This window comes from Zymoseptoria tritici, chromosome 8, assembly GCF_000219625.1.
Source record: "Zymoseptoria tritici IPO323 chromosome 8, whole genome shotgun sequence".
In the NCBI taxonomy this organism is placed as follows: domain Eukaryota; kingdom Fungi; phylum Ascomycota; class Dothideomycetes; order Mycosphaerellales; family Mycosphaerellaceae; genus Zymoseptoria; species Zymoseptoria tritici.
In genome coordinates, this window is record NC_018211.1 from 859362 (window position 1) to 1834183 (window position 974822).

General features: G+C 53.3%; 335 protein-coding genes across 335 annotated transcripts; 161 read left to right on the forward strand and 174 right to left on the reverse strand.

Annotated features, from left to right (window-relative positions):
- Positions 1 to 5008: 5008 nt before the first annotated feature.
- MYCGRDRAFT_74599 (uncharacterized protein) lies at positions 5009 to 6336 on the forward strand (the record flags this gene model as incomplete). Its single annotated transcript, XM_003849930.1, has 4 exons — positions 5009 to 5150; positions 5213 to 5358; positions 5544 to 6075; positions 6170 to 6336. The coding sequence occupies 4 exons, from the start codon at positions 5045 to 5047 to the stop codon at positions 6334 to 6336; spliced, it is 951 nt and encodes a 316-aa protein (XP_003849978.1).
- Positions 6337 to 7274: 938 nt separating this feature from the next.
- Positions 7275 to 11955, forward strand: MYCGRDRAFT_95059 (uncharacterized protein; the record flags this gene model as incomplete). Its single annotated transcript, XM_003849931.1, has 7 exons — positions 7275 to 7636; positions 7689 to 8452; positions 9030 to 9186; positions 9238 to 9976; positions 10450 to 10760; positions 10830 to 11018; positions 11076 to 11955. 7 exons carry the CDS (start codon positions 7275 to 7277, stop codon positions 11953 to 11955), a joined length of 3402 nt encoding a protein of 1133 aa, XP_003849979.1.
- Positions 11956 to 12653: 698 nt separating this feature from the next.
- On the reverse strand, positions 12654 to 13317 carry MYCGRDRAFT_105396 (uncharacterized protein; the record flags this gene model as incomplete). Its single annotated transcript, XM_003850396.1, has 2 exons — positions 12654 to 13021; positions 13074 to 13317. 2 exons carry the CDS (start codon positions 13294 to 13296, stop codon positions 12936 to 12938), a joined length of 309 nt encoding a protein of 102 aa, XP_003850444.1.
- A 2100-nt stretch (positions 13318 to 15417) lies between these two features.
- Positions 15418 to 17687, forward strand: MYCGRDRAFT_110399 (uncharacterized protein; the record flags this gene model as incomplete). Its single annotated transcript, XM_003849932.1, has 2 exons — positions 15418 to 15497; positions 15697 to 17687. The coding sequence occupies one exon, from the start codon at positions 16449 to 16451 to the stop codon at positions 17685 to 17687; it is 1239 nt and encodes a 412-aa protein (XP_003849980.1).
- A 597-nt stretch (positions 17688 to 18284) lies between these two features.
- On the forward strand, positions 18285 to 21188 carry MYCGRDRAFT_110400 (uncharacterized protein; the record flags this gene model as incomplete). The annotated part of the gene is made up of 5 exons (XM_003849933.1): positions 18285 to 18449; positions 18524 to 18556; positions 18619 to 20466; positions 20986 to 21096; positions 21155 to 21188. 5 exons carry the CDS (start codon positions 18427 to 18429, stop codon positions 21186 to 21188), a joined length of 2049 nt encoding a protein of 682 aa, XP_003849981.1.
- A 2404-nt stretch (positions 21189 to 23592) lies between these two features.
- MYCGRDRAFT_95063 (uncharacterized protein) lies at positions 23593 to 24579 on the forward strand (the record flags this gene model as incomplete). Its single annotated transcript, XM_003849934.1, has 1 exon — positions 23593 to 24579. The coding sequence occupies one exon, from the start codon at positions 23593 to 23595 to the stop codon at positions 24577 to 24579; it is 987 nt and encodes a 328-aa protein (XP_003849982.1).
- A 512-nt stretch (positions 24580 to 25091) lies between these two features.
- MYCGRDRAFT_95064 (uncharacterized protein) lies at positions 25092 to 28009 on the reverse strand (the record flags this gene model as incomplete). Its single annotated transcript, XM_003850395.1, has 2 exons — positions 25092 to 27373; positions 27436 to 28009. 2 exons carry the CDS (start codon positions 28007 to 28009, stop codon positions 25092 to 25094), a joined length of 2856 nt encoding a protein of 951 aa, XP_003850443.1.
- Positions 28010 to 32741: 4732 nt separating this feature from the next.
- MYCGRDRAFT_45818 (uncharacterized protein) lies at positions 32742 to 34725 on the reverse strand (the record flags this gene model as incomplete). The annotated part of the gene is made up of 3 exons (XM_003850394.1): positions 32742 to 33420; positions 33466 to 34529; positions 34597 to 34725. The coding sequence occupies 3 exons, from the start codon at positions 34723 to 34725 to the stop codon at positions 32742 to 32744; spliced, it is 1872 nt and encodes a 623-aa protein (XP_003850442.1).
- Positions 34726 to 35625: 900 nt separating this feature from the next.
- On the reverse strand, positions 35626 to 37027 carry MYCGRDRAFT_61450 (uncharacterized protein; the record flags this gene model as incomplete). The annotated part of the gene is made up of 3 exons (XM_003850393.1): positions 35626 to 36603; positions 36671 to 36758; positions 36832 to 37027. The coding sequence occupies 3 exons, from the start codon at positions 37022 to 37024 to the stop codon at positions 35940 to 35942; spliced, it is 945 nt and encodes a 314-aa protein (XP_003850441.1).
- Positions 37028 to 37536: 509 nt separating this feature from the next.
- Positions 37537 to 37986, forward strand: MYCGRDRAFT_27566 (uncharacterized protein; the record flags this gene model as incomplete). The annotated part of the gene is made up of 1 exon (XM_003849935.1): positions 37537 to 37986. A coding segment is annotated over one exon (450 nt), but the record flags the coding sequence as incomplete, so codon positions are not given.
- A 998-nt stretch (positions 37987 to 38984) lies between these two features.
- Positions 38985 to 40798, reverse strand: CYP-71 (putative P450 monooxygenase; the record flags this gene model as incomplete). The annotated part of the gene is made up of 4 exons (XM_003850392.1): positions 38985 to 39023; positions 39189 to 40145; positions 40225 to 40421; positions 40533 to 40798. The coding sequence occupies 4 exons, from the start codon at positions 40744 to 40746 to the stop codon at positions 38985 to 38987; spliced, it is 1407 nt and encodes a 468-aa protein (XP_003850440.1).
- Positions 40799 to 42077: 1279 nt separating this feature from the next.
- MYCGRDRAFT_61457 (uncharacterized protein) lies at positions 42078 to 43632 on the forward strand (the record flags this gene model as incomplete). Its single annotated transcript, XM_003849936.1, has 1 exon — positions 42078 to 43632. The coding sequence occupies one exon, from the start codon at positions 42105 to 42107 to the stop codon at positions 43104 to 43106; it is 1002 nt and encodes a 333-aa protein (XP_003849984.1).
- A 3207-nt stretch (positions 43633 to 46839) lies between these two features.
- Positions 46840 to 47887, reverse strand: MYCGRDRAFT_105403 (uncharacterized protein; the record flags this gene model as incomplete). Its single annotated transcript, XM_003850391.1, has 1 exon — positions 46840 to 47887. A coding segment is annotated over one exon (762 nt), but the record flags the coding sequence as incomplete, so codon positions are not given.
- A 722-nt stretch (positions 47888 to 48609) lies between these two features.
- MYCGRDRAFT_95071 (uncharacterized protein) lies at positions 48610 to 49426 on the reverse strand (the record flags this gene model as incomplete). The annotated part of the gene is made up of 6 exons (XM_003850390.1): positions 48610 to 48741; positions 48802 to 48932; positions 49049 to 49152; positions 49223 to 49266; positions 49324 to 49354; positions 49407 to 49426. 6 exons carry the CDS (start codon positions 49424 to 49426, stop codon positions 48610 to 48612), a joined length of 462 nt encoding a protein of 153 aa, XP_003850438.1.
- A 504-nt stretch (positions 49427 to 49930) lies between these two features.
- On the forward strand, positions 49931 to 52955 carry MgAGL4 (putative alpha-glucosidase; the record flags this gene model as incomplete). Its single annotated transcript, XM_003849937.1, has 2 exons — positions 49931 to 50015; positions 50089 to 52955. 2 exons carry the CDS (start codon positions 49931 to 49933, stop codon positions 52953 to 52955), a joined length of 2952 nt encoding a protein of 983 aa, XP_003849985.1.
- Positions 52956 to 53319: 364 nt separating this feature from the next.
- MYCGRDRAFT_95073 (uncharacterized protein) lies at positions 53320 to 54061 on the reverse strand (the record flags this gene model as incomplete). Its single annotated transcript, XM_003850389.1, has 4 exons — positions 53320 to 53562; positions 53641 to 53653; positions 53713 to 53925; positions 54024 to 54061. The coding sequence occupies 4 exons, from the start codon at positions 54059 to 54061 to the stop codon at positions 53320 to 53322; spliced, it is 507 nt and encodes a 168-aa protein (XP_003850437.1).
- Positions 54062 to 54347: 286 nt separating this feature from the next.
- On the forward strand, positions 54348 to 55172 carry MYCGRDRAFT_95074 (uncharacterized protein; the record flags this gene model as incomplete). Its single annotated transcript, XM_003849938.1, has 3 exons — positions 54348 to 54501; positions 54567 to 54783; positions 55085 to 55172. 3 exons carry the CDS (start codon positions 54348 to 54350, stop codon positions 55170 to 55172), a joined length of 459 nt encoding a protein of 152 aa, XP_003849986.1.
- Positions 55173 to 55975: 803 nt separating this feature from the next.
- On the reverse strand, positions 55976 to 56476 carry MYCGRDRAFT_95075 (uncharacterized protein; the record flags this gene model as incomplete). The annotated part of the gene is made up of 3 exons (XM_003850388.1): positions 55976 to 56015; positions 56069 to 56267; positions 56323 to 56476. 3 exons carry the CDS (start codon positions 56474 to 56476, stop codon positions 55976 to 55978), a joined length of 393 nt encoding a protein of 130 aa, XP_003850436.1.
- Positions 56477 to 57551: 1075 nt separating this feature from the next.
- MYCGRDRAFT_95076 (uncharacterized protein) lies at positions 57552 to 58014 on the forward strand (the record flags this gene model as incomplete). Its single annotated transcript, XM_003849939.1, has 2 exons — positions 57552 to 57908; positions 57961 to 58014. The coding sequence occupies 2 exons, from the start codon at positions 57552 to 57554 to the stop codon at positions 58012 to 58014; spliced, it is 411 nt and encodes a 136-aa protein (XP_003849987.1).
- A 1618-nt stretch (positions 58015 to 59632) lies between these two features.
- On the reverse strand, positions 59633 to 60482 carry MYCGRDRAFT_25852 (uncharacterized protein; the record flags this gene model as incomplete). The annotated part of the gene is made up of 2 exons (XM_003850387.1): positions 59633 to 60298; positions 60351 to 60482. Coding segments are annotated over 2 exons (798 nt in total), but the record flags the coding sequence as incomplete, so codon positions are not given.
- A 2432-nt stretch (positions 60483 to 62914) lies between these two features.
- MYCGRDRAFT_105409 (uncharacterized protein) lies at positions 62915 to 65422 on the reverse strand (the record flags this gene model as incomplete). The annotated part of the gene is made up of 2 exons (XM_003850386.1): positions 62915 to 65211; positions 65275 to 65422. The coding sequence occupies 2 exons, from the start codon at positions 65340 to 65342 to the stop codon at positions 63024 to 63026; spliced, it is 2256 nt and encodes a 751-aa protein (XP_003850434.1).
- A 2231-nt stretch (positions 65423 to 67653) lies between these two features.
- Positions 67654 to 68574, forward strand: MYCGRDRAFT_95079 (uncharacterized protein; the record flags this gene model as incomplete). The annotated part of the gene is made up of 1 exon (XM_003849940.1): positions 67654 to 68574. The coding sequence occupies one exon, from the start codon at positions 67654 to 67656 to the stop codon at positions 68572 to 68574; it is 921 nt and encodes a 306-aa protein (XP_003849988.1).
- A 622-nt stretch (positions 68575 to 69196) lies between these two features.
- On the forward strand, positions 69197 to 70108 carry MYCGRDRAFT_95080 (uncharacterized protein; the record flags this gene model as incomplete). The annotated part of the gene is made up of 1 exon (XM_003849941.1): positions 69197 to 70108. The coding sequence occupies one exon, from the start codon at positions 69197 to 69199 to the stop codon at positions 70106 to 70108; it is 912 nt and encodes a 303-aa protein (XP_003849989.1).
- A 775-nt stretch (positions 70109 to 70883) lies between these two features.
- On the forward strand, positions 70884 to 71873 carry MYCGRDRAFT_95081 (uncharacterized protein; the record flags this gene model as incomplete). The annotated part of the gene is made up of 1 exon (XM_003849942.1): positions 70884 to 71873. One exon carries the CDS (start codon positions 70884 to 70886, stop codon positions 71871 to 71873), a length of 990 nt encoding a protein of 329 aa, XP_003849990.1.
- Positions 71874 to 73209: 1336 nt separating this feature from the next.
- MYCGRDRAFT_95082 (uncharacterized protein) lies at positions 73210 to 74667 on the forward strand (the record flags this gene model as incomplete). The annotated part of the gene is made up of 1 exon (XM_003849943.1): positions 73210 to 74667. One exon carries the CDS (start codon positions 73210 to 73212, stop codon positions 74665 to 74667), a length of 1458 nt encoding a protein of 485 aa, XP_003849991.1.
- Positions 74668 to 75171: 504 nt separating this feature from the next.
- Positions 75172 to 79241, forward strand: MYCGRDRAFT_95083 (uncharacterized protein; the record flags this gene model as incomplete). Its single annotated transcript, XM_003849944.1, has 11 exons — positions 75172 to 75778; positions 75952 to 75994; positions 76206 to 76231; positions 76542 to 76572; positions 76858 to 76917; positions 77290 to 77477; positions 77529 to 77879; positions 77934 to 78263; positions 78315 to 78318; positions 78502 to 78569; positions 78622 to 79241. The coding sequence occupies 11 exons, from the start codon at positions 75172 to 75174 to the stop codon at positions 79239 to 79241; spliced, it is 2328 nt and encodes a 775-aa protein (XP_003849992.1).
- Positions 79242 to 79629: 388 nt separating this feature from the next.
- On the reverse strand, positions 79630 to 80498 carry MgCda2 (putative chitin deacetylase; the record flags this gene model as incomplete). Its single annotated transcript, XM_003850385.1, has 2 exons — positions 79630 to 80002; positions 80056 to 80498. Coding segments are annotated over 2 exons (816 nt in total), but the record flags the coding sequence as incomplete, so codon positions are not given.
- Positions 80499 to 81123: 625 nt separating this feature from the next.
- On the reverse strand, positions 81124 to 82706 carry MYCGRDRAFT_95085 (uncharacterized protein; the record flags this gene model as incomplete). Its single annotated transcript, XM_003850384.1, has 5 exons — positions 81124 to 81216; positions 81602 to 81632; positions 81841 to 81951; positions 82086 to 82350; positions 82691 to 82706. The coding sequence occupies 5 exons, from the start codon at positions 82704 to 82706 to the stop codon at positions 81124 to 81126; spliced, it is 516 nt and encodes a 171-aa protein (XP_003850432.1).
- Positions 82707 to 83268: 562 nt separating this feature from the next.
- Positions 83269 to 84959, forward strand: MYCGRDRAFT_46530 (uncharacterized protein; the record flags this gene model as incomplete). Its single annotated transcript, XM_003849945.1, has 5 exons — positions 83269 to 83391; positions 83448 to 83465; positions 83557 to 83619; positions 83674 to 84044; positions 84101 to 84959. The coding sequence occupies 5 exons, from the start codon at positions 83269 to 83271 to the stop codon at positions 84957 to 84959; spliced, it is 1434 nt and encodes a 477-aa protein (XP_003849993.1).
- Positions 84960 to 86087: 1128 nt separating this feature from the next.
- On the reverse strand, positions 86088 to 88437 carry MYCGRDRAFT_110409 (uncharacterized protein; the record flags this gene model as incomplete). Its single annotated transcript, XM_003850383.1, has 1 exon — positions 86088 to 88437. One exon carries the CDS (start codon positions 88354 to 88356, stop codon positions 86158 to 86160), a length of 2199 nt encoding a protein of 732 aa, XP_003850431.1.
- A 727-nt stretch (positions 88438 to 89164) lies between these two features.
- MYCGRDRAFT_95088 (uncharacterized protein) lies at positions 89165 to 89887 on the reverse strand (the record flags this gene model as incomplete). The annotated part of the gene is made up of 1 exon (XM_003850382.1): positions 89165 to 89887. The coding sequence occupies one exon, from the start codon at positions 89885 to 89887 to the stop codon at positions 89165 to 89167; it is 723 nt and encodes a 240-aa protein (XP_003850430.1).
- A 300-nt stretch (positions 89888 to 90187) lies between these two features.
- Positions 90188 to 92308, reverse strand: MYCGRDRAFT_95089 (uncharacterized protein; the record flags this gene model as incomplete). Its single annotated transcript, XM_003850381.1, has 2 exons — positions 90188 to 90515; positions 90801 to 92308. The coding sequence occupies 2 exons, from the start codon at positions 92306 to 92308 to the stop codon at positions 90188 to 90190; spliced, it is 1836 nt and encodes a 611-aa protein (XP_003850429.1).
- Positions 92309 to 92577: 269 nt separating this feature from the next.
- Positions 92578 to 93669, forward strand: MYCGRDRAFT_110410 (uncharacterized protein; the record flags this gene model as incomplete). Its single annotated transcript, XM_003849946.1, has 1 exon — positions 92578 to 93669. One exon carries the CDS (start codon positions 92578 to 92580, stop codon positions 93667 to 93669), a length of 1092 nt encoding a protein of 363 aa, XP_003849994.1.
- Positions 93670 to 94268: 599 nt separating this feature from the next.
- On the reverse strand, positions 94269 to 96359 carry MYCGRDRAFT_74633 (BAR adaptor family protein 3; the record flags this gene model as incomplete). Its single annotated transcript, XM_003850380.1, has 6 exons — positions 94269 to 94470; positions 94538 to 94605; positions 95407 to 95531; positions 95589 to 95647; positions 95846 to 96150; positions 96209 to 96359. 6 exons carry the CDS (start codon positions 96233 to 96235, stop codon positions 94269 to 94271), a joined length of 786 nt encoding a protein of 261 aa, XP_003850428.1.
- A 186-nt stretch (positions 96360 to 96545) lies between these two features.
- Positions 96546 to 100241, forward strand: MYCGRDRAFT_110412 (uncharacterized protein; the record flags this gene model as incomplete). The annotated part of the gene is made up of 5 exons (XM_003849947.1): positions 96546 to 97650; positions 97794 to 97841; positions 98901 to 99071; positions 99129 to 99381; positions 99438 to 100241. The coding sequence occupies 5 exons, from the start codon at positions 96562 to 96564 to the stop codon at positions 99872 to 99874; spliced, it is 1998 nt and encodes a 665-aa protein (XP_003849995.1).
- A 686-nt stretch (positions 100242 to 100927) lies between these two features.
- On the reverse strand, positions 100928 to 102769 carry MYCGRDRAFT_74641 (uncharacterized protein; the record flags this gene model as incomplete). Its single annotated transcript, XM_003850379.1, has 2 exons — positions 100928 to 102154; positions 102203 to 102769. 2 exons carry the CDS (start codon positions 102662 to 102664, stop codon positions 100928 to 100930), a joined length of 1689 nt encoding a protein of 562 aa, XP_003850427.1.
- Positions 102770 to 104449: 1680 nt separating this feature from the next.
- Positions 104450 to 106304, reverse strand: MYCGRDRAFT_46276 (putative major facilitator superfamily transporter; the record flags this gene model as incomplete). Its single annotated transcript, XM_003850378.1, has 3 exons — positions 104450 to 105524; positions 105643 to 106094; positions 106152 to 106304. 3 exons carry the CDS (start codon positions 106302 to 106304, stop codon positions 104450 to 104452), a joined length of 1680 nt encoding a protein of 559 aa, XP_003850426.1.
- A 681-nt stretch (positions 106305 to 106985) lies between these two features.
- MYCGRDRAFT_46537 (uncharacterized protein) lies at positions 106986 to 107583 on the forward strand (the record flags this gene model as incomplete). Its single annotated transcript, XM_003849948.1, has 2 exons — positions 106986 to 107121; positions 107186 to 107583. 2 exons carry the CDS (start codon positions 106986 to 106988, stop codon positions 107581 to 107583), a joined length of 534 nt encoding a protein of 177 aa, XP_003849996.1.
- Positions 107584 to 107823: 240 nt separating this feature from the next.
- On the reverse strand, positions 107824 to 109145 carry MYCGRDRAFT_74645 (uncharacterized protein; the record flags this gene model as incomplete). The annotated part of the gene is made up of 2 exons (XM_003850377.1): positions 107824 to 108929; positions 108980 to 109145. 2 exons carry the CDS (start codon positions 109143 to 109145, stop codon positions 107824 to 107826), a joined length of 1272 nt encoding a protein of 423 aa, XP_003850425.1.
- Positions 109146 to 110057: 912 nt separating this feature from the next.
- MYCGRDRAFT_14857 (uncharacterized protein) lies at positions 110058 to 110927 on the forward strand (the record flags this gene model as incomplete). The annotated part of the gene is made up of 1 exon (XM_003849949.1): positions 110058 to 110927. A coding segment is annotated over one exon (870 nt), but the record flags the coding sequence as incomplete, so codon positions are not given.
- Positions 110928 to 112470: 1543 nt separating this feature from the next.
- On the forward strand, positions 112471 to 114371 carry MYCGRDRAFT_87116 (MFS transporter; the record flags this gene model as incomplete). Its single annotated transcript, XM_003849950.1, has 7 exons — positions 112471 to 112576; positions 112638 to 112746; positions 112799 to 112954; positions 113012 to 113132; positions 113182 to 113553; positions 113605 to 114083; positions 114137 to 114371. The coding sequence occupies 7 exons, from the start codon at positions 112471 to 112473 to the stop codon at positions 114369 to 114371; spliced, it is 1578 nt and encodes a 525-aa protein (XP_003849998.1).
- A 182-nt stretch (positions 114372 to 114553) lies between these two features.
- MYCGRDRAFT_87117 (uncharacterized protein) lies at positions 114554 to 115338 on the reverse strand (the record flags this gene model as incomplete). Its single annotated transcript, XM_003850376.1, has 2 exons — positions 114554 to 115222; positions 115282 to 115338. 2 exons carry the CDS (start codon positions 115336 to 115338, stop codon positions 114554 to 114556), a joined length of 726 nt encoding a protein of 241 aa, XP_003850424.1.
- A 439-nt stretch (positions 115339 to 115777) lies between these two features.
- MYCGRDRAFT_95098 (uncharacterized protein) lies at positions 115778 to 116855 on the forward strand (the record flags this gene model as incomplete). Its single annotated transcript, XM_003849951.1, has 5 exons — positions 115778 to 115836; positions 115950 to 116304; positions 116354 to 116376; positions 116535 to 116653; positions 116713 to 116855. The coding sequence occupies 5 exons, from the start codon at positions 115778 to 115780 to the stop codon at positions 116853 to 116855; spliced, it is 699 nt and encodes a 232-aa protein (XP_003849999.1).
- A 318-nt stretch (positions 116856 to 117173) lies between these two features.
- Positions 117174 to 118756, reverse strand: MYCGRDRAFT_74650 (uncharacterized protein; the record flags this gene model as incomplete). The annotated part of the gene is made up of 2 exons (XM_003850375.1): positions 117174 to 118136; positions 118186 to 118756. 2 exons carry the CDS (start codon positions 118567 to 118569, stop codon positions 117174 to 117176), a joined length of 1347 nt encoding a protein of 448 aa, XP_003850423.1.
- Positions 118757 to 118970: 214 nt separating this feature from the next.
- Positions 118971 to 119884, forward strand: MYCGRDRAFT_100939 (uncharacterized protein; the record flags this gene model as incomplete). Its single annotated transcript, XM_003849952.1, has 4 exons — positions 118971 to 119120; positions 119190 to 119704; positions 119760 to 119792; positions 119844 to 119884. Coding segments are annotated over 4 exons (621 nt in total), but the record flags the coding sequence as incomplete, so codon positions are not given.
- A 1602-nt stretch (positions 119885 to 121486) lies between these two features.
- Positions 121487 to 123125, reverse strand: CES (Carboxylesterase/lipase/ esterase; the record flags this gene model as incomplete). Its single annotated transcript, XM_003850374.1, has 3 exons — positions 121487 to 121788; positions 121853 to 122368; positions 122504 to 123125. The coding sequence occupies 3 exons, from the start codon at positions 123123 to 123125 to the stop codon at positions 121487 to 121489; spliced, it is 1440 nt and encodes a 479-aa protein (XP_003850422.1).
- A 1176-nt stretch (positions 123126 to 124301) lies between these two features.
- MYCGRDRAFT_95102 (uncharacterized protein) lies at positions 124302 to 125552 on the forward strand (the record flags this gene model as incomplete). The annotated part of the gene is made up of 1 exon (XM_003849953.1): positions 124302 to 125552. One exon carries the CDS (start codon positions 124302 to 124304, stop codon positions 125550 to 125552), a length of 1251 nt encoding a protein of 416 aa, XP_003850001.1.
- A 2839-nt stretch (positions 125553 to 128391) lies between these two features.
- MYCGRDRAFT_100940 (uncharacterized protein) lies at positions 128392 to 130416 on the reverse strand (the record flags this gene model as incomplete). The annotated part of the gene is made up of 4 exons (XM_003850373.1): positions 128392 to 129357; positions 129409 to 129908; positions 129962 to 130157; positions 130214 to 130416. The coding sequence occupies 4 exons, from the start codon at positions 130331 to 130333 to the stop codon at positions 128392 to 128394; spliced, it is 1782 nt and encodes a 593-aa protein (XP_003850421.1).
- Positions 130417 to 130618: 202 nt separating this feature from the next.
- On the forward strand, positions 130619 to 131855 carry MYCGRDRAFT_61494 (uncharacterized protein; the record flags this gene model as incomplete). The annotated part of the gene is made up of 1 exon (XM_003849954.1): positions 130619 to 131855. One exon carries the CDS (start codon positions 131008 to 131010, stop codon positions 131662 to 131664), a length of 657 nt encoding a protein of 218 aa, XP_003850002.1.
- A 348-nt stretch (positions 131856 to 132203) lies between these two features.
- On the forward strand, positions 132204 to 134848 carry MYCGRDRAFT_95105 (uncharacterized protein; the record flags this gene model as incomplete). Its single annotated transcript, XM_003849955.1, has 2 exons — positions 132204 to 132464; positions 132548 to 134848. The coding sequence occupies 2 exons, from the start codon at positions 132204 to 132206 to the stop codon at positions 134846 to 134848; spliced, it is 2562 nt and encodes an 853-aa protein (XP_003850003.1).
- Positions 134849 to 135140: 292 nt separating this feature from the next.
- MYCGRDRAFT_74659 (uncharacterized protein) lies at positions 135141 to 135907 on the reverse strand (the record flags this gene model as incomplete). The annotated part of the gene is made up of 2 exons (XM_003850372.1): positions 135141 to 135685; positions 135741 to 135907. The coding sequence occupies one exon, from the start codon at positions 135669 to 135671 to the stop codon at positions 135141 to 135143; it is 531 nt and encodes a 176-aa protein (XP_003850420.1).
- A 197-nt stretch (positions 135908 to 136104) lies between these two features.
- Positions 136105 to 137293, forward strand: MYCGRDRAFT_110421 (uncharacterized protein; the record flags this gene model as incomplete). The annotated part of the gene is made up of 2 exons (XM_003849956.1): positions 136105 to 136971; positions 137039 to 137293. The coding sequence occupies 2 exons, from the start codon at positions 136105 to 136107 to the stop codon at positions 137291 to 137293; spliced, it is 1122 nt and encodes a 373-aa protein (XP_003850004.1).
- Positions 137294 to 138385: 1092 nt separating this feature from the next.
- MYCGRDRAFT_95108 (uncharacterized protein) lies at positions 138386 to 139576 on the forward strand (the record flags this gene model as incomplete). The annotated part of the gene is made up of 3 exons (XM_003849957.1): positions 138386 to 138760; positions 138839 to 138940; positions 139412 to 139576. 3 exons carry the CDS (start codon positions 138386 to 138388, stop codon positions 139574 to 139576), a joined length of 642 nt encoding a protein of 213 aa, XP_003850005.1.
- A 530-nt stretch (positions 139577 to 140106) lies between these two features.
- Positions 140107 to 142794, forward strand: MYCGRDRAFT_74660 (glycogen synthase; the record flags this gene model as incomplete). Its single annotated transcript, XM_003849958.1, has 4 exons — positions 140107 to 140211; positions 140396 to 140966; positions 141016 to 142587; positions 142645 to 142794. 3 exons carry the CDS (start codon positions 140520 to 140522, stop codon positions 142792 to 142794), a joined length of 2169 nt encoding a protein of 722 aa, XP_003850006.1.
- A 565-nt stretch (positions 142795 to 143359) lies between these two features.
- MYCGRDRAFT_74664 (uncharacterized protein) lies at positions 143360 to 145691 on the forward strand (the record flags this gene model as incomplete). The annotated part of the gene is made up of 3 exons (XM_003849959.1): positions 143360 to 144383; positions 144523 to 145454; positions 145533 to 145691. The coding sequence occupies 3 exons, from the start codon at positions 143360 to 143362 to the stop codon at positions 145689 to 145691; spliced, it is 2115 nt and encodes a 704-aa protein (XP_003850007.1).
- Positions 145692 to 146170: 479 nt separating this feature from the next.
- Positions 146171 to 147327, reverse strand: MYCGRDRAFT_105419 (small threonine-rich protein; the record flags this gene model as incomplete). Its single annotated transcript, XM_003850371.1, has 2 exons — positions 146171 to 146873; positions 146926 to 147327. The coding sequence occupies 2 exons, from the start codon at positions 147230 to 147232 to the stop codon at positions 146374 to 146376; spliced, it is 807 nt and encodes a 268-aa protein (XP_003850419.1).
- A 1819-nt stretch (positions 147328 to 149146) lies between these two features.
- On the reverse strand, positions 149147 to 150025 carry MYCGRDRAFT_74666 (uncharacterized protein; the record flags this gene model as incomplete). The annotated part of the gene is made up of 2 exons (XM_003850370.1): positions 149147 to 149678; positions 149733 to 150025. 2 exons carry the CDS (start codon positions 150023 to 150025, stop codon positions 149147 to 149149), a joined length of 825 nt encoding a protein of 274 aa, XP_003850418.1.
- Positions 150026 to 150299: 274 nt separating this feature from the next.
- On the forward strand, positions 150300 to 151585 carry MYCGRDRAFT_46265 (uncharacterized protein; the record flags this gene model as incomplete). The annotated part of the gene is made up of 4 exons (XM_003849960.1): positions 150300 to 150653; positions 150703 to 150980; positions 151031 to 151292; positions 151343 to 151585. 4 exons carry the CDS (start codon positions 150300 to 150302, stop codon positions 151583 to 151585), a joined length of 1137 nt encoding a protein of 378 aa, XP_003850008.1.
- A 192-nt stretch (positions 151586 to 151777) lies between these two features.
- On the forward strand, positions 151778 to 153117 carry MYCGRDRAFT_87127 (uncharacterized protein; the record flags this gene model as incomplete). The annotated part of the gene is made up of 2 exons (XM_003849961.1): positions 151778 to 151796; positions 152702 to 153117. 2 exons carry the CDS (start codon positions 151778 to 151780, stop codon positions 153115 to 153117), a joined length of 435 nt encoding a protein of 144 aa, XP_003850009.1.
- A 423-nt stretch (positions 153118 to 153540) lies between these two features.
- MYCGRDRAFT_95115 (uncharacterized protein) lies at positions 153541 to 154710 on the reverse strand (the record flags this gene model as incomplete). The annotated part of the gene is made up of 1 exon (XM_003850369.1): positions 153541 to 154710. One exon carries the CDS (start codon positions 154708 to 154710, stop codon positions 153541 to 153543), a length of 1170 nt encoding a protein of 389 aa, XP_003850417.1.
- Positions 154711 to 154976: 266 nt separating this feature from the next.
- On the reverse strand, positions 154977 to 156758 carry MYCGRDRAFT_74671 (uncharacterized protein; the record flags this gene model as incomplete). The annotated part of the gene is made up of 1 exon (XM_003850368.1): positions 154977 to 156758. The coding sequence occupies one exon, from the start codon at positions 156747 to 156749 to the stop codon at positions 154977 to 154979; it is 1773 nt and encodes a 590-aa protein (XP_003850416.1).
- Positions 156759 to 156918: 160 nt separating this feature from the next.
- Positions 156919 to 158348, forward strand: MYCGRDRAFT_61514 (uncharacterized protein; the record flags this gene model as incomplete). Its single annotated transcript, XM_003849962.1, has 1 exon — positions 156919 to 158348. One exon carries the CDS (start codon positions 157087 to 157089, stop codon positions 157966 to 157968), a length of 882 nt encoding a protein of 293 aa, XP_003850010.1.
- Positions 158349 to 158908: 560 nt separating this feature from the next.
- MYCGRDRAFT_95118 (uncharacterized protein) lies at positions 158909 to 161307 on the reverse strand (the record flags this gene model as incomplete). The annotated part of the gene is made up of 4 exons (XM_003850367.1): positions 158909 to 158955; positions 159133 to 159250; positions 159852 to 160044; positions 160151 to 161307. 4 exons carry the CDS (start codon positions 161305 to 161307, stop codon positions 158909 to 158911), a joined length of 1515 nt encoding a protein of 504 aa, XP_003850415.1.
- A 3980-nt stretch (positions 161308 to 165287) lies between these two features.
- On the reverse strand, positions 165288 to 166382 carry MYCGRDRAFT_74675 (uncharacterized protein; the record flags this gene model as incomplete). The annotated part of the gene is made up of 1 exon (XM_003850366.1): positions 165288 to 166382. One exon carries the CDS (start codon positions 166380 to 166382, stop codon positions 165288 to 165290), a length of 1095 nt encoding a protein of 364 aa, XP_003850414.1.
- MYCGRDRAFT_74677 (uncharacterized protein) lies at positions 166377 to 167381 on the reverse strand (the record flags this gene model as incomplete). The annotated part of the gene is made up of 1 exon (XM_003850365.1): positions 166377 to 167381. A coding segment is annotated over one exon (1005 nt), but the record flags the coding sequence as incomplete, so codon positions are not given.
- A 2544-nt stretch (positions 167382 to 169925) lies between these two features.
- On the forward strand, positions 169926 to 171911 carry NFC2401 (nucleosome remodeling complex, CAF-I subunit; the record flags this gene model as incomplete). The annotated part of the gene is made up of 2 exons (XM_003849963.1): positions 169926 to 170029; positions 170614 to 171911. The coding sequence occupies 2 exons, from the start codon at positions 170017 to 170019 to the stop codon at positions 171909 to 171911; spliced, it is 1311 nt and encodes a 436-aa protein (XP_003850011.1).
- Positions 171912 to 173054: 1143 nt separating this feature from the next.
- On the forward strand, positions 173055 to 175523 carry MYCGRDRAFT_61522 (K+ transporter; the record flags this gene model as incomplete). The annotated part of the gene is made up of 2 exons (XM_003849964.1): positions 173055 to 173505; positions 173722 to 175523. Coding segments are annotated over 2 exons (2244 nt in total), but the record flags the coding sequence as incomplete, so codon positions are not given.
- Positions 175524 to 177663: 2140 nt separating this feature from the next.
- On the reverse strand, positions 177664 to 179032 carry MYCGRDRAFT_74684 (uncharacterized protein; the record flags this gene model as incomplete). Its single annotated transcript, XM_003850364.1, has 3 exons — positions 177664 to 178417; positions 178471 to 178843; positions 178899 to 179032. 3 exons carry the CDS (start codon positions 178906 to 178908, stop codon positions 177745 to 177747), a joined length of 1056 nt encoding a protein of 351 aa, XP_003850412.1.
- A 2171-nt stretch (positions 179033 to 181203) lies between these two features.
- On the forward strand, positions 181204 to 181862 carry MYCGRDRAFT_95123 (uncharacterized protein; the record flags this gene model as incomplete). Its single annotated transcript, XM_003849965.1, has 2 exons — positions 181204 to 181275; positions 181338 to 181862. 2 exons carry the CDS (start codon positions 181204 to 181206, stop codon positions 181860 to 181862), a joined length of 597 nt encoding a protein of 198 aa, XP_003850013.1.
- Positions 181863 to 182883: 1021 nt separating this feature from the next.
- MYCGRDRAFT_74688 (uncharacterized protein) lies at positions 182884 to 184492 on the forward strand (the record flags this gene model as incomplete). The annotated part of the gene is made up of 2 exons (XM_003849966.1): positions 182884 to 183080; positions 183147 to 184492. 2 exons carry the CDS (start codon positions 182946 to 182948, stop codon positions 184443 to 184445), a joined length of 1434 nt encoding a protein of 477 aa, XP_003850014.1.
- A 13-nt stretch (positions 184493 to 184505) lies between these two features.
- On the reverse strand, positions 184506 to 186260 carry MYCGRDRAFT_74690 (uncharacterized protein; the record flags this gene model as incomplete). The annotated part of the gene is made up of 2 exons (XM_003850363.1): positions 184506 to 185978; positions 186035 to 186260. The coding sequence occupies 2 exons, from the start codon at positions 186258 to 186260 to the stop codon at positions 184606 to 184608; spliced, it is 1599 nt and encodes a 532-aa protein (XP_003850411.1).
- Positions 186261 to 188050: 1790 nt separating this feature from the next.
- Positions 188051 to 188739, forward strand: MYCGRDRAFT_95126 (uncharacterized protein; the record flags this gene model as incomplete). The annotated part of the gene is made up of 2 exons (XM_003849967.1): positions 188051 to 188496; positions 188610 to 188739. The coding sequence occupies 2 exons, from the start codon at positions 188051 to 188053 to the stop codon at positions 188737 to 188739; spliced, it is 576 nt and encodes a 191-aa protein (XP_003850015.1).
- A 724-nt stretch (positions 188740 to 189463) lies between these two features.
- On the reverse strand, positions 189464 to 190195 carry MYCGRDRAFT_95127 (uncharacterized protein; the record flags this gene model as incomplete). Its single annotated transcript, XM_003850362.1, has 3 exons — positions 189464 to 189920; positions 190004 to 190091; positions 190147 to 190195. The coding sequence occupies 3 exons, from the start codon at positions 190193 to 190195 to the stop codon at positions 189464 to 189466; spliced, it is 594 nt and encodes a 197-aa protein (XP_003850410.1).
- A 1165-nt stretch (positions 190196 to 191360) lies between these two features.
- MYCGRDRAFT_110431 (uncharacterized protein) lies at positions 191361 to 194118 on the forward strand (the record flags this gene model as incomplete). The annotated part of the gene is made up of 1 exon (XM_003849968.1): positions 191361 to 194118. The coding sequence occupies one exon, from the start codon at positions 191361 to 191363 to the stop codon at positions 193800 to 193802; it is 2442 nt and encodes an 813-aa protein (XP_003850016.1).
- A 296-nt stretch (positions 194119 to 194414) lies between these two features.
- On the forward strand, positions 194415 to 195201 carry UreF (UreF urease accessory protein; the record flags this gene model as incomplete). Its single annotated transcript, XM_003849969.1, has 1 exon — positions 194415 to 195201. The coding sequence occupies one exon, from the start codon at positions 194437 to 194439 to the stop codon at positions 195199 to 195201; it is 765 nt and encodes a 254-aa protein (XP_003850017.1).
- Positions 195202 to 195299: 98 nt separating this feature from the next.
- Positions 195300 to 196817, reverse strand: MYCGRDRAFT_74695 (uncharacterized protein; the record flags this gene model as incomplete). The annotated part of the gene is made up of 2 exons (XM_003850361.1): positions 195300 to 195493; positions 195593 to 196817. 2 exons carry the CDS (start codon positions 196815 to 196817, stop codon positions 195300 to 195302), a joined length of 1419 nt encoding a protein of 472 aa, XP_003850409.1.
- Positions 196818 to 197019: 202 nt separating this feature from the next.
- MYCGRDRAFT_74700 (uncharacterized protein) lies at positions 197020 to 199126 on the forward strand (the record flags this gene model as incomplete). Its single annotated transcript, XM_003849970.1, has 2 exons — positions 197020 to 197923; positions 198053 to 199126. The coding sequence occupies 2 exons, from the start codon at positions 197024 to 197026 to the stop codon at positions 199124 to 199126; spliced, it is 1974 nt and encodes a 657-aa protein (XP_003850018.1).
- Positions 199127 to 199626: 500 nt separating this feature from the next.
- Positions 199627 to 201332, forward strand: MYCGRDRAFT_100958 (uncharacterized protein; the record flags this gene model as incomplete). The annotated part of the gene is made up of 3 exons (XM_003849971.1): positions 199627 to 199902; positions 199952 to 200256; positions 200309 to 201332. The coding sequence occupies 3 exons, from the start codon at positions 199627 to 199629 to the stop codon at positions 201330 to 201332; spliced, it is 1605 nt and encodes a 534-aa protein (XP_003850019.1).
- A 103-nt stretch (positions 201333 to 201435) lies between these two features.
- On the reverse strand, positions 201436 to 204135 carry MYCGRDRAFT_110435 (uncharacterized protein; the record flags this gene model as incomplete). Its single annotated transcript, XM_003850360.1, has 4 exons — positions 201436 to 201534; positions 201658 to 201674; positions 202071 to 202531; positions 202607 to 204135. The coding sequence occupies 4 exons, from the start codon at positions 204133 to 204135 to the stop codon at positions 201436 to 201438; spliced, it is 2106 nt and encodes a 701-aa protein (XP_003850408.1).
- Positions 204136 to 204900: 765 nt separating this feature from the next.
- Positions 204901 to 205504, reverse strand: MYCGRDRAFT_95133 (uncharacterized protein; the record flags this gene model as incomplete). The annotated part of the gene is made up of 3 exons (XM_003850359.1): positions 204901 to 205112; positions 205171 to 205369; positions 205424 to 205504. The coding sequence occupies 3 exons, from the start codon at positions 205502 to 205504 to the stop codon at positions 204901 to 204903; spliced, it is 492 nt and encodes a 163-aa protein (XP_003850407.1).
- A 1119-nt stretch (positions 205505 to 206623) lies between these two features.
- MYCGRDRAFT_95134 (uncharacterized protein) lies at positions 206624 to 207738 on the forward strand (the record flags this gene model as incomplete). Its single annotated transcript, XM_003849972.1, has 3 exons — positions 206624 to 206732; positions 206785 to 206985; positions 207038 to 207738. 3 exons carry the CDS (start codon positions 206624 to 206626, stop codon positions 207736 to 207738), a joined length of 1011 nt encoding a protein of 336 aa, XP_003850020.1.
- A 478-nt stretch (positions 207739 to 208216) lies between these two features.
- Positions 208217 to 208816, reverse strand: MYCGRDRAFT_61546 (uncharacterized protein; the record flags this gene model as incomplete). The annotated part of the gene is made up of 1 exon (XM_003850358.1): positions 208217 to 208816. A coding segment is annotated over one exon (483 nt), but the record flags the coding sequence as incomplete, so codon positions are not given.
- Positions 208817 to 210633: 1817 nt separating this feature from the next.
- MYCGRDRAFT_95136 (uncharacterized protein) lies at positions 210634 to 211470 on the reverse strand (the record flags this gene model as incomplete). The annotated part of the gene is made up of 1 exon (XM_003850357.1): positions 210634 to 211470. One exon carries the CDS (start codon positions 211468 to 211470, stop codon positions 210634 to 210636), a length of 837 nt encoding a protein of 278 aa, XP_003850405.1.
- A 431-nt stretch (positions 211471 to 211901) lies between these two features.
- MYCGRDRAFT_45731 (uncharacterized protein) lies at positions 211902 to 213287 on the reverse strand (the record flags this gene model as incomplete). Its single annotated transcript, XM_003850356.1, has 2 exons — positions 211902 to 212603; positions 212706 to 213287. The coding sequence occupies 2 exons, from the start codon at positions 213285 to 213287 to the stop codon at positions 211902 to 211904; spliced, it is 1284 nt and encodes a 427-aa protein (XP_003850404.1).
- Positions 213288 to 213941: 654 nt separating this feature from the next.
- On the forward strand, positions 213942 to 215547 carry MYCGRDRAFT_110436 (uncharacterized protein; the record flags this gene model as incomplete). The annotated part of the gene is made up of 2 exons (XM_003849973.1): positions 213942 to 214235; positions 214284 to 215547. The coding sequence occupies 2 exons, from the start codon at positions 214063 to 214065 to the stop codon at positions 215545 to 215547; spliced, it is 1437 nt and encodes a 478-aa protein (XP_003850021.1).
- Positions 215548 to 215925: 378 nt separating this feature from the next.
- On the reverse strand, positions 215926 to 217618 carry MYCGRDRAFT_74707 (uncharacterized protein; the record flags this gene model as incomplete). The annotated part of the gene is made up of 4 exons (XM_003850355.1): positions 215926 to 216692; positions 216740 to 217218; positions 217275 to 217414; positions 217466 to 217618. 4 exons carry the CDS (start codon positions 217616 to 217618, stop codon positions 215926 to 215928), a joined length of 1539 nt encoding a protein of 512 aa, XP_003850403.1.
- Positions 217619 to 218017: 399 nt separating this feature from the next.
- On the reverse strand, positions 218018 to 219211 carry MYCGRDRAFT_110438 (uncharacterized protein; the record flags this gene model as incomplete). Its single annotated transcript, XM_003850354.1, has 2 exons — positions 218018 to 218626; positions 218691 to 219211. The coding sequence occupies 2 exons, from the start codon at positions 218943 to 218945 to the stop codon at positions 218018 to 218020; spliced, it is 864 nt and encodes a 287-aa protein (XP_003850402.1).
- A 391-nt stretch (positions 219212 to 219602) lies between these two features.
- Positions 219603 to 220754, forward strand: MYCGRDRAFT_24629 (uncharacterized protein; the record flags this gene model as incomplete). Its single annotated transcript, XM_003849974.1, has 1 exon — positions 219603 to 220754. A coding segment is annotated over one exon (1152 nt), but the record flags the coding sequence as incomplete, so codon positions are not given.
- Positions 220755 to 221075: 321 nt separating this feature from the next.
- On the reverse strand, positions 221076 to 222140 carry MYCGRDRAFT_46950 (uncharacterized protein; the record flags this gene model as incomplete). The annotated part of the gene is made up of 2 exons (XM_003850353.1): positions 221076 to 221378; positions 221436 to 222140. 2 exons carry the CDS (start codon positions 222138 to 222140, stop codon positions 221076 to 221078), a joined length of 1008 nt encoding a protein of 335 aa, XP_003850401.1.
- A 369-nt stretch (positions 222141 to 222509) lies between these two features.
- Positions 222510 to 223562, forward strand: MYCGRDRAFT_87144 (uncharacterized protein; the record flags this gene model as incomplete). The annotated part of the gene is made up of 2 exons (XM_003849975.1): positions 222510 to 222916; positions 223007 to 223562. The coding sequence occupies 2 exons, from the start codon at positions 222510 to 222512 to the stop codon at positions 223560 to 223562; spliced, it is 963 nt and encodes a 320-aa protein (XP_003850023.1).
- A 167-nt stretch (positions 223563 to 223729) lies between these two features.
- MYCGRDRAFT_95144 (uncharacterized protein) lies at positions 223730 to 225805 on the reverse strand (the record flags this gene model as incomplete). The annotated part of the gene is made up of 1 exon (XM_003850352.1): positions 223730 to 225805. The coding sequence occupies one exon, from the start codon at positions 225803 to 225805 to the stop codon at positions 223730 to 223732; it is 2076 nt and encodes a 691-aa protein (XP_003850400.1).
- Positions 225806 to 226771: 966 nt separating this feature from the next.
- MYCGRDRAFT_110440 (uncharacterized protein) lies at positions 226772 to 227654 on the forward strand (the record flags this gene model as incomplete). Its single annotated transcript, XM_003849976.1, has 3 exons — positions 226772 to 227079; positions 227159 to 227427; positions 227552 to 227654. The coding sequence occupies 2 exons, from the start codon at positions 226772 to 226774 to the stop codon at positions 227208 to 227210; spliced, it is 360 nt and encodes a 119-aa protein (XP_003850024.1).
- A 619-nt stretch (positions 227655 to 228273) lies between these two features.
- On the reverse strand, positions 228274 to 228558 carry MYCGRDRAFT_19397 (uncharacterized protein; the record flags this gene model as incomplete). Its single annotated transcript, XM_003850351.1, has 1 exon — positions 228274 to 228558. A coding segment is annotated over one exon (285 nt), but the record flags the coding sequence as incomplete, so codon positions are not given.
- A 1288-nt stretch (positions 228559 to 229846) lies between these two features.
- Positions 229847 to 232226, forward strand: MAN1.2 (alpha-1,2-mannosidase; the record flags this gene model as incomplete). Its single annotated transcript, XM_003849977.1, has 1 exon — positions 229847 to 232226. The coding sequence occupies one exon, from the start codon at positions 229847 to 229849 to the stop codon at positions 232217 to 232219; it is 2373 nt and encodes a 790-aa protein (XP_003850025.1).
- Positions 232227 to 232675: 449 nt separating this feature from the next.
- On the reverse strand, positions 232676 to 234378 carry MYCGRDRAFT_74715 (uncharacterized protein; the record flags this gene model as incomplete). The annotated part of the gene is made up of 3 exons (XM_003850350.1): positions 232676 to 232924; positions 232967 to 234057; positions 234117 to 234378. The coding sequence occupies 3 exons, from the start codon at positions 234235 to 234237 to the stop codon at positions 232676 to 232678; spliced, it is 1461 nt and encodes a 486-aa protein (XP_003850398.1).
- A 753-nt stretch (positions 234379 to 235131) lies between these two features.
- Positions 235132 to 236546, reverse strand: MYCGRDRAFT_61558 (uncharacterized protein; the record flags this gene model as incomplete). The annotated part of the gene is made up of 2 exons (XM_003850349.1): positions 235132 to 236213; positions 236263 to 236546. Coding segments are annotated over 2 exons (1113 nt in total), but the record flags the coding sequence as incomplete, so codon positions are not given.
- Positions 236547 to 236767: 221 nt separating this feature from the next.
- On the forward strand, positions 236768 to 238034 carry MYCGRDRAFT_100962 (uncharacterized protein; the record flags this gene model as incomplete). The annotated part of the gene is made up of 3 exons (XM_003849978.1): positions 236768 to 236817; positions 236874 to 237186; positions 237242 to 238034. 3 exons carry the CDS (start codon positions 236781 to 236783, stop codon positions 238032 to 238034), a joined length of 1143 nt encoding a protein of 380 aa, XP_003850026.1.
- A 2682-nt stretch (positions 238035 to 240716) lies between these two features.
- Positions 240717 to 242753, reverse strand: MYCGRDRAFT_47069 (uncharacterized protein; the record flags this gene model as incomplete). Its single annotated transcript, XM_003850348.1, has 1 exon — positions 240717 to 242753. A coding segment is annotated over one exon (2037 nt), but the record flags the coding sequence as incomplete, so codon positions are not given.
- Positions 242754 to 243405: 652 nt separating this feature from the next.
- MYCGRDRAFT_105431 (uncharacterized protein) lies at positions 243406 to 244390 on the reverse strand (the record flags this gene model as incomplete). The annotated part of the gene is made up of 1 exon (XM_003850347.1): positions 243406 to 244390. One exon carries the CDS (start codon positions 244325 to 244327, stop codon positions 243425 to 243427), a length of 903 nt encoding a protein of 300 aa, XP_003850395.1.
- Positions 244391 to 244770: 380 nt separating this feature from the next.
- On the forward strand, positions 244771 to 248043 carry MYCGRDRAFT_74724 (inositol polyphosphate 5-phosphatase; the record flags this gene model as incomplete). The annotated part of the gene is made up of 3 exons (XM_003849979.1): positions 244771 to 247113; positions 247192 to 247345; positions 247391 to 248043. 3 exons carry the CDS (start codon positions 244771 to 244773, stop codon positions 248041 to 248043), a joined length of 3150 nt encoding a protein of 1049 aa, XP_003850027.1.
- A 54-nt stretch (positions 248044 to 248097) lies between these two features.
- On the reverse strand, positions 248098 to 249888 carry HAG2401 (elongator complex protein 3; the record flags this gene model as incomplete). The annotated part of the gene is made up of 1 exon (XM_003850346.1): positions 248098 to 249888. The coding sequence occupies one exon, from the start codon at positions 249838 to 249840 to the stop codon at positions 248188 to 248190; it is 1653 nt and encodes a 550-aa protein (XP_003850394.1).
- A 315-nt stretch (positions 249889 to 250203) lies between these two features.
- Positions 250204 to 251493, forward strand: LSC1 (succinate--CoA ligase (GDP-forming) subunit alpha; the record flags this gene model as incomplete). The annotated part of the gene is made up of 2 exons (XM_003849980.1): positions 250204 to 250750; positions 250978 to 251493. 2 exons carry the CDS (start codon positions 250220 to 250222, stop codon positions 251491 to 251493), a joined length of 1047 nt encoding a protein of 348 aa, XP_003850028.1.
- A 646-nt stretch (positions 251494 to 252139) lies between these two features.
- CNB-1 (serine/threonine-protein phosphatase 2B catalytic subunit) lies at positions 252140 to 254184 on the reverse strand (the record flags this gene model as incomplete). Its single annotated transcript, XM_003850345.1, has 2 exons — positions 252140 to 253653; positions 253769 to 254184. The coding sequence occupies 2 exons, from the start codon at positions 253911 to 253913 to the stop codon at positions 252140 to 252142; spliced, it is 1659 nt and encodes a 552-aa protein (XP_003850393.1).
- Positions 254185 to 255112: 928 nt separating this feature from the next.
- Positions 255113 to 255937, forward strand: MYCGRDRAFT_95157 (uncharacterized protein; the record flags this gene model as incomplete). The annotated part of the gene is made up of 2 exons (XM_003849981.1): positions 255113 to 255509; positions 255756 to 255937. The coding sequence occupies 2 exons, from the start codon at positions 255113 to 255115 to the stop codon at positions 255935 to 255937; spliced, it is 579 nt and encodes a 192-aa protein (XP_003850029.1).
- A 1174-nt stretch (positions 255938 to 257111) lies between these two features.
- MYCGRDRAFT_46866 (uncharacterized protein) lies at positions 257112 to 258453 on the forward strand (the record flags this gene model as incomplete). Its single annotated transcript, XM_003849982.1, has 2 exons — positions 257112 to 257580; positions 257639 to 258453. 2 exons carry the CDS (start codon positions 257112 to 257114, stop codon positions 258451 to 258453), a joined length of 1284 nt encoding a protein of 427 aa, XP_003850030.1.
- Positions 258454 to 258667: 214 nt separating this feature from the next.
- Positions 258668 to 262731, reverse strand: MYCGRDRAFT_110449 (uncharacterized protein; the record flags this gene model as incomplete). The annotated part of the gene is made up of 2 exons (XM_003850344.1): positions 258668 to 262481; positions 262586 to 262731. 2 exons carry the CDS (start codon positions 262729 to 262731, stop codon positions 258668 to 258670), a joined length of 3960 nt encoding a protein of 1319 aa, XP_003850392.1.
- Positions 262732 to 263115: 384 nt separating this feature from the next.
- On the reverse strand, positions 263116 to 266846 carry MYCGRDRAFT_110450 (uncharacterized protein; the record flags this gene model as incomplete). Its single annotated transcript, XM_003850343.1, has 4 exons — positions 263116 to 265174; positions 265321 to 265821; positions 266320 to 266599; positions 266649 to 266846. The coding sequence occupies 4 exons, from the start codon at positions 266755 to 266757 to the stop codon at positions 263116 to 263118; spliced, it is 2949 nt and encodes a 982-aa protein (XP_003850391.1).
- Positions 266847 to 266895: 49 nt separating this feature from the next.
- On the reverse strand, positions 266896 to 267221 carry MYCGRDRAFT_105449 (uncharacterized protein; the record flags this gene model as incomplete). Its single annotated transcript, XM_003850342.1, has 1 exon — positions 266896 to 267221. One exon carries the CDS (start codon positions 267219 to 267221, stop codon positions 267021 to 267023), a length of 201 nt encoding a protein of 66 aa, XP_003850390.1.
- Positions 267222 to 267437: 216 nt separating this feature from the next.
- On the forward strand, positions 267438 to 268506 carry MYCGRDRAFT_105450 (uncharacterized protein; the record flags this gene model as incomplete). The annotated part of the gene is made up of 3 exons (XM_003849983.1): positions 267438 to 267615; positions 267674 to 267762; positions 267859 to 268506. 3 exons carry the CDS (start codon positions 267555 to 267557, stop codon positions 268204 to 268206), a joined length of 498 nt encoding a protein of 165 aa, XP_003850031.1.
- A 1478-nt stretch (positions 268507 to 269984) lies between these two features.
- MYCGRDRAFT_46630 (uncharacterized protein) lies at positions 269985 to 270816 on the reverse strand (the record flags this gene model as incomplete). Its single annotated transcript, XM_003850341.1, has 3 exons — positions 269985 to 270550; positions 270603 to 270691; positions 270779 to 270816. The coding sequence occupies 3 exons, from the start codon at positions 270814 to 270816 to the stop codon at positions 269985 to 269987; spliced, it is 693 nt and encodes a 230-aa protein (XP_003850389.1).
- Positions 270817 to 271635: 819 nt separating this feature from the next.
- Positions 271636 to 272759, reverse strand: MYCGRDRAFT_74750 (60S ribosomal protein L2; the record flags this gene model as incomplete). Its single annotated transcript, XM_003850340.1, has 4 exons — positions 271636 to 271932; positions 271989 to 272554; positions 272615 to 272672; positions 272730 to 272759. 4 exons carry the CDS (start codon positions 272730 to 272732, stop codon positions 271795 to 271797), a joined length of 765 nt encoding a protein of 254 aa, XP_003850388.1.
- Positions 272760 to 273082: 323 nt separating this feature from the next.
- MYCGRDRAFT_74752 (putative ABC transporter) lies at positions 273083 to 278113 on the reverse strand (the record flags this gene model as incomplete). The annotated part of the gene is made up of 13 exons (XM_003850339.1): positions 273083 to 273205; positions 273267 to 274462; positions 274519 to 274583; positions 274642 to 274692; positions 274745 to 274816; positions 274872 to 274983; positions 275034 to 275444; positions 275512 to 276327; positions 276381 to 276749; positions 276800 to 276944; positions 276997 to 277220; positions 277273 to 277801; positions 277858 to 278113. The coding sequence occupies 13 exons, from the start codon at positions 278062 to 278064 to the stop codon at positions 273083 to 273085; spliced, it is 4320 nt and encodes a 1439-aa protein (XP_003850387.1).
- Positions 278114 to 279538: 1425 nt separating this feature from the next.
- On the forward strand, positions 279539 to 281332 carry MYCGRDRAFT_12498 (uncharacterized protein; the record flags this gene model as incomplete). Its single annotated transcript, XM_003849984.1, has 5 exons — positions 279539 to 279721; positions 279812 to 279981; positions 280081 to 280210; positions 280266 to 280637; positions 280688 to 281332. Coding segments are annotated over 5 exons (1500 nt in total), but the record flags the coding sequence as incomplete, so codon positions are not given.
- A 623-nt stretch (positions 281333 to 281955) lies between these two features.
- On the reverse strand, positions 281956 to 282619 carry MYCGRDRAFT_105461 (uncharacterized protein; the record flags this gene model as incomplete). The annotated part of the gene is made up of 2 exons (XM_003850338.1): positions 281956 to 282220; positions 282281 to 282619. 2 exons carry the CDS (start codon positions 282529 to 282531, stop codon positions 282124 to 282126), a joined length of 348 nt encoding a protein of 115 aa, XP_003850386.1.
- A 233-nt stretch (positions 282620 to 282852) lies between these two features.
- MYCGRDRAFT_105463 (60S ribosomal protein L39) lies at positions 282853 to 283435 on the forward strand (the record flags this gene model as incomplete). The annotated part of the gene is made up of 3 exons (XM_003849985.1): positions 282853 to 282888; positions 282947 to 283047; positions 283143 to 283435. 3 exons carry the CDS (start codon positions 282883 to 282885, stop codon positions 283189 to 283191), a joined length of 156 nt encoding a protein of 51 aa, XP_003850033.1.
- Positions 283436 to 283488: 53 nt separating this feature from the next.
- MYCGRDRAFT_74759 (uncharacterized protein) lies at positions 283489 to 284466 on the reverse strand (the record flags this gene model as incomplete). The annotated part of the gene is made up of 1 exon (XM_003850337.1): positions 283489 to 284466. One exon carries the CDS (start codon positions 284464 to 284466, stop codon positions 283489 to 283491), a length of 978 nt encoding a protein of 325 aa, XP_003850385.1.
- Positions 284467 to 284927: 461 nt separating this feature from the next.
- Positions 284928 to 286274, forward strand: MYCGRDRAFT_100974 (60S ribosomal protein L4; the record flags this gene model as incomplete). Its single annotated transcript, XM_003849986.1, has 3 exons — positions 284928 to 285065; positions 285130 to 285224; positions 285280 to 286274. 3 exons carry the CDS (start codon positions 284956 to 284958, stop codon positions 286188 to 286190), a joined length of 1116 nt encoding a protein of 371 aa, XP_003850034.1.
- A 345-nt stretch (positions 286275 to 286619) lies between these two features.
- MYCGRDRAFT_110455 (uncharacterized protein) lies at positions 286620 to 287750 on the forward strand (the record flags this gene model as incomplete). The annotated part of the gene is made up of 2 exons (XM_003849987.1): positions 286620 to 287131; positions 287182 to 287750. The coding sequence occupies 2 exons, from the start codon at positions 286710 to 286712 to the stop codon at positions 287741 to 287743; spliced, it is 984 nt and encodes a 327-aa protein (XP_003850035.1).
- Positions 287751 to 287849: 99 nt separating this feature from the next.
- Positions 287850 to 288905, reverse strand: MYCGRDRAFT_46633 (uncharacterized protein; the record flags this gene model as incomplete). Its single annotated transcript, XM_003850336.1, has 3 exons — positions 287850 to 288534; positions 288589 to 288662; positions 288714 to 288905. 3 exons carry the CDS (start codon positions 288903 to 288905, stop codon positions 287850 to 287852), a joined length of 951 nt encoding a protein of 316 aa, XP_003850384.1.
- Positions 288906 to 289701: 796 nt separating this feature from the next.
- MYCGRDRAFT_105469 (uncharacterized protein) lies at positions 289702 to 290564 on the reverse strand (the record flags this gene model as incomplete). Its single annotated transcript, XM_003850335.1, has 2 exons — positions 289702 to 289945; positions 290269 to 290564. 2 exons carry the CDS (start codon positions 290539 to 290541, stop codon positions 289835 to 289837), a joined length of 384 nt encoding a protein of 127 aa, XP_003850383.1.
- A 280-nt stretch (positions 290565 to 290844) lies between these two features.
- On the reverse strand, positions 290845 to 292222 carry MYCGRDRAFT_74764 (uncharacterized protein; the record flags this gene model as incomplete). Its single annotated transcript, XM_003850334.1, has 1 exon — positions 290845 to 292222. One exon carries the CDS (start codon positions 292220 to 292222, stop codon positions 291227 to 291229), a length of 996 nt encoding a protein of 331 aa, XP_003850382.1.
- Positions 292223 to 293977: 1755 nt separating this feature from the next.
- On the reverse strand, positions 293978 to 295462 carry MYCGRDRAFT_45983 (GTP-binding protein; the record flags this gene model as incomplete). The annotated part of the gene is made up of 7 exons (XM_003850333.1): positions 293978 to 294047; positions 294104 to 294485; positions 294534 to 294789; positions 294843 to 295164; positions 295215 to 295248; positions 295353 to 295381; positions 295434 to 295462. The coding sequence occupies 7 exons, from the start codon at positions 295460 to 295462 to the stop codon at positions 293978 to 293980; spliced, it is 1122 nt and encodes a 373-aa protein (XP_003850381.1).
- A 295-nt stretch (positions 295463 to 295757) lies between these two features.
- On the forward strand, positions 295758 to 297414 carry MYCGRDRAFT_110457 (uncharacterized protein; the record flags this gene model as incomplete). Its single annotated transcript, XM_003849988.1, has 1 exon — positions 295758 to 297414. The coding sequence occupies one exon, from the start codon at positions 295822 to 295824 to the stop codon at positions 297412 to 297414; it is 1593 nt and encodes a 530-aa protein (XP_003850036.1).
- Positions 297415 to 297961: 547 nt separating this feature from the next.
- MYCGRDRAFT_74768 (uncharacterized protein) lies at positions 297962 to 299786 on the forward strand (the record flags this gene model as incomplete). The annotated part of the gene is made up of 6 exons (XM_003849989.1): positions 297962 to 298654; positions 298712 to 298783; positions 298837 to 299024; positions 299080 to 299195; positions 299252 to 299394; positions 299452 to 299786. The coding sequence occupies 6 exons, from the start codon at positions 298612 to 298614 to the stop codon at positions 299784 to 299786; spliced, it is 897 nt and encodes a 298-aa protein (XP_003850037.1).
- A 2105-nt stretch (positions 299787 to 301891) lies between these two features.
- On the reverse strand, positions 301892 to 303116 carry MYCGRDRAFT_47042 (uncharacterized protein; the record flags this gene model as incomplete). The annotated part of the gene is made up of 2 exons (XM_003850332.1): positions 301892 to 302023; positions 302082 to 303116. 2 exons carry the CDS (start codon positions 303114 to 303116, stop codon positions 301892 to 301894), a joined length of 1167 nt encoding a protein of 388 aa, XP_003850380.1.
- A 5094-nt stretch (positions 303117 to 308210) lies between these two features.
- Positions 308211 to 308906, reverse strand: MYCGRDRAFT_46610 (uncharacterized protein; the record flags this gene model as incomplete). Its single annotated transcript, XM_003850331.1, has 1 exon — positions 308211 to 308906. The coding sequence occupies one exon, from the start codon at positions 308904 to 308906 to the stop codon at positions 308211 to 308213; it is 696 nt and encodes a 231-aa protein (XP_003850379.1).
- A 6140-nt stretch (positions 308907 to 315046) lies between these two features.
- On the forward strand, positions 315047 to 317538 carry TUP2401 (transcriptional repressor TUP1; the record flags this gene model as incomplete). The annotated part of the gene is made up of 5 exons (XM_003849990.1): positions 315047 to 315430; positions 315697 to 315778; positions 315828 to 316716; positions 316770 to 317382; positions 317438 to 317538. 5 exons carry the CDS (start codon positions 315304 to 315306, stop codon positions 317536 to 317538), a joined length of 1812 nt encoding a protein of 603 aa, XP_003850038.1.
- Positions 317539 to 319481: 1943 nt separating this feature from the next.
- Positions 319482 to 321053, reverse strand: MYCGRDRAFT_110461 (uncharacterized protein; the record flags this gene model as incomplete). Its single annotated transcript, XM_003850330.1, has 2 exons — positions 319482 to 320774; positions 320833 to 321053. 2 exons carry the CDS (start codon positions 320911 to 320913, stop codon positions 319482 to 319484), a joined length of 1374 nt encoding a protein of 457 aa, XP_003850378.1.
- Positions 321054 to 321417: 364 nt separating this feature from the next.
- LYS9 (LYS9, Saccharopine dehydrogenase, lysine biosynthesis pathway) lies at positions 321418 to 322990 on the forward strand (the record flags this gene model as incomplete). Its single annotated transcript, XM_003849991.1, has 3 exons — positions 321418 to 321515; positions 321602 to 321684; positions 321735 to 322990. 3 exons carry the CDS (start codon positions 321508 to 321510, stop codon positions 322988 to 322990), a joined length of 1347 nt encoding a protein of 448 aa, XP_003850039.1.
- A 1859-nt stretch (positions 322991 to 324849) lies between these two features.
- Positions 324850 to 325352, forward strand: MYCGRDRAFT_95177 (uncharacterized protein; the record flags this gene model as incomplete). The annotated part of the gene is made up of 2 exons (XM_003849992.1): positions 324850 to 325282; positions 325336 to 325352. The coding sequence occupies 2 exons, from the start codon at positions 324850 to 324852 to the stop codon at positions 325350 to 325352; spliced, it is 450 nt and encodes a 149-aa protein (XP_003850040.1).
- A 673-nt stretch (positions 325353 to 326025) lies between these two features.
- MYCGRDRAFT_105472 (uncharacterized protein) lies at positions 326026 to 326878 on the forward strand (the record flags this gene model as incomplete). Its single annotated transcript, XM_003849993.1, has 1 exon — positions 326026 to 326878. A coding segment is annotated over one exon (765 nt), but the record flags the coding sequence as incomplete, so codon positions are not given.
- Positions 326879 to 327244: 366 nt separating this feature from the next.
- On the reverse strand, positions 327245 to 328519 carry MYCGRDRAFT_110463 (uncharacterized protein; the record flags this gene model as incomplete). The annotated part of the gene is made up of 1 exon (XM_003850329.1): positions 327245 to 328519. One exon carries the CDS (start codon positions 328517 to 328519, stop codon positions 327245 to 327247), a length of 1275 nt encoding a protein of 424 aa, XP_003850377.1.
- A 4292-nt stretch (positions 328520 to 332811) lies between these two features.
- MYCGRDRAFT_45761 (uncharacterized protein) lies at positions 332812 to 333168 on the reverse strand (the record flags this gene model as incomplete). Its single annotated transcript, XM_003850328.1, has 1 exon — positions 332812 to 333168. A coding segment is annotated over one exon (357 nt), but the record flags the coding sequence as incomplete, so codon positions are not given.
- Positions 333169 to 336068: 2900 nt separating this feature from the next.
- MYCGRDRAFT_74783 (uncharacterized protein) lies at positions 336069 to 337555 on the reverse strand (the record flags this gene model as incomplete). Its single annotated transcript, XM_003850327.1, has 3 exons — positions 336069 to 336514; positions 336570 to 337047; positions 337099 to 337555. The coding sequence occupies 3 exons, from the start codon at positions 337240 to 337242 to the stop codon at positions 336069 to 336071; spliced, it is 1068 nt and encodes a 355-aa protein (XP_003850375.1).
- A 338-nt stretch (positions 337556 to 337893) lies between these two features.
- Positions 337894 to 338501, forward strand: MYCGRDRAFT_61626 (uncharacterized protein; the record flags this gene model as incomplete). Its single annotated transcript, XM_003849994.1, has 1 exon — positions 337894 to 338501. A coding segment is annotated over one exon (567 nt), but the record flags the coding sequence as incomplete, so codon positions are not given.
- Positions 338502 to 340084: 1583 nt separating this feature from the next.
- On the reverse strand, positions 340085 to 342868 carry MYCGRDRAFT_110466 (uncharacterized protein; the record flags this gene model as incomplete). Its single annotated transcript, XM_003850326.1, has 1 exon — positions 340085 to 342868. The coding sequence occupies one exon, from the start codon at positions 342834 to 342836 to the stop codon at positions 340275 to 340277; it is 2562 nt and encodes an 853-aa protein (XP_003850374.1).
- Positions 342869 to 343189: 321 nt separating this feature from the next.
- Positions 343190 to 343593, forward strand: MYCGRDRAFT_95182 (uncharacterized protein; the record flags this gene model as incomplete). The annotated part of the gene is made up of 2 exons (XM_003849995.1): positions 343190 to 343198; positions 343252 to 343593. The coding sequence occupies 2 exons, from the start codon at positions 343190 to 343192 to the stop codon at positions 343591 to 343593; spliced, it is 351 nt and encodes a 116-aa protein (XP_003850043.1).
- Positions 343594 to 345117: 1524 nt separating this feature from the next.
- On the reverse strand, positions 345118 to 346266 carry MYCGRDRAFT_95183 (uncharacterized protein; the record flags this gene model as incomplete). Its single annotated transcript, XM_003850325.1, has 1 exon — positions 345118 to 346266. One exon carries the CDS (start codon positions 346264 to 346266, stop codon positions 345118 to 345120), a length of 1149 nt encoding a protein of 382 aa, XP_003850373.1.
- A 226-nt stretch (positions 346267 to 346492) lies between these two features.
- Positions 346493 to 347412, reverse strand: MYCGRDRAFT_61630 (uncharacterized protein; the record flags this gene model as incomplete). Its single annotated transcript, XM_003850324.1, has 3 exons — positions 346493 to 347076; positions 347135 to 347263; positions 347317 to 347412. 3 exons carry the CDS (start codon positions 347327 to 347329, stop codon positions 346844 to 346846), a joined length of 375 nt encoding a protein of 124 aa, XP_003850372.1.
- Positions 347413 to 348062: 650 nt separating this feature from the next.
- On the forward strand, positions 348063 to 349014 carry MYCGRDRAFT_100985 (uncharacterized protein; the record flags this gene model as incomplete). Its single annotated transcript, XM_003849996.1, has 3 exons — positions 348063 to 348123; positions 348243 to 348593; positions 348652 to 349014. The coding sequence occupies 3 exons, from the start codon at positions 348063 to 348065 to the stop codon at positions 348978 to 348980; spliced, it is 741 nt and encodes a 246-aa protein (XP_003850044.1).
- A 248-nt stretch (positions 349015 to 349262) lies between these two features.
- MYCGRDRAFT_74796 (uncharacterized protein) lies at positions 349263 to 351592 on the reverse strand (the record flags this gene model as incomplete). The annotated part of the gene is made up of 4 exons (XM_003850323.1): positions 349263 to 349514; positions 349671 to 350108; positions 350229 to 351352; positions 351408 to 351592. The coding sequence occupies 4 exons, from the start codon at positions 351442 to 351444 to the stop codon at positions 349263 to 349265; spliced, it is 1851 nt and encodes a 616-aa protein (XP_003850371.1).
- Positions 351593 to 355205: 3613 nt separating this feature from the next.
- On the reverse strand, positions 355206 to 356311 carry MYCGRDRAFT_105478 (uncharacterized protein; the record flags this gene model as incomplete). The annotated part of the gene is made up of 1 exon (XM_003850322.1): positions 355206 to 356311. The coding sequence occupies one exon, from the start codon at positions 356158 to 356160 to the stop codon at positions 355753 to 355755; it is 408 nt and encodes a 135-aa protein (XP_003850370.1).
- Positions 356312 to 356631: 320 nt separating this feature from the next.
- Positions 356632 to 357933, forward strand: MYCGRDRAFT_74800 (uncharacterized protein; the record flags this gene model as incomplete). Its single annotated transcript, XM_003849997.1, has 2 exons — positions 356632 to 356858; positions 356922 to 357933. The coding sequence occupies 2 exons, from the start codon at positions 356806 to 356808 to the stop codon at positions 357931 to 357933; spliced, it is 1065 nt and encodes a 354-aa protein (XP_003850045.1).
- Positions 357934 to 362923: 4990 nt separating this feature from the next.
- On the reverse strand, positions 362924 to 363430 carry MYCGRDRAFT_45705 (uncharacterized protein; the record flags this gene model as incomplete). Its single annotated transcript, XM_003850321.1, has 1 exon — positions 362924 to 363430. One exon carries the CDS (start codon positions 363428 to 363430, stop codon positions 362924 to 362926), a length of 507 nt encoding a protein of 168 aa, XP_003850369.1.
- Positions 363431 to 363772: 342 nt separating this feature from the next.
- On the forward strand, positions 363773 to 364808 carry MYCGRDRAFT_100988 (uncharacterized protein; the record flags this gene model as incomplete). The annotated part of the gene is made up of 3 exons (XM_003849998.1): positions 363773 to 363906; positions 363987 to 364157; positions 364217 to 364808. 2 exons carry the CDS (start codon positions 363994 to 363996, stop codon positions 364806 to 364808), a joined length of 756 nt encoding a protein of 251 aa, XP_003850046.1.
- Positions 364809 to 365216: 408 nt separating this feature from the next.
- Positions 365217 to 367167, forward strand: MYCGRDRAFT_110474 (uncharacterized protein; the record flags this gene model as incomplete). Its single annotated transcript, XM_003849999.1, has 2 exons — positions 365217 to 365475; positions 365753 to 367167. The coding sequence occupies 2 exons, from the start codon at positions 365217 to 365219 to the stop codon at positions 367165 to 367167; spliced, it is 1674 nt and encodes a 557-aa protein (XP_003850047.1).
- A 2025-nt stretch (positions 367168 to 369192) lies between these two features.
- Positions 369193 to 370634, reverse strand: MYCGRDRAFT_105480 (uncharacterized protein; the record flags this gene model as incomplete). Its single annotated transcript, XM_003850320.1, has 1 exon — positions 369193 to 370634. The coding sequence occupies one exon, from the start codon at positions 369547 to 369549 to the stop codon at positions 369316 to 369318; it is 234 nt and encodes a 77-aa protein (XP_003850368.1).
- Positions 370635 to 374984: 4350 nt separating this feature from the next.
- On the reverse strand, positions 374985 to 376230 carry MYCGRDRAFT_100990 (uncharacterized protein; the record flags this gene model as incomplete). Its single annotated transcript, XM_003850319.1, has 4 exons — positions 374985 to 375441; positions 375495 to 375594; positions 375710 to 375771; positions 375830 to 376230. 4 exons carry the CDS (start codon positions 376132 to 376134, stop codon positions 375246 to 375248), a joined length of 663 nt encoding a protein of 220 aa, XP_003850367.1.
- Positions 376231 to 376428: 198 nt separating this feature from the next.
- On the reverse strand, positions 376429 to 380066 carry MYCGRDRAFT_74808 (inositol 5-phosphatase; the record flags this gene model as incomplete). Its single annotated transcript, XM_003850318.1, has 3 exons — positions 376429 to 376735; positions 376792 to 379406; positions 379653 to 380066. The coding sequence occupies 3 exons, from the start codon at positions 380064 to 380066 to the stop codon at positions 376669 to 376671; spliced, it is 3096 nt and encodes a 1031-aa protein (XP_003850366.1).
- Positions 380067 to 380851: 785 nt separating this feature from the next.
- Positions 380852 to 381281, forward strand: MYCGRDRAFT_95195 (uncharacterized protein; the record flags this gene model as incomplete). The annotated part of the gene is made up of 2 exons (XM_003850000.1): positions 380852 to 380856; positions 380918 to 381281. 2 exons carry the CDS (start codon positions 380852 to 380854, stop codon positions 381279 to 381281), a joined length of 369 nt encoding a protein of 122 aa, XP_003850048.1.
- A 366-nt stretch (positions 381282 to 381647) lies between these two features.
- MYCGRDRAFT_22505 (major facilitator superfamily MFS_1 protein) lies at positions 381648 to 383135 on the reverse strand (the record flags this gene model as incomplete). Its single annotated transcript, XM_003850317.1, has 1 exon — positions 381648 to 383135. A coding segment is annotated over one exon (1488 nt), but the record flags the coding sequence as incomplete, so codon positions are not given.
- Positions 383136 to 384705: 1570 nt separating this feature from the next.
- Positions 384706 to 386737, reverse strand: MYCGRDRAFT_45857 (uncharacterized protein; the record flags this gene model as incomplete). The annotated part of the gene is made up of 6 exons (XM_003850316.1): positions 384706 to 385006; positions 385066 to 385249; positions 385300 to 385870; positions 385929 to 386232; positions 386293 to 386455; positions 386509 to 386737. 6 exons carry the CDS (start codon positions 386735 to 386737, stop codon positions 384706 to 384708), a joined length of 1752 nt encoding a protein of 583 aa, XP_003850364.1.
- Positions 386738 to 388597: 1860 nt separating this feature from the next.
- On the reverse strand, positions 388598 to 391731 carry MYCGRDRAFT_100994 (uncharacterized protein; the record flags this gene model as incomplete). The annotated part of the gene is made up of 3 exons (XM_003850315.1): positions 388598 to 388616; positions 390096 to 390430; positions 390481 to 391731. 3 exons carry the CDS (start codon positions 391729 to 391731, stop codon positions 388598 to 388600), a joined length of 1605 nt encoding a protein of 534 aa, XP_003850363.1.
- Positions 391732 to 392349: 618 nt separating this feature from the next.
- MYCGRDRAFT_110481 (uncharacterized protein) lies at positions 392350 to 394127 on the reverse strand (the record flags this gene model as incomplete). The annotated part of the gene is made up of 5 exons (XM_003850314.1): positions 392350 to 392872; positions 392927 to 392952; positions 393311 to 393387; positions 393487 to 393858; positions 393915 to 394127. 5 exons carry the CDS (start codon positions 394069 to 394071, stop codon positions 392350 to 392352), a joined length of 1155 nt encoding a protein of 384 aa, XP_003850362.1.
- Positions 394128 to 396030: 1903 nt separating this feature from the next.
- MYCGRDRAFT_110482 (uncharacterized protein) lies at positions 396031 to 396978 on the forward strand (the record flags this gene model as incomplete). Its single annotated transcript, XM_003850001.1, has 1 exon — positions 396031 to 396978. One exon carries the CDS (start codon positions 396313 to 396315, stop codon positions 396976 to 396978), a length of 666 nt encoding a protein of 221 aa, XP_003850049.1.
- A 1298-nt stretch (positions 396979 to 398276) lies between these two features.
- MYCGRDRAFT_110483 (uncharacterized protein) lies at positions 398277 to 400886 on the reverse strand (the record flags this gene model as incomplete). Its single annotated transcript, XM_003850313.1, has 5 exons — positions 398277 to 398512; positions 398582 to 398703; positions 399227 to 399510; positions 399593 to 400673; positions 400729 to 400886. 5 exons carry the CDS (start codon positions 400884 to 400886, stop codon positions 398277 to 398279), a joined length of 1881 nt encoding a protein of 626 aa, XP_003850361.1.
- A 1312-nt stretch (positions 400887 to 402198) lies between these two features.
- MYCGRDRAFT_105487 (LysM domain-containing protein) lies at positions 402199 to 402951 on the forward strand (the record flags this gene model as incomplete). Its single annotated transcript, XM_003850002.1, has 4 exons — positions 402199 to 402327; positions 402380 to 402481; positions 402553 to 402618; positions 402680 to 402951. The coding sequence occupies 4 exons, from the start codon at positions 402246 to 402248 to the stop codon at positions 402721 to 402723; spliced, it is 294 nt and encodes a 97-aa protein (XP_003850050.1).
- An 875-nt stretch (positions 402952 to 403826) lies between these two features.
- Positions 403827 to 404264, forward strand: MYCGRDRAFT_95203 (uncharacterized protein; the record flags this gene model as incomplete). Its single annotated transcript, XM_003850003.1, has 1 exon — positions 403827 to 404264. The coding sequence occupies one exon, from the start codon at positions 403827 to 403829 to the stop codon at positions 404262 to 404264; it is 438 nt and encodes a 145-aa protein (XP_003850051.1).
- A 1480-nt stretch (positions 404265 to 405744) lies between these two features.
- MYCGRDRAFT_110484 (uncharacterized protein) lies at positions 405745 to 406924 on the forward strand (the record flags this gene model as incomplete). The annotated part of the gene is made up of 4 exons (XM_003850004.1): positions 405745 to 406083; positions 406391 to 406591; positions 406790 to 406794; positions 406853 to 406924. Coding segments are annotated over 4 exons (615 nt in total), but the record flags the coding sequence as incomplete, so codon positions are not given.
- A 618-nt stretch (positions 406925 to 407542) lies between these two features.
- Positions 407543 to 408152, forward strand: HTA2401 (histone 2A; the record flags this gene model as incomplete). Its single annotated transcript, XM_003850005.1, has 2 exons — positions 407543 to 407623; positions 407835 to 408152. Coding segments are annotated over 2 exons (399 nt in total), but the record flags the coding sequence as incomplete, so codon positions are not given.
- Positions 408153 to 408928: 776 nt separating this feature from the next.
- Positions 408929 to 410029, reverse strand: MYCGRDRAFT_27205 (uncharacterized protein; the record flags this gene model as incomplete). The annotated part of the gene is made up of 3 exons (XM_003850312.1): positions 408929 to 409446; positions 409519 to 409777; positions 409970 to 410029. Coding segments are annotated over 3 exons (837 nt in total), but the record flags the coding sequence as incomplete, so codon positions are not given.
- A 1119-nt stretch (positions 410030 to 411148) lies between these two features.
- On the reverse strand, positions 411149 to 412581 carry MYCGRDRAFT_61664 (eukaryotic peptide chain release factor subunit 1; the record flags this gene model as incomplete). The annotated part of the gene is made up of 2 exons (XM_003850311.1): positions 411149 to 411160; positions 411220 to 412581. 2 exons carry the CDS (start codon positions 412517 to 412519, stop codon positions 411156 to 411158), a joined length of 1305 nt encoding a protein of 434 aa, XP_003850359.1.
- A 966-nt stretch (positions 412582 to 413547) lies between these two features.
- Positions 413548 to 415766, forward strand: MYCGRDRAFT_74826 (uncharacterized protein; the record flags this gene model as incomplete). The annotated part of the gene is made up of 2 exons (XM_003850006.1): positions 413548 to 414824; positions 414878 to 415766. The coding sequence occupies 2 exons, from the start codon at positions 413704 to 413706 to the stop codon at positions 415764 to 415766; spliced, it is 2010 nt and encodes a 669-aa protein (XP_003850054.1).
- Positions 415767 to 415913: 147 nt separating this feature from the next.
- On the reverse strand, positions 415914 to 417035 carry MYCGRDRAFT_61670 (uncharacterized protein; the record flags this gene model as incomplete). The annotated part of the gene is made up of 1 exon (XM_003850310.1): positions 415914 to 417035. One exon carries the CDS (start codon positions 416913 to 416915, stop codon positions 415977 to 415979), a length of 939 nt encoding a protein of 312 aa, XP_003850358.1.
- A 532-nt stretch (positions 417036 to 417567) lies between these two features.
- MYCGRDRAFT_105489 (uncharacterized protein) lies at positions 417568 to 418978 on the reverse strand (the record flags this gene model as incomplete). Its single annotated transcript, XM_003850309.1, has 1 exon — positions 417568 to 418978. The coding sequence occupies one exon, from the start codon at positions 418944 to 418946 to the stop codon at positions 417708 to 417710; it is 1239 nt and encodes a 412-aa protein (XP_003850357.1).
- A 1804-nt stretch (positions 418979 to 420782) lies between these two features.
- Positions 420783 to 421156, forward strand: MYCGRDRAFT_46384 (uncharacterized protein; the record flags this gene model as incomplete). Its single annotated transcript, XM_003850007.1, has 2 exons — positions 420783 to 420830; positions 420890 to 421156. 2 exons carry the CDS (start codon positions 420783 to 420785, stop codon positions 421154 to 421156), a joined length of 315 nt encoding a protein of 104 aa, XP_003850055.1.
- Positions 421157 to 421489: 333 nt separating this feature from the next.
- MYCGRDRAFT_46230 (SCF ubiquitin ligase complex subunit HRT1) lies at positions 421490 to 421956 on the reverse strand (the record flags this gene model as incomplete). Its single annotated transcript, XM_003850308.1, has 3 exons — positions 421490 to 421588; positions 421644 to 421793; positions 421849 to 421956. The coding sequence occupies 3 exons, from the start codon at positions 421954 to 421956 to the stop codon at positions 421490 to 421492; spliced, it is 357 nt and encodes a 118-aa protein (XP_003850356.1).
- Positions 421957 to 422347: 391 nt separating this feature from the next.
- MYCGRDRAFT_74836 (uncharacterized protein) lies at positions 422348 to 423456 on the forward strand (the record flags this gene model as incomplete). The annotated part of the gene is made up of 3 exons (XM_003850008.1): positions 422348 to 422394; positions 422449 to 422742; positions 422796 to 423456. 3 exons carry the CDS (start codon positions 422348 to 422350, stop codon positions 423454 to 423456), a joined length of 1002 nt encoding a protein of 333 aa, XP_003850056.1.
- Positions 423457 to 424267: 811 nt separating this feature from the next.
- Positions 424268 to 426656, forward strand: MYCGRDRAFT_95210 (uncharacterized protein; the record flags this gene model as incomplete). The annotated part of the gene is made up of 6 exons (XM_003850009.1): positions 424268 to 424412; positions 424472 to 424685; positions 424807 to 424904; positions 425342 to 425740; positions 426155 to 426549; positions 426606 to 426656. The coding sequence occupies 6 exons, from the start codon at positions 424268 to 424270 to the stop codon at positions 426654 to 426656; spliced, it is 1302 nt and encodes a 433-aa protein (XP_003850057.1).
- Positions 426657 to 427487: 831 nt separating this feature from the next.
- MYCGRDRAFT_95211 (uncharacterized protein) lies at positions 427488 to 427862 on the forward strand (the record flags this gene model as incomplete). The annotated part of the gene is made up of 1 exon (XM_003850010.1): positions 427488 to 427862. One exon carries the CDS (start codon positions 427488 to 427490, stop codon positions 427860 to 427862), a length of 375 nt encoding a protein of 124 aa, XP_003850058.1.
- Positions 427863 to 428661: 799 nt separating this feature from the next.
- On the forward strand, positions 428662 to 430341 carry MYCGRDRAFT_110490 (uncharacterized protein; the record flags this gene model as incomplete). The annotated part of the gene is made up of 1 exon (XM_003850011.1): positions 428662 to 430341. One exon carries the CDS (start codon positions 428944 to 428946, stop codon positions 430339 to 430341), a length of 1398 nt encoding a protein of 465 aa, XP_003850059.1.
- A 900-nt stretch (positions 430342 to 431241) lies between these two features.
- MYCGRDRAFT_74837 (Ca2+/calmodulin-dependent protein kinase) lies at positions 431242 to 433220 on the reverse strand (the record flags this gene model as incomplete). The annotated part of the gene is made up of 3 exons (XM_003850307.1): positions 431242 to 432033; positions 432081 to 432893; positions 432966 to 433220. Coding segments are annotated over 3 exons (1860 nt in total), but the record flags the coding sequence as incomplete, so codon positions are not given.
- A 658-nt stretch (positions 433221 to 433878) lies between these two features.
- MYCGRDRAFT_47014 (uncharacterized protein) lies at positions 433879 to 434465 on the forward strand (the record flags this gene model as incomplete). The annotated part of the gene is made up of 2 exons (XM_003850012.1): positions 433879 to 433915; positions 433975 to 434465. The coding sequence occupies 2 exons, from the start codon at positions 433879 to 433881 to the stop codon at positions 434463 to 434465; spliced, it is 528 nt and encodes a 175-aa protein (XP_003850060.1).
- Positions 434466 to 434780: 315 nt separating this feature from the next.
- MYCGRDRAFT_95214 (uncharacterized protein) lies at positions 434781 to 437630 on the reverse strand (the record flags this gene model as incomplete). Its single annotated transcript, XM_003850306.1, has 2 exons — positions 434781 to 434994; positions 435208 to 437630. 2 exons carry the CDS (start codon positions 437628 to 437630, stop codon positions 434781 to 434783), a joined length of 2637 nt encoding a protein of 878 aa, XP_003850354.1.
- Positions 437631 to 438398: 768 nt separating this feature from the next.
- On the reverse strand, positions 438399 to 440354 carry MYCGRDRAFT_46008 (uncharacterized protein; the record flags this gene model as incomplete). The annotated part of the gene is made up of 1 exon (XM_003850305.1): positions 438399 to 440354. The coding sequence occupies one exon, from the start codon at positions 440352 to 440354 to the stop codon at positions 438399 to 438401; it is 1956 nt and encodes a 651-aa protein (XP_003850353.1).
- Positions 440355 to 440915: 561 nt separating this feature from the next.
- MYCGRDRAFT_29522 (uncharacterized protein) lies at positions 440916 to 441089 on the reverse strand (the record flags this gene model as incomplete). The annotated part of the gene is made up of 1 exon (XM_003850304.1): positions 440916 to 441089. A coding segment is annotated over one exon (174 nt), but the record flags the coding sequence as incomplete, so codon positions are not given.
- An 816-nt stretch (positions 441090 to 441905) lies between these two features.
- Positions 441906 to 443384, reverse strand: MYCGRDRAFT_95216 (uncharacterized protein; the record flags this gene model as incomplete). The annotated part of the gene is made up of 1 exon (XM_003850303.1): positions 441906 to 443384. The coding sequence occupies one exon, from the start codon at positions 443382 to 443384 to the stop codon at positions 441906 to 441908; it is 1479 nt and encodes a 492-aa protein (XP_003850351.1).
- Positions 443385 to 443601: 217 nt separating this feature from the next.
- MYCGRDRAFT_74842 (uncharacterized protein) lies at positions 443602 to 444339 on the forward strand (the record flags this gene model as incomplete). Its single annotated transcript, XM_003850013.1, has 2 exons — positions 443602 to 444105; positions 444160 to 444339. The coding sequence occupies 2 exons, from the start codon at positions 443635 to 443637 to the stop codon at positions 444337 to 444339; spliced, it is 651 nt and encodes a 216-aa protein (XP_003850061.1).
- Positions 444340 to 445049: 710 nt separating this feature from the next.
- Positions 445050 to 446475, forward strand: MYCGRDRAFT_95217 (uncharacterized protein; the record flags this gene model as incomplete). Its single annotated transcript, XM_003850014.1, has 2 exons — positions 445050 to 445271; positions 445762 to 446475. The coding sequence occupies 2 exons, from the start codon at positions 445050 to 445052 to the stop codon at positions 446473 to 446475; spliced, it is 936 nt and encodes a 311-aa protein (XP_003850062.1).
- Positions 446476 to 446764: 289 nt separating this feature from the next.
- On the reverse strand, positions 446765 to 447216 carry MYCGRDRAFT_95218 (uncharacterized protein; the record flags this gene model as incomplete). Its single annotated transcript, XM_003850302.1, has 2 exons — positions 446765 to 446798; positions 446921 to 447216. 2 exons carry the CDS (start codon positions 447214 to 447216, stop codon positions 446765 to 446767), a joined length of 330 nt encoding a protein of 109 aa, XP_003850350.1.
- Positions 447217 to 447697: 481 nt separating this feature from the next.
- On the reverse strand, positions 447698 to 448956 carry MYCGRDRAFT_110492 (uncharacterized protein; the record flags this gene model as incomplete). Its single annotated transcript, XM_003850301.1, has 3 exons — positions 447698 to 447880; positions 447936 to 448753; positions 448812 to 448956. The coding sequence occupies 3 exons, from the start codon at positions 448852 to 448854 to the stop codon at positions 447698 to 447700; spliced, it is 1044 nt and encodes a 347-aa protein (XP_003850349.1).
- A 1384-nt stretch (positions 448957 to 450340) lies between these two features.
- MYCGRDRAFT_95220 (uncharacterized protein) lies at positions 450341 to 452677 on the forward strand (the record flags this gene model as incomplete). Its single annotated transcript, XM_003850015.1, has 3 exons — positions 450341 to 451733; positions 452226 to 452322; positions 452374 to 452677. 3 exons carry the CDS (start codon positions 450341 to 450343, stop codon positions 452675 to 452677), a joined length of 1794 nt encoding a protein of 597 aa, XP_003850063.1.
- A 391-nt stretch (positions 452678 to 453068) lies between these two features.
- On the forward strand, positions 453069 to 454119 carry MYCGRDRAFT_95221 (uncharacterized protein; the record flags this gene model as incomplete). Its single annotated transcript, XM_003850016.1, has 2 exons — positions 453069 to 453529; positions 454074 to 454119. 2 exons carry the CDS (start codon positions 453069 to 453071, stop codon positions 454117 to 454119), a joined length of 507 nt encoding a protein of 168 aa, XP_003850064.1.
- A 294-nt stretch (positions 454120 to 454413) lies between these two features.
- Positions 454414 to 455281, forward strand: MYCGRDRAFT_105493 (uncharacterized protein; the record flags this gene model as incomplete). Its single annotated transcript, XM_003850017.1, has 1 exon — positions 454414 to 455281. The coding sequence occupies one exon, from the start codon at positions 455050 to 455052 to the stop codon at positions 455230 to 455232; it is 183 nt and encodes a 60-aa protein (XP_003850065.1).
- A 50-nt stretch (positions 455282 to 455331) lies between these two features.
- Positions 455332 to 456545, reverse strand: MYCGRDRAFT_74848 (uncharacterized protein; the record flags this gene model as incomplete). The annotated part of the gene is made up of 3 exons (XM_003850300.1): positions 455332 to 455599; positions 455670 to 456451; positions 456504 to 456545. 3 exons carry the CDS (start codon positions 456543 to 456545, stop codon positions 455452 to 455454), a joined length of 972 nt encoding a protein of 323 aa, XP_003850348.1.
- A 2676-nt stretch (positions 456546 to 459221) lies between these two features.
- On the forward strand, positions 459222 to 460218 carry MYCGRDRAFT_61690 (uncharacterized protein; the record flags this gene model as incomplete). The annotated part of the gene is made up of 2 exons (XM_003850018.1): positions 459222 to 459442; positions 459514 to 460218. The coding sequence occupies 2 exons, from the start codon at positions 459290 to 459292 to the stop codon at positions 460183 to 460185; spliced, it is 825 nt and encodes a 274-aa protein (XP_003850066.1).
- Positions 460219 to 461546: 1328 nt separating this feature from the next.
- On the reverse strand, positions 461547 to 464174 carry EPL2401 (Polycomb enhancer protein; the record flags this gene model as incomplete). Its single annotated transcript, XM_003850299.1, has 3 exons — positions 461547 to 462789; positions 462851 to 463684; positions 463750 to 464174. The coding sequence occupies 3 exons, from the start codon at positions 463906 to 463908 to the stop codon at positions 462013 to 462015; spliced, it is 1770 nt and encodes a 589-aa protein (XP_003850347.1).
- A 305-nt stretch (positions 464175 to 464479) lies between these two features.
- On the reverse strand, positions 464480 to 464893 carry MYCGRDRAFT_95225 (uncharacterized protein; the record flags this gene model as incomplete). The annotated part of the gene is made up of 1 exon (XM_003850298.1): positions 464480 to 464893. The coding sequence occupies one exon, from the start codon at positions 464891 to 464893 to the stop codon at positions 464480 to 464482; it is 414 nt and encodes a 137-aa protein (XP_003850346.1).
- A 526-nt stretch (positions 464894 to 465419) lies between these two features.
- On the forward strand, positions 465420 to 466301 carry MYCGRDRAFT_74856 (uncharacterized protein; the record flags this gene model as incomplete). The annotated part of the gene is made up of 2 exons (XM_003850019.1): positions 465420 to 466178; positions 466236 to 466301. The coding sequence occupies 2 exons, from the start codon at positions 465450 to 465452 to the stop codon at positions 466299 to 466301; spliced, it is 795 nt and encodes a 264-aa protein (XP_003850067.1).
- Positions 466302 to 466512: 211 nt separating this feature from the next.
- MYCGRDRAFT_46939 (G protein alpha subunit) lies at positions 466513 to 467913 on the reverse strand (the record flags this gene model as incomplete). Its single annotated transcript, XM_003850297.1, has 2 exons — positions 466513 to 467104; positions 467183 to 467913. 2 exons carry the CDS (start codon positions 467911 to 467913, stop codon positions 466513 to 466515), a joined length of 1323 nt encoding a protein of 440 aa, XP_003850345.1.
- A 1040-nt stretch (positions 467914 to 468953) lies between these two features.
- MYCGRDRAFT_95227 (uncharacterized protein) lies at positions 468954 to 469931 on the forward strand (the record flags this gene model as incomplete). The annotated part of the gene is made up of 1 exon (XM_003850020.1): positions 468954 to 469931. The coding sequence occupies one exon, from the start codon at positions 468954 to 468956 to the stop codon at positions 469929 to 469931; it is 978 nt and encodes a 325-aa protein (XP_003850068.1).
- A 783-nt stretch (positions 469932 to 470714) lies between these two features.
- Positions 470715 to 472012, forward strand: MYCGRDRAFT_74861 (uncharacterized protein; the record flags this gene model as incomplete). The annotated part of the gene is made up of 3 exons (XM_003850021.1): positions 470715 to 471006; positions 471069 to 471487; positions 471549 to 472012. 3 exons carry the CDS (start codon positions 470843 to 470845, stop codon positions 472010 to 472012), a joined length of 1047 nt encoding a protein of 348 aa, XP_003850069.1.
- Positions 472013 to 472554: 542 nt separating this feature from the next.
- MYCGRDRAFT_74864 (uncharacterized protein) lies at positions 472555 to 474835 on the forward strand (the record flags this gene model as incomplete). Its single annotated transcript, XM_003850022.1, has 3 exons — positions 472555 to 472609; positions 472664 to 472690; positions 472740 to 474835. The coding sequence occupies 3 exons, from the start codon at positions 472594 to 472596 to the stop codon at positions 474833 to 474835; spliced, it is 2139 nt and encodes a 712-aa protein (XP_003850070.1).
- A 1100-nt stretch (positions 474836 to 475935) lies between these two features.
- Positions 475936 to 477423, forward strand: MYCGRDRAFT_74868 (uncharacterized protein; the record flags this gene model as incomplete). The annotated part of the gene is made up of 6 exons (XM_003850023.1): positions 475936 to 476326; positions 476380 to 476419; positions 476476 to 476503; positions 476558 to 476626; positions 476677 to 476764; positions 476821 to 477423. 6 exons carry the CDS (start codon positions 476171 to 476173, stop codon positions 477421 to 477423), a joined length of 984 nt encoding a protein of 327 aa, XP_003850071.1.
- A 681-nt stretch (positions 477424 to 478104) lies between these two features.
- MYCGRDRAFT_101009 (uncharacterized protein) lies at positions 478105 to 479126 on the forward strand (the record flags this gene model as incomplete). Its single annotated transcript, XM_003850024.1, has 5 exons — positions 478105 to 478273; positions 478331 to 478386; positions 478468 to 478559; positions 478705 to 478930; positions 478980 to 479126. 5 exons carry the CDS (start codon positions 478105 to 478107, stop codon positions 479124 to 479126), a joined length of 690 nt encoding a protein of 229 aa, XP_003850072.1.
- A 186-nt stretch (positions 479127 to 479312) lies between these two features.
- On the reverse strand, positions 479313 to 480933 carry MDH2 (malate DEHYDROGENASE, NAD-dependent; the record flags this gene model as incomplete). The annotated part of the gene is made up of 5 exons (XM_003850296.1): positions 479313 to 479464; positions 479539 to 479917; positions 479979 to 480356; positions 480475 to 480708; positions 480831 to 480933. The coding sequence occupies 5 exons, from the start codon at positions 480838 to 480840 to the stop codon at positions 479461 to 479463; spliced, it is 1005 nt and encodes a 334-aa protein (XP_003850344.1).
- A 1717-nt stretch (positions 480934 to 482650) lies between these two features.
- MYCGRDRAFT_87205 (uncharacterized protein) lies at positions 482651 to 482889 on the forward strand (the record flags this gene model as incomplete). The annotated part of the gene is made up of 2 exons (XM_003850025.1): positions 482651 to 482735; positions 482807 to 482889. 2 exons carry the CDS (start codon positions 482651 to 482653, stop codon positions 482887 to 482889), a joined length of 168 nt encoding a protein of 55 aa, XP_003850073.1.
- A 117-nt stretch (positions 482890 to 483006) lies between these two features.
- On the reverse strand, positions 483007 to 484856 carry MYCGRDRAFT_105508 (uncharacterized protein; the record flags this gene model as incomplete). Its single annotated transcript, XM_003850295.1, has 4 exons — positions 483007 to 483427; positions 483479 to 484132; positions 484190 to 484593; positions 484789 to 484856. 3 exons carry the CDS (start codon positions 484373 to 484375, stop codon positions 483302 to 483304), a joined length of 966 nt encoding a protein of 321 aa, XP_003850343.1.
- Positions 484857 to 485670: 814 nt separating this feature from the next.
- Positions 485671 to 487701, reverse strand: MYCGRDRAFT_95233 (glycine--tRNA ligase; the record flags this gene model as incomplete). Its single annotated transcript, XM_003850294.1, has 2 exons — positions 485671 to 486060; positions 486115 to 487701. 2 exons carry the CDS (start codon positions 487699 to 487701, stop codon positions 485671 to 485673), a joined length of 1977 nt encoding a protein of 658 aa, XP_003850342.1.
- A 475-nt stretch (positions 487702 to 488176) lies between these two features.
- Positions 488177 to 489459, forward strand: MYCGRDRAFT_110502 (uncharacterized protein; the record flags this gene model as incomplete). Its single annotated transcript, XM_003850026.1, has 1 exon — positions 488177 to 489459. The coding sequence occupies one exon, from the start codon at positions 488177 to 488179 to the stop codon at positions 489437 to 489439; it is 1263 nt and encodes a 420-aa protein (XP_003850074.1).
- A 1198-nt stretch (positions 489460 to 490657) lies between these two features.
- MYCGRDRAFT_110503 (uncharacterized protein) lies at positions 490658 to 493588 on the reverse strand (the record flags this gene model as incomplete). Its single annotated transcript, XM_003850293.1, has 4 exons — positions 490658 to 492112; positions 492173 to 492720; positions 493183 to 493254; positions 493432 to 493588. The coding sequence occupies 4 exons, from the start codon at positions 493586 to 493588 to the stop codon at positions 490658 to 490660; spliced, it is 2232 nt and encodes a 743-aa protein (XP_003850341.1).
- Positions 493589 to 495101: 1513 nt separating this feature from the next.
- MYCGRDRAFT_46807 (uncharacterized protein) lies at positions 495102 to 496472 on the reverse strand (the record flags this gene model as incomplete). The annotated part of the gene is made up of 1 exon (XM_003850292.1): positions 495102 to 496472. One exon carries the CDS (start codon positions 496470 to 496472, stop codon positions 495102 to 495104), a length of 1371 nt encoding a protein of 456 aa, XP_003850340.1.
- Positions 496473 to 496861: 389 nt separating this feature from the next.
- MYCGRDRAFT_46868 (uncharacterized protein) lies at positions 496862 to 497196 on the reverse strand (the record flags this gene model as incomplete). Its single annotated transcript, XM_003850291.1, has 2 exons — positions 496862 to 497100; positions 497157 to 497196. 2 exons carry the CDS (start codon positions 497194 to 497196, stop codon positions 496862 to 496864), a joined length of 279 nt encoding a protein of 92 aa, XP_003850339.1.
- A 243-nt stretch (positions 497197 to 497439) lies between these two features.
- MYCGRDRAFT_87212 (uncharacterized protein) lies at positions 497440 to 498380 on the reverse strand (the record flags this gene model as incomplete). The annotated part of the gene is made up of 3 exons (XM_003850290.1): positions 497440 to 497833; positions 497897 to 498077; positions 498185 to 498380. The coding sequence occupies 3 exons, from the start codon at positions 498378 to 498380 to the stop codon at positions 497440 to 497442; spliced, it is 771 nt and encodes a 256-aa protein (XP_003850338.1).
- A 398-nt stretch (positions 498381 to 498778) lies between these two features.
- Positions 498779 to 500984, reverse strand: MYCGRDRAFT_110504 (uncharacterized protein; the record flags this gene model as incomplete). Its single annotated transcript, XM_003850289.1, has 3 exons — positions 498779 to 500475; positions 500760 to 500922; positions 500973 to 500984. 3 exons carry the CDS (start codon positions 500982 to 500984, stop codon positions 498779 to 498781), a joined length of 1872 nt encoding a protein of 623 aa, XP_003850337.1.
- Positions 500985 to 501311: 327 nt separating this feature from the next.
- On the reverse strand, positions 501312 to 502885 carry MYCGRDRAFT_110505 (uncharacterized protein; the record flags this gene model as incomplete). The annotated part of the gene is made up of 3 exons (XM_003850288.1): positions 501312 to 501815; positions 501867 to 502776; positions 502854 to 502885. The coding sequence occupies 3 exons, from the start codon at positions 502883 to 502885 to the stop codon at positions 501312 to 501314; spliced, it is 1446 nt and encodes a 481-aa protein (XP_003850336.1).
- A 499-nt stretch (positions 502886 to 503384) lies between these two features.
- Positions 503385 to 507182, forward strand: MYCGRDRAFT_110506 (uncharacterized protein; the record flags this gene model as incomplete). The annotated part of the gene is made up of 3 exons (XM_003850027.1): positions 503385 to 503393; positions 503463 to 506877; positions 506938 to 507182. 3 exons carry the CDS (start codon positions 503385 to 503387, stop codon positions 507042 to 507044), a joined length of 3531 nt encoding a protein of 1176 aa, XP_003850075.1.
- A 1104-nt stretch (positions 507183 to 508286) lies between these two features.
- Positions 508287 to 509244, reverse strand: MgERP2 (putative erp ER transport protein; the record flags this gene model as incomplete). Its single annotated transcript, XM_003850287.1, has 4 exons — positions 508287 to 508374; positions 508430 to 508709; positions 508763 to 508941; positions 509001 to 509244. 4 exons carry the CDS (start codon positions 509173 to 509175, stop codon positions 508364 to 508366), a joined length of 645 nt encoding a protein of 214 aa, XP_003850335.1.
- Positions 509245 to 509747: 503 nt separating this feature from the next.
- On the reverse strand, positions 509748 to 510571 carry MYCGRDRAFT_105511 (uncharacterized protein; the record flags this gene model as incomplete). Its single annotated transcript, XM_003850286.1, has 1 exon — positions 509748 to 510571. The coding sequence occupies one exon, from the start codon at positions 510558 to 510560 to the stop codon at positions 509910 to 509912; it is 651 nt and encodes a 216-aa protein (XP_003850334.1).
- Positions 510572 to 510716: 145 nt separating this feature from the next.
- Positions 510717 to 513460, forward strand: MYCGRDRAFT_61736 (uncharacterized protein; the record flags this gene model as incomplete). The annotated part of the gene is made up of 5 exons (XM_003850028.1): positions 510717 to 510918; positions 510966 to 511035; positions 511096 to 511190; positions 511241 to 512980; positions 513037 to 513460. 5 exons carry the CDS (start codon positions 510896 to 510898, stop codon positions 513203 to 513205), a joined length of 2097 nt encoding a protein of 698 aa, XP_003850076.1.
- A 153-nt stretch (positions 513461 to 513613) lies between these two features.
- On the reverse strand, positions 513614 to 515512 carry MYCGRDRAFT_46697 (uncharacterized protein; the record flags this gene model as incomplete). Its single annotated transcript, XM_003850285.1, has 2 exons — positions 513614 to 514570; positions 514625 to 515512. The coding sequence occupies 2 exons, from the start codon at positions 515510 to 515512 to the stop codon at positions 513614 to 513616; spliced, it is 1845 nt and encodes a 614-aa protein (XP_003850333.1).
- Positions 515513 to 517432: 1920 nt separating this feature from the next.
- MYCGRDRAFT_110511 (uncharacterized protein) lies at positions 517433 to 519513 on the reverse strand (the record flags this gene model as incomplete). The annotated part of the gene is made up of 1 exon (XM_003850284.1): positions 517433 to 519513. One exon carries the CDS (start codon positions 519209 to 519211, stop codon positions 517433 to 517435), a length of 1779 nt encoding a protein of 592 aa, XP_003850332.1.
- Positions 519514 to 519795: 282 nt separating this feature from the next.
- On the reverse strand, positions 519796 to 521302 carry MYCGRDRAFT_95245 (uncharacterized protein; the record flags this gene model as incomplete). The annotated part of the gene is made up of 3 exons (XM_003850283.1): positions 519796 to 519905; positions 520115 to 521018; positions 521075 to 521302. The coding sequence occupies 3 exons, from the start codon at positions 521300 to 521302 to the stop codon at positions 519796 to 519798; spliced, it is 1242 nt and encodes a 413-aa protein (XP_003850331.1).
- Positions 521303 to 521603: 301 nt separating this feature from the next.
- MYCGRDRAFT_105516 (uncharacterized protein) lies at positions 521604 to 522182 on the reverse strand (the record flags this gene model as incomplete). Its single annotated transcript, XM_003850282.1, has 1 exon — positions 521604 to 522182. A coding segment is annotated over one exon (546 nt), but the record flags the coding sequence as incomplete, so codon positions are not given.
- A 1311-nt stretch (positions 522183 to 523493) lies between these two features.
- MYCGRDRAFT_87220 (uncharacterized protein) lies at positions 523494 to 524315 on the reverse strand (the record flags this gene model as incomplete). The annotated part of the gene is made up of 1 exon (XM_003850281.1): positions 523494 to 524315. One exon carries the CDS (start codon positions 524313 to 524315, stop codon positions 523494 to 523496), a length of 822 nt encoding a protein of 273 aa, XP_003850329.1.
- Positions 524316 to 524704: 389 nt separating this feature from the next.
- On the reverse strand, positions 524705 to 525523 carry MYCGRDRAFT_45713 (uncharacterized protein; the record flags this gene model as incomplete). The annotated part of the gene is made up of 1 exon (XM_003850280.1): positions 524705 to 525523. A coding segment is annotated over one exon (819 nt), but the record flags the coding sequence as incomplete, so codon positions are not given.
- An 832-nt stretch (positions 525524 to 526355) lies between these two features.
- NFF2401 (chromatin assembly complex protein) lies at positions 526356 to 528377 on the forward strand (the record flags this gene model as incomplete). The annotated part of the gene is made up of 2 exons (XM_003850029.1): positions 526356 to 528214; positions 528269 to 528377. 2 exons carry the CDS (start codon positions 526356 to 526358, stop codon positions 528375 to 528377), a joined length of 1968 nt encoding a protein of 655 aa, XP_003850077.1.
- Positions 528378 to 533512: 5135 nt separating this feature from the next.
- MYCGRDRAFT_47026 (uncharacterized protein) lies at positions 533513 to 535265 on the forward strand (the record flags this gene model as incomplete). Its single annotated transcript, XM_003850030.1, has 6 exons — positions 533513 to 533819; positions 533870 to 533968; positions 534016 to 534752; positions 534801 to 534906; positions 534957 to 535020; positions 535070 to 535265. 6 exons carry the CDS (start codon positions 533513 to 533515, stop codon positions 535263 to 535265), a joined length of 1509 nt encoding a protein of 502 aa, XP_003850078.1.
- A 1127-nt stretch (positions 535266 to 536392) lies between these two features.
- MYCGRDRAFT_95251 (uncharacterized protein) lies at positions 536393 to 537883 on the reverse strand (the record flags this gene model as incomplete). The annotated part of the gene is made up of 4 exons (XM_003850279.1): positions 536393 to 536552; positions 536902 to 536984; positions 537207 to 537572; positions 537704 to 537883. 4 exons carry the CDS (start codon positions 537881 to 537883, stop codon positions 536393 to 536395), a joined length of 789 nt encoding a protein of 262 aa, XP_003850327.1.
- Positions 537884 to 540318: 2435 nt separating this feature from the next.
- MYCGRDRAFT_81913 (uncharacterized protein) lies at positions 540319 to 541280 on the forward strand (the record flags this gene model as incomplete). Its single annotated transcript, XM_003850031.1, has 2 exons — positions 540319 to 540513; positions 540579 to 541280. 2 exons carry the CDS (start codon positions 540412 to 540414, stop codon positions 540720 to 540722), a joined length of 246 nt encoding a protein of 81 aa, XP_003850079.1.
- A 3155-nt stretch (positions 541281 to 544435) lies between these two features.
- Positions 544436 to 546872, forward strand: MYCGRDRAFT_95253 (uncharacterized protein; the record flags this gene model as incomplete). The annotated part of the gene is made up of 6 exons (XM_003850032.1): positions 544436 to 544669; positions 544721 to 545056; positions 545109 to 545327; positions 545389 to 545673; positions 545734 to 546126; positions 546183 to 546872. The coding sequence occupies 6 exons, from the start codon at positions 544436 to 544438 to the stop codon at positions 546870 to 546872; spliced, it is 2157 nt and encodes a 718-aa protein (XP_003850080.1).
- Positions 546873 to 547250: 378 nt separating this feature from the next.
- MYCGRDRAFT_46212 (uncharacterized protein) lies at positions 547251 to 547565 on the reverse strand (the record flags this gene model as incomplete). Its single annotated transcript, XM_003850278.1, has 1 exon — positions 547251 to 547565. One exon carries the CDS (start codon positions 547563 to 547565, stop codon positions 547251 to 547253), a length of 315 nt encoding a protein of 104 aa, XP_003850326.1.
- Positions 547566 to 548388: 823 nt separating this feature from the next.
- MYCGRDRAFT_110515 (uncharacterized protein) lies at positions 548389 to 549563 on the forward strand (the record flags this gene model as incomplete). The annotated part of the gene is made up of 2 exons (XM_003850033.1): positions 548389 to 548519; positions 548569 to 549563. The coding sequence occupies 2 exons, from the start codon at positions 548432 to 548434 to the stop codon at positions 549561 to 549563; spliced, it is 1083 nt and encodes a 360-aa protein (XP_003850081.1).
- Positions 549564 to 550804: 1241 nt separating this feature from the next.
- On the forward strand, positions 550805 to 553438 carry MYCGRDRAFT_110516 (uncharacterized protein; the record flags this gene model as incomplete). The annotated part of the gene is made up of 3 exons (XM_003850034.1): positions 550805 to 551225; positions 551379 to 552466; positions 552538 to 553438. The coding sequence occupies 3 exons, from the start codon at positions 550805 to 550807 to the stop codon at positions 552889 to 552891; spliced, it is 1863 nt and encodes a 620-aa protein (XP_003850082.1).
- A 1467-nt stretch (positions 553439 to 554905) lies between these two features.
- Positions 554906 to 555447, reverse strand: MYCGRDRAFT_45721 (uncharacterized protein; the record flags this gene model as incomplete). Its single annotated transcript, XM_003850277.1, has 3 exons — positions 554906 to 555027; positions 555087 to 555250; positions 555383 to 555447. The coding sequence occupies 3 exons, from the start codon at positions 555445 to 555447 to the stop codon at positions 554906 to 554908; spliced, it is 351 nt and encodes a 116-aa protein (XP_003850325.1).
- A 2454-nt stretch (positions 555448 to 557901) lies between these two features.
- MYCGRDRAFT_74909 (uncharacterized protein) lies at positions 557902 to 558495 on the reverse strand (the record flags this gene model as incomplete). Its single annotated transcript, XM_003850276.1, has 2 exons — positions 557902 to 558155; positions 558227 to 558495. 2 exons carry the CDS (start codon positions 558468 to 558470, stop codon positions 557902 to 557904), a joined length of 498 nt encoding a protein of 165 aa, XP_003850324.1.
- Positions 558496 to 558892: 397 nt separating this feature from the next.
- Positions 558893 to 560287, reverse strand: MYCGRDRAFT_46254 (uncharacterized protein; the record flags this gene model as incomplete). The annotated part of the gene is made up of 1 exon (XM_003850275.1): positions 558893 to 560287. One exon carries the CDS (start codon positions 560285 to 560287, stop codon positions 558893 to 558895), a length of 1395 nt encoding a protein of 464 aa, XP_003850323.1.
- Positions 560288 to 562850: 2563 nt separating this feature from the next.
- Positions 562851 to 564026, reverse strand: MYCGRDRAFT_46814 (uncharacterized protein; the record flags this gene model as incomplete). Its single annotated transcript, XM_003850274.1, has 1 exon — positions 562851 to 564026. One exon carries the CDS (start codon positions 564024 to 564026, stop codon positions 562851 to 562853), a length of 1176 nt encoding a protein of 391 aa, XP_003850322.1.
- A 352-nt stretch (positions 564027 to 564378) lies between these two features.
- MYCGRDRAFT_74910 (uncharacterized protein) lies at positions 564379 to 565669 on the forward strand (the record flags this gene model as incomplete). Its single annotated transcript, XM_003850035.1, has 2 exons — positions 564379 to 564985; positions 565031 to 565669. The coding sequence occupies 2 exons, from the start codon at positions 564413 to 564415 to the stop codon at positions 565667 to 565669; spliced, it is 1212 nt and encodes a 403-aa protein (XP_003850083.1).
- Positions 565670 to 567336: 1667 nt separating this feature from the next.
- On the reverse strand, positions 567337 to 570397 carry MYCGRDRAFT_95261 (uncharacterized protein; the record flags this gene model as incomplete). The annotated part of the gene is made up of 6 exons (XM_003850273.1): positions 567337 to 567458; positions 567597 to 567667; positions 567721 to 567882; positions 567948 to 568614; positions 568667 to 568767; positions 568818 to 570397. The coding sequence occupies 6 exons, from the start codon at positions 570395 to 570397 to the stop codon at positions 567337 to 567339; spliced, it is 2703 nt and encodes a 900-aa protein (XP_003850321.1).
- Positions 570398 to 572471: 2074 nt separating this feature from the next.
- Positions 572472 to 574058, reverse strand: MYCGRDRAFT_46949 (uncharacterized protein; the record flags this gene model as incomplete). The annotated part of the gene is made up of 1 exon (XM_003850272.1): positions 572472 to 574058. A coding segment is annotated over one exon (1587 nt), but the record flags the coding sequence as incomplete, so codon positions are not given.
- Positions 574059 to 575018: 960 nt separating this feature from the next.
- On the forward strand, positions 575019 to 576206 carry MYCGRDRAFT_74913 (uncharacterized protein; the record flags this gene model as incomplete). Its single annotated transcript, XM_003850036.1, has 3 exons — positions 575019 to 575263; positions 575320 to 576006; positions 576083 to 576206. 3 exons carry the CDS (start codon positions 575019 to 575021, stop codon positions 576204 to 576206), a joined length of 1056 nt encoding a protein of 351 aa, XP_003850084.1.
- A 2528-nt stretch (positions 576207 to 578734) lies between these two features.
- MYCGRDRAFT_46026 (uncharacterized protein) lies at positions 578735 to 582763 on the forward strand (the record flags this gene model as incomplete). Its single annotated transcript, XM_003850037.1, has 3 exons — positions 578735 to 579113; positions 579162 to 579901; positions 579932 to 582763. The coding sequence occupies 3 exons, from the start codon at positions 578735 to 578737 to the stop codon at positions 582761 to 582763; spliced, it is 3951 nt and encodes a 1316-aa protein (XP_003850085.1).
- A 413-nt stretch (positions 582764 to 583176) lies between these two features.
- On the forward strand, positions 583177 to 585789 carry MgOPT7 (oligopeptide transporter; the record flags this gene model as incomplete). Its single annotated transcript, XM_003850038.1, has 7 exons — positions 583177 to 583571; positions 583621 to 584306; positions 584360 to 584514; positions 584581 to 584725; positions 584783 to 585258; positions 585315 to 585429; positions 585550 to 585789. 7 exons carry the CDS (start codon positions 583298 to 583300, stop codon positions 585787 to 585789), a joined length of 2091 nt encoding a protein of 696 aa, XP_003850086.1.
- A 222-nt stretch (positions 585790 to 586011) lies between these two features.
- MYCGRDRAFT_46919 (uncharacterized protein) lies at positions 586012 to 589893 on the reverse strand (the record flags this gene model as incomplete). Its single annotated transcript, XM_003850271.1, has 3 exons — positions 586012 to 587735; positions 587802 to 589361; positions 589419 to 589893. The coding sequence occupies 3 exons, from the start codon at positions 589891 to 589893 to the stop codon at positions 586012 to 586014; spliced, it is 3759 nt and encodes a 1252-aa protein (XP_003850319.1).
- A 1341-nt stretch (positions 589894 to 591234) lies between these two features.
- Positions 591235 to 593321, reverse strand: MYCGRDRAFT_74920 (uncharacterized protein; the record flags this gene model as incomplete). The annotated part of the gene is made up of 1 exon (XM_003850270.1): positions 591235 to 593321. The coding sequence occupies one exon, from the start codon at positions 593319 to 593321 to the stop codon at positions 591294 to 591296; it is 2028 nt and encodes a 675-aa protein (XP_003850318.1).
- Positions 593322 to 593839: 518 nt separating this feature from the next.
- Positions 593840 to 595830, forward strand: MYCGRDRAFT_101026 (uncharacterized protein; the record flags this gene model as incomplete). The annotated part of the gene is made up of 3 exons (XM_003850039.1): positions 593840 to 594658; positions 594711 to 594833; positions 594945 to 595830. 3 exons carry the CDS (start codon positions 593856 to 593858, stop codon positions 595828 to 595830), a joined length of 1812 nt encoding a protein of 603 aa, XP_003850087.1.
- A 580-nt stretch (positions 595831 to 596410) lies between these two features.
- On the forward strand, positions 596411 to 598255 carry MYCGRDRAFT_110524 (uncharacterized protein; the record flags this gene model as incomplete). The annotated part of the gene is made up of 1 exon (XM_003850040.1): positions 596411 to 598255. The coding sequence occupies one exon, from the start codon at positions 596411 to 596413 to the stop codon at positions 598253 to 598255; it is 1845 nt and encodes a 614-aa protein (XP_003850088.1).
- Positions 598256 to 599982: 1727 nt separating this feature from the next.
- Positions 599983 to 601245, reverse strand: MYCGRDRAFT_74929 (uncharacterized protein; the record flags this gene model as incomplete). The annotated part of the gene is made up of 1 exon (XM_003850269.1): positions 599983 to 601245. A coding segment is annotated over one exon (1197 nt), but the record flags the coding sequence as incomplete, so codon positions are not given.
- Positions 601246 to 602244: 999 nt separating this feature from the next.
- Positions 602245 to 603687, forward strand: MYCGRDRAFT_47075 (peptidase M28; the record flags this gene model as incomplete). The annotated part of the gene is made up of 2 exons (XM_003850041.1): positions 602245 to 603411; positions 603451 to 603687. The coding sequence occupies 2 exons, from the start codon at positions 602245 to 602247 to the stop codon at positions 603685 to 603687; spliced, it is 1404 nt and encodes a 467-aa protein (XP_003850089.1).
- A 592-nt stretch (positions 603688 to 604279) lies between these two features.
- Positions 604280 to 606475, forward strand: MYCGRDRAFT_87233 (uncharacterized protein; the record flags this gene model as incomplete). The annotated part of the gene is made up of 3 exons (XM_003850042.1): positions 604280 to 605807; positions 605868 to 606301; positions 606356 to 606475. 3 exons carry the CDS (start codon positions 604280 to 604282, stop codon positions 606473 to 606475), a joined length of 2082 nt encoding a protein of 693 aa, XP_003850090.1.
- Positions 606476 to 606647: 172 nt separating this feature from the next.
- Positions 606648 to 607453, reverse strand: MYCGRDRAFT_46756 (uncharacterized protein; the record flags this gene model as incomplete). The annotated part of the gene is made up of 3 exons (XM_003850268.1): positions 606648 to 606827; positions 606918 to 607289; positions 607343 to 607453. The coding sequence occupies 3 exons, from the start codon at positions 607451 to 607453 to the stop codon at positions 606648 to 606650; spliced, it is 663 nt and encodes a 220-aa protein (XP_003850316.1).
- A 294-nt stretch (positions 607454 to 607747) lies between these two features.
- Positions 607748 to 609265, forward strand: MYCGRDRAFT_101027 (uncharacterized protein; the record flags this gene model as incomplete). Its single annotated transcript, XM_003850043.1, has 1 exon — positions 607748 to 609265. The coding sequence occupies one exon, from the start codon at positions 607748 to 607750 to the stop codon at positions 609263 to 609265; it is 1518 nt and encodes a 505-aa protein (XP_003850091.1).
- Positions 609266 to 609559: 294 nt separating this feature from the next.
- MYCGRDRAFT_105522 (uncharacterized protein) lies at positions 609560 to 610487 on the forward strand (the record flags this gene model as incomplete). Its single annotated transcript, XM_003850044.1, has 5 exons — positions 609560 to 609589; positions 609704 to 609736; positions 609799 to 609809; positions 609893 to 610199; positions 610255 to 610487. 4 exons carry the CDS (start codon positions 609734 to 609736, stop codon positions 610387 to 610389), a joined length of 456 nt encoding a protein of 151 aa, XP_003850092.1.
- Positions 610488 to 611249: 762 nt separating this feature from the next.
- On the reverse strand, positions 611250 to 614287 carry MYCGRDRAFT_95274 (uncharacterized protein; the record flags this gene model as incomplete). Its single annotated transcript, XM_003850267.1, has 5 exons — positions 611250 to 611371; positions 611553 to 611774; positions 612122 to 613249; positions 613305 to 613833; positions 613916 to 614287. 5 exons carry the CDS (start codon positions 614285 to 614287, stop codon positions 611250 to 611252), a joined length of 2373 nt encoding a protein of 790 aa, XP_003850315.1.
- A 1014-nt stretch (positions 614288 to 615301) lies between these two features.
- MYCGRDRAFT_74939 (uncharacterized protein) lies at positions 615302 to 617283 on the forward strand (the record flags this gene model as incomplete). The annotated part of the gene is made up of 2 exons (XM_003850045.1): positions 615302 to 615411; positions 615464 to 617283. The coding sequence occupies 2 exons, from the start codon at positions 615302 to 615304 to the stop codon at positions 617049 to 617051; spliced, it is 1698 nt and encodes a 565-aa protein (XP_003850093.1).
- MYCGRDRAFT_61780 (uncharacterized protein) lies at positions 617250 to 618055 on the reverse strand (the record flags this gene model as incomplete). The annotated part of the gene is made up of 2 exons (XM_003850266.1): positions 617250 to 617403; positions 617465 to 618055. Coding segments are annotated over 2 exons (381 nt in total), but the record flags the coding sequence as incomplete, so codon positions are not given.
- A 1044-nt stretch (positions 618056 to 619099) lies between these two features.
- On the reverse strand, positions 619100 to 621113 carry MYCGRDRAFT_110529 (uncharacterized protein; the record flags this gene model as incomplete). The annotated part of the gene is made up of 2 exons (XM_003850265.1): positions 619100 to 620960; positions 621016 to 621113. The coding sequence occupies 2 exons, from the start codon at positions 621111 to 621113 to the stop codon at positions 619100 to 619102; spliced, it is 1959 nt and encodes a 652-aa protein (XP_003850313.1).
- Positions 621114 to 621363: 250 nt separating this feature from the next.
- Positions 621364 to 622759, forward strand: ERG20 (ERG20 farnesyl diphosphate synthase; the record flags this gene model as incomplete). The annotated part of the gene is made up of 2 exons (XM_003850046.1): positions 621364 to 621572; positions 621640 to 622759. 2 exons carry the CDS (start codon positions 621459 to 621461, stop codon positions 622561 to 622563), a joined length of 1038 nt encoding a protein of 345 aa, XP_003850094.1.
- On the reverse strand, positions 622741 to 627273 carry MYCGRDRAFT_110531 (uncharacterized protein; the record flags this gene model as incomplete). The annotated part of the gene is made up of 5 exons (XM_003850264.1): positions 622741 to 623391; positions 623449 to 625945; positions 626017 to 626329; positions 626685 to 626785; positions 627256 to 627273. 5 exons carry the CDS (start codon positions 627271 to 627273, stop codon positions 622793 to 622795), a joined length of 3528 nt encoding a protein of 1175 aa, XP_003850312.1.
- Positions 627274 to 631002: 3729 nt separating this feature from the next.
- MYCGRDRAFT_74955 (uncharacterized protein) lies at positions 631003 to 632127 on the forward strand (the record flags this gene model as incomplete). Its single annotated transcript, XM_003850047.1, has 1 exon — positions 631003 to 632127. One exon carries the CDS (start codon positions 631003 to 631005, stop codon positions 632125 to 632127), a length of 1125 nt encoding a protein of 374 aa, XP_003850095.1.
- Positions 632128 to 632502: 375 nt separating this feature from the next.
- Positions 632503 to 635223, reverse strand: MYCGRDRAFT_95282 (uncharacterized protein; the record flags this gene model as incomplete). The annotated part of the gene is made up of 1 exon (XM_003850263.1): positions 632503 to 635223. One exon carries the CDS (start codon positions 635221 to 635223, stop codon positions 632503 to 632505), a length of 2721 nt encoding a protein of 906 aa, XP_003850311.1.
- Positions 635224 to 636109: 886 nt separating this feature from the next.
- MYCGRDRAFT_46388 (uncharacterized protein) lies at positions 636110 to 636833 on the reverse strand (the record flags this gene model as incomplete). The annotated part of the gene is made up of 2 exons (XM_003850262.1): positions 636110 to 636415; positions 636465 to 636833. The coding sequence occupies 2 exons, from the start codon at positions 636831 to 636833 to the stop codon at positions 636110 to 636112; spliced, it is 675 nt and encodes a 224-aa protein (XP_003850310.1).
- Positions 636834 to 640583: 3750 nt separating this feature from the next.
- Positions 640584 to 642075, forward strand: LSK1 (serine/threonine protein kinase, CMGC family, CDC2/CDK subfamily; the record flags this gene model as incomplete). The annotated part of the gene is made up of 2 exons (XM_003850048.1): positions 640584 to 640913; positions 640964 to 642075. The coding sequence occupies 2 exons, from the start codon at positions 640584 to 640586 to the stop codon at positions 641921 to 641923; spliced, it is 1290 nt and encodes a 429-aa protein (XP_003850096.1).
- A 331-nt stretch (positions 642076 to 642406) lies between these two features.
- Positions 642407 to 643303, forward strand: MYCGRDRAFT_87244 (uncharacterized protein; the record flags this gene model as incomplete). Its single annotated transcript, XM_003850049.1, has 3 exons — positions 642407 to 642454; positions 642512 to 642606; positions 642673 to 643303. 3 exons carry the CDS (start codon positions 642407 to 642409, stop codon positions 643301 to 643303), a joined length of 774 nt encoding a protein of 257 aa, XP_003850097.1.
- A 779-nt stretch (positions 643304 to 644082) lies between these two features.
- On the forward strand, positions 644083 to 644703 carry MYCGRDRAFT_95286 (uncharacterized protein; the record flags this gene model as incomplete). Its single annotated transcript, XM_003850050.1, has 1 exon — positions 644083 to 644703. One exon carries the CDS (start codon positions 644083 to 644085, stop codon positions 644701 to 644703), a length of 621 nt encoding a protein of 206 aa, XP_003850098.1.
- Positions 644704 to 646689: 1986 nt separating this feature from the next.
- Positions 646690 to 648841, forward strand: MYCGRDRAFT_101035 (uncharacterized protein; the record flags this gene model as incomplete). Its single annotated transcript, XM_003850051.1, has 4 exons — positions 646690 to 647319; positions 647376 to 647547; positions 647605 to 648710; positions 648783 to 648841. The coding sequence occupies 4 exons, from the start codon at positions 647154 to 647156 to the stop codon at positions 648839 to 648841; spliced, it is 1503 nt and encodes a 500-aa protein (XP_003850099.1).
- Positions 648842 to 649954: 1113 nt separating this feature from the next.
- On the reverse strand, positions 649955 to 651934 carry MYCGRDRAFT_46421 (uncharacterized protein; the record flags this gene model as incomplete). The annotated part of the gene is made up of 2 exons (XM_003850261.1): positions 649955 to 651786; positions 651838 to 651934. The coding sequence occupies 2 exons, from the start codon at positions 651932 to 651934 to the stop codon at positions 649955 to 649957; spliced, it is 1929 nt and encodes a 642-aa protein (XP_003850309.1).
- Positions 651935 to 652259: 325 nt separating this feature from the next.
- Positions 652260 to 653142, forward strand: MYCGRDRAFT_74966 (uncharacterized protein; the record flags this gene model as incomplete). Its single annotated transcript, XM_003850052.1, has 2 exons — positions 652260 to 652996; positions 653066 to 653142. 2 exons carry the CDS (start codon positions 652291 to 652293, stop codon positions 653140 to 653142), a joined length of 783 nt encoding a protein of 260 aa, XP_003850100.1.
- A 1284-nt stretch (positions 653143 to 654426) lies between these two features.
- On the reverse strand, positions 654427 to 654914 carry MYCGRDRAFT_95290 (uncharacterized protein; the record flags this gene model as incomplete). The annotated part of the gene is made up of 3 exons (XM_003850260.1): positions 654427 to 654510; positions 654565 to 654818; positions 654872 to 654914. 3 exons carry the CDS (start codon positions 654912 to 654914, stop codon positions 654427 to 654429), a joined length of 381 nt encoding a protein of 126 aa, XP_003850308.1.
- Positions 654915 to 656431: 1517 nt separating this feature from the next.
- Positions 656432 to 661288, forward strand: Atr6 (ABC transporter; the record flags this gene model as incomplete). Its single annotated transcript, XM_003850053.1, has 5 exons — positions 656432 to 657415; positions 657593 to 658311; positions 658363 to 659399; positions 659489 to 660820; positions 660878 to 661288. The coding sequence occupies 5 exons, from the start codon at positions 656432 to 656434 to the stop codon at positions 661249 to 661251; spliced, it is 4446 nt and encodes a 1481-aa protein (XP_003850101.1).
- Positions 661289 to 662068: 780 nt separating this feature from the next.
- MYCGRDRAFT_74973 (uncharacterized protein) lies at positions 662069 to 663381 on the reverse strand (the record flags this gene model as incomplete). Its single annotated transcript, XM_003850259.1, has 2 exons — positions 662069 to 663192; positions 663249 to 663381. 2 exons carry the CDS (start codon positions 663379 to 663381, stop codon positions 662069 to 662071), a joined length of 1257 nt encoding a protein of 418 aa, XP_003850307.1.
- Positions 663382 to 664772: 1391 nt separating this feature from the next.
- Positions 664773 to 666635, reverse strand: MYCGRDRAFT_110539 (uncharacterized protein; the record flags this gene model as incomplete). The annotated part of the gene is made up of 2 exons (XM_003850258.1): positions 664773 to 666422; positions 666473 to 666635. 2 exons carry the CDS (start codon positions 666605 to 666607, stop codon positions 664773 to 664775), a joined length of 1785 nt encoding a protein of 594 aa, XP_003850306.1.
- A 172-nt stretch (positions 666636 to 666807) lies between these two features.
- On the forward strand, positions 666808 to 669870 carry PP2Aregb2 (protein phosphatase 2A regulatory beta sub-unit 2; the record flags this gene model as incomplete). The annotated part of the gene is made up of 6 exons (XM_003850054.1): positions 666808 to 667213; positions 667271 to 667645; positions 667699 to 668835; positions 668889 to 669016; positions 669066 to 669378; positions 669586 to 669870. The coding sequence occupies 6 exons, from the start codon at positions 667190 to 667192 to the stop codon at positions 669700 to 669702; spliced, it is 2094 nt and encodes a 697-aa protein (XP_003850102.1).
- Positions 669871 to 670089: 219 nt separating this feature from the next.
- On the forward strand, positions 670090 to 674203 carry MYCGRDRAFT_61816 (phosphoribosylformylglycinamidine synthase; the record flags this gene model as incomplete). Its single annotated transcript, XM_003850055.1, has 1 exon — positions 670090 to 674203. The coding sequence occupies one exon, from the start codon at positions 670090 to 670092 to the stop codon at positions 674152 to 674154; it is 4065 nt and encodes a 1354-aa protein (XP_003850103.1).
- A 12-nt stretch (positions 674204 to 674215) lies between these two features.
- MYCGRDRAFT_101041 (uncharacterized protein) lies at positions 674216 to 677466 on the reverse strand (the record flags this gene model as incomplete). The annotated part of the gene is made up of 7 exons (XM_003850257.1): positions 674216 to 674665; positions 674722 to 675345; positions 675551 to 675794; positions 675844 to 676203; positions 676251 to 676490; positions 676552 to 676649; positions 676701 to 677466. 7 exons carry the CDS (start codon positions 677464 to 677466, stop codon positions 674400 to 674402), a joined length of 2598 nt encoding a protein of 865 aa, XP_003850305.1.
- Positions 677467 to 679727: 2261 nt separating this feature from the next.
- On the forward strand, positions 679728 to 680448 carry MYCGRDRAFT_105537 (uncharacterized protein; the record flags this gene model as incomplete). Its single annotated transcript, XM_003850056.1, has 1 exon — positions 679728 to 680448. A coding segment is annotated over one exon (705 nt), but the record flags the coding sequence as incomplete, so codon positions are not given.
- A 901-nt stretch (positions 680449 to 681349) lies between these two features.
- Positions 681350 to 683732, forward strand: MYCGRDRAFT_61825 (ATP-binding cassette family ATPase; the record flags this gene model as incomplete). The annotated part of the gene is made up of 2 exons (XM_003850057.1): positions 681350 to 683337; positions 683397 to 683732. The coding sequence occupies 2 exons, from the start codon at positions 681581 to 681583 to the stop codon at positions 683521 to 683523; spliced, it is 1884 nt and encodes a 627-aa protein (XP_003850105.1).
- A 196-nt stretch (positions 683733 to 683928) lies between these two features.
- MYCGRDRAFT_105540 (uncharacterized protein) lies at positions 683929 to 684762 on the forward strand (the record flags this gene model as incomplete). Its single annotated transcript, XM_003850058.1, has 5 exons — positions 683929 to 683980; positions 684039 to 684100; positions 684249 to 684395; positions 684471 to 684578; positions 684639 to 684762. The coding sequence occupies 5 exons, from the start codon at positions 683938 to 683940 to the stop codon at positions 684648 to 684650; spliced, it is 372 nt and encodes a 123-aa protein (XP_003850106.1).
- A 199-nt stretch (positions 684763 to 684961) lies between these two features.
- Positions 684962 to 685379, reverse strand: MYCGRDRAFT_45952 (uncharacterized protein; the record flags this gene model as incomplete). Its single annotated transcript, XM_003850256.1, has 3 exons — positions 684962 to 685098; positions 685150 to 685226; positions 685288 to 685379. Coding segments are annotated over 3 exons (306 nt in total), but the record flags the coding sequence as incomplete, so codon positions are not given.
- Positions 685380 to 685771: 392 nt separating this feature from the next.
- MYCGRDRAFT_46922 (uncharacterized protein) lies at positions 685772 to 686452 on the forward strand (the record flags this gene model as incomplete). The annotated part of the gene is made up of 1 exon (XM_003850059.1): positions 685772 to 686452. The coding sequence occupies one exon, from the start codon at positions 685772 to 685774 to the stop codon at positions 686450 to 686452; it is 681 nt and encodes a 226-aa protein (XP_003850107.1).
- Positions 686453 to 686747: 295 nt separating this feature from the next.
- Positions 686748 to 690940, reverse strand: MYCGRDRAFT_74992 (chromatin remodeling complex SWI/SNF component SWI2; the record flags this gene model as incomplete). Its single annotated transcript, XM_003850255.1, has 2 exons — positions 686748 to 687026; positions 687083 to 690940. The coding sequence occupies 2 exons, from the start codon at positions 690878 to 690880 to the stop codon at positions 686799 to 686801; spliced, it is 4026 nt and encodes a 1341-aa protein (XP_003850303.1).
- An 809-nt stretch (positions 690941 to 691749) lies between these two features.
- Positions 691750 to 692599, forward strand: MYCGRDRAFT_95302 (uncharacterized protein; the record flags this gene model as incomplete). The annotated part of the gene is made up of 2 exons (XM_003850060.1): positions 691750 to 692240; positions 692329 to 692599. 2 exons carry the CDS (start codon positions 691750 to 691752, stop codon positions 692597 to 692599), a joined length of 762 nt encoding a protein of 253 aa, XP_003850108.1.
- Positions 692600 to 696841: 4242 nt separating this feature from the next.
- MYCGRDRAFT_24577 (uncharacterized protein) lies at positions 696842 to 698037 on the reverse strand (the record flags this gene model as incomplete). The annotated part of the gene is made up of 2 exons (XM_003850254.1): positions 696842 to 697767; positions 697821 to 698037. Coding segments are annotated over 2 exons (1143 nt in total), but the record flags the coding sequence as incomplete, so codon positions are not given.
- A 980-nt stretch (positions 698038 to 699017) lies between these two features.
- Positions 699018 to 701138, reverse strand: MYCGRDRAFT_95304 (uncharacterized protein; the record flags this gene model as incomplete). The annotated part of the gene is made up of 5 exons (XM_003850253.1): positions 699018 to 699934; positions 699987 to 700139; positions 700296 to 700781; positions 700833 to 701004; positions 701058 to 701138. The coding sequence occupies 5 exons, from the start codon at positions 701136 to 701138 to the stop codon at positions 699018 to 699020; spliced, it is 1809 nt and encodes a 602-aa protein (XP_003850301.1).
- Positions 701139 to 703062: 1924 nt separating this feature from the next.
- On the reverse strand, positions 703063 to 708354 carry MYCGRDRAFT_74994 (ATP-binding cassette glutathione S-conjugate transporter; the record flags this gene model as incomplete). The annotated part of the gene is made up of 11 exons (XM_003850252.1): positions 703063 to 703241; positions 703293 to 704149; positions 704213 to 704443; positions 704512 to 704584; positions 704636 to 704673; positions 704740 to 704769; positions 704820 to 704885; positions 704946 to 704983; positions 705078 to 705238; positions 705335 to 706874; positions 706930 to 708354. 11 exons carry the CDS (start codon positions 708352 to 708354, stop codon positions 703063 to 703065), a joined length of 4638 nt encoding a protein of 1545 aa, XP_003850300.1.
- A 430-nt stretch (positions 708355 to 708784) lies between these two features.
- On the forward strand, positions 708785 to 709249 carry MYCGRDRAFT_46828 (uncharacterized protein; the record flags this gene model as incomplete). The annotated part of the gene is made up of 3 exons (XM_003850061.1): positions 708785 to 708874; positions 708932 to 709014; positions 709066 to 709249. 3 exons carry the CDS (start codon positions 708785 to 708787, stop codon positions 709247 to 709249), a joined length of 357 nt encoding a protein of 118 aa, XP_003850109.1.
- Positions 709250 to 709436: 187 nt separating this feature from the next.
- On the reverse strand, positions 709437 to 714575 carry MYCGRDRAFT_74996 (bile acid-transporting ATPase; the record flags this gene model as incomplete). The annotated part of the gene is made up of 2 exons (XM_003850251.1): positions 709437 to 709871; positions 709926 to 714575. 2 exons carry the CDS (start codon positions 714573 to 714575, stop codon positions 709437 to 709439), a joined length of 5085 nt encoding a protein of 1694 aa, XP_003850299.1.
- A 626-nt stretch (positions 714576 to 715201) lies between these two features.
- Positions 715202 to 716161, reverse strand: MYCGRDRAFT_61838 (uncharacterized protein; the record flags this gene model as incomplete). The annotated part of the gene is made up of 7 exons (XM_003850250.1): positions 715202 to 715418; positions 715472 to 715609; positions 715663 to 715683; positions 715741 to 715783; positions 715832 to 715915; positions 716038 to 716062; positions 716111 to 716161. 7 exons carry the CDS (start codon positions 716159 to 716161, stop codon positions 715370 to 715372), a joined length of 411 nt encoding a protein of 136 aa, XP_003850298.1.
- A 178-nt stretch (positions 716162 to 716339) lies between these two features.
- Positions 716340 to 718030, forward strand: MYCGRDRAFT_45693 (uncharacterized protein; the record flags this gene model as incomplete). The annotated part of the gene is made up of 3 exons (XM_003850062.1): positions 716340 to 716603; positions 716658 to 716729; positions 716780 to 718030. 3 exons carry the CDS (start codon positions 716340 to 716342, stop codon positions 718028 to 718030), a joined length of 1587 nt encoding a protein of 528 aa, XP_003850110.1.
- Positions 718031 to 722693: 4663 nt separating this feature from the next.
- Positions 722694 to 723265, forward strand: MYCGRDRAFT_81942 (uncharacterized protein; the record flags this gene model as incomplete). The annotated part of the gene is made up of 2 exons (XM_003850063.1): positions 722694 to 722767; positions 722821 to 723265. Coding segments are annotated over 2 exons (482 nt in total), but the record flags the coding sequence as incomplete, so codon positions are not given.
- A 379-nt stretch (positions 723266 to 723644) lies between these two features.
- Positions 723645 to 723980, reverse strand: MYCGRDRAFT_105548 (uncharacterized protein; the record flags this gene model as incomplete). The annotated part of the gene is made up of 1 exon (XM_003850249.1): positions 723645 to 723980. The coding sequence occupies one exon, from the start codon at positions 723972 to 723974 to the stop codon at positions 723765 to 723767; it is 210 nt and encodes a 69-aa protein (XP_003850297.1).
- A 651-nt stretch (positions 723981 to 724631) lies between these two features.
- Positions 724632 to 725345, reverse strand: MYCGRDRAFT_45759 (uncharacterized protein; the record flags this gene model as incomplete). Its single annotated transcript, XM_003850248.1, has 1 exon — positions 724632 to 725345. A coding segment is annotated over one exon (714 nt), but the record flags the coding sequence as incomplete, so codon positions are not given.
- Positions 725346 to 727166: 1821 nt separating this feature from the next.
- Positions 727167 to 729002, reverse strand: MYCGRDRAFT_46366 (tRNA adenine-N(1)--methyltransferase non-catalytic subunit; the record flags this gene model as incomplete). The annotated part of the gene is made up of 2 exons (XM_003850247.1): positions 727167 to 728817; positions 728908 to 729002. The coding sequence occupies 2 exons, from the start codon at positions 729000 to 729002 to the stop codon at positions 727167 to 727169; spliced, it is 1746 nt and encodes a 581-aa protein (XP_003850295.1).
- A 15018-nt stretch (positions 729003 to 744020) lies between these two features.
- MYCGRDRAFT_75012 (uncharacterized protein) lies at positions 744021 to 746212 on the reverse strand (the record flags this gene model as incomplete). The annotated part of the gene is made up of 6 exons (XM_003850246.1): positions 744021 to 744093; positions 744152 to 744676; positions 744738 to 744861; positions 744930 to 745158; positions 745239 to 746055; positions 746115 to 746212. 6 exons carry the CDS (start codon positions 746210 to 746212, stop codon positions 744021 to 744023), a joined length of 1866 nt encoding a protein of 621 aa, XP_003850294.1.
- A 6305-nt stretch (positions 746213 to 752517) lies between these two features.
- MYCGRDRAFT_45998 (uncharacterized protein) lies at positions 752518 to 754236 on the reverse strand (the record flags this gene model as incomplete). The annotated part of the gene is made up of 1 exon (XM_003850245.1): positions 752518 to 754236. One exon carries the CDS (start codon positions 754234 to 754236, stop codon positions 752518 to 752520), a length of 1719 nt encoding a protein of 572 aa, XP_003850293.1.
- A 307-nt stretch (positions 754237 to 754543) lies between these two features.
- On the forward strand, positions 754544 to 756352 carry CYP-35 (putative P450 monooxygenase; the record flags this gene model as incomplete). The annotated part of the gene is made up of 2 exons (XM_003850064.1): positions 754544 to 756077; positions 756141 to 756352. The coding sequence occupies 2 exons, from the start codon at positions 754547 to 754549 to the stop codon at positions 756350 to 756352; spliced, it is 1743 nt and encodes a 580-aa protein (XP_003850112.1).
- Positions 756353 to 757273: 921 nt separating this feature from the next.
- On the forward strand, positions 757274 to 759168 carry MYCGRDRAFT_117734 (serine/threonine protein kinase complex beta subunit; the record flags this gene model as incomplete). The annotated part of the gene is made up of 2 exons (XM_003850065.1): positions 757274 to 759017; positions 759070 to 759168. 2 exons carry the CDS (start codon positions 757464 to 757466, stop codon positions 759112 to 759114), a joined length of 1599 nt encoding a protein of 532 aa, XP_003850113.1.
- Positions 759169 to 761271: 2103 nt separating this feature from the next.
- MYCGRDRAFT_75020 (myosin class 5) lies at positions 761272 to 766404 on the reverse strand (the record flags this gene model as incomplete). The annotated part of the gene is given in 4 exon segments (XM_003850244.1): positions 761272 to 761307; positions 761327 to 761913; positions 761967 to 766216; positions 766270 to 766404. 3 exon segments carry the CDS (start codon positions 766402 to 766404, stop codon positions 761466 to 761468), a joined length of 4833 nt encoding a protein of 1610 aa, XP_003850292.1.
- Positions 766405 to 768265: 1861 nt separating this feature from the next.
- Positions 768266 to 768855, reverse strand: MYCGRDRAFT_95316 (uncharacterized protein; the record flags this gene model as incomplete). The annotated part of the gene is made up of 2 exons (XM_003850243.1): positions 768266 to 768649; positions 768706 to 768855. 2 exons carry the CDS (start codon positions 768853 to 768855, stop codon positions 768266 to 768268), a joined length of 534 nt encoding a protein of 177 aa, XP_003850291.1.
- A 489-nt stretch (positions 768856 to 769344) lies between these two features.
- MYCGRDRAFT_87270 (uncharacterized protein) lies at positions 769345 to 770810 on the reverse strand (the record flags this gene model as incomplete). Its single annotated transcript, XM_003850242.1, has 2 exons — positions 769345 to 770162; positions 770216 to 770810. 2 exons carry the CDS (start codon positions 770808 to 770810, stop codon positions 769345 to 769347), a joined length of 1413 nt encoding a protein of 470 aa, XP_003850290.1.
- Positions 770811 to 771487: 677 nt separating this feature from the next.
- MYCGRDRAFT_75026 (uncharacterized protein) lies at positions 771488 to 772525 on the reverse strand (the record flags this gene model as incomplete). The annotated part of the gene is made up of 2 exons (XM_003850241.1): positions 771488 to 772211; positions 772267 to 772525. The coding sequence occupies 2 exons, from the start codon at positions 772470 to 772472 to the stop codon at positions 771488 to 771490; spliced, it is 930 nt and encodes a 309-aa protein (XP_003850289.1).
- A 182-nt stretch (positions 772526 to 772707) lies between these two features.
- Positions 772708 to 773339, forward strand: MYCGRDRAFT_110557 (uncharacterized protein; the record flags this gene model as incomplete). Its single annotated transcript, XM_003850066.1, has 1 exon — positions 772708 to 773339. The coding sequence occupies one exon, from the start codon at positions 772740 to 772742 to the stop codon at positions 773337 to 773339; it is 600 nt and encodes a 199-aa protein (XP_003850114.1).
- A 54-nt stretch (positions 773340 to 773393) lies between these two features.
- On the reverse strand, positions 773394 to 774181 carry MYCGRDRAFT_46304 (uncharacterized protein; the record flags this gene model as incomplete). Its single annotated transcript, XM_003850240.1, has 5 exons — positions 773394 to 773521; positions 773575 to 773611; positions 773665 to 773809; positions 773866 to 773939; positions 774008 to 774181. 5 exons carry the CDS (start codon positions 774179 to 774181, stop codon positions 773394 to 773396), a joined length of 558 nt encoding a protein of 185 aa, XP_003850288.1.
- A 148-nt stretch (positions 774182 to 774329) lies between these two features.
- MYCGRDRAFT_105557 (40S ribosomal protein S1) lies at positions 774330 to 775642 on the reverse strand (the record flags this gene model as incomplete). The annotated part of the gene is made up of 3 exons (XM_003850239.1): positions 774330 to 774843; positions 774902 to 775403; positions 775484 to 775642. 3 exons carry the CDS (start codon positions 775603 to 775605, stop codon positions 774694 to 774696), a joined length of 774 nt encoding a protein of 257 aa, XP_003850287.1.
- Positions 775643 to 775880: 238 nt separating this feature from the next.
- Positions 775881 to 777048, forward strand: MYCGRDRAFT_45881 (uncharacterized protein; the record flags this gene model as incomplete). The annotated part of the gene is made up of 3 exons (XM_003850067.1): positions 775881 to 775924; positions 775982 to 776264; positions 776587 to 777048. The coding sequence occupies 3 exons, from the start codon at positions 775881 to 775883 to the stop codon at positions 777046 to 777048; spliced, it is 789 nt and encodes a 262-aa protein (XP_003850115.1).
- Positions 777049 to 777503: 455 nt separating this feature from the next.
- Positions 777504 to 778809, forward strand: MYCGRDRAFT_61874 (uncharacterized protein; the record flags this gene model as incomplete). The annotated part of the gene is made up of 1 exon (XM_003850068.1): positions 777504 to 778809. A coding segment is annotated over one exon (1170 nt), but the record flags the coding sequence as incomplete, so codon positions are not given.
- A 664-nt stretch (positions 778810 to 779473) lies between these two features.
- Positions 779474 to 780698, reverse strand: MYCGRDRAFT_75037 (uncharacterized protein; the record flags this gene model as incomplete). The annotated part of the gene is made up of 2 exons (XM_003850238.1): positions 779474 to 780471; positions 780524 to 780698. 2 exons carry the CDS (start codon positions 780696 to 780698, stop codon positions 779474 to 779476), a joined length of 1173 nt encoding a protein of 390 aa, XP_003850286.1.
- Positions 780699 to 780898: 200 nt separating this feature from the next.
- CPG2401 (chromosome condensation complex Condensin, subunit G) lies at positions 780899 to 784233 on the forward strand (the record flags this gene model as incomplete). The annotated part of the gene is made up of 2 exons (XM_003850069.1): positions 780899 to 782983; positions 783034 to 784233. The coding sequence occupies 2 exons, from the start codon at positions 780899 to 780901 to the stop codon at positions 784231 to 784233; spliced, it is 3285 nt and encodes a 1094-aa protein (XP_003850117.1).
- A 247-nt stretch (positions 784234 to 784480) lies between these two features.
- Positions 784481 to 785186, forward strand: MYCGRDRAFT_101060 (uncharacterized protein; the record flags this gene model as incomplete). The annotated part of the gene is made up of 3 exons (XM_003850070.1): positions 784481 to 784700; positions 784760 to 785024; positions 785110 to 785186. The coding sequence occupies 3 exons, from the start codon at positions 784542 to 784544 to the stop codon at positions 785184 to 785186; spliced, it is 501 nt and encodes a 166-aa protein (XP_003850118.1).
- A 3020-nt stretch (positions 785187 to 788206) lies between these two features.
- Cla4 (serine/threonine protein kinase) lies at positions 788207 to 791137 on the forward strand (the record flags this gene model as incomplete). The annotated part of the gene is made up of 2 exons (XM_003850071.1): positions 788207 to 790162; positions 790216 to 791137. The coding sequence occupies 2 exons, from the start codon at positions 788228 to 788230 to the stop codon at positions 790726 to 790728; spliced, it is 2448 nt and encodes an 815-aa protein (XP_003850119.1).
- Positions 791138 to 791763: 626 nt separating this feature from the next.
- Positions 791764 to 792591, reverse strand: MYCGRDRAFT_95325 (uncharacterized protein; the record flags this gene model as incomplete). Its single annotated transcript, XM_003850237.1, has 1 exon — positions 791764 to 792591. One exon carries the CDS (start codon positions 792589 to 792591, stop codon positions 791764 to 791766), a length of 828 nt encoding a protein of 275 aa, XP_003850285.1.
- A 2793-nt stretch (positions 792592 to 795384) lies between these two features.
- MYCGRDRAFT_101063 (uncharacterized protein) lies at positions 795385 to 795903 on the reverse strand (the record flags this gene model as incomplete). The annotated part of the gene is made up of 1 exon (XM_003850236.1): positions 795385 to 795903. One exon carries the CDS (start codon positions 795901 to 795903, stop codon positions 795556 to 795558), a length of 348 nt encoding a protein of 115 aa, XP_003850284.1.
- Positions 795904 to 796058: 155 nt separating this feature from the next.
- Positions 796059 to 797826, reverse strand: MYCGRDRAFT_75046 (uncharacterized protein; the record flags this gene model as incomplete). Its single annotated transcript, XM_003850235.1, has 2 exons — positions 796059 to 796545; positions 797467 to 797826. Coding segments are annotated over 2 exons (846 nt in total), but the record flags the coding sequence as incomplete, so codon positions are not given.
- A 5812-nt stretch (positions 797827 to 803638) lies between these two features.
- MYCGRDRAFT_95327 (uncharacterized protein) lies at positions 803639 to 804520 on the reverse strand (the record flags this gene model as incomplete). The annotated part of the gene is made up of 1 exon (XM_003850234.1): positions 803639 to 804520. The coding sequence occupies one exon, from the start codon at positions 804518 to 804520 to the stop codon at positions 803639 to 803641; it is 882 nt and encodes a 293-aa protein (XP_003850282.1).
- A 481-nt stretch (positions 804521 to 805001) lies between these two features.
- Positions 805002 to 806151, forward strand: MYCGRDRAFT_45907 (uncharacterized protein; the record flags this gene model as incomplete). Its single annotated transcript, XM_003850072.1, has 2 exons — positions 805002 to 805229; positions 805285 to 806151. 2 exons carry the CDS (start codon positions 805002 to 805004, stop codon positions 806149 to 806151), a joined length of 1095 nt encoding a protein of 364 aa, XP_003850120.1.
- Positions 806152 to 809882: 3731 nt separating this feature from the next.
- MYCGRDRAFT_95329 (uncharacterized protein) lies at positions 809883 to 811082 on the reverse strand (the record flags this gene model as incomplete). The annotated part of the gene is made up of 1 exon (XM_003850233.1): positions 809883 to 811082. The coding sequence occupies one exon, from the start codon at positions 811080 to 811082 to the stop codon at positions 809883 to 809885; it is 1200 nt and encodes a 399-aa protein (XP_003850281.1).
- Positions 811083 to 812123: 1041 nt separating this feature from the next.
- On the forward strand, positions 812124 to 816887 carry MYCGRDRAFT_75047 (uncharacterized protein; the record flags this gene model as incomplete). Its single annotated transcript, XM_003850073.1, has 2 exons — positions 812124 to 814107; positions 814219 to 816887. 2 exons carry the CDS (start codon positions 812124 to 812126, stop codon positions 816885 to 816887), a joined length of 4653 nt encoding a protein of 1550 aa, XP_003850121.1.
- A 1421-nt stretch (positions 816888 to 818308) lies between these two features.
- Positions 818309 to 819932, forward strand: MYCGRDRAFT_45763 (Ca2+/calmodulin-dependent protein kinase; the record flags this gene model as incomplete). Its single annotated transcript, XM_003850074.1, has 2 exons — positions 818309 to 819052; positions 819156 to 819932. The coding sequence occupies 2 exons, from the start codon at positions 818309 to 818311 to the stop codon at positions 819930 to 819932; spliced, it is 1521 nt and encodes a 506-aa protein (XP_003850122.1).
- A 378-nt stretch (positions 819933 to 820310) lies between these two features.
- On the reverse strand, positions 820311 to 822106 carry MYCGRDRAFT_75050 (uncharacterized protein; the record flags this gene model as incomplete). Its single annotated transcript, XM_003850232.1, has 2 exons — positions 820311 to 821766; positions 821843 to 822106. 2 exons carry the CDS (start codon positions 822031 to 822033, stop codon positions 820311 to 820313), a joined length of 1647 nt encoding a protein of 548 aa, XP_003850280.1.
- Positions 822107 to 822441: 335 nt separating this feature from the next.
- Positions 822442 to 823596, reverse strand: MYCGRDRAFT_45762 (uncharacterized protein; the record flags this gene model as incomplete). The annotated part of the gene is made up of 1 exon (XM_003850231.1): positions 822442 to 823596. The coding sequence occupies one exon, from the start codon at positions 823594 to 823596 to the stop codon at positions 822442 to 822444; it is 1155 nt and encodes a 384-aa protein (XP_003850279.1).
- Positions 823597 to 824450: 854 nt separating this feature from the next.
- MYCGRDRAFT_11785 (uncharacterized protein) lies at positions 824451 to 826477 on the forward strand (the record flags this gene model as incomplete). Its single annotated transcript, XM_003850075.1, has 5 exons — positions 824451 to 824954; positions 825000 to 825408; positions 825462 to 825546; positions 825598 to 826065; positions 826216 to 826477. Coding segments are annotated over 5 exons (1728 nt in total), but the record flags the coding sequence as incomplete, so codon positions are not given.
- Positions 826478 to 826502: 25 nt separating this feature from the next.
- MYCGRDRAFT_75056 (uncharacterized protein) lies at positions 826503 to 828132 on the reverse strand (the record flags this gene model as incomplete). Its single annotated transcript, XM_003850230.1, has 2 exons — positions 826503 to 827768; positions 827827 to 828132. The coding sequence occupies 2 exons, from the start codon at positions 828130 to 828132 to the stop codon at positions 826809 to 826811; spliced, it is 1266 nt and encodes a 421-aa protein (XP_003850278.1).
- Positions 828133 to 828677: 545 nt separating this feature from the next.
- Kyn2 (kynureninase, Kyn2) lies at positions 828678 to 830248 on the forward strand (the record flags this gene model as incomplete). Its single annotated transcript, XM_003850076.1, has 3 exons — positions 828678 to 828793; positions 828832 to 829273; positions 829328 to 830248. 3 exons carry the CDS (start codon positions 828678 to 828680, stop codon positions 830246 to 830248), a joined length of 1479 nt encoding a protein of 492 aa, XP_003850124.1.
- Positions 830249 to 835427: 5179 nt separating this feature from the next.
- Positions 835428 to 835673, reverse strand: MYCGRDRAFT_87284 (uncharacterized protein; the record flags this gene model as incomplete). The annotated part of the gene is made up of 2 exons (XM_003850229.1): positions 835428 to 835488; positions 835549 to 835673. 2 exons carry the CDS (start codon positions 835671 to 835673, stop codon positions 835428 to 835430), a joined length of 186 nt encoding a protein of 61 aa, XP_003850277.1.
- A 286-nt stretch (positions 835674 to 835959) lies between these two features.
- On the forward strand, positions 835960 to 836377 carry MYCGRDRAFT_46900 (uncharacterized protein; the record flags this gene model as incomplete). Its single annotated transcript, XM_003850077.1, has 2 exons — positions 835960 to 836119; positions 836184 to 836377. The coding sequence occupies 2 exons, from the start codon at positions 835960 to 835962 to the stop codon at positions 836375 to 836377; spliced, it is 354 nt and encodes a 117-aa protein (XP_003850125.1).
- A 2446-nt stretch (positions 836378 to 838823) lies between these two features.
- MYCGRDRAFT_46348 (uncharacterized protein) lies at positions 838824 to 840466 on the forward strand (the record flags this gene model as incomplete). Its single annotated transcript, XM_003850078.1, has 2 exons — positions 838824 to 838963; positions 839017 to 840466. 2 exons carry the CDS (start codon positions 838824 to 838826, stop codon positions 840464 to 840466), a joined length of 1590 nt encoding a protein of 529 aa, XP_003850126.1.
- A 381-nt stretch (positions 840467 to 840847) lies between these two features.
- MYCGRDRAFT_101067 (uncharacterized protein) lies at positions 840848 to 846805 on the forward strand (the record flags this gene model as incomplete). Its single annotated transcript, XM_003850079.1, has 3 exons — positions 840848 to 841106; positions 841173 to 841881; positions 846395 to 846805. The coding sequence occupies 3 exons, from the start codon at positions 840898 to 840900 to the stop codon at positions 846413 to 846415; spliced, it is 939 nt and encodes a 312-aa protein (XP_003850127.1).
- A 392-nt stretch (positions 846806 to 847197) lies between these two features.
- On the forward strand, positions 847198 to 847711 carry MYCGRDRAFT_105573 (uncharacterized protein; the record flags this gene model as incomplete). The annotated part of the gene is made up of 1 exon (XM_003850080.1): positions 847198 to 847711. A coding segment is annotated over one exon (474 nt), but the record flags the coding sequence as incomplete, so codon positions are not given.
- Positions 847712 to 855907: 8196 nt separating this feature from the next.
- Positions 855908 to 856458, forward strand: MYCGRDRAFT_95343 (uncharacterized protein; the record flags this gene model as incomplete). Its single annotated transcript, XM_003850081.1, has 2 exons — positions 855908 to 856169; positions 856226 to 856458. 2 exons carry the CDS (start codon positions 855908 to 855910, stop codon positions 856456 to 856458), a joined length of 495 nt encoding a protein of 164 aa, XP_003850129.1.
- Positions 856459 to 860879: 4421 nt separating this feature from the next.
- MYCGRDRAFT_105575 (uncharacterized protein) lies at positions 860880 to 861315 on the reverse strand (the record flags this gene model as incomplete). The annotated part of the gene is made up of 1 exon (XM_003850228.1): positions 860880 to 861315. One exon carries the CDS (start codon positions 861290 to 861292, stop codon positions 861035 to 861037), a length of 258 nt encoding a protein of 85 aa, XP_003850276.1.
- A 6779-nt stretch (positions 861316 to 868094) lies between these two features.
- On the forward strand, positions 868095 to 871130 carry MYCGRDRAFT_46029 (RAD16 class DNA helicase and DNA-dependent ATPase; the record flags this gene model as incomplete). The annotated part of the gene is made up of 2 exons (XM_003850082.1): positions 868095 to 870755; positions 870876 to 871130. Coding segments are annotated over 2 exons (2916 nt in total), but the record flags the coding sequence as incomplete, so codon positions are not given.
- A 7328-nt stretch (positions 871131 to 878458) lies between these two features.
- On the forward strand, positions 878459 to 880205 carry MYCGRDRAFT_95346 (uncharacterized protein; the record flags this gene model as incomplete). Its single annotated transcript, XM_003850083.1, has 4 exons — positions 878459 to 878655; positions 878708 to 879666; positions 879785 to 879827; positions 880199 to 880205. 4 exons carry the CDS (start codon positions 878459 to 878461, stop codon positions 880203 to 880205), a joined length of 1206 nt encoding a protein of 401 aa, XP_003850131.1.
- Positions 880206 to 882369: 2164 nt separating this feature from the next.
- Positions 882370 to 884532, forward strand: ALT-3 (acyltransferase, class 3; the record flags this gene model as incomplete). The annotated part of the gene is made up of 1 exon (XM_003850084.1): positions 882370 to 884532. One exon carries the CDS (start codon positions 882426 to 882428, stop codon positions 883947 to 883949), a length of 1524 nt encoding a protein of 507 aa, XP_003850132.1.
- A 1236-nt stretch (positions 884533 to 885768) lies between these two features.
- Positions 885769 to 886173, reverse strand: MYCGRDRAFT_95348 (uncharacterized protein; the record flags this gene model as incomplete). The annotated part of the gene is made up of 1 exon (XM_003850227.1): positions 885769 to 886173. One exon carries the CDS (start codon positions 886171 to 886173, stop codon positions 885769 to 885771), a length of 405 nt encoding a protein of 134 aa, XP_003850275.1.
- Positions 886174 to 886893: 720 nt separating this feature from the next.
- Positions 886894 to 889518, reverse strand: MYCGRDRAFT_110574 (uncharacterized protein; the record flags this gene model as incomplete). Its single annotated transcript, XM_003850226.1, has 1 exon — positions 886894 to 889518. The coding sequence occupies one exon, from the start codon at positions 889516 to 889518 to the stop codon at positions 886894 to 886896; it is 2625 nt and encodes an 874-aa protein (XP_003850274.1).
- Positions 889519 to 890660: 1142 nt separating this feature from the next.
- On the forward strand, positions 890661 to 892001 carry MYCGRDRAFT_46438 (uncharacterized protein; the record flags this gene model as incomplete). The annotated part of the gene is made up of 2 exons (XM_003850085.1): positions 890661 to 891113; positions 891162 to 892001. The coding sequence occupies 2 exons, from the start codon at positions 890661 to 890663 to the stop codon at positions 891999 to 892001; spliced, it is 1293 nt and encodes a 430-aa protein (XP_003850133.1).
- A 497-nt stretch (positions 892002 to 892498) lies between these two features.
- MYCGRDRAFT_110575 (uncharacterized protein) lies at positions 892499 to 897040 on the forward strand (the record flags this gene model as incomplete). Its single annotated transcript, XM_003850086.1, has 1 exon — positions 892499 to 897040. One exon carries the CDS (start codon positions 892499 to 892501, stop codon positions 897038 to 897040), a length of 4542 nt encoding a protein of 1513 aa, XP_003850134.1.
- Positions 897041 to 897683: 643 nt separating this feature from the next.
- On the reverse strand, positions 897684 to 898779 carry MYCGRDRAFT_95352 (uncharacterized protein; the record flags this gene model as incomplete). The annotated part of the gene is made up of 3 exons (XM_003850225.1): positions 897684 to 897740; positions 897791 to 898495; positions 898714 to 898779. 3 exons carry the CDS (start codon positions 898777 to 898779, stop codon positions 897684 to 897686), a joined length of 828 nt encoding a protein of 275 aa, XP_003850273.1.
- Positions 898780 to 899318: 539 nt separating this feature from the next.
- On the reverse strand, positions 899319 to 900623 carry MYCGRDRAFT_46301 (uncharacterized protein; the record flags this gene model as incomplete). The annotated part of the gene is made up of 1 exon (XM_003850224.1): positions 899319 to 900623. The coding sequence occupies one exon, from the start codon at positions 900621 to 900623 to the stop codon at positions 899319 to 899321; it is 1305 nt and encodes a 434-aa protein (XP_003850272.1).
- Positions 900624 to 903833: 3210 nt separating this feature from the next.
- MYCGRDRAFT_95354 (AMP-dependent synthetase and ligase) lies at positions 903834 to 905507 on the forward strand (the record flags this gene model as incomplete). The annotated part of the gene is made up of 1 exon (XM_003850087.1): positions 903834 to 905507. One exon carries the CDS (start codon positions 903834 to 903836, stop codon positions 905505 to 905507), a length of 1674 nt encoding a protein of 557 aa, XP_003850135.1.
- A 1351-nt stretch (positions 905508 to 906858) lies between these two features.
- PEP-S10.1 (secreted peptidase S10) lies at positions 906859 to 908680 on the forward strand (the record flags this gene model as incomplete). The annotated part of the gene is made up of 6 exons (XM_003850088.1): positions 906859 to 907201; positions 907258 to 907387; positions 907444 to 907606; positions 907663 to 907683; positions 907751 to 908469; positions 908521 to 908680. The coding sequence occupies 6 exons, from the start codon at positions 906874 to 906876 to the stop codon at positions 908678 to 908680; spliced, it is 1521 nt and encodes a 506-aa protein (XP_003850136.1).
- A 1133-nt stretch (positions 908681 to 909813) lies between these two features.
- MYCGRDRAFT_95356 (uncharacterized protein) lies at positions 909814 to 910411 on the reverse strand (the record flags this gene model as incomplete). Its single annotated transcript, XM_003850223.1, has 2 exons — positions 909814 to 910141; positions 910326 to 910411. The coding sequence occupies 2 exons, from the start codon at positions 910409 to 910411 to the stop codon at positions 909814 to 909816; spliced, it is 414 nt and encodes a 137-aa protein (XP_003850271.1).
- Positions 910412 to 911175: 764 nt separating this feature from the next.
- On the forward strand, positions 911176 to 912321 carry NFA2402 (nucleosome assembly protein family; the record flags this gene model as incomplete). Its single annotated transcript, XM_003850089.1, has 3 exons — positions 911176 to 911343; positions 911396 to 911916; positions 911992 to 912321. 3 exons carry the CDS (start codon positions 911265 to 911267, stop codon positions 912319 to 912321), a joined length of 930 nt encoding a protein of 309 aa, XP_003850137.1.
- An 86-nt stretch (positions 912322 to 912407) lies between these two features.
- MYCGRDRAFT_105578 (uncharacterized protein) lies at positions 912408 to 912949 on the forward strand (the record flags this gene model as incomplete). Its single annotated transcript, XM_003850090.1, has 1 exon — positions 912408 to 912949. The coding sequence occupies one exon, from the start codon at positions 912561 to 912563 to the stop codon at positions 912786 to 912788; it is 228 nt and encodes a 75-aa protein (XP_003850138.1).
- Positions 912950 to 974822: the final 61873 nt, after the last annotated feature.

Below are 974822 nucleotides of genomic sequence, written 5' to 3' on the forward strand. Positions count from 1 at the left end.
CGAGCGAGCATGATATACTTGGCGCCTAGTTCAGCGCTTTGGCTGGATCCGCCGATCGTCGCCTTCCTTTCCCTGGGATGATTTTCAATACTGTCGCCCTGCCTACATTCGCCTGGAACGGAACTCAACACTGTCGTTATCTGCCTACCTTCTTCTGGAACCAAACTCATCACTGTCGCTATCTGCCTACCTTCACCAGGGACGGACCCATTATTGTCGCCACTCCGCCTTTCTTCAACGCTCGTTCCATGTCCCGACATTGCCGCCACGTCGATTCGATACATTCGCTCTCGCTGTTACGTGTCGCTACAGCAGTCGAGAGGGTCAAGACAGGATGCTAGAAGACACGGTCAGCCATAAGGGTGCAGAATTAGAATCACCATCGTTCTTCCTATCAAACACTCTCAGACCGATTCGCAATGTGAAGATGATTATAAATTTGTCTGATAAAAGGTACCTATCGAATCGAATATAGGGTATCACTATCCAACACTCCCCATCCCCCATCACCAAGAGGTCTACGGCAAGCCTCCAAATCCCCAACGCTCAGTCTCTTACACTATCCAAGAAGACCAATTATCGACTTCAACCCTTCAAAAACCCATCCTGATCATACAAACTCCCTGGCGTTCCCAATACCTGACTCATCCTCTCCGTTCTGCCCTTCAGCGTCGTCAATGTAGTCGTCACGATTCCCTCCTTCTGACTTTCCGTCCAGAATTTCTCGCCGTCGTTCCAGACTGTGGAGTTCCTCCTGGTCTTGGCATCCGGGCGGGTTTGCATTGGTGTGTTGTCTTTCTCGATACCGGGCGCGAGTTCCTTGTGGAGACCGTCAAGTGCGTCAGCAAGGTCGCGCTCGAAGTCTTGCAGGTCCACTGACTCGATGGAACTTTTGTTTTGCGAGCTCTTGTCGGCGTGCGGTTCAAAGACGTATTCGAAACCGCCTTCCTCGCCGGCTTCGGCTTGCTCTTCACCACCTGGCAGAGCATTCTGGCTTGTACCGTGTGCACCTGTTCCGATCCATGGCAGAAGTGGGCTTGGCTCTCTGCCTAGACGTGCCCAGTTGCGGGACTCTCGATTGGGAGCCTGGCTCTGTACTTCGGAGTTCATGCGGCGGAGCTCGGAAATGTTGCGAAGGACAGACTTGGCAGGAGCGGAACGCGGGCCTTGAATCAAGGAGGGACGGATCGAAGTTGTGGGAGACTGAGACGGGGCGGCGAGGAGGCAAGAATTCCTCATGGCAGAGCGAGCGGGGATCGGAGGTTTAGGAGAGCCTTTCTGGTTGGGCGTTCCGCTGGCGCTGTTGGATTTGGATGCTTCTGGCGTGGGATCCTGGGTGGAGATCTCGGAAGATGTACGGTTTGGAGGAGAGGAACTTTGCATGATGGTAGGCATGAATGGTTCCGGAGATATGCGTCTACGGTGGTTGCGTAAGGTGCTATTCGAGCGGCGTGGGTTGCGGGCGCTGACCGACAGTGCGCGGCCAGGGATGCTGGGCGGGCACCAGGCTGGGAGACTGGCGTCGGCGGCGTCAATTGCAGATGGAGGGGATAGAATGGGCATGGAAGCAGAGTTGAGGAAGAGCGAGCCTCGAGGAGCGGCAGCGGGCTGCGAGGGGGTCGATGGGAGACGGGACATGATCTCTTTGGCGTTGGAGCTCGTCAGCTCTTCCTCGGTCGAATCGTAGGTCTGTGGAAGCGTTTTGGGTGTAGTCTGCCCGCTGCCGGGGGAGGAACCTGGCAGCTCTCCGGCAGCATCAGCAAAGGGCAGAAACCACGAGCCCCTCCCTTCGGCATTGTTCATATCCCAACTCTCGGTTGACGGGCTGGCTGGGTCGTATTTGTTGGTCTCCTGTGGCATGGTGATGACGGGCCAGGTTGGGTCGTATTCTTTCTCGGCTTGTTCTGCCCCAGAAGACTTCCTGTATGACAGCGGTCTGGGCATTCGGGGAGGACTCGAAGCCATGTCCGTCGAGTATGAAGGGGACACAGGCGAGGAAGGTGAAACGGGAGTCACGGGCGATCCCTCCGAGCTGGAGGATCTCATGACAAATCGAGCGACTGGTCTTCCATTTGCCTCGTCATCATCCGCTCCGAAAGTCATAGCGGATACTGGCCGCGATTCACACGGAGAGTAGTCCATCATCGTGGTTGTGGTGCTGCGCGTTGGGAATGTAGGAATCAACAGAGATGGTGGAGAGCTTGAGGTCTGATCTTCTGCTTCGACGCTCTCTGGATCTGTCCATGAGCGTGTGGGGATGGTCGGTCTGAGAGAACCGCGAGCGTTCGGAACACGAAGACTGCCCGGTAACAAGCTGTCAGAATTGTGCTGTTTCGAAGCAGGACGACGAGACTTTGGTACAGCCAGTTTTCGAGTAGAGAGCTGTTCTGGCGTGGTGTCCTGGAACACATCGTAGTTCTCCTCAAGGCCCTCCTCGTTGATGCTACCCATCAGTGTCGCAGGACTCGCCGATTGACTGCGGGCGGGGGGCCCGAGAACTTGAGGGGTCAAAGTGCTGATCCGAACGCAGTTCTGACGACGGTGGCCTTTGCGGGCGTTAGGACTACCCTTCAAAGCACTGGGTTTCGTTGCGGACTGGCTGCCGTTGTCCAACTGCAAAGCCTTGCCATTGCTGCTGCGAGCGGAGTTGAGGGTCGATTCTGATGGCCGGCGAGTCGGCGAAGCATTATCGGCATTGCCGGAGATATCGCTCAAGACACGAGGACGCCGGCGAGGCGCTGGAGAGCCACTGGCGGAGACAGAACTCTGACGAGCCCTTGATCCGCGTTGAGGTGTGTCGATCTTCTGCACGCTGGCTGCACTCTGAACTGAGTTGGAGGAAGACACCCTGCTGAGAATGATGCGGTCTGCAGTAGCGATCTCTGCAACAGAGATCCGATTCGGCTGACGGTTCTCCTCGTTCGAAATGTTGCTGCTGGCGGAGACCTTGCGCTCACTAGGGTCAATGTTGTCAACCCGCATGATGCTGCCGCGCATAGAGCCAGGCGACATTTGCATCTTGGAGGCCAGGGGAGATGCTTCGTCCTGACGAGGTGCAACAATGCATGAAGTTTGCCAATGTCCCTCAGCAACATCCTTCAAAGACGCATTGTCATCATCGGCGACGACGGTCTCCACAGTCGGTGAATTCAATCCTTCGCCATCGACTTTGCGGCTGAGGATCGGGCTGCTGATTAGTACAGAGCTGCTCGTTGAGCCCACGCTTGACGTTGACATGCGCGATACACAGATGGGCCGGCGAGCACCGTCGTCGCTGACGATCCGGAGAGGTGAGATCGTCGGTAGAGGAGGAACCGGCCCAGTAGGGGGTGCACCTGCAGGTGCTCCAAGACTCAGTGAGCGAGCATGGAGGATGGATCGTCGTTTGGGGTAAGCATTGTCCATCTCAGGTGTCGTGCGATTCAGCTTGGCTTTGTTGAGTACTCCCTCAGACACAGACCGCGTTGCCTTGATGCCCGTGGTCTCCTGGATAATTTCACTGCGGCGCTGCGGTATCCTGATGGCAAGAGACGGCCGAGCATCAGTTTTGGGACTGTCTGGCCGGGCTGTGTTGTGCGCCTCGTCGAATGGATTTTCCAGAGGAGCCGTCTTCGCTGGTGTCGGGAGTCGAGGCGATTGCCTCTCACTAATTGGACTATCGAGTTCCACAATCGAGGAGAGATATTTGTTCCCGCCGAATGGCGTTGGCCTGAGCTTAGAACTCTTCGGCAGCCCGAGTGTCGATCTCAGCCGCTTCACAGGGTGGAAAACAACCTGCGGCTGATGCAGAGACTCGTTCGAAGCCAGCGCATCCCAACCGCGCTGCGTGTCTGGCATCATCTGATGGCAGCGCACGCTCGGATGGCTATACGGGATGTGTTCCATCTGGCGGACCGGCGAAAGAGATATCTGGACTCCCTGCTCCATCTCTTGCATAACTCTGCGGTGTACCTTCTTCTTGTGTATAATTACTATTATTATGGCGATTCCTGCGATACATATCACACCAATGGCAACGCCGATTCCAACGTAGAGGGCAGTGTTCGAGGCCGGAGCCGCGGCTGCGGCTTGTCGTCGCGGGAGGGACATTGCGTTGGCCATTGTGCCTGATTATTCCGTGTCGGCCGATAGATTCCAGTATCCAGTGTCCGGACTATCGTGGTCGTTCTCCCGAACCTTGCGCGTCCAAGCCCATCACTGGACAGATACCTTCAAGCCTGAAGTCCTGCAGTCGATGGAGACTGGCAATGGAAGATTGGCCAGGAAGAACTGTTCCGGTGCCAGGCCCGAGACATGCGGGTGTTGTTACCACCAACAGCGGTGGAATGTGAAGAGGAATGTGAACGATATTGGAGGTGAGACAACGAATAAAACTATGGAAGAAAGGATCGCAGGAACCTCCCATGCAAAAACAGTGTGGATAGAGTGTCTGGCACGAAATATGGGTGGTTGTCAAGTAAATATTAAACCAACGGTCGTGCCATGAAGCCGGTGAAAGACGTTGCGAGGAAAAGACGTCTGATGATCAAATGGAAGAGTGTCAAATGGCTGACCTTGTCATCGATGCACTCGCTTTGCGCTTGAGATGCAGCGATATATGCGTTTGCGGCATGTCGTCGTGATCGTCAACGAAGCAAGACATGTATATCGATGCAGCAACGCGTCCGCGCTCCAGATGGATGCGACGCACGCGAGATCAGCCCGCCGTTGGAGTTGTTGGAGAAAACGGTGGCAGAGATGAGACATTCTCCGAGGACGGGGCACGTTGACGATCTTCAATTCTCCGTCCTCTCTGCCGCGGTCAATATGTATGATAGAAGAGTATGGGAAGGAAACGAGATGCCGAAGAAGAAGTTGGCAAATCTCGGGGAGAATCATGAGGAGTTCCGCCGGACTCCTCTCCGCTGGTGGTACCTGAGGCAGGCACGCATCATCAACGTCACACATCGAGGCCGTCCATCATCGACATGTATCGACGAGTCTTTGATATGTGTATCTTTGGTGGTATAGCACTCCTCTCTCACACTCTCCTCTGAAAATAACTATGACTCGCAATGTACCGAAACCCACAGTCGAGGCCAGCGGGCACAAAGATGAGGAGAAGCAATCGCCCGAAGACAGTGCTATGAAGAATGGCATCTTTCAAGAAAGCAAGCAGTCTACCCTGTGCCACAATAGAATCTCAACTGACCGTGGTCTACTCTCGCTGTAGACAACACACAGCCGCCCAAGGAAGAGAGCGTACTGCCACTCTTCAGCCTCAAGCACAAGACTGCCATAGTGTCCGGAGCCGGTGCTGGCATCGGCTACGCTGTTGCACAAGCGTACGCTGAAGCTGGAGCGAATGTTGCTATTTGGGTGAGTAATCGCACTTGTCTTGTATCTCCTCAATCTACTCGCTCCACGATCTTGTATATGCCTTCGCCACACATTGCCATGCATCACGATGACACCATTGTCTGGTACGATTTGCTTCGCTGCTTTCGCCCTTGATCAACTTTTGTTCCAGCATTTGCAAGACAACCACTCATGCCCTCCCACAGTACCACGGCAACAAAGAAGCCATCACCAAAGCCGCCGCAATCGAAAAGCAATACGGCGTAAAGTGCCGCGCGTACCAAACCGACGTAACATCCTTCGACTCGATCAACGACACCATCACCTCCATCGTCAAAGACTTCAACGGCCGACTAGACATCTTCGTCGCCAACGCCGGAGTTCCCTGGACGCAAGGCCGGATGATCGATGGCGAGCGCTCGCACTACCAACGTGTCGTTACGACCGATTTGGACTCGGTCTTCTACTGCGCACAAGCTGCTGGTGCGGTTTTCAGGCGGCAGTACACGGACGGTGGTCTTTCGACGACGGGCGAGAAGCTGCAGAATTATGCTGGCGGTTCGTTCATTGCCACGGCTTCCATGTCCGGGCATATTGCGAACATCCCGAACCATCAGTCGGCGTACAATGCTGCAAAGGCGGGTGTCATCCACTTATGCAAGTCGTTGTCGGTCGAGTGGGTCAAGTTCGCGAGGGTGAACTCTGTGTCGCCTGGGTATATGGCGACCGAGATTTCTGGTAAGCAATGCAGTACTGAAGGCAAACAGCATATCTCGAAGCTTTCTTCTCCATAATTCGAGGCGCCTGCTGACTCAAATGCCCTCCTTTCAAGATTTTGTGCCCATCGAGACGAAGAAAATTTGGAGGGGAAAGATTCCGATGGGAAGGGAAGGCCAGCCAGCGGAGCTGAAGGGGGTGTACTTATTCTTGGCGAGTGCTGCGAGCAGCTATATGACCGGCAGTGACATGGTGATTGATGGCGGATATTGTGCTGTTTGATGGGGTTGTTGCTGATGGTTCTGAGCACCTTGAAGCCGATCTGTGAGAGAGTTATGGACAGACAGTACGAAGAAGAACTTGCCCGCTTCTGTGCTTCTTGCGCTATTGCTAGCAGCATCAATGCCTCGATTCGCCGGTTATCTGCAGATGCAGTGAAAGCGATCGACATCTCTGCTAGTGTTTTGTATAATGCCCAAAGGACACGATGCTGCCGTCACGATACGAAGACAATTTCGTAACCCTAAGCCCAAGAATAGAAACCGCGGTGTTCTTTCCGACGTGGAGCCGTTTTGGGCACCCGCTCCACACTTGTCATCGTCCTTGTCAGTTCCGTCACACCATCACTACTGCGCTGAGATATAGCAGAATGCATCATCAGCAGAACACACGCCCGAGCTCCTCCGATGTCACGCTGTCCGCCCAGTCTCTTGGGACCGGTTGATCACACGATGCTGCTCCAGCATGTTCCAGCACCATGATCGTGCCCGCTCAGCAACACGACGACGTGAGAGACAGATGGTATTATCTTCTCCGGCACTGTCATGCGCGATCATACCGGTCATAGCAGATGTTGCCTGATGTTCAGCTCAGCTCGTGTTTCGAAGACGGTCTGTCGCGAAGACAGCATTGACACTGCCCGCTTGCGGAATGTAAGTCCAATCTCTTTGTCATCAAACTCTGCTCACTGCCTTGTACCACATATCTCTGCATACTCGCCATTATGGTCCTGCTATTCTCTATCCTCGCGACAAATTATGGATACATATACATTCCCAGACCTAAAGGAGCGAAGACCAAGATCCGAAGATGCTAGCCACGAGTCGGCCACCCTCCGCCGCAGAGCCCGGTCTCAGTCTTCACGGTCCAGGCAGCGACTACGTTCGATACCTCGTGAGAATGATGTGGACCGATTCAAAGCTTCCGGAGGACGGCGTCACATGGCTGTTGCGAAGATGAAACTGTCATTGCTGAAGCTGTCTGTCCTCAAATGGCCGGCCCTGGTCACATTGGCCATCACTTTCGGGCTACTAGCATGGTCGTGGGCGGCACAATACACCTATTGGCGAACTTATCCATGGTACGGAAGGCTATGCACGCCAGTTCCGATGATCGACTGTCTGCAATCGCAGCCCATGCATGCGGCTCTGCCTGAATACGAAGACGTCATTGCAACCGACAAGACAGCGGCCTCGATGCAGGAGTTTGCTATGTATAGAGAACTGCATCCCATGCTAACGGACCTCATGTACGAAATCCAGTCGCTTTTCTACAATGCTTCTGCGATCAGCGGCGCGAGGAAGTAAGCACGTGAAATGTTCATGTATCTACGGAGAAACTGCTGACCAGAATAGTGCAACGCTCAAGGACGTGTTCATACACTTCGCTGGTCGCATCCAGCTTGATATGACCCTCAACGTGACGGACGACATGATGGAAAACGAAGCGGATATCAACGGTCTCATTCACGGCTTCGAGATCATTCACCGTCACGAGGGAGCGATCCTAAAGATGACCGAAGCTGGATCCGTCCTCGGGCCCCTGCGGAGTTTGAAGAGCATCATGGGTCTCAACACCAACACCACCGAGCAGAACATCCACGCGACCTTTATGGCCTACACCGATCGCCTCATCGAAAGGATGGATCTCGTCATTGACTCATGTCTGAAGACGTCGCGTGGCCTGTCACGCGTGAGCAGGGACGTGAAGATACTGGCGATGAGCATGGGAATAGATTGGGAGTCATGTAGTCTTCCCAGACCGAAAGAGACGATCTCCGGAACGCTCCGGGCTCAGCCAAGCGACCCAGCGAATGGCGTATGCGCCGAGTTCGACAGTCTGTTCGGGTCTGCTTTGAACGGCACATCGATGGCATTGCAAGCCATCACGAGGATTTCCGGGACTATCGCAAGGGCTCGGAATATGTCCGGAGAGAACGCGAGGGAGAAGCCATGTCCCGATCCTTGCGCCGCGGCAGCCTTGGAGCAATCCATTCAGCTCACGATCGCGAGATTGGAGGAGAGTACAAGCTTCCTTCAAGCGGAAAGCCGGAAAGTGTGGTTGCTACGGCAGAGACGTTACGATGAACATAGGGCTGAGATGGAGCGGCGAGTACGAGGTTAGCAGCCATACGAACCGATGTCTGCTCCCGTGAGCGACTCAAAGAGAATCAATTTGAAGCCACGGCGGCAAAGCATGGACAACACCGGATGCGGCAGGTCGGAGGCCTTTCTTTGTGCATCTCTCTTTTTCCCACATCGAATACGCTACCTCCACAAACAAGTCTGTCTGTATCTCTGCATTCTGTTTATCTTCTATCGGAGCTACACAGAATCACGCAAGCATGGATGTCAGACCACCTGAATACGTGCGAGGCAGACAGACCACAAGCGAGCACGCCGTCGCTACTCTTCGCCGCCGAGCTTCTCGAGCTCGCACAAGTCGCTCTACACAGCGAGCGCCGTCCACACCTCGCCGACCAACGGCGACCAGAGATATCCCTCTCCAAACACGGAAATTGACGTGGTTTTGGAAGCGGACGTTGCTAGTGCTCATCAGTCTTGTATCGCTTGTGCTATTTCTCTGGACCGGGCTGGTAGCTTGCTCATACATGATCGACGAAAGCCCCAATGGACTCTGTCGGCAGCCATCGTGGACAAACCACACAATCTGCAAGCTGATGACGGCAAAGGTAGATCCTTACTACGAGCTTGTTCTGAAAGAAGAGGGACTGGTGGCATCTTACGACAGAGCGGCAGCAGAAAATAAGGCCGCACCTGACAAGATCAGCGATTCACACGACAAGGTCAGAAAAGTGTCGATTGATGTGATATCGCCACATGAATCCATGCAGTAAGCATACTAGCAAAGCAAGCACAGTACAATCACTGACGCATGTTTCAGCGAAGCGGGCAGAACGCTACTCGGCGAGCTACATAGTCAGATCTTCGTTACCACTGATAGGTTGCGAACCAGCGGCAAGACATTCAGCGCCCTCGCCACCGGATGGACCTCAGCGGCCAGATCGGCCGCTTCAGAATTGCACTCCATGGCAGAATTGCCCAGCGGACGCTCCACGCCACTGGACCTCTTTGGCAGCTCTTTCGGATTCCCACTCTCCGACAGAGAAGTCATGGTCCAGACCAGGTTCAAGAAATATGTCGATTTGGTTCTCCAAGACGTGGACGATGTTGTACATGCATTGGAAAGGTCATCACAAGGCTTAGCGGAGCTGCAAGCCATGCTTCTTCGCTTAGCAAAACTGTTCATTGGCAAACGACAGATGCCATCAAAGCCCGATGTGGCAGGCTCTGAAAGCGACAGGCACCTGGCCTTCTGGGGCGCGGTACTGAGCCCCAACCGCCGACGTATCCCACGCTTCGACACCACAGTGGAGACTCTGGCGGAATTCAGCCGAGAAGTTTTCAGTGCAATCAAAACCACGAATGAAGAGCTCAAAGGCATGCGGCGAATGCGCGAGGCGGTCATTGGTCAGACTCAGATACGCAACGCTCAGACACGAAGATGGTGGAAGCAAACTTCGCCATACACGTGGACACCAACGGCGGACTCGCTGATTCTCACGGCGGCAAGGTTGAATGAGAGCATCGCTTACATGCAGCGGGAGCGAGATTCTGCGGAAGTGAGGGGCAAGAGCGTCTATGCGACATATATGCAAGCGGCTCATCCGCATGTCGAGCCTGACACCGTTCAGCGAATGTATCGTCGACTGGACGAGTACGAGAAGAAGAGAAGGTGGATCTGAAGCCCTATGACAAGTACCAAATGTGCTTGCATGTCTTTGCGAGAGACTTGCCACTAAGTACGCAGAGCAGCGAGAATGAGCTGATGGTGAAGCTTTCTGTCGCTATACGTACTTCGCTCGCAATCGTTCTGTCGGCGCCAATACTGAGAAACCTTCAACCGCATTCTTTGGCCGCTTGTAGCAGTCTCCAAAGGGACTCGAGGCGAAGCTACGTCCATTTCCATTGTTGAGGCTGAATGCGGAATGCGAATATCAGCTCTTTGTCATTGGCTCTTCTCAACATCTCCACTTTACAATTCCTTTCCAATATCCTTTTTGATAGAAAGACTGCTACTGATTATACCCATCAGAACATGGATGAACAACTGCTCGCAGAGTGGCGAGGCCGAAAGTCCATGCTCGATGATACTGTCAATAGAAGGGCGACATCCCTTCGGCGCCGATCTAGAGCACAATCATTGCGGCGAAGGCAATCACTCGCTACGGAGCATCTCGAGGACTCCATCAGGAAACCTACGCTATCAAAAGAACGAAGTCCGACACGATTTACAACGACCAAGCTGGCCAATCTGAAGAAGAAGCTGTACGCTCAGAAGTGGCTTTTGGCATTCGCTTTCGTCCTTATCCTAGGCATATTCATCTGGTCGCTCTTGCCCAGACAGTATGTCTCATACGCACGGCAGCAGGAGATCCTGTGCTCAAACCCTAAGACAAGGCACCAGTATTTCAGTTGCAGAGACTGGAAACCCGGCCCCGAGGTGCATCCGCACTTCAACTGGATCGGCGAGAGCGATGGGAATCTGGCGTTGGCGTACAGGTCCTCTGCTAACCGGGCTGCGAGACCCGACAAAATCCGAGTGGCTTATTCGGAGTTGAAGTCGTTGGTGAATCATCTGTCGAAGCTAGACCCCTCGAAGCAGTAAGTGGAGCGATCAGGCAGTACTCTCTCTTTTTCGCCTACTGACCAACCCTCCAGGAACAAAGAGAGGAAGCTTTCCATTGAATTCAGCAAGATAGTCGACAATACCACGAGGAGCATGCAGAAAACCGCGGCCAGTTTCAGTCACTTGCTTGACGGCGCCATCCTCACCCACGCAGGGGCCGCAGAGAAGATCAAACGTATCGAAACCCGCTTGAGATCCTCCAAGAAGTCGCATTGGATCCCGGGTAGCGAACGCCGGACAGTAGACGCCCTGACCAAGGAGATCCAGGACATCTTCAAGCCCTATCAGGCTCGCATGGACCAGAAAGTCGAAGAAGTCATGGCATTCCACAACCTAACCTCGCAAAGCATCGCCGAACTGCAAGACTTCCTCCCACGCATGATGTCAGTATTCAGCAGTGTTGAACCTCTTCCCCGTCCAGACCCTACAGACCCTACTGCAACACTTGGTAGCTATCGACTGCCCGACGGAACTGTCTTATTGGAAGAGGACCGACAACGCCAGTACTGGGATGCCGTTCTCGCCCCGTACAAGGCAAACATCACGGACTTCGAAGGCACCGTGCGCAGATGTGCGCACTTCAGTAGTGATCTAATCGGAGACGCCAGGGACACACTGTTCGACTACGATATCTTGAAGCGAGCTCGTAGAAATTACTCGTTCTACAATCAGGCTACGTCCTTTGACGAGTGGAAGTTGACCGAAAAGACGTTGGCGCGGACGGTGGAGATGCTGAATGAGCGTGTCGCTCAGCTGGAGAAGGATAAGGCGGAGATGAAGATCAGGGAGAGAGTGGAGATGGCGAGGCACGAGGAGATCTTGGAAGGGAAGAGGGAGCGCGCGGCGATGGAGCAGTACTATCAGGAGAAGGCGGATAGGAAGAAGGCCCGCAAGTGGTTCGGCTTCTTCTAGATTCGATACAGCTGTAACTGAGATCTTTGTCGACCACCGAATGCGGAAGGGCATGTTGCTTTCTTTGTCAAACGTTCTGCATCCCAGCAGGTGTAGCATACCACTATCTCCGTTCCCTCTCGTCGAAGACTCTACACCTTGTCACGAGGTGAACGCTAAACGACCTACTCTCTCGCAGGCATTGGGAAATACCCCTGATCGTTCCACCGGAGCAAGTCTTGGACACTCCGCCGACGAGCCCGCTCCCCTTCGACACCGTATCCGTGCCGACTCGCTGCGTCGAAAGCAGCTTCTGTACGGCGAGGATGTGAAGAAGCCAGCGACCAAGCCAGACGATGCCGTCCGGAACAAGCTCACGCAGCTTCGGTGCAATCTATCGATTGTGATATGGGCATCAGCGGCCATATCGACCGGACTGCTGGTCTGGTCTCGGGTGCCTGTGGATGTCCTATGCTCGGAAACGCCGATGAGAGATCTTCCGCTGTGCGAGACGATGATGGCCAAAGTACACCCGCACTTTAGGTGGGTCGCCAGTCTGAGTAAGGATGTGGCAATCACGCATGACACCGCTGCCATATTGGCTGTGGATCCTTTGAAGATGTTGGCTCTTCATCGGATGATGGAGCAGGTTGTGATTGAAGAAGAATCGTTGTTCTGCGTTCTAGCTGGTTCTTTTGCGCAAAGACTTCGGGATATCCGCATACTCAGGCTCATCTTCATCGCATTGGCAATTCTAATGTTGAAGGCGTCCTGCAAGGTGCCGATGTCAGTACGATCGTGTCGGAAGGAGAACGCAACTTACTCTTCCTTCGCTGCCGCCACGGCCGCGGCTCGCTGCTGCGCCGCAACACGATCTCTCAGTCTCTGGGCTGCCTCCGCAGCTCTTCTCTCGCGCCAAACCCGATTGATGTATTGTTGAGCATCGGGCAATCTCTCGTCGCGGATGCGCAGCTCCTTGTATTTAAAGGCCAAGCGAGTTCCTACATTGTACACATTAGCGGCCGAGACCTGTAAGTGCAAGTTCGGAATGCCTCGATGCGCCTACCTAGGATTCTGATGCGGTGGCCTGTCAGTGTCAGTAAGAATTGGCTCAATTTAGGTGCCCGATACATGCTTACGGGCTCCAAATCTGGTGTTCTCGTCGAGTTGCTTCGAGGCTTTCTGCCAGAAGTCGCGAAGATTCCGGAACGGAATATTCTCATGGTAGATCATTTGTTTGACGGCTTCGATGATGCGTTCTTCTTTTGAAGAGAACTTGGGCTCCTCGGCGTCACTGTCGATAATGTCCTCGTCGTGGGGAGGGCTTTCGCCACCGTCGAACTGATCGAATTCTTCGTTCATGGTCGCTGCGGGAGTTCAAGAGGTTGATGTAGTTGCTGAAAAGCAAACAGCGCAGACGTGTCAGGAGATGAAGCTCGACGCACGAGCTTGGCATGCAAACAAAACAGTCGAGCGAGCCAAACAAAGCTTCACTTTCTGGATACGCTTCTCCAAGACGCGGACCAGACCACCAACATCGCGCGAACAGACCCTGAAATGAAGGGCCGCCCGCGCGACATGCAGAAGGCGTACTGGACAGCCATACTCGACGCTCACAGGGATCGGCTCCCAGATTTCAACGCCTCAGTAGCCATCTTTGCGGCGTTCAGCACCCAAATCATGGAGACCGCCCAGATCGCCGAACTTAACCTCGATTCCATGCGACGCATACGCAAGAATGTCTTTCATTTCGGCTTCTATTGGGAGGGGTGCTATCCGACCAAGGGCTCGGTGGCACTGACGGCGATGGCGATGAATCAAAGCGTCGTTGGTCTGGAACACGGGAGAAGGTTGCGAAGCTTGAGAGGGAGCAGAAGTTGGCGCTGTATGAGTGCCGTTTGAAAGCAGATGCTGAGCGAGAGAGGAAGGCTGCCAAGAAGTGGAGGTGGTTTGGGTAGATTGATGGCGACGTAAGTCCTTGCCTCTGCTTGATTAGCAGCACGCATCTTAGACTCGGATGGTATTCATTGTGCCGCCTGAGCTGGGGAGCGAATGTGTCCTTTCTGTCCCAGCTCCTGCAAAGACACATGCATCCTCTTCGATGTACTCTCCAAACTCTCGCGCAGGCTGCCTTCAACCTACCGGGGTTCGACTCCCGCGGTTGCAGTGAGGTCGGAATCATGGAGCGGCGATGGACCTTGTGCGGATGAGGAACAGGTTGGCTGGTCGACAGAAAAGTTGCATTGTCCTCATTGATCCATGATCCCTCTCCGCACGTGCGAGGAAAGCTTACATTCTCACAAGCGAGCCTTGTGTTGCTGCATCGTCGATCGACGTCTCCAAAGATGACACGAGCGTGGCCTTTTCTCTCCAGGTTGTTCCTCGCGATTCACATTCGAGTACAGTCTGTGCCACTCCATGAAGAAAAGGATTCCTTGGTTTGCCGGCTTCGAAACCGGGCGAGACTTTGGTTTAGCCAAATTTTAGGGTTTGTCGAGAGATCGGTTGAGGTGGAGAGATCTTCGATTGACGGGACAGTTGGCACGTGGCGCGCGATGGGACCGGAATGGTGAGTGCCATCATAAGAATAACAACGTGAAGCTGCACGGTATGTGCCTGTACAAGTGCAACGCTTTTCTTGCAGGCACATACCTACCTACCTATTTCGAAGGTGAGGTATCCATAGCTGTGTAGTGCCTGCATCCTGCATGTTCCAATTGAGCAAGCGCGACGATCGTGAGTTCATTTTTAGCATCAAGCTATCGGCGGTTGTCCGAGAAGAGGGGCTCGTATTCTTTCTCGAAGGTCTGCACTGCATTCGTTCGATGTCCGGCACGAGTGCTGCACCGTGGGAAGCACATTGACCCCGGACCTTCGGTGTGGATCGACGTCGTGATCAGGAGAAGGGAGAAACAAGGCGACGAACAAGAGATTGAGTGGAGGAGCCGACGAGGGTTTGATGATGCGGTGATTTCATGGCTTACACATGGCCCCATCCAATGATGAAACCCAGCTCCAAGGATGACGTTTGCGGAACCGGGAGTGAGTTTCGCCATCAACTCCGCCTTTTACCTCCCCTTGTTGAGCCGGGGCGGGTGGCCTGACATCGGCGAGTTGCATTGGCGAAATCGAACAAGACGGGAAGCTACGGTGACATGTGCTTTGAGAATAGAAACAATGGAACGGACTGTGCTTCTCGTATGCTATACCGTCTCGTTCTTCTTCTCGCCTATCTTCAGATCTTATGCACACTTGTCGACCGACCTTGCTAGATTGGGCGCCCTCTCTGTGATATCGCGTATATTCCTGGTCTGGTCTTGCATATACATGCCTCCTAGTGTCGTGAACCGATACCCTTATCCATTACGGTCTCTCCACTTTCCTCCACTTTTGGTCGGGATCTTATCCTTTGCTATCCGCTGGATTCTGAGAACGGTCTTTCATACTTCAACTTGCTTTCCAAACACTCTCTGGACCTCATTCGTTCAACAACCCAAGCAGAGTCGTCGACTAGGCTTGTCGAAGTCACTATCGTGCAGCAAGGCTATCTCCACAATCTCGTGGTGAGTTCTCATCCCATCATTGGCGAATTTGGCGGCGGGAGGCGTATTCACACTTCGATCCATCTGTTACCAATGCGCAACGCCATGGATGAGAAGAATGCATATGCGGAGGACATTGAACGACATGGCCTGCCCTTTTCGACCGGATAATGCGCTCTTGGGAGGTGTGCACATGCAGAGCTAACGTCTTGACTTGCAGACTTGGCCCCCACTAGCTCCGATACGCCGCCCGCGGAAGAGGAGAGGCGTTTTTGGGAAGAGCAGAAGAGATACAATCGATACTGCCCTTCCTGCTCCAAGACAATCGCACGGCATTGGAAGTGGATGAACAAGAGGGGTGTTCCAGATTCCATCACGGTCTTGCGAGAATTGGTTTCACCTCTCCTTGTTCCGCCGCTTTCGTCTCAAGAGTGCAAAGGCCCGAATCGGAGGAGTTTCCGCACCACCTCAGACCACCGATCTGAGTTGTGGAGATACCACCACCAAACTCTACTCGACCTTGACCACCTTTTTCACCTCTACCACCAGACTCGTCCTCGTCCTCCTCCTCCCTCCACTCCGATAACACGTCGACCTCACCTCCCACCGTCGACGACGAGCCATCCTTCGGCCACGCTTCGCCTACGCATCTCCCGCCCGCATTCACTCCACCTCGACCGTCCGATACCATATCTCATGCGAGCGGCTTCCTGCAGAACAATCAACCTTTCATGCAAGGCGCCTTAGCTTTGTGACTACATACCCACATTTCCTTGGGGTACAGCTACAATCACTTCAACGACCCCGCCTGCGCTCGGAGATCATACCGCGAAAGCCCGAGCTATTCACCCGATACAGCACCAAACAATACAGCGATCCGCCAACCTTCTCGAACCACCTGGAGCGGCATTCACCCTCGCAAACATTTACTCTCGGTCGGACGCCGTAATAATCTCATATAACTCGCTCACCATGTCGACCATGATCATGTCCAGCGTTCCCCAGCGCAAACCAGTCGGCAGCCGTGCGCCTGCTGGACCATCCTACCCAATGCAAGCACAACCGAAACCACCTCCGATGCAACATAACTACTACAACAACGTTAATGGTCAAGATCTTTCCCACTCACGAACGCGGACGAATTCATCCTCTGTCATGCCCTACTTAGAAAACCAACAAGCACCACACCCAGCTCAGCGCGGCTCTCCCAACATATCTCCGGCGTACAGCATGACCTCGCAACAATACCCCGACCCATCCTCCCGCCGAACCCTTTCCAACGCCACCTCCTCCACATCCTCCACGAATAACGCCAACCCGCAGACCGCACCACGACGCTCGACATCCTCCCGATCCGCCTCTTCCATGTCTCCGACCTCCTACGTCGCTCTGATGCGCAAGCAGAAAGCTACCGTATGGTGTGACCGAGCGCAACATGAAGATCCTAGAATCCTCGTCGCCCAACGGCAAGCGAAGATGCGAGCTGCTGCTGAAGTGGCTGGTGGACACTCCTACGCCACTTCCGCAAGCCGCACGAGTACCTCCTCCACCGGCATGGTCGGTGGTGTACGGAGCAAGATCAGACATCACGGCGCGCCCAAGGCGTCGGCGTATAACGCTGCTCCGACACTGGGAGCCGCTGGTGTGCCAATGCGACTGTCCGCGACCGAAGTCGATGAAGAGAACGATAGCGACGAAGAAGGCGGCGGAGGAAGATACAACGCTACCGGCAAGTCCGGTGGATCGGCACGAAACAGCATTGGAAGCGGGCGTGCAAGAAACTCAGGATACAGCGGCGGAGGCGGCAAGATCGGCCGGAATGGAAGCAACAATTCCACACCGTCCGGCGGAGGAGGCAGTCCGAACGGCAGCTTCAACGACATCGTCGAGGAAGAGACACCCATGGCCCGCAGCGAGAATGGGGACTACTTCCTCAGCACCAACAGCGGCAGCGCGACGATGACGAGTCGAACGACGACTGGCATCAGCAGTGGAAGGGAGAGGAGGAATAGCAATGACTCCGTGCAGGACGAGAAGGACTTTGGCAGTGTGCCCGCGCTTCCCAAGAAGGCGGAGACGGCAGAAGAGGCGGTTGCAAGACAGGCGAAGAATGCGGAGGATCTGAGAAGAAGGGGAAGTGTGGATGAGAGGACAAGCACGATGACGATGGGTGCTGGGAGGTTATTCATTGCGAACCCGGATTACGATTGAGCTGGATGAGAGAGGAAGGGCTCAAGCAACCGAAGGAGGAATCGATTCGCGAGGCTTGCGACGATGGGTAATTCTGTCTGTTCTTTGATATCTTGCGGAAGAGAGAGAGAAGATGCCCCCGAGGGCTTGATCAGACGGGACCTTTGTGCTTGGAGAGGATCGGATAGATCACCTACTAGGTAATATGTGGCAGTCTTCCACCTGGCGTGGGAAGATTGAGGATATGAATATGAGTTGATCTAAAGCAGTGATCCGAGACACCAGTGACTTCGCTCTTCGTATCATTTGCGAGTGCACTAGAAAGACGCTCTAGCTAAGACACTGCTCGTTGATAGAGCTTGCTGGCAAGCGAAACAGAACACGCATGAGCACTATTCAATGTCGCCGTCAGTTGAGTCTTTGAAGTCTGTGGCTCGGCGGGCGCGGCAGACGGTTGAACCCGTGGAGCTTTGGCGCCAAAATAGAGTTGGCCGTTGCTGGGGACTCTATCGGCTGCCCTGATGTGGGCCAGGCCACAAGCGCTTGTGGATGAGCCTGGCCTCGTCCGGCGACACCTGCTCCTCCTTATTATTCGTCACGCATTCACGATATCGATACCACTTCTTTCAAGCATTCCATAACAAACTTGAATTGTATATTCACTGAGTCATCTAGCCGATTGCCTTGCCGATTGCGGGATAGCTAAGGAGTTGTGAGATTGAGCTGAACAGCTGCATTATGCCAACGGCTGGAAGGCATTATGGCTGTGCTTGAGCAATCTTGGTCAGTTTCGATGTTGGAGGGGGATGGGAACGATGCTCTGGAGGTCTCGATGCTGACACGAATGCGACCTACAGGATCAAAGTCCAAGAGAAGACCTTTGGAAAATGGTAGGTCCACGAATCGACAATCTCGCAATCACTTTCAACCGCTGACTACGACCTACTCCCAGGCTCAACAACAAACTCCTCGCCCGCAACGTCGAAATCACCAACCTCGTAACCGACCTCTCTGACGGCGTCGCCCTCATCCACCTCCTCGAGATCCTATCCCAAGAATCCCTCGGCCGCTACGCCGCGCGACCCAAACTCCGAGTGCAGCGCTTCGAAAACGTCAACATTGCCCTCGACTTCATCAAAGGGCGGAAAATCCAACTGACGAATATCGGCGCGGAAGATGTCGTGGACGGGAACCGGAAGATTATCCTCGGATTGATCTGGACACTCATTTTGAGGTTTACCATAAGCGATATCAATGATCAGGGGTTGAGTGCGAGGGAGGGACTACTGCTGTGGTGTCAGAGGAAGACGGCGTGTTATGATGAAGTGGAAGTCAGGGACTTTTCGAATAGTTGGAACGATGGACTAGCGTTTTGTGCGCTGTTGGATATCCACCGGCCGGACTTGATTGACTACGACAGCTTGGATAAATCGGACCATCGGGGAAATATGCAGCTCGCGTTCGATATCGCTTCTAAGGAGATTGGTATCCCGGACCTGCTGGATGTTGAGGATGTGTGCGATGTGGCGAAGCCGGACGAGAGGTCGTTGATGACTTATATCGCGTACTGGTTTCATGCTTTCTCGCAGATGGAAAAGGTGGAGAATGCTGGACGGCGGGTGGAGAAGTTTGTGGCGAATATGCAGGGCGCCTGGGAGATGCAGAATACGTATGAGAGGAGGGTGAAGGCGCTTTTGGCGGCGATTGTGAAGCAGAGGGAGGAGTGGAACGGGGCACATTTCGATGGAACGTATGCGGATGCAAAGGATCAAAGTCGGCTTTTCACGGCATACAAACAACGAGGGAAGAGGGACTGGGTGGCGGAGAAAAGTGATCTCGCGGGTCTGCTAGGCAACATCAAGACGAAACTCAACACCTACCAACTCCGGCCGTACCAACCTCCCCCGGAACTCAGCCTGCAAGCGCTCGACACCGCCTGGAGCGGTCTCATGGAAGACGAGCGCCACCGCAGCCAAGCCATCAACAACACCATCCGCGACATCAAAAACAACCTCCGCAAAACCTTTGCCGACAAAGCTAACGACTTTGCCCTCGCGCTCAAAACCATCAGCGTCAGCATCTCCGGCCTCGAAGGCGACGTCGAAGACCAACGCGAACACACCTCTCAAATCGCCCAGAACCTCCCTCCTCTCGATCAATACCTCGACATCATCGCCTCCCTCAACACCCAATGCGAAGAAGCGAATATCGAAGAAAACGACTACACGACCTACACCTACGACGAACTCGCCTACGAACTCGGACTAGTCCGGAGTTCCGTACAGAAGAAACTCGCTTTCCTCGAAAACCAACTCGTTGCCCGCAACATGACCAACCTCACCCCTATCCAACTCGAAGAATTCGAGTCCGTCTTCCGCCACTTCGACCGCGACCTCTCCAATTCCCTACACGAACTCGAATTCTCCGCCGCCCTCGCCTCTCTCGGTCTCGTTTACGACGAATCCGAAATGCACGCTCGTTTCCTCGAAGTCGCGGGTCACGGAGGACATGTCACGTTTGAACAATTCATCCGATTCATGGTGGACGTCACGGAGGATCAGAATACGGCGGAGCAAGTGTTTGAAAGTTTCCGAGAGGTCGCGGACGGAAAGCCGTATGTGACGGAGATGGACCTGACGCATTCGCTGATTCCCGAGGAGATTGTCAGACAGTTGGTGGAGGAGATGCCGGTGCATCGGGGCCCGGATTTGAGGGAGGATCGAGAGGTGAGGAAGTTTGATTATGTGGGGTTTATGGAGAAGTTTTTGACGGGGGGTGGGGAGGCGGGGGTTAATGGGACGTGAGGTGGTGAGTGGTGCTTGGTATGTGGTTTTGCTTGGATGTGTGGTTTTGCTTGGATGTGTGGTTTTGCTTGGATGTGTGGTTTTGCTTGGATGTGTGGTTTTGCTTGGATGTGTTGATTGCTGAGCGTGGCGTTCTTGAGAGGTAGGGCAATCAGATGGCCTTGAGGCTGGTAGTCTACTGACTTCTGGGAATATATGATCACAAGTCTCTATCGTGCAGTGGTGCTGAACGCTGTGAGGTATCGTCAGGGGGGCATGGATGGTATAGCAGGACATACAGCGACCTTGGGATCGTTTCGTGTTACCAAGACATTTAAAGGGGCATGTTGGGTTCGAGATTATGTTTGATGAAGGTTTCCTTCCTTTTTGCCTTTGACTTACGCACTCAGCAGAACTATCAAAGCAGATCGTACGGAACTATTGGAACCCGATCAGAATATCACTTGCATCGGGATCTGAGTGTCCCGGTCGACTTTTGCATCAGGTTCGGGTTCAATGAGGACCTTCAGTCTCAGATACATCAACCGGACTTGGCGCGAGAGAAGAGCTGCAGAGGCAGCGCAGAGACTGAGAGATCGTGTTGCTGCGCAGCAGCAAGCCGCGGCCATGGAGGCAGCGAAGGAAGAGTAAGTTGCGCTTTACTTCCGACATGACAAGCAACATACTGACATCGAGATCCTGCAGGACGCCTACAGTATTCGAGCTGCCGATTACGTGAAGGTGGGAGGTAGAAGTAGAAGACGAAGAGATGAAGTGCTGCGGAGTGGAGGTATACAGTCCTCGCATAAAGCCGAGCTCCTCTGTTTGCTCTTTCCGGGTGCCTTCCTTCCAGCCTGTCGGAATCGCGCGGCCAATTCGGCCGGCAGCACAGCCCTCCGCCGCAGCAACGGTGCATGCCGACGTTCTGAAACATGCGCCGTCGACTTCGAATCTGTAGGACACGGAGCAAACTTGCGCCTCTCCTTGCACCTCTCTATATCTTCTGTTCGCTGATGCATCGCTTAGAGGAATGCCGACCTTATCTCGCATATGGACAGCAGCTGAAGAACCGACTAGAATCCTTGCGCCACGACGCCTATGTAGCTACCAGAAAATAATGCTGCTACCGTCCAAGGACGAGGTTCATGGCCTTTTGACTGCTTACCTCCATGCCTCTGATCAAACCGCACCACGCCACTCAGACTCCGGTAGCTCGGTCGGTATAGTGTGAGCTCGAGAAACGAAAGTGTTGTCGTTGCTTTCTATCACCTCTTAGATACACATTCTCCTTGAACTTTATTTCCGTTCCCTGGCACAGACTGCGCAGTCTAAGCCCACGGAGTCAGACACATGCGGTCCAGTTTGAGCGGGATTACGGAGGTGGGACCTTTGCCCTCCACGTGGGAGGACGTTGCCGACGTTGCAAACCCGCCATGATCGCCGATCGATGCCGCTGAATTCAGTGAAGCGTCCGGCTGTTCCTATCCGAGCATGTAATTCACGCAGTATCAATTCGTTGTCGTCACGGTCGTACATCGACAGCAGCATCCCGAGACGATCAGTTTGGCGACTCGAGAAGCCCTCGTTCCCCTGATTGCCATTTGCCATGATTCTTGCTCCGCTGACTTTCATCCAGTACTCTCCGATTACCTCCCGTCCCCAGAAACACCCCTTCGATCCCGCTGTCGCTCGAAAGGTCTCGCCGTTCCAATATACAGCGCCATCATCGCCAAGAGATGGGTGTCGTGCGCGTGCGCGTGCCAATTCGAGCCAACACGCAGAAGTACGAACTGACTGGTGACGCCCATGGCGACGATGCCAAATATCTGCAGACCATTCGAACCTTGAGATGGCATGGGGTGGTCTTGTGCTCGCACACAGTAGTAGCAAGCGGCGAAGCCGTAGAGGCTTGTCAGGCGCTCGGACAGAGGGGAGTCGCGGATGTATTCGAGGACTTAACTGCCCGAAGTGAATGGCATAGATGCTGCTAGAGTGGACTGTCCCGAGTCGATAAGACTCGATGATGTTGAAGGGAGTTGCGTTGGAGGTGACTTTCACGGCTTCTGACCGCCTGCCGTTCTTGTTAGGACGTTGCAAGCCGCCATGCTCGTCGATCAACGCATGAAGTGCCGGCTGAGTTCAGCTAATCGCCGCCTTTGGCTGATCCTGACCGAGCAAATACATCACTAGCAATTGCCTTTGTCATTCGCTACCTTGACGCTGTCCGAAATCGCCGTCCTTCCTGTAAGAATCATGTAGGTTCCGCGGTCAATTCTCGAGGTTGACAATGCTCGTAGGACGGCAAGGTAAGTTCGTTGGTCCCAAGGCAAAGCATGCTTAGTCACGTCTTTCTTCGTCTTCGTAAGCCGTGGACACCAGGGCAACGTGCTCTTCCCTCCTTTTCTCCCTCTACACGCACATCCATTCCAATGCGTCCGGAGAACCTCGCCTGCACGCACGATTGATGCATTGCGTTTCAAAGCAAATCTGTATCCCCAGAATGACAGTACTCTTCTGCTATCAACACCTCGCGGATGACGGGCTCGCTTCCGGCGCCGAGAAGACGGTACCGGAGACTTCATGCCGGACACGCGTGAGGGAGGATCAAAACCAAAATTACTCCATGTACGCCTCGACCAAACTGCCGGCCCTGACGGATATGGTGCACCACGGCATTTCCTGAACATCTGCGAACTTGTTGCTTTCTCCGCGTGCTGGCAAAATCTCGTGGCATGCCTGCTTTGAAGTCCCATTGCCAGGATGCTTTGCTGATATACCAAAACGGCGATGTCAAAGGATCGCGAATGCAGTATTCCAACGGTGTCGAGTATGCATTGCTCGGGAACAAATGTCTTGTACAACGTATCTCGGGGAGCGTCAGCCCAGAGAGACGTGGGAAATTTGAAGGGTTAGCTGGATGTCGCCCGTTGCACTTCCGACAGTATCAGGGGAAGTACATCGTCATTCCATTGTCCTCTCCAGGAAGAGTAGAAGGCACGCAGTATGTGTATAATACTGGGCTTGCCTTCTTCAACAAGCTCTGATTCATCTACTTGCTCCTCACGTCACTCGCTTATTCACAGTCTTTCAACCACACTCTTTCAATCACACTCGTTCTTTCACTTCTCCAAGAAGCAATCATCATGCAGCTCATCAACCTTTTCGCCTTCGCGCCCCTCATGGCCTCCATTGCTGATGCCTCTCCCGCACGTCCTGCTCCCTACAATGGAGTACAAGCCAATTCAATCCCCATCGCCATCTCCAGCCCAGAGTGTGGCATCTACGGCTATGACAACACCAACTCAAAGACCTTGATCACGTCCGTCAAGGTCAACACAGTCGCCAAGTGCTTCACCACTTGCAGACAAAGGCAAAAGTGCATGAGCTACGGATTCTGCACCCAATCCAACACATGTAGCCTGTACAAGGTGGCCCTTCGCAAGCATATCAAGCGCACCAACTCCAGCGTAATCTTTTACGATCGTGGGTGCAAGAATCCTGCGGGTCCTCAGTCGACGAGAACTACGACCAGCTCGGCCACCTCTACCACAACCGCCACTATCGAGGACCCGATCACTGCTACTGCCACAACCATCACCGTCACAACCACGAGATCCACCACTTCTGCCCGCTCAACCATCACCGGCCCAGTCACCATTGCTTCGACCTCCACTGCCTCGACCTCCACTGCCTCGACCTCCACTGCCTCGACCTCCACTGCCTCGACCTCCACTGCCTCGACCTCCACTGCCTCGACCTCCACTGCCTCGACCTCCACTGCCTCGACCATCACTGCGTCTACCGCCACCGCCTCTATATCTTCAACCACGACAACAACATCTGCAAGCGCCACTGCCACTCCCGCACCCGGAGCAGCATTTACAGAATCCCTCAACAGCGCCTACAACGAGGTCCTCTTCGGCACCAACGCGAATGTATACGATCCTCGATCAGACATCGCATCTCTGGCAGACTGCGAAGATCTCTGTGCCGCCGACACCATTTGCGTAGCAGTAAACTTTTATCGGGCAGACGATGGAGACAATGTTGCGGGCAACTGCAATCTCTTGAGCAATATCCTTAGCGGTAGTGCGGTCACCAGTAATGTCGACTCTGCGAGGAAGAACTAGGAGCTGCGATGGGAGCCGTGAGGGCCCTGGGCATGACTGAGGCATTGAATCATCTGCTGCTGGAACAGCCTGAAGTCCACCCTTTGACGTCTGCCCTTGAGTTCTGCACCTGAAGCGAAAATGGCATTACATATCATTGACGAATTATTTGCATCTGCATAGTGATACACTACACTTCATCGCCGCCTTCTTCTATCTCTACAGTTCCTCTGCAACCTCGCCCCCATCAAACCCAACCGTCTTCAAACCCGATTCCAGAAACTCGCTCCGACAGTAAGACAAACCTCTCCTGGGATCAGATCTCCGTTCTCTGACATACTATACACACCAAGCCACCGGCGGCATCCGACACATGGCTTGCAGTTTGAACGGAACTGCGGAGGTACAAGCACCCAAAAGCAGATGTTTGACAAAGGAAAGCGCAGGAAAATCAAAAAGATCAAACAAATACGATGACAAGCGCTCATATGCACATATACACAATCCAATTCGTGTCAAATCCATCTCCATTTTCAGATCCACCCACCGTCTTCCTCCTCCGGTCCCTTAACAGGGCCCAACGCAACTCGACTCGGCGGCGTCGCCGATCGACCCCTTTGCACCATTCTGCCGGCCGAAAATAACAACTCCCGGTCTCCTGAAGTTTCCGGTCGGCGCATCAGAATCTCGGGTGAGCCATCGAAACCTGCTGGAAGGGCGGACGTCATGGGTCGCGGCTTGTGATTTTGCGCGGCCCATTCGCCGGCGGCGTAGGATTTCGAACGGGGTGGCATGAGGGTACGGTAGCGGGATGGTGGGCCCGGAAGGAGAGGAGGTCGGGAGAGGGGTCGGGTGGGTCTGGAGACAGAGGTTGTGAGAGGTCGTTCGGGAAGGGTTGGAAGAGATCTCTCCGGTGGTGGAAGAGGAGGGAGGGGACCGGTTTTTGGTGGAGGAGTTGGTGGGAGGGAGAATTTGGCGTCAGGGAGGGCGAGGGGGGTGAGGTCGGTGTCTTCGCAGGGAGGCGTCACTGCTCCAACAGTAGATCCGTTCTCCGAGTTGGCATCGGGAGCGGTCTCGGAGTCTGGAGTCAAGGAAGGCTCCGATGATGTCGCTGAATCAGTTTGCGCGGCATTGTCGACCTTCTCGTCGATTGTGGACTTCATTCCGGCATTGGGATCGATTGGTGATTCGATAGAGTTTTCGGATGCCGGGAATTCGATCGTTTGCTGGACGTCGTCGATCGGGCTTTGTGGCAGTGATGGCAGCATTGACCTGGACATCCTCGAGGATTTCCTCCCCTCGGGTCTTGCACGGAAGCTGTGCATGAGGTCAGGGATGGACGATGTCGAAGCGGAACTCCATCTTGTCATATCGCTTGCGGATGCCGTGTGCAGCGAGCCTGTGGTGTCGCTCGACTTCCTTCGATACCGGAGGGAGCGTCCAGAAGATGACCTCGAGGAGCCGTTGTCCTCTGGGTCTGACAGTGATTCGTCTGCCAAGAGCGCCCGCAAGTCGTAAGTCGGGAAATGCATCTCCTCGGCGGTGTAAGGAGACTTCTCGCATTCCGCCGCAGTGAGGAACACCTTGAGAGGATTCGGTGCGGTTGGCGCAGGGGAATCGGTCGAAGATGACGCTCCCGCTGATTCGATGACTTGTGGTTCTTTGAGGAATCCGTCGGTTGACGCACTGCGAGAGCGAGCATCCAAGAAACCCCGGTGGCCGACCGACTGGCCACGCTTGTGAGCAGCTGGCTGCGAGACGTCCGATGCAACGGACTGAATTGAGCGGCTGGTGCTGTCCGCGGGAGACACTGCGTTCGGTGCAACGGGCCGGTCCAACCAACCAGATAGAGAAACTCCGCCGGAAGCGCCTGACGGACTCTCGCCCTCGTTTGGAGATGGCTGGTTGGAAAGATCGCCTTCGACGGCAGATGTGTTCTCCCAGTCAAAGTCACAAGTCGCCTCGGCTTCTTGCTCAAACGCCAGATCAACGACGTCTTCCCACGTTGGCTCAGCAAGATCGGTCATCCTGGACATCCGAGTGCCAGCTGTTGCAGTGGATCGAGAAGACCGCTTGGATCGGATGGATCCTGCATAGTCGCTGCTCGCTCCTGCCTGCGTGCTTGAAAAGAGTGATCCTAATTGCCTGGATGATCGTAGGGACGTCTTTGATGGACTCGCTCTCGGCTGTTGCGGAGGAGTCAACGCCCTTGCTTGTTCTTGGTCGGTGGTTTGCTCCATTGGTGGCGTTTGTGTCAAAGTCTCCGGCGGCGGAGCTGGCTGAACAGGCATGCTGGCTCGCACATTGGCGACAATCGGCGACGTGGTAGCACGGTGCGCAGTAGGAGGAGCCGAATCATCGTCTGTGGCTCTTTCCTTGATGAAATGTCGGAGCTGATCAGGATTCGTTTGCGTGATCGAGCCCAATGCGCTCATGGAAGAGTAATGTTTCAGCGGAAGCCCTTGATCGGACTTCATCCCATGGATGGTATCGAAGGTATCGGGATTGAAATTCGTCTCTTGTGTCTCATCGAACGTTGTTTCGTCATCAGTCTCGGCAGCGTTGGCGAGTGGTAAGGCCGGCAGACCATATTTCTCTTCGCCCGGTTGTGCCGAGACTGGCTCGGACAGATCTTCGACTTTTATGCCCTTCAAATTCTCCTTTGGCTTTTGGTAGGCATTCAGAGCCCAGAACTTGCCAGGAAGATCTCGCTCGTGGACAGTATGCAGATGTGGCAGGTGTTTCCTTGCAGTGTGCGTGACGTGTTGAAAGTTGAAAGGTCGTGATATGCTCGTCTTCTTCCGATGTTGATAGACTTTTGAGACATTGGTTAGTGCTGGCGTATGGAAGAGGTTATTGTGTATATTGACCACTCACATTCGTCTTCGTTCTTGAACTGGGTGTCCTTCGGTTTTATGGACTTCGCCGCCGACGTGGATGAAGCTGCAAAAGGAACCAGGTCCGCATGCTGGGTAGCAGCTGTCTCCTCTTCCCGCTGTCGCGACGGAGGAGGCTCCGGGAAAGTAGCTTGTCGTTGCGGTCCCTGCGTAGTCTCACGAGCGGCCTTGCGTCGTCGAAAACCGAATAGAGTATTCCGTATAGCTTGAATCGGATCACCTCCACTACGTTGGCTCTGTGTTTGACTGATGCCAGTAGTCGGTCGATCATTCGCGGAGTGCGTTGTTGACTGCGAAAGTGGACGGCTTCCGAGACGGCTGGTTTGCGATGTGGCCGAAGTCAGAGATGGAGCCGCGTGCTTGATACTCGAAGCGTCGGAAGGTGTACGCCCAAAGAAGGAGAGACGTTTGCGTTGGTGTTCCAGAGAGGATTTCAATGGCTTGTCACTGGTCTGTGGACGAGCTATCGACGAAGAGCTGTCCATCTCATGTGCTCGAAGGTTCATAGAGCTCATGGAACCATTGTAGAGCTCCGACGGGCGAGGGGGTGTCATCGTTGGTGTTGGGTATGTTGAGGTGTCATTGATGGCGTGTGTTGTCTGACAGAATGCGTGGAATCTTTCGTTATGCAGCGAGGAAAGGAACGCAGTACATCGGACTTGAAAAGAAGGTAGACAGGTCAATATGCAGGAAGGGAGGAACAAGCGAGAGAAGACAAGACTCCGCGGATGACGGAGCCAGAAGAAAGATTGTCGATCAGTGGATGGGAGGGAACGGGACAAAGGTCGACACCATCACAAGGGCACCTGCTCGAGTCGCGTCCCAATCGCAAAGTTCCTGGTCAGCGAGCATGGGTCGGAGCGGGAGTTCGCATCGATCATGGGTTTTCATGGCTGATGCCCTTCCCGGCGCCGTACGGCCCAGGATCCTAGCAGAGAAATGATCAGGGCCCCCATGTTTCGTCGGCCGTGTATGCAGAGCAAGGTTTGCTATACCTGGCAGGTGGCCTGATTCGGCATAACGTAGCTCTGTGGGCTGTTTTATGCATCTGCCATTGACTCGTGTCCCAAGGAGCGGGCGTCGACGCCTCGTAGGTCATTCCGATGCGTAGCATGGCACCGCACACTTCTGTATAGTCTAGTCTTCATGCTTTGTCGACCTGTTGAACATAGCGAACACCGCTATAACGATGAAATTGCCGAGTCAATAGGATTGACCGCGCGAGTCCGCGAATTACGACACAGACTAGAACTACCGTCGCTCCCGTCACACCACGGCATGGATGCGGCCAAAAGGTGCGGTTGACCGCCCCGATTTATCCCAGATTACCCCATTGGATTATAAGCAGGTGCAGTTGCATTGCATACTCTTACGCTGCAGGTAACGCTGCTGCTCCTCCAGTGTCGCTGTCGCAGCAGTCTTTTGCAATACTGTCAAAGTCAATCACGCTCTAGAATTGGGCAGCTACACTCCATCTCCCGCCCTTGCCCAACTCGAACCCCTCATCCCTGCCCAACTCCCCATCAGTGCTCAACATATTCGTACTGCACCCTTGTGGTCACGCTCAATTCGACTGTCAACCCCACCTCGCCGCATGCGCAAGCGAAAAGCCATGGAGCACTAGCCTAGGACCGCGGCCTTTTAGAAACCTAAGGCGGCAACCATGCTGCCTCATGGCCGGTCCATAAGCCCCCTTTCAAATTGACCGCCTGACGATGCCATTGCCAAAACGCAGTCATCGCCATACCATCCGCGCTCTGGATGTCTTGACGCCGTTGAAATGGCTTCCATGCGGACGGCAAGATTTGTCCGCATTCGGACGGGTGATACCACCTTAGACACAGCCTCACAGGCACGACTCTACCGAACGCCGGAGGTCGTGGTTCTCGTTCGAATCGCGAAAGGGCACAGCCGTGAACGAGGTAACGAACCACTGCAGCAGACGGGAAATCCTCCCGAACAGGGGCCGTCGCACCACCGACCGTCCAGCCGCACTCTTTAAACAAGCTGACATTCTTCTTCTCGCAACATTTCACCATTCTTGTTCAAGAACGAGCATGAGTTCACGATTGAATCATCAACGAGACAACAAGATCAATCGCGACATTCGATTTTGATGATGGCCTGCCTCTTGCATGGCCTCCACGAGGAGGATCCAATATCCTTGCCGACTTACCTCGTCCGAGGACCAGGATCCCGGCAGAAACCAAGAGGACCAAGCATATGTTGCCGCTACACAGTCTGTGCCTGCGTGTAGTGGAGACCTCCCCCCGAAACCGCTATTCCGGTCCCTGCTAGGCTGGCAGTAGCTTTTCAAGCAAAACTTCTGTGCGCTGCGCCAGCCTATAGCGACTCGCTGGATTCGAAAAAGTCGCTGATGTGTCGTTTTTCCGGGCGAAAAGCGATCAGTCAACAACTCGCTGGACGATTCGTCGTGGTTGATGGCGAGGATAATAACAGTGAGGCGGAATAGACCCTGTCGTCACATCACAACGTTCCGCGCGTCTTTTTCACTACGGCTGACAATTTCGACATCTCCCATGTTCCTTGCTGCCGTTCTGCGTCACTCCACAACCAACCTCGCTCCGACCTCCTTGACCCAAGTCCCGGTGTCACAACAGTCACAACACCCGCCCTCGTGCATGACGAGAGCCACGCCCTACTTCGTTGCACAGCAGAATCCTGATCCTCCCTCTTCCAAATCATTGGTTCATCCATGACGGTCACTCGTCAAATTTCGGGATTGGCTGACCATCAAAATGGAATATACCGCGGGACTGTGCAGGTCGTGTGGGTGCCATGTGGTGATATTGGAAGGCCTATGTTTGGAGGAAGTTGTGCAACAATCCAAATATTGCCTTTCCGTTGATCGAGAATTCAAGATTCGTCTCTCAACTCTCTCTGATACTGTTTTTGCTGACGCACGGGACAGCTATGTCACCGCTGCGGTAAAGTCACTCCGGTCGCACGCAACGTAACGATGCGCTGCAATTTGGACAGATCGTCTTCTCCATCCACGAGGAAAGTAAGCGACTTCATCAATGATCATGAACGATCGCCGGGTTCTCCCAAAATCAACACTTTAAAAGGACCGTTTGTGACAGACATGGGGTGCCGGCGTCCATGCATCCCCATGTTCCAGTCAGACGATGATGGCGACATCAAGCACGTTCCTGAGACAACCATTGACAGCTTTCGGTTGGTGTGTGAGATCACTGAGATTTTCTACTCGGTAGAGGCCCGGGTCAAGCACTGCTCGTGGAGTCACATTCTACATCCAAAAAATTCTCGCGAGTTCCTCTTCGGCCCATGGACTTCCCGCCCGGCACGGAGACCAAAGCACATGCCAGCATGGCTATGCTGTCATCTCCAGGTTCTCAGAAAGGCAAGTTGTTCTTTGCGCGGTTTATTTCCCTGATGCTCGTCCGCCCATGACCCATCAACTTTGGTCTCATGCAGAAAGCTGCAGCTTCAGGCTTCCTGGTCGAAACTTGACCAACTGCACGCAGAGATGCCAGAGCTCAAGTGAGGCCGCCCTTCACAGGAGATTTCGTTTTCGTCATCGACGGCAACGGTACAGCCACTCAGGATCACCATCATGACATCTCCAGTCGCAACTGGGATTATCGATGTTATGGACTGCAAACGCCGATTTCCTTCAGACTTTATCGAATGCAACTATGCCGATTGCCGCTAAAGCCACTCTGCTGCCGCTCTCTGAGGAGGACAATGCAAAGTCGTGCTTCGGCGGGATTGTGAATCGAAGAGGACGATGCTCTCTGCACCTCCTGTGTCAGCGTCGCGATGAGGCGGTGTAAGCCTCACTCTCAGCCGAACCGGAGAATACTAGGAAGGCATTGGTGTCCCTTGAAACACTGTGAACGCTCGACCGATTGCTAGCAACGGCAGCACTGCACTTCTCATAAACACGGCATATGGCATCAGGCTATGGTTTGTGCCACCACCGCCACAACATAAGGCAGATTCTACCGGTGTTTCAGGATCAATGTTATTACTAGCAGGATTCTAGACTCGCGATTGGATCTCTTCCAAATGTAAAGTGCTTGAACAGATCCGCGGCCTACGCAATCGCACGTGGAAGTCTTCCCACATGCAGAGAGCGACGGGGCGACATGTCTGAACCATGAGCCTCCATCGCACTGCTCCCGTCGACTCTATTCCTCCCCGAACACAAAGCCCTGTATAACGACAATGTCATTCAGCACACTCTACTCCAGAGCTTCCCCTTCCATCAATCTTCCATCAAGCAAACCACCATCTTCATGACAGTTCAATCAATTCAACAACATATTACATATCACAGCCACGTTCGACCCTTCATCCAAAACCTTCGATCTTCACACGATCCAACCATACCCACTAGCATATTAGCCGAAACTCTGGCTGGTACTTTTCCAGCCGGCCCTGCGGGTCACTGAATCGCCAGCCGTGTCGATCATATGGTATGCGTCGTTCATCCTTTTCAAGGGTCCTGCAATGTCGTCGGCGGTGAAACTGAAGGGTCTGGAAGGCAGTGAAGAAGTGACGTCGCGGCGTATTAAAGCCAGTTCGTTATAGAGGACGCTTTTCTGGCCCGCAGGTTTCGTGAAGCTATTCCGAGGGAGTGGTCTGTCAGTTTTTGGCCCTTCAATACAGGCACCGTAGCTCGCGGCTCGGATTGCTTTTCCTGCAGATTGGGGGCCTATACCATACATTACGTCCGCTGTTATACATACATCGACGCGCAGGCCCGCTGGTACCTGCGTTGCGGACGGGATGATTTTGGGGTCTTACCAACATTGGCGAATGCAGGTGGTATTGGAAATACATACTCCGAGCCGCATCCACCGAGGAGATGAGCGGCTTCATCCGCCGATTGAAAGCAGGGCTCGTGGCGAACAGCGGTGTGTTGTAGAAGAAGCGGGAACGCAGTGTTGAAATACTTGATCTGAAGTATTGGAAGAAATGTTCCGAGCCGCATGCGCAGAAGAGTTGAGTGGCTTCTTCGACCGAAAAAGCAGGGCTCGTGGCGAACAGCGGAAGAGCGTATTGGGATACTTACTTCAGTGTATAGGAACAGATTTTGCCGTCCGCATTCGCCGAGGAAATGAGAGGCGGCATCGGTTGGAAGAAAGCAGGGCTCGTGGCGCACAGCGGTGTGTTGCAAAGGAAGCGGAAGCACAGGCGTCGAGATCCCCAGGTCGTCTCAAAGCTGTTCATTAGGACATACACGAAGAATAGCATCATCCATCATCCACTCATACAGCCCAGCTCTCCTCGGCCGACTCACAACTCCCGAATCACCTCCGCCGCGACCTGAGCATAGGTACTCCAAAGCACGCCCTTAAGCACACTCTCGCCCTCATGCTCCGCCCATTGGCCCGCGGCCTTCAGTTTCTCCTTCCAGTACGATTTTTGCTTGTCGTCCAGTTCGTGCCAGTGTTTTGCGTGCGGGTCCTGCTCGAGGTAGCCCGCCTTATCGGGGTTGATATCGACTTTGACGCCTTCCCCACCGGCGCCGTCACTTACGACGATGGCGGTGGCTTCAATGGCTTCGGGGTCGGCGTGGTGTTCGTCAATGGCGTTGCGGAGGACGTCTGTCGGAGGTGAGACGCGCTGAACGGTCCTAGTTAGGGTTTGTGTGAGGGTAGAGGTTATCGGATCTTTTGAAGGGACGAGATATTGTCTGGCGCCAGGAGGGAGGAAGCGCATGGCAGTCGGGTTTTCGGCAATGTCTGCTGTGAAGGTCGCGAGAACCATTGCGACCATGACCACGATGACGGTAATGATCGCAATGTATGCCAGCTTCCATAATCGTTCCTCCTTCGGATGGCTGAGAACGTAACGAGAGTCCTTGTTCTGTGGTTCCAAGGGCTTCAACGGGAAGGTGTCAATTACCACGGTGTTGCCGTAGCTGACTGATGCCAAACGTGCGTACTGAGGGCCTGGGTGGACAGTGGCAGTGCTGGTTGCTGCAGTCTTTTCCCCTTTGCCATCTTTCGGATCAGACGCTCGAGGCGGCGAAAAGAAGGGCGACCACACGATCTTGGTCATCTGTTGGCCGTGGACTTCTGACAGAGTAAGATAGCTGTGCATACCAGAGAAGGTGTCCGTCGCGCTTTGGTAGTTGGTGGTATAGATCTCGATGCTGATGTCTTGCCCTGCTACGGCAACGGCAAATTGTTGATTGCCGTTCTTATCAGCATCAAAAGCGCAAACATCAATACTCGATGCCTGCTTGATACGCCGAGGCAGAGTCTTCACCATGAGCTCCATAGCCGGTCCAGTAGGATAAAGATGGTACACGCGCAATTCCGCGCCTCCTTTATTTGGCTTGTTTACCAATGCGACCACATTTTCTGCGTTGAGAAATCGTAGGCACCGGAACTTTGGACGGCTCCTAGGGTCCTGAAATCCTTCGGGCACAGGCATCTGGTACGCTCGTCTGGGACCGACAGGACGTTTCTCAGCCTTCTTCTTATTGAAGTCATATCGATATGTCTGCTCATAGATGTTGTGGTCGTCGCAGTATGCAATGCTGAAGTCGGATTCAGGTGTCACAGCGATATCCAGATCGGCGGCCTCAGCCTTCTCCGGCAGAGCGATTCTCGTGACAATGTCTCGATCCTCCGGAATGGCCACAGTCGCATTGAACACAATCACCTCGGAGTCCTTCGCAAGACCCGTTGCGATCGCTCCGATTCGCTTCGCAGGCGCATCTCTCTTTTGTACAGGCGATAGCCGCAGTAATCGTTGGTACGTCTCTTTCTTCGGCGCCGTAGACTTTGCGAACAGTGATCTCTTCCCCAACAACGTGATGTTGCCCTTGACTGGCTCGCTCTTCTCATCCTCTGTCTTCTGCTTCTTACGCGGAGGGTATCGGATGCCAAAGGCGCGGAAATGTTCGTTCTTGCCGACGTCCTGATCGGCCTGCGAAGAGTTGATTCCAGCGAGGGTAATCAAGCCATCCTTAGTAGCGAGATTTGCGACTGAGGATATCGAATCCTCTTCCCGGGACAAATCGACATCGGCAACGGTGGAAATCGCGGCGCGGTTGCTCACGTCGAGGACGGACTGATCGAACGTCAGCCGGTTTGCTTGGAGCGCATTTCTTCACGCGACTCACGATCTGGTTTGGCACTCCACTGCGACCCTCTCCTCCGCCTCCCGCAACGATCAGGTATCCTCGATTGTATGGATCCCAGTCGGCAGCATAGATAGGATATGGTAGGGTGTGTTTCGCGTAGGACACGTTCGATTTCGGGGCCATGACCATCTTGAAGGATCGGATCTCAGCAACGGCTGAGCACGTTTGGAGGAATGGAATAGGGAAGTGAGGTTGGATCTGTTGTTGGACAAGCTGTCCAGAACAATTGGAACCGACGATGAAACGACTGACGCCTGAGGCATGACAAAAGCTAAAATGCTAGCGCCGCTGGCCAGATTTTCTGAAGCTTCAATCGGACTTCGAACATCCTCTCGATTTCACCACCCCAACATCTCGTTGTAGCCGGTCATGCCGCACGCCATGGACGATACCATTATCGTAGCTTCAAAGAAGCCCACGGCCGTCTTGGACGACGAGCTCAGCGATGAGCAGATTGAGCAATTGCTCGCTCGCGCCACAGCACGCCTGCAAGAAAAGTCGAAGCAGACTCAACTAATCCAGAAGAACGAATCGCACAGCTACACGTTTCCCAAACTTGACGCCGGAGCCCTCGAAAAGCCATACGTCACAACCAAGGGAGACATCGCCACGGTGGACTCGTCACGACTGCTGAAAGAGAAGCTCAGAAAACAGGCCGAAGGCATCAGGAAAGTGGAGGACCCAGTCACTTCGAAGAAGGCTCTTGAAGAGGTACGTGTCATACACATCTTTCATCCTGCATTGTCTATGAGGAAAATTATCCCAATTTCTATCTTGAGCAGAGTCCGGGCTCCGTTTTGGTAGCCTTTCTGCACTACTGAGAGCTTTTTTATCATAGTTACTCTGAGACATCACCTTGCTTGCATTGTTTACATACGATATCGCCTTCGAGGACAGTCGCTAACAAGCAAACAGCAGAAGAAGGCCACCGCTGGCCCGCAATGGTTCGATCTACCGAAAACGAACTTGACGCCCGAGCTCAAGCGTGATCTTCAACTCATCAAGATGCGTGGCGTCCTCGACCCTCACCGTCACTACAAGAAAGACGGCGGTAAGATGCAGGCTCCTGAGTACAGTCAGGTGGGAACCATTATCGAAGGACCAACCGAATACTTCAGCGGCCGTCTCGAGAACAAGAAGAGGAAGCGCACATTCGTCGAGGAGGTCCTTGAAAAGGAACGGGAGACGGGTCGTTTCAAGAAGAAGTACGGTGACGTGCAGACTGGGAAGACCAGCGGAAAGAAGGCATTTTACAACCAGCTCAAAGATAAGCGGAAGGGCGGTGTGAAGAAGGGTTCTGGTTGAAGGTCCACTCTATGACTTTGGGAACCACACCATCACAACTCCGATACGATGCGGAGTACCAAGCTCTGCATGTCGACAGCAGCCTGCTTGCCGGCATCGAGGACTTCCTCATGATTTGCCTTACCGCGGCTGAGATACTCATCCAGCTGCTCGCGCGACAAGCCTTGCAGCTCAGGGGCATCAGCTCGAACCGTCGGCTCCAACACCGCTGAGTTGGTCACCAAGCTGAATGCCAGCACCCTCATACCAGCATGTCTGGCTACGACAATCTCCGGCACTGTCGACATGCCAACGACATCCGCACCGAGGTTACGAAGCATGCGACATTCCGCTCGAGTCTCGTATGTCGGGCCCGAGACGAACGCATACACACCTTCGTGCATCCTCCTCTGGCTTGCATCTTGCTGGCGAATCTCCTTCCACGCCTTGTGTGCGAGTTGCCGGAGGACGATGTCGTATGCATCCGAGAGGGGTGGAAATCGTGGGCCGAACTTGTCATCGTTGGGTCCTCGAAGTGGGTGCTCACCCACCAAACCCGCGAGGTTCAGATGATCGTTCAGACAGACGACATCACCCACATTGTACTCCGGGTTGAGCCCTCCCGCCGCATTGGTCAGGATGATCGTCTCAACTCCGAGGAGTTTGCAGACTCGAGTAGCAAAAGTAGCAGCTTCCATTGAGTGGCCTTCGTAGAAACTGAGAATCGAAAGTGTCAATGTGTGATGTTCTTCTTCTATTTAAGCAAGTGAGGACAACTACATACTGCGCTCGTCCAACCAGCAAGACCACCGGCACAGGATTCGACTGCGGTCCCATGGTGCCGAAGATGAGTTTGCCCGCATGTCCAGCAACTAGAAACCCATCAATCAGCTCTCAAACCCCATATCTCGATCAAAAGAGGATGATAACTTCAAGAAGACTCACCAGTACTAATCGGAAAATTCGGCACATCTTTATACTCCCACGTCTCTCTCACACCCTCATTCACCGTCTCCGCCAACCCTCCCAATCCACTTCCACACACCACTGCAACTCGAGGTTGAGCGAGTGATTCGGGCAGTTTTTGCCGTAGGAACTCGACGGTTTCGCCGGCGCGGTCGTAGGGTGATGGAGCCATTTCTTCGCGGAAGGTGTGGAAGGAGTGTTGGAGGTGGGTGATGGAGTGGTAGAGGGAGGAGAGGTTGTGGAGGGTGGAGAGCATTGTGAGGATAGAAGGAAGGTGGTGGGTGGTGGTGGTTAGAACTAGCGTGTGCCAGGCCAGGGTTGTCGGCGATATGCGATGGGGCTTGTTCGGGGGGTGAGATGGGGTGGCAGAAGTCGTGGCTTTGCCGAGTGTTCGCCGCAACTTGGGTCAGTGAGCGAGATGGACGACACTTGAAGGAACTCGTTGAGATATACATCGACATGGCGACTTCATCATATTCCCGCTCTTTGGTGAGCTCGGTCAAGAGACTAAAGGTACTACCATTCTCCTCTCTTCCTCTCAACGAACACTCGCTAACCCCATCCCAGCTCTCCACCCCAACACCCATTCCAACCATCCACACTCGCTGCATCCACCACTCCCCCAAAGACGCCGCCACCCCCTCCCCCTCTCTCCCCCTCCCCGCCTCCCTCGAACGCTCCCTCGCCTCCCTCCGCCTCCCTCTAGCCGTCCAAGCAACCTACCTCACCCCCCTCAAACGCGCACCCACCTCAAACCTCACCTCCGCCGACCTCCAACTCCGCTCCTACTCCATCCGCAACCTCGAAGTCTTCGCCGACTTCGCCCTCCGCGCAGCCTACTACCTCCACCTCCCCGCCAAGGGACCCATTTTGCTGCCGAAAAAGGTGGAACGCTGGACCGTGCCGCGGGGAAATTTCGTACACAAGAAATCGCAGGAGAATTTCGAACGGATTACTCTGCGACGGTGGGTGAGGATCGTGGATGGACATCCCGAGACGGTGAGCGTGTGGTTGGCTTTCTTGCGGAAGTATCAGTATTATGGCGTGGGTATGAAAGCGGATGTGTGGGAGAGTGGGAGTTTGGAAGCGGGGAGGGAGCTGGATGAGGAGGCGAAGAGGATTGAGGGGATGATGGGTGAAGGGGGGGAGATGGAGATGTTTTTTGCGGGGGATGGGAGTTTTCGGAGGGGCACGGAGAAGGGGAAGAAGTTGGTGTTGGATCAGGTTTTTAAGGGAGCGGGTGGGGCGGATGGACCATTGGGTGGTGCTGGGGGTGCGAGGAATGCGAGGGGCAGGTTTGAGAAGATTATGCCTGGAGGAGGGGAGGGGAGTGTATGATTGAGGGCGGGGGAGGGAATGGACAAATGTACAAAGAAAGGAGGCGGATGACATGATATACAGATGCTTGATCGACCCACGCAGAGTGGTTCGGGTCGAGAAATGGAGGAGACAGTAACGCATCGAGCAATTTTCTCAACCTGGAGCTGGAGCTCTACGATCCAGCTGTGAGTTGGTCGGCAACATGCTCACGCCGACATGCGACATTCATTTGATGCCAGGAGGTGGAATCTGGATCATGTTGCTGTGGTGAAGCTCACCGACCGCCTGCATCGCTGCTACCGCGGTACGACTACACACATCGCCCAGGGCAGAAACTAGACTGCTTGCGTCCTCTCTGCTTCGCTCGGTGATGCCCGACCCGATCGCGGCTATGCGGAAACGCCCAACGAGTCGAATGTATGCGCAAAGACAGACCCTTTCACATTCACGGCGAACATTGAACTCCCCGTCAGATTCAATCGGTTGCCATGGAAAGGGAACCTTAGATTGCCAGAAACCTCGTAAGGTAATGTGTTTATACATCGTAAAGATATGTCCCACAAACGCCGGGACGACATTCTCAAGTCATTCTCAGCGTTTCAATTCTCGTTTTGCCTCCCTTTCTCATCATTCTGGCCATTCTCATCATCCGTATCATCCGAATCATTACCGTCGTTCCCGAATTAAACCACCCCCGTTTCCTGCTAGGCATCATATCATTCCCATTACGATCTTTTCGAACTTTTCCTTCCTTCCCTCCACTCGAGCTCGTTGAACGCGGCATAAATCGAAGCCCCTTTGCTCTCAGGAATTTACCGACTTCGCGGATACGCCACGACATTCATCTCCGACTGAACATGCACATTATGCCTCACCATATCAATCCCTCTCATCGGATCCGCAACCACCAAATCAAACGTCTTGAAAATCTGCTCACCCATCACCGCACCAGTTAGCCACCCACCCAACCAAACAATTCAACCATCCCTTCCTCTAAAAGAACGCTTGAAACTCACCTCGAAAATCGCCTTGTTAATCTCCATCATCGCAATGCCCCGTCCCAAACACAAAAATCGTCCACTCCCAAACACAACCTCCACCGTCCGTAACCGTCTCGCGCGGACTTCTTCATCCTCAACAAGGAATCGTTCCGGTTCGAAAACGTCGACCCTCTCGCCGAAGACGTCAGGATTGCGCATCACCGCATCATCGCAAATCGCGACCTCCGTTCCAGGAGGGTAGTACACCCCTTTAATCGTTTCGCCATCAGGAGGGGAGGTCTTGGATTTGAGGCCGAAGAGGGGAGGGTATAAGCGGCAGCCTTCCCATATACACGCTTGTAGGTAGGGGAGGCGGAGGGATTCGGTGTATTTGATCACAGGGCGGGAGGTGTCCGCGGCGTCGACTTCAGCGCGGAGGCGAGCGTAAGCAGGGGGGTTGGAAGCGAGCAGGAAGAGGGTGGAGCGGAGGACTGTAGTCGTACTATCGGACCCCGCTGCGATTTGCAGGAAAGCTTCGACTTCGCATTGCAGTTGGGATAAGCCTTTGGCGACGAAGTGGCCGAGGAGATCCTTTTTTTCCTTCTCCTTCTCCGCGTCGGGACCGAAACGGGTTGCGACTGCCTCGCGGGCGAATTTGAGCGCGGGGCCGAGACCGGTTGTGTCGGTGAGTTTGGGTGCTGCCAGATATTGCATGAAGGGGTGGGAGAGGAGGGAGCGGAAGAAAGTGTGGTTGGCGGAGAGGCCGAGGAGGAGCATGAAGGCGTTGGAGGTTTTTTGGTAGTCCCATAAGTCGCGATTCTGGGCCATGAAACCGAAGGGGCCGGCGAAGGCGACGGTGGAGAGGACGTCGAGGACGTAGTAGCGGATTGTGGAGGAGAGGTCGAAGGGTTGGGAGGGGTGGTGAGTGGAGATGAGGGTGAGGAGTTGCGTGGTGAGGGAGTCGATTAGGGGTTCGATTGAGGGAGAGTTGTACTGATTTGATATGTTGTCAGTGTCAGTGATGAGGATTATTGGTGATGGTGGTGAGGGAGGTTTGGGGATGAGTACTCACGCCTCCATATTCCTTCGCTTTCAACTCGGCGTGCAATTTCTCATCCCTCGTCGAAAAGACATTGTCCTGTCTAGGATCCATCTTCATCGCTTCATACCACGAACTCCGCGTCCACCTCGATCCGGGAGCGTTCATATGTCGGATCAAGTCCGCGTCGTCGGTGACGAGGAGATTTGGTCCAATGCGACATGGTGAGCCTGTCGATGGCCAGACCGTAGGAGTTAGCGATCGTGGTATACAGCGATGCGATGTGTGTGTACTCCATTTGGACACTGGAGGCAAGCCCGCTGGGTAAGAGTGAGACATACCGTATTTCCTCAGCGCGGCTCGTTGCGAATGCGGTAAGCGACCCGCGACTTCTTCCTTGAAGATCCAGAAGCGGGTGTAGGCGGCTAGACCGGGGCCTTTGAAGTCTCGAAGCTGGGCGTGATTTTGGAAGAGGGCGACGATGAGACGGAGGAGAAGGAGGATGGAGAAGGCGGAGAAGGCGAGGAGGAGGTTGTGGGCGGAGAGGAGAGACATGGCTGTGGTGGTGGTGTATGAGTGGTGAGAACCAGATGGTAGGAGAGGACTGGTCTCCTCCTCGCTTGACACGACGACGATGATTGTTTTCTCACGTCGTTCTCCTCAACAGACTAAGCAAGCTGGTATGGACCCACTACTGCAGTAAGAGTGCAATGCATAGGAAGACAAGGGTTGAGAGCTTGTTTAACGAAGCACAACTGCCGTGACGTTGCAAGCATTGCTTTTCCTCCCTGCAGCGGAGACAAACTTGCCCTCGAAGGATTTCTCTTCCCTCACCCCCTCTCAACCGGTTCTGCTGTCTTCATCAAACGTGTCTAGCGTGGAGGTGGAAGTCAGCCATACGTCGACGAGCGTGGGAGTATGCAGGGCACATGCAGCCAGCGCACGCGAAGGATGCATTCGTTCTTTGAGGACGCATGTGAGACGTAAGACTAGGCCCTTCACGTGATAGACTGATGTGTCGTCTACCCGGTTCGAGCCGTTCGGGGTATCGGAGTGGGAGTGGGAGGCCGATGGCAGAGTGAGAGCGATCGAGGTCAGAGTGGGGGCGAAGATGTGAGATGACAGACGGAAGCAACGGAGCCAAGACAAGACAAGACGTCAGGGCAGCGTGGTCAGATGCGGTTTGTGTGCATAATGATTCCACATCACATCTCATCTCATCGCGTGGCTTTCTCGGGCTCAGCCCTGTGGTGCCGATGAGACATGTGGTGGCGCATTGTCATGATGGTGGGTGGGGGCGAAGAAGACGATCTAAGGTATAGACAACAAAGATCGGAACACTTTTTCGATCTCACATCGGGATATGTCATCTTCACATCCACGGCATCGGCATTACGCAGTTATGCAGCAACGAGTGGACACTTCTCTTTCGGGTGGCTGACTCTCTGCTGCGTGCGAAGGTTCCGCGGAGGCCAAACCTACATCTCCCACGTGGCTCCTTCACGCTAGAACTACTCGCACTATGGTCCATGGTCCATGGTCCATGGCACCTCCAGGGACTAGACTTCGATTGCCCAGAGAAATGAGAGAGAGATCGATGTCAAATTCTGCCAACTATACTACCATACACGCCCATCTTCCACCTTCCTCCCGTTCAAGTCCTCTACGGCCGAGCCACATCTATGACATCCACGGATTTGAGTGAATGACCCTCATATATACCTGACAGACCCGCCAAGACGTCAACCACACTGGCCTACCCTCTACCTACTCTCTCGCCATCGGGTTGTCCTGTCAAGCCACACACGATCCCGGACCGAGACATCTGATCACCACACCTACAAAGAAAGACCAGCATCCATCCACCCTCAGCCTCATCCCTCCCCCTCTCCCTTCCCCCTCACCCACCCACCATGGCCTCCTCCTCATCCTCACCCCCAGATGAACCCCCCATCCTCTCCACCGTCGACCTCGAAATCCGCGACACATCCGGCTACGCCTCCTCCGACTCGGGCTACTCCGAAGCCCTCCTCTCCACCGCCTCCATCACCTCCTCAATCTACCAATACGAGCTCGAAAACGGCCGCACCTACCACGCCTTCGCCCGCGACAAAAAACACGTCCTCCCCAACGACGAAATCGAACAGGAACGCATGGACATCCACTACCACTCCATGCGCCTCACCCTCGAGGAGACCCACTTCTTCGCCCCCTTGCAGACTCCTCCGGGTCCGCGAATGATCCTCGACATCGGCACGGGCACGGGGATATGGGCCATTGATGTCGCGGACGAGTATCCCGACGCGCAGGTCATCGGGGCGGATTTGAGTCCCATTCAACCGAGTGCGGTGCCCCCGAATTTGGAGTTTCAGATTATGGATGCGGATGAGGAGTGGAATTTCTCGCAAAAATTCGATCTCGTGCATACGAGGCTGATGAACGGTTTCAGCATCAAGTCTTGGCCGTTTTTCTACGAGCAAGCCTACAAGTCCATGCTCCCCGGCGGATGGGTGGAAAATCAGGAATTCGACCTCGCGTTCATGTCGGACGATGGATCCCTCTCCCCCTCCTCCGCGACGCAGCAATGGCTCGACCTCTGGAATCTCGGCATCTCCAACCTCGGACTCACAGGACGTTGCGACCCCGAATACATGGCGCGGGAGATGTCCGCGGCCGGGTTCGTGAATGTATCAATAAGGGCGTATAAAATGCCCATCGGACCATGGCCGAAGGATAAAAGGTTGCGGCAAGCCGGGTTACTATTTCTGGTGGGCTATCTCGAAGGACTGAGTGGACTGAGTTTGAGGACGTTTACGTATGGATTGGGGTGGGGGGTGGAGGAGATGGAGGTGTTGTTGGCGAAGGTGCGGACGGAGGTGAAGAGTAAGAAGTTGCATTGTTATGTGCCGGTGTGAGTTTTTAGATTGTCCCTCCCTCTCGAGGGTGTGTGTTTCCGGGGTGTGAGTGCGCTGACGGGTGGTGTTAGGTATGTTGTTACGGGGCAGAAACCGGAGGGTGCGGCGACATGAGTGGCAGGAAATCATTCTCTACCCGGGAAGCCCCATCTGGAAAATACCCATCAGGACCGCCAGGCCACAAGGACAGCCACCGCTGACACAGGGGGAAGAAGACGACATGTGGACCACTACCTAGCACGAGCGATGGACATCATTGTCGCCATTTCTCACAATCCTCTCGCGCTGGGGAGTTTGCGGATTTTCAGCTACACCCTGAAGTTCCCCCCTCTGTGGACTGCAGGGCATTTAATTGAGGACTCGTCCGTCTTGTCCGAGCGAGATGGAGGCTTATGCACCTCCAAGAATCCGAAACTCTCTCTCTCTCGCTCGTGGATGTAGGAAAGAATGGAATTAGCCACGAAACTGCTTGGCTCTACTGGGAATGCCACAGCAGCACGACACGGACGAGCCTAAATGGATGGATAGTCCGCTCAGCATAGCTCGGAGAGCGAAGAATCACTCTTCCGCGCGAGCGGACGGGAATGATCTTGCATGGGTGGATGAACTGGGCAAAACAAGGAGAGGAGACGCCGCATGGACGATTTCACTTCCTTCCCACGGGAGAACGGAACGGGAAAAGTGACTTTCGAGCGAGTGAGGGAGAAGATCAGAACAGAAGCGCCCGCGGCGGAGCTGAATGCGTTGCGTCGGCCAGCGAGAAAAGTTGCCGACCTCACGGAGGTTGAGCATGAGCCGGGCGATAGAGGAGATCGAGAAGGCTATCGCTCTTTGTCGATCTCGAATTGAAAGCCGGCAATATTGCTGCGGGAGTTCTCCGGCGTCAGCGGGCCCTTGAAAGAGAGAGAAGTTGCTCGACTCAGAGATCCGGCTGTCATAGACTATCGTACGGAATGATAAGCTCGGCTGCTCTGTGGTAGGAGCTCAAGAGTTTGCTTCTTCCTGAAATATCGACTCGCACCACCTCCGAGATGCACCAATCGGACGCTGTATATAAGAGGAGCCTTGACTTCCATGTCAGAGGAAGAAAGCGGAGTCGGACGATCGCGGTGCTGTCAGATCGACTCTCCACGTCAAAAGTCTAAATCGTGGAGGTCAGTCAACCGAGATGGAGACGGCCGCGGGCACTGTGATATAGGCATTTGAGATATGTGTCCAAGCAACCATTTTCATTGCTGCCGACACCATCTCAAACTTAAGAAATCGATACATACCTCATCGACCATCTTCTTTTGTCCCCATTCTTCTTTCCGCTGAAAAATTTGGCCGCAGGAGGGTGTACTCTTGCCTTTTCTTGACACGCGACCTGGACCTGGTGTCACGATGTAGCCCGCTAATGCCCGCTAATGTAGGCTGCATGCCCGCGGACTTTTCGATGTACTAAACCAGCGAGCAGGGAGGTCTTGGGAAGGATGTGTTGAGTTAACTGCATGTTGTCTTCTGCAGGCTGGTCCAATTTGAGTGCGGACTTTTTGAAGCGACAGAGAACAGGATAGTCCGGGTATGACTACTTGAGGGTGAGGTTTGGACGACGGGATGTGTTCGACAGCAGGTGGTATCAAACTTGGTTGCGAATATTGCTCTTTTATATAAACGCTTCGTTCAGCTAGTGCGGGATACGAGACTCTGGGTAGTGTGACTTCATGTACCCGGCCTCCTCACCCACCCTCCGCTCTCCTGCTCTATGTATCTGTCATCACCTCCATATCTGTCATGCCTTCCACCCGTCTCCACTGCCGACTCACTCGTAGCTAGTGCTGCATGCTCAACGGCCGGTCTCTGTGATCCACCTCCAGCGTCATTATTCCACCCTTCCGCCCCTCCAAACCCCGCTCGCTCAGCAGGCTCAACAGCAGCATGATAGAAGGGTAAGGAGTCTATACCTCCACCACCCGCTCCTGCTCCTGCTCCTGTTACCATGGTGTTTCCCATCCACAAGTCGCCATTATTACCGAAGACGTGTTCGAACGCGGAGAAGTCGAGGTCCGCGAAGCTGAAGTCGAAGGATTCGGAGTCGAGATTAGTGGAGGAGGAAGGTGTCGTGGTTGTGTGGGTGGGTGAGGAGTAATCGAGAGAAGTCTGTGTGATGTTCGAGGCGAAGGTGGGAGGCGGGTATGAAGTTACATGCGAAGCGGATGGCGGTATGGCTTGGGAATAGGGCTGATTGGAGCTGTTGCGGTGGTCCGGCTGTGGCTGGTTGTATTGATGGTCGGAGTAAGGGTGGTGTTGCTGTTGTTGATGTGCCTGCATGGAGGGATAGGGTGGGTGATGTTGCGACTGTTGATATTTCGGCGGCGGCTGGTAATGGTGGTCCGATCGGTTGTGCTGCTGGTTTCGGGTTTGCTCTTTCGTCGTGGCGAGGTGTCGCTCCGGAATTGGCTCTGCCCGTGGCATCAATAGTGAGAAGCTCTGTTGCTGCTGCTTCGGGGCGGCCTCTTTCGTCGTAAGTTCGTTCTGCCGCTGTCTCCCACCCTGAGCCTTACTGCTTTTTTTGCTCTTCCTACTTTCATGTCCATCCGTAGCAGCCCGCTCAGCCTGGCTCCTCCCTGCTCTCGCTTTCCGAATCAAGCCATCCACATATCCCCACGCAGGATCTTCCTTTTTGTCCTTGAAGACATCATCCCAGTCGCGCAAGAGAGGATCAAGGGCTTGCCACGCTGCCTCTCTGAACTCTTCATTTCTGGAATTCCCCAATTCTGCAATCACGATCGCCAGGCTATGCCACTGCACAAAGTCGCGGAAGAACCAAGCATAGTCCGCTGTGCAACCTCTCCCTGCCGCAGATCCATTCGCGGGACTGGAAGGAGGGGAGGCCAGGACATGCGTGTATTGTATGATCTCAACGGACGTGCGAAGGAGGTGGTGTCTTTGCGCCGGCGGCGTTTCCGGCGTTGGAATAAGGCCTTTTGGGAAGTCAATTATGAGTCGGCACTTGAGCAGCAAGGCGTGCAAGAATGTGGCGCAAAGCCAGTCGTAAGATCGAGTAGAGGCATCGAAGTGGGCGGAGTAAGTCGATTGCAAGCGAGCCGTCGTCGAGTCGAAGAAGCGGCTTTGTTGCTCGTGGAGAGAGGTTTGCGAGATAGTCGGGTTGTGTCGTTTCTTCATGTCGAAGAGTGTGAAGACAAGGCGATGTACTTCAAACCGTAATAGAGGAAAGGTCATATCAGTTACGCCTTGTCTTGGACTTGGTACCACCGAAATTGATGGATGGAGATCGTTGTCGTTGAGATTAGATGGCAAGGAAATCGAGCTATTCTGCAGCAGGGAAGCACTGCGCGAACCTGAGTCTTCCGCAGTGCGAGACTCGAGACCACAGAGGTGATGCCAGCAGCGACGACGGAGCTCGGCTTCGTACGGTGGAAACTTGGTAGTTGGATCCTCGTGAAGGCCGAGCAATTCGGCAGCTCGGACAGCGAGGGTGAAGAGTGCAGGAAGATTCGTAGGAGTGGATTGATGACGGATGCAGATCTGAGCGCATAATAGTCAGCTACAAATGAATCAAGTCGGGATTTTGGTCGGGTCAGGAATAAACTCACCATATACAACACCAATCCCTGCACAGTCTCTAAGCCTGGCGCCTCAAGTGTTTCCTTCACCGCAGTCTCCACACACTGCCCATACCGCCTCAACAATACCTCCTGCGCTTCTCCAAATCTCCACCTGGTCTCCGCCGCCGTGCACGAGCTCACCGCCGCGAAGTACATCGCGAACAACAACGCATTCGTCGAAGTGGGGATGTTGTTGATGTTGATATTATCAACCAGACCAAGGAGTTTCTTCGTAAAGGTCGGACGGTGGATGAGCTTGATCATGGGATCGACGCGGGAGGCGAATAGATGCCAGTATTCGAAGACACTCCGTGTCGGAGGATGAGGCATCGCAACTTTCGTATTTGAAGTCGTATGTGCGGCGGTCGAGGGAGTAGCGTGATAAGCGCGAACATTGAACGCCCGATCGTCAACACGAGGTTCATGTTCATTGTTGCCAGAAGACCGCGTGAGAGCGATCAAAGCATCTTGAACCAGCCCCTCTGATGCGGCGGTCGTTCGTACTGTGCTGAGCCGTGACGCTGAACGGCTTGACCCTGATGCATTAATGCCTTGCGCGGCCTCCGAACTGCGTCGTTCCTCTTCACCACCGTTCACTTCTGTCCTTCCATCTCCCTCTCCATTCGCCGACGAAGCAGCTCCCGGTTGGAGGTACCTAACTAGATCCTCGAGATGCCTCTGTCGCGGCGGTTTGTCTTTCTTGTATGGTCCTCGTTTACGTTTGACGCCCAGTTCTGGCGCGGGATAGACACAAGGTAAGTCGGACTTGACGCAGTTGTGGCAACCTTCCGTCTCGCGACTGCATTTCAGTTTGCGCCGCCGACAGCCTAGACATGAGGTTCCAGGTTTGTTGACGGAGTTTTGAGCGAGTAGATGTTGGGTGGACATGGTGTGGCCTGGCGGTCTGATATTCCCTGCATCAACCTAGGAGTTCGATGCGAGGCTGGCCGTGGCAAAACCGTATGATCATGTCGTGTGTAGCTACTGCTGGCTGCCACGCATTCGTTGCCTTATGACAGCTAGTCAAGCCAGAGGTTGACTAGCGAAGCAGCTTTCTCGATCTGGTGTGAACACGAGGGTTGGAGTGGCGTTGTCGTTGCGCGATTGTCCAGACAAGATGGCAGTGTACAGTACGATCCTAGAGTGAGCAGTATGGAAATGACCTTGACGGAAGAAATGGGAATGTTCGAGGAGCAGCAAGGAATCATGAACGTAGAAATGGTACTCCCAAGGTCGCCATGGCCCACTCTCTTCGCACCGGCTGATTCTCGGCAGGTTTCGATGGACTTCGATCGACCCCGCCCGCCGCGACAGCGAGGTTGGCATTTGCCTTATTGTTGCATCGCGGGACACGAGATATTCTTTGCTCGCCTCACCGGTGACGCTGATCTCTGACTGTTGGTCAATAATGCCACTGGCCCACTACGCATCAATCTCAACCTGAGGACATGTTCTGCAGTGTTGGCCGAACATTGGAGAATATGCCGTGAGGAGCAGTCATCGCCATCTAAGCAGTGGTCCGAAACGAGCGCGCAGAGATTGGTTGTGGGTATGCGAAGGGGAAGGTTGAGGTGAGAAGGAGCACGATGAAGAAGGAGACTTCACATTTGTCTGCCGTCAAGACCGAAGTCTTAATTTCGGGCCCGAGCTGGACACCCATGACAGTGTAAGATAGCCAGAGGAAACAGTGGTGTCAAGACTATCACTTGAACTTGTGTCACAGCACATCTATACTGGATATCGGAACAGGTAAATGATTTTTATTCACCATCGTCAATCATGTCAACGACGCTTCGATCTATTGACTTTTGTGCTGCTCTCGAGCAACTCGTACAGACAAGTATCCGCATGACTTGCTCTAGCCCTAGCGTTCACATTCTCGCCAGACCATGCATCTACTTCTCGTAAACCCAGTCGTGCTGCGCCGACTTCCAGCTCTGAATCTCGCTCTTCTCGAACCAGAGAGCAATCTCCTTCTGGGCGGACTCGACGGCGTCGGAGCCGTGGCAGACGTTGCGGCCGACGTCCTGGAGAGCATTGTGTCAGCAACGAGTCTCGATACCTGGATAGGATGGTGTAGAACTCACAATGGCGTAGTCACCACGGATGGTGCCTGGAGACGAAGCAGCGGGGTTGGTGGCTCCGAGAAGGACACGGCCGGTCTTGACGGCGTCACGGCCCTCCCAGACCATGGCGCAGATGGGGCCGGAACCCATGTCTGTGTTGGTGTGTTGTTAGATCGTGCTTTTAACATGTGTTTCATGTTTCCTTCTTTGTGTGACCTCCTCTGCAGTCTGCCTTCTCTTTCTGCTGGATGGCGGGTTGTGGACATACAGGAAACGAGACCCTTGAAGAAGGGCTTCTCGGCAAGGTCGGCGTAGTGCTTCTCGAGGTGCTCCTTGGAGGCGGTGACGAGCTTGATGGCGACGAGCTTGAAGCTGCGAGGTGAAGGGAATGCGTCAATGGATGGCTCCGGCTGAAGAGGATGATGAGGATGGTGAGACGTACCCGCGCTTCTCAAAGCGGCAGATGATGTCGCCGACGAGTCCACGCTGAAAGGGCGAGGTCAGTATTGATTCTTGTAGTCCTGATCTTCTTCAAGAAAATACCTGGACACCGTCTGGCTTGATGGCAATGAAGCTGTGAGAGCGGTCAGTCTGCGATCCAGCAGAGAACAATATGGACAACGTACGTCTGCTCGGAGGAAGACATGTCTGCTGCTTGTTCTTGTTGTTCTTGTTGGTGACGTTGAATGTTCTGGGAGATGATGGCTCTGTCTTTGGGACCGAGTTTCTTGAAGATTGCTGGAAGAGGGGAGTTGTCCATTTTTTACACCGCCGATCACCCACGAAACGCTTTGGTGGGGCAGGACTTCAATGGCCACTGACGCAGGGGTCCAGGAGGAGAGAGAAAGAAGCTGGCGACTCGATCAGATGGTGTGAATTGGCAATGGTTGATCGTGGTAAAGTGAGGATCATTGCATAGTGGGTGTCAAGTGAAGAATGGTATGATTTATTGCCTCTTCCTTCTCCCATCTCAAATTGGCCATTTTCCATGTTCTCGACCAAACAGGCAGGTGCCTTTGCATGCCTGAACACGACTTTTGCTTTCAATGCTCGGCGTCGGCGAAACAGCTTAACGTGTTGACATTGGCGGATGAACTGTTGCTCTTCTTTTTTGATGAACTTCATTCTGCCATAGCAGCTGGGAGGAACAATGCGTGGCTCCAATGGCTCATGGACAATGTGGTCCAATCTTCTCTTCCTCCTCGCAACGATATGTAGCCTCATCACGCCGGCCGGTCAGTGAACACATCCCAGTCGAGCCTCCTGAGCTCCAGCTCCATTGAAAGAACACGGCCTGACATACAATAGTGACGGTGAAGCACGAGAACTTCAAGACCTGCGATCAGTCCGGCTTCTGTAAACGAAATCGCCTCTACGCCGATAATGCTCTCTCGACCTCGACATGGGAATCTCCTTACCAACTCGAGCCATCAACGATCAAGTTCAACGATGGCATCCTTACCGGGATTGTCAACAAGAAGCTCGCGAGCTCAGAGACCATCCGTCTCCCATTCAAGCTCGCCTTCTACGAATCAGGAGTTGCTCGCGTGACCATTGATGAGGAGAAGCGTCAAAAGGGTGAAATCGAGCTTCGACATGACAGCAAGGCCAGGAAGGAACGATATAATGAGGCGGAGAAGTGGGCTATCGTAGGTGGAACGACAGTCAGTACTACTGCTGCCATTTCGAAAGATGCGGACAAGGACACAACGAAAGTGGTGTATGGTGCTGGGAGCAAGTTCGACGCCATCATCCGACACTCTCCCCTCAGCATCGACTTCAGACGAGACGGCGAGATTCAGATCAAATTCAACGACAAGGGTCTGCTCAATGTTGAGCACTGGCGGAGGAAGGTGGAGAAGAAGGCGGAAGAGCAGAATGGAACGGACGATGCAGCAGCAAAGACAGAGGACAAAGTTGCCGGAGAGGACGAGAGCACATGGTGGGACGAGGCTTTTGGAGGCAACACCGACACTAAGCCTCGTGGACCGGAGTCCGTGGCAATGGACATCTCCTTCCCAGGCTACGACTTCGTATATGGAATTGCTGAGCACGCTGGGCCTCTGGCGTTGAAGGAGACTCGTGGAGGAGACGGCAAATACTCGGAGCCCTACCGCATGTACAACGCCGATGTATTCGAGTATGAGATGGACAGCCCGATGACTCTGTACGGCAACATTCCGTTCATGCAGGCGCAGAAGAAAGATTCCACCGTTGGCGTGTTCTGGTTGAACGCAGCAGAGACCTGGGTCGACATCACCAAGACCTCAACCCTCGCCAATGCTATGAGTCTAGGAATCGCAGGCGACAAGACCACCAACACCCACTGGATTAGCGAGAACGGTCTCCTCGATGTATTCGTCTTCCTCGGACCCACTCCTCAGGATGTCCTCGGAGCATACACTGAGCTCACAGGAACCCAACAACTCCCTCAACACTTCTCCATCGCCAGCCATCAATGTCGCTGGAACTACGTCACAGATGAGGATGTCCGTGATGTCGACAAGAAGTTCGACAAGCACCGCATCCCATACGATGTCATCTGGTTGGATATTGAATACACCGACGGAAAGAAGTACTTCACATGGGACTCCATGACCTTTCCCGATCCTCTCGGCATGCAGAAACAGCTCGATGAGCACGATCGTAAGCTCGTCGCCATCATCGACCCTCACATCAAGAACGAGGGCGGCTACCCCATCGTCGACGAACTCAAATCAAAAGGTCTCGCCGTGAACAACAAAGAAGGCAACATCTACGAAGGATGGTGCTGGCCTGGCAGCAGTCACTGGGTCGACTGCTTCAGTCCCGCCGCTCGTAAATGGTGGGCGGACCTCTTCCAATATGCCAAATTCCCAGGCTCCGCCAAGAATCTCTTCATCTGGAACGACATGAACGAGCCCTCGGTCTTCAACGGCCCAGAGACAACCATGCCCAAGGACAACCTGCACCACGACAACTGGGAGCACCGCGACGTCCACAACCTCAACGGCATGACCCTCATCAATGCCACCTACGAAGGTCTCCTCGCTCGCTCCCCAGCCGAGCAGAAACAGAACGTCCGGCCCTTCGTCCTCACACGCTCCTTCTTCGCAGGGTCCCAACGTCTCGGCGCAATGTGGACCGGCGACAACCAAGCCGAATGGTCCCACCTCGCCGCCTCCATCCCCATGACCCTCTCAATGGGCATCTCCGGCTTTCCCTTCGCCGGCGCTGACGTGGGCGGCTTCTTCGGCAACCCCGACAAGGAGCTCCTCACGAGATGGTACCAAGCCGGCATCTTCTACCCCTTCATGCGCGCGCACGCCCACATCGACACCCGTCGGAGAGAGCCTTATCTCGCTGGAAGTCCTTACACAGAGATCATCACCCAAGCCATTCGTCTCCGCTACGCCCTGCTCCCAGCTTGGTACACCGCCTTCCATGAGTCCCACATGACCGGCGCGCCTATCATCCGTCCACATTACTACGTCTTTCCCGGCGACGAAAAGGGTTTCGCCATTGATGACCAATTCTTCATCGGTTCCACCGGCTTGCTCGCCAAACCCGTCACAACGCCTGAGACGACAGCGCAGAAAATCTACCTCGCGGATAAGGAGGTCTACTATGACTACTTCGACTTCTGGACGTATCAAGGTCCCGGCGAAGTCAATGTCAACGCTCCGCTGGATGTCATCCCACTGCTCATGCGAGGAGGACACATCTTCCCCCGTCGCGACCGACCAAGGCGTAGTTCTGGACTGATGAAGTACGATCCTGTGACTCTGGTCGTTGTGCTGGGCCACAGTGGAGATGCGGAGGGAACGCTGTATCTGGATGATGGGGAGTCGTTCGACTATGAACAAGGTGCTTTCATTCACCGGTCATTCAAGTACACTGCTGCGAGCAAGGAACTGGTGAGTGAAGACCTGACGCCGAAGGAGAAGAAGGGCAAGAAACAGGAGGCGTATAAGAAGGTCATGAAGGATGTGCGGGTGGAGAAGATTGTGCTTGTGGGGGTTCCGGATGGATGGGTTGGGAAGACGGAGGTTACTGTGGTTGAGGAAGGTGGGAAGGCTGAGAGGAAGGTGGCTGTGGAGGTGTTTGCCAAGGAGAAGGAGGGCAAAGCGGCTTATGCGGTTGTTCGCGATCCGGAGGTTAGAGTTGGGGAGGGGTGGAGGGTGAAGTTTGAGTGATCGGCGCGAGGTTGAAATGGTATAGAGATATAGTGGAATATATGCATGTTGAGCACCAGTCTCTTCGAGACCGCCCTGTCCCGCACCATCGGCGCTCTCCGACTCGTTGACATCGACTACGAAGCTCATCTCGTTGTCATTGCCACAGAATAGCATTCCACCACCGAAGTATTCGAGGCTCTTCGCCGGCACGCCTCTTGGGATACAAGGAATGTGTTCACCAGCACCCTCACTCGACGGACGCAATTTCCCCATCAATCGCGGACCTGTTGGACCAAATCCTGAGATGTGGAGTTGCAGAATGCACGGCGCTGGTTCATTCCGGAAAACTCGCGGACGTGAACACACAGGCGCAGGACTTCGATCACGACGGGTGGATTTGAGGTCCGTAAGCAGTCGATCTGATGGTCTGTTGAGCCGCTTCTGGTCGTCGGTGGGAAAGAAGAGAAGGTGAAGAGGGCAACACGCAGGTGAGGACAACCAAGCTGCCGCGGATGTACGGCGTGCGCGCGGCGAGCTTCAACGCTGCAATGCGTTGTTGACCGTTCCGGTCTGCTTCCAATAGCACGGTCAGCTTTGTGAGGCGGAGCATGCGGATGTACTCCTTCTGTCAAGGTCTTCTGCGGATTTGCCACAAGCTTTGTCAATGGGATTGTGCTTGTTCGTTCAGAACGCTGCCTCCGACCTGAGGGGTATTGCTGGAATGGAATCAAATTTCGAACGCTTTCGGTTATGGCAGGTCAACAGCTTGACATACTCTGCGTCGTACGGGAGACCTCCACTCGCTCTTTTGTGGGACTTGATGCTCGCGAACGCGATTTCCTGCACCTGAGGTATGGCAGACACCGTCTTGATCACACTGGCACTGTTCGAGCGAGTGGGACCGAAGCTGGTAATGATTTCCTCGACGTTCGCTGGCTTGTGCTCGAGCTCGAGCCAGAAGTGGTCGACGCCATCTCGAAAGGAAGCCCTCGAATGAGGTATGGTAGCATCCACTCGATCTCCTTGCTCACCGGATGGATGCTGAGTTTCGAGAGGAAGTCGTTGAATGACGTGGTGCGGTCTCACCAGTGCGTCGGCTTCTCCATCGTCTTGGTGAGCTGCATCTTGGGTGGGTTTGCGTGGATGGCATCCTTCGCCTCTATTGTCTATACTGATCTGCTGTCAATGGCATAGTTCTTCGCTTGAAAAGTGAAGGCAAAAGTCTGCTGCCTGGCGAGTGAATCATTGAAAAGTGAAGCACGAACTTTTTCCTTGACAATAGGAAAGAAAAGACAATCAATGATTTTCCCAGCAACTTTCGACTACAAATACAACCCTCCCCTCCTCTTTCAGCAAAATCTTCTCCGCCACAAACCCCAATTCCATCCATCCACATCCAACATCATCACCATGGCCGCCGCATTCGCCAACTCTCCCGAAGCTATCGCCGTCCTCGCCGTGATCCAAGCCCTCATGGATTCCAAGGTCGAAGTGCACCGCGGCGGCGAGTTTTGGGCCCTTGTTTCCGCAAAAGTGCGCACCGAGCATGGGTTCAACATCGGTTGTAAGTCTTCCAAATTCTCTGCTCCGTGCGAGAGCTTTGATGCTGACATTGGTGGTGATCTCTAGCTGGGCGCGCGAAGAAAATGCACCGCATGATGAGAACTGCTGCTCCGAGTGGTGTGCCTGACGCGAGGAAGTTTCTGCAGAGGGCTGCGAGGAGCCATAGGCGGAGGAAGGACCGTGCTGCGAGGGAGGAGGCTGGGGGGTTGCGTGGGGCCGGTGCTGTGGAAGGAGAGGGAGAGGGAGAGGAGGAGGGAGAGGAGGAGGCAGAGAAGCAAGCGAAGTAAGTTGTCCTGCGCCTCTCTGGATTATCGGTGGGACTGTGCTAATGTCGGTGTAACAGGACGAACGAGTTTACGCTCGCTTTCAGAGAGCGCTAGGCTTACTAGATTTCGTTCTTGGCTTGTTTCGGGTGGAAGAGGGAGGGACTGTGCTGCTGGGAGTGGAGAGGGGTGTTGACAGTGGCTGGATTCTTGGAAGCTGTTAGCTCCGACTTCTAGAATACCAGACCCATTCGCTCGATTTTACGCTCGAGCTCTCTGAAAATATCATGTAATTCAGCAGGCTATGCTTATATCCATTAGTACGGTGCTTCCTGTTTGCTTGGAGTGGAACTCGGGAGAGCATTGCGAACGACACTCTCTCGAAGCCGGCTTCAAGCTATGCCATTGACAGCGAAGGTATTCGTCTAGAACTGTGCACTAAGTCTGAGCGAGAAACATTGTCAATCGAGATTGGGCCCATCCTTGCTGTATTGGTTTCGAGAGCTTCGAATCTGCAGTGCAGCCTCGACTGTACTAATCTTCCCTTGATAGCACAGTCACCCCTACCCATCGCTTAAAGCAGTCAAATATAGATGTGAGTCGGGACCCATGCTTTGTTTTGACCCTGGTGCTTCCTGTACATCGATATGGAATCATGCCGATGGAGACAACATCGTGGGTACAAGACGCTGCGGTGGGTCTGGAGCATAGATTGGCTGGTTTCTGGTCAAAGGGTTGAATTCCTGTCTGGGTCGAGGGCTTCTACTTAGCATAGTCCTGCTCACCCATCGAACGAGAGAGGTAGCTGCACATCAACGCCAGTACATTAGCTTCAGAGATGCTTTCTGCGAAAGCCGATCAAGCTTTACCAACAACATCGCTGTCGTAGGCACAAAATGTTGGATGGATATCGAAGAACGATCGATCGAGGCTGAGAAGACTCGAGACAATTTTGTATGGGATGGAGAGCTTCTGCATTGCGGTTCGTTTTGGTCTATCAAAAATCGCTTCCAATGGCGTACTCTCTCGATGGTACGGGCGAAAGACCACGGAACAACCAGAGCTTCGTATTCAAATCAATTAAACAGGGCTTCAAAAGACCAACCCCAATTTCACTGCTTCAATCCCATCGCAATAGCACAGTCCCGCCGAAAACCCCTGAAATGCCCGAATCCGATCTCCAAAAAGCACAAAGGCATAACTCCACCCCACTCAACGCTCTCTAATCGGCAGATTCTGCTCATCCGTCCTGCTACACCATGGTTAGCACAGTGTTTCGGCGACTTTGGAAACGATCCGACTTACTTCTTGCCTCCTGTCGGAGATCCCTTCCTCGATCCTCCGTTCGAAGAACCAGGACTTCTTCGCTTATCCTTCGCCACAGCAGCTTCAGCTCTCCGTGCAGCCTGACGGACGGCCTTGCGCACGAACGAATCGGTGCTTGGGAGGTCGACCAACGGGTTCCTTGCCCGAATTCCCTTGTAAACAGTCTCGATGCGTGAAGCTTTTGTCAAGATTAGCATGTATTCTTCAAACCGGCTATCATTTGCAATACTTACTTCCCCAGGAAAGGTTGGAATTCGCTTGCAGGTTGGAAGCGACTTGCTGCCAAAATGCAGAAGACTTGGTAAATTCTGCGCTGGAATTGATGGCTTGTAACACTGCGGCGACGATGGCGCTGTCACGCTCATAGTCTGGCGAGTTGGGATCCATGGTAATGGGAGGAAAAGGAGAAGTTGAAGATGTGGTTGTGTTGTGGAGGTGAGTTGGTGCGAGGGGATGATATTTTCGATGCGAGGGAAACTCGGCAGGTTAATATGGCCGCCGACGAAATTTGGATGCAGCGTCGAATGACCTCGGATGGGTCTGGTGATTTATGACACGCGGAAAACTTGATTGTCGTTTGTTGATTGTCGTCGTCGGGCGTTGGTGAAAATATGACCAGTAGAGCACGTTCCTTCCTCATTCGGTAAGGTTCCGCCAAGCATTGAGCTGAAGGTGAATGAATCAGCTTGCAGTGCAAACCTGCAGAGGATCACATCTTTTTACCAAAATGTTACGACCTGTAGCCATGAGTCTCCTAGCTCATGTTGAATCGTCACCAGCCATGCTAACTGTGTTGCCTCCAGTTCGTCCCATGACCGATAGGTTTTGGAGAGCAAAAAGTCAAATTCGAACTGGCGACCTTGAAGCAAACAAAAAAGAGGGCATTTTTGAGTCTGCCGACTTTAATTTTGTTAGCACTAGCGACAACCCCGTATCCCGACTGACCATAATTGGAAGTGTCTCGGGGGTTGAAGGTCATACCCCGTATCCCGACTGACCAATAATTGGAAGTGTCTCGGGGGTTGACGATGACAGCTCTTTTTCCTTGTATATATATCCAAAATAATTCTGCCGTAGTCATGCCGCCCCTTTTGCCGAGGAGCTTGATGTTGTTGTATTAAGAAACTCTCTGGATGGTAATGTGTCATACTACATGCATTTAATGGACCTCTTTGATGGTGATGTGACCCTTTCACCTGGAACAATGCAGTACTTTCCATTCACTTCTAGCATAGTCATGCAGAACGCTCGCGCAAGACTCGCGCGAGGTGAACTGATTGTTTACAATGAAGAAGATGTTGTTCTGACAACACGTAGGACGGTGTAGCTATGTTGCTCTGCCACATTCACGTGCAAAACATGAAGCTCGTGAACCACGCCTCACCTTACTTAAACATGAGCTTCTCTCTCAACGGCAACATGAACCAGCATTTCTCCGCAACAAACCAGCAAAGCAATCAACATGAACACCATCATCGACAACCACGGTGTCAACCAACCCGATGCCCCACGATTCCAAACAGAACAGGGCAACCCGCGTGTTGTTGAAGGCGACGAACGAGACACCTGGTACCCCATACCCGAAACCGAAGAACGAGTGCTCGGCTGGTGGTACCTTCACCAGTACATCGCAACGCTCGAACAAGGCCGTCCCGTTTGGGACTCCGAGGATATCCACTGGCGCCTCACTTTCGACCATCCTGATGGTCCACTTCATCAAGTCGTCGTGCAGTATGACACTCGTCCAGTCGATGTCGAGCCTTATCCGGAGACATGGAACCTCGCATCCCAAGAAGATTGCGAGGCGCAGCCCTTTCAAGTTGGCGATGTGATTGCTGCGCGGCGCAACGGACACGACTATGCGATCCCAGTCAGAGTTGTGGCACTTCGCCCCGAGGGGAAGTTGCGAAACAGACAGAAACTGAAAGTCATTCGCATCCTAGGTGGCTCAGGATTACAAGAGGAAACGGAGATCGACGAGAAGAAGTCAGACGGACGTCGTCATGGTGGAGGTAGGCCGGTGTCATTTACCGTCGACAGGTCGGATTGCATCAAGATCTTCATTGGGTCGGCCACACGTTTCGATCGCCACAACAAGGGTCTTTACCCTTCGATCGAAGGGCGAGTCTCCGTTGCAGAGAGTGACATCGTTGTTAGGCCTCCTGTTCCGGATTCTCCACCTCCACCGTCACATGTCACGCCGAAGCGCAGAGCGGAAGAGGTATCGTCTGAACCCGCTACACCCTCAATCGTCATGGCGTCTCCGGTACCACACCAGCCTGCATCACATCGGCAACCCCGAGCTCAACCAGACCGAACTCAACGATCACGCCCGTCCAACTTCACCACTCCGGCAGCAGCCGTGAGACAGCGAGTAGCAAACATCGCTCAGAGGCATCAAGCAGAAGTCCCTGCGATGGTCAGCACAGATCCACCCAGTGAACTCCCACCAGCACAAGAAGCGCCAACCCTCCCACCTGCAGCTCAGCTAGCAGTACCCATGACCGTCGTCCAAAGCCTACCCGCCGCAGCATTCTACCGCCATCCCGAGACCGGCATGCCAACACAACGCCCACCCAAGATCGCTCTCGAAATGTCCGTCCTCTTCCCAGGTGAATGGCTCACGTCATCACTGGAAACCTGCCTTGAAACCCTGCGGTGGTTCAATATCTGCCATCCGCGATGGTGGCCAGGCCATCCGGGCTCAAGTCCGTTGGATGTGTGGTATTATGAGTTGTTGCTACGGACGTTGATGGTTATGATGGCGCACGAAAAGACGCCAGAGGGAGTGATCTTGACTCCCGAGGACTTGAGTGTTAGTGGTTGGCTGAGGAGGCCGCCGGAGGGGCTGTCTGAGGTTCAGGTTTCGGAAATGGTTGGAGAGGAGGTCCGGAGGAATGTGTACTGGGCTAGAGATGCGGAAATGACAGTTGCGGCGGCGGCTGCTGCGGATGAGGCGTCGGCATCGGCTGCGACGGGAACAGCAGCAGCGACATAAGGATATTTTGGTGAGGCAGCACTTGTCGACAAAGCGTGATTTGAGAAGAGGGAAGCGGAAGCATGAGGAAGCGAACTTGCGATGTCTCATTTGAAAATGGCAATTGTCTTGAACTTCTGGGACATCCCCACTCTGCGCTTGCCTGATTAGCCTGCGATGATAATATCGATCCTCATGATCACCAACAAGTCTCACCGAAGTCCTTCAACTGTTCATCAAGATCCGCAATGCGCCATCTGCAGAACCTCCTCGAAACTCAAACCCTCCTCTTCCCTGTTGATAAGCTCCGGCCTCCTCGTTGGCACAAAAGGTCCCATAGCCGGCTGAATTCTACACCGCCCAGCACTCGAGCTTTCTCCTTCGCTCTTCTTCAAAGTAGACCAACTACTCCCACTCTGCTCAAGCGTCGCCGTCTCGGAATCGCCAGTCCTCCAAAAGCCTACTGGCCGGCCACTCTCCTTCTCATCATCGTCTGTAATCATCGCAACCTCCATCGCCCTCTTCGGCACCCTCAAATTCCCGTCCTCATCTTCTTCCTCCTCTTCGAGCAACCCCGGCCATAACTTTACAATCAAACACTTCAATGCCAACAAACTTGCACAAACAATCCCCACATTCGCCTCCACCACACTCCAAATGATCGCCCAAATTCCCGACATAACAAAGTCGCCTTGCTGCGCAATCGCGAGGACAGTCGCCAGACGGATAACGCTGACCGCACACACCACAAACCCCAACAGAAACACACAAAGCGTAGCAACTCTCTGCTTCCTTGGGAGATGCAGCGCCGCGATAGCAGGAATCGGGAGTATCAGAATCGCCAGATCGAGGAAAATGTCCACACTTGCGACGGACACCCAATACGTCTGGGCATTCCGACAGTGGCCTGAAATTTCCGGATTCCAGAGCTTGGCGGTCGGATTGCAGAGGAAGATACCACCAAATATGCCCCAGCAGGTTGCGGGGAGGAGCAGGAAGAGGAGGATGTAGCAGATGGTGCGGGTGCGTGGCGAGGAGAATATGCGGAGGTATTGGGTGAGAATGGAGGATTTGGTGATGTTGACGGTCAGGGACCAGAGCGAGTTGTTGGCCACGATGAGGCGGGCGATGAGCGTTGTGTGGTGAAAGAGGAGTGGAGAGGTCGGGGTGGTGATGCCGATGCCGGAGTGCACGGCGATGCCGATAAGGATGCACATTGTGATGGCGCAGAGCTGGGTGGATGTCAGATGGGTTGTCATCTCGGTCGATCATGATGAGACGTACTAGTGAGAGGAGGATGACCCAGTCGTCAAGGCCGATGCAGCGAACGATTCTGGCTCGAGCGTACCACCGTAGCATCACGACAGTGGTAGCAAGTGCAGTAAATGCGATTGCAGGGCCCAGAGCTCCCCAGCCGACATCTCCTCTATTGAGATGTGCAGCTGTGGGTCCGAGAGCTGCCCCAGAGTCGCCTGGAATGCTGTCGTCGATGTCTTCTCTGAACATGATTGATGTCTTGTCGCAGGCATAGAAAGAGAAGGTGAGGTCAGGAGTCTCCAGCAAGAGGAAGAACTGGAATCAGAGCTGGACATTTTGCAAGCCATCCTTTAACGGCTAGATGGGCCCATTGTGCTCTTGCCGTCACTAGCAAACCTGATCCTGAAGCAGGTGCAGGCGATCGTGGTGGTCGAAGTGGTGGTTGGTCGCGAGATGTTGCCCGACTGAGCTGTTCGTAGTCCGTGTTCTCCATGTTCCGTAGGTTCAATTCGATATCGAGCATCGCTGAGAGGTCGAGTCTAGAGTAAGGTTTGGCCGGACCGTGGTTATAGATGTTTTGGACAAAGAGACGGTAGTTGGCAGGATAGTGGGAAGCTTAGCGCAGAAGACCTTTCTTTGCAAGAAGGCTCTCTGCCAGTCATCTTCTTTAAACCAGCGTCAAGATCCGACAGTCCCTCTCAAGGTCGTTGTCCGTCTTCAGCATCCATTTCTCTGGTAGATGTGGCCAGCCCGGATGGCGATGTCCAAGTCCTCCCAATGATGGTCCGGTGTCGTCATTAGAGGCAATTCGTCCCGGAGGCATCGTAGACTTCCAGCTTCGCAAAGCACAACAGACTACCCTCTGTGCTGCTCGAGATGAATGCATGCCACACAGTGGAGCAATGACAACCCACTAAGCCTCCGCACCAGCACTTCCCTACCGTCGATGATCACTTTCCAGCTTCATTGCCGCCGCCCTCTGGAACAAGGCTATCTTCATCTGCAAGTAAGCATGCACCGCTGGATCAATATCTTCGGCATCCGGTGTCTGACGCCTCGAAGGTATCGATGCCGTCCAAGACTCGATGGCGTTGACTTCGCGGCTGGCCAGGTAGCGGTGTGAAGGAGTGGGGGAGGAGATGGTTGAGTTTGAAGTCGAGTCTGACATGCTGGAAATGGTTGATGTTGGCGTTGTTGTTGGTCGAGATGGGCGCATTGCTCGTTGGTGATCAGGGAGTCTGCTTTGTCGTCTAAGTTTCGTGAGATTGTTGTCGAGACAGGTGCTGCTGTAAATCTGATTCGAAGTCAAAGAAGTCTCAGACAACGCTCCTCGACCGGACAGCGGCACCGAAGCAACCTATATACGCCATATGAGATTCATGACAAGGGTAGATCTACCTTATCTCTCACACCGCCAAGGAAAAGGCAGACCCCCACCCACCTTCCCTATTTGACAAGCACACGAAACCAGAAACTGTAATACGACCTCTTGCACGGCCGAGCAATCAGCGGTCAGAAGAAAGGCGTCAACTTCAACTCCAAATACCACCCGGTGCGGCTGTCACGAATCATGCGGGACAATCAGTCGTCAATTCGCTATTCATCCAGTGGTGTTGGAAAGAGCCAGGCCTTCCGACTGGCCCTCATGCCTTCGAGGTATTAGAGATCCGAACGTTCGACCCGCGTGGAGTTGCACGGCGTGTATTCTCGGTGGCGCCAGCAGCGCCACGTGGGAAGGAAGTTGACAGATCTGACGGTGTATGACGGAAAGATTTGCCCTTCGAGTCGAGGAATCGCGGTTTTGTGTGGTGCAGGGTTGGACGTCTTGACAAATAGAGCATGCGGCACATGTGGCAGATGCTCTATTTGTCAAGACGTCCAACAGCAACCGGTCTTCCTTGCACGGCACCTACTCGAGTCGAGATAAGACGACCAGAAAGAACGAATCTCGTCGCTGATCGGCGTTGACAGCACCGCCATGATCTTCTTCGACTGTCGTGCTTTGCTTCGTGGGGTTGCGTCCTTTGCAAGTCAGGTCGATGAAGTTGTTGATGGAAGAGAAGGAGCAATTCCAAATCCCTTACAAATCCGACATCCCTGCCCTGGATGAACCGTTCTGTCCAACGTCACACACGGCATCCAACGGCAACCCCTTCAAACCCGCTGCATCAACTCATCGAATTCGCGAAAAGCCTCATCTGAACATCCAATAATGGGCAGTGACAATTCATCCTTCGGTTCCGATACAATCGGCACCGCAGTACTCACAAAGACCCAAACAAGTCCGGTTAAACTCGCCCGCCCGCATCGGGAAGGAGCGATCCAGCCCTGGATCTGATGACAATTCTCCGCTGTCCGAATTTCAGCCGAGTCGTTCTTCAAACATCTCGATCACGATGTACTGTAGACGATGGTACAAAGAGACATGCAAGGCCATTGTCAGCGTTGAAGGTCGGTTCTTCTTGACTCTTTTCATTTCCGTTGTTAGACTGTCGAGGACTTCTCGGAGTTGCAAATTCATCACGGAGAATTTGTGTTCTACCACCGCAAGTTGACAGGCGTTGGGTGACGAAGATGAGAAGACATCAAAATGAAGTATGATAATGTTCGTTCAACAACCCGAAAACTGTAATGCTCTAGCTACAACCATATTCACAAACCCAAACCATTCCTTCCCATCGTCTCAAAACGTGATATCATCTACAACTTCGCGCTGCTGACCTGACCAGCCTTGAGGTCAAATCGGTCAGCGTTCATAACCTTCTCCCATGCAGAGACGAAGTCACGGGTGAACTTGTCCGCACCGTCGCTGGAGCCGTACACCTCAGACACAGCCCTCAGCTCAGGGTGCGAACCGAAGACCAGATCGTGGCGAGTGGCGGTCCACTTCTTCTGGCCGCTGCTGCGCTCGACACCCTCGTAGGTCTCGTCGCCCGTCGCCTTCCAGTCGATGTTGCTGTCGAGGAGGTTGACGAAGAAGTCGTTGGAGAGGACACCAGGACGCTCGGTGAAAACTCCGTGCTTGGATCCGTCGAAGTTCTGGTTGAGCGAGCGAAGACCACCGACAAGAGCGGTCATCTCGGGTGCGGTGAGGGTAAGAAGGTGGGCCTTGTCGATCAGGCACTGCTCGGCGCGAACACGCTTGGTGCCCTTGCCGTAGTTGCGGAAACCGTCGACCTTTGGCTCGAGGTGGGTGAAAGACTGGGCATCGGTCTGCTCCTGGGTGGCGTCGGTGCGGCCAGGAGTGAACGGAACGTGGACGCCAGAGGTCTTCTCGATACCGGCGGAACCGGCGAGGACGATCAAGTCGGCGAGAGAGACCTTCTTGGAGCCGGAGGAGGCGTTGAAGTCCTTCTGCACGCCCTCGAGCGCGGAAAGAGTCTTGGAGAGCTGAGATGGGTTGTTCACCTTCCAGTCCTTCTGGGGTTCGAGGCGGACACGAGCACCGTTGGCACCACCGCGCTTGTCGCTACCGCGGTAAGACGAGGCGGATGCCCATGCAGCGGAGATGAGCGCAGTTGGCTCGACACCGGTCGCGATGATGGCCTTCTTCAAAGCGGCAACGTCCTTCTCGTCAACGAGAGGGTGGTTGACGGATGGGACTGGGTCCTCCCAGATGAGAACCTCCTTAGGAATCTCAGGTCCGACCCAGCGAGAGCGAGGGCCCATGTCACGGTGGAGAAGCTTGAACCATGCGCGGGTGAAGGCGTCGGCAAGCTTGTCTGGGTTCTCGAGGTAGTCGCGGGAGATCTTCTCGTACTCTGGGTCGAAGCGGAGAGCCAAGTCAGAAGTCAACATGGTTGGCTTGTGCTTCTTGGTCGAGTCGTAGGCATCAGGGATGATCTCGTCGTCGGTCTTCGCCGTCCACTGGTGTGCGCCAGCGGGAGACTTGGTGAGCTCCCACTCGTACTTGAACATGTACTCGAGGTACTTGTTCGACCACTTGGTTGGGGTAGACGTCCAGATGACTTCCAATCCGGATGTGATGGCGTTAGGACCCTTGCCGTCCTTGTACTGGTTCTTCCATCCGAGACCCTGCTCCTCGATGGAGGCGCCGTTTGGCTCCTTGCCGACGTTGTCGGTGGGACCAGCACCGTGGGTCTTACCGAATGCGTGACCGCCAGCGATCAGAGCAACGGTCTCAGCGTCGTTCATGGCCATGCGGCCGAATGTGGTGCGGATATCGCGGGCAGATGCGACTGGGTCAGGCTTGCCGTCTGGACCCTCTGGGTTGACGTAGATCAGACCCATGTGGGCAGCAGCAATTGGCTCCTCCATCTCGCGTCCGTGGATGTCGGTGTGCTGCTTCTTGCTCTGGTCGCCGTCAAGGATACCATCGCCGGTAAGACCCTCCTTGCCGTCGGAGTAACGGACCTCGTTGCCCAACCAGGTGGTCTCACCACCCCAGTATACGGAGTCATCCGCCTCCCATGTGTCGGCACGGCCACCGGCGAAACCAAACGTGGGCAGACCCATAGACTCAATGGCGACATTTCCAGTGAGGAGGAACAGGTCGGCCCATGAGATCTTGTTTCCGTACTTTTGCTTGATTGGCCACAACAGGCGGCGAGCCTTGTCGAGATTGGCGTTGTCGGGCCATGAGTTGAGAGGAGCGAATCGCTGCTGTCCCTCACCACCACCGCCGCGACCGTCAGCGACACGGTATGTACCAGCGCTGTGCCATGCCATGCGGACGAAGAAACCACCGTAGTGGCCGAAATCTGCTGGCCAGAAGTCCTTCGAGTCGGTCATGAGGTCGTTGAGGTCCTTCTTGAGGCCATTGTAATCCAAGCTCTTGAATGCGGCAGGGTAGTCAAACTGCTTGCCGAATGGGTCGGTAGCAGCGGTGTGCTGGCGCAGAATCTTGGTGTTGAGCTCATTTGGCCACCTGGGAGAGGATTACAGTCAGCTCTGTGCCATTGGAGTGAGAAGGACATGTGCAATCACTCACCAGTCCCTGTTGCGGGTACCACCACCGCCGACGTTGGCGAGCTTGATTGGGCAACCGTTTGCAGACATGTTGCGTGTGAGAGTGTGATTGATGAGAGGAGGAAGAGGAATGTGTTGACGAAGGGAGGAAAGTCGTCTAACGGATGGAGAGGGAGTAAGAAACATGGTTGCCGGGCGGCGATGAGGTATAAGTTCCTTTCCCATGAAGAAGGGACACCCCACCTCACTCTAGGCCGAATCGGGTACGCCACAGCGAGGGAAGAGCGAGCAATGATGAGTCAGCTGGATAATCAGTTTTTGATTGGCTGGCGAGCAGCGATGTCCCCTCGATTAGTCGTTGTCATCATCGTCGGCAGACTTGCTCTCGACTTGCCACTGGAGAGAATGCGAGAGCGATTTTGCACGGGAGTCACAGTGGTATCAGGATATGCCTTGGCTCATCTGTGTTGCTGTATGTTGCTGTATGCTTCCTTCATAATGTTTGCTGCGTCCAATGCTTGCCACGCAGTTCGTGCTGACCGAACTCGATCATCGTCGACCAGCGATTTTGTCGAATGCCTGTCAAAGATCACACCATCGCTGCCCCGCCCCGGCCTAGCGAGATCTGGGATCTGGGGCAACGAAGCGAAAGGAACGGTTGTTTTTCAATTCACATCGAGCCTACAGCATTGCCCATCCTACGCAGCCACCAAGACAGCAATCAAGCGAAACAGTGGCCAAAACAGTTCCAAATTGGCAGTCGTTGGTGTCCACAAGGCTCTCAACATCGACTCCATCACATGAAACCTCGAGGTTTTCTAGAACGATCTAGGCAAGTGCGAATATGCAGGTCTGGGCGATCGTTTCGTCTCAGAATTCGAAGTGTGAGATCTGTTCATCTCCGACAGGCTACACGGCACTTGCGATGCTCGCCACGAGTATCTCGCGGTGCTGCCATTCGCTCAACCACGTCGACCTGCCACTTGAGAGAATGACATCGCTTGAGGCTCTGCATCTTCGCACGTGCGTGGTATGAGGAAGCTTCGCACCGCGGCTGCATGTTGGTCTCCGAGTTCTCCCGAGTGCCTATCGTAACAGCCAGGAACTCTATTTGCAGATTGCCGGAGAAGCTTTGAAATTGCCTCTTTTGGTCACATCATCCTCGCTATGGTCCTGTGGAGGAAACCACGACCAACACGGCGTATATTATGCGCGGGGAACCCAGTCCGTTCTGCTGACATGCAAGGTAAACATCTTCACGTTGGACCTGATTGGTACTTTAGATGTTGACTTATTCTACATTGAAATTGTTGTTCACTCCCACACACGCTGATGTCTTAGCACACTGATGTTTCAGCATAAGAACGAATTGGAGCTACGCTGGCCCGCCGAAATCGGTGTCAAGCCACGGTCGAAAACTTGCATTCGAAAATCAGCATTGCAAGTGGACTTCACAAACCATCGAGACCTTTGGATATCTTGCAAGTACATTGAAGAGTAATTCCAGTTTCCGCGAGGGCATTTCGCAATCAAGAGGGCGACGCAATTTTTTGATGTCCGGTCTCGCAATTGGACCTCACCAGGCAAACACCTTCTTCAGTAACGCTCGCCAGACGTAGTCTGTCGGCAAGCTTGACAGAATTTCCGTGTCCAGATTGTCGTCAAGCTGCAGGGTCGACTCGCTGGACAAGACGACTGCTTTTGGAATAGTCGGCTTTGACCCTCAATCGAACAAAGACGGCACGGCTGTCATCAATGCGAACGGCAGGACAGTGCACACCAAACACATTCGCAGGTAGAACAAAGGAGGTGCGTCTCGCGAGCTTGTCTGTCTAGCTGAGCAGTTGCACAACGTATCTCGCAGAGCAAACTGTGGTAGTCTTTATACCATGCCACATGGGTCCATAAAACTCTATTTCACTCCTTTCTCGACCAGAAAAATTGCCGCCATCTTCGTTTTCGTCCTTTAGCCATGTTCTGGAGGGTATCGTCACGACTGGTATACCATCCATACTGATATGCTATACACAGTGTCGATAATGGTGATCGACAATGGGTACCCGCCTTGGCGCTGTCCTATCCCTGCCAAAAATGTCAGATTGTCACATGCAAGCTTCTTAGCTTCCTAAGGCAGCTTAGCGTGAGTGCTTAATTTGCACTCCGTTCGCACATCGTCGACACACGACGCCGACGCGTCGTACTCGATCTTCTTCCACCACTTCCTCACCATCGTCCTTGTATCATCTCCTCCTTCAACTTCTCAGCCAACGATTGATCCCAGAGCTCCAAAGCACGTCTACAATCACACCAGGTACTCCATATTCACGCCCCTGCTATTCCTCAGGTCCCAAAGACTGACTCCGACAGATCAACTCTTCGAGATTTTCAGACACCAACGATCATGTCTTCATCAACGGCATACGGCTGCACCCAGTGCTCCTTCGCCACACCCTCGCTCACAGCTATCAACACCCACATCAACACCTCCAACAACGAGAAGAGATTATGGCGCTGCCCAGGCTGTGCCTCTTACTTCTGCCTCGCCACGAACCTGAAGGGCCACTTCCCCTTGTGCCAGAAGTTTTACACTTGGCGAACCACAATGAAGTGGGGCCGTGATCTTGACAAAAACTCGCGTGTGCAGTCTGCTTGCGACATCGCGGAAAAGCGAGCCGGAGCTACCGCTGAGTCCACCTTTGGCCCTCAAAAAGCTAGTCAGACAGTCGCAGCACCCACTCCCACTCCCAGCAAGAGGGCTTTACCCAAGAGAGTTCCGCCCAAGAAGACCTACGACAATGGCCAGCAGCAGATCAGCAAGCGTCGAAAGGGGGCAGCAGAGGAGGAGCAGCCTGATGAGGATCCCGCCCAGTCAACCGAGGCACAAGAGTCGCCTCCCAAGAAGAGATTATGCCGCTCACGCGAGACCACAATGGCCTCACCATCGGCAAAGAGTCTAGAACGTGAAGCAACCTCCAGTGGCAATGCATCTTCTGGAAACTCCGAAGTGGGTCACCAGCATTCGTGGCAAGAGTCTATGGACGATGGGCCTGTCCTCGAATTCAGCGGCGAGGAATACGAAGGTTTCGACCTCGGCACCGGCACCAGCACCAGCGATGGCTTCGGTAATCCACCTGACAACCCTTTCCACGATCCGGAGGCTGAATTTCTCCCTGCACTGACGATCAACACCTACGACTTTCGTCATGGTCTCCTTGGTATCGTCACCGACGAGGACAGGAGGGAGGAAGAGGATATCGAGCGTACGATCAGGGAGATCAATGAGCGCTGGCGTGCTTTCAACGAAGGTCTGAGACGTGATTAGCGAAACGCAGGTCTTGAGCACTGGGCAGGCTTTGTGGGATGACATGAGACGGTACAAGAACGCAGCGATGAGGCAGAGCACTATGAGGGAATTGAACCCAAGTGAAGGCATCGATTCCTCCATAGAGCGACTCTCTTCAGCATGGCAGCAAGGGGCTGAGCATCGACGACGCCCGTGGGGCGAAGAAGTCTACACAACATAAACATAAACGACTATACTACACAACAGATTTTCACGTATGCTCGATATGCTGTGTCTCAGGGTATCGCCTTTTCATTTAGCCCAGATATTCTTGGGAGGCAGGACACAGAATTCGACTGTCACATGCAATTTTCAAGCGTGCCAAGACATCTTAGCGCGGGTGCTCCGTTTGCACATTGTCAACACACGACACAACGACGCGTTACAGACCAGCTCTTCTTCTCGTCTTCATCATCCTTGAGTAACCCGTTACACACGGCACACGACACGCTCGCCTTCCCACCTTTAAGCGATTCAAATACTTGACGGCAGCTCCAACCACCTCCTTCACAAAACAACCAGACTCATCATCCGACTTCAACACGGTTCGTCTCCTTCGAAAACCTAAATCGTGCCAACCAAGCTCATTATCACCGCAGCAATGTCTTCCACCACGCACAACTGCACCGAGTGCTCCGTTTCCACTCCCTCCCTCGTCATCGCAACCAACCACGTCAACGCCTCGAACCAAAACAAGCGTCAGTGGCGTTGCCCCGGCTGCAGCACGCGTTTCTGCATCAAGAACGACCTGGTCAACCACACCCCAAACTGCGACAGGTTCAACACGTGGAGGAGAACGATAAAATGGGGGAAAGATCTGTCGAACGCTCGCGTGAGCGCCGCCTGCGACTTCACGGAACAGCGAGCTGGAGCCGTGGCTCAGGTCACCTCAAGTACTACACAGGCGAGCCAGATCGTCGCTCCTCCAGCCATGCAATCGACTTCCACGAACGACAACGACGACAACGGCAAGCAGCGGCCGAACAGAAGCAGAAAGCTAGCCGCAGAGGAGAAGTTGTCTGATGAGGAAGATGCGGAAGGACATGAAGGAACCGCACCCAAGAGATCGCGTCGCAGCGGCAAGTCTACGGCGACCTTGAAGCCGATGCCACAGTCCGGTCTCAAGAGCACGATGGACAGCTCTGCTGCGCCTACGGGTCCAGGGGCGTTTGGTGGAGAGGTCGAGGAACACGTCTGGACCACGCTCGACGATGGTGACGAAGAGAACCTCGGCGATGTGGACTGGAATGGAGGCTTCGACTTCGGAGGGTGGGAAGAGGCACCATTGTTGCCGGCACTCGAGACACGCGTGTCCACCATGACGAATGTACATCAGGCTATGACGGAAGCCAATCGCATCGACTACTCCGGCGATGGTGGGTACGGCAGACCTCAGCCTGAATGGAACAGGTCGCGCTTCGGTCCAAGTGGGATCACCGAGTTCGCGGAGTACGTGGAGGAGTCGAGAAAGAAGGCGAACGCAAAGGCCGCCAACACGCCAGCGCAGAACTGACCTGCAAACATGGAGTTGATGGGGTGAAGGTCAAAAAAGCTGGCCAGATTTGATTTACACGACGACGTCAGCGAATATGACAACGAATAGACATATGCACACATGGGACAGCCTGCCTCCAAAAGCTGTCGAGTGGGATGGAGCATGTGGCTCCTTGTTTGATGCACTGCTTGGTGCACTGTTTGGTGCGTTGTTTAGCACCTTGTTTGTAGATTGCTAGATCAGTCCTTTGTCGAGCATATGGTCATATACCAGCTCCATTTCCTGGATGCATCAATCAGAGTTCATCACTTCGTTCCGCAACAGCACCATTGTAACATAGTGCAAATAGCTTTATATCAAAACATCAGCAGTACACCGTCTCCCCAGCATCAATGTTCAACTTCAACATCTTCATGATGGCGACGACACTCCAACACCACTCGCATTCACTTGACCGGGACCGCCCGCCACGTTAGCGCCAAAGTTTGGTCCCCAGCTTCGTCGCCAGGACTTCCTCCCACTTTGTCCGAAAAGAACACACCTTCCACGATACGACATACAACATATACAAATCACACAAGTCGATACCAACACCTTCGTCCAATCCTACAGCACCCTCAAGCAACGCACTCCCCGCTGCATTGCCCACTTACACGTTGCCATACACTTTGACGCTCGGTTCGTACCATTACCTCCAAACGCGTCAACTTCATCGCGCTGACCTAGTACCTGCAGAACCATCAATTCACCTCACACGACTCACCTCCCACCCGCACCACACCCACCCGCAGCAATGGCCACCACCTACAGCTGCACCGTCTGCTCCTTCACCACACAGGACGTCAACGAGATCAACACCCACACCACCGATTCGAACGCGAGCCGCGAGCTCTTCAAGTGTCCTGGTGCAACCTGCAGCGCTCTCTTCTGCCTTCCCACTCAAGCAGAAGCGCACTTCAAGCACTGCGCATCAATGTATACGTGGAAGGCGAAGAAGAAGTATGGCATCTTGCTCAGCGAACCACGCGTGAAGGCTGCGTGCGAGCAGGACAGAGCTGGACAAGTCGCGACGTCCACGAGGGTGACTGGGACCACCGCTGCTCCTGCAGCCATCGCTGCACCCGCGACTGCTGCTGCTCCTCCCCAGCCTGCAGCACCTGCAGCAGCCACAACATCGTCTCAGCCAACCGACAGCAATAACACTCGCTGGCATGGTCGCCAGGGCACGAAGCGCAGGGGAAGACAGACTCGTGACGAGGAGGACCGGGAGGAGGAGGAGGAGCATGGCGGACTCAGCGATGCGAAGGTGCAAGTTCAAGACTTCACCCCGCGCACACGAGCTCCTGTTGGACGCGGTCCCACCACGAGAGGCCGCAGCGACGTCGATGCAAGAGACGCAGAATTTGGCGGAGTGATGGAGGGCTTTGCCGGACTCAGGCAGACAATCACTCAACAACTCTACGGAGCGGGAGCTGTAGACATGGATCGAGTCCAGGCCGAGACTGACCAGCTTCGCGAGGAGTCTGCTCGCCTCAATGCTCGTATTGCTGCTGCCCAGGCCAATGATCCGATGGAGGTGGGAGACGACCACGAACAGGACGTCGGGAACGAGGATGAAGATCTCGACGAGGGTGACGCGATCGCCCAAACAGCGCGTGACCTCCCCTTCCCCGGTCCAGGCTACCATCGGGAATTGGTCGATGGACAGGAGACATTGGTGGACCCGGACGGTGGCTACATCGACAAGGCTGGGAACTTCCACCCGCCTCGTGGCGGCCTTTGAGAGAAGAGATCGAGAATTGCTGGGCAAGATGAAGCCTGCTTGAGGGCAACGAGGAAAAGTCTGCAAGATCATGAGCCACGAGATGATGAGACCATGAATGATGGAACAAGAACGGGCATTGAGACTCTCGAGAACAGGCGTGTGGGATACGGCTTTGTTGTCTTTGTGTTTGAGAACAGATTGTAGCTGCTTCAAGCGAATACGGGGCACGAAGGTATTGAATGGCATTGGATAAAGGTCTGCTGCCTTTGTTGTGTTTGAACGATGGGGCCGAGTATGCAGCGAGAAGGCTGTCAATGTCATTTACCAACTTCTATACCTGTGCAATGTCTAGACCAGTCTCGCAAGGTTTGTCCTCTCACTTTTGTATTCCGTGAAAAGTCCGTCGCGGGCTACGACCTTGAAATTCGGCGTTGTTGGCATTTTAAGCTAGCAGGAGAGTCTATACTTGAACAACGATACGATGCCTGACGAGGTCGTAGACCACGGCAAAAGCCTGCTTCTTGTCGACACCACCAAATGCTTGATGAGTCGAGATATTGGACGTCCACTGAGGTCTGCTTCACGAGCACAGACGGGCTACCGGTAATGAAACCGCAGTCGATGCGTGAACTTCATCATCTGGGTAGATTCTGAACTGAGATGGCAATCAAGGAAGACTCAGCCGGAACATGCGAGAGCAAAAGAGAGCACGGTCTTGTTATTTGTCTTCATACTCTCTAAAAGGACCGAGCAAACCAGGGCAATAAGGCCTATTAGAGCGTTAATCAGCTTGTCGTCCAGCTCCGTGGAAGAATACTCACGTTGTCTCCTTGATTTCAATTCATGTTCGCCTTGGCAGGGACAACTACCCTAACATCCGGACCGTGCATTGAACGATGGCGATACCCGACAGTACTATACACAACGGAGTCAGCAACAGGCTCCAAGTATACGCATCTCAGCACTCCAACCGATATGCATCTTTGGCATCAACATCTTCACGTCCAGTGACGATGCACGACGCAAAACACACCTTACATTCACTTGAGCTCAGCATCCATGCTAGCGTCAAAGTTTGATTCTCCCCTCCGTTGCTAGGACTTCTTTCCACTTTGACGCGTCTCTCAACTTCTTTCGCAACATCCATCCTCACCAAGACGAACAAACGAGCCATACAACTCATAAACTCCATACAACTCTCGTCTCATCAATCGAACAAGCATACAAGCAACGCGCTTCAACCCCGGTTCTTCATCAACACCAGACCCCATCAACACTCGGTTGGTACCATCTTCTCCAACGCGTTGGAACCGTATCGTGCTGCCCTTTCCACCTGTCAGTATCAACCGCAAACATGGTCAATGTGTACAACTGTACCCTGTGCTGCTTCAGGACCGCCTCCCTCGACGACATGAACACACATATCGCCGACTCCAACAACGGCCTTGTCCTACTCAAGTGCGCTGGTGAAGGCTGCAATACGCGCTTCTGTCTCGAGTCGCAGACCCTTAGCCACTTCCCGCACTGCGCGGCCATGCGGAGGTGGAAAGCGAAGACGAAGTATGGCCTTCAGATTACCGAGAAGCGCGTGAGACGCAAGTGCGATGTTTCGGAAGAGAGGAACGGACAGCACGCGACCTTCGCGACGAGTGTTGCTCTTGTAGCTCCTCCTACTCTGACAGCAGCGCCACCATCAACCAAGTCACCAAAGAAGAAGATGACGGTTGCGAAGAAGGCTCGAGCTTCGAAGCGGAAGGCTGAGGAGGACGACGACGTTGGCGACCAGGAAGAGCTGTCCAACGAGGATGACAACGCGCCGCCATCGGCCAAGCCATCCAAGAAAAAGGCGACGCCTGCGAAGAAGGGCGTGGCTCGGAAGCGGAAGGCTGTAGTGTTGGACCTTGATAACGAGGAAGAGCCGATCAGCGAGGAGGATGACTTGCGCATCCAGGACAAACCCGCGAGTGGTGAAGAACTCGATGATGAGCACGCCAACAACACCATCGGTGCACGTACTCAACGCGGCAACAAGAAGCCGCGTGTAGCCAACACCCAGGAAGCGAGCAACATCGCGGGCTCGTTTCCATCCAGACGTGCCAGGCGACCAGCCGGCCTTACTTACGCGCCTTCGTGGTACGCCCGCCTTGAGGCGAAAGGCCACGATCTGAGGGAAACCAAGCGTAATTTCAAAGAGGCCGATACGATTGCGTGGAAAGCCGGTTTAGGGCCGCATCCATCGATTATACAACAAGTCTTCGATGAGTGGGCCTTGGAGGAGCAAGTGGGCAAGAACAGCGTGGCCGGCAGTGCACAGGACCACGCGACAAGTTCCGCATCTTCACGACTGGCTGCACCGACTCAGGGCCTCATCCACGATCTGACCGGCGAAGACGACGAAGGACCGGAAGAAGGTGTGCAAGAGGAAGTGGCTCGTGGACCAATCCAGCCGGCGGGCAACAGTGAAGTGACTCCAGATATCGACGATCCTGTTGACCTGGACAACATGTTTGGTCAGCCGGCCCTTGCTCACTCACCCATGAGAGCTCGTCCATCGGGCATATACCTCCCGCCATTGCCCGCTGTCCCATTGGCGCCGAGAGTCCACTACGACGACTTCCAGATGCCAGAGCTCTCGGAGGACGAAGATGAAGATGACGACCTCCCTGCTTTGCCCGACGTCGCGCGCGCAGGTCTTCGTCCAGGCATGGCCTGGGACGGGCAGACCGTCAACCCGCAGGAGACCTTACTGCATCCAGAGCGGGGTCGACGTGACAGAGCTGGATGGTATCGTCCGCCTCGTGATGGACGCTGAGTCGATGGTCATGAAGGCGTGCAGTGAGAGTGGTGATGTGGGTTGAGGCGCATAAAGAGAAGTGCTACAAGGCTGCGGGAATCAGAACGTGACCAAGTAGCACCGAGTCTTGGGATACGCTGGTATTTGGGCATGGTTGCTTCGTTGTGTTTTCCAGATCTGCCTCGAGAGGGGGTCTGCCAGCGTGCGGGAAGCGTTCAGCGGCTTCAAGCCCTGTTGTCATTGTTGCACATGGGCCATTGACTTACAAAGGAGCCTCAGCGAGACAGCAGCTGCTCATATCATGCCAGAAATACACAACTATGCATGTCTCGATCGTTCTCGTAAGCAGTGTCTCATAAATATCACGTACAAACATTGCTTGATGCTTCCAACTTCATCTCCTCCGTTCTCGTCGCCACGTTTCAGGTTTATCGGCTGTAGAAAAGCTCGCTCTCTGTCACAAATTTTCCTGTCTTCCTCTCCTTCTTCTCCAACAGAGACTCTGTAAATCAACAGCAAGACATGGCTTCCAACGCTCTCTTCAACTGCGAGATCTGCTCCTTCACAGCTCCCTCCAAAGCAGCCGCCGACGACCACCGCACTGAGTCGAACAATCTCTGCCAGCTCTGGAGGTGTCCCGGGTGTAAGGACGATTTCTGCTTCGAGGGCGACCTCCAAGCTCATTTTCTCTCCTGTGCGAAGTTCAACACATGGCGGAAGAAGATGAAATGGGGAAAGGGGACCAGTGCTCAGAGGGTCCGCAATATATGCGACTTGAGTGCAGAGAGAAGAGAGAGGGAAGATGAGGCGGCGAGGGACGCGGACTCCGTTGAAGGTGCCGCAACAGTCGACGACGCTGAGCTCGAAGAGCAACGAGCTGCATTTGATGAAGAGGACGAAAACGCACCGATGTATGTCACTACTCCCGACAAGCAATCTCTCGCCGTCAACACCCGCCATCATGGCTTGAAGAGAAAGGCCGAGCAAACCAGAGCTCACCACCACACATCCTCTCCTCCCCCCTCCTGGCTCGAATCGCCGGAGCAACAGAACACGATCGATCCCGCCTGGTTGAGCAACCCGAAATATGGCTCTTCTCCACTCCCAACCGCGGCCAAGACACCAAAAGGTGCACAGCCAACTCCATTCGATCAAACCAATGCCTCCACGACCCAGCTCCTACCTCAATACCCGCAAGACCCGGCCGGATGGCTTCACTTCAACGATGGCGAGGAGATTGCCATGGGAATGGACGCAACTACAGTCAACCCCACCGCGGGTCCATTGAAGATTCCGCAACAGAAGAACATCTCGGAGAAGGCTATGGAGAGGGCGGTGTGGAAGCGTACGTTCACGGAGGCAAGACCTTGGAGGCAAGGCGCTGAGCATGTGTCGAGCGGCGAGGAAGAGGCTGGAGGCGATGAGGCGGAGGAAGATGAAGGCGAAGAAGACTGAATCACTGAAGGCGAAGAAGACTGAGGGCATGAAGGCGAAGAGCTTCGGACATTTGCGCTTGTAAGTCTCGTAGCGGTTGGCAGGATTGTGGGTGCTGCTAGGTATGAGCTGCCGATAACCGGATCTGGTAAGTCTGGCAGATTTCCTTTGTGATCGATCGAGTTCTGTACCAGAGTTCAGAACGCTTGCAAGTGCCGTCTGTCCCATCAGTGACCATGCCATTGTGATCAGAGCCATGCCTGCAGCGAATTAATCGAAACGAGAGACCATATGAAAGGTTGTAGGGCTTCGTCCTTTGCGAAATACGAACAACACATCAGGAACCATCGTTCCGTGATCAGAGCCATACCTTCAGCAAACGAAAGGAATCGAGAGACCGTGCGAAAGAATACAGGACTTAGTCCTTTGCAACCTATCTCATACAAAGGAGAGACCAGGTATCAGCTATCCGTATTTGGATCTCTTAAGGTTCGTATCTATCTTCTTATCGTGATCGACTCTTGAGCTTGAGACGCATAGACCTCAATGTGCGCTTGCGAGTGCCATCTGAGTTAGCCGCGAGGGCTACAGCCTCAGGATCAGGGGCAACAGTTCAACGCATTCAACGATAAGACCGTACGAGAAACTACAGTGCTTTATCCTTCGCAAAAGTCGTACCTATAGGGACATTTCGTGCGTTGCTAGACGCCAAGTACTTGTGCTACATGCAAGCGATGCAAAATTTGTGGGCGGGACGTCTTGTCACTTCAACAGCTTCGACCACGTACGCTCAACAACAGGCCCAACTCCGAAGAGAGTCTGGCATTTCGCAAGGTATACTCAACATGTACTGGCTGCTCACGGCCCGTCTCTGTCAGCCGCGTCCTCAAATTCACTTCGCAAAGTTTAGCGAAATGCCAGCTGCAATGGGCGAGTGACTCCCTGCAAGGTTACTTGCCAAATCTCCACAAACTCGACTATCAACCTTCATCAACAAGGCCGACTCAGCGCATCCTCAACGAGACATCCACGGCCTCGAGCCAACGAGCAACAACTTCCTCCTCTCGAGCGCAGGCTGCGCAGCAGTTCCTTCCCTTCAATCATTCTCCGTGCAAGTCATATTATGGCCTCCTCATCGACAGCACCAGCGAAGTCCCGACCTGTTCCAACTGCACGCGTTGCAGGAGTACGACATGCGTCATGTAGTTTACAAATCGGCAACTTCCTCGCGATGGGTACAACGGTCAACGCCTTCCTTCGCGCCGCTAAGACCAAGGGCTTCGTGCCAGAGGTCCTAGTTGTTGCGCCACTCCAGGTTGTCGATAACAGTGGTACTATCAACCGCCTGGCTATTCACACGGTTATGAAGCTTGCTGGACCTGGCCCAACCCCTGGTCAGTCACCACGTTCGCGTTCGATGGTTGATTCGAACTAACAAAGCGCAGGAGAAATCATAATCACACGCTCCGACGGCCAGACTTCATGGTCGTACCGGGCCTCTCTCTACTGGATTGAACGACGCGCTCGCCCTACCCGAGCGTCCTCACAGTACGCGCTGTATCCACATGTACAGTGGAGAGCAATCGCCGCTACTCCCGAACGCAAGCTTGACGGAGTGCGCAACTTCGCTGCTTGTGGCATGACCCTCAACCAATACTTCACACAATTTCAAGCTTTGAAGTTCGAGGCTTGGGTCGTCGCAGCAACTTCGTTCGACGTGCTCAACGGAGAGGGCCACTCGATCAATCTCGCCGCCGGGACTTTCGTGCATCTAGGCGATCTCAGGGAGGATACTTGTGAGTTCCAAGACCAACCATCGTTCGTACATGCAGAGACACTGACGATCTTAGCTGTGATCCTCATTGCTGTCAAAGGAGTCGAGGGTCGCTTCGTAACAGATGCGGTCGCGTTGCAGATCTACACGAGGCCGACGGACGAGATCCTGGCCTTACTACAGGCGAAACAGACGAAGAAAACCGACTCGACTCCCACACAAGCACCACTTGCCCCTCCACAGGTTCTTCCGCAAGCTACTCCATCACCCGATCAACGACGCGATGCCTCTCGCCCTACTCGCTTGATCATGAAATGCACTCTGCGGGCTCGAGATATGATGGGTCGTCAAGCGGAGCTTGCGCAGAACAGCGTTGTTGAGTACTTGTCCTCCTTCTCCCTTCCAGGTAAGTCACCCCATGAAGCTGAAGCTCGACATGTTGCTGACATTCTCACAGGATGGTGCGTCCTCACCAAGGAACAAGATGTGCTCGTTCCTGTCCGCAACGAAGACCTGAGCCGAGTTGCGGTCCGGCCAGAAGAAGCTGCTTTTGCATATCCTCCCTTGACAGTCGACTTCGCGTCCAAAGATGTCGCAACACCTGAGAAAATTCATGTGGAACAGGATACTACATGTTGCGACAGCTTCGGAGATGCAATCCTCGTCCGCGCAGGAGATATCATCACACAGTTTTGTCGCGGCAATACGACGCGTAAGTACATCCGGCTATACCTGAAGTCATGGCTGCTGACCTAGATGAACAGTCCGATGGTTCTTTACCAGCACGGGTCGCATCGGTGTGATGGACCTTCGCAGAAACGTGAGGATGAGACGCGTGAAGGAGACCGCAAGCGAGCGAGCCTCCGCCGACCGCACAGTCGTGGATCCTCCATTGACGTTCGATGCGAGGACTTCAACGAACGATTCGCAGAGCCAGCCAATCGCGAGATTGACGGTACTTCAGAACGATGCATCAACAGTGGGTGAAATGCCGACCAACGACACTCCAAGCATGGGATCTGCGGGCGGCGGCGCCCTCATCGATCTCACCAACGAAGAAGACCCGACCGAGGACTCCCCATCCAACTTCGCCTCCGCAGGAATCTCACCAAGCCCTGAAAGGAAAGAACATGGTCTGCTTCAAGAGCTCTTCGCACCGAGATCTCCGCCGGTCTCGATCACACAGAGGCAGGTTCGAGCCAGCAACTGGCAGCTGAAGCACAGCCGCATGATCGACACCAGCGGGGCTCACATCGATCTCAGAGCAATCTTCACGGGCGAGATGTGGAAGAAGGACGAGATCAAGCATACTCCTGCACTTGAGTCAGTTTCCACGGCCGAGCCGACTCCTAGCTTCGAGCCTCCTTCGATGTTCGACTGGTGATTGGGACTCCTAAATTGTGATGGCGTCCGAGAATCCTAGCATTCGGGTATTGGATGGAACAGTGAACCCCGCAAGGATCAATTCTCGCTTCGCGTTGCCTTGCCATTGTGTGGCCTCATCATGCGGCGTTGGATGTTGGCTTGATGCAAAGGTGCTTTCAAGTTTGCCCAGACTGAGACAGGCAAAGAAAAGCATGAAAGAATCAGGAACGAAAGCGGAGCACAAAGGAACAACCAGTCCTACTTTGTAATAACGGTTCGATAGTCTTTATTTATCTGTCGTGACATCCAATTGCAATCGGTGCGAACGTTGAGCTGAAAGCTGCCATTTCTACAGCGCTCTCCTATTAAGCCCGGCAGCTCGCCAAACTCTGCAACGTAAACCCCTCTTCTTTCGCTCTCGGCAGCACCACATCGATCGCATACCTCACCACCGCAGCTGTGGAATCGTGCTGTAGTGTCACGATCCCCGTCTCCGAACCCCAAGCACTCTGCACAATCACATCCAACTCGCCCTCCAGCATTGGCTGATTAGCCGGATCCTCGTTGAGCTTCCAGTCATTCGTATCGTGAGACCAGAGAGCTGGTGTCAGAGCCAGTTGTACTGCGATGTCTCGTACACGGTTGTCGACGTCGCCGTAGGGTGGACGGAAGAGAGAGACGGATGGGGTGTAGCCGAGGGTGTCGGCGATGATTGTGAGGGTCCAGCCTAGCTCGGCGACAATTTGGTCGCTGGAGAGGGTCGTCAAGGCGGCGTGGCTCCTGAAGTAAACGAGTTAGTACGGGTCGATGTGCGAGACGATATGAGATCGTACCATGTGTGGATGCCAATCTCATGACCCTCGTTGGCAATTCTCCGCAGAGTATCCGGAAACAGCAGAATTTGAGTGCCAGTCACAAAGAAAGTCGCAGTCGTCCCATCCGAAGCCAACTCATCCAGCAACTCCGGCGTCGCAGCCGTTGGGCCGTCGTCAAACGTCAGACCCCACTCTCCCTTGGTCGGACAGACGTACACATCGGATTCCCATCGACATTGGTTGCAAGACCACCAGCAGTTCTCCCATTGCAAGGCAACGCTCTCGGGATCGGTGGCTGGATCGCAGTATTGGGAAGTCGTTTGTGAGATGTTGTTGCGGACCCAATTCCAGTCGATCTGAGCAATGTACTGTTGGACGACAGCGCTGTCGGTTGGAGGCACGGCCCAGCCTGGTGGATATGCTGAAGGGGAGTCGGATTGCGGTGTTGGAATGGCGCTGGCTGGAGAGCCGAGAAGTAGGAGTGCTGGTAGTAGGAAAGCCATGATTGATGGAATGCGTGTTGTGAAGGTACAAAGCACGATGCTGTGGGGAGGAATGGATGTCCCTTATAGACTAAAAGTTGATCAATTTACCGTTGGACTGGCACTTCGACGAAAATACATGCAGCATCGTGGGGCCCAGCAGCGTACCAAGTCCAATTCGCGAGAAGTGATGTCGTATAGTGGCTGGCGCATACACTACGAAGAAGTGCGGCCTTGGTATTCTGCGGCTCCTCCACGCATGCAGCATTTCGTTTCCCCTGCGTTGGCTCAACCTCGGACGATCCAATAGATTGAGGTGAATATCTGCCCAGCGACGAGAAGCACGGCGGCCAAAGTGCGGGACCTGATCGACTGTGCAGGTCTCCCAAAGGCGTCTCCTATGATAGCTCGATCGTCCAGGAAGTATGATTGCTGTAATGCTGAGAGCCTTCCATGAACAGGATGAACTTTCTAGTTTCTTGTCGCATGCTTCCCGGTCACAGCCACGGGCAAAGCGCTGTAGCGTGCTGTCATTTATTTCCCGTGGTCGTGCCGCATGATAAAGTGGAGCTGAGGATTGACAGGGAGGCTGGCATCCCTGCATCTATTGGCGAGGTGCATCATGCTGTACAAAGCCCACCGCACACACTCGAATAGCCAGCCATGTCAATGCATTGTTCATACCGGCCGGCAGCATCTGGAAAAGGTCCAGATGAAGTTTCTTCTCGTGCGACCATATTCGATTCCACTTCGGTCGTGTATAGGATGCATACACTATACAAGCGCCGATGGTCCGATTTTCGGCGTCTTGGTAGTCTGGGCGATCTATTTCTGCATCACGACGCCGTCCTCAAGCGTACTGGATACGAAGGCGGTGTATGGTGCCCGGCTTCGAATATGGCTTCATTACCGATGAACGGTTTGGGTTGGGTCGCACGATGTCGTCCGTTGAATCCGTAATGGAGTCGTGCAACCACATGCACTTGATGATGTGATCGAAAGGTTGGAGAAACAAGAAGATGTCGTCGTCAATTTGCCACGTTCCAGGTTGTGCACCCGGACCGTTGCGCATTGTAGCTTACCACGTGGCCAAGTTTGCCTGGGTTCCTTGCACTGCGTGTGAAGTAGTCGTTACAAATGGTGTTTTCCAAAGTCAGGCCGCTCCATGTGTATAGCGTTCATCCTATTCAAAGTCCTGAGATGCTTCGACCGGACCGAGAGCGCTGAAGGATACAATAATCGCACGGGTGGCGCTAACATCGGAAGGAAAGCATCCCGTTGCATTCACTGAGCCCTTGCCGAAATGACTTTTCCAACAGACGCAATTTGACGAACATCGACATCATCTTCGACAATCGAGTCGCGGAATAACTCGATCACCCCTGATAGCACAGCCGTGTCCGTCTCGGCCACTCTAGCACGGTGGGTTGATCTGGCAAAGCTTCTGTATAGTACAATTGCACTATCGGAGAAGAGTTGTCAGTCTCACATCGCCAGAATCACTGCAACCGCAGAGCTTCATCAATGTCTGTGGGAAGTGAAGAGCTTACGGAGCATCTCGGGCACCTTTCTCCCCAATTGAAGCAGAATGTGGTACTGTGACCGTTGACGTCGCAACACTTGGTAAAGATGCATTCGCCCTGTCTCTTCTCAATCGGCGACACGGCGGCGGAGGCAGCAAGGTGGGCGAAGACGCCGAGGAAGGTGATGGCGAGGAAGCGCATATTGTTGTGTTGAATGTTGCCTGATTGCGAGAGTTTGAGGTAGATAGTCAAGCTGGGTGACGAGACGATTGCGATATCTGCTTGGAATAAGAAGCAGTAGGTCTTGGCTGGAGAATGAGAATATATGAGGATTTCCAGGCGGAGCGGTGGGAGCAAGCGTCTGTTGCTGAGTTGTTGTTTGTGCCTGTTCCCCTCATTGAAAGCTATCGTTTCCCGGCATTGGCCATCGGCACAGGAATCGATGAGACGGCAGTGCTAACACTGGCAGGCAGAGTGGCGGAGTCGCGCGGATGTGTCTCGAGGACCGCAAGGGACAATTCTGCCGAAGTCGTCCAGGCACGCTTTTGCAGGCTCAAGAGCGCTCCTCCAGGTCGGATTGGTTCAGCTCCCGGTCGTAGGCCCTTGATCTTGGTACATGGTTGACGGTGTTCGCTCCGACGCGCTCACCTGCTGTATACCGCATTTTTGCCGCGAGAGGCCCTGGACAGGATCGCACCAATCCTTTCATGAGCGCTGGCTGTTCGTCAACTGCCCATTTGACCTGTGCGACTGTGCATGAGTATCATGTTGTGTCTGATGGGGTTTTAGAGAGGAAGAGACGGAAAGGATGTCGTCAATGTGGGACGGAGAGGGTGTCGTCAATGTGGCACGTTGATTCCGCGGACCCCTGCGCCATGAACGGCCGTGGCTTCCACGTGGCCAAGCGGACCTTCTTTCCCTAGACCGCACGGAACGTGTATACATTACACAAGGTCAGGCAAAGAGGAGGCGGTCCAGACGATAACTTTGTTTTTGCCCGTTGAACGTCTTGCTGAAAGGCTTTTGTTCATGCTCCCGATGTCGGCTGCAGATCTATCTCCTCTCGGCCTTTCGGCTCATCCTTGGCCGGTCCTCTAACCGATGGCATACCGATATGACTCTGGCCTCAGATAGGGCGTGAACATTGCCCGGTCCGTATTCAAGAGACAGACGAGACCTCGCGGCCGACTCTAGGGAACTCGAACACCGCCATCCCGCGCCCGACGATGGGGTTTCTCTACAAGTGCCGTGTGGCAATATGGGGCGTACCGCCAGCAACCAAGGCCGAATCAAGGCTGCTTCGAAAGCTAGATGGGTTCATTCTATCGTATGTGTGCTTGATGTATTGGGTAGGACTCGCTGTCTATACGATTGAGGAGAGCTTTTAGCTGATACAAGCTTCCAGGTCAACTACCTCGATAGGGTATGTTTCTGAATGGTAGAGGGCCCGCAACGGTCTCTATCGATTCCAAGCTGTCCGAGCATAGCTGACTCTGCTATTCTTCGGCGAGTAGGCCAATCTGAACAATGCCTATGTCTCCGGCGCCCGCGAAGATCTGAACTTCAGAGGAACTCAGGTAATGTCTGGTGCGATCCTGAATCCGTCCGAGCATGGCTGATGAGTGTAACAGCTAAATCAAATCAACACGATATTCTACGGAGGCTACCTACTCGGCCAAATCCCCAACAATCTCATCCTGCAGAAGGTCCCGCCACGGATCTGGTTGCCATTGACCTGCTTCTGCTGGGGCATGCTGACGCTCGGCACGGCCTTCGTGAGCCACCCATGGCAGATCATGGTTATCAGATTCTTTCAGGGGTTCTTCGAGTCAAGCTGCTTCGTTGGTGTACAATGGATCTTAGGATCGTGGTACAAACCCGACGAGATCGGCAAGCGAACGGCCATCTTCACCAGCTCGGGATTGGCAGGGACGATGTTCAGCGGGCTCATGCAGGGTGCTATCTTCAAGACTCTCAACGGAAAGGCGGGCTTAGAAGGATGGTTCGTCAAAGTCCCAACGAAGCCACAAGAATTCTCGCTGACCACCTCTCTCACAGGCGATGGCTCTTCGTCATCGACTCCCTCATCACTTTCCCGATCGCCATCTACGGCTTCCTCTTCTTCCCTGATACTCCCTCCAGCACCACAGCTCCCTACTTGAGCCTAGCCGAACGCACGATAGCTGTCGAGCGTCTCCCGGAAGTGAGCAAAGCTCGTGGTGTTCTCGGCTGGAGTCTCATTCGCCGCGTTGTCCTCTCCTGGCACTGGTGGGGCTTCGTCTTACTCTGGATCGCTGGCTCGAATACGGAGATGTACTCCTCAAACGCCATCATGCAACTATGGCTAAGAAGCACCGGCGACTACACGATCCCGCAAGTCAAACACATCCCGACATCCGTCAGTGGTATGGGAATCGTGGCGACGTTGCTCCTTGGCTGGTACAGCGACTACGGTTCACGACCGAGATGGCACGTCAGCATCCTGCTTTCTTTCACTGCCATCATCTCGGGCGCTTTGATGCTTCGTCCACCGACTCCTGCCGCCAAGTTCGCAGCTCTTATTCTCAACGGATGCCAATTCGCCGGCCAGACCGTCTCTTTCGCATGGGCCAATGATCTGACGAGGAGAGACGACGCTAAGCGATCAGTTGTACTCGCCAGCATGAACATGTTCTCTGTGGCAGTCTATCTGTGGTGGAGTATCGTGTTCTACAACACTACGCAGGGACCGGACTGGACGGAAGGCAACTGGGCCATGATTGGAATGGGTATCTTCTTGTTCGTCATCACGATCATCTGCTACATGTTGCAGCGAAGGCAGGAGACTCACGAGGCAGTGGAGGCCGAGCGAATGAGAAACGAGGTTGGAGAAGACAGGAAGGTCCATGAACCAGGCGTTAGTTACGTTGGCTCATAGCTAGATGAAGGGACAAAGTTAGTACCACGCTCATTCACTCGATGCTGAGCTTCCGAAAAGCACTTGATCCACTTTGACCTCACTGGCGAGTCCGCATGTGACAATCGTTGTCCTTTGCTGCATTCTCACTTCCTCGGACGCTAAAAATACCCGACGTCGACAGACATCTTGCTGCGTTTGTCTCTACCACTTTCGTCAGGCCCACCTTCTTGACCAACACCACACTCAACACAGCCCACGAAGTAGTCGACTCAAGATGGCATCGAGAGTCTTCTTGGTAAAGCGACCTGACAATGGCATCTACCGGAAGAGAGCCGTTCGCTTCAAGTCGGGCAAATGTACTACACTGGTTCACATTGCATCTCTCAAGATCTGACGGTTGCAAACAGTAACAAAAGGACCTCGCAATTCGCCGAACGGTCTCGTTCTCGCGGAGACTCCATTCCGCAGACTGGTAAGTCATGCTCTACGACGACTTCATTCTACAAGCACTGACTGACGCGACACTCATAGGCGCTCGAGATTTCCAAGACAATCGAACCGAACGTACGCTTGGACAGGAATGCTTCCAAGACACTTCAAGACGCCGCCGAGGGCTTTCTCATCGCCCGGTCAGTGGACTGAACATGCAAAATTACAACGGAACTAACACACGATATAGCTTCGAGCAGGCAAACCTGGTTGCCGCACAATACGGACGTATCTGTATCCAGGAGCAAGACTTGCAGATAGCTGATCTAGTCCAATCCAAGAAGAAGACTTGATTCGGAGTGGTGGTTTACACAACGCAAAGGTCAAGAGACTGTGAGTAGGAGATTTGGCGGCACAGATGGATCGAAGAAGGCATTTGGCTGTCAGATGCTACAATGCTTAATTGGGCGGCTATGAGCACAACTTGCTATCTCGCCGTCACACAATACAACGATGCATGTACGAAGGAAGCATCTGCGACCCAGTTTTCCAAGTTTCTTCGTAGTGGTACAAAGCAGGGCCATAACAAGCGTTCAAGGGGTATAGAAACATCAAGCATCTCTCATCGATCTAACCGTCCCATTCATCAACTCGTTCTCGTATCTAGCCGTTTCACCGCAAGTCGACTGGCTTTGGAACAACCATAGCTTCCGCAGCAGCACTGCCGTAGCCAGTCGACCGGCTTTGGTACACTCATAACTTCCGCAGCAGCACTGCCGCCACATCGCTAGGTAGCGATGGGCACAGCGTTAGCCGTCTTCTCCTGGATCTCCTTCAGCGCCGTGACCTCGGTCTCGGCAGCGCTGACTTTGGTGAGGGCCTCGTCACGCTCGGCGGTAGCCTTGTCCAACTTCTCCTGAAGATCCTTGAGTGCTTGGAGTTCGGTTGCTTGTTTGTCGGCCTTCGCGATCGCCTCATCGCGCTCAGCAGTAGCCTTGTCGAACTTCTCTTGCAGATCTTTGGATGCTTGGAGTTCGGTAGCTTGCTTGTCGGCCTTCGCGATCGCCTCGTCACGCTCGGAGGAAGCCTTGTCGAGCTTTTCTTGAAGGTCTTTGAGTGCTTGAAGCTCGGTCGCTTGCTTTTCAGCTTTGACGATCGCTTCGTCACGCTCAGCGGTGACCTTGTCGAGGTTGCCTTGAAGGTCTTTCGATGCTTGAAGCTCAGCCGCCTGCTTGTCGGCCTTTGCGATCGCCTCATCACGCTCGGACGAAGCCTGTTCGAACTTCTTCTGGAACTCCTCGAGCGCGGTGATCTTGGCGAGAGCTTCATCGCGCTCCTTCTTGGCGGCAGTGAGGTCGGAAGTGGAGGTCTCGAAGGATGTGGAGAGCTGATCGCGGGCCTCTGACGCTTTCTTGGACTCTTCTTGTGCTGCGGCGAGTTGTGTGCTGAGCCCTGATTTCTCCTCCAAGGCTGCCTTGAGATCTTGCTCCGCCTTCTGTGCACGGCTTAGGCTCTCGTTCGCGTTCTTCTCAAGCTCCGCGGCTTTTGCGATGGCAGCCTCTTGGCTCTTGCGGAGCTCAGCGTCACCCGCTTCAGTGGCTTTGCTCTTCTCTTGTGCTTCGTTCACTGCGGCGACGGAGGTAGCAAGTTCGGCGGCGATGGCAGCCTTCTCTTCTTCCACGGCTTTCACGCGGCTTGAGGCATCGGCAAGACTCTTCTCCAGCTCGGCGAGCTTGGTCGTGGTGGCTTCTTGATTTGTGCGGAGCTCGGCAGCGGAAGCTTCGGCCTCCTTGAGTTTGCTCTCGGTCTCGGTGGCGGCTTGCTTGGCCTTCGTTAGTTCAGCTTCGGTGGCAGCGGCAGACGCCTCCAATGTCTTCGCACGATCGGAGCTCTCCGTGATCTTCTTCTCGAGCTCAGCGACCTTAGCATTCTCTGCTTCCCGAGCTTCACGGAGCTCAGCAGCTTCCTTCTCGGCGGCAGCAAGTTTGTCGTGGGCTTCCGTTGCCTGTGCTTGAACGGCGGCGAGTGCTGCCTCGTGTTCGACCTTGAGCTTCTTGTCGGCTTCTGCTGTGTCGGCGTTGCTCTTGGAGAGCTCGCCGATCTCGACACGGAGTTTCTCGACCTCGGCGGAGTGTGCGGCTTCAGTCGCTTTCGCAGTCTCAATAGCGGTGACGAGGTCGGCGCTGAGCTTGTCATGAGCGGCTTGAGTATCGGCCAGCCGAGTTTTGGAAGTCTCGAGCTCTTTCTTGGTTGTAGCAAGGGCTGACTCGGATGAGGTCTTCAGCTCCTCGTGAGCGGCGTGAATAGTTGTGAGTTGTGCTTGTGTATCGGTCAGATCCTTCTTGACGGCGGCCACATCAGCATCCGCCTTTTGCTTGAGCTCATCGTTTTGGCTCTTGAGCGCAGTGTGCGAAGTCTCCAACGTCTTCTTGCTCTCCTCAGACTCCGAAAGTTGCTTCTGATACGTGGCAAGCTCTGCCTTGAGAGCAGACTCCCGGTCGCTCAACTGCTTCTTGGCATCACTGAGCTCTTGCTTAGCGGTCGACAATTCCTGCTCGAGGTGTGTCTGCTTGGCTTTGACCTGGTCGAGCTGTTCTTGTGTCTTCTTGATGTCGAGGCGAGCCTGGTCCCGCTCTTCGATGACGGTTTTGGTGACACGGTCGAGAGCCAGACGTTGTTGGGTGGCCTCTTCACTCTTCGACTTGAGCTCACTGTGGAGCTTTTCGAGCTTGGCAGCCTGCTCGTCGCGCTCTTTTCCCAGTGCTTTGAGCTTGGTGTTGAGACCGGCCAGTTCCGACTTGAGATCCTCGACGTGTTTGGTAAGGGTGGTAGACTCTGTCTTTGAGGTCGCAAGCTCTTTTTCTTTGTCCTCGAGCTCTTTGGTCTTCGCAGCGATCGTCTCTTCACGAGCCTTCAGCTCTTTCTCCACCGCTGCCAGCTTCGAGGCATCGACGCCGGGGGGTGGTGCGGAGAGGAACGAGCCCATCTTGTGAAAAAGTCCTATCTTGACGATCTGGTGGAGGTGCGAACCTCGTAGGTGTGTTTAAGGTAGATGAATAGGTTGCAGGTCGTCGCAGGAGACGTAATGAGTTGAGATGGAAAAGAAAGAGCAGCAATCAGCAGCAGCCACAAACAGACAAATACTGTCTCTTTTAGCTCGCTTCTGTGCTGATGTTTACCTTGGTGACGATTTTTGGAAGCACGGGCACGGGATCAGTTCGGGTAGAGAGGCACGAACGACCGCCCCATGCATGTCAGCGCACAGATCGGACAGTGGCCTTTGACACGGGCGATTACTTCTTCTGCTCACACCGCTCGTTGTCAAGGGAAGTAGCAGGGCATGCTACTGCCGCCTCATCACTTGGGCTTCGCCATGAGCGCTTGGAGTACCATCACGGTCATGCGCCGTTCCGACGGATCTGGGACGGCCCAAGCATGGATGGCGTTGACACGATTGGTGGGGCATGATACCATACAGATATGGAAAGTACAAAGGCATGGGAGAGAAAACAGACATGAGGTTGTTGAATGAGGGGAAGACCGTACCTCTCGCTGCAGCGTGAAACCAATATCGAGTGTTGGTAATATATACTTGTGAGACAAGAAACCGATGGGATTGTCGCATTGCCGAAGCAAGGGCATCAACGACTTCTCAGTCTTCTCTTGAATATACATCTCGTGAGCTCATGTTCTGAGCATTTCCCGCCATGTTCAACACAGGCTGCGACTCAAGCTTCCAGCACTACCACGGTCCTTCTCCACCGTAGCCGAACTTCACCGACCGAACGCCCAACTCAACCCTCCCAATCATTTCCCGCCTCCTCCTGCTGCCATTCCTTGTAGTTCTTCCAGTGTGCTTCTCGGCTTAGCTTCACGTAATCGACCATGAAGTTCCAGACGTCGCCGAGTGTCGATACATCCCCGGAGTGGAACACAAATCGCTGCTGGTAGCACCTCAGGTCCTTTGGCTTGTAGCCGGTGGCTCTTGGACCGCGGGTGGCGAACTGGACGTTGAAGGCGACGAGAAGGTCGCACGGCGTGGGCGCCTCCAGCCACTTGAGCTGCTTCCACGATGCTTCGTCCTTGGTGATGCTTTTCAAGCACTCTCGGCGAGGACCAGTGGCAAAGTCGTGGGTTCGGATGGTGGGGATATCGATGAAGCCATCGCGGAAGTCGGCGTACGTGGGTGAGGTGATTTCTCCGAGGCCGATGTGGTTGAGGAACCAGCGGAGTGGCCGGGTAGCGTGCACCACCTCGTTGCGTGCGGTGACTTGTGGAGTTGGTTCGAGGAGCATGCGCTGGGCGAGGAGCATGTTGCCCAGGATCTCGCGGTTGAAGGTGCAGTTCACGCGGCGCACCGCGTGGAGTTGGTGAACGACATCGTATGAGATGCCGGAGTCGGTGGTGGTGTGGGTGGAGTTGTTGTGCTTGGTCGGCTTTGTGGAGGAGAGTTGGAGGAGGATCATCTCCAGTAGCTCTGGGATAGCGAAGACCTTGGTAGAGGCGAGTTGGCTCATGTTGGCTGGGTCGGTGTTGTTTGTGGAAGAGTGTGGTGTGGAAGCGGTTTGAGGAGAAAGAAGAGAGAAAGAAACGAGGAACAGGGGGGAGGAGGCGAAGTCTATGTACTGCTCAGCTGCCAGATTTTTTGGACGTGGTGAATGTGGAAAAGCTTGTTTGGGTGGGTTTGTGTACCATACCATGGGACACCAAGGCCCCTGACCACAATTCACGAGCACGGCTAGTGGTACTGTCGAAGGTTTGAGGAGACGGTACGCAGAGGGAAAGACCCAGGGAAATGCTTCGCCGCAGCCCGGCCCTCATGGTGTTGAAGCCCATGGCGTTTCTGAATCGCTCTGCGTTTCCGAAGGAAGATCGTAAATGTCCGGATCAGTCATCCCAGCGAGTCGACCAGCGGCAATCAATGATAGCTTGTCTGTCTCGACGTGACCATTCGAGGCTTTGTGCACAGTCGATCGAAAGGCTTTGTCGTAAAACGACGAATTGCCGGTCCTACCAATGCCGTTTCCATAGGATTGTAGCGCGGCCATGGCGGCGCCATTTTGGAAAGTTTTGGACCTTGGAGGCTCTCTGGGAGCTTGTAAGAAAGTTTTGGCAACGCGATTGCCACTTTCCATGGGTTCACACCTGTATGATGAGTATAGCTATGCCTGTGATGTGGTTGGTTCCTCTCGTACAAGCAGGGCACCGCTTCCGATTCAGTCAAATGTAGAGGAGGTAATGCTTTGGAATCTGAGGAGTGTAAAGGATCGGATATATCGCTGGAAAATAGCGATCACCAGTCTTCATCACTGGTATCTGTATGCCTGCGTGATCGGTATGTCAGCATTAAATACGAGCACACCTGCCTGAGCAAACTCGAGTCTGCATGACGCAGTGAATGATGCTCAATGGAAACCGAGGACCACTTACCAAAGCATTTCATCCATGGCATAGCTGAACAGCGATTGGCAGTACCAGTGCCCTTGTACTACCTCCGTCAATTTCGCATTGACTTCATTCAGTCCACTGACTTCGAGGATCAGTCGATCGAACTTCACAAAGAGCGCCGCCCGACCAGTGCCTCCATGGCTCTCTGGTACGTGATCAATCAAGTAGCTGTTCTCGTTCTCTCCGTCTCCCGCGGGCAGGTCATCCTCGGGCTGGAACGACACGCCACCACGAGCATGCATCAGATGCTGAAATAGAACATACGACAGACTCGGACAGGATTCGACCAAGAAGGCGAAGAAGTCAGACCAGGGTCGCTCGGTCTCTGCATCCATCGTCGAAGGAAGGAGTCGGATGTCTCGAAGTTTCATGCTTGTGAGCACTGCTGCACACGGTTTGAAGAGATTCTGTAGCATTGCAGCGGTTGCCGGCACCTTTTCTAGCTTCATCCTCGTGAGATGCCGAAAGGACACATTGGCGGCGATGTTTGCCAACACAAGGTATGGATAGCTCTGCCTCCAGCTTTCAGGATCTTTCGGGATGGGCGCTATCAAGTGGCTCTGTCGAGGTCCACTGAATATCTGCAACCCGAGCTCCTTTAAGTTTGGTGTCGCAGAGAACAGTCGAACGAGTCCAGAGCCAGGCACGAATGTCTCGGAAGGGTTGATATGGCCACGCACGCCGCCAACTCGTTTGTCCGTCGGTACCCAGCCTTTCACGGCGTTGAGTTCAAGGTATAATATGGATTCGCAACCAGCAATGAGCACCGTTTCCGGAAGTTGTAGATGACTGATGTTGTCAAACTCAACGGCATCAGTATACAGTCGTTGGATCTGCTTGCTACTACTAGCAGCAGCCTGAAGGACAGCGACAAACAATTGCGTCGACCCAGACAATCGTTTGGTCTGCCGATATGGAATAGGACCGAGCACTCGCGGATCTTCGCCAACAGCAGCTTTCAACGCTCGCCACCCGTATGGACTGTAGTCTTCGCTTCTACGCATGCCGATCGTCATGAGATTCGGCAACGATTTGAAAGCCATGGCTAGGTTTTGCTCCAGCACACCTTGCCACAGTAGAGCTTCATGGTCGTCTATACAGGCCTGGTATGCTTCGTATTGGGCGAGAGCTTCTTTGTCGACAGGCCTTGAGGCTGTTCTGCGAATGCCATCTAGCTCATCGTCCGACTCGGAATCACTGGCCTCACACTGTTGTGCACAGGCCGGGCTGACGAACGTGAAGCAATCCGGATTGAACCAAATGTGTTGACCATATTTCCGTAGTCTCTCGCTCGCAGCGATGTGTAGCAGGACATTGATCGAAGGGCTGGTAATCATGAACCCTTTCTTACGGAAGAAACGTTTTCCGAAATGTGCCAAAGTAGCATGCTCGAGAGACTTGTTACTCAAGCGTCCATTGAAGACATCTTGATCCTCCAGATAGGAGAAGATATCGTGCAAGAGCTCATTGGGCAAGTCGAGGATCCCCATGGCATTGGTTGGTGGCGTGGGCTGGACGACGGTGTCTAGCTCAAGGCGGAGGTGGTCATGTTCTCCGGCATGTCTTGCATCTCATGGTCCCAGGTCTGACCGGATTGACGTTCCAATGGCTGCACACGTTGCCTAGCAGAGAAGTGATGTTGATCATTCTCACATGAAAGACTTGCTTTCAAGCCACCGGAGTCAAGTCCGCTCCTTTCTACAAGCTCCACCAGGATTCAGCTTCACTTGGACCTCAGACACAACGATCGCATGTCGCCATGCCTTCGGCCACGAAGCACAACCTTACCGAGGACGACATATATCGCACATCAACGCAGTATCGCTTCTGGTCATTCTCTCCCGAGCAATTGTCCGCACGCCGCAAAGAAACCCACCGACTCGCCCTCCAACGAGCAGCACAATACACTCAAAACGATGCATCCACCGAACATCTCACCCTCGAAGAGGAACTTCGCCTCGTAACCCGATATGCCGAACTCCTCCGCACTACCTCCGACCACCTGAAATGGCCCGCCAACATCAAGTCAACCGCCATCCAATACCTCAGACGATTCTACTTGAGCAATTCGTGCATGACATATCCTCCGAAAGAAATATACAAGACAGTGCTCTTTCTCGCGAGCAAAACTGAGGCCTTCCATATCACACTGAGCAAATTCTGCTCCATGATCAGTGCGGATCCAGAGGCTGTTCTGGCGCCAGAGTACAAAGTGATGCAAGCGCTGCGATTCACACTGGACGTACGGCAGCCATTTCGGGGACTGAAGGGAGTGCTGATGGAGTTGATCAACCTGGTGGATGAGGAAAGAGATGGTCTGAAGGATCTCAAACCCCCAGAAGGCGGAGCGACGTCGTGGAAGCCGCCTCCAGGAGGCAAGATGGAGAAGAAACACATGAACGATCGTGTGCAAGCCGCATATGCTGCTGCACGCAATATGCTCGATGCACCTGCATCGCTCACGGACGCATACTTTCTCTACACGCCTAGCCAGATTTTGCTGGCGTCTCTGTTGCTCGCAGACGAGCCATTGTACGAATGCTACCTGGGCACGAAACTGACATTGGATTCACCTACACGGCCGAAGATTCTTGGAACTATTCAGGACTGTGCACAGCTCATGTCAAGCTACGATTCAAAAGCAAGTATGACGAAGGAGGAGCGCGCGGAGTTGGAGAAGAAGCTGGAAGCATGTCGGGACCCCAGTACCAAAGACATGGTTAAGAATCATGCGGCTATGAAGCTGAATGCCGATGATGATGACAGCGATGCGAAGCGGAAAAAGGCCGAGAAGCAGCAGAAGACGAGAGCGGCAGACGATATGTTCGGTCCGAGTCTGGGCAAGGGGTGAAGTTGGGCATTGCGAACGTATGAACGCATTGCACTACGAAGCACTTAGATGCCTTGCTATGGACCTCACCTTTGACATGGGACTTCGAGTAATGCACCCGCCCTTGGAGCTTTGACTCCCGCGTCGTCTGACACCAATGGCTGGCTCAGAATACCGCGCAGAGGTTTGCCTTTGCCGCCGCATGCTCCATGCCAGGTCTAGCTCAAAGTGAGCTATGGCTTGTGCACGCGGCGACGACGACCAAGTCGCTGCTCTGGCTCCTCAGCTCTGGCGCCGTTAAATCGCATCAGACGGAAACAATACCTGACGGCTTCCTTGCCGACTCCGCGATTGCGCCGACCAGTTCCTCCTCGGCCTGGATGTCTAAGAAGTCGGGATATGCGACCATCACCATGCAGCTTTGCCGTTTGCCTCAATCTGCTCACATCAGATGGCAGACAGGCTGCAGTGTGAGGTACAATTAGGATTCGCTCATTAAATTGCCAGCCTTTGCAAGACGCATTCTACTCGAAACATGCTATGCGCAATCAACTCTCCTTTCTGCAACCGCAAGACCTCTCGCCCCCGCTTCGTCCTCTGACCAAAGCCTCTCACCCGCCCTAGACTGTTCCTGCAATACTCAACTCTCGAATCTGTCCCAGCACATCCTCGACTCGTGCGTCCAGATCCCCGCTCGCGTATTGATCGCGGGTCGCAGGATCGAGGTATTGTTGGACCTGCGCCATGCGACTGTATGCTTCTGCGCAAAATCGCAATTGGATCTTGACAAGCGCTTCAAATGTAGGGTCGAGGTAGGGTACCCTGTGATTTCAAACATGCATTAGCCGTCTGCAAGGTCCGCGGAACGTGGAAAGCAGGCAATTCTTACCGTAGGTCGATCAATTGTGGCAGCTCCTCCGTCAATTGATTGTTCAACTGCTCATACGCCGCTTTGGCCTTCAGACACAAGTCAGCCTTGCGTTCAATGAATTCTTTGCGTAGTGGTGCCATGATGTCTTCGAGTTCTGAGGGGTGAAAGAAAGGTGTGGAAATGAGAGAGTGGGATGTAGAAGAGGGGCGTGGTGGAGAAGGAAATGTGTGCAGGGGTGGATTGAAGAGCACGCGAGGGACGCTGTCGAGTTTCGCTGCAGTGTCCTTCTTCTTGCGGAGTGCAGGATGGATGTCGCTGATGTTGGACAGTCCCAAGTTCGTGCTGCTGACGCCCTGTGGCATGCTGGCGCGGCGGGTCGGGCTGTCTTGGACGTGTCGGCGGAGGCGCTTGTTGACAACAGCACTATGAGTGCGCTTATGCGACGTGGGACGAATCGTCTCTGCAGAGTTCGATGATGCACTTGCGGGCGATGATGCGCTGGAAGGACGAGGCTTGTCCTCGCGTGCAATGGGAGTGCGCGCTCGAGCCATGAACTTGAGCTCATCGCTGATCTCATCGCTTGGAGATTGTCCTGGTGTGCTGCCGCCGAGGAGAGAGCTGAGTCGGTGAGACAGTCGTCTTCTCGTGCTGATCGTCCTGCTGATGCCGCTAAAGTCGTTTCCGCCCAGTCCCACACTCCGCATTGCAGCTTGTTCTTCTGCCTCAATCTGGGACCAGCGAGGGTTGAGTCGCTTGATCTTGTCGAGAATCTTTGGTGGTGAAACGAGGCGTTCGAGTGTGTCTTCTTCTTCTTCGTGCATGGTGTTGTGATTTGAAGGGGAATCGAAAATTGAGCTGTCGCGAAAGAATTCGCTAGCAGTCATTACCATTTCAGTCTCCTTCTCAGTACGAGGGAGTTTGCCCGGGTCCTTGTCGGGCTTCTCGACGAGCTTCTTGACTTTGCTCCGCATTGAGTCGTAGTCGAGCATCTTGTGGTTGCGCTTCTTAATGCCTGATTCGGGATATTAGTGGGAGTGGGAGTTGTGGAACCGAAGCTGTCCAAACTTACATTCGTTGATGTCCGGGAAATATGCGCAGAAGCGATTGATAGGCTCGAGAACTGTCGTCCTGTATACATATTCCATGAGCTCCGATGCCTCTTTTGAATCGCTTCGACTCAATACGCGCGAGAAGGTTGGCTTGTTCCCGGCCTCGAACCTCATCTCCTTGTAGATTTGTTCGCGGTCCACCGGATATTCAAGCCCCTCTTCTTTATCGAATGGAATATCGAAGTTCTTGGACAAAATGAAATCTTTCGAGACACACCTGTATGGCCCATCCAACGCCTTCACCGTCTCGGCGTCGAGATCTTCGACCGCCTGCTTGTAGCTGCGACTCACGCCGTCACGAGCTCCGCTGTCACCGTAGAATGCGTCGACTGTCTCTGCGATTCGCATCTGAGAAGCTGTCATGGCCCGGAGACTATCCAAGTACCCTTTCGCTTCTTTCTGCAAACGGAGTGCCGCCGATTCGAGGGTACGGTATCGTCGCTCTTCGACTTCGTAATCGCGGTCTGCGGTCTTCTCGACGCGGCCCGTCTTGACCATTACCTGCGTCGTCGCGCGACCGACCTGGGAAGACTCCTGGTCAGTATTTTCCTCAATCCTCCATGCTCCGCCCATAACCCACATTCTTCTTGAAGCCAGCCCACGACATGATTGGAGTGGATTGAAAGTTGTACAAATGCGACAGGGACAATGAATCGGCGGTATGGGCGGGAGTGACAAGAGCGCCGTGTGATCGGGGTGGCGTAGGACTGCGCGCGCAAACAAGGCGAGTCGCAGTTCGAGAATGTTGTTCAATGTTCCAGTGCTGGCTGAACTTGCAGCATGTGGCTATGCGGTCGGCGTCGTCACTCTGGGCATCGCGTCGGACTTGGGCAGGACCAATCGCCGACCCCTCCGCCAAGACCTTGAATCAATGTTCTCGATGGACCACTTCAGACGACACGAGACTGCTTGTCCGCGATCCACTCATCTACAATGCCCATCGCTTTGGGCCTCGAAGGCTCAGCCAACAAGATTGGCGTCGGCGTGATCCTCCATTCGACTCCATCGCCGCCATCTCCTCATGATAGTGCTCACTCCGACGACGAGCAGGTCTCCTCGAAACGACCTCTAGCCCAGCCTGTTGAGATCCTCGCAAATCTTCGCCACACCTTCGTAGCGCCGCCTGGAGAGGGCTTTCTTCCGAAAGATGTTGCCAACCACCACAGACGATGGGTCGTTCGCCTCATCAAGCAGGCTATCAGCCAAGCCGGCGTAACTCTCGACGATGTTTCCTGTATCTGCTTTACGCAAGGACCCGGTATGGGCGCTCCACTCTCCTCCGTGGCCATGGCCGCGCGAAGTCTGGCTCTGCTTTGGAACAAGCCTCTGATTGGCGTCAATCATTGCGTCGGACACATTGAGATGGGAAGGACTATTACAGGTGCAGACAATCCAGTGGTATTGTATGTGAGTGGAGGGAACACTCAGGTTATCGCATATTCCGCTCAACGCTACAGGATCTTTGGAGAAGCATTGGATATTGCGGTTGGAAATTGCTTGGACAGATTCGCAAGAGTACTAGGAATCTCCAACGACCCTGCTCCGGGCTACAACATTGAGCAGCTGGCCAAGAACGGCAAAGTGCTGTTGGATCTGCCATACGCTGTCAAGGGAATGGATGTCAGTTTCTCCGGTATTCTCGCAAAAGTGGAAGAAATGGCTGGCAAGCTGGGAAAGGACTGGGTAGATTCTGAGAGTGGAGAGAAGGTCACAATGGAAGATTTATGCTTCACGCTGCAAGAGACGGTATTCGCCATGCTGGTGGAGATCACAGAACGTGCAATGGCCCACGTGGGAAGCACACAAGTACTAATTGTGGGTGGCGTTGGATGCAACTTGAGATTGCAGGACATGATGGGCATCATGGCTAGCGAGAGGGGCGGCAGCGTTTTTGCAACGGACGAGAGGTTCTGCATCGACAATGGCATCATGATCGCGCATGCTGGTCTGCTGGCCCATGAGATGGGCTACCGGACGAAGATGGAAGAGAGCATTTGCACTCAGCGATTCCGGACGGATGAAGTGTTGATCAACTGGAGGGACTGAAGGGCTTCCGACTCTGCTGCAACTCTGTTGCATTTCCTCTCAGCATGGGCAACATGTCACTTGCGCTTGGTGGCTGAATTAGGCCAAAGTGAAAGCAGGTCCTGGATCTCTTCACGCAGGTGATAGCTGAGTCCGGCATCGCGGCTACTATACCAGAGCCCGCGGCAGTATGTTTCTGCAAGGCTCTGGCTGCTTTGTCGATCCGCTTGCCAAAACAGCGGGCAAGCCATATGCCAGGTATCTTCAAGGTGCTGCGGGCTTGATGGACTCCGGACGATCTCTCGTACGATTTCCAAGGGTGAACTCGGCGACGGGCAAATGACTTATGCTGACATCCGGTCTGCACCCCTGCAACGAACTTTCGAGCAACGCCTCCACTGCGCCTCTAGGGGCTAAATGACGGACTAGCCGCCTCTACGAGGCCGCAGGACGTTACTCCACCCACGATACCCGCCCCCGAGCTCTCATGATCCGCCTTCTGGCCTCTTCCGACGAAGGCGGTTGCACATGTGAGACGTCGGCACGATCCACATACGTTCGCCTAGCAGCCCGGCGCGTCAGCATCTCGTGGCTGAGGCCTTGTGCCTATGTGTGAAGATTCGAGGATGATTCACACTTGATCGTGGGCTACGCTCTTGCAGAAGACACGTCATGCTCATCTGCTTCACTTCACAGCTGATGTCACGTGGCAAACGGTGCTTTGTGGTCACTACGGTATACCTACCTTAACATGCGCGGATGGGCGGATGGGCGCCTGATCTGCTCTAGCTTATTGCATTGTCCGATTGCCTACGAGCATATCAAGTAGCGAGTACCGCACATCTGGTACAACGCTCGTCTCCATATATCCCGCCTCTCTCTCTCTCGTGTCGTTTCCAAGACTTCTCGTTTCTTCTCTGCTGCTCCGCATTACAAGACACGGAAGTTCATTGTTCATTCACCTCCAAACTGAGTGGGGCTCAGACTCTGCATGTGAGGCAGGGGATGTTGCGCGCTTCGTGCATCAAAAGCCCGTCCTTCACTCTTCTTGTTCACCTGAGCCTGCAGATTCTGAGACATTTTGGTGGTGGCCCCACCTGAACGAGTGAAGCACCCACCTCAATGTGAGAAAGTGGGTGAATGGCACATGCAGAATGTCTATGATTGTGCCCAGCGACCAATGAGGACGCTGGAACAGCGCAGCAATGCGTGGTCCCAGCTCGGCGGTAGGACTATATGATCCTCAGCTCTGCCCCAACTCTCCTTCTTTCTTCCACATCCCCATCAGCTTTCTTGTCTACCCAGCAAACAAGCATACCGCTCTTTTCTTGTCTACCCAGCAAACAAGCATACCGCTCTCTTCCACCACCTTCAAGGCCAACCCAATACCATCAACTACGTACCATCACATCAGCAAGGTAAGCCGGAGTCACATCCTCCCCTCCATCCGCAGCGATCGTACTGACATGATCCAGATGTCTGCTCCCAGCACCCCTTCCGCGACCGCAGCCCCGGAGAAGTCCGACTTCTCTGAGCGCGACACCAAGCTTCTCGTCGCTGCCATGCTCTCACTCAAGTCCGGCGCTCCGGAGATCGACATCACCAAGTTCGTCAAGAACGGCGAGTTCAAGACCGCCAAGACCGCGCAGAACACCTGGGGCGTTCTCAAGAAGAAGCTCGCTGCGCTCAACCCCGCCGCTGAGGGCGATGACGAGGCTGTCGATGGTGGTGGGTGCTTCTCGTCTCCAAACAATACTTCAAGTCGGCTAATCATCATTCCACAGCTCCCGCCACTCCCGTCACCCCGAAGACCAAGGCTAAGGCCACCCCCAAGAAGCGTGTGAAGAAGGAGTCCTCCGAGGATGCTTCCGGTGGTGATGCCGACGGCGACGATCAGCCATCTCAGCCCAAGAAGCAGAAGACCCCGCGTGTCACTGCTGCGCAGAAGAAGGCCGAGGCCGCTGCTGCCGCCGCCGCCGCTGGTGGTGAAGCCCCCGCTGAGTCCACCGGCTCACCCATCAAGAAGAAGACGCCTCGCAAGGCTGCCGCCAAGAAGAGTGCTGCCGCGGTTGTCTCTGAGGACGGTGAGAAGGAGGCTGGAGCCAAGGCTGAGGACAAGGACGGAAAGGTCGCCGAGACTGCCGAGGAGGAGGTCGCTGCTGCTGCCACCGAGGAGGATACCGAGGAGGCTTCCGGCGACGTCAAGATGGAGGACGAGTAGCTTACCGGCTTTCTCTTTCTCTTCACCTCTTCGCTGATCTTTCAGCGTGATTTGCATTTTCAAAAGCGCGGGTTCGATACAAAAGATGGCATGAAACGAGGCTGACGACGACACGATTACGAGAACCGGTTGGACATGGCGTTTGGATCTTGGGAATTGGGTGCCTTTGAGGGTTCTTTCAAGATAGGTCGGAGTTGCTCTGCTGAAGACTCATGTCTCTCGGTGAGCTCCGGCTACAATACGAATCAACGCTTTTTCAAATTGTTATCTCTTCGGTGTGTGATGTGTGACAGAGTGAAGTTCCACGTTTGCCTTGGCACAGTCTTCAGGGGTAACAGGAGCTCTCGCTGAGGCGATTGGACATGATGCGTGTGATCCAGATTCCAGTGAGACGACGGTGACTTGATCGAAGCTCGGTACGACCTGGCTGCTGTGATGATGTTCTACAGTAGCTGAATAAGCCGACGGAATCACCGCCTCGTATATGCATGCATTGGCTAGGATAGTTCCGGGAACCGATCAATCTTCCTCCCGGTCCGCGGCATATGTTGCTGGAATGCTGTTCCGCATGCAGCGCTTTTTCCGATCCCGGCCTGCGAGACTCAACATTGGGATAGCTTGCCCTGCGAAGGATGCTTGCAAGGTTTGGTACGATATGATGAATCATTGTCCGCCCCGTGAAGCTATTCCGAGCCAATATGAAACCGAGCGCTTATCGACACGTTTATTGAATGTTGCTACATTGGACATGGTTTCCGTGGATTCTTCAGCTCTTGGCTGAGTCTACAAGCTGGGTATATAAACTCGCGGAGTGTCTTGTCGGAACCACTCAACATTCCCTTTCTGTCCCTCTGAAACTCCGACCCAAGACTCCAATTATGACTCCATACAACCCATGCGCTTCTTCGCAGCAGTCTTCTGCACCGACCTTTTTGCCGCCATCGCCGTCGTTCGCACTCCAAGCCAGCTGGAGGAACAAACCGCAAACTATGACTCGATCGCGGCAGCGGGCTCTTTGTCCAAATTGAGATGTTGTGGCAGACCGCACTTTAGCTAGACCAAGAGAAGAGCTCCTCGCGGCGGACAAGGTAGCGCAGCATTTAATCTGAGCTGAAAGTTCTTCTCCAGCACAGGCTCCACATGATCCAACGACGCACCATCACCAAGATCTTCCTCGTTTCTGGGCATCATCGCTTTCGCTGGCCAGCGCCTGTGCACCCAGTCCTGCATGTTGACTCCGTAGAGTGCCACCAACACGCACAGCCCACCAGCTGCGCAGCCGAGAAACGCACTGATGGAGCTCTGTAATCCAACCCCAATCGTGTCGACTATCGGACCGGTAAACATCGTCGCGAGAGCCGAGCCGGTGTACTGTACAATGTATTTGCTCGCGATGGCTTCCTGCCGATTCAAAGGCATGACTTCCGCACAATACGTGGCCAGACCAGCAAACGCCTCTAGTAGTGCGGCCGATGCGAAGAAGGCACTCACGATCGGCAACGCCAGACCGCCAACATGCCGGTCCAGTCCCCATCCAAATAGCAGTGACGCCAATGGGATGATTACGAACCAGCTGAGAAAGCCAGAACGTAACCTATCTTGAGGAAGCCGAATGCCGCCGCGTTGCTCGATCCACAATTTGACACTGCGATCTGAGGAAAAGCCGCCAAGGACGCTGCCGGCCAGAAAACCTCCAGCTGGTGATAGGTAGAATAGTCCGACGAGTGTTGGGGAGTTCAAGTTGTATTGCGTCCTTAAGAGATGCCCCGGGGACGACATGAGTGCGTAGCCAGACCAGCTGACTAGTGCGCAGGCCACATTGGTGAGCAGCAAATTAGGGTATCGCATGAGCGAAATTATCCTGATCGGGTTCCAGATGTGAAGCAGGTCTCGGATCGACGGATGCTTCAGAGTGGCTGCTTTGCCTCCCTTCTGTAGGAAGATCAGGGATAGGATCAAGCCCAGTGCTACCATCCCAGACTGAACCCATAGGACGACTCGCCAGGTGGTGTATGTCGTAATGACTCCAGCGACCAGTGGTCCGAGAGGCGGGCCCAAGACTGGGCCGCAGAGAAACAATCCAGTCGCAGCGCCTCGTCGGACTGGCGGGAAGTATTCGGCAATGATGGCTTGTCCAGTGACGTGGAAGAACGTGCCTTGAAAGCCGGATAGGACTCGGAAGAGGATGAATGTTTCGAGATTTGGAGCGAAGCTGGCAGCCAGTGTCCAGCCTAGCAGAGCAATGATACAGGCGTTCCATGCGTACAATCGTCCGCAGAGCTACGCATTGTCAGTGCCAGGTTCGACGGTTCGGATCTTCATGCATACCGGAATGATCGGTCCCCAAACAAAGCTTGAAAGACCCATGGCGAAAAGCAATCCCGCACTGGAATAGTTGATCGTGTTCGCTTGCGTGCCGAACTCTTCGGCGATCTGATCCGCTGCCGCAAGCAGTGAGGTACTGCTGAAGCATGCAGTCAACGTCAGGAAGCTGGTCGTAAAGACCACGAGCCATTTTTGGGCGGCTGGGGCGTCGTAGCCGGGCGAGTGCTCTTCCAGATCAACAACGATGGGAGTCGGAGGTGTTGATGAGGCGATGCTGCTTGAGCTGTGGTCCAACTTCTCACTGTCTCCCATTATCGAAGTTGCCGGTGTCGATGAGGCAATGCTGCTTGAGTTGTTATCCAGTTCATGAATGTCTCCCATGATTGAAGTCGCTGGTGTTGATGAGGCGATGTTGCTTGGGCTGTGATCCGGCGTCTCCATATCTCTCATCGACGAGTGTGCCATTGAAGTTATGATTGAAGCGATATCTTTGATGCCGTTGATGAAGCATCTTCCCACCAGTGCCGACGACGGCTTTTATATCACAGATGTTGACAGGATGGAAACGTCCACGATCTCCGCCGACACTCATGTAGGGAACTGTTACCACCAGATCACGAGGGTTCCGTTTCGGACACGCCGAGAGGCGTTCGGATGGCATGGTGCATGGGATGGAAAGCGGGTTCGGCATCGCCGTTTGCAGGCGATCGTCCACATGATGTCGGTGTCCTCGCTCGGCCATGGTTCGAGCAAGGTCTCTTCGCTCACGGTCATGTCCAATTTGGAAGCGGTGGCGTGCCATGTCGGGAGGAAGGTGTGTTCGTCGTATTCGAACGCCATGGTATATGGGCAAACATATTGGCAGTCTCCGACAGGGAGCTCTATTGGCGTGAATCGAAGCGTTGCCATACGTTGAATGTATGCAGCATGGTCGACGTAGACGGTCCAATCGGATCACCTTCTACGCAGCGCCTTCGGTTCCGGATTCCATCGTCAGATCGAAGGGTGGTGCCAATCCCATCAGTACGCTCCTTCTTTCATGCAGTGTAGTCATTTAGGTTTATTAGCCCGAGGCTATGTCGGTGGCGATATGCCAACATAAGGACTGCTTTGTACAGCCTTGCAAAAAAGGAGCACGGTAAGGAACCCGGTCTCCATACTGCCACACATTGCCGCTTTCGCCATGTTGGTGTTCTTACGACCTGTATTCAGCGTCCCAAAGGCTCGAGTGGAGGTACTTTGGGAGCCACGAGCGAGCCAGCTTCGCTCTATAACGAGGACTTCCGTGCTATCGTGTAGTGCTTCGTGCAACGTCTTCTCGTCTGTCAGTGCGAGCCATATCGGCTGAATGCTCGATCTCGGTCGTACAGTGTATACGCTTTGCTCGTTCGCAAGACTCTCGGCATTTTCGGTTGAGAAGCTTGCAGCACCAGAATCTCGGTGGGAATTGTGTGTATTCGCACGGCCACCACGCGGACCAGCTGTTCTCACCCCTTGCTGCGACCGTGGTAGACTTGATCTCCGTTCTTCTTCGAATGTTCGCGCCTCCGTGAGGTCGAGACTCGTGAAGATCACATCACGAGTGTACTGGAATATACCTTCGCGTCTGTGCGCAAAGGCGATCGCATGTCCACCTTGCTCGCCACTTGCTACGGTCGTCTGCTCAATGTCCGTTCTTGGTCGAAGAATGCCTGCCATTGGCTTGTATTGTAAAGCTTGAGACGAACCTTGATTGCGAAGCTTTTTTAATACGGGCGGTCAAGGAGTGCGAACCGGAAATCGTTCGGAGCGGCCGATGATAGATCGATCCCCGGCGGCGATTCGGACCGGTGCCAGGCTCAGGGATGGGGCGGGTTTCGCCGATGTCTATTTCAGATCTTACCTGAGGTGGACGCATGCGCCTCCTGGCGATGTCGATGGTGTAAAGCTTCTGGTTGCGCCACAATGCCATCAATGCCTGGCAGATTGGTTGAGCCTCTTCGTACAATTGAATACGTGCGTATGATCCCACGAAATCTTCCTGCGTCTCGAGGATGGCAGGGATACATGCCAGGGTGCAGATATGCCACGAGGGAGATGTCAATTCTGGCCAGGCCCCCCGTCTTCGATGCAAAGGTCGACATCTTGAATGCACGCATCGCACATGCTGCTGCCACAGCGACAATCATACTCTTGTTGGCCAGAGCCCACAAAGCCAGGAGCAGACAACGTGGCTGGATCTTCAACGTCTACAGCAACTGGCTGCACATGCTATGCCTCATTCACGACCTCACGCTTCTCTTTCAACCCGGTCTTGGTCTCCGTGTGCTCGGTGCTGAGATGGTTGTGTTGGATGAACAGACTCGCCAAAAATCCCACGCCTGCCACGACGCAGTACATGATCCACATGTTATGCAGCGACCACGCAAATGCGTCCTCCACTGCTGCTCGTTGCATTGGGTCTGTGATGCCTCCAATCAGATCCACGTTGGCAGCGGCCTTACCGGCAGAAAAGGCTTCGACGAGGTCGTTGCTAAGTCCGGCTCGAACCAAGTCACCGGCTCTCTTCTTCATGCCGTTCTGGAACACGACACCTCCGAGTACCAATGACATGGCAGTGGCCAGGTTTCGCGTGAAGCCAAAAGCTGCTGTCGCGGTTGCGGTATCGTCCTGGCTAGTCATTGCTTGTACAGCGACGAGGGGTGCTTCGAAGAGACAGCCGGATCCGACGCCGCCGATGATCAGCATTCCGACGATGACTGCTATCGGCGTATCCGGAGTGAACTGGACATAGAGTCCAGTCCCCAAGGTCAACAATGCCAAACCAACCCAGATAATCTCGCGATAGTGGCCAGTCTTGAGCATGATGACTCCATTCACGACGCCCATACACGCCTCCGGTACCACGTTTGGTAGGATCAGAACTCCGCTGCGCAGTGGCGAAGCTTGTTTGACTGATTGAAAGTACAGCGGCAAGTAGTACGAAACAGCGATGAACACCATGCCGTGGAAGAATGTGACCATAAAGGCGGCGACCGTCCCGCGATTGCGAAAGATGGCGAATGGTATGAGAGGGTATTGGGCCCATCTCTTCTCAGTGACGATAAAGACTCCGATCATGACGACGCCGAATGTAATTAGGCAGAGGACCGTAGCCGAGTTCCATGGAAAGAAGACACCTCCGAAGTTTAGGCCGAGCAGGAGCATGACTACAATCGAGATGATCGAAAGCGTGCCTAGCCAGTCAAACGCTGCGAGACCAGAAAGGATGGGCGTGCGAGGATTGTGGACGTCGAGGAATATGGTGAGGAGGACCAGACTACAAGCGCAAATAGGAAGATTGATCCTAACACCAAAGGTTATAAGGGTTAGCGATGCTCAGAAACACGGCGATACACACCTGGACCTGACGCGGGTCAAGACGGTCATGGACGCGGCAAGTCTGATATTCCTGGGAGGCTTACCAGAAGCACCACCTCCAGCTCACGTACTGCGTGAACGCACCGCCGATCAATGGTCCCGTACCACCTGCGAGTCCCCAGACAACGTTCGCGAAGCCCAGATAGAATGTCCTCTGCCTCATGCTGAAGATGTCGCTGATGACAATGTTCACCATCTGGAACAATCCACCCGCGGCGGTGCCCTGCAGGGCTCTTGCGGAAATGAGCATATTCACAGACGTCGATAGTGCTGCAATTATGCTCGCCCCTCCGAACAGCGTCACAGCACCAAGTATGGCAGGCTTCCGGCCGAAAATGTCGCTGAACTTGGCCCATATTGGTCCGCTGGCAGATACTGCGAGTAGATAGGCGCTGCCGATCCAGAAATAGCCGCTGGCGGAACGAAGCTGAGAGGTGATTGTTGGTATTGCCGTTGCGAGAATCGTGTGATCCAGGGCCGCGATCGAGAGAGCGAGCTATGATATGGTCAGATGGAGGAGATAATGGCAATTGTTTGTTCCATTCATACTCACGTAAAGTGCGGTAATGATCGCGGCCTTGCGAAACTTTGTGCGAGGAGCTTTGAAAGAGCCATTGTCCTCGACATGCAATTGATCAATCCCAGATGCCTCCAATGGTCGTTCGCTTGTGGACGCGCGTGATGGTTGGACTTCCACAGCTCCCATCGTGGCAACAAGAGTCTAGCGCGCCAATAAAAAATGCCGGTATCGTAATGTTATAGCAAGAAAAGGGACACAAAGATACAGGAGAGACAAGGATTCTGGCCGCTTACTGATCAAAGTACGCCATTCAATTGCAGTCCGTATACTTGCAGCTGGAAGCAGAGGATGAGGTGCCTCTCGAATCGTATCTTTCTCCTCACTTCAATTAGCGGTCCATCGTCCCGCCCTGCCGGCATGGCATTATTCGTAGCAAATGGTATGCACAAGCACATGATGGCACCAGGTCCGCGAGCAGCGCAGGTCGTCCATCTCACAGGATGTCATTCATCGAGCGACATCACATGCGATCGAATTCAAGATATGTTGTATCGGGTCAATTTGCCTTCGACGTGAAAAAGAAACGGCGTGAAGCGAACGGGAGATTTGGGCCAGACGGCTGACTGATCCAGAAAGTGGACCCTGGACGAACTTGGGCTACGTTGCCGCACCTGCCTCTTGTCTTGCGACCACAATTTTGATTCCAACTTCAACACCCTCATCGCACAGCGCTACAACCATACCCATTCCTCCGGATCGCTCAAAAATACCGCAATCATGAATCCGCAGATCACTAATCTTGTAGTCATTCTTGTGCGAATACGAAAATCCTGGGAGCTTGCGCATGGCTAACTATACCTCCAGGTAATGATGCAAGCCAGCAAGAAGATTCCCTTCGAGGATCCGATGGTCCTGATGGGAGTTCGCGGCCTGTACATCTTCAGCAACGTCCTCATCCTGGGCATCTACCTCTACGTCAAGGCGCAAATCGACAGGAAGCGCGGTAAGCCTTTCCCCATTCTCAACAACCCTGCGTGCATCCGTACTGACATCCAACCCTCTCCCAGACATGACCGTTCTCAAATACGTCGAGCCCGCCCCAATGGGCAGCACCGAAGAGCCCAAAGCCGTCACCACCACCGTCCACGCCTACGACCAGCAGCAACTCAAAGCCCTCTTCAAGTCGCAGCTCATGGGCGTCGGCATGATGTGCGTGATGCACCTGTACTTCAAATACACCAACCCGCTCCTGATCCAGTCGATCATCCCGCTCAAGGGCGCCTTCGAGGGAAACTTGGTCAAGGTGCACTTGTTGGGCAAGCCGGCGAGCGGCGATCTCAAGCGCCCGTGGAAGGCCGCTGGTGGCATGATGGGTGCTATGCAGGGTGCGGGGGAGATCAAGACGGATAAGAAGAGCATCGAGGCTGCGGAGAAGGCTGGTCGTGGTGGTGCTAAGGAGGAGTAAGGGCTCCGAGAGACAAATGTGCATATACATGGATAAGTGGAAAGGGCGGTCGCAAGCTGAGCGAAGATAGGGTGAGAGGTTGTATCGCATTGCAGAGCGCCAAGACCCGCGCCTGTTATTCTTGGTTCAAAAGCATAGTCACAGCAATTTGCAATACGAGGGAGGGAAACGATGTGCAAAGTTGGGTTTCAATTCCTCTGACTGCCGGTCGCCCGGACTCTAGCTGTAGCTCGGTCATCACTACCGAATGATCATGTTCTCATTTCCTGGTCCCGTTCCAATGTACTTGATCCGCACGCCGACGAAGTCCTCAATGAACTGGACGTATTTACGCGCGTTCTCTGGCAGCTCCTCCCATTTCCGCATGCCCACTGTGTCTGTCTTCCATCCGGGAAGAGTCTCGTAGATGACCTCGAGATTGTCCAAAACGCTGAGATCAGCCGGGAACGAGGTAATTGTCTGTTGGTTTTTCGTGTTCTTGTAGCCGGTCGCGACCTTGATCTCGTCGAAATCGTCCAGAATGTCGAGCTTGGTCAAGTTGATGGCATCGTACCAGTTGATCGAGTTGGAGAATTTGACCACAACCAGATCCAGCCAGCCACAGCGCCTCGAACGGCCGGTTGTGACACCAACTTCTCTGCCAATCTTCTGCAGCTTCTGACCGATCTCGTTGTCCTGTTCACTCGGGAATGGTCCGGAGCCGACGCGAGTCGTGTAAGCTTTCACCACTCCGATGGTTTCGTGAATTTTGCGAGGGTTGATGTGCAGACCAGTGAAAACGCCTCCAAGACCAGTGTTGGACGATGTGACGAATGGGTATGTTCCATTGTCGATATCCAGCATAAGAGCTTGGCTGCCTTCTACCAGCATCTTGACATTGCCCTTCACGGCCGACTCAATGAGAGGCACCTGGTCCACGACGTACGACTTGAGCTTCTCGCGGTAGCCGTCGAATCGCTTGATCTCGTCCTCCTCGTCATAGACAAGCAAGTCGCCGTAGCGCTTCCTGAAGCCAGCAGCAAGGTGACGAAGCTTCGAATCGAACAGGGGCTTGTCAAAGATGTCCGCGACGTGGATGCCGCTGCGCTGCGCCTTGGTGGAGTATGTTGGTCCAATTCCCTTGCCAGTAGTGCCGATGTTGGCCTTGCCCAATTCCACCTCTTCTAGTCCGTCCACGCGGGTGTGCAGGTCCAGATCGACATGGGCGCGGTCGCTCACGAGAATGCGGTCTTGGGTGTTGATTCCGTTTGACTCCAGTTGCTCGATCTCCTTGAAGAAGTTGGGAACGTGGACAACACAGCCAGTGCCAACGAGGTTGACACAGCCGTCTGTGAGGACTCCAGATGCTGTAATACGTCAGCTCAGTTGCGATCGACTTCCTCACCATGCCACTCACGCAGAATGTGCACATCAAACGTCTTGCCGTTCTTCACAATCGTATGTCCCGCATTGTGTCCGCCTTGCGCGCGGCAGCACAACTGGATCCCGCTGCTCGCAATGACATCGACAATCTTGCCCTTGCCTTCGTCACCCCACTGCGCTCCCAAAATGATCGTAGCCATGGTGTATGCGGTGAAGTCTCGTCGAAGTCGCCATTTTATTAGAGAAGGTTCAGTTGGGTGATCGATTTTCTACCACCACCTTGCCCGCTTGGGTTCCTCCAATGGCTCATTTAACCCCTCGTTGCAGCCTAAGGCAGGAAGAAACAGACCATGCCAGCATCACTTCGCCTCACTACTCCCCCGTCTCACTTTCATCGCCACGATCAAATACGTGTACAACTCTGCCACGTCGTTGACCAACAAGACTAGATCTGCGCTATCAGTTGTCGCCATATAGATACCTTACTCACATTCTGGCCAACGCCATGCCAGAAGGCTCAACCCATCGCTGCCAGCACAGGAAGCTATCACGGCTTCATGAACATCAACATGGCTGAATGTCCGTTCTGCGGCTTCTACAGCAATGAATACGCTGTTCAACTGCACATTGAGCAGCAGCACACCGAAGACTCTCCATTCGTGTCACAGACACAAGAACCCGTTGCACCAGCGGCTCCGGTGTCAGAACACAACGCTTCGCGCACATCTGCAGAGTGGACACGATGCACACGTGAAGGCTGTGGTGAGCTCATCCCATTAGCCGGGATCGATGAACACCTCGACCTTCACATGGCTCTCGACCTGTCGCAAGAAGAAGACCGACCGCCTTTGCCTCCACGATTACGGCCGCAGACACAAGCTGTTGCCGCACGCCCCGGCTCGCAGCCTGCGACTCAGTCACCGGAAGACAGGAAGGAGCTTATCGAAACGTCGGCCTCCAAGGTCTCCAAAGCCGGAAGTAAAAGCAAATCTTCAACATCAGCTGGCAAGTCTCGCGATGGAAGTCTCCTTAGCTACTTCTCCGGAGGATCATCCCACAGCACTGGTCGGAAGCCTCCGACTAAATTCTACAAGCTTCTCGGACCTCGAACGCCGGGTCGATTAGGAAAGCGCGAACTAGGTCCGCATGCATTCGAGCGGGAGATGCCTGCGGAGGTCCGACGTCGATTGGAGGAAGATACGAAACCGAGAGAAGTCAACCGAATCGGCAAGAACGGCAAGATCGTACGTGAAAGGCATGTTTCGAATGAGACCACTGGATTGGTACCGGTGCTGGCCGACTTGTGCGCTATGGAGGACACTACGACCGTGGCTTACCTCTGCCACCCGAGCACAAAGCATATCCACAAAGTGAAGTGCGATGGCGACTTTTGCGGCTATTGGAGTACGCAGATGGTTTTGTCATACGTCCAACATGTCAACCCAGACGGACCACAAACTCTGCCAAACGTGCTCAAGATGCAAAGTTATATCGAACAGGCATGGGATCGTGGCATCGGCGCTCACGGCAGAATTGAAACTGGGGGCATCTACAACACCAGAAAGTGGATTGGCACACACGAAGCTGTCGCGTTTTTCACTCGTATCGATGTTGGTGTTGATGCGCTCGCGTTCGAACAGCCAAAGGACCGCAATGGAAATACCGCCGTTCAAGAACTCTTGGATCACGTTGAAGCCTACTTCATGAGCGCCATCGAGTTTGAGGAATATGGGACGTCGCGCGTCACGCAATTGCCGCCCATCTTCTTCCAACGGCTCGGCCACTCAATGGCAATCGTTGGAATCGAGAGGAAAGTGGACGAGACGCGAAACTTGCTGGTCTTCGATTCTTCGCATGCGACGTCTGAGACGATGAAGAAGCTCGTTGCAACCGGTCGCGCAACTGCTTCAGTTCGGAGGCTCCTGGACGTGTATCGAAGATCTGACTGGTCTCTTTCGAAGTGGAATGAGTTTGAGATCATCGTGTATGTCTTTGTTCAAGGCTCCGTGAAGGACTTCGCTGACCTGTTTACAGGCCCCACGTGAAGGACGACAAAGCCAGTCCGGATCCGGACCCGCTCATATGATCGATTTGAGTAATTCGGTGGACGTCGCGTTTACTCAATCGGTTTCAGCTACGCGCGGTAATGGCAGGCAGGCCTGCGATAATCTGTTCCTTTGATTGCCCCTCCGAATCGAACACATTCAATAGGAAGTTGGTCCGGAGCCAGGAACTATTCCTTGCAGTCGGTCCTACTCCGCCTCGCGACCCCTGTCTACCAAGCCTGCGCCACGTCGAACGTACGCTTGCTCGAGAATCACCCACCGATCGCTCTCACTACGACTGCTGCAAACACTGGACAAGGATCTACAATGCCCAGCTCTTCCTTATTGGTGGTTATGCGCACAAGCATTCGACATGTCGTTGGCCATGCATTGGGGCTGACTCGGCCCTACGTCGCGCACATCCTCTGATTGCGTACTCAGGTTCGCCAAGAACGATGGATACTCTGGGCACTATGAAGACGATGCGAAGCAAAGATGAAGACGTTGATATTGACGATCCGAAAGCCTTCCGTCTCCAGCGTTCTTGCTTTGGTGCGAGATGGGACGTGAGATCCATCGAGGTAGGTGTTTCTAATCTTCCCATGTTTTAACCTGATTTCGACACGTGAACGTTTCCGTTCTCATTATTCTTTCATCGCCGTGGTGCTGTAGCACCAGATCACGTGCTACACAACTCGCAGAGTTCTGCGCGATAGAGCTTGGCTCAATCCTGAAGGTCAGCTTCACATCATTGCGCGATGAAACCCTAAGCCCTAGCCGGGGTAGCATCGGATTGGAGTACTACGGCCGAGTGCTCAGGCTGGCACGCAGTCGAACATCGCTGGCTGCGCATGCATACCATAGCTATGGTATGCTGCCAGAGCTCCGACCACTGGGATGAGTGGGTGAGCCGCATAACCCGATGTGCCGGCATCACTGTTTACTTTTATGCGTAATCGCATGAATGATACTACCTGTGTTCCCGGCCAGACCGCGATTTCCAAACCGCGCAGGTCCACCTCGTTCGGTGCAATTGAAGCGACCGCGAAGATACGTTGTTGAAGAGCTCTGGGGAATTTTTGATGCAGTACCGATTCTGATGCAGAACTCTCAATTTTCCTCGCTACGATCGTCGTATAACTTTCGCTCGATTGGCTGAGATTGTGCAGTTTGAGCGGGAGAACGGAGGTTCTTCGACCACCGTGGCACGAGTGCGGCCGTACCACAACCTCACTGGCTCTCGGACATGCCTTCTTGGCATGTACCAAGAGTGTTGGAGTCTTGGAGAACATGGGGTCGATTGTGGGGACTCCACACCATAGATGCTGGCAGCATGGACGGACCTTTGTCCATAAAACGGGCACGCTCCTGGTGGACTCTGTTCGGCGATCGATGTTCAATTCACTTCATTTCCGTCCCTCACACTCTTTCTTCCGACGAAGAGAAAAATCAGTCGCATCGCCTCAGGACAGAAAGCGTTATGGGTCTCGCTTTGAAGAAGCCTGAAGGCGAGCCGGGAGCGGCATGGCCTGCCATTGTGATCGGTCTGTTTGTTGCGTTCGGAGGAGTGCTCTTTGGCTATGATAGTGAGTGGATCAGAAAGTCGTCAGTACCCGTCCAAGAGGTCTGTACCTGACGCATGCATAGCTGGTATTATCAGTGGCATTCTTGCCATGAAGTACTGGATCAATTCATTCACCACTGGAGACAATACGGCCATCACAACCTCCGAGGACTCGCTCATCGTTTCGATTTTGTCCGTCCCTTTCATGATTAATGGCATTTGGGACCGTACTGACATAGAGCAGGTCCCTTGGTACCTTCCTCGGCGCTTTGCTGGCTGCTCCTGTTTCCGACTTCCTCGGTCGACGATGGGGAATCATCTCTTCCACCGCTTGCATATTCAATTTTGGAGTCATCCTGCAGACTATCTCTACTTCACAGCCGTTGTTCATCGCCGGCAGGTTCGTTGAAAACTTCCCTTGGGCAGGCCTTCTTTGCAAGCTGACTGAACGCCGCAGGTTTTTCGCTGGTCTCGGCGTTGGTTTGATTTCTGCCATGATTCCTCTCTATCAGAGTGAGACTGCACCAAAGTGGATTCGTGGAACCATCGTTGGTGCCTACCAGCTAGCCATCACAATAGTAAGACTATCCAAGTGGAAGAGGATGGACTAAAGACTGACACTGACAGGGACTCTTCCTCGCCGCCATTGTCAACTACTCCACCAAGGACCGTAACGACAGTGGCAGCTACCGCATTCCGATCGCTGTTCAGTTCCTGTGGGCTCTGATCATCTGTATTGGCCTGTTCTTCCTCCCAGAGACTCCAAGATTCCTCATCAAACAAGACAAGTATGAGGCAGCGGCAAAAGCTCTGGCCAAGCTCCGCCGTCTGCCTCCGGATCATCCTGCAATCGTCGACGAATTGTCTGAAGTTGATGCCAACCATCGATACGAACTCAGTATTGCGAAAGCATCCTATGGAGAATGCTTCAGAGGCACAGTCTTCAAGCGTTTGTTGACAGGCTGCTTGTTGCAAGCCTTGCAACAGCTTAGTGGTGTGGTGAGCATAACATCGCCTCATGCAAGTGACACGGTGGACTGACAATAATAGAACTTCATATTTTACTACGGGACCAAGTATTTCGAGCGAGCGGGCTTCCAGTCTGGCGGTTTCACCATCCAAGTAATCACAAACTGCGTCAATGTCGGCTCTACGCTGCCCGGGCTTTACCTCGTTGAGAAACTTGGACGCCGCAACTTGCTCCTCTTCGGAGCCATCGGCATGACAATCAGCCAGTTCCTCGTCGCCATCGTGGGTGTAGCGACCGATCCGGACAATCTATCTGGACAACGTGCCGCGATCTCGTTCGTGTGCATCTACATCTTCTTCTTCGCTTGCTCCTGGGGTCCCGTTGCCTGGGTTGTGACAGGAGAACTGTTCCCGCTCAAAGTTCGAGCGAAGTGTCTTTCGATGACGACCGCCACGAATTGGCTATTCAACTTTGCTATTGCGTATGCGACGCCATACATGGTCAATGAGGACCGCGCAAATTTGGGATCGAAGGTGTTCTTCATCTGGGGTTCCTGCTGGTAAGTGTTGGTTTTACAGGATCTCGACGAGCAGCTCACTGACTTGTGTCTAGCTTCTTCTGCATCGCTTTTGTCTACTTCATGATCTACGAGACCAAGAACATGACCCTCGAGCAGGTAGACGAACTCTACACTCGTGTCAGCAAGGCTTGGAAGAGCCCTGGCTTCGTGCCGTCAGTGTCCTTCACAGATATCAGAGCCGGCGAGAAGGGACAGCGTGGTGAGAGTATCGTGGAGGCTGCGGAGCGGAAAGCCAGTATATCGACTCAGGAAGTCGTCAGATCCTGATCGAATGATCGAACTCGACAATTACGAGTCGGTATTGGCGGCGTATCAGGGTTGCTCACCGCAGCAGCAGACATGTCTCATAAGATTCATTTGAGCTCCACTTTAGCTTCTTATCACAGGCACCAAACTATTGCAGGAAGGTCTCTTGATAACTTTTCTGCTTTCCTGGATGAACAGCATTTTCATTGCTTGCCATTCGTCTCTGAAGGCGCCACTTCGGCCTCTTCCCCATTTGCCATCGCCCGATTCCCACTCGCATTGCCCTCCAACCCGACCAACATCTTCGGATCACCAGGCACCACCATCTCAAATAAGCTCTCCGGCCTCACCACTGCATATTGATAGTATCCACACCTCGCGATCGGCATAGCTTTCCCTAGGTCAACCAACCCATCCGTCAAAATCCTCTCATCGATATGAACACCGATCACTCGCCCAATAACAACGTCGACCGTACCCATCGGCGGATTACCAGGCAGTCGTATCGTCGAGTGATACTTGCACTCGAACTTGATAGGCGACGCTTTCACCATTGGAACGTTGATGAGACTAGCTTCCTCCTTCTCCAGTCCGATCTTCTCGAACTCGTCAACGTCCGGAGATAAATACTCGGCCGAAGCATTGACCGCTTCCCGCAAGTCCCAAGTCGCCATATTCCAGACGAACTCTCCTGAACTCTCAGCGTTGACCACGGTGTCCTTGCGGTTGCCGTCAAAGGTCTGGTTTGAAGAGAACATGACGTATGGAGGGTCGAAAGTGAGGTTGTTGAATTGTGAATATGGAGCGAGATTGTCCACGCCTGTTCTTGAGCGAGTCGCTATCCAGCCGATTGGTCGTGGAGTGACGCAAGACTAGGATATATTAGGCTCGTTTTATCTTAGGGTTGTTGTGAGGATGTTGTGGAGATCACCTTGAATGGATCTCGGGGCAGACCGTGGCTGGTCGAACCCGGCTCGTAGAAGACCATGGTCGTGGACTCTTCGCGTTCTTTTAAAGCTGTCTAGATGCTGAATTTTTGGTAGATTTTGGCTATTGGTGCTTCAAAGTAAAAGGCATTGAGTGCTCAAGTAGGAGTAGGAGATGCTCCGCACTCGGACTGCCGAAGCCAGTGCCGGGGACCGGCTTCTACGGTGTCGAAGAGCCGACGACACGGCATAACACGGCATGTCTCTTAACAATAGAGGGTATGCGAAATGGTCTCAACCCAGTCATTACTTCCTCGTCGTCAGGCTCCAATAACGGCTCATCATGAGCCAGCGTCGAGGCTCAACGGCGATAGCGTGCTAAGACCGCAAACAGTTCCACACCGCCGACGATATCACAAAGTGCTATATAGACGACCCTGTGCTGCTACGACTTCACGGTAGCATCTGCCGATTCCCTAGTCGATCATTTCCACTGCCACCATGTTTCAACGCTTCGACGTGAACACCAAAGGCACCGACCTCGCCCAAGACCTGGCACCGTATATCGCGGGAAAGACATTGCTAATCACGGGCGTGTCTCCCGGCGGACTTGGAGCGTTCTTCGCAGAAACAATCTCGTCTCTGGAACAGGGCCTGAAGCTATTGATCCTAGCTGGTCGCAGTCTTTCCAAGCTGAAAGAAACTCAAGACAAGACTCAAAAGTGGAGGTCCGACCTCTCGTGCTGGATCTCCAATCATTCGACTCAGTCCGCGCCGCTGCGAAAGAGGTCATTGCCCAGACAGAGCACATCGATGTGCTCGTGAACAATGCGGGCGTCATGGCACCGCCGTACTCCAAGACAATTGACGGCTTTGAGTCGACATTTCAGACAAATCACTTGTCCCACTTCCTGTTCACGAATCTAATCATGGAGAAGCTCATGTCCGCTCCTGAACCGAGAGTAGTAGTAGTCAGTAGCGATGGCTATCGACTCGGCCATGTTCGATACAATGACTACAACTTCCACGTGAGACTGTACAAATCTTAGTGGATTCCTGCAACTGACAGCTCCTTAGGACGGCGAGAGCTATAATCCATGGTTAGCATACGGCCAATCAAAGAGTGCAAACCATCTCTTCGCTCGCGAGCTCGCTGTGCGACTCGACTCGAGAGGTCTGACAGCCGTTGGGATTCATTCTGGCGTCATCATAAGCAGTATAACTCGGGAGTGCACACGAGAGACGAACTGATGGCCAGCTTGACAAGACGCGACATCGAAGTCGGTGCTCCGCAAGCTTGGGCTGGATTGGATGTCATCGGTGAAGACCAGGGGATCGCCACGCACGTCTTTGCTGCGTTCTCGCCCGAGGTGAAAGGTAAGTTGAACTCTTCGCTTTTGTGGATCTGCTCCGGACCGGCAACTGACGAGATGTAGAATTCAACGGTGGCTACCTTGAGAAGCTGCAACAGGTGCCGTTTCCAGATGAGAGCATATACCCGTGGGCGATCGGCGAGCTTGAGCAGCGAAGATGCTGGAAGTTAAGTGAGGAGCTTGTGGGTCGGGTCTTTAAGTACTGAATGTTGGGATGGAAGGCGAGAGAGATGAATAGCTGATGCGAAAGAGCTTACAAAGTACATTCTGTAGTCCTGTAGACGTTTCCGCAGACTCAAGTGTTCTCCATCGCTCCTTGAGAGCTCTCGTGGCGTGACGGATGTAAGCATCCATGTGGCGCTTTTTCCAAGGCTTTAGCTGATTACAGTCGTTAGAGCCTCTGTACTCCTAATTCTGCTGTTCTGTCGAGTGCATTTGCCAACAGGTCACAGCTTTCCATGCCCCAAGCTCGCCGCTTGCTACTGTCGTCAACATCTTTTAGTGGTCTGCTTTCTGTTCTTGCTTCATTCGAGAGGCGCTGCTGCGGTACCGTTGCTCATACCCATGCCCATATTCATCGACATATCTGGTAGCGCCGGCATTTGCCCGTTCATGGACATGTCGCCCACCGCAGGCATACCCATCGGCATCGGTTGTAGCGCATCGAAAGCGAGCTCCGGTGGCACACTGAACAGGCAATAGATCCTACCATCGAGACTGTCGCCGTCGAAGAGTGCGAAGTTCTGGATCGGTTGCTCGCGCTTGCCCAGAACGTTGATCACATCCTCGCTGAGGCGGCCGCCGACAAAGGCCGCGGTCGGTGTGATCTCGGAACCGATATTCTGCATGAAGCTACGGAGAAAGTCGGCACGAAGAGTCTCTTGTGGCAGTTGAAGTTCGCGCAGCTTCGTGGTAGCGAGTGTGGTGAACGAGACGATATCCTGTTGACTGGCCTCGGGAAATTTGCCGAAGGTACGTTGAAAGTCGAAGAGTGCGCGCAGGCAAGGGAGCAAAGCAGGCACAGCTTTGAGCTTGCGGCGATTGCCCAGGATATCCGGAGGCAGCGGCGAAGAGTTGGCCAGGATGAGCGGGCAGTAAACCTCTTGCTTCTTGACGATCTCGGTGTTCTTACCGTTGTTCTCCTTTCTCTCGGTGACGCCGATGACGGAACGGGTCAACGTCTCAGCAGCGATTGCGGTCGGCACGTTGGACTTCTCCCGCTCGATGACGAACTCGTGGCCCACCAGATCGGAGAAGATGTATCCGTAGAAACCATGAATGCCAGCAGCGTAGAATGGTCTGCTCGCCACACGAGCTGCGGTATTGATCAGGGAGAGAGTCATCATATCGTGATCGCATGCTATTATGCAGTCGAATGGAGCGTAGTATGTTTCCGTTTGAGTGAGGAGTTGCTGTAAGCTGCCACCGGACTTGACGGTCACTCGAGGATTGAGCTCTTGTATTCTCGGGATGGCCGACGCGGCGCGCTGTCAGGATGTTAGAGTTGTTTCCTCCATTACACGCACGTCGACTTACCGGCTTGCCGACATCTTCTTCGCGAAGAAAGTACTGTGCTCCGAGATCCTCTTCGGTGACTGGGTCTTCGTCGATAATCGTGAGCGAGCTGACTCCAGCAAGCGTGAGGTTCTTTGCGATCTCAGTGCCGAGCGCACGAAGCGACACCAAAAGAATGTTGGCGGAGCGAATGCGCTGTTGCGCTTCAGCTCCCCAGAGACGAATCTGGCGGTCGTATTGGGCCATCTCATCGGCGCTCAGTCCGGGTGCCATCGTGGTCGTGTCGCTAGTGGAAATTCCGTTGGTCGCGGGTGGAAGAGAGTTTGTGTTGTCGCCGTGGGTGCCATTGGCGCCGTTCGATGGCTCGACCGTAGGCACATCGACGTGCTCTGTGGGTGCCGACATTCTTGTACTGAAAGAGCGGTCGCTCTTGCCGTGGACCACGTTTGTCGCTGTCACAAGCGAAGTAAATCCGAAGTGAATGAAAAGGAGGAACTGGCTCGGCTTGAAGGTTTTGTTGGCGAGTCGCGAAGATGATATGCTTCGCCGACGACGTTATGCAAGCTCTGGCGCAGGCTTGATGTTTCGATGTTGCGTTCCACAGGCAGAATGATGTTGGTGAAGAAGAGAGGTTCCTGTTCGTGAACTTCTTGAAGATCGCACTGGCCAATCCCTGCATGTCGGTTCGGACGCTCCCGTTACCGCTAGCGGCGCCGGCGACGACTCCATCGCATGCAAGCCCCCCACATTGCGCTTCATGCTTAATGCCTCTCACATGATCATTACAAGTCGCGATACAGCCCGTCTTTGATCCTTCATTCCCTCTCACAAGACTGAGCTATATTTCAGACTCGACATTCATACTGCACTACTTTATTCCCCCGACCACCTAGCAGATCGTAGGGAAAGACGGCAGCATCGATATGCCAGACCCTCGGCTGCTTCGTGCACTGCGTGTATGTTCCCAAGGACATTCACGTGCCACGCGCGGCCATCGTCAGACTGTCAGCTGACATAGCCGACAGTACGGACTGTACGATGAGCCACCAGCGTCTACCGGGTCGTCAACACCGCATACTCGCCGCCGTCGCCTCCAGCAAGCCTTGAGAGCCACCGCAGATATGGCGGCCAATGATCTCGCGGAGATGGGAGCCTCAACGCATCCGTCACGACGAGCACTTATCGAACCGCTTCAGCGACGTCGCCAGCGTTCGCCGAGTGCAGAGCTACAGGACGAGCAAGCAGAAGAGGACAACAGGCGGCGGAGGTCTAAGCGGAGAAGGCTGGAATATGACCATTCCCCGACACCACAACTACCCATCAAGTACGGCCATTACGGTCAAGTAGAAGCTGGAAGATTGAAGTTGAACATAATCAGTTGCGATGGTGGCGAGCACAGAGATCCACGCCATCCAAGTACCTACCTGGGGGCGCAGAACTTGCTCCGGCACGACAAGAGCGTGTACTGTTCTGATAGACCAAGCAGCGGCATAGTATTTCGGCATGCGGACGACACACCGTTTTGTCTCGAAAAGCTGCAGTAAATAAATCACTCCTGTTTTCCTTTCTTTTTCCTTCCGCTGACGACGGTGTAGCATCGTTTCTCCTGAGCATGGTTTCTCTGCACCGTACATCTCTTCCATTCTCAACTTACGCTGACACTGACTGACACGTTTCAGCGTCCGTGAAGGAATCGTTTACGTTGCCATGACTCTGGCGGATTTGCAAAAGTATATGGATCCGCCACAACACGCCAGGCTCCACGGCATTCATACGCCTCCTTACGGTCGGCGCCGAAGCTTTCGTCAGTCACCAGAGCTTCTGACCTTCGCCGATGCACTTCGGGACCCGACCTTGAACGATGCTGCTGATGCTCAAAATGATGAACATTCTTTCCAACCCTTTGGCATGGTCGAAGATGCCTACAGTGGAAGCAGATTCAGCTTTGACCGTTACGACTCAGAGGCGCATTGCGAAGGCACCTCATCCGCCGAACCCGACGACATCATTGTCTCTGCCGAGAGCAGTACCTTTCCCGTGACTCTCCTCAGCGACGAAGAAGCAGGACCAGAGGACAACTCCACGCAAGAAGTGCTCGACTTCCGGCTGCAACGACTGCACAACATGCGGCGTCGGCTAGAGATGCAAAGCATAGAACGCGAACGAGAGCGAGATCGTGAACGCGACGAGCGCTGGACAGGCGTCAATGCTACACGACTCGGCCAAGGCGGTGACCGAAGTTCCTCGTGGGGTCTACGGCACTTGGACGCCATGATGGCCCGCTCTCGCATGGAGGACTCACCACAACGAGACGAAGCAGGTCATGATGGCCAGCATGATCTATACACCTATCATCAAAATTCACAATCTTACTACTCGAAGCGTGGCCAACCGGAGGAGACTGAGTACTACGATGATGGCATCTTGGATCCAAAGGTCACTCGAGCGCGCTTTCGCATCCGCGAGGGAAAGTGCAAGATCGCCATCAAGTTCGAACCTGCCGTATCTGGGAGATTCATTCTGATCAAGCTCTGGGCGCATCGGTCGAACGTCGACGTGCAGAGCGTTATTGCGAAGGGCTACGGCGGGTCAAGATTCTTTCCGGCGGTCGAGTTCCGATGACACGTGCCATGCAGCCATGACGAGTGAGTAAGGCGAGCGTCAATGACTTTTGTGATCCACAGTAGGCGATCAAGTTCGGTCTGACGAACCCAATCGTTGAAGGCTACAAAATAAAAACTCGCTCACGTCCTTTACACCCATTTCAGCTCTCACTTCTGTCTTTCAGCATCGTTTATCACCACGTTCTCCTCGCTCGACTTTGACCACAGAACAGACTTGATCTGCGCAGCTTCCATCCGCAATCAATGCAGAGCCGCGTTCTCTTCACTGGGTGTAGTGGCTGGCGTGCTCTTCTCAGACGTTGCCGTAACGTTGGTAATCTTCTGGACTCAAGTCAGCAGGATCTCAATGTTCCCAGGATGCGGGTCAACGTACGCCGTCGTCATGCACCAAGTTGGGACCGTCCATGCCGATGCAAAAGTGCGATACGGGCTGGTGGGATTCGGAGTCGTCGGGAAAGCGAGATCCGCAGGTTTGGCAGAGAGTTGACATCTTTTGGAGCGATCTGGTGTGAAGCTCAATGTTCGTACGAACAGTCGTGCGAGTTTGTGATGGTCCAGCTTTATACACAGAGTCACCGACATGCACGTCAGATCCATGCAGAGATGGACGCACTTATGGTGTGACATGCCGTAAGATCAAGACGCACGGTCAGCAAAGCATCTACTCCGCCCCTCTTCTCTCTCCCGGTGCCGCTATTCTATGGAGACGGGTTATACGTGCCCTTCCCAGAGCAAATCGCTTCAACGTCATGCGCTCCAAGTTGCTGCACGGCCTTGCCGTCAGCTCCGAATCTCAGCACAGTGCCACCATTCTCGGCCTTGGGATCGTACGCCGGCCAACTGGATTTCGTCAATCCATGCCAAGGGTCCCGAGCAAACGCCAATAGCAGATCTTCCATTGTCTCACTGGTCTCGATCTCCAGCGGCGAAGATGACCCCACGCCGTCGGCATAAGTCCCAAAAAGCATGGTCAGATCGCTAGCGTGATATGCTCCCATCCCTACACGGCGGAGGTAAGCATACGGGACATTAGACAAGACCTAGTCGATACGAAGTGTACTCACAAGGCAAAGGGCTCTGATTCGTCCAATTTCCAGCATATTGATACCTGTACGTTGGCAGCCCGAGGCCCTTCCTGAGAGCCGCGGACTTCGCCGCACCGCAAAGAAAGCTGACGGTGCGATCATTCGCGGCTGTTTGATTCACGCCTTGCAGTGGATGATCCGGGTCAAAGGTCGCGAGAGTCCCACCCTCGTTCGCAGTAGATGAGAAGATCGTGGGCACTCTGGCTAACAGACCTTGTTGGTATCGCTCAGTGTAAGTTGAGAACACAATCTTGTCGTCCGTCTCCGTGCCGAATTTGATCGAAGGCTTCTGGCCGCTGCTCTGATACCGCCCTATGAAGGTGATGATTTTGTTGTAGTCCACGTTCTGCATGCAGACCAGCTCTGCCGTGGCATCGTTTGGGAAGTCGCAGCCGACACCCTTGGCCACCAGGGTGAATATGGCACGGGTGGTGTCTGATGCCGTCTGCGTGCCGACGTTCAGTATGGTTACGGACTTTGCGAAGAATGCGCGTGCTATCGGATCTTGGTAGTAGGCGAAGTTGTGCAAGTCAGCCGATTGGGCGCCGGCAGAGTGTCCCCATATGGTGATCTTCGATGGGTCGCCGCCGAAGCAGGCAATGTTGTCCCGTACTCATCCCAGGCACAGACGTTGGGCAAGGAGACCGAGGTTCTGTCTTGAGACAGCTGCTCCGTTGGGGAAACCTAAGATGTTTGATCTATAGTTGATGGGGACCACGATATGGGACTGCGATCGAGACACCCAACGAGGTGGGAGCTGGGCCGGAATTAGCATGCCACCAGACTCGAAGCCGCCTCCAGTCCAGAACAGGACGACTGGCAAGTGCGAGTTTGGCGTTGCATTAGCCGGTGTCCAGATTGCTAACTTGAGGTAGTCCTCGCTGGCGAACGGAGCCGAGATGCCTGCGGTAAGATTTGAAGCGCCCGAGTATGGCACAAATTGCGGAATCTCCTCCGTCCGAATGGATCTCTTCGATGACACATACTGAGGGCAGAGTGGTGGGTATTTCGTTGCATCAATCTCTTCAGACGATCTTGGCACAGCTAAAGGAGGTTGTAAGCGATTCTTGCCTGCTGTATCTTGGCCGTAGGGAACTGAGAAAAACTCTCGCACGTTTGGATACGTGTGGTTGAGCTGGCCAGTGAAGATTCCCGTTGAGGTACGCACAGCGAGAGCGTCCTTGTTCGTGGTTGAAGCTGCGGCGGTGAGTCCTAGGAAGCAGACCAGAAGGCGGCTCTGGAATGAAAACATTCTTGAAGATGCTCGCCGATGGGCAGGTGCTTTGCTGTCTGAGGACTCTTCCTGTTCTGTCTGTTGTCCAAGCTGCGAGCTGAGTCGTGTTATTAACGGGCGAGACGGCTGCCATTCACGACGTGCCCCGGCGGAAAGTACTGGCTGACCATACTGGCTGTGGTCCGGCTAAAGTTCGAGGCTGAATTTCCTTGTCGTTCCAATGTCGAGGCAGTCTCTCCGCGTGGCACGCCGGTTGGAGCCCGCAACCTCGATTTGCCCGGCCCATGAAGCGAATTTGCGCGAATCCGAGCCCGAGAAAATTGTCGATGCCTGTCTTGAGGAATCAGTGGGGTGAAACAGCACTAATGAACCCGAAAGCCCGCGCTAAGCACTGTCACATGCACATGCACAGAGCTGATGTTCTGTTCAGCCGAGCGGCAATCAGCAAATCCTGGATGCAACAGATCGAGGAGCGTCTTTCCCTGGAGGGATCAATGAGGCTAGCCAGGACAGCTCGAAAGCTCTCCTCCCTGTAGATCTGACTTTAGCCAGGCCAGATCGATTGTCGATCCGATGAATTTGGGGTCCTGATCACGGTTGATACGACTATTGATTTTTCCGATGAGTATGTCGACCACCGCTTGGGTAGTGATCGTGCGAGGTCGGCTGTGTGTAATCGGCCATCGACCTTCGGCGACAGCGTTGGGCAAGGTGGTTCGCCACGCGCGTCGTTGTCGTGGACAGGACAGCGAGATTGGCATTCGTCGTCTTGTGTCGACGAGTAATGACAGACCAGCACGTCTGTGTGCGCCAGGCTGAGAAACGCATTCCTTCAGGGCCGCGAACACACGCATCTTTTGGATCCCCGATCCCTTCCACGCAAATTCGTGCACAAGGTGAGTGCCGGATGTGGCTGAATGGTCAGAGCAGCTGGTGTCCGTCAGAAGAAGTGCCTCGTGTATCTGTTTGTGCACGTTTCCCTGTAGTTCATGCATATTTGGTCGTGTCTGGGCTTTGTTCGGAATATGTCACCATCAGGCACAGGGACCTCCCTGTACATGCTGTAGCCATTAGGGTAAATGAGGCTGCCGAGATCTCGCCGTCTCGCGTGCATCAAAGCACGCCGCATAGAATCGAGTGTCTATATATTGTGAGCATTTCTGTCGAAATGGAAGTCCACACCTTACCGACAGCATGCTCCGAGTTCTGGCATACATCTTTGCATCAGCTGTGCTGGTTAGCGCTGCAGTGAAAGGCACGCACCAGCCTCGTTCTCTTCCACCAAATCCACCTCTTCCCGAGATCTTCGACAATGTCACCGTTTGGACACCTCCCGATGCCTACCCATGGAAGGACCACAGTGGCGGGACCTACGGCCGTTCAGTCCTGTTGAACCAAAACTGCGAGACCGGCATTCCAACCATTCTCGCCACGGCGATGTACAATCCGGCAGATGGTCAATACCTCCAGATCTTCCAGTCGAAAGACTACGGTCTGACCTGGTCGCTGCTTTCGAAGGCTTACTTTAATGGCAACGCCAGTATTACCGGTGGCTACGTCTATCAGCCTTTCCTGTACGAGCTCCCCCATTCAGTTGGCTCCTTCCCGGCGGGTACAATCATCCTGTCTGGCAACCGGCTCGCAGCCGGCTACACCTGGGCCGATATTCAAATCCACGCAAGTCGAGACAAGGGTGTCACCTGGGAGTACGTCTCCAGCGTCGTCAAAGGTGGCTGGACCAAGTCCGGAGGCCCCGAGGTGGGAGGTAGCCACGGGATTGTCTTCGAACCCTTTATACTCTCTTACGACAACACCTTCGCCGTGTACTACTCCGATGAAAGTGACCCTCGCTACAGCCAGAAATTGGCGCATCGCACCAGCAAAGATCTGATAACTTGGAGTGCAACCGTGGACGATGTCACAAACGCCAACGCCGACCTTCGTCCGGGCATGATCACCATCGCGCCGATTGCGAACAATAAGTGGATCGCGAGCTACGAGATGGGACCCAATGCTGACCCAAAGGCTACTTGGGCGGCCTTCTACCGCATTGCGGATTCTCCATTCAAGTTCCTCGATGCGCTGGAGTATGAGTTGCGTGCGGACACGGGCGAAATAGCCAACGCCGGGCCATATCCCGTCTGGACTCCAGCCGGCGGAGAGAACGGTACCATCGTCGTCAGTGACTCGTCGAATGCTGGCCTGTTCTTGAACACGAAGAATGGGGACGCTGGAGCCTGGAAGCTTGTGGCGAGTGGGCAGGAGGTGGGATATACGCGCTCGTTGTCGGTCCTGCCGGGAAGAGGCGGCAAGGTCGTCCAGGTCCTCAACGGCGGCAAGTACAACCAGGACAACACTCACATTGAGGTGGGAGATTTCGTCGTGCCAGGTCCAGAGGGCAAAGGTCCTGGAGCGCAGGGATTTCCGGCGTGCAACCGCATATGATGGTTCTTGAGTCCGTTTCGATCGAGGGCATGATCGACGAATCCTTGTATTAGCAGTGATGTCCAGGGGATCGAATGTGAGGAGATCGAATGTGAAGTTTTGTTGCATTTCCAGGTTCGCATCAACCTAATTGCCGCCTCCCATCTGACTCAGCATGATGTGGATGCCTAAGGCCAGACATTAGGCAAGACGATTGCAAGACAAGGACGAAAATCCGTCGATGGGATGGACAAATCTTCGAGATTTCCTCGTCTATGCTATACCCGATGCAAATGCTACACCCTTCCGGCATGGCGCTGCCCCATGCTAGGCGCGGCCCAATGGAGGCGCTGCCAAATGCTAGGCGCTGCCGAATGCCATCATCTCCAACGATACTATGTCTCCTCTCGATAGCATGCAGCCCCTCGATGCTTTACCAGTCCCAATACTTCGCTCGCTAATGGCAACTTCTTTTCCAACGCTATGCTCCAGAAACGACAATCTACCAATACCACAGCCATCTCAAATGCGCCGCATGCATATCCAGATCCATCACGAAATGTGCGATCTCCTCAAGCGTCAGGTGCAACCGTGGTCGACCCTCCAAGGTGGCAGCCAGCCGGGGGAACACTTGCTTCGTGAGGGCGGCGCAATACTCCTTGGTGCCATGTAGCTTCCAGTATAGCTCAGGACATGTGATCCGAGGCACGCCTCTGATGGAGAGAGTGTGATGTGAAGAGACTTGTGTGCTCGTTGTTGGGTTGTGAGTAGAAAGATGAGCCATGTGTTCGGGCGTTGGGATGTTGGGAGCTGAGTAGGGCTCGATGGGGTTCTTGGCGAGGTCGAGGATCTTCCCCAATAATGGTTCGGCAGGCTCTTCTTGTATTGATGTGTTCCTAGCTGGGATGGCGTTGTGCTCCAAGTCGAGGGTGATGTCGATGTAGTTGTTCCATCGGAGCTCGAACTTTCTGAGGAGCTTGACGTTCAGGTCGCCGATTTTGTGCAGCCAGTTGAGGAGTCCTGTCTGCTCGACTCCTTGATATACGTCCGAGCAGACCCTGACTCTGCTGAAGTATGAGGGCCCTGCCTCATTGCGGAGGAATGTGCATGTTTCAAGGAGAGGTGCAAGAACAGGTCGTCCTCGACCTGGTTTTGTCGATGATGTGGAAGAGTCGATGTGTATTGAAGCATCCTCGAAGAGATATGAATAGATGTTGAGCCGAACCTCCGCGGGCATGGACAAAAGAGTGGAAGACTCCATGACGAAGGACTTGGTACAATGAGCAATGCCGTTGATGTGAGACGTTTCGTGGTGGATTATAATGATGAGGCTGAAGGGCGGACTGACAAAAGAGTGAACGGTGAAAAACGATGGACGCCAACATCAGTGGCGGCGATGCATCTTTGTACATGTTCGTTCTTTAGGAGAGAGCCACCTCGAGCGCGTTTCGCTCGCGAAAGACAATAAACTTTGTCACGTATCCTGCGTATGGTGCTCGTTGTGCACGCAGCAAGCTCCGGACGCGAGAAGGCATGCTTGGTAAATGAGTTGAACAGCCATACATGAAAGCCTCCAGATGGGGAGAGTTTCCCAGAGCCGGCAGGCGCGCCGCGTAGGACTTGTCGAAAGGCAGCTTAGGAGTCCGCCTGATTCCCTTTACAGTGAGGTGGAGGTGTTTCGGGAGTCTTGATAGCGACCCTGGCAAGCCATGGACCGGAGGAGGGTCCAACGGTCCGAAAGCGTTGGAGAACTGCTTGTACAGCCGAGGGAGTCTAGTCCAGGCTTTTCAAGGGACCATTCGGTTCCTGCGGACGCTGCCGTCTGGAGATATAAGGGTCGTGTAGAGCCCAGGAAACTCTGCTTCTGCGGAAGCTGTTTTTCGTCCCTCCTCTTGGTAAGAGATTCCTGCAAGCATCTTCATGTGACAGCCTTGCGAGCACGTACGGATCCGTGGCACATCAGGAGACAGGTCGGAGCTCTCAAGCCGTGATCAAGCAGGCCTGCATATCGTCTTGTTTTGCTGAGAGGGTGCTGGCCATCGATCACCGTAGGCTCCGAGACTCTTCGATTGCAAACGCTCCGTGATTTCACTTCGAAGCTGAGCAGCATCATAGACTCTGGAGCCGAAGCACCCGACGACGAAGCATGTTGGACGAGATGCGAGGATGGCGAGGATTTGCGGCGTGGCGTGAGGTGAAGTGGAGACGATCTAAACAGCGGCTCCAGGAATTCATCGTTCCGAAGCCGGATCGCCATCGCTTCTGCACCTTCAAACAATATAAAGACAACGATACTCACGACAACCCCAGAGAGGAAGATCCTCACTCGCGTCTATTGTTTCAAGGTCATTGGAATCCGTAAGAGTCAGAGCATCCAATGACCTGCTCATATTCAAACATACCTTCCCATCAAAGCACACCAGACTGACCTAGCCACCACACAGTCGCGTCCCGGCAGCGTCTTTCCGACCAACCGGATTCCAAGAGGACCTTGCAGCATACTCCGAGCCTTCAACATACGGAATCAGGTTCGGAACAGCATCCGCGTTCAGGTCTCGCATTCAGCGAACACGTTCCTGAGATCCGAAATTGAGACTCATCCTGACACCCTGATTTTGAAGGCGTGCAAGCTCGTATTCAGGGCATCTTTCGTACGTATGCCTTTTGCTCCAAGCATGCTGACTTTTGTGGCATGGACGTGCTCGCGGCGAGAGCACGTTCTTGTGTCAATGCACCGGTCGTAGGACATCGCCGAAACTTGAGCGCTTTTTCACTCCTTTGCGTGCGTGACTGCTGCATGGACTTGGTTTCCTTCCCGCAGGAGTTCCCTAGAAACCCATATGCAATAGCAACAAGCTACTCACGTCCTTCCGACCTCCCGCCTCAATCTGCCCGCCGCGGTGTCCGGCCTCGGCTCCGGCCACGCATCCACAATCTCCTCTACACTTTCCAAGAATGAGTTCGAGTTGAGCATCCCAGTCCCGCCCAGCACGACTCTCACGCCCGGACTACTCGCGTTGACCTGAGCCACCATCTTGGCTTCCTCGTAGGTAGCACCGCCGACCATGAAGATAACAATGTCTTGCGGTTTGTCCCTCGTCTGTCCGCCGCCTTCCACGAACGGGAACGTGTTCATGTTCAGGCGTCCTTTGATCAGATCTTGTAGTGTGGTCTCCAGTCGAGGCGAGTGTTGCGTGTAGACGTTCTCTACTCCGCGCAGGCCACGATTGAATCTTGAGCGCGCTTCGGAGAAGATGTTTGATGTCTGAAACAAATCTGGAATTCCGCCAGTCTGCGGCATGGATTGAAGAGAGTGAGCGTAGGATAGCAGCTTCGGAATGAGGTTGATGCGATGTCGACTGATACCTCCAGCGACTGCAAGGAGGTCCATGAGCGCGGGAGTGTTGTTGTTGGTGTGAGAAGAGTAGCGCAACGCATAGATGGCGACCAGACGGAGCTTGTTGTCCGGTGGTATCTTCGGATCTTGAATGAGCTTCTGCAGTGTCTTGACATCTTGAGAGTGATTGTCATTGCAAGCAAGACTTTGCTCGAGCTCGCTAACATCTAGCAGACTGTCGGTGTCGACGCGCCGACTGAGTTCCGTGACAAGGGTGACATGCTTTGTGACGTTGCCAGATAATCGACGGAATTCTGGATATTCCTCGACAAATCGTTTCATGTCTTCGATGCTGTCGAGCTTCTGGCCCGACGCTTGTTTCGAGGCGAATTGCTCAACGTATTCTTTAGCGTTCTGGCCAAGGTCGCCGAAGTTCAAGTACATGTTCTTCGCGAAGAATGGGTCTTGGTCCTGCGAGAGGACGATATCCTGATTCTATTAGTGAAGGTTTGGCCGCATTTCCATCTCCGGACGGCATACCTTGAACTCTGGCCGGACGTCTGGCACTTCACTCAGGTTGACCCTGCCATTCTCAATTCCGAGCAGCTCATGCACCATCGCTTGGTACGTCCACTGTGTGAGCAGTGGTGTGACGGGATCGTCTCTGCGATCCACCAAGAGCAATATCGGCGGTGTGTCCAGCTTTCGGAATTCGAATAATTGCTCTTCCTGTGTCATCGCGTACCGTACTTCCGTCGCGAGCTTCTTACACAGCAGGCTGTTCTTCTCGTATCGTATGAGTGGCTTCTTTTTCAGCGCGAGGAGCATCGCCAGCACGCCCTCTGTTGTTCTTGTAAGGCTGTCATGACTCCAAGCTTCTGGCGATGAGGAAAAGAGTCGTGTCGAGAGAGGAAGCGAGCAGAGCTCTGGATTGATGACTGTGAAGTCGGCGAAGTACTCGATGATCGACTTGACGACTTCGTGATCGTCTGCTTCGGCTAAGCGTTCGAGTGAGGACTTCTTGATTATATTGCTGAAATCTGTGTCAGTCAGAACTCGTCCTTGAAGCTTGTGTTTACAGGGTGAAACATACAGATGTGGTATTCGCCGTACTTCGGTTCTCGAAACTCGTCGATGAGGGATTGTATACTATCGGGCGACGGTCGGAGGAAGCATATACACTTCAAGTGTCGCATCTTCTCTCGGTTCTGATCATCGATGCGATTCGTGAGGTATACGGAGTGGTTCAAGAGGGCGGACTGGGTGGTAGCTGAGGATACGATTGGCACCTGCAAAGCATGAGCAAAGTTCTTGAGGAGCAATCTGCCATTCAAGTATAGCCTACAGTATCTTTGTCCAACAACAGTATCTTCATCTTCGCCGCGCCGGCCTCTGTGCTCGCCGCATTCTCTCCTTGCGACACGATCTTCGTGATGTAGCCTTGCACGCTCTGAAAGATGTCCATGATGGCTGACAGCTGGCAGCGCAATCAATTGTGTCCAAGCATGCCGTGGATATGACTTGAGGTCAAGAGGGCGTGCAGTTGTAGCTTCGAGGTGTTTGCTTGGTCAAGGTGTTGTTTCCGTGTCGTCTGTCTGTCACATGCGTGTCAAGCAGCTGGCGTTATCCGAGTCCGAGTTCTGGCCTGAGTTTACCCGAATCCGGTGATCCATCCGTGAAAGGTGGGCCGGACTCACAGTCCGAGACACTACTTCGACCATGACATCGCAGCGAGTGACTCCATCAGAGCCACACGACACGACATGACTTCACGGCTGCAATCACCCTGAGTGGTCCTTGAATATCCTAATTCACCGTCCGAATCATTCACTCTGAGCACCTCTTGTCACATGCCAGCGTAACGAGAGAGACATCGACTTCACAAGCTGCCGTCTGTACCGCATCCGGCGCAGAAGAGCACCGCCGCCGATTCAACCCTGCACCGACGCCGCTCTCAAATATTTACCTCATTCAGCTTCCTCTCCTCTTCTTCGACATCGTCCGCCTCGAGTAAATACACGCCAATCCATAGAGCCGCCTTCGTCAGACAACAGCACAGCGTCTCCTTCGCCCCCACACCGACAGTCCGAGCCACTCACCACGGTCTTTCCGACTTGTCACCACCTCACATTCTCCAACATGGCAGAAAAGATCCTCCAGAAAGAGTTCAAGGACTTGTCAAAGGAAACATGGACCAACATCTCACTCATCAACGAGAACATGCTCGAATGGAGCGTGGCTCTCATCGTGCTCAACCCCGACTCCCTCTACTACGGCGGTTACTTCAAGGCTAGGATGTCGTTCCCGAAGCAATACCCATACGAACCGCCCAAACTCTCCTTCGAGCGCCCACTGTGGCATCCCAACGTCTACCCGGACGGTCGCCTCTGCATCTCCATCCTGCACCAACCTGGCGAGGACGCTATGAGCGGGGAGATGGCAGGTGAGAGATGGACACCGGTGCAGCGCGTTGAGAGCGTGTTGATTTCAGTTCTCTCCATGCTGGATGACGCCGAGTGTAGCTCACCAGCGAATGTCGACGCGGGAGTCATGCTGCGCAATGACCCAGAAGGATACAAGGCACGTGTTGCAGCGGACCGCGAGAAGAGCAAGAGCGATATCCCACCTGGCTTCGAGATGCCCACACACGAGAGCGCGTTCAAGAAGGAGGAGAAGTCAGAGGCGGCATTCAGCTGGAGTGATAGCGAGGCCGAGGACGACTTCGGCGATAGCGACGACGATGAAGAGATGTTTGATGACGACGAGGGGACGGATCTGGAGGAGGACGATGAGTGAAAGAGCTGAGGTGCAGATGTTAGGGATAATGATGCGAATACTATGGGAATATGACTAGATGCGAGCCAGGTGGCCAAGGAGTTTTGATTTCAGCGAGGAGTCTAGACGGGCAAAGCCTCCGGCGAAGGACAGATGGGTTATTCCGGTGCGACAGGCGTTCATGGGGCAATGGCGTCGATAATCTGGATGGCGCTTTGAAGTATCAGTTCGAATTGAAGCAGAGTAAGGTAGTTTCCATGTGCACGCATGTAGGCGACGCGTAAAGTGCCTTTGAAGCTTCGAGGTCGCGAAGCCTCAGCAAACGAAACCACTTCAGCATCTCGCTTCACCTTCTCTTAATCGAGCGCAGAGGTCGCTACTGCGTTTGCACTGTTTGCTGCAGCTATCTGAGCTTCACAAATCTGAACGTCCTGCTTCCTTCTTCAATACATCTCACACCGACCTTCACTGGCACTTTCACATGAACAGCGTCTCACGCCCAGTGACGTAAGCGCGCCAAGCTGTCAGTGAAAGCGATCAGTTCAAAGCTCCCAGGAAACATGCCCAAACAGCCAGCGGACTATTCTCGCAAGAGGCAGCGCCGCCGACTCAACTTCAACATCAGTCCTATCGATCTAGATCGAGACTACGGACTGTTCGGCATGGGCTTCGTCCCTAATCAATTCGAGTCGAAACCGCTCGTTCCCAAGCGGCCGGACTCCCAGAAGGCTGCCATGTCCGCCGAACCTACCGCCGATCAAGTCGAACAAGTGATCAACTTTACTGGAACTGACAGAACGACGGCGATCAGATTTCTCAAGGTTAGTCGGAAGTTGGAGAGGTTCGCCGCGACCAACGCACGACCAGTGGTACGAAGATGGACTAACGAGTTTCTTCCCAAAAGGTGAAGCACAACGATCCGACAGCCGCCGTCAACGCCATTTACGATGAGGAGAATATCGATGCATTGGAGAAAGCAAACGGCTGGGATGAGAGCGTTTTCCACGCCGATCGAAATGGCAATCCCGATAGCAACTTGCATCCCCTAGGAACAAGCGCCGCACCAACAAGAGGCAATTCGCCCGCCCGTTCGCTACATCCCAATAATAGAGACGAGGAGGATGGACAACTCGCGGCCGCGTTGGCGGCGTCGCAGGGAGATCTCCAGGCCCAAGAAACGGGTATAATGAATGCAAATGGCGGCTCAGTGCATTTTGGGCCCTCTGAGCAGGGCAAGGACTATGTCTCTGGACAGTGGGCGATGGTTAAATCAACTGCGTCCGAGCTGGTCCCAGACTTGGAGATTGAGGACAGATTACAAGCGAAGGAGGCTGCCGAGCCGCGATTGCTCAAACACCTTCAAGACGGAGACTACACCCCCAATCTGTTGACCATCTGTCACACTATACCCAGGGCGAGGGAAGCATTCCTACTTCGATCACACGTTCGGGACCACTATGGCGAGGACTCTCACTGGTGGAGTGGCACGCCAATCCAAATGCCAACCGTCGTTCATCTGGACGGAACACCAGCAGATCCGGACAGCGACAAGCAAGACGAGTTCATCGCCGAGGTGCAAAGACTGATGGCATTTCTCGACGCCAGCGATCGGGTGTATGCGTCTGTGGGTGCGCTTTCCGGGACGGCATTGATCAAAGATAAGGAGTCGACTTCGGGCACTCTTCTAGAATCGTTCTTGCAAAGCTGGTCAGACGCGGTGGAGAGCAAGCAAGGTGGCGCTTATGATTTCGCCCGTCTATTCACTTCGAAAGTCGGAACGAGCGCTGAGTCGGGCATGATCACCCCCAATATGATGGTGGTGGACTTGAATGTGGAGACTGGTGAAGGACAAAAGAAGGATCTGTCCGAGCTTCTGGATGATCTCCTGTGGGACGCAGAAACTAAGAATCCGAATGACTACGACATGGCGGACAGGTACATTGAGCGGCCAGCGGATGTGTTCGTGATGCGTTTGCAGCAGAAAACACCACGGGTCCAGCTCGGTGTCGAGATCCCCGCGGTACTTCATCTAGACAAGTATCTGGAGGAGAATGTTGAGTATTCGCGAGCTGCACGACAGCAAATGAGGCAGCACCGACAGAGGGTCAGCAAGATTGAGTCTATCGAAGGGAGGCTGCAGAAGTGGCAGCATCCGCAGAAGAGCACAAGGCTGGAAGCTGGAGAGATGCTGAAGCATACCATCAACCACTTCTCCGGGCAGAACCGGAAAGACGCTGAGGGCAACGAGTCGACCGAGCTTGAAGCTCCATCTGAAGCATACGCAGCTATCACGAAACAGCTGGAAGAGGTCGTCGCCAGCATCTCCGACAAGCTTGAGAAGCTCTCCGCTGAGAAGGAACGCACACGCAACCTCATCGCCGAGATCTCGAAAGCACCACCGACTGACCTCCAACAAGCCGGTCTCAAACACCGCTACACCTTGAGGGGTGTCGCCACGAAATCGAACATCACATACGTCCTCCTCCCGAAACGCAACGACAGCCCACCCAGTCCATCTCAAAATGGCATTCCTCCTCCCTCCGACTCCGAAACTCCTCCCGGCATGCAATGGTGGCGCCTCGACTACGACAGCACGGTCATGACTCCCAGAATCACGCGAACTCCAGCCGACGACTGGGATGTCCTTCGCGCCGTGGAGCTAGAACACAACTCTGCCCTCCTCGTCTACGCCAGCGATGCAGCAACCGACTACTCAAACTACAATCCTCACCTCCCGCAACCTTTGATGGAGTTCGTCGACCGAGACAACGAGCGCTTCCAGGCGGATCTTGCTTCTTCCCGCCGCGCACCTCCCATCGATGAAATCCAGGAAATTCAGTCGTGGGATCACATTGACGAGGTAAGGCAGAGTACTGAGAGACGATTAAGTGTGGACAGCACGATGGCCGATCGAGACCCCTCGCCTCCCGGCTATGATGATGCGTTTGACGATGAGGGTTATGGTGATGGTCGGTATGGCGGTCGAGCGGACAATGAAGTCCATGAGATTCGATTAGATCCTCCTCCTGAGGGGGATGTGGAGATGATCGAGAGGGAGCATGCGCCCTTGACACTGACGAGGTCAAGCGGCGGAGGTGCGAAGGTCGCCTCTTCGGATATGGATATGGGTGGGATGGAGAGTCAAGACGGGGGGGCGGGTGGGGCTTCGCATGTTGAAGATGCGGGTGGGGATATGAAGCACTAGATGAGATGTGTGATTGCACGGTCATGGCATTTCCATATAGCATTGCGTAGCATAGCATAGCATGCATCATTGGATTGTCCTGAATAATTTGCGCTCGGTGCACGCCGGGCTCAAACATTTGTTCATGAACATTGCTATTGCATTTGACATTCCTGCTCCAGAGATCTTTCGCATGTAGACTCCTGCGTGGTGTGACTTCGGTCCTTGTTGTACATTGTCCAAGCGTCGTGTCCGCAGCATTCCGCCGCAGCTCGACATCTGCGTTCTCCTTCCCATCAATACATCCCCTCCTTCACTTCTTCTTCTTATTGACCTTCCTCCTTCCCCCCGAATTCGCATCCCGCCCCCTAACATCCTTACTCCCCACCGGCCCACCCGCCTTCTGCCTCAAATACTGCCTCACAATCCCCTCCACACTTCCCACATCATGCTTCGGATGCCTCATATAATACAACTTGGCCCTTCTCGCCCTCTTCGCTTTCCTCTGCACAATCTCTATTCCCTCGATATTCGGCGAGAACACCTTAAACCACACCTCCACCGCCACACGGGTGAGCGTATTCCTCAGCAAGATGGATGTGTCGATGGGGGAATTGCGTTGTCGAATCACCAGGCATACCCCCGAGACGGGGTCGCCGTTTTTGAGCCGTACGTGGAGGATGTCGCCGGGTTGTACGCGTTCGGGGTTTGTGGGGGCGAAGAGACGGCGGCGGGCGCCGATTGGGTCGAGGACGGCGAGTTGGGAGGCGGTTACGATTGAGATTGGGTCCGGGCAGGCTTTTACTGTTGAGCGGGGAGGTGGGTGGGTGGGGATTTTGCGCATGTTTTCTTCGAAGCCTGGGAGTTGATGTTAGCAATGGGTACAGGGAAGGATAAGCGGAGAATGTCGTACGGTTCTGCTTGATCGCTTGGGATGGGCGGAAGTTCTTGGATCGTGGTTGAAGAGAAGGATAGCTCGATGATGGGGGTGGTGCTGCATCTGCTTTGGTGAAGCCAGCGGTGGCCACGGCGTATGTTCTTCGTGATCGTTCCGCTCTGCATTGTCGAAGAGCGTGTTTGAGACCGGCCAGCGGCCGACCAGGTGCCATTGGAGTCGCCATTGTGAGATCGATGTGATGTATGCGATTGATGAGGTCGAGGGACTTGATATGGAGATTGCGGAGAGTTTTCGGGGAAGCCAAGACTGAGAGCAACAGCATTCAACTTCAACTCCCTCGACATTGGCATTGACAACTTCATACCGACAACACAACACCATGATGGCATCCCCTTCAATCTGCCACCGCTGCGCCCTCCGCATCCAACGCACCGCCGACCACGCCCTCTCCCAACGAGCCTTTTCAACTACACCCTCCATCCGCCGCGGCATCCCATCTTTCGCAGAGTCCTCCAACCCGGACTTGAACATCGCCCTCAACACCATCCGCGAGAAACACTTCATCCCCTCTTACCTCCGCCGCCGTGAACGTAACCTCATCTTCGGCGACAAAAACCGTCAAAACCTCATCGACAACCCTCAATCCGTCGCCATCGCCGATGAAGAAATCCCCCTTCACTGGCTCGACCGAAAACGAGAAATCCCCAATCGAAACAAAGTCGTGACGGAAGCGATCAACCTCATCATCAATGGCGAGTCAAAAGACTGGCAAAATTTGCCGGCCTTGATGCAAGGACTAAAAGAGGGCACGAAGAAACCGCTCAGCGATGCGTTGATGGAGAAGATTATCCGCAGGGCGGTGTTGAAGGGACGGCTGGGCCATGCGTTGTTGTGTTTGCAGCAGGCGGCGAGGACGGGGATGACGTTGAAGAATGAGGTTGTGTTGAGGTTGGTGGTGCATGGTTTGAGGGCGGTGCCGCAGGAGCAGGGTTGGGAGAAGGATTTGTTGGAAAAGGCGGTTAAGAATGCGAGTGCTGTCGCGGCGTTGTTGGAGAGTGAAGAGCATGGAGGTGGGACGGTGTTGGTGGAGAATGATCCCAGGACGAGAGTGGAGGTGTTGGGCACGTTTTTGGAGTTGGTTGCGGTGTATGCGTTCAAATTTCAGGGAAAGAAGGACTCGAAGGAGGGGTTGGTGAAGTCTTATGCTGAACGGCTGGTGAGCCGATTGGAGAAGACTGGTGCAAAGGTACATCCATGGCGTGTTGGGAGATGTGCACATCACGTGGAGAAGACTGACAATATGTGATGAAAAGGTATCCCGAATCCCTACAGTAGAGAAAGGCATGCAATGGCCTCTACTACAAGCCATTCCGATCTGGCACGGTCTCCACGTGGCGAAACAAGTGCTCGGAGACTCGATGCCCAACCCCGAACTCGTCGACGATATCCTGGCCAAGTACGAACAGAATATCGAAAAGGCAGTCGCAAAGCTCGAGTCGAGAGATCCGCAAGAAGGATCATACGAAGATCAGGCGATCATGGCTTGGACGTCATGTATTCGGGATTGAGAGGACCTTGTGGTTATACACTCCAGACCCCTTTGCCTTGATCGACCCCGGCGCGCTGCTCGGCGGCCACCTGTTGAATTGGACATTCCACTGATCACGTCGGATATTTGGCATCAAAGCGCTCCACATACTCGGCGACTGAGAAAAGTCAGTGCGGAAGCATTCCTTCCTCGAGCCGCATGGAGACACAGCTGTACGGCGCAGCAGTCGATCGCGGGGTTATCTGGCGACATGGAAGAAAGGAGCATGAAGAACGAGCGGCACAGCATGGCGATGGTGCGAAACCGTTGATGCGGTCTGTGTGTTTGCCACATCCCGACGGGACCGGTGTACATGTAGGTATTGTGTAGAACAGAGTCAATATCTCTCATCGTGGCCGGCATCCACGATCAGAAGCATGCAGGAGTTCACTTTACACGACCTGCCTATCTTTGCCAGTTCATCGTGGCGCTGTGTAGCATCACACAGCTTCGAATGCCACCGCCGCTGAATTCTCCGAAGTCGTCATAGCATGTGGAAAGTCTCCGGCGGTGAAGGCGTGGTGTTGTGACTTGTTCACTGCCTCCTGCTTCCCTGATCCTGCTGTGAGTTCGTGCTTGGTATACGAGCTGTGCAGGTCTTGCGATGATGCGTGCTAGGTTGTTGTTCCAGGAGGTTCAGTGCTGACATTCTGTACCTCTCTTCGACAGGAGCTGTGGGGTAACGGGTCAAAAGGTATCGTGGATCAAGACTGAGGTGCCTTGGCTAACGATTCTGTAGGTCTGTGTGACTTTCCAACGTTGCACAGGAAGTCCGAAACTCACCTCGATCTACGAGCTACCCACGAGGTGGCGTGTGGCTGCCATGTGTGAAGATGGCAGCAAAATATCGGCGGTAGTCGCACGTGGCTGAGTGAGAGTGGGAGAGTGAGAGCACTTGCTCACTTTCCTGACCTCGCCTTCCTTTCAATACCTCGCATCTTCTCAACTTTAAGGTCGCTCGCTGAGCCTCTTCTCGATCTCACTTCACCTACCTTACCACACCACATCCATCCTCGACTGACCGCGACAGACCACCAACAAACATTCGAAGAAGCCACCGTCATCAGCCAAGATGTTCCTCACCACCATTACCCTCCTCGCCCTCCTCCTGTTGGCAACCACCACCATCTCCGCCCTTCCTCAATACCCCAGCACCGGACCCATCCTCCCCTACCCAACCAACACCACCATAACCTTCTACCAAGGCCTCTCCCTCGGACCGACCTACATCCACACCAACAACCTCATCAATCCCGGCGGGTCGGCGGTCCTCCCTCGAACAATCGGCGACTGCGGAATGGAAGTCTCCCGCGACATCATCCAAGGAGGAGTCTGTCGACGCTTGCGGACGGCAGGAGTGGGAGTCAGACAGCAGGAAAGGGGAACCTGTGTTTTTGCGATTTGGAGGGGGAGTGCGGTTTGTGATGAGGGGTGGGATGGGTTGTTGGTGAGTTTGAGGTGGGAGAGGAGGGAAGGAGTGGTGTGGTATACTCAGGGATTGCCGGCTGACTTGAGGGTGATATAGGCTGAGAAGACGACGGTTGTGATTCCGAGGGGGAATGGGACGATTTGTGTTGTCACGGGGGTGCTGGATGGGGGGAGAGATGTGGAGGCTAGTGGGTTGTGGGTTTGTGGGTGATTATGGAGATGAGATGGGCGAGTGCACGCTCATCGGAAAAAGGAGTGGACGTTGCTACACGCGGTGGAGAGACGTCGTCCAGGACAGGGTCATCGAGCATGCAGACCGTCTGGTGTTGGATGCTGCGAAACGCACGAAGGAAGCCTGAAGCGAGCATTCTTGACTGTTTCTGATGCAGGAAGGCAGATTGAAGTTGGACTCGAGCAGACCTACGAAGACATGATATGAACTGCCGTGGAGGCACGCACAGCATCGGTAAGGACATACAAGCAATGGGAACATGATACCTGCGATATCATATGAAGCATGAGCCTGGAGTGTCGTCTGTGGAACATAGCTTTCTGGCCGTTGATGGCTCCATTCGCACCCAAGAACCGCTGAACAGCAGTTCATGCGTCAACTCAACGGCTCCGATTTCTCCATGCGGTACCTGCTACCGGTACACCAGGTATGCCATAGCCGTCTCTCGCCGCCATTCTTATCATGTCGTGGATGCACGACCGTCTCAACAATGGCAATCTCGTGGCCATTGTCCGCGAAGTATCTCCGTACGATCCTGACGAAAGAGTCCCCGCCGCGGTGAAAGTGGAGTTTGAGGGAAAAGGACCGAAAAGCGACAGATGAATCGGTGAGCTAGCGCGGACCATCTCCACGCCCGAGCGCCGTCTCCAAGCGGGGAACTGCAGGGCTAGAATTCGGAGCAGAGTTGTGGAGAGAGCTGCGAGGAGGAAGAATCGTGTACATCGTCTGCAACGTCGTTCCTGGTATTGATTGAAGATCTGATGGGAACTCTAGTATATCACGCCCAGTATGAGCATGTCCATCTACATCAAAATTGCAGAAGATCAATCCTCTCTCCTCGCATCATTGCCAATGCCAGCCAAAGTTACCTTACCACCTTAGCGTCGGCTCGACGTCAGCAGGGGAAGCCGCACGGGAAGGGATTTTGGTGGTGAGAGCTCGGGCGTCTTTTCCATCTCTCACCGAAGAGAGCAGAGACCCGGCCAGCCTCCTCCTCCTCCACTTCGAGAGCTCAACTATATATAGGTCAACACTTTCTTGATATTCCTTCCCCCTCCCCATACACCGACATCGACACTTCATCCTCGTGTTGGTATTATAGACATTGGCCTTTGTTCTTCTTAGCGACTGCCAATTGCTGCTTCATTCAGCTGTCGCTCCCGTCTCTCTCCCACACCTCAACACACCCCAGCTTGGCATTGCTCCGGCGGCACCACCGAATACCTCACTAGACCAGGGTACGTATGCTGATCCCTCGCACAGCTTCGTTGCAATTGCGGAGTACTGCTCCAAGATCAGCCTGCACTGCGGTCAAGCTGTTCTGCACCTGACCAGCGCCTTCCCACGATCCATACCAAGCCCCACCCCACCGACCCGACAAGCTTCACTTTGGGAGATCCAAAGCACTGACGGATGACGCAGGAGCTCTTGACTTCTTCCTCATCGCAGAGCACGCACACTTCGACGACCCTCTCTCGCACGCCATCCTTTTCTCCCTAACACCACCACCCGCTTTCATCCACCCTCACACCGCTACACCGCCGCAATGGGTGAACCACAGCACCGCGACGTGCGCAACCATGTGCTCTTCGAAATCGCTACCGAGGTCGCCAACCGTGTCGGAGGTATCTACAGCGTGCTGAAGTCGAAAGCACAAGTCACCACCGCAGAATATGGCTCCATGTACACCCTGCTCGGTCCTCTCAACCGCGCTTCGGCCGCCGTCGAGGTCGAAGAAATCGAGCCAAGAGATCCCGCCATGATCAACACCATCAAGAGCATGAATGACAGGGGAATCAAGACACTGTACGGAAGATGGCTGATTGATGGTGCTCCTCGTGTGTTGCTCTTCGACACCAGCACGGGTTACTACAAGCTGGACGAGTGGAAGGGCGATCTTTGGTCGACGGCTGGCATTCCCAGCCCGCCAGATGATCACGAGACGAACGAGGCCATTGTGTTTGGATATCTCATTGCGTGGTTCTTGGGCGAGGTGTGTACAGTGAGGACTGCAGTAGACAACGACAAGCTAACAATCGCAGTACGTCTACCACGAGAAGGAAAGGGCTGTCATTGCACAGTTCCACGAGTGGCTGGCCGGTGTTGCTCTCCCCTTGTGTAAGAAGCGCAAGATTGATGTGACTACCATCTTCACCACCCACGCTACCCTTCTCGGACGCTACCTCTGCGCCGGCTCCGTCGATTTCTACAACAACCTGCAGTACTTTGACGTGGACGCCGAGGCTGGAAAGCGTGGTATCTACCACCGATACTGCATCGAGCGTGGTGCCGCTCACAGCGCTGATGTGTTCACCACCGTCAGCCATATCACGGCATACGAGAGTGAGCACCTGCTCAAGCGGAAACCTGATGGCGTCCTTCCCAACGGTCTGAACGTGAAGAAGTTCTCCGCTACCCACGAGTTCCAAAACTTGCACCAGGTCAACAAGGAGCGCATTACTGAGTTCATTCGAGGACACTTTTACGGTCACAATGATTTCGATCCCGACAAGACGCTGTACCTCTTCACCGCTGGTCGCTACGAATACCGGAATAAGGGCGTGGACATGTTCATCGAGTCGCTGGCTCGGTTGAATCACCGAATGAAGAGCGCGGGGTCGGATATGACAGTCGTTGCATTCATCATCATGCCCGCGCAAACCACATCTCTTGCTGTTGAGGCATTGAAGGGACAGGCTGTGATCAAATCTCTGCGCGATTCCGTTGATCACATCGAGAAGAGTGTGGGCAAGAAGCTTTTCGAGAAGGCTCTTGCATGGCACGAGGGTGCTGAGGTGCCTGACGAGAAGGACCTCATCACGGCTCAGGACAAGATCATGCTGAGGAGACGCCTCTTCGCCATGAAGCGCAACACTCTTCCACCGATCGTCACGCACAATTTGGTCAACGATGCCGAGGACCCGATTCTCAACCAGATCCGTCGCTGCCAGCTTTTCAACCACCCATCCGATCGTGTCAAGGTTATTTTCCACCCCGAGTTCTTGTCCTCCGGCAACCCGGTCCTCCCAATGGACTACGACGATTTCGTCCGCGGTACGCATATGGGTGTTTTCAGCTCATACTACGAGCCGTGGGGCTACACTCCCGCCGAGTGTACCGTCATGGGTGTTCCGTCCATCACCACCAACTTGTCCGGATTTGGATGCTACATGGAGGAACTGATCGAAAATGCTCAAGACTACGGCATCTACATCGTCGACCGCAGGATGAAGGGTGTCGATGACTCCGTCAATCAACTCGCGGAGTTCATGTACCAATTCACACAAAAGAGCAAGCGTCAACGCATCAACCAGCGTAATCGCACGGAGCGATTGAGCGATCTGCTCGACTGGAAGAGGATGGGCATGGAATACGTGAAGGCGAGACAATTGGCTTTGAGGAGAGCGTACCCGGATAGCTTCGACAGCGCGACGGATGACGAGCCCGGTTTCTTCGACGGCACCGAGAGCATGAAGATTTCGAGGCCTTTGTCTGCGCCTGGTAGCCCGAGGGAGAGAAGCGGCATGATGACTCCTGGTGACTTTGCTTCGCTGCAAGAAGGGCGGGAAGGATTGAGCACGGAGGATTACATTGCGTGGAAGTTGCCCGAGGAGGTGAGTTGAAATGAGTGATGCGAGTGCTGAAAAGCGAGATGCTAACGAATTTCACAGGAAGAGCCGGAAGACTACCCCTTCCCACTCACGCTCAAGACGAAAAAGGGCGACGGATCCGGCGCCACGACACCCACCATGACTAACGGGAATGGCAATGTTGCGTTGCCGGATCGGGGCGTGTTGGCGAGTGCGAGTACGATTCAGTAGGTGTTGAGGAAGCAGAGCGGCGGTGAAGAAAGGAGATCAGACGAGACGAGAACGCATTGAAAAGATTGGAAAGGTGGGATACGAAGCATGGGATGCGATGGTGATGAGTGGATGGATAGGAGGTGCGTTGTGTATAATCTGGTCGCTGTCTGGTTTTGTCTCTTTTGTTATGTATGTTCTACTACTACCACCGGATACGGCAGCATATTATCAAAACATACTCATCTATGGCTATCACTACTTTTTTGATTTTGTTAAGACAATAGCTGTACCTGTGGCTATACCTTCTGCCTCATCCGACCCCGGGCCGTTCATCGGCCTCGGCAAGACTGGACCGGCTAAAGCTGCAGATGTAGCTCCTCCTCTCCTCATCGTTCGGTGGCACAGTGACATGTCATTGGAGATTCGTCAACCTAGTCGAGGTACCTGAAAGAGTTCATAACGTCCTCCTGTTCCTGGACGTAGATCATTTCAAAACACTCGTTCGAACACTGTGAACACTTCACAGCAATAACCTCAACCTCACCTCTCCCCACCCCCAACACAACTCATACTCCAACCCACCATGTCCTCTCCCACCACCACCCCCCGGAAACTCTGGTCTCCTCCCAACCCTCAAGGAACTCTGGCCTACAAATTCATGCAACAACTCAACAAGAGACACTCCACCAATCTCTCCACCTGGCACGACCTCCACGCCTTCTCCGTCCAACACCGCAATACCTTCTGGACGGAACTCTTCCATACCTATCCACCTATTTACTCGGGGAGATTTGAGCGGGCGGTGGATGAAGGGGCGAGAATGGATGGGGTGCCGAATTGGTTTGAAGGGGTGGAGGTCAACTTCGCGGAGACATCGCTCCTCCAACCGGACCCAAAGGACGCTGGCAAGGGTGTGAAGGATAGAAAGGAGGACTGGAGGCTCGCGGTGACGGAAGTGAGAGAGGGAGGGACGGAGATTAGGGAGTGTACGTGGGGGGAGTTGAGAGCGAGAGTTGCCGTGCTGGGCAACGCGATGAGGGCGAGAGGTGTTGGAGTGGGTGATCGGGTGGCGATTGTTGCGTCGAATTCGATTGACTCGCTGGTTGTTTTCTTCGCTATCACGAGTGTGGGAGGGATCTTCTCGAGTTCAAGTACAGACATGGGAACCAAAGGTGTTCTCGACAGACTGCGCCAAATCCGACCGAAATTCGTCTTCGTCGACGACTGGGCGTTGTATAACGGTAAGACGACGGACTTGAGGGAGAAAATGGGGGAGATCGAAGAAGGCATGAGAGGCGTGAAAGGTTTCGAAGGGTTGGTGAGTATGCCGCGCACACAGTCCGCACCGAAAGACATCAGCAGCGTCAAGGAATGCGAGACGCTGGCGAACTTCTTGTCCGCAGCGAAAGGCGATACGACGCTCCGCTTCACCCGCGTCCCCTTCGCCGCGCCCTTCCTCATCGTCTACTCCTCCGGCACAACCGGCATGCCGAAATGCATCGTCCACTCCGTTGGCGGCGTGCTCCTCAATTCCCGGAAAGAAGGAAATCTCCACCGCGACGCCGCCGCCCTCTCCCCGGACGACACGTGCGTGCTGCAATTCACCAGTAAGAAAACCAAAGGGGCAGAAGGCCTGCATGTAAAACCCGAGATTGTCTCTCGGGCTATGCTAGCGGGTCTTAGCCTGCCCTTTTTTACCATTGTGTCGGAACTACTGCTAACCCTTTCTGCCCTTCTTGTTTTTAGCCACCGGTTGGATCATGTACTTGACCTCCATCATGTCCCTCACCAATGCCCAGCGCGCAATCCTCTACGACGGCTCCCCCTTCCAACCCGACCTCACCTCCTTCCTCTCCCTCGTCGAGTCCCAACGTGTCACCGACTTCGGCATCTCCCCGCGCTTCCTATCCACTCTCGCGACAGCCAAACCCCCTATCCTCCCCCGCGAACGCTACGACCTCTCCCGTCTCCGTCGCGTGACGTCTACGGGTATGGTTCTCTCGGAAGCGCAGTTCGAATGGTTCTACGACGAAGCGTTCCCGGCCCACGTGCAGTTGGATAATATCTCCGGCGGCACGGATTTGGCGGGGTGTTTCACGATGGGCAATTTGATGTGTCCGGTCTACTGTGGTGGTACGGTGGCTCCGGCGCTGGGAATGGCGTTGGAGGCGTACGATCAGACGATCGAAGGTGGGAAAGGGGTTAAGGGACGTTCGTTGCCCGCGGGAGAGGCGGGCGAGATGGTTTGTACGAAGGGATTCCCGACGCAGCCGGTGAAGTTCTGGGATGATCATGATGGAGAGCGATACTTCAACTCCTACTACGCGCGTTTCGACAACGTGTGGACGCATGGGGACTTTATATCGTTCCATCCTGTCACGGGCGGCGTGACTTTACACGGAAGAGCAGATGGCGTGCTGAATCCGAGCGGAGTCCGTTTCGGCAGCGCGGAGATTTACAGCGTGATTGAGAACCATTTCGGGGAGGAAGTACTCGACAGTATTTGTGTCGGCCAACGACGGCCACAGGACTTGGACGAGAGCGTGCTTCTCTTCCTCCTCATGAAACCAGGGCAGAAATTCACCGAAAATTTGGTCAAGAGGGTAAAGGAGGCGATAGCGAGGGACTGCGGCAAGAGATGTGTGCCGAAATATGTATTTGAGACGCCGGAGATTCCTGTGAGTATCACCCCTTTTATCCGTCTCGAGGTTTGCAATTTGAGGGGTCCTGGAGTGCTGACGAGATGCTTTGGGTAGACTACGATCAATTTGAAGAAAGTCGAATTGCCGGTCAAACAGATTGTTTCGGCAAAGACGATTAAGCCGTCGGATACGTTGGCGAATAAGGAGTGTTTGAATTTTTATTATCAGTTTGCGCGGATTGAGGAGGTGGTGGGGCTGAAGAGTAAGTTGTGAGGGAGGTGGAGGTTGATCATTTGATGGGCACGGAACCGATGTCGGGTTGCTGGAGGTTGGTATGTGGCATGGTATGAACGAGACGAGGAACGGCATGTTGGGATGAGATTGAATGAGCTTTGTAGAGCAGGGTTTGTCAGACAGGAACGTAGAACAGCTAGATTACGATTATATACGGGATACGTTTTGCTCAGAAATCAAGTCATGAGGAGTTGGGATGTAAGCTGGAAGCAAAGGTGTCGGACATACTCGATGTGCTCAAGCAGCTATACTTAGACGGTTTTGTGCCGATGGAGAATGCTCCTCGCTCTCCAAGTCAGCCAGCGTTGCAGGCCATGTAGAAGGGAGTCGTGACACTGAAAGAGATTAACATGAGCATGATCGGTATGAACGAGCTTGACATGAACGAGAATGATATGGACGAGATTGATATAGACGAGATTGATATGAACGAGCCTGATATGCATGAGATGGATATGCCCAAAATTGATGTTTGCTTGAAGGATAGTCTATTCTAGCTAAAAAGGAGTGTCGTGAAGGTCATTCTTCGGAAAATCTCATCCGCGCCGGTTGTCCATCTGCACTATTGCCGCTTTTATGTACTGCACTCTCTCCGCTCCCCGAGGAGCCCGTCGCCTCCAATTATTGGCCGTGGCCAGATCTGCTCATCTCCTCACACCCTCTAGTATCCGTAGCCTGGTGGTCCGCAGACGGTGACGGTGGAGACCTTGGTGGTGGTGAATGGCTTCTTGGTAACCACAGTCGTGCTGCCGACGCTCTTGGTGGAAGTGGTGTAGGTCTCCGCCTTGGTCTCCGTGGCGGTCGTCTTCTTGGTACCAGTCGAGGTGGTCTCGCCCTTGCCGGTCGAGATCGAGGTCTCGGTAGTCGTAATGGTCTTGGTCACCGGCTTGGTGACGGTGACTACGCTTTCGGAGTAGCCGGTTTTGACGACGGGAACGACGGTGGTGATGACCGTCGTCTTGTATTCAGTGGTGGGCTTGGGGATCTTGGTGGTCGATTTGCTGACGGTCTGAGTGGTTTGCGGGATGGTCTTGGTGACGATGATGGTCTTGGGCTTATCGCCAGTAATGACCGTGGTGAAGGGGACATCTTTGGTCGTGGTCTTGGTGACGATGGACGTGATGGTCTTGGGGACGTAGGCCGTGGTGGACTTGACGGTGGCTGGGAGGGGATTAGTCGATTGTCGTGACGTGGATGAAAGGATAGATCATACTGTAGGGAGACTCTCCAACGGAAGTGGAAATGCTGGTGCTCACGGCGCAGGTGGAGGTGGACTTGGTCGTGGAGCTGGACTTGGTCGTGGAGGTGGACTTGGTCGTGGAGCTGGACTTGGACGTGGTAGTGGTCTTCTTCGTAGACGAGGTAGTAGTGCTACCGCCATATGGTGGAGGAGGTGGAGGAGGAGTGGTAGTCTCATAAGATGGGGGCGTGACGGTAGTACTGGACTTGCCAGGCACAGCAGAGACCATGCCACTGAGGGCGAACATGGCCAGAGCCGCGAATTGCATTGGAGAGTGCATCTTGAGAGGAGGCTGAACGATAGTCTGATTGAGGATGGAGGCGAATGAATGAAGTCGAGGCTGGAGATGTGTATGAAAGTGTTGCTGGAGGAGATGCTGTTGCTGATGGAGGATGAATGAAACGTCCGACCATCATGCCTTTATACATACTTCTGAGAGAATTGCTCTTCCAAGTACACCGCCGGACAAGTCAGCGTACATCAAAATAGCTCGCCTGTAGCATAGCTTTCCGATGGTATTCCGAGTACATGCATGCCTTCCGTCCGTGGTGATCGAGGGGGATCAACGATGACCCTACCTCAATCAAGGCACCGAATGTCGTGTGGAGTCAGTCACGCATCGCGAATGGCTGGCGATGTGCACTCATGCAGTGCGCTATTGCTCACCAGCATACCTGCTGGAGAACACTCGGAGCTCAGTCGTGGCATGAGGCCCACTCCGATGGAGGTTACCATCCTTCGGCTGCAGTGTATTGGCGTAGTGAAAGGAGGTCTTGCCTACAAAGGCATTCGCATTGGCAAGGCACGAAATCGATGTGCATATTGACTCAGCTCGTTCTCTCCCGATGCGGCCATCACGTGGGGATATTTTCGTCTTTTGGCAGATCTCGAGCGGCAGAATGTGGATGCTTGATGGATAATGCAATGCTCTGGTACGCCGCCAGTCAGCGGTGGCGGACTGGTGGGAGCTTGAAGCAACGTGACACAGCTCTGTACTCGCGTGGAGCATGGCCACGTTCCTGGCTTGACCGGCGCCGGCGACAAGTGGTTCCTGGGAGGATGATGCGCTGGGAGATCCGGAGACACATGGGCTGAGATGCGGAGTGCATGCATGAGGTAGTATTACCACTGTGGTGGAAATACGAATTGTGCTACCTCATATGGACCAGGGATCGGCTTCTAGAATGGGCATATTCTTGGAATCTTTGTGCTTCCATTCGCGTGGGATCCGGCAAACCGATTCTAGTGGCCATGTCGATGTTGTGGCTTCCGCCACACGAGAATGGTGCTCGCGTGCACTTTTATTGTTGTTGTCGTCAACTGCGATGGATGGAGTGATGTCGGGATTGGAACCTCGGAAGCGCTGCCAGTTCTCGTATCTCTCTCGTCTGGTCAATATACTCGATGTGCAGTGCAGCAGTCGATCCATGCAAAGTCGTAGTCATAGAATCAAAGTCAACATGCACGATCGGACCGTAGACCTATGGAAAATGCCAGATAAATTGCCTGCATTGCTGCTTGTGGGCAAAGCTATGGTGAGCACGTGCGAGGATGAAATTGGTGTTGTGCCTGTGCGCATCATCACTTGACATTAGTAGTTCTTGAGACAAGACTCCTAAATTTCGGCCTCGAAGGTCTGCTGGTTTGATCGATTCTCGATGTGCAGCAGTCAGCTGTGCCACATCGTAAAGAGAGCTCCACTGCCCTGCGTCTCGAAATATTACGACCCATCATCGCCTGGGGCCAGAAGTTGAGCGCGCAGCAGAGCAGTGGTTGTCGTCGTGCCGACCGTGTGAATGACGTTCATGGAAGATGCAAGCTTGGGCTATTTTGAGGGTGCAGCTTGAGCTCTTGAAATGGCAGTCCATGTCTCGACCTTGGTCGGCCTCGTTCCTAGACCCGATGCTGACAGCAGCTGCTGCAAGTAAACCCAAGCACACGCTCCCTTCATTGAAGGAGGTCCGTCGGACGTGCTAAGCGACCTTCGCACCGTGCCTGGATTGTCAGACTCCCCTGCATCGACCGGAAGACGAGCGAATCCTTGCATTTTCGTGCCTGGTAGTTACTCGACGTTGTATCCTGATGTAGCGATCCAGCTCAACGAGAGCTTCGTCTCGTCGCCGATTTTCCTGCATGAGCTTCGGCCGAATGGGCCGCATCGGCTTGTGTGCAACTCTTCCTTGCGCTTTGCTCGTCATGACTGTTCCATAGCATCACCATCGATCTGAGGCTTCGCGTCGCCATTCACTCCGTTCTCCTCAGATCCACCTGCCAGAATCTTCGTCTTTACTCTCTCATCGATTGGCCCTCCCGGAGTGTACGAAACCACCTCTCCTTCCTCGTCCACAAACTCCCATCGATACCGGCTGAGATAGTGCGGAATCGCACTGAGCTGAGGTCCATATCGCTGAGTGTTGTCATAAAGCTCAAAGAGCGGCACCGCCAGAAGCTTCATGTTCTTTGGCACGCTCAGGACCTTTGCTCTTGGCAGCTGGATGAAGTACAGCTTCTTGCACTCTTTTGGTCGGGTTACGTGAGGTGGCAGAAATGGATACATGAAGGTTTCGAAATTCGGTCGATACCATTGAGCCAGTGTATCGGCGACGTCCCAGTCGGAGTCGGCCGCCTCCACTGTGCTAAGCGAGCCCGTGGGCGCCAGTCGCTCGTTCAATCGCGTCTTGAATCCTTCGATCTCGTCGACATCGTGTGGTAGGTAGTCACCGGGACTGCGATTGATCAGTCTCTCCTTCACGACGCGATCGAGAGTATGCAAGACCTACAGCTTGAAGAAGGCATTTGCAATTTGCAGCATCAAGATGTGTGGATGGTTGTGTTCGTGACAAACGAGTATACCCTCGCACGTCCTCCTCATACCATGCTTGTCGTAATGCTCTTCTAATCTCCGCAGTCGGTCTTTCACTGAAGGATCCTCCTCGGGCTGCGTCTCTTTCGTTCCGAATGTGTAGTTGCTTAGAGGGTAGAGTCGGATTGTGGGCTGCTGGCGCTCATTGAAGGGCAAGATTTCGGGCGGCGGAAACTTCGACTCTTGATGCTTGGGCGGAACGGTCGCCATGTCGTTCGATGAGATGTGAAGGTTGAGTTTGTTTGCAGCATGCATCACGAAGCTCTCCGAGCTGGAGATGTTTCGCCGGAGGCAGCTCCGCCTGCTTCTGAGCTAGACTGGGAAAGGCAGTTGCCATCCCACGTTGCCAAACAGCATCACTTGACCGATAACAAACTCACCGACCTTGAACCTACTGTGCCTACAAAGCTTATCACCTGCTCTACACTTCTCACCTTAGAATCACAAGCAAAATCATCGGAAGCGGCTGAGAACATGTGTCGGTATGTCAGCCTCCGGGCCTTTCGTCCATCAGGATTCGGTTCCTGCAAGATGCCGTTGTGTATGCAACGTCAGCTTACAGTCTCCACGCAGTTGGTTCGCCTATATCTCACAGACCGAGCCATGTCTGCTGGAAGACGTCCTAGTGACTCCGAAGCACTCTTTGGTCAAACAAGTCTCCGATCACTACTTGCCAAAGCTTCTACCACACGAACATGACGAGAACTCCGAGAACGATGTCAAGGCTCGGAACGTGGTCATGAATTTTGACGGTCTAGGCGTTGTCTGGTACACGTCGTCGAAGGCCGATTTTGAGAGCAGTAACACCGCCCAGAGTAGTGATGGAAAGCAGAAAGATGTAAGCAGTTGCATGCTGGGGCACGAACTACAATGCTCACCTTCGCTAGGGCCTACGTCCGGCGATGTACAAAACGATTCAACCTCCAATCAACGACCAGAACTTTCTGTCGATATGTGCCAATACAGAAAGTCGAGTCTGCTTTGGACATATCCGAGCTTCATCCGGAACCGCAATCGCAAACATCAACAACCACCCGTTCGTTTTTGGAAGGCATACGTTCATGCACAATGGAGCAGCTAGTAACTTCATCGATATCAAACGAGCCGCGATCAACGAGATGAGCCATGATGCGTATGCCAACGTCTTTGGTGCTACCGATTCAGAGTCAGTTGGTTGAAAAGAATGATCCCGTGCGATGCTGACATATCTTCCAGACACATCGCTGCCCTATATATGACCTACTTGACCCGAGGTGGTGATGCGAGCTCTTTCGAAAAGGTGTACTCGGCTCAAGAAATGGTGGAAGCCATGCATCGTGCTGTTGCGACCATCGTAGGTCTGCAACACAAGATTCTCGGAGACAGCAAGAAACCAAACAGCCTCAACCTTTGTGCAACGGATGGCTCGAAGTTGGTGGCCTACCGCTTTCGAAATCACCGCACATCGCAGCCTCCCAGTCTATACTACAGCACCAAGGTCAGTCAGATAATGCGGCACTTCAATGAAACAAGCTGACGCTGCAACAGGCCGGCATGACCTTAAATCGCAAGTACCCAGACAATGCAGATGGCGTCGAACATGCCGGAAGACAAATCGGTATTCCCGAAGAGCTGCACGGCAGTCATCTGATTGTGGCCAGTGAACCGAGCACATACTGCGATAGCGACTGGGAGCTCATTGGAAAGAATCAGTTTCTGCTCGCTGGATCTGATGGCGTCTTCGAGGTTGGTGATGCGCCGTATGGGCTTGGTTGGGATGCTGAGGATTGAGTGTGGTCTGTTGTGTTAGCCTTCAAAACCTACTTACTATTTTTGATGTGGTTTCTTTCCGAAAAGTGTGTGCTGTCTCCCAGGGCTGCAGTTTCCAGGAGTGCCCCGGTGGGTAAGCATCATGCGCAGGCTGCCCTTGATGTTTGTGAAGGCTCGTAGGTTTCTCGTCCCAGGTGCGGACAACGCCTCTCAATGTCGAATCGTCACAAATGTCTGAAGACCATGTACTCAAAATGCCTCATCTGTGCATGGTCTCAGCAACAGCAGACTTCAGTCGTGTAACTTCCTCCACGCTAGCGCTAAATCTAAAATCCGAAGTTCCGCAACAGCCCCCGTGCAACAAAAATCACATCCAACGAGCTCCAGGACGCAACCCTTGTCCATACTGGACCAAAAGTATATCAAAAGATGCGCCTCGTCGAGGTTGTAGCGACGAGAGGGCAAAAGAACGGGGCCGAACCGTGGATCTTTTCCAGAAGTTAGCAACAGGTAGGGGTGGCAATATTGTAGAAGGGCGCAACTCACTGAACACGGGGCCTCCTGCATGTTGTCATTGCCGAGGCATTAACCCAAAGCAGGAATCATACCACTAGACCATTCTATTGGTTGTTAGTTAAGATTCGAGGGTGGCGGATGAGGTGAGAACTAACCGGCCCGCTGATTGGACTCACAAGGAGTGAATTGAGTTTCGTCGAATTTGAGGCTCTATATAAAGCTCCAAAATGTCCCTTGCTCGTGTTTTGTAGACCCCATCGTTAAGCCTGGCGATATACGGGCAAGAGAAGGCAAAGCCGAGGAAAGCAAGGTGTCGAAGAGGTAGTTTGTCGTCGTCGAGTGATCGGTAGAAGAAATGCTTGCCGTTGTCAAAGGCACGGAACCGCGGTGGCAACGAAATCGAATTGACGGCTTTTGTTGCGTACGTACCGATGACTTCATCGACCAATGCAGTGCAGAACAACATTGATGCATGACATTCTGCAAGCGGACAGCGCAAGCGGTCAGCACAAGAAATATTTGGCATTTGATCAGACCTCCTAGACAAAGTCTGAGCAATGGGACTCAAGCAAGAAGAACAGGGCGTACCCCAAAAGCCTACGACAGACGCCACTTCTCCAGCAAACATTGCCAGATCGACCCAATTACCACCCGAAGCTGTCGCACTCGCCGGCAAGCTTTTCGACTTCGCCCGGGAAGGCAAGACTGCAGAGCTTGAGCAATACATCTCAGCCGGCGTTCCAGTCAATCTGACGAACCACAAAGGCGACACACTGGTCATGCTAGCTGCTTATCATGGCCATCTCGAGACTTTGAAGATGCTTCTTGACAAAGGAGCAGATATGAATGTGCTCAATGAGAGAGGCCAGAGTCCGATCGCAGGAGCGGTGTTCAAGGGATATGATGAGATTGTTGCTTTGATGGCAGGGAGAGGAGCCGATCTTCAGGCCGGGCAGCCCAATGCGATTCAGTCAGCGCATATGTTCAAGCGCGAGGAGATGTTGAGAGTGTTTGGCGAAGATGGAGCGGCGTCTTGAAGAAGGATGGCGTCGAAGAAAATCGGGCGACTGGTCCCGACTGTGACAGCAGAGAGAGGCCATCTGGTCAGGTTGCAGAAGAGGCATGCATTTGGATGCGCTAAAAACCAACAGGCGTGGTGATAATGGAGCTGTCGTTCTTCGAGATGCAGGATCTTTGCTAGCGGATGAGGTGAAGTGAAGTGAAGTGAAGTGAAGTGAGGTGAGGTTGAATTTTGGCCGTGGAATGCGAAGGGTACGCCGCACCGCGCGATATAGCAATGGAATCGAAGCAAGATGTAGCACTAACATCAAACGCGGCATCGCTTCTATCTACTGGGCTTCTGTATGGAGCTGCAACAAAACTCAACGCCTTCCTGCAGTCCTCGCGATCATCCCAGACTCAGACCAACGCGCTGCAGTCGACGTGCTCCTCATCCACCCTCAGCACCTCTTCTTCGCATTCCCAACGTGAGCCATCTCGAGTGGCGGCCACTGCTCCCTCTCACAATCTTTCACTGAAAGTAGTAGACCACCCTCCGCATCACCATTCTGGACCTGATCATCAAGCACTCGAGCGAAGTAATCTGCTGCACGCTCGACTCCATTGCCCAGCATGGCAAGTATTCTGACCTGTGAAGACGACGACGATCTTGAGGAAGCCGAACCTGATGGCGAAGGTTTTGGCGTGAGCCAAGGCCCTCTGTTCTTGTTCGGCAGGCCAGTCTCGAGGTCGTGCTCCGGCGCATCTGAGCGGTCGTCTTCGGCGTTTGTCCAGGTTGAGTTGAGCAGCGACTGGTCTGAGTGAAGTGAAGCTGGAAGAGGGCGCCACGAAGTCGCTGCAGGATCGTATAGCTCATCCTTTGCGTCATCATCAGGTGCAACTTTTCTGTAGGACGGTGACGATGTCCGAATGGTGGGCACTTCGAGTCCGAGGCCAATGCCTGTCGCACGTGTTTCCACTGCCAGGCCTCTCTTATTCCTCCTGTAGTGCAGCTCTTGAGGCGTTGATGAGTTCGACGATGGAACATTCTTCGGCTGGTACCCACTTCCTGCGGGAGATGAATCGTGGATGCTATCACGATTGGTTTCATTGACCCAGAGGTTGCGCGGGTCGATAACTTGATACTCATGCCTCTTGTTTCTGCTGCGCTCTCTCGACCATGCGACTTTCGGAGGGAAGTTGACACAGTACAGCAGCATCGACATGATGATACCCAAGAGGAAGAAGATGGCAACCGTGCAGGCTAGCCATGTCGGTATGTCTGGAAGCAAGTCTGGTGATATCCTCGACTCGGGTTGTGGACTTGCGGTCTGCTTGGATATTGGAGTTGTGGTAAATGTAGCCTCAATGATCTTCGTCCGCATGCTCATCACTGAACTGACGGTTGCAAGATTGTCTTTCAAAATTGGCTCTGATCGATAGCCGTGCTCACGCTCTCGACGATGAGCGGCGGCGCGTGGTTCAGGCTGCTTGGGTGAGCCTGCGGTCGGCTTGGAAGTTCGAGTCTGGTGGTGCGGCGGGCCCTTCATGACTGTCCGTGTGCTCGTGGCGGTGCTGCGTGCTGGGAGTCTTTCATCGAAGAAAGCCATACGTCTCATTGCGGGAGCCATAATGGAGGAGCTGAAAAGTTTCTGCTGCAAGTCTATGTCTTCTTTTTGAGACCGTAAGGAAATTCGGATGCTTAGTTGAGGGGAGCGAGGATCAAACAAGATGAAGCCGATGCTGCGTTTGTCTATTCATCGTAAAGCACATTCAATAGGGTACGCATGTCGTAGCAAACAGATGCAGTGGTGAATGAGGTGGGAAGAAGGCAATGCACTCACAATCGATACAACCACATAATCGATAACGGCTGGTTGTCCAAGCATAAATGTCTCTACTCGTCGTCGACCCTCGCCTTCTTGCCCTTGTTGTCGCCATCATCCTCAGCAGATCTTTTGCTTCCCTTGGCAGCAGCTTCGGACGCCTCTGCGATCATTGACTCCAAGCCAAATGGATCTTCTTTCCGTTCCCGCTCAAACATGACCGGGCCGCTTCTCTGCTCCGCAGTCTCGGTACCCTTGAAACCCTCCTTTGGTGCCTTGCCCAGCGTGTCGAATCGCTTTGTCCCTTGAATCTTCTCCAACGTCTCTCCGTCGTCCTCGCCATCGTCCTCACCAACAGAAGGCCTGTAGATGGAGTTGAGAGCATCCCGCTCAGCGAACAGAGCTTTGTCGTAAGGTTGGTCCTCATTGAATCCTGCTGCAAAGCCAGAGCTCTGGTTGAACAGGCGCGAGTCGTACATCGTCTCCTTGCTCTGCGTCGGCTTCGCCAGTCCCAGCGCCACCTTCTCACTGACATCACGATTCTGCTCGCGTGCCATCATCTGCACGCGCCTTTCGTGACCCATGTTCTTCTGGCGCGATTCACGCTGAAGTTCTCGCTTCCGCTCCGCACGCGCCTGCTCTCGCTGCCGTCGTTGAGCTTCGGAATCGTCTCCTCGACTGCGGCTGCGACTCCGACTGCCCGAACGTGAAGACCCAGAGTACGAAGACCTGCTATCGACTGACCTGCTTCTTGAGCGTCCACCACCTGATCTCTGCGCCATAGCCTTCTCCTTGTCTGCCCGTGCCTTTGCTGCGAGTTGACGAAGATTGTCCTCCTTTGCCTCTTTTTCCTTCTCCGCCAGCCGCTGCTGCATGCGCTGTCTTTGCTGGACTTCCTCTCTCGCATGGCGATCGGCGGTGTGTAAGGCTTCTGCGAATTGCGCGAACTTGTCGTTGATCGTCACGTCTTGCAATCCTCGTCCGTCAGCGGCTAGACGCTTGTCGAGCGGTACTGTATAACCCTTTGGATTCTTCCAGTTCGACACCGGCGGCGGAATCTTCCATGCTTCCTGATCTTCCGCGGTCAATTTTCGTGGCGGGGAGTGCATGACTGGTGGAGGAGGCGAAGGTGGCCCACGCGGGACCTTCTTGATTTTGTGTTTCGGTGGCTCCATCGGATCTTGCTGTCTCTGGACAATTTTCATGATGCGATCCTGCTTCTTGCTGTTGTCTCCCATCTGATTCGCGGGTGTGTACCGCACAAATGTGGGCTCTGGTCGCGTGGTTCCCTTGACATTCTTCGGCTTCTGAGCAGCCAACGTGCCAGCAACCAGTCCCTGCAATGCCATCTGTGTCCTCTCTTTACTCGCCTGAACCTCCTCCTCACTTGGCTTCTCCAAGCTGATGTCTCCCACATCCGCCCTCTGTCGAAGCGGAATGAGGTCCTTGAAGCTCGCATGCACGATTCGTTGCTCGTTATGACCCCTGCGCGCAATCGCATCGTATTTGACCTTGCCCTCGCCATCCACCTGTATGGCCAACGCGTTCGAGCTGGAGGGCACGCCTTTACGGCCCATGTCCAGCGGATATTGTGCCACGGGCACTTCGGGAAAAGCACCTCCATCGCCAAAGTCCTCCACATTGCGCGGTCGCCATCCTGAGCGCTGGCCGTACGCCGGAGGTCCTGAGCGTTTGACTACCAGTTGTGAAGATTCGAGTTCTCGGGCATCGATCACGCGTGGTCCCTTCTGCTGAGTATGCGTTGGCAGCTCTTCGTCTTCGCCGGTGTATTTTGGTTTCGGCAACGCACTCGAGATCGACGTTCGTGAGGCGGCGAGCGACATGGTGATGTGTGGTGCGTCGAAGGATTGGTTCGCCAGATGAAATCGTGAAAGTTGAAGATGTGCAGCGCGGCTAGTGCCGCCGCTAGTCTGGAGCTTAAATTTGTGGTCTGCACCAAACCTCACTCTTCCTTCTGCCAACATCATGCTTGAACTGTTCGTGGATCTAGTCGTTGAGTAGTATGGACTAGCAGTTCTACTGGAGGCAGCGCGGACTCTTATCATCGTTTCTCGTCGGCGAAGAGGAATGCCAGTCATATCCAGGCATTGATCAGGCAATACTTTGATTGGCAGAGCTGTGCCGGCCTTGCATGCGGTACATTCCTGGCTTCCTTCGAGAATGTCCGAAGAACTGCTGGATGAAGTCACGTCTATCAATTCCATCTACGGCGAGAGCACGATCATTCCATTGGACGAAATTTCTGGTCTATTTGCTCTGACTCTCCCGGCCCGACCAGAAATCGTATTGCGGCTTGAGTTCCCGTCCAACTATCCCGATGCGCCTCCTTCTATCCTCGGTACGCAGTCTGTCGGGAACGACGTCGCTAAAGGCGAAGGAACGCACGTTGTCGATATTGTGCGGGACGTCTTGTCAGAGATCTATGCACCCGGAGCAGCCTGTGTTTTTGATCTCATCGAGGAATCCGGGCAGAGATTGGAGCAGCTCGGCCTGGATCAGGTCTCAAAGGACGAGGAGCAACAAGCTGCTCAGAGGAACGGTCAGGACGAATCTCACGAAGTGCCAAATGCTTCCGTCTCTGACTACCAGCAGTCTGTAGACGATCTAGGCGACCCGCCGCCGTGGACGTTGTCGGAAGTTGTATCAGAGAAGAAGTCCATCTTTGTCGCTCGTTCCGCTCCGGTGTGCTCAGTGGACGAGGCGAAATCCTATCTTGCGCACTTGCTAGCCACCGATAAGAAAGTCGCCAAAGCCACGCATAACATCACCGCCTGGCGCATCCGAGGCGACAATGGCACTCAGTACCAGGACTGCGACGACGACGGAGAGACTGCCGCAGGTGGTAGACTGCTACACCTCCTGGAGCTCATGAATGTTTGGGGCGTGATGGTCGTGGTCACTAGATGGTATGGCGGCGTTCAACTTGGACCCGATCGCTTCCGGATTATCAACCAATGTGCCAGAGACGCGGTTGTCAAAGGCGGCCATGCTGCGCAAGAACCTTACAGCAAAGATGCCGGCAAGAAGAAAGGCAAACGATGAGTCCCACTCACAGAGAGTATGGATTTAGCGAAGCTTTCCGATTCATCCGGCGGACTCGTTCGGATCGACCACACAGCCTCAACGAAGGGCCGCGACTTGAAGACAGTCCTGGCTGCTGCTCGGCCAGAGAAGCAGGCTTCGTGCACAGCCGACACTCACTGAAGTCGGGCTACGTGGCATGCTGCGCAGTATGAGTGTCGTCCAGAGCGAAGTGTATGGCATGTCCCGATCGCGCAGTGCTGTCTGCGTCAATTATTGACTAGAAGCTGCACCTCGAGGATGTGTGGTTCCCAAGCGATCTGGTCACCTGCATCGTGCATGCAGCTCGTGGACCTGCGCTTTCGCTTCGACTGGAGGATCAATGTGCTAGTCATCGAAGCAGACGTCGAAGCAAGCGACCCGAAGTCAGCCATCTCCACATGCTACCTCTTCAGGCCTACTACAACAATTCACCGCAGCCAATAGATCCAGCCGCAACGATGGAATGGCCGGAGTTGTAGTGGTACTACGACACGAGCCCTCGACGCCTTTTCGAAATGCACGAGATGGGCTATAGACCATGGGTGGGCCCGACTGCGGGACGAAGTCCGGAGTCCGTCGGAAGTCGTGTCAGCGGAGTTCTTCAAGTCGTCGACAATGCTAGGGTGTGAGTAAGATCTTAATTCACGCTTCCGCTCACAGGGATCGTACCCTCCGCCCAAACCTGAAACAGCCGCCCTCCAACACGGAAGTCTTCGGCATGCCATGGAGTGGCATGGACTTTGTGCAGCACGAATCGGGAACACACGCATCGCGAATCCGGGAGAATACAAGAATGTCGAAACCCCGATCCGGAAAGTCATCAGTACAGCGTCGGGATTACCTCGCCTGATGGCTGTCATGGGTAAATGGACAGGTGTTTCGTATTCTGGAGGGATGTATGCTGAAACGCAAAGAACGTTTACGGAATTGTCGCGTGAAGTTGCAGTTCTCGTGGATCATCGGAAACTGCAGAAAGGTAGATTCACAACTAACGCTGCTACAATGACAGCCTTACATCGACCGTAACTACATCGCAAACGCAACGTTCTTCTCGTCCACGTTTCACGCCCATCTAACACATCTCTCGTCAACGACTTCTCGACAACTCGACACGAGGCCAACATTCTCGCCAAGTCGACACACGTAGATACAGCCTCAAGCCACGCACATTGACGTCAACCTCACCGACTGCAATAACGACATCGCTGACGAGTATTGCCACGCCCAGGTCCAACCCAGAACTTGCCGTTCGAGGGTACACCTTGAAAATGCGTCCAATTGCCACCCGACTTGACAGGCTGCTCGTGGTGGTGTGGATTCCGCGCACGCTGCTGGGATATACTTGAACGCGTTGGGCCCGTTGACGTGCGCATTTGTACTATCGTAGCGTGCTGAGGTGTGGTCATGTGGAGGGTTAGAAATAGAGTGAGTCGTGAGGCGCGATGGACAAGTGGGATCTTATCTTTGCGATGCGATGAAATGCAATGACGAATGGACGGAGAGGTGGTGTTCACGTGGAGCCATGCGGACGAGGCGGAGTTGAAGTCAGCGATGGCTTGGTGGTGTTTGCGATGACTTTGTGACGACTGCAGACAGATGAAAGAACTTGGCACAATGCCTGCATGAAACACTTGACAGCAATCTAATCGTTCACGATTGTTTGCGATTCACGGTGCCCATGACATGGTGTTTCCGTGAGATTTTGGACTTCATCTTTGATTTGTTTGCGATTGATTTGCGATTGAGCTACTCAATCGAAGATTGTCCCATCAATCCATCGCCAGCGAGCATTCAGTGCTCGCTCGATTCTTCCTTGCGTGAGCTGCACAATGCGTGAGCTAGTTACACTTCATCCCGCCCACCAGCTCCATCGCGACACGCCGTTCACTTGGCGGCGGGCGAGCAATCAAACTCCATTTTCGCCTGTCGTCGTCCGTGGTATCGTGCTTCCCATCCTTGAACGCCGTCTGTGAAACCCACAAAAGCAAAAGCGCCATCCTCTCCGTCTCCGGTGATAGCATCGTCATGATCGTAATCGTCGTCTCGGTCGTAATACTACAAGTAGATCCCAGCCAGAGCTAGGGCTTCGATGGAGTCCTATGCCACCGAAGTAATTCTGGCTGCGTCTGGTCGTTGTAGTTTGTGAGGTCGAGGATTGTACGATGTTGACTCTGCGATACTGTTGCGGAGTGGCCAGTGGTTGGCCTGGACTTTGTCGGGACAGTCGGGTAGAATGATTGCCGCGGCGCGTTCGCTGCCGCCGCGGGCCACCAGTCGCTTCGCGGGTGCCATGCTGGAGGTGCGTGATGGAATGGGATGCGGTGTTGACTGAGGCAGAACGGTTTGCGATCGCGTGATCGTGTGGTCGTTGTATTGCCTCTCCACTTGCTGTATGCTCTCTCCTCGCTTCAGGAGATTCTTGCCAATATTGCTAATGCTGAAGTTGGCACCAAATGTCTTCGTTCGTCGTACGCTGGGCTCCTCGGCCGCCTTGTATTGGTCGGCAATCGACATGATCGAAGGCTTCTTGGACATGAGGGATGGACTCGTCGATGAGTTGGAACGTCGGTGGTGGCCATAGGGCATAGGTGAAACGGCTTCGGCGACGGCTTCTGTGAGTGGTGCGAGGTTACGAGCGGCTTCCATGAGGGGAACATGTTTCGTGGTGGTGTTGCGCTTCACTGGAACTGGTTGTTCGTGGAAGGAATCGCATGCGGAGTCGTAGCTCGAGCTCGATCCAGTTGTGGAGGGTGGTGAGGGTGCGTAAGCCTTTGCCCAATCGAGTGAGGAAAGGGAGTATGAGTCGATCGAATCATCGCGGCGTGGAGTCTCCATTGATGCTGATCGAAGGTGTGATACAGCAATCTTATCGCTGGACACGCCCGCAACCGAGTGCACGAGACGCCGCTTGGCGGGATGCTCTTCAGACATCTTGGGTACTTGGACCATCTTTGGCCGAACGATGGCCATGGTGACGGCTTGAGCTTGAATGCAGGAAGATCCAGTCGAAGAAATGGCAGACACAATGCTTGCAGAAGATGACCTCCGGGAGCTAATCACACTAATGTCGTCGAGGTCAAAGTCGTCGTCGGAAACGCTGACATCGTCCACCTCGACGGGAGAAGCCATCTCTTCTTCACTGGCGTAGCCGTGCCAGAAGATTGGCTCACTGGAGATGTTCTTGATCGTGGCACTTGTCGCGGTAGGCGACTTTGGCTCGTCAAAGCCGAATTGAAATGAAGAGTCCTGTTGGCCGGCAGTGGAATAATAGAGATCGCCGTCTTTCCGCACTGTTTGTGTGTAGTCCGTGTTGGCCATTCTGTAGTGGTAGTGAAAAGGAGAAGAGGCGAATACGCGATCCCGGGAAGTACTATTGGACATGGCGCCGAAGATGATGATGCACGGCCGGTAGACTACTTCTTGAAAGGTCGAAAGTCCGGGCTACTAGAGAATCGCCGGGGTGGTACACGATAATGACGCTGCAGGCCTCGAGACAGGGTGCGTGGAGAGGGAACAGGGATTGATAGTGAAGGGATCAGGCCCCGCGGCGGACCTCGATTTCGAAACCTTGACTTGGGGAAAGAACCTGGACTCCTGGAATGCTCGATCGCTCGTGTCCGATTGACGATTTCTCGTCTGGAGTGGTGATCGGGAGAATTATGGCAGTGCTGATAAGTGATGGACCAGGGTGATCGTAATTCGCCGTGGGACAAACGGACTGGTGTGCTCGCTTCGGAGGGATGACCGGGTACAGCTTAGCAATGCGAGCGGTGCGTTTGTCGCCGCGCACCGTGATGATAATTGTTTGGTCGGCTGGATTGAGCAGATGCAGGTGTCGTGGATTGCTCTCGCTGCTGAGCGGCGTCGCTGCAGGTGAGGAATGGGTTGTACCGGAGACAGCGGGATCGGATATGCGTGGAGGTTCGAGGCGGTACGAGGTAGGGATATGGTAAAGTAGTCGACAAGGGTGTCGTATTGATGATGGAAGCCCGGCCTTGGTAGCTGGCAATGGTGGTCATGCGTGATAATCAATCCGCATCAATCCGCAAAAGGTGGCACAGCAGGAGTTTGTCGTTGGACTTTGAAGGTGGAGGCGGTGACACTGCTTGCGACTGGCAAACCATGCATACGCACGCGGGAGTCGGATCCAGGAGCTGCCTTATACCTGCGACGTCGAGGGCATGTCGTCAGGGCCAGACCCGTCAGTTGTTTTTTGACTTTGCTGGGATCTCGCTTCTTTCGCTTGCTTCGTTGCAGTGGTAACCTAAGTACCGCACCCTGGTGTGCCCTGTGATCCCTCGGTCGCCGGCTGCTGACGGGACGGTGGGTGGTAAACTTATCAATAGGCCATCAATAGCGTCGTGTCGTGCAGACGCGGTGATCGGGAGGAATGCGATGTGCGGTGCAGAGCGGTGCAGAGTGATTGGCTGAGGTCGGCTCGCTGTGCATGAACATAATCGAAACGCAGTGTCTGTGTGGTCGCTCGTCAAACTACTCACGCTCGCGCGTCGTGTAGCGAGGGGGATTTGGCGCGCGCACGCACTCCACGTGCGTCAACGGGCTGAACTCTATTACGGATCGGACACCGCAACGGCCCTAGGGCAAACTCAAGGCCACTTTTTACGGCAATGCTCTGCCTAATTTAAAGGGGCCACAAGGCGACGTCGAAGGCGGCGTAGGCATTCCTCCTGTTTCACTTCGACCATCATCAACAACGTCGATTGAACAATCATGGGCCGGAACACTCTTCACGAGACGTCGTGTTGGGACAGTCCCTCCCTGAGCATGGCGCCTATAGCTGGCTCGCATAGCGTTTGACATTGGGCTAGATCCAGTACCACGATCGCGATGAAACATCGGGAACGAACGTGGGAAGACAGCCGTCTCGGCTTGTTCGTGTTACACTGCGGTGTCATCGGAATGGAACAAACAGCAGTAAGGCACCAGGAACGCGATCGGGTGTCGAATGGACATCGCAAACGAATCTCCGTCAATCGCTGATGCTGCCAACTGATGTTCTCCGACCTCAGCGATGATCGATGAAGGCTGCCATTCTTCGTAAGAGATGTCTTTCTTTTCCCTCCACATCGCTACCGGTCGGAATCTGGACGCCATTCTGCGTGTGGCTTGCTACTCCCGAAATGGTGTAACCTAAACCTGCGACCCTCAAAGTAGAAGAATTTGTGATTCTGACCAATAGTTCGACCCGACTTTTTGGCTAGGTTTGAAAAGAAGCAGAACTGTGGAACGAAAAGAAGAAAAAGACCAATGCCGAACGAACCGAAGCCAAGCTAAAAGGGCCAAAGGAGAAGCAATTGTCATGAGGACTCTTTTCTTCCTTCTTCTCGTCGCAACGCCACGAGAATGGGAGAAAACCCCCGAAGACGCCTCCATCTCCATGATTTCCGACGCAGCGGCGAAAAAGCTACGAAGGTCTCGTCCTGTCCAATGGTCGGAACCTCCGATGCCGTTCTGAGACATCAGGCACCGTGGTGATGGAGTTGTTGACCGTTTCCTCGATGCGCAAGCCGAGACATTTTTTCGATTTCTGCAACTCCTCTGCCCAGACCCGACGATCTCTCACTACTTCTTAAACGAGACCCTTTCTGTCATCGATTAGTCTGCCTCCGGAGGCAGATCTGATATTATACATGGCCCTGGGGAGCGCCATGTCTCAGACCCCGTCGCTTTCATCGCCACACCTCGGAATCGGCGATAGAATGGCGGTGCTGAGAGAATACGTGAAGGGAGAAGAGGGTTCGTCGGAATTTGAAATGTTGTGGATGTAAGGTTAAGGACAATGTGTGATGCGATGTTTGTCTGAGCCTGGCATAGATCGCACTCTACAGCAGAGACAAGTGAAGCAGCGCCTTCCTCAAAAGTCGACTCCACGACGATCAAAAGCTGGGCAGTTTGGCAGTCCTCCTATTGGCAGGTCATCGTTACCAAGTCGACACGAAGCCTCACTGACCGACATGATCGAACGATTATTTGCACCGTCATGGCAGCAACGACACTGGAACGCCCTGCCAGCTCAGCCTCCATTCGTGAACGTGGCAGTCCTCACCGCACGGTCACAAACAACATGAGCATATACTTGGTCTTTACATATCTCAGCCTTCGAACATGATCAGCACGACTTGTGCAGCCAAGTACAACGTGCTGTCACGCGACATCCATCGGTCAAGACCAAGTCGCGAGTCGTCAGTCCAATACGTGGCTGCCGCAGAAGCAAACACCACGAGGCATGACCACGACCCTCCGTCATCCGCCAAGAGATACATCGCACACTCGACATGTCGACCATGATCACGATGATTAACAGACCGACGGCATCATGTCTACACTTCACTTGCGACAAAGGAGACAGAAGACGGAACATGACCTGTCCATCTCCAACAACGTCCAAAGATGAAGCTTGACCCCACCTCCAGCTGCTACTTCGTACAGAAAATCCTCACCATCAAACAAACTTTCTCTTCCTCCGCACCATGCACACCCAAGGAACCATCACACATCACAGTTCGAACGCACGGCACCGCTGCCGTAGCGGGTGGCTTGCAGAAGCAGCGCAGAAAAAAGCAACATCATGCATAAAGAATCGCTAGATCCGCTCCATGCTTCTGTGAAAATGGCCGCTTTCGGACAGTACCTCAGTCAGCCTCGACTTCGTCGTTCGCCGTGGCGTACATATGCTGTCGCATGTGCACATTCCTGAAGGAGCTGAAGGAACTGGTCAGCGATGAAAAGATGATGATCAAGATCGTGAAGTGTAAGGTGTCGTGCTGTGTCGCCTTGTTTCGGTGGAGAAGAACGAGAACGCCACGCGGGAGATCGGCGTGCGCAATACGAGAGAGCTGCTTTTTTAAGGTGTTACTTTTTTGGCTGTGGGGGATGAGGTTAGTAGATCAATCCGCGTGAAGTTTACGCTCCATGAGGCACACCGCGCGCTATGGACCAAAAGCGTACTACATCGCACCTGATCGGGTTCATGGAGAACGCGTGATCCCGGCTTACTCCCATCACAGCACGACAGCGGCAAGACGGAGAGACGGAGATTTGGCGCGGCTATGATTGTTTCGTTCTGTACGTCTACGTAGTACATAGCACAACATCTCGTACTTTCAACGACAGCATGTCAATGCCTTCCATGTGACAAATGCTCTGCAAAGTCCGATCCTGCAGGAACGGAGACGCAGTCATCATCCTTCTACTGTGCGCAACCTGGTCGTGATCACACAGGCGAGCGTAGGATTACATGCAGCCCACGCAACCAAGGCGAGCATTTCTTATCATTCTCAGTTCGCAGGCACCTCACCTCGGCCTCTACCACCGCCTCGTCCTCCGCGTGGAGCACCTCTGCCACGTCCGCGACCACGACCGCGATCTTGGTTGAGATCAGCTGGTGGTGGGACATTGCTGTAGTTCTTCGGCCGGAAGTCGCGGTTGTTCCGCACCACGCCTTCGGACGGATCGGAGTTGTCGACGATGGTGTAACCGCCGCGGTTCGGTGTGCTACCACCGCGTCCACCACGAGGTCCGAATCCATTGGCACCTCCACGTGGTGGTCCGTTGTGGATCGGGAGGCTCGACTGTCCGTAGCCCGGGCCGGCACCACCGCGTCCGCCGCGCGGCACGCCGTTGCCGCGCGGAGCACCGTTCGAGTGTCCGTTGACGGCTCCTCGCCAGCCTCCACGTAGAGCGGGAGGAGCGTTGGCTTGCACCAGCTGTGGACCGCCTGGCATACCGTAGCTAGCGGCGAGATTGGCCTGGTTGCCTCGCAGTGGTATGAAGGACTGCTGAGGAGCGCGAGCCTTCTGAGCTTCGGAGAGGGCGGAGATCTGCTTCTCTGTGATGTTGAGCACGGCGTTTGATGGCACCGTGCTGCCGCGGAAAGGTGAGCAGCGGCCGTTGAGAGAGGTGCCGCTCATGAAGGTAGCGTCGAAGACGATGTCCAGCAGAGTGTTTCTAGTAGTCTGCGTCATGCCCACGACGGTACCGCGCAGAGCGACAGGCACTCTGCCAGTCTCGAGAACGTAGACCACGCGGTGTCCGAGCTTGAAGTTTTGGTTTTGAGTCCTCTGCTCAGCGTCCGCAGGCTTCAGCAGAGCAACGCGTGGGACACCAGCGATCTTCTTGCCCTTGGTTGGCTGTGCCGCGGCAGTGTTTTGGTCGGCAGCTTGCTCGATGGCCATGACAGTGTCGCCGTCAAGCTGCTCGGCTTCCAAAGGCACCTTCTCGAATGACTTCGTCTCAACACTCTTGAGCCACTGCCCAATCTCCTTCATCTTGAGCTTCGCCTCCTGTGGGTCCGGGTAGAAGGCAGTGTCTTCCCAAGCATCCCCCGTGGGGTTGGCCGCGATGCGAGCGATGAACTCGGGGAACTTGATCATGTACTGTCTCAGGAGATCAACAGCTTTGGGAGAGTACTCCCATCCGTTGGCCGACTTGCGGCTGTAACCCAGCACCTTCAACTTCTTCGCCTCGAATTTGAGGTTCAAGCCGAGATTCAGCTTGAGGCCTGAAGAAGTCACGTTGAAGGCAGATGTCAGCTTCGACAACACGAGTGGGTGGAGCTGCAGCTGTCTTGCCACGACATAGGACGGGGTGTATGGGTTTCTGCTCTCAGCCGAACGAGCAATGTCGATACCGAACTCGGGCTCGCGCACGGCGAGCTGTGATACCCAAATCTCAGCCTTGTCGGCACCATCACCACCAGCAATGTGGTTGGTCACCTCCAAAGGTCGACCATAAGCCATGTCGCCGAGGAAGAAGGCGCGGGTGCCGACCGGGAACTCTTCCTGGATTGGCAGGGCTGCCTTCTCCAAGAAACGTTGGTCCTCGCTGATGACTTCGTCGACCACAGTCTGTGTGGCGTAGTCGGGCTCAATCCCCTGCATTGGTGCATATTCCTTGATCGTTGCGCCGGTCTCAGTCTTGCGTAGGCCAACGAGTGGCTCAATTTGCACCAAGCTCTCCACAGTCCCAATGATGATACCAAGGCGCTTGCTGTAGTGCGCCTCGATGCGATTTGCCTTCTTCTTCCAATCCTCGACTCCTCTATACTCGTGCGGAGCTTGAATGATGTTCTGGTCCGTTGGTGGTAATTCTGGGTTCGCCAGACGATAAGTGAACATCTCGTCCGTCACGCTGCACACTCGACCCTCCTGGAGGAATGGGTATCCAATGTGGACGGACTTGCCAAGTCGTGTTTTGGCATGCGCGGTGGTGTTCTTCTCCTCTCCATCACTGAGCGTGACAATCGCGCTCTCATTTCTGCTCTCCTGTTGGAAAACACTAACCCCGTGGAAGCCGAGATTCGCAGTGTGCGGCAGAGTGCGAAGACTTGGGAAGCCTGCCAGAGCAGCTGCGCCCAGCTTGACGCTATCCATCAAGCCAACATAGACGTCCAATCCATCCATGACTGGCAGCTCGAAGATGTTCTCGATGACACGGCAGTGCTCCAGGTCTGGGAAGATACCTGGAAGACTGCTGGGGTAGGTGTAGTCGACTTCGGAGGCGTATGTGAACTTCAAGCTCACGCCGAAGTCATTTCGCCTCTTCTCGTCCTCCGTGAGCAATGGGTCTTTCGTCGCCATAGCTGACAGAAGACGGGTCTCGTCGATGAATGGAATCTTCACGACTGCCTCCCAGTCCATCTTCTTGCCGTTCATATCAAGCTCGAACTCGCGAGGGTAGAAGTCAATGATAGGACTCTTCGGATTGGTCATCAAGTCGTGGTAGACTTGTGGCACAATCGTCTTACTGCGATCGGGCAAGACACCCATCAGCTGCTGATACGGACGGAAGGGTTGACCAAGCTTGAACTCCATGTTCGCGCCGAGACCCTTTCGAACATCGCTGATCATGGGCGAATAGTGGAATTGATAGTACCACGGCCACGACGCAACGCCGCGGTAGTAGTAATACAACACCCACTGGAGACCTTGGACATAGTTCTCCGTGAGCTTTCTCAGCTCTTCATCGTTCTCAAGTCCCCAGTCGAACTTTGAGGTGTAGTACTTATTCTTCCACTCAGCAAATTTCTTCTCGTACTTTTCCTTTGCTTTTTCTTGTGCTTCTGAAGCCGAAACGTCCTCGATCTTGGCACGATCGTACTGCTTGAAGACTCGCAAAAGAGCGTTCTGTGACTCCTCGTCTTCATCATCGTCCTCGTCGTCCATTTCTGGACGAGCTGGGAATGACAATTGCAAGTGACGATTGCCTTCGTCATCAAGAATGCTGCTGCTCTGTAGATGAAGGCTTCGTGCCAGATCCTCGACAAACGCTCGATCAGCAGCTTTCAATGTCGAAGGCATGTCCAGTGGCTTGTCGTCACCAGATCCTGAACGGTTGTTCACAAATTTCCTGATCTCCTGGTACAGTTCCTTCTGTCCTGTGGTAATGGTCGGGATGCCCTTCTTCTTGGTTTTCACCATGACATCCTCCTGTCGTACGCTCTTGTCTTTGAGCCAGCTCGCATCCTGGTTCTCGTGCTCGAAATGACGATACTCGACATCACTCAACTCTACCAGCAGCATTTCCAGCCGCTTCAAGTTGATGACACCATTCTCGTTGATGTAGCCTCCAGCCTTGGGCAACACCTTCTTGTAGACGTTGAACATCAAGGCCAACGCTCCCTCGTTAATGTGTAAATGTGGCAAGTTGGGAAGGAAATCGTTCCCGACAAAGAAGGCCATCAGAATGAAATCGTCAATGATGCGCTCCATATCGAAAGGAATGCCGGCTGCGATATTCGGATCCTTGAGCTCCTGGAACTCGATCTCCAGATACTCCCGGACAATACACAAGTGCATGAGAAAGAAATTTTGGTGCTCCAGCTCCTGGCTCTTCGCCTTGTTCTGCCTGCCGAATGTGACCTCCTCACGCAGGAGGCAGAAATGCGGATCGTGGGAAAGCAGCCCCAACATAATCAGATCAGCGTCAAGGCCGTAGAGACAATGTCGCACGTTTGGATCGTAGTTCGGCTGACTCTTCGCTTGACGAATGTACTCCATGATCTTGTGTTCTCCCTCGCCGGGTACCTCGTGGCCAGACAGGACGATTTCGCATCCTTGCCAGTCGAGATCCTCAGTGACCTTCTTCGCGATGAAGTATTTCAATTGTTGTGTGAGACGTGCCATGAACTCTGTACCCGGAGTAATGCAATTCGAGTCGAACGGCGCCTCTTTCGGGAGCTCTAGTCCTTCTGCCAGAGCTTTATCCCGTGCTTTTTCGGCGTCGAGAGCTGTGCGGAAGCGACGAGAGCGCTGCTGGTTCATCTTGGCTCGTGGCGCAACACCATCAATGGCCATGAAGAACATCTTCTGCGGCTTGATCTTTCCAAAGAGATGCTCTATATAGTTGAAGATTTTGATGAACATTTCCTCCTCCGAAAGACGTGCTTTGGTAGCGTTCGCATCGTTGTCGTGGGTGCAGTTGTGGATGATTCCGTTCATGTCGAGGTAGAGGTTGTCGAATTCGGGGATACGATTCTCGGCGATCAGCTGCGAGATGGCCGGATACCGCTCGGAGAGCCAGCGAAAGAATTTGGGGACACCTGTAAAGTGTTAGTATTCGATCGCATGTGACATTCGAGGGTGATGGCTATGCGAACCCATGATGGCGGTTGTGGTGTTGCAGAGGATGCGCGGATTCGGGTGTCGGAACGAAATGGAGGTAGTAGGATCGCGGAGGGGTGAGAAGGGTGAAGAGTAGGGTGACGGCGGCTTTCGCGACACGGAGTCTTCGAAGAAAGGAAAGGGAATCAAGAGAGAGAGGCGAACTTGAAGGTGTATGAAGCATGCCAGTCATCGGGGAAGCTCGGGCCTGCGGTTCGCCCGCGAGTGTCAAACGCGTCCGCCGCGACCGCGACCAATTCCACTTTCCACTTTCCAGCTTTATCATCATTCACCTCAAATCCCAGGAAGCACGGCGCACCCCTCGGAACGACGGCGACTACCTACGCTCACCATCGCTGTTACCTGTTCGTCAAACACTGCGCCTACGGCGCTTCGACTGCCCAACATGGTTGATCACGGTAAGGCAACACATTCCCCTCACACCCGGCGTCCAGACATTTTTAGATATGGTTCAAAAGGATGGCCAAAAGGCTCGAACAGCTCGCGAAGAACGAAGAATTGTAAAAGAAGTTGAAGACCTTCAACATGTTCCTGTCTCGGGGCACAGCAAATTTGAGATCGAGGTCCAGGACTGGAACGAACGAAGCAGCAGATCAAAGGCCCTCAATAAAGAGAAGCATACGGAAGAGGAGCAGGAAGAGGGAAATAGGAGCTCTGAGGCAGACACCCCGAGTCTCCGCACTGAAGCGACCGCTTCGACTTCGGACGAAGATACTTCCTCTGAAGCAAAAGATCCGGACTCTCCCAACGACAGCGCCTGCAATACCTCTCAAGCAGGAACAACCAGCTCCAACGGAGTTCGTACCTCTAAAGCGCAAAATTCGGCCTCTGAAGAAGAGAACGATGACTCGCGAAATGCAAAGTCTTCTTCGCTATCGGAGCGAAGCCTTGGTTGGCGACTCTACAATGCAGTCGCAAGAGCTTGGGGAATAAGCTGGGCGATGCTGATACATCACGAACATCTGCTAACGATATCTCACAGACATGACTAACGTCGCGGCCGAGGACTCTCAAGAAGTGATGCAGAACAAGATCATCAACGAGGAATACAAGATATGGAAGAAGAACAGCGTCTTCCTATACGACATCATGTACAGCCGCGCGCTCGATTGGCCAACGCTCACCACGCAATGGCTGCCAGATGTTAAAGACATTCCAGGCAAAGCTTTCCGCACTCATCGACTATTGATTGGCACGCACACTTCGAAAACCTCGAGCGAGTTTCTCATGATCGCGCACATCAACCTCCCAACGCCGCCAGCGATGACGACGGCGGATTACAATCCATCGACAGAAGAGCTAGGTGGACATGCCGCAGCAAAAGAGCCAATCAACTTTTCGGTCATCCAGAAGATCTCCCACGACGGTGAAGTCAACAAGGCGAGGTACCAGCCCCAGAACCCGAACATCATCGCCACATTCTCGCCCAGTGGCAACGTCTACGTATGGGATCGCACGAAGCACTCGTCTGTGCCAGATGCATCGGGCATTCCCAAGCCCCAGGCCACGCTCACAGGCCACAAGGGAGAAGGCTTTGCGCTCGAGTGGAACCCGTTCGTCGAAGGCCAGCTACTCTCAGGCGGTGAAGATGAAACAGTTTGCCTGTGGGAGGTACAGCGCGATTTCACCCGCGACAACCCTACAATCTCCCCTGCACGCAGATTCACGCAGCATTCTGGGTTCGTCAACGACGTACAGTACCATCCCCAGCATGGCAAGCACCTCTTCGGTTCAGTCTCCGATGATCTGAGCATGTGTCTGATGGACACTCGGAGCAAGAGCGATTCCAAGCCAGCAATTGTTTTCCAAAACGCCCACACCGACGCCATCAACACCCTGTCCTTTCATCCAAAGCACGACAAACTATTCGCAACTGGTTCGCACGACAAGACGATTGGCATCTTCGATCTGCGATTCCCTAACCACGGCAAGATTCACAGCCTGGAGGGTCACAAGGACACCATCACCAAGGTAGAGTGGCATCCCACGGACTCTGGCATCATTGCATCGGCATCCAACGATCGTCGAATCATCTTCTGGGACATTTCCAAGGCAGGCGCCGAGCAAACACCAGAAGATGCCGAGGATGGACCGCCAGAGATGCTATTCATGCACGGCGGACACACCAACCACCCTAGTGACTTTTCGTGGAACAAGAACGACCCCTGGGTCATGTGCTCCGCTGGCGAGGACAACCTCATCCAATGCTGGCGTGCAAGCCGGCATCTGGTCGAGCAGGCGCCCGCAGGCGTGCATCGTAGGGAGGTGAGCGAGACGTGAGGAGAGCTTCGGAAGGGTTGTGACTATTATGCAAGAGCGCAGAGGCATGAAGTATGATACGAAGGGACGAAGGGCTTTTGGCAGCTGAGAGCACTACACTTCAACGTTATAGAAGCGTCAGTGCCAACAGGAACGGCTCCGATCGACCGCATGGCCAAGACTCTCCGAGATGGATACCCATTCACTTGTCGGGATGTTGCGATACTCCATCGCAGCGGAAAAGTGAATGGACTGGCTAAGGTCTTTACATACCTAGTTCAAGACGAGATGATTCGGCGTTTCATGTTCCATGTCCAAGTGCTGACGATGCCTGATTCCCCTGGGGTCATGTTTGCGACGTGCACCGTGATGAAGTACTGAGGTGCGATTCGAGATATATGGCAAGCAGTCCTCGCGGGCGCACCGCTTTGTTAGCCCACTGAGAGGCTGTTATAAGGTGTTACGAAGGAGAGCGAGATTGATGGCAATAAATTCAGCCTTGCAGTCCATACCACGTGCGAGACGGGGCGCCAAAGCGGGACTTCCATGGTTTTGGCGTCGCATCACTGCATTCGTGATCTGCATGACATCCACTACTCCCACTCTTACTCGGTATTCGATACCTTTCGCAACCACTCTATTTATTGATATTCGGCACAACAACACAATCTCACTCCACCCTGCCGTACTTCGCCGACCACTTTCACTCACAAAGTCCACAGCCGTGCATCCTCCGACCAACCTGTACTGCAGGCTCGAGCACCGAGCATAAATCTCCCACGGCTGGATCCTCTGGCCAGGTCTCACGGACAGGCACTGTGCCCGTGCGCAGCCACGCGCAGAAAGATTCCAGAAAGAGCCTCGAGATGATGACAAGCAGTCGATAGCATTGCGCGACGCATTCTGCGTCCAGCAACTGTTCCCCGGCTCATTGCACGATATCCTGATTGAAGACGCGTGGGCGATACGCTCCCGCTTTCTCGTCGCTCGCCATAAGAGTCCGAAAATCCCACCAGGACCACCACGATGTCCGAAAGTGTGTCCGAGTCCAGGCGGCGTGGAAAATCACAATGGGCGTCAGACGTCTTTGGGCCGGTCATCGAGGCTGGAAAATGGATACAGGCCATTTTCCCAACACGCTTCAGACCACATCGTCCCAAATTCAACTTCATCATGGTGCACTACAGCTACATTGTCGGCATGGCCATTTTTACATCGATCCTGCTTTATCCGGCGGGCCTCTTGCCATACCTCGACGCCCTCTTCTTCGCTGTTGGCTGTGCGACTCAATCTGGTCTGAACACAGTGGATATCAACTCATTGCATACATACCAGCAAGTCGTCATGATGCTGATCACCTGCATCTGTACGCCCATCTTCATCAACACTGTCGTGGTCCTGATCCGATTATACTGGTTCGAGAAGAGATTTGAACACATCGTGCGGGAGACTCGAGCGCAGAGAAGGACCCGGGCGAGGTCGTTGAGCAGTCGTTCAAGGAGCCAAATGAAGAGCGAGACTAGTGAAAGGACGGACGATCCAAGTCAGAGTGAGAAGGGTGTGAATGGAAGACGAATTGTTGTTCTCCGCGACAGTCTCAATCCTGGTGGAATGAGTGGCGCACAGGGGAAAGCCGAAGATCGACGGCGGGAGCTGCTGGACAAATTGGGAATGGATAGCATCGTGGAGAGCTCGGATCAGACCCCAGAAAGCAGTCGAAGTGACAGCTCAGACCACGAGGGTGATGGTCCCAAGGAAGTCAGTTCCAGCCACTCACGACGACTTTCGACTCGACCGGAAACCCCTCCCGGGCTGCATCCGTCTTCTGCAGAAGTACCGCGAACTCCACAATCCCCCTCGGTGTCCTACATGGGCCTTCATCCGAAGCTGAATCGCGAGATCACCTTTGCCGATGAAGTGCCTAAGAATATAGAGCCTACACAGTCGACCTCGGACATGGCACGGATACCGGAACACAGTGACATTTCGCGACACGTTGAGTTTTTGGAACGGCAGCAGAACGATGCGAAGAAAGGTGGTGCTTTCTACATTCCTGGCCCGCGCGATTTTGATCGTGGCGAGGTTCCCGAGCAAATTGCACCAGATGAGGAGGACACCATTGAGCGTCTGCCTACCAGGTCCGACCGCGCAAGAAGCCCGGACCACAAAGGAATAGCCTTTGCCGATGAGGAGCATCCCAAGCGCAATATTACCATCGACGTGCCGGAACACCCAGCACATCGGGATCGCAGGAGTACCGAGGAGCCAAGTTCGTCCAGCCCAGTTAACCAGAAGTCTGCTTTCTCCCGGATGCGTAGTAACAGTAACAGACTGGGAGAGCGCTCTCGCAGCTTTGCACAGACCTGGACGAACATTACACAGACTTTCACTCAGTCGAGGGACGAGGAGCCTATGCCATACTTCGCATGGTCAGCTACGACGGGTCGCAACAGTGCTTTCCTCGGTTTGACAGCAGAGCAGCGAGAGGAGCTGGGTGGAATTGAGTACCGCTCACTGAAAACTCTCGTGAAGATCTTGCTCTCCTACTACGTGGGATTTCACGTTCTAGGTATGGTAGTGTTCTTACCGTGGATCACGAACACCTACTGGCAAGACACTGTACGGAGTTTTGGCCAGAATCCTGCTTGGTGGGGAGTCTTCACACCGGCATCGATGTTCAACGACCTCGGTTTCACGCTCACGGCAAATTCGATGATCGGGTTCCAAGACAGCGTCCTTGCGCTGTTGTTCGGGTCCTTCCTGATTATCATCGGCAACACCGGGTTTCCCTGTCTATTGCGATTTATAATCTGGACGCTCTCGAAAATGGTGCCTCGTGATAGCGGAATCTGGGAAGAGCTGCGTTTCCTGCTCGATCATCCACGTCGCTGCTTTACACTCCTGTTTCCTTCGAAAGCGACGTGGTGGCTGTTTTGGGTCCTCATCTTGCTTAACGGCATCGACCTGATGTTCTTCATTATTCTGGACTTGAACCAAGCTGCGGTCACTGCACTTCATCCTGGTCTTCAAGTCCTCAATGGCTGGTTCCAAGCTGTTTCCACACGAACGGCAGGCTTCGCGTCTGTGAATCTTGCGGACTTGCACTCTGCGATTCAGGTTAGCTACATGATCATGATGTACATCTCCATCTTTCCAATCGCCATCTCCGTGCGACGGACGAACGTGTACGAGGAACAGTCTCTAGGCCTATTCGGTGGCGAAGAGACAGCCGCAGGGGATGGTGAGCCAAGCTATGTCAGCATGCATTTGCGGCGACAATTGTCCTTCGATTTGTGGTACATCTTCTTGGGACTCTTCATCATCACCATCGTCGAAGGTGACCGTATCGCCGACCCCGGAGAGCCCTCCTTCACGATTTTCGCGATCCTTTTCGAAATCGTGTCGGCTTATGGCACAGTCGGCCTTTCGCTCGGATACCCTACTATCAACGCTTCCTTCTCCGCCGAGTTCAAGACCATTTCAAAGCTCATTATTATTGCCATGATGGTTCGTGGTCGCCACCGTGGTCTGCCCTATGCTCTTGATCGCGCTATTCTGCTCCCCAGCGAAAAGTTGCAGCAGAAGGAAGCAGAAGAGTCAGAACGTAGAACCAATATCCGACGGCGTGGGAGCGCATTCGCGGAAGAGAACAATACCTTCAACCGGAATACTACTTGGGAGGACAGCGAGTTGGATAATTATGGTCTGCCGCGGCAGCACACCATCGATCAGGTGACGACGGGAGGCGCCAGCGCCGAGCACGATGCTGAAGGGATGAGAAGATTGCACACGCGGCGTTCGACAGCTATGAGCACGAGTTCAGCATCAGGAGGCAAGAACCACAAACGGGCTCGGAGCTTGGGTCGGGTCATTGCGAGCGGCCTGAGCGCGGGACCGTCTACCGTCAAGAGGGACTAGGAGACCCGTTCTGTGAAGCAGAGGTTGGACTGATATGGCTGCTCATCTGCAGTCAGTCAATCCAAAACGTGGGTGAAGAAAGGCGTTCTTTCATTTTGGGCATATGTTGTCAGCGTTCTTAGCGACTTGTTCACGGGCGTTTCGATCTTTTGGGTGAACCAGGATTCCACTGGAGGAACGGTCGCTGAACTGGAAAAGCCGGTGTCTCAGAGGAACACGTATGTATATAAGGCCAGGCTCCGGGAGTCGGAATACGCGAAGCACATTCATTGTGGACATGACGTCTACTGGTCTCGGTGGGACTTCAAGAAGGAATCAATCGTCGACTCTGCCAACGTAGAAGTACATTGGATCGTAAGTGGTCTCACAAATGCACGCAAACTCAACGTTGACCCAGAGCGGAATTAGATCCAGGCAACAACGACCAGAGGCTTTCGTCGCTCTTCATACGCCACGCAGAAATTCATATAAGTAGACCCTCCGGGCATGCAGACGAAATGCCGTGTCCTAGACCTCCCTCGACCAGCTGCGATCTCCCTCTATATGTGCAACTTGGCTTGAAATCATGAGTTCTCCTGGAGACGATCGCTCTTGCACGCACGAGACCCTACAATACGAGCCTTCGAATGGGCCAAAGAGACCGGATACTCGCAGCCAACGCCGCCCCAGAGGCTGGCGGCAGCCCACCCATCTGGGAAGGCTCCGAGAAAGTCCGAAAGAGCTGCCGGCAGCTGTGACGCATCTGCCTCATCGTCGACTTTCCCAGCGCCGCTAGTCTTGCCTGGTGACGAGATCAGTTGGACTCCGGACTATGAGGCACAGAGTTTGAGATCTTGGCTCGATCCGGAGCACCGGAACGAGGTGACTACGGGGAGACGAACGATCTATTTAGTTCCTCCACCAACGATTTCAGCGTCTGTGAAATTCGTTGGAGACTGGATAAAGCCACATGTCAAGGTTGATAGCACGTCTCATGCTACCGGCGAGCGCGAGATTGTGAATGACGAGCTTGCGAGCCCACGGCCTGAGGACGTGCAGGACTATCTCCAGGCTTTCTACCACCCCCTTCCGGTGAGAATTGTTTCCAGCCTCGTACCTCACGTTTGTCCCGTTCCATCCATCGCCCGGACGAGTGCCAGAGGATGCTCAATACATCGGTTTAGAGACGCCATCTGATATATTTGGCATCGGTTACCACGCGTCTAAGGACGGTATCTTCACCGGTCAATTGGACTTGACACACCTACTTGATATGGCTAGTTCGATACTACCCAAGGATGCGTATGACTTGCTGATAATGACGGATCACGATCTTTACGAGGACGATGAAGATGACTTTTGCTGCGAACGAGCTTATGGAGGCAGTAGGGTTGCTGTCGTCTCTAATTCACGGTACAATCCAGTCCTGGATGAGGTACAACAAGTGGAGCGGGAGCATGCTTGGCCAGCGAGTTACTGTCGCGAATATGGGGATGCTTGCTGCAAGAATGCTGGTACTGAGCCAGAACAGAAGCCGAAAAAGAAACGCAAAGTCAACCCGCCCTTGTTGAACAGTCTCCCAGGTGCGATCCCTTCTGCGGTCGCCGCATTTACCTCTCCTCAAGCCTCGAGCGTCGAGTCCCTCAACAATCTCTGGATGTGTCGTGACCTGAAGACGGCTTCGCACGAACTCGGCCACTGCTTCTGCCTCAATCACTGTGTCTACTGGTGGTGATGCTGAGGAGAGATATGGCAAGCTCGTGGAGTTTTGTGAGAGAGTCTTATCCAGGCTGGAGCTTGGGTCGGGGATGTTAGATGCGTTCGCGGCATGGCTTCGTGTCAGAACGGCACAAATTCGATTGCAGAGTTCGTCAGAGAGTGCGAACTTAACGTGAGTTCGCCAATGTCCGTGACTGTCTATCTCTATGATGACTTCGAAAGCCATACGAAGCTCGCTTTACGCCGACTTGCCCGGCTTCTCGAACAGATAATGGCAGACACCCCACTCCTCACCGCCGTCCCACGCAAACAGCTCCGCGCAAGCCAGGTAGAACACTTGCCAGCGGTAGAACCATTTCGCCACATCCGTCTTCCCATACGTCTCCTCGAGGTGAGGCCAGATCTCCTTTTTGCTCGAGTTCATCTTCGACAACCAGTCCTCACACGTCTTGGCGTAATGCTTGCCACTGACCCACCATTGCGTTTCCAACTTCAGGTCTCGCTGGAAAAAGAGGAGGAGATCCGCGGAAGGCATTGTCCCGCCGGTGAAGAAGTTATCGGTCATCCATCCGCTCTCGAAATCGTAGGGAGAACTCTTGTGGGCGAAAATGTGGACGAAGAGCTTGCCGGCAGGTTTGAGGAGGGTAGAGACTTTGGCAATGAGCTTTTCGTAGTTTTTCATGTGTTCGAACAGTTCGATTGAGAGGACGCGATCAAATTGGCCTTCTAGTTTGGTCCCTTGAAACTCGTAGGTTGAGATGTCGCCAGTCACAACTTCGAGGTTCTTGAAACCCTTGCTTTGGGCTTGAGAGTCGATGTATTCTTTTTGCGTCCGAGAGTTCGAGAAAGCCGTGATCTTGGAGTTTGGCAGGACTTCCGCGAGGTATAATGAAAGAGAGCCCCATCCACATCTAAGCAAATGTCAGACCCTCGACTTCCGCGTAACATTTGGCTTTGAACGTACCCAAGATCGAAGATCCTCATTCCATCCTGCAACTGCGCCTTTTCGACGTAGCTTTCCAACATCGCAATCTCAGCCTGAGCCAGAGTCTCGGTTCCCTTGGGATACAGGCAACAGCTGTACTTCATGCGCGGTCCTAAGCAGTTCGCCAGGACTCCAGTGCCCACTTCATAGTGCTGCTCGTTCGCCGTCGCGGTCTCGATGGCAATCGGCCGGCTACGGAGGAGCTCCACGTATTTCATCTTGGTCTCATATGCACTGGCTAGATCGGTGGTCTTGATGGTATTGATTCGTTCTCGCAATTGGCTGCGAATCCCTCGCCGAAGAACGAATTCAGGCAGGTAGCCGCCATCGACTACCTTTTCTACCAGAGCATCTGGGGCGACGATTTAGCAGATTGCGCATGCGCCCAGAATACAGAATGCGCTCACCGTAGCTCATATTTTCGTCTCAAGGTCAAGCCCTGCCGTTGGAAGAGAGTCCTGATGGGTCTGCGGAGCGCTTTGGGACAATTGTTCGAAAATTTTAGACAGCTCTTGGTGCCAGCATTTGGATCCCAGAACGAGATTGAGAATGCTTTCGACGTAGATGATTTCGATATGGAAGAAGTCCATTGAATTGTCGTGATACAATGACGTCATGATCCTGTGGAAGCGAAAACAGACGAAAGCAGCTGCAGGCACGCACCTTCCTGCAACACCACCTCCTCGAAGACTATCACGCAACACAGATCACGTTCAGTGCCTCTCACTGAACCTGACCGACTCAGAATCAACATCAGCTTTGAGGACAAATGCGATCCTGCACGGCAACGAGAGCGGGACGTTGCCTCCTTCCGCCAAGCAAGAATTCATGAATGGAACGAAAATACCTTGTTGCCATTGCGAAAGATGGCGACACGACGAAGACACGCTGCAAGTCTTGACGCGTGGCTAAGCTACTTCGCCAATACCTTGTCACCTGGGCATGGTCGTGACGCGTGCCGCAACGCATAGGCGTCGTGGCAGGCTTCGAAGCTCGAGAAAGCACGGTCAGAACGCATGCGATCGCCGTCACATGGTCATCCGCGCGCACGATCCTGTTCTGCCCTGCCGTGAACCATGGGAGCGATGACTGTCCATGATAGAATGTCTGATCGCAGGTCGTTCTCATCTGGAAGATTTGTGGCCCATGCTATCAGCAGCGGGTTCCTCGCAAGACGAAGACGCCCAAGTCTATCGACAGCCTTTCATCCTCATGATCGGAACCAGAACGTTCGTCCCACAGCAGGAGCTCTTGTAAGCCGTCAGGACACGTGACGACACAGGCCGATGCAGTCAAAGCGCCAGGCCGAGCATGGCGGGAGTCAGATGTCTACTGTGGTCTGTTCTCCTCGACCGCTCGATTGAGAGACAAGTCCAGATCTTCGACATAACAGCTGAGTGTGCCAAGTGATCGGGTTTGGACGAGAGAAGCCTTGAAACACCGTCATCTTTCGGGGACAGGGATCTCGGCACTCCATCTTCAATGTGTGTCGTGAGCAGGAAATTGTCGCAATTCTTCGGAAACGGTCAAGAACAGCAGGTGAGCACCCAAGACGTGGCCCGCTGCTATGTCTCCTTGGACGAGGAACAACCTGACCATGTGCATCCGCGCAATCCGGGGTAAATTTGGGTCGAGATTGTCACCTCATGACCGGCACTTGATCAGCATTGCGTCAGACGTTCGGCATTTGGACTGTGGCGCTGCAGGACACATACTTCCTGGTATACTTGGCGCTGCCTCTCGCGTTTATACGTCTTGGCATCTCACCGCAAGCATGAGATTGACGCCTCGTGACAGCGATCTGGCTCAGTCAGCATCGTGGTGGACTTCTGGCAGACTTTCTGCCATCAAGGGACCCTTGCGAACCTGTCGATCTCAGCCAAATTTGGCTCCTCTCTCTCTAGAAATTACAACACCGCGGCTATCATTTCGAGCGTTGCGATCGAATATTGCTCTCAGTACAATGCTCTATTTCAAGGTGATGAAATATTGAAGTTATTGCAGTTTTCACTGGCATATCCCGAGTTCACGGCCCCTCTTTCATTCATCTGTTGAAGTCGATGCCTCTGACAGCTATGTACCCAAGAAGAACACCAGTACACACCTACAAGGATGTTCATCGTCCAAGCCATGACCACGAAGTAGGTCTGATCGGCCCAGTCACTTCTCTCCAGCGCATACGATGCTCTGCAGTCACCTGAAACCAAGGTATGAAACACAGATCGATTGCTTATTCGCCGACAACATGCCTGTCCAATGTTGGGGCTCATTCAGCCAAGACTGTCCGCAAGGGTGCACTTGGCTGCCCCGGGGCCAGCGACCTCAGTCCCCGGAGCGCGGTAACATTATACCCGGGCATCGCAGCAATGACTGTGCCGTCCAGCCGCTCGATTTCGGTGTCGGAAGACTTGGCTTTTCTTGTCCTTATGGCTGAGGGAGTGCGTGGTCCAGCGCGCGAGGGCTACGCTGAGTTGTCGATGCGCTTCATCCTGGTGGTAACAGCACAGTCATGACGGTGGCTTTGGTGGCCGCACACTGGTCTGAGCGAGCAATCAAGAATATAAGAGTCCCATGGGAGACCACCCTCCAACCCACATCACATCCTTTCTCATTCCTCCATTCAACAGCATATCATCACCACTATCCTCGACAAGACTACTTCAATTCAAGGCTTTGAAATTCCAACAACGCAACCTTCGAGAGTCCATCAACATGCGCTGCACAACACTCTTCGTCGCCCTCATGGCCGCGGCTACGGTCAGTGCCGATGACAAGGGCAATAACGTAAGTCTCTTTACCCTCATCCACCCTCCCTTGAACGACAGCATCGCTGACTCTTGTTGTAGGCACAAGGCAAAGACGTCGCCTCAGGCCAACAAGGCGCCGCCCCAGGTCAAGCAGGTGCCGACAACGGTCAGTGGCACGGAGATGGCCAGCAAGGTCAGAATGGTCAGTGGAACCAGAACGGCCAGCCCGGTCAGAACAACCAGAATGGCCAGCCCGGTCAGAATGGTCAATGGAACCAGAACGGCCAGAACGGCCAGAACGGCCAGAACGGCCAGTGGAACCAGAATGGTCAGAACGGCCAGAATGGGCAAAACTACGGGGCTGGCTACGGCCAGAACAACAACAACAACGGTCAAAATGGCAACGACCGAAACTGCAACGACCAAAATGACCGCAACTGCAAAGACCCGAACCATGACAACGATTGGCGCGACGGAGATGGGCGCGACCAGCCATACTGCCGTGACGACAACGATCGCAACTGCAGAGACTCGAGCGGAAACTGGCGCAACGCTGCTGGTGCTCTTACGGTTCCTATGTTCTACGCTGGAGGTGCGGTCTTCTTGGTGTTGGCGGCGATGTGAGTGGTCGAGACGGAAGGTTATCGGAGGACGGGTTTGCTTTTCTTGATTGCATGCGATGCTGGAGTTGAGGTGTTTGGTCTTTTGATGGTTGATGCATGATGATTGATGGTGACAAGAATATAGCGAATAATGGACTGTCCTTTTCGAATTCGAGATTGTTGTCTTCCGGTGCTTGATCTGTTCCAAGCGGGTGTCAGGATACCGTGGATTGAAGGATTGAAGGATTGAAGGATGGCTGGCACCGCCCGCAGACTGAGAAAAAGTTGCGGAGTATCATGTACTTAACACTCATGTGATTGTTAGAGGATCACTGCTAGCCACACCTGACAACGCGAAACTTGTTCAATAGAGCTTGCCTTCTCCACGGCACAAGTGGCGCTTTGGCGTCAGCATGGGAAGAGCAGCGCTCCCGGATGCCTCGAAGCATAGCCGTTGTCATTCCAGCTAGTGATGCCGGATCTCGTGGACAGATACATGGCGTGTGCTGCCAGCAGCGATTGCCCGATTGAGCAATACGAGGAGTATGATCCGCGCCAACCGCGCGTGGGTGAATGACACGGCGTTTCGATGTCAGCTGTCTGGCGTTCGCGTGTAGCTCTACCCATGTTGTCTTTCACAACTCCTTCGCCAACTTAACAGTCGCATATGAATGAGGGTCGGTCTCCAGCAGTGCGCTTGGAATATTGACATCGATGGAGTGTCGTCGCAGAGAATGCCCGAACGGACGAGGCGTGTGGTTGTCTTAAACATGCGATCGCACTCCACGTGGAGAATATCCACATTTGCTCCACGAGAACCCTGAGCTAGACTCGATGCACCGTGGTAATTCGATATCGACGCTCGGCTCCGACGTTATTAGCGTATCGTAAGTCCCAAAGAGGATATCTGTCTAGCCGTGAACCCCGACCCGCGGTCAATACTAGCCTCGGCAAGAAGCTCATCCAACTGCACGCCAACGTCCTGCGGGACCGTAGAAGAGTCCTTGGTCTCCCTCTTCCCTTGGTCTATATCCAGTTGTCATTGATATTGATACATCCCATCGATATCCTCTCTACCTCTCTACCACCTCACAGCACTGCCACCATGTCCGTCCCATACAAGATCCAGGCCAGCGAGGACCTCCTCGTTGGTGGCAAGAATGCTCAGAAGGCCAGCGAGAGAATCCCCATGATTGCCCGCCCATTCGTGTCGGACCGCGCGAAGCAGACTTTGGACCTCGTTAGTACCACTCAGCGCTGGTAGACGAGCAGCAGGAAGCAAGACTGACATCAGGGTTACGATCAGGTCGAGAAGTTCGTCGAAGAAGAGTGCATTCCCGCCGATACCGTATACGCCCAGCAGATCGGCCAGACCACAATCGAGCGATTTGCTGCCCATCCGAGAGTCATGGAGGATCTCAAGAAGAGGGCGAAGGAGCTGGGACTATGGAACATGTTCTTGCCAAAGAACCACTTCAAGGAGGGTGCTGGCTTCAGCAACTTGGAGTACGGTCTGATGGCCGAGTACCTGGGAAAGAGCCACACTGCCTCCGAGGCCACAAACTGCGCGGCGCCAGACACTGGTAACATGGAGGTGTTCGCAAAGTACGGAACCCAGAAGCAAAAGGACAGATGGCTCAAGCCGTTGTTGGAGGGCAAGATCCGCAGTGCTTTCCTCATGACCGAGCCCGATGTCGCCTCCTCCGACGCCACCAACATCGCCCTCTCCATGAGGCGCGAGGGTAACGAGTACGTACTCAACGGCTCCAAGTGGTGGTCTTCCGGCGCCGGAGATGTTCGCTGCCAGATCTACATCGTTATGGCCAAGTCCGACCCAACCAACGCCAGCGTCTACAAGCAGCAATCCGTCGTCTTCGTGCCTCATGACACCCCTGGCATCACCATCCACCGCATGTTGGGTGTCTTCGGCTACGACGATGCTCCTCACGGACACGGCCACATCACCTTCAACAACGTCCGCGTACCTGTAGAGAACATCTGCCTCGGCGAGGGCCGCGGTTTCGAGGTCATCCAGGGTCGTCTCGGTCCCGGCCGCATCCACCACGCCATGCGTAACATCGGTGTGGCCGAGAAGGCTCTCGAGTACACCCTCGCCCGCCTCAACGACCCACGCAAGACACCCTTCGGCAAGCAGCTTCACGAGCACGGCGTGATGCTCACTCGCGTGGCTGACGCCCGCGTCAACATCGACGCCGCTCGTCTCCAAGTGCTCAATGCCGCGCTCATGATCGACACCAAGGACGCCAAATTCGCGCTCAAGGAGATCGCCGAGGCCAAGATCCTCATCCCCAGAATCACCCTCAAGATCGTCGATGATGCCATTCAGGCATACGGTGGTGCCGGTGTGTCCCAGGAGACGCCGCTTGCCAACATGTACGCGCACGCTCGCACAATGAGGATCGTTGACGGACCTGATGAGGTTCACTTGCTCCAATTGGGCAGGAACGAGAACAAGAGGGGCAAGGACTGCCTGGCGAAGATTGAGGCGCAGAAGGCCAAGGCTGCAGAGATGTGCAGAGCGTATGGAATGGAGAACAGGGACATTCTGCAGTTGGACAGGCAGGCGAGCAAGGCCAAGCTTTAGATGTGTTGATGATGTCTTTAGCTATGTAACACAAAATGATACTGTTCAGGTTCCAGAACTGCTTACAACACGAGATGGGTAGTACTGCCCAGGTCTTTCAAATGTAGTCATTGAGAGGCGTTCTAATACGATGTCTGTTCATCTGTTGCGGTTCAATGCTCTAAACCCGTTCCAACCTCACAGCGAACTCCTTCGCATCTTCGTTCCAGCGACCTCCTGTGTCGGCATCGCTCTCCCTTCCATACTCAGGCAGCGACCTCTCAAACCCAAACAAATGATCCATCTGATCTGGCCGCAGTCCCTTCGTCTCGTGGATGCAGTACCAAGCATAAACACTCGCCAGCACCAACATACTGGCAAAGAACACATAAACTCCATACCCCATGCTCGTAAACATGTCCGGCAATGCCTTGGTGACGATGAAAGTCCAAAACCACACGCTCATCCCCGCCCACGGTCCACTGATACTCCTCAACGAACTGGGGAAAATCTCCGCCGAGATGATCCACGGCAGACCATTTGCACCGAAGGACCAGGTCGCACCGAAAATCATAATCGCCGCTGTAGCTGCTTTGCCGCCCGCTTGTGTACTGGAGCTCATCGCTTCGCCTGCAGTGGGAGATCCAACGGCGATGTAGCCCGCGAGGTAGTACTGGCACGCAGCACAGGCCAGGCAGGAGACGATCCAGGGAGTCTTGCGGCCGACGGTGTCAATGAAGAAGGTGAAGAAGATGATGGAGCCGATCGCTTTGATTAGGCCGTAGACGCCGGTCCAGAGGGTTGTGTCGGTGAGACCAATGGAGGAGAAGATTGTGGGGGAGTAATAATTGATAGCAGCAGCTCCTGACCAGGCTTGCCACATGAACATGAGGAAGACGAGCCCGAAGCGGTTGCGCATACCCTTCATGAAGGACTCATGGGTGGCGTCTTTGAGAAAGGATTTGAACGAAGGTCGGCCGGTGTGGGATGCTGTCCGTCGCTCGCTTTCAATCTCGTGTTTGACGAATTGGACGTCTTGGGCAATGTATTCGTGGTCAGAGGGTAGGCCGCGGATGTAGCTGTAGGCTTGCCGAGCATCATCGTCACGGTCTTGCTTGAGCAGCCATACGGGTGATTCCTTGAGGAACGGAATGCCGATTGCTAGCATGCCGGCCGGCACGAGCTGGACGCCCATGGGAATGCGCCAGGCTGTTGATGACGAGGTGTCGATCGTGTGGACGATGCCATAGTTGATCCAGAATCCGATCACGGCTCCGATCTGGTAGGAGGACTCGAAGAATCCGGTCAAACGACCGCGAATGGCGGGAGGAGACATCTCGGAGATGTACATTGGGCAGACTGCAGCCATTCCTCCAACTCCAAGACCGGTCAGCAGGCGTCCAGCATAGACGAGGCCGATCTGATTAGTTGGTACAGTGCATAGAATGGCTCCGAGTGTGAAGATGAGGTCTGCCAGGACGATGGTCCACCACCTACCGAGCAGCTCGAGGGCGAAGAACATAAAGAAGGCTCCGAAGAATCCTCCAGCGGAGTCTGTGATTCCATGTTAGCACTCCTGACTAGAAGCCGAACCTACTGCCTTCACTCACATATGCTCGTCAAGTTACTGCTGACAGCATTCCGCTCTTTCATTGTCATGGTGTCCAGCCCAAAGTCTCTCTTGAAAGCATGCTGAGTTATGGTCGTCCCGATGAACGCCGAGTCGTAGCCATAAGCGAGCACGCCGAACGAGATGATGATAGCAGAGGTGTAGACTCTCCAGTTGTACACTTCTGGCGGTGTCGGCCGGTCTTCCGGCGCCCGTTGGAAGCCCATGTTGTATGCGAATAGAGCGGCAGAAAACGAGATGCAAGTGAGGCCAAACGTTGCCAGGACTCACGGGCAAATTCATGCGTTGAAGGTATGCAGTCTAGGCGTGCGGAGTACTGCAGTAGACTCCACATGTATGGGGTAACATACGGCGTGCCACACGATGCGCTTCGCGTCGCTTGGTGTCGCTACATAGCCGAGGGCACCGTCAGTCGCCGACAACAAGGCATGTCGCTGTAGACCCACCCCGACAATTCTATGGAGAGGGTCATGGTGGGATGGTCCTCTTTGACAGACATCACAAGACGAGCAAAAAGTGACTTACTTGATATTATCATTCCAAGATCAGGACTGCCTCTATCCTTCTCGAACATGTCTCTCCTTTCTAACGATCCACTCGACTCTGCCTGAATATCCTGCCGGCTCATGAGATTATCGTAGGCCGCGTACGAGTCGCCGTGAGCATGTTGGAGTCCGAAGTAGCCAAGCCGCAACAGGTGGCCAAGCCGCGACAGATCGTTCACTCGATCAGCGAGCAAAGCCCATCGTGCCAGGAGACCACTGCAGCCAGTGCGTGCCGCGATCCGGATCTGGTGCTCTGAACAGAGGTTGCGCGTGACGATAGGTAGGACAGTATCCGATGCACAGCTTTGTCATGCAATGCCTTCGTGCTCGACATCGACTGCGTCGTTTCCCGACCTCCGCGAAGAGAACGCCGTCATTGCGTACCACGTCTGAGGCTGTGGCCAGTGAGACCAGGAGCATTTCGATCAAGACTCATCTTGATTCCAGATGCCAGAATCAGTGGCACTGTCGAGGGCGAGAGCTGATGCCACATGTTCTTCTCGCCTGAGTCCACTAAAGAACTTGGAGAAGTCCTATTTGCCAGCATGCGTGTCAGCCGCTCTGGAACTGAGGTCTCGTAGTAGGTGCTGTGCGGTAGATCGAGTTCAATCGGGCATCATTCGATGGACGCATATTGCACATTGTGCGACCTACGAGCAGCCTGCTGAGGGAACGGAGGTTTCCACATTGTGTTGAGGGAAAGGTGGTGAACTCCACGAGAATGGCATCGACATGGCAATTTGATGAGCAGGCCTTCAAATTTTGATTTGTATGTGTAGTCCCATCAAAACCTTTCACCTCACCTCACGCCATCCTTCTCAACAACATTGCGTTGGATGTGGAAGTCTCCGATCCGCCCAGTCGTTGATATCTCTACACGAGCTCCGATCCCTCCCGCTTTGCAACTCTACCACCATGATCCCACAATCGGCATCCCGACCGCTACTGAATTGATGGAACTCTATCACCAGTCGACGCGGGGCAAGCATTCCAGCTCGGTATCATATTCTGTAGTGCAGCGTGTGGCGCTTCCCCTCCCGGCCCTGCTTCATCGGTAAGACTGTCATCCGATAGGGCCTGTGACAAGTACCGAGAACTGGGAATAAAGAAGCATTACGCGCACAAGGATCGTCTTCGCAGAAAGTCTTGTTTCTACTACGTATACCATTCTGCATTCTTGTTACTCCCATCTCATCCTTCGTCGATATCTGACCCACTTCTGGCGATACCGCGACACAGAGCTGCGTAATCCCAGAAACCAACATACCGACTGCCAATCCTCTCATCGATCGTGAATCTCTTCGTCCATCTACAAGACTCCAACAGCTCAAAGTGGCGGAAGATCTCGTCTAGGAAATCTGGACCGCCTTGCCATCGTGCATCGTCCATCGACATCCAACATTACAATAAACATCTCAAACAAACAACACACAATCATGAGTTCAGATATAATGGCCGACTTTAAATCCATACCAACTCTTGCCTCCAATAACCCCTACGCCGCTCAACAAAAACGTCGTGCAAACAGCGTGCCGCTCGCAACCATTCCCGCCGCCTCCGCTCCCAACGCTACCACCGACGGCTCTTCCACCCCACCAAAACGACAAGATAGCATGTTCAACACCGACACCACCAGCCGAAGCCAAAGTCCCGTCACAGCACCACCCCAGCCCACGCTCGTAACCCGACACTACAGTATTGGAACCGTACCGGTAGCGTACACGTCAACGATGCCGACTGGAGGACTGATGAGATCGAGGACGTACGGCATGGGAAGTCCGGTGATCGACCGTGCAAATGTGCCACTCTCCGACGACGACATCATCATCGTGACGGTCAAATTGACGAATCGATTTCGGAAGAACTCGATTACTGGAGCGGAGGATTTACCGGGACGGTGGGTAGAGCGAATGCCTGGGCTGGGAGGGTGCGTTCAGACTGACGGTCTTGTGTTACCAGACCACAAAAGCGATCTTTCTTGCGACGGCTCTCGACTCGTGTAGCGCCTAGTCTTGATCATTCGGCGGAGAAGGAGGAGCGCTACAAAGCGGTCAAGATGCCGAGAGGGGAGTACAAGAAGAGATTTATCAAGAATGCGGACGGGAAGTATGTGGGAACAGAGCCGGAGAAGGAGTGGTGAGTCTGCTAAATCTCTGTTCCGTTCTCCACTAGTTCGTTTATGCTAATGTGTGCTGTGATGATAGGGATGAAGAGGAATTGGAGCGGGAGTACGGGCAGTATTAGAATGTGACGATACATAGTATGCTGTCTTGATCGGGTACAGGCGATGGCGTCTGGATGATGTGAAGATATAGCGTAGGCTGTGATGTCAGGATGGACTGACTGGGCATGTTTGAAGCTCACTTCATTGCGGGCATACCCAAGGCGGGCTGTGCAAGATAGTCAAAGCTGGAAAAGATAGCGAAGAGGGATGGAGGCTCGCATGTAGTGCTGATCGCAATGGTTTGCGTAATCGTAGTTTGTCGTGTACATGTGTATACCTTGGCGTTGGGCGTATCATGGCCCAGCAATGCTGGTTCGGCATGTACGAGAGATCTCGGAAGCGGTGACGATACCCACATGCAGTTTCGCGGTGCCTCCTTGTGGAACCACAGACGACTTCCATCCCACCTGTCCATGGCAGCAGCTGGAGCTTGGTCATTCTTGTTGCGCTCGGTGATGAGTCGTCGTTGGTACACCGGCTAAGCCTCTGCTTATCGTGACCATCGCCTCCAGCCCTTCACGCGGAAGAGTTCAAGCGGCTCAAGGGCAACCCTAGCTTCTTGATGGTGATTCTTCCCATCCTCGTAGACCTGTTCTCCAGCACCGCACAGAAGACATTCTCGTCAGATGGTCCAACATGTTCACTTCGCTTCTCCGTTCTCCTTCCCAGCAGCTTGAGCAAGCTTCCGCCGAGCACACTGTCGTGAGCGTCTCTTCGCCGACTTGGACTTCTGCGCGAATGACTCGGCTGCTGGCCCTACAACGATTTGCTCTGCTTTGGGCCTCATAGTTTTGGAGGATTTGGGGATCGGATTCGAGAGAAGCTGCAGATCTCTCGCCTTGCGTTCCCTTGCTTTCTTGCGCCTCTGTGCCGTGTTAAAGGCTCTCACGGCTTCGGGGTCCGATCGGTCTACTGCTGTCTGTTCCGGCGGTGAAGTAGGTTTTGGTGATGGTATGGCCTTTGCTTCCTCGCTGCGTCGAAGTTCTCTGGCTTCGGTTCGCCTTGCTTTCTTCAATTTGGCTCTCGTGATTCTGTAGTTCGGATCAATCGCTTTGGCCTTGGCGGCGTCCTCCTGAGCTGAGGATACGCGAGATATTCTGAAAGAGGTCAGTGTGTGATCTTCACAGAATAATTCCGAGGCTGCTTCGATGGTCACGGGCAGAACAGACGAGGTACGTACTTCGCCATGAGATCCGGTTGATAAGAGGTTGTCCGATCGACCTTCATCAATTCTTCATCAAATTCCGGCCGATGGATCAGCAAATGGCCTAGCCAAAACGTTTGGCGAGATGAAGTTCTCTCAGCTCCCGTTCTCCGAATCACCTGATTTCCAAGATTCTCGCGTGCGGTTCGCGCTGCAGAGATACGTCATTTTGTCAACGGCGCGGCATCCCACCTCGCTTTCTGGCTCCCGAGCTGACAGGACGAAACGAGGGGCATGCGGCGGTGTCGCATTTGTGCATCGTATATCCTTGTCCGACGATGTGCCTGACCTGACCAGGTACTGCAGTAGAACTATCACCTTGCACATGGACGGCGACTTCTCCCGTTCACAACGATGCACCTTCACTGGGAGAAGTCTCTACATAGTCCCTCGGCGATCATCTCGCCTCCAACGTGCAAACTAATCCCCACCTACTACAGCCGCAACGGGCAATTGCGCAAAGTGGAGTTGATTCGACAGCAAAAGTGTGCCGTGCCGTCTCTCCAAGAGAACGTGACCATCGACGATTCGACGACGCGTAGAACTATCCCCGGAGGTGGGGCGGTCTGGCTTTTCGCTGCAGCAAGGAATGGGCGCTTCCTCTCGAGCACTGACTGCCAATCACTCTGCACAGCCCTGACAGCTCCCTTGCTGACAGGCGGTAGCGTTTGACAAGGAAGGTTCCTTGCGGGCTTCTTCGGCTCGGAGTGGTGTGAGAGCAGAAACCTTGAAGTCCAAGAGTCAAATCGTCCATTGTTCCCGCGCGCGCGTCTCGATCTTTGCAGTCTCTCTTCAAATCGACATTTTTGTGAGGCGCGAGATGAACGTCAACCGTCTACCACCTTCTTGACCTCACCCTTCTTGAACGTCTTGCCGCATTCTCGACCGCCGCATTCCTCAGCCACTGGCGAAATTGCCAGAACGAGGTAAGCCACTTCACGATCCAGACCGGCTGGAATAGAAGTGCAGGGAACGGGCACGATCATGAGCGATCAATGCGCGATTGCTTCGTCCAACTTCACAGCTTCTGCAGCCCGACCACCCCGGCATGATCACCAACTAATGAATCAATCCTGAAACAGAATTTTACCCCATCGCCCGGAGTCCTCTCCTCTCCACTATCGTGATACCCGCGCTGGGATAATCGCGCTCGATCTGCCCGCCCGCTTCCGACGCACCCCATCTTCTCAACTTCACAGCCCACCTTCGAAATCCGTCAACCAGGAATCCACGTCCAACGGTCGGACAAGGTCATCAAACCACGAGCCCAACGCGTCATTGGCACCGCTCTTGCATCCCACATTGCCCAGAACAACCATACTCGCCGTTGACAATGTCAACGACGCGCCGAAATCCGCCGCTCCAAGTCTTTGAGGACGACGCCGGCACCGCGTATAATGCCGCCGCCGCCGACCAGGACGTCGAATCTGCCCTGCTAAACGCTCTCGGACCTCTGAGCGACGCGTCCAGCAAGCACAATCAGCAATTCAAACCATCCACACGCTCGCGCCCGGGCTCGTCGCCCTCGAAGAAGGACAGCTCACCCGCACGGCCGATGAGCCGGCACACCATCATCGACTTCAAAATTCCGCCGCCAAAGGAAAAGATGTTTCACTCCAATCCACCGACGAAGAACGGCAACTTCTACAACATGAATCAGCAGGTCGCACCCAAGCCGCTGTATTGGGGTTATGGAGCGCCCGTTGGCAAGGAGAACATGGATAATATGATGCATGCAAGTGGAGGCGCAGGTGTGCCATATGGTCAACACCCGGCATACATGTCCTCCGATCCGCACTCTCAACATCACATGTCCTCCGACATCTATTCCCACCACCACATGTCCTCCGAGGCCGACTACAGCTACAAGGGTCCAATGAAACGCGGCATGGTGGAATCGGCACCTCTCAAGCCTGTTGTCAAGAAGCAGCGGATGTCCGAGGATGGGTCATTCGACCTGCCAAATCCTGAAGACATGCCATCACTCTCAGACGACGGCACGAAACCACCACACAGCTATGCAGAGCTTATCGGCATGGCAATTCTCCGCGCACCTAACCGCCGCCTGACTCTTGCACAAATCTACAAGTGGATCTCAGATACGTTTCAATTCTACAAGGGCTCAGAAGGTGGATGGCAGAACAGCATTCGTCACAATCTCAGTCTGAACAAGAACTTCATCAAGCAGGAGCGACCGAAAGACGATCCAGGCAAAGGCAACTACTGGGCTATCAAGCCTGGTGAGGAACGCGCTTTCCTGGCCGGAAAGAAGCAGCCTGTCAGAAAGATGATGAACCCAGACGGCTCGCAGTATGGGCATGGACTATCTCTTCCTTCTGACCCTGCCTCTTTCCGGCCGTCGAGTGCACCAGCTGTCTCAAACTTCACGATGGGACCAACCTCGTCAGTCAAGCGATCTGACACCCGAGACATTGACTCGGCCAAGTTTCCAGATGAGGCGGATCTTTCGTCTGACGGCACGATTGAGGCGTCGGATCCGGCACTTCAGGACGAGGAGACACACATTGACGACTCAATTGCCATGCCGCCGCCACCCGTCCACATGCGTTCATCTCCGCCACCAGCCGACCTTGGCTCTTCTCCTCCAATGATCAATCAACACCGCAGAGACACACCACCTGCAGCACAACGACCGCCTTCGTCGAGTCGTTCTGCTGGTCGTCGAGCAAAGTTTGCTGGTGTTCAAGATAGCGGATACTGGTCCTCGATCGAGTCGTCTGCCGCTCGTGGCGCCACGCAACAACTCGCTGCAGACTCCAATGAGATCCGAGCCCATCGCATCAAGAAGGGGCGCGCCGAAGCAGAGATTGCCCGCATGCGTAGCTCATCCTTCGACAGTCCGAGCAAGCACCAGCCTCAATTCCGCGGCACGCAAAACGACTTCTCCTCACCCGTTCACAAGGAGAATCCACTCACGCCCGCCGTTGTCTTCAAGCGTCCAGCTCGGCCACCACCATCCGTCTCGCCAAACACCAACCTGCGAGATCACCGTAACAGGGTCCGGGCTCTGATGGGCTCCCCAGCCAAGACGTTCAGTCCCATGCCCGACGCGAACTCATGGAGCCCGGCATTCACTCTCGGAGCAGAGCATCCCGTCGGTCTGACGCCTTTCATTTCGCCACTCAAGCAGGGTCAAACTCCGTGGAGGCCTCTTGCCGACACACCTGGCGCCTACAACATGACGTTCAGCAACACCGGCTTTGATATCTTCATCGATGCTCCGGAAGAGCTGGTCACTCGCGGTTCGCCCGAGAAGCGCAGTGTTCGCCGACCTTCTCTCGCCCGCGCTGCCACCAGCACGGGTATCCTGGCAGACATCACTGGCAGCTCCAAGAGCAACAACCCAATGCTGACCGCAACGAACGGCAGCCCATTCTCATTCTCACCATTCCTCTCCAAGCCAATGCGAGCAATGCCTACTCTCGACTCGCCTCTCAAACAAGTCCACCAACCCGGCGACGATTCCACATCCGACCTCAGCTGGCTGGACGCCAACCTTGGCGGCGCCGAAAACTTCAACACTATCAACAGCATGTCACAACACGAAGCCACGAAGAACGATGTCTCTCACCTCTTTGGTGTCGATCTTCACAGCGACGGCAGCGAAGAAGGAATTGATCTGTTCCAGAATTTTGGCAAAATTGGTTCGACGATGATGCCCGCTCCAAATCGCGCGAATGGTAGTCCCGTGAGACGCAACATGGGACCGCCCGCAAGACCGAGCATGGGCCGCAGTGCTAGCAGCAGGTGGTAGTACGTGCTATCTATGCCTCGAGCGAGGAACGAAGATGAACAACGTGAAGATGATTGACGACTGCATGACATAACAAAGCAGTGACTACAAAGAGTCATCAGATTGAACCGCACAGAACGTCGAGGAACGACGGACGGGAAGATGAAATTGTGCAATCAGGACAGGTCAGGAGAGGATGGTCAGGATGGAGTTTTTGGTCGCTTGACACTTTTCAATGTTGCTACTGTTCTGGGCTAAGGATGGATCAAGGGGAACGGACGACCCTCACGCGACGATGAATTTGAAACGGCCTTGCGATTGCTTTACTTTCTTCTACTTCGAGAAAAGAAACCTCTTTTAATTGCTCGAGGCTTTTTCTCCACTTGTTGAGTTGGGTCTGCTGCTATTGCTGCTCGATGATTCTGCAGATACCGAATAATGCTTACCTTTGTCACGTCATGCGACTGTACTCGTCATCGTGAAGCGCTGCTCTCGTTATGTATGTCGTACACCTCAAGAAATACAACGCTGTCCTGATCAATGTTGACAGAGCGCCAAGCAATCTGAAGGAAGTCCAACCTCGAAGCTCCAAAGCAAGCCGTCGACAGCACATCGTACGACAGCAATTCAGGCTCCGAGAAGGACCACAACAGCAATGGCTGTGACAACAGCACCTTCTCTCCACGCCCTCCTCCTGCTGTCCGACTCCGCGCTGCCTCTCGGCTCCTTCGCCTTCTCCTCCGGTCTAGAATCCTTCCTCGCCCACAACAACCACACATCTCTCCATTCAAACCCTCAAGCTAAACTCACCGCATTCGACAGATTTCTAGCACAGTCAATCTCAAACGTAGCCAGCACCTCCCTCCCCTACGTCCTCACAGCCTACCATCACCCATCCCAACTCCCGGAATTGGACAATGACTTCGACGCCAGCACGCCCTGTACAGTCGCCCGGAGAGCAAGCATAACCCAAGGCAGAGCACTCATCGCCGTCTGGGAACGCGCCCTCTCGGCCTCCGCGAACGTCAACTCGGAAGCCTCCATTGCTGTCTCGACTTTCGCGACCCAGCTGAAAAGCAACGCAGTCGATGCCTTTGGGATGCACCTCCAAGCTCATTTCCCACCACTGTTTGGCGGCGTGTGCTCAGCTTTAGGCCTCTCAGCTCACGAGACGAGCTACCTCTTCCTCCTTAACCATGCAAAAGCGGTGCTGTCAGCTGGTGTGCGAGCGAGTGTTATGGGACCTTATCAAAGCCAGGCTACACTCGCGAGCGCGGCGTTGCAGGAGTGTATTAATGCGTGCGTTGCGAGCCAAAGTCGAGCGGAATCGAAAGCAGAAGATGCGGTGGTCACCGTGCCGACGATGGATCTTTGGATGGGAAGGCATGAGTTGCTTTACTCGAGGATTTTCAATTCTTGATAAAGCTGATTTATCCGCTCTATGTGAGGCATGGGTATCTATAATGGCATGAACATAACGCTAAAGAGCACGAGATGGACGATCTGGCAGGCCACGGACTACTTGGCTGCAGCGCTCTTCGCGCCAGTCTTCATCCTCGCCGGACCAAGCTGCGATCGAATCTCATCCAGCTGCTCCATTCCGGACTGTGGCCCACCACGCTTGACTCTCCGACCAAGCTTGCCAGTCTTGCTATGGCTTCCCAGGAAGTCGTCCATAATACCGTCGAAGTCGCTTCGCGTCAGCTGCGGTGCTTCGGAGTCCGTCGCTCGCGAGTAGCTTGAAACCCCACTCACGCCGCTCATGCCTGATGCTGTGCTATATCTGCTGGCTTTGGATGCTTTGGACAGACCGGTCATGCCCGACATCGCCGAGGCGTTGTCAGCCAGAAAGTCGTCTTCTTCCTCCTCTGGGAACTCGGCCATGGAGTATGCGTTCTCGAACTTGTCGAAGCGGTCGTCGAGTAGTGTCAGCTGGCCGGTTCTGGCTAGGGCGGAGGAGGTCATGGAGTAGTTGGTCGTCGAGGTCTTAGCTCCCTTGCGCTTCTTGCGACGGCCACTGGCGAGAGAAGAGAGTACAGAAGATTCCAGGGTTGAGGGCGCCAGAGGGTTTAGCTTCGCAGGTTTGGCATGGCCGGCTTTGTCGGCGGCCTTGAATTTCTCAAACTCTTCCAACCATGCACCTGCTGTAGGGTCCGCAGGAGGCTGTGCTTGCACGTCCTCTGGCGGTTTCGCATCCTCTCCCTCTGGCAAATTGAGATCTGCTAATGAGACATTTGAAGGCGGAGGTGATCCTGGCGCTTTGATGGTGTCGTCGCTTTCCCACCCTGCGTCGTCCTCCTCGAACAGTTGCTGCTCGCCGTACAGATCCCACTCATCCTTCTCCACCTCGTATCCATCTTTGGTCAACTCGGCGAAAATGTCCTCTTCATCATCCACGTACTCTTCGTCCTCTAACGCCTCCAAAACCTCTCGCAGCCTGGGGTCCATATCCGGCTGGAAACCCGCGATCTCATCCGGTACATCTTGCTGATCTTGGTATGACCTCCGCTGCACGAACTCGCTCGGTAGCACCTCCTCCGGCAACAGACTCCTCGCCACGCTCGACGTCGTACTGCTCATTCCCACACTCCTCGTCTCAGTCAAGTCCATATCCCGCAACACATCCTCCAACTTCTGCTTGCCCTTTCCCTTCTGTGTCGGTGCATTCGCTTCCACCCACGTGACGGGACCCTCCCCTGTTCCCAGATCTTTCATATGCTGCATGTAATCGTATCGTGTGTCATCGTAGAAGACACCATGTTGCGCCGCCTCGCCTTCGTTCTGCCTGACTGCTGATCCGAATTCGTCTTCCAAGTCGCCTCGTTGCTTCACTTTGTGACTTCTGTATGAGGCGCCTGAGTATTGAGATCCAGCCGAAGAGCCAGCGTAGTCGTCTTCGTTCGGTCGTCGTGTCTGCTTCTCTGCGAAGACCATGGAGGGAGCATTTTCGTCGTGGATGAGAGGATCGTTCTGGGCGCGATGCACCAGAGCGAACGTGGTCGCAGTTTTCTTATCGAAGGCCTTGCGTCGAGGCATCTTTGCTGTAATCGTGGTGCTATGTTGGTAGTCAAATCAGTGCTCATTCGAACTCCGGCAAAAAAAGTCCAGACTGAAGAGACCGAGAAATGCCCCGCCAAGCTCTTCCCTGAAACTTTCGTGACGTATGAACCATCTTTCTCTGTTCACGTTCCTCTCTTTCTTCGACACAACACCCTCCACCAAAATCTCGTACCACCGCAAACATGGTACTCGCAAAGAGCAAGAACGCCGTCGGGCTGGGAAACAGCCTGATGAACGACCGCTTCGGTCGCGGCAAGAACAGCAACATGCATCGTGCAAACCAAGCCGGCGCAATCAAGCGCAAGGATCCTCTCGGGAACGAATATGTCACGAACGCAGCGCAGGAGGCGGCTTGGGTGAAGATGCGCAGTGTGACGGAGCAGGGCGCGCTGGATGAATTCTTGTCGACTGCTGAGTTGGCTGGAACGGACTTCACGGCGGAGAAGATGAACAACGTCAAGATCATACACACCGATCAGAAGAACCCGTACTTGTTGAGTGCACAGGAGGAGAGAGGTGTGGTCAGGAAGCAGAATGCAAAGCGGGCGCGGTTGACAGTACCAAGAAGACCGCAGTGGGACGAGGATACGACGCCGCAAGAGCTGGAGATTCGGGAGAGGGAGAGTCTACTGCAGTGGCGACGAGGACTGGCTGAGCTACAAGAGGTAGAGGACCTGCTCATGACACCGTTTGAACGCAATTTGGAGGTCTGGAGACAGCTGTGGCGAGTCATCGAGCGATCAGATTTGGTCGTGCAGATTGTGGACGCAAGAAATCCGCTTCTCTACCGCTGCGCGGATCTGGAGAAGTACGTCAAGGAGGTCGACGGTGGCAAGAAGAGGAACTTGCTGTTGATTAACAAGGCGGATATGATGACACTGGAGCAGAGGACGACATGGGCGAAGTGGTTCACAGAGAGGAAAATTGCTTTCAGATTCTTCTCGGCTGAGCTTGCGAAGGAGATGAACGAGGCAAGGGTGGAGGCGGAGAAGGAGAAGTACAGCAGTAGCGAGGAAGAGAGCGGGGAGGACGACGAAGAGGACGAGGAGGATGAGGACGAGAGTGAACTTGGTGAGAGCGACGTCGAGGAGGAGATCGATCCGGACGAGAAAGTGCTCGCTAAAGGAACGAAGAAGATGGCATTGAAAGAAGAGGTCGAGGTCGAGGTTGAAGACGAGGGCGACTGGTCCGATGACGAGAGCGTGGAAGAGGAGACGGGCGCTGTGCCTGACTCGAATCCGGAATCGCTGACACTCGAGGAGGCGACTCGCATTCTCACCACAGACGATCTGGAAGCACTGTTCCTGGAGCATGCGCCAGCAGCTCGCCGAAATGCCGATCCAAGCAAGCCGGACCGAAAGACGGAAATTGGACTTGTCGGATACCCCAACGTTGGAAAGTCGTCCACGATCAACGCCCTGCTCGGTGCGAAGAAAGTGTCAGTGTCTGCCACACCGGGAAAGACCAAGCATTTCCAAACCATCCATCTCTCGGAGCGCGTAATCTTGTGCGATTGTCCCGGTCTCGTTTTCCCCAACTTTGCCACGACCAAAGCCGAGTTGGTATGTGCTGGCGTGTTACCAATCGATCAACTGCGCGAATACACCGGACCGGCAGCCCTTGTGGCGGCGCGGATACCGAAGCACTTCCTGGAGGCTGTCTATGGTATGAAGATCATCACACGACCGCTCGAGGAAGGTGGCACGGGCATTCCCACCGGCGAAGAGATGTTGCGTGCTCATGCTCGCGCAAGAGGTTTCTTCACTTCTGGTCTCGGACAGCCTGATGAGAGTCGATCTGCGCGCGGAGTCCTCAAAGACTACGTCAAGGGCAAGCTACTCTACTGCCATCCACCTCTGGAGGAGCCACCGATCGACGGTAAATGGTTCAATCGTGAGCTCTACGATCTCGCGCATCTGCCGGAGAAGCGTAGAGCACGCCTTCTCGCAACTTCTGACCTCACCTCCTTGGCTGGCACGGACGATCTCTCCGTCATGGACGATGAGTCAGAAGCTGCTGGACCACCACAACCCCTCGGCAAGAAGGGATCAACTTTGGACAAGAACTTCTTTGCCCCTGGTCAAAGTGGCGGGAAGCTATCACAGCCGTTCCACCACAAGTACAGCGAGCAGGGCAAGCAGCTTACCGGCCGAAAACTGAAGACCATGACGGCGTTGGAGAGGGACATTGATCCGGCAGATATGAGGAGTAAGAAGCACTCCAAGGCGAACAAGAAGGCTGCGAAGAAGGTTCGCGCGCCGGGTTTGGCGCATTACGACGATTGATCGAGTGGGACATAGATGAATCAATGGATCAAAGCGCACGTTTCTCGGCAAGCGTGCAAGCCTACGCCCACGAATACAGAGCATCTCAGTGAGTGTTCACGTTCAATCACCAGGCGTGCCAATCATGATGGTCTTCGGCGAAGGTGAGCGGTAAGTCACCACCTGCCTGTGCATTGCAAATATGACGTACAGGCAAGATTCGTCCTTAGGGTGAGCTGTGCAGCTAATTCATCGTGCTGCCACGCTTCATGGTATACCGACCCGGTTACACTGTCGCATCGTCGGGTCCCGGTACCTGAATATAAAAGTGTATCAACGCATTGCATGTTGTTGGTACTCGGCGATCTCGGACAGTCGATAGGCCAAGCTGCTGCGGACCCCTCACCAACAGTGGATCTGTCGACCTGCTTCAAGCGGTCTGCACCAGCTTCTTGACTGAATGAACACCTGTACAAGCAACCTTCCAAATTGGAGACTACCGGAGCACAGAACGTTACAGAATGCCAGAACAGTGGGAAGAAATCTCGGCCAAAGCCAAGCAAAAAGTGCTGGATGATATTCCATCGGAATGGAAGATACCATCGGACGAATTGCCTTCACAGGATGTACTTGATGTGACTGGCTTCCCAGCGCAGTCGGGCATTTTGTCGCAGCAAGATCTAGACATCACCGACTCGTTTGCGGTGGACATCGTGGCAAAGGTCGCCAAGGGCGAATGGACGTCCGAAGATGTGACCAGAGCTTTTTGTAAGAGAGCTGCCATCGCCCATCAGTTGGTACGATTTCATGCTCCAAATGTTAAGCCTCATGCTAATGTCCCTTCAGGTAAATTGCTTGACGGTAATCATGTTCGACGACGGCATCGAACGAGCAAAGCAGCTCGACGCTGAGTTCAAGAGGACCGGAAAGGTCACTGGACCTCTTCACGGGCTGCCGATCTCTCTCAAAGACAACTTCAACGTTCCTGGCTATCCATCATCTGTCGGCTTCTGTAGCTGGGCAACGGAACCAATGCAGACCGAGAGCACGATTGTGAAAACGTTGAGAGACCTCGGAGCAGTATTCTACGTCAAGACCAATGTTCCCACGGCGATGATGATTCCGGAAAGCGTAAACAACACTTACGGACGGTGAGTGAATACAGCAACACCATTGGCCTACTCTTGCTGACGCTTCGCGAAGCACATTGAATCCGCTGAACCGCAAGACCACGTCAGGAGGCTCGAGCGGAGGCGAATCCGCACTTGTTTGTCTAAAAGGCAGTCCGCTCGGGGTGGGAACAGACATCGGCGGCTCCGTCCGCATCCCATCAGCCTGTACCGGGATATTCACCATCAAGCCTTCTCACGGACGATTTCCTCAGACTGGTGCGCGGAGTGCTCTTGCTGGACAAGAAGCGGTCGCGAGCGTCAACTCAGGCATGGCCCGAAGTATTGCAGACGTTCGCCTGTATGCGAAGAATGTCGTTGATTCTGCGCCGTGGCTAAGAGATCACAACTGCATTGAGATACCATGGCGGAGTGTGGAACTCAAAGCAAAGCCGAAGATTGCTGTCTTCCGCGACGATGGCTATATTCAGCCTACCCCACCCGTATCGCGGGCTCTGGAGGAGACTGTGGCCAAACTAAAGGCCAAAGGTTACGAGATTGTGGAGTGGGACAACACCTGCCACCTGGAGATCTACCAAATCGTGGGCAAGCTCTTCGTCGCAGACGGCGGAAAGTCTCTTGAGAAGATCGTGCAAGCCAGCGGAGAGCCATGGCGTCCAGAGCTGAAGATGTATAAGGACGCCACGGAGCTGGGCGTGCATGAGCTGTGGCAAATTCAAGCCCAGCGAACTGCATTGGCCAAGCAGTATCTTGAGCGATGGGCGGCGGTCGAGGGTCTGGATGCAATCCTAGGTCCCGTGACTCCTTACGCCAGCCCAAAGAATGGCGAGTTCAGACACGTAGGATACACGGCCGTCTTTAACGTGCTAGACTACAGTTCCTCCTCGTTCCCGACAGGTGTGTACGTCGACAAGGAGAAGGACGTGGTGCCGGAAGGACTGAAGACGCACAGCGACCTGGACGCCCAGACACAGCGAGAGTATGATCCAGTGCTCTCGCATGGACTTCCGGTCAGCTTGCAGCTGACGGGCAGACGGCTGCAAGAAGAGAAGATCCTGGCTTTGACGGAGAAGATCATTGAGGATCTTAAGGCTTGATAGTGCGATTTCCAGCGGATGGCGGACTTGGTCGTCCCCCTACAGCCGAGATCAGGCTTAATTTAGCGAGCATACCTGAATCGAAGTCTCCATACTCAGAAGACTACGTGCATGTCCGATTGACGATCAGCCATAGTTGGCGTGCGGGTAAGTGGCAAGACACCTTTTGATAGCCGTGCATGTAGATTGACAGATGACTTAGCTGGACAGTTTCCTAAGTATACAGCTAAGTTAGCAGGAAGTGTGCAAGTACCATAGCAGGACAGCTTCCTAAGCGTGCAGATATCTCAGCAGGACATGCTAGATAACTTGGCAGGGCACTTACGAGTACTATACCAGGACCTGTACATGTACCATGGCACGACATGTACATGTACCATAGCCGGACGGCTTCTTAAGCGTACAGATAACTTAGCAGGACACGTCCGAGTACCGTAGCAGAACGGTTCGATAGCCGTAAAGTTGACCTGGCAGGGCATCTTTGTAGCCGTACATATAAAGTAACAGGACGTGTCCAAGTGCCATACCAGGACATTTTTCTCAGCGTATAGATAACTTGACAGCACCTGTGCATATAACTTGGCAGGGCGGCTACGCAGCCGTACAGGACACCGTGCCGGTAAGATATCGAGACGTCCCATTGGGCGTACTAGTAACCCGTCAGGTCGCCTTCAAGGGCGTACATCTAACCCAGCAGGACATCCCAGACAGCCGTGCAAGTACCTCATCAAGTCTGACCATCGACCGATACACCAGGCCCGATATACTTCTCCGTCCAGTCACCAATTCTCAGCGCAAGATCAATCCAGAACTTGCGCTCACTGAAGATGTGTGCTTGCCGCGGGTACGTTACGAATTGATGCTCCAAGCCGTGAGCTTCCAGCGCCCTCCTCATTCCCCAAGCCTGCGTAATGGGACAGCGCTCATCTTTCTCGCCGTGCAGAATCAGTATCGGAGGGATGACCATTGCTCCTGTCTTCGTGCTGCGATCGACGGCGGCCTGCACCTCCCACAAGGCTGAGGCTTGCCGATTGCGAGTGTCGTCTTTCTGACAGTTCCAGACTGCGTTTCCACCATTTAGTTCCGTCTCCAAAGATGCGCCCAAGTCTGAGGTCAATGCCATGGTGTCTGTTTCCGTGATCCCTGCCAGCGGGATGGAAGCGCGGAATTTCCACGGCTGTAGCGAGCCGTTGCGAGTGCTGCATAGATAGCTGAGGAAGCCACCTTGGCTCAAACCACCGACGACGAGACGAGAGGGATCTGAATAGCCGGACTTGATGGCGTGGTCTGTGAGTGCGATGACATCTTCGTAGTCCACTTTGCCTACGCCGCGGAGGCTCCAGCCCGCGAAGGCTTCGCCTCGACCCGTGCTACCACGATAGTTCGGGAGCAGGATTGAGTATCCAAGTCGCAGGAGGTAGGGCGTCCAGAAATAGTAGAGAGTGTTGAAGGCGTTCGTATTGCGGGATGTTGGACCGCCGTGTATCAGGACAAGCGTTGGCGCATGGCCCTCAAAGCCCGCCGGCGCCGGATCAGGCCTGAGGAAGACGCCGTCGAGATCCACCTCGTCGTCCGCTGACCTGCACGAGATGAACTCGCTGGAGCCGAACGTCTGACCTTGGAAGGCTGCTCCATGTGAGGAGAGCTGAATCGAGTGTCCTGATGAAGTAGTGGTCGAGTAGACTTCGACAGGTTGATTGACGCTCGAGCTGGCCGTCGCAAGCAATATTTCGTTGTTACCAGGGGGAAAGATCGCGCCGAATGCTTGCAATTCTTCTGCTTTCGAATAGATTACAACCACGTTCGTAAGGAGTGATTCGTTCGAAAGGAGGCAGAGTTGATCCTCCATTCCCTTCTGCGACTTGACCAGCACTTTGCCGCCGACATTCAGCAGCCCAACCGCAGTATCATCATATCCAAATGCAACTCTCGTCCATGGCTTGTCGTTGGCTTCAACATCGCCCTCAACGCCAGAGTCTGGTGACACTGCATACACAGTCGCACCTGCGCAGACCTTGTCGATCGGTGTCCCGGAGATGAAGTATAGCTGTCCATCGGCCGCCCAGGTCAAGTCGGTCACTGCGTTAGGGATAGTGCAGATGTCCTTCACTGTCTGGTCTTTGACTGTGAGCACCGCAATTCTGGATCCTCTCAAGTATGGCTCTTCAATGTTCGGCGAAGTCGTGTCAGTAAATGCAATCCTTTTGCCATCCGGGCTCCAGGAGAAACCGGTCACATGGCGTTGATGCTCGACACCCGCGCGGCTGACTTGCTTCGTCTGGACATTGACTGTACGCAGTCGGACGTAAGCCAGATCTTCGCCCCAGACTTGGACGTCGTCGCCTTCCTCCTCTCGGTCTTTCTGCTCCTTTGTCTTCTCGTCGGCCGATAGATAGGCAATAGTCGTGCCATCGGAAGAAAACTCAAACTGCGAAATGGGGCGTTCGTTCTCGATGTCGGTCAACGGGAAGGCCTCCCCTTCTACGACCGACTGGCGTATATTGAGTGCGTATATAGCCCATCTTTCGCCAGCCCTTGCTCGATCCGAAACGAAAGCTATACTCCTTCCGTCTGGATTCCATCGAGGGATGTGGTCTTTGCTAAGGCCAGAGGTAATCTGACGGGCAGACTTGGCTTTGCCAGTCTCGGCGAGCCAAAGCGTGGATACCGGAAGCTTTCCCTGTCGATGCATCCAGGTGAGATTCGTAGAGTACAAGACTTGCTGTGCATTTGGGGAGAAGGCTATCGTATTGGGGATCTCCAGATCGCAGAGGGAGGTTATGAGGGCTTTCTTTCTGGCCATGGTAGGAAGTCTTTGCATGCTGGGTGAGAGGATATGAATAGAAGGAGAGCTTTGCTTGATTACCATGCTAGTTGCCTAGATGAGCGCTCGGTGTCTTGTTACTGTTAGAATCCATCGCGGGAGGGGGATGGTGGCATGTCTTTATCGGCATTCGGCCAATGAATGACGGCGCGGGGGTATACCGAAGGATTCACCATTCCCATCATCGGAACTCCGCGGCTTGAAGAGAGAAGAGAGAAAACGTGTTGATGGCCGGACGAAGTAGGTTGCTGCATTGGCATCGAGAGAGGAGTCCCTTTGCCACGTGGCCTGACTCCTCGCTTCACGTCCTCACCTCACCTCGCTCCATCTAGAACTATTCAACTACCTACCCAGCCAACGAACTCTATGTCTAACAGCAATGAGCCCGATATCCAGACTTCTGGCCTCGCTGGAAAGAAGTTTGATCCAAGGAAAGACCGGCACGCAACGTCGCAAAAGCGCAAGAACTGCACGAAGTGAGAACCTCGGACGATTTGGCGGCAACCACAGGACCTCACGATGTTTCACAGCGGTCCACGAGAAGCACACTGCAAACAGTTCCAAATTTCATTCATGCACGCAAAGTCTGACGAAGCACAATCTCTCGAAGCAAAGTACATCGCTTTTGACGCAGGCATCGTCCCGCCATTTGCTCCAAAACACCCATTTGTCTTCGCAACACGAAGTTGTGATTTTCTCCCATGTCTCAAAGCAAGTCTCAAAGCAAGTCTCAAAGCACAAGTCTCAAAGCAAGTCGTCGAAGCCGTTGGCCTGGTGGTCCATGCCGGTGTCGAAGTTGAACTCGTAATTGGTGTCGTGGGGCAAGGCGTCGCCAGTGAGGGTATGGTCGAAGCTCGCCATGGCGGCATCCTCCTCCTCCATCATTTCCTGCTTGACGCCGGCCTTCTTGTTGGACTTTGGAGTGCTGCTCTTGGCGACTCGACCTTGGGTGACGGCTGTAACGAAGAGAGTCAGCTCAACAGCAGACAGCGCATGAGTCTGGAGGTCACATACTAGTCAGAGCATCCTTCTTGGGAGTCTTTGGCTTGCGCGGAGTGGCGGGCGCAGACTTGCGTCCTCCTGCAGTAGCATCACGTTCGCCTCGCTCGACCTCGCCCTTAAGCTCGAGGGCCAGCTTCTTGGTCTTGCGGAAACGGTTCTCGAGTGTGTCGTATGTGCAGCCGAAATGCAAGGCGGCGGCACGATAGTCGATCTTCGACATGGTTAGCATGGTCAGCGGTCCAAAGAGAGAGAGGATGCAGCATACCTTGGCTCCGGTCGCGATCAGACACGCCACCGCACGCTCCCAGGCTTCGGCGCTGTTCCAGTCTACGGTACCCTTGGCCATGATGTTGATGGTCGGGTGTGTGTGAGGTGAGATGGAGAGGGTGTTGGGACGTTGTGTGATGCGGATGTGTGTAGTGTGGTTGGTGATGGGAAAAGTGTGGTTGGTGTTGAAGTGGGAGTCCGAAGGGTCTTTTGTGAGCTGTCCGTGGTGCGCCGTTTGCAAGTGTGAGCTCGCGTTGCTGCTCTGCTGCCTTGAGAGAGTGACACAAGCCAGAGTGAAGTGCGGCGAAAAGTGATCAAACACACGACAGCCCTTCAGAATGGTCAAAGCGGCATGCAAGTGAATCCATACTCACTTTGGTATTCCCGGTCAAGCCAATCACGAGAGATGGAGATGCGGAAGCGCACAAGGATATTGCAGTGCGCGCATACGATTCTGCAAGCACTCAACGCGCAACCCTTCTAGCATCGTTCAAAAAGTGACAGGTCGTCGATCGGATCCACTCTTATGTTGCACAGGAACAACACGTATCCTCGCGATCTTCTCGCGTGGGCTAAAGTGCATGCAGGTACGTCGTCTAGGCTGCGCGGACGACACTGATCAATCCGCGAGGTGTATCCTGTCCTTTCCCCGTTCCCATGTCCCGTTTGTAGCGTTGAGCCACCTGTAATTTCTGATGACCAGGGCAAGTTGACGTGATGGACTTGGTAGATCGGAAAAATGACCTGTCGGGGCTCCAAATGACTGCAATCGCTGGTGAAACCCGGATCCCAATCGGTTGCCATATGAAGTCGTTGCCACGCGACCAGTAGAGTGAGCTCCTAGATAAGCGAATGAAGTGAATTGTGCTGCAGGTCTCAGGCGGCAGCTGAATCAGATCTTCACTTCTCGGCAACCAAAGCCTCGCCACAAACTCTTCCGCACTCTTCTTCGCACACTCTCCCACATTTCCGCACACACTTCAACGTCGGCAGCACACTTCCTCCCTTCCACACCCATTCCCACCCACACACATCAACGTCAATCCCACAAGCTTCGTAAGTCTTCTCTGATATGCAGCCACCCTAGGCCAGCTCAACCCTACTCCACCTCTTCTCCACCTCCGCCTCCTCTTCTGGTTCACTCCCGCTTCAAGTCATACCGCCGCTGATTCTTCTTAATTCACAAGCAGAGCACATCATGGCCAAAGTATGGACCCCAGCCAGGGACCAGAACCTGCTCTTGCTCCTGATTCAAGAAATCAAGATCGACTTCTCCACCCTGCCGCAGAAGTGGCAAGAAAAATATCGTGAGCTACCTTCGATTCTTCTGGACCTGCTCCTGCTGACATGTGCGCACAGCGACCGAGACCTTTCAACCTACATCCAAGGCCCTCAGCGAGCATGTTGCCAAGTTGAAGCGCAACGTGAAGGCCAGCACGAACGCCACTGGCTCCGCTAAGACCTGGACCGCAGCTCGGGATCAGAATCTCCTGCTCCTTCTCATCCAAGAGGTGAAGGTGGATTTTTCCAAGCTGCCAGCGGCATGGGCGAAGAAGTATCGTGAGTTCTCCCGAACCCATGCGAACCTGCCCTCGCTAATAATAATGCGCAGCAACCGAGACATTTCAGCCGACAATGAAAGCCTTCAGTGAGCACGTAGCCAAGCTGAAGCGCGCGGCCAAGTCCAGTGGTGATGCCACAGCAAACGCGAGTTCCACCACAACAAAGCTCCCATCGACTGGATCCGTCGTCGCCGCAGCGACTCCGCATGGCAAGGTCAGTACCGCCAAACCGCGCCCGAAGCGAGCCCGCGCAGAGATAAAGAACGAGGAGAGCTCCGAGGACGAGGCCACCGACGACCAGGCGAGCCCAGCAAAGAAGCGCGCCACACCACGCCGCAGTGCAACACGCAAGTCGTACAAGGAGGAAGACTTCAGCGAGGACGAAGATGCCAACGCCAGTGGGGAGGAAGTTTCGGCGAGTGAACAGGACGACTTCCTCACCTCGGCGCGTGCCACCTCTCGCACCGTCGACTTCGGGGCCGAAAAGGCAGATTCAGTCATCTCCCGTACCGTCGACTTTGGAGCGGACAAGGCAGACTCGGCCATCTCGAACGCTCCCTCGCCAAGCAAGATCGCTGAGGAGCATACTCCCGCCAGCCTCGCCGACGATCAGTTCGGCCAAGACATGTTCCGTCCCATCGACAGCATCGCTCGCTCGAAGCAGAGCGCCGCACGCCCATTCGGCCAGTTCGACTACTTCGGCAACCCGGTTCCGGAGGACGATGCCGACGACTACATCCCCTCGAAGTGATGGTTGGCCAAGTTTGTACTTGATTTCCGGCGGTCTTGCTTCTTACTTGTATCGTCAATGCATACTTGGAGAAGCGCAAGCTTTTGGCGGCGGTCAGCAAAGGGAGCATGGGGCTGTAATATACAAGAGGTCCTTCGTCAGGTGATACTGTTCACCATGGCCCAGTCTTCGGACACGTCAGCGAAGGTCTCAACGGCGAATTGTTTTTGTTCTCAAGTGCTTTACCTTCACCCAGACAGTCCTTGTTTTCCAATATTGTCTGGCCTTTGCCTCCATCAAAAGCAGTTTTTATCGCGGTTCTAGCCAGCCGATCGACCGAAATGCAAGGCATGATTGCCTCTGAAATTACCGTGCCCATGTTGTCCGCACTGCCAGCCAGCACTCTCCCAGGCCGCAACGCTATCACTTCAAAGCACTTATGACCTTCCACCTCTCCCGCGCTTTGTACAGTTTCAAACAACCCCTTCTCGGCAGCACCCTTGATCTTTCGACTGTCGGCATACATCCACAGTCTTCGAAATTGATCAACCTCCGCTCCCCAGCCCGATATAAAAACAAACCGGAACGGAAACCTCTTCTCCCCAGCGGCAGGACTCTTCTCCGGAAACCCGGTATGCGGCTCCAACGCCGTAGCCAAATGTCCCGCGAAAGCCTCCGCTGCAGCAACAGGATAATTCACACCAACTCTTCTTGCTTCATCGAGGTCCTTGAACTGCTGCACGCTACCTCCTAGCGACCATATACAGGCTTCTACGCCTTCTTCACGGAGTCGATCGAGGAGCTCGGGGCTATAGGTCTCGAACTCCTCGTGCAGGAGCTGGGTGACCTTTTTGTGGGAGAAGCGATTGTCGAGCGGACGGCGGGTGAGGACGTAGATGTGGGAGATGAAGGTGTGGGCGATGCATTGTTTGAGGATCTCGCTGCCGATGAAGCCCGTGCTGCCGGTGAGGACTATCTTCATTGTCGTAAGAGGCTCTTAAGCCCGGATTGGATGAGAAAGGAGAAGTCCTGAGTCGAGGGCCGTGTGTCCCGGTCACTTGCCGGGCAGATGTCACTGCACAGGATCAGTCATCACAGTGGTGCCGGTGTCGTAGTCACGGCATCAAGATGCATCATCATGGGCGTGAACGTGAGGTGGATGCAGACGATGTCAAATCGCGCCATCAATATTTGATTCAAGCGGCCTTCAAATCTACTAGGTTTGGCGCTAGCTTACAAGCGTATTCACTTCACTTCACTTCTTGAACTCCATCGCCTAAACAACGAAGAGGCGGTCCAAAGCCATACGCCGGATTGTCTGCACGACAGTAGGCGGCTTCGCGCTATTCTTTTCTGCGCTTACTGCATGGCATCGCTCTCGTAGCCAAATTCGTTCGGCATTTTCTGGTCCTTTTAATTTTTCACTGGGCCGATGGCTACGCCATACCAGACTTCCACCTGATTTACAAAGAGCCATGCAGGAACTGCAAGATGAGATCACTCTCCACCCTTCACCACTAGAGCGAGGCAGCAATGACCCTGCTAAACCCCTTTTGATCTTCTTCGTCTGCGGGAATCCTGGCTTGATCGAGTACTACCGGGCATTCCTCGAAGAAATTCAGCATCAACTCCAAGCGGACGGGCAAGCCAAGAACGTGATTCTGTACGGGGCCAGTCACGATGGCTTTGAGATTCATCCATCAACAAAGCGGAAAACCGCACATGCTCCGCCTTTCTCATTGCAAGAAGAGATTGAGAGCGTGCAGCGACGATTACAGGAGAAAGCAGAAGAGCTCGCGGAATCAGGCGGTCCGATCGATGTTGTACTGATGGGTCACTCAGTCGGGTCGTATATGCTGCTTGAAGTGATTACTTGGTGGCAGAGGCAGCGCGATCAGCAGGCACTGTATAGAATCGTTGGTGGCGTGTGTCTTTTCCCGACTGTTGTTGACATTGCTAAGAGCAGTAAAGGGAGAAGTCTCAGTGTGAGTATAGACCAGTTTCAATTCTTATCGCTCTTCTGACGTCGCTACAGTGGCTTCTTGGTCTCCCGTTCATGCCAGGCTTCCTGCAATTCGTTGCTAGATGTGTTGCCTCAATACCGACTTCATGGATCAACTGGCCGCGACTGCTCAATCCCGGGACCGAAGGCGTCGCCGTCACAGAAGCGATGATCAGGAGTCAGCATAGTGTGCGACAGATCATGTACGTCTCATACCCTCGCCTGTATTTCTACCAAGCTGACATTGACCGCTCTAGATACATGGCAAACCAAGAAATGCACGAAATAAAAGAAGATAAATGGCATCCAGCCAACCTCTGGGGTCTGCTCCCGCATGAGTACGATTCTGACGGAGCAGACACCTCCACAACAGAGACACACGACGCTCCAAGAACGAGGCTCTTCTTCTACTGGGGCAATGACGACTATTGGGTGAACAACGACTCTCGAGACTCGCTCATCGCATCGCGGGCTCAGACTTCGGACAAGAATACACACTCGCGAGCAAAGATGATGATCGATCAGAGCGATATACCGCATCCGTTCTCGATGGAGACAAAGCATACGAAGATCGTGGCTGGACATGTTGCTGAATTTATTGGAGAGCTGAGAGAGCAGCTGGCGGCACAGACGTGATAGAAATGGATTTCATTCGAAATGCATTGTGGACGGACAGTACCCCGTAAGCGCCAGAATCAATCTGATAGCAGGAAATTGCAGATCTCCCAGTGTCGCCCTTCTCCTCGTAGGTCCACGCATGCAGCTTCGGCTTTCCAAGAACAAAACTTAATCATGCAGCCATGTGGCCACGCAGACCAACAGGTCTATCCTCGAATCTTGGAACATCACTTCGTCACATTCGCCCAATATCAAAGCCCTACCCGTCTCGAAGTCTGCGTCTGCGGCTCGCTAGCTCACTCATTCCTCCTCCACGCCGCCGCTGCGGCTTTCTCCTTTGCCTTCTTCTCGTGTGGCGACCGGCTGGACTCGATATTTGAATCGCTGCGACGCAGCATGGTCCTTCCACGAGGCTCAGTGTCTTCGTCGTGAGCTGCGGCCGGAGATGGCAGGTAGCGGCAGGAAGTAGCAGGCCGAGAGAAAGCGCCAGGGGTCGAAGATTCCATTGCCGCGAGAACAAAGTCCAGTGGGCAAGTATTTTGATCGCTGCCGCTTTCATTTGCTTGAGCCGGTGATGATAACTGGATGGGACCACAGATCGATGTGTAAATTGAGACAGCAATGAAGCCCGCAAGTTCCAGCTCCACAAGACACAATACAGCTTCTGCGTTACATTGAAGAAGATCACCGTACTCGAATTGCCAGACGCAGTTCACGGCCGTGATGTAAGTGAACAGAACCACGGCGTCGAGTCCAGGAACAGGGGTCTCGGCCAGTTTCCAGTAAAGTGGGCGCTGAGCGTGAACGTAGCCTTTCATGTGAATGCTCAGGAGGAATTCTGTGGTTGCGAGGATGAAGAAGAAACCGACCAGGAAGACGTGGCTGCGGTACCACATGACGGCGAGGATGTTGAATGTGAAGATCTCGATGGCAGCGGCGCAGTTGGCGAAGATGCGCAATACGACTAAGGCGAGGTCGAGGCCGATGCTGAGCAACAACCAGGTGCCCGTCAGGCGGAGAAGTGTGGCTGTGACGGACCAGGTAGCCTTGAAGACTTGGATAATGTTGGTGAGAGTGGTGGAGAACGTGCTGGTAGAGTTGACTCTCGATGGATTGGTGAGCACGGTGGCCATGTTCGTCGTGCTAGGGGTGGCCGAAGCAGTTAGATTGGCCATCGTTTGTAGTAGTTCCTGTAATGATGAGATCGACTTGGAAGCTGGATGAGAATGAATTGTGGAAGAAGAACATGACCAGAGACCGTTGACGCCTTTTTGATCGAACGCCCATCGCGAAGTGTCTCACCACGAGCAAGCGAAATGTGGCAAGGTGATTGTCATTTCATATGTGCAGTCCTGGAACATGCATTAGCTACTGTATTTCTGCGGGCTCCCGCATGTTCGTGAGGCATCAGGACTCATTGATGTCCCACACGGTTCTTTGTCCAGCAAACATGGCTACGAGCTCACCAATCGACCGAAACAATGCCGTTGTCCAATATACCAGTTACGCCTCGCTGACATGCAACAATGCCACAATCGAGCCGGTTCAACATATGGCGTTGGGCCTAATTCGCCTGACTCTCCGCCCACTTGACCCATCTCCGTACGCACTCGTCGACTCTCCTGACACCCTCCTGGCTAGCATCGACCCGGAACCATTCTTGGTGCGTCCTCCCACAGGCTTCGCACTCCTTCATGACCCGTTGTTCGTTGAGTTCCAGGTGCACTAAGCGCTCCACGCGCTTCACGAACTTGACTTTCTTGACGTCCCTTCCGATGTCCTCGGGAGCAGGAGACGACTCGCCAGGAGTAGCACTGGTTCTTGGAGATGGAGACGGAGAGGAAGAATTCGACGATGGCATGTAGGGATACCATCGAACCAGATTCAGGGCGTAGCCACATTGCTTTTGCCACTCCTTCATCCGGCGGCTGACGTTGTTGGCGCGACCAATCTTGAGCATAATCGTTTTGTCTTGATTGCGCTGACCGGCGCCACCTCGAGCAGACTCTCCACCATATTCTGACATGACAGCGCTCACACGGCGCCGTTGGTCTTTGGGTGGAGCGAGCAAGGATTTGGCAGTTGAAGTGTCGGGTGCGGCGGCGTCCTTGGGAGTCAGCCAGAAGATGTAGATGTAGCCTTCCTCGTCTGCGGCACTGATAGGCTTCAGCAGCTCCGCGAGTAGGGCGGCAGTAGTTTGCGGGCTGAGATGTGGCGGGAGAAGAGAGAGTAGTCGGTCTGTCTGCGGGTTGGAAGAGTGTTTCTGCTGTTGCGATTGGACGCTCGGACGAGGTGACTCGTAATTCGTAGGTTTTGCTGCAGGTTTTGGAGCATGGCTCGCCTGTTCGAGTCGTTTTCGGCGCCGAACGATCTCAATTTGGTCGCTGTCCGCGGCTCCACAACAGAGAGAAGCCCAGAAGCCTTGTTTCTTTTTTTGCGGTCTCGTTTTGGAGGCTTGACCCAGTCCATATTTCTCGCCGTATGGTGCTGGCTGCTGCTGCACAGCATAGTCCATTGTCTGCGTGCGACCATCCACTTTTCCGAGGCCACCAGTTTTCTTGCTCTTTGGCCTCTTCTTCCCACCACTGTCCTCCTCGTCCGTCAACGCCGTGATCCCGAGCCGCTGAACCAACGTGTCAATGCTGCTCTTCCCCTTGAGCTCAAATATCTCCGTATCGTGTCTTCCCGGTCTTCCTTGCCCAGGCTTCACTGCATGCACAGCGTTATTCGTAGCTTGATCTTTGTGTTGCCAGCAGTAAAACTCCGCCGCTTCTTCTCCCACCGCAACAACTCCTGCATTCGAACGCCTGTTGTTCATCGACAAGGCCAGCGCTCGGCGACACGGTCGGCCAGCGGATGTGAGTCCTTGGCATGTCGACGCAGGGTTCTTCGAATCGCTTCGGCTCATGAGAGACTCCGGAGAGGGCGCTGTTCTGTGAAAGGGAGACATGGTCGTTCACGCTGGTGTTCTCGATCTGAAGGAGAGAGCGGAGAGAGCGGAGGACTCTGGGGAGAGAAAGGCAGTATGTGTGAGAGGAATATAGCCATGAACGAAAAGCTGCACATTACCCATGAATGCTATGACGGCAATGCCATTGTGTTTGCAAGCATTATTCACGAACTAAACGCACAAGCGAAGGTCGGTATGGGGCGAAGCCGCTGTTGCCTCGAGTCCAGCGCGCTTCGGTGGCTGGCGCGCATGTGAATAACGTCGTGGCTGGGGCATGGAGGCGATTCTGACGCGCGAGCACGTGAATTGAGGCATCCTCTTGGAGATGCTGTATCTCTCATGCTGTGCATGAGAGTGTCATTCGAGATGAGTTTTGAAGAGTGAACTGGTTGATAAAGCGATTGTGATTTGGACAAAGGTTTGGAAGGAACGAGGTCGGAGCGAGTGGTGCCTCAGGCTGAGACGAGAATGCTCTCCGCGAGGACCTCACTTCTTCCACTTCCTTTGTTCCTCCTCCGTGACCCACGTCCGTGGTGCCGCTCGAAATGCACGGCGTGACATGCACCTCAGTGACTTGGTGTGTGCAGTTTGAGCAGGAGAGCAGAGGTAACGAGAGACTGTATTCCAAGGTCTATGTCAGCAGCTCGCGTACCCACGACCACACATAAGCGCCTGACTGCTCTTTGAGCTGTCTAACGACTGAGCAGCGTCTTGAACCTCGAAATTGAGCAGACACTGTTCGCACAAGATCGTCGCGCTGAACGGCTGATGAGAAATGGCTCCAGAACAAGACAACCTGTATGCGGGCGTTCCCTTCGATGACTCTAGCGGCCAGATCAGATTATTGCACATACAGAGCGCTCAACAGGACTGCTTGGACGAAACGATACGTTGTGAACTTATGGTCTACAAACTGTCGGACGCTCGAAGAACATACACTGCCATTTCGTAAGTCGCGGGGTCTCAGAATAGCAGCTCCAGACTGAACCATGGCAGTTACACTTGGGGCGCTGAAGCTTCCACTAAAGATATCATCATCAATGGCGTTCGGCGTACCGTCCGCTGGAATTGCTGGTATGCTCTCCGCCAAATGCGTTGTGCCGACACGAACGTGCCATACTGGATCGATTCCATTTGCATCGACCAGACTAGCGACTCTGAGAAGGCAAACCAAGTCAGGCTCATGGGATTCATCTATTCGCAAGCGGATAGCGTGGCTGTCTCCTTGGGAGAGACCGGCGAGGACCAAGATCTCTTTTCGGCCTCATCCACCAATGCCGAGTACAAATGGCAATACCAGCGTGCGATGGCAAAACTCGCCGATAGACCGTACATTGACAGACTTTGGGTCACTCAAGAATGTATGCTGGCCCCGAAAGGCCGACTTACGGTCTTTGTGGGCGACGACTCTGTGGCATGGAAGACTTTGAGAGAGAGGATCGATTTAGCAGGCATTGCAATCGTGAACGGCAATCAACTTCTGAGAGGATACAACTTCGTCGTCGACGCAGACACTTGGAACACCCAAGGCTATACGCCGGACTTTGGGCACGCCATTTCCAGATACAGTGAGCGGCTGTGTCACGATCCTCGCGACAAAGTTTTCGGGCTCCTGGGTCTAGTCGAACGTACAGAAACTGAGCATATCAGGGTGAATTACCAAGTCCCCCTTCTGGACCTCCTGCTTGACGTTGCTTCCATCCAACCCAACAATGATCCAGCTCGCTTTGCAGCTGTCGAACCCGGCGATTATGCCAGAGCGGGAATTGACCCAGTACGCTGGAGCCTCGACCACCTTCCCACCACTTCTCTTCGAGACGAATTTGTGCCATTGTGTCATGAGTTTCGCTCGGACTTCGCTTTACTGTTCAAGTATCACTGTCTCGGTCCTAGCGGTACTCTCAATGACCGACTCAGGCTCCAGAAGACTTCTTGGGCATCGGGCTGTAAATGCAAATCGCTCGGCGAATTGGTCGATGAATGGTCGAGTCTCTTGAATGCAGAAACCCGCGAGCGGTCCTCCCCAAGAGCTCCCTGCGAGCTCGTTTTCCTTGGTCAACTGCCTGTCTTCACGCGGTATCGTCGAAGAGACTTCAATGAGCCCATGGGGAGTTCCCGCCGAAACATGTTCTTGTTGGGAGACCCACATGTACGAAATCTTGTGTTGAAGTTCTGCGCGACTGCGCACAAGCGCACGCACGAAAGCTACCCGTACCCGTTGTGGACACAGAAAGAAGTCGCAGAGGTGCTCATGTCGTAAGCGTTGAGATTCCCGTCTGCTCTTTGCCTTACGGCATTCCTGTGAACCCATGAACAGCCACAGATTAGAGACAATCAACGAAGTTGGGCATGCCTTCTGACGGCTCTCATTGGTCGATTCGATCATTACGTTGAGTGTGTAGTCTGAGCAGGAGAACAGACGTAACCCAGAGTCGTCCGACCACAATCAGGCCTGCCTTTCGCTATGAACTGCACATCACGCATGCGAGAAGTGGCCGAAGGCGACGGTGGATGGTAAGTGGGAATTCGCCTGGAAGGACTCCACTCTGTCGCATATGATGCTTCGTCGCTGGATGGCTCAAGTCGATGTCGAATGCCCCAGTCGCCGGTGCTCAACTCTCTCCTGATCCAGAACATTTCATTCCGTCTTCTTACGTGCAGCAGCTGTAACCTGTGCCGGCGCTTTAGACCACAGCAGCTGCAGCATCACCCACCCAAAGCCCAGCAGAACAGCGACTGCAGTACCAAAAGGTACCCACCCAGTCTGATCCGCGTTCAAAGCCGGGACCGTGAGCCTCTCCACAAGGTCCTTGCCCGCAGGCGGTATATGGTAGAACATCGTCTTGGGCCCAAACAGCCCGTCGTATCCCAAATTGACTCTGTCGAATGGATTGGTAGCCATCTTGAGACCTTCTTCAGCCTCGCAGGCCCAGAAAATGACAGGCCAGGGGACGTGTACTTGCGACCCATTCAATCCGGTGGAGGTGGAGTTGATGTAGCGTAGATGTGTTGGGACTGTCACGATCCAGTCATTCTTAGATGGAGCAGTATCAGTCACTTTAGTATGGGCCAGTTCCAGCAAAGCGGACGAGCCCCAGCGCCTGATGACCCAGTCTGGTGCCTCGAGATCTTGTTCACCATCAAGACTCCGCAGAGATACCAGATTCTGCGAGTCAAGAAACAAAGAGTCTGAAAGCTGGTATCGATCGATGAAGAGGTATGACGGAAGTGTCCAATACGCGTGGAGAGCACAACTGTCCTTTGGCGGACTGAGCTCGCGCGATGAGAAAGTAATTTCGAGTTTCGGATGTAGTCCTGTGGGCTGCTGGAATTTGGCGGAGAAAGTGGTATCGTCGCCTGAGGGAAGAGGATGATGTCTCGCGGGGAAGGAGAATAATGTCGCGCCTCAGAAAAGTCAGTGTGATGTCTGAGATCAGCTTTGAGTTACTCACTTGGATGATCATCTTCGCCCACAACCGTGAGATATCCTCCGAGCGAGATCTCCTCGGGCTCATCAGCCTTTTCTAGAGCCAGAACGCCAACCTCGAGACGATCTTCGGCGGTAATCTTCCGAAGCCCTGTCTGTCCATCAACACTCGCAAGGTTAGTTGTAGACTGTTCCCACATGACGACGACATTCAAGGCGTGGCTGATCGCATCAAAGTCGTAGTCAACGTATGCTGCACTCTTTGTTCTGTGGAGCCCTTCACACAATGGCTGCATGGTCTTTACAGATGCTGCGACCGGACAGAGCTTCTTCGCCAACTCGGTCGATATCTGAGATATATCGCTGGACGCATGGTAGAACTGGTAGGTCGATGCACTCGCAAATCGCTCTGATAGAATTGAAGGCTTGGTAAAGGAGTTCAGGGAGGCGTCACATTTGGCGTCGCCTTGGAGCAAGAGTTTCAGGTAAGAGCATAGCTTCGACCTGGAGTACATCAGGACTCAACACTTGTAGAAGGAAGATACATCAAGGCCACCTACTCGGCTCCAGATGTCCGGGGAGTGAAGAAGATATGAAGTCCAGAGGGCAGTCTTGATACTGCCGGTGAGCTGACGTTGTAGTTTTGTGATGAGACAAGGCGGATATGAAGCTCATGAAAGTCATCTAAGAACAGTTGGAGCTGCAATGTAATCAGTACTTAGACGTGTTATTTGTGTGTTCCGAACCCTACTTCTTGTGGGAGGTCCGAAAGCCCAATTGTGATACGTCTCTCTTCGGCGGCGTCGCTTGACTTTGCGTAGATGAGGGCATCATCAGCAAGCTCTATGTCAGCTGGATCGACGCCAGTTCCTGCCGGAAGAAGGTAAGTGACTCGTTGTCGCATGTTTGATGTTGAGGTTGTAGACAATATGCGATGGTCACTTTGGGCGACGAAACGCGCTGTGATGCAACATGTGGTGTCGTACTACAATATACACGCATTTCTTGCCGCCCAGGAGAGAGGTTGCGAGCCTTGTGGCCTCTCATTTGATATGCCGAAGACATTCTGTTCATACATTCGATAGTATGTGCTTGGAGCCTTGCTTGAATTCGACATCAATTGTCCTCGCTGTTCGCTGTCTACCCAGGCTAGGAACCCTTTGCAACCAAAACACGCTGTTACAACTCCAACCTGTAGTCATTCCATCTGGCTCTTCTATGGCGACCAGCCTCGATCTCACCGTCCTCGCGCCCCTCGATGTTATTATGGGATGACAGCAGCTACGGATGCAGTCGCTTCAATTCATCCCAACTTCAACCCACTCAGACTGCTCAACCCGCCTTTGGTCGTGTTCACTGCACCCTCGACGTTAGCTTGACCTCCCGAAGTAGCTTGCCTCGGTTTCGTTGCAATGGCACCCACGTGTTGATTGGCTCCGGATTTCGCGTTAGAGCCTGTTGTCGTTGCTGTCGAGTTATCGCCTTTGTCACCAGCAGGCTTCGTAAAGCGATCATTGTATCCCTCGATACCCTTCTTCGCATTCTGGCCTCTCGCGTCCTCCATGAATCCAGTCAATCTCCCACCCGTCAGAGAATTGAGCTTGTCGCCAATGGCATTGCCTTCGCTGGCTTGTCCATTCTCACTGCCACGAGAGTCGCCATTCGCCCATCGGAGGATGTAGTAGCCTCCTAGGCCCCACAGGAACAGGAATGTCGCAGCAAATGTCGTGAACATGATGGTAGGTAGCACGATGAGGAGCGCCACGCCAACACAAAATAATGTGAAGAGCACCGCGCCAAGCAAAGCGAGAATCAAGGCAACGACGAGAGCAAAGATGAAGACTGATACGCTGAATAGGACGAACAAGCCGAGAGGAACGCCTGTAAGAAGAAGGTTCATGCCGAGGAATGCCTGATACAGAGAGCATGGTCAGCCATTTGCAGAGCGATCTCGAGTCATGGTAGGAGATCCCTACGGAGAGCTTGGGGTTGGCCAGCATGAAAGATTGCAGCTGGGCGAGGAAGGCCGCTCGCTTCTCCGGAGGGAAGATTCGATCGACCAGAGCTTGTCCTTTGGCTGCCACAGTCGATGCCATGGAGTTGATGGAACTCAGGAGCCCATTTGTACCGCTCTGAATCTTCTCTTGCACGCCGCTGATCGGTGTTCCCTTCGTAGCGCTCTTTGCCTGATCTTGCACGCCTGAAGACGCATTCTTGAGCTGGTCCGCCATGGTGGGTGATGGAGCACGAGCGGGAGAACGTGATGTCTCGCGGATGATATCGACTCGATTTGGATGGGTCCCTGGCCGGACTTCGAGCTTTCTTGGTGTACTGCGATCTCTACCAGAGGAAGTGGTAGGGGGAGACGTGGTGATGAGGCCCGCGGGCAGGTCGGATGCAATGAGGAATGGAGAACACTTATGTCAAGTTTGAGGAGGAACTGAATCATTCAACGCCACCATCGAGCAGGATTTCTTGCCATTGTGATGGGAAACTAGGAGCGTTCTCCGTCGAGGTCGCACGCACGTTACTGCCATGTTTTTGAGTGGAGAGCTCGCGGTTCAATGTGACGTGCTCTTTCCATGGATTCGGCGGGCCGCTCAAAAGTTTAGCGGACCACGCTACGCACTTCCCCAATCGAGCTTCAAACTTTTTTACATGTGATCTCGACCTTTGCGACAACGACAATACTGAAAGAGACGGAACTCGGAAGACACGAGGAAATGAACATGGCGGAAAAGGAGAACAAGAAGCGAAAGAGACAGTCGAATGGCGTGGACACACCCAGCAAGAAGGTCGCCGTGGACGGAACCATTTCGGTATCATACAATGACGAGAATGGCATACATCCAGTGCTGCTCTCAGCGCCTGGTGTGAACGCGCCAAAGGTTCCGTTCAAGGCATACACGAAGCCTGTATCAGCGAAGCATGCCGGCAAAGATGTAACACCCAAAACCCACGAAGTCCTTCTCCAATCCTCCAAGCATCCTCGACTCGACTACACCGCAGCTCCTAGCTCTCTCGACCAACATCTCTCCCACTACATTGCGGTATTCGATCCAGAAGCGAAGAAGCTGGAAGTGACTCCGGCGTATCACCTCAATCTCCGCAGTGCATTACGATCCGAAGCCATTGAGGAAGACCAGGACAAACTCAGCTACGCTCGCCAACGTGAAGAACTAGGAAGGGAATTTGGTACAAAGAAGGCGAAGAAGGCTATCGCTTCAAAGACGGAGAACGCCATCACAAATCCAAACGACACGAAAGGCAAGGGCAAAGTCACGGATGTACAATCCGCCATTCTGGACAACGTTGCAGATGCTACCATTGGCAGCACCACGCAAAAGAATGAGCAAGATGCAGATGCCCTGCTCGCGTCGAAACCCATACCCAAGCCAAATCTCGCCGCTTCAAGCGTAGAAGAAGTGTACCCCTTGAAGACTCTCATACCGGCGAACGACCTCCGTCTCGTACCCATTAAAGACTGGCAAGACAAAGGCCGAGCAAGCGAAGCCGTCGAATTCAGGCACCGCGTCCCTGCATCCAAACTCCAACCACTTCTCAAACTTGGCGACACATCCAAGCTGTCCGCTCTCCGCTACCTCACCCTCCTGCTCGAGTTCCACGATGCATGCACATCCGGTGGACGAGAATCTGCGAAGAAAGTGCCCAAGCGAGACACCCTCGCGAAGAAGCTCGAAGCCTGGTCACCTGCCTTGGTCGACTCAGTACGGAAGCGATTCACCAATGATTCAGGAAACGAGATTGCGAAGTGGCATCTTGACAAGCTGTACACGCACATCTGCGCGCTGAGTTTGTACATTGACGACTGGGTGACGGACACGAGCCTGCTAAAGGATGACTTGAAGCTGGAGACGAAGGCTATCTCGCAGTACTTCTTGGAGCTGGGTTGCAAGGTTGCGGCTCCGACAGAGGCAGAGAGGACCAGGTTGAATATGGGCAAGGCGCAGGCAAAGGTCACGAGGATGGCGAAGTTGAAGTTGCCGCTGGAGTTCCCGAAGCCCAGGGTAGGGCGGAGGTCGTAGATGACGATGAGGGTAGGAGATGTGGAAGAGCGGGGCGATATCGTCCGCAACTGGCGAGACAGAAATTCGGCGAGAACAATGAAACGAATGGGACTGCACTCTGTTGTGGTGCTTGCGACAACGTCTGAAGAACTTGATCATCTGGCAATTTGTATGCCATAGCCTGTGACTAGATTACCTCGTGAGGGTGTTCATTTCGATTCGTCGTGGAAGTCGCTCTGCCCTTTCAGCATGCCTGTGATATCAACCAATCATGATCCCCAACGCCATCGCTAAATTCAAGGTCCCAGTCATGTCAAACCCACTACCCACTCCCTAGCCCAGTCTCTGCCTCTTCCCACCACCATGCCCACGCTCGTCAGCCAGTCGTTTCCGCTCAAGATCCTCCTTCATGATTCGCTCGAGGTTACTCATCTTCTTTTCCGGCTCCGGCGCAAAGACTTCCTTCTTCTTCGCGAAGGGGTTCTTCTTCGCGAGTGGGTTGATGGGCTTTCCTTTCTTCGCTAGTGAAAGTGATACCTTCGCTGGAGCTGCGGCGGCTGGCTCTGCCGCATCTGCTTTTGACTCCTCTTCTGCCTTCTCTGTCTTGTCTGCATTCTCTGACTGTTCGCTTGGCTTCTCGATTGGTGGTTCTGTCGACGAGAAAGTCTCGATCGCAACAGCAGCTCCTTCCACAGGCTCTTCCGTTTGTGCGGTCGTCTTTGCGGATACCTTCGCCTTCAAGCTCAACGAAACTTTGATCGGCTCCAGCGGCGCAGCAGGTTGTCCAGGCGTCTCCTCTGGTGACTCCTTGGCTGGATCCGGCCTCAGCGCTGCCAACCTCGCCGCCTCCGCCTCCTTCGCCCTCTTGATCTGCTGCGCCAATAGTCGACTCTCCACATCCTCGTCCCCCTTCATCAACCTCTCCTTCTTCATGATATCCTCCCTCCTCCGAATCGCCTCAGCACTATCATCAATCCACTGAATCTCCAACCCCTTATCCCCCTCCTCGACCCTACAAATCCCCTCCCGTCCCAAATGCTTCGCAAACTCCGTCAAACTCGGCCACTTCGTCGAGTTCATATGGACATGCTCTTTATCCCGGATATACTCCTGGTAAAAGTGATTCATGTGCACCTTTTTCTCTCCGTGCGCCGTCCGGAGGAGTTGTAGAAAGTCCCGCTGGAATTGCTTGCTGTAGTCGTTGATGAACTTCCGCGGATCTTCGCCGACTTGCAGCATGGCGCGGACGTGGCCTTCGGACATGGTGTGTTGTTTGAAGCCGTTCTCGTCGCGGCATTGCTTTTCGCAGATTTGGCAGTACCAGCGGAGGCGCTGCAGGCCTTTGGCTTTCATTTTGTTGGCGACATATTTCGTGCTGCCGACTTCTGCTTTGCCCATGATGGCGGTGGTGATGGCTTCCCTGCGATCGCGCGATCGGTACACTGGTTGGCAGACGAAGGACTGAGTGAAGAAGTGCAAGACACGATGTTGATGTAGCAGAGTGAAAGCAGCGCATCGTGCTTCCGTGCCTTGGATCTCCATCTTCAACGCTGACTCAGCTGGCCTGGACTTCACGTCGCCACTTCCCGCATTCACAGCTTCTGGAACAATCAGGTTTTCGATCAAGCAGCCAGCTGTCCTTACAACAAGAAAATCAGCGCCACAACATCTATGTAGACGAAAAGACAAACTTCCAACGTCCTCCGCGACGAACATCCGAATAAACCCAACCCATCCCCCAAATCGCGCACCACAATCCTCACAACCATGCGCCTCCCCTTCCTCCTCCTCACCACCACCCTCCTCACAACCCCTTCAGTCCTCGCCCTCGGGGGCTCCTCCAAAATCCTCCTCTCCAAAGTAAAATCCCTAACCCTCCGCTCCTCCGCCCTGACAACCTCCCGCCGCGTCCCCCCCGTCCCCCAACTCACCTGCGTAGGCGGCAACGCGCAAGGTCTCTACGATGTAGACGTCATGTCCTGCAAGAACAACGGCCAAGGCTACGACTCGGAAGACATCCACTGGGTATGTCAGGCCAGCTTACCTCCCGAATTCAAACTCGGAGCGACGGACGTGGTGTGTGAGGGGTATGATTCCGCGGAAGATCCGTGGGTGTTGAAGGGGAGTTGTGCGGTGGAGTATCGGCTTGTTTTGACGCCGCTGGGAGGCATGAAGTCACCCTTTGCTCACTCACGATGTCTACACCTGCTAACGTGGAGTACAGAAGAAAAATATAAATCCCACCTCGGTTCCTCCTGGCGAAGTCCCTCTTCTTCCTACCACTCCCCCTCCTCCTCCTCCGGCGGCCTATCCGACTCCATCTCGACCTTCATCTTCTGGCTCTTCTTCCTCGGAGTAGCCGGCTTTATCATCTACAGCGTCTGCGTCAATCCCAACAACCCCAATCGCCGCGGAGGACGTTTCGGCAACCGCAACAACTGGGGTGGATGGGGAGGCGGTGGCGGAGGTGGAGGACCAGACGACGGAACCGACGATCCTCCTCCACCGTACACGCCGCGTGGACCGAAAGTCAGGTTTAGTCCATATGGTTCGTCTTCTGCGGGCGGCGCGAATTCTGGACCGGGGTTTTGGACGGGTACGATGGCGGGTGCGGCGGCGGGATATGGAGCCGCGGCGTGGAACGCGAGGCGGAATCAACAGCAGCAACAGCAAGCGGGTCCGTCGAGTTGGTTTGGAGGAGGTGGGAATGCTGGTGGTCAAGGCTACGGCGTGGCGGGACCGTCAAATTATGCGTCGGCACCGGCGCCGAGTAGTAGTCGGCATGAGTCTACTGGCTTTGGTGGGACGAGAAGACGATGAGATGTGAGATGACGATTGGAAAAGCGAAAACAGCAAGCTTGAAGACGACCTAATCTCTACCTGCTAAATGCTACGCTCTTTCATGCTTGAACAGTAAAATCGTGCTCATGTCCATCATTGTTTCCTCATTCATCTCTTTTAACTTTCACGCTGCAAACCCTGCCTCCTCAGACCTTGTAGCCAACCAGACCAGCCGGCGTCATGACAGGAGAGGCGGCAGCTCGAGTGATCGTTTCATTCGAAGAGGCACTCATCACAGGCATGAGGGATGCCGTGGTGGTAGCCTCGACAGCAGTCGAGTAGGGTAAATCAGTGCTCGTAGCGTCCACGAGACGGATCGCGGCGGTCCATCCTTCGCCAGGGCCAAAGAGACTGACATCGGTGTACAGTCCGCAGCGTGTGGTGTAGCCGAACTGGACGGCGTCACAGTCTCCAGTGCAGGCAGCGACGCAAGCGGGGAAGTCGGAAGCGCTGGTGTATCGAGAATGGGCTGCAGTGAGGATGCTGTCGCAGAGGACCTTGTAGAATTCGTAGTCGGTTGGGTCGACAAAGACTCCTTCAGCGAGACCTGGACAAGACGCAGCGCTGATGGGAAGTGCCGAGACTGATGCGGCACTTGTGATCGTGGCGGCGTCAGAGGTCGATGTGGCTGAGGTGCTGTTGGCGGTGATGCTCGCGGGTGGAATGACAGGTCCGACGGGACCGACAGCTATGCCGCTAGGGACAGGGAAGGGAGTGGGAAGGTCGGTGATACTTCTCCGAGTGGAAGTGAAAGCAGGAGTGGCAGTTGGCAACGTGACAGTGTTGTTGTATGATGGTGGACCGCGAGTTGCGTTGGTAGGGTATCCCGACCATCCAGCAGAGGCCGGTCGAGTTGTCGCAGGTCGAGTCGTCGCAGGCTTTGGAGTGGTCACAGGTGTCTCAGGGTCTTCATCGCCATCGATATCGGCTAGCAGAACGATGTAGTCCAGATCTTCGCCTGGGCCACCCTCGATGCCTTGCTTGCAAAGAGTGCAGCTCTGAGTGGTTGAAAAGAAGAGCACCGCAAGACAGGTAGCATCCTGGTCGCAGTCTTGCATGCAATCTTCTTGAGACGACGATGCGTCTACATACGACAGACTCTCACAGACTGGCGCAAAGTCGCACATCACAGTGTAAGTAGCGTTAAGCTCGTCGGTGTATGGTGCGCCGGTGCACTCGGGACAGGTCAGAGCGGACATGTTGCATCCGGTGTCGATGGGAAGGATCGAGAAGGTTGGCTCTGCTGATGATGAGGTCGTCGTGACATTCGTGGTGTTCGACAACTGAAAGCGGGTAGGCCTGGGAGCTGATGTCGGAAAGGCACTCGGCGACGCTGGGTCTGGAAGCGCAATTGGTGCACCAGTGTAGACCGGCAGGAAGGCGGTGTATCCAGCCTGACCGATAGGGAAGACATTCTGTCCTCTCGCAAGCTCACAGCTGCGTTCGTCATAGTAGCTTGCGCCCTCGCAAAAGTCGAGCTCATCGCAGTACTCTAGGCAGCCGGCGGGGGTGAGCCACTCTTGGATGGAGTATTTGCTGTCGCTGTACAGCCGGCTATCGCAGAAGATGGTATAGGCAATACCGGCTTGATCCACAGCGACAGTGTTGTCACATTGCGGGCATAGATTGGTGCTATCCAAGTCACATTGGGAGGATTGAGTGGCTGATGGTGCAGGTTGGACGCTCGACTCGGTCGTCGAGGTCTCCGCTTTGCTCGGGGAGGCAGTGACGTACACAGTCTTGGTGATCTGAACCTTTGACGAAGTGGACTGAGCGGCTACCGTGCTGGTGATCTGAACCTTGGACGAAGTCGACTTGACGGGTCCTGGACCGAGACGGACCAGGTTGAGGGAGCCCTCAGCAGCACGAAGTCCAGTCTGTTCTCCTGAGATGAGAGTGCAGCCTCCCTCCAGGTGCATGTTGACACCATAGCACTCCACATTGTCGTCGCAAGCATCCATGCAGATGAGTGGTGAAGTGGCACCTCCGACTTCTTCCTCACCGAATGCAGTCATGATCCAATTACATGACACCGCATACCGCAGGCCTGCATTGTCTGTGATGTTCTTCCCATTGAAGTCCGGGCAGAGGCTTCCGGAGTCGGGGTCTTGAGAGGCGGCCTGGGTGGTGAAGATGATGTCCGCATCCGAGGTTGTGGTGGCAGCGAGAGTTGGGACGACGATAGCGGTCAACACCGCGGCGACGTGAACGAGAGACTTCATCGTGATAGCGAGCGAGGGGGTGATTCTCTTGGTGGACTGGTGATTCTTTCTGAGTAGAGACAGTGAATGCAACGCGCGAAAGGACAGAAAAGAGCGTGTTGGCGGATGAAGAAGATGAAGAACAAGAGATGAAGTCGCGCAAGAGGAGGAAGTCGTGTGGTCTCGCCCGCCGCGTCTTGAGCACACCAAGGAAAGAGCATTCCCCGGACGGACATCTCGCGAAGTACGCGAAGCAAGGCCAAAACACCGAACATGAAGAATGCGAGATGAAACGAGATGATTTCAGTGCGCTTACATTTACTCCTTCGACGTGACTATCCGGTGTCAATGTGCAACCACCCGACGGGAGGAAAGTGTCAGGAAATGTCAGGATGGTGGGATTGATGTGATGTTGAGTGTGTTGGTGCCACGGCAGGAGAGGCGCACAAAGCAGAGGGAGTTGAACAGATGGACGCAGGTACGCGGATGTCGGGTCTCTCCTGCAATCTGATCTGGTCAGCATGAACACTGAAGTGCCGTAGTACCCGATCGAACTCCTGCATGAGGTAGAGATACGGCGGATGATCATCCTTATGCGAACACCAAATGACACTGCAGGATGAAGAGGCAAGGTGCCGTCGGATGAACACAAATGTCCAATGCAAGGTACCTCAACTCACTGTGATCCATGTCCCTCAATAGCATTCCCACCTCAATGAAGAGTCTTCTTCGCATTCGTCCTCACCTCACGCACGCTTCATTCTCTTCTCATCCATGTCCCCAAGATCCGAGTCTGCCATCATTCGCACATCACCACTGTAATATGCTTTCGACCATGTACATCCAAGAAGTACATCTCTCGCCCACCATTCCCTCTAGCGCATTGTTGCACCAAAGAATCCCATCAACATAGGCGAGGTAAGACGTCCACTATGTAATCCTCGTTGAACCCCGCCGTGTCGTGCGCCCAGTCACCAAAACCTAGCCATGCGATCCAAAAAAGACAACGTCCTCCACCTCGACATCACCATCCCCCAACCATGGGTCCCCGAATTCCGATGGATCAACGCCTACACGGCCACCCTCTACGCCGCGGCGACATTGATGGTCCTACAACGACTCCTCCTCCGCGCCTTCCGCTTCGGCAGCCCCCTCGGCCTCGACGACATTCTCATTTTCGCGGCATGGCTCGCCGCGACGGCATTCTACATCGAGTGCACCCTCGCGCTGACATCCCTCGACTACGGCGTCGCGGTGCAACCCCCTAAATTCGAGTTCATCGCCCTGATGCTCTGGTGCATCGAGCTGGCCTGCGTCGTGTGCCAGGGTTTCACCAAATTGGCCGTCTTGGCCATTCTGAACCGTTTCGTCAAGGCTACCTCGGACACTCGCATTCGTTATGCGATCTATGGCGCCGCGGCGTTGACTGTGGGAGCCGCTCTCTCCATGGCCATTCTCTGCTTCGCGATATGCCAGCCCTTTGATGGATTCTGGCGAGCGTTTGACCCGGACTATCTCCGCGAGGTTCGATGTGTCAACAAAAAGGCCGCCGCGATCGTAGCCGGCGTGTTTGCGGTGGTCAGTGATCTGTACACGGTTGCGATTCCATGGGCGATTAGTCGTTCGTTTGGTCTCAACAAGAGGTCAGTACCGCGAAGAGCACGAGGCCTCAGCATGTGTGAGAAGTGTCTCTCCACTTCCTCCAGATTCAGGATTGATGTCTTTCTATGTGAGCTACAGCTGACTCTTGTGCACCTTTGGTAACAGGCAAACACTAGCTCTAAACCTAGTGTTCATGATCGGACTGATCGTCACAGTCGCGAGCGGTGTGCGGACCTACCATCTATACGAGGTCTATCGAGCGAACAGGGTATCGCACAACCTCGCCTACTGCATCATCTGGGCGACGGTGGAGCTTCAAGTCGCCATATGCTGTGCCTGTCTGCCTTCATTGCGGGTGCTGTATCGACTAATCGTCGGATCGAAACTGTCGAGAAAAGTGCACCAGCGGTACTTTTCCCGACCGGGAGACTCCTACCTTTCTCGGAGTGGAGATCTGAGCGGGTCGGTGTCCGGTCATACGATCAACACGACGGAGATGGACGACAAGTCTCCGCTGGGTGAGAGTCCACCGTGGTCGGAGACACGCAGCATTAATTGAAGTATCATTGAAACATTTCCGGGACATTTACGTGCCTTCACTACCCATCCTCATCAAGGGTATCATCCTCATCCTCCGTAACGCCATACAAAATCTCACAAACGCCTCCAATCGGGATATCCATCACCGCATCCGTTCCCTCCTTCCACAAACCCCTCCAATCCTGCTGCTTCCTTACCGGCACAGCTCTCACCGGACTCGATTGTCTGCTCTGCCCACCATTCTTGCCCTTACCCGTGCCTGATACAACCCTCGGTTTCTTCGTCCCTCTCTCCGGGCTGGGACTTCGCCAGCTTGAACGTTCGTTGCGGATGATCTGCCCGTTCTCGTCCACGACGGCGACATTGGCGGCTTCGTCGACGAGGCATTCAAGACTGGTGAGTGGCAGGGTGAGGTAGCCGACGTTGTAAGATGCCAGCGCGACGTAGATGTAGACTAGCAGCATGACTGTCCAGGCGGGAATGGCGAGGGCCCACCAGCGGTTGGGATAGTAGCTGATGCCGAGTTGATGGAGGAATGGAGAGGGGAGGAATGACCAGAGAAGATAGACGATGAACGACAGCGAGCTGGTCAGGTAGAGTGTGAAGCCGTAGTATTCATATGTCGGCACCTTCGGACTCGCTCGTGGGATCGGTTTGGCGGAGCGGAATGTGCTCGTCAACGTCGACGCGGCGGCAGAGTTGGGAGTTTGTGTTCCTGTAGCGTCGCCGCGGATATGTGATGTGCCCTCATCGCTGGACGGATCTGGTGTCGCAGGTCTACTATTTTGCGAACTGAAATTCGGTCGGAGGAGTGAGGTCAGGGAAGGGGATGGCGGTAGAGGCGTGGGCGGTCGATTGTAGAATGGCGGTGCAAACGCCAATGGCGCGAGATGTGTGTGACTTCGGGAGTGCTGGTGGTATAGTGGCCGACGCGGGAGGTTTGGGACATGGCTCCGTTCTTCTTCTGCTGAGTCCTCCTCGTCGGATGAGCCAGGCGATAGGGATGGAGGACCTCGCGTGGAGTCGAGAGAGAAGTCGGGGTCTGAGGGAGAGGTGACACTGCCCGTGGGAATGTCTGGCGAGCGGAGGAGGGCGTGGTTCGGATGGAGGGTCGATGATGGTGTAGGCGACTTGGACTCGGTGGTGAGAGTGCGGAGGGTCGGGAGATTCGGCGTGGACTTGGATTGAAAGCCCGAAGGCACCGGCGGAGGATGTCCTCTGCTCTGTGGCGGCATGACTGTTCATGCGACTGAAGTGTGAAAGAAGCGCGCGGTGATGTCTTGAAGCTCCAAGTCGAGATCTAGGGAATCCTTGAAGGCATGGATCGCTCGCTTGGACTTGCCGAAAGCTTGTCGGCATCACACCCGAGTTGTCGAGTTCCACCTGTATCCGAACCTCGACTCTTCTTCCATCTCTTTCACACTCCAACTCCCTGTCCTGCATACGAGAAGCAGCGTTAGCTTCTGGGAACCTTGTCGCTGCCTTGTTCAGGCCAGTATCGACGTTTTGTCAAGACAAGGTGGGTTCGGAGTCGACAGTTTGACCGCCAGGGGATGGGCACTACAATAGAACTACTTCTTGCTTTTGGTTCAAGAGTCATACATCATCCTCTAAGCAACCCCCAGAAGGCGGTGTGCTTTGTCGCCGAGCCTCGCATTGACTTCCCGCGAACGACTATCCATTCCCTCTCTGGCCACTCATCATGGGAAGCAACGTGCATATGAGCAAGAAGCCAGCTCATGGATGTTCCCTGCCCCTCTTGCTGATCACCTGCACCAACTCACACAACAAACATGGATGGAGCCGGACACGCACGGCATTCATGGTACTTCGTAATGTCACCAACAAGTATAGTCCTACCGCATCTCGCATCCTTCCGCTCCTCTTCTCTCCCCTTCCGCCTTCTCAAGCACCTTCAAGATGTTCTTCAAACATGAGCTGCTCCTGCTCGGAGTTTCGGCCTTGTCACTGGCTCAAGTATGTGCCGCAACCGACAACTTCAATCTGGTCGATCCTCTGATCGGTTCCCTCGACGGCGGCAATGTCTTTGTCGGCGCCTCACTCCCATTCGGCATGGCAAAAGCGGTGGCCGACGTGTCTGGAGCGAACACTCCTGGGTTCTCGGACGACTTCTCCAACATCACGGGCTTCTCTGCGCTTCACGACTCGGGTACCGGCGGAAAGCCATCTATGGGCAACTTCCCAATCTCCGTGCAGCCATTCTGCGAAGGAGACACCATAGATGGATGCAAATACGGCTCCAAGTATGAGCGGGCTGTGAATTACACCAATGGAACGGTCGAGGCGAAACCTGGCTACTTTGCAATAGGGCTGGATGATGGCGTCAACGTGGAGATGACCGTCACCGAACATACCGCCTTGTACAACTTCCATGTTCCGGCCAACAGCTCCAGTCCGTTCTTCATGGTCGATCTCACAGATTTGAGCGACAGCCGGCAAAACGCTAGTGTATACGTTGATCCGGACACTGGCAGAATATCCGGCAATGGTACCTTCATTCCCAGCTTTGGAGTAGGTTCATACCAAACGTACTTTTGTGCAGACTTCAAAGGTGCAGCCATTCGCGACACTGGAGTGTGGTCCAACACACGTGGTGGCACGGGACCAAAGGAGCTCTTCATCAACCGAGGATACAATCTCATCTATCTCCAAGGTGGAGCCTTTATCAGATTCCAAGATCCTACCAATGGCACAGTGCAGGTGCGCATGGGCGTCAGTTTTATGAGCACCGAACAAGCGTGCAGCAATGCCGAGCGAGAGATTTCAGACTGGGACTTTGATCGTGTGAGAGGAGATGCGGAGGATCAGTGGAAGCAAAAGCTGTCCGGTGTGACGATCTCACCTGGAGGCGCCTCAGAAGATCTTCAAAAGACCTTTTTCTCCGGGATCTATCGAACGCTCATCTCTCCTCAGAACTATACCGGCGAGAACCCTCTCTGGCAAACATCCGAGCCTTACTTTGACAGTTTCTATTGCATCTGGGACTCCTTCCGTACGGAGTTCCCATTCCTTGCCATCACCCAGCCAGAAGTCCTTTCGCAGCTTGTCCGAAGTCTCATCGATACATACGTCCACGTCGGGTGGCTTCCAGACTGCCGCATGACTCTGTGCAAGGGTTTCTCGCAAGGAGGATCCAACGCGGACGTGGTCATTGCCGACGCTTACCTCAAGTCCATCTCGAACATCAACTGGGACCTCGCATACGAAGCAGTAGTCAATGATGCCGAGAACGAACCCTTCGAGTGGGGAGCCGAAGGCCGCGGTGGTCTGCAATCATGGCACGCTCTAGGCTACATCCCAGTCAACGACTTCGACTATCTTGGTTTCGGCCCGCCCTTCCACTCCATCAGCCGCACTCTCGAATACGCATATAACGACTACACCATCGCCGTTCTCGCCAACAAACTCAACAAATCCAGCGATGCAGAGAAGTACCTCTCCCGCGCCTCCAACTGGAAAAACCTCCACAAGAAAGACCAGATCGCCATCCACCCCAATGGCACCGACACGGGTTTCGTGGGCTACTTCCAGCCGAAGTATGCGAACGGCACATGGCGGTATCAGGATCCTGTCGAGTGTTCACCCTTAGGTGCCTTTTGCAGCTACTCCGGTAATCCAAAGGAGACCTTCGAGTCCGCCATCTGGGAGTATCAATTCTTCGTCCCACACGACCAAGCCGCACTCATCACTCTGTTGGACGGGAAGGAGGCGTTCATCCGCAGACTCGACTACCTGCACGAATCTGGTCTTCTCGACATCGGCAACGAACCATCAGAGTTGACATGCTTCCAATACCACTACGCCGGCCGACCAGGACGTTCCTCCTACCGCTTACACACCTACATCCCCGCATCCTTCAACTCGAGCCGCAACGGCTTACCCGGCAACGATGACAGCGGCGCATCCGGCTCATTCGTAGCATTCGCTATGTCCGGTCTCTTCCCCGTCGCTGGGCAGAATGTCTACCTCATCATCCCACCGCTTTTCGAGAGCGTGGAGTACAAGCATCCGATCACCGGCAAGGTAGCCAAGATCGCGAATGCGAATTTCGATCCGGAGTACAAGCGGATTTATATTCAGAATGCGACGTTGGATGGAGAGCCGTATACGAAGAATTGGATCGGGCATGACTTCTTTTTGAATGGTGGGACGTTGGAGTTTCAGCTTGGGGAACAGGAGAGTGAGTGGGGGACGAGGGATGAGGATTTGCCGCCGAGTGTGTCGGGTGAAGGGGGACAGTATTCTTTTGGTGGAGGGATGGATAGTCTGTAGGTGGCGACGGTGTACAGTAGTCGCAATGAGACGCGTGTGCAATGTTCATGAGCGGAGCTTGTGCCTTGCAACGAGTGTACTCCTTCGTGCTGTACCTTAGCTGGGACGAGCCAAATCACGTAACGCGGAGGCACAGCAGACACCACAGGACAGCCAATATCTGCACAAGAGCCTCCTCATTTTCATCGTCTGACTACACACATGCACTCTGTCGAGCACCTCTCTGAACCACAACGCCGTGATAACACCATTTTTCGCCTTTACAACGCAAAGCGCCAGGCACTCTGGCGTACTGTACAGCGAGCGAACCGTAGACATGCATCGCCCCTTTGCTCCATTCCCGTACGCTCGTCACCCAAAGCTCAAAACACCCCAGAGAACCCCAGCAGACCTGCTATCCACAAAGAGAGACACACACGCGCTAGCCGACAAAGTCGTCATTCCTCGTCAAACCGTCTAATCACTGTCGTCGCTATCAGCAGCGGTGACGGCCGACTCGCGGGACTTCTTCTTCGCCTTCTTGGCAGCCTTCTTGGCTTTGCGCTCCGCCTTCTCCTCGGGTGTCTCGCCGTCGTGCTTGCGCTTCTTCTTCTCCTTGCCGTCCTCGATTGGCGCCACAGGCTCCGCCATCTCGACGTCCTCCTTGGTGGTGGTGTCTCTGCCCTTGCCCGGAATACCCTCCTTGACCGCCGCGCCCTCGTCCGCCTGCTTCTCAGACCACTCCTTTCTCGCGGCCGCGCCGTTGACGCCCTCGGGGTCGTTGAAGTCCTTGTATTCCTGCTTCCACGCTGCGGGTGTCGCTTCGTTCGATCGACCGTATTTGTCTAGCTTGCCGCTCTCCTTCATCTTCTTCTTCTCCGTCGCGACGGGACCCATGCCCCAGCGTCGGGGGTAGAGGTCGCGCTCCATGATGCAACGCTTCACCTTTGCGACGACGCCGTGGTCGCATGATGAGAGCTCGACGGTGCTCATTTGTGCGATGGCAAGGGCAATGGCCTCACCCTTTGTGGTGATCAGAACGACCTCCTCGTGAACCTCGATGCCCGACTCGTAGCGGAGAAGTCCTGGGATCATGAGTTTGGCGCCGTAGCACACGGCGTTGACGGCGCTGTCCTTGACGACGATGCGCTTGTATGTGGTGAGAAGCGTCTCAAGCGGCTTGATGACTGTGCGTAAGTAGGACTCGTCGCGCTGGTTGTCGTACAGCCACTGCGCGTCGAGGCAGTCGTGAAGTGTCACCATGCCCTCCTTCTCATCCATCGCTCCCGATCGCACACGGCGAAGCTCCTGCATATGTCCTCCAACCCCCAACAAAAGACCCAAGTGCACACACAGCGTTCGAATGTACGTACCAGCTTCGCAAGACACCCAGAAGACGGCCAATTGGCGGTCATTGTCGAATTGGAGAAGCTTGCTCTCGTGGATCGTTCGGATACGGAGTTGACGCTTGACAGCCGAGATGAGTGGAGGGCGCTGGAAGAGCGCACCAGTAAGTGTCTCCAAAGCACGTGCGAGCTGTGCTTCTCCGCCGGGCAACTTATCGTGTAACCTCAGCACGCAGACGTACTCCTTTCCGGCTCCCTGCTGGCTCTTCACCAGTCTAGTTGCGCGATCGATGCAAACGATCAAGCATCCCGTGACTTTAGGATCGAGCGTGCCGGAGTGACCGGTGCGCTCGACTCGGAGAATTCGCTTCAGCCATGCGACGACTTCGTGTGAGGATGGGTTGGAGGGTTTGTCGAGGTTGATGACACCGGACGAGATGTAGGATTTGAGATCGCGGCGAAGAGGTGTGCATCCGGCGGGGATGGGTGTGAAATGACCGGTGCGAACGAGGACTAGAAAAGAATTGTCAATGCATGTGACACGGGATGTTATGCCGCGCAGAACAACTCACGCTGATCCCAGTTCTTCAGCAGCAGCGGCCAGTCGCTTGTGTTGATGCTGGGCGAGATTTGCTCGGGTTTGATGATTTGGTTGTCCTCATCGGACGCGGCCTGCTTCTTGACGAGCGCCATTGGGACTGTCTTTTCTCTTCCGCTTCCACTACCGATGTTGAATGAAACCCGCGGGTGGTCTATCGCATATGACAATGCGATGTCAAATCGGAGAGAGAGGCGAGCGGTTTGGTGTTGTTGCTGCGAACAAGGTGTGTCGTTGCTTGGTGATCGAGGTCGTCAAGTGGAGAGCTTCTTGAAAATCTTCGGCCATCGATTTTTGGCGCCAAGCGAGCTAGCTCCGAGAGCTTCATCTCATGCCTGAGGCAGGAACGATGACCGCGATGGATGTAAGGGGAAGGGGCTCTTTATAGAACATACCGCTGTATATGTCAAGTGCAATATCACCATTCCTCTGAACGAACTCTTATACGCCGAGGACTAAGATTATGAAATCTGTGTAATTCTCACACCTGACCGCAGGTATATGCATAGCCGCCAACGCCTCGCTAATCGACATGAAGAACACAAATCACTCCAACAGTCTCGTCGTCACGAGCCTGCCTTGATGCCCGGCGAAGCATGTTCATGGCTTGCCTCGCGAATCGTCCTCATTCTCAAACTGCCTCCATCTCTCCCACTGCTCTCAGCCGCTCGCAGCCGACTCTGCTCTTTCCTCCTTGCTCGATCATCTGCCTCTCGCATTGCCTCTGCAGCTGCCTCGAGCTCAGTCATCTCCTCTTTCCTCTTCGCCGGACCAGCCTTGGTATTGCCAGCGTGCTGCGCCGCCCAGTCTCGCGTTCTCTGCTCGGCTGTAGTCTCAGACGAAGCTTTGAATTGCGAATTGGTTGCATCGGATGGGCCTGCTGGAGTCTTGCTCGGTGTTCTCTCATTCTTCGTAACATGTATCGGCTTAGGAACGGGAGACTTGGAACTGCCATCCATTTGACTCGAGCCTGGCCCATCATCGACCACCGTCTCATCGTCTCCACCGCCGCGTGTGTTCTTCTTCCTCGGCCAGAGCGAAGGCAGGACGATCTGTTGGAATCGCGGTTCTACACATCGTTCGTCGAACCACTGATGTATTCTGCCTTCCACCAATTGAGCGATCTTTGGCACATCTTGCAGTCGACTTCGACTTCCAATGAGTGAGTGAACGCTCAAGTCCAGTCGGTAGTCGTCGAGGAACGTGAAGGTCAAAGTGGTTGGATTTTGTCCTGTGGGATTGAGGGGATGGCCCTCTGTAGTCTTCGGTTGTCCTGTAGGTGCAGCGCTTCCCGCCCCTTCTGCCGTCCCAGGGTATGAGTCTTCTGAGCTCGGCGAGAAGCTCAAGCTCAACGTTCCTGAGAACCTCACCACGCTTACGGCCAGCGCCACCGGCAACACCATCACGAAAGGCTTCGGGTAGTTCAACACCAGCTTCGTCTCAATCCCTAACGTGACCACATCCGACAGATCAACGTCCATTCTCGCCTGCAGCCGTTCCCCTCTTTGTCCCGTCAATTCCTTCAATGGTGTGCCATTCTCGTCCACGGGTATGACTCGACAGTTGCTGAAGATAGGGAACTCATCCCCAAGACTGATCTCTGTGACCCGGATCTCGTCCACAAAGCTGGGCTTCCCAGGCCCGTTCAGCACTGCTGTCAGACTACTCAGGACAGCTTCATCCTCCAATGCATCAGCTCGAAGTTGTGCAATCGTCTGCGCGATCAACACATTGAACCAATCCAAGCTTTCCGGCTGGTGTCCGTAGACATTGTAGTATGTCTTCTCCAGTATCTTCTGTACAGTCAGACCGCCATCGGTACGAGGTTTCAGGACGGAAGCGGCGAGGCTTGGTCGAGGTCGGAGAGCTGTCGAAAGAGTACGTTGACGAGTATGCGAAAGGGTTCTTTGGCGGCGTGCGGCGGCACGGGCGGAGGCTCGTTCGTCTGCGGAGGGCGCGTCGCCGAAGATGAAAAACTTGATGAAGATGAAGAGGATGAGGGCGAGAGTGAGTTGGCCGAGTAGAAAACCCCAGGCAAAGGATCCAGAAGATGGTGCAGGGTACGGATTGCCTTGCGAATGTTAGCTTGGGGATGAGTGTCTCGCACAGACTCGCGTTACCTTGATAGGCTTGTTGTTTCGCCTTGGACATGACAGTCAAGCAGCTCCCAGCGCTGCTGAGGGGAGGAAATGAACAAAGGCCGAGGAGGATAGAGGATGCGAAAGGTATAATTATTGCTTCTGCTTCGAAGTCCGCCTAAAACGAGGCTTGAATTTACACTTCGCATCCATCAAATGACGTGTGGACATGATGAGCATTGAATCAATTGGGCTCTCGCTGATGTGGCTTCTTTTGTGTTCCGGTTTGGTTGTTGCTTTACAACAGCATTTCGCTTTACGCACATTCCGCGCAGGCTTGCATGGGAAACCATAAGGTAAGGTATTCGCGGACATTCGGAGACATCCTCTGCTGCAGAGAAATGCCGTGGTGTCGAGCGGTTCCCCCAGATCGCATTTCGATCGCCCCACCCGACCGCTGCAGGCACGAAGCAGGGCAGGGTCGCTTTAGACGTCACCTCAGCCTCTCAAGGTGCAAGCAATTGCGACATCCACCCTAGCATGGTTGGCAATTGACCGCTATGGACCTTGGAGAAGATGTAGCCAGGACGACCACACGTATGTCAAGGCCAGAATGGTTCCTTGATCGTCCATGTCCGACTCACGCCGCCTAGTCCTCGAAAACAATCCCAAGCTTCGACTGCCATCTACGACCGATCCTCCCGGCGATGCGAACCCGCCTGTGCAAAAGACATGGCTGATATTCGGTGCTACGGGCCATATCGGTCGGTCGCTCGTCAAGGCAGCGCTCAGCCATGGCGACAATGTGACAGCTGTGGGTAGGACGATGGAGAATAGCGTGGAGCAGATGCAAGGCTGGCATAAACGATGTCTGGGTCTTTTGTGCGATGTGAGAGTACGGAATACAGTCGAGGACGTGATACAGCAAAGTATAAAGCGGTGGGGTAAGATCGATATAATTGTGAAGTGAGTGTGCAATCTGGCTATGGGAAACAACGTTCAATGTTGATGTCAGATTCAGCTGCACCGGATATGGAGTCATAGGAGCATGCGAGGACCAGGACGACTCAGACCTACGCTCCCAATTCGAGACGAACTTCATGGGCACTCTCAATATTCTTCAGCTATCCCTTCCGCATCTGAGAGAGCAAGCGGCGAAGCGCAAACCGGATGAGAATGCCGGGCGATACATTATCTTCTCCTCAACCTCCGGTGCACTCGGAGTTCCCGGTCTTGGACCCTACTGCGCGACCAAGTATGCCACGGAAGGCTTGATCGAGAGCATGCTGTATGAGATCGATGCGTTTGGTATCAAAGCGACACTCGTTGAACCAGGCCACATGCGTTTGGACGAACCTACCGGGTTGGACGACAAAGCTTCTGATGGCGGTCTCACTAACGGGAACAGCGTCAAGATCAAGAAATATGGACACTTTCTCGTCAAGACTCCTTCAGCACCATATAATACTCCAACCGCACCAGCGAACCATGCGAGGAGGATTGTCCAGTGGCTATCAGATCGGCAGCCGACAAGCGCCGTCAAGTCTGCAGAATTGGTCTGGCAACTGGGTCATTGCAGGTTCCCGCCGTTGAGACTATTACTTGGGACGTACGCCGTGGAAAGCGTGAGAGACCGACTACGGAGCGTGATTGAAGAAATCGAAGACTGGAAGCATCTGCATTTCCCCACTGGAGAGGACGATGGCAAGGTCAAGGAGGAGAAGGCTGGCGACAACGATGACGACATGGAAGATGCCATGGATCTTGGAGAAGACGGAGGCGCGGAAGTCAAGGACGAGGAGGAAGAGGGCTGAGAAAAACTCTTTCATGACGGAAATGACTGTCTCAATATCTCTCAATTCCGAGCACTGATAGGCAGTGTGCCTCACACTCGCCTCCACACGGACACGCCTACAACTGTAGACCCAGCATCAGAGAGAGCATTTCATCAGTCGAAAGGGCTTGCGCCACGAACACAACATCCCCGGGGTCTTGACCCATCAACAGAGAATCTTGTATGATGTCCATTATCCTCTGGCGTGGTGACAAAGGCAGCCGGTTCATGATCCCAAGATGCCCTTCGAACTCCAGAAACATCCTCAATGGAGCTTCAACTGTGGCAGAGATCATCTGCTGGATATTGTCGACTGTCATGTCTGCCCTCACGACCCATTCGAAAGGAGGACAGTTGAAGAGCCGGACCTCTACCCTTGCGGTGTTTTGGGATGTGCGAGTTTGCGTGTCGCTGGGTCTGCTGAGCTCATGATTGAGATGGGCATAGCTTGATCGGATGGGCAGGCTGCGGCGCCGCAATTCCACGGTGTTTGCACATCTGGCACACCGCGCATTTGGATTGGTTCGGCAAGTGTGGTTGTTCATGATGCTGTGCTGAAGGACGCTGGATGGTATGCTTGATGGATAGACTGTGAGGATGTTACGGGCATTTTGTCTTGTCCAGGTGGTGGCTTGCGCTGTCCGATCAAGATCAAATCGGCTGAACCCTGCCGAAACGTTTGGCATCGGGAGATCGCATCTCATTGCCAGCAACTCCGTTTGTCAATATTGTCAGAACGCAGCTGCTATGATATATTGCACAATCGCAGATGCGTGTCGATTCACCAGACTATGAGGACTGCCTTGTGGAGACTTTACTCAAAGATGCTCAATGTCAGTTAAGGCAGTGGCACCAGATGGCATTATTCACGGCATGAGCAGGTGACAGGCGCTCGCTATTGCATAGAGCATCGTCAGTACTAGCTCGCATTATGGAATGGACTGTTGGAAGCGCACATCAAGACAGTTCCAGCTTGCTTCGGCCACCTTCCCTACCTCTTCGATCATATCAAAACTATCGCCATCGCTCGGCACAGAGTTACAAGACCACATTCCGATCGCCGCCATGAGCAACATGCCGGCCGGATTGCCAGACCTCACCCACATGACTCTCGATGACTTCTCTCAAGAGCTTCGATGGACGGACGCAACGACAGAGCCAGCCAATGCATATCCTCCAGACTTGCAATTAACAGCGAGCGATCAAGCTGAGCAGAATCTCGCGTCGCTCAGACTCGCAATCTACCAAGCCGACGTTGCCAGAGCCCAAGCCGAGCGTGAGACTGAACTACTCCATGGCAGCCTCCCGCAGAGGTCTGTCTCACCACCTATCGACATTTTCTATCCTGGATATCTGCCGCCTTCAATGAGTGGAGTGGACTTGTGCTGTTGGCCGAGCATCGGCCTGGAGCTTGAGCAAATTCAGCAACGTTGGGACGACGAGCACGTCGAAAGCTGTTCGTGTTTATGCGAAAGCATGATTGACACGGGAGGCTGCTACTGTACGCATCTTGATCATGTCGAAGACGCCGATGACGGCGATGCTGGTCTCTTACCAGCCTGGGCGACTTAGAAGGGCAGGCGTACGGTGAGGTTTCGCTGCGGTCCTGATTTATCAATGGCGAGTATATAGATGTTCTCCAATCTGAGCTTTCCGTTATGCAATATGTGCCCAGCCACCCTCAACTATCCAAGTAATCGCCTTCGCCAACGAATAGCACGCGCCTCTGGGTATCATCAAATAAAGTCGCACCAATAAAATGCCGCTTCAACACACCTGCGCCTTTCCCATGATCCAAGCAATCTTCCAAGACTCTCCAGTCGTAGACCTCCACTCGCTCCCTGAATTGCCCACTGTTCAATCTTCGAATCTGTTTGACCAATGCACGGACCTGCTCGACTCGCTTGCCTTCCACCAATACAACCTTACGCATCCCAGGGTATGACTGACTTTCAGAGACAGTCTCTGTAAGTCGTGGGTGCGCGAAAGAGCCCCGATCCCAGTGCTTGATGTCTCTGGCGACCGTGGCGCCGTGGCAAGCCAGCAGGTCTTCTGTTATGTACGGAGTGTGCGCAATGCAAGGTGCCAGCACGATGACTGCGTTGGAAAAGGCACATGTGCTCGACTCACAAGTCGCTCTAGACACGATGTTGGCATCGTGACCGAGCTTGCGACTTGGTCGCACCCAAGACATAATTTTGCGCGTGAGGTTGACGAACGCCTCAGAGCCGCGATCTGACTGTGCGGATGCCGGTGGATCTGATGGTACCTTGATGTTCACCGTGATCTCGGCGAGCGGAGCCTGCGACGTCTTAGATCCATGGGAGCGCGGTGCAAGCTCGGAAAGTGTGCGCTGCCTCTTCGCAACGGGTCGGCGGGCTTCATGCTCGTCTTCGCTACGCCTTTTACCGAGTGAGGGTCTCGTAGGGCCGACTTGAGTGGCGTGATCAAGCGGCGAGCTTGGAGGCTTTGGAGAAGATGCCATATTTCTAATAGCTCGGGAGGCACACGCTTGGACAGCAGCCGGCTCCGGAGGACTAGTTGCAGGTGTCGAAGCATTGACAGGCGAACGTCGTGGCGTGACCGTCGCGGTCCGCCGCCTGGGTGAAATTGTGCTTTGTCGGTCGACCTTCCTCTTGCAAGAAGCCTCGAGCTTGTCTAGCCAGCGCGCTGTCTCTTGAGATTCAGAGTCTGGTGCTGCCCTTGCAGCCTTGCCATGTTGCTGCAGTTCTTGAAATGTGACACAGTCCAGCCAAGTACGATCTTCGTGTAGTTTCTTGACTCTCGGGTGGCGAAGCATAAGAAAGTCGCAGTCTGAAGGCTTCACGAAGCCAGAGCCGAGCACTTCGAAAACGAGTGGCTTCTCGAAGACCACCGACATCTTTACTGTGGATGCCGAAACCACATCGAACTTCCTGGACGACTGAATCGACGTGTACGGCTGCTCCGAGAGCCGTCCCAGAATATTTGCCGTTTCAAGCACAGCCTTTGGGATGCAATGTTCTTGGTCAACAGTACCGACGTGTTTGAAGATGGGCTTCGAGTCAAGTCGTTGAACATCTTCCTTGTTCATCAAGCAGCCGAGATAGAACGTATTCCACTTGATGAGCCTGCTGGCGTTGACAGGCTGTTGCGCTGCATGGTAGCTCGCACCAATGATTGCAAAGTCTTCTTCGTCTCCCAGGCCCGTGATATAGTCCTTCTTGACCTTGATGAAACTCTTCTTGTAATCGTCGTTGCTGCCATCCAGAGAGAAGTAAGGAACCTCGCAAGGCTTGAGGATCAGGCCTTCGCAGCGATGAGCTATTGACATTCCAAATTGTTGCATCAACGACTTCTTGGCCTTCGAAGACCCATCGAAGTTGATCACTTTCCACTCTGCAGCCATGACTCGACCCGGAATCTTTTGGTAGGCTTCGCGCAACCAGATTCGACGCTCGTCCACAGGCTTGTTCATCACAATCTCGTCATCGAAGAGGAGAAGGTCAAAGAAGACTATGGCAAGATGTTCATGGGCGTGTCTCTGAGAATCCTTCTCTGTGCCGAGGGGAACTCCAGAGCGCGTGACATATTTTCTGATCGTCTCGAAAGGGAGTACACGATGTTCCTTATCGGAGTAGACCACAAGCTCTCCAAGAATTATGAGCTGCTTCTTAAATCTGCAATCAGGTCTTCCGAGGCGGAGAGAGTCGACCAAAGTCCGATGGATGAGGCTGCGGTCCATGGTCGAATCCTTCCCACTCTTGGAGAATATCTGGATACACTCGGCAGGCACAGATGATCTCGAAAGGTCGATGTGTACCTCGCAGTACTCCCCATCGTACTTGCGCTCCAGATTCCACTTCTTTCCCTTCAGCATTGTGTCGAGGCAGTAGTCAATTCCTCGGGCCTTGTGGAAAGTAGGCCTGCCGACCTTGGTGCCGACTCTTGGACGGATCTTTGAGCTTGCGGCTTCCCGTAGAAGCCGTTGAGATCGAGGATCAGGATTGCTGTGATACTCGGCCAATTCGCCTTTCAGAAGAGATACCGCGGCCTCGAAATCTCTCTGAAATCGCAGCAAGTCGGGTAAGAGGAAGTGGAAGTTCTTCAGGATCAATGTTTCATCGATGCAGAGCGGTTTGAAATTCTTGAGGATCAGTCGACAAAGCCACTTTCCTTCCTGAGGTCCGATGCGTTTCAAGATGTATACCAGAGTCGCATCACGAGCTTCTGATGAACCTGGCGGCAGTCGTGGGACAGAAGGATCGGAGAATCGGCAATGTCCAGCAAGGAGCTGAAGCATGTCATCGACTTCTTCAAGGGTGACCGCAGCATTGCCTCTCGTCGCCTCTTGCCCTCCAGCTTTGAGGACTCTTTCGAGGCATTCCGCCAGGTCACCGGATCCAAATCTTTTGTAGGCCTCGAGATCAGGTCTTCGGCTTGCGCCCAGGCCCAAGGCTCGGCCTAGTATGCGGCACAGAGATTGCTCCTGAATACCATAGACTCGGTCGGTCCGTCGTTCTGGCAAAATTGCGGAAAGCAATGCTGTCGATCCATGGACGTCAAGCTCGTTGATGTGCCTTCGATGCGACTTGAACCAGCTCTCGACGAGCTCTCGGTTTCTGACGACCTTTTGAGGCGGGAGGAATGCCGGATAATGGAGTTCGACGTCCTCGAGTCGTTGTAGCAGAGTGCATATCTCGGAGAATGGGAAAGGCATATTCTTCAAAAGAAATATGGGCGCAGAAAAGCCGAATGGAATGTTTGTCGAACAATGAATTGCGCAGTCATGATGGAGGGTGTTGACTCCAATGACCGCGCTTCTGACAAACACATGTGATCGTTGGGAGGAAGTCACCGATATGATATATGGAAGTGAGCGTGGGAGGAAGTTGCATGTGCCGACGCGCTGCGACGCGAGGACAAAGAAGAGCGGGGCTTTATCTAAAGTGCCAAATTGCCACAAAATCACGTGACATCGTTTCATTTGCGAGGTGAGGTACCTTAATGCTGCTTGCCCTGCGGCAGGCAGATAGGTCCTCCAGATGCTCACTTGCGAAACACTTTCAGTCCACCCTCGCAGTACGCTCCATCGACTACGTTGCTCAATAGGTCGCGTCAAGATCGCACGACTCTTCCGATTCTGGGAGTCCTGTATATCAACAGGAAGTGACTGCAGTATGTCTTTTTGGAAAGACGAATTGGCCGCGGCCGAGTCGGATATGAAAATCCGAGTATTGTTTGCGAAAGTCCGTTCGCGAGCGGCCTGTGGCTGGCATGTCCCAAAGACGATTCGTGAGTCGAACTCAGGCCGGCCGGCTTCATGAGGTCGTGGTGACTTGCCAATCACTACTGTACTCACTGGTCAAAGAGCATGGCATGGCCAGCATTTCATCCTCTCTTTGCGTTCTTGAATAGGTCCAGCAGAGCGTTCTGTTGGGACGGAGGAGCAGCTGCTTGGTGGGCCGTTTGATGTATCTGAAAGGACTCCGTCGCCGGCGCACCGAATTGTTGGCCCTGCGCGTACTCGTATGTATGGTGAGGACCACTGACACCATGCGGCTGGAGCAGTGGTTGAATCTGACCTTCGGGCTGCATCGGCGGCTTCGCAAACAGCGTAGCAAGATCTATTTGCTGGCCGGCGAGCTGCTGACGAGGCGCCGTAGGTTCCGGGATCACTTCTGGTTCAGTATGCGACTCAATGTGGCCATCCTGCTCGTGTTGACCCTTCGCGTCCAGTGCATCCTGCTCTGCTCTCATAGCACAATCCATGATCGTCTTTGCTATGACCTCCCTCGTGTCTGGAACACTGTCTCCATCCGAGAAGATCCAGATACCATAGATGTGTGGTGTTCCATCATCTCCAACGATTTGCACAATAACGTACTCCTCTGTGATCTCAATATTCTCGGTGCTGACAATGTCCAATTGAAAGTTCTCCGGATTCTTCCTGTTCAAGATGACCACCCTGTATCGCGGATACAGTTCTCCGCCGAGTTGACAGACGAAAAGCGATCCTTGTGTCTCGCACTTCTCCCATCCTTGCGTCTCCGGCGAGAAGAGGTATAGCACAGCGAAAGGCGCGACCGCGATAATGCCTTCGATCTCCGGACACCAGCGTCGCAAGACAAGCAGGTTGAGCTCAGCGTTTGATCGTACGGGCGGCGGTGGGACTATAGCCATCGACTGGCTGTCCGTGTAGTTTGCGGTATCGGTCTCATAGTCAGATTGTATGGCTACGGTGGGTTGTGGTTGATGTTGCGCATTGCGCGCGGTCTTTCGCTTCGGAGGCATGTCGCGTGCCTATGTTGGTCATGTCCAGATGTAACCTTCGCATTCGATAATGTTCCGGACAATGTTCACGTTATCCATGGAGGGTACAATATGCAATGCGATGTCGAAAGCGGCGTGAGCTAGAACTATCTCTCTCATCACATGAAGATTGAAAGCTCACCTCCAGGGTCCTGCTCCACTTCCGCCGTTGCGTCAGACTGCGGCAATGACCAGCAAGGCACACGCCCCCAAATTGCCAGTGAGATCGAGACCAACTTTTGGATGCTTCGGTCGCTTTTAATCTTGGAGATCCTCCCGGACCAAAGCTCCGGGATCTGAAGCATGATACTGCCATGGATATACATTCATAACGAAAACAACAATTTGATTCGCCTTTGAGTTCGCCTGTCAGCATGGCCGCCGGACGGTCTCGACCGACGAGTGTCTCGACCTCGAGCAGTCTGATGCAAGATGTGCCTGGCTCGTTCCCACCTCCAGCAAGGACGCCATCGACTTCGCGGAGCCACAACCAGAGCGACGACGAGGAAGAGGAGGAAGAGGTCACGTACCGAAGCTTGTCACAACTAGTGTACTCGAGAAGAGCCGAATACGTTCGACCGAAACACGTGCGGATCAAGGTCGGAACTTGGAATGTGGCTTCATTCAAAGGCACAGAAAAGGACGTCGGAGGATGGTTCGTCGGAGGGAAGGGCCTGGCTGAAGGCTTGACTGGACTGAGGATCGACGATTCTTCGAAGACTGAGAATGTCGAGAGCGTGAATCTGCAAGAGGCGAGGTACGAGAGGAAACATGAAACTCTACCTACTGGCGACACGGGCATCTTGCCGAAGGGCGATGATGTGGGTCTTTACGTTCTGAGCTTGCAGGAATTGGTGGACATCACTTCTGTTGCAGAAGCTTTGAGGCCGTCTACGGATCCTGCTGCTGCAAACAAGTTCAAGGAAGCAATGAATGCGGCGCTACCCGCAGGATACCAATTGGTTGCAGAGCAGCAACTCATTGGACTGCTGCTTCTGGTGTATGCTGCCCCGGACGTAGCCAAGGACGTCAAGTCTGTCAGCACCACAAGCGTTGGGACGGGAGTGATGGGCTACATGGGCAACAAGGGAGCTGTCACTGCGAGGATTGTGCTTGGGGAGACTACGCGATTGGTTTTCGTCAACTGTCATCTTGCAGCTGGAGCAGACAAGGCATCTCTGGAGCGGCGCAACTGGGACGCCTCTCAAATCGTCAGCCGCACTCGCTTCGAACCGATCAAGGATGCTATGGATCTTGCTCAGACCACCGGCGAACAGATTGGCGACGAAGACTTCGCTTTCTGGTGTGGAGACCTCAACTATCGTCTGGAAGGTATCCCTGGCGATGATGTCCGTCGACTTCTCATGCTGCACACGAGAAACGAGTACGATCTCAGCCAGAAATCTGCTCGCAAGGTTGAGAATGAGCTGCACAACGCTGCAGAATCAGTCAGCAAGCGGGTGGCTGGTCAGACGTTGGAGGCGCCAGGATCGTCCAATACCTCAGCCAGATCAAGCATGGACATCCGTCGAAGCTTCGAAAGCGGCCAAACAGAGAGCACCAAGGCTACCACGGCACTCGAGGCCGAGATCGATGCAAGTTCAGATCCAACTTCTCTGCAGACTACCCTGTCGTCTCTTCTCCCACATGACGAGCTTCACCAACAGATGAAGTCTCGAAAGGCATTCCATGATGGCTGGCGAGAAGGTCCAATCACATTCTTGCCAACTTACAAGTACGATCCTGGAAGTGTTGGCGTCTTCGACTCTAGTGAGAAGAAGCGGGCGCCATCCTGGTGCGATCGCATCCTGTATCGCACTCGGAGGGACAAGGTGGCTTGGGAGGCAAAGATTCGCGAGGAGGCCAACGCACGAAAGAAGGACGCCGAGCTCCATGCGAGTGGCATCGCCGAAGCTGCAAATGATGATGATTTACTTTACGACTATGACCCAGACACGGATGGTGCGGATCTCGCGGACGAGTACGATGAATATGACGATGTCGATGAAGGCGTGGTCATTACGAAAGAAGGATTCGAGGACGAGATCGAGCAGGAATACTACACTGCACACCAACGTGTACTCTCCAGCGACCACAAACCCCTGGACGCGAGTTTCATGCTGAAGTACGACGCAGTAGTGCCGGAGCTCAAAGCGAAAGTCCATGCCGAGGCAGCAAAAGAGCTCGACAAGGCTGAGAATGAAGGCCGGCCAAACGTGACTGTCGTCGTTGACGAGCATAACAAAACTCCCTCGATTTCTGAGAGCGACGGGTACGATGAGAAGTTCGAGGGGGTCTGGTTCGGCGAGATCAGATGGGCACAAAGCAAGCATCGATCCCTGACTATCGCAAACACCAGTCGAGTGCCCGCGAGTTTCTCCTTCATCGAGCGACCGGTCGCTGTCAACGATGTGCCAGGCATTGCGCCGAAATGGCTAGGCCTGAAAATCAACGATCACGACGTTCCCAGCTCGTCCACTACCTCAGAACCGGTCACACTCGAACCAGGCGAGACGTGCGCCGTGGACTTGGATTTACGCATAATGAGCATTGACGACGTACGAACTTTGAACGAGAAGAAAGACGGACTGGAGGAGATTCTTGTTTTGCGGGTGGAGAATGGCCGGGACCACTTCATTCCATTACGAGCTAAATGGCTTGACAGTACTCTGGGCAGACACATTGACAAGCTAGTTCGCATTCCCGAAGGCGGCATCCGCAGACTGCAAGGCCAAAAGCCCGCCGACAAGGGAAAGGCCGCCAAAGCAGTGATCAACGCCGCCAGCGCCTTCTCGCATGGAGGCGGCTCGGACGACGGAAGCGCAGACTCGACAACGGGCAGCAAGAACGCACATGGTGCCACTTCGCCTTCCTCGCGGCACAGTGATGAAGAAGAACCTGTACGTTTCTCTGCTCCGCGCGAACTGTTCCGGCTGACGGAGGCGATAGAAGAGTTGGGCGTCCGCGTTGTGGCCATCTGGGCTATGACGCAGCCAGACGGTGACTCGCGCACCTCCATTGATACCGCTCCGGCTGTTATGAAAGCTCCATGGGACGAGCATCCTGCGTGGCCGTTTGACGAAGAGTGCTGGACCGAGCGTACCACTTCCCACTGGACCGAGGCTCTCAGTGAGGCTTGCAATGCTGTGGACGATGACAAGCCAATCGAAGCGATTCTCCCGGCGGACTTGCCGCGAATCCAAAAGCTATACGTTCTGTCCAGCTTTCTGCTTATCTTCCTACGAAGTATGACAGATGGCATTGTAACCGCAGCTCTTTGGTCCGAGGTCGAAGCCTACCTCGCTGAAGTTGACAAGTCGAAGAAGAAGCCGTCCAACGACGACCAGAGAACAGCAATTCAGGAGATTCTGTCTCAGAGTCCGAGCCACAACATCTCCTTCATCCTCATCACGTCCATGCTAGAGCGCATGATGCAAGAAAGAATCTCGAACAGTCCGGAAAAGGACCTGACATCGCCTAGTCCTGCAAGCAAAGCAGGAGGTACCTTGAAGCGCATGGCGACACTCGGTCGCGCGGCACAGGCGCCACCAAAAGAGCTGGCCAGTCCAGCATTGGCCAAGGTATTCGCGGACGCCGTCGTCAGAGTCGACGCGCATGGAGGCGATAAGGCCAAGACGGCTCTCCAAAAGCGGAAGGCTGCATTGATAGAGATCTTTTTGCAGAGGGATGCGCCATAGATAGACGCAGCGAGTATGATACCCAGACCTTCGACGAAATGGCAACGATGATCTTCAACGTTGTCCATCAAAGCTTCAGCCCATTGACACAGTTCTCGCCGCTGTAGGGCAAGCATTTTCGGCTCCTTCCACAGTCGGCATTGCTCAATCGTCGTCGCTGTCCTCCGCTTCAGCATCCAGCCATTTGCTCATGTATGGTCCGTCGAGCCAATAGCCCAACCGCTTGTAGTAACCTCGCACGCCAACGCCTGAGATGACTGAAATCTTTCTCGATCCATGCTCGTCTCTGGCGATCCGCGCAGCCTCCTCCATGAGCAAAGTGCCGTAGCCCTGATGCTGCGACTTGCCCTTTACACGCTCGTGAATCGGCACAGCAGAGCCATAGACGTGAAGTTCGCGGACCAGACTCGATGGCTGGCCGATCAGCTCCTCCCGATATGTGTACTTCTCGCTGCATTTTCGCAACCGCAGTAGCGCAATCAGGATGTCCTGCTTTGGATCCTCGTACGCCAGGAAAGTCTCCCAGCCTCCGTTCGCAACGTAGTCCCTCCGTACGAGCTCGACCTGGTTCGGCCGGATCTTGTGCTTCACTTCGTTGATGCCTACTTCGCGAGTCCGTACGTCACGGCATGTGGTACCAAAGTCCTTCATTCTAGCCAGCGCCAGTTCTCGCAGATTGCCATTCTCGACTCCTGATGTGACAAGCGGCATTGGAATGTCACGCTGTACACGGTAGATTCTCGTCCAAGGTGGGATGAGTGCCAAAATGCGTGCCACAATATCGATGAGCACGTTGGGTGTGTAGTTCTTGTATCGACCTGTTCGCCACAGCTCATACAGTCCTGTGCCTCGAATGACCAGTGTTGGGTAGATCTTCAGACCGTCAGTACGGAAAGCTGGGTTGGCGAAGTATTCTTGGAACTGGAAAAGGTCGCGTTCGAGGCCAACATTGGGAAGATCTGGCATCATGTGTGAGACGACCTTGAATCCAGCGTCCTTTGCCTGACAGAACGTCTCACAGACGGCCTTCACGGTGTGTCCTCGATTCGTGTCCCTAGCGACATCCTCGTACAGCGACTGAACACCGACTTCCAAACGCGTGCAGCCATAACGAAGCATGTCTGTAAGATGTGGCGGTAGACAGTAGTCCGGTCGTGTTTCGATTGTGATTCCAATACACTTCGTTGTACTTTGCTCGCCCGCCATGACAGCTTCGTCCACATCATTCGTTTGGTATCCAGATAGGGCGTTGTGTAGTTGAGAGATGAACTCCTCACGATACTTGGGAGACAGGGACATGAATGTCCCTCCCATGATAATGTACTCCACCTTGTCCACACTGTGTCCCATATTGCGAATCTGGTCTACTCGTCCTCGAGCTTGTTCAAACGGATCGTATCGGGCTCTGATGGCTCTCATACTTGTCGGCTCGTATCCTGTGTATGATTGTGTGCTGTATTCGAAGTCTGAATCCGGTCCGCCCGGACAGTACACGCAAATGTTGCCTGTGTATGCGATGTGTGGACATCTATGCGGCTTGCACATCACAGCTACGACCGCGATACCACTGGCACTCCTCACTGGCTTCGCGATCAACTTTGGAAGAATGTACTTCTTGTGCTGTTCGGGTACCGCAGCGATGATGTCTGTCAAAGGCGGTTGTCGTGAGAGGAAGTGCTTCTTTGCCATCTGACTGCGCAGAGAGTTCAGGTTGACGTCCTTTGGTTTCTCTCCACTCTGTTGCGACCTCTCGAAATCTTCGACCAGCCAGTTCGCTACATCGGCACATGCTCGCATATATCGTTCGTTTTCGGGCGCGAGTTTGGCGAGTTTGGCCGCAGGGAGGCGACTTCTCTTCGCATCGTGGTAGGTCTCCGTCATGGTCGCCATGATTGATGCTGGTCCTGGAGGTGTTGTAGCAGGAGAAGTGCAGTTCGAGGGATGTCCAAGTCAGTTAGGTTGTGGTCACCACCTCACTTTTTTGATGGCGACCCCACGTCAATATTTCATTAACATGTGATTCAGAAGTCGAATTATGCCACCCGGAGCGGGCCTTCCCGCTCGAGCTCAGGGAGCTAAGGATGTTTCCTGTTTCTCCCGGCCAGCGCGATAGCTTCGAGGCTTTCTTCTGAGAGAGCTTTATCCACACCACACTCCCACCACCAACCCGCTCAACATGCAGTCCGTCCGCCAGGGGCTCACGCGCGCCGTGCGCAATGCTCCTCAGGGCATCACCCGCTCCGTGGCAGCTCCGTATGCCACCGTCGCTCCCTCCGATGCGCCAGGCGCGCCCACTGGCTACGCAGCAACGGGCATGAACCTCCGGATAACGAAGGACACAAAGGTGCTATTTCAAGGCTTCACCGGCAAGCAGGGCACGTTCCATGCCACTGGAGCCATTGAATACGGTACCAACGTCGTTGGAGGCACGAATCCAAAAAAGGCCGGCAGCGAACATCTGGGCAAGCCAGTTTTTGCCAATGTGGAGGAGGCCAGGAAAGCTACTGGCGCCGATGCATCCGCCATCTTCGTCCCACCGCCGCTTGCTGCCGCTGGTATTGAGGAGGCTTTGAAGGCAGAGATGCCTCTCGTTGTCTGCATTACGGAGGGAATCCCACAACACGACATGGTTCGCATTACCGATATGCTCAAGACACAGAACAAGACAAGACTGGTCGGGCCCAACTGCCCCGGAATTATCGCTCCTGTGAGTTGCAATTCGATCGCTCACTTCATACACACCAATTTCACTTTCATGATGAGACTTTATAATTCAAACATGATAGGAAGAGTCTGACCCGTCAATGGCGGGCTTGATTACATCTAATTTCTCTGAAAAGCGTTCTTTACCCTTTTGCGCGTTCGCATATGCAGCTCCTCACCAGACACGGCAAAGACTCAAGAGACTGGAAGCTGATACGCAATCTCAAATAGGGTCAATGCAAAATCGGAATCATGCCAGGCTTTATCCACAAGCGCGGCCGCATCGGCATCGTCTCCCGCTCCGGTACCCTCACCTACGAAGCTGTCAACCAGACCACACAAGCCGGGCTGGGCCAGTCGCTCGTCATCGGAATCGGCGGTGATCCCTTCTCCGGCACCAACTTCATCGACTGCCTACGCGTCTTCCTCTCGGACAAGGACACCGACGGCATCATCATGATTGGAGAGATTGGTGGTTCAGCTGAAGAGGAGGCCGCGGACTTCCTGAAGCAGTACAACAACGGCGGCAAGGATGGCAAGGGCAAGCCAGTGGTCAGCTTCATCGCGGGTATCTCTGCGCCGCCAGGCCGAAGAATGGGTCACGCTGGTGCCATTGTGTCTGGTGGTAAGGGTGATGCCAACAGCAAGATCAAGGCTCTTGAGGGCGCAGGCGTCATTGTCGAGAGGAGCCCGGCAAGCTTGGGCAAGACTTTGAGGGATCAGTTCATTCAGCGGGATTTGCTATGAGCGTATGTTGCTGTTGTTGGAATATGAGTCCGTCTTGCGCAGACCCCTCTGCGTTTTGTACAGCATTTCTCGTGCGAGACAGATCTGTTCACCAGCCAATTGTAGCGTATACTGCGAAGCTTACGATGAGAGATTCCTTTCCTCGCCCCGTGCTATGCCCGCCAGCTGGGAAGTACATTATGCGTACTGTTAGCCGACGAGGAGCTGCCGATGCCTCGCTTGCTGGTCATTTAGACGGCGCCCTGCCTGACCTACGCTCGTGCATATGAATGTGATGGAACGGAGCGTGACGAAGAACCGAAGGCTGCAAGAGCCGCGTTTGTGACTGACTGTCCTTTGACTTATCCTCGACTAACCTGCTTCATTCCGCTGGTCCATCTACAAGCGCTCGCCAGCTATGCTATTTCATGCCCAAGCCCCCCTTAGGCTTTCCGCTGCCAACCAATTCCAGCTCAGGCGGCACCGTGCCGGCGACTTTCGTTTCAGCGATCGCAGCGGCGCAAGTCTTTTCTTCGTGGACCCAAGGAGCTCTCCATCTCGCACCGACGCACTAGCTTCTGCGAGTATTTTTGGAGCCGGCCGACCTGAGAACGTTAGCATGCTGTCCATTGCCCGGAAATAGAGGGGAAAGCTCTCAAGATCACACTCACATTGATATTCTCCGCGCCACACCTGCGAGCTGCGTATCGTTCTCGGCTTCTCTCGAAGCGCGCTTGAGAGCCTCATCTCTCGAGTGTTCTGCGCTTCTTCGGACCTCCTCGTGGCTTGGTGGGAGACGCTCATTCTGCAGATCAACCTTGCGAGCATCTTCGAATGATGTGATGGCTTGCTTGATACCCTCCGCGCCGAGCATGAGCGTGCCAGCGGGCAGTCTTCCTCCGGAAGCCGTCTTGAGCTCGGTGACCCGCTCAGACTCTTCACGCAAGACTTGAAAAACGCGAGACAATCTGCCAATGGCCAGGATTTTGTTCTTGATGGCACGGCGCTTGTACTCGATACTGTCAGGATCCATGTTGAGCTGATTGGTCGGCGAGTTGAGTGGCGGCGAAGATGGACCAGACGAAAGCGGTGTCTCGTCCTCAAGTTCCTCCTTGCTGCATGTGTTGAGAATCGCAATGAGCATGTCTGTGATCTTCTCACCAACGAAGGGAAGAGACCACGTAAAGACGTCCATGAAGTTTGGCAGCCAGTATGGGTGGGGAGTGCAGTTGAACTGTCGGATATTCATGACATTATTCTCGTACTTCAATACCGCAGCCTTGTTGTTGTAGACGTCCAGATAATTCGGTGCAGAGAATATGGTCATGACGGAGGGAAATCCAGTGGTGCGAGTCTTCCTGTACATTCTGTACCCAGCATCTTGCGCCTCGTGTGCTCGGATGATCGAAAGCAGATTGTTCTTCTCCAAGAATGCGCACGCGGCTGGATAGCTGAAGAAATATGAGCACCCTCGGACGTGGTTGTGGATGAAGTATTCCTGAGTCTTTTCCTGACCAAATTCTTCCAATGGATCGGCCCAAAGAATGTCGCACATGAGGCCGTGAGTCGGTGGCTCTCTGAACCTGTCGAGCGCCTTGATGTCCTCCAAGGTGTGCAATTCCGGGCTGAGACCACCGTGAATGCAGAGGAACTGCTTGTTCATGACCGCCGCCAAAGGCAAAGAGCAGAACGACTCCATGCATGCCTCGTAGACCTTTTCGCTGTACTTGTGCTTGCACTCAAGCTTGAACGTGAAGTAATCTGTCAAATGGCGGCACTCGTGGTTGCCGCGGAGCAGCCAGAGGGTGTTCGGGTACCACATCTTGAGCGCCCACAGGTAAAGAACGCACTCGATCGAGAAGTATCCACGGTCCACGTAGTCGCCCAAGAACAAATATCGGGTCTCGGCTGGGTCACCACCAACCTCGAACAGCTTCATCAGGTCAAAGTACTGGCCATGAATGTCTCCGCACACAGTGATTGGCGCATCCATCTCAAGCAAGTTCGGCTCTGCGCGCAGCACCGCGGTTCCTCCATTGATGATCCATAACGCTTGCTCTTCTGTGAGGCGACCTTCTCGGTATAAATGCTGCTTCAAGAACGCGAGATTAGGTTTCGAAGGATCCTGTGGAGAAACGATCTGGTCTTCGGTGGGCACGTTGAAAGCGGGCGCTTGCACGTCTAAGCAGTAAGTCAGTAATCAGCGCATCTCGCACTCCCAGCTCGTGCCATGTTCTCGATACAAGAATCCAAGCGCCATCGCAGCTGTCGCTCCCGTATTGCCAATGAAACGCACCTTTGCATACTCGCTCCTGCGTGCTCACTTGTGTCCCATCCTCCATTGTGTGGAGCGTGAAGTCAATTTCTGGGATTTGCTTCTTCTCCTGCATCTTGCGAACAGCATTGTCAATGTGCTGCTCCTGAGAGGCCTGGCCGTCCATGGTGGGCGATCGGGCGTAGGAGCGCGGGATATGGGAAGCGTTCGTCGGCGCAGTCTTGTCGTTGTATTCCGCAGCGGAGTCGATTGAACTTCGGCTTTGTGGCTTGCTCCGATGTGTGCTGGCCACGCGACTCGTCGTGTGGCGATGGGAGCAAGACCGGTGTGGAAGATGCCAAGAAGTGTAGGCGAGCTGTTCGGCGGTGGAGCGAGGGACGGTGGGGAGGGCGGAGATCGTGTGGTGCTACTTTTCAGGAAGCTGCGTGCGATCGGAGGAATGTTCTCGTGTATGCGAGATCGATTGTATCGCGATGAAGTTACGAAAGGGTGATATTAAGGTAGGCACGAGGGACTCGACTCGTGAGCTGCTCTAGCGGGGTCAATATGACGATTCAATGCAGCATTCTGAAGACGGGTGTTCCATCTTCGGCAAGACAACGAAGCTCACATGTACCATGTGTCCTGATCGACGCCGTGCTATCTACTCCGAGAGATGATGGGCCCGTCAGCGTCAAGGTTGACAGTTGGTGTGCTACCTGTTGGAGTCTACTGGACCCCACAAGATGTATAACCCTAAGGAAACTGCTTGTGAATCTTACCTGAAGCTCGTCGTGGAAAACCAGGGTCGAGGAATGGCTTGCATTACACGTTCGGCGTCCAGAAGACAGCAAGGAGTCAGTGGATAATAGGACAAGTGCCCAAGAGTGCAGGTGGAAGTGCTTTAGAGAGCGCTTTAGGAAGCAACATATCGGCCGTTCGGCATGCCGACGTTACATTGGTCGCAACGTGCCTCAAGCCGTGTGCAGGACGGTGTGGTCAGCGACCTGGCAGTCAGAGGTAGTGTATTCGACCTCTACTTGAAAGTCAAGAGTAGTCGCATTCCACAAGTAGTACAGGTAGCCGAAGACCAGTCTGAAACAATGTCCGGCGCTTCGACAGCGATCTTCAGCGTTTACGCACAAAACTGTGCCGCAAATCGTCGCCGATAGCATATCAAAAGCGATGCCCGTGACATGTTCGAGCCTCCGCTTCCATCTTATTTGCTTTTCGCCAAAGCGTGCCATGCGCTGTCCGCCTCTCGCCTCCAACCCAGTCTCGTAACGAAAAATATGTTGAACACGCCCAACCAACCGAAACGTCTTCTAGGCCACGCCTGCAACGACAACGACAACAACAACGAAGCGATGTGCCGGTTGCCTAATGATGAACGCGAACCAACGCGGCAACGACGTGCACATGGTCCAGAAGACGTCCGCGTCCAACGGGCTGGCCAGCACTTATGCACCTCGAACCTGGTCCGCGCAAGAAAAGGTCCGGACCCGAAGCCACAGGATTTTCGTCCAAAAGATGCAGATGCATGTTTGTCACATCTATGATCTCGTCATAAAGCTCCCACAGCAGTTCGGCGCAACCATCTGTGCTGGTTTGGCTACTCTGGTACGGCAGCTTTTCCTCTTGCATATCCCCAACCACTCCCGAACGTCCGCACCGGTCGGAGGATATGGATACCCTGAAGCGGTCAACGGTCGCCCTTGGCTCGTTACGGAAGTTGCAGCGGAACGCGTCGCAGCACTCCCTGTGCTGCACAAGTTCCTCGCGTGTAAGTGTTACCTTGCTGGGATCAAGGCAACGTGGTGCATTCCCCTTACGCGCCGGCACAGAGTCAATGTGCTGGCAATATACTCGCAGTGCTGGCGGCCCGGCTGGGGAATCATCGTATGGACTCTCGGCTTTCCATGTCGATTCCGAGAGGGTGGTGCCAGATGCCGGGTAGACTTCCTGCTAAGCGCTCTACACCAGTTCGCCGATTTGATCTGAGACATCTGCTAGTTTGGTCGCGCGCCAGCAAAGCTTTATGGCGACGACATCAGTGAAGAGTTCGCCCAAACTCTTGAGGTCGATCAGACGAGCTCGAAGCTGCTATTGCCGTGGGATGTGCTTCTGGGACACAAGACACGGTGCGGCAACGTGATACGTTACGCGCGTGCCTCGTGGCTGATCGAATCACAGCACCCGATCGACTTTTGACGACTCTTCGAGTTCAGTCTCAGCTGGAGTTGGACGGTAGGAAGGGATGTTCTTGGTTGGAGAGGCCGAAGCCGATTTAGCGCAGACGCTAACAACCTTAAATCCTAGCGCGAAAGTCCCTTTTCGACCTCACGCTTTTCGTTGGTCATGGACCTGCAGACTCAAACGCGGTGGAACTCGATGCACACCCAATTGCTCCCACCTCACCGCCGACTTGACAATTCCTGCCATGTTTCGCCTTGAGTGTGACGACAGCCGACTGCGTTCTAAACGGCTTTGACACGACGCATCGGATACGCCCTCTCCAGCCAATCCGCAGCTCGCAAGGGCGATTTTCTACCAAACTTGGCGTGGATCTGGCCCCTAGATTCCGCCCCGCCATGTGCTCACGACTTAGTTCGACTGGTGGCTGAATGACCCGCAATGTCTCACACCAACTCTACCGCACCTCCTGGCCTCCCGGTCACAGAACGCACTATGGCTGTACCTATACCGACCTATCCTCTCCCTCGCGTGCGGTTCCCGGCTGTCACACCCAAGCATCGCGGTGCGCCACTGGCATCGTGAGAGCGGATCTGCACGCTGCAGAAAGCCGCGACGACTCGTCCTATTCGTTCCAAAGGCCGTGCTCCGCGTTTGCGACAGGAGGCCGACCACCAAGATGCAGATCTCGCCAAGGGCTTGCTTAAGAGCCTCGCACTGCACCTCCCTGCCCATCTCTTCCCTTCCCTGTATCATCAACATCTGTGAAGCAGTCGTCTCTCCTTACCAAAAGCCGTGCCCGGAGCATTGTGCCTTGTTCACTCATTACAACATATCTGCGAGAGCTATCTTGAGCCTATACACTCTCTATCGCTGATCTTCTTGTCGACGATCCCAAACAACCTCTTTGAGACAACAGGTAAGCTGCGACATCTTTTTCCACTCCACGTGCGAGTCAGATCTGGGTAGGCTGTGCTAGACAGGCCTGCACGATGTCATGGTGGTCTAGATTTGGGTCCAGCATTACATACCCTGGCAACATACTCACTGTTTGTCCTCCACAGTATCATCGACAACCCAGAGCGCATATACACGTCAGAGCATCTTCGCCTAGCCGGTCTAGACGAGATTACAGCACTCCCACGAGGCCCACAGCTACTCGCAACCACATTCCTTCATACAGTACTTCAGGATGCTTTCCAAATTCATCCTTGCGGCAGCCACTGCATGTGGTCTATTCGTCTCGTCCGTCAACGGACACATGGTCATCTATTCTCCTGTTCCATACGGCCAGGACTCCCTCACCAACAGCCCTCTCGAGAACGACGGATCCGATTTTCCCTGCAAGCAGCGCTCCGGCGTCTATGATATCACGAAGATGAACGAGATGCCCGTTGGTGTTCCTCAAACGCTAGCCTTCATGGGCGGTGCCACCCACGGTGGTGGTTCTTGCCAGGTCTCGGTCACCCTGGACAAGGAGCCTACGAAAGACAGCGAGTGGAAGGTCATCCACTCGATCGTCGGCGGGTGTCCATCCAACTACAGCGAGAACTTGTCACAGGATGCAAACGGCAAGAACTCGGCCATCTTCCAGTTCTCGGTGCCGAAGGGAATGCCGAATGGAGAGTACACACTTGCGTGGACTTGGTTCAACAAGATCGGTGAGTTCCAAAGGTAGAAGGTCCGCAGCGTCGTCCGAGACTAATACTCCATGTTTAGGAAACCGCGAAATGTACATGAACTGTGCTCCTATATCTGTCACTGGAGGCTCCAGCAACAACGACGTGTACAATTCCCTTCCGACCATGTTCGTGATCAACATGCCGAGAGAGGAGTGTGCTACGAGCGAAATGGAAGACTTCGTGTTTCCCGACCCTGGCCTGTACGTCGAGACAGCACAGCAGACTGCGTTGGGAAGCAAAACTTCCGGAAGCAATTGCGCCGCCGTCACTGCCAAGGGCGCCGGCAAGGGTTCCGCTGGCTCACCCGCTCAGCCCACCGGCGGCTACGGCTCTGCTCCCGCCGGCTCCGACGCCCCCTCGTCAGGAAACGGCAGCGATACTGGCAACGCGGCGCCTCCTGGTGCTCAAGGCTCCTCTCCCGCTCCGACTGCTCCTCCCCTTTATCCCTTCCGTGGTGGCTCCAAGGGTGTGGTGAACGGACCGGGATCCGATACGAAACCCATCACTGCCTCTCAAGAGGCTTCCGCGCCAGCAGGCACCCCTGCCGCCGCTCCTCCGACTGAGAACTCTCCCAGCGGAAGCTCTGCCCCTCCCACATACAACACACCAAGCGATAGCGCTGCGCCCTCGGGCAATACTACCTCGTCGGGCGACTGCAGTGGAGGCGCAGTTTCTTGCCCCAACCCCGGTGCGGTGGTCTGCATAGGAAGCAGTCAATGGGGTCTCTGCGACATCAACAACTGCGCTGTCCCTCGAGAGCTGTCCGCCGGGACCTCGTGCGCAGCTGGCGTTGTCAGCAAACGAAGCGCGGGACACCTTCGCAGGCACGTCCACCATGTCCGCAGCTACTAGTCGACTTCGATCGCCTTGTTCTTTTACGCACGTCATGTCCATCGAAGGTCACCTTGTTCACGTTGATTTTTGGTATTATGAGGGTTCAGCAGGCCTGGGTTCGGAAAATGTTTGCCATATATTGTCGGGATTGTACAGATCTGTTCCACAAAACGAATGAGACGAAACGCATAGGATCGAGTAGATATTACGAACGAAAGTCTTCTACTCGCATCTATTTCCAACTCTCTTTTCCCATCGTTGTGACTAGCGGCTCCCTTTCGATACCAATATGGTCCAGCCCATCCGATCCGATGTACCTGCCGTATCCCCATCTCCACAAAGACCGCACGAATCTCGTGTCATCTTGCGACCCTCGTTGGTCGCTTGAGCGATAGTCGCTCACAGCCCGACTGGCAGCAACGTACGCGATGTTCGAAGCAACTGTACCAGGCAGACGTGGCAGCACTCGCCACGGGCGTCGCACGTAGAAGAAGATGGTGACGAGGATGTAGCAGCCGAGAATGGCTTCTGTGACAACGAACGCGGGCGTGGAAAACAAGATTCGAGTCTCAGGCGTGATCGCAAAACCTGCGACCTTTGGTGTCTGGTCTGCGACGTCCTCGAAGAGTAAGTCCGCGTTTGATCCAATGAGAATGGCGAAGAGCTTCTCATAGATGTCTGTCAACGCTTGTGCGGCCGAATCGGGCCAGATAGTCGTGACCTTGGGATCAAGTAGGCTGGAATCATGCTTGCCTTCCGCGATGAGATAGTTGACAAAGTCGGAAGGATTGGAGTCATTGTGCCATGTACTTCCGCTGTCGGTAAGGAATTGATTGGCCTGCGCAACCAGATCCCATCGCTTTCCAGAGGCAAAGTATGGGTCGACTGGAGCGCTGCTATAGGTCATGGAGACGAGCTTCTGAACGTGTCCGGCATGATCTACCACAATCTCCGCTTCGCCGATGATGAGCAACGGTGAGCACAGAATCATGGTTTCATTCGAGGAGACCAGCTGCATCTTAGGTTTGCCAGACTCCGTTCGCTCGTCCCCTTCTCCCTCGATGACCTGCCAGTCCGCCCGGATCCAGCCTGCAAAAATATGCTGACGGCAATATAGGTCCTCTGAATTGGAGCTGTTGCTCGAAAGCATTGTGTTGATCTCCATTGCCGAATGCCCGGGCGTTGAAGCAAGGTTTCGAAGACCGACTCCACTTGCTGATGACTGGAGGTTCGTGCAGTTGACGACAGTTCCATTGCCGCTGTTGACAGGGACCGTCAAGTAGGCACTGTTGGCATCGCTGGAGAAAGTGAGGTTATAGAACTTCTCGTTGCCTGTTGACAAAGCATCACACTTCAGCTTCGCGCCGAAAGCCCAAGTGTTGATCTGGAAGCTTGCGTTTGGATTTCCGCCAGGTACATCGACGGGAACGTAGCCGTAGTGATGGTCTGTCCATGGTGGCAGTGGAGTGCCGGCGGTCAAGTTGGACATCTCGCGATAGAACGGATCCGATGTCGTGCCTCCTTGCCAGTTGGCCGCCACATCCGTATTGAAAGGCAGGCCAGTGCCATTAAGCAACCGGATTCGCGGTGCCTTTGCCAACGAGAAATTTGCACTGGTCGATATGGACTTCGTTCCCTCGTTCATGAGACCGCCCATGGCGACAGCCAAGACGTTTGCCGAAATCACCATGAAGCAGAGAAGCATGAGCATCCAGTGTCTGGAGCGTAGAGCTCGCAGAAACAGGAGCTGTGGCGGCAAAGAGCTGTAATCAAGCTCAATACTTCTGGAAGCATGTGCGTCGCCTTTGCGGAGCTCTTCGAATGGTTGCAGTAGGCCCAGCAGACGATTGAGCAAAAGCCAGAAAGGTTCGATAAAAGTTGCCAGTGCGATTGGGATGTAATTCTGCACGAGTTGTCGCACGAATGTTGATTCAGAAGGGAGTGCAAGACCTAGACTTGTTAGACTGAAGAACCGTGTCGATAAGCAGAGGCACGTACCGTGTTCACTACGAGCCTTGAGAAATAACGCGAGAAAAACCGTCAGAGTTGCAAGCTGGAGTGTGAGGAACAGACCGCCGACTGCGACTTTCATCTCGGCCGGCCTTATGCCTTTAAAGCTGGGCTGGCTACGAAGCGACGACTCGAGATCATCATCTCCCAAGACTGCAGTCTTTCTCGAGGCTATCGCAGTGCGGGCAGGAGTGCCTTGATCTTGGAGCAATTGTAGCCTCGTGCCGGAGAAGTGGAACTTGAAATCCTTGAGTGAGTCATGCAGCTCTTCTGTGCTTTGGCTATCCAACTTTTTGAAGGGCTTGAGCGTCGACTCGCTGCCCTCCACCAAGTCCATTATCGAGCTGATCGATGCTGGATCCGTTCGGAGGTTGTTTTGCCGTTTGGGTATGAGTAGCATGAGACCAGTTGCAATCATAAGCACAAGAGAAAGGAGCGCAGTTGCGGCGTAGGCGAAACCTGGGACCACCACTACTGCCTGCGTCACGTACGACCGCTGTGCATCTCCTTCGGTCGATGCGTCTAGCTCAGGACGGAGGATGTCTGCGAGCTGGCGGGCGAACAAGAGACGGTACGCGGATTGGTACGAGATTCTAAGCGTCTCTGCGTCCAGATAGTCCTCCATTGGTCGCTGGTGTGTTGCGATGGCAAAGGGTGCCATACGTGGGATGTATGCGAGGTTCAATGGCAAGTCGACCAGGTGTGACTTCTGGTCCGGGAATCCTGTCCTCGGGAACGATGTACGCTCATCGAGTTTCGTCACTCCAGAATTCATGGTCCACTCGAGAGCGCTGGTATTGAACATGTCGTTGGGTAAGTCTTGCTTCTGCCCGCTCTGGTCGATGGATAGAACGTCGTTTGACGGCAGTCGGACCGTAGCGTTTACTTTCTGCTGATAGTATTTGGGCTCGCAGAACAGAGCTGTGGAGTTGGCTTGGCTCGGATCGAGCGTGCTTGATAGTTTGCCAGATTCAATCTGCGCTGCATTGGTTTTGGACCATCGAACAAAGAACGAATGGAAGAACCTCTCATCACAATCGTACGAAAGATAATAGTCCGCAACGCCATTCTCGTTCTGGTATCCCACATACATTGTGTCGAATATTTTGGAAGTGTCGTTGCCATCTGTTGGCCGAAAAGGTGGTGGGTAGAAGCTACATCCTCTCGTAGTGTTGTAGTTGAGCACGCCAGACTTGTTTGTCAGCACCACTGGCTCGCACGAGACATCGAGACTGTACAGAGTGGTCTGTGCGGTGTATGTAACATTCGTGAAATCTGAAGTGGTGTTCTTGGTAGGGCCAAATGGAGTCAACACGAAATCCGTGGTCATGAACTGAGGCAGTGATTCGTTCAACCAGGCGATGTTGTAGACAGATTGAGCGTAAATGGCAGTGAGATTGCCCTGCTGAGCAATAGGCGTGTACGAAGTGGAGTGCGAGCCCTTGACCACGCCCGACACGTGAACCGTCCGGACGGCGAATATTCCGGACTGTGTCGGAGTGAGCCCCCAGAAGACCAGTATCATAACTGTTGCGGCCGACAGCACCGACCAGTGTTTGTGCTTGAAGGCAGTGAAGGGTAGCGTCACCAAGAATTCCAGAGGATAGCTAAGCAAAATAGAGCCGTGTCCACTGACGCCGCCGGCTTTCGAGAGCTGGAAGAAGGGTTCCAGTCGCTTGATGTCCAGATCGATCCAGGTCCAAAGAAAGCTGTAGATGACCGAGATGATGGTTGGTAGATAGAGATAGAAGAATGACCGGCGAAGAGGTAATTCGTTGATGTCCTTCGCGAAGATGAGGCCTTGATCGCGTTCGCTCACGAAAAGAAGCCATTGGATGGCCACAATTAACAACACCGTAATAAGGATCAATGTCGCGATGTAGAGAGGTCGTAGTGTCAACGGTCTCCAAGGATTCTCGCTCTTCGTCTGATCTTCCGTCTCATCGCTATCAACCCGTGCGACGCGGATGACGGGAACCGCAGGCAAAGGCTTGCCTTTCGGGTGCTTGACAGAAGACATAGGGTTCGCGTTGAGACTGGACCGGCCAGTACTTCTGCAAATTTAAGAACCAACGGCGAAACGAGCAACAGAAAGCAAGTAGCCAAAGAAAGAAATGGCAGGAGACTGGAAAGGACGTACCTGGCCGCCATATCGGGCGAGCTTTTGCTTTTACCTGGAGATGTTTGCCATGAGGCACAGCACTCGACCCGCTGCGGTGCTTGTCCGGCATCTTTTTGGAATACATGGCGCTTACAGCTGCATGTTTCCGCGAAGATTCTCTCCATGGCGAAGTATCCCTCCTTGTCGTTGCATCGAGGACTGTTCCCGGCCACCTCGCAATGCGAAGGAAACTATGGCAGCGACTCTTCGAAGCAGCTTTGGGATCAGTGTCCCCTGCGTCGTAAAGATTCGATCGTGGGTTCATGTGCAGCACATGTCAGAAGACGAAGGACGAGGCTATTCATAGAACGAGTCAGCATGTCGAGTGTTTCGCGAGCCGCCGTGCTCAACCCTGCACAGCACATACGCTAGCGCGAGATGAATTCCAACCAATAATCGCTTACTGCACGCAGATGCGTTTCGGTGTGGCAGACAACGGAGCAACTGCCGACTGGTATTCTTCGTTCCTGCATATCGTTCATGTCTATTTTGACAGCTGCAGAGCGCCTCTACATTTTCTTGCCCGTCGGAATCTGGAAAGCCACCGCAGGCTCACCATGCTTGAACGCCTTATCAATGCGGAAGTATCCCTTCCGATCGAACTGCACAATCGCATCCTCCTGCAGTGCCGCGACATTGCAGTCCGCCAACGCCTCTGTCTTGACTTCCGTGACCTTGTTGAGAATCTCCTCCAGCACATCGTCCTCCTCCAACTTGTCCTTACTGATCAGGTAGTCGAATTCGTACAGCGTGATGGGCACGAGCTCTTGATCAGTCGACAGCCAGGTCACCTTCTTCTTCGTCGTCTTGACATCGCCCTGCAGGTGAAGTTCGAGCTCGAGCTCGGTGACCATCTTGTCGCCGTCCGACTTGACAAGATTGAGAGGGTTGAGCGAGTGCGTCTTCTTGCGCACAATGGCATTGCCCCAGTTCATCAGAGTGATCTCCTCGTCTTGCTCGAATGACCGAGCATCTTCCTGATCGAGGATGATGGTCTTGCTGAAGACGACCTTCTTCTTGCCGACTTCAGTATTCTTCGCGTGCAAGTCCTTCTCCTCGGTGCGCGGTGCCTCTGGTGCGCCAGTGACAGTGCAAGTGACTTTGTTCTCGCCGACTACGGCAGTGTATCGAGGAGCGACCGGGTCAATGTACTTTTTGTTTGTCGCCCAGAAAGCAGACCAGTCCATTAGATTGATGTTCTTACTCGGGCCTGTCTTGAGGATGAACTCTTGCAAAGCTGGAATGGTCATACCGCGACGACGAATACCACGCACAGTAGGCATGCGAGGATCGTCCCAGCCCCAGACCTTGCCGTCATCGACGACCTTGTTCAGCTTGCGCTTGGAGAGGAAAGTCTTGATGAAGTTCATGCGGGAGAAGTTCCAGTTGTAAACGTGGCGGAGATTGAGCGTCTTCAGGAACCACTGGTATTGAGGATCACGATCGTTGTACTCGGTGGTTCTCAGCGCGTGGGTAATACCCTCGACCGAGTCCACAACCGGGCATGCGAAGTCGTAGGTCGGGTAGATCTTCCATGTTGTACCAGTGCGGTGGTGAGCCTCTGGATTGCATCGGTAGATGACTGGATCACGCATAGCGCCGTTGTTGCTGCTCATGTCCAACTTCGCACGAATGAACCACTTTGTGCCCTCTTCAGAACCAGTCTTCATCTCCTCGAAGTGTGCCAGGTTGTCCTCGATCGAGTCGTTGCGGTGCACGCTTTCAATCTTCTCCATACGCTCCTTCTGCAGCTGCTCTTGCGGTGTGTTGTCTGCGTACGCATTTCCATCCTTGATCATCTGCACGGCGACCTTGTGAAGATCCTCGAAGTAGTCGCTGGTGTAGGTGATGCGGTCTGGCTTGACGCCGAGAAGTTCGCAGTCCTTGAGAATGGAGTCCTGAAATTCCTGCTTCTCCTTGGAAGGGTTGGTATCGTCGAATCGGAGAATCATGGTGCCCTTGTACTTCTTGTGGGCGAAGTAGTCGTTGAGCAAAGCAGCCTTTGCATGTCCGATGTGGAGGTAGCCAGATGGCTCAGGAGGAAACCTCGTGACAACACCCTTCTCAGTATCCTGCAGACCGATGTCGTAGCTTGCACCCTCATCAGCGGCTTCCTTCGCAGGTCGTGTGGGCAAGTCGATGCTGGGCTGAGCGGTGGCTTCAATGAAGAAGAACCATCGTGAGAGGTTGACCATGAGACTCTGTTTGATGTATGCGTGAGCCACACGGTTCGCTCGAAGAGTCTTCCATACAGTGGTGTCGGCATCTGAGAGACTATAGCCAATAATGTAGCTGCGTAGTGTGAGGTGTGCGTCGAGTTCGCCGAGTGGTCCCTCAATCTGCTTCAGGTTCAAAGGCTTGAGTGCCTCCGCACGCTCCTGCCATTCTTTGATTTGTGCTTCGGCCATGTTGAGCAGTGCAATGTGTTCGGTCAATGCGAGGATCCAGCAAGAAACAGCTCCAACATTTTGCTCACGATTGACGTTTGACTCAAGGGTAAAAAGCACGGTCCACCTCGAGAACATCCCACCAAACCCCACCAAATGGATGAACATATGACGACTGTCTCTGCATTGCCAACAGAGCATGATAATCAGCATTGCTTGCTAATCTGCCAGACGCCCAGTCCTCTCCGCCCTATTACCCTCTGCAATGTTGGCCATACACCGTCATCTCCAAAGTCTAGATCATCAAGTCCAATGTGCCGTCCGTACTCCCATAGCCTCTCAAAATCCAGCTTTGCACCATTGGACCGATCGTCAACATATCCATCCAAGAAAGTAGCACTCAATGGGGCGACAAGCAGTATCTGATCGACTTCTCCCTTGCATACGGCTGACTTCTGAAGCATGTCGATCATCTGATCACCAGGCATGCCCATCAAGTCGGTCGTGGTGACCTTTTCGTTTTTGCCGTCCAATAACCACCTGGGCGGACTGTATGTCTTCCACCAAAATGTCTGGCTGATGTTATCCTGCCCGGCGATCCACGTCTGGGCTGGAACTGCACCACCCTGGTGATAGATCCCGAATAGAACGGCGGCGAACGCATTGAAGACCGCCCATGCGCCGAGACAAAAGCGCATTCCACGCTTCGGGACCTTCACACTCGAAAGAAGGAGAGGCACTGCGGGAAGCAAGAATCGTGCCTCTTGATGCGGGAAGAACGATAGGACGATGACTCCCGAAACTGCCGACCAGAAGAGGATGTCCTTCCTGCTTGAGAAGAAAAGCAAGGGGAAGGCCGGTCCAATTAATTGTGGCAAATTGGCAACAAAGTGCTGCCAGAATGGATGAAGGCCATGCTGAGCAAGGTTTGTGGTGTCGATGTTGTACATCACGTTGTTCCACGGCGTGATGACGGTAGTCGATAGCAACTCTGTGAAGTGTGGCCGCTGTCCGGTGTAAAACTCAGTATCCATGGTCACCGCGATGGTGAGAGTAAAGAGGCCAGCAACCAGCATTATCGGTATTCGCAAAGGCTGTCGGTACAGACCTGGCAGGAGATACGTCAGGGGTGCAAGAAGGAAGCCTGGGAAAGTGATGCGGTTCCAGACTCCAAGCACTCCGAGGAAGGCGAGCACCGCCGATGGGTAAGAAAGAATATGCTCCGTGTCTTCCTTGAGCTTCCCGATGAGGACAAGGCACCAGAGCACGACCAAAGTCTCGATGCTGTTGGAGAAGGTATGTGTTTGGTAGGTCCATGTCACATACGAAGAAGCGACTAGGGTTATCGCCCAGCGTCGATCGCGAATGTTGTGAATCAACTCATGAATGGCCCAGTCTCCGAGGATAAAACTGAGGAGGAACATGAGAATGCGGAGAGAATAGAAGGCAATGTACGGAGGAACCGGTCCATAGCCAAGTCCTTCCCATAGCCATTTCAACACGGTCAAGGGCCAGCCATAGATGAGCCAGAAAGGGAAGATGCTCCGTATGGGGTGTGAGGAGGTGAACTCCCATGTCTTGTATATTGGGTAGCCGAACACCTCGCCTGTGTTCTATTAGCAGATGCGCGTATTCTATTCCAGGTTTCGTCCTACCAGCGATGACTTCGGGCCCTTGAAAGTGCTCATCGGGATGGATGTAGCTCGGCGATAGCGCGAAGTAAAGCCTCACAAGAACCAGAGCGAGATAGATCCTGCGCCACATCTTGCCGAGCACGACCCGACGGGACTAAATGTCACGAAGGCGATGTTGCGTTGATGCATGCGCTTTTGCGAGGGATGAATGTGATGTTTTCATTGTCGATGGCGATGTGCCAGGTGTATCTAGAAATCCGGAGCGCGTCCTTTCGCGAGATGAGAACACTCACACGCGCGCACGGTCCAGCTGATATACTGACTGAAAAACCAACGACCTCTCACAACCTCTCGCCATACTCCCATTTGCTGCCTCGTAGAGTCCTAGCACACTCAGTACAGCCCTGTCTGCTGCTCGGATGATTCTGTCCCTTTCGCAACGCGACGTGACAATTGGCGGTGTCTCTGGCGTGGGATTGCTGGACATTTGGCTGCATCCGGTGTCGACAAGCAGTCTCGTATAGCAAGTCTCATAAGGGACAATGGGAGGACTTGGCGGGCAATCACCACTGAAAGCAGGCGGTAATTGTGCATTGTCAGGAGCAAGCCACGCACAAATATCGGGTCAAAGAAAGAATTGTCGTTTGCTGCGAGTGACACAGGCCGGAAGCAGGTGAATGCTGCAAGCAATCGTCGGTCATACCTTTGCCCCACCCTTGCTGCCTTAACCTTAAACCCTTTGGCACAGCTGCCGCCTTTCCACGACCTCCACCTTTTATAAACTACAACAACCTTCATCATTCTGCACTCTTCTCACATCACATCCACCAACAACTTCGTCCACCACCACCAACGACGAAACACTCACCACCGACATCACCATTCATCACTTCCTACCACACACACCACACCGCATCCATCATCAACATGTCTGAAGGTGACCAGGCCGTCAAGCTCGTCTCCAGCGACAATGTCGAGATCCTCACCAGTATGCTCCACCTACCACCTCACCACAGCCTTGCGCATGTACTGACATGCCACTTTAGCCCGTCAGATCGCCGAGCGCAGCATGCTCATCAAGAACATGATCGAGGATCTCGGTGCGCCGGGTGAGGAGCCAATCCCCATCATGAACGTAAGTACAACCACTCCCAATGCGCTCCTGCTCGCACATTTCACGCGCATCACCACAAATCCTCATCCACAGCGCATACTGACTCTCACTTCACAGGTGTCCGAAGCCGTCCTCCGCAAGGTTCTCGAGTGGTGCAACCACCACAAGAACGACCCCGCGCCCACTCAAGACGACGACGCCGACTCCCGCAAGAAGACGACGGACATTGAGGACTGGGACCAGAAGTTCATGCAGGTGGACCAGGAGATGCTGTTCGAGATCATTCTCGCAGCCAACTACATGGACATCAAGGCGCTCCTCGATGTGGGCTGCAAGACCGTCGCCAACATGATCAAGGGCAAGTCACCAGAGGAGATCCGCAAGACGTTCAACATTCAAAACGACTTCACCCCCGAGGAGGAGGACCAGATCCGCCGCGAGAACGAGTGGGCCGAGGATCGTTGAGCGGTTGCATGCGACATGGTGCTCACATACGAGTAACATGGAGAGGATACATGAGATTACGGAGACATCATCAGCGGGTCAGCTACCGGCGGACGACCTGACTGTCAAGGCGTTTGGGCGAAATGGAGGGCTGCTCTTCGCAATGACTCGATTTTGATGATTTTTCACGATTACGAAAGCTGTTTCCAGCATATGCAGTACACGCTCGGCCTGGCCTGCAGCTGGAAGAACATGCTCATCACGCGCAAAGGTGCGCGACGCTGTAGAATATACGGCTTCAAAAATGCATCACTCAAGTTCATTGTCTGTTTCCCATCCTCATCATTTGACTGATTTCAAAGTGCGCTTTTGCATCCGGCCAGCGTAGTGACCGGAACATGTAAAGCCTGAGTATGCTTCAGCTTTCCCAGTTTCACTCTCGTGAACCGACTCAAGACCAGAGCTCTTCCCAGGATCACTCCCAAGCACATCCTTAACAGCATATACCGGAGTGAACCTCAATGGTATCCGCTGTTGCCTCTCAGTGTTACCAGAGTGTGCGAACCCTGCCATATAGGTACGGCAGTAGCTCGTAGCATGTTCGTCACATTTCCTCCGAACGATGCGAACTCTACACAGCGCACCTGGAAGCGGGCTTTCTTCCAACTTTCGAGTCATGATCGGCAGGTCGATCAATGCCATGTTGATCTGTAGGTAGTCATGGGTGCGAATGACAGGGCGCGAACGACACTTCACCTCTTCCTGCGTGAATAGCCATTTCTTCTCCTTGCAGCCAGTTCATGAGTAGAGAATGGCGAGCTTCACTTGAGAACGTAGCAGGAATCTTGATCAGGCTCGACAGGAGATCTCGTTCTTCTACAGGGCCAAACTCACAACTACGCCGCCCAACGCCTAACATGAACAAGATGCCGTCACGCTATGACAAGAAAACTTTTTGAGCCCTCCATGTATACCGGGAGCCTCAAGACATCCCAACTCTTCACCATGGAAGAGAGCCGACTCGCTCGCCGACAGAAACACCACCTCCCAAAGTCAAGCCACATGTCGATCACATCACCTGTACCCCGGCACCTCACTCGAACTAAGCGCACTACGCTTCATCGGCGGCGGCGGCGGAGGCGGCTTCTTCGATCGACTAGGCACCGGCGGCGGCGCCGCTTTCTTCACCATACTCCCGCCATCCAGCGCCGTGGTCGACCAACTCGGCGTCCGTTGCGGATGCTCACTATACGAAGAATGCGAGTCATCGCTGTAGTCTCCTCCAAAACTATCTCCACCGGGAGCCGCTTGGCCATCATTCCTCGATCGAGTTGGTCGCAAATTCAACCGTGCATCGTGGATTGCTGAGGAGTCGGTCTGGACTCGCTCGAGACGTGGCATGGATGGAGCAGGGGAGAATTCGCGGTTGTAGGAGGGTTGTTCGCGGGCGTAGGAGGGCTGGTCGCGGCCGCCGCCGAGGGAGGTGGGACCTTCGAAGTTGCTGGAGGCGGTGCGGTAGGATGGGCGGGAGGGGAGGTCGAAGCCGGGGAGCTCGCGACGGGGTGAGTTCTGGCCGGATGCGATGCGGGAGCTGATTTGTGGGGGAGGCATGGAGTTGTAGTATTCGTCGTCTGCGGCTCGGGCGAAGGAGCTAGCGCGGGAGCGAGAGACGGTGCTGGCAGTGTTGATTCGGCGGATTGGAGCGCCGTTGGCTGGGCTGGAAGCACCCGTGCGAGAGCCGCCGGTTGCCCTATTCGATAGTCAGTATGGCTTTGAGCGAGACCACGTATGCATCAAACTCACGCTGGCCAGTCTCGCTTCACCTGCATCAACACTTCCCGACATCGATCGTAGTAGGTCAACTCGGCCTCCAGAAAACTCGTCAGATCCTGCACCGACTCCACCTCTGCCTCCTTGATGTCCAGCATCCTCCGGAACACATCCTCGCTACTCTCCTCATACTTCATCTTCTGCGAGCGCAGCTCCTCTTCCATCCTGAAGTCCTCCTTCTTCGACTTCTGCATTTTCGTCGATGCTGTATCGTATGCCAACCTCCTCGAGTCTAATTGCTTCCTCGCCCGCTGGTATTCCTTCATCTGTACCAGCGATCGTTCCAGCGACTCCAGCCAGCTGCTCGTCGCGTTGGCGCAGTAGGTCTCTTGCATGCGTGCAATGCGTTCATTCGCCCGGCCTAGTGTGGACAGACACTGTCCATATTCGGAGTCCGGTTCGAAGTCGTCGCCGTGGCTGACCATGCTGGAGCCGAAGAATCCTACCGCAAGCTGCTGTTCCTTGTCCTGGTACTTTTCTCGTTTCGAGAGGGATTGTATGTAAGCGTCTGTTGAACGCTTCAACTTGTCCATTCCTGGAGGTCTGATCAGTGAGGCCGCGTAGCTGTCGCATCTTGATGTCGTTACCCTGGCTTCGAAGCTGCATCTCTGACTCGAGAGCCTTGAACTCTTCATTTGTGTCGGTCTTCACCTCGCCTCCCATCCTCTCTTTGCCCCTGCATTGAATTAGCATTGCATCCGGAGGACGGAGGAAGACCTGGAAACTCCTCGACCTCATGCGGGGGGAATCTCAGAGAACTCACCATTGCTTGATCCGACCAAGCTTCTTGTTAACGTTCATGTTGGCGAATGTTCAGCGCCAGGTTTTTTCGTGCAAGCTGTTGGAGCTGCACAATAGTCCAGCGATTATTCTGTAAGACTCAGATATAGCTGTCGTCGTGGTCGAGAGCTAAGTGTGGTATGTTTGTTGCTCCTCGAGTCGCGTGACAAAGATGCGAGGCAAGTTGTGGTAGGTGGTCAGGGATCCTGGCGGAAGAATTGCCTCTCCTCTTCGTTGTTTGCTTCGCCGTCTCGTGAATCCGATGTCACGTTCGAGCAAAATCCGGTCAAGAAAAGAAGAAGTGGCAGACGGGACTCGTCCCTGGAATGCCAAAGGAGGTCACTGCCACGTAAGCAAGGTGACCGGGTTCCTGGTTGAACGATTTTCCTCAGCGAAAGAGTGTAAGATGAGTTGTGAGAACGTCACTGTCGATTGTTTTCGATTGTTGCATCACTCGACGTCCAACGAAACGTGTCGTGGTAGGCTTGCAGGTGCAAGATGGTTTCAGAGCAGGTTTCGAAGTATTTTGAATGGGAGCGAGGGGCAGGAACATGCTCTCAACTTTTTTGATAGCACGCTCGAGCCCGCCACTGGTTCGCGTTGCTGCAGGGTACGGCGGCTGGACTTGCTTGGTTCCGAATTGCCTCATGCTGGCGCTACGGGCCGTATCAAAACGTGCAATTATTTGAGTCTCACGAGAGGGGGAGGAATGACCTCGAGGGTACGGAGCCACGCTCTCCGAAGCGACACTAATCTGAGTGCTGAGAGAATGGCCTACGACGGAGTCTGAACTGCATTCCACTTCACTCAGTCCCTCGAATGCACCCGGGATAATTGCTTGAACATCAAGTCATTGGTTTGGTCCGCACATGAATCCTGAACGAGTAGCTTTCTGCCATTTCAGTACAGCTAAAACCCATGAAGAAGCCCTGGCATCTGCTTTGAACGCAGTGCAAACGCATAGAGATCCCACCAACACCGTCGTCCTCAATGATGCATCTAATCCTTCGTCTTCTGGGTACCACGCAGGAGACCCGTTCTCCGCGCAGCAATGAGACCGGCCTTTTGACCTTGTGCGGCGTAGCGGGAGATGGTCGAGGCCTTACCGATATGCTGGTGGTTACCACCACCGTGAGGCTGTCAATTGCGTTAGCGATCGTTGTCTTGCTCTGCTCTCTCCTTGATATCCTTACATGGTCGACGGGGTTCATGGCAACACCACGAGTCTTGGGCCACGAGTTGCGCTTGACAGCGAACTTGTGCTTAGCACGCGACGCCTTCATGAGAGGCTTGTCGGTCCTGCCACCTCCAGCAACAATTCCAATCATTCCACGGACGGAGCTCTTGACGACCTTCTTGGCACCGGATGGGAGCTTGATGCGAGTCTTGCCCTCATCAGGGTTGTGTCCGATAACAGTCACGTAGTTTCCGGAGGTCCTGCCGAGGGCACCTCTGTCGCCAATCTTCTCCTCCACGTTGCTGACAACGGTACCTTCTGGGACGGATCCGAGAGGAAGGACGTTTCCGATGGTGAGCGAGGCGTTCTTGCCGGCGTAGATGAACTGGCCGGTGTACATGCCCTCGTTGGCGATGAAGGTCTCGGTGTGGAGCTTGTATCGGTATGGGTCGCGGAAAACGACCTTGGCGAGTGGTGCGCCGCGGCCGGCATCGTGGACAATGTCCTTTACAACACCACGAATGTATCCATGGCGCTCGGCGAAATCGTAGGTGCGGAACTTAGCCGGGGTCTTGTTGAGGCCTTGCGAAGAGTGTTAGTATATCGGTATTCTCGGTCATCGTGGCTGATGGGAATGCGTACGGGTGTTCGCGGTGAAGATGGACCCGCGTCCCTTCCTCTGGTTGCGAATAACACGACCCTGTGAGTGTCAGTCTGGTTGCTCGGTGGTGTCCTCGAATGTATGGCGGATTCGTACCATCTTGTCTGTTGGATGAGTGTGAAGTTGTCGTCGACGCAAGTCTAAAAACTCGAAGTTCGTGCAATTCCATCGAGTGGGAGCTTGGCAGGTGCGATCGCGGGACTAGCCGCGCATTCCAACGATTAGTCATGACCGCACCCGTCCATTCGGTCTCAGTGAGATACGTGTAAACATTTCAAGCTACCAACCCGGGTGCTCACATCAACGAGAGTCAACAGTCTGACTGCACTTCAATTACATGGCGACTCGAACACAACAAAGGTGATGCTCTGCTGATGTACAGAGTGTATTGCCTGTCTACTGTACGCCAGGCTTGTACAGTCACGCTCTACCCGGTATGGCTTAGCATGCTATGATTGGCAAAGCAGCCGGAAGCTGGCATTCTCTTCGAGGAGACGTTGCGGAGGCCCGAAGCCAACCACCTGTGCATTGTCCATGAAAATGACCACATCGGAAGACAAAATTGTATCGATCTGCAACAAGACTGATCAGCAAACGTTCGAAGCCTCTTCTCGAGGGACACAAAGCACTCACCCTGTGCGCGATTGTAATGACGGTGCAGTCCCGGAACTCACTCCGTATGAGCTCTGAGATAAGACTATGCGCGTCAGAGTCCAAATTGCTCGTAGGCTCATCCAACACGATGACTGCGCCGCCACTCCTCTTCCTGCATAGAGCTCTAGCCAAACAGAAGAGTTGCTGCTGGCCTTGACTGAGGCGCGTCTGGTCGAGCGCTGCATCCAGGCCTCCCAATTGCTCAATCACTTCTTGCAGCGCAACTTTCGAAAGCACCGCGTTCAGATCATGGTCCGGCAACCTGCCAGAAGGGTCGAGATTACGTCTGACCGAATCTGGCATGATGAAAGCTTGCTGAGGAACGCCGATCAAATGTTCCTGAAGCTGATCGGCAGACAGCGTAGAGATGTCGACACCATCGATGATGATCGAACCGGAGCGGAGAGGCAAGACTTGGAACAGCGCCAGCATGAGGCTCGTCTTGCCACTGCCAGTTCGGCCGCACACGCTCACTTTCTGTCCAGCCTGTATCTCAAGACTGATATCTCGGAGACAATCTCTGTCTTGCACGGATTTAGTCTCGTATTGGGCGTACACTCTGTCCAACGTGATAGAACCTTGGCTAGGCCAACGGGCATCGAGACCGGCAGCGCTGTCCGAACGACTCCACTCGTGCTCGGGCATCAAGTCAGGGTCTGACGCAAACGAACGGATCCGCGCAATGCTACCAACAGAAGTTTCCATGGTGGTCCACTCGGTGATCAGCCGCGATAGCGACTGACTGAAGCTGAGAATGCTCGTCAAGGCCAGAGCAAGGTGACCGGGCGATGTTGTGTCGCGCACTGTTACGGCGAGCGCCACGACCACGACCGCCAGCGCCATTGTCGTCATATCAAGTACGAGACGCAACCAGCGCTGGACGCAGTAGAGTAGGTAAGCCGGAGTCTGCGATTCATCCAGGAGTCGCCGGTTTGTCTTCTCGGTGTGCTCAGACCAGCCTAGAGACCGGATGGTTACAACGCCTTCCAGTGTCTCCAGAAAATGAGAGTAGAGCGGGCTGCGGCGCTCGAGGTCGAGATAACGAAGCTGGCGGGACGTCTTGAGATAGGCCTTCTGAACGAAGAATATCGTGACCAACACCAAGGGTATGGTGAGGCCCATATACGAAGCACCGATCGAGATCAAGACCAGAGATGCTATGGTTTCGCACAGAGCTATGCTAAATGTTAGACAAGGTGCCGTCATCTCATTCGCATCGACCCGAGCTTACTGTTGCCAGTGGATATCAGCGACGTTGGCAAAGAATTGCAAACGTGCGACATGTCTTGACTGAATCTGTAATCGATGTCAGTGCTCGAAAGTTCTTCTCTATGGCGGGCTTGATTATGCGCACTTGTTGAGTATCGTTCCGGTATCAGTTTTGTAAAACAGAGAGTAAGGTGCCCTGCTGAGGTTAGATTGCAGGACTTCACCACAAGGCAGCGCAAGTTACTGACCTTGCAACAGTGTCAAGCAGAACCTGATGCAGCTTGCCGGCAGAGATTGGCATGATGGTCAGAAAGACCACACTGAGAGGTTCGGTCAGTCTCCGACTCGGATGCAACATCGGTCTTCAGTACTCACACCATATTTGCGCTGGTCACCAGCATGGAAGAGCAAGCAAGAGCCACAAATACGGTCAGATACAATGCAAGATTGCTCGTGCCACTCTCAGTCCATCTTTGCAGCCAGACCTCTGTTGCACGTCAAGAAGTGTCGCGAAAACGTGATGTGAGCAAGACTCACGAGTAAAAGAAGAGCAGAAGGCAGCTCCGATGGAGCACGACGCAAAGAGTAACAACGACAGCAAGCTGGTGGTACTGAAGTAATACCTGTAGACTGACCAGTCTCCGGTCTGGCGGGTCATGTCTTGCTTCGTTTCCGGCGAGGGTGGCTTGGTAGCAGCATGGGCTACGCTGCGAGGCCCTTCTTCACTACGAGCATGGGCTGTGTTATCAGAGTCGGCAGCGGTCGCTAGACTGTGTCCCTGAGATCTGTCGAGCGCAGTCAATTTCCCGTCCTCGAGGCGAAAGACCTTGTCCGCGATGTCAACGAGCTTGGCTGAGTGAGAGACAGCGATGATTGTTCGATTCCCTCGGCGGAACGGCGAATTTGCGATTGCGATGTTGTTGACTATAGCTGCTTCAGTGCGAGCATCTGGAGATCCAGGTCAGCAACGGACAGCGAACACCTCGAAGCCAGGCGAATGCCACTTCTGACTCACCGACAGCGCTCAGAATGTCGTCGAGGATCAGGATTTCTTTACGTGCATAGACTGCTCTCGCAAGAGCAAGACGAGCTCGCTGGCCGCCCGAAAGAGATATGCCCCGGCTGCCGATCCGCGTGCTGTCGCCCTCGACCTGGTTCCGCAAATCATCGGCCAGCTCACATGCCCGAAGCACATCCTTATACCACGTATCATCAGGCATTTCGTCGGGACCTTTAATGTACTGCGCTATCGTCGTATCCGTGACCCACGGTGACTGTGCACAGTACGCAACGCCTTTCGTCGCCAATGCAATCTTGCCTGTAGCACAGCCAACCTCTCCTAGGAGTGCTTTCAATAATGTCGTTTTTCCGGATCCAGGTGGCCCGATGATGACGGTTATGGTGCCTTTGATGGCCTCAAATGAACAATCCGTGATCAACGGTATATCAGATCGAGAGCGCGAGATTGTAGCATGCTGTACCAAAATCGCCGCTCCGCTGGTAGCGACTGACAAAGTAGAGAGAGCAATGTCGCCCACATCATAGGACTCCAGAATCGATGGATTGTGAGTTTCAGCCCTTGAAATCTGGTCGCGACTATCGTTATATGTTGCGAGACAAAGGTAACGCTGTAGTCGCTCAAAGCAGACAGATGCCTGGGCCCATCTAGGCAAAATTGTCAATAGCTTTGCGGTTGGCGTCGTGATCAGGAATAACAACGCCAGGGATGTGAACGCCTGTGCAGTATCGATTTCTTCTTCATAATCCAGTCGCGCTTTTATGGCATAGATAATCCAGGTGAGTACTGGTGACCAGATTGAAGGAACGACAGCTGAGAAGCGGTTACTTGCTTGCCAAACATGGCTCGTACATTCGTATACGCACCAATAGCATTCAGTCCGACCACAAACTTGAGAAAGCCCGACGCGCATTGCAGCTCGATATTCCGAAGGCTTTGGAGGTGCTCGGTCGAGAACCTCATCAAGCCAGATATCCGGACAGATTGGATTGAACCAAGAACGGAGCCTGTCGCCCCAACACGCTTCTGTGTGGCGTCGTTCCACATTTTCCGACGATTGCCAATCCGGCTGGAGACCCAGGTCTGCGCTCTTGTCGAAGCTAGTGCGAGCACGATCGGTACAACACTGATGGCGCCGACTTGTCTCGATAGAAGTGCGATGCCGACGATGACTTCGATCAGGCGAGCCCAGGCTTCGTTCAACTCTGCGAAGACTCTCAATATAGTCTCGACATCTGTAGCACGTCAGAGTCTCAACAAAATAGACAAGCTATGCCGATGATACCTGTCGACATCAGAGTCACGGCAGCGTTGTCTGTATCTACGCCATCGGCCGCAACCAACGCCTGGCTGAAGACTGAAGCGACAAGCGTGCCTCTTAGTTTGATCATGGTACGGCCCACCCGTCTTTCATATAGAGCGTTTGCTACCTGTTTTCGTTCAGTGGACAAGACTCCTGCAAGGACAAAAATCTGAACATACCGCGATTCCGGTGTAGATGAAGAACGTGGCACCAATGAGGCCATAGCCGATTTTCACTGACTCGTCAGACGAAGGCTGCGATAGGAATTTGACAGCTTTCTCTAAAAGGAATGTCTGAGAGTATGTGAAGCAGATCAGTGCCAAACGAGCCGGGACCATTGCTGCAATGTCTTTCTTGAAGCATTGAAGGCAAACTCGGAGAAGTGCGTGGCGTTTCGACATGTCTTGAAAGTCAATACCGGTGTGCATCAGATTATGACCCTTGAACCTACGAACCTGACGCTGCCATGCGATTATTCAAGCTCCTCCCCAGCTCAGTCGAGTGAATGCTTTCGTCCACAGGGAACAGATCATCTGACGAGAGTAGCCGACGGTAGCCTGTAGTCAGGAGAGGAATTGTCCACCAGTATAAGGCTCTGCTGATGATGCCGCTGACACTTTCCGGAGAGGAATTCTGGTAAGGATCTCTCAATATACGTGCTTTGCTGGCAGCCTCCAGCGCAAGCAGAGCGAGCTTTAGACTCAAGGTCACGGCCAGGATTGTCGAGAGAGCAGTCCTGTGGCCTAGCAACAACACTGTCCGTAGTTGAGCAGCATCGAAGAGGCTAGATAGCAGCAAATAAGTTATTATAAGGCTGGATGGACGCAGGCTTCTGTCGTGTTCGAGTACAGTAAGCGCAGCGATTCCAAGGGACAAGATCCACGACAAGGCCGAGGCTGCTACTGACGTGCCAGTATGCTCTGGATCACGACTCCAAAGAACTAGCAGAACAAGTTGCGCGGCAGCATACGAAAGTGCGGTGAACTAGCCAGGCAGGTCAGCATTTCTCGCAGTGAAGCCAGCAACGATGGCAAACTTACCAGTTTGAATGATCGAAACTTTGTCCTTATTGTCTTGGTCCGCGACTTGCTCAGAGCCAGAAATCGCCAACATGTAGCGATGATGAAAATGACCGAAGGTATGACGGACAGAATAAGCTGCTCGAATCGTAGGCTGAAGTCGAAGTGATGCGTGCAACCGTGAACATCACGTTGCACCCAGGAACAGTCCTGTCCGGGATTTGACATGGTCAAGGAACATGTGGAGTGTGTTATGGAAGGGGAAGAGGGAGGGAAGGACGAAAGGAGGATGCGTGCCATTATACTGTGTCAATCATGTCCTTTGAACCAACCTGATCGACATTCGGGAGGAGTCCGCTCGGAGACGCGGCACGTCCTGTGCATTAGCGGCGGAAGGTCATTGGAACCCGCCGCTACGAATATCAACAATGCTGCTGCCTCGAGACAGTCCCTTCGTCACGCATATAGAAAAGGTGCCGTGCATTTGTGGTTGAATTGATGGTTGATGTTGTTGTTGTTGTTCGTCCTCCCTCGAGAAGTCGGTCGACCGCACCAGTGCTGAGCTCGTATGCGGCTCGCACCGGCGTCCGGGTTCTTGCTTCCGACGTCTCATCTCCCTTGTTCTCGCCTGCGCAAGGGCAAACACTTGCACAGGTTCACTCTCGACCAGCCCGCCATCCTACGAGTGTTCATACATCACAGAGGCATCGTGGCAATTGCTGCATGGTATCCCAAAGGCACCAATGCGTAAGAGTCGACGACTGTCCAAAGATCGCCTCAGCCATGAAGAATAAAGCCATCTCCTGAAGAACAGAGTGGTGAGATATCGGACTGCAGCGACGGCGTGTGTGAAGAGAATTGTGCAGCGCAACAGTCTTGCGTCGATCGTCGAGCTTTTCTGACCTTTTGCCGACCGTGGCTTCGCGGGCGGAGCTAAGACTAGAGGCGAAATTCTGGGACAAGAAAGAATTATACATCGATCATGACCACGGACCTGCAACACAAGACACGGCTTGCGGAACCTCGTCCTGCTCCATCGGCGGTTTCGACCAAGTCATTGCTCTCGATCCGAGGTCAAGAATGGTCAGCAAAGCGAAAGGACTTCTATGGTCTGCTATGAGAGCCATGATGAGACTACCTGCGGAGCAAGCGACGAGCTATGGCATCTACAGCGCCGACCATGTCAAGCGTCTCTCCATCGAAGCTGCACGTGTTCCACATGCGGACGTGCTTCACACGACTGGTGAAAGGTATTGTTAGGCCCCATGCTCGATTCAGAAGTGAACAGACCGTAATCTCAAGCGGTCTTATGGACGGCTTTTCCACATCCGACACGGTGCAGACCTGTTGGTTCACGGTGTCGTTGCTCGCATTGGAAACATCCGAAGACATCGCTGCGATGGTGAGCGGACGAGCCGCGAGATCAGGAGATGTGCAGCTTGCGTCCGCGCCGATGCGCACATGTTTGTATAACATCTACGTACCTTTGAATAGCAAATGAATCACTGCATCATACCGTACCTTACCTCCTTTAACTGCCCCGCTTAGTCAACTTCCCGCGTGCTGTTAGACCGGCTGGAATCTTAAAGTCCCGGCTTTTGTTAGTTCTAGTGACGTTCGTACCTGGCTTCCTCTCCGTGCCAGAGCAACTTTCGACACCACAACATCGACGAGCAACTCCGATATGCCCAGCATGGACGTCGACTCCGATAGCTCGTTGTCCGAGGCGCCTGAGGAGGAAGTCAAGAAGCTTGCGCCCATCTTCATGAAAGCGAAGAAAGCCACCAAACTCGTTGCTCCTTCCCCAGTCGTCTCGCCTCCTCGACCGAAGAGACCGCCTTCACCACCCCACGAAGAGGTTTTGGCCGACAATCCCGACATTGCAGTGAGCCTCCAACCCTTTGAACACGAAATGGCGCGCTCGAGACGCGTCCATTGGCCTTCAATCACGTCGACTGACCTTTGGCGCAAACAGTTCATCGTTATGTTCAGATCACGTTTCCAGGAAGCATTCTCCAGCAAGTTGGCGCAATTCGGCCCGCAGGACATTGAAAGAGGTGTTGTGGATACTGTGCCGAGTCCGGAGATTCAAAGTCTACTCTGCGCACTGCTGGCGCTGGTGCTGAACAGGAAGAAGCCGATCGAGTACGTACACTTCGAGTCGGAATGAAGGTTTTCTCTTTGGAGGACCGCGCTGTGTTTTGCACAATGGTCAAGGCGAGACTAACGGATTGGTCCGAGCAGACGAGGACATCACGGGCGAGCTTTGGAGGAGGCCATCTCAGCACACAAGTCACAATGGCCGCTCAAGTGGAACGGCCAAAATCCGCTTCCAGGAACCAAGGACTTCAGCGATTTGTCGCCGTCTGAGAGGGTATGTTCATGAAAGGGTCTTGCTGTCCCTCGGGACTTTTGCTGACTAGCCGCAGCTCAACTTCCTCCGCACTCTCATCATCTGGGCATTGGGCTCGTCCGAGGTCATTTCCGACATCATCAAGAACAAGTACAAACAGCAACGCCACAATGACGACGAGAATCAGCCGCTGTCTGTTCAGCCGTGGGGACTTGATGGCGACAAGAGACGGTACTTCCTCGTGCAAGGCCTGGACGACACAAATTTCAGGGTCTATAGAGAGGGAAGTCGGTATACCAAAAACGCTCACTGGTACAGTGTGGCTGGCGACATTGAAGAGGTGAAGGCTCTCGCCGAGAAATTGGAAAAGGTCGACGGTACACAAGCTGCTCGTCGTCTGGGTGGGAAGATCCTCAACGCAGTTCCGACATTCGAGGCCACGGAGGAGGTAGGTTTCGAAGCGTGTAGAATGACGAAGCGTTCGCTGACAGTTTTTAGAAACGCCGCCGCCGCGAATACCGACAACAGCGTCGTGCTGCCTTTACCCGTCCGGAGCCTGGATTTGGCATCTACGAGGGACGCACCCGTGGCAAGCGCATGCGATACACATACGAAGAGGACGACGAAGGCTCCGAGTCCGATGCTACCTCGGCACGCCGCTCCACCCGTAACCAGTCTGCTCGCAGCACTCCCTTTGAAACCGGCCCGACCTACACCGCCAGCGGACGACAAAGCAGGCAACCTCGTACCGGGGGGTATGGGGAGAGCTTGCTCAGCAACAACGTGATGAATTCGGAAGATGTGCAGGGCAACGACTATGCGAGCCGCGCCGGCAGTGATGAAACTGATCCAATACGCTCTGGTGGGAGATCGACCAGGACTAGAGGTGCCCAACCTGCTACAAATGGCCACAAGCGAAAGCACATTGAAGGCTACAACTCGATCGATGAAATGAGTGATGAGGATGACGCCTCTGCAAATGGCGATGGATGGGACTCTGACAAGAACGGCGATGACGAAGACGAACACATGGCCGATGCCGACGATCAGCAAGACGATGCGGCTTCCGAGCCAAGCGAGCTTGACGAAGACGACGATTCCGGCCTTGGATCGTCAAGAAGTCTGCTTGTCAAGCTCAAGGTTGCAGACAAAGCAGCAGGGTCCCAAACCCGAGATACGCCACCAACCAGTCCTCCGGTACCGAAGGAGGGATTGACAAATGGCGTGAAGGATGAGGCCGCCAATGTTGCCCCAATGGCTGCCAATTCTACGAGTGATCCCACACTGGCTGGGGCGTCTCTGTCGAATGGACCTCCGAGCAAAGCTGGTACGATGGCGCCGTTGGTCGACCATGCTCCTGGTTTGTCGACATCGGTGGTCAAGGAGGAGACCGGAGCTCTTGATGTGACCAACGAGAGTAAAGTGAACGGCCACACTGGTACGGCGACGGCAGGTCAACCTGATACTACTGTGCAGCAATGAGAGACCTTCGCAGAACGCCGCGCACGTGCGCATGGCAGCAGATGGAAGCCGGATCTCTGTACGGACGTATCATGCATCACGCCATGGACTGCACGATTGTGCTTCCTCATACAGCAAATACCATAGACAGCATCTGAACAGTAATCGCAGATTAGTGGTGATTCATGGCAAACTGGGCGTGATGTTTCTCATGAAAGGTGCATCTCGGCTTGCGAGAGTAGTGTGGTACAGCCAGACAAGCATCCAACGGCCTTGTCTCTTAACTATGCCATGATATCGAAACAAAAGAGATTCAGATAGGATGTGCCAGTTAAAGAGTGTGGCTCTCTATTCCAATGAAACCGTGCCGACTCCAAAACGCCTTGCCATCGAGGCTTTCCAAAGTCTCAAACCCATGGGTATCCGATTTGAAAACATGGCACCCTCCCCGCGCAGCCTGGCCTCCATCCCATTTACTTCGACCTGGCATCCTCGGCATCTTCCAGAGTACTGTTAGTGCTCATGGTGCGAGAGAAAAGCGAGCGCGCAGTTGGATTCTTGTTGTTGTTTCTGGAGCGCAAGAGGATCAGTACAGGCAAAGATAGTATCGTCTCTTCCAAGAATACTCACTGCTTGTTGATCTGCCTCTGCTTGAAACCCGCGAGCTTCGAGCTGGCCGGACTAAGAATCGCATCCGAAGGGCTGACATATGTGCCGGGCTGTTTATTCTGCTCCGAAATCTTCTCGAGCACCTGCTTGTGCTGTTCCGTATCCAGAGACTTGTTCTCCTCCCCAGCTGCTGAGGACTTCGGGTTGTTTTGTTGCGCGGGTTGTAGGTTCGAGTCCTTCTCGGAGAGGGCAGAGGCGATCGAGTGCGACATGGTGAGTAGTTGTTTATATGCGGTGGCTGAGGGTCTCGTAGTGCGTCTCCTTGTGAAGTTGTGTTGTCGTTCGTGGGATGGAGAAGCGAATGGCAGGGTCTCGTTCTCTTTTTGAGGGCATCAACAAACCAGGAATCTGGTCGTCAAGCAAGCGATCGGTCGCCGGTAAAACATTACTCCGATTTGCTCGCTTTCGGAGGAAGATTTCGGCGCTCACTTTTCCTCAGAATATCACAGCACGCTAATGCCTCGTTCTTTCCTTGGCGCACTCGAAATCGACTTTGACGAAGCCCGACATCACTGCAGAACGCCAGCGACCAACACTTGAAGACATCAGCGACAAACGTCAAGATGCCTGTACGTGTGACATGAGCATCTCATACATCATCCACCATACTGACCATCACACCTGCAGTCCCACAAATCGTTCCGCACCAAGCAGAAGCTTGCCAAAGCGCAGAAGCAGAACCGACCCATCCCTCAGTGGATCCGCCTGAGGACTGGCAACACCATCCGGTACGACTACCTTGAGGACGACGAGCGACTGGGAGATGCACATTGTGGTGCAAAATGTGGTGGTGAAAGGACATGCACTAATGGAGACCACATAGATACAACGCGAAGAGGAGACATTGGCGCAAGACTCGCATCGGTATCTAAACGACTCGCCCCGACAACACTCATCAGCGGACGATACACGGCACGACGACACAATGCAATCACTCGATACGATTTGGGGGAATGCGGATTGATGTGCCGGGCATGGCTGGCTACCGATGGGCACGAACAGCTTTTCGCAGAATGGTCTTCCCACACGGCGTTGAAATGGCATGGGCTATGGAACGCTACACGATTGTTCCGCTGAGGAGATAAGGGCAAGCAATGAGAAATCTTTGAAACGCCACGAGCTGTTCACGTCGTGCACAAGTGATGTCAGGTTCAAAAAGCACCTTTGCTCTATCCAGCTTTCTGCTGTAAGAGGAAGCCTGCCGCTAGGCTTGTGTCTACCACTACCATGGCCTCCTCTCCTTTACCCAGCAAGCCGACGTCTCCCTTATTCGGCCCGCACCAATGCTCCCACAACTTGACCGATCCGCCTTGGAATCTCATGACACAACTGCTCCCAGCATACGCGACGCGATCTCCGAGCTCAATCACCTCGCCATGATCCATCCTCGCACTGCCTTTATCTGTACCCTCGCTGCCGCACCTGTTTGCAAATACCACGACGATCGGATCTTGTGGCTGACTGTCGACAAACGGCCAGAACCTCTCCAGCCAGTATGCCACAGTCTCCATATCCGGCCTCTCTGGGTTGACCATGGTGTCCTCCGGCGTCAGTCGAGTCAGCCATGCCATACTGAGAATGACCAGCTTGACATTGTGCTGAAGCATGTGCGTGGCGAACTCGAAATTTGTCCATGGTGAGGCGAATTTGTAAGGGTTGATGTCCATGCATATTCCATGGCCTACCATTCCCAGTGATCCCAAAGAGCTTGCAAAGAATGGCGTCTGTGCCGTCGTCGAGCGGAAGCCTTCTTCTGCCCATGTTTCGTCTGTGTAGTAGAGGAAGCTCTTCCGGTAATTGGCAAGTACTTTTCCGTCTGGTCCAATGGTGATGGTCGAGTTGTAGTTCTTGCCGCCCTCAGTACTGTCACCTTCTGCGGTTGCGATCTCCGGATACCCAACTATAACTGTACACTGCCGTGCTAAGGCTGTCTTGATGGCCCACTGTGCTGTTGGTCCTTTTGCTGTTGGCTCCAAGAACGGACGGATGTGGTCGAGGCTGGAGAAGTTGTATCCTGAGAAGGCCATTTCCGGGAGGACCAGAAGTTCGAGATTTGTTTGATTTGCACTCAGTATTGTGTCTGCACGCTGCATGTTCCTGACCAGCTCACCCAGGCGAGGGTTGAACTGAAGCACCGCGACCTTCATTGTGAAGCGAGGGACAAGTGGTTGCAGGTAGCAAGGTTCCAGCTCTTTGGCTTTATGATACGGCTTGAGCGCTCAAAACCTCTCGTAGGCAGTCCGCGACCATATAAGACCTCCGGGTCTAAACAATTGTCGCGATGAACCATGCACTAGATACAGGCGGTGGTACTTTTTCCACTGATTGGCAAATAGTCTTGACAAAGCGTTTCCTTGTCAAACTTCGCGCAGGTCTTAGTGTCAACTTGTCACTTTCCATCTGGTGGAATGCCAGCGCGACACAGCAATCTTCATATGCTCACGACGGTTGGAGATCTTCGAGCATGCGATGGAGCTGCTATAATTCATACAACGACTTCTGTCACTAACCGAGTTTTGTCCGGCCCGAATTGAAGAACTCTTGGCAACTCGAATTTCGTCGTAGGCAAGCTCGACCGACCGCACCAATTCGATATTCTCGCGTACTAACCCATCACTCGACAGCAGCACATCGAAATGGCCTCCCGACCAACTGTCACGATCCACGGCGCGGACGGCGCTGCCGGCGATGCCACGCACCCGCTCCCAAATGTCTTCAGGGCCCCGATTCGCCCGGACATCGTCCAGTACGCACACATTGAAAGAGAAGAAGATGGAAGGCAACAAGGACAATGACTGATAACGCGACAGGACTGTTCACACCGGCATGGCCAAGAACAAGCGCCAGCCATACGCTGTGAGCGAGAAGGCCGGTCACCAGACCAGTGCTGAGTCGTGGGGAACTGGTATGCGATACTCGATGAGAAGAATGGCAAGGACAAACACTGACAAGGACTACAGGTCGCGCTGTCGCCCGTATTCCTCGTGTCTCTGGTGGTGGTACTCACCGTGCCGGTCAGGCCGCCTACGGTAACATGTGCCGCTCCGGACGCATGTTCGCACCCACCAAGGTCTGGCGCAAGTGGCACCAGAAGATCAACCTTGGCCAGAAGCGTTTCGCTACTGCCTCCGCCATCGCCGCCTCTTCCAGCGCTTCTCTCCTCCTCGCCCGCGGTCACCACGTCATGACCGTCAAGGAGGTTCCTCTCGTCGTCAACTCCACTGCGTTCGCCGAGGGCGCGCTCAAGAAGACTTCCGCTGCCGTCTCCCTGCTCAAGGCTGTCGGTGCCGGCCCAGATATCGAGAAGGTCAAGAGCTCCCGCAAACTCCGTTCCGGCAAGGGCAAGCTCCGCAACCGTCGCCACACTCAGCGCCGTGGACCTCTCGTCGTCTACGAGCCAGAGAAGGACGGCAACAGCCTCGTCAAGGCGTTCCGCAACATCCCAGGTGTCGAGACCTGCCCCGTCTACGCCCTCAACCTCCTCCAGCTCGCCCCGGGTGGTCACCTCGGACGCTTCGTCATCTGGACATCGTCTGCTTTCGGCGCCCTCGACACCATCTACGGCACCACCACCGAGCCATCCGCACTCAAGCGTGACTTCCTTCTCCCAACCAACGTCATGGCCCAGCCAGATCTCGCCAAGCTCATCAACAGCGCCGAAGTCCAGGCTGTTCTCCGACCGGTCAAGGGCGGTGCCATTACCAAGCGCACCGTTGTGCAGAAGAAGAACCCGCTCAACAACAAGCAAGTTCTCCTTCGCCTCAACCCATACGCCAAGGCCTACTCAGCACAGGGTCTTGGTCACGTCAAGGCCGACGGCGAGAAGACGAAGAAGGATGCGGCTTTCGGCACCACTCTCATCGAGAACTAGGGTTGCTATATTTGGGTTTCATGAGCGGGTCATGCGGTAAAAAGCTGCACGGTGTTCTTCATAGAAGTCGTATGAACGAGCGCCTTTCCATTCCGAGTTTCTCGCGCCTTGCTCTTGTGCCAGCGCTTACGGCGATTTATAGTAGCACGTGTCAGACTCGTGGTCTCAGGCTCGTTCCCGGAGTCGATTGAGAGGCTTCTAAACGGACTTCACCATCGATGACGTTGCGCAAACTACTAATGTCGAGCTAACTTGGACTGGATCCTTCATGCCTGCTGGCTTGTGTAAGCCGACCGACCTTTTTCCCGATTAGGAATGAGGTCGGGCCCTGATTCATAATTGGGACATCGACGACACGGCACAGTCGACATTGAGCAATGCCATATAAGAGCATGGAAAGCGACCTGCAAATATGTTGGGCATCACAGCAGCAAACGTCCACGGACCGTATCTTCCATCAATTCGCATCAACTGATTCAACAACCACCCCGACTCACAACGACTTCTCTACTCACAACAATGCCAACTCAACAAAGGACCCTCATTCTCCTCACCGGCACAACCGGCGGACTCGGTGCCAAAGTCCTCTCCTTCCTCCTCACCAAACACTCCCTCCCACCGTCGTCCATCATCGCAACCTCCCGATCGGAGTCCAACCGCCAGCGCTACGAGTCTCAGGGCTTGCAGTTCCGCCCGGCAGATTTCAAAAACCTCTCAGCGCTCAAGTCTGCCTTTCAGAACGTTGAAAACGTCCTTTTCGTGTCAAGTCCTGAGAGGGACACCGCGCTTCGCAACGCTGAGCATGCCAACGTCGTCGAAGCGGCGAAAGCTGCGGGTGTTGGCAAGGTGTGGTATGTCAGTCTTGCATTTGGCGGTTTTGGAGACGAAAGCAAAGTCGGGTTCCAGCAGGCGCATTACGAGACGGAGAGATCGTTGGTCGAGTAAGTTCTCGCCACACGCAGATGATCGATCGGACTGACGTCTCTGACAGCTCCGGCCTGAACTTCGTCTCCCTCCACGCTGGTATCTATACCGACGCCTTCCCACTTTACCTCAATTGGTACCCTTCCTCGACTGAAGTCTTGCTGCCGGAACTCAAGCCTTCTGTTGCCAAAGGCGAAATCGCCTTTACGAGTCGCGACGACCTGGCTGAAGGCATCGCGGCACTCCTTGCGAAGGGACTTGAAGCATACCCATCGATCGTGCCAAAGACGGAGAAGAACATCGTCCTTCTCACCGCTAATTCGACTGTGTCGTTGATCGATGTTGTCGATGCGATCAATGACGTCCGTGGAACAGCCACGCCAGTCAAGTACCTGCCTCCAAAGGAGTGGATCGAAGCCTCTGCGAAGGACGATGTCGGCGGCAAAGGATTGGCGTGGTTCGAGGCCAGGCTTGTGGTTCTTCAAGGATTTGTCGATGGAGATGCGGCGCTGGTCGATCACACTCTGGAAAGGCTGCTAGGGAGGAAGCCGGAGACTGGTGTGCAGGCTGTGGAAAGGTTGTTGAAGGAGAACGGGGAGTTCACTTGGCACCAGAATCATGCTCGGTAGCTGTGTAGTCGGCGGGCGGTCCAGAAGATTCGGAAAGCTGATGTCGGTCGTACTTAAATAATAGTTCTTATAGAGTTTCCTTATTTATACGTTACATATCGTCGCTTCAGTACTTGGTAGCGTTCTGTGCAGTCTGCTCGTAATACCACAAAGCATTCGTAGCATTCGTGCACCCAGAGACACTCGGCGAGTCGACGGGCACTGCATGACCATCCTGCGGTCTGCCGTTCACATGCCTGAAGTACCACACTTCGCCCAGAACTGTCCTGCCGGTATCGTTGGTCTTCGCCGCTTTGCCAGCATCCGTCTCGTTGTACCTGGGACCAGAGCATCCTAAGTATGGCACCGCGCCGTACTCCTCCGTCAAGGCGTTCTCCAAGTCAGACCTTGTGTATCCCGTGCTGTTACTCGGCAGGATGCCATGTCCGGCCAACCATTCCCAAGTTGGCAATTGACGCTGGTAGCGAATGGCTGTTTCGACGTAATCGACGAATTCCTCGTGCTCGACGTATTTCGGACCGTAGCAGGGCAGATCGAACGTGGAGTAACACGTTCCATGCTTGGAGAACTCGTGCGCCCACAAGACGTGGTTGGGACCAGTCTGAGCGACCCAATGCTTGTTCATCCATGCGAGGAGATCGTAGAGACCGAACGCCTCGAGGAAGGTGTCGACACCAGTGCCATTGTAGGCTGGTACGACTGTGCCATTCGGGAGGCCGTTGGTGGTATTTGGTGATGGGAAAGGGTCGTATTGACGTGAGAGGTCGCAGTACTGGGTGTAAGAGCCGTTGCTAGTATTGTTAGTCGGAGGATTGACAAGTGATGCGTATAACATCGAAGCTCACCAGAAATCAGGCCACAAACCGTGAAGAGTAAACTCATTCGGCGGGAGAGGATTCTCACTCCAAGTGTCCCAAAACTTCTCGAGGTTAGCCAGCACCTCTGAGCTCATATCGTGGGAATTGCTCACCTGAGTTGACAGGATTAGGCCTCCGAAGGTCTCCGTGCAGCAAGTGTCTGCTGATGCAGGGTTCGCCTTCTTGGAGCACGAGCGATACGCTGGTTGTATTGAACAAGAGTGATTACTCTGGGAGAGCCCGCTGTACAGCTCGGCGGAAGTCGAGGCAGCCAGCAGGCCTGTGATAGCAATGGCAGATCTCATCTTGGAACAGGGAATTGTGGAAGAAGCGGGATAAGAGACAAACCGTGATTTCATTGACAGGTCGTTCTTATATCATGTCTCTGAACCTAGTAGAGGTTTGGATGACGAAAGAGGCAGGAAGTAGCTCTTTTGCCTAGATCCGACACGTGGGTCTCGCATTGTGCTGGTTATCCAGATCTGCTGTGGCCTCGTGCGTCGATCTTCTGCAACGATAGGCGGAGACGGCCGTCGGTGCTTTCTTAGCCGGAGGCACTGCATCGGAGGAAAGCCTTGAAAGGGTACGGCAGCAGACGGGGCCCTGCGTCGGCCGCGAGCCCGTATAAGCAGTGTGTGTGTGAGATCAAATGGAAGGATGGGATGGAATATGCAAGTTGTTGAAGGTCCTGCCTGGAAGGGTGGTCGGAGATGTGCACGGGCCAAGCTGTAGTTCCAAGCTGAACAGGGCTGAGGAGAGACCATGGTCGATGACAGTCTCGACAGAAATGCATCATCATTCTGATGGCAACCGCTTCCGGGTAATGCCTACAAGTTGGGAGACGAATCAGGAAACCATGGTGTCGAATGTCGTAGCACCAACGCGCGAAAGCCTCCCACGGCGATCTCAGGCTCTACATGAATCCTCTTAAGATGTCTCCAGCAAATAGGTATGCGCCAGCCGACCTCACTTCCTCGTCGCCAACACCAGCACAAACGCCCACCTCACTCCATATGTCCGCCCGCCCATGGCTTCCTTCAACGCCGCAAACCTCTCCGGCACAAATTCCTTCAGATTCACGTCCGGCATTAGACTCCACAAGAACCCCTCAACCCACTCATAATCCGCCTCACGGGAGATCATCTTCTCGTCGTCGAAAGTCTCTACGCTCTGGTCCGCGGTGACATGCGAAGGGAATCCCTCACCAACCGGCTGCGTGAAGAGGTGGTCTGGACTAACGTGGATACGGCGCACGGATGTCCAGGTGTCGGTGGGGAAGCGAAGGTGATCGTAGCGGCAGGCGGTGGCATTGAGGGCATCGGTATGGTACGCTGATTTTCGCGCCCTAGAAAGACGGCAGACTTGGTCAGTCTACAAAGTCTAAATGCTTAGATGGTGTGGATCAACAAACAAGACCATGTCATCCCAAAGAGTGTAGTACGCCGCGCGCACGGCGTCCAGGTTCTCGCCGTAATCGAAAATCAGTCGAGTTCCATAGAGCCAGGCGGCAAATGTGCCGCCGGGGTTGAGAACGTCTGCGATGCGTGGAACGGCGACCTCTGCATCCGCCCAGTGAATTGAGGCTGCTGCTGCGACGAGGTCGACTTTTCCGCCTCCTGGAAGATTCGCCGTGCTAAGGTCTTCCGCTTTTGCTTGGAGGAAGCTGACCTTTTCCTTGGGGTTCGCCGCGAGGAACGCCTTTGCAGCTTCCACGTACTCAGCAGAGGGATCGGTGACCGTTACGTGGGAGAACTTCTTCACGAGCTCGGCAGATACGATTCCAATCCCTGCGCCGATATCTACTGCGGAGTTGAAGCTCCCTCCATTGGCCTTGTGGTGGTCGTACACGGTCGAGTAAACTTTGGGAGGGTAGGCTGGGCGGAATCGCATGTACGATTCCCAGTCGAAAGAGGCATATTGGAAGCCGGATCGTTCAGGCATGATGGATTGTTGCACTCGTGAGGGACGTTCGACAGATGGAAGCCTCAAATTAGTGTTGCAAGAAAGTGGTCTTTCGCGGTGAGAGGAATGATGCTACTCTACCTTGCGACGTGTGAGAGATCTCATACACACCGACACTGTCTTCATGGAGCATCCCCGCCCCCGGCACGAATCGGAACAGGGTTCTGGCCAGTTGAGGTTGAGGTCCTGAGAGCGGCTGCAGCGGCATGTCACGAGTCGAAGAAAATTGCTCACATTCTCGACTTGTACGAATCCGGCGAAGATGATCCGCCATCTCGCGTGCTGATGATCCGATACGGTAAGAATCGACGCTGAGAGGCAAGGCGGTGTCCATGTGACATGGACATGGACATTGTCCTTCGTAGACTGAGTAGGAATCGAGCATATTTTGGCTGAGCGTTGGTTGCACGGCACATCCCCATAGTGTTCCTGCCGAGGAGGCTACGGCGTGAGTAGAGAGATTGAACAGCGCGATGCCGTCGATGCGTACCGTGCCTTGTCACAAGCTTGATACAGGCGCTGCCTCATGCGCAGCACGACAGCATACCAGACAATTGTGGGGAGACTGGCCTGTCTAGATCAGTCGTCCCTTCAACCGTTTCTGACGGTGGCCGCTGGAAGCTGACAGCCCGAATCCACTCCTTGTGATATCGAGGTTGCTGCATCAGCTCACCGTCGCAATCGGCTTCCACTGGTCGTTCTTCATCGTAGCAAAGTCTCTCGCTTTCGCAAGAACGTAAAGCATTTTCAAGTACGGCACTTCCACGTTCAGCTCCTCTGCTTTGCGGACGGTGTTTCCAAGAATGGCTTCGACTTCGATCTGACGGTTGTTGCGGATATCGACAAGCATGGACGGCTCCTTGCCTCCAGTCTCAAGTCGTTCAACGTGGCGCTTCATATGATCATCGATAGACTCTTTGGACACGGCGTTGGGATGACCGGCTGCTGCTGCGATTGATCCTACTTCGCTCATGACGTTCTTGATCATGTCCAAAGCGTGGTCCGAAGAACGTATGAAATTCGCATCGTCGCATAGAGTCAGAGCTGTGATGGGGTTCAAGCTCGCATTCAGCGATAGCTTATTCCACCGCCGTTCTTGGATGTCACCGCTGTGCACAGGAGCATTGCCGCCACCTGCAAGGAACAGCTCCGAGAGCCTTTTCGTCTGCGCCTTGGCCTCGTCTGAGGCATTGTGTGGGAATGTGCCGAGCTCAAATATCTCCAGAGGAGCGCCATGCTCTACGATTCCTGGGCTGACCTGCGTAGTCGGCAAGTACACGACGCCAGAAATGATCGTGTTTTGGGGATACAGCTCGGCGTACTCATCCTCGATTGCGATTCCGTTTTGCGCGAGGGCAATCGCCGTCTTTCCTGGAGTCACTGCGTCCTTGATTAAAGCAGCTGTGCCCGGGAAAGCCTTCGAGCAGACCAGGATGTAGTCGAAGGGTCCGTAGGATGCGGCTTCGCTGACAGTACGGACCGCTTGAGGTTTCGTCCGAATGTGTCCCCATTTGGCAGATCGGATCAACAAGCCATTTTCCTTCACTGCAGCGTAGTTTGTTCTGCAGACGGCCGTCACACTAGCTCCTCCACGCTCCAGCAAGGCGGCATAGATACAGCCCACGCCGCCGGCTCCGAACACAAGGATCTTGTCGGTCATTCCCAGGGTATCAAACGGTCCTCCCATTAAGAAGCTGGCCGTACTCGATGGCGTTCAACCATCAGATGTTCCCCGGCCTTCGGCGGTAAGCTTTTTCGGGTCGTTGTAGAAGGTCGATCAAGCAATTTCGGCGAGGACGACCCATGGATGCAACCTAACCTGGAAAGTCGAATGCTGAGTCATCTGTCTTGTCTGCCCCGGCGCGATGGTAACTCATTCTATATTTGCGACCTTCTTTAACTTCTTCATCGACCTCTCTGAGAAGATAGTCTTTGTTGTGATTAGCCATGGGACTAACAAGTTTCATCGCCAGGGACCTGCCAGACGCTATCTGCGTATCCTCGTACCACACCGTCCATCCATCTTAAGAATCAAGGCCGCAGCCAGGATGACATAGGAAGGAGACCGGCTCATCCCTATATCCTCTGTCGCAACAGGTGATCGCATTCGCGTCAGATCCTGGCTTCTATGCACACTCGCACCACGAAGCTTTGGCGTGTTCAGGATCATGGCTGAAGACGAGAGGGCGGTGCCGGTGTCGCATTGGAGTGTGTCATCAGACGGAACATGGTTTCCATGTCCGCTCGAATTGCACAGTCCCTTCACCTTCAGGATCATGGCTAAAGACAAAACCATGAAGATGCAGAGCTTGGCCTATAAAGTCTTGCGATGGAACTTCAAGCACTAAGTTTGCTTCATCATCACCACGAAGCGCTCCAACCAAAAGGAACACACCCCAAGCACAATACCACCAAACACAACGTATCACTCATCCCAACAAGTGCAAACATGAAGCTCTTCGTCTACGCCTCGACGCTCATCGCTCTCATCGCCCCATTGGCACTCGCGTACTCGGAAGGTTGCGTGACCGAGTGCGCCGGCAGCCAGCTAACGGAATGCTGCCTCTGCGTATGTACACTCGCTTCCTCTTCTGCAGTCCTCCACATGATGTCGAAATTGACTCTCATCGCAACACTGCCACAACCCGGACAAGTGCGAAGGACCCTGCGACAACTAGGAAAGCTGTCGCGAGAGAATCTTCGAATGGACAAGGCCGTATTGTGCTTGTTCCCAGGACAAGGGAGGAGCTCGCAGCGAGTGCGTATGCATGCGTCGGACGCAGCGCAACTCTTTGTCAGTCTTCCTTCGCTGAGCACATAGCTCATCAATCAAATGGTCTTCATGCGCCCATCTTCAGCTCCACCTTCGCAAGTGTGAGCGTTGTCTTGTTGTTCGAGTGAAAGCACTGGTGAGGACGATCATCTGGTAGAGAGCTCTCGAGAGGGCGAATCGAAGCTTCCGCTCAATCATGTGGATGTGACTGACGTTCAAGCATTGGGAGCGATAGCAGTCAAAATTTTGAACAACAGCTCGGCCAAAAGTCGGACCTTTTGCGGAGAGTCATACAGGACCCAATTTTCGCCGCTTTCCACTGCCTCTCTAGTATAGTGGTTAGTACATCCGCTTGTGGTTTGTATCGATCATGGCATCGACAATTGTAACGCGGATAACCCATGTTCGATTCATGGGGGGGGCAATTCGACTTTTGAACTTTTTGCCACTCTTCTTGTGGATAATCTTGATTCTGCACAGCATTGAGTGCCTGCATCAAGTGGGTCAGCAAAAGCTTCTTTTGCTTCGCCGCTAGTGTGTGTCAGTGTGAGTTGAGAAGACTTCACATTGCATTACCGACGCATAGGCTTGACATACTCACATGCTGCGTGTATTGATCTTGCAATGCACCCAAGGTTGTATCTACTTGGCTGCCAAACCGCTCTTGGTTCCCACTATACTGACAACATCCTCGTCTGCAACAACATGTGATCTGGGAATAGTCAGTACCCATCCCATCAAATCAACTTCGCAGCATGCAATACTTACAGTCCCACACGTTGCGGTACGTGTCTCGCACTCGCTCCCCAGACCAATGCATACTTGAAGCTGTCCTTGATCGTCCGGTGAATTTGATCACACACATCCTCAATTGTGCTGTTGTTCCGGACGATCAGGGCTTCGCTGAAATCCGGATCGATGCCCTTTCGCTTCGTGTAGATTCTGATCAGATGTAATTCGTCCCAACACCGGTCAACGACCTCCTTGATTCCAAGATCCAGCTCACAGCTCATCACGACGGTGTTGGGTTCTCGCGCTAGTCGATTGAGGAAATCCAGACTGATGCTGTCGATTTTGTTGTAGACGTAGAGGCATTTGATGTATGTTCTGTGATCTCGCATGATCACGTCGATGAATTGGTCCACAGTGGCTGCATGGAATCAGTAAGAGGCAGCCAGGCCGGAAGATCTATTCATACCGTTCTCGTCTCTGACCAATACTTCGCAATTGAGGATCTTGTAGTCTCGTAGGATGTTGTAAAGCATCTTCTGGTCAAGATATTTCGGTGGAGAGGAAAATGTGATTTTCATACCGCCGGCCGTTTTGGGCTTGAGGTAGATGTTCGGAGGTGCTTGATTCAACCTGATGCCGACTGCTTCCAGTTCTGCTTCAAGAAGCGCCCGTTGTTCTGCTCGCTTCGTGGCATCGAGAACCATGAGGACCATGTCGCTGGTCTTCAAACTGTCAGCATACTCTTGATCAGCGGATCTGCTGGACTTCGCCATACCTTTGCCGCCGAAATGACCTGCCGTCCACGGCCCTTACCCTCTGAAGCTCCTTCAATGATACCAGGAAGATCGAGAACCTGGATCTCGGCACCTCCATACTCCAGCACTCCAGGAATGGCAGTCAAAGTCGTGAAGGAATATGCAGCGACCTCGGACTTCGTTTTCGTGACTTTGGAGAGAAATGTTGACTTTCCGACGGACGGGAAGCCCACGAGTGCTATTCGAGCATCACCAGACTTTTGTACATCGAAGCCGGTTCCGCCAGGACCTCCTGCGCCAGGACCTGGCTCGAGCAGTTGGGCACGATATCTTGCAAGCTTTCTAAGAAGTGTCAGCAATGTTCAGGCAGTCACTTCCGCGATTGACCTCACCCTTTCAACAAGCCAAGATGATATTCTGATGTGTCTTAGCTTAAGTTCGAGCCTGGCCTGAATGAGAACATACCGGTTGCCTTGTTTTCTTCAGGATGTTAGCATGAGTTCTGCATCAATGAGCTGGATCCTTAGTACTTTGTGTCCTCTTCATCTCATCCTCAATCCTGGGTCCAAATCAGCGCCATGCATGGTAGCTTTTCTGTGAAGATCGCATACTCCTTGATCTTCTCCGTGATGTTCACCATCTTTGCGGTCGTTTCTCGCGCTTCGGCGGTCTTATAGGGGAACTCGTCTACCTCTGCGGCGGAGATTTGTTTGGATAGAACGACAATCCAGAATCGATGCGCCAATGTTGATTCGACTCCGAAGGCGTGGTCAAAGATCGTGGCTTCGGTGCGGTCCCTCCCGCTCGCTGACTAAGCGTGTTTGTGCCACTACTTGCCGCTCCACCGCTCGAGACGTCACCATTCAATAATTGTGGCCAGCCTCGCTGGTAGTGCAAGTATTCGCTGGCATACATCTGTTGTCAAGATGGCCGGCTTGATACATTTCGCTGCGATTCGCCTCGCCTTACGGATACCCCAGTGAATTTATCTGACTCGCAATGCTTCCTCCTGGATTGGAGACACCGCGGCAGGTAAAGCAGTACTACTATGATCTATACGACGAGTTGATCGATTCGGGACAATTTCGACCCTTTGTCTATCCCTGGGTTGCCTTGGGCGCCATAACAATCTTGGTCTACCTCCTCATCGATCATCGGAAATCGCCAACTCTGCAAGCCTTGCGATTTCCTCTCTATGGCTTCCTTTGTGCATTCTCTGGTTGGTGTATTGCCACCAACAGAGGAAGGCATCCTGCTGCGGCATATGGCGTTGGTCTCATCAACGCGTGGGGCACTTTGTGGTGTGGTACGATAATGTTCTTCAACGACTGCCAGGTCGACTTCCAACGGATTGAGCATGCAGACAATGTGATACCGGATAGCTCTCGCACGAATGGAGGTATTATGCGGTCTAATGAGACGATGACCGGGCAGTCAGGATCCACTGAAGTTCGCACCAGGCCTGGACCGTCGCAGAAGCGCGGTAGTCTGTACTGGCAGTCATATCCATCCGGACCCGTTCTGGAACGCCTGGACTGGATCTCCGACCTGTTCTGCTCGTTCAGAGGTGTGGGCTGGAATATCAAATCTGCTGGCATTCCATCCATACCTACTTGGGCCAAAGCAGAACTTGACGGTCATGAAAGCGAAACCAACGATCGAAAGGTCGTTGACATTTGCTCTGCTGGCACTCGACGGTTCTCGGACAGAAACGCACTGCTACGATACGTTTTCATCAGATTGGTCATCGGCTTCTTTGCTCTGGACGCCACCAAGACTCTCATGCACCATGATCCGTACTTCTGGGGATACATGGACGCACCACCACCGGCGTTTCTTCCTGATATGATCAGGTCTTCCGCCGTACTCGTCAAATGCTATCGACTGCTGTTATCCTTGGCAGGAATTCATACTCCGCTTTTGGAGATCTTCAGACTCGGCCCGCTATTCTTCTGTGGTGTTCTTGGTCCTCCCATCCTCGGTGCGCGCGGTGAGGCGTGGATGAACCCTCCCGACTTCTTCGGCAACCTTTCCACGATCTTCAACAAAGGCCTCGCAGGGTTCTGGGGCGAGTACTGGCACCAGACCTTCCGATACTCGTTCGAAGCGCCCGCGAAACGAGTATTGGAATATCTGAAAGTTGAGAAAAGGTCCTCTCGTGGAAGGCTTCTTTCAATATTGCTTGCTTTCTCCCTTTCAGGCTGTCTTCACGCTTGTGGAAGCCATACTCAACTTGGAGATACGCGACCCATTGCCGGACCATTCCGCTTCTTCCTCTTGCAAGGGATTGGCATCATTTTACAGACGGCAATCTCAGATCGATTGCGGAAAGTGGCGATCTTCGAGAACGCTCCAAAAGTGATACAACAGTCTGCGAACTTTGCATTCACGGTCATTTGGCTCTACCATACCGCACCGCTTTTGACCGATGATTTTGCCAAAGGAGGAGTCTGGCTATACGAGCCCGTTGCGTTCAGCCCACTGCGATTGATCGGTCTTGGAGCGAAGGACGACAGGAGTTGGGACTTGTGGTTTGACATGATCTGGTGGCGAAGTGGCAAGCATTTCTGGGACACTGGCATTGCATTCTAGATCATATGGAGGCTCCAGGGTCCCCTTTCCAACCGCGCCTATGGCTGCGCATGCCAGGTGTTCCTTGATCCAGCCTCGAGCGTGCTGCGGTCTCTAGGATCGATCGATGAAACTACTGCGAGACCTGGCAATCTATGCGATGCTCAACCTGAAACTGACAGGTTCTTGCGGGGAAGTGACATGGTGCCCTTTGAAGGTCATATCTAGACACATTAGTCCTTGCTTGAAGAAACTTTTCAACCAGGTCTCAAAGCGAGTTCCTCGAACATCTGGCATCATCCCAAATGAACAAGCTCCGGCACCTGAAACAACAGAGTCATGAACTACTGGAGATTTGCAGCCTTGTCCAACGATTTTGGACGGCTTCTCTCGTTCACCATACAATTCTGGAGGCATACCGCTACCTACGATCGCACCACGTTCTCAGCAGGCGATATTCCAGAACAAGAGAGGTCGACTTTGGGCATATTCATTGACAATTCTCTCATGCTGGCTGTCGGTCCAACGGTTCGCACGACTTGCTAGCGCTACTTGACTCGCCCAGCGATCTGCGTCCGCGCCAGTATGCTCCAGCCTCCAAGTACAAGTGTGGGAAGAACGCATGCTCTATTATGATATGAGTTCTGAATCCTCGGCGGTCCGTTGTGAGACATCATTGCCATCTACCAGACGGCTTCTGCCATCGTTGCATCTTCAGACATCATGCGACTCAGCTGGAGCCTCCTCGGTCTTTGGACAGTATTAGGACTGTGCCAAAAGACAGCACCATTGGACCCGAACATCTTGCAGCAAATTCTCACCACGATCCCGCAGTGCGCCGTGAGTATGTCGTCAACGCAATGCCTCTAATCGCATCTCTGAGTTCCTACACAGCTCCCGTGCACTGCACAAGCCGCGGCAGCATCGCCTTGCGCAGCGAACGACTTCGAATGTACCTGCAACGATCCGGTCTTCAACTCCCAAGTGGAAAGATGCGTCGTATCGAGCTGCACGATCAAGCAATCGCTCACATCGAAGAACGCCTCCGAAGCCCTTTGCAGCCGAAATCCGCCAACCTTGAAGCCTCCTGTTGTTCCGATCGGTCTGGCAATTGCTACCTTGGGATTTCTCCTCCGTATTCTTGCCAAATTGCCTCTGCCATGGGGTTTGTACCCGCTGCAGCCATTATGGTGGGACGACGCAGTGTTGACCGTCGCGATGATCTTGTTCGTCATCCCAGGAAGTGCTCTTGGGATCGTTCGTAAGTCACAATCTTCCACAATCTTCCCTGCTTTCTGGGTGTTAACGGGCAAACTAGTCGTCAATACCGGCCTGGGAAGCAGCATCTGGACGATCTCTTTTGAGAACATCACTAACATACTACACATCTGTACATTCACACTGCAGCCGGGCTAAGTCCTATCCATGCTGACTGACACGCAGACTATTTCGAGGGTACCATGTATCTGACTGGACTGTCATTTATCAGAATCTCAATGCTTCTGACGTACCTGCGTATCTTTCCAGGCGCGGTCTTCCGCCAAATGGCCTTCATCTCAATCGGGTTGAACGTTGTTTGTGCAGTCGTGTTCTTCCTTCTTTCGACCTTTCAGTGCGTGCCTGTCAGTTATGTGAGTAGCTTCTTTCGCACAGGCTCAGTCTCATAACTAACACGTTATCTTCCAGAGCTGGCATCGCTGGGATGGAGAACACGAGGGCCATTGCTACAACATCAATCTTCAAATTCGGGTCGCTGCCATTGTCAACATTCTTCTTGACGTAGCGGCGGTCGTTCTTCCATTGTATGCGATTCCGAAAGCACCTTTCCCAGATTCTGTACGCTGACCTTTACCCCTAGACCTCAGCTGTGGAAGATGAAGCTCAATACGCCGAAGACGCTTCTGGTGTTCCTCATGTTCGCCATTGGACTACTAGTCCCCATTGTTTCTGTGATTCGCTTGCAGACTCTTCTACAATTCGGCAACGCAATGAACGTTACTTGTCAGTCTCACGTGTCCCACAAGCCTCTCGTACACACAGCCTTACCATGAATATCAGATGTTTACGCTCGCGTCGGCTACTGGTCCTCAGCCGAACAGCACCTCGCAGTCCTCTGCGCCTGCATGCCGGCTATCAGAAACTTGATCAGACGATTCTGGAAACGATCGACTACTGTAACTCATGCATCCGGAAGCACCGATTCGTCTGGAAACATCGCCAATAGCAACGATACGATGATGGAGGCAGGTTCCTGGCCAAGGGAAGAGAGACATTCCATTCCCTTGAAAGATATTCACAACGATGAAGACCGACGATATGATCGAAAGGCTTCTCATACTGCAAGCCCAGGCTCGTTCTGGGTTCACGCTCTTGAGACGGCGTCACCAGCGTGACGGGTTCGGCAGTTGGATTGAGAGTTCACCGAGCGCAAAAGATAGGACAAAACCAACCATACCGTTTTCTACGAACACGCTGATCTTCATGTCTCTAGTATCATCGTATGTCTAGCATGGTGACAATGTCAAGGCAATTGCGCGTCCACTCATTAAGCCGACGTATCTGTCGTTCCATCCTACCGATCATCCACCGCCACCACCACATCCACTATGGCCGCCGTGTCCATATCCACCGTGTCCGTGTCCGCCGTGTCCATGTCCGTGTCCATGTCCGTGTCCATGTCCGCCGGAATCTCCGCCGCCGTCACTGCCAACGTAGGCCGCTGCTGCATGTCAGCTATGTATCACAACGTCCACTTCTAAGAAGAGGTCCAAGACTGACCTGACGCGCCACCGGCGATTTTGGTACTGCTGCGAGCAGGTTTCGAGCCTCCGCAACCCATTTCGAAACTTTGAGCTGGAACGCACGGTGTGCTTAGAGAAGGAATTTGGTGTTCTGGAAGGTCGTCCTTGCTATGCGGAGAGGTAGATCGTCTTGCAGCAACGCAGCGGTTGACTAAGGGACAGTAATGGATTCTGACCAACGACGACTCTACGCCTTTGTGTAGCCGCTCTCGAAGTCTGTGCGTGAAGACTTCGCATCCTGTCCTTGCGGGTTGGTACGACACTAGGCAAAAGAGCATACCGATGGACTGTCTTGAAGCTTCACGTATTGGTATCATCATATCTGGCATCGCTTCATCGTAATGAGGTACAGTCTCCAATAGTCCCGTCAGCTGGACGGACCACATGTCGCTTCGACTCTGCACTCAGCACCCTCCACCTCCTCCGCCTCCTCCTCCACCGCCACCACCATCGCATCCACCGCCTCCAAAACCTCCACCACCACCATCACCTCCGCCTCCAAAGAAGCCTCCACCGCCGTGATGGCCGCCGTGGTGTCCGCCAAAGAAGCCACCGCCACCATAGCCAGCTGTAGGACGTTAGCGACTTCCAGTGCCTACGTTCCTGCCCCGCCGGACTGCAAGACTAACCTGATGCTCCGCCGTCCGTATGAACGTATCCTTTGTGACCTCGTCGTTTGACTGGTCGGTATGACATGTTGGGATTATAGCTGCCAGGAGCAGGTTTTGAGCCTCCGCAACCCATGATTGTGTGAATGGGTGGTGCGGGAGAGGTGCCGTATGAGGTTGTGAAATGCTCAAGAGTCGCTGCGTGAAGAGTTCGTCGTCTTGTTCAAAGATATGGTACAGGGAATCTTTGAGAATGTAGAAAGCAGTGCGTTGATTGTAGAAAATCAGCTTTTCAACACTCACCCGACCTCTGTACTATAACATCCTCTCAAGGCTGTGTGTGTACTCCGATCATCACATCTCTCCACATCGGTTCGAGGCTGAAGTCGTTCTGGTGGGAGGCCGCAAGGCTTGGAGCTGTCGCTTAAGCCGGAGCTCAGCACAGCCACGGGAATCCTTCTTCCAACCCATGGTCGTTCGTTCCTTCGACCGCAAGTAGGCACATGACCAGCTACGTAATGAACGTCATGATGGTGACGATGCTCTGGTCGTGATTCGAGGCAGAGCGCCAAGAATGCAACATTTCAGTGCAAGCTTCTTGCCCAATCAATTTGTTGCGGAGTGCTGCGATTTATTAATAATGTGAACTCGGAGGCCCACTCGCCCACCAGACCGTCGCTTGACTCCCACAAGATGATGAGAGGCAGTGCGATTCTGTCGGCGTTAGAGTCTGCATAGCCTCACGCTCTGGAAACGAGTGTGATGTACTTGATGAGCAGAGGACATCGCTGATCTGAAGAATAAGATTCATGTCAACTTCCACGAGGCCGTATGTACATCATAAACGCAACGCTGATGATTCGCTCCGCGCTCTCCCATGCGTATGCGAACCATGCATCTCGTCCAACCGGATATGTCGTCGTCGCGCGCGCTGAACGCTCAATAAATCTCTCCCAAGCAAGTATAACCAAGAGAACAAAACGAGAGGTTTGAAGTGAGAAAAGGAGTCGTCAAGGTATCGAAAGTGGTGTCATTCAGGAGCAGAAGAGGCCGGTGCGGTGTGTCCTTGCGCTGCCTCAACTATCATTGTTATAAGCCTTGCTCGCCGGCTTTACAGAGCTTGATGCCCTTTCCCCACTCGGAGTTGAGGACCTGGTGGGCGCTGATTCGGCGGCTGGCGTTCGGGTCGAGGATGCTATAAATGACGTTACGACAGCGAGCCTAGCGGAGAAAGTATTAGTTGATAGATCGTTGTTAAAAATGGAAGATGGAAGCTCACCCTATGCAGTGTCTCGATCGGAGCATAGCCCTCCTCACTCTTTCTGCCGCGAATGTAGTTTTCGTAGAATTCGTCTTCATCCTTCTTGGCCACTCGCCAGAGATGTCTGCCGGTCCGCATGGCCATGTAGATGACACCGCAAGCCCAAACGTCAACTGCACGTGGGTCGAACTCCTTGTCGGTGTATTCCTCAGGAGCTATGTACGGAGCACTGCCGCAAACTCCTGCTGTCATGTGTGGTTCTGTTTCCCACGCCATGCGGAAGCACTCGCCATTGCCAAAGTCTGTGATCTTCAGAGCTCCGTGGGTGGTGAGGAGGAGGTTCTCTGGTTTCAAGTCGCGGTGCGCGACGCCCATTTCGTGGATATATTCTACTCCGCGCATGAGCTGCGCAAAGTAGCAGTCGGCCTCGAGGACGTCCAGCTTGCCGTTTGCAAGTACCAATGAGTAGAGATCCCCGCCAGCGCAGAACTCCATGACTTCGCAGTAGTCTCCTTTTGCATCTTCGAGCAAGTCCAGAGTGTGGATGACGTTCGGGTGCCGTAGTGACGAAGAGATGCAGAATTCCGAGTTGAGTCGTTTGCTGTACTTCTTCGAGTCCTCCTGAGGTCTTCGACGAAACTCCTTGACAGCGTAAAGTTGCTCCTGTTTTGAGTTGTTCGGGTCCGCTTTGTGAGCAATGCGCACAATTCCGAATGCGCCGCGACCGACAATTTCCTGGCATTTGCCGTATTTCTGTACCAACGATGCCGCGGCGTTAGGACCGTCCTTCTTCTCCTTGGCCAACTTGTCCTTTTCGCTCTTGATCTGGTCGACCCAGGTTGACATGAGTGACAGTGGCTGCTCGTCGTGGTGGTCCTTCTTCTTGCCTAGCATCAGATCGCGGAATATATCTGTCAACTTGTCCTGCCGTTTTGCGCCTTTGAGGTGGTGAAAGTGTTCTCCATTCTCCTCGACCCAAAATCTCCTCGATACTGCTGGTTCCTCTTTCTTCTTTGCCGCAGTCGCGTCCGATCCATTTCGCACCGATCCCATCTTCTCGATCTTCGACGAGGACCTCGAGGGTTGGTCAGGCCGAGGTTTGGCGGGATCGTTGTTCTCCTCAATCACTTCCTCGGGCAGCTTGTCGTTGGCTTCTCTGCGAGCCTCTCGGTTCGCTTCGTTGGTGTCGCGCTGAGAGAACATGCGCGAGATGCGCGAGGAGAATGTCGGCTTCTTCTGTAGCGATGGACGACTGGTCTTCTCGTCATTTGTCAGCGGCTGCTGACTGCTTTCCGATGGCGCAGCTGGCGCAGCTGGAGGCGATTGTACGGCGTCGCCGTGCTTTGAAGAGGCGAACGAGGCTGTCGATGTCGAAGGAGTCTGTAACGGCGAGGGATCCGGTCTGCCCGCCTCCCCCGCCGGCGACGTCGTATCGGCCAGGACGGCCATGTTTCGTTCTGCCTGTGATCCTGGGATCCGCGGTAAGGTATCTGACGTTGCGTCAGATGCTTGGCGGTCTGGGATTCGATTGGCCTGTTGCAAGTCGCTATCGTCGCACACACGCACAACGCACGCACGAGCGCAAGCTCACAAGCCGGGCCCGGACAGCGGCGCTGTGACGCACAAAGTGCAGCGATGTGAGCCTGCGGTGAGGAAAAGGTCGGTGAGAAGTGCCGTGGAAGGTTTTCCGGAAAGTCTGGGATGGCAGACTTGGGGGGACGGCGAAGCTTTTGCCGCCGAGGAACCCTTTGAACTTGGCGGGCGCAACAAGACTCTCAAAACGGAAGTGGTGCAAAGGTCGGCCACAAATCCACCACAAGGCGATCCGGTAGATCAAAAGGTCGCGGTTATTGCGGTGCCTAAATTGAACCTGTGTGTGTCCACCGCACGCACCGCTTCGGCTTCCGGCTCAGAGCTCCACGTCGGATCAAGTCGAAATGACGGCGGGCGCCCTCCTCCAGCAGCTGACAAACGTAAATGAAATGACAGCGTGGGCGCGAAATCGCGCAGTGCTGCTGCAGCCGCGGCTCAGCTTCCTTGTGAATCGCTTTATGCCATGTTGTGCTCGCGTTGTAGGTGTCGGAGCCGGATCGTGCGAATCGATTTGTGGGCGGAGAAGGTGAGGTCTGGAGGAAAAGATTTGTTCGCAGCAATTTCCTGTGAAAGAAGTTGTGGTGGCCGGATTGCGATTTTCTATTAGGTCATGAGCAAACCTGGTTCGCGGAGGTCTCGTCCGTTCTACGAGAAGCTCGCGATCCAGACTCAGCGAAATGGTCAGCGGTTGGGGCGCAAAGTGTGACGACAAGGCAGAGAAACTGCAGTATGATCGGTATAGGTTGATGTCGTCGGACGGGAACGAGATGGAAGAGAAAAGACGATACGATTAATTAATTAATGAACGAAGCGGAGACAACAAGGAGCATGGGACAATAAACATAGCCGTATTTGCGACGATCCCGACATCCATTGTCATCATTCACGGTTTCCTTTCCTCCTCTCATATTATGTCAGTGAACATCAACAACCCTGCATCGGCTCCTGTAATCTCTCTTCACAGCGTTCCCTTCGTTGTGTCAGGGCCACGTGCGAAAAGCTATCGTTCATGTGGTGCCGCGAGACGCATGCAAGGCTACTGTCTGACGCTCTCGTAAAGGAAGCTCTGGCCGGCCGACTCCTCCGGCTTTATCACCCATGTAGTGCACGCAAGCTCGCGATCGGGAAAGGTGCATAACTGTGCGCGGTAGTCGTAATTCCCTCACGCGCATCTCTCGACAGGCCATACATCATCTCATTGACAATCGTGTTGACTATGACACCCGAAGGGCCCGTTTGTTCTTGACATGCGTGCCGCGGATGAGCGATGCTGTGGTGGTGATTCTGCATGCCGGCATTTGTCCATCTTCTTCCTGCGTAGAACCCGTCGACATAATCGTCGGACTTCCATAGTCCGAAAATCCTGGCATTCGAGGTTCTCGGGAGGTGCTGTGTCTGCTGTGCTGTTCAAAGTTCTGAGTTGGGAGGTATCTCACTCTTGCTACACATAAGGAACGCATGGCCGCCTGGCCGTTTCCGATCCTCCATTCCGTCCCTACCGGTGGTCACACCTGCGCCAACTCCGTGCATTCCTGGGTATTGTACAAAGGACTGAACATCATTCACTGATCTCTTGCCAAGCTAGATTCCGATGCCTGCCATTTACTCGCTGCCATCCGAGTCCTCTCCATCGCGGGGTCTGGAGGAAATGATCTCGAAATTGCCTAAGTGAGTCGTTAGACGGACCTGGGTCGTAGGATGGAGAGCCGCGTAGTAAGTGCTTACGTTGGAGTAAGTTCAGCGCCGTGCGCTTCTCCGGTTGCTGGTTCTTCTCCAACGGCTTGGTCTCGTATGTGTCCATGCGCGCATCTGCCTCGACGTAAAGCTGAGATCTGTTGTTCCGTCAGCTGGCACTTCTCCGAGCATTTGGCAATTCCAAGGTCGAAGACGATGCTTCTCCGCTCCCGCAAGTATTTTTGATAAGCTCAAGCACTCACCCTTTACCCAAACTAAGCAGGAGATCCTTTTGTGGCCCATCCTCCATGAAGCAAGCCACTCTGAACCAGCTCACGCCCCGGTTGCCGTTCTCGTCTTTTGGTCCGGAAGACACACCCAGTGCGTAACGGACAATCTTCCTGCCGGTCGAGGTGTCAAACTCGTCTGGCTTATCGGCGAGACGACCGATGATCTGCATCTTCGCGAGGGGTCGAGCGGTAGTCGTGGAGAAGGCGCGGGCGGCACGAGGCGCATTCTGGCGGAAGATGGAAAGCATTGTCGCGAGTATGTGCTTGATTTGTACAGGAGACGGGCGATGGAGAGGCTGTGTGTTGTTCAATGGGCGGATGATGCTGATGAAGTGGGATGAGACCGATGGCGCGACCAGGAGGAAGACGAGACTTGACGCGACGCGCAGGGTTCGCGAGGAGCTAGTTCTAAAAGCTTGAATTAAATGGCCGCACGATGAGCTTACAATTTTGCCGACCAATCGTTCTATGGTGAAACATCGAATTGGTCTTGCACTTTGACGACATCTACGAAGGTCTCATTGACTTGGCCATTCGACAGGCGTACATGCTCATCTGAGGAGTTTAGACGAGCGAGGCATTATGAGAAGGAACGTTGCCAATTCCCCGACCTTCGTAAACATCAAACACCGAGACGGCGACGACGCGATCCTGATGATCGGCAGAAAGACTGCAAAGATGCGACAGTAGATGAAGCTACACGACAACCAAGGGCTGCTCCAGCAATGACTGGATCCAAGAAATGAAGCGTCACCTGTCGCCGTTTCGCCAGCAAGCAGTTCCATGGTTTTCGACAGGGATGATTCGGACGTCAGGTAAGACTACGACAAGTCGATGCAGTACTGCTGCATCAGAAGAGAACGTAGAGGTACTCAGTTCGACCTCCTTTGTTTGTCAATCTCACTTGGAGACCACCAAGTTGCCGCCACGAATCATCGGATATGGCTCCTCACCAGCAGCAGCAAGACGATGCCAGATGATCGAAGTTCGGCTCCTCAAGAACGAAGCCTTGTGTGGAACTAAAGAGACGTGCCAAGGGCCTCATCCAGTGATTGAGCTCTTTCAACGAGAACATCTCCGATCTCAAATGCCCACCTGCTACATTGAGCAGCTTGCCGGTAAGGTCGCAACAACCAGGTCTGTGCCGACGTTCCTGGCCCCGATGCTGGCTGATCGCTGCCGCTCTCGAATGGCAACACGGACATGAAGGTTGTCAATCCGGCTAACAGAGCTGTCAAACTCCAGATCCCACAGCTATGAAATGCACATCCTCCAATAGGTCTTCCGCAAAGGACGATGTTCAAGGGTATTGGCGATGCTTTTTGCGAGAGCCAAACATCTGGAGAATGCTGAAGTCGCTTCCACACCTTCCAATCCCAAGCCACTGCGTCAGATCGAAAGTCGGTTCCGCGATGTTGCACGATGCAAGCTCAAAGAACGGTGAGCCACCAGTCGCTTGTTGTCGGGATGAATGCGAAAGGCTGATTTATCGAAAGTCTGGTGGAATTTCCATTGGTGGGTTGCGATTCAAGCTGCCGAAACATCCAGCCTTGACCGCCTTGCAGGAGTCTATTCCGTCCTACGCAGTTCTTCACAAGAGTCAGCGGCGGCATAGCGGCTTGCTAGTTCAGGACAGAGTCGCATGCCAAGCATAGCATCGGTGATGTGTTGTGCTTGAACTTCGATGTGTGCATGAATTGTACTCCGCACCCAGCCCCAATGGCTACGCCGCCAGCCGCTTATCAGCTATTCTATGCCTATGTGTCGGAATTGAACTCGACGTTCACGGCTCGAGGCACCGCTCATGACGTCTGCCCATCATAACCATCCATCTCTTCCAGCAGACCTCTTCGCGAAAGCTATCGGTTTGCGCTGCTCTAGTTCTTCTTGGGGAGATCGGCACAGTCAAACCTTCGCAAGGCCGAACCTGCACGGCATCTACCATTGCGCGATCGCTTCTCACAAGTTCCAACCACTCCACCATCAACACAACTCTAGTCCACCTCCATTCTCATTCATCAACTCCACCCTGCGGTCGTCATCGTGGAGTCAGTAAACACAGTACCGTGGGGCAAGATCAAGCTTCCCGCCATGTCTCAGCGACAAACATGACGCAACGACGCAAAAAAAGCCATCGACGCCGCGAAGACAAGTCCCGCGCCGAGATCTTGCGACCCAGGAAGCACGCTTCGTCCCAAAGGAGTTGTAGCTAATGCGCATGCGGGGCGCGGCTCAACCTGCTGATTGCGCTACGACAAGAGAGTTTCGCGCAGGTGAGGGGTTGTGCATGTGCACTGCGTTGAAGCTTTCACAGTTTTGTGCAATTGCGGCACGACTGACGCAAGTGTGATTATCGTCACGACGCGGTGAACGCGGTGGGCTGCTGGGAGCTTGGGAGAGCTTGAGCTTTGAGCTCGAGAGGTTGATGGAACCTGGTTGGTATTGTGTGTTCGCTTCATTTGGGGTATCTCTAATAGTGAATAAATAAGTTATCATTAACCAGACAGCTTGTCGCGGTGCTGTAATCCTCCTATACAAGCAGCATGTCTCTGGTATCGCCGAATATCCAGTAAATTTTCGGATTTCCGTCTCAATAAAACCGTTGTTGCAAGGACATTCCGTCCATATCAAAGCCGCTGCCACTCGACGACCCTCCGCTTGTGATGCTGTCTCGTCTCGAAGTCGTGCTGATTCTCCTGTCCTTGCCACGTCCCTTGATGCCCTTATTGCAGTTCTTGTACAGGTTGACAAAGTACTCCCACATCTCCTTCTCCCAGCTGTCAACCACGTCGCCCTCCTGAATCGTTTCGAATCGTTGCTTCAAGCGGCGGATGGTCTCGACGTGGAACTTGTTCTGGTGTGATTTGAGGTTGCCGAGCTGTGTGAATTGTTTGTTGCAGTTGTCCAGTCTGCATGTGAAAGGCTTCGCCGCTGTGTGGACGATCTTGTGGGCTCGTACGTTGCCGTGCTGGGCAAAAGTCTTGCCGCAAATGTCGCAGTGGTATGGCCGCTCGCCGGTGTGCCTCCTCTCGTGGGTCTTGAGGTTGCCGAGTTGGCTGAATCGCTGGCCGCAGGATGGTTCTTTGCATAGGAAGGGCTTGATGCCGGTGTGGGCGCGAGTATGGATTTCTAGGTGTGTCTTCTGGTAGAAGGCTTTGCCGCAGTCGGCGACGTCGCACTGGTAGCGTTTCTTGTGCTTGTTGGCTGGTGGTTGTACGACCCTAGGCTTTTGTCTGATTTGTTGCTCGGGTTGTGAGTCGCCGTTCTTCGATTGAATGGCACGCATCAAAGTGTCGATGTCCGTCGAGAAAACGACCGGCTTCTCCTCGAGCTCATCCGAGCCTGGAGCTGAGTCTGAGCTCGACGTATATGATTCGGCGTCAAAGAGCGACTGAGGTTGCAACGGCTCTTCCATCTTGATGTAGGTTTCGCTGCCAGAGCTTGCCGAGCTGGTATAGCTGGTAGAGCTATTGTCGCTGCCGTAGCTATCACTTCGCATGTGGGATTGATAGAAGTGTGGCATTGGCCTGTTTATCGTTGGAGTAGCCCAAGTCATGTTGCCAAAACTTGCGTTGTTCGTAAATCCAAAGTTGTAGTCGGTCGAGAATCCAGTCTCCATAGGCAGAGAATGCATGTCTTGCGAGGTTGGAGAGTCGTTGAAAATGTCGGTTGGCGCTATCGAATGGCATTGTACATTCATTCCAAACTTCTGCTGCTGCTCTTGCTGGAAGAATGGCATGATCATCTGAGCCGCAGCTTCGTCGGGTCGGAAAGCCATGTTGAAGGACGACATCATTCCTGCGACCTCGATGTGGTTGTATTGAGCTTGGCTCAGTCGTCGCTGTAGCAGTTGACTAGGCTTCTTGGGCATCATTCCTTCCGCCATGGCGAGGAATGAAATGCTTGGTCGCTGTGATTGTTATGTTCGTGTGAATCTGATGTCGTTCAAGCTAGCAGTGCGAGCTTCCCAGCGACGAGACTGCAAGCTTTAATCTGATCAAGATGAGTAGTACTGGCAGCTTCCCGAGAGATGCGGCTGAAAGTTCAAAAGCTCTCAGCTATACCTCTGCTCATCGGCCGGACGGGCATGGTTGATATACAGGACTTGCCCGCATTTTCTCGATCGTCCATCCAGGATGACGGGAACTCTATGTTGACGGACCGCTCCCACCTTCAACAAAATATTGAGAAGGCACGTCTGCAGCATCGAGCAACAGCAAGCTAGGCTAGCTGCGTTGGATTGAGGTCGGCGGCACGAGTGCAGCGAATAAAGTTTAATCGGCTGGCGCGCGTGGAGAGATCGCGATTCAGTGTGGGATCTTGGACAAGGAACACGATTCTGAGATGCACGCCCAGCGCGGCATGCTCGCCCACCTCGTGTCCAATAGATCTCTACCGTCCGTGCCGACAGCTCAGAGTTCCGCTTAGCAGGCGAGCGATGCGACGACTGATGGTGCCGACACACCAATGAGAATATCTTGTCGACTCAGCCAGCCAACGAACGCCTTCCATCGGATCGAGAATGCTGTGAGGAGACGCATGCACGTCCATAGTAGGCCGACCATTTGGACCAGGGCTGAGTGGGAGGTCAGAATAATGTCACCCATTCGGGGCCGCTGCTGCAAAGTCATGGATTGCAGGGCGTCAAGTTGGAAGTTGGACAAAATCGCGCTGGATGTGCTCGCCGGACGCACATCGCTCTATCGCAGCATCGCTGTGAGTGCCACACCTCGATGCCCACTGCTGCGCCGTACGCATAGCGCTGTAACAAGAGTCGGCTCAGGTGAGCTGCTGGTTCGGGAACATGGGAGAGGAGTCGTCTCCGTCGGCAGTAGAGCTTCGATGTCGATCTGCTCGCCTTCTGGCAACGGTAGTTCGCATGGTCCTGCCCGGCACAGGCAGCTGATGCAAGATCTCGCGATCTGATAGACGAGTCAAGGCGTGTAGACGCGAGATCACAGATCAGTTTTGGGGGCGTGTATTCAAGGTAAGGAAATCTCTACGGTTGAACATCGCTCTCGTCTCTCCCCATCTCATGCCTGTAGAGCCGCTTACATCATCAGCTTCGGAAAAATCGTCCATGTGATCAGCGCGCGGTTTGTTTCCTGCTCCCTTTCACCATATATGCCATACATATGTGCAGAGACATGCAACCTCTGCTATTTCAACACTCGATTTCGCTGCTACAAGGCAGCACCGACATGCAGCCTGCGGCAGGAGGCCTCGACTCTCAATGCATAGCCTTGTTCTGGCGCCTGCACGACGAGCTCATAAGGCTGCGTTTGGATCGATATGATTGGAATGCCCCTTCGCACAGCCTACTCTTGCAGGTTCTCATCTATTCTGGATCGACTTTGACGAGAGACGGGAATCGGAGGCCTCCCTTTCCTTTCTACTGCAGCATATGATTGAAAAGGGATTGTGTAGTCAGGCAAGTCATTCGACTTGATGCAGTGCACTCTCGCACCATCAAGACTCGACTATCTCATTTCTCTGCCGTTTCAATTTCTCAATACGATGAAGAATTTCGCTGGACACACGTGATCCCTACTTTTGACCTTGTCCAGCATCACAACGGCTTTGCTTCTGATACCTGCTATTCTTCTCGGTCTTCAAGGCTCCTCCAACATTGCTATCTCCGATCACAACATCTACCGGCGCGAGCACTCCAACAGCTTCGTTGCTGCCGAAGAGCAATGGGCCCGCGATATAACATGCTATGCGCTACCCTATGGAGTGATCGGCTTCGTTAGCCATCTTTGGACGTATTGGACCATTGTATGTCTCTTATACTACCGCAAACCCTGGTTTCCCTTCCGCGAGATCAGCCACTCGGTGGTCGACATCCTTCTTGCAGTGATTCAGGGCCTCGGGTTTTACATTGCCTCGTGCATCGCAGGATTCGCGGGACTGGTCTCCATGGAGGGACAAGTGGGATATATACCTGGAGTATTGATCGACAACGAAAGAGGCAGTGCCACAGGTGCCAAGTGCGAGACTATCACTCTGTTATTTGTGAGCCTCATCATCTTTGTCGCAATAGTATGGGGATTTTGCAGAATACCGGAAGACCGGAGCAGGGGCAGAAGTCATCTACATGAAGTTTTAATACGAGCCTGGGTAGCGATTATGTGGTATCTCCTGCCGGCCATGGGTTTTCTCTTCGCGCTCTACAGCGATTGGATCTTCGGAGTCATCGCCAGGGACGTCATGTGCCTGCCCTCGACACACAAAGTACTATCCTGGGTACGGTATCCACGGAGGTCGAGGCATTGTCGGACCATTCGTTGACAGGCGACTAGGTATACTTTGCGCTCAAAAGACTCCCTTTCTTCACCTCTTGAGTGCCAGCGGTTTGAAGACAGCAAGATGAGTAACACATAGAGTGGAAGTCCGACATCTATGGCGAAGATAATCAAGCGTTCAACTGGTCGTCAGCGTTCGTACGAAGTGGTCTGGCCTCTCGCAGGCAGCTGATGCAAGATCTCGCCATTTCATAAGACGAGTTCGAGCGTGTAGATGCGGTCCCTCCATGCGAGCTCGTTCTTGGTACCTTAGGTAGCTTTCGAACACCGTTTCCTTCTCTTGGTTCGCGCTGTCGACAGAAACCCACGGTATCGATAAGCAAGTACCTACGTCATACCATACCGAGGATGCTTTGCACCTCTGCTTTTGCTTCTCCTCGAGCAAAGTCCTTTATCAAGGCACCCATCCTCTTCACGTGTTCCTGATTCTTCCAGCCTGTCTCTTCGCCGACTCCTAATGATCGAGCAAGAATTCGAGGCTCAAGCTTGAGTCGCACGCGAGAAACAAAGAGTGGGACTCGCGATTTTGGTGTCAATCTTCAATATGTCCGGCTCACGCACCACCAAAGGAAAACAATTCAACATTGGACTCCAGACCTGACCACACCACAACACATCGATCTCGATTTCCGAACATTGATTCCGCATCATAGATATCAATTCCATCCAGCATGCCTCAACCTCGCCCTCCGCCCCACGATCCATTTACCACAACTTCCACCACCGCCGGTCTCTCATCCGGCCCATCTCTCCGCCCACAACCCGCAAATCCAAGCCTTCGATCCACCGCCACCGCCGCTTCAACTCGAACCCGTCAAGGTCGCGATCTCTTCGCACCGACTCTCTCCCGCCGTCCCACCGCTCGCGGCACACCACGACTTGACGATGATGTCCTTCCCGACTCGGAATCGGAGCAGGAGCTCGGCGTAGCGTCAAGACAGCGGCAACAGTTGCGCAGAATACGACATGGATCGCCAGAGAGTAGACCGACGAGATCGAAGCCGAAACCGCAGCAGCCGGTGGAAGACTTGGATATTGTAAATAGGCAGCAAGATGGGAGTTACATACTTGGTGGTCCGGGGTTGTTGGGTATTCCTGCTGTACCGGCTGTTTTTGGGCAAGATCTGGCGGAGACTGTTGGTATGGAGTGCAGACCATATGAAGAATGGACGGACTTGTTGCTAATTGGGAGCAGATCAGGAAGACGCTGCAATTGCGAGGAAGTACTTTACGTCTGGTGCACATATGGGATCAAGAGCGAGCCGACACGCCGAAGACGGTGAGTGGACACTGATGAGCGTTATTCGCTCACAGTGCTGATGAAAGACAGAATTTGAACGCGAGCGTCCTGAAGTGATGATGCGTATGCGGGAACAAGCTCTAGCCAAGCTGGAAGATGAACGGTGGATGTATGAGCCCTCTGATAGGTACCAGAACGGTGGTCCATGAAGCACGAAGAGACCGTGACTATTCAGTCTCACTATGGCCTCAAGTATGCACTATTCTCCGAAGTCAGCGGCATGCTCGCTCTGTATCCCGCTGCAAAATACCGCTCGATGCGTTACGGATATCGCATTGTGGCACGAGGGGCTCCTACCCGAGCAGACCAACAGATGGCAGTGGTTGCCAGATCATCGAGACGGAGTCATATCCTGGAGCACCGCTTGGAAACTGTGATCCACGACTACCCAAGTATCAGTGCGTGATTTGACAGCCTTCCAACTGCGTCTTCACAACCCAGTAGCACGATGGCAAGAATGCACGCCCGGCCATGAAGCATATACAGTCCCTGCCAACAAAGCATCAATTTTTCCGCTCATGAAACGTTTTGGGTCCTATGCGACCTCGTCGATATTCGACTGGAAAGAGTACCGATTGACTTTCCGAACATAAGCGCTATTTTTGCATGCAAGACATCGTCTGCATATGATCGAGCATGCCGTGTGCAAGTTTCGCCCCAGTCTTCGGAGAAGATGTGTCGAACGGACCTTACGCTGTGACGTTCTATTCGCTCCAACACAAGGGATATCCCAAGCCGGAAGTCTGGTTCAGCAGGCATCACGACTCAGGTGAAGGCATCCGTGCTCTCGGGATAGCTGCGGAGATATTCAAAGCCCCCAAATCCCTTCAAATCTGAGGCACAAAGGTGATGACACCTGACACGGACCTTTAACTTGGCAGGTTGGACGGGAGTACGAGCATGGGTCAGCCTTGTTGAATGGTGACGCCACTCTGCGAAGGGATGGCTACACACAAAGACTGGTGGGATCTCGAAAGCCGAAAGGCGTCTTCGACTGACGAGTGACGACTGAAATGCGTCGAGAGAGGTCGCAGGGGCCGTATGCAGTGCAAACTGTCCGAACCAAGCTTGTGCTACTTGCTGTTCATGCGGTAGTGGAAGGGAGGTCTCCCGATCTTGGTCGCCGTACAGGGACTGCAGGTGTTGCATGCATCGTTGTCGCTTCACGTACCATGCTCGACACGCCCGATGTCAGCCGAACAGCAACAGTAGAAGATACGTACTTTATATACTGCGAGGATTTCGAGGCAGCGCTGCAAGGTGAGGTGCATCTGAACGACATCCGATTAGCGCTGTCGGCTCGCTGGGGCTGGGCGGGTAAAAGCGCCATGACCGGCGCTAGACATGGCGCTGGGCTGCGAGCCTGCAAGTCTAGGGTCCGCTTTTCCTTGCGGAGAACGGCCATTGTTGCCGAGTGGGCCGTGACGGAGCCAGATCTTGGGGATGAGGAGGAAATATACAAGATTGTAGGCGTTGTGAGTTCAACGCTGCTTATTATACTGAGGTAGCTGGGATCCATTTGGGATCCATTGAATTCGCTATTGCTCCATCTCTTGTATATGTTCTTCCTAGATCGTGGTCAAGACGACAAACGTTCGTACAAGAAGAGCCGACAAGGATGGTGTTCACAGCAATTAGGTCAAGCTTTTTCGAATCTGCATGGGATGTGCAGCGGAAAGGCAGACCCACTCGACCGCAACCTTGAACCGTCGACCCATGGGCCCTTTCAGTTCTGTCGTGGCTTTGCTGTTTGGATCCGTTTCGACTCGGTCCTGCTTGCCGCCTGCTTCCCACCACTGTCCACATTCTCCTTCCTCGTCCTCCTCCACCACCAAGACATCCATCACGACATCCATCAATACCGTCGCCGACGACGCTCCGTCATCCTCCTTACCGACTCCTCGTTGCGGCGCGACCTCAACGACAGCTCTTCCCGACACCGCTGCGGCTGCCTTTTCAGCTGACAGTTGGCGCTACCGACTCCAACCTCCGAGTGGATTCCGCAGCGCGTCCACGACCTTTTGAATAACACCAAAAACGAGATTCGACCGCGCGACACAAGAGCTGAGATTGCCGACATGTACAACGCGCATCGCGGTATGGCTCCGGGCCCGCAGCCTGGCAGTCGTCTCGCGGATCTGCTCGAGCAGGTGCGCGCCGAGTTCGACGCGCAGGTTGGACGCTCGTCGGATCATGAACACCAATGTAAGTCGTTGCATACGTTCCTGGGAGGTCTACGGGTGGGCAGTGTGTATATCTGCGTGGGCCATGCTTCTGCGCAAGAGGTGTTTGCTATGCCAAGACTTGCATGTCAATTGGACTACTATTGCTTGACTCGGACGTGGACATGATCGCAAGAGAGCTGGCATTTTTGGTGGCTGCCGGCTATGCCTTTGCGAGATTCAGACCTATCTCAATGCAATGCACATTGCGATCTCCGAATGCCAGCACTGACAATGAACCCTTCACAGTGCATAATCAAATCCAAGAGATGGATGTCATCAAATCGAAGATTTACCAACTGGAGACGACCCACGTGGCCATGAAGAACAAGTGAGCATGATCGCGACCTCAATCAAGGAGCTGCACTAACAATATTCAGGTACGAAGAAGAGATTGCTCGCCTCCGCCATGAGCTTGAGCAGCGAGGTGGCCCATCGCAAGGTCCTCATGGTGCTTCATCTTCTCAACCTGCTCCGCCAGCCATTGGCCACGGTCCGGCCAACCTCTTCCAAGGCATCATGGCCGGCGGCGCTGGTGGTCCAGGCCTTGCTCCACCTCCACAAGAGCAACAAGGCCAGCCTGGTATGCCCGGTCATATGCAAGGACAGATGCCTCCTAGTTTGAACGCACCTCCTGGTCCACCGCACAACCCGTTTGCGTACGGTCAGCTCCAAGGTCCTCCCGCAGCTAATGGATACGGCTCGCAACAACCACCGCAGCCGACAGCCTCTCCTGGACCTGGTAAGCCTCGTTTGGGAGGACCTCCGGGTCTTCGTGGTCCTGCCACTCCTCAGCAGCACCCAGCATCTACCTATCCAGGTTCGCCGCAGGTCGCTCGTCCGACTCCTCCCCCGAATCGTGATGTACAAATCGCTACCGATTTCCAGTACACCCCTGCGCAACTTGAGCAGATTGGCAACCAATTGTCGGAATACGATGTGGACAAGCTCCCTCCGCATTTGAAGCGCCAGGGTGACGACTGGTTTGCAGTGTTCAACCCCAGAGTGCACCGCAAGTTGGATGTGGAATTGGTTCACAGCTTGCCTCATCAGAGCGTGGTGTGCTGTGTTCGCTTCAGTCATGATGGTCGTTTTATCGCCACGGGCTGTAATAGAAGCGCGCAGATTTTTGACGTCAACACCGGCAAGCAAGTCTGCCACCTCATGGACCAGTCCACCAACGGAGACGGCGACCTTTATATCAGATCGGTCTGCTTCAGTCCCGATGGTAGGTATCTGGCTACAGGAGCGGAGGACAAGATTATTCGCGTAAGTTTGAATGCACAGAGGGAGTCAAGACGCTTCACTAACAGTGGTCACAGGTCTGGGACATTGGCGCCAAGGTGATCCGTCACCAATTTTCTGGTCACGACCAGGACATTTACTCGCTCGACTTCGCCTCGGATGGACGCTACATCGCTTCTGGATCTGGCGATCGAACAATTAGAATCTGGGACCTCCAGGACAACCAGTGCGTGCTGACGCTCTCCATTGAAGACGGCGTGACCACAGTTGCCATGTCGCCTAATGGACGATTTGTTGCAGCAGGCAGTCTGGATAAGAGCGTTCGCATCTGGGACACCCGATCAGGAGTCCTCGTCGAGCGTACTGAAGGCGAGCAAGGCCACAAAGACAGCGTGTACTCTGTGGCATTCAGTCCTGATGGAGAACACCTTGTGTCTGGATCTCTCGACAAGACGATCAGGATGTGGAGACTCAACCCTCGAGCGCAATACCAGCCCGGAAGCCTTGCTCCTCAGGCAAGAGGAGGTGACTGTGTGAGGACGTTCGAGGGTCACAAGGACTTTGTGCTTAGTGTGGCACTTACGCCGGATGGCGCGTGGGTCATGTCTGGCTCCAAGGATCGTGGTGTGCAATTCTGGGATCCCGTGACTGGAGATGCCCAGCTCATGCTGCAGGGACATAAGAATTCGGGTGAGTTTGATTCGGCACGGTTGTTGGTGCAAGTAGATGCTAACATTACTCTCAGTTATCTCCGTCGCGCCGTCTCCGATGGGTACGCTCTTCGCGACCGGTTCGGGAGACATGAAGGCAAGAATCTGGCGCTACGCTCCATACGGCGGCCCTTAGGATGGTGTGTTCAGGTAGCTTTCGGGGCTCCCATCTCCAGCCGTTGATGTTGTGTAGACAAGTATTGGACTTATTGCGCGGCGCAGCAGTGTCGGGATCTTTTGCAGGCGTGGCGTTTATAGGGCAGCTTCGGACGAGGCTTATAGCAGTCGATACGTTGAAAAGCAGGGCGATTTTGGGCCATGAAAAGGAGTTTGTTGTCTTGTCGACGTTATAGGCGTTTGGCGATGGAGAACCACTTTGGTATCCGCGTGCTGATCTGAGATAGACCACAATCAATACGAAACTCATACCCAACGACGCCAGATTGTCTTCACTTGCTGTACTTCTCGGTCTCGCTTTGGCTCAGCTGCTTCCTTGAGAGTCGACCATCTACCACGGGCACCAGCAGCACAAGGCTGCAATAACCCTGTCATGGGTCCCGCGGATATTGAAGTTTGGGCTTCGCCGCGGCATTTCTCTGCACACAGCCCCCTTCCTTGGATACAGCAGGTTGGCTCATCGAAGTGGTCACCTCTTGGTGGCAGGCCGGTGTTTTTTTCTCCTTTTTTTTCTCGCAAAGAAGCCACCAACGCTCATGCTCGAAATCGACGCCCGCGACTCCGATGTGCCAGCCTGTTGTACAGCCTCCGTCGTCGGAGCATGGATTAGTGTTCGCTTTTTGAGAATCGTTCTCAGGCCAGTGTACCCATGGCAGGTCCTCGAACCTGCCTGAAACCGCGCACCGATTGCGTTCACAACAGCCAGCACTATTCCAGCATGCAGTCGTCGCTGGCGATCGGGCAATGCGCGATATACCACGATGACCTTGCACAGTTGCGCGCACGCACAACACTCGGATGTCATGTTGGAAGTCCGTACTTTTCCGGACCAGGAGCCAGCTTGTTCACTCTCCGGCGCTAAAGCAAAGGATGCATAAGATGCTCGTACCTTCTCGTCACGAACGCGTCGACTCTCTCTTTTGCAACCACACTCGGAGAGCTATTCGACGTCCACAAGTCGGAACTACGTTCAAGTCTACCCGGACAACCGACCGTTCAAGCAAAATTCCACCATGCACGCATTCAAAGTCGTCGCGGCTCTGTTCACGATCATCAGCATCGTCATGGCATCAGGCCGAGACGATCCCACCGATCCAGAATGGTATCAATGGAGTACGTTTCGCTCTCTCAACGTCCTAACTCACGATCAAGGGATTGTTCCGACTGACGTGGTGCACCTCGAACAGACATGCCCAACATTTGCGTCAAGTCGGGCCGTAAGTCCCCCTTTTGCAAAAAAAAACTCCGCTTTCCGATTTCTCGATCTTGCACTCCCCGAGAAAGACCGCTTGCTGACGACGATGACGATGGAAAAGAACCTTGCAACAGCCAGTGCGCTTGCTGTGGGAAAAATTGCATCAAGAATGACCAAGCCCTTTATTGTCATGCTGCCGCCAACGACGACCCGAGTGCGAGCTTTGTCTGCGAGTGAGAGGAATGGACGGACCATGGAATGAGGAGGCTTCGGCTCCTTTCCAGGAGACGACGTGCTGTAGACAGGAAGGGATTCTCGTTCAAGGCGGGTGTATGCAGTTGGGTAGCGAACGACCATGACTTTTTTGATGGGTGCGTTGTCTTTCACTACGAAGCCCAGAGTGTCGCCAATGATTGACGGCGGTCCCAAAGACGTCGAAGTTTTTGACTCTGCAATAATACAGGATGTAGTGAGATCAATTGAAAAGTTGAAAGGCGCCGTCACCGCTGTTGTGGTGTTCTTGCTGGTCGAATGGAAGAGTGCTATACTGGAGTTGACTTGTCGCTCTCAAGATTTGCCGTACTCATTGAACGGTGACTGCAATTTTCTCTCACTGTCCCGTTTTGCCAGTGAAAGGACCCAGACTAAACATTTTCTTACATTCAGAAATTATTTCCTACAACAAATTTTACGTAGCCTCTCTAGATCTAACCAACCTTGACAGCCTTGCCATTCGCCTTCTCCTCCACCACCTTCTCTACCTCGGCGATTTTCTTTCCCTCCAGACCCTTTGGTGCTTTCAGACCGCCAAATACCAGTCCACACACAGCGACCATGCCTGAACCTCCGATGATATATGCTGCGTCACGGCCAGCCCACCAGTAAAGCGTACAGAAAATGAGTGGTCCCAAAGCTCGTCCCACCTGGCCAAAAGATCGGTGGTTGCCCAATTTCTCGCCTCTTTCATCGGAAGACGCTTCGAAAGAGGACAGACTGTTGAGGCCCGTGACGACGGTGCTGCTTGTCACAGCTAGTAGTGTAGCGGCGACGTAGAGCATGCGTTCGGTGTTGGTATTGGAAAGCACGAAGAACGCCACAGCGGCCGACGCAACACCAAGCTGCACCACGCGGAGAGGATGCATGCGGCGAGTGACTCCACCTTGCAGGAGAGATGCGACCAGACCAATGTAGCCGAGCAGTTTTCCGGTGTCCTTGGAGCCGTAAGAGAAGAGATCGTAGGTCATGAACGGGAGGGAGAATTCCATGCCGGAGAAGAAGAGGATAAAGGTGAAGTGCGTGAGGTTCAGGATGAGATGGGAGTTCGTCCTTTGACCCTTGACGACTGGGTGAGATTTCGCTGCGGTTCCGATGTGTGTGGTGCGGCGGTTCGTGTGGGTTTCTGGGAGAGCGAAGTAGAGGTAGATTGTCTCTGTCACGATCAACGCGAGAGAGACTCCTGCAGCGGTGGCGAAGGGATTGGCGGCGACGGTCGTGATGTTCGCGAGGAAAGCACCCAAAGCAGGTCCAAATGTAAATGCTACAGAGAAGCATACGCCAACAAGAGCCATGGTCTTTCCGCGATCGGCATCCGAGGAGATGTCGGTCGCGATGGCCATGGCGAGTTGCACGTTGCCTTCAGAGAGGCCTCCTACAACACGGCTAGCGAGGAAAGTTCGGAAGTCGGTGGCAGCGCACCACAATGCCACCGAGGCGATGTTTCCGCACATGGACCACATGAGAGCGGTGCGGCGGCCATAGCGATCGGAAAGAGTGCCGATGATGGGAGACGCAATGGCCTGGCAGAAGGAGAAGAGGGAGCCCAGAGCGCCGCCCAGCAGGACAATGTCGTAGCGGTCGTTGATGGGCTTGGCAAATGAGTTTTTGTACGTGTTGAGGCCGTAGAGGACGTTGGAAAGGACCGTATGGCCGGATTCCGCTTCGGTGTTGCGGTAAAACTCGAGGAGTTTGGGGAAGAGCGGGAGGATGAAGGTGAAGGAGATCTATTGTCTTGTGTTAGCAGGTGTTGTTGTCATGCATGGATGGGATTGTGTGACCTACCAGATCGAGAATTAATGATATGACCAGGACCTTGAGCACTTTCTTGCGCATGGCAGGAGGATATGCGGGTGCTTCTGCCATGTTGAGTGTTGTGTGTCGCTGGATGGTATGGATTCTTTGCAGTAGGGACTGTATGTGTTCGTCAAGTCGGAGAAGAAGAAGAAGATCAGGATGATCGCGTGGGCATGTCGTTGTGCACCCGAAATATGGCAAATGTAATAGCGTGAAGGATGTCCCTCGGTAAGATGCAACTCCGGACTGGTGACTGGTCAGATGGATGGAGATCCGGGTCCGGGACTTTCTTAAAGCAACAGGTGTCACCAATTTGACGGGATTTGTTTAGTGAATGATGGAATGGCGCCGGTGGCGTCGTGCTTGGATCTCCCCCGCAGTGAGAAATACGTGAGATCGGATGTGCACGGCCACTCCCGGACTGTCGTCGATCCGACGAGAGATTCCATGAAATGTTGCTGAGTCAGATAGCACCCCGCCATCCATGTCCAATGACGCTCGACTGGAGATGGATTTTTTGGGCTTGGTGGGGGATCAAAGATTGGGAAAGACTCATCCAAACAACATTGACGACGACCTCACTTCATCAACAACGACAAACCTCAGCGAATCTACACGACTACGTTGAACAGCAAGATACTCCTCAACACACCACACGCAATCATGGCTCAGTAAGTGCCCTCGATCCAACGCCTAGCTGCCATTCACTCCAACGTGTGCCCAATGGCAGCAAGATCACATACTAACTCCCAACCAGCAAAGTCCTCCTCCTCGGAGCTGGTTTCGTCACTCGCCCGACCGCCGTCGAGCTGGACAAGGCCGGCGTGCAGGTCACAGTTGGTGAGTACCTCCATCTCATGAAACACACTCCCTCGTCTAACACTTCCCAGCCTGCCGCACTCTCGAATCCGCCAAGAAGCTCGCCGAAGGCCTCAAGCACGCCACCGCCATCTCTGTCGACGTCAACAACAGCGAGGCTCTCGAGAAGGAGATCAGCAAGAACGATCTGGTCATCTCTCTCATCCCCTACACCTTCCACGCCCAGGTCATCAAGGCTGCCATCAACCAGAAGAAGAATGTCGTGACTACCTCTTACGTCTCCGAGGCCATGATGGCTCTCGATAAGGAGGCCAAGGACGCTGGCATCACAGTCTTCAACGAGATCGGTCTCGATCCCGGTCTCGATCACCTGTACGCCGTCAAGACCATCTCAGAAGTCCACAAGGCTGGAGGCAAAATCACTGGTTTCCTCTCCTACTGTGGTGGTCTGCCCGCGCCTGAGTCCTCCGACAACCCTCTCGGCTACAAATTCTCTTGGTCGCCTCGTGGTGTCCTCCTCGCCGCCCGCAACACCGCCACGTTCTACAAGGACGGCAAAGTCGACACCGTCTCCGGCACAGATCTCATGTCTACTGCCAAGCCTTACTTCATCTACCCTGGCTACGCTTTCGAGGCATACCCCAATCGCGACTCTACACCCTTCCGCGAGCGCTACAACATCCCAGAGGCTCAAACCCTCATCCGAGGAACTCTCCGCTACCAAGGCAACCCAGCCTTCGTCCAGACCTTCCAAGATCTCGGCATGCTCTCCGACAAGGAACACGACTTCCTCAAGTCTCCCATCTCCTGGAAAGAGGCATTCGGCAAGATCGTCGGCGCTTCCTCTCATGGCGAAGAGGACCTCGCCTGGGCCGTCAGCTCCAAGACCAAGTTCCGCAGCAACGAAGACAAGGAGCGCATCCTCGCCGGTCTGCGCTGGTTCGGCCTCTTTTCGGATGACAAGATTGAGCCGAGAGGTACTCCCCTCGACTGCCTGTGTGCTACTCTCGAGAAGAAGATGCAGTACACGGAGGGTGAGCGCGACTTTGTCATGCTGCAGCACAAGTTCGAGATTGAATGGGCGGACGGCAAGAAGGAGACGAGGACGAGCACTCTCTGCGATTACGGCGAGAAGGAGGGCAGTGGCGGGTACAGCGCCATGGCGAGATTGGTCGGTGTGCCGTGTGCGGTCGCTGTGTTGTTGATCTTGAAGGGTGAGATCAAGGACAAGGGTATCCTCGCGCCGGTCACGCCTGAGTTGGCCGAGCCGATTCGGTTGGAGTTGTTGAAGTATGGGATTGAGTTGACGGAGAAGACTTTGGCTTAGATTATGGGAAGTCTTGGCGAAGTGGATGGATTGAGCGAAAGAGGCTCACAGTGCTGTAGCACGCAAAAGCTGTTCTCCTGAACGATACGAATAGACTGATATAGACGAAACAAAACTCGGAACAAATTGTCGATAGCGCGATTGTTGTGTCCTTTCATTCCAGCAGAATCGAGCCCAGCATAGCCTCAACATTACCTTCCTCTGCCTCACCACTGCTGCCTCGCTCCATCAGAAGAACACCGCCGGCCGCAATGCAGAAAGCCGAACCTCTCCTCAAATTCAACCACCTCACGACTTCCATCTCCAACAAATCATACACCACTCCCTCAATCCTTCCCCCTCCCCCCACCCGGCCAATACCACCAAGCCAAGTACCCCAACGCCGCCAGCAACCACGCAAACCCCGTCCAACACCAGATCCAACAACAAAAACACCTCCGACTCTGCCTCTGCGCGGGCGTCAACTGCACTGGAGGCCTCAATGCGGCGGCGGCAGTCGTCGGAACCGGTGGCGCTGCTCCAGCATTCGGATCTGCTGTCCCATTCGCAGCTTGGGATGTACGGGAGGTAGAAGATTGAGGATTGTAGTGCGCGTTCAGCGTGGCGGGGATGGAGAGGGGAGTGAAACTGTTGACGATCGCATTGGGGTGGGCGGTGCGGATGTAGGGGTGTGGGTGCTGGGTCCAGGCGTGAGGGATGGGTTGGGATGAAGGGATGGGTTGGGGAGGAGGAGAGGTGCGCGGAGGGGGATGGGAGATGGGATCGAGGCGGTGGCTGGACGTCATGTTGTGTGGTATTTAATCGAGGTGGTGGGTGGAGTCCAGCGGGCAATGTCGAGATTTTGTCCGACTCGAGTGGGCGCTGGCGGAGTGAGGTGAGGAACGGGCGAGCGTGGTGGCGATGAGCGGCTCTAGCGGCGAGACGATTTTAAACTGTGATTCTTTCAATTTGTGAGATCGACACTATGGAGAGTGCGGTGATGGAGTTGAGCGAGGTGTATGCCTGGCGGTTTGAACTGCAAGTGCTGGTGAATCGCTCGCTCGCTCTTAGTCGGTTCGAAGCCAGTTTCGTGTCCTGCTTCATTCGAAGGTCGTCTGGCCCCGAACGTGACTCGCTCAGTGATGCTGCTGAGCGACGCTGAGTTGAGTGAATGGTCGCTGCGCTAAGTGCGAGGCGGGAACCAGAACTGAGCATTTACAGTTCTGGAGATTTCTCCAGTAGGCTCATTGCGCGCGCGGAAAGAAAATGTATTTTTGGCAAATCGTTGAATTCCGTTGAAACTTGGAAAGCTAGTACCGCGGGTCTATACCACAAGAACCGTGTTTTGAGAATGGGTAGCTTCTCGCAGAAATTTGGAACTGCCTCCCAACAACCATCAGTGCTGAGAATTAGTACCTCTGGCGCGGCACATTCGGACAGAGACAGTCTCCCAAGCGCTGAATGGCGGACAAGAGCATTTCTCGCGACACCTCGTGCTCCATGCGAGGGTGCAGCGTGCTCGACTCGTCTGCAATATTGCTGAAAACAATCGCCGTAATTCTTTATCACCTCCAGATTTACGTGGAAAGCATTCTCATCGGCGTCGAGAGTCGTTCACAGAATTCCTGTCCAGACGCGCACATTGCCATCGTCCTTCTCCGATGGCAGTCGTGAGAACATGGTAGCCTTTTGGGTTTGACTGTCCTCGAAAAATGGCAGTCCTCGAAAAATGGCATCGTCTTGATGTATGAAGACGCCTGCATCCGTCTCGAGTGTCTTTCTCTCGACGGCTGATACCTGCGACGCCGTCAGCAGTACTCGACCAGGTCACCAGGCATTCCAAAACCACAGCCTGTTCCACCAAACCACCTAGCAGCAACATGGCCTACACCAACCCACCACCGGCCTATCCCGCCAGCGAGCGTACTCCGCTCCTCCTCCGCGTCCCAAGCAACCTCTCCGCCACCAGCACCCTCCTGGAGGCCTACGACGCCGACACCGAGGAGCAAGCCATCCCGGACATCCCGGACACACTCCCATCCTACCGCACCCTCAGCCCATCGCCACCAGCTTACTGCAACCTCACCTGCACCCATCCCAGCGGCGCTCCCTACTGGCCTCTCGCAGAGTGCTGCTACAACCGTTACCTAATCGGATATCGTCGTCGGGAGGCTCGGGCTGAAGCACGCAGAAGGATGGAGAGGAGTCAGGCGTGCATGGCTGTGGGATTCGGCTGCATCATGTTCTTGTTGATGATTTTGGTTGGCATGACGGTCGTGACGATTTTTAACTGGGGAGCTTCGGACGCTGTTGGTGAGTCTTTGTTGTCTCCCTAAAGAAAGGATTGAATGCTGATGTGAGCGTAGTTGTTATGACCGCTTGAAGTGATCAGTCTTCCTGGAAAGCCAAGCTGAGGGATGTCGTGTTGACTGATTGAACATGGCGGATGGAGTCGAGCTGGATGTCAATGCATTTGATGGGACAGGACTTGAAGCCCCTTGGAGGTTCTTCCTATGGCCAAGATGGGCTTGCTGCTGCGCGAACATATACCGCCTGCAGATCAGCGGAAGCCTAGCTTCTCAGCTCACATAACATTGGCGTATACACGTATGTCGTTTGGCTCATCGTCGCGCCTCTTGTCGTCTGAAATGGCGTTCTGCTCTTCCCGTCGTCTGTGGTTGACCGACGCATTCACACCGCCTCTTCGCTCGAATCGTGCCGACGACGATCGCCCGTACTGGCTGACCCGTCCTTGGGCCGCCCGCGGTACTGGCCCGGTTCAGTGGTCTTCGTTTCATGATTTCAGTCGGGCTGTCTGTGGAGTCAGCGGGTGTGCTTCATGCTGCCACAAGACGGCACAGGCATGTTGACGAATTTGTCTGTCCCGCCGCAATGCAGGAGATGATGTTGTTGCGACAAAGGTCTCATGCAGGGAGGATGAAGCCCAAGTAATCAAACCGGACCTCAGCCCGCTGTCTAAGAATACAACGTCTCTGACCCTGACAACGCTCCCTAGACCGACTGTCGACATACAAGTGCGACAATCGTCCACGAGCACCGCATGCGACATTCTCTGCTGGAGGACGACGAGAGACGACCTCACCACATGCCATAACACACCACCCCACGCTCCTTCTACCGACCATGCAAGCCTTTAACAAACTCGCCGGCGTGCAAGAGGCCTCCGACACCACCCAACCCTCCCATCCGACCCTCGCGCCCGAATCCTACCCACCTCTCCCTCCGATTCCTCAAGACGAAGACCGCTCCTTTGATGCCCGCAGCTCACGGCGCGGCTCTCAACACTCCGTCGGACTTCCTTCTCGAACACACCGCTCCAACCTCTCACTCCACTCGCGCCGCAGCATAGCCCGCAGCCGACCCGGAAGCACAAAAGGCAGTCGAGCGTTGAAAGGCACCCACAGCCGCGACAACAGCGACGACGCAGACACAGCACAACAACAGCAACAACCGCGCGCCTCACACGACTCGGAACAGCAACAATACGAAGAAGACGACGCCTACACCGAAGACGAAGACGACGAGTTCACATGGGGTCCCTCCCACCCCTGCTTCCCGCATCCCAATCCACACTGCTCGCCCGACAGCCTTGCAGCGCATACCACGCGGGTCATCCGCATTCGCCGCGACTGGCTCGCTTCAGGAGACCTCTATCCGCAATACGCCAACCTGTACCCCGAGATCCTCTCTCCTCTAATCTCCGACTACGAATTCCGATTCCTGCTCTCCAACATCAACGCCATTCTTGCGCGGGCATTCACACCGTACTCGACCCGCGCGTGGTTTGACGCGATCGTGGGCGTACTGACGGGATATGCGTGGGAAGATTGTGGGTTTACGGGAGCGAGGATCGGGGAGCATGAGTTGGAGAGATTTATGAGGAAGTGGAATATGGAGAGGGAAGGGCAGGGACGGGAAGGTAGGGTGATCATGTTGAGACGGACGGGATTTTTGACGCTGGATTTTGTGGTTCCAGATCCGGGGATTGATGGGTTGGGTGATGAGGAGGAGGTGGAAGAAGAGGAGTATACTGAGGAGTCATAATTTGGATGCTTGCAGAGGTGGTGCCTCATCTTCACTGGAGCCAGGCTGCGTGGCGTTGGATGTATACCTATCGACATTGTGACCACTTCACTTCGAAGGGAGTGCAGCTTGGGATTGGATCCTCGATTGATGAACTTCAGGCCGAACAGTGGCCCTTGTATGACTAGATTCATGCTCATACTCATGATAATCGTAATTCGCGAGAAGCCATCAGGCCCTCGCATCCACCACCGCAAGCTCCTTCAAAATTCCCTTCTTCCAAACCGCATACTCCGCCCTTCTCTCGTCGCTCAACCAATCCACTGCCGGCTGAAACATCGTGCCTAATCCCGGCAGCAACCCAGCAGGTCCCACATCTTCCTCCCACCCGTCCACCGCCTTCTTCCCGCCGTGCTTCTCCTTTCTCCTCAACGGCGTCTTCGCAGCTGGCTTCTTCCTCGGCGTCACTGGTCCTGTATCTTCCTCGTCGTCGCTCCTTACATCGTCCTGTCCATCCTGATAATCCATCCCGTCCTCTCTGACAGGCACATTCCCAAACCACTCCATCTCCAACCACCCACAATCCTCCGCTTCCAACATGTAGAACGTCACAGCCGACTCCAAGCCTTCCTGTGCTCTCAGATCGTCCGGCAGAACACGTCTCTTGTCCTCGCAAAACGAAGTAACCGCTTGCCCACCCTTCTCCCTCATCACCTTCATTTTGTCAGACTGGACATCCACACCTTCTGATTTCGCGGCCGTGAAGAGGAATAGAGCGAGACATAGGGCGGGCCACTTTCCTGCCGGTACGGCCTCGCTTGCAGGTGCCTCGACTTCAGTGATCTTCTTCCCGGACTGAGGCGTCCGTCTCCGTCTTTTCGCAGACGGCTCATCCGCTACAGCTCGTTTCGCGTGCCGAGATGCTATCTCACGCACGGCATAAGTGGCGCCGACGAAGATGTGAGGTGCGAGAGAGGGAAGAGCGTTGGATTTGCAGATGGCGCGGATCAATGGCATGACGAAGTCGGGCACCTCTTGGTTCGCCGAAGCAGGTGTGCCTGCTGTTGGGAGCGCTGCTGCGGCGGTGGGCGTCGCGGCATCTTCATCGTCGACCGGCCGTGCTCTTTTCACTCCGCTCGTAGGCGTCGCCCTAGTCTGTCCTGTCCTCGTACTCGCCGCAGTATTTTGTGTCGGTGTCGCAGCATCTCCTCCTCTCCTACTCTTCTGCTCCAACACTCCATCCAAATACCCTTTCAACTTCCCATAAACCCTCGGCTTCACTGGCGGCACCGGCTTGCCCACTTCCAAACTCAATTGATTCGCCAGCCGCTCACAGGCGATGTGTGCGCAGGCATAGGTCCGGCCGATTTCCTCTTCGGGTTTGAGCGAGGCGGCTTTGCTTCGAGATTGGGCGACGAAGGAGGTCGCAAGGGTTATGAGTTGAGGCGGCAGGAAGGCGATTGTGGGGAGAAGGGTCGAGAGGGCGAGCTCGATTGGGGTGGGCATTGTCGGTGTTGTTTGGGTGGGGATGGAGGAAGCTCAAATGTGAGATCAGTGGAGATTTGGGGAAGACGCGAGGTTATTCACTTCGCGGGGCACGATTTTAGCGCGGAAACGTCGTGCAGAAAGAGGCTTTGCTTTGTCAATGTGAACATGAGACTCAACATTCCTCCCATCTCCACTGCAACAATGCAAGAACATCCCGCTAGCAGATTCAAGCTTGAGATCATTCTTTTCGTCGCTTCTTATCTCAGACCGCGGCCAAGATGATGGCCTGAAATGCCTCGGAGCCTCCAGTTGACTCCGGATTGGCGCCCTCTCTTTTGATTCCGCTCACCGACACCCTGTCGAAAGGGCGAAGCGGGAAGTCACCGTCTGAACCGCGGGCTTGCGGGCGCGCCAGATCTTACAAAAGCGATCTGTCACTCGGATCTTGGACATTCCTTGCGCGACTCGGCGACATGCCAGGTTTCGACAAGTCACGCCCCTGCACGTTGTCTCTGATCATCATAATCACAGAGTTTCGAGTCTCCCAGCGGACTGTGAGCACAGAACAAGGTCAACCTGTACAGCCGTCAGATCGCCATGTTAGACTACCTGAATTCTTCGACCTTGTGGCAGTCTGATGTGCACCCGCGAGTTACAATGAACAACATTACTGCGGACAACTCGCCCTCTGAGAGTCCAGCGCCATTTCAGCGAACTTCCGAAGACTTCGCTTGGGAGCTGTCGAGCCAGTCCAAGGCTAGCATTGTGGGCCGGCATGCGATTTTGCTCGGACGTCAAGTATCACACCATGCTGTTTTCGTGTCACTCAACGCCATCACACGGTCTGCCTTCAATAATTAGCACCGCTCGCCCGTCGGGCGGTACAGTCACCTCACCAGTGCGATGTTGACCCACTGAAACCATGTCACTTTCAAGGTGCCCATGGTGTACGGCTCTAGAGCATGCCAAAAGGCTTGCAAGTGCTGAAAGGTCGTCCGGACGGCCCTCCGAACCTGGTAACTCCCTTGTTTTCACGACGCACGGGCAAGATCAAACCCATGGCAACACCCTTGCAATAGCGACTGAGAGCGGTTGATCAGCACCGGCGCTGCTACTTGACTGTACCCAGCGGACCCTGGGTAAAGATTGATAACGAGCCTCGGAGGTGACATCCGAACAACAGATACATGGGTTTTCACGGCTTTCCGCCAGGGAACAGACAGCGATTTGGTATCTGGCGGTGCGAGATGTTCGTGTTCGCTCCTTGTCAAGCCCACAACTCCCTTTTCATCCCCGCCCATTCCTAGCTCATGCTGCGTTTCAGACTTCCCACGTGCACCCATGCGCTCGTATTGCTTTCCAGGACTCCTGGTACAGCAACAAAGGTAGTCACTGGATGGTCGAGATTGCAACCTCCTGATACCCAAGGAGGTTAAGTCCCGTGGAGGATGAATTGAAAAGGTGAGCAGTCTGGCTTCTTGCGGTTCCTTCCCTCTCCCTCCTCAACTCCTCGACTGCTCGCCAAACACACGAGACTATCAAAACCTTTCAGTGAATCGACTTCATCAAATCCACTCCAACATCTCCCACTCTCAACAATGAGTGAAGGTCTCTAACCTCGCTTTCGGTCTCTTCATGGCCACAGCGATCGCCACACCCGTTGCGGACCAAGACGCCGCTCTCGAAAAACGCTCCGGCCACGTCGTTCCACCATGCCATTGCGACGACGGATACAGCGAGCACTGCGACGGCGCTCTGAATTCCGCTTGCAAGGTGGAATGCAAGTCTGGTGGCACCAACCGGAACTTTTGGTATGGTCGCTGCGACGAGAAGTAAGTTCAACAAAGTGTGCTTGTTGGTCCTCACAGATCAGCTGACGAGCTTTGTCTACATAGTGGTGCATGCATCAACGCAAAGAGAGGAAAGCAGTGCCGCGCAGGTCCTCCTTAGTGTGGCACTACACTCCGAGCTTTCTTCATCTCCCTGCCAAAGGTAAGTTCTTAATGATGACAAGCGATTTATGACGAGCCTAGATATATGCTGACGAGTTTGATGAGGTGCCCACGCATCGACCAGAAGAGCGGATCGCCAAATCCCAGGCAGCATTTGCGGTCTCGTCCGCGAGCATTTGGAGAATTCTGAATCTGTTTGGAGTGAGAGCCTGGTGGACCAGCATCGCGTCAAGGTGGAAATAGGAATTGTTTGGGTTAAACACTGTTGGCGTCGGCAAGGCGCACTAATCCGGGTCGCGAGGTCAGAACTCGCCCCAATGCACTCGTACATTCCAATGTCTCCCGGCTTCATGGGAAAGCTCATCAACGGCAGATCTCTCATTCTGCATCCACTCATTGCGGCCGAGAGCGTATGAGGTCGGTGGGCGCTTGTGTTCGTTGTGAGAACAGCAGTCAGCCATGAAGTGACGCGTGTCTAGCTTGCCTTCCAGGTCGAAGGTCGATGGCAATAATCCTCCTCGACGACTGCAAGAGGTGTGTGGGACTGAGCAGGAACCGCGAGACGGACCATAATGACGAACGTTCAGAGGCAAAGATGGTACGAAGACACCCCAGGAGATGTCAACGAACCCACCAACAGCGCAAAAGCATCACTTTCAATTTGTGACGTGACATAAGGGGTATCTTCTATCTTCTCCTATCCTCAGCTTCTCTCATTCTGAGCGGAAGAGCCTCCGATCTGCAAAGCAGACATTCGCCTGACTTCAGTCGTGAGGTCGAGCGACTGCACGGCTTCCTATCTCTGCCCTTTGTCGCTGAACGTCGTAAGATCGTAAGTCCGAAAGCACATTTCTACCCTGAACGCCATATGTGCATCGCCTTGCCCTCCATCTCGCAACAGAACTTCTCAGCCTGAACATTCTACTCTGTCCTCTGCCTCTTATTACCCGAACTCGTCAACTCCGCCGCATTGCCGTCATCAGACTGAGCCTCCGCAGGCACCTGAGAGGGCGTATTCGACTTGCTACTAGCCAAACTCTCGACTCTCCCATTCTCCGTCCCAAAAGGATCCGCCCCAATTTGCGCACTGTCAATACCCAGCCCATCACCTGTCGAGAACATGTCCGCGCCAGAGTCAGTCTGATTGATCTCACCAATGGTGGCGGCTTGGGTGTATAGCGGATCGTTCAGAAAGTCGTAATCATTGTTCGAGTCGAGATTGATCAATTCGTCGAAATTTGGATTGCCAAAGTCATTGCCTGTGGTAGTGAAGTCTGTGAATGGATCATAGTTCTCGTCCACGCCGTAGGTCAGACCGCCGGGACCAGGTGAGAGGGAGGAGATGTGGGAGAGTTTGCGTTCAAGACCGTTGATGCTGCCTGCGACGTGTTTCTGTGCGCGGTCGAGGAGTTCGATTTGTTCGTCGTTCTTGGCGACTTGTTCGAGACCGGCTGCTGCTGGAGACTTGCCAGAGGTGCTATTCGAAACATCATTGAGCATCGTCAGCACATCATCGCGAGTCTGTTGAGCATTATTGCCGGCACCAAAGTGATGAGATGGTGTAAAATTGTATGCGTTCGGATCGTTGGAATTATTGGCGTTGATGTCGTCGAGGAAGCTGGTCAAATTGTCGTTGTCGTTGGACACAGTGACTGGAGTTGGCGCATCGGTCTTGATGGCTGGGCTGCCATTCTTTTGGCCGTTCTTCGAGATTTGAGGAGTGACACTTGTTGTGCTGTCTCGCTTTCTCGGAGATCCGCCTCCAGGTGGACTGGTTGATTGTCGGGCAGAGTTTGGTTGTGTTGACGAACTGCCAACACCGAGATTCGGCGAACCAGATGCGTTTGGTCCAGTCAGGAGTAGTTGAGGTTTCTTCCCGTATTGCTGGAAATCAGTGTTGCCGTCTATCGCTCCATCATTGAACTCCTCCACGACACTACCATGCTGCTGTTGATTGTTTTGGCCGTTGTTGCCGAACATCATGCCCTGGCCCTGATGGCCTTCAACGCTGCGATTGTAGAATGTCGCAAGAAAGGTGAGGATGGCGTTTATTGAGTTCTCGTGTCGGTCGTGAAGAGCCTGGAATGCCGTCGCTTGTCGATAGAACTGTTCATTCTGCTCCTTGAGTTGAGCAATCATCCTCGAAATCAGTCCCTGCTGTTGCTGCAACTTCTTCAACTCTTGTCGCACAGAAGCCAGCTCGTTCCTTGGAAGTGCAACATCCTGTCCAGCCGCAGGACCCAGTTCTCCCGACGGTCGGCCATCCGGTGCGGGCGAAAATTGCCTCTCATCATCACTGTCATAACCCTCCCGCTTCCGCTTCGCGTTCGCCTTCCCAGTCGGCTTCTGAATGAGCCACAACAGATCCGGTCGATTCTTGCGAAAGTACGGATGTGAATACATGCTCGGAGGCTTCCTCCCTTGTTGTGCCTTTTCAGACTGGCGCAGCGATCCATCATGGATGTTAACCGTTTTGTGGAAGCCGTACATGTTGAGCTGGCGCACGAATGACGCATAGTTGTTGTGCTTGAAGAGCTCCGGAATGAGCTTCCTTGCAAACTCGTCCTCGTCGAGCACGATGAAGGACCGTCCGTCGTCAGACCATCGAATGAGGCTGGTGTGATTTTGATCGAGGAAACTGCTCAATTTTTGCACGAACGGTGGGATTGACTTCCTCTTCCCTTGTGCATCCTTCTTTGCCAGTGCAACCTTCATATTCAAAGTCTCCTCATCCTCCTCCTCATTCTGCCCAGTCGTCGGTGCCATTGCTCCACCATTCCATTGATCTTGCCCGGGATGTGCTGCCAGCTGTGTGTTGCGTGACCGTCGGACAAGGTCTGTCGAGGGTGTTTGAATGACGTTTGTGTTGTATGTGGGATGTGGAGGAGTGGTCAGATCGGCGAAAATGTTTTCGTTGGTAAAGGCCGTTGGGTCGGTAAAGGACTGATCGGGTGTGAAGGTGGTGTTGAAGTCGCCGAAGCCGTTTGTGAAGTCTTGACCATATGTCAAAGATGCATCTTGAAAGGACGGCTGCGGAGGTTGCATTGCCTGCTGGGCCAATGGTGATGTGCCTGGCGCGGGACGCTTCCGGGTCGCTGCGGTTTGTTGCATGGTGGTAGAGTCGGTGTGAGGAACGCAAACTGCAGCTTTCCGCTGGGTGAAAGTGGAGAATGTTTCGGAAGTGGTGGTGTAGAGCTTATCCTTCCACCTCGACGATTCTTTCGCGGAGTTGGCGCAAAAGTATCCCAGAAAGGATTGAACGAAGCGAATGGTGTCGAATAGAGAGTCGTGGAGCGCGTGGAGGTATTATGTACGGCGTGTTTTCCTGGCTATTGTTGTGTTCCTTCGCTAGGCTAGGCTGGAACTTGGCTGCACGTTCTACGCGCAGGGCATTGTGCAACTACAAAGGCACAATAAAATGTGTATGCGCGTTGACTCAGGCCCGATTGTTCCGCGCGAAAGGTCTCGTTTCGATTTGCGCGCAATCAATCGTTCGAGGAAGGTGAAAGAAAGGCCTGTCTCGCGGTTGCTGGAGTCTCGGTGTGTCGCAAAATGACGAAAGAACTTGCGAAACAGTCGTTCGAGTCGTAGGAAGCCGTGGAGGAGGAGGAATTCGATGAAGGTGAACAGGTCGCGATAGAGTTGACAATCCGAGAAAGCGACCAGCGAAAAGACAGTTGTTGTAGCGGCGCCAGTCCGTGTATGTAGTAGCGGAACGACTCTGCTTTCGCATGCTGGGCTGTTGATCGAAACTGTGAGGTCAGCGATCCCAGCGGGACGAGCCGCTGAGGTACATTTTCCAGATTTGTGACTTCGCTCTCGATCACTGTGTGAAGAGCGACCAGGGTATGTGGAGAAGGTCAGCGGATAGCGTACGCAATATGATCATATAGCCTAGGGCTATGACCTTGCTTCCTCGCTGCCGGTGCGATTGAGAGAACCGATTCGCTCGCTGGAGGCATGGTCAATGGGGCAGGTCCTGGAGACCGGCCTCCTCGCAGTGCAACTGGAACCAGGCTCACCCGCTGGAGCTCGCGATTCTCGGCGAGACTGCATCACGTCTGACGCGACGAATACAATGAGAGCTGGGATCACGCCGTACATGTTGAACTCCTCTCACACCAAGTGTCATATCTTCACCTCGCTATCGTTGATCTGCTTTTGGCATATGCCAAGCCGAAACGCCTCCAAACTCATTCCGTCTATCACATGCAAAAAACACCGTCTCCTCCTCCTCGCCCTCTGTTACAAGCAAAAACATCCCTCCCCTCTCTCACAAGCAAAATATCTCCCCTCCCTCACTTCCCCGCAAACAAGCTCGTGAGAGCGGCCGCCGCGTCCTCCTCACTCTCCGTCAAAAACCTCACCTCCCCTCCCCCCGTCACGATCCTCTTCTTCCTGTGCCACATGCCGGCGTTGTCCAGGTAGAGCTGCTCCAGCCCTTTCAGCAGCGTGGCCGCCGGAATCACGCGCGGCATCTTGACCGGCTCACCGATCACCGCATTCACCTCCTTTGGCTCGTGCTTCGCCGGCACGGCCGTCTTCTTCTCCTTCTTCAGCTGCTTCTTGGCCGGCTTGGCAGCGGCAGAGGCGGCAGGAGTGGTGGTGGTGAGGGCGGTGGCGGGAACGCTCACCGGCAGCTTCACGAGCTTTGTCGGGCGTGGCGGGGCGGGCGCGGTGCTGGCCTGTGATTTCTTCTGATAAGCAGCGCATGTGAGGGGAGAGGGAGTGGGCGTACCTTGCGCTTGTTGGTGCTGCTGCTGCTGGAGTTCATGATCGTGGTCTATATCAGTCGTTACAGCACGTGTTCATCGAAAAGCTCACATTTCACAAGACAGTGTTTCACGAGATTGCTGCTGCCGCGCCGCTGAAAAGCAAGAAGAAATGCAACGAAATGAAAGCAAAAACTCACAGGTGATACTTACGCTGGTGCGTTCAGGTGATGGTGAGGTCGTGAAGGTGATGGTGGTGTCGGCTCGTGAAGGTGATGGTGAATTTGAAGGTGATGTCGAATTCTCGCTCGTGGTGATGGTGATTTCGCTCGTGAGGGTGAAAGTCTGGCTCGTGACAGTGATGATGATGTCGAACGAGTGTTGTGAAAACTGTGGGCGTGTGATGGTGACTTCGAAGTGTGAGCGTGCGAATGTTGGTGGTGTTGGCGTGAGAAGAAATGATCGTGATGGTGCAAATTCAAAGAAGTGAAAGGACGACAAACGCTGCACAACAAGACCGGCAGAGTGAAAGGCGAGGAAACGTCTCGATTCACTCTCCTCAGACACCAAACGAGGATGAAGTTGTCATTTACAATCTTGATATCCGATAGTACACATTGAAGATAAAATTCATACAGAAACGCACATACCTGCTCCCTCAAGCCTCAGAGTCCCCATACACCCTCATTGCCGCTCATATAAACGGCAAGATCTTTTGCGCCTCTATGCTGTCTCCGTGATGTGCCCTTGAGCACCATCCGGATGCTGTACCGGTACTCTAGCGCGTCCACCGCACGATCAGCTAGACCGGCGCAGCTTTGCCTTGCTGATCTCGACATCTGGCCGGTCCTTAAAATTCAACTCCATAAGTTCCAGACTTCCAACTTGCTAATTACTGTCCACTCAATTCTTCAAGCCATCCCGCATACTTTGCGAGCTCGCGCTGGTGGTGGTGGTAGTCATGGGCAGCGACGTCTTCGCATCCTTGTCCTTGCTCGACCAGACCTTTGCCAAAGCGTAGACGATTCCAGACACGAATCCAACGAAGATGGCAGACACACTGGCGAGAGTGACAGGTGCGTCGAAGAACACCAGTCCACTGATAGCGATTGGGAGCTTGTTCAGAGCACCGACCATGGAGTATGTCGTCGATGAGGTGACACGCACACACCATGCGCTGGTGTAGGAGATGAAGATGCTGCTAAGACCGGTGAAGATCATGGCGGCCACCATCCAGCCCTGGCGGTCCTGTGGGAAGTTGACGGCAAGGTTGGCAGCGGACCAGTCCTCGAGGCAGATGGAGCAGATGAGGAGGACTGGGATCGAGAGGAGGTTGTTGTAGTACATGGCTGGGAGTGTGTCAGCGAATCTATACCATCTGTGGCACTCGGCGCATCAACTCACTGTCAAAGTCCTTGAAGTTGGTAAGCTTGATCCGTTTGCGCATGCCAAGCACGTAGCCAGCGGAGCAGAAGCAGTTCATGGCCATCCAGACGTATCCCTTGTTCAGCGTTGCGACCTTTTCCGCAGCCTCGCCGACCAAGGCATCTCCTCCGTACGATGCCAGAGCGTGGCTGATGTCCGCCCACGCAGCGATGATGCTGCTCGCAACCATGAGACCGAAGCTCAGCAATGCCATTCCAGAGACAGATCCTCCAAACCAGAGGACCTCACCGTATGCGATCAAGATGATTGTCAAGTTCTTGAAGATGGTGTAGACGGGAATGCTGAGGAATTGCAGAGCCTGAAGCGAGGTGTAGATCATGCCAACGAGGAGGAGAGAGACTGGGAACCACTTTTTCGCCTCGTCGGTGTTGTAGTCTCGGTAGTTGATAACACCCATGGCCTTGCCGGTCGAAATGGCTATTATGCACACAATGGACTATTCAGGTCAGCATCCTGTTCTCTTCCAGGGTATGCAACATGCGCCTACCTGTACAGCCAAAAGGAAGAAGCTGAGATTCCATCCCGTACCGTTGACACAGAATTTGTTCGACACTGTCATCAAGATACTGCTGCCGCAGTACGCAAAGATGGACAGCACCGGGCTGTTGAGGTTCACTGTTGGAGTGGACATTCTGGGCGATGATGGCGCGGACTTGCGTGCGTCCTGGAAGTATTCGCGGGGCGGTGCGAGAGTTTCGCCAAATTCAGCAGCGAACTCGTCCTTCTCTTTCTGTTCGGGATTCGAAGACCACGAGGTCTGTGGTGAGGTCGCGTTGGAGGAGGGACGCGACAGGGGCGATGGCTTGTTCCACGTTCGACTGGGACCGAGCGTGTTGGAGACTCCTACAAAGGTCGTCGTGGTGGGCGAGTGGATGCGCGAGTCGCGGCGTCGAGGGCAGTGGTGGTGACGAGGGGAGTGCCGATGTCGAGTGATAGTGCAGGTTACCTGATATTCGAGGTGTGCTTATTAGGGGAGTGGAAGCCGAGATTAGACTACGGAGGTGAAGGGCCACGGTGGTCCCGGTGAGTTGCAGCTTTTCGTTCGCAATGTGTCAACCCGGTCTACGCAAGTACCGTGAAAGGACTCGGATATGAGGCGTGCGTATCAGGAGTTGAACACGTCTTGAACGAGAGACTATTGTATACAGAAGAACACTTCCGTCCTTTGCCGAACACGTCTCAGAACTTCCCGTTGTCGTTACCCCTGCTTCTGACCCTTGATCACCGTTCACTTTCGGAGCGGCTGTGGCGTCTTTCTTCAACCATTTCACGCGTTTCCATCTCACGTGCTTGTGAAGTGATTGACCACTCACGACTCACATCATGGCCGCCATCGATCCCAGAGTCGCCCAAGTACTGGACAGTCGACGGACAGAGCACGACTCAGATGATGAAGACGCGCTGATTGCAGAGCTCGAAGAGGACGACGATGGAGCCTTTTCCGCCCTTCGAGAGAAACGCCTCGAACAACTCCACGCCGAAGTCTCCCGTGCCAAACTCATGAAGGAGACGCTCCACGGCACATACATGGAGATCAAGGACGAAAGGCAACTCATGGACATTACCACCTCAACAAAGCTCTGCGTGGTACATTTCATGAAACCCGACTTCAACCGCTGCCGCATCATGGATGAGAAATTAAAAGTCCTGGCCGAAAAGCATTTCGACACACGTTTTGTCAACATCAATGTCGAGAATGCGCCATTCCTGGTCGTCAAGCTGAATGTCAAAGTCTTGCCTTGTGTCCTCACCTTCAAGGACGGTGTCAGCTCGGACCGAATAATTGGATTCGAAGGCATTGGCTGGAAACCGGACTCTTTCACAACCAGCGAGCTGGAGGCTCGACTGCTGGCTAGTGGCGTCCTTTTGCGGCCGAAGATGACCGACGACGACGACCGGAGAGCTAGAGCGCGCAAGCAAGTCGAGGATGTGGATGAGAACGACGACGACTGGGATTGAGCGTGACATGGCCCAGGTCTTCTATCTCGCGGCTCCGGAGTCAGATGCGGTGTCAGAGCGTACCCTGGTACGGCCATTAGGTGATCGGATGCAAGACTTGCTCAGCTTCAACGAAGCTCAAAACCACATGCTGTGCCCGAAGGCGCAGGCTTGCGAACACGCATGCTGCATCGAATACACCAAGGCAAGCGCGAGAAAGCGGATGTCCAGCCAGACTGTTCCGCAATGCCATGGCTCGGGATTTTCGATGTGGCAAGCCGAGCAAAGGCACTTCCAGAGGATCAATAGCCCACACTGTCAATGGCAAAATGACGTACTCTGCATGTGGATGCCTGGGACATAGGAGGTAAAAGCTCGGAACCCGGAGTTGTGACGAGTTACATGTCCGTATCAAGTTTTAGCTACTGTTCCGTCAAGCTTTCAGCGGCTACCACGGATCCATATCTCTATGCCGCTGGGAGTCGAATATTCACCAAGACTCTACCAATCCTGCTCGAAATTCCTCTCGAGTGTATCGCCTTCCGCCACAGCCAACCGTCCGCCCCCTGCCTGACCTCCCTTCGACCGCCATCCTCGATCGACCCATCACCAGTATGAGTACTTCGCCCACACAATCGAGGGCAGGAATGCACAAAGCACGATGACGAACCACAGCACTTGCTGCGGCTTTCCCCACAACCTCGCCCTCGGAGGCGTAACACGTACCACAGCCGTCGTAGTCGTCTGCCGAGTGGTAGTAGTAGTTCTGGTGCGGCGAGGCGCAGCAGCTTCGATGTCGCGGCGGTACGCATCTCCCATATTGCGCAAAGCCTCTCTCACAGTGGCGACGGCTCCGATGCGGGCGCTGCGCTCGGCGTCGGTGGACGGGATGTCCTCCACATGATCGAAGCGGCCGAGAGGATCGGGAGTGTAGGCTGGCGGTGGGAGCTGGACGAAGTCGCCAGCGGTGTAAGCGGGAGGAACGCGCTCGGAGTCTGAGCTTGAGTTTGAGCTTGAGGACGCAGCTGGGGAGGGGCCGCTGCTGGCGACTTCCACCCTGCGAGAGGAGCGGGCGGAGTCGATGGCGTCCAGCCTGGCTTCGGCGTTGTTGACCAGGGTGGCGGCGTCGCTCAGTCTGCCCTCGGCGTTGCGCAGTGCGGCCATGTGGGCGTTCAGTCGCTGCCAGATGGTGAACTCGGGAGTGGTGTTTTGGACGTTGGCGTTGCCCTCGCTCATGGTGGGCGGACGGTTTGGAGGCACTTTCTGCGAAGTGCGTCGAGTGTGTTTTGGAATCGTCCTGCAAAATGTGCGAGGAGGATGCGCTGCTTGATAAAGTGGCCTGCCATATTTTCGTGGTGTGTGGGATCGGCTGTACTATGGTACTGGCGCCAGAGTTGGGAAAGTCAGCCACAGATGAGCGAGAAGAGCGTCGTCCGCGGTTGTCGAAGCCTGGTAAGAACATACTTGAACAATGGAACGGCCAGGAGGCGGTGGAAAGGTACCGCTTTTCACGACGCACTCGTGATCGAAATGGTGAAAATGATTGATTTCGATTAGTGAGATGCTCAGGGCACTCTGTATGAATAACACAGGTTGAGAAACGTCTTGTTCTTGTATGATCATTCCTGAACTCCGCCGTACCCAACCGTAATGCAATTCTGATCGCTCTCGGTGATTCTGTTCACCCACTGAGCCTTTCAAACGCCGCTGAAAATACAGGTACAATCACTCCAGCAAACCCTGCTGCTGCTTCTTCATCCTCTCCTTGAACCGATCTTCCTTCTTGAAGAACGCATTGCGAGGTTTCGCCAACGCCTTGTTCGCATTGTTCTTCGAGTACTCCATATACGCCATATCCTCACCACCCGCGAGCGAAGAAAGAGTGCCCGCTTGCCGGCGCACACCACTTCCCTTCTTCTTCTGCCGAGCTTGATTCTTGTCGCTGAACAGATCGTCTTGAATGTCCTCTACTCCACCAGTGGTGTCAGACTGGATGAGCACATCCTGAAGAAGCGTCATCCGCTCGTTTTGAGTGTTGAACGCCAGGTTGGGCATGCGGTCGATACCGTTCAAATGCGTGATGACCTTGAACGCATAGCCCTGGTCGACGAGGAAGGCCTGGCGTTTGGATGAGTAGTACATCTCATTTGTGTCCTTGCTCACGAGACTGTAGAAGAATGCATTGAAGCCTTCATCGTTACGTCTCTTGGCTCGCAGAATTCTGCCAAGTCGCTGAGCTTCTTGACGTCGAGAACCGTAGTGGGAGGAGATTTGGATCAAGCAGGTGGCCTCCGGCAAGTCGAGCGAGGTATCTCCAATCTTCGAGAGGAAGACCGTGGACACAGCATCGTTTTGCTGAAAGTTTTGCAGCACGACTTCACGTTCTCGCTGGCTTGTGTCTCCGTAAATGTAGGGCTTCGTCATGCCAGTTGCATACTTTTCGAGAGCATAGACGTTGTCGGAGAAGACTATCACCTTGTCGCCTCTCCGCTCATGAAAGTCGATCAAGAACTGACATGCCTGGTACTTGCGCGGGTTCATCGTCGACAGCAAACTGCGCTTGTTCGTCGTCTTGGCTTGGAGATACTCGCTGTAGAACTCGGTCGTCATCGGGCACCAGACCTCAGCACATTGCACTCGCGCGATGTGGCCTTCTTCACTCAGCTGCAGCCAGTTGGCTTCGTACAGCTTTGGGCCGATCAGAAAGTTCAAGTCCTTGATCTTGTCATCTTCTCGCAGCAATGTAGCAGTCAGTCCGAGCTTCGAGTGTGTCTTGATGCGCTCCGTGACACGTCGAAACATATCAGCCGGGACAACGTGCACCTCATCGAGCACCATCAGACCCCATTCGCGGGATGTGATAAAGTCCATGACTTGCTTGCTATCGTGCGCACGTCGTGTGTTTTGCGTGACCATGCTGTAGGTGCAAATTATGACACCAGCCTTGTGGTTGAGCTTCTCCTTCTCGCCACTGGTGAAGATTGCAATATCCTCAGGGTTGATGTTGGACCACTTCTTGAACTCTTCTTTCCACTGCACCGCACTCATGGCGCTGGTGCAGAGCACTATTGCGCTCTTCTTGACTGTACACGCTGCAGTGATGCCGACCAACGTCTTGCCAGCGCCACAAGGTAGCACAATGATTCCACTCCTTGCGCGTCCATTTCCAAACATCTTGCTAAGTGCATGCTCCTGGTAGTATCGAATTTGTACGTTGGGTCGAAGGTCGATATCGAGTGTGGCATTGATGTCGTCCGCGCGGAAGTCGTACTCTTCGGTGAGTGGTAAATTGAGCTTTACATTGCAGTGTTCTTGAACAAGCTGAATCTTACTGCCGTCAATCTCGAACGAATGAACCTGATCCAGCTCATCGTCTTCCTCTTCCTCCCTCAAGAACTCAGTCATCGTCTTCTCCGCTTCTCGTCCTCCATACTCATCGTCTGAGTCCTCGTTATCCTCGTCCCTTCTTTGATTGGCTTCCACCTGTGCCTGCGCCTCTTTCACACCAGCTGCGTCTTTCGTTCCGGGAATGATGAGGCCACCCATCTTTGCTGCCTTCTCTGTCACGAGCTCCTCTGTCTCTTCCACGCGACATGTGCTGATAACAGGGTCGCGGAGGAGCATTTGCAGGACCGAAGCATCATTACTTTCGATGAAGTACTTGTTGTGCTTCAACACAAGTCTCACCTTTCCGAACGATTGTGTAACTTCATGCACGAAATCTATGATGTTTTGTGGGACCTTGGTCTTTGAGAAGAGCTCCAGATCTCGAATGATGTCCTGCTCGGTCAAGCCTACCGATACGGCAGCGAACAAGCTGTGTGGGCTGATCGTATACTCGTGCATATTCGTGGTCCTGCTCTGTGGCTCCGCGATATTGATCAAGAAGTTCTGGGCCTGCTTGAAACTCGGAGCAAACGTTTCGAGAACTACTTTGCCATTCTGCGGATCTATCCATAGCGGTCGGAGGTGATGATCTGCTTTGAGGGACTCATTGAAGAAGTCCCGTGTCGGCCTGAAGAGGTGGCTCGCCGCGTCACCATTTGCCCGTGCTCCATCCGCCTTCTGATATGTGGAAGGCTGATATCGCTTCACCACATTGTCCAGTTTTCTGGCTACCGGCGCCTTCTTCCCGCTCGTTCCGCTCGCAGTCTCGTCGTCCTCGTCGAAGTCATCGCTGCCAGAGTAGTCATCGTCGCTGATGATGCTCACGGGCGTGCTCACGCCGGAGGCCACTCGCTTTGAGGATCTGCCGCTCGCAGGCGCCGCTTTCCGTTTGGGCGCCATGATGGCAGATTGTCGGAGTGAAGAATCGATGCGCGGCCAGGTTTGGTGAAGAGACGCAGATGGAGACTGAAGGAATGGAATGTCTCGAGGTTCACAGAGTCATGGCAAGATGACTAAGTGGTAGAGTCGTCGGTGGTCATCGCCGGAACATGTGGAATCGCGGAGCGAAGTGCGATCGCCGACTCTCTCCGGAGGACTCTCACATGTGCTCATCAACCACATCTCTAAACCCAGTATAAAACTCGTCAGTTTCTCGGTTTCAACTGCATCTCAACTATCAAGAGACTTTCGAAACAGACTACACCTTCGATCTCGAGCTTCACGAGCCGTCAGAGCTGGATCTTGACATCGCAATGAATACCGTTTGCAGCTTCCGCATTTCCCTGTCTATACACAACTGACGAATACTTGATAGGTACGATCAGTAGGCTACGGGTGGGGCGTCCTCATCGTCGCTGGAGGAGGATCATATTACTTTGCAAAGCGCAGCATCAACTCCGACCGAGAAGAGCGAGCACGAGCCGAGGAGGAACGAAGACAAAACGCAGAGCGACTCCGAGTACAAGAAGCCATGACCCGCAACCGAGCAATGGGCGACAAAGCGGCAGCGAAACGAGCGGCGACGGGAGACCATCCATCACCGAGCCGAGAGGCAGCGGGAGATCCTGCGCCGGTGGATCATGTAGAGGAGCCTGTGAGAGGGAAATACGAGGCGGCGGTACCGTTTCGGTCAAAGAAGGGCGATCGATTCAGTTGATGATGGGCATCACCATGTTTGAAAAGCATTGAGACATTTTAGCGATTTGGTGCAAAGAGCTGCATTGGAAGAGGACAAGAGGATTGGGCAGAGGGTAGACATGTTACGATATTGAAGGAAAAAAGATGTAAGCTACGGGTCGGTGGCCCATGCTTACGGTGAAAATGGGTAACACGACTAGAAGCTCTGAAGGTTTGTGCATTGTATATGCTTGAGCCACTGCGAACCTCTGCGCAGAAATCGAAGAACTCAGCTCCTCGCAAGCACCATGCTGTTCTCATGTCCGGAAGAATCAATCAAAACGCCATACCAACGCCCGATGTATGCTCATGCTGGACCTCATATCGGGTCAAGTAAAAATGTATACGAGTCTTTCTGGTTCCTCATCACCTCGCTCGGGCAAAGGCGCCAGCATAGTCATCGAGTGACGAGCTTGGAAGGCAATCCCGGAAGCTGAGAGGACGGCTATGACAATGCAATCAGTGTTGTTCCGGAGCAGATCTCCAGCTCGACCAACTTACAGATTGGCAAAGCGTTGGTCCTGGCTGGCGTTCTGGCTGATGATATATGCGCCGGCGAGTGGAGCGCTGACAATCGCACACCAGTAAGTGACTGCTGTGACAGTGCCCACAAGATTTTGTCGTCCCGTTGATGCGACTTGGTTTGAGCGTAGCGCGTGCGTTGAAGCGTATCGTAGACCTTGAGTGAGAGCCATGCTGGTGGTTCTGCTGAGTGGAAAGATTGACCGATCGATGGGTTCGTGGTTGTTTTCGAGAGCGCAAGAAGTGACAGACCGTGTTGTCTTTGGAAGGCTGTTGCTCGAGAAGGTGTTCTGGTGCTTCTTCGAATCACCAAGATTGCGAATGAGTTCGACAAGGAATAGGTTGTCTTGTGATCGATTGTGATCGGCTAATCAGTATAATCTGCTAGCGACAATTCGGAAGGTGAATAGTGCAACGCTTGACGGATGAACGAGAGGTTTCGAGTGAAACTGTGTCGATGATGAGTTGCCCACGAAAGCATCAGAAGACGGCAGTTTGCTGGAGACAATATGGTTGGCCTTCGAGCCACATCATCGTCTATTCGTATATTCCTTCCGTTACGTTGTCGTTGGAATGCCCGGAAGAAGTCTTTACCCCTGCACGTATGGCACCATCACCCCATACATTGCATGATCAAACAACCAGAAGCCGCACTTTGCCGCCGCAGAAGTGGGACCTGCATGTCGATGGGAAACTGGCGCAAGGCATCAATGCGGCCACGATGGGAGTAAAGCCGCTCGTGGTGTGATTTGCCGTGGGTATTCACCACTTTCGAGCACTGTCACATGCTCATTCACTTCCGCGGTCGTTTCATCACATTTTCGCGTTTCTCATTTGCTCCTCAGTCGTATTCGAATGCAAGGAGCAATGTCCAGTATATACGTCGCTTGCTTGCTTGGCTTGCTCACCGTCTGAATTACCGCTGTGACGACCACCAAGAAACCCTGGTCTCCGGCCAAGCAAGAATGGCACAAAGCAAGCTTCAGTACCCATCGTTGATTCGCCCGTAGTCCCGGATCTCTTGACCGGTTGGGCGTCTGACACAGTATTCCATGGGAATGTCATTGTTCTTGTCCAGGGGCAGTCTCTCGAGACGGAATTGTTCGTACAACCCGCCTTTGGCGTTCGTCGGCCGGTGCATACTGATGACAATATAAAGTCCATCATATCGAATTCCTTCTGTAGGAGCATAGCGATGCTTAGACTTGTTTCGTAATACTCTAACCGGGTTCTGCGTTCGGAGGGACGCATGCAGAGTACGCGTCTGGTTGGTGGATTCTGCGTGTCTCTTGGGATCGTCATTTTCGTGACTGCCGGAGCCGGAGTAATACAAGACGTCGCCCATGTCCTTGTCGAGCTCATCGTACGCTCCGCTCACCACGATCGAATAGGCGCCATTCTTAGTGTCTCCCGAAATCCCAGCTTGCGAAGCTCCGTGTGCTCCATAGTATAGCGAGGAAAGCCGGTTCGGGAACCATTGGCCCACTTCGAGGCCGTTATGTCCGTAGACATCAAACGGCCTCTTCTTGTGCTTCAGCTCGGGATTCAGAACGGTCGAAAAGCGCCCTGCGTCGGATGCAGTCTTCCTTGCGAGGCCGTTCATTATGCCGTCTTTTCCCCAAATTGGATGACCAGACGGTGGAATCTTCACACGGCCCGTACTGGTTGAAGTAGAACTCGTCTTTCGTTTCTTCGCCACTCGCCCATCCTCGTCCTCCTCCGCATCGTCGGCATCCGCATCGCCAACGATCTCAACCTTCGCTCGGACATCCACTTCCGGGGGTGCTCCCCAATTCTCTCCTTCCCACTTTTCGAGGAGACCCTGTGCTCTTTGCCGGTATGCCTGTGGGAATTGAAACTCTGGCCTCTTGCACAGAAGGCCTAGCATGTCCTGTAGTTTCGCTTTCTCCTTAAGCTCGCGGTTGATTTCGACCTCATCGTTCAGCCATGTAAGCAGAACGTCGAGCCGAGCATACATGGGCTTGAACTGCTCGGAGTCTTCGTCTGGTATTCCATTTTGGCGCCTGCTGAACATCGCCAACTTGGAAACAGCTTCTTTGCTTTCTTTCAAGATCGCGGCAACCCTTCCGGCCTGATTTCGGGAGTCTTTTTTGATGTCGGTATAAGCCATCGTCGCTATTGGACTACCTCCTAGTCGAGACGAGTACCAACGGCTGTCTCGCTTCGGCTTATGACACACCAGAATTTGATGCTCCAAAATGTGATGTCGCAGTTCACTTCGAGATGATTGAGCATTGAGGTATCGATATTCCTAGACCGCGTTGATGTGAAGGAATACCAAGTAGATCAATAGTGTTGTTATTGTAACGAGAAATCGAAACACCGCCATCTCACCTTGATGGCGCGAGCAAGCTTAGTAAGCCTGGCTTACAGGAGGCATGGATGTTCGAGTGAGGTCCTCACTCTTCTCACTTCGTCCTCACTTCTTCACCACACTCTGTACTTTAGTTCGAGTCGTTAAGGTACCTGTATGCTCGCTTTTTTTCTCACTCCTCGGTCTCGCTTTGTATTATCAGGTCGAGTCTCCCGAAGCTCAAGAACAATAACATAAAGTGAGGCTCGCGAATGCATTGTCTTGGTCACTGCATAACGCGGCTACATGAGAGGAAAGCCATCACCTGCCGGATGTTTGTAGCTCCGTTCCATCTTCCTCCATGTCACGAGAGCATGACTTTCGTCGAAGCCATCTACCAGCCGAAGTGCTCCTTCACATGTCTCGGTGGCTCCTGCTGGTTTGGATCGTACTGGTCCTGGTCGCCGTAGTGAGAGTCGTACAGCTCCTCGCTGCGCTCCCTCGCCTGGCGCTTGGCCTTCTCGCGGTCAATGTAGTCGGCGCCCTTGGTCTCGGCGAGCTTGTCAACCTCAGCTCCGGCGAAACCGGCGAGGAGCTCCTTTGCAAACTGGTGAGACACTGGCTTGCCTGTGTGACGCTTCTGTCAGTCTTGACGACCAGAGCTGCTAGAAGATGAAAGGCTCACCCTCTTTGCGCTGGCGGTCCTCGAAGGCCTTGAAGCCGGCGAAGGCGGCACCACCAGCGAGGAGTTCGTGGGAGAACTCGGCCTTGTTGTCAGACTCGTAAGTCTCACGGTAGTTGTCGCGAGCTTCGTCTGAGAGATGTCAGTCAAAGGAAGACTCATCGCTCACATTCGAAGCCACGTACCGAATCCGAACATCTTGAGTGAGGTGTGTGTGTAGTGTGCTGTGGTATCGTCGGAATGGATTGGTTCCGAAGAGCAGTGTCTAGCTTGAGTGATTTGTTGTTCGTGAGAGAGAGGAGAAGACTTTCGTTCGCTGACACGTGGAAAGGAGATCAATAAATACTGAGCCGTCCAAGCTGTCGTCACGCCTGCCTCAGTCCCTGAATCGTGCCCCTCATTGCGACATTGACATTGATGGCGGGGCATGAGCTGAGGGCGTTTTGCGTGGTTTCCCGATGGAACGGTCTAGCCAATGGCCTCATGTCTATGCAACCTCCGGGCACCAGATCCTGCTCGTCCTTGGATATGCACAGCCCTGTGAGCGACTTATCGTCGCAAAATTTGTCAAGCTACTGGCCTCGACAGATCTCAGTGGTCGACTGTCAAGCTGTGAAGGCAGCTTGCCGATGTGACGTGGTGGTTTCAAACGGCATGTGCAAACGCCCTGATCGCCAGGCCGCGTAAGCTTTTGGGAACGATGCACAAGCCTCTGCCAAGAAAGCTTGATCCAGAAGTGAAGATCGGGAGTGGAGAGCTCGCAGGATGACCGCAGTTATCAGCTTCACCGAGAACACAGAACAAGTCATTTTCTTTCCAAAGCCTGCCGTTGCCACCAAGCAGAAGTCACCAGAGAATACACAGCCCTTCCTGCATCATCGCCATCTCAGTCGAGCTTCATGCAAGAGAAGCTCCCCTGAAACCAATCATCATGGGCCGGCTCCCAACAACTGCAGACTTCCCGTCCAAGATCGCGCTAAACATCGTGCCACGTAAGTCCAGACCTGTCTACCGCAGCACCTCCTCAGCTGAGCCACATCGACCTCGTTTACACAGCTCTTGACACATCGCCCTCAAGCCACCTCACTGCAGCTGCTGATCAAGTGCACAGCTCCAAAGAACGACTCTCCAACCAACATTCTCATACTCTTGCACGGCCTAGGCGACAATCATGAATCCTTCACCGCTTTGGGCAAGCAGATGGCGCTGCCCGAAACCTGCTGCATCTCCATCCGTGGTCCACAGAATCTCTTAGATCTGGGCGGCTTCCACTATGGAGACGAGATCATGTTCGACTCCAGCAATGGCGGCTTAGACGCCGACGCGGGTTTCAAGCAGACGACGGAGATTCTGAAGAGTCTTGTGGTCAATGATGTGCTCGTGGAGAAGTGTGGGTATACATTACGAGAGATTATGGTGTTCGGGTTCGGGCAAGGAGGCATGGCGGCGTTGAATCTGGCTGGTATGTTCATGCAGAGCAACCAAACCTTCGAGGATGACATTTGCTGACTGTCGGACAGTCGCCTTGCACCAGACCTCACCTACCAATGAGCTCGGCGGCATCATCAGCATAGGCGCTCCCCTCCCCAGCGAAGCTCCCGCCTCGCTAGATCCCAAGTGCAAGACGCCCATCCTCGTATGCGCAGGCTCGGAGGCTTCAACAGTGACATCCTCTGCGGAAGACAAGTTGAAGCGAGTCTTTGAATTCGTGGAAGTCAAGCGATATCGTAAACCAGGCGACTCAATGCCGAGCAATCGCGACGAGATGTTGCCGATCATGCAGTTCTTCTCTAGAAGGCTCAGGAGTACGAAGGGTGTACCGGAAGGAAGTGTGGAGATAGGGAGATAGATCGATGATGAGACTTTTTTGATTTATCAATTCTATCTACAGCGTACCTCCGACGCTCGATCAGAAGCACAGTTACAAAGTGCGCCCGACGGCATGCTGTAGGCTGGAGCAGGCCAGCCAGCACCGCCTGTTTGAATCGTCGGGCGCATGCGGTTAGTGAGTACAAGAAGGGTATTCCAGCCAGGCCGCCATGATGAGGCGAACCAGCAAAGCAGATTCCAAACGCCAATGCCAAACACACACATGTCTTTTCCCGTCATAGCAAGCTCTCCATTGGCATCACTAAGCCAACGGCCACCTCGCCTTCAATCCCTCAGTCCATCTCCCATAAAGCACATCCGCAAGCATGCTCGTATGCTCCATACCCGGCTCAACCTTCGCGCCAGGCATCTTATCCTCCATCCTCAATCTCTCTTCCTCCGCGGCCTTCTCACGATCAGCCTGCAACTGCTGACTCGAGCGCATCTTCTTGAGATGAGGGTTGAGCGGGTTCATAACCAGCTTCGATGGGCTGGTTGGCGTCTGGACATCTCGCTTGCTCGGAGAGCGGAGAGAGCCGACGAGCGTGGATTGTTTGGACGGCGAAGTCGAAGGCGTCAGGTCACGAGATGACAATTCGTTGGCGGTGACGATGGTCGATCTCTTTTTGGTGGATGAGGCCCGGAGAGAGGCAAGCTGAGCATTCGCCACGCGTTGTGGGAGGAGTGCGCTGGCGAGTTTGGGGTCCGCTTGGATGCGATCCATGATGGATTTGAGGAGGAGGAGCTCGCCTTCTGGATCGAGTTCGTCGAGGTTCGACCAGGCTTCGGCGACTTTGCCCAGCGCTTCGCGTTTCGCATGGTCAGCCGTAGCCGCATATGCTTCCTGAAAGGCCGGATCGAGAGCTTTTGCGAAAGACCGGCGTCCGAGCATAGACTCTTTGGTTGCCGCTACCGCAGGCACAGGTGGGAGAGCGGCTGCAGGAGGCTTGTTTTCGCTGTCGCTGTCGAACACGCTGTCTGCTGGCGAGGTCCCGGTCTGTGCGGGAGGCGTCGTAGGTCTGTTGCCCGAGCTGACACGCTTGAACTGCCGTACAGTGGATGCACCATTCCCGAACGACATGTCCAGCCCCAGCGGCTGACGAGGCTGCTGTTCGCTGATCCTTCTCGCGGTAGGTGTGGCTCCAGACACGTTTCTACTGACTCGTCGCGATGTCGGTGAGGCGTGGGCAATACCTGCTGATACCTTCCGGGCTGTGACAGCAGAGACCTTGCGCTGTGTGCTCTGCTTCCTCACCTTTGGAGTGCGAATTGTCGAGGACTCCTTGCTCGACGTCTGCCTGACTGAACCATGCAATGGTGCATTCTCCAGGCTCATCTGCTCCATCGCTGCCGTCGCGTCTTCAACTTTCGATCCTGATGGAATTCGCTCCAGCTTACGTCGTTTGGTGTTTGAATCCGCAAGAGTTGATGGTCGCATGCTGCTGTTGGGTCTGATGGTGTCAAACACCCATTCATCGTCCTCCCGGGCGTGATGCATCGATCTTAGAGTCTCCTCGTAGTATCGTGTATCCTTCTCGTGATCCATACCATCTTGCTCATGGCTTTTCACAACCCGTAGCAGGTCTCGCAAAACGTCAGTCTTGCCAGCCTTCTTGATGAAAGCGTGCTTGAGCAACGACATCGCACTCGGCCGCTTTTCAGCCTCCTTGTTCAAGCACAGGGCGACGAACTCCTTGAATTCTCTGCTGAATCTGCTTCCCTCCAACCGTGGTGGCTTCTCTTTCGGAATCAAGAACAACACCTTCATGGGATGCACGTCGCTGCGCGGCGGCTCTCCCAATGCCATCTCCATCGCAGTGATGCCCAAGCTCCAAATGTCCGCGCGAAAGTCGTATCCAGCCTCTTGAATGACCTCTGGAGCCATCCAGAATGGCGTCCCAACGAACGTCAGTCTTTGCGACTTGATATTGGTCAACTGTGCCGCAACACCAAAGTCCGCAATTTTGACCTGTCCCGTCTCTGATAGCAGAATGTTGGCCGCCTTGATGTCCCGATGAATCTTGCCCGTGGTGTGTAGATAGTCCAATCCATGCAACAACTCTTTCATGATGACAGCGATGTACTTCTCCTCCATGCCCTTGGAGAAGGGCTTCAACAGGTCCAAACATGACCCGCCGCCGAGGTACTCCATTACTATCCAGAGTTTGACGCCGCGCACGAAGGATGTCTTGTATCGGGTAACGTATTCGGAGCTGCATGTCGCGAGGAGGGAGATTTCTTGTTGAATCTCACGGATGTCGTCGTCGCTGCCTTCGAGGTCGATGTGCTTGATGGCGACATATTCGCCGGTCGTCTTGTCCAGAGCGCGGTAGACTGTTCCGAAGGAGCCACCTGTGATGAGGTGTCAGTGGGTGATGAAGCATCGAAGCATTGCAAGCAGACATACTCCCGAGCTCCTCCAGCATTTGATAGTTCTCCGCCATTGCAACAATATGAACACGGCTGCGCTAGCTCTGCTATCGCCTCGTTTCGAAATCCTGTCGCGGCAATGTTGATAGGTAGCAATAACGGTCGCAATGAGGATGGAGCTGGAGTTGCGCGGTCATGAGAACATAAGGTAGGAAAAGGAGGTGACGGTGAAGAAAATGTGTAGCATCGTCGAGTATAGTTTCGTCCGTCGCTCGCACGGTCAGGTCAGCCAGACCGAGAGAGACGTTTTGTTATGACTCTCCATAGCAACAGCCAAGACCCGATCGTAGGGCTGAGGGCGCTCGTGCGGAGGGTTGTTTCATCTTCGAGATTCCGGGGGTGAGACATTCTCCGCCTGATTGTAACGGTTGCACAAGATCAGTGATGATGAGGTGCTGGCTGCGAGGACCGACACTTTGCCATTGAGATGGAGTCTTCGACGACATAGAATCTTGCGCGCTTCCCACATCAGAGATCATAGGCGCCAAGCGAGTGTGTCCCTGCATTCGGGAGTTGACACATGAAAGCGGAAACCTTCGCGGCACAGAATTCTGCATGAGTCCGCTGCCTGACAACAACCGAAATGATCTCGTACCTTTGTCTGGGTGGCACCGCATGCGTGACTCCGAAACGCGAATGCTGTGCCCTCTGGCCGGTTTTGCCAAAGCCTTCCTTCCGCGACCTATCAATGGCCAAGCCTCGTACCAGATGAACGCATTGTATAAGACCACATTAAAGAGTCAGATCCGCGCTTGTCTCAGGCTGATGAAGTCAAACAATCAGCCTCGTGTGATGTGAAGCGTCTTCGAATTTCGCTGCAGAAAGGGGAGAACCCATCGTGATGTTTATCAGTCATGACTTGAAGTTCTATGTACTGATTGGCCGACCGTAATCGACATGGTCTTATCCGAATTCCCAATGTCGTCGTCAAATTTTCCCATGCAACACCCCAAGTCCGATATATATACACAGATGCCACCAAAGCAGGACATTACACATGCAAATGCTGTTGTTCTTCACACGCTCTCTCCTCTCTCTCATCCCTCGAATCCTTTGATCTACAAGAGGGCGAAGAGACCAGCGATCATGGCGAAAGCACCGGCACCAACACGGGTGGCGTCACCGGTGTACGTGGCAGGGGCAGTCTGGATGGCGGTGGTGTTCTTGGTCTGGACGGCAATGGTGGTGAGCGCAGCTGGCTTGGATGGCAAGATAGTGGCAGCGGCCTCCTCGGTGGAGACAGCTGGGACCGGAGCGACCTCAGAAGGCTTGTTGTCCTCGCTGGTTGGCACTGGCTTGACGACGGTAGCGTAAGGAGTTGGGGCGTTCGCGGACTGCTCGGTAGTTTGGATGACAGGGACGGTCTTGGTCACGGTGCAGCCGTGCTCGCAAGCAGTGATGGTGAGAGTGGTGGCCTCGGTGACGACAACGGTGTTCGTGTTGAAGACAAGAGTCGCTGGCGTGGTTGGGCTTGGGCAGACCGTGACGTAGTGGCTGGTGGAGATGGTCTCGGTGACCTGCTCGTACGAGGTGTGGTAGACCGGGAGGATGGTCGCGGCCGCCTCGGAGGAGGATGCGACGTAGACCGGAATGGTGGCAGCGGCCTCCTCGGAAGAAGAGGCACCGTAGACTGGAATTGTCGCGGCGGCCTCCTCGGAAGAAGAAGAGGCACCGTAGACTGGAATGGTGGCAGCGGCCTCCTCAGAGGACGCACCGTAGGCCGGGGCAGCAACAGCAGCGGCCTCGGAGGAAACTGGGTAAGAAGCTGGCACGGCGGCGGCGACAAGGCCAACAACACCGGCAATAGCGAAGATAGACTGCATTTTGATGGGTATGACGAATTGGTTGTTGTTTTAACGAAAGACTGATTTGGCAGGGCAAATCTGATTGAACGAAAGACGAAAGAATGAATGTGTAGTTGGGGATGAAGAAAGGGAACACGAGCGAACCTCTTAGGTACTTGTATGTAGACCGGATGTCAAGAGGATTCCGCGAAAGGAGACTCGGCTCCACTATGCAGCGCAGTGCAATCTTCGTTATGGAGCATCTCCTGTTTGAGAGAGTGCCAATGTTCCCACGACCCGACCACGGTATCGAATCGAGAATCGGCTCTCTCGCGTTGAGTGCCGGCAATGACAATCAGACGCGTCTTAGGAGAAGGGCGGGGGTTCAGGATCGAGAGCCAAGGCCGCAGTAGTCTAACAGTCGGGCTCTGCGGAACGCTCCTCCGTGCTCCCACGCCACAGGATTCAGGGGAGAGTCCGTCAAAGTCGTGTCAAATTGAAAGGAGCATAGCCCACTCGGAGAGAGATTCTGGCGCCAGGACGGGGTTGTGCTCGACATCGCCGTGACCGCGTATCATGGATTCCAGTTCGTAATCGTGCAGACGTCGTTGTTGTGAGTCCACTGTCATTACGGTTGACTGCACGTGTGCGGTCAATACGAGGTCCGGTGGAGCAGTTCATCTGCTGCATCAGATTTTCATTGGCATCTGGAGGTTGTGTCGACAGAAATGCCCAATCAGTCATGGTCGCAGGTTGGAGCGCTACGCAGCGGCGTCCAGGCGAACCATTGTGGATGCACTTTCCGCCTCGTTCCTGCAGCTGTTCCTGCACGATGGCGACGGCCAGTCAAACAAGTCATGGCGATGGTCGGTTCGCTCGCGGGGAGAAGCATAACAGAGCCGCTCAGTGCCGCTCTCATCTCAACAGTCGTGTCCTTCGCCCAAAATAACTCACCACTTTCACGCAAATCTGGTTGATGTGTTTTGCAGAAGGTCAAGAAGCGTCGTCATCGCCCCCAAGCTTTGCACGCGGCCGTTGGTGGAAACTTGACTCTTCATCGATGAACACTGGACGTCCGTTGAAGTCGTGAAGGATCGCGCTGTTTCGTCTGATAGATCCCTGCAATTTCCTGGACGTCGATCCCACGTGGAGCAGCATACGACGCGCCTCGTTTCTCGGCAGCACGATCCGACACGGGCAGCTCATCGGTCGCAATTGTTCTTATTACTGATGATTTGAGACTCGATCTTCACGCAGAAACGACAAATGATGGCAGACGCCGAAGTCACTGGAGAGCAGAACATCGACTCCTTGCATTGCCTACCTTATCCTCCGGTTTTCAAAGGGACTCGTCGACCTACGATGGCTGCTGATATGTACAAACGTTCTGGTATTGTCTACACGAATGCCGCCCTGACTATGGCGCTTCCGTTGAACTTCTCGGCGCGATATTACCTCTCGATCGTCACCAAGTCACATAAGCAGCAACAATGACCGTACAGCGGTAAACAATGATTGCTGACTCCTGTTCCTTGCAGTTCAACGCAGGACGAGATTCTGGGTACTAGGAGATAATCAAAGCCACGATGGGCAAGGCTTCCGTACGATAATGTCTGTCGGTCATGGCAAAAAGCAATTTTGCAGCTCACTGAAAGATGTTAAATATTCGCATGTCTTTGCCATATCTGTTTGGTCGAATAAGAGTGCCGTATACTGTTGAAAATGGACTGGGTGAGGATCGACGAAAGTCGTCCAAGGCCGATTTGGAAGATTTCGATGGCCCGCATGGATCGATGTTGCTCATGGCAGCATAGACAGATAAAGCCAGGTGGGGTCACACAATCCGAGGCTTGCCCAGAAGTAGGTGTAACGGGCCACGTCAGACTTCGGCAAAAGAAGGAGGACGTTGAGTTCGAGGAAACCAAGAGGTCCGAGAATGGCAAGCATACCAGATGGTGTGGATGGTCCTCCATGATCAAGTCCGGAGACAAGCTCAATGATCTCTTTCCGGCATTGATTTTGCACGATCTCGATACCGAAGATGATGAATCTTGCATTGCGTCTTCGTGACCATCTTGCGGACGATGGTCCGCATCTCGTTGTCGATGGGATCGGTCACCTTTTCCCGCTCAGGTCGAAGTGGAGTAATTTGACAGGGAATACACGTCGAACGTGTCCTGGATATGGTCTGATTTCGACGGTCTCGGGACTGAAGTGGTGCCAGTCATCGGGCATCACAACAACCTGCACGGCTCTTGGCAAATTTCTGAACCGATCGATCTTCGAGCTCGCAATTGGCGTCGTTGCTCGAGGCTCACTGCTGCGCCGTATCTTTCAACCCTGCTGCACTCCGGTTGTTAGGTGTGCGAACTTCGTTGGGCCAGAGTGATTCGTCTTGAGACATCTTCTGCCCGGGATATGTCCAACGCGGACGTGGTGATTATATCGTGCATTGTACTGTCCGTCAAGTCCTCGCCCGTCCTCACCTCACCGTAAAGTTGTTTTTCGGTATGTCTTTCGTGGTGGCGGGTAGCTGGACTATTGGCTTGCGGCGGCATGATGGGCGTTCACGTGCCCCTTCTGCACAACGGCGACGACGTCATGGGTGCCGCTGTACTTCACGTAGCCAAGGCAAGTGCTTCGTCGAAGGCTTTTGGCCCGAACGACGGGCCATCTTCGACTGAAGGCGATGCCGTTGTTTCTGCCATAACCCGAAGAAACGCGAGAACAGCGCGATGACTGAAGATGAGATTGAACACTCCTACAGCAGTGCACATTGCAAAAATCATGCTCAGACCATGCCGCTCGCAGACCAATGCAGAGCCAAAGAGATCGTATCTCCGGCGGGCAAAATCGACGGCGTCGTACGTGGCAGCACACCCAAGGCAGCATCAATTCGAGGACGTATGCGCTCAGGAGCGTCAACACGAACGACATGAGCAGCATTTGCGAGGCTGGCACACTTGAGTGCCGACTGCTGCGGTCCGCAAGATTTCTCGTCCGACGCTCTTGTCCTGGATCAGGTCATCGATCACTTCTGCACATCCGTGATCGCATCCCGCAGGTGGAGTTCTGTATCCGATGTTTGGTCGCTTGTGCGAAGCTTTCGAGGGAGTGCTCGATGGACTCCCAACTTCGATGGTGCCAAGCTCTTCCTCTGAATTCTCCCTCCGATTTTGTATTGTCGACATATGCGTTGTGACGCCGTTGATCTCTTGATCTTTTGCCAGCCATGGGAGTCGGGGGTTGAAGTCCTCAGCAGTCAGCCACCTCGCAGCGGCAAGGCGGGACGCTACCTTAGCGGCCTTTAAACCTTAAGCGAAACTGCTTCTCTATGGCATTGCAGCAACTTTGCGCATACAATAGTTCCACTCACTTCATATATTCCCACTCCAACCACAATCTACTTACTTCCGCATCTCATCTCTCGATCCAATCATTCGCTTTCCACTCTTGCTGCCGTTGAAAAGAACGCCTCTACTCCGCCTCGAACGACCGCCTGTATCCTCTCCCCGCCTCCCACCATCATAGCCATTGCGGGTTGCTTTTGGGCGCTCTTCATACCCTCGACGGTCCAGCATTATTCATTCAATGGAGAAGGGTACTGACAACAGCCCGTCGAATCTCTGGACCCGTCGATCGAAGTAGGCATATCCCTCCCCACGGTAACGACGCTCCAACAAGCTGACATTGCACGCGATCAACAGCAGCAGTAAAATCAGCCTTTCCACGAACAAATCCGACCGCAACGATACCACAGACTCTGCCCCCGGTAGCAAAAGATTTGGCACATCAAGTAGCCACGGGAAGAATAATACGTTCAACTCGATCGGTAGCATCTCCACCAGTGCGGTAGCCTCTCCGACGAGCGCCGGGGCTTCGTCTGCATTCGGATTGGGTAGCGGAGCCTTCGCAAGCTTTGGAAACGCTGGCAAGACACCCAAAACGCCTGGATCCTCGATTGACCTTAGCAAACAAGCGAGCGAGAAGAAGGATTCGTCAGAGGAGCAAGCCAAGGACACTCGAAGACCGCCTGCACGCAAGTCTGCGTCGGCTCTGCGTCAACCCAGCTCTGCAGTAGACACAACAACACAACAATCCTCGAAAGATGTTGTAGGAGGCTGGCCGCTTAAGAACGGTTGGGTGATCTATTACCGTCCTCCTACAAACAAGAACAGCGATTACGAGAAGTCTATCAAGCCTCTCTGTAAGGTGCAGTCTGCGCAGGCGTTCTGGACAGTGTACACACATCTCAAGCGACCCAGCGATCTTCCCACGGTCAGCGACTATCACATTTTCAGAGAAGGCATACGTCCGGTGTGGGAGGATGAGGAGAACAAGCGCGGTGGAAAGTGGACAATGCGTTTGAAGAAGGGCGTCGCGGATAGGTACTGGGAGGAGCTTCTTCTGGCGCTTGTCGGCGACCAATTTGTGGAAGCTGGCGAGGAGGTCTGCGGTGCTGTTGTCAGTGTGCGCCAGGGCGAGGATGTCTTCTCCATCTGGACCAAGAACGACGGCGGTCGCAACATCAAGATTCGAGAGACTATCAAGCGTGTGCTCAATCTGCCGGCGGATACCAACCTTCAGTGGCGCAGCCACGACGAGAGTATTACGCAGCGACATGCCGTGGATCAGGCCCGCCAGGAGAAGGCCAACCAGGACAAGCGCCGTAGCACTCTTGGAAATGAAAAGGAGGGAGGAGAGCAGTCCAAGGCGTAGACGTTGCGAGTTTTCTGCTGCTTCTTGGGTCAATGTTTCTTTGCGAGCATAGCTGGAGATTGCGCTTTGGGGACCTGGGCTGCGAGCTTGGAACGGCGCACCTGTCTGTCACTGGATGATGACGACTTGTTTGCATTGGAGCGATTGGCTGCCTGCAGAGTTGAAGGACGGGATTCTGTCGTCCTTGCATCTGCGATCGAACATGTATACTACTTGTACTCGGTGATTGAGTTGGGCATGCACGAGGTTGTGCGTGGGTTCACACTCGCGACTATCACCATCAATCAATCAATTTGGCCGTGGCACCTGCTGGCCAGCGCATGTTCTCATAGCTCGATCTGTTTGGTCACCGTGAACGACCTTTCTCTTCACTTGCATGCGTGTCAAGCTGCAGCGTGAATGTAGCCTCGCATGGGAGCATTTCCATCACTTCACCATGCCCAGCATGCCTTCCCATCAATTTAAGCTTCAAAGAAGCTTGCCCTGTCAATAAACCCTGCGACCCTCGGACGCGCCTTCGGCTACACCGCGTAAATCCGTCTTCAAAGAGCTCGCTTGCTTGACAAAGGTCCGGACCACCTCGCATACAAGCACTTTTCGACCTATCACTTCTTCCGCACAAAACGTCCTTCACTTCATCCAATCCAATCTGGACCTTGCCATGTTCACGGATCTACATTCGGGAAGCTCACGACGGCACAAATCGCACTCTACGTAGAGCTGCATGTGATCGCTCTCATCGCTGCCGCTCATGAACTTTTACAACAGGTTCAAGGAACTTATATCTAACATAGTAGACGACACAGCCTCGATAGCGGTAAGTGCTTGCCATCGAGCCCATCTCTTATATTTCACTTTCGATCCGAGGCGCAATGCTTACTTTTTCGACTCGACAGGATCGGACCGAAGATACTACCCATGCGAACAAACCGAGCTGCACGGCAATTGACACATTGCCTGGAGGGGATCAGGAGAGGAGAAGAGCAGCGGAGACTGTAGAGGTCGAGCAGGTATCACGGAACAGATATCAGCGGAGTCTTGACGAACGGCGATTAGAAGGCGATTTTGAGGTTGGCAGAGACGCAATTCCACTCGGCGTCCCAAAGACATTCTACGACGAAGACTGGAATCCTCCAGGACACAATATGCCAGGCAAATCCTTCCGACCGCTGGACACTTTGAACAAGAAATCAGCGCAGGCTGGAGGTCGATCTGAATATGGGCGTGCGCCTCCCGGATACAGTGCGTGGGATTCCAATTCCCATGCCGGAGGTCATTCAAAACTCTCCACCACAGCCAGCGCAGGGCAAAATGTGACCAAGAGAAGAGACTTTGCGGATCGCGAGGCGGCAGAAGGAACGAATTTGAGCAGCACATCCAAGAGACAGAAGTTGAATGGTGGCGGCAACGCTCAGCATACTGGCGACTCCATGCACTACACCGAGCCTTTCGGCGAGCCTGTGGGTATTAAGCGCCAAAACACGGTCCGCGCGCCGCTGAACGTGAAGGCGATCAAGCAGTCTACGAGGTCTGGTCAAGACGATCCATTCTCAATTGGCGAGAGTAGGCGGAATGATGCTGATTCAGGGGTCGGCCCAAAAAGCAAGAATGCTCGAAGAAACGCCGCAAGAGTTGGTAACGGTGGAAGTCAGACATCTCGCGACCTTGCGCGACGATCGTCGCAGGGTTCTGTGAACGGATCATCTGAATACACTTCGAGCTCACGGCGTGACAACATGTCGCATACTCTCGACGATGAGCAGCGGCACTTTGGCTATTCATCATCCCGCCGAGGATCACACGATCACGAATTGAATGTTCCTTCCATCGACCTGACACAGGGCTTCGATGAGATTCACCGAAGGATGCCACCGAGAAAGCCTGGCAAGCAGGGCGATGCGTCCGACATGCAAGGCGTTGCAAACGCTTTCGGCCGTCCGCGTGCCAACGCGGCTCTGGAAAGGTCCACGAACGATGCACCTCGGGCTTCGCAGCTTTCGCAGACCAATCTAAGGAAGCATTTCAAGCGCGATGAGGAGCCGCAGCTCATGGCTCCAAGGTCGACGGCGCGAGAAAGAATGCGACCCAGGGAAGATGGCTTTGGCCATCGCACCAGTAGCCCGGACGCACTCATGAGTGCGAAGACGATTCAAAGTCCAGCCCCACGGAACTCGGTGTCGCAAAAGGTGCATACTGGCACGCCAGCTCGGCCGCTCGACACAGCAGCTCCGCACGCCAGGAGAAAACTTGATCAAAGTCCTACTCAGATCTACGATGATGACCTCGAAATCCCAATCATGGCCATCTATTCCAAGCAATGCTTCGAGAAAGCCAAAGATCTGTCACTCGTATGGGATTTGCAGAGCAAGTCGTACCATGTCAAGCGTGGCGATGAATTAGTATGCCTACCGAATTCAGACGAGCCCGTCGCGATCGGCAGGAAAGATATCACGCAATGGCTCACAAGCCCCCTTTCTACCAAAGTATGCATCAAGGGTCCATCTACTCCTTTCAGCACCGGCAAGATCTTGATCGAGTTCTTCGATCAGCCTGGCGTGCGAGCATGCAACGCTGCATTGTGTTCCTCTGGCCCTGCAATCTCCGAACAAAAGCACAGTCCTAATCGTATGAACAAGATTTTCGAAAACTCGTGGTCGGATGCCGATGAAGCACATAAGAAGCTCTGCCTTACAACAAGCGATACACAGCCTCTAATGCCGCAAAGTCGAGATGCGGGGAGCCACAGACCCGAGACTGAGGAAATTCTGTACGAAGATGATCAACCGGCCGAGGCCAGTGCACCTCTGAAGATGCTGGAAGCCCAGCGCCGTCGGCGGGAGAATCCAACATCCAGCGAGACTATTTCCAGGTACTTTGACGACACGGAGGCTCCGCGAAAGTCGGGTCGAGTCTCGCGAGCACCAACTAGCAAGCCGAAAAGTCCTACCCCACCACTAAAATGGACCGACGAGAACGAGCTGCCAGCGTGGCCTTCCATGGTCTATCCTTCCCAGGGTGTGCGACGTGTGACAGTCGGACGGGAGGATATCAAGCGCCTTGACGAGGAGGAATTTCTCAACGACAACCTTGTTAGTTTTGCAATGCGCCATATTGAAGAGAACATGGATCCCAAGCACAAGGACAAGGTTTACTGCTTCAACACCTTTTTCTACACAACCCTGAACAGAAGAAAGGGCAAGAATCGGCTGGACTATCAGGCAGTCGAGCGTTGGACGAAGGGCGTTGATCTCTTCTCCAAGGATTACGTGGTGGTCCCCATCAACGCACATCTTCACTGGTTCGTTGCGATCATATGTAACTTACCAAACCTCGAAAGGAAGCTTGCCGAGGCCGACGAAGATGATGGGACAGGCCGGGACGATCAAACTTCTCGAATTGAACCTACCCAGACTGAGCTCGAGATTACAGGCAGTCGCTCACTGCCCAAAGCTGTGACTCGAGTGGAGATGGACGATGAGCAGCCTGATTTCGGTCCAGACAACGACGATCGAAAGAGCGATGTGTACGAGTTCGACGAACGTGGAAACGTGCGTTCTGCACATCCAGAAGAGACCTTGGAGCCATGTCCCCCGACCATCAAAAAAGGAGGCAAGAAGAGCAGGCCTGCTCCGCCTGCGAGGAAGTACGATGTCAACCAGCCAGTCATTATAACGCTCGACTCTTTAGGTGCTGCACACTCCACCGAGATCCGGGTACTCAAGGAATACATCTCCGCAGAAGCTCATGGGAAGCGTGGAATGGATGTCGATGTTTCTCAGCTATCGGGTATCACTGCCAAAGGAATTCCTGAACAGCCAAACTATTGCGACTGTGGAGTCTTCGTTGTTGGCTACCTGAAGGAGTTTGCAAAAGATCCGGACAAGTTCATCCACAAGATCCTCCGAAAGGAGATGAAGCATGAGGATTTCAGCGATTTCAAGGCGCCTCAAACGCGGAACGAGATTCGCAGGAATATCCTCGAGCTTGGTGACGAGCAACAGAGACAGCGACTGTTGCATAAGCAGGCCAAGAAGGCGACCAAAACGAAAGCTTCCTCTCCCGATGCCGGGTCGCACAAGCCGTCGAACTCCCATCCTGCATCCTCTGCTCTCCCTACACTGGAGTTTCCGCCGCGTCAAGCGACGCCGTCCTCTGCAGTCGTCGAGCCGCCGACCACACCTTGCCGATCGCCCGCACAGACGTCACCGTCCAAGCCCGTGGAAGCGGACAACGATCACCTTGACTTTTCTCCACCGAAGGTACTTGCAGGGCCGCAAACTCGACAAGAGTCAAGACCGCTTCCGTGGAATGACAATGAAGATGAGGACATGCTCGATCACGGTGGAATGTCGTCCGCGCTCCCCGACGCTCCGCATAGTGACCGCAGCTCGAGCACTACAACGAACTCTGGCTCCAAGTCCAGCCTGCTTGATACCTTTAAGAATGATATCAAGGAGGCAGGAGAAGCGGCCCATCGAAATGCTGTTGCTGCAGCGCAGCACGAGAGGAAGCCGACGTTGGCGAACGATAGCCAAGAAGAGCCCGAGCCAGAAATCGCCGAGTCTCAAGAGTCTCACACTGCTTAGGTCTGGCAATACGAGAGAACTACGTTCCGTGGATGAGGTTACTTGCACCGCGAGTCCTTCCTCAGCATGATCATCTGTGATTTGAGCGATACGGATGATTTGCCGTACGGTCTATGCATAGCGTGTGTATCTTAGCGTCAAAGGCAGCATCAGACACGAATGACGATTTGGGCATCGAAAGCAATTTTCTAGTCTATCATCCCGAGCAGATTTTGTGAGCCTGGCATCTCAGACTTAACTGGCCTTCCTCTGCTCGGCCTCCAGGGCGCTCGTGATGTGACCATTTGCACCTCTTCCCCTTGTGCCGTCATTCGCCTCTGCTTCAGCAACAGCTTTGTCGACATCTATGAAGATATCAGCCTTGACACATTCGGCAACGAAGGTCGCGCAGCCAGGTTCAATGACTAACCAGCATACTCCCCTTCGCCCTCCCTGCCCACCCAAAACCTCATCTTCTCCCGTTGAAACTCCTTGAAGTCCCACTCCTCGTCCTCCAGCTCCTGCTCTCCCGCTCTCCAGACATACGTCTCAACCTCGACCTCCTCACCTTCCACATTGCCCTCGCCCTGCTCGTCTCCCACCGTCGTCAGTAGCGTCGCCCGCACCTTCACCCGCTCGTATTCATCGCCCTCGAAAACATCAAGCCGAAAGATGTCCTGGTCTGTGAGTCCGGTGACGATGTTCCCACGAACACTGGAGCCGGACTGAGGAATGATGGCAGGGTAGTCGGCAGTCTTGACACGATGGCGGCGATGGTTGTGCAGGATTGCGGGCTTGATTTTAAGTTGATGGGTGGTGTAGATGGGATTCGTGGGACTCATGGAGCCGTGGCAGACTCTGTGGAGTACTTCAGGCGCCATGAGGGTACCATAGAAGAACGCTGTGCGTGAGGTTTCTCCTGGGGTTGACATCGTAGGCGAGTTCTTGCAGTCTCGATTGTGGTTGAGCTTGGTGGTATGTTGTCAGGCTGAAGGAAGAGGTTGCGGAGAGTGTAGTTTTGCATCGAAGGTTTCAGAGTACTAGCTGCACGAGGAACCTTCCCGATTTTATGAGTCAAACAAGCAACATGTGGTCGTGACGGGAACATTCACGCACAATGCTTGTCGATGCTTATCGTAGTCTGAGAGGCAGGCGCCACACATATCGACGCCACAATGATCTGCGCATCCAATTTGCGGCGTGGCTTCTCCTGCACAACCAACGTCTCCTGCAAACCGGCCCTCATTTTGAAAGGTGAATGAACGACTCTACGCGCCTTGCACTCGAATCATTGGACTATGGCTTGGACTTAAACGCGACATGACGCCTTGAGCCCGATCTCGACTTTCGGTTGGCATTTGCCGCGACTCTCCAAGCTACATCCCAAAGCTAGGAACCTCCTGTCAATGTAAGTCACACTGCGAGACGTCCTATCCGACTTCAGTTATACGATGTAGAGCACACGAGCATATGCTGACGCTCATTCAGCAGAGTCATGTCCTTCGTAGCATGGACAATCAAGCATATCGCTCCTCTTTTCCTTATCACCTCTCCGGTCACCTCCTATGCCGATCAAATATGGTCCATGCACAAGAAGCGCTCGTCAGCGGGCTTCTCGCTTGATGTGCCCTTGATCATGCTGGTCGCATCAATAACAAAGTGCGTCGCAACTCGAATCGAACTGCCATTCGTGCCGGGCACTACTGACAGTCAACCAGGGTTTTCTACTGGTTTGGATCTCGCTACGACATTCCGCTTCTGATCCAGGCTGGGATCGCGATATTCGTTCAGTTCGCGGTGCTTCATGTTGCTCTCCTTCATCGACCAGCATTCGGAGCCCAGCATAGCATACCTTTTGCCGGTGCTGGAGAAAGGGAAGGACTGGCGAATCGACCGTTCAAATTCTGGCAATGGCGGAGTAGAAAGCCGTACTGGGAATTCCTCTTCTACTACAGCATCACTCTGGCCGCTCTCCAGATGCTGATTGGATCCAACCAAGCCTACATCGCCTTCCAGGGCTACTTTGCGCTTAGCGTGGAAGCGGTCCTCCCTCTGCCCCAGATTATGGAGAACTATCGCAGCCGGTCATGCAAAGGCTTCCGCTTGAGTATTCTGGTCAACTGGTTGATCGGTGATGCGTTCAAGATGACATACTTCTTTCTCTCGGATGGATCCGCCGTGCCGTGGGCGTTCAAGCTCTGTGGTATCTTCCAGGCCGTGTGCGATTGTTATTTGGGCGTACAGTACTGGATGTACGGCGAGGGCGAGCAGAATTTCGACATTGGCATGCGAGATCAGCGACTTGCATGAGCTGAGGTGAGGACGAGCGGCCTGCGCACTGGCACTATCGGCTCCCCAGCATATCTGCCCTCGTCCGCTTGGACATGAGATACATCATAGAGCAGGAGTATCAAGAGCGAGACGATCGACGAATAGATTGAAAACGTCCTGAGATCTGGGCAGGCTTTGAATGCGTAGAAGTGCAGTCATACGGACCGACTGGCGTCATGGCGAGCTTGCGGTACCTGCTATGCTCGCGGCGTTCCAGCCCTTGGTTGTGAAGCTCTAAGCGGCAACTCTTGCCTTTGCACTGGATACCAAGTGAGGCATAGGATGGTAGTCAAAAAATGGCAACGCCTGTCTTCATATTCCAGAGATTGCAGTCAGTCGTCTCTGTCTCAACCTCCAACTGCAACTGCAACTGTCACAATCGCCGCGATGTCCTACTACCTTTGGGAAGAGGCTCCCACCAATGAGGAGTTCTTTTCCTCCTACTCAATCAGCGGCTTCCCACTACAGCACGCTGTCACCACTCCTGCCATTGGGATGCAAGCGCAAGCACAACCTCTGGCAACAGGTCCGCGAACTTACAGCAATGCTTCCATGCAACCGCCCTCCTTGTACGGTCACGGTGTACCCGACTCTCATATCGATTTACGAGACCAGATCTCTATTCCTCGAACGACCATGTTCAACAGTAAGTCCATCCTGATTACTCAGCAACAGCCAAGCACTCCCTCGCGCTCCCTCATCAATGGCATGATTTTCACCCCACTCTCATCTCCCGCCGAGCTCGGCGCACTTCGGCTCTTCAGAACGCCTCCCGTCCTCAACTCTTATCAATCTGATAAGATCGTGTACCCTTTGAAGATCAAAGAGACACCAGCGTTCAAAGTCCGCCATGCCCGCTGCTCTCTTGATCTCACGCGCTGCATCGCCCACGTCCACCAAAGATGCTGACGATCAACCTGCAGACACGCCGCAGAACAGCCCCGGGCGGCCATCGCTGTCACACTCTCAGGCTTCGTACGCCGCGACCTCACCGTCTCAACACAGTCCAGGACAGCGTGTCCGCTGGCCATCCTTGACGGACTCGCAGCCAGTCCAGCCGCCACTTCCACAAGAGCACCAACACCAGTCATCACGCATCCCGACGGGCCAGGCGCCAGCTTCCGAAGCCACTTCTCAACATCCCGTCAACGGCGGCACAAAGCCCTCGCGAGTGGCCATTCCTCGCTACAGTCGCAGCGACTCGATTCAGACCAGACCGTCTATCAGCCGCGCAGAATCAGGCGATTCGCCTCAGTCTGTTGTCAGTCCCACCAATACTGTCGATCAGCCTGTCATGACGGCTCCGACGGGTCCAATGACCAAAAGCGTGGCATTGCCCAATCGCCCACGTCCTGGCCGAAAGCCGATTCCAGTCGCAGATGCACAAGATCGTCGCCGCAATCAAAACCGTCAAGCTCAGCGGAACTTTCGCGATAAGCGTCAGCAAAAATTGGAGGAGGCTACGATCGAGCTGGAACAGTTGAAGCACAGTTATCAGGAGGCGATGAGGACATGGCAACAGCAAGATGAAGACAATCGCCAAAAGCTCAATGCTGCTCTCGAGCGCGCTGCACGTGCCGAGGAACAGCTCAGACTCATCACTGAGCGTGCAGAGAAGTTGCAACAGCAAGCCCAGAGTGCCCAAAACCCGCTGCTCTCACCGTCCAGTATTGGCACTTTCCGCACTGGCGTGGCTGCACCGACCACTCAGGCTCGTGAGGATGTGCCTCCAGCAAGCTATCCGCATGAGGTCGACTTCACCAACTTCGGCCGGTCTCTCGCCAATGGCTTCTCCTCTCGGAACGTCGCGTCGACCAACGACGACAGCCAGATGGACTTTAGGATGGACCAAGATGATAAATGCGGCTTCTGCACCGACACTTCAAACTGTCTGTGTCGCCAAGCCGAAGCTGCAAATGCGGAGAAAGCTATTCAGGCTCCTGAGCCAGTGTCCGCACCGACCATCACTCTTCCTGGTGGCTGTGAGAAATGTCAGGCCGACCCAGAACGTGCCAGAGCCTGCAGGGAGTTGGCTTCCGCTACCCGCATGACTATGCGAGGAATTGACAATCCTCCACGTCCAAATCTCGGAGACGGCGATCCCATGGATACTTCTTGCTCCACGATGGTTGATAAGTTCAATCAATTCGGCGAGCGCACCGCATCCATTGCCGACCTGTTCGGCCGCCGTCAGATGCGAGCGTACCCGAGACCAACGGGAGGTTACGATCTCGAGGAGGCTGATGCCGCTGAGGTACTGACCTCCTTGCATCGCCGGCATCGTGTGACCCCGAACCCATCTCCGCCAAATCCAAGGGAGGCTGCCGCGCAATTTTGAAGGTCCATGACTGGCATCTTCATTGATTGCGGCTTGCTCAATTCAGGAGCACGGCAAATCAGCACGGCACATTGGGCATGCATACCACGCGATGTGATATAGAAAGCCGTTTCCGGCGTGTGATGTCTCAGGACGCACTCTTACAAGCGGCGCCATCGATCACGACGGCAGAGCATATTGTGTGCGTCCACTCGCCTGCTCCTCAGCCCTCATCAGTGTCGGAGATTCGTTCAGGCAGAACAAGAAATCCTTGGTTGAAGATCAACTGCAAGGCGCGCATCATTCATGTGGTACAGGCCCTGCGGCATACCGGTGCCGTAGGATCAGAAGTGCACGGTATGTTCCGGCATGTTACGGGGATAGGAATAGATGGAGGGAAGCATCGACCATTGTACAGCGACCTATCGCTTTGATCTGATAAGCTGCTGCCTGCCAGTACAGTAACGCTCGATAGGATTCAAGGAAGTCTAAATCAACCTCTCTCTCTCCTGAGTCCCTCTGCCTGGCTGCTGCGGCCATCGTCGGCATAAACTTCGGAGTTCGCGGAGTCAACCATCGGAGGACTTCAACGCCGTATTTGCTTTTGATCGGTGCTCGTACGGACCTCTCAGCGGTGCCTCCTTGACATGAATCAACTTGTTCTTGGCCAACGCAAACCTCGCTCTTACACGAAAAAGCAAAGTCGTCTCAACTGCCGATCCAGCATCCGATGCAGAACAACGTAGCGTCTGGACTTGTCCTGTCGTTCTTGCCAATAAGAGACAGCGAACTCGGTATCAGAGTTCAGATCGACTCGTCAAAATCGGTGCCGAAGGATGTCGACGACGTGATCTATAGGAGGCATGTACTTGATGTACGCCCTGCCACTTGCCACGTTTGAGCAGAAGGCTGAGTCGCGGGCTCTCTTCACGGCGAACGCCCGCTTCTTCGAACGTGTCTTACTTTCTCCCTACTGGCGAGAGTTCCGGGGTCTCCGAACTCCGCATGATTTAGGCGTCCTGTTCCGGAGGGTGATGTGATCGTGGCTTGCGTGGCTGCCCTCTCTTGACCTCACGTCGACAAGAATTCTGGGACAGTTGAGACTGCGATGGCCATCACGCGAGATCAACGGACAAGGATATCCATAGCAACGAGCAGTTTCCCTTCCATCATCCAGATTCCAACTCACTTGAGGGCCTGGAATCCTAAAACTTCATGTTCTGCCTAGGAATCTGATCGAGGACATCGTGCCAAGCTTCGTCCACACAGCCTAAGAAGCATAAGCTTCGCAATGGGAACGCCTATCAAGTGGGAGTCCAATAGCATGAACGATATTTTCGTATAATCCTTCCGCGGAGTGCGCGGGTGCCCACACCCACGAGGGCACGATGAGTCTCACTTGCCCTACACCACGCTATGGAACTTGCCACTCCCACGCCCTATCCTGCCATCCTTCTGCGCATGAGACGTCAACAACGTGCTCATGGCATACCCAATAGACAGCGGGAATAGGTTCTTATTGCCGTAATGACCGATATCGACTGTCTCTCCTTGTCGATAGCTGCCCTTTCGGGATGTTGGACGACTCCCAATCCTCTGCAGATCACCTTCGAATCTTGGTCCCTATTTAGCGAACGGTCGGCACAAGCCGTGAGCAGATGAAAGATCTACAAGGCGATTGATGCGCAAGGCGCACGCCAGCAGGAGTGTCGAAGATATATTGGACCCAACGCCTCTTTGTCGGTTCGATCAACTATTCTTCCAATCAACCCGTCGTAACCTTCCAGTCACAACTCATGGAGGACTTTGCCATCATGCCTTCTTCAACATCGACGCGCTCACCCACACCAGACACCAATGTTGGCAACACTCCGACTTCAACCACCCCACAACCCAACCGATACCCCTGTCCCGATTGCGATCGCTCATACAAAGCCGTCGAAACCCTCAACCGACATCGCAAGAACCACTCCAGCTCAATACGCTACAGCTGCTCTTCCTGCACCGCCTCCTTCAAGCGCAAAGACCTGCTCGACCGCCACGTACAAATCCACGAAGGAGGTCGCGGCGCTGTGCTGACTTCGACTCGAGGCGTGAGAGCTTGCGAGCGGTGTTCGAGATTGAAAACGAAATGTGATCGCGTGGACGGAGGATCATGTTCGAGATGCGTCAAGGGAGGGCATGTTTGCTCGTGTAGGGAGAGAAGAGGCAGAGGGCGCTGGGGAAAGGAGGACGGAGGCGTGGTGAGGAGTTTGAAAGCATGCGGGACGCATCCCGAAGCCGGAATCGGTGGAGAATGTATGATGAATGCTGAAGACCAAGGGAGAGGTTTAGCTCGAGCATTTTCGGATCCCGGGGATTTTGCGCGAAGTTACCCGGGCAGCTGGTCTTCGGAAGGTGCATTCTGGGATCAAGGACACAGCTGGCAGTGGCCGGAAGTACTCGACTCGCAACTGGAAGCGGTCCAAGACGTGTTACCGGAATTGTCAATATATGGAGAAAGCCCGGCTGGCTTCGATGCGACGTGGCCGGAAACTTTCGATCCTGCTCTGGCGATCGATCTGCCGCCGCCTGAGAAGTCCAACCCTGGTCTGGATTATAACGCAGGGTGCTGCAACGATATGTCTTGGTGCGATTGCCCGCCAGCTTTGATATTGCCGGAAGCAGCGTTATGGGCGCCGGACTGCCTGTCTGGAGACATGGCGGCTCTCACAATGTTGTATCCACAAGCGATGTATCCTATACGCTCGTCAATCTAGTGAGCAAAGCTCAGATAGCTACAACATAATATTAGCCATAATCATCGAGGAAGCAAAGCTCACAACCGAAGTTGGTGCTGTGGGTGGTCGTATGTAAGGATGTGTTGTATTCTCCAGCGACCGAACCAAGTGACGCAGCTTCTCTCCGCCTAGCCGTTACGCAACGGATGCAGGTGAGCTCCTCTGCTCCTCACATCGCCCGCAGCAGGACTAGTATGCCGACTTGTTCGTCCCTTCAGCGGGCTCTCCACGCGTGGACTGCGCGGCACGGACGACCCTCTGGTCCCCATGCGACCACGTGCCGCCTCTTTTAATCGTGCAATCTCCTCGTCCCTGAACTTCAATCCCGCATTGCGGTCTTCTAGTAGCAGCCTGAGCTTCTCATTCTCCTTCTCCAGCAGCTTGTTGTGCCCTTGCTGGGTGATTTGCCGTGCGCGGGCAGCTTCACCAGATGCCAGTGACTGGGCTTCCGCCAGTTTCCTTTCAAGCTCGATGTTCTGTTGACCGAGCTCCGAAGCTTTTGAGGAAGAGTCCTGATACACCTCGCGCGTCCACTGCAGGTCCTTGAGGGTGGCCTCAGTACGCTTCTCAGCTTTAGCCCGGGCACTCAACGCATCCTCAAGCTGAAGTCGCAACGCTTCGAATTCTCGCCGCTCCGGGTTCGCGTGATCTAGAAGTTTCTTGTTCGCGTCCTCGAGCTGCTGCTTCAGAGTGGAGCGTTCAACGCGGAGTTCCGCATTCTGGTTATCGACCAGCGTTCTTCTCTGCACCGCTGCTTGTGCCACTGTAAGGGCGTCTCCCAACTCTTTCTGAGTCTTCACCAAGAGAGCGCGCTGATCTTCATGTCTGTATTGTAGGTCCTCTAAAGCCTTCGTATACTCCTCAAGTCTGTTCTGTACTTCGCTCAGAACTTCATGAAACCCACGTTGAGTGCCGACACCGCTAGTGGAAATGGTCTCCAAAGACTGCGTTCCCTGTGCGAGCGAGTCACTAACGTGCGTGATGTCGACATCATGAGGATTGATGGTTGCCGGGAGGTGAGCGTCCTCTACAGATAGCTGCGTCCGCAGTCTTTTCGTGCTTTCATCGGTAGACATTTCCACATCAATCTCAAGCGGTCGCTTGTTGACCGCGGCTGCCGTCTCCTCCTGCTGCTTTGCAGAACCACTCGATTCGGTATCAGTCTGGCTGTCCAGGTCTCCGATCGGACCCAGCTCGGCGAAGGGCCACTCCGTTGCATTTGCAGAACTCAGCATCGCGACGACTGCTGTGGCGACTTCTTTTGCAGGTGTGTAATTTTCGTCTGACTTGCCCGCCAACGAGCGGAATCTTTTCGCATTCTTGACAAGCACGCGCAAGCGGTACGCGGCAGTCATACTCGATGACAAACACCGCTCGATGTGCTCCACCGTATTGGGGACCGCCAACTTAATGAGCGGCGCCCAGCGATCCTCTCCTGTGTGGCGCCTCGCTGCTTGCAGAAGTCGGTCTTTGAAGTCCACGGAGCCATCCATTGCAATCACAACGTCGGCAGGTGTGATGTGCTCGACATCGATGTCAAGATCCAGGTCTAGTACGGAAATGGTCATATGGCCCTGGTTTTGTGAAGCCTGCACGTTCGTATGCTCAGCCAGCCTTGTATGCGCGATGCTGAGCCCCTGAAGGAAGTTCGAGACCATGGCGGGGAGTTTGAAGCCCTTCGCGGCTACGATCACCTTCAGACTCGTGATCGACTGCAAAGATTCAAGGAAGTCCCGCAAGAACCGAAACTTTGAGCTGATGTCCAGATCCCATTGCGCTTGCCTCTCAAGTGATGATTGTTGAGACATTGTTTCGTCGTTTGCGAGATCAGGATGCATTGCAATATCCCGCAGCTCGTCGAGAAATAGCTCAGCAGCTGCGCTATCTTCTGGCGTAGCTGGATCACGTCCAAGAAACCGAGTGATCAGTTCTTCGCGATAGAACACGCAGTTGATGTATTGATCACGTTGATGGCTTCCTAACGGTACTGGCAGCACATGAACATTGGCAGCATCGCTGTTTTTGTCGGCATGCGATGTCGAATTTAGGTTTGAGGCGGTAGAATTGACGGGGCCGCCGTTTGAGCTTCGTCCGGTCGAGTCGAAGTCGTTTTCCAGGGCCTGTGGTAGCAGCGTTCCATATCTACCAGATGTGTTCATTTGTTCTTTTGTCACAGACGGTACTGCCTCAACAGCAGGCACGGCTGAGGGCGAACGTCCCCCGTCTGTCAAGCCTGGCGAGCTCAGTCGTGCAGCTTGGTAAGCCGCAACTTCAGCGCTTATATTAGCTGGTAGGGCAGAGGCCGGTTCACTACCTCGTACTGAGCCGATTGTCGGTGTCTGCATGCGGCTGGCTTGACGGGCGGCTTTCTTTTCTTTAATTCTTGCTTCAACCAGCGCCTGTGTCGATCGTGCGGATGACGGCTCCATGCTGGCTCGTAGTGGCGATTGCAGCAGGGACTGCGATGGCGTTCTGAGAGCGGCTGGCGCACTTTCGCCCACGGTTATAAGAGAATACGGCGGGATAGAGGGCACCGCGCTCGATTCGCGTGATGGTGTGCTCCTTGCTCTCGATGCTGGCATGAAGTCGATGGGGCTCTTGAGTGCTTTGGTAGCGCTCCTTTGCTCGCCTTGCAATCCGGCCAAGAGAGGTGTGCGTGGCGGTTGCGGCAGCTGTGTCTGAAACGGGAAGGAGGATTGCGTTGAGCCAAGAGCTGTTTTTGATCTTCGGGAAATATCGTCTGCAGGAGTACGAAGGTCTTGAAGCACACTTTGACTTCGCTCGTTAATGGCTGACACTTGAGATCCTGCAGACTCAGGCCGAGACGAATACTCAGGCAGCGGCTGCTGACCTGCAGGTGGCGGGTCGTAGTTTGGCTGAGTCGAAAAGGTGAACTGCGAGCTGGGATCCTCCGTTGAGCTGTGAACGGTGATTCTCTCGATCTCGCTTGTGATCTCGGGTCGTTCGGTCGTGGAGTGCTGGGTACGGGTACCAGATTCTTGCTGGTGCGAGGACGACTGCTGTTGGCCGAGCTGTGACTGAGAACGGTCCTTGAGCGAAGATGTTTGCTGGCCTGCAGACTGTGTCTCAACAGCTTGGGCAGCTTGCAAAGAGTACTCTGGGGCAGACGCTGGGCTCTTTTCTAGCACTCGTGTGGGTGATGGACGTGAACTCCTGGCTCGATCAGATTCGTCTTGCTCGGGATCGCTCAATAGCCCGGATACAAGATCTCGAGATTGAGTATGACTGCCGTTCAAACCTCTGCTTGGGACGAACAGAGGGCTATGAGAGCTGCGGGATGATTGAAGCTGTTCGCCAACAGTGACTGGATCGACCCCGATGTCTGTCCGAGATTCCTCTGCGCCGTTCTGAGGTTCAGTAAGGGATTCGTCAAGTGGTCCTGAGGGGTCTTCGGCCTCTCTCGTTGACGCCTCGCCTGTCGACTGCTTGATTTCCGCTCCGGCAACTTGTATCTGATCGGTCTCTTCGTCCTCAGCAGCAATCAAGGAATCAGCCGAGCTAGCTTGGGGCTGTCGCGCTGCGATGTCCTCAGAAGTGGATACAGGGGAGAATCCTTGGAACGTCGATTCGAATCCTTGACTTTGAGAGTCCGGTACTGTTCGGCTTTGCTTAGTGCCCGGCTCGTGTGTGGAAGATTGAGTCGGAACTTCGGTCGAAGAGTCGTGGTCGTCGAATCTCTCGTACGCACCAGCCCGGAAACTGGATGGCGGGTCCGACAGCTGCACTGAAATTAGACCGACGGGCTTGATTACTGGCGATTCTGCAGGCGTGACGAGACTGGGCTCAAACAATGGACTGTGCGCTGCTGCTGCTGCGCCTTGAGTTTGCTGGCTCTCACCGATGACAATTTCGGCTTCGGCTTCGTCGGCGCGGGTACCAGCGATTGGATCCTCGTTGGCGGCAACGGAACTGATCTTATCAGTCGGCGAGCTATCGATGACTCGCTTTGGTCTTCGTCGTGGCGTTGACTGTGCTGGAGCTGGCGTCTCCTTGAGGACTTTCTTCGCAGGCGACTTTTGCGGCGTGCTCTTGCCCTTAGCACCGGTCTTCTCGGCTGATATTGTGCAACATAATCAGCAAAAGTCAGATCTGTCAGACTCAAAATTTCATCTTACATTTCGCAGCCTGCTTCCTGCTCCAGCTCTCGACGGCGAGCTCGTTGACGTGGTCTTTCGGTTCCCAAGTCGGCACGTATTGTTCGCCGGTTTCAGAGTCGTCTTCCCAATCAACGTGATACTTTGTCTTGTTCTCTCCGATGATGTCGCGGACCTTGTATTCCTTGTCCGGGTCGATCTGTCCGTGCGGATGCTTTAAGGGCCCTGCAGCTGTTCGAACAAGTCAACATCGAATCCCGGGAAGCGGAATTACGCAATCGAAGCCGATGAAATGCCGATGGAGGGTCTTGCTTTGGCCAGTGTGGCGGACGCGTCCACTGCCCGATTGACTCACTTGAAGTGTTTCGCTTGATTCTTCGGGTAGTAGGAGATGTCAGTCGCTTTCGCTTGGCCATTATGGGCGCCCGATGACGATGTGCCGGAATGTAATCTCTGCCATGGTCTGATCAGTATCTTGTGCATGCAAGGTGACTTTTCGCACAATCCAGGCAGGCAAGGATGGACTGGCGAAAGAGGAAAGGAAGAGTAGGGAAGAAGGTTGAAGTTACTTTGTCGCAGCGCTGCGCGTCTACGGGTTGGGTGGTCTTGGCGGCGCGGAGAGCCGCCGATCAAACTTCGGGGCTTCTTTCGAGGTGGATTGGATTGAAGAATAGAAACGAAGGATCGTTCGATGGTGTTATTGCAGTCGATGAACAGTATGGATGTCGAGAAGAGGTTGCGAGTGGGAGAAGAAAGGCTCAGTGCGGCATGAAGTCATATGGAAGGTATCTAAATGAGCAACCGCAATTCACCTGTCGTGTCACTTCTTGCGCACGTTCACGTGAATAGACCTGTCTACTTTTCACTTCATTCACCCTACAGTCTCAGCAAAGCTAAAGCCGAGCAGGCAAGATAGGAGGACATGCTGAACAGGCGCCTGAGTAAAAGTAGGAGAGTGTGCTGGATGATCGTACAAGCAAGCTAGCAAGACATGCTAGATAGTCGTATTGGTACCACAGTAAGGCAACTGATGCTAACCAGGCTTGCAGGTAGCCATAATCTCTGAAGGACCATCTCCCTCCGATGGCGATGGCTGCCGAAGACAATCATGAGACACCGAAACTCCTCGCTTTTTCGCCCGTCGACTTGCGTTGTCGAATCAGATGATCTCGCACCTCGCTCAACGCCATCAAATCGATTCGACTCAATCACCATTCTTCCACGGCGCGTCCTTTGCAGTGCGCTCGTTCTGCTCCTTCGCCCTCTTGCGCTCCAGCTCCTTGATATCCTCTGGCGGGCTGTCCTCCACAAGCTCGGAATCTTCACCTTCGTTGATCTTCGACCACTTTGGCAGACCATCTGGAATATCCATGACACGCTCATTATAGAACATGTGGAGTCTGGCGTGGAATTAGTCTTGTTCTAGATATTTCGAGAAGATGGATGTTCTCACCTCGGCTTGAAGTTCGCCTTCTCTTGCTCCGATTTGAACTTGATGAGCGTTGGGAACAGTAGAATCATGTTTCGTCCTTCATCCATGATGGGAGAATGACCTAGCAGTGAGGGGAACAAGAATTAGCCAGCCCGGTCATACTGTGTATAGCTCTCGAAAGCATCGAGACATGCTAGTAGCAATGGCGCCGACCTTCTGCCCTCAGTGTCACTTACAGTAGCTGCACCGAACTTTGCAGGGAAGCTTGTGCTCGATGGACTTCTCAGTAGGGTCGTACCTGCACGGTGTCAGCGACGCGATTCTGGCGAATACTGATCGATCCTCCAAGGACATACCACTCGAGATTGTGATGGCCATGCGAGAAGTTGATGTCGTCCTTCTTGAAAATCGCAGCCCACTGAAATGGAGCAGCATGCTGCGTCTGACAAGTCGTGCAATGGCACAGCTTGCTATCCAATGGCTCTTTCCTGCTCAACTGATACTGGACCTTGCCACAATGGCAGCTGGCGTCGTACAGCGAGTCGAACCCATCGTTGTCCTCGTGAATTCTGTATGGGGCACGCTTCTTCCAGTCCTCCACCTCAGTCTTGGTCTTCTTATCCTGGTGCTCGTCGACACTGGCGTTGTTGGTCTTGCTCATGGTCGCGGAGATTGGTCGTGTGAAGTTGAGGATCGGTCGAGAGGTTTTGGCGAGGATGGGTCGTGGTTGGAATACCGTTCGTGAAGTGCTAACTGTGATGTTGCACAGTGGACGTAAAATTCGAGAGCTCATGGATGTAGAGGAAGAGGGAGGCAAGGTAACTGCGTTTGTTTCTACGAAGGAATGATGATGCGAAATTGAGTAGGAGGAGTTCAGAAGGGTGCAGGATCCACCAGTTGTGTAACAGCACCTACCTTAAACAGAGCTCGCGTGCACATTTTCGTTTGTCGCGCGCACAACGATGATGCGAAGATGTATATGATGATAACTCATGACGTGAGTGAGAGGAAACTCCCACAATGCTGACCCTTGGATCCATCTCGGTACCTGAGTTCTGGGCTGCGCCGCTGCGGACTGCGGGTTCCCCGCAAAAGGCACCAGATTGGCCTTTAGATCGAAGCTAGCACAATGAGCTAAAAGTGTGGGTGCACAAGCTTGATATTTATTCCGGAGCTCATAAGCCTGCTACGCCTGCTACGTCTTCAATGCGGCGGCGGCTTCCCTGTGAGAGAGACCAAGGACGTTGGTGAGATATTCGAGTCTGCAAAGAAGGTCAGCAACAAGATCGAAGGCCAGCAAATCGAAAGTCAAGCTTACTGCGCAGCGCGAGCAATGCGTTGTCTCACGCCGTCAAAGTCCTTCAGACACTTATCCCATATGATCTCTCTCTTGTCGGGGTCCACCGTCTTCACTCGCAGCAGCAGACGTCCACTGACGGGTCTGTGATCCGACACTCTGAGCTGGTCCCATCGACGATACTCCTCCATCTTGATCTTGCCTATTCCCCGATACAGAATTCGATCACACCATGCAGGACTTCTCCGCTTCTCAGATGTGTCGTAGTCATCGGTGCGCACGTTGTATTTGTAGGTTGGAGCGAAGTTGATGGGCGACTCTTGGAAAGCGCGAAGGCGGAAGCCGGGATTCTTCCTTCGACTAAGAAGAAGTTGATCTCGCTCGAGGAGTCTCGACAGGTTGCCCTGTTGAACGTGCTTGACCACGGTGTCTCGTCCCATGGTATCAATGCGATAGTTGAGGTCGCCGTTCAGGATGCAAATCTCATGATCAAGGATCATGCTACCGTCACCTCCAGCAGTGAACACATCACTGTGTTGTGCACCACTGGCCTGTTCCAGTGGGTATGAAGGCAGTGCATTTGCTTCCAGAATAGCAGTCACATCATTATTTCTGTGCAACGTCTGAGTCTGACCAGCAGCCAAATGACAGTTGACGAAACAGAGACTGCTATCGTCCAGGACCAGTCGCATGATGATGGCTCCTTTGTTGCCATGTAGACCACCCATACCACGTTTGATCTCTGCGGTGTGGATGTGCCGGATGCGTGATCTCTCGGCGGACTTCACAAACACACAAGTGAAGAGACCAACCATACTCGCAGAGTGTACCAGCTGATAGCTTTGCGCGTCGGGCATGTGCTCCGCGAGACAGCGCGTTAAGTGGTCCCGCCATGCTCGATATTGATGGGACATGTGTTCCTGCTCGGCAGGGTCTTTCCTCTTGCTCTTGAAAAACGACTTGGCGGTCTGCTTCTTGTCTTCGAGATCTACGAGCTCTTGGAAACCAAAGACCAGAATGTCCGGAGAATTTTGCGCTCTGAGATAATCGTAGAAGAAATTCTGGTCATCCATGCTGTGTTGGAGGTGGCTTGGTTTCGAAGCTCCGGCGTTCCATGTCAATACGGCGACACTCAACTCCCTGAAGGTGCAATGCTCGGGTTCGCGTGCTTGCATTCGTGACTCGATCCAGTCGCTCTCAAGCATGCCATCCCAGATCCGTAGCAGATTGTCCTGGCCCATTGTTATGACATTCAGCCGCCCGGCTTTCCACATTGAGGTCGGATCCGCTATGATTCCGCACACTTGCTTGTCGTGAGCTGGCCAATCCTTCTTCACTGACCATGGATTCGTCGACGTATCGTATATGTAGGTCATGCCAGTGCTGTATCCTGCCCAAAGATAGTCTCCCACGCCCGCCAAGCAGCTAATTCTGTACACGCTGACGTTGACGACAGCCCGGCAGGAGAAGTCAGTGCGGCTGTATATCGTTACCTTGCCATCCGAGTGGCCAAAGTAGACCAAGTCTGGTTTCGAGTCGAGGCATGCTCCAGATGTCACATCTCCAGTGCCTGGCTGACTCAGAGGATTGATGATCATGTGGAATTCCGTGTCAGATCTCGCGCTGGGCCTGAACACTCTGATATTCTTGCCCGTGGCATACCATAGTTGCTTGCCGGTAGCAATAGAGAACGTATGGCCTTTCGGCACCTTCCAGTTGGTGTACTGCGAGTCAAGGCTCGGCATCCCTCCGTGGTCTGGCATCCACACGTAGAGCTCTCCCCCTTCGTCCAGCGTCCATAGCTCTGATGCGTATCGGAAGATGCGTATGACTTCCCTCCGATGAGCTATTTTTGATCGCACCACCTTCTGCGAGACCAGATCGAGTTCGTGGATCTCTCCGGTGTTCGTACCAAGCCAGATGCGCTTTCCCTCGTCTTCGATGTTGGGCGATGGCTTGAAAGCGACTGCAGTCATTTTCAAGCCCTCGCGATGCTCCTCATTTACCAGCAGCTCGCCAGAACGAACGCTCCAGACGCGGGTGTAGTATCCCGTCGTACAAACATAATCTCCGCAGACCGCGAACAACCTGGTATCGTACTCCGTAGGGATCTGCCAAGGTCGTTGCTTGAATTTTGGTGCGCGTCGGTTCGCTTGCGTAGCATCAGGGAAGTCGGTCGGGCCTGCGACTAGCTCACTGTTGAGTTCCGGGACACCGTTGTCCTCCTCATCATCACGAGAATGTCCGACTGTAGCCGGCGGAGGGGGTGGAGGGGGCATCTCACGTCTACGATCGACAGATCTGCGAGGAGCGGGTATTGCAGGCGCAGGCAGTGCTCTAGCCGACGTCGAAAGAGGCGAGTTGACACCAAAGCCTTGCTCAAGAGCAGATCGTTGTGCAGGCTTGGTGGCGGGTATCCGGACAGGTGTTTGTTGTGCAGCTTTCGCCCGGGCTCTGGCCAACCCATCCATGGACCTTTTAGGCGGCAGGGCTTGGACCTTTGCAGGACTGCTTCTCCCAGATTGCGCCTTGGGTGGGCTTCGTGCAAGGCGCATTTGAAGCTCCGGTCGGGCGGGTAGTCGAGGACGATCCTCGAGCAGATCATCCTGTGGCGCGGATGTTCGACTCGGATGGTACTTTGCGGGCATAGTGGACCTTCGCGATTGCACGTAGACTGGCAAGTCTCGCGGTTCTGTTGATGAGCCATTCGAAGCTTCTTCAAGTGATGATGGTTCGACGAAAGACGCATTTGAGTCGGACCGGGTGTGCGAAGCAAAAGAGGCGTCCGAGTCGCCACGTATGCGCTGTACCCACGAAGCATCAGAGTCGTTCCGCTTCCGCTGTACGACTGATGCGTTCGACTCTGCTCTCACCCGATCTACCTGCCCTTGAGGTCTGAAGTCCTTCTTCACTGGCGAGGCCTCTCCGCTGCTCGGTGGAGTATTGAACGGCGAGGCGCGATGAGCCGTAGCTTCAGATTTGGGCTCAGGAGCGATCAGAGTACTGGACTTATTCTTCAATACTGGTGGCTTTATCGGTATTTGAGGCTTGCCAGCTCGGTTGATGGCCGGCGGGCCTGCGTCACTTCTTGACTTTGTGTCCACTGTCAGATCTTCCGGGAACGACGACGCTGTTTCCGTCGGTCTCAGGAAGGCAGAGATGCGCGCCTCCAGTGCTGGCGTGGCCGTTCGCGACGCATGGCGTGTGTGGACAGCATTTGGGCCGTCACCGTTGCGAGGTGAAGGAAAATCTCGCAGAGGACTACCACTCGTCCCAGATCGGATGTCTACCGACATGGTCTTGTGGGGCGAGCGAGGCGGATGTAGGGCGAACGCCGGTGCGGTTGGCATCGTCGGCGATGTGACCACCATTGACGCTGGCCGTGCCTTGGGAGGACTCCCATTGTGCTGTCTCGGCGTGAGTTTCTGCGCCAACTGCACGGAGGCAGCTCGTTGTCCTGTCCCAGCATTCTGACCAACTTCTGATCCCTTCGATCGTCCACCAGTTATGTTTTGTGAAGCGTTCAAGTGCGGTGGTTTTGGTGTTGTCACTGGAGAGGACTGCCCGGCATCCGGCGTCTTCGCCAGTTGTTCGAACTTGGTTCGTAAGGATGAGATAGGTTTGATCGATGTCGTGTCCGGACCCTCTTCTTTCTCTTCCATAATGATGTAGTTGATTCTATTCTCTCACACCCATATCAACTCCTACTTGCTGCGTACAGTCCAGCTCGATTGCGCTGTCACCAACAGCATTTGATCTGACATTCCGAGCGTCGCAAGTCGAGGGTTCGAGGGTGCGGCAAGGGCTGGCCAGCAGATCCGCAGGTCGCAGGTAGATTCCAGACAGTGCTCCGGTGAATATGAGGTCAGCAATGCCAGCTTGGAACAACTCCCATTCAAGAGACGGTGAATGCAAGAAGGCAGTGCAGATCCTCAGTCAACAGATCTCCAGCACCACGAGTCGTGCCTGAGCCACGCGGTCCGCTTGCCGGCGCCCGGAACCCTGCATTCTGTCACCTTGAATTCATCCCAACTTCAAAGCTGTACCACTTCTCATCTTACTGGAGACACCAAGAGACAACATGTGGTAGGTCATCATGCCAGCATATGAAAGGTCGTAGCGCGAAAGTGTGCTAATGGTCAATCAGTAAACACATTCTCAACGCTCAAGTCTCGATCCGCTCGCCCTGCTGCAAGCAGTGGTTCGATTGCGCGCAATGCCACGCGGAATCCCAAACACACACTCTGAAACAGACGATGGAGATGATTTTCGCGTGCAAAAAGTGCAAGAAGTGCTTCCGCAAAGACATGAATGAGTACGAGGACAGCGACGAGTACTGCCCGCACTGCGACAATCACTACGTGCTGGAGGCGAAGGAGCCACAAGCGCGACTGGAGGTGGAGGGTGAAGATGTGAGGAAAGACGCGAGGATGTTGAAAGACGACCGTATAAAGCCGAAGGAGGACTTGACGATCTGGGACGATGAGCTAGAGGCTGCGAGGCTGGGCTGAGCGATCGGAATGAAAAGGAAACGAAAAGGCGTTCAAGGGATTTGCGTTTGGACGCTCTCGGCGAAAGAGACATGATACCATGAGGCTTTGCAGAACGAGGGGAGCAGGAAGGATAGCGTCAGCGCGGAGTTGCGATGGTCTGCGCGACAGTTGGTGTGGGCCGAGAGATGGGCATCGGGTGAGACAGGATGCAACGCCTTCACGATACGAAAGATCAGGCGATTGTCTTCGATGCAGAAACCACGCTCTATGCTGTATACGCCACCCATGGATGCCTCGCTAATTCTCATTTATGCTGAACCAACCGAGCGACTTGTCTTCTGCCGTATGCACGTAGGTGCCTCGAGATCAATCCTCTCCCACCACGACCCTCCGGGCCCCTTTTGGCGGAAATCTGGTCAAGCAAAGCACAACAAACGCCATCACGGCGACAGCACCATTGGCAAGGAATGTCAGTTGCGGCTTCCCAATCTCCGCGAACGCCGAAAATATCAATCCAAATACGCCCACGGCCGATAACCGCCCAACCATCTCCACCAGACTGATTGCACTCAGCGCATCCGCCCTTTCCGACGGCGCGCACATTTGAAGAATTGTGCCCTTGGCCGCGGAACCAGTACCTGCAGCGAGCGGGAGCAGAACAGCAACAAGGTACATGTGCCATTTTTGGGTTGTAAAGGTCGCCACGGCGGTGAGAATTCCGTCCAAAAGAATGGACCATCTTGTGTATTGCAGATCGAATTTGTAGGATGCCTCTTCATGAGGGCCAGGTTTGACTGGTTCTGTAGGTTCGGTCTCATCACCCATTGCTCCGATTTCAGGGTCCTCAGCTCGAGTAGTTGAGTCATGACTGGCGGATTCTTCGCGACTCGTCTTGTCTTTAGCCTCCTGACGGCGATCGAGCCACGCTCGTCCCTTGGAGATGATGATTGGAAACGCGAATGTGAGGAACACAGCGCGGACAAGCGAGTTCAGCGAGATGAGCCACCCGTTCTCCGTGGCGCCAAAGTCTAGCACATCCGTGGCATACATTTGAAGCAAGACTGGAATGTACCCTGTTGCGAGGAGGGCCATGGATGCGCCCACACCAAGGAGAAGGATGCCGTACTCTGTTTGAAGTCGACCATCTTGAAGCTCCCATTTCCGAGGGATGAACATTTTTAGCGGCTCAAAGAACGATGCCAAAGACTGTGCTTTCTTCTCGCTTTCCGGAGTGAGGTGGAGAGGAACTGACGGGAGAGCGAGGGCGACGTAAATGCACGATAGGACGAACAGCACAAGGGTGACCTCAAACGGAGCTGGCAATCCAAAATAATCACTCAGCATGCCGCCGACAAGGTAGCCAAGAGCGGTCCCGAAAAATGCACATCCGTTGAGTCTTCCAAGCGTGGCAGTCCTCTCGCGAGCTTCCACGGCCTCCGTAGCAAATGAATTCAGCGCAAGAATGTAGCCCGCCGGTCCTCCGACAATGGTGATGACCTGCGAAGCCTGGATAATGAGAATCCCAAGCCCATATCCAACGCGAACGCCGACGTTCTGCACAACTAATCTGAGGGCCGGCCAGCAGACAGATGTCAACAGCGCCGTCTTGACTCCCCACTTCTTCATCGCCCAGCCGGTATAGAACAAATTCAATACCCCGAAAATCGTCGTGGTTGCACCTAAGAATGCGACGGATCGTGCTGTACTCGCTTCGATAGATGGATGTCTGCAACGTCCTGCGACTGGGCCAGGATCCAGCTTGGGATATGTTCGATAGTATTCATCGCAGGTCATGAGTCCGAAGACATGGATTATTGGAACCTGAGTGATACTGAAGGAGACTGCCACCAGAAATGATGTGAACAGCAACTTCAGGACAATAGCTTTGCCCAAGGTCTGCCGACGGTCATCTTCATCGTCGTCCTGGCTGGCTTTCGGCAGAAGTGGCGTCCTCTCCGATGGTGGTTGTATTCGTGGTGGCTCCTCTGCCGACACTCTGGATGACTTCACCGGTGCTCGGCCGTCGGACGCCATGATTTCTGATGGGATGGCATGTGTAAGGAATGCAGCCCAGAGTGTGACTACATGTCAAATGTGGAGGTCGAAAAATGCTTGCAAATGTGTTATCGTGGGACGCGGTTTCGGGATACACGAGGTTCACCGCTGCCGACCCCGGCCGCAGGTGCGGATTTAGCTCGCCCGAGATAGGATTGCATAGCCGATGAGATACTGGGATACCTTCCTTTTTCGATGAGTGAATTCTTTTCCGTGGAGTGAGTGCATATTTCTACTCAAAGACGCTATTGCATGCTTAAGAATTGCGATCCAGCCGCAGGATCCAGGCAGTCGCTACGGTAGTACTCACCGATTGTGAGGACTGCATTGGAGCAGGTAATCTTGTCGCTGTTGGGACGTGCCAGGGTTCCTTCAGTAGATGCAAAGCAGCCGTATCGACGGTCAAAGTGCCAAGTGCGTGAAGTCCTCGTTCCTGCTGCTGTGCTCTGTTGACACTCGAGATCAGTCTGGCAGCTCATATCGGCGCCTTCACAAGGCTCTCCACGGTTGTCATCTTGGGAGGTTACCTTTTGGGTGCAGGTGTGAGCGGGCTTGCCTCCGCTCAGGTCATTAGTCAGCAGCTCTGTGCGCTAGCGAGATGTACAATTTTCGTCCTTTCTCAAACTTTCTCTTCCCTCAAACCAAGACCCGCAAATTTATTACTCAAACCATCCCATGCCTTCCAATCTGTGGTACTGGCGATTCCGATGCGGGTCGAGACCGACTGTCCACTTTTAAAACCTTGACCAAGAGGGTAGTTCTTCGGAACGGCGCCCATGAGACGGCCAAGACCTATAAGATGGCACAAAAACTTCAGCCTGCACCTCCATATCTCGTCTCCAGACACTTTCCTGAACCGGCCGACAGAGTCAAACGCCGCCGACTGGCAGGACACTCGATCGTACGGTAAGATCTTGATTGCTCCTCAATGTCCCTCCCGAATCAGCATGATGATCTCAAAATTCATTTGGTAAACGGACGCCCAGCCGCATCAAGTCTGTTCATATACAGACTGCTGGTTGGGCTTGACGATGACTGGCCCTGTCTGAAATGTCACCCAAGTCTCGATAATGCTGTCAGCAAACTTGATCTTCGAAGGCAGACCGGCTGACCACGTTTTCAGTGAGTGGAAGAGCTACCATATCCGTAGATTCGTCATGAATGAATTGTCGAGCTGCGATCATGCTGTAGCAGTATGCCAACATGTTCTGTCAGAGAGAGTGAACACGATGATTGAATAATATAGACCCTTTCGAACGTCCCGTCGCTCCCGAACAGATCCATCGCACGCTTCGCTAAATCACAACAATCTGTACGAAACATGCCAACAAACCCCAGCGCCGTGCTAAGAACATCGCGCTATATCCACGAACTCCAAAATTATCAATCAAAAGTCCTCCTCATCAACCTCAGGTATCAGACGATCCCGCTCATTCGCTTCCCGCATCTCATCCATCTCAGCCTGCACTTTTCTGGTCTGGACAAACACGAAGGTCACGAGTATTCCGCCAACCACGAGTCCGAGACTCGCCAGAGCCACGTTGATCGGGATGGGATTCTCTTGAAAATATTCGTGGTTCAGTGCATCGAGCAGTGGCTGCGAGAGGTTGACCACTCCCGACAGACAGATAATGGCTCCATACACTCGTCCGAACGTGGCGAAGCCGAAAACTTTCGCTGCGTAGTCGCTGTAATATTCCGTCAGTATGTGACTCCCATCGACCTCACGCGGTGCTGGTTGACTTACGACATGGCGGAGTAGTACAGTGGCCGCAGTAGGACGAACAGCAATACGTTGCCGTACGCCGCCCACAGAAACGGCAGCGAGCCGAGCACTCCCACAGCGGTCGTCATGGCCACAAGGATGGCCAACATCATGGCGGTGCTCACGTGGTCGAGCAGCAGGCCGATGAACGGCGTAGCAACAACTCCTGCAAGCTGTCAGTCCTGATCTGGCGCGATTCTGTCATGGTCAACATACCTCCGATTGGCAGCGCAGCATCGAAGAACGAATTGATCCGCCTGGCCAGCTGCTCAGAGCCCAGCATGTACTCATACTGCGACCTGATGGTGGCAATGAAGAAATTCATGCGCAGCATCTGAAGCACAGTGAGCAACGTGATGAGGATGAACCAAGGCGAAAGCATTTGCTCCTTCGCAGACTTTCCATGCAAAGCACCCCACACGCCAGAAGCGAGCAGCCGCTCTTCCTGCTTCTCAATCCGGACATTTCTCTCCTCTGCATCTCCGAGCAGCTTATCGATCTGCGCGATCTTGGACTCCCGATGCTCGCGTCTGTGTTCGCGCAGTCTCCGCACTTCGTTGTCGCTCAGCTCGTCGTCGGAGTCGTGGACATCTTGAGTGGCGTCCATTTGTTTCTCAATTTTCTCCTCCAGTTGTATGACGGTCTTGTAGCTATCTGCGGACATCAGAAAGACCTGTGCAATCAGTATCGCCGTTGGCACTGCGATGTATCCGTAGAAAAACTTCTCGGGCCCGAACGAGCCGCCGGAAGACTCATATGCCAACCGGAAGAAGAGGAACACCGCTGCCTGTTTGCCTGGAGTCAGTGCTGAAGAATGAAAACTCGAGCGGAGGATCAGCACTCACTGATGCATCGAAAGCTCCTGTGACCATCGCAACAATCGTGCCAGAGTACTTTGGGAAAGCATTCGCAATCTGGAATGATGGGACAAAGATGAATGTACCCCCGAGAGACAAGAATACGTTACCAGCGATGTACCCATCGAACGCAGGAATGGTAAATGCAACCGCCATCAAGAAGCTTCCCAGTGCCATTGAAATGCACCCGATGATGTTCGCGACACGAGGACCATAACGGTCCAGGATGGTTCCCACGACCAAGGCGGAGATATTACAGGTTGTCGAAGCTATCGCGAAGAAGAGATTAAGTCTGTCGATTCGAAGTTAGCACGATGAAAGCATTGTGCGAAGCGATGGAAGAGACACTCACCTCAAATCTTGCTCATAACAGACCTCCACGCCCTGCTCCAACTCCTCCTTCGTACATAACTCGCGATACACGCCCTGGTCGACGAGTACGGGCTTCAGCGCTGCAAATCCGAACACAATCCCCGAAGCGACCCAGCAAGACAGAATCGTCACGACCACCTGAGCTGTAGCAAAGTCAGCATGTCGTCTTTGTGGATTCTCATACGCTCAACCTTACCAAGCCTTCTCGCCGTCGAGATCTTGTAGGCTGCAACGCCGCCGCTCGGATGCGTCGCATGAGATTCTTCGTCAGGTTTTGGGAGGGTATCATAGCTGATGACTCTCCGTAACGATCTCACCGAGCCGGAGTGTTTGATCGTTCCATATCTCGGCTGCCACGCATCATGTTGCTCGACTGGCTCGCGATCGGTTCCTTCGATGGGTGTAACGCGCTGGACTAAAGACATCTAGGATGCCAGAAGTTTCCGGCCTGTTCAAGGTGTCAGATGTATGTCTTGCGTGTAATGAAGGGTGTTGACGGTGATGAAAGGACGAAAAGCAGAGGCGATAGGAAGAAGCGGTGGAAAACAACAGAAATATACGCTGTCACAAGAGCAGGCAAGCGTATGTGGAGTAAAGTCTATGTAGTAATAATATGGGAAAATGGGTCTCGAAGATTTGCAGAGGTCGCCCCTCCCCACCAGCGTGCCGCGTCGTAAGCCATCGAAGCTTCGGTCTGCTCTCTGCGATAACGATTCTTGCTTCAAGATCCTGGTCCTGCTACGGTAGGACAGCTTCAATACCAGACCTTCGCGCATATTCTATATGATCTCGCTGCGATCAAATGCCTTGTCTTTGTTGTTGTCTTCGCAAATATGAGTGCGGCATTTCTTAGCCTTCATGCCCGCGTCTTTAGCCTTCTTTTGAAATAGACTAGTAGGTTTTGCGGCCTCGGCATTGGATGCATCTATTAGCCTACTTCCTCTTGGAGAAGTCCACAGTCTTTCTTGGTCATGAGATGAATCTGCTGTGATTGACACACCGCATGTGAAAGTTTTGAACATCACATGCATTCCTCGTTCGTGCACGCAAGCGGTGAACAGAGGCGTTCTTATCGAAAATCCCGGCCGATAGCCCTCGGAAGCACACACGACATCACCAGTGACGATGCGATCGCAGCCCATCTTCCTTGCGATTCTCATCTTCGGTGCTCCGAGACGGTACGCATTGTCCCAGTCGGCCGTCGTGTTCACGCATCGTTTCCTCGAAACGCCACACAACAGTCTGACCTGCGACTTGGTGACTCCGCCAATCAAATACACGTCGCTGTACGCTTTAGGCAAAAACATCCTTATGCTCTCGGATGCTGTTGATGATCGACCGGCAAGCTGGCCGAGCCCTCGATTGGCCCCCAAAAACGATGTCTTCAAGGGCCGACAGCAGGATTCAAGAATGCGAAGGCAACAGCACATCGTGCCTTGTACAGACGTATCAGCATAGACCATGCTCTGGTTAGAAAATCAAGCTCAGCGAGGAATGAAAAGAATGTATCAAGCTGAGCTGGTCCTTCAACCTCTTTGTTGGCTTGGGGACATGCACAGCTGGACTTGCACGCCTTTGGGCCCTCTCTTTTATCATCGTCAAGGATGATTCTGCAAAGTGTCTCTGCCACGTTTGCAGACAATTCCTGCCACACGAGATCCAAATATGGGCGAAATGGTAGGGGCCAGACCGTTCGTTCGAGATTCCTTCAGTTCATCTCGAGGAGATTGTGCTGGTTCGTTTCATGTTCGATCCACCGCGACGCACTGACAGTTCCTTCTTCGTGCGTGCGTTCCATGTTCAACATCCTTGCCACCCACTAGCCAGTGCCGGCATTGTCGACCACAGCTGAACGGTCGCAAGACGCACAAGTCGCTGTGGCGGGTGTTCGTGCAACGAAGTGAACGACTGTCAAATAGTTCCCGATGGCGTTGGATCAATGAATGAGGTTACCCTTGATCATCATCGTGGCAGCCCATCTAGATTTCGATCTCACAAGATGAGATGCCATCCACCCTGGTATGCAGGCACCCATCCCAGCTAGCGGATCAGAACGAGCACGCTTTCTCGAACGCCAATGCAAAAAGCGACGCTACAACTGGCTATGTTCTGAGCCGAAGTTGCTGATGACGGATATGGTAATCAGGGGCGCGTTCTGCCCATTGTGCAACTTTTTACGATGGAAGAGAACACCATTCGGTATACCTCAGTCATTGCCTCTGGCTCACAGATCTTGTTACCTATTTCTGGACGAGCAAAAACGTGGTCCGAGTCGAATTCTCTTGTTATTGTTGGTCGAAGAGCCTGGTCGGCTGGGGTATGCCCAACATCAACGAGGGTACAACAAGGCTAAACGAACCGATCACGCGTGAGTGCGTGGGGTACATGTACGCTCATCCTCCGTCTTTGTGTTCCTCCTTCAGCAGTCCAACCGATGGAGATTCGCCAACGAATTCAGCGCATATCCAGCATCAGCCAGTTCCTGCCTCATCACAGATCCACAAAAGGATGCACGCCATCACCTGGTATGGCCGCGCCGGCCATGAAGCATCCTGCGAAACCGAAGTCCCTCGATGCTGAGCTCCCTCCTCCACTCCCAGACCGATCGGACAGTAAACTCAAACCATCGCTCCACCCGCTGTATGAGGAATTGACGGAGACATGGCAATTCGTGATTGCTTGTCCCATCACCCAGAAAGCCGCCATTATCGACTCTCATCTGGACAACAATCATGCCAGTACTGCGATATCCACCATCGCTGCTGATCGCGCGCTGGCCATCGTCCGACGTCATGGATACACCGTCCAGAACATCCTCTCCACGCATGATGACCCTCGATATCCCTCCGCAGCGTGGTATCTTCGCTGCCAGTTGATGCAAAGCCAAGGTATGGCGCCGGAGATCACTGCAAATCGCAGCATGACAGCGCTGCATCGTGTGTTGAAGCGCAAGTATAGCATGAATGGCGAAAAAAGCATGGAATCAGACTTGGGAGGCGACTTCGCGGATGGCCAGGAATTTGCAATTGGAGAGCTGAAAGCGCAAGTGCTGCATCTGGCAAATGGGTCGTTCGCGTTCGTGATTGGGGATCTTGTTTTCGCTGGTGTCTCGGACATAAGGTACCAGCTGCGCCATCGGCATGCGTCTTTGATCGAAAGGTGAGTCCGTCTTCCGATCGTTCGTGGAAAATGCTGCAGGTGCTGACTCGTGCGGTGACGACAGTCTCAGAGACTATCGATTGCTCACGAGCTATGACAAGCCGCCAATCCAGAAAGCACGCCTCATCCCGGTGATGGATGGCGACGAGTCGAGCAAGCAGTCGAGAAAATTGGTGATAAGATATGCTGCGCAGTGAAGAAAGGGCAAAGCGATCCTGTAAGAGTGGGCGTTAGAGATTGTTTGCGGCTCAATAGCATGTGCTTGGAGTGGAGGGCGATTGTGCCGTATACATACAAATGGGCATTTTGGATTGGGCGTGGTGTTGGAATCGGCGTCGAATCGCGCAAGGAAAGAGCAGCATGTTGCAAGGCGGGAAAGGACTGTTGAAGTGTGTGTTAGTCCTGTATGAGCACGTCAAATGTTGGCGCGATCAAGTTCAAGATCCCATGAAACCAGGCTGAGGCATCCCGTTTCCAGACATGTCGGCTCCAGGCATCCCGGCTCCAGGCATCCCAGCACCAGGCATTCCAGCTCCCATCATGGCATCATTGAGCATGTCCGGGTCGTATGGAGGAAAGTTCATCCAGGGGAAGTTCAGTCCGGGGATGGTTGAGAAATCGAACCCTCCGTTCATGTCTCCAGCTTCGATTCCTGTAGCTTCGGGTTGGACATTGAACACATCATGGGCTGCAACTCTCAGCTTTTGCAAGACGAAGTCAGCGACGTTCCAGTTGCAACTGAACGACCTCAGTACGCCGAGGGCCAAGTGCACCCGACCTTGGTTCCCTGGACTGTCGTGGGGATAGGTGCAGTATGCCGTCAGCTGTACAACGCAGGCATAGACGAGACCGCAAATGAGGAATGGAGAGTGCTTTGCCACTGGCAGGCCTGCGAGGCTGATGATGTCGCGGGAAGCGATCAGCGCCCTAGCGGCATGTTGCGACGAGGTTGGAGAGACCTGTGATGCGTTAGTATGTCGCCAGAAAGTGAACAACTTGATGCTTTTACCTGCTGCATGGATTTTTGTGCACAGGAGACGTTGGCAGACGGCGGCATGAGGATCGGCAGTTCAGATCGTGGGAAGTGCAAGAGGATGGTCGCAAAATCAATGAAAGCGAATGCCTGGAACATGAGCGGGTCACCATCGCAGCTGCGAGCGATGGTCTCAGCTTTATTGAGCGGCAGGCTGTGCTTCCAGCTCGCGATTTCGATATCGAGCGACTGAATTGCATCGGCGTGGGTGTCGTTTGCTTTCGAGACGGCAATCACTCGAGCCAGGATGCGGACAGCATCGATTCGAAAGGAGTACGACGAGAAGTGAATCTCTTCAAAGTTCCAGAGTCGACTATCGAACTGTGCTAGAGTCGCTGGCGGTGGCAGGACAGCTCCGGTGGTGTAGTACTTGTCTTCGCACGGAAGCATCGTAGTGATGATGACGCTGTTCGAGCGAAAGTTGGTGCGGGAGTGCAGAGCAGCCAGGTAGCCGTCGGTGATGAAGATTTCCCACCACGTGCGGCGGAGGCTCTCCTCATATTGAATATTGCCTTCGCTCGTGGCTGCAGCATACCCAGAGAGATTCATGCCAAGCTCAATGGCCATTGTGGCGGCCTTGTCGATAGCGGACATGGCTTGAGTTGGCTCGTATCGGGAGTGAAGGGCGATTGCACACAGCAGTAGTGTTTGAACCATCTCCGGCGTCTTGTCGTCGCTGTTTCCAAGCAAAGCGGCAACGTGGAGCTTCAGCGTGTCGGTGGAGATGTTGACGCCGGTGGCGTAGTGACTGCCTATGAACTTGACGGTGGCCTTCAGGTGTTCCGGGTACGGCGCTGTGTCGTATGGGATTCTTGGAAGCAAGATCGGGTGAGCCACGTGAAAGTGGGTGAAGTAGCAATTGGTGAGGTAATCGTCTGACGATGAGAGTGCTGACTGAGATGATAGCGAGAGGTTGGAGTGTGATGACTCGGGAGGGCTGGATGTGTCATTGTCGGTCGACATAGGAGTGATCATGGTCAGTTCAAGTCCCGTTGCGGCCTGCTGATTAGCGTTGCTCGACATCGCATTGCCAGCTTGCTGCGGCGGCTGCTTGGATTTGCCTTTCCCGCCTCTCCGAGAAGCCACCCACACGCATTCCAGACCCTTTTGAGTGCATCGCGGGCATACTGAAGTCTTCCAGTGGCATTTTACATGCGATTTCCTGCATTCGAGACACGCGATTTTCTTCGCTCCGCGATCGGGTGTTGAGCTGTCGGTGGTTGCCATGATTGGCGTCGTCGATGCTCCCAAGAACGGAGAGCGGTATGAGTGTGGTCTTGCTGCAAGCGGATCGAGGTTCGGCTGCAAAAGAGTGGATCAAGCGAGGTGTTGTGATTTTTTGGAGACGAGATGTTTGGTTTGTTTCTTCGGGTTCGGGGACCCTTCGGCGATTCGAAATATTCAATGCCCGATGCGCACTTCTCTGCGACCAATGAGAATGTGACAAAAACGCCTTTTCGTCACGTTTCTCGGGGATCGATGAGGTGGTTCAGACACGGAGTTGACAGAGAGGCAAACGGAAGACCAGGGCACTTACGAAGACAATGAGTGATGGATGACTGAGGTGTCAACGTGCTCCTCGTGATGGACGGGAGAGAAGAGTGAAGGCCTAGATTTAGTCCCCGCGAAGTCCGCGAAAGTCGGCGCCGAGAGCCTAATAGGAGGCTAGCGGCACTAGCGGCAGAAGCGACGTGCACTGTGGTGTTTCAGCCCCGCCCATCACTTCGACATGTGTGGCGCACGCTGCGGTCGCATGTCGAACAGTCCCTGCTGTACTGCATGTCTTTGGGGTCGTCTTATCCTGTACGTCCGTTGCATTGAGCTAACCACCAGTGATGCTCGACTTTATTGCCACGTCCCACGATCGTCCAAACAGATCCGAGAGATGACGCTGTTCAGAGCCTCTGCACCGTCGTGCTCCAGAAGAGACCAGTGTCCACACTTCGGCAGCCTCGTGATCCGTTCGTTGGCCAGCACAGATGCTTGAAGCGAGTCCTCCGAGTCCGGCTGAAAGTGATCTTCGATGCCGTCGAGCACAACGCGAGGATCGAGAGCAACGTCTCGGAGCCCGAAGATGATGCTGACTGGGCATTTGAAGGTCCACGAGTCGTTGAGAAGCCTTGCATCAACGAGTTGCGATTGCTTGTCCCGTCCATCATATGAAGGCGTCCATGGTTGACGTAAGAGCCCATCGCTGTAGAGCCTGATCTTGTCACCCCAATCGCCAGGTGGGCTGGTCAAAGAGCGTGCATACACGGACGGCCCATATGCCAGACCAGTCTCGGAGACCGATTTGCTTTCTAGTGGGCCCGGACCGTGGGATTTGGCTTTGCGTATTGCAATCTGTACTGCCGAATGGCTTGACGTGCTGAGTGAGGTCAGATAACGGAGCAAAATAGGGAGTCGCATGGCCGGGACTTACTGCTTGTATTGGATTGCATGCGCCAGCTTTATCAAGCATGTACACACCCGCGGGAACAGCTTCGCAAGAGGTAACGGTAGAGTCAACATGTATGTCTTCTCCAAGTCAGTGGGGATGTTGGGTCATCAAGTGGAGCTGTCATACATATCCTGACTTCTTAAGCTGTGAAGCAACCGGTGCGAGCTCAGACTTGGCCTGCCTTTTATGTCAGAAGCCATGGAATAGCTCAATGAAGTGGTCCGGCATCGACTCGCCTGAGAAATCTCCCACTTCGCAATGTACTGACTCGCTTGAGAAACATGAGACTTCAGGATCTGTGCCGCGAAACGAGGCTGTCAGGTGTTAGCGATATCCACTACTTGAGTGGCCAAGTGAGACTCTTACATAAATTGAGTTTATCGCCACGAACTCATCGATCAAGCCTTTGGACTCAGCGGCAATTCGATAGCCAATGACGCCACCTGTAAATCCAATGGTGGACGAGTCAGATGTTGTTCGAGGCAAGGCTCGAGGTGTAGTCTCAAGGATGAGCTGCAGGCCCTCTACCCTTGACTACTCACCCCAGTCATGGCCGACAAGAACACATCTTGCGGCCCCGTTTGAAGGACCCAGGTAACGCCGCTTGAGCTCGATGAGGGCCTCCGCTATCGTATTGAGCATCTGATCCGGGCCGTATGACGGGAGGCTGTCACTTCCACCGTATCCTGGCAAATCCAAGGCCACAACAGCAGCCTTCATCCGCCACGATCGTAATTGCCGGGAGAAGAGGTAGCCGGAGTCCGGGAAGCCATGAAGCAGTACAACGAGCGTGCTGGCATTCTTGACTTGCTCTCGAGGTTCCAGATAGTGCAGCTGAGGACCGCTGGGCACTCGAAGGAAAATGTGCGATATCGCGTCATTCTTCACGGAAAGAGACCAGAGCTCGTGTGATGCTTCGAGGCAGGCTCAGCTTTCGGAAAGGTATGAGAGACTTCGACACCACGCTCACCTTTTCGAAGATGAGATGTCTCCTCATCAGTCGTTTCGAACCAGAACTCCCGCTGGAAGATAGAGTATGTGAAAGCCGCTGTGAGAACCGTACACCCATAGAGAATTGCCACGCCCTCGGCCAAAGCTTTGCCACAGAGCGAAAGTGCCGAGCTCATCGCTATCGTAGAGGCGATGGTAGCGTGCCGTGAAGCTCAGACATTCTGAAGGAAGTACTGGCCACGATGATAGGATTCACGTCTCTCGCATTGCTCCAACGAAACCACTCCCGTGATTTAAAGTTCACGCCAGGAGAAGCCGAAATAACGGGCAATGGCCACCTCATCTTGGAACTTTGGAAGTGCTCTTCCTCCGTTGTTCACCCAGCGGATCCTACTTGCATCCATTCTATGGTCATGACACCAACTTTGGAGTCCCTCCATTGACGACTGCCCTGCTCCGTCTCAGATGTCGGAGCCGTTGGGACAGGCGTCATCGTCCTTTGCAAAGCTGCCGACTTTCTCGCCATCATCCCGGCGCCGCTCACCTCACCGCATTCTCGATATTAACACTCCACTGATCCGACCACTTTCTCCCTGAATCTGCAGTATGGACCAAGGTCTCGAACCTGAAGCATTCCTTGTGTCTTCGGAAAGCAATCAATGAGAGGCGAGGGCCTGTCTGCATTGCATTCCGATGCCACGTCGAGAATAGAGAGCCATGGAATGCGTCAATCCGACAGTGCCATGTGTTTTCAAACCAGCTGCCACGTGTGGGCGCAGAAGCTACAGATGGCGCCGCATCCCGAGAGCGATGACTCGGCGCAATAACATGCGATCGCGAGAGGCGAATGGCACCATTGCAGAGCCGCATCCATCACAGCTCGGATTACCGGCCGAATTAATGGCAACATATCGCCGCTCGGATCATTCAACGAGAAGCGTCCATGTCGACAAGTGGGAACCACTGTACGAGCTCTTCAGCTTGCCTCTCAACAGGGCACTTCCCGAGACAATCAATGATTCATGCGTTATCGCGAGTAGACGCCGACTTTGGGGCCAAGATTCTTGACTTCCAACTTCCGTGGCAAAAGTCGACTCCTGCACAAGGTCTGACAGATCGAGTGGCGCTTTTGAGTGCGTCGGCACGTCTTCCACGTCACCACCACTGCAAGATGTAATTTTCTGCAGGTCCAGCTGAGCAGAATACTCTTGCGATCTTGTGCGACTTGAGCGCAGCAAGTTGAAAGCCCAGACTGCCCAGTCCACTCCGCTCCACGGTCGAACGTTGAGCGCCGATTGTCCCACGCCCGAACAGGGCGGAGGATGATGAGGAGGCGCACAAGCGAAGGTTATACTCAATCCTGCGAACGCCCGCTGCAAGGTCCGGAAGCTTGTCCGCTGTATCGAAACAGGTACATTGTGCATTTTCCACTTGAATGCTCAAAGTTCTGTCAACTGCATGTACTATGCCAGGGTATCGTAAGACCAAGTGGGTGCTTGCAGGACAACGGGCGACGGATCTGAGATCCGAGCGAATCCTTGCCTAGCAGAGATAGTTGTGGTAGCCGTTGACGGCAACGTGCTCGTGGAGACGGTCGGACAAGCGGAGGGAGCAGAGATATCGTTGGCGCCCGCATTTTTCCAATCATGTCCAGCCCACAAGGAGTCGATTCATGTAACGTTGGACCCGTGTCGTACCGCTTCCGTGTCGACAATGGTCGAGGCTTCGTTTGCACCACCAGCGAAACTGACCTTAATTGACTCCGCCAAACGAGGAGACGACTGGGCTCTGTTATTAAGCGAGTGCGGTTCGTTTCAGTGAAACAATTGCGATATGACAGACGTCGTGGTACAGACTGTCTCATCGTATCCATCAATTGCCTATCTCTGAAACTCGGTGGAACCCTGTCAGTCCCCAATCCACCGCCCTGCATTTCTCCGGCACTTGACCACTCCGACGGTGCACTTGGCAGGAGGCGGCCAATAGCGGAGCTTTTCGCCCTGGCCGGTAACGGTTGGATATCGGCGCTGTACAGAAATATGCATAGATGCATCTGGTTGATAATCTGGCTGTGGAGAATCTGTGCGTGGCACGCAACTATTCACAACACGCGCTAGCGATCCCAACACGACTGCTGTGTGGTCCAAAAGGTGCTGTGGTACAAATGCTTTCGCGACTCCTCCTGCGACAGTGACCAGTTCTTTTTTCCGCACTCCTCTTGTTCCACCAAACTTCGCGGCTGTAACCCATCTCGCATATCCAATCTTCACGTACCCGGTTTCCCACGGCAAGGCTGTACACTGAAACGCCGACCATCTCCACGCTCTGAAAACCATCGCAAATCTCCGTCCAGCATTCCTCGACCTTTTCTCCAGACGTCGCCTCTCCGCGAAAGCCACCATCACGCAAGCAAACACATGACCAGCACAAAGACGTGTATGAACGTGCCCGATCTTTCTGGCATCGAGGCGTTTCCCATGGACTTCGAGTTGCCGTCGCTTGACTCTGCATCCGATGCAGGTCGAGCCAGACCATCGGATCCCAGCAACGACAACAAGCGTCACGACAGCGCTCGAGCCAGTATCTGCAGCAACGACACCGACCGCAGCAGCACCTCTTCCGGCACCACATCTTCATCCACCAAGAAGAGCCACAAGCGTGTCCGTTTCCAAGAATCCGTCTGCTGCTCTTACTACAATGCCGACCTCGATCCACCTCGTCCTGAACCCCGACCGATACCTCAACGTCGGGCATCCTTCTGGCAACGCATCACAAAGGGCAACTGGTCCGGCGAGTTGGATCTGCCAACACGATCAAGCATGTACTCGATCCAAGTCGGAAGCAGTGTTCCAGACATTACGGAACTAGGCACCGTCAAGCCTGCGAAGAGATCGTCGTTCGCTCCTGGGAGGAGTGCTGCTCCGATATACTCCATCGAGCAGCCTCTGCGAGAGTCGGCCGGCCGAAGATACGATGGGACGCAAACGACGGTGAATTGGAAGGCAAAACCGGTGGTGGCGAAGGGCGATTGGAATGAGCTGTTGGGATCGAGGCCAAAGCCGACTCGGACGGTGACCTATTAGGTTATTCTGATCAGCGTGATCATACGCGCTGTTGACATTTAGCGACGGCGTTTTGGGAAGCATTGATATTTGGCTGAAGAAGAGTGTTATTGTCCTTGCGCTTGCGTTCACATTGTCCTTGCATCCGCATGGTTGTTCCAATCACATGGTCCCTCTTCCGACAACCCGTCGCAGTCCTGCATCTCCGTCTTGTGAGGCTATGTTACGGGCAGTCCGCCGTCAGTGCCTTCAGCTGACATGTTTCTTCAAGCAGCTGCCATCGTCGATGGTCTTGCAGTCGGTGGGAACTGAGAGGCAAGGGCGAAGGAGTCAGCCAGTTTTCAAGAGCTTCGCCTTTGGGTATGACTCACTCAGGAGGGTCTGGTCTTCGTAGATGAGATCCGGGTTATAGCCAATATGGTTCGTGTATCTAAAACAGAAGGACGGAAGGGTCAGCAGTGGTTTGGACGCAAATTGTCTAAGGGCAGGCTGAGAACCGCCAGCGTAGCCCGAGAAGACCATCTCGGGTAGCTGCAGGCCTTCTGCCCTTTGGTTACTTACGCCAAATCGCAAATGCCGACCTTCCTTTTGTAGATGTCGTGGGCGATGTGGGTGAGCGTGTCGCCTTTCTTCACAACGTATGGTATCGTCTTCGTGGCGTGGCAAGGCAGACCTGATGCGCGTGTGTGAGCATGTCGTCCTGGGATGCTGCTGCCACACCTGTTACTCACCCAGCTTGCGACACTGTGCGTTGTTCTGCGCATCGACGACCGCAACGCTCAGGAGAGCAGCAATGATGGTAGTGACTTTCATGTTGGTTGGCGAGTTCTCGATCGAAGGATAGTCGAGTTGTTGAGGGAATGATGAGATTGTGCTTCGGAGGTGCGACGACTCACGCCTCCTCCTTATGCCTGACGTGAACCCGGGACAGTCATTTCCATACCATGCTGCCGAAGTTGAACCTACGAGCAATGGAGCTGGCTGGACCGGCGATTGACCAGGGTTTTGTCGTTCGCCTGACGACGACGACTCGGCGAATCTGACGCGAACACGATTCCGTTGCCAGTGGAGACATTGCTTGCACCTGTGGGAATTTGCTCTTCGTCCGTCCAAGAGTATTAACGGGATATCATCCGTTCCGGCCAGGTAGGATCATGCAGGTATCAATCGATCGATGAATTCCGAACAGGCAATGGATTCGGGACAGGTGCAGGCAGCTGGCGATGTGCCGGTCCGTATCGAACGCCTCGACGAGTTCCCTTACCCAGCAGCGCATGGGTACTGTTGGTCGTTCATTCTTCAAAACCGAAGCTATTCGTCTAACTCAGCAGCGCGGGCTCGATCGTTCCGTCTGCTTGAAATTCGACCGAGTTCAGCCACTGCAAGAAGTCCGCGTCGTTATCGATGTACACCTGGAATGGATCGACCCATGTGTCAGGCTGCATGGTCTCAACTTCAGTCGCTCGAGGAGCAGGTCGCGATAGCACTCGATCCAGCACTTTCTTGATGGCGTTGAGTCCCATTGCGCATATTGCATAATTGCTCTCCTCCGAGCCTGATGAATGCCGATCATGTCAGCCATTGTAGATCGTCTATTCGAGAAGGTTGAATAATTGCAACTTACTGACTGCCTCGAGGGCGGCGACAAGTACACTCAACTGCTGCAGAATCTCGGACCGCGAATATCCGGCATTGGAAATTTGCTTCTGATCTCGCTTTAGCATTTCCATTGCGAGGACTCCTCCACTAGGCACACCGTAGAACGCCAGCTAGAGTAGCCATTAGCTGCGGTCGGCGCAGCGCCAGCAATTCATGTAATCACCCACCACGTCGACTATGTCAACTTGATACTCGTAGCACGATTGTCTCAACCCATGCGCTTTCAGAACAAGTGTCAAGAGACTCCGTGCAGCAGCGATGAGCCCTGAGGAGTCGACTTTGTGCTTGTTGAATAGTGCCCTTTCTAGGAGGAATTCACCGTGGCGAGTTGCTTTTGGCGTGCCGTTGTTAGCCATGCACCTCTGGGTTCGAGCTTTGACAAGAGGTTCTCACCACAGTGACTTGAGACCAGGCACTGAACGTCGATGCGACGCCAACGTGAGTTTCGACCCGGGATGAGAAACGTGGGATCATGTTGTATCCTGGTCAAGACGGTCTCAGGATCGATTCTGGCGAATTCTGGCATCGAATCTATCTGTTGCTGATGCCGCATCCGGACAGTTCTGGATGTTGTCAACACGAGGCAACTTTTTGCGCCTTTTTAACTCACCGGATACGATCTTGTAGGTCGTGCAGGTTCTGGTACTTTGTGCCAATGGCAATTTCCAATATGTCTTCCCGGATCACAGGTCGTTGCCACTGTATCCTGCGCCACGTCATTCGAGTAGGTGGACCTGACTTGAGCACCCCAACATCGCTCTTGACGAGGGCCGCTTGTAGATCGGCCTCATGCGAGCAAAGCTCGTCATCACTCAGCTCGTGCGGTTGTTGTAGCACCGAGTAACGATAGCTGAGATGCGGTGGTCGTCCCATGAACGTGGCCAAAAACTTGTCCTGAGCGCATTCGATCGGTCAGCAACATTTAACGGCCCAAGCTAGCATCTCAGATGGGTCAAGCGGAGTCTGTGGCGCTTACCATGCTAAAACATATCAGAAACAGTCTTATGCGAAGCTCACAGAGGAAGAACGGCGTATGGACATCCACACGCTTCTCCAGGTGAATTCCCGCGAGCACGATAGCATCAAACGCTGCGCTCAGGCTGGTCCAGACTTCAATCGAGGTGTCGCCGCGGATGAAAGATACTACCAGCATCCTGTCATACAGGAGACAGACCATGAGGTCGTTGCGGCTTCCACATCTTTTGCTGAAGTCTATACATATGTCGATGAGATGCACCTGCTTGTCCAGCAACCGTGCCCGGCCGATTTTGGAATAAGATCGAAGTGCCGGATCATGTAATTGTAGAAACCCGAACAGCATCCCGATAAGCGATAAGAGTAGGCCCACGGACTCCCATCGCAGGTGCTCGCCAGTTGCACGAAGCGCCCAATCTATGGCTGACAAAGCACCATCGGCGACAAGAGGACGTTGTGTATTCCGCCAGGTCAGAGCTGACAGCTTTGCCAGAGAGTGTGTTCGCGTTGCCTCTGTAATCAACGGCAACATATGGTCCAGCCAAGCGTAATAGATCGGTCTGTAGATCAGGAACGCTTCTCCGTCCCCTGATTCGAAGCATCGATCCACGAGATTTCGTATTTGCTCAGCATCTTGAAAGAATGACAGCACTTCGATTCCCTGTCTGATGGCAGACTCTGGGATGCATTCGACGAGGGGAGTCTCGGGAGCGACCTCCGGCGCTGCATCAATCCCCAAAGTGTCGTTGAGCTCCGCGACCACCGCAGACGAGCTTGAATGGCCAAGGAACTCCGGAATCCGGGTCCTGTCAGAAGGCTCCATAAGAATGCCAGCAGAAGGGACACTCAAGATCCCCTGAAACCGATCCGTTGCTGGTGCGCTCTCCGCTCGAGTGCCTGTGCGACGGGCGGCATTTCCATCCTGTGGCAGAGCCGCTGGCGAGTCCTGTGGAGGTGCTACAGAAGTTCTCGCAGAGACGATTGAGGTAGTCGCTGGCGAGGGCAGTATTGAAGGTGTCGATTTTGTCAAAGGCGCCGGATGGTAGTAGCATAAGTTGACTGCTCCGCGTCGAACGCATCGACTGCAATGTGGAAGTCTGTGATCGCAGGACAGCTTCTTTTGCCGGCATGGCTCACAGCTCTGAAGCTTTCCATTTCGACGTTTGACGGGTACCGTGCGTATAGTAGATTCCAAGACCATTGCGGTTTCCCGGAACGAGTCGATGGAGGAGAGAGAGCCACGATGGCAGAGTGCCTCTGATGATATATGCAGAGGCATTCGGAGTTCGGAACATCATGTTATTGGCCTGGCGGGCGAAGGAGTCGTGCTAATCTGTCTGCATTTTATCGAAACGAAGTGTCTCAAAATCTTGTGGCATGTGGCTTGTCACCTGGAGCAGTCGCAGTGCCCTCGGCGCTTGCGAGTTCGGATTGCTAAACTGCTGTCCAGTTATGCTAACTGCACAATCATCAGACCCTCCCACGAAATTGTATGCACAACCTCCAACTCACCTCGTACTTGGCACTGTGTTGAACTTTTCGATTCAATTAGTCGTACAGTCCAGCAGATGTAGGTGTATACACACGCCTGCCACTCTGACGGCTGCCAGGAAGCCATCCCCAGAGGACAACACCACATTTCGGAGGTCCATCTCTTCTCCACCCTTTCCCCTGCGATCGTTGCACCACAATGACCGAGTGGGACTCCCTCTTCAAAACAAAGGTCTTGACTCCTGTCTCATACCACAGCACCGTTCGGATCGCCAGGAAGGATATGCCCACAAGCCTTTTGCATATCAAGGCCTGGCCTGGCCATCCGGAAATTCACCAGCGGCTGTGGCATCCAGAATAGTGACAATCGGCATCTTTCTGACCACGATCACGAGCTTCATGTTTCTTTTTGCATTGCGATACGAGCTGGACTTCGGAGGCCGTCGGATAGGTTCTAGGCCTTGCCCAGTTTCAGCGTCATTGAAGTCAAGGTGTTCAGGAACAAGTTGGCCGGATCGTCAAGGAATGCATGTCCAGCTATTCTTGGGACCCATGTGTCTGCTCCGAGCAATGTCCATCGGTTGGTATATGGACGTACCGACACTTGCCGGAAGATGGCTGTGCACATAGCGCTTTATTTCAACATGCAGGGATACTGCGTGTGCGGGAGCGTGGGTAATGAGAGAGTCGGCATCTCCAGAGGTCCTGCTTCTTCATCACTGCCATGCTTCTTGGAAACGACACTATTGTGATCGGCCAAGTCTCTGTGGCTATTTTAGAGATCTCATCCTGGCGATGAGTTCAGCTGGACTACTGGCCGGATCGACAGGTCAGCGTGAATTCTGACGAATCTTACCTTGCTGGTCAATCCATGCTCTCCCGGAAGGTTCAATGTCGGCAGATGGACACGAGCCGGCAAGCGTTGCATTTCACAACAATGATCAAACAAGCTAAGATGCATAGCCTGGTATTGGCAACAAGACCGTGCTGCTTGGAGGCACCGCCGCTGCATGACGTTCACTGCTCACAGCGGGTATAAGAAGACAGCGAAATCGCCTTGCTTTTGGATCATCACGCTTTCATTCACTCAACCGGCACTCCAACAGCTCCGAAGCCATTCCAGGTCGTCCAACAAACACAACTCCCAACACGCATCCGTCAACATGCAGTTCACCGCCCTCGTCGCTGCTCTCTTGAGCGTTGCCGCCGTCCAGGCCCAGCGGAATCCAATCACCATCACCCCTCGTGAGTACCAGCACAGCAGGTCTCATGAAGGATGTCCTAACGCGCGATCCAGAATTCGATTGCGGTGCCACCAACTCCCAGCAATACGTCGCGCGCAGTGGAGACACCCTCACCAAGATCGCCCAAGAAATCTACCACGACGTCGTGGGAGTCTGTACGCATGCCCCGACTTTTGCGATTCCTCGACATCGACGTTCACGACATGTGCTGACTTCCTGCTCGCAGGTGACATCGCCAGGGCGAACAACCTGGCCGACCCAAACAGGATCGATGCAGGCACGCCCTACACCAGTGAGTACACCCATCGGCACCTGGATGATCCGCAAAAACTTGCTAACGTTCTCGCCCATAGTCCCGATCAACTGCCAGACCTACGACCGCAACAGCTGCCTCTAATCTCGAAACTTCGGGATGTGGTTGCAGTCATGACTACCACCGGAATTGCTCTGTGTCTCTCTGGAGTTGGAGTGTGTTCTGAGGGTTGTCGTGCAGGGGCATTCTGGTCTCGCCACGCAGCACGGGAGTTGTAGACCGGCATTGGAAGGTTGCTAGCTCGAGGATAGACGGAATCCGAGTTAATCTACGAGGTAGCTTCGCCAAACAATCCATCGATCTACGCTCGCCTTTTCCTCCTCTTTCGGCTCTGTTCTGCCACAGGCGTCCTCATGTCGTGACCGCTCATTTCAATACCATGCCTGCTCCGTCTTGCCCGCCGTTCTCTTCTTTGCGATAGCTCATCGTCGTCTGTATTCGACCGTGGGTGGCCGTGTCTGCTGGGCCCAGATTGGTGAGGTGATGCCGACGAGGCGTACTCAGGGAGCGAAAGACAGTGCCTCAGTTGTTGCTCACACTCTTTACGTCGCCACGGATGCTGCCCATGGTGCGTCGTGCGGTCGGTTGTGGGTCCTTCTGGAAGACGGTGGCTGGAACTTGCTGTTGTCAGCTCTCACAGCACAATGTCGAGGTCTTCTTCGTTGTCGAGGCGCTGTCATGTATGCTGTAGTGTACGAGTTTGGTGCTTTGCCTCCATTGCTGCGCTTCCCTGGATGATGAGGTCCCGGCGGTGGGACTGGCGACTGGCTTCTGTCGGCGGCAAATGCTGCGATGTTCAAGACGTAAAGAGAGTAGATCATGGAATGGTACTGCTCGTCGTGGAGTTATCGTGAAGGGTGCAAAGGCTGTATTCCATGTAGATGGATGTTCTCGAATCATTTGCGTTGTCGGATGCGTGGCGGCGTACTCGGCTGTGATCAACAAACGTCGTGCATCGCCTTTACAGCTCCCAGACCGCGACTTCACATCCGCCAGCCAGCAAACTCTTCCACAACAGCCTTCCATTACCATTCCACACCAGCAAACATCCGAGATATCAAAGCAACGACGACATCAAAGCACGCTGAAGCAGAATTTGGACCATTCCACCTCCCTAGCAAGTCGCATTCCGATTCGAGCCAACGACCGAGTTCGCCAGCATCACAACAGCCGCCGCAACAACCACCATGTCTCGCACCAGACCGATCTCCTTCGCAACCGGCGGTGTCCACGCCACCGACGCGCCCGTCACCCTCTTCTACCGCGAGCCCGATGACCGAAACTACCACGCCTGCGGCCTATACCACACCCCAGGCCTCCACGCCGTCATCACCGTGGCCCTCGACGCCATGTGCGACACTCCCGGCCGCACCATCTTGCGCACCGACGACGGCTCTGGCGCTGCAGTCTCGGTCGAGGGGCTAGTTCATATCCTCGCCACGGAGACAAAGCTCGGCGGAGGACATCTGGACAGCGTCTACGTGACGGTCTACTCCTCGGATCCGTTTGCTGTTGCCGGTCCGGCGGCGGCCGCGTTGGCTTCGCCGGCTGGCCAGGCGCAGAGAGTGGCCGCGGGAGAGCGGATTAGCTTCAATGAGAAGCACGGCTGCTGTGCTATGCAGTAGAACACCGCAAGGTGAGTACTTCCATCCCGCATCCTCAGTGACAGAGAGCATCAAAGCTGATACAACCGAGATAGAGAGCTACCACGGGCATCGCCGCAGATAGATAGGCACAACAGTGCCTTCGAGGCCCGAGAACAAGTTCGGCTCTTCTCCTTTCTCCCTTTCCATCCCACGTCCACTCTCTTCCCCAATGCGAGCTTTCTTCGCGTGATTCCCCCGTCCCGTCTCTTGCTGTCCCTGTTGCGTACCTTCACCTTGCTGCTAATCCAGGTTTGCTTGTCTCTGAAAGAACGAATTGAAGGCACAAAGAGCGATTGAAACGGTCTTACCTTTACGCAAACAAGATCCATACTGGCATAAAATAACCACGCAGCGTGGGGATCCAGGATATATAAATCCACTCCAGACCAAGACAGCGAAATGGACCTCACAAGAGAGAATTGGCCCAGGCGACTCTTGACAGCAAACGAGGCACTCCGCTTGCCAGCAGCAATTCGAGAGTTCAACCACTGGTGGCGAGACGAGATCGCTCGGCGCAGGTTTCCCTTTTTCCTGATCACCTGGTGGAGCGACGGGCGCTGCTGTGTGCACAATTCCTATGGCTGTAGTCAGTGTACCAGTGTACTAGGAGGGCCCCACTCTCAGAACGCTTCCGCTGCTCGAGCTCCAGATATGCGGGATATAAGCAGCAGTCGGCCGTGGCGATATTTCCAGGAGCACTGGGTCGCTGGCACATTGTCCGATCAAGACCGCCGCAGGCAGCATCGACCAGAACAGCATCGGCCGAGACAGCATGAAGAGAGGCGATCGGGCACTTTCCCTTCAAGCTGTGTCTCCGTTCCTGCATTCAGCCATCGCACCATGCCGATGGTCCTTCGTTGCGCGACGGCAACTTGTACATTTTTCCACATCGATCCGAGAGCATCTGAATCTTCCACCAAATGACGGGCGACTCCTTCAAGGCCCGGATTCCAGATATGACGGTCGCCGATCTATGCATGCGTCTTCTAGGCTCGCGGACTGGCAGTGGCCGCCTATTGCTGGTGTGGATGACGGATGGTAGCAGGCGCTGCCATCGGAGAGAGCTAGGGCATGGGTCGGGTAGTGTGTTGGAGGCACTCAATCGAGACGACAGCGGAGTACGTCTGAGCAGTCGGGCGCAGAAGAGCATCGTCATTTGCACGGCGTGAAGAAGCTTTGAGGTACGGAGGATGGTTCGGCTGTCGAAGATGTGGTTGTCGAAGGGTGGGATTCCTTTGTTGTCCTGGCCGGCGGAGCGGGTCCAAGCGTCAAGTTTTGGAGAGGGCGTGGTCTGCCAAAGAGGGCGTTTGACAGCAGCTAAATCTTCACCAACAACAAATTCCAGTCTCTCTCATCATCAACATCACCACCACCACCACCACGCGGTACTCGCACTGCTCATCACCACCAGCGCTTCCAGCTTCTCCTTCTCTTCTCCGTCCACTAACCACGCCGCACCATGTGGCCGCAGCTCAGCGCACTGTGTTGCTGGAGCGGTGCATGCACGGGCAACCTCTTCCCCTACCACACAGACATCATGCAGAGGATCTCTGCCATGGCGACAGTCCGCTCGCTGCTCGACGAGCATGCACCTCTCATGCCACGAGCGAGCTGTGCATGCACGAAAGTGCAGCATCTTCGTTGGCCAGGCGGCGGCACACCCAATTCCATCCTGCCCATGCCACCACCCATCATGCCTCCAATATCATCAGACCTGCCTTGCAGTCTGCTGGACGATCCAGCACGCAAGTTCCATCTGCGCGGCGTGCGAACGCAACTCGAGTCATATTTCCCGAAGGTAGGTCACAGCTCGTCTGCTCGACTCGACTCCGTCCGGCGATATTGTCCATTTCTACGCCATCACCCTTTCACATCCTCTTGCACCTTTGCTGAATCACGAACATCTCTAACCTCTTTCACAGCAACCGCTGAGCCGACACCATACTTGTTGAAACGAGAGTTGAGGCACTTCCTGGACATCAAGCACTGGTTTCGCGACGACTTGCCGGCGACATTCGATGAGCTCCTGAAGGAACCTCCATTGGACATCATAACGCAAAACAGATCTCAGTCGACAAATTCGCTGCCACAACGACCTGGGACAGCACAAAGGAGTGATAATCACAGAAAACTGGGAGGAAGACAGTCCCTGGCTGAGAGTGAGAAGGTTCACAACGCTCGGACCAGACGCCAATCCCGAAGCGTCGGGCAGTGAACTTGAAGACGAAGAACATCACCAGTATCTTGGATATACAGTGCACACCATCCCCATTGAGTATGCCATCGACAAAGGACACATAGTCCAGGTCAGCACCATGATCTTTCACTATGTCGAGTTATACGACTATTGAAGACTCGTGCTGGAGTCTACCGGCACCTGAGATTCAACTCTCACGCCTTCCACGCCGGGGAGAGACAGCCTCTCCTACCGGTTGCATGCCTTGACCAGGAGCTCAATGGCCTTGACGACCATTGAAATCATCTTGGCTGCCCGTCACCTCAAGGTGAGGTAAGTTTGATCACGTTTGGACAATTCATACATGATCTTTTGCTGATATTGGCAGCAGGATATTTTCGGCATCATGCACACGCCGGCCTCCAAAGGCCTCGCAAGAGCGGCTACAGCTCTTTCCTCTACGGTTTGTGTATTCGCTACCACTCCATGTGGTTTTTTTCATCTCATATCCGGTCACCGACTCCTTTCTTGCCAATAGCGAGTTTTCCTTGCTCTCATTGCCAGCTCGTGGAGGGCCCTCACCTGACTTGCCAGCGGACCACCCGGACATCAACGAACGAGAATGCAATTGGAACGACTCGACATACAACACATCTACAAGTGTACTTCGACTTTGCTATCCCCATTCGAACACTATATCGTCGAGACCGTCACCACGGAACATCAGCCCGCCGCCTGCCAATACCCGTTGGCGACCCCTCTCGAAAGCGACGAAGCCTGCACGGTCCACCAGTCTCCCTCGTTGTTGATCCCATATCTGCACTAAGCCGAATGCGAGACAAGTCCCGCAAAACCCTCCCGCCTGACGGAAACGCGCTTCGTTTCTTCCAGCTCACAACATCCCACGCATCCATCAACACCACCACGACCGCAACCGCACCGACTCTCTCACGCATCAACAACCACCACACCAATACGCACGACCACCTCGCCTCAAAATCGCAATGGCTGGCGGAAAGGGTACGTGATCGCACGAGCTCGAGAGGCACAATCAGACGCATCTAACAGGTGCACAGGCAAGACTGGTGGAAAGACTGGCGGCAAGGCGGGTGACTCGTCTGGCAAGTCGCAGAAGTCGCACTCGGCCAAGGCTGGTCTGCAGGTGTGTACAATCTCCTACATACTTCCTCAGTCATCTTCGAGGACAGTGACTCGAGGCTGGCGCGTCGCAAACCACATTCCAAGACTCGAGGTTCACCCTCAGCCTCCAGACGGTCTGCAAACGCGCCCGTCTCTTGTCTGCTGACCTCCAAACCTTCTCACTACAATGCGCACCATCACAAGACATCATACTGACCAACGCAACCTTACAGTTCCCGTGCGGTCGTGTCAAGCGCTTCCTGAAGAGCCAAACTCAGAACAAGATGCGCGTCGGCGCAAAGGCCGCTGTCTACGTGACCGCTGTCTTGGAGTACCTCACCGCAGAGGTGCTCGAGCTCGCTGGCAATGCCGCCAAGGACCTCAAAGTCAAGCGCATCACTCCCCGCCACCTTCAGCTCGCCATCCGCGGAGACGAGGAGCTCGACACCTTGATTAAGGCCACCATCGCCTTCGGAGGTGTCCTGCCACACATCAACCGCGCACTCCTTCTCAAGGTCGAGCAGAAGAAGACGAAGAAGATCGATGCCTAGGCGCACACAAGCTCCCACGGCATGAAACGACTGGATCAACAGACCACACTACACATGAGATACCCATTGGCTGTTTGAAGAGTCGCACCTACGTTCAAGGACACGTGACACTTGGGTTTGGATATCATGGACCAAGTGCTTGCTTTTGCGTGTCGAAGGATGGGTGTGGCCCAGTTCTGTCTTTCCTTTCTTTCTTCTTCTTCACTACTACTTGTTGCTCTCGGACATGACGGAACGGTCTTCTGGCGTTGGCGGGGGGTTTCTTTTGTGGAGAGCGGACCTGTCCTCTGATGATGGCTAAACGCAAACGGCGCGAATACGGGGTGCGAATGGGGTCTTCCATCTTGAAAGACTGCTGAAGTACCGGACAATGAAAATCAAATGTGTGTGCAAACTGAATGTCCTGTCATCTGTCTATGGTGTGACTCAATTTTGCGATACGTCGTCCATGCCGTCTGCTTGCATGTGCTCGACAATGTGTTCTGCAGATCATCTCGTCGTTTCTCAGCCCTTTTATACCGAACAGGTGAGTGCATATGCTACCGCTCATCTTCCTGTCCCTCACACACACAGCGCTTCTACCACATGCGCCATCGCCTTCTAGGAACTCCCTCTTCTCAAGCGTCACCATTCTCCTGCTCAACAAATAACATATTCTTCCAACTGCCCAACCATCTCCACCCCCTCACCACCTCTCCCAACTCCTCCAACGCAGCATCCACCCTGCGACTCCCTCTCCGTCCTTGGAACTCCACGAAGAAAACATAATCCCACGCCCGTTCCCCGCTCGGCCGTGTGTTGATACTCGTGAGGTTGATACCGTGGTTCTTAAACACCGCCAGGCAATCCGCGAGAGCGCCGGACGAGCCATGTTGGAGCAGAGTGAAGGTGATGAGAGTTTTGTGGCGCTCGTAATCCTCCTCGTTGGTGGGAGCGTCGCATGACGGGATGTCGGATGTAGTGGAGGTCGGAGAGGAGGACAGTTTCCGCAACACGAAGAATCGCGTGCTGTTCCCTTCGTTGTCTTCGATGCCTTCGACCAGTACATCCAATGGACTAATCAGCTCGGCCGCGATTTTGGAGGCAATGGCTGCGCTGGTTCCGGATGGGTCAGCAGCGACGAGTTCGGCTGCGCGAGAGGTGGAGGATACGTCTTGTCGTTCGAGACCGTGGAGGTGTTTGCTGAGGAAGGATTTGCATTGGCCCCAGGCTTGAGGGTGGGAGTAGAGTTTGGTGATATGAGAGAGGTCTGGAACACCTGTTGATGATGATTTGGGAGGCGAGGAGCTGCATACTGGAGTGAGAGTCTCCGGTGAGGAAGACTGCTCGGATCTCCGCCATGGTCCTTCCGTGCGAGATGTTCGACGCTGTTTGCGCTGGTGACCGAGGAGACAGTGTCGGACGGGGAGGTAGATTTCTGCGTCGACGACGAGGTCCGGGTAGCGATTGTGTAGGTCGACGAAGAGGTCGAGGGTGAAGACCACGGAGCCGTTGGAGGAGTTTTCGAAAGGTACGACGCCCAGAGTGCCGGTTGTGGAGGATTGCACTGCGGCGAAGACGTCTTCGATGGAGACTTGAGGAGCGAGAGCGTGGGTTTGGGAGTTGGGAAAGACGGAGAGGGTGGCCTTGATATATGGTTAGCTGTCGTTGGTGGCATTGGTCGTATTGCGTGGAGTCATGGTGAAAGGATTGTGCTTTTGGTGCTCTCGATGTAAAGATCTTTTGAGAGGTGCAGTTTGGAAAAGACTGGAGTGTATGTGTTTCTTCATTCTTCCTCGACACATCTCGTGAGTACGGGCAAAAGCGCATCCACTGACCTGGTGTGTATACGAAGCCTTCGGACCCAAGAAGGCCACTGCGGTCTGTTGACCTTGCGCCGGAGCCATTCCTTCAATGCGCAGTCGCTCTTTCAACAAGGACGACAATTGGAGAATGCACTGACACAAAAGAAGATCGATCAGGCCCAAATTTGCTATCACCACATTTTTCTGTACATGTATTCACGTGTAGAGCAAAGGAAGCTGCGAATGGCTGGTCAAAAATTTGTGGAGCCGTCCGAGGCGCTGTCCAAACGCGGCGAAAATCGACATTGGATTGAGCGTCATTGCGAGTGAGCAATTAGAATAGAATGATCCATAGTTCCAGTTTGAGACCAGTGGGCCATGTTTGAGTACACATTGTCAAGACACTACTGATATCGATATATACAGTCTCGGATGTGACACAGGGAACGGATAGCAGCCGATCACAGACGTGAAGAAATGCGGGCAAGGAAAGTTACTGAGAAAGCTACCTCTATGAGTGTTCGAAGCATTGAGGTCGGACTTGTTTGTCTTGGTACCCTCATTCAGGATGGTCGTATGACAAGCATGTTCGACAAGTCTGTAGCTGGACTTGAAGATAAGATGGTCGATCGAGCCTTCGAACTTCTCATTTGCGACCGATCTCGTATTTGCTTTTCGATAAACTGCATCCAAGAGCACCCTCCTCCCTTGCCGATAGTCGTTGATCGTTCATAGGCATCGTTCTGCCCTGTCGCGTGAAGCCTTTGCCCGTCGCTGCAGCTGCAGATCGCTAGAACAGCTGCAGGACTCGGGACCTACGGAACCCGGCAAACCACAACGCGGCTCGAGATGCGAGTGCGTTAGACCGAGACACCAATGCGGCTCAGTGGGGAAGAGACCTATCGTGGATCGTCAGCAAACAATGTTGAGTGTATTCAATCCTCGCACATGCACGCACCTTCGGTCGATGGCTCACGATCTTCGTCGCTGACTCTCCCCCGGCGAGAGCCCTCCTGGCAGTCAACCCGCTCATGTCGGTCAGAGGAGGACTGCCTGGCCCCTCACTGGCGGATGGAATGTCTGTCTCGTTGACTGCCGAGACAGTAGCAGTGGTTTTCGCAGTCGCGGGCTGAGCGAGCTGCAGAGGAGACGCCGTCATACCATTCGGGAGGGGTAGGTCTGGTCGTGGCGCCTCGCTCTCTGCGAGGTCGTCTATTTGTCAATCTGAATGATGCAAGTCAGCTCTCCTGATTTCTTGCGCATGCTCAACCGAAATCACTCACCATCGTAGAACTCATCCTCATCATCATCCACATTAAGTTGCTCAAAGTTGAGCGCGTAGCGCAGAATGGCGCCAATACCACCAAATCCTCGCACGAACTGGTTACCCTCCGAAGATCGGTCGGAGACAAACTCGAGCGTAGCACCAAAGTCGCGGAACCTTTCAGCCAGCCACTCCAGGAATGGCATCTGATCGATGACTTCCATCTCCTGGCCAGTCTCTTTGTCCATGAACAAGGTACGGTCCTGCTCTTGTTGCTTGGTAGTGTGAAGAATGACTTCTCCGCCCTCGCTGCCCTTCAATTGCCAGCGTGTCATTTCCAGGTTCTCAAAGACGATCAAAGTCTCGGCAGCACCGGCTTCCATGGCCTTGAGAGTATCACTGATGCCATAGCAGACCTTTCCACTGTCTTGACTGATCTCGTCAAAGTATTTGTTGATCAACTTCTTCTCTTGAATGAACTTGACGTTGGAAAGGGTCTCGCCGGACAATTCGATAGCCTGGTTGAAGCCGTTCTCGCCTCCGTAGCTGACATCGACGACCTTGATGACCTTGGTCTGGAGACGGTTGTCGAAAAGATCTGACTGGTTGAGATCGTTCTTGAAATCGGCGGAACCCGCGAGGATGATACCCGACACGTTGACCTTGTCGGCGGTGATGAAAACCTGCACGGCCATTTCGGCGACCTTGCGGACATAGTTGTGACGCTTCTCCTCACGCAGACGAGCGAAACGCAGCGCAGATTGTCCACCACGTCCATGCTTCTTCGGCAAGTCGACACCAAACTTGTGCACCACGTCGCGGGTATTTCCAGACAGTGTACCGAACAAGGCACCGTTTCCATCCATGATGATGAAGCCGAACTTCTGATCCGACTCGAGCAGCTCACTCAGGGCCTCGGTGTGGAACTTGTTGTCACAAAGGTAGAGGGAGGTGTTGATTGGCTTGAATGGCTCGAAATCAATGTTGATCTTCCGCTCCTTGCCTTCGCTGGTGATTATTTCACCACAGTAGACGACCAGGCCATTTGGAGGCACCTTGGAGTACAACTTGAGACGCTGCTGTGTCGAGGTGATGGCGGAGAGAACGGACAATCGGTTGACACGCGATTTGATGTTGCTAGCAGTTCCAAACTCTTCTGCCAACATCTTGGCGGCGCGCGAGACCTGATCCTTGGGCGGAATGATCAAGCTGATCATGGAGGTTCCATTGCCACGAGCGGCTTCGAGGCGCTTGATCAGCTTCTTCACCTTCCAGATTTCGATGTTCTTTTCGGCATCGTTCGGTTGAGGAGCCGACATGACAGGAGGTGTGTTGGAGGAGCGTGCGGCGCTCCTGGTGGTGGGTAGGGGGTCGGTAGGTGGTGTCGGTGAGAGGGAGAAAGAGAGGAGGGACGGGGCGAAGTTGGGCGCGGAAATTTAGAAAGTCTCCAGGCAAGTGGGCTGAAAGGCCAACACAAAGCCCGCCTGACCGACGTCTGCCAAGAGCCCGTGGACAGTAAGCGGTCTTTGCGAGTGAATTTGCGAGTGAAGGGAGTTGACCGGAATAGATTCACGTGCAATTGGAAGGAGAGAAGGGCTGCTATATCTGTCTATCTTGATCCTCATCTACCTTATTGCTGTTTATGCGCCGCATCTCGTCGAGTCGTCGAAAGATGTATTTCTCCTTCGAGCAAGACATCGGCCAACGTGCCGCCCGGAAGCTGCTTCGGTTCTGGTTCAAGCCAACGTGCCCCACCAAACAACCTTGAAAGTAAGGTAAGCCCGAGCAGTCAAGGTTGTCTTTGGTTACTTGAGAGCATTGATCATCACAAGACGGACGACAATCGATTCGGCAATTGCTAGGCCGTTGTTGGAGATTGGACAAGAGCAGCAGCATAGTTCTACACCATGTCAGCCAGCCTCACACCGATGTCCCGTCTCGTCTTTCACCGCTCAGGTTGACAACATCGGCCAAGGCGAGATCCCTCTACCCGACCTGGTCACAGGTCATATGAGCGGTCTCTCCAGCAAGGTCGAAGGTGGTCACAATCCCTTCGCACGGCCATACCTCCGCATGTAGGCCATGGATCGTAGTCGACGACTTGACGGCACTATCACGGGTCAATGGTAGGTAGATAAGCTCCCGGAGACGCCATGCCTGCGAGATACACCGATACAAGGTCAAGTACTGACTGTATGCGGTTGAAGGAGGGCAGAAGGGATCCACTCGTCATTTGCTTGTACTGCAGTCTTGACTCACGAACAAAGTATATCATCCTGCGTCTGCACATCTCGCCTGCAGCCCTGTTGTGAGGGCAGTTCCTGCTTTCATTTCGTGGTGCTTTTTCTGCAGCTGACACTGCCTTGGTACTTCACTCCCGAGCTTCCCCATTCACTACCTAACTCCATCCCCGCAAACCTTCACGCATCATTGACATGATGTCTACGATTTTCTGACATTGATATAGCACTCGGCGGACTACCAGCGTCCTTGAATACTCGCAATGCCTGCCCAGCGGCAGCCGATACCTGCCAACTGGAACGAGTATGCGCGTGGACGTGCCGACTCGGGCGAGTCCGAAAGTCGAACCATACAATTCGACGAGACTAGCGAACAGCACCATCGGCCGTCCGAAACCTCTGGTCGACTAGATCCTTACAGCAGCCAACGCGAAGATGGACAGGAATTACGGCGAAGGAGGTCGTCGATGGCATTGGCGATACATTCTCTTCGACAGGCAGGTGGAGTGAACAGCTTGGACAACTTTGCGAGATCGTTGCAACGAGCGGTGGGATTTGTTGAGGTCACGCCGGTGAGACCGAGCTTTCGATATGGTGACGAGGATGAAGAGGAAGGAGATGGGACAGAGGAGGCTGTTGTGGGACAGACGCCGAACAGTCAACGATCGTTGTTGAGACAGCAGTTGCAAGAGTCGGGTCGAAGAACATCGGACGACGCAGTGGAGGATGAGCAACCTGATTCCGGTACGGCATCTGCTGCGGGACCTACAGAACAGGAGCCTCTGCTTCAAAAGATCACGTCTCGTACGGCGCCAGACGACAGCATCTTCCAGATCGAGCCTTCACTGGCCTCGCCATTTGGAGGAAGCTATGGCAGTACTTGGGGCTCTCTTTCCTCCCGCGTCAATGAGTCCTCCATGATGCATGCAGGTCGTCTTTTTCAAAAGCAGCAAAACCGAGTCACGACGATGCCGGATAAGGAACGGCCACCGATGATCGTAAAGACTGTTCAGGAAGATGACGGGAAGATTGTCAACGTCGTGGTAGGTCAGTCCACTCTCCCACAGACCATCTTCAACAGCGTCAACGTCTTGATCGGAGTTGGGTTGCTCGCTCTCCCGCTTGCCTTGCGGTACAGTGGATGGGTACCAGGTCTGATCTTCTTCTCCTTTGCTGGACTTTCCACCTGCTATACGGCGAAACTGCTCGCCAAGTGTGCCGACGTGGACAACTCTCTCATCACTTTTGCGGACCTGGCATATGTCTCCTTTGGTCGATCTGCACGAATCCTCACTTCAATACTCTTCTCCCTTGAGCTGCTCGCCGCATGCATCGCGCTGGTCGTTCTGTTTGCCGACTCTCTCGACGCTCTTATTCCTGGATGGTGAGTCAATAATCCAACCGACATGCGAATCTCATTGTACTGACGATCATCAGGGGCCTCACCGAATGGAAAATCGTCTGCGGCATAATCCTCATCCCGCTCTGCTTCGTGCCCCTCCGCCTCCTCTCTTTCACCTCCATCCTCGGAATTCTCTCCTGCTTCGGCATCGTACTAGCCGTCATAATCGACGGCCTCATCAAACCCGACTCACCCGGCTCCCTCCTCTCTCCCGCGAAGACCTACCTATGGCCCAAATCCTGGCTCTCCCTTCCCGTCGCATTCGGCATCCTCATGAGCCCTTGGGGTGGTCACGGCGTCTTCCCCAACATCTACCGCGACATGCGGCATCCCTACAAATACCGGAAGGGTGTCACAATCACCTACTCCTTCACCTTCACCCTCGACCTCCTCATGGCCGTCGTGGGACTGCTCATGTTCGGCGACGGCGTCAAAGACGAAGTCACGCGAAACGTCCTCACGATGAAAGGATACCCGCCCGCACTATCTGTCTTCATCGCCGTCTGCGTTGCCATCATCCCCTTGACCAAAGTCCCGCTCAACGCCCGACCCATCGTCTCCACACTCGAACTCTTCCTCGGTCTCGACGCACGGGCGATGGGTGATGCAGGAGCCGCACACGGCCTCTCAGGGCTGACGCGAGGCATCCTCAAGATCACTGTGCGGATCGTGTGCGTGATCGTCTTCGTCGTGCTGGCAATTCTGGTGCCGGACTTTGATCGCATTATGAGTTTGCTAGGCGCCGTGGCGTGTTTTGCGATTTGTCTGATTCTGCCGTGTGCGTTTCATTTGAAATTGTTTGGGAAGGAACTTTCGAAGAGGCAGAAAGTTTTGGATTGGACGCTGATTGTCGTCAGTACGATTTTGGGCGTGGTCAGCACGGCGTTTAACTTTTTGCCGAAGGAGTTGATTGGATTGGATTGATGATGAGGAGGCGGCGAACAAGATGGACGTCGGCGCTGGAGGTGGAGTCAAGTATGTGTACGCGTGTAAGATTGGAATTGGCGATTGTCTGGCTGAAGAGCGAAGCATAGCGAGCGCAACATAGCGATGTCTGGTCAGTATCGATTGTGATCTGTACACATTGGATTCTTCATCATATTCATATGCTACATTCCCCTCCCTGCCTCTCTCTCACGGCCCTGCCTCCGTCCACACGCTCCCCTTTACCGCAATCCCTCCCTCAGGCGTCTGCGCCCAAATCTCCCACTTCCTCTCGCCCGTCTTCGTCCCACAAAACGTCACTTCCTCATTACAATACAGCGGCGCTACATTCCTATACTCCACCTTTTTGATCACTTCATTCCCCTGCTTCTTCAACTCCTGCTGCAACAGGGTAACCAGGAACGTAAAACTCATGGGTCCGTGGAAGAGCAGATTCCGATGTCCCTCAATCTCCCGCGAGTACTCCGGGTCGAGGTGGATGGCGTGTGCGTTGAAGGTCAAAGCGGAGAATCGGAAGAGGAGTTTCGGGTCGGGGAGGATGGTGTGCGTATAGTCCGGTGTGAGAGTAGGTTTGAGGATTTTCCCGCCTGTTTTCGCGGCGTCGGATTTGGCTTGTTCGGGTGTGCGAGCGCGCATGAAGACGATGTTTCGCGTTTCGAGCACGCTGCAGTCGCCAAAGTCCTCGTCGCTGTCTCGCCATAGTCGCTGTCGGACGCGGTGGTCGAGGTCGTTTCTTGCTTGTTCCGAGTCCGTGGCTGTGGACATCTGTTCGACTTCGGATTTGGAAGCTTTCGCCAACCGTCGCTCGATCGCCACGAAGAGTTTCTCGTCGCCTTCTTTGCCTTTTACGGTTACGCTGCGGATGAATTCGGCGCACACGCCTCGACTGCCGTCGAGCAGGAGGGGATTGGCTTGGTTGTACAGCACGCGGCCGCCGGCCCACATGCGGCGGACGAAGGGTTCTCCGGGAGATTGGTCGGGGTTTGTGCCGTCGGGGAGCATGGCCGAGGCGCGCTTGGAGGGTTCGAAGTAGAGGAGGTGGTGGGGGATGGGGAGTTGGCGGGGTGGAGAGGTGGGCGGGAGGAGAGGTGGAGGGTCGGTGGAGGGGAGGAAGTCGGCGAGGGTCATGTCGAGACGGTAGGAGGTTTGAGGAGAGAGGTCTTCGAAGGTTGGCTGGATTTCGCGTTTAGGGAGGGAGGATTGGAGGTGTTCGAAGGCATTGTTGCGGAGGGCGGTGGTGGTGGAAAAGGTTCGTTGATGGCTGAGGAGGGTGCGGGCTAGTCGGGGGGAGTGGAGGAGAGAGGCCATGATTGAGAGATGTACCGTGGGGAGGGAGGTGGATGAGAAGAAGAGGGAGGATGCATTGTGGTGGATGGATTCTAGTATTTGTCTATCGGCAGCGATGGCGGAGCTCCCGAGGTGAAGCTACCCCGGATTCTGGATGATCTCACTCGGGTATATCGGGAATAATCTGACGTCTTCGTTTGCAACGACCATCAAGCCCCAATGAAGAATGTTCACTTCAGCTTGCTTGAAAACATGTTCAACTTCTTCACATGGAGATGCGGTCAACTTGGACGAAACGTCTCTGACGCCCTGATTGGAGCGGATCAGTCCGCCGCTAAGAAACGTCACGTCTTGAGTGATGTTGACCCGGGTAGGGAGCTACGAAAAGACGTTTTTGATCGGAGGAAACAGTCGCGAGACCGAACTCCACCGCTGGAAGGTAAGCCCACGCTCTTCCGCAACGACAAAGGCAAGATAGAGGAGAGAGACGGAATCAAGAATTGTCATGATCGTATACATGTATGTACGTGTGCATCAACCCCCAAGTAGTAAACTATAAGCAAATTTCCTCGTGCACCCCAATAACGCAGACAGCAACACTCCCAGCCAAACTCGTAATCCGTCTCATCCCAATCAAAGCAACTTGAATTTCTTCGCAGCCGTGACGGAAACAACAGCCAGCGTCAAAACCACGCCGACAATTCCAAACCACCAGCCATATCCATCGACGCCTTCTCCGGGAACGTGGACGTTCATGCCGAAAAGACCAGCGACCAAGTTCATCGGCACGAGAATCGTCGCAATGATCGTGATCTTGCCCAGCAGCTCGTTGGCTCGCGATCCCTGCTCGGTGTGCTGGAGGGTGATTTGCGTCAAATGGTTGGTGTGGCTTCGACTGAGCATCTTTTCGAAATGTCCCAGGTTAGACATCATTGTAACGATGTGATCCTGGACGTCACTGAGGTACAGTCCCACATCGCCGCGCGGAGCGACAGTGTACGATTCATTGCACTTCTTCGCAAAACTCTTGATGACATCAGCTTTGCCCCCAAGAAGACGAGAGAGCGCCATGATCTTCTTGCGGCATTCGCCAATTTGCTTGAGCATGACACGAGAGTCCTCGAAGCGGGCAGTGAAGACGGAGTCTTCGATCGTGTCGGTCTCGCGCTCGAGCTCCTCCAGTACGGGACCGAAGGAGTCGACGATCTCATCGATGAGAGCGTAACAAACCCAATCCGCGGAAAGGTTGACGTAATCGCGAAGACGACCGATACGCTTGCGGACTGTGGCGGCGTGGTGGTTCTGGCAGAAGGAGAACGTGAGCAGACCTTCGCGGAAGACGACGGCGTAAATGTTAATTGGCTCCAGGTAGTCCTCGCTTTCCTTGTCCACCGCATAGAAGCTGCGGAAGCAGAGGAAGTAGTAGCTCTTGAACAGCTCGACTTTTTCACGTGTCTCCTGCGTGGTGATATCCTCTCGAGTCAAAGGATGGACGCGGAAGGCGCTGCAGATGGCAAAGATCTCCTCCTCCGACGGGTTGAGCATGTCCAGCCACCAGACACCGCCGTCTGGGCTCAATTCGAAAAGATCGCGGAAGGTCTCGCCTGGCATCAAAAGGCCGCCAAGTTCTGGAGCGTGAATGGTCTCGTCAATCTCAGAAGAGAAGAAAGTCCATCGGTTAATCTGCTCAAAGGTCTCCGCAGCTGGCTTCACTACTTCGTCGGAGGTATCGTCGTCATTGCGTTTTTCATCCACAATACTGCCGCTTGCAACGTTCCCTGTATTCGTGAAGTAGTCGGCATTGCGAATGGACCCAGTTCGCTGGTCATCAAAGACGCGCTTCTGCTGCTGCTTCTGCTGGAATTGCGGCATGAACGGATGCGACACCGGCGTCTTGGTGTGTGTCTGGGCGATGAATTCCTCAAGATCCTCGTAGTCGATCGTGTACGTGTTGGGAGGATCCTCAGGTGGGAAGCAAACATCCTCGGCCACAGAGCTTCTGATCGAAGCAACATCAGATCGAAATCCAGGCGCATTCTCCTCACCGAAAGTTGGGCGACGGCGATTGTTAGTGCCAGCATTAGAAACAGTCCGGTGGATAGATGGGTGCTCAGAGGGCGCTCGGCTGTTGACCGTGCCCGAACGCCCACGCTTGGCCGGCGCAAATGCATCTACTGAATTTGGAGGAGAAGTGGACCGGTTCGACTGCCCACTGCGAATGGAGGCGGCGTCGTCTGCCGCGCGGCGAAGATTTTGGCGCCTCGGTATGTTTGGACTGTTAGATCCTTGCATCTGGCGGCGTCGCTCCTTGTGCCAGTCTTCATCGGCCGAGTGGCGGGAATGGCGCGATGCGCCTGAACGGTCCGACCTGTTGCTTTTGATGCTCTTGTCGTCCTCGATGGCATGCTCAAAGTCACGAACAATCGATCCATGGTGTGCTTCTGCTGGGGGAAGCTCGAGTCGTGGGATTGAAGGGCGCTCGCCTTCAACGAGACTGGCCAGAGTTCCACGGCGCCTGTGAGCAACAATCTCTGGGCTCGCAAGCGGCAGACTGTCGGGCTGAAAGCGATGGTCGTCCAAGTCGGGCTCTGGTGTGCTGTATCTGGTCTGAGACCTCTCAGAGTGTGGAGTATTCATTGCGACGGTGATATCGGTCTTTTCGTTGATGACGTCGTTCCTTTGTCTGGTTGGCCAGGATCGGCTGTACGAAGTATATCGAGCGGTGTATGGTCCCGTCTAATCACGGCAACGTCTCGTCTTGACTCTTCGGGTGCGGTCACTGCGCGCAACCGGTTCTCAAAAAGAGCAAGTTAACCCATCGGTTCTTGTTGGTGTGTATCCTCAGCCGTGTCCAGCGGAGTTCGTGGTGGATTGTTCGGTCCAATTATGGTGGCTGCTTGATGTCGCCTCCAATGAACCGGAGTGGTCCAAGGAGAGGGCGGACGAGGTAGAAGAAACGAGTCCCCGCCAACTTGGTGGTATTGGGAGTGGAGTGAGTGTTGGTTATGCGCTTGCAGTAGAGGCGAATCGAAAATGCCTCAGTCGAGTCAGCCAGGTTCGGCTGGGTGGGATGCGGTGAACCGGTTAGTCAATAATGGGACATTGACGTGATGAAGTGTATGGTAGCGGGCGTGGTGTGTCCAAGACAGTGGTGTATCTGTATCGTGTGTATGTTGTATGGTGTAGACCGAAGTCGTTGTGTGTCGAGGAAGGGAAGAGGGAGAAGGCGAGGAAGAAGAAACTGTCCTGGCTTTTCCGGCTTTGCACGTGCGTGAATTCAGGTTCGAGATCTGCCGCCCAATGGGGACAAAGCCATGCTCCCACGCTTTGGCTGGGTCGGAATGAAACATTCTTGAAATAAATGGCCATCATGGTTGCAGCCCGATGAGTCGCAAGGCATCTGACTCGGGGCGAGAATTCGGGGGAAACACTTCGTCTCAGCAGTCATCATGTCGACCGGGGGCACGTTCAGGTACACGAGGCGTGGACGATCGTGCACCCGACCAGCCCAGGTACATTCATGCGAGAGATGTGGCTCAGGATCGAGACGGCGTTCTTGGCACGTGAATCCCGAAGCTAGCGGTCTCCCGCGTGTCATCTTGAATCTTGAATCTTTGGGTTGCTCTCACCTTGGTAGCTCCCGTCGTCTTCACCAAGTCCAAGAGGTAATTCCAACCACCACAAACCTCTCTCGACCGCACACACAACATGGATCAACTCCTCGAGCAAGCCCGCTCAATCTACGAGGGCGAAATCGTATGTCTTGCTCATTGCGAATTAAACTGCCCCTCCAACTGACAGCTGGCTTCAATCAGGACTTTGAAGGTCAGCGACTCGCCGAATACCTCACATACGGACTGCTGTCCTTCGTCGGCGCACTCGCCTTCCTCGTCGGATTCATCAAACAAGACATCTACCAAATCATCTACATTGGTCTCGGCGGCACCGTCCTCACATTCCTCGCCGTCGTTCCTCCGTGGCCTTACTTCAACAAGCACCCTCTGGCTTGGCTGCCACCAAGATCGGGGAATGGCTCTCTGCAGGCGTTCGACATCCAGGTGGATGGGAAGAAAGTGAGCTGAGGAAATGTCTTGAACATGGTCAAGCAATTGGAGTTTTGGGAGTTTGGAATCATGGACTGGGAAAAGGGGACATATGCTGGTCGTGATATCTCCATTTGCTGCAAGCTTGAATGCTAGACAGTCGGGCTACAGCAATCCATTGTGCTACGCCTCTGCTGGACACTGTCGCTACTGTATGCTGTCTGTCCATGGTCATCTTGTGGTGCGCTTGCCGCCTCGAACTTGCGCATACCACTTCATGCCTTGGAACGTCGCGCAAGGCATCGTCATGCAGGTCTCGTGTCGTGATGAATCATCCTCTTCTCGTAGAATCTCATAGCTCCTCCACCCTGCTCAGCGACCATACTTCTGGAACTCCCAGTCTCGATTGTCCAGCGGGCAGACCTGGCGTGTCTTGAGCCATCTCGAGATGCAGTGGAAGTGGAAGGCGTGCTGTTGGAGACCTTGTTAGCGAGCGAAATCGAGTTCCATCATGGGCAGCTCTTACATTGCAGATTCCCCAAGCGACTGTGCACTCCTCGCTGGTCGCCGAAGCTTGGTTGGCCTGACAGTCGATACACAAGTCCATGATGTGGTTTCTGCAAATGGCGCAGTTATCCACAACGATGTCCCATGCCCAGAGCGCGACGGCGTTCCACTATCACCTATGTCAGTTCCCTTACTCAAAGCTCTGGATGTTCTGTATGACCCACCTTCTTGACCTCGAATCGCTTCTTGCCATCCGCTTCGCCGCCTTTTGCACCAGCCTTGCTCGTCGCCACCGCCTTGGGTGGAGCATCGGTCATGTCGACGTCAGCCATGGTGTGTGAGTTGGTGAAGTTGATCGATTCAAAGTCGTAGGAGGAATGTGGCGGGCGATGTTGTAAAGATCCGGAGATGTTTGTGCAGGCTGCAGCTCGGACGGTGGAGGATGGAAGATTTTGATCGCTCGCAAGGATTTCGTAATTGATTCACTTGTCGTGTCGTTTGCACGTGGAGATGCTTCCAGCGATGTCACTTTACATATTCACTTCGGAGAGAAGCTCATAGCAGTTCGTGGTTGCCAGACAGAGGGATGCAGCCTGAGGCACGTGCAGCAGTGACGTCTCGCGGGGCCGTGAAGCTCTCGACTTCTTGAAACTTGGAGTCGTGTCAAGGTGAACACCACTACACTTACACTCCACAAGTCCTGCTATTCGACACCTCGTCATCATGTCCGCCGCAAAGATCGAGAAAGTCCTTGCACGGCAAAGAACAAAGTGCGTTCATCGTCTGACGTTTCTCAAGGTCTCCAGCTGATCGCGTCCACCTAGAATCGAGGAAGGCGAGTTCTACGAAGCCCATCAACAACTCCGGACGATCGCGAATCGATATGTCAAGGCTAGCGACTGGCCAGCAGCCGTGGATCTTCTTTCCTCTGGTGCCTCGATGTTGCTCAAAGCTGGACAAGGTGGCTCTGGAGCAGACCTCTGCATATATCTCATGGAAGTCTATCAGAAGGGGGAGCTGAAGGCGGATGTTGCGAACAAAGCGCGGATACTGGGACTACTGAAGGCTTTCCCACCTAACGAGCCTGCGAAGAAGAAGTTTGTTGGCAGTATCGTTGAGTGAGTCCGGGGAGCACAACCATGACCAGTCAACACCTGCTAATATTCGGCAGATGGTCTAGCAAATGCAGCGAGTTCCCAGCAGGTGACCCGGAGCTACACCACGTGATTGGAACACTCTTCGCGGAGGAAGGCGAGCCTTACGATGCGGAACGACATCTTACCTTGGGGACATCCGATTCGGCCTCTGTCTTTGCAGACATGGAATATGAGTGGTACTCCTCAGACGAACCCTCCACCGCATCACACTACGTCGCCCGTGCTGTCTTTCCTTACCTCCTCATCGGGAACACTCGCGGTGCGAACAAGGCTCTCCTACTCTTCACGAGCAAACTCTCTTCCGCACATCCTGGCCTAGGCGTACAGAGCATATCTTCGCCATCCTCCGACATCAGAATTTACCCATCTCTTCCTCTCCTAAACTTCCTCGGACTTCTACTATTAGCGATACAACGCGGTAGCGCCGACCTTTTCAAACAACTGAAGACCCACTACGCCGCGCACTTGAAGGAGGTTGCCTGGGATGAAACTTTGGCACAGATTGGAGAGATGTACTTTGCCATCAAGATTCCATCACAGAGTAATCCAATGTTTGATATGATGAGCAATATGCTTATGGGCGGGAACAATCCGTTTGCGGCGAAGAAGAAGGATCCTAAGACGATCGGAGCGGCGGCTCCGAAAGATGGACCGCCTGCTCCTGGGGTTGACTAAGCACTTCACAGTATCCTACATGAATGCAACAGCTTGTGTTGACCGTGAGGAGACTCTCACACATCTCAAACAGTCCAGCGATCGACAGCTACTCCCAAGTGCTGCCTACTCAAGTCGAGTCTGCGGTTCGTCTGATTGTATGCACGATCCAAGAAGCAGGAATCGATTGCATCGTTCGAGCAGATGCTGTGGTATGTTTCTATCATGCGCCTTGAATCGCGGTCTAAGAGCGATAACATGCGCTAGAGCGATGCTCTCACACAGAAAATGTGCCATGAGGAGTGCGCAGTTCTCAGAAACAGTCCGAGGACGCAGATACACATCGAACTTTCTCATAACGCGGCTGCTTTGAGCTCCTAATCAGCGTTGCAGTTCAGTCTCAGCAGCTTCACCTCAACAAGGCAGCCATCGTTCAGAGGTATGAGTCTCGATCGACGAATGAATAGAAATAAAAGCGTTGGTCAACGGAAAGTCCTCGCCTTTACCAATGGCTCTCGTTCTAAGACTTGTCAAAAGGAGTGCTAGGGCTGTGCTAGGCGCCGTCCCGCCAAAGATAGCAATCCTACGAACTCAAATTGAGAGATACTCCCGCATGAGGAAGCTGAGAAACGTGGGATGAAATCCTCCACATGCTCGCGATTCATGTTGACATTGATCGAGCAGGCAGCCGCTTTCGGTATCGAGCATATATGTTGAGCAGAGACAATGCGACACTCACATTTCATCACGCCAGGACCTCGGCGGCTTCACATTTCATACCTATCCAACATTTCCAAAGACTCCATCGATGGATCCACAACCCTCTGCCATCATGCAGCATGCCGAAGATGCGAGGCCAGCCCAAACTAAAGAGATCGCAGGATGGCGATTGGCGGTCATCTTCTTCTGCCTGTCGATTCTCTTGCTCCTCTCCTTGATGGACGAGACCATCGTCGCGACTGCTCTCGTGGCCATCAGTATGCTCTACAACTAGCATTCAGAAGCTGAACTCAGTCGTGCTAACCAGCTACGACAGGCATCGAATTTAACAACTTCCAAACCTCACTCTGGATCGTCCTGGGCTACACTCTCACCTACTTGGGCTTCGCAGTCTTGTCTTACCGTCTTGCCGATGTCTATGGCCGAAGGCTCGTCGTCCTCTTCGGAGCCTTCATATTTACGGCGTTCTCGTTCGGATCAGGCTTTCGCCCAGAGCATGAATCAGCTCATCGCATGCAGAACTTTGCAAGGTGTCGGGGGCTCGATCATGTACTCCATCACCATCATCTGTTTCCCGGAAATGTCGCCGGTTCGGTAAGGCATTGGAATCGCTTGTACTTGGTATCGAATCGCTCGACTGATCTTTGTCAGACTCCTACCGCTTGCAAGCTCGATCATCGGCATTGTTCTGGCCATATCTGGTGCCGTCGGTCCGGCATTGGGAGGAGTCATCACTTCTCACAGTTCCGGTGCGCCAAAACGACTGGCCACATTAAAGCCTATATATTTTGCACAAATTCCGCCACCTTCAGAGCCACCAAGACCCTCTCTTTTAAGAACACTGCTAAGAGCAGAATCTGCTTTAGCAGATGGATAGTGCGCTACCTTCACAACTCTTGCATAGTAGCTGTAATTCTATACGGTCATTAAAAATCCAACTGGTCATCCAGGGGTCCCCCAAAATCCGAAGTCGGTTTGTGGGAGTTGTGAGGGTCTTTTTTTGCTGGAGTTGTGTCGATATCTTTTTGCTTTTGGATGGATGCTATTGTGACGGAGGGGAGCTAGGCGTGATGGGAATGAATGAGTTCGGCGTTTGCGCGCGAAACTCCTTGAACGGCTGGAAAGGGGTGACTGGTAAGAGTCTTGCTCCGTCCTGCCCCGATACTCAATGCTGATGAAAGCTCAGGAGATGGATCCTGGATGAACCCTCCGGTTGCAGTCCCGACCATGCTGGTTCTCTACTTCATCTGGCCAGCCGATACCGAGCAGACTCGCGGAACAAATCTCATCCACGTGGAACTGTCGCAGGTTGACTTCGTTGGCGCTGCACCTCTGCTCCTCTTCACCACCGCCTTGACATTTGGGTGTCAGGAGGGTGGTAGTCGAGCCTACAGCTGGAGCTCACCCGTGATCGTCGCACTGCTAGCCATTTCTGGAATTTTGTTCGTTGCATTGCTCGCTTGGGCGTTTGCTCTCGATCGACTGACGTACTTCAAGGACACGGCTGAGATCCTGCCATGGCGGATTTTGACAGACCGTATATTACTGTCTGCGATCACGTATGACCCGTCAGCATGTCTCGATCGTTCGCGGCTAATGAGAAGCAGAACCACGCTCTTGACTGGTTTCACCGGGCTGCTCTTGGTCATACAGCTTCCTATCTACTTTCAAATTGTCAACGTCCTTTCCGCCGTCGAATCTGCTACGTACACCAGCAAATTGAAGTACCGGTCTCTTTACTGACAACCAGGCCAGGCCTACACCTCCTACCATCAGTAGTGTCCACTGCCATTGGAGCCGCAGTGGGAGGCCTCATATCGACGAAGAACAACTTCAACTTCCACACCCTCATCGTGGGAAACAGTCTACTGCTCGTCGGATGCGGCCTATTCTTCGTCACACCAATCAGCCTGCATGTGCCTCATCTGCTGTATGGAGCACAAGTTCTCGCTGGCTTTGGCGCCGGATTAACATTCTGCTGTACAACCATGGTCATCAGCCTCAACACAGAGTCGAGATCACGCCCTCGCACAAGGTCTTCTCGCCCAGGCCCGAGTCGTGGGAGGTACTCTCGGAGTCGCGACCAGCAGCGCCTTGTTCGCCAATCACATTGCTGACCTGACAGATATATCATCTACCGAGCAGATCAGCACTGTATCCCGGAATCCCAGCTTCATCAGTCAGGTTGACCTGACCCGCCAGGTAGCGGCGCGAGCAGTATTCGCATTGGCTTTTAACGAGGGACTGAGGATCTGCACTTACATTGCGGCCATATCGCTCGTCATATCCCTGCTTGTTTGGCAGAAGCACCCACCGACGATCCAGAAAAGGAAGAGTCAGGTCGAGGCCTCGATGCTGGAGGCGCCAGAGTCTACTGCGATTGGTTTGGAGCAGGTGGGTGGTGACAGCAAGATGTAACATCGAAATAGGATGATGCTGACTTTTCGCAGGTTCAAGGGGCTACGGACAAGACAACCTGTGCAGTGGGCAGAGCAACATAGCGACGTTCTCACACGATATCGAGTTTTCCGGGATCGAGACCATTCGCTGACAAATCGATTGTGGGAAGGCATAGCGACACGCGGGCGTTGCAGTCAGGTCCAAGGGCGTGTTGGTCAGCTCCATGGGCCATGGCGACAGGGTTCTGCCGGAAGGTTTATTGAAAGATGCTTATGCTGCTGCAGGCCACCTCCTGAGCTTCTTCGTACTCGAGCTTTTTTTCAAGCAGCATCACAAGCTTCATCCTCCGTCTCTTCATACTTCTGCAGGAAGCTGTACTCTGGGCGACTGCACACCACTTTGTCCATTTCGCCAATGGCGTGATTACAGCTTGACAATCCGGCGGTGCCACGAACCAAGTATGTAGGCTTGCATTGCCAGCATTGCCATGGATACAGCGTGTTGGCACATCGGACGGATCACGGTTTAATCCTTGTGAAAACGGCGTTGGCCTGATTACAAGGGCGCGGGCCAATAGTTCTAAGGCCTGAAATCAACCCTGGAGCCTGCAAGTACGCTCACCAGCGGTGATCCGTCCGATGCGCTCACACGCTGCACTTTCGCTCCAATAAAGCTTCTTCGGATGTGCGCAATACTTTGTGCGCGATTCCCTGTCTATGCTCTCCCGCGATTGCGCTCCTGACACCGAAGATGGCAGGCTGCTTCTAACATATAAACCAGCTGTAGTGCTACCACAAATTCGCCGCAACTTCCCTCGATTGCACAGTGATTTTCCCCTCGCCTCCATCTTTCGATCGACTCACACCTGCCTTTGTTGAGAACAAGTTTTCTCCCATCTCTCATCTCGAACACACCGCCAAACACCGACAAACATGCTCCGTCAACTCTTCATCATCGCATCACTCTGGCTTGGGGCCTACGGCGACAACAACTGTAACTCGGACTGCGTCTGCACTTACTCCAACAACGGCATCCAGTGCATCGCCCAGATCACCGGAATTCACAGGCATGATTGCAAAGGCTATTGCCACGACCGCGCCTGCGGCGGTGTCGACAACAACCGACAATCATGCCGCCTCTGGAACAACGGCTACTGCGACGATAATGGCGGAGCGTACACCAGGGGACGTGGCGGCTACTATGTCGGCTATTGCAACGAGAGAGCTGAGTACAACTCGTGCAATCACGACTGTCCTGGTCATGCGTCACCTGCGGAGCTGTTTGCACTTCCCGGACCCGCGGCTTGATGTCAGGGTGCTGAGGCCTTGGAATCATCCGACTTTCTGAGCCCGCGACACGCGCGCAAGGTACGTGAGCTCTTTGAGTCTCGTCTGCGGTCTTTTCAACCAAGCGTCTTGTGCTGATATGAATTCAGAAGGTATCGGGATCCGGGAATGCAGGAGATGGAAATGCAGAATGAGGGTGTCGAGAATGGGTTGAAATGGAATGGCTCGAGATCTTCGATGAACGGAGGAGAGGGCTGACCGCTCGGTCCCGGCTGTGACGATTGTACCGTCACGCATGCTTGAGTAGTTTCTGGATGATTATTTGGAGGTGTTTAGGAGGCTCTCGAGGAATCTCAACTTCTTCTCTCATTACCTTTGATGATTCGGTGAGCGCGAGGTATTGATGCCCCTCTCAGAGTGGACCCAATGGTGGACCCAATGGTTCTCACAGCCATCACGATGACCTGAGATGATCACATATGTATTGTGCGATCGAGTGAACGAGCATTTGGTACAAGCCTCGAAGATGGCGAAGATATGTGTCTGTACCTTAGCTCAAACCCTGACTCATCCAAGTGAAGCTTGAATCAACTTCGGCAAGATCATCCTTTCCTTCCTCGACATGATACCATGTATGCTACATATTTCGAGTAGCTATAGGTAGACAGCGGTCACGAAAGACGCCGATGCTCCCGGACTGCTGCGGCAAAGACGACCTTCTTCTCGACCACCCGACGGTACTCACGCCGTGACTCATTTGCTTGCTTGCCTTGCTTCGCACAACGCACCTCGAGCACTAAACAATGGCAGCTGATTGCCAGGCATTCTTCTCATGTTCGAGCAATAATCGACACAATCAAATCGAAGCTTACAGGTCAAGTTGCCTTGTCTTGAACAAGACTTCTTCCCGCAAGCATACTCCAGATTGTTCCCTCAAAGCAGAAAGCCACAAACTCAGGCCCGCGCTTTCTCTCCAGCAAACTGGTAAGGCAAGCAGAGGAGCGACCTTATAACCTTCATTCGACACATCGACAACTGCCACCATAACCTTGTTACTCTTTCACATCCCACTCACTTCCGAACTCACTCACTTTCCATCACAATGGGAGGCAGCACCTTCACCAAGGCTTCCGCCGATGGCGCGCCAACCCTCTACACTCCGCGCATGACTCCCAAAGTCTACGCTCAACTCAAATCGACTTGCATCGAGCGCCTTCAGGAAGTCCTCCCAGACCATCAAATCTCCGCTCTCATCGAGGCACCAGAGAAGAAAGACTACGGCGACCTCGACATCATCATCGCTCATGATGGTCCTGTCAACACCATGGAACTGGCCCGCCACGTCGGCGCTCACGGTCTGATCAAGCACAGCACCGGCGAGAACCAGAGCTTCAGCCTCGCGGTTCCTCAGGACATGGTCCGAAGCGTCGAGGACCGCGACCCGGTCATCTACCAGCATCGTCACAAGACCGACACCTCCATCACAGAGAACCATCCACCCGCTCCACTCAGCACCAAAGTCTACGCTCAGATTGACGTCCACATCGTCAACACTGCCGACTACGACTGGCACATCTTCTACTCTTCCTACGGTGATCTGAACATCCTGCTCGGCCACATCGTTCGTCAGCACGGCTTTTCGCTCACCGACAAGGGTCTCTTCCTCCGCCTCCCCGAGTACGATGCCGCCAAAGAGCTCGACGCGGAGCGTACAACTCCTCACCTCAACATCGAAGACACTCTGGGCAAGCTCTTCCTCTCCAACGATCCCGTCGAAGTCATGGACTTCCTCGGACTCGATCCAAGCCGCTACTACGACGGCTTCACCACGGTCAAAGACTTCTTCGACTGGCTCTCCATGTCCCGTCTCGTCGATTCCACGACCGTGGGTGGCCACTCCGACCAGCCATCCACCAAAACCAGCGCGAAACCCCGCTCCCTCAAACGTCCCCTCTTCACCAGCTTCCTCGACGACTATCTGCCAAAGAAGTTCAAGCACATTTCAACCGCAAACGGCACCAACTCAAAAGAAGTCGTCGCATGCGAGACCTGCAAACAGCCTGTTCCCTCTTCCATCCCGTCCCGCCCCGTCCTCCACCGCGAAGCAGTCGCCTCATTCGCCCGCAAATCCGCCTACACCGACCTGCACACCAAACTCATCCACACCATCTCCAACCAAGAAGCCGACCATTTCCTCAAACCCATCATCGCCAAATACAGCAATTCGACGGATCGGAAGAAGATTGGCGAGATCTTGCGGGCGATGCAGAGGTGGGTTGGCGTGGGCGAGTGCTGCGGGAAGATGAGCGTGTTGGAGGAGCCGCATGGGATTGGAGAGTCGCAGTTGGGACGGTTGGTGGATGGGAGTCGTAGGGAGGTGGTGTTGAGGGATGAGGCGGGGGTGGAGGTGTGGGTGAAGGAGCATTGGGATGAGGTGAAGGGGATTGAGAGGCAGAGGGTTAAGAGGGAGAGAGAGGGGAAGGAATTGAAGGAGGGATGATGTTGGAATGAGACATGTGGTGATGAGGAGGTGTGGTGCGATTTGATAATTTAGCGTTGCTGTTTTTTTGAAAATGATGAATGCTCTCCAAAATTGTTCTTGACAGTAGTGAGCAGCAGTCTACAATTGTGATGTGGCACGCCAATTCAATGTATTTTCCCAGTCACACTAGGTATGCAATATCCAAGAAGAGCCTTCCCAAACACCACGCTAAAACCCCCAATCCAAATTCAAGATGCACAACATGCTCAGCGACCAGCGCCGCAATTAATGCCCACCATTCCCTCGTATACACTACACATTCATTCTGAATCCAAAGTGAGTAAGTAATACAGTCCACCCTCTCCAAGGACATCTCCCGCAACTCAACTCAACTCAACTCGCCGACGAGGACGAAGTCGGAAGCTGCGGACTACTATTCCCTCTAACCTGCAACTTGGTCGCTCGATCATCCAATCGCTTCGCCACACCTTTCAGCACATCCCCGGCGGAGCTCCTCGCCATATCACGAAATCGTCGCGGATCACCGCCACCACTCTGTCCGGAACTCGACGTCGATGAGCCGTCCAGACCACTCACGGCATCCTCTTCCGGCAAAGGACTCCTCTGCGGTCGGGAGGTGGTGGAACTGCTACTCTCTTCCGCCTTGCGTTCCCTTGCCTTATCTCTCGCCTCTCGCACAAAGCTGGAGAATCCACTCCCTCCTCCTTCTGCAGGTGAGGGACGTTCCGATGAGGAAGGAGTATTGCCACCGCTCTCTTCAGCTCTACGTTCTCTCGCTTTGACTTTTGCTTCGCGGACGAAGTTGGCCACATGACCATTCTTCGCGCGAGCGTGCATGCGGCTAGCAGAGGTGCCGGCGAAGTCGATGGCGTGGTTGATGGAAGATGCCAGAACATTAGGATGACGACGGAGACGTTCGATGTGTTCGACTCGTCGGGTGAGGACGAGGTCTGCAGAGGCTTTTTCTTCCAGGATGCGACGCATTTCTTCTTGGTATGCTCGCTCGTAAATGTCTTCGTCGACGCCGGAGGGACTTTCGCTGATGATGGGGTGTTCATGGTTGGGCTCGTGGTAGGTGTCAGGATCTGATCCAATGTGGAGGAAAAGTCGGTCTTCGAGAGGATCGTGGGCTTGGCCTTTGGCGCGATCGCGATCGTCGAGTGGGAAGGTATTGGACTTATCGCGCATTAATGATGGATGCTCGGGGCTCGAGAGTGGAGTTTGTTGGTCTGACTGAGGGCGTGGAGTGGATGGAGAATCGAAACCGTCGGCGCGGTGAGGAGAGGAATGCGTCGTCGGTATTGACATAGGCGACTCTGCAGAAGCTCCATCCAGCGCCGGCGCCGCTGTGCCCGCATATGTCTCCTTGTGAACTCCCTCGACAGCCAACGCGGATTCGATCGGTTTCCGATCCTGGGCATCTGCACTCTTGGAAGTGGCATGGACCGAATCCGGTGGTCGTGTAAATCGGGACTCACGACCGAATATGCTCTCAAGAATCTCCGGACGCTTACGCCGGACGAGCTTCTTGAAGCGCTTCACTGCTTTCATGACAATCATCAAGTGCGACATGTTGCCTGTGATTGCATCGTCCATCTCGGCTTCTGTTGGAGGCTCAACCAGATTTGCGCAATTTTCCTCGGCGGATAGTAGCGGATCGGTGCCGCCTTTTGTGACCCACGGATGTACCTGGAACTGGTCAGTCTTGGTCTTGACTTGCATATGAGATATCTGACCCGCAGCTCGTCCATTGTGATCCGCTTATCGGGATTCTTTTCCAGTAACCTGTGCATCAAGTCTTCAAACTGCTTGTCCTGCTCGTTCTCGAGATCCACATCGTCGGCTTTGATACTCTCGTACAACTCCAGCATATTCGTCTGCTCGAAAGGTATTCGTCCGTATCGCAAGCAGTACAACGTGACACCCATACTCCAGATGTCAGCTGCCTTCCCACTCACGGCTCCATGTTTGACAACACACAGCTCCGGCGGCATGAAAGCAGGGCTTCCGGCCGACTTTGCCGTGTGCATATCTGATTCCTTCTCGAACATCTCACTGACACCAAAGTCGACAATCTTCAAGACATCATCGTGCGTGATGAGACAATTGTCAGGCTTGATGTCGCGGTGGATGATGCCCTGTGCGTGGAGGTACTCGATCCCGAGAATCATGTCTCGGAACCAACATCGACATGCTTCCTGCTCGTATGGATGAGCTCGCTCCTCGACGCTGACTTTCATGACCACACCCTTCTTGCACATTTCCAGCACCATGTACAGTGAGTCCTCCTGAGGATCGTCCAGCACTTCGATCAAGGATACCAGATTGTGATGATCGAGCTTCTTCATGATGGCAATCTCCTCTTTGATCAAGCTCAGTGAATTGTTGCTTTCGGTAGCCTTATCGCTCGAAGATTGCCGATGCAGGGGAGAGTTGAATCCGCCGACTCCTGCGGCCAGTTGTCCGGGTCGCCGTGCGTGTGCGGGCTTTCGTAATAAATTAGACTGCGCTCGTTTCCGGAGTCGAGACTTGGAGAACTCTTTGACGGCCTACGAGTCCAATGTATCAGCATAGCCCCAGCGTCACAGCTGACTCCAACTCCAGATGACGAATGGGCTCACAAATTCAGCTCCATATTGATCGACCGCCAGATGTACCGCTCCAAAACTCCCTCTGCCTATCTCTTGCTTGATGACATATTGATTGATCCGGTGTACGGCGCCTCCATCATCATCACTACTGCCATAATGTGACCTCGCATCCAACGTCTCTTTCACGCCTTTCGATCTCGAGGGTGCTCGTCGGTGATGTCGTAATGGGGATTGGTACGCCGGAGCGGATCTTTCAGATTTCGAGTGAGTCTTGCGGAACAGCATCTCACTGCGAGAGGGAGGTGAAGTACATACAAATGTCTGATAGGAAGCGAAGGCGGATGCTCGGCGGTCGGGGTCGGCAGATCGACCTCAATGCGTACGTTGTGGACGGGAAGAATGGTAGGGACCTCCTCGCGAGAACGCGACGCACGGTCGTCTGCAGACATGTGGTCGAGATTGTGAGGTGGACGGATGGGAATCCCCGGTCTGTCTGAAACCCTACCGTGGGCTGGGAAGGACCATAGTATTCGTTGTGAGAGAAATGGGTGATGCAATGCGGTGCGTGAGATTCGGACGTCGAGCCCTTGAGAGTACAGCAAGCGGATGCCCTTTCCAGGAGAAGTCACGGCGAATGGATTCCTTCTTCGCAGCAGTGAGATTGACACGGACACAGTCGTAGTTCTATTCCAAGGTGGGTCCTGTCCTGTGCTGCGGTGGAGAGACCGATCGGACTGAGTCCCGGAGGCTCGCTTGCACTTGTACTGGGCGAGATATATCCTCCATCTCTCCATCTACCACAACCATACCAACAACGACATGAGATAGTACCTCGATATATCAAGGCCGAAGACGATGCGACAGACCCGCTGCGAAGAAACGTGAGAACAGCAGATATCAAGCCTAGTCTTGTCACGCATAGGAGACATCCTCAACTCCAACCATGTCGCTATACTCCTTCTACATCTTCGACCGACACAGTAACAAAAACCCCACCATTCCTCCAAGAAAACCCACCAAACTAACACCACCCTCCCAGCCGAATGCATCTACTCCAAACGCTGGACCTCTCCACCCACCACCACCCCCATCCCCACAGAACCCAACAAACCCAGCAGCCAAGGCCTCCCCCCCTCCGCCGCAGCAACCGCCAAACTCGCCTCCAAAAACCAAGACGTCCAAAAACTCATCTTCGGCACCATCTTCTCTCTCCGCCGCATGGCCCGCCAACTCGGCGGTCCCTCCGATCAATTCCTCTCCTACCGTACGGGAGAGTACAAACTGCATTACTTCGAGACTCCGACCCAACTCAAACTCGTGCTGCTGACGGATACGCGGGTGGGCAATATGCGCACCGTGTTGCATCAGATTTGGGCCACACTGTATGTCGAGTATGTGGTCAAGTCGCCGCTCGCTCCCGTCGAGCATAAGGGTGGGGTCGGGGTGGGGAATGAATTGTTTGAGGGGGGGTTGGAGAGCTTTATGGTGAGTTTGTCTTGTGAACTTCTGTGGTTTGGGGAGTCGTGCTGATGAATATGTGAAGGCTTCGATATTTGCGCCGCCGCAATAGTCCAGACTTTTTAAGGAGGCTCCCGAGAGGCTGGGATGCGCCTGACCAAATCATCCTGCCTCTAGGTTCGAACGCCGGTGGCCCATCGCTTGCTCGGAGGTCTGTCTGAGCTCCTCTCGTGCTCAACGGGTCGAATCATATCGAAGGCTGGTATCTCACGCCAACCGGGACCAATGTCTGCTTCGACGACACCAGCCAGCAAGCGGCAAATCCGGAGTCACGGCATACGTGGATCCTCCGAACTTAGCAGATCCGGTCAGACAAACCTTCACAGACTACTCGTCAAGCCTCCTCGGCAAAGTCAGGACAGCGATATATACCCAAAATGTCGCATTTCGCTCAGCAGGAGGTCGATACGCAATGTCCGCAGAAGGCTGGGAGACAGCCGCCAGTCCGTAGACTGGGATGGAGATGGGAGAATGCATGGTCGAATATGGGAATATAACGGGTCCAGAGGACTTGAGCCTATAGCCGCCGGGGACGTCTACTCTAGAGTCACCATCAAGGCGTTTCTCGATCAGACTTCCCTCTCCGATGATGATATTAACAATACTACTGCTCGTTCTGTGACTTCAACCACCTCTCACATCTATGATCTCAGCCCCCAAATTCCACCCTCCGGATCCGGTCCCAGGTCCGTGCACCTCACCACATCTCACACCTCACAACAACAACAACTCCCTCCCTCCCTCTCACACTCACTTCCTCCTCAAAAACTCCTCCTTCAACCTCAAAAACTCATCCACCTCCTCCCCTCCACCCCACCTCTCCACCTCCCCCTTCTTCACAGCCTGCTCCACAAACCGTCCCACCCTCTCCAAATACCCCGTCGCCGAATCCGTCAAATCCTCATTCGTCACGTCCGTCGCGTCCCGCTCCTCAAGCAACGTCCTCGCCCAATGCGCAATATTCGAACACCGCAGAATATGTCCTCCAAACGCCAGACTGTTGCCCGCCGACGGTAGACGAAAGACGAAATGCACAGTTCCTGCGGGGAAGAAGACGGTCTGGCCGGGTTTGAGCACCACATACCGCCATGTGCCGCCCGTGTAGCTCAGAGGCTTTTTGCGCCATTGGGCACGCTCGGCGTCTGTAGGGGAGGATAACCAGCCGAAGCCGACGTGGCCGACGTTGATGGTGATGTACGTGCTGTAGCCGTGCGAGTCCTGGTGGGGTTCGGTCAGAGCGCCAGCCTGGGCGAGGAGGGCCCATTTCTCGACTTCTTTGAAGCCTTGGGGGTAGGTGCGGCGGCGAGCTTCGTCGGCGGCGCCGGGGATCTTGAGTTTGGTGAGGAGTCGGCAGTCTTCGTTGTTGAGAAATGCAGGGCGGAGGCCATCTTCATGGTGCGTGGCCAGTTCGAGGAGATTCCAGGGCTTTTTGGTCGCTCCGCCGAGGATGCGCTCTTTCACCGCGGAGATCTTGACTTGTCGTACGTTGGGAGAGTTCTTGCTGGGTCGGGCTGAGGAGTCTTGAATCCAGACCTTCACCTCATCCTCGTAAAACTCGTTCAGGAATTGATCGATGGTCTGCAGGGGCAGAGGCTGTTGTTCGGCGGTGACGATGATCTGTCTGGTGAACTTTCCTGGCCGGAGATGCTCTTCAGCTTCGGATGCTGTAAGGTAGAGTGCCTCGTCCACTGATGCGGGCTTGGCCTGTTGCAAGAGATACAGTATGCGTGTGGCCTGCTGCTTGTGGGTATCAGCCACCTTGGCTTTGCTGGCGCTTCCGAGAACCTCGCTGATTTTCGCGACATACTCTTGGTCGTAGTCGACATCGCGGGTTGGTCGCGCTTCTCCGCCGTCCAGCGTGAAGAATGGCTTCGCTTCGACTTCTGGTCGCGTGGCCAATGAGTTTCGTCGAGAGGTGGATGCCGATGCGATGCTCAATTTGCGACGCTTGTCCGGGGAGGGGATGTTCTCAACACGCGCGCGCTTGCTGGTTCTTTCAGATACTCGCTGTGGCGGTGATGGCTGGACAAACGCCTTTGCAGGCTTGGCCTTTGGCGGTGGCTTCGGTCGTGCCGCTTTCTCGGGTGTCTTCACTTCGCTGTATAATCGCGTCGCGGTTCTTCTGGGATTCCGCTCCCGAGCGTACAGCCCTGCTTCAAACTTCATCATGTCGACAGGAAGCACGACTGGTGCGGTTTGACTTTGCGCCGGCTCAATCTCGTTGGAGCCGGTGGGGTCCACTGGGACATCGGGTTCCTGCATATCGGCATCTGAAGGTGGCGTGGGCATTTCGGAATGCTGCAGTGCTGGTGGTGATGCACCTGCAACCTCGCTGGGTGTTGTAGCATGAGTCTGTGGTGACGGGTAGGTGATGTCTTCGGATGTCGGTGCGGCTGGTATAGACAGCTGCATGCTATTGGATCTTGCATGTGGCAGTCGCATGACCACGATCAGCGATTGTGTCGAGCTGGCATCTGATCGCGGTTCCTGCTGCTCCATTTCCTCCCTTGGTTCCGATGCCTGCTCGGCAGGAGGGTCTTCAAGGTGTACGAGATCCTCACCCGCCGGACGTGGCCTGTGGACACTGATGCAGTCTGACTCAGGTTCGGATATTCTCACACTTGCTTTCTCCACCGTCACCACCTCTTTCTGTGGTGTAGGCTCATCTGGCCCAGCGAAAACCATCTTGGGCGGAAGCCTTGATCCGGCTGCGATCACAGGCAATGTCACCGCATCGTGAGATAAAGAGCTAGCATGGCCGTGCTTCAGCTGTAGAAGCGCCTGCGCAAAGGATGTCTCTTCCGTGCCGGTCTGGCTGTCGTTGCTCGGTGGCTTCTCCTTCTGCGTGAGCCGTCCATTGTTCTGGGTAGATTGATGGTGAGGTAAAACGACAATAGGTAAGGATATTTCTGGTGCAAAGTCGGACAGCGAAGGTAAGTGGACGTTTTCATTCCGTATCGATGTGGTCTCGGGCTGGATGGGTTGTAGTGGGGGCTGCGCGGGTCGTGGCATAAAGATGGAGCTTGCGGTCGGATCGGTCGCATCTTCGGGCGGAGCGTCGGTGCTGGTCGTCATAATCGGGCTGAAGTCGAGCTTGACGAGGAGGCCAGGCCGAACGGTTGAGTTGACATCCAGTGTAGCTGTACGGCCACGCGCAGCAGTGTTGGCTTCCTCCATCGCAAGCACGATCGTCGTATGGAGAAGGTGAAGTGAGCGATTGTTCAGTCAGGTGCCCACCCATTCAAGGTGGGAATTGGAAGCTTTGGGCTGGTCGATTGGATTCCAAGGCTCGCGGCTGCTTTGTTCGACGGTACGATGTCGACCCAACCAGCCGAAAGCGTCTGACCCAGAGTTGGTGATGAGGATGTGCTTTGTTCGGATTCTCCAATTGCAGTCCGACGACTTTATGCGATTGCTGGACCGTCGAAAGAAGAGTGAAGGCCATGTTGATTTTCTGGAACGTGCTCCTGCCGTATGTGAATCTTGCCGTAGCTTGTGACTGCCTTTCTTTTGCATGTGTTCTTGCCCAGAATCGTGGTGGAGGTGATCGTTCTTGCCATCAAGCCCCAGATTTGTCCGGATCCGGCGTCCCGCTCGCATGAGGTGAATTTCACTTCTTCACATTGCCAGAGGCCTTCGCTGACGACGAACGCGCCGGGTGAAGTATTGACGGCATACACTACATCGAGAAGTCTGAGTTCTGATGCTCTGCGGACCATCGGGTTTCTGAGTTGAGTTGATGAGGCAGCGGAATCCGGAAGCTTGTGCTCTGAGCAAAGCAAGGGGTAAGGTACCGCTGCTGCAATATCACGAATGACCAACGTATATGTGTTTCGAACAAGAGGCGTCATTGATAAAGTAATGGCACATATGTACGCTACTAATATATCGCATGAGCAAAGTCGTAATGCATACAATCGTGAACAAGGTGCCATCCCGGTCCCTTCAAGAAATCCTCGCCGCTTTTCTCAACCCCTCCATAATATTGATCAAATTATCCACCAGCGGCGGATTCCTCGTCTCATGATGACTCCTCCTCATCAACAGCACCACTGCGCCCACAACATCATTTGGATCCGCGACCAGTGCGGCGCCTTCATTCTGTGCCTTGGCCGTCCACGTCCGTATCGCAGCCGCTCCCTTGCCATGCACCAACCACCGCTTGACAGCGTTGTCTTCCTCTCCATCCAAGAACGCCACGCCGTTGTTGCTGGGCGGCGGACCAGGCTCTGTGGCGCGTGTGATGATGCCGTAGGACCAGAATGCTAAGCTGGCTTGATAGACTGCTATCGCCGCGAAGTCGCACACGAGACCTGAGCGGAGATCGCGGGAGGCGCGAAGAACTTGACCCGCATGCCAGAGGGCTTGTCGAGCGGTGGCGGTACGGGTCCATTGTACGAGCGAGGGGTATACGCGGCGAGACTCTTCTTCACCCTCGACGCCTGCGAAGAGCTGGACATCGTCGAGAGACATGTGGAGGTGCATGAGCAGGAGCTCGACGATGAGGGTCACTTTTGTGTCTTCGACTGAGGAAATGCGGAAGCACTGCATGAGTTTTGTGAGTTCGGCGTGGCGGGTAGACATCAGCATGTTGCCGTTGTTCCACTGGTTGTGAGTGTCTTTCATCGTGGAGTCGAGCTGGCGAAACTCCCAGATCATACGCCAGGCGGCACCGAGGACGGCCATGGATGCTTGGCGTTGGTCGACGAAGATGTCGCGCACGGCGAGGATGTCGAGATCTTGAATGCAGTCAACTAGAGACGGCTGGCGTTCGTGACGAGGACCGGTGTTGCGCATGTACGTTGCTTTCCATGATTCTGCGGATGGAGAGTGCCAGAGGTTCTCGGACTCGGGTAGGGGCAGGTAGAGCTCGGCGTAGGAGATGAGTGGGCTGCTGAGGAGGGAGACGGAGGCTTCGAGGTCGTGGCGGAAGAGGTGAAGTGCGAAGCGTTTTCGGGACTCCTGCTTGACCCATCGTCGCCATTTGCCTTCGAGGACTTCGCCTTGATCCTCTGCGTATGGGACGATGCGCTCGTAGGTCCCGCGGCGGAACAGGCCTCCTCTACGTGCCATAGTGACGAGGACTTGCTGGAAGCCTTCTGCTAGTTCCATCTTGCGAGAGTCGCCACTCCAGAGACCAATCTTGAGCTGTAGCAGAGAAGCTTGCATTATTTGTAAATCGCGCATCAGGGTGTTGTCTTCTTCGACCTGTACCGCGACTGCTGTTCGAATTGCTTCCTGAATAGCGTAGCCGACTTTTCGAATGGACGCATCGGGTGTCAGGACAGCTCCGGCAGCAGTGATTGCTGCGAGAACCTCAGGTCGTGTCTGTCCTGCAAGTAAAGTCGGAGCATGGATCCAATGCTTCGCATGAGAGCCGGGTGATGTCAAAGAGAACTGGAAGAGGCTATCGAGCAGTCCGATCGAAGGGAAGCATGCCACTGCACGCGGTATGCTGTTGGGCTTACAAGTACTCAAAATCATGGCCAGTATCTTGTCCCGAGAGGTTTGAGACAGAGGTTCACACGTCACCCTTCGATCGATGTCGAGACTCGTCGGGGTCGGAAGTGAAAGATTGACCTGTTCGGCACTGCCAGAGTCCTTCGAGAGAGGTCGAAACCGCCAGACAGACGCCTTTGGCAGAGCAGCGGTGTCCATTGGAGGCACTGGTGCTGAAGTGAAGCTCGGCATGGTGTCTGAACCGGCAGTTGGGAAGCCAATGCTCGGAGTACGCAGATCGAAGGGATTTGCATGGTTGTACGTATCGAGAAATGTCAAATCCATGTCGTTCAGCTCCATATTCGTGTCAACGCCAAAGTCGAACAATTCTCGCGGAGTCCATGGTCCTTGTTGCTGGAAGTCTACAACTTGCACGTGCGACTGGTTCTCATCATAATTCATCTTGCCTCGAAGGTAGTCAAACATATTCCCAGGCGTCTGAGGTGGCATCATGGCGCCCTCCATTCCCATGCCAATCTGACCGTGCGGCTGTTGCATGGGCGCACTCTGTTCGGTTATTTGCATTGAAGGCGCTTGGTTGGGATGACCAAAGGAGTTCCGATGCTGCAATGGCGGTGTTTGCTGCTGCATTGCCTGGATGTGCTGCATATTTTGCATTTGATGTTGGTGATGATGTTGGTGCTGAGGATCACCAACGTAGTGTTGCTGCTGCTGCTGATGATGCTGTTCTTGCTGCTGATGTTGTTGCGATTCATGATACTGCTGCTGCTCTCGGGGTGGCTGCTGAGGTTGATGCTCATATGAAGCGCCCTGTTGGCTCGCTTCCTGATTCATCTCGTTGGGCAGATAATTCGGCGTGAAGTTGCATTGAATATTCTTTTTGGTACACCGTTTGCAAGGTTTCTCCTCTTCGCACTTGAGGTGGAGTCCAGCACACGCCTCACACGCTTGGGAAACTCGCGAATGTTGAATGACCGGTGGCTTTGACTGGGGATCATCCTTGGAGTGGCCGAGAGTGTGCCGCTTTAGGAGATCTGCTCTTGCAAAGGCTTTTGTGCAGATTTGACACGCGTATGGCTTTTCCTGTGTGTGCATTCTCACATGGCGTGAGAGGTGATCCAGGCGCGCATAGCTTTTGGAGCACTTGCCGCAGCTGTAGAGACGTGCATTGTTCTCTGGACCACTGGTGGTAGCCTCACCTGAGATGGAGGCCGTCACATCGCCAGAAGTGGTCTCTGTTCCCGAGCGTGGACGTTTGGGAGCACGCTCTTCGGAGTCGTTCTGTGCGTACGAGACCGATTGCGCTCGGAGAGACGGATCTTGATGGAAGGACATGGAGGATATATGTAGTGGTTATTAGACGCAGAGCATGGCCGTGTGAGTGTGGAGAGACGTCGGATGGTCGGCGTGTGGAGATGAAAGCTTCAAAGCCTCGGTCACACGGCCCTGAGCGGGTAGGTGCCTCCAAGTCGTTCTTGCCAAGTCTATAGGTACTGTCCATGCCGGATGAGTAGGGCATCTAAACAATACAGCCGTGTATTTTAGCAGGACGATCTGTGTAACGGATAGGTGATATAGCAGGACAGGCATTCAACGTAGCAAGGACAGCTTATTAGTAGAAAAGGTATAGTAGGGTAGGGCAGGCAAGTCTGTAGTACTTCGTACAAGTAACTTAGCATGACAGGTAACTTGGCAGGACATGTAACTCGGAATGACAGGAAACACGATTGCCAGCCGTCAACAGCGACAGTGAAGCTGTCCTTCCGGGAGTCCTCTTGTCAACCGGAAGGATGCACAACCTTTGCATTTCGGTTTCATGTCTTCCAAATCGTCATGCTTTGTAGAGCTGTAAACTATGTCCTGCAACGACGGGTTCAGCAACTTAGTAGAGTAGAGTGGTCTCCTCCAGAGACATCCAAAAGACCTCATAATAAAGGGTATCATCAGCAATCGCAACAAGCTTGAACCATGAAACGCATATCCGTTCAATCATCAAAACCCGCCGCCCTTAGCATCCCTCGGGCCTAGCGCACCAGCGCCCCAGACGCCCACCAATCCCCAGAAACCAATCCTCCATCCTCTGACAAGCCCTGACGTGCCCTGCCCTCTTCTTGTCCTTAACATGCCATTCGCCGCTTTCGTCGTCGTCTCTCCCTCCAAATATAAGATGCTGTACACCGTCCCCCAGACTCCAACATATGGCGCCGGGTCCACGATCAATTGCAGATCTGTCTGCTTCGTTGTTGCAGCCGCCTTGAGTTCTGCGACTTGTGCTCTGCGAACGACGGTCTCTAGAGGCAATCGGATGAAGAGCTCAGTGAGGGTGGTCGTGAAACTGGCTAGACTCCATATTGAAGGGGAAAGCTCGGGTGTGATGCGTAGTTGGCGACGAAGGAAGAGCGGGGTAGCGGCGGAGAAGACGTTCGGGATGGAGTGGTAGAGAGCTGTCGGAAGCCAGAGAGAAGATGGAGCAAGGTTTGGAAGACGTCGAATGTTTTGTATCAGACCGCGTGGTGGCTCGGAGACAGGTGTAACTATCAGACGAGTCCGGACGAGGTCGAGGGGCGCAAGAAGGAGGCCTGTCAGGCAGCTGGATATGCCAATAACGATGATAGACCCAATAGCGTTGGGACTATCTGACAGGTCGATGCCGCTGAAGCCAGCGGCGCCTGCGACGGTCAGACCAGGTGCGAGGCCGCCTTGATCGGGACCGGGAATGTCTGGTAGGCCGAGAAGAGCGAGCAGAAGACTGCGGATGAACGAGTCGGTAGTTCGGAGAAGGATGGAGTAGAGGAAAGTGGTGTTACTCGCTCGCCACATTCCGACCGCGCCAGAGGTGTTATATAGAGCTGCGATGGCATTCATGACGCTCGCGGGCTTCTTAAGCCGTATCATCACATCTTCCGAAGCATCCTGTTGTCTGCGCGATCGAGGCCGTGGTGTGGGTGACGGGGAGGTATCATGACTTGGTGGTGTCCTCTTCCTCCTCCGTGGTGATCGGCTTCGTGGTGCCGCTGATGAGAAGTAGTCTGGCATGTCATCGCTGTGGTCGCTCGCATATGGGTCCTCCGCATCGAATGTCCTGCCTCTTGAGCTACTCCCTGCTCTCCTCTTCTTTGGCGTGCTTTCAATCCCCGTCGCCTGCGGTAGCGAGACCTGCAGTATTGTCTTTGCGACATCGAACGGCTGCGCGAGGAGGATGGATGTGTATCGCCATGCTAGGGTGTCGATCAAGCTCCTCGTGGTCTGCCATGCTTCGCCTGTTGTAGATTTGAGATCCAGATCCGGGAGGTAGTCACGCGCAGTGTCGGAGAATGATGATCCTGATTGTGTCGGTCGGTTGATATGAGATGCTTGCGCAGTGGAGGCGGAGATATTTGGTGAGGAGGAGCCTATCGAAGGTGGTATGTAGTATGGTCGCAACGGATTAGGCTCGCGTGAGGGTGACATGGGGAATCGGTCCTTGTCCATGGCGGTTTGCGAGGTATTCAGTAGGTCAAGCGGCTGGTCTCGCGGATCCGTGGCGTAGGTCGTCCAGGAGTGTGATGTTGTGCAAGTCCAGAAGAGTTGGAAGTGGAAAGCTCCCCGATGATGGCGTCGGCTCAACAAGCCATCCCCGAGATCTTCTTCCTTGCCGATCGGTCTCTCCAGACTTCATGCATATCTGCTGACGTCGTCTCGACACTGAGATTATTTCCTCGACATCTACAAACTTCACACCATGCAGTCCAGGACATTATTGCGATCGCAATGCCTGGCACTCTCACGGACGGCGACCACGAGTCTGCGAACGGCTTCACGAGACCATGTGACCAATGCTAGTCGGCAGCTGAGGTCCAGTCCATCCACATTTCCATCGCAAAGAGCATACGCTTCGAGTACGCGGAGTGGATTCCCTCTTATACCGGCCCGATGCTCGCATCGTTCATACACCTCCTCGCCTCATCGGACATTCCACACGACCTCTGTGCGACAGCACGGCGACCTCACGCCACCTAAGCCGGGCGAGGAAAGAAAAGTGACATTTATCGACAAGGATGGGCAAGAATCGACATTCGAGGTCGCCGATGGCGACAACTTGTTGGACATCGCACAAGCAAATGATTTGGAAATGGAGGGTGCATGCGGCGGGAGCTGTGCGTGCAGTACGTGTCATGTCATTGTGAAGGACGAGGACATATATGACAAGATGGTATGCAGTTGAAGATCTGATTGGAAGGGTAACCTTGGCTAATACTTGATATAGGAGGAACCATCAGACGATGAGAACGACATGCTTGACCTTGCTTTCGGACTTACAGAGACGAGTCGATTGGGATGCCAGGTCGTGATGAGTAAAGAAATCGATGGACTTGTTGTAAAGCTGCCTAGCATGACGAGGAATTTGCAGGCCTCGGACTTTGCAGAGAAAGAGAAGAAGGGTTGAACGGAAAGAAGCAGGCCGCTCCCCGATCGAAATCAACTTGGCTGGAATTCTGCTGATGCGGCAGACTGTATAGATAGCTCGCTGCATGGCGAAGCAACGGCTGGGTTGCTGTATACATGAACGACGCACGCACTCTGATTCGGAGAGTGCAGTGGCCACTGTACAAGACGAAACAACTCCGATCTCACGGACAAACCTCACGGGGTGTTGCATCTACCAGTCACCTGCCCGAGACATTCACATTCGACATATTTGGATACAACACCATTATTACTGATCGTGGCTTAGGTCTGCATGATCGAACTCCATCGTCTGGCGACCATACTCTCCGCATACTGCATGTCTCACTGTCAGCCACGACACGCAGAGTCTCAGTGACGATAGCACAAAGCACCACAACACCCAACGACACGATCGGACTCGCTGTAGCAATCACATCGTACAGGTAGTATCCTCTTCCACTCACTTTATATACCCCAGGTGTCCTCTTCCAAAAACCAAATCAGCCAGCATCTCATCCAGACCTCTCCCACTCCACCACAAATCCAAACCAACAGTCCCGTTCGAGCTGGTCTCGTCGACACTTCGCGCCACAACCCACCAGACTCGTTCGACACACTCCAGCGAGCCGGCCTCGCTCGAAACCCACTCGCCAGCAATACTTGCAGCCCACCTCCAGCCCACCTCCCAGCCTCGGTCCAACAGCAGCAATGCCCCGCACCGCCCGTGGCCCTCGCCACCGCTTCCTCAACGACCACCATCAAGACCTTCAGCAAGTCCGCATCGGTTCTGCGGGTATCAGCCGCAGCCACGAGGACGAGTACGACGAGCACAACGACGATGACAACGCCGGCCGTGGAGGCTACAACGACGGCTTCCAGCAGCATGACGATTGGGAGGACTACGACGATCGTAAGGATGGGTGGGAGGATGTGAGGAAGAATTGGATGTCAAAGTGGTAGAGCAGTGCGCGGCGGGGTTTGGCGAAGGCGTGTGGTAGGGTGTTGAAAGTGAGTTGGGGAGGACTTTGGGAGGACTCAGGGGTTTCTGGTAGCTTCATTTGTCGGCGACAATCTCAATCGTCTTTCTTTTGTCAATTCACGTTCATCAATCGCCTTCGCTGATGCCGAGATAGTGAGGCGACCCACTGTCAGCATGTTATGTCTCCAAATCGCCCCTGAACGCGCCCTTTTTAGATTCACCTATTGGTACGACTCCTTGTCCATCGCATCGGCCGAAGGTATTCGGACAATGGCAGCGTCTACAGTGTCGAGACAGCCTTCGGTCGGACAGTTCAGTTCACAACCAGCAAGTCTCAGCTCACGTCAGGTCTAAGACATCTGTGTCTCGTCTCAACGCCGCGAACAGTCGCAACACGACACGGCAAGGCATGTATATATACCGGCATTACTTGCGCTCCAGATCACCAAACAGCATTGCTCCAACATCTCTACTCCAGCCTACTTCCATCCTCCGCAACTTCAACCTTCTCCTCGAGCTGGTCTCGTCTCCTTCTACTACAGCCTCCCGCCCGGCAGCACCTTTAGCCATCATCAACTCGCCCCAGCCAGACTCCCAACCCTCCCAAGGCTTCAGTCCCTTGAGTCCCACTCAACAAGCATGCCTCCCTACACCCAACATACCCGCAACCACCACCACCGCGCCTGCACCTGCGGCTGCCAGGCCCGCGCTCCCTGCCGCGCAGCACCCTGGCACAACACGCCGAACCATCACCATGTCGCCATGCGGTCTCCGCCTCTCGAGCAGCACAACTCACCTGTGGACAGTCTCGCCGAGCCGGTGAGTCCTGAGCCGCGCAGACCGGAGGCATGGATGCCTTTCAGTGGAGACTTGGGTGACAGCGGAGATGGAGGTTACGGAGATGATGATGAGGATATTGAGATGGATCTGGACGTCAGCGTCGTTGACCTCGACGTCGAGGAATTTGTTGAAGGCAACGGCTGGAACTGGGGCAACGACTGGATCTGGGTGTTCGACGAGCACGAGATCGATGAAATGGACGGTGAAATGTCCGAGGCTGATAGTCTTGGGTATACCGGCGATGAGTCTAGCGACGAAGGATACGATGGTGACGATGAGAGGGAGTGGGATGAGTGGTGGAAGGCGAATCGCTAGCAGGGCAGGGCTAGATGACGGAGTGAAGCAGCGAGCTTCCAACCATTTCAATCACACACTCGAAATCGCAACCATCCCACTCATCGCGTCCCTCTTCTTCTGCCCCAGAGCCAACGCCGTGACAACAACCATAACAACCCAATCCGCTCCCATCTCACTCGTCCTACCACTATTGAAAAACGCAAAATTGCCCGAAAGTTTGATCGAAGTCAGGTCAACCGAGTACGCGGCGACGACTTCCCCCTCTCCATCAGCGCCGTGAGCCACCCGTAGCAGAACCCATCCCCCTTTACCGCGACCGTCCAGACTCGCGACCTCGGGGCCTTGGGAACGTCGCCATTCGAAATGTTCCGGCGCGGGGATTCCGGGGATGGGGAACTCAAAGTCGAATTCGGAGGCTGAGTGGAGGTGGGCTTTGAAGGAGGAGCAGTCCTGCATGGAGTACGTGGTGCCAGTCGGGAGGGTGACTTCGATTGTTTTGTGCTTGATGATGGCGTTGGCTAGAGTTGGGGTGTCGATGCTGGGACCTTGGTGGAGTCCGACGGTGGATTTGAGCCAGCCTTTGTAGCCGCCGGAGATGGCGTGTAGTCTTTTGTTCTTCTCGTGTGCGATGTAGAACTCCGAGTGGGTGAGGCGGGATTTGGCACAGTAGATTTTGAAGGCTAGGGGGAGGTCGATGCTGGGATGCGTTTCGGTGGCAGGATTCCATGACTTGTTGTCTTCTTCGTCGGAGCTGGACATTGCGCTGAGTCTGGGAGTGACTCTGGATCTTGATAGGGTTTCTAGGTTGGTGAGGTGTCAGTGAAGGCGGTCGTCGCTTTACATCGCCTGCAGGTCATAATATATACGGCCCGCATCATCATCTTTCGAGAAACCTGGGCACAGCCACCGAGTGTAGATCCGTCGTCGGCATACCACCTTGACTCAAGCCCAGTTGGGTACAGCCTCATCCACGATCCTTCGCGCCGAGCCCTCGACAGCTGAGACCATGACGTAGTTCACTGGCAGCTAAAGGACCATCGCGACTGATGGTGCGATTGAGGAGGATGCATTGTTGTTAATCAAACGTGTGGCTGGGCTCATAGCAGTGACTATTCGCGGGTGGATTGGAGTGGTGGTTTGCGCAGATAACGTGAGTATAACAACATTGCTCATATCATTTCATATCGCTCTCACATGCCGAACCAAAATCCGATCTAGATCCAAACACTTGCCTCTTTCTCTACAACTTCGCCTGGATCTCGCTCGCGGGCTTGCCCTGAATGTCTGGTGGTGGCTGCTTGTCGACGATCAAACTTGTCGTCTTTTGCAGGCTCTCGATCGCCTCCGCCTCAATGCGGTTGACAAGGTCCGCACACGTGGGGATGTCCTGGATGAGACCGACGACCTGACCAGCGGTCCAGACCTGAAAGCAACATGTCAGTATATTCCAATATAAATCCAGCGATCTCAAAACTTACGCCGTAGTCTGGATCTCCGTTCAAAAACACTTGACGACCTCTCTTCCCGCTCACATATGGTCCCACCGCCTCAAAGTCCTTCGTCTCGGGAGAGTTCTCAATCTTGTACGCCTCGCTAGAGACCTTGTTCTTGAACAATCTCGATGTATTCCTCCACTTCCTCAATACCAACTGTGTATCCGTCTCCTGAGCCTTGGTAATGGCCACCTTGATGTTGTGGTGGATGGGCGCTTCGATCGTGCACATGAACCTTGTTCCCATGTTGATTCCCTCAGCTCCCAGGTTCAATGCAGCCGCGAGTCCGTAGCCGTCGCAGAAACCTCCCGACGCGATGAAGGGAATGGGCATCACCTGGCGGGAGCGGGAGAGGAGAATCAGGTTGGTAATGTCCGTTTCACCGACGTGGCCGGCGCATTCGAAGCCGTCGATGGAAAGGAAGTCGACGCCCAGCTTCACCGCGGACAAAGCATGGCGGATGGATGTACACTTGTGCAGGATCACGCAAGGTGGGTCGGCGGACTTGAGCTGCTTGATGATGGGTCCGGGAGAGTTGCCGGCTGTCTCGACGATTCGGATGCCCTCGTCGATAATGGCTTGTGCGTAGCCTGGGTAGTCCGGAGGTTGCATGGAAGGGAGGAGAGTGAGGTTCACGCCGAAGGGCTTGTCGGTCATGGATTTACATTTGCGGATTTCCTTGCGGAGGTCTTCGGGGGTGGGTTGGGTGAGGGCAGTGATGATTCCGAGGCCGCCGGCGTTGGAGACGGCAGCGGCCATTTCAGCGTAGCCGACCCATTGCATGCCGCCTTGGACGACGGGGACTGAGGGGAGGTTAGCTTGGTGGTGGTGGGGGAGTGTTGCTAGGTGGTGGATGTTTACCTCTGATGCCGAGCTTGCGGGTGAGGGCGGTGTTGAAAGGCATGGCGGCGGTGAGGTGGTGGTGGTGGTGAGGTAGAGGGAGGAATGGGTATGATCTATACCAGTGCCGTGAGCCTGGAGGAGAGTAAGAGTGTATATCTATGTATCCAGGTCGGTAATGTTCTCGGCCGCAACAACGAGACAGCTGGAAGCCGAGGCAGACGGAGACCCTTGATCACTTGATAGAATCGGACCTGCCTCCGTCTGTTCGTGATGATTACTGGATTACTGATCGGCAAATGCGGCTGTCGGGTCTTCGTTCGACCTCAGCACGATGGAACCCGATCTTCCTCCAACTGCTGTCTACTTGTCGATCTGTACATGGCAGGACTATCTTACTGGTATGCTTCCGGCCGGAGAAGACTTACGACGGGCTGGACATACATCGATGGTCTCCCTATCTGCTCGAGGTCTGGCCAGCTGGAAGCGCCACGTGGAGCCATCTCTTCCTTCTTGACACGAGACAGTCGAATCGTCCAGGCCGGACACGATGAGTGATCCTCCGAGCTTCCGCCGGTGGACGACACCTCTTCGACCAAGGTGGATGTCATATGGCACCTACGGCAAGACGACCATGTCCAGTGATGGATACCTTGTTGGATATTCTGGGACTGCATATCGCCCAGTCGGAGTACTAAAAGTCGGCCACGATCCGCTGGGCCACTCACGAAAGGCTCTTCTCAAAGCTACTAAGCGCAAACCGGAGAATTGAACGATATATAGCGGCTCCTCACGACACGCGATGGTACTCTGGGAACGGCTCATACAGAACACCTACTGATCCTGTCATCCCGTATCTTGAACAGACCGATACGCATCTGAAAATCTACGCCGGTCGGGATAGATTCTGGTCCGAAGTCCCATGTGAGGTGACACTGAAGACGATGTGTCTGCCACATTCTCATCTCGAACCTGTGCCGCACGCACTGTAGAGACGGACCTCCACTTCGGCGCTGCCACCTTTTGCAACCTCAACTGACTGTCGTAAAGCTAACATTACTGCCCAGACGAACAGCACACTAGTGGTTCTTGCTGCCAACCCAAGCTTGGAATGTACAGGACGCCGATGCAACGGCCTGACCGGAGAGGACGTGATTGCGGCGAACTGGCGCGTGTAGACGCCAGAAGGTCTCATTCCAGCCTCTACCATGGCCAAATGCCCGAAACGTATCAGTATTCTTCAAGTCTTCGCTCGGAAGACCGATAGAATACATCGCGCTACGAAAGCTCGTCGTGATTTCGGTAGGTCATTCCAACTATTCATCATGTTCTGAACCAAAGCTATCAATCCCATTCCCATGGTATTCAGCACGTCCTCAGAAGCTGGCACGCACACCAAAAGATATGGCAGCGTCGCAAAAGAATGGCATCTCCCAAATACAAAGATCTCACCTCCCTCCGCGCTCTCACTTCTTTCCTTCACCACTTTCACACACGGTGATTCTGCCTCACCTCTACAACCACCTCCGGACACCAACTCACCCACAGCCATGTCTCTCCGAGGCACCCTCCTCGCCTTCATGGCTTTCACCAGCCTCGTCGCTGCGGGAGTCATCCCGGCCAGCTACTATGTGAGCAAGTCTCACGCCACTGCCAGCGACGCGGCCTCCACCAGTGGGGTGGAGTATTACGTCGACAAGGTGGTGGATTACCTCGCTCTCTCTGCCTCGACTTCTGCTTCTCCCACCGGTTACCCTGCCTCCGCTGTCTCGGCTGTATACTCCGCCCCGACCCAGGTCGCGGAGTATCTCACCTCTTCTGCCTCTTCTGTCTCTCTCTCGACTGCCTCTGACCACGCCACTACGAGTTCGGACGAGCACTCCACACCGACCGCGCCCACAGAGATGGCTGGCTACCTCGCAGCTGCGTTGCACGAATGGGCGGCCACAGCTCCCCGCCCAACGTTTACCTTTCTGTCGGCAGACGATATGGATCCCGACGTTATGAATGCCGGAGTTGGCAACGGCGGCAACGAACTCGGATGGGGTGAGCCGTCTAAACGCGACGAGATGACCGTGGACTCCGGTGCGTCGACCAAGGACTCCGGGGAAGACACTCTTGGGGCCAAGTCCGATGAGGAAGGCCATGCGACTCGTGACGTGAAGGACGAAGAGATCATGGACCCTTTCTCGGCCGTGACTGGGAAATTCTTGCACCATGTGGCCGAGGAGCACAATGAGCACGCTGGGCCGGCCGACCGTCATGACAAGAGGCAGGAGATTCCTGTTGAGCATGTCGACGCCGAGGAACCTGCTGCTTCCAATCACGACTGGCTGCTTGTCGACCCGGTCGTGGAAGATGTCGTCTCTGAGGAACCTGCTTCTCCCGATCACCCTTGGCTGGTCATCGATCCTGTCCTTCCGGACAACGTCACCGAGGATGCCGCTCCGAAGCCTGTCAAGCCCGCTCCAAAGCAAGGCGTCTCGCAAATCATGTCGAATGTCCTCGCAGCCGTAGCCAAAGCCCCCGAAATGTTGGGCAACATCAAGAACATGCCCGGTCCGGTCATCGCCGCCATCGATCAGCCTGCCACCACTGCCGCCCTCCCACTCTCCAACGAAGCTCGCGCAGAGCCGATCATCCCCACGATGATGCCCGATCAGCCAGGAGAGGTCGAAACTCCGGTCGCCGTCAACACCGCTCCAGCTGAACACCGAAACCTCCTGCCGTTCCCATTTGGTCTTCCCTTCTCCCTCCAGGAGATTGAAGAGAACAGCGTCCGCTCCTCCACTCCGGTCGCCAAGCGCGACGGCTCGAGCGGCTCCCCTCTCTGTGCCGCCGACGATGAACTCTGCCGTTCCGCTCAAGGCGATCCCGCTCGAATCGATATCGTCACCGAGGGACACGATCAGTCGGATACAGGCGATCATCCCGTGCGTTGCGGTACCGTTCCGCCCATTCCGGAACTCGAGACCAAGCGCGATGTCTCGAGCGGCTCCCCTCTCTGCGCCGTCGACGACGAGCTCTGCCGTTCCGCTCAAGTCGATACTGTCATCGAGGGACATTTCTTTTGAGATCTGCTTGCTCTGGTTGTTGGGGTGAGCTATGCTGGTGTTTTTGCAAGTGATCTGAGGTGACATGAGGGGAACAGACTGTACTTTAGATTGCCCATGTAGTACCTGTATCTCGTTCACAACCCCACCGTGTCATCTGTGCGGCTCTTCCTTGCAAGATTCTCAACCTCTGTGTCTTCCATCTTCATCGGCGTCGGACTAATCGGATCTAGATGCCATCAAGGCCAAACAATCTGGTTCTCCAACGAGCAAACCACAAGCTCGTAGACGCCGCTAGACATAGTGTACATATACCAAGTTCCTGCCAGTGCAAAGTGTCTCACGATCGCAACTCAACTCTCTCTAAGACCCAGATAAACAGCCATGGCACTCAACAATGCCATGCTCAACGGCCTACACAAGGACCAAGAAGAACGAAAACGCCAGAAGCAGCGCCAGGAAGCAGCAGTTGCTCATCCGTACGTCCAAATTCCCCTGCACTTCTCGTTCCCCCACTGACGCCCCCAAAGAGCAGCCAAGCCTCCGCCCAAAATCCGCATCCGATGGCGGAAAGCCGCCAATACAACATGGACGAATAATGCTGAGGTCTACGATATGACGCTGGGAGAATTACAGAGACTGTTGGCGAGGGAGAAAGGCCACGGCTTGATGGCCAGGGTGGTGACTCCATTCACGACATGGGATCATAGGGTTTGGTTGGATGAGCGTACGGCACTGAAGTTGTCAGCGGTGGAACGTTGGGTCACTGGATTCATCGTGGTTGATCGTGCGGAAGGCGAGAAGGGGAAAGGGAAAGTGGAGGTGAAGAAGTGAGTTGTTCGTAGCAGGTGGTTGTGACTTGATACCGTTTTGAAGATCAAGTTGAGCTGTTTACTCAGTACTGTGATTAGACGCACGAGGACCCACGCGGCAGAACGCAAGTGCATTGTCATTTGAGATATCTCCTGTAGCGCCGTAACATTGATAGATCATATCTTATCTCCCGTGTAGCAAGTACTTGCAGACCGTAGAGTCGACGTCGACCGATCGATTGTTGCGGCTGCGATCAGCATCAAGTAACTCATATCCCGATCGAAGCAAACGATTCTCGCATAATCGATCACGCATAGCCCGTATATAGCCCATCCGTCCTGTCGTCACAACTGACCTTTCATTCTTCCAACGATTCAAGCTTCCCTTCCTAACTCCTGCTCACATTTCAATCATGTCCCTCTACCCAACAACCCTCAACGGCCTGCCCAACTGGTACGTCAGACAAATGCAAGACGAATACCGCCGACGAGTCCAGAATGTCTTCTCGGTGGACTACAACCGCATCCCGGCCGGTCCAGGAGCACAGCAGCAGGCTGCGCAACAACCGATCCCTAAGCTGAAGATGCGATACAAAGTAAACAACGACGGAGCCTGGAAGGAAGTGGTCGTCGTCGGCGACATCACGCTTGCGAGATTGAAAGACCGGCTGGCGCTGGGCGAGCAGCAGACTTTGGGAGCGCGGATCGAGTGTCCGCTTATCAGAGTGGAGTTCGATATTGCGGAGGAATGTTGGCAAAAGAAGCTTTCGGAGGTGCTGCCTTGGGTTAGCGGGTTCGTGATCTCCGACAAGGGCAAAGGAAACAAGATGGTGAGATTTGACGATGCCCAGGTGAAGCCGGGGGGTGCGAGGAGGTGAGTGTGTTTGAGCAAGAGTGGTGATCAGAAAGGTCTTGGATTGGATGAAGTGGTGTGATAGTCCTCGATGTATTCTGTCAGCTCGACAGCGTGACAGCCACTGTACCTTGCTCGACCCACAATCTCACCCTCTTGAGACAACTCTCTTCTTCTTCTTTCCCTTGACCCCAAGCGTCTCTCCAGCCTGCACGATTTCGTCGTCCTCAATTGTCCCATAGCCCTCGCTCTCCCCATATCCGCCTAAAAGCCCCTCTTCCATCGCACTTTGGCTTGCCGGCGTGAGGAGACTCTCTTCCACCGCTTCTGCCGATGGACCAACGAACGTAGCCAGATTGGCAGGGTAATTGCGCTTGGCAGCGGGTATGCGGGCGTGTGGTGCGCAGGTGCAACACGGTGCGGATTCGACCTCTTCCACGTAGCCGCAGCGAAGACAGGGTTCTTTCGGTTGAGAGTCTTGAGAGGTCTGCCATTTCTGTTTGTACCACGCCACGAGCTGTTTGTAAAACGAGAAGGCGTGTATTATGCTACAGATATCCGTCAGCATTTTCGACATCCAGCACCAGCTCGAGCGCGAAGGACGAAAGTAACCCACGAATATGATCCCGCCACAACACTAGCAAGAGCTCCAAAGATCGACAGGTAGTACCAAGAATAAATCCAAGTGACCGCATCCGCCCAGAAGAGGACTTGATGAAGCATTGTGAAGACCAGATCCCCGATCACGAATCTCTTCAGCGGCCACCTGGGTCTGTCGGAGGGGTCCTGGAAGTAGATGAGAAGATCGGACATGGCGAAAATGATGCTGCCGAAGACGAGGATTGAGAGCAAGCCACCGACGGACAATATAAAGAAGGGGAGACCAAGACCGCCGGCGATGAGGAGGAGTTTGCGCAGGGCATGAATGGGGTGACGCTTGGTCGGTGAGCTTGGTGGCTCCGCTGAGCTCGACCGGTCGAGAGGGAGCTGAGGCATCGCGAGTCGATGGCAGCGTCGATTGGAAGATGTGTGCGTGTCCTAGACTTCTGCCTCCACGAGAAGGCGAGACGTTTGCTCGGATAGGTCTGTTCGATGTATGAGGAGCTTCAAAGCTTTGACATTCATTCGTATCCTGTCTCTCTGGTAGCCTGGCCAAATGCTGTACAAGGTGCAAGGTGGACTCTCTTGAAATCCAGACTGCGGTAGTCGATGTGAAAGAAGTAGTAATGACTGAATAGGAGATGGTCTGTGAAGGATCAATGTAACTTATACCGTGTGACAACTCGAAGGCAGGTGTTGCCAGGATATGACTTGATCACTGTGCCGCATGCACATTCTGCCAACAGACCAACAACATGCTGGGGAGGGCATTGCTGAGCTTGCATATCGAATAGACGCATACGACATCCAAGAAAATCTGCGCCGGGCTAGGGCACCCGATCGCGCAAGCATCCGGAGGCATGGCTGAGGTCGTCGGTCTATCGTCCTGTTCTTTGCCGCGGCGCTTGCAATGAGGCGCAGAGATCCGTTGGCTGTATGCGATGAGTCGGCGTATCCGGACGCAAGCAACAGATCTGCATCGCATGCAACCTTGTCTGTCGAAGGTGCCATTAGAGCCTGGCAGCCATCGGTTTGCCGCCCGGCTTTGGTCTGAGAAAATCGCGGCAGTGCCGCCTTTCGACGCAGGAACTCGGCAGATGAGCAGGAGAGGCTCGCCAGATTGATGTATGGCGTCCTCAAAGATCGTCGCATTGACAAGTCTTGATGTTGTTGGTCAATGGTGGATGAAATGTTTCCATTGCAGGAGAGGAACAAGAGATGTTGTCGTGAACGTGCACAGACGACTGAATTAGGGCTATATTTGTCGCCGGTGTTTACCCGAATGGCATGTTTAGTTCAAGGACAAAACTCTCCATCAATCCTACATCATCACGTCTTCACAATCAACCCCACGGGTTGGTCCTCGCACGCTCAAGCGCGTACTTCGTCGCCTCGTCGATGTCCTCCTCGGGCAAGCCGAGCAACTTATTCGCTGTGCCTTTGCTGCTCTCGAAGTCGCCAGATCCGTCTGGATAGAACACTCTGGTGTACCTATTGCAGACGAATGGGGTTAGCCATCTGTCCTGGGAGCAAGACAAGACGCGGGAGTCGATGAACTCACATCACACGAACGTATCCCGTCCTGTCGCCGCCTTGCATAGCCTTGAAGGCGTTGGCATAGCGTTCCGAGCTTGGCTCGTAAGAGATGCTCCACTCCTCCTCCTTCGTGCCGGTCACTCGCAGAACAGACTGGAACATCTCCCTTTGACTGACGGTGAAGGATTTGATGTAGACCATGCCGTTCTTGAAGTTCTCCAAGCATGCTTTGAGATCGGCTCCTTCCGCTGTAATCGGAAGACTCAACAACGCTGCGACAGCACGACCGAGCTGTGCCCAGGTGCTTGTCGACGTCTTGGTCTCTCCATCATCGAAGAACGTCACGGCCTTGTTGTTCAAGTCGAACCCGTAGGAGTTCTCGATCGCCAGACTCCATTCATACCAGAAGCCGCAAGCGACGCCAATCCATGAGATATTCCCCATCTCTTCGATGGCTTTGCGGACTGGCGCCTTGCCACCAAACAGGCTGACGTCTTTCATCAACCCTGGGTGGGCGGTGTCCGGACCCCACTCGTTGGGTAGCACATACTTGACTCCGGCTTCGCTTGCAGCTTTGATGAGCGCGAGCTGCTGATCCGAGGAGCCTGAAGTGGACATTGTGATGATCAATGCATCGTGGCCGCGCAGTGCCTCGACCAGAGTGTCTGGGTCGGCATAGTCGACTTTTGCGACTTGGCAACCGTCCGGGACTTTGTTGGTGCTTTCCTTGCGCGTGATTGCGGTTACTGTGTGCTTGCCGGTCTTGAGCAATTCGTCGACCATGTAGCCTCCGCTGCGGCCGCCGGCCTGGACGATGTTAGCTGGAACTCCACAAGCACCCGACAGACTGTATACATACTCCCACGAAGGCAACTTTCGAGATGCGGTTGGACGAAGACATGTTTGTTCGGTTTGGTCAGGTGCTTGGATTGAGTTGTTGCGTGTGGCAGATGAGTACGAAGCTGTGTTGATCGTGTGAAGAAAGTGTCGATTAGGAGCAGCTGCCTTCTTATGTGTATTCCTTCGGGCTTACTGTCCACTACATCGGCCGGCCGGGCAAGGTCGCTTCGTCCGTCCGGAGGCATCTTCAGCTGTGGCTTTTGTGGCTCCGTTGGTAGGCATTAATGCGTTTGGACATGCGCTAGACCCCTTGATCCTTCATTGGATCCTTCATGGGAGGCTGAAGCCATAGCGAGGAAGAAGAAGAACATTGGGCCGGCTTTAGCCTGACTTCGCCTAATGTTTCGTCCGGTCGTGGCCAGATCTCCGGTAACAAGCGGGCCAGATTGCTTAAGTCCGACGAAGCTTCCTCATTCCGTCATGAACTCCCCTTCCATGAGCTCCGTTGTTGTTCTTGTGCCATTGTAGGTACATTCAGGGAGAGCTGATGTGGTGAACGTGAGAAGTGCGAGGCAACTTTACTTGCAGCGTCCTATGCGTGAGTTGAGTTCTAGGTAGGCCCTAAGTGGCCAAGTCCGGAAGTTCGGAAATTCTGTTAGCGCAAAATCGCAAAATCGTATTAGCGCAAAATACCTTCTCCTCTAAGAAATACCTACTTCGAAAGGCAGCCTCTTCCTATATAAGAGGCCGGCCTTCTACGACGTATTCTACTCTTTTATATGCTCTATAAGGCGTCGAATTATTCGCTATATAGATAGCTATCTTTCTTCGTTATTAATAAAGATATGCCTCGAGGGAGGTACGTTATCGAAATCTCGAATCTCGAATCTTAAATCTCGAATCTTAAATCTCGAATCTCGAACTTCGAACTTCGAGCTTCGAGATTTAGAGTTTGCGACTAAGACTTTTGTCGATACTATAACTTTTGGTTGCACGTAGTGCAATATAAAGTTGTAGGTAGTCAGCCAAAAACTAGTTTGGCCGCTACTCGCGTCTAATTAGTCGCTCAATTCTACAAGCGCCTTAGCGGCTTCCCTCGCGGAACGTCGACTTCGTCGCTTTAGCTACCTCTCTCTACTTAGATAACTAAGTAACTACTTATTAGATAACAACGCTATTAATATAGTATAGACTATACGTTAGTAGAAGTCGGAATATGCTATTAAATCTAGCTATTTACCTATATAGTAGCTAATATAGCTATAAAAGCCCTAAAAGCCCTAAGAAAGTATTTCTTAGTATAGGCGACTTAGTTCTTTTATATATAGTCTAGTATATAAGAGCGTACGTATTCTAGCCTTTAGATATATAACGTTCTACCTAGAATCTTTAACTATAGTTTAAAGTAAGAAAAGCGCTTAAACATAGATGTATTAAAGTAAGAGTATACTTTCTAGATTAGTAGCTAATAGTATAAGAGACTAAAAATATACTCTAATAGCGTTAAGTTTATAATAGAAGTTAATTAATAAGTAAATAAATAGATTAACAAACCAACGGACTAACAGACTAATAGACTAATAAACTAATAGACTAACGTACAAACAGACTAACAAACTAATAAACTAACGAACTAATAGACTAATAAATTAATAAACTAACGCACTAATAGACTAATAGACTAATAAATTAATAGACTAATAAACTAATAGACTAATAAACTAACAGACTAACATATAAACAGACTAATAAACTAATAAACTAACAAACTAATAGACTAACATATAAACAGACTAATAAACTAATAAAATAACGAACTAATAAACTAACGAACTAATAAACTAACGAACTAATAAACTAACGAACTAATAAACTAATAGACTAACGTACTAATAGACTAACAGACTAATAAACTCATAAACTAGCGGACTAGTAAAGCTTAATTAAAAAATATAATATAGAATAAACTGCTAAAACAAAAATGTCTCGACCGGACGATTTACTAGGCACTCTCCTAAGAAAAGTACGCAATGCCTAATATCGACCGGCCGGGGCATTACTACCCCTTACGCAAAGAAGCTACATAACCCTACTTCCGCATAGCGGTTCCCTAAATACTAAACAGAGCCTCTTATATTAAACCTAATCGAGACTAGGCTATAAGCGGGGTGAAGGGGTTAGCCAGCGAGTAAGAAGCCGAGAAATTTTGTCCGTATATATACCTTTAACCTTATAGCCTCGAGTAGCCGAGTAGTTAACGCGCTACCTACAACTTTACACTACGTGCAGCCTATTCGGATTCCAAAATACGTATCTCCCTCGTAAGAATTCGACATAGCGAAAATGCGGGAAAAAAAAGGTCGCATTTTCGCTATATTGCGATAACTAAAATACGCAATATCGCTCGGTCCGGCATCTCTATATATTCTATCCTTACTTTATATAGCCCTTATGTAGCCTAGGGACATATATAGCTATTTAGAGATTTGCAAAACACGACACTTCGACATATTTCGCGCTAATGCGATTTTGCGATTTTGCGCTAACGAGATTTCCGAACTTCCGGACTTGGCCGCTTTGGCGCTTCGTCAGTTCGAGCTTGAGGCGGTCTGTGTTGTCGATCCACGACCGGGTGCTGCGGGACATTACCTCATCAATGACATAGGAAGCTGCGACCGCGTTGCAATATGAGAAGTATATGCCTCGCATGAATCTTTTTCTTCTTTCAAGCCATTCTCGTCCGCAAAACAATAGCCTGGTCACATCGCATTCGCTGCACACCATTATCATAACGAACTCGCCATCATGACGACAGCCAATACAACTAAATGGGTCGATCATGATCCTGAGTCAACTTACCAAAAGGAGGATCCGGATCTCAGCAAGGAAGCACACGACATTCTGATCCAATACAGCGGCATCCCCGAAGACAGACTCGTCTCGCACGTCCGCGAAGTAGTAAGTCCTGCTTCGATGCGGCATGACCGGCAGAGATATCTCCTAGCACGATACTAATGGCCGTGCAACAGAGGGAAAGAGCCTGGAAGGTCTTTCAATACCCCTGCATCGGGAGGTATTCCTTCCTTGACTTCAGCATCAGCGAAAGGGAAAGCTATCCGCAAGTGCTCGAGCGTCTCAAAGGTGGCCAAACGCTGCTCGATGTCGCCTGTTGCTTCGGCCAAGACGTCCGCAAACTCGTCTACGATGGCGCTCCCGCTACCAGCGTGTTCGGTAGTGAGTTGGAGCAGAGGTTCGTCGATCTCGGCTTCGACCTCTTCCAGGACCGCGATCGCCTTGCAGGCCAGTTCACGGCAGGAGACCTCTTTAGCGACGACCTCGGCGGTCTCGCGGGCAAGCAGTTCGACATGATCAACGCAGCGTCCTTCTTCCACCTCTTTTCTTGGGAAGACCAGGTGGACGTCATGTCGCGTACAGTCCGCCTGCTCAAACCAAAATCCGGTTCAGTGATTTTCGGCAGGCAGACCGCCGTGGATGAAGCGAGGGAACAGGATCATCCTGCCAACCCGCGTAGCGGCAAAATGTATAGGCATGATGATTCAACGTTTCGGAAACTGGTCAAGGAGGTCGGCGAGGTCACCAAGGTGGATCTGAAGGTCGAGATCAAACGGATCGAGGTCAGGGAAGAGTTGAGGAGCAGCGATGGAGTGCATTTCATCTCATTCAGCATTACCGTCGAGTAGACTGCGAAATGAGATGGTAGAATGTCAGCCTCGTGTCAGATATCTTCTGTTCGCTTCCAGACGTGATTCACGATGTCGTTGTAATCCGAATACCATCTTCAAAAGTCCTCTAAAAGTTCTCGCTGCACGAAATAGCCTCGCGGCTGTATCCGGCGCTAATTCCACATGTCTCCGAAATATTTCCTACCCACCATCGATCTCCGACCTTTTCTCCTCTGCTTCTCGAACAACGTATAGGACCACCGCCATGGACAACGACGAGTTCCAAGGAAGGTCCGAAAGGTTCCTGACCTGGTTGCGTGCACAAGGAGCAACCATATCCTCCAAGATCCAGCTCGCAGATCTCAGACAAAATGGACCTTTCGGATCTGGCAGAGGTGTAGGTATGTGCGAACAGGAGCATGTGCCGCGAAGAATCAAGCAGTACCAAGCTGACAACTACATAGTCGCCACAGAAGACCTCGCCGAAGACGAAGAACTTTTTACTATCCCACGATCTACAGTCCTCACCGTCGAAACTTCCTCCCTGCCATCCGCCGCTCTGAAAGACATCTCCGACCCATGGCTCTCTCTAATCGTAGCAATGGTCTACGAACACCTTCGCGGCGTCGACTCGCCGTTCAAGTCATACTTCGACGTCCTTCCTACTTCCTTCGACTCGCTCATGTACTGGAGCGAAACCGACCTCTCCCACCTCGAAGGCAGCGCAGTCGTTGACAAGATCGGCAAAGAGTCAGCAGACACCACATTCACCAAACAGCTCATCCCCGTGCTTGGCCAACACGCCAATACCGGCACTCTCAACAATGAGCAACTCCTCGCCCTCTGCCATCGTATGGCTAGCACAATCATGTCCTACGCCTTCGATCTAGAAAAGTCCTCCACGAACCCCTCCAACAACGAAGAAGATGGATGGGAAGAAGACTCGGACGACGGTGGAGAACTCCTACCGAAAGGTATGGTCCCACTCGCGGACATGCTGAACGCCGACGCAGACCGCAACAACGCAAAGCTCTTCTATGAAGACGACAAAGTGGTCATGAAAACGATCAAAGCGGTCAAAAGCGGGGAGGAGCTATTCAACGACTACGGCCCTCTTCCGCGAGCGGATGTCCTCCGCAGGTATGGATACGTCACGGACAACTACGCGCAGTACGACGTCGTGGAAATACCCGCGGATATGATCAGAGACAAAGCGAAGAAGCTGCTCAACCTCTCTGCCAACGACCTGGATGAGAAGTGGAAGTACGCGGAAGAGCAGGGTGTTCTGGACGACGCATATGATATCGGACATGTTGGCAGTGAAGGCGGGCAATTCCCCGAAGAGCTGTGCGTGCTGTTGAATCTGGTGGCTGCTGCGAAAGTCGAGTTTGAAAAGCTGAAGAAGAAGGATAAGCTGCCTAAACCGGAATTGTCGAACGACGCGAAGAAGCTGTTGCGGACGGTGCTGGTATATCGGTATGCGATGTATCGGCCTGATCCGGATGAGATGGAGGTCGACGAGGCTGGCGCTGAAGGACGGCGACGAGCGATGGCTTTGCAAGTCATCGATGGCGAGAAAGCGATCCTGCAAGAAGCTGTCAGTGCAGTTTCTGACGCTGCGCTTGGGAAGAAGCGATCTGCCAATACTCTGGAGGACGAAGCAGCCGCCATCCGGAATCCAGGGAAGAAGTGAGAGGGCAGCGTTAAAAGTACAAGCCTTCAATTCAGGGTATCACTGCGACTCTGCTACTCTTAACAACAAGCTGGCTGGCATCAACCAAGACACCAATGACGTCCTTCCCAAACAAACCATCCACAAAAGACAGTCGAACAACCCGCTCTGCATCAACTCGAACCTCCTGCGCCACTTTGCTGCGCCGCCGCCGCCTGTTGCGCGCCCGCCATAATTGCGGCCTGATCTCCGCTAGGCCTCCCACCCTCTGGCCGCGCGCGACTGTTAAGAGCACACCGATAATCGAAAGTTTTTGCCTCCGAGACGGGATAGTACTCCTCCATTTCGTCGTCACTGTCACTATCAGAAACGACGCCTCTACTCAGCGCGCCCCGAGGTCTTGGTCTTCGCGCTTCGAGATGGACACGACCGCCGCGTCCGTACCGCAGACGGCAAGATGGGTTGACGAGATCCTTACCGAACAGGCTGGGTTCGCCAAAATATGTCTCCATGGATGAGGGAGGCGGCACGGAGAAGGTGAAGCGAAATTGTGCCTCTGCTTCGGAGTCTGCTTCTCCTTGCGGCTTTGAGTTGGCCATTTCGGTGTCGCCGTCTCGATCTTGCGAGGTCGGTGAAGGCAGGGAGGGAGGTGGTGATGGATAGCCGAAGCTGTCCGGGAAGAGCGGACTCCACTTCGGTCGTTTGTCCGCAGGGTCAGCCGGCGGAGTGAGAGGACCCCACGTCCCGTCATGCCATTGACTATTCCATCGCCGGTGCTGGAATTTCCGGTTCTCAATGGTCTGGTTGACCTGCGCCTCCGCCTCGGCTTGCAGGTCCGCCAGCGAGATAAGGTCGTTCTCCGGAGCAGATCTCTCACCCACCGAACGAAGCCGGATGGTCGCTGGACGCTGCGAGCTGCCATCTCCTCGACCCTTGGTCTTGGCAGTGGGCTTCAAGGACTTGTCAGTAAAAGGCACGCCAACAGGCAGGTATCATCAGAGGTAAGCTCACCTTTGTGTTGACGAGCAGCTCTTCGTCCTCTCCCTTTTCGCCAACGATGTTCTTCGTAACTTTGACCTCTTTGAGTTTACGACGCTCCTCAAACACTTTCCGACTGATTTCAAGATTCTGCTTGTTTAATTCCTCCCGACTTCGGACCAGGTCGACCAATTGCCGCGCTTGCTCCAGCTCGATGCGGAGTTTCTTCAGCTTCTCCACCACTTGCGCATCTCGACCTCTGGTCTTGCGGGTTTGACGGACCTCGCGACGTCGGAAGCATACATACGGATCTGCGTCATCGGCTTCGGATGTGGTGTCCAGCACGCGGACTTTGATGGTCGGCATGAGGGCACGGTTCCTCTTCCTTACAGCCCAATACTGGTATATCGGACGCTGAAACCTCTGCGCTTCTGGCGTGAGAGGTGTCTCGCGCGCTTGCTCGATCTCATCAAGCGTCAGTATCGGCACATTAGCGTCGACATTGGCAAACGGTTGCAGTCGTTGGCTGGTCTCCTCGAACGATTCGATGACCTCTTCGAAGACATCCTCGGAACACTGGTTGGACTTCTCCTTGAGCGGCTGCCCATTGACGTCCTTGCCGTCGTTGAGCTGGGAGAGGAACGCCTCGTCCTCTTCATTCATGCAATACGCCGTGCCAATGCTGTCCTCGACCGTCGAACTGAATCGAATGTACGAGTATGGCGAAGCGAAACCTTTGGGGTACAGCTCGTCATATTTGACGTCTCTCGCTTTGGTCGCATCGGGTGTCGGGATGAAACTCTGCTTCGTCTTCAAACCTGACACACTCGCGTTGGCAGCGTTGATGACGGCTTGGAGATGGACTTCCTGTGAGGACATCAGTATTGTCGATGACTGGACCGATGGTAGGTGATGAGATGGAGACGACTTACCACTTCCTCGCCCTTCTCGACACCCGTGTCGAATTGGGGAATGAGCCGCTGCGCTTCATCTTCGAGAGTCTCTTCGATTTCATTCTCGCGGATTATGCGCAGCGGCTGCTTCGTGTTGAGCTTCCGTTGCCTGACATGTCGTGCATTCCGCGTGGACATGGCCGAAGCCTGCCCAGCTTAGTAATCAAGCAGGCCGCGGGCGCAAAGCCTGCAGAGAATTTTCTCAGTCGATGCGACGGAGCGTGGGGGTTGTCGAGCATCAGTGAGGTCGCGTTCGGATCGCAATATTCATTCCGAGTGATGCGTCGTATTCGCTGGTGAGTAATTCACGTCGCATGTGCGTTTTGTGAATTTCTCGATGAATTTGTGGTCGTGATGATGGATATTGTGGGCGTGACTGTATGGCGAGTTCGGGCTTGTCGTCGAGACGCAAGGTGTTGTTTCCAAAGGCCAGCTTAGCGGCCTACCTCGGCCAATCACGCTTAGTTAGGGCTCGAAACGCGTGTGCTTGCCATGGAACCGACATCATCGTCGACCAAGCTTCAGCTTCACTTCTACTTGTACCGTCGATCTTTTGTCAACCACTTCTTTGGAACAGCCTGGAAATTGAGACGATTCACGTCACGCCGAACAAGAGAATGTCTAGCGACCATTCATTCACATTCGTGACTCTTACTACTTCATACCGCTAAGTTCTCAACAACAATCGCATGTGATAATACCGCAGCAATCATTCCTCCTTCTCTCCCATCTCGGGAAACATTCTCAGCAAAGTCTCAAATACCGCATCCGGCGCCACACTGAATCCCAACTTCGTCTTCGGCGACAACTCCCGACTCAGATTTACTACATCCTCGAACAGTTCCGTGAACTCTTTCTTCCCGCGAATGCCGAACCCAATCGTGAAACCATCGAAGTGTGTGCCGACCAGGAGCTCACGCAGCTCTTTCAAGCTGGTCGCGGGATCATTGGGGTTTAACTCCACTGCAGAGGGTTCGAAGCCGTGCTGACGTGCTTTTTCGAGGTTGGCCATGATGGATGCGCGGTTTGCTTGTGCGGAGCCGAATTGAGCGGCGTGGTCGGCGGCGATGAAGCGTCCTAGGCCTGCGACGAGGACTCTTTTGGCTGCTGGGGTGGAAGACATGTTTGTTGATGTGGTAGCGTTGTGAGGCTGCGGTGTTGAAACTTTGTGGTTTGCTGTTTGATGCTGAATGGAGAAGTGTTGCAGAGGAAGGACTTGATTTGTGACGTCTATCTGGGAGTAAGTATGTGCGATATCTGAGCTTTTATCTATCTTCTCATGCGCATGATATGTGAGGCATATGCGAGATGCATTCGAGGTTCGGTTCCTTCAAAGCTGACAAAGCTCGGGTCTTTTGAGACCGTGTCGGCCGAGCATTGCTCCTTGGCCGACAGTTCCATCTCCACTACTGCGCATCTGCACTCCACAGCGAGACTGTCAATTGCTCCGGACGCTTACAAGTCAACATGTTGCCATTTCCGGTGACTGCCAAAGCTGTACTTCCATCAAGTCATGATGCCGAAGGCTCGAAGAAGCAAGTACAGCCAAGCTGATGGAGGATCGCTGACTGCGCGTCACCACAGCCGAGCTACCATCCACCAGCGTGAACAACAGTAAGTCCAGCAACCACTTCAACAGGTGAGAACACTCTCTTCCTCCTCCCTTCGCCCATCCCACGATGTCCTACACCACCACATCTCGCCGCCACGACTCAATCTCCCGCGGGAACTACACACCCAATCCCAGCGGCACAGCGACCTTCTTCCTCGGCCGCCTCGCCGACCCTTTCATCCAGTATGGATTTCTCGCGAAGAACTGGGGCAACCCGATCATCACGCGTCTAGGCGGCAAGAGCCTTCCCGCCGGCCCAGCTTGGATTACACATACGCCCTTTGACCGACTCGGACTCTCACCCTATCGGAGCATCATGTTCCTGATGTCGGTGGGAAGTGTATTGAAGCAGAACTACCACCTGTCCGTGGTGATGCAAGAGCAAGTGTCCGTCGGGTTGGGGTTGCAAAATGCTGTGGGCAATGCATTCGGGAATGCGCTGAATTCAATCCTGTTTGTCTGCGCGCAGACGTCGGCGAGTGTGAATGGAGAACATTTCCCGCAGACGCCGTTGATTGTTGGCTCGGCGTTGTACGTGACTGGTATGGCCATCGAGGTAGTGTCGGAGCAACAGAGGTACTTGTGGAAGAAGAGGAGGGAGAACAAGGGAAAGGTGTATGGAGGTGGACTTTTCAGTCTGGCGAGGCACGTCAACTACTTTGGTTTCGGGCTTTGGAGGGTGGGATATGCGCTTGCTGCGGGTGGGTGGTTGTGGAGTGCCATCACTGGTGCATTGGTGGCATATCAGTTTGGGAAGAACATTGTACCAGTGCACGAGCATTATCTGCAGGAAAAGGTAAGATGTTGGAGAGCTGTCTTCGCGTTTAATGTTTGGCTGACCTCGATATTGCAGTATGGCGAACAGTACAAGCACTACGAGCGAGCGACGCCGTGCAAGGTGGTGCCCTTCCTTTACTAGGAATGCATGTTCGGTATGGAGAGACGATCGTTGACCTAATCCGAGCTATATGATGATGGGGTTTGACAATGCATGGGAAGATTGAGCGAGATACCCTGTTTGCTGTAATGGAGTCTGAGACGCCTGTCTGCCGATGGCTTGACATTCGGGACTAGTCTGTGTTCCATCTCCGCTAATGTTTCGTCTCCTGAAGTGATGTTCCGTAGACAACCTACTCTAATCCCTTGATTCCGATGTCTTGCATTGCATTGCGGAGAATGGTCTCCTTGATCGCAGCAAAAATAACGCGCAAGGAAGTTACATCGTCGAGTTCCAGTAAGTGCGGATAAAGTGCGAGGCGGGCGCGGTTGAGCTGGTGGAATCTCCACAGAATGTACTTGGCGCCCCTGTTGAGGTCATCCCCTCCGTTGTAGTCGGGAAAGTACTGCTTGAGAGGCGAGTGTGCCATCTTGGCCCTGAACGATCCAGCATTGCCCAGCAGCAGTATCACCGAGGCTCTCATGAACCATCGCGAATTGACTACACTGTCGAAGAAGACCAGAGGTTCCATGAGACCATTTGCTGTGTCAAGCCACGGCACATCATACCGCGAGAGGTCAACGCAGAAAATGATGCTCGTGACGTGCTCGAACATGGCGAGTACGTTCTTCCGCTCGCGGTTCTCTTGCTTCACACGGGTAAGGTTGACCGATAGAGCACCCATCTGAATCTTCACTTCGTTCATACTGCTTCGTACCTTGAGCACGTCTTCTCCCGAGGGTTTGTACGTAGACATGCATATTCGATCCGCCTTCTGGAGGAAGCTGTAGAGAATTAGCAGTAGAATATTGCGCAGTCGATAGTCAGTCCGAGCCGGCCACCAGCGAATCAGAGCCACTTACTATGATGCATAGTGTGGCATAAAGAGATCTTGTCGACAGTCGGCATATTCTGTCCAGAGCCAAGTCACAGCCAATCCGAAGTCCGCGTTCAGGGGTATTGCAGGATCTGGGTCGACCGCGCAAGACAGTATCGCCTCGATTCTGCGGCGGGAAATTTCCCCTGCTGGCGACTCGGACTCCATTGCAGCATGCTCGGACTCCATTGCGGCATGTGCAATCGCCTTTGCATATTGTACTAGCGTTCGGTACACAATTTGTCGGTAGATAAGCAGCTCTGTTGCAGTGTATTGTTTCTCTCCAGGATCGTAAAGAAGCAGTAGATGCTCGAGGAGGACATCGATATCGTGGTCAGAAGTGCCTATCAAGAGTACATCGCACTGCCGACGCAGGCGCTTGGCGTCCGCCTCTAGACCCTGGTCTATTCTTCGAGATTTTGTGTGTGACTCTTTATCACCCCTCGATGTCCGCGGAATTCGTACTTCTGAGGTCTGGCTTGCATGACCGTGGGCGGTCGAATCCGAAGGTCCAACTGGGAAGCTGGACACACCCGAATCATCAGGCTGTTCTGTGGTGTCTTGCTGAATTTGCGTGGTTTGCTTAGAAGACGACGGGTTCGTGACTGTGGCTCTCGTGTCAACGGCGCGAAGTTGCGGAGCGCTTCCCTTCTGAGCCCTCGCATTCTCCTTGACAGACTGTCTGATGAATCTGTCGTAGACGTCCGTAAACCACATTACCTTGTCGAAGGTGAAAATGGTCGAAAATTTGGACTTGGAACTCAAACCTGTCATGCGAGAGCGGTTCGAAGATCTGTCGTCTCGATGCACAATGAGGGACGCTGTGTCTTTTTCCAGCCGTGTCATGAGCTTGCGGGTCGATTTCGACTTCAGTATATTCTCTTTCTGTGACGCTGTTGTGCTGCAGCTATGTGAGCTGCGCTGTCAAACGATATGATAGCAAGTACCGACCAGCTGAATACCGTCAGATGCAGGTTCAAGGCAGTGATTTGACCCTCAATCATCCTTTGCAATTCATCCGATCTTGGAGACGTACTCGCTTGTGAGGATGGCTGTTGTTCCAGCTGTACGTCGATTTGAGTTATCAATAGCCGGCTGAGTGTCAAAGACTTGTCCAGCCCCATCTTCAGCAAATAGTGCTCATCGTCCAGATCGGACTCTAGCCACTCGTGCAGCTTCGTGAGTGCCGTTCTCCAGGTCTCCAGAAGTGTTTCGAAATGCAATGTTCCGATATCAATAGAAGTCCCGCCGCCTGCATGGCTCTCATGGACTTTGCCCAACGTAGTGCCCAGAATGTCGAGAATGTTGGCAACCGTGCCTGTCGTGTTGACAATTGTGATGGAACCCTGGGCATAGTAGTCGCCGTTGTAGACCTGAGCGTTATCGTTAGCGACGATATCTTTGTAGCTGTGGCCAGTTGGCGCTAGACTTCGGTCCATGTCTTGCGAAGCTAGGATGGCGGGACGAGGAGTCTCCAATTGTAGGACAACTACTGGCCGTCCGTCGTGCTCCGTGAAATGTAGCACATCGCATGCGCTGAGCCCGAGGATCTCAGCCTCGCTACTCCACCCAGTCAGCCTCGCGATGCATGGCCCACATCTAGCCGCAGCTCATGGACTCGAGGCAATGCACTGCGCCGAGCTGCGTCGAGCTGCGCTAAGAATAGTATAGATGGTGCCAGATCGTATATTAGGTGAGTCGACCCACGGCTGGTTCATCGATTGCTGGCGGTGGAAGTACCACGTTCCTTTTGAGCCATGAGTGGTCTTACTGCATTGAGCGCACCTGGGCTCTTCTTGACGGGCGTTCGGTACTTTGAACTCATTCAACTCGGGCGCAACTTCCAGGACGACTTTGGCATATGCGTTTTGCAGCTACGCCACGTACAGCGGCGCTTCTACCGATGGGGCGAGTCTGTCGGCATTACCGACCAGGAGTCACCAGCCTACCGATTGGCGACCCATGATCGCTCTGATGATCTTGATCTCGTGGATGAGACTTTGGAGGCTATTGTCGAGCAGCTGAGCCGAGCACAAAAGGATGCAGCTGGGTATGCTAGACGGCTTACAAAGACTTCGCTTGGCAACGCGGTCGAGGAGCTTGACATCCTGGATGAAGACGCGCAGCTTGCATCAGACACCTCAATCGGTTCCCGCAGTGCAACTAGACTGCGCAACAGCAGAGTGGGCAAAGCGTATCGCAGGTCGCTGCATTTTGGAGATGTACTGACCGGTCGGACTCAATGGGCACTCTACAAGAAGACAGAATTCTCCGATCTGCTTACCAAAATTACGAACCTCCTCAATGAGCTCGAGAAAGCCTTGCCTGGAAAGCTCGAGGATGTCGCAAGGGTTGACGCCCAACAACTTCTCGTCGACGAGGATGGCGTCGAGGCACCAGCCGAGGAAGTTGGGACGATTATCGATGTTTCTGTGAATACAGATCCTGTCTTCTCAGCTGCTCTGAACTCGATAACTGCCAAACATGGCCACGTCTTTGAAAGCATGATCTACAAGGGCTATGCGCGGGCACACAATGGCGACAACTATGCTACGATTCCTATTGGCGGTGTCGCATCGTCCGGCACTTACAGGAAGATTGTAGCTGGCGGCAATTCTCGAACCCATCTTGGAAACAACTACGGTTATGCTCAGCAGTCTTCAGTTCTGTTGCAAGAGGATCGTTCTGCTAAAAATTCCGGTTCCAGGAATTCAATTCCACCAGCAGAAGGATAAGCCGACGACCTGTATCACGGAGCTTTCTGATGGTTGACACTCTGTCATAGTCTGGCCCTGGCCAAAAGGTGGCTGCTTTTCACCAGATGAAGGCCGAATTCGTGTCAGCTCCAATCGGCTACCTTCGTAGATCGGAGTGTTTCGGTCAATCCGAACGGAACGAAGTGCAAGTTGTGTTGTGTATCATTCAACTACTGCAGGCAATACATGCCTTTACGATGGACATTCAACGCTGTATCCCCGCCACAGTCCTCTCTCCATCGCAACTACCTTACTAAGATTCTGCTTCGTACAACATTCGTATAGCGTAACGTCATTGGTCCAGCAATTCACCTCTCGGCAAACGGAAGCTTTGCATCCCCGCGACGAAGCTTGTCGTCACTCTATAGACACACCAGCGACTCCAGTTTTATTCATCTTCGAGCCAACCACACACAATCGTCCTTCAACAGCAGATCCTTTTTTCTCCACGGTCGAGCACTCTTGTGGAGAAAAAGATGGGGCGAAAGGGAAAGAGGCAAGCAACCCTGCACGGAGGAACTTCCTCTTCCTCTTCGTCGTGGTTGCTTGGCTTGCTTTGCTTCGGCCTCGGACTCCACAACGGCGACCTGCCCTTCTAGGTACGCTTCTTTCGACTAGACTCGACCGAGCGAGGGAAGGATTGGGCTACCGTGTGTTCACTATTATTGTGCACCCGCTCTCAACTAGGCGAGCCGGTCTTATAAGCACACGCGAGCAGCAGCATCCTGCTGATGTCGTCGATGGTTTGAGACCCTCTCTTTCTCGCTTTACTTCACTTCATCTTACTCTCCATCTTCTTCTTGTGTGCGTCACGAGCCATCAGCTTCCAAAGGTTGCCTCCCGTCATCAGAAGAACGACTTCACACTGCACACAACACAACATTGCGAACATGGCTATAAAGGCAGCATCAAGCGACGAGACGCTGGAGAAGGGGCCCTCCAACATCAGCAGCAAGCCGACGAAAGGTCAGAAGGCCAGAGCGCATTGTGGAAAGTGGTGGTGGATTTATCTGATTGCTTTCGTCATTGTGGTGCTCGTGGTTGTCTTACCAGTGTTTGTCTCACAATCCTCACCCCACTTCACGAAAGCCACAATGTCTGACAACAATCTCACAGCATCTACGTTGGATACCCAAATATCGCTCGCGACGGTGTTGCAGACTCGAAGCTGGTCCCGACCTCAGAATCCTTCCTGAACCCATCGCCAGATTCTTTTGACCTTGAACTGGACACTGTTCTCCTTTCGGACTCGAAGTTTCACCCTACATTGAAACCGTTCAACGGCTCCCTCTACTTGGATGGCGGCGAGACACCGTTCGCCTTCATTGATGTCCCACAAATCAAGGCTAAGAACGGAACCGTAGCGCATATTGCGCAGAGAGTCACGATTCCGGATCAAACTCAATTTCAGAACTTTTGTATCACAGCGCTGAGCAGCGAGACGTACACGTTGAGATTGAGAGGAAAGGGCGATTTGAAGCAAGGGTCGTTGCAGACGATTAGTGTCAACTATGATCAGCCTGTGCAGTCGAAGGGTGAGTTCTCCCAACACCTCCCTCTATCACATTTGCAAACTCTGACAATGAATTGCGACAGGTCTGAACGGATTCAAGGGATTGGAAATCACCTCCTTCTTCCTCCAGACCGACAACAGCACCGTCTCCGCTGGTGTCAATTCCAACGGTACAGTCATGATTCCCAACCCTTCCGTCTTGACACTCGCAGTTGGAGATGCAAGTTTCGATATTTCCGTCAACGGTACCAAGATCGCAAACTCGACGATTCCGGATTTGACGCTCACGCCTGGTAACAACACCTATCCGATCAATGTTCTCAGCGATGTCCCTGCTGTAACGACACTGCTTGGCAACCCAGCTTATCAATGTGGCATGCTGCCTGTGGATATCACCGGCGTGGAGAGTGTGTACAACGGAGAGGTCCTGCCCTACTTTACCGCGGCACTGAGGCATAACTCGGTGCGGAGTATGCTGAATATCGTGCCGGCGCTGCAGAAGCAGGGCTTGGAAGCTTTGATTGAGGGCAAGGAGTGTACTTTGTAATCAGGAAAGCTGGGTCGAGGACAAACAGAATTGAGTCGCTGCCGCGACTGATAGATGGGATGAGGTTCCCATGGATGGTCCTGATGGAATGATGTTAATACCCCGTCGCATGTATGAGAGAAGAGAGCGTGTATAGTTTACGGTCAATTTAGTGAAAGTCTACGCGATGGTCCTCGAGTGGATCTGCAATTTTTCTTGTAAGTCAAAACAATGAGAGCTACTTTCTACAAAGACCATTACCCGCACTTTCGCCCAACGGACCCGCTGTGTGTCCTCGACAGATGCACATCGTGATCTGACTGCGTAGTGGTCGAGCTATTTACAGCGATGAAAAGCTCATGGCTGAGCAATGCTGCGGTGGTTGACTGTATCATTGTTGCTGCCGAAGCTGATTCACCTAGTGCGAAAGGGTCGTTACGATCGGGGAATCTTCGGCTTTCCGTTTGGCTGGAAGCTTTTTGAACCTTGGATCGCGAACAAGATATTTTCGAACAACCGCTCTGAAGCACGCTGTGCCCTACAATCTCGATCAAATTTCCAGCTGAGCGCACTGTTGCTGTGTGCAAGTGGGCTTCGCGACAATGGCGACCACTATAAGTATAATAGCCGCTATTCATACTCTGGATGTCCTCGTTCGCTAACAATGTCCAGGAGTGCCATGCTCTTCAGCAAATATCGGTAGGCTTCGCACAAGACCAGACCGAGGACGTCTGCTGATATCACAAAGGTCCTGGATTCGATGTTATTGGTCTTGCCCTTTCCGTTTGGCTCGAACTGAAGATTACCTTCGGCGATGAGCAATCCTCCGGACAACCATACAACTGTCGAGTCACATACGAGGGTCTCGGAAAAGATGGCGTCGACTTATCACCGGACCGCAATTTGATCACGCAGACTGCTCTTTATGTCCTTCGATGCCACGGCCAGAGGTCCTTCCCACCAAACACACATGTGCACATCATCAACCCCATTCCTCTGGGCAGAGGTCTCGGCTCTTCTGGTGCGGCAGTCGTTGCTGGTGTTGCGCTTGGAAGTGAAGCTGGGAAGCTAGGACTATCCAAAGACCGCATTTTAGACTTCTGCCTGATGATCGAACGCCATCCCGACAATGTCGCAGCGGCTCTCTACGGCGGCTTCGTCGGCAGCTATCTCAAGGAGCTCAACCCAGAGGACATGAAGCGCAAGGAGATCCCCCTCGCCGAAGTTCTTCCCGCGCCGCAGGGTGGAGAGGACACCGGTCTGCAACCACCAATCCCACCGCTCAACATCGGAAAGCACATTCGTTTCCCATGGGCCAAGGAGATCAAGTGCATTGCCATCATTCCAGACTTTGAAGTCGCCACGGCGAAAGCTCGAAGTGTTCTCCCTACCACGTACGAGAAAGCGGATGTCATCTACAACCTTCAAAGGGTGGCATTGTTGACGACAGCACTTGGCCAGAGCCCGCCGAACGCCGAGATGATCTATGATGGAATGCAAGACAAAGTCCACCAGCCATATCGCAAGACTCTAATTCCAGGTCTGACTGAGATCCTACACTCTGTCACACCCGAGTCGCATCCTGGACTACTCGGCATCTGTCTTTCCGGAGCAGGTCCTACAATCTTAGCGCTCGCGACCCAGAACTTCGATGACATCGCGAACCACATTGTTGAGCAATTCAAGAAGGAGAACATCACATGCCAGTGGAAGCTACTTGAGCCCGCCTACGATGGTCTCACTGTCTCTCAAGACGCTTCGTCCAAGACACAAGACAAGACCGCCATGACCTACGCCGACGCGGGTGTCTCCATCGACGCCGGCAACCAGCTCGTCAAGTCCATCAAAGCTGCAGTAGCATCGACCCGCCGACCAGGTGCCGACGCCGAGATTGGCGGCTTCGGTGGTGCCCTCGACTTGGCCGCCGCAGGCTACAAAGAAGCGCCGACTCTCATACAAGCCATCGATGGCATCGGCACGAAACTCAAGATCGCCTTTGCCATGAATGACTTCTCCACAGTCGGCATCGATCTCGTAGCAATGAACGTCAACGACCTCGTTGTGCAAGGCGCCGAACCGCTCACTTTCATGGACTACTACGCCTGCTCAACCCTCAACATTCCGGATGCCGTTTCCTTCGTCGAAGGTGTCGCCCGAGGATGCGTGGAAGCCGGCTGTGCGCTGGTCGGAGGCGAGACCGCAGAAATGCCAGGCATGTACCAAGACAACGAATTCGATGCCGGTGGAGCCGCAACGGGCGCCATCAAGCGCGGCCAAAAGATCCTCCCCGACAAAGCCTCCATGAAAGAAGGCGACGTCCTCCTCGGGCTTTCTAGCAACGGCGTACACTCCAATGGCTTCTCTCTTGTGCGCAAAGTCATCGAGCGACAAGGTCTCAGCTTCACGGACGATGCACCCTGGGATAGCGGAAAGTCGGTCGGTCAGAGTCTCCTCACGCCGACGCGGATTTACGTCAAACCCCTCCTCGCGGCAGTCCAGAAAGATCTCCTGCTTGGAATGGCGCACATCACGGGTGGAGGATTGGAAGACAACATCCCGCGCATGCTGCCCAAACATCTCGCGGCGGAAGTCGACGCTTCGACGTGGGAGGTGCCGAAGGTTCTGCTATGGCTGAAGCAGGCGGGTAATGTGAGCAGTCGGGAGTTTGCGCGGACGTGGAATACTGGGTTGGGAATGGTGATTGTTGTCAAGGAGGAGTTGGCGGAGGATGCGACGAAGGTATTGCAAGACGCTGGGGAGAAGGTCAGTCGGGTGGGCAGACTGGTCAGGAAGACGGACGAGGAAGTGATTTTGAGAAATTTTGAGCATTGGAATAGATCGTAGAGTACGTTGCGAGAGGATGGGGGAGGGTCCTTGTTCGGAATCAAAAGGCGTTCATCCGGTGCGCGATTGATATTTGCAGGGGAGCGTTCGCAGAAAGCTGACGATGTCTGTGCGGAAGCTCCTCCTCAGTAGTGACAAGCAGGTTAAGACAAGCATACTGTCCTGCATTCCAGTCTTGGTTATCGGGCACCCGTGAATCTAGAGGCAATGCTGCACCTCTTCCTGATCACGTCTTCGCTCCAGCATCATCAAACCACAACACCAGATCTCTTATTGATGTGCGGAGGTTGTCATTCGTCGCCTCGAAATTCGGCTCCAGCCCTCAAATGTCCAGCCAGGGTGTGCGGTGTTTTCAAATCTCCAACATCAAACGCAGCCGGGATTAACTGGCACACCGGTTTTATAGCTCAGGCACGCTTCGGCATCCGAGCGCCAAATGGAATTGGATCAATGAATGCATGGTCCCTTGGAGATCATCGACTGCGCAATGCCATCGGCAGGCCCGGGCCTGGGAAATCCACAAGGATTGAAGATCAGCAGCCACCGGGGTCACAACAGTCGAGATGTGGCTTTTGTTGCGCGGGTCGGAATCGAGCGTGATCAGTTGGTGGACAGCATTGATACCGAGCGTTCTGTCCGATCTGGTGAGAGCTGAAGTATACGTTACTGCGGGTATGAGTTGCAAACTGCGCCGCCAGGAAGATGCAACACGAGGCGGACAACAGCCGAGTTCTCGTCGCGTGGAGAGTGGGCCAGGGATCGATCGACGACTCCTCCTCGTCCTCGCACATGGCAGGGCTGTCCTGGTCCAGGCGAGAACGCCCATCTGGGGAAGGGGAGGAAAGGAAGTATCGAGTGAGTGTCAGAGTGTTGGTGTGGCAGGTCACCTTCCTTCCTTCATCACACCACCTGCACCCAAGAATATTGCTGACATCTACAGAGCTTTCTCTTTTCTTCATCTCTTGCCCGTTCGTCCACTTGCAGGTCCAACCGTTCCTTCTTCCCCACTCTTCCGTCTGGCTTTTGCTACTCCACACCGACCCTGAAAGGCTGGACCACCTACATCACTCGCCATAATTTTCCACTTACGGCGGCAGGACGAGGACTGCACGCACACTCAACCGCTCGAGTATCTGTACGTCCGCAGTGTGCTCCTCGTTCCTCACCACCGCGACATCTCTACCGCGATCCTGCACTTGCACTTGACCGCCTCGCACCGATGAGGCGATGAGCCTCGCCCGCCATCTCTGCCAAAAGTTCTCGGATCTGGACTCGAGCTCAAGAGCAACCTCACGCATGTCATAACCTCACTGCGTCCACCATCTCGCCGCCGCCATGACTCTCGATGTCTCCAAGCCAGCCACTGTGGATGGGGTCATGATTGAGGCATGGGCGCAGGGTTTTATGTGCGGGAGTTTGATCGTCATGGCTTGCGTTGCCATCGCGAATATGCGAAAACGTACGCTACTGCACAAATTGATTGTCATTGAGGTGGGTGGTGGCATGCGATGTTGAGCTGCGGGCTGTACTGACGAGGAATACAGCTGCTGTTTGGAACCTTTCATGGCACATTTATCTTTACCAGTATGCGATCCACATGCGTGTCTACCGATGTTGAAAGACTGACTCGGGCTTTACAGATCCACCTGTCTACAATTGGTATTTGAGGTGAGACAGTCTCACGCGAATGACCACAGACTCGAGTACTGACGGAACTTCCAGCGTGACGGCAATATTCCTCAACATCAGCTGGTCTTTGCACAACCTGATCGCCTGGATAAAGAACAAGCCGTGAGGGAACTCTGCAACCATGATCGTCAACACGAGCTGACTCGGAGCAGATTCTTGGGCAAGAAAGCGAGTAGGTTCTACATCGGCACCGTGATCCTGGTGCAGCCATACTGGGTCTTGGAGATCACCGCGAACTTCGTGAGTAGACTCGGCACCACTCTGCGAGAGAAACACCCATCTAACGCCAACCTCAGCTCTACTTCAGCGGCAGAAGCGACCTGTTCCGCTACACCCGCCCGTACGAAGCCCTCTTCCGCGATCCATGGTGGATCTTCACAACCGTGAACCTCCTATGGAACATCAAATCTCGATACGAATTCGGCTATGGAGAGCTCATCCGAGTATCTCCTCGATTTGGCATCATGCTCGGCGCCATGCTTATGAGTCTCGCGTTCATCATCGTCGATATCCTCGCCGTTACTCGCGTGATTCCCACCTCCGGCCTACCCAACGGCATCAATCCATTCTGGAAACTGGCGTTTGTCTTTAAATGCTTGTCGGACACCATGGTCCTGGACGACTTCAAGACTGCGCTGGATCGCCTGAAACAGTACAAGATGGAGCGAATGGGTAGTGTTTTGAGCGATGGATTGAGAGGAGAGTTTGTCGATGTGGAGGCGGCGAGGAAGCAGAAGGCGGAGGGTCAACTGCAGCCGCTGCCGGTGGACTCTGTCCATGTCAGGGACTGGTCCTGTCCTATTAAGGGTAGCGACGCCGAGTTCCTTGATTTGGAGTCGGCTTTGAGGATAGGTCCCGGGCCGAGGGGAGAGTCTTCTGGATCTAGTGCGCCCGGTTGAAAGAGCAGCGAGGTCGACGGTTATACTTTCGCTTGAAGGAAAAGTCGATCCAGAAAGAAGAAGACTTGTAGATCTCATGCGAGACGACGGTCGTTCGGCCGTGCAGGAGTCCTTCTTCTGGAAGAAAATGATGCTCAGTGCAAGGGGATGCCCACACCAAGACTCGACAGCCGCAGCGCTGCAGGCTCAGTTCGGCAGGGCCCATGATGCGGAGAAACACGTCTGAGGGCGGGTCGCAGCTGATGGATTCGAGAGACACGGGAAGAAATGTACAGTATGCCAGTGAACATGGAGGATGAGTAAAAGATGAGGGACGAGGAGGAGAAAGAGGAACCATCGTTACGAGCAACGATCATGAATGAGTGTATATGTAGCTGCACGAACACTCGCTGCTGCTGAAACATGCAACACAACCATCAGGAACCTTCATATGTGCGAGTGCATAAGATCAGGCATCGTTCTTCATCTATCTCGTGTCTGTCAGTCCCACCAATTTCTTGCGATGCTCAAGCTATCGCTGCTCGCTTTTAAGCTGTTCTACACCTCAACTTCACCTTGAACTCAGCGAACGTCAACCCATCGACCTGCACACAAACACGCTCCTCGTTTCCGGATCTCCACCCATGGATCTTACCCTACAGACTCTCCGATAACCAGAACGCCGTCATCGCCCTCCCCACAATGTCCACTAAACCCCTCCCCAACCCCGAAACCGACGACCTCCTCTCCAACCCCAAAGTCAACGCCTCATGTCTCGACTTCCTCCTCATCGAACTGGTCCCTCTGGCCCAACGTATCACCGACCAATTACACGCCCGCGAACAAGCGCTCATAGACGACTTTCGACGGAGTAAGATTTTCAACGGGAGCAAAGCACACGATGCGTCTATATCTACGTCTACAACAGAAGGAGCACGAGCAGCGGGCACGAAACCAGGCTCGACACAGACTGCTACAGGACCGGTGATTACGGTGACGGATAATACTTCGAGCGTGGGAAGGGATGAGGAGGCGGGGAGTATTGGAGCGGCGTCGTTGGGACAGGTACCGAGTGCGTTGGACGATGAGACGAGGGAGGCGATGTTTTGGAGGTTGGATGGGTTGGGATATCGAGTTGGGCAGGGACTGGTTGAACGGTAGGTGCTATGTGCGGGCTATGATAACGTTGGAGGGACGAAGTCATGCCAAAATGAATAGAGCAGAAGGCAGAGCTGGAAGCCGACACGACATGTCACGATCAATACAATGACCACAATGCTGACCACGCACCTCTTGAATCAGATTCTCCATCAACAAACCCCGCCCGACCACACCCCTCGACGCGATCAAGTTCATCTGCAAAGACCTCTGGCTCCTCATCTTCCGCAAACAAATCGACAACCTGAAGACCAACCATCGAGGAGTCTTCGTGCTGACGGATAATCGGTTTCAGCCGCTAAGTCGAATGTCAGTGGATCGGAGAGCGGGACCGAAAGCGGCGGAGGATGCGTTGAGGAGGGCGCAGACGGTGAGTTTCCTACACTTCTCTTTGGCTGGGGTGTGTTTTGTCTGACGAGTGCGGTGTGATGCAGTATCTCTACTTCCCATGCGGTATAATACGAGGTGCGCTGCAAGGATTAGGAATGGATGTCACGATTTCGGCGGAGACTACAGAAATTCCGGCGGCGATATTTCAGATCAAGGCCAAGAGCTCCAAATCATGACCTTTGCACCTCAGATGACGAAGAACCACGAACGACGATGTGACGAGGACCGATTTGAAATGCAACAACTTCCGACGAAGTTGCAGAGCATACTCAGCTCGCGGATGCCGATTGGCAACATTGAGGGACTCAGAATGCTTGGTATCTCCAGCGACCCATGGACTGCAAGCAAAAGGAAACGCAACGGAAGTCAAGAAGATGGCTTTTGTATTCCGGGCTATGCTCCTCGAAGTGTTCCGCCCGTCCTATCGAACGATCGGCTCGTATCATCATATCCAAACCATACGAGGCAGACGAACTAGATCTACCTGAAGTCTAAGACCTTGCTCATCATCTACCTGGAGCGAGCAGTTAGCACCAGAGCTTGTGCTGCATCTTACAATTCGATGTTCGAACGACCGGGAAAACTCACTTCTTTTCTTGTGGAGGAGGTGGGTTCTTGACGAACTCGATACCCTTCTCAATGTTGCCCTTGAGACCCTCGTAGCACTTCTCGAGCAGCTTCTTCTCATAGTCGTTGGCCTCCTTGACGATGTTCTGGATCGACTCGGCACCATTCTTGCCGAGCGTGACAGGAGCGGAAAAGTACTCAAGACCGGTCTCCTTGACAAGCTCGTCACCGCCGGTCACACCAGGAAGGTAGACGAAAGTGTTCTCGACAACTCCAGACTTGCCCTTGGCGGCCTCCATGACCCTCTCGGCGAAGCGGAAACCAGCGTAGGCCATGGAGAGAGTGGCTGAGCCAGCTCCGTCCTTTGCCTTGACGACCTCGTCACCACCGAATTGGACGCCTAGTTGATGCTGTCAGTATCATGTTGGCCTAAACGGAACTCTTTCAGGAGAGCGACATACGGTTGGTGAGAGCATCGAGCTTGTCTTGAGGAATGCTGACGGATGGCTCGGCCTTGGAGAAGAGTGGGACAATAGTCTCGCCGGAGTGACCACCAACGACTGGGATAACGGTCTTGGCTGGGTCCTTGGTGCCAGTGAGGGACTGGACAAAGGTCTCGGCGCGGACGACATCGAGGGTGGTGACACCGAAGAGCTTCTTTGGGTTGAACTTGCCGGCCTTCTTGAGGACCTCGGCGGCGATTGGGACGGTGCTGTTGACGGGGTTGGAGATGATCAAGATGAAAGCATCTGGGCAGGTCTCGGCGATGCCCTGGACGAGGCCCTGGACGATTCCAGCGTTGATCTTGAACAGGTCATCACGGGTCATGCCTGGCTTGCCTGTGTGTATGCATTGTCTCGTTAGTGGCTGTGTTTCCACGTCTTGCATCTTCTTCTCCTTGTGTCCGTGTCTACCCATTTGTCCGTCTCCTGCAATGTGTCCTAAGCGTGTACTCACGGGGAATGCCGGCCGGAATGACAACGATGTCGGCGCCCTTCAAGGCCTTCTTCAAGCCCTCGCCGTTCTCTGGGAGGTAGCCGTCGATGGTGGCAATGGACGAGATGTGGGACAGGTCGGCGGTTACACCGAGGGTGTTGACGACATCGTAAAGGGACAGGTGGTCGACCAGAGGAGAGGCCTTGAGGAGAAGAGACAGCGGCTGTCCGATTCCACCGGATGCTCCTGCGACGACTGTAGGAGTGAGGTTGAATTAGCCAGCATGTCCAACGCGAAGACATTGTGAGCCTCTGTGTCGTGACAAGGCCGAGTCCGAGGTATTGGAATGAAAGGAGGGGCATTGTGGGAGCACATACCGGCCTTCATGATGCGAAGTTGGTGCTAAACGGGTGAAGGGCTTTAGAGTATGGAGGAATGTCTCGAAGAAGAGGCGAGACAGGGAGTATTCGAATGGTTGATGAGGGAGAGTTGACGGTGTAACGAGAAAGTCTCCGGTTGAACAGATGGACAGTGAAACAGCAGCACAAGGTGGGGTCATCACCAAGGTGTCTCCAAAGCTGTGGAGCCCCGCCGGCCTCGCCCACCTCATCAGTGCCTTCCAATTTCTCCCGGAGACGTTCACATTCTCTCCGACATGTTCCGTCATATCACCAAAACATGGACAACAGCATGAAATGTGAAAGCACGCCTCGGCACTGGACGCCCAGACAAAGAGTCGGCAGAACAGTGCTACAAACGAATGCCTTCCAGTGAGTCCTTTCTTTTGGCCTGAGGCATCCAGGAGCTGCTGAGTCAGGCTCGTGTGCGTTAGTTCTACCTACCTAGGTATTCCTTCGATGTTTAGAGACGACGCAACAACAGCAAGTCACAACTTGATTTCACCTTCCTTGACCCTACTCTGAAGCCTTGTCAAAGCATTATACTTGGTCGACCATCGGGCAGATACCTCCCGGATTGATTCTGCGGCTGCGAGGTATCGATCGACACCAAAACCGTCAGCATTGACGCATCGGATATGCCAGCTCTGTGCTTGCCGGTCACGAAAGAGATCGGGAGCGTGCGTCGCATTGAGTGCCATTGCCAACGACAGCTCTATGGACGGGAAGACGTCGGCCATGACGGTGACCTCGTCTGATGCAGTTGCTGGCATCTTTAGCTGCAGCTCGGACGAATTTGTGCCGCGAGAGCATCGAGCGGCCATTTGCTGGTGACCAGAGCGGTTGAGTCTGGGCGGACGCCGGGTTTTAAGAGAGTCAAGCGTGTTGTCTAACTGTCATCCCTGCTAGGTCTGCTGTCTCGACTGGCGGAATGAGGGCTTCCACATCTAGAGCATGGTATTGCCCGTTGGTGAGGCCCTTGTAACCACGCCATCAATCCCCGTACTCGCATAAACGCCATCCTTCACCACCGCAGTGCGAGGTTCTAGAGGGATAAGAATCCGAGCTCCCGTGCTCCACAACCTCTCCACTTCTTCAACACCAACATCAAGATCAGTATCGACATCTCGCGGCAATCGGATACCCACACCCGAAAGCATTATCGACCGTCAACATCAACTAATAATATGAAGCTCTCCTTTGACAGTCGCAACAACCCAAAGCTGACGGCGCGATCAAAGTCTGCTGTGGCGGAAACCCAGATCCAGGCTGCGGTGGTTGCTGCGACAATCTATTCTGTAGTGAAGGCCACTCCATCTCTTAGCCAGACATGCCTTCACCTTGACACGCGACATGCCGGTGCTCCATGACATGTTCGACATCCTCGGCATTCGACTCTCGCAACGGGCGGGCGCAGGCGAAGGAAGCTCCGAGACGCTTGGGCTTGCTGCAAGTCTCATTTCCTTCTCGGTTGTTCGCACGCTATCGTCTTACAAGCAGAGCGGTGGATTTCGGCGGATTTCAGAGAGCCAAGCGCGGTGTCTTCCTCGCTAGACCTGCGTTTCGCATATGGCCGGCCACGAATGCCCTTCTAGCCCAGGCAAATAGTCTCCGTACTTGCATGAACGGCGGCATGTGCGGGCGATTTGTGTTGTTATAAGAAGACATTTCCGGCCCTCCCTTGTCCCAGACCTCTCCTCTTTACCAACAACACATCGAAACCGAGCTCAGCGTCGCCAATCGAGCAACAACATCTCCCTTGTCAACATCATCCATACCTCGATCCTCAACCCTCGAACATGAAGCTCTCCATCAACTTCATCTGCCTCATGGCGGCTACCTTCTTCGCCGGCCAGGTCTCCGCTCAATGCAAACCCCGTGGATGTAAGCAAGCACTCCGGACGAGCGTTGGGCAATCGCAATCACAACAATGCTGACGGCGTAATCTCCAAAAGTCTGCTGTGGTGGAGATCCCGCAGAAGTCTGCGGTTCCTGCTGCAGCGGTCTATTCTGCAGTGGAGGCTCCTGCATTTCTTAAGCGTGCGGATTTCGACCTTCGACTCAATCTCAATATGCTCGACATCTGATGCTCGCGACGGACAGGAGGCAAAGAAAGGAGCGGAATATTTTGGAGCTTGCCGGGATGCATGAGGAGCGGGGTCGGCTGCAAAACTGTAGCAGAGTTCGTTCTGTTCACCTATATCAACAATTCGTATCGCACTCGGTATCATAATTTCACGCCGGAGTTCCACTGCTCCGAACGCAATAGAGAATAATCACTCATCCTCTCCAACGCTCTGCACGACGACATCCTCTCCCGCGATCACACGCACAGCCGAGCCTTTTCTGCCATTGAGATAGTAAGGCGCCTCCTCCTTCGACTCTGGCTTGCGTTCACCGCGCGCCTTTCCACCGCGACCACGACTGCCTTTCCTCTTCGCCACTGGCAACTAACCATTGGCTCCGAAGTCTTGTTCGCCGTCTGCGTCTTGGTCTTCGACGCCGCTTTGCTGCTGTTCGGGTCGGTACTGCTGTGTCATTTGTGCGTGTTGTTGTGGTGGAGGCGGTTGATACATCTATGATTATTAGTCTAGATCCCAGGACACTCATGCTTTGAGTGAACTCACCGGCTGCTGTGGCATTCCTTGCATCTGTTGCATCGGATATCCCGGAGGCTGCGTCGCGTACATGTTAGGATCGAACATTTGCTGTTGACCATACTGTTGCTGCGCCTGCGGTGGCGGATATGCACCCATCTGCTGCTGATATTGAGCCTGCGACGGCATATGTTGAGGATCAACACCGCCAAAGTCCTGAGGCATCTGTGGCTGGGCCTGCATCCCTCCGCCCTCTGCTGGCGCGCCTTGCGACGGGTCTGGAAGCGTATATGTGCCTTGTGGTGCGTACTCCGGTCGTCGCTTGTGCTGTGGCGTCGCATCTTCGCGAGGGACGATATCGATGAGAAAGTCGAACATGTCGCTCTTGGCGAGCGCCGACGCGATGTCGCTCCGTTGAAGTGTCCTTCGCTTGTTCTCCTCGGCGTGAATCCACGCACGCATGGTCAGTTCTGTGATGAAGATGTCGCAGCCCTTGGCGAACAGAATTGGAGCTTCCGCGCTGATCATCTTGACTTCCGGGTCGGCTTTCATCACTTTCTTTATCCGCGCGAGAGGTAGTTGATGGAGCTTGTAGTCGTGTTCCTCCGTCTCCAGCTTTGTCACTTGGTTCTGCCAGTAGGTGTTGAGGATGTCTCTGTACTGTCCGTTCAACCCTTGCGATACCTGTGGTCGCATTGTCAGCGCATGTTTCATTTCTGCAAACCATCACTCGCTACGCACATTGGCCCAATGTCCTGTGAATGTCTCCGGCGGCGGCGCGTGTCCAGCAGCCGCAATGCCTGCGCTGGCACCATAATGTCCTCCATGATTGTGATCGTACAGCGGCGCGCCATTCTTCCCATCGTACTTCTTCGGCGCAGCAGCCGCCGGTGGACCGGGCGGTGGAATGCCGTACGGCGCTTGCATTGTAATGTGATCTGTGCGACAGCAATGCGCTCAAGGATGAAGCTTCAATGCGATTGACGGAAGAGCCTCAATGCGCGCGCGGGGTTGAGGACGAGTCGGTGAGTAGTTCGCGCGCGTTCGAAGAAGCGGTGACGGCAGTCCGAGGCGTCGTGAAAATATGGCGACGGTAATCAAGGTGCTTTGCGATTGTCTGGTACGCGTAGAACTATGCTCCTATACTGTTGAATCGTTGTTAGTCTGGATGATATTGATAGCAGTCGAACGCTCCATCTACGCGTCGTCTTCTCATGTTGCTTGTTCCCGCGCGGACTGGCACAGGACAGCGGTAAGACATGATGGCGGCGTGCTTTGGATGTGACGACAGTTCATCAACAAACAAAGGCGTCTTTTCTCCCGGGGAACACTCGACTTACCTCTGCGATGGCCGTCGACGAATTACGTTTCTTGGATCTGGCAAGGCTCTCGTTGGCCAATGATACGTGCCCTGAGTAGTGATTGAGGCCAATCGGCCACAGGCGGACTATGAAGATTGGACGTGCGAAGGTTGAGTAGTCAGCGCGACGGTCGGGATGGGCCGGTGCGCCCGGTGTCGGTATCGATAAGATGTTGAGAATGAATATTGTACGACTGGAACAGAACGAAGGAGATGGAAGAGAAAAATGCGAGTGCGTAGGCACGAGCATACTAGACGGGCATGCAACAAGCGAATACGTATGTCGGTCATGATCTGAGAGTAGGTAACGCCGCCGCATGTCTACGCCATGCAGTCCAGATCCCACGCTTCCCACATACTCACATGGAGGTACGTACCTGCCTCGTTAAATACCGACGATTGTATTGCATGCACTTTGCCCAACCTCGCAAGCATACGACAGGTTTCGATGCTCAACCCCATGGCCATGAACAAGCAATTTCATAGCCTCAATCTTCAAGCAAGACTCTTTGCAGCGAACGCAAATAACTCGACCCTGCTCGACTGGGGTCGGCGGGATCGGAAGAGAGCGATGAGCTGGCGGAAAGCCTGCATGAACAGCGCGAGCCGTCGGCAACTCCGTTCCGATGCGTTGTCTTCGCTAAGGCTATCTACACCGCATCTACAGAACTGAACAGATGTCTCGTGTGCTCGCTACCGTCGTTTGATCGCGACGGACTTGACGGCATCGATGCCCAGACGTCTGCAGAATGCAGCTGACAACATGTCGTTCACACGTGCCGATCGGCCAATCACGAATCCTAGCGACGTCGTTTCAGGCGCCGCGGCCTACTCAAGCGGAATCATCACTTTATCGCAGATTCTACTCCTTCTCCTCCTCCTTGCCCTCGAATGCCGGCAGACGCTTCTGCACCTCGCTCCACGCCTCCTTACCCTTGACCATCTTGCTCACAGCCTCGAGGATTTGATCAAGGCTAGCACGAACCTGCTTGCACGTATCACGATCGCGGAGCGTGAAAGTGTTGTCTTCCAGACTCTGGTAGTCGATCGTGATGCCGAAGGGGATTCCGAGCTCGTCGTTGCGGGAGTAGCGCTTGCCGATGCTGACGCCGGACTGGTCGACCTTGAAGGAGAGCTGGTCGTCATCGAGACGGTGCTCGAGTGTTTGCAAGAGATCGGCGAAGCGCACATCCTTTTGAAGTGGGACGACGAGGACTTTGACGGGTGCCACGGTCGGCTTGAAGGACATGACCTGAGAAGAGTTAGCAATGTGTTCAGACTTCTAGATGTCTGCGCGGGTGCCTACCGATCGAGCGGCATCGCCCTCTCTCGTCCAGTAGACGTGCTCCATCAAGCTGTATAGAATGCGACCAATACCGAATGAAGGTTCAATAACATTGGGAATGTACTCCCTCATCGTCTCTGTGCGAACCTCCTTCTGAATCGTGACAATGTCCTTCTCCAGATCGACCTTGCCCATGTCAGGTACTTCAATCTCAACCTTGCCGTCTTGCTGCATGCTGATGCTGAGCTTCTCCTTGATGTCTTGTGTCAAGGCATCAAGAGCAGCTTGCACCTTTCCAGCGTCTTTCTTGAACTTTGGTCCCGACTTCTTCTTGTCAAGTTGCGCCACGAATTCCTCAACCCGCTTGGGCTCCTTCAATGGCTCCCGAACTTGAAGAGGCACCCCGGTAGCCTTCATGTGCACACTGAGATCGTACGCGCTGCGGTCAGCACATCCAACACACTCCACCCAGCCGTAGGAGGTAAGCAGCTCACAATCCCAGCAGTCGGCAGCGTAATGAGCCATTTCATTCGCCATGTGCTGTCTAAAGCGCAGCTTGCCCATGTCGATGCCGATTTTCTGCATGAACTGGTAGATGCGGACAATGAAGAAGCCGAGGGTCTCGTTGTCGACGAGTGTGGTTGAGACCGCCTCACCGATCGTCACGTTGACCGGTGTAGAGCCTCCAGCCTGCTGAACATCACGAGACAGAAGTGGGAGCTTGACGTCCTTGACTGTGTGGAACTTAGGGTGCTCCTTGCCGCTCTGCGGGTCGACAAAGTGCTCGATTTCAGCCATGAGGAATTCACGTACTCGCAGCAGACCGGAGCGTGGAGAGAGCTCGTTACGGAAGGAGTAGCCGATGGAGGCAGAGGCGAATGGCAATTGTCCGTCACTGTACTCGAGGAGCTTTTGGAATGAGAGGAATTGGCCTTGGGCGGTCTCTGGTCGGAGGAAAGCAGGCTCCTTTCCAGAAGCGCCAATTTGAGTCTGGAACATCAGGTTGACGGAAACAGGAGGCTCGACCTCGTTGCCAGAGATTGGGTTTCGGATATCGTGCTTCTTGATCAAAGCTCCCATATCCTCACCAGTGCAGTCGTCGAGGGTGGCAAGAAGGTGCTCGTACTCCTTCTTGACGCTCTCCTCCAGCTTGACAGCTGTCTTCGCGACCTTGGAAGCCTTCTTCTTCTTCTTCGGGTCTTCTGGCTCGTCGCTGACATTCTCGCCGCGAGCTTCGCGATCACCCTTCAGCCTCGTCTCAATGACATCCTTGATCAAATGATCTGTGCGGAGAATTTCGCCGGTCTTCGGGTCCTTGCACATGAAGTCGGCAAATTTATCAACGTGGCCAGATGTCTTGAGGACTTGGTACGGCGTCAACATGGAGCACTTCAGGGCCATCATCTTCTCCGATCGGATGAAGTGGTCTCGCCAGATGCTGATGACCTCTGACTCCAATGTCTCAAGCGGCGGGCCATAGTCGAAAAGTCCTTTGGTGGCGCCATATGGTTCGAAAGACTGCCATAGGAAGACCTTGCGACGAAGAAGAGATTCGAACGCGCCGCGATCAAACTCCTGACCAGCCAATGTCTTGTAGTCGGTCGCCATGGTGGGAGCTGTGCCTTTACTCTTCGTGCGAATTGGGACCTGGAACTTATGGCAAACAGCGGAAGAGGTGAAGTTGCGGCTCTGGTAGGATGTTTCTGTCGCCCTTCGATAGTGGAGCTTGCAGAAGCTGGTAAGATTCTGAACACTCGTGACTCTTATTCCTGAACGCATTCAACAATGTCAAATGAGTCAAGGTGTTCTGATATCGCCGTCGATGAGCGGTTGTAGTGAAGCGGAGGCGCGGTGGTCCGGATGCTCTTCTTCCTTTGAACGCAGTCGATATTCCGCGCAGACGAGGGAGAGGCGTGAGTGTGTACTCTTTAGATTATGCGATTGTTTCGTGGATGTAACAGCTTTCCTTCAATCTTGGCAGGGTAAAAAGTTCGAGATCGACAGAGAGTCGGAGAAGATCTAGAAAGTTTCGGACTTTCTCGATTCATTCCTTCTCCGTCGCATCGACATACATACGGCAATCATGGCGCACCGGAATCCCCTCAAGATCGGAAACAAGTTGAAGCGACAATCACACCAGCTTAAGCTGAAGAAAGAGAAGGAAAATGTCAAGCGCGACGATCGAATGCGCCGGAGAAGACATGAGGACAAGAACCCGGGATTGAGAGAGGAACGATTAGCAAAATTTGTGCCTGCGACGATTGACAACAAACGAGTGTGGGATGAGGTGGACTCTGGCGACGAGGGCGATGCGCGGTTAGGACTCAGTGTCAACATCCTGGACCCGAAGCGAAGAAAGCTGGAGAGTGTTGCAGGCGATGCGGTGGATGATGAGGTCGAGGATGTTGCTGAGCCTGCAGAGGTGGAGGGTGCAGCGGCAGACGAGGAGGATGACAGAGACAGTATGCTTGACACGGACTCGGAAGAAGAGAAGGAAGACGAGGACGAAGACGAGGACAACGAGCTGGTCCAGTCTCCCGCTCGAGCCCCCAGCGAAGCACCTTCCGCTGCGACCGCCGCAACAGACCTCACAGTACGACCCGAAGCTCTAAAAGCAAAGTTCCCGTCTCTCTTCCAAGACGTCGAACGAGAACCAAAAGTCCTGATAACAACATCAATAAATTCCACCCTCCACAACGAAGCCGAGCTCCTCACACAACTCTTCCCGAACTCCAACTACATCCGCCGAACCGCCCACTTCCACAGCTACAAATACTCCGTCCGAGAAATCGCAGCCTACGCCTCCTCCGAAGACGCCGGCTACACCCACCTCGTGATCCTCAACGAGGACCTCAAAAAGCCCAAGGGCATCGACATCGTGCACCTCCCCACAGGTCCCATGTTCCACTTCAGCATCTCCAACTGGATCCCCGGCGCGCGGATACCAGGCCATGGGAATCCCACAAATCACTACCCCGAACTCATTCTCAACGGCTTTCGCACCCCTCTCGGAGTCGTCACCGCCCATCTCTTCAAGTCCCTATTCCCTCCCCATCCAGAAATACAAGGTCGACAAGTCGTGACGCTACACAACCAGAGAGATTACATCTTCATGCGGCGGCATCGATACGTGTTTCGGGACAAGAAAGGCACGGAGAAGAGCATACAGGGTACAGACGGGAAATTGATGAAAGGCGTGGAAGACATACGCGCGGGATTGCAGGAGCTGGGGCCGAGGTTTACGATGAAGTTGAGGAGAGTGGATAAGGGTATTCAAAGGGCGAGTGGGCAGGAATGGGAGTGGAAGGCACATGATGAGAAGGTCCGGACCAGATTCAGCTTGTAGATATGCTGTATCACAATTTGAGAAGAGTATGTATCAAAGCACAGCTCTCTCATACCCGAGTGGGAGCCAATCTGCCACAGCTTTCGGGGAACGAAGCAACCGATGGGAGCTCTTTATGCCTCTTGTGGGCCCGAGTTTTGAGATATCCATACTCAGCACTACAACTCGATAGCATGTCGTTGTGGAGCAGGCTGCGAGAGCACATCGACGCACGCAAGCTGGAATAAACAAGCAAGTACCTAGTACTGATTTAGCATGTCGAGACATTCTCAAGTACACCCTGTCGAACCACCAAAAGGAAAACATCAATCATCTTCAAGACGTGAAGCGAGTGAAATGCAGCATTGAGCGCCGGCAAGTAGGCAAGCAAACAGGGCAAGCATTCACGAATGTTCTCAGCGATGACTGCGTGAAACATTTTCATTCTTTCATCCTTCATTCGGTGCTGTCCAATTCTCATGTGCGTGTTCTCTCGCGCGTCTTCCTTGCCGCGTCGAAATAGGAAGACAAATCCCCAAGCCAGCAAACGCCGACATACTCCGTCCAAAGATGCCCGTTGAACACACAAGCACGACAGCAGATAGTTAAACATACAAGATACAGCAAAAGCAAAAACAAAAGTGTCAACCAGAGGCCGATTTATTAGCCACCATTGCAGGTGGAGAGCAAGGGATAGAGAATCGGTCCGGACGAGTGGCGATGGTTGCCATCAGTCTCGGTGTCTGCTTCCCTTTCTTCCTCCGTGATATTGGGTGTTGTGTGAGGTTCATGCAGAAACGCACTTCGTCAAACGTGATTGCGACAACGCAAGGCATGCATGCGTGCACGCGTGATCATCGGCGGGCCATCGGTCGAGATTCCCAGCTCTTGCTCTTCATTCGTGGGTGTTGTTTGATACATTGAGGATGTCGGTCGATCCTCGGGTCGGTCATGGTGGGCAGTGAGCTCCAGTAAGTTCTTCTCTACTCTTTCTTTTCGTCGTATCGGTCGTCCGATCATCAGTTTCGTTGTCAAGCGGATTGGCGGGCATCATCTCGCCAAAGACGGAGAAATTGACACTCGCGTACCGCTCGACAGAATATTTATGGTGGGATGCTAATTAATGCTTCGTTGTCGGACGGTATCGTAAAAGTCATGCTTCAAAGCGTGAGGATGTCTTTGGTATCGTTCGTGCAGTTGCCGACGGGAGCTGTAGGACGAGAGCAGTTGCGAGGGCTCCTAGTGCTCGACAGTGATCTCGGCGGCGCTGCTTCGCTGGGACAGTTCATCGCTGTTGCGGTGGGTGTGGCCGTTTTGGCGGCGCGGGAATCCGGCGCCGCGCTCCGGAAGTGGACCGCGAGGCTGACGCTCAGGTCCGCCCTGGCGGGGTTGAGAACGGTCTTCAAAGTTGGTGCTGAAAGATCTGTTGCTACCGATGGCGCCTGGAGTCTCGCGATCCCACGATGGGAAGCCACGGAGACCGCGTGGGCTGCCGGCGAAGCCTGAGTTGAGCGACATGTTGCCAAGGCCATTGATGATGTTGTTCGAGGGGTCGTTACGCTCGCCCATACCATTCGCGGGAGTCATCAGAGTTGGCGTGGTCGACTGAGCGTTCTCTCTGCCGAACTCTTGGAGACGCGCAACATTGTGGCTCAGTGCAGCTGGGAAGCTCGCAGTAGACGGAACTGGTGAAGGAGTGTAAGATCTTAGATCTGCGAATGACTTGGCAGATCGAAGGTTACTGGCAGCTGCGAGGCCTGCTCCGTCGTTGTAGCCGCCAAGATACCCAGAAGCTTGATGACGCAAGTTCGTCCCGGCGTAGTACTGCTCATTGGCGCGCACGTCGCTGAAGTCGGTGGTCGCGGCGCGGTTCAAAGCGCGGCGGTTGTCGGCTTGAAGATGAGGAAAGGTAGGCATGGGCGGGCTAAGGCGACGACTCTCCTTGTACACATGGACCGCTCTATGGTCGGACTCGCCCTTGGAAATGTGGCCGAGACCCATGTGATGTGCGAGCGTGTGCACAATTCTCCTCTCGGGAGGGGAGAGCGACGGAGCGAACACGAGCAGATCACGCGACGGATCCTCCTTGAAAAGCAGCAGCTTCGAGTAGTGCTGCAGAGCCTGTGGGTCGTTGAGATCGACTTCGACACCTGCATCCGCTGGAGGAAACGAAGCTCCCATCTGAGGGTTGCGTGCCGAAACTGGAGACGGCGAACCCGCCAAGACGCGAGATGACAGCGATGATACCGAGGGCTGTGTCTGCAGTGCGTGAGCAGGTATCGGCCGGTGCTGCTCCTCAAGTTGTCCACGGCGCTCTCTCTTCTCCCTCTCAATCCTCTCACGCTCTTGCGCGGGCAGCATCTTCTTGTATTCCACTCGTAGTTTTCTTCCGTTGAGTTCGAAATGGTTCATCGAGTCGATCACTGCAGCGGTCTCGTCCGGGTTCGTGAAATTGGCAAAAGCGAGACCACGGAACACGCCATTATCGAAGTGGTAGTTAAACGCGTACGGTAATGGCAGGCCCATCTCGGTCATGATACCCACAAGCTGCTCTTTCTTTATGGCGAATGGAATGTTCTTGATCACGATTGCGGTCGGGATGAGGTCTTCGTCTGGCTCTGAGCTCATGTCGTGTCGGCCGTATCCACCGGCGTATGGATTCAGCGGCATCGGTGGAGCTTGGTCCATCCATCCCTGTGGAGGTGTTAGCATCGTCGACGTGGAATTGCCCAAGGAAAACCTCTCGCGACTCACAGTTGGCAGACCAGCTCGACCTGCTCGAGAGGGTGGTTTCCTCATGCTTCCTCCATTGCTCAGTCCGTTCAGGGTGTTGTTCTGACCAAAGGCGCCGGCATTCCACGATTGTCCACCCATGTCATACCCATTGGCATAGCCACTGACAGTAGCATTCCTCATATCAGTGAACCTGTTGCCGTTGTAGCTCGCGGCGTGATCTTCGGCCGTGTATAGGCCGGACGGTAGGTGGCCGTACGCAGGCTCGAATTGCTGTCGCGAGGACTGGCGATGAAGGGACTGTTGGCGCTGCGACGTCGGCGAGCGGTTGGCGTTATTGTCATAATACATGTCGTTATAGTTGTGGTTGTTCATGACCGCAGACGCGGCTGGGCGGAGTTGCGAACCGGAGAAAAGCCTTCGTGGGCTGGGTGATGGGCCCGTTGTTCGCACTGACGCCAAGCCAAAGTGTAGCGCAACAATTAGCGGACCAGTGTATGGCGACGGCGGGGCAGAGAGCTCGCGGGCGATAGAGATGGTCGGCGGAGCGGTGGTGTAGGTGCAGTAGCCTGGGCGGAGAAATGTTAGGAGACCAAATTCCCGTGACTTCGCGTGAAGGCTCGGTTGGCAAGGTAGGGTATAGATGCTGGCCGTTGCAACCAAATGACCGGGAGTGGGATGCAACGCAACGAGCGGTCTGTTGCTAAGGCGCCGGTGCAGCAGTGGCAGCGCAAGGAAGCGTCGGATGGAAAAAATTCGTAGCGCTCCACAGGCTAGTCGGGGGTGGAGGATTGACAGGGAGTGGGTTGTTTGGCGTGAAGTGGTGGAGGTCGACGATGATGTTGTGTGAGGGTGACAAAGTCGAGACGGGACCGGGGTAAAATCTGTCACAGGCTGCGCAAGACTGGGGTACAATCTCCAGTACAGCGGGAGAGAGAAACGCAGGATTCGCCGGTGGGATGGGAGATGATTGATGAGGAGGAGAGAGGAAGAGCATCACGCACATAGAATATGCAAGTACACACACACACACACAATCGATGCAGGGTTTTCTGCGTACAGTAGGCCAAATGGAGCACGCCAGGAGAGGCCAAAGTTGCGCTCTGGGAGAGGAACAGCGTCACACGTCTCCTGATGAGCAGAGAACCCTGCATCGAAGACGAGCAAGACCAAATTACCTATGGAGCATGAACCAATCTTCGCAATATAGGGGCTCTTGGAGCATTGAAACTATTGCGCATTGCCCGATGCAGCCTTTTGCGATGCGGACGGCTTCTTACTGCGTGGAGTGCACATCAGAGCTGCCGTGAAGTAGGGCTCCTCCTGCGTCGTCGTCGGTAACATCGATCTCGCTTCTGACTGACCATATTCATGGTTCATGACAAGCAATTTGGCCTTGTCCGGGGACGGAAGACCATGCCCCGCGACAACCACCATGACGACGGTGCAATTCAGATCTACACTTGACAAGGAGTGGTTCAATTCTCTCCGATGTTGACGCGGACCTGCTCGCTTCCCGTCTTATGCGCATACGCACGTCAGCCACCGCGATCGTCCATATTCGAGCTCGCAAGACGGCGCTGGGAATGCAGCAACACTGCCTCCAATCAGACCGGCGCAAGCATCGAGAAGTGGTCGCCACCAAAAGCTGCGACTTACTAGGTCATGGAATCTTGGAGGCTCTGCCGAAGGAAACCAGGATGGTGGACTAGAGGAAGGGATACATGCATGATGCACCCGTCGCGTTGCCGCGACGGAAAGTAGAGCTACCTTTAGGCCAGCATCCTTCGAGTTGGGAGATGAACAATCCAACTGTAGTGCAAAAGGAGAGAATTTCCAGCAGACGGCGGTGCTGAAACACGTCCAATTGTCGCCTCAGCTTTTCCATCCACACTGTGCACGTATGCTGCAGCCACTACTCTCGGTCGCATGCATGATCAAGAGGAAATCGGAAATGCACCGCAGCCAGTCGAGCACCAACGACCAAAGACAACCTCGACTTCTGGCACGTCCGGCATTTCAACAACCTTGGAACATTCGGCGGACGATGATCATCACTTCGCACGTGCTCGGCCCGCCGCCATCCACGGCACTGGGACGTCAAGGTTTGCTAGGGAGACTCTGTCATCGGCTCTTTGATCTCATCAAACGACTTCATTACTGGCGAACCGACCATCCAAGCCGTCCAGTGTGGTTAGGTCTGCACTCGAACGACTCAATAGCGAACGCGAGACTTGGAGATGACTTCCGGTGTTTGCTGCATATGCATCATGCACCCGGCTGAAGCTCCTCGTTACATCCTGAGAAACGGCGTGGAAGTTGTGGAAGCCTCATGTCGTTGTACTGCAGTTCATGCACCGCATCGACACCCTGTGCGATGATCAGGCATCAAAGCGAAGAGCACAAAAACGAAAGGACTCAGAGTGTGATGCTTCTTTCTTGTGCCGCGTTCTTTCCTTTCCTCTCGGAGCATAGCACCGCTGTGCCGGATCATGTGGCACAACGGCGAGATGCTTCGACAGCCTGTCAACGAGGGTCTGTCTCGGCCTCGTCCGAGAATCGACGTTCCCGCCCTGCATGAGAACAAAGCCCACGAAAATGTTCCTGCACTTGGTCAGAAGGACAAGTTTTGCGTCTGACTTCTCCACTCACACACACACACCCTGATAACCGACGAGTCGGAACGATCCAGATAATCTACCTTACCTCTTTGCGGGCCGCCCGCGCATGAGTTCGCCATCATGTGACGTGGGCTTGCGCTGCAGGACTGCTGTTCCAGCTGTGATGAGGCGCAAAGAAAACGCGTTGACCGATAGTGTACGCTCGTGCATGGCGATGAGCTTCGGATACACTTGCTCGGCCTCTCGCTCGGTGGACTGTCCAGATGCAGGACAGTCAATTTGTCTTTGATCCTTTGTACATACCTTCGACCAGTATAATCTGCTCATGTCTAGCCAACGCTAAGGACTGAATCCCACTCCGGTTCTCCGACTTTCCGAAACTCCACTCCTTCACCGAAGTATCCGGCATCATTCCAAGCACTCATAGTTGGCCCGTCATACGGTCCGTTGATCGTACCGCCATCTCTGCCATCACTCCACCTATATTCCCACGTACTCGTGTCGTCCGCGGAACCGTTCGTAGTAGCAGGAGCGCGCCAATCGTCCCCGGTCTCGCGGCGATATTGTCGCATAAGCACTTCGCGTTCAGCTTCGTATATCTCGAGTTGGCCTCGAGAGTACAAAGCATCTGCCGCTCCCGTGATGCTCTCTACGAGCTTTCTTCGTGCCTCCTCGGCGGGATCCGACTGACTGTCGCCAGTGGCCGGTGCATCGTCAATGTCCATAGCGTCTTTTTGTTGCTTCTTCTTCTTCCACTTGGGGACTTTGGTCTCCTTGGGCTTGTGCTTGTTCAACCGCTGTAGTGCTTCTAATGGTGTCTCGCCTGTGTCCAGATGCGAGATCAAAGTGGACAGAATGTCACTCGTCAATACAGCATCATCCTCGATAGCTTTCCGTCTCCGATCCTCCTCCCTCTTCTCCTGCGCCTCTTTCGCCTTCTTCATGTCCTTCTTACTCAACCCATCCAGCCAATTATCATTGATCGAGTCCGGGTCCATAGCTTTTCGCACGAAATTGCCAGACTCGTCGTATTTGCCCTCTTCTTCTTCTCCCTTCAGATTGAACGCATCTAACCTTGGCGCGTGCTTCTTCTTTCCACCAGCTCCTAGCTCCGCCGCATCCTCCTCTTCAATCTCGTCCGGTAGCCGATCACGTTCTTCCTCTCCGCCCGAAGACTCGGAGTCGTCCTCTTCTGCAGCCTTCTGCTTTCCCTTTGTACCCATAGACAAATCTACCTCGACTTTTCCTCCAGACGTGCTATTCATCACTTGTCCCTCAATCTCGTCTTGGTCCAGAAATCGGACATCCTTCTTCTTCCTCCGGCTCTCATCTTCGTCATCATCACCATCCGCAGTACCTTGCATATCCTCCTCCAAGTCCGCAAACATGTCATCGTCCTCCTCGTCTTTACTTTTCGCTTCGCCCTGCTTCCTCCGCTCACGTTCCGCCGCTCGCGCATTGAAATTGTCATTATCGGAATCGGATTCGTAGCCATCAATGTTGACCGCATTGCGTTTGGTTTGCGTTCCTGATTTGCCAATCACGTCGGCGTCGAGGATCAGGTCATCTTCCGGCGCATCGGCTGCGAGTGTGCTTGGGTTGCGGTAGTCGAAGCGAGGCTTCTTGGACGTGTTGTCGTGGCTGCGGGCGAAGTCTTCGCCGGCTCGTTTGGGTCGAGCTGCTGATGATGGTTGAGCCATGGTTGGGAGTGATTATCACGTGGTGGCCATGTCGCTAGTAGCGCAGCAAGTCGGCGATCTGAGATTCACTTTAAGGTCTTGGCCTAAGATGCGAAAGCAACGTTACGTCATTTCATGTGAAAGTTGCGGCTCCTCCTTGACGAAGGCGAGTTGGATATGCTACATTATTTTCAAGGTTAAGGAAACACAGCACTGATCACGAAAGAGCGCCGCATCTGTTTGCTCGGTCGCCATGCCGGCCGTCGAGCGGATAGCCTGGAAAGTACGCCCTCACCTACCCAACGAGCATAGGACTTCGCCCAAGGCCATCGCATTTCAGAACATAGAACAGCCTTGATAGCCCCATGGCGACGAAACGCCTGTCGCCCCCCACGCCACCCAGCAATCATTCAAACCCGCCCCAAAGTGCCGTAGCTCTGCCCTCCAGTCTGGACATTATCCGAGTACACGCCTGGAGCTGGACCGTCGGCGATAATGCCCTGCTGGGCTTCCTCCTTCCGCTTGTAGTAGACGTACTCGATGTAGAAAGCGTGAATGTGGCCAGGGAAGTATCCGAGGAGCGTGAGACAGATGTTGATGAGCAGGTCTGCGCCGCAGCCGGCCACGAGGTATACTCCGATGGGAGGTACTGAATCACTTGTTAGTTCTGATGGCATATGGGTTGAGTTCTAGCTTGCGGCATACGGAAGATTGTGATGATCACGAGGAGTATGGTTGAGATCATTTCGGCGTCTGAGGAGTCGGTTGCTTGGCGGTCTGGCCTTGAGTTTGCTATTCTTGAAAGCGTAGCCAGATGTCGATTTTGAATGGAGCTGCTTCTTAGGTGCAGGTTATCCTAGCTGTTGTCTTGGATTCTTGGATGTTTGCTGTAGGTTTGTTTGTAGCAAAGACGTTGTGGTTTGAAAGCGCGGTTATTCTGCATGACGAAAACACTGTGGCGTGAAGCGTGGCTGTGCTTCGTCACAAGCTACACCTCCGTATTCTCCAACACCCATCTGACTCCGTCGACAACGATCTCCGGCTGCGTCAGCTGCACGAAATGGCCACTCTCACGGGCAAAGACGACCCTGCTCCTGGTCGAAACCTTGGCCAGCTCTTTCATTAGGCACTCATTCTTCTCGTCTGCCGTGCGGATCATCTCTTCGACATGCCTCCTTTGCTCCGGCGCTCCATTCCCTTTAAGCACCGCTGCATTGTACATCCTTTTCCAGTCACGACTGCGCGTACCTCCTATCCCATACACAGGTTTGTCTCTCAGCAGCGGCATGTCCTCGCTCAAATTCTTTTCTCTCAGCCTCGGGAAGCTAGACGCATACTCGTCGTCTTCTTTTCGCCGCGACTGCCCGCCACATACACGTCGACTCATCAGCTCGGAGGGCATCCCAGTCGTGGTTCTCCATCCTATGCTCTTCATTCAAGCCTACAGCGGTGTAAAAGTCAATTCCGTTGAAGACCTGGGCCGGAGAACCGGGTCATTGACATCCAGGACCAGCGGCGCAGTCTCATGGTTGGCATCGACGAATACGACTCCCGCGATGCGCTGCACATTGCTGATGCCTCGAGCGATGAATCCATGAATGATGACGCCGGCCCAGGAGTGTCCCACTAGAATCGTAGGATTTGAGATATGAGCCTTTTCAATCAGGAAGAGAGATCCAATGCCGCATTCTCAGCAGTCGGTGGCAGCGGCGAGCGCTCGGAATTTGTAAAACCGGAGAGATCGTAGGTATAGCTGCGTAGCGTCGAAGGAAGTCGTCGAGTTACGGCTGTCCAGCCTAGGCTCGAGCACCCTACGCCTTGCACGAATAGTACCACAGGGTCCGAGGTGCTGGTGGGCTTCGGTCCGTGAGTGTACAAGGCGAGATGGTGAGTGCCGATATCGACGAGAAATTGGTTGGAAATGGTCATCGCGCTGCTGTGAACATTCTTTGCGCGTGGTAGGCACATGTACACGCTTCAAGCGTTGTAGAAGCGCTGTCTCGTGGGGTTGTGCTTGTTATGACAGGCCAATGTTGTGCTATAGCTGTGTTAAACAGCATGCGATCTGATACATCGTGAACATTTAAACTGTTGCAGATTTAAGCAGATCTGTTGGCAGTGCAGTAGGCTTGGACGTTGGTGAGCTAAACTTGCACAAGATGTAGAAGGGCGTGCGTTCGTGCACCCTACACGCAGTTGCAAATGCCCAAGGAACAATACATGAGACTGCCTCAGCTGACACCAAACTCGCATTGCAAAGCACAGAGACCAATTAGTCTAGTCGTCTCCCAAGTCGGACGCTTATACCCACCACGGCGGCTTTTACTCTACTCTGGCAGGATCAGCTCCGACTCACTCCAAGCTTCAGCATCCGCCATCTTGGTATCAATACCCTCACTGAAGTCCCTCTTGTGCTCCTTGAACTCCTCGAAGTTACGCTGGATTTCCCTCTGCCACTGTTCCACATTGACAGGCTCTACTTCGTCTCTGCTCGGCGAAGGCGTCTGGCCGCGTCGTACGCTGTCGACATGGGATGACGATCGCGACCGTGGAGCAAACTCCTCGTCGATAGGGTTGTCACCAACCACCTTGCACTTCGGATCGAACTTATGAGGGGGTGGAGTCGGCGCACGCTCAGCGGAAGTTGACGGCAGCTTGCTTGGCGTGTCGAAGTGTGACGGAAGGAAACGTTGTATGTGACGATAGAACTCGTTCCATTCCGCGGCTCCAGCCTTAGCGAAGACTTTGTCAACGCAGTTGTGCAGATAGCGCAGGGAGGCAACGGTATCTGGGGCGTCCTTAGCGGCAGATCGAATCACCGGATCTTCTGGCAATATGGCGGTGTCTTCGAAGTTGCTCAGAGCTGGTTGCGAAGGAAGGGCCACGATGCCCTTTTTCCGCCGCGGAGCACTCCTGCAAATGTCTTCCGAGGAGAAGCGACGCTTGGCGGAATGTGCAGTCGGACGAGGATGCTCGGGCGAGAGATGGATATTCACAGCTTTCGGAGTCGGCTCGGGCGTACCGCTGTCTGAATCAGATGCGAGATCACCAGACTTGTCGACATGTGTAGAGCCCATCTCACGTGGCTCGTCGCCCACATTCGGCTCTCTGGGGCCGAGCGGGATCTTCGCCTTCACTCTAGTGCGTGGTACTCGAGGCGTTGTCGGGCGCTTGCTGGTGGATGGTCCCGGAGCATGCTGATCAGTCTCACTATGCAGAGTGAAGTCCCTCATCATGCGGACTTCCACATTCATGGGTGGTGGCAGTACAAGACCGGGAATGGAGAACAGCGACTTCATAGGAGATGGAACGCCGGCACGTCCGTAGCACGGTCCACAGTCATCCGGTCGCCGCTTGACGGTGAGCGGTAAAGCACAGCGTATGACATTTTCGTATCGAATGCCGCCAGGGAAGACCTTGGTGATAGAAGCCGTGATCTCGAGCGGCATGGTGTACGCATCTTGACGCTGCACGCCAGCCACAGACGCAATTCCGGGAGGCACTCTGCCGCGAAAGCAGGTGTTGGTGGGATCCCATTCCAGCCAGTCGCGGGATGGGCCGACAAAGTAATCCACGTCTACCATGCTGAGCTCCGAGAATGGACGTGCGGAACGGACTGTTGGCTTGAGGATGAATTCTTTGCTCTCGCTCACGACATTTTGAAGCCCGTGAAATCCAAGGGTGGGTGGATTCGAGCTGTAGTGTAAGTTGAAGACCATGTCTCGGCCACCTGAACCACGCGCGCGGACTGAACGAAGCCTGGTCACCGAGAATGTGACCTCGAGTGCGGGCTCCTGTTTCCGAGGGTAGTGCCAGCATTCGCGAGTGAGCACGAACTCCTTCAGCGCTTCAAACAGATTTGGGTTCTCGAAAGTGTAAAAGGCTGTCAATGTATCTCGGATGGAACCGTAACTTTCGATCATGTCCCTGACGATACTCGTGACTGTGATTGTGAGCATCTGCGTTCCCAGGCCGTCAAGAAATTCGTGAAAGCGGTGAAGAACGTCTTGAGTGTTGTCATCAACTGAAGCCTATGTCAGCAAGGCTGTCAAGTACAACAAATCCAAGGGCAGCGTGTACGAATATCCGGGTATCCATCCATGAAAGCCTCGAGCACAATTAACATCGTCTCTTGTCCAAGCGCATTCTCGAAGGTCTTTTCCTAGAAGAACACTTCGTAGGCAGCCATGACATTCGGTAAACGCCAGGTAGTGACAATATCGCGGTCGTAGACCAGAGCGTATCCATCTTTCGCAGCAGCGCTTTCGACCGGGCGCGGAACACCTCCTGGCACGATGGCCTCCATACACATATCGATAGGTGCATGTTTCTTCGATCCGTGGGCGCTGTAAGGTCGATGAAATGGATAGTAGCACTCGATGGGCTGGGTTCGAGATACACTGCATGCGCCAGAGACCTGGATGTCGACCTTGGAGAGGAGGAAGTCCGCGACGTCTTCGAGGTTTGTGGACTGCAGGAAGTTAGCACAAAACCATTTGATCATGATCGAGTGTGATGTACCTGGGAAGCCATATTGCCGGTAAGAATAGGTCAGCACTCGCTGCAGGTGAGGTATTAAGTTGGTGAACACTGGAGTGTGGAATGTTGGTCCGTGGAGGGACTTCTGGTTCATGCTTTTCACCCTCTCGTTGCTGCCTTTACAGAGCCCCTCCCGTCGCGAGCAAGTGCCAAATTGTGCCCTGCATTTGAGGCAAGCACGCATGCCATAGAAGAAGCCGCATTTGTGAACTCCACATTGGAGAAAGAGCAGGCACGCGTGATTGGTGTTGCTGTTCAATCTCGAAGCAGCAGAATGCGTTGTTCTGAAGTTCTTCCGAGGCATCGTCGGAAGTAATCTTGCTACAACTGATCCATCGTGGCTCTGGTGCTCAATTGCTCGTTCTTGTTGCCGAGCCTACTGATCTGCAAGAAGGCATCGCAGCCGTAACCCTCGAGACTATGAATCTCGAGACTACCGGCCCAGTACTCGGCATAGATTTTGCTCATTGGCAGTCCCATGCCCAACTTGAGATCAGGAGGTCTCGTCGATAATGAAGCCAAAGCATTGCCAAAGTTATTCGCATCCGACACGACATTTTGATTGCCTTCTTGCGGAAGGTTCTGCACATCCTGCATTGTTGCTGCAAGTCTGGGAACTTGTTGTAGATTCTGTAGGCGATCGTTGCGTCGTGGTCCCTTTGAGAACGACCACAGATATGGCAGGATGTCTCGGTCAACGCCACCACCTTGATCCGAGATGCGTATGATGACATGCTGGGCGGCCTCGCATATCAACACCTCAATCGGGGGTGGCTCATCGAGCGATCGCTGCTCCACTACAGCTTGTATGCTGTTCCTCAAAAGCTACTTCGAGTCAGCTTGTGGTACTCGAGTGCTGTGCAAATACGAACATACCTCTCCAACGATGTACTCCAAGTGGGACGGTATGTATGGAAACGCTGTTTCGAGGTGGCCTTGAATTACAACCCTTGGTATCGCAATCTTCGGACCATATGCCTCTGAGGTGAGCTGTCTCGCTGTCTCCGCACACTTTTCGATAATTTCTTTCGCTTTGCACTTGAGGAAAATTTCGCCCACAAAGTCGTCCTCAGGAGCCATGCCGGACTTCTTCGCGTTCGGGAAATGCCAAGGAGCATGGAACGTATCTGTCAACGCCAGGTGCTGCTCGGCAATCACTCTACGACTGATCCGAGATCGCAGCAAGGTGGTCATGAAACGATCGCATTCTTCACTACTCACGTAGTCTTGGACCTCCAGGATTCCCATCGCTAGACGAGGGATGACCGTGAGATGTTCATTGAGAGTCATCTTGATCGTCTCACAAAACTTGTCGTTGTCGCTGAGAGACCGCACTTCAGACACCTTTCGTAGACGCTCAAAGGCAGCGTAGTACATCTCGTACGCATGGCTGAGATGCTGGTTCGTCACGGCCGAGTACGGCAGGGTCTGCATGTTTCGAAGACGATGTGCAAGTCTTGTTGGAAGTTCAAGGCGAACGTAATTGGCAGAGCTGAGGAGCCGTTCTTCTGTCAGTGTTCGGCCGAAGAAAGTGAGCTGCCGTAAGCTGATCGGCCTCGCTTCGCGTGTGACCCAGTCGTCCAACACGTTCGATGGCCGCCATGGTGGAGGCACTGTTGATGGAGATGCCTTGCTGCCCGCCGCCGCCGTCGCTACTGCGTATGCCCGTGTTCTGACAGGCGCAGGTAGCCGGAGCAGTGCTCCCATGCCGCAGAGCATCGGCGTTGCGCGAGTCGCCCGTTGCAAATGATGAGGCGTGTCGTGATGGAGGAGTTGTGACGGTGAACTTGGCCAGACCGATAGCAGGACTAGAGGACACTGTGGATATGCCTTGGACACGGTGAGACCACAGACCGCACGTACTGCAACGCCACGACTTCCACATAGCGGGGCATCTCCAACCTCAAGTCTGTGTCTTACTTTACATGGACCACCTTCTAATTATTACTCAGCCATGCAAGCATACTGGACCATGGACACATCTCATGCTCCAACCATGGACGAGCGTGATAGGACGCGAACAACACGTGCGGGCGTTCATTGTTTGTTCGTGCCTGAATCCAGCCAGTATTTGTGTTTGTCCACGTCTTCGAGTGACCAAAAGTGATTCCCGTCTCCTCCCATGACGTGTAATTCCGGACCCTCGAGCTGCAAACCGAACTTCATGGTGCTTCCTACCTATACCTTGTCCATTCGTCTTCACATCAGAGACAACACGGCGTCGACCCATGCTATATTCACCACCGCCACGCGCAGGCACCTGAAGAACCGCCAGATCATCCGCCGAGCAACACGGGCAGCGCCACGCAACGGCAAACCTTTGTCAACTTCCACCTGTTCCAGACAGAAATACTCTGAGCTCAGTCGTTGCCTGCGCAGATTCACATCATCACAATGGACAATGTAAGGTCTCCCTCGATTCCCTCTGAGTGGTCTTCGATAGCGCGCAATCATGTGCTAACATACTACAAGCTCGGGAGCGACATGATGGTCGACTCTGACTACGACGAAAAGCGACTGACGCCAACCGACTCCAACGACAACGTCGCTATAATATCACCAGACGACGCCGATAGCATGGTCGATGATACAGAGACAACGACCGATCCCGCACTGCCACAAGCCGATGACCATGAAGCGATGCGCGAACGATACATGCCACGGCAACCCGAACATGAGACCGAGGCGGAAGAGATATATACTTGGGACATCCAAGATTGGAGATCACTACCTAAGAGGACGCACAGCCCGACATTCACCTGTGGTGGCCATCCGTGGAGGATTCTGTTCTTCCCTGCCGGCAATGCCGCGAACGAAAGCGTTTCCTTCTACTTGGAACAAGGCTTTGGCGATGACAAACCACCAGAGAATTGGTATGCATGCGCGCAATTCATGCTGGTTCTTTCGAATCCAAATGATCCATCGATCTACCTCCACCATGTAGCGAATCATCGTTTCACGGCCGAGGAGGGAGACTGGGGTTTCACACGCTTTGCGGAGAAGAATCGCATATTCGCATCAAAATTCGACAACGCAGACCGGCCCATGGTGGAGAACGACTGTGCGAGAGTGACCGCGTACGTCCGCGTGCTGAAGGATCCGACTGGAGTGCTGTGGCACAACTTCGTCAACTACGACAGCAAGAAGGAGACTGGCATGGTTGGGTTGCGAAATCAGGGCGCAACCTGCTACCTAAACTCACTGCTCCAGTCATTGTACCTGACCGGCGCCTTCCGCAAGGCCGTATACCAAATTCCTACCGCCACGCCGGCCGAAAAGGAAGCCTCGAATTCGGCCTACAAACTGCAGAGATTGTTCTATCGTCTGCAGTCGGACCAAACTGCTGTCTCGACGAACGAGCTCACAGTGTCGTTTGGCTGGGAGAGTCGGCAAATATTCGAACAGCAAGACGTACAAGAGCTGTCTCGAATACTCATGGAAAAGCTGGAAGCCCGCATGAAAGGCACGGACGCGGAGAACGCATTGCCAAACATGTTCGTCGGAAAGATGAAGACTTATCTCCGATGCATCAACGTGGACTACGAATCAAGTCGCATTGAAGACTTCTGGGATCTCCAGCTCAACGTTTCTGGATGCAAGAGCGTGGACGACAGTTTCAAGGACTACGTCCAAGTCGAGACCCTGGAAGGCGACAACAAATACGCCGCGGAAGGCTACGGTCTCCAAGACGCGAAGAAAGGAGTCATTTTTGAGGCCTTCCCCAATGTGCTCCATCTTCAACTCAAACGATTCGAGTATGATTTCCAAAGGGACGCCATGATGAAAGTTAACGACCGTTACGAATTTCCCGAGGTGTTTGATGCTTCACCCTACCTTGACGATACTGCCGATAAGTCCGAGCCTTACATCTACCATTTGCATGGAGTGCTGGTGCACTCTGGAGACCTCAACGCTGGCCATTACTATGCTTTCTTGCGACCTGAGAAGAATGGCGAGTTCTTCAGGTTTGACGACGACAGAGTGACGCGGGCGACGAAGAGGGAGGCCATTGACGACAACTTTGGCGGCGAATACTCGGCCAACAATGGAGGTAAAGGCCAAAATCCATATACCCGGCAGTGGTCGACGAAGCGTTCCAACAACGCCTATATGCTTGTGTACATTCGCGAGAGCCGACTCGATGAAATTCTCCCCAAGGACCAGGATGTTCTACCACCTCCACATCTCCCGACCGAGATCGCGGAGGAACGAGCGCAGATTGAGCGTCGACGCAAGGAGAAGGAGGAAGCACATCTTTACATGCCAGTACTTGTGGCGACGGAGCAAAGCTTCAAGTCGTATCAAGGTGTAGATTTGATTCCTTGGGCCTCCGAGGACGCGTCAGAACCAGCGGCCCCCAAGGCGTATCGCCTACTAAGAACCATGACGGTGGCAGAGTTCACCACGCATATCGCAAAGGAGAACGGTCAGGAGCCAGATCTCCTCCGACCTTGGATCATGGTGAATCGTCAGAACGGCACCGTCCGACCAGACCATCCTTTGATGTGGCCAGAAATGACACTACAAGAAGCTTCCGACAAGTTTAGCACGCGAACGTCTGGCTTCAGGGTATTCATGGAAGAAACCACGCGCGACCAGGATGGTCAACCCAAATGGCCAGCCGATGAAGTGCCATCTTCGCCGGTAGTCAACGGTCAAGCCGCTCAATCCCAGAAGCCAATCATCTTGTTCTTGAAGCACTTTGATGTGGATCGCCAGGTACTCCAAGGCATCGGACACGTCTACATGAACCCTCAGGACAAGGCCATGGACGTGGCCGTACCAATTCTTGAAATGATGGGCTGGGACACCGGAGTTCAGCTTCAACTATTCGAGGAGATCAAGCAAAATTACATTGAGCCGATCAAGGCCAAGAACACCCTGCTCAGCTCTGAGATACAAGATGGAGACATCATATGTTTCCAGCGCCACCTCACCGAAGAGGATGCCACAGCACTCAAGCAGAAGAATCCTACAGCTTGCCTCGATGCTGTCCAATTCTACGACTTTTTGATGAACCGCGTTTTCGTCAACTTCACGCCAAAAATGTCACCAGCGCCAAATCTCCAGCTCCGCAACCAGTCCGAGGAGAAGTTTCAGCTGGCTTTGTCGAAGAAAGATACCTACGACGCACTCGCCCTGAAAGTTGCCGAGTATCTTTCTTCGGTGTCTGCGGCCCCAGTAGATCCATCTCACGTTCGATTCACCACTGTCAACGTTCAGTCTGGCAAGGCCAGGAGCCCGGTGAAGAAAATGCAAGGCACGAGCGTCAATTCGATACTGTTCTCAACCAGCGGATACGGCGGCTACAGTTATACCCCAAGTCAGGCTTCGGACCAGCTGTACTACGAAGTGCTGGAGATGAGTCTGGCGGATCTGGAGCAGCAGAAGAACGTTCGCGTCACTTGGCTCACCGAAGGCATCGCCAAGGAGGAACCGCTCGATATTCTGGTACACAAACAGTCACAATTTACTTCGGTCCTGGACGGCATACAGAAACGTCTCGACTTGCCGAATGAAGCTCTCGAACGCATCCGATTTTACGAGGTCCATGGGAACAAGGTTTACAAGACTTTGCCTAACAGCCACGCCGTCGCAGCGCTCAACGAATTCATGACTGTCATCGCCGAACGTGTACCAGATGAGGAATCGGAGCTCGATGCAGAAAATGGCGATCGGTTGTTGTTCTGCTTCCACTTCGAAAAGGAGCCTTCAAAGTCCCACGGAGTTCCGTTCATCTTCCTAATGAAGGCAGGTGAGATCTTCAAAGAAACCAAGGAAAGGATTTCGAAGCGTACTGGCATCAAGGGTAAGAGTCTCGAGAAGGTCAGGTTCGCAATCATCAAGGGTGGTCAAAACTTCAGCAAGCCGGTTTGGATCGAAGATGGTAAGCAGATCGTTCCAACCCAACGACATTGTGGTCTGGGAAGACTAACGCATGGCATAGATGACATCCTTTCGGACAAGCTTGGCTCGGATGATCACCTGGGCCTCGAACATCCAAACAAGAACCGTAACAACTGGGCGAAATACGAGAGTCTCAACATCCGGTAGACGGCATCTCTCATGCATGAGGGAGGCATGCATCATGATTTCGAAAGACACTGGGTGGATTCGGCAGGCTTCCTTTGCGATTGTACAGATACTCGCGAGCATTATGGCGGTCACGAATGGTTTGGGAGTGCGGTGCTTCGAGTGAAAGGGCACCTGGCCGGGACATCGGCACCGATCTAGAGAGGAGGGTCGACTTTCTCATGCGTCACGGTGTTGCCGCCTGGTTCTGAGCAGAATCGCGCCGTCGATTCTCTGAAGCGCAGCCGCACGCCACAGCGCGGCGACGACTCGACGAGATATTTCTCTTGTTGTCATCTATCATCTCGGCGAATTGAATACTTGCAGCGTGCTTCCAGCGAAGGGCGGATTCTCTCTTGCGAGCAAATAGATATCTGCGAACTCCAGAAGAATGGATAGCATTTTGCACGAACTCACAATCACCCCGCCATCACACTTCCAACTTGACTTTTCTCTCGAACATCAATTCCCCGATGCAGTCCTTACCTCCGATGCACTGACTGCTGGAACCACAAATGACACTGAAGTAAAGCGGCACGACCGCAAGCCGTCCGGCAAACGCGGAGTAGACAGCAGAATCGGGACGCAGCCCCGACGTTCAGCTTGCTCAAAAGACTTCACTTTGTCTTCCGTTATAGGAAAGCAGCGCCGTAGACACGTACAGCCGTTAGTATGCCGCATTTGCAATGCCAATCATGGTGTTTGAGAGAATTTTTGATGATCTTTAGCTTTGCTTGTGGGAATGCTGTACACTGGAAGCATGCCTCGAAGAGTTGATGCTCCGAAGCTGCCGACTGAAGATGTGGATAGGCTGCAGGACATGGAGGACGGATGACGAGATTTGAGCACATATGCCGCATTCGCACACTTGCGACGAAAGCGTGAGAGAGCGCAATGGTGGAGCTGTGATAATGTTGCTCGACCTGCCTCGTTCTGGATGGCTCGCTTTGCGTATGCTCGTAGCTTGATCTTTGTTCTGTTCGCAATCAGACGCGGCAGTCAGGTGGTACTCGAGACATTCTTCGTTCTGCAGTATGAGTTGCTAGTAGCCCGTCTCCGCGTAGCTCAACTGCGCGCCATTGCGAGCTCACAGATGCGAGCGATCCATCGTCTGTGAGAGCTGATGAATCTTGGTTTTCCGCGACAATCGTGTCTATCATCGTTGCGTAACCAGAGTTCTTGCCTGCTCCAGTCGCAAGCACGAACAGGGAAAATCGTATATGTAGTGCGGTATGTGCTCGTCAAAACGTGCATCGTTGCATTAACATCTATTCTATAAGTACAGCGACCAGCGTGCAGTCTCAAACATAGCCTAGACAACCCGATATTAGCGACATTTCAGCTCAGCGCAAAATGATCACACTCACCCTTGCGACCACCAGTGAAGAACATCTTCACCACGAAAACCTGCAGAGCAGCCATGGCAATCATCAAACCGGTCTCCATCAAGTTGAGCTTGAATATGCGGGCTTCCGTGCTCCTGACAGTGCTGAAGTTCCTGTTCTCGCGAGTGCGGAAGTATTTCTGTTGTCTCGTCAAGGTCGACACTTGGCCGGAAAGCCTCGTGATGCTCTCCTCCACGCTGCCGACTTGCTCTGGCGTGGCGCCTGCCTTTTGCGGAAGTTGTGCTACGCCCTCATTTTCCACCTAGCGATTGTCAGCCGTAGGGGTTCCCAAGTTCTCCGTCCATGCCCGCGTACCGTAACATCAAAGTCCACCACTTTGTCCGCAAAAGTGGAGATTGTGTTGTCCAGACAGAATCGGTATTCGCCAACCTCTGTCGTCGTGAACACAAAGTCGCCCTGTCGCTCTTTCTCGCCGTCTAGGATAAGACGCTCCTTTCCAGAAACCTTGTCTGGACCGTGGACCGAGTAGCTAACTGCAAGCTGGCGTTAGTTCTGCGCTCACTACCAGGATCCGATTCAGTGTTCTACGCACGGTCGAAGTCTCCACCTGCCTGAACAGCGAACCAGAATGAGACCTTGGTTCCTGGCTCCTCGACATGCGCGTAGACGCATTCATGCGTGTTCGCGGGTAATTTGTAGGTGAGCGAAGTTGCTGAGGCGCAGGAGAACACGCCGAGCAGGGCGAGAACGGGCGAGAAGGAGCGCATGATTTTGTCGATTCGCAGAATCGAATGGAGGTCCGAAAAGTTTCCGCAGTCGGTGTTGATCGTTGCACTGTTGGCGCAATGAAGAAGTGAAGACGTTCGAACACTCGAGTGGAAATCTAGACACGCAATGCGCGAACAAGGGGAGGTCAATTCAGGGTCCTGCTAGCCACTAGCTTCAAGTGCCAAGCCATGTTCAGCTACCTAGCTAAGATACGATGTCTACAGGAGGTCTACGCTCTCTCGACGATCAATGGGATAGGTATCATATGATCCAAGAGGAAGCGATCACATTTGGAGTAGAAAGAGACATCAAATGTCTACATAAGCTTGAATTAGCTTTCGACGACGCTTCTTCAGCCTTTCCAGCTGCAAGAGGTATGCCCACGAGATGACAACCCGCTTCTGTACCCAACGTCTACAAAGCCCAAATGCTCGGGAAGGCCTTCGGTGGAACAGCGGCCAAGATTGGCATGTTATTCACAGCCAACTCCGCTTCTACAACAAGACCTTCGCTAGCACTGTACACGGAATCGAGGAAACCGTACAGTTGGCGATGCTCTGATTCAGAATGGAGTGCTTGCGAGCCTGAGTGGAGATCGCAACGCTCCTAGCCGTTCTCGATCAGCCGCAGCATGGCGTTCGCAGTCCAGCAGGGCGCGGGCATGCAGGATGCGGCGCCGTGGAGAAATTGCTTGCAAGCATGATAGTTTCACCCTTCCTCCTCAGTGGCGCATTCACTTCACATCCTTGGGCAAGACTCCGCCAGCGGTAGCTCCGGTACCAGCGGTTGCGGAGCCTTTCGCTGCTACATTCCCTTTCCGCTTGACGATACGCGATAGCCAGTTGGTGACGGGCAGAACGGTCCACCTCGCGAACCACGGTGTAGCCCACACGCTCAGCATGAGCCGAAGGGGTAGCAATGCCTTTGTAATCGCATAGGCAGTAGCCAGCTCCACCGCCAAGCGCGTCACTTGTTCTCCTTTCCCATACCACCTGTCTCCTTTCCCATCTTTGAACCAGTTCTTCTTGCGGAGCCAGTTCCCGAACTTCTCTGTCCAAACAGCAACCCACTTCCACTCGCTCACGAATGGCGGCATCCATCCTGACCAGTGGAATATTCCGGCCAATCCAAATAAAGGCACAACCGCAGTCAGCTCGTGAAGAAGAAGAAAGGCGGTAATGTGGGAGACTGGAGCATTGCGTAGAGGCTCAGTGTAGCGACGGAGGAATTTGGGCAGCCTAGACTCGATCCTTGTGACTTTAGACGCTGCTGTCGCTGGCTGTGACGGCGGAGCCTGTTGGGCGTAAAATCTGGAGTGCCGTGGTCTCCATTTCCCGAGGACAGTTGCTCGAGCTGGTAATGCTGCGCGTAATGATCGGTTCATTCTGACGGAAGATGGACGATGCCGCCAAAGTACAGGTGATGTATTGTTTGGCACGTGCAAGGTTGTCCGGGCTTTAGCGTGATGCGGTGCTAGCTTTCAGGGTGTCTCGAGCCTCAAAGCCCACAAGCGTCGTCAACTTTGAAGGCAACAAGATAACAAAACTCCACCAAACTCCCACGACACCTAGACCACCGACTCGACGCTTTTCATCCTCAGACACAGCCGAAGCGCCATCATCGAACCTCCTTGCGCCTATCCGACTCGCCCGCGAAGCGCCTTACGACTACGAAAGGCTTCACTACTGAGCACCTTACAACTGTTGAGAGCCGCCCGTCATGGCGCAAACAAATCCAAATGCGTATGTGCCGCAGCAGACGCTCGTGGAAAGTTGCTGACAGTGTTCAGCATCAACGTAAACGATCCAGGCCTCATCACACTCGTCAACAAACTCCAGGATGTCTTTACGACAGTCGGCGTACGTGTTCGCAACCCGGGCAAGAGCTTCGAAATCGCATACTGATACTTCAACTCGCAGGTCCAAAACCCGATCGATCTGCCCCAAATCGCTGTCGTTGGCTCACAATCGAGTGGAAAGAGTTCGGTGCTGGAAAACATAGTCGGACGAGACTTGTACGATATCCAGACGCTGGGAACATCAAGACACTGGCTGACTGTCCTAGCCTACCACGAGGTACCGGAATCGTCACAAGGAGACCTCTCATTCTCCAACTCATCAACAGATCTCCTCCTGCGAAACCGCAAGAGAATGGCGCAAATGGCGAGGAAACAACGGACAAGGAGTCAAATGCAGACGAGTGGGGAGAGTTCTTGCACATTCCTGGCCAGAAGTTCCACGACTTCAACAAGATCCGTGACGAGATTGTGAAGGAGACAGAAAGCAAGACCGGTCGGAATGGAGGAATCTCACCCGCGCCCATCAACCTGCGCATCTACTCGCCGAATGTCCTGACACTCACACTGGTCGATCTGCCTGGTCTGACCAAGGTGCCGGTGGGTGACCAGCCGAGAGATATTGAGAGGCAGATCAGGGAAATGGTCCTCAAGCAGATCTCCAAACCCAACGCGATCATCTTGGCTGTCACGGCTGCCAACACGGATTTGGCCAACTCCGATGGATTGAAGCTCGCAAGAGAAGTCGACCCTGAAGGTCAACGGACAATTGGTGTGCTCACAAAGGTGGATCTCATGGACGATGGTACCGACGTTGTGGATATTCTGGCCGGCCGCATCATTCCTCTCCGACTAGGCTACGTTCCAGTGGTCAACCGTGGACAGCGCGATATCGAGAACAAGAAGGCCATTTCATATGCGTTGGAGAATGAGAAGAACTTCTTCGAGAATCACAAGGCCTACCGGAACAAGGCTTCTTACTGCGGAACACCGTATCTCGCGCGCAAGCTCAACCTCATCCTCATGATGCACATCAAGCAAACACTTCCCGACATCAAGGCACGCATTTCCGGCTCTCTTCAAAAATACTCGGACGAGCTCAAAACTTTGGGCGACAGCATGCTCGGGAACCCAGCCAACATCATTCTCAACATCATCACTGAATTCTCCAACGAATACCGCATGGTCCTGGAAGGTCACAATGCAGAGCTATCGTCGATTGAGCTGTCAGGTGGTGCTCGTATTGCATTTGTCTACCACGAGCTGTACAGCAACGGTGTGAAGGCGGTGGACCCATTCGATCAAGTTAAGGACATTGACATCCGGACAATTCTCTACAATTCCTCTGGTTCTTCTCCGGCACTATTCGTGGGCACCACCGCGTTTGAACTCATCGTGAAGCAGCAAATCAAGCGCCTCGAAGAGCCCTCTCTCAAGTGTGTGAGCCTCATCTACGACGAGTTGGTTCGGATATTAGGTCAGCTCATGAACAAGCCTCTTTTCCGTCGATACCCTGGCTTGAAGGAGAAGCTCCATGCGGTGGTTATCGCGTTCTTCAAGAAAGCCATGGATCCCACCAACGCGCTAGTGAAGGATATGGTACAGATGGAATCCTGCTACGTCAACACTGGCCATCCTGACTTCCTCAACGGACACCGCGCAATGGCCATTGTCAACGAAAAGCACGCAGCCAGCAAACCGATTCAGGTCGATCCCAAGACTGGCAAGCCTCTGCCTGCCAGCATTCAGCCACCACGATCATCAAGCCCCAGCCTGGACCAGAACGGTGACGGGAATGGCTTCTTCGGATCTTTCTTCTCAAGCAAGAACAAGAAGAAGATGGCCGCGATGGAGCCTCCGCCACCGACACTGAAAGCCAGCGGTACACTCAGTGAGAAGGAGACACAGGAGGTCGAGGTCATCAAGCTTTTGATCTCGTCTTACTACAACATTGTGCGCCGAACGATGATCGACATGGTTCCCAAGGCGATCATGTTGAAGCTTGTCGAGTAAGTTTGTCGAAGTCTTTGAACAGGAGACCCAACGACTGACCACTTCAATACAGACACACCAAGGAAGAAATGCAACGCGAACTCCTCGAGCAAATGTACCGCACGCAAGAACTCGACGACCTACTCAAGGAAAGCGACTACACCGTCCGGAGAAGGAAGGAGTGTCAGCAAATGGTGGAGAGCCTCAGTCGGGCTAGCGAGATCGTCAGCCAGGTTCAGTAAATTGAGTGTTTGAGCGATGATATGAGCGGAGTTTGGTGGAAGCGATCATGAGGCCTACGAGCACGAGATTGTCTCATCATGGATAGAGTGGCGACCGGAGTGCTGTGGTTGGTAGAACTATGGGCGGGTCGAGCAAGCGTGAGCCGATATCCCTTTGGTGCTGTGGTGGGTTGCATTGTGAATCGTGCACTTCCTGCGCAGTCTGCGAGAGCGAGCCGGGAACTAGATAGCTGGGAGAATGAAAATTCCACCACTACGACAATGTCCTGAATCACATTGCAGCATTCACAAGTCCGGCGTCGACATCGCATCTCTGGAAGGATGTTCGTTTGACAATCTATATTTCCATTCCTACAAACCAGCTCATCGCCCGCCTTGAACACCAAAAGACAAGCAACAAACAACCCTCTACTCGTCCATCACGCTCGCAAACTTCTCGTTCATCCTCTGCAACAGGTCCTCGTACTTCTTAGTCACAGCTTCCTCGCCATCAGTAGGAAGCTCAAACTTCATACTCCTCAGGTCATTCTGGATCTCCGAAGTCGACTCCCGCACCTTGTTCCACGTGTGACCCTGCGAGATCGCCTTCTGCGCCTCGTCGTGGAACGTCATCATGGCCTTCATCATGTATGCAGTCTTCCACAGCGGACAGAACTGATCGTAGTCACTGTAGCCGTTTTGCTGGAGGAAGTCGTCCTTGATGAGGCCGGCCACGTCGAGGGTGATCTTGTCGCCATCGCCGAGAGCGGACTTTCCGACCAGCTGCACGACTTGATCGAGGTCCTCGGATGTGGAGAGCAGTTCGCGGATACGGTCGCGGTAGCGAGGAAATTCCGGGTTGGTCTTCTCGTAGTATGGCTGCAGGATGTTGGTATACTTGGAGTAGGACTGCGAGGTGTTGATGGAAGGGAAATGCTTGCGCTGAGCGAGCTTCTTGTCCAATCCCCAGAAGACTTGCACGATTCCGAGCGTGGAGCTGGTGACGGGATCTGAGAAATCTCCTCCAGGTGGAGAGACGGCGCCGACGATGGAGATACTGCCTTGCCGGTCAGGAGAGCCGAGAGCGACGACCTTGCCGGCACGCTCGTAGAATGACGCCAGCTTGGCTCCGAGGTAGGCGGGGAAACCTTGATCAGCAGGCATCTCTCCGAGACGACCTGAGATCTCACGAAGTGCTTCGGCCCAGCGAGAGGAAGAGTCTGCCATCATGGCGACGTTCTTGCCTTGGTCACGGAAGTACTCGGAAATGGTAATTCCAGTGTAGATGGAGGCCTCACGGGCAGCCACGGGCATGTTGGAAGTGTTGGCGATGAGGCAAGTACGCTTCATGATGGGTTCTTTGCGGCCATCGAAGTCGATTGTGAGCTGCATCCGTGGTCAGTATGCGGTTTCGTGGTTGCAGCAGTATGCTTTACGTACTTCTGGGAAGTCCATCAAGACTTCAGCCATCTCATTTCCGCGCTCTCCACAGCCAACGTAGACGATCAGATCACTGTTGGAGAACTTGGACACAGCTTGACTAATGACAGTCTTGCCACATCCGAAAGCGCCAGGAATGCACACAGTTCCACCAAGCACAGAAGGGAAAAGAGCGTCCAAGACACGCTGTCCAACGATGAAAGGATCGCCAGAACTGAGCTTGTCGGTCGAAGGACGTGGAACACGGACAGGCCACTCGTGCATCATGGTGTATTCCGACTTCTTGCCCTCAAACTCCACCTCGAGCATCTTCGTGTCAACAGTGTACTCTCCCTTGTCCGCAATCCAAGTGATGGTTCCTCTTGCGCGGGGTGGCAGCAGGATCTTGTGGTCGCTCAGCAAGCTGTTCTCCTCCACCACACCGAAAACGTCACCACCAGTGATGTGGTCACCCTTCTTGAACTTGTCGCTGGGAGTGAACTTCCACTTCTTCTCACGGTTCAGAGATGGCACATCGATACCGCGAGGGATGTAGATGCTTTGGGAGACGTCGCTAATGGCAGCAAGCGGTCGCTGAATTCCGTCGTAAATGGTCTCCATCAGACCAGGGCCCAACTCCACGGACAATGGCTTGCCAGTGCGAGTGACGGGATCACCGACTGTCACACCAGCGGTCTCCTCGTAGACTTGGATGGTGGCCTTGTCGGCGTCGATGCGGATGACCTCGCCGACGAGGTTATCGTATCCGACCTTGCACAACTCGTACATGGCGCATCCGATCATGTTCTGAGCGACGATGACGGGTCCAGAGACCGAGAAGATGGAGCCCTGGTTCTCATTGTTCTCGTCTCTCTTCGCCGTCTTCTTCTGCTCTTTCTTGGGAGCCATTGTGATAGCTTGTGGTGGGGGTGATGGCGGTGCTTCTGGCTCTTCCTGTAGTGGCTTGTCGAGAGGCTCGACGAAGGAGAAGGTTCGTGCTGCTAGCGGACTTCTCTGAAGCTCGGGGCTGGGTGGAAGTGGGAGTGAGTACTCGGGAGTCGAATCGGGCTCGTCGTCGTCGTCGTGCTCGAAAGGATTGTTGCGCAACCTTGAGGGCGAAGCTGCGGCGTAGGCGGAAACGAGCTGAATGAAGCTTGGTCGGGCTCTCAGCTGTGGTCTTGGTTGCAGGCCTAGCATACACCAAGATTATTCGAGAGTCAATGACGAGAGCTGTAGGTTGTACAGCGCAAGGTACGAGGTTGTCGATGAGGTGAGCTGCACTAGAGCTCCTGCGGGCGTCACGACGGCCTTGGCAAGACGTCGAGGAGAGCTGCGCCTGCGCCTAGCCGACATCGAGCACGAGCAATTGAGCATCAGGAGCAGGCGTTTCATTGATTTGAGCGTTTGAAATGCAGATATGCTATCGAGTGGTTGTATAGACCTGCGCCATCCATCACCCGCAGGCCGTCGATTGCCACGGTAGCAAGACTGCGGCAACAGCTTCAACACGAATCACGATGCACATCCATCACCAGAGAGAGAGAGAGAGAGAGCGAGTTTCAAACGTCCTATGCACAGTGATGGAGGGCAGTAGCAGCAGTGCGTCGAGGCCAGACAGAAGCACGAAGCATCCAACACACCTCGTCGGTCGCGCCTTCCTTGAAAGTCCGCCAAGCCAACGCACCTTCGTCACATCAAAACATAGATCAACAACTCTTCTCCAAACCCGAGCTCACGAGCTCAAGGACATGATGAAAAGGATAGGTGGGCATCAAAAATTCCCCCAAACACGCCCCCTGCAGAAGAAAGGTATGGTCAGCGATGCTCAGACAAACGGGCGACATTGAACAACTTACCGAAAGAGAATGACAAGAGACCGTCTCCGCGCTGTGCAATGCAGGACTTTCTCTTGGAACTCCCGAATTCATGAGCTCAGAAGTTCTTGAGAAGGTAAGTATAATCAAGGGAAGACGGAGGGATCGGAAATTCAGTCGAAGGTCAATCAACGACGACGGGAGCGGGATGAGGTAAGCTCTTAGGCGTGCTCATATGATGCTGGTTGTGATTTACTATACTGCGGCGGCGACGGCGAGGGTGGGGCCGAATGGATGGATGTTTAGGAGAAATAGGAGCGTTAAATAGGGGTATAGGAAGGCCGACAGATATGTTAACAGGATACGCCTAATAGTCGTACAGGTAGATTATCAGCAGAACAGGCTGTGAAGCGTATAGACGAGGTAGCACGACATGTTATTGACCCCACAAGTCAATGTACAGGCTGCCTCCTTCTTCAGTGTACGTTTTCGAATTCCCTGCTCGATCTGCCTGCTATATATGTGAGGGTATTCTGTAGTATGCCTACGTATTTTATAGGCTTAGAACTCTCGGGAATAGACCGGGTGTAGCTTCGAGGGCTCGACAACAGCAAGAACAATGGCAGCGAAATCCACCAGGTTGATAATCAGACAGTGTATAGCCACTTGAACAAGGCATGCTAGAGACATAGTCGTGGCATTTGCGGGTATCTCATCCATCACTATTCGTCCCAAGCACAAGCACACCCCAATCAAGCTCATCCACAAACGCCTTTCCCAGTTGCATATCTCGTTTCCGTGCCCAACTCAAGCTCACTGCATCATGTACTGATTCTAGTCCCTGCCTTAGGGACACTTCACGCATTACTCTTGATTTCCCAGAGGAAAACTGTTCTTCGCTGTCATCCACAAATAGCGCTGCCGTGAACGTGGCATTCTGGCACCACCTTCATATGTGCCTGCTCGTCGTTTCTTTCCTGCCGAGTTCTCCTGTGACCGACCTCAACATGTAGCCTCACCTCCACAAATCATGCTTGCTCCCCTTCCTCTTATGCCCGCCCGTAAGGTCCGCCATACTCGGCGGCTTTCTCAACATACTCGCAATCGTGCTCCCCGGTCCTCCCGACCCAGCACTGCCCTGACTACCCCATCGAGAATGATGACCATCCGGCGTGATCGGTCGCGGCGCCTCCTCCTGCGGCACAGCCAGGAATCCGCCGAACCCATTTCCTACAATCACGCTCTTGCGGGCCTCACCACCGAACCCTCCTTGCGCCCACTGTGGTCCCAGTCCGCGACCTGCACTGTATGCACTCAGTGGACGACCACCAGTGACCATACTACTGCGCTTGTCGCCGGAGACTTGTGGTGCAATCGCCGTAAAGACCCATTCCAGCTCGTCAATACCTTTGGAGAAGACTTCGAGCGTTTGGTTGAAACCCGCGGGTTGTTGACCGCGGTTGGGAGAGCCGTTGCCGAAGGGCGCAGCGAAAGGTGGGAGGATGAGGTGTTCGGGGAAGTTCTGATCGCGGACGTAAAGGGTTGTGAGAGCTGGGAGGGCGTTTGCGTGGAGGGATGATGCGAGGTAGGCGTAGTATGACTCTGCCGGCTTCTGCAGACCGTGAACGTCATCGCTGCCGGAGATTTCGAAGTGGAGGGTTTTGAGGGAGATTGATTGGAGAGGCGGCATTTGCTGGCTGGCGAGTGCGAGAGACTTTGAAACAATCTCGATGATAGCGAGATGTTGCAATGAACTTGCTGCCCACAACACTGATGCAAGATCTTGCGCGGTGACGCCGGTGCCCTCGAGTGTAAGGGAGAAGAGCATCTCGCGGATATGCGTTGCTTGCAGCCAGGTCGTCAAGCCGTGAGCGGTGACGTTGGGGAGATTCCTCAATTTGAGGATCTGGAGAGGTGGAAAGTCCGGAAGCTGGCTTGACGGTTGGAACATGGTGTCGTCCATCCAGGTCATGTCCGAAAGGGTGAGCTCGTGCAGGGTCGGCAGACTCGCAAGAACTATTCGCATGGTGGCAGGCTCCACGGCAAGATTGCTCAAGTCGAGGATCTCAATCGCCTGCCAGTGTCGATGCGCCAACAGCTCTAGCATTTCCTCCGATCCGCTCCTGTAACTCATCTTTCTCAGATCTGGACACCTCGCCTGCAGCTCTTGTCGCAACGCCAGACAACTCGGATCACCCGCGTAGAAGCCATCAGGAAGATCCACATATCTCAGATTCGGCATTACTGAGACAGTCCGCGCCAGCTCACCCTTGGCCGTCTCCCTCGTCATATACGGGATCTTGAGGAACAATGTCTGCAACGCAAGAGTTGGCTGCTCCCTCACTGTCCGACATAGCAGAGACAGTCGAATATTGGGAATATCCACGGGCTCCGGCGCTGACTTCCCGCGGAAGTGCTTCGCTCCCTTCCTCCGCTTGTCCGCCAATATCTCTTCCAGCTCGCAGTAATGCACGGCATCTATCCGCACGCTTGTGTACAGCTGCTGCTGCGCGACGGCATACCACTTCCGACAAACGCGTGCGCATGCAGAGACATCACGCAAGTCGCAGAGCATACAGCCATCGCCGATTTGTGAAGACTCGCATGGCTCGTAGGTGTAGTCTTGGGTGTGCGGACACACGTAGGAGAAGATGTTGTCGAGGACTTTGTCTGGTAGTCGCTCGGTGAAGTCGCGACCAAAGCGGGCGTAGTTGGGAGATCGGTAAGGACTGCTCGGCGGACTCTTCTCGCCCTTTAGACGCGATTTCGATCGGAAGTGCTTGAGGAAGCCCATTGTGTGCGGTGGAGGAAGATGTTACGATGTTACGTGGATGTCGTTAATGGTGGGGCATCAACGTGAGGAGAATGGTGCAACTGTGAATGAATGCGCCGTTAGCAGAGCACAGTCTGCAACATGGTGCGGTTGTGGCCGTAATAAGCTGTTCGGAGGACGTCGAGACAAACAGAAAGGTTGTTGGACAAACAATGAATCTTGAAGTTGTCTTGCACCTGGAGCAAAGAGAGACAGGCCAACACAGGCCTCGCGCACGTTAGTTCTAACCCCTTGCGCAAGGGTCCCAAGTATAGCGGGGTGTCGGTAGCCTGGTGCCGCTAGAGTGAGTGGAAGCTTTGTCTCCTCTTGGCTGTTGCTCTTGGTGTGTTTCATCGATCGTCGTGCATCTTTTGTGTTGGCCTACTCTATGTCTCAAATCGTCGACTGCATCGACTTGGCAATATGTGTGGCTACCCTCGTTACGGAGTGATGAGGTCGTCTGTGAATTGCACTTCGATTTCTTCCAATAAGAATTACAAAGCATTCCTGGTTGTTTACTCCCGGGACAACCGACGGATGAACAAGGGGAACCCCGAGATGCTAATTTACAACCAGATCACCGTGGTCTTCGGCTCGGCACCGCATCGCGAGATTATACCCTTGACAAAGAACGATAGGACAATTTGGTAACATGCGTACATCAAAGCGTCCTTCCCTTGCCAATACTGGGTGTCAATATGTTTCAGCCCATGAAGATACGGCTTGGCATGGCGTGTCATACTCGCGAGGTAGTGGAATATTGCGTGCATGCAAGGACGATGTGAAAGGCCACCACAGTAGGGATGAGCGAACGCAGGACAAGAATTGAAGCCATGCAGACCACCGATCCCACCCTTTGCTATTATCACCCTTAGCTCCACCCACCATTCCCCTCCTCCATTTCCTGCCAAAGCAGCTCGCTCGGCGACGACGTCGGTAGTTCCGGATGATAAGAGACGGCCGAATGACGAGACTCTGATCCTCGAGACATAGCGGATTCGCTCCTCCCATTCTCCTCGTCGCTCCGACCAGTACGCACAGCAGATCCACTTTTTCGACTGACCTCGTCGCTCGCAATAGTACGCACAGCAGATCCACTCCTTTGACTGACCTCGTCGCTCCCAATGGTACGCGCAGCAGATCCACTCCTCCGACTGACCTCGTCGCTCCCAATGGTACGCACAGTGCGATCCGAACCACCGCTCATGTGTTCCAAACTCGCTGAATCCTCCCCCACGTCTACCGGCGAAGGATCGATTTCCACCCACGACCGCGCCTCCCATCCAGGAAAGCGATATCGCTCATCTTGCTGCCTGGCGTGCCATGTCTGGCTGCTTTCGGTAAAGGAGAAGTTTCGATGCTTTCTGAGTCCATTCTCTTGTATAGCTTGCCATTCTTCATAAGTCATCGTGGCGCCTTGCGGATCTGCCTGGCTGGGAAGTATAATCATTGGTGCGGGAGGTGAGCGTAGGTCTGTTGGCGAGCGACTGAGAGGATGCGGTGAGATCCAGCCTTTGCCAGCGAAGACGGTTGGCCTGTGACGATCTTGGCGTGGCCCTGATGCTGGTTCAGAGATGTCGCTCACTTGAGGTGCGCTGACAACGCCTTCGTGGCCACCAGGTGTACTGACGATGCCATAGATTGGTACTCCGACGAACGATCGTCCGAAAGAAGTCATGGAGGAGTGCTTAGATTCTCGCGGAGAAGCATGTCTTCGCCTGCTCGCGTACAGATCGGAAACTGCCGACCTTCGATCTCGCTCGGAAGACTCGTCAATCTTTCGCGTAAACTCCGATTCCCGGGAGCGGTGCGATGAATGCTTGAAAGTTGGGCCATCAGACTTACGCGATCGATCGGACGTTTGTGAGGATCCGGGGCGGTGATCACTCGCAGGTGACTTGGATCTGTCGGCTTCGTGGCGGTCGGCTTCATGCCAGCCATCGTCTTCTTGATCCTTCCAACGCGAGTGATGAGACGAGTGCTTGGAATGTCGATGAGATGAGTGATTCGAACGATGAGAAGAGTGCTTGGAATGTCGGTGAGAAGAGTGATTCGAATGATGAGGGGACGCATGATGCCTTGTTGTTATCTGCTCCGACTCCTCAAGATTTTCCGCTATGGTTTGTTCCAAATAGGCATTCTCGAGGCTGGCAGTCGTGCGCCAGTCTTGAGCAGTATGGTGAGAGGAACGGCGAGATTCTCTCGAAGTCTTCCTCGAGCCCGCAGATTCTGCTCTTGGTTCGGTAGCAACGTGTTCCTCTTGCTGGTTCCTGGTAGTTCCGGAACGGCGTGAAGAGTGATGAGACCCTTGAGCTCTTTTTTGCGACGACGTTTGCGAGACCTTCGGGTCCGGTCGAATGGCTAGATTGTCGTCATCCCAGCGGTTTGACCTCTCGGACGGGCGGGAAGAATGCTGCGATATTCGATCTTTCCTGCTCGTAGAAGTCACTGGAGACTGGGGGCCTAGACTTCTATCTTTGTTAGGCTTGTCGTGTTTCGAATGGTGGGATGAACGGTGAGATCCTCCTTCCTCCTTCTTCGAAGATTGCTTTGACTTGTTGGCCTCAGTCTTTGACCACGAGACTCTGCCTTCCTTCTCGCGGTGGCCACTGCGGTGAGAGTCTGCGGGATTGTGGCTCCTGTGATCTTGGCTCCGTCGAGAAGACCTCGATCTCGACCCTGCCCTCGCGTCTTCAGCGACCTCGTGCCAGCCATCTTCGTACTTGGTCTCTTCACGATTGTTGTCCTCTGCAGAATTGCGCGACCGTATGGTCTCCGAAGCTTGTCTCGAGGCGGAACTGTTCCCCTTCGACATATTCGAAGCCGACTTACTTTCGCGCGACGCTGACCGGTCTCGAGAGTGCTCACTCCGGATTTTTGTTGAAGCATGTGATGCCACTGACTCAACTGTTGCTTGCATTTCTGCACGGCTTGTGGCAGATCGCTTTTTCTCGCTGCCCCTCTTCGAGTGCGATGCCTCAGACGGTGGCTGTTCTTCTTCATGGAAGGAGTCTGCGTGATCTGGCCAGTGAGGCGACGCTTCTTTGCGTGACGATCGGCTTGCACTTTTTCCAGAATCCCGCCCATCCCAGTATCGTTCTGACTGCGTAGAGAGAACATCCGACTTCCTCTGGCTTCCTGCATTGTCGTCTCTCGGTGGAATACTGGACTCTCCGAGCTCGATCCATGATCGTGCGTCGAGCTCTACGTGTTCGGATGGTATCTTCTGCGTCTTCTCCTTTCCCTGCTTCGATTTCTTCTTCTTCGTTTTGGATTCTCCATCTTCCGGTACGGGTGCTGATTCCGGCTGCTGTTCATCCTGCTCAAGTTCCAACTTTGCCTTCTTGGCCGCTTTCTTAGCAGCCTTCTTCGATATTGTCGCCACCACGGGTCTTTGCGCTGGAATGACGAGGACTCCGCGCTTCTCTTCCCGAGCGATTGCGGGCTCTTGTGCTGCTCTCCGCGCTATTATCGACTCCGGCTTTGTTGCTGCTTCCGGTATTGTTTTGAGTATCGTTTTGCCTTGAGCAACTAAGTCTGATGGCAAGTAGAACCCCTCCCGCTCTGATGACTCCACTCCTGACAGTAGCTGTTCGGCCTCTTCACTTGGCTTGCGGTCAACCTTGGGCGTAGCGAATTTCTCCTTCACTGTGGCGCGCCGCCGCTCTTCTACCGTTGCCCTGAACAATTTTTGCAGGAGTGCACCGTCCAGAGTGTTGACGTGACTTATATGCGCGTCGCGCCTGCTAGCTGACTGACCGAGAAAGTGGGCATCCTGCCTGGGCGACCTGTGCGACAGCTCACGCGGTGGCCACATATTTTCAAGAGCTCGGTCGTCAACGGCGGAGGCGACACCAGTTCTGATGTCCCAGTCTGTGTTCGGCATGGCGGGAGTTGATCATTTCAAGAAGTTCATCGAGTATGCGTCAAACATGGCGCATGGTTGGATGCCCAGGTGCCCGCAACTCTGCTTATAAGCAAAGCTCGTTTGGAAAGTTTGTTGCGTTGCATGGCAGTGTGAATGCGGAGGAAGCTGCGGAGCAAGCGCGCTAAGATTATCACATGCAAAGTCAGCGGGAGAATGTTTGTTTGCATGAGCAGTTGGCATGAAGAACGAGACCTTTTGCAGTGAAGCCTGCAGAGTACCAGCTGGGCAATCTGGCCATGTGTCCGATATTGAAATGACGACCGATGGAAGTGAACTTACGAGCATTGGTCATTAATCATTCACTGCCAGCAAGAAGCTGCGCGCATTTCTCACGAACTACAGCTTCGCCTTCTCGCGCTGCTTCTCTTTCTCCCACTGCTTCTTGATCCACCAGCTCCTCACATAGGACCAACCGCCGCTTAAGACCGCAAGAGGTGGACAAAGCAACAACATCCATGCCCACCACTGCGGACTGCTCGTTCTGACCTGCGACATGACCTGATCAATCTGTCTCTTGAGATCCTCTTTTCCACCATCGTTCCACACCACTACTCCAGCTTTGTCTCCTCGGCGCAGACATCGCTCCGCCTTGTCTCTGACATCCCACTGCGCCGCAACGCGGTTCTTTGCATCCTCCTCCGTCAAATGCTCATCTCGTGCTCGTAGTCTCTCCATCTGCACCTTCGGATCTTTGACAGCGACGACCAGTATCGTACCGCAGAGTGGTTCCCAGCCCGACTCGAACAGCAGCGGCACATCCAGCACCACCGCCCAGCTACCACGTAGGTATGCGAACAACATCTGCTTGTACATCTCTCCTCTTATTGCAGGGTGAACAATTCCATTTAATGCCTTCCTGTCCTCATCTTTGCCCTCGCCAAATACTCTGCGGCCGAGCGCGGGTCGGTTGAGTGGTCTGCCCTTGCCATTGTGTCCCTTCTCGCCGCCATTTTCAGGTGTCGCAGGTACCAATAAATCTGGCGTGGATGGTCCGAACGTGTCTAGGATTTTCTGGTAGCCGAACGTCCCTGGCTCGACGACTTGACGGGCGACTTTGTCAGCGTCGACGATTGGCAGGTTGTAGGGTGGTGAGGAGAGAATGTTTGAAACAGTTGATTTTCCCGTAGCTATGCTACCTGTCAGGCCGAGGAGGAGCATCCTTGTTATTTGGGTGGTGTTGTGATGTGAAAGGGAGAGTGGGACGAGGTTGGGATGTTGAGCTTCGGGTGATGTAGCTCGAAGCTCCCAAGATCCTCGGCTTGGGTGGACGGCTTGACTGAGGACGGTTGCAGCTCTACATTGTTTATTGGAGATACATCGCAAAAGCACTGTACGCATCGAAACGACTTTGAAGCGACAAATTCTTGTATTTGGTACACGCATCTACTAGGCTGGTGTTATTGCTCTTCCGAAGGCATCAACCCGGTCCTCGTCCCTACACCCGTGCCTTGGGATCTGATCCATCTCTTCCTTCCACGTAATAATTCCTCCAGCACCTGCGATCGATCGATCGGTGCGATTAGACATGTCAATGCCATGGTAATGTCTCACCCGAGGCAGCAAAGGGTCGATGACAAGAGCTTCACCATGCCGTTCGGAATTGCGTCCAGTATCTGAAGCTCTGCTTTGACGTTCAGCATGAGCATCTGCCTCAGCTCGGACTGCCACTCCTCGTCGAGTCTGACGTCGGGAGTGTGCTGTTGCTCCAGCATTGCCCTCGCCTTTCTCCTATCTCTACTTGTGAGCTTGAGTACACCTTGTGGATTTCGCTCGTCATGAGGAAGATGAGAGCTCTTCAGTCCAAGCCATTGCAACTGCGGCACGCTATGGCCATCGCTTTCGTGCGCCAGTGCTTTCGAGCCATGCTTGTAAGTGGACAGGATCGCAACGCCATCCGGATCGAAGTCCGCAAGCCCAAACACAGGTGGAGACGCAAATCCATTCTTGGTAGAAGGGTGACTGACGAAGCGCAGAAGAGCCCGACTGGCAAGATCGGGATATCCTTTGGCTGTGAGTATGATACCTTCTGAGGCTGTCGTCTCCCAGAACATTGAGGCAGCGATAGACCGGAAAGTGGCTTCTTTTTCAATGACCAGAATCCACTTGACAGAGGCCATGTTGATAGAGAGTATCTCTTTCAGATTTGGGATCAGCAGGCCTTCACGATCGGCAGCACAATCGATCATCGAGCCATCGCGGCGGCAGAACGTAGCTGCGCCGGCGACGATGCCTTTCGCGACTGCAGTCACGTTGAGGGCTGTCCGAGTAATGTTGAATGTATGAGCGATGTCGTCGACGTAGCGATCCACAATAGGCTGGCTGCCAAAAAGTGCCGGATCCTGGTAGAAGATGTCTCTGTGATATGTGAGCGACACAATGATAATGCGGACAGTCGGGTGTGTCTTCACCTCTTTGATAAGACGACGTCCTTCCGGAGTGCTTCATGCATGAGCTCGAGTATGCGTATGACGACAGCTGAAGTGTAGTCAGTAGCAGCTCACCTTGCATACGCTGATGCTACGAGTACCAAATCTCCACGCCTCTTCTGCAGTCTTGCCGGGGAATGAGACTTGTTTGGTACGACAGCTCACTTCACCATCCTCACTGATGTCGAGTGAGCGCTTGCGTGAGGTTCTTGATTTCAAAGTGATGCTGATCTCGTTTCTGTCATTCAATAGGGCATCCGTCACTTGCTCGAAGATGTCTTCGATCTTGTCTATCACGAGGCCACTGTTCGAGTCAGAAGGCAGCCCAGAGACGACACGGTGAGCTGTACTTGGGATGGTCGCGGATACTGAATGGCGTTTGCGAGGAAGTCACACGTTCATCAACATTGACAGGCGTGTTGGGCTGACTCCCTTCGCAGTTGAGGTTAGCTGCTGTGGAGGTCAGTGACTCCTGCGAGGAGTCTTGGAGCAATTCCACATCGCCGAAGAGATCTTCGAAGTCATCGTCGGCCATGGTCGACAAAGTGATCGGCAAAATTGTTGATGGGAGGAAGATGGAAGAGAAGCGATGTCCCTCCTCGAAGCTCACCTGCCCAAATCGCCCGAGTCTTGGCAGCACGTCCCTTCCCAGTCGCGTGAACGGGTGCGCGTCAGCCTTAGCTTGTTGCCTCCACCACTTTCCTTTACACGTCCGGGGTTGCGTGTCGACGACACAACAGAAACAACTCGACAATTGCGCTACCCGACACCAATGGACGACGTGATCTCCTCTCCGCCAGCGCCCAACATCCTCAAGCGTGCTGCACCCGAACACGAACACGATCGTACTCCCGACACGAAACCACTCAACCTCAAAGGATCACAATTCGTCATGCCAACACCTCCAGACACCGACGGCTCTAGCAATACAAGTCCAGACGTGAGCATCAACAATGACGACCGAGAACGTGGAGGGTCTCCTGCTCCCAGCAGTGCCTTGAGCAGCATCGGCGAGGTCAATACTGGTGATGCCAGCTCGATTGCCGGACCCTCCGCTACCAGCAATCGAGGATCCGGTCCTCCTCCCGCCAAAAAGAGGAAGACACTGACACCCGCCGAGAAGTTGGAGCAGACCCGGTCGAAGGAGGCCAAGGCACGTGAGAAGGCGGAAAAACAAGCACAAAAGGAGGAAGAGAAGGCGCGAAAAGACGAGGAGAAACGTGTCAAGGATGAAGAGAGGCGGAAGGTCGCTGAGGAGAGGGAAGCAAAGAAGCGGGAGAAAGAGTTGGAGGTAGAACGCAAGGCGCAGGAGAAGCTCAACAAGGAGCGAAAGCAGATGAGGCTAGGCGCGTTCTTTCAAGCTCCCGCTACTCCAGCGAAGGCAGATGATGGCGATGAGACGCAAGCAGGCAGAACTAGGAGAAAGTCCTTGTCTCTTGAGCCATACGATGCTGTTGCAGAGAGGATCCGTGCTGCATCTCCCATGAAGGGAACTCCTCCGCCAGCCTCAGCAAAGAAAACACTGGATGCCACGCCGACCATTTCAGACTACCACAAAACCTTTCTTCCTTTCGATTTGCCGACGTACAGCATGCTTGCGCCGCTGGTCCAGACTTCCGATGACGCACAGGAGCGCTTCGATCACGAACTGAACGATCCGTCCCTGAAGGAGAAGTACGATTTGGGGATCGAAGGCAGTTACGCTGGTCTGACTGAGTACTTTGCCGACTCACGCTCTCGCACTCGTGGAATTCCGGTCACGAGCGTGAGGGAGCTTGCTGAGGCCATCGAAGGAACATCAAAAGCACCCATCGACTTGACAGAGGATGGCCTTGGAGTCACTGCACTGGATGTTCTCAGGAGGATTCCCATCCGACATCTGCAATTTCACGAGGACGTGCGGCCGGCTTACTGTGGCACATACACCAAGATCAAATCGCCACGAACAACCACGAAAATGAGGCGCAACCCCTTCACACGTGCCCGCAAGGACACCAATTACGACTACGATTCTGAAGTCGAGTGGGAGGAGCCCGAAGAAGGCGACGAAGAAGTGCTTTCTGAAGAGGAAGATGAGGCTGACAGTCAAGTCGATGCTGACGAGATTGACGGCTTTCTCGACGACGAGAACGACACCGCAAAAGTCAAGCGCAAGATCACGACCGGCGAGCTAGTTCCAGAGACGACAGGATTGTGTTGGGAGAGCAAAGCTAATCGGATCTGCGTGGTGGAGAGCATTGAGACTGATCAGCAGCCACCCGCAATGTCTGGCATGAGGATGGGTTGGTTGATTGCAGGGTTCGCAGGCGCGACAATCGATCCATTCTCCACAGCATACTGGCAGGACGCTCCGTCAGAGATCGCCGGGCCCACTTTGATGGCGCCGCCGAGGGCTCCACTCCAGCCACGACTTGATCTGGGATGTAACGCTATTCAGCCTGCGAGCAGTCTCATCGGCGCTGCCGAAGGACAGAAAGGTCCCATCACCAGTCTTGCAGCCAGCCAGGGCGCTAGGCGCGGACCTAAGCCAGCTCCAAAGACGTTGAACAAGGAGGACCTGGAAGAGTTCAAGGAGGCCGTGGTCGACAGTCCGCTTGGAAAGCTCGAGCTGCAGAAGGGTCTCAAGACCAGGTACGTTACATTAGCTGACAATGAGGACGAGCTTCCTGCTAACCGGATTGACAGGTTCCCCAAGCTCACGCACGACGCAATCAAGGAGACTCTCGGCACGCTCTTTGCTCAGCGCGGCTTGGGTAAAGCAGACAAGAAATGGGTCTTCGTGGGCAACTCTTGAACGAAGACCAGGACTCGAACCGCAGAAAGGAAAAGCATCTAAATTGCCATCGACCATGTCCATGCACGCATTGTCCGCACTACTGTACTATTAGCATCGCCAGCAGACACATTGAGCGGGCACGAATATGGACCTGGACGACATTTGTTCGAAGTACTGGCGGAGCATCTCTGCATTGCGCGGGACTTGTCAAGATAGAACAGCAGCATCTATGCGTGTCACATCAACGTGGCGAGCATGGCCTCCGAAGTGGCAAAAGTGCGCGAGTGGAAGAATGGCCAATGGCTGTTGAAGAGGTAATGACGATGTGTCGAAGAGGACAAAAGATGTTCGGGAAGGCATGATGAAGCACATTCGAAAGGTTCGGTAGATGATTCAACGAACATATTCAACTGATTCGGGCACTGCTGTGATGCACCTTCGTGAGTCTGCTATGTGTCGCCATGGCAGTGCTTAATTGCCTGTCGGTACTTGCGCTATCATCCAACTGATCGTCTGGGGTATCTCATCGTACGGTTTCGTCCTCTGATCGTCTTGAAAACTCATGGGCTTTGACTTCAACTTTCAAGACGTCAAGAATGCCATCCTCTTCTTCCGCTTTCTCTCTGCTCGCTGCTTGTTGAATGCTTGGACCTCTTCCTTCGTGAGTTTCTTCTCCTTGCGCTCAGCTTTGAGGGAGCGACCTTCATTTGAGTTTGCCGCTGCTTGCACATCGAAGAAGGCGTTGAGTTGGCGGTTGCTCTTCGCCGCGTCGCTGTGATGTTCCGGTCCTGGTTTGGCGCCCTGTGCGGTGCCAGTGAAGCGATTGAGTTGCATCGTGGCAGCGTACTCGTCCGCAGTCGGGATCGGTGCGGGATGTCTGGCGGCTTCCTCCTTGGCCCACTTCTCCTTGTGCCAGTTTGCATAGTCGGCCTTGGGATCGTAGTCGCCATGGATGGCCGGGTTGTAGCCGCGATATTCCGTGCCAGCGCTCGTCTTGGGCGGAGCTTCCTTAAAGATCTCGCCTTCTTCGAGCTCGTTGGTTGTATTACCGTCGCGTTGATTGGCAGGGTCTGTCTGCTCTGTTTGAGAGTCTTCTTCTGCGGCCTCTGTTGAGATCATCAGCCTACCGAAATCGAGTCTGCAAGACACCAAAGGACATACGTTTGCCTTTCGGTTGCTGCAAGCCCTCCTCCGCATCGATGTCTCCAAGCGCAACGTTCCAAACCCAGTAGGGCTCTTTTGGTTCCTCCCATTGCGGATCTGTACCGTCTGGAAGCTTGATGTAGTAGACGCCAGCGGCTGTTGCGGCATCGGCTGGTATCTTCACCCAGAGGTACTTCTTTCGGAGCTCTGCCTTTGATCGAAGTTAGTATGAAGCGGTGACTCAATCGATGTAACGCAGTTATTCCAGCGGCGGCGGCATCCCGTGGGCATGTGGTAGATAGCGAGGGCATCGAGTAGGCAGTCCTAGCTCCAGAAGTAAGGCGGCATCCGGGCAGGTCCTCTGAGCTACTCGGTCGTGGCAAGTCGGCAGGGAGTTGCGTTAGTTCATCCCCGTCTGACGCTTTGGCACATCCTATCGAAATGTGCCCTCTGAACAGAGCACTCCGGGAGCTGGAAAAGTGTTGCAGAAGCACAGCTGCCTTCTGGAGAGCTTGGAGAATGCACTGAATGCGTGTAATGAAAAGACAAGGATCGAAGCTCTGCACTGCAGAACTCGATTCCCACTCACCACATCTTCGACTTGTTCTTGGTCCTACGTGCTGACATTAGTACCGTGAAGGAAACGTATTATGCAAGTTCCGCTGATTCGAGGCAAATCGTGTCGCAGTGCAGGCCGCCGACTGTAGATGGTGATGTGCCCAACGCAGAAGACTTACTTGCGTATCGGCGCCCCGAGTTGTCGCTTCCGCAACTTCGTCTGCCATTATTCTAATGGTGATGATGCGGATGCTAGAGTGTTGTGGAGGAATGCGAGAATGGAGAAGAACTACTGCAGTCGAGGTTGCGAGAGATTCCCTTGGAGAAGTCGTGGGAAAGAGGTACCCATACCTTATCGCAATCCAAAAGTCTTGTCCCCAGGGAAGTGAATGAACCCAGCTCAAACGTTGCGGACAAGACTTTCTCGACACGATGAACACGGCATTTCGGAGTGAAGTACAAGCGCTTGACTCTGCTGTCTCGACCAGTCGTCTGTGTCTCAAAGATGTAGCATGTTCGCAACCTGAGTCATGAAACTCATGTAGGTACCCGTGGACAACTACAAAGTATAGCTGCACGACTCCATCCTCCTCTCCCAACATACAATACACCTGGCCAACATGGCGCAGCCTGTACTCGTGCGAGCCTATGCAGGTCGTGGGAGCTCCAGGAATCACAGTCCAACAACCCGAAGCCAAGCACTACCTCCAATCTCAGCCTACGCTTTCGCCGATATACTACGAGCAGCAGACAGCGCCGAATTCCAGACCGCAATCGACGGCATCGCAGAGCTGTGTGCGAAGAATCGCATGAGTCTCGCCGACGAATACGCCTCGCACCTACCACCTTTGGGAGAGATCACAGCTTCGACGACGACCTCGCGATCGCACATGCTACGTCCGGGTATGCGACGGCCGTTGACGAGCGTACCTGAGGGGAGCTCGGGAAGCAGTGAGGGGAGTAGGAAGAGCAAGAGACAGAAGAAAGGGAGCCTCTTTGGGTTTCGTCGGAAGCAGCAAGAGCAGCAGGAGACGGCGCCAGTACGGAGTGTGAGGATTGGTATGATGGGCAGAACTGTCAGTGTCGGGAGCACCACTGCTCTTGCTGCTGAGGCTTGGACACAGCCGAACGACCAGCGGATCTCCTCTGAGAGCACGATCGTGGCTACAGCTCCAGCAAGGCCACCAAGATCTAGTGCCGCAGCGATCAGTCTACAACGTTTGCTTGGGATTACGCAAGCTGGACGAGATGGATGAACCATGTTATACATTCGGTGCGGCTTGATACGCAGCTATCAGGGTGTGCACGGTCATCATTCCGTGCAGCATCGGTGACTCTCGACACACTTCAATGCGGAGCCATCTCGTCCACCAACCAGGGACCTCCAGCGCGGTGTCGCTTAATCGCATGGTACAGGGCGTACAGCTCATATGGACCATCGACCTCATCCAGCATAGCGTCGACCGTCCTCCTTTCGCCGTGCATCAAACTCATCAGCAAGAATTTCGCACCCTGATACCGGTCCTGCTCTCGCAAGCTCATTGCCTCGATCTTCTCGAAGCTCTCGGAGTCCGGCGCGCCATTGACAGTGAAGTGGACCACGCATTTGTAACACCTGTCGAACTTGACCTGCCGGATAGTGGCCATGATGTGCATCATCAGGAGGAGGCCCCTGAAGAAATCTTCTCCGTCGTTCTCCACGGCGCTTCCATCGTCGACGTTGCGGGAGGAGGCAGGCTTCCGTGCGATTGATGGCATTTCCACGCGAAGCTCCAACCTTCGAATGACATTGACTCGTGGTCCAGCCTTGCCCTTCAGCCAGCTACACAGCTTAGGCCGGGTCTCTTCCTCGTGGATGTACGCATAGAAGTCGTTGAGGGCGTAGAACATCAGCTCGGCCTCGGCGCGAATTTGCTTGCAGGTCAGGAGGAGCGCGTGATCCCTGCGGATCTCGCACGCGTCTGAGTAGGACAACGTGTACTCGTAGATCATGTTCCGCAATTCTGCTGGCAGCAGACCGAGGCGAGATTGGTCCATTGCGGAATGTGTTGGCGCTGGAAGCAGATGGTATCCTTGAGGTAGAGAGCAGGGAGTCACTGAAGCCCAGGTCAGGCTGATGGCAGAGGAAGAGAGTAGGGAATGAGTGTCAGGTCACCCAAGGGCTTGGTCCCGGGCCATGGTCATCGATTCATGCTGTCGAGTCTCTCAGGTGGGTTGTAGGATGAGGTTGCAAAGAGGAAGCACTGCCCCCAATGCACGGCGCGATGGAATGGAGCTCCTCTCGGGAGACGTCATCGTTTTTATAGGGTACCAGGCAATACGACAACGCACGATCGATCGTAGTCGAGAACAAGTCGTTGGAATGTACTTTGAGACAAGCGGTGATGCTGTCTGATCTCTCCATTCAAAGACGCTTTCCTCCATGTAGCCCAACAGACAATCACACTCCATGGTAGGGGCTGTCGTTGACATTCAGTGTCGATCCTGGCTTTGGAGGGGCAGTGCGGGGAGAAGCAATGCCCAAAACCGGCCCCGAAAGTGCATCGTCAATGATTGAGTCGAGCATTGCGGTCTTCAACATTCGGCAGGTGACGTCGCAAGACGATGGAACTGCTTTCATCAGATCGGCAAGCGCAACGCGGGCATCAAGGATGTTCTGATCGAATTCGAGTCTATTCGAACATCACGTTGCAAGACCCCGAGATGCCGGCATGGATGCGCGGGACTGGCTCCGGTAGGGCTCTCCGGAACAGTCCTCCGACAAACCGATGGGTCGTCGCTCGTCTTCCACTTCACCACATCCGACACCAGAAGGATGATGCGATTGCACGTCTCCACCCGCGAGGACTCTCTTCGGACTGACGCCGAATTGGGTCGCAATTTGCAGCGTCCTGGACGTAGATCCGTGTTGAATGCGACTGTGCCATCCGGCGGCTCGCGGTCGTGTTGACCATGATCCGCGCAGGAGAGATACTCCGCAGGAATGAAAGGCCTGGTTGCCGTGCTGCTGAAGGAGGTGAGCATGCAGAGAAAGGATCACTCGATCAACCCTACCAGATGGTGGCCATATGCAATGCGTATGTACAGGCTAAATGCGAGTTGACGGCAGCGCTATGCGTCCAAGTCTCAGCCGCCATGTTTCCTGCGGTCCTCCCGCCCTCGCACGTCAGATCACACCATCGAGCCTAACTGATTCACGCAGGAGATCGACCCATGTAGCCCTGAGGAGAGCCAATAGTCACTTGGCTATGGATGCCATCGACTCCGGCTTGGCCTTTTATCTTGGATTGTTACCCTAGATGGTCGATATCGTTGGGAGCTTCACGCCATTCTTTGTGGTCAATCGGGCGGGTACCGAAAAGCCCTTGAAGCTATCACCTGGCGTCTTCCCACGTGGCAAGTATCGATCTCTTTCCTGACTTCACCTTGTTCGAATTTCGTTCCACTGCAAGATGGGCATCCAAGAAGAGCCCTCTCTTCGGAGCTCGGAGAAGGCCGAACAAGTCTCGGATGTCGATGAGAGCTATGGCGTCTACGCACAGCGCCCCGGAGAGGAAGTCAGCCCGGCGGAAGCAAAGAGCGTCCTTCGCAAGATCGACATTCGATTGATGCCGATTTTGTTCTTGCTCTACCTGTTGCAATACCTCGATAAGAATGGCATCAATTATGCCAGTGTCTATGGCTTGCAGAAAGGGACGAACCTTCATGGGGATGATTACTCTTGGTTGAGCTCGATATTCTACTTTGGGTACATGGCTGGTGAGTATGGCGTTGCAACTCTTTGCAAAGTTCCTCTGACAACTCGGCAGGCCAGTTCCCGGGTGCCATCCTGATGCAGAAGCTTCCAACGGGCAAGTTCTTGTCCAGCACGGTCTTGTGTTGGGGTGTCATCCTCATGACGACTCCAGGTATGCTCCTTTAACTGATCGGAGTGTTCTCTACTGACTCCTTACAGCTTGCCATAACTTCGCCGGTATGGCCGCCAACAGATTCCTTCTGGGCTTCGTCGAAGCAGCAGTCAACCCCGGTTTCGTCATCCTGATGGGAATGTGGTACAAGTCTTCGGAGCAACCACTTCGTCTGGAATCATACTACTGCACCAACGGCATCGCGACCATGTTCGGTGGTCTTATAGGTTACGCCATCGGCCACATCAACAGCGGATTGCCCAAGTGGATGTACGTTTTCATCATCTTCGGAGCTTTGAGCTTCTCCGCTGGTATCTTGTCGATGATCGTCCTGCCGGATCTACCATCGACGGCGAAATTCTTGACCGAGAGGGAGCGATTTATTGCCGTGGACCGAGTGTCGAAGAACAAGCAGGGTGTCAAGAATCGCAAATTCTCCCGACATCAAGCCTGGCAAACGGTGGCCGACCCGAAGACGTGGATTCTGTTTGTCATGGCGGTAGGAGCGCAAGTCCCAAACTCAGCGCTGACCTCCTTCACCTCGCTCATCATCAAGTCGTTTGGCTTCGGTACGCTTGGGACGCAGTATCTACAGATTCCTGGCGGAGCGGTGCAGTTCTTGTCGTTGCTGGGAGGAGGAATCATCTGCTCGAAGTTCCCAAACATTCGCTGTCCGACCATGATTGTCGCAAACTTGATCTGTATCAGCGGCGCAGCGATGTTGGTGGGCTTGCCGGCGGATATCAAGTGGGGCAGACTGGTGGCGATCTGGTTGTGCTACTTCGTGAGTCTTCTTGAGTGGTGGTAGAAGTGCTTAATTGACTGTTCACAGCAAGGACTTGGCTTCTCGATGTCGTTAACGATGATCAGCTCGAATGTGGCTGGCTACACGAAGAAGCAGCTGACCGGTGCCATCCTCTTCACTGGATATTGTGTTGGTGAGTTGTCGATTGGCTGTTGGAGTTTAGCATGTGCTAATGCAAACCAGGTAACATCGTCGGTCCTCAAACGTTCAAGAGCAGTGAGAAAGACTTCCACTCGGCGTATATTGCGTAAGTTACTCGTGCAATCCACTCATGCCATCGCCTAACATTGTCTCAGCATGCTTGTGGGATACTCGATTAAGCTTGCGTGTGTGGTGATTCTGTACATCTACATGTACTCGGTCAATAAGAAGCGGGATCGAGAAGCAGCGGCCGCGGGTACCTTGAGTGATGAGGAAGAGAGGGCTGCCATTGAGCAGGGCATGCATGATGTGACGGAGCTGGACAATAAGGGGTTCAGATATGCTTTATAGAGAGCATACCATCGATACACAGACGATCAATCGACAGCAGCGCCTCTGAGTTTCTTCTCCTCCGGCTTGCGATCGAGCCGTTCAGCATGTGACATGCTCTCGCGAGCTCCGTGGGTGCAGAGGAGCCAACGTGGTAGAAGAGTCCACGGGGCATTGCGGGAAGCATCATGCTTCAAGATCCTGACGACATGGCACTGTGCAATTGAGATACTGCAACGTCGATCATTCGCAGAAGCAGGCCATTCTGGTAGAGTAAAGCAACTCGTCCCAAAGAACCCGCTCGCTCATGACTGCCTTTGTCGAGCAGGCCAACTGCCTTGAGAGTTCTAGCCTTAGGAAGGAGGAGAGGAAGGTCTGTAGTCATAAGCCATATCAGCGTTTGCGAAGGCTCTCGTGAGATGGCGGTCATACCTGTGCTTCGTCTTCGATCTGAAAAGATAGGGAGTTGAAGTCAATGAGTATTGATGACGAACAGACGTGATAGCAGAGGCTTGAAGATGGAGCTTCATTCAAGTTGTTCGTGATTCATGTGTTACTATCCAAAAGAGCCAATTGCTGTAATCCAAGGAGCTCGGGGAGCATCCGAGTCATCAAGCTGCGATCGAAGCCAATATCGTAAAATGCCAACCAAGGATCCAATGCAAACCCACAGAGAACCTTTTCCCATTCCGTACGCCGCAGCATGTCGATGTGTCGTCGCCAACTTTTCGGTTATCTTGATCGCAAGCACTCATTGCTCCGTCTACTTCGAAGCGCGATCTTGAGAGCTCGGTGTGGGTGGGGTATAGAGGTCGAGTTTGAAGGGCTTCTTGCCAGGTCTTGACCTGGACGGGTTCTGCTCGGTGGACCTGCTCTTCTGCTAGTTCGACATGAGTTGTTCATTCGTGTTTCCATCGACGTCGAGATTGTCGTTGAAGGCCTTCTTTGGTAAGGATGTCGTGGTGGATGAGCGGTTGAGGCATGGAGCGGCGAATGGCTTTTCCGACAATGGCCGAGGGGGATTTAGAGACTTGAGGGATTTGGTGACGACTGGCCTCTGCGGCGAGGACCGATCGGTGGTCGGAGTCTTGCGGAGTCTCGCAGAAAATGAAGAAATCTTCTGCTTCGTCTTGCCCCATGTGATACATTCAAGGATGGAGGTCTCTTCTTTCCGTGAGGCGGAAGGTCTGGCCCATGACGGGGTTGGCTTCGTTGCTGGGCTCGCTTCCGGCAGCGACCTGGGACTTCATGCGGAACGGGAGTTCGGAGAGGGGAGTCTGCGGCGAATTTTCAATGACCTGATGCGTGCTAGTTGGAATGAGAGCAGTCAATCAATCCACAGATACGTACATGCTTTGAGCCGAAATTGCTCCCAGAAGATCATTGGAGCTGTGAAGAGGGCCTCGACGGCGTGATGCATGACGAACAAGAGGTCCTGGAGGCGGGCGCTGTACTAGTGGTATTGTCGAAGCTCCTGTCAATGCGCAGAGGCTTTGACGACTGTTCGGAGTGACTGTTCTGACTGTTAGTAACATGACAATGGTTCCGGTCACAAGCCATGAGGCGAACTTCCGCGATCGGAACAGGATAGACAAAGACAGAGTGTGGGAACTTGACGCTGGAGTCCTCACTTGAATGCTATGTCCAAGCAGCGCACGTGAGACAAGAGGGCAGAATGCAAGTCTGTTTTTGCGGTGATGCGGAAATTTCGGAGAGGACGCAGTCGTTGCGAATGAGCTCCTGCCGGGAGGGTCAGTATGTGACTGACGTTGTGTCCCAGTGAGGTAGCACGGAGAAACGTACTTTGTCATCGTTCATCTCGAGGGAATAACGCCTACCCATGGTTCCGATTCGGGAGGATTGCCCGGCTCCGTCTTTGACGCTGCTTCAGATGTTTCGACTTCTGCCTTACTGAGATGTCAGTGCTGCGTCTACGGACTGCACGGAGAACCCCAAACCCACCTGCGCAACGACATTCTCTTGTCTTTGATCCAGAATCGTCTTTCGCCGGCGTATCGTCTCGTACAGAACCTTGACTACATCGAATCCTTGCGTACGATCGAAGCGCGAGATTCGGGCGTGGTACTCTCCATGCTCATCATAGTCATAAGCTTCCTCGCCATCAAGCTCATCGCTCTCATCGACATTCTGGTCATCCTCCTCTTCACCCATTTCCGCTTCAGTCGCCGAGAGGTCTTCCTGCTGATTCTTTGCCAGCTGATCCAGGCAAACACGAAGCTCGGCCAACAACGTATGGGCGAGCTTGTCGGAATCGGGATAGAGCTCGATTGCCTGTAACCACACGTCTTCCGCTGCGAGACGGATCCGCTACGTAAAGAGCAATTGTCAGTCTGTTGTCAAGGAAAGGAACAGAGAACAGAAGCAAGATGTGAGGGGTGTGTCCGGTGCGTGCAGCAGGATTGTCGCCGTCACAAAGGCTAGGCTAAGGCTCGACATACCTCTGCTTGATCCCAGTCGTCTTCGGCGCTGGCAATTAGGAGGCACGTCTTGATCTGCCAGAACGGAGGCAACATGAGGTCTGTGAGAGTGTGCGTTGCAATGCGTATCGCCTCGGGATATTCGCCATCCTTGAACCACTGAAGCGCTTTGTTGTAGTCGTCTTGATACATGCAGTCCATGTCGAAGGCCTTCGTTCTGGTTCCTGGTCGAGCAGTATGTGGCGAATATTTGAGGTGATTGAAGAAGACACAGATCGTGTCAGATGAAAGTGTGCCAAGAGAAGAATTGTCCTTCATGTGCGCTTTGGGCTGCAGTCATTGCTCGAATTTAGCGTAGCAATTCATCGACGGTGTTCGATGGGCTCGATCGAGAGCGCCTGTCGTGGCAGTGACTTCACTTCCGCGCACATCTCGATTCACTACCTCACTTTTCACTTCACATCGCTCCAAGGTCTCAGATCTCTCTTTTGATTTCACTTCACCTTCTCCAGCCTCGGATCGATCTCGTCAAGAGCTGGGTCACGCGGCTGAGGCTCCACGCGGGATTGAGGTCTGTCCGAGATCGAGAGATGCTTCATGTGTACAGAGAATCTTCAGTGCAGCTACTGCATCTCTTTACAGTCAGCATGTGCCTCACGCTGGTTGACGGAAGGGATCCTGAAGTAACTTACTTTATCTACGTTGACCTCGAAAATACCGCTGATGCTTAAAAGCTCTTCTGACTCTCATGCGCTGCGACCGCTGCTTCACGCATACGACAACGCTTCATAAATATAGCGCTGTTCCATGTCATACCTTTTGGGAACTATCTTGAATGCCACTTTAAAGCCCACGATCCCTTCCGGAGCAAGATCTTGCCAAGCTTATTTGGGCGGTCGGGCGAAGAGGTCGAGACTGAGTGGTCCCCTCGCCGGTTTCTGCGCCGGTTTCTGCGTCGCTGGCATCTGCTTTGACGTCTTCTGCATCAAGTTGCGCTTGCTGGTAAGTCTGCCCGCCATGGGGAGTTGCCCGGTGATTTCGAGATAAGGGTTGACATTCCCGTCCAGATCGGTCCGTGGATCCCGCGGATCCTCTGGCGACGGCTGTGCGGTAGCCAAACCGTTGGGAGACTCCGCGATGGATGGCTTATCCGGCGAGAGCTGAGCAGTGGTCGGGGTTATGAAAGGCTCCGCGACGAATGCCTTCTCTGCTGATGACTTCTTGAAGGTTGCCTGAGTGGGAGTCGCCTGGTTGTAGATGGTCTGAGTAGGAGTGGCCTGAGTAGAAGTGGCCTGAGTGGGAATTTTCTGCCCTTTGAATCCCGCCAGAGAGCGTGCAGATGTGAGGGACCTGAAGGCTCTCCCAATCAAGCCCGTAGCCTTCGAGAGAGACAAGGAGGCAAGCTATTTCTTGGTGTGAGCTGGCGAGGCTGGTCCGAACATGAGATCAGCTTCAAAGTCAGCGTCGGCCTTGTGCTCGACTTTGTCGCGGAACGGGAGATCGGACGGGTATTCCTCGTACATAACCTGGCTCGGGTCAGTTGGCATGAAGCAAGTGGTTCAGTGTCCAAAGAGGCACATTCTCGAAGCCCACAGTGCTCCTAGAAGATCTCATGAACTGGACAAATGAGCTCGGCGACGTGTGAAAAGTAGAAAAGAGTTTCTGTTTGCTATGAGTGGACGTCGCGCCAGCAGTGTCGACAGAACTCGTGTCAGTGTCCGTCGACCTTCCCGTCCGCGGTTGACGTGGAAATCCTGAGACTGTCAGCGAAATGGCAAGAGAACTCTTTCATGCCATAAAGCATACGTCAGTCACCAAAACAACCAAGAGCGGTGTGTGGGAGTCCGACAATGGTTGGCCATCATCAACGAGGGCCGCCAAGGAGAGACGGTGCACTGAAAGTGACTGCGGCACCGACGGTGATGCGAGTGAGTTGGGGAGGATCGAGGCGATACCGTTGAGCTCCTGATAGGCGAATTAGCACGTCTATCACATCGTCTATCACATCGTCGGACAGCGTAATCCATCGTAAAAGCATACCTTGTCTTCGTCTAACCCGAACGCATCGCTGCTGCTGCAGACTCCGGGTTCGTCGACGTTGCTCCGCTTGGGATTAGTTTAGGGGACGGTGCCAAGCGCTGTTGATGCGACTTCAGATGCTTCTTCTTTCACCTCGGCCTGCTGTGCGCGATCAGTATTGATCAACAACAGCGCGGGTGTTCCAGCTGTACCTCGACATCGACCAAACGCCTCTTCGGGCTTGCGTGCTCCACGACCGCCGCTTCATGCATGCGACGCCGCTTTGTGAACACAGCACTATTCCACGCTTCCTCAGCTTCACCACGGCCTCCGCCAGCACTGCCTTGGAGCCCATCACTGGCGCTCCTCAAACCAACAGTGTTATCCCATTCTTCACCCATACCCGCTGGCGTGACCGAGCGTTTCTTGGGCTGACTCTTTTGCAGGGCGCGGGTACGGAATTCCTTCATGAACGCTCGATGGTCGGCCTTGCGCTCCTCTTTCTCTCCCTCCGATTCATCGTCCTCTTCTTCGTCATCATCCACGTCGTAAACGTGTCCTGAGTAGAACGGCCCGTCGAAGATCGTTTTGAAGAGTATCTTCACGACATCTGGCTCCGACGATCGATCACGTTCATCCTCGGCCTCTTCAGTCAACTCAACGCGCGCCGAAGGTCGATTCGCCGCTTGCGTCTCCTGCAAAGCATCCAGATGGCCTCGGAGTCCGGTCAAGCGCAGATGAGTGAACTCATCGCCAACATAAGCCCCGTGTTTGAAAGCCAGATATACGTCCTCTGCTATGAGGCGAATCTCCTAGAAAGATCGAGGCTGTTAGACAAATTTATGAGCTGGGGGCTGGAGTTTTGTCGTATGCGTACCTCTGCTTCGTGCTAATCGGGCTCAGAGAATGCGATGAGGACACAGTTCATACCCTGCCAGTACCGGCCCAGGTGTTTGTTCCTCAGGGTCTGCTTCGCGGTACGAATCGCATCCAGAAATTGGTCGTCTTCGTAGAGCTTTAATGCCGTATCATAGTCGATGGCCCATTGAAGCTCTTCCTGGGGCGATGTGGTCGACATCGGTAAAAATGTGAAAGTTGGTCAGATCCGTGTCGAGAATCAAAGTGGTGCGAGTCGGCGACTGCACGAACGGATTCCTTGGCGTTCAGGTGATAGGCAGTGCAAATTCCTGCTTGTCACATGGAGTAGCGCTCGAGCAAAATCACAGTACGTATGGAACGTCGTGAAGGATGGAGATTGACACGGGCGTGAGATTGGCTCCGGTCTTGGGCTCAGCATCAGCGCCAATGTACAAATTGTTGCGGGACATCGAACAAGCGATCCTGCGACAGCTTGTACATGCTCTGTGATGCGTGCCAGGCGGTACCTCGGGCTGGTCCGTCATGGACTGAGGCCTGAGGTCCCAAGCTGTGACATCAAGATTTGTTCGAGATCGGGAGATGCTCCACTTGGACGAGGAATCCGCACTCCCACTCCTGCATGGCCACTCGAGCATTTAGATCACTGTCGTAGCCGATGGATGCGAGTGTAGTCGTGCGACATCGGATATGAGGAAGGAGAAGGACAAAGAGATGAAGTAGTACCAACCTGAAGGGACGAGCCGACTAGTCTGAAAGGCTTGGCATTGCGTTTTCAACCTCACCTCGTCCGACGTCACATCGTACCTCATGGTTTTTCCCATAGTTGAGCAAGCGAAAGTGTACTACCTTTCATGTTCTTCAATCACGGATCTCCCATTGTGTGACTTCTCATCGCTGCAATATGAGTCATATGGCCCGCTCTTGTTCGCCAGGGTTTCTCCACACGTACAGCCGAGTCAGAAGCACGCAGTCGTTTCCCTACGCAATCCGGTGATGTGCCTACGCTGCGGGAGCGCGGAGTAAGGCTATGAGAGCTTGACAGTTGAGTGGAGCTCATTATCATAGATCGCCAAGGCGTGCGAAGCTGTGACAGGGGCATCTCTCCGAATTGGGACTAGCCTTAAAGTTAGCGCGAAAAATACAGATACTGTCACCGTTCATTTCTCTGCGGCACCGCCGTTCTTTGGTGCAGCCCCTTCGCAGGCCTGCATCTCTCTGATCCGCTCTAGGTTCTCTGCGTGCTAGATCTTGCAAGAAGGACGTCGCTCGCTTGAGAGCGGCTGTCTTTCTCCGGATGGCAAAAAATGCAAAAACCTTCGACAACGAGGTATAAAAAAATGGTTTGCTCTGCTTTGTTTGCATGTGTCATCCTTAGTGCAGGGCTGTGTAAGTGTCAGTGTGTGTCGTAATACTTCGAAATCGCCAGACTTACGCCATGCTAATCTCTGCGAAGTTGTTAGTCAGGATCGAACTCAGGTAGTTGGGGTCAAACGTACTCTCTGTATTGTTTCAAATTGACCAAATGTACCGAAGTACAAAAGTTTCAGATTGGGAGTTGAATATATTGTATCCTGGCAAATCCTCGGCCCGCGCAGCATTATGTCCTTCCCAGCTTTTGTCCAACCTTCACACCACCATGTAATCCAACGCTCTTTGAGTGGTAGCGCTGGTATGCTATCGGAACCGGGAAAGAAACAAGACGGCGGGCAGAAGTGATTTCGGGTCATGAATCGTCATGACATCCCATCGCCGGTCGCATTCGGCGGTTCTGGGCAAGGGGGCCTCAAATTCCTCTTTCCTAGATGTTTCGATTCAGCGAATGCCAGAGTTTAAGGAAAGCAGGAGACATGCGAAGCGCTGCAGAACAGCACACTGGTGTGTGAAAGTCAGGCTGTCGCTCTTTGGGGTCGAAAGAGCAAAATTGCCGATGTGCGAGACTCGACGACGATTACCCCGCATTACGACGAGACGACTACCTTATCGTCAAACGTCAGTGAGCGTTGACATGCCGGGCTGGATGGCTTGGATGGGAAGAATGTTTGTCTCCTTGTATATCGAGCCTCCGCATAGACTCCAAGGCCATCGCACCAGGGCGATGAAGACCACGATCGGCGTGAAGGTCCGCGACTGACTTCAAGCTCGAAATTCCAGCGGTACGGACAGGACCCAGGACCTCTCCATAGCAGCAATGCACCGCGTAGCCGTCTGAGCAAAAGATGCAGCATGCAGCCGGTGTGGGGTTGCGAATAGTTGACTCGGCGGGAACCAACTGACAGTTGTACGGGCCCGTGTGGCGATCCGAGGCTTCGGTCTCACTGCGGGAACCATGGCGGACTCAGGGGCTCGATTGGACTGCGTTGTGTCCTACCGGATATATGAAGGAGAGAGGATAGGCAAGAAAGAGTTAATCGTGTCGGCAGGCTGCACGGCGACCACAGCGATGCACCGAGCGATGACGTCCGAAAGCGGCCGTCGGGCTTTGTCCAAGGCGTATCTTCCGCTACACCCGAGCAGTCTGAACCTCCTTCGCGATCCCCATGGACCAGACTGTTACATGTGGCGATATCGTCGTCAGCCTTTGCCTGAATGTGGACAGGCCGAGTCGATGCATTTGGAAACTGCACAGCAATGCCGCTCCGTACGCTACTCCTGTCCGCCGGGGTACTATTGCCCTCAAAGACCTCCAAGACTCAAGGATGTCTTGCGTCCTTGCCTCCTCTGCGAGTGGCTCGGAGCTACCAGCAGCTTTCGAGAATCGAGATTCCAATCCGGCGACCTCTCAGATGGCATCGTATGCTATCGGAGATCTCACTCTGCAGCCAAACAACCGTCCTACCTCCCATCCCTCCAGCCGCTTTCCGGTCAGAGCCATCAGGTCCCCACATCCATCTCGGCCTTTCAGTGCTTGCAATCAGCTGACTTCCGAGACCAATGTTACCAGTCCGGCCGACAGATTTGGAGCGTCATGAGTCCACATATTGCCAGACGATCTCCCAGATCCTTGTACCACTTCTGTCTTTGCATCCGCCTGGTCTGTCCAGTAAAACGGAGCTGCCGCGGGCAGCTGCTCCCGGCGGTCACTCTAGGGTACCTCGCCTTGCGGGTCGAGCTTCATTGCATCGTTACTCGGCCTGTCCACATTCAGGCAAAGGCTGACGACGATATCGCCACATGTAACAGTCTGGTCCATGGAGATCGCGAAGGAGGTTCAGACTGCTCGGGTGTAGCGGAAGATACGCCTTGACTGTTGTGTTCTCTGATCCAAGGACCCAAGACATCGATTGGGTGCCAGATGCTGTTGCTCGCCCTTCAGTCCCGGTTCGGCGTGGCGAATGAGCTTGCGATCGCTCCTGGGTCTTGCCGCAGCTCGACGTATGCGCGCTCTATTGCTGTTTTGCGAAAGCTCTCTTGGCGCGCGTGTCTCTCTTGCCGCTTGCGTCGCGGCGGACCAGTGTCTCTGGCGGACTTCACGAGCGAGGTCTGGAGAAATGTCCATGGAACAGATTAAGCAAAGCACTGCATGTTGAAGAGGTCAGGAGAATTGCGTCAAAGGGGTGAGAGGTCGTCTCGGACTGAGGTTGAACAACAGTGGCACAAGGATTAGCCCAAACATCACGACGCGAGATCTACGCGAGATGTTCGTGAAGGAAGTGAAGTGATCGCCAAGCCGTACGTTTGGTCTTCGTTCGCATGCACCTGCCTTAGCTCTTCGCACCTGCCTCGACAAGAAGCGCATGTGACAATCGATACACCCACTCACTTGCAGCTCACTTCCCTGGCACCTTGCCGCTGAACCCTCCGAAGCAATCTCGACTTGATTTACACACCGACTCCCGGGGCTTACACATACCTGAAATGGCCGACATTAAGACTGCCGCCACCGAAACCTCCATTGGCTTCCGCAAGAAATACTCGTCCGAGTGTCGAGCGGAATACCGCCAGACGCTGCAGCTCTTCGACGAGGGTCAATTCGAAGAAGCCATCGATGCTGCCAGGACCAGAGTGATGGACGCGTGGCTTCCGCATTTCTGGCAACTCAAGTACTGCATCATAATCATACGCTCGTTGGACAGCTGGGATAGAGCTGAGGTAAGACTCGTTTCTCTAACAAGCGCATTGAAGAAGCTGACTAGTTCTCAGAAATATCTCGAAATCGCAGACGAAGTATGGCAGGCCACTTTCCGGGACAGTAATAATTCTGCGCAGAGCTCCCTGGGTCAACTACGCAAAGATCTGGACAATATTCGTGCAGAACAAGATGAGCAGCGCCCCGACGAGCTCGAGGGCGAAGAGAAAGTGACGGGCGAGGTGGAGTACAAGGAAGAAAAGACCAACGCTCCGTGGCTGAATGAATACCACCGTGACATCTGGCGGTCTCGCAATAAGGATACGGTCGTGGAGATGGTGCACACTCTTGACAACCTGGCTATCGGGGTCATGCGAAGGACTTGTAAGGCAGAATCCGAGGGTTCCGAGGTATGCGCACCAGTCTACGCTTGCCTATGGTATGCTAAACGGTGGTACACAGCACGATGATGATGAAGAGGACGGGACGACAGGAAAAGTGACGGCACCAGATGCATCGCAGGCTGCGGAGGATATACGGGCTCGGGATGCGCAATCGATGGCAGAAGATCAGAATAGAGTCCAGGAATTGCACGATGAGCGGGATTCCCTTCCTCGATACTGGCAATTGACGTATTGCATGGAGATCGTCAAGGCAGCGATGGACGAAGCCACATACGAGGTCAGTTGTAGCCCGTGGGCAGTCCGAGTCTTATTGTTGTGCGCCTAACTTGAGTTACTAGAAATACCGTGGTCTCATGTTGGACCTTTGGCAGGCCATTTTGAGGTTTTCGGAGAAATGGGGCGGCCCGGAGGCCTATGAGGAGAAGCTCTGGCCTGAGCTCTGGAGCGAGATCAGCTTCTGGCGCAAGGAGACCTTCGATAAGCACCGCCCTCCCCGTACGAATCGAGAAGCCCTCATGCACGTAACGTCGCCCAGATTGGAGCATGCACTCGACGACCTTGTGACTCAGTTTCTGCGCGGCACATGCGGAAGCAAGTCGATCAATGAAGCAATCGCAGAAATTGTAAGTACAGCTGTCATTGTGCGCTTCATCTGCCAGTGTAGAACTGACCTTGCATCCTAGAATGACGGTAAGCCGCATGCACGAGACTCGTCTGTCGACGAAATTTGGCTCGATACGGAGCAGCGCATACTGTTCGACGACAACGAAATTATCGGCGCAGCACCTGTTCACAAGCCTGGCCCCTCGGCTGCGCTCGACTTGAAATTTGCAGCGAAAGACACCACTGGAGAGCGGTATCTGGAATTCGGGCAGTTGCTCAAGAATTTACAGCAACAGCACAAGCAGTTCAAGGAAGCACTTCCCCGATCTGGGGGAGACCAGGAGAAAAAGCATGCGGAATCGAAGGTCCAACAGGCGGAAAGAGAGGCCGAGGTGGAGCATATTTGGGAGCAATGCGTGGCTCGTCGAGTGCGCTGCGCATACCGCATACCAACGTGCAAGTTGGAGCATGTCGTGAGTGTATTCCTGATTTCCTCTGCAGATCATGAAGCTGACCCGACACCACTTAGGGGGACGACGAGTCTGTCGCCGAGTACACTCCAGAATCGTCGGTAGTTGGCACTCCGGCCCACTCAGAGAATGGCTCCACGCCGGGCATTGACTCGGACGCATCAGACCACGACAAGCGCAGAACTGAAGAAGCGCAGTGGGCAGAAGCTCATGAGAAGCGCAAAAATGAAGAAGCGCAGTGGACAAAGGTGCGCGAGGCGAAAAAGACCGAGTACGACAACTCGGGCCCAAGGCTTGCGACTGGGTTCATGAGATGCATGAAAGATGAGACTCGCATGCAGAAAAGCAGTGGTACCAATTCTGGGGAAAAGGAAGAGAAGAAGTTGCGGATCTCCGACCTGGACATCGACGCAGAACCCGCAAAGCCCGAGCAGACTCTCGAAGATGGCAGCTCGCAACGAGACGAAATCGAGCGACTCAAGGTGGCCTTAGCAGTGGCAACGGCCAAGGCGAAGACTGCGAACGGAAAGAGCAAGGCCAGCTGGACAAGGTCCAGGGATCTTCTCTTGCGGCAGCGGAAAGCCCGCGAGGGTTTTCTGTGCCGGCTCGAGCGAGAGTTGGAGAATCATCGAACGCAGGCAACACGCATCGAGACTCGCATCAAGGAGCACAAATTGGCCAGTGCAATTGCAGACCGTGAAGCGGCTGCCCAGCTCAAGGAGATTGAAGACGATTTGGCAGCGCTGTGATGCGACGAGAGTCAGCAGCGCGCGAATGCACATTGCGACTGTTCTTGCCTCTTGCCTGCATATGAAGCGAACAGCTCATTCGGAGATGGATCATGCAAGATATCTTCCCAGACGACACCCACGCACAAGCTCAACTCCACTTCCATCCTCGACCCACGACATACGAGCCATCACGACGGCAGCATACCCTCAAACTGCCCACAACCCTCCAACGGCGGCAGCCACCTCAGTCTGTTCGACGTATAAATCTCCACCACCGTCGCCGCCCGGTGCAAAAGTTCTTGTTCATCAAACATACCCGCACGAATGACGATCGAGTCGAGTTCTGCGTCCTTGGTCACAGCACCTCCATATAGCGGAGTCCCTGCAAGAGATCAGTCACAGCGTTCGCACTGGATTCCTGCAGTCCATACCACAATCATCACAAAAGTAATTCTTCACCACATTTCCACTGTCCGCCGTCTTGACCAGTTCTTTGGCCGCACCGGTGACTCTCAGCTCGGAGAATCTGGCGACGAAGCAGAGGGAGTAGGGGTTTGCGGTGAGTTTGCGGCAGTCGAGGCAGTGGCAGAGTCCCTTGTATACGTTAGCATATGAACGTCCGGAGTTCACTAAATTACTTACAGCTGTAATGGTCTCGCTGCAATACTCGATTTTGACTTTTTGACAGAAGCAGCTTCCATGGTAAGACATATTTCTCGTTGGAGGTATTGTGAAATGCTCAGGGAGGTGGAAGATGTTGGTCTCTTATCAATACCCACCGCAAAGATTCTGCAGCAGGCTTACCAATATCTTTCAATGCGGCTGTGGATATATTTTGTGCACGACGCATCTGACTCACTATGAGCGAGATGTTGTGGCATAACTTGTCAGTATTTGAACGCCGTTCAAACAGACCTGAGATATCCGACCAGGAAGCCACACTTGACGACGACGCTTCTCCAGCGTAGACGGTGACTCCGTCGGACTCGACTTCCATCTTCCGCGAAATCATGGAGCCGAAGAATTGACGGTTCCATCAAACGCCCAGCCGATTCGGATCAGCCAATGCACAACGATACCTCAAGGTGTATGAGGTAGATCCATCATCGAGGCGTCTCTGCATTGCCTCGTCCCTCGCATCGACACAGCCCCAGCCATTCCCTCTGATATTCATCTGCACGACGACGTGATGTGCGAGGACGATCCGGGATGATCGTGGGATGGGAAGGGTCGAGGTTGCCGGGTAACGCGAGATTGATTGGCCCTAAACCAAAGTCGCGCTTCACGCGAGGGCGAGGGCAAGATTCACGCGCTGCATCGCTAGCGTGCATTTTGCCCATCCAACAGGAAGGAACGAGAGTGGGCAGTGTTCTTGCATCTTTGTGTTCTGGATTCCTCTTCCAACTACTCTCTTCCTCACCACATTACATCCACCTGTCTCTACCTATACCCCATCGACAGCAAGCATACAGTCAAAGCATATCGCTTGTTTGTTGACATCTCAAATCGTCCAGGGTGCTCTTATCGCCCACTCCAGGATCGCATCAACATCAATTCCGACGCGCCGATATTTCACCATGACGACCCACGCACCCCGCGTGCCTTTCGCACCGCTCGACAACCCTCGTCTGCAACATCTCGCGAATGCGAAGAATCGTCAGAATGGTATGTTATGGAGATGACCGTCCACCAACAACACGTCTAACAATTCTAGGCCTCTCCTCCCTCAAGCCCTCCGCATTCCCCGGCAAACCCAGCAAACTTGCTTCCAGCACCATCAAGACGACTTCACCTCCCAACAAACGCTCCTACGAACCCTCCATCTTTGAAGACTACGACTCCGAAAATGTCGACCCATCCACCTTCGACTCTCCTCCCAAAAAGGCCAAATCGTCCGACGCGAAACCCTTCACATTTACCCTCACCTCCACAAAATCCATGCCACCTCCCTCGGCATTCCCATTCTCCACTCCTATCAAGTCCAACATCTCCGCTCCCCGCACGCCCATGACTGCTCCCGCTGGACGCTCCCCGAAACGCAAAATAGCGAGCATCAGCAAGAACCGACGAGTCTCCGCTCCCTTCTCCCGGATCGATCCACCATTCGCACAGCGCTCCACTTCCGCCTTGCCATTCTCTCTCGACGCGGCGTTGAGCGGCAGTCTTTCTGCCACTCCACCGCCTCAAAGTGCCGGCGCTACCATCCAAGAAAGCATGCCGAAGAACTGGTTTTTCGAAATCTATGAGGACACACCCGACGAGCTGGCAGCCAACCTCATGGAGCACAGCGCATCGACGCTGGATCTCTCCTCCGACGACGAAGGCGGCAAGCGAGAGGGGGACGGTCGCGGAAAGGAGAACACCCCGCCGGAAGGGTATGATGGTCCGGGAATGGTGAGGGAGGTCGCCGCAACTGGAGAGAGGAGGACGAGGAAGGTGGAGATTGTCAGGCAGAAGGTCGATGTTGGCGAGATGGATGATGGGGAGAGGTCGCCGTTGTCCGCGTTGGAGACGGAGGCGTTTATTCCGGAGGGATTGGACAAGGAGTCGCATGTTGTGGTTGAGGAAGGTGTCGATGTTGTTGAGAGGAAGGAAGTTGTGGAGGGAAAGAAGGTCGAGGAAGAGAAGGATGGGAAGTCGTTGAAGAAGGCGAAGCGGGCGTTGGAGGAGGAGAGTGAGGTGCTCGTTTGGCAAGATGACGAGAAGTAGTGCTTCCGCTTTCTGTTGCTTGCGATGTGGTTCATGATGATGGGTGCGCTGGGTGTCAGTACTGGCTGCGATGATTTCATGATTGATGCGTTCGATGCGAGGAAGTTCATGTTCCAGATAATTCTCATGTTCGACGTCAAGAATGCTTCTCTACACACTTCACCTGATTTATAGTCTTTATTTCGTGAATCACTTCATTCAAATCATGTCTCGTCTGTCATGACTAGATCTGCTCTTCTCACCCGAAAGCTGACGCTGTCGTAGAGGTCTGGAGGGTAAAGTTGATACTCCCTACTTCCCAACACTCCCATCACTGAACTCCGCGCCCTTGGTATCATGAATCGCATTCGGCACCACCTTCTCCACCTTCTCAGGCAATCCCTCCTGCAAGACCTTTGGCACGATGGAGTCGCCTGTGGCGTGCGAGACTTTGCCGGTATCCTTGTTGGCGCCAGTGTTGTGAGCTGCGTCGGGGATCTTGTCTTCGACAGACTTGGGGACCTGTTATCAGGAAAGTGTGTGTGTTAGTGAGGATAGATGGTGGATGTGGTTGCATGGTAGAATCGCACCTTCTCTTGGAGAGTCTGAGGGACCGAAGAGTCGGTTGCGTGGGACACGCCTTGGCCTTTGTCGTTCTGCATGTTGAGAATTGGTTTGGAGGGAGTTTGGTTGATTAAACTTGTGTGTTGGAATGGTAGATGTGATTGAAAGACCCCACAACTACGAGCGAACACGACCGATCTTATACCTCACTCCTCTCGATCCTCCCACCACGGACTCCGGACTCTTCACAGCATCATACTTGCGTCTTCTCCGCTCATGTGCAACGTGTTCCCGCCGGACATGCTGTGCAGCCTGCGGTAATCAAAGAAAGTCGTCATGGACTTTGTCGTCAGATGTCGAACAATGCCTGCGCCACCACGATGCACTCGGCATTCGACTCGCTTACTTGGCCGGATGGAGTCGAGTGTGCGAATGTCCGAAGATGGAGACGGAGAGACGGTGGAAGAATTGTCCGCCGGTCGAAGTGGAAGGATGCAGGACGTTGAAGTCGTCAGCTTGACGTATACAGGTTTAGGAGAGAAGAGGAAGTGCTCAAGGTCCACCGGCACCGGGTACCCGTGGGCTGCTTACTAATACGCCTGACAACCCGACGACCTATAGGTTGCAATCCTCAGGGCCCACGACAATAACACGAGTTTGCACGAGCTGTATCTTTTAAGCGGCACTAAACCGATGAAATGGAAGCACCGAACTGGGCACAGAAGTTCGACTCCTTCCTAGACCAGGCCGAAGACAACGAAGACAAAGCCGAGTGGCAGTCATGCTTGAAGGACTTGCAGGAAGCCTTGAACATCTGTGACACTCGTCCAATACCTGACAAAGAACAGCGCAGACAACAAGTACTCATGAAAATGGGTGGTCTCTACCGCCGCTTTGGCCGATATGACGAGGCCGTGGTATATCTCAACGGAGCCCTCGACGCCGACAGCCATGTGACTGCTCTCAAGCGTGCGGCGATCCTGGGAGAGCTGGGTGTGCTGTACAGACATAAGAATGACTTCTTCCGAGCCCGCGAAGTGTTCAGCGAACAATACTTGCTTGCCAAAGAGACCGCCCTTGTGGCGGAAGCAGAAATGTGCCGTGCAGTCGGCAATGAAGGTATGTCTGCCTACAATGAACATCAGCAACGTAGAAAGTGCCTGACAAGCGAGGATTTGAGGGTACGCGACATGTGCGGCCACGATGAAGAAAGTCTCGTCCGCATCGACGAAGAACCCAGAGCAAAGCTATTGCAGGACAACAGCCTCTTAGCGTATGCCACATCGCAAATTGAGGAGAGAATCGCCAGAGCTCAGGCACTGCAAGACCGACTAGCCGGCGGAGACACGGATGAAAAGCTCAGACGCCGGTATGCACAGGCTGCACGCCGATGGGAGACCATTGGTCTAGACAGGCTATCCCTATGCCTGATCGCGGCTCACAATTTCGATGAAGCCGTGAAGAGGACGCAGGAGGCAATGACCAAACAGAAAGGCATGGATCCGACAGTGACCGCACTGTCACGTTTCTTTCATGGCAATGCGCTCTGGTGCGCTGGCCAGCAACAAGCTGCGGAAGGAGTCTGGAATTCCACCACCGGCGTCTGTTCCCCAGCAATGGGCTTGTGCAAAGAGCCCTCCTCTGAGCACGCAGACTACTTGGAGCTGTTAGCAGACGCTGGAATTGACTTTGACGTTTACGATGAACAGGGGTTTAGTGCCTTGGACTACGCCGTCCTGAGCCGTAACCAGACGGCCACTGCAGCCAACAAAGATGCTGAGCGGATGATTGACATTATCGATAGAAGTTTGCGCAAGACTCTGGCCGCGGACCACGAGAGACAAATGCCACAGTCTACTCCGCAGGATGCGATCCAGGCGGTTGAGGCTGAGGTTCGGCAGCGGCACAGGCAGGCAAATGTTCGACGATATTACAGGAACCTTCTGCAGGAGCACCTGCGACCTCAACTCAAGAACAGTCTACAATACAGCCATGACTGTGTTCGTATGTTGCGCCAGCAGTATGCAAGTTATCTCGATGCCGACATCGGAAGGCGACAAGTCTTTGATTGGCTCTATTATGTTCCGTACGACGACTTCAGGACTCTCGGACATATGCCGCAACCCGCCGAGCGAAGTGTGGACTCGTCTAGAAGGCTGGCAACGAGAATGGATACATCTAGGGCCGGTGGCACATCATCAGCAGATGAAGACATCTTCCTCGTATTCTTCTCGTACCGTTGGATCGGTCACAACATGCCAGACGATGGTGCAAATACGCAGTACAGTCGCATGCTCAACGCTGTTGAAGCACTTATTTTTCAGCGCGGACTCACTGCCGAGCATGTGGGATTATGGCTAGTAAGTTGAATCGTCAGTGGACGGGCCTATCGGTCGCGCTGAGGAGGTGTTCCTGCTAACGACACTCCAAGGACATCGCATGCATTGATCAGGAGGACGTTGAGTCGCGAGAACGCGGCATAGACTCCTTGCCTATGGCCGTTCTCCAATGCGATGTCATGATCAGTCTAGAAGATGATGAGTACTATAACCGAGCTTGGTGTGCTGTCGAAGTACGGCTGATGCAGGAGCTGATCGGTGCGTATCACAAACACGAACGTTGGAGTCACAGACTTCTCTCCGGGGAGAGTACGGCGGATGGACTTCTCGAACGCAGCCAAGAGCACTCCGAGGTGCCTATTACGAGTCTATCTGTGACTGTGAAGGGTGATCTTCCCAAGATTGACTTTCTAATGAGACAGAGCAAGTTGCTTGGTGGGCCATGAGCTGCCATACCCCGGCATGTGACGTACGCCGTATGACATGCAGGATGCAGCTACGTCTTGTGGAGGAATCGCCTGCATCGCGGGTCCTGCCCGAGCGACTCTCGCTAAAGGATAGCTACAAATGCCCGGGGCCCCTCATCCCTATTTTCTGACCCTTTGGATCAGTCGCGAGCAGCATATCAATGATATCATGGACCTGGACCACAAGGAGATCTCGTACGTTGTTGCCGGAGTGGCAACTGCTGCCAACGTCTCGGAGGCTGGACGGGAAATGATATTGAAGTGGATGCTGGAGACACAGCAGAAGCTACTCTCACCTCATTCACCTACGCAGCAGGTACCGGTAGAGAGCCCAACACTTCAAGGGTGGTGTGCCGCACTTGCTGCCGATCAAGCACTGCTGTCCCTCAGCACCAGGTGCGCAATCGGACTCGTACTAGCAATCTGTTTCCTGCGCACCAAGTCCCGAGGTACACTCCCCGCAACACCGGCGGAGCTATCTCAGACATGGGAACTGTGTTACCACGCCCTGGTCACATCCGAGCAGACCGCCGACTTCCTGTTAAACCCCACCCGCAGCGCTCAGGGCTTCCTCGCCACGCCCCTCTGCAGTGTCAACATCAATGGGCGCATCGACTTCCTCTTCCGCTTCCACGTCTGGCTTCCAGACAGTCAACGCGGCGTAACGGGTTGGCAATTACACTCCCACCAAGCAGCTGCTCGAAGCTGGGTCCTGGCTGGAAGTGCCGTGGACAATTCGTACGAAGTCGTGGAGTCTGCGCGGGAGCAGGCGACGCATTCGGAGCATGTACCATTGTGGGCGAGCGCGGAGCAGAAGGAGCTTACGAGGAGTTATCAGACTCATCGCACTAGTTCTAAAGCGGTCGGGACTGGGATTTATGTCAAGGCGAGCTTGAGGTCGACGGCGAGGTATGGGAGAGATGCGAGCTATGTGATTCCCGCCGGCAGTTACCATCTCACCGAGGTCCCGCATGATGGATTTTACGCCACGTTGTTCTCGTTTGATGCGCAACAGGGCTACATTGCGGATGCGGGAATCCTGGGCCCTGTCGATGGGAAGGACAGCGTGCAAAATCGATACTCAGGCGGCAGCAAGGCGTGTGATCTAGCGCGCCTGGTGGAGACTGCGAGAGGCCAGGAACCTGAGATGCTTGACGATATATACTAGCGAATCTTCGAGCAGGAAAGTCATGCACCCACTCAGATGATTTCTCTGACTGCATTGTCAGCTCAAAATTGTTCGAAGTGATCATCGTGCCGACCCTCATACCGCCGTGTCGGCCAACCACAGCAAAGAGTGATGGGCATTCGATGCCAAATGAGAGACCCATGATCGGGATAGATGGATCAGCGAGCCTAATTTAGCATTAGTTCCATCCACGACGTCTTCCTCGTTAGGCCAGAAGAACGCACCCAATCTGCTCCTGGTTCGCGGGATTCGGTATACTGTCCGGATCCTGATGTCTGCCTGGGCTGTCTTCGTCGAGATTGTTCTACATCTGAAGGCGGACTGGGAGCCTCCAGTGAGATCGTTTTTAGTCTGCACCTATAGCGCCGAACTCGACAATATGCACTGTCAACCAGATATCGCGAGTCTCACGTTCAGTCAGTGGCGCCAGTCATCGCAATTCGCTTTCATGGTCCTTCTCTCGATGCGAAATGTAAGCTGTCCGCGAATGTCCCAGCGACTTGAGCTCCGCGTGGAAGAGGGTCCCGAGTCGGAAGGCTGGTCTCTGCGAATGGTTCCACATACCCACCCTTACCTTCAACTCTGCCCTGCGACCCTACCTCATCGGGTCAATTGCAGCCTCGTCCAAAAGAGACATTTCCAAGAAAGGAGATTTGTACAAATGCTGAGCGAGGCTATTGTAGCATAACAGAGCACAATACCTCCTCTGAAGTGCTCTGTTGTATACCCCATTGTTACTTTGTCACATCGTCTCAATCCTTCTCATCATCGCACCTCATCTATACCATATCCAAACCACGCTCTTTACGACGAAGCCTCTGGAAACATGTTCTCCTTGAGGTTGATGCCAAGCTCCAGCCTGATTCCCTCCAACTCCTTGACGTACTCCTCGTATTGACCGACGTTCTCGACCTTGGCCTTGATACCTGTGCGCGGCATGTTAGCCATTGTTCCGTGTCCTTTCCCTCAAAAGCACCCGCCATACCCTCAAACACCCTCACAGCGGTAGGGTAGTCGTTGACCCGGCGAGCAGCTCGGAGCGCAGCGATGATGACGGAGGGAGATGGCACGAGATCGTATGCGAAAGCGTTGTTGAGGTTGCGCTGAAGCTCGAAAACATCCTGAACGGACTCGAACTCCTTCTCGTATCTGCAGGTCATATCATGTCAGCTAGGAGCTTTCCAACCCATGCTCTCACGATCGGCAATGCCATTGAGAGAGTTTGAGCTCGTTTCCTCCCCCACCACAGCCATTGGACTGCGATATTTCAATCCTACACACCTCGCGGTAAACTCCTCAAAGCTCTCCTCGTGATGCGGGTCATGCGGGTCCGGGTCGCCAGCCATCCTTATGCTGGACGTCGAGAATGCCGCGGTGATCGGCTTGAATTGCGAGACCTGGAAGGCGCGGACGGGTCGCACGCGACAGGCCTGGGTGTTGTAGAGGCTCGCTCGCGCGACACGGGCCAGGATGGCGGAAGACATGTTTGCAGGTGTGGAGGGGAGAATCGAGGACGGCGAGGTCGTGTTTGGTGGACAATATTGCTGGCCAAACCCGCAAATCTCGGCTTGCGTTAGGAGAGGTCGAGCGAGCATCGGCTGATTCCGGAGCAGGTCACGTGCAGGGACAATCAACGTCACCGCATGAGAACACGGCATCCCATCGGTCTCTTCAGCTTTACATGGATTTGGCGATTCTACACTACATTGATGTGAGTGCTTTAGAAACAGTGACAAACCAGTGCGCTAAAGTCCATCAATCCATCCTTCGATTGAGATTCGCAAAGGGCAGCTCTCGAGCTCTCGACAGAGCTGCCGCGACATCCAATCAGAGCTTGCTCATATGCACGACAAGGGCGAGGCTTGGATCAACGCGATAGCCATATTTACCAAGAAGTGAGCGCGGCCAGAGATGCGACAGTCGATGTTGCTCAGTGGTACCGTGGCATGTCTAACGATGCTCTGTGTCGAGCAAGATCACCCGTCGCAATGGCTTGCGTTGTTCTATGATGTTCGGCGACGAGGTGCAAAGACCTGCCATTGTCGACTGCGTGGCAAGTCTTTTCTGCGTCGTAGGTGTGCTCCGTTCTGCTACATCGGAATAAGCAGAACGACTTGCATGGTATCTGGCGCGCAACGCCATTTGGATCGAGCTTTGCTAGATCGATGGCTCACAGGAAGTAGACAAACCACTCTCAGCAGACACTCTCGAGCTTCTGTAACATGTCTGTATCAACCGAAGCGTGGGATGTTCAGCAACCACGAAGTGATAGAGGTGCAAAGCCAAGTCCAAATTCAGTGTGACTCACGTCGGCTTCGGCTCTTCTCGTGACAGAGAAAACTTTCAGAGTCATAGCCCTCCACAATTTCACCACCATCATCCACCAATACAATCAGCTTTGTAGCACAGCGGAAGCGCGTCGGGCTCATAGAGATCACCCGAAGGTCAACGGATCGAAACCGTTCAAAGCTATCATCATCATTCTTTTTGCCTTTTGGTTCTGCTTTGATTTTTGACTTTGGGCCTTTGCTTCCTCTTCATGGGGGAGCATCCAAGGGACTTGGGCGTTGTTCATGCTACCGAAACGCCGTAATCCAGATGAGTCCAGGTGACAGGTCGTGCTCTCGCCCAATAGCGGGGAGACTGGTACAGAGGAGAGGCCTGCGAGCAGGCCTCTGGGGCTCGCTCCCGCTGTTCAGAGTCGGTCATCAGCGGTGAAGCCCATATTCTTACGCCACCAGTCCAGCACACCTCGCCGTTCCATTTCCGAGGCGAAGTATTTCACCGAGTCCGTTTCGAATAGGCCAGCGGCATCCTCGGGAAGCTCCTTCTCGACGTCCTTGGGATCCATGCTGGCGGGATGAGCGGCAAGCTGAAAGTCTTTGTATCGCAGTCTCTGTTCCAAAGGTTCAGTATCGAGGTCTGTAAATCTCGACGAAGATTGCAGCGATGCGATGGCATGAGAGCTGGTCTCTTTATCGTACCTTGACAGCCGCTACCCAATTCTCTACGCCCTCTTGACGACCTTGAACGTACATGATGCCCGGAGAACCACCGGACCGTAACAGAGCGTAGACATTCTCGTTAGCGGCCGCTTGTCGTAGCCTGGTCACTTTCTTTCGCGATGTGATGTGGTGCGTCCGGATGAGCGCGTTCCACGTTGCCCGGCTGCTGGACATTCACGGATGGCTTGAGCGGAGTGCGACAGCATTCCCATAGCTTTTTGATGGTGGAACTCTGACGGACAGCGGCGTATCGTCGATGGGTGTCGTCGTTGTCGTGAGTCGGCGTTTGATGGATCGAAAGTCCGATGCGAAGCTTGAACCTCAGGAAGCTGTCGAGCCCTACGTCACAACAGTCGGAAGGCGCAGGAGGACATATTAATTCAACTATCAAACACAGCCGATGGCCTTGCAATCACAATTTGACAAGAGTCGGCCAGGTCTCTTGCTGTCACAGGACCAACAAACTAAAGCAAGAGATGCGCTCCCATAATTCTGATTTTGGTCCTCGAATACATCTCCACTACTGCATAGCCCCTGAGTTCAAAGTCGTCGATTCCTGCGTCTCTATATCCACCATGACTCTGGGAAGTCATTCGCTCAAACTTGCAGCATCCGCCTTGCTCTCTCATGCATTCGTGTCCATGCTATCCTATCCATCATGCCTCGGGCCACGCTCATACTCCCGCAAGAAGTCCATACGCCTCGCTAATGCCCACAAAGATCAATGTATCTCACGCTTACCCACGCTCATCCCACCCACTGGTTGTGTCCATCGCCTGCGATCCTCGTACCGACTCACAACCCCAGACTCCTCCTCACGTCAGCCTTGACCCTAGCCTCGTATTCCTTCCTCCTCTCGCGCCACATCTTCGCCGCATCGATGTTTGCAGGACTCTCGTCATTCGGCTCCGCAATCATGCTCATCACACTGATCAAGATCTTCTCCACGCTCTGGATCGGTGACCACCGCTCGGAGGCATGCTCGTAGTGGTTCGGATCGTCGCCGGGAGGATGAAGAATCGATATGCATACGGTACCATTAGGGTAGACTGCATCCTCATGCCATTAGCATCTTGCGGCGGCTGAAGGCATGGCCTTCGAAGTCGATCATATCACTGACCGTTTGGGTGCCAAATATCGCACAGAAACCTCATGGTCGGCGGCATGAGCGGGTAGTCGCGTGGGAACTTCAACTCGGCAGGAAAGACTCCGCCTTCGAATGGCGTGCCCTCTGGTCCTTCAATCATGGCTTCCCAGACGAAGAGGTCATCTTCGTTGACTGGTCCCGCGGTGATGCCAATCGGTGGCTCAACGCTGAGACCTTTGTACTCTTGAAAGAGACGTTTCGCCGCCATGGAATTCATCGTTGCTGGCGGGACTGAAAGGTATGCTCGATGTGGGAGGTGTTTGATGTGTGTTGTGTCGTGAAGATAGCTGCGAGTGACAAAGGCGATCATTACAGTCGACGGACTCGGCTCAACTTTTTGCCGAGCCGGAAAGTTGTGCCTCAGGGATCATCGACATGTGACAACCTCAAGAAAGAAATATTGTGAGAGTGAGCTACAGTCTTTCGTTGATTTCAATCAAAGCATGCAACATCTCAGGTACATGTCACTTCGTCAGCGAGAAAGAAACTTTCGAGCTTCGAGAAATGTTGGTCGAATTCGTATGTGGCTTTCCAAGCTATGTGCTTCTGTACACTGAACCACAAGGCCATCAAGGACTCAAGGGCTATGACCTGTACTTCGACCAGGCATCGTGCCTCTCCCGTGCTATGTCCGAGGTTTCAATCTCGACTCCTATTCGCCACCCATCGCTTCATTACGAACTCCCTGATCTTGTACCCTTTCAATAACCCTCCAATATCCAATGTCTCGGCACCTGTGAACTCGTTGGGTGGCGGAATGTCCACATAGACCAATACCAGCGTCTTCAACACCTGACTCTGCACCCGATTCACACAATGCAACCACCACCAGTCCTTACTGTCCTCTTTGATCCTTCGCTTCGATCTGCCCTCCTCAGTGTTCCAGTAAGCGTCTGAGTAGCTGGGGATTATCATGACCGCAAACTCGGCGTGCGAGAATACGGGACCGCGATAGTAGAGAAGGTAATCAATCGAGAACTTGATGCCAGGGCGGACGACCCAACCGAGAGAGCGAAAGTGGTGATAGACCACATAGTTGAGCATAAATTGCGAGTCCGGCGGCACATCCAGGGTCGCAGGCTTTCGCGGGAATGTGCTTGTCCGATCGAATTGGCGCAGCAGCTCGGAGGTCGAGAAAGGCGGACGTGACGAATCTGACGGTGTGCGTATAACCAGCACTCCCAGACCGTACGATAGGAAGAAGGCTTCTTCACAAGTCAACTGCAGGTGTTCTTGGTTCTCAATTTCTTGCTCCTCGTCCTCGCTGCTCGAAACGCTTGCCGATCTTGCGGCCCTCGCAGCGGGATGACTTGTCACCTCCGAGGCGTCGCTTCTCGCAATCAATGGTTCAATATCTCCCGCCACCTCGGTAGGCTCGTCCAACGTCAGCGCCTCCAATGGCAACAGGCCTTGTTCGACCTTCCTCTGTCGCTCGATCTTCTCGGCCTCTGCTCGTGCTCGCTCCAGCTTAAATGCTCGCCGCTTTTCTCTCCTAGCATTCGTTGCTTCTTCTGCGGTACCACCACCGACCCGCTTTGCCTTTAATCTCGCCTTCTCGCGCTCCACCCAGCTCGGTTCACTGCGACTCAAGGTACCCTTGCCGAAGAATCCCATTTCCCACAACGCTCGAACGTGCTTTGGATCCGTGACATGGACAGATCGGGTCTCCGACGAGAAGTAGCCGATGTACAGACTTGTTGGCTGGGATGCAGGAGGCGATATGAGCAGTGACAAGTACGCATATGCAATTCGTAGTAGTGAAAGAGGATTTGTTGGATGGAAGGCCGGGAGTGGGTGGACTTCCAATGGCAATGGATTTCTATGAATGAAGGCGTAATTGGGTCTCTTCGCTTTTGGGCGCGCAGGTTTTCGAGGGGTTGCTGGGTCCGTGGTTCCCGGCGCTGGGCTGCTTGTGTTCTTGTCTGCGTTCTCTGTCTCTGCGGTCGAGATCGGTCTCTCGGCATTTGAGGGTTCTGCCTGTTGGGCCAGGGTTCGCTCCGTTCCAGCGGCTATGTCGCCATTTGGCAGGCTCATCGTTCAATCGGCTCGTATTGCAGTCCAGGTCGCCGACCGCAATAACTTTCGGCCACTTGCGAACGAATACCCTCGTTCGCAAAGTGTGAGAACTTCAAGCCGAAAATTTCGTGGTCCGGAAGGGCGAATTGTACACCTCAGCAGGCAGTCATCGTACAGACCCAGTATCTCAATCCTTTGTTCTGGAAAGTGTTCCTGTGAGTTGCGATCACGGACCTCACGACTCGAGTCACTCGACGTTCGATGGAAGAAAGATAGCTCAGAAGGCGCTAAGAGCGATCTGCAGGGCCGTACCGGTACATGTGCCTTCGCCGAAACTCTATATCTCGAAGTGAACGACATCGATCGTCGCCTTCGTCAACACAAGTTCACAACTGCAAGATACTCACTCATATCATCATGTCGGCGGCGAGATGGTCTCTCAGACTACCCAGAAGCGCACTGCTCGACTCAGCAGAGCAGCGGACGGTCCAATGCTCCGCCGGCTTACAACGATTCGATCAAAGACGATGCTTTCGCAAACCTCCACAAAAGCCGGCACGATCTGGAAGAGCTCCAATGAACAAAAGCAACAGAGACAATCGAGGAGGAATCGATGCCCAGAGTGGTTTGTCAAATAGTCGAGACCTGATCAGCCAGCAGAATCAAAAGAGGGATATCGCGGACCGGGAAAGCAACGAGCCAGGTAGGGTTCAAAACACGGAAGGGCAACCAACGGAGCAGTCAGAGCCTGGCAGGAACTCACAGCTAGCTGCTACGCTCGCTCAATCAGACACTTCCGATCTTGTCACAGAGGTACATATCCCCGATGGCCCAGATGGCATTCTTCCCAAGAATCACCCAGCACTGGCACTTCTGGGAAACAGCAGTCTGGTGATACAAAGACAAATCGAGATGATGAACATCATCATTGGCTTTGAGCAAGCCAACAGATACATCATAATGGACGGACAAGGTCAGACGATCGGAGCAGGATCATGGCATTGGGCAAGGGATCATGAGGCAAATGGCACGGACGCATCGCTCCTTCACGACACACATCTTCGATCAATACGAGCGAGAAGTGCTGCGCATACACAGACCATTTGCATACATCAATAGCAGAATCCGAATCTACGACCCGGTCCCTGAAGGCGGTTATGCAGAAATGGAGACCTCGACAGCACTACAGGGCACTTCTGCCAGCTCGGCTGTCAATCAAGCGTCGGTAGCACAGGTCTCGCCCCTGAAACTCGACGAGATGCGCATCATTGGCGAAGCCCAACAGCAATGGGCGCCACTTCGACGAAAATACAACCTCTTCTCCTATCGTGCTCTCGCGCCCACACCGGAACAGGACAATACTCCTCGCCTGACTTCAGGAGACCAGCCCACCTCATCTACCACCGCGCTTACAGAGGCCAAGATGCCCGAAGCCGCCATTGAATCTGGCATGCTTCAATTCGCACACGTCAACGAGCCCTTCTTATCCTGGGACTTCACTCTACGAGACGAATCCCAGTCGGTCATTGGCAGTGTGAACCGCAACTTTGGCGGCTTCGCACGAGAGATTTTCACCGATACTGGTGTGTATGCCCTGCGTATGGATAGCGCTGCGCAGACCGCAGCATTGGAGTCTGCCGATGGGAAAGAAGTCGAGAGATACGAAAGAGAGGCCACGGCGATGACTTTGGACCAGAGAGCTGTTATGCTGGCGACGGCGGTCTCAATTGATTTCGACTACTTCTCAAGACATTCCGGGCAAGGTTCAGGGATGGGCTTCATGCCGTTCATGTGGCCGATGGGTGGTGGCGCAGCAGAAGGCGGTGCTGCTGGCGCGGCTGGAGCTGCTGGCGAAGCTGGCGCAGTCGGCGAAGGTGCGGTTGGTGCCGCTGGAGCTGCAACGAGAGGTATTGGAGGTGTGGCTGCTGGAGAAGGTGCTGTTGGTGCTGCCGGCGGCATGGCAGGCTACGAAGCGATGCAACGCGGCATGAACGGGCCTCGAGGCGGAGACGATGCGAGTCCCACTGCAAACGAGCCTTTCGTGGACGGTCAGAGTCCTCAGCAGAGTGCCGATGACGGCGATGTCTGGGGTGAGGGAGGCGATCCTTGGGGCGGACAGGGCCAGGGTGGAGATCCGTGGGGAGGCCAAAGCGGTGGGAATGGGCCCGAAGTGCCTTCAGGTGGAGATGGCGGTGGTGGAGGGTGGATCGACTCAATTAGCGACTTCTTTGGTGATTAGCGGGAGACTTCAATTGGCGCGCACTCCACTCTGAATTTTCAGACAGATGAATGTACGATCACGACCGCACGTGGCAATGGAACGCATAGAAGTTCTGGAAGTACCTCAGGGCAGCATCAAGTGAAATGTACAAGAAGCTTCGGGTCCTGATCATTGAGAGATTTTCATTTTTTGGCTCTCACTTGAACCGTGTGTGCTGACTTCGGATGCATCCGACCGAACGAACACTCGTCGCATGTGAGCCCTATCGCCTAACGCCTTGCTAAACGATGCATCGTAAATGCCTTCCCATACTCCCTGAACAGCCTCCAAGCTGTAATGCATCCCCCAATCGATTCCCACTCACTTCGTCCACTCTTTCGCCTCCATACCCGACGGCGGAATAGTCTCCACCTTACCCTTGCTCACTTCGTCCCAGTTTGTCGAAAGTGAAGTGCCATTGGACTCTGTGTACGACTTCATCATCGCACGCTGCATCTCAGGTGAAGCGTCCTTGAACAACTTCTTGAAGAAGTGGTTCGTTTCATCGCCGCCCTCAATTTCATCATCATCGTCGCCATCAACGATCTTGTCCCAGTTCTTGGGTCCGGTCTTGGAAGAGGTGGGATAGGCTGGGGCGCTCGCGGGATCGGACTCAGAGAAGACGGCACGTTTCGACTCTTCGTCTTCGTCGTTGGTCACAGAGTCCGCTGCTTCGAGTGTTGCCCATTTCTGACCTGGCGTAGCCTTGACAAGGATGATCTCGATTTTGCTGGGCAGGATCCGAGTGATGCACTTCTCAACCTGAACTGCACCGAAGAGGGGCTCGATGGTGAAGTCGTATTCAGCGCCAGTGTTCAGCGGAAACGAGATGCTGAGCGCGCGAGAGGTGATCTCAACATGAGCCTTGTCTTTTGGGACGCCCTTCGCCAGGAGAGTGAAGTAGACGTTCTCGGTAGTTTGGTAGAACTCGTGACGGATCTTATCCGGCGTGGTTTGAGGCGGAGTAGGTGTGATGTGAGAGGTCGATGTTGGTGGAGCTACTGGTGGAGGCATAGTTGTGGTACTGCCGTTGACGGGTGTGCTCATTTTCCTCGGTGCTGGCGTCTCTGTGATGGTGCACTTGCGCTTCTCGTCGTCGTCGTCGAGCTTCTCAAGTGCAGTCTTACTCTTGTGGAGCCACAGATCGAGACCTTGGTAGTCCTTCTTCTCTGTCTCGCCGAGCTTGCTTTGAATGAGCTGGAGTATGAAAGTAGCGTCACTGTATCGGCTCAGTTGATGCAGAGCAATCCCGCGACGAAATTGCGCTTGAAGAATTGACTCTCTCTTGGCGCGCTTCTGTCCGTTGATCACAGCCTGCTCGGAATCGTCAAGGGCTTCCTGATAGTTCTTGGCTCGCGTATGTGCGATTGCGCGCTGGAGGTAGAACTCTGGGGATGATGGGGCGTCCTTGATGGCGGCAGTGAAGTGTTCGATGGCTTGATTGTAGTCCTTGATATCCAGTGCTTGCTTGCCGCGGAGGGCAAATTGGGAGGCCATGTTTGTGTGTTGCCTTCTGTGAGTTGTGTTCGTTACTTGATGGAAGGTTCGAGTGAAGTGATTGAAAGAATGGGAACGAGAGCGCCACGTGGGTGAAGCTTCGATTGCTACAAGATTGATGGCAGCTGAATGATTGAAGTTCGCTGAAATCGATGTTGTTGTGTGAGGGTAGTTGTTGTTTGTGGAAGTGATTCTAGAAGAGTGAAGTACTTCAGGTAGGCATCACGTCTTGGCAGGTCCAGACCGGTTGACCGGGTAGTCGGGTAGTCGGATATGTAGTTCTATCGGGTACTGGCACATCCGTCAAACCTGCTCGAATACTGGACCTCACTTCATTCGATCTTTGACATCAACATATCACGCCAAGATCTGGCATTCCGAATAAGATGTCTCGCATGACAGTCCGAACCTTCTTGGTCGCCGCGAAAAGACAGCTTCAAAACTCCATCCGAGACAAGACATTCACGTCATTCGTTATAGGGAACGAGTCCGCAGACCTGGACTCAATTACCTGCGCCCTCGTATACGGCTACATACAATCGAGCAATTCCGAAGCCAAAAAGACCGGAAGACTGGTCGTTCCCGTCACCAATATCCCCGCTTCGGATCTGCCTCTTCGACCCGAGCTCACAGCTTTGCTGCGACATGCCGGAATCCTGCCATCAGAACTCATCACATTAGACGATCTAGGTACGGATCCATTACCGCAGGACAAGACAGAATGGACCTTAGTGGACCATAACGCCATGCAAGGCAAGCTGGGCGAGCGTTATTCAAGTCGAGTTGTTGGCGTCATTGATCACCATGACGATGAGAAGAAGGTCTCTAAGGATGCTGAGCCTCGGGTTATCGAGAAGACTGGAAGTTGCAGTAGTCACGTCACGAACTACCTGAGAGAAACGTGGCAGTCTCTCGGATCCATGGTGTCGCAATCGCATGTAGGATGGGGCCAGGAGGACGTATTAATTGATGATTTTCATTATGTCTCTACTTGGGATGGACAGGTAGCGAAACTTGCATTGGGCGCTATTTTGATCGACACAATCAACATGAAAGCGGAGCACAAAATTACGGATCACGACAGGAAAGCGGTGAGGTACCTCGAGGCGAAGATCAACATCTCGCCCAAGCTGGGCAAGGACTATGACCGAGACAGGTTCTTCAACGAGATCAACGATGCGAAGTCGAACATTGATGATCTGAGCCTGGAAGATGTGCTGCGGAAAGACTACAAAGAGTGGAAGGAGGGTGACTTGACGCTTGGCATTGCGAGCGTGGTGCAGTCTGTGAAGTATCTGCAAGGCAAGGAGAAGGATTTCGCCGCGGCAGTCAAGCAATTCGCGCAGAAGAAGTCGCTGAGCATCTTCGCCATCATGACCGCGTATCAGGATTCATCAAACCAATTCGCTCGTGAGATTCTCCTCATTGCTTCAAACGAAAAAGCAAAGGGGGCGGTTGAGCGATTCGTGGAGAACGGAGGAGGAGAATTGCAACTTCAGGACGCAGACGATGCGGCAGATATGCAGGAAGACACGACAATATTGTATCAGCATCACTGGGCGCAGAAGAACCTCGACGCAAGCAGGAAGAGAGTGGCGCCTTTACTGCGAGAGGCGATGGCCGGTAAGGGAGCGAACATATGATGTACGATGTCTTGTTCAACTTTGGAAGCCATTGCAGCCAAAGGTCATGTCTGCTGCTTCGTTGCGGCATGTCGTGATGGATAGCCTCGCCCCCGAAGAAACTTCTCCCACATCGTCTCCTTGGTCTCGTCCAACGTCAAGTTCCTCTCGTTTCTGCTTTTCGGTTCAACTTTCCGCTCCAAATTTGGCCACACGCACTACTGCGTACCCGTATACCAAACACCCGAATTCCGGACCAGCCGAGAACTGACCTCAGACCAATCATCCCTCCATCCAACGATGCCGAAATTGTTGCCCTTAGCATGTCCCTTGCAGACCGCACACACAGTCGGCGTATCCGGTCTTCTCGTTGATCGAACAGTCCCGTGTTTTTGCCGCAAGGTTGATTCTGCCGAATATTGGTCAGACCTTTTCCCCCCAACAAGGAGGTGAAGGTAGGAATTTCAACGTACCTCAGTACAGAGGTAGAAGACCTCGTTGTCGTGGCCCGGCGGGACTGGGCCGGGGTCTCTGGGGAAGCAGCACCCGTGATCTTCAGGACAGTCGCTCCAAGCTGGGCTGTTGGGGTCGATGACGGAAGGCTTTTCCATGTCGGTGCGCATGCGGGCATCAGCGCCGACGCAAACCTGGAGTTGTCGGACGGTTAGCCTGTGCTACACGCGCGGACAGGTGTTGGGTGATGATCGATACGTAGACGTTGGCATAGGAGCTGCCGATGAACAGAGCGAGCACTGGAGCGAAACGCATTTTGGCGGTAGGAGCTTCGAGGGGAATGGATGGTCTGGCGGAGCGAAGCGTTGAATGATGATGAAGGAAGGTCTGGATGGTCTGACGGTGCGAAGCGTTGGAGGAGGATGAAAGGGATCTGGCCGAGTGGTGGATGTCGAGGCTGTCTTATACCGTAAACTATATCCGTGCTCGGGCAGGAGCCATAACCGCTGATGATGGGATTAGAAGCTTGGAAAGTTAATCAGAACTTTTACTATCATCCGCACTCTTCCGACTCAAGGATGGATTCGGGCGTCCTGGTTTTTCGCCATGGTTGTCCCTGCTGCAATGCTGACGATGATCGCAGCTCACCCTGCCTACAACACCTGGACCAAAAGCAAGAAGTAGTGCATAGCCCCTTGGGCATTTCGCCGGCCTTTCCGCGCCAATGCGATCTCTCAAGCGACTGCCGAAATGTGCTCAAGCAGGATAGATAGAATTTGTCGACAGTCCGCGCTATTCCCGTATGCAGAATACAGGTTGTACGGCATCCTTGAGCCTGCAAACAATCCGAGTACTCCGATGCGTTGCCAACGCTGCAGAGCCGAAAAGATCGTGCTGTGTCCCCAGGTGAGGGCATTACAGTTTCTTGGGTCCTTCAGGAGTACAGCCTGTATCCTACATCCAGGAATACGGAACTCGGTCGAAGTCCTCCTTGCGTCAGCACAAACCGACTGTGGAGGCTGTACTGAGAAGACTGCTGCAGCAAAGACCTAGGTTTCCGCCACGCAGAAATCCGAAGCAGAGACTCCGCCTTCATCACCTGCCTGCTCTCGCCCCGCATTTGCCAGTCCTCGTCCTCGCTTGCGCAATGGCTCCCAGCAGTACCTTTTGCAGGCACTGCTCAACCACTCGGATTCAGAGGTGTCGCTTCCCACGATCTCTGCGTTCCTAGGCACTCAAGGGGCCCCGGCAGGGACAGCTTGCGCATCGTCTGCCTGCTCTCTTTTGCGCTTCTTCGAGAGTTCGCTCTTCAAAAGCTTCTTCGCCTTCTCCTCGTCAGTAAGAGTCTTGTGGCAATCTGCGCAGTTGCAGTTGCATATCGGAGGACATTCGCATTTCGCCCAGTCTTCGCACGGACATGATCTCTGCCGGACGCAATAACTGCATGCGCATTGGCACTCAGGATCATGATCTTCAGATTTCCCCTTCCCCTCACACCGACAATTGTAGCTGCCGTCTTTGGGAGGGAAAATGATCTTGGCGTTGAATTTGTCTGACGGGAATAGCCTAGCAAGCGTCAGTACCACAGGTGCGCACGCTCTTACGCACGATTGACTTACTCCTCGAAGTAAGCTTGGTATTTTTGTTGTGTAGGCGCGTTGAAGCCTCTCTTGCCTCGCTCCAGGAAGTGTGGGTCCACATAATCTCCGCCTTGGTACGAAGACAGCTTGATAGCTTGCGAGCATTCGTCGGCGTTCTTCACATGTCGGATCGCCGTCTCGCTGCCAGACCCCAAGTATTAGTGGCCATCATTTAACATGTAGATGGAGGAAATCAATGGTCGTACCTCGTCTTGCCCTTAAAGCACCAGAGATGGAGTTGAACCGTGGGCCAACTTCCGCGACCCGGAACAGCTCGGTTTGAATCTTTCCACGCGGTGGCCCACGTTTGAACAGACGGATGCTTGGATTGTTCCTGATCAAGCTGAAGTGCCTCGCCCACTTCCAGACAAGTCTTGTAGTCCCACTGAAATGACATAGCGCCGTTATCGCCCTCGCAAAGCAGACCCTCTAGTCGGGAGAGCTGGGTCATGGATTTGACCACTTGATCGGGTCGTACCATTAATATTAGAGTTTTCCCGCCGATCTTCGTCAACTGTTCCCCCAGTCCGTTCACGAAGTCGTCTGTGTAGGCAGATCGGAAGGCCTTCCATTCGAAGATTGCGTCAGGATTCGCTTCTCTCCAAGCTGGTGGCAGCATATTCCGGAGGAACTGGAGTTGTCGGTTTTGAGAGCCATTTCCAGAGATCTTCTCCACGTTAGAATTGTTAGGCAAATTGCGCGCGACCAGCAGGATGTTCGTGAAGCCATGGCAGGCCATGAACCAATCGAAAACATCGTGGAGTGCCGCAATTTGTGGGAGCGTCTCAGTCGATCTTGAGATGGCGTCGTTGACCCTTGTGGCCATGCTGTCTCCGCGGTTGGGTGTTCCAGCCTCGAGGGCTCTTTGACGATCTGAATGAGTGATTAGCGGTGCTGACGGTAAAGTTAAACAGGCTAGACGCACCAATTGCGAGTCTCTTCATGAGCACTTCGACAGCGTCGCCTTCCACGACCGTCCAAGTTTCATTGGAAGTGCCTTCGCCCATGGGAAGACCTTGCGTCACCCTGCAAGACATTAGCATGATGGATGTTACAATGTTGCAGAGAACTCTTACCACACGCCGCCGGAATCCTGCACAATCTTGAGAATAATTGGCACCTCTTCGGGCCGGCGAGTGACTCGATCAGGGTTGACGGACATGAGGAAAATGGGCTTATCTCCCGATCGCGGGATGTGAGACATCATAATCCGTTCGTCAAAATCATGCTGATTGGAGGAGCACATCTCCACCAGCCAGATTATGGTATCGCCTTCTTGCCGGTGAAACAGAAGCCTGGACCCCAATAATGTTGTTGCCTGCTTAGGGATTGTCGTGCGAGTTTTGTCCCCATCGTCACCACTTTGCCGGGTCACCAATATCAAGACCACAGGCCCACGCGGCCCGATCATTGCGACTGGATCTGAACCAGGGTCGAACTTCGGAGCTGTGTCTGAGCCCGAGTCTGTGGGGACGTAGAGAAGGCCTTCGGGTCTGGCTTCGCAGACACGACTCTCTGCAGTTACTTTCTCTGCCTGCTTGTTGATGACCTGTTCCTTGAAGTGCTTGTCCAGAACGCCATCAGCTCTGAACCATGGGGCGAGTTCCTTCTTGAAAGGGTGTGTCACCCAGGATTTTCCTGTAGACGGCACATTCAATTTCTCCTCAAGCTCCTTGGCCATGCCTTTGCATTCATCTCTGCTCGGCTTTCTTGAAGAAGAGATCAACATGCAGTAACTGTGTTCGATGACTTTGACGTCAAGAATGTGCACTTGAGACCCAAAGGGCGAGTCCCCGCTCCAGGGCACGAAGAAGGATGGCCGACGCTTCTCTAGTGCCATTGCTGCCGGAACTCCAGGAAGATGGACTACAACTCCCCACTGACCTTCGAATGAACGATCCGCGAACGATAGCTGCTGCTTGAGCTCAAAGTCGAGCCAGTCGAGTCCATCGGGAGTCATTGTCTCCACAAGGCGACTGAAAAGGCCCTGAGCGCGAGCGTCCTGTGTTGCAGTACACGCGACTGTGAGCATGGATCGGTCTTCGCTGGTGACAGCCTGTGCGATGATCTTGTCCGAGTCCAAGGACCCCTCGCTATCCACCGATAGAACCCTCTTGTAGGTGTCCAGGCTGATGGAGCTCAGTCTCGTAGACATTCGTAGGAAATGGAAGAGGTCCTGATCGCCCGGATACGAGGCAGATTTTCCGCGGACGCTGTACGCTGGTCTGTCGGTGGTGCGCGAGTTATGGTATACCTTGATCAATTGCGACCGATGAGGAGAGTCGGCAGGCAGACCATTCACCATGGACAGGGTCCTGCATCCCTTCTTGCTGTCGCTTCTTGCGGCTTGCCAGACTTCGATACACATCCGCAAGTACACGGCGTCTTCATTCTCGTCGACCCAGAACGTGACGATGGAATAGCATCGATCAGCAACTTCAGCGATCTTGATCTTGAGCTTTTCGAAGTCCGGCTGAGGTAGAGAAATGTGCAGAGTCGTTCCCATCAGCCACGGAGATTGTGTAGTGAAAGAGGCGAAGCTAATCTTAAGCATGTCGGCCAGTATCGTCGTGAAGTCCTTTGCCTGCGTCGAAGCCTTTCCATCATGGTCAAGCTTGTTCCAGTTGACCAAGTCGGAGCTCAGTGCTCGTGACATCGTGGAGTGCGTTGAATTGAACGCGGTTCAAACAGCTTGCAAAGCCAGAAATATCGTTCCAGCCCTTGCGGCACGATGGTACCTTGATCGGCGTTTCAGGAGTCTGGAGGAGCAGCCTCAGCGGTGAGGTCGTCGAAGCTTGAGTATGCCCAGTGTGTGTTGAGTGGTGGATGGATGAAGGAAGGTGTGTAAGATGAGGTAGTGGAAGTCTTGGTGACTGTGGTGGTGGTGGATGTTGTGGTTGTGGTGATGGAAGAACAGAGCAAAGAGACAGAGACTATATGCTGGTTCCATTGCTTGTGATCGATGTCTTGAACTGAATGTGGGTGAATTCGTGCTGTGAGCATTAGCTGCTGATGCTTGTGAAAACAACATGTCGGCTCGTGATAGAGGCATCTCGTGCCAATGCACGATCACCATTGATCCATGACCTAGGTGAGCAATGCTGCCGATCAGAGTGAAGGCCACTTAGGTCAGTAAGGGTCGACGGTCTGGCGACTGTAGCAGCGCGTCTTTGGAAGGACGCTGTCGGAAGCCGTACAAGTAAGGTATCGGTACGACTTCGAAATCGCACAGTTACGCTATTCGCACGTGCAACTAAGCGTGCAGATAAGGTAGAAGGGCGTGCCATGAGCATGTGCAGATACCTTGCTAGGGCGCCTCAGTAGCCGTACAAGTACGCGTGCAGGTAAGCTAGCAGAATGCTGTCACAAGCCGTGCAGGTACGATAGCAGGCCAGCCCGGGAGCATGTGCAGATAAGTTAGCAGGCCGTCATCTTAGCCATACGGGTAACTTGCCAATTCTGATAGGGTTCCAGTTTCGTCAAGGTACCTGTATCCCAATTAGCGTGTTTTGTTAGCATACATGCTCTTACAGTGAGACAGGAAGACTGCTGAGCACCGCAGTGTACACGACGACAATGACAATACGGCGGCCGTCTGAATCATCGTCATAATCGTCAACACTCTATCTGCAATGGATCATCAGCTAGCATGCCTATGTACAGCAGCGACCACATGCAAGTCGTTGTTCAAACCATCCTTCATCGCTTCTCCGCGGGTATCATACCTCTCCTTGCGGAGGCAAACAAGCTCTTTCAATCAGTCATTCAGCAATGCACGGTGAGCTGGGCCTTTCCCAACAGCTCTCGCACAGAATCTCCCTCCCAAACGCCGCCGCTTTGCTGTTTCAAGTTCAAGTGCTCCGAACGATGCAATTGCAAGCCAATAGCTTCATGAATTCATTTCTTCACATCAACACACAGTCTCGGTCTTCGGCTGAACCCTTCCTCTTCTCGCGCTTGACAGCTGCCTTCTCCTTCTTTGTCAATACAGCTGTAGCAGATTTTCCGAACGGTCGAACAGTCTGTTGAGTCTTGGCGCTGGTGACACTGTCTTCGCTCACGTCGGAGGTCGATGGACGGGATGCCGATGAAGCGTCTTCGATATGAGCGGAGCATGACTGCCGTGGGGTGTCTACGTCCTCGGATGATACGACTCCAGCTGGAGCGTCGGAATCTGTAACGGGAGTGGTGGGACTCACTGTTTCTTTAGACTCCTTGGGCACCAAATCTGCGCGACTCATCTTCTGCGTGAGCTTGCTCATATTCAAGGAGAACCGGCTGCCGTTGCTACTTTCGCCATGGTGACTTGTGGGCCTGCTCTTCGATGCGGAGCTACCCTTTGAATGACGGCTGCCACGCCGTGTATTGGAGATGATGTTGAGAAGGCCACCGGGGCCTTTCTCTTCGCCGCTCTTCTCTTCTATAGACGTGGAGGGGACCGAAACGGTAGGGTCAGTGCCTGCGCCGCCGGCGGAGACACTGCCTGTTAAGCTCGAGTCGTCAAAATTCGCGCTGCGTGGACGCTCGCTTTGGAGACTGTTTCGGCCCGTCGGACCTGGGCTGGCCACGTCAAGGCTATTACGACCCGAAGCTGGCACCCAGTCGACCGCGTCAGAGCTAAGCCGTTCTAATGCGTTGTCCGTGGCGGGCAGATCTATAATCATTGGCTTCTCCAGCGGCGTGTGCTCGGATTGGGACCGAGAAACAGCTTCTTGGTAGGACGGCAGATCGTGGATCGGAGTCCCGTCCTCGTCGATAGGTTGGACCTGGTAAAACAGCAGATATGGAGTCTCTTGCCTCAAGGCTTCCCGAATGTCCACATATGTGACCCTTTCCTTTGCCAGATCATCGAATCGCATCCACAGATCTTCAAAATCGTCGCTGCCCATACTGCCCCTGTGGTCCTCGGGATTGTTCGACTCCGAGGTAGCATTGGACGCCTGGCCGCGGCACAGAGATATGTAATGTCCGGAATTGACAGACACGCCTCTATGGCAGACGACAGACTGTAGGAGAAGCCTGAAGTTTCCGACCAACGGTCCTTCTTCCTGCATATGCTCGTCGCTGACGAAGTTTGGCACCGCAATTTCCAATGGGATATCGATAAAAGTGTTCAGCCTTGTTGCTTGGCCGGCATTCGTGAACGAATACCGTTTCAGACATATACCGAGCACCGGCCGTTGTCGAGAGAAGTGTGCGGCGACTTGGGCATCCGAGGTGGGCATGTTCGCTGTATACCAAGGCAATAGCTTGAAGAATTGCCAGGCTGGCATGAGAACTTCCGTCTTTGTGCTCATCTTTCTCTCTTTCTCTGCTGGAGCTTCCGATTCGACCGTGGCTTCGTCTGGATCGATGCCCACGATCTCGACTCGACGTTGGCTAAAAATGCTATCCCCTCGCTTGCGTCCGAGTCCTGGCCTGATTCGATCCAAGGGTCCCTTAGACGATGTTGACGGGCTCTCAGTGGCTGGTGTTTGCACAAGTGGAGTGCCCGAGACGCTCGGTGCGACCTCCGCGACCTCGACGTGAAGACCACCATCGACTTTCTCAACATGCTCCGCCTTCTCGACAGGGTATGCAGGCTGTCCATTGGCGGTTTTCAGCGTGTTGCGCCGTTGGTTTTCCAAATGTCGCTTCACCTCGATGCGATTATTGAAGTAGTGCTCCAGACAGTCCTCCAGCGTTATGACGCTATTACCCTCTGACGGCTGATCCAGAATGGCTACTTCGAGCAGTCGTTCATTGACAAATTTGTGGTCGTCTTGGGGATCTTCCTTGCCCGTGTGGAAAAGATCCATCTTCAAAGTCAATAGAGGTAACTCTAGTTGTCCAGTAATGAATGTGAACGCCTCCGACGGATCCTGTTGCCTCAACCGCGAAGCATCTACCCAGCCGCATTCCGAGAGTGCTTCCTGCACATATCTGGTCACATCCGTTGTGATGAGCCTCCCCGAGCGAAGCAGATTCACCCATAATCGAAGAAGTCCAGCCAGCTTCTTCCTTGGCGCATCGTCGAAGTTCTCGTAGAGCATTGCCTCGAAGCTATCGAGCCGAGCAAACATTGCGAAGAGCAAAGCGTCCAGATAACAGGTGACAGACTCCCGATTGATCGCTCCCAGCAGTTTCGTATTCGGCACAAATGGTTTCACTATGCCTTCGTACGTCTCTTGCAGCAGCATCAGCAGTCGGAAAGCAGCCTCGCCTTCTCCTTGAGATTTTGTCACTCGCAATGCATAGCGAGCATTTGCTTCGGTCATCGTTCCCACCCCATACGCTCGCAGTCGTTCGAGGGTGCCCTGTATATGACGCTCCTCCTCTTTATCTGTTTTGACATTGGCATCGTCCTCGATCGTGAAAATACCGCCAAAGTGATCGGGTTTCGGTAGAGGTGTATTGGCTTTCCCGTCCTTGTCGATATATCCCTGCAAGATATTCGAGTTAGCTATTGCTCACTGCTTGTACCATGGAGCGAATGAACAAGAACTGTATCGCAGCTGTGTTTGCTTCCGCGATGGAGGGAGCCGCGCGCAGCACCGTAGAGAGCTGCAACAACACCACGAGTCGTTGAAGGCTGTCGTTGGTGGAGAGGCATGGTTGGTGATTGTGTGAAATGTTGCGGCCGCGGCGGATCCGCAAGGAGCAATGGTGGATATGAGACCTCGTCGCTGCTGTTGCCGCATTCACACAGAGACACGCGGCGCAACATCTCCAGCGCGTTATGCATACTTGAATAATGCAAGTGCTACAAGGAATGGCATACTTTGGATGGTGAACGACGTTCATGTTTCTTCTCTCGCCGGCTGAGAAATCGCCCTATCTGGCTGCTCATGCTTGTGCTATCGGTGTGCAAGTCCCATCAAGCAGGAGTCTTCTCGTCGTAAGTAGGCGGCAGGAAGGAGGAGGAGGAGGAGGAGGTCGTCGGCTTAAGGTGGGGTTGTCGGGAAGGGGTTCAGGCAGTGGAATGGGTGAACGTCGGTGTCGTTTGCTGGATTGCCATGGAGGACGAGAAGCTCGGAGTATCGTTGGAGGAGTGTTTGGTATACCGTGTCATGACGAGGAGAAGCATCCACAAGGGACGAGGGGAAGGTGGAAGAGGACATTTGGTCGAGGCCTTGTGGTGCTGCGCCGCGCCGGCGAGACGAGATCGACCAAACAATACGCGATGACCCTGAAAAGCACGGAGAGTTCCAAAGAGAGCTTCCGGTGACATTTTAGCCGAGACCTAAACTCCATCCATTGCCAACCACACACTTCGCCTTTCCATCACCACCGCCACAATGGCATTGCAGGAGGTCACACAGTCCTTCATCCGCCGTCTGCGGCTGTCGGAAAGGCCACTGAACCAAGTCTGGACGCAACAATGCCGACGATACGCCTCCGCTCCGGCTCGCGACGACACGGAGCAATTGGAGAACTCTTCTTTTGTGGCTACGCCTGAGCAAGACGCCCTCACTGGTCATGTGAACGAGTATAGTCCAGCGGAGAATGCGCGCAAAAGGAAGAAGCAGTTGCCGCCGAGCAGGTATATATGCAGTCTCCAAGCTTCGTCCTAGCAGAACACTGATACAAAGCGCATAGATACTCTTTCCGTCCTCCAAAGTACTACCGCGGTCCACTTCATCCCCATCAACCGCCGCCTCCATCCGATCCCGTCTCTCGCGAATTCGTTCCTGGCCCATTTTCGATGCCGAGACTTGAGCAGACATACCATGACACATTCGCGCCGGATCTGATGACACTGGCTTACACCCACCATCCACCTGGCTATCAACACCCTCAGAAGGGTGCGCGACTGCGTGAATGGGTCGGAGACTCGCCATACTTCAAGAATCGGCCGCTGCGTGGTCCTCGTGGTGGAGAGACACTGAAATTGTTACGGAAACCGATCACATTTCGCAATGTACCCAAGCTCGAGCGTGTCACGGTTCACACCTTTGTAAAAGGTGCCATCAGCGACTCTGCACATCTGCACGTGGCGGGAATGATTCTTCAGGCTATTACAGGAGTCAAGGCAACTACACATGCGACGAAGAAGAGCGTGGCAGGATTTGGCGTGCGTGGAGGCCAATACTTGAGCGCAACGTGCGAGCTGCGAGGGGAGTATATGTATCATTTTCTGAGCAAGGTCGTTGATGTCGTCTTGCCGAAGATCAAGGATTGGAAGGGTATCAAGGGCAGCACGGGAGACAGCTCCGGAAACTTGGCTTTCGGATTGGAGCCAGATGAGATTGCGCTCTTCCCGGAGGTGGAGGTGAACTACGATGCGTAAGTGTAGCCAAATTTGTTGACGGTCTAGATGTGAACTTTTTGGAAGGACCTTGCAAATGCTAACGATCGACAGATACCCACCAAAGATGATTCCTGGTTGCCACGTCGTCGTCCACACCTCCGCCACGACCGATGTCGATGCCAGAATGCTAGTCAGGTCCATAGGAATACCTTTCTATGGCAAACTTGTCGACTAGGGCATTGTTGTCCGCCATGTATATATATGCGACAATACAAAATGGTATATGGAAGCCTCCAGCATCACATCTACGAAGATCCTGCGCTGCTAGCTAAACGACGATCTCCAACCTCAACGCTGACATGTGCCGTACCGACAGCCTGCAGCTGCTTGTTCATTGATGAGAGGACCCTACCAGCCAATATCACCATGCAGGAAAGCTTGGACGCTGCATGATGCTGTCAGTCCCTCGGCAGGGGTCTGACATGCGCCAAATTGAGCCCCAGGGCCCCAATCATGCGAAGCCTGCATTCTCATCTGTTTCGTCGACATTGCCTGCAGACCGCACTGAAACCCGCGGGGCATCGACGAGTCGTTTCGCCAAAGACGACGCTGCCTCCACGGAGTATCGATCGACATACGTGGGGTGCCGGATGAGTAAGATTACCACATGCCGAGCTGCATCCCACGCAGTCGCTTCACGCGGCTGATTTGCGGGTATCCTTACATGGTAAAGATCCACGTTCAAGTTGTTCTCCAGGTACAGCAACGCTAGTGGGATGGAGGGTCGGTTGTGGAGCTCTCATCTGAAAGGATGCAGACAGGATGTATCGCGTGGTCTATATGATGACCTGCTGCCTGCTTCGATGCCTTGTGCTTCGCCCTCGCTCAACTCCTTCAACTCAGGTCCTTCACCTCGAAAAACAAGGCGAAACTGTCTGAAAGAATATCTTTGCCTCAACCGTCAATACAAACATAGCCTACAACTTACGTCCCGCAAAAGTCCCAAGACAGACGATCAGCTGCACCGAATCACCTTTGCTCTCGGAGAATCCGCCTCTTTCAAGCAGCACGCTGTCTACGCACCAACTAAGAACATCCAACAATCTTCAATATGGCCACCTACGAGCTTGATACACATTCACTGCTTTGCCGCCTCGCGCAAGGGGATGATGCCGAAGCCCTCTCGGAGCTTCTGAAGTTCGAAGAGAGAAGCGGCCTGCGAGATTCCGCCAAGTCATACCCGGCTTCGAATCAAGACTCAAGCGGGAGAAGCACTCGAGAAGCGGATGGACCTGATGTGACCGACTTTACGCATTACCGAAGGGACTCGGGTGTCAGTGGCATGCCTCAATCAGATGCCGGGAGATCGAGATAACGATATGATGATTGCTGGTGGACTTGGGCTGGAAGCTTGCTGGCGCCAGGGTCTAGGATATGTGGGAGGGAATGCCTCGTTCGTCAATTAAGGAAAGGACTTCGACCGGTGGATGAGAGGGACTAAAGGTATGTTAAACAGGAGAGACGATAGTCTTTGGACGCCGGGTACATGCCGTCAGCCTGTTTCTCAACATCCATCAGAATACATGACACTCATCTCAGCTTCACAATGGGTTCGCGATCCCATCCAATGCCATCACTTGTGTCTTCACGAGTGTCCAGTGTCATGGAGAGTTCGCTTCAGCCGGCTAACAGCTCAACAAAGCGGTCCAGTCCAGCCCAAGCACAGATTTAAATCCTATAGCAGCATTCGCTCTCTTCATCTCTCTGGGAAACGTGATCGTTGCTCGTCTTACTTCCTTTCTGAAGCTGCCTTTTGACTTACGCCCCCGTCTGCTGGACTGTACGTTCCCCTCGGCGATAAAAGACTGCCATATCTGCCCTTCCTAACAGCGCTTCTGTTGCTTCTGTTGCTTCGTTCATCGTCGACCCTGTGTTGTCTTTCTTCCGCTCGGTCCTCTGTTAACCAAGACCTCTTCTTCACAACGCTCACCGCTCTCCATTACTACTGCACTTCCTCTGAATTGGCCAAGCCAGCATCCCTTCTGGACCGCTTCACGTTCGCATCCTCGAGCCGGACTGTTCTTCCCACCTTCTTCCAGCCTCAGAAACAGACCACGCTTGGTATCCTCCGACAGCGCCGCATAACCAGTCGCCCAGCTCCGCACCACCGCCAGCAGATCTCATGCCTTTGATCATCGTCATCATCATCGGCAGCGCCTTCGCAAAGCAAGGACTTCCGGCAGATCCTAACCCATCATGATGATTCCGCACTTGTACTACATCAAACTCCCGCTGGTCTATCGTGAGGATATCCTGCGTGTGCGATGGTACTCTGCCGTCTGCCAAGGCGTGCTATTCACGTTCCATGATACAACGCCTTCTACATGCCCTATTCATGGACCAAGCTTGAGATGGCACCATTCCAAAGGTACCTGGTATGCACCAGTAAAGAGCCGGCCATGTCCTTCGTGTGATGATGAAAGTCCATGTCCACCTCATGTTCATGTCCAATGTCTCCTAGTCGTCTCATCCTTCCCGGTGAACGATCGTCCCGTTGCCGACTCGGGCCGCTGCGCCAGAGAACCCGAATCCGAAGACAATCAACCACCCGAAGACTTCGTACATTGGAGAATTGTTTCACGCCGACCCCAGCATCCGGAAATAAACCTCATCAGAAATGCTTCGATAGCGACTCTACTCAGAGACGCAAGTCTCAATACCTCCGAGATGCCTTCTAACCCGAGGAGCCACTCACCAGCCGTGATGGAAGATGATGGCGAACCCGAGGTGCGCAACAGCAGCTCACGATACCGCCGGCCGTCCACCATGAGCGAGGCCAGCTTCATGGTCGACGTCGAAATGGCACAGGACGAGATCTTCTCCGGTCCCATGTCCGAGAGCGTGCCCACGGCCTCCAGCTCTTTCTTCCATCGCCGATCACGCGCCGACTCAAACGTGAGTTTTACGTACTACGAAGAGGACCGAGACTTTGACTCGGAGGAGTGGCCGGAAGAAGCGGTGTTCGATGAGGACCAGTTGGAAAGTCAGAGTCTGAATGGGGAGAACACGTTCTTGGAGCCGGAGCAGGACTTTGACGACAGCACGGAAGATGCATCGCTTGCCTCGCGGAGACCCAGCAAGGGTGGCAGAAAGAGTTCGTCGTACTCTAGGAGTTCTCGTACTTCTGGAGGCTCGAGACCCTCTGTTGAGAGTCCGCTCCTACGGCGAGCTCACTCTGGCGACTCGGATACTAGTGGTTTCCGGATCGGAGGGAGAGTCAATCAGAAAATCTACATCCTGACGGAGGATATGACAATTGTGGTGGCTGGGTTCAAGACGTCAATCATCGGCTTCGCCGCCTACGTGTGCATCTGTGTGTTGACTGGCGGCATTGGATGGCTTCTATTCCGATGGCTGCCGAGATGGCATGTGTGGTTGACTGGCAGGTCGGCGGCCTTGGGCAAATGTGACTGGGTGGTCATTGAAAACCAGTGGGGAGAGATGGCCGTTCAAGATTTGAACATTCAAGAGTTTGGTCAGTCTTTGTCCTCGGTCTTTGGACACAGCGGCGGCAAGATGCAGGACTACGATGAGTACGACGATCCAATCATGGACGAACTGCGAATCTTGGACTATCGCTATATTCGATTCTGCTACCATCCTTCAAAGGACAAGTTCGTTCTCGGAAATACCTGGAAGGATCCTGCGTGGACAGACGTCACTGCGGTGAGAGCTGGTATCGACGGGGACGAGCAAGAAGTCCGCGAACGGATTTTCGGCTCCAACGCCATCGAGATCGAGCAAAAGACGATCGGACAACTTCTTCTCGACGAAGCCTTTCACCCGTTCTACGTCTTCCAGATTGCCAGTCTGATACTGTGGTCTGTGGATGAGTACTACTATTATGCGGGATGCATCTTCGTCATCTCCGTGGTCAGCATTACAACCACACTTATCGAGACAAGGGCAACCATGAAACGGCTACGAGATATCGCGCGCTTTGAATGTGATATTCGCGTGCTGCGTGGCGGGTTCTGGCGCTATGTCGAATCGAAGGACCTGGTACCTGGCGATGTCTACGAAGTCACGGATCCTAACCTTGGCCAGTTCCCTTGCGATAGCATTCTGCTGTCCGGTGACTGCATCGTCAATGAGAGTATGCTTACGGGAGAGTCGGTGCCAGTCTCGAAGACGCCCGCCACGGACGACACGCTGGACTTGCTCAATTTGGGATCGTCCACCATTCATGCTGACGTCGCAAGGCACATGCTGTTCAGTGGCACCAAGATCATTCGTGCGCGAAGACCGCAGGATGACAAAAGCGACGAAGCTGCAGCACTTGCGCTTGTCGTCAGAACAGGTTTCAACACCACCAAGGGCGCCTTGGTTCGTTCCATGCTCTTCCCAAAGCCGTCAGGATTCAAGTTCTATCGAGATTCATTTCGATACATTTCTGTCATGGCAGGTATCGCCGCCATTGGTTTCATTGCATCTCTGGTGAACTTCATTCGGCTGGGACTGGAGCCACACCTCATCATCGTCCGCGCTCTGGACCTGATTACGATTGTGGTACCGCCCGCTCTACCTGCCACATTGACCATTGGTACCAACTTCGCCCTCTCTCGCCTCAAGGGCAAGCAGATCTTCTGCATCAGTCCTCAGCGTGTTAACGTAGGAGGCAAGATCGATGTCATGTGCTTCGACAAGACAGGAACTCTGACAGAGGATGGTCTGGATGTGCTCGGAGTTCGTGTCGTCTCCCGACCAGCCAATAGGTTTGGCGAATTGCTCAACGAGTCGTCCACACTTCTGCCAGGAGCTACATACGAGCGCGATCCGACCATGGACTATAACGCGAACAAGGCAATTCTGTACACGATGGCAACATGCCACTCACTCCGGATTGTGGATGATGAGTTTATCGGCGATCCGCTCGATCTCAAGATGTTCGAGTTTACCGGCTGGCAATACGAGGAGGGCTCCGAGCGCGCTGGCGCAGGGGAGGAAGAAGATGAGCTGTCTCTGTCACCTTCTGTTGCACGCCCGCCTCCAGGTATGGAGTTCGATATTGATGAAGATCAGGACTCGCCGAACAGCCGCCGTGCTATCGAGCTCGGAGTCCTCAAGACCTTCGAGTTCGTTTCTCACCTCCGCCGTGCAAGTGTCATTGTTCGACAATTTGGCGAGAAGAGTGGAGATGTATACGTTAAGGGCGCACCGGAGGCGATGAAAGACATCTGCCGGCCTGAGAGCTTCCCTGCTGACTACGACGATCTCCTGGCATACTACACCCACCGTGGATTCCGCGTCATCGCGTGTGCGACCAAGCACATCTTCAAGCTCAATTGGCTCAAAGTCCAGAAGATGAAGCGAGAAGACGCCGAGTCAAATCTCGACTTTGCCGGCTTCATCATTTTCGAGAACAAGCTCAAAGAGACCTCGACCGAGATCATCGAAGAGCTGACGGATGCCAACATCAGGACCGTGATGTGCACCGGCGACAACATCCTCACCGCCATCAGTGTTGCAAGAGAGTGTGGTCTCATCGATCGATCAGCCCACTGCTTCGTGCCTCACTTCGTCGAAGGTGATGCGCACACGGCATTGTCGAAGTTGAGCTGGGAAAGTGTAGACAATTCAATCTACCAACTGGACGAGAACACCCTCAAGCCGTTACCACCACCAGCGGAGCACGATTCCTCACTGCCATACGACGTCTCGAACTTGCGCAATTACTCGGTCGCGGTCAGTGGCGACGTCTTCCGCTGGATCATCGACTTTGCCTCACCGAAAGTGCTGCGCGAGATGTTGGTGATCGGTCAAGTCTTTGCGCGCATGTCGCCAGATGAGAAGCACGAGCTTGTCGAGAAGCTCCAGAGCATCGACTACTGCGCAGGTTTCTGCGGAGACGGCGCCAATGACTGCGGTGCTCTCAAAGCTGCAGACGTCGGAATCTCCCTCTCTGAGGCGGAAGCTTCCGTGGCAGCGCCATTCACCAGCCGTGTGTTCGACATCTCCTGCGTGCCCGAGGTCATTCGTGAGGGCCGTGCTGCGCTTGTGACGAGCTTCAGCTGCTTCAAATACATGAGCTTGTACTCTGCCATTCAATTCACCTCTGTGAGCTTCCTCTATGCGACGGCATCCAACCTGGGCGACTTCCAATTCCTGTTCATCGACTTGGCCCTCATCCTCCCGATAGCGATCTTCATGGGCTGGAGCGGGCCATACCACGAGCTCTCTCGCAAACGCCCGACCGCCAGCCTTGTTTCCCGCAAGGTTCTCACCCCCCTGATCGGCCAGATTGTCATCTATGTCATGATACAATTTATCGGATGGTGGTTTGTGCGTCAACAACCCTGGTACAAGCCTCCCATCATCGACAAGGACCACTCGAACTCGAAGAATTCGGAGAACTCAACTCTCTTCCTGGTTTCCTGTTTCCAGTACATCCTCTCCGCTATCGTCTTGTCAGTTGGCAAGCCGTTCCGCCAGTCGATGGGACACAACCTGCCCTTTGTCATCACAATGCTCGTTGCCCTTGCAATCTCAGCATACATGCTTTTCGACCCTGCGCCGTGGCTGGAAGATCTCATGGAGCTCACATACCTGTCTCAGTCGTTCAAACTCTTCATCCTTGCGCTAGCAACTGGTGGGTTCGCCGTCTCTTACATAGCCGAGCGACAGATACTGCCGACGCTGGCTCGAGTGCTCGGGAAAACTATCCAGAAGTTCAGCCGCACACCGAAGAAGAGAAAGGAGTACAAGATTATTCTTGAGGATATGCGTATATGAGGTGGGAATGGTTTCGATGTGCAGTGCTTGTCTTTACTGCCTGTAAATATAAGATATACCCGAATGATTGCAATGATGATGTTGAGTCTTATGAGGGAGTGAGCCTCAACCTTGATACTACATGTGCAGATGCTGATCGCTTGTTCTTCGCTGCAGATGCTTCTGGTTCAGTAGGCAGGATGTGCATAGGCTTCAGGTCGCTTTGCTGTCTGCCGCTCGACGAATCACGCCAATTCGTCTCTGCTGTGCTACACGCAGTGGCACAACATCGGCTACACATCTTGGCATGTACCGGGGCGGGGCCTGACAAGCACGCAATCATGCAACAGACTGCTCGTTCACTCGAGGCGAGCAAGCATGGCAAACAGCTCATTGTACGATCGAGTCCTGAAGACCCACATTCGAAGCGTTGCAATGCCGCACGGATTCGGATTGCGTGCCATCGAGATAGCGTGTTATCGCGGTCGAGAATGGTAGGAGACACGACGACTTCATCGTCCATTGATCATTTCTGCCTTACATGCATGCTCAATCATGATGGCAGGTATGGAGGCGGAACGAAGACCAAGCGTCGACAGCAGATCGAAGACTGCCCACACAGTCTCTGATGGAGTTGACAATACCCAGCAAGACGATGAGATCCTCGACATCATGCGACCATTTCCGGACCTGCCAGGCCAATCAGATGAACCTGCTCAATTCACTATCCGAGCTCTCATCGGTGGCACGATTCTGGGAGCTGTGGTGTCGGCGTCCAATATGTACCTCTGCTTGAAGACAGGGTGGACATTTGGAGCCAGTCTCTTTGGTCATAAGAATGAACTCCACACTACATGCTCATCGCTAACGTTATTCAGGCGCAATTCTGGGATTTGCCATATTGAAGCCAGCAAGCAAAATGCTTCCAAGGTGTCTGGGAGGAGGTTACTTTGGACCTCGAGAGAACGTAGCCGTTCAATCAGTAGCGACAGGAGCGGGTAGTCTTTCCATACTGTTCGAAGGAGCGGTCCCTGCCCTGTATCGTCTGCAGCTACTTTCGCGCACGCCCAAGGAAGATTTCTGGCGGCTGATCACCTTCACCGCAGTCTGCGCTTTCTACGGATGCTTTTTCGGTATTGCTCTGAGGAAGTTCTACATCATCAGGCTGAGGGGTATCTTTCCGACTCCCACCGCCACTGCTATCACCATTCGCAGTCTACACGCGGCAGGAATTGCAGGCGGCGCATTGCAGAAAGCCAAGGTGCTCGTGTCCACTTTTGCTGCTGCTTGCGTGTTCAAGACGGGAAGCATATACGCCCCAGGCATCCTCTGGGACTGGAACATCTCCTGGTGGATCTACAAGACCACACCATGGAAGAGCGTCATTGCAGCTGGCAATTGGGGTTGGTACATTCAGCTGACTCCGGCCTTCTTCGGCGTCGGCATGCTCACCGGACTGAATGTCGGACTTAGTTATCTAGCCGGAGCCATCGTGGCATGGGGAGTGATTGGGCCGGCCACGGTGCACACAGGGGTCACCTTTGGCGTTCCTCGTAAAAGCAATGTAAGATGCTCTCGAAACCTTCCTGCGACCACTATGGCTTACTACCTTTGCAGCCCGATGTCATCAGCTACAAGTCTCTGGATCTTGACGATCCGGTGAACAAGCCTTCCGCCCGCTACTTTCTTCTCTGGCCAGGACTGATGATATTGATGTGTGCTACGTTCACCGAAGTGGCAATGAACGCTCCAGCACTCTGGAAAGGACTGAAGTTGGTCATCGCAGAGAACGCGAAACGACTGCCGGAGTATCGACGATTCGATCGAGCCAAAGATAGGGCGGATGACTTCTTGCTTCGAGAAGACCATGAAGATGACGACCCTGCGCCATTGTACGAGAGAGTACCTAAGTGGATGTGGGCTTCTGGTACATTTATCACCATCCTTGTGACTTGCATTGTGCTGGGGTTGCAGTATAACATGGTGCGAATCGTCTCTGCTAACCCGAACAATCATCCACCTAGCTGACACGCTCCACAGAATGTCGGCCTCTCTCTTCTATCTGTGATTCTTGGGTTCCTCTTCTCTTGTATCGCGACACAATCAGCGGCCTCAGCAGACATTGCACCAGCATCATACTGCGGCAAGGCCTCGCAGCTAGTCTTCGGCGGAGTAACCACACCTGGCTCCTATTCGCTTCACGACAAACAGCTCGTGAATCTCGTTGGCGGAATGGTAGCGACAGGCGCCGCAGCTCAGTCCACTGACATGGTCTCGGACTTGCGCACTGGGTATCTCCTGGGAGCGTCACATCGAGCTCAATTTTACGGCCAGCTCTGTGGCAGCTTCGTTACAGTCTGGCTGAGCGTGGGCTTGTTCCTGCTGTTCACCGGTGCATATCCTTGCATTCTCGACGCTTCGATTGATGACTGCTCGTTCAGCACACCGGCACTTGGAGCTTGGGTTGCGGTTGCCCAAGCCATCACGATGTCCAGTGTACCAATCCCGCCCATCAGGTGAGTCGCAATGGCAATCATGCCTTCAACTTGGGTGTCCGCTGATTTGTGATCAGCGGCTATCTCGCCATCGCCTTTGGAGTCTTATCAATATTCGTCGTGTACGGTCGCTACCGCCTATTTCCCAAGACCTGGTTGATCTACGTCCCCAATCTCTCTGTCTTTGGCCTGGTAAGTCTCTGGATGGCGCAAGGCTTGCGGTGCTTGAGACTGTCTCGGCCTATTGCAGGCCTAATTCTGTGTCGCTGTGTCGTCTGAATGTCGCTGACTCTTGTTTCCTTTGGTGTTTAGGCATTCATGGTGCCGACCACACAATATGCTCTCGCCATGGCGGCTGGAGCAGTAGTCGGGTACATCTGGCGAACCAAGTGGTATAGCTCATATGCTCGACATGGTTACAGTGTTCCGGCCGGATTGATCGCCGGCGAAGGTATCGGTGGACTGATAGCAGCGCTTCTAGAGATCACTAACGTGGGCGGAAATGCGTATGGGAGCGGTGTCGGGTGCGTGCTCGATATTTACTGCGGGTAGACAAGGTCTCTCAGTTCGTTAAATGGCTGACCTTCGCGATTGAAGAGCTGTCATGGTGCCCGGTGGTGAAAAGGCTGAAGTGAATGCTGTCGCTGTGATTCTCCCCCAACGCTAAGCTAAAAAATCGTAGCAATGCCGCATAATTATACATGAGACATGACTCCATCACTCGCTGTCGTTTACTGTCGTAATCTTCAGTGGCCATCCTCCCGGCTTGTAATCTTACAAACACTCCCACTCTGCGAAAACACACCACCTCGCGCTGCGATCTGCCAACACCAAACCCCTCCACATCCCTCGCTCCCCTATTTTGATCACAGTCTCCCATGCCGTGGTTAATCCCATATCTTCCTCGACATTCCGCGATGTATGCTCCTGCTTGCGCGTCAAGCGAATGATCTTCTGACTTGGCGACTGAATCGCGAGTTTTGCTGGCTTCTGCTGAGCGGACGTCATGCCGTTACCGGAGTTGTTGGACGATCCTTCAGAGTATTGACTGCCACTCTGGGAAGCTGACATTGAGACCATGCTCATCGCGCTTGTCGGGCGGACGAGTGGGTTTGGACTTGCGGGTCTCGCGCCAGGTCCAGAACCCCAAGTATCCGGTGTGAAGCGGGAAAGCGAGGACGGATGTTGCCGAATGGAGAACACAAAAGTGTTGTTGAGCGTCAAGCGTGCACACTGCGGCTGGACGATGTACAGATCGTGGCGTTGGGCGTGAGGCGTGGGATGCCGTGTCGTGAAATCGTACGGCGGATTCTGGCCAGTATGCGTGAGCGGCAACGCCAGAGCCATCGAGTGCGGGTTATCCTTGACCGAATGCATCAGACCTCGTTTGCCAGCATAGATTCTGAGCACGCCATTTCCGTCGTCGCCGGGGAGGAGTGCTTTGATGGTGAAGCGCTTTCGACCACCAATCCACTCTGCTTGCGTAAAGGCCTTCTTCGTAACCACGTCACCACTCTCGAAGAAATCCCCGTCCGCGTCCTGTGCGAAGGCTCTTGCCTCAGTCTCAGCGACGCATTCGACGTCTTCCGGAACATTGACATGAAGATGAGCCAATTCGAGTCCCTCTAGATGCAGCATGCTAGTATCGAAGTCAGCCAGCTCCACGGCATTTCGGAAGTAGGAAGGTCCAGCGCACGGAAGTGCAACAAGAATTTCGTGCTCGACTGGAGGTACAAGATGCTGCTGTTCCGGAAGAAGCGGGATATGAGTGTAGCAAATCTCCATTGGACGCGTGAGGAAGTACCACGATTCGGCCACCTGACTGCTGGCGCTGCTGTAAGCACTTCGTTGAGGATGCGTCGGACTGGCAAGGGCACAGTCCATGATGCGCCATTCTCCATCAACGATCACAGCATTCCACCAATGATTCGGCCTGGCAACAGTGTCCAGATCCAGAATTTCACCAGGACTCTTGAGATACCCACGGACGATTTCAGCGTGAAGACCAACTGCGAGGCACATGTCCCGGACCAAAAGAGAGATCTCCTCGCTACATCCGCGCTTGGTTTGAATCGCACGACGAGTGTCGATTTGACCCTCGTAGTCGTCTTCCCAAGTGATCCGTTCAGATACCCAGGTGAAAATTGCCCGTAATCGCTGCACATCGCTCCGATGCGGCCTGCAGATGAAGCTTTGCGCGAGCGAATGGGCACTGACCATCGGTGGTACATTTTGGATGAATCGCGTACTCTTGTCCACGAGTGCGAGATTTGGCAGATTAAAGTCCGTCGGCTCGGTGACAGGCAAGCCATCGAGACCCTCGTCTCCCTCGACTAGCTCATTCAGGAGGTCCACCGGTCGCAAGACGGGAATGTCGTGAAGCTCGCATCGCTCAGCTCTGTCTTCTCGCTCGCGCTGACTGAGAGAATTTGATCGATTGACATCTCTGCGAACCTGCATCCAGTCGCCACCTCCGCCCAAGCCCATGTCCCTCGCAGCTCCACCCTGTGCCGTCGCCGGTCTGAAAGGAGTTCCACCAGACATCGATGACGGGCCCATACCACCCATGATAGATTTGGTAGGACTGGCAGGCCTACTCCCTGCGCGGCTGCTTGGTCGACTGGCACTTGCACTACCAATGGTCGACCTCGCATTGGCCGCACCGGTCCTTGCCGTGGTCTTAGCAGAATCAATCATCCTCTTGAAGAAGCCGCTACGCTTGGACTGAGGAGAGCTTAATCCACCGAGAACGCCAGCAGACCCTGTTGGATCATTGTCCCATTGTGACATTGAATTGAAACCAGCTTGATTCTGCGAGGCATGGCTTTCGTGGTAGCTGGGTCCAGACATCAAACTAGAACTTCCAGTCATGCTCTTCGTTCCGGCCATGTCACCCGTAGACTTGGTCTCTACCAAGCTCATTCCGCGCTGGCCTCGCTGGCTGCCGATTCCGAACTTTCGTCGCGCAAGACTGCCTGCACTTGTTGCACTGAATGCCCCAGCAGACTGACCCGACATAATACTCCGGCTGGTCATCTGAGTGCTAGTCGTGCTCTGCGTGGTTGCCGACGTTTCGGTGGAATTGGTCGCATTCGTCTTCGTCGTGTATGTTCTGTTGAGCGGACCTCGACGGAGCTCTAAAGCCGACTTCTGGTATCGAAGCTGCGGATGCTGTTGATGGGCATATCCCGGGTGACCGTTCGAGCTGTTGCTGGAATGACTGCTGGCTGTGGTCGGGCGAGAAGCGTATTGTGCGCCCTTAAGTGGAGGCTCGGGTGCCTGCTCAGTGAACGATCTTGCATGCCGCAGTTGATTTTCCAAGCGAGTGACATACGAGTCGATCTCTGAGCCTGCATGGGCAGGGGGTATTTGAGGTGTTCGGCTGCGCGGCGGACCAAAGTCGCGATGTTGCTCGTGCGCCGCGAATCCGAGCGACGATTGTGCCCGGCTTTGTTGCGATTCATGGTTAGAGAATCCCATGGATGAATGCGTTCGATGCTGTGCTTGCGATTGAGATCGGATGTCGTCGAAGGCGTCTGGCGACCAGGGGTCCGCAGGAGCTCTTGCCCTCGTGGGTGAGTGTTCTCGCTGTTGGACGATGCTCATATCCTGTAGAGACGACATTACATCGTTCATCGCGTTGCGTAGTGGAGATGGTGTCATTTGACTTGCGCCGCCAGGCGAGGGTGGAATAGGCGTGTGACGACCATTAGCCGCAAACCCAGGATCCATGTGATCCTCCTCCATTTCCAAGGATGGCGCGCGGCTAGGCTGATATGCTACCCGGTGAGCAGGCGGAGGCGGAGGAGGAGGTGATGAACCCATGTCTCCTTCATACTCAAAAGGCGCAGGCGAGGGTCCTCGTGTGTAATGATCTTGCTGGTGATATGGATTCGGCGAGGGGATTGGAGAAGCTGAAAGCATCTGTGGATATGCTGAGCCGTCGTGGTATGTCGAAGGTAGAGGCGATCGAGAGCGCGGCGGAGCAGGTGAGGATGGTTGGTACATGTGCTGCGGTTGACCATCACGTTGTGGGCTATACATCGGCGTCGGAGTGGGAGATGCTGAGGGAGACGGGCGCTGCATTCGTGGCATTGGACTGCGTGGTCGACGCGACGCGCTTCCTCTTGGCGGAGGAGACGGTATCCTCGGGCCATTGTCCCGTAAGGGTACTGCGACACCTCCTTGTTTCTTGATTGTCCCAGTAGGTGCCTGCACTGTCTTCATGCTCGAATACGGCCGGAACTTGCTCTTTTGCTTCTTTTCCATGTCACTGTCTGGTGTCCCTTCTTTGCCTCTGAGGCTTTCCATGCTCTCTCGGCTACCAAACTCTTCATAGGCCTGAAAGGGCTTCCGGAACAGAGCTTTGCTCCGCGTTGTAGAGACGCTGTTCTTGGGTGACGACTGCGATATCGACGGGTTGCGACTGTTTGGCGCAGGCTGAAATGACTCCTCGAGGACTTTGACGAAGTTGGAAGGGAACAGTCCTATGGCGCGCGGATCTCGTCGCAACCGTCCCATCCACCATTGTCCATCGCCAGCATTGAGCGCCTCGATCAAATCGCCCTCAATGAAGCCCAGGTCTTTCTTAGATTCACCGCCCCATGAGTACGTCGCCTTGCACCAGCAGGGAAACGTCGGGAGGTCGTTCGGCATCCCCATAGTGCTTGCAGGTATGCTTGCAGGTACCAGAGTACCGCAGTGAAGTGTCAACGAAAGGCCAATGGCATATCCAAGGACTGTCGTGGTTCAATGCCGCGTATTTCTGAAGATGTTCCACGGTTGCTATGGGCGAGAAAGCACTCGGGACGTGTGTGCGAATTGTGGAGGTGTGCGTGGCGTGGAGCGTAAGGTAAGCGATAAAGTGGAAGAGTGCTTGGTGAGATGCTCAATAGTGAAAGCGCAAGGTCGTATATATCGTCAATGAGAGGCCTGTAGGGTGTGGTTGACATTAGCCTCGAGATAATCGTCGCTTGAGCTATTGTTTTGTTTGTTGTACGCAGCGAGCTTGGCGTTAAGCTTTGGACTAAGGTAGCGCCAGGGGATATTCTGGGTAAGGTAACCTTGCACCCTCGCACCCTCGCACCGTCATGAACCCCACCTCTCAACTCGTTACTCGACCTCGTTGCTATTGTACCTACACCTACATGTCGCCCATCGTCTCCTTGCTGAAACAATGAGACACAGCATGTCGGCCGCCTCTCGACGGCCTGGCAACGCAGCAGGCGCCATGGGCCTCCGCCGACATTTCCGGACCCGAGCATGACCATGCAGTTGTGTCCTCCGACGGCTGCGGCCTCTGTCGGCCACAACGATGTCGCTGCGTGCGCCATTGTCTGCTGGAGTCACGACCTTGGCTTCAGCTTGGTTGATAAGGTATGTCTTGACTCTTGGATCAATATTCAGATCGAGCAAGCAGTCGCTCTGCCCTCCACAGAACCCCAGAGATAGCGCAACCCCGCCGGCGAGCTACGGACTCCTCCGCAAAGTGCACCGACACTCCCGTCTCCAGCCCATGGCAGCCCACTCCGGTCCGGTTTCTCTTCTAGCACGGCCCAAGTTCGGTGCAATCTTCCAGACTACCTACTTAAACCACTCAAATCCCTGGCGGCCATCAATTCCAACACTCAGTTGGTGCAGCCGGGGTAGTACGTGACACTCCAAAATCACCTGATTCGAGCGTTGTCTAACAACATCTCTCAGGCTCAATCGGTAGAGCGTGTGGCTCTTATGTCTCGCCCTGATGCCAATACCAGGGCTTGAACCGGAACCTCAAGGTCGTGGGTTCGAGCCCCACCTTCGGCTATTCCTATCACAACAGAATGGTGCGGCGTGCTCTGAACATTTCTTTTTTGCTTCTGAAAGAGTTGTGGTTTGTGATTTGGGAAATTTCTCTTAGCGCCGAATTTTGGGCGAGCTAGCCTTTTCGGGAAGCCACTTCTGCCGAGGACTGCAAGGTGAGGACTGAATTGCTAGTGACTGAGAACATGAGACGAGCAACACGACAACGGCTAAGCATTCAAGCGTACCATCATGATCTGTCGTTGTGTCTACATTTATTTACTCGGTCCAGGCTTCATCTCCATCCAACTGCCATCACTTGCCCAGACTCCCGCTTTTGTGTAATCTGCCGAATCACTCCCAGCCATATATCCAAATCTGAAATATTCCGGAAAGCCTTCGGACAAGACATCTTCTTCGCCTTTGCCATCTTCAATACCATGACGATTCCACGTCCAAGTATAGTTCTTCCCTAGCACGGTGCTGTCATCCCAATGGTAGGCATCATCGCTGAACCCACGGAAACGCTCGACATCATTGACGAGTATGCTGATACCGTCATATGTATTGTCCAGCTTCGAGTCGTACACCGGCAATGAACCCAAGCCGAAAGTGATATTCTTGGCGCTGATGGCCAGGATTGTCACTGCTGGCAATAGACTTTCCAGCTGGGCGCCTTTGAGTAAGGATGCCGGAGTCTCCAGTATCGGCGCGAAACCCCATCGCGCGATTCCGTTCACGAACAAGCCGAGGAGTAGGCCTTGGTAGACTAGACTCGGTCGGTTCTGGAAGCTCGTGCCTGGTAGGAAGATAAGTCCCAGGATGTAATGGTGGATCCGGAGATTCAAGCCCGGAATTGCCATGAATATCAGAAGTGTGAGCACAAACAACCCGTAGATACCCAGATACTTCGGCATTCGCCCTTCGACTCGGAATGCCCATGCCTGACCGAGAGCGATGCATATTATTGCCAGTATGATGATGATCAAAGCAGGCAGGGCACCAGGCTGTGCCTTGATGTCGTGTGGCGTCAAGCGCTGTATCGGAATCCTGTCAAAGGTGTAGTTGTTCAAGGCACCAACCCACGCCGCTCCGACCCAGAGGATCGTCTTCTCAACTTGCGCGGTGAGATGGGTCAGGGAACGTTTGATAGCATATCGATATACGACCCATGCACAGAAAGCAGCTGGCAGGAATCGGCCGAACGCAACACTGACCAGGCCGTAGTAAGTGGTGTTCGACGGCGGATCAGATACCAGTGCGACGTGGAAGAACAGTACGACGAAGATGGACCAGAAGTGCACAGCCGGATTCGTGGTAAAGAGACTGATCAAAATGGTAAAGACCAGAGTGGGAGCCAGGGCGGGCCAGCGAAGATCTTTGCACTGCGTCTTGGTTCCGGACAGGAAACCAAAGGACTGTGGGAAGTACGAAGAAAACGGAGTACTTGGAATGTTGCTTCGTGTACCGCCAGTGAACGATGGTTGCTCGCCGGTCATTTGCAGAACACCGCAACCTCCTTCAAAGTCCGAGATGAACCCGGAGTGTACAGCAGAAGCACAGATCCAGCTGTCTCCTCGATACACGGCGTTGTCGACCAGATCGAAGCCCGTTTGCTGATCAGCGGGCCCTCCTACTACCACGGGCTTGTATACAATCTCTTGGTCGCCTACAGCGTGCGGGTTGGAGACCTGAACCTTGTGACAATCTGCAGGACAACGGAATGCCAGACTTGTGTTGGAGAATGGCCGACACAGGTTTCCATCGACGCCACATGCGTTACCATCTTCCCAGTAGCGAGCAGTGCAACTCAAGCGAATAGGATTGCCATATCCTGGGATCTCTGCGGCGACAGAGCTCTTCCATAGCAGCAGCGAGAACGACATGAGCCAGAGACAGTATAAAGCTGCTAGCAGAGCTATTCGCTGGATGGTCCGAGGTGCATAGCGATCAAGCAGCGCTATAGGGGCATGCTGTAACTTGGGAAAGAACGGCGTGATTGTGTATATCCTGGGCGGCTGCGGTCCTTTGACCCAGGTCACAGTCTTCGCCCATCCTTTCTTCACGATGGAAGGTATCCGACTCGAGATCTGCTGCTGCCACGAGGCTCTTGCTGCGCTACCTTGCCTGTCGAATTCCGTCGGCGTTCGGAGACGACCTGGTCCAATGGTATCGTCGTCGGAGGACTCGTCTCGGTATCGTGATGCTTGAGCCAGATTCGTATGGTGCCTCAATGCGGCCTCGTTGTCGACTTTGGGAGTGACTATGATAGTCGCCGGTCCGGGTTCATTATCTCTCTCCATTTCGGTGCCTCTCATTCGATCATGGCGGCTTTGCGAGGTCGACTCGGTTCCGTAACCCGCCTGCGAGCTCGAGGCAGAAAGCAATGGCGACAATGCCGCCCGTCGTTCGTCCATTATTGCCACTAGCGCCGCACACCTCGTGGCCGCCTTCCGAGATCCACTATTCTAGCGAAGGTTCGACCAGATCTTGGCCTGCATGGTCGTTCTAACGATGTTCATCTTTGCTAGAGCTTCGACTCGAGAAATGCAGTGGGGTAGCAGTAGAAAGCAATGGCATTTCGTCTCGTTCCACCGACCCGATACTCATGTATGGAGGTGAAGTTGTCGCGGGACATGGATTAGTTCTTTGAATCGAGAACAAGCGCGGAGCGGCGGAGTTCGGTCCTCGTTGCGGGGAGCTCCCTTGCAAGGAGATGGAACCTTGATTTGTAAGGACCGGGGTAGATCGAGATAAGAATGACCAGTACATTGGATTACTATTGCTGGAAGACCACTTCCTCTTCTACAACAACAAGACAGAACTATTTCACAACCATGGTCAATCCAACGAGCAGTACCATGGACTCCAGACCCGAACCCAAGGATCTCTCGCACCACCTAAGCCGAGTGACCAAGCAGCGTCAGGCCAGTTCCGTCAAACAGTTCTACAAGTACTTCCAAATTCCTGGCATTGGACAATTGGCTGGTGGCCTGCCGAATAATTACTACTTCCCATTCGACACACTCGAGGCCAAAGTCGCGCGACCAGACCGCTGGGAGCCGACGCCGAACAGACCCATTGATCCGCCACCGCACAACGATGAAGCCCTCGCAGCTCTCAGCCTGCACGACAATGGCAAGACAAAGGCAGAAAGCAGCCCGTTAGGGCAACCACAAGATGCGATCCGAGTACCGCATACATCTCTTCAGCCAAATCCCGTCAAGAAGATCGATCTGTCCACGGCATTGCAATATGGACAGGCGCAAGGATACCCACCGCTATACTACTTCATTCGCGAGTTCACCCAGAAGCACATGCACCCGAATTGCCCATATAAAGGTGGGCCAGAAGTTCTGTTGACCTGCGGAAATACCGATGGCTTCAGCAAGGCGCTTCAAGCGTTCAACAATGAGTGGAGTGAGGAGAAGGACTGGATTCGAGACCGTGAAGGTATTCTTGTGGAAGAGTTTGCTTATATGAACGCCGTGCAAGCCGCACGGCCGCGAGGCTTGAACGTCGTTCCGGTGGGAATTGACGACGAAGGCATGCGAGCTGCTGGTCCCGGCGGTTTGAAAGAGGTGCTGGAGAATTGGGATTACAAGAAGGGCAAGATGCCACATCTGATGTATACTGTGACGTGAGTTCATCCGCGTGGACGAAGCGAAACGGGATACTAATTGCAAACATAGCATGGGTCAAAACCCAACCTCTGGAGTGCTCTCCCTCCAGCGTCGACGAGAGCTTTATGCTCTCTGCTCCAAGTACGACATCCTCATCATTGAGGACGACCCGTACTGGTACCTCCAATTCCCGTCTGCGACTGCAAAGAACACCACGACTACATCGGATCCCGCGAACGTTTCGTTCAACCCCGAAGTTGAGATGTTTGCCAATGCCGAGCCTCGCCCGGAAGGCTGGAAGAGCAGCGAATACAAGTTTCTTGACAGTCTTGTTCCTAGCTACTTGAGCGTTGACACTGATGGTCGTGTGATTCGTCTGGACACATTCTCTAAGACTGTCGCCCCGGGCTGTCGATTGGGCTGGATCACAGCACAGCCTGCACTTATCGAACGAATGCTTCGCATCACCGAGACGAGCACACAGCAGCCATCTGGCTTCGTGCAGTCAGTTGTCGCTGAACTCGTCCTCGGACCAGATCACAGCGGCTTGGACAAGAGCTCAAAGGGCGGCAAGGGTGGCTTGACCACCGGCGAGGGCTGGAAGGCCGATGGCTGGGTCCGCTGGCTGGAAGGTCTCCGAGGAAACTACGAGCGTCGCATGAACACTATGAGCAGCATCCTCGACTCTGGCAGATTCCAAGTCAAGGCAGGCCGTCGCAATAGCCTCATGGACGACTCCGAAGACGAGTGGTCCGTTGTTGAGAAGACCGAGTTGTACTCCTTCGACTGGCCAGTCGGCGGCATGTTCATTTGGTGGAAAATCCATTTCGAGAACCACCCGCTTTACAACACATACAAGAAGATCAAGGGCGGTCTCCCACGCCTGTCTCGAGCGCTCTGGGTTTTCTTCACCACAAAGCCGTACCAAGTGCTCGTTGCTCCAGGCACAATGTTCAGTCCCACAGCAGAAATTGCCGAGAAAAATGGCTGGAAGTACTACCGTCTCTGCTTCGCTGCGATTGACGAGGACAAGCTGGCTCCTGTTAGTCACCGATTGAGAGATGCCGCGAATGCTTTCTGGAGGATCAAGGACAAGAAGACGATCGACGAATTGCTTGAGGAAGACAGCCAGACGCTGGAAGGTAAAGCAGACCTTGCGACAATGACGGCCATGATTGGGCCTTGTTAAACCAGTATCCACAGAGGCTGAGCGCTGAATGTCACAGATAGAGATATTGCCGCCTTATGATTTATGCCCAGCCGACGGCCCATCGTGAAGTGATGGAGAGATCTTGTGGTCTTCCTTCTCGCCTCTGGTACGTACCGACGCTGCAAAATGGATGCATATGTGTGCATGCCCGGCGTAACACCGATCATGGTTGTCTTTCGCTTGACGAAGATCAGGCCTATAGGAGGAGAACTCCGCTCCGGATAACGGCATCCACTTCTTTGACTCACAGACTAGATGCATCGCCACGGCCTTCCAGTCGTTGTAACTGGCCGGGTCGGAATATGCATGCGAGAGAGCATTGCATAATCAAGGCAAGCTGGTTTGTTGCCTGGCAGTGGCGTCGATGCTTTGCCTTAGATTCACTTGCTGGGTCCGCTCTTGCCCGTTTGAGCCTGACAGCAAACCTAAAACTCGATGCTCACAGCAAACAGGCGAACTGGCAGCTGTGCATTATACGGCACAGCATCGAAAGACCTTCACTACATAAGAGGCTCTGTGCGCCCTTTGCAACACTCCCAGGATACCTGTCGTGCCCAGCATGGACTTCCGAAAATTAGCCAAAGCCCTTCCAGTGGCAAACGAGTCTACCAACGGCACAGAATCTTTCGGTCTGACAGATCTCCCTGGCAGTATATTGGAGACACTTGTTCCTGGCTATGGTCTCATTTCGCGATACATCTCGTCGGCCTTTGGCATTGACATCTCAATCTTCGTGTCGACAGGACTCATCTTGTTTGCGGCCGTCAAAGCCGGCCAATTCGTTTTCGAGTACTTGTCCAACGCGTTCACACGAGCATTCGTCAGTAGCGTCTACATCGATGAGCATGATGATCTCTTCGACATGGTCATGGGCTGGCTCGCCGACAACCAACGCACGAAGTCGAGACGGACGGTACGAGCAGTGACGCAGAGAGGGTCGAAGGTTGAGGAAACCATGGACGACTCTCAAGAGACTGGATTGACTGATGGTGCCATCTTCGACTACAACAAGTGGAGTGCCCGTATACCACCACGGTACGAGCCTTACTACGGCCGCAATCTCCTCTGGTTTCAGGGACGGCCTTTCTACATTCAACGAAGCCGGAAGCCGCAAAGCAGCCGCGTGCAAGTCAGCTTCAGCTCGGTCGAAGACGATCTCATCCAGATAGACTGCTTGGGTCGGAACACCGATCCCATCAAAGAGATGCTCAAAATGATCAAGATCAATTCCCTCGAGAAGCTGCAGAACACCACCACAATCCGACACCCGACTCCGAAGGATCGTGCCCGCTACGGTGGATCGTGGAGCAAGACTTTTTCTCGTCCTTCAAGGCCAATGGAGACTGTAATTCTCGACGACGTCCAGAAGAGAACAATCATCACGGACATGAACGAGTTTCTTCACCCCTCTTCGCCGAAATGGTATGCCACGCGAGGCATTCCGTACAGACGAGGGTATCTCTTCCATGGCCCTCCAGGGACCGGCAAGACCAGTCTAAGCTTTGCTCTCGCTGGCATCTTCGGCTTGGAGATCTATGCTATCAGTTTGCAAGAACCAACACTTACAGAAGGCGATCTTCTTCAACTGTTCAACGGACTACCGAGGAGATGCATCGTGCTGCTTGAGGATGTTGATGCCGCGGGACTGTTGCGTGACAGTAAGAGTGACGAAAAGGACAAGAAGAAGTCCAAGAAGACCAAGGCGGAAGATGAAAAGAAGACAGAATCAGAGAAGCCCAAGAAAGAAGCAGAGTACACACTGAAAGACCTCGCGAAAGAGCTCAAATCCATAAGCACACCCAAATCGAAGAACAGCAACAACGACAGCAACCAGAACAATACAGGCCATCCGAATCGTGCACCAGGCACAGGAATCTCCCTCTCCGGTCTCCTCAACGCCATCGACGGCGTCGCCACCCAAGAGGGTCGAGTGCTCATCATGACCACCAACCACCCTGAAAAGCTCGACGCCGCTCTAGTCCGTCCTGGACGAGTCGATCGCCGCGTGGAGTTCAACCTCGCCAAGAGGGACCAGATCAGCGAACTTTTTGTTCGCATGTATGCTGGCGATGACCAGACTTCCAAAGCCAACAGACAGAGCAACAGCGTCTTGACCAATGGCCACGCCAAGCAGGGCAATGGTAGTCTCTTGCGAAAGCCATCGCACGTCCAAGGTACAGGACTGACCGACGTGGAATTGCAGCAGTTGGCAGACGAGTTTGCGGGTCACATCCCTGACGATACGTTCACGCCCGCTGAACTCCAGAATCTGCTGATGAGGCACAAGAAGGAGCCAAAGGCTGCGGTGGACAGGGCTGATGCTTGGGTCAAGGAATTGTTCGCGGAAAAGGAGAAGGCGAAGAAGGAAAAGCAGGAAGCTGAGAGCGATGACGATGATGAATAGACTGAGGATGAGATATGATAAACGGCAGGGAATCCTTCGGAATGGTGAAAAGAGGATGACAGGCTGAGACTGATCTGGCGACGAGGTTGGAGGATTTTTCGGTTTCTGAATTCTCGAGCATCACTCCAACATTTCCGATAGAGCATCGAGCGTACTACGGAACCATGCACGATGGCCCTTATCCTAAATCTCGTCTTCGGCCCAGGTGTAGACATATCACCCTACATGCTACTTGGTTTGAGATCTTATTGGCGTTGACTGGTGAGTTACCTGGCGGTCACATTGGCTGCACAAGTACTCGTACAGGTGCCTTGATCGGACACTGAAATACGCGTACAATTAAGTTGTCTGGTCGTCTTGATAGCCGTACATGTAACGGTACATGTAACGATAGATGTCGCCGTACATGCCACCGTACGTGTCGCCGTACATGTCGCCGTACATGTCACCGTACATGTCGCTGTACATGCCACCGTACATGTCACCGTACGTGCCCCCGTACATGCCGCCGTACATGCCACCGTACATGCCACCGTACATGTAACTTAGCCGGACACCTTAGTAGCCAGTACAGGTAAGCTAGTATCTCGGAGCAAATAGATGCACAGGTACCTTGCAAGCACACTGTCAAACGTTGTTATCGTTTCAGGCATGCACAAATATCTCGATCAATGCTGTTCATTCGTTTCACTGTACACATCATTATGTATTGGAGCTGTTCCGGTCGTTCCTCTGCCGTTTCATCGATAAAACTTCCTCCTACCATGCTATTCCGCTGCCTACTTCTTTGGTGGTGGCTGTTCAAATGCCGGCTCAAGATTCTGCTGCCGACTCGACTGAGATTGCGACTCAAGTGTCCGTTGTCGTTTCAGACTTCCAGAAGCCTTGCCGAACATATCGGTCAAGGTAGCGCTGAGAGATCGTGTACGGCCTTCATTCGCCATATCGTTCTCAAAGTCGGCTTCCGTGCCACTCGCAATCGAGTGTCGCTTTCCAGAGCCGGATTTCGTTCTTGATAAAGTGGGCTTCATGGTACCTGGCTCGAGAGTAGGTCTTCGTTGCTGACCAACGTTTCTGGCCGACTTTCTGCGTTGAATTGCTCCAGATGGAGACCTCTCCAGCCCACGACGAAGTTCGTCAGCAACGATGGCGCTGAGCGACCCACTGAGAGGACTCGTCAAGGCGCTAGGAAACATCTTCACTAGCGAGGGTCGAGATTTGAGGCGAGGAGCATCGCCCCGGTCGGTGTGTTGACGGTTTGGCGACAGATGGGAGGGACTGTCGGCTGGAGGACCTGACGGTGTCCGGTTCAGGGGAGTCTTGGGTCGCAGAGAAGAGGAAGCAGTGGGCGACGGTGGCACGGGAGCAGAGGTGGTGGCGTGTAAAGGGGGTCGTTTTTGAGGGTCGGTCGAGTCTGCGTTTAGCTCTAAAGGAGCTGCCGAGTCTGTATGCACAGCGCTCGCTGCAGCAGGGGGGAGCTCGTGGACTTTGTCGAGAAGGGGTCCTACCCGCAGAGCAGGGGGCGTTGATGGGGTCGCGGTCAATATCGGGAGGGAGCTACCCTCTGTAGTGTGTGCCCGTTGCAGAGTCATAGCATCGTCGGGCAGTGCAAAGCTAATGGAGACCCGCCTCGATGGGTCGCTCCCGTTGCGCTCGCGGATCTCTGGCATCACGCGCTCTTCACCAGCAACAGTCGTCTCGTCTTGGCCACCGCCGTCTTCTTCGTCGCTGTCCGAGTCCTTCTTCCGACCTGATGTGATGCACCAGACACCAAAGAAGGTCAGCGCGCAACCGCAGCCAAATTTGATGCCATCTTCAGGAGTCTGTCGCTCAAAGTCCCGGTACAGGATGGCGGATCCAATAATCACGGACAAGGTAAAGGCGACGAACTGTGTCGGAATTACCATCGTAGCGTTGAACCTCTGCAGTGCTCGGTTGATATATTTGACCTGCATGACCGCAGTCAATACCAGCACTGCCACCAGCAGGTAGGTGATCGGGAATGTGACGACCCTCCAGATGCTGTATGTGAGCAGCGAAGATACGCCTTTCGTAGACAGAGCCGTATATCCCCCGAACAAGCCAACCAGTCCAACGTCGATCAGGATTGTCTTCTCTCCGAACTTATTGCTGGCCACCATCAAGATAACGATCAGAGTGCAGGTGACTCCAAGGTACGTCTCGAATTCCCACTGTGTTATCAGATCCCAAATAGCATTCGGAGTAAGCTTCGGATTCGAATCGGAGGCGCTCAGAACAACCACGACACAACCTCCAACGGCTATGAGCACACCCAGACCATCTCGCCGGCGAAACTTCTCCCCCAGCAACAGTGGAGCGATCAGGCAATTCGAGATGAGCGCAACCACGCCCAGCGGCGAGACGACCGAAGCCGGCGCAAAGCCATACGCCAGAAAGTTTCCAGTTTCACCAACGGTCATCAGAGTAATGCCCACCCACCATATGGGCGATTGCAGGTAGGATTTCTCTTTCACCTCGGACTCCTTCTCATCCGTCGCTTCGCTGCTGCTTGAGGACGATGTTTTTCTTCTTGGTATCAATGGTTGTGCCTCATCACTCTCCGCTCGTGTATGAGACCCCAGCTCGGCCTTCACATTGCTCTTGGACCGATTGACATTTCCGTTCAAAACGTTTTCTCCTCCGTTTGTCCCATAAGTCGGCGTGACGCTCCTGCTCGCCGCCCGTGCCTTCTCGCGCGCCTCTTCCTGGTCCCGAGACAGCCTTATGTGGGCGTATCGCTGCGTGTTCAACGCGAACGATATCAGAATGTTCCCGATGATGGCCGACACGACTCCAATAAGACTAGACCATCCCTTTGGTAGCTCTCCCTTCTTGTCGCCGAGTAAGATTACTGCCGCATTCGTGAGGTTCGATGGCTCGTCCGGGGTTGTTGGTAAATACATTGTGTAGGGATCTCGCCAGACGGCGTTTTGTCGCGACTACCACATCTTTTCCAGATACCAATTATGGCCAACGAATCACGGGTTCGCTGAAGCCGTAGAGAATCGATCACGGTCGGTGTTGTGAGGAGCAGAGTCTAGATGTCGCCCAGAAAATGCGCAATGACGCCCGCTCAAATCCTGGACAAGCTCGCGGCCGCCAGCGGAACCGTGCCACGTGAAAGCCTTCTTCATGGTTCAAGACAACCCTTCCATTTGCATTATCCTTTCCAGGAACAACCACTCTTATAGTTCTCGACTTCACCCGGTCAAGCAGTGCTGACCTTCCAAGAGGATACACACAAATTCGTTGCCGGCCCGTTCGATTCGTGGGTCTCCTTCTCAGAACGGCCGCTTCCCGCACGACTTCGACACAGGGATGAGCTGGCAAGATGGCCACATCAGAAAGACTATACGCGTACCGCCCAATGGCTAGGTCGCGGATACATTGTACCAAAACCAGGACTTCTACTGTACATCTGCTACTCGCAGTTGTGACGTCTGCCGGCCACCCGACCAAGACGCACACCGACTCCCCTCGCGGCTATACTCACTCGAGACTATTGCACCCGACAATGGATACGACAGCACACAGCGACAACAGGCTCTATCCTTATCATCATGGACCCTCAAAACTCCTCTTTTTCCCGCCTGTCATCGTTGAAAAGCACACGAACAACCGTGTATCTTGTGGGGCATTCGCTCTTGGCTGACCGCAATAGGAAGCTGGATAAGTCAAGGTTCATCCTCTTCGAACTCCCAATTCATTTTGCATTGAACCTGCAATTTATGTCGTCATGGTCCCCTTGGCCTGCGTCGCTATGAAGGCAATGTCGGTGATCTCGAGCCAGAGCATGCGCCCACATAAGGGACAAGAGTACTTCTAAATTCTGATTTCCTTCTTCCCTTCACTGATTTCGCGAGAAGTGCCACGCTATCACAATGTTTCAGCATCTAGCCATTCTCGCGACACTAACACGCATACTGAATGCAGCCAGCATATACGACGGAGGATATGGCCAGTCCTGGATGGGATTTCCCGGTAGCATCTATGAATCCGATGGAATCTGGGGCGACACGAAGATTGCAAGCTGGCCGCCGACCCAGGACAGTCTCGACAATAGGATCAAGCCGCAGAAGGCCAATGCCGAACTGCAGCAAATACTCGCCGACGTCAGTGAGAACAAGGTCGACCATATCATTACGACTCTTGCGAACTTCGGAACGCGGCACACACTATCAACGCAGAACTCTAGCACGCGAGGTATTGGTGCGGCACGAGATTGGATCTACGACGAGATGAACAAGTACGCGGAATATTCGGAAGGCCGAATGGGAGTGTACCTCAACAGCTACATCCAGCCAATCGACGGCGACAGAATCACTTTCCCTGTCAACATCTCCAATGTTGTGGCTGAAATCAAGGGCCACACGGATCCAAACCGCGTATATGTCGTGACCGGCCACTACGATTCTCGCGCGCTCGATATCTTGGACTACGAGATAGACGCACCCGGCGCAGATGATGATGCGAGTGGGGTCGCGGTGGTCATGGAAATGGCTCGAGCGTGCGCGAAGCAAAGACCTGCTGCCACGATGATCTTTGCCGCTGTGGCCGGCGAAGAACAAGGCCTCTATGGATCCGCAAACCTCGCCAAAACTCTCAAAGCCCGCAATGTTACGGTTGGAGGCAACTGGAACAACGACATCGTCGGCACTGGTAAATCTCAGCCTTTTGCGCCTATCAATGATTACACCATCCGACTATTCGGAGCTTCAGCTTTCCTACCCAACGCCTCGACTGCCGCCCAGCTACGTACTGTAGCGCAGATTGGTGGATGGAACGATTCGCCAGCACAGAATCTTGGTCGATATATCGCGGAAATCGCAGCAGGAGCAGCGAAGTATGTCGGCATGCAAGTTGCTCTCATCTACCGCGCGGACCGTTTCCTCCGAGGCGGCGACCATCAGTCTTTCTTGACCGAAGGGTTTCCTGCTGTCCGCTTCACAGAAGCTGTTGAAGACTTCACGCACGAGCATCAGGACGTTCGCGTTCAAGACGGTGTACAGTATGGCGACCTCGTCGAATTCGTCGATATGGACTATGTTACGCGAGTGACCAAGGTCAACTTGGCCTCGATGTGGAGCGCAGCCAACGCACCGGCTGCGCCGCAGAACGTAACGATCTCGCGGAGGGTTGGCTTTCCTGCTGCTGCCCGGGATACGCCGCTAGAGATTGTGAATAATCTGTCGCTGTTGCGATGGACTGCTAGCAACGACTCCATGGTGGCAGGGTATGAGCTGGTCTGGAGGACGAGTGGAGCTTTGCAGTGGACTCACAGTTTGAACGTGGGCAACGCTGCGAACGTTACGGTCGACTTGAACAAGGACAACTACCAGCTGGGCGTGAGGGCATATGGGAAAGACGGAGCGAAGAGCCCGGCAGTCTGGCCGGTGCCTTCGTTGACTTGAGTGAAGAGAGAGGGTTGTGGTATGTTGATGCATGCCCGGACACAGCCAAAGCACAACAGGTTGGGACGAACGAAAGGCAGATGCGCTGCTGTGTACTTGTCGTACGATAGGCTCGGTCGCTTGCGATGCAAAGTCTACACATCATGAGGATGGCACCACTGTCGACAGGGTTCCTCCTCCAGCCCTTGGCTTGGAAGATGCCAAACCAAGGCGACGTATACGCAAACAATCGGACACCTAGCAAGAAGATTTGGAAGGAAATGTCTTGGGAGAAGGGCAGTTCGAAGAAGGTCGAAGAGACTTGGCGTCGTCATGGCGTTGGCGCATCACCTCACCCAAGCTCTGCCACGTGAAAGTATCTTTTTGTCGAATCACACCTTTGCTTTTGTTGAGGTACGCCGAGGACCCAATGCTTGGCCCATTGTTACACCTCAATAGAGGGCTGAGAAAGTTCCGAGGGCGTCTATCGATAGCATGACGACGCGATATATACATTTATCGTTCGTTGCCCAGCGGTAAGGAAAGACTCTCTTACCATCTCACTCTCTCCTTCAAGCCATTCGCAATGGCGGACCTCGCCCGCTCCAACACGATGGAGAGCCTCGAGCCAGTCATCGACGATGACTACGTTCCTTTGAGCGACGACGAGATCAACAAGTTCTTCGACGAGCTCGATCTCGACAAAGATGGCTCAGTCACATTCGAAGAAATGGAGCAAAAGCTACACGATGTCCACGAGGAGCTCGCACCCGAGCCACAGAAACACCACCTTCTCCATCCCGAGCGTCGCGATGCGGAGAAGGGCACGGGTCACAAAGGAGACGGACTGCACGCTTTCCTATGCCACATCATGCCGGAATGCAGCACGCGACTCAATAGGGACGAGTTTGTCAAGCATGTCCGATCATGGGGAGTTCCGAGCCAGAAGGGAGCTCAAGATGCGCACAAGGAAGATGTGGAACAGGAGAAGAAGCTGCCCTTCCGGAGACGACTGAGAGCGTACTGGGCTGTACATGGTCCGAACATTCTCTTCATTGCCTTCGTCGTGGCCTGCATGATTGGCATTGGTCTGTGGCAGATGATCATCTACATTAAGAACCCTGGTGCGAGGGCAGCCTTGGGTTGGGGTGTGATTCTGGCCAAGGCAGCTGCTGGTGTGCTGTACCCGACATTGGTGTTCATGCTCTTGAGTATGAGCCGACATCTCTCGACGTTCCTGCGAAGAAGCTGGCTCGTCAGCAAGGTCATCAACTGGGATCTGAGCCAGAGATTCCACATCATCATGAGCTGTTGCGGACTTTTCTTCGCGACACTGCATGCCATCGGCCACTTGACTGGTTCTTTTCTGTATGGCTCCCGACCAGCGCAACAGGATGATTTGGCAGCATACTTTGGCCCGGAAATCGTGCCGCGTTACTACATCGACTATGTACGCTCTCTGCCAGGATGGAGCGGACTGACCTCTCTCGGGCTATTCTGGGTTATCAGCTTGATGAGCATGCCGTACTTCCGCAAGAAGAACTACGAGATCTTCCAGTTGGCTCATTTGCTCATGTTCCCTTTGATCGGTCTCCTCTGCGCCCACGGCACCGCTAAACTGCTCCAAGCACCAATGCTAGGATATTGGCTCGCTTTCCCTGCACTGCTGGTGATCTTTGAGCGAAGCTGGCGATTCATTAGAGGCTTCATTCGACTGCCGGCGAAGATGAGAATCCTGGACGATGATACTGTGGTCATCAAGTGCAGACATCCGAAGGGGAAGGACTGGAAGTACTCTGCTGGTCAGTACATCTTGCTTCAGGTACCGAAGATCTCGCTCTTCCAATGGCATCCTTTCACCATATCGAGTTGCCGTGGACCCGAGTTGCAAGTCCACATCAAGATGGAAGGCGGCTGGACGAAGAAACTCCGCGACCTTCCCGAGGGCGAAGAAATCCATATCGGCATCGACGGACCATTCGGCGCTCCAGCGCAGAGATTCTACGACTACGACTACTCCATCATTGTTGGTGGTGGTATCGGCATCACTCCCTTTTCCGCCATCCTCACCGATCTTGAAGAAAGCTACACGGACCAGACCGATCCATGGGACCGCCGCCGCTCAAGATCGATGTCCCGCCGTGGGTCTCGTGTCATTTCTCGTGCCTCCTCGCGAGCCATCTCCCGCCGATCCTCACAAGTCAGCACGCCTGTCGCTGAGAATCCGCCAATGGTCAACACCGACTCTACTACCAAGTTCGAAATCTCCAAACCCAAGCACATTAGCAATCCCGACCGCCGTGTGGACTTCCACTGGTCCGTGCGAGAGAAGAACAATCTCCTCTGGTTTTCTGACCTCCTCAATCGTGCGATCGTCAATGCCGAACCACTTGCGAAGCAGGGTAAACTCGACCTGAACATCAACACGCACATCACGGCCAAGAGGAAGAACCTGTCGACACACGTGTTCAGGTACATCCTCGATGGGTACCGCACGAAAGCCTCGCCGTACTCAGCTTTGACCGGATTAAAGTCGCGTTCGCATTTCGGACGCCCGGACTTTGAGAAGATTCTGGAGCAGCACTACGAGGATCTGGTGGCTGACGGAGTCAAGGAGAAGAAAGTGGGAGTCTTTGTAAGTTTGCCTTGGAACTACGCCGGAGACAGTTGTGCTGACCTTCGACTTTAGTATTGCGGCACTCCGATTGTTGGAGAGATCTTGTCCGATGCGTGTCATGAACTGACAGCGAGGGCGAGACACGAGGGTCTCAAGATCCGGTATGATTTCTTGATGGAAGTCTTTGGGTAGACGAGGCTACTTTCCATTGCGGTATTGATGGCCACTCCGGTCTTTGTGATTTTGTCAGCGTTCTTGAGAGCGTTGCATGGCGAGCAAATATCGCCGTAATTGATAGGTCTTAATTTCGAAGTACTCCTCCTTCGGAAACCAGGATACATATGCTCATTCCCATATCAGATCATCACTTCTTCCAAGCCGCCCTGAAAGTTTGACTCAACTTTGCACCCACCTCTTCATTCCTCAGCCTCTGCGACAAGAATCCCTTTAGGTCGTCCCAGAACTCCTCCGTTGCCAGAATCTCGTCAGCACCATCACCCTCCTTCTTCGGCGCAGCTTGCGATTCTGCTGCGACTGCCGCTTTCTCGCTATCCGGCGCCGAGGTCTTCTCATCGATATCCATAGGATCCGGTACGCTCGCCGTAGGAGGTGCAGGGACCTTCTCCGTCACGACAGGGCTCTGGTCGCGGGGTGTTCCCGCTGTACTTCCACCTGCTGCACCGCCTCCTCCCATGACCATTACACTCAACTCTACATCTTTCACGCTGTCTGTCACGCCGAGATCTTTCAACGTCTTGAGGTCCGCCGCTGGTTTCTTGTTAAGTAACAGCTTGACCTTCTCGGCTTGCAGACCGGTCTTTTGTGCGTACAGGGTCTTGATGTCGTAGATTGTGGAGGTGAGAGAGATATTCGTTAGGCTCAGACTGTCACTTGCTGGGCCACGCATGGGTTTGAGGGTGACTGTGAGGGAGGTCGTGGCGGCGGTTTGAGTGGCTGTTGGTCCAGTCTTACGCGGGAAAGGGTGAGTCGCACGAGGGAGGATGGACTATTTGTGCGTCAGTTGGCTCGGATGCTTGTACCAATGTGGGTGCTACGAACAGGACTCTGATTAGGATACTGCCTGGGATCGCTAATGTGGTCGGCGGGCAGTTTGATGGGTCGCTTGTCCAGAGTCGCGAGGAACTGTTTGGCGAAAGTAACTTCGGACATGTTGTATGGCTGGGTCGCTTGGAATCGACTGAACAAAGATGAGGGGTTCGAGGAATCCAGATTTGCGGTTGTAGTATATGAGTTGTTGTCCCTTGGATGTAAGTGAAGTCGAAGTGGGACAGCTCGAGGTGGTGTTTCCAGGTCCTTGTGACGTCGCTCAGCTCAGCGCATCGACGGGCAGCTTTCACATGAAAATCTTAATCAATATTTGATATCTGCTTCGAGGTGCTCCTCCAACACGTTCGACCTCCACACTCATTCTGGCCTGCACCTTTGCGCCGGCGACCATACAACATGTCGTCGAGCCTCTATAACCTCGAACCCCCACCGACCGCTAAGGTTGTCCTGAACACCACCTCAGGCGACCTCACCATCGAGCTCTTCGCGAAGCAAACTCCCCTCGCGTCTCGAAATTTCCTCCAACACTGTCTCGATGGCTACTACACCAACACTGTCTTCCACCGTCTAGTTCCAGGCTTCATCATCCAAGGTGGCGATCCTACCGGTAGCGGTCATGGCGGCATCAGCGCGCTCGAAGACGGCGAGCTCTTCCAAGATGAATTCCACAGCCGGCTCAAGTTCAATCGGCGTGGTCTACTGGGCATGGCCAATGAAGGACCGAACAGCAATGGAAGCCAGTTCTTCTTTACATTGGATGCCACGGCAGAGCTGCAAGGGAAGAACACCATGTTTGGCAGAATCGAGGGCGACACGATTTACAACTTGATGAAGATGGCCGACGCAGAGTTGACAGAGGAAGGGTCAGATCGGCCGTTGTACCCAACCAAGATTACAGGAGCAGAGGTGCTGGTCAATCCGTTCGAGGGTATGGTCGCGAAGGCGAGGGAGGCACCGAGGACAAAGTCGGACGAGGGCAAGAAGGAGGCTAAAAAGAGGAAGAAGCCGGCCGGGAAGAATGTGCTGAGTTTTGGCGGAGAGGAGGGTGAGGAGGAGGGAGCTACGCCAGTTTTGAAGAAGGTCAAGGCGAATCCAAAGTTGGTGGTCGTGGAGGATGCTGAAGATGTGAAAGAGGCCCCAAGGACGAAGAAGCCAAAGCCCAAGCAGCCGACAACAGAGGATGAAGCTCCAGCGTCAAAACCTACGAAACCCACAGTCACAGCCTCAATCCCAGCTCCGGGCGACATTGAGGTCGATTCACCACCGCCTTCGCCTGAGACGAGGCGCAACAAGAATCTAGCTTCAACGAATGCCGAGATCGCCGAGCTCAAAGCTAGCATGCGTCGAACCACAGATACAAAATCAAGCAAAACTCAAGAGGCTCCCAAGTCTGCCTTGGAGGCTCTAATACCGCCCACAAGCACACGCGGGAGGAGAAGAGGGAAAGCATCGGAGGAGAAGGGAGCAATGGATATGTTCCAAGCATTCAAGGCGAGGCTGGAGACTCTGCCGAGTGACAAGGATGGCGACAAGGATGAGGGCAACGAGGGGAAGAAGGACGGAGCAGCGCTGACGAAGCCCGCCATGGAGAAAGCAGAAGAAGCCGATGACGACGAAGCTGCACTTTGCGACCTTCACTTCATTGCCAATTGCCAGTCATGTAGATCGTGGGATGAGCAGGAAGACAAGGCAGCCAATGGCAATGGTGATAAGGCCGATGGAGAGGACGACGAGGATGACGCAGGCTGGATGGCCCATCAGCTGTCGTTCGCAAAGGACACATTGGGCAAGGACTTGGAGTGGAAGAGGAAGATGGCGGAGATCGAAGTCATTGATCCGAGGGAGAAGGCGAGAGCTATTCAAGAAGAGGGCAAGAAGAAGAAGGGTAAGGGAAAAGATGCGAAGGCCAGATAGCTGTTTATGTAGATAATCCAACTGACGGCTTGAGAATGTCTCGCGACCATTCGTCAAAGCATCACAGCACAAAGGTCTTTTCAAGGAGCCAAGTATCACATGACGAAATATTGCTCGGACCGTACTCTAGTCCGCTTCGCAGGTGAATGAAACTCATGGAAGAGGCCTGTCGTCGCTTGAGATGTGCCCCACTAGCCGTTGCCGCGGGGCAACACCTCGAAAACCGAAAACATGCCTCCGATTACGTACCTCACACCTCCTACTACAATACAACAACCGCAAAATACGTCTGCCTGATCCAACGTAGGCACCACCACTACTCAAGTGAGTGTCCTCACCCTCAGCCCACCCTCACGACGCATTGACTCGACGGTGTTATCGCTCGCCAACATTCTGCCGCAGTCCCAACAAGAAAGCTTTCACTAATCTCACCGACAGTCCTACCACATTCACGAGAGAGATAGAATCATGGTGAGTGTCGTTTTCGAGAATCTTGTATCTGATTGCATTCGACTGACACATGTTCGTTCTAGGCTTCCTCAGGGTATGATTACCCCCCCTCGATTCGAAATCGCGGAGACGACCCAAACCGATCCCACGAACATACTGACAGCCATCCCTCCACAGCGTTTCCGTCGCACCGGAGTGTATCTCGAAGTTCAATGAAATGAAGCTGGGAAAGGACGTCAAGTGGATCATCTTCAAGATCTCCGACGATGGCAAGGAGATTGTTGTCGAAGAGGCCTCGACCGACAAGGACTACAACACATTCCGCGACAAGCTGGTCAACGCCAAGAGCAAGAACAAGAGAGGCGAGGAGTGCGTCGGCGCGCGCTACGCAGTCTACGATGTCGAGTACGATGCTCCCAACGATGGCGGCAAGCGCGCCAAGATTACGTTCATTGCGTGGGTTCCAGATGATGCGGGTCTATACGTGAGTGATGACACAGTGGGATTGATGGTGGATTGTATTGCTGATACTCGTGCAGCCGCGCATGTTGTACTCGTCTTCCAAGGAGGCGCTCAAGCGCTCGCTCACTGGACTTGCGGCCGACATTCAAGCAAACGACGCAGACGACATCGAGCACGACAGCATTGTGGCGCGGGTGTCCAAGGGCCACTAGTTGGATGGATTTATCACGATACTCTTTACGACCACCGCGCGCATGGCTTTCAGCATAAAAAGGAGCGCGAGGAGATGTTCAAGCATGGAGCCGGGCCCAGATTGACCAAAGCCAAATCACCGCGAAAGACGAGGAGTCGTGGACAGTCCTATAGTAGAGAAATGGGGTGTTGTGCATCGTTTGGATCTAACTTGACCTGTTCCTCTTTTCCAAGCAATCCGATAATTGCACACCTGAAATTTCAAGGAGACGCAAAGTCCCTGATCCGAAGTTTATCATCAGCATGACATCTCTAACACAGCACAGTCTCGACAAGCAAGACTTCTCAAGAGCATGGAAAGGACGACTCCAGTCATCTCTCCAAGTCGTCCCGGCCGAGTTCAGCGACTTACTTTCATGAGGTGCTTACCACACCGTGGTTTAATGGTTGGTCCTAGTCACAGGCAACAGCTGAGGCATGAATTGGAAAATGTCGAACATGGTACTGACCAAAAGTCAACCATTTTCAATTTCTGCCAGTTTTCCTGGCTCGCTTTTTGATCTTTATTTTACCTACCACAAGAACAGCTCGCTCGATCGGTACTATGCGCAATGCGCTGCCATACGCGCAGTTGGCCCCGAGCGAGCCTGATCATACTCCGCAACAGCTCAACGTATACAACCAGCGACAAAGCTGTCGGGACATCGAAGTCTACGAGAACCAGCCTCAATACCAAGCCTACCATTACCGGTCTTCATGCCGAGACCAGCGCCAATACCAACAGCAGCAACTCCAGTCACATCAGCCACCATAACAACAGCAAAGCCTCGCCCGTTCCCATTCCTCCGCTCTTCACCCGCTGGCTTTCCAACCACGAGGCCTAATCGCCTACGCTCGCAACGCTTACAGCAGCGATGAAGACACTACACAAAACACCGATACTGTTCCGAGCACTCTTCCACCACCTTTGTCCCTCCACCTCCAACCCTTTCCCGTCCCGGACTGGATGCAACCCAGCAACTGGCTCAGGGACGCAACCCTCGCTTTCGCCCTACTCATCACTTCAATGCGAACGCACAGCCCTTCATCTTGGTACATGGCCGCCCACAGCGAATGCGACTCTTTCGAATACGCCGACGAGGTAGAGATCGAGCCGAACTATACTCCCTGGAAGCAGACTTACTTGCCGCATCGTCGGGGTACAATGCACGCTCGCAGTGAGTGGGGAATGTCCTGGAAGAAATATTGCCGCGAACGATGGACTTGGCCGGGATTAGAGAGGGATACGCTAATGCGGCGTGAAATTTCGCAACAGCGTGAACGGTCGAAGATGTTGGCGTTGAAGGGCGCGGAGGTCGTGAGTGGAACGGCGGGAACGAAGGAGAGGGCAGCGGAGGTTTTGGGTCTATGGGATGTGAGTAAGTTCTGTGCGTTGGGAGCGGCAGCGCAGCGGAGAGCTATGTGGGAGAGGAGGAGGGAAGTCTTGGGGGTGATTCATGAGTAGGAGGAATGGATGAAGCTTGGTGGTGTGTTTGTAGAGTCGGCAATCTGTCTGCTGTAGATATCTTCAGGGATCTAGGTCGCTGTACGCAGTCAACATGTAAACGCGATGGACTGGGGATCGCTCCAAATTACATGGCCGTGGAAATGCTGTATCCATAAACTTTTTGCTATTCATCCAAATGTTATATCATAAAACATCCTCATGCTCTCATCCACCCCCCCTATTTTGCTCCTCCGATCTCCTCCCACCATGAGCATGCCCACTGCTTCCGCCTCCTGGATCCAACAGCAAATGCGGCTTCAAGAAATTCTCATCTAGTCTATTAAACAAAGTGCCCGCATCATCGCTGGTCGCATTCAGGATTTGCGAAATAGCCCCTCTCGCCGTGAGTGCAGCCTGCGACGCGATGTTTCCATGCCCATCGGCGCCTGCGCGTTGTCCTGATACAGGGTATATCGCTTCGGCACCAGCCTGTTGCAACGGACTTCTCCGTGCAGCGGCAGGTGGGAGGCCAAGATCATCGTCATCATCAGCCAGCTGAAGCTCATCTTCGTAGTCACCAAGGCCGTCATCGTCACCTTGATAGAGAAGGCCTCGCTCTGCGGCACTCGCACGATCTTGTCGCATTCGGGAAGAATTCCGCCGCTCCAGTTCCGGCTTCCAGCTAGATGCGCCGACGCCGCCCTGGTTTCCAGAACTGTAGGTCGCCGTGCGAGTCCGGCCGCCGACATCTCCTAGGCCTATGGTGCCATTGCCGGAGTTCTTGGGGACGTGGCCGAATGCGGTACCGTTCTTCCTTCCATACGCGCCAGCGCTGGGCACTGGCTCGATGTCGAATTCGTCGTCCGAGTCGATTTCTTCCACAACACCAGTGCGGATGTTGAGAATCTCCAGCATGCGAGCTGTGGTGCCACCAAAGATGATGACAGTGAGCACCACAACAACCAGCACAGTAGCACGCAGCGCGTTGCCGTTTGGTCCGGTCAGACCAGCTGCAAGCGCAACTCCTACGGCGCCTCTAAGACCAGCCCAGAACAGCATGATCTTCCAATTTTGCGGAATTTCCTCCGCGACATTTTCCTGTCCTCTCCTCCGAGCGCGAGTGCGGATGAACCAGTTGATCAGCGCTGTGAGTGGAAAGACTGCACACCAGCGAGCGACACAAATGCCGATGACGGTGACCAGGATGAAGAGAGGCTTGTACTCGAGTACACGCTCGGTGAACAGCGAGAGCCCGAGGTAGATGAAGATGAAGTTCTCCATCAGTTGGGCCATCAGGGAGAACACGAATTTGGTGGTGAGTTGGGTTCGGCGCGACATGTTGTGGTAGGCGTAGTGCTTGAGGCAAATACCGCAGAAGAGGAGAGACACAATACCTGCGAGGATATCAGTTTTGCATCGTCGAAATTAGCAATCGCGAAAAGAACATACCACTCATGTGAATGGCATTGGCAAAGAAGTATGATGCGTAGGCGATGAGGAAGACGAGACAGCTCTCGACTTTCGGGTCCCGTCGTACGTGTGTGAACTTCAACAGAAGACTCGTGGCAAGGCCGACGAAGATACCGATGAAGAAGCTTCCGAGGAAGGTCAGCAGAAATACGCCGATACTCTCGAACAAGCTCAAGATGGTCAGGCTACCAGCCTCTTCGCCCGCCTTGTACTTTTGCGCCGTCTCGAAGAGCACAATGGCGATGGCATCGTTCAAAATACTCTCTCCGAAGATTACTGTGTACAGTTTCGGATCCACTTTGTAAGTATTGAAGATGGCAAGAATGGTGACTGGGTCGGTCGCTGAAAGAGTCGCTCCCACTGAGAGCGCTTCGACAAAGGTGATGTTGAGACCTTCGAGGGGAATTCGGGTCCAAAGCCATAGGATGACACCAAGCACAATCGCAGATATGAATGTACCGGCGCATGCGAAGGTAAGGATGCTGCCGATATTTCGAAAGAAGTTGGCCTGCACCGTCCGTCAGCATCTGTCTCCTTGATTCCTCTACCATTCATCCTGCCCTGATATTCATCTCTTGATATATGCATACCTGGTGCAACTCATATCCACTAGCGAGGATAATAGGCGGAAGAACCAGATTGAAGAAGAATTGGTAGTCAAATGTCACAGCATCCAGCACCGTGTTGACGCTGGTCAACCGGAGTATCAATCCAATCACCATTCCGGCAAAGATGGAAATGACCGTCTCATGCACTGCCTGAATCTTCTTCGTACGGAGAACATAACTCGTGAAGAAAGCCAGGATGAGGAGCGTTATGAGGATGAGCAGCGCCCATGATGAATATATCTCTTTCTGTCCCGCCTCTTGGTCTTCATCGTCGTCGGAGTCGGAGGTCTGTCGAGCCTGAAGGGCGATTTCCGCGCCTCTTCTCGCAATGTACTGTGCAGAAATGAATCCCATGGTGGGCGAGTGGGTCGGAAAGGGCTATCTCATGCTCGAAAGGTCGTTCGCAGTAGCAGTGGGTGGTTTCGTGGATTCGCAAATGTCGCAATAGCAGCGCGATGGGTATATTGTTCCAGTGTGAATTCTATCGTCGAGGTGGAATTCAGAGGTTCATAGTCTTGTACCAGCTGTTACCTTGGGGAGAGCTTCAAGCAAGTCGATCGTCCGAACCTCTCCACAAGAACCGAAGGACATGGGTCGGAACGAGGCGTTCCCGCAATGCTTATCTTCTGCGACGTCAGCATCCTGAGAATAGACGCGATAAGTAATGCACGAGGCGACGGGTCCTTACAGCCGCATGCAAACACGATGCATGAGGTGGTGATGTGCCCGTGTGCCTTGAAATCTTCGGCAAGTGCTCCGTAGGACCGGAAGACTTGTCAGCTTCGACAACGAAATCCGGCGCAAACGCAACGCAACGCAACGCCAGCGGATCCCCGTCCTCGTGTCGTTCGCGTGATGTCGCCCGTCTGACCTGACCTGGCATCCCGTTCCCTCCCTTCCGCTGCCACTTCATCACTCGACTTGGTCACGACCACCACCTGCGTGTTCTTCTTCGCAACGACGTCAAGACCGAGACGATGCAAGCACCATCGAACCTACTCCTTCTTGCCACCCTTCCTACCACCGAATACCTACCGCCGTAGTCCGCCCGTACAGACTGCTTTCAATCCTCATTCTTGAACACATACAATGGCGCATCGTTCGCCGACATCTGATACCGAGACCAAACGATCTGATACGCATTCCGATACTCGAACATCTTCACAGACCGATGCGACTCCGAAAGGCTCCAGTGACAGTGCTATCCAACATACGACCAACAAGGTCAAGTCTGGTCGCGATCCCAGACTAGAAAGAGCTTCGTCACATGAAATACGGCAGGGCGACGGTGTGAATGATGAGCAGTCTCCGCTGTTACCCGCGAGGACAAGTGACGATGTTGGAGCGGTACCGCATCTCCAGGGCGTGATGAGTCCTGGCTCGAGTAGTGGAGAAGATGGTTGGAATGTTGACACTGGGAAGAGGGAAGCGAGCAAAAGCAGCTGGTATCTGCTGTTTTTGACCATTTCTTTTGCAGGGTAAGCACTTCAAATGTAAACAATGCGCTGCATCCAAAGCTGACGCGAGTAGCCTACAAATCGCATGGTCTGTCGAACTATCCAACGGCTCGCCATATCTCCTCAGTCTAGGAATCAGCAAAAGTCTATTGGCCTTGGTCTGGATCGCTGGACCTCTTTCTGGAGCCTTGGTTCAACCTTATGTTGGCGCGAAATCCGACAGATGCCGCTCACGCTTCGGAAAGCGGCGCCCATTCATGATCGGAGGAGCTGCCGCTACCATCGTCTCTCTCATGATCCTGGCGTGGACGCGCGAGCTTGTCGCTGGCTTTCTCTCGATCTTCGGTGTCCCCAGGGATAGTGTGGGCACCAAGAACACCGCGATCATCGTCGCAATCATTATGGTATACGTACTGGACTTCAGTATCAACGTCATCCAAGCCGGCATGAGAGCTTTCGTCGTCGACAATGCTCCGAGCCACCAGCAGGATTCGGCAAACGCCTGGGCTAGTCGGGTCTCGGCAATGGCCAACATCATCGGGTACCTCTTTGGATATGCGAACCTTCCAAAATACTTGTGGTTCTTTGGATATACGCAATTTCAGGTTCTATGCGCCATCGCCTCTATTACCTTGGGAACCACACTCACGATCACATGCATTTCAATCTCCGAACGTGATCCACGACTGGAAGGCACTCCTAGCCACCAAGATTCTGGTGTGTTCGCGTTCTTCAAATCTCTTTACCGCTCGATCCATCGTCTACCAAGGCAGATCAAAGCAATCTGCGTGGTACAATTTGCGGCATGGATCGGCTGGTTCCCTTTCCTGTTCTACATCACGACTTACGTCGGCGAAATCTACACCGATCCTATCTTCCGTGCCAATCCCAATATGACGGAGAAGGAGATTGATCGAGTCTGGGAACAAGGTACTCGAGTCGGCACATTCGCGCTGCTCATTTTTGCCATCGTCACATTTGTCTCGAGTGTTACTTTACCGTGGTTCATGACTAGCGAATCTACCTCGACTCCGCCTCTCCGGACACCCATGACGCCGACCTCGGCTAGCACGCCTGGTGGAAGCTATTTCCTCGGACCTCAGGCTCATCCTGCACGCCGCTTCTGGCCATCTATCCGCGAAAACGCCCTGCAGATTCCTGGGCTCACTCTCAAACGTGCCTGGCTCATCTCTCACTTCGTCTACGCCGGACTCCTCGCTATGACGTTCTTCGCGCATACGACGTTCACAGCAACACTCCTCGTGGGTGCCGTTGGCCTACCCTGGGCTATGACCATGTGGGCTCCCTTTGCTCTCATTGCTGCTGAAGTCTCTCGACGCGAGAACCTGCGACGTAATGGCGACAGCAGGCGCCCATCCTCTTCTCACCGCGATGCTGATGGCGATGAGGAAGAGGAGCAGCAAGCGGGCACAGTGCTCGGTATTCACAACGTCGCAGTTGCTGCACCGCAAGTCATTGCGACTCTGGTGAGCAGTCTAATCTTCAAGGCTTTGCAGAAGCCGCGAGGAACTGCAGGAGATGACAGCGTGGCGTGGGTCTTACGGTTTGGTGGATTGGCAGCGATACTAGCGGGATGGTTGACCCGATGGGTGAGGGAGGAGAGAGATGCGGGGTTGAAGGAAGTCAAAGCGAAGTTTTGACGAGACGCGGAGGAGGAAGCGTACGAGAACACGAAGATGGAGACGATTTGACGACTAGAAGAATAGAAGAGCTGAGTCGAGGTGATCTCGCTGGCGCTGATGACACTTGCTGCTTGAAGAAGGACTTTGACCTCAATTCTCGACGCCAATTTTCTCCTTGCCGGCAATAGCATGTATTCAGGCAGCCTGCTGTCGGGCAGCCAGGTCTTCCCGCATCCACTGCAAACTTCCCATCTTGCCAGAATCCACGTGAAGCAACTGTCCATGCGTGCTGCCGCTATAACGCCCACTCGCCAGGAACAAGAACGTCCTGGCAACATCGTCTATCGGCACTGGTCTCGCCAGTCCAACCCTAAGACAAGGATATCACAGTCAGCACATGAGATGTATCCAACATCGATGAAACAACTTACGCCGCTTCACTCTCCTCCCACTGCCACTGCCTCCCAAACCTCTCACACTCCTCTCTGAACCTCTCCGTAGCCACTGTCCCCGGCGCCACACAATTAACCCTCGCTCTCAACCACACCTTCGGCACATCCTTTGCCAAACTCGCAAGTAAACCATACTGTACCGCCGCTTTACCCGCCGCATACGCAGGCATAGTCCTTACTCCAAACCGTCCCGCTTCACTGCCCATTAGGATCAACGACGCATTCCTCAACTTCGATCGTTTCTCCTCGTCCGCGACAGCGGCTCGGATCCCACGCAACCAACGCTGCGCAGTGAGGAACGTGCCGTGAATATTCACATCGAACACCTTTCTCCACACCTCTGGGTCCGCGTCACAAATCGACTCTGTTTGCGGTAGAGACGAGAGGTCAATAGATGCGATGGCGAGACAACACTCCACCGGTCCGAAAATGGCCTCCGCTTTCGAGAATGCTGCGTTAAGAGCCGCAGCATCGGTGATGTCGGCAGGATGGAACTCGGCGCGGGACGGGTTGATGTCTGGAGCGGTGCAAGTGGAGGGTAAGTCGATGATGGAGACTTTACTGCCGGCGGCGAGGAAGGCGGCGACGACGCGCCGGCCGATGAGGCCGTTGCCGCCTGTGATGAGGACGTGAGTGTCTTCGAGACCGAGGGAGAGGGAGAAGGGCTGATCCATGATGGAATGGTTTGCGGGGTGTAATGGAGCAGGTTGCAAGCTATCCGCAGCTTAGCGTGGGTGTAATGGTACTAGCGCGAGTGGTGGAGTTTCTGGATTGGGCAGTCGCCGCCAAGCTAGTGTCCAAATTGCGTGAATGAACGTCTTACAGCGTTGAAAGTGTTGTACAAGGCTGTGATCGACGGTAATGAGGCCCCTCGGACGCTTCAACGACTTTCGATTGCACGCACTGCCTCAAGCAGCTCAGTGCCCATCCTTGTGCACCTCCCAGCTGTTCTCGTGTCGCAAGCCCCACACCCCGGGTTCATGGATTCACATACGTGACGTGAACTCGATCCACTCCACGATTTATGATTCGATGGCCCGTCCCATTCCACGCACTGCTTCAAGCTTTTCCCTCCAAGGCTGACTGAACCCTTCCAAGTTTCAGCCATGCTTACTCCAAAGGCTCAAACACTATATATGTTCGCCGCCGCCCCATGCGACCCTCCCTCTTCAGAACCAAGCAAGCTCCGCCGTACAGTCCTCTCCAACAGCGCCCTCCCGCGACGGCAGCATCAGTACAGAGCATAAGCCCTGCACCTCCATCATGCTCTTCCGTCAGCTGGCCATCTTCGTGCAGGTTTGCCTGGGCACTCGCACAGGAGCTCAGGGAGGGAAGCATCGCATTTTGCCGTCACTACCGCATCATACGACGAGTCGAGCGCCTATCCTGCCTGTTACGATCTTCACTTCACCAATCAATGCCTGATCAAGTGTTGATTCGGTTCTCTGAAGTGCCCGACGTAATTTTGCGGTATCTCGATCTGGCCCTTTTCATAGAACCGTCACGCTAACAAGAGGCAGCGTTTGGGGTGTTGGAACCGACCCGAGGAAGGTAGTACTGGTGGTCTGGTTGTTGAAGGCGGAGGTGGACCGTACTGGTATGTTACTGTGTCTATTAGTTCCGCATACTCTCCTCAGGGGCATGCATCCTGCTGCGGACATCTTTGACCAGACTCTTCGCCTCTTCCACCTCGACACCATCTTGACACAGTTCATTCGCAAGCTCCATCGTGCGCTGCCAGTCGCCACAGCTGTAGCTCCACCTCGCCAACCACAGGCGTGCTCGACTCGTGATTTGCGTCACGCCAAGGCCCTCCTCGCCCTCCTCGACTCCTTCTTCTTGCGCCAGTGTAAGCTCCATGTATGCTGCGGCCTCCTCAAGTTTCCGATCCTTCTCGTACAGCATAGCAATCTCGAACAGGATTTGCGGGTCGAGCGCTCCTCCAACGGCCTGCGCTATTGGATCGGTATTGCCGCTCCCGAACGATGATGCTCCGGTATCGACTTGGCTACCGACGATCAAAGCTCGCTTGAAAGCTTGCAGAGCGTTAGAGGTCTTCCCACACTTGCTGTAGGCATGGCCGACCGCTGCCCACATCTTCGGATCGCCACCACATAGCGATGCTGCACGTTGGTAATAGAACAAACTGTAGCTGTGGCATTCCAGCATCTCATAGCCTTGTCCCAGACCATACCATGCCCGATAGTCTTTTCGATTGTTGTCCACGGCTCGGCGATACGATTCAATCGCGGCTTGTGTGTTCTTCAGCTCGATGTACTCGTGGCCCATCAATGTCCAAGCCGCTTGAAAGTTGCGGTCCAGTGATAGTGCTCTCCGGAAGTGAAGCACTGCCTTCTCGTGCTCCGAAATCAGACTGTAGTAATTGCCTAGAATACAATTCGTCTCCGGACGGAACTTGTCTGTCTCGCTCGCCAATGCTGCCAGAGTCGCGAGCTTAGGTCGATTCGGCATGACGTATAGCAAGTTGCTGTATATTTCCATTCCGTCCAGTCGATGAGGGTGATCCCGCAACAGGCCATCGAACAGCTCCATGGCTGCATCTTGATCGCGAGCATGGTATAGAAGGAGAGCTTTCTGCTGCTGGAGGAATGCAGATCCGGGGAAGATGGACTGCATCTGAGCCAGCTCGTCGTACACCTGAGGATCCTGCTGGAAAAGCTCCTGACTGCAGTGGATGTGGAAGCAGAACGTTGCCACGTTCCGAGGCAGATGGACGCTGATCGCTTGCAAATCTTCGACTGAATCGATCAAGGACGCCAACTCCAGCCAAGCTGACCAGTTATACGGATTCAGATTGACACTCCGTACCAGCCACTGTTTTGCAAGATTTTCCGACTTGGTCTTAATGAGCATGATACCGTATAAATAATCCAGCCATCCTTGCGAATTCGACAGGTCATTGAGACCACCGCGTGCGTTGAAGTACTCTTCCAGGATGGTTGCAATCGACGTCACTTCTTTATTGGCGGTTCCGGGTCCATCGTGAGGTCCAAGAATCGACTCGGCCTCTTCGTTCTTGCGCTTCTCACCGGACAGGTATCTCGCATACAGAGACAAGAACAATGACTTCTGACTGAGATTCTTCGGTATTGATGGAGCTCGAGGTCTCGCTGGTTTGGACGCCGAATTCAACAAGCCAGCTTTTTGTTTCGAGGATGATCCGAGTCCGGTATGGAGTCGGGTAGGTGACATGACATTGCTTGAGGGAGTGCTGTGGGGAATCTGGGTGGGTAGAAATACTGCTGCGCAACGATCGAACTCTCTGCAGTCGAAGAAAGATTTGGCCATGAGATATCGCGGTTGCTCCTTGGCTTCGAGTCGTGCTTCTCGCCGGTCCTTGGTAGCTGATTCCAGTCCAGCTGAAAGTGGTCCATCATCGTCGTCGTCAATCTCGGTGTCTGAAGTGTCTTGATATGTTTGCGGCTCCTCGAAGGAATTTAGTAATTCGGCGGACCTGTGCATGCATATTAGTATATGGGAGCATCATCATGTGCACGCTAGGACCAGACCATTTGGCAGCGAAGTAGAGGCAACGTTCGTTGCAGGCGATGATGGACTGCTGGAGTTGCGCATGCAGCTCTGCTTGTTGTTGGCTCGTCAGCGCCATGCTGTAGCCCTGTCCTCGCTGTCGACGTCGTGATGGCGAACAACGATGTTCTTGTCCTGAACAGGAAGTGTCCGGCACGTGTAGTAAGCGCGTACCTGAATGACTTCACTTCTGCAGGGGCCGATCACTTTCCCGCACGGACCAGAAGCAACAATCTTTTGGGGATGTCGTTCGATCTTCGGGTCAATTGCAACGACCTCCCTCCCACCACTCATTGGACCTTCCACTGTTCATTCCCGTCTCCGCCGACTGCGAGATACTTCGTCCTCACCAGTGAATACTCCTCCCGAGTCCAGCGTCTCCTATCCCGTTCCTTCGCTTTTTCGATACCCCACATCTACCAACATGCCCGCTACATTGAAGGAATTCGAGTCGGTCTTCCCCAAACTGGTGGAAGACCTGAAAGAGCATTGTCAAAAGTATAAGCTGCCAGAGCAAGCATTGAAATGGTTCGAAGAGGTACAATCTCTGCAAGATGCGAAAAACACAAGCTTCGATTGACTGATCTTAGCCGGTCTGAATATAGTCCCTGAACCACAACACTCTTGGAGGAAAGTGCAATCGTGGCCTGTCAGTGATCGATACCACCCAGCTTCTTCTCGGCCGTAAACTCACAGAAGATGAGTTCTTCCGTGCTGCAACTCTGGGCTGGTTCATCGAGCTTCTTCAAGCCTTCTTCCTCGTGAGCGACGACATTATGGACAGCAGCAAGACTCGCCGAGGTAACCCTTGTTGGTATCTCATGCCCAAGGTCGGCATGATCGCTATCAACGACGCCTTCATGCTGGAGTCCTCCATCTACGTCCTCCTCAAGAAGTACTTCCGCCAGGAGAAGTACTACCTCGATGTGATTGAGCTCTTCCACGAGGTCAGCTTTCAGACCGAGCTTGGCCAAGCTTGCGATCTTCTCACCGCCCCAGAAGACCACGTAGATCTCGACAACTTCAGCCTGGACAAGTACACTTTCATCGTCATCTATAAGACCGCCTACTACAGCTTTTACCTCCCCGTGGCCCTCGCCATGCACTTCTCCGGCTTCGCTACGCCCAAGAACCTCAAACAAGCGGAGGACATCCTCGTACCCATGGGCGAGTACTTCCAAGTGCAGGACGACTACCTCGACAACTTCGCCGACCCATCGGTGTTGGGCAAGATCGGAACAGACATTCAGGACAACAAGTGCAGCTGGCTCGTGAACCAGGCTCTCAAGATCGCCACGCCTGAGCAGAGGAAGGTGCTGGAGCAGAACTACGGACAAAAGGATATCAAGGCGGAAGCGGCTGTGAAGCAGGTGTACAACGACATGCAGCTTCAGGAGGTCTACACCAAGTACGAGGATTCAAGAGTCGGTGAGATTCGGGAGAAGATTTCGAATCTGGACGAGAGTGAGGGATTGAAGAAGGAGGTGTTCGAGGAGTTCTTGAGGAAGATTTATAAGAGGAGCAAGTAGATGATGTGGGAGGCGAGGTCACCGTGCACGAAATGGACGACGAACATACAGACATGAGCCACACATTCCACCGCTCGATAGGCGTTACAGGATCTGTGAAGGATATCTCTCAGCCATGGGGACGAGAAATTGTCTAGTTATACATGTCTCTGCTGTAGCACTTTTCTAGCAAAAAGGGTTCTTCCTCCTCAGCAAACGCCTCGCTAACCAAACCACTTTGTCCAAGCACTCAAAGCTTCGACTCCAAGTCCTCAAACTCCTCCAAATCCTTGACCGGCTTTGGTGCCGCACTCAACGGGAGACTCGCCTTGAAAGACTTGACATCCTCGACGACAATGGTCTTGCTCTGCTTCTTCTCGACTCCGTTCGTGGTACCGTTCCCGTTCACATGCGCAACAGCCTCCTTCTTCTCCTCGCCTCCAATGCCTAGTCCGGCGAACAGACCTGGTAGCGCTTGCTCTCCCATCTTCGACACCTGATCGACTTGCTCCTTTGCCATGCCCAGTCCTTTCTGCATGTACTCGCCCACTGCCCCCATGACTTTGCCCGCATCTCTTTCGCCGATGTCAACTTTCTCGAGGTATGGTGTCAATGCACTCTTGTCTGTAGGAGCGCCCATTTGGGTCAGCAGCTCTGCAATCTTGTTCGCGAGCTTTTCGGAAAGGTCCACGGGTGAAATGGTCTTCGCGAGTTCGGCTGGTGTGGTTGATGCGATGAGGTGAATGGCGGTCTTGGCGCGGGTTGGAGAGGATGGATGAAGATGGCTTGAGAAGAAAGTCAGGAGGTCGTTCTTGGTGAGTGCCTCCAGTGCTTCGACGTCACGGTAGACTAGGAGACGGTCAGTAACACGTTGCGGAGGCATGGGAAAGTACGATGCAAACTCACCAAGCTCAAAGTCAAAAACCTCACTGGTAATGTGATGCCACAACCTGCCAGTCTCCTGGTCCAAGTTCTTCAACTTCTCCAATCTCGAATTGATCACACCAATGCGGTGCTCATTGAAGTCGGACTCCGACATCTCGCTCAAGGTCTCCTCGAATCCGGTCAGAAATGCGTCGATTCTGGTCTCCAGGTAGGGACAATCCTTCTCACTCTGAATGAGGATCCTGAACCCGGCCTGGTTTCCCCCTAATGTGGGTCCGCTGCTAACGATGTAGCCCAATTGCTCTTTCGTGCGTAGGGTGTCAAAGCATGGTTCTGACAGGATGTGGGATAGGAGAAGAACTTTGGCGCGCAGCGGACGGTCCTGAGAGTCGCCGAAGTGAAGCATGTAGTCGATGCAGTGGTTGACGTTCTCAGGATTTGCGAGCTGGCGCTCGTATCGGTAGTCAGCACCCGGTGGGAAGAGAAGGTTGCGTGGAGTTGCCCATTGGCTCTTCGGGTGAGGTTGAGGCTTGAGTGTAGCTTCAACGAGGTCGCTCATGCGTAGCGCATCCTCCTTGTAAAGGTTTCCGTGAGCAATCATCTCGATGTGCATTTGACGCAAAGCCTGAGGATACAGTCGTGCGACATCTTCCTTCGTGACGGCTGGCAGAGCGGCAAGCAGTTCGTGAGAGGCCCAACTTCGCTCCTTGGTAAGCCAGCGGTTAAAGCCCGCAACTTGGCGGTAGGGCTCCATGTATTCGGCATTCTTGTAGCCTCTAATCAGACGCTCTTTGACGATATCGAAACGGTCTTGCTTGATCTCGATGTCTCGCATGGTGACAAGCACCTTCTCCAGAAGCAGGTGCATCTTATCATTGTATCCGCCGACAGTAACCTCAAGCGCATTCGACATTGCGCCAAGGTTGTAGCTGAGGCCAGCCAATTCGGCGTCGTATGCGTACTCGATCAAGCTATCTTCCACGAGATCTTTGTACAGCTGCAGCACAACGTTTGTGAACGGGCTGATGTTCACCATTGGCGAGCGCAGTGTGAGCAGGACATTGGCTTTCGGCACCCAAAAGCGGTCGTCCTTTTTGTACCATACTCGGACATTCGTGTCGTTGCGGATCAGTTTGGGTGATAACGCGGGTTTCGTGATCTCCTTCTTCTCAACGTCCAGACGCTGCGGGATGAACTCGTTCTTGTTGGGTAGGTGGAGCTCGGACAGACGTTCGCTGGCGGAAGAGCGGCTGATGGCGATCAATTGATCCATGAGCTCTCGCGGGATCTTTTCCATCTTGTACTCCGTCCCGTACCACGTCTCCCTCTGGTCCCAGTCACCTGGAAACTCCTGGCTGGTGAGAGTAAACCGGAAATTGTCCGGTCGCAAGTACGACAGTCCACGATTGATGCCATCGGGGTTGAATTTCCGAATCAAGCTCTCTCCGCACAGAAGCATGTCCCTCGGAAGCGGCTTTTGCATGACTCCACTAAGGTGGCTCGTTGTCCTCGCAGCTGGAGCCTTCTGCTTGAATCGAAATTCCACCTCTGCAAGCTTCTGCTGTTCCTGAACGATCCATTCGTAGGGAGGATTCTCGTTGAGCATGGCGATGTATTGGAAAATGACCTTGATAATCTCCTGGTAGTTCTTCAATCCTTCCGTGGTGAGTCGCAAGCTCACGCTGAAGAAGGCCGTCCCAGGGCAGACCGTATTAGCACCAGCACTGAGAGAGCTTGCCCAGCCCTTCGCATTGAGATAGGTCAATATGCTGCCCGGACCCTCATGACCGATCAAATGGCTGAGGTAGTGACTCGGCCTTGAGTCGTACATCTCCTGCTCGTCCGGGTAGAGAAAGTTGAGCGTCAACGATCTTGTGTCCATGACTGGTTTAGCAAAGATTTGTGTGCAAAGCTCTTTCTCCGTCTGCGCGGGTACATCGTCCCATCTCATCTTTGGTAGATCTTGGTTGTAGACTCCCGAGAACAGATCGACCACCCATCCTTCCAGCTCATCCAAGCTTTCCTTGCCCAACACACATAATCGCATCCGGTTCGCCGAGTAGTTCTTTTGGTAGAACTTCATGAATTCCTCACGAATCTTGACTCCACGAGCGATCGGATCGTCGTGTAGTAGCTTGTAGTTTCCAGTCGCAAATTGGTGGTATGGATGCTGTTCGCTGCACAAGCTCCTCTCCAGCTGCATCAACCTCCAATTGTCACTCTGCAAATTCTTCTTGTTCTCCGAATCCACCGCACGCAGCTCACGGTCTAACGTATCCTCCAAGAACAGTGGCTTGAGGAAGAACTGTGCGAATCGATCGAGGGCGCCGTATAGAGGTCCGCGACCTGACTTCGAGAGCAGGCTTGCCTGACTGTTGTTCGCTGATGATGCTGCGCTGTTGGATGTGGCAGAGGATGAAAGTTCGAAGTAGTAGTTTGTCGAAGTAGAAGCCGTGAAAGCATTCGAGTGGCCTCCATATTTGGTCAAGTAGGAGTTGTAGTCGTTCTCTCCAGGGTACTGTCACAACACATGCCATCAGCACAAGGTCCATTGACACCCTCAGTCCTCTTGTCCCTGCGATATCGTACCTTCTCTGTTCCCATGAACAACAAGTGTTCCACGGCATGTGCCATTCCCTGCATCTCGGGCGGATCTGCCAAACTTCCCACATCCACATCCATGGCCGCCGATGCCTTGTCAGTGTCTGGATCGTGAATGAGAAGCGCTTCCAGCTGATTCGCCAGCTTTATCACGCGGTATGAGCGATCATCGAGCAAAGGCTTCTCCAAGGAATCGGCCAGGCGCTCGAGACCTTCAGGTCGGCTGTTCATCGATGTTGCCATAGTGGCGTATGTTCGTGGCCGCTCGAAGGGTTGGTGGAGGAGGTGGGAGCGAGGAGACCTAGCGACCTGTGACAAAGAGGATTGATGACGGGATGGAGAGGTTTGCTTGATCGGTGTGGATCGTTCGAGTGGTGTCGCTGAGCAAAACGTCGAAGCGTAGCACCGATGACCAAGTCGGGGGGCGGAGGGGAGGTGATGCGTAGATCTAGCGGCGGCGATGGAGCTACGATGGAGTCGCGAGGTGAATGAGGAAAGTGATGATCTAGTCAAAGAAGAGAGGAATGGAGCAGGCACATGCCACGTCGATGTCATTGATGTGTCCTGGGAAGAAGCCTGGTGTTTGAACAATAGTAGACTAAATATCGGGTCAACTCCTCACCTTGATGGACCCCTCTGGTCAGCGCCGCACGAACCTCAATGCCGTGGGAGAATACCGTACGTTGTAGATTTCTCGGGCCCGTCCACGAAGCACTGACGGATCGCAGGGTAGAACTAATGCCTTGCAGTATAGCACCTATTGTGACTTTTACACGCTGTGTTCATCATGTGTGGTTTCGCAGTAGAACTATCCAATAGATGCATGCTGAAGCTGCTGGCCTTGCGCTTCTTGTGACCGGCCTCTGCCAATATTCGAGGTCCTACTGCCCAGGGACAACGGCACTACGATGATGCCATGGTACGCGTTTATGCAGCCTTACAGTACGAGCATGTCCGTACAAAGTAAGATCTCCAGGGGAACGGAATTACTCGCATAAAAGTCGATGCACATGACAATGATGACATGGTCCATGTGGGACCTCGCGGCTCATGTGAAGCGCCTCACGGCTCTTCCCCGCTCATCAAGGTCGGATGTATATGAATACTAGGTTCTCCCTGTCCGTTTTTGCATCGTTCCTTCTCTCTGGACTCCTGCTGACTGAGATGACGGGTCGGGTTATTGATCCTAGCATCTCCCCCGCAGGTTGTGCCGGTAACATGACTTACCGATGATGGGATTGGCATTTTGTGTCCGAAGGAGATCAATCTCATGTCTCGGAAGTGTCTCCTATGCTCCTGTGTCGTGGAATTGATGCATAGTCGTGTACTCATAAACTGGGGTATATCATGCTGAACGGAACGCCGCAGAAATGTAATCAGTAATGCCCGCCAAAGCTCCTCAACCTCTGTCATCTGGCTCGTCATCCTCGTCATCCTCGTCCTCACTGCTACTCTCCGCTCCATCCATGCCCTGTGCCTGATCTCCAGGCGATGGTTTCTTTCTTTCGAAGTCCTTCTCATGGGCCGTCCGAATCGCTGTGCCCACGCGATGCAGTGCATTCGCAATGGGCGAGTCGGTCGGAGCTGCACTCTCGCCCGAGCGCCCACCCTTCCTTGCGCGCAACGAGCTGCTACCCGTATTGGTCGCTTGTCGTTCCAGATCGACGTCTGAGCGGCCTGTGGCAGTCGCGGAGCCCGCTGCACCCTCTTCGGCGATACTGCCATCTTGTCGCACGACGGTGCCGTTGCGGAGAGAGAACTTCGGTTGATTAGAAGCAGATTCAGAGGTGAGACCTGAGCTTCGGCGGAGGAGATTGCGAGGTTTGATAGGCTTTTGAGACTGGCCTTCGAGATTGACAGAGCTGATGTCGGAGGTTGGAACGTGGCCGCGGGATTCGCGCAGGGAGAGTGGAGGCTTGTTAGAAGTGTGGTTCCCAAGAGGATCGGCGATGAGGTTCTCTAGGGATTTCTGCGAGCGATGTTCTTCCTCATCTTGTGAGTCTTCGTCGTGGCTGAGTTTGTACGGGAGTGGAAGATCGCGGCTGGCCATCTCTTTCTTGATGTTACTGCAATGCTCATTCTCCACGCGGAAGAGTGTCCAAAGACCTCGACGAAAGACCTCGGAAAGGCTGACCATGAAGGAAACGATAGTGGAATGCTGTTGGTCGTGGGTATAAATGGCGTAGAAGATCCAGTTGAAGCGTAGGATCGGATCAATGATCATGGCGAAGTAATAGAGCCAGATGTTTTTGCGGTAGCCTAGGGTACGGCGTAGCAGAAAGTACTTTGCGTCCCAGTCGCCGAGACCTTTATGTCGTCAGTCAAGTGCAGCATATCACAAGCGACGACATGTACTTACTCCAGTCCATGCCAATATCCCAGACAGCAGTGTACACACTGTTCATACATGCCACGGCAATGAACAAGGATTTCATTTCGAACGTCTTCTCAATCCGGTACAACGACAAGCTCATGTACATGAGGATGGTGAAGATGTACTTCCCAAAATTGGCAAGATGCGGAAACCAGACTCGAGTGTCCCAGTAACGTCGCAGACACTGCAGTGCGCGCCAGATAGCAGGAAGCGTGGTCAGGAACCCAAGAGTCCGGCTGGTGCCAGATGTGCACGATCCAGGATTGGCCCAGTCGGTTGTGTACAAGCAGAAGAAGACCTCAATATTGCCCATCGCGTACGTGAGAGAGCAAAAGATATCGCCGAGAAAGAAGTCTCGATACTCGACGGCGTACAAGCCAGCTGGAACAAGACGCCACATGCTGTAGAGAAACCATCGTCTGGCGCGATGGTAGAATATTGGCGCGGGGTTGAAGAGGCACACCACAGCCAGTCCGAGGAGCACAACAAACCAATAGCGATACATTGGCTCCCCACCAGCCTCGACCTCGAAGTTGAGATACATCGTCAAGCCAAATATGAAGAAGAACCACGCCGGCATCTCATTCAATTCCCTCCAGTTGAGGGCATGGCGATTGTCCAACTCGAAGATGAATTGGTAGTTCACCTTGTTGATTGTGAAAAACCTCGTGCTGAGTGTGAATAACGTCGCCAGCGTCCAGATCAAGAAGTACCCGCCGTATAGCTGGAGAAGGAAACCTGTCTCCAACTTGATTCGCGGATCGGTCACGAATAGATTGTTGGTGCCCGCGACGATGCCCTGGAGCGAGAGGACAGCACCCGCAGCTAACAACGCACCAGTCCGGACGACCGCTCCGGTGTAGTGGCCGGAGTTCGCATTCTTAGCACGAAGTTTGCTGACGGCAATTTTGCGATTGCCTTTCTCGAAGTAACGGGAGTAAAGGTCTTCGACGGAGGACATGAGATTGTCAGTTTCGTCAGAGGTGACGAAGTAGGATTTGTTGACTTTCTCCGCCATATAGCGCTGTTTGGGTTGAGCGTTGACGGCCTTGTCGTACTTCTTATTGATCTTGCGGAAAGCTGTTCTGTTCACAATCGCAAATGATTTCACAAGTTCCAGACCGCGATAATACTCCTGGAGTGCCAATTTCATCTTTCGTTTCGCGACGCGGTAAGGAACGTCTTTCAAAGGCTTGCGGGAATAATCTCGCTGGTTATGGTCTGGTGTCCAATTATGCTCGTCAGGTGTGCCTAGATTGCCCATCGCCTGAGAAGTCTTCCCGACATGACCAGGGCGGAACTTGTCGAAGGCTTCCGCGGCCATGTCGATCGATTTGGAAAATGGCCGAGACACCATCTCTCGCGTGACGGCAAGTTTCGACGTGTCTTGATGCTGTCCAGTGCCATTCATACCGGCATCTTCGTGAGATGTGCGCTGCTGCTCCTCGCGCCCAGATTTGTGTCTTTGTTCGGCTGCAATGATTTCTTCGAGGCGAAAGTCCCGCATGATGTGCAGTTGCTGCCGCAGTGTTTCGAGGCGTTCCTTGGCTTCGTCTTCCTTGGACTTGTAAAAGTTCTCAACCTTCATCAACTCCTTGTCCAGGAAGAGGAAGAATTCGGCTTCTCTGAAATCGACCTCCTTGTACATCTCCAGCGCAACATCGTTGTCATCGCGACCTTTTCTGGGTGTTGTTCCGCCTCTCAAAGAGAACATGCGCTGTGTAAGTGGACGCACGCTGGGCATAGAGTTCGTTCGCTTTCGAAGAATACCGCGAGAACGAGATGAACCATTTTTAGGGGTCGATCCAGCACCCGCGGGATGGTCGACCGGAGACTTGACCTGATACGCATTTCCAGTATGGCTCAATTGCGATGCCGCGTGGTTCGGCGCCGGCCGTGGGACGGGAAGATTAACACTTTTGTTGCGTGTCAGAGGATTGTCTTCCTCGTCCAGTGAATCTTCGATAAGAGAATTTGCCGCAGGTCCAGGAAGATGTAAAGAAGGGGCGTCTTGCACGCTGTGTTTCAATCGCTGAGCAGGACTATGAGGCGGCGATCCAATAATGCTGCCATAACTGGTCATCCGCTTCAATTCAGCCGCACGCTCGTTGGACTCTCCTGGCTGCTTTTTGGCCTGGAGCGGACTACGCTCGTTGACCGCAGGACGCTGCGAAGTGGTTGTCGATCCATTCTCGGCGCGTAGAGGTAGTTCCGGATGATGAGATTCGCGGCTAGGAACGCTTCGTAGGGCCTTTGCGACGGCTTTGAGTCTCTTTTTTGCTTGCTTGTAGTCCAGATAACTTCCACTCCACTCCGGGATAGCGAGAGCCTCCAGCTCTTTGGCAAACTTCATGTCAGTGTCCCATGTCGGTCTCGAGGTGACAAAGAAATCAAGTCGCAGAAAGTGAGGCGTTCGAGCGAGGAGGTCTTTGTATCCCGTCGTTCTTGCCCAGGTCTTGGCGAGCTACGGGTCGCTATCCGAGGGGTTGTGATTGGCTGGACACCACGTGTCAGTGGAAGCCATGGCTCCAATTTCCTTGAAACTTGACGTACAAATCTATTGCGACTTCTAAACGTCACCTGGACTGGAATCTGGCTTGATGCTGCCCGTGGTTCGATCCATCATCTGGCGCGGTAGCAGCAATCCTGCCTTCGCTGGAAACCTTCGCTGTACGACCACACGCCAATCGAGCAGCGTATCAAACAACAAGACCATCTTCTCAGGAATTCAGCCTACAGGAGTTCCTCATCTGGGCAACTATCTAGGAGCCCTTCGACAATGGGTCAAACTCCAAGATGAGGCCGCATCCTCAACTCGCCTGATCTACTCTCTGGTCGACCTTCACGCCATCACGATTCGCCAAGACTCAGCCCAATTGCGACAATGGAAGAAAGAGTCCCTGGCCATGCTGCTCGCCATTGGCCTGGACCCAGCTCGGAGCATGATCTTCCATCAAAGCGAGGTCCCTGCTCATGCTGAGCTGATGTGGATTCTGTCTTGCCAGGCTTCGACGGGATATCTTGGACGAATGACGCAATGGAAGGACAAGACCTCTAACGAAAAGGATAACAGCGAACGACTGAAACTCGGCCTTTTCTCCTACCCCGTCTTACAAGCTGCCGATGTCCTCATCCATCAGTCGACGCACGTTCCCGTCGGACATGATCAAGCACAGCACCTCGAGTTCGCTCGTGAAGTGGCCAATGGATTCAATCATGTCTACGGTGAGAATGTGCTCACTGTTCCGGAGACTCTGATCAGTCCCGCGAGGAGAGTCATGTCGTTGACTGATCCGACGTCGAAAATGTCGAAGTCTCATCTTAATCCTAAGTCAAGGATTCTGCTCACAGATTCGGAGGATATCATCAATGCGAAGATCAAGTCGGCAGTCACGGACTCTGTCGAAGGCATCTCATATGAGCCGGAGCGAAGGCCGGGTGTCAGTAATTTGTTAGATCTGATCTATCATTGTACAGAGCCAAATGGAGCCGCTGGCGGTCAGGAGACCTTGGCAAAGGAGATGCAAGGCATGAGTCTGCGCGTCGTAAAAGAGAGAGCTGCCGCAGCGGTGGAGAATCTCGTCCGGCCAATTCGTGAGAAGTATGCGGAGATCGTTGATGATGATCAGTTGCTGGCGAAAACTGCAGAGCAAGGTGCGGAGAAGGCGAGGCAGAGTGCGGAAGGGACTCTGCTCGATGTGAAGAGAGCTGTCGGTCTGCTATGACACGAAGCCCAAGAAGGGCATGTACATTAGTCGACATGAATCCGACATCCGGACTGTACAATAGCATATCATGACAAATCTGGTCTCTTTGCATATGAGAGATCTGCGCGAATGAAATTTTCATCGGAGCCAAGGTTTCTGAATGTGTGTTCACTGTCTGTATTGCCTGCTACCTCAAAGCCTTTGCCGTCAAGTCAGTGGCTATCGTTGCGAAATGCACACTCAAGCGCTCAAAGCAGCCAACTCAGCTCAGAGCCTGCCGATACCAAAAGCATCTTGTATCTCAAAATACCCGGCCAAAACCAACCAAGGCGTTCCATGACCCGCAGGACAAGGAATCCTCTGCCGCCACGGCATTCACTTCCACCTTGCTTCTTACTCTGCAGCCTTTCCGTTGGCCTTCCCAGTGAACTCCACCTCCATGGCATCATTATCGCGCTCATCATCACCGTTTTTGTTGCTTGCTTGCTGAGCCTGGATCTCCTCTTCCGTGGCCCTCTGCTTTCCCTTCCCTTTCTGGCCATTGCCAGTGTCTCCGATAGTAACGTCAACGCTCTGTGCGGCTCTAGGCTCGTCGGTCGTCGAGGTCGCGTAAGAGGAGATCACTCCGCTGTCAATAACATCTGGAGACCTTGATTGCACTACCAGAGCTGGCTGCATGGCGGGAAGAGCTTGAAGACCGGTCTCGACGGCGAGCTGGGGAGGTTGAGTGGGTGCGGCCTTTGTCGTCTGGGTCGATGCAGAAGCCTTAGCTGGAAGATTGTTCTGATAGGCGCCAGGGATCGTCGTAGAATGAGCGCTCTGCACAGCATTCTTGGCGCTCGTCAACAGCGTCGCTATGCTCGGTACTTGGCCTGGCCAACCTGCCTGGAGATCGTCGGTAGCGTCTGCGACTGCCTGCTGGGAGAGTAGAGAAGAACTCATAGCAGGAGGAACGCTCTGCACCGGTCCAGACATTGCACGACTCTGCATGATCTGGGCCGGGACTTTATACGCCGCCAATTGATCCAACTTTCCAGGTGCAGCAGTCCCGGTGGCGGGAGCAGCTTGTGCAGTCCTCAATGCGTTGGCCGCCGCGACCGCTTGTGCTCTCTCCGATTGCATTTTCTTCCGCATGTAAATCTTCTTGATCTCGCGCGCCCTCTTATCTTTCACCATCGACTCGACCTCCCAGGGTCTCTTGATGATTCTGCACAGCTCCTCGTACGTGAATACAGGCCTTGGTTTGCCACCTTCCGTTGCGAATCCTGAGAGCACCATTTCGAGAAGTCGATCCTGGAGATTCAGCTCACGTCGCACCGACTCCCCAATCACCAACTGATCTGGCCGTATCAGTGGCGCCGGCTGGCGGGAGTACTTGACGAAGTCAGTCTCGCCATCTTGGTACACTCGCTCAACTCCGACCTTCAAGATATCATCATAGTGCTCCCCCATGATGGGAAATCGTCTCAGATCCTTCGCATTTGGCGGCAAATGTATCGGAAAGCGGAACCGGTGGCGCATGTACAGTTTGAAGATATCGATCTTTCGCATCGGACGAGCAGGATCCTCGGTATCCCACGACCAACCCTTGAGCACTCGCCAGAGACACGTCATGGTGCGCTCAGCGAGCAGGACTTCTCGTAGCTTACAGCCGATCAAGTTGCCTCCAACCCGATTTGGACGAATTGGTGCTGCTCCGGGAATGGGAGCGACGATTGGTGCGCTCTCGGGATCGGTAAAGGCCATGTCGACTTTGATGAAGAACTCCGCGGCGTGCAGAATCGTGTCGTTGGAGATGTATTCGGCGTTCCGCATCGTGGCGAGACGATGCGCATTCAACGGAAGATCCATGATGAACCACATGCGTTGAATGGCGTCAGCGGTGCCTTTGGGAACGCGCAGAGCTTGGGAAGCGAGAGTGATGATCATGTCCCGCACTACACCATGCCGCCATGTAACCATCTGGAGCCAGCGAATGCTCGGCACATCACGGGAGATGTCGCCGGTGAGAGAGGGATCAAAGGTAGAAGGGACAGCTTTTTGTCGGTGAGTGGGATCTTTGATGCAGAGGTGATGGTAACAACGCCAGGGGAAGATTTTGTCGGCATTCGGGGCCCAGGTACGCATGCTAGCGAGGATGAATGCAGTGGCGCGGAGGTTGAACTCGTAGTAGAAGCGTTTGGAAATTGCGTAAAGCGAGATGAGTGAAGGCAAGTTGAGGTAGCTCGTGAAAATGACGCTCAAGCCGGCGTCCATAGCAATCGCGTCGATGAGGTTGAATGGCTGTTTTGGTGGAGGGGCTCGTGGTCGACGTTGAGGAGTTTGTTTTGGCGCAGCATAGATACCGTAATCTGTTGCTTTTGGACGGGGCAGGGGAGTATCAGAGGACTCATAGTGCATACGCGGCTGCTCTGCCGGCACCTTGCGAAGTGTAGGTTTGCCGTAGGTGTCGTAGATGATTTCGACCCGGTTCTCCGTTCGGCCGCGCTTTGCTGGACGTCCAAAGTCAGGCGCAGGCGGCGCGGTGGTCGTCAGTGCCAAAGGCTCGAATCGCCCTGTGTTGAACTTCTCAGGAGATCGTGATGCTCGACGTTTGTGCAGATTACCCAGTGGCGCACGCTCTGGAGAGATCGGACGTCCACTGGGAGAGCGCAGCGCATCACCCGCCACCTCCGTCTTTTTCGCTTCAGCTTCAACTTCAACTTCATCCTGCGAATCCATGAATCTGGTCGTCGTTGGCTCCGAACAAGTGCTGATATGCTTCGTAATCTCGTTCGAGCACGCTGTGTCCTGGTCGAGTGTGGTCTGGGATGGCGAAGTCGGCGGGTTTCCGTCTGTCGCTTCGTCCATTGTGTCCATGCACTGGACGAAGCGAAGCTTTGTGGGGGTGAGAGTCGAGTATTTCAGCTTCGGGAACGTAGTCGCCTTCTGCGCCTTGTTTGACCCAGTTGCCGTGGTCGGAATACTGGCGGGAGGGAGAGGATTCGCCACTGGTGCGAGAGGATTCGTCGCTGGAATAGGAGCGGATGTGGGAGGCGGTGGAACGTCCGTCTCGATCTTTGCGGGCTCGTCGTCGGGGATCTGAAGCCCGAGTCCTTGATTTGTGTTCGCCATCGCGTGCGAGTCGTGGTGCAGGAGTGTCCGCGCGGCGTTTGCTGTCTTTCTCTCGCTTGGATTTATCTTTCTTCTTGTCACCCTTGGCAACCGAAGACGAAGAAACTCCTTGCTCTTTCTTTTTGCGCGCCTCTTTCTTGAACCTATTCTGCGGACGGTGAAAGCCGCCGTCGAACTTCTCGTAATGAGTGAAGCAGTAGAGGGTCGTGAGTATGATGCTGAGACCAAAGTAGTACTGCGCACGCGGATCAGCTTCATCTCACCGTTGAATATCGCCAGGGGAGCACGTACCAGTGAGTTAATGCCCATGATGTGGCAAGATGCGGTACGTGGTAAATGCTCTGGAAGTCTTGGCTGATGCTGGTGAATTTGTTGGTGAACTGTCTCGGAGATTCGGGTTGTCAGAGTTGTTGTTTTGATGTTGCGCGTGACTTGATGCAATTGAAGCAACTGAGCTTGTCGGTGTTTGGTGAGCTCGGTCGCTTTGCTTGAGCCGTAGTGCCCTCTCGCCAACCAGACTCCTCGTAGTCAGGTCTTCTTGTGCCGAGCGCAGCTCGTGAGTTTGCCCGATTAGGAAGGCGCGCAGGTAAGTGAATGGATCCACCTCACTAGGATTGTTGAGATAATGACTACGGCCAGTGTCGGTACGAAAGTAACGAAACTCGACATTCCCGTCTTCGAAATGATGAAGGCAGGATAGGAAAGCAATATTGCGAAGTGAGCTAGATCATTTCGCCTCAAAGTAAGAATGTAAACTTACGCTGCGTTGAGCGCTGGTATCATGAAACAGGCCTGTTGAATTGGCCACCCACCCAACACACCCGGCGAATCCGTACGCCGATAGAAAATCTCACACCAACGCGCCACGCCAAAAGTTGCTGCTCTTTTACATCCGCCTTCCAAGCAGACTCAAGAACTCCTCTCTGGTCTTCGCTCTTTTCCGCATGGCACCCAGCATACAGCTCGTCGTTGTCACAGATCCCGCCTTTTGAACGCCACGCATGACCATACACATGTGTGTGCTTTCCATCACTACAGCAACACCTTGAGGTTTGAGCACTTCGGAGAGAGCCAAGGCTACTTGCTTCGTCAATCGCTCCTGCACCTGCAAGCGTCGACTGAACATCTCAGCAATGCGAGCGAGCTTTGAAAGACCAATCACTCTTTGCGAAGGAATGTAGCCAATGTGCATCTACTAAGGGTCAGCGGCGTTGCAGTGAATAAGAACCAGAACAGCATACCTTGCCCGTGAAGGGCACGAGATGATGCTCGCACAGACTGTACACCTCGATATCCTTCACAATCACCAGTTCGTCATGGTCCTCATGGAACACGGCACCATTGACAATGTCCCGTAAATTCTCCTCGTAGCCTTTGGTGAAGAACATCATAGCTTTTGCATATCGCTCCGGCGTGCCGTGCAGACCTTCTCGATCCGGATCCTCGCCAATGCACTCCAATATAGTCCGCACTGCTCCTGATAGCTTTTGTAATCTCGCTTCTGCTTCTGCTGGGTTCTCCTTCTCATGAAGTCTCGCTAGTGTGCCTGTACTCGGCCATGATAGTCCGTCAAAGTCTACGGCAGGAGCGGATGTGATGAAGGGAGACATTGTGCCAGGGGCCTGGTCGGGCGACAGAGGCACTTCATCTTGCACGCTCCTCGCAGCGACGATGTTCTCGAGATCTTCTATGTCTTCATCCTCCACCTCGATGTACTGTTTCGGCTCATCTTTCGATTGCGTTCGTTGCGTCGCCGAGCCGTTGGTGGAAGGCACTGATCGGAGAGGTATTGGAAGCTCGAGGTCTACGGGGAGTTTTCGTGGACCCATCGAGGACTTTATCGAAGCTATCGCATCGTTGCGTTCTTTGTGATCTTTCTCGTCCTTGGGACGCAAGGGAGAGTGGCCGTTGACAAGTTGAGGTGATGTGTGCTTGGACGTGTTCACACCGTTCGTATGGTCCTCCATGATCTGAGGTGCGGAAACTGTCCTGCTCGCGGTGTATTCGAGGGGTCAAGATTTCCCAAGTCTTGTTCCTCAAGACCGGTTGGTGACAAATTTCTGGCGTACCACGAAATTTGCGTCAAAGATAGTAGTTCGAATAAGCGGCCTGTATGTAGTAGAAAAGATAGTCCATATCACCGCCGAGTTCAATCTCCAATTCGGTACATCTTCGTTGATCAAGTGAAAGGTGAAAGCATCTGGCTTCTTCTGTCGCACGATGTCGTCCGCGCAAAAATCGTGCACGGATGTTTGCGCGAGCTGAGGTTGGCGTCACTTGGTGGGGAGCGGACAACCTCACTTCATCGGGCGCGATTCTCCTTCCTGATTCCATCACGCATGAACATGATTTATTCTCGATATCGCTGAAAGTACCACCGGTCGGATTCCACTACTTCCTGCGATGTCTCTCGGGAACAGCACGAATTTTGGCATCGAAATGCGCACGGAATTGGACCCAACAGTCCGCTTCTGCGATTCAAGGATCTCCTGACGACAGTGCTGCCACCACAATCCATCGCATGCCGACCTTGTCATCCCATGCTCATCGAAGCCTCTCCTTTCGCTCCTTGGAGTCTGCACCGGATCACTGACCATAGTTGCATTTGCTTTGCGCTCTTGGGCTGTGGGCCAGCATGCCAAATTGACCGACAATACTGACCTCTTTTCAAATCACCTATATACTTGCATTCGTGCGAGCCTCCACCATAAGTAGATACCGCAGCCTTCTGAGAATGCCGGGAGAAGCAAGGTCAGACCAACATGGCTGGTCGGGTGGCCGCAGCCTCGACCAGCGGCGAGATCCTAAGGATTTATTGAGAGCGGTGACAGCATGCAAGTCCAGCAGAGAATGCCATGCATCTGTCTCGGAATTTGCGGGACCTTCTTTGAAGGAGGCCAGCGCTGGCGATGGCGACTGATCTGAGGACACACACGGCTAGCTATGTGATCTCGCACCACGAACTGCTGCTCGTCATGCTATGAAGAGTGTCTCGCATGACGCGGAGGCTGCCTGCATGAACGACAAAGATTGACGCGGGGGCATCGAGCTGCGGCTAGCGACCGTGTCAAACTGTCATGATGGACCGCATTCGAGGACGTCACAAACTTCTGGCCACTGGATGGCGGCGTTGATCTCGTGAACATGGGCAGTGTAAAGCCTCACGTTTTGACAGTGGCATACAGAGTCGAAATGGCGACGCAAAGCTTCCAGGCGGACTGATTAGCAGGCAATGTCCTGCTATACTGTGGTCATCATGAGAGAGAGCGGTTGCGAGACGATATTATGTCTCATCACATTATCTGCGTACTAACCACTACGGACTGAAAAGAAGACGGCTTCAAAGCGACCAACTGGCAAAGCCGAGAGGAGGGGCGATCCTTCCTGGCAAACGGTCGCGCACGGACCCAAGCTGGCTGGTACCTCTGCGCCGAGAACAACGACATTTGCTACGCGCAGGTGAGTTGTTCAATGTCATCGGACATGGTCGCAATCCCTTGACCCGGCGCGTTCCATTTGCTGTATTTTGTTCATCTTGCTCTGGAGTTGATCGACGTCTTGACATTTTTGAGTCCATCACGGACTCCACTTCTGCCACTCGGCAAATTTCCGCCCCATCGTTGCGCGGCATGGATGGGCTATCATCGGTGGTTCGACTGCCCAGCAAGGAGGATAGCGATCGTGAAGGAAGGAGCACCTCGCGCCCGCGAAATCGAAACGAGTCCCGTGAAGAGGTAAAGTCTGGTGTAGTGCCGGCACGTGGTGGACGGGAAGCTGGGAAGTCAGAGGCAGAACCAGGCACTTCTCAAACTCCACGATTCTTCTATTCCTCGCACCGACATTCTGCCTCTGCATCTGCGGAACACCGCCGTCAGACTCATCAACATCACCACCACCGCCATTCTCATCACCACCATCGACAGAGGAGTCGTGGTAGATATCGGTCTCGCTCTCGGGATTCTCGACGTAGCGTGATAGACGGCACCTCACATCCAGCGCCATCCCGCCAAGACGCTCGGTCTTCACATCACCATTCTCATCACCACGCCGATCCACCTTCCACGTCGCACAAACGTCGGAGGACGCGCTCACCATCTGAAGAGAACTTCCACGACCACCAATCACGTCACCACAATCCCAGCGCGCAATCACCTCATCGACATCGTCCCTCAGAGTCGACGTCTCGAAAGGAAGACCGATCGAGGTCACCAGGACCTGCACCTGGGCAGGACATCCTGGCGGAACGATCAAATTCCAGGTTCGACGAGGCACGCCCTCCCCGCCGTCGCTCGCCGCTCCCTGATCAGCGACCGCCCGAAAAGCTTCGACGGCACGGCAGAGATTCTACACGACACAATCACCGAGATCGAAGTGTGCGGCAAGAGAGCGAACGAAGACATCGGTCGCGCTCATTTGAGTCAAAAAGAGTCGGAGAACACGGAGAGCGGAAGTCACGGCACGGAGATTCGCATTATCGGGAGTCTCCAGGGGAGGCGGTGTCTTCGACGGAGAAGGGTGCACAGAGGGAGCTGTCTCCGCATAGCCTCCGCAAGGCTTTGAGCATTCGCGCAAGTCCTCGACGTGAACCTCGCGAGGCCGGAACTGGTCGAGAGCGCTCTTTGAGCAAGAAGCCAGATCACGAACGTGACGACGACATGTACAACCGAGGTGGTCCATACGATCAGCGCTACGGTGGTCGCCCACCAGCACAGTCACCTTATGGAGGCCACGGATATCCTCACTCCGGTTCTCCTGCGCACGGCTACCCTCAACAGCCACCATACCCTCCTCAGCAACATCCTCCTTCACAGCCAGCCGTCCCCTATTATCAGCCACAACCCGGGAAGCAGTACGGCGGATCACCGAATGCTGCGGCATTTCCTCCTCGCGAACCGAGTCATTCAAGACAACCGCCACGCGGGGGTGGCCCGGCTGTCAGAGGTGGTAGAGCACATTACGCGAATTTGTCATGGACACCTGGTGATGGCGTGAAGGGTGGCCACCTCGTGCAGCCGGGGGACAAGCCGAAAGAGGGGTCTAGTGGACCGTCTGCGCCGCAGCCCAAGTCGATAGTATCGGTCGTGTCTGTGCCAGATCTTGAGGAGGACGATAACCCTTTCAGACCGCCTGCTGATCTTCGCGCCGAGGACGAAAGCGCACGGAAGAAGCGCAAGACCGAGACACCGACCAGCACTGTCTCGGTCCCTGCGGAACCCAAGACTGAACAAGAATTAGCAGCACAAGCCGAGCGAGAGAAGAACAAGATCAGCTTCTCCATCAAAGGCCGCGCCGCGAGAGATGCTGCAGATAAAGCACCGGCCGCACCGAAGCCGGATACCTCGCCACTGGTCGCGAAGAGAATGCCCACTGGGATATCTCCGCTGGTGCAAAATAATGCTGCTGTTGCCGTCCCGAAGAGCTCAAACTACGTGGGTAATACCCGAGTCAACCTTCCCACAAAACCATCGCCGCCCGCGTTCCGGAAAGAGATCGTGAAGAAGAAGAGACTAAAGCCTCGGCCTCAACTCACAGAGGAGTTTGCACAGTCGGACAGTGTATACTACAGAAAGACAGGAAACGAATCTGTGGTGGGCAGCGGTACATACGGCAAGGTCTACAAGGCTATACATGTATATACGGGAGGCATGGTGGCGTTGAAGAAGATTCGCATGGAGGGCGAACGCGATGGGGTGAGTGCTGAAGAAAACGTAGTCTTGTGTCTCATGCTGACTTTTCACAGTTTCCAGTCACCGCAATCCGCGAGATCAAGCTCTTGCAATCGCTCAACCATGCGAACGTTGTTGCACTACTCGAAGTCATGGTGGAGCGTAATGACTGCTTCATGGTGTTCGAGTACTTGTCCCACGATCTCACTGGTCTTCTCAACCACCCCACCTTCGCACTTACCGCTGCACACAAGAAGCACCTCGCCAGGCAGCTCTTCGAAGGTCTTGACTACCTTCATAGGAGAGGAGTCTTGCACCGAGATATCAAAGCTGCCAACATCCTCGTCTCCAACAAGGGCGAGCTCAAATTGGCCGATTTTGGACTTGCACGTTTCTATCAGAAGCGGCAAAAACAAGACTACACCAACAGGGTCATTACCATCTGGTATCGAAGTCCCGAGCTTCTTCTTGGTGAAACACAATACGGACCAGCCGTTGATATCTGGAGTGCAGCCTGCGTCCTCGTTGAGATCTTCACCCGCCACGCCATATTTCCCGGCGATGGCGGCGAGATCAATCAACTTGACAAGATCTACAACGTCCTCGGAACGCCCTCTCGTAGCGAATGGCCAGGTATTACAGAGCTTCAATGGTACGAACTCCTCCGACCGAGCCATCGCATCCCGTCGACTTTCGAGGAGAAGTACCGCGAACGCGTCTCACCTGAGGCATTCGAGCTGCTCCAGGCCATGTTTCTTTACGATCCGGCTAATCGCCCGACCGCATCCGACGTGCTGGAGCATCCCTACTTCACTGTCGAGGAACCCAAAGCGGCGCAGGTGGTCGAGCTGGAGGCATTGGAAGGTGATTGGCATGAGTTTGAGTCGAAAGCTCTTCGCAAGGAGAAGGAAAGGCAGGACCGTGAGACAAGACGCAGGGATCGCGAGACGGAGAAGCGCAAGGCTGATGAGGTCCCACTTGCTGGTGGTGCTGATGCGAAGAAGTCAAAGCCGACGGACGAAGCTGTGGAGTAGGACTCTGCGGTGGAGGTCTTGAGGAGAAGAGGGCAGGCGAGGTTGACGAGGAGTCTGTATAGTGTGGTCTGAGGTGATGGGTGGAATGGAAGAGGCGTAATTATCTAGATAGCCATTCTTGGATATGATTCAGAAAGGCATTCAACCAAGAGGCAGGCTTCATTCGTTCTAGCACCGCGTTGAGCTTTGACGGTGAACTTGAAGATTAAGCGATGGTGCTTTTCAGTTCCTACAATGTTGGTCGTGGCAAATATGAGCACACTTGTCGACCTTGCAAGCACAAGTCAGTTGCGAGTTGGAGCTGAAACAGACATCGAAGAGTGTCAGGGGAAGCTGGGCTGGGGCCGAAACTTGGCCGATGTTAGTTCTAGCAAGGCCAGCTGTTAGTTCTAGCTCGACCTCCGACCTCACGATCGACGTTGCATGTGAACATTGACACGGCAATTGGAATGCTCTGATTCACTGTCACCAACACCAGCCAACATGCATTCCACCTTCGTTCGACTGCAGAATGTCTTTGGCTACTTCACCGTACGATACTGTCATCCGTCTACTCCCTCAACAACCACGCTGACCTCTCCCATCCAGTCAGTCGCATTCGCAGTCGCAGCCGCCATCGCAGTGAGCGTACTGCTGAGTCCCCAATCCCCCTCCGCCAGCCTGGAGCTGAAGAACGTGCGAGTGTCAGTCTTGTCCATCCACCTCACCACAACGCAAGAACAAACCTAACCTCCCCTCCCCCATCACAGCGCCAAAGGACGTCCCCACTACACCTCCATGAAACGCGAAGAATACGCCCACATCACCTTCGACCTCTCCACCGACCTCACCACCCTCTTCAACTGGAACACGAAGCAAATCTTCCTCTACATCACCGCCTCCTACCCCGCCTCTCACAAATCCACCTCCACCGACCCCATCCCCGACTCCGAAGTCGTCATCTGGGACGCCATCATCCCCGCCGACTCCGCCCCTTCCCATCCCAACACCTACATCCACCCTACCATCAAGCCCGCCACCTCCAAGGACAAGAAGAAACAACCGAAACCCAAACGCTCCGACGGCAAACCCTACCCCGCGGGAACATCCCCTGGTATTGTGCGTCTGTCAGATCAGAAACCGAAGTATCAAATCACGGATGTGTCGGGCAAGATTGCGGAGCGGACGAATGCCACACTGACGCTGCATTGGAATGTGCAGCCGTGGGTGGGGTTGTTGACGTGGACGAATCGGAACACGTATGGACGGTGGGAGGGATTGCAGGGGGGTGAGTCGGAGAGGTTTGATTTTCCAAAGTTGCCGAGTCCGAGTGAGACGGTGAAGAAGGAGGATTTGAGGACGGCGACGGGGGCGGAGAGGAATAGAGGGAGTCCGGCGTAGGTGGGGATGAGAGGAGGAGAGGGGAGGGGACATATGAATGAGCTTGAGGCTGAGGAAAAGTTGGTACTCCGACATGTGCTACAACATACTATACGTCTTGAGCTCGCGTTCAAGCAGACGACATCCTGCGCAGGAGCCGCCCGAGTTGCTCTCCTCTTCCCGCGCTGCATGTTGACCTCTCAAGGACACTATACAACTGTGAAGTCCGGCGATCAGCTCAGTCGGAAATACCAGCTCAGCGAAGAGGTACTCTCACACATGTCATGACAGGACCCAGGATTTCTCTGCATTTGTTCATCGACTCTATGCATATCGCATTCCGCCTACCCTGCCCATTACCCAAAGAAAGAATACCATCAATCTCGACGTGGCAGAGACAAAGAACACGAGGGATTCTTCATCTCATTTTCTCAAATCTTCAGCCGCGGTCCACGATGATTTCTGATTCTGACAAAGCGAATGAGACAAAGAGGTAAGTTCGGCTCATTTCCTCGCCGAGATGATGGCATCTTCAAGAAGGAATGGGAGTGTTCCGCCACGCTTTCCGAACTGCTTTGCTCTTTCTACCATCTTGTCGTGATTCGCTATCAAGTCTCAAGCCAACAAGAAGAAGAAGAAGAACATTTCTCTTGCATACTACCTACCACTGAATCGACAGATTTCAAAGAGAAGCACACCATCAGACAGAATCCACATCCCAAGCACGTCAACCTCTTTTTTCCAACGACAATACCATCTCCACCCACAGAATCCCCGGAACCCACATCACATCATCCACCATGTCAACACCCTCCCTAACCTTCCGCCTCGGCCCCCACACCTACACCGCCCTCCTCCCCGCCCCCTCCCTCGCCCTCCTCCCCCAACCCACCACAACCCAAACCCTCACCCTCTCCGGCGGCGCTCTCCAACTCCCGGGAGGAAGCGTCTCCCTCGCCACCAACGGTCTGGTCCCCATGTCCTCGGCCCCCGAAAGCGCAATCGGATACCACACCACTGTCCTCGTGGTAGCCGTCGCAACCGCAACGGTAGGGACGAGGACTGTGACTGCGATTGTTACGGGATTTCCTACGAAGGGGGCGAGTGCGGTGAGTGGAGGTGGGAGTTGGGTTGTGGGAGGACAGACACTTGTTACGAGTTTAAGTGAAGGGTTGGTGGTTGGGGGAGAGAGGACGGTGGGGTGGGGCACTACGACGCTGACGAGGGCGGTGCCTATTGAGACGACGAAGAAGCCGGGTGCTGCTGGGGATGGAGGGAGTGTCAGTGGGAGTCGGTATCAGATGGGGACGAGGGTGTTTTCGGCGGATGAGAGAGGGGGGTTGGGGGGGGCAGGTTGTGGAGAGTACCGTTACGAGTGGGAGTGGGGAGAGGCCGACGGCTTTGGCGAGTGGAGAGGATGATGAGGTGGAGGGTGGTGGTGGGCAGAGGGGGAGTGGGAGTATGGCGATGACGATGACGGCTACGGTCACGGAGACGGAGAGGGAGACGACGACTGTTATGGTTACGGCGATTCCGACGACGATGGGACCGGTGAAAGGACGGGGTGGAAGGGTGGATGTTAAGAGGAAAGTGATGGGGTTGGGGGTTTTGGTGAGTGTTTTGGTGGGTGTGGTTTGTTGGTAGTTCTGTTCAGATGGAATGGAATCATTCTTCTTCTTATATGATACTTAGCCTTGAAGACTTGGCTACATTCACGTGGTCGCTCGTGCGATTCAATCTCGATTCATCAGGCCAAGGTATAAGCAGGCGAGCCGTGTCTGCCTTGATCTTCCGCTTGTGCTCCTCCTCCGCTCGAGCCCGCTCTGCACGATCTAAGGTAACCTCCCCTGGCCCATCGGACATCAACCAGCACTCCCCGGCCTAAATCCTCGTTCTGCCACATGCAGTGACGACGACGAATCAATAAATGTCCCCTTTTTTCTCAAAAATTCGTCACAGACTTTCTCAAACACTCATCAAGCCTGAAGCAAGGGAAGGGGGGTCCAGACATCGAACACCCCTGCATTGTCAGTGTTTGAGAAGTATGGTCGGTCTGTTTCCACGTGTCTGGGGTGGGTGGGCTGAACTCCGCTCCTGCAGAGCGCAGGGCGGATGAGTTTCATGATTGTCTCCGTCAGTTCCGAACATCGTCGACCACGGATGTGATGTTTCTGACTTCAATTCTCGTGCTCACTGTGATGTGGTTGGTTTTACGTGGTTGTTTTCCAGCATCGTACGATGCGATGCGATGCGGCTGACGTATACTTTTTCGATCCATCCCAGGGACGGGGGCATGTAAACTCTCACCCAACGCGGCTGAACTTTCGAGGCCTGCTGCACCGGGGTGAGAATCCACTTCATGCCGTGTTCGCAAAGATCATTATTCTTCCATGTGCGACGAAGGACGGGATGATGGTGAGCGAGCTGAATCGTGCGCGGTGCAGGAGGGAGGGGTATCGGGATGGAAACATCTCAGGTCACGCATCGTAGCACGATGTAAACACATTGCTGCAGCTGCAAGTGAGAAGTGGCAAGAAGGTGCGGTTGTTCTTCTCTTCTTCATCATGGGGAGTACATCTAGTCCGGAGATTTTCGAACTCATTGATGATGATTGCGGAGGATGTCTTAGGTCCGGCACGAAGGAGCCGACAAGGTTTGGAGATGACGGGAGGTCAAGATGAAGAACAAGCGTAACCGCCTACTGTGGCTGATTCGCGTGTGCGGTACCTGCATTGGAAGAATGCATCCAAGGGACTGATGAAGAAGAGAAGGAGTTTCCGATGAGCAGGACAACATCTCCGACGAAGGGACCACATCGCAGGTATATACATCTCTTGGGGTCCTCTTTCATGATTTCATCCTTTCATCTTCCCTCTCCCCCACGAGGCGTTTGCAGGATCATCACACTGCCGACAGATGCATCGTCATTACCCGTGCGCATTGATCACTCGGTGCGGGAAGATTGTAAGTTTGATGGAGTGAGGACTAATCAGCACGGAGAAGAGTCGGTGATCTGAATGAATATCCATGAATATCACCCTTGGATGATGATGGGTATGACGACGGTTGGGCTAAGTGTAGTGTCTCCTATTCACATCACCACTTGTCGTTCGACTTCTCACATGTGGTACGGGGGGGAGATATTTCGAGTGGTGTGGGTGTTGCATGAGGGTGACACGACTTTGCCGAATGAATCAATCAAATTGTGACTGTGCCTCTCTCTCTCTTAATCAGTGACGAAAAGGCAATTTCTCCCTGGTGGGTCTCAGGGTGGGTCTCAGGGTGGGTGGGCGCAGGGATCGACGTCACGCTAGGCACGGCAGGCGCGTTTTAGAGTTGTGAGGTGACATTCCAACCTCGAACCCTCGTCAGTCCAACTTCTTCGACAATACCGGACTTCACTCTCTCTCTCTCCCCTTTTCGACAATACCACACTCTTTTCCAAAAAGACAACAAAGTCGTTCAATCCCGTTGGCTAGTCCAATCCACATTGACTTCTTCAAGTCGTTCCGCTCATTACTTGTCCTGTCACAACCAACAACACTCAAACGCAACAAACCCGACAAACGAGAAGACGCAAGGCACATACCACACTCACACAACCACGACACAATTCCACGAGCCTCGCCGCACCACCTCCTCCTTCCTCAATCACAACTCGTCGATCCTCTACTCTCCGCCCTCCGCAATTCTTGGCAATTTCAAACAACCGACAGCAAACCAAACGGCCTCTTCGACGTTGATCGCGAAAGGCCCGTGAACTCTGTCGTTCTCTTCCAATCTCTGCGCCGGAATCGCAGAAGCACTCGCACCCAGCAACCCCCAATCCCCGCGCAGGCGCCTGCATATCGTTTCCCCCGCAGCATCAACCATGAAGTCCGCCACTTCCTCCACTCTCGCCGCCTTGGCTCTCGTCGGCAACGTCGCTGCTTTCTGGCGCATGCCGTGTCGCTCGCACACTGGTATCGCTCGTATCGATCCGCTCGTGGCACCAGGCTCGATCGCCGACCACGCGCATATCGTGTTTGGTGGTGGTAGTATGTCAACAACAACGACACCTCATCAAACGCAACACTTCACTAACAACGCGCAGACTTTGGCGACAACGCCACCTACGAAGACCTGACCAAGTGCAAGGATGAAAAGCACGACTGCACCTCGTGCGGTGTCACTCAGGACAAGTCTGCCTACTGGACTCCTCCTCTCTACTTTCAGTATGAGAATGGCAGCACTGAGATGGTCCCCAATGTTGGCGGTATGCTCGCGTGAGTATTCTTGATGTGCACCTTCACGCGACGTTCAACCCTTGACAACTCAATCAGATACTACCTCTTCTACCTCGACAACCTTCAACCTTTCCCAGAAGGCTTCCAGATGATCTCTGGTGACCCAACCATTCGCAACTTCACCGGTCCATTCCCCGACGCCGAGTTGAGCTCGTGGCCGACCGACCCGACCGACCAGTTCTTCCTCCACCAACGCGCGATCGGCTTCAACTGCTTGAACTATGACAAAGACCCCGAGGCCTCTCTCTACCGTCACACACTCCCCGACAAGGCATACCTTGACGCCAACTGCAAGGACGGTCTGCGTTTGGAGATGGCTTTCCCTAGCTGTGGAACCGGCGAGAAGGACTCTGAAAACCACCGCGATCACGTCGCCTTCCCCAGCTTGGTCAAGGAGGGCAACTGCCCTGAGGGATATGATGTCCACTACCCCTTTCTCTTCTACGAGACCATCTTCGCCACGCAGCAATTCGCCGGCAAAATTGGCCAGTTTGTCCTCTCCACTGGAGACCCTATCGGTACCAGCTACCACGCCGACTTCATCATGGGCTGGGAGTCTGCGGACTACCTCGGCCAGGCGATTGACACCTGCACCAACATGAGCGGTAACATCCAAGACTGCTCGCTCTTCAACATTCAATCCGACAACGATGCCGCGCAGTGTGCGTTCGAGACACCCGCCGATCTCGAAGGTGAAGACTGCGAGGGAACAAACGAGGGCCTCCCATACAGGGTCCCAATCCAATACGGCCCCGAACCCGCCACCGCCTACCCAGTATACGGCGTCGACTCGGCAGCCACCTCCATGCAGCCCACCGCCAAACCCTCGTCCTTCTCCCAACCAGCAGTGAGCTACTCTCCAGCCAACCCAACCAGCACCGCCGCCGCTCAGGGCGGAATCGTGGTCGCCGCATACTCCTCCGGCGCCGAGGGTGCTTCAGCTCCAGCCGTCACTTCCGCTCCCGCTCCTGCACCCGCCTCGTCCGACCACCCAGACTGCTACACCACGTACATCACCAACGGCTACGAAGTCATCGAGATGGTCGTCATCGAGACGGACGTGACCATCACCGCTTCGGGCCCCGCGCCAGCTGCGCCCACTACCGCTTCGACCACTGCTGCTGCTGCGGATGCTGCTGCTAGTGCGCCGGCGTACCAGGCTCCTCCTCCCGCTGAAGCTGCACCTGCTCCTGCCGCCGCACCTGCTGCGCCAGCGTACAACAAGCACAAGCGTCATGTGGAGAAGCATCAGCACGCTGAGCGTCGGATGTGAAGAGTGTGTGTGTTGTTCAGTCAGACAAAGGAGATACCATGGGTGGATTCGGATTCGGGACTTTTTCGAAAGGCGAGCGGGCTTCTTTCTTCTTTCTTCTTTTTCTGTTGTCAAAGTACTTTGATGAAATGCAAGTGAGAGCAGACACAAAACGAAATACAAATGAGAAAAAATCTGGAACATGGTCGAAATCTTTTCCGTCTCTTCTATACGACCAGGTCTCGTTCTGGCAATGTTTGGTCCTGCTTCTAGATCGTCGTCAGCTTGCATTGCATGGCGTTGGATAATGCAAAGTAGCGTAGATCATTATGATTTCGTCTTCGCACGCATGCAAGGCTGGTCCTGCGCCGCGCTACAGAGCACCGGATCGTACTGTCTCTACTATCACTGCATCCGATGTGCGTCTTGTAATGATTGTGAGGTTTGCCATAGTGTCATCACATAGGGTCCTCTCGCACTGTCGTCATCTACTTCCATTTCAGCCTTGCCTGATCCAAGCACCACCACCCTCTCTCACCACTGTCAACCAACAACCAATTGCCTGTGGCCACGAAACGACCTCGACCACGATTCCACTGCCCACCTCCACGCATACATTCCAACCACTCAAAACACAATTCGATACCCCGTCTGTATCCACTACTCATCAACCAACATTTCCATCCCCTCTTCCAACCCTTCAAACTCCTCCCCATGCTCCTCATCCTCATCCTCCTCCACAAACCTCGACAACACTCTCCTCGACGGCGACGGGGAATTCAGATTCGCCCCCAACGCAGCCTGCTGCACCATCCCCGGCAACGGCACATTCGCCGGCGAAAAGGGTCTCATCGGCGGAGGAGGAGGGGGAGGAGGAGGGAGATCGAATAAAGGTAATCTCGGTGGTGTACGCACTTCCACGCCCCTCGTCCGGGTCCCCCCCGCCGTCGCGTGGTGCCGCACCGAAGGCGGCGGATGATGCATAATCGGACCCGTTGGGCCTGTTGGGCGGCTGGGAACGACGTGCTCTGTTTCGCCGGGAGAGGGGTAGTTCGTGTTTCGCATGTCTTCTCTCGTGGTGTGAGTGGGTAGGTGATGGGCAGGAGACCAGACTTGCTGCGGCGAGACACCATTCTATGGCGTGCGGCGACGAGTTTGGTCTCCTGATCGGGCGGTCAGTCCAGCTGCTTGGCGGGCGAGACGGTTGGCGCGACCGCCGCCTGTTTTGGCGGAAACTGAGGCATCTGAAGAGCCGGGTGGTTTGAGACTGGAGCGAGATGGCCCGCCGAGTGGATTACGCTGTGCCCTTCGCTCGTCGAGTCTCCTTCGCAAAGCATCTTCGAGTTCATCTTCGTCTGCACCGCCGAGGATATCGGCTCCCTCGTCTGTGAGTTGCTTAAGAGCTTTGTTGAGGAGGTCGCTTGCCATGGGATGTTGAGGACTGATGGCCAGGGCTTCATGGAATGCGGTGACAGCTTCAAAGGTTTGATCGAGTTCGAGGAGTGTGAGGCCCTTCGTGGTAAAGACGTCCGCTTCGCACATGCCGAGTCGGATGACTTCTTCGACTTCTTGAAGTGCTGCCTCGAACTGTCCGCTTCTTCGTAAGGCGTGGGAGAGGTTAAGGCGGGTGCCGGCGTAGTGGTGAGCTGGTGCGTTGTTCTCTTTTGCAATTTCGAGGGCGTAGACGAAGTGGCGCACAGCGCTTTCGTAGTTTTCTTCGTGAAAGGTGGCGACTCCTATCTCGTTGATGAGGAGTGGATCTCGGTCGCAGACGTTGTATGCTGCAGTGAGGAATTCTCGAGCAATCGTGATATTTCCGAGCACCAGCTCCTGCATGCCGAGAAACATTTGCGGGAGATGAGTGCCCTGAAAGAGTCGCGCAGCTGTGCTGTATGCTGCAATAGCTTGATCACTCTCTCCTTCCGCCGCGAATGTATGCGCAAATCCAATCCATGCGGCTCCGAAATGTGGATCCATCAAACTTGCCTTCGAAAAGTATGATCGTGCCTCTGGTATTCGGTCCTTCGCATAGTAGTATGTGCCGACTGCTAGCCAGGTGCATGGCACCTCCGGATGTGTATCTGCCAGGTCGTGCGCGAGGGCGAACAAGGCATGATGATGGTCGAGCTGATGTAGCAGAGCCAGATGCAATGGCATGCACGCAAAGTTGTATGGATCCGTCTTCAAGATCTGGCTGGTCAGATCTAATGCATCCTGAAACCTTGAGCACGTGAAGAGAATCTCAGCCCTGGCGAGCAGAATATCGGCGTTCTGTCCCAGCTTGTAATGTGTTGACAGTGTCTCGATGGCCATGTTGAAGTTCTCCGGATGTGTGTACTTCGACAGCCGCGTTGAATAGAGGTTGCGAACGAAATCGGCAGCTTCAGGCACATTTTCGGTCGTTCCAGAGTTGTGCGTGATGCTCTCAAAATCGAGGCCGTTCAAGAAATCCCACTCCTCACCAGGACTCATGAGAGCGTTCTTGACCAGCTGCTCGAAAGCCTCAAAGCATTGTATGTCAATGCGTACCGCATCCTTATAGCACTCTTTCGCCCGATCGAAAGCGTTGTGTTTTGCGAAACACAGTCCTCGCAGATAACACATACCAGCCTCAAACTTCAGATTATCCGCACTCTCCCTCTCTCGCTCTTCACTTCGATCCACTCGGTCCGTCCGGTACGGAGCTCTGGACTTTCCCTGCTGCTTATCTGACAAGCCATTGCTTAGATGTTGAAGCTTCCTTCTTTGTGGCTCAGCACTCGCAGTCAAATGCGTTGGATTCTTCTCCCCGAGTAGATGGAGTGCTTCCTCGTGTCGGTCTAGCTTGATGTAGCAGTATGAGGCGAGATAGCGAGCGGCTGGTGATCTTTCGATCAATTCCCCTCGTTTGACGTAGGCGAGTGCACGAGTGTAGTTTGCGGCGGCGAAGTGAGTGTGTGCTAGAGCATAGGCATCCTCGTCGGATTCTGATTATTCACATTAGAGAGCGTCTCGCCTTAGATTCTTGAACAACTTACCTGTCAAAGCAAGCAGCTTGTCGCCGACGAATATAGCAGCATCATATTGGTGCTTGTTCAAAGCATCCTGGCGCCAGTTGCGCAGATAGCTCTCCATGCTGGATGGATGTCATAGGCGATAGGTTGCTGGAGGTATTGGTGCAATTTAATCGAGGTAAAAGACGTTCCTGCTGCGTATTAACATTGCTGGTATCGAGACGTCCATTTCAGGTCCGGTAGTAATGAGCATTCGGACTCGCCGACGTGTGATTGCAGAAGTCGCAAGAGTCGTGGTTACTTTATTTACTCCAAGGTTCGGGTTGACGCGAGGCGCGATCACATGCGCGGGGATTTTTCTTGGCATTACTTCACTCTTTCTCACTCCTGCACCTTTGATCTCTTCCTACCTTCCTCAACTTTCCCGTCGCCGCGAGGACCAAGGAATACGTACATCTCCACCATCAAACCGCAGCCATGTCTGAAAGAAAGGTCCTCTCGAAGTACTACCCACCGGACTTCGACCCGGCCAAACTCGAGCGGAAGCGAGGCCCTAAGCAGGTCGGACCAAAAGTGCAGACAGTCCGCCTGATGGCACCTTTCAGCATGCGATGCACATCCTGCGGCGAATATGTATACAAAGGACGCAAGTTCAATGCGCGCAAGGAGACGACCGACGAGAAATACTACGCCATCACGATTTTCCGCTTCTACATTCGGTGTACGAGATGTTCGGCCGAGATCACCTTTAAGACGGACCCGAAGAACATGGACTATACGTGTGAGAAAGGTGCGAAGCGAAATTTTGAGCCATGGCGAGAAGCGAAATTGGCGGAGGAGACGGAGGAGGAGCGACTGGACAGGATCGCAAAGGAGGAAGAGGAGCGAGATGCGATGAAGGATCTGGAAAAGAAAACGCTGGATGCGAAGACGGAGATGGCCATTGCGGATGCGCTGGACGATGTGAGACACAGAAACGCCGCCCGAGAAAGGATAGGCAAGGATGGTGAAATCAGCACAGTACCCGTGGCGGACAAGCGGGATGAGGAAGCTGAACAGATCGAGAGGGAGATTGAGGAACAGGCTCGACTGGCATTTCAAAGTGCTACTGGAGACAAGGTGCGAAGACTGGGAGAACAATTAGGAGACGATTTGCTGCTGGACGAGCCAATCATCGAGACAAGTGGCGAGAGTGCTGCTCGTGTTGCTGAGGACAAGGCTGCCATGCCGCCACCACCTGCCCCTGCTGCAGCTTTCAAGCGCCAGCCCAAGAAGAAGAAGGATTTCACCTCCGCGCTCGGAATCAAGAAGAAGCCGTCCCTAGTGTGAGACTTACTGGACGACTGAAAGGAACTCTATCGAGCTTATCGCCGCTGGACCACTACGAAATCAAAATTAAGACTGATCGTCGTGCTGTACGTCCGGCGGTGGATACGGCATCACGATCAGGGTACTGCAGATCACTTTCGATGTCGTTCGTTGGAGTAGGTATCACTGCAGAATTTGTATGATTGACTATTACTGAACCAATTGCAGCGGCTATAAAATTCTCCCATATTCGAGACTGTCAGTCTTGACAGGCTGTCCACGATGCCGCATCCTTCTTCGGCAGGAATCACCGCGACAGCTAACCATCAGTTTGCGCACTGCCTTACTAAGGGCAGTCTCCGACCACGCCGAATCACGAGGCTTTCGTGATCAGCTGCATCGATGTTCAAGAAAAGGTGCCGAATTGAGGTGCTGGATTGCCTCTTGCGGTGATGCGCAGGTCGCAAGCCGCAGTCGCAAAGTGACAACAAGTCGGCATAGTCTCCTCTCGGCACTTGGGACATTCCATGATTGACCAGCTCTCAATCCTGCGTCGGCATGGCTTTCGCATTTGCTGGTATCTGCTCCCGGCGTTGTGGTCGTCTGTGCAGCGTCGTCGATGCGTGGTTGTTCGTCTTGGTGGCCGGTGTGTCGATTGGGGTTGCCGCTGCCTTCCAAGACTCCATGGCTGATATCTTGGACAGGATTTTAGCAAAATCCAGATTTGGGTCGTTAAGGAGGTCGATGGCTTGTTGTCTCGATGCTGCCTGCAATGCTTGCCGCCGGCCGGTTGCGAGTGTTGTCGTGTCTGCCTTCGGTCCCATTCGTGACGCAGCGGCGTTGAGGACAAGTAGGAAGAGTGTGAGACGCATTGCGGCTAATGCGCTTGGAGGGCGAACGCGCGTGAGTCTGAAGTCTGCGAGTACTCAAACTCGGAGCAGAGGTAATCGACTCTCATGATTTTCCCGGCTCGATCCTTTTGAACAGCACGCTGCCAGATTTTCCGCGCTGGTACATTATTCAATTCTGCGACGCCATTCCACATGCTTCAGCCCGCAGTACCATGGAAGCGACCTCGACTAAAGCTTGACGGCTGAACACACACACGCATTATTGACATCACACTGGCTACATACTGCGACTTCAGGAGCGGTCGCGCAAATGGCTGTGGGAGAAACGCCGGGCATCGCGTTGATGACACGTATGGGAATCTTCGAAAAGAGCCATACCATACGTTGTAACTCCGCTCGAAATATCAACTACCTAGCCAGTATGAAGCTCTTGCTCATATGTCGCCAACATCGATCAGAGGTAGTGTGCCACCACATACGTCCGGTCGCCTTGCCTCGTCGAAGCCAATCCGACCCTCGAAATAGTCGGACATAACATCTACGGAAACTCGTCAGCTCGTTGCTGCTACACAGAACATTGCCGCCTACATACCCTCACACGCCCACTCGGCTCGTCACAGTGACTGCCGCCTCTCTCATCGCGTACATCCAAATGCCCCTCCGTCCAGAGCCGACTCGTCTCTGTGAGAGGCTGACGTAGCCTGACTCCGGTGTAGGAGGCGATGCACTCGACTGGGTCTTCGAAGGTGAAGCGTCGACGGTCGAAAAAGTTGTCGGCTTGGATTTGTGCTGAGTGAACGAGCGGCCATGACCAGATCAGGGCTGGGAGGTCCAATTTTGAGCGTGCTGTTTGTGCGGGTCAGTGCGCGGCTACCAGGCGGTATCGTGGGTATGCGTACCTCCGTTCTGCACGAGGAACGCGTTGTGTTGATCGGAGTTCATGGTGATTGCACGGTGTAGTGGAAGGCTTTATGTGGTCTTCGGTCTATGTTGCGTTGGTCAAGATGCTTTGGTCGGATGAACTACTGGACGACAGTATATATCGGCGGATGGGTACAGATGTATTCACGCCGTGCGCTTCGCAGCAGGTCAGCGCCTGTGGGTAGCATGACAACTACACCAATGCCGTGATCGACTCTTGTTTGCCAGAGGCGATCGGCATCGACTGCTTTGTCTGCGCGTGCTGAGTGTTGCATCAAAATCGGTACTGTGAATGTCTACACAGCCCTGTCGACAATTTACGTCTCCCTGCTGTCGCTTGGATTGCACCGGATGAGGGAGTCTTGAGTGGCTTGGAGTGCAGTCTGAGCGGAGGCATAGAGGTACCGTAGTTCTACATCGTACATGTCCGCTGTCCACGTCCACAGTCCGAGAATCTCGTATTTGTGGCTTTCACTCGGTCGGCCGCCGATGAATAATCGTGAGTCAAATGCCGAGTCCGCATGATCCACCATGCACCACGTTGCATCGACTGACGGGGATAGAAAACCGGACCACCTTCCTTCGCGGTGTCCAATCTTGTGGGATCCGCATCGGAGTTCCGTTTTGGATCTGTTGTGCGATATACGGCTCCACTTCCTGTACACCTCAACTCTGCTAATGAGGAATATCGTGCAATGCTGAAAGTCGGTGTGCTGTGGACACGGTCACATGAACTGCTTCTACGATGGAAGCATCCCCCACCTAGGATCAAGGTCCATGGCCACGCTGTGGTCGGCGCGCCTTCCATGCTGATGATGACGACGAGAGAACTTTGAAGGTTCTGGTGAATGTGGGGAGAGAGTTTTGTCGGATGAATTGGACCCGTGAGGGCTTGGAGCCGGTAGAACTAGCCCGGGTGGGGTCGTTCATAAAATCCTCTGTCCTTTGTGCAAGATATCAACCACAGCGTACTGATCGCGTCTTCGAGTTTTGGAGCGGCATGACAAGCAGCAAGTCCAGATCATGATGAGGCAGTAAAGCATGTCTTTTACGGCCCCGCAAAGCCGCTGTCATCCTCTGCAGATTGCTAACGTGTGATGGAAGTCATTCCTGTCAAGACACGCCTCGGGCAGGCATTACCCACCCTGCCGCGGAGTTTAAGGTGAACAATCCAAACTCCGACCTTGCATAAAATCACCGCAGTTGTTTTGCTTGGACGCCGCAACGTCGGTGGATACAGCATGTCGATCCTCGGGTCTAGCTTGAAGGAATGGTCACATTTATCTATCCTCGTCTGCCCTGTCCCGTTCAAACTCTCTCCGCCCGGTCTCGCTTTCTTGTCGCTATCACTTTCCTTCCATTCGCATGCTTGCTAGCCCACGAAATAGTCGTGGTCGCAGTGTTGCTGTTGGAGTGAATCACTCTCTTTGCTTGTGTTGCCGCAGAGGATGGATTCTGCCAAGGAGAAAATCGAGGAGGGCCTACACCTGAATCATCCCGGTCATGAGCATGGCGGAGCTGGCACTATCGCAGGGGACATGACACAGCCCTCGAATGGCATCGCCCGAGAACAGCCCGACGGATTCGCGAAAGAGGCGGTCGAAGACACCCATACTGGATATTCAACCGCAAATGCATCATCGCGACAATCTCTCGATACCCCTCCAGGACACGGCGTGAACGTCGGCCGTGCTGAACGCGAATTTCACGAACTGCAGCGCACGCTCAGTGGTCTCAGCCAGGCTGACAGGCGACTCTCTCGCGTACAGAGCCAGAGGAGCCAAAAGAGCGAGAAGCAAAATGCAACGCAAGATATCGAAAAGGCCGGATCTGCGTCGCCGGCCTCCAGCGAGGATGAACCTTTCGATCTGGAAGAGACGCTGCGACACAACAAGCGCATGGAGGACGAGTCTGGCATCAAGCAGAAGCAGATCGGTGTTGTCTGGGACAAGTTGTCCGTGTCAGGTATGGGAGGCGCGAAGATCTTCCAGCCAACATTTCCGGATGCTTTCACTGGCTTCTTTGGATTCCCCATTAGAGCCGCGATGGGACTACTTGGGTTGGGAAAGAAGGGGGAGGAGGTCAAGATCTTGAACAACTTCAGAGGCGTTGTAAAGCCAGGCGAGATGGTGCTCGTTTTGGGACGACCAGGCTCAGGCTGCACATCATTCCTGAAGGTTATCGCAAATCAGCGTTACGGATACACTAGTGTCGATGGCGAGGTCTCGTACGGACCGTTCACATCAGAGGAATTCGACAAGCGATATCGTGGCGAGAGTGTATATCTTCAGGAGGACGATGTACACCATCCGACCCTCACCGTTGGGCAAACGCTCGGCTTCGCACTGGAGACCAAGGTCCCTGGCAAGCGTCCGGGTGGCGTGACTGCCGCTGAGTTCAAGGAGAAGGTCGTTGATATGTTGTTACGCATGTTCAACATTGAACACACCAAGAACACCATCGTCGGCAACCCTTTCGTTCGAGGTATTAGCGGTGGAGAGCGCAAGCGAGTGAGCATTGCGGTAAGCAGCCAATCATCGAAGCATGCCTTCATTCTCCTGTTCAAACTATACACCGCGCCACTGAGGTGGAAATCGTGTAGTGCAGTTTGAGCAGTACCACGGAGATAGAGCATGTCTCGAACCCCTTCCTCCTTCAGCTCCCGTCTGAGAAACCTGCTGACTTCCACGCTTTTGCAGGAATTGATGATCACCGGAGGCTCAGTGTACTCCCACGACAACAGCACTCGTGGTCTGGATGCCTCTACCGCTCTCGATTATGCAAAAAGTCTCCGGGTCCTCAGTAATATCTACAGAACATCCACTTTCGTATCGCTGTACCAGGCTTCCGAGTCAATCTACGCACAATTCGACAAGGTCCTCCTGATCCACGAAGGCCACCAGATCTACTTTGGACCCGCGAAGGAGGCCAGAGCATACTTTGAGAGTCTCGGATATCTCCCAAAGCCAAGACAGACCAGCCCCGACTACCTCACGGGTATCACCGACGATTTCGAGAGGGAATACCAAGAAGGTCGGGATTCATCCAACACTCCATCGACCCCTCAGGAACTCGTCGAGGCTTTCGAAAAGTCCAAATATGCCACGCAACTCAACTCCGAGATGGACACATGGCGGCAGCGTGTCACAGAAGAGAAGCAGGTTTACAACGACTTCCAGACTGCCGTCCGCGAGGGCAAGCGTCGTGCTCCGGCCAAATCTGTCTACTCAATTCCCCTATACATGCAGATCTGGGCATTGATGAAGAGACAATTCATCCTGAAGTGGAACGACAAGTTCTCACTGGTTACCTCCTACATCACCAGCATCGTTATCGCGATTCTCCTCGGTACCGTGTGGCTCCAACTACCCCAGACCAGCTCCGGAGCCTTCACCAGAGGTGGTCTACTCTTCATTTCGTGTGTATTATCCCAATGTCACCGACATGACCACTGCTAACAGATCAATAGCCTATTGTTCAATGCCTTTCAAGCCTTCGGAGAGCTCGCATCCACGATGATAGGTCGGCCCATCGTCAACAAGCACAGAGCCTACGCCTTCCATCGGCCCGGTGCGCTCTGGATTGCTCAAATCGGAGTCGACATTGCCTTTGCCAGCGTACAAATCATGGTATTCTCTATCATGGTCTACTTCATGTGTGGACTGGTCCTGGACGCCGGCGCCTTCTTCACGTTCTACCTCGTCATTGTGTCCGGCTACCTGGCAATTACCCTCTTCTTCCGCACGATCGGAACTGTCTCCCAAGATTTCGATTACGCCATCAAGTTTGCCGCCACCATCATCACTCTGTATGTGCTTACCAGTGGATACCTGATCCAGTACATGAGTCAACAGGTGTGGCTTCGATGGATCTTCTACATCAACCCAGTCGGACTTGGCTTTGCCGCACTCATGGAGAACGAGTTCAGCCGACTCGACATCCAATGCGAAGGAGCCTCGCTCATCCCGTATGGCCCAGGCTATGGTGATATCCAGCATCAAGTCTGCACTCTGCCTGGCAGTCAAGCTGGAAATCCGACTGTGTCAGGATCTGCTTATATCGACACAGCCTTCCAATACGCCGATGGTCTCCTCTGGCGTAATTGGGGAATCATTATCGTTCTGATTACCGCTTTCTTGATCAGCAACGTCACTCTCGGAGAATGGATCAAGTGGGGCGCTGGCGGCAAGACTGTCACGTTCTACGCCAAGGAAGACAACGAGCGGAAACAGCTCAACGACGCCCTCCGCGAGAAGAAGTCCAAGCGCACCAAGAAGGACGGCGATCAGGGCGGTTCGGAGCTGTCAGTCGAAAGCAAAGCGATTCTCACTTGGGAAGACCTCTGCTACGATGTCCCTGTTCCATCTGGTCAGCTACGCCTACTGAAGAACATTTACGGATATGTCAAACCTGGGCAACTGACCGCGCTTATGGGTGCCTCTGGAGCTGGCAAGACGACCCTGCTGGATGTTCTCGCTTCCAGGAAGAACATCGGTGTGATCTCCGGTAAGTGACCAAGTATGGAAGGCATAGAGCATGTCTTTACGCCTTGCTCCCCCTGTGAATGCCGGAACCACCTACTGACTTCCTTATAGGTGATAAGCTCGTGGATGGCGCGCCACCAGGTACGGCATTTCAACGAGGTACTAGCTACGCCGAACAGCTGGATGTTCACGAGGGCTCTGCCACTGTGCGCGAGGCTCTTAGGTTCTCGGCGGTCCTGAGGCAGCCATTCGAAGTTCCTCAGGAGGAGAAGTATGCCTACGTCGAAGAGATCATCGCGCTTCTGGAAATGGAAGACATTGCCGACGCAATCATCGGGAGTCCAGAAGCAGGTCTAGCTGTTGAACAACGGAAGCGTGTCACAATTGGAGTGGAGTTGGCAGCCAAGCCGGAGCTGCTACTCTTCCTCGACGAGCCCACGTCCGGTCTCGACAGTCAAAGTGCGTTCAACATCGTTCGCTTCCTTCGAAAGCTGGCTGCCGCCGGTCAAGCCATTCTTTGCACTATCCATCAACCCAATTCTGCGCTCTTCGAGAACTTCGATCGGCTTCTCCTCCTCCAGCGTGGAGGTGAGACTGTCTACTTCGGCGACATTGGCAAGGACGCCAATGTATTACTGAGCTACTTCAAGAAGTACGGCGCTCACTGTCCACCAACCGCGAACCCTGCTGAGTGGATGCTCGATGCTATCGGCGCAGGACAGGCTGCTCGAATTGGCGACAAAGACTGGGGTGAGATCTGGCGCGACTCGGAGGAACTCTCCGCCATCAAGAGCGATATCGTACGCATGAAAGAAGAGCGTATCAAGGAAGTCGGCTCACAACCTCAAGTGGCGCAAAAGGAGTTCGCCACCCCACTTTGGCACCAGATCAAGACTGTCCAGGCCCGCACCCACAAGGCCTTCTGGCGCTCACCCAACTATGGATTCACACGGCTGTTCAACCACGTCATTATCGCTCTGCTTACTGGTCTGATGTTCTTGCGACTCGGCGACTCCAGGACGTCTCTGCAGTATCGCGTGTTCATCATATTTCAAGTCACGGTCCTGCCGGCCTTGATCCTCGCACAAGTCGAGCCGAAGTACGACCTCAGTCGATTGATCTACTACCGCGAGGCAGCCTCGAAGACGTACAAGCAACTGCCGTTCGCGCTTTCCATGGTTGTCGCCGAGATTCCCTACTCGATCCTCTGCGCTGTCGCTTTCTTCCTTCCGCTCTACTATATCCCAGGATTCCAATCTCCATCCTCGCGAGCCGGCTACAACTTCCTCATGGTCCTGGTCACCGAATTTTTCAGCGTTACGCTCGGACAGACGATTTCCGCTCTCACGCCCTCCACCTTCATTGCTGTGCTCCTCAACCCCTTCATTATCATTGTCTTCGCGCTGCTATGCGGGGTAACCATACCTAAACCTCAAATTCCAGGTGACCACCCACAAATTCTATGAATACCTAAGATAGCTGCTGACTTTCATACTTCAGGGTTCTGGCGTGCATGGCTCTACGAGCTGAATCCGCTCACTCGCCTCATCTCCGGTCTGGTCTCCAACGAACTCCACGACCGCGTGGTGAACTGCCAGCCCTTCGAGTTCAACACCTTCACGGCGCCAGAGGGCCAGACGTGCGGCGAGTACATGTCCGACTTCTTCGCCATGGGAGGACCGGGCTACATCGCCGACAATTCGACCTCCAACTGCCAGTACTGTGCGTACAGGATCGGAGACCAATTCTACGAGCCCTTGGGCATCTCCTTTTCAACGAGATGGCGCGACTTTGGCATTCTGACGGCCTTCATTGGGTCGAATTTGATTTTGCTGTTTATCGGAAGCAGGTACTTGAACTTTAACAGAAGATAAGACAGACAGGACAGAGATGGGACGGGATGGATGGCCTAGAGGCTAGCTTTGTAGAGTAATGTGGGATATAGACATAGATCGCGAGTAATGCCAGAGTCGACTACCAGAGTCCATGATATTCTGCAGCTCCTTCAAGCGTGCATGTACGGTCATTCAGCCCGGCATGTCATCGTACCTGTACGGCTAATCAGACTTCCATGTCCGGGTACTTATACGCCAGAATAGGCTGCCATGCCAGCATACATGTACAGCTATTTGACTGAATATGCCATCGTACTTGTACGGTCAATCGACATGGCATGCTGATGTCTCCGCTTGCCTCCATAGTTTGTCTGCTAGGGTACCGCTACGACTACCTTGCATGTCTCGTTGCCTTGACTGTACAACCACCTTGCATGTCTTGTTGACTTATTACCTGTACAACCACCTTTACGCTTACCTGTACCTGGACTCCTAACAGGATCAATTGGGTTTGAGCCTACTAGCATGTCCTGGCACTTTATATGGACGCCTAATAACGCGGCATCATATCTCAGCTATACGAATGCACCTCCGCCGGCTGAGTGACAGGATATAAAGGTAGTGGTATGTGGTACTATTCCGAGTACATACAGCCCCGGCACTTATCCAGCGTGCTCGCTATGTCATCCTTCACAAACACTGCCTCCTCATCAAATCCTCCGTCACATGACAGTTCGGTCGTCACTTATCGTCAATCCAAACCAAGCACAATATAGCTTTCCTTCACCCACAAGCTCGAGCAGGCTGTGCTTTTGTCCCAATAACCCAGATCCAGCATATTCAATTCCATCACATCTCACACCTTTTCATCGTGCATCGTCTGATCCACTTCCTGCTGATCCCTCCTACCAACCCGCTCCAACCACCTCTCGGCAGACTCTAACGTCGCCTTCAATACACCACTGACCTGTGTCATCATATCCAACCCTTCCGTCGCAAAGGCAATCATGCGTTGCGCATGCCGGCTGGTATCACTTTCAGTCGATTGCGATCCATCTGACACGAGCCGCCAGCGCTGCGGGAGGGACATCAGTTGCGCGCGGACGAACTCGCGTGCGTTGGCCGGCAGGGCTCCACCGGCGTAGTTGTTGACGTGGTCGACAACATATTTCAGCGTCTGCATGATCTGGTCGCAGCAATGTCGGATGTCGTTGGCCAGTCGTCGTGCGTTCTCGTTTTGATCAGGAGTCGCTGGGCGAGGGCCCTTTTCGAGCGCTGCGCCGTCCAGGTGGTGCTGGCGGTTACCCTCGTACTGATTCAATGCGATGGATAGCGCGCGAGTCAAGTGCTCTACGTTTGCGAACGCGTGGCTCAGCATGTTCAGGCAGAAGCGGAGGGAATGTCGTGAGGTTGTGCTGAGAGCGACTGAAAGGCCAGAGGTGGTAACGAAGACTTGTGATGACCAGCTACGGTTGCGAGACGGTCGATTCATCGCTCGATCTGCAGACGCAGGACTGGCTTCTTCTCGATAGGAGGGCGGCCGGCTGGCGCCGTAAGCTGGTAGCTGCTCTGTGATGATGTCTCGTCCTTGTCTGGTGATCCCATCCGTGTGGTGTTCGATCTCCATGGCATTGTAGTCTTTCGCACCGTGCTCGAGATCTGTCGGTCGCCGTGCTTCGAGATACCGACGGACTCCATTATCCATACCGGTGATTCCTCCAACTGTGCTGACCGCACTGACAACAGGCGTGGTAATATTACGCTCGACTAGATTATAGCCATACTGCACAAAGCGAGGTGAGTAGTGCTTTGTAGTGGAGTAGGCAGATATCGATCCTTTGATCGTCCCTCCCACCCATGGATGTGCTTGTGCTATCAGTTCAAGCAAAGGCTCAGGGTCATGTGCAGCGGAGCCTGCCATTCCTGGGCTTGCATGTGCTGAAATGTGCATGTTCTGCCCTTGGGAAGATCGCGCGAAAGCTGTTGACAGACGTCAAACTCTGCGACCCCTCTTCCAATCTTGTCCTGTCACTCACCTGGGTTTCCCAGTCCCGAGAGTGCCTCAGCCGCCATGCGCACGTCTGGGTCCTCCATTGAGACCACACTCGTCGATCGCGCCGCTCTATCCTCTGCGCCCATTGCGCTCCCGTTCCCTCTTGGACTTGTCATGATCATGTCGTTACTCCTTCGTTGCCCATTTGTAGTCGGGGCATGTCCTGGGTCTATTCGCGGTAGACTTCTCACAGATGCCGGGGAGCCGAGGGCATGTACGCTGTCCCTCGAGGACGAGCGTTGTTCGAATTCGTGCGATAGAACTGTCTTAAGATCTGGCAGAGTGATATCGGCGTGCAACGGCGACTTTTCGGGCGAGTGTTGAGGCACCACAGGCCATGTTGCAGCATCCAGCGGGTTCCGCGATGCGCTCGCCGGCCGTCGCTCTTGCGAAAGCTCCATGGCCTGGCGAGGCGCTAGCTATTGTGAACGTGACAACGTCGGAAATCGGGTTTGGTGTGTCGCAGTGACATGAATGAAGATGTATAGAATCACTGCGATTGTGCAAGCTGCAGTACTTGAGGTGCCTTAGAAGAGGTCGTCGTCGTGGGGAGTGAGGACGATCGAGGGTCCGAGCGTCAAGCATGTGACAAGAATTGTGTGCTACTGGGGTCCGCCGGCAAAGTCAAAACGCTGGCCTTATCTGTGCTTGCTGTGCTCGCTTCCAAGCTTTGGCTTGTGAAAGATATATCGATGGCCTATTTTCGGTGCATGCTCCGAACAATCCACTGCGCACGCGTACGCAGGTATTATACATCAACGCTCGGTACATATATTGTACTTTATCAGCGTTCAAGACGGCGTCCGGCCGCCCACTCCTGTCTCATTCTCACGACTTGGATGTGAACATCCGAAACTTGCAACTCGTGAAACCATCATCATGTGAAAATCCTTGGCCAGTGACAAGTTGTAGCTTTGTCCTCGGTCATAAACCATGTCACACAAGCGATATTCACATGCGATGCAAAAATCTCACTCCACAGCTCGTGGGAACTGCAGTGATACAGCGCATGTGAGGGATCAATTTTTCATCGTCGCGGAACGTCTGCCTCGGACTGATCCCGTGAAAGAGAGCCTCGTGTTGATGAGGGCCCCGAGCGCCTCGGACGGTGTTCAACGGATGAAGACTCACCTATCAAGCCATCCGCACGTGTTGGCAATGCATCTTTCTCAGTAGTTCTCTCACTCATCAAACTGCACATTGCAAACCAACCAAGCGAAAGTTGTGCCGATCGTCGGTGGGTTTGGCATTTGAAATCGGAACCCGTACTTTGACAACCTACAAGTCCTGTCGACCATGTATCTCCCTGTGAACGCTTGCTTTGCACCGGACGAACTGCACGTGGCACGCTTGCTGTGCGCACTTTGAGCGCGGGCATAGAGGCAGGATGGCCAGCTTGGCTGTACTCGCCGATCAGCTGGTTTTTTTAAATTGAGGTGGGTATTCTTTTCCACAGCTGACGGGCATTTCGTGGTACATCGCGTCGCCACGTGCCTTTTTGCCTTCCTTATCCGCCCTCATTGGCACGTTCTCCAATTTCAGCACCTGCATCAGCCTGGTTTTCCATATCCGCAAAGTCACCGGCGCCATCGTCGACACCATCGCTATCCATGGCCACATCATTCATGCCATCTTCTTCTCCAACGATCATATCTGCATCCGCACCATCTTCCTGAGTGCCATTGGCAGTACTTCCCGACTTGCGGGCCTTGGCTGACATTATCAACGCTCTCGCATTGTCACCATTCTTCGCCGCATACCTAATTTCCTGGCTCATTGAAGCAGCGTGTGGGCCAAGCTGTTTTGCGTTCAGATACGTCTCGGTGCGATCGCCCCGAAGGATTTTATTCGGAATCGTAGCCACGGCCTTGTAGTCCTCTTCTGGTGGCTCCTGACCGGCAAACAGGTACCGCATCTTGTCCTTCATGATCGTTCGCGCCTTTGACATGGTCCCATTCCAATACCATCCCCACTGGTGAACGTCGCACTCCGTCCGAATCTCATCCGTATGGAAGAGGGCGTGCACGACGGGATCGGTAACGTCGCAGACCTGCCATGTTTTGCCATTTGCTGTGATGTTCTTGCCATCGAATATGTGTGTGCTCGGATCGGCTTTTGAGTGCCGCAGCGTGCGTGCCCACAGCGACTTGTGTTCGGGTGCGAGAGCGCCGTCGGGAGTCTTCAAAGATTCCGGAGCATGCTTGAAGGCTTCCCGGTCGACTTGAAACATCATCGTCTGGTAGAAGCGGTACTTTGGATCCTTTCGAGGGTCGACGCCATATCTGATCAGACTATCGCGCCAAGGTCCAGCTCTGAAGCTGTATCCGACATACTGAGTGGCTTCCTTGAAAATAGACTCACTGATTGTGGGCAAAGCATTGATGGCCACGCGCTTCGTGATCAGAGGCCGCTCATCCATAAGCTTTTGTAACTCGTCGATTGCCCTCGGCAGCACATCACCGCCTGGACTGCGTCTGGGTATTTCCATAGGCGGCTTTTGTGGTATTTCATCGTCGCCGCAGTCCGGCGCGAGGGCCCAGATCACTCGACGCGGTGGTGCTGACAGGTTTTTGGAGGTCAAATTGCCGGTCTCGTCTTTCTCGAAGACAACACCAGCGGCCTGTTCGTAGTCATACTTGTAGGGCATGTCCATGCTGGTGAACGCCGGAGGTCCGGGGAATGCGGTCGCCATCGAAGGATTAGATCCGAGGTCGACATGGAAGCTCTTCAATCTGTCGTAGTCCGATACCATGAGGTGATCTCGAATCTCTCTCATGATGGGCAGGTCGGCGTTGCGAAGCTGAAAGTCTGGCAGCGTGCGGAATCTGTGTGTCTCGCGCACCATTCCTACAGCCTCGACACTATATCTGTCCACATTGTCGCGAAGTCTTCGCACAATCTGAGCAGCCTTGGGGTTGCTGCACACCCGCACGGGCTGAGCTGGCTCAGTGAAGGGCTCATCGGAGCCCCGTTTGCGCTTGCGACCTGTTTGCTTCGGCACTGTAACTTTCAACAGAACGTTCCGAGTCTCGATGCCCGTCGACGCAATCTTCTTCGCCAATGGGTCATTGGGCCGGAGGGAAACGCCTACGACCGGTTCTGGAAGCGCATTCTGTCTGCTGCTGAGTCTTGAGTCACCTACATGATGTTCGAGAGCCTGTTTCTCCGTAAGATGTTGTCTGTTGAAGGAATGTTTGCAGCACCTACGTTCTTCACGAGTGCCTCACCACCGAGCGATGCGAAGCCACGCTCAAAGTTTTTGATGATGGACGGATGCTCGATGCTGACGAACCGGCCACGCCCAACAGTGTGGATTGGTGCAAGTTCCCGACCGTCCGCCATGTCGGCGATGTTGTCGAAGAAAGTAGAGGCGTTGCTGTCTGTTTTAATTTGAAGTTACTACAGAGTTGTACGGACCACCACGAATTTATCTCAAGAGATCGAATTGTCACGTGGTATTGAGATGAACGGACCCCTCTTCCACCGTCCCAGTCGTCCAGACTCTCGAAGGACCAAGCACAAGCACTGCTGCTCCGAGGTGCCTTCCGCCTACTCAACGTCAACTCCAGATCCAAGGTATCTGCGCGACTGCAGACGGGCTCGCTGCAGCAGAGCATCTTCAGCGCGATTTGAACATACCTGACTCGCTGTAATTGGACGATCACCACACCACGACATCACACCTCCGCCCTCTTGGCATCGACCCCGACAGACAACAACACCTCCCGCGAACTCTTGTCCATCACCGCCACCGGACCTCGCGTGTCGCAGCGCCGTCGCTCTCTTCGTCGTCCTTCTCCAACGTCACCTCGAGTCGTGCGTTCCATCGTCCCTCACGGCGTGGACGGCTGCAGGGCTGGGCCCCTTCCTTGCTGCTCCGCATTGGGTTGCCCTTGATCGACGTCCCATTGGACGAGATTCGCCATGAAGGGCTTCCGTCAGCGCGTGGTAAGTGGAAAATGAGAACTGAGAGCGCACACATATTCTAATGGTCGGATCTCATAGAGCCAGCTCTCGCGGGCGAAAGATCGAGAGGGTAACAAGCTCGCGAAGAAGAAGGACTCCACCTCGGGCACGGCATCGCCTCATAACGGAACAACGCAATCACCTGCTGGCTCCGCGCATGCTACTCCGACCTCATCCACCAGCAATCTTGTCGACCCACGAAACAAGCCTCTGCCGGCCGATGCTCCGAACCAGTCTCATCCGGGCGCTCCGGTTCCTGGCCAGTCGCAGGCCAATGCTCAAAACCCGAGTCTGTTCGCGCAACATGGAGCAATCAGTGCAATGCCTGGACAAGGACAACAAGGTGGTCCATCCACTCCAGGCCGGCAGAACAACCCACTCGCTCCCAGTGTGGTGATCTCTCCGAGCGCTCCCGTGAGTACACCACAATCCTTGCAATCTTGGTACCAGAACTGACCGACTCATAGCATGTCCCGCCTCCAGGCGCCGCCGAAACTATGCCACACGATCTCGCGCCACCAAAAGCTGGTTCAAAGAGCTTACTGTTCGATAGACTACAGGCCACCCCGAAAGACACGGTGCCCGAGGGAATTCGAACTCCGAAACGACAGCATTCGTCCCGCTTCGACATTTCAGATCAAAGACAGCGCGAACTGGAGAAGCTTCCTGGCTTTCATGAGGTGCCGCCGAACAGGAGACAGGAGCTGTTCATGCAAAAGCTGGATCAGTGCAACATTATATTCGATTTCAATGACGCGTCTGGGGACATGAAGAGCAAGGAGATCAAACGACTCGCATTGCATGAGCTGTTGGACTATGTCGCGCAGAATCGTCAAGTCATCTCGGAGCCAATGTACCCGCGCGTGGTCGAAATGTTCGCAAAGAACCTGTTCCGGCCCATCCCACCGCCCATGAATCCGCAGGGCGAGGCATTTGATCCGGAAGAGGATGAGCCCGTTCTGGAGGTTGCTTGGCCGCACATACAAGTCGTGTACGAGTTCTTCTTGCGTTTCATCGAGAGCCAGGACTTCAACACGAATTACGCCAAACAGTACATTGACCACGGCTTTGTATTACAACTGCTTGAGCTGTTCGACTCCGAAGACCCCAGAGAAAGAGACTTCCTCAAGACCACGCTACACAGGATATACGGCAAATTCCTCAACTTGCGATCCTACATTCGCAGAAGCATCAACAACGTGTTCTTCCAATTCGTATACGAGACGGAGAGATTCAACGGGATTGCGGAGCTTCTGGAGATCCTGGGCTCAATCATCAACGGTTTCGCGCTGCCACTGAAGGAAGAACACAAGCTGTTCTTGACCAGAGTTCTCATCCCTCTGCACAAGGTGAAGAGTCTGAGCATGTACCACCCTCAGCTGGCATACTGCATCGTGCAGTTTCTTGAAAAGGACGCTGCCCTCACCGAAGAGGTCGTGCTCGGCCTCTTGCGCTATTGGCCGAAGGTGAACAGCACCAAGGAGGTCATGTTCTTGAACGAAGTGGAAGATATTTTCGAGGTCATGGATCCCGCAGAATTCGCCAAAGTCCAAGAGCCACTCTTCAACCAGCTTGCGAAAAGCGTCGCAAGCCCGCACTTTCAGGTATGTCTGGTGTATGGGATTCTACGAACGATTGTGTTACTGATGGATGATAGGTCGCTGAGCGCGCACTGTACTTTTGGAATAACGAGTACTTCTGCAATCTTGTCAGCGATAACGTGGACGTGATCCTGCCCATCATGTTTGCGCCGCTGTACGAGAACTCGAAAGGACACTGGAATCGGTAGGTTGAATCGTGTCGCAAACCTGAGCCCGTACTAACAGCCGCGCAGGACCATCCACGGCATGGTGTACAATGCGATGAAGCTTTTCATGGAAGTCAATCCACAGCTCTTCGACGAATGCTCGCACGATTACACGGAGCAGCAGAACAATGCCGAAGCGGTCAAGGCGAATCGACAGGCCAAATGGGACCGCCTGACTCAGCTCGCTGAACAGATGAAAGCGAATGGTCACTCACCAGCGGTACGACCTCCACAAGGGTACGGGACTGGCTCGAAGAGTCCCGTACGCGAAGGCGAAGGCGATCCCATATCCATGGAGCGGTTACGCTTACAGGACGACAGGAGAGCTGACAGGCAGACGGTACGTGGATGAGATACTTGAGCATGCTCTCACACTCATCTCACTACACCTGCCTTTCGGCCAAGCCCAATTCTCCTTTGTATATCCGCTTCACGATCCCAGCATGTCCCCATAGCGAACTTTAGTCCCGGTCTTCCATTCTATCATCTCGTTTCGAGATGCTATTGTATTGTGGGCTATTCTGATTGGATTTGGCGTGTCTACTAGAAGCGTTCGCACAGCAGCAAAAGTCGACATACCGACGGGTCCTCTTCCACGTCGGCAGCGCCGTCTTCGGCAGTCTCCGGCAGCAGATCGAGGAGCGAAAGCGGCAAGAGTCGATAGAGAGCGAGGATGCAGCTCCGGGGCTCAAGGAAAAGGGAATGTATACTTTTCGTCCGTAATCATGGGGAGCAAACCTGAGTTTACGGGCGCCTAAGAGCAGGACGAAGGGCGTTTGAAGAAGCCGAGTTTTAACGAAATCGCATACTACCAATTCTTTCCGGCGCAAAAACTCCACGCCGCTTCTATTTGTGCTCCAGCAACATCGTGATACCCCATGCTCATTGAAACCATCCATGGATGTCGGCAATTCCGCCGCGCTAGCCCCAATCCGTATGACTAAGTCTCAAAAATTGCTACCACGACCAAGCGTTGATATGCGAATCACTTTGTCCTTCACGTGCGGTCGTCCTCACGAAGATCACAGCCAGTCGAAAGAGCGGCTTCAAGATGCAGGAGACTGAAATGGCATACCGAGCCTTCCCCGGTTCGTCTGCATTCTCCGAATTCCGTCTCAAACGAATCGCAGCCGCCATCGGAGCTAAGGAGTTGCAGTCGATATGGGTGCACTACGTTGCGTCTCATGAGGAACTTCGGGCAGATCAGATCTCCGTGCTGGACCAGCTACTTGAATATGGAAGCTATCCTGATCCGAACAACAAGCTGTACGGCGCTTTACTTAAGGCAGTAATCCACGGCCATTTGCCCGAAGACGCACGCATCCAAGTCTTCTTTGTCACGCCGCGAGCAGGCTCAATATCACCCTGGAGTTCCAAGGCTACTAGTATTGCACATGTCTGTGGACTCGAAGATGTGGTCAAGCGCGTTGAAAGAGGTCTCGTCTTCGTTGCGCGATTCGACGAGATCTCCAAGGATGGATCAATCCCGAGTCCGGACTCCCTCTACGATCGCATGACGGAAAGCATCGGCACGCAGTCGCCAGATCTGGATGCCATGTTCGCACAACTTCCGCCAGCCCCGTTGCAGAGAGTCCAGCTGCTGCAGAACCCTGCAGGACCGAGAGCCGCGCTTGAAGACGCGAACAAGACCCTTGGACTTGCTCTCGACGGATCTGAGATGGACTACTTGATCGATGCCTACACCAACCAGCTCAAACGTGATCCGACCGACGTCGAACTGTTCATGTTCGCGCAGGTCAACTCCGAGCACTGCAGACACAAGCAGTTCAACGCCAACTGGACGATCGATGGAAAGGACAAATCTCGTAGCTTGTTCTCCATGATTCGAAACACGCACAATTTGCACCCACAGCATGTCATATCGGCATACAGCGATAACGCGGCCGTTCTGCAGGGTAATGCGGGAGGCCACTGGGCGCCAGATCATTCTTCTGGCGAGTGGAAGCAGATCAAGGAGGATGTGCACTACCTGGCGAAAGTGGAGACTCACAACCACCCGACTGCGGTCTCACCATATCCTGGAGCCGCTACAGGATCAGGTGGTGAAATCAGAGATGAAGGCGCAGTCGGCAGAGGTTCAAAGCCAAAGTCCGGCCTCGCTGGCTTCAGCGTATCCGACCTGTTGATCCCGGGATACGAGCAGCCATGGGAATTGGATATTGGTAAGCCTGCTCATCTCGCGAGCAGTCTCGACATCATGCTCGAAGCTCCAATCGGAAGTGCAGCCTTCAACAACGAGTTCGGCAGACCATGCACGACCGGGTATTTCAGGACTCTTTCGATGAATGTGCCCGTGGACGAGAACAAGACTGAGGTAAGGGGATACCATAAGCCGATCATGATTGCTGGAGGTGTTGGTACTGTTCGACCGGAGCACGCACTGAAGACCAAGGGGCTTGTCAGTACTGGCGCTCACTTGATTGTTCTTGGAGGCCCGGCAATGCTCATTGGATTGGGTGGTGGCGCAGCGTCCAGTATTCAGTCCGGAGAAGGCAGCGTTGATCTTGACTTTGCCAGTGTCCAGCGTGGAAACGCCGAAGTGCAGAGACGAGCACAAGAGGTCATCAATACATGCACATCACTTGGATCAGAAAGTCCAATCCAGCTCATTCACGATGTGGGAGCTGGAGGTCTCTCCAATGCTCTTCCAGAGTTGGTCGAAGACGCAGGGTTTGGTGCGCGTTTTGAGCTGCGAGAAATCGACAATGCCGATCCGAGCTTGAGCCCACTTCAGATTTGGTGTTGTGAGGCCCAAGAACGGTACGTGATGGCTGTCGCGCCGGACAAGCTGGATGTGTTCACAAAGATCGCGAAGCGTGAACGTTGTGGCTACTCGGTTGTCGGTCAAGCTGTACAAGAAAAGCGCCTGGTATTGATGGACCGAGACTCTCAAGACGAGCCCAAGCCAATCGACCTTCCAATGGGCATTCTCTTTGGCAAGCCTCCCAAGATGCACCGAACGGTCGACTCGCGGAAGCTTCGCATCCCGAGCTTCGACAGCTCGCTCTCCAAATATTTACCGGACATTGCTCCTGGCGAGGTCCTCAACCATCCCATCGATCGTGTATTGGCGCTTCCAGCTGTGGGCTCAAAGTCGTTCCTCATCACGATTGCAGATCGCACTGTCGGCGGACTGACAGTCAGAGATCAGATGGTTGGCCCTTGGCAAACTCCCGTCGCTGATGTTTCGGTCACCGCAACGTCCCTTACTCCTGGCATCACCACGGGAGAAGCCATGGCTATGGGCGAGAAGCCTACGTTGGCTCTCATTTCGCCTGCTGCATCTGCACGGATGGCAGTGGCAGAGTCACTCCTTAACATTGCCGCTGCCAGTATCCCCAATAGACTCAGCAAAGTCCGACTCTCGGCGAATTGGATGGCTGCCAGTGGTCACCCTGGTGAGGGTGCTGCGCTGTACGAGGCTGTCGAAGCCATCGGCATGCAGCTTTGTCCCGAGCTGGGCATCTCAATCCCAGTTGGCAAAGACTCCATGTCAATGAAGACGAAGTGGGAGGGCAAAGAGGTCACTGCACCGTTATCACTCGTCATCTCTGCATTTGCGCCAGTCAACGACCTTAGCAGTACCTGGACCCCAGCACTCAGGAGACCTGAAGATGTGGGCGAGACTCTGCTCATGTTCGTTGACCTGGCTGGTGGCAAGAAGGCGATGGGCGGATCAGCGCTTGCACAGTGCTTCAGCCAAGTTGGTGATGTCGCTCCTGATGTTCATGATGTGGATGATATCAAGGACTTCTTCCATGCTGTGGAGCAACTCCACGAGTCCGACATCGTACTTGCTTACCACGACCGATCAGATGGTGGACTGTTCACGACCTTGGCGGAGATGATGTTTGCTGGACGCTGTGGTCTTGATGTGATGCTTGACCGGATTGTGACATCGGGCAGGCCGAAGGACCTGATCGAGACGTTGTTCAACGAAGAACTTGGCGCCGTCTTCCAGATCCGCAAGAAACATGAGAATGTCTTCCGTGGAGTCTTCGCGCCAATGAAGCCGATCACCATCGCCACTGTACCGAAGGCGCCTCGCCAAGACGTTGCCATGTACTATGGTGCAGATTGCGTCTACCGCGCTTCACGGAAAGAGTTGCAACAGAAATGGGCACATACATCTTGGGCCATGCAAAAGTTGAGAGACAATCCTGACTGCGCCGATGCTGAAAAGAAAAACATTGAAGACGACCAAGATCCGGGCTTACGGTTCAAGCTTACCTTCAAGCCCGAGGAGAACATTCTGCCATGGTCAACGACTCTCACATCCCAAATCAGAGCGAAGCCGAGAGTCGCGATTCTCCGTGAGCAAGGTGTCAACGGTCAAGCGGAAATGGCATTCGCGTTCTCCGTCGCAGGCTTTACTCCGATTGACGTTCACATGACTGACATCCTATCTGGACGCTTCTCGCTCGCTTCCTGCGTCGGTCTGGCCGCGTGCGGCGGGTTCAGCTACGGTGACGTGCTCGGAGCCGGTCAAGGCTGGGCAAAGAGTGTTCTGCTGCACGAGAACACGAAGAACGAGTTCAAAGCGTTCTTTGAACGCAAAGACACCTTTGCACTCGGAGTCTGCAACGGATGCCAATTCCTCTCTCGCCTCACGGAGATCATCCCTGGTGCTGAGACGTGGCCCACGTTTGAGCGCAACGCCAGCGAGCAATACGAAGCCCGCGTGTGCATGGTCGAAGTCGCCAACACACCCTCGCAGCCTCCAAGTGTGTTCCTCCACGGCATGGAAGGTAGCTACCTGCCCATCGTCACGGCCCACGGCGAAGGTCGCGCCAACTTCTCCGCTACGGGCCAGTCATCGCCGCAATCGCTTATCGATCAAGGCTTGGTCTCGATGCGCTATGTTGACAACTACCTCAAGACTACCGAACGCTTCCCGTACAACCCCAACGGTAGCCCAATGGGTATCACCGCCGTGAGGACACCTGACGGAAGAGTCCTGGCGATGATGCCGCATCCTGAGCGCACCATTCTCAAGGACGTTGCGAGCTATATTCCGCGTGAACAGGCAAAGGAGTGGGGCGAATATGGACCTTGGACGCGGATGTTCAAGAGCGCAAGGCGATGGGTTGGTTGAAGCAGGATACGCATGGAATGATTCTCGGCTTGTTGAGGAGGTGTTCTGTAAAGGTCGCTTTGCAACAGGAGTCTGGATTTAGGTGATGTTGAGGCTACAGACTGTTGCAAATGCGAATTGCAAGCATAGATGTAGTCGGCTGACTCTCCGTCCTCTCCGCATTAGATTAAGGCCATAGGGCATGGTACTCAGATGTGCCCTGATGTGCCCTCCCACGAGGCTTACGACGGCATTCCTCCGCCGCCTCACTTCATACTAATACTGCTGATCCGCTGCGCCAGTGAATTGCCGACCGCATCGATCGCGCCCTTCGGGCTTCGGAGCGAGATCTCCTGGCTACCTGTGCTCCTCTTGAACAGCACAACATTCGTACTGCTGTACAGCCCACCGGAGCCCTGAAAGGCCTCTACTTCTTGAAGATAGATTCGACTCCAGATGAGGGCATTGTACCACCCGATTGCGAACGCCGTCCATTGGAAACTGGCGCCGTGTGCAGTCTTTGGCTTTTCGTCTGGTGTAGTATGGTCAGTGTGGCCCATTCGTCTCATCGATCACACCGGAACGTACCTCCTGTCTGCTCACCGCTGCCATCAGTGGCAGGTTTACTGAACAGTGTCGCGTCAAGGGCCCTTTCTTTGCCACTTGTATTGCTGCTCTTATTCTTCTGCTTGTTCTCGGCATGCTCGATTGTCTTCAAGATGGGCTCGAGCGGAAGCCGCGATGTCCAAGCTTCGAGCCATTCTGGAGATGGCCGGAAAGTGTTAGAAGTATTCGGTGCGTAGGACAACGACGGCAGACTCGAAGCAGATGCGTTGCGCGAGGTGGTTCCCAGAGATACGGCGGGCTTCTTCCCTCGAGCTTTCTCACTGATTCGTGTGGGTGAATCCGATGTTCGTCCTGCGCGGGAGGATGATGGTGACGACGGATCTGCTTCATCATCGTCATCATCACCTATGGCGAATCTATCCGTGTCCTCGGGCACGTTGCTAAGGGTCGAAAACCTGAGAGATGAGACGTCACGCGCGCTGTCGAAGGAAGTCGTCTGTGATGGACTTCGCATCCCACTCCCGTGATCTTTCCGTTCCTGTCCTTGTCGGTCCAATTCGGCCAGCGCGCCGTCGATCGTGAAGACCTGCAATGCTCTGAAACGTTTCCGACTGCCAATTATGACCTCCACAAATCGTGGATTCTCTGTACTCATGACATTGATTAGCGTTGTTCGGTGTACGGGCCCCATGTAGGGCTATACGCAAAGGCAAGAGCTGGGCAGAGGGTATCAGAAGCTCCGTTCATGTCCCCTCGATTCTGTCACAGACGACATTGCGAGGTCCCTGCGAATCTTGTCCTGCCGTCGTTGCTGCACATGCCGTCCTCGTGAAGTGACAAAAATACTGACCTTCGTAGTGGTTCTCCAGGATCAAATTACAAGCCTCGAGTAAGCTGATCAGCAACGCGTTGTTGGAGTCGTTTGCGAGCAGAAATGCTGGCGAGGCGAGCATCTCAAATAAGCTCATCAGTTTGGAGCTCGTTGCTCTTGCGAGGTTCTTTTGGTGTGGTGCAATGTTCTTGATGATGATCAAGAGTGCAGGGTACACGGACTCAAGGCGGCCTTTTGTGGTGGTGAAAATGGTGTGGATCGACTGTATATTCCATTAGTAGATGTAGATGTGCGGAATCATATGGACATACACAAATCAAAAAGTCCGCGTATGATCCATGGAAATTGGGCAGTCTCAGAATGGCAGGCAGAGTCTCTGGATATCTGAACGCCGTATTCAACTTCTCTGCGAAGAGCCCTTCTGCGCTGAGTGTTTGCAATACGAAGACGCACATTCGCAGGATACCATGCTTCGAAGGGTCGTCTTTGGAGTCCAGTGCATAGTAGAGAATCAAGACGACGTAGTCGAGAGCGCAGCCGGTCTCCACCAGATACCGACGGAATCGTCGATTGCATTGCAGGAGCTCCCAAAGGAGACTGATCATTTCAGGCGCCCAAGGCAGGGCTTTGTCCTTGCCAAGGTTGTATGTGAAGTTCCCTATTGATGAGACCTACGATGGGTCAGCTTAGCTCGCCAAGGAAAGCGATTTATGCTTACGGGTTGCGCAAGGACGGTACTCATTCCTGTCTGGATGAATTGGAAGTCGTCTGGGCGGTACAGGCTGCTCATCGACTGTCGGAACTGGTTCTTCAAGGGAGAGACCCCGATCGGAGGTCCATAGATGGCGAGCACAAGGACGAGCTGGAGACAGTTTGTGACCAGAAGCTTCTTCGAATCACCAGCTCCTGTGGCTATGTCCAGCGGCATGCTCCACAAGTTTGGGTTGTATTTCAGTACCTGAGAGAATCAGTATTCAGTAACATAACTTCTCGACGATCGTCTTTGTGGTCAAGCATACGGTGTTCAATAGCGAGCAAAGGATGCCGTTGACGACTCTCTTCTCCAACTTGGTTGTCATGTATGTGAGTGCTTTGACGTCGGCAGTAGCTACCTCATCTGCTTCAATGTCAGCTTGCGATGAATGTGTCGGCATCGTTGAAATCTTACTGGGCTGCATATACATGGTCTTGCTCATGATTGCCAGTAGAAGCCGCACAGTCTCCTGCTGAAATTTCTCATTCTCCTTGGAACAATTCAGGCTCTTGTTGCTACCAATACCGGTCTGCCATACTCTAATAGAGATCTCCAGATCCGGTGCTCCCTTCTCGTCCAGCCGTTGTGGTATGCAGTAGCCTGCAAAGAACATGTACTTCACGACGAGATCCAACAGTGTTTCTCCCAGTGGAGGCCCGATCTCGGTATCAAAGTCTTCCATTCCATACTCTTTCTCCGGCTCCAGACCATCGAACAATCGACCTGGCCGATCCTTCTTCTTGTCCCAGAAATACGTCGGCTTTCGCGGCTGCCAAAAGAAGCGGTCTTGCCATTCCTTGAGGTGTTGTGCTTCGTATATGAACGGGAATAGTCGTGTCAAGATACGCATACAATTGGCAATCTCCGTGCTCGTGTTCACGGGCGCGCCGGGATGGACGATGGTGGTCTGCAGTAACCGCAGTCGCGCGACAATAGTGTATATGAGCGTCTCGAGGTTCTTCCTAGGTTCCACCTGTGCGTCGCCTTGTGGCCGGCTGTCACCATGGCTGAGTGTCAGGTTGCCTAGATCGTTCGGGGACCAGAGCGAGAAGACATCGTCGGCGCATTCAGGCAGGGTATAGAACTGGGACCACAGTGCATCTTCGGGATGGATCTCGTCGTGGCCAGAGAGTTGAAATATACTTTGTTTGAAAGCGAGCTTGCTCTCTGAGGCGCCCATCGCGAGGTTTGTTCCGCGGCAGAGACCAAGTCAGAAGTTCACCGAAATGGTCGAGGTGTCCGCGAGAAGATGTGTGGTGAGGATCCAGGCATGTTTGCTCAGAATCTGGCGTTGTTTCCTCCTGAGGTTGATGGACTGATCTATTTCTCCACTGTCTCTCAGCCACGTGCCATTGGGTATCGAAGATGACTCCGTTGTGTGTTCGAGAGAGGTTGAAGGGAAGGAGCTGACCGACTTCACTCAAACTCGAGCTCACCTCACAAGAGCCAGTTGCGTAGCTGGACCCCTAAAAGAGAGATCGCCAGGGTCTGACAGCGGACGCTACTGAGAGGAACGGTCCGAACGTGCAGATTCCCCTGCTGAACCGGCATCGATCCGATTCCTTCGTCCTTACACAACACCACATCGATCCGTCCGTCAGAGTATGCTACCATGCAGAACAATTCAGAGGCAGTAAACGCTCGCATCGCGGGCGTTCGTCTCGTCGGCGCCCTGCATCCTCACCTGAACAATGCCGAGGGCAGGGCGTTCGTCAGGCTATTGAATAAAACATTCAACATATGCTCCATCAAGAATGTCCAGGTTTGTAGCGGATCTCATTACTCTCGGTGCTCTACAAGAATGGTCTACTTACTCGAGACTCCCTCCATAGCTATGCAAGCGTAGCATCATAAGATACGTCCTCCCTGCAGAGAGCAAGACCGCAATACTGTTGAACTACCTGGAGAATATGAGCAAGCTGCTTGCACCCCGTCCAGCCAACACAAAGAAGCTGTCCGAACCGACGGGATACGATTGGCACGAAGGATTGGATGTCCGCGATGGTATTATGATGCAGCCGCCGCCATCGGCCGCCCAACGTATGCACATCTTATACATCGTGCACGCTGTACTCGTTACTGTTCATGGCTGGCAGAAGCGAGGCGCATTGCCTGCTGCAATCTCCCATACGGATCTGTCGCAAAGACTCGACCTTCTCAGGAATCATGCCATTCGCCTGTTCAAGCTTGCCGCTTGCCACGGCATCGTACACGCAGATAATGCTTCGAAGCCGCTCGCGGCTCTCGCTGCCCAGTGGGAGCAAACACAGATCTTCCCTTCCGAGGAGATCTCTGACCTGGTCAGCCTCACTCAAGACGAAGGCCGATCACTAGAAGATGTGATCGCCGACCTCAAAGTTGCAGACGAGAAGAAAGTCGTACAGGACAGACTAGATCGCGCCGAGGCTACGAAGTGGGTTGTACCAATCCGGCATGGGGTGAAAGACGATCCGAACGCGCCGTGGCACGAGCTTCCAGCGGCCAACAGCCTGAACTTGAAGAACATACGCGGCTTCCCACTGCGAGCCGGCGGACTCCCAGCTGGTGGCTACAAGCTTCGGAATGGAGGTATGTCCGCAGGGTCCTGCTGTCTCTCAAAACTTCACACCACTTTGCTCACAGTAAAATAGGCCACGAAGCGAGCGAGGATCTTCAAAAAGAAGTCAAGTGGCTGCATAAAGAGATCCTCCACGTCTTCGACGACTTCACGGATCCGGCCGAAGTGCTCGACATTGATCCTTTGGGTAACAAAGTTTGGAAAGATCCCGAGCGACCGACTCGGAATTATTGGGGCTTCACTCTCGACGGGCGCGAGAAAGCCAAAGCCGTCCGCAAGAAATTCCGAGAGGAAGCTATCGGCTATGAGGGCGTTCCATGGCTACAAGACGACCCTGCGGAAGCTAAACACTCTGCAATCGAGCGTGCACGAGCTTTGGCCGCAGGTCGAGCGCCGGTCGACAATGGCCGTGGACGAGGTGGTTGGAACGGCGGGCCCAGTGGATTCGATGGCAATCGGGGTGGACGAGGAGGATGGCGAGGAGATCAACGCGGCGGCCATGGAGATATGCGTACATCTTGGAATGGAGATGCGCGTGGAGGATGGAACGGCGGTGGCCGGGGAGCCTGGGGTGGAGAAGGTCGTGGAGGAGGCTCACGTGGGCAGGGTCGTGGCACAGGCCGCGGCGGGGAGTATCGAGGTTTCTAGAGGGACACCGTGGAGCGGATGAAGCACTTTGTGCCGCTCAAGTATTTGAAGCCTTTCTCTCAACGGATCTTTTACTGCTGCTCCGTCAAGGGCCGCTGCAGTTGGCGGGGTTCATTGAGTTTCGCTTAGTCTGCTAGTTTTACTAGCGCCGATGCTAGCGTGGGCTGGTCACTGCCCCAGGCTATCCAGGTCCCATTGTTCGCGGTTTCCTGCCACGCTCACGAACTCGTCTACAACATAACACCGGATCATGCCTGACGATGCGAGACATACAACGCCGCCGCGGCGTGCAGACGGGCCTGCTCGGGTTCCCATCACGCCAGAGCAAGTTCGGCGCATGGAAGAGAGCCGACTCAGAGCGAAAGCTTTAAGATCACAGCAAGACGCAGCCGCTGCACGAGCAGCAGCGAGTAGGACTTCCGCCCCGCCGACTGCAGGTCAAAAACGAGCACATGCCACCATAAGCACATCCGACGTTCCCGCTACGAGTCGAGACGCTCGCATCACGCCGTCGAAATTACCGAGCAGCAACAATGGCCTCGCGCAGGTGCAAGATACGGGCATTCGAGCGGCGAGGAAGTTTCAGAAGTTCGTGGAGTATGACTTCAGTAAGATGACAGATACCAAGGGTGGTTTCATGACCCATGAAGACGACCCGTACAACAAGACGTTGAACCAGCCTGGGGAGGATGGCAAACCCGCGAACATGACATTGAAAGAGTGGGAGCAGCAGCAATTGCAACGCCGATTACGTGCTCAGAAAGCCGGACCGTACGAGCCTGGCCTCTCCGTCTTCGATCAGGCCACGGCGAAAAAGTGTCGAGAGTGCGGCACATTGGAGATAGACTGGACATGGGATGAAGTATTCCACTGTCAAGTATGCCATTCTTGTAAGGAAAAGCTTCCTGATAAGTACTCGCTTCTCACCAAGTCCGAGGCCAGGGAGGACTATCTCCTAACGGATCCTGAGCTGAAGGATCCCGAGCTGCTGCCACATCTAGAAAAGCCGAACCCGCACAAAGCTCACTGGCACAGCATGATGCTGTACCTCCGGTATCAGATTGAGGAGTATGCGTTTTCGGACAGGAAGTGGGGAAGTGCTGAAGCCCTGGATGAGGAGTTCGAAAGGAGGAAGACTGAAGCAAAGGATAGGAAAGAGAAGAAGTTTAAGAACAAGTTGAACGAGCTGAAGAAAAGGACAAGAGTGGACGCATACAAGCGAGCACGAGGCGGCGGAGGTGGGGAGTTTGGAGATACGATAGGGAATGGTAGACACGAGCATGAATGGGGAAGGTCTGTTGAGGATCCAGAGACCGGCATGCAAAAGAAGAGCTGTGTTGAGTGTGGCATGGAAGTGGAGGAGTTGGAGCTCTGAAAGGGCCGTGAGCTGGCAGTGCTCTCTGATGCAGACGGTTACCAGTCCTATGATACCCACGGCGATCCTAATCTTACCTACCTGTTCGATCAATTAACGCGCCATGTCATTTTACCTACACGGCGTGAAAGTACGACCCGCCACGTACAAGTACCGCTATCTAGCATGTGCTACTACCTTACATGTACGCCTGTTTGCCGTGCGCTCCATATGTGACCTACACGATTATTATGCATGTCCTACCAGCCGTCCCAGTAAGGTTTCTCCTCGAGAACTTACCAGACCGAAATGCACTCCTGCTATCACATGTGTTAGACCATACCTCAGCTCCTTCTTTGATTTTCACTGTTGAGCGATCAAAAATAAGGTAGCGCGGTTCAAGTGATGTCAGGGTCCAGCGGGCTCCAGCGGGCGAAGAGTTGATGAAAGAGCGAGCCCTTGGAGCCGCCACTAAAAAAGAGCAATCCGACAAAGGACGAATACTCTCTCGCCGTGAGTTTTGCTACATACAACTTATCACTGTCACGCAGCGGACTCGCAACATTCGCCTAATAATTTCATTTTCCGCGTGCGGATACGCCGCCTGAAACCCTCACCGCCGTAATCCTCCGCTGCCCAACGTAGGAGAAATTCTGTCCCGCACTCCCCACCTTTAAGACGCTTTTTCGCCAAACCTGAGACCTTCCACACCACACCACACATCACACCCTCAACATGGTTTCCGCTTCCAAGGCCGCCCGCGAGGCAAAGCGTGCTGAGAAGCCCAAGAAGACCACCACCAGCAGACTCGCTTCGAAAAATGCGTCCAAGAACGGCTCGGAGGCTTCCTCTGTCAACGGAGACGATGAACTCGATGAGAACGGCAACGCCCTCCCCACCGCCAGAGAACAAAAGCTCGCCGACAAGGTCGCGCAATTGAAGCTGCAAGAGGACCGCGATGGTATTTCAGACCGTGTCACAACTGGTGTTCTGGCATCACTCCCAGCCAGCAGAGACGTCAAGATCACATCAGCTTCGCTCGTGTTCCACGGCAAAGTCCTCTTCAACGACACCACCATTGAAGTCAACTACGGGCGTCGGTATGGTCTCCTCGGAGAGAACGGCTGCGGAAAGTCCACTTTCCTCAAGGCCGTCGACAAGCGCGAATTTCCCTTCCCCGACCACCTCGACATTTACCTGCTCAACGAGGGAGCCGAGCCATCCGATTCTGGCGCCCTCGAGTGGGTGGTGAACCAAGCCGAGAGTGAGATGAAGAGATTGGAAGATCTTGCGGAGAAGATCCTCGAAGACGAGGGTCCGGACAGCCCAAAGCTTGAGGATATCTACGAGCGTATCGATGGCATGGATCCGTCTACCTTCCACACCCGCGCTTCTCTTATCTTGACTGGTTTGGGTTTCAACAAGAAGACAATGGACAAGAAGACGAAGGACATGTCCGGTGGATGGCGTATGCGTGTGGCTCTCGCAAAGGCCCTGTTCGTCCGTCCATCGCTGCTCTTGCTCGATGACCCCACTGCCCATTTGGATTTGGAGGCCTGCGTGTGGCTGGAGGAGTACCTCAAGAAGTGGGACCGCACACTCATCTTGGTTTCCCACTCCATGGATTTCTTGAACGGTGTCTGCACAACCATGATTGACATGCGCGAGAAGTCCATCATGTACTTTGGTGGTAACTACGACTCATACATCAAGACCAGGAGCGAACTCGAGGTCAACCAGCAAAAGGCCTACGAGAAGCAGCAAGACGAGATCAAGCATATCAAGGAGTTCATCGCCAAGGCCGGTACCTACGCCAACTTGGTGCGTCAGGCAAAGTCTCGTCAGAAGATTCTCGACAAGATGGAGGCAGACGGTTTCATTCAGCCAGTGCACCAGGACCGTGTCTTCTCTTTCCGCTTCGCAGATGTCGAGAAGCTCCCACCACCTGTGCTCTCCCTGGACAACGTCACCTTCTCGTACTCTGGAAAAGCCTCGGACAACCTCTACGAGCACCTCGACTTCGGTGTCGACATGGACAGCAGAACCGCACTCGTCGGACCCAACGGTGTCGGCAAGTCGACTCTTCTCCGCATCTTCACTGGCAAGCTCTCTCCCACATCCGGCTCCGTGTCCCGACACACCCACTTGAAGCTCGGCATGTACAGCCAGCACTCCGCTGAGCAGCTCGACCTGACCAAGTCTGCCCTCGACTTCGTTCGCGACAAGTACCCCGCCATCTCTCAAGACTACCAATACTGGAGACAACAGCTCGGAAAGTACGGTCTTTCTGGAGAGTCTCAGACTGCCGTCATGGGCACTCTTTCCGAAGGACAGAAGAGCCGTATCGTGTTCGCACTGCTCGCTATCGAGGGACCAAACATGTTGCTTCTGGACGAGCCTACCAACGGTCTGGACATTCCCACAATTGACTCGTTGGCTGATGCCATCAACGCCTTCTCTGGTGGTGTAGTCGTCGTTTCCCACGACTTCAGGTATGTTCTGATCGGAATCCTCCTGAATGTGTTTGCTTCAAATACTGACTCGCAAATAGACTACTTGACAAGATCGCAAAGGACATCATGGTGTGCGAGAACAAGACCGTCACGCGGTGGGACGGCAGCATTGGCGAGTACAAGGGCCACCTCAGGAAGAAGATGTTGGCAGCTGGAGGTGTCTAAATTCGGACACTCACTAGGTCTGGCAACACGAATGAACTGCATGCATGATGACGGCACTGGGACAGCAACGAGTAGACTTACCGTGCCATTATGCCGCATCATAGGATGCGTGGGCTCCGTCAAGCACTCGACTGCATTGGATGGGATAGAAGTGGTTTCGCGGCGTTTTCTGATAGATACCAAAAGAATGAAAGTGCTCTTTTCAGATGCACTGTGCTTCTTTTTGACAATTTCACTTTACTTCGATGTGTTCAATATAGTCGCAAGAAACCGTCGAGCCCTTCGCTTCCACCTCGTCTTCTTTACGGATCGTACAGCCGAAAGTCTTGGCGGCATGTCGACCTCCGCTTCCATTGGACTTCACGTCACTTGCTTGCGATCAGGCCTCGACAAAACATTCGCAACACAGTCACGATGGTGATCAATCCGACATACCTGGCGCAGAGGACGCGATCCTGTACGTCTTCTCGCATACGAGCCACATGGAGCAGCGGCTAATCTGAAGTGTCAAACAGCCGTCAACTGGGCGGATGCGAAGTCGCGAGTTCTGAGCAGCTACAGGGACTGGTTGAGGGCGGTATGTTCTTCCACGTGCGACGAGGCTTTAAATAGTTGAAAGAGCGAGGGAGAGGGAGGGCGAAAGGTGTACGAAAGCGCAAAGAGGAGGAAGCGGAGGAGAAAGCGAGATGAACACGGACAATCGGCTGACAGGAATGATTACACAGGGCCCGGAGATCCAGCAAATGTACTCTCTCAACATGCCAGTCTCAGCGATCCGGACGAAGATGCGGGAGGAATTCGAGCGGCATAGATACGTCTCGAAATTGAAGACGACGGATGTGCTGCTGTTCAACAGTCACTCGGAATTTCAGGTAAGCGAGGATACATACTACTGACTGGGGGAATCAGCACGACAATTTGAAACTCCGGTGCTGACGGTCGTGTAGGAGACACTCAACTACTGGAAACAGCTCAATCATGTGCTGAAGTACTTTCGCGCCGAGGAGGAGCCAAAGGCGAGGCTACCGCAGAACTTCATTCAGGGTTTCCTCGAGGTGGGTCTTCACTCATTCATGCTCAGGTCGAAGAATATGTGACTGACAGCAACTTCGCAGGGTCGGAATTGATGTGCTTCAAACTTGCGAGCTTTACTGTACTTGAGACTGTAGCATGGTGTACAAACATACCCGTAGAACCTGCTCTGTCTGCCAATCAAATCCACCAAAACACCATTATACTCCATACGCCCTGCTTCGCCAGAAAGTCACGTCGTATCGCCCCTCCAGAGAAGCCTCTAATCTACACAGAGCATAGTCGAGACTGTCACAGCGCGGCGCAATGCAGCGGCTGCCCGGATGCCCAACTCGATTTGACGGACATTGGTCATGCGGCGCTTTTCCTTCATGTTCAGGTCCAATGCAGACCCATGCGGCACTCATTACCTCTTGCTCACGCGGTCTGGATTTGCCTCGTTGAACTCGTCGCGCGCAGTGGTAAACTTCTCCTCAACAGCATCGCACATGTCTGAGAGGTCGTCGAGGCCTTTGCGAAGAACTTCCATAACATTCACGCCGTCTGAAAGTGATGTTAGCTTCGTGTCGAAACTTGACGATCGAAGCGACTCACCCCATGTCTGTATCCGCAAGTTCATGACTGCCTCTGAAGGATGTGGAATTGAGTAGCCGCAGAACTCGACATCGGGGCTTTAAAGTGATGGTCAGTACGGCTTGCTGAGTCAAGAGATCCTAGGTCGCTTCGACTCACTTCTTCATGATCATATATCGCAGCGCGTTGCCGAGAGTGTGGTCCTCCTTCTCGAATGCGAAAGATGCAGCGGTGTCTGTTCCTCCGGGTAGCTGCAAATGATCAGTACTGCTTGCGATCTTGAGGTGACAGCCGTACCATTCGTAACCTTTGCTTTTCGTGCGCAAACTCGTCACTTGCGCCGTTCACTTCCGCGCCCGCAGCTGCGTCGGCCATTTCATGATCTCCGTTGTCTGTCGCCATTTCGATTTTCGTTTGTTCAATTGACACGAGATCAATCAGAGTCTCGAAGATGCGACTCCATCAAATCGGATCTGCGAAAAATTGCTGAGTAAGGAGCCTTTTAAAGTTCGAGCAGGGTTCAGCTATCCGGTACGTCAGGAACGATGATCTTCTTCTTGCGAGCACCTTTTGAACAACGTTTCACACGATACAGACAGTTCAATTCTTCTCGAAACCCTTGAACCGTCTCTACAAATCCACCATGTCTTCCCAACCTCGAGTCCGAAGCGCCGCGCTAGCCCGTGACACCAACGAAACCAAGATCCAAATGGCGATCAACCTCGACGGCGGCGAGCTGCCCTCGACCACCGACTCCTCCAACACCAACGGCAGCGAAGGCCACGCCACACAGTCCTCCAAATCGCAGCAAATCAGCGTCAACACCGGCATCGGCTTCCTAGACCACATGCTGCACGCTCTAGCGAAACACTCCGGCTGGTCACTTTCGATCCTGACAAAAGGCGACCTGCACATCGACGACCACCACACTGCGGAGGATACATGTATTGCGTTGGGACAAGCGTTCAAATCTGCACTGCAAACTACGACAGGCTTGGCGAGATTCGGTTCGGCGTATGCGCCGCTGGACGAGGCATTGAGCAGAGCAGTGGTGGACTTGAGCAATCGGCCGTACAGCGTGATCGAGTTGGGATTGAAGAGGGAGAAGATTGGCGACTTGTCGTGCGAGATGATACCCCATTGCATGGAGAGCTTTGCGCTACACGCCGGGATTACAATGCATGTGGACTGTCTAAGGGGATTCAACGATCATCACCGGGCGGAGAGTGCGTTCAAGGCACTGGCTGTGGCATTGCGAATGGCGACAAGTCCAGTCGCGGGCAAGGAAGGAGAAGTGCCGAGTACGAAAGGAGTCTTGTTCTGAGAACGATAATTCTTACATCTCAATCGAAGTCTAGCTAAAGACTTCTTCCAACCGTCAGAAAGTCGTCCACCCATGAATGTCCACCGCTAAGCGCCCTCCGAGTGAGTAATCCACATTGTACACCTGCGCGCGCGATTCTCAAGCCGACCTCCCCGATAGTGTATCCGTTCCCAAATCGCCGTGTCGTAATCATGCATCAGGTCTTCCGCCGTCTACTACTGTGACAATCGCAACCCAAAATTCCTTCGCCGCGTTACAGCCGTTGCTTCAAATACGAGGCCTCCTAGTCGCTGACGCTCTGAGCTGTGCTCTTAGTCCCGCGTCGCGACGTCAAACAAGAGCCCTCCTAATCGCTGTCGCTCTGAGCCGCGCTTTCTGTGCCGCCTCGCGACGAATTTCCGTTGGCTCGCCCACCATTTCCAAGCTTCAGCTTGATGCCGGATCTTGCTGGCTGTGGCGTGCCGACCGTAGACATTGGTCGTGTTGAAATTCCATCGGCGACTGAGCCCTCTTCCAAATCCTCTGAGCCTGGGTGATTGGCCATTTCTTCTTGAAGTTTCTTCATGCAAGCCGCCTGTGAAATGTTAGCATTAGTTCCTCGTCTCGTAGCTCGTACAATCATGGACTTGCCTCGATCGTGTTCGCGTCCTGGTAGAGTATACTGCCGTCCTCGTTGTATTGCCGACAATTGCTGCATAGAAGCGAGACGTCCGAGCGGAACTGCTTGAGGTTCTGATACTGCTTCTTGTTGATCTTTGTTTCGATCTGCTTCATGCAAATCGGATTCTTGATCAGCTGGTAGTAGTCAGGGTAGTCCAATTTCGGAGGCAGATCCAGGAACGGATCAATAATGCCCCGGTTGGGAACGCCGGGCTCGGTAGACTCCTCTTCCAGATCCTGGAGCGAATCGTGAACGTTGTCGAGGATAGTCTGCAGAGTTCCGCGGTCCTCCTTGGAGAGCGTTTCGACGACCTTGTTGCCGCGTCCGCGCGACTTCTTCGGCGGTTCTGGACGCTCGAGCGAGGCCTCATCTGCTTTGCGTTTCTCAGGTCGGCCAGGTTTGCGACCACGCTTCTTGGGTTGTGGAAGCTCTTCCTCACTCTCGATCGCTGGGGGCGGTGTCTCGCCATCAGAGTCGTCGCCCTTCTTCGCATTGCGTCTCGCAATTCTAGCTTGCTTCCGTGCGATCGCGTCCTCAATCGTGTCATCGTCGGCATCCACAGCGTCGAGCCATTGTTCTTCCGTGAGACCGTCATCGTACTTAACCTTGCCACGTTCACGAGTGCCACGGCCGTATATAGCTTCCACGTCCTCAACAACGGGATTGTCCTCGTTCACGTAGATCTCTGGAAGCTCGCTCTCTCCCATGAGACGCGGCAGTTTCTTGTCCAGACCGTAAGGTGTATTCTTTGCGCGCTCCGCATCCAACTTCTGGAAGATTGGCAGCTCGTGATCGTGACGCATCATGATCATGTTGAGGTCATCGTCCTCCATCTCATCCTGCTCCAAGCTTTCGACAGCCTCGGCGGACTCAAGCATGACTCGCAGCATTTCGTCACGCTCCTCGTTGGTGGACTTGTTGTCGAATTTACCTGCTTGAATGACCTTGCCATCCATATCCAGCTTGTACTGAGCACGCTCGAGAATCTTCTCCTCCACGGAATTCGTGGTGATGAGTCGCAAGATGCGCACCTCGTTCTTCTGGCCAATACGATGGGCACGATCCTGCGCTTGCAAATCTTGATGCGGATTCCAATCGGAGTCGTAGATGATGACCGTGTCGGCTGTTTGCAAGTTCAGACCAAGACCTCCTGCACGCGTCGAGAGCAAAAAAATGTCGTACTCCGAGCCCGGTGCGTTGAACAACTTCAGAAGCTCGGACCGATCGTCTGCCTTTGTACCACCATCAAGACGCAGATATTTGATACCTCTGAAGCGAAGGAAGTCCTCCATGATATTCATAATTTGTGTCATCTGGAAGAACATGAGCACTCTGTGACCTGTCGCGAAGAACTTTGGCAGCACGCGGTCCAGAAGTTCAAACTTTCCGGCAGTTCGCCAAATCAGATCATTGGTCATCTTGCTCGGGTTCATCTGGTCCTCGACTTCCTCAAACACAAAGGGATGATTGCATAGCTTTCGTAATTGCATCAGCATGTTGCTTAAGCCGCGCATGCCCGTCTTCTTGCCATCAGCGCCCATAACGTTGATGCGGTTGTGGAGCATGAGCTGCTTGTAAAGCTTGGCCTGTAGTGCAGAGAGATTGCACTTGATGACACGCTCCTGCTTGTCAGGCAAATCCTTCTCGACGTCTTTCTTGAGACGACGGAGCAAGAAAGGACGAAGCACCTTGTGCAGGCGACGAATAACGAGAAGTTTCTCCTCTTCGGTGAGGTCCATCTTATCCTGGCCGCCAGTGTTTGCAAAGGGAGTATTGAACCACTCGTCGAATGACGTTGCAGACTTGAAGATGGTCGGCAGGACGAAATTCAACATCGACCAGAGCTCAGTGAGATTGTTTTGGAGGGGTGTTCCGGTCAAGATCAAACGGTAGCGAGTGTGGTAGTAGTTCGTGATGGTATTGCTGAGCTTCGAGTTGGCATTCTTCATGCGGTGACCTTCGTCGACAATCATGTGCAGCCACTTGACTTTGCTCAAGATCGGACGATCTTTAATGATGAACTCGTACGTTGTGAGCAAGACCTGGAAGTTGCCATATCGGATCTGTTGTTGTTGAGTTTTGCGCTGGTTCGGAGGGCCCTTGTACACGATTCGAGACACACTGGGCGCCCATCGCTCAAATTCGCTGTTCCAGTTGGTAAGTGTGCTGAGCGGCACGATGACCAGGTATGGACCATGCTGCTTCTTCTTCTCGATGAGATAAGTGATGAGCGAGATGGTTTGAATGGTCTTGCCCAACCCCATCTCATCGGCCAAGATTCCGTTCAGGTTGTTGTTGTAAAGCGAAATCATCCATTGAAGACCCTTGATCTGGTACTCTTTCAGTTGACCGCCGACGAGATTCGAAGATTGGCCAGTGACCTCTTCCTTGATGCGATGAGCGACTTCGTAGTAGTCGACCTTGGGCTTAGTTTCGTCCTCGCTGTCTACTTCGCCGGTGTCCACAGGATCCGCCTCATCAGGCACGTCTCCACCGTAGCGTGCGTGGTTGCTCCGCTGTTGTGCCTTGACAGATGCGGCAAGCTGGTTCAAAAAGCCATCCGTCTGCTTCAACAAGTGTGAGATACGAGAATCCTTCGCTTGGCCGAGCAGTTTGAGGTATGTCTCTTCATCGTTGGCCTTCAACGCTTGGAGACGTTGCTTCGCCGTACGCTCGATACGCTTCTGCTCGTCCTTCTCGATGGTGACATGCGCGGCTGCCATCATGCGACCAAGCTTCTGAACGCGCTGCCTATGAGCCATTGCGTTGTTCTTGATAGCATCGGCGTGCACGCGGATGGAGTGCATATATTCGTCGTGCTTCTTCTTTTCCTTGTTCTCGGCAGCATCGCGCTGCTGTTTCTCCAGTTTCTCCGTAATGCGAGCTTCTCTCAGCGACTGCTTTTTCAGTCTCCTGTACGAGGACCGATTTGCGGTCATGGAAAGATTGTCCGAGAGCATCATCTCCCTGCCAACTCTCTGTCGCATTTCCTTCTGCTTCGCTAGCAGCGACAACGACTTGAGCTCAATCAAAGCGCGGAGCTTGACGTTTGCGTTGTCCTCTGGAACTTCGGATTTGCCGACATCCCATGCACCGATATTGGCAGGTAAATTTAGCAGCTCTTCTTTCCGCGTGAGGATACGATTGTATACAATGTTCTCTCGCTCCTCTCGCACACGCTCTGGATCGATCCCAAGTGGCATGATGGCCGGAATCATGGGTCGATAGGAACGATGGAGGTGGTCGTTGAAGCTGATGTTCTTCAGCAGGAAGCCATGGGGCTCAGTGTATGTCTCGAATCGATGTCGCGGTCGTCCGTCATCTTGGCTGTCTCCAGTTTTGCCTGAGAGGTCTCCAGTGGCCTCGTCCAGCATCTTGCCAGCCGTGGCAATATTGTCCGCGAGAGATGGACCTTTCTTGTCCGATCTGGATGGGAATATCCTGTCTGCGATCTCGTTTGGGATCGGTCGGTTCTTCTGCAGCGCGCCGAATGCTTGCATTTGGGCACGGAGGGTCATTTGCTGCTCCCTAGAGAATGACACCTCACTGGAGCCATCCATATGAGTGGGCTGCGCGGTTGGGAGAGCCGTCGCTGGTAGCTGCTGGGAGGTAGCTTGAGGTGTACCATTCGATGTCGCCGCGGAAGGTTGCGTTTGGAAGTCCGGGATGCCATTTTGCTGCTGAGCGGCCTGCTGCTGCCGCTGCATTGCTTGCATGCGCTTCATCTGCTGAGTCCTCTGGTGGACCTGTGTCAGTATTTGCCGCATCTTGTTCTGCTTAGGCTCCGAGTCTGATATGCCATTGAGCTTGTTTTGCTGATACTCCTGTTGTCCATTGAGTCAGCCATCACATGCACGCGATGGGTTAGAAGCATATGCAGTGGCATACCTTGTACATAGCCGCGAGTTGTTCCTTGCTCATCCCGGCAGGGAGCACATTGTTCAAGGCCGCGGCCTGCGGCTGACCGCTGGCCGTTTGCTGCATGCTGGCCTGTGAAGGCTGCACGGCAGCCATGTCGTCGAGTGTCGTGCTCTATATGCGTCTGCTCTTAAACTGTGTCCAGGCGCAAGGCCACGCTTGGGTCGCGTCGAATATTCGCACAGAGGGGCAATGCGACTAGCGACGCGCGACGGCGAGCATCAAAATCCAATGCGTGGAGTGGAGTGCGTTGTTGCGTGAAAGCCTGCGCAGGCCCGTGATCGGCTTCGTGGATGGGGGAGCGTGGTTGGATGGTGATGAATTCGCGGGTCGTCGCGCGGTCGATGTGAGGATCGAGCGGAGGGGTAGAGGAGCGCGCAAATTCGGAGAGGGAGGAGTCGGGGCGGGATGGCGGTGATCGAGCGAGGTCCAGGGCGGTGTCACGCGTTTCTGCGTCGGTGGTAAATAGTCCTGGCGTTCAGCTTTGGCCGCGGGGGTCTTTGATCTGATGCGATGCTTTGGCCGTAAGCGCGGAGCGAGATGGGAAGGAGAGGAGCAGACACACCGGCGAGCGCCGCGGCTAGCGTCGAATCCTCAGTGATCACGTGCAGCCTAGATGCCTCAGGCACAAATACATTCGATGAGCTCACCTTTCCCACCACACCTCATGCTTCTACACCTCCTTCCTGTACATATCACAAGCCATCCTTTCACAATCATGTCGCTACTGGGACTACCTGCAGAGCTTCGCCTACGTATCTACGACTTTCTACCCGAATTGCAGCAAGATCGCATTGAAACCGTGACCCCATATTCCTCCCATCAAACACCGTCCATCTGTCGCGTCAGTCAAATTTTCCATCGCGAGACTCTTCCCATATACACCGCAAATTCCCTCTTCTCCTTTCCGATCGATGATGCTCCTGAGACTTGGGCTCGCCAAGTTGAAAGCTGGATCCTGGCTCTCGGTCCCTCGGCAATCTCAAGAGTTCGCAGTATCCAGTTCAGTCAGCACTGGAACATCACCCAGCCGATGCGGTGGATGCGGCATGTTGGTTTCTATCTTCGAATCGAACGCTCAAAGTCATCGGACATCTCCAGCCGTACAGGACTTGACCAATCTGCCGGATTCAACGATGCTTGGGCCGATCACTTTGTGAAGCCATCGCGAGTTAGTGATTGGCAGGTGACTTCCGGCACATATCCCATGTCAGTACCTTTGCATTCGTGGTTGTGGCTCCTGCATTAGTCTTCTCGTCCTTGTTGTTGCATCATGCTCCGTACTGACAATGCCAAGGGCGAGAGATGCACGAGCGAGGAGACTCCAAAGCGTCGAACTCCTAGCACAGACGACCGAAGCCTACTTCCGAACTCGCGGAGCACAAGAGCATTCAACGGGCCTCTCGCCCGGCGATGTCTGGTTCCTCATGCAAGCAGTCAACATCGTCGCATCCCACGCCATACCGTACTACGACTTCAACGAGTCGGGTAACGATCGAGGCAGGGAGCCGTGCGAGACCTGGTACAATATGAAGTCGGAGCTCGAGCTTCTTGTTGCGCAAACGTAGATGCATCGATAATTCACCTAGCGACCTCTACAGCCACGTTTTGATATACCTCTCTGCTGTGCTTTAACATAGCTCGTCGTGTCAGTGCATTCTCTTGTCGCCGTCGATCAGATATATGAGCGTCGTCCCCCCTTTTTGATCGATGTCCGACGATTCTCCTGTTAGATAAGGTTGAGTGGATACACCTGCTTATTGCCCCCTCCCGCTTCGCAAGCACAAGAAATGCAGACAGCGTTGACAAGGAGAGATTGAGCGCCTGAATATTCACCGTGTTGAGATCCTGATTGACGAGATGACTTCGCGCCCTCCGTTTTTATTGTGATTCTACCTTACAAGCCTACAGGCATGTCCCGATGGCCGTCTAATTACAGTCGTACTCTCGACCCAGCTCACTGCCACTGCACACTTCTCGACATCGCGCTCGGAGTATCAGTCACTAAGCTCAATGGCCTCCTCGACGTTGTTGCCCACGACCTGGAGAGCAGGGTTAGGACGCGGAGGAGGAGGAGGATATCCGAAACGTGGGAGCTGTCCCGCCGGACCGCCTGCGTTATTGTCCTCTCCGTCGTCCTCGTCGTAGCTTCCTTCGTCCTCTGAGTCGTACGATCCTTCGCTACCCAGGTCTTCCTCCTCGTCGCCGCGATCGACACTGCTGCCCTCGTCCTCATAGTAGCCGTGGCCATTGGGCGGCGGCCCCTCTTGCTCGTCCTCTTCGACATCGCCAGACACGTCGTCACCATCGTCGTACTGGTAGCTACCAGGTTGACGCTGCGGGTGGTTATCCTCGCTGCATCCAGCTTCGCTGTCTGTCTCAGCCGCGAGAGGCTTCTGCTGTACCTCATCGTCGCTCTGGTATTCGGTGTCGTTGGCTAGAGCAGCGTATCTATTGGCGTACATGGACCAATTCATCGAGCCTCCAGCAAAATTGACCGAGGGTTGGCCTTGTTGGACGTCAACATCGTCGTAGACACTGGTATTGGTATCGTTGTTGTTGACGTCTTCCTCTGCCTCGTCCTCGCTTTCACCGTCGGACGACAACAACGATATGGCCTTAGATGCCGCTTGGGAAGGCATGTAAGAGGTTGACAGGGCCGGAGTGGTGCTGTCATATCCATCGGTCGTGGCCAAGTCTTGAATCAGTGGCTCGCCGGATGCTTTGCCGAAACTGTTGGAAAGTACCTCGGGGATCTGGGATGGCTGGATCGTGTCGTCATACGGCGCATGGCTACTCGTGCCAAAGCTGAATGACTGCGTCTGCTGCTGCGGTTGCGATTCCGCCGCTTCGCTTTGCGAGTTCCATTGCAATGGATTCTGTGAGATCGGAGCTTGCAAGAATGGATTTGAAGCAAACTGTGAGAAAGAGTCGCCGGCGAATGCTGATTGAAAGGAATTGCCTCCAAAGCCAGCAGTTGTGGCAGAACCTTGAGCGAGGGAGAATGGATTTTCTGTCATTGGAGCCTGTGCCAATTGCTGATCGAAAGGTGTGAATGAAGAGCTTCCGAAGCCAGAGAATTGGTTCGTCTGATTCTCTTGCACCGGAAATGTGCCATTGGTCAGGCCTTGCTCATTGTCTGTGGAGACGCTGGGACCGAGCGCCTGCGTAGTCTGAGGATAAGGCTGGTTTGCGATGGTGCTGTGGGTCGGCGAAGCGATAGGATACTGTCCAGCATCAGAGGCCGATCTGCTCATTTCCGTGGACCGTGAAGCGCGTAGATCGTTGGCACGTTCGATTGCACGAGCATAGTGCTCGCGAGGCACAAAACGACTCTGACGGCTGCGATAAGCCGGAACATCGCGACCGCTGATCGAAGCACCAAAATCAGAGTCCGCTTGGTAAGCACGCGCTCTAGCTTCGGCGCGCGCTCGAAGCAATGATGGAGACTCGCTGTCGGAACCGGAGCCGACGCTGCGCTTGAGATCGCTCTCCTTCTCTTTCTGCACTTCTGACCGCATGAATGTGCCACTCTCCTTGAGACTCTCCCTGGCTGCCTTCAGACGTGCGAAAAGTGCATCATCGTCGTCACTTGCTTGTGATCGTGTCGATCGTCTGGACGGCGGAGCCATGTGCCCCAGCTCTATAGACTTGTGTGCGCTGAATGTTGGAGGTGAAGGTCTCATGCGTGGTGGTGGCGTCGCACCGCTGGATCCGATAGAGTCCTCGCGTTGTCTTTTGACGCCACGACTGAGATCGGTGTCGAGATTGGACTTTACAGCAAGAGCTTTCATGCGAAAGTATGATGTTCTCGTGGTGCTGCCGCGGTTTGGTGCATCGCTCGACAGAGAGAACTTCAAGAACGATGAACGTTTCAAGATGTCCGCGTTCGCATCGCTCGAGGCATTGGGTTTCGAGACACGCCCGTGATCATCAACGTGACCCGCGCTCTTCTTGTGACCACTTGCGCGAGCCGTAGATGATGCATCGCTGACGACTGATGCTGTATGACGTGTGCCGCCGGCTTGCGCTTGTCGGTCGCTCTGGATGAGACTGCCACCCAACGTGGACTGGTACATTGCATCGACCATCTCGCGCTTGCTTCGCTTTCGAACACCTGGACATGATGTCACGCTGCTTGTCAAAACCGAAGCTGTGTCGGTGACACTGCCGGCTCCGAGCGTATCGCTTCGCTGCGACTCGTGGAGTCTTCTCTGGGCTCTCTTCCTGCGCTCACGGCCTTGGTTTGCGAGACGTTGTCGACGACAGGTTTCGCGCCACCGCTTTCCGAATTTGTCCTGCAGAAACCAAGTGCGGAAATCGTCCGCCTCCTTATTCACTCTCTCGCGGTAAAGTCGTTCCTGGGTTTTGGTGATGACACTTTTGACGTGATACTCGACGTACTGCTTGAGAAAGCCAACAACGGGATCGTGAGTCAATTCATGGGCAAGACGCGTCAAGATCGCATCGGAGTCCGAAGCTTGCGTCTGGGGATGTTCTGGTGCCGAAGTGGAATTCGTCGTGGGAAGAGCTGGAGTGAAGTGCGTTCTTTGTTTGTCCGAAAACAGCTCCTGTGGACCCTCAGTGCTAGCTCCGAAGCCGTTCAGCGGAGCTCTGGCGGATGAACCGCCGTCGTCGAAAGAAGTGAAGGAGTTCGAAAGTGGACTGGGCTTCTTCGGTTTGGTATCTAGTGCGGATGCGACTGACGGGCGACGCGAGCCGGCACCACTGTTGTTGCTACTGGCCTCTTGACCGGAAGAGGTGTTGTTCGATGGAGGTGGTGAGGAAGCTGACGGTGCGGTGAAGTGAGATTGTGATGCCGCTGAATTTGGCTTCGTTTCAGAGGTCGCCGAATTGCTTGGCGCAAATGCCTGCTGGCCGCCGAATGTGGAAGGTGCGGTCGGTGGCGCAGTGGGAGCACTGAAAGGCGCAAAGTTGGGACCCGGGGCAGTCGTTGTTGTTGATGGACCAGACAACGACCCCGAGTTCTGAGGTTTGAACGGATTGCTCAATGCAGCATTTCCATCTGCGGGCTTCGATGGGAAGAGGCTTGGGGAAGTGCTCGTCGCTGGTTTCGCAAACGAGAACGGGTTAGACGGTGCAACCTCTTTCCCGGCCGCAGTGCTTGAGAATCCACCGCTCGTGGAGCTTCCGCCGGTGTTCGTGGCTGGCGCTGAGGATTTCCCAAAGGCCGAGAAGTCAACTGCTGGGCTTGGAGCTGGCTTCGACGCGCCTGCGTTCAAGAAGCTGAACGTTATCGCTTTCTCCTCCGCCGCGGGCTTTTGCTGAGTGAAGCTAAATGGTGCTGGTTTCACCTCCGCCGCGGACTTCTGCGGATTGAAATTGAATGCCGGAGTTGGCTGCACCGTCGGCGCAAGCTCGTTCGGCTTGCCAAAGGGCGCACCGTTGCTGGGCTTGCCAAAGGTCGAGGTCACGCCGTTGCTGCCACTGGGTTGTCCGAATGTCGAAGTGGTGGTCGGATTGGTGGCGAAGCTCGTTTTCCCAAATGTACCAGAGCTGAAGCCATGGGTCGGTCTCGTCTCCGTGTTTTGTTTTCGAGCCTCTGGTACAAAAAGAGAGTCCGCATCGTCCTCCTCTTCCTCGTTGCCATTGCCCGAATAGTCCGTCATACCACCCATTTCATCTCCATCATCCCCGCCATTCTGGACCAGACCAGCGGCTTGAGCCTGTCTCACACTCAGCCCGTCAATAATGGCCGGTAACATGCGTCGGTGTCGTTTATCGTCCACAAGGTTCGTTTTGAGTTGGGTTGGCGGCGTGGTCGGACTCTGTAATGATTTTCCAGCCACTGAGCCTAGTTCCAGATACGCTTTCCCATCGTCCTCACGGTTTTGAAATTGCAGTCCATATTGCTCACAAAAGGCCACCAGCTGGTCTTCCTCGTCAAAGTTGAAAAGATCCCACAACTCCTCCATAGTCCAATCCGTGCTCCCGCTCGTCTTCCCATTGACGGTCTTTCCAACCCGTGACGTCCGCACAATACTCTTCAACACCATGTCCCGTACGGAGCCGAAATGCATCTCTGCAACGCATGCCATCAAGAACGACACTTGACTGGAGCCAATCAGTTTCCAAAATAGCTCCCAATCTTGGCGGGCAATGACCGGTGCTGTCGGGTAGTTCTTAAAAGGCCCTCTGCGCTCCGTACTGCACGCAGCGGCGTAAAGTTTCAAAGCGATCTGCACTCGAGGATCCTGAGCGAGATTCCGCGGCCAGCTTTGCACTCGATCCTCCAGATTGGGCTCCGGTGCTCGCAGTTGGAAAAGTATGCAGTAAGCGCGGAATTCGGGCTCATTCGGAAGCTCAAGGCGATGTCGATTGTCATCGTAATACTGCATGAGAGATAGCAGCGTCTTGTCCAGTTGCTCTCGCTCCTGTGGGGCACTGTACCCTTCATAAGGCTCAGCCGTGGCGCAGTGGTGAAGCGACGCGATGTGAAAGCGAGCCATTCGCTCGTAACACTCCACTGCAAGGCGTACATCCTCCACTTTTGTGACCTGCTGGATCGAGAAGTCATTGCGAACTGCCCTTGTCCGGTCCCAAAGAAAATGATGTACCTGTCCGAGACTCGTTGCATTGGCCAGCAAGTCGTTGAAAAGATAGTCGCAGGTCTGCTTAAGCACAGCTGGAGGTCTTAGGTCCGAAGGTAGTTGCTCCCCCTTTCCGGCATCAGATCGTTTGAATGTTTTGACCATGCGAGTCTCGATGGGCAGAGCTTCGCCTGGCGCGTACGCAGAGTGATCGGGGTCCTATCCACCATCAGTATACTCATATGCCTCCCTCTTGCGATTATGCCCATGCCCACCTTTTCTTCACCCCAAACGGCGTTTTGTACTGCTCTTTCAACCCTCTCGAATTCAGGGCACATATCTGGACATGTTCCGACCGGTGTGATCGCGTCTGCGAGTTTGCGCGCTTTCCCAGGGATGGCCACGATGCCTCGCTTCTCTGCATCGGCGCGTTCGGTTTCTCGAGAACGTTTGAGCTGTACGGAGTCATCATCTGTGCCCCGTTAGTCGCATGACAGGGTCGGCAGCACGCACCTCGTTGTATCGATCCGCCAATGCTCCTCCACTCATTGCGCCGCCATCCGTAGCTCTTTTTTGCGCGCTCTTCGACGTCGGATTGCGTCGCGGAGCTCCGAATCCTGCCTTGGACTGTGTCAATCCAGGCACTGTGGCTCCTGAGAATCCTCGCCGTGCGCCAGTATTGGATGGTCCGGTGGGAGCGCCATTGGGTACGGGTGCTCTGCTATTCCCCCGATTGTTGCCGCGACCACCGCCGCGACCGCGTCCCCTCGTCGTCGTCGACATGGTCGTCGCGATGAGAGATGTTCGGTGTTGGCGTCATGTGAATGGGTGCTTCACGTGTAAGCTGCGAAAAGAGCGAAAGTCTGCATCTCGATGCGGAATTCGGAGACAGTCCTGTCCTTTGTTTGACGCGGCCATGAACAAGCTCGAAGTCGAGCCCCGAAGATCAGCTCAGCACACTAGCGCCATTCTGCGGGCCCTCTGATGCCTTATACTTCCGGCATTCGCGGATGTCAGTCTTTACTCTAAACCCAACGACACCTCACGACCTCACGGCCTCACGGCCTCACGATTCACGAACTGGAACAACATGAACGGTTATGTTCATCATACTAATGTGTAAAGCTACCGGACTATATTACTTGCTACCTTCATGCCGAGTCCAAGAGGACAATTCTCTATATCCTCCCAATTTTCGTCTTCGCTTTCATCATTCCGTTCATCACTCATTTCGCATTATACTCTTCGATCTGGCGTCGCTCAATTGGAACAATGCACACGCCGCCGGACCAGACCATCCGAATGCTGGAAATCACGCTAAATCGCTTGAACGCTCATCTGTCCGCCTGCCCTTCAGTGAGGAGCCATCGTCACCAAAAATCAGAAGACAACCTCCGTGAGCAGACACAACCTTGACACCCGGTCATCTGCGTGCTCAAACAATAGTATTCCATGGCTGAGCATGGTTGTCAAACTGCGGGCTGTGGTAGTCAAGCAGCATGTGCCCACCTGCCAAGTTTTGCTCGTGCATCATCGGCCATTCATGCGGTCTGAGTGGAAGCTGGAGATCCATCATTCGATGGTCCATGACAGCCGGCATGAAGCAATTTGGTGGCAGAGTCGTCATCGCATAATGATGTTCCGGACTGCTGTAATGAGGAATGCCCATGAGCTCGGGTACAGCTGGATTGCTTGCTGGGAAATGCGCCTCGGGTGTTATCGATTGAAATGAGGACTGGGATGCCTGCTGCATCATATCTCGATCCATGGAGTAGGGCGGCAGGCCGAAGTCTTGTCGTCCTGGGAATTGCATCGGCGAGCAATAAGGCTGCGTGGCGCCACCAGAGAGGTAGGTTGGCGGAGCGAGAGGGCTGCCATGCCATTGGTTTCGATCATGTGTGCGTGCCGTCGATATGTGCTCGACAGGGCGTCTTCTCGGCCGCGCACGTCGCTCTGTCTTCGTTGGAATGGCTTCCATTTGAGCTTCGGGCCAGCTGTTCTGGCGTGGCTGTAGAGCAGGAGCAACCGAGTTCATGCCCGGTGACTCAGTGTTGTTGACTGTAGGTACCAGTGATTGCATGGTGTGTTCTTCTGTTGAAGCGCAGCGACGTTTCTGCTTCTGTTCGGAGTTCTGAGTGACATTTGGCTCGTCGGACACAGACATCGAGTCCTTGCGTGACCTCTTCGCTTTCGGACGACGATCTAAGATGGACGACGATCGGGATGCTTGGGCGGAGCTTGTTCCCACGGACTGCTCCCTGGGTCTCTTGGCAACTGGAGTCGGCGCGGATGCGAGCGCTGGCCTTTTGTTGTCTTCCTCATCCGGCTGGTAGTAGAAGCGGTCAGACCCGTCTGGTCGAATCAGTCAGTATGTTCGGCAAAGGACAGGCAAGTATGTTCGTACCTCGGTCATCTCGCTTGTATTCTTCTTCCATTCCTGCCAGCTCATAGATCTGACTCAAGTACTTGCGGCGCCTTTCAGCTTTCTCGACAGACACCTTTGGACACTCATCAATTGTTTCAGGTCCCGCAATTTCCTCCAAGAATGCTGTCCATCCTTGCCGGACATGTGTCTCGTTGTAGTCGGTGTTGTCCTCGTTCCAAGTGTTGAGTTGCTGCGGAGAGGGGCGCAGGCGAAGTAAATGGATCAGGAGAGTAACCCGGGCTGTCATGGGTCAGCGTGAGCAGTCAAAGCGAAAACACATTTGCGTACGATCGCGCTTGATATGATCCGGCTCGACGAAGGGACAATCATCCGTCGACGGCCACCAGGCTGGGAGTCTGCGACAAGCCTTGGTCTTGTTGGAGTATGGGAACCTGGCTTGCTTTTTCGGGCAGATGCCCTTGATCCAAGCTTTGGCGATCTTCTTGTCGACGACCTGTTGCATAGCCTTTAACCTGCTTGCGAGGAACTCGACAATTGCGACCTCGTTGTCGAGGCGGATACTCAACATTGGCGACTTGGATTGACTGGGTTGTGCAGGTCTCGATAGAGTCAGTGAGTTGTTGGGAGCTTCTGGTATCGGCACCGGCTTGGATATGGTTGGTAAGTTGATCGGCGTTTCGATTTCTGGAAGCATGGCACGTCCGCGGTGTTGCGTTGTGCGACCTGCTCTTCTCCCGTTGCCAGACCTGGAAGCACGGTCCGGAACATCGTCGATCTCATCGTCGGATGTCGTTGGTTGCTCACCTCCAGACACTAGGTCAAAGTCAGCATAGGTCATCTAATGCCAGAATGGTTGTGACTGACCATCTAGGAGAGCATTGGTTTTGTCGGTCTGTGCCGCGAATGCGGCGCCATCAAGAAACTTCTTTCCTTGTCCAACGGTGTGCACTCGCGCATACCCGGTACCGTCGGCAATGACAAAGGCGTAGTCGTAGAAGCCCTTTGCCTCGAGTATCCGTCTGGCCTCCTCGAAACGCTGCAAAAAACGTCAACGGCGGCATACTTGTGAAGGTATACGTTACGGCCTACCTGGGATTGACTGCCAACGTTCTGCGTCCCTTGCTTCTTCTTCATGAGAGCATCCTGGACGGACTTTCGACGAAGGACCATACTCGTGTCAATATGATTCGATTTCCCGGATCGAGATACAGATCTGTGTCGATCGCAACGCTTGTGACGGTGCTTGTTGGTTGCGCAGTAAGCAGTATTGTTGACAACGGAATGTCTTTCGTAGCGTTGTCGATCAAGAGCTGTGGCGTTCGGTAGACTTGGGAATGATGGGAGGAGAACGAATTGACTTTCTACTAAAGCAGAGAAAGCGTGGGAGTTGAATCTATAAGAGATCGTGTACGATCGGACTTGATCAGCATGAGATCGAAAGCGTGGGATGAATGCCAGATCCGATGTCTGTCTAGGTGGAGCCCTGCACCCCTGCGGCGCATACAATGTATGTGGACCACCCTCGAGGACCAAGCGGTACCTGTGGCGACGATCAATCGAAGCTGCGCCGGATGGCCGAGAAGCCCTAACCTAAAGCTGGTATACCGTGCGCGCGCTCGCAGCGATGTCGACATCCGCCATTCACCATTGTGTGCCGAAGTGTAACCCTACGGCTATACTGAGGTCCATTCTCAAGCCCGGAGAAAAACGTTGAAGTGGCAGCAGACCAGGTCGCAGGGCCCTCTCAGCCAACGCAACATATGTGGTGTGAGGAGAGGATGTTGGCTCGAACCTGGAACCTGGCATTTTGCATGTTGAATTCCGACAGAGTGGATGGCGCTTGTAAGGTTCGTGCACGATGTTTGTTAGCCGTGGCCAGTCATCTGTCGGCGGATGGCTAGGAATGCATGCCGCAGCCAAAGAGATTTTCTCGTCCGGGGTTGCCAGTCCATATCGCAGCGGGGCCAGCCGTGGCATACCACCCGATTGTGCAGGGCGATCAATCGTCTGCCATGCTGTGTCTCACAAAGACTGAGTCCGGCGGTTGGCTAGGCCCGCTCGAGGAAAGTCTTTGCTGGAGAACGTTGGCCGATTGCGTAACACGGGAATGACATTGACAGCTGCCGGGGTTCCCCTCTCAGTGTCACGGCGTCCACGGGCTCGCTCACTACAATGAGTACAATGCTTTGCCTCATCGTTCACAGAGGCGTTGTACTCCAGCCCGAGTGGCGCTGTGCCTGACAGCGGCGACAGCTTCCAGGGCCCGGACCGGCGCCCGTGCCCTGAGTGCGTTTGATCAAGTGCCGATTGTTTCATTTGGGTGTTGCATCTGCCAGATCCAGACAACCCCAACACCGATTGACGGCCAAGCCGCGCTCGGCGCTCGAAAATGCCTGGCAGTCGACGTGGGATGTGGAATAGGCTCGGCGTGGGGTGGCCATGCGAATGGTCAGCAGATTTGCCTGAGATGAGATGCGTTCGACTCCGCAGCACGATGATAAACCCTAAAGTCCGTTGCGCAAGCAAAAGGTGTCACGTCCCCCATGCGACTACCCAAAAGGGAAGACACGGGTACTCCCTCCTCACTAGCTGCATGCAAGCCGAGAGTCCCGGCTCTCGATCGCAAATTTGATGCGAGAGGAAGCTAGGCGAGATTCCAGGGCGGCGATCATCATCCGATCTGGTCTGTGCCTCCAAAGAATGACCGGGATATCGTGCAGGGGCATATCCACTCACGGGAAGCGTTCCCTCCACCAAATGCGCCGCGCGGCCCGGAAAACAACCACGATCCTTTTACGATTGCCTACTTTGGTTGTGGGTAACTTCGCTTGGGACGACTCCAGTCTTCACGTCGTGGATATATTTCGCAGTAGCGTACGCGTTGATGTTTCAATCTCAGCGAACAGGTTTCCCTATTTGGAGGGAGATCAGTGGAGACACAGTTTCGTCAGCGACAACTCAGGGCATTTCTGCAACCGCTTGCAGATATGGAGATCCAATGGCCAACGTACCGCCAGACGGCACGATCAATCAGATGTAATGATGTTCAAGACTTTTGAGGATATCTCTAGCTCCCTATGGTAGCGGCGCGAGATTACAGGATGGTCCCTGAACTGTCCACGACCGAGCCCAGAAGGCCAGACTCCTTGACCAGTTCGTAGAAAAGACCCTTCTTCTTCACGAGATTCGAAGGTGTGTCGAACTCCTTCACATTGCCATGGTCCAGTACCACGATGCGATCGCTGTCTAGGATGGTGTTGATGCGATGAGCGACTGTAATATGTTAGTATCGGCATGGAGCCTGATCATGCTTTCAATGCTTACTAGTGATGATAGTCCGATCTTTGAACATGTTGCTCCGGAGGGTGGTCTGCAACATGGCATCAGTCTCCACATCGACAGCAGCTGTCGCTTCATCGAGTACAAGGATATTGCTAGGCGTCAGTAGGGCGCGAGCCAACGACACGAGTTGCCGCTGGCCCTGACTGAGATTCGAGCCACCCTCGTGGATTTGTGCATCAAGCTGACCAGACATTGAGGTGACGTGGTCGCGGAGCCTGGCATGATCCAGGACACTCCATAATTCCGTGTCGTCGTGGACATGACCCGGATCAAGGTTGTCCCTGACCGTGCCCTCGAACAGTGCTGCATCTTGAGGGATGATTGCCAGGCGACTGCGCAGATCGAGAAGGCCAATCGAGCTCGTGTTCAGATTGTCGATGGTGATATCTCCTCCCGCCGGCTCAATGATGCGGTATAACGCCAGCGTCAGGGAACTCTTGCCGGCGCCTGTCCTGCCTACGACACCGATCTTCTCATGTGACTTGATGCTGAGGTTAATGTTCTTCAGCACCAATGCAAGACCAGGGCGATATCTTGTGCTGTAGTTGTTGAACGACACAGCACCCTTTGACGGCCAGCTGTTCGGCGGACGGTTCTTGGAGATGACATCCGGAGCCTCGCTCGGCAACGCAGCGTATTCCAGGACGCGTTCGACCGACACAATGTTCGTCTCTACTTCAACGGTCTGGCGCACGATCCAATTCAATGACTGCGTGATTTGCAGGGCGTAGCTCATGGCAAGACCGACCATGCCCGCAGACAGACCGCTACCTGTCGTGACGGAGATGATGGCAAAGCCCGCAGCAGCAAGGATGATTATACTGCCGATGAACTCTAGGCTACGCACGGCTTGTGTTAGCTTTCGTGTCGATCATCAGGGCTGCATATCTGCCGATGCTTACCGGACCGCCAGCCATCGATTAGCGCTGATCGAGGGGAAGAAGGCCCGGAGGTTAGCGTCGACGCGCCATTCGTTCTCCATGGCGAAACGCTTGGTTTGCCTGTAGGCTCGGATGGTGCTGATGCCGCTCAGAGACTCTTGGAAATGGGCGTAGATAGGGCTTCGGCTGACGCTATCGAGACGCTTCAGCTCGCGCGACGTTCGGAGATAGTACTTCTGTATGAACAGATACCTAAAGCACGGGTTAGATCAGCGCATCTTGCGTAAGTTAGATCGATGGATCCGGGATGGAGTACGCACAGGGCTCCAAGCGGCAGGATCAGTGCGACGAAAATTGGCGTTGATGCCACGATTACCGCGAGGGTGAACATTGCTGCCGCTGTTAGCTAGAACTCAACGCCCCCACGCGGCATACTCAACACACCTTTGGCTGCATTGGTGAACAGCATGTTAAAGGTACGGCTGTATGATCCGGTCAGCTACTGCAAGGGTCTCCTGCGAGGCGAAACTAGCTCCGGATGTACGTACGCGAGAACCTCATCGATCCTGTAGATATCGCTGGGATGTTGTTAGCTGTGAACCCTGGAAACAGCCAGGAATAGACCCACCTGGAGAAACGATTCAGAATTCGACCGGTCGGTGTCGTTTCGAAGAAGCTCATCGGGCTCCGGAACCTGTAGCGGTTCGTTAGGGCACATTTTGACATCGAGAGGCGGCCACATGGGACGACTTACAATGCGTGCGCCATGCGCTCATGGAGTTTTCGGCTGGCCTAATCCTGGTTAGCATGCGTTGCACTAAAGTCCGGCCCGCAATGGCCGGTGCATGTGCATAATGGCTCGCAATGCACCGAGCATCAGACTTACCTCGATCGAGCACAAGATCCAGAGGATTAATGTCTGCACGACCACCAAGAGAGCGGAGCCGATTCCGAATGCAAAGTACACCATGATGTAGCGGACCACGTTCGGGTTGCCGCCGGCGACGTCGTTGGCCTCCGACCATTTTTTGAGCCAGACGCTGCCCCCTGTGTGCGTATGCGTTGTCAGTGGGGCAATCTCATCATGAACTCGATTGCATCTGCTGCACCGAGCTTGTCCGATTCATGCAAGATGCGACTTACCGATTTCCGCCGTCTTAGCGCCAACCAGCATCACCAGGTAAATTCCCACCGCGACGAGGTTGCTGGCTTTCGCATACTCTTTGTAGACGGTCCATTTGACTTTTCCCTGTTCGCTGAATTCCTTGGTGGTCTGCTTGCCCTTGGTGTTCGACTTGCTCTCCTCCTCGTCCGTCATCTTGCCTCGAGGTCCACGGAAAGATGCAGTGCTAGCCCTGCGCAACGTGAGGTTGCTGTCTTTGCGGGATGGCTTGCCGGCATTTGGGCGAAGTGACGCGATTTGTCCAACTTCGTCATTGGCCTCATCCTCTTCGTCGGAATCTGGACTTGTCGCGGATACTACGCTCTCTGTTGACGGACTTTCTGGCACACCTTTGCTGGTCTCGTCACTGCTAGACTCATCGTTGTTGGAGGTCCGGATCAACTGCGCAATCTCGCCCTTCATCGCCATCAGCTGCTCGTAGGTTCCACGTTCAATAATCTTGCCCTCTCTCAAAAGTGCGATGAAGTGAGATTCCATGAGAACAGGGATCGAGTTAGTCGCCAAGATGCGTGTCTTGCCGGATAGAAGGCCTTTGGGACCCAGAACGTTGTCGATGATGTGCCGACCGACGTGTTGGTCGACGGCGCTCAGGACATCATCCAAAAGATAGATGTCTGCACGCGCGTACACGGCACGAGCCAAGGTCAAACGAGCCTTTTGACCACCAGAGAGGGAGATGCCGCGCTCACCGACCTCGGTCTGGTCGCCGTCTGGCAAGCTCGCGAAATCTTCCGTAAGTGCACAGGCATGGATGGTGCGCTCGTAAAATGCTGGATCCCAACGATGGCCGAACACAATGTTCTCACGCACAGAAGCGTTCATGACCCAAGGACTTTGCGCAACGTAGGCCACGCTGCCACGCATCACGACCTCTCCCCTGATTTTGTACAGATCTCCAAGCATTGTTGACAAGAAACTTGACTTTCCGGCGCCGACACGTCCCACGATGCAGGACAGCTCACCCTTATGGGCGCTGAATGTAAGGTTTTCGAGGACATTGCGCTCGTCGTCCTTGTTCCAGGTGAACGTGGCATCACGAATGCGAACAGACTCTTCTCCCGTCTCGACGGAGTCTCCACGCAAAACGGCGTCTTCTTGAAGCTCCGGTGCGACGAGGAAGCTTGTCAGACGGCCAACGGCGACGCTGGCCTCGATGATTGCTGTGATGACCATCGGCAGGATCGCGAGCGGGAAGCCCAGGAGGTTGAACAAAGTCAGAGCAGGAAAGACAATGTCTGTCGACAAAGTCTTGTTGCTGGTGGCCACAAAGACTGCGAAAGTCGTGCATGATACCAGAAATGGCGTCGAATTCCAGGTGAAGTTGGAGACCGCTGTGACAGCGCCGATTTTGCGGAGAGTGTGCAGTTCCTGGTCGTTTCGAATCACATTCAACTTCTTCACGAAAGCTGCCGTCCACGCATACAGCTTGATCGATTTCATGTTGTTCAGAATCTCCGTCATCAGGCGCGTACGTGCGTCCTTGTTCTTCATTTGTTTTTTCTGATAAATGTTAGCATATCTCAAGCTTGTTATGAAACTTCCCACTCAAGCATACCTGTAAAGTCTTTGAGATCTTTGCGATGAATCCGTTGACTGGTATCATGATAATCATGATTCCAACGCCGGCGAACATGCTGTAGCCCACGAGTTGATAGAGGGACACCATACAAAGTATAATCTGGAATGGAGCCGACCACAGCATTTGGCCGTACTGTGCCAGGTCCTGTAATCGCTGACTGTCAACCGCCATGTAGTTCACAATGTCACCAGTGCTTTTGGAAGCCCTTCCCTCGTTGCTGAGCCGCATGCTCTTCGAATAGATGGTGGCAGTCAGAGCGCTCTTGATGCGCATTCCAGTTTCAAATGCTCGCTGAAAGTACTGGTGCAAGGCCGCAGTCTGCGCGACCGACACGAAGAACATTGCGATCGCAATAGCGGCGCCTTTGATCGGAGGCTGCGGTTCATTGCCAGGTCGGTAAGAATCGACGAAAGAAATGAGAAATCGGAGAAGCTGTGGCTGTAGAAATGACAGGCAATCGGCAATGGTCTTTATCACAGTGCCAGTGAAATAAGGACCTCCAAATGCAGCGAACAGTGCGATCCACAGGCTCGGCTTCTTCTTCTCGAGCTGTTGCTGCCATGCTGCCTCGAAATCGCCAGCAGTGGTCCGTGTTGTATCCCGCCTGGCCAGATTCCAGAGGTCGTCTTGAGTAAGAAACTCGCGATAGCCATACTTCATCATAGGCGTCATCCACGAAAATGTGAGCTTCGAAAAGACGTTTGCGTACTCCAGCGGACATTCGTCCTCATCTCCCAGCGCATCGTACGCGGAGACCTTCCTTGGTACCAACCACTCCAGTACCAGCTCCAACGCGGCCAGACCGACGTTTGCGACGAACACCGAGAAGTATACAACATGAAGATGAAACATCTCTTGCGAGACAAGGCTACGCAGCTTCACGGCGTATGCGATCAACAGCAACAGCCAGAAGAACAACACGACAGCATGAGGATGCCGCATGCGCCAGTGTTCAAGATATTGTACGAATCCAATAATCGCAAAACTGGCAAAGTTTGCGACTGTTGTCCAGAAACGAAAGTCTCTATACCAGAAGCCTTGAAATCGGTCAATCTGTAGCCCAGCCTGCACCGCAGTAGTCGCCAGCAGCGTTCCGATGACTCCCAGCTTTGCGTAGAAATGCCAATTCTTGCCCACAGGTTCCGGACTCGTCTTCTTGTAAATCCACCATATTGCTCCTAGTCCTCCGATGATGCCCCAGGCTGAAACAGCGATAACCCAGAGGTCGAGGAAACATGGTGTGAAGTCGTATCTATAGGGACTCAGCGGTCCCCAGCCCTCCTTGTTACCGCATAGCGGCTGCGTGTGCTCCTTCGCAGCGGAGAGGTAGGACGGAAAGAGGTCGAAGTTTGGCGATGGCAGCTGGAGCACGGCTTGTGACAGCGGACTGAAGTCCGGCATTGGTCTGGTCGTTCCTCCAGGCGGTGAAGGAGGATTTCAGAGGACGTGGAGGTCGTAGGGCGGAGCAGGAGGGGCGGTGGTGGTGATGAGAACGGCTTCGGCGGCGACAAAGAGGAAACCCAACGACCAGACAGCGGTCATGATGTACTTAGGTTTCTCATTCGCCGTCGCTGCCGAAACTCTGTACCTTAAGTCCGCGCCGCCGCTCCCGGATAACTAAGCTTTGATGGGCAGCATGGATTCGACGTCAACGACTCTCGTTTCAACAGATTGAACTTTTAATCATTCGAAACAGATGACATTGGATGTACCTTGATTGTTGAACGGGCTCAGGAGACTAAAACCACCGCCAAAAGCGCCAGATCCTTGTTCGCTGAACAGTCCCAAGGATACTAAAGACACCGGCGGAAGCATCACATGAGAGTTGGGAATGAGGAAGCATGGCAGTCTCACGCAGGACGAGGAGGTTAACGAGGCCGCGTGGGTAGCGGGACGGGGAGCAGCTGTGGGAGCGGCAAAGGTGAGAATTCGATGGCACCGCTCAGGCTTCACATCGACTGACGATATGAAAACACAGTGGGGCATATTCTCGGCCATCGCCGCCGGTGTAGGGATGATGTACAGTCCTCTCTATCGTGGAACAACGATACCGTTCAAAGTGTATGTGGCCCGCGGAGACATTCGCGGACCTCGTTGCTGATAAGAAACTAGCTTCCTCCAGATGAGCGGCATGACTCTAGGCTCAATCATTGAAGCAGACCACAGGTTAATTGCACACGGCAAAACGGTGCGGGCTCGAAAGAAGATGGCCAAAGACGCCGAGGTCTGGAGAAGATTCGAGGAAGACTATGGCAGCTTGGACTCCGTGAGCTCCAAGGACGAGCCGAAGAAGTGAGCGACTGTATCTCGCGAGGCATTGTAGCAGCGTAAACGAACTGCAGCATTATCGGGCCGGCGTTGACAATTAATGCACTGATGAATTTATCGCTATTTACAGCGCTCTCTATCTACATGATGTACAACCGTTAGGACGGCACAAACAGGGCAATGCAAACGAAGTCCAGGTCTTGACCGCAATTCGATCAGCTGTCATCAACCAACTTGCGTCCATCGTGGGCTTTCTTCGCATCCTTCACGAGGACATCGAGATCGCCAGTCATCTCGCACATGCCGTGGAAGACACCATCCTGGCGGCTGACCAAATCGAAGGGATCGCCGTACTCCACCACCTCGCCCTTGTCCAGCACCAGGACTTTATCATAGTCGATGATAGTCTGCAATCTATGTGCGATGGTAATGGTCGTGTTCTTGATCTCACGGATAGTCTCTTGAATCTTGGAGTCGGTCGCATAGTCGATCGAGGCGGTGGCTTCGTCCATGAGCAGAACCTTGGGTGCCTTGAGCATGGCTCTTGCCAGGCAGAGAAGTTGACGTTGTCCTTGGGACAAATTGCTGCCAGATTCGGCCACAGGCGAGGACAGATTGCGGAAGATGTTCTTGTTCTCCAGTGTAGAAGTCTCGATTGGACTTGAGCGGTCTGCAGTGCTGGCGAGATCAGTAGTGAAAGCGACGGCTGCTTTTGTAGGCGATGGTTTGTGCGTCGGAGTGATGGGTGTCCGAGGAGGGGAAGCCGCTCTCGAAGGCGCCGTCGAGGTGGCATTTCCGACTAATTGCACACCCCTCAAAGCGGTGAAGATCTCTTCATCGGTGAAGAGACCGAAAGGGTCGAGATTGCTGCGAATCGTTCCAGTGAACAATGTAGGGTCTTGCGGCACCATCACAATGTTCTCACGAAGATCCTGCAATCCGATCCCGCCAATGTCCACATCGTCGATGAGAATCTTTCCCTTCTCTGCTTCGAGCGCGCGGAAAAGCGCAAGGGCAAGCGAGCTCTTGCCAGCACCAGTCCTGCCGACCACGCCCACTTTCTCGCCGGGCAGAATCTTGAAGCTGATGTTCTTCAAGACGAAGTCAAAGTCGCTGCGGTAGCGCGTGCTGTAGTCGATGAATTCCACCGAGCCCTTGCTTGGCCAGTTCGGCTCCGGTCGGTTATCCTCGACAATGGAGTCTGCCTCCTGGTCAACATCCAGGTACTCTTTCACTCGCTCGACGGAGTTCATGTTCTGCTCGTTCACTGCATACAATCGCACGAACCACAAAACATTCTCCGTGAAGGTCACAGCGTAAGTCAAGGCGAGACCAGCAGCCCCTGCATCAATCTTCCCAACGCTGGAAATGACAAATGCTCCTGTGATGAAGGCGACAAGAGCACCGACAAAATCGACGCGGAAGGACAGCCATCTGTTCGACGCCCAGAGGAAGATGAATGGACGAGAGTGCGTGTTGACTTGGTTCAGATTATCACGGATAAAGCGACGTTCGTCGCCGTAGGCGCGGATCGTTGTCATGCCGGAAAGCGTCTCGCCGAATTGCTGATACAGAGGACTGCGCTGCACGGACTCCAATCGCTTCAGATCTCTTGATGCGTTGATGTACACTTTCCCGATGACGATGTAAATGGCCGTGATGAAGACCGCGGCGATGAGGAAAGCCGGTGTGATGACCGAAATCAAAATCACGATTGTGAGGACAGAGAAGAGACAGTGCACCACTCCGACCGCCACTGGGGCAACTTCTTGGTCCAGCGCCTCGATGTCCTTGGAGAATCGATTCATGATCTGACCCAGTGGCGTCGAATCGAAGAAGCGGAACTTGGCGTGGGTGACTCTGGTCATCAGCTGTCTATGGATCCGCTTAGAAGCCATGAGCGACCCAGCGAACAGCACACCTTCACGAAGAAGTGTAACGAGCATGTATCCGAGGCCGAGGGCGGCGTAAACTCCAAGGTAGTAACGAACATTGACATCGGAATTGACAACCTTGAAGCTGCTCAAGTCCTCGGCCTGCTTTGTCCAGAAAGGAATGTTCCAGTTGCAAGATCCAGTCCGAAGACAGTTGTAAGAACTGCTGATGCCACCTCGTACGTGGGTCACTGGCGATGTATGTATCCCAGCGGTTGACAGTGCCGACTCGGTCCCGGTATACGAATTGGCCCATTGTCTGATCCACACGTTGGTGGCAACTTGTGAGACTTGTTGCAGGGCGAAGCAAAGAGCTGCGACTATCCAGTAGAAGGCTCCTCCCATATAGCGAAGGTACATCAGGATGATTGAGAGTTTGACGGCACCGACGGCCTTGGTCTCGGAATCGACTGCTTTGTTCATGCCAGGAATATCCTTCGATATCGCAGAAGTCAATGGGTCGCCAAATGGTGTTCCGTTAGTCTCCGTGTTGCGTCTTGACATGTTGCTGTTGGCCGTTCCGTTCGGCTCGCTGTCGATCTCGTCCTCGTCGTGAGCCAGATCGGACGGGACCCTTGAAGGAAGAGCCGAAGCCGGACGCGACGGAGGCGCAGAAGCAAATTTGCTGATGTCTTCAGCCAATTTGCCAGATCCAACAACTTCACTTGCGCTGCCTTGTGCGGTCACCCTACCATTGTCCAAGACGACGGCGAATTTGGCGTGTGGCAATGCCAGAACTGCATTGTGTGTGACGAGGATGCAGGTACGGTTGTACATCAGAGGTCCCATCAGCGCTTTATCGAAGATCCACTTGGCTGTATGCGAATCGACAGCACTGAGAACATCGTCCATGAGAACGTGGCGGGCATCACAGTACAGTGCTCTTGCGAGGCTGATTCGCTGCTTCTGGCCTCCAGAAAGCGTGACTCCCTTCTCACCAACGAGCGTCTGATCGCCAGAGTCCAGGATCTCCAGATCTCGCTGAAGGGAGCAGGCCACAATGACATCCTTGTATCGCCTCGCATCCCACTTGCTCGCGAAAACGATATTGTCTTTGACGGTGCCGTTGACAAGCCATGGTTGCTGCGCGCAGTATGCGACACTTTCTGTCAGGCCAGTGTTAGGATCGCGCTTGAGGTCTTCCCTGCTACGGCCACCGGGAAGATGGACCTGGCCCGCCAGTAGCTTCATCTCTCCGAGGAGAGCCATCAGCATGGACGTCTTGCCGCTTCCTGTAGGCCCGACAATGACATTGAGCTGGCCCACGGTGAAATTCATATCCAGGTCAATCATTTTGAAGTCGTCATCGTCTTTGCCGCCCCAGCTGAAAGTTCCGCGCTCGAAGCCAATCAAAGGCTCACCATTTTCGTCGCGTTCGTGACTCTGCAACTGGATGTATTTGTCCGTCTCGGGTTCATTCAAGTACTCCTCAATTCGATCGACAGAGACCTTCGACTCTTGAACGTGAGCGACCATGTCTGCCAACTGATCCAGCGGGATTCGCAGCAGACTAAACAGCGAAAGCGCCGTGAAAGCAATCGACGGCACAAGGGCTTTCTTTTCCACTAACGTGTAGAACATGAAGGTGAAGAATGTGATCAGAATCGGAGCACCGGACCAGATGGTAGCTGCCGCCGACCAGACAATGAACCGGTTCCGCAGATGTCTCATCTCGACTACGCGCTTCTCGTCGACCGACGCGAGGAATCTTTGCTCCCAAGCAAAATACTTGATGATGCGGACGTTGGTCAAAACCTCGTTGGTGACGTGAATCCTGGCATCTGTTGCGGCCAAGATCTTCTTCTGCACCGAGGTGAACTGTTTCGCAATGTACATGTTGACGGGGAAGAGGAGCGCCATCATCCCAATGCCGACAAGACTACTGGTACCCAGAAAGAGATACAGTAGACCAACTGCGAGGCCGAATTGGACGGGAGTCTCGGCCCAGAGAAAGTGGAGGTATGAGCTGATCTCGGCCACCTTGAAGGAGTCGACAGCCATCAAATTGATGATCGCGCCCGAGGTCACTTGAGACTCATCCACGGGGTCTGTTTTCTTCGCCGCAGTGCTTTGCGCGTCGTCCGCTTTGGCCTTTCTTTTCCGGCCGAAAGATGTGATTCTTTTGATCAAGCTCTGCTTGGCTTTGTTCCCATCCTTCTTCTCGCCCTGGCCGAGGACCTTGTCTGGTGCTGCACCAGCACGTCTACGCAGCGCTTTACCGTAGATTTCACCAATGATGATGGCTCGCAATCTGATGCACACCTTTCTGCCGATCCACAATGCCTGTCCGGTCGAGAGTGCGTTCACGATGCCAGAAACGAACAGCAGGATAACGTATAACCAAGCTGCGTTCCGTGGAGTTGCGAGAGGATCCTCGATGTATTCCAAGATAACCTTGAGCAGTAGAGTTGGCACAAAAGTGGTCATAGCAGATATCGCTGCCCATGCGGCTTGGAGGACAAAGCTTCTTTTGAAGTATGCCAGAAGATGCCACGCCAGGATACTCGTTTTCTTGACTTGTCTATAATCCTTCAGAATTGCGGCGGCCTTGTCCTTGGGCATCAGATTCCAGACATCCTTCATCTCGTAGGTTTGCTTGTATCCGGTCCACACGATTGGATCAACCCAGCTGAAGGTTGCCAGCGCGAATACACTCGCGAGTGGTTCACGAGATGGCTGCAAGGATCCTTCGTACTCCAGTTCGACAGCTCGGTTTCCTTTGCGCGAAGTCAGGGAAATCAGCGCGAGGATCGTTGTCAGTGCAAAGTATGCACTCGTAAGTGCTTCCGCAGTCATGGATTGGAGATGAATGATTTGCGAACGGAACAACACAATCACACAAAACCACTGGATTCCGTAGAGAAAGAAGGTGTGGTACCAGAGACTCGGAAACGACCACTTCGACGTCGTGGAGAGGAGTAGACGGAGAGAGGCCAGGATTGCAATGTACGTCCACACCAGCACGCCCGCAAGCGCTGCGGCGTCTCCTTGACGACCCCATATCTGCAGAATCAGAGCTGCCACCTGTATACCCAGTACTCCCAGAACTGCGAGCTCTTCCACAATCGATATGACCAGTTCGCCACGAGGTCGGTCCAGCTCCACGACTGATGCTTTTGTCTTTGCCAGCTCCAATGCCATGTCTTCGTTCCGCTGCATCTCATCCTCTTCTTCATCGGTAACGCCATCCTCGTCAGAGTCGTGGTACGTGCCATTGCCGTTGGCAGCATCCTGCTTGAGCAGACTGTATTCTCTTCCAGCTCTGCTCGAACTTTGTGTCGCTCGTGTGATCTGGTAGGCCAGGTAAAGTATTGACACGCCGCATGCTATTAGTGGGAGCAGCGTTTGGAGGTATTCGTGTTGGAAGCATCGGCTGAAGTCGTCCGACTGCCAGATCGGCCATCTGCAGTGACCAGCCATTGCGCGAAGTGGCTGATAGCGGCTCTCGTGTTCGTGATCCTCGATGAAGCGGTCAAGTATGCATACTGGAAAGGTCGCAGGATATAAACGAGCGACAAGACGGGCCGCCCAGGTGAGCACTAGAGGATGAGGACGGTTATCGAAGGCGACAGGTGTTGACGTAGAGTTTTGAGAAGGAAGTCAATCTCGTAATGTACTCTAGCTCGGTAGTAGCGTGCCATTCGGGCTGCCCCAGCCGCGCGCCGTTCGTCTTGGTCGATGCTTGTTATCCGAAGCGAGGACAACGCCGGCTCAATCGTTGTGTTTGGGCTGAACATGGCAACACGGATCACTTGACTATCTGTTGGTGCAGGATATCTTCTCAATGCACAAGGATCACGGCAGAATGCGACTCAGCGAGACAGGCATAGCTCTGCCCCGCCTCGCCTCAGCAGCTCATGCCTGTACAACCGGAATTGCCCAATCCTTCGCGCCCTAAATAAGCTGAGCGCAATCGGGAAGGTGGTCCACGCATGAACTACTATTCAGGACAACATCATCGAGGAGTCATAAGATGCAGAGGTCCCTCGCTTGACATGGGAGAAGGCATTTCCACTACACTCATCACATATGCGAGCACAACGTGACAATGCTCATTGTGAGCAAAAATGAGTCATGGATACTGTGAGATAAAGTGCCGCACCTCAAAGCCACACCGCGCAGCTTCTTGGGCACACCGCACATTGCCTGTAGCGGGGGATCACCGCGCATGGTCGAGTACAACATCTATCCTAGCGCAATCGTTTCGGCATCTCTCACCGTGGTGCCGCCACCGGTGTCCACGCCGAGTACTTGTTCTTGGTTCTATGGCACATGTCAGCATCTGTCAGAACCAACAGAAGAATCGTCGGCCTCACGTGTTGAAAGTCTTGAAAGCACTTCGTGATGCAGTCTGCATGGGCACATGCTTTGTCGGTTCCCATGGCCGTATGGAGCGCTGCAACAATTTGTCCTCTGCCGGCGACTTGTCCACCATGTACGACATCCATGCGTGCCTGTTGCGGTCAGTATCTACACTCCGGAAGATGATCTGAGCTTTTCACCATACCAGCCTGGCTCTATCTGTGAGCTAACATGTGGTCAGCCGAACAGTCCCATGCGCCTTTCCTGTATCATATCGACTCACGCATCAAACTCCTTGTCCTTGTAATCCACCCAGCGTGTTCGAACTGTCCTGTCTCAGCCGTGATCACAGCCTTTCGCTCTGCCTTGCTTACGCGGAAGCTCCTCTTCCAGATTTTCAAAGTACTTGTTGCCATAGCGGTCAATGCCGACTAAGGCTCCGCGTTTGGTATCACCTGCTTCCACTCAGTTCCTGCTCGTATATCACTTTCCCTGCGATGCAGATGTACCTTGGTACTATACATCGCGAGTCCGTGTCAGTGTTCGCCTGTCGGACGTCGGTCGGGCGGAGGTGTCGAACGTACATGAAGTTGGTGGCCATATTCCTACACAGAAGTCAGCTTTGTCTGTGAGGATGTCCATAGACAGCATACCTTGAGACCAATGCTACGCAAATTGCGGAGCGTTCGTAGAAGAGTCGACATGTTTGCTAGGACGTCTTGCGACTCGCAATGGCAATCCCGTCTCGAAGATGAAGCCGACGGAGGTGTCGCTCATGTAGCGCTCGGACCAACTTTGGCAAAACTTATGGGACGACTCTCGAAATGAAGTCGCCCAACTCAACATCACTTCCTTCCCTTTCCAATATCAAATGCCAATTCGATGATCACAAGAAGGGCGTCTTCATGCCTGCGGCTGGTCAAGCAAAGCACATGCAAGCGGTCCTCTAATAGCCATGGCTTCAGCCAGAAACGATTCGCCAGCAGTGCATCTACTCCTGCAACAGCTTCGAGCACAACACCATCTGCAGCATCTCAAATCGGCCTCATAACGGGAGAGCTTGATAAGCTTTCGCCTCGCTTCGATGTTTCCGCCGACTCGATCGAGATCTTGAAGTCTCCTGCAGAGTTCTATCAAACGCTCAAGGTATGGCCGAGCGAGTGTACTAGTTCGTTCACCACTGATTGCCCTCAAAAGTAGACGAAGATCAGCAAAGCACAGAAGAGGATCTACCTTTCAACGCTGTACATTGGGAAGAGTGAACATGAGCTGGTGTGTATCAATCTTGTGAGCAGAAGTTGGACAGTGCTAACGAATGCCAGATCGACACCATTCGCGCTGCACTCAAAGCGAATCCGAACCTGAAAGTCTCGCTTCTAACAGACTATCTGAGAGGAACCCGCGAGGCTCCAAATCCGTCATGTGCAAGTTTGCTTGCTTCCCTGGTGTCCGACTTCGGACCGGATCGAGTTGATGTCCGGATGTACCACACCCCGAACCTGACCGGCACTCGCAAGGCGATTCTTCCGAAGAGAATCAACGAAGGCTGGGGTTTACAACACATGAAGCTCTATGGTATCGATGATGAGATCATCATGTCTGGGGCAAATCTGTCGGATGACTACTTCACGAACCGTCAAGATCGATACCACGTGTTCAAGTCCGCGGAGATCACAGAGTATTTTTCGAAACTGTATCGTACGGTGGCCAGCCTAAGCTATCGGGTGAGTCCTTCAAACACGGATGCCAGCGGCTTCACGATGGAATGGCCGGACGACAATGTGCAGCCAGCTCCTCTATCCGATCCGAAAGGATACATCAAAGCCGCAACTCAAGCTCTGGAGCCGCTCGCAAGACCAAGTTCTAAGTCTACAGCGAGCCACTCCGAATCAGACACTCATGTCTACCCACTTCTTCAACTCACGCCTTTACTCAAACCCGACACGTCCACTGAACTCCCGGCATTGACAGGTCTGCTCCGTCGTCTCGGCACTCCTGAATTCGCCGGCTCACAATGGACGTTCACTGCAGGGTACTTCAACATGACGCCAGAGACCCGACAACTTCTCCTCCAATCAAAACCTTCGTCAGCCACTGTCGTTGCGGCTTCCCCGTGGGCCAACGGATTCTATGGCAGTAGAGGCATCAGCGGCATGCTTCCAGCCGCATATACCCTCCTGTCCCGTCGATTCTTAGACGCAGTGTCAAAAGAAGGACTCAGCCAGCAAATCTCCGTCAAAGAATGGCGCAAAGGTACAGTCAACACTCCAGGTGGCTGGACCTACCACGCGAAGGGCATTTGGGTGACATTACCCGGCGAGCAAAACCCTAGCGTCAGTCTGATCGGCAGCTCGAACTACACGAAGAGGAGTTACTCTCTGGACTTGGAGGCCAACACGCTCATTGTCACGCGTAACACGGATCTGCAAAAGAGGCTGGGAGATGAGGAGCGGTGGCTGCAGGAATATGCTACGCCGATGACCCGTGACGACTATGCGAAGACGGAACGGAGAGTAGGGCTGAAGGTGCGGTTGGCGATGTGGATTGTCACGTTAGTGGGAGGAGCGTTGTGATGATCAGAAGTATGCTGTAAGCTTGATCGTTTCATTTCTTATTGCGAGTTGTCGATCGTATCTGCGAATGTTCTCATCGGCACCAGCAGTGTTAGCCAATGTTGGCCACTGTCAAGGGACAAATCCAAGTCTGCCCACAGACCAAATCAGATTCGTTCGCTTTGTCAACTCTTCTCGTCTCTCTTATCGGTCTCTTTGTCCGCACGCTCTGTCCTGAATCACAAACCACCGACCCCAAGGCCGGCCTCGGCAGCAGCAGCAGCACCTCCACTCGCTTCACGGGCGGCGCGTCTAGCCAGACCGCGTGCCTTTCGAGCCTCGAATTCGGCCTCACGAGCCGCCCTCTCCTGTGGACTCATCCCCGTGGGCGCGCGTGGCGTGTCACCACCTTGCTGATGATTCTTCAGATATCCGTGGAAGACACCCTTCTCCGGCGTGCCGGTGTACTTCGGTCCTCCGTACTCCCCACCCGGAATGGGTCCACTACGCCGAGCTGGGGTCCTCATCGGAGTTGGTGTTCTCATCACGGGTATGCCCGTTGGTGGTGTCATGATCGGCGGTGTTCCCATTGCCTCCCGACTGCGCTGCCTGTCTGGGGTCGGTGATGCCGCGGCGCTGGCAGCAGCCGTGTACCGTCCAACCAAGGCTTTCAACTTGCGGTTGTCTGCCTCCAACGCGCGAACTCGCTGCCCGAGCTCGATCATCGGCGCTAGCAACCGACCCTCTCTCGCTTCCATCGCTTCAATGGTGGACTGCGCGGACCTCATGGCTGCGAGAAGATTTGCGGTCCCCTCGTCGACTTCAACGGGGATTGAGCTTGCGCTTGGAGAAGGTGCGTAGCCGTTGCCGCCTGCGATTTTGCGCGCTTGGGAACCAAAGGAACCGGGAGTGTGTCTCTGAACTGGCGTGTCTTGGTTGAAGTGTGGAGATGAAGTGTTCACCTCACGCTGGGAGTCGGTGCGTGGGTGCTTGAGAGAGGAGCGTGGTGGTCGAGGCGCGAGGGTGCGCTCAGGCGTGACGAACATGCTTGTGCTGTCTGCTTCAGATTGGGGAGGAGTGTTGTAGAGCGACACATTGCCGTTTCCGAGGTCGCGGCGCACCTTCTTCGGAGGCGGAGTCTCCTCCACGCTGGCGAAGGGAATCATGCCGTCGTTGTTTTTGTTCTTGTCGTACGGATGGGGGTGGTAGCCGTGGAGCGAGTGAGGCCGCTGCGTTTGTACGCTGGGCTCGGATGTTGACGCTGGGGCGGGGAGGGGGCGTTGCGAGGCAACCCGCGGTACGGACGACTGTACGCTCTTCAAGTTCCAACCGGAGTCGAGGACGCGGCGCAACTTTGGCCGGCCGGTCTGATACTCGACGCGGGACGAAGAAGGCCCAGACATCGACTCGGCCAATTGACGGGTTTGAGTCTTGCTTGAGTCTTTCGACTGCGCTTTCTCTCTCCTGAGCTTGCTACTATCCTCGGCCTCGAGAAGATCGTCCACGAAAGCTTGCTGGTCTTGATGATGCTTCGACACGCCATGAGGGCCATCGTCGTTGGCGGAGAGGTCCATGTACTCAACGTCTGGAGGCATGGTTGTGAGAACTGGTTGGTTATTGGATGGAATGTCAGAGGAAGAAGAGGAAGGGAAGAAGTAGGAAAGGTAGGTGGCGACGGCATGGTGAACGTCTTGAAGGATGAATATCGCCATCTTCAGATGCGCTATGCGTGGTTGCATGTGATTTCTTACATGTGCTTCACTTGAAGGTGTCGTTGCGGCGTTCCGGATATGACCTGGCTGACTTACACTCACGCCCTGCTGCCTGGTATGCTGCCGCCTGGTATGGCAATGGACAAGCGAAGGAGGAGATCGATGTGGTACAAGTGATATGGTCTCGTCAAAATCGGCGAAACGATGCTGTCTCTGCGCGAACTATACATCGCCATGACTTTTAAGTCGCCGCTGAGTCGTGGCGAGTGAATCTCCCAAGGCACCATGCACAGTCTGTCAGCTCACCTTTCTCTGTCACATGCATCGAACTTGGTGGAAGTAAGGCTCACTCTATGCAGAACCCGAGGTTCCAGTCCCCTTTAACCCCGATGCCAGCACTTCGAATGGACAGGTCAATGACCAGAACATCACGTCTTTGGCTCGTTCCAAGGTACAAACAACCTTGAAAGTCAGTAATGCCTTCCAGCCCGTGCAGACGTAGCGGTACATATGCCGTGAACATATTGTGTGCTTGCTGAGTCGGAGCTTTTGAATCCGAAGACTGTAGTTTGCAAAGTCGTCCGCACAATGTCCGATGCTTGCCGAACAGCGAGGAACCATGGAAGGAGGTTGCTTTGTTTACGACGCATGAGGCCGGACCTTGCTTTCTCGATACGATGTTTTTCACAACCGTCTCGCATGCTTCCCGTTCTGCGCGTCGTTGCCGGACGTCTTGTGTCCTTTCGGTATGCATCGCAGTATCTCTCCCGAAACACATCTTGATCGCAGAGGTGTTTCGTGGAAGACGGATCCTCTGAGTGGACAAAGGTTTGTTTTCCTCATTTGCCACGTGCGGCTCGATCACAAGCTCAAAGTCACCGGCGACGCGTTTGCGGCGTTTCACGTCATTCGATAGCGTGCACTGTGCATGAATACACACCACTCCATGCCCAATCTGGGAACCCTGCACGGGAGAGCACAACTCGACAAGTAGGGGTTCAATCACTCCATTCTCACTTCATGTATCCTCTTCTCCACCTCTTCTCGACCACTGGCTCTCCCTCGACCATGGACGATGTCCGATCCTACCAAAACCGACATTCCTATTGAGACCTCGAACGGGCAGGATGGCACGCGTCCGATCGATACACCAATGATAGACCAGTCGCCGGCGAGTCCGGCGCAGTCGGTCGGATCAAATGGAAGAGCAAGCTTCCAGAGCCATGCGAGAACGATATCTAACGTGTCTGGGCCGTTGGCGTCGGGAAGACCGAACCGCTATTCTGTACACTTTCCTGTGACACCAGCGGGAGCAGACGGCACGCCTCGAAGATCTATATCGCCTTTGAGGGACAGAGCACCAGCGTCTGAGGATGTACCTGTTGAAGCCAGCGTGCCATCAGACGGCAACTTTCTCCAGTCGATAGCTGCGGCGGAGCGAAAGGTCCTGGAGATGAGGGAAGAGCTGCATCGAGCGGAAGCGGATTTGAACCAGTTGAAGAGACAATGGACGCGACACGAAGCACAGAAGAAGAGGGAGGACGCAAGAAGGTCGACTAAGATGCAACCTTTACAAACAAGTCTACCTGCGGCGGACAGGGAGGAGGACTCCGACGGCTCGAGTGCATGGATGCAGCATGAGATGGAAAGACGGAAAGCACTTCTGAATGGGAGCAGGACGAGCAACAGAACTGTGCTGCCAGGGCAAAGGCACACTCGGACGCTCTCACTGCTGTCTCCCACGCGAGATAGTACGGTGCCCTCTCCCATCGCTGCTCCAAAACCACCACTGCAGAAAGACAGCGTCAAGACTGGAGACTGGCAAGACCTTGATAGGATAGTTCAAGCGGCACGCAATGTGCCTCTACCTCGGGCCTCTACCATATCCGATTTCGGCGACAGCGCAGACAAAGCACTCCAAGCGAGTTTGAATCTCAATCTCATGGAGAATAACATCGATCAGGAGGCGCTTCTACGGACTGGGAAAAAGATGGCAGCAACTTTCAAAGACGGATTATGGACCTTCTGGGAAGACCTTAGGCAGGCGACAGTTGGAGAAGACGCGACGCAGCCGTCGGCCGTGCCGAGGAAGAAAGGCTCGACGCAGACACTCAAGACGGCGAAGAAGCAGAACAGCCGAGAGAGCTCTCGAGGCTCAACAATAGGCAAGACGTCGGCGGACAGGTCACAGAAGTCTCCGACTCGGAAGCAATCAGACGCGGGACTTCCTGACCTGGTGAACCCATCTTTCTGGGCCGAGCACGGTCTTGCCACAGATGCCACTCCTGTTCCAAAGAAGAAGAAGAGCACAAAACGAATCGTGCGGAGCCCTTCCGTCGAGCGGCCCAAGTCCGTCGCAACGAGCGACCCTTGGGACACCTGGGACGATAGTCCGGACCTTTCGCGATATGGCTCGAGTGTGGCGTCCGACAGCAATACCCTCCCATCGACCGTGGCTGCAAGCCCACGTACGAGTACCAGCAACGACTTGCTCGAGCCGCAGAAGAAGGATCCACTTCCGTGGCCTGTGATGAGAAAGAGCTCTGGGTTGACCACGCTACGAAGAACTGCTTCCAATTTGATGAAAGATTGGGAGACCTCCTCGGGTAAGACGAGCCCCACGGAGGAGTTGGCGGGTCGGAGTGACTACTTGGGCGCCAGTGCGGAGGCTCAAGCTTATGGAGCGAATTCTACGACTGGCAAGATGTACAAAGATTGAATAGAATGAGAAACGCTTGGATGTGATCACGCAAACCATTGTAGTACTGTCTAGCTATTGAATCTACGGCCATCCTTCTTCCTCCCGTCCCAATCACATGAGATCGGCAAAACTTCTCCTTTCGGACAGCGCTAAACCTTATCCCCGATGTCCGCTTGAACTTCCTTCCGATAGAAACATTTCCATCTTCGCGATCTCCGTCCTTTATCAACGACCTCTCTCATTCTCTGCACGATGTCTTTCCCCGGAATGCCTCCCCAAATGGGAGGCGGAGCATCAGCCGGCATGGATCCTCAGAAAATCCAAGAGCAGCAGATGATCAAGCTGGTGCGAATCGCTGCACGACCTTCTCCCTCACCATCACTAACCCTTCCATACAGATGCAATCCGGCATGGAATCCTGCCCCGTAAAAATGGCCCTCGCCGGCGGAATGGGCTTCGGCCTCGGCGGTCTCTTCGGCCTCTTCATGGCCTCGATGCGCTACGACACGCCCATGTCCTCCGCCATCCCCGGCAGCGCCGCCGCAGAAATCGAAAAGATCCCCATGCGCCAACAGATCAAAGCGGGATTCAAAGACATGGGAAAATCTTCGTGGTCGTCGGCCAAGAATTTCGGATACATCGGCGGAGTGTACTCGGGCAGTGAGTGCGTGATTGAAGGGTTCCGTGGGAAAAATGATCTGGCGAATGGAGTCGCGGCGGGGTGTTTTACGGGAGGGTTTTTGGCGAAGAGTGCGGGGCCGCAGGCGATGGCGATTGGGTGTGCGGGTTTTGCAGCGTTTTCGGCGGCGATTGATGCGTATATGAGGATGGAGAGTAATGATGTGGCCGCGGATCCGATTATATGAAGAGGAGGGATATAAAGGGACTTGACATGAATGGGAGAGGAAGCGGCGGACGGCGTTGAGGAAGAACTGTGGCGGAGTCGCGGATGTACCGGCGCTCAGCTGCCGGCGAGGACACTCTACTCATGGTCGGGTCGTGGCACGCAGTCTGCTTCGACTGTGACGGCCACTTCGATACAGTATCCGGAGCTCAAGGACGCTGAGAGGGACCGGAACTCTGCTCAGAGACAGCCCTGTGCCATGGCCTGGCCTTGCATGCCATGGCAGCGAGACGTATGGTCCATGGAGAGCATGGCTGGCGATAGGGGCGACTTGCGACCATGCAATGTCCCGGCTCTCCACTTATCGGAACAATTTCTGGGAGACGCTCCGCGCATGCGAGAGCTTGTATAACGACGAAATGTACAATACTGAGCACAACCTTTTTCCAACGCGAGACATTCTTCGAGATTATCGATCCCTTCGCAAACCATTCTCTCCTACCCACCCACAATCAACGTCACATTAATAACCCACTCCACCTCTCCCTTCGCCGTCAACTTCCTCTCCACTCCCGCACTCAAATCCGCCCTCCCCTTCTTAAACTCCACCCTCGCACTCTTCCTCGGAACCGTACTCCCCAATCCCTTGAACCAAACCCCCGCCTCCGCCACACTCGCACACTTCGTCAACCAAATCCTCGGCTCCATCCGTCCCGAATTAATCTCCTGCCCAAACGCCAGTCCAAACTTCCTCTTCCCGTTGCTGTCTTTTTCGCCAAAAACCATGTATCCACGATCATACTCTGGCGAGCCGGTCATGACGAACGTCATGGTTTTGCGTTGAGGGTCCCAGGCTTCCGAGGGGTGGACTTGTAGAATTTCGAGGTGGGCGATGGTGTTGTGGATGGAGATGACTTGGGTCCAGATGCTGCCGGGGGCTTCGCTGGAGGATTTGGGCTTTTCGCGGACGATGAGGAGGTCCATCCATTCGGCGGAAGGGAGGTATTTGCGGTCGAGGTTGCGAAGGGTGGAGAGTTTTGATGTGGAGTTGGGTGCGGCGGAGATTTCGCAGACTGTGGAGGTGAGTTCGCGTGTTGGCACGATGCGGCCGTGGGGTTGTTTGCGGAGAAGGATGGCGATTTGTGTGAGGGAGTTGGCGTCGTAGCGGCAGTTGAGGATGGCGGTTAGGAGGTGTGGATGTTCGGGAGTTTGAACGGCTGGGAGGGAGATTCGGAGGCCTTTGTTTGAGAGCTGGAAGGATTCGTCGATGCCGGGACTGTCCCATGAGAGGATGTTGTGTGCGTAGCGGAAGCCGTAGGGCGATGGAGACATGAGTGTTGTCAGGTGGGACTTCTCCCAGCCTTGCCAGACGAGGATCGAGTGGTCTGTTGAGATCTTGATGATCTCCTCTTGCAGGCGAGTAAAGGCTTTGCGGCCTTCTCCGTACAGCATCGGCATGTTGACGTCGAAGATGCCCATCAGTGAGTAGGCACGGTCTTCCTCGCGCGATGTGGCACGGTCTGCCGCCCAAGCCATCCGAGCGGCGACGCTGACAGACATGAGATTCTCGCGGTCTCGCAGGACATTGGCGTCGATGCGTGTGATCTCGGCCAGTTCTCTCACCATGCTGATTTTGCTGCCGAGGAAGTTCCATGCTCCGTCGTAGAATAGGACGTGACCGGGTGCGATCAGCTCCTGTAGCGTCCAGCCTCTTGTGAACCACTTCGATTCTCGCAATGGCACATCTGGCACATCCGGTAGATATGCATAGCACACCTTTGCCTGATAATACCAACGATACATGCTATTGATCGCTTCGGAAAGCTCCGCACTGCTAGTCTTGTCGACGCAACAAGTGTCGATCCAGCAGTAATCCAGCTTGTCCTCCAGCGCACGGCGACAAGCATTGACGACCTTGGCCCATCCGGCTTTGTGATCGTAGGTGCCATGTTCGATATCCTGAAAGGTGACTTCTTGATCTTTGCTCAGCCAGACGTGGGAGAAGATGGCGTAGCGGCCGTATTTGTCCTGCTCGTTGAAGAATTCGAGCTGCTTGGTGGTGGCGTTGAGGAGCCACATCGCGGTGGTGTGTTGCCCGGCGATAGCATTGTATGTCTCTGAGGGATCATTGACGTTTCACAGTGTCTTCTCCTCTGTTCTGCAAGGGCGAGTCATCCTGCATTGGAGGATCGGAGCTCCACCGACTGCGTCTCGGCAACGCATTGAGCACTTCGATTGGCCCAATTCGGGCCTGTGGCGTCTATGCAGCTACAGCGTGCATGAACGTGTGTTCGCGGCACTGCGAAGGAGGTCCGACAGTCGACTTTGTACGAAAGTGTATCAGACTGAGGTGATCGCAAACGGATAAATACTTTCCTTAGTTTCCTACATTTGCTTAGCGACGAGACTATGAGATCGCAAGGTTCAGGCGGCATGTGCTCCTTCCGAAACTGGTAACTTACCAGGCCTTGTTTCTAACCTCGCGTTAGTGATCAGTTCACGTCGAAGCAGTTCAGTCGACGCTTCAAAGTACCTTACTGGCTTCGTAGCTGAAAGCAACTTTGACGCTTTCCATATTTGTCATGTCATCAATCCACTCCTGCCCCTTTCTTGCTCTGGGGCGATCGCGCCGATGAGGCAAGAGTAGACGCTCGTTCGAGCTGAAGCAACGTGCCTGCTTCACAAGTGACGACGAACGCTCACTTACTTCCAGGCAAGAGCCATTGCTGTGCGGCAGTCTTCATCCTTCCACTTCAGCTCGTCAACTCATCAACACTTCTCTCACTCTTTCCCAGCATGTCTGATCCGAACATAGCCACCATGCGAATTTCAAGAGTACAGCAGTCAGAGTGATGCGCCAAAAGACTCCGCCGATTCAAGTCTTACTTGCCCGCCACGTGCAGCGACTCAAAGCCGATTCAGATCAACGACCTCCAGCCGCCACTGAAAGCACACGACCACCACCTGTTGCAGATCCGCGCACTCCGCCTCTCATACTTCCATTGGCCTCAAGCCTCCACGCATCTCAAAATACCGGGGACAGCATAGTCACAATGCCGCGTTCAGTATCGCCACCACCGAAGCGGCGAAGGTACGACACGGTTGCATGAATCCACATCTGCCAAACTGACATGTCAGACTCGACTTCAACACCTACGCCACTCTCCAGATAGGTCCCGAAAAGAAGCCCGTTGCTGTCTTCCGCGATGTTCTAGACAGGCATTGCGCATACTTCCGCATAAAATCCGAGGACAAAGACCGAGCCCACTGCGAGCTTTCCTCACTCGACTGTGACGCTTTCGCCATCTTCCTCCAATGGATTTACACCGCTGAGCTCGTGCTCATGGAAGAGGATGAGGAGCGGCAAGACCTACACGGTATCCGGAAATGGACGCTACTCGCCAAGTTGTACACGATCGGCACTGTGCTCTACGCTCCAGTTCTCAAGAACAAGATCGTGGACATGTTCTTGCAAGGCTTCCGCGGCGGTCCGAAGTTTTCAATGAGTGACACAAAGCTTATTGATATCATCTACGAGTTCTCGCCGGAGGGATCGCAGCTAAGGCACATTTTGACAGATCATTACATGATCAAGCTGGGCGGAGGGTATTGGCTGAAGCATAATCGGGATATTCTGCCGCGAGAATTCTTAGCGGATTTGGCCGTGGGATGGTCGGTCATGGGAATGGATCCACGAAAGCTGCTAGACCCAGCGAAAGCGAGGCAATGTGTGTACCATGACCATGATGAGGGTGTGCCGGATTGCAAGTAAGAGCGGAAGCCGTCCATGGCAAGGAGGATCGAGCTCTGAGACTGCAGGGAGAAAGCTGCATTCGAAGCCATGTGTGATAGTGGGGAGTGCGTAAAGCGGGAAATTGAACGTAGCCAACATGTTCATGCTCACGCTGTCACAGCAGGCAAATTGACCATCTCCACATCGCTTCCACCAGTAGTCGGAGTTGACTCCTCCACCGTGATCTTCCTCTTCTTCGCAAAGTGCTTCCCTCTTGCCTCCACGCCTCCCTCCAGCGGAATGACCTTCCTCGCAGTGAACACATATCCCTCCGCTCCACCACGACTCGTCATAAGCGGATGCGTCCGACCTGGAAGTACCTGCCACTCTCTCACTCGACTCGTCTGCACCGACGCACCCAATAGCAGTCTCGGGTCAACTGGGAAGTCATCCTCACTCGGTGTCTCTCCTTCGATGAGATGTGCAATATACGCCGCGCGACGCTCTTTCGAGTACAAGTCTGCGGCGACAAGAAGCGGTTCGATGGTCGGGCTGTAAATGACCACATGACCACCTCCTCTAATCAGAGGCACAGTGTGCTTCAAAATAGTCGTAGGCTCCATATGCGATGCGATGACCAGACTTTCAAATCCACCAGCCCTCGTCTCGTCGACGATCGCCTTGCAGCGCTCCCATCGCCGGCGCTTCTTAAAGTAACTTCCTCGCTTGCCGCTTTTCCAACTCGCCAACTCTTCTTCGCTCGCTCGTTCGGGTTCGGTGTATGTCGGGTCTTGCTCGGGGTGGAGAAGCTGTAGCCAAGAGAGAGGTTTGAGATGGGTGTGAAGAGGGTGCTCGTTTTCTTCTGTCGGGACAGTGGGACTGCTCGTGTCGTAGCCGAAGTGCTTGAGGATGGAGACGTTGGGCTGCACCGCTGCGTGGAGTACTGTGATTGTGTTGGAGGTTGCTGGGATAGGGAAGTCGCGGTGGACTGGTCTGGCTATCTTCGCGGTGCCGTTCGTCTTCTCGCCATTCGTATCTATTTCTGTGTCGGTGGGTTCTGTTGTCTCTTCCTGCATCGGCGCGGCTGGTTCTGCGTCGTCCTGCAATCGTGGGTACAAGAGATTCATCCTCTCTGCGATACCTGCAACTACGAGTCCACCTGTATCATCCACCACCAAGTACCTTCCGTTCGCCTGGCCTGTTCCCGCATCGATCTGATCCATGCCACTGAAATGCGCATTGCTCCAAGCATTGACCAGTCCAAGTCCTTCCATCCTGATCTCCATTATCCTCGCCGGCTCCTTGACCATGATGTAATCAATCAGAGTGCCCAAATCCATCGGTAGCACAGTAAACCGCTTCAAGTACTTCTTGTTCTTCCTCGCCAGATATTTCGCTTTCGAGTACTCCGTCTTCTCGTCAAGTCCTGCATGGTTCGCCAAAATCTTCTCGATGACCTCCTTTCCTCCGGCCGACTTCTTCAGCTCTTCAATCTCCTCGTGTGTCAGCCCTTGTCGCGTTGCATCGTCGATCGTAAGTCGATTGTTCTTCATCAGCACTTGATTGACCGTCGCGAGATCGTAGCCCTCTGGTAATGATCCATTCACTTTTACCTCCGTTGTCCCAGGCTCTGCTCTTGACTCCGCCGGCGTTGCATCGTCCAGTCCAGCTTCAGCATTGAGCTCTGCCGGCGACACGATCCTCAATCTCTGCCATGACTCTCCTTCTCTCTTCTCGAGCAATTCGTAGGTGTAGTGATACGGGCGGCCAAGGAGGAGATTTGCGGGAAACGAACCGAGCTTGCCGACGTCAATGATCCTGCGCCATTCTCAGTATCGTTGTGGCTATGCAGGAATCATCGCATATGTCTTCGGCAGTGCTCGTGCATGGGAAGAAAGAGGTACCTACGTGTTCAGCTTGATCTCGACGAGTTTGAAGATCTCCGTGGGGAGGCGGAGGAAGATGTACGTGTTCGGCCGAACGGTAGAATGTAGAGAAGACATGGCCGCTACAAACGTCGGTGTTGTGCAATGCTTGTCTCGTCTTCACGCATCAAGTATTGGTGGTGAGCTCGAAACTTTTCGCAATGAGCTCGATGCGGTCATTGAGTATACTACAGCACGATGAGACTTTTGTGACTGAAAACAGAACAGACGAAACACGTGACATATATGGGGCGATCCCTCCCCTCCCATCCATTTCCAGATTTCCCGTCCTGCCCTGCCCGTCCTCTTCACGGAAAGGGCGGCCCATCGTGCTTTATTGCGTCGTCACTTCCAGCATGGCCTCGTGCATGCTTGACGATCGACATTATTCAGCATGACAAGAAGATATCCGACATCGTTACCCCTTGCACCCTGCACACTGCCCCCCGATGCTATCAAACCAAAGCGACCTCGGAAGTCTATAGACGAGAGCACCGGAGTGGATACGGACTCACGGAGTACCTCTCGCGTCCTGCTCATGCCACATCGCTAGGCTGGCCTGACTTTCGATGCGGCAGTGCCAGGTCCTTGTCAACACAAACTCGACCAAGTTTCCGGCCTGGTTTCATGCAACGTCGGAAATTGGCTCAAGCTCGCTTTTCACAGACTGTCTCCTGTATATACCGGAATTGGAGCTGGATGCCGGAGAACAGGTCGTCGCCTGGTCCGGGCAGGTACCGACATTTCATTGAGATGATCTTCGTTCGGCAGCATCGCGAGGGCCAGAAACCATGCCATGCTTTGGCGACACCCTCTGGACGTATAGCGTGGAGCCCTCCCCTACATGGGACATCGGAACGGGTGTTTCTGGTTACCATTTGAGGAACAAGGCCAAGATTCCATTCTTTCCGTTGGTCTCCTTCCTTGCGAACAGGCCATCAAGGCCCATGATTACAGATCAAATGCAACGTTGGCCATTGTTCCGATGAGTAACACGCCATGACCCCAAGCTATGACCTCTGAGCACATCGATCGGGCCACCGCCTTGACAGTGCTAGGGAGCGCCTTGCGAGGCGGAGTGGCAGAGTCCGCTTTCTGGTAACCAGGTCAGTGAATTGCCAAGTTTGGGTCATTGTGTCGTCCGATACAGGACTAGGGAGCGTTTTGCGAGGCGGAGTGGCGGAGTCCGCTTCCTGATAACCAGGTCAGTGTATTGCCAAGTTTAGGCCATTGTGTCGTCCAATGCGCGCAGACTGCAGAGGGTTCGTGCGACGTCGGGCTCGTCTCGTAACTGGTAAAAGGTATATAATCGCAGCTGCCCACCGCAGAGGCTTCGTTCAGTTTTCCTCCATCACAAACGTTCCCCTTCCCTCCATCAGAAACACCAGACTACCTATTCCCACTCTTCCAAATTGCAGCAACAGAAGACAAGACAGACACGTTAGTGCCGAACAACGTCAACGCCAACACACATCATGAAGCTTGCCGCTCTTATCACCGCCGCTATCTTCGGCCTGATGGCTCCTATGGTCGCGGTACGCTTCCACCCTTCCACTTCTGACCTCTTCGTTGCCCTACCTAACGCAGACTGTGTGGCAGAACGCGCAAGTTTGCTGGCAGCATGGCGAGGACGGCAACCAATACTGCCGCGACCACTTCCCTTGTGATCCTACCCAGCCCGGCGTTGCGCACTGGTACAAGATCCTTGCTCCCCCCAGCGCGGGACTGCGTATGCTAACGTTGACCGCAGCCTCCCTAGTGGCGACTGCGATTGCTTTCAGAAGCGACTGTCGACATATGCAAGGCGAACTGCTCGGCGAACGTATTGGAAGGGACTTGCAGGGCTGTGGAGCGGAGGGAGGCTGTTGCGATGGGTACGTGATCGGAGTCTTGCAGTCGTGGAAGATACTTCGGAGGGCACCGGCAACGTGACTTTTGCAACGTGGTTCTGGCGACGCGCCTCTAATCTGAGTTTATATCCTGTCTATCTGACCTGATAATACAACACTGTCTCTACCGATCTGATCCGATAGCGCTCTGTCATTGTTACTTCCGTGTCATTGTAGCTAGCTAGTCTCGCACGCCGCATAAAAGATCACAAACAAGAACGCGCAATGCCACGATCACCCCCATTTCCTGAACGTCCCCTCAACGCTCGGCGCAGGTCGCCAGCGCCGCCCAGACCTCCACCATCGCCATCACCAACCGGACCTTTCCCTCCCAGATCGGCGCCCTGACCCGCGTCCATCCTCTCGATCAAACCGCTCTTGGAAGAGGTCGTTGAAGTATCGAAATATGGCCATGTCCATGTATCGAGTCGGAAGGCGGACATTGACCGTGGTGGAAGATGAGCTGTCGGAAGAGCCGACACGGCTACGAATAGGCGAAGACATCTCACTGCCGGCGCCGAATCTGATCGTAGATCCAGTGGGAGACTCCGTGATGGGGTAGCCAGTGAGATCACTGTTGCGTCTAGGACGAGTTACGTCTGACTGCATGTCCCAGGTACGGCGAGTTGCGTTTGACTGCATGTTCCAAGGTGGATAAGACCAACCACCAAAGTTGTAGACTGGTTGGATTCCGTTGCCGAGGAAGGGGTTGTACAAACTGGGGTCATCCATGTGTGCACCTAGTCTCAGACGCACAGACTATACTTAGCGGCGCTAATCCCCTTCGGGGGCGCCTTCCTGTATAGTCTAAGAGCGCAACAGCCGAACTAGGTAATAGAGGGTTAGCTGAAATCTGAAAACTTGTATATTAGTCTAAACGCCTGTCTAATACCCGTAAACGATTCGTATAACTTGTAGAATTAATCTAATATAATTTATTTACGCCTAATCGTAATAGCCGTACCTTAGTTGCCTAAAAGGGAATCTCTAGCTGCTCCTAGACCTCTAGACGTATTATATCCTCCCTTTATATAATACTACCTCTACCCGCCTTTGCGCTACTAGTCGTCTATACCTATCCGGCGAAGGTAGCTATTATATAACTTATACTTAGTTATACCGTAGGGTACTCGACTAAGCCTATACGTTTATACGTGCTATTAGGGCTTCCCTCTTCTACTATCTAACCGCTCTATCCTCTACCTCCCGCTAAGCGCGGGTAGCTATACTAGACCCGCGACCTAAAGAGGTTAAAGCGATGTTTATATTAGTACTCGGGGTTAGGTCTCGACGCCTAGTAGCCGCCGGTAGTATAGTAACTAACTAACGTCTAACGCTTAGCTCTCGTCTCTCTCTATGCCTAACTCTACTACCGTCTAGCGCATTTCCGCTATACTCCGGCCTCTACGATACTAAGCTGCCTAGCTAAATAGTATCTACCTTCTTCTAAATGTTCCTAGTATACGTAGGCTTCGGTTCGTAATACGGAATCCTAGGCGCGAGGTATCTACTCGTAGTCTCGCGTACTAGCTACGCTATAGTAGCATAGTAGGATAGCGGGTTTCGGTTACGGACGTCTTCTAGTACGGCGCTACGCCTATCGCCGACGCCTACGCAGCTACCGTATATTCCCCTAGGGCGAGGAGCTACTATCTCGTATACGTTATCGTACTCGTAGTCTAGGAAGGTGCTCGATAGTAGTACCTCTATCTAGCGTCGGACGCGCTAGCGCACTCTTTAGAGAGTTCCTTTACGAGGATTACGCTCGATAGTCTCTTCGTATTACTAGTACATACTAATCTTTAGATGTTAGTAGCTACGAGCGACTAGTTAGGCTCGATACGCACCTAAATAGGTAGTAATTAATAAGTAGATACGGAAGAGGATAATTAGGCTAGACTGGTAGAAGGCGATCGTTATTAATGTCGATACGATATATTTAAACGTTATTAATATCCGAGAGATAAATGCTTCGCCCTATCGCGTCTGTTTTGTCTTCGCGTCGTCGTCTTATTTACCTAGTAAATGTATAGGTCTACGCGGGCGTTGCGCGTACGTAATGTCGGATTGTTTCCTTAATCTATATTAGCTATCGTATAATCTCGCTAGACGATCCGACTAATGTGTAGTTTAGCTGTTAGTCCGCTGGTCGCAAATATCGTAGCTAATGCTCTACCTAACTACCCGTATGCTACGTACCGCTCCGCCTATCGATTATAGCCTAGGGCTCTAGGCGATGCTACTTTAGCTGCTTACTATTTAGCTGCTTGCCGTTTAGCTGCTTGCCGTTTAGCTGCTTACCGTTTAGCTGCTTACTATTTAGCTACTTATCGTTCTACTACTTGTCGTTCTACTACTTGTCGTTCTACTACTAAGTCTACGTTGTTAGAGGCTCTAGGTAATAGTCTTACGTCGGATAACGTGCGCCTATCTAGATGCTCTACTTCTTAAGTAACCTAGCGAAGTTATTAATAAGTTTTGCCGGCCGAGGACTATCTAGCTAGTATTATGTCGGTTCTGCTATTACTATATTACTATACGGGCTATATAGGTAGCCGGGCGCTCTACTACGCCGAGGCGGAAGGCTATATTAGACTCCTTAGTCCGGTTCTTTATATTAGGCCTGTCCCCCTTACTATCGGCTGTTAGGCGAAGGTTAATATGTCTAAGTTGTCGTCGTAGCCTAGCTTAGGTTATATTACGGTATATAATACTTTTAATAAGAAACTAGTAGACATAAGTAGGCTTTTAGGGTTTAATTAAAATCCACTTAACTAAACGCTCGAGCTATCGCCTATAGGGCTATCCTAACGATAGGTAAGCAACTAATAGTAGTACTAAAGGTTCTATATACTTTACTATTAAAAGGGACTCGCGAAATAAATACTAAAGCTAACACCTATAGGGCTATCCTAGAGATAGGTAAGCTATAAAGAATGCTCGTATCGTATCTTACCTAAGTGCTATAAACATACTTATAAAATTAGTTAAATATAGTTAACGCTCGCGCTCGCTACCTCTATAAATTATTTACCTCTACGCCTATCTAACTTCTTTAGCCTACTACTAGGAGGAATCCGGCTACTATAACTCTAGTCCTAGTGCGAAAAGATACTTCGGACGACGTATCTATCTAAGTCGATCGAACCCTCGTTTCGCTTACGTCCCGGGCTTAGGTTAACCTATCTAGGCGAGAAGAACGTACCGGTTAGTTCGCCGCCCTTTAAGACATGTCTTCCGCCGGAAGGGCTATCCTACTAGACGTCGAATCCGAACGGGGTAAATAACTTCTTCCCGCTTTGCTTAGTAGAGTTAGCTATTAGAATATACGGATCGTTATGCCGGGACTTCGTAGGCGTATCCTTAGGCGTCTACTTCTTCGCCGGCCTCTCCTTCCGAGAGGACCTTATTCTAGCCTCCTCGCGGGCAGCCTCCTCCCGCTCCTCCCTAATCTCGTCTGCTAACCGTGCCTTGTCCTCGCGTACTTTATTACTCGTACGGCGAGTTGTCCTACGACCTATAACCTTAGGCGCGTCCGCTATCTCTATATCCGATTATAGAGCGCCTATCGAACGAGTGCTTATACGCCTATTATATATAGGCGTCTTTAGCTAGATAGAAGGCGGCGCTATCGTTACCGGAGGACTATCTAGATCTAGAAGGTCGCGACGGGAGTAGTCTTAGTTAATTACTTTGTTAACCTTTCCCTACGCTTCCTTTAGAGCGGTTTTTAGGTAGTCGGTATACTCTTCCGCGTCGAATCGAGCGTCGTATCTAAACGGGACTATAATGTACCTATGCTTCTTATATTTACCTAAGACGCGTCCGCTACTATAGTACGTTACAACCTCGGGGACATTCTCTATACTTATAAAAAGTAACATGTCGGAGATCTTTATTTAAGCGTCTCCTAAGCTAGGAAGACGCTCCGTCTCTTCGTCCTCCTTACTCTCCTTACGGTCCGGCGTCGCTTCCTTTGTATACTTCGTAGCTAGACTGCACTTGTTGTAATTGCTATAAAGTAGGCAGTTAGTATAGGCACCTAAGAAGAGGAACTCTCTATCCCTAGCCCTCTCCTATATAGGGTGTAGCTAGACGATATAGTCGTTTGCGAATCTATTCGGATCGTTAGCTAGGCCGCACTTTGTGTAAGTCTTAGTAGCCGATATAATAGCACCGCCTATCTAGAAAGTAGCTAGAATAGCTACTAGCTTCGTAGCGGAGGTGCTAGGTACGAAGGTGCGTATCTAATTGCCAAAGCGCCTTAGAATCTCCTTACTAGATACGAGCGCGTATAGACCGGTTCGGGAATCGTCTACTAGTTCTATAATGCTAGAATATATGCGCCCTTAACGCCCTACGCGCTTATTTACGTCCCTAATTACTAAGCCGGATTTCTAACACACTACGCGGTAAAGCCCTTAAACGAACTTAACGATGTTGCCCTTATAGAGCGTAACTTTTGCCTAGCTGTACTATTCCGTCTAAAACTACTCGGCGTATATATTATGTATATCTTAACCCTCCGCCGAGATGCCCTAGTCGGCTAGCTTCTTCTATACGCTAAGTGCTATAGTAAAACTATTTACGTATTAGTAAATCTCTATCTTTGTAGGCGTAGCGAAACTTACGCTTAAATGTAGTCTGCCGACGAGATTCTCCGTCTGTCGAAAGCGTAAGGTAGTTAGCGAGGATAGATAAGTAGTATAACGAGTAGTATAGTAAAGGATAGATAAAGTAATAGTTAATAGAGGGATAGAAAGGCAATCGGATAATATAAGAAGGTTAATAAAGAAGGAAGGAAGTTTAGTAACTAAAGTCGGGTAGAAGTAGGCGTCTTGCTACCTCTACGAGCTATACAATTAACGTCGTCGACGTAGTACGTATACGGGTGCATAACTAATCTACGTCTCGTAAAGGGCGTCTGTACGTAAATTAGTCGTACTAATGCCTAAAAGGGCGGTTAGTAAGTGCCTAAATATAATGTTAAGGGCGTCTAACGTATATATATGCGAGGTAGGTAATAGTATAGCTATTAGTAAGTAAGGTTAGTCGCTATCGAAGTAAACATTACCTACCTCGTCTTCGCTATTAGGATCCTAAAGCGTCCTTATTAGTCTAGGAGTAATGTCTATCGCTACTATACGGCGGAGGTAAGGATCCGTTATTAGGTCCGGTAGTTCTATATTTACTAGGATTAGATCTTAGTCTGCCTATATAATCTAAGAGTCCTTTACAACTACATTCTTATTAAACCTCTCTAGTCGACTACTACCCTTTACGTTAGTTACTAGGTTCTTAACACCTATAGCATACAAGTCTATAGTATAAAAAGGGAGGACTATATTCGTATCTAGATCGACTGCCTTCGTCGGCAGTGTTTCCTAGTAACAAATCGTTGCGACTATATATATCTCCTCGACTAACTTTAGTAAGGTATGCTTAGTATTCGTTACCTCCCCGAACCTAGCCTCGATAACCTCTCGTAGGTAGCTAGTATAGGTCGCTAAAAGCGCGGCTTCTTCTAGTTAGTTCTCGACGTCGAACGTACCGTTGCGCCGGCTAGCTATTAATGTCTTTAGATACCGGTTAAGAAACTTATTCGCCCTATCGATCTCGAACTAACTATCGTCCGCACCGGCTATATTTACTAGTCCGTTAGCTAGCATAGCCCGCTATAGTATCGGATAAGACGTCTCGGTGTCCGTTAACTACTTTATCTATAGCATAATAAATGCGTAATTCTTGTGTAATCTAGCGTAGAAGATTAAGATATATTAGTTAATTACCCGGCGGAGTAGTCCGATATCTGTATACTTTATAGCTCGCGATAGCATCTAATACGTCTCGACGACATAAAGGAATCGGATGTAATTCCTACGCTCTTCGTTGCCGTCGGCTATAGCGGCAGCCTTATTAGTCGCACTAGCCTTCTTCGACTAATGCCTCTTTAATAAATACGAGTTCTTTGCCTTAATAGTGTCTCCCTCTAGGTAGTCCGTATCTAACGAGCGGGCCTTATACGAGAAGGCCTTCTCGTAGACCTTGTCTATTAGACTAGTAAACCCTTAGCGAGTAAGTGCGCGAATATAGGTCGATATCGCTGTCCGACTATATACGACTAGCTTAAGCTCTTCGTACACAAATGCGAGTATTCTAGTATTAAAACTATCTAAGGTTAGATGCTCTAGGTAGCTATAGGGTATATAGAATAAGGGGCATATCTTCCTTTCTATTAGTCCTCGATAGACTATTAATAAAGATTTGGCAGCGTAGCCTTCCTGCCTATTAAAGTTATTCTCGATTACCTAGATAAGGCATATCTTTAGGTAGAATAAACCTAGTAACGGTAGTACCTATTATATCTTGTCGAATGCGTCGTCGTTCTCTCGAGCCTCCTTAAGGCATGTCCGGATATTCTTTACTAACAACTAGTCGCTATATATTAGGAAGATAACATTCGTCCGATCGTATATATAGTATTCTAGCTTCTCTCTTAGCAACCGCGTTCGTAGAATGTATAGTACTGTACCCGGCGACTATCTAAGCGCCCTCGGGGGTCCGCTAGGTATACTATAACTACGTAGGGCCGACGAATCGCGTCTGCTATATAGAAAACTACTACTCGTTGCTGCGGATAGCTATTAGGAAGTCGTAGGGGTGCTCTAGGCGGACGTAGAAGTCGACTATATTGCCGGATATAGTAGTTAGGAGGTTATAGGCGTACTCTAGGATAGCTAAAAAGTAGACTAGGTTGCCGGATATTGCTACTAGAATAGCTAGAAAGTCGACTAGGTCGCCGGATACTACTATTAGGATAGCTAGAAAGTAGACTAGGTTGCCGGATACTACTATTAAGATAGCTAGAAAGTAGACTAGGTTGCTAGATACTACTGTTAGGATAGCTAGAAAGTAGACTAGGTTGCCGGATACTGCTATTAGGATAGTTAAACAGTAGACTAGGTCGCTAGGTATAACTAATAGGGTTGCTAGGAGTATTTAATAGGACGACCTTCCGTATCTTAGGTAGCGTCGCTATTAGCGGCAGGATAAGGATTCCGGTAGTAGATTTGCTAGCTACTAGTAGCGCCTTAGTAGTTATAAATAGTATCCCCTCTAGCCCTCGAGGATTATACGTCTTAGTGCCGTAAGAACTCGTTATATATGTCTCTATATCCAAGTTAGCGCTCGAGAATGTTCTCGATTACAGTATATATACCTTTAGTCGTACCCTCGTATTCGAATATAAGATTTAGTATATATGTTACACTTTTCTACTTCTCTAGCCGGTCGATTATAGGAAATGTAGGGAAGCTAGCGACATTGTCCTAGTCGATCTTGCTCTTTCTATGCTTATTATATATAGCGGTCTCCCTACTAGTGCCCGGGTTAGTGCTAGATACTCCTGTTCGATTACCGCGACGCGGAGGATCGTTATCGGTAGTAGTATCGACACCTAAACAATACGCGACTACGTTAGGATATAATCTAACGATAGCCGAGGTAATAAGGCTACGTAAGATTTATTTCTAGATAGCGTCGTATCGATTACCGTCTCCTTCGAGTACGTCTACGAGCTAAAGAGGCTTATCCTTACGAAAATACTCCCGCTTTAGACTAGTCTACGGCACCTCGATGCTTTTAAGCACTATACTAGTCGTAATATGCTTTAGTTTATCCTTATAGTTATGCCTATGCTCCCCGGTTTTGTAGTAGATGTCTAGGTTATCGTAGACACTATATATATAGCAATCTCGTCTAAAGCCGGTAATACGGTCCTTTGCTAGGGAGTGTAGTTATCGATTGTAGCGGTATATACTTTTCGGTAACGCGTAGATACCTATTCCGGACAGCACTACGATTACCCGCCGCTTTACGCCCTAGCTCTAGAGATATAATCCTAGCTAGTTCGGGAACTAACTATAGTATCGCGGATACTATGTCCGTCCGAGTAAGCTAGCAACTAGACCTACGCGCCTAAGTATATAATTAGCTAGGACAGCCTTCCGTAGCAGACCTAATATCCCCTTAAAGAGTACCTATATTAATAGTACGCACTCTCCTATCGACTAAACCGCACCCTTATAATCTAGATCTTCTGCGGGCATCTTTTAGTCCTACTGCCCGAACTCCTAAAAACGTAAGTATATATCCGTATATATACCGGACCTCCTTACCTAGCGCCCCCGCAACATCTCTAGTTCGTTACACACTACTTCCGTGTTTATCTACTTACCGGGAGGCATATACTTAGATACTCTTATATATATCTAATCTTTCTATAATAGACTAGCTAACCTCTTAGTCCTAGTAGCTGCCGTCTTTACCTAATTAGACGACGAGGCGCCCTTCTTATATAAGATATATAGCTCTACAAAGGTCCCGAATGTTATCCCTAACTCCTTTATTTAGGCTAGTAGGAGGTCTACCTTCTCTCTCTTCGTCTTACCTTCGCCGTAATAATTTCTCGGTCTCCGGATACTAGTATCCCGACTCTTACTCGATCTAGACCCGCTAGTATTCGACGTCGACTAGGAGGGCGTTCGGACTAGAGGCGCCGGCTTAGGTAATTTACGTTTACGCTACGGACGCCCCCTTCGGGCGGCTAGAGTTAAGGCTTCTATAACTATAGACATATATACAAGGATAATATACTAGTAGAGAGAGATAACAAGGCAATGTTAAGGGCTCGAGCGGGGCTATTATTATAATACGCTAAAATCTAAAATCCTTAGCAAAACAGTCTACATCTTTAACTAGTCGACCTCTTTATAGACACTATCGACACCTAAACCCTACTAACTAAACCGATGCTTCTAGGGCACTACGTTCGCTACCCGCGTCTGACCGCGCGACGTTGTTACGATTATCGGTTCGGGCGACACCGTAGCCGGTACCGGAGAAGCTAACCGACGTCTAGCTAGCCGAATCTAGTTCGGATTTAATATAGTACTAAAACGACGGCCGTCCGAACGAACTCTATTATCGGATGCTTTAGGCGTAGCCTTTCGATAGCTAGTAGAAACTCCGGAATGCGCTTTAGGCGGCGGGGTAGGACGGCGGACGGAAGAGCTAGGCGCGCGATTAGGAGGGAGGACGGCTCTATTAGATTACGCTTATATAACCTTTAGCCTTTTAGGGATAGGCGTAGGCGGCTTACCGACTAGAGGGCTAGGCTCTCGTACTAGACCGGCGTAAGGACTATAGACGGACTAAGCGGCAAGCTTATAGTCTAGCTTACTAGTAGCCCTTATATTATCCGAAGCGGACCTAGGAGATCGCTTAAGACTTATAGAGAGTTCGAGACTTAGATAGCGCTTCTACGTACAAACACGATACGCCCTAACGCGTTCCTAACTCTCCTACAATTCCTAGGCCTCGACCGATTACGCTAGCTTAAGTAATACCGATAGCTTCGAAACTAGTATAGTTATAAGCTTAGGAGACGGTCGGAAGTCTACGGTAGAATAGGCTAGCTCAACCTAGCGAGCTATTACGTCTCCCTTCGTACTAGGCGAGCCGAATATAGAAGCAAGATACGCGATTACCGTCTAAGGCAGAAGAGAACCGGGTATACTAGGGAACAGTACCTTTTTGTAATATAATTTAGCTACGCTAGGCTCCTATTTGTTTAGACCCTCGCGGATCGTCTTCTCGTACGGGCGTCTAGTATAGGCGGCATCTAGGTCCGCCGAAGACGGAATCTATTCGGAAAAGCGGTCGGTAGGCAATATTATATCCTAGTCGTAGATATCGTAGTAGTTCTTACGGATACGCCCTTTAGGTAGTAGCTCTACGAAGGGCTTTAAAGTAGCGACGCGACAATAGTCGACCGGACTATCTACATTACGTCTAGCGTTTATAAACTCCTATACGGAATAGTTTATGTTGTCGCGCTTCTACTAAGGACCTAGTTTCGCCGTCGGCTTCTTACGTACCGCCGACGGCAGTCCGACAGGCGCCGGCTCGTTAGTATCTAATCTAGCGTTAGATAGCGCATCGGCGAGATTACTAGCCTCTTTCTCCTACTCCGAGTTTAAGAATCTGTCCGGGACTATACGAGTCTAGTTTAGTCGGGCCGGCGACCGGGGGCCTACGATCTATTAGTCGTAAAGGAAGGTAAAAGTTCTAGTACCCTACTGCTTACTATTACGTATAGCGCGCCCGGCTCGCTATATAATAGTCCGTATGCTAGCGTTCTACGGAAGGCGGTATTAAACAACCCGTTTAATGTTAGGTAGGTCGACGCCTAGACTAAGAGCCTTAGTCGCGAACAGGATCCGGATCTTCGAGTCTAGTTTCTAGAACTCCTTAATTATATTCGCCTACGTTCGCCTAGCCGTCCTACCGTAGTAGGTTCTTACTATAGCATAGATCTAGTTAATCGTTAGGCTTCTAGAGAATTAGGTATGTAGGTAGGACCGGAGGCTAGACGCCGCGGTATAGATACCTAAGCGACTATCGATAAATACTACTATTTTCTTAATCGACTAGGGATTCGGTACGCTATTAGCTCCGGTAAGGCGATCGGTTAGATATTAAAGCGTCTTATAGTTCCCGAGCATACTATCTAGAATAGCGTAACATCGTATAGATATCTTAGATTAGTTAATCGAATCCCGTACGACAACCGTATCGTCGTAAAAGCCGAAGGCCGTCCGATACTTAACGAGGGTATCCGGCTCGAGAGTTGCTAAACAACTAAAGAAGCGAACACGATTAGTTAGGGTAGACCGAAGATTCTTTAGACAGGCATATTCTTTCCGAAATCCTCTATCCTCTATCCCCTACTAGTAAACTAGGTAGAACTCGTCTAATATAAAGAGGCCGAGCCTTTACCTTACCGCCGGTTTAACTATTAGTTTTATAAACTACGACTATATCGCTATCTTAGGAGACAACATTAGGTAGGTACACTTCCCGGAATATAGTAGCTTCTACTACTAGTCGGTAAGCTCCGCCTTAGTGTTCGAGTTTAATACTAACGGTTTTCCCTTTAGACACTCGATCTTCTTAAGCTGTTCCTTACTAATCTAATTAAGTAGAAGCACTAAGATCGACATCTTCTTCTATATTAGCGCCTATAACTAATATACTAGACTCTTGCCCGCCGAGGTAGCCGCAATCTAGACTAGGTCTTTCTTCTCGAAGAGTAGGTGCCGTAGTATACGGACTTATAGCTTTCGGGCATAATACGGATACATTAGACGGACCGCGCGCTTAGTTATATCTACCTACTCCGCTATACTTATAGCTTATTGTCCGTCTAGAAGTACGGGCGTTTCGACAGTATAGTTAATCTAGCGGTATACCTTATCGAACGCGCGGCGGCGCGCTATTATAACTAGCTAGTCTAGTATATTAGTAGGTAGAGAAATAGAAGGTATATAGCATTCGTTAGGGGCCCCGACCTAAGCGGCTTCGACTACGTCTATATTATAGGCATTCCTCTACGCCGACTAGAATACCCGCTCTAGTAGCCGCCTAACTAACACGTCGTCTTCTTCGACTAGAATCTCTTCGGTTAGTACTAATACTATCTTCTCTAGCTATCCTTCCCGCCGAATAAAATGCACTTTTATGCTGCCCCTATATAAAATCGTCTAAAGGGCGATGTCTAATACTAACGGTTCTATAGGGTTTTGTAGACTACCCTAGAGGTCCTTACTATTATCGAAGTTACTTAGGACGTTAGACAGACTATTACTATCGTCGTCGTCGTCGTCGTCGACTACCCGAATACGCTTAGGTACGCTAGTAAAAATAGTAATTTCTATACGCGAAAACGACTCGTCCGATCGATCCTCCTTATTAGTCGCCTTATCTAACGCATTACTAACTTGTCCGGACTCGCTAGCGCTAAAGCTGCTCGAGGTACTCGTCGCGAAAGATCGGGTTAGGTTAGAATTTAACCTAGAAAGACGAGATTTATAGCGCGGCATCCTAAAATCGGCTTTAGTTAAGTTAGGGAGCGGATAGCTAGCTATCTAATAGACAAATTTTAGTTAGCATTAGACAAAAACTAAAGGAGGAGTAGGCATTGCCGTCTCGCTATATAAACGCGTCGGTTAGACTAAAGATACGCGAAAGCCTACTCTTCGTTCGTCTAACGCGTTAGGTTAAAACAAATAGTAGGAGGTTATAGAGTACGTTAATCTGCATTAGATAACTAAGCCGGATTTTTAGATTTTATACCTAGTAATGCTGTCGTCGCCGTTAGTTGTACAGACGCGTTTAGGTACTAACACTCTATATTAGTATAATTTATATATAAAGCTAACACTCTATTACTAAAAAACACTAGTTAGGCCCTTAGACCACCTACAGTAGGGCCAGGTGCTTGCACCTGATTGGCCTAATACGCGAGGTGGTCTGAGCGTCTGAGACTAGTGTGCACCAGTCTGTCCAGGGGCCATGTAGCCGAGCCATCCATGAGATGGAGGACCAGAAGCTGGAGGCCACTGGGCAGGTTGCAAGACCGTACGAGGTGGCGACATGCCGTATGAGGACGAAGTTGCGTAGGTGCGTGGGTCGGTCCAAGAAGGTGAGGTTGAACGAGCGCGCCGTCCGCCGCGGTAACGACGCGAGTCCTCCCTGGGAAGTGTGCGAGTGCCACATGGGAATCTGCCACTCCCGTCGCGACGGGTCTGTTGATAGCAAGACGGGCAAAGGCCGTTGCACCAGCTGTGACAACGAGGCATCTTGTTGGATATGCTTTGGAAAGTGGTTGCGTTGAATGTGGGTTGGGTTGGTCTTCACTTGTTGTGGATGTGAGAAGTGGTTTGGAAGAAGTGGTTGGAGAAGAGGAACAAGAGATCTGGGCTGGGAAGGTCCATACTTATGGGCCAGAGCTTGCGCTGTTCCATGGGACCGTATAGTATTCCATACGTTCTTGCGGTGTTCGCTGGTCGGTGGTGTGCTGCTGTAGCAAGCGAGGCGTGATGCACTGCGTACATGCCGCAAGCGGATATGGTTGCTCGTACTGTGTGTATAGCAGCACGCTCTGTGCTTTGCTTTTGTTAGGCAGTATCAGAACGAAGACCGGCCTTGAGTCGACTGGTGTTGAGAGACCAGGGCCTAGGCATTAGCTCGATTAATACAATATGTGCCTGTACCAATCTAGTTACAACTCCCCGTTTAGATAAACCATCGAGATGAACAAAGCGAATGTACCGATATAAGTGGCCATCTGCGTAGATCTGTTTGCTCAGATCTCGCTGCTTTTCTTGGCCGGCACGGCGTAGGCAATCTTGTCGTCGAATTTGTAGAGCGGCTCGAGTCTATCGCATGGTCAGCAGCGTTTCTCAAAAAGTTCATCGGGTTATGGTATCAGCTCACGTGGCGTTCTTGTTGAATAACACCCATCGCTGGAACCACCATGGTGCCGCCTGGGTAGTCTGGTACTTGATGAACTTCCTGCTGGGCACAGCAAACACGTAATCGAGCTCCTCGAGCGTGCGCTGCTTGGTCTCTGGCACGAACAAGAAAATCATGATGAACGCAATGACGTTCAGTCCAGCGTAGAAACCGAATGCACCGACCGAACCGAATGCACCCAAGATGGCCGGGAACGAGATGGACAGGACAGAAGCCCAGAAGAGACAGGTTGCCACAGCCCAGCCCATACCGACTTCACGATGGGAGAGAGGGAAGACTTCAGCGCTGTATGTGAACGGCACAGGGCCTTCGCCGGGAGAGTAGAAAGCCGCAAAGAGATAGATGAACAGGGCAACGAGGCCAAGGTGGGCAGGGTTGCTCTCGGGAATAAGGAAACAGAGACCGGCAGCGAGGAGGGTCCAGGCCATGTTGGGAAAGGTAAAGAGGAGAAGAGAGCGGCGGCCGAACGTGTCGATGGTCCAGATACTGGAATGGAGTTAGCATTCGTGATGTCGATTGTCTCCGGCGGCCCGAGATTATGACTTACGCTGGCCAGGCAAAGACGAAGTTGACCAGACCGAATCCGAAGGATGCGATCAGAGCATCGCGCGCGCTGGCACCGGCGTTCTTGAAGACAGTCGAGGAATAGAATGCAATGATGTTGATTCCGCCTGGAACAAGTCAATTTCGGCCTTTTGTTCTGAAATACTCGTGCTGCGACGAGGACAGTGAAGCTTACACATTTGCTGCGCAATCATGACTACGAACGAGGCCATAGTCGCACGACGGACCCGCGGAATAGTGAACAACTGAGTGAAGCGAGTGACGTAGTTGCTCTTGCCAACAATGGCGGCCTCGATCTGAAGCTGGGTGTGGATGTAGTACAGATCACGGGCGGCTTGAATTGGATGAAATCGAAGCCTCAACAGAGACTTGTATGCCTTGTCATACTTGTTCTTTTTCATCAACTTCGAGAGCGTTAGCGGCGGTCTGCAGACGGCGCAGGGGGCTCTGCTGTGATAGCAAGCGTTGCGGACGACGAACTTACCCAACGAGGGCTTTCCGGGCAAAAGTAGATTCCGAGCACCAACGGAACAGCAGGAATGAACGCCGAACCAATTTGGAGTCGCCAGGCGATGTCACCGACGTTGTACACAGCCAAGTTGGCGCAGAATCCGAGGAAGATGCCAAATGCCGTCCACATCTGCCAAGACATGACCAGGGCTCCACGGATTCTGGCAGGCGAATTCTCGGCGGCGAAGATGGGCACTGAGCTACCTTTCAGACCCATACCGACACCCATGAGTAGACGGGTAATCAAGAGTTCCTCCCAGGTCTGGGTCAGAGCGCCGCCGATGGGAGTGAGCAGACAGAAGACAGCGGAGATGAAGATGCAGCCACGGCGGCCGAGGTAGTAGTTGATTGGGTCCGAGAGCCAGCAGCCGATGAGAGCACTTCCAATATAAGGTCCAGCGTTGACCAGACCCACGAGCCACTGGTCGCGAACTTGATTTGGATCGCCTTTGGTCTCTCCCTTTCCAATGCCGAATTCGACGGGGAAAGACAAGTTGGCTCCGTTCGATCCGGTCTGGTCCCATCCTTGAACAGCAGCTCCGATCGAGCAGGTGATGATGGTGAAGTAGAGCGCCAATGGATGGGACCATTTGTGGGCAGCTTCGTGGCGGAGGGCCTCCTTCTCGTCTTCGCCGAGGATGTCGAGGCTGTCGAAATCGTTGGGAGACTGCGCGACCAGGGCACCGCGCTTGATCAGGTCGACTTTGTCCTGGAGACCTTTCTGTTCCGCGAAGAGTTCGACATCGGCCATGAGATCCGTGTAGGAAATGTCCGCGAGAGGATTGCTGATTCTGTAATATCGATCAGTTCTGCGGATATCAAGGACATTGATCGCTCTGCTGTTGCTCACTTTGCATCCAAGTTCTCGTTCAAGTTGATGGTGTGCACAATGGAGCTCTTCCGCACCTCCGACACGCCATTCTCCTCAAATGTATGCTTCTGGTCCATGGTGCTAGAGTCAGTGTCGCCAGGCAGGCGTGCCAGGTCAAGCTCTATGCAAGCTGTCGAAAAACTCCCGTCGCTGGGCAGACGAAGATAAGGCCCCGTTTACTTGGCCGAGTATCTAGTATCCTACCGAGAATCTAAGAGCAAGAAGATTCTCTACTAGATTCTGCAGTATCGCCTTCTTTTAAGTAAACGGCTAGTATCCTAGTGAGTATCCGCTATAACCGATATAGCTAGTCGCTAAGAAGTAGTTGTTAAACATCGCGTCTCGTAAATAGTGTATTATACGCGTGTATTGCACTACTCTTCTTCTACCTCGTTGTTACTATAGAGTCTAATAACGCTATTGCCGTCCTTATTATTACTACTCTTACTATTGTCGTCGTCTTACTATTCGTTCGTTACGTTCCTACGCTAGAGCGATAGTATAAACCCCCCGGTAAGCCTACTACCCTTATCGATCTGTACGCCGGTTAGAGCGAGATAAGGAAGTATCTATATAGCATAGATAATTACTATTATTAGACGACTCGACTACGGCAGCCGGTGCTACGTACATTAATTACGGAGATTAAGGAAAGAGGTAGTATAGGGCAGCGTAAGCCGAAGATTCGAATCGAAGAGTAGGTAGTAATATTCCTTAATACGATAGTATATAACCTCTTAGCGAGGGATATTCGGTCGAAATACTAGCATTCGTTACGAACAGGTCCTAAGATTATTAGTCGAATCGCCGCGGCGATATATCGCATAGGTAATAACTATATAGTGTTGCTAAAGGTTAGTACGCCGCTCTATACTAAACTAAAGGAGCCTAAGTTTAGAGCCTTTAGAAGGATACTCGGTACAATCGATAGCACCTTTATTTATACTACTATGCCTAAGGAGCAATAAGGGGCGTAGATGTACCGGAAGAACTTTACCGCGTAGAATATTATAGCGGCGTACGACTTAGATTGCCGCTTCTTATATACGTTAGTCGGCTATAAAGGATTAGCGAACGATAGCACTATATTAAAGAAGGCGTACCGGTAGGGATTTACTATACCGTAAGGTCGATATTACCTCGCTAATAGCGGATACTCTACGACGGATAGGAGGGTGTTAGTACTATATTAGAAGACTCGGTATTATCTACGCGAGTAGGTAGTAGTAGCATTACGGCCGGAAACGAGGGAAGAGTTATTTAATCTACGACATACTTAGTTAAGGAACTATATTAAACGCATCTTTAGTATCGTAAAGAAGCGCTTTAAGATTATCTACGATAGCCCTAATCTAGGCTATTCGATACTCGATTAGAAGCGCATCCTTATAGCCTATCTAATTGTCTATAACTTTATCCTCGACTATAGCTCGTAGCCTCTTAAATCCGAGGATCCGGAAATCTTCGAGAATAATAGTATAATCGGCAATCGGAGTATACGCGGCGGCGGCGGTATCGATACTAACGAGGACGAGGATAAAGGCGAGGACTACGAGTAGCTCTAGTTTTATAATAATATAGCCGAGGACATATAGTTATAATATAAAGAGTAGTTAGAATCGTAGTTAAGAGTACTAGCCGGTGCGATAAAGGAAGAAGATAATTAGCTCGAAAGTTAGTAGGGTCTTAGTACGATTAACGAGGAGGACGAAGTAGGAGGGGTTAATACTGTTAATCCTAAGCTCAAATTTGAAGCTACGCTCCTTCCTAAATAGGTAACTTTATTACCGAATGCGGCCGAATTCTTAAAACACCTCTATATAAATCGATAGTATAGCTCGTCCTACTACTTCTATACGGATTTAAGGTATCTTCGCTCCCGAATCGTCCTCTATACCGCCCTTTAGACGGCCGAACAGACTGCACCTTTACGCGGTGGCCGTCGTAAGTACCTTCCTTAGAAGGGAAACTAAGACAGTCTGGAAGAAACCTCCTCGAAAACCTCTCGAATCCGCCCGAAATCCTTCTCGAAATCCGCCTCGAAACACGAGCTATAACAGAACAATAGTACGATTCGAACGAATAGCCCTCTACGCTACGAACGAGAAGAAGAAAGAAGTAGTCTACTCTGCCCTATACGCGCACCTCCTCGAAATCCGAATCGAAATCGTATGTCCCTTCTCTAGAGACTTCGTCGCCTTCAAAGGAAGTATATATGCACTTTAAAGAGCTAGAACTCGGTAGAATCTACAACTCTACGATTAACCTACGTAGCTATATGCGCTAGAAGGCGGCATATAGTTCTACAAAGGCATATTAAGGACAAGAGAAGGTAGCGAGTTAGACAGCTGCTTTTTGCGCCTTTGCGCTACATCGCCTTACGCTGCATCTCTTTCGAATTCGTAGCGTGTATGCGAAGCGGAAGGATCCGCTAAAAATTCTGCAAAAGCTTAGCGCGAAAATTCTGCAGCCTTAGGCTGCAACACTCGTTTAATTTCCTTTATCTCGCATTTGTTTAAAGTCCTTTAGCATTGCCTTAGGTACGGGGTCTCCCCTAAGGTTAAAGAATACCGAAAAATCTAATTGTAACTAGATCTACTGCTTTGCCTTTATAGCAAAGCCGTCCTACATAGTCTTGGACTCCGAAAGGACGTAAATGGAACAAACAAACAAACAAACAACAATATACCGCCCTTTAAAACCCCTACTAGCGTTAAGCTCGTTTTACCTTCGACTATCCGGAAATCGTCTTCCTTCTACAAACATTCTACTACTACTACTACCGCCGCTAATAGGCTAGTAACCCTCGGAGACCGGTATTCCTATGTTTATAAGCGGCTAATGCTAATAAACATATTACTACGGAGGAGGCCGAAGCTACGTCTATTAAATAGCTAGCTACTTCTCGAGCTCGACTAGCTTCTATAGCATAGCGACGGCGATACTAGACTTCTACCGATTACGACCGAGATCCTCTAACAATACCGCTTTGTCCTTAAATAATAGGTGCGTTATAAACTCCTCGACTATAATTATAGCGGTAACTAACTCTAGTGTATCCTACTCGCGCCGCGGAGGTAACGAAGATAATAAGGCCTAAGTTGCTCTAGCCTTACTACTACGTATCTAGCTATCGACCTTCTTAATTAATAGCTTTATTACACTAACGACAGCGTCCTTCTGTACCGCTATAGTAGAGGTATTAACCGCGCGGTAGACTCGCTTTATATCCTTCTTCTTAGCTATAGCTTTAGCTCTCTTCTTCTTATAGGCCTTCTTAGCGCGCTTAGCGAGTATTATCTTCCTATCCGTCTCTAATATCTTATCTAGATCTACGTTATCGGTGTCCTACTCCTCCGGCTCCTTATTATCGTCCTTATTATTACCGCTCTCGACTTCTACTACTTCCCTCCCTTCGCTCGTAACTCTAAGATTAGTAGTAGTCGTAGCTTCGTTACTAGTCGCAATATTGTTACTAACGAGCTTATTTATTAGGTCGCGGTTAGCCGGCTCGCTCTCGATAAAAGGCGCGCACTTAGGATAATTAATAATATACTAGTACTCGACGTCTTCTAGCGTACGCGGCGGTAATATACTACTCTATCTACTAATGTAGCAAAGGTAAGTTATCTAGTCCTTCTAGTTATACTTCGTCTTCTACTACTTACTCTTACTTATACGGCCTTTAAAGTTAATCTCGAACTCTATACTAATAGCGCGAGTAATAACTATATAGTCTTTAATCCTCTAGTTTTTACTAGGTGTCTACTTCCCTAGCCGCGCCTTTAATTTAAGTAGCTAGAAGGTTACTATCTCTAGCTTTAGCTCCTTAATTAAAGGGTATTTAGGGCTACTAACATCTTCGTCCTTAAGCTTCTTCTCCTTCGGCTTCTTCTACTTACCCTTAGCCTTACTCTTAACTAGCTCGTCCTTATTATTATCGCTCTCGTCGTCCTCGGCTAGGCGCTTCTTCGACTTCTTAGCTAGCGTCTTCGCTAGCGTCTTAGGTAGTATAGCTAGAGTAATAATAAGATAGTAGTATATATAATACGATACGCTCTAGCGACTACGAGATATACGATATCGATACGTATACGCGTTAGCTAATAGGAGGCTTCCGGAACGATAGATACATACTAGCTAAACCTTTAGAAGTACACGGACGGACGCTAAGAGCACCTACGAGAATCTAAGGTAGGTGCTCCGCCGGATTCTTAAGAATCTTCGTATATACCTACTATATTAAGGAAGCCGACAACACAACACTACTAAGGCCTAGATTCTCTAAATTCACGCTAGATTCTTATAAGAATCCGTGTTAACTAAGTAAACGCCGAGAATCCGAACGAGAATTACTAATTCTTAGTGAGAATCCACCGGATTCTCAGCCAAGTAAACGGGGCCTAAGCACGAAGAGAAAGCCTCGCGAGCAGATGTTCTTATCATTCTCTTTATAGACCTGTCTCAAGCGCTCAAGGATGCACCGTTGAGCGCGAGCGCGAACCAGGGCCTCATCTCCGCTCCTGGACCCAGCAGGGATGGTGCAAAGCGGTCAGCAGCGTCAGCTCATGCCGAAAGGGAATCCCCGACCAGACCATGTCGAGCCGCACGCCGAAGGTGAAAGGCTTCCATGCGGATCAGCTCTTCGGAGTCGCCCTAATGGTATGAACGAGAGTTTCCGGGACATGAGGTTGCAGCGCGCTGGAGCAGCGCTTTGCTGTTTAGGGTGATGTCCTCGCGAAGACATGCCAACGCACTAGGCATTTGAGGAGAAACGCCCCTCGGCCCATGGGGTCAACGCTGGCGTCTCGATAAGGTTCCGGCTAGAGTGAACTTCGCCGGCTCCTTCGGTCGGATCAAGCATTCCGGGATGAAGTCTATCAGCTGGTCAGGACAATGCTGAGACTCTCATTCTGCAAACGTGAAGTCGAGAGAGAGACACGTACTTGACGTTGGCGTTTGCGCGGCAACACAGCCGCGCCATTGTTAGACATGTATCAATCTTCGGCATGCAATCCCCGCGTTCTAGGAGCACGCGAAAATATCGTGCGACGGAACTGGTATTGATGGAGGTGTGGGGCGATTCAGACCAAAGATCCGCCACGTCCCCGGCCAACGAGATGCTTGTTCACACGCCAGGCGCTAAGTTATGTTCGCTGGCGTGTAGATTTAGACGTTACACTGCTTGGAGGCATCCCGCGGACACGCCAATACCTTCTGCTCTGGTTGGAGAGGCTTGCGTGCGGAAGGTGGACTGTCACTGGCAGTGCGGCTCAAGTAGGAAGCCGCCGACAACTTTGCTCTCCAAATCTGTCCGGCGAAAAGCCGAGACAGCGTTGGACGGTGCTGTGACTTCTCGTACTGTCGTACTTCCTCCATCTTCCGCGAGGCTGTGATGCTTCAAAGCTCACGCTCGATCGCAGCGGCCTCAGTCAAAAGTTTCCGATCCTCAGGATTCAGCACGCACAATCGCGAGCTCTGACTTCATGATCCTTGCCCGGCAGGCGACGGAATCACGGCATCGGTAGCACTGCCGCACGAGAGGACCAGGTTCATCCCCGGACAACTTCTCAGTTCATCATCATTTCAGAACCGCCAGGAGTCAAGCATGGTTTCCCAACGCATGTGATCGCAATTCCAACATGATACCGCGCTTACATCGGGACTCGAGTGGACTTCCGGACACCATCGCCATTGGCACCGCAACTGTTGAGAAAATTCTGCTGTTCGTATATGAGCTGAAGCTAATAGTCCCATCTAACGCTATTTTCCCGAGCCACGCAAGCACGCTACTGTGATAGAGCAACCAACCACTAGCGACGCACTAAAGATGCACTAAAAGTCTAGTTCCAACCACGATTCCTTGAGGAACAGGATGGACGGGCCAGCGCGTCCAAACGCAAACTTCACATCGCGTTGACACGACACGCTTGACAATCATCGACTTTCGCTGCACGCAAGAACCACTGCTCGTCGACATACATTCCTTCCTTCAAGTCGTATCAGAAGATTGATTCAGCATCCTGAGGTCTGGAGAAGACTACTGTACCTTCACAGGCCGGGACACATCCTCCCGGTAGTCGGTGCCGGCCGCCGAATCCTTCCAAAATCCGGGCAGCGCCCATTTCTGCTCCGCGAAGAGGCGTACATACTTCTCATCTCCACGAGCTAGCTCAGCACTACTCCACGACCGCGGAGAGCTGCTCGCGTGCTCTCCTACCCCGTGAGCGACGGGTGTCCACTCATCCACATCGGTCCGAAGGCACTTGTCTGAGATGAACGAACACTAGTTCGCAGCACTCACATGCGACATCCTATGATTCACCCTAGCTTCTGGGCAACCGTCGAACAAATGGTACTCATAACACAGAAACTTCTCGCACTACCTCTTTTCCAGCTTGATGGGCCGATATTCCGCCTTCCACATCTGCTTTTCAATCCACTGATCCAACTCCTCATCGCTCTCCATCGGAATGCCCTCCTGCGTCGCCACCTTGCCTTTGACCGCAGCTTTGATCACATTCCTCGCCACGCGCACACTGACCGCCCTCACATCTTCCACACCAGGTAATAATGGCGCCGTGGAATCTGTCCTCGCCGGTGCCATGGACGCTACGCCTTCCACTGCACCAACGAGCATTTCATCCGTGATCAACTTCGTGCGGCAGAGAATCGAACCAAGTCCGATGCCAGGAAAGACGACGCTGTTGTTGCATTCCGCGGGCTGGATCTCAACTTCCGCGCCGTCTTTACCCCATGGCCCTTTCACGGCGTCGAAAGGTGAGCCAGTAGCTACGAGGGCTTTTCCGTTCGTCCAAGTGAGGAGGTCTTTTGGGACGGCTTCGTGGAGGCGAGTTGGGTTCGACAGAGGCAAAACAACAGGTCGTTCAACGTGAGAGGCCATTTCTTGGACAACGTCTTTCGTGAAAGCTCCGGGGACAGTGGAAGTGCCGATGAGGACGTTTGGCTTGACGTCTTTGACGACTCCTACAAGGGATGTGTCTTTGCCCTTCCACTCTGCCGCATCCCTGACGAAGCCTTTTTGCGCACTCGAGACGTCTACATCCGTGGTAAGAAGGCCGGGTTTGTCAATCAACCAGATCTGCTTTGCAGCCTCGTCTTTGTCAATCTTGCATTCTGCTGCGATGGCATTCCTCACTTGATCTGCGATGCCAATGCCCGCACTGCCTGATCCGAATATCACCATACGAATGTCTTTGAGACTTTGACCGCTGACGTGAAAAGCGGCTGTGATCGCTGCCAGAGTCACGCATCCCGTTCCTTGAACATCATCGTTGAAGCAAGGTACTTCCGATCGATACTGGTCTAGGATTCGTCGAGCATTATCCAGGCCAAAGTCCTCGAAATGTAGCATTGCCTTGGGGAACCTTCGGCGTGCGCTTGATACAAATGCCTCGATGAGCTTGTCGTACTGTTCACCTCTGACCCGCTTCTCGCGGAGACCGAGGTACAGCGGATCATTGAGATGTTCCTCGTTGTTGGTACCGCAGTCAAGAACGACGGGCAATGTCCGGTTTGGATGAACGCCCGCACATACGGTCATCAAAACCAGCTTGGCGATGGAGATGAGGATCCCGCCTACGCCTTGATCTCCAATGCCGAGAATCTCCTCCCCGTCTGTGACCACAATATAGTCGATGTCATCGGGATTACCGCCGTTGGCTAGAGCTTGATCGACGTGATCAATCTCGTGAATGTTGAGGAAGATGCCTTCTGGGCGTCGGAAGAGGGAGGAGTATCGTTGTATAGCTTCGCCCTCGGTAGGAGTGTAGATGATGCTGAAGACTTCGGAGAGATGATCCAGCACTAGTCGATAGTAGAGGACTTCATTCTGTTCTTTGAGTGATGTCAGGAATGTGTTGCGTGCTAGATCGTTGTCCCGGCTTTGGTATTGATGCCATGCTCGCTGGAGCTGCTGATCGAGCGTGTGGACCGACGTTGGAAGGAGTGCAGTGAGACCGAGTACTCTTCGCTCGTCGGCTGGAAATGCAGTACCTTTGTTTAGGTAGGGTGTATTTAAGAGTTCGACTCCGGTGTAAGGTGTGCGTATTGGTCCTTCTGCGTGGAGTGGAGCGGCCATGTTGGATGTTGAGGTGTATCTAATTGGACGGGAGATCTTGGCGATGTTTTTCGTCTTCAGCCTATTCAATTGCCTTGCGAGCATTACAGCCAACCTGGAAGTTAGACGAAATCTCGACGTTTCACATGAGTAGCAAGGATGCCGATACTTATTGGATGTTCGCGCCCGATCGGCCGATGACGCAGCATGTTTGCATCCTGAAATCCTCCTTCCTCCGAAGGATTTAACGAAGAAGTCGTATATATGAGCCGAGACTCAACTCTTGAGATCTCTCTTCCGTCGCGCCACATCCATCAGAGCGACACTAGGTATGGCCGTAAATGCGACCGCCGGAAGCTTTCCAACTCCAGGGCTGGAAGAAACACTCACACACCCCTGGCTGAGCACCATCTCCCAGCACATCTCAGCAACGGTTCTTGTCAGCATCGTGCTTACTATCGTCCTTACTCGTCTTTTCACACAGTTCACCGCACCAAGATCCATCTCCACCAACAATGGCGACCCAAAAGCGGTTCCGCAAGTGCCGTACTGGATCCCTCTGCTCGGCCATCTCCCCGACATGGTCATCTCTGCGACCTCATTCGTCTCAAACTTGAGGGACACATACACCGAAGGAGCGTTCGCCTTGAACTTCGGCGGCACGGCCCATAATGTGTTCTACACGCCTGGACTTGCGACTGCTCTGATGAACCAAAAGACCAGCATCTGTAACGCCGAAGATGTCAGCCGCAAATTGATGCAGACCGTTTTTGGTTATCCCGTGAACGAGCTCGACAAGTACGACGCTGCCCTTTCCGAGATTCTGGGTGCCTACAAATTCCTACTGTCGGAACCGCATCTGGGCGAAATGGTCGATAAAACCGCAAGATTGACGAAAGGGAACATCTCGAATCTTGTCACATTCATGGACTCGCCTGTGGATCAGATGCCTTGGGAGAAAGTCTCGAACATTCGCGTTCTCGAAGGTCAAGAGACACCTACTGTTGAAGCCGATCTCCTTCAGCTCGTGCGAGACTTCTGTGCGCATACCGCAAACCCCAGTCTCATGGGTTCAGACTTTCTTCACCAGTTTCCCGACTTCTTCAGTGGTATCTGGACCATGGATCGCGGCTTTCTCCTCCTCGCCACTGGCCTGCCACGTTGGTTTCCCATCCCTGACCTCACTCGTGCTCACATCGCCCGAAGACAGAATCTTGCAGCACTGGATACCTTCCACGAGAACCTGAAGAAGCATCACGATGGAAAAGATGTTGACTCTAAATGGTCGAGCATGGACGACATCGGCGCATTGCTCAAAGCCCGCATCGAAATTTACGAAAAGTACAACTTCTCGATTCGAGCCCGTGCTTCCGCGGAACATGCTCTCATGTGGGCATCCAACGCCAACTCGAACGCCCTGGTGTTCTGGATGATTACTCGTATCTACGCCGACCGTGCTTTGCTCGCCATGTTACGTGAAGAAATCGCACCACATGTGAAAATAGCTCTTCCCGAGAAAACTGGTCTGCCCATCTCCGAAGTACCGAGAATCGATGCTATTGACGTCGACTCCCTGTGTTCAAAGTGCCCACTGCTGAAGAGCTGCTACATCGAGTGTCTCCGTCTTGATTCGGCTAGCTGGAGTATGAAAGTGGTGCAAAAGGATTTTGTTCTGCAGAGCCGTGAAAAGGACGGACAGTCGTGGAAGTTGAGGAAAGGCGAATGTGCACATGCGGCGCACGATTTGCACAACACGGATCCGAAATACTTCGAGCGACCGGAGGTCTTTAAGCCAGATCGACATGTCAAGACAGAGGAGAGTGGAGAGCGGGTGGCGGATATGGGGTCTATTCGGCCGTATGGTGAGTACCTATTGAGACCGCTCTCGTGCTTCACGGATAGAGACACTGACCATACCATTACAGGTGGCGGCGTGAGTATGTGCAAAGGGCGTGCATTCGCGCTCAAAGAGTCGCTGCTCTTCGCAGCGGCCATCATCTCGATGTGGGAATTCGAGCCGGCAGATGGCAAGAAGTGGAAGATACCCGGACACCGCAAGGCGACGTCAGTGTATGGCACAAACGACGGTACCCGTGTCTTGGTCAGACGGAGGCAATTCCCGACGACAGCTCCGTAGCGTCAGAATTGGTCAATGAATTTCATGACACTACCTCAAAGATCTGAATCCCCTTCCTCCAGAATCGTCTGTGCGAGCAAACTTCTAGGCCGCTTGCCTTTCCGACTGCTATCGGATACACTCAGATAGTCCGACGAGACTGACCCTCCACCCATGTGTCGAGCTGCGAGCACAGGGTCGGACTTGATCTTCTGCTGGTGTTTCTCTTCGCGGTACTGTTTGGCCGAGCGGAGAGTTGGCGGAGGTTTGGAGTCCAGGTCTAGGAGCTTATAGAGCCGGGCGTAGGTTGTTCGGACGAGGAGGCCGATTAGGAGGCCGACTAGAGCTGCTATGCTGAGGTAGATGTAGAGTGTCTGATGGATGATGTTAGTCTGCTGTTGATGACTTGTGCTTTGTGGAGTGAGATACCTCAAACTTCGCGATTGCTCTGAAGGGAAGGAGTAGGCAGTTCAACAGAAATGCACCCAGATAGAAGACCGGCTGTAATAAGAAGGCGATCGGTCGAACGAGGAATTGCAAAAGTTGTATCAAGACCTGGGCGATGTACCAGAGCGTGAGGCCGATTGGGTAGACGATCCAGTACAGGAGATTGCCGGTCACAGCCAGGATGCTGCCGAGGTGACTGACATCGCTTACGACGTCGGACATGGTCGTCGTCACCGAGATCTTCTGTATGCTTTCATTTGGGATTTCCGGTGGCCGAAGAGGATGTCATGGTTGTATGGTCGTGCATGCTGCAGGCATTGGTGAGTTGGTTGGTGACATGCACGCGACTGAGGTGGTGCCGTCATTTTTAGACTTTCTGCGGCGAAAGGCAATCTGGATCATTGGCCGACCCCACTTCTGAGTGAATGGATCGGAGTTTGATGGGCGGAGACGAAGTTGTGGGACAGCCACTCCACCACCTCACTGCTGCCACGAACTGCCTGCTAGTCGCACCACTGTCTCTCACTGTTGTCTCTCTGCCACGCGAGCTCTGCCGTCCGCTGCTGTGGATGTTGTCTCGGTACTGAATCTCGACATAGGACTCGACAATCTCACGCCTCCACCCTCCGACATGCTCTTCTCATAATCGACAATCCTCACGCTTCACTCGCTTAATCACCTCGTCATGGGCAACGCAGCATCGTCAGACGCGCACGGCCAATCGAAAGAGTCGGGCAAAGACACAGGCAAACATTCTAGCAACGGAGGACACACTCAACCACGAAAACACCCCGCAAAGGCTCCACCCCCACCTGTGGCCGCACTGGTCTCTTCACCAGCTGCCTCCATCGTCACCTCTACCGAACAAGCTTCTGCCAGTCCAAACCATTCCCGACCACGATCCGCGACACCGATCCAAAGTCACCTCCCACCGCTCGACGACATGGGACAGGCCGACAGCAAGCAGCGGCCAGTGTCGCGTGCGAACAGCAAGCGGGCACCTCCAGCCGCCGCGCCGTCTCAGAAAGATTCACCACAAGCCGCCTCGTCTCCTGTCACAAAGCCGGTCGACGTACATCCGCCTGCCGTCACAGGAAACTCTCAACAAGATGTGAGCTTTCCTTCCGCTCCGCCCTACAGCCTCCCGCCCGTCGCATCCTACAGTCGCCCGCCGAGACTTCCACTACCTATTGAGGAAGAGGTGCATGCTCCAGGCTCGCCCATAATCACTCCGCAGGACGCTGAGCTGGAACACCACGACATCGACTCTGCCATCCTTCCGCGCAAATCCAGTGTTCTCAGCTCCACGACCGTTGACGACGATGATATTGGCGACAATGAGGGCTTCCCACCAGATGTCGGACATTCGCTGCAGCTCAAGATACCCACACGTATGGAGTGGAACGGTAGCGGCGACAAGGTGTTCGTCACGGGTACATTCTGCAATTGGGAGAGAAAGATGAAGCTACACAAGAACAAGGACAAGACAGGCTTTTCAGCGACGGTCATGCTGCCTCCGGGCACCCATCACATCAAGTTCCTGGTGGATGGTGAAATGGTGACATCGAATGACCTGCCCACGACTGTCGACTGGACCAACATCCTCGTCAACTACGTGGAGATCGTGGCACCCTTGCCTCCCGATGAAGAAGACTCCAAGCAGCCACCCGCTCCGGCGGCACCAATGCCGATTCCCGGTGCCGCGATCACACGTGGCCAGGCCGAAGCCGATGGAGAAGGTCTCGCTCGCCCACTTCCTCTCCGCACAAACGATGACGGCTCAGATATTATCGGAGATGATGACTCCATCGGACCGCGCGGCGAGCGTGCTTCGGATGCGACACAGAAAGGCATCCCGGTACCTCCTAGCTCTACGACAGATTCTGCCAGCGTAAAAGACGGATCCGAAGCCGCGACCAAAACCAAGGCCGCCGCCAAACCGAAACAGCCGCGTCCGAAATACACGACCGAAATTCCCGAGTTCCTGCTAGATCTCGACAACTACGGCGAGCCGGAGAACGAGCGTTTCCAGCGTGCTCAGCGCGCTGCTGGAGATCTGCCGCCGCCTCCCAGTCTGCCCATGTTTCTTAACAAGAGCATTCTTAACGGCAATACGCCGCACAAAGATGACGCCAGTGTGCTCATCATGCCCAATCATACTGTTCTCAACCATCTCGCGACTAGTAGTATCAAGAGTGGAGTTTTGGCCACGAGTGGGACGACGAGGTATAAGCGGAAGGTGAGATCTCGCCGAGTCACAACATTTACCACGACTTGCTAACATGCCACAGTTCCTCACGACCATCATGTACAAACCCACCTCAGATGATGGTTGAAGTCAGGATAGTGATTACGCATACGAACACAACGAATACAGACGGACACATCCGACACGCACCACATCGGTCTTCTCGCCGCTCCCTGCTTTGAGCTTGTTGCATGGCACGATACAGGATGATGTGATCTTGGATCTCACTCACGGCTTTGCATTGGATTGCATGGCAAAGGCGCAGGATGCAGGATGCACATAAGCGAGGAGATATGCATGTCGACGGAAAGAGGACGTTGGCGAGCAGTCGGCAAGCAAGCGAAGTTTCCTCCGCCAATGGCGTGAGGAGGAAGATGACCATGCCGCATCTGCGATGAATCAGAGAGGCTACATCGATCGAAGGATCACATGTCCTGCCGTCGTGCGGAAGGGACGTTGGACAGATGAGTGTAAGCATCGGAGAGAGACAGGACATGAGAATTGGGCAACAATGTACCTCTAAAATTGCAAAGATGGACACATTCGGGCTGCAGTGTAGCTATGATGTGCACTTCGTGCTCTCCAGTTTGATGTGTCTCTCTGCAATGCGATCCGATTGGAACCTGTTCACCTCTCTCTGCGTTGTTTCAGCTACACTATTCACAGGTGCTTACATGCAATACCATACGCTGTTCATCACCAACGCACGCTTGTAGAGTCTCTGCACGTTGACTCCCCAAGGGGCTTGGAACTACCGACATAGTCTATTGTCTCTGGAATGCGGAAGAGATTGCTGTCCAAACGTATAAATGGACCGCACCCGCTACTTTGGGCTTAATATGGATTCATTAGCTATGTCTTGTGCCGTTCTATGGCCGTCTTTTCCAGTCCAGCGCTACCGAATGCTTCCATACCGCAAGGCCATCTGCGGATGTTCAACAATAGGAAGACTGATTTGGCACAATCTATGACGGATCTCAACGAAGCACTAGAGCAGATAGGTGACCAAACACCAGCGAATAGAGAATCCTTACTGATGTCAACTATTGTTCTTAGGCTCGTGTCTCTAAGGTTCGATCGAGGCTTGATCCTCTTAGATGGCACTTCGAGCATTATTCAACGCTGGACTTCTTAAATGCAATAGCAGGCACAACTGATACCTGGGACTGTAACGCCGCTTGCTGGACTTCTGGCCACGAACGCAACGAGGCATCCTGTGCTTGACAAATAGTCACCGGGCTGTGGGAATAGTCCGAAGATGCAGAACGGGGCAAACTATGCACTCAACGGCAGAAAATCATCGCAAAGTCTGCTATTGCTTCGCCTTCACACTGCTATTGTCGTTGCTATCGGCCGATATATCTTGCCAACAAAACTACGTTGGCTCTCGTCGTGATAACGAAAGCAAAGAACTAGCCCGCCGATGCTCGTCAAGCAAAGGCGTCCTCACAGCTCGCTTCCTCCCGCAGCAAAATCCAAAACATTGTCAAAAAAAAAAGACAAAAAAGAGAGGGGCCCTATGTCACAGGTTTGAACTGTGCAGCACTGTTGGCGGTGCTGGGAATCGAACCCAGGTCGACACGGCGTTGTTGCATCCCGGCGAGGGGATACTCCACAACGTGGCATTCTACCACTAAACCACACTGGAAGAGGGGTTAGTAAGGAAGCCAAAGCGAGAGAAGCTCGTGATTGGTTTTACGTACCCACCAGGTATGGATTGGAGATGTAAGAGTGGCATCTTTGCCGTATATATCGCTAAGCGCTCCCCCTGGATGGCGACAATAGGCGGTTCGATTGTAGAAACTTGCATCTTTTGCATAGATACAATTAAGTGCAGCTCTATGCTCTACGTCAGGAACAGACTGGACCGCCGTGACATCGAGCATTGCATGTGGTGCTTCACATCAGCTGGGCGAACTCTGGCACCATATGATCGCACATGCAAAGCAGGAGAAACCATTCAAGTCGCCCAATATTGACCAGACCGAACATCAATGCTGGAACGAGAATGGGCAAATGGCAGGAGATATTCTGACAAGGCAGGTGTCTGTACGCACGGGAGGCGACGACAATGAACCCATCGGCGCCAGAAGATGAAACTAATTGCTGCAGATAGTGTCGGGAAGGCAGAGCTAGAACATGATGTGAGCATGACAACAGAAAACCAAATCAACAGTTCACGCATGAGAGAAATTAAGGTAAACAGCAAGAACAGCCAGCGATCTCCCGTTAAGCACCGTTGCCGCCGTGGAAAAATCTGATACACTATCCAGTCGCCCTTGCCGTCCGGACGCAAACCATTCTTTCTCTACAAGATCCTTCTACGCCTCAACGCCATGCAAAGAACAACACTCAAAACATCGTCAGCAGCCGAGCCGTCGAGATTTCTTCTAATTTGCACGTCCGCCGCCCAGTCCATCTACACCCTCCACTCTCTAATTATCTCCTCGGCGACATGTCCCCATCCTCACTTTCTCCATCTTCATGCCTCAACCCCAACCCAATGCCATGTCCATTCATCCCATTGCCATTTCTATTCCACTGCTCATCCATGCCATCCTCCTCCGTCAATCTGCCCATGCCACCTCCATTCGCGTCCAATTGCTGCTGCATGACCGCTTGCGCCGACACAATCTCCGCCAACCGCTTCAACCTCGGAGTCTGCAGCCAGCTAGGCGTGTATGTCTCCAGCGCGGTGATGACACGGGGTTCGGCGATTTCGTACGGACCCGAGTCTTCCATGTCGACGGCTTGCAAGAGGAGGACGTCCGACTTGGGATCTGTGACGCGAGAAGCGACGGCTTTCATGATTTCGCCGTTGATGGGTTGTTCGTAGTCGGCGACGAGGTATTGGTTGAGTAGTTTTTGGATTTGATTGGGTGAGAGCCTGTGATGATGATTAGTTGAGGTCGAAAGAGGATGAGAGACAATGTTACTTACATCCAGCAAATGTCCTGGATGATCTCAATGTCGTTCAAGGTGGCCTTCTTCAACTGGAGCAGTTTCGTGGCTTGCATCAAGTGCTCCAATTGAAGGGTTCCCTCGGGCATGTCGTGGCTCTTACACCATTCCTCGATACGAGTGATGTTGTAGTTGATCTGGAGACCACGTTTCCAGGACAGGAAGTTTCTCCTCATGAGAAGGTCATTGAATGCGGTGACTCCCACCAATCGCAGGAGCTCGGTGACGGTCTGGGTGATGATGCTATCTTCCAAGTAGAACGCCTTCATCGCCTTGAAGACGTTGTTCAGGAGGCTGAGCAGGTTGTCCATGCTGAATGCCGGTGCATTCGATGATTGCAGCAGCTTGCCGAGGAAGCGATTGCTCTCGTTCGTGACGAAGCCAGGAAGCGATTGTGACTCAATGATGGCCGGTACAATCATCTTGTGGAGCTTCTTCTTCAGTACCTTCATCCAGGTGTGGTAGATGTTGAACTCCAAGCTCTCCAAGTCGTGCTTGACAATCTCGAGCAAGCGATCGTATTCAAAGTTGTCGGTCTTTTGTGCCTCGTACCAATCCTCAGCCAAGAAGACGAACGACAACATCTCGTGGACGTTGGACAACCAGAATGCGCCGGGGTTGACAGCATCATCACCATCATGCTGCATGACCTCCTGCTGGATGGACTGCATGACATTTGCCAAGAATCGCTCAGACTCCTTGACGAAGCCATTATTCCACATCTCGCTGGTGACGAGGTTGATGAGGTATGCAGGGAACAAGACTTCCTTGTCAGTTGGTGGCGGGTTGCCCCCAGGTGCAGGAATCTTCAGATTTCGGATGAGACCCATGGTCACTTCATCATTGAGGCCATCCTCATCGGCAAGCAAGTTCTCCAGCTCCATCTCTACGTTCTCCAGACCAGTGTTAAACGTGGAGCCTGACAAGTTCTGAGCATGTCCGTTGCCCGTCGCACCAAACGCCATGGAGACTGGCCGTGGGTTGTAGGCACCGCTGAATCTGTCTGTTTGGATTGCTTCCGGACCAGCACTTCTCCGCTTCGGCTTCTTCGATGCGACCAGATTGATGAGCCCTGATGCACCGGCATGTGCGTTTCCATTCGTGAGCTCGCCGTTGCCGACAGGTGCTGCTCGCTTGGCAAGCTCCAATTGATCCTGCAGATCGGCCAGCTGTTGTCGCAAGCTCAATTTCTCTGTCTCGCTGGCAGTCTTGCTCACTCTCGTCGTTTCCAGTTCTTGGCTCGTCACGCGGAGGCTCTCGCGAAGGTTCTTCTCCTCTTCTTGTAGCCTTCGCATGTTGGCAGTGCTTTCTTCGTAGCTCGACTGTAATCGTTGCATTTCCGCTTCCATTTGGCTCAGTTTTGCTGCTGTGATACCAGCTTGGTTGGCTTCTCGTTGTAGATCATTGGCTCTGGCCTCCAGGGCGTTGTGCCTCTCGCGAGAGCTCTTGAGCTGGTTTTCGTAATTCGACACTTGTCCCTTGAGCACCTTGTTTTCATTTCGCATCGTCCCAAGGCTTTGTGTGAGCTCGATGACCTTGTTCTCCAATTTGTAGGAGATCTGCTTAAGATCTCGTGCCTCCTCCTTGAGAGTCTTGTACGTCTTCCGTGCCGTCTTACCTCTCCACACGCTTTGGATGAGGACAGCCTTCTTGCGGTAGTTCCTCCAGCTCTTGAGTTGTTGATGCGTTCTCCAACTGCGCTGAATGACCTTCGCAGCATCAGAGTACTTCTTGTCCATGATCATCTTTCTTGCTAGGAAGCCCTTGGCCGACGCTTCAAAGACGATGAGATCGTCGCGGAATTGTAGGTACTTCTTACGTTCCTTCTGACCTCTCCAGACGCGCTGGATAGTCGTCGCCCCACGCTGCCGTCGGGCCTCATCAGCCTTGACTCGTGCCAGATTTGCTCGTGCGTGGGCCTGAAAAGAACGAATGCTGTCGAGCGCCTCGAGATAGCGACGTCTGTAGTATTTCGCTTTGAGGTTCTTTTGAATCATGATGGCGGCGTTGCTGAGTCGTGTTGTTCGAAGGTTCTCCAGAAAGGCGAGCATACCCGCGCGGAAGAAGATCTTCGTCAGACCCAGCTGGTACTTGTCAGTCTTGTCTTTCTTGCCCTCGCCTAGCGCTTGTCTGAGTATGGCATTCGCCATGTCCCGGATCTCCGTTGTCCATTGTTTGGAAGGGATCAGCATGTAGTATCGTAGAGCAAATTCCTCGTAGGTCCATCGGGTTGGGTAGCCAGCACAACTTATGCGGACAGTTTCCAGAACACCGCAAGCTCTCAATTGACTCAACACCATTGGACCCTCAAACTTCCATGCCGCTTTGGCATCGTTGGGCTTGATACATCGGATGTAGTGTACTTCGGTCGAGTTGATGGTGTCCATGAGCTGGATCAGTGAGCTCTTGAAGATACCACCAAGCGTCGGCTTCTTCGCTGCTGCAGTGCCCATCCTCTTCCCGCCGACGCCATTAGCCTTGGGCATGACGGCGGCATTGTCCCTCTCTCGTACTGTCCCACTGAACTCGAGCACCTCCTTCAAGAATTCATTGGTAGTGTTGTTAAGAACCTCCAAATGCTCGTCCGGAACAGTGTCCCTGTTCTTCTCGATGAATCCGTCGCTCTCGTAGGTCACATCAACCGCATAATGGCAGACCGTGAATGCACTCTTGCCAAATCTTGGCTTCTTGTAGAATGCATGCTTGTCGTTGGAGAAGTTGTGGTGGAGCTTGTTGACGAAGCTCTCATCGGATCCCATGGGCAGTCTACTTTCTTCGTCCAAGAGAGCCAGAACACCAAGTTTGCCCTCGATCAGGTCGATACACGGCTGGTTGTCGCTGAAATCGATGAACTTCCAGTCGATCTCTTCCCGAAGATACTCTTCCTGCTCGAGTTTGAACACATGCTGGTTGAACTCTTGCTGCAGCTTCTCGTTGGCGTAGTTGATACAGAACTGCTCGAAGCTGTTCTTGGCGAAATGCTCAAAGCCGTAGATATCCAAGACACCAATGAAAGACTTCATTTGGTCGATGATCTCCTGCGGTGCGAGGAAGCCATTCATAGTTTCGACCAGCCAGTCGAAGAGCGAGGAGTAGATGTATTTGGCAACAGAGTCTCGGACCACCGTCGCTTGCTGCTGTGTCAAGTTCGATATGATCTTCTCTCCACGAGTGACCAACTGCTTCTTGACGGTCCACTTGGCGAACTCCGTACCATCAATTCCTAGGAGCTCACAAGCTTTGGTAAGAGATGGCTCGTCAGCCGCAAGGACTGAATCTGTACGAGTGGCAGTGATCTTAATATTGCCAATGTGCAGAAGTGCTGCCAAAATCTTCCAAAGACTGGTCTGGACCTTCTCAGGCACTCCCAGTCTTGTGAGAGACTTGCGGGTATCCGTGAAGTCTTTCGCATCGTCGACGCCGTCAATTACAGGTGCGCCGCCCTGGTTGAGGTAGTCGAAGCGTTCGACCGCAATCAGCCCTAGCTCTTCCCTTTCGGCATCAGTCGCACCGGCCACGAGCTGGTAAAAGATGTGGTAATTCCGCTCCTTAAGCGGTTGGAAAACCAATCTTGACCGTTCGAGGAGGTACGTTCGTATCCGGGCGCCGATGATGTCGGTCTCCTTGTTGAACATGATCTCGATGTATTTGCCGAAACGGGAAGAATTGTCGTTTCGTGTCGTCTTCGCGTTACCGAAAGCTTCCATGATGGGGTTCGTGGCCAGAATTTGCTCTTCCGTCTCGCTCATCGTGTCTCCGCGACCGCGAGTACGCGATCCAATGGATTCAGGAGGTTCTCTCGTGGCAAAGTATCGCATTATGTATTTCGCGCTGACCGTCTTTCCAGCTCCAGACTCTCCCGATACGACAATGGTCTGGTTCTTCTCGTTCCGCAGCATGTCGGCGAACGACTCCTCGCCGATAGCGAAGAGATGCGGCGCTTGCGATGCTCGGTGTTTGCCTGTGTAGACTTGAACCATGCCGGGTACGTAGAGTGAGTCCACTCTCGCGAAGGGGTTGGTCGCGATAAGGACGATTCCAGAATATGTATAGATCTCTTTCTGAGCATAGCGCAATTTGATGGCTTGCAATACAGCCGGTTCGTTCAGGTGGGAAAGATTCGTAAGGTCGTCGCTGGCCTCGAGCATGGCCGGATTCATTAGGGGTGGGAGGGTCGAGCTGATGGCGTCTTCTGACAGCGACGCGAGGGTTGTGTCCACGGTCGTCTCCTACATCTTGCGTCAGTATCCGATACATCCTGCAGCTCCAAGACTCAACTTACCTCGCCATTCTCCAGGGCGAAGACGAGCTTCACCTTGTCCCCGTCGACGGTCTTGCTGGTGACCTCAGAGGCCACCCAGCCCTCGGTCGCGTCGGGCTGCCATGCCTTGGTCCCGACATCGTATGTATGCGACATGGCGGCGGGTGTGTTAGGTGTTGTGATAAGTGTGCCCGTAAACAAATGTTGTGGGACCTCTTCCTCCTCCTCCCCCGTGCGGTGCTTCGTTCAGTCGGGGGTTTCCAGCGCCCGCGGTGGAATGCAGGAAGTCAGCTGCCAGGCTATTGAGGAAAAGCACAGCTGCAACTCGGCAGCATGATCGAAGCAAAGCGGATGGGCAGTGGTAGGGTGGGAGGATGATGTTGTGAATGTGTTGCGTGGTTCGGCCGTTTCTCTCAAGGACAGAGTGTGTACCAGAATACCTCCACACCCACACCCTGGATGCGCATGTCGAACGCGGTAAAGGTAAAGCTGGCCCGCACGGGCGTCGGCTCCTTTTTAGCTGCACCTCGATTTTATTCACCATCACAAGCAAACACTCTTCTGATCATTTTATCGACGCAATGAAATACTCTAGAATCATATTACGACCTCGACTTCTACAATGATCTCCTGCTCAACAGACATGTGGAAGTCGCCTTGCCGCCTGCCAACAGATGTTCGCACTTCAAGTTCATCCCACGGTCAATTGGGTCTAAATTCTCCGGTCGAAGACACCTCCCTACTAACCAACTCTCACAAACCCCTTACTAACAGCACGTTTGCCTCGGGCATATGGGCCATGGCCTGCAAGTATGACTACTCTGATTTACGATGAGATCTACAACTTTGACGCAAGCTACCAAAGGTCTAGAAGTGTTCTTCTTCAACGCGATGCTCTCTAAAATACTCTCCTGCATTGCCCTATGCATGGCATCCCGGTCACCAACGACGCCTCGAAGCTCCAGTCCTCAAGTACCGGCATCGTGGCTTCGCTGAACGTCCATTCCCAGACGAAGATTCTTCCTGGGTTGATGCTCAAACTTCTGATGAGAAGTGCTCGTCTTGATGAGGAGCTCCGGCATATGGAAACATTCTCTCGTCACTGAGGTGTGAGCGAAGCGAGATCGAACTGTCAGCCACATGTATGCGATCTGTCACAGCGTGCAGGCTGCGATCCCCGCTTTGAAACGCAGACTCGCTCGATGACACTTCCCAGGTGTATTGAGGCTCTGACTCCGCCGGTGAATTGCGTCGTTGTTTTTTGATCTTGTTCCCGCGGCCGCCGCAATCAACCTCCATTGCCAACTCCTCACCCAATGACGCAATTCTTCCGCTTACCTGTTGCAAAGACCCTACTCCGAGTCGATGGCAATGTAGTCTCGCAGGTATGAGCTCGCACCCGCCGCAAGCTGAGACTAGCTTGCTCGAGCACTCATTGTGCATGTGGCATTCCGTCCTCAACTCGATGCTCTGTCAACCTGGAATACCTTAGCAACAACTGCCGATTCGGGATCTTACACTTTCGTGGTACTGCCAAGCTTCAACGCTAACAGCAAGAGGTTAGCTTGGCCCGCCAGCGAAGATCTAGCTCAACCTTTCTGGCCCCTTTCCTCCTCGACCGAGTCGACTCCACATACACACACGTGGAAGAGAAGCACGAATCGTCAGAAAGAGCTGAGAATACCGATCATGAATTTGGCGCAACCACCGCTCAAGACTATAATGATTGCTCTCGAATAGGCCCTGTCAAAATGAGCTATCAAACAGCTCGTCGACTGCTCAGCAGTCTTCTTCTCATCCAAGTACAGTCTGCATCAATTTCTCTTCATTCAGGCATTCCCTCTCATACTTCGCGATGCGCTTGTTCACACTGATCAACTCGCGCAACTGAGCATCCCGCTTCAAGCCAAAACATGTCTTTCGATCTCTCCAGCGTCCTTTCAATTCCACTCATCATCATCGTCTCCATTGCCATAGTCCTCCTTCTTGCTCAAGAGCCTCTCATCATCAGCACCCCTCAATACTCCACATCCTCCTTGTGAACGATCCCCACTTCCCTGCGCGGCGACAGCTTGACGGTGAACCGCTTGCACGGCGTCTCATCTTCGCGCTTGATCTCGACTTCTTCCGCCTTGATCGCGACTTTCTCCTTGCGCGGGGAGAGCTTGATGAAGAACTTCTTGCGCGGCGAGAGCTTAATGGTGCACTTCTTGCGCGGCGAGAGCTTGTTGACGCACTTCTCCTTGCGAGGTGACAGTTTGATGGTAAACTTCTCCTCGCTTGGCGACTCTTCTTGCTGCTGGAACTGGATGGCTTCTTGCTCAAGGTAGGCCAGCTTGCGCGGAGAGAGCTTGATTGTGAGTTTGGCTCGTGGACGGACTTTCAGGATGAGCTTCTTGGGCTGGTGGAGAGGTCAGTCAGTGCTTCGAGGTTGGAGGATGGAGTTGGTGGACGGACCTTGGAGCAGGCAGCATAGTCAGGGATGGAGGCCATTGAGTTGATGCCGGTGGCGGTGGTGGTATTGATGAGAGCCATGGTGTGGTCTTGACTCGCTTGTGTGGAGGCCATGGAGTTGGTGGTGGTGGTGGTGGTGTTGATGGAAGCCATGATGTGATCTTGATTTGCTAGTATGAAGGCTGGTGTTTGCAGGTGGTCGATTGTTGGTAATGGGATGAGGGACGGAGACGAGAAGGAACAGAGGGAGAGGTAAGACGGTCTATGTATGGACGACATCTCTTCTCGGCTGTGTCTCTTCCACCACAATACCATGCGCTTTGCAATAATACAATACATAGTTCAATTCCTTCGCATTGTGGAACATTTCATCGACAATGCGTAGGATCGCGCAAATTCGGCGCTAGCGCTGAGACCTGTGGTCTAGGGTGAAGGGAAAGACATCGGATCTGCGACAAGGCATGGCTGTGAATCATTCGAATTTGTCTTGGTGAATAGACAATGCGGCACGCCTGGCTTGGGTTAAATCTGTGGAACACGTTCCGCTCAGCAACAAAGTGTGCTGCGGTCTTGCTTGACCTCCTTCCGTAACAGGTAAGCCCAAATTTGGTTCTAGCATGCGGCGGTTATGACCCACCATATCTACGCCTTGGGCATACCCTTTTGGAACGCAACATCTCTCGCCAGGCTCTTCTTGCTTACCACGCGGAAGCCGCCAAACACCAGAATCAAAGCCTCCAACCCAAGCACGACCGCCAGCGTGACCATCGCTCCAATGACACCGTTCACAACCGGACTCAGGCCGTTGCCAGCTTCATGACCTTCAGCCGAGGCTGACGAATCACCATCGTCGCCGCTGGATCCATAAGCTGCGCAGGTACTCGTGGAGTTCCCACAAGCCGTGCACCATTCCTCCGTGTCCCTCACTACGAACTTGCCCATTCCGCTCGCAAAGTCGTCCCAGCTAAGAACCTCCTGCCCAGAGCCAAAAAGCGGGTATGCCACCGGCTCGCTCTGCTCAGTCGTCGTGCCGTTGTGGAACAGGAATCTCACATAAGCATCGTCGGTGCTCGGGTATTCAGCACTGCTGACTGCGACAGAAGAGTTGGTGAACAGTTCAAATGTCATGACAGATGCATAATCCGCCACGCCGCGGAAGTCGGAGTTCACGCTGGGAAGATCTGCCAGCCCGAAAAACGAAGCAAAAGTTCCGTATGCGCCAAATTGGACGCCAATCTTCGTCTTGCCGCGGCTGGTGAGCGTGGTATTCAGAAACTCGACGATTTGGCCGGCGAGAGTCTTGCCAGCGATGGCGCGGGCGTCGGAGCTGGCGTTGTAGGCGAGGCCCCATTCGTGGGCATCGGCCAGGGTACGGAGCTGGAAGAGGACATCGTCGGTGAGGAGGTTCGAGCTTGGGATCGTCTGGTTGTGGATCTCGGCGACATGAATTAGATCGTAGACTGAAGCTTCTGTTAGTGTTGCCACTGCTGACCGATGTAGAGAAACCACTTACTTGTGTATGCGTTCTTGAACGAGTTCTGACTGGCATTGAATGTCCCGTTGATGACTGGGTAGATACTGTCGTAGAAGCTCTGGGTACTAGCCAGGAGATCGGTGTACTCCTTGCTGGAGAAGTATTCATTCGAGCTGACGATAGCCTGTGCACATCCGCTGGCACTCTGCAGCCAAGTGTTGTCCTCGCTGCCGGCGCCGTGAGTCGACTCCTCGACTGGAATGAGCTGGTAGCCATCCAAGGGTGCGGTAACAGTGCTGCCATTCCTCAATGTTGCGGAGCCAAGAGTTGAACCAACTGGTGGGTAGAGTCCCTGCAAGAAGCCGGTCGCTGAGTTCTGGAGGACAGTATCGTCTGGAGCGGAGACCATGATCTGGCTCTGCTTGACGATATCCGCGTTGATGCCATTTATACGGAGGGTGGCATCCGGCGCAATATATCGATTGCGGTAGTACTGGCCAGAAGTGTAGACTTGGGAATAGCCCAGATCGGTCAGGCTCGCGGGAGGTGTCGACTTTGGAGTGCGATCACCGTGTCGATGAAACATGTAGACTCCCAGCACAGTCTCTACATTGGCATCTTGCGCCAGTGCCATTGACCCAACAGCCGCAAATGCGAGAAACAAATTGGACAACATGTTCCCTTGGTGTTTCGCCTGGACTGTGAGAGAGAAGATGTTCAATACAACAAGGAAATGCAGGAGAGGCAGGAGGGAGAGAGCAGAGAGCAGAGGATGATAAGGTAAGATTCGGCATAGTCATGCCGAGATATGCCACTTCGCTACCATGCATTCATTCTACAGCTCCACTTCCAATGATTCGGTCAACTCCCAGGTCGATACCACAGCGTGGAAGGGTCTTGAGACAACCAGCGCTATCCAGGTCTCGTTCTCAATACCATAATGCATTCCAATGGCACAGTCCGTGGTCCATTACGAGCCTCCAACTTGTCAATGCTGGGCTCGTCCAACCAGTCTCTCAAGTCTCACCGTCGGCGGTATTGAGGAAATATCCCGCTAGTCCATAAGTGGAGCAGTCTAGCGAGCTACCCCTCGCTGGAAAGTTTCCTTTTTCCGCGGCTTGCGATTGATAGAGGAGCTGTCCACATCGGATATCCTTCCCTTGCGAAAGGCAGGCCGGCGTGTGAGCAGGGTCGCATTCCGCGAAAGATCGTCCTACGACTGCGACTGTGTACTTCATGCCCAGGATAGATTGGTCAAGCTGTGCGGGTTTGGTGTTAAAATCGGCGGATCAGTCCTTGTTCGAGAGAAACTCAACCACAGCTACCAGCACTATTAGCAGTTGTACACTTTGGCTGCGGAATTCGACACGCACCCTGTCTAAACTCCTCCGGCTTCTCACTTATCACCCAATGCCCTGCGTCAATACTGGACAGCTCGAATCTGGGAAAGAACCTCCCACAAAGGGGCAGCATGTCGTCCGCAATGTAGTGGCTCCGGGTACCTCGAACGAACAGCGTCGGACCCTCATACCGCGCCTCGTCCGGATCCTTGAACGGGAAGTCGCCCAGCTTGCTCAGAGCGTTCGTCAGATACTTTAACGGTACTTTGAACCTCTGCATGCCATCCTCGTCTCGGGCCAAATTGGTGAGCAGGAATTGTCGAATCGCCATGTTGTCCTCATAATCCATCAATATTTTGTCTGCATCCTTCAAAGACTTCACACCGGTCTCCTCAATTCTCCTCATGCCAACGGTGTACTTTGCGAAGTCTGACTTCAATGCTGCATCGACTGGTGCATTGTCCACTGAGATGAGGTTTCCCACTTTTACATTCTTGCGTAGTGCAACTGTCATGACTGCTTTTGCGCCCATAGAATGGCCTATGAGTGTGCTCTTTTGGACGTCGTGGTGCTTGATGAAGAGCTCCAGGTCCTCCGCCATCTTCGTATAGTCGTGCTCTGGGTGGTGTGAGGAGTCGCCATGATTTCGAGTGTCGACAGCGTAGACCGGTCGCTTCAAGTCGCGTACGAGAACTCTGCATGGAAGTCAGTATACAGGGCTGAAATCTGGCTATCCTGCGAGCAGCGTACTTACTCATGCTCCGATGATTTCTCTTCGACCCGAACAAGCCGTGAACGAAGATGATCGGAGCACCTTCTGCGGCCTTTCCATTCTCTGGCTCATATAGCTCGTATGCCATTCGTACGCCATTGCTCAGCTCTGTCGTGGAGAATGGTCTCCTTCCGTACCGTCTCAACGATTGCTGCAGACGCGGCAGTGCTCTCCGGGCGAGCATTGCGAACAGAATGCACGCTCCTGTAGGAACTCCAAACGCCGATGCGAAGTAGAATATGCGCAGGAAAGGTGAGATGTGAACGAATCAATCTGAAGCTTTGACACGCGAGCTGACAAGGCTGAGCTCGAGCACCTGAAAGTCTCGGCTTGCTTCTGCGTTCAACGTCATATTTCCATGTTTCCCAGATTCTTCAAAACAGCACTCAGGACTCATCTAAGACAACACAGCCCTCTCACAGCCTCCAAACGAGCCATACACACCGTCAAGATGCTCCGAACCGATCCTAACATCATCATCACCGGCACGCCCGGCGTCGGCAAGACCACACACTGCGAAGAGCTCGCGCGGAAGACCGGCTTGCATCACCTCTCAATCAACGAGGTTGTCAAGAAACATAACATCGGCGAGGCCTCTGACGATCCGGAAGACCCCAACACGAAGATCGTGGACGAAGATCGCCTGCTAGACTGCATCGAGAATGATCTTGAGGAGGGCGGACAGATCGTCGACTGGCACGCTTGCGACTTGTTCCCACCGTCGCTCATCGATCTGGTGTGCGTCGTGCGATGCGACAACAAGCTACTCTATGACCGTCTGAAGGCGAGGAATTACGGCGAGAAGAAGTTGGAGGAGAACATGGACTGTGAAATCATGGAGGTGCTGCTACAGGAGGCCCGGGACGCGTACGATGAGCAAATTGTGGTGGAACTGAAGAGCGAGAGCACGGAGGATATCGACTCGAATGTGGAGCGGATTGAGTCGTGGATTCAGAACTGGAGGAAGGATCACGAGAAGGAGGAGGGAGACGTCAAGGCACAAGGAGAGGAGAAGAAGGACGAGGATGATCCGATGTTTTTGCACGGATGATTGCATTGCCAATCGACTGCTTCGTATGATGAGTGTGGTCTACAGGCCGTGACCTCACACCTCCTGCTTGAGCCACTCGACCAGCTTCTCCAGCGCCTTGCCGCGATGCGACACCTTGTTTTTCTCGGCTTTGGGCATCTCGGCGTACGTCTGACCTTCATACTCGAAGCATGCGTCCCAGCCTGTATCTGGTCAGTCTGCTGCCTGCAGTCCAAGGAAGATCGACAGCACGTACCGAAGGAAGTTGATCCTCGACATTCGACGATTTTGCCCTTTGCAAGTGGTCAGCAATGGATCTCGCAACCGCATGGAAGTGAAGACCAACCCTTGTCCGTCCCTGGAACAGAATCGGCTCATGGCCTGGTCCTTCAGAGTACGCGAATGTGCATACCGCATCTGCAGACTTGTCTTCGAAGCCTGCGAGCAGCTTGTGGAATTGCTCAACTCCGAGCGATTCGAGGAACCATTTCCTACGGAAAAGGTATGAGATGGGCTTCTGTATAGTCAAGTAGTATAGCAAACATACACATATGGTCCCGGCAACTCATTGAAGGCCTTGAAAGCGAGACAAGTATCTTCCACTAGCACAGGTCCTTGGACCTATGCAAAATCACATGTCAGCCAATCGTGAGTATTTTCTGCCTAGCTCTCTTGACTGAAATCCATACCGCTTCAGCCGCACGCCGGCATTTGTCAGTAGAGACTTCCTCGATCGTGCCTTGAATTTCCAGCAAGTCCAGTGCCTGGCTCTGCAATTTTACGGGCGTAGCGGACAGGATGGCTTGCACCTCCGCGAGCTTGTTCTTGTTGCCGGTGATGAAGTTGAGTTCTTTGGGCGCCATGGTCGCGGGTGCTGAGTGAAACTTTCGGAGAAAGCGATTGGGATTGAAAAGTTGCGACTTGCGACAGTCAAGAATAAGAGGATGTGAGGTGTTGATGCGGCGATTGAAATAGGACACCGCGAGAAAAAGTCGAAAAGTTGGTGGCATGGAATGGAACTTGACTTCGTCTTCCATTCGCAAAATACAGTACATAGGGCGGATATCGCTATGTTGTCACATGCCGCTACTGTACAGCCTACTACAAATACGGCATCCTGTTCGTATTTCCTGCGATTGAGCTGTCACGTCATGTTGTTGCCATGTCTGTTCTGCTGACGATTCTCGTTTCCGACACAGACCGAACCCCATTCCGGCAGCACTTCGACAGAGACAGTCATTGCGTGAAACGTTTCAATGATTTTGCTAGGCTAAGATTCGCTTTGCATCTCAGCGCCCATCTCTCGGAACGCCTTCAACGTGCAAAATGTGAACCGTCTCGCCCAAAGTCAGCCATCCGGCAGCTTGCCAGCTGCTTAAACCTCCTCGAGAACCGTCTCCTTGAACTCCTTGTTGCCCTCAACCTTCTGGCCAGAGTCGTCGGTGGATGACTCGCCGTGGAGCGAGAGAAGGTTACCAAGGTCGAACTTGGGTGCCTTCAAGAGCTTGACCTTGCGGACGTGGACCTGGTATGTGTCAGTTTGTGTCATCCGATTTTCTCCACCTTCCCTCTCATATACGCACGTTCTGGAGTGGGTAGATGCCCTGTGTGCTCTTCTCAATCTCGCGTCCAATGACCTCAGGGATGAGCTTGGTGGTAAGCTGGCTGAGGGTGCAGGCCTGGGCCTCACGCTGCATGATATCCGTCATCTTCTTCCTGATTGCGCGGATTTGCGACGAGGCGGCGTAGGTGGTCTTCTTGATCTGGTTTGGTCGTCTCTTGGTGAAGGCGATGCAGAAGAGGCGGAGGAGGTAGTCATCGGTGGTCTTGACAACGACGTTGGCCTCGATCAGGGTTTGCCACTTGCGGACGAGCGAGCGCAGCTTGTCGGAGGTGAAGTCGAGTCCGTGGAAGTTGGTCAGGCAGTTCTTGCCCTGGACCTCATCGACGCGCAGCTTGACCTTGCGGAAAGCGTGGTCCTCATCCTTCTGGAGATCGGCGAGCGAAACCTCGAAAATGCGGCCCTTGAGAGCGTCGTTGGCGTTCTTCAGACCGGTGGTGCGGTTGACAAGAGTCTTTCCGACACTGTAATATGTGTTAGTGCTCCATCCCTCATCTCTTTCCATCGCACGCCTCTTGCGCTCGGTGGGTGGGTGTTTTCGTACTCGCGGATGTTGAAGGTTGATGGGGCCTTGACGGAGTACCAGTCTTTCCTGGCAAATGGATCGGTCCTCTTCTTCAGACCCTTCTTGCCCTTTGACAATCTCTTGTTCTTTCCGACGGCCATGATTGCGGCTGTGTGGTGTGGAAAGAAAAAGACTGTGGTTAGTTCGACGTGGTGAAGTCTTCCGCCGAAAATCCATCGGGATTTTGGGTGGTGCCCTGGGCTTGGCAAGTAATTTGGCAGGAGCGAACGGCTATTTCCGCTGGAAGCTATCCCCATCGCGACACCTTGCCAAATTCCTTCCATCGCTTCCCTCACCATCATCAATCCTACCTTATTTCCACGACTTCGAATACATTGCCATTGCATTTCCCTCGCGTGGAGAGCGCATCACGATCATGTCCTTCCAAGACGCCTTCTGGGCGGCGCCGCCAATCTCCAGGTGTGTACCTCACCTCCCATCTTCACATGGACAGCTTCTGATATGGTACTAAAACAGAACCCTCACAGCGGCGACCGTCCTCATCTCCGTGCCTGGACACCTCGGATTCTATAACCTTGTCCGAGTGTTCTTCCTCAGCGACTACGTTTTCACCGTCCGCCAGCTGCCTGAAGTATGGCGCCTTGTGACGACTTTCCTCATCACCGGACCTCAACTGGGATTGATCATGGATCCATTCTTCCTCTACCACTACAGCTCTCAGCTTGAGACAGGCTCGCCTCGGTTCAGTCGACCTGGCGCATATGCCTTCTATCTGATGTTTGTATCAATCATCATCCTGGTAAGCTCCTCTCTATCTTTTCATGCATATTCTCCCTCCCCTTCCTCCCTTGCACATAACCTCGAAATATCTGCCCGGCCAGCCCAACTGAAGCTGTCACGGTTCCTGGAATCGAGGAAGATTACCCCTGCACTGTACGGCGTCCGTCATTCGCAAAATAAAATAGGGCGTTTGTGGAGTGTGGGCATGGTGGGATTTCGACTGAGAGAACTGTCTACCTTGATCTTGTGGTACGACGGTGGTTATTGAACCCTACATACCTTTGTTGTCGAACTCGCATCTTCGCAACATCTCGCTGGGCTGATCGCTGACGTCCACGCAGCTCACCGGAGGAATGTATCTCGGTGGCTACGCATTGCTCCACGCGCTCAGCATGGCACTCACGTACACCTTCTCACAAGAGGATCCAAACCGGACCGTCGGATTCTTCATCGTGCAAATGCGCGCGAAGTACGTGCCGTATGCATCGCTTGTTGTCACCTTCCTCATGGCCGGTCCTTTTATGACTATGATCCAAGCCACTGGGATCCTCGCCGGTCACGCTTACGAGTTCTTCGACAAGATCTGGCCTACGCAGGGTGGAGGGCAGCAATGGATTCAGCCTCCGCAAATCGTCCAGAAGTGGTTTGCCCTTCCGAATAATGGTGCGCAGCCACGTGCGTACGGCACTGCATTTGGTGGCCATAACGCAGGGTCACAAGCAGCAGCACAGGCAAATCGTGGGATTGCGAGTGGCTCTGCGTGGAACAGCAGAGGTGCTGGGCGTCGCCTGGGGAGTGATTGATTTCAGAGCGATGCGCCATTGAAACGACGCTCTGCTACAACCATCGACGATATTCACGACACTACATACCATAATGCAACTGTATCACTACCTTGAATCATCTTAGACCTCGATCTACCCCGCAACCTGCAAGGCGACGAGGGTTCACTGCATTGGCCTAATCGGGAACATCGTGTCACCGTCTATTCGTCCAGTACCTGGCACATCTGCAGGTTAAGTTCCAGTGGAGGTGAGTAGTCGCGTCAGTCAGTACGTCTTGCAGGTGAAAGAACCAGTGTACCTGTAGACTTGGAATATCCAAGAGTGGTCCTTGAACGTTGTTGGCAACCGGCCTCGGAACTTGTAGCGTTGAACGATGACGATCATTCATGGACAGCGACCACGAATGAAGTCACGTCCGCGGAACAAATACACCGCTTCCGTCCTTCCACTTTTAAGGACTTTGTGTCTCGCGCCTGCTTGCCATGAAGAAGATTCTCGCTGATTGACCACTGTGCTGTACCATTTTCTCGTCACCACGAATCTCACCTCATCTGACGCCCACGACACAACATCCCAGTCCATACCGTGCAGCACTTCTGCTCCACAATCATGGCCTCACCTGTTTCCACTCCACCTGCCAACTCCGACCCAAAACTCCCTTCACGACCTTCAGCAACAGCTCGCACCGCCGCATCGAACAACTCCCCAGCAAATGTGATTCGCAAACGCTTCTCCACTGACCGACTCGCGTCACCCTCCCCGCCATCACCATCATCACGCCGAAGATCCTCCCTGATATCATACTCAAGTCTGGAAGACGTAAACGATCTGATCAATCCGCGGACGAATGCTGTGAGGAGGACAACTCAAGCAGATAACGAAGGGACACATTGGCATAACTCTCCGCTGGCGTTTGCGATACTACCACCAATAGCGGGTCTGTTCTTCAAGGATGGCTCCACTCTTGCTACGGACTTTCTACTGCTCGGTCTGGCTGCTATATTCTTGAACTGGAGTATAAAATTGCCTTGGGACTGGTACTTCTCCGCTCAAGCAAAGCGTCAAGATGTGGAACCTGAACCGGAAGACCACGGCGGTCTGTCTGACTTGGAAGAAGAGACAGCCGTAGAGTCAGCTTCCTCAACAGGAGACTCTCCCAAAGAGCCTGCGTCTCACAAAGAGAACGAACTCCGCTCTGTAGAGAAAGAGGAAGCAGCAGCCTCCCTCCGTCGACAAGAGATCCTCGCTCTCCTTGCGACCTTTGTCTTTCCCGTCCTAGCTGCCTACCTCCTGCACGTTATCCGAGCGCAACTATCCCGTCCCTCAACCGGTCTGGTGTCTGACTACAACCTCACGATCTTCCTGCTCGCTGCCGAAATACGGCCATGCCGACAAATTGTGCGGCTAGTAACAAACCGCACCCTCCACCTCCATCGCACCGTTTCTGGAAGCTCTTCTTCAGACGAAACGTCCACTCCATCCTCTGTCGCAATCCTCAATACACGGCTCGCCGCACTCGAAGCCAAGATTTCCGACCAAAATCTCTCTCAGCCTACGTCCTCCATCGCACAAAAAGCTGAGCTCTCCGACCTCTCCTCCGAGTTGAGAAAACGCTATGAACCACGCCTTGAAGGCCTTGAACGTGCTGTACGACGCTACGAAAAGCGTTCAACTACACTCGCCATGGTGCTGGACCAGCGGCTACAGAGTCTCGAAACTCGGCTACAAGATGCGCTGAGTTTGGCAGCTGTAGCGGCGGAGCATTCACGGTCGAGAGGTATCACAGGTTGGGTGGCAGACATGATCAAGTGGCCGATCAATTTAGCGTGGGATGTCGCGAGCAGTCTCCTAGGAGTGGTGGATGGGGTGTATGTGAAGGTCAAAGCGGCTTTGTTCGGCGACAAGGGAAGTAAGGGAAGCAGGGAGAGGAGGAGAGAGAAAAGTGGGAGAGATAGGGAGATCAGGAAAGCTGCTGTGAGGTGATCATGATCATGGCGAGGCGTATTTTGCAAAAGGAATTCCTGAGATTCATGGGACGGCGCAACAGGCCGGGATATTGAGCAGCTTATATACCCCCATCGAGGTCCTGGGTAATGATGGTGGTCGATGATAGACCCGTACACGACATGAGATATGAGTACGAGTACAGCTCGGAGACGCGATGTTCATATTCAGTGACTCTTCCACGCCCGGCATAAGATTTAGGCCTAGGTCAGGAGGTCGTGCTTGCTGTATTGCCTCCATTCCTGTATAATGTGGCCAGGCATAGCTTGTTCGAGAACGGTCTCGACGCCTCACCGAGGCAGTGATCGAAGAAAAGTCAGGCTGACTTCGATGGCTGGTGAACGCGATCATCGTCCCTTGGGCCAGGTTCAAGTACTTGCCACTAATTTTTGCTGTGTCCGTGAGACCTGTATTCTGCACTCCAAGCGCCTTCCAGCTCCTACTCCAATACAATGTACTTGTGCAAATGCTCCGGCACTGCGCCTAGCAATTTCTTTTCAGTCAACCACTTCCGACTGAACAATCGCTCGGCGTATCTGTACGCTCCGTCACAAAGGATCGTGACAATCGTATGTCCTGGTCCCAGCTTTTCCGCCAGATCCCTCGCGGCGGCCACGTTGAGGCAGGAACTCGCTCCCAAGTATAATCCTTCCTCGTCTAGACATCGGTATACCATTTCTATGCTCTTCTCGTCCGCAATGTGCAGTGCTCCGTCAAGGAGATCGATATCCGGTGCGAAGTTGTCCGTGACCCGACCTTGACCAATTCCTTCGGTAATGGAGGATCCAGATCGATCGACGAGTTTTCCGCCGGATGAGACGTATGTGTAGATTACTGAGCCGGGAGGGTCGGCGACGTAGCATTTTACCCTGCCTTCGGAGACGGTCTTCAGGTACCGCGTGCAGCCTGCAATCGTCCCGGCGGTACCAGAAGCGCAAGTGAAAGCGTCCAATTTTCCTCCTGTCTGCGCCCAGATCTCCGGTCCGGTCGTTTCAATATGTGCCTGGCGGTTGGCGGTATTGTCGAATTGGTTGGTCCAGATGGCGTTGTCGAGTCGGTCGGCATGGCGTTTCGCTTGGTGATTGTAGTTCTCGGGATTGTCGAAGGCGACGGCGGGTACAGGATAGACTTCGGCGCCGAGGAGGCGGAGGAGATCGATTTTGCCTTGCGATTGCGTGTTGGGCATGTAGATTACGAGCTTATAGCCTTTGCTGCGGCAGACGTGCGCGAGCCCAATACCTGTGTTGCCGGCTGTACCTTCAACTACAGTTCCACCTGGTTTGAGTTGTCCTTTCTTCTCGGCCTCTTGCACGAGGAAGAGCGCCGCACGATCTTTGACGCTGCCTCCGGGATTCTGAAATTCTGCTTTGCCGAGGATGTTGCATTTCGTTTTCGCGGAGAGGGACTTCAGTTTGATGAGAGGAGTGTTGCCGATTGCTGGGACGCGTCAGCTAGTTGAAATCGGGAGAGTTGAGAACGTGGTAGATACCAGAGACCAGTCCATCTTCAGCCACACCTTGTGCCTTTGATATCCCGAGGCCGTAAGAGTTCATGGCGTCGATGGAGGCGACGTTGATCGAGGAGGCGGCGCGCAATTGTTTGGAAAACACTGAGGATCTTGTCGCCGTCCGGATGGTAGAGCGAGCAAAGAGGGAGGTGGCCATTGTTGAGTGTAAATGTGTGAAGATCGTCACCAATGCAGCATGAGGTTGTCGAAGCCACCTAGAATTTGAGGAAGAAGGTTTAGACGGCCGGACTCGACTCCGGTGTCCCGCGATCAACAAAACAATGGCAACATGAGATGTCAACACAATCTCCTTCTTGCTACAACACCCACTAACCACCACCAGCGGACTCTATAATCATGCCTGGAAGAGTCGCGAGCGGCGCTGCGGCACGTACAAGTCGACGTACCACTCGGACTGCATCACCAACACCTTCTATCCCGGATGAAGGGGAGTCCTCCTCTCTACGACGCGCTGTTTGCGCAACATTCGCAGACGCGCAAAGATCGACTGCTGCACATCGCAAGGCCATCATATCACTCCGCAAAGTGCAGGAAGCATGTTGTTACGAGCCGGTCAGCAACAAGAAAAGCAAGCAGACGGAGGACTTCGATGAGGAGGACTTCAACCGCGAAGTGGTGCGATGCGTGCTGCGAGTCTTGCCAGTGAAGAAGGCAGAAGGCGTCGGCGATCGCGCGGTACGATTTTTGGGAACATTTCTCAATGTTGCGAGTGGAAAGGACAACGAGATTGTGGGCCAGGGAGATCCGGATGATACTGTACTGCCGGAAACGCCTACCAGCCGTTTAACGACACAGATCTTGACGACTTTGCTACCACTGTTGCAGGCGAAGGATAAGGCGATTCGATATCGCACTACGCAAATTACGAGCCATGTCATCAACAGCTTGGATACTCTGGACGATGGACTGTTTCACCAGCTGAGATTGGCACTGTTAAAGAGGATCCACGACAAAGAGGCGACCGTCAGACTACAGGCTGTGTATGGATTGGGTAGATTGGCAGCGGAAGTGGAGGACAACGAAGAGAAGGACGATTCGGACTCCGAAGACGACGCAGCTGCGGGTGTTCTTGGAAAGCTGTTGAACGTGCTGCAGAACGATCCATCTGCTGAAGTACGACGAAACCTGCTGTTGAACCTGCCTCTCACGAAGGAAGTTCTGCCGTATCTCCTGGAACGTGCTCGAGATGCAGATGCGACAACAAGGAGGGCTCTCTACGCTCGTCTGCTTCCCGCTCTAGGTGACTTCCGACATCTGAGTTTGACGCACCGAGAAAAGCTACTCCGTTGGGGCCTGCGAGATCGTGATGATAAAGTGCGCGATGCAACAGCGAAGCTCTTTCGAGACCGGTGGATTGAGGACTGCGCGGCACTACCAGCTGCTCAGGCAGAGCAGGAAGATGGCGCAGCTCCGAAACCTGCCGATCAGGCTGCTCCACCTTCCTTGGATGCACTGTTGGAGTTGCTCGAGCGTATCGATGTGGTCAACAGTGGCGGTGAGGGCGGCATTGCTCTGATTGCGATGAAAGAGTTCTGGCATGGACGACCGGACTACCTCGAGTATGTCTCTTTCCCCGAAAGCTTCTGGGATGACCTCTCGCCGGAACTCGCATTCGTCGCCCGCACGTTCAACGACTACTGTCGCTCCGAGGGAAAGACTGGTGGCTACACTGGCCCACTTTCGTTGGAAACAATGGTCGAGGAGAAGCTCCCTGAAGTCACTAGATTTGGCTTCTTGCTCGAGCGCGAGATCAAACGTCTGATCGAGACCACGATCAACACATTCTCCGAAGAGGAAGACTTGGATGACGAGGAGCTTGCCCACCGCGAATTTGTGGTCGAGCAAATGCTGCACACCGCCATTACATTCGACTATAGCGATGAGGTCGGCCGACGCAAGATGTTTGGCCTGATGCGCGAGTCTCTCGCTCTTCCTGATTTGCCAGAAGAAGTCACGAGACTCGTCGTTGAGGTCCTGCGACTTGTCTGCGGTGAGGATGCCAAGGGTGAGCGAGAATTCTGCGGTGTTGTCCTTGAGGCCATTGCCGAAGTTCATGATACCATCATGGGCGAAGGTGACGACGCGGACAGCACCAGCGAGAGTTTCCACTCCGCAACGTCCAACTTCGACGGCGAAGATGACGACACTATCATAGTCGAGCAGAAGAAGGCAAAGAAGGCTGCCAAGGGTGAGTCGAATCCTGAAGCTGAGAACGAAAAGGCCGTGCGGGAGATCATGGTCAACATGAAGTGTCTTCACATTGCGCTGTGCATGTTACAAAATGTGCAGTGCGATCTGGAAGAGAACGTGCACTTGGTCACCATGCTGAACAACTTGGTCGTGCCGGCTGTTCGCAGCCAGGAGGCACCCATTCGTGAGCGTGGACTGATGTGCCTGGGACTTTGCTGTCTGCTCGGAAAGGTAAGAAGTCACTCTCCATGTCGACAGATTCATAGCTAACGTGACAATAGAATCTCGCCGACGAGAATCTGACCCTCTTCATCCACTGCTTCTCCAAGGGTCATCCAGCTCTACAAACCATCTGCCTGCAGATCATCACAGACATCCTCGTCACCCACCCAACACTCCTCAAACCTTCACCCACTACACCATCCGAAGACTCTCCTCACCTCCGACCCGTTCTTAAAGCCTACACCAAATCCCTCAAATCACCCAACGCCTCGGTCTCCTCCACTGGCGCCTTAGCTCTCAGCAAGACTTTCCTCTCCCACCTACTCACCGACTCCGACCTCCTCAAGCAACTCGTACTCGCTTACTTCGACGCTGAGTCCGCCGCCAATCCTCATTTGAGACAGACACTCGCGTACTTCCTACCGGTCTACTGCCATTCTCGTGCGGAGAACGCCGAACGCATGGCAGAGATTGCTACAGCTGTCGTGGCCAAGTGTGTTACGCTGCGGGAAGCGCTGCTAGACGACGCAGAGGTTGAGGCGGAAGGTGATGGCGCCGATGGCATGGTCAAAGTGGGAGTTGTGGGAAGCATGCTTTGTGACTGGACGGATCCTCGCAAGATTCTCGGCGCCAACGGCCAGGTCTCCGAAGGCGGGTCGGCGGGAGGTCGCACGCACTATGCCCTCGCGGAGTCCATTCTCGAACGTCTTGTCACTACCAACGTGACGAAGGAAGAGCGCAAAGTGCTGTTTGCAATGCTGGGACGGCTTTACTTCCCTCCTGGCGCGTGTGCTGCGGAGAGCCTTAAGACGCTGCTGGAGCTGGCGACCGAGGCGGTCGATGGAAGAGTTGCACCGGACGCGGTGTCGAGGAACGTGTTGACGAAATTGCAAAATGGATGGTTGAAGCTTATCGGCGACGTGATGACCGCTGAACGAGGCGGCGGAGGTGCTGAAGAGACGATGGTCGCACTGAGCAGCGGCGAGGATGAGGAGGATGTCACAGAGGTGGGCGACGCTACTACTGTGACAGTCGCGGCAACTGAAGCGGAGGATGAGGACGATACGTCGCAGGTCGATGTTGACGAGCAGTTGCAGAGGGAGATGAGGGATACGACGATTGGTGGTGCGACGATGACGAATACGACCGGGTTTGGATTGACTGGAATACCGGATGCAGAGGGCACAAGGATTGAGGAGGCGGATGGAGAGGAGTATACTGAGGTTGAAGACTCAGAGATGATGGATGTTGACGGTTGAGGTTGAGATTGACTCAGGTATGAGCTTTCGTTTTTCATTAGTCTATTGCAAGGAGAGGATACCAATCGGCGTTTGGGAGTCCGCTATGTGATAGTCAGTGTGGATAATTGCAATGCACGTTGATGTGTCTTCACCTCATATGGCCAGAGTGAGAATGCCAAGCCTGCCTCCTACAAGGAAGATCTATGTTGGCCATCAACGCTCTCCTTTCAACCTCACTCCAGGATCATTCTCACCAGACCAAATCAGCAAGATATTAAGATCGATCGCTCGTGAATGGAAAACTCGCCGCTGGCGCGTACACCACAATGCCCACCTCCATCTTCTCCCGCAAACGCGACCTCGCCTACCTGGCCTTCTTCATAATCCACATTCCCACGATCTTATGCGTGGATATCGTACCATTCTATCCCGATGCATACACACCAGCTTTCCTAAACGACCTGCGGAGCTGGTACATCGCGACGGTGAGCCTATTGTCAACTCACTCACCACAAGAGCTAAATCGTCATCTCTTCGACTGCAGTACAACGACCGCCTGTTCACCCACCCACCAGCATGGTTCGATCTCTACCTCCTCATCGAAATGCTCTACCACCTGCCACTATCGATATGGGCAATTCCCGCTCTACTGAGGGATGACCCACTCGTCCCGCTGCACCTGCTTGTCTTTGCGCTCGAAGCTGCGATTACGACGGCGACGTGTCTCGCGGAGATGTTGAGTTGGGAGGATTTCCGGGAGGAGCAGAAAGTCGCGTTGGGGTGGTTGTATGGGCCGTATTTGTTGTTGGGTGAGTGTTGTTCTCGTGCCTGGATTAAGGGATATGGTTTGCGAGTAAGGAGCTTTGTGCTGACTTCGGTGTGTGTTTGTGGTAGCGGTTTTCATGAGTGGAGATATGTTTTTGAGGTTGAGCGGGACGTTGAGGGGAGTTGGGAAGGCGAAGAGGGCTTGAGTTGTGAAATGTGGAACGCAAGCAAGAAATGACGGCGCCACATTCAATGATAGCGAGGCAGGTACTTTACACTTGCACGAATTGAGATGGCGAGGAAGTGAGCTCGATTCATTCGCTGCATACTTTTCATCCTATCTTCGATTTGGAAAAAAGCAATTCCGAAACCAGAAAATTCAGTCCCAGTCATTGCAAGTCCTCTCCAGGTCGAGGCACAAGACCAAACCAGTGATGCCACCGCTCGCAAAATCAAATCGCTCGCAGAATCAAATCGTTCGTAGAATCGAATCAAATCACTCGCAATGCAGGAGCGGAACCCACCCACTCGCGATGTAGGCCTCGAATTCAGTCCGCCCACTTCATGCAAGTCCTCTCCAGGTTGAGGCACGAGACCACACCAATGCAGTCATCGCTCGCCGAACCAAACCATTCGCAATGCAGGAGCTAAGTTCCACCCATTCGTCGTCTCGGAGCCAGAGCACGGTCAGGAACTTGACCCTCTAGTCCATTTCGAGCTCTTCGTCCTTGATCGCCTTCATCTTCTTGCTAGGAGAGTGCTCCTCGTCGTCATCGCCATCGGCTTCCTCAAGCACACTATCCGCAGCCTTGCGCTTACCGCCGGTAGCGGACTTAGTTTTGCCTTCACTGCCAGCCTTCTTGCGCGGAGTGCGTTTGGCCTTGGGGGTCTTGGGCGCGGTGGGAGTGCCATCGGCGGAAGCGGTGTTGGTGGCACCTGCAACACCGGGAGCAGACTTGCGAAGCTTGGCGAGGTGCTGGCTAGAAGAACGAAGGTGGGTCAGTGGTGGTTGGAAGGGAGGGACGTGGAGGAGGAGGAGGATATACCGGACTGACTCGCTGGTGTAGCCTTCGCCCATGATGTCGGCCACGGACTGGCAGTTGGCTCCGGACACGGTGGGCGCGAGCACGGTGATGAAGGCGAGGAGCATTGTCCGGTCGGCGGTGTCAGTCCAGGCTGGCATTTTTGCGGTTGTGTAAGGTCGGGTCGGGATTGAGATGGATATTGGTTGAAGAGTAACTTGTACTTGGATGTTGATGTTTGTTTGAGTTGGATTGTGTGGAATGTTGTGGATGTGAGTTGGAGAGAGAGGGAGTCGAGTTTTGATGGGTGAAAGCGGCGGAGGTGGCGGAGATGGATGGTAGAAGCAAACGGCGAAAGTGATAGGCCACCTGTTGTCACTTCACTTCCACTCGCGGTCTGTGGGTTGCATCATCTGCAAGATGCTTTACTTCACCCATAGCACGGGCGTGTCTTGGACGACCTTATTGTTCCTCTTTGGCAGTCTGTACAGTCTCAACAGGACAGCCTGGATGCTTCACGTGCTTATTGCGAGACCGCCATCTCATTGGACGCCGTCGTAGACATCAAGTAGTGGACGGCTTCCAGCCCGTTCCGGAGACAAGTCGCATCTTCAGCCAGCCTCAGACCAAGTCAAATATCGCAGGTCTTGACTCAAGATTCATACGAGAGAGATACGCATTTGACCCAAGATGGAAGACAACGGATCCGGCATACGTGGCACAGCTCTTGTCTTCGGCTGTTTTGTCTTGCAGGAAGAGTGCTATGTGCTGTCCATGAAGAGAGCAAAGATCGATGAGACGGTTTGACACTTACTGAGATGTGCTCGAGACGTGATGTTGCTTCGCGTTATGGTTGATTGTGGCCCAACCTGCCTACTGCAGTTGGTGTTGCGACGGAAATCTTCCCAGGATACCTTTGCGATGCCCAAACCTTCTCACTAGCATCGGTGTGCTCGCATGGCGAGGTCTTTTGAATTATGCTGTTCGAAATAGTTGCGTCGATCTCGGAGCATCAACCGAAGCGGTTCCAAGATCTGCCACCACGATTCAGAGAGACATCTCGGAGTGGCTACGGTAGCCCGTCGTACTCACGGGTATTCGCATGCCATGGAGGGACACGCGTGTATAACCAGGGAAGAGCTTGTCAATACATGAACGGAGAAGTCTCGTGGTTGTTATCGGCTTCGTCCGCGCAGCGCGGGTCAAGTCATCATTTGCCATCAAGCCCCTCGAGGTGTGGACCTGAGTCAGGTAGTGTTGAAGATGACTTCACCGTGGCTTGCTAGCAGGATCGTCAGCAGTGTGAAGCAGGATGAAGGATCATGCTATGGTGCTTGTTCGGGAAGGCGCAGCTTTGTCGACGGCCACATGACAGGGTGAGACTGTCCAGTGCGAGGTGAAGTGGTCGAATCGGACACTTCATTGGGCGTGTAGAACTCTACAAGGATAAAGGGACAGGAAAGGGAAAGGGGTCAGAAATCGAATCCGCTCTGGCGCTAGTCTAGTTCTAGTTCTACCGGCGATGAAACATCTCCTCCAGTGTGCGTGTAGTAGTTCTAGTAGTAGTGTTAGACGACTCCCTATCCCCTCTCACCAATACCTTACCTCTCTCGTGGAAGCGAGACAATAATAGGGAGAAACACTGCGAGTGAATTCCGCCCTTTTGTGCCATCGGTCCAGAGTTGTCCGCCATTATTGTCGCTTGTCCCTCCACAAGGGAGCTTCCCGTTCGCGAGGCCACCAACACCCCTCCATCGACATCCCTGGCACACTGATCAAGACCCAATACCTGGAAACCGAGGGCGGCAACCGGCAACTGAAGGCTGATCCGGGATTCCTTCGCACCGCGCTCGCCTCACGACAACAAACTTATATTGCTTTTCCACGCGCCCGCACTGCGACCACAGCGACCTCACAACGACCACGACGCCGCATCGCAGCACCGACATCATCACTTCGCAAGCGCCGGCCTTTGGCGTAGTCGCCGCTCAGCATTGTTGCGACAGTAGCTGGCAAACATGGCGCAACCAAACTCGTAAGTACCGTGTTTCTCGTTCGTTCGGTGGCAGGTGGTGGAAGATGGCAAGGCGGCGTGAGGGGTACATTTCCAGCGGCGGCGCGGTCGTGACATGTGGCAGCGGCAGCGGCAGCAGCAGACAGTGACTCTCAGGATGAATGTGAATACATATTGACTCTAGGGCAGAATCTACCGACCTGATCAGTTCATGAACCCAGGCCCCGCGCCTCGTCCACCGACCGACCGACCAAAAGTCGCACTTACACCTCAGATCTACAACACCCACAATCTCAGCGGCGTGAACAACGGCTCTGCCAATCCGATCAGCTCATCCACACCAACGCTCGGCCGATCAGAGACGAGCAATGGAGAGTTCACCGTCGTCAAAGATGGCTGGGCAAAGGTCAAAGAGGAGGGAGGTGGATTCATGAAGGCATTCTGGACCGACCGCTTCCTCGTCCTGCGCGAGAAACAGCTGGATTTTCTCAAATCAGCCACAAGCAGCAAGACCGCCAACACAATCCTCCTCCGCGACGTGTCCCACATCACACGCTCGGACAACTACCCTTTCAGTGTGGAGCTCACTCGAGAAGGGAACAAGATGTGGATTCTGAAGTTTGACACCGACACTGAAGTCTACAACTGGATGGACAGCATATACGACCGATGCCCTAGCATGGGCGGCGTATCGCACCCGACGGGATTCTCACATCGTGTCCATGTCGGCTTCGATCCTGTCACGGGAGGCTTCGTCGGTCTGCCAGTGGAGTGGGAACGCCTTCTCAAGGGCTCTGCTCTGACCAAAGACGACATGGCGAAGAACCCGCAGGCTGTCATGGAGGTCCTGCAGTTCTACACAGACAAGCTCGCCACGCGCCAAGATGAGCCGAAGATGTTCGCGCAAACCCCCGGCGGCGACAGCAATAGAGAGAAGCAGCTTGGCTACTCAACAGGACACAGCGTCGCTCCACCACGACCTCAGCCACCGTTCGGCCGACAGGAGAGCTACAGGTCACCTGGAAGTGCATCGGGCAGCGCGCACGGACGAGACCAGTCTAGCGATAGATATGGTGGACAAAAGACTTCGCCCCAAGCCGAGGAAGAGCGTCGTAAGAGGCAGGAGGAGAGCAGGCGGCGCGAAGAGGTAGAACAGAGACACGAGGACGAACGCAGGACACGTCAAGAGCAAGAGGATCGCGAATACAACGACTCCATCCCCAAGTCCAAAGTGCCTCTTGCGAAGCAGGAGATTGGTGGTGGTTTCGTTGGCGAATCTGCATCGAGGGACGCCAGCCCAAGCTCGAGATATAACGCTTCTCGGCCTGCACCGCCCGCGCCCTCCACAAGCAAGGGCGGACAACCCGGCAGTGCGATCCCAATTCGAGGGTTGCAGGCGCAACGTCCTGCTCCGGCACCTCCGGGTTCCTCCAATGGCTCTTCCACATCTCCGTCGAAGAAGCCGGGTGCGAACGGCTCCTCGCCATATGCTGTGAAGCAGCCTCCTGGTCAGTCACAGCCAAGGAGAGAAGATCAGAAGCCACAGACTGCCGGCCCTACACATGGCGCATCGCCCAGTCAGGGGCAAGTGAAGCCACTCAACGTCGCAACCAAATCTCCCACAGGCGCACCAAAAGATGCAGCCATCAAGCAGGCCGAGGCGGCGCTTACCAAGAAAGATCCCACCGAGAAGCAGAAGGAAGTTCGCATGAGTGCCATGTCCGATGCACAAGTGATGGACCGCCTTCGCTCAGTCGTGACCCTATCCAACCCTCTTGAGAGCTATAACAAGCAGAAGAAGATTGGCCAGGGTGCTTCAGGCTCCGTCTACGTGGCTCGCATCCGTGAGAGCGCTCCTAGCCAAACCGCAAAGGATCTGATCAAGATGTACGGACCTCGCGCTCAAGTGGCTATCAAGCAAATGGATCTTCGATCGCAGCCACGGAAGGAGCTCATCGTGAATGAGATCATCGTCATGAAGGAGAGCCGACACGACAACATTGTCAACTTCTTGGATGCCTTCCTTCAAGAGGAGACGTTCGAGCTTTGGGTCGTCATGGAGTTTATGGAGGGCGGTGCACTGACCGACGTCATCGACAACAACGCCTCCATCTCCGAAGACCAAATCGCAACGATTTGCTACGAGGTGAGTCTTGTCCATCGTCGCCATCTCATCACATACTGACCACCCCTTCACAGACCTGCAAGGGCCTCATCCACCTCCACGCCCAAAACATCATCCATCGCGATATCAAATCCGACAACGTCCTCCTCTCCGCCCGCGGCAGCGTCAAAATCACCGATTTCGGCTTCTGCGCGAAGCTCACCGAACAGCGCTCCAAGCGCGCCACCATGGTTGGCACGCCGTACTGGATGGCGCCCGAAGTCGTCAAGCAGAAAGAGTACGGCAGCAAAGTCGACATCTGGTCGCTCGGCATTATGGCAATCGAAATGATCGAGTCCGAGCCGCCGTATTTGAATGAGGAGCCGCTCAAGGCGCTGTACTTGATTGCGACGAACGGCACGCCGAGACTGAAGAAGCCGGAGAAGCTGAGCAAGGAGTTGAAGGCTTTCTTGAGTGTGTGTCTTTGTGTGGATGTCAAGTCGAGAGCCACAGCGGAGGAGCTTGGACGACACGAGTTCTTGCAGCATGGCTGCTCGCTCGCGAGTTTGAGTGAGCTTTTGCGATTCAGAAAGGGAGGTGGGCATTAAATCATCAGAGGATGATTTTTGTTCACATTTCTTCTCATACTGGATTCTCCGGAGTTGGAGGTTTGGAGACGACCGGTCACCGTGGGTCTGCGGCAAGGTTGGCGGCGTACGGTCGAGGTCACGTGCGGTCGCCGACTAGTCCGGACCGCGATTTTAATGTCTTTTGCGCTCGCGCTGGCAGGGGAGGGCACGGGCCTGCATTTTATGATACCACTTTCGGTTTCTTGTCACTTCACTTCCGCTGCGAGAAGGTACTTGCGGAGGATGGAGGGCGTTTTGGGGATAGGGATTGCTCAGGCGGAGGTTTTTGCGCGCGTGGCGGATTGCGTTGGGAGGAAAGAGCGAGGACTTCAGGAAAAGAATGGATGATTAAGGAAAGGAAGGATGAAGATTCTGAGGAGGAAAAGGCCACCTGGCGTGAGGGCACGAGATGCAGCGAAGACCAACGCAACGCAGGCAGGACTTAGCCGACGATGAGCTATCTCGGAGTGGAAGAAGGGCTGCTCGGGTGGAAGTTGGTGCGGTGGTGGATATCACGATGGAGGAAAGGAGACATGCGAAGGAGGATGGGAGGCAAGATTGACGCTGGGACTGGTTATGAGGTGCGTAGACGAATGGAATGACAATACGTTTTCATGGATGCTGGGAGGTTTTCATCGAGGTTCATTTGGGTGGCTATTCCGCTGCTTGAGTGGTCTTCGAGCTTGTGCTGCGCCTGTCAAAAAGCTGGAGAGGCTGATCTGGGTACGTCTTCTTGGTGATCGCTTTTGGTTGATGAGGCGCTGACGCTGATGCTGAATGCTCCAGTACCTCCCTCGATCTGGGTTCTCTTGCGCTGCTGCGCCTTCATCTACTTCAGCTGCGCTCCTTTCAAGCGGGCTCCAGCGTCGGCGATGTCGATCTCGTATCATGTCTCTTTTGCTTCGTCATGATCTTCTCTGCGCCTGATGGTGCTGATATGCTTGGTCACTCCTGCACCACCAACTGGACTTCTCTGGTGGCTCCTTTTCTGGTCTCACCTCGCTCCGTTGATCCTCATTTCGATTGCTCTTCAGCCGACTGGTTCTCCTCCGGGCGCTTCTCGACAATCTCCTTGCCTTCCGGGCTACCCGCATCCGAGTGCTTCTCGTCCAGTACTTCTTTTGGCGCAGACTCGCGCAGGACCTGAGGCTTCTTCAGCGTGCCACGTTCGCCCCGCTTGATGGGTTCAAGCGGGGCGTCGTACCCATAAAGGTAATCCACGCTGATCTGGTACTCTTCCTCATGGCCCGAGAATGCAGAATTGTCGAGCCAATCTGCAAAAGTCCCGAGCGTGCAGTCTCCATGCATCTCAACGACGTCGAGGAAACGCTCGCTATCATATGGAGATGTGGAGTTGCAGCTGACGGATTTGAAGTACCCCATAAGGGGTTTGGAGTCGTTGCCTGCGCCTCGGTGGCATTTGACACGGCGCCACGATGCTTCGCGTGCTCTGAGCCCCTTCGGCGCTGTGCTGATCGCTGGATGTCTGAAGTCGATGGAGTAAATGAAGTCCGCCTCCTCATTTGCTCCTTGGCCCCAGCATTCGAAGACCTTCTCTTGTACTGCGAGGAGCCACACGATGGGCGCTGACTTCGGAAGGCTGACTCCATCATATGATGGATTGGAGTCGCCAAACATCAGCTGCTGCAGCTTGCACGAGCCGATAAGGACGTTATTGAATGCTCGCGAGACACGGTGGCAGGGCGCAAGTGACCTAAGCGGTTCCGTAGACGCGCTTACGCCTTCGGGTCTCTCAAGCTGGTCGATAATAGCGGTATCTGCGCACTGCAACAAGATATTCTCAAGCAGCTCTGGCACGGCGAAGACTTTGGCGCCGGCCATAGCTGGCGTGATACTGAGGGTGTCGGTCCCGATGCGTGTGTAATGCGAAAGTTTGAGATGTGAGAGTCGATGTCGATGTCGATGTCACGAAGGTGACACAAACGGAGCGAACGGAAGGGTAACGAAGAAAGCGTAGGAACCGCCGCTAGGCTGGATTGGTAATGTCACATGTGAGAAGCTACGAAGTGAAGCAGAGGGACATCAGACTTGTGATTCTCGATACACCTTCGGACCATAGAATAAGGTAGGGAACTGATCATGGCCTCCGTGTCCGCTTGGGCGTGATTTCATTCCACATGCATGCTGACCTCACTGTCTAGTGTCGTGCCGACTGCGTGCCATAGTCATTGCACTCGGGCGATCTCTCGCGCCTTCACTCCCTCCCTTCCACCAGCTGTACTATCAGCTTTCCCACTACGATTCCAACGTCTTGCGCTTTTCTTCAGTAGTCTCACTCGCGGCAGGCTTCGGCTCAAGCCAGTCCTGTACCCGCTGAGATCCTTGTGCGGTCAGCTTGTATCAAGCCAACGACGAGAGCAGCACCTGCGGGTCATCCAATGTGCCACGATTGTAGGTTCTGTGGTTCTTTGCTGCGTCTTGATGGAAAGCCTGAACCCTAACGTCATCGATGTCGTACTCTTTCATGCGATCCGACCATGCAGAAGCGTGCAACCAAGTCTCGAAGTCGCCGAGCGTGACGTCTGCATGGACCAACAGAACGTCCTTGGAGTTCAGGGTGTCGAACCCCTGAGTATCAGCTTCCCACACGATTGACATTCCTCCCAGAATGTACTCGAGTCCGTCCATTTCCTTGCCAATGAATTTGACGTGCCGCCACGATGCTTCGGGGTTGTCGTGTCCTTTGCTACGTTTGTCGCCCGTTGCCTCTCCAGTACGCTGAAGGAAGAAGCCATAGGGCAAGGCTGTTAGACCTGTCGACATCGATCCTCCTAGTGTGAGTGCTAGCCAGCGTGCCGGTCTGAGCGACGCAAAACGGGAATCGTTGTATGCTGGACTGCCGTCGTACATCAGATGCTGTAACCTGCGCGATCCTTTGAGTGTGCTGCGAAATTCTTGCGAGACACGATGGCAGGGTGCGAGCGTCATGAGCGGTTGTAGAGCTGGGTCGTCGCGCAAAGGCTTGTCGTCCTCCTCGATAATGGCCATGTAAGCAAGCTTGACCAAGACATTCTCCAGCAACTCCGGAAGAGCGAAAAAATTAGCGGCCGCCATGGTGGATGTGGTGCTGTGGGTGTTGAGTGACGGGATTGAGAGGTCGATACTAACCTTTGAATGGAAAGGGAAGGAAGTGAAGTGGATTTCAGGTTGCAATTGAAAGTACGAACCAGACGACAAGTGAGAAGGAAGGGATGTATGCTCCGTCGCGGCTTCGGATGCACCTGTTCTCTGCATACAACACACTCTGCCAGTGCACATTCTCGGTGGCGGCTTCGTCTTTCGCTGAGGCAAAAGTTTATGGCCTGGAGCCATATCTGCAAGCCGCTACTTTCAGCCCTAGAGGAGGGACTTGTACCAATCGTAAAGTTGCCCGAGTGTAACATCAGGACCGCGTACAAAGGTGCTGCCGGTAGTCGCTTCCCATTCGCACTCTCCATTGTGGTACGAAGAACGGACGTCCTTCACCGAGAATCGAATCACCTCTACCTTCCTCGCTGGCCCACGAAGCACCCTCGCCCGCCGCCAAGACGCTTCAGGAAAGCCCAGACTGCTACCGGAAAACTTCTCGTATGCCAGGAACCGTGGGCAGTCTCGATCTTCGACGCGGTCCGGAATCGAGACAAGTGGCAATGAAAAGTCGATCTCTCGGTCGTCAACCCAGTCCTGCTCGTCCTTTCCATCTGTCGCACTCCAGCCCTCCGGATCGTCATCGTGTCGCACGTTGTCCGCGTAGTCTGGCAAGTTTTGCGTGTCAAGTATAACGGAGTCGAAAGGAGCTCCAAGGTGCTGGGTCAGTAGCCAGCCTACTTGAAGTCGATGTACGGTGGGTGCCCGCTCAATGCCCTTGAACATGATCTTCTGCATCCGAGCGGTCTTCAGAGCTGCGCTGAAGGTATGATTGATCAAGTGCAGCGGAGCCAGTGAAGCCAGAGGCTGCAGCTCCCGTGGGCCTCTTTCCTTTTCGGCCAAAGTAGCCAGCTCAACGAGGATGTTCTCTAATAACTCTGGCACAGCGAAGACTCTACCAGCGGCGGTAGCAGGTCTGGGTATGGTCGAAAGGATGCCCGTCACTGCGGTCCGTGCTTCGGCTCCGCAAAGGCTTGCCAGCAGAGTTGCGGTCTTGGCTGCCTCTTCGGCGGCTTTTGCTGCAGCGTTTGCAACTTGAGCGGCGGTTCTGGCGGCTTTGATTGCGGCTTTGGCTGCGGTCTTGACTGTCGAGAGGTCGGACATGGTCGCGCTGTCTTGAAGGCGGTGAAGCTGAATTCATGTGGTAGCTATCAATCAGAAGTGCGTCAATACCAGTGTCGATGGTGAAAGTGGATGTGAGTTTGCGGCGATGTGCGTTGTCGGTCGGCGGAGGTTGAAGACGTGGAAGTAAGTGCTGAACGGAAGATCTCCTTGCCTCTGATCTGGTTGATGCAAGCGTAAAGCTGCGGTGGTTAACGTCAGAGTTTCGATGTCGTGGTGTTAAAGTTGATGCCGAGTCGAGAAATGAGAGACAAGTGAAAGGTAGAGAAGGGAAGGCGCAGACAGATGCTAGTCCAAAACGGACGACGAGTTCTGAAGTGAAGTGTTTGCACACGCAAAAAGTGCCTGACGTGTGTAAGATCAGATGTAAAAGTATTTATTCATCGGTGAAGTCTGCCAATGCTTACAAAAGTTCGCTCAGGGTATCAACCACGCCAACCTCCAACTTCCCGCCAATCTCCTCTTCAAGCTCAGCCCACATCAAGTATTCCCAGGGTGCACCGAATCCCTCCGCTCACTCGCGCAAGCGAGAAGATGCTACCTCCTATTCGAAGGCGGCGGTGGCGGCGGAGGAGGCTGTCCATACCCATAACCCGGCGTACCCCGTCTATACAATCCCTGCTGCTGCTGCTGCTGCTGTTCTTCCTGCTGTCTCCTCCGAAACTGCTCTCCCTGCGCCTGCTGCTCCTGCTGACGTCTCCGCTCTTCGTGCTGCATCACCGCCTCCGTATCCCTCATCGCCTGCTCCCTCACGCCCATTGGTTGATGCTGTTGCTGCGGCGGCGGGCCAGGTCGATGCTGCGAGAACGGCGAGTTGAATTGTGGAGGCTGCATCGGCTGCGCGCCGCCGCGAGGATAGGCGCCCTGCTGCTGGACTTGTTGCATTTGCTGCTGCTGGCGCTGACGCTCCATCTCTTGTTCTTGATGGCGTTGGTCGTGATGTCGCTGTTCTTGCTGGCGATGAGCATTGAATTGTTCGTTGCGTTGACGTTCGGCGCTAATGGCGTCGAAGCGCATGCGATAATCGGCTTCTTCGCGGTCGCGGCGTATGGCTTCCTCGCGACTGTGGTCGTTGGCCGGGCCACTGGGGAAGCGCGGCATCATATTAGGATCACCGGTGATGGAGCTGTTGTGGGAGTGAACTGCACGATTCTGGGCGGGAGGAGCTTGCGAGAAGGGTGGCGGTTGGTGGGACGCGCCGTATGGATTGTTGTGAAGATGACTGGATGGTGGTGGTCCACCCATGGCACCTCGCTGATCTCTTGACCCTGCAGGCTGTTGTGAGTTCATCGACGAAGTTCTCGAGTGACCCATCGCGTGTGGTGGCGGCGACGGGTTGCCTCGGCTGTTCATCGAGCTCATCATCGAACTCCTGTGGTGCGGGAAGTACGGCGCTCGACCATCTCTGTCCAACGGAGCATTCGGCGGACTAGACTGACTTCCTTGGCCACCAAGGACGCGCGACTGCCAGTCCTGCTTGTGAGGCTGTGGTGGCTGCTGCATCGGCGTGGCATTACCGGAGGAGTGCTCGTGCTTGAGACCAGGTGCGGGAGTCGTCGAGCCTTGCTGTCCAAACGAGCCGCGATGGAAATGTCCTTGCGGCATGGTAGGCTGCCCGAACGTCTCACGTCGCGATGGAACAAGATTTGAAAGCCCCTGTGGTGTCGAGGAGCGTGGCGGGTATGGACCTGGTGCTGGTGAGGCGACACGAGTCGGTGCAGATACAAGGCTTTCACGCTTCATCGGCTTGGTCTCTTCGGGCTCGGAGTTGAGGATCGACAGCAAGTTGGAGCGCTTCGGCGGCTCAGGAGCAGGAGTCGACACGGTCGAGGGTGCCGGATTCGAAGGGTGCTGCGGAGGAGCAGAAGTCATGGCAGATGGAGGACGAGAATACTCTAGCTTTGGCGAAGGTTGATAATGCGGCCGACCACCAAAAGATGATAGCGGTGCATTGCCCATCGGCAGCATGCCGGAAGGACTGAAAGCCGGCATTCGTCCCATGCCCTGGCCCAGGAAAGCATTCCGTGGAGGCGTGGGTCCGCGCTCTTCCAACATCGACTTTCGATCTCCTGCGGGTGCCGGGATCTGCTGCTTGGCTGGTGAACCATGTGTGTGCGGAACGCCCTGCCGAGGCATACGATCCTCCATGCGCACATCTCGCACATCATCGTACTGTGCTTGCATGCGGAGTGCTTTCTCCTGTTCGCGATGCAATTCCTGCATGTAATGGTGATCAGGCGCGTTGGACAATGTGCGAGCAGGCTGTGCGGGTGGCGGCTGGCTTCGAGGCGGCACAGAACTGGTTTCCTGTGCCATGCGGAATGCAGAAGTTGGCTGCATACTCGGTCGCGGCTCAGCACGAGCATCCGACAAGAAGCCCAATCGGGAGCCAAGCGGATGCCCCAGGCCGCCACGAGGATGCGCAGGATTCTGCATGGGCGGAATCACAGGGTTCGACGCGGGTGGCATGGGTCCCGGTATGGCACGCGGTGCAGGGACAGGCGTGCCCTGTGCGGAAGATACGTATCTTGGCTTGGGCGGGAATTGAGGCGGTGAGTTGTGCTTCGGCATGGGAGCTTGCGAAAGCGACATTGGCTCGTCCATGTCCATCGCATCCTTCTGTGGGGCAATCGCACGTGGAGTGCTGGCTTGTTGAGGATTGTCGTACTTGCGCTTGACGATAGGTGTAGGTGTGGGAGGTGGACCGAGATCTTCTCCACGCTCGCGACGGACGTTGGCGTTGTTCGCTGCATCTTCGAGATCAGATCTACCGCCCTCAATCTGGCGCGAATAATGGTTCTTAATCATAGTCTGTGTTTTCGTGCCCATGTGGTTGGCGATAGCTGCAAAGTCGGTGCCAAAGTGGGCGATGTACTTGAAGAAGTCCGTCTGTTCCGGTACAGACCAGTAGCTGCTAGCACTCTGCTTAGGAATGGGACCAGTCGGTCTGCCTCGTTCAAGGTCATCGCCAACTCCGGGCTGCATACAATAGCCGTCGTGGGTGTAGACAGCTTGGGCCTCAGGAGGAGGGTGCATGGCTTGATGACTGGTGTGGAAACCAGTCAGCAAACTTGCTTCTTCCAGACTGGGCGCCACCGGGCGTTCTTCATTCGGGATTGCAGTCGGTGCGGCAGCCAAAGCTGCGAGCTGTTGCGTCTTCGCCTTGCGACCAGGCTTGCCCTCGCCGGCAGCTCTTCGCTGCTTCTTGGCCGGCTTCTCGCCGGTAGCGTCATTGTCTTGCCTTGAACCAGGACCAAGCTTCTTTGCTGGCGACGGTCCTCCAAGAGCTGCCTTGGCTTCCACTTCTTTCTCGCCAAAGGTGGTCGGCGCTGCAGCTCTTTTCGGACGTCCATTTTCATTGGAGGCGACGACATCCTCAGTCCGATTGAGGTCTGCCATGAGCGCTGACCCTCTAGATGGACGACCCTTGCCACCTCTGCCACCACCACGTCGCCCTTTGAACCTCTTGGCACGGTTGTCTCTGAATCTGCCGTCCCATTTATTGGCGTAGTAATGCGCGATGCAGTCCTTGTAGGTACGATTCGGTAAAAGAGAAGCGATCTCGCCCCACTTCTTGGGAGTATCCTTGAAAGCCGCAATGAAGATTTGCTGTTCAGCCTCAGTGAAGTCGTCGGTAGGCGGCTCGTACGAGAACACCAGCGTGAGCGATTCGGGGTCCCGGAGTCGGTTGGAATTGAGCAGAGCGGTGCGTGCAACCAACTCCTCGGTCAGTTGATCCGGCAGTCTGGCCTCCTTCTCCATGTCGGCCTGTACCTTCTTCGCCTCTCGATCGAGTTTCTCTTGTTCGATCCTGGCGGTCTCTTCAGATTGCTTCAGCACCTGCTCGATCTCATACTCGCTGCTGAATTTGTGAAGACGTCGTCCTTCCATCCGTCCCTCTGCGAGTGGAGTGACGACCGGGCCCATTGTTGTGTCAAGTTCAGGAACGGGTTCCATCGATTGCTGTCGTTCAAGCTTGTCTTGCTCCTCTTTCACACGGTCCAGCTCCTCGCACTCTTCTCGCCAAAGTCGATAATGCTCTTCGAATGTGCCAAGCTTGTCCTCTTCGATCTCTTCCTCTTCTTGCAGCTCATCCTCAATCGCACCCATGACTTCGGGCATTGCATCGGCCAAGCTCTTGACATTGTCTTGGAAGATGTCTGTTGTCTCGAATGGCTGCCGATCCTCCTTCTTGATCAGATATGGAAGGCGAACGACCACAGGACTGCGTCTGCGCAAGCGTCGAACATCCTTGACATCGCTCTGCTCCTTGATGGCAACATCAGTCACTTCATCCCCTCCATGAGGTGTCGAGATCTCCGGACCATCGTCACTTTCAGACGACTGAGCAGTAGGCCGGACAGTCGTTCGAACAGGCTCTGTTTGGCCCTCATCAATGTCCATATCGTCCTCGCGGAACTCATTCTGTCGCTGCAGATCCTTGGTAGAAAGTCGCGCCAGACGGGCAATGGACTCCAATGGCGTTGTCGCTCGGTACTCGCGAGCACTGAGGTCAACCATCTGTGATTTAAGCTCGCGCTCCTTACGCGCGTGCTTTGCTTCCAAGAGAGTTGCATCTTCCTCTGCATCTGCTTCATCCAGCTCGTCATCTTCGCTGCTGGTGTCAATGAGCTCCGCCTGCTCTTCCGGAGCCTTGCCGAAGAAATTCTGCCGTGCAGAAGGTCCATCTGTGATTGACTTGCGCTGAGACTGGTCGTCATCGATGCTCATCTTGTCGTCAATGCGTGATCGAGAGGTCATGCCCGCAGGCGGTGCGTGAGAAGGTTTTTGCTCCTGACTCTCCACCCTCTTTTGCATCTCGCCGAACGAACCTCGTCCGTCGTTGAATGATGACTGGCTAGTCGGTCGCTGCTGCTGCCGCTCCTCGCCATTGGCATCTCTCTTGGAAGGTATCACTGGGCCAGCCTTGTCCGTATGCGCTGGAAGACCCGGTCGCCTCCATTCGTAAGATCGATTGCCCGGGAATTGATTGCCCTGGAATTGACCCCATTGAGGATTTCTTGGACCACCGAAAGGTGCTGTTGGTGCGATTCTTTCAGTCATTCGCTGTTGTGCCTGCATGTTACGCTCGTTCGGTCGGGACATCATCGCCGGAGCTCGAGCAGCCTTGGGCGCTGTAGGAATCGCCGCGGTCGTCAGCTTGGGTGAAACGCTGAACGATTGCTTCCGCGGTCCAGAAGGAGCTGATGGTGGTGGCGTCGCAGCTCTCTGTGGAGCACTCTGATCTTGCACTCCTGAAAAGCCTCCCGTCTCTGATCGTGCGGGCATCATTGGTTGTCTTGGCGACATGGCAGACTGAGCTGATGGATTGCGCATAGCTTTGGGACCAGTCGGTGCCGCGATATCGCCGAAACGGGATGATGGCGCAGGATTTGGCGAGATGGACTGTGTCAGGTGCGGTAATGATTGGCGTGTAACATTGGGCGAAGGCGGGACGGTTACAGAGGCAGACTGCTGGCCTTCGCCACGATTCATGGCATTTTGATTGCCAATGGTCTCCAACGATCGTACACCATGCAGCCTGTTGGCCGGAGGAACGACAGCATCCATCTCAAGCGCGCGAGGTGCTTTGGGTGCGGTAGGTGGAGGACTTGCATGGAAGGCCTTGGGGGCCGCTGGTGCAGCCTTTGGCGCTGTAGGAGCGTTAGCCGGCGGCGCTGGCGCTGAAGACGTTGCTGTTGATTGGATTGGCCTGTCGTCACCGATGGGCTTCTGCTCCTGCGCTGCAGGCTGCTCAGCTACAGGTGGCGCAGGTTTGGCTTCAGGCGTGGGCTTTGGAGGTTGTTGCGGCTGGCTGTTTGCTGCAGTTGGAGCAACAGAGAAGCTGAAGGCTGGTACCGACGGCGGCAAATGTATTGACGGCGACGATGCGCGAGATCCATATCTGTTGGCGGTCGTCTCGGCGCGGCCATTAAGATATGCTGGTGTTTCCGGTGGTGGATCTCTCCGACCATCGCGAGACATCGTTGGAGAAGCCTGCGAAAGAGATGGTCTTCGAATAGAAGTGTCAGCACCTGCGCTCTCTAGAATTGCCAGTCTCTCGGGATTGATGGGCAGCGCCTGTGAAGGCTGATATGCCGCAGCGGGACCAGGTCCATTATTGCTAATTGTTCTTGTGTCTGCTCGTCCCGGTGGAAGGTCTCTCCTGAGGCGGTCGGAATCTCGCTCTCGGTCCATCCAGTCATTCCTGCGATCATCCTCCCGACGGTCAAAACGCCGCTCATCTCTCCGATCGGTTACTGGCTCTCGACCTTCCCGTGACACATCCCGACCGAATCTTGGTGGCGGACTACGCTCACCTCGACGGATCAGATCTGGTCGGTCATCAAGTGGTGGTCGTCGTCCACCGCGAACCGCAGGTCCAAAGTCTCCTCGGCCACGACCTCGTCCAAATCCGCCTCGAAAGTTGGAAGTCGTTGCTGAGAAGGGAGGATTGTCGGAGTATGTTGAAGTGGCAGAAGGAGGTCCGTCGCGGGAGTTTCGTCTCACAGGTCTTGTATCGATATCGCGAGGAGGGAAGTCGTTGAACTTTCTTGGTGGCGGAGAGCGTTCGCGTGGTGGAGGTGATCTGTCTCGTCGGTCCGGGTAGTCTCGCTCGCGAAATGGTCTTGCGCGGTCACCACCGCTACCGAGCGGCGGCGCATCACGGAGCGTTCTGGGAGGTCCGCCAGTATTTATTGCGCTTGGTGGAGGTCCGCGCGGAGGAGGTCCGTCGAATTGAGATCGGGGTCCTCTTGGCGCATCTGCGCCTCGAGGTGGCGGACCGGTATGTCTGCCGTCAAATACATTCGCGGCCGAAGGTCTTCGGTCTGCAAATCGCGGAGGTGAGCGCGAACGGTCAGCCGGTCCTCGATAACCCGACCCATTTCTATACGACATGACACGCCAGGCGCCTCGGGTATTCTTCGGTGAGGTCCTGCAGATTACCGCATTGGCTGGGAAAGCGGACTTCGGTGGTCGACACCCAGAACAGGGCGCGTTGGATGACTCGTCGATACCGCGACGGTGATCTCGTGCGATTTGTTTTCGATGTCGTGGTTGAAAGATGGCTCCACTTTAGTGTCTTGGATTTAAGCTTTCCAATTAGACTTTGCAGGGGACGTGCGTTTTGCGGGCGGGAGAACCGAAGCCAGCCCAGCTGAGAGGAGCCTGACCTGAGGAGAAGAGATGAGGGCAACGCGAAAATGAGCGACGATGCTGACTCCTTCCTCGAAAAGGTCCGGAAATCGTGCCGGTCAGGATGTGGTGTGTCGAAAAGGATGATTCTGAAGTGGCCGCCCTCGGTGAGCCGCTGGGATCGGTTTCGTGGAATCCAGGGACGTGGTCGTGCGAAGTCCTCCGACCGGATTTCCTCTCGCGATTTCTCGGTGGCGCCCAAGGAACAAAGACAGCGGACGAACCAGAGTGATGTTCGACACGCGATGGAAGAATTGAATGTCGGCTTGGCGTGATTGAAGCAGGGAGTCGCAAGACGGAGTGAGGACGATGTTCATGTCTACAGGTGAGAGCATGATGAGCATCGACAGAGAAGGCACACGCACACACACGCATCGTCCCGCCTAGCCTTGCTTTGCAGAAGCCTCAGAACATCGGCAGCATGGGAACCGGGCCAGGATCTAACACAAGCCACGGGAAAGACAGCCACACCAGGATCCACGCCAATCTGGAACTTCGTTGTTGATGTCGATGATGATTGGTCCATTCACTTCGATGGCACTAGTTCTGCAGGCTTGCCGAGAGCCCGTCAGACCGTTTCGAATGATCCTAGCATGGAAAGGCAGGGTACGCGGTGACATGCCGTGCCAGTCACACGCTGTGGGCAGGAGATGTGTGTGCTACATTTAAAACGTACATCCCAGTACATAGTCGTTCTGCTGCAAATATCACACACACAGCATGACCACTCTGATCGACTGACGATGATGAATCCCCTCCGATGAGCGGGTCGACAAAACTCTGCATCAGCCAGCGGCACCATGGTTTATGGGACCATGATCCATCACATCGCCATGCATGCGCTAGCCTGAAATTCTCCCCAGTCCAGTCGCTCCGAGCGGATCGACCAGCTGGCAGCCGCCCACGCAAGGATTCGCGACCACGGTCGGGCGGTGCAATGTCGTAATGCTTTCTGTCCCTGAGCACCCTGCAGGTGCGCGCGTGGTGTGTGAGAGAATGATGCGGATGGCAGCATGTTTGTCTCCTCTGTCCCATCATCACGCTGTGCTCTCCCGAGTGAACCGTCTGTGTGACTCCGTGTATGGCATCTGCACCGCATCTCACGGGTCTCGTACCCGCTGTTCCTGGGTCCGACAGAGCGGAGTGTTCCCTCACGCCGTTGCAAGGCTCGGCGCCTCCCGATGCTGGCGTGCGATGTTTCGCTTTTTGGCGGGGATTGGTCACTTGGAGGAATCTTGACTCTTTTGCTCGATACTGACGACTTCCAAGGACTTCTTGTCGTGCATGAACGAAACATAGCTTTGAAGGACAGGTGAAATGGTTTCGTGCAGAGTCTCTAATCAATCTGTCTGTCGGACACAAGGAGATGTCGGTCTGGCAGTAGCGCACATCTCCTTCAACAACATTTAACATTCCCGAGTCATCAAACCCTGTCGAGTTCCTCAATCCCCTGTCCCTGCGACAGTTCAACATTCGAAACGATATCGTGCACACCCTGTGCAAAGGCATCATGCTGCTGTCCAACTGATCGAAAAAGCAACCATTCCGCCACACATCGGACGTACTCTCTCTTATTTCCTTCATTGACCAGAGCAATACGACTATCCTCGAGCAAATCAAAGACTTCGACAGCTCCAAACCTCTCACTTTCGATCGAGAATGTCAGACCTGGCGGAATCTCTTTCTCCAACACGTTCACGATCATGTCATGTCGCTCGAGGTCGAAGAGCCTCAGATCCTCCATCAAATCCTCAAACGCGATGTCGACAGCTTCAACAAGAAGCATTCGACGAAGCACCGCTCTCGACAGCCGAACAGGAAGCGTCACCTTGGCACGAATAGCAAGTCCGACCATCTTTCCAGCGAACCTGAATACTGGCAAGTGCTGTGGGTTGAGACCGGAGTATTCGCTCGGATGCATCACTCTGCCGTCCGCTGGAGTCGGCGCGAAGAGCGCGAGGTTCGGGTCGAACATCTGAGTGAACACTGCCGCGAGCCATTCTGATGGAGATTGTGACTCTCCCGTGGTATCGCCTCGGAAGAAGATCTGTAGATCGGTCTGCTTCATATCGGAGCCGCTGGTGTTGTACAGCTTTTGGTATAGATCGAGGAAAGCCTGGTCGCGGCGGATGTCCAGCCGCATCTTGTAAGGCATACCTTGGTGGACAGTCAAGGCTTTGGCGTCCGAGGGGTGGACTTCTCGCGGAGGGGTGTGGACATCGTTGTGAGAAGGGGTGTTTCCAACTTTTGGGCCTGGGCTGTAATCTCCCGTGTTGGCGCGTGGGTCATTGTTGTGTACTGGCATGGTTGTAAGGGAGGAAGCGGCGATTGCCTTGACGTCTCTGATGAGGAATGGAAAGAGAAACACTGTACCGTAGTCATGCTGGAGGCATGGAGGCCATAAGGTAGATCATCAAGGACATTGTTGCCTTGCCTGATAGAGCAGGCAATATTCCGTGCCGGTAAAACCCCAAGGCTTCTGCTTTTTGTGTTTCGATCGTAACTTCCGATCGTTCTGGCCAGTAATTGCATGTTACGATAATTTCCTGCAGACTCCAAGTCCACGATAGATGCCACGGCGTATAGCATGTCTTGAATATGGGTATTCGTCCAACGACCTTAGGGTTGTTGGGGTCGTTAGGGTTGTAAAGAAAGAAGATCGGCTTGCCGAGCCGAGCTCCTTCCGAATTTAGCGCGTTTCTGCAACATTTTTCGCGTGGTTCTGAAGACGGCGAACCACGACATCGAGAAGATGAGATGAATTTGAACATTTTTCTCGGCCAGCAATGGCCTCACATACCACTGAAACATCAGCAACAGCTCCGACAGGTGTCGCTGATGCAGTGCTCAAGCCTTCGGACCCGGTGCCTGCTGACGCCATCCCGGTGAAGGGACTCGACTTTGATGCCTTCAAGGATCGAGACATCACAGTCGCAGAGCTAGTGGATCACCTGAAGCATGTTGGATTCCAGGCTACAGCGATTGGGCAAGCGGTCGAGATTGTCAATGGAATGGTAGGTGGCGTCCTTCATGCCTTTCCTCAAACATCATATTCACATATCTCATCAGAAAGACTGGCGCGACCCCGAAACCAACGAGAAAACTACAATCTTCCTCGGCTACACCTCTAACCTCATCTCCTCCGGCCTGCGCGAGACTCTCCGCTGGCTAGTCCAACACCACCACGTCTCCGCCATCGTGACCACCGCCGGCGGCGTTGAAGAAGACTTTATCAAATGCATGGGCCAAACCTATCTCGGATCCTTCTCCACTCCAGGAGCCGCCTTGCGCGCAAAAGGCATGAACCGCATTGGAAATCTGGTCGTGCCGAACGATAATTACTGCCACTTCGAGGACTGGATCATGCCGATTTTGGATACCATGCTGGAGGAGCAGGAAGCGTCGAAGTCGAGTGAGGAGCCTCTGCACTGGACACCTAGCAAGATCATCGCTCGGTTGGGAAAGGAGATCAACGACGAGAGTTCAGTCTACTACTGGGCCTACAAGAATGATATCCCTGTCTTCTGCCCGGCTCTGACGGATGGCAGTCTGGGCGATATGCTGTACTTCCACACCTTCAAGTCCTCACCAGCGCAACTCTGTGTCGACATTGTCGAGGACATACGGAAGATCAATACCCTCGCGGTGCGAGCGAAGCGCACGGGTATGATTGTACTTGGGGGCGGGGTCGTCAAGCATCATATTGCGAATGCGAATCTGATGCGCAATGGAGCGGAGAGTGCGGTGTTTGTGAACACGGGGCAGGAGTTTGATGGGAGTGATGCCGGAGCGAGACCGGATGAGGCGGTCAGTTGGGGCAAGATCAAGGCTGATGCGGCGAGTGTGAAAGTGTACGCTGAAGCTACGGTGGCTTTTCCTTTGATCGTGGCGGCTACTTTTGCGAAGGTCAGGGAGACTGTGGGTAAGACGAGTTGAGCAGTAAGAATGAGACTTGGCAGATGCTCAAGTAATGTTGTCAGACCTTCATAAATCCTCTCCATCGTTCTCTGCTATGTCAGCCTGAGGCAGCACTCATGGCTGCAAAAGTTCGGCTCAAGATCACCAACTAGCGGACCCTTGTCCGGCGAAATGTGGGGCAATGTTCGCGCTAGCATGTGAGAGGCCTCCAAGCTCCATCACGCGTGAGCTGCTGTGTCTTCGACTCCTCTGCTGCCTGTCACTTTTGTTCAACACTCATATCGACTTCAGCTTGCAGGGAGAGATAGACCACCTTACAACGACTTCAACACATTCACTTCGCCTCAGCCCTCTCAACTGAGCTCCTTCACCACCGGCAGAACGTTTACCGCCGAGACGGAGCTATCAGTCACATGTGAAGACAATCACAAGGTCGGAGCTCTTGTCCGACAATAATTCATGCGTTTGCTTGCTATTGTCGGAAAAGGACGACGGCGGTAGAGAAATTCTTCTGACTTGCGACTAATGCAAGCAACCTTCATCAACTTTTCCCATCCTTCTTGGTACTACCGTCTTCGACTTCTGGTACCAGCGGACAACTCAGCCTTGGTCACTGCAGTATCTCGGCCCACTGCCTTTTCTCACCTCCACAGACAGACTCAGCTTTCGACTCACCAATTATATCCACATCACCAGCCATCATGGACGCTCCAGATGAGCTCCCTCCACCTCCTCCGCCCGCTTTCGACTTCACCGCCGGCGGTATACCTCCACGACCTGCAATCCTCGCTCATGCTCCGACAATCATGCCGAATCCATTCGCAGCAGTTCCAGTCCCAGTCCCGCAAACCTCATTCTCTCAACAGACCGAGAGCTCACAAGATCCGGAGCCAGACTCCGAAGACAACTCCAACAGCGAGCACGACGAGAGTGAAGACGAAGAGCCACGACCATCTCGATGGACGCCAATCATAGAAGACAAGTCGGAGCCATGTGCAGATGAGCTGGCCTACATCGCCAGTCGGGAAGAGCACAGTGCGATGGATCATGCATACTGGGAGAAGGAGACATTCTTCGAGCTCAACGATCCTGATCTGGTTCCTCTGGAGAGTGGTCGGATTGACTGGCTTGTCCAAGGTGTCAATGGTACCAAGGAGAACCCCAACAATGAAGTCTGCATGCGTTCTCCTATCGTGCGTATTGCAGGACTGGACTGGCAGATCAAGTTCTATCCCAAGGGCAACCAATCTGAGTACCTAAGCGTCTATCTCGAGTGTGTGAGCATGCTCTCACCCGACTACGCCGAGACCGAAGACTTTCTCGATCCACCATTCCCATTCCTCAAGGGCACCGAACAGACCAAGAAGCGTCGCTCTGTGGCAGCTCAGATATCCGTCGTCATGTACAATCCTGCCGAGCCGCGTGTCTACGAAGTTCAGACCGAAGCTCATCAATTCCACAAAAAGCAAGCAGACTATGGCTGGCTGTACTTCACCCGCTATCCTCGTTACGACTTCCATGTTCGCCAGCACACCCAACGACAGGCCATCCTGCGAGACGATAAGCTTGCGTTCAAAGCATACATTCGTGTCATCCAAGATCCCACCGGCAGTATGTGGGAACACAGCGGCCGTTTACCAGATCAGATCACCTCTGTCACGGGTCTCAGACCCTTTACCAAGTCTCTTCAGTACATTGCCAGCGCTGTTCCGTTGCTTCACTTCTCTCCTTTCCGCAAATTCGTCCAAGATCTGGAACCAAACACCCGTGTTGCACAGTGGCTGCAACCACTTCTGCTGAAGATGTACACTCGGAAGAGATCTGCGAGCTATGGTTCGCCTGGCACAGTCTTCGAGGGAGACGTCATGGAAATGCTTTGGAAAATCTCCATCGCCTTCCACGAGTCGTACGATGGCGAAAAGCAAGCGATGTGGCATGCTCTCGTTGGCCGATTCCATGCGGAGGGAGGGTCTGCTTGCGGCACGAATCGACTCAACACCAAAGATTACCCTTCAATACAAGCTGCAGTGAACGCACATCCGAAGATCATTGAATGTCCGCAATTGTTGACATTGGAACTGCAGCGCCACGAACACGACAAGAAGGCTCGCAAGTGGCAGAAGTTGACCAACAAAGTTCAAGTTGACGACCACATCGAAGTCAACGGCGTTCGATACACCCTCTTTGCATTCATCACGCATTGTGGTCACATCACATCTTCCCGCTACAATACCTATGTCCGTCCGCGAGGCATCGGAAAGGGCTGGTACGGGTATCAGGATGCGCTTGTGACTCGATTGACCGAGAAGCAAGCTCGAGACAGACATTCGGGCTCGTCCGCCAATGACGGTCTTCCGAAGACACCAGATGAGAAGATCGAGAACGGCTACGACTCCCCCTTCAGCGAGTTTCATGAGCCACGCAGTGAGGTCACCTGTGCGGTCATGTACGTCTGCGACAACATTGCCGACGACACTTTCAACGCTCCATCCGTGGAAATGTGGGTGCCACCATGCCTCATCAAGCCCGAACAGCTCACTCTCGCACTCGCTCCCGACCAGCTCCCAAAGACGGCCATTCACGAGGAGTTCCCCGACCTCCCTGCAGCGATGTCCGACCGAACTGAAGTCGACACTCCCGAACCCGAATCTCAAGCCGACGACCTCGCGGCGAGCATCTCCCGTGCCGCCGGCGCCGACACTCCCGAGCCAGTCCTCATGGACGGCGAAGACACCATCATGCGCGACGCCGACGACTCTTCCATCTACTCGATCGAGACCCTCGACGCCATCCCCGCGACATCTGACACTGACCTCGAAAAGGGCACAGTCGCCTGGCTCGGCCGCGCCTACTACGAAGGCCACTGGCGCGATCGCCTCTACCACGGCGGCGGCCACCTGATTGCCACCAACGGCGACGAGTACCTCGGTCGCTTCCACAACGGCCTCCAACACGGCTACGGCAAGATGATCTACGCCGGCACAGGCGATATCTACGAAGGCGAGTGGGCGGAAGGTCGCCATCACGGCAAGGGCAAACTGACGGAAGACGCGACGAAGAATGTCTTCGAGGGGAGTTGGAAGGAGGGTAGGAAACATGGTGAGTTCGTGCTCAAGGGCAATGTCACCGAGGAGGATAAGAGTCAGTGTACGATCTGCTATGATCGGGAGATTACTACGGCTTTCTATGATTGTGGGCATGTGGTTGCTTGCAGGGAGTGTGCGAGCGTGATTGAGAATTGTCCTGTTTGCAGGAGGAGGGTGGTGGCGCGGCTGCAGCTTTATGGGGTGAAGCTTTTGGCTGGATAGAGAATGGGAGGACAAGGTTTCGATGAGTCGAAAGAGTCACAGAGAATGAACATGACGATGGATTAAGCATGGGCATGCTCTCGGCATATGACACGACTGCTGTTCAGAGGAGGAGCCCGAGCTGTCCTACCAGACTGCCTTCACGTTAGTTTAGCGAGCGTTTTTGATAAGCTTACGATACCCACACGATACGAATAATGGAATGAAGCCCATATCACAAGCACCCGAGAACAAGTGAACGTCTCGTCAGTGCTCTCCCATCCGTCTAAGCCAACCTCGTGTGATCGTACGCCACTCTTCATTGAAAATATACACATCCTGCAAAAGACCGAACTCCCATCATGATAAACGAAGGCATGTGAGGGTATTCGATAACAACAAACCCGCAAAGCAAGCGAGCGAAACGCAATTCTTCCACTGTCGACCGCAGGGCAAGCCTCCTCAACCAGAAACCTGTCTCGCCCCAGTCCTCGCCATGATTTTCGCCCTCGCGATCGCCATCCTCTCCTCTCTCGCCTTGTCCTCGCCTTTCACCTCAACAGCTGTCAACGTCACGGCTGCCAACTTCGCGCGTTCAACAGCAGGAGCACTAATCCTCGCCCACGCCGCGCTCGGCTTGAACTCATCCTCCTGTCCTGTCCCGTCACTTCGTTTGCTCACCTTGATCGCCGTAGCCGGTGAGATATTCTCCTTCGCCACTGTCGGAGGAGAACGTCGTGCAGGCCGCATCGCCAGAGGTCGAACAGGAACCGGTGAGCCAGTGAGGATATTTGGACGTTCCCAAGTTGAAGGAGATGAATCAGGTATTGTCGGAAACTCGAACTTGACGCAGTCGTCTTTGTCTGCGTCTTTCGGAGGTGGTGGGAGTGGGTGGTCTTTGATCTTCGGAGATCGCAGGGGTGAGTCGGCGCGAGTTTCTCGTTCGGGCGAGGGTGGTTGGAGACCCATTGAGAGAGCGACGGAAAGGGTGTCTTGCGGGAGAGTATTGATGCTGAGTGCTCCGAGAGCGTTGGACGGGAGGACCGGCGGAGTGGAGCGAGTGGGTTTGGGCGATGTTGGACTTGGGACTGGTTTTGCTCGGGAGAGGGTTGAGGATGTTGGTGGTGATGGTACTTTTGAATCTGCTGTTGTTCGTGTTTGGAGGTCTTGTAATCGCGGTCTTCGGCCTGGTGCGGGAGTAGGTCCTGGTGGTGTCTCATTTGATGTGTTGTTGTCGCCCAGGGCGTCCTTCTGTGGCTCTTCGACCTTGTCCCTCGCTCGTCGTGACCTCAATACTTCTGGCTCAGGCTTCTCTGCTCGACGATATCCCGATGTTCCGAACGCCCTCTTGCTCCGCACCAGCTCCTCGACTGCGGTCTCCTTCTCTGCATTAGCTGTCTGTAGTTGTTCCTTCAATTGCTTGAGCTGATCCTGGAGCTCTGCGTTCAAATTTTCCAGTCGCTTCGTCTTTTCTTGTTCCTGCCGAAGCTCATCTTCCATTTCTGTGCACTTCATGTCCTTCTCCCGAGCAAAAGTCTTTGCCATTTGCTGCTTCTTCACAAGCTTTCTCAACTCGCGCTCCGTCTTTTCCCTGTATTGTTCGTATTCAAGCTTGATGTTCCGCTGCTCCGAATCGGAGTGCGAGTCTGACAAGTCCTGCATGATGTCTGCTTCTTCCTTCGCTATATTCGTCCTGATCGGTGTGCCTGTCTTCCGCTTCGCCGATTCATCGCGCGCCTGCTCCAACGCTGCCGTGAGCTTACTCCTTCCTCTTGGCTTCTCAGACGAAAGCGGCTCGTCTGCTGTAGACTTAACGAAAGGGCTCGGAAATTTGCCAGGACAGTCATCTGGTATGCCACTCTTGCTTTTCCCAGCTCTTTTCCCTTCGTTGTCCACCACTCCATCTCCGAAGGACACATTCTTGCGCCGCGCAGCAGCAGTGCCTGGCGTCATCAAGATGCCTTTGGTCGGAGAGACCAGTGGCTCTGCATCTATCACATCCTCCACTCGACCTATCGTTTGCGCGTCGTTGGTGCTCCTAGGCCGGACCATCGACGGTCTCGCGTTCGGTCGAGGCTTGCCATTTTCGGTATTCGAGTGTCGACGTGGTGCTTTCGCTTGGACTGTCGCTGGCGTTCCGAATAGAGCATGCTTGAATGCGCGTACTGCGAAGACTGGTGCAGGCGTCTCCGGTGGCTCTGCATTGCCAGTCGTACTACCTGCATCTATGCCAATGTCAGCTCCGCCAATGCCTGCCTTTTGGTGGGGTATGCTCACCTGCAACCTCTTGCACCTTTGCTCCCGCAAGCCAATGAAGCATTGTTGGATGTTCGCTATACATGCAGCATAGTTATCGTAGTAGTGAGCGGCTGAGTGAAGTTCTTGAGGAAAGACGTTAGACGTTGTGTTGTACAAGGACGTTGCTTGCTGGATCTTCGGCTTGCGTGAACGCGAAAGTAAACAGAGCGATAAGATAAGCGAAACCTTAAATTTCTAGCGCCCTTGCCTTGAACGTCCCGCTATCCTTGTGACTGGAACATGAGTGAATCTGTACAAACTATCAACTTCCCGTATAGACGCTCTCAACAAAAAACAAAAGACGTACTTCTTTCCAACAAGTATGCCATCCGCTGCGTAGTCTACAGCTTCGGCTGTATTCACAATCTGTCTCTCCATGAGACCACGCAGACAACCACCTTGAGCATGGCACCAAAACCCAAAAAGACAGCAGCCAAACACGATGTGCAGAACACTGCAGACACCACTGCGCAGGTCAACGCCCACATCAGCAATTCCGAAGCCCAGCAAAATGAAATCGAGGTTCTGTCCGCAATCTTCGCGGAGGACTTCCAGGATCATGTCACGACCAATGCGTGGAACAAGATGAAAGAACATGCTTTCAAGCTGGTTGTACGCTGTCCTTCAGCTCCGGACGAGACTGTCACTTTGTCCGTCAAGTACACGGCCACGTACCCTAAGACGGAGCCGATCCTGTCAATTCAAGGTCTAGAGAAGTTTCACGGGCGGACCCAGGAGAAGATCCGCGAGCTGGTTGCAAACATGCCGAAGAAGCTCGTTGGGGGAGAGGTCTTCATCGATGTCATCACCAATGAAATTCAGGATGCACTTGAAGAGGCATACACTGCCAGGATGGAAGGAACTTTGCAGAGTCTGGACGCCGAACGCGCTAGCGCCGTGGAAGACGCCCAGGCTCAGGCAGAGGACGTCAAAGAAGCCGAAGCTCGCCGTCAAGCAGAGGCAGATGCAGAGAAGGACAGAAAGATGAAGGTTCAACTTGAGCAGGAGCTCAAGAAAATGGACAAGCGAAAATCGAGGCCTGCATCCGAGTTGAACGATACAGGCAAGAACGAATCCGCTCCAGAGGTCATTACATTTGATCAGGCTGGGTCGATTTCAGTCGGGAACGACACTCAATCTTTCACGAAAGTGACGATTAACGGCCTTCTCTCGCGACACCGGACTTACCTTGGAACGCCCCATGTGTCGAGCCATTCCAACTTGCCATATGCGGCCCTACCTCTGGTTACTATCAAGCGCAAAATCATCCAGAAGAGCCGTGCCGATATCATTGCCCTTGAGGACATCCTGAATAGGGCACACATGATTTCACACCAGAATCTGTTGAATGTACTGACGTTTGTGGTAGCGAAGAAGGACGACCTCAAGTCCGAGCTAATCTTGTGCCGTCAATATTCAGACAGAGGAAGCCTTCACGACTTGCTTGAAATGAGCAGCAGGCTGCATCCCAGTAAGGCTCGTCAGTTCACCATCGAACTTCTGGAAGCAACGCAGTTCCTTCACACGAGTGGTATGACGCATGGTAAGATCAGAACCCGTACAGTCTACCTTACCAGCCACCCAACTCTATCGGTGAAGCTCGCCGCTTTTGGATATGCCAAGCTTTTGGGTGAGCACCGGCATGATATTCCAATCAAGTGGGAGTCACCGGAAGTCCACTCGACGGCTCTTGCTCCTCAGAAGAGATGCGATGTTTGGGATCTCGGTATCGTGGTAGTGCAGATGTTCCTTGGTATCTCCACGCTTGAGGAGCATCAGTCGCCATCTGTGATGATGAGCGCTTTGAATTTGTCAGAGCCATTTGCAGACCTTCTGAACAAGTTTTTCGCCCCGAACACCGCGAGACTGCTATCACCCTTCGACATACAGGCATCAGAGTTCTTCCGGACTGAATGCACTGTGCTGGACGATGCCTCTGAGGTGCTCAGCTCACCCGGTCGGACAAGAAAGCCAAGTTCGGGCCTGGACGGCACGATAGCACGTCGATTGAGACACAACTCTTCCAACGTAGTCGAACCAATGTCGCGATATCTATCAGACTTCGACGAGCTTGGTCGTCTAGGGAGAGGCGGGTTCGGAGAAGTAGTCAAGGCTCGGAACAAGATTGACGGTGCGGTTTATGCCGTGAAGAAAGTCAAGCAAGCACCGCAGCTGCTTGACCAAGTGCTTTCTGAAGTCATGCTTCTCAACAGACTGAACCATCCATACGTAGTGCGTTACTACTCCACATGGCTGGAGAATAACACAGCCACGACAATTCAGGAGGATGCAGTGTCGGATACTGAGGAAAGCGTCTCCGATAGCCGGCGAATCGATTTCGGACATCCAAGTGCTGGAGGTCTCGATTTCGTGAGCTCCAGTGGCTACGGTGGCTTCGGCGAAGGCGACGAAGACGATAGCGAGGATACTGACGATGATGATTACGATGACAACGATAACGACGACGACGATGACACCGATGACTTTCGCAACAAGCAAGAGATTGACGATGATTATGACCCTTTTGAGCGCAGCAGCGACGGTGAAGCTCAAAGTGAAACTACCACGGCTAGCGACACAGCAGAGAAACCTCGCCCGAACGCCCAGCTCCAAAGACATCGCTCGGATCCTCGACGTTTACCATCAACGCTTTACATTCAGATGGAACTCTGCGATCTCCGCTCCTTACGAGATCTAATCTACAAGGGACTGAGCGAGGACGACTCCTGGAGGTTCGTCCGACAAATCACAGAGGGTCTGGCCCATATTCATGCAGCGCAAATCATACACCGCGATCTGAAGCCTGATAACGTGTTTATTGATGCTTTCGGCAATCCCAAGATTGGCGACTTTGGGCTTGCAACGATTGGACAGCAGTTATCCTTCACCGACAAACCGAGTGGATCGAAAACCCGGAGCAGTGGTGGTGACATGACACGGTCGATCGGCACCGCCCTATATGCCGCACCCGAGCTCGCATCCTCGTCTGGGTCCTCGTACACCAACAAAGTCGATATGTACTCGCTCGGCATCATGTTCTACGAGATGAACCAGCGCTTCGGCACGGCAATGGAAAGGATCACCGAGCTACAGAAGATTCGTGAGCCGGGTCACGCATTGGGACCGGCATTTCAGGCCGATGGTGACAAGGCTGCTCAGGGTAAGTTGATTACAACCCTGGTCGCACATAAACCCAGTGGGCGACCAAGCAGTGCTGAGCTACTCCGCTCTGATCTGCTACCTATGAAGATCGAGGATGAAACTCTGCGGAAGATGATGAGTGGTCTCACGGATGCAAGCTCACCGTACCACCAACAGCTGATGTCTGCTTTGTTCTCGCAGACTTCAGCTAGCTCCCAGCAAGTGAAGGCGCTGGCGTGGGATTCCAAGGCAAGCGCTATCGTAGAGGATCTGGCTCGGATTCGGATGCGAGGAACAGTGCGAAGCTCTCTAGCGACTGTATTTCGGCGCCATGGTGCAGAGGAAATCCATCGCGAAGGCGTCTTTCCTCGATCAGATCTATACGCTGCTGCGGGAAATGCCTTTACCGCATTGGATCCCTCTGGCAGTGTCGTGCAATTACCGTATGATATGATGCTCCCGTTCGCACGGCGGCTGGCGATGCAATCCTCGGCTGTGCGCTGCAGTTATACCTTCGGAACAGTCTACCGGGCTGCACTTTCGGGTGGACCGCCGAAGGAAGGAGAAGAGGCCGCCTTTGATATCGTGGACGATGCTCGTGATGAGGATACCTCGTTGAATGATGCCGAAGTCGTGAAGACAATGGACGAAGTACTCACGGAACTTCCTCCACTCGACAATGCGAACAGTTTCGCCTTCCACATCACTAACGGTGCATTGGTCGATGCGATCCTGGACCATTGCCGGGTCCCGCTCACTCTCCAGCATGCCGTCAAAGACGTTTTGAGTAAGCTTGGCTACCATGGCATCACATGGGCGAAGAGCAGATCTGAGCTACGAGGCATGGGCATTCCTGACACCACTCTCGATGATCTGCAGGCTTTTGACTGGCAAGAGTCGCCCGGGAAAGCCTTCAAGCGATTGAATGGGCTCCTGGAACGTGCGAATCCTGCCGTGAAAGCAAAGTGCGAGTCCGCGCTGCGAGAGCTCCGGCAAACTCTCAACGCGATCAGCGTCTTTGGAGTATCTCGCAAAGTCTATGTGGTACCACTGAGCTGCTACAAGGCAAGACTCTATGCAGCCACGATGTTCAAGGTCGTACTGGAGAAGAAGAAAAGCCGGATCCCAGTGGCTGCTGGCGGACGCTACGACAGCGTAATTGAAGCGCATCGCAGTGGTGCCACCAGCGACGGTACCAAGCAAGGCGCTGTAGGCGTGTGCATCGCCCTCGACACAATCGTCTCACAATGGATGAAAGGATATACCCCAACCAGCGGCAAAGCGACCGGCTTCCTGAAAGACTCCGCTAAGCCTCAGCATCTCCCAAAACGCTGCGACGTCCTCGTCATCGCCAGCGGCGGCACCGAAAAGCTCCGAGACGCAGGCATCCGAATCGTCAGCTCCCTCTGGAGCAGCAACATCAGTGCCGAACTCTCCCGCGAGACCACCTCCTCCCCAGACCAAAACTACACCTTCCTCGTCCACCTCCGCCACGAAGCCTCCACCACCGTCCGCGTCACGCATACCGAAAGCGAAGCCGAAGACACCGACATCCCCATTCCCTCGCTCGTCGCGCACCTCACCCAAGAACTCCGCGACCGCGCCGCCAAGTCCCGCCAACCCCTCCCTCGCACGCAGTCCGGCCAACAACAACACGACGCCCGCAGCACCAACGTGCAAGTCCTCTGGGCCCGACACGGCAGCAAAAAGTCGAATAAATACAGCATTGTCGCGGACGCCACGCGGGTGTGGGCGGAGAAGTGCGATGCGATCAAAGATGCGCCAATCTTGGCGATTGAGACGAGGGATGATGTGTTGGATGTGATTCAAGGGACGAGGTTGGGCGATGCGGAGAGCTGGAAGAAGGCGGGACAGAGCGTGCAGTTGAGTGAGGGCATGTATTTGGGACAGGTGAGGGATGTCTTGGAAGGGTGGAGGAAGATGTGGATGAGCGGTGATGGGGTGAGGGAGGCGTGTGTTTATAATTTCCGGAGTCAGAGGGGGATTTATTATGATTTGGGGGCGTGAGTGGTGGGAAGCGATGGAGCCGAGGGAGGTTTGAGAGGCCAGGCAGGGTGGGCAGTATCAGAGAAAGGCAATGTTGGAGGGCATACAAATACAGCTGTATCGACCCAACGGCCAGACGTGGACGCATCATGCGGCATGAGAAATGACAGATGACATGTGAGAGAGGGAGCATGAACCCAATCCGGGCAAAGCTCGGGATCCTGCGTCATTTCGAGCGGTCGGCAATGCTGTCAGACGAAGCTTCTAGAGCACAGCGACAGCATCACATAGATCAGCAACATATCGCAAGAATTCAACACAGTGGACACGTAGGCAGCAGATAGAAGCTTCATTTGACAAAAAAGCTAACTGCTAGAGCCAATCCTCAAGTCTCAAAGGCACGCCGTAATCGGAAGCCAACTGCCGGTTTTAGAGCTCTCGGGACTCAGTTTGTTGTTGTTCAAGTAAACGCTGCCTGGATTGACACCTCGTCGATGCCAAATCCATCCCATTCATCCTCCGCACCCAGTAATGTTGCAGTGGTCCGTGTGCATTGAACGCCAGCCTCCAAGGCGCTGTCAGGTGTATCGTATCCTTCCTTCAGCTTGCCGAGCTTGTGTGGTGGTCGCGTGACTGGTGTGTTGTGTTGTTGTCGGTCATTGCGGTGAATGGTGGGTTTCCATGATGTTGGAGGCGAGTCGTTTATTTGCTGAGAGAAGGTGTTAGTGTTTGTGGGAGAGAAGGTGGGAGGCATTGGAGGAACTCACGATCGAGCACGGGTCTTTCTTCTCTTACGCTTCAGCCGGCGAACACGCTTCTTTCTCCACTTCGCTCTCATCTTGACTGTGATTGTTGTTAGTATGTTGTTGTCATTGAAGTCATATCGTGTTGGGGACTGACCTTGAATTTGCCTTGATGAGTTGATGTGTGCGTGAGGAAGGAAGGACGAGAGAGCTTCCATCCGAATTAGAGATGTGCATTCGGCTGTTCTTCGGGGTCTTGGCGCTTAGCATGCCCCGCACCTTCCTTACCTTCGATCGACTGACCTCACTGTCCAGGTTCACTTCAATATATCACATCGACGAAGCACTCCATCACTTCACTCATCACTGAGCAGCAATGGCAGACATGCAGTACGACGCGTCATCCAACATGACATCCTCGTATCCGCACCAGCAAGATCACATTGCCTCACTGATCTTCGAAAGCTCAGCCCAACCTGGCATTGGAGGTAAACCATGGTAAGTCTCATGGTTGGACCATCGTCTCATCTTGAAGCAGAACCGTACACCTTGCTCGGAAACAGAGAGTTCGACATCGGCAGACATCATGTATTTGAAGCTCTCAACATCGACGACCGAAGCATTTCCACACATCATCTTCGCTTTCGCTGCATCATCTTCGGTGACACCGACGAAGGATATGTGCCTCCCATGATTTACATGACCGTCCTGTCGAACAATGCGATTCTACTCAGACGCTACGGATTGGATGATCCTGATGGAGGTATCACTGTCAGCAAAGGCTCGCCAGATGTGCTGCTCAACAGTGAAGACCGCATACAACTGACACAAAGCATTTCCATCACACTGCGATCATTCCTCGAGCAGACGGAAGCAGCACCACTTGGTCGCACTCGCGAGGCGGAGGCTGCTCTTTTCGCCAATCACTTCAAGCTCACGAGGCGGATCCTCGGCATTGGTGCGTACGCCTCTGTTCGTGTTGCGATCAAACCAGATACCGGTCGCCAGTATGCGTGCAAGATCGTTCGAGCGCCGGAGAAGAACATCAACGGTATACCTGATAAGACCTCAAGAGAGTACAACGTTCTCAAAGACCTCTCGCATCCCAATATCGTGTCGCTCGAAAAGGTCTTCCGCACAACATACTCAAGCTACATCTTCCAAGAGCTCATCACAGGAGGCGATCTGTTGTCCTATCTCTGCATGCATGATGGTTGTCTCGAAGAACCAGAAGCTGCCATGATCTCGAAACAGCTCCTCGAAGCCGTCGAATACCTGCATCTGCACAACGTCGTCCATCGAGACATCAAGCCCGAGAACATCCTGATGACCTCGTGGCGCATGGGCGCCAGAGTCGTGCTGACAGACTTTGGCCAGTCGAGAAGTCTTGCCGACGTTGAAAGAGCTGCCAAACATGCAGGTGCTTTCCGCATGCACACACAGGTTGGCACGCCTGGATATACCGCGCCGTATGCTTCATCTCATCTTGAACCTCCAGAGACTTGACACTGACACTCACAGTGAGGTACATCTGCGCATGCAGAAGGTCATTCAAGACGGATGCGGCTACAGTAAAGCCATCGACATCTGGTCGATCGGGTGCGTGACTGCCATGATGTTCCACAAAGTCCCGGAATCCCCAGAGTTCTGCCAATACGACCCGAGCGACTTCGAAATGTCGCAGACCGACGACAGATTCCACACCCTCGATGACCCGAAGACCTGGGGTCACATCAGCTCGAAAGCCAAGGGTTTTATCAAAGGATGTCTCGCTCCGCGAGAAGCTGATCGCCTCACGGCAAGCGAAGGCCTGACTCACAAGTGGTTCACTTCCCTCCACCACCGATCGGAATTCGAAGCCGCATATGAGCGAGCTGTCGCCGACTGGAAACCTCGGCCCAACCATACCAATATCGTCGAATTCATCGATACAAGTCACATCCAAAACGAAGAAGCAGTACGCTCCCATCACTTCGAGCCTGCACTTCCTCGACCTGCTTCCGAGCCTCGCTCAACCGACCAAGCCGACATGATCGCTCGGTGGAGGGCAGACGAGGTCCACGCAAGCCCAGCAGCTTTCGTCAACTACACTGCTTCTCAATACGAGGAAGAGAGTCTCGATCTCCGCAGACTCTCACTCCAACCACCAGCCACAGCGCAACCAGAGTCCGCTTCGTACCCACAGATCGAGGACTCCCAAGATGAGTTTCGCGATGCATACATCGACCATGATATGGAGTTCGATCTCGAATCACAACTCTATCAGGCGTCTCAGAATCAGGCGATCAATCGTCGTGCACTTACCACTCATGGCCATTACTAACATGCGATACATCTCTTCGGTCGATCGAACGCACCCTGCCGACTGAACGAAAGTCATGGTCATGAAAACTGTTTGTCGAATAAGCGTCATGGTTTTGCACAATGTTCGGAACGCGCAACGACGACGCTGCACATGTTTCTTTGCTCGGCCTGTCGAACGGCTGTTTTTCTCAGATGCTAACAGTGCATTACCTATTTGCCGCGTATTACATAGCTCGCATCGATACCCACAGCAGAAGCAATCATGCATTTATCGACTTTATCTAATATGGCCTCTACGTTCTCAAAGATCCCTTCCATGTGGTCCTGATTCCCTCGTCCTGGTGCTGCCCATCCTTCCATTCCCCCAACGAAGTCCAGAACGCCTCCATATGCCCATTCAATCCAAAAACGTAAACAAATTCGTATGCACCACATTCAACGCCCGATCCGCATTCTTCTCTTCAATCACACAGCTAATATTGATCTCACTCGCTCCCTGACTGATCATCTCAATATTAATCCCGTGCTCCCCCAAGGTGCTGAAAAACCTCCCACTCACACCCACCATGGTCCGCAACTGCCTACCGACCAAACTGATGATCGCCATCCCGGGGACGAGATCCACATCGCCCCACACGCTCAAGTCGTCCACCGCGCCCCTCAGCGCAGCGGATTCGATTTTGAGTTCTTCCTCGCCGTTGCCGGACAGCATGCTGATTTCTGAATGTAGAGCCATGCTGACGTGGACTTCGGAGGAGGAGATGAGGTCGACGGAGAGGTGGTGGCGGTCGAGGATTTGGAAGATGGACATCAAGAAGCCGTGGGAGCGGGTGCGGCGCTTAGAATGGACGTTTAGCACGGTGATGCCGCGTTTGGTGGTAACGGCGGTGGGGCGCTTGGGTTTGTTGAAGAGGTCGAAGCCGGTGAGGTTGAGGGAGGAGCGGCTGCGGAAGGAGGAACCGGGGCGGCGCAGGGAGTGGGAGTCCGAGGGGTCTGGAAAGACGACGGTGCCTTTGTTCCGAGGGTTCATGACGTTTTTGATGCGGATGGGGATGTGCGCTTTGATGACTTGGTCCATGGTGAAGGGGTGGATGACTTCGGAGCCGTAGAAGGTGAGTTCGGCGGCTTCGCTGGGGGTGACGGAGTCGAGGAGGCGGGCGGTCGGGCATTTGCGTGGGTCTGCGGTGAAGATACCGTCGACTTCTTTCCAGATTTGGAGTTCTTGGGCGCCGAGACCGACGGCTGTGAGGGCTGCGCAGAGGTCGGTGTAGCCGCGGCCGATTTCTTTGAGGAGACCGCCCGGGACGGCGCCAAAGTAGCCTGTTATGACTGGGACGACTTCTGGTCCTAAGGCCTGGATGCGGTCTGCAATGGCCACTCCGATCTTGAGGTAGAATTGCTCGTCCAACGACTTGCCAACGTCGAATTGGATGATGTCGCTCAGATCCACGTATGCGGCCTGCACGTTACGGCTTTGTAGTAGAGCAGTCATGTACAAGCAGCTCAGCTTCTCGCCCACAGAGATGACCATATCCTCCGTCTGACGAGTCACAGCCCGAAGGTACTGCGCAGCCTCCAAAATCTTCATGAGCTTCTTGCACTCCGCATTGACCGCCAGTGTATACTGCTCCAGCACCTTGGTCGTCGCTCCTCCCCATACACCGCACGCGTCTTGTCCAGCTTTTACATGATCCTGACGAATCGTCTCCACAATCTCCCTGTATTTCCCAGACTCCGGATCGAGGACATCGAGGCTGGCGCGGACGAGTCGGGACGTGGTGCCTTCGTTCTTCGAGGTGGAGGTGCGAGCAGAGCAGACGACTGCTATGCGCTTGCCCGGTTCAAGGCCTGCCCTGTTGTATTCAGCATCGGGTCCTATACCTCTGCCACGATCTGACTCATATGGCCAGACTTTCTTCTCAGACTTACTGTACGATATCCTCTGCGATCTTGACCGGAAATTTGCCCACACTCGTGCCGCCAAACTTTTGCACCACCCAATTCCCACCTCCTGGTATGCTCTTCTCGGTCGTGTGCGGTCTTCGGTCTCCCAGGATGCCGGCGATGAAATTTGAAGCGTCGATTGTGCCGCGATTACTTCTTATTAGAGGGAAGTCCATGGTGGAGAGTATGTTCAGGGTATCAATATGAGCAGTGCAAGACAGGAATGCATGCGACAATGCTGTGAATGGGATGAGGTAGTTGTTGAAGAGTGTGAGTCGGAGGGGCCAGGAATAAATTTGGTGGGGTTATTTCCATTCACTGCAGGGGCCCGATGCCGGTGTGCCCTCAGTGAATGCCCGTCACGCCGGCACTTGTTTGTGCTTCTTTTGCTTTGATCCGACAAACAATACCAAGGGCGATGCAGCGTGGGAGTGGGATCTCATTGTTATATTGGAGAAGAGACATCACTTGATCATACAGAGTCCGATCTAGTACCTCAGTCGGCGACAGCGAACCGAATGACACCATCGACACGATTATCGGTGAGCGTTTGAAGCTATTCATCTGTACAAGGTCACATTGCTCTATTGCACCATCCGATCTTCACACCAATCCGGCGCCGAGACGGGATTGCATCTTGCAACACGTCCACCCTTCAACTGAACCGCATAATCCGAATCATACCTCGCACTCATTCCATACGCTGGGAAGTCCGTGCTAACCACATGCGCCGCACTTTTGAACGCATTATCTCGCATCGTCGTGTCCTTTTCCAAGAGAGTGGTGATCGGCTCGTCGGCTCTCGTGCGGATGAAGTAGCCTTTCTTGACGAGTCGCTGTATCTCGGTGACATTCGGATGGTTGAACTTGATGAACGCCGCATCTGCGTCGCCTTCTACACCGTTCGTGAAGACCGTGCGGTTTTGGAGAGACTCGGAGCCGTCGGAACGGTATGTGTCTCTGATCTTGTCTGGTGAGTCTGGGTCGTTGTCGAAGTAGAACATGAATTTATTGCGAGAATCCTTGAGGCTTGGCCAGCCGTGTTGTAGGACTGACTGCTCGAGTGTGAGGCCTGGTCGACGAATATCGTCGGGTACGATAAGTTTGTCGGATGACAAGACAGAGCGAATTTCTGCATCGACGTTAAGGATGCGTTCGAGTGTCCACTGCTTGGCTTCTTGAGCGCACACGCCGCCCAGCCCACACGCCAGCGCATCAGACTTCAACTCGATGTCGAATGTCAGTGGCAGATGTCCGGGATTTGATTCGGACCACGCCTTGAGCTGTTCAAGACACTGCACGAAAGTATGGCAGATGGCGTTCGTGTCGACGTCAGTGATGTGGAAGACTTTCAATCCCGGTTTCTTCATGATCGAGTTGTTGAACGGCGCGGTCTTCTCGGTCAGATTGCTGAATTTCCAAATGAGAGGAAAGGCATAGAGTCCTCCTTCGGTGTCGGAGTGCAAGTCGATCTCGAACGAGCGGACGGACTGGTGATCCAGCTGGTCGGTCCATTTCGAGTGCGAATAATACACATTCTCCGGATCTGGGATGTATTTCTCGAAAATGTCTCGCTCGGAGCGGCTGATCTCGCGATGGTATGAATTGTGCGTGCCTACCACTTGGATGTGGTTCAATCGCAATTCTTCGTTGCAGTCGGAGTCGTGGGCGAAAGTCTTCTGGAGCAAGCTGCCTTGACAGAGATCAGCCGAAGTCTGACTTGAACGTACAACGATCATGACCCACCAGTCGCTACCCACGAAAGTACCTAAATATGTTAGCTCTCTCGAACACGTACAACCTTAGCGACGATACTCACAGAAGGCACGCGCATGGCTATCGTGCAGTTGTGTATGAGTTTCTGAAGTTCTGAAATCACGAAGGTGAAGGTGTCATCTTACTGTAATAAAGTATCGCTGCTGCGCCCAGGAAGGCGAGGATAGCTGCCATGGTCAGCATGGCATGGAACCTATAAGCGCTGCGCGACTCCGATGGCGCCACCATTATGAAGGCCGAGGTGGTCGAGTCAGCGTGGCGGCGTACTGGTCCAGACCTTATTATTTCTTATTGCTGTGGCTGCATAAGGTAGGCGGGAGCAGCTGCTCGATGGAGTCCTGTCGACGAGATGCGAGCGACGTGTGACCACAGCCAATTGCCGAAGCACATGCGGTCGCTGTCAAGCATCATGCAAAGAGCCAGGTTCCCTCGGATCGCCGCTTACGTGAGGCATGGACACGCATCGGGAACGAACATTGTTCCATGAATACGAGAAGCACCATGTTGGCTTGGTACAGTGACCGAAGTACGGGAGCTGCTTGTAGTTCATGAGGCAGAGTCGTTCTATGGATCCTGTGTGTCCTAAATGAATGCAGACCCAACGACAGCAGGAGCCGTCGGAGCCGTCGGAGGAAGTCAGAACTCCTTCCGACGCCAAGACACATCCGCTTGAGTTCAATTTCCAGCTTCCGTTGCCGATAAACTTTGTTTCCTTTGTCCACCACCCTTGTTCCGTGGACTTCCGTCCGACACCGACGCTCCGCCGAAACACCCTGCCCTGGTCATGCCAGCCTCACCCATCGACAGCAGCGACGCTCCTTCAAAACGAAGACGACTCGATCGCGTGACTGCAGCATGCGATCTCTGCAAGGCTCGCAAGGTCAAATGCGACGGCACGCAGCCATGCGCGTATTGTCAACGGAAGAAGCGTGCTGATACATGCGCGTTCTCGACTGCCCGTCCGCAGACCACTCGTTCGGCAGGCAACACTCCCGGCAATGCCTCTCGCGTTCCTGCCGGTCATTCGCCCGCTCATTCAAGATGCGAGAGGCCCAGAAGCGAGGAGCCAGTGCATCTTCCGCGGGCTCTTCAGCAAACTGGTCTCGAAGAGCCTGTTCCGCCTCCAGTTGGTCGAGATGACCACCATGAAGACACGGTTGTGCCACTTGAAGCTCGTCTGCTGCGAGACGCACAGGGAAAAGTCATATTTGTTGGAGACTGTGCGCCACTGTCTTTTCTGCAGACTGTCAGGCATCTGATCGCGTCTGAGGTCGATCCGGATGGCTTTACCATTGCAATATCTCGTGTACGTATTGACGGAGTCGGAGATTACCGCCAATCTGGAACTGAAATTCATCGAATCCAGGATGCTATCATAGAAGTCGCTCGTCCTACGCCGTCCGGAGAACGATTGACCACATTACCTCCGACAGTAGACCCAGGTGAAGTGCATGCACTGGTCACCGAGTATCTCGTCGTGACCACTGGTCTGGCCGATTTGTTCGAGGGCGGTCATTTGAATTCAGATGTGTCTTCTTGGGCAAGGAGTCCATCGACTGTCGATCCTGTGAAAGCTGCAACCTATCGCTTAGTGCTGGCGATTGGGATTCAAGAAAAGGACGAAGCAAGAGCTGAGGCCTGGTTCAAATGTGCGAGAGACGACCTACTAATGAACATGTGTGGCAGCATGACTGTTCCTACTGTGCAAGGCTTTACTTTGATTGCTCTGTATATGCTACGAGCATTCCAGCCGAACGGAGCATACTTGTACTTTTGTGAGGCAAACTTGAGCAGCAGTCGTTGCCGAGCGACACTGACAATACTTCAGCTTTGGCCGCTCGTACTGCTTACGCAATAGGTCTACATCGCACCGAAGTCAATGCATCCTTCGGACCGTCTAAACACACAACAAGGTCAGTCGATCAACACCAGATGATGCTCGTGTGCTTACATATATGACACAGAGACCGTATATGGAAGACTCTCCGCGTGGTCGACATGCTGATTAGCAACATTCTTGGTCGTCCGCCCTCGGCATCGGACGTGGACTGCACGGTCAAATACAGTGCCGTTGAAATCAGCCTGCCTTACCATATCTTGGACTCCAGCGTCCAGATCTTCATGATAATCGAGCGAGTCGTGGTCGAAGTCTACTCTCGTAAGCGGATCTCCATCCGCATCGCCAAATATGTGTCGCAACAGATGAGAGCTTGGGCCTCCAAATGGCTTCGTGCCTTGGTCGATGCCACATCACACCAGAGTCAGAACACTCATGGTCGAGACACCGTCGTCGGTGCTTGTCAGGTTCTCTGCTCATACTACTACTGCATTATGCTGCTCACGAGGCCTTTCTTGATCTACGACCTCTACGAATGTCTAGGAGCATCTTTGAAAGCTCACGGCACGCAAGCAGAAAACGACGAGAAGAGGAAGTTCTCCGATGCCGCGCTCGAGGCAGCTGCTTCTTTCGTCGAGACGTTGCAGGATGTCATCGCTGCTGGCAAGATGCCGCTGCGGATGCCTCTGATCGTGTAGGTGCTGTATCGTCGCCGAACATCCGATGGCAACTGATGTGTTAACAGGTCTTGGTTGTTCACCACTTCTCTCGTTCTCGCGGTCGGAGTGTTGGGCCGCAGCGGATTGGCATACGAAGAGAGCTGCAAAGCTTCGATCCAGTGTATGGAATACTTTGCCGAAGTCGACCCTCACGCACGACAGTACGCCCTCATTGTGCAGTCACTCATTGGAACCACAACAAAACATGTGAAAGAGCGAGAATCTCGCCTGAGATCGGAACGGAAGCAAGCTTCTTCTCAATTGTTTGGTATCCTACCGAGCGATGCCTTTGGTTCGCAGCCGGTCCCCGAACCAGTTTCCATGGCACCGAACGACGCCATGTCAGCAGCGTCCATGCCGCCACAGCAGGATATGCTCAACATGAATCCAGTGCCTGAAGACTGGACTATGTACGACGCCGACTTCTTTGCCCTACCGTGGCTCAACGAGAGCGACGTGGGCCTTCAAGACTTCCTTCAGCCTGGCAGGCAGAATCTGGACGGGTCATCCTTGGCAGACATTCCCCTCTTTCCGATGTATGACCAGATGGGCGGTTCTTTCGGCGATAACACTGGACTTTGATGGCAAATTCAAATTGCCGTGCTATCGTGAGAGCTACTCAGCTGACAGCTGTGTCCCGAGTTTCGTCCCGCGATGTCCTCAGGAAAGGTATCAACTTTGTCCCGCCTGTTCCGACTAAATCCTGCGTCGACGGTGCACCGGAAGCCATCTTTGTGGATACCGACGCAATGTCTACGCGATCGCTTTGCACTGCGCCTTCCTTCGGTAATCGAGGCATCCGACTTGGAAGGATGATATATCTGGTCACCAGCTGGATGTGCTTATCACGGAATCCACTAAGCGTCGTTACGGCAGCGTTGTATGCATTTCGCAGCTCGACGTTCTCCTGGTGAGCATCGACATATCCGCGAATATTTGCCACCGCCTCGATATCGTCTAGGAACCTCGCATGCGGTCCGGGCATGTAGTCGCGCATCTCCTGGTGAAAGTTGCCGCACTTGGTGTGCTCGACACCAAGCACCGCGTCGAAGAATTGGAGCAAGGAGCTCTGTCCATTGCTACCACCGCGATACTTTCTCCAAGATCCTTTGCCGTCGCCTTCATCGTAGAACACCCCATGCGGCAACCCGGCAGCTTCCATGTTCATGCTTCCCGCCAGGAACGGCCGGATCTCGTGGTAAAAGAACTGCGGTCGACATCGTTCATCCATCCGCTCCAACAATTGGCCAATGTCCAGAATACTCTGCCGCAGACCCACCAAGCTGAGCACGATCGTCGCCACATCGTCGTGCTCCACCGCTTCCATGGCCTCCACCATCATCTTGATCAACGGCCCTGCTCTTGCTTCCATGGCGTTGGAAATGATGAAGAACCACGACTCGTCGAATGTGCCTGTTTGGGTGTGCAGCGAATCCAAGTCGTCGGGGAAGGAGAAGTCGGCGTTGGGCTTGTTGGGCGTCCAATTCCAGAGGTTGAGAGCGGCGTAGGTGGCTATTGGGTGAACTTCGAGGTGTTTTGCCGTGGCGAGGAAGGCGACGGTGATTGCTGGTGGGAGTCGCTGTGGCGGTCGTTAGCGTCCGTTCTGGAGATGAGGCTCTCTCTCGCGGGCATCTCACCTGCGCTGGCTCCGGACCTTGCCAGACGTAAGCTTGGGTCAATATCGCGAGGATCGAGTACGCTCGTTGCCATTCCGGTTCGCTGTATAGATGCGAAGTATCGAGGATCGGCAATGCGTCGACTCTCGTACGGACGGATCTGGATCGCAAGAGCGTTGGCAAATCCTTCATTATGCTTTCCCATGGCTGGTAGTAGGCATGAGGTAATGTTCGAAGAGGCGGCTCTGCAGGAAGGAAGCCGTTGACTGTGATACCGTACTGCTCGAGCGCGGCGGGCGAAGGAAGACTACTGATCTTGATGGGCATATTGCAAGTGTGTATGGCGGAAGAAAATGCGGATGAACGAAAGGATGCTGGAGGAATACATCTTTTCTATCTATGGCGGCGCTCTTCGCTTAAGGCTCTCTTGGTGAATCGCACGATCCACATGAATGTGGACTCAAGGCATTATTCCAAGTCGGCTTGACAATCATAAGGCAAAAGTGGTATGAATTTACGCTCTAGACAACAACGGCCGACGGAACGGAAGCATGTTCCGTCGGATGTCTTTGTTATGGCCAAGCCGCGGAGCTGGGCACATGTCATTGTTCTTCACACGTCCTCTTCCGACAATTCACGCGCTAAACTCAGCCATCCGACACAAAGAGTGGCGCTTGAGACTGTCACCACTGCTTCATCGTCGGAAGACAAGTTTTTGAGCGTCGGATGTTCATAGTCACTACCACCTTCCGCATTCGTCGTTTAAAGTGAGAAGTTGTCCTCCTTCTTCAAGAGTATTCTTCCCACCACAATCAGCACACAGCACGTCCATACTCATTCATATTCCCCCCCATCATCCTCCACAACTCACAATGGACGCTCAAAAGTCGATCGAAGCCCTCCGCAACGGCGAGCAAGTCTCATGGCCGGAGAACATCAACACCCTCGAATTCGCCCAGTCTCTCGATAGTAACAAAGATTTGCCAAGGTATGAACGACAAGTATCCGTCATCAACACAGCAATAGCGATCTGACAGTCTCCAGCTTCCGCAACGAATTCATAATCCCAACCAAGGCACAACTAAAACGCAAGACTCTCAGAGACGATGCCCAAACAGCTGCCGCAGCATCGGGACCAGAGGACGAGGCGATCTACTTCTGCGGCAACTCACTAGGACTCCAACCGAAAGCCGTCTCGGAGTACATGGCCGCGTACCTGAAGACATGGGGTTCTATCGGTGTCGGCGGTCATTTCACAGACTTGGAAGACTCACCACTCACGCCGTATCAAGATATGGCTGCCGATTGTGCGCGGAAGAGTGCTGATATTGTGGGAGCTTCGCCTGAGGAGATTGTGATTATGAACACGTTGACGGTCAACTTGCATTTGATGATGGCGGCATTCTACAAGCCGAGCGGGAAGAAGACGAAGATTATGTGCGAGTGGAGGCCGTTTCCGAGTGATTGGGTGAGTACTTTCCTACATGAAGTCAAGACGATTCAACTAACAGAATCCCTCCAGTACGCCATCGAATCCCAAATCGAGCACCATGGTCTCAACCCAAAGGACAACATGGTTCTCGTCAAGCCAGACGACGGCTACACAATGACGACATCCAACATCATTTCTCTCATCGACCAGCACGCCTCCGAACTCGCCCTCATCCTCCTCCCCGGAATCCAATACTACTCCGGCCAACTCCTCGACATCCCCACCATCACCGCGCACGCCCACTCCCTCAACCTCACCATCGGCTGGGACCTCGCCCACGCCGCCGGCAACGTCGAACTCCGCCTCCACGACTGGGACGTCGACTTCGCCTGCTGGTGCAATTACAAGTACATCAATTGCGGCGCGGGCGGCATGGCGGGCGCATTCGTACACTCCAAGCACGGCAACAACGGCGCCAACACGGGGTTGAAAGGGTGGTATGGCGGCGACAAATCCGTGCGGTTCCTCATGGACAATAAGTTTGTGCCGACGCCTGGCGCTCAAGGGTTTCAGCTCTCGAATCCTTCGGTCGTGGATTTGACGGTTCTTTCGGCGAGTTTGTCGGTTTTTGAAAAGACTTCTATGCGCGCGCTGCGATCGAAGTCGCTGCTGCTGACGGGGTATGCAGAGCGACTTCTTGCTGGTATTGCGGAACGGACGCAGGCGGATGGGGAGTATGCGTTTCAAATCATTACGCCTACGGATCCGCTGCAAAGGGGTACGCAGTTGAGCGTGTTGTTGAAGGAGGGACTCTTGGAGCCGGTGAGCGAGGCGTTGGAGGGGAATGGGATTATTTGCGATAAGCGCAAGCCGGGGTGTATTCGTGTGGCGCCTGTGCCGTTGTATAACACTTTTAGTGATGTGTGGCGGTTTATGCAGGTGTTGGAGAAGGCTGTGAAGCCGCAGGTTGGGCAGAGTGAGGAGACCGGGTCGGTTGAGGCGAGGTTGTGATTCGAATGGCGATGAGATTTGGATGATTTGAATACTTAGCGATTTGGGAGTAACAGGACAGGGAGCATTGGATGCATGAATGAGAATGAGGCATATCGAAGTCGAAATGTGGAACGAATCTGATTGAGCTTTGGTACATTCATTTGTCGGAAGCGATAGTGCTATGCCATGGTTGTTGGTCAGGACGGGTGCAAGAACCCGTAAAGTTCGAGAATGCCGTACTCACTCAAGCATGAGCGGCGAAGCAGATGCTCCAGGACATCCAAGTACGAAGTCGTCGCGAAGGCTTACCTTCGAATCACCCGGACCTACAACGAAGCTCTGAGCGACTTGCGAGCAATGACTGCAATCAGACGCGGCTGTCTCGAGGGAACAGGGAGTCCGAATCCCTCGAGTCCTCTTCGCGTGACAAACGACTTTCACGAGGCTGATGTCCAAGTTGAAAGACAGCCTGCGCATAGCCGAGCCACTTGTGGTGCTGACATTTTACATCCTCCAGATCAATACCACGCCTTCTCAATACGACTTCCGCAGCTTCGACGGCCTATTCTGCTTCTTCTGTGGACAATCCCTGGCCATATGTCCCTTGCCACTACACTGATGACAAGTCATATTCGCCAACGGCGACCCTTTCGACCCTCCTCCCCCAGATATACTCGTGACGTTGTTGAGGTCGATCTCCTTCTCCCGCCGTTGCTTCGCTATTCGCAATGCATCGGCTTGCTCGGCTCGTTTCTTCTCTTTCCGTTCTGCGCGCAGTCGTTCCGTGGCTTCTTTGCGGCCCTGATTGATCAGACTCTTGACTCCAGTCGGATCGTCCTCGTCGTCCAACTCTCCTTCCTCCTCTTCATCCTCATCATTGTCGTCCGGATCCGAGAGGTCTGCATTCGCATCGTCCTTCTTCGCTGGGCCTCGTCCGAACTTGCCAAAGCTCTTTCTGCCAGGCATATTCCTCTTCGCTGACTCGTCGTCCTCTGAGTCGGACAACTGCGCAGCCCTCCTATCCACCGCATCCAACGCCGAGTATCCCGCCGACACAATGCGCAACGGCGACTCAACAGCGGGAGTCTGCGGCGCCTTGAAGCTCAAATACCACTTCGTCTCGCCCTTGCTCACGCCCTCCTGCTCGATCGCCGCAGCTCGCTTCTGCTCTTGCGCCGCAGCAGCTTGCTCCATAATCTCATTGTCTGTACGCGGACTCGGCGCGGGTGAAGAGGTGAATCCGCCATTCGACATTCGCTGCTTCTTCGCGGGTGGCTCTGCTGGTGTTGAAGGCGGCGAGGAGACGGATCCTCGCTGCATGAATTTCATGCCCGCGAGTCGCGAGGACATGATCTTGGGTTTTCCTCCAGGAGCTGCCATGGTGGATGAATAGTCGTGTTGATGTGTTGTGTTATTGGAAAGTCGCAAAAGTTATTGAAGCGATGTACCAGCGCGCAGCGTCCAACTGTCCCACCATTTTCTGCGGCTGAGACTTTTGGCCCGAATCGGCATGTGGATTCACTTCACTTCAACCTCACCTTACTCCTCACCACATGACCCTACGCTGGCTGTATCAGCATTAGGTCATCTCTGCGGTTCAGTAGGAATATCTTCCGCATGACACTCTCGTCGCCCGATAACTTGACGACATGATATACGATATGCCAAATGCCACAACTTCAAGGTCGACTTTCTCCTGGAATCGGCAATGCTGCGTCTCGATTCAGGGGCCAGGTTTGTGTTGACCTTCCAAGTTGGGAAGCAAGATCAACCGTTCGCAAAAGCCTCGTACGGCGTCAGGCATCCCCCAAAGAATCCCGGCAAGCGGTCTTCTGGTCAACACTTGAAAGATACCATTTTCCGCACGCTGCATTCTCCCAGCGGAGTATCCGGCTAGCACACCATGACACTGGGAAGACTTGGAAGCTCACGCGAGTGGAATTTCCACAGTTTCGATGTGTTTCGGCTTTGCATCGCAGAAAGCTCCTTCAAAATGTTCGAAGCTACTGTTCGAAAGAGCCGGGTGAACCGCTGTTGATGAGCACACCTCTCACAGCGGATACGCATGCATGTCTGACCTATTGTTCATGTTCGTGAGGCAGCCAAGAGGGTCAATGGAGCAAGCTCGGCCTGTTCGCATCGCATCGATGGTGCGTTCGACTGATCCGATTGGCCTGGGGCGGCCACCTTTGCGTCCTGGACTACCACCAACGATGTCCATCGATCATCGCTACGAGGAGCTGTCCCAGAACTCAAAATTTATGCCAAAGGCGAGCTTCACGCCACGGGATGATGATGTCAGTCCCACAACAAGCTGCGACTTCAGATCGTACGGGAGCCGCCGTCATGCACAGTCAACATGGCAACCAATCTCGCGACCCCTGTCGTTGCGGTGGAGTTACACAAGGTCTGTCACTCGTCGGCGTTTGCCCACAACATCAACTTGCAAAATCCGTTCTCTTGAACATCTCCCACCTCCATCATCCTTCTCGCGCGCTTTCCACCGTCTCCACCAACATATCACCACCTGTGAGTGCAGAATGCCCCCTGCTAACCGAGACAATAGTACCGAAGTCAGCCAGATCTCCATGACCGCTTTCACGGCGCCGCGCTGCCAGCGCCATCCGCCGACGACGTCGATGCCAGTGCTCTCTCTTCGACCCGCGGAGCTGGATCCTTGCCAGTGCCAGAATTCGCCTCCACCGCTACGCTTGCCATTGTCACCCGCCGGAGCCACCCACTACCACGGCCATCGCTGGATTTCTGGAAGTGTCACATTTGCAATACGTTGATCATACTAACACAGAGAAAGCAGACCACTTCCACTCGCGATGTCTCCGCCTCAAGACCAGTCTCGCGGTCCCAACGACGGTCCAAGCCAAGACGATCAGGTACAGCACCACCAGAACGAAATCCATTAGAGAAGCACAGGTCATGTGGAGAGTCGTGCTGACACCCGCGTTCAGACCAACCAACGCGAGCAGCTTCGCAACGAGCGCCTTGAGATCGAAGCTCGCTGGAAAGGCAAGAGCGGGAGCCGCCAAGACCCATATGCTGGGGGCGTTTGGACCGACAAGCTCCTCGGCCTGCGCTACAGAGACGGAGACGAGTTCAGAGAAGAGCGCGAACGCGGTCTGTCTCGCTCCCCACCACGCCACCCACTGGCGCTGCATGCGGTCAACAGCCCGGTCGACCAGAGAGAGCAGCACAGTACTTCGCCTGGTGCTGGCGAGCACCAAGATCGTCGCTCTCGCGCCCGACCACGCTCCCCACTGCGACGGCGCACGGACGTAACACCACTTCACCACGGAAAGCAGTACAGCACATCGTACCGCTCGGCTGTGATGGAGTCAAAAAGCGCGCACTTCTACCGCGAAGCCGAGAACATCGAGCGAGAGCGCTCCAGGTCGCCGTACCGCCATCCTCGCCCCGCAGAGCGCGCTCGCACACCAATTCCGCCGTACATCTCCCCATCAAGCTCGAGGTCGAGCTCGGTGTCATCGTTCTGCACGGCTCCCGAGACTCAGTACGAGGACAGTGATTATGACACGGAAGATCGCTGAGGACAAGTTGTTTGTTGGCACTAAGGATCGTGCTGTTGGATGGCACATGGTCGAGAGATGGACCACGGCAGGCATAGAGAGGGACTATGGGATTGAAAGCATTGCCAGAGGTATTACGACGGATGATGAAATTGAGAGCATCGCGAGAGGGAGAGCAGCGATTGAGACGCTCTCGGCAGAGTTGCATACGGGTGATTCGGAACAGTCAAGGAGCAGATGAGTTACGGAGGAAGTTCAAGATGCTTTTTGTTTTGCTGTTGATCGCTGCGCGGAGCCCACAAGTCCGGCCTTGCTTGCAGCAATCTCAATAGTGCTTCCTGCTGTACTTTGAAGGCAAATGAAACGCAGGCAACGCGAATAGTACACTGATGGAATATTCCCGCTTGATTCAAACCCGCCGACCGTGGCCCGTTCACATCATGGTCCGACCACGGTAACTTTGCACTCCAGGCCCATCTCGCGAAACGCCTTGTTCACTTTTCTGTCCTCCCTTCTCTCATCGCGAGGGAGACTACCTGAATTGCGGTCAAGGAGACTCCAGTAGTCGGCGCGGATCGTGAGAAAGTACATCTTCTTAGAGTACCCATTCGCCCGCAGTGCCTTCTTCAGTCTCATCCAGGGGCGCTTGTGGTCGTACCACTTCTTGGTCAGCACATCCCCCTCGAACTCCGCGCTGATGATAAGTGGACTTTTCAATAGAGAGAGCCCGCCGGGGTTGCATTCGAGCCACGCCTCTGCCTTGTCGATGGAGTCCTCGAGCAGCTCATGCCAGTGGGTTTCGTCGTCGTCCTCGGTGGTCAGGGGAAGAACAAACTGGTTGCGGCCGTAGAACATGGGAAGAGTTTCGGCGCGCATTTCTCTGCAGACTTGCGTAATCGGCGGCTGGTAGTCTTCTGGAGGCTCATCTTCTGGAGGCTCAGAAGGGTCGGCAGAGTAGACTTCGATCTCGTCATTCTCAGGCAGAACATAGTCGTAGATCTGGTTGCGCAGCTCAGCGCTGAGCTTGCCGAAGCCGCAGTTGTCCATAGCAGTGGCTGATGGGCGGTTGTGTGAGTGTAGGTTTTGGTTCGATGTGTGTGCCGCGAAAGCGAGGACTTGTTCTTGGGCTTGCGAGGTGGAAGATGTTTGGTGGTGGCGGAAAGTGCTGGTAGACCGCGATGTGGTTGCAGAAGGGATGTTGTTGTTCTGTGTTCGGTTTGAACTGCGCTGTGGAAATTTGGTCGCAGAGATAGCGTGAAGCTGCTGAGGGCGGATACGAAAGTCATGCTTCACATGCTAGCCATCGGGTCCTGCTTGCAAGTCTTCGTAAGGCATCACGAGCCGCTCGTGACAGCGAGCCGAACGTGACAGCGAGCCGAACGTGAACTCTCGATTTCACACGTGCGATTCTGAGACGGAAGTGAGCTGAAGAGCACGCGCGCAGAGACCGTAGATCAACGAAAGAATCATTCATTTGTCCTCAATGCCATTGGTATCCATCTCTGACTTTTTTGTTGTGATGTGAATCCCAAACCCAACGCCTCGCTAACCCAACACAAGTCTCTTGAATCCACAAGACTCCTACTGTCCAAGCACCATCTTGTCCTCTGTCATCGGTGTCAGCATTCGCTCCCTCACGCTCGCTCGAAATTTCGTCAATGCGTACTCTGCTGGGTGAGGAGGAGTCCGTAGCGCTTCTTCAGCGTGACACGATGTCTGTGATATCACGCGTCAGTGTCATTCTACCAATCGTAGTCTATGGTGTATGCGCCGTACCTGGAGTACTTGTCATCGGGCGAGAATCGTGCAGGGTGTGCGGACTTGGTGACTTCGCCGGAGACGACCTTGTTGAGTGTGTAGAGGCGGTTGCCGTTCGAGTCGAGGGTGTACATGAGATGCATGGTGGGCGGTTGGTGCCGTAGGTATTTGTGTGATGGTTTCGCGGTATGTTGGCGTCTGTCTGTTTTGCGATCGGAATTTCGTCGTGAGCAGTTCAGAGCTCAAATTCAGAAAATGCGGAGAGATGTCGGGAGTGTCCGGCAGGCGCGAAGGGCATGACGGAAGGAGCGCCTGCTTCAGTCTCAGTGCTACCCAGGAGCTTTGAACAACTACACCTTTCAATGCGACATCATCCCTCTCCAGAGATCACTCAAGCAAAAGACACTACAACCCACAAAACCCGCCAAAATGCAGTCCTTCAACCTGCTCCTCCTCCCGATACTCCTCCTGATCGCTCCAGGAATGGCACAATTCTTCAACTTCGGCAACATGTTCCAAAACCAACAGCAAGCAGAGCCTCAAAACATGGCCTCCGACTCGCAATGGTATATGCAAAACTACGAGAGTGGTAAGTCGCATGTCCAGCCAGAATCCAGGTCCAAACAGTAAAGCTAACCTCAACATCTGTATAGCACGATGCGACAAATACCTCTGCCCACACACCCTCTCCTGCGTCCACTTCCCACACCACTGTCCCTGCGCATTCCCAAACGTCGAGGACAAAGTCGAATTTGGCGATGGAAGCATGGCATGCGTCAGCAAAGGCGGGTTCAAAGCTGGGGAGTCGGCGAGGAAAGTTGAGCTCGCGAGGAAAGGGCTTCTATGAGGAGGAAGTTGTGTTCGTTAAAAGATACCATAATGCATTTCGAGAAGGGTCATGAGCTACGTTATACACGAGGACGATCATCCTCTTTGCTCTCTCTCGGCCGAAAATATCCAACACATCCCAGCTGAAGGCCTGCGATCAGCTCTTAGCGACCTTGGTTGGGCTGGTGCTATACTTGTACGCGAAGCGTTGCGGAATCTCGATGCCAACCTCCTCTCTGCCCCACTGATGCAGGAGAGCCTTGGCCATCAGCTTGCGCTCCTCGTCCGACTTCTCAAGTCGCTGATTCCAGTACTGTTCGCGGTTCCGCAAGGTCTCTGAGACTTTCCTGTCGAGCTCGATGTTGAGGGTTTCCAGGTCTGTCAGTCGGGTCTTGAGGCCGGCCTTCTCTGCTTGAGAGACTTCCAACTCTGCACGGACAGCTTCGAGAATGCTCTTCTCGGTCCGCGACGCTTCGGCTCCGGCCTGCATTGCCTCCAGATCATCCTGCGCCTCGTCTCGCTCGAGGATGGCTTCGTTGAGTTCACTCTGCTTAGCATCGAGTTCCGCCCGGACAATGTTCAACTCCTGCTCAGACGTCTTGTTACCTTCACCATGCGCCGATCTTAAGCGCTTCACTTCTGCGCCCTGTCTGGCCTGATCCTCCTTCAGCTGCAAGCGAAGCTCCTGAACCGTTCGCTGCAGTGCTGCAGCCAGCTCAACCGCCCGAGTCCTGTCTGCAGATGCTCGCGAAAGCTCCTCATGGTGAATCTTCTTGCTTTCCGCAGCTTGTTCGCGCACAGCTTTGAGCTCGCCCTTCCTTTCGACGCTTTCTTCGTTCAGTCGTCGAACCTCCATATCAGCATTCTCTAGCCGGCTCTCGAGTCCTGTGACCACGGCTTCCTCCTCCAGCGCATGCTGCAGCTCCGATCGCAGTCGCTGTGCCTCTGCGTCATGCTCCTCGCGCTGCTCATCGGACTCCTTCCTAAGCAGTCTAGCAGTCTCTTCAGCGTCGTCGCGACCGCGCCGCGCAGCGTCCAGGTCCTGCTCCATGTTTCGCATCGCCTGACCATGCTCCAAATTTTGCTGCTTCATCTGCTCACGAAGTCGTCGGAGCTCCGCTGCATCATTGCTCTCATCTCCTTTCCTGATCGTGCTCGCTGCTCGCTGTTGATCTTGCAACTGCTCCTTCAATTCGCCGAATTCGCGACGGAACTCCTCGCTGTGACGATGCGCTGCTTCCTTCATCTCGGTGAGATCGCGCTCGCGGCGCACAGCTTCCGCCATTTGCGTGTCGTGGCTTGCTTTCTCTTGCTTGCGCAGGCGACGCTCTTCCTCTACAGCCTGTCCAAGAGCGCTATTGAGGTGTTCCAGCTGCTCGCACTTGAGCTGCAACTCTCTCAGTTGCGACTCTAGCTCCACTTGGCGCTCGTACTGTGCCTCATGATCGATGTCCTGGCGATGACCTTGTCCAGAAGCCTGGCGTTGCACTGCCGGTGATCGCACCGGAGATAGAGTCGGGCTAGAAGCACGACCTGGCGTCGCTCCACCTTCGCGCGCATGAGATTGTCTTTGCGATTGGTTTGCTGACTTGAGCTGCCTGCCTCGTAATGAGCCTCCATGCTGACGAGCCGGCGAAAGCTCGCTGTTGTAGTCTTCGACCATGGGTTGCAAGAACTGCTTGTGCACTGGAGGTATCGGAGTTGACCCATTACCGTACGTCTGCCACTCGGAACTGAAAGGCTCGTCGCGATCGTCTTGTTCGAAGCTTTCGTCGGCATTGTTTTCGAGAACGGAAACCTTGGGCGGGCTGTGGTCCGGTGTGTGATTGCTCCTCCCAGTGTGTTCCTCCTCCTCTCCAGCGTCATGTTTCGGCACATGCAATGTATCCTTTGATTGGAGCTCCTCTCGGCCAGTGCCCTCATCATTTCTCGCGTCGACTCCTGCGTCCTTGTGTACCACTGCTGCCGCTTTCTTCGCACGCTTCTTCAAACTCCCACCTCGCATCCACATCTCCATGTTCTGCGTGAAATCACTAGGTCCATCGATGTCCTCGGAGAATATGCGGTCTGCCCTCGGCTTCGGTATCGACGTTTCGGTGTCGCTCGCACTATCCAGTGCACCCAAGTCGAGAGTGTAGTCGGAAGCAGTTGGCGAAGCTGGCCGCAAATGGGCGCGCGTCGGTGGACTCGACTGCATCATTGCGCGTGAATTTGTGAGCTCTTCAACGTCGCGTTACTCCATATCGTTCTCCAATGGCAAGATGTAACGCGTAGGCTGGGATGTTCGTGTAGAAATAAATGTTCGTGAAAGGGCGCGTGCGTTTACAGGTTCAAGGATGAATCGATGTCATCAAAACAATGGCCAAACTTTCCCCGCGTCTCAAACGTGATCCCGCCAGAAATCATTACCTGCAGACGCCGCCAAGAGACTTACTTACATTCTTTGTCCTCCTTCACCGCAGCGCATGCCATCTAGAAGCGTTGTAGAGACGCATGTCTCTCAGACGAGCCATGATCAGTCGACGATAGTATTTCTGGCTGCCGCGGGCTCCCTGATCTGGTACGTGATTGTGACCACTGTCACAATCATTGGATGTTCGCAACTGTAGGTCGTTGTTGAATCCCCGCGAGCTTTACATGCCTTCTAACACGGCATAGATGGCGGCACTACTCCTCTCCAAGGCCTCGAGCTCCCACGAGTCCCAACGAAAGCCCTGATGTGACGATCATTCGTCCGATCAAAGGACTCGAACCGCGACTGTACGATTGCCTGGCCTCGACATTCCGTCAAGACTACCCAAAGGAGAAGATTCATGTTCGATTCTGTATATCAGACCGCGGCGACCCATCGCTAGGAGTCATCCTGAAGCTCCTCGAGGACTTTCCAGACCACGATGCACAGCTACTGGTTGAAGACGAGGATCAAATCCTGAAGGACGGCAAGCTGGGCCCAAATCCAAAGATTCGAAACATGAGTCGTGCATACAGAGAAGCTGTAGGAGACATCATCTGGGTCATTGACTGCAATGTGTGGGTAGCAAAAGGGGTCTGTGGACGAATGGTCGCGAAATTGCAGGGCGATGGAACACCATGCAAGAACAAGTTCGTCCACCAGCTGCCTCTTGTAATCGACATTATTGGTGGGGAAGCGAGGAAAGAGTCTCAGGGACTGCTCAACGGCAGCGCTGACGAGGATGACGACGCTCAATTGCGGACCACCGGTTCTGCAAGTGCAACAGTCCAGGGTCATGCCGAACGCACTCCCTCCTCCATCGGTGGTGGTCGACTTGAAGAAGCGTTCATGTCATCCGCTCATGCCAAGTTTTACATCGCCATTAACACCGTCCTCATCGCGCCATGTGCTGTGGGCAAAAGCACAATGTTCCGGAAGAGCCATCTGAACAGCGTTACGGATGATCAAGGGATCGATTACTTCAGCGAAAATATCTGCGAGGACCACCTCATTGGCGATCGTCTGTGGAAGCACAAAGTCACTGAGGAGCGCGAAGGCCAGAAAGTGGGAAAGCACGCCTGTCTGTTCGGAGACATGGCTATTCAGCCGATGGCAAACATGAGCCTGAAGGAATATTGGAGTCGGCGGGTCCGATGGTTGCGGGTGAGAAAGTACACTGTGACTCTCGCCACTTTCGTGGAGCCCGGCACCGAGAGTTTCCTTTGCTCTGTCTACGGCGCATTCGCGGCATCGACATTGCCCTGGTGTCACAACACACTCGGCATCCCGCAGACTTGGACTGCTTTTGCTCTCTTATGGCTACTGAGCGTCACAATCTGGTGTGGTGTCGATTGGATGGTCTATCAGAAGCTGCACTCTGGTGCATCGTTCGAGGTGGACGAGGACACGCCGTTCTTTGCGCGGCCGCGGACTATTGACAATCAACGAAAATTTGGAGAATGGCTTCTGGCATGGCTCGGGAGAGAGGCGCTGGCATGTCCCATCTGGGTCTGGGCGTTCTGGGGAGGCGCGACAGTCGAATGGCGTGGAAAGAAGTTCTGGGTTGGCATGGATATGAAAGTGCACGCGATCACGGATGAAGGCGACGACGCGCTGTCGAATGATTCTGCGGACGGCAAAGCTCGGAGAGACTGAGCTTGTCGGCAGCGACTTTGCGGCCTTGTATATGCCATCATAATGAACAGTTAAGCACATGGAGCGAAACGTCGCGGCCTTCATTTCAGTCAGAGTCGTGATCGACTTGTCGGTGCTCATCTTTGGAGGCATTTCTTGGTGTAGCCATCCCGCCATATGTGTGAATCCTCCGGAGCTTCAAGGTCCCTCACTTTGGAACACATTGCGGGCGAAGGAAGTCAAATTTAGAAGACAGAAAGGGGAAGCGCTTGGGACAGAAATACACCTTCCCCACGCGCGGCCCGGGCCTTCCATACAACCACATGAGATAACGACAATAACCAGATGATCGGTGTGGACATGTAACACAGAAGTTGAAGAAACGGACACTAAACGCACCACATCATCGAGGACCGTCCATCGAGACGTGCTCCCAAGGCAGAAAGTTCAACATGAGCACTTCCGACCGCAGTAAGCGCCACAAGCAGCGCAAAGTACTGCTGATGGGCCGATCTGGAGCGGGAAAGTCGTCAATGAGATCCATTATCTTCAGCAACTATGTGGCCAAAGATGTACGGAGACTCGGAGCGACAGTCGACGTCGAGCATGCGAACATTAAATTCATGGGAAACCTCATGCTCAATCTATGGGATTGTGGAGGGTGAGCTTATCAACGACTCCACGAATGGAACACACGAACAGCACTGATCGTTTTCACTTAATCCAGACAAGACTCTTTCGTGGAATCATACCTCACCAACCAAAGATCGCACGTCTTCACCTCCGTAGCAGTTTTGATCTTCGTCTTCGACGTCTCCTCCAAAGAAGCAGCGTCAGATATGCTCAGCTTCGCCTCCACCATCCGCGCCCTGAAAGAATACAGTCCCAATTCCAAGATCTTCATATTGATTCACAAGATGGACCTCATCCGACCTGACCAGAAACACAACATCTACGGCCACAAAATGCGGGACATCCGAGCCACCTGCGACGACGAAGGCTTCCACAGTGCACAAGTCGACTTTTGCCCAAGCTCCATTTGGGATCAAAGTCTCTACAAAGCGTGGACGCAGGTCATCTACTTCCTCGTACCAAACGCGAACACGATAGAATCGATGCTGCAGCGTTTAGCAGACCTCCTCGATGCAAGAGAAATGATCCTCTACGAACGCACGACCTGCCTAGTCGTCACGCACATCACACGCGGCAACGAAGAGCGTAATCCTTATACCGATCGCTTCGAGCGGATCAGCAGTATTCTCAAAACGCACAAACACTCCATGTCCAAGCACACAGGCACCATGGCGTCCGAAGTCTCGTTTGCGGAAATGCAGATCAAGACCGGATCGTTCATGTTCTTCATCACGCGGTTGACGGAGAACACGAATTTGGCGGTCGTCATGCCGAGTGATGAGGCGTGTTTCAATGCTGCGAGGGTGAATGTGCAGTTGGCGAGGAAGGAGTTTGCGCATCTGGATATTGTGGAGAAGAAGGGTAAGGAACATGCTGGTGGTGCTGCGGCTGCGGTTGCGGCTCGCGAGGTGGCGGATGATCATAGGAGTGAGGACTCGGATCGTACGGCGCAGTCACAAGGTCGGTTGAACGATGGCTGAGAGCTGAGGAATGAGCGCGCAGGGTTTGACGGTGTGGGTTCACGACGGGAGGCCTGATGATCGGGGAGAGCTGGAGTGAATGGCTTGAGGCGAGACATCATCACCAACTGACTGCATGTCTGTCGGTTGTGACGGAGGATGGACGAAGAAAAGGGACACTTTCGCGCCGAAGCACCACCGGCATGATGCGATGCGAGCACCCAACGCTGGGTTGGTTCCACGACATCTTCGGAAATTGAGGGTAACCAACAGGATATCATTACACGCGAATGTGCATGCACTCGGTCACCGCTATGCCGGGCGAACGCAGTTCTTGCCGCTTCCCTCTCAGCGCTCGTACACAGTGGGGAGTGATTCGACTTATGCGACTCTGATTATTGACGGACGCAGCTCATCTTCTGCGTCCGCACACAGATCGTGTCGAATGTTCGCACAAATCGGAAGACGTCCTTATGCTCGCCACATACACACCGTAAGACACGCGAGCCAGCGAGCAAAAGCGGCGAAAGATGGGCATGTTATTACAGATGCTGCAGGCCAAATCCACCAACTCCTCGTTACGAGCACACCACTCCTTGCCACTCGCTAGCAACTTCTGTCAGGTCGGCTGTCAGCTCGACAAACTGCAGCCGAAGACCGGATGTCTGTGCTGTTTCTGCGCATGCACGTTGCAAGGAAGTATGCAAATGCATGTCAGACTGTGAGGTGAAATTTCGTTCGCCTCATGTCGGTCGGTCCGGACGACCGAATGATGGACAATTCAACTGCCTGATGAAGAAGGTGTGCCCTCGAACAACCTTGATCACCAGGGTCGAGATCCTGCAAACTCTTTCTGATGCTGTTAGAATCACACTCACTACTCTCGCGAGAAAGCAAAGCCGACGAGAGCCAGCCGGGGATCTGCATTGTCTCGCTCGCTTGCATGCGTCGTGTGAGACATGGGAAATGCAAGCGGATGTCCATAATCTTCACTATCGCATTCGGCAGCCGTTGTCCGGATCGGACGGGCGGTGGTCCATCTCATTTCTGCACCATCCCTAGTCCTGCAGGATTGCGACCAGGACTCCCATTTCGGCTTGCCTTTTGACTGTCAGTCCGTCAGGAGATCGGGAACAAAATGACAGCAGTATGGTAGGAATGGCACGCCAGAGCACCCCCACGTTACGGTGTACGAACTGGAGTCGAGAACGGGCTTCCGCAAGGGTGTATGTTTCACGGAGATCACTCCTGCCACCACCCATGCCAATCTATAAGCCAAGCCGCATACCAGGACCAGGATCCATGTCGTCGGCTTTACGCACGCAAAAGCGCACGGGCGTGAGCTTGGACGTTGAGCATGGACATGGACAAGGGCATTCCGCTCCAACAGGGACCAGGACCAGGATTGCTACATTTCCCGCCACGCACCGTGCACACCCAGTCGACAGGGCATGAATGAAGAATCACGGAAAACGAGATCCAGATCGCGCGAGCAGGGATGGTGTGGACCTTGTCGTCTGCCAGGGTGATGATTTGTGTTCTTGCATTTGCCGATGAGAGGGTCGGTACCGATGGGGCTGACAGCAGGGGTGTAGTTGTGGTATGCTTCGCAGCTTCCGTGAGAAGAGGCGGCAGTGCTTGCACGCAGCAAATCTGGAGAAGCCCAAGCAAGCTGACTGTTGTCCCTCAAATGGGTTCGTATGGCCTCGGTCGTTTCACGCACGACCATCTTGCGATCGCGAAGCTGTCAAACGTCAGGCACCGATCCGATCGTCAAGAGACAGCAGGCAGCCTCCACGGAAACAACCCCATGTCAATGTGTGCCGGGAAGGCAAACTTGCCGTAGCTTACTGGTGATTCTGCATTCGTACCATGTCGCCGAAGAGTAGTGAGACAGGACAGCGTCAGGAAACCCGGTCCGGCGGACCATTGACATTTTCACCTGCCGACTGCACGACGCACACCGGTCATCAGCCCGCCCAGTCTGGCGGCACAGCACATTTCCTCCGGCCGTATACTCGTACGTACTACCGTCCTCTGATCAACCCATGGGAGCGGTCATCCGCCAGCCCGCCTCATCCACACCTCATATCTCCTGATCATCCACACCCTTGAATCTTTCACCGGTCTCCAGTCAGCGGTATGCACTCACCATGGACCCATCACACGCCGCTACGCACCTTCCAGCCTGACGCGGCGATCGCGCTTACGCCCCCAAATCCTCACCCGTGTCTAAAAGAACTCGAAACAGGGACTCGAAACCCGACCGACTGCAAAGCCGGTCAGGCAAAGATCCCAGTAATACGAGGTACTGTACAACTCCCAGCACGCCGAGCATCATTCGATGAAGAGCCGGCGACAGCTACGGCTACGCTTTGTGGCAGAGGACGTCCAATCGTCATATGCACAGAGATAACAATTCAGCCCTCATCGATTCACTCGACTCCTATTCCAAACTCTCTTCCCATATCTCAAACTCTGCTCTCCACCGCACGCGGCTGAGAAAACCTTCGCGGACTTTTCTTTCGCCCGCGTCCGGCACAGAGTGGCGTGCGATCGCGCGCGTGGCACGGGCGTGGAGTCCATGATCACATGCGGGGCGCGCTAAATGGCCATCCTTGGCTCGGCAGTCCGTTGGCTCTCGCTTATTAGCGCTGGGCTGGCCGGGACCAGGGAAGTGAATGGGTGGGTCGACTGTCTCGGGCCCGAATTGGCTGTTAGGGTTGGTTTTGAATGTCATTCATGGGAGAGAATTGGTGTCAAGAGGTTGGTATGCTGTGGTATTTCGTTTGTACTATCGGACGAGTATTCCAAGTCCGAGAACAGAAGCAAGAGGTATTAACAAGCCCGCCCAGTCTTCGCGAAGAGTGAGAATGCCTTCCATCCCGATCGTTGTCCCGTAGCCCCTGCGCCTTTGAGGAGGACCATTTCTCACCCATGGAAAGCAGTCTTCCTCCATGCATGTTCTGTAAATCCTGTCGATGTGGTATCACCCCTGAGCGCCATTCGCTCGTACCGCGCCATTCGTTGGAGGACTCCGAGTCTGCTGTCCATGTTCATCCGCCAGCGCATCGAAGAAAACCCGATCGTCCACGCCGTAAATGCAGTCGTTCTCCGCGGCGAACTCCTTTTCCAAAGCAGAGCTCGAGTCGACGCCCCATTCCCGTCCTAGCCAGCATCCACTTCGTGCCGTGAAGGGATGCTTCAACACATTTTGAATCTGATAGTATCGGATCTCGCAGTCTTTGTTCTGTTGTCGAGCGCTGCTCCAGTACTTTGACAGCTCTCGTAAAGACTCCAGACCGCAGCCGATGAGATCAAGTGATGAGCGGAGGTGAGAGTCCAATCCGCCGGCGCCGACGACGTCGATAGCGGCGAGGATCGCGTAGCCTGCGAAAGGAGTTGTGAAGGTGAAGGACGCCGCGTGAGGGTCTTTCCCAGCCATCTCCCATTTCGTGGCTCGAAGAGTGTTCACCACTTGCAGCAGGTCGTGGGAATGGCTGTGTGTCGCGCGGACGTTGCGGGAGAGAGAACGTGGGATCAACGAGTGCCTGACGAAGCGATTCATCTTCACCCAGGAGAGGTGATAGAGGACGTGCATCGAGATGTAAGGTCCGGCGTAGCCTCCCTTGATGCTTGCCTCGACGTTGGCTTGCGAGAACTGCAGCTGGTCGGGCAGACGTGTCCTCCAGCTCTGCAGCGCTGCGCACGTGTTGCTGTAGAATTTCTCGTACTCCTCCTCGTATGCGACGGGTGATCGGTGAACAGCACGGTAGATGAAGTTGACCACATCGCCCCAAATCGCGGCGACGAGCACCACCCAGCCCATGGGAGAGATTGAGCTTGAAGCTTTAGTCACGGCTTTCGTCGGATCGATGGATTCGTTGTTAAAGTGAGGCGCATCGGAGCGCATCCCTCGCTCGTAGTTCTCCTCGAAGCATGGCAGCCGGAGGAAGACATCTTGCGGGTTAATCAAGCTCGAAGTCAATCCACAATACCGATCCATCAAGAAGCCCGACCAAAACGTCCTCCGCTTGCACTCTACGGTTTGTTCCGGCGTGAAGGCAAACTCTGTGCCAGATCGCTCTGATCCATCATCTTCGACGCATCCTTGTTCCGTGTGGTATCGCAAGAATAACGCGGTGTTGATCCCAGAGCCAATGTAATCCCGGACCATCCCTTCGGCGCCCTTGGCGTAGTGGTACAAGCCCAAGAGTAAGCGAGTCTGCACGACGGGCATGCTGAAACGCCCAATCTTCGCCTGTACCGCCTCTGCGGCGATCTCGACACAACGTCTAGCGAAACCCGAGTATTGGTCGCCCGCAAAGACGGACCCGACCGCGAGCATGGCGTACAGAACCATGCGCTCGTTCTGTGATTTGCTTGGATACGTCTCCAGCCAATGCATAAAGTGTCGTCGCGGAAAGATGCAGTATGTTGCATCGTTGACGTTTGCAAAGTACAAGTTCAGGAGGTGAATGGTCGCATCGCGGTCGACAAAATAGGGATCCTCCTCCCAGCTCAGGACTCTTGAAGGCGATCGTGGAGCTGCCGAGCTGGCAGCAGAATGATGGTGGTGGTATGCTTGTGTTGGCGGTCCTGGAGGTTGTTGAACTGCGCCATTGCTTCCATAGACTGGCGATATGGATCGAGGCTTCTTGGAAGGCATTCCGGGAGGTGGAAAGTCGTCCGCGAGGCGTCGCTTGAGCGCAACATCGGTAGTGTATGCGCGAGGAGATGAATCCGACATGCTTTTTCGGGAGGGCGAGTCGGCGCTCGTCTGCCACACGGGAGCGCTGTTGTTTTCGGGTTGCGATTGATGAGTCGGCGCCCTGAGAAGATTAGCAACAGTCGACTATCCATCTTGGTTCCGTGACTTACTTTCGACACGTCCTCTTGGCCTTTTCGCACTGCAGACAACTCACAGCACCGGGCTCACACTTGATCTTCTTCTCACGGCAATCCAGACAAGCCATCGCAAGCCGCTTTCGAGGCTTGTTGGCCTTTGTCAAACCCCACGCCGGGTTCACGGTTTCACCATCCACGTGTGTCGGAATGCGAAAGCCACCCTCGTACAGATGGAACGTCCCTTCACCAGGTACCTCCCGAACGCCAACGTACTTCTTCGACGACTCTGCTCCGAGCGGTCCATACTGGTCACTTCGAGGGCGTTCTAATGTCGAACCCGGGCTTCTGTAATGTGCCTCCTCTGCTCCTCCTGGAGCGTAAGGACTGGGAACGCCGTTGTGTGGGTAAGATCCGGACGATCCTTGACGAGGTCTTTCGCGGTGACCGTGGTTATAATCTGCTCGAGCTTCCGAATAGGTCGCGTATGGTGGAGTGGGTACACGGCTGTCGTGTCTTACTACGGGACTCGTTTCTATTATGGGCAATTCCATGCGTTTGCTTTGTGTATGTGGTGCATATGCCTGACTCGGATGGTGTGGAGATGGCAGTGGTGCGTGAAAAGAAGGCTGTCGGTGATGACTGTAGTAGGGTTCAACACGTGGAGGTTGCGAGTGCTGTGCTCCGCTCCATCCGTTCTGGTAAGGAGGTTGACTCGGTGCAGGCGAAGCGGATGTGAGAATGTCTTGCAGGCGGGGGAGATTCTGAGATTGCGGTCGATACTCAGGCTGCACAGGTCCAGGCCCTTGGAAAGAATCCGGTCGTCGCTGGCTGCCACTCGCTTCGATCAAAGGTGAGGGAAGGTGATGGTTTGCTCGGGGTTCCAGCGGTCGTGGCAGCTCGACAGCCTGTCGTGATGGCGGTGGGTGAGGCGCATAGTGTGTGCGATCACCGTTATGGTTCATGCTGCGATCGTGGTGAAAAGGAAATGTGCGCAACGGATCCGCGGGTTGAGGTGCAGCCGAAAACATGACACCTCAATTACTATGGTTTCGTGGTCTTGAGTGGTTTGAGGACCCGAGCAGATCAAAAGGTGTTGGACCATCAAGTGGTTCCAGCAGCAAGCTGAGTGAGAACGCCAGAAAGGTCGCCTGTCAGATCAGGACGCGAAGGTGAGGACAAGGTCAGTCGGTGGTCGTTAGAGGTAGGAAGTGTCGCAGTAGGAGAAGCACGGTGGGTGTGCAGTGCAAGCGTGTCGGAGATCCAGGCAGAAGGTGCAGGAGAGGGTGAGGAACGACTGGCTGGAAGCTTCGGCTCCTGGAGTGATGCAAGTTGGCGGATGGTCGAGCGAGAGACAGGATGGTAAACAATTGTCGTTGGCTGCTCGGCAATGCAGGGTCGGGCAGAGCAGCAAAAGCAAGGTAAAAGTCAGGAAGAAGTGGATGAGGTCGAAGGAGTCGGTAGAAGCAGTGAGAGTGCCTCAGTACCTCCTAGCGCGGAGCGGTACAAGAGGGGAGCATGTACAGTAGTCGACCAGGCGAGCAGGGAGCAGGTGGATGAGCAGCGTCCGCACAGGTCCAATAAGCGGAGCCCAGGACAGCGTTATCCGATCGCCAACGGCAGCGAATCCTTGCGGGTTGCGGATGGGGGCGAGAGAGGGGCCTCCAAACTGAGTCGTTGACAAGCAGGTCAGGTAGATGATGAGCCAGCCCAGCCCAGTGGGCGTATCGGCCACTCCGAAGACCCTCTTTCCAATGAGATTCATCTTAGCGTTTAGCTGCCCTTTGGGTTTCCCTAGTAGGATCGCTTGTAGGTACTGGGGTGCGTTTCTAACTTTCCCGCACCAACCACTAACTCGGTGATGGACCGAGAAGTACCGCGCTAACGGCCGATGGTTTCGATTTAGTGCCCAAGCCACTGCCAGCATACCAGAGGTACCAGCCGTCGGGATCTCTGCGGCGCGGCTGGCCAGGGTTCACGGAACACCACAGGCCCCGATGAGAGGTGAGACCATGCATGCGCACGGTGAGACTGCGTCTGGTCACGGTGGTGGACAGAGCGCAGGATCGTGGAGGTCCGCGACCACGCTGGAGGCGTCAGCCTTGCCATGAATGATGCCTTGTCCTCCAACGTGGCAGTGGTCTTTCCTGCGTCTCTGAAGCAAGACGATCACTTGCCGCTGTGGCACTGGGATCGAGATGATGGCGCCCAACATGCGGCACAGCGCGACGGCAAGCGTGGATGATCAAGCGGGTAGCCGTGTGAGAGATGGATGCACAAAGAGCGTAGTCCGCCCGGCTGACAAGGTATCGTTGTACCTTACAGTAGGCGACGGTACATTTTCTGCTCCCTTGCGCAGCTCTAGACATGGATCCTTGACAATCAAAGTGCCTGCGACGATCTAGTGGAGACGCAGCCATGAATGGAAAACGCGTATCCGTAAACCCTCAGGCATTACCCTAGGCGAGCGATACCCATGTCCGCTTTGCTTCCGATCTCTTACACAGTCGCTCGTTCACAGAACTGCATCGAGTTGCCGGACGTGTTGAAGGGAAGGGAACTTGGGCGTCGGACAGTGTGGAACTGGCTTCATGGCTGCCATGCGGGCGTAAAGTCAGAGGAGTGGAGATCATTCGGCTGTGCCGTCGGATCGACAAGGAAACCCGCCGTTCGCAGAGCGTCTCTCCCGACGTGTCTCTCTCTCTTCCATGTGCACATCTCTTGGGAGCACGACATCATCAGAGAGGCTACGTCCCATGTTGTCAGCCCATCGACTCCTCACATGGAATGGTAGATCTCCCGTATACAGGATTCCGTCCACAATTGGTGACAATGAACCGTCGCTTTCCATCATGACGATGCAGGATTGGGCGAGGCCCAAGCCAAGCGCCACCACCACCGTCGCGTGCATCGGAGGAATATCAGTCGGGCGTCTTGACTGGCCGACTTTGACGCCAAAACAATCCCGGAGGAAGCCGAAATCGATGACTCTACCCACTGAGAGTCCTTGAAGACACCGCAAGATGTCCATTGACGGTTGGTCCTGCAATCAACGACCGCCAAGATGCACGCCTTTTTCCGTGTGCTCTATACGTAAGAGCATTCCCGCATATATGCGCGCTGACCGCGGCTGCCGTCAGCATCAGATTGCAAAACCTTGTCTCCACTGCCGATGTCCATCCCAATCCTTCCTGCAACCACCAACCCGCCGATCACGTCGCGGCTCGCGTAGCAGCGAGCAAGCAAGCAGCCTGTTCGTGTGACTGCAGTGCCGCATGTCATTACAGACAAGGTCCTCCCTTTACACAGGGCGAGGTCACCCAAACCTGAATTCGTTCGCACGCTCGCACGCTCTTGGACGACGAAGCGAGGGCGCACTGCTTTCGCGTGCTGATACTCCACCTGCAGGCAGGCCATGGGTCGGCATTTGCTTCCTAGCTCCACTGGAGCACTGTCGGACCCGACGACCTTGTGCACGGACGCTTGTGCGGGTGCCTTCGTTGTTGGTGCGACAGGCCTCCGCGTCCTTCGTGCTCGTCTATCATCATCCGCGCATGCTCTCGAAGGGGAATGTGTGGTGGGGATCCCATGTCGCTTGGACACGGCTGCACGGTGGCGAGACGCCCCTCTGGACTGCCGATGGGGCTGCAAAAGGCCGACCTTTTGTCGGTCTGTATGCATATTTGGCCCATGGTTTCGTGTTTCATTGTTGCGTTTTATCTGCATCGTTAGAACTGCCATCATCAAAAGTCAAGTCACATTTTAAGCGCTGCTATTTCTGTGGAACTCTGGCGATGGTGGCTCCCAACGTCAGGAGAACTTTATCGAAAAGAGCCTTTCCGGGGTTCGGCAACCCAAAAGCATCTTTTGCGCCTTGACTGTATCGTGGTCAACGCCTACTTGCGTGCTACGAAAGTCCAGGAGCTGATGCTGGGGAAGTTGCTTGTTGATATGACCTTGCTGCCTTTCTTCGTGCACGATGTTCAATATCTTCAAGACGTCAGTGCAGACATGGTCCACGGTGCAGACGCTCATCGGAGGACAAACGTCTGGAAGAGGTCTCTCCCAGCCCATCGGCCTTTCACGATGGCGTCAACACTTGGCCGGATGAGACGTGCAAACGTGCCGGATCAAAACGTCCGCGCCATGGATGCCGCTTCAAGCAGAAGACCAAAAGTCTAATTGAGCGGCCTTGTGCATGAACTGTCTGTATACGATGAGCCGTGTGCCTGGCAATCTATCTCCTGCAAGCTCGATCCAGCTGATTGTGTATGTTCTCCACGTAGTAAACGAGGATGGCCGCAACCAAGACAGCTCATCAGCGACACCTTGGAATGGCCGGTCTGGGCACTAGTATTTCGGGACCGGAGAGCCGCATGAATCAGGATGTTGAGCTACCACATGGGACAAGTGGTCTCAGTTTTCGCCGTAGCCGCAAGCGAAGGAGCCGTGTGTGGTGCGCCTCGCCTGTAGCGCGTTCGTATTGGCTGGCCTTGCAAAACGCTGCCATCAGACCACGGTCGAGTGTGAGATCTGAACGCATTTGATCCATAGTACTGGAAGTTGCGTTGCTCTCATGACCTGAGAATGGAGCCGGCAGCACTGACTTGAGCTTGCACGACGCTGCAAAGTGCACGCAATCTGCAAGAGCTACAAGGTCCATCCTCGCCGTTGCTCTACTGCACGATCTACAGATCGGCCCTGTTACCAGGCCATCGCATCCTGTCAGCATCTGTGCGCCCCGCTTCTCGACTCCCGTTGATGTCCCGAACGATGCCCGACGTGGAAATTGCAGGAGTTCTGGTTGGTCGAAACACACCGCATCGATGTCCATTCACAGATCCAACTTGCTTGTCATCGGTATATGGAGGTCGGCTGTTATACGACGAGTCCCGAGAGAAGTCACAGCTTGAATCAGTGCAGTCCGAGACTCTGCTCGCATGTCCTTGTTTGCTCGCATTTGCAGCCTCCTACGATTGCTTTCGATCGGATGATCTCGAGTGTTGCGAGCCATGGTACTGACTTCTAATTGCTTGGCCCTGACGTTCCATCACCACGTGGAGCAGCTTCAGGGGCGAATTATGATCGAACGACTGTGATCACCACTGATGAATCTGGAATTTGCAAGACCGCTTCGCTTCGGAAGCTCTGCGATCACGCCCTACCTCCTGCTATGCCGCATGCGAGATCGTTTGAGCAAGTACAAGACTCGAGTTCAGGTTGGCGGCTTGGCGTTCTACTTCGCTTGCGGCAGAAGCTCTCTTTGAGTTCGATATCTCATCTTTTGCTTTCAGCCGCATGCCAATCATGCATCGGAAAGTTGTGGATCAATGCGGTCAGTACGGCTCTGATCAGTCCAAGCTCAGATCACGCGGCAAGTCATGTGAGCGTGAATCAAGACCAGCAAATAGAGCTTTGAACTCTATCGGACCTATTGCCAGAAGCAGTAGAGATGTTCGACAGGTGATCATGGTTGATCCTCTTTGTTTTCGAAGGTTTTGGAAGGCTCCATAGACAAGACAAGCCATCGCTGACCCCACACTCGTGTTCGTTGGCGGACCCGGAGCACTTACCGTCCGGCAAGCAGAAGTCCAGCACCACTACCTTATCTGGCCTATTCGCGATCCTCCATGAAGGGCAAGATGGCGAACTCTAATAGAGACCTCAAGCAAAAGTGCATAGCACACAGTCTACCAGAATACTTCAGACATGCCGACAAACCGATGCGGTCATGCAGTGCTCCGCTTGGAAACATATTTCCAGGAACACCATTTTTCCACGTTTCATTAGGACGGAGAAGCTAATCAACTCATGCAGGGGAATTTTGCAAGCAATGTGCAAAGTTCCGGTTGAAGCACAGCGGGTCCGCTTTCTTCAAGGAAGTGGGACCATTGACCAGGTCGGCCTGCAAGCAATAACAAGGCCTGCGAGCAAGCACTCCGGAAAACGAACACCGCACGCATCCTGGTACGTCGTCGTTGAGGAAAAGTCTAGCGCCATGTCTGACCCTGCTGGCAAGACTCTGGCGCCACGCCGCTGCAGGAGGACTGCCCACTCCCTTGCCATGCGTTCGGGAAGTTTTTCGGCATCACCATGGTAGCTGGGGAGCTCGTCTTATCCATGACCTGGTTCGCCAAATCAACTGTCTGAGTGCGAAGTCTCACAGATGACCCGGACAAGGTGATCCTACAACAATTCCTATCGCAGACCATCCTTGCCTGAACTACGATCTCCTTGGCGCTGAGCCACATTACTGGGAAGGCATATCCTTGTCGACATGCCAGGGAAGATTTGGAATTCGGGCACACGAGGCGAAGTGCCGTCCATCATGCCATGTCTGTCGCGCACGACTCGCGTGCCGTGGTCTGAAAACCAAAACTCCGAGAGTGGGTTATTCTGACATGACTCGAGCACCAGCGTCATCACTCACGGCGCCGGCAGTATAACCACGGGATTATTGGCATTTGCAGGGCTTGAGTGGAATGAAGGCTTACACTTGTGTCCGTTCCATCATCTTCCAGGGCCTCAAGTTGCGGATTGCTGGCGCAATGGAGTCGGTGGGCGGTGGCATTGGGCCATGTTGCTGCAGGCTGCTCGAAGGTCTGCGGCCTTGTCACCGCGGGAAGGAGCTCACTAAAGCTCCGGACCAGACGATGCCCATCGTAAGAGCATTGCTCTTCTACATCATCAAATCCACGATCTCGTACGCCGCTCGACCGCCCAGGGCAGCCTCCCTTGAGCGACAACCACGCAAGTCAAACATAGCCAGCACCCATGACATATCGTCAATAGTGCCGTTGACTGCACGAGTCGGTGTTATCAATGCCGAGATTCTGCCAATCCAAACCATGCGACACATCCGGCCTTTCACATGATCAGGAGTGCCAAATCGTGGCATGTAGGAAACGATGCATATTGCACTCCAAATCATGAACGAAAGCACGGTAAAGTATCGTGTGCGAAGGCTCATAGCAGCTCAGGTCATGACATCTTGCTTCGGCAGAGTTTGTGTTGATATCAATGATTTAATAAAGAAAGCCGGGACGAATTGTTGATTAGGACAGCCGGCTTCGTTGGAGTAGCCGTGCTGCCTACAGGAGAGCCCTCGTGGCATGACATACTTTATCGATTGCCGAGTCTAACCTATGCGAGATGTGCGGCACGGCACAGCACGGCGCACAGCGGATAGGCATGATTATGAGTCGCCTTGCTGCTACGATGAGACGAGAGCTGCATGACAGTGTCACTGACAGCATCCTCCTGGTCATACCTTCTATCATCTTAGGATACCGCTGTGCTCGGTTGCTCGATCTGCGATCCCAAATGCACGCAGCGACATCGTGCACAGCTTTCGTCAAGAATGTTGTTTTGTCCTGGCAGCTCTATTCCAACCCGAGAGTGTCATCGAGAACCAGAGCTAGATCGAGATATGCGAGGCTCAGATTGATGGAGAGCGGCGACAACTGCCGTATCAAAGGCATCTTGCCATGTACGTCTCTCAGCTGACGCTTCTCGTTCGTCTGTCACAGACGCCATCCTCGTTCTCACGTCCTAGTCGAGAGGAGTATTCATTGGAAATCATCGCAGCCTCCACTTCAGCTCAGCCTCCACCAGAATGACAAGGCTGCATTGGTCGCGGCACAAGCAAGCCAATTGCGAACCACGTGCGGAGAATTCTCGAGTGCCGCGGGTTGCCCAAGAGGCGGACGGAGATTTTGCTCATCGGCATGTACAAAGTACATACTCGGCTATCTGGGTTCCGGCTTGCGACGTTGACGGTGATTTGCTATTGGATCACGAGTGTTAGCCGGAATGCCGACCTCATCAACACTTTCGCAGCGTCATTCATTATGCATATGGAGGGGAACAGGGTGCCTTGGCACCTGTCTTGGGCATACAGGCACTCAGTGGTGTTCGCCCAATCTCTGTCGTGCCAGAGAACGACTTGCTTTAGCAGACGATCGAGATCGCCATACCTCTCTGAAAGTAGCGTATTGATACCACACTTTTGCCATTGCGGCAGTCGGCAAGAACGGCTCGGTCTTGTTCTACGCAGCTCAAGAAACCAATACCGCCAGTGAGTGTCGCACCGAGCTGGGCGGCTTGCAAATAACGACAGTCGGGACTAGTGCAGCTCTCCAATACCAGGCACATCCAACTACTGCAACGTGATGGGCTCAAGGAACTGACGGGCACCACAGCTTCGGCCTCGTGCCCAATCCAACACCACTAGCGCTGTGGCGCGGACCGCTGATTTTGCATAGCCCGGGAGGTCTTGTTATTGGCACCACAGTCGTTGATCGATTAAGCGCGCTGCGTGAGTGTAAGATGGGGTTCGGAGCTTCATTCGCATGGCTGTTGACGCTCTTGCTTTCTGAGGACTCCCAAGGCGTCCACCTCTGAGTCGCATGAGTGACGGATCGACGAGATGTTGGGGTCAATCTCATCAAGATCTCATCCGTCTCCTGGCCAGCCCATCGCTCGTTCGAGGTGTCGACAAACTTGGGCTTTCATAGTCGACTCAGCTGCGAGGTCGTCGGTGTTGCAACAGGAATGCCAAAATTGCCTAATCAGGCAGCTGTGGACTCACATATCGCAGGTGAGCTTTCCTTCGCTCGTTTTAGGAACGACTGTACTCGTTCGACGAGCATATTGAACGTATTTCATCCTAGTTGAACCAGGGCGCCCATTTGGCCGGGACTTGCGTTCGTCCAAAGCTCGTTGAGTACCATGCCTTTTGGCCTGGCGATTCCCAGTTGGCATCGCTATACACGTCGGGACTCGGCTCGCACGAAGCCTGCCAATTCATGAAGACACGTGCTTGATTGGCTTCCAATGTGTGGACCTTGTTGCTATAAGTTTCTCTACTCATTTGAGAGTTTTTGCTATGAGTGATGACGTAGGGACCGACCTCCGAGGCACGAATGATCCCTGTCGTGAAAGTCAACCACAGCTACGGACGCATAGAGCTCCAAACACAACATTACCATTTCGAGCTTCAGAACAAACCTCAAGCACATTCAGGATGGCCTTCCGATTTCACGGTATCCTCAACCACTCCCTCCGCACGCCTATGCTCTTCGGCGCCGGCATTGGCTTCTCAACTGCGCTCCTCCAAACCCTCCAGGCCCACCGCCGCCCTGTTCTCCTCGACTCCTCTCCATCTTCAGTCAGCCCGAAGAACTGGTCTGTCTCGCAATATCAGAATGATGCCGTGGCGCCGGTGACGAAGAACGGAGGACTGAACCCTCGCGCGATACGACAGATGACGACGGGCAGTATTATAGGTACATCGGAAGAATTGTCCTGCGAGAATGCTCAAGGCTTACATACTCGTGAATAGGTCTCGGCGCAGGTCTCCTCGTATCTACATTCTCGAAGTCTCTCGTACTAGTCATCGGACTCCTGGTCGCCGGGGTGCAATTCGCCGAGTCGTACGGCATCCATCTCGTTCCATACAAGAAGATCCAGGGCTATGTCAAGGGTGTGGACATGCGGAGCGCTGTGCAGGACAACGTGTCGTTCAAGATCAGTTTTGGCTTAATGTTCGCATTGAGCGCATTTGCGCAACTATGATGAGAAAGAATTGGAGGAACAGGAATGGATCACTGGACAGCGCGTTGGCGAACAGAAAGATCGGACTCACAAGGGCAAGGCATAGCCTACACGACAAACGTCCCTCTGCCGGACTGAACATAGAACGAGCGCTGGTAGAGAGCAGCAGACTCTATCATTGGAATATAATACTTGCTGATTCTCGGCCTGGCAGTTGATAGCCGCCGGCTCTTTGCATACGGCATTATCTTATACCAGAGCTTTATGCATGGCAGAAAGGGAGAGTCTAACCGGGACGTGATACTCGCCAATTATTCCTTATCTTCATACTTACAATCATGGAGAGCATGATTCTTACTGACCGTGTGGCAGATCGGCCCGTAGCTCCGCTTGGAAGCCATTGATCATTAGGAGAGACACCCGTGCGAGAATACCGTACCAGACCCGGCACAGCTTGCTGTTTGCAAGTGCAGTCGTGGACTTCATCCGGGCTCTGAACGCCATGACCGCAGGCCCGGCTGCACGGCACAGGGGAAAGGATCATTCATCCGTCCTGTATTGTGGTTCACCACGTTGATAACAACGATTTCCATGGATCCGATGAACCGCACACCTTGGGACTGCTCATCATTACCGACCGATACCAAGTCATCTTCGCCGTGCGACTCGTACCGCTGGGTCATATTCGGGAGCGAAGAGCTAATTGAACTTGTATGTCTACGAAATACCGGCATGGGTCAAGTGGTATCTCGGTGACCCCTGTCGTCACCTCGTGGCAAGTCAATACACAGGTCCGATGGCACACTGTCTCTCTCAACCCAGCCTTTGCTTCGACACATCGAACGATGCACTTTTTCCCTCCCACAAGGCAGTAGCAACGGCTGCTGCGATCGCTGGATCGCCAACGCTGTTCGATGAATGCACACCGCCAGACTGCCGCTCGAGTAATGAATGAGTGTGTTGATGCACAAGTTCTGTCATGATACCTGCTCCGCAGTTTGCCACGACTGAGATCGAGATGGCAGATCAGAAAACCGCAATCTGGAGCCCATGCCCTCTCGTGTATTCGCACGTCTGAATCCACTTATGGATCTCCTCAGGAGGTCCTGCTTCTTCACACCTCGAGGACGCCATCACCGTCCGTGGCTGTTTTTCACGCTCCTTTCAACACAACGCGGAGCTCCTTCGAAAGCTACCGCAAACGGTCGTTCCATGCCAAGGAAGCCACGAAAATCAACCAGATATCCGGCGCGAGACACCCGGCAGAATAGAGTTCACCCCGCTCGTGCGGAGCCTGAGGCTATGAGCAGTTGGCAGCGTCGCATTCGAACCAGCCTTTGCGAGCGAAGGTTGCCACTCGACCACGGCTCTCCTGAGGACACATAGAAGGTGTCTGCTGTCATCGATCAGGCCACAAGCTGAACTGCCATCGCCAAGTGGCCTCCTGAAGCAGGTGGAGAGATCCACTAGGATGATAGTCCATGCAGGACGTTGCTGGGTAATATCTGCCCAAATATTATCCAAAATTGGTCTAGGGACAGCGGCGGAAAGACCGTCGCCTGAGCATCGAGCCTGCGCGCCTGTCGATGAGCTTCGTCTTGCCTCGTGAGCATTGTCCAGGATGACTCGTCGAGCATCTCTCTGATGATGTGATCTCGCTTATTGACTTTTCTCACGCTGCGTTGCCCACGTTCACATCGGGACTCGGCGTGATCGGAAACACAGACATGGATCTTGAACAGGGAACAAATGCCGGAGTGAAATCCTTGTCCATCTCGGGACTTTGCTGGGAATGCCGGACCTTGCTCATATTGCCTGCTTTTGAGTTGTTCTGGACGACCGATCCCCGAGACATGGACGTGGGTCTGTGGCCAACGAAACTGCCTCGATCGCTGTATGACTTTGGTCTTGCTGGGTACAGGCCTGCTTCGAGACCATGGTACTTTCCACTTCACGTCTAAGACTCTGAACTGCCGCTGTATGATTACGCGGACGCTCGTATTTCTCGAGACATGATACCTGGCCCTCCAGCATATTTTCAGGCATCAACGGCACGGTCGGCATTACTCGAGTGACATTCCAGGATTGACTTGCCAGCTGCATTGAGTAGCAAGTCCGCTGACGCGTTGCCCGTGGGACATCGATGCCAGGCCTGGATGCTCTCTCGATGCCGATGTCCTATTGCATATTGCCTTGGTTGCCTGCCATGGCAGCGGAGCCCGGTCATTCCTCGCAAACATGCCGGAACTGGCTTTGAGTGAATGGTAGGATTTCATAGCGTAATTTGTCGAAGGCAAAGACCTTCAAAGCAGCCAAAGTGGTACAGAGGCTGACGGATTGGAAGATAGTCATCATTCCTGTCGGTTCCTCTGGTAGGGTCCTTCGAATTAGGGAGAGTAGACGGATGGAAGAGCGTCTGCATGAGCATGAACAACAACATGACTGGAGAGTTGCGCATGCTATCGCGAGATCTGCTTTGTACAACATGATAGTTTTCTGACCAACCGACCTCTCTTTCATCTCTTCGATTGCAATCTTACTATACCAGTCTTTGCCAATAACTCCTCGCTAAATCCAAATGACAATGCTCTCCAACCATCGCCAGATCATTCAATGTCCCTCGCTATGCACATTCGTGCCTGTCGTGCCTCGTCTTGAAATTAATCCCACCATGGGGTAGTCGGAGCGTGGTGGCGCAGGGTACAAGTAGCAGTAATACAACAGTAATGAAATCGTGGTCTTGTCCAGTCTTGTCCAGTCCATTATTGTCGGTCCATGACCCTCAAAGCTTCAATCCACCTCCCGAAACGTACTCAAGCATCCCACCCTCTCGGCCTCGACTTTCCCGAGAACGATCCTCTCCTCCCTCGTCCACTTCGTGGCGCTCCCCGAGATTCGTCGCGAGGTTCCTATCTCCCGCTTCGTCTCCGCTTCGGTCCACTGCCATCGAACGGCGGCACGTCCTCATGGCGACGCTTCCTCCCATCAACCGGCGGTCCTCCTCCTCCAGCTTCCTCGCGTGGTGGCCCTCGTGGCTCCTCGCCGCGTCTCGGACCCGGCGGTCCTCCTCTGAAGTCTTCACGCCCCGGACCTGGTAGTCGGCCACCTCTCCTGCTCTCATCTGGTGCATCTCTGCGTTGCGTTCCACGCTCCCACTCAGGCGGTGGTGCGCCAAAAGATGCTCCTGGGCCATCGGGCGGTGGACGGCGTGGTGGGCCATCTTCTGCTCGCGGACCGCGAATGTCTCTCGGAGGGCGAGCATCTCGACTCGTCCTATCGTCACGACGGCGCTCATCTCTAGGACCTCCACGGCGATCATCTGCAGGGGGTGGCGGGCCAGGCGGCGGTGGAGGCGGTTGCTGCCCAGGTCGGAAGGGACCATCGTTGTTATCGGGACGCCGCTCACGACTTGGGTTGCGGCTACCACGCGATCGATCTTGCCAGTCGTCTTCACGGCGTCGCATGCCAGGATCATCCGTTCTATCAGACTTGCTTTGAAACAGATCTGGTCGACCATTGGACTGAGGCGCAGGAGGCTGGTTATCGAATGGACCGCGACTCTGAGGAGGCTCCATGGGTGTTGATGGTCCGCGAGAACCAGGTCCCGGCGGACCGGATACACTTGGCTGACGCGAAGAGGCACCTCTGAAGTTTACTCCTTGTCCTGCGGGTCCACCACCACCTGCCAAAGCGTTGTTGATCGTTGCACGTTGCCTGTCCTGTCCTCTTCTCTGCCTCTCAGCTGCCGAGGCAGGTCCAGACGGAGGAGCGTTGGTGGTTGGGGATGGACCGGTGGGTGTGCCAGTCGGAGGACCCCTAGCTGCAGGGCCACGAGGACCTGATGGCGCAGACGGAGACGAAGCATTGCGTGGTCCATTCGGCGCCGGTAGATTGGTCTGAATCTGTGCAGGTGGTCCTTGTTGGCCCAGTATCGCAGCTCGGCTCGGATGAACCGCCGGTCCATTCTCGTTGATGGGTGTGGATGGTGTTGAGGCATGAGCAGGTTGGCGTTCAGCTAGCGGAGCAGCGCCGGTTGACTGCCTCGAGGAGCCTCCACGATGTGTTGCCGGCGAGTCTGGCACTCGTACTGGTGACGCCAAAGAAACCTGAGATTCGTTTCCACGAGTAGTTGGCAGAGGAGCCGTAAAGTTGCGTCCGCCACGAGTCGAGCCATTAGCTTGTCTCGGTCCTGACGGAGGCTCGGCTGCGTTGAGACGTCCGTAGTTGGACTCTGATTGCGGTGGTGGTCCCATATCGCGGCTTGGTCGCAGACCACGCTTTGGTCCAATAGGTGCAACGTCTTGCTGCTGTGGTAGCGGTTCGCGTACTGGCTCCGCTGGCGCTCTGCGGTCCGCACGGTTGTCAGATCTCGAAGTCCCCGCGCGCTCATCCATACGTCCAGTATCCGCCTCTCGAGCGTTTCGCGGGCTGCGCGTACCAGAGGGAGAATCTGCATTGATCAACGCCATTCGACCAGGATGAACGCCATGCCCAGCATCTTGCGGAGGTGGCTGCGTTGGTGTATTCCGAGGAGCGCTCGCAGGGGCTCGCGAAGACTGTTGGCTCTCAGGTGGTACAGACACGGAAGAGGCAACACTCATTCTGTCGGGTCGTACATCCTGACTTCGCCGACCATCGTAATCGCTGCGATCGTGACTGTCATGCGGTCTGCCTGGCGGCATTTGAGACTCTCGGCGAGGTGGACCCCATGTCTCCTCACGTCCGCTGCGGTGATCGTGCGGGCCGCGCTCATAGCTGCGTTCATCGCGATATCCACCACGAGCGCCTGGAGGTGGTGTTCTTCCTCTACCGCGTTGTCCTGGCGGAGTCTGATCTCTAGGATCGGGTCTCCCATCAGGTGTGGGTCTGTCAAGCCTACCGAATCGCTCTTCAGGACGAGCGGGAAAGCGAGTGTCTGGCCGAGGAGGCGCGGAAGCAGTTGGGGCTTTAGGTGGTCCAGGATCTGGGCGCGAAGGAAGATCATGCAGTGGTTGCCTCCCAGCTGCCCGGTTGGAGGACTGTCTTGCGGGTTCTGGTCGTTGCGGGACATTGGCTGCTGGCGGTGGTTTTGACTGGGCTGGTGTTGGCGTCGAGGCCTTGGACGGTAGCGAGCTCTTCGATGGCTCTTTAGCTGCTTTGGTTTTGGGAGTCTCTGTTTCCGCGGAGGCACTGTCCTTCATTTCGGTGTCGACAGCCTTGGTCTTCGCAAGCTTCTCATCCGCGATCTCACCATCTTCCGACTGCTTTCGAACGGATCCATTTGTCAGAGGCTTGAACTCGGGAGCGGCAGCATTGAGATTCGGCGGCTCTGAGCCAGTCCCGGACTTCGCGCCGTCCTTTGCAGGATCATTCATACGAAAAGCCTGTGGCAGCACCCAAAGCTTCTCACGGGTCTTGAGAGGCCCAAGCAGAGACATGGCCGCGAGCTTGAGATCAGATCGTGTATCGCTCGTCGAAACCAGCTTCACGAGGTCGACCATGTTCTTGCCCATGAACTTCAACGCCGGGAATGTCTGCACAATGCCCTTGAGCACGTTAATGCCGTTTCGGATGTGCATGTACTCGCCGGATTGGAAGCAAGACTGCAGGGCGCCGTTGATGTAGGAATGGAAGTTGTAGAGCATACGACGGAAGTTCTCGTACTCCAGGACCGTCTTGGGCTCGCCAGATTCGTCAAACGTGATGACGAAGCCGCGTAGTTTCGTTTTCTCGCCGAGTGCCTCTTTCTCGTAGATTGCTTTGTCCACATGCCATCGGTGGAGGAGCCTCAGAATCTCCGAAAGGAAGCGACCAAAGTGCTGCGACTCGTTGGCAGTGCACTGAAACATGATCGATGCCAGTTCATTTTTCTTAAAAAGCTGGTGAAGAAGATGCATCAGGCTAAAGCCAGGCGTCGCATTATCGTGCATGATCTTGAGCATGAGGTAGGAGAAGTGCGCATCCACAGAGGACATCATTGCTCGTGGCAAGAAGCATTCCTGGAGCAGACCAAGATGCTTTGCGTCCTTATCCGCCTTCGACTCCTGAAGATTCCTTGGGAACCAATGAAGATTTTCACCTTTGCTGATGCGCTTCCGGACGATCATGTACGCAGCGAGGTGCTGTGCAGGTTCCTGTTTGAGCTTGTCGTGCCATTCTTGGAGGTTTTTGCGATTGCGATCCCGCTCCCTTGCGGCGATTGCGCTGACGTCCGATCGATCGTTCTGAATATCCTTGATCTTTTGCTCCAGACGTTCAACCTCCTTGTGATAGCTGTCAATCGGTACCAGGACATCCCCAGAAGTGAGCGTCCAGAACGTTACAAAGAATGGTAGACTGACACGCGTGGCCAGCTCTGGCGAGGTTTCGGAGAGATCCTGGATGACAGGCTCCAGCACAGGATGCCAGTGGCTGCTGGCACTCGTTTGCGTCGCGGCGGGGTTAGCGGATGCGTCGTCAATGCTCTCAATCGCCTCTTCGTCGACTGCGTCTTTCATCGCAGCATCTCCGTTCGTGTCCGTGATCGTTTTCTCCTTCTTGTCCTCGAGCTTCTTGTTGGCATCGAATTCTGCCATTCGACTGCGGAGAGCGAAGCGACAAATGCTCAGAGCCACGCCGGGAGCAAGTCCAAAGTCGCGCACCAAGGTGGACGCATCGGGGACGGCTGCCTCAAAGTCCTTCGGGTTGAGGTTGGTCTTGAGGACGTCAAGGTACTGTGCGAACACAGCCTGGATCTTGTCGAGATTGTTGCCAAGCACTTTCAGTGGCATGAACCGAGCGTCCTCATGATGTGAGTACATGTGTCGCTCCTGTGCAATGGCGATGAGGGTCTGACCGACGAGGCCTGGGTCAGCGAGAGCTTTGATCAATCTCTTCGCGGGCGCAGTCTTGGTGTGTCGGGTATCTGACAGTTGGCGCATGATGTGGCTCTGCAATAATTCACCGCCAGCCATGGCAAGCACTTGATTATCGTTGAATTCGACATCCGATCTGATGCCTGCCATTTCGACCAGAACCTGCTCGAACATTTCCAGATCTGTCGAATTGCCAACGCGCAGCTCCGAAGCGAGATACTGCAAGACTGGCGATGGGTTGAGATGAGAGTAGCGCGCGAACAAGGACGCAACGAATTGCGAAAGAGCCTGGAGCCATGAACTGGTCAGCATGCCATCCGCTTGCATACGGTTCCGACCCTGTCCGCTCAACGAGTTGATCATGGACCAGGTGAGCACGTCGTATGCCAGATTGGAGAAGTGCCGAGTGCACTCGACCAAGCTGGGAATCATGTTGCTGTAGCTCTCCAGCTGGTTGATCATCTCGGACATCACGATTCCGGGTGAAGCAAGAGAAACCTTGCCAAGAGCTCTCGCTTGCTTTTTCCCAGTGTCGTTCGAGACACGACGAAGAACATCGCGCACCTCAGCCTTGTTCCGATCGAAGGCGACGCGCATCTCGGGAAGTCTTGATGTTTTGCCGGTGAACCACTCAGCATACACATTGTAGCGAGTGGCGGTGGGATAGAGCTTGAGCAGATCAAACACTTGTTGCGCGAGTTGTGGGTTGTGCTTTGAAGTGCTCAGGGCCGGGACAAGTAAGCGCTTCATCAGTTCCAACCAGCGTGCGCGATTGGCGTCCGATGTATCTTCGGTGAGATTTCGCTGGGCCAGGCGAAGAAGAGTGCCGTACAATGCAACGTCCTGACCAATCTTGACACCAAGATAGCCCAAGAATGTGTCGCAAAGGGAAAAGACATCGTCCAGGTTCTGACAAACAGGAATGTTGTCGCTCCAGTCTCCGTAGTAATGCTTGTACTCGAGTCCATCTTCCTTGTTGAAGCAATCGTTGTACAACCAGCGGGTAGTCTTCCGCGGAGGTCTTGAGCTGAACATCAATGAGCCGTCCGGTTTTGCGGTTGTGTCAAACAGTTGTTCCCTCGGCTCTTGGAAGCCCTCCCTCGCGCCTAAAGGCTTCAGCTCCTCTGCAACCTTGCTCAACATGTGTCTTGCGATGCGATGCAGAACTGGTGGCAACGAAACGTCGACATCTGCCAGCCATGGGAATCGACCCAGCATGAATAAGGCCTCGGGGATGGCGCCAATCAGTAACAGCGCCCGCAGCAGCATCACTTTCTGATTCTTCGGCGTAGGCAGCTCCTCGCTCGCCTCTTCCTTCTTCTCCTGAGCCGGTGTACCGCCGCCACTCTTCTCTTTGTCGATCCGCGAACCGCGAGTCGCAGGCGCAGCCTCATCTGGAAGAGCTCCAGCCATCAACAAGGCATTCATACCACCTCCGGGCTTCTCCTTTGCATCCTGCTCGGCCTTCTCTTTCTCCAGCCGGGACCGCTCCTTTGGCATGTCTTCGTCCGATGGATGTAGGTGAGGATAGAGATCGCGCAACGAGATGAAGCCAATCTTGATGAGGAGTGCGACGAGCCAGACGAGATTCTCCGGCACTACATCGCTTGCATCGCGGGCGTCTGAGGCATAGTAGCGCATCTTGAAGCCAAGTAATTGTGCGGCGTCGTAGTTGCCTGGAGGAGGCAGCGATCCAGTCTCTCGCATGAACTTCCGGTCCTCGTTGAGACGCTGGCGCTTGTGTGGGTTGTTTTCCTTGCCCCTCGAATCGAGTTCTGGCTGTGCCTCGTTCTCCAACAGGTGCGCAACTGAGTCGAAGTCGACAATTTTCCTCATACCAAGCTCGAAGAAGGCATTCATCCCAACATCTCGCACACGCTGCCAAAACTTCACATCCCGAGCTTGTCTCAGGGTCGAAAGCTGTGCCTTCTCCTCGTCATTCAATACGGACTTTCCGGAACCTGGTAATGCCCACTCTGGAAGTGAAGCAAAGCCCTGGTCCTCCCATTTGATGTTATCAAGCAACTCGCTGCTCGGCCACCAGCTGCTGGCGCGGTAGAATTTGATGAAGAACGGGTACGCCTTGACAAGAAGATTGGCGCTGACGTCCAGCGTGATGTCCAAGACTCTGCCAACGTCGAGATCGAATGCTCCTACCAAAGCTTTCACGCGTCGAAATGCGTCCTCCGCCATGAGTGGATCTTCTTCGCGGCGACTGCTTGCTTCCTGAGCGGTGTTGAAGTATTCCGTAACGAGCTTCGAATATCCCTCGCTCTCCTCTCGGAGTAGGTTGAAGTTTGCCTGACGATAAAGAGCGTTGGTAGTCTTGCGCGTGCGCATCTTCTCAAAGGTACTCCTGACCAGGCCCAGGTCCACCAGAATGGGGATATCAAGTTCTTGACGCAGCAGCTGCTGATCGATTCCGGTGGCTGCAACGAGATTTCCGAGTCCTGGTCCTTTGTAATTCGCTTCGTACAAGAACGAAAGGTTGTTGATGAAGAGGGCGACAACGTCAACGCCGTGGCTCGAGTCCTGCGCAGCAATGATGTCCCGAACAGCCGATCCAGATTGCTTACTATCCATCTTCCCATCCAAGACCGACCGGATCAGTTCGAGAAGCACGTCACTGATGTCCATCTCATCAGAGCCCGATGCTGCATTCAGCACGGCTTGCTTTCCAGAATCTTCCCATGTCGAAAGCACCTCGTCTGTGAGGTGGATGTAGCGGTAATGAGAGCTCTCAGCGCTTTCCTGACCAGATCCATTCACCGGCATGGCCGCGTCCGATGAAGTCGTTTGCGCAGCGTCTCCGGATTCTGGTGCTGCTGTCCTGTTGTCAACGCCAGCTTCACGGGCTCACACGAACAGGCCGTACGTACGTGTATTGGCAGCAGAATTATCCGCTGTGTCCTCCATTCCATCTGCATCCGCTGCATCTGCACTCTTTCTCCGGGAACTCTTTTTGCCTTGCTGCGCAGCACTACGGCTCTTCTCCGGCTTGTAAGGCGAAGGTCGACCAGATCCGTCATCTTCTGATGGCTGTCGCTCGGGCCGCTTGCGCTTGCTGGCGCTGGGTGCCATGTCTCCTTGCGAGTGGTCTGGACGTCGAAGTACGCAAGGCGGCGGTCGTGAAGACGTTGGATGTCGCTAACATAGGGCGCAGTATCGAACGTGACTCGAGACAGGTGATGCTTTCGATGATTGCGCAAAGACCCTAACGGGCGTGGGGTTTGCGTTGATGTGCAGACATGCGGTGATGAATGATAGTATCGGTCGGATCGGGAGGTCTCGTATGGCCACGAGATAGGTCGTTAATGTATCGAATGCGCGGGTGAGCGAAAAGTTGTTTGTAGGTGCTCTTTGATGAAGTTCACGTCGAGAGGAAGCGGGAGCGGGAGCAAACGATAAACTAGCGTGCTTTTGAGCTTCACTGTATCTCCAAGTCCACTTCTGCTTCTTCCTTCTACACCTTGCACATTTGCCGCGTTTTCTTGGTCGTTAGTGCACAGGTGTATCCTGGAGACCTGCACCACGTGGCGCGGCCTCCCTAGGTTGCCTTGTCAATATCATGGGTCTAGAGTTTCCCGACATTTCATGGTCATGCTGTCGCCCTTGTCGACATTGGTTGACTGACTGCAACGCGACCACAGTGGCTCGCTATGGAGGCTGAGATTACACTGGCAAGAGGACTGAAACAGAGAGCTCCGAACATCTCTCTGGCCTTTCCACAAGGTGGGCCGCCGAGCTACCTCCACTAGCATGTCCTTGTGAGTCTCTGGTATGGCTGTCGAGTGATGCGAACCGTAAGAATGCTTGAAGCAAGCCCCGCGCTAAGATGTTCCCGAGCCATCATGGAGGAAAGGCGAGATCGATGAGCGAGAGTGCTACAGCAATCGCCATAATGTCATCGCGTCTCAAGAGCCATGGCTTCTGCTGTCTTTGCATGCGGTGGAGAATTGGAAGTGATCCGTGGTCCGCTGCTATGTTCAGGATTATCGAGAAGCTGCACTTGGAAGAGGCTTTTGCGATGTACCTTGGCTCGATACTCATTGCCCGACAAACATTCCATTCTTTGACTTTCGTGAGGCGTCTTTCCTAATGGGATTGCCTCGTCTTCAAGACTCGATGCTCCCCCCGCGCTCATCGACTTGACCTTTACTAGCGTGAAGAGTCAGCTGGCCAATCATGAGCTCTACTGCATGCACTTCTCTTTCACGCGCCGCGACGCGTCGGATAAATTTCATGGCTTCAGGCACCAATTGCTGCCTTCGACCATTGCGAAAGGACAAAGTCGCATGAGCTTCTGACAATCATCTCCCTCTCTCGACACAATCAATACATCGCTCTCTCTCCCCTCATCCCCGGCAAGTATTGCCGCCGTATCGTCGCCGACCGAACCATTGCAACGCGGACTCGACGCGACCCCATTTTGCCACTGATCGACAGCCTGGTTTTAACGCCCCTGCCATTCACGATCGCGCTAGGGTCGGATAGATCTCTCGACCATCCCGACATTCAAGAAGACATTCTGTGAGTTGGTTCTTCTTTCAACTTCGCCGATTGTACTATTCGCCTTGCGCTTTGTTCCTCTCCATTCTGGCTCAGCACAGAAGTTGTCTCGTCTGCAAGGAGACAGTGCTGCAAACATTCTAAGACAGTCTCACGACACTTCACCAAGCAGCCATGGCACCCAGAAGATCCCTTGCCCGCAATCCTTCTTGTACGCCTTTCCAGAAGTCCAGTCTTCTGCTGACTTCGATCATTCAAGATTTGTGGAACTGCCAGCTGACTGGAGATTGAACAGCTTCCGACCCTGCAACCAGCACATCCGCCGTCTCAAAGCGTCCAAGTCGGACTTCACTTGCCACTTCCAAGACGACCATGAAGACGGAGCTCACCATCGACGACTCTGAAGATGAGATCGAGGTTGCTACTGCTTCTACCACTCTCACGCGCCGCCGCATCACGAAAGGCGTCGTTGTTCTTCCACCTGCCTCGGCGTTGTACGACTCCATTTTCAAGAAGCCTGCAACGAAGCGTCAAGCTCGCAGCCCAGACGACTCTTCCCTTTCCTCGATCGCCAATACATCCCGCGACTCATCCATAGAGTACGACACACCTGGCACAACCCCAGCGACTTCCACTCGAGGAGTGTCCTCAGTCAGCAAGCGCAAGCGTTCGTCCTTGGGACGGAAAGAGCTCAAGATCGAAGATTCGGAGGGCGAAGATGATGAAGCGCTAGCTATGCGTCTGCAAGAGGAGGAATATGCAGAGTCTGGTGCGGAGCCAGCGTCAAAGCGCACCAAGATTGATGATTCGGATGATGAGAGCACGCTTGAGAGCCTTCTCAGCGACGCTGAGTCCCTCGAATCAGCCCCTCTGCTGAAGAAGTCGGGCAAACAACCAGCATTGAAGGGGATGAAGGCGATGGCGAAGACACCAACAGTTCGTGGCAAGAAGTCGGCGTTGCCAACACGCACGGCAAGCGCAGCTGCACGCTCTTCCATCAAGCAGAAGATCGAAGACAGCGAGGAAGACCTCAACATCACTAGCAGTGGCGATGAGTTTCTTGTCGAGGATTCAGAAGAGGCCGCCTCTCTCATGGATAGTGACTCTGAGTCGGACGTCCCTCTGGCCGATGTTGCGAGCGGATCTGCTGCGGCAGTAACGTCACAGCGCGGAGGTGGTCCTACCCGTGGACGGCGGTTTGGCAACATCTCTGCAGCTCGCGCTCGTCGAATTGGCCGCGATATTGAGGCGCTCACCATGGACAAGTCGGCTGCCCGCAAGGCTCGAGAACGCGCGAAGCTCGAAAAGGCTCATCCTGTGATCAAGACGATGTGGAAGGATCTTGAGAAGATTCCAGTGCTCAAGCCTGTGGCAGCCGAACAGCCTGCAAGCATCAATCGCCGACTCAAGCCATTTCAGCTCGAAGGTCTGAACTGGATGATGCGCCAGGAGAAGACTCAGTACAAGGGAGGTCTTCTTGGAGACGAGATGGGCATGGGCAAGACTATCCAGGCAGTATCTCTCATCATGTCCGATTGGCCGCAAAAAGAGCCGACTTTGGTCGTCGTGCCGCCGGTCGCGCTGATGCAGTGGTCGGCTGAGATCACCGACTACACGGACGGAAAGCTCAACGTGCTCGTCTATCACGGTCAGAACACCAAGATCAAGGGCATGAAGCCGAAGGAGCTCAAGAAATTCGATGTCATTATGATCAGCTACAACTCTCTGGAGTCACTTTACCGCAAGGAGACCAAGGGCTGGACTCGCGGCGAGGACATCATCAAGGAGAACTCTCCCATCCATGCGATCAAATTCCACAGACTTATCCTCGATGAGGCGCACAGCATCAAATCCCGCACCACAGGAGTCGCAAAGGCCTGCTTCGCACTCTCGGGCCGCTTTAAATGGTGTCTTTCAGGAACCCCAGTCCAGAATAGAATTGGCGAATTCTTCTCGCTACTCCGCTTCCTCGAAGTTCGACCATTCTCGGAGTACTTTTGCAAGAAGTGCCCATGCTCTATGCTGCACTGGGCGCTCTCTGACGATCACATGTGCAAAGAGTGCAAGCACACCGGCATGGAGCACGTCTCGGTCTTCAACCAGGAACTGCTCAACCCTCTCACCCAGTCTGAGGAGGCCAAGGATCGTTCAGATGCTATGGACAAGCTGCAGATGATCACCGCTCGCATCATGCTTCGCCGCGTGAAGCGTGACCATGTTAGCACCATGGAGCTGCCACCCAAGGAGGTCATCGTTCACAACGAGTTCTTTGGCGAGATTGAGCGCGACTTCTCCTCCAGCATCATGACCAATACCGCGCGTCAGTTCGACACCTACGTCGCCCGCGGTGTCATGCTCAACAACTATGCCAACATCTTCGGTCTCATCATGCAAATGCGACAAGTCGCCAATCACCCCGATCTCCTGCTGAAGAAGCACAGTGCTGAAGGACAGAACGTGCTCGTGTGCAACATCTGCGACGAGGTGGCCGAGGAAGCTATCCGATCACAGTGCAAACACGACTTCTGCCGGACGTGCGTGAAGAACTATGTTCAGTCAGTTGAGGAGACAGGCGGAGAAGCAGACTGCCCGCGGTGCCACATTCCCTTGTCCATCGACTTCGACCAGCCGGACATCGAGCAAGACGAGGATGTGGTCAAGAAGTCCTCTATCATCAACCGCATCAAGATGGAAGATTGGACCTCGTCCACCAAGATCGAGATGCTCATCTACGACCTCTACAAGCTGCGCTCGAAGAAGCAGACCCTCAAATCCATCGTCTTCTCGCAATTCACCTCCATGCTGCAGTTGATTGAGTGGCGTCTCCGCCGCGCCGGCTTCAACACAGTCATGCTCGACGGCTCCATGACTCCCATTCAGCGCCAGCGAAGCATCGAGCACTTCATGACCAACCCCAACTGCGAGATCTTTCTGGTGTCGCTGAAGGCCGGTGGTGTGGCGCTCAACCTGACGGAGGTAAGTCTCTGAAGTGTGCAAGGCTTGCGGCGCCTGAGACTGTCTCGGCCTGTTGCAGGTCTAGATCTGTATCGCTGTGTTGTCTGAACATCGCTGACCCTTATACCCTTTGATGTTTAGGCTTCCAGAGTTTTCATCGTCGACCCGTGGTGGAATCCCGCCGCGGAGTGGCAGTCCGCCGATCGCTGCCATCGTATCGGTCAGAGACGTCCTTGTGTCATCACGAGGTTGTGTATCGAGGATTCGGTGGAGAGTCGTATGGTCATGCTGCAGGAGAAGAAGGCGAACATGATCAACGGCACGATCAATAATGACAAGTCGTCGATGGAGAAGCTTACGCCGGAGGACATGCAGTTCTTATTTCGCGGAACTTGAAGAGCGTGTGAAGAGACGGACAAGAAGTGGGACATTCTGCATGGCGTTTGATGCTTGCATGTGTTATGTCCGAGGCCATCTTATGAGGCGCGCAAAGACAGCAGCGCCGGAGAAGCATTGATATTACAGAACTGCTCAAGGGCAGGAGAGAAGCGGATGTCTATGCTGCTTGTTAGAGATCATGTCAGATGAGTTTTGCTATTCAAGCGCATTCAAGAAGCAAATGCTTATTGCTCCAGTAACAATGGTTCTTAGGTCTTCTGACAGCATAACATCCGCCCTTCAGGGATCTCACCCACACCACACCCGTCTAACAGGCGTGCTGAGGATGCCGGCGACAGCGAAGATGATATTCGCCGCGACGACCCACCGCTCCGCTCTCATTGATGTATCTACAAATCAAGCTAATACACTGCTCTCTGCTTGCAGAGTCTGGCGCGGATCGGAAGAGAGGAGGTCGCCCGATAAGGGAGGTCGCCCGATGAGCCGAACGGCGACTGTGGCAATGAAAGCGACTCTGGACCTGAGAGCGACTCTGGACCTGAGAGCGACTCTGGACCTGAGAGCGACTCTGGACCTGAGAGCGACTCTGGACCTGAGAGCGACGCCAACTTGGAGACCACGGCCGAGGAATACATCACTGCTCAAGACCGTTTTGGCGACGACACTAAGTTAGCATGCGGAACAAGGTCAGGAGCTGGTGGCCAACCTGTGATACGTCGACTCCCAGCTGATTGTTTTCAAAGGCACACAAGACAGCGGCGATGACAGCATTTCTGACGAAGACAAGAACATTCGCGATAACCGCATTGTGGAGTCTCTGTTGGTCGTCGCCGAGGCCGCTTGCTCGTCTGCCAGTAAGAAGACAACGGCATGGGCTTTCCAGTTGAAGTCCTACGTCCATCAGAGAATATACCATCGCTGCGATGCCGCACGAAGCTAGGAGCGAAGCCGCATATTGACAGTCCGAACGTGCCCTACACCTCAGAAAGGCTGATGGTGTTCTATGACAAGAAGACGGCGAATGGGAACTCGAATGACAAGCAAATAGGTATGCTGCGTCTTCAACCTCACGTGGGCGCTGTACGAGGCTTTACGCAAGGGCATATGAGATGAGCTTCGCAAGCCTACCAGACACGAGGCGTTAAAGGAGATCAAGGTCAATGACGTTATTTGGGCGAAACAGCGAGACTTCTTGCAGAGGTGGATGCTAGGGCTCGGCGGGAAAGAGAATGATGATGTTGTGGTGAACTTAGTGGTCACGGCAATAACGGAAAAGGTGGAGTACAAGAAGCTCTTCTTTCCTGAGGAGGGCAAGATGATGGATCAGAAGATGGAGAACCGCTGGATGGAAAATCAGAAAATGAAGGAGTTCACTGGAGAAGACGAACCTAAGTTCGTTCCTTGTCTTACCTGGCCATTGCGATATGAGATACTCCGAGACTTGGTGAAGAAAATGGCTCGGAGGATCAGGACCGATCCGAAGCTGCAGCTGGATGCGGAAGAGGTGGTGCCGGAGACGCCAAAGGAAGAGCCACAGAAGAAGAAACGCAGAGTCGGCCAGACCCCCGGCGGCGGCTCGAACAAGAAGCCTAGCCATCTCGCTGGCTACAACACTCGACAAACCACTATTAATGATGCAGACGGAGCGCAGAAGCCGCAGCTGGTGTATATTCGGAGTCTTTTTGATGATGAAGGCAATGCAGCGATCATGGCAGGTGAAGATCCAGACTTCAAGGCCGTCGTGTGGGAGAATCTCGTGGCGAAGACACAAGGACGGGGATTTCATGCTGGGTGAAGAGGGAGAAGACGGCATACCAAATGGCTACCAAGATTTCCGGTTGGGATTCGAGGGAGATGACGAAGAGAACTTCATGGTGAGAAGCAGCGAGCAGCTCGGAGTGATGCTGTCGATCTGCGACAAGAAGAAGGTGGCGCCAGCGCTTACGATCCATATTGGAAGGCTTAAGAAGACGCACAGGAGGAGGTGAGGGACAATGCGCGGCCGGCAGCCTAGATGACTTGCGACAGATGACTTGCGACGGAATAGCAAGCGTGTGTGGTGGTTGGTGGTTGTTCTTTTTGAAGCAGAAGGAGTGCTGGCGACAGAGCACTGCGGTGCAAACTACTGCCCAAGGAGTGTTTTGTTCTGGTGAGCAAAGGAAATAACGGTTTCATGCCTTACTGCCGTCTGTGGTGGTCGATGATTGCTGTTTTTGCAGCAAAACGAAAGGTGAGGACTGATGGAGGGAGCAGCTTTTCGCCACATACACCTCAACCACACGAACACACCGACAACGACAACATCCAACCAGATATCGAGAGTCGCGCCGATCACTCACACACTCGGATTCAAAGTAAGAAGTCGCGTTCTCAACTTGCAGCTCACTCTTACCCACGCTTACCGCATCAACAGCGAGCGCGCCTACCTCGAAGATGGACGATGGAGCCTGCCTTGGGGATGGACGCATCCACGATGCACCCATCCACCCACCAGCACCTCCACCTCCACCTCCACCGCTCACGCTATCGACCGCCGACGGCAACCGATCACTCCATCACTGCACCATCCTGACTTTGCTGCTGACCGACCGACTCGCCAACCGACTCAAACATCAAGTCACAAGCCATCTCACCCGACGTCACGCTCCACCGGTTACAATACCACGACCACCACACGATGGGCGGGTTTACGAAGTCCAATCCCCCTCCGGACCAACGTGCTGCAGATCAGCGCCCCCTGACCTTCAGCAGCGCCCCGAAGACGTTCAATGCGGCCACCTTCATCGAGTTCGTAGGCACACCAGTCCCTCAGCATGTCATCACTCGACTGCAGAAAGAGCACAAACAGAATATATAAGCGGCCGTGAATGCATACTTCGATCGTGCGGGCTCATCAACACAGCGAGCCATCCTTCTCAGAGACGACGAGGTCGAAGCTGCATTTACTCCTGTCGGCAAGAAAGGCAAGCCAGTCAAAGAAGCGAGCGCTCGGAGAGAAGAGAAAGAGCGACCGTCTCCTCAACGTCCGACATTCAGACGTCTCTCACACACTCGACCAAAGCAGCGTGCTGAGGAAGTTGACGACAACGCAGCCTCTCCTCAACGTCCGACATTCAGACGTCTCTCGCACACTCGACCAAAGCAGCGTGCTGAGGAAGTTGACGACAACGCAGCCTCTCCTCAACGTCCGACATTCAGACGTCTCTCGCACACTCGAGCAAAGCAGCGTGCTGAGGAAGTTGACGACAACGCAGCCTCTCCTCAACGTCCGACATTCAGACGTCTCTCGCACACTCGAGCAAAGCAGCGTGCTGAGGAAGTTGACGGCAAGCGGAAGGCTTCCTCTCCACCGAAGTCTGCTCATGTTCCACCAGGCGCAGCGTCCTTCTCCTATACCACGCAGTCAAGCAACCCTGCCGGGTCGTCACAGCACCAGCACTCCGGCCGACGTGAAGCTGCCGCAAAGCGCCCTCGGATTGACGACCAACAGCCAGCTGCATCCTCTACGACACCAGCCGACAAGACCGTGTTTGACAGTGAAGACTTCATTGCTACCGTGCCGATGTTTATCGTGGAGATCTTACAACGAAGCTATGGCCTCGACATTGAGCACGCGGTGCATGCATACTTCCACGTGGAGGGTTGGAGGAATTGGAGAAACGCGCCAAAGCTAGCATCAACTGCTCGGAAGCTGACAACACCTGCTCCACTGGCGACGACCGCTCCTCCCCCTACGGACACACACAGCGAATCGGCCGACACGGCGATCCCGTCAGCCTCTTAGCAAGAAGACGAGGATAGCGTGCCGACCTCATTCGACCCTGCCGATCTCGACACTTACCACCTGGAAGAGTCATCGAGGACGAAGACGCGTCCGACGACAGTGATGTCGACTCCGACTCCGACTCCGAGAGCGACTCCGACGATTCCGAGAGTGACTCTGGCGATTCTAAGAGTGACTCCGGCGATTCTGAGAGCGGTTCAGGTCCGGAACTTGAGAGCGAGGAAGAGGGCTTCGGCGGTGCGGCCGATGACATCGAGGAGGAGGAGGTGGAAGAGGGTGAGCGACTGACAGCCAGACTGTGCCAAAGTGACTCTTAACTGACATTGTTCATAGACACACAAGAGGATGACGACTTCATGAAGGGTCTGTTAGTGGTGTCCGCAGCGGTTTGCTCTTGCCACAGTGCGAAGAGTACCTTATGGCATGGGCTCCTCAGCTGAACCCCTCGGTCCACTGGGCTCTCGCACTAGCTGCATACATTCCTCCGAAAGTGAAATCAGCAGTCAGCGGTACGAATGCTGAGATTACTGAATACTTCCCTTCAAGTTCTGTATCACGAGCTGGCACGCTCGTAGACACCTCACTCGTGACTCTTAGACTCCTTACTCAAGTTTTCTCCGCTTCCGCCACAACACCTCTTCCACCACTCCCCTCCATTTCACGAACTTAACCACCTCCAATTCTGGCGAACGGCACCGCTTTCACCGAAATCTTCGAAGCTTTAAGATACAATGGAGAGCGAAGACTGCCACTTCGGCAAGCTATCACCGGAACTTCGCAACGAGGTGTACTCTTACCTACTGCCAAAGGACTGCACTTTGCCAAACGTCCCTCGTGATCCTCGCGACTGGACCAGACAGGGCGAAGACATTCAACCTCCCCTTGCGCGGGTGTGCCGACAAATTCGCTCCGAGACTATTGGAATACTCTACGGAAGTAACCAAATCGTTTTGTGCCTAACGCCTCCCAGCGGCAAGGGACGCTACTTTCCCTGGCTTCTTGAGACGGCCGTAACGCAGGCGGAGGACTGGCTCAGAAGAAATCCGATCAGGCAGATGAGGCTTAGGGTACCAATCGTCGTTGACGCACACATTCTGATTGACCAGGTCCGACGCACGACGGTTTTGGCGTACCAATGTCGGTGGCGTAGCTTGGCGAATGTGCTGCGGGAGACTGAATACTCCGAGGGAAATTGCTTGGTCGAAGTACATCTTCACGTGCAGGCTGGTTCTTCTGCCGGCGAGAATCTGGGCGAGAGATTGCGGGAGCAAGAAGATCTTGTTGAACAGACGCTTCGAGAGATGGGATTGATGTGCGAAGTGCATATCTGAGCACCTTCAACACGATGGTAGAATTTGTGGTGTTGCGGCGACAACAGCGCTCTGGCCACCCTGGAGAATCGAGCCTTGTTTGCACATGCGACCTCTGGCTTTTGATTGAGCCCGAGTCACAGCTCGGAAGAGCTCAGGAGCTCGCGCAGTATCACAAGCAAGCGCACTAGCGCTCACTTGCTCACGCCCTTCTTTTCTTGAAAAGCGCATGCTTCATCTCTTCCACGAACACCTCTTCCATCGCCGAACATCAACCCCGACTGCGCAATCAACAATCACATCGAACCACATCCACCACCTCAACGACGCATCTCTTCCACTACCACAACGACAAGCATCTGGTCACCGCAGCCACATCCGAAGGCAGCAATTTCCTGGACCAGCCATTCCACGCACCAACTTCAAGATTCTGCCGCCTCGCCACGCATTCACTTCACCGCCTCACTTCACTTCACCTAACGCCTTCCGAGCACTTCGAATCACAGTCAACGCTCTCAAAACCCTCGCCATGGAGAACGCAAATTGTCACTTCGGCAAGCTCTCGCCCGAGCTCCGCAATGAGGTGTACTCCTACCTACTGCCAGAGAATCAAACTATCCAGCTCATTCCCGAGATACAGCCTCCCGGAAATAGGGAAAAGGATTTCAAAGAAGTTCAGCCTCCAATCACACGGGCATGCAGCCAAATCCGCGGCGAAACGAAGCCGATGCTTTACGGCAACAACGAATTCATCATACCCCTGGGCGACCACGTGTCTGTCGTCAACGAATACGAAACGATCCGCAACTCTGTCCTGCGGGCGGCAGCTTGGCTAAGACGCAACCCGGCTAACGAATCGCCACTGAAGGGACAGTTGGTATTTGCTGTCCATATTTTGGTCGAGGATTGGACAGATGGCATGATATACGTAGATCGAGCTTGGGGCGAGTTGGTGCGAGCGCTGCAGAGGAGAGGCTATTCCGAGAAGAGCTGTGTGGTCAAAGCAACTCTTCGGTGGTATTGGGACAAATACACAGAGGACAAGAGCCAAGCTCGGCAGGAGAAAAAGCTCGAAGATGCAAGTGTGGTTGAGGCGATGTTCCAGGAGATGGGAATGAGATGCGAAGCGACGGAATGACTGAGTGATGGTCAGTCTTTATCCATACGCTGACGGCGAGCCCGGGTCCGTTCGGGGTTGGTGAATGCTTCGGCAGTAAAAGCATTTCCACATTTGTTTCCAGTGGCGGGCGGGCACTCCGCAAACATCAGCAGCTTTGCGATTCTGTCTGATGCGCATGCTCCAGCTTCTCACGCTCATTTCGCAGCAATGCTTCAGCATTTCTCGGTACATCTGCGAGATTGTGGTCGTTGCTGCAGACCAGATATTATCCTGGATGCTATGCCACCATGTCTTTTTTTGCCGTACTTCTCGTTCGCGGCTGCGCTTTGACTGACAGTGCTGCAATCAATGGTAGTCAGTGAGTGGGATCGATCTTTCGTTACGACCTCTCTTTCAGAAACTCATCTCCCATGCTGGAATCTTTCCAGCCGTTTCCCATTTTATGAGACATGACTGGTGTGCTTCCAAATCCACATTCCACACTCCAACCCCCGAAATTTCTCAGGAATGTTCCTCATGCACGCACTTTCCCGCCAGCACCTCGCCTCCAGCGTGTCCATCTCGTGCTTCTCAACGCGACAAGATGGCTGGTCGTGGAATCGCCGTCCACCCTTTCCCTCCCTCCTCCATGTGACGCCGTGAAGAGTATGCATGAAGAGACGGCTGCCAGCATCCGCATCCGTCTGCATCGTTTTACGCCGCACGACTTCGCACCGGTATTCTTGTTCTCATCGACACTCGAGTAGATGGCTATCAACCACTTTGCCGAGAAAGATGGCTTTGCGTATCGGTCGTTGCGGTCCAGAATCGGGCGGGTGGGGATCGTACTGTGCCAGCAAGTCCTGATGTGGAGTGCGTTGTACATCGCCGCGAGTGCGGTATACGCCCTGGCGGTGGGTGCGGTGACGACCATGGAGATTCCATCGACGGTGATGTTGCTGGTAGCTGTGAGACTGCGCTTTCCATGTCACAAACCGAACTCACGCTGACATACTTTCTTTGCCAGAGTGTGCTCTCCCTCTACTACATCGCCCTTCAGAACACCACCGCACATCTCCAGCGACGAGCAAGACACCAAGTACAAAGCCAACGAGTCGACAACTTCCGCAAGATGGCGGCGTTTACACTCCGGGTGTTGATGTCGCTGTGGCTGGTCACTTGTCTGGTCAGTGTGACTTGGACGGGTGCGAGACATCCGCTGTGCGAGATGGGGAGGTCGCAGGGAGGACTATACCCACTCTCACCTCTGGACAGAGGCAATCCTTGCATCGTCAATAGAGTGGCGATACTGGCGAGCATGGTTGCGTTGTAAGTCGGGAGCTGCATCGTCCGTTGCGAGCTCGGCTGACATTCCCCCCAGATTCGCTTCGACCATCCTCTTCATCCTACTACGCAAAGTCAACGAGCCATTCCGATGCCACCTCTTCGGTATCGTCCGAGAGAGCGATCTCTTACCTCTCCACCTGCCCTACAACCCCACAAAACGACTCACCCGCTATCCCACTGGCTCCGCAATGTCCTTTCAATGCCGCTCTTCACAATCCCTCTCACGAGAGACATTCGCGCCCTGGACCAGCGCAGAAGTCCACCAGCTCCCTCCAATCCCGTCCGACAACCACAACGCCAACATCCGCGGTCTCGGAATTCAAACCACCCGCTCCTCAGCACCACCGCTCTCCCTGTCCCCTCGCCCACCTCTCCGATCCCACACATCCCTCCCCATCGGCCCACCTCCTCCATCGCCTTTACCTCCATTCCCATCCTACCTCCCAAACAACTACTGGCTCCCCACTCCACCTCCAAAACCCACTCACCCTCCGCCCCGTCGCCCGACCAGACCAGACCAGACCTTCGACTTCGACTTCGTGCACTCCCCCACAACCGACCATCTCCGCCCGCCACCTCGCGCCCTCTCCGCAGACAACCTGCACATCCTCGACCGCAGCCTCTCCCGCTCAAGCATCTACAGCCGCAGCACGTCCGGCGAAGCCCGTGCTGTACCAGCACTTTGCTCGGCTTCCAGTTCAGGCACTTTGACGACCAGCAGCAGCGCTTCGACCCTTCGACAAGACCAACGGGAAAGTCCTCTCAAGACCATGCACGTCGCAGAAACACCGCAGAAGATCGTGCTCGCGAGTCTATCGAATTGGGATCTCGTGGACGTCGCCGCGCTGGAAGCGAAAATGGCGAAGATGGCTCCGCCGGTGAGGTTGAGGAGCAGATCGGGGATTGCGACGACTTGTCATGTAAAGGATTGTTGGGTGGAGAGTCCAAATCTTGGATTGGAAAAGGCGAAGAGTTTGAGGAGGGCGAAGAGCTGTAAGTTGGTCAAGGTGAGGCGGTGTGGGAAAGAGAGTGGGGTGGAGCATGGGATGTTCTAATGATTTGATGAATTATGAGATGAGAAGAGACGAGGTAATGATTGAATTAATGCAAGATGTGTATATGGAAGTGTTGGCGATTGTGCTTGCCTCTTTTTGGTGAGTTGTCGTGCAGAATGTCCACGGCTGCCTCTCTGTGTGGGAGATTGTGCCTCTGCATCATCCTCAGCATCCTGTCCGTCGTGTCTGTTTAGCTCGAGAGTACAACTCGAGTAACGAAGCCGCCATGGATATATTCATCGAGATGTATCACACGCCTGTAGATGTACAAGAGAAGAGGTAGTCGTCGCGAGATGAGCGAGCACTCACCGCAGATCCAAACGTGGAGCCGAAATGCAGCCGATAGAATGTGAAATCCAACCTCACCTTCGACGAGGGCTTTCACACTACCATCTGCCATGGACCATCAAATCGTTTCTCAGATGATTCCTTCGTGCGGCGTATCGCATGCAGCTGATGATCTGTCTCAGCGCCTGATGGCATGTGATCCGCCTGGCTCAGAGTCTTTCCGCCTCGAGGAGAAGCTGACAGCGGGTCAGCATCTTCTTCACATGAGCCGGCCTCTCGTATCTCTTGCGGATGCGAGCAGCCTCCCTTGCAGCGATTCAATCATCGACACAGCTGGGCTCGTCTCCAGACGCCGCTGGGATGGAATCAGGAGTCGACGCTGTAAAGCCTGTCCACGATGGCAGGCACGATCCCAGGCTATGATAAAGCAGCTGCCTGGCGAGATCGATCTATCGCTCCAAGATAGATGGAATCTCCACGCGTGCGCAGTGTCGTTGGCTAGAGCGCGTTGCCGTTCCTCGGCGCACTTCGAACTGGAGTCCCAGGTGTAGAAAGAGCAGGATTTCCGGTGCAAAGAGATGGACGGCGATGTCTTGCAGAGGCAGCATACATGTCCAAGAAAGATTCTCGTCGAGACGCGAGGACACCTTGGCTGGACCCATGCGCGTCGTCGAGCGTCGTGCGGGCTCGAAGCAATCGTGTTCGCCGTCGTGTTGTGCGGAGAGTCTGAGAGGATACTACGCTCTGCCTTGGCGGCTTGCAACGACCAGACCTGCGAGACAGCGCTCTCGTTCTTGGGCCGATGCTCTCGGTATCCGTATGCAAGTCGAGTACGTATACCGACGGCTCTGCAAAGCAATGTCGTTGTTGTGTACGTCACGCCTCCGGCTCCCATCCAAACTCCGCCGGCCATTCCCACCTCCGACCCGCGGCATAAGTTCGGAGTTCAGAATTAAAAATAAGGGATATATTTGCTAAAAATTCTGCCCCTCCAACAAAGCATTCCCGCAAGGTCGATTGTAAGACTTTGAAAATAAGAAATAGTGCCCGGGCCTCCGACTTTTCGAGCTTAAAATCTCCTTTAAATTGCCCGAAAAAGACCGAAATCAAGAATGGAATTGAGCCTTCAGGTCTTCTCAGTACTGAGTTTCTCATTGGCGGGCGATTGGTGGGTGATCACGACCGGTTCTCTGTAGCCGGCGAGATCTGTTGCTCAGGACTGGCTACTATTCAATAGTAGCCGACTGGGCAATATTAGAAGACATCTTCTTTTGTCCCTCCATTCTACAGCTTTTTGTATCTGGTATGTCGAAGCTGAGGTAGATGGAGGAAGGCGGCATTCATTGTAAGTTCGTTCTTTTTGCCATTGCCCCCAAACGTTGCGAATTTATTCAATTGTCGAGCTAGCTTGCCAAGAATGTCCCGATTCGTCGGCGTCGCTCTTTTGGCGTCGAAACGGAGATCACGACTGTGTGGCAACACGGGCACACGAGCGACTGGCAAGCACGCACATCGGGAAAGCCACTTCATGGCATTGTGAGAAATGTGGCCTGCAGAGGCGCTGTATGACACCCGAAGCATCGATCCTGGCCCAGACCTCTAGGCGCAGCAAGGCAACTTCTCCAATCCAGCCGAATCAGCATTGCGGAAAACGACACGCTAGACGTGCCACAATCGAGATATGAGGAAAAGCAAATGGAGGCCGGCCATGCGACAAGTCGACTTGAATGCTCGAGAAAAGTCTCAAGTTTACAATACTGAAGCCGTCAAGTTTGAGCAATACCCATATCGGAAGCGACCACCTTTGACATTAGCTTGCCGCCCATCACGCGCGACTGCCCTCGCTGGACTCGCAAGGCAAAGCTGCGCAAACAGTATCTTATTCCCATTTTGGGAGATCCTTAACGTGGACTGGCATGGAAAATATAGGTGCATGTGCTTTGCGAGGCAGCTCACTGACTACAGCGAGGAGATAGGCCGGCTGGCGACTCCGAGGACTGGAAGGTCCATCCATGGAGCTCAAATGAGCTATTTCCACGGGAATTGCTGCTGTAGCGAGGTGTATGTGCTGCAACTTGCACAGCAGGGAAGCCGATGCGGCGAAATGTCTCTGAGCGCCGAACACCACACTGCAGTCTCTGCTGAATCTGACAATCAATTGACGCTGCTATTGCTATCCCATATCACTCCAAGTGCAACATACAGCGATAACCCGGTACCAACCGTCGCTACCGAACCTTGTGAGCAATAGCCGAACTCAATCTCGCCAAGGGAAGCCCGACTTCCCGGTTCAGCCCCTTCGTCTGTTCTTACACAACTCGACAATAGCAATTCCACACAATGTTCTCCCGGCCGATCGTGCCGACACCATCACAGCAACACGCATGATTTCCAGCAACCTGGCCTAACATGTTCACCGGCTCCCGGCCAACCGGCCTCCTCTCCCTCCAAACCCTCCTCGGCTGGCCACCATCCGGAGGCGAACATGTCAAACTCCGCGAAACCGCCTGGCTCGACGGTCTACGAGGAGTAGCCGCCTTCCTGGTCATGATCTACCACATCAACCTCACCTTCTGGTCCGGATACTACATCGAAGCACCCTTCGGAGCCACCACGATTCCCGACGAGAAATTACACCTCCCCGGCGGATGGCAACTCTGGGCTTTCTGGAGACTGCCCATCTTCCGGTTGTGGATGTGTTCCGGCCACGCGCAAGTGAGCGTCTTCTTCGTGTTGTCTGGGTTCGTGTTATCCTGGGGCCCTCTGGGATCGATTCAAGCGGGAGGCAAGCAGGAGAAAGTCCTGCAGTCGCTGGGATCGGCGACGTTTCGTCGGTGGATACGATTGTACGTGCCGTGCTTCGCGGTTGCGCTGTGGCAGGTGTTCGAGATGTGGTTTGGTCTCCGAGACTGGGGGATTATTACAAAGCGGAGTAATATTTTCGCGCAGTTGTGGGACTATGTCAGAGTCTCGGAGCGGTTTGCGAATCCGTTCCAGATCAATCGGGACGAGTATAATGGGCAACACGATTATGACTGGACGTTGTGGACGATTCCGTACGAGTTTTCCGGGTCGATGTTGGTTTTTGGGGTGCTGTTGGCCGTCAGTCGATTTTCTGAGTATCGGAAGAGGACGCTCGTGATCGCGGGTGTTGCGGGATATGCTTGCCTGAGGGGCGAGTGGAATTTCTGGCTGTTTGCCACGGGTATGCTTATTGCCAACTATGTGAGGAATGCGGGAGGTTTCGAGGAGTTGACCCGGAGGACGACACGAGGCTTGAAGACGGCGTGCGTTGTCATGCTTTTTACGGGACTGCTGCTGGCTGGAGTACCATCGGGAAGTCAGTTTTACACCCGCGAAGGATACGCATGGTTGGACAATCTCGTACCTTCGGCGTGGAAGAATATTGAAGGCGGCATGCGGTTGTGGTGGTGCTGGTCTGGTATCCTGTTCATCTTCGCATCGTGCCATCTGGCTGGCGTCAGGCGCTTGTTCGAGGCGTCCTTCATGCGGTATCTGGGACGGCTCAGCTTTATGCTGTATCTGACGCACCGCATTGTGTTGAACTTATTGGGCTCTATGCTCAGGTCAGTGGTTTACTCTTTGATCGGGAGGGATAAATGGATCGACGATTCTGAGGAGGGCGCCACGGTCCTGCATCCTCTGTTCACACTTCTGGGATACGTTCTGCTGCTGGCAGCATTGATTCCATCGTGCTTGGTTGTGGCGCACTGGGCGGAAATCTGCATTGACAAACCTAGCACGAAGTTGGCGAGGCGGGTTGACGACTGGTTTGTCGGTGGGAGTCCAAAGGAGACTGCAGCTCTAGGTGAGAACGGAAGTCTGCTGCCTTCTCATGCGGCTGGCGATGAGCGGGAGATGGATTTGGTGAACAGGCCGGACAATATTGGCATTGGGGAGAACGCTCGTTGAAATAAGATCACTTTTGCCCAGGACGCGAAACTTCGATGCAAAATGCATTCACGGGAAAACCACGCGCACAATGCCCCGCTGCTGATCGCTTGCCAGTTCGATTGTGTCGCGATGTCAATCGACACCGCAACGATCAGGCTCGCCTCCAAAGCATCGTAAATATCGATCACCGCTGGAAGAGGTCCAAGACAGCCTCAACAAGTGGAGGCCCGCCGCATCACCTCCCCACCATAATCGCACCGAACGGCTTAAGGTCGGTACCTATAGTCACCAGAATGAAACCGAGGGAACTCAGGAGTCGACACCGATGGAGTCTCGCACCTGAGTCCCCACTTGCGGAACTCCGCGATAGTGTTCGGCGGAGTCCTCCGGTTGCGCCAACCTAGCAGCCGCCCAAGCCCAACCTGATAGACGGCTGCCTCGATCACGTAGTCGCTGTTGGAGTACCCATTCTCTTGCAGTGACTTCAGCAAGTCCACCCACGGTTGACGCTCACCTGGCCAATCATGTATCCAATAGGTCTCCGCAAGCTCGATGGTAATGACGACCTGATCTCTGATTGGAGATGATCCGATGGGATTCTGTTGGAGCCACGCCGTGACTCTCTTCATGGAGCCTGCCAAGCAGCAATGGAAGTACCGTCCATTCCCTAGGTGCGTCCTCAGCGGCATAATGAATTTGTTGTTGCCGTACAGCATTGGCTTGGTCTCGTTGCGGATCTGTCGGCAGGCCTTTGTGATGGGAGGCTGAATGCCTTCGAAGCTCGGATAGCTGCCGTTTTCGGGGGAAGGCAGCAGAGGAATGGTACTGTTTTGCGGCAGCAGATAAGAGTACACCTCATTGCGCAGCTCAGGCGAGAGCTTGCCGAAGTGACACTCTGCGCTCTCCATGGTGATGAGTTCGAAAGCGTGACGCGGATTTCAACGACCACGCTTGTTGGCGAGATGTCGAGGTGGGCTTGCGTTGGGAAAAGCAGTAGATGTGTTCTGACTCTGGATGTTGAGCGGACTGTGGTTACTTGGTTGTCGAGCGCATCGTTGTTGTTCCAGGCGGATGCATGTACGATAAGACATCCAGGCATTTGTAGTCGGAGGGAGGGGAGGGCACATGCAAGCTGCATGAATAAATCTCAAGCGTGCTGTCACATGCTAAACCTTGATCTGGCAGCAGCACCGTCTCACATGGGACTCCACTTCACTTCACTTCACTTCCATGATCAACGTGCTCCTCAATGGCTTGAAACTTCCGAGGAGCACGAGATGGACACGCAGCAGAAGATGTGCGGGCGGGACAGTGCGCGCATGAGCAGCATTCCTGACATTGTGAGAGGTCGGGGTGTGGAACGTGGAATTGGACGACCACACTTTTAGAGATGTCAGCCCGGCTAGGTAATGGGGAAGAGAGCCAACGTGGTATTTCGAAATGAAGATGTGGAGATGCAAGGATACTGGAGTAGGAGTCGAGCCCAATATGATGCTTCAATGCTTGGCATTGCTTGCCATGCTCCTGTCGCCGGCGTAAAGGTAGTAGCGACCGCTCGTTCAAGACCGCGATCGTGTCCTGGCCGAGTCCCTCCTTCCAATGCAGCGCGGATGAGGCTCGACAACTTTTCCACTCCAAATCGAAGATGATTCCAAGTCGTTTGTTACTCCAAGATTGGCCAGACCAAAATCCCACCGGAAGACATCCTGACAAGACAAACGATGCCCAGTTCTCCTTCAACTGGATCTCTCCGCTCGCCGCTCGTAGCCAGTCGTCCATCAACCAACTCACCGACTATCCCGCACTCTCTCCCACCTTCTCCAGTGCCAATTCCACTTCACCCACCCACCCTCCTCCACCTCCTCCCCTCCTCCTCCCTCTCCGCCTCCCCACCCGCCATCTCCACAACCTCCAACGCCAACCCTTTCCAAACCCTCGCCTCTCCCTTCCTCCCCCTCGCCATCAATTCCCGACTCACATCCCCCAACAAGAAACTCACGCTGTACAGCGCCTCACTCTTCTCGTGCTTCCGGAGGTAGACTTTCCACTCCCACCAGAGCTTTTGATCGGCCGTGGCGCGTTCGATGATGTCCGACATGGGGAGTTCGAGGAGGGAGGAGAAGTGTCTCGTCACGTAGTAGGCGGCGGAAGAATCGGTGTGGTAGAGTTGGCGGTAGGTGGAGATGTAGAGGTGCAGGAGGCGGGTTTCGGAGCGGGTGGTGTGGGTTGAGGAGGAGGGCATGATTGCCGTGGTGGTTGGTTGGTGGAACGTGGTGGACGGAATTGGTGGTTTCAATGGGTGATGATTGTGGTGTTGAGCTGCCGTTGTCGTTTTGAGGGGTGTGAGGTGAAGTCGATGAATGATCAAGAATGTAATGCTTTTCGGCGGCGTTTGTTGCTATGCTGATCTCTTGCGAGAGGTGTATGATGACGAAGGAGTCTGGACGTCTGTGGATGATGATGATGATTGAGGAAGAAGAGAGAAGAGAACAGTTCGGGGCTCTCAGCAAACGGCGACGGATGTCAAGCCAATGAGGCGATGGAGTGAGACTGTCTCGAAGCAATTGATGAGACAATGCATGCAGCTGTAAGTCATTGAGAAGCAATTTTGATTGTGGAAGAGCAGTGAAGTGAAGTGGAGTCATCAGCGCGAGAGTATTATCAGACTTGCGTCCCGCTGTTGATTCAGGCTGAGATTTAGCATGTGACAGAACGGAATTGTTGGCGCTTACCTCACTCGTGTAAGTCGATCCCTCCGAGACACGCAGGACTCCGATATTACCCATACACATATAACCAATGACCTCGTGGTGATCTCAATGCCTTTCCGTCGGATGCCAGTGCAGAACGTGCGTCGTAGCATCGCACTGAAGACGAGAAGAAAAGAGAACGGGAAGTGAGAACGACTCAGAAGAGGAATTATTCCAAGACTTTGATCCTGTCCTCTTCCTTACCTCCCAACTCACCGACTAAACTCAACCAACCCCCCCTCTGTCCTCTCATCAACTACAACTCCCCTTCCCTTACTCTCCCCACCCCACCCCTTCCTCCCCTCTCCCATCGCACCCAAGAGTCCTTCACCCGTAAAAGCCGTCTCCCTGCCGGCCGGACTCCTCGACTTCGAACCACTCGCTCTCACGGATCCACCCCTCTGCAATCCTCCTCCACCACCGACCTCATAAGCCCCCGGATTCGCGTTCCGATGCCGCCAATCCGTGCTCGAAGGTATCCCTAGCACGTCCTCGGGACTCGTAGCGCTTTCGATAAGGGGTCCACCGTTCTCGCCGTTTGTGGAGTCGGGTACGTAGCCCTTTCCGAGGTTCTTCTTGGAGAATTGGGGTGCTTCGCGGTATTCGGGGGTTAGGTCGATGAGGGGTTTGGGCATTTGGTTTTGAGTTTGGTTGTGGCGAGCTCGGGTGTCGGATCGGACCATGTCGTTGGATGTGCGGCGCTCGCGGACGGTGCGATCTCGGGTGGATGGGGAGCGGTGGATGTCGGCGGTGGGTTGGCGGCGGGTGGAAGTTTGACGGCGAGGAGCAAGATCTTCGTCGCGCAGGCCTCCGTTGAGGAGGTTGGGCCCTGTGGTCCATGGTTCTTCGTCTTCCTGGCCGGAGACCTCGCGGCGGCGTTGGGAGTACTTCCGACCGAGCAGACTGTTGTCGTTGAATTCGGGAGTGGCTGCGGGTTGTGGTCGTTTGTCGGAGACACGGTGTCTGTTCACAGAGCTATGTCGGTTCAGTGATCCTGATCGGGCGAGATTTGCTAGAGGTTCGTCATCGGCGAGTATTGCTTTATTGTTCAGAGCGATGGGAGGATTGTTGCTCCTTCGTGTGGATGCTCGGCGTTCGGGTGAGATGTTCGTGTCGAGTTGATTAGAAGATTTGGTGAAACCTTCGCCCGCACTGTTGTGGGCTGGTCTGTCAAATCGTTCCGCATCAATCAAGGGCTTGAAGGAACCCAATTGGTAATGCGAGTCCATCGACTCGCCCGGACGATGCGCCTTGACGGCGTTCTCATTGCTGGTGTGGCGAGCTTTCGTATCAGTGGTGACCGCCGCCGGCGGTGCTTTCGTCTTCTTCCCTTCATCCAAAACATTGACCAAATACCAACTCCTCCAACCCTGAATCGCACCATAAAAGCTATGCGCAGTAGCCTTATCGCTGGTCGAGAAGAAGTGTACAAAATTCTCCGTCGACTCGAACATTATCGTCTTCTGCTGACTCTTGATCGCATGACAAAACTTCTTCGGTGGCTTGATCTTCTTTCTCAATCTCTCTGGTGTTGGCGTATACACATCAAAGTCGCTCAAATGGCAGACATTCTGAATATCCTTGACCTTGCTATCCTCATCTTTCCTGCAGGTGATTTGTCCGTCCGACTTCAACGTCACATAACGCTTCTCCCATTTGCCTGCCTTTTGCGAGTAGAACAGATACCAGCTCTGATCTTCAGGTTTCTGATTGGGTACGCCCGCAAGCGTGAGTTCCGGCTCGACGCTGCCTGTCGCGGGATCCACCAGCAAGAGACTGTTCTGTTTGTCCATATCCCAGCTGTTCATGATATCTCGTATGTGTTCGTATCTCCTCAACGGCCGCTGTATTCCAACTGTCCCAAAGTGCTCCAGCAGAATTGCCGACTTCACATCTATCCTCTCTGACATGCATGTTGATGCGCTCTTGATGATGTCCGTAGGTGTCGTGGTCGTTGTGACAGGGAAGACACGCTCCGATTTGCCGCACTCCACGCGTACTAACCTGTCGCCCGCGTTCACAGCAGAGACCGGTGCGTCTGTGCCCGGCACAATTCCACCTCCACCCGGTCGTATCGGTAACAGCTCGCCTCTTGAATTCACCGGCCGGGCGATTGGAGCCTTCTCGACCACTGGTGAAGCCTCTCCTCTCTTCCTCTTGAAGAATCTCGCCAGACAACCATCGTCGGAGTCGTCATACTTTGGTAGCTCGCTGACGCTCTTGGTCGCACGGATCTGACCAGATTGTGGAGGTCCATCTTGTCGCACTGGCTTCTCCACTGGTTTGACGGGAGGGAACAGCTCTCCCGAAGGCTGAGGGTAGTGGCCTGGCTCGTATTGAGTCACAGTTGGTGGTGATGGAGAAGCTTGCGGAGCAGCAGGTTCACGTCTGGTTCGAGTGCTCCTGTAGCGGCCATTCATCGCGGGAGAGTCGTCCTTGGCTCGATCACCGAGGAGGGGATCAGACGCGCGGGACTGCACTGGTGGACTAGCTTGACGCAAGTCAGATTGGCGGACCTCATTGGTGCTGATATCTTGCTGCCGTGTCGAATCGTGGACCAGCTGTTCCTGGCCTGCAGGCTGGAAAGGCACATTGCTGTGTTTGGTGTGATACCGCGTTGGCAAATCGGACGGGAGTTGCGGTACGGGAGGAGACGACTGGGGTGGTGAACCGGCTGAGGTACCGGTTCGCTTTCGGTAGCGAGACTTGCTCCTGGAAATGGTGTCTTCGTCCTGGGAGCTGCGATGGTTGAGGTCATGAGCTTTTGTCTGATCAAGCGGGTCTTTGCGGCGTTGCGAGAGGTATCGTGAAGGTAGGGCTGGTCCATCGTCGGCCATGATTCATGTTGATGCGTGGTTGCTGGGGTCAGGTTGGGGGCGGTGAGAAGGATGAATACTTCGAGGATTTCCTGAGAGTTGGAAGAAACGCGACAATGCTAAAAACAACGGTAGTCCTCGAGGAAAGGTTGCAATGGGAAGTCGCGAGCAAGATGAAGAACGAGGCGGGTGTTTGCGACGGGAAGAAATGTACGAGATGGACGTGGGAGCAACAGATTCAAGACAGGGATGCGGTTTCACTTCGTCCCGCAGTTGCATGCGAGAGGCTTGACTGCCCCCGCGGCGCCTCGCAGCGCGTCAAGATCACGAAATGAGGACGAAATGAGGACGGCACAAACGAAGAGGGCGTTGTCAACGTTCATCCACCTCCGCAAGATGATACGATCCAGTGATTATGCTCCGGTCCGCCATCCGAACCACGACGGCTATTGATTGCTAGTGCGGCAGTACTACTATGCTGTACTAAGTAGGCCAAGAGATGATGATAGAGATCAGGGCAGGACTTTCAGCCTGCGACGTTCCGTATATGATCCTTGCCCAGCATCACCTATTAAGGGTACTTGAAGGAACTCATGGGGAAGTGGAGATGAATGGAAGTCTTCTTCAGGACGTGATTTGGTACTCGGCAGTCGTGGCATGAAGGGTCTCGAATGCAATGGGCTTCCCGACGTTCTCGACAGCTTGCCGATAGAGACATTTCCTCCACGGACCACAATGTACCTGCATGAGGCTGTGAACATGGGTTGCATAACGTGCATATGGCATTTTGGCATTGTCATATGGTTGCTCCACCGATGCTAAGGTGCCATTAATGCCGAGCCGATGAGCCGAAAATATATCTTATCGATAACGACTTCGTCGGAGGAAGACAGGACGGCTTGCTCACTCCTGGTCAACAAATGCACAGGACAAGACTGCGAGAATTCTACTCTATTTATGGTCGCATGCGGATAGAGCATTCAAGAACGACTGAATGACTTCTTCCTGCCATAGTTCTACGACATCCCACGTAACTTCCCGCCAAGCACCAACTTCCCAATTCGGACGGCTTACATAACTTTCGAAAAAGTTCCAACGCCATCACCCAGAAAAATGTCCAACGAGACGATTCAACAACCACAAAATCTTCCAGCAGTACCAAGATGGCGACAACAAAACCCATACACACCTTGATTCTCGACACAGGAGCCCTGATCAAAAATGAGCCTCCCGTCTCTACTCTCCTCTCCCACACCGAAAAACTCATCACCGTGCCCGCCATCATCACCGAAATCAAAGACGCCGCAACCCGCGCGCGTGTGGAGACGACACTCAAACCCTTCCTGGAATTACGGTCTCCCAATCCGGCCAGTGTGAAGATTGTGACGGACTTTGCGAGGAAGACGGGTGATTTGAGTGTGCTGAGTAGACCGGATGTGCTGATTTGTGCGCTGGCGTATGAGGTCGAGTGCGAGAGGAATGGAGGCGATTGGAGATTGAGGAGGGTGCCGGGGCAGAAGGGGTTGAATGGGAGTCCGCCGAAGAGGGATGAGAATGGAGAGATTGTGAAGGAGGGGGAGATGAAGGAGGGAGAAGTGGCGATGAACGGAACGGAGGTTGCTGAGCCAGAGTCAAATGGACTGCCTTTAACTGAGGAGGTCAAGGTCGAGGCGAATGAAAGGACTTCAGCAGCGTCGGAACCATCGGTCCAACCAGAGGAGATTAAAGACGAGGAATCATCGGCCACTCCAGCAGCATCACAAGAACCGGACTCGGCCGATCAAATAGCATCACAACTCCAATCCGCCTCTCTCGATCAACAATCACTCCCCATCACGACAACACAACCAGACTCCACCGAAGACTCCGACAACGATTCGGACGGCTGGATAACCCCCTCCAACCTCAAAAAGAAACAAGCCGAAGACGCCTCCCTCTCCACCAAAGATATCCTCGAACCCGCCACCATGCAAGTCGCGACCCTCACCTCCGATTTCGCCATGCAAAACGTCCTCCTGCAAATGAACCTCAACCTTCTCTCTCCCACCCTCACCCGCATCCGCCACCTCAAAACCTACATCCTCCGCTGCCACGCCTGCTTCACTACCACCCGCGACCTCTCGAAGCAATTCTGCGCGCGATGTGGTCAGCCCGCTTTGACCCGCGTGTCGTGCTCGACATCCGCGAATGGAGAGTTTAAACTACATTTGAAGAAGAACATGCAGTGGAATCATCGCGGGGACCGGTACTCGATTCCGAAGCCGGTGCATGGGAGTTCGAATGGGAGGATTCGGGGTGGTGGGAAGGGTGGGTGGGGACATGAGTTGATTTTGGCCGAGGATCAGAAGGAGTATGCGATGAAGAGTACGGAGGAGAAGAGGAAGAAGGAGAGGGGGTTAATGGATGAGGATTATTTGCCGGGGATTTTGACGGGGGAGAGGAGGAATGCTGGGCAGAGGGTGAAGGTGGGTGCTGGGAGAAGTGTGAACTCGAAGAAGAGATAGGGCGGAGTGGTATGGAGTGAGTGGGCTGTACAGTGATGATCTGAAGTCGTGTCTCAGCGACAGGCGTTTTGGATGGCAAAAGTGGGAGTTTATGCGGCTGCGATATACACCGCGTGGAGAGCATGGAAACTTACGTTCCCAAAAGAGATTTGAGAGACCTAGAAGATAGAGACAACGAAGAAGATACCCTTCAGACCAATCGAAGCCCAATGAAAGTGAATGCCATAGTCTGCGAGCTCGAATCTATATGTGAAGAGCGCAGACGAGTGCTACCTTATCGCGCCTGCTTCTCGAATTTACGCGCCGAGTCCGCGCCTGCTGCATCCATTTGATGAGTGCCTCCATCAAATCCCATCAAATCCTTGCACTCAAACTTCACCTGAGCTTCCCTCGAACTCACGACTACACCACGACCTCACGACCGTCCCGACCGATCGACGCGCCCACGGTCGCCCTCGCCATGCACCGCGACCTTAAATAACCCGCCACCGCCGACAATGGCAACCCAACCCAGCCGCGAAATCCCCATCCCGTCCCTCGACCCGTCCAACCCTCCACCACCGCAAACCTCAATCCACGCCATCGTAACCCTTCTCTGGCCCTACTCCTCCGCCACCCGCTCCCTTGCCCTCCTCCTCGCATCACCAGACGTTCGGCTACGAAGGGAAGGCGGACAAGTCCGCGTGAGGTTTACAGGACGCGGTGCGAGCGCGATTGCAACGGCGAGGTTGGGGATTGGGGATGAGGTGGTTTTGGAATTGGAGGGTGGGAGATGGAGTGGTGAGGAGGAGGGAGGGAGTAAGGTGAGGACGCCGGGGAAGGGGGTGCAGGGGGAGTTGGTTTTTGGAGGGAGGGTGGGGGTGAGGGTTTTGAAGAGGAGTGGATTGGGGACTGGGGATGAGGAGGTGGGGGTGGGGGAGGATGGGTGGGTTAGAGTTGATGAGCAGGAGGTTGTTGAGGAGGAGGGAGGGGAGGAAGAGGAGAGTGCGAGGAGTTGGACACCGATTGCGAAGAGAGGGCGGGTGGCAGAGGTGAGATCGAGTCTTGGGTTGGGAGGAGGACAGGTCTATGCGAGTCCAGCGTTCGCGAGGAACTCTCGGATGTCTGCAGGAGAAGATGTGGGAGACTTGAGTGCTTCGGATCCGTTCATTGATGCGTATTGGGAGGAAGGCTCGCCGAGGAAGAAAATGCGGTTGTCGTTTTCGGGCGTTGGGAGGTGGAGGCTTGAAGGACGGGAGAGAAGTCCGCAGAAGGAGGACACTGGCGAGGATATGGAGATTGATCGAGAGGTGGAAGAGTTGATTGCTGGGTCTTCTCCGTCACATATGCCGCCGCCACGATTATCTGGACTGGATATACCTGAGACATTGAACGCTGTCGATTCGCTCGCCGGGAATGATGAGCAAGCTCCTACGACGCCAAAACTTCACCCGGTCCCTGCTTCGAATCTACCGCTGCCGTCGCCGTTTCCAAGCCAGCCTGTTCAGCTACCTTGGGAATCGCAGCCCTCCTCAGAATTACCAGCTTCACTTGTCACCGACCTGGATCAGCCGGAACTGCCTTTGGCCGAACCACTCGTTGCTGCTGTCAATGAGAACACGACCCAGGAACCCAGTCTGCCAGACACAGACAGTCAGCCGTTCTTGGAGATACCCTCGCAAGATGCAGCCACCACGCAAACATCGCGGCCTTCTCTTGCATACACGGAGTCGGCGCCAGAGTCCTCTAATCCAGATTCGCAAACTATCTCGACCGGGATCTATGCTATTGGGCATTCGCCGGATGAAGATGTTACTTATCGGTCGCAGATGGAGCATCCGGAATTGCTGTCGGATACGGAGGAGGATGAGAATATGTATGATGAGGAGTTGAGGGGTCGTGCTGTTCAGACTGTTCGAGAGGGCTTTGTTGACGATGATGAGGAAGTTGAGGTTGTGGATGAAGATGATGTTGAGGAGGTTATTGATGATATGGGCGAAGAGCCTGATAGCTCTGATGATGATGATGAGGAAGCAGACGAGGAGGAGGATGATGACGAGGAGCAAGAGTGGGAGGATGATGAGACCATTGATGCCGAACCACAGGATGCCACAAGTCAGCCGGAAGCTGTGCCTGCGTTTACGGTACAAGACGAGAAAGACAGCACGATGGCCGGATCCTTGCATCAGCCGGAATCGATTGTCATTGATGACTCGGAGGACGACGAGGACGATTTGACCGTTCCAGATCGGCTAAAGGACGCCGTGAGCCAGACCGCCGGATCAGATCAGCGCCCGCAGGCGGTTGAACCCATATCAGTGAGCCAGACCGTCCAGCTCATTGACGATGTCGTCGCCAGCGACAAGCTCGCACCCGAGCAGCCAGCAGATCCGAAGGAAGCCATTCAGACTATTCAGGCCGCCGAGTCTGCAGATACCGTCACGCCGAAAGAGCTTGCACCAGCGCGGGAAGCAAGTCCGGCCGTGACCAAAGAAGCCGCGCCCAATGTCGACCTGCCACGACCTTCAGCTTCGCCCGCCAAAGCTGCAACAGCAGCAGAAAAGTTGCAGCTTTCCAAGCAGCAATCCGCACAGCCGGAGACGCCATTGAAAGCCATTCCTGGTATGTTCGGCCGCCAGAGTGCAGACTCGGCCATCTCGACTCCAGGGTCCACGCCTCAATCGGAGAGAGATCGAATCATGGCGAGGACATACAGCAGTCTCTTTGGCTTCGGTGCAGCTAAGCCAGCTCCACCGGCGTTCCAGACACCTACGCCGAATGCTGGAGATCTGCCGAAGAGGAGCTTCAGCGGATGGGGTGGGCGGCCGATTATGAAGATATCAGATGATGCCGATGCTATCGATGAGGTCGAGAAAGAAGCGATTGAGCCAGTGAAGCGCTCGGAGAAGGATTATGTTGAACGGCCGAAGGCTTTCGATCAAGCTGGAAATGTGCAGGACAAGGAAGCGGAGAAGGGGACCGCAATTGTTCCATCTGCCGACGTGGTCATGGAAGATGAGTCGAACGTCACAAGTGAGCCTGGCAATACTGACGAGAACGGCATTGTCACTTCAGCTACGGTCGATTCAACTGCGCACGAAGTTGAAATGGATGCCGACCGCGAAGACAGCCCAAGCAAAGACATCCCCGAAGTCTTGCCCATGCCGGCGAAGTTGCAGGACATTCCTCCACCGCAGCCTCCACCTTCTAGCGCACCGCCTAGAACGTCGCAGCCGGTGCAGGTTATTGATCTCGGATCTAGTGATGTTGAGGACGATGATGAAGAGGAAGATGCCGCGCAAGGACCTGCTCTGGCGATCGCGCAGGACGGTGAGAATGAAGTCATGATTCCCACGTTCTCGGGTTCAACGGATGAGATGGTTACGGATGAGTCTGGCGTGTCGATATCGAAGGCGGAGACTCAGACTCCTTCTCGGGTAGATGGTGTCGAGGTTCAGCCAGATAGCGCAATGGAGGCAGCGGTCCCATTTGATGCTGAGAATGGCATGGACGTTGACGATCGTGCAGGTGGAATCACAAGCCGTGCCGATGCCAGGCAGAGCGCCATCGAAACTTCAGCTGCGAGACTGGAAGATCTTGTGAGGAATGCATATCAGGACGATGCCGCGGAGCCTCAAAGTGATGAAGACTCGGATCAGTCGACCGAGGGCCTGGATGGTGCTACTGAGGTCGAGACTCTGTCCCATGCTGAGGAGTTGTCTCCTGTCGCGCCTTCTTTGGTCATGGACAATATCACTGGCCCACCGACCGCTGCAATTGAAGCAGATGACGCAGCGACTTCGGCGAAGCGTGCTTCAGTCATCGATATGAGTGATTCGCAGGAGCTCGAAAATTCCGTCACTACCACGAGATCCGTGACAGCCAGTCAAGTGAGAACAAGGCGTGCTGCCGCCTTGAGCAATGAGCAATCATCGCATCCTGCGCTTCTTCCGACACCGGAGATCTCAGACCTGCGTTCTCAGGAATCGCTTCAACCATCTGCGAACAAAGCTGTTCTTCCACCGACGCCACAACTCAGTCAAGGCGATTCATTGTCAAAACCTCCTGGGGCCGATACTGAAGTTCCCAGACCAACCACCCCAGAGCCACTCTCGAGACGCACTCGAGCAGGTTCACGTGCCAGCTCACGCGCAAGTGTCGACCCAGCTACCACTCAGCCTAGGACGCCAAACAGAAGATCCACCAGGAAGTCGCAAGCTCAGAGCCAGATCTCTGAAGAGGCTATCGACGAGGTTGATGAAGACACCATAGCTGTCTACACGCCCTCGCCGAAGAAGACAGCCGTACCAAAGTCTACCAGAAAGTCACGAGCGCAAACTTCAGAACAAGAAATCGAGATGATTCAAGAATCAGAGCTCAGCCCTGAGAAGGGATCGCCACCTCGCAAGTCGCTTACTTCCCGCCTCAGCACTGTTCCAGACGCTATCTCCGCTTGGTTCACTCCTCGTCGCTCCGCTCGTCAGCAAGTCACCGAAGCACCCGACTCGACCCAGCCTCATGGCCTCTCAACGCCCATAGGCTACTATCACCCGCTATCAGCTCTCTCTCAAAAGCTCAACCCATCATCTCAGTCATACGCCGACAACACGCTCGATATCCTCGCCGTCGTCGCCAACGCCACCTCCAACCCGGATCGCGCCAAGTCCGGCCCACGAGACTACTACACCACCTTCCGCGTGTGGGATCCCAGCCTCTCAAAGTCGGCCACCGATTCTATCCTCGTCGAAGTCTTCCGCCCTTGGCACGCCACCCTTCCAGTGGCCGAAGTCGGCGATGGAATCATGTTGCGCGGATTTGCGGTGAAGTCTAGGAAACGGAACCCGTATTTGCTGTCGACTGATGCGAGCGGGTGGTGCGTGTGGCGGTATGGAGAGGAAGGCGGCAGTGGTGAGAAGCATGGGAGGACGAGGAGTAGTTTTGGAGCGGTGGGTGGTGCGAGGGAGGAAGTGAAGGGTCCGCCGGTCGAGGTTGGGAAGGAGGAGAGGCAGAGGGTTGAGGAGTTGAGGGATGGATGGGTAGAGAAGGGCAAGGAGAAGTGACGGAGGTGATGCATTCATATCGGCATGTATGCTGCACTGATCTTGTAACTTAGGTGGCATTTGTATAGCCCAGTAACGACAACGAACATTCTTACGCTGTACTTTCACCACGACTCCTGCTTCGCCATGGCTTGCCCACTTTCAGCATCGCCAAACCCGTCCCGCCAGCCGACGCCCCGAACGTCGCCGTCGTGAGTTTCCAACCACGATACCTCACAATCATCCCACCCCACAGCGGACCGATCAAGATCCCAAGGTAAAACGCCATGGTGCGCAACCCCAAAGACTGCGCGATCGCGCCTTTCGGACTCAACGCTTCTGGCTGGGTCTCCTGAACGTGTTGTACAATGTCGTCCGTTTCGACGAAGAATGCGACGTCGATGATTACAAGGCAGGTTCCGAGGAGAGTGAGGAGGTTGACGAGGCCGGCTTTGTGCGGGAAGGAGGAGGCGGAAATGAAGCGGAGGGAGATTGGGGTGGGGATTAGCAGGAGGAAGGCGGTGAAGGTTGTGGTGCGGATGCCGAGGAGGGAGATGCAGTAGCCTGTATTGAGGGTCAGTTTAATGGGGGAGGGAGGTGATATGGGAGGGAAAGGTACCGTAGAAGGGATCGAGGATTGCTGGGAGGGCTGTTGGGATGAAGATTAGGCCTTGCCGAGGGCGGACCAGGTGAAGTGGTCGCGGACGAAGATGGGGAGGATCTGAGGGTGGAGGTCAGAACGATCGCCGACAGAAGTATGTTATTACTGACCGCGTCGAACGCTGATAGGAGTATGCCTAGGGTGACGACTCCGAGGAGCATGAACAGCATTCGTGGTTGGTGCAGTAAGACGAGCATGGCGAATGCTTCCCCGTCGTTCGGAACAGAGCCCCTGGATTGCCCCTCGGCATCGACATCGGTCTTCTCGGTTATGACACGGAACTCACTTCCGGCCTTAAACTCGAGCTTGTCGTTCCCGACCACGGCCTCTCCAGGCTCATCCACTCCTGGCATACGCCTATGCTCAACAACAACACATCTCAACCCAAAGTCAACGCCCAACAACCCCAGCAACGTCCCAAACATAGCCCACCACCCACCAAATCGATACAGTACTCCACCCAGCGCCGGTCTCAAAGCAAAGCCCGCCGTACTCGCCATGCTCAACCACCCCAGCGTCACAGCAACTTCGTCCTCCGGAATCGCATCTAACACCATGGCGAATCCAGAAATCATGACGACTGACGTTGCGGCTCCTTGGATGCACCGGCCGGCGATGAAGAGGGATGGAGAGAAGAGAAGGATCGCGAGGACCATGAGGGCGAGGGAGAGGAGGAAGGGCACTTCTCGCCGGGGGTGGAGGTCGGTCAGGTAGCCGGCTAGAGGGCTGGTGAGGAGGGTCGTGAGGGATTCGGAGATCAGGAGGATGGTGATCCAGTATTGAGCTGGGATGGACGTTAGACTGGCGTATACGCCCTTGGTCGGGAGTGGTAGGGGATGCTAACTGTTCTCGGGCTGGACGTTTGCTCGCTCCTGGAGGGTTGTGGACATTACTGGTACGATCTGAGGTCGTTAGAGTCCAGCATTGGTGCAGAAGACGTCTGATGCTCACAACGCCGTACGCAAACAGTTCCTATGGCGGCCTGATCAGCTAACGATGGTATCCTCGATTTCGGAACTGCCCGACTACTTACCGTGAATAAAGAGAACGCAACAACGACCATCAAGAAACGAGGGTTTGATCGTAGGAGTTGCAACATCTTGATTGACGTCCAGAAAGCCCAAGAACAATGGCAGTGTTCAAAGATTCGTGCAGAACAATTCGCAGACGAAGGTCAGGCTGAACACGCCATCATGTACTTATGTACCCCATGCTCTAGAGTCTTGTAGTCAGCATCGGCCTGCATGATGGCACCTCGTGGCAAGTTCAGCCTTGTGCATGGCAATGGGTCCTGGACTTCCAGGTTCTGGCGTGCATGATCGTGTATGCAAGCCACGAAGTCAGACGCCGGCCAACAGAGACGACCCGCCTGCGATGTGGTATACTCGTGGAAGGTCACGTTTAGATGTGTGGAATGATCGGAAAGTGTTTGATCTCAATATTGCTGTCATTTCTTCTGTCATGTCTTCTCTAAGTCTGTCCCACAGTGTTGCTGTCCTATGCCAGACAGTCGTTCTCGTTCAGCTCCGGAATCTCATGTTCCCATCATCTATCCCAACGTGAAAAAAAAAGCAGATCCCACCAACGCCATCCCCAATCCTAAAGCAAAAGCAAACTTCCCACGGATCCTCAATAGTCCTACGAGTCCCAAATCGCTCCGAAAGCCGCAACACCTCTGCACTCCATGTCATACACCACCTGCTTCGTCAGCTTGGGGTTACTGATGATGATGACCGCCTCAGCCTCACTCTCCTTCGCCGCAGCATATGTCAGAGCGCTCATATCGCAGCGTCCATTGGCGGTATCGTAGATCAGAGCGTTTTGATCCGACTTGGTCACAGCACCCATGATAGCGCTTCCAAAGCTCACCTGTGGCATGCGAGCGGTCCACAGGATGCGACAGTTCCACTCGGGATGGGCTTGGATGAAGCTGAGGATCGGACCAATGCCGGTGCCGGTGCAGACGCAGAGGACTTTCTTGAAGACGAGGGAGACGCTCGCGACGCCCGTGGTGGGAGCACCGCGCTGCCAGAGGTACCGGGGAGGATCCTCGACGATCTTGGTCGTCCAGTCACCGTTTTTGGCGATGAGGACGGAGTAGCCGCGTGCGCCGTTCTCGTTGGGGATGGTGGCGAAGCCGTGGTTCTCGAGGAGGGGATTGGTGGCTAATCTGGTGCCGCGGCAGGTGGCCATTTGGGTATCGTGGTGGACCCAAAGTCGAACGGAGTGGTTGGAGATCTTCTCGACGTCGTAGGTGCGGCGGCGGAGGCGGAGCCAGGGGTATATGAGGAGGTACATGATTGCGCAGAGGAAGTAGAAGGCTGGAGTTGTGATGAGCACCATGCCTGGATTGGTGGATTTGGCGTGGCCGACTGAGAAGGAGACCAAGAGTATCTGCGCCCAGAATACAGCGACTGCTACCCAGCCTGCGAAGCGGTGGCTCCATTCCCAGCTGTTGTGGTGGAGGGAGCGGATCGGAGGGTAGGAGAGAACGATCAGGACGATGAAGCAGGCGGTCATGATGGACACCGTTGCGATCAGTCCTGCATTCTCGGAGAATGCTTTGAGGAGGAGCGTCGCATAGCAGATGTACCACAGAAAGGCGCTGACACCACAGCCTGAGTGGACTCCACCAAAGCTGTAGATCTTGCTCGCATGCCGACGAAAGCTCAGAGGAGCGCTGTGCGGGATGGAGACGACGATCTTGAAGAGCAAGTTGATGAAGTGCTCATGGCGGGCCAGAGAGGTGACGAAGACGTTGACTGCGACTGCGGTTCCGGCATGCTGGTAGGTGAAGAAACCAGGACGAACAGTCGAGAGTGCGCCGAGAGTACACATCAGGATGATATTGGCCAGGAAGAAGACGCTGAACAGGCGACGATAGGCGGAGAAGAAGCCATACCTCAGCTTGTTGTAGCGCTCGCTCTTCTTGGGAGCCGGCATGGTGTACTTGGCGGTGAGTTCCTTGACGTCTTCTGGAAGCAAGAGTTGCATGCTGTCGAAGGACTCAACCTCAAACTTGCTGCCTGAACTGCGCTTGGTGTCTTCAGAGATCTTGGTCATCTCAGAGTTCTTCTCAGAATCGTCCGCGCAAGTCACATTGACATGATGCAATCCCGCGCCGAGAGACTCGAGACTCGAGAGAACTTCCGCCGGGATCTGTCCGTTAGCCTCGACAAGCTCCGCATCATCACTGACGTCGATAGTGTTCGCGCCCGAAGCGCCGGCGTGATCGTTCTCGGCGAGGACTTCACCGGCCTCGAGGTCGCGAGGAGAGGAGGACTCGAGCGCATAGTTGTTACTATGCGCAATTGGGGAGAGAGGAACATCCTCAAAGTCGGAATGCGCGTAAGTCGCATCACAGGTCGGCGCACACTCATTGCCATCGTGCGCTTGAGCGTACGCCTCGCCGGGCGCAGCGTAGTCGCTGTCCATGATGTCGGAGAGTCGGGTTGGGTTACGAAGACTTCTGAGTCTGCGAGGCACTTCTGAACTGATTCCCGATGACGCCAGGCCTTTGGGAGAGGATGTCAGCAAGTTTCTGCGCACCGGACGATTGGTAATCTGACCTTGTTTGGGCAAGATCTGAATTTCCGTCTGGTGGTTGGAAGAGGAGCAAAGTGCGAGACTGGTGAGAAGCTTGGGATGAAAGTCGAAGTCGGACGGGACGGCGGGCGAGTTATATGTCGTCTCGTTACTTTCTTCATCGCTAAAACTTCCTATTTGGGAAGGAGCTTTGTCAGACAAGGCCTTGTTCGTCGACAATGTCCTTGTCCTTGGTGATCTGATGAAAGCCGGGCACTGTTTCTTTGTTGCTGTCCCAGAGAAGGGTATTGTGTCGACTGCAACGCAGGATTCCGGTCTCTGAGGCGTGATTTCGAAAGTTTCCGAGTCAATTTGCCGACGCTCTATGGCGTGCGCTCTGTTTGATGCAGCCATTGCGAGGATCGTTGTCTGTCTCGAACAGACGAAGAAGCCGGACTTGATCTCGAGCAGAGCGTTGCTGAGTGTGTTGGTCGATGATAGTGTGCGGGAAGTTGATGAACGGCGCCCGTGCCTCACCAGATTGAAGCAAACTCAAAGAGCCACCCAAGTCGTTGCTCGTTGAGAGAAAATCGATGCCTTCGAAGTAGTCGGCGGCTCTGAAATAAGAAGTGAAGACTCTGGGCTCGCCTTGACATCCTGACTAGCCATATTCGGTGGAGGATTCTACGCGGGAGGTGTTGGGAACGATCGCAGCAGGGCACACAGCCCTCTGGATTCGATCAAATGGTCAAGCTTGACGCATTTCCACCTGACCGAGAGTGTGCGTGAGTCCTGCAGGAGTCATGATGCTCAGCTTGTGAAAGGAGGGTGATGACGGTGTTGAACGCATGCAATTGACCGTATATAACGCCGATGGTGCACGCGAATCATGTTCCGGGCATGGATGGTCGTGAAAGCCACGGTGAATGCCGATCGTGTACACATGATCTGCTGTCACGACCGCATAGCTGCCGCAGTAACATGTTGATGCCACAGATAGACGACCGACTGCTCTTGGTCCAGGAGTAGGCTTTAGCAGTGTTAATGTTGCTGCATCTATTCTTGAAGTTTGCTTTTCGAGACGTGTTGGTAGTTGCATCCCTCAGGATTGGGAAGCTAGGCGCCAGGATGTGTGCTGAAGTGCGAGGAAGTCCGAAGAGGTTGGAGCCGATACGTCAAGCAAGGGATGCCAGAACTTCACATCTACGCATCGTCTCTCCTGTCGCTCTGGGCACTTTCGTGCCTCCAATTGCTACCGTCCCATATCGCCACCACCGATATCCCAAGCCGGCTGAGATTGCATTGGTTTTTCTTTGTTGATGCCGTCTTTATGTAGGCCGCTACACTTGGCCAACAGTCATCCGAAGTGCGGTCCAGGGTATCACGAGAGGCGCCAACGCTTGGTTTCGAGTTGTGTGGGGATTCTGCAGACCTGGCTTGAATCGAAAATTTCCTTTCTGCCGAGTGTGGCTGCTCTTCAGCGTCGTTGACGGGATGGTGTGCTCGAATTACGGAATCGAGTGAGGCGTATACGACACGTGGGGTGGGATTCAAACTCCACTACACACCTCCTTCTTCCCTTGTTGCTACCAGAGGACATGCTGCCTCAACCACCTTTGCCGCCTTTACTGGAGCCATGGACATCCTCGGAGCAATGGTACTTCAAAGAATGCTCGCCCACCAGGCAAAAATGCAGGATGGCTCTGGACTTGGAGCATACCTCTGCCTGCTCTTTCTCGACCACGGCCGACCACTCTCGAAGACCTCATCCGGCGCGACAAGCAATACCCAAAGAATCCGTGGAGTCCGGTCACGATTTTCAGAACTGTTGGACTCGGAATCTCGTATTCTGCCCTAATCTTGCGGTCGAATGAAATCCGCATAGCTCTCGCTCGAGGACAATGTCTCTGGAACCTCGGCTGGACTGCTTTGCTGGGTGCAGCATTGACCATGCTGACAGCAATTGCTTGGGCATGATACACACTCGAAGATTGAACTCTGCGCAATGCTATTGCGCCGGCAGCGACCACCAGCACAAAGCCCCAAGTCCTGAGTCACCGCTTTGTGCCGGCTTGCCTCAGTCCAAACCCTCAATGGCATTGTCAGGCAGGCCTCTTTGTCAGGACCATGAATGCCTTTGTATTCGACACATGCTCTCAAAGGTGAAGCGATGCTTCACCAGCACGACACCATCCAGGCGACCACCGCATATAAGCGGGCGATGGGCATGCACCGGACCACTTTCCTCGGCATCCAGCTTCCTGCTTCGACCACCCAGCTCTTCTTCTTCGAAGAACTTCAAAACAACGTCTGAAACCGAAGCACAGAATCCAACTCGCCAGTCGAACCAGATTCAACCTTCGCAACAAGCTCGCTTCGTCGTCTCTTCGAAGAACCAGATCTCACACTCACACCAGGCGCCGGCGCCAAGACAGTAAGTCCGTTCCTTCCCCTTCCGGACGATTCACGAGCATCAACGTGCTTAGCAACCAGCTTTTGTGGATCGTCACGCACCCTGCGCCTCGTCCGGAGTCATCCAGCAAACATCGCGTGCTAATTCTTCTCTTCAGACAACCCTCGAGACTCGAACTACACGACTGTCTCAACACCACCTTCGAGTCAGTCATCATGCCGACTACATGCCCCAACATCGTCTCGTTCGCGCTCTCCGGCAACTACGATGAGACCCGGCCCATCCTGATCGATGCGGCCGATCCAGCGCGGTCCATCAACAAGGCCCGCGCAATCCAACTCATCGCCAGCCTGACAGGTGCCTTCAAGCCGGGTAGCACAGTCGTGCTCCACCTCACCAACGACATCACCTATCCCATCCTCTACATGGCCATCCTTGCCTCTGGATGCCGATGGGTAGGGTCAAACACGACATACACTGCGAGCGAGCTCGAGCACATCTTCAACACCTCCAAGGCCGATTACATCATCACCGACCAGGAGCATTTGGAGACGATTCGCGCGGCGGTGGGCAACAGTGACACTCTCGCCGAGATGATCCTCTTCGCGGATATCCTCGAGAACCCTCACGCGGAGTGTTTGCCTAGCGCTTCGTCTCCTCTCGACTGCGGCGGGAAGAATGGTGAATCGTCCGCATCCTCGGGACTCGAACTTCACCGCACGGATTCGTTCAACTTCCGCACTCTCCACGACCTTCAACACGACGGTACACCTGCGGAGCTCTTCGCCGCGCTCGAGACCATCGACATTGACTCCACCGCCGTGATGATGAGCACTTCGGGCACAACCGGCATGCCGAAGATTGCCACCCGCACCCACCGCGCCATGGTGTTGGAAGCCATCAACATTGAGGACAACAACGCCGCAAAACCCTACCCTGTCCGCCGCCTCTTCTGCACGCCCATCTTCCACGGCTTCTCGGCTCCCGAAATGCTCATCAACAGTCTTCGTCTGGGCCTCACCAACTTCTTCATGAAGCGGTTCAACCCCGTCGTTTTCCCCGAGAACGTCCACAAGTATGGCATCACCGAGATCTTCGCCCCTCCAGCGATGCTCGCTCTCATCGTCAACCGGCCAGAGTCCCACGCCCTCGTCCAGACCCTTGAGGCAGTCTACACCGGCGGCGCAATCCTCATGCCCGAGCTCCGGAGGCAGTTCCTCGCCCTCTTCACCAGCCCTCCCATCATCTTCGTCGTCTACGGCATGACCGAAGGCGGCTGGTTCTCCGTGAGCAAGTTCCCGCACAACGACAATACCAACTCCGTCGGCCACATTGTTCCCGGGACTGAAGTCAAAGTGCTGCACAGTGGCGAACACGCTTCCACTCTCACGGACGGTACGGCGATTGGTCTCATCCTCGTCAAGTCGGAACATCTCATGACTGGATATGAGAGCAATCCCCAAGCCACGGCTGAGCACTTCCATGAAGATGGATGGCTGAATACGGGCGATATCGGGTACCTCCGCGATGGCAAGATCTACCTCGTCGACCGTGCGAAGGATCTCATCAAGGTGAATGGGTGGCAAGTTGCTCCGGCGGAGATTGAAGATGCGTTGCTCATGTCTGCGGATGTGAAAGATGCGGGTGTCATTGGTGTGGGCGAAGGTTTAGAGGAGCATCCTCTGGCCTTCGTGGTCCGTACTCATGAGGGTGTCACTGAGGAGGGATTGAAGGAGCATCTGCTCACCCGGTTGACGAAGTACAAGGTCATGTCTACTCGGGTTGAGTTCATCGATGCCATCCCCAAGTCGATCAGCGGGAAGATCTTGAAGAAGGACTTGCGTAAGATGATGGCGGATAGGAAGGAGGCTGGTTTGGGGTTGTGTTGAGTGCAGAGAAAGACGTGCTATGCGAGATCATAACGGCGTTTTGGAGGTTTGATTTCGGTTGTTCAAGGAGTCTGACGGTCTGACGGTAATGATACGGACATCTTGGCCAGGAACGCGAGCAATCAGCTCACTCAACAGAGATAGAACCAGACAAATTGAAACGAAGCTTGGATCAATACGCTCTCCACATCGTCGCCGTGAAATGTACAGCAGCAGCACATGTAAATGTGAAGTCTCCCACACTGGTCCAAAATCCCACCCCTGTCCCGGGCCCCACATCCCGCCTCCTCCCGCAAATTCCTCTCCCCCAAAACTTCTTCCACGCATTCTCTTTCTTCCTCTTTCCTCTCCTCACGCCCGCGATTAGACAGTACAAACCAGCACCATTCTCAACCCGTCCCGGCGTCTTGCTGGGACATGAGAATCTCAGTTGTTGGATCTTGCGATTTAGCGGTTCGACGGAGAGAGAGTTGATGGTACCATAAGAGCTGGTTATGCACACGGTTTTTTGCCTATGGTTGCATTTTCGGCGTCAGAGGGACCGGACATTTCGTTTTGTGGGGATGATACGGTGTTAATTGGCGGTGGGGAAGAAGAGCTTGGAGTTGGTGTCGTGAGGAGAGACGATGGCTGTGAGAATTGGAGGGTCGTGGTCGCTGGACAAGAAAGAGAGCTGGTGGTATTTTGGACATTTGTATACACACAACGAAGCCTTTCTGTTTGATGTTGGTTGACTGTTCATCTCGACAGTGATGCGACTGCTTAAGGCGCTGATGTCTCGCACTGTCACTTGAAAAGGCGCTCCGTTGTTCATCAGACACACCCGACTGAAGTATTGCATTACAGCCGCGCAGAACGATCCAGCCGAAGACATGGCTGTCTCCTTCATCGGGTGCTCATACCTGGATACAGATCTCTATACAATGCGCGACGATGAGCATTTTGCACTGCCGCTTGAGGCGCCGAAGCATATTCCCTCAAAACCATGCCTTCGGAGGGACTCGGGAAAATACCATCAAGACTGTTGCCAGTACTCACCTCGGTTGATGCGAATGTGTAGGACCATCAAGTGGAATATGCTTTGCACTGCCGACCGAACTATTGGAACGCAAAATCTGTCATCGCAAAGATACCATGCAAGCGGACGCTCCGGCAGAATCCAATCGGGCTGTGCCCAATGCCCTCGTCAACCCTGGACAGTCTCGTGTTCGTCGAACGATAGTTCAATCACCATGCCTGTCACAACATGGATGTAAGATTGCACTCCCCGCGATGACATTGACTTCCTTTCCCACTCGATCTCACACCGTCCTCGTCCGAGTGATTCTGTGGTCCAGATCTCTCGCGCGCCGTTGAGCTGACAGCCATGCACGCAGCATACCTCACGTCCATCCTCGCGTGGACTCGTGCCGTCGCGGCAGTGTCTGGCGGAAGTCGTACCTTCGACAAGCGGCTTGTGGACACCTCCCTCTTCAACGCACCCGGCAACAGTCCCAACCTGCAACGTCGACAGAATGCCAACACTTCTGCGTTCGCTATCGACGGTTCCAAGATTCCTGGTGTTGACTTCACCCTCGATGAGTCCTATGCTGGTCTGCTCCCGATCTCCTCGGACGCCGATGAGAAGAGCAAACTGTACTTTTGGTACTTTCCTTCGACTAATAAGGATGCTGATGATGAGATTACCATTTGGCGTGAGTGGAGTCGTGTCTTCTGCCATTCGGAATTGATGCTGACTTGTTTTCGCCAGTCAACGGAGGTCCAGGCTGCTCCAGCTTGGAAGGCTTCATGCAAGAGAACGGACCGCTGTCGTGGAAGCCTGGCACTTACAAGCCGGTGAAGAATCGCTGGAGCTGGCATCATTTGACTAACATGGTCTGGTGAGTGCTCAATATTTTCACTACCGGATTGATAGTGTTGACTGACTCGTCCACAGGGTGGATCAGCCCGTGACCACCGGATTCTCCCAAGGCCCGAGGGTCGTCAACAATCAGGAGGATTTGTCGAGAGACTTCATGGGTTGGCTGAAGAACTTCATCGACACGTTCGGCTTGCATGGGAGGAAGATCTATTTGACGGGAGAGTCGTACGCTGCTGGGGTGAGTTGGCCGTCTGTGTTTGTGTTGAGATGATAGACTGACAGTTCTGAATGTAGATGTACATCCCATACATGGCCGTGAGTTGCTCTGCCCTCCTTCACTCCTACCAAGTAGAGAGCCCTACAAACTGACCTCACCTCACAGTACTACATGCTCGAAGCCAACGACAAAACCTACTACAACCTCCAAGGCACCCTCGGCTACAGCCCGGCCCTGAACTGGTTCGCCGTGACCGAACAAATCCCCTCCGTCCCCTTCATCGACCGCTGGGCGCCCCTCTTCAACCTGAACTCCACCTTCGTCGACGCCATGCACAAAGCCTCCGACGCCTGCGGACACACGAAATTCCTCAACGACTACCTCACCTTCCCACCTCCACCCGGCCCGATGCCCGACCCACCGGACGGCCTCGTCTACCGCGAAGGCTGCGACACCTGGACCGCCATCCTCAACGCCACCTTCCTCGTGAACCCCTGCTTCAACATCTACCACATCCCCGACACCTGCCCCTTCCTCTGGGACATCCTCGGCTCCTCCCCGGGTCCAGACGGCTTCTTCAACCGCACAGACGTACAAGCCGCCATCAACGCCCCTCCAACAAACTACATTCTCTGCAATCAAACCGACCAAGTCTTCCCCAACGGCGACGCAAGCGAATGGTCCTCCTTCGGCGACGCCGGGCAAAAAGCCATCCTGCCACAAGTCATCGAACGCAGCGCCCGCACCATGCTCGTCGGCGGGGACTTGGACTTCATCATCATCTCCGACGGCGTGCTCCTCAGTATCCAGAACATGACCTGGAATGGCGCCCAAGGGTTTCAGCAACGTCCTTCGGACCCCTTCATTGTGCCGTACGATGGTGAGTACGCGCTGGAGTACTGTCCGACGGACCAGCCGGCGGTGGATTGTGATAGTTCGAATTATGCGGCGGTGGGGGTGTTGGGTGTGACGCATACGGAGAGGGGGCTGACGTGGGTGAATATGGCGGGGAGTGGGCATATGGGGCCGAGGTATGCGCCTGCGGGAGCGTGGAGGCATTTGGAGTATTTGTTGGGGAGGATTGATTCGTTGTAGTCCGCCGGCGACACATGCCTAGGGTTGGGGTGGGAGCCTGAGTTGTGCTGCTGGACTGATGTTGAGATGTGGGGATGTCGAGATGTGCGGATGCTTGTAGGAGAACGTGTGATGCTGTTCGTGGGCCTTTAAGCTCTCGACCTACAATTGACATCATAAGTACGGCAACGCTCCTCAAATCCAATCGTGTCACTCGTTAAAAGCCTGACAGAGAAACAGCTGCTCGCACAAAGATCGATCCGCCTCAGCGAGCCAACGAGGGCAATCAGTATCTCAATAAGCCCAACGAACGTCACAAACAAAACCACATCAACACAGTATCCACTGATCGACACCTCCTACTTGGAGTAACACCCCGTCTCTCCTCCAGAGCCTCTTGGTGAAATTCACAAAATTCGACACAATTTCCTCGCCGTACCTCCTATACGGATGACCATTCCCTCTTCTCCACAACTTTTCCATATACTGGGCGTTCCGCCCTGTCCATCTCGCATTGAGCAGCACACACTATGCGAGTCGGGTTCTCCTACACCGTCACGTTCTGCTGTCAGATCATCGGTCTCGAAACGTCCTATTGGGAGCAGGATGTCGGGGACAGAGAACTTACCACCACCGATCAAAAGCCACATCGCGATTGTTCATGTCCTCCGGCGGAATCGCCTCCATCCTTCGCGTCGACGTTCCATGCACCACGATATCCACCACACTCACTAAGTCTCGCCCATCACACCACTTGACGGGTAGCAGCAAGTTCCTCAACTTCGACCCGAAAATCATTTCCTTCCCTTCCTTACTCATCGGCCACTCCCCATCCAACACATCTCCATATCTCGGATCGCACTTCGGCGCGGACCCGTCAAGCAATATGTAAATTTTCAATCCAAGGATCAGAGAGAGTTGATTTTGGGCGGTGCGGATCCGGACCCAATGGATGAGTAGATTGAGGCAGTGCTCCGCCTCGCTCATCCGCAGCTCGAGGGTGAAGACGTTAAGGAAGAAGTATAGCGCGGTCGCTTCGGAGCGGATTTGCCGGCATGTTGCGAGGAGGGCGGGGAGAGGTTCGTAGGCTATGGGGAGGTTGAGTGGGGCGCGGTAGAGGGCGTAGCGATAAATTCTGTTTCGGAGTTCTGCGCTCAGGGTGAAGAAGAGAGATGGAGTTTCTGGTGGTGGGCGAGAGAATCCGATTGGTTCGATGTTGGGTGGGCGGCCGAAGAGGAGGGAGGACGGTGTTGCTGGCGTTTGCATTGTGAGGGAGGGAGAGAGAGAGAGAGAGAGATGTTTTCCGTCGCTTCGATGTGGTCCGGCCGAGATACGATGATGATACTCGCAGCGTCCAAAATGAGCTTGACCGTCCGATGCGATATGCTCAGGTCCCAAAGAATGTCCAATCCTGGTAGCGAAGAATAGAACGACTGATCGTGACGGAATTCTGCGATGGTGAGGATGCTGGATGCTGGCTGTCTGTTGGAAAGTCAAGCAATGCAGAACACGTCCAAGAAGGAAGGCAGTGCAACAGCCGATAGCGAAGCGACGAGATGCCTTCCTGGCAGGTGTGAATCCTTCGGCATTCACGCAGCGGTCTCCTCAAAACGCAAGGGCGGACCGGACAGTAAAGCGCTTTCTTGAGCACAAGGTGCAAACGTACTCGCATGGTTCGATTCGGATCCTCAGCCATGTGCTGATGAGCACGACGTCGGAAACGTGGAGCTGGAAAAGCGATCGATTGAGCATCGTCTCGTCCGTGTCATCGCTCCCGTCAACGGCACATATTCCAGAATCTCAATCAACGGAGATATCTTAGCCATCCAGCAATCTCGTTCTCTCGGTCCTCACTTCCTGCTCACTCCTGCCATCTCGAGCTTTCTTCCCGCCCAGCCATCTAGACCATCCCTCACCTCGTTTCCAAGACCTTCCCTCTCTCAGCCCTTCCAGACTGCTCCCCTCGATCCGCCATCCCTTCGCACCACCCACAAACGGCGAGGTCGCCTTCCAACACACCACGATACCCCACACAAGACTCAACGCAACTAGAGTGCCCGAAACTGCAACCACCACGCTCAAGACATTCGCCGTGGACACCTTGCAGCCCAGAGTGGAGGTACGAAGCTCGAAGCGTTCGGAGTTGAGTGGACATATGTGAGACTTGGTCAAAGGAGATAGCAGTGACGAAGCAGGTAGACAGGTCGAGGAAGAAGGACACCAGCCGCAGTACGAAGAGGACAGGCAGGAAGAGCAGGTGTTGTGAGGCCAGCAGGTCTTGAGAGAGGCCTGAGAGTGAGACATTGGGAGAGAACAACTTCAAGTCGCACAAGAGGCCGTCAAGTGCGGCATAGCGTACTTATAGGGTTTTGATGTAAGTGAATGAAACTCGAAGTCGTCTCGGATGCCCAACCGAAACTAAGCCGAACGATCGTCAGGGTCCAGGACGTCAGAAAAGTCGAAAAGGTGAAGCTTGTGGCCGAGCTCCCAATGGCTGATTGAAGCCTGCAAGGTACGGAAAATCTTGTCAAAGTATTTCTCTGCCTCTTCTTCATTTCAACATCATCCTCCCTCTTGACACACACTACACCATATCAACGCGACTATGGCCGAAGAATCCCCAATCTCCTACGAAGACCTCGCCAACATCGAGGAGGACTTTGAGGAAGTCGACACTGAAATTGGTAGGCAAGACGATTGAATAGTTCCTCGTAGAGGTATCTAACGATGTCACAGTTCGCCAGCAATACGCGCTCTCTGCTCCTCTCTACGCCAAACGATCCACGACCGTCTCTCAAATCCCCAACTTCTGGCCTCTCGTCCTCGAACAAGCACCTCCCGAGCTCGACAGCTTCATCTCCGCCTCCGACTCGCAAATCTTCGGCGAATCCCTCCTCGCCCTCAACGTAACCCGTCCCGAGCTCGAGAATGGCGCCGCCGGCCACCCGCGAAGCTTGAAGATCGACTTCACCTTCAAGCCAAATGACTTCTTCGAGGACACCGAGTTGAGCAAGACATTCTCTTACCGCCGCGCAAAAGATGGATGGACGGGCCTCGTTTCCGAGCCGGTGAAGATCCACTGGAAAAAGGGCAAGGATTTGAGCGAAGGGCTGAACGACAACGCGGTGGCACTTTTCGAAGCGAGGAAGAAGGCTGGGAATATGCTGGCTAGAGACATCCCCGAGTACAAGAAGCTGCAAGAGAAATTGGAGTCGCTGAATGGCGCCAACACCTCTTTCTTCACATTCTTCGGCTGGGTGAGCGGACGACGATATGTCACTGCGGAGGAACATGAGGCGGCGACGAAAGAGCATGCTGCGAGGAGGGAGAAGCGCAAGGCAGGAGAGAGGGTGGAAGTGCCGGAAGTCAGCGAGGAGGATGAGGAAGCGGCGGACGATTCCGAGGTGGAGGTGCACGAGGCCGGAGAGCAGGTGGCTGTGACAATTGCGGAGGACTTGTGGCCGAATGCGATCAAGTTCTTCACGCAGGCGCAGGAGTTGGGAGAGATGTCGGATGTTGATTTCGAGGAGGATGATGACGAGGAGGAGAGTGGAGAGGATGAGCCGGTTGATATCAGGGCATTGGTGGGTGGAAAGGACAAGGGCAAAGCTGCGAAGAGGTTGAGTGATAGTGGTCCGCCCTCGAAGAAGCAGAAGAAATAGATGGATTGTGCAAAACCGCGGACTCGTGAAACTGGATAGACTGGATATCGCAAGATCGAAATGGAAATGCTGGCACTGCAGTACTGACTCATCCTGTCCATGATTCACTTTCAAGGCTGATCCGCTCATTATCCTTGCAACAGAGCCTTGCGGTCCACCGCCGCGACCGGGAAACAGGCGACGGCCAAACCTCCTTCGGCGAGTCTTTCCCACGGACTCGACGCTCGGCCCTGTAGTGCATGCGCTTTTCGCAACAACGCTCGACAGCTCGCAAGACCGCTCAACCTGACATCTGCTCAGAAGATCATACGCCGCAACCACCGCTCCAGCTCCCAGCCTCCGCGTTCCTCGAACCGCAATCCCATCAAACCCATCGATCAAACCACCCCAACAACCCCCCCGCCATCGTAACCACAACCGGCACCCACATCGTATGCTTCCACGCATCCTTCCCAATCTGCCGGTGACTCATCCAGCCATCACAAATCGCAACCCCCGCTCCAGCAAGATACGTCAGCCCCATCGTCGTGCGACTCCCACCCGCGTACGCCGCCAGACACGTCGCGGCCATGTAGAGGTCCCGGGAGACCCAGAAGAGGAGCAGGTTGGTGGCGAGTTTTCGGCCTTCTACTGCGGATGGGGAGGGCCCGGATGGGGGCGGGAAGTTGAAGAGGCGGAAGCCGTTGGCGGGGTTGATGAGGCCGATTAGGCCGGAGGGTGAGGGGGAAGAGGGACATTAGGCCGGAGAAATGCCAGAGGGGAGTGGAGGTGGAGTGGAGGAGGGAGAGGGCCATTGCGGAGGTGGTGGAGAGGTCTTTTGGCTTGTGTTTGAGTTGACGCGATGGTGTGGTGATACTCCCTGCGTCGAGATTGAGACGAAGAGGACGAGGAGAGAGATATCTCCGTCATATTGTTGGATGCTCGGAAGACCGCGGACGCTTGGACTCAGTTATTGCAAGGATCCCTGTAGAACTATTATGTCGCGGACGTTTCGGAAACCTCTCATCCGGCTCCCGATGCCAGTGCAAGAGGTTTTCGACATTCAAGAGTCCGGTACTGTTATTCTTTGTCTCGCCAAAGACCACTTTGTCTTTGCACGCCATTTGAACGAGCGTCATTTCCTCGCTGCTCGCGACTTTGATCATACTGCTCATGCTGGGCAGAACTCGCTCCCGCCAGTATCAGCGAGTCCGAGGAGCGATACAGAAGCGGCAGCATGGCGTTCTTCCATGCATCGGGTCCGGAACAACGCCTGTGGATGATCATTAGGAGAAGCAGAACGATTGTGCCAACGACTAGACTTTCTGGAAACAGAAGCCAAGGCCAAGCGACATTGACAAAAGTCCAGTCCGATCCGTCCAGACATCTCTGATCGCTTGCTCGAGGTGTTTCCTAGAAGCGCTTGAGCAGGTCAGTCGCCACATACTCTATGGAGCGGCTGAATGATGCCATGCAACGAGTCTGGGATCTTCTTGCCGTTCTAGCAGCACACGGTCGCTGCTCTCGCTATGATCGAAGCAGAGCTCACAGAAATCGCAAGCGTCTCAGGCGCCCAGGTGTCGAGTATGATAAGAAACTACGGGTTGGCATAAGGTATGGAAGTGTACTTGTTGTTTGTTTGCTTCGTTTCGTGGATACCACCGTCGATGAACAGCCGCAAATGCTGCTCTGGTGCTGTATCATCACTGGCGCTGCGGGCACCATACTCATGCGGCAGCATGTCGTGTGCGGAAGGAGAACAGAAGAGTCAGGCCGAGCGGCTCCTTATTGGCGTTCTGGCCGGTGCTCATTCGAGCGTGCGCCATCTTTGTGCAGCGTAATAAGACACGTGCCGTGTGTTTGCAGGCTCAGGAGGACGTTCAAACTTCATGGCGGATGGTCCACTTTCTGGCGGTCAGACCACGAACCTCGTGTAAGATTCGGACAGTGCACACCAGCGCGTTCTCATGCTGCCAAAGATCCCGCAAACAGGCCATCGACATGGGGCCAGGCTCGAATGCACGGCACTTGGATGCACCCGACCCATGTCAGGCGTGGTGTGTTCCATTGTGTCGTCCCATCTGGTGGTGCAGTCATGAAATGCTCCGCCCGGTAGAGGTGACACCACTCCGAGATGAATGTGTAGTGTAAGATCGATTCCAGCGCATTGTTGCATGCCATCTCTCCGCAATCTATGTCAATGTGTAGGCGTGTTGTGTCCGAATGCGTCGTGGAGCTCCACACCACTCCTCACCGCCCATCAAGCGACCAGGAAGTCATGGACGCGCACTACGAACAGCATCTGACCACGCATCAGTCGTTGCCTGGTGCAATCTTTCGATCGACATCCATCAGCGCTGGTCGACTGGACAGGGCGTGGCATCATGGCAAGTGCTATGTCTGACCGCTCTTTCTTCAATAAGAAATCGAGGATGAGCACGAGAGTGGCATTCTGTCGAGGATGGCACAATAGTGTCCGTTGGCCAGAGCAGTAAGAGCAGGAAAGCTAATAAGCTGGGTTCGCTGTCGTGGTGAGGAGCAGAGCAGGGCAGGGGCTAAAAAGACTTCGGTCAACCCAAACATGAAATTTCCATCAAGACCCCGTCGACAATTTTCACGGGCCTTTCATGCGACCCATGCCATGGCCGGCGATGATGGAAATTGTCGTGCGAAGCTTGAGTCTACTAGACTACCCTGCATCAATGGTCAGGCCCTAATCGATGCCTCACCTGTTGTACATTCCCGGTTCGCACCACACTTCCGCATGCCTTCGATACAGCAGGCACAATCTCACCGCTCCCCAAAGCGAATCGAGATCACCGAACAACATCATTCCCGCGCGTCCTCCCCGTGACCCTGGCTCAAGGTACAACGTACGATGACCATCGCATGACAACGTTCATCCCAGCTGTGTCCTGGGTGCGCGATGCTTTACAGCGGTTCCCTGATATTATGTGAACACGGGAAAAACAACCAAGCTGAACGGCGAGCTGAATGTGCGACGCAGCGAGTTGAGGAGTGAAAGCAAAGAGAAGGAGACAATCTAAAGACTGTACGATTTTCGAGCACAGGAGAAACTCTCACCGTTCGAGAGAAAAGAGCAAAATCGGGCTGGGTGTCACAGGGCCCGATGAGGACCCCAGTCACCAGCGGAGCGCTGTTCGACAAGGTTGGTACGAGATGTACGAGATGTACGAGATGAGATGCCCCGCCAGTTCCGCCGTGCAGTCATCTTCTTGCGGGCATTATTTCCTCCTACCATGGCAGGCTTGAAGGATGCTAGACGTTGTCGTTAACTCGCGGAAAGTGAGTGGTGTGGGCATCTCACAAGCGACAAAGCCATCAAACAAATGAGCACACAGTGCTATTCAGGGAAAGCTGAAGCGCCGTTCAGCCCCTGAATTGAAATCCTTTCTGTACAGTCCACGCAGCTTGAGCAGGATATCGACGAATCCCGAACCAGTGTGCAGGTTCCTGACCCTATCGATGCTTGCTCGAGGAAGGCACCGACAAGGTCTCCGTAAACCAGCGCTGTTTGCCGCACGCACAGAGCACATCGTACGACTCCTGTCATTCACACACGAACCAGTGTCGATTGTCAGGTACGGTGCGCACGCCCTCTCCGGGCAGGTCTCGTCATTTCCTCGAGCTGTGTCACCATCTCCTCAAACTCACATTGGTACGGAACTGTCGGTGTCACAATCTCACGGGCCAGGCACTGACGATCGCTTTGCTGACAGGTGATGGACAGTGTTGTTGCGAACCTGGTCTCAACTATCGAAGAGAAACTTCAATAGCGTACAGTGATCCGAGTGCCCATGTGTCTCACGGATCGCTCGAGCGTTCATGACGTAAAGGGTCAAGGCCGACCGTGCTTTCATCGCTCGAAGATTGCTGGCATGGGCTGGAAAAATTGCATCCTTGGGATCCTGGTCTTGTTGACCTGTTGTGTCCGATTGCGACGTTGAAAACCCACACCGCCCATCAAGCGATCACGAAGTCATGATGACGCGCTGCCTCCTCAGCTCGTTAAGGAGTAGCTGCTCAAGAAGCCAGCAGAACCATGCTTGATGTCGAACCCCCAGTTCGAGTTCCAACTCAATCACATGCATCCAATCTTCTGGCTTACATCATTGTCCCCAAGTATCCTCATACGACGCGTGATTGCGGAGATTGTCACAGTCTCAAAGGCGGAGATTGTCACAGTCCCAAAAAGGGGGCCATGCAAGATCGGGCCTCGTACGACGGATGATCACAGGGACTGCCGCTGTCAGCCTGTCTCCAAGGAGCCTCGTACCACCGAACGTCGTATTTCTCCTCTCTATCTTCGAGCTTCCAACTGAGCTATTGGAAGTCGATACAGGGCTCCCGGCATATTTCCCACGTCATGACCACGTAGTCCTACTCCATGCTCTGATCTGTATATTAGGTTAGCACATCGGAGTAGCCACCGTTTAAACCTTGCCTAGGGGCTACGTGGCCTGTAGACAAGAAAGCAGACCAATCGAGTAATTTGAATCCCTAGTACACCCTTAAACTTGCAAGGAGCGGTAGCTACTCCGATGTGCTAACCTGCTGTAGCTAGCATTCCTAGAGAGAGGGCTAGCTAGATCCCGAGGAGCGGAGATTCTACCCCTAGGGCGATCGTGGATATGTAACATATAAGGAGAATGCAGTTCCCTCCATGCATCAAGATATCCCACAGCTTCCATTACTTTCCGCGGCCATTCACACAAAACAACACCTGACACCTCTTCTCAAGATGCAACTTTCCGGCCTCCTTACTGCACTTGCAATGGTCGCAGCTACGAACGCAGCGGCAGCTGATCTTTTCGCCATCGGTGCGACTGCGATGACGCTCCTCGGAACATGCAACGCTGTTCCGTCCCCATTCAACATCCCCAAACCAAAATGTGGCTGCGACTGCTGCTCTCCTTGTCAAGGGCCCCCAGGTTGGTCGAAGAAATCGAATTATCCCCTTCAAGGCTAACAGGTGTCACAGCCGCGTGGTGCTGCTGCGAAGCTTAGCAGCCGGGCTCCTCACTTCTACCGTCGTAGTACGATCTCCGTTGGCATCACAGTTTCCTTTCCTTTCCTTTCCTTTCACTTTACTGACTTGACCTCAGGTCTGCGCGACAACTCGCAGTGCAATCAAAGGCGCGGGGGCATTTGGTGAGTATCCTTCCATGGCTCGACATCGCAAGCTTCGAACACCCTGTGTGTGAATACTGATTGCGAGTAGCGTACGTGATCGGAGCCCGTACAGCAGCGGTCTCGTATGCTCGTGCGATTGAGGTGAAACTCCATCTGTCACCAGTGATGGCAATGTTTGTCTGAACACATTCGCTGACCAGGCTTCTTGTTGGCGTGGTGGACTTGGTGGCTGGTCATAGTTAGTGTGGTTACCGGTTAGTGTAGTTAGAGGTTACTAGCCTTTTAGTTAGTGGTAGTATGAGCTATGCTATCGTTAGTAACTAGCCGGAAGTGCCTCCGAGCTAATAGAATTAACGGAATGTGTAAAAACAGTGCACCTCCTTTTATAACGCGTTCACGCGTATATACCTCTTAACTTCTACTACTTCTTCTACTACTTCTTCTACCTACTATTATATCTATTGTTCCACCTCTTTAATGCCGCTTATATAGCTAATAACCTCGTCTACCGGCTCCGGCAACGTCTATATCCTTAACCCTACAAACCCTAAATACGACAAGGCTACCCTACCTAATTATATTACCCTAAATAGCGTAAGTTATATACGGTAGCTCGAGTTTGCACCGAAGAAGGATATCCGCAAGAGAAGGAGTAAGATCTAGAAGCGTAGTAAGTAGTTAGTTAGTCCGTAAGGGCCCTCTTACTACTATTACTACCTCTATAAGGATATAAGGAAGAAGTAAGAGCTACCGGTGTTAAATAGAAACTAAGGGCTATTAACATATATACTAAAGGTCTATAGCATCGATAAGGAAGGCTATATAGTAAAGAAGGAGAATAAGCCTTCCTTATTAAAAGCTAGTATAGTAGCTACGATAATGTCCGTAGTAACGAATAAGAGCGTAGAGCGCTTTAAGCACTTACTAGTAAGGTAGATTGTATATTACTATATCGCCTTCTATATGCTCGAGAACGAGTACTTCCGAGCTCTTATATCCTTTATAAATAAGGGCCTCGTAGGCTATCTTCCTCGTATAGCGTCGACTATTCGAGGGTAGGTTATAGCTAAGTATTAGGCTCGGAAGGTAGTGTTAAAGGAGGAGTTAGCGAGTGCACTAAGTAGCGTACATATATCGTTCGATAGCTAGACGAGTCCGAATAGCTATTCGATCTTTAGTATAAGCGCTTATTTTATCGATAAGAGCGGCAAAAGGAGGACTAAGAGGCTTACCTTTAGAAGGATGCTTAGCGAGCACACTAGTATTAACATTAGAGCTATGCTACTAGCGGTTATTAAGGAATACGGACTCGAGAAGCGCACCGGATACTTTATAGCCGACAATAGCTCTAATAATAGCCCTATAATCGACGTAGTTCTAAAGTACCTATATCCTTACCGGTCTACGAACTAGCGTAAGGGAAGACGCCTCCGCTACCTTAGCTATATTACAAACCTTATTACTAAGGCTATGTTATTAGGTAAGGGTAGTAGTAAAGCGATAAAGGAATTAGAGCGGTTTGTTTGTTGTTTGTTTGTTTGTTCCATTTACGTCCTTTCGGAGTCCAAGACTATGTAGGACGGCTTTGCTATAAAGGCAAGGCAGCAGATCTATTTACAATTAAAATCTTTTATATTCTTTGACCTTAGGGGAAAACCCCGTGCCTAAGGCAGGACCTGCAAGCAGAATCTGCCGAAGGACTTTAAAACAGCGCAAGACAGAGGAAATCAAACGAGTGTCGTTGTCTGTAGCTGGGGCTGTAGAATTTTCGCGCCAAGCTTTTGTAGAATTTTCAGCGGATCCTTCCGCTTCGCAGAATTTTCGCGCCAAGCTTTTGCAGAATTTTCAGCGGATCCTTCCGCTTCGCACACACGCTGCGAATTCGAAAGAGATGTAGCGCAAGGCGATGTAGCGCAAAGGCGCAAAAAGCAGCTGTCTAACTCGCTGCCTTCTCTTGTCCTCAATATGCCTTTATAGAACTATATGCCGCCTTCTAGCGCATATAGCTACGTAGGTTGATCGTAGAGTTGTAGATTCCACCGAGTTCTAGCTCTTTAAAGTGTATGTATGCTTCCTTCGAGGGCGACGAAGTCTCTAGAGAAGGGATATGCGATTTCGATTCGGATTTCGAGGAGGTGCGCGTATAGGGCAGAGTAGACTGCTTCTTTCTTCTTCTTGTTTGTAGCGTAGGGCTATTCGTTCGAATCGTGCTGTTGTTCTGTTGTAGCTCGTGTTTCGAGGCGGATTTCGAGAAGGATTTTGGGCGGATTTCGAGAGGTTTTCGAGGAGGTTTTCAAGGAGGTTTCTTCCAGACTGTCTTGGTTTCCCTTCCGAGGAAGGTACTTACGACGGCCACCGCGTGAAGGTGCAGTCTGTTCGGCCGTCGAATTAGAGCGGTAGTATAGTAGGGAATATCGTACTATTACGTATAGTCTATATCTAGCTTTAGCTTCGTATATAGGTCGGAGGATTAGGGACACACCGACTACTAGCACCTCCGGAAGGACCTTCGATACGAATACGAGGCCTAATAGTATAGAGCACTTAATACTACCTCTTTTGCCCCCCTACCTTTTACTCTAATTATATAGTTTACCGCCCTTTTTGCCCCCTATACTACCCCGTATGTCCGTACTACTACTATCCGCGGGAGATCGGAACCTTTAGAAGTTCCCCCCTTACATTTTAGTAGACGATATAAGACTCCTTCCTTCGCGAAAGCGGAGAAGGAGGATATATAAAGGATAGGTAGTAGTGCGGAAGTACGGAGCGGCTACGACCTCGATAATAGCGCCGGTCGCCTTACGAGTACTTACGACGCATACGACGAATACCCTCCCTCGAAGAAAGGATTACGATATACCTCTGCCCCTTAGCTAGGGTTTGTTTTTGTTTGTTTGTTTGTTTGTTCCATTTACGTCCTTTCGGAGTCCAAGACTATGTAGGACGGCTTTGCTATAAAGGCAAAGCAGTAGATCTAGTTACAATCAGATTTTTCGGTATTCTTTGACCTTAGGGGAAACCCCGTGCCTAAGGCAGAACCTGCAAGCAGAATCTGCCGAAGGACTTCAAAACAGCGCAAGACAAAGGAAATCAAAAGAGTGTCGTTGTCTGCAGCCGGGGCTGCAGAATTTTCGCGCCAAGCTTTTTGCAGAATTTTCAGCGGATCCTTCCGCTTCGCACACACGCTGCGAATTCGAAAGAGATGCAGCGCAAGGCGATGCAGCGCAAAGGCGCAAAAAGCAGCTGTCCAACTCGCTGCCTTCTCTTGTCCTCAATATGCCTTTGTGGAACTATATGCCGCCTTCTAGCGCATATAGCTACGCAGGTTGATCGCAGAGTTGTAGGTTCCACCGAGTTCTAGCTCTTTGAAGTGCACGAGGTGCGATTTCGGTTCGGATTTCGAGGAGGTGCGCGTATAGGGCAGAGTGGACTGCTTCTTTCTTCTTTTCGTTCGTAGCGTAGAGGGCTATTCGTTCGAATCGTGCCGTTGTTCTGTTGTAGCTTGTATTTCGAGGGGAGGCGTGCCTCCAGGTCGTGTTGGTAAGGGAAGAGGGATCGACGGCCTCTCCAATCCTCCGGAGGAAACTTGGCTCTGCAACGACGGTATCGTCGCAGGTTCGTAGCCGGCACCACGTACAGGTGTTCCTCGTCGCCGACCCCTTAGCTAGGGTAGTAGGCTTAAGTACCTAAGATTAAAGTCTAAGTTTAAAATATAAAGTACCTTAATATATAAATCGCTATATATATATTGCTAGATCTACTACCGAATATACCCTAAATATACGAATATATAGACATATTCCCTATACCCTACCGAGCTATATACCCTACGCCGAGCAGCTCGTCGATATAGCCTAAGAAGGAGAAGGAAGAAACCGAGGGAGCAAAAGAGTATATAAAAAAGGGACACTAATATCGTATAGAGGCTCGGTATAAAGCGCTCTCGTACTAATATATATAACCGCGCTACCGGACTCGGATGTACGCCCTTAAAGCGCGACGCTATAGCGGAGAGCATATCGACTATAATAGGCGCGATTTAGGGCGAAAAGAAGCCTCCTAGGCCTAAAATCGTACTACCGTAGCTTTTCCTATACCCGACTATAGCGGTTAAAGGTAAGCGAGACGAGCGGCGACCGCATTTTATCTCTTGTTTAGCGGCCCGTAGTGCCCTACATACTCCGAAAAGAAGGACGAGCAAGTAAATATGCCCCCTTAAGTACCTAGAATATCGTACTAGTCGCGGTAAAAGTTATAATAGATATAATAGACATTAGAGATTATCGCTCCTATACCTATACGAGCAACTACGCTACCGAGCTTAGCTATACGCCTTTAAAACGCGATACTACTACGGAGATAATATCGACTCTAGCGGATGTAAAATAGGATAAAAACAAGCCTCCTAGGGCTAAACTCGTACGGCTATAGCTTTTCCTATACCCGACTACCTACCGAGGAAGGTAGGCTAAGCGTACGGAAAACCCTATACGAGGCGCTCGTAAAGAAAAGAAAGAGAAATAGGGTAGAAAAAGAGCCCTCTAGTACCTAGAAAACTTTACCGACCGCCGTAGTAGCTATAATAGATATACTAGATATTAGAGAATACTCGGTTACGTAAGCCGTCCCGTACTCTCGATAGAATAGCTATAAGAAACGAGACTAACTAGCTATTATAGCGTAGGCGTCGCGAATACCCTAAGAAGCGTCGCCCTATCGTACCGATCGTCCGACTGCTCCTCGGTATTACTTTCCGAGGTAATAGTAGATAATATCGCTACGAACCCTATACTAGAACTAGGGAGCATATAAGCCCTACCTAGCTCTACCGACACTAGGTTCTCGGTACGAGAATGCGATATATAGTACTCGGCTCTAGTTAGCTAGAATAGTCTAAGAGGTGCGACCTTTCGAGGATACGATGTTTCCTAGACTAAATTAGGAAGAGGGTCTAGTAAACAAATAATACCGAGCTACGGACCCTAGACGTATCCCTAGTCCTTATTCCCCTACCCTAGACTCTTTTATACCGTACGAGAAGCGATCCCGCCTTATTCTCGAGTTTCTAGATACTTAGCTATCCTACTTACCCGGAACGTACGATTATACCCTACCCGTACTAAGGAGACTATCGAATATAGCCCTAGACTATATATAAACAGCATAATTAGCTATAGTATACTACTAGTAGTAACAATGTTTCCTAGACTAATAGTCTAGCAAACCCTCGAGAGCTTTAAATTATTATATCTGCCTCCGCCGAATACCGACAATCGGCATCTAATCCCCTACCTTAGCGGCATATGCACCCCTACTAAGGCCTTTTAAGCTCGTTTAAGCTAGATTGCGCCTATATAATTAATACGACCGCTCGAGGTATAAGGATACGTAGAATCTCCTCCTTCCGAGAGAGTATCGAATCGAGTCTGTTCTAAAGTAATTTATACTACTACTCTATTCTTAACTACACCTTTTATATACGATTCGATCCTCCCTATAGTACGACGAATTACTTCCGAGATAGCTTCGTCTCGTCCCGGCCTATTAGGGAATAAGAGCACCCGTCGCCGTACGAACGAACCCGCTAACAACCCGGAGACTATAGAAACCTCTACTTAGACTACTATTAGCGACGACGAAGACGCCGAAGGCGGGCCTAAAAACCCGGAAGAACCTATCGGGTACTAGGATGCCGCTAACGAGGGCGAAGAAGAACCGGAGAACACTCTACCTAAGGAAGAAGAAGACGATATTAAAGAACAAATCCGTAAGGAAGAGGCCGCTACTACTAGATAGGAGCGCCTCCTCTAGCTTAGCCTTCTTTAGGTACGTAACAAGGCTATAAGGGACCGCATCGCCTAGGTATAGGACGGATCTATCCCTACTATCCTACCCGATGCCCTAGTTCGGCTATCTATCCCTAAGAACGCGCTCCTAAAGGCCCGAAATCCCTATATCTTCGAGGGAAAGAACCGCGCCGACTAGGAATAGTAGTAGGAAGATATTAACCGAGCAATTAACTAGGCTAGTATAGCTACTGACGAAGAAAAGATAGAATTCGCTAAAGAATAGATAGCGAGACCCTAAAAGTAGCACTAGAAGCGCTACCTTCTCGACAAGGCACCTATTAGGCTAATATAGAGCGATATATAGCTCGTAATGCTAGATTCTATAAGTACAAAAGACGAACGTACCTAAAGAGCTATAAATAATATTAAAGAGGCTAAATAGGGCAATAGGACCCTAACTAGGCTAATAAACTACCTAAAAGAATAGTAGGATAAGATCGGTTATACCGACATTCCTAGGATAATCTATAAATTTAAGGGAGCTCTTACCCCGGCGGTTAGAAACAGGCTCGAATAGGGCTAAGTTACCCTTACGACCCTCGTAGATGCGGAGGAACGAGCTAATATATCGTACCGACAGATATAGGAATTTAATAAAAAGCGCTTAGTAAAGACTTCCGTCGACAAAACTAATAGAAGGCGCCTAAATAAGAATAATAAGCCCCCGAGTAGGCTAAGAAGGCCTAAAACCCCTCTAAAGGCGGCTAAAGAGGAGAAGTCGGCTACCGCCTACTAGATATATAGTAAAGAGGGCTACTAACGCTAGGAATGCCCTAATAAGGACTAGTCGGGAAAAGAGAGAGCCCGTAGTAGATCTCCTCTAACCGCTATAGGTTAAGTCTAGTACTTAGAGGCCTAAAGAAAGGCTACCGAGCTAGGAGGAATTACCTAAACTATAGGGGAAGGGCTAATACACCTTAAAGTAGAGATATAGGGTCCTAATAGGACTAAAATACTCCGAGTACTACTTAATTATAGAGCGCAAAGTAACTTTATAGACGATATAGTAGCTAAAGAGCTAGGCCTAAGCCCTAAGTTAGGGCAAACGGCCTAATACGTAGTACTAAACGGCTAGAGGATAGCTATTCGGGGAGAATGCCGCGTCCTGTTTAAAGTAACGGACACTTAAGGACATATAAGAGGATATATAGAGACCTTCGTAGTCGGAAGAATCTATAGGTTCTAACTAGTCCTCGGCATACCCTAGCTAGAACGATAGAACCCGAGGGTAAACTTTATCCGTAAAAGCGTTACCTAGAAGGGGACGAAAGGTAGATAATAGAGGCCGGTTAGGCTTATCTTACCTAAAGAGTTCTAGAAGGACGCCTCCGGCATCCCTTCGGGGCGCGTTTAGGCCCTTACCGCTTAACGTATAGACGACGCGCTAAAAGAACTGGAACTTCTAAGCGAATTCTCGGATTTCGCGGACGTTTTCGTAGAAGGAAACGAGTCCTTTCTCCCTAAGACGGGGCCGAATAAGCTTAGTATCGACCTCGAAGAAGGTAAGGAGGCCCCGTACAGCCTATTATATAACCTCTCTATAACAGAACTAGAGACTCTACGTAACTACCTCGCCGATAGCCTAGAGAAGGAGTAGATCCGCCCCTCGACCTCCCTAGCGGGAGTAGGCATCCTCTTTATAAAGAAAAAGGACGGTAGCCTACGTCTATACGTCGACTATAGGGCCCTTAATACTATTACTATTAAGAATAGATACGCCCTACCCCTCGTCTAGGAATCGCTAGACTAGTTAGTATTAGCAAAGTTCTTTATAAAGCTAGATATACGAGACGCGTACTATCGTATCCGAATTAAGAAGAGCGACTAGTAGAAAACTACCTTTCGGACGAGGTATAGCTACTTTAAGTACACCGTAGTCCTGTTTAGGCTAACTAACGCCCTAGTAGTATTCTAAGGATATATAAACTACGCCCTCCGGGGCCTACTAGACTACTATGTTATAGTATACCTCGACGATATCTTAATATACTTATAAGACGCTAAAAGCTATAAGGAATACGTTAGGATAGTCCTCGAGAGACTTAGAAGACACCGACTCTTTACTAAACTATCAAAATATAAGTTCTTTAAGCAGCAAATTAGCTACCTTAGGTTCGTAGTAACCCTAGAAGGGGTCGAAATAGAGGTAGAAAGGATCTAAGCTATCGCTAACTAGCCCCTTCCGGCCTTAGTTAGGGACATTCGCATCTTTATCGGATTTGCGAACTACTACTACTAGTTTATTAAGGGATTCTCCCGTATAGCTAGCCTACTAAACTACTTAATAGAGAGAGGCCTAAATAGTACTAAAGGCGGACACCGATAGAGAAAGGAGGAATTAGTTCCCCTCGAACTCCTACCTAATATAGTATAAGCATTCTAGTAGTTAAAGACTAGGTTTATTAAAGCGCCTATCTTGCGGCATTTCGACCTAAAACTACCTATCCGCGTTATAATAGATGCCTCTAGGTTCGCCGTCGGGGTAGTACTATCCTAACTATATAAAACGGAGGGCAAAATATACTAGCACCTAGTAGCCTTCTTCTCTAGTAAGATAAACGCGGCCGAAAGGAACTATGTAAAAGGTGCAGTTAAGAATAGAGTAGCAGTATGAATCACTTTAGAACAGACTCGATTCGATACTCTCTCGGAAGGAGGAGATTCTACGTATCCTTATACTACAGGCGCAATCTGGCTTAAACGAGCTTAAAAGGCCCTAGTAGGGGTATATATGCTGCTAAGGCAGGGGATTAGATGCCGATTGTCGGTATTCGGCGGAGGCAGATGTAACATAGCCCCCCTCCTTGCGCAGAGCGTCGCGCTCTAAACGGTTTTACCTCGAGTAAATTCTTTTTAGTATTTGCTAAGTTTAATAGCCTAAGGCCTTAATTAGGGTCTACTGCGGCTTTAAAACCTAAGCTTGGATCCCTCGAGTTCTTCTCTTCTTTAACAACCTTGTACAGACTTAGTAAGTGTAACTTAATCCTATCCGATAGCTAAACAGGTCTAAAAGTGCCCCCCTAAGGGGCATTTGTAGCCTATATAGTGCTAACGTAGCGTTTAGTTCCCTTCTAGCCCTATTTTCTACTGGACGACCTCGAATTTTATCGAAAAACTGCTATTCTTACTAAACGACCCTATCCGCGACCGAACGAGCCTATTATAACGCAACCTACCTCTATCGCGACCTAACGCAAGCAATTCGCCGCTAACGGCATCTTTAAGGGCAATCCGTGCGTTAACTGCCTTAATAAGCCCTTAAACAAGGCCGATTTAGCCTAGTTCTGCCTCTTTACGCGCGAATCGCTAGACAAGTAGGCAACTAATAATAAGGACGAATATTACCTAAAGTGTTACAATTGCTCCAACCGCGATTGTTTCTAGGTATGTATATATAGGGTTAAAAGGGGGCTTTCGGGGGCTAATGTAGTTAAAAGATGCCGGAACTAGTTAAAGGCGACATTACGAGGGCTAATAAGCTCCGTAGGGCCGCTATTGCCGCCGATAGTACCGGAGCGATAGCTGCGGCGGCTTGTTCGGCCTACAAGGCGGTCTACGTACGCATTAAGGGGTATATGTAGTTAGTTCGGGTCTGTTTAGCTCTATTAACCCCCTTTTAGGCGCTTTAACTCCTTTACCGGTGTCGACGGCCTCTATCTACACTAAGGCAAGGCCGAATTCGACTAGACAGGACCGCTTATGCTTAGAAAGCACGAGAACGACATCCGCACTTCCATTGCACACCCAATATTGACCCGATCATCACTAAACACGCACTATTCGAAAGCCCTTATCAAGGCCGTTCTAACGAACCCGCATTCACCTCGCTGCCCTCAAAACCCACGCCGCTACTAGAGTTCAAAGATTCACCTTGTTGCCCCCTTTGGGGTGCAAATTTTGACCCTAAACTCCGGGATTTGGCCCCCACCTCCGAAACCTTATTCCGACCTTACCTCCCCCACACTCGAAATATTCCCTGTTTAGGGCATTGCACAAGGAAGGTTCACAACCTGTACTACAACATAATACTACAACACTTTAACACACTACAACACAACTAATACGCCGCCGATTCGGACGCCGTGTAGCCCGTTTGAAAGCCCTCGACGAGAGCTTTTATTCTAGCTATTAAACGCCTGATTTGGTCGAATTCTAAAAGAGCTAAAGGCTAAACAAGAGCAGTGTCCCTAGGATACACAAACATACATATACACTTAGTTCTCTCTACACTAGAGTTACCTGTTGTCCTACGCCGCCGAGAGAGGAAGCTAAAGGAGCAGTATAGTTTAGTAAGGACGAATTTGCACCTCTAGGGATTAGAGTAGTAGTACTAGCTATATAGCTAGATACTCTGTATAGAGTATAGGCCTACCTTTCCCTAGAGACAGAGGTTGTCCCGAACCTGCTATAGCTACCCGCAGAACGCCTCTAAAGCCTGCTACAAAGACGCACGTTGCTGCAGGCTAGAGTACTTCCTAGAAGCAGAGGTATATTTATATATCTCTTCTCTCCTCTTTGAAGTATACCTTCTCCCACTTTGTATAGTAGGAAGAAGAGTGCCCTAGTGTCGCAAGTAGGCTAGGACCCGAACGCGATTGGAAATAGAGACGAACAAGCAGCCCTCTCGGCGTAAGACTGCTGAGCCTCTTTTTAAACAACAAACAACAACAACAAGACAATGTCTACCGAGACGGAAATAGAAATAACAGACGCAAGCTTAGCCCCTCAGACTCTAAAAGCTACGGCTAGAGGGGACGAGGAAGTTACGTTTAAGTCTCTTAAAACCCTGCCGTTGCCGGAGGAACTACTAAAAAGAACCGGCATTCCTTTTATACCTAGGAAAAGGCAAAACCCCTTCGAATTCAGTATCTCCCCGACTCGCAGCCCTTCTCTCGGAAAGAAACAAACACTCTCTTACACGCCCGCGAACGAGAAGATCCTACAAGCCCGACAGCTACTAGTCGAAGCGGCGGGGGATCTAGTCGGGTTTCTAGGAGAACAAACCCGGGTTCTCGACCTTCTCGAAGTCTTTTGGCACTTTACCGAGCGTACAGACTTTAGGATAACGTCCCAAATCCTCGCAAAGCAAGTCTCGAACCTAGAAATAACAACAAAGAAACTAGCAGCACAGGCGAAGAAGCCTACTTTCGCAGACGTTATTAAGGGAGACAGCGGATCCGCTACCTCTACCTCTACCTCCTCGACAACAAAGACAACACAACAACAATAACAACAACAACAACAACAACAACAACAGTGGACGACCGTCTCCCAGAGGGCTAGCAAGCCGAAAGAACAAGCAGAACCGATGCCTCTTATCCTTGTACTAAAGGATAAAGAGAAGGAACTCGACTAGATCGCAACCCGAGACAAAATTAACGACGCTCTTAAAGGCGAAGACCAAGAGCTAGCTGTCCTTGCGATAAAGAAATCATTTCGGGGTAATATTGTCCTAAACTTTGCAACAGAGAAAGCCCGCTAACGAACGATCGATAGCCTTACTAAGGTTACCGATATCGTAGGCGAGGCACGGGTAATAGAGGACTCTCTCTAGCACAAGGTCGTAGTCCACGGCGTCTCGACCGCGAACTTCAACACGCCAACGGGCCTATAGGACATTTAACGAGAAATTAAGACCTTTAATAGAGGTCTTAAACTCGCAGGTACCCCGATTTGGCTAACAAACGAAGAGAGAAGAAGGACTCTTACTAGGGCGACAGTTCTAGTAGGTTTTGCTACCGAGGAGGAGGCAAAAAGGGCTATTTAAAACCGTCTATACGTAGGCGCGGACAGCCTAAGAGTCGAGAAGGCGAAGGATCGTATACAACAGAAAGGGAGGCCCCTAGAACGTTCTATATGTTAGAACACTCTCTACGGATTTTCTACGTTAATCTTAACCGATCTATTGAGGCTATAGAGTCTACCTTAGACGTCGCGGTTAAGCAGAAAGCCGACCTTCTACTAGTCTAGGAACCGTGGACTATAGAAGACCCGATAACAGGCTACAAAGAGACAAGATCTATCGCACACCGGGAGTACAACTAGCTATTCCCAACGACTACGGATTCGACGATCCGGCTAAGAACAATGCTATATATTAGCACAAGACTTAACGTTAATATCTCTCCTATTTTATTAGACGACAGCGACATACTTTCCTTTGTTATTTCAGACAAGAAGGGCAACAAGATCTAGATAGTTAATCTCTATAACGAGAAGGACCTTCGGGATACCGAGAACCTACAAAACCGACGAACAATAGAGAGAAGCCTCTACTCTCTACGCAACACGTTCCTCCTAAACACTCTACTAGTAGGAGACTTTAACCTTAGACACCCGTCCTAGGATCCGAGGGGAAAGGATACTACTAGCGCCCGCGAATTTATAGAGTGGATAGAAGACTAGGGCTTTACTCTATGTAATACGATAGGTGTCGGGACCTTCTATAGGCCGCACCTAGACGCAGAGTCGGTCCTAGACCTTACGTTTATAAGAGGATCCTTATCTACGAAAGAAATCGACTGGAGAACGATTCCGACAGGCTTAGACTATAAGGCTATATCTATAGACCTTATTGGCGCGCAAGATCGAGCCTAACAGAAGAAAGTAGTTCTAGATATAGCTTCCGCGGATTAGGAACTGTTTACAGATCTCCTAATAAGCAAGGCGACGTCTATTAACTATACGAACTCCCTCGACGACATCGCAGACTCCTTTACCTCGTGTATTACCGAATCGATGCAGGGAGCAATCCTAGAGAAAGTAGTACACGCCTGCGCAAAACCTTAGTGGAATAGAGAGCTACGCACGCTACGCCGCACAATGTCTAGAACATATAGACAGACCTTTACCTGCGGACGTACGCCGACGCTAGACGAGAAAGAGGCGTATACGAAAGCGAGAAACGAGTACTTCTAAGCTATTAAAACAGCTAAGAAGAACTACTGGAACGCCTTCCTTAAAAAAGAAGACTCGAAATCTATCTTTAAAGCTATGTCCTATACTAGGAATAGCAGCCGAAGACAGATACCTACGATAAACAACGAAGATTCTTTCGAGGGGAAATGTAAGGCCTTCTCCGAAGCCTTATTTCCGCGCCCTCCTGCCGAGGAACCTCTACCTAGCCGTTAGGAAGCGTATACAGCCGGGGATTAGGGCTGGACTACGCTAACCGAAGAGGAACTCGCTGCCGCCTGTAGCACGAAGATAGTAAAAGGAAAAACGCCGGGCCTAGACGGCATTACGCAAGCTATTATTAGTAAAGCGTACAGCGCTATTCCTATTACCTTTCTACGTATATATAGAAGGCTACTCGACGAAGGACACTACCCCCGATGCTGGAAAGTTGCGACAGGCGTAGTTCTAGCAAAGCCGGGAAAACTAGACTATTCGGTCCCTAAGGCCTACCAAGTTATCTCTCTCCTAAACTGCCTCGGTAAGATTAGCGAGAGAATACTCGCAAAACGCCTAGGGATTATCGCAGAGACGAAGCCCCTTCTACACGACTCGCAGTTAGGAGGGCGAAAGAAGAAATCGGCTATCGATACGGTGCTTCTCTTAACGAACGAAATCGAGGAGAATCGAAGAAAGAAAAAGAAGACTTCGGTTATCTTCCTCGACGTAAGAGGAGCATACGACTACGTTGCAAAGAACCGACTGTTAAGAATAATGATCTAGTTAAGGCTTCCGCACAGCCTTATACGTTAGGTTCAGTCGTTTATGAGCAATAGACGCCTACGAATAGCATTCGACGGACAGATATAGGAATTCTAGGACGTAGAGATCGGCGTTCCGCAAGGCAGCCCGATGTCTCCTATCCTCTTTCTTATCTATACGCGCGACATATTCTTCTCGCTATAAGGAGTTACTCCTAGTTCCTACGTCGACGACATTAGACTATCTACCTCGTCTACGTCCCTTAAGAAGAACTCTAAGGTACTAGAACGTGAGGCAAGAAGGCTAATAGACCTAGGAAAGAAGAACTCGATTGCTTTCGACCTAGCAAAGACAGACCTAGTACACTTCTCGAAAGGGAAAGGGTCCGATTGCCCGGTAACTCTTCCAAACGGCGACATTGTTCGCCCGGCAAAGAAAGCGATAAGGTAGCTTGGGATTTAGCTAGACGCCGGTCTTACCTTTAAGGAGTATATTGCAATAAGATCGGCACAAGCACAAGCAGCATTCTATCGATTAGAAAGACTAGCAAACACCGAACGCGGTCTATCTTCTATATCGTTAAGAAAGATCTACCTAGCCTGCGTTACTACAATAGCAGACTACGGGGCCCCGGTTTGGTAGCGGTCGAAAAAGAGCATAAAACCTCTAGTATCTCTACAAAGTAAAGCTTGTAGAAAGATCCTAGGCGTTTTCCGTACCGCCCCAAACGTCCCGTCCGAGGTAGAGTCAAATCTCTTCCCCCCGGATCTACGCCTAGAGAGACAGTTAATTTTATACTCTCTACGCGCAGCAAAGCTACCCGAAAACCACCCCGTAAGACTCGCTATCTAAAGCGCGCCTTCGGATACGCGAGAAGTCCGACACGAGGACTCGAGAGAGATACTTCCGCAAAAACGACAGAGAACACAGATACAACTACTCTGTTATCGACTCCGACAATACAAGCATTTCGTAGAACACGAGAGGGCTAACTACGCAAAAGACGATCTCTTTAGCGTCTGGAAAACCCGATACGAAATAGCAAGACAACGGGAGATTAACAAGGTACCTAGGAATACAAATAGCTACCTTAGTCGATTTCCATGGAGCTCGCCAGGAAAACATAGAATAGGAGGTAGACGCGCTTTAACTAGTGCCTTCTATACTATCCTATTAGGACACGGATACCTAAAGTCCTATCTCTATCGCTTTGGACACGTAACGACGCCAGACTGCCCTTGCGGACGACGAGAAACAGCAGAACACCTCGTATGTAGCTGCCCTATCTACAATGTATTTAGGCTACTACCGCTACGACAAGCACAATCTCTACTAGAAATAGTAGAAGATAAGGAACTCCGGAAACACCTTACTACCTTTCTCTCGGATACAAAGATTGCTTCTAGGTCCTGGCACCTAGCAAGAGGCGAAGACGAGACCGTCTAGCCTACACTCCTTTTACTTTTCCTTATTTGTCTTTCTTTAAAGTCCTTCGATACTAGCTAGCTACTATCCTAGGCACGGGTCTTTCCCTAAGGTCAAGAGATACGAGAGAACAACGATTGTACATAGATAGACTGCTGTCGCGAGACAGCCGTCCTACATAGTCATAGACTCCTACAGGACGTAAATGGAACAAACAAACAAACAAACAAACAAAGCACGAGAAGTTGCTCGCTAAGGAGGCTATAAAGCAAAAGAGGGAGCTTGTAAGTATTTAGGTCCTTTCTTGCCTAAAAGTGCCCTACTAACCCTAACAGGGTAAAGACGTACCTAATACCCCCCGCAAGCGACTTATTCTAGCCTAAGGATCTACCGAGGACCGCCTAAGGCGTCGCGTTCGGGCCCTTTCAGCCGCTCTAGACACTATCTACACCCGTATAGGCGCTAAGAAGGGCTCGAAGGCCTCCGTTATAGAGGGAGTACTCCGTCCGACCGAGTACGACCTCTCTAGGGACCTTAAGCCTAAGGAATAAGTATATAAGCGCTTTTTTGTGTTTCTTTTATCTCTTTTAGCCTCTTTTAGGCTCGTTTTAGGACTAATAGGCGCGGTAACACCTAGGTTGTTTCTTTTTGCTACAACTTAGCGACTTATAGATTAGATAGAATTAAAATAACTTTACTATACTCGGTTATCTCTCGTTGTGTAATAATGTCGTCCTTAGGGGCCTGTTTAGCCCTTAATTTCCCCCCCTAGGATTTTATTAGATTGAAATTCTTCTAAGGTAGAGAAAATTTTCAGGTAACTAGGAACCGGACTAAGGAGTTAGTATAGTGTTAACTAGTGTCTTTTGGGCCTTAATAGTAACTAATAACGCGTTTGTATATCTATCGTGCTGGTCTACCGCCCTTAGTACCTCCCGTACTTCTATTAAATGCTCTTATCGTAGTAGGGCTAATGTAAGTCGTAGGTTCCTAAGTGTTTTTAGACGCGGGCTAGCCCTTCTACGCGATCCTATACATCTATCTGCCGTGTTGTTTCTTATACTTTAGGATCTTGTCTACTACGTAAACGTCGGGTTCCTCTAATCGGATCTCCTTTAGGCTATTCTAGGCCTATTTAGTAATTTTAGCAGGTTTTTCCTCCTCTAGTAGGGAGATGTAGAATGTAGGATGGATGTTTATCGTTTCCGGCAGTTCTAGCGTGTACGTAACGTCGTTTACGACTCGCTTAATCCTATATAGGCCGACATACTTATAATCGAGCTTTTCCGATAGCCGGATAGACTTTAAATATCGAGTAGAGAGGTACATACGGTCGCTAACCTTATATGTTTTCGTAGTTTTGCGAGCATTATAGTATCGTGCGTGTCTCTCCTATAACGTAGCTAGTCTTTTATGTAGCGTTTTCTATAGGCTGATTACTCTATGCGCTATTTCCGCCGCACTAGGAGCTTTGCCCTCTAATTAGGGCAGGTCGGGCTATCTAGTAGCAATTAGATCGCGAACGTTATATGCTTAGAATAGTGTTACCCCTATTATCGTATAGACACTATCGTTGTAAGAGAATTCGGCTACTAACAGCATCTATGCCTAATCGTCCTGTTCGTAGTTGCAGTACACTCGTAGGTATTACTCTAGCGTTTAGTTCTAACGTTCCGTCTAACTGTCCGTTTGGGGGTAATATGTAGTACTTAGGCCCCTTCGGACCCTAAGGTAGTAGCAAAGTATGCTCTAGAACTTGGATATAAGGATTAGTCCTCTGTCGGACGTAATTAACTTAGGAGTTCCGTAAAGGCGGAAGATTTCTCTTAGGAAGACCTCCGCGAGGGTTTCGGCGTTAATATCCTTCCGTATAAGAATATAGTAGGCTATTTTAGACTACCTATCTATAACGACGAGGATTAAGTCGTATATATGCCCTATAAACGTACTTAGGGGCAGATTAGTAATAAAATCTAATATTAGGTCCTCCTAGGGCCTGTTTAGTAGAGCTTCCGCATAGAGTTCTCTATATAGGCTATATTGCTGTAGCTTCGCCCTGTCGTATGTCTAGCAGCTGTTTACGTAGTCCTTAACGTATTTTCTTATATCTAGCTAGTAGAACGACTATTACAACAGCTCTAGGGTCCGTTTAAAACCAAAGTAGCCGGCTAGGGGATCGTTATAGCACTAGCGGAGAGCTACTAGGCGTACTAGGCCCGCCGGCATATATAGTTTCCGTTCGTAGAAGAGGAATTCGCCTTATATAGCCTACCTTTAGGTCTATTCCGGCGGATCCGGGTTATTTATAGCTAGTTCGACTATTAATGCTATAGGGTTATGTTTTAGGCTTTCGCGTATTATATTAATTAGCGGGGAGTCTAATAATTCTTCTATTAGAGTGCTCGCTATTATATACGTTTTGCTATAGTAGGTCCTAGCGAGCTGTAGATAATAGGTTATAACTACTATTATAGACCGAACGGGGCTAGATTCGGCTGTTATTCCCTTAAATAGACCTAGTTAGTGCTAAAGGGTGTCTAATATAGGAGCACTGTCGCTTTTATTAATCTACTGTCCCGAGTAGTCCCTATCTTTTAGGTCTAGGCGTCTGCTTACTCCGTCCGCGGCGGTATTAAGTAACCCCGGGTTATACGTTATACGGAAGTCGACGTTTAATAGCTGCTCTACCTATCTTACTTATCTTCGGCTTAGTTGCTTAGTTATTATAAACCATTTTAGGTTATAATAGTCTATTAAGACCTTAATTTAGTGCGAAGCGCCCTTAACGTAGTGTCTCTAGTGCTTAAAGGCCTCGACTATAGCGAGAAGCTCTTAATCGTATATGTTATAGTTCCTTTCGGCCGCGTTTATCTTACTAGAGAAGAAGGCTACTAGGTGCTAGTGCATTTTGCCCTCCGTTTTATGCAGTTAGGATAGTACTGCCCTAACGGCGAACCTAGAGGCATCTATTACGACGCGGATAGGTAGTTTTAGGTCGAAATGCCGTAAGATAGGCGCTTTAATAAACCTAGTCTTTAACTACTAGAATGCTTATACTATGTTAGGTAGGAGTTCGAGGGGGACTAATTCCTCCTTTCTCTATCGGTATCCGCCTTTAGCACTATTTAGGCCTCTCTCTATTAAGCGGTTTAGTAGGCTAGCTATACGGGAGAATCCCTTAATAAACTAGCAGTAGTAGTTCGCAAATCTAATAAAGATGCGAATGTCCCTAACTAAGGCCGGAAGGGGCTAGTTAGCGATAGCTTAGATCCTTTCTACCTCTATTTCGACCCCTTTTAGGGTTACTACGAACCTAAGATAGCCGACTTACCGCTTAAAGAACTCGCACTTTAACAATTTAGCAAAGAGTTGGTGTCTTCTAAGTCTCTCGAGGACTATCCTAACATATTTCTTATAGCTTTCGGCGTCTTATAAGTATATTAAGATATTGTCGAGGTATACTATAACATAGTAGTCTAGCAGGCCCCGGAGAGTGTAGTTTATATATCCTTAGAATACTGCTAGGGCGTTAGTTAGCCCAAACGGGACTACAGTATACTCAAAGTAGCTATACCTCGTCCGAAAGGCAGTTTTCTACTAGTCGCTCTCCTTAATTCAGATGCGATAGTACGCGTCTTGTATATCTAGCTTTATAAAGAACTTTGCCGGCGCTAACTAGTCCAGAGATTCTTAGACGAGGGGCAGGGCGTGTCTATTCTTAATAGTAACGGCATTAAGGGCCCTATAGTCGACGCACAGATATAGGCTACTGTCCTTTTTCTTTATAAAGAGGATGCCTACCCCCGCTAGGGAGGTCGAGGGGCGGATCTACCCCTTCTCTAAGCTATCGGCGAGGTAGTTGCGCAGAGTCTCTAGTTCTGTTACAGAGAGGTTGTATAATAGGCCGTACGGGGCCTCCTTGCCTTCTTCGAGGTCGATACTAAGCTTATTCGGCCCCGTCTTAGGGAGAAGGGACTCGTTTCCTTCTACGAAAACGTCCGCGAAATCCGAGAATTCGCTCGGAAGTTCCGGTTCTTTTAGCGCGTTGTCTATACGTTAAGCGGCAAGGGCCTAAACGCACCCCGAAGGGATACCGGAGGCGTCCTTCTAGAACTCTTCGGGTAAGACGAGCCTAACTAGCCTCTATTGTCTACCTTTCGTCCCCTTCTAGGTAACGCTTTTGCGGATAAAGTTTACCCTCGGGTTCTATTGTTCTAGCTAGGGCATACTAAGGACTAGTTAGAACCTATAGATTCTTCCGACTACGAAGGTTTCTACATATCCTCTTATGTGTCCTTAAGTGTCCGTTACTTTAAACAGGACGCGGCATTCTCCCTAAACAGCTATCCTCTAGCTGTTTAGTGCTACGTATTAGGCCGTTTGCCCTAACTCGGGGCTTAGGCCTAGCTCTTTGGCTACTATGTTATCTATAAAGTTACTTTGCGCTCTATAATCGAGCAGTACTTAGAGTGTCTTAGTCCTATTAGGACCCTATATCTCCACTTTAAGGCGTATTAGCCCTTCCCCTATAGTTCGGGGAATTCCTCCTAGCTCGGCAGCCTTTCTTTAGGCCTCTAAGTACTAGACTTAACCCGCAGCGGTTAGAGGAGATCTACTACGGGCTCTCCCTTTTCCCGATTAGTCCTTATTAGGGCATTCTTAGCGCCGGTAGCCCTCTTTACTACATATCTAGCAGGCGGTAGCCGACTTCTCCTTATTAGCCGCCTTCGGGGGGGTTTTAGCCCTTCTTAGCCTACTCGGGGGCTTGTTGTTTTTGTTTAGGCGCCTTCTGTTAGTCTTGTCGACGGAAGTCTTTGCTAAGCGCTTTTTGTTAAATTCCTATATCTGTCGGTATAATATATTAGTTCGTTCCTTTATATCTACGAGGGTTATAAGGGTAACTTAGCCTTGTTCGAGCCTGTTTCTAACCGCCGGGGTAAGAGCTCCCTTAAATTTATAAATTATCCTAGGAATGTCGGTATAACCGATCTTATCCTATTATTCTTTTAGGTAGTTTATTAGCCCGGTTAGGGTCCTATCGCCCTATTTAGCCTCTTTAATATTGTCTATAGCTTTTTAGGTACGTTTGTCTTTTATACCTATAAAATCTAGTATTATAAGCTACATATCGCTCTATATTAGCCGAACAGGTGCCTTATCGAGAAGGTAGCGCTTCTAGTGCTGCTTTTAGGGTCTCGCTATCTATTCTTTAGCGAATTCTATCTTTTCTTCGTTAGTAGCTATACTAACCCGGTTAATTACTCGGTTAATGTCTTCCTACTACTATTCCTAGTCGGCGCGGTTCTTTCCTTCGAAGATATAGGGATTCTAGGCCTTTAGGAGCGCGTTCTTAGGGATAGATAGCCGAACTAGGGCATCGGGTAGGATAGTAGGGATAGATCCGTTCTATACCTAGGCGATGCGGTCCCTTATAGCCTTATTGCGTACCTAGAGAAGGCTAAGCTAGAGGAGGCGCTCCTATCTAGCGGTAGCGGCCTCTTCCTTGCAGATTTGTTTATTAATGTTATCTTCTTCTCCCTTAGGTAGAGTGTCTTCTTCCTGTAGAGGGTTCTCCGGTTCTTCTTCGCCCTCGTTAGTAGCATCCTAGTGCCTAATAGGTTCTTCCGGGTTTTTAGGCCCGCCTTCGGCGTCTTCGTCGTTGCTAACGGCAGTCTAAGTAGAGGTTTCTATAGTATCCGGGTCGTTAGCGGGTTCGTTCGTACGGCGACGGGTGCTCTTGCTCCCTAATAGGCCGGGACGAGACGAAGCTATTTCGGAAGTAATTCGTCATGCTATAGGGTAGATCGAATTATATGTAAAAGGTGCAGTTAAGAATAGAGTAGCAGTATAAATTACTTTAGAACAGACTCGATTCGATACTCTCTTAGAAGGAGGAGATTCTACGTATCCTTATACTACAGGCGCAATCTAGCTTAAACGAGCTTAAAAGGCCCTAGTAGGGGTGCATATGCCGCTAAGGCAGGGGATTAGATGCCGATTGTCGGTATTCGGCGGAGGCAGATGTGACAAACTATAACATATATAATTAAGAGCTTCTCGCTATAGTCGAGGCCTTTAAGTACTAGAGACACTACATTAAGGGCGCTTCGCACTAAATTAAGGTCTTAATAGACTATTACAACCTAAAATAGTTTATAACAACTAAGCAACTAAGCCGAAGATAAGTAAGATAGGTAGAGTAGCTATTAAACGTCGACTTCCGTATAACGTATAACCCGGGGTTACTTAATGCCGCCGCGGACGGAGTAAGCAGACGCCTAGACCTAGAAGATAGGGACTACTCGGGACGGTAGATTAATAAAAGCGACAGTGCTCCTATATTAGACACTCTTCGGCACTAACTAGGTCTGTCCGAGGGAATAACGGCCGAATCTAGCCCCGTTCGGTCTATAATAGTAGTTATAACCTACTATCTACAGCTCGCTAGGACCTACTATAGTAAAACGTACATAATAGCGAGTACTCTAATAGAAGAATTATTAGACTCCCCGCTAATTAATATAATACGCGAAAGCCTAAAACATAACCCTATAGCATCGATAGTCGAACTAGCTATAAATAACCCGGATCCGCCGGAATAGACCTAAAGGTAGGCTATATAAGGCGAATTCCTCTTTTACGAACGGAAACTATACGTGCCTACGGGCCTAGTACGCCTAGTAGCGCTCCGCTAGTGCTATAACGATCCCCTAGCTAGCTACTTTAGTTTTAAACGGACCTTAGAGCTGTTATAATAGTCGTTCTACTAGCTAGATATAAGAAAATACGTTAAGGACTATATAAATAGCTACTAGACATACGATAGGGCGAAGCTACAGCGACATAGCCTATATAGAGAACTCTATATAGAAACTCTACTAAACGGGCCCTAGGAGGACCTAACATTAGATTTTATTACTAATCTGCCCCTAAGTACGTTTATAGGGTATATATACGACTTAATCCTCGTCGTTATAGATAGGTAGTCTAAAATAGCCTACTACATTCCCGTATAGAAAGATATTAATGCTAAAACCCTCGTAGAGGTCTTCCTAAGAGAAATCTTCTGCCTTTACGGAACTCCTAAGTTAATTACGTCCGACAGAGGACTAATCCTTATATCTAAGTTCTAGAGCACGCTTTGCTACTACCTTAGGGTCCGAAGGGGCCTAAGTACTATATATTACCCCTAAACGGACGGCTAGACGGAGCGTTAGAACTAAACGCTAGAGCAATACCTACGAGTATACTACAACTACGAACAGGACGACTAGGTACAGATGCTGTCGGTAGCTAAATTCTCTTACAACAATAGCGTTTATGCGACAACAGGGGTAACACTATTCTAAGTATATAACGTTCGCGATCTAATTGCCGCTAGATAGCCCGACCTACCCTAATTAGAGGGCAAAGCTCCTAGTGCGGCGGAAATAGCGTATAGAGTAATCGGCCTATAGAAAACGCTATATAAAAGACTAGCTACGTTATAGAAGAGATACGTACGATACTACAATACTCGCAAAACTACGAAAACATATTATAAGGACACCCTTACGATAACGTCTCCTACCTGTCCTAACCTGGACTATCCTAGCACTACAGATTACCGGTGCTATCTTATCTAGCCTAGACTAGGACATCCTATAGAGGGACGAACCTTATAGGCGTACGACGGCCCCCGAGCGGACGTTAGACTACGACCGGTGCCTAGTCTAGGCGGAGGGACGTATTTAGCAATACGAAGGGCGGGTATATAGCCTCGGGGGACGCTCTCGTCTATTCCCTTCCTTATCGAATCGACTTGTTATATTCTATAAACATTTGTTTTCGGTATAAGCCTACATTCCCTCTTAAGGTGTTTCTAACATTCGATTCGATTAAAAACAACCGTACAACTATACCGAAAACTACCGATATAGCTCTAAAGGTTACCCGTCGTTAGGACGATTCCCTTCCTAATACCTCCGCCCGATAATAGGCGAGCGCTTCCTCTACGGAGCTATTAGCTACGCCTACTAGTTAGCTATAGGACGTCGACCTTCTTAACTAGCCTAGATCAGGAGAGACCGTAGAAGAAAGGGCTACCCGGGAGTACGACAACGAAGTCGCCCGCGCTACCTTCGAGTTCTTAACCCTTTAGTAGAAGATTAAGGAACTCCGTACTAAACTAGACTATCCTACGCTAGAAGGGAACCTAAGGACGGCTACCCTCCGCTATCTTTTCTCCGAACCTAACTAGTATACTAAGACAAGGGATAACCTCCCTAAGTTAAAGGAGCTACTAGTCTTCGAGGGCAAGTCGCGTACGAGCTACGACGACTAGGTCCGAGCCCTTAAAAGAGCCTTTAGACGATACGAAGGATTCGCCGAACGGGAAGACCGCAAGGTCGACTTTGCTACTAACTATATAGGAAAGCTCTAGTAAGACTACTAAGAACGCTACGTCGACGGCCTTAACGACTATTCTAAGCTAACCTAGTCTATAATAAAGGAGGTTATACTTAACTTAATAAGTATAGAGACCGAACAGCGCGAGAAGGCCTACGAGAAGCTAAAAAAGGTTACCCTAGGTAACCGCACGCCGGAAGAACTCCTTAAGGAGCTAAAGACACTCTAGAAGGAGCTCGATAAAAGGCACGATAGCAAGAAGATCCTTAGGTTCTATAGCGCCCTTTAATAGACCCTTCGTAACCGCCTCTCGAACTACCCTACTATCCTACTAAACCTAGTAGACGCCGAGGAGAGGGCTAAAAAGGCCTACCGTACTAACGAGGGCTCTAAATAAGAGGCTCGTAAGAGGTAGGCTACTAAAAGGACCGCTAAGTAGGCGAAGAAGCGCCCTAGCGACGGCTCTACTACTCCGGACGGTAAGAAGGTAAGGACTAGCAATAGCGAATAGAACCCGAAGGCCCCCTCTAAGGCTACGTACTACGGATACTAATAGGTCGGGCATATCCGCCGCGACTATACTAACTAGTACCTATAGAAGGATTCGGGGAAAGAGACGCCCCCTAAGTAGACGCTATTGCTTAGGTAGGCTAAGTCCTCTATAATAAGGATTAGCGGCGCTCGGCTAAGCTAGGAAAGCGCCGCGCCTAGTAAGGGCGCCTAATTAGCGTCGAGTTAACGCTAAACGGCCTAGGGGAGTCTAGAAAGGTCCGGGGCCTAATTAATAGCGGCGCCTAGGACAACTTCTACGATTTTATACTAGCAAAGGAAATAGGGTAGACAGTTTCCGAGCTATCTACCTAGATAAAGTACCTAACTCTAAATAGCTAAAGCCTATAGGTCTTTAGAGAAACGAGAAACTCTTATAAGGCTGTAGACACCTCTAGTAAGGCGTAGGGGTGCGTAGATACGTTTAAGGTAGGACGTATCTACGGTTTCGAAGTCGTACTCGGCATACCCTAGCTCGAGAAGTATAACCTAGGTATTAACTTCGCTCTAAAGAAGGTCTTCTAGAGGTAGAAACCTCGAAAGCGTTAAGCGATAGCGGTAGTGTCCCCGGATAGGTTCTACCGGGAGTGTCTTAGTAAAGTCGAGGTAGCTCTTTACGTTATATCGATCTAAGAGGTCGAGGACGGACTCGAACTAGACTAGAATAGTGTCCGAACGGCGTACTCTAACTTCTCTAACGTCTTTTCGGAGGAGTTAGCTAGCGAGTTAGCACCGCATAGACCGTACGATCTTAGGATCGACCTAGTTAAAGGAGCAAAGGTCCTATTTAGCTCTATATACGCTCTATTAGAGGTAGAGATAGATACGATGCGCATGTGAGGATCCCCTCACGTGAGTGCAGTCTGGCCTCATCTCCCCTAAGCTGGGCTAACCTAGTTTCGAAGAACACAACAACGAGCTATCCTAGTTACGAAGAGCGCAACAGCGTACGGATTAAGGCAGTCCGATCTAGCTTGCCTCTTAATACCTAACGATAAGGATCGAAGGGCTACGAAGGGACAGACGATCCCGCTTATAACGAGAGAAGTAAAGGATAGGGGAATAGAACCTAGTAGTAGCTGTGTATATAGCGAAGGAGGCTCTCCTCCTCTATTCCCTCCTTTAACGAATCGAGTCGTTACATTCTAAAACCTATTGTTCGATACTTCCCTACTTTAGTCTTTCCCTGCCTTATTACGAGGCAATCCTAATACGCGATTCGTTTAAACTTACGTACTACGGTATCGAACCCCTAATCGACATAGCACCTAAGGCCACTCGCAGACGCGAGGAATCTCCTTCCGACACCTCCGCTCGCTAGCAGGGTGCTACACTAGCCGCTAAGTCCGACGCGGACGCCGCCGCCCGCTAGCTAAGCGCTACCTCTATCGCGGAAACCGTGGACGATGCCGGAACGACCTAGGAAGGCACCGACTCGACTACTTAGGCTAACCTAGTTTAAGGGGACGTACTAACCCGTAAGAAACGGAACTAGGAAGCCCGGGCGGAATACGAATTCCTCGAACTCTAGCAAAAGATTAAGGAACTCCGGAGCGAACTAGCCTTATATAGCCTAATTACCCTAAGAAGGGAGAAACTTGCTAAACTCTTCGCAGAAACGGACTATTTCGACAAGAATAAGAACAGCCTCCCTAAGTCTAAGGAACTACTTGTATTCGAAGGGAAGACCTATACTAATTACGAAGACTAGCTCCGCGCGGTAGAACGTAACTTCCGTAGACACTATAGATTCTCTAACCGGGAGGACCGAAAGGTCGACTACGCCGCCGACTATATAGGCAAGCTCTAACAAGACTACTAGGAGCGCTACGTAGATTAGCTCGACAGCTAGACTACGCTAACCTAGACTATAATAAAGGGAGTTATGCTTAACTCTATAGGGACAGAGGCGGAACGCCGCGAGAAGGCCTACGAACAATTGCGGAAGGCCTCCCTCGGAGACTATACCCCCGACTAGCTCCTCGAAGAGCTAAAGATCCTTTAGAAGGAGTTAGAAGAAGAGAACGAGGAGCGCAAGATCTTTAACTTTAAGGCCTCCTTACTATGGAACTCCCGCTCCCGCCTCTCTAACTACCCGGCTCCGGCTACTACGCTTATTAAGGCCTAAGAGAGGGTTAACAAAACCTATAGGATTATCGAGGGTTAGAAGCAGGAGTTAAGGGACAACCCGGGCCGTAGAAGAGGCAAGGGCAACTAAAAGAGACGCAGAAGTAACAGTGTCGACGACTAGGACTCTAAGAAGTCTAAGCCGGAGGACGGATCGGACTAGAGGGGCCTATCTAAGGCTACTTACTACGGTTACTGCTAGGTCGGGCACATTAAGCGCGATTACCCTAACCCTTCCTTCTAGAAGGACTCGGAAAAAGAGGCGCCCCCTAAGTAGACGCTACTGCCTTAGTAGGCTAGGTTCTCTATACTAAGGAGCAGCGTAGGATAGCGGAGCCGGGTCGGCGCCGTTATAAGCATAGGCGCCTTATCGAAGTCACGCTAACCTTAAATAGTCTAGGGAGGACTAGAACGGTCGCGGGACTAATCGACAGCGGCGCGCAGGATAACTTCTATAACTCCTTATTAGCAAAGGACATAGACTAGGTTATCTAGGAGCCGCCCGCTAGGGTCGCGTACAAGACGCTAAACGGGCAAAGCCTTTAGGTCCTTAGCGAAACGCGGAGCTTATATAAGGCCCGGGACGACTTAGGACGAATGTACGGATGCGTCGACACCTTTAGAGTAGGGCGCATCTATAGCTATAAGGTCGTCTTAGGGATGCCTTAGCTCGAGAAATACAATCCAAATGTAGATTTCACCCTAAAAAGGGTTAACTAGAGAACGAAGCCCCGAAAACGACAGGCGATAGCCGTCGTTAGGCTAGAGAGGTTCTACAGGGAGTGCCTTAGCGAAGTAAACGCGGCACTTTATGTTATAACGATCTAGGACGCGTCGGAAGAAGCTAGTCCGGGTTAGGGGGGCGTTCCGAGCGCCTACTCTAACTTCGCGGATGTCTTCTCGGAGGAACTCGTAGGCGAGTTAGCTCCCTACGGTCTATATAATCTAAAGATCGAGCTAGTAGAAGGAGGAAAGGTCCCCTTTAGTCTAATGTATACCCTATCCGAGGCAGAGATAGAGGCTATACGGACCTAGCTACCCGAACACCTAAAGAACGGGTTTATCAGGCGGTCGACGTCGTCGGCTAGTGCTCTAGTCCTCTTCGCACAGAAGAAGGATAGTACCCTCCGCCTATATGTCGACTACCGCGGTCTAAACGCGGTAACAGTTAAGAACAGGGGGGGTCTACCTCTTATTAGCGAGTCCCTCGACTAGCTAGCCGGTGCTAGGTACTTTACTAAGGTCGACCTGCGCTATACGTACTATCGGGTGCGTATTAGGGAAGGCGACGAGTAGAAGACGGCATTCCGGACTAGGTACGGCTATTTTGAATATATAGTAATGCTATTCGGGCTTTGCAATGCCCCGGCAGTGTTCCAGAACTTTATTAATAGCGTCCTAGTGGGACTAGTTAATGTCTTCTGCGTTATATACCTTAACGACATCCTAATTTACTCTAGAACGCTTAAAGAGTACGAGGATTATGTCCGGCAGGTCTTAGAACGGCTACGACGGCACAAGCTGTACGCTAACCTGGCTAAATGCGAGTTCTACAAAAGCTAGGTCGAATACCTAGGCTACGTAGTTACCCAGGATAGGCTGCGGATCGACCTAGAACGCATTAAATCGGTCTAGGAGTAGCTAGTCCCTGCGTCTATCTACAATATAAGGGTCTTTATTAGTTTTGCTAACTACTACCGACGCTTTATTAAGGGCTTCTCGCAGCTAGCGGCCGCCCTAAACCGCTACACTAAAGGCAAGAAGGCGGCGAACTAGCGCCGAAGAGAGCGTGCTTATCTCGAATTAGACGATAGGGCGATCTAGTCCTTCTATAAGCTACGCCGCAAGTTCGCAGAAGAGCCCGTTCTGCGCTACTATAACCTAGAGCTCCCCTGTTAGGTAGAGACTAACGCATCGGGGGAAGTAATATTAGGCATCCTATCCTAGCCTTATAACGAGGGGGGCAAACTGTAGTAGTTCCCGGTCGCCTACTTCTTAAGGAAGATAATTGCGGCAGAAAGGAACTACGGAACAGAAGATAGCGAGCTCCTCGCTGTAGTAGACTCCTTTAAACACTTTAGGCACTACCTCGAAGGCGCCTGCTACTAAGTAGAGTTGCTAACCGACTATGCGAACCTTTAGACCCTTATAACGACGAAGACCCTCTCGAGGAGGCAAGTTAGATAGGCTAAATAGCTGTCGTAGATCGATTTTAGGACTACGTATAGGCCGGGTAAGGCGAATAGCGCCGCCGACGCACTTAGCAGGAGACTAGACCTTACTAAGGAGTCGCATTCGGGCTAATAGGCTACCGAGGAGGAAGCAGACGCTAGCGTCCGCCTCTTCCGAAAGGTATTTGTACCGCCGACAGGGCAGGATAGCCTAGTCCGGTACGTCGGGGCAGCGGTAAGGACCCCGAACCTTCTAGAGCGGCTTAAGAAAGCCCTTAGTAAGGACCCTACCTATAAGAGGATAGTCTAGGAGAAGGCTGTCGCCGAGCCTGCCTTCTAGGCGGAGAGGTAGTCCCTAGAAGAGGGCGTTACGTACATAAATAGTAAGGCATACGTGCTAGAAGGCGCTATAAGGCTCTAGCTACTCTAGGAATGCTACGACGACCCCCTCTCCGGACATTTTAGCTTTATAAGGACCCTAGAGTTGCTTTAGCGTAGTTTCTACTAGCCTAGGATGCGGAAGTATATTAAGGAGTTCGTAAGGACTTGCTAGGCATGCGAAAGAGCGAAGCTACGAAGGCACAAACCGTACGGCCTACTACACCCCGAACCCCCTTCGCTAACTCCCTAGGCCGATATTACGCTGGATTTTATTACTAACCTCCCGCCGAGCAAGTTCCTAAGCTAGTCTTACGACTGCATACTAGTAGTAGTAGACCGCTATACTAAGATAGTCTATTACGTGCTATGCCGGAAAACGATTACGTTAGCTAACCTCGCTAAACTTATAATAAGAGAGGTTGTCCGCCTCTATAGCTAGCCGGCTACGATTACGTCCGACCGCGGGCTAATCCTTACCTCTAAATTCTAGAGCACCTTCTGCTACTACCTTGGGGTACGCTAGAAGCTGAGTACGGCGTTCTATCCGTAGACGGATAGTTAGACGGAAAGGTAGAACTAGACACTAGAGTAGTATTTACAAACGTACTATAACTATAAGTAGGATAACTAGGCCTCTCTGCTGTCGACAGCGGAATTCGCCTATAATAATAGTATATATACGGCAACCGGGCTAACGCCGTTCCAAGCATACACAACGAGGGACCTACGAAGGTCCTACTAGCCTAGAATGCGCTAGAAAGATAGCGAGGCGCTAAAGGCTATCTAACTCGCGGAGTAGATAATTACTAACCAGAAGAAGATGCGCGAAAGACTAGCTAAGACGAAGAAACAGATAGCTAAGTAGGCGAACAAGCATAGGAAGGACGTCTCCTTTAACGTAGGTAACGAAGTCTACCTAAACACGAAGAACATTAAGTCTATACGGCCGTTACCTAAGCTCGACTATAAGTACATCGGACTATATAAGGTTAAGGTAATAGTTAACTATGTAATATATATACTCGACCTCCCTAGCTCGCTAAGCATCTACCCTACCTTCTACGTCTCGCTCCTTAAGAAGTCTATCCCGGACTACTCTGGCCGCAAATAGGATAAAATAAAGCGGTACGACGTAGGGGATAGGGACGAATAGGAGGTAGAAGACATCTTAGATAAAAAAGAGGACAACCTGCACAACTTTAGTTACCTAATTAAGTAGAAGGGCTTCGGGGAGTACAAGAACTCCTAGGAGCCTAAATACAATATAAGCCCGGCGGCAATAAGAGCATTCCGCCGCAAGATAGGCCAGAAGGAGCTAAAAAGGCATAGGAAGATATAAGAAAAATCCCGAGGATTTCTAAGGGACTTAGACAAAATTATTTGAATTTGAAAATTCGAAGGGCGGAATCGGCTTTATTCTAGTCTAATCTAGTCTAAGTTAACTAACTCTGCGCTATTTAACAACTATCTAGGCCCCGCTATAGTCTTAATATGCTATGTCGACGTTATCTATTATACCCCTAGTCCCGGAAGACCTACGCCCGCTATTCTAGTCTAGAATAGCTTAATTAAAGTCGGAGTCGCTCTAGTTCGGGTCCTCTACCTTACTACGGTCCTTAGCGGTTATCGGAAAGACTATCTTGCGCAACTGTCCCTTCTTTAGAGCCTAGTCGCTTATAACAATGTAGTTAAACGCCTCTAAGGCAGTGCTAACCGCGATTAGGCGATCCTCGGCCTCCTTAGTACGCTTACGGTCCGACTTGCGGCCGCGTACGTCTATTAAGCGGCGCTTCTTACTAGGGGTGCTACTAGACTGCTACAAAGAATATTAGTAAGGGCTAGATTAAGCTAGGGATAGTATATACAGCCTTCGCTAAGATCGCACTAGCCGAGCGGTCCCTCTTAGGCACCTTCTGTCTAGTATCCTCCTAGGTAGTAGTGCTAGGGTACTAGGAGAGACCGTCCTCGCTACGGAAACTGCTATCTAACTTCCTGTTTAACTATCCTAATTAGCTGCTAGTCCAGAACATACTAGAAAGGGACACTTACGCCTCTACAGAGCCTGTAAAACACAGGACACGATCTAGCAAGTCTTCCTTCTTAGCCTTAGACTAGGTAGCGCGGCCGTAGACGGTGTCGATGTCCTGCTTAATAGCTTTCTAGGCGGGCTCCTGGTCGACTAGCATCTAAGTAGGACAGTTAGCGACAGAACACGCTAGAATTAACTAAACCGACCTACCTAAAGACAATCCGCATTCTTGCTAGTTAGGCATCCGGAACACTTAGCTAGGATGTTGCTAGGTAGGGGCTTCTCTGCCGCAATCTAGCAGATCTTAGACAGGTCCTAGCCCTCCTTAACGCTAGAGAGGCATAACGAGCACGGATTCTCGTTCTACCTGCTAGCTTGGACTTTCTTATAGTACTTGTCGCGAAGATAGTAGAGTGCGCCGGACATTGTGCTAGTCTAGTCGCAATGTTAGCTAATCTAGCGCTAATCTAGACCGTTCTAGAGCTAGCTGCTAGTACTTACTTTTAGTAGGTGTTTGTAAGAAGAGAAGAATTCGAGGGCGAGAAAGAGTGGTATATACGCGAGGGACCTACTTTTATTTCCTAATCGGGATACCGAGCAGCTGGCCTAGCAACGTTAGCAGTTGGTAAATTAAACCTACAGCTAAACGCTACTAAAGATTCGCGTACGTAACTAAGGTTAGTTGCACCGGGGGGAGGGGGGCAATGTAAGGATCCCCTTACGTAAGCGCAGTCTGGCCTTATCTCCCCTAAGCTGGGCTAACCTAGTTTCGAAGAACACAACAACGAGCTATCCTAGTTACGAAGAGCGTAACAGCGTACGGATTAAGGTAGTCCGATCTAGCTTGCCTCTTAATGCCTAACGATAAGGATCGAAGGGCTACGAAGGGACAGACGATCCCGCTTATAACGAGAGAAGTAAAGGATAGGGGAATAGAACCTAGCAGTAGCTGTGTATATAGCGAAGGAGGCTCTCCTCCTCTATTCCCTCCTTTAACGAATCGAGTCGTTACATTCTAAAACCTATTGTTCGATACTTCCCTACTTCAGTCTTTCCCTGCCTTATTACGAGGCAATCCTAACAGCGCAAGTAGCTCCCTAAACATCTAAAGAGTAGCTTTATTCGCCGCTCGACATCCTCGGCGGGCGCGCTAATCCTCTTCGCGAGGAAAAAGGATAATATACTCCGCCTCTATATCGACTACCGCGGCCTAAATACGGTTACGGTAAAGAACAGGGGGGGTCTTCCCCTAATTTCCGAGTTAATAGACTAGCTAGCCGGCGCTAGGTACTTTACGAAGATAGACCTCCGCTACGCGTACTACCGTGTCCGTATCTAGGAAGGCGACGAGTAGAAGATAGCCTTCCGGACTAGATACGGCTATTTCGAATATACCGTAATGCCCTTCGGGCTCTACAATACCCCTGCGGTGTTCTAAAACTTTATTAATAGCGTATTAGTAGGGCTAATCGACGTGTCCTACGTCGTTTACCTCGACGACATCCTTATATACTCTAAAACGGTAGGGGAGCACGAGGGCTACGTCCGGGAGGTGCTAGAGCGCCTCCGGAAACATAAGTTATACGCTAACTTATCTAAGTACAATTTCTATAAGGACCGCGTCGACTACCTCGGGTACGTTATTATACGTAATAGGCTAGAGATCGACCTAGAACGGGTTAGATCGGTTTAGGAGTAGCTACTTCCCTAGTTAATATATAATATTAGGGTCTTTATCGGCTTCGCAAACTACTATAGGCGCTTTATTAAGGGTTTCTTACGCCTCGCTACGGCACTTAACCGCTATACGGAGGGGAAAAAGGTAGTAAATTAACGTAAGAAGGAACGAGCGTACTTAGAGCTCGACGAGTAAGCTATGCTTTCCTTTAACGAATTACGGAAAAGGTTCTCGGAAGCTCCTATCCTACGCTATTTTAACCTAGAACTACCCTATAGGGTAGAAACCGACGCCTTAGGCGAGGCAATCTCGGGCATCCTAAGCTAACTATACGAAGACTACGGCAAAACGTAGTAGTTCCCTATATTATACTTCTTACGAAAGATAATCGCGGTAGAACGGAACTACGTTACGGAAGACGCTAAGCTATTAGTAGTCGTAGACTCCTTTACGCACTTTAGATAATACCTAGAAGGAGCTCGATACTAGGTTAAACTACTAACGGATTATACAAACCTACAAACTCTTATAACGACTAAGACCTTATCTAGGCGGTAGGTTAGATAGGCCGAGTAGTTATCGCAGATCGACTTTAGGACTATTTATAGACCCGGCAAGGCTAATAGGGCGGCGGATGTACTAAGTAGAAGGCCCGACCTAACAGACAAGGACTACTCTAGACGGTAGGCTACAGACGAAGAGTCGTCTATAAGCTTACGGCTCTTCTAGACGGCATTCTAACCGCATCTAGACTATAATAGATTAGTAAGGCACGTAGGGGTAGTAAAGGACGCCCTAGACCTAAAAACGCGCCTAAAACGCGCCCTCTTAAAAGATCCGATCTTTAATAGGATTAACGAGGTAAAGGACTAAGCGGAACCTACTTTCTAGGTAGATCGATAGACTAACGAGGATAGAGTCGCGTATATAGACGGTAAGGCCTACGTACCTAAAGGAAGTATAAGACTCTAACTGCTCTAAGAATGCTACGACGACCCTATAGTAGGGCACTTCGGCTTCTCTCGAACGCTCGAACTTCTACAAAGGAGTTTCTACTAGCCTAAAATAAGGAAATACGTTAAGGACTACATACGAACGTATTAAGTATATAGTAGGTTAAAGCTACGGCGGCACAAACCTTACGGATTATTGTACGCAGAGCTACTATCGCTTACACTATAGGAGGATGTAACGCTAGACTTTATAACGGACCTGCTACCTAGTATGCTTCTAGGCTAGGCTTACGACTTAATCCTAGTAATCGTAGACAGATGCACTAAAATAGTCTATTATGCGCTATATAAGAAGACGATTACCGTAGTAGAGCTCGTAGAGGTGTTTATAAGGGAAGTCGTACGACTCTATAGCGCACTAGCTACGATTACGTCGGATCGAGGGCCTATCCTAACCTTAAAATTCTAGAGTACGTTCTGTTTCTGCCTTAGCATACGCCGAAAACTAAGCATAGCGTTCTACCCTTAAACAGACGGGCAAATAGAGCGCTAAAACCAGACGCTAGAATAGTATCTTCGCATATACTATAACTATAAACAGGATAACTAGGCCTCCCTACTTTCTACTGCGGAATTCTCGTATAATAATAGCGTACACTCCGTAATAGGGGTTACGCTATTCTAGGCGTATACTATACGGGACCCTCGACGGTGCTACTAGCCTAGACTACGCTAGAATAGACGAGAAGCCCTATTCGCTGCACAACTTGCGGACCGCGTTATCTCTAACTAGAAGAAACTACGGGTTAGACTAGCTAAAACAAAGAAGCAAATAGCTAAGTAGGCGAACGAGCATAGGAAGGATATCTCCTTTAACGTCGGAGACGAAGTCTACCTTAACATACGTAACATTAGGTTATTAAGACCTTCGGCGAAGCTCGATTACAAATATATTAGACCTTATAAGGTAAAAGCGGTTATTAACCGCGTCGCATATACGCTCGATCGGTCGGCGACGAGGAACACCTGTACGTGGTGCCGGCTACGAACCTACGACGACATCGTCGTCGTAGACCTAAGTTTCCTCCGGAGGATTGGAGAGGCCGTCGATCCCTCTTCCCTTACAAAAACAACACGACCTGGAGGTACACCTCCCCTCGAAACACAAGCTACAGAACAACAGCACGATTCGAACGAATAGCTCTCTACGCTACGAACAAGAAGAAGAAGAAGAAGAAGAGGCAGTCTACTCTGTCCTATACGCGCACCTCCTCGAAATCCGAATCGAAATCGTATGTCCCTTCTCTAGTAGAGACGTCGTTGCCCTCGAAAGGAAGCATACATGCACTTTAAAGAGCTAGAACTCGGTAGAATCTACAACTCTGCGATCAACCTGCGTAGCTGTATACGTTTAGAAGCGGCATACAGTTCTACAAAGGCATATTAAGGACAAGAGAAGACAGCGGGTTAGATAGCTGCTTGCGTAGCTGCTTGCGCAGCTACGTCGCTCCTGCACTGCTTTTTGCACTGCAATGCATTTCCTCTCTCTTTCGAATTCGCAGCGTGCGTACGAAGCGGAAGGATCCGCTGAAAATTCTGCAAAAAGCTTGGCGCGAAAATTCTGCAGCCTTAGGCCGCAGCAACACTTGTTTGATTTCCTTTGTCTCGCATTTGTTTAAAGTCCTTTAGCATTGCCTTAGGCACGGGGTTTCCCCTAAGGTTAAAGAATACCGAAGAATTTGATTATAAATAGATCTACTGCCTTGCCCTTAGGGCAAGGCCGTCCTACATAGTCTTAGACTCCGAAAGGACGTAAATGGAACAAACAAACAAACAAACAAACAAACAACAATATACGCTCGATCTACTAGACTTACTAAAGATCTACCTAACCTTCTATGTTTCTCTACTAGAACTATCTATCCCGGACTAGTTTAGTCGTAAATAGGATAGGATAATGCGATACGACGTAGGAGAGGACAACGAATACGAAGTCGAGGCTATTCTAGCCGAACGTATAGACGAACTAAACAATCGGGAGTACCTTATTAAGTAGAAAGATTACGACTAGTCCGAGAACTCCTAGGAAGTAGTAGTTAACATTAGCCCGGCAGCAATACGGGCCTACCGGCGCAGAATAGGCTAGAAAGGACTAACTACGCGCGGTAAATTCTAGAAAAAACGCTAACCCCCTTAGTTAATTTTTAATCCTTTTTTTCCTTTATAGTATTAGACTTTAACATTTTTAATAATTCTAGGGATTTTATTTAGGCGTTAAGGTTTTCCATTCTAGACTATTCTAGCCTACGTTAAGCTATTCTGCGCTATTATAACTTAAAAGGGCCTTATTACTCTACGTAATAGCGTTATTTATTATACCTTATATACTACTAGAGCTAACTAGACTAAACCGGCTTAATTATCGCTATCCTCGTCCGAAGCGTCCTCTCTACGCTCCTAAGCGGCCGTAGTGCGTACTAAAGCCTTTAACACCTTCCTATTAGTCTTTCCCGTACCCCTAGCGTACGTATTAAACCTCTTTAGGGCCTTGCTGTTGCGATATAAGGCAGTCTTGTACTTGTTAAGCTTTTCTGTTAACGACTAGACCGTAATAGCGCCCTTTAGATTAATTAGGCGGCTTCTCTTAGACCTCGGGGTCCCGGCAGCAGCCTACTCCTACATCCTAGCGTTAGCATAGTCCAAAATGCGCTAGAACGGTATACTTACGGCCTTCTCTATATAAGTAGCGGCCGACCTGTCCCGCTTCTTAACCTTTTAGCCCGACGTGTCCTACTCGCCGGTACCCTAGTACAAAGTAAGACCCTCCGGGCCGCGAACGCTGTTTCTAAGCTCCCTAAGGCGCTAATAGTTAGCATACTAGTCTAAAATAAGCTAGAACGGCATATATAACTTAATCGAACTAGTAAATAGGAGCACCTTGCTCCTTAACTTCTTCTTATTGTCCGCGTTCGCTACCGGATTAGCATACTCTACTTAAATCTAGGTATTAATAGTGTCCTACTCGTCCTTACGGGCCGGAGGGAGCTATTTAGGGTTAGCCTAGATCTAAAAGACTCTAGAATAGTCTAGAAATATCCTACCTAGAAGTAATCGGCGTTTCTATTGTCTAGATAGCCGGCGCATTTAGCAGTAATGCCCTTAATAGGCTTCTCTAACGCTAACTAGTACAGTTTAGTTAAGTCTTTGTTCTACTTAATATCTTTAATATAATTAAAGTACGGATTGTAGTTAAAAGTCCTGTTACGGACCTTTCTAGTATAATCGTTGCGTACGAGGGCCGCGGCGGCGGAAGATATAGTGTGTCTGCGCTAATGTTAGCCTTGCTAGACCTAAACTAGACTATACTAGCACTACCCTAGATTACTTACTTTTAGTAGTTAGTAAAGAAGAGAGAAAGTTTAGAAGAAGAATTAAATTAATATAGCGACGCTATAGACCCGCAAATCCTTCCAGATTAGGACATCTAGTAGCTAACAGCTTATAAATTTTCTACCGCAACTAAGGTTAGTTGCAGAGAGGGGAGGGGGGCAATGTAAGGACACCCTTACGATAACGTCTCCTACCTATCCTAACCTAGACTATCCTAGCACTACAGATTACCGGTGCTATCTTATCTAGCCTAGACTAGGATATCCTATAGAGGGACGAACCTTATAGGCGTACGACGGCCCCCGAGCGGACGTTAGACTACGACCGGTGCCTAGTCTAGGCGGAGGGACGTATTTAGCAACACGAAGGGCGGGTATATAGCCTCGGGGGACGCTCTCGTCTATTCCCTTCCTTATCGAATCGACTCGTTATATTCTACAAACATTTGTTTTCGGTGCAAGCCTACATTCCCTCTTAAGGTGTTTCTAATACATATAAGGTTAGCGACCGTATATACCTCTCTACTTAATATTTAAAGTCTATCCGGCTATCGGAAAAGCTCGATTATAAGTATGTCGGCCTATATAGGATTAAGCGAGTCGTAAACGACGTCGCGTATACGCTAGAACTGCCGGAAACGATAAACATCTATCCTATGTTCTATATCTCCCTACTAGAGGAGGAAAAACCTACTAAAATTACCGAACGGGCCTAGAATAGCCTAAAGAAGATCCGATTAGAGGAACCCGACGTTTACGTAGTAGACAAGATCCTAAAGCGTAAGAAACAATACGGTAGATAGATATATAGGATCGCGTAGAAGGGCTAGCCCGCGTCTAAAAACACTTAGGAACCTACGACTTATATTAGCCCTACTACGATAAGAGCATTTAATAGAAGCACGAGAGGTACTAAGGGCGGTAGACTAGCACGATAGATATACAAACGCGTTATTAGTTACTATTAAGGCCCAAAAGACACTAGTTAACACTACATAGACTCCTTAGTCCGGTTCCTAGTTACCTAAAAATTTTCTCTACCTTAGAAGAATTTTACGAATCTAGTAAAATCCTAGGGGGGGAAAGTAGGGGCTAAACGGGCCCCTAAGGACGATATTATTATATAACGAGAGACAATCGAGCATAGTAAAGTTATTTTAATTCTATCTAATCTATAAGTCGCTAAGTCGTAGCAAAAAGAAACAACCCGGGCGTTACCGCGCCTATTAGTCCTAAAACGAGCCTAAAAGAGGCTAAAAGAGATAAAAGAAACACAAAAAAGCGCTTATATGCTTATTCCTTAGGCTTAAGGTCCCTAGAGAGGTCGTACTCGGTCGGACGGAGTACTCCCTCTACAACGGAGGCCTTCGAGCCCTTCTTAGCGCCTATATAGGTATAGATAGTATCTAGAGCGGCCGAAAGGGCCCGAACGCGACGCCTTAGGCGGTCCTCGGTAGTTCCTTAGGCTAGAATAAGTCGCTTACGGGGGGTGTTAGGCACGTCTTTACCCTATTAGGGTTAGTAAGGCACTTTTAGGTAAGAAGGGACCTAAATACTTATAAGCTCCCTCTTTCGCTTTATAGCCTCCTTAGCGAGCAACTTCTCGCGCTTTCTAAGCATAAGCGGTCCCTTCTAGTCGAATTCGGCCTTGCCTTAGTATAGATAGAGGCTATTAATACCGGTAAAGGAGTTAAAGCGCCTAAAAGGGGGTTAACGGAGCTAAACAGACCCGAACTAACTACATATACCCCTAAATGCGTACGTAGACCGCCTTGTAGGCCGAACAAGCCGCCGCAGCTATCGCTCCGGTACTATCGGCGGCAATAGCGGCCCTGCGGAGCTTATTAGCCCTCGTAATGTCGCCTTTAACTAGTTCCGGCATCTTTTGACTACATTAGCCCCCGAAAGCCCCCTTTTAACCCTGTATATACATACCTAGAAACAATCGCGGTTAGAGCAATTATAACACTTTAGGTAATATTCGTCCTTATTATTAGTTGCCTACTTGTCCGGCGATTCGCGCGCAAAGAGGTAGAACTAGGCTAAATCGGCCTTATTTAAGGGCTTGCTAAGGTAGTTAACGCACGGATTGCCCTTAAAGATGCCGTTAGCGGCGAATTGCTTACGTTAGGTCGCGATAGAGGCGGGTTGCGCTATAACGGGCTCGTTCGGTCGCGGATAGGGTCGTTTAGTAAGAATAGCGGTTTTTTGATAAAATTCGCGGTCGTCCGGTAGAAGATAGGGCTAGAAGGGAACTAAACGCTATGTTAGTACTATATAGGCTATAAATGCCCCTTAAGGGGGCACTTTTAGACCTATTTAGCTATCGGATAGGGTTAAGTTACACTTACTAAGTCTATATAAGGTTATTAAAGAAGAGAAGAATTCGAGGGATCCGAGCCTAGGTTTTAAAGCCGCAGTAGACCCCGATTAAGGCCTTAGGCTATTAAACTTAGCAAACACTAAAAAGAATTTACTCGAGGTAAAACCGTTTAGAGCGCGACGCTCTACGTAAGGAGGAGGGCTATATTATATCTGCCTCTACCGAATACCGACAATTGGCATCTAATCCCCTACCTTAGCGGCATATATACCCCTACTAAGGCCTTTTAAGCTCGTTTAAGCTAGATTACGCCTATATAATTAATACGACCGCTCGAGGTATAAGGATACGTAGAATCTCCTCCTTCTAAGAGAGTATCGAATCGAGTCTGTTCTAAAGTAATTTATACTACTACTCTATTCTTAACTGCACCTTTTATATAAATAGCCTACTCCCGCCGCCCCGGTATCGACGACGACTTACTAACCTTTTCCTATACGCCTTCCGAATACGTATCTATACTCCTTACTTCCTATTTCCCTATTTGCGATACTAAGCTATATATCGCTATTACGATATCTTCTAATAATACTCCTAATAACGGCCCGGACGGACCCTCCCGTCGTAGCTATCTTAATACTCCCTCGGAGATTCTCCGTAATACCCTAAGTACCGGCGAGGCTTCCGGAACTAATAGCCCTATCTAGGTACCTTCTAATGCTCGCGCCTTCCGCGATAGTAATAGGATTCTAGTAGCTCGCTTTGCGACTAATTCGACTAAAGGGTCGACTAATAAGGCTCTCCCTTAAGCCGAAGGGATTGCTACTATAGCGACCTATAGTATAGTTCCCGCTCCCTAGCCTACTAATATAAACATCGCAGATCTTGTTACTACCCTTACTATAGCTACTTATAATAGGCCGGCGACGAGGAACACCTGTACGTGGTGCCGGCTACGAACCTACGACGACATCGTCGTCGTAGAGCCAAGTTTCCTCCGGAGGATTGGAGAGGCCGTCGATCCCTCTTCCCTTACAAAAACAACACGACCTGGAGGTACACCTCCCCTCGAAACACAAGCTACAACAGAACAACAGCACGATTCAAACGAATAGCCCTCTACGTTACGAACGAGAAGAAGCAGTCTACTCTGCCCTATACGCGTACCTCCTCGAAATCCGAATCGAAATCGCATGTCCCTTCTCTAGAGACTTCGTCGCCCTCGAAGGAAGTATACATGCACTTTAAAGAGCTGGAACTCGGTGGAATCTACAACTCTGCGATTAACCTACGTTGTCGTAGATAGAACTACTACTACGATACTACAAAGGCATATTAAGGACAAGAGAAGGCAGCGAGTTAGACAGCTGCTTTTGTAGTGCTTTTGCACGGCATTTTGCACTGCTTTTGCACGGCATTTTGCACTGCTTTTGCACTGCATTTCGAATTCGCAGCGTGCGTGCGTGCGAAGCGGAAGGATCCGCTGAAAATTCTGCAAAAAGCTTGGCGCGAAAATTCTGCAGCCTTAGGCCGCAGCAACACTCGTTTGATTTCCTTTGTCTCGCATTTGTTTAAAGTCCTTTAGCATTGCCTTAGGCACGGGGTTTCCCCTAAGGTTAAAGAATACCGAAGAATTTGATTGTAAATAGATCTACTGCCTTGCCCTTAGGGCAAGGCCGTCCTACATAGTCTTGGACTCCGAAAGGACGTAAATGGAACAAACAAACAAACAAACAAACAAACAAGCTACTTATAATAATAGAGCCCCTACTTACCGTAGTCGCGTACCCTTCCCTAGAGAGCCTAGTGCTCTATCCTTCGACGGTAGGGATGCCTCGACTTTCTTCTAGACTATAGCCGACTTCTTCGATTCGTACTTTAAAGGATTACGTACTCCTAATAGGGAAAGGATCCGACTTACTACTTAACACTTAGTACCGGATGTTCGAGCTTAGCTCGAGAGTCTTTTAGGCTTCGACAGCGAAAACTACGAAGCTTTTAAGGAAGAGGCTCTTTCCTACTATCGGTACTATAATAGCTAGGTATATAAGTATAGCCTCCCTTTCCTCGAAGAGTTATACGTAAAGGAAAGAGTCTAGGATATCTCTAGATAGAAGGATAACCTACGTTAGTACGTTATAACGTTTAAAGCAGTCTCGAAAAGGATACCTCTTAAGTAGTATAACGAAGTCGCTCGATACTACCTCTTCCTTAAAGGCTTGCCCTCCGAGGTAGGGCAGGAAATTATAAATAAGCTCGAAGTAGACGTCTCGAACCTAGCCTCCTATACTTAGCTTCCTCTATTATACGATGCGACACTTAAGTACGTTATAAGCCGCATAGCTTACTAGGAGTTATACGGCAAGGGTAAGAGCTAGGTTACTAGCTAGCTTATTAACTAGACTAAGAAGAGGTATCCGAAGCTAGATATATTAAACAATAGAGTCTAGTCGTTACGCGTACTAAAAGAGAAGCTGCCGGACATAGAGGACCTGTCTAAAAAGCTTTCTAAGATAACTATTGCTAAGATTAAGCGTATAAGAGCTAAGAAAAGTATACGTATAGCTATTAATCTACCTAGAGACTTTCCGAAGTCTTATATAGCTACGCTATATACTAATAACATCCCTAATTCTCCCGAGTACTACTCGTACAATACTATTAGACCTAGACTAGTGCCTTATTAGTCGTCTAGTAGCTCGAACCCCTTCTACTAGGAAGCCTCTAAGTATATATGCTTTTATTACTTTAAACCCGGCTATAGTGTTTAAGAATATAAGTACATAAACTACCTCCTAAGTGCGGGCTAGACATACCGCGATAGTAAAAAGAAGTAGTATATCGGACGAGAAGGTAATGTTAATAGACGAAAGGTGTAGTTTAGGAACTAGCCGGATTAGCCTAAGCTCCGGATAATAGCTCCCGCTATCGAGAAAGCATAGGGAAGGGCTATTACTTAGCCTACCGATGCAAATCTCGAGGATGCTAAGAAGTACTAGCTAGCTTATAAACTACCTATAGCTACCTTTGCTCCTCGGATACGTATACCGAGTATACCTCTTAACCCGGCACTTGTTCCTAGCCCTGTTCTACCGACCTTAAAATTAGCACCCTCGTTACTAGCTTAACCTAGTTACCTAGGCTAAGGCTTAGGTCCCCCTATAGGACCCGTACTAGCGACGAACATAAATAGAAACTAGTGCAATATCGTTGCTAGAAGTACGGTTCCTAATAATCTAGTATATATTAATAAGCGAGACCCTCGTGCCCCCTATATAAATTAGATCCGTACTAACTCTCTATCTACGAGCGCTGCGACTAGGCTAACGAGTACGACTAAGGGAAAGGAGCTAGCCGCTAAGCCGAGTAATAATACTAGCCGTGTTATAAAGCTAAAGAAGATAGTGTCTATTAAGATCGATGCCCGTAAGATCCCTAATATAGAAGAGTATATAAAGGTAGTCGAAGAAGGCTCGTAGTCGATATAGGGCACTCTTACTAGTAATAGTACATTTAATACCGGTAACTAGCCGTAGTCCGCAAACGATAGCTAGACCTAGGACCCTACTAGAAGTATAGATCTAGATCCTACCCCTCCTTCTTAGGGCTTCGTTAACCCCCCGCTACTAAAGAAAAAGAAGAACTAGAAGCCTACTACGACTAGAAAGGGTGCGTAGAGAAGGGATATTTACCTTCGAGAGCGGCTTAATATAGAAAAAGTACTACTCGACAGGATACTAGCGTAGCCGTCTAATATCCCTATTAGGGAGCTTCTCGCTACCTTGCCTATAGTAGCTAGGGGACTTCTTAAGCGCTATGCTCGGAACTAAGAAGACTTCGTAATAGCTACTAAGGAAGCCGGGCTATCGATTATCGTTAAGGAGGACAATATTACTACTACTATAGCATACTAGTACGATATAGACGAGCCGCTTCGTTCTTACGGGGTACGAGTCGAGTTTAAACTTAGTAGTGCTACCGCTAAGCACATCCTGCCCTCTAGATTCTATATACGTAATAGGTTCGTAGAAGAGATAGAAGACGATAACCCTACTTTCCTCGGTCCTATAGTTAAGGAGCTATATGTTACGATGCCCCCGAGACTAATGTAGGATCTATACGAAGACCCTAAGGACGCGAGGTTGTCCTTTAACGACCGAGACTATGTTATTGTACCCTCGCCCGTTATAGAATATATTATCGGTCTAAAACGATATAGGGAGCGTCGTACTATAATTAACGAGGGATCTAAAGGGAACATTATAAGCTAGTCTACGGTAAAGCGAGTAGGTGTTAGTATACGCACCTGTCGGCTAATATAGATAAATACGGTTAGTAGCTATACGGATCTCCTAGGTATTATAGAGCGGGTACCGATCGAGGTTATAGGAGTTCTTACCTACTTATCGTTTCTTATTATACGGACTATACCTTTCCTTCTCGGCCGACTATAGACTAGACAGGTACGGCTTAGATCTATAAACTACGACGACGGGTCCCTTAAGTATATAATCGCGATACCGGATAGAACGACGATTACCTTTACTAGAGTTAAGGGATACGGAGATAGGTACGGTCCGACCGAGGTATTTTATACAACTAAGCCCGAGGAGTCGGGAAACGAGTAGGCTACTAATACCCCGGTAACGCGGTAGCATTATTTAACTATCCGGAGGATTACTTATAGTCGTCCGGAACGAGACTACTAGTCGAAGTCGACCCGAAACCTTTCCTAGACCTTAGGTCTAGCAAATATTTCCTTAGTACCTAGGATAAAGTAAGGGCTTAGGAGGAGTTCCGGACTATTACCTCGACAAAATATACCCTTAATCCCTCGGATATAGTCTAGGAAACTACCTTATAAGCTCGAGTAGCGTCGCTACTTATTAAGTAGGCGGATATTCTCTAGTTAGATTACCTCTAGCGTAAAGCGGAATAGGAGGTAGGATCTACTCCGAATATATATACTATATATAAACGTAAGGCGGACAAGATTAGACCTATTAATAGTAGTATTTACGACACTAGTAGTAAGCCCCCTAGTAGTACTTTTAACTAGCGGCAGAGATGTCTTAAAAATAAGGCTAAACTTATACCGAGCACGTACTCCTAGGACAATAAGTACCTTATCCCTAAGTTTTCCGACATCGAGAAGGGTTCGAGACTTACCCCTAAACGTATAAATAGCTTTAAGACTACGATCGAACTAAAGCCGAAAGAACTCGAGCTTTTTTATGCCTATCTCTTCCGACGAGAGAAGTCTCTTACTTAGGATTTCTTATATGTCGGTCGCCTTAACGAGGATGTTTCCCTACTAGTAGAGATCTGCACGATTCCGCATAAGGCCTAGTAGTATAAGAACTTCCCTATCCCCGTAGCCCTCGAGAAGGTAGTAATATAAATAGTTAGTAAGCGAGCCTATAATAGAGTAATCGAGCTATCCTATAGTATATACCGGAACCCCTAGTTTATCGTATAAAAGAAGCTAGATAACCTAAAGCTACTAAAAGCTAAGGACCCTATACCGGAAGGGGAGCGTATCTAGGAAAAGAAGGAGGAGAAGAAGTACCGACTTATTAACTTAGCTATAGAAGTAAACCGTATTACGCTAAGGGATACTAATATACTACCGGACGTAGACTCCTTTTCTGTAGACTTCGTAGAGTGCACTACTACCTCGCTTATAGACCTCTTCTCTAGATACGACTAAATACCCCTAGCCGAGTACTATCGGGACCTTACCTCCTTTTATATACTACTCGGGCTGTTTAGGTATATAGGGATTCCTATAGGCGGAACGAATTCGGTCGCTTAGTTCTAAGGGATTATAACTACTATCCTTTAGGAGCATATAAATTACCGAGCTCGCCCCTTTCTAGACGATATTAGAGTTAAAGGTCTACGCACTACGTACGATAACGAGGAAACCGAGCCTAGTATCCGACGTTAGGTTACTAAATATATTACGAACCTTAACGTAGTCCTTACCGACATTAAGAGAGCCGGACTTACTATATTAGCTCTTAAGTCGCGATAGTTCTCGATAGGGGTACTAATTATTAGGTACGTTTGTAATGTATATAGCCGTTACCCTAATAAAGCACGAGTCGTTAAGATTACCGAGTAGCCTACTCTAGACAACCCTAAGGAGGTTCGAGTATTCCTAGGCGTAGTCGTATACTTCCGCATCTAGATTAAGAAGTATGCATAGGTGTTAGCTCCGCTATATAATCTACTAAAGCCTAATGTATGCTAGTATTAGACCGCCGAGTATAACGTATCGATAGAGAAATTAAAGAAGGCTCTTATTACTATACCGGCTCTTAAGACTATTAACTACGTTTCGGGAGGATAGATTATCCTTACTATTAATACATCCGGGGATAGGTTCGGAGTAGTCCTTATATAACGAGATGTCGACAACTATAAGACAAGACACCTATCTCGGTATAAAAGCAGCATCTAGAAGCCGAACGAGCGAAAGTTCGATATTAGGAAACTTAAGTGTCTCGGTATTTTAAAGGCATTAAAAAAGCTAAAGTACTATCTCTACGGTGTTTACTTCCTACTTAAGCTAGATACGAATACTCTAGTCTATTAGTTAAACCGACTACCGACCGACTTGCCTAACGTAGTAATAATAAGGTAGCTTTTATAGATACGACTATTTAATTTTAATATAAAGTATGTTCCCGGCCGACTATATAGTGCTATAGATACGCTGTCTCGACGACCGCGTACTTAGTCCGATAATATCGACAAGGAGTATAAGTAGGACTACGAAGAAATAATTAATAGTACGCTATATGTAGTATACGCGAATCGTATCGAGGCCGAAGAGATTACCCCTACTCTAGAAGAGGAGCTCGTTCGAGATAGTATTAATAGCTTCCTCTTAGACTTCTACCGTAATATAATATACTACCTCCTAACCCTTCGACGACTAGTAGGAGTAAACAGGAATAGCTAGCATACCTTTAAGAAACGGGCATCTCGCTACCTAGTTAGGGAGCGCTGCCTATAGTATTAGAAAAGAATTAACAAGCCGCTATATAGAGTTATCGATAAGGAGCCCGAGCAGAAGTCGATTATCCGTACCCTCTATAGGGACCCTACCTCCGGCTATAGAGGGCGTAAAGGGACCTATATAAAGATCGCTTGCCGGTATTACTAGTAGGGACTATATAAGTAGGTCCGAGATTTCGTCGGAAAGTGCCCTAAGTGTCTTCTTCGATCGTCCGGATTAGCGAGTATATTAGAACTACACCCGAGATATAATAGTTATATTAGTAAGTCGTAGTATATAGACGTCGTTTATATCGATAGCTCCGGAAGCATTATTATAGCTAGGGAGTCTCTCTCTAGATAGCCGGAAGGAAGGATCGTAAATAAGGAGTAGAATTAAGGTGTAAGCTTAAAATAGGTCGCGAAGTTTCTTTTTAAGGACGTCTTCTTACGTACTAGAGCCTATAACCGGATCTTCTTTAATAGAGGGCCTAAGAACTACGGCGATGTACCTAAACTGCTAGCTTAAATAGATATAAACCTTAGTCGTAAGTCCGCCTACTACCCTAAAGCGAACGGTCTAGTCGAGTATAGATATCCTAACATCCTAGACGTCCTCTTAAAGTGTACGTAGGGTAAGCTAAAGGGCTAGAGATCCTTTTTCTACGTAGCGCTATAGGCAGACTATACTACTATTCGTAGGTCTACGGGATATACGCCGGTAAGTCTTTTCTATATATTTAATGTCGTCCTACCTATTAAGCTACGGTACGACACTTAGAAAACAATTAACTAGAAGACAGTTCGTACAACCGAAGACTTGCTAGCCGCTCGAGTAAGGTAGATCTTCTACTCTAAGAAGGATGTTAGAGAAGTTACCGCCCTATAGCGTAGGCTACAAGATGCCTAGAAGGAATACTAGGATATAAACTATAATGTCGATAATAAGCCGCTTAAGAAGGGGCAGCTCGTACTGTTAAAAAGAGGCGAGCGAAAGTCTACCTACGAGAAGCTATCCTTTCGATAGAAGGGGCCCTACCGAGTAATAAGTATAAGCCTAGACACCGGTACCTATAAGATTGTAGAGCTAGACGAGGCAGAGCTCTAAGGCATATAGTCTAGGGACATGCTTCGGGTAGTCCCTATAGACTACCTCGAGCATATTAATAAGCTCGAAAAGCTAATACGCGGGGACTTAAACCCTAAATAGCTTGCAAGTGTTAAGAGTAAGGATAAAGAGCCGGCATTACCTTAGGGCGACGGCCCTGCCGCTAAATAGTATAGAGAACCGGCTCCCGGACCTCCGAACATCGTATAGGGGGTAAGGGAATCCTCGCTGTTACCGGAAGAACGATTATAGTACCTAAGAATCTAAGTGCGGCTATAATTCGCATTAAAATGTTTCCTAGACTAATAGTCTAGCAAACATAGCGACGTATACTCTCGGCTCCGCTCGCTCTCTCGGGTAGATATTATTATTACCTAAAGAGACATATATATTTCTTTATGTTAAAGGGAGCTCTTTTCGCCTATAATAAGACTCCCCCGGCACGACCTTATCTCCGTCCTCGCCGCTATCTATCTAATAGACCGACACCGCTAAACTCTTCCGTACTATAATTACTAGCGCATTTACGAAGGACGTTTACGAGCAAATTTACGTACATAATTACGAGCGAGTAGCTATTATTATTGCCTCCTACCGGCAGACATCTTTTAAAGGCTAGTACTGCCGGATAGGCCTAGCTATTTGCTAGACTATTTAGGAAAAGGGGTCTAGTAAACATTTACGAAGGATAGGACATTACCTAGGTGTCTCTGCTAGCTACGACTAATCTACTATTGTTTAGAGCGTACTAAATATACGTTCTCTACCCTAAAGGGGAGGGAGTTATAATTTACGAAGCTTAGTCGCCCTTTTTCTAGACAATTATGCACATTCTACTACAATTACGAGACTACTAATACGAGCACCTATATACGCAATAATTACTAATATAACAATTACCGACATAACAATTATAGGCCTTTCCTAATAATTACGAGCTCTTCTAACAATTACGAGCATATGTACGTATACAATTTACGAATAAGTAAGGGACCCGCTTTCTACCTACTCGCCCTACTTAATAGCCTTAATCTTCTCTACACCTCCGACTCCCCTATAATATCTACTATATCTTCTTTCTTTCCTATCTCCTTACATCCCCCCCCTCGATATACTTACTAACCGAGCGTATTAGCGTAAAACAATACCGAGCGCGCTAAGCGTATATAATATATATACTAACCGAGCGTATTAGCGTAAAAACAGCTTCGAAACGATACGAGCGCACCGAGCGCATATAACATACCTTAATAACGAGCGCAACTACATCGACATCCGCACTTCCATTGCACACCCAATATTGACCTGATTATTACCAAACACGCACTATTCGAAAGCCCTTATCAAGGCCGTTCCAACGAACCCGCATTCACCCCGCTGCCCTTAAAACCTACGCCGCTACTAGAGTTCAAAGATTCACCTTGTTGCCCCCTTTGGGGTGCAAATTTTCTAAACTCCGGGATTTGGCCCCCACCTCCGAAACCTTATTCCGACCTTACCTCCCCTACACTCGGAATATTCCCTGTTTAGGGTATTGCATAAGAAAGGTTTATAACCTATACTACAACACTTTAACACACTATAACACAACTAATACGCCGCCGATTCGGACGCCGTGTAGCCTGTTTAAAAGCCCTCGACGAGAGCTTTTATTCTAGCTATTAAACGCCTGATTTAGTCGAATTTTAAAAGAGCCAAAGGCTAAACAAGAGCAGTGTTCCTAGGATATATAAACATATATATACACATATACTTAGTTCTCTCTATACTAGAGTTACTAGTTGTCCTACGCCGCCGAGAGAGGAAGCTAAAGGAGCAGTATAGTTTAGTAAGGACAAATTTGCACCTCTAGGGATTAGAGTAGTAGTACTAGCTATATAGCTAGATACTCTATATAGAGTATAGGCCTACCTTTCCCTAGAGACAAAGGTTGTCCCGAACCTGCTACGACTACCTGTAGAACGCCTTTAAAGCCTGCTATAAAGACGCACGTTACTGCAGGCTAGAGTACTTCCTAGAAGCAGAGGTATATTTATATATCTCTTCTCTCCTCTTTAAAGTATACCTTCTCCTATACTCCTACTTTATATAGTAGGGAGAAGAGTGCCCTAGTGTCGTAAGTAGGCTAGGACCCGAACGCGATTAGAAATAGAGACGAATAAGCAGCCCTCTCGGCGTAAGACTGCTAAGCCTCTTTTTAAATAACAATAACAACAACAAGACAATGTCTACCGAGACGGAAATAACAGACGCAGGTACCCCTCAGACTCTAAAAGCTACAGCTAGAGGGGACGAGGAAGTTACATTTAAGTCTCTTAAAACCCTGCCGTCGCCGAAGGAATTACTAAAAAGAACCGGCATTCCTTTCCTACCTAGGAAAAGGCAAAACCCCTTCGAATTTAGTAGCTCCCCGACTCGTAGCCCTTCTCTCGGAAAGAAACAAACACTCTCTCGCACGCCCGCGAACGAGAAGATCCTACAAGCCCGACAGCTACTAGTCGAAGCGGCGGGGGATCTAGGCGGGTTTCTAGAAGAACAAACCCGGGTTCTCGACCTTCTTAAAGTCTTTCGGCACTTTACCGAGCGTATAGACTTTAGGACAACGTCCCAAATCCTCGCAAAGCAAGTCTCGAACCTAGAAACGATAATAAAGAAACTAGCAGTATAGGCGAAGAAGCCTACTTTCGCAGACGTTATTAAGGGAGATAGCGGATCCGCTACCTCTACCTCTACCTCCTCGACAATAAAGACAATATAACAATAATAACAACAATAATAACAATAGTAGACGACCGTCTTCCGGAGGGCTAGTAAGCTAAAAGAACAAGTAGAACCGATGCCTCTTATCCTTGTACTAAAGGATAAAGAGAAGGAACTCGACTAGATTACAACCCGAGACAAAATTAACGACGCTCTTAAAGGCGAAGACTAAGAGCTAGCTGTCCTTACGATAAAGAAATTATTTCGGGGTAATATTGTCCTAAACTTTGCAACAGAGAAAGCCCGCTAACGAACAATCGATAGCCTTACTAAGGTTACTAATATTGTAGGCGAGGCATAGGTAATAGAGGACTCTCTCTAGCATAAGGTCGTAGTCTACAGCGTCTCGACCGCGAACTTTAACACGCTAACGGGCCTACAGGACATTTAACAAGAAATTAAGACCTTTAATAGAGGTCTTAAACTCGTAAGTACCCCGATTTAGCTAACAAACGAAGAGAGAAGAAGGACTCTTACTAGGGCGACAGTTCTAGTAGGTTTGTTTGTTTGTTTGTTTGTTTTGTTTGTTTGTTCCATTTACGTCCTTTCGGAGTCCAAGACTATGTAGGACGGCTTTGCCATAAAGGCAAAGCAGTAGATCTAGTTACAATCAAATTCTTTCGGTATTCTTTGACCTTAGGGGAAACCCCGTGCCTAAGGCAGGACCTACAAGCAGAATCTGCCGAAGGACTTTAAAACAGCGCAAGACAAAGGAAATCAAACGAGTGTCGTTGTCTGCAGCCGGGGCTGCAGAATTTTCGCGCCAAGCTTTTTGCAGAATTTTCAGCGGATCCTTCCGCTTCGCACGCACGCTGCAAATTCGAATTCGAAATGCAGTGCAAAAGCAGTACAAAATGCCGTGCAAAAGCAGTGCAAAATGCCGCGCAAAAGCACTGCATAAGCAGCTGTCTAACTCGCTGCCTTCTCTTATCCTTAATATGCCTTTGTAGTATCGTAGTAGCAGTTCTATCTACGACAACGTAGGTTAATCGCAGAGTTATAGATTCTACCGAGTTCCAGCTCTTTAAAGTGCATATATGCTTCCTTTCGAGGGCAACGAAGTCTTTAGAGAAGGGACATGCGATTTCGATTCGGATTTTAAGGAGGTGCGCGTATAGGGCAGAGTGGACTGCTTCTTTCTTCTTCTCGTTCGTAGCGTAGAGGGCTATTCGTTCGAATCGTGCTATTGTTCTGTTGTAGCTCGTGTTTCGAGGCAGATTTCGAGAAGGATTTCGGGCGGATTTCGAGAGGTTTTCGAGGAGGTTTCTTCCAGACTGTCTTGGTTTCCCTTCCGAGGAAGGTACTTACGACGGCCACCGCGTGAAGGTGCAGTCTGTTCGGCCGTCAGTTCTAGTAGGTTTTGCTACTAAGGAGGAGGCAAAAAGGGCTATTTAAAACCGTCTATACGTAGGTGCGGACAGCCTAAGAGTCGAGAAGGCGAAGGATCGTATATAATAGAAAGGGAGGCCCCTAGAACGTTTTATATGTTAGAACACTCTCTACGGATCTTCTACGTTAATCTTAACTAATCTATTAAGGCTACAGAGTCTACCTTAGACGTCGCGGTTAAGCAGAACGCTGACCTTCTACTAGTCTAGGAACCGTAGACTATAGAAGACCCGATAACAGGCTACAAAGAGACAAGATCTATCGCATACCGGGAGTACAACCAGCTATTCCTAACGACTACGGATTCGACGATCCGGCTAAGAACAATGCTATATATTAGCACAAGACTTAATGTTAATATCTCTCCTATTTTATTAGACGATAGTAACATACTTTCCTTTATTATTTTAGACAAGAAGGGCAATAAGATCTAGATAGTTAATCTTTATAACGAGAAGGACCTTCGGGATACCGAGAACCCGCAAAACCGACGAATAACAGAGAGAAGCCTCTACTCTCTACGCAACACGTTCCTTCTAAACACTCTACTAGTAGGAGACTTTAACCTTAAATACCTGTCCTAGGATCTAAGGGGAAAGGATACTACTAGTGCCCGCGAATTTATAGAGTGGATAGAAGACTAGGGCTTTACTCTACGTAATACGATAGGTGTCGGGACCTTCTATAGGCCGCACCTAGACGCAGAGTCGGTCCTAGACCTTACGTTTACAAGAGGATCCTTATCTACGAAAGAAATCGACTAGAGAACGATTCCGACAGGCTTAGACTATAAGGCTATATCTATAGACCTTACTAGCGCGCAAGATCGAGCCTAACAGAAGAAAGTAGTTCTAGATATAGCTTCCGCAGATTAGGAACTGTTTACAGATCTCCTAATAAGCAAGGCGACGTCTATTAACTATACGAACTCCCTCGACGATATCGCAGACTCCTTTACCTCGTATATTACCGAATCGATGCGGGGAGCAATCCTAGAGAAAGTAGTACACGCCTACGCAAAACCTTAGTAGAATAGAGAGCTATGCACGCTACGCTGTATAATATCTAGAACATATAGACAGATCTTTACCTGCGGACGCACGCCGACGCTAGACGAGAAAGAGGCGTATACGAAAGCGAGAAACGAGTACTTCTAAGCTATTAAAACAGCTAAGAAGAACTACTAGAACGCTTTCCTCGAAAAAGAAGACTCGAAATCTATCTTTAAAGCTATGTCCTATACTAGGAATAGCAGCCGAAGATAGATACCTATAATAAATAATAAAGATTCTTTCGAGGGGAAATGTAAGGCCTTCTCCGAAGCCTTATTTCCGCGCCCTCCTGCCGAGGAACCTCTACCTAGCCGTTAGGAAGCGTATACAGCCGGGGATTAGGGCTGGACTACGCTAACCGAAGAGGAACTCGCTGCCGCCTATAGTACAAAGATAGTAAAAGGAAAAACGCCGGGCCTAGATAGTATTACGCAAGCTATTATTAGTAAAGTATATGGCGCTATTCCTATTACCTTTCTACGTATATACAGGAGGCTACTCGACAAAGGACACTACCCCCGATACTAGAAAGTTGCGACAGGCGCAGTTCTAGCAAAGCCGGGAAAACTAGACTATTCGGTCCCTAAGGCCTACTAAGTTATCTCTCTCCTAAACTACCTTAGTAAGATTAGCGAGAGAATACTCGCAAAACGCCTAGGGATTATCGCAGAGACGAAGCCCCTTCTACACGACTCGCAGTTAGGAGGGCGAAAGAAGAAATCGGCTATTAATACGGTACTTCTCTTAACAAACGAAATCGAGGAGAATTAAAGAAAGAAAAAGAAGACTTCGGTTATCTTCCTCGACGTAAGAGGAGTATACGACTACATTACAAAGAACCGACTGTTAAAAATAATAATCTAGTTAAGGCTTCCGCATAGCCTTATACGTTAGGTTCAGTCGTTTATAAGCAATAGACGCTTACGAATAGTATTCGACGGACAGATATAGGAATTCTAGGACGTAGAGATCGGCGTTCCGCAAGGCAGCCTAATATCTCCTATCCTCTTTCTTATCTATACGCGCGACATATTCTTCTCGCTATAAGGAGTTACTCCTAGTTCCTACGTCGACGATATTAGACTATCTACCTCGTCTACGTCCCTTAAGAAGAACTCTAAGGTACTAAAATATAAGGCAAGAAGGCTAATAGACCTAGGAAAGAAGAACTTAATTACTTTCGACCTAGCAAAGACAAACCTAGTACACTTCTCGAAAGGGAAAGGGTCCGATTGCCCGGTAATTCTTCTAAATAGCGATATTATTCGCCCGGCAAAGAAAGCGATAAGGTAGCTTAGGATTTAGCTAGACGCCGGTCTTACCTTTAAGGAGCATATTATAATAAGATCGGCACAAGCACAAGCGGCATTTTATCGATTAGAAAGACTAGCAAATACCGAACGCGGTTTATCTTCTATATCGTTAAGAAAGATCTACCTAGCCTACGTTACTACAATAGCAGACTACGGGGCCCCGGTTTAGTAGCGGTCGAAAAAGAGCATAAAACCTCTAGTATCTCTATAAAGTAAAGCTTGTAGAAAGATCCTAGGCGTTTTCCGTACCGCCCTAAACGTCCCGTCCGAAGTAGAGTTAAATCTCTTCCCCCTAGATCTACGCCTAGAGAGATAGTTAATTTTATACTCTCTACGCGTAGCAAAGCTACCTAAAAACTACCCTATAAGACTCGCTATCTAAAGCGCGCCTTCGGATACGCGAGAAGTCCGATACGAGGACTTAAGAGAGATACTTCCGCAAAAACGATAGAGAACACAGATATAACTACTCTATTATCGACTCCGACAATATAAGCATTTCGTAGAACACGAGAGGGCTAACTACGCAAAAGACGATCTCTTTAGCGTCTAGAAAACCCGATACGAAATAGCAAGACAACGGGAGATTAACAAGGTACCTAGGAATACAAATAGCTACCTTAGTCGATTTCTATAGAGCTCGCTAGGAAAACATAGAATAGGAGGAAGACACGCTTTAACTAGTGCCTTCTATACTATCCTATTAGGATACGGATACCTAAAGTCCTATCTCTATCGCTTTAGATACGTAACGACGCTAGACTGCCCTTACGGACGACGAGAAACAGCAGAACACCTCGTATGTAGCTGCCCTATCTACGATGTATTTAGGCTACTACCGCTACGACAAGCACAATCTCTACTAGAAATAGTAGAAGATAAGGAACTCCGGAAACACCTTACTACCTTTCTCTCGGATATAAAGATTGCTTCTAGGTCCTAGTACCTAGCAAGAGGCGAAGACGAGACCGTCTAGCCTACACTCCTTTTACTTTTCCTTATTTGTCTTTCTTTAAAGTCCTTCGATACTAGCTAGCTACTATCCTAGGCACAGGTCTTTCCCTAAGGTTAAGAGATACGAGAGAACAACGATTGTACATAGATAGACTGCTGTCGCGAGACAGCCGTCCTACATAGTCATAGACTCCTACAGGACGTAAATAGAACAAACAAACAAACAAACAAACAACGAGCGCAACTACGTATACTACTACCGACATAGATAATATCCTAGCTCGCCTCTAGAGCGCACCCTTAATAAATAATAAAGAAATGCGTATAGCCTTCTCGACTACGTAGAACACTAGAGAGCTAGGAAAACTCGAGAGTCTCCTTAAGAGTATACTAGAAACAGACCGCGAGCGAGTAGTGTTAGATATCGTTAATACCTTAGAATTAGGATTAGAAAAAGTAGTAGAGTTTATAGTAGGTATATAGGATTTCGTATGGATAAACCGGGTCCCTATTACCTTAGGAACCGGGAAGATTACTAGATAGGATAGTATTACAGCTACTTATCCGAGGCTAGTATAGGCAGCTACGGATAGTAGGAAGACCCGTAACCGCAAGAAGGCTATTTACGAGGCCCTTATAAAAGAATAGGGATAGGAGGTAATAGATATAAACCCGGAACTAAGGCAATACGTATATAAATCCGAGAACATAGCAAAACAGATTCGAAGGCTACCTTCGAAGTATAGCACGTAGTCCGATAAGGGTACGATAGTAGCTATACTTATTTTACGAGAATACATTCGTTAGTATAGTTAGGGCGTAGGATAGGGTTATTCGGATCCGAGAGGGACTAAGTATACTACTAAGGACTTCGATATAGTCGCTAAAGTAGGAGGAATCGATCGCCCTATATAAGAGTAGATTAATATCGTACGTAATACGTACAACCGGCGTATAGATAGTCGTAGGTAGATAGTGCCCTATAAGCCTAAGGGAAAGGAGAAGGAAATTACGTCTAGATCTAATACTTAGAAGTAGATCGAAGTACCTCCCGCTATAAGTACGCGGTCTAAAACTAAGGAAAAGCTAGCTAATCTCGGTAGTCTTCCTATACGCGGTACCCCTTCCGAGAGTAGCTCCGTCCGCCCCTAAATACTATACTCTAGCAGATCTATTTCTAGCCCTAGTCTCGGAGGGAGTATCTACTCGACTCCTAATGTTCGCACTACGGGAAGGGCTCGCTTAGTAAGTTAGGCAGTAACTAAAACATAGATCGCTCTCGGCATCCCTATTACGGAACCTACGAACACGACCTATAATTATAAGGACGCCTTACCTTAAATTATCGCTACGATTAATAGCCTAAGGAAGCTTCTACTTTCGTAACGTCTTACTACCCCGAACTAGCTGTTTCGATGCCTATAGCTACTATATCCGGACAGTACGAAGCTAAAGGATAAGTATATATTCCTATACTACAATTATGCGAGGGACCTACTTCGATACTTCGGAATTAAGGTAAAGACCGGGAATGTAATAGCAAAGAACAATACGCTCTTTAGACTTACTACCCTTAAGTACGATACGTATAAGCTTAGCTAGCTAAAGACAGGTTCCGAGACGTATAAGATATAGTTTAAGGATGCTCGTCCGTCTCGACTATCGGACTTCCTTAGGCCGTACCGCTTTAACAATAACGTCCTACGTAGAGAACTTGGCTAGCTTAACTTTAACGGCTTCTTTAACAAGGCTCGCTAAGCGATGTACTTAACAGCCGGTTAGGAGAACGAGTTTAAGAGAAATAGCACGCTTAACATTCCCCTCTTCGCGTAGATCGGACAGGATAAGGCCCTTTATAAGATTATCGATAAGGAAATAGATATGTACTTATAGCATTAGCGCGAAATTAATAGCTAGCCTAACTACGGATAGCTTCGTACGATATGCTACTCTTAGATCTAGCAGCTTATCCGCTAGGACATTTTATACTAGCTACTATATGTTCTTTTACGAGGTAACTATAAGCACCGGCTAGTATCGTATCTATACTACGCTAAAAGCACTAAGAAGGGCGACAACACTACCTTTAAGCACATCGACCTTACGGTTAGCCGTATAGTCGAGGAGAATCGCGGTATTAACTAGATTTAAGGTACGGTCTCCTTAATAGACGAGGGCAAGAAGGACTATATAGTGCTCGTTAAGAGGATGTACGAGAAGGAGATCTTTTAGGAATAGTACTAGTAGATAAAGTCTAACAACTACGCGGACGGAGTAGTATAGAAGATCGATAATATAGTGCTGCCGCAACACTTCCTAGATCGCTATAAGCTTAAGTAGGAACACGTTCCTTATAAGGCATTTAATATTCGCATTACGGTTCCGCATCTACTATATAGTGTCGACACTAAGGCAGAGACCGAGCGTCGAACGATTCTTCCCTAGTTCGTAGCTATATATATAGATAGTTCTCTTAAATGTGCCGAAGCTAGTAACTAGGAGATGCTACGCAAAGCTTATATAGACCTAACCGCCCCCGATAAGACACCCTCCGGGCTTATTAACAAGTACGGCAAGATTCCTTACGCCTTCCCTACGGCTATATCTTTAACACCTAACAACTATATCGCTACTACACTTGTTGCTTACGAGAAGTAGGAGAGCCCTAGAGTCGTCGTCGAATTAGAGAAGCTTATACGCCTTAATATTGTCGATCTAAGGGCATAGATTAAGAAGTAGCGAGATGCGACTATAGCTCGAGTAAAGGCAAACTATAAGGACATTAAGTACGCGGAGAGGAATACGTTCGGTAGCCGGTCGTACTACAACGCTAAGGACAAGTATCCGACCGACTTCTAGAAGCACT